We start from the raw sequence: 1,153,433 nt of genomic DNA, 5'->3' as shown, positions 1-1,153,433 counted from the left end.
TCCAACACACCACACAATGAGCCAGTGACAGAGAGGAGGATTTTTAAGTCTTCCGATCGTCTGGTGTGTTTGTTATTTAAAGGTGTAAAGACAAAGAGGTTTTTGCTAATTGGCTTATTGAGAAGTAAAATGTGCAGACAATATTCTACCAAATCAAAGTGTGATGCAGCCTAAGGTGTTTAACTATTAGCACTGTCAATTAGCTACTTATTGTTAATTGGTAGATCTTATCAGGGCTCATGCACACCATACGAAATTCTGGTCTATGCATCAACCCTCACTGGATCCTCAATCCTCATTTTGCTCAGCAGCAACCCAGTGGAATAGCACCATCAATTCCTCCTTGCAAACAGCCTCCTCTCAGACTTGAGCAGAAGAAACATGATTAGGAACTGTAAGCCTCAGAAATAAACAGCATGAGCATGCACAGAGTGCACCTGCCTCACCAAGGAGGAACGACTGTTTGTATTTAATAAGGTGATTCCATAGCAGGTATCCTTTGTATAAACAGTACATCTTATAATCACCACAGCAGAAGAGCATGCTAGATCAGGCAAATGGCCCATCCAGTCAGTCCGGCATCCTGTTCTCACAGTAGCCAAACACACACACACACCATTTTTTAAACGTGAAGAAAAACAGGACTGAAAACCCGCCATATTCTCTCAGACCTAAAATACATACAGTGCCTTGCAAAAGTAATCAGATCCCTGCCCTGACCAATGCTCTCATATTACTAAATTACAAATGGTACATTGTAATTTCATTCAGTATATTTTATTTTGCAACACTGAAACTCAAAATGAATTACTGTAAGGTGACATTGGTTTTATGTTGGGAAATGTTTGTAAGAAACATAAAAAACTGAAACATGTTGCTTGCATAAGTATTCAACCTCTGTGCTGTGGAAGCTCCCCATTTACACAGATGAAAGAAATTGTCCTATCGAGGACACAGTTACCTTACCATTGGCCTCCACCTGTGACACATTCAAGTTGCTGTCATATTGTCAAGATAAAAACACCACTGTTGATGGATCATTGGTCAGGGTATGAATCTGAAGGAAAATGAAGACCAAAGAGCATTCTACAGAAGAGAGAATGTAATACAAATGCATAGATTAGGAAAAGGGTACAAAATAATATCCAAGTGTTTGGATATCCCAGTGAGCACAGTTGGATCAATAATCAAGAAGTTGGAGCTGTATCACGCCACTCAGGCACTGCCATCAAAAGGCTGTCCCTCAAAACTCAAAGCTCAAATAAGGAGGAAACTTGTGAAAGAAGCCACAGAGAGGCCAACAATCACTTTGAAGGAGCTACAGAGTTCAGTGCCTGGGAGTGGAGTAATGGTGCACTAGTCAACCCTATCAAGAGCTCTGCATCACACTGGCCTGTATGGGAGGGTGACAAGAAAGAAGCCGTGACTCAAAAAGTGCCATCTGAAAGCACATCTGGAATTTGCCAGAAAGCATGAGAGTGCTCCAGCTGCCATGTGGGGAAAGGTTTTGTGGTCAGATGAGACCAAGACAGAGCTTTTTGACCCAAACTCAAAGCACTATGTGTGGCGCAAACCTAACACTGCCCATGCCTCAAGACATACCATCCCTGCACTGAAGTATGGTGGTGGCAGCATCATGCTGTGGGGATGCTTGTCATCAGCAGGGACTGGGTATCTAGTTAAAACTGAAGGAAGAATGGATGGAGCAAAATACAGGGAAACACTGCAAGAGAACCTGCTTTAGTCTGCTAAAAAACCTGAAGCTTGGGAGGAAATTCACTTTTCAGCAGGACAATGATCCCAAGCACAAGGCCAAAGCAACACTGGAGTGGCTCAAGAACAAAAAGGTGAATGTCTTACAGTGGCCCAGTCCAGAGCTTGGAAGGTTACTTTTAAAAAGTAATAAATTACAGTTACAATTACTTGGCCCAAAAAGTAGTAATTACCGTTACAATTACAATTGCTCTGAAAGTAACTGATTACTTTACTTTTTCTCAAAAGTAATCACTACAATTACATTTCAGTTACTTTTTTAAAAAAACTCCTACAAGGTGCTGGCCTTGGCTGCTGCACATCTAAGAAGCCTAAAACAATATTAAAAATAAACACACACACACAGGGGGTAGTAGAATAAAAAAAATTATCCATAAGATTAACATAATGGCATAACAGAATCTCACATCCCCCCAAGCAATGAAGATACCCCAACTCTTGAAATCAAATTTTACACTTGAAATGCTTTTATAATATGTTTCTGTTATGTCTCAAAAGAACAAGATGCTCAAAGAACATGTCAGACAAGGAATGTCTTTTTACAGTCATTACGTTGCCACCAGTACTGAACAGGCGTTCTACTGCGGCGCTTGAAGGCATGCCTGTGTTGTGCTGCAAAAAACACCGCAGCACACGTGGAAAGCCATGGAGTGATGACACTTCCCTGCTGGGAGACCTCAGGTACCTCACCAGTTCCTCCTCAGCAGTGTCCACTGCTGACTTCTTGCCCTGGGGGAGAAAGTTAAAGAAGTCATCTTCTAAGTCATCTCTTTCCTGGTCTTTATCTGAAGACTGATCACTGTCCTCATTAAGTACACCCACCTTTATTTCAGCTTTCAACAAGGCTTCCATTGTGTATCTAAGAAAGAGAGAGGATATGTTAACACATATATGTTAGGAAACCATCATCTGCTCTTCATTTCCTGATGCTTGTCATGTCCCCTGGTTCAGGGTCCAGCCTGAGCCTGTGGATGATGACATGGAAGGTAGGAAGGTGACCAAGTCACCACACTCATGGGGCAGCACAGCAGACCCTTAAGGATTACCTGCAGCAACCAAGGTTGTGATGAGGAGCCCCAGGAAGAAAAGGCCCAGCCCCTGCCTACCACCTTAAGCCCTCTGATGCCTCCCTTGAGGCAACATTTCCCTTGGAGTAATCCACCCAAAGGGCTTCCCTAATGTTCTTACTTGTTGGTATGGGTGGTGGCCTGACACAATTCCAGCCAATCTAGTTTGAAGCGAGGGTGTAGGCAGGCTGCCAGAAGAAGCCTCTTGTCCTCCCAGATAGCTGCAAACCGCTTTCTTAGGGCTTCGTGCACACCTCTCAGCAGCTGAAAACAGTATGTGTACCTCTCAGGTTTGTTTTCCAGTCCTTGTAACTTGCGGTCCAGATTGCAGAGCGTTGGTAGCAAATACCCCATGAACATGCCGTTCTCCCGTTGCAGGATATCTAGGGACTGGGCTAGTGGCTCCATAATCTCTGTGTATTCCTGTACCACTTCAATCTCAGCAGCTGTGATCCTGGACAAGGAGCAGCGGTCCATTATGGCATGCATTTTTAGTGGCACAGTTGACAGGAGCTCATGTAGTTGCTTCAACGCATCAAAGGTGGAATTCCACCTGGTCTTATTCGGTACCTTCAGATACACACCACATTGCGCACGGATATACTCAGCAATCTGTGCTGACTGGTTCTGCTTGGACCACAACTTGCTGCACTTTCCCATCAAGGAACGAAACTGTTTCTTGAAAGGACCAAGAAGACTACTTTTGGAGGAGTCAGAAAGCATGGCCTCTATGTCTTGTGTTGCCACAAGGTTGAGGGTGTGGCTAGCACATCTCTGGTGTGGTGGTAAAACAAAATCCTCTCCTGAGTCTGCAGCTTCTTCCTCTGCCTCAGGTCCTGTGTCCAGGATCTCACAGATAGGCACAAACTCCACCTCAGCCTCCTCCTCCTCCTGGTTATCACCATCATCGTCACTGGTGCCTGCAGCTTCCACTGGTTCTTTGGCCATGAAAACTCTGAACGCTTTCACAAAGTTGGAGCCATTGTCTGTAGTAGTGCACATAACTTTGTTGTGGATCCTGTACTGCACATGTACATCATGCAGTGCTTTTGAAAGGACATCATATGTATGGCGCCCCTTCGGACGCTTACAAGCCAAGGCCCCGACCTCACGTTTCAGGGTAGTTGGGTTGATCCAGTGGGCTGTTACCCCAAAGTAACTCTTCTTGCCATTGGTCCAACAATGTGCAGTGGTTGCTATATATGCCACAGCACCCATTTGGTTTGCAAGAGTTTCTCTCATGTGGCATGCTCTCTTCTCAATTCTGTCTCTCAGAGTCTTGGCACATATGATGGTGAGATCTTTGGGGAATCCAATGCGAACCAGATTAATGAATGATGGTTTGTCCACAGTCTGAAGTGGTAATGTCTCCTCTACAATGAAATCAATGATTCTCCTGTCGAGATTGCTCTGGGTGACAGGCTCCCTGCCAGATCCCCACCTCTCAAGGGTTGTCTGCTGCTGCTTCAGCATTTTGGGAGGAGGGGTGTCATGCATTGGTTCAGGAAGGCCATGTCTCCTTGCCTTTATTGCTTCTTCAATTGCTCTCAGCTTCTCAGGGTGTGCCCTCTGAGGAAGAAGAACAAAGCATGAATCCAAGAAAAAATGGAAGAGGAACTTCACAATTTAAACATAAATAGACAATGGACACTCTTTGAGGACCAGCATGACAAAGGCTTACCTCAAAATGTTTCTTCACATCGGATGAGGAGGAAACAGCTGATCTCAGATTTTTGATCCTTGGAAGGCAGTAATTGCATCGTACAACAACATTTTTCCCACTCTGGCTCACAAATGTACAAGCTTTCTCAAAGCCAAACCATGGTTTGCAGCATTTCAAATTAATTCTGTATGAGAAGCATTCCATGCCAAGCTTGGAAAACCAAGGATGAGGTATAAAATGTAGACAAAAATACTTTTGACAAAATGCCATTTATCTTTTATATCTATATCTATAATTAGCAATACAGCTGAATGATGTATGTAAAGTATTTTTTCTTTCCCTTTTCTTTTTTATTAATATTTTAGTACTACTGCTAAAGTTCTGATGAAAGAATAAAGCATTCATTAGCCAAATTCAAATGATTAGAACACATCACATAAATTCCACTGAAGTTGGAGTTTTTGCCATAGAAAATGAAAAAAACATATAACCTATGATAGCCCAATGGACAATCAGAACTAATATAAAACCCTATTGCTTCTCATTTGCAAATCTTGCAAGATCTAAGGTAACTCTAGATCATGTGAGTTCAGGTGATGCATGTTATGTACATTTGTATAGATATTAGCAGAGATTGTCAACAGTCTATCTCTCTCTGGGACTGGGAATCTCTCTCTTTCTCACAGAACATGAGTTTGAGAGCTGGGGGACTGAGAGGAGGAGCTGCAAGGACCCTACTTCTCACCTCATCTTTGCCAAGAACAAAAAAATCAGCCTTAAGCCATTTATTATATGCCTAATGATTTTTTATTTTTATTATTATTATTATTATTACTGAGACAGTTTTTGTCCCACATACAATTCAGTCTTGTGATTAAACAGGACAAAAATACAAATAAAAAGAAAGATGGAGTTCAAATAAATATACAATAAAAAGCTAGCCGGCATTTTAAAAGGCAGGAGTGCTCTGTCTGGATAAATACAGCACACAGGTATGCATAGGAACAAGGGGGAGAGTTCAAAAAGGGGGGAAAGGAAGAGAAGTAGGCCAGAGCTTGGAAAAGTTACTTTTTTGAACTACAGCTCCCATCAGCCTAATCCAGTGGCCATGTTGCCTAGGGCTGATGGGAGTTGTAGTTCAAAAAAGTAACTTTTCCAAGCTCTGAGTAGGCTGAAGTTTCAGAAGTGCCTTGTGATTGATGGGGGGGCGGCAGCAAAGCAAGGAGAGGCAGTGGGAGGGGCAGAAGGGGCTGTGGGGGGGCAAAATGCCACAGGGGGGGCAGAAGGGGCCGCAGGGGGGCACACACACACACACAAATCATCATCACTCACCTCCACAGCTCTTCGCCATTCTGCTGCTGCCTTCTTCTCCATTGTCCTTGCCCTGGCTTTTTCCTCCGGCGTCCATTTTTTCCTCTCAGATGCTAGCAGGCCCTGCCTATTCACCTCTTCCCTCGTGCCTCCTAACACAGATCACGAGGGAAGAGACAGTCTGCGCAGAGGTCCAATCAGTGTGAGGCACATGTCTTGTGTTAACCAATCACAGCCAGGAGCCGACATCCCCTTGTTCCCGCCCCCAAGTAACGTCCAACCTAACGTGGAAACGTTAAAGTTGCAGCTGAAAAGTAGGGAAATTACTAGTCGTTCCGTTACTTGCCAAATGTAATGGAATTACCCACTTGTTATTTAAAATTGTAACTAATTACAAGTAAGTCGTTAAAATAACGAGTTACTTCCAAGCTCTGGCCCAGTCAAAGTACTGATCTCACTCCCATTGAGAATCTGTGGCACTCTTTTGAAATTGCAGTGCACGAGAGATGTCCAACCAACCTGAACGACCTGGAGGGAATCTGCCAAGAAGAATGGGCCAAAATCCCTCCAACACTGTGTGCAAAGCTGGTACATACCTATCCCAAAAGACTTCAAGCTGTTATTGCAGCTAAAAGTGAGTCTACCAAATATTAACGTGTGGGGGTTGAAAACTTATGCAAGTAACATTTTTAATGTGTCTTACAAATATTTTCCAACATAAAAGCAATGTCGCCTTACAATAATTGATTTTGAATTTCAGTGTTTCAAAATAAAATATCATACAGAATGAAATTACAACATACTATTTATAGTTCAGTAATACCAGAGCATTGGTCTGATTACTTTTTCAAGGAACTTTACACACATTTATATCTGCAGTTTCAAATTTATATACAACACACAGAGCATTTGTTTAAGCCTAAAGAAAAACAGGAAAGCAAAACTCCCATACTTCTCTCAAACCTAGACACACACAAACCCATTCATTTTCAGTAACACACACGTGTTGAAACCCATCCCTCATTTCTCCTCCTAGTCCTTCTCCATTCACAAAATAAATGCAAATGAGAACCATTGTTCTCTCTTAATTTTTTTTAAAAGCTGCTTAAACAGCAGTAAGTGCAATTGGATTCAATTAGTCTTACTCACAAGTAAGTGTGCCTAGTATTGCAGCCTAGTCAGTCACATAGACCATGGCTGTATAATTTATTAAACCATTGGTGGGGTTGCTTAAAGCTGAAATCTCTTTCTGTACTGATTCATTTTCTGCTAATGCACATGCAATCTTGTTACAAGAGAGCCCTTTTCCTGGAAGGCATTGAGCATTTGTTTTATAGTTGTTGTTATATGCCTTCAAGTCAATTAGCACTTATGGCGACTCTATGAATCAGCGACCTCCAATAGTATCTCTAATAATAATAATAATAATAATAATAATAATAATAATAATAATAATAATAATAATAATAATAATGTAACAGATACTGAGAAAACAGACTACTAAATATTTCACTGTCAAATGTTTTGAGGCCTATCTTACCAGTTAATCCATTTGGTTATGTTTTTGTTTCTAACTTTTTTTCTTTTAAAAGGGATTATGATGGAATGTCTATAGAAGAGACAGAAAGCTGCACACATGAGAATAGGTAAGCCAATAGGCAGGTAGAGCAGAGAGTTTATGTGATGACAGCAGCAACTATCTAAGCCATATTATGTCATATACCCGATAATGTTTCAAGTGGCAGATATATACTAAATACCCCCTGTGAAGCCAAGTATCTAAAGTTTTAAAACTTGGTGAACTAATTTGATCAGCTCCATATTTCTGAGGCCTTCTTCCTCCCCTCCTCCCCAATGGAAACAGCCTGTTTGCTTGGACTGTATATGTGTGCACGCACACATGAATCCAAAATCTGCCACTCCCTAGCAGGCATCTCTCCCTTTCTTCCCCTTGTTACCTTGTTAAGTAATGCTAACTTAGTTTGGAACGCTTGAGAGGAACTGCTGCTTTCCTGTGAGACCAGGTATGAAGTATATCTGATTGCTCAATGATTAAAGGATACTTAATTTCAGTTTCCTCTAACATAATCTCTGCTAACATCATTGACCGGTACATGTCTAGCCTCCCAAAGATAGGACTAGACCATGTCCAAAAGTGGGTTTGCCCCTCCCTCTCCTGCCGTGTAAATTCTGATTCATTAAATAAATTCAGTTTTCCTTTTAAATTGCATTCTGCACCTTACAGGTTTCCACTTAGTTCATCCATGCTATGGTAGATCATGTTATCAAGAAGGAAGGCTTACTTCCCAGACGAATTTGGGGCTCTTATTGGTTCTGTATAAGAGGTTTTAAAGAGGTAAGAACCAGATACCTATTTAAATACTGGTGTGCTGGCAGTTACATGGAGATTTATACAAAATGTTTGGGGTTCCTATACCATTTTTTTGTTTTCATTAAGGCATTCAACACACACTCATCCTGGGGGTCATTCACTAGATAATCTTAGTTCATGTTTTGTGTCTGACTGATCATTGCATTTCAACTAGGGAATTTTTCCATATGACAGATAGTACAGTGACCTTGTGTATGTGTGCATGTGAAATTGCCCTCTTCAGGAAAGCATGACGTGGATTGTTTGCTTGCTTGAGTCACTTGGAGCTAAGCTGTGCTGGCATCAATTATGCAGTGGCTTCGATTTTTGTTGTTGTTAATCTCTGTGAGGCTGGCTTGTGGGTGGTCCAGTTTTACAGCAGAGATCTGGACTAAACAGCTCTTTATTCCCTTTTATACCCTGTGATTTTTGAGGCTATAGAACTGTATGTTTGCACTTACCTTTCAAACAGCAGTAATATATACTACCACAAGAAGTTCTATTTCACTGCTGTAATGCCTGCAATGCCACTTCAGTGGAGATTGAATGACTAGTGTTCCTCTACTTTGCCCCTGAGACGAAAAACACTAGATAACCCATATTCCCTTGCATGGAGTAAGGGAGAATAAAGTATGCTGCCTTTGAAGAGGACATTCTAACCAATTATTTCTGAACAGGAGCAGTGAAGTAGTTATTCCAGAGTCACATGTTAGGCACGCCAGAAGGTCTTTCATACACATTGGTGGAAACAGCAGTAAACTGCTTGTGGAATTTTCACCAAACAATTGCCTATCTGGTGTGAATCTTAGATCACTGGGGCATCCCAGAAGTAGTTCCTGTAGGAAGTAGGGATGGTGGATAAATTCACTTCAGTTTGCATTAAAGCTGTCAAATTTGCACTTTCCAAAACAGTATGAGAACCGAAACACAGCCATCCTTAGAAATTCACACATCTAAATTTTGCGATGAAGTTCTCCAACCAACCAATGTTTACAAAAATACATATATTAAGGGGAAATGTGCATAAAACTAATTAGTGAAAACATACAAAATGCATAATATTAGAAGAAATTGGTTTCATAATGTGTACATTAGTCAAAACTGCATACAAAATGTGTTTAGTTGGAGAAATTTGCACTGAAATGCTGAAGAATTTTCATGGGATTTTTTTAAAAAACTTGCAAATTGCTGCAGAAACTGAATTTAAGATGGGGAAAATTAGAAACTGTGGAATTGACAGATCCTTCTGTTCCTAGTTGTATGTAGGGCTATGCTACTTCAAAGTATACAACAAGGCGTTGGGAGACAGGGTTACTTCTATCTACAAAGAACGCATGGAGCTTCATTTCCACTTCTAGATAAGGAACATCTAGATACGCCCCTATCTGGATAGGGAGAGCCTCGCTTCAGTTGTCCATGCTCTGGTAACCTCTAAATTAGATTACTGCAATGCGCTCTATGTGGGGCTGCCTTTGAAGATGGTTCGGAAACTACAGCTCATGCAAAATGCAGCGGCCAGACTGATAACGGGGACCAGGTGGTCCGAACATATAACACCGATTCTGGCCCGCTTGCATTGGCTGCCTATATGTTTCTGGGCCCAGTTGAAGGTGCTGGTTTTAACCTATAAAGCCTTACATGGCGCGGGACCACAATATCTGGTGGAATGCATCTCCCGATACGAACCTACCCGTACGCTACGCTCAACATCGAAGACCCTCCTCCGGGTGCCTACTCAAAGGGAAGCTCGAAGGGTGGCAACAAGAAAAAGGGCCTTCTCAGTGGTGGCCCCCGAATTGTGGAATAGTCTTCCTGATGAGGTACGCCTGGCGCCAACATTACTATCTTTTTGGCGCCAGGTCAAAACCTTCCTCTTCTTCCAGGCATTTTAATAAGTGTTTTAATATGTGTTTAATATGTGTTATAAACATTTTAAATTTAAAATTTTTTAAGGAAGCTCATTTTTAATGTTGTTTGAATTGTTTTAAATATATGTTTTATTGTATTTTGATATTATCTGTTGTGAACCGCCCAGGGAGCTTTGGCTATGGGGCGGTATATAAATTTAATAAATAAATAAAATAAATAAAAATAAAACATTATGAAGGTTATTTCATTAACAGCCTTTGCATCAGGTCCCAAGCTAGTTTCCAAAGGCTAAAATGTAGACAAGGCTATGCTTTGAACGTATTCTTGGACAGGTTTTAAAAGATAACCTTTAGAGAGGAATTGTTTTTCTCTTTTACAGGAGTTGCCAAGAGATCAGATTCCACCACCATTTCTGAGGATTTTCCCGTCTCTTTGACTCCCAAACTCCCCATATTGCCTGAAAAAGTAAGAAAATAACTGATTTCATAGGACAAATCAGAATGTAAGTGTGTGCTAGCTTTCTTCTGCTGACAGAGACAAGGAGGAAACAATCTCACCTTCTTCAGTATAGGATCTCTAGAGAGAGTAAATGTCCAAACTCTAGAACTTTGATCTCTAGTACCTAACTCTTATCTAATCGACCTTCATGGTACACCTATTGAATTGGCTTTTAAGAATCCCATAGAAGTAAATATGTGAAACCCACTGTTAGAATGATACCCAGGGGTATAGTCGCTCAGGGTCTTGGGGGGTGGCTCTTAGACAGTTTACTTTTTACAGAGCAGGGTCATGGTAGGCTCCCTATGTCTCCAGCATCCTGTAAGTCAATCAGCAGGAAAGGGGAGTGTCTTGGCCACTGCGAAGAATCTTTTAACATGCTTCCTTGACCTTTCCTGCTGACTGGTGCCAGTCAAAGTGAAAGGAGATGAGTCATCCACTGAGAAGAGTCTTTCATGCTTATTGGCTCCTAGGAATGTCTATTGTGGGAGAAAGCATTTACAAGGATCTCATTCTCAACCCCATAGCAAAAAAGGATGGCATTGCCACTATACTACTGATGATATCATGAGTGCTTTGCACCCATCAAAGCTGGGACCCCACATCCAGGAGAAGCACATGACACTCCTCTGAACCCAACACACATTTTTGCACTCATCACTTATAGTGGGAGAGCAAAACCCCATTAGCATTGTATATATCTTTTTCTTTCCTTTTTCTTAGCATACCCCCTCCCAACCTTTAAGGAATTCCCAGCAGAATAAGGAAGATCTGCCCTCTCTTTATTTTTCTCAATCCCACTCTGTTTTTTGTGTCATGTTGGAGAATTCAGGAGATGCACAGAGTTTTCTTTTATCATGCAAGGCTCAGATATAGTGCTTGTCGGAACCTACACTCTCCCATCGAGGCCTCTTCCAGGATGTTTCTAGACAAGATGCAGTTTGTTATCTAAGCACTGGGTTTTCCTAGCCTCATGGTAAATTGTAAGGAACAACATATACAACCCTGGTGTCTCACTGTACAAGATGACTCCCCCCAATTCACAGCAGATTCGTTAGAAGACCCCCTTCTGCTCCCCTCACCTTGGAAGAGGCAGTATTCTTGCTCTAAACCCATTTTCTTTCTTACCTCTTCAACTATCCAAGTAGCTTCCCTGACAACCCAGGCAAGGTGTTATTACCTTTTGCACACTTAATTGCCATTCTGTAGGTTGTATCTACTGCTGCTGTTCCACTTGCACCACAGACATTTGCACAACAGAAACTCCTCTTCTCTGCACTTCCCTGCATAACTTCAAAACCTGCTGCAGAGGAGAAGGGAAATCCCACTGCACAAGTAGAACACTGCTTGCTCAGCATTGGATACAAGTCCTACATACATACTGGCTCTGTATCTCTGTAATAAACTGTGTGTTCGAAAACTTGAGACTTTGGGTTGTTGTCTTGTCACACATTTTCCTGTTTAGGAGCATACATTCTGTCTGGGCACATTGTGACTGTAGGTTAAAGATCCCAACAAATGTCACTTGGGCATGTATGTTGGGTATACACCTGCAGACAAGGAAACATGGTAGCAAGGAAACAAATAGGTGGGCTGGAAGATTCTGTGAATCCAACAAAGCAGATGCATTGCTGTCCAAGAAGCCCAGCAACCTCATTTCCAGAGTTTTGTGTAATCACATTATCTACATGAAATGCACATAGAAGTGCCTTGTTTCTCGGTTCTAAGTAAGTCACCCTTCTTTCTAAACCACTAATTTGCTCTTGACTCTGCCTGGTGACCTCGGGGTTCTAAGAAAGAACAAAAATGATCCTGCAAGCTTGAAGTCTGCCCACTCATGCCCTAGTGTGCATTTTTGCCATTTAACTGACAACCTAGGTTCTCTTTGTATGCTTCTATTATCACTTTTTCAACAGAGGAACCTGGGGAAAATATTTTTTCATCAATACTTGGAGGAGACGCATCTTACTGTTTCTGTGGCTGTAGACAATGAGGAAACATTTGTAACAGGCCTATTTAATTCTCATTCTGTGGTCAAATATTACTGCCTCTTCATTATCTCTTCTTCTGGAGAAAAACTACATTCTCTCACAGGAATTAATTATGAAGCAGTTAAGCCTGGTTAAAGTCTCTATTTGCTACATTTACAAAATTCATAATACTGCAGATCTCTCCCACACAATAAAAAAGGAAGTAAGTTGTAGGGAATCATTCTCTTCATTGTCAAAATGTTCATGTACCACCAGCTGACTCATTCTCCTCTTTATAGATTTACCACCTAGGCTTCTCTCTTCATGCAGGGCATTATTTTCGAAGCTGGGCGGGTTGCACATTTCTGTAAAATTAAACATACGCACAGCTGGCCATGAGATTAGAGCCTAAACTTTGCTCACTGCTTAGTTATGCAGTAGAAAGGATAGTATTCTGTCTTTATTCAAAAGATTTTTATGGACTTTTTCTACATGTAGTAGGATAAAAGATGATGACAGCAAGATGTAGAAGGTTTGTTCTTAGACATACGCAAGCCAACGTTTCATAGGCAACTGTTGAAATGCTACTTTGAATATAGGTTATTTGCCTTAGAGCAAGATGTTCCACTAGATCATTATTTTTAATTATTAAAATAATTTATATACCACCTTTCATTTCAAGAAGAAATACCAAGGTGGTTCACAATTACTTCCAACATTTCTGATTGTAAGGAATGATAAGGATGAAAAACCTCAGAAGGAATTCAGAAGGGAGTGGCTATTAAACGTACTGCAGATGGATCATATAAAGACATGCTAAATGAGCCAGGCATATTTCAGTCAAAGAAAAGAAGTTTGGGAGGGCATACAGAACATTTTTCAAATACTTTAAGGGGGTTTTCAAGGACAGAGGTGCAAGGAGGAAATAAGAATGATTGTTCACCATAGAGAGGGCAAGACAAAATTATTTTATTTATTTTCTATTTTTATTTTCAGATTTATATCCCACCCTTCCTCCCAGTAGGAGCCCAGGGCGGCAAACAAAAGCACTAAAAATACTTTAAAACATCATGAAAACAGACTTTAAAATATATTAAAACAAAACATCTTTAAAAAGAGTTTTTAAAAAAAGCTTTAAAACATCTCTTAAAAAAAAGATTTCAAAACATATTAAAAAGTAATTCCAACACAGATGCAAACTGGGATAAGGTCTCTACTTAAAAGGCTTGTTGAAAGAAAGGTCTTCAGTAGGTGCCAAAAAGAGAACAAGAGATGGTGCCTGTCTAATATTTAAGGGGAGGGAATTCCAAAGAGTCCTTTTCCTATGTTGTACAAAATAGACCTCCTGATAAGATGGCATCTGCAGGATGCCCTCACCTGCAGAACACATTGATCAGCTAGGTATATAAGGGGTAAGACGATCTTTCAGGTATCCTGATCCCAAGCTGTATAGGACTTTATATACCAAAAATAGAACCTTGAACTTAACCTGGTAGCTAATAGGTAGCCAGTGCAATTCTTTCAGCAGCTAGGTGACATGCTGGCCATACCCTGCCCCAGTGAGTAGTCTTGCCACTGCATATTGCACCAGCTGCAGCTTCCAATCTCAAGGGTAGCCCCACATAGAGCACAATACAGAAATCCAGCCTGGAGGTTACCAGTGCATGGACAAGAGTGGTCAGGCTATCCTGGTCCAGAAATGGCCAAAGGTGGTAGGTCCCACTAGATCATTATTTTTAATTATTAAAATTTATATACTGCCTTTCATTTCAAGAAGAAATACCAAGGTGGTTCACAATTATTTCCAACACTTCTGATTGTAAGGAACAGTTCACATTATCATGATATTCATGAGACAATGGGATATACAGAAGAGCAGAAGAGGAATAGAAAATGGCAACTAATGGGATCCGGAGCATAAATAATGTAGCTTAAAGATGTGAGAAACTCCTTTTTAATAAAAAAAAATACCCCTAAACCTCTTTTAGGTCCCCTAGAAAATGTGTTGCCCAAGATATTTTGCCTTAGCTGGAACTTTTCAATTTGCCTCAAATTGTACTTCATGAAAAATTCAGTGGAGACTCAAGATATTACCATCTTGACTTTCTGCTGGACATCTGATTAGCTACAACTAAGTTAAGACTGCTCACATGAACATTAGAGACCCTAGAAAGGGGTGGGTGAATCTGCCTATTTCTGGTTCCTGTTATTTTTGTGTGAATGCACTCGCAAGTCCATTCTGCTACTACATTAATCTCCAATTTAAAAATACTTTAAAATACACATTTTAATATGTATGTATTTTAAATGCGCATTTATCTCAAAACATGTATTTAAATATGTATTTTGATACATTTAAACTGCTGAGAATTGTATCACAACATTCAGAAAAGTGCAAAATCCAGGGGAAAGCTAGGTTTCAATCCATATATTCGTCCAAGAGGCGCTGATCAGAGTCAGTTCATACAGGAATTCATAAAGATCAAATTCCTCCAGCATTTCCTAGACTTAGGATGACAAATCATGGGCCATGGTGAAAACATATATGACATTAAAGCAGAAATCACATTGGGTTATTTGTGTGTGTGTGTGTGTGTGTGTGTGTGTGTGTGACCAGTTTCATAATTTAGACATCATATTACATACCATGGGCTACAGTGAAACTTTGTGACATTAAAACAGAAATCACATTGGGTTGTTTGCGTGTGTGTGTCCAGTTTTACAATATAGACATCATATTACATACCATGGGCCACAGTGAAAAGGTATGTGACATTAAAGCAGAAATCACAGTGGGTTATTTGTGTGTGTGCCCATTCAGTTTCACAACATATTACATACCAGCAAGTATGGCCATATCAAAGCCATAATGGGCCAAGGGATACTGGATTGTACTGGACCCTCTTCTTCACCTTCAGTGTATACACATGACAACTGTATAAAACTCTTACATACAACAACGTGGGGAGCAATAGTGTATATCCTGATGGGACATTGTCTTCCATGCTTTCCTGGAAGCATAAACACTCTAAACCTCTATTTACATGTTAGTCATGTCAACAGCGCTTACATGTCCAAGTAGGGTTTAATGTATCATCATGATAATGTCAAATCACTTTTGATGAGCATCAGCATCAACACATTCAACTCTCCAACTGTGTGCATTTTTTAAATCAACAATAATTTGGAAAAATAAACAATCATACTTTCTGAAACTGGAAGAGTTGGGTAGGACATAAATGCAACAAATGTGGCAGAAAAAACATTAACATAATTTTGCAACATGTACCTGACAGTGTTGCTGCCCATTTTTATTATTTCCACATTTATTTGATGATATGGTCAAACTGTTGAGATTTTATTTTTCAATCCATCATCCAGGACTGCAGAATAGAAGAGGGCACAGTAGTTTACTTATACTTTTACCCGTTCCTGAACAAAACTGCATTCTGTGACGAATGTTCTCTTAGGACTTTTGATGCTTGCAGAGTACAATTGTGATCTAGTCAACAATAACATAAAAGGTTTCAAGGGGTTTTTTTCTGTGTAAAAGGTTAGACAGAGCATGCATGTTTTTATCAAGGTATTTCTCCCATTGCACTCATTTTCCAACATTGCTGTAGACTTTTGTTATCATTTTGCTCTCAGACTACAACAACAGATGCCCTAGAGTTAGACAAGTTGCAACTCATAGACAAATGGAGGGGTTCCAAGTTGCAGAGGTGCCCTCCTAGTCCTGACACAGGCATTGCTTCAGCTTACCTGGGCAGGGCTGTGGTGAGACAGGGCTGTGGTGAGACAGGGCGGTGGCGAGGGCACAGCAGTGTGGATGCACCGGTGGGAGAACCAGATTGGCTCTGCCAGTGACTCCATGCAGCCCCAACCTTTCTGTCACTTTGCTTTGCCCCAGTGTCATCCAGGTGAGCTGTAGTAACACCAGTGTTAGGAGGGCAACTCAATGGCTTTGCCACACAACACTGGCTGCTATTGCAGACTGCTGTCGTTCATGAACTGTATTATGGTTATGTGTTTTTGGCTTCAACAAAGTGTATATAGTTATTAATTTGCTTTGGTGAGCAGCTTTCCATGACAATTTTTCCTTAAAGAAGGTATGTAAATCCATTAAATAAAGGAATATTTGTGCACATGGACAGAGATAGGTAAGAAAGAGGGAACCTATTGAGCCCCATGCCAGTTCTCTGTTATAGGTATGGGTGCACCATATATGTATCCCACTATTATTCCACTGTAAACAGTTATGGCTTCCCCCAAAGAGCTACAATGTACGGTGTGATTTAACAGGTCTACAGAAATCTGGTAATTGTAGCTTTATGACCGGAATAGGGATCTCCTAACAACTCTCAGCACCCTTCACAAACTACCCTTCCCAGGATTCTTTTCCTTTGGAGAAGCCATGACTGTTTAAAGTGGAAAAAATGTATGGTGTTAATGTGGTCTAAGTCTTTACAGTTTTGATTCAATATAATATTGTTTATTTTAGCCACCATTGCAATTATTCATCTCACTATAAATATGATGAAATTAGGTCTTTTTATTTTTAAAAAAGCATTTCAATACATAGAATATTTATATCAGGTGGACTTCATGCAATTGAACCTGGGATATGGCAACAGGCATTGCAAATCATGTGAAATGTAGGGGAAACACAATATGGAGACACATTTTAATTAAGAAAGCTAAAGAAATAACCCTTTCACTCTGATGTATGTAACATTCTTCTCTCTTGCAATATTTAGCAAAATAAATAAATAACAAGGCAGCATGAAAGAGAGAAAAAAGAGACAGCAACAGGCTTAGGTATTTTTCAAAACCCAATTAATGTCAAAACATTTCAAACCAACAAAAAGCAAATAAGTCATCAAATTCAGTGCACATTCCTTGTTACAAAATACTAATGCCAAGAGAAAAGGACTCTTTGGTGTCTTTGTGTATGTATGTATGTGTGTGCATGTATTGTATGTGGAGGTGGGGCGAGAGAGAGAGAGACTGAAATTGATTTAGGGCAATGAAAATGAAGGATAAATACAACTGTATCCACACAATAGTAAACCACATCTGACTACTGCTTCCCATGAATATCCTATTCATAGGGTTGCCATAAGTCAGAATCAACTTGAACGTAGTCCATCTCCAACCACACTGAAAAGAAGGAAGGCCTGCAAAATTATAATCTGCTGAAAACAATACAAATAAAGGTGGGGAGGAGGCTTAAATGCTTGTTTTTCATTGTAAACTGTGAAGGTTTGCCATCAACTGAAATGGGAGAGAATGATGAGCTACAAATATTTATTTTCCTTTAAACTAAGAATCAATGGAGCTGTGTCAAGATTCTTTCCCCATGCACACTTGGTATATAAATTATTACTCTACCTTTTAAAAGTCTCTGCACAAGAAACACATTTTTAGCCATATGAAATATTAGGACGCAATTGTTAAAAACACAGTTGTACTTGGTATGCTGGCTGAACCCTATGTTATAACTAGGATTCAAATATCTCTGCAATAGTACCACAGAACCTGAGTTCTAAATGGTGTCAACTCTCCATTAGTATCATGGGCCAAAAAGTCACATCTTCTTTCAGAATATGCATGTAAAGGACACTTGTCAGCAATGATGTGTGAGGGGTTAGAGCAGCAGCAGAGCCCTCCTGATGGCAGTGCTGTGTATGCTGGGACAGGACAAGACAGAAAGATTGGGGGGAGTTCCAGTTTAGCAGCAGCCAACCTGGAGATCCCCTGGGATCATTGCTACTTCATTCTGCCCAATTCCCACTCCTGGGAAAGGAGTGCCATCACTAGGAGGCTAAATTGAGGGTAAAACCTGAAAAGACAGAGATGTTATGTGTCCAGAGGTTTCATGTCTGGGAGGTGGGATAATGGCCTATTCTAGATGGGGTTGCACTCCTCTGGAAGGAGCAGGTCTGCAGCTTGGGGGTACTCCTGGATCCAACATTGAGGCTCAAGTAGCCTCGGTGTCTAGGGGCTTGTTCACACTGCAGCTGACTTCAGCTGAATTTTGGATTAAAGACGAAGTTTTTCTCATCGGGATAAGGTTTAAAGGTTCACACTTCTTACCTTGTATGAGCCCTCAAACTGCTTTTTTCTGTTCATACTAAAAATAAAGGGTTAATCTCGCAGCTTCCTAATGACCACGCCCTCTTAAGGTCAAAGTATCTCTTCCTCTGCAGCAGGCTTGCAGAACCGGAGCCAGCAGGAAAAGGTAAAGGGAGGAGGGAGGAGTGTGCGGGGACTCACCAAAGCATGCACAGCATGCGAAGCACAGATGTTTTTTCCTTCCCTTTTCAGATTTAAAGTGGATTGATTTGCTTTGGATTTAAAGAAGAAAGCAGCGGGACGCCTCCCCTTTGCCTCCTATATCATATGATCGCTGCAAATTTAACAGGTATGCAGGAAGGCTCGATCTCAAATTAAACTGCTGTGTGAACGAGCCCTAGGAGTGCCTTTTTCTAGCTGTGGCTGGTTCACCAGCTTCAGCCCCTTTCGGATTGAGATGACTTGGCCACTGTACTCCATGCTCTGGTGTCTTCCACATTGGATTATTGCAATGCACTCTATGCAAGGCTGCCCTTGAAGACAGCTCAGGAATTTCAACTGGTCCAAAATGTAGCAGGAACAAAAAGGGAACAAGCACCAAACAAAGATTAAAAAGAAGAGAGACAGGCTCTGGTGCTAGGTGTAGATTTATTGTAATGCTGTATGCTTTTCGGAAATACTTTCCTTCCTCAGGAGCTAAAAACATTCAAACAAACTCAAATTAGTGTCGTGGAGACAACAAAGAGGTCATGAGTTTGTTTGAATGTTTTTAGTTCCTGAGGAAGGAAAGTATTGTTGTTGTTATGTGCCTTCAAGTTGCTTATGACTTATGGTGACCCTATGAATCAGTGACCTCCAAGAGCATCTGTCATGAACCACCCTGTTCAGATCTTGTAAGCAGGTCTGTGGCTTCCTTTATGGAATCAATCCATCTCTTGTTTGGCCTTCCCCTTTTTCTACTTCCTTCTATTCTCCCCAGTGTTATTGTTTTTTCTAGTGAATCATGTCTTCTCATTATGTGTCCAAAGTATGATAACCTCAGTTTCATCATTTTAGGTTCTAGTGATAGTTCTGCTTTAATTTGTTCTAACACCCAATTATTTGTCTTTTTTGCAGTCCATGGTATGTGCAAAGCTTTCCTCCAACACCACATTTCAAATAAGTTGATTTTTCTCTTATCCGCTTTTTTCACTGTCCAACATTCACATCCATACATAGAGATCAGGAATACCATGGTCTGAATGATCCTGACTTTTGTGTTCAGTGATACATCTTTGTATTTGAGGACTTTTTCCAGTTCTCTCATAGCTGCCCTCCCCTAGTCCTAGCCTTCTTCTGATTTCTTGACTAGTGTCTCCAGTTTGGTTAATGACTGTGCCGAGGTATTGATAATCCTTGACAAGGTCAATGTCCTTGTTGTCAACTTTAAAGTTACATAAATCTTCTGTTGTCATTACTTTAGTCTTCTTGACGTTCAGCTGTAGTCTTGCTTTTGTGCTTTCCTCTTTAACTTTCATCAGCATTCGTTTCAAATCATTACCGGTTTCTGCTAGTAGTATGGTATTGTCTGCATATGTTAAATTATTGATATTTCTCCCTCCCGTTTTCACACCTCCTTCACCTTGGTCCAATCCCGCTTTCCGTATGCTGTATTCTGCGTATAGATTAAACAAATAGGGTGATAAAATACACCTCTGTCTCACACCCTTTCCGATTGGGAACCCGTCAATTTCTTGATATTTTGTCCTTAGGGTAGCCTCTTGTTCAGAGTATAGGTTGAGCATCAGGACAATCAGATGCTGTGGCACCCTCATTTCTTTTAAAGCATTCCATAGTTTTTCATGATCTACACAGTCAAAGGCTTTGCTGTAATCTATAATGCACAGGGTCATTTTCTTTTGAAATTCCTTGGTTTGTTCCATTATCCAACATTTTTATCCAAAATGTTTTTATTTCCTGAGGAAGGAAAGTATTTCCGAAATTCATAGAGCATTACAAGAAATAAATCTACACTTAGCACCAGAGCCTGTCTCTCTTCTTTTTAACCAAAATGTAGCAGCCGGATTACTGGCTGGGGTTCCTTTTAGATCTCATATAACCCATTTTAAAACAGCTGCATTGGTTGCCAGTCATTTTGGGGCCCAATTTAAGGTGCACACAACATGATAATCCCTACATGACTTAGGTCCCAAATATCTGAAAGACCACCTCTTTCCCTACAGATCCTCTTAGGTGTTGAAATCAATAGGGGGGAGGCTTTTGGTAGTTACACCACCCTCAGAAGCTGGGGGAGGGGCAGGAGAGGGCATTTTCTGTGGCGGCCCCTAAGTTGTGTGAGGTGTGTCTGGCAACTTCACTCTACAGTTTAAGTGAATGCTGAATACATACCTTTTTACCCTGGCCTGTGGCACCTGAAGCATATAGTTTTAGGACCCACACTATTTTGTGATTTTAGGTTATTTTTAAAATTGTTTTTAATGCTGTATTTTAAAATTGTTGTATCCCACCCTGGGACCTTTGGGTGAAGGGAGGTAATAGATGATGATGATGATGATGATGATGATGGTCAGGGCCGGTGCCAAAGGGCAGGCAGGGCAGGCCCTGGCCAAGGGCCCTGCAACCCACATGAGCCCCTGAAGAGCCGCTTGTTGGGGTTGGGGAGTAGTGCTCCCCTTCTGCGATCTGCACCAGGATGCCTGCCACAGATCGCAGGGAGGGAGCTTTCAGGCCTCCCACCCATTTGCTCGCTCCACCTACCTCTCTCTCCTGTCTTCTGCTGCTGCACACACTGTGCCCACAGGGCTGCCATCAACCAAGATGGCGGTGGAGGCTTCTTTTATTATTTATTATTATTATTTGAATTATATCCCGCCCTTCCTCCCAGCAGGAGCCCAGGGCGGCAAACAGAAATGCTAAAAACACTTTAAAACATCATAAAAAGACCTTAAAATACATTAAAACAAAACGTTAAACATCTTTTTTTTTAAAAAAAGGGTTAAAAACATATTATTAAAGCTTCTTTAAGGGGCTGATGCACCTACCACCATCTGAGTTGATGGCAGGCACGTGCGTGCACATGCACGTAGCATACCACACATGCGTGCCAACAACCAAGATGGCGGTGGGGGTATCAGCCCCTTAGAGAAGCCTCTGCTGCCATCTTGGTTGATGGTAGCCCTGCATGTGCAGTGTGCTCAGCAGCAGGACGCAGGAGAGAGGTAGGTGGAACAGGCAGGAGCTGCGCACCTGGGGCAGGCTGGTGCCCAAGGGCCCAGTCATGTCTGGCTGTGTGTGTTCGTGCGCATGCTGGGGCCCAGGGCAGGATGGTGGCCTGGCGCCAGCCCTGATGATGATAATAGGACTGTGCCTTTCCCACTCATGTGCTGATACTGAGATCAGGCCAATAGCCCATCGAATCCAGCATCTTGTTTTCAAAGTGGCCATCCAGACACCTTTGACAAGCTGCAGAAATAGGACCTGAGCACAACAACACTCTATATTAAAGATGTTGCTCTGGCAACTGTCTGAGATGCTTTCAGTACTTTTAGTACTCTCATCTTAACACACTTCCCGACAAAGTTTTAAAATTTCTATAAATAATGTGTTAGGAATATTCAAGTTATATTTTTAAAGCCTGTCTATAGCTGGCTGGCTGTTAAAATATTTGCATTAGAAGTTTTCAGCAGTTGTTTTCACAGGAACGTTTCAAAAGAAAACGTACTGTTCCACTGTCTAGAAAGCAGCAGATCTCAAAAAGAACTAAATTTCCACCTTGTGAGAATTCATGCTGTTTCAGGAGCTTCCATTCAGAGAAGAAACCTGTTCTTCTCCCTGGCATATTTTCATCCCTCTGCGGGCATTTTCACAGGCTTGTGGCTGCAAGCAAAAAAAAAAAAAAGTAGAGATGTAAGGCGACTTTCCTTTGGAGGGTTGTTTTAATATATTTTAAAGTCTGTTTTTATGATGTTTTAGAGTGTTTTTAGTGCTTTTGTTTGTCGCCCTGGGCTCGTACTGGGAGGAAGGGCAGGATATACATCAAATAATAAATAAATAAATAATGTCAGACCAGCTTCTCTTCATATCCAAATCAGCGCAACCATCCCTAATCAGGAAGCATACTCCCATCTGGGTTGATCCTCCTGTATTCAGCACACAGCTGAGGGCCGGGCAACTTCTTACATTAGACTACATTAGATTAGGGTGGCATTCTGAGGGAAATGGGATTCCTAACCATACGTTTCCCTTCTCATACTAATGTTGTCCCTGTGGATCCTTTGTACAAGAGAACCAGAGAAAGAGTCCCCTTCCCTCATCCCAATGTGCTGATTCTCTCCCAGAATTTGTCCCAAGGTTTTTGTCTTTTTAAAAAAATTTTCTCAGAAGGATTCTGAAACTGGATGTGAGCCTGATGTAGGGGTATTTCAGGGGAGAATTGGTGGGCACAGGAGGGATCAAAACTCCTTCCCTCCCCACTTCAAAGTACCTCTCTGCACCCATGTTTATTATTTGTTTATTTATTACATTTATATCCCGACCTTCTTCCCAGTAGCAGCCCAGGGCGGCAAACAAAAACACGAAAAACGCTCCAAAACATCATAGGATCATATTAAAAGAAAACACTTTTTAAGAAAAGCTTTAAAAATATTTTAACAAGCAATTCCAACACAGACGCATACTGGGATAAGGTCTCTGCTTAAAAGGCTTGTTGGAAGAGGAAGGTCTTCAGTAGGTGCCAAAAAGGTAACAGAGATGGTGCCTGTCTAATATTTAAGTGGAGGGTATTCCAAAGAGTTGGTGCCACTACACTAAATGTCTGCTTCTTATGTTGTGTGGAATGAACCTCCTAATAAGATGGTATCTGCAGGAGGCCCACACCTGCAGAGCATAGTGATCAACTGGGTATATATGGGGTAAGATTATCTTTCAGGTATCCTGGTCCCAAGCTGTATAGGGCTGTCTACATCAAACCTAGAACCTTGAACTTAGCCCAGTGGGTAATGGGCAGTCAGTGCAATTCTTTCAGCAGCTAGGTGACATTTTGGTGAGCAGTCACGCCATCACATTTTGCACCAGCTGCAGCTTCCGGACCAACCTCAAGGGCAGCCCAACATAGTCCACATTACAGTAATCCAGCCTGGAGGTTACCAGTGCATGGACAAGTGTGGTCAGGCTATTCTGGTCTAGAAACAGCCACAGCTGTCTTCAAAGCTGGTAAAAGGCACTCCTAGCCACTGACAAAACTGACAAATCACCGGGCCCGGATGGCATCCACCCGAGAGTTCTCAAAGAACTCAAATGTGAAATTGCTGATCTGCTAACTAAAATATGTAACTTGTCCCTCAGGTCCTCCTCCGTGCCTGAGGACTGGAAAGTGGCAAATGTAATGCCAATCTTCAAAAAGGGATCCAGAGGGGATCCCGGAAATTACAGGCCAGTTAGCTTAACTTCTGTCCCTGGAAAACTGGTAGAAAGTATTATTAAAGCTAGATTAACTAAGCACATAGAAGAACAAGCCTTGCTGAAGCAGAGCCAGCATGGCTTCTGCAAGGGAAAGTCCTGTCTCAGTAACCTATTAGAATTCTTTGAGAGTGTCAACAAGCATATAGATAGAGGTGATCCAGTGGACATAGTGTACTTAGACTTTCAAAAAGCGTTTGACAAGGTACCTCACCAAAGGCTTCTGAGGAAGCTTAGCAGTCATGGAATAAGAGGAGAGGTCCTCTTGTGGATAAGAAATTGGTTAAGAAGCAGAAAGCAGAGAGTAGGAATAAACGGACAGTTCTCCCAATGGAGGGCTGTAGAAAGTGGAGTCCCTCAAGGATCGGTATTGGGACCTGTACTTTTCAACTTGTTCATTAATGACCTAGAATTAGGAGTGAGCAGTGAAGTGGCCAAGTTTGCTGACAACACTAAATTGTTCGGGGTTGTTAAAACAAAAAGGGATTGCGAAGAGCTCCAAAAAGACCTCTCCAAACTGAGTGAATGGGCAGAAAAATGGCAAATGCAATTCAATATAAACAAGTGTAAAATTATGCATATTGGAGCAAAAAATCTTAATTTCACATATACGCTCATGGGGTCTGAACTGGCGGTGACCGACCAGGAGAGAGACCTCAGGGTTGTAGTGGACAGCACGATGAAAACGTCGACCCAGTGTGCGGCAGCTGTGAAAAAGGCAAATTCCATGCTAGCGATAATTAGGAAAGGTATTGAAAATAAAACAGCCGATATCATAATGCCGTTGTATAAATCTATGGTGCGGCCGCATTTGGAATACTGTGTACAGTTCTGGTCGCCTCATCTCAAAAATGATGTTATAGAGTTGGAAAAGGTTCAGAAGAGGGCAACCAGAATGATCAAGGGGATGGAGCGACTCCCTTACGAGGAAAGGTTGCAGCATTTGGGGCTTTTTAGTTTAGAGAAAAGGCGGGTCAGAGGAGACATGATAGAAGTGTATAAAATTATGCATGGCATTGAGAAAGTGGATAGAGAAAAGTTCTTCTCCCTCTCTCATAATACTAGAACTCGGGGACATTCAAAGAAGCTGAATGTTGGAAGATTCAGGACAGACAAAAGGAAGTACTTCTTTACTCAGCGCATAGTTAAACTATGGAATTTGCTCCCACAAGATGCAGTAATGGCCACCAGCTTGGACGGCTTTAAAAGAAGATTAGACAAATTCATGGAGGACAGGGCTATCAATGGCTACTAGCCATGATGGCTGTGCTCTGCCACCCTAGTCAGAGGCAGCATGCTTCTGAAAACCAGTTGCCGGAAGCCTCAGGAGGGGAGAGTGTTCTTGCACTCGGGTCCTGCTTGCGGGCTTCCCCCAGGCACCTGGTTGGCCACTGTGAGAACAGGATGCTGGACTAGATGGGCCACTGGCCTGATCCAGCAGGCTCTTCTTATGTTCTTATGAGGTCACTTGGGCCTCTAGCGACAAAGATGGATGCAGGAGCACCCCCATATTACAGACCTGCTGTTTCAGAGGGAGTACGACCCCATCCAAAGCAGGCAATTGAACAATTATGTGAACTCAGGAACCACCAACCCATAGTGTCTCCGTCTTGCTAGGATTCAGAGTCAGTTTATTGGCCCTCATCCAGCCCACCATCGAGTCCAGGCACCAGTCCAGGGCTTGCTCAGCCTCTCCCAATTCAGATGTTACAGAGAAATAGAGCAGGGTATCATCAGCATACTGCTGACACCTCACCCCAAATCTCGTGATGACCGCCCCCAATGGCTTCATATAGATATTGAACAGCACTGGAGACAGGATGGTCCCCAGTGGCACCCCATAGCACAACTGCCAGGGGGACAAAAGACAATCACCCAATGCTGTTCTCTGAAAACGACCCTCTCGGTAGGACTGGAATGACTAAAACAGTGCCTCCAATACCCATCTCACTAAGTTGGCTCAGAAGGATACCATGGTCAATAGTATCAAAAGCCACTGACAGATCAAGTAAGAATAATAGGGTTGCACTCCCCCGTCCTTCTCCTGATAAAGGTCATCCATCAGGGCAACTTTTGTTATATTGGCAAAGGTAACATCTAGTTTTCACTCAGTCAAGAGGGACTTTGCCCACTAATAAAAACACAGGTATAGATGGAGTGGCCGCATACAGTAGAGAGCAAAGTACTTTTTAACACGGATAGTTTAATAGGAAATTGAGGCCAGTGCAGATTCTCTCATCTCTGCAAAATAACAAGTTGTGCTCTCCTCAACTCCTTTCCCCACACAACTTTTGCTTCTGGTCATCCAAAGGGCAAGGTTCCTCTGCTTATTCAACACCATTTTATTTATTTTTTTACTCAAACATTTTTATCCCACCTTTGAGGACCTCCAAGGTCATTAAAAATGATAAAACAATAATAAAGTAATGAAATACGGCCATGTATAGGTAGATAGGAAGACAATAGACAGCCACAGCATAAAAAGACTGAACCCATCGGTCTGAATATTCTTTGTAACAGCCACAGGTTACCTGCTTCCATAAAGGCAGGCAGCAAAGATGGTAAGTGGGCCTTTCTGTGGAGGGAGTACCCCATTAAGTATTGTTTGGATTGCTTCCTAAACCAACAACTGTATCTGTGCTGAGTTCAAAATATATTTGCAGTGTATCAGTTGTGAAAGGTGCATCATGAAATTAAATGCAGTATACACTGAAGCTTGAGACAGAGTCAGGTTCTAACATCTGTGTAGTTTGTCAAGAAAATGTTCATTTAAGTACACAAGCATTATTCACAGTCTGGGCTGGTCCACACTCATCATGCCTCCTACACAAGGGCCTCAAGTGCATAGGAGTTACTGGTAGCCTACTGGAAGATTAGTGCTCACATGGCATTACCATTCGTGAAAACTGGTGCATCTACATTGGGGCTGTGTATAGACATTAGATAGCCCCTGGGATTTGCATGATTGCAGCAACCATGATCATTGGGGCAGATCTGGATTACAAGGCAAACTTTATTTTCTCAGATATAGGGAGCAGCAATTGTCTCTTTCTCACAGAATCCTAGGCATGTAACCTGGTATCTGTAGTACCTGAGAGGGACCTATTCAGTCTGCATTCTCCATTTTGGAACTAAGTCTAGAAGCTGACTTCATGGCTATAACATCCAGCCTAATTTTTCTACTTTTCAAATTTTTTCCTCATCCTTCACCCTCTGTTTTGTTTAACATCTTACCTGATGAAGAGTTCTGGAGAATTCAAAAGCTTGCCACAATATTCTGACTTTTTGATTGTTACTTATAAGGGTATTGCCCATGTTCATGCATATTGTGGAGTTTATGCACATCATGGTGCTCCTACTTACAGCCCACAGACACACACATATGCAGACATAATTTCTCAAAAACTGTAAATGAACTCTGGAATCCATAAGCCCAGGCCAACGTTCAAGGCGCTCTTGCAGAGGCTGATGATGAGTGTGATCTAGCTCACAGTCACCACATTGTTTATGTATTTTGTACTCAGGTACTCCGTGACGCAGAGTGGTAAGCAGCGGTAACGCAGCCAAAGCTCTGCTCATGACCGGAGTTCGATTCCAACGGAAGGAGGAAGTCGAATCTCCAGTAAAAGGGGTCGAGGTCCACTCAGCCTTCCATCCATCCGTGGTCGGTAAAATGAGTACCTGGCATATGCTGGGGGGTAAAGAAAGGCCAGGGATGGAACTGGCAATCCCACCCCATATATACGGTCTGCCTAGTAAACATCGCAAGACGTCACCCTAAGAGTCGGAAATGACTCGCACTACTAGTGGGGGGACACCTTTACCTTTTTAAGGTTATACAAAATGTAAAATGTGACTAAGGAGATGGTGGAGCATGGAGGAAAACCAGACTTTGCACTGGTCCTCACAATGAGTTTTGTTTGGAGAGTAACACAGGGGACTTGGAGTGAAAACAGGGGCTATAAACAGCTTGCACTGGACAGCTATAGTTATGAACTCTTTTTCATCTGGAATTAGAGAAGGAGAACCGCTTCTCTCCTCATCTAATTGTCCTGTGCTTGTCCCCAAACAAAAAATGGCCAGAAGATGTGGTGTAAGACACCACACCCAAACCTCCATGGAGAACCTTTCCTATGTGGGATTGTTGAAACAAGCATTTGGAAGGGGGTTTCATCTAGTACCTATAGCAGATATTGTAGTGTCCAAGTTCCTTGATCATGCCAGTAATAGTTGATTTCAGGAAATGTCAAGCTGTTTGGTGATGTTTCTGCATACTTGTGATATCTGAAGCTCTTTTGCAATTCTACTGTGGCAAGGAATCACATCCTATAAACTTCAGTTTTGAATAGCTGAGTGCAACAGCATTTGTTTCCCATTGTAATTGTTCAGACAATGTTATATAGCAGTTACTCACACCTTAGCAACCTCTGCATGATAATATTTTTAAATAGGGATTTAATTCACGTGAGCATTTATTGCAATATAATTTCAAGGAACTGTCTAGATATATTGATGAAATGCACAGAAGCATTATATATATATATATAACTTGCCATACAACATTATGGACAATTTATTTACAATGATATAGGAAAATTCAGGCATGCCTAAAATATCTTGAAATTCTAGTTATCCAAGATCATTACGCATCCCTTGTTTAGTTTCCTGACATTACAGGGCTGATATAAGACATTTTTCAGCTTCAGCTTTTCAGAAGCAAAAATCCATATGGCACCCACCCCCCTCGTTACTGACAATTTGTTGGTTTTTAATGGCACCCAGATTTATTCTGCTTCAAGCTCTGGTGAGATCTGGGGCACTGTAATGATATGAAAGGCAGGACACTGCTGTCTATGCTGCATTAGAGGATTTACTTTCCACTCCAGTGGAAATCCAAAGAGAAATACCACCTCTCTTTTGGAGTCTGCTTTTTATCCCATTCCTCTGCAAGTTCTGGCAGTAGTAATCTTGATTTACAAAGGAGAGTTGTAGTTTTTTTAATGTGGGGAGAGCCGGGGAAGAAATGAAAAGAGTATGCTCCAGGAGTATGCTCCAGGACTTGGAATGGTAGAGTAGGGGCAATACTCTAATTTCTTGAATGCCAAGCTTCTTTACATAAGCAATACTTTTCAAGAAGCAGCTCAAGAATCCTAATCCCCCCAAATAATCCACAAAGCCTGTTCTTCTGCACAAAGGAGGCAAACGAACAGGGTCTTTTGCCTTCCAGTTGAAACAATGAATGTGAACATTGCCTTGCTAGCCAACCTAGAGGTGATGAGAGATGAGCTGGAAAACTTGATGGCAGCTACAGCTCCTTGACTAGTTCAGGGACCAAAAGGCTGGCTTTCACAACTGTCTTTCTCAAGGTCTTAAGAGATTGTGGGCTACACAAGTCCAACATATTAGACAGGATGCATAGTTCACAGGGAGATCTCTTAGACTGGGGGTACTGTGCTCAGTAACAAGCTATGCTGGATGGAGAAGAACCATACAGTTAGGTGATGGACAAATCCCCCATCACCATCATAGACCCCTACCAGATCAGGTCCCTAATTGGTGGGATGGTATACTGTCCCAGTTCTTCCAGCCTCTTGTTTCTCTGCAAGGGTAGTTCACTGTTCATGAGGCAGGAGTTTTATGCTATCCTGTACCCAGGTTTGACAACAAACAGCTTACCAGTGAGAAGTTCAGGTCTCACTTTTTTAGAACAGGCTCATTCATGACTGTGGCAGAATGGGGGCTTTCTTGATGGCAAACTCATGTTCCTAGGAAGATAGAGGTCTTGGGTATACAGCAGATACAACTGCCTAGAGCTATGCTGACCACTCCAGTGCCTACCTCACATGTTATTTGCCACTCCAGAGAAGATTATCTCCATATTTTTTTGGAGTTGTAAGATAATTACCAAGTTTTTGAAGTCATTTCTTAATATTATACTGGAGATAACAGGTTGTAATCTATCCAATAACCCTAAAACCATTCTATTGGGTATGTTAAAAACAGAAATTGAGACTACATAGCTACAATGTGTGATGAGCCTATTAACCATGGCAAAAAGCTGCATTACTAGATCATGGCAAATAAAAAAAAGCTCCTACAGTATTAGAACAGTTGAAAAAAGTCTGGGAATCTGCTATGTTAACTAAAATTATATATCAAAAAAGAACACTAAATAATGTAGAAGAGAACCAGTCTATTGAGAGATGGGCTCTTTAATTTCTAGAATGAAAAAATAGAAATATTTTCCCTTATAATTTATTTATAGAATTATAGATTATTTATAGAAATTTAATTTAACTTGTTCAACATAATTTTCTGTTGGTTTCTGTTTTCAGATTTGACTTCTCAGTTGAAGAGGAGATATTTAGGTTATTAAGACTTTTTTTCTCCCCCCTTTGTCAAGAGTTGGTAATCTGGTAAGTACATAGTATACAGAGATGAGATAAGAAAGAACATCATAAAGAAGAGGCATAGAAGAAGCAAAAAAGATAAAGAGGAGATAGAATGGCAAATCTTGCCCCCATCACCTACTCCTGGAATCCTGGATTCTACCCACAAGGCTCCTATATTGCATTGCCATTTGATGATCATTGCATTAGTGTTTTAACTCAAAAACGTAAGAAGAGCATGCTGGATCAGGCCAATGGCATATCTAGTCCAGCATCTTGTTCTCACAGTGGCCAGCCAGTTGCCCTTGGGAAGCCCTCAAGCAGCACCTGAGTGCAAGAGCACTCTCTGCTCCTGCGACTTCCAGCAACTGGTATTAGGAAACATACCACCTCTGATGATGGAGTCAGAGCAAAGCCATCAAGGCTAGTAGCCATTGACACACTTATCCTCCTTGAATTTGTCTAATCCCATTTAAAACCAATCAAGTTGGTGGTCATCACTGCCTCTTGTGGGAATGAATTCTATACTATGTGCTGTGTGAAGAAGTACTTTCTTTTGTTTGTCCTGAATCTTCCAACATTCAGCTTCATTGGATGCCCACTAGTTCTAGTGTTATGAGAGAGGAAGAAAAACTTTTCTTTGTCCATTTTCTCCATGCACTGCATAATTTTATATATTTCTATCATGTAATCCCTTACTTGCCTTTTCTCTAAACTAAAAAGCCCCAAAGGCTGCAACCTTTCCTCATAGGGTAGTTGCTCCATCCCCTTGATCATTTCTGTTTCTGAACCTTTTCCAGCTCTACAATATCCTTTTTGAGGCGAGGTGACCAGAATACACAGTATTCCAAATGTGGCCACACCATAGATTTGTATAGCAGAGTTATGATATAGGTAGTTTTATTTTCAATATCTTTCCTAATGAACCCTAGCATGGAATTTGCCTTTTTCACAGCTGCCGCACATTGGGTTGACACCTTCATCGAGCTATCCACTACAACCTCAAGGTCTCATTCCTGGTCAGTCACCGCCAGTTCAGATCCCATGAGCTTATAGGTGAAATTAAGATTTTGTGCTCCAATATGCAGAGCTTTACACTTGTTTTCATTGAATTGCATTTGCCATGTAATTGCCCATTCACTCAGTTTGGATAGGTCTTCTAACTCTTCACAATCCCTTTTTGTTTTAACAAACAATTTAATATCATCAACAAACTTGGCCACCTCACTGCTCATCCCTAACTCTACATCACTTATGAACAAATTAAAAAGCACAGGTCTGACTCCCAATACTGATCCTTGGGGGATTCCAATTTCTACATTCCTCCAATGAGAGAACTATCCATTTATTCCTGCTCTCTGCTTTCTGTTTCCTAGCCAATTCCTGATCCACAAGATGACCTCTCCTCTTACTCCATCACTGGTAAGCTTAGGAGTCTTTGGTAAAGTACCTTGTCAAAAGCTTTTTGAAAGTCCAAGTACACTATGTCCACTGGATCAACTCTATATGTTTATTGACACTCTCAAAGAACTCTAATAGGTTAGGACTTACCCTTGCAAAAGCCATGCTGCTTCTACAAGGCTTGCTCTTCCACATTCTTGGTTAAATATCTCTCTTATTTTCTACCAGTTTTCTGGAACAGCCATTAAGCTAACTGACCTGTAATTTTCGGGATCCCTCTCCCCCGATTCCTTTTTAAAGACTGGTGTTACATGGGTCACTTTCCAGTTCTCAAATATGAAAGTGCATCTAAGGGACAAGTTACATATCTTTATTAGAAGATCAGCAATTTCACATTTGAGTTGTTCGAGAACTCTTGCATGGATGCAATCCGGACCTGGTCATTTGTCAGTTTTTATTTTTCTATTAACCTTAGAACTTCATCTCTCGTCACCACTATTTGCCTCAGTTCCTCAGACTCCCTTCCTGCAAATATTAGTTAGGGCACAGGGATCTGCCCTATATTCTCTACTGTGAAGACAGGTACAAAAATTCATTTTAATATAGCTAATGTTTGTTACTTCTTACAAACAGATGGCAGGATCAGAGTTTAGCACAGTTCCAGTAGGTGGAGTAATGCTAAAGCAAATGCCAAAGCAAATGCTTCATTTCTCTCTCTTTGTCTCTAATGTTAATATTTTATGATAAGCAGAGCTTGGAAAAGTTACTTTTTTGAACTACAACTCCCATCAGCCCCAGCCAGCATGGCCAGTGGATTGGGCTGATGGGAGTTGTAGTTCAAAAAAGTAACTTTTCCAAGCTCTGAAAAATGTGTATGAAGTAGGGAAAAAATGAACTTCTTGAACTTACCAATCTTAATAAGTAAAGTTCACAATGAAGTGACCATGAAATGAAAGGCCTTGCACTTAGGATGCAACCTTAGAAGATGAACTCTGATTGGCAAATCTATATACACTTGCCTGGGAGTAAGCTTTATTGAACTCAGTGGGATTTGTTTCTGAGAAAACATCCTTGGGACTGCATTGTGTGGTGTTTTATCATATTTTAAACTCAAAACTGCTTTTCAAACTTAATCACAATAATTTGGTGAAAAATAGAGAGGATTCACATTTTATCAGGGTTATTCATTTAAATTAAGAAAGAGTATAGATTTTGGATCAGAACTGTTAATATTTACTATGTCAAAATCTTACTGATTTCCCCCACCCCCAATGAATTCTTACCTTTTTTCTATTGAAAATTGGGAAAATACTTATTAGTGAAATATACACAAAGAAGATGTAAATGATATTGCACAGTACTAAACTACTGAAACAGGCTGTTAATGTCAAATATGACATTCATACTGATTTTACAACCCCAAATTATGTATTATTAACAAGTATTATTCACTTTACTTCCTTGCAACCATGACCTCAATCTGTGTGCCAAAGAGAACACAGGAAAAGTTGCAAAAGAGAAGTGCTTATATCCAGAACATAGTGCTCTAGCCTTTCATACACACCAACAGGCAAATGGTTAGCCATTGATGGTGCATACAAAAGTTGAAAGTGACAGTAGTATGTGGCAGGCACTTGTACTGAGTATCATCCAAGGATGGTAATGCCTTCTTTACCTGAAGGTTTAATTACCCCAATTCAAACCCCTTTTTGGACATTTAACAGCCACATATCTGCACTGTGCGCCTCAGCCTCCTCTGCTATCTAGTGACACCCAGTTCCTGGTTAGATTATTGGTCAGTGGCGAGAATCAGTCATACCCTATCTTCAGTAGGGATGGATGGATCTGTCAATTTCAGTTCTCTCCGTTTCTCCTTTTTTAAAATCTTAAATTCAGTCCTCTACATTGCTGCAGCAATTTGTGATTTCTTTTTAAAAAAATGTCATGAAAATTCATCAGCATTTCACTTCCGGGAAGGGTGACTTCGCTTGTGCCTGCTTTTCGAGACGAGCTCTCGTCTCAGAAGAAGTTTTTTCAGCGTAAATCAGTCAGAACATTCTTTTTGACTGATGAAGATTTTCTCTCGGGAAGGGAGAAACATAGAGATTAACCATAAAAGCCTGTTTTTGTTTGGGAGGACTGGATCTCATTAATTTATGAGAGAAGGTTCAGCCAGCAATGCCGGAGAACGTCCATCACGCTCTAGCTGAATAAACGACATGTTTATCTTTTCTTTAAAGAAGGACTTAAACAAGCAAGCACCCTTCTTTCTATATTTTTTTTTTCATTTGGTTTAAATTGTTGCTGCAAAAAGAGATTTGTCAATGAATCAGCTATAAAGATCTTCTGGGTGAGTTAAAAATTTTCTCCTTTATTCACGAAACTAAGGAGGAAAGAAATTGAAAAAGCCTATCTTAGTTTTTATTGCAAAAAGCTGGCCTGGAAGTGCATTTTAAAGATATAAACGGAAGAGGGATTTCTATTTCGAGGAGGGGAAAAAAATAAATAAATTTGATTTATGAACTTTGGAGCATTATATGTTTGGGATTATTTTCTTTTTGGTCTATTTCATTTTGACGAATCTACTTGTTCACGACGCCACTAACTCTTTTGAAGCTGGGAACTAAATTTGTTTTGTATTCCTGAACATAAGAGATAAGGCAGGCTGTACTGTCTACATTGTGACTTCATCGAGCCTGGAATATTAACCCAATTGTGACTGAAATAATTTTTGTTTTTGTGGTTCTAAGAATGGCAATTAGGAAAGGGGCTGAGACCATGGAAGAAATCATGTTTCAGAAAATAATGGATGAGATTGAGATAACGAAACAAACCCTGAGACAGGGTAGACAGAAGATGAAAAATGAATTTAGCAAAATGACGCAGGAGTTTAAAGAAATAGTGGATTCTGTGAGAGAGGCTCTGGAGACTGGAACAAATGTAGAATTGGAAAAAGATCTGGAGTCTATGGATACAAGAAACAAAGCTTACTGCTTGGAACTTAACGTTGTCTCTGAAGAAATTAATGAAGATAATAGAGATAAAGTTATCAATGTCTTGGATAATTTTTTGGACTGGAATGATGTGATGGAGTTTGACATAGAAAAAATCTATGGAATTGGCTACAGATATGGGACAATGGAAAAATTCTTAAGAGATGAGCCAGTGCATTTTGTAAAAAAGAAGAGTAGAGATGTGACTTTACAACAATATCTCAGCAACATATTCAGAATTGATGGCAAGAAAAGATTTGTGATGAGGGAGATTCCCATCAGACTCTTATTATATGACTATGGCTATGACAGCAAGATTAATATGGGATACTGATAATGGAAGAATGGATACTGAAAATACTGGACTGAACAAGACTATTGAAGATGGAAGATGGAATCAATATTGATATTGGAAGAATGGCTATTGAAATCATTGGATCAAACTGGTTTGACGAGATGGATTAATCTATATGTTTATTTGGACTATGGCTATGATAACAAGATTATTATGGGATACTGATAATGGAAGAATGGCTATTGAAATTATTGGACTTAATAGGATTATCGATAATGGAAGAATGGTTACTGAAATTATTGGACTTAACAGGATTATTGAAGATGGAAGATGGAATTAATATTGATAATGGAAAAATGGCTATTGAAATTATTGGACCTAGTGGATTTGAATGAGATGGATTGGTCGACATGTTTATCTGGAGAAAAATTGAAAGATATAACTTTCAAGGAATTGAAATCTCTCTGACTTTTTGTGGGAAGAATAAAGTAATGTTTATGAGATTTGATGATTAGTTAAGATAGCTACTGGAGGAAAGTGATTTTATAACATAATTTAGGAGACAGGATTGTTATATATTGTAGACTTATAGCTGATCTGCGATAAATCGGAAGTCAACATTTTATTTTATTGTTTAATAATTTTTGTTTTGTTTTGTTTTTTGTCTTTAAAAATTTGAATAAAAATTAATGGAAAAAAAAGAAAGAAAATTCATCAGCATTTTAGTGTGAATATCCTAATTAACACATTTGTGTGTGGAATTTTGCCTAATATACACATTTTGCAGGCAATGTCCCACAACATAATGCATTTTGCATGTTACTTTCACTAACATGTGCATTGTTACGTACATTTTACTAAGGTATGCATATGCATTTTTGTACACTTTACTTGGCTAGAGAACTGCATTGCAATATTTGGAGATGTGCAAATTTTGAAGGATGTCTGTGTTTGGGTCACATATCATTTTGGAAGGGGTGGATTTGGTAGGTTTGCCTTTAAATGCAAAATGAATTGAAATTCTCTCCCATCCCTAATCTTCAGTTCCCCCAACCCATCACTGTGATCAACAAAGAGAATGTTTTCACAGCAGCATGTATATAGCTCACAGTTGAATACAAGGTACAAAATATGGCAGAACTGGTATTTACTTGTAGCAGGAATATAGATGATTAAAATGGTCATGGCCAAATGTGAAGCCATGAAGGTAAAGGAAAAATACCAGACTATTTTTTAAATACACATTTTGGCTACTTTCCAACCCTCATAAATTCATCTATAGAAATTCTTCTTCATTAAGGTACCTATAGTGTGATTCTATACATGTTTACTCAGAACCAAGTCCCATTACGTTCAGTTGGACTTACTCCCATGTAAGCATGTAGAAGATTGCAGCCCAGTTGTATAAACATTTGACATTTTGTTTAAAGGATAAATGATTACTTATACTTTAGGGATTTTAGTTTGGCTTTAATCCTCTTGACATATTTCATTGAAAATTCTAATATGCAAAGACCCTTGCCAATAAATTTATGTATCTCTGGATGGTGATTGTTACTGGCTTGCCAAATTGTGTATTTTCTCTAGGAAAAAAAATACACAGAGACCAATGTAATTTCAGAAGGCATAAATGACCATCAAACCTGCCATCAGAGAAAGTCCAGGTCAGTTTTCACTTTTTTGAAAAATCCAAACCATATTTAAGCCTATAAGGGAAAATAAAGGAATGAAAGTGAATATAAAATGTACCACAATCATTCTATAAAAGAGAAGATGTAAGATTAATGGAGTCAAGCATTGGAATGATCTCCTGAGACCAAGCTCATAATCTTTGACATGTTTTGACACATGTATAGTACATTTTAAGGATGAATAAGAAAGGTACACTTTTCAGAGCTGGTGCTTAATTAGTGTCTCATCCTGGAAGTTGCTCAACACCTCTTGATATATACTTAGTAATCTAAAATTGAATGAATTTCAGCGGGAGTTTGATACTATATTCATTAACATGGAAGAAGCACTGAGCACCCTACAGCATCCAACCATTTGGTAATTAAAGTAATGGTACAGCCAAAGTCAGGAGAAGGCTGCGCAGGATGCTTATAAAATAGACTTCAGTTCCCAACAGATACAACATATACTCTTTGTCCTTCTATCCAGCATCCCATAAACTTCCAAAGGACATTTAGTCTAGTGAGGGGAGTAGGGAAATCACAATTGTGATGAGGCCTTGTTTGTGAGAAGAGGACAGAAGAACAGGTTGGAAGTGGCTGCAAGTTGCTGCCAGCAAGGAAATAGAGTTGACTATCTTCTTCTCAAGCTAAGCAGCCTGAGACTTTCTGAGAGCTAGGGGGGCACCTGATCCTTGTGCCACAGAATCTCTGTGGAGAATAGTAAGCCCCTTTGTTTCCAAGTAGAATTACCATGTCTTTACCCTCTCCATTGGGACTGGCACTGCCCTTTCTTCTCTCTAGTTACTGTACAAACTTCTACTTCTGGTTAACAGATTTTATCGATGCAGCAAAACACCAACAATGTGGAATCACATACTCCTAAGCTTTCATATGTTACATTAAATGAGCATACAATTTGTGTACCGGTGTTCACAGATGGTTGAGCTGTATACTCGTACAGTTGTTCACATGCAACATTCAATGAATGCAGTCTGTGTATCTGTGTACGCAAAAGTTGAGGTGTATAAATCAACACATGTGCACTCTTTTGCACAAACACTAATATATATGTAAAGACAGCTTGTACCTGTGTTTAACGTAGTGTGTGAAGAAGCCTTGTGCATTCCTCCATTACTCATTGATGGTATGAACTTTTCCAACTCTTCCCTGAGGTCTTCTGATCCCACTAGCCATTTATCTCTGCTCACCTGCCAACTCTGCCCGCAGCAGCTAGCTTCTCCAGTCTACTCCTCAGTCAGCATCTTCCTCATGGCCCAATAAAACATCTTCCTGTTTTCAAAATGTTCTTTGAATAATCCTCTTTGCAGGAATGCAAAGAGTAATTTAATCTGATTTCCAGTCTCATATGAATCATTTCCAAATGTTAGGATGCCACCTACAGCATGTTTTAACATTAAGTATCATGCACAGAACATCTCATTAAATAAACCATTCAGTGCTAAGCCACCATGACATGTAAAAAATCTGTGCTTCCTCACTTACAGATATTTTCTTCTTGCCAGCTTTTTCAGAAACACCTGCTGTCACTTGGGTTTTGGTGGTGGGGGGGTTCAGTACAGATGGTTGATTGTTTATAACAATAACTTTCAAGATTTCTAAATTGTGCTGCCAAGATTTTTCCCATGGTTCAGCTGCTTCTATATCTATGGTGCCAAACATGTTTTTGGAGTCACAGAAGAAGCAAGAACATCAGCAATGCTAGTGTATGCCCCAGCCTAGCAACCAAAGTAGTAGATGGCTTCCTAGATTCCCAAGGAAAGTTAAGTAAATTCCCTTCAATGTCTCTTCTAAGTTCTCTGAGGCAGCTAATCATGCTTGATGGTCACCTAACACAGGGATGGGGAACCTATGGACCTTCAGATTTTGTATAACAAATCCTATAATCACTGACCATTGGCTATGCAAGCTGGGACTGATGGGAGTTGGAGTCTAACAACATCTGGAGGGGCCCAATCCTGTGCTAATAGATGGGAATAATCACCCCTTTAAAATGCTGGATTGACCTCCTTTGTCTATGATTTTAACACTAGCCAGGCCAGCATCTGCTTCTGAGCATGCTTGTAATATACCCCATCACTACTTCCTACTCTTTCCCAATCACTTATTTTGTGGGAATGGGTACCTGGTAATGCAGTAACTTTCCCCCAAACAATTGCTTTGATGGTCTCATGACCACTGTGCCCCATCATAGAATCATAGAATAGAACAGTAGAGTTGGAAGGGGCCTATAAGGCCATCAAGTCCAACCCCCGGCTCAATGCAGGAATGCAAAACAAAGCATTCACGACAGATGGCTGTCCAGCTGCCTCTTCAATGCCTCCAGTGTCAGAGAGCTCACTACCTCTCTAGGTAATTGGTTCCATTGTTGTATGGCTCTAACAGTTAGGAAACTTTTCCTAATGTTCAGTCGAAATCTGGCTGCCTGCAACTTGAGCCCATTATTCTGTGTCCTGTACTTTGGTATGATCGAAAAGAGATCCCGGCCCTCCTCTATGTCGCAACCTTTCATGTACTTGAAGAGTGCTATCATATCTCCCCTCAGTCTTCTCTTCTCCAGGCTAAACATCCCCAGTTCTTTCAGTCTCTCCTCACAGGTCTTTGTTTCCAGTCCCCTGATCATCCTTGTTGCCCTCCTCTGAACCTGTTCCAGTTTGTCTGCATCCTTCTTGAAGTGCGGAGACCAGAACTGGACAGAGTACTCAAGATGAGGCATAACCAGAGCTGAATAAAGGGGAACTAATACTTCACGCAATTTGGAAACTATACTTCTGTTAATGCAGCCTAAAATAACATTTGCCTTTTTTGCAGCCACATCATATTGTTGGCTCATATTCAGCTTGTGATCAACAGCAATTCCAACATCCCTCTCCCATGTTGTATTGCTGAACCAAGTAACTCCCATCTTATAACTGTGCATTTGGTTTCTTTTTCCTAGGTATAGAACTTTGCATTTATCCCTGTTGAATTTCATTCTGTTGTTTTCAGCCCAATGCTCCAGCCTATCAAGGTCCCTTTGAATTTTGTTTCTGTCTTCCACTATATTACCTGTGCCCCCCAATTTTGTATCATCTGCAAATTAGATAAACATGCTCTGTACCTCCTCATCCAAGTTGTTAATAAAAATGTTGAAGAGCACTGGGCCCAGGACTGAACCCTGTGGTACCCCACTCATTACTTCCACCCAGTTTGAGAAGGAATCATTGATAAGCTCTCTTTGAGTACAATTCTGGAGCCAACTATGGATCCACCTGATAGTTGTTCCATCCAGCCCACATTTAGCTAGCTTGCTAATCAGAATATCATGGGGCATTTTGTCAAAAGCTTTGCTGAAATCAAGATATATTATTTCCACAGCATTCCCACAGTCTACCAGGGAGGTTACCCAATCAAAAACCGAGATAAGATTACTTTGGTAGGATTTGTTCTTCATAAATCCATGTTGGCTCCTAGTAATGACTGCATTGTTTTCAAGGTGCTTACAGATCGACTGCTTTATAAGCTGCTCCAGAGTTTTTCCAGGGATTGATGTTAGGCTGACTGGTCTGTAGTTCCCCGGTTCCTCCTTTTTGCCCTTTTTGAAGATAGGGACAACATTAGCTTTCCTCCAGTCATCTGGCACTTCACCAGTCCTCCATGATTTCACAAAAATAACAGACATCGGTTCTGACAGTTCTTCAGCCAGTTCCTTCAATACTCTAGGATGCAGTTTATCAGGTCCTGCCAATTTGAATTTGTTTGAAGTGATTAGGTATTCCTGGACTGTTTGTCTATCAACCTCAAGCTCCAATCCTGCCCCTTCTACTTCATGTTTCCCAGGAGGGTCATAGACTCTTTTTTGGGAGAAGACTGAGCCAAAGTAGGAATTGAGCACTTCTTCCTTTTCTTTGTCATCTGTTATCATTTTGCCATCATCATTGAGTAAAAAGAGAGAAAGACCTCAATGGATGACTGAAGAAACTCTTAAAATGGTTAAAGAGAGAAGGAAAGCAAAAGCAAAAGGAGATAGAAACACAAACAGAACCCTAAATGCAACAATACAGTGACTAGTACATAGGGACAAAGAGAACTATTACAATAGTTATTGTATAGAAATAGAAGAGGACAACAAAAAGGTATTCCAAAAGATTAGAGAAATGAAAGGGAAATTTAAACCATGACTAGAGATGTTGAATAATCAACAGGGGAACATACTAACTGACTGAGATGAAATAAAAGGAAGATGGAAGCACTACATTGAAGGACTCTATAAAAGAGATCCCAGGATGGCAAATTCATTCATGGAGGAACCATATGATGAAGAACCAGAAATGTTAGAATGTGAGGTGAAAACTGCTCTTAAAGTACTTGGAAGAAACAAATCACCAGGAACAGATGGCATACCAATAGAGTTTCTACAAACTACTGAGACTGAATCTGTCCAAAGTTTGACAAAAATTTGTCAAGAAATATGGAAAACTAAACAATGGACCACAGACTGGAAGCGTTCAATGTATATCCCAATTCCAAAGAAAGGGGATCCCAGAGAATGCAGTAATTATTGAATGATTGCCTTAATATCCCATGCAAGTAAAGTAATGCTCAAGATTCTACAACAAAGGCTCTTACCATATATGGAGTGAGAAATGCCAGACGTCCAAGCTGGATTTAGAAAGGCAAGAGGCACCAGAGATCATATCGCCAACATACGTTGGATAATGGAATGGACCAAAGAATTTCAGAAGAAAATCATCCTGTGCTTTATAGATTACAGCAAAGCCTTTGACTGTGTAGATCATGAAAAACTATGGAATGCTTTAAAAGAAATGGGGTGCCACAGCATCTGATTGTCCTGATGTGCAACCTATATTCTGCACAAGAGGCTACTGTAAGGACAGAATATGGAGAAACCGATTGGTTCCCAATAGGAAAGGGTGTGAGACAAGGGTCTATTTTATCACCTTATTTGTTTAATCTATACGCAGAACATATCATATGGAGGTGTGAAAATTGGAGGGAGAACTATCAATATGCAGATGATACCATACTACTAGCAGAAACCAGTAATGATTTGAAATCAATGTTGATGACAGTTAAAGTGGAAAGCACAAAAGCAGGGCTACAGCTGAACATCAGGAAGACTAATGACAACAGAAGATTTATGTAACTTTAAAGTTGACAATGAGGACATTGAACTTGTCAAGGATTATCAATACGTTGGCATAGTCATTAACCAAAATGGAGACAATAGTCAAGAAATCAGAAGAAGGCTAGGACTAGGGGAGGGCAGCTATGAGAGAACTAGAAAAAGTCTTCATATGCAAAGATGTATAACTGAACACCAAACTCAGGATCATTCAGACCATGGTATTCCTGATCTCTATGTATGGATGTGAAAGTTGGGGAGTGAAAAAAGCGGATAAGAGAAAAATGAACTCATTTGAAATGGTGTGTTGGAGGAGAGCTTTGTGCATACCATGGAGTGCGAAAAAGACAAATAATTGAGTGTTAGAACAAATTAAACCAGAACTGTCACTAGAAGCTAAAATGATGAAACTGAGGTTATCATACTTGGACACGTCATGAGAAGACATGATTCAGTAGCAAAGACAATAATGCATGTGTTTTTAAATGGTTTTTAATTGTTTTTAATTGTGTTTTTAAATTGTTTTTTGTTTTTTAAAATTTGTATATTTGTTTTTATTGTTTTTAATTGCTGTAAACCACCCAGAGAGCTTCGACTGTGGGGCAGTATATATATATATAAATAAATAAATAAATAAATAAATAAATAACACTGAGAAAAACAGAAGGGAGCAGAAAAAGAGGAAGACCAAACAAGAGATGGATTGATTCCATAAAGGAAGCCACAGATGTGAACTTACAAGATCTGAACAGGGCAGTTCACGACAGATGCTATTGGAGGTCGCTGATTCATAGGGTTGCCATAAATTGTAATCGACCTGAAAGCACATAACAACAACAAACTTATCAGAAAGTTCAAAGTTCATTCCACACGTGTAAGAAAACAAACATGGCACACACCTTCCAGGTCACAACCACTGGTGTATCATTCCCGTTCATACTCTCTTCTACCATTTGTTTCTTTCTAACTACTAGTTTTGGAGTGGCCTGTGCTTTGTCCTATCCTACTTCAGGGTAAACTTGAAAGTCCCACTGGTATGCGGTGCACTGTACAAGAAGAATTAGTAACTTTTTTTTTTAGAGACCTCCCCCTTGACCTCCCCTGTCGAATTCCTGTTTGCTCGCTCTCTGAAAGCTGGCTTGCTTGTATCTCCTCTCCTGTGGACCAGCTGAGACAGCTCTCTCTGCTCTGCTCAGTTAGGAATCAGGAAACAGAAAGAAAGTCCCAGCACACACAGCTGCTGCTTGTTGCCCTCAGCAGTTCTCAGGCCATGCCCTTCAGCCAATACCCTCTCTAAGGCCAACCTTACATAATTGCCTGTATAAATAGGTGGGGTCACCAGCAGACTTTCAACTTGGCTGTGGTTCTTTATACAAGTCAGTTGTACGAACTTGTCTCATGTGGGATGGACATTCAGTTGCTATGCTTCACATCATCGTTGGAGCTTGGAAGAGGGTTGTTGTGATTGCATAGACCACGGCAGCCATGTGATTGTTAGTTCCCCACACACAGAGGGAGCAGTCCATGCAACTGGCACTTCCCCATCATCTTGCCTGAGTCACAATCATACCATGAGAAACACCACTGCAAATAGCGTTGCCAGGTGAGAAGCATCCCAAATCCTTAGATGTCACGGGGTGGGCCCTAGTGATGTCACAGGGTGGGCCCTAGTGACATCATAAAGCATGATACATTAAGTATCAGCCACAGTTGCTTGGAGCATACCATTCAAACAAAAAAGATGGACACCTAGGGATATTGAGAGGGGTGTGTGGAGTGAGTCTAGCACCGGAAAGCACACCAGGGCAGTTGTTCCACAGAGTCTACAAACCTATAATAATTATAGATATGCCATACATTAATTAGTGCATGGTGTGTGCACATCACCAGTGGCATCTTAAGGCAAAAGGAGGGGCCATGTACCTGAGCCTCAGTGTATGAGGTGCAGTCAATGAAGGGGGGCATAGGGAGCTGCCTGCCACCAAGTCAAGCCATTGGGTACATCTATCTCTGTACTGACTGGCAGCAGCTCTCCTGCATTTCAGGCAGGGAGTCTTCCCAAGCCCCACCTGGAGATGAACCTGGGACCTTCTACATGCGAAGCAGGTGCTCTGCCCACTCAGCCATAGTCCTTCCCCAGGGAGTGTGGGGAGTTCTGGTGGGGGGAGAGGATGCCAGGGGTGGCTCAAGGCATGTTTGAGGGAGAAGGGAAACTGGGGGAAGGGGGGCTGTTTTGGCAGGAGCACAAACTGAAGTCAACCTGCAAGAAGGTGTGACATGAGGGGGTGCCCACCTGCATTGACCCAAGTGTGAGAGGAGGGTTTGGTTCAGCTTTGTTTTTTGGGACAGCGGGGTGGGAGACTATCAGAGGGTGGTTAATCCAGGCAGCACCCTATCAGTCCTGGGGAGGGAGCAGCACCAGGGATCAAGGGTGACTCTCTAGTCCTCATGGAGGATGGTGGGTTAAGAACCTGCAGTGCTGGATCAGGCCAATGTGGGCTCATCCAGTCCAGCACATCCTCTTCTCACAGTGGCTGACCAGCTGCGGGGGCCCTGTTCTCCCCTTCCACAATCTGTGACAGGATAGCAGGGCAGAAGCTTCAGAGCCACCCACCATTCTCCCGCTTCACCTACCTTTCTCTCTGCTGTTTTTTGCAGTGCATGCAGGTTTGCCATCAATTAAGATGGTGGCCAAGGTTTCCCTAAGGGGCTGAAGCCTCTGCCGCCATCTTGGTTGATGGCAGCAATACGAGCATGTAGCACACATGCATGCCATCAATGAAGATGGTGGCAGAGGCTTCATCCCCTTAGGGAAACCTCGGCTGCCATCTTGATTGATGGCAAACCTGTGCGTGCTGCAAAAAACAGCAAAGAGAAAGGTAAGTAGAGCGGGGGAATGGTGGGGGGCTTGGGATCTGCCCTGCGGCCAGCCCTGCTGGGTGGCCATGCCACACCACACCAAAAACCGGAGATCCAGGGACAGGGTGTGTGGTCTGGCCAGGGAGCCAGAAAACACCCCCAAAGCCAGAGACTCCAGCCGAAAACTGGAGATCTGGTGACTCTAACTGCAAAGGATCACATGGGGGCCAATCAGTGGTTGAACTGGGCCTTAGACTTTTCTTGTCACAGTTAGGAGAAAATAGAACCCTCAAATACAGGCAATATTCTTTTGACACAAAGTACAGAGTCCTGAAATCCACACTGATTTTCCAAGGGGAAAAAACCCAATTTTGATTAACAAGCAATTGTCTCATGTCTTATGGCCTTGGGGAGTATAACTTCCCATGTTTTTCTAGACTCCTAACAAATTTGTCAAATGTATTTCCTCCTTCCCTTTTCTCATGTTTCCTGTGTCTCAAGTAATTATTTCCTTTTCTTTATATAATTCATACCTTCTGTTAGCATCATCCTCTCCTGAAGTGGTGTGCTAAGTAAAGTCTATTTGATTTCTTTGTTTTTAACCCCAGACATTATCTTGAGTGTGACTGGCACTCTGGACTATATTCTGCATTTAAATGGTCCAATACATCACTACAATAAGGAGTTAGCACCTCATATTATTTATTCACAATTGAAATTGGAACTTTTGAAAGTCTACAGAGGCTATAAATACAGATGTGGTCCTACCTGCAAGGAAAATATTTGTACCTATATCAATCGAGAAACCTGAAATGAAAAAGGTTACAAAAAATAAGTTATCCTCGGCTCACATGAATCTAGTTCTAGAGCCAAACAAAGTGGTCCTACTAAATTTCCCCAATTTTCTGAGGAAGTTTGGACAGTATCCTGATAAATATCAGTTCTGTAAGTACCTAACATCTCATGTGGCAATCCAAATTGTTCCCTCTGATATAAGTGGAATCCTCTTCTTATATAGCAATCAACGCACGACTAGAGTGATAATATCTTTCACAAGTAAGCACGTCGCTAACAAATTTTATGCTTTAAAACCATATTTGGCTGACCATGACCTATTTATTGTACACTGTTTTAAAAATGTAGCTCCCCCCTTTCCTTTGGTGGGCAGTCCCCCTTGACAAAGTAACCCCATAAGTAAATCCGTTGTCCCTTCCCCTATTCACGTGCCAGAGCCAGATCCACAAAGTAAATCCCCCGTCCCTTCCCCTGTTTATGAGCCTGATTTGGACCCACAAACCCCCCAAAAAGATTTACATAATGAATCAAGAGAATCGGAAGATTTACAACTTATCGAAGTCTTTCCTGAGCTTTCTCAAGAAGAGCAATTAAAAATAATTTACAGACTTGATCGCTTAAAGGCCGATTTGCGATCTCAGCAAAAGCTTTTCCTTTCTGACCACCTTTCCTCTAAAGAAAAATCCCCCGGGGCCCCCCTTATGCCATCTACTCAGACCATCTCCAAGGGGGGTAAATTGCCTATTTCAAATGTTAGCGTAATAAGACCCGAATTAGAACAAATCCAACCCTTTGATGAATCAATCAATTGAAACTCCCTGCCGTCCCCTGTTGCCACTGAACTCAGAAATGTTACCCCAGATCTCCCGGCCTCTTCTCCTGTCATAACTACTAACCTATTATTTTGGAACATAGCAGGCTGGAACAATAAAGTTTCGGTCCCCGATCTTAAATCTTTTTTCGTTCCTATGACATCTTAGCCTTCCAAGAGACATGGCTAACAGAAGATCAAAATCTTTATGTTAAAGGATTTAAATCTTGGTCTAAGCCCGCCTCCCGTCCGGCCCAAAAAGGCCGCCCTAGTGGCGGCCTAGCGATTTTAATATCTACTGAATTAAATGTAACTGTTATGGAGATAATAAGCCCATCCCATGATTATTGTCAGGCCTTAATAATATCCCCAGTCTTTTCCCCCTCCTCTATGAAATCACCTCCCCCACCTTTTATAGTTATAAATGTTTACTTTCCCCCCCCCCAGCTTCACCTTCTCGATCCCAAGCGTGGGATGACTTTTCTGAATTTATCGAACAAATTCATCAAAAATACTTTTCCCTCAACCTAATAATTGGCGGAGATTTCAACGCCAGGATGGGCCCCAGTTTTCCGAAAGACCCGGTTCCCCCTGAGCTCTGTCCAGGGGACCTGGTTGTCTTGCCCCGTTCTTCATGTGATAAGGTGATTAATTCCAATGGCTACGCCCTATTTAGGCTATTAATTAGTATCCACCTTTTATGCCTTAACGGATCAAAATTTGATTTGTCCCAGGGGTTTTTTACCTTTCTAAGCAAGAGAGGAGTTAGTGTCGTTGACTACATTTTGATTTCTCCCCGTCTACTAGACTACATAATGGAATTTACCATCGAGGACAGATCGGATAGTGATCACCTTCCTTTATCGTTAAAACTTTCTTTTTCTATAGGTTATCTGATTCTCCCCCAATCACTACCTGATCCAGAGGCCTTCCAAGGCCCGAAACGCCGAAGGTGGTCCCCAAAAATAGTCGACCAGATCAAATTAACCCTATCATCTACCATCATGATGGAGTTGTGCGCAAAAGCCTCCTTAGCAACATATGACACTAAGGAGCTATTTGAACAAATGCTTAACCAACTTCTCCTGGCAGTCACTATATCTAATGCCCACCCTTCCAATACCTTTATTAATAGTAAGCCGTGGTTTGATAAGTCTTGTCTAGCTAAAAAGAAACAACTTTCCCACCAAATACGTTTTACTAGACACCACTATTCAGAATCGGCTAAAGCCAAACTACTGAAGCTTAAAAAAGAATATAACAACCTATTAAAACACAAACGAATAGCCTATACTTCTATCTTATGGCAACGCCTGGGCTTGGCAGCTTGCCAGAAAAATCAGAGGGAGTTTTGGAGCTTAATTCACGGTTCCTTGTATGATAAACCACCCATTACAACTCCACCGAACTTACCAGAAACGTGGACCCTACATTTCTATAAGGTCTTTGGAGATTTATCCCCTCATCTCCATGATCCTCCTACTCTCCCCCCAGACTCCCCAACTTGGCCTCCGGTAACTGAAGTTGAAATTAACACCTTAATCTCCTCACTTTGTTTGGGGAAAGCCCCAGGTCAAGACATGATTCCCCTTGACCTTTATCATGCTTTCCCTACTTGGTGGTGCCCTATCCTTGCTACACTTTTCACAAAAATTAATGAAACCGGTTGTATTCCATCTGGCTGGAAAACAAGCATAATAATCCCTATATTTAAAAAAGGAGATCCCACAATCCCCTCCAACTATCGCCCCATTAGCCTCCTAGATGTCGCTGCCAAGCTCTATGGCCGTTATCTTTTAAATAAACTTTTGGACTGGGACAGGGAACACACTCTCATAGCCGACGTACAAGCAGGTTTTAGGGAAGGGGCCTCCACAATAGACCAATTATATATTCTTCACCATCTAATCACAAAAGTTAAGAGGAGATCATTAAATTCCCTTTATTTAGCGTTTATCGATTTTGCTGCAGCATTCGATTCTGTTGATCGACACCTCCTTTGGAGGAAATTAGAAAATGCTGGCATCGATAAAAGACTGCTCTGGCTTCTCCAAATTTTACATTATGACACAAATCTAAGAATCAGACTGGGCTTTAACGGTCTATTATCCAAAAAATTCCAATGAGAAAGGGTGTTAAGCAGGGTTGCTTATTAGCCCCTTTCCTTTTTAATTTCTTTATTAATGATGTTGTTACAGCCATGACCTCCCCTGCTTTTTTTCCCCCTACGATTAAATCAAGAAAAATCCCTGTATTACTTTATGCTGATGACCTTCTCCTGCTTTCACAAAATAAGATTGGGTTTAAACGAATGCTTTTGCACCTTCAAGACTATTGCAATACACAATCCCTTAAAATTAATTACTCAAAATCAAAAATTATGGTCTGTGGAAAATACAGTAAAACCAATACCAACTGGCTCCTAAATGGCCACATCCTGGAACAGGTACATACTTACAAATATTTGGGTATCTATATCAATAATAAATTATCCTGGTCCCACCAATTGGCCCATATTAAGTTACAAGCGCTAAGGGCCCTTGGTTTGTTAAAGAAATTTTTTTACACGAAAGGTGGCCAATTACTGAAGCCTATGATCAAACTATATACGTCAAAAATTCTCCCGTCAATCTTGTACGGAAGTGAGATCTGGGGTCCTGCCCTGCGTCTTGCCTTAGAGCCAATCCAAAACACCTTTTATAAATACATCTTAGGTCTCCCCAAAGGCACTCCAGCTTCCTTTTTGAGAATTGAACTCAACTCCCCCTCCTTAATACCCAAAACCGATCTAACGTACTTAAGATACTGGAAAAAACTTTTGGTCACTGCCCAGCCCTCATTACCTAAATTGTGCTGGGAGGATCAATTGATAAATGGGGGTTGGGCAAAAAACTTTTCAGCCCTAGGTCTACAATACCTTCTAACCCCCCCCCTTGCTCTGTAATCTCAATTCCAATGGCCTATGTATCCAGATTTATGATCAAGATCTACATCAAGACAGAGGAACGATTGCAAATTCACATTTTTCTAAATGGTTTACTTTTATTATTTCTAATACTACCTGGCCAAATTATTTAGATATTTTAACAAGACCTTCACTTCATAGAGCATTTACCGAACTACGCTTACAGGTAATGCCCTCGTCCATCTTACAAGGCAGATATCTTGGCACACCATATGATCAAAGGTTATGTATAGCTGGGTGCAAGGTGCCAGATGATCTCTTACATTATATGTTAGACTGCCCATTGTTTTCTCACCCAAGAGCAAGATTTTTGGTTCCAATTTTGAATATGAAAAATGAATTAAATAGATCCCAAATAGTCATCTTTTTGTTATCTTCAGTTATACCCCATGTAATAATTTCGACTGCAAACTTTGCTCTGGCCGCAAAGACTCTTAGGGCTAGTTTTATTAAGAATAGTGGTTCTAAATAATGTTTTAAATTTTTACTTTTTAACCTTAGATGGTAATTTTGTTTTAATGCATATATGACTATACTCCTATTGTAACAGCCTATGGCAATATACAATAAACTATTGATTGATTGAAATTGGAACTTTATTTCAGAATAGAACTGACACCACAGATGAAGCCATATTTAATCTGCTCATAGACATTGGATACTTTCTGGGAACCAGCTGGGATGGATGAGAATTTCAATTTAGTTTCCATTTCAAGCCGGATTTATTAAATCCACACTTTCCAAAACACTATGAGAACTGAAAGTCTTTGAAATTTGTACTTATTCAAATTTTGTGGTGCAGTTTGCCAACCAACCAATGTTTACAAAAATGCATTTATTAGGGAAAAGTGTGCATAAAAATGAATATATGAGTAAAAGTAACATGCACAAATGCATTATATGATGAGAAATGGTTTGCAAAAATGTGTACATTAGTCAAATGCCCCAACAAAAATGTGTTTATTAAAAGAAATTTGCACTAAAATGTTGGAGAATTTTCATGAGGATTTTTTTTACAAAAAAAATCACAAAATGCTGCAGAAATATGGAGAACTGAATTTAAGATTGGAAAAATGGGAAACTGAGAGAACCAATATTGACAGATCTTTCCATACTTAGAACCAACTTTAATTTCCTCAGTGAATTGCCCCCATCTACTTGCCATGATCAGACAACTTTTTTTTACTATTATCAATATATCCCACATATATAATAATAATAATAATAATAAAATTTTATTTCTAGGCCGCCTATCTGGCCGAATTAACGGCCACTCTAGGCGGCGTACATAGACTAAAATATAACATAGAGTAAAATATAACATATAATACAAAACAAAACCCCAGTAGTCTATAGACATCCCGAGCAGCAGATTCACACACACATACACACACATGGTCTCTGGCCCCTTCAGCAGTTGCTGCTTTTGTAGCTGGAGAGAGACAGGGCCCCGCCCTTCCAGGCCAGGTGGAAATCAGCCAGAAATGCAGGGAGCAGGTCTTGCAGAAACTCACACAGGTAGATGGTCTCTGGCCCCCTCAGCAGTTGCTCCTTTTGTGGCTGGAGAGAGACAGGGCCCCGCCCTTCCAGGCCAGGTGGAAATCAGCCAGAAATGCAGGGAGCAGGTCTTGCAGAAACTCACACAGGTAGATGGTCTCTGGCCCCCTCAGCAGTTGCTGCTTTTGTGGCTGGAGAGAGATATATGCAACTTTCAAACTTCCCAGCTTCTTTTGAGTGAGCATGCTTAAACTTTGCACATGCTCATTTCACTACAGTGAACCTAGAGTGGTGGTAGAGATGGGGAACTTGTGGCCCTCCAGATGTTGTTAGACTATGGCTCCCATTATCCATGGTCATTGGCCATGATGTGTGGGGCTAATGGGAATCCAACAACATCTGAACGATCACAGGTTTTTGATCAAAAGCTTGATCCTTTGAGGGTTGTAGTGGCAAAGTCTTCAACTCATGCTTTTTTGCTCATTTACAAATTTTACAATTTAATTTTTATTTAGTTAAAAAGATTTATACATCACTTAATAAAAACCTCTAAGTGGTTTACATAAAATAATATAAAACATTAATAAGAAAATACCAATAAAATCAGCAGACTTTAAAAATAAGTACACATAATAAGATTAGGAATACATAGAAAATTCAACAGTTTTTTTTAAAAAAAATACAAATATACATAATAAAATGGCATGTCTGGGTTGGCTTCCCTAAACACGCCTCTGTAAGTACTTTAACATTGCACCCACACAGGCTGTCAAAGCCCAACATTAGTATATAGATTAATTTAATGTGCATAGCTTAAAATATGTAGCTGACAATGTAAGATGTTTCTACCTTATCTGCTTTATGATAAAAATAGAGTTGAAAGCCATATTCTTTGAAAAGGGATCAGCCTACAGAATTCTAGCCTCAGTATTCATACTATTCACATCAGAATACAACACTCTTATCACCAGGTCTGGGACTAAACAAAAGACTGGAGGCCAACTTACTAGAATATCTGCACTTGAATAGCAAAAAAATCTATCTGGTGCATTAGCTATCCTTTAAAATATTACTTCTAAGTGCAAATCATATGGGTGCTAATAATCTTCATTGTTTAGGATCCATTTTATCATCACAGAGTGGATCACAGAGTAATGCTAAGTACGATTTAGCACACAGCAGAGGAGCCACATTAAAGCTTCCAATGGTGCGAAGATCAGAAAGAAAATTTAAAGAAAGAAGTGGGAGGAAAAAGCAAATTCTTCCCAAACCTGTCTATAGAAGTGCATAGCAAGGTATACCAATAAATAAAAATAGGATCCCTACAGAGTTATGTAAATTGCTGTTCTATAAATATGTTCTTGGTATCAAAGGATTTGCTCATTATTAAACTTGTCTTATGTTTACTTGCCTATTGCTAGACTGAGGAGCTGTTAATTGCAGTGTGTGTCCTTATCCTTGACCTTCCTGTTAACCACATTTTTAATAGAATGGATTAAGGGGATTTTGCTTTCTATTTTCCCATGAATTAGATTATTGTTAATTCATAATGGCTTTGCATCATCTGCAGATTCTACAGGGTGCCTTCATCCTCCTCCCTCAATGTGGGTTAAACTAAGCTCAGGTAGCTCTAACAAAACCATCAGGATTGTGGTTTTTTACATAGTCACCTAATGATTGCCAGTAATTGTGAGATATTTGGAATGCAGTGTAATAATCCTCTGCATAATCCATTTTATCTGCCTTTGTTCTCTCTAGTGATTGATTAAAGTCTTGATCCAACACCCATGTCCAAAAGAGATCCACATGCACTCAGATTTTTTTTTTTTTTGCTCTTCTGTTGAAGGCCAATTCATATATTCTTCAAGAGTATATTCCTATACATGCTATGCACTATGAAGATAGATGATAATGCAAAGCTTTCTGTGTGACAATGAGACCCAAAAACATGTTCAGGAAAAGGCATGCTATCATATTATAACTGCTTTGTGGGAAGGTGAAGTAGAACATCCCAGCTTCAGTCCACGGTATTTCCAAGTAGGAATTTGGAATGTCGCCTGTCAGAAATCCTCGAGATCTACTGCTAGTCAGTGTAGACAATATTGGCTGAGATCAGAGGTGGGGAACCTCCAGCCCATAGGTCAAATTAGGCTCAGCACAGGCTGCAATTTGGCCCTTGAAGCCATTTTCCCCAAACCACACCCACCTGCTTGCTGCTGCATGTCACATCTGGTGTGGTTATATCATATGTGACATCAGGTGTGGAGCAGATAGAGGCATATATCATATGGAACTCAATCACATATCTGATTGCTGTAGAAAGCAGAACTGAAGTCACTACCCATCTGGTAGCGAGCATTGACTCCAAACTCATTGTATCAGCTGCACAACTGAGTTTACCATGGGAAATACAATCATGCAGCTGATCCCTGCAGAAAGCATCAAGTGATGTGAGATTTCCATCTCCAAGTGATGTGAGATTTCCAGGGGTTCCTGCGATTACCCAGGGTTTGGTTTCTGTGGAAAGAAGGTCAGCATAGATGACAGTGTCTTATAGGATATATGGTTTTATTTACGCATATTCACAACTTGAGCTTAAGATGGAGGGGTTAGCAGCATTAGCAGTCCAATAGATCTTGCTTTTCCATCAGGCTTGTAGCAAAGCACCTCAAAGCCACAGTGCCAAAGAGCAAGCCTCTCTGTGTCTCCCTAGTTCCCCGCTTCTCCAGACTAGACTAAAAACACCTAAGCCTCTCCTTAGTGCCACGATGGGGGGCTGCCTCCAGCCAGGTGATAGGGAGAGGTTGGCATCTCTCCTGAAAGAATTCTAAATGGCCCACATTGCCTCTCTAGCAGTTTCTTACACTTGTTAATGGGAGCACTTGACAGACCCATTAGCCCCTCTATTAGATTAACAGAAAACTAGTATGACCAGTGCAGCAGGTTTCTTCCTTAGCAGGTTGTACCTCTTACAGGCTCACAGTTATAAACTAGAAAGGATCTCAAAGATATCATCCAAATCCACCCCATAATCCTATAGCACTGGCTTGAGGTCGCCACCTGTCAGCTGATAGGCGGTAACTTCAAGCCTCAACTGATCAGCAGTGTTTCAAGGGCTCTTGGCAAGCTCTGTGTGGTGCTTGGAAGCCCCAACAGCTGTCACCTGATTTTATATTTATTATTTATTTTTAAAACTTATATACCGCCCGACTAGCAATAGCTCTCTGGGCGGTGAACATAGATACAATAAAATACAATATAATACAAAAACATGAGTCTAAAATCAAATTTCACAATCTAAAAACAGCAAAGGCTAAAATCAAATTACAAACATTACAATCATTAACAAAAAATTAAAATGCCTCGGAGTAGAGAAAGGTTTTAACCTGGCGCCGAAAGGATGATAGTGTCGGTGCCAGGTGAACCTCCTCGGGGAGACTATTCCATAGTTCGGGGGCCACCACTGAGAAGGCCCTTGATCTTGTCACTGCCCTCCAGGCCTCCGTATGAGTCGGGACCCGGAGGAGGGCCTTCGTAGCAGACTGTAGTGTACGAGCCGGTTCATAGCGGGAGAGGCGTTCTGACAGATATCGAGGTCCCGCGCCGTATAAGGCTTTATAGGTTAATACCAACACTTTGAATTTGGCCCGGAAGCGTATCACCGACCCATGAGGGGATATTGGGGATGAGGATCTGGCCTGCTGGTCAGATCAGGTTCCCCACCCCTGGCTTAAATAGATTAATGGTCTGACTAAGGTAACAACCTAACCCTTCAAGAACATCTAATGAACAACTAACTATGTCTCATCCGATACATAGAAAGAAGTAATGCAAGTTTTCCTCATAGTATTCCTCTCCCAAACTGTGAACTCCATGAGGCAAAGAAACATTGGCACCCTCAAAGGCCTCCAGCTGTGCACCCAGCACGTAACCCAGAATCTGAGATTTTCTTTTCTTTTTAACGGCCTCCGACATTCCTAGGAAGAAAGTTATGGAGCAAAATTTACAGGTACCCTTCTAAACAATTTCTGTGAAATGAGCCAGCTTGTCCACCCCTGTCTATCAGTGTTATTAGCCAATGAGTAAAATCAGAGCTATAATTAATAAATGAATTGTGTTGACACCAAGCAGTAGGAATCCCTGAGGTCCTAAAGAGCTGCTGTTTTGCCCTCCCTTTTAGTACACTTTTCCTGCTTTTGTAAGCGGAGGTAACACAGCCGAAGCTCTGCTCATGGCTGGAGTTCAATTCCAACGAAAGGAGGAAGTCGAATCTCCGGTAAAAGGGGTCGAGGTCCGCTCAGCCTTCCATCCATCCGTGGTCAGTAAAATGAGTACCCGGCATATGCTGGGGGGTAAAGAAAGGCTGGGGAAGGAACTGGCAAACCCACCCCATATATACGGTCTGCCTAGTAAACGTTGCAAGACGTCACCCTAAGAGTCGAAAACGACTCGCACTATAAGTGAGGGGACACCTTTACCTTTAGCCCTTGGAATCTCCATCGTTTGCCCTTCTTTATTTCCCTTAGTAATCAGGATGCATGTTTCCTGTGCTGGGTTCACCAGAGATCAGGTAGTGCCTAGAAAGTGCCTGCTACATAGTACATGTAGCTGAATGTTAAAGAATCCTCCTCCCCACCAAAAGGCAAATGTGACAACTTAGGCATGCTTTTTGCTTTGCAGGAACCAAAGACCAGGACTTATTAAGAATTCACTGTATAGTTAACTTGCAATACAATGACATACATGTCTGCTTAGAAGTAAGTCTCTTTGCCTTTAATGGAGTTTACTTCCAGGTAAGTGGGACAGGATGGCAGTCTACAGTTTGGTTTAGGGTTGGCATTGGGGAAAAACAGGGTTCTTGTGCTTTTAACAGCTATATGACAGGCAGGAATTCAATAGATGAAGCCTTTCCTAGTTTGGAAATACAATTATGGAAAAAGCTTCAGCATGATTACTCTAATTTTGTGTTATGCAAGGCCCCTCCTCTCAAAATTTGAAATGTCCCTTCTTGTCCAAAAAAGTTGTCAAGGCGTGTATTACATCTTCTAATATACCTCCTTAAGGGTTAAATATTCAGAGCCTGTTATTCCAGAAACAACTTAAAACCCTTTTCACACCTTAAAATCTGCATAGGCTCATTTCATGGAGGGATGAACCAAATCACGCCTGCTGTCCCTACCTCTGACCTCCATATGCAGATCTGAATGTAATAATAAAGAAAGCAAAACCTTTGGCTTTTGGCAGAGTTCCTGCTCATGTGTTGAACACCTATGCAAATACAAGTTGTATACAAGTAGGCTCTCTTTGAACCACCAGATCAACGTGAGGAATTCAGGGGCAGGAAGGAAGCCCATTCCATCTCCATATTTTGAGGCCATGTGGTTTTTGCAGGTGATTTAAACCTAAATTATTCTGATCTAGTCTTTCTTCTAGTTTTGCACATCTTACTTCCAAATATTTCAAGGGATCATCAAATTGACAGTTGCAGGCCTTATTAATGGGTTAAGAAACACATAGAAATGAAATTACATCTTCCCTCTGCACTGCTACTTATCTCATACAATTTTAAGCTCAAACAGGGTCTCTCAAGATTCAAAACAAAACAAATTTTCTTTTAAAACCAGATAAGCTAAATTATCATATATGATGTGGTTCATCTCTAAATCACTAATAACTCTCAGAGTAGGAGATTAAAGGACAAAAATATAACCTAATTATGAAGGATTTGCAGTGGGGAGCTGATTTATTTCTGTGCTGAAGGCCAGAGAGCCTTGAATGTTTCTTGCACTCAGATGTATTGACCAGCATAATGACCAAAAATGTTAATTAGGACTTACATGTAATCATGTCCCATTTTGGCTGCTGACTGAAAATAAATTGAGTAACATAGACTTTTTAATTGCATGCATTTTGTAATAAGGAATATGAGTAACAAAGAATGGTTAATTATGAGTAGGGAAACTCATAGTTCAAATCAAAATCTAAATTCTGCAAGGGGAAAAGGCCAAATTCAATGCAAGCAAATTGAATTGTGCAATTATTCAATCCACATTGAAGAAAAAACATAGGGGCAAGAGAACAGGTTCATATTTATTAGCCGCATTCCCGATCTTCACATGTTCAGTCAAACCTCTGAGCAAATCCCCTACGTGTACAACTTAGGGAGTCTGCTCAGAGGTTTGGCTGAACATGCGGAAGGAGGTGAGGGCGAAGGCCAGTGAGTACAATCCTGCCACCTCCAATGCATTCACTAGGGAAGGGGGGGGGAATTCTACTAGTTCACATTTAACGCCAAATTGATCAAATTCACACTTTCCAAAACAATAAGAGAATCAAAACATAGCCATCCATCAAAATTCACACATCTGAATTTTCTGATGCAATTTTTCAAGCAAACAATGTTTACAAAAATGCATATATTGGAGTAAAATGTGCATAAAATGAATATATTCATGAAAATAACATACAAACTATTATATTAAGAGAAATTGCTTGCAAAAATGTGTACATTGGTCAAAACTATACAAAAATGTCTTTATTAGGAGAAATTTACACTAAAATGCTAAAGAACTTTCATGAGAATTTTAAAAAATCACAAATTGGAGACCCAAATTTAAGACTGGAAAATATATGTATATTTATTTCATTTGTTGGCCACCTCATACCCAATGATTTACAACAGATTTAAAAACAGACAATATAAACCAGATTTTAAAACATATATAAAATATAAAAACTTAAAACAAAAGAAATGTACTAAGACAGCACACCTCAAGGGCCAAAGTGAAAAGGAAGGTCTTTGCTTGGCGCTTATCTTAATAAAATCACTATTTTATTTTCTGTGTGTGTCATTGGGTTAAGTGTAGATGTGCGAATTAACTCCAGCAAAAGGTCTTGCTACTCTCACAATAGGGGAACTTGCATTTCTAGTGAGCTATGCTCATGAAGCCCAAGGTCCATTCATAACATTCTCCAGAGGGAGTGTAACCCCATCCAGAGAAGGCCACAACCCATCAATCTGGTCTAAAGAACCACCCACTAACAGTGCCTCAATCTTGTCTGGATTAAGCTTCATTTTATTGGCTCTCATCCAGTTCATTACTGAGGCAAGACACTGATTTAGCACATTCACTGCCACAGCTGCAGAAGTAAAAGAGAAGCGGAGCTGTGTGTCATGAGCATATTGCTGACAAAGTACTCCAAAAATCCAGATGACCCCACTCAGCAGTTTCATCTAGATATTAAATAGTATGGGGGATAGAACTAAGCCCTGCGGGACCCCGCATTGAACAACATTCCCCAAACACCACTCTCTGAGAATGACCATCCAAGTAGGACTGGAATCATTGCAAATCAATGCTGCCCACCCCCAACTCAGACAGCTGCTGCAGAAGAATACCATGGTCGATGGTATCAAAAGCTGCTGAGAGATCAAGGAGAATTAACAAGGAATACTCCCCCATTCTCTTCCCCAACATAAGTAATACAGAGCAACCAAGACAGTTTCCATGCCAAAACCAGGCCTGAGCCCTGACTGAAATAGATTCAGTAAATCAGTTTCATCCAAGAGAACCTGGATGAGAAAAAATGAAAAACCAAGAAAACCAAAACTGACAAATCCACCCACTGCCACCCATTGTATGTTTAATGGTAGGGGCATCTGAATGAATCTCCAAGAATGATCTCAATGCCTGGATAGGCTCTTACAGGGGACACATGCGATTCATCAGGTACTCTCTTACCAAGCCATGAGGGTCTTTAAAAGGTGGGCACCAGCATTTTGAATTGGGGGGGGGAACAAACCAGGAACCCATGTAGGCATTTCACTTTCACTGAGATGCGTTCCCAACTCTTGTTACAGGTCAGTATTCGCACAACTGAAGTTTCCAAAAAGGCAGCTGACATAAAACATGTTACATGGATGTTGCAAGAGCATAAGTGTCCAAGGCTGGGCTGTGTCTGTGTGGCAAGCTACTGCACATAAATTATTTGTCAAAGGCAACAGTTAAAAGAAACCTCCCCTGGAGCTGCTAATCCATGTGTATTGGTCCCAAATCAATTCTACTTATAGGTCTTGTGGTTTGTGGCTTGACAGAAAGCTGTCTTGCATCAGGATGGGCTATGTGTCCACCCAACACATTTATTGCCTCAAGCTTCCTCCACTAAAAATTTACAAATTCTGTGAAAATAACAACTGAGGAAAATTTCTTTTAAAAATGCATACTTTGTACAGAATGCAAATGTGTCAATTCTCTGCATCTCTCACAAAAGGAATTTTGGATTTTATAGGAAACGAAAGAGCAAAGGAAAATTTACAAATATGTGTGGGTTAAGCTCTTCCTACTATCTGCCACTGAAAACCACCACAAATCACTTCTGATTTGGTTGTGGCTAGAAGATATTCAGTCCAACTGCAGGAAATAACACATACTTAAGTCACATTGGATCCAAAGCTTCAGCACTATCCTGAAAACAATGTAACCCTTGCTTTTTGGGGGGAGGAAGTAAAATTTTCTTTACAACTTTGACAGTCGGAAATATGCTTTTGTAAGGGAAGCAAGCAAATAGTTTTGAAATGTTAAGACCCATAAAAGAATCACTGTTGGCATCCTTAGCTCCACATTTTTCACTGCCTCAGTTGCTACCACTGCAATATGCATGGCTGCTGCAATTGCAACCATGCAGATATCAAACTTCCCTGACTCTGAGGTTGCACATAAGGTTGTTTGCACATCCACAGTATGCAAAAATGAAAGAATTTCAATTGCTTTTATGAACTGCAACATGTATATTTATAAGCAAGCTTTAAATTACACTTGTGAAAGGAATACTGAAATAAACTAAGTATGCTACTGGAGTTTGCTGATTTCTTAGCCATCAGCAGGGAAGCTGTAAAATGTATCTAGCTGAACCGACTCCTCAAGGGCAAATTACACTTTCAAGTTACAGAGATGTAATGCCATTGATCTGCACCAGCATAAGACAGGGTGACATTTGTCCCTAATAAACATTTTCTCCTAAGAAGTTGTTAGTGCTGTAACCTTGCAAAACGGCTTGTTTTCTCAGTAATAAGCATGCCTTTGAAAAGTAAAAATGGAATTCAGGTGAATAAACAGAGTAGGCGTCACATCTGACTTTGCTCAGATTCATCAATGAAACATAAACTAGAAGTGACTTCATTACATCTAATGAGAATCTGTCACAAAGCAAATGATCCCACAATTAACTCTTCATTGGTAAGATGCAAAGAAAAAATCACTTTGTGCCAGGTAGTTGTGCTGTTTCAGATTCTACCAGTGGGGCAACTCTCAGCAAGTTCTAACTGCCAGCTCTTAGACAGATTCACTGTTTGAATTTTAATAGTCTGGGTTAGGAACATTTACCGTGCAATCCTATGCATGTCTGCTGAGGAATCAGTCCTGCTGAGTTCAATGGGATTACTTCCAAGTAAATATGTATAGCAGAGGTGGGCCCAAAGGCCAAATTCCCTTCTGGGCAACCTTCTGGGGGGGTCACATGCCAATGGCAGGCAGGGCCAGAGGTGAAAGTGGACAGAGCAATAAATGTGAATTTTACCTTTGTGCAGGAGGCTACTTTCTATGCACACTCACATACCCCTTGCTATCCTCCATCCATGCAAGCAAGAAGCGTGATCAGAGGTCAAAGACAGCCAGGCGTAAGCACTCAAAGAAGAAGCAAAGCAAGGCCGGTGAGGTGTGTGACCTGAGGAGAGGAGAGGAGAGGTGTAGCTGGGAGTGTGTGCGGCCCAGATAGAGAGGTCTGAAGGGCTGGAGATCTAAGGTTCCACATTCCTGGTGTATAGAACTACAGCCTATTACAGTAATTTCTTATTTTCTTTTGCAACGGGAACCAGAAATAACAAGATAAGACACAGACGTTTGGATTTTAAACTAGGGCCACTTTATTAACTGCATCTAAAACGTAACTAAACTGCATAGGGGAATGAGACCATGCGCAGGAAATCCCATCAGCCTAATTCAGGCTCCTAGGCCTGTTCAATCCTTTGCAGGGAGATTCAAGCTGGCCTCAATTCCAGCTCTTACTCCCTGCCACACCCTTAAGATGAGGAGGGAGGTCTCCTTGATCCTCTCCCCCTCCAGCCACAAGTCCTTGAGGGGGTGGCACAGGGTAACCTCAATAGTGATCCCACCCCATGGCTCTCTCAGACTTATGTGCAAGTCTCTGGAATCACTATTTGCCTTGAAGTGCCTCAGGGTACTCACAATTCATGTCCAACACCTTCGTTTTTCCCCACACACACCTGCCATAGAAGAACAAATCTCAACTTAGTCATTTCCCCACCACCACTGCTGAATAGCAGACCTCACTTCCACATGCAAATCAGACAATAAAACATCGGTACCAGTGTCTGAGAAGTCTCCTATTGTACTTAATATCAGGATGGGCAATCATCCCATCCCCCACTCGCAACAGAGCAAGCCTAATTTCCCTATTGGCCTTCCTAGGAGCCCTAGCCAGGGCCTCAGAGTTCAAATTATCCTTCTACACCCTCCTGGAAAGGATCTCAGACCACAAAATTGTAACCCTGGGCCATCTCTGTCTAATCACTTCAAAATCCCCCAAAGCTTATAAAATCAACACCTTACCTTTCAAGAGACCAAGGTCATTACCACCTGCATGCAACACAATGTGTGACGTTTGTATAACCATGCCCTATTGGAAGATCATATGAAACAGCCTACCCCAAGGCATGCCTCTCCTGCCCAACCATTGCACAGTGGTCAACCTACTGAGGCATAACTGCAGTCCCAGTCATGAGCACATCACCCTGCAGCTGGCCCAAAACAGCATGCTGTGGCCAGTGATGAAGACTCTGATGTTCTCTCCTTCATCCCAGCTACCTACCAACAACAAGAAACTTTAAAACTTGTTGACAAAAAGTCATAACTTCCTCCTCAAAGGCCTCACATAAACCTTATATGCCCCAGAGCACCATCACCCTATCTGCTGAATGCCACCCAAAGACAAACCCAAATCAGCAGCTGTAGAGGCCACTCCAAATCCAAAAATAATGTGTACCAAATTCCCTTCGACACATGCTCAAGGCCTCCAAGACCCTCTTGGTGACAGCCCCAAACTGATACCTAGTCAAAGGGGTGCCACCCACATGGCAAAAGAGGAACCTAGGAGAAGAACCCCTCCTGCTCATAAACTCCCTCATCGCCCAAACTGGGCAAACCTGAGCATCCTTAGAAGGGAGCAGCCTAACCGCTGTACCCCTCTTTCTCTATTCTGTTTTGGACCAGTAAACCCTAAGCTGCATCCCACCTTCAAGAAATAACAAATCCTGAAACTGTAGAGTTGACTGAGACAGCTCAGACCCTGACTTCACAATCAGCTCCCCTATTCTAAAAGCCTCCCAAAAGGCTATAATGGCAGCCAAATGAAGCAATGAAACCTCATAAGGGAAATCATACAAAGCATCCTATTGCCGCCTCATGCCCCTCAACAAATCTGGACAGATAGGCTCCATCTTATCTGGATGGGCAGGGTGCTCCTAAGCCACCCCTCCATCATTTTCCAGATCTGGAAGTCATTGGAAAAGTCTGGAACACCCTTAGCCCTTTAGAGAAACAACAAACCAGGCACCTCCCCTCTCAGTCTGTGCCAACCGACAGGCGCTTCCCCTTCAAGTGGGGACAATACTCTATTAACTGTTCCACTGGCATAAGCCATGCCTGCATCGATCCCCATTCCTCTCTGAACATGAAGAACTCCTGACATGCCCTGTCATAAGAAGTCTGGGTACTAGGAGCAATTGACAGCCTTATCGCCCTCTCTGCTTCAAACCTCCAAGCTTCCAAAGTGTCACAGGCATAGGTTCTCGATGCTTCTGAGCCCTATAGGCTAACTTACTGAACCTGCTCATCTGTTAATGCAACAAAGCTTCAGTGATGCTATTATCCAGACCCGGAACATAGCATGCCAGAAACAGGATATTGAAACGAAGACACGGGGGGGGGGGTAAAAGCTCTTACTAAGGCCATGATTCTAGAATTCTTAGAAGTCAATGAATTAATTACCTGCACCAAAGCCTGGTTATCGCACCAGAAGTGCATTGCCCAATTAGCCAGGTCCTGACGCCACCAATAAACAGTCACCAACTATTGGAAAAAACTCCAAAAAAATAGTCAGATTGCTAGTAAGTCCCTCCTCATGCCATTTCACAGGTCACTCCTCTGCACACCACATATCCCTAAAAATAACCCCAAAACCAAAATTGGGGGGCATAGCTACTACCGTGGAAGACAGAAACAAAATTCAAAGGGACCTTGATAGGCTGGAGCATTGGGCTCAAAACAACAGAATGAAATTCAACAGGGATAAATGCAAAGTTTTACACTTAGGAAAAAGAAACCAAATGCACAGTTATAAGATGAGGGATACTTGGCTCAGCAATATGACATGTGAGAAGGATCTTGGAATTGTCGTTGATCACAAGCTGAATATGAGCCAACAGTGTGATGTGGCTGCAAAAAAGGCAAATGCTATATTAGGCTGCATTAACAGAAGTATAGTTTCCAAATTGCATGAAGTATTAGTTCCCTCTATTCACCACTGGTTAGGCCTCATCTTGAATACTGCTTCCAGTTCTGGTCTCCGCACTTCAAGAAGGATGCAGACAAACTGGAACAAGTTCAGAGGAGGGCAACAAGGATGATCATGGGACTGGAAACAAAGCCCTATGAGGAGAGACTGAAAGAACTGGGCATGTTTAGCCTGGAGAAGAGAAGACTGAAGGGAGATATGATAGCACTCTTTAAGTACATGAAAGGCTGCCACACAGAGGAGGGCCGGGATCTCTTCTCGATTGTCCCAGAGTGCAGGACATGGAATAATGGGCTCAAGTTGCAGGAAGCCAGATTTCGACTGGACATCAGGAAAAACTTCCTAACTGTTAGAGCCATACGACAATGGAACCAATTACTTAGAGAGGTAGTGGGTTCTCTGACACTGGAGACATTCAAGAGACAGATGGACAGTCATCTGTCGGGAATGCTTTGATTTGGATTCCTGCATTGAGCAGGGGTCTGGACTTGATGGCCTTATAGGCCCCTTCCAACTCTACTATTCTATGATTCTATAATAAGCACTGGCTGCATGAGAACAAATCTGCCTCCTGTCCAACTTTCACATCCATACATAAAGATCAGGAATACCATGGTCTGAATGATCCTGACTTTAGTCTTCAATGATACATCTTTGCATTCTCACATAGCTGCCCTCCCTGGTCCTAGCCTTCTGATTTCTTGACTGTTGTCTCCATTTGGGCTAATGACTGTGCCTAGGTATTGAGAATTCTTGACACGTTTAATGTCCTCATTGTCAACTTTAAGGTTACATAGATCTTCTGTTGTCATTACTGTAGTCTTTTTGACATTCAGCTATAGTCCTGCTTTCGTTCTTTCACTTTCATCAGCATTTGTTTCAATTCATTACTGGCTTCTGCTAGTAATGTGGTACTAGCTGACAAATCCCCCGGTCCAAGAACCGTGTGTGTAGCATGCATGCGTGCCATCAGCCAAGATGGCGGCAGAAGCTTCAGCTCCTTAGGGAAACTCGGCCACCATCTTGGTTAAGGGCAGCACTGCGCACGCAACCTCACGAAACCCGAGAAAGGTAGGTTGAAGCAAGTGAATGGTGGGGGCTCCGGAGCTCTCGCCCTGTGGTCCGCAACAGTGATCCTGCCATGAATCGTGGAAGAGGAGTGGACCTTGGCCAGGGTCCCACCTGGCTGCCCTTTGGAGCCTGCTCTACATGTGAGTAACTGTACTATGTAGCCAGGCTCTCACTGCTGACCAGAACCAAGTCTATGATCACTCAGTACATGCCTTAGCACCACATGCAGACACAAATTAGATACAGATTACTTGAAACAACTGCAAGAACTGTTCAGAAATGGATATAACAATTAATTAATTAATTAATTAATTATTAATTACATTTTTAAACCGCCCTATAGCAACAAGCTCTCAGGGCAGTGTACACAAGATAAAACCACAATTAAAATACGAACAAGTGTGGATTATAAAACATATTAAGAACAGAATTAGAATACAAATTAAAATAAAAATTACAATTACAATTAAATTTAAAATTAAAATTAAATTAAGCTTAAAATGCCTGGGCAAAGAGGTAGGTTTTTACCTGGCGCCAAAAAGATAACAAAGAAGGCACCAGGAGTATCTCATCTGGGAGGGCATTCCATAATTTGGGGGCCACCACTGAAAAGGCCCTAGATCTAGTTGCTGTTCTCAGGGCCTCCCTATGAGTTGGGACCCGGAGAAGGGCCTTAGACGTCAAGCGCAGTGAACGGGTAGGTACATAGCGAGAGAGGCGTTCCATCAGATATTGCGGTCTGATGCCGTTAAGGGCTTTATAGGTAAGAACCAACACTTTGAATCTGGCCCGGAAACATATTGGTAGCCAGTGCAGTTGGGCCAGAATAGGTGTTATATGGTCGAATTTCTTCGTCCCAGTAAGAACTCTGGCCGCAGCATTCTGCACTAGCTGAAGTTTCTGAATCGTCTTCAAAGGTAACCCTACGTAGAGTGCATTACAGTAATCCAATCTAGAGGTTACCAGAGCGTGAATAACTGAGGCGAGGTTTTCCCTGTCCAGATAGGGTCGTAGTTGGGCTACCAGCCGAAGCTGGTAGAACGCATTCCGTGCCACCGAGGCTAGCTGAGCCTCAAGTGACAGGAGCAGATCTAATAAGACCCCCAAACTACGGACCTGCTCCTTTAGGGGGAGTGTAACCCCATCCAGGGCAGGTCTGACATCAACCATCTGGGCAAAGTGCCCCCCCACCAACAGCATCTCAGTCTTGTCAGGATTGAGTTTCAGTTTATTAGCTCTCATCCAGTCCATTATCGCGGCCAGGCAGCGGTTCAGTACATTGACAGCCTCACCTGAGGAAGATGAAAAGGAGAAGTAGAGTTGCGTATCATCAGCATATTGCTGGAAACGCACTCCAAAACTCCTGATGACCTCACCCAGCGGCTTCATATAGATATTAAAGAGCATGGGGGACAGAACTGAACCCTGTGGGACCCCATATTGGAGTACCCAGGGACTCGAGTAGTGCTCCCCAAGCATCACCTTCTGGAGACGACTCCCAAGATAGGAGCGCAGCCACTGCCAAGCAGTGCCTCCAATTCCTAAATCCGAGAGTCACCCCAGAAGGATACCATGGTCGATGGTATCAAAAGCCGCTGAGAGATCAAGAACCAACAGAGTTACACTCCCTCTGTCTTTCTCCCGACAGAGGTCATCATATAGGGCGACCAAGGCCGTTTCTGTACCAAACCCCGGCCGAAAGCCCGATTGAAATGGATCCAGATAATCAGTTTCATCCAAGAGAGCCTGGAGTTGGTGAGCGACCACGCGCTCTAGAACCTTGCCCAGAAATGGAACATTTGCTACCGGTCTATAGTTGTTGAAATTATCGGGGTCCAAGGAGGGCTTTTTTAGAAGCGGTCTCACCACCGCCTGTTTCAGGCAGAGTGGGACCACTCCCTCTCGTAAAGAGGCATTAATCACCTCCTTGGCCCAACCGGCTGTTCCATTCCTGCTAGCTTTTATTAGCCATGAGGGGCAAGGATCCAGAGCAGAAGTGGTCCCCCGCACCTGTCCAAGCACCTTGTCCACATCCTCGAGCTGTACCAACTGAAACTCATCCAATAAAACCGGACAGGACTGTGTTCTGGACACCTCATTAGGTTCGACTGCTACAATATTGGAGTCAAGGTCCTGGCGGATGTTCGTGATCTTATCTTGGAAGTGCCTCGCGAACTCATTACAGCGGGCTAATGATGGTTGTATTGCATCCGGAGGACCAGAGTGTAGAAGTCCCCGGACAACTTTATAAAGTTCCGCTGGGCGGTTACAGGATGACTGAATGGAGGCAGCAAAGTACTGCTTCTTTGCTGCCCTCACCGCCTTCACATAACGTTTGGAAGAGGCCTTCACAAGTGCGTAATTACAGCCATCGGGAGTTCGCCTCCATTTGCTCTCAAGCCGTCTCTTTTCTTGCTTCATCACTCTTAGCTCCGAGGTAAACCAGGGAGCCAATTGAGCTCTGCAGCGGAGAGGGCGCACCGGGGCGATTGTGTCAACTGCCCGGGTCATTTCCGTATTCCACAGAGTGACCAGGGTTTCGACAGAATCGTCAGTTTTATCAGCCAGAAAATTCCCTAGAGCCCTTTGAAATCCCTCAGGATTCATTAGTCTCTGGGGACGGACCATCTTAATTGGTCCTCCACCCTTGCAGAGGGGAGAAGACAATGTGAGTCTAAATCTCAATAGGCGGTGATCTGTCCATGACAAAGGAATAGATGTAAAATTCCTCACTCCCAGATCACCATCCCCTAGTCCAGTGGCAAAAATCAAGTCTAGAGTATGTCCCGACACATGCGTAGGGCCAGTAACAAATTGAGACAGCCCCATGGCTGTCATGGAGGTCATGAAGTCCTGAGCTACTCCAGACAAAGCGGCCTCAGCATGAATGTTGAGATCCCCCAATACCAGAAGTTTGGGGGATCACAACACCAAACCCGCGACCACCTCCGTCAGCTCAGTTAGGGAAGCTGCTGGGCAGCAGGGTGGACGGTACACCAGCAGTATTCCCAGTCTGTCTCACTGACCCAACGCAATGTGCAGACACTCCAGGCCATTAGTCACCTGGATAGGGTGCCTAACGAGAGGAATGGAACTTTTATAGACCACAGCGATTCCCCCTCCCCGACCCTCGGATCTACGCAGATGCTGGACCGAATATCCAGGTGGGCACAACTGGGAGAGATTAATACCTCCCAGATCGCTCACCCAGGTTTCGGTAATACATGCGAGATCGGCCGCCTCATCCACAATTAAATCATGGATGAGGGAGGTTTTATTATTTACCAATCTGGCATTAAGAAGCAGCAACTGGAGATCCGAGGGTTGGCTGATAAGACTACCAGCAATCCTGTGGGTGTGAGGAGGACCGGAACACGGCACAGCCACCAATTGTCTGGGCCGAGTTCCCCTTAACTGGCATGTCAATGATACTTATGAACATATAGGTACTAAACAAAACTGTTTCAGGTCAAAGTTTGGGTTTTTCTATTAAAAGTCTTGAGAATTATTGAGTTTACAACTGAAGACATAGATATGGATATGCTTAAAATATGAAACTTGTTGGTAAGGGCTTAGGGATTTAATAAGTTCATGTTCTCCTTCTAGCTCTCTACCAAACGTCAAGGACAGTTTTTGTTTAAGACTTAAGGTAAAAGCAAAATGTATTTTAATGGATTCAAAACAAATCTCTAGTGTCCAAAGAGAATTGAAGAAACATCCATTTGTCTTTTTCAGTCCCTTCACAATATTCCCATTTAGGAGATGTGTCATCTGTGAAGAGACCATCTAAGTCCCCAGCTAGTCACTTCAGAAACATTAAAGTGGCTTTCCATTTTCACTCATCACATTTCCTATTGTATTTTCCACAGCCTGTGCAATGGATAGTCATTATGAAAATATTATTTTAGCAGTATAGGATCCATTAGGCAATTGTCACATGTCCTTGCAATGGCAAAAGATGAACAGGTCTTTTCTACACCTGAAACAAATATTCAGAGTAAGTTGGGGAATTCTGGGATAGAAGTCTTGAGATGAAGTCAGTTATCATAATGAATTTCCCTTAGGGTTGCCAGGTTGGGCTTTTGCTAAGAAAGACTTGCTCCAAGTTTTCCATAGAATGGAATAGAAGTTGGATTTCAGGCCCTTCTGATTTAGTGGAAAAATGTTGCAACTATTTGTGCTTGAAAAGACAAAGGGGCATTAATGAATTTCTCCCTATGGATTGGGAACCAGACCTTATAATTTCTTAAAAAGAATCATTAGCCTTGGGTCAGAGGAATACCAGATGGGAATTCAACCTATAAGACACCACGTTTTAGCCCAAGGTAGTGTATACAAGATGAACAGACAAAATGGCAATAAGTCTCCTGAACAGACATTAGAAGGCCAGAGCACGACATGTGACAAAGGTGAACCCCATAAAAGCTTCCAGATGGTTTGTTCTGCTGTTCTTTCCTCTCCTTTCCCTCACCCTACCTCACACACCCTTTCATCAGTCCAACATTGGGGAGACTGTTATGAGAAAAACATATTAGTTTTGATAAGGATAGCCTGCATAAGGAATGCCTGCTAAAATTCCAGTCATAGGAAGAACTAGGAGCAGCCTGAACCATATCCAAAAGCCAGTGGAACATGTACTCTGGAAGGATGCCTACCTGACAAACACAGCCAGCACTCCTGTGGTATGGCCATTGTTTTCAACTTAATCATTCTATTTCCTCTGCTGCTTTTTGGAATTGCTTGTTAAATTGGAAAATGAAGTCCCCAACTTAGAAGTAACCAACAGGTATGGTCCCAGTTACTGTTGATTTTTCACCTTCTTCTTGTTAGCCCAGGAAAGAACAGGAAAGAACAAAGTCCAGAGGGTCACATCACTCGAAAATGCTTGGAAGTTGTTTAAAAACACTATATTAGAAGCTCAACTGGAGTGCATACCGCAGATCAGAAAAGGTACCGCCAGGGCCAAGAAGATGCCAGCATGGTTAACGAGCAAAGTCAAGGAAGCTCTTAGAGGCAAAAAGTCTTCCTTCAGAAAATGGAAGTCTTGTCCGAATGAAGAAAATAAAAAAGAACACAAACTCTGGCAAAAGAAATGCAAGAAGACAATAAGGGATGCTAAAAAAGAATTTGAGGAGCACATTGCTAAGAACATAAAAACCAACAACAAAAAAATCTATAAATACATTCAAAGCAGGAGACCATCTAGGGAGACAATTGGACCCTTGGATGATAAGGGAGTCGAAGGTGTACTAAAGAACGATAAGGAGATTGCAGAGAAGCTAAATGAATTCTTTGCATCTGTCTTCACAGTGGAAGATATAGGGTAGATCCCTGAACCTGAACTAACATTTGCAGGAAGGGATTCTGAGGAACTGAGACAAATAGCGGTAACGAGAGAGGAAGTTCTAAGCTTAATGGACAATATAAAAACTGACAAATCACCGGGCCCGGATGGCATCCACCCGAGAGTTCTCAAAGAACTCAAAGGTGAAATTGCCGATCTGCTAACTAAAATATGTAACTTGTCCATTGGGTCCTCCTCCGTGCCTGAGGACTGGAAAGTGGCAAATGTAACGCCAATCTTCAAAAAGGGATCCAGAGGGGATCCCGGAAATTACAGGCCAGTTAGCTTAACTTCTGTCCCTGGAAAACTGGTAGAAAGTATTATTAAAGCTAGATTAACTAAGCACATAGAAGAACAAGCCTTGCTGAAGCAGAGCCAGCATGGCTTCTGCAAGGGAAAGTCCTGTCTCAGTAACCTATTAGAATTCTTTGAGAGTGTCAACAAGCATATAGATAGAGGTGATCCAGTGGACATAGTGTACTTAGACTTTCAAAAAGCGTTTGACAAGGTACCTCACCAAAGGCTTCTGAGGAAGCTTAGCAGTCATGGAATAAGAGGAGAGGTCCTCTTGTGGATAAGAAATTGGTTAAGAAGCAGAAAGCAGAGAGTAGGAATAAACGGACAGTTCTCCCAATGGAGGGCTGTAGAAAGTGGAGTCCCTCAAGGATCGGTATTGGGACCTGTACTTTTCAACTGGTTCATTAATGACCTAGAATTAGGAGTGAGCAGTGAAGTGGCCAAGTTTGCTGATGATACTAAATTGTTCAGGGTTGTTAAAACAAAAAGGGATTGCGAAGAGCTCCAAAAAGACCTCTCCAAACTGAGTGAATGGGCGGAAAAATGGCAAATGCAATTCAATATAAACAAGTGTAAAATTATGCATATTGGAGCAAAAAATCTTAATTTCACATATACGCTCATGGGGTCTGAACTGGCGGTGACCGACCAGGAGAGAGACCTCGGGGTTGTAGTGGACAGCACGATGAAAATGTCAACCCAGTGTGCGGCAGCTGTGAAAAAGGCAAATTCCATGCTAGGGATAATTAGGAAAGGTATTGAAAATAAAACAGCCGATATCATAATGCCGTTGTATAAATCTATGGTGCGGCCGCATTTGGAATACTGTGTACAGTTCTGGTCGCCTCATCTCAAAAAGGATATTCTAGAGTTGGAAAAGGTTCAGAAGAGGGCAACCAGAATGATCAAGGGGATGGAGCGACTCCCTTACGAGGAAAGGTTGCAGCATTTGGGGCTTTTTAGTTTAGAGAAAAGGCGGGTCAGAGGAGACATGATAGAAGTGTATAAAATTATGCATGGCATTGAGAAAGTGGATAGAGAAAAGTTCTTCTCCCTCTCTCATAATACTAGAACTCGTGGACATTCAAAGAAGCTGAATGTTGGAAGTTTCAGGACAGACAAAAGGAAGTACTTCTTTACTCAGCGCATAGCTTTAAAAGATTAGACAAATTCATGGAGGACAGGGCTATAAATGGCTACTAGATTTTCCTATCTTATCAAAGTCAGGATGGGTACACGTGGATCAAGAGGTTACCGTCTTGGTTAAAATCTTAAGAACATAAGAACATAAGAAGAGCCTGCTGGATCAGGCCAGTGGCCCATCTAGTCCAGCATCCTGTTCTCACAGTGGCCAACCAGGTGCCTGGGGGAAGCCCGCAAGCAGGACCCGAGTGCAAGAACACTCTCCCCTCCTGAGGCTTCCAGCAACTGGTTTTCAGAAGCATGCTGCCTCTGACTAGGGTGGCAGAGCACAGCCATCATGGCTAGTAGCCATTGATAGCCCTGTCCTCCATGAATTTGTCTAATCTTCTTTTAAAGCCATCCAAGCTGGTGGCCATTACTGCATCTTGTGGGAGCAAATTCCATAGTTTAACTATGCGCTGAGTAAAGAAGTACTTCCTTTTGTCTGTCCTGAATCTTCCAACATTCAGCTTCTTTGAATGTCCACGAGTTCTAGTATTATGAGAGAGGGAGAAGAACTTTTCTCTATCCACTTTCTCAATGCCATGCATAATTTTATACACTTCTATCATGTCTCCTCTGACCCGCCTTTTCTCTAAACTAAAAAGCCCCAAATGCTGCTACCTTTCCTCGAAAGGGAGTTGCTCCATCCCCTTGATCAGTCTATCCCCCCCAGCTGAAATGATGCCTATTCACACAGCTTCTCACTGTTATCTGTTACTCTGATCACGCATAAATAATGCTGCTTACTAATAAAATATTAACATGACAGTCATGACTATTCAAAGTGGAATAAATGTATTGTGTGAATGTGACCATAGCTTTCCTCAAAGAATCCTGGCAAGGGTAGTTTGTGAAGGATACTGAGAGTTTAGGAGACTCCTATTAAGAACATAAGAACATAAGAAGAGCCTGCTGGATCAGGCCAGTGGCCCATCTAGTCCAACATCCTGTTCTCACAGTGGCCAACCAGGTGCCTGGGGGAAGCCCGCAAGTAGGACCCGAGTGCAAGAACACTCTCCCCTCCTGAGGCTTCCGGCAACTGGTCTTAAGAAGCATGCTGCCTCTGACTAGGGTGGCACAGCACAGCCATCATGGCTAGTAGCCATTTATAGCCCTGTCCTCCATTAATTTGTCTAATCTTTTAAAGCTATGCGCTGAGTAAAGAAGTACTTCCTTTTGTCTGTCCTGAAACTTCCAACATTCAGCTTCTTTGAATGTCCACGAGTTCTAGTATTATGAGAGAGGGAGAAGAACTTTTCTCTATCCACTTTCTCAATGCCATGCATAATTTTATACACTTCTATCATGTCTCCTCTGACCCGCCTTTTCTCTAAACTAAAAAGCCCCAAATGCTGCAACCTTTCCTCGTAAGGGAGTCGCTCCATCCCCTTGATCATTCTGGTTGCCCTCTTCTGAACCTTTTCCAACTCTAGAATATCCTTTTTGAGATGAGGCGACCAGAACTGTACACAGTATTCCAAATGCGGCCGCACCATAGATTTATACAACGGCATTATGATATCGGCTGTTTTATTTTCAATAACTTTCCTAATTATCCCTAGCATGGAATTTGCCTTTTTCACAGCTGCCGCACACTGGGTTGACATTTTCATCGTGCTGTCCACTACAACCCCGAGGTCTCTCTCCTGGTCGGTCACCGCCAGTTCAGACCCCATGAGCGTATATGTGAAATTAAGATTTTTTGCTCCAATATGCATAATTTTACACTTGTTTATATTGAATTGCATTTGCCATTTTTCCACCCATTCACTCAGTTTGGGGCTCTTCGCAATCCTTTTTTGTTTTAACAACCCTGAACAATTTAGTATCGTCAGCAAACTTGGCCACTTCACTGCTCACTCCTAATTCTAGGTCATTAATGAACAAGTTGAAAAGTACAGGTCCCAATACTGATCCTTGAGCGACTCCACTTTCTACAGCCCTCCATTGGGAGAACTGTCCGTTTATTCCTACTCTCTGCTTTCTGCTTCTTAACCAATTCCTTATCCACAAGAGGACCTCTCCTCTTATTCCATGACTGCTAAGCTTCCTCAGAAGTCTTTGGTGAGGTACTTTGTCAAACTCTTTTTGAAAGTCTAAGTACACTATGTCCACTGGATCACCTCTATCTATATGCTTGTTGACACTCTCAAAGAATTCTAATAGGTTACTGAGACAGGACTTTCCCTTGCAGAAGCCATGCTGGCTCTGCTTCAGCAAGGCTTGTTCTTCTATGTGCTTAGTTAATCTAGCTTTAATAATACTTTCTACCAGTTTTCCAGGGACAGAAGTTAAGCTAACTGGCCTGTAATTTCCGGGATCCCCTCTGGATCCCTTTTTGAAGATTGGCGTTACATTTGCCACTTTCCAGTCCTCAGGCATGGAGGAGGACCCGAGGGACAAGTTACATATTTTAGTTAGCAGATCAGCAATTTCACCTTTGAGTTCTTTGAGAACTCTCGGGTGGATGCCATCCAGGCCTGGTGATTTGTCAGTTTTTATATTGTCCATTAAGCCTAGAACTTCCTCTCTCATTACTGCTATTTGTCTCAGTTCCTTAGAATCCCTTCCTGCAAATGTTAGTTCAGGTCCAGGGATCTGCCCTATATCTTCCACTGTGAAGACAGATGCAAAGAATTCATTTAGCTTCTCTGCAATCTCCTTATCGTTCTTTAGTACACCTTTGACTCCCTTATCATCACTGTTCTCCTCACTTCTGACTGTTAAGACACTCTGGCCATTGTAGCTCTGTGAGAATAGGAGTCTCATGACAACTCTCAGCACCCTTCACAAACTACACTTCCCAGGATTCTTTGGGTGAAGCCCTTACTATTTAAATTTGAATAATAGTGGAATAAATGTATAGTGTTAATATGGTTTTAGATTAATGTGTGGCTTGGAGCTTCTCTAGCTCCTAATTTTGCATTTCTCTGAATGTTGCAACATACTTCCTAGAAGTTTAATATGTATCAAAATACACATTTAAATATAAATTTTGAAATAAAATTGGCATTTAAAATGCATATTAATTTTCATTTAAGTTCTTCTTCTTAAAGAAATTTTATTTTATTTATTGTAACTTTAAACCCCTCTCCACAATTTTAGGCATCATTAGCCACTACAACAAATGACAGTGGTGGTGCAGGTGCTTTCATACCATCCCACCCAGCATGCCTCACTCCTGAGGACTATATATGGTCCTTCCTATAGAAAGCCAGAAGGAGGCAGAGGGCCTCATGGGAGCTGGCATCATGAAAGCAGCAGCAAAAGACTTTACTTTTTAAAAAGGAAGCAGGGAGGAGGGCTGGCAAAGGAGAGGGGCAAAATGGAGAGAAGAGTTGTGGGTGTGTGTCCTAATCTCTTGTACCAGCCCTGAAAGAAAATAAGAACATAAAAAATAAGTCTGCTTGATCAGACCTAAAATGTCCACTTGGGCTGCATTCAGACAGCAGTGTATTCTGTTTTCCTGATGTTTCCTTACCTGATAATTTCTGCATTTTGTTTTATCTTTCATGCGATGTAAGAGCCACTTCTGGAAATCTAGCAGAATATAGTGGAAGTTTAGCACTAATCTCTGTGTTAATTGCTTCCAGAAAAATTTCGTTGCAACTCCATTAACCCAGAAAATCATGGGACTAAAGTGATGAAATTTAGGGCGGTATATTGGCATACCATTCTTCTCCTCCATTTTCATGGAGGAATAAATGGAGAACAAAAGCATGTGTGTGTGTGGGAAGAGTAGGGGAGCTCAGTGATGTTCATTGTTGTGTCAGTGAATGAATGAATGAAGTGAATGAGATTTAGCATGACATGACAGTAGATTGGTCAAAAAGCCACAATTCCATAAGGCAAAACTGCAATGTGAAAGGAATGCTAGAAAAATTGGGACAGAAGCATTACCATAATAATCAGTAAAACTAATGCAATAAACCCTGTGTTTCAATGCAGCCAAGATCTAGCCTAGCATTCTATTTCCCACACTGGCCAATCAGATGCTTCTGGGAATCCCACATACTATACATCCTACATACATGAAGGCAATAGTATTTTCCCATAGTTGCTCCACAGCAACCAGTAATGTAGTAGCAAATTTAGAAATGCAGGGTCCCTTCATGATAGTCACAGCCACACACACCCTTTTTGGCTACAGAGCTCTAGTCTTTTCCCACAACAGCAGACATCCCTAGGAGCCAATCATCATGAAAGGGAGGAGTGTTAGCTACTGAAAGGAGTCTTCTCAGTGGCTGATTAATTTCCTTTCATTCTGATTGGCTCCAATCAGCAGGAAATGACAAGGAAGCATATTAGAAGACACTTCTCAGTGACCAACACACTGACCTTTCATGCTGATTGGCTTGCAGGATGATGGAAACATAGGGACCCTGCTGGGACCTTGCTTCCTAAAAGGTAAAGGGTCTAAGACGCCCCCTGAGACCCTGAACAACTACACCCATCTGTGAAATGTTGCCTATGATCCTGGAGGCAGCATATATCCATTATGACTAGTAGACATCCATAGATGTATAAGCCATTAATTTATCTAATCTCCTGTTAAAATCATCTGAGCCAATGGACATAATCAGATCTTGTGGTCACAAATTCCATACATTAAAATCTTTAGAGAAGTATCTGTCTTTGTCTGTCTTGAATCTCCTGCTATGGGATGATTCAGAGTTCTTTTATTAGAGGGTGAGAAAATATCTCTGTTCACTCTCTCAATACCATGCACAAATCTCTATCACAGGTGTAGCCAATGTGATGCCCTCCAGATGTTCCTGGACTACAAGTTCAGTCATCCCTGACCATTGGCCATGCTGGCTGGGGCTCAAGGGAGCTGGTGTTCAACAACATCGAAAGGGCACCACTTTGGCTACCCTGATCCAACATGGCCCTCCTTACTTTTTAAAAAGAAACGAACTTTAAAAACCCCAAAGTTTTTCTTAAATTGTACCTGAATAACCTTCAAAGCAAAATAAATAGGAGTTATTTCACAGAAAACAGATATAAAATAAAACTAAATATAGCCATAAGGCATAGCAGTTCTAAGAGGGAAAGGCACTGATATTAAATACAAAGCACAGAGATAGAGTAGAAGGTTACATATCCTCCTTCTACCCCCCTCCCCAGGAGGTTTTAGTAATGTTAGGCTGAAGACCTTAAACTGTTCCTCTTTGAAAGTGTCAAATTTGAATTGAGTTCCCTGGGATTTGGAGATTTGTCTTGAGATTGTTATTTTTATACTTCAAATGTAAATCAGTAATTACATATTCTATGGTAATCAAGCATGATATGTGTCATTTCAGGAACTCTGCAATGACAACTGACATATGTAAGGTGAAATGACATCATTTTGAGGCAGACAATGTCACCTTTTAAAAATTTGGTTATAATATTACAAAGAATTCATATATTTCTGCCTCAAAAGTTTTCATTTAGCTCTGAATTAAAAGCCAGCAGTGAAAAGGCAATTCCACAACAAAGTGATGTATCACAATTGTGTTGTCTAGTGCAATGTTTATTATTATGTTTATGTTAATGTCTCACCTTTCCTGCAAGCAGGTAAAGATAGTGCACATGGTTCTCCTCTCTCCATTATTTCTTCACAACAATCCTGTGAGGTCAGTTAGACTGAGAGACAGTGACTGACCCAAGGTTAACCAATGAGCTTCATGGCTGAGTGGGGATTTGAACAGAGATCTTCCAGGTTTCAGGCCTAACACTCTAACCATACACCTCACTGGCTCATAAAATATTCATACTACCTCTTAGATGTATCATAGGTGTAATCAATACGCCTTGATCTTCTGTCCCTCATAGTCATGGGTCAATTAAAATAGTATTCTTTTTCCTCAGTAAAAAGCCTGAAGGGAAAATTGAATTGAAGCCATTGTTCCTTCAGTTATGTTTATGTGTCAGCTTTGCTTCACTTATAATAAAAAGAATGTAGTACATCCATTTACACAGGTAATTGGGAGGGGGGATATTTGGAAACTAGGTTATCTAAGAGCATGTTGACATATACATTACATATTCATTAGGAGTGAGGGAGCTTCCCCAAGCTAGATTGGAAATTGCTTCAGGTCACATTATTTGTTTTCAAAATAAATCAAATATAAAATTGTTTCATCCCAGGCCCATGCTGAAATTCAGATCTCAACATGTTCTCAGTGATGTTGCCTCACAGTAGAGGTCTCCATTAAGCCCCAGATCAGGGGTGGCTAACCTTTTTCAGCAAGAGCCGTAAGTTACCTTCCAAGGGTCACATGCCAGAGATGGACGTGGCCCAAGTATATGCATATACATACGTGCACACACACTACGCACAAAGGACACACAGACATGCAGGAACACAGCACACTATCCCCCTCTTTCTCTCACTGTCTCTCTCTCTCTCACACACACACATACAATTTCACACACAAACCCACATGCAAACAGACACATAGCATTTCCAGCTCTATCTACGCCAGCACTACAGTGGTGGAAACACTGCCTTTTACTTTGCACAGGACATTTACTGGGCAAAGAAAAGGCAGCATGTCTTCCTGTATCTGCTCTTTAAAGAGCAGACAGAGGAATTTTTATCTCCCAATCTTGGCATTAAAGCACCACAGCACTAAGATCAGAGATAAAGATGTCTACCTGCTCTTTAAGAATAAAAGAAGCATTTCTCACCACACCTGTGTGTGTGTGCATATGTGTGTGTGCATATGTGTGTCTGCTTAAATGTTTTCTTTTAGTCTTAAAGAACAGGCAGGCTCCCCCCCCATCTTAACAATGTGGTGCCTAGTGCTAAGATCAGACATAAGGGATCACTCTGTCTAAAGAGCAGATAGAGCATTTTTATCTCCCAATCAGATGGGGGGGGAAGCTGTGGGGCTGGCAAGCCACTTCCTGCAGTTTGGCACATGATTAGTCACCATCCCTGATATGCTGCCATACATGCTTGTGATAGCATCCAGGAAGTCAGAAACTATAGGCCAGTCACAGGTTTCTGGGAACTACATCAAAACTGTGTGTTTGATGCTGTTGGATGAAAATGGATTTTGCAGAAATAAAACTGATCTCGGTTTATTTGCCCCTCACCTAAACTTTCCCAGGTAGCTTTACAAATGGAATGTGATTCACAATATACAAGCGGAATCCACACCTCCATGTTTATTGAGCCTTACCAGAGACATGTCAAAGGATGAAAGCCTTTTGCCCCACAAGAATGTATTCTGTGCAAGCCTAAAATCTTTATAATAAATAATAATAATAATAAAATTTTATTTATGAGTCGCCTATCTGGCCAAATTAACGGTCACTCTAGGCGACGTACACTGACACAATAAAATACAATATAAAACCAAAAAACCACATTCAGTAATTAAACTAAACAGCATTAAAAGCTAACCCATCCCAGAAATCCCATAGGCCTGCCTGAACAGCCAGGTCTTCAAGGCCCGGCAGAAACCTATCAGGGAGGGGGCATGACGAAGATCGAAAGGAAGGGAATTCCAGAGGGTGGGGGCCACAATCGAAAATGCCCTCTCTCTGGTCCGCACCAGCTTAGCTGTTTTAACTGGTGGGACCGAGAGAAGGTCTTGTGTGGCTGATCTTGTCAGGCGGCATAATTGGTGATGCTGGAGGCGCTCCTTAAGATAAACTGGGCTGAAGCCTTTTGCCTGTTTGTTTTGATGTCCCCTGTAATCTGTTTCCAGGCATCCTGGCACCAGTTCTTATCTCAAGGTTGTATAGTATGCAAGACTAATCTAAAAGGGGGTGACATGTTCCTGGCATTTTCTCGCCTCCTCCTTTATGCCCCTTCCCCTCTTTCGACCTCTACATTGACATGTAGTTTTTCTTTATGTTTTATGACGTTTTACTCCCCTATTCTGTAACCTCTTGGGGAGGGTATATAATCTGGACTCTTTCAATAAACGGGGTTCCCATCTCTGAAAACCATCTTGCTGGACGGATTGGGACCCCTTTGCAAAGGTCCATTCTGTTGTCGTGTTTTCCTGGGGCCTCTGGCAGTGGGGGATAGATCACTCAACTCCACAATCTCCCAGGGTGAATGAGAGGTGAGTAGGTTGTGACAGCTCGTGGTTGGGTTTGGACCTAACAATGCCTTTCCTCAAACCCCCCCCCACATTTTTTTTTAAATACATGGATGTTTGGGTTCATTGGTTTCAAAGAAATTTCTCTAGAATTTCCCACTAAAATCTTCTCCCTGTGTTAAACTACGTGGTGGTTAAGCTATCCACTTGTGTTCACAAGAAATTCTACAAGGCTTTGTTAAGTTCTATGTCCTCTGGGCTTTGGGACAGAAAGTAAATCCAAACCCTTTTAATATTTCTAGAGCTAGAACTCTAAAGAGCTGGGTCTTCATTGGTAGGGTTCAGAAATCCTCAGATAGGTAGACAGTTTGGCATGATTGGTGGCAGCATACCAATATTCTTTTTGGGGGACATCTTGAAAAAAGAGAGTCCACCAGCAGGGAAAGTTCTCCTCTCCAGATCTGTCACAGAAGTCAAAGACATTCTGTTTAAAGAGGCAGGAGCGGTTACAGCTGACCTCTTCATTTCCCCCTTTTTTTCTTTTAAAAGCTACCTGTGAGGTTGGTGGTAGGCAGACACAATCTCTTCCTCCCTCTTCCCTCCTTATAGTAAAGAACCATAGCCAGAGCAAAAGCCACATTCCACATTCCCTCCCAGAATGCCTCAGGATGACATAAGCTGACGTGGGGAAAAACATAGCTATGTCCAGAGCTGTTGCTCCAGCCATTGGGATTTTACTTCAGCTTTGTAAAAAAGCTCCCAAAAACTACCAGCTTGCAAAATGTTTACTAATATGTTAGAAGATGACCTAAGAGGAATGGAGAATTCTGCCACTCATGCAGCAGCTAGCCACCACAGTCTACACTTGCTGTAGTTTTCAAACTGTCTTCAAAGGCAATTCCATGTTAGGGATGTATGATTGCTTCTCAATCCTTTCCAACATTCATTCCCACTTTTATCCTGTATTTCCATCCCACTGCAATTGGTTTATTCTGCACAAATCATTCTTGTTTTGCCATTTGCTGATGCAGAAATATATGTAATTCTTTAGGTAGACATGCATATTTCAACCATCAACAGATATTTACAAATAATTCACCTTCTCTGTGTGCTCTTTTTCAAAGTTAATGAATTTCCAAAGGGTAAGTATTTTGCCGCAAAAACAACAAAGAGGCTTGTGACACCCTAAAGACAAAGTTAATGAAGTGGCTAATGGTCCATCACAAAGCCATCTATAACTGCATTCCTAACCATGTCTACACAGAAGTAAGTCCTGTTGAATTCGGTTGGGTTTACTTCCAGGTAAATGGGGTTAGGACTGCAGACTATCTTGATTTTAACGTTCAGTATAAATTTAATCTTGTCTCATTTTCCTCATCAAGAAAGGACAGTTCAGCACTCTGTTGATATTTTGTTCTTGTGTCCTGGATCATGAATTCTTATGGGCATACAAAATATATTGCAGGCACTCTAAGGCCAGTGTAATGCCACTTGTATAAGTCCTTTTTGTAATCAACATTTTATTTCCTAAGTATTTTATACAGAAAATGGTTGTGTGTGTGTGCATTTGCTGAAACATAACAGTGAAGCTAATTTATGTTTAAATGTTTGTGGTAAACATAATGTTGTGTTTAACAGCTGATATCTCAGACTTTTGACTGAGGAGCACAGAAAAAGTCAACCAGTAACAAAAAAGACCACTTATTTCCATGTAAAAAGAACAATAATGAATAGTGCATTCAGTTGGTTTTTAAAATTCACAGTAGGATGCGGATGAAGGCTGCAATGATAACCCCACTTACCTGGGAGTAAGCCACACTAAATTCAGTGAGACTTACTTCTGAATAGACATGGTTAGGATTAAAATCTTAAACTCCCTTTAGCAGCAATTTACACACACATACAGAGTGAACAGATAGCACTTCAGAAACAGAGGCCCCTGTCTGGACAGCTGCTATTATATATCAATGAATATGCAGGTAACATAAACAGCAAAGCAATTTACATATCTATTTACATATAATGTGTGCAATTTCCCCCAAAAATATTTCATTGTAGAGAACTAAGCTGAAAAGCATTCATAGCAATAGTTGTGCCATGATGTGGGTCAAATGGGAGGACAGAAGGAAATCTGCTTGATAGTCCATTTTAAACTTCTCTGACATCTCTAACCCATGTACAATGCATTGCAGTGGTCCAACCTGGAGATTACCAGAGTATAGACAACTGAAGCCAGGCTAGGTAGGGCTGCAATTGGGCTACCAGCTAAAACTGGTAGAAGGCACTCTGTGGGGCTGAGTCGGTTTGTGCCTCCAATGACATGGTTGGGTCCATGAGTTCTCCTAGGCTGCACCTTCAAGGAAAGTTTAATCCCATTTTAACAGGATGCATTCTACTCATCTGCAGAGAGGAGCCACCCATTGGCAGCATCTCAGTATTTTAAATATATAAAATATTTAACTATACAAAATGTTGGGCCACAAGTAGCATGGCTTTGTAGTGTGAAGTGCCAGTCCAGAAATTTAAAACAGTGAGATGGTTAGTTGTTATGAGTTACACAGGCTGCCTATGTTGCCTGGACCATAAGCCTATACAGTTTATGTTACAGAGATAGGGATAGGCAGAGAGATAGCGTTGTATGGAGTGGAGTTAGGTACTGGGGAACCAGGCATAGGGAACCAGGCAGAGCTGCATGGAATCCTAAATGCATGAGTGCAAAAAGCCTGAATGCAAATGACTTGGGTTTGGATTAACATGAGGATTCAGAGATAGCAAGGTTAGGGAAATGAGAAAGGTAGGATGGAGAAGTGAGAGATTAATGATTACCTGTTCCAAATAAGGGGAAGTCAAGAAACGTGATCTCATGAGATTCATTATAACTTATGGGTGTATGGCTGTGGCCGAGTCCACAGTTTTTCAGAAAGGGGGGTGAGTGCTTTCATTAATCAGAGACAGCTAGGTTTAGGTTTAGGTGTGGATGGGATATCCAATAGGGGGCCCTTGAGACAAGTCCAACCCTTATCCTAATAACGTTTCAAAAATAGTAAAACATTCCCTTTTGGGATAACACTGACTTGCACTTTTGGCAAGGATCCTCACTAATCTGAAGAAAAGAACAAGCATGATTGGGAAGCCGGGAGATGAGGAGAGGTAGCCAGGGTAAGAGTTCTAGTTAGGCTGAAGAAAAGGTCTTGCTCCCACAGGCATCCACAGGGTTAGAGCAGGCTTGAAGAAGTAAGCAATGGAAGAAATAAACCATGCTGCCTTGGGCTCCTACAGGGAGGAAGGGTGGGATATAAATCTAATGAATGAATGAATGAATGAATGAATGAATGAATGAATGAATGAATGAATGAATGAATGAGAAAGAGTCCAGTGTGGACAATACCCACAAGACTTAATTGGAGACAAGCATGGATCATGGAACAGGGCAGATGGGAAAGACTGGACCAAGTGGGGACTGATATGTGCTTCATTGTAGGAAAGATGCTTACTGAGGTTAGGTCTAATGCAAAGGGTAATCTCATTAACAGGGCTAGATGGAAGAGACAATAGATGACAAAGGACATAGGTAGAGAACTATCAATTAGCATTACAATATAATTTTCCCACTACAGTTACAGGAAGGTTATGAGAGATCTCTGGCCAATCCAAACTCACAGCAAGATGATCTCACAGGAAAAAAGTGGGCATGTTTCTTAGGAAGTGTAAATTTAAATTAACCCAAACATTGAAAGCAAATGATTGCTAGAGGAAGCCTTGCTGTTACCTTCCCAGTCAATTAATAGTTGAACAGAGGTCTAGGAGTATATGTCTGCATTAGATATGAGAAAGGTTCTGCAGTCCAATTAGGCGTGCATTGTATGCTGTAGCCCAGTGAAAGGCTGCTTCTATGGAAGGAAATACTTGATACAGCATCCACTAGGGAGAAGATTCTGTGAACCAAAGTTGCTTTATCTGATTCCTTACCAATGTCCAAAATAAACACATAGTTCTGAGATAGGTGCAGAATTCCAGCTGAACTGAGCTTTGCAACAACCATTGCCCATGTCACATGTTATGAGCACAACAGAGAGGACATCAACCCGTTTCTCCATCACGGGAACAAGATCTTCAGCTTGTGAACTATGCCAAAATACTATATACGATGATAACTACTAAGTGGTGTACATTCATGTGTGAACTAGTCTTAGAATTTCCCATTTCACATGCATACATTTTAGTATTTCCAAGGTCATGCTCATTTTTACAAGTAAAGCTTTGAGGTCAGCAAAACAATGTTTCTTGGCTTCTCTACATAGGGGAGATTTCATCTGGTATAAACTTACAGAGCTTTGATCTCCACTGAAGTGACTGGTACATTTTAAACTCTATTTAAAATGTATGTGCAATCTTCCAATCACTTTAGAGTAATCATATTTATTTCAGTGGGGTTATTACAGAATGAATAGTTTGAGTATTGCAGCTTCCATCACTTAACATACTAAAGCCATTGTGACCATTTTCCTTTATGGCATTTAAAGAATATTTTATTTCCCCAGGACATCAGATGTTTAGCTTTTGTTGAATATGTTGGTTGTCTGTAAGTAGAATCTTGGTGAGAAATTTCATACAAATCAAAGCAGGATTGCCACCACTCCTAGATGGGGGAAAGCATGCTATAGCTTATTTACATAATGTAACAGATTTGCACAGATATATGCAGAAGTTAAATTTTCAGTCGCCTAGCTTTGTAAAAGCATAGCCTGATGGAAAGGAAATTGTTCAGTTACAATCTGAATCACCGCCATAGTTTTTGATGTGATGGTGGATGGGAATGTAATAGCAGCAAAGCGATCTAATGCAAGCAAGCAACTGTGAATTCTACCAATGTTTGTAAGAAAACACACAGAATTTAGAACATTGTTTTTTCCTCATATGCACCCCTCATAGGGCTGGCCCAACCATGCTAAAGAACCAGGAAATATCCTGAGATGATAACATTTCAGAGGTGCCTTTCTTGGCTTGGAGAAAGTGCTGCTATCTACTCTTTTGGAGAAGGTCTATTGGAGAAGCTTAGCAACTGTCTGGCTAGATTGGTAGTCTCTCTATCCCAGGGAATACTGGTGAGCCTTTTGAGTTCCACAAGTCACCTGGGGCATAGATATTGTTGTGTTATATGTGGGTCTTTCCTGGAGAATGGACCGTAAGCTGCAGGTAGTGCAGAATGCGGCGGCTCGCCTAATTAAGGGCTGCTGCCACCGTGTTCATATTACCCCAGTACTTAAGGAACTGCACTGGCTACCGGTGGTTGCTAGGGCCAAATTTAAGATCCTGGCTTTAACTTTCAAGGTGCTCCACGAGGCTGGCCCACTTTACCTAAAGAGTTGCCTCCACTCGCACAAGGGGCGCCGGCTTACAAGATCGTCCTTGAATGTTTCGCTTCTTATTCCTCCAACAAAAGCAGCGAGATTGGGGAGGACATGGTCCAGAGCTTTTTCAGTAGTGGCTCCCTCACTTTGGAATTCTTTGCCAACTGACCTCCATCAGGCCCCTTCCTTGTTATGCTTTTGTCGGGCCTTAAAAACCTGGCTCTTTAACCAGGCTTGGGAAGGGGGTTAGGGTGGCAGAGGGTAGTTCTGTGGGGGTTTATTCAGTTTTTAAATTTTATACTGTTTGCTTTTTGAATTGTTTTTACATGTATTGTATTGTATTTTGTTGTACGTCGCCCAGAGTGGCAGATTAACCTCTGCCAGATGGGCATCTAACAAATCTAATAAATAAATAAATAAAATAAAAATTGCATGTATGTATCTATGTATGTATGTATGTATGTATGTAACATCCCACCCTTCCTCCCAGAATAAGCCCAGGGTGGCAAACAAAAACACTAAAAACACCTTAAAAACAAAAGATTTTAAAACATATTAAAACAAAACTTCTTTAAAAAAATCTTTACAAAAACAAACAGCTTTAAAAACATCTTAAAAAGCAATTCCAACACAGACACAAAATAAGGTCTCTACTTAAAAGGCTTGTTGAAAGAGGAAGGTCTTCAATAGGCACCGAAAAGATAACAAGAGTTGGTGCCTGTTTAATATTTAAGGGGAGGGAATTCCTACGGGTAGATGCCACAACACTAAGGGTCTGCTTCCTATGTTGTGTGGAATGGACCTCCTGATAAGATGGTATCTGCAGGAGGCCATCATTGTAAAAGGGAGGAGGTAAAAGGAACAACAGTCATTAAAACAAAAATAAGTATATAGTATCCCCATTAACTCTGAATCTTTGTCGACTCTGCCATCCTTTCCCCCAACCATGCCCCTGGGAGTGCCACTTCATCCTGCTATAGCTTTGTTCCCATTAGACAATTTCTAAAGGAAAATATTTCCATGCTCCCAAGCTGAAGCTCTGCTACTGTTTTAAGTGGAAGCAAAACTTTTAATTAAATAAAAATTGGGAAAGAGACTGGAAGGAACCTTTGCCCCCCTCCTGTCCTAGCAGTAACCCCCACACACACATATTATTAGATTATATCCTTCCACTAAAAGAAATTTCACTTCCTCCTCTTCTCTGTCCCCATTGAAATTGCTGGAAAAGTGCAGGCAATATTCTTTGACCCAGTGCTAGTTTCATCCTTCATTTTCATCTCAACTCAATGAACTATATAGACAGTGCATTATTAAAATGAATCCCCTTATCAAAGCTTCTGCACAGATTGTTCTGGGTGGGGGAGGGGAGGAATAGTAAAATACTCCAGAAAAAAACTACTCATCAGTGACAAGAGTGAGTTGGGAAGGGTCGTGGCTCTGTGGCAGAGCATATGCTTTGTATGTAGAAGGTCCCAGTTTCATTCTTCAGCATCTCTAAGTACCGATGGGAGAGAACGTCTGAAATCCTAGGGAGTTACTGCCAGGCAATGTGTGGACAATACTGAGTTAGATGGACCTATGACTCAATATAAGGAAGCATCCTATGTTTCTGCCTGTAAGCACAGGCAGTTTGTGGGTGTGTAGATCCAGATGATTAGGAAAACTAGACACAAATATTGCAGGAAATTGACTAGGTAAAGGACAGGCATTAGTGATGTGGCCTGCCAGACACCAGTGGTGGACCACACTGTGGTCCCAGCAGCTGCTAAAGGGTGCCAGGTGCTCATGCCACCCCTGATGGATATGACACAGGAGATCTATATGGCTCTTCCTTTCCCCAATTTTGTTTTTAAAAACTACTGAACAGTTCCACACAGCTACTTTGAATATTGAGGAAGAGGTGTTTGGGTAGAGGTGCTTTTCCCTCCCATATCATGATTAATAGTGCAATCCTAACCATGTCTACTAGAGTTACCAGATCTCCGGATTTCGGCCGGAGTCTCCGGTTTTTGGCCGGAGTCTCCGGTTTTTTGGGGGCCCTCCAGCTCTCTGGCTAGCACCCCTTAATCTCCGGACTCTCAGCTTCAATTCTTCTAAAAAATTAAGTTTCTAGGTGGTCTGGTTCCTGAGAAATCAGCTACTGCCCCGCAACTGTTTAATCTATTTAACTGATACGACGCTGAAGATGGTTCTGAGTGCCCAGTTCCTTATTTTCTTGAAAGTTCAAAACACTAAAAAAAGAAGAGTTGACAACCAAAGCAACTTCAAACCAAACTTAACATGTCTCTGAACCTCAAAATATATGTTGGGTACCCTGTATGATATATCACTGTGATCGGGGGACTCTCCCCGTCAAGAATAACAATACATTTATGCAATCAAAATTATCAGGCTTCTGATAATATAAAAAATACATAATGATCTCACAAAACCATAAAAAATAAGTAACTGGGGGTGCCCACCCCAAAATCTGCTCTGGGACAGGACAAATCATATACCCCAGGAAAGGGGAGGGTGTCCTCTATGAGATGCCACTGCGTCCTGCCTGGCCCAGAGCTTCTGCTGGGCGCAGGGCACAGAGGAGGGCATCTATGCAAAATCAAAATGGACAAAAACACGTAGAAAAAATAAGTAACTGGGGGTGCCTACCCCAAAATCTGCTCTGGGACAGGACAAATAATATACACCAGGAAAGGGGAGGGTGTCCTCTATGAGTTGCCACTGTGTCCTGCCTGGCCCAGAGCTTCTGCTGGGCGCAGGGCACAGAAGAGAGCATCTATACAAAATCAAAGCAGAACAAGACATACAGGAAAAATAAGTAATTGGGGGTGCCCACCCCAAAATCTGCTCTGGGCCAGGACAAATCATACACCCCACGAAAGGGGAGGGTGTCCTCTATGAGATGCCACTGCATCCCACCTGGCCCAGAGCTTCTGCTGGGCGCAGGGCATGGAGGAGCATCTATGCAGACAGAAAGGGTAGAGAATCTTTTTACTGTTACTCATTTCTCAGACCTCTTTCTGAAGTGAAGGGTCAAATCTGTAAAGAAGTTTGGAGCAGCCACATTAAGAGATAAGGGCAGGGCATTCCAGGCAGGGGGTTGCCAACCCTGCTTGAATATGGATGTCTTTGCGGAGGATCCCTAGTCAAGCTTTACCAACAGCACAATCCAAACTATATCTACTCAGAAGTAAGTCCTGTTGAGTTCTATTGGGGCTTAGTCCCTTAGTACATATGTTTAGAATTGCAGCCTTCAGGGGCATCCATCTTTACTCCCAAATGCTCCCATCTAACATCTCCACAACACTAGGCTTCTTTCTTCCTACAGCGACCTTCTGGTGACTAGCCTGGCCTGAAGGCAATTAATAAACCCTTCTTGCCGAAAGCAAGTAGGCTGGATTAAATGTTCCCTACCCAGGCTCCATCTTTTAGCTAAGATGTCTAGCTTAACTTCCAGTCAGATATTTTTTTAATTGTATGCTCCAAGCAACTGTGATTGATGCTTAATGTATCATGCTTAATGACATCACTTGGGCCCAGCCCGTGACATCACTTGGGCCCGCCCCTAAAATCTCAGGTTTTGGGATGCTTCTGACCTGGCAACCCTAATGTCTACTCAGAAATAAGTCCTACTGAATGCAATGGGACTTACTCTACCCTATTGTAGTTAGGATTAGGATTGCAGCCTTACTCTGTCTAAATCTCACAGGTCGCTATTAGGGCAATTTCTGGCACTATTATAATCACTGGATCTGGGTCAGTTCATATGGAATACCAACTAGTGTGGACACATAAAACACTCAGTGTGTCTGTATATGTAAATAAGGAGTGCAAAATGTGTATGCTCAAGTCTGTTGTGGAGCACAGTAGCTCAGCTGCATTTCTTATAATTAAACATATGTGTTCAAAACTGGAGTTGGTTCCGAAAAACAATGTTATCTAATGAGAAGAATGCAGATACTTGTTTGAAAATATTGAGTGACATTTGTGTGCCCACTAGCTATGGAAACAATCACCAGTAGATTGTTCTACAAGACTTTTTTGCTAGTTCTTACTCAGTTTACATACTTGAATTACAGTTCTGAAAAATGATTATCTTCATCTATAAATGGTAAATGGTAACAAGCTTTAGTAAACAGAAAAGGTTGATATGTAAATAAGCTCATGAAATATTTAAACTAGTCTAGAACACCATCTTCCTCTTACTTATTAATAAGAAAAAAACCCAAAAATGTGTTACAGACTGGAATTGAATGTCTCCATGGAAACCACCAATGAACATTATGGACACTGACATCAAGTGATTCAAAGGGAATTGATAAAAAACACAAGCAACCAGAATTTTAAAAGGATAAGTAAAAAGAATACGTCAAAACAAGATGTATAATGCTGCGGATGTGGGTAACTAGGAAACAGTAAAGATATGCAGAGATACAGCAAAAATAATGTTGGATGCGATCCTGTCTGAGATAAACCTTTGTAAGTCCCATTGATTCTGATAGGAAAGAGTTCAATCACAGTTGAAATCAACGGGACTTAAAAGTGTTTTACTCTGGCTAGATCATGTAACTGTAATGGTAACTGACAATTGGACTTGAAACAAAAGCTGCTTTTACATTTGACATCTACTGTAGAATAGCCACACTTTGTTTACTCGCTTTTTAAATCTGGATGACATCATTAGCAAAATATCCACCTCTCATTTCCCCCCCCCCCCCGTTCAGGTTCCTTTTCTTTGAGCTCAGAAATATAACATACACTCAAACAATTAACCCAGGTGTAGATGGCTGATCATGCTGCCATTTTGGCCAGTTCAGACCTTTGCTAGATTGTTCTAGCTATTCGCTAGATTGCTCTAGCAGTTTCCTTCTCTATGATCTATCTCATTTCTCTAGGAATCAACTCTTTAACCCTTCCCTTTCCAAATAGCATTGTCTTTCTTGAGGCCATGTGTCCGCCAGGTTTCCATTATGCACAGCAACTGAGGGTAGGAAGGCAGGGAGGGGGAGTGGCAGTCATCTATCGGGAGTCCTTGATTTTCACCAGGCCTCCCCTCCCAAGGACCAAGTTTGTTGATTGCATGTACTGGAGGTTGGGCCCGAAGGGCAGTTTGGGGATCCTGCTTGTGTACCGCCCGCCCCGCTGCACGGCAGACTCCCTGACCGAGGTGCTGGAGGTGGTCTCGGATATGCAAACGTTGACCCCAGAACTGTTAGTATTGAGGGATTTTAACGTGCATTCTGAGACCACTCTCACTGGAGCCCCTCGGGATTTCCTGGAAACCATGGCTTCCTGGGAACTGTACCTTAGTAACACTGAGCCCACCCATGTAGCCGGTCATGCTCTCGACCTTGTATTTGTCCTGGGAGTGGTGGAGAGTGTTCTGAAGTTGGGGGCTATTTCTTTTACCCCCGTGTCATGGTCAGATCACTATCTGGTGAATTTTGACTTCTCGATGCCATACGCCCTCCGCAGGGGTAAAGGACCTATTAGAATGGTCTGCCCCAGGCGCCTGATGGAGCCGGATGGATTCCTGACTGCGCTGGGGGAATTGGAACCTGCTGAAGGTCGCCCAGTTGAAACCCTGGTGATGGAGTGGAATGAGGGAATCACCAGAGCATTAGACTGGGTGGCCCCAAAACGTCCTCTCCCCCTGAACAGAACTCAGACAGCACCGTGGTACACACCCCGGTTGCGAAGTCTGAGACAGGAGGTGAGAAGACTAGAACGCCGGTGGCGGAAGTCCCACTCTGAAGATGTTCAGACACTGGTTAGAGCAGCAATAACTGCCTACCAGGTGGCAATAAAGGCAACAAAAAAGGATTTCTTTGCTGCCTCTATTGCATCCGCAGAGTGCTGTCCCAGGAAGCTGTTCCAAGTGGTCCGAAGCCTAGTCGGTCCAGTTGCTCAGGAACCCTTGGAGCACTCTAAGGCTTCCTGTGACAAATTGGCAAGGCACTTTGCTGATAAAATCAAACACCTGAAGAACTCGATTCCGTACACTGTGGATACAGTAGAGGATCCAGAATTGACCAGCTGCAGTCCAGTTCACTGGGATCGGTTCCGGCCTCTTCCTTCTGAGGATGTGGACAAGGTACTTTCAACGGTGAAGCCTACCACCTGTCTGTCTGATCCTTGCCCATCATGGTTCCTTATGAACTGCAAAGAGAAATTGGGCGAAGGGATCAGGGCGGTGGTTAATGCATCCTTGAAGGAGGGTGTAATGCCACCGGCCCTCAAGGAGGCAATTATAAAACCCATTCTAAAGAAGTCCTCCTTGGATCCCCAAGTCCTGAACAACTTTCGCCCCATTTCAAATTTGCCATTTTGGGGCAAGGTCATTGAGCAAGTGGTGGCCAGCCAGTTGTCAGCACACTTGGATGAAATGGATTATTTGGATCCATACCAATCGGGTTTCAGGACTGGACATGGTACTGAAACAGCCTTGGTCGCTCTGGTGGATGATATGAGGAGGGCATTAGACAGGGGAGAATTCACCTTTCTTGTCCTCCTGGATCTCTCAGCGGCTTTTGATACCGTCGACCACGGTATCCTGTTGGATCGTCTGGGGAGATTGGGAATAGGAAGCACTGTTTTACAGTGGTTCCATTCCTTTCTCTCTGACAGGCATCAACAAGTAGCATTGGGGGATGAGGTTTCAGACCCTTGGCCCCTCACTTGTGGAGTGCCACAGGGTTCTATCCTCTCTCCCATGCTATTCAACATCTATGTAAAACCGCTGGGAGCCATCATCAGGAGTTTTGGGCTGCGGTGTCACCAATATGCTGATGACACGCAGCTCTATCTCTCTTTTAAATCCTCACCGGAGTTGGCTGTGGAAACCTTGTCCAAGTGCCTGGAATCCGTGAGTGGATGGATGGGAAGAAACAGGCTGAAGCTCAATCCTGACAAGACCAAGGTGCTGCTTGTGGGTGACAGGGGAAACTTGGATGTTGTTGACCTGAGGCTCAATGGGGTGAGCCTACCCCTGAAGCATCAGGTCCGCAGCCTCGGGGTTGTTCTTGATTCCAAGCTGTCCATGGAGGCTCAGATTTTGGCAGTGAGCCGGGTAGCTTGGTATCAACTACGCCTCATACGGAGGCTGCAACCCTACCTCCCTGTTCATCAGCTCCCACTGGTAGTACATGCCCTGGTCACCTCTCGATTAGACTACTGCAATGCGCTCTACGTGGGGTTACCCTTGAAAACAGTCTGGAAACTACAACTGGTGCAGAATGCGGCGGCTCGGTTGCTTACAAACAGCTGCTGCCGTGATCACATCACGCCAGTGCTGTTTCATCTACATTGGCTTCCAGTTGTTTTCCGGGCCCAATTCAAGGTGTTGGTATTAACCTTTAAAGCCCTATACGGTCTCAGCCCAGTTTACCTGAAGGAGCACCTCCAGTACTACCAATTAAGCTGCCTGACTAGATCAGCCACGCAGGGCCTTCTCTCAGTCCCACCAACGAAAACAGCTAGGTTGGTGGGGACTAGAGAGAGGGCTTTCTCAGTGGTGGCCCCCTCTCTCTGGAACTCCCTCCCATTCGGTCTTCGCCATGCCCCTTCCCTGGATATATTCCACCGAGCCTTAAAAACTTGGCTCTTTGGACAGGCCTTTGGGATCTCCGGGGTGGGCTAAATTCCCTATGTCTTAATTGTTATTGATTGCCCTTCATCGTTTTATACTGCTGCTATCTAAAATGGTTAGTATTTGACTGCATTGTATTTGTTGATTGCATTGTATTTTATCTTGTATTTGTATTGTATTTTATTGCATTTTAATGTGTACGTCGCCAAGAGTGGCTTCAGCCAGATAGGTGACACAAAAATTAAATTTATTATTATTATTATTTTCCCTACTTTATCCTCCTAAATTGCAGCAGTGGGGGCAATCATAATTGGGAGTGCAGTGAAGGGAGAGGGAGTATTTGATCCTTTTGCACACATGGTGGTACTAATGAAAATTGAAAATTACCCCTCCAACATTTGGAGGAGTGGGGCACTGCCTACTTATTTATTATTATTCATTTATTATTTATTAGATTTATGTCTATTCCTTTCTCCCAGTAGGAGCCCAGGGCGGCAACAAAATTACTAAAGACACTTTAAAACATCATAAAAACAGACTTTAAAATATATTAAAACAAAACCATTAAAAACATATTAAAACAAAATATCTTTTAAAACATTTTTTAAAAAGCTTTAAAAACATATTTTTTAAAAAAATGGTTAAAAAATATATATAAAAAAACAATTCCAACACAGACGCAGACTGGGATAAGGTCTCTACTGAAAAGGCTTGTTGAAAGAGGAAGGTCTTCGGTAGGTGCCAAAAAGAGATGGCACCTGTCTAATATTTAAGGGGTTGGAATTCCAAAGGGTGGGTGCCACTACACTAAAGCCACTACATCATTTCCTATGTTCTGTGGAACAGACCTCCTGATAAGATGGTATTTGCAGGAGGCTCCCACCTTCAGAGCATAGTGTTTGACTGGGTATATAAGAGATAAGACGGACTTTCAGGTATCCTGGTCACAAGCTGTATAGGGCTTTGTACACCAAAACCAACACCTTGAACTTAGCCCGGTAGCTTACAAGTAGCCAGTGCAATTCGTTCAGCAGCAGGGTGACATGTTGGTGATACCCTGCCCCAGTGAGCAGTCTCACCACCACATTATGCACCAGCTGCATCTTCCAAACCAACCTCAAGAGTAGCCCCACACAGAGCACATTAGAGTAATCCAGCCTGGAGGTTACCAGTGCATGGACAACAGTGGTCAGGCTATCCGGGTCCAGAAATGGTTGCAGCTGTCTTACCAGCTGAAGATGGTAAAAGGTACTCCTAGCCATGGAGGTCCTCTGGGCCTCTAGCAACAAAGATAAATCAAGGAACACCCCCAGACTATGAACCTGCTCTTTCAGAGGGAGTACGACCCCATCCAAAGCAGGCAACCGACCAATTATCCAAACTTGGGAACCACCAACCCACAGCATTTCCTTCTTGCTAGGATTCAGACTCAGTTTATTGGCCCTCATCCGGCCCACTACTGAGTGCAAGCAGCAGTCCAGGGCTTGCACGGCCTCTCCCAATTCAGATGTTACAGAGTAATAGAGCTGGGTATTGTCAGTGTATTGCTGACTGCTCACCCCAAATCTCCTGATGACCACTCCCAAGGGCTTTATGTAGACGTTAAACAGCATAGGGAACAAGATGGTACCCTGCGGCACCCCACAGCACAACTGCCAGGGGGCTGAAAGACAATCACCCAATGCTATTCTCTGAAAATGACCTTGGAGATAGGATCAGAACCACTGTAAAACAGTGCCTCCAAGACCCATCTTACCAAGTTGGCTCAGAAGGATACCATGTTCAATGGTATCAAAAGCTGCCGAGAAATCAAGTACAAATAACAGGGTTGCACTCCCCCTGTCCTTCTCCTGATTAAGGTCATCCATCAGGGTGATCAAGGCCAATTCAGTCCCATAACCAGGCCTGAGCCAAGACTGGAATGGGTCAAGATAATCTGTTTTATCCAAGAGTACTTGCAATTGCTGCACCACATCTCTCTCCAATACCTTCCCTAAGAAGGAAGTATTTGCAACCAGGTGATAGTTGTCACAAAGCAATGGGTCCAGGGTGGGCTTTTTCAGGAGCGGTCAAATCACCGCCTCTTTCAGGGTGGCAGGGACCACTCCCTGCCCCAATGATGCATTGACCACACCCTGGATCCACTTCATCCAACCCCCTCAGCAAGCTTTAATAAGCCAAGAAAGACAAGGTTTGAGAGGGCACGTTGCTGGCCACATCATCACAAGCACCTTGTCCACATCATCAGGCCGCATCAACTGAAACTGTCCCCAAAAGTTGCAGCAGACATTGCACTGGACACCTCACTGGGGACTACAGTAGATGTGGATGAGGCATCAAGATTACTAGAGAAGCCAGCAACTTTAACCTCAAAGTGCCTTGCAAACAATTCACAGTGGGCCTCCAAAGGGTTTAAAACTCCATTTCCTGGAGTTGATGTCAACAGACCCCTGACAAAATGGAAAAGCTCCACTGGACAGCTACTTGAGGATGTGATGGTGGCAGACAGGTAGGCTTTCTTCGCCACCTTCGCCACCACATAGTAGGAATGGTTATGATGTTTTACTCATGCCTGATCAGTCTTACAGCATGTCTTTCACCACTTGCTTTCTAGCCGTCATCCAGCCTGTTTCATTGCCCTCAGCTCACTGGTGCACCAAGGTGCATACCAGGGTCCACAATGCCAGATAGGGCACTTGAAGGCAACCGTGTCAAGAGCCTGACATGCCTCACTGTTCCACAGTGTGACAAGGGCTTCAACAGGGTCACCTGCTCTATCTACTGGGAACTCTCCCAGGGCATTCAGGAATCCAGTGGATTCCATTAGTGCCTGGGGGTGGACCATCTTAATCTGTCCATCACTCCTGCAGGGGAGGATCAGAGCCATAAGTATAAACTTCCCCAGGAAGTGGTCTAACCTTGACAATGAGGTGACATCCACTCCACTATCTCCAGACCACCCCTTCCTCCATCTGGAGCAAAAACCAAGTCATGGGTGTGCCCTGCCCTATGTGTTGGGCCGGTGACAACTTGAGGCAGCCCCATGGTCGTAATGGAGGCCATGAAGTCCCAAGCTGGAACACTAGAGGCAGCCTCAGCATGGACATTGAAATATCCCAGGACTATAGTTCTGGGCTCCTCCAATACCACACCTCTAATTTCATAGTAATACTTTGCTACAAAGTGTCGCAAAAGACAAATGAACTTTGGAACGTGGAATATATGGACATTGCTGGACAATACAGAAACATCCTGAAAGCAGGACTGCCATCATCGCAAGGGAGTTGAGACGTTTTAATATTGACATAGCAGCACTCCAAGAAACTCGAAGAGCAGGAGAGGGACAATTGAAGGAAGAAAAAGGAGGTTACACCTTCTTCTGGAAAGGACTGCCTGAACAAGAATGACAAATACATGGAGTAGGCTTTGCTATTAAAAATGATCTTGTGAAGCTCTTGACAGTAGTTCCTACTGGCATTAATGAATAACTCTCAACTCTCTGATTAAAACTCGCCAATTATCCTCCTGGGCGATTTCAATGCAAGAGTTGGGCATGATTTTGTTTTATGGCCAGAAACCATTGGGAAAGAAGGAGTTGGCAATAGCAACCTGAATGGCATTCTACTTCTGACTAAATGTGCAGAGCATAATCTTGTTATTACAAACACACTCTTCCGCCAGAAAGATAAATTTAATACATCATGGAAGCACCCTCGGTCGAAGCACTGGCATCTCCCGGATTATGTAATTGACCGTGCCAGAGATCTTTGTGATGTACTCCTCACTAGGCCCATGACGAGTGCGGATGACTGCTGGACAGATCACCGATTAATTCGATCCACTATGGCCATTAATATTGTTCCTCAAGGTAGGCTCCAAGGAAGAAAACCAAGGCATAAAATGAACATCCACGCCCTTCAAGATCCTATTAAGCGAGCTTGCTTTCAAACAACTCTCAAGAAACATCTACCTACAGAACTCCCTGAAAACGTCGAGGAACACTGGATTAAACTGAAGACTTCCATTATTGCAGCATGTGAACAAACTATTGGATATCAAACTAAGAAACTGGTTTGATGAGAATGATAGTGAGATTGGATATATCATTGACAAGAAAAGGAAATCCTTCCAGATATGGCAAAAAGACATTAACTGTGCTGCTAAGAAAAAAATCTATGCCAGTGCAAAGGCTGAGGTCCAAAGAAGAACAAAAGAACTTAAGAACACCTGGTGGATAAAGAAAGCTCAAGAAATCCAGCATTTTGCAGATGCTCATGATGCACTGGGCTTTTTCAATGCCACAAAGGCCATCTACAGGTCAACAAATTATAGTACAAATCCCTTACGTTCAATAGATGGTACCAAACTTCTGAAGGACAAAGAGTTTATTGCACTGCGTTGGAAACAGCATTACCATGTTCTCCTTAATCGTAACTCTATTGTGGCTGCTGAAGTCTTCTCACAAATCCCACAAGTACAAATTAGAGATGATTTTGCAGTATCCCCTAACTTGGATGAAGTCAGTAAATCCATTAATCACCTGGCGTGCATAACCGAGACCTGGGTGGGTGATATGGGAGGAGTTGCTCTTTCCCAGCTTTGCCCACCTGGGTACATGGTTCAGCATTATGGTAGAGCCGAAGGTCGGGGAGGTGGGGTTGCCATGGTCTATAGGAGTTCTTTCTCACTCTCCAAGCACCCTGTACAGGTGACGACTGGTTTGGAGTGTCTCCACCTTGCGCTGGGCCAGAGAGACAGGTTGGGAATTTTGTTGGTGTACCGCCCGCCCTGCTGCTCAACGAATTCCCTAACTGAGCTGATAGAGGTAGTCTCGGAGATATTGTTGCAGTCCCCTAGACTGTTGGTACTGGGGGACTTCAACATCCATGCTGAGACTGCTTTATCTGGGGCGGCTCAGAACTTCATGGCGTCCATGACAACCATGGGGCTGTCTCAGTTTGTTACTGGCCCGACGCATGTGTCGGGACATACCCTTGATTTGATCTTCACCACTGGGCAGGGAGATGGTGATCTGGAGGTTGGGGATATTTCATCTACCCCATTGTCATGGACAGATCACCGCTTGCTGAGGTTTAGGCTTATGGCGACCCTTTCCCTCTGCAAGGGTGGGGGACCTATTAAATTGGTCCGCCCCTGGAGACTAATGGATCCTGAGGGTTTCCAAAGGGCTCTAGGGGATTTTCCGACTGAGAAGACTGGTGCTCCTGTTGAAGCCCTGGTTGAACTGTGGAATACGGAAATGACCCGGGCGGTTGACACGATCGCTCCCATGCGCCCCCTCCTATGTAGAGCTCATACAGCCCCATGGTATACCCCGGAGCTGAGAGCGATGAAGCAAGAGAGGAGGAGGCTTGAGTGCAGATGGAGGCGGACTCCTGACGAATGCAATTATGCTTTGGTGAGTGCCTGCTCTAAGCGATATACAGCAGCGGTGAGGACAGCAAAAAAGAGTTACTTTGCTGTCAGTATTAAGGCATCACTCTTCCGCCCAGCGGAGCTTTTTAAAACTGTACGAGGGCTTTTACATCTTGGCCCTCGGGATACTATAGATCCATCTGTAGCCCGTTGTGATGAGTTCGCAGGACACTTCCAAACTAAGATCGCTTGCATTCGTCGGGACTTAGACTCCAATATTATAGCAGTTGGATTCAATGAAGCATCCAGACCACGGTCTTGTCCTCATTTATTGGATGAGTTTCAGTTGGTGCAGCTTGAGGATGTTGACAAGATCCTTGGACTGGTGCGGGTGACCACGTCTGTGCTGGATCCTTGCCCCTCTTGGCTGGTGAAAGCTGGCAGGACCGGAACCGCCGGCTGGGCCAAGGAGGTCATCAATGCCTCTTTGCGAGAGGGTGTGGTCCCTGACTGCCTAAAAGCGGCGGTAGTGAGACTGCTCCTGAAGAAACCCTCCTTGGACCCAGATAACTTGAACAACTATAGACCTGTGGCGAATGTTCCGTTCCTGGGCAAGGTTCTGGAACGGGTGGTGGCCGGCCAGCTCCAGGGACTCTTGGATGACACTGATTATCTTGATCCGTTTCAATCTGGTTTTAGGCCTGGGTTTGGTACCGAAACAGCCTTGGTCGCCCTGTATGATGACCTTTGTCGGGAGAGGGACAGGGGGAGTGTGACCCTGTTGATTCTCCTTGATCTCTCAGCTGCTTTTGATACCATTGACCATGGTCCTTCTGGGACGGCTCACGGAGTTGGGAGTTGGGGGTACTGCTTGGCAGTGGCTCCGCTCCTACTTGGTGGGTCGTCACCAGAAGGTAGCGCTTGGGGAACACTGCTCGACACCCTGGACTCTCCATTGTGGAGTCCCACAGGGATCGGTACTGTCCCCCATGCTTTTCAACATCTATATGAAGCCGCTGGGTGCGGTCATCAGGAGTTTTGGAGTGCGTTGTCACCAGTACGCTGATGACACGCAACTCTATTTCTCCTTTGCATCTTCCTCAGGTGAGGCTGTTAACGTACTAAACCGTTGCCTGGCCGCGATAATGGATTGGATGGGAGCTAACAGACTGAAGCTTAATCCAGACAAGACCGAGACGCTGTTAGTGAGTGCCTTCTCTGCCCAGATGGTGGATGTTTACCCTGTTCTGGATGGGGTTACACTCCCCTTGAAAGAACAGGTTCGTAGCTTGGGAGTTCTTTTCGACCCTTCCCTGTCTCTTGAGGCTCAGGTAGCCTCAGTGGCACGGAATGCTTTCCACCATCTTCGATTGGTAGCCCAGCTACGTCCCTATCTGGACAGTGATGACCTCGCCTCAGTCGTTCATGCTCTGGTAACTTCTAGATTGGACTACTGCAATGCGCTCTACGTTGGGCTGCCCTTGAAGATAGTTCGGAAACTACAGTTAGTCCAGAATGCAGCAGCCAGATTGTTGACGCGGACCAGAAGGTCCGCTCATATAACACCTGTTTTGGCCCATCTGCACTGGCTTCCTATTTGTTTCTGGGCTAAATTCAAAGTGCTGGTTTTGACCTATAAAGCCTTACACGGCATGGGACCGCAATACCTGGTGGAGCGCCTCTCCCAATATGAAACTACCCGTACACTGCTCTCAACATCTAAGGCCCTCCTCCGAGTACCATCCCATCAAGAAGCTCAGAGGATGGTGACTAGAAATAGGGCCTTTTCGGTTGTGGCTCCCGAACTGTGGAATGGTCTCCCTGATGAGGTGCGCCTGGCGCCGACGCTGCTATCTTTTAGGCGCCAGGTGAAAACCTTTTTATACTCCCAGGCATTTTAAAGTGTATTTTTATAGTATTTTATGGAAATCACATATCAAACAGATAGAAAGCTTTTTAATCTCAGTAGGCTGAAAGCAAGAAGTAAGGTAATTACAACCTCTGTCATAGAACTTCAATATGCCAATGATAACGTAGTCTTCGCACATTTAGAGGAATATCTTCAAACTATCCTAAATGTCTTTGCAGAAGTATATGAAAAGCTTGGCCTCTCGCCTAACATCAAAAAAACCAAAGTGCTTCATCAGCAAGTGCAAACCAATCCCTCTGTAGCACCATCAATCCAGCTTAATGGTGCGACACTGGAGAATGTCGATCACTTCTCTTCTCTTGGCAGCCATCTCTCTGTAAAAGCTAACATCGATGCTGAAATTCAGCATTGTCTGAGCTCTGCAAGTGCCGCATTCTTCCGAATGAAGCATAGAGTGTTTGAGGATCGGGATATTCTCAGGGAGACCAAAATTCTTATTTACAAAGCCATTATACTACCGACCTTACTGTATGCCTGTGAAACATGGACCATCTATAAACGCCACTCCCAACTTCTTGAAAGATTCCACCAACGCTGCCTCCCAAAAATTCTGCAAATTACTTGGGAAGATAGGCGGACTAATGTTAGCGTATTGAAAGAAGCAAACACCACCAGTGTTGAAACAATGATCCTCCAACATCAACTTTGCTGGACCGGCCATGTTGTTCGAATGCCTGATCACCAACTTCCAAAGCAGCTACTTTACTCCCAACTTAAGGATGGAAAATGGAATATCAGTGGACAGCAAAAGAGGTTTAAAGATGTTCTCAAAGCTAATCTAAAAAAACGTAACATGAGCATTGAGAATTGGGAAGTCTTGACCCATGAGCATCTCAATTGGAGGTTGGCCATTAGCAAAGGTGCTATGGACTTTGAAGAAGCACGAGTACAGGGCGAAAGGGACAAACGAGCTAAGCGGAAGGCATGTCAAGCAAATCCTCATCGTGACCATTTTCCGTCTGGAAACCTATGTCCTCACTGTGGGAGGCTGTCTGGAACCATAATTGGCCTCCACAGTCACTTACGGACCCACTGTTAAAGACGTTATCTTGGAAGACAATCTTACTCGGCCACGAGTGGTCACCAATGAATGAATGACATTAGTGACTGACAAAGTCCTTTTGGTCAAAATGCATTTGGATTTACTATATTGAGATATGGATTTACTGTACTGAGTTAAGATATTTTAGGATAAGGTTGTTAATTTTTACATTTACATTTGTGTTATAAATTTACATTATCAAATCAGTGTTGTATCATTTTAATTTTTTTGATCCCAGTTTGTTTGATATAATTGTGGATAAAGATAAGAAACCAAATACCAACATACTGTGTACAGTAACACTTCAGTTAACAAATACTCCGGGAAAGAAGCTCCTTTCTAAAATGTCTCCTTTTTTTGGATGTGGGGGCATGTGGGGGGTACACATTCTGACATAGAATGTGGCTCCTTGTCTACTAGACTGAGGCTGCTGCAGGCAGCTCTCTTATGCGTGGCTGGAATGGCGCTCCTTGCCAAGTGGCATAGGCGCCTCCACAGTAAACAGTGCTTTGGGTGCCCTGTAAGCACTGTTTACTGCAGACGCTTCTGCTGCAGTGTAGGGGAGGATAGCAGAGAGAGAGAGCACAAGGGGGTGGTGGCTGTCCCTTGCCTGCCTGCTTGAGTGTACAGAGAAGAGAACTGTGCTCAAAGCTTTGGATTGCTATAGCAAGATGCTACATGATAAAAGAAAAAAGGCAAGGCAGGCATCCTGGATGCATTTTGGAAGAAGCCTTCAACTGGTTTGTGTGCAAGGCTTACCTGACTTGGTTGTTTCATTTCAGACATGCATATTGTTAGTTTTCGGTAAAAAGTTTGCTGAAATATGTTAAACTGCTCTTCTTTTTTGTGGTGTAGGAACCTATCCCTGTTCTTTCCATTTTATTCCTACCTCTGGTACCAAAGTTTCTGTTTAATAAGTAATATCAAGGAATGCATGTACTTTGTTAATTCAGGTATTACTGTATTGTGATGAGCCCCCAAAGCATGACAGGTTAGAAATGAGCTCAAGAGTTCCATTATGTCAAATTACCTTGATACAAGGACTACTTGAAGATTGGGCTAGGATTCAGAGGTTTAGGATTCAGGACCAAGAAGTGGAATTTACACAAAATCTGGGCAAGAAAAAGTGATTCAGTTATGCTGAAGAGGCAGGCTATACTATTTAAACTGTGAATCAAAGGTCGGTAATACCAGAAGAGACATCTTCCATTACAATTATTTTTTCCTACAGCTTGCAGATTTATTCTGTGTATCTTTGATTATTTGAAACGAAAAACATTCTGACCTCAGAAGTACAAGGAGATTGGGCTTACAGATGAGAGAACAAAGCTGTCTTTCACTTGAAAACTATATAATAAAGTATTCATTAAAATCAAATTTTCTACATGCACGATGCTTTATTACAAATAAATCTAACAGCAATTAGAAGGGAACTGAGATAAATTCTAAGTATTATGTATTGAGTACTGGTGTTAAGGTATATCTTCCCCCCTTCCCAGAGCTTGGAAAAGTTACTTTTTTGAACTACAACTCCCATCAGCCCAATCCAGTGGCCATGCTGGCTGGGGCTGATGGGAGTTGTAGTTCAAAAAAGTAACTTTTCCAAGCTCTGCCCCTTCCTCATTTAGGTACTTTTAATTTCTTTTTTGGAAATGGTTACAACGCACATGGACGTTTTGAGAACTTCAGTTGAATTCAAGTTACTAAATTCTGATTTCCCCCCATATTTCATCTAACTTTGTTTTGCTAATCTTGTAGTGTTTACTTAGGTAGACTGTTGTCTCCTCTAGAGACTACAAAAATCCTTGTGGAAAACAAAAAATGGCTGCTAATTGTTTCTTTCATAAACCAAACAAGAGAATGTCTCCTGTAACTGATTATAAAACTCCACTCTCTTGATAGCTGCTTGCCTCTGAATCTTAAATGAAAACAAATATTTGGAAGGGGGAGAGGAAAGAGTACAAAACCAGCAATGGCAAACAAACTATTTATACATTTTTCTAGCAGAGATGACATATAATGAAAAAGAAGCAGCAGTAAAATAAAATTGATGGAATGTTGAAGGGACTGTTTTTAGGGGCTCCTATTTCCTCCGGTAGTGGCAATATCCATGTTCTGGGATGATGTGATTGCTGAGTTTAATTACTTGCCACCCTATAACAAAGGGCCCCAGATTACACTTGCTGTCTATATTCTCTGGTGAAAACATGAAAGCACCTTCCAAGAATTTGATGAGGTTCATGCATGTTTGGCATGATTGATTATTGCTTAACACTGGAAAAATGCTACAAGACTGAACACCCCGAACTGATATGATGAACTACAGGACTTGGCAATAATGGAAAAACTGATGTGTTATTTTCGGTAGTGAGAGGCTCGATCACAACAGATTCATTCTCAACAATCTGGAATAATTTCATATCCTTCATAGGGAGGAGAGACACAAATACCAGCTTGTAATCCATATATATGGAATTTAATAGCTCATTCAATAGTTGGCATTTAATATATCGAATTAAAATAAATGGATCTTAATAACCCATTCAATAGCCACAAAGGAAGTATGGATCTTGAAGGCTTAGTCTTCAGGCAGAGCAATCCAATTCAGAGGAAACCTGCGTAAATGATGCCGGTGCAAGAGAAGCTGGAGTAAAGTTCTGCCGCATCCAGTTGCCATGCCAGAGCCTCTGATTTGACTGAATGCCAGCTCAGCTGAGAGCTGCACACAGGGACCAAAAAGTAAAGGGCTGCTCTCCCAAATATCCCTAGAGAGTAAGCCTTCTCTACTGGCTTCTATTGTATTTATTTTCTTAGACCAACCTTTTTCCTAGCATAACTTTTGCCTGAAGTGGGACCTGCAGGAGTGCTCTGAACATGAGTTGGTTGTGGCCTAAGTCTCCTCACCTTGGCCCCTGCCCTGATACACCTCTGACATGCCCCCTTTTCAGCGCTTCTGTTGGCTTCACTTATGCCAGTCTCAACTGAGCTGGCCGAGCCCTGGTTGAGCCCCAGATGAGCTGGGATGAAGGACTTACATCGCCATAGCCTGGCTGAGCTGGGACCAAGCTGACTCAACTAGAGATCCACCACATCCAATTTCCCTCAGCCTGGCGTAAATGCGAGTTGGATTACGTCCTAAAACAGTCTCTTCAAAAGCCTAAATAGAAAGGAAATATTATTTATTTATTTATTTATTATTTGATTTATATCTCACCCTTCCTCCTGGCAGGAGCCCAGGACAGCAAACAAAAGCACTAAAAACTTTAAAACATCATAAAACTTTAAAACACATTAAAACAAAACATCTTTAAACACATTTCTTTAAAAAAGATTTCAAAACATCGTCTAAGATTAAAGACATTTTTAAAAAGAAGGTTTAAGAATATATTAAAAAGCAATTCCAACACAGACACAGACTGAGATAGGTCTCAACTTAAAAGACTTGTTGAAAGAGGAAGGTCTTCAATAGGTGCCGAAAAGATAACAAAATGGCAGAGGTGGGAAGTTCAGCTGTCCAGCTCTGCTGCTTCTGCTAGTGTCACCACCAGGCAAATAGGGGCCTAATGGCAGCAGTAGGAGTAGCAGCAGTGCCAAGCCAGGCAGCTGGACATACAGGCATCACCACTGTAATGACCTACAAAGCAATGCCCCTGGCAAACATATATGGGAAATTAAAATATTGGTGCCTGAAGGTTCAGCTGATGTTCCTGTCAGTGCCACTGCCTGCCACCTTCAATTTTCGCCATGCAATTCTCAGAATACTCCAGGGCAAGGCCAGTCAAGGCCATAGCACTGGGTTGGGAGACCAGAGAGAAGAGGGACCTTCCCAAGCCATGCCATACCACACTGCCAGGGAGGCCCACTAAAGACAGCTTGTCTGGGGCTCCCTCAAAACTGTAGCCTTGGAAGGCATTTATTTCTCATATTTATTTATTTATTGAATTTGTACGCCACTCTTCCTCCCAAAGGAGAGCATCATGTGACCTATTGCAACTGGCACTGCTTAGTGATTCATGTGAACAAAGTGGCAGATTTATCAGCTATGACATTTCTGTGTATCACTCCCAGGAAGTGATACCTGTCAGTATGGTCATGCTGTGTTAAATGTTATTTCCATTCTATGGCTGCATCAACATGACTGTTCCAGAAGACCGTCTAGCATCCAAACCAGACCATGTCTCAGAATAAACATCATGTTTCTTAAAATCTCTCTTGCTCAGTCACTCGCACAATCATCCTTTTTTCTTGGAGAACCAGAAGGAAGAAACACGCTGGTAATCTCACAGAATAATCTGCCTTTTAACAGCCATGACCCCTCTGAGACACAGAAAATAAATATTAATTTTTAATTAATTAATTAATTAATAGATTTGTATCCCACCCTTCCTCCCAGTAGGAACCCAGGGTGACAATTTTATAAGTCCTGTCCATGCAATATATGAAGCAATGCATTCCAATCAATCAAAATTTATAGTACAGTCACAAACCCATTTAGAAAATGAATTTTCCAGCCTTTGTGCACTTAAAGCTGTAAGAAAACTACACATGTGCAAATGTGGATGCCGATGACATTGTGTCTGTGCTGACTCCTGAAATGGTTAAAAACAATCTCCCCCCCCCAAACTCCCTCCCATTGAAATAGATTCTCCAATTTGCCATCTGCAAATGGTAGCTCAAGCCTGTTCCAAGCTGTTTCACTCTTTGGTTATCTGATGGACGATCAGTGGTTCTGCTGCCTGTCATAGGAGACAATTGCTTCCAAGATACTCTGCTTGTATGATTGTAACCAAAACAAACCTCCAGCGTTGTGTGTCATCTTATGAAAATGGAACCCTGTACCCCCGGATATCTCTTCAATCTGAGAAATGTGAGGATGCTTTACATATTAAATAAGTATACTATTATTATAAAATAGTTTCATGATTATTACATTATAATGTTTGTGAAAGTACTGCAGATATTCATTAATAGGCAAAAAAAACCCTTGCAGTTTAGAACATACCTATAGCCAACATATATTTCTATCTAACTTTTAAAAGCACAGCAATTGGGTAGCTATAGAGAATGCACCAGGGGAACAGCAGACTTGACCTCCTCTCTGAGATATTGCACTGCCCTAAAATTTGTAAAAATACAAACACAATTAGGGTTGGTCTTTCACAGTTCAATCCACTTCCTGTATAGCTTGGAATAATTTGGTAATGTGCCTCTGAGCATATGGCGGTGGCAACACCTGCCATCCCCAAAGATGAAGAATTACATTTTTTGTATTTTGTTGGCATTTTTACTTTGCTCCTTTCTTGTGTTATTACTATTTCCACAGAGAATTTAACCTAGTAAATTATACTGCCTCATTATTCATCCTAGAAATGTGTCAAATTTATTTTCATTCATTTCAAAGCCTTTTTATTGATCAATGTCATATGATGATGAAGACAGTCTTTTGTGTTTCAAACTGGACATTACGTTCTATTTCTATTTTGGGTTCATTAACAATTGAATCTGAAACTGCAGTTAGATGTAAAATCAGACTAATTACAATATGTTGCTACTTCAGCAATGAATCTAGCTGTTGGAAAAAACAAACTTGGCCTGTCTAAGATGCATGTTTTCAGCCTGCTATGCTTAAACTACTCCACTTAAGGAAAGGTGGACATGGCCAATTAAAAAACAGAGTACACAGAAATTCGCTAGACTATATTTCACCTCCCACTGTTTTATCTTGTGCAAACTGAGACACTCCTCATGTCCACTGGAGACTATTCTGCAGAGTAGTCAGTGCCATTATACCATAATAGTTTTGGAGGATTTTAGTGTAAATTATGCAAAGTGTTGCTGTACTTCACATATTCACAGAAACAGAAGCAAAAGAAAGTGATTTACTATAGGAAACTAGTAAAATTGCAAAGTAAATCAAACATATTTAAAATGACTATGTGAACTCTATCAATTGTTTTAATATTGTTGCTTCCTCCCTGCTAAAACAAGATCAGAACAGCACATATCGTCTTTCTGTTATTTTGGCTGATTACAGGTGTTGCTACCACTCACCATTTGTTCAGGGACACATGTTACCAAATTCTTCCAAGCTACACAGGAAGTGGATTGGACTGTGAAAGACCAACCCAAATTGTGTTTGCATTTTGACAAATTTGCAGGGCAGTAAATATCTCAGAGAGGAGGTCAGGCCTCCTGCTCCCCTGGTGCGTACACTATAGCTGCCCAATTTCCCTGCTTTTTAAAGTTTAATAGAAATATCTGTTGGCTATAATGGAAATGTACTGCCTTCAAGTTGATCCCGACTTATGGCGACCCTATGAATAGGGTTTTCATGGTAACCGGTATTCAGAGGGGGGTTACCTTTGCCTTCCTCTGAAGCTGAGAGGCAGTGACTGGCCCAAGGGCACCCAGTGAGCTTCATTGCTGTGTTGACGATAGGTTTGTTCTTAAACCACAAGTTTTTTTCCCCTATTAGTGATTTTCCCTGCTTTTTAATCCAGGAGGTAAGAACAGGATCCTGTGCAAGTTTGCTGAGAAAGGGTTGATCATTTGCATGCCTATTGAGTTCAGTGGGATTTACTCCCGTGCAATTATGCTTAGAATAGGTAAAACTGACCATGGAGGAGGAAAGAGGGAGGGGAGAGGGGAGGGGAGAGGAGAGGGAATGAGAAAGTGAAAGGGGGGAGGGGAAGAAGGGGGAGAGGGAAAGAGGAGGAGGGGATGGATAGGGGCAAGATGGAGGCAATAGGAGGGAGTAGAGAAGGCAGATTAGATCATTTGCATGTTTTTTTAGTTCAGTGGGATTTACTCCTCTACAATTAAGTTTAGGATAGGTGAAATTGACCTGGAGGAGGGGCAGGGGGAGGAGGGGGAAGTGAAGGGTAGGGGTAGGGAGGAAAGTGGAAGGGAGCAGGACAGGGAGGAGGAGGGTGGGCACTGGGCAGAGAGAAAGCCCCTTTCCTTTCCAAAATGAAAACACTGTGAGCAGTATCCCCAACCTTTTTATCCTATAGCAGACACATGTAGCCTCCCACCCAAATTTAAACCAAAGCTGTCCCTGGCCACATTCGTACCAGACTTTTATTACACTTTAAACAGTCCTGGCTTTCCCCCAAAAAATCATGGGAAGTGTAGTTTGTGAAGGGTCCTGAGAGTTGCTAGGAGACACCCTATTCCCCTTACAGAGCTACAATCCCCAGAAGACGGCCTGACTGTTAAACCACTCTGGCCACTGGAGCTCTGTGAGGGGAATAGAAGTCTCCTATGAACTCTTAGCACCCTTTACGAACTACACTCCAGGATTTTTTGGGAGAACCCAGGTTTGCATAAAGTGGAATAAACACAGCATGAGTGTGACCCTGAAACAACTGTGAGGCTGATTTGGTTCTTACTTACCATGTCCATGCTTATCATTGACTCCAAAGTTAAATTTCTTAAATTAATTAAAAATCAGCCAGGCATTTTTTAAACTTTTAAACTGCAGAAGATGAAGGTCAGAGTATGGGGCAAGCTCAGTAATAGGATTACAGGTACTCTGTGAACATGACTGATTTTTAATTACTTTCAACAAATTATGAGACCACTAACAGAAAGAAGTCCAAAAGTGGTCTGGATTCTTTTCTCTTGTTTTACACTTTGAACTCTTGATTCTCTCTGACTGTTTTGTGTATCACCATGAAAACTTAAAAGAGTTGTTAAACAAGTGTTTCTGAGTTCAGGACTATAAGTTTTGTAAGATTTTGTTTTGAAATGAGCTTATGGTAAGCAGCAGAATGGCATGGGTGTATTTTCCATTTAACATGGCAAAATGCAAAAAATGCATGCTGGCTACAGTATACAGCCACTCTTGTGGCTGTATAATCAAAGTGGGATCAGACTAGAAACTTCCACAAGTTATTATAGCTGACAATGATACGTATATGTTTTTAACCAAACATTATGAACTGTAACTAAAATATTAGTAGACTCTTAAATGCATAATGATCTCGTTCCAGAAATGACCCAAAAGAGGTATACATGTTTGTTTGTTTGTTTATTATTTGATTTATATCCCGCCCTTCCTCCCAGCAGGAGCCTAGGGCGGCAAACAGGAGCACTAAAAACACATCAAAATTTCATAAAAACAGACCCTAAAAACACACCAAAACAGAACAACTTCAAAACATTTTTTAAAAGCTTTTAAAACATCTTTAGAAAAGGGTTAAAAAACATTATGTTTTAAAAAATATATTAAAAAGCAATTCCAACACAGACTCAGACTGGCATAGGTCTCAACTTAAAAGGCTTGTTGAAAGAGGAAAGTCTTCAAAAGGTGCCAAAAAGATAACAGATATGCGTAATGATATGTTTTCATTTACTTGATACTTATCAGTATGATCTCATCTCTGATATCCATAGTACTAAGCAGGCTTACACCATTTAAGCTCTTTATGGATCACATATAGCTTTCTTTTTTGCTATCTTCTAGTTTTGCAAATGCTGCAAAACTCTTTTCAGTATGATGGATGCTATTATTGCCATTCCACTATGCAGCAATACATTTTCATCTCTACCAAGGTGTTACATCTTCAGATTTTATATGTATCCTTAGTCCAAGTCACAACAACCCTAAAACAATTGGACACTCATCTTCATAGCTGAGAAAGAAGTGTTGTCACAGTGACTGGTGAAAGACAGAAGAGACTAACACATATCATTCCATTTCATGAGAGAGAATTATTGGACTTTCCAGAATGATCTTCACTTTATTCTGATGACCCGAAAGGTATTCTTAGTTCCATATTAGATTTTCTGAGATATTCTTGACCAGTGTGCCCCATTACTTCATCAAAATCATAAAAAAAGTCAAGAGGAAAAAACATTTTTTTTAAAAAAGATATAACTTCCATAAAAGTTAGAAATTCATTGCTCCTTCCCACACAACTGACCTGACTTTATCAAAGGATTTCTGTGCTGGCCTGTGTAGGTACAAGAAGAAGAAATAAAAAGATGTAGGTATAGAAAATAAATAAAGTGTCATACAGGCATGTTCACAGGTATTCAACAAATTTTATGTTAAACGGAGTGGTTTGTAAGCAACATTTTCATACAGTCACCTGTCTATATATATATATGATTTTAATCACTCCAGCAATGAGGATGAGGACATTAATAGGACATAAAAAGACACTCAATAGGATGTATGAGAAGACCTGCTCCTTCAGAGAGGACTCTTCTGAATCCCCACCCAAAAAATAAAACGGCTGCTCATCATTACTGTGATTAGTTCTGAGATTTGTCACACAGTCATGAAGGTGGATAATAAGTTTCTTATGACAAGATAATGGATTTATTAAGTGCCGAAAAAGCAAGCAAACAGTATGCAATTAAGTCACATGAAGCTGATATATACTCAGGGGTGTAGTTGTCTGGGGTCTCAGGGGTCTTAAACTCCTTACGTTTTGGGAAGCAGGATCCCAGCCAGGCCCCTATGTCTCCAGTGTCCTATGAGCCAATCAGAATGAAAGGAGAGTGTGTTAGCCACTAAGAAGAACCTTCTGAAATGCTTCCTTGTCCTTTTCTGTTGATTGGAACCAATCAGAGTGAAAGTAGGTGAGTCAGCCATTGAGAAGACTCTTTTCAGTTGCTGACACACTTCCCTTTCATGCCGATTGGCTCCTAGGAACGTCTGCTATAGTGGGAGAAAGTGTACGTGGGAGAAAGGACTGAGGAGTGTGGAGATGATGACAGAAAACAAACAAGCGAATGAGAAGGTGTGGCTGTGGGTGTGTGTGGCATCATGAAGAGACCCTGCATTTCTGAATTTGCCACCATGCTACTGTATATATTGAGATCATTTGCTATAAGTTGCTTTGAGATGGTTTGGCGGAAAGCGACAAATTAATTAATAAATAAGCCCATCTAGTCCAGCAGACAGTCTCCAAGGTCTTAGGCACCTATCTTTCTCAGGCCTGTAACCTGAGATCCTTGAACAGGAGAAGTTTAGGACTGCATGTGCTCAACTATTGAGCTATGTGTCCTCAAAGGAAATAAGACTGATCATTCAATCCTAACCATGACTATTCAGATGTGAGTCCCACTGAATTCATTGTGACTCCTCTGTCTACTTAGTAGGCTCAGGATTGCCACATTAAGCATAATTGCAATTTTAAGAGTTGTAGCAGTTGTTGCTGACTTTTAGGTGCAGGAAAGACAAAATAAACTGCAAATGCTTTGTAGAGGTTAAAATATCGTCTCTCCTCTGAAAAATATACCACTCAAACTTCAAAGACAAGCAGTCATTACTTGTACATGCCTATTGCAGTTCCATGGCTACAAAACGTCATTAAAAAAGATCACAATATGGTGCCTAATCTGAGATCCAGAGGTTAGCTATAGATTAAAATATGTGAAATTCTGCAAACTAAAGTAATCTCAACTAATCTTGCAGCACCTAATTTTGCTGGTTCAAGAGCAACCTAATATACTTCTTTGTGAATGACTCTAAATACATTACATATCTTACTATCTGCACTCAGGTGACAAGGCATTTCAAAAAAGTTTCAAATATTCTAATTTTGCACTGTTTCCCAAAACATGCAGTCACAGATGACAGGAAAGGGTAAAAAGTGTTTGGTAGCTGCCCTCTTAAAATAAACAACAAGCTGAAGTTTGACAACCAACATTAAAATGGATGCTCTCAATCCCCACATAAATATGGAAAACACGGTGGGCTATATGAGGAAGACCTACTCTTTCCTGTTCTTCTTCATTGGAGCTGAAGGTAGATCAGTTGTTAACGAGGACCCGCTGGTCTGCGCATATAACACCTGTCCTGGTCCGCCTGCACTGGCTGCCTATTTGTTTCCGAGCCAGATTCAAGGTGCTGGTTTTGACCTATAAAGCCTTACACAGTGTGGGACCACAATACCTTGTGGAACGCCTCTCCCGCTATGAACCTACCCGTTCACTTCGTTCAATATCCAAGGCCCTCCTCCGGGTACCAACTCATCAGGATGCCCGGAGGATTGTTATTAGATCTAGGGCCTTTTCTGTGGTGGCCCCCGAACTGTGGAACAGCCTACCTGTGGAGATACGCCTGGCGCCTTCGGTACTTTCTTTTAGGCGCCAGGTTAAAACCTGGCTATACTCCCAGGCATTTTAATGTTCAATGTGTTTCATTTAATTTTTTTTTTCATTTAACTTGTTGCTGATTTTATTGTAATTTTATTGTAATATTGTATTTTAATCTTGTTTTGTTCACCGCCCAGAGAGCTATTCGCTATGGGCGGTTTAAAAATGAAATAAATGAAATGAAATGAATCTGCTGGCTGTACTGTTCTGAACCAACTTTTTCTAATCAGTGGCTTGCAAAACTATCCCAAAGATACATTGCCCCTAGACACACTATAATTGGCTTTATAAAACACACACATTTACAGGCACAGAGCACAGACTCTGCCAAATAAATATAGTATTATACTAATGCACAATAACACAAAGATGTCAAGTTTCAGAGTACTTCCCAGAGCCCCAAATAAACAAGGAAGATGCAGTAATTTCCTTCTAGAGGTTGCCCTGCTGGCATTATCTGTGCATATTCTAACAGGGGAAAACTTCTGAACCTCCAAGATAACATAATTAATTTTAAAGGAGGAAAAAAGTTTGAAGGTCAGCTATAGAACCTGCAGGACTGATTTAAAAAAACACACCTCAAAGTATGATCTTAGCATTTTTTAAAAATTTTCAAGACCCAGTTGCAATATTCTAAAAAATGTAGTGTGAACTATCTGGCAAAACACAAAACAAGCAATAAATAACTCACATTGTGCTTATGTGGTAGGAGCATGTCACACCCTCTTGTAGTAATGGGAATTACACAGCCATACACAGGGTTTTGGGTGAAGTAGGGCCACAGCTTTATTGATTAGAGCAAGTAAAGTGGGTTGGCATGGCAGCAGGGCAAGGATCTGCTTCATTCTGGCAATCCTTGCTACATGAATGTTGAGTCAACCCAACAAGCAGTTGGGAACTACCCGCTTTAGACCCAAGTGGGGCATCAACTCAAAGCACCTGTAGTCCTGCTGACTAACCAGTGGGAGGGTTGTGAGCTGGATGAGGTGACGCCCCTCCTGAACTAGGGGTGTGGCCATCGTGTACCTCACTGGACTCATATGGGATGCTGTATGTTCTGCCTTATGGCATGTTGCTGGAGCTCAAGATGGGGGATCCTACTGGGCCTGCCCTGTGTATGCTGGTGATTATACTTATAAAATCAATGTGGCTCAGCACTCTAATACCTAAAGTTCTTAATGCTACCACCCTTCTAATAACAATCACAACCACCACCACAATTCTAATTAGAAGAAGAAGAAGCTTTATCTGTCTTGCTCAAAGTTAGCCCAGGGTGGAGCAACCCTGTTAGGCCTGGCCTGTGCAGGCTGGTGGCCAGCGTGCAGCCTAGGAAGGAGAGGACCCAGCCTCTTAAAGTGGCTTCGTTTATTAAATGGGCCACTGTCTATCCATATGTTCATGGGGGAAGCTTCTCTTCCTGAAGAGTCCTGGAGTGTATCTGGAGCCTTTTGTATGGAAAGGATGCTCCAGATAAAGCTGCAAGGGGAGGGGAGGGTCACTGCCTAAAAGGAGGAAGAGATGGCTGCCGGTGAGGGGGTTTCTGCTTCCCCCTCCAGTGCCCCAAGGAAAGAGCCCATTTAAGGGGTGTGTGATGGTGGCCCCATCTGCAGATTCAGAGTAAAGTTCCACCAACAATCCCCACCTTGCCCATGAATGGGGTTAAGCCATTTCCTGGCTCTGCAGAGCCCTCCGCTGAGCCCTGGCTCCTGGAGGAAGGAAGCCACAGAGCTGCCACCAAAGAGCTCTTTACCACACCAACCGTGCTACCCACGTGGTTTTCTGATGATCTGGTCCAGCAATATTCTTCCTCCAAAGCCTGCACAAGAAGAAAGAGGCCAACTCTCAGCAGACTAGGGCCTGGCTCTGCCCCTTGGCTGCTCTTGCAAGACTGCCCACAAGAGCTGAGGCATGGACAGGAGGATACTAACTTCTCCCTCCCATTGTTGTCTGGGGTACTCTCCACCCCACAATTAACACCCCGAGGAGAGGCTCAAGGCTTGGCTTCCAGTCAAGCACATTATTAAATGGAAGTACTAAAATATAATATAATAGCTAGCCAATCCATAGGATTTGCTGGAACAGAATGATGTTCTACAGGCACTGTTCTACCTACAACAGAGGGATCAGCAATGCGAAAGGTCCCTTGTCCCTAAGATGCCATTCCACTGGTAAAACGGTAATTGAGGGAGGTTACTACTACAACTCTGTCCCATAAATAACTCTACCTCATAGTTGTTCATGTCTGCAGTAACACACCCTGAAGCTATTTGCATGCATATCTTATTTACTGTTTCTTCTCCCCATTTTTACATCACTTTCTGTGTAAAAGTTAGCAATGTGCCGAAAGCTGCCCTCCAATGAAACTTTTCTTCCCTTGAAAAACAGCCTTGTTCTGCCTCTTTCTCGAGGTGCTTTAGAATTGCTTCAGAAGTTTGGCAGGTGTGAGGTTGAGCTTACTTTATTGCTGCAAGGGAGCTGTGGGCGGTGTGTGTTTTCCATTAAAAAATTATCCATCATTCTGCAGCCTCCCTGTCTGCCTATGCTTCCTGATCTGAAAAAACCCTCACAGAAGAAGTTGCCCCATGATGTCTGGCCCTGAGCCTTAATTCAAGCATGGGAAACTAGGGGTTTGGCTATAGACCACGTGAGATTGGTGCACTGATTTGTTTTTAAAAAGTAAAAACATTGTACTTAAAAAAAAAAACAGCTGCCATGCACATAGTAGACATCATCTGTCTATACTATGTTCACATGCTTACAGGGAAGCCCAGCTGAGGATATTATATGGGTTTCAGGATCCTAGGTTTTCCAGAAAGGCTGCACGGAGCAGATTACTAGAGATATGATTTGTAGAATAAAATATGCCTTTGTCACATTGAAAGTAAGGTAAGTGCACAGACACACACAAAAACCCATGCATCCCACTTATGATAATTTCACCATAACTTTCTTTCCCTTTTGATAATTTTCAAATGCAGTTTATTTTCTTATTAACTGATGGAGCATGGTCAAAATTTTGTGCATAGCACAAGCAAAAGTGATGGAAAATTACAATATGGGGCAGCTGGAGGAGAGCAGGGCTGGGCTTCGGGGATTAGGTTATAATACTAAGGTGTGACTCAGGCATTGGTAACCTCCAACCTGCAAACCTAATTAGATGTAGCAGAGGCCCCAGTTTGGCCTGTGAAGCTGCTTCCCAAAACTATGCCCACCTGACATCATATGTGATGTCACATGTGGGGCAGGTAGAGACTAATACACAATCAGGTGCCTTAAAGTGTGTTCCCAATTGTTCCCTGGCAATGGAGGCTTGCTGTCACCACCAATCTGCTTGGAAACTCTATAGCACAACAGACCCCTGTCAAAAGCAGGGTCTGAAGTCAGCACCTCTCAACTGATAGGCAATGACTACAAGCCTGCTGGGATTGGCTGCACTACTGAGTTCCCCCATGGGGAACTCTGTAGCACAGTTGCCCCTGCCCCAAGCAAGGCTTGAAATCAGCACTGATCAGCTGATTGACAGTAACTTCAAGCCCTAATTGGCTGGCCTTGGGTATTCTTTTATAGTGCAGTTTATCATATTACAAAGGAAAAAATGGCTTATCTGCCATCCTAGCGATACCAGGTGATTGACAGCTAGGCAGGGCCCTGCCCACCTATCAAACTATCAGGGGTCAACTGGTAATGAGGAAACACAGGATCCAGACCAGTGGCCAGATCCAGTTCCATACCTCTGTAATGTATGTTTACTGGCCATTTATGAACTAGCCCACAGTGATACTCCCAACAGAAAAAAATAACCTATTACTAATAGATAAATAATCATCAGGTGCTGGTATTTTATTATTTGGAACAAAATAGAAGTAGCAATTATTCCATTAAAAACATCTGACTTATCTGAAGAAGCAATATTTAATTGATCACTTATTCCTAATCTTAACTGTAACTTTTCCTTGAAATATAGTAGTATACATGCTTGTAGGACTGAAATTAATTATTTCCTTTTCATGGTGTGAGATCACCGCTTGCTGAAGTTTAGGCTTACAGCCGCCCTTTCCCTCTGCAAGGGTGGAGGACCTATTAAGTGGGTCCGACCTCGGAGACTAATGGATCCTTTGGGTTTCCAAAGGGCTCTGGGGGATTTTCCGGCTGATAAGACAGGCGCTCCTGTTGAAGCCCTGGTCGAACTGTGGAACATGGAAATGACCCGGGCCATGGACACGATCGCTCCTGCGCGCCCTGTCCCATGCAGAGCTCATGCAGCCCCGTGGTATACCCCGGAGCTGAGAGCGATGAAGCAAGAGAGGAGAAGGCTTGAGTGCAGATGGAGGCGTACTCCTGACGGATGCAATTATGTCTTGGTAAGTGCCTCTACTAAGTTGTATACAGAAGCGGTGAGGGCAGCAAAAAAGCGATATTTCGCTGCCACTATTAAATCATCTCTCAACCGCCCAGCGGAGCTCTTTAAAATTGTCCGAGGGCTTTTACATCCTAGCCCTCAGGAAATTATAGAACCTTCAGATATCCGCTGTAACGAGTTCACTGGGCACTTCCAAGATAAAATCTCATGCATCCGCCGGGACTTAGACTCCAGTATTATGGCAGTTGAACCTAATGAGGTATCCGGAGCACAGTCTTGTCCTTATTTATTGGATGAGTTTCAGTTGGTACAGCTTGAGGACGTTGACAAGGTGCTTGGACTGGTGCGTGCAACCACCTCTGTACTGGATCCTTGCCCCTCTTGGCTAGTGAAAGCTGGCAGGGCTGGAACAGCCGGCTGGGCCAGGGAAGTGATAAATGCCTCCTTGAGAGATGGAGTGGTCCCTAGTTGCTTAAAAGAGGCAGTAGTGAGACCACTCCTGAAGAAACCTTCCTTGGACCCAGATAATTTGAACAACTATAGACCGATAGCGAATGTTCCATTCCTGGGCAAGGTCTTAGAATGGGTGGTCGCCAGCCAGCTCCAGGTGCTCTTGGATGAAACCGATTATCTAGATTCGTTTCAATCTGGTTTTAGGCCCGGTTTTGGCACTGAAACAGCCTTGGTCGCCCTGTTTGATGACCTATGTCGGGAGAGGGACAGAGGGAGTGTTACTCTGTTGATTCTCCTTAATCTCTCAGCTGCTTTTGATACCATCGACCATGGTATCCTTCTGGGGAGACTCACGGAGTTGGGAGTTGGAGGTACTGCTTGGCAGTGGTTCCGCTCCTACTTGGTGGATCGTCTCCAGAGGGTAGGGCTTGGAGAACATTGTTCGTCACCCTGGACTCTCCATTGTGGAGTCCCGCAGGGATCCGTCCTGTCCCCTATGCTTTTTAACATCTACATGAAGCCGCTGGGTGCGGTCATCAGGAGCTTTGGAGTGCGTTGTCATCAGTATGCTGATGACACGCAACTCTATTTCTCCTTTTCATCTTCTTCAGGTGAGGCTGTTAATGTGCTGAACCGTTGCCTGGCCACGATAATGGACTGGATGAGAGCTAATAAACTGAAGCTCAATCCTGATAAGACCGAGACGCTGTTGGTGAGTGCCTTCTCTGACCAGATGGTGGATGTTCAACCTGTTCTAGATGGGGTTACACTCCCCCTGAAGGAACAGGTTCGTAGCTTGGGGGTTCTTTTCGATCCATTCCTGTCTCTCGAGGCGCAGGTGGCCTCGGTGGCACGGAATGCATTCTACCACCTTCGGTTGGTAGCCCAGCTACGTCCCTATCTGGAAAGCGATGACCTCCCTTCAGTTGTGCATGCTCTGGTAACCTCTAGATTGGATTACTGCAATGTGCTTTATGTGGGGCTGCCTCTGAAGACAGTTTGGAAACTACAGCTAGTGCAAAACACAGCTGCTAGACTGCTGACGAGGACTAGGTGGTCTGCACACATAATACCTGTTCTGGCTCGTTTGCACTGGCTACCTATTTGTTTCCGGGCCAAATTCAAAGTGCTAGTTTTGACTTATAAAGCCTTACACGGCACGGGACCACAATACCTAGTGGAACGCCTCTCCCGATATGAACCTACCCATTCACTACGTTCAACATCTAAGGCCCTCCTCCAAGCTCCGACTCACAGAGAAGCTTGGAGGGTAGTAACAAGATCTAGGGCCTTTTCAGTGGTTGCCCCCAATTTATGGAACAGTCTGCTGAATGAGGTGCGTCTGGCGCCTACACTTTTATCTTTTCGGCGCCAGGTTAAAACCTTTTTATTCTCCCAGGCATTTTAATTCATTTGTGTTTTTAATCTATATCAGGTTGTTTACTTGTTTAATAATGTATACCTTGCTGTTTTTGTGATTTTATTGTATTTTATCCATGTTGTGCACCGCCCAAAAGAATTAGTATTTGAATTTAAATAAACCTATTCATTTCAAATAGAAAGTTGTTCTTTGATAATTGTGTGCCATTTTTACATTTTGTTTTCTCATTTTTTCAAACTTTCATCACTTTCTCTCAGTGGTTTTACAAAGCTTCACTTCCTCTCACTACTGAGCTACTTCAATCTATCTACATTTTGAAAACTAATAGAATTATTTGCAGTTAGGAAAATCTCAAAATGTTCATCTCTATAAAGTCAATATTTACCTGTGGTCCAACTAACCACAGCTTAAACTATGATTTGAGAATCTGAAAAACCAACATTTATTTACTTTCTGCTTTAGTTTTAGTATGTATATGCAACAGAGCTATGTTAGTACACTCTGGGGCAAAGTTTCATTTATAAAACATTATTGAAAATTTACTGTTTCATATATTGCTTTTGAATGTTTAATGTCAGTCTTGTTCCTTGCAATAAATATATTGGATCTGCACATCTTCTTTGATAGCCTCAGTGTACATTATCTGCATCTCAAGAGATTCAGAGTCAGAATCAACTGGCAATTTATGACCTCAACGGACAAAATTTGAAGCCAAGTGATAACTATACTCTGCCAATATACGATTTCAGTGAGCTCAAGTTTGCCGAACTCTGTGCTGAATTGAGGTCATAATGGAAAGTGACCAACAGTGGGAGTCTAAACATGTCTACTCAGAAGTAAAGCTCATTATTTTAAATGGAGTTTACTCTCAGCTTTGTGTGTATAGGATTGCAGCCCAAAGCCATAATCTGGAACTCACTTGCAATGCTCTGTTCATTTTCACTTCTTCTAGTAAGGCTTTAAAGTTTTCAAGTACCCGCATGATTGCATGCTATTTGAGAATAGTTTTGTTTCAAATGAATATGGCTACAGCAGTCAGTGCATTATTACTTGGGAGCAAATACAATTGAAGGCAGAGGAACTTACTTCCAAGTGAATATAGACAGGATTTCATATTAATTAAAAAACCAGCTACCCATAAATTAAAGAATTTGGGACTTAATGCTTTGATGAACACATCATTCTCAATTTTTTTATTTAATTATATTTATAGCCAGCCCCTACTAAATTTAGGTTACACAAATTTATAAAATAGCTATAAGATATCTTACATTCTAGTTAAAACAGCTAAGCCACCATAAAACTCCTAGCCTCTCTACTTGTTTACCTCAAACCATTAAAGGTCTATCAAAAATACCACACAGTACTTCTGAAATGTCATCAGATTTTATTCCAGTGGTCTGACTTGATATAACACAGCTTTTTATGTTTCTCCCATTGAGTCTTCAGGAACATGGGATGCTTCACAGTAAGGGATAGATAATTAGAACTAGTTCCTGTGTATACTAGCCTTCCTTCCTTAGCTCTCAGATTACATTGCTGAAATCAGTATGTGCTCTCAGTATATGGGACATAAGGCAAGGTTGAAGTCAGCACCTTCATTGTGCATACATGGCAATAAGAAGCAATGCAACTGTAAGAATATTGAGGGGCGGTCCCAATAAACTACTGTATCCTGTCAAGAAGCAAGCTACTGTGCTCCATGAACAGGCATTAAAGGTGGACCTACAGCAGGGATGGGGAACTTGTGGCACTCCAGCTGCTGCTGAACTCCAACACCCATCAACCACAGGCAGTATAGTCAAGGGCCACAGATAATGGGAACTGTAATCCAAAAGCATTTGAGGAATCACAGGTTCCCATCCTGACCTACATTTATTTTGTCTCAATCTGCTTAAAAACATTTTATTTAAGACATTTTTATACCAGTATTCATTAATTCCAGGGCAGTTAAAACAAATATTAAAAGTTTGGTATTAAAAACAGGCAAATCCTTGGGTAAATTAGTAGGTCTTTAATAAGTGTCTAAAACCAATCAAGGTTGGTGTCTTGTATCTGGGAAAACAGTTCATTCCAAAAAGCTGGGCAGTACAACAGAAAAAGCTTTCCCTTTGGTTATTGCAAGATGGATTTGCGCAGGCTGCGGAGCAACCAGGAGGGCCTGATCTAAAGACCTTAATGGGTAGTTCTAAAGAAGGCATTTTCTCATGCAACTTGGTCCTGTGTTGTTTAGAGCTCCATATCTTGAACTTACCAAAGCATGGATCACTGTGGCAGAACATTAAACCAATAACCCCACAATGAAACTTTAATTCTATTTTTTCCAGAAAATCATAACAAGAAGGTGCTTCCTTTACTGTAAACATAGCACTAGCATAGCTTTAAAATATTCAAGTATAGCTATATAAAGTATTTAAAGTAAAAGCTTGACTATGTGGCTTCAGCACTCTATGTGTTCTGGGGGATCCGAGGTTCCTCAGAAGCTAATGAAAAGTTCCTCAGTGAAAAGATCAGATGTAGTGGACAAGCTTTTCAGAAAGATGGCTTGTCCACCACCAGTTTTCTCCTGCAATTCCCAGCTTCTAGGGTGAACTCTCAGTTCACGTTGGTTAGCATCCTGCATAAGCTGAAGGTATAGCTTAGAACCCTTCACAGAATCCTCTGCCACAAATCTGCAAATCTATGTGGAAAAGTTTTCCTGAACCTAGCACATTTGAAAACTGCAGCTGTACTTTATCTCATGAAATTCTGATACTGCACACAAAAATTGTGCTTAGTCTAAGGCCTAGTTCTCACTGAGATGGAAAATATGTATCACTTCAGATTGGCGGATTGAATGCTCTTCCATAGGAAATAAGATAATTTACTGAGGGAATGAGACGACAGGGAGGCAGATTCTAGAGTCTAACCTTCTGTCTAGCATTTCACTTTTCTATGTAGAGGGACATTTTTTTAATGGAGGAGTGCTCAGTCATGTGAGCTTACACCTGCACTCTGAACGGATACAGTTCAACAACTTTAACACCTCTGGTGAGAACGAGCATAAGAAAATCATGGGAATAAAGGGCCTTAAGACTCAGAGAAAATGAGGCCTTAGGAACATGAGCAAAAGAAAGGTTTAGAGCTCCAGTTGTGCCAATGCTAAGGGAGATTTGCTTCATTAACCTCCAGATGACAGAAACCATGGGTGACAGCAGAAAAAGTAAGCTGAAACAGCTCAAGGAAAGATGACAACACGTCAGAAGCAAGATGAGATATGACAGGAAAGAACTGAGGAAAATAGGGAGAGGGGGAGGAAACATGGAAGACAGAAGATGCAAATAGGAACTGACAGCAAAAAACTGCTTGGGATTGTAAATGAGCACAGTGGAAAGAGAAGAGGAACACTCATTGAGCTGGAACCATTGAAATTATGGAATTAAGCCCCCAGAACTCTTAGCATAGCTGTACTGTCTCCCAGTCAATAGATTAAGCCTCAATTTATTACACTGCACATATCTCTCTGCCTTTCTCAGCCTGTCCTTGTAGGATCCTTGTCATTGATGCTGACTAGAAAATTAACCAACCCCTTTCTCTCCTTGTCTCTTCCTCTCTTTGTTAAATTAGTGAGAAAATGTAAATGTTATTGTCTCTCTCCCTGTCCGTCTCCTCACTGAATTGGTGACACACTAGATGCTAATAGTGAGAAGATTTAATTCTATCGTTTTCTCCTCTCGCTTTGGAGGCTGGTGGCCCTTTTCAGGTGCTAATGGACTCTCTCATGCACACATGTCATCAAGCAGCAGTGCAATTACTTTCAGCAGTTTCCTGCCTAGCTTGTGCAAAGTACACAGAGAAATACTAAACTTGAAAGGGTGGTTATGATATCACAGTTAGCTGTTGCTTGCTGTCCAAGTTCAGTTATGAAGCTATACTCAATTCATTTCCATTTTGAAGTAATGACAAAACTGAGAACATGTGGGAAGGATGGAGTTCAGCCTCTGGGGCATACTGTAGAATTGTGAAGGTGTATGCATAAAGGTTTTCCTTGAACTTTTACATGAAGATGTTGATTCTCTTTTAGGAACTTTTGCTAAGCCGCTGTATGTCTGAGTTGATTTCATGTGACTGGCCAATAAAATAAAATAAAAATAAAGGCCTCACAGCTCATATTTATCTCATGATATGTAATTTTTTAACCTAGACATTTCTTATAACTGAAGGAAGGCAAATGTATGTATATATACAATAATCAAGTAGACCTAGATTCTTCAACACCTGGTGAAAAAAAACACAGGATAGGTTTGAAAATTAACTTTCATATTTGGTAAAGTTGTGGTTTCCTTTGCCTGTACCATTTTTGTATGGAACCGTCTTCTGTTCTTGTGATTTGATATTTTCTGGAACAGCTGAATGGTCAGGGAAATGCAGCATATGGTTTTGTTTTGTAGCCCATACTCTATACATTCTTGAAAGGAGCTACTCAATTGTAAGAATGACTATGTTCCAACCCAAGGCTTTGATTAGCTGCAGAGGTGTTTTGGGTAGTCCAGAGGCTAGTCATGCCATAAGTGTTGGATGGTCCTCTGGAGAACACAGTGACATGCTGCAAGCAGTTTGCATGACACTTTGAGGATAAAGTTGCTCAGCTCCAAAGAGACTTGGATGCAGCAGCAGTTCCAAATCAGTCGCAATACCCAATGCAGCACCTTCCCATCCACTCCTGAAGAAACCCACCCTTGCCCCTGTGGTTTATAGTAACTACCATCCTGGCACATATACCCCATTCTTGGGCAAGAGGGTGGAAAGAGCGATGGCAGAGCAGTTGCAGGAGTTCCTGGAGGATATGGACTACCTGGATCTATTTAAATCTAAGTTCAGGGATGATGATAGTGTCCTAACAAATAATAAATGAGCCCCATTGAACATAGAAGGACTTATTTCTAAGTAAACATGTATAGGACTGTGTTGTCTTTTTCTTATTTTAAAAAGTGAAGAATCCCTTTCTTTTCCTCCCTAAAGGCTTTTGCAGACAAGAAAGAAAAGCAACAGAACAATCTGTTAACACTAGATTTGTGCCAATCTAGCAGCACAATTTAATGTTTCTGTGATGGATATGGATGCTAGTAGATTTTATGCAGGAAAGAATAGCCCGGCTGCAAGGAAATCGCCTGATTTCCACTGTATATACAAACACTTAAAAAAACCCTACAGGATATGTATGGGCCAAAAGGACAATGTAGAGGGGCTCATTTAATGGAGTGACAGTGGTGGAAATAAGAAGCCTTTTTGATGCTAAGCATCATTGGTTTTAGGCTTACTACCAAAAAAAAAAAAGATTTCAAAGTCGTACAGCCATAGTAACTTTCTTAGGGTAGGATCCAGACTACAATGCAATTCTACAAATGTTGACTCAGAAGTAAACTCTATTCAGTAAAATGGGGCTTACTCCCCATTAATTTATCCAGGTGTGAGGAATCTTTGACCCTTCAGATGTTGCTAGCCCTTGGCCATGCTCACTAGGGCTGATGGGAGTTGTAATTGAGCAACATCTGGAAAGCCAAAGGTTCCTCACTCCTGATCCTAACAATGACTACTCAGAAGTAAGCCCTATTGTATTCAAGGGGATTATTCCCAGGAAAGTGGGGTTAATATCACAGCTTTAGTCATGACTGGAGTAGACCCACTGACATCAATGACCAAGTCTGGAGGCAGCATACAATTTGCAGCAGCACTCTGCATCTCAAACAGGAAAAGGAAATCAATATTTTCTTATTTATAGTATTTATATACCACCCAATAATGAAGATTCTCTCAGCAGCTTACAAGTAAAACATTAAAACCATAAGATATTTTTTTAAAAAAAACAACAACCTCTAACTGCCCTTAGTAGGGTTGCCAGGTTCTTGGCTGAGAATGATCCTGTATCTTTAGGTGAAGAGAGTCAGCCAAGTGCAGGTGTTTTTGCAACACTGTAATGAGAAAAACCACAAGGTGGAATTCTCCCTCCCCTCTCCACAACTTTTAAAGATACAGAAGACCTCTTGGTTGCCAGGCCCGGCCTCCAAGAGGTCTTCTGTATCTTTAAAAGTTGTGGGGGGGGAGGAGAATTCCACCTTGTGGTTTTTCCCATTACAGAGTTGCAAGAACACCTGCACTTGGCTGACCTTCTCTTCTCCTAAAGATACAGGATCAGTCTCAGGCCATGGACCTGGCAACCCTAGCCCTCAGTCATCAGGGATTTTGGTGTTTGTCTGGTGATAATCACAGGTGAGTCATTGTCCTAGTAAAATGACAGGCTTTACTCTGCCTATTGCCTATCTGTGTGAGACTCTATCATGTTCAGAAAACTAGAGCTGTTCACTGTAATTAGCACACATCGCTCCGCCCTTTCCTCGTTCTTTCTGTTTGCAGCTAACCAGCCATATCAGTGAAAGAAGCAGCCTTAATGCTTACTTGCCCTGGGGTAATGTGTGTCTCAAGTGGAGAATGAGGGTGTTTTTCAGTTGTTTGTTCATCTGTCCATGAGGAAGGGAATGAAGGAGTTGCAGCTACCAAATGCTAAATGACACAACACCTTCCACCTTCTTTGGCTGCCACTGTTAAATAACAGTGCCACCAACAGCACAATGGCATGATATGCAGTGGCCGGGACTTCCTCCCTGGAGCAAATAAATTAAATGAAATCAGACTTTTCTGTTTCTTTTCTGTTTTAACTGCAGAGGTATTAGTGCTTTCTTCTTACTTTTATAGCCCCACCAAACATTTTAAAAAGCTCTCAAGTCTCCTGTAGTCTGAGTCTACAGCTGTTTACTCAGAAGTAAGTCCCATTCTGTTAACAAGACACACCTCTTGACCCTGACCATTAACACCTAAGATGTGTGTTTTCTTAAGTAAATCTGCACCAGAATGCCACTTCATACACCCTGTTGGCCAGCAAGAGTCTCTGCTCAGTAACTCAGAAAAGGCTAAATTATCTTTTAAATTATACAGCCACAAGAGTGGCTGTATACTACAGCTGGCACAGATTTTTTGCATTCTGCAATGTGAAAACCGCCCTGGCCACATACCCGACGTGACCGCATGTTTTATGGTTCATGGTTTTAAAATGTCTATTTTGCCTACTTTGTTTATTTTGTACTGTGCAATGGCCTATGGCTACATGCAGATAAAGAACTCAAACTCAATGTTAAATGGAAAATATCCCCCAGGCCATTCTGATGCTTCTCATGAGCTTGTTTCAAAACAAAACCTTACAAAACTAATAGTCCTGAACTCAGAAATGCTTGCAAAACAACCCTCTAAATTTTCATGGCGATACACAAAACACTCAGAGAGAATTAAGAGTTCAAAGTGTAAAAAGACAGACAAAAAAACCAGTCCCCTTTTGGACTTTTTTCTGTCAGGTTTCTAATAATTGGTTGAAATTAATTAAAAAATCAACCATGTTCACAGAGTACCTGTGATCCTATTACTGACCTTGCTGCATGCTCTGACCTTCATCTAGTGCAGTTTAAAAGTTTTAAAAATGCCTAGCTGATCTTTAATTAATTTAAGAATTTTAGCATTGAAGTCAATAATAAGCCGGGGCATGTTCAGTAAGAACCAACTGTCAGTGTTCTAAAAAGCCACACTCACAGCTGCTGGGCTTGCCTAATCAGGGGGCCACACCTACACCAGACCTTTATTTCACTTTAGACAGTCATGGCTTCCCCCAAAGAATACTGGGAAATGAAGTTTGTGAACGGTGCTGAGAGGAGACTCCCATTCCCTTGACAGAGCTTCAGTGGCTGGAGTGGTTTAACAGTCAGCCGTTGTGATTGAAGCTCTGTGAGGGGAATAGGGTGTCTCCTAGCAACTCTCAGCATGCTTCACTAACTACACTTCCCAGGATTCTTTGGAGGAAGCCATGACTGTCTAAAGTGGAATAAAGGTCTGTTCCCACAGAGCCATGAAGCTCATTGGGTGACCTTGGGCCAGTCACTGCCTATCAGCCTGGCAATGGTAAACCATCTCTGAATACCGCTTACCATGAAAACCCTATTCATAGGGTCACCATAAGTTGGAATTGACTTGAAGGCAGTCCATCTCATTTTCAAGCATGATTGCACGGGAGTAAATATAATCGAACTCAGTAAGTATGCAAATGATAAAACCTGCTCTCCCCTCCCCCTCCCTTTTGCCCCTTCCCTCCCAATTCCTTTGCCCCTCCTTATCCTCCTCCCCCATGGTGAGTTTTACCATTCTTAAGCATGATTGCACAGGAGTAAATCCCAATAAACTCAATAAGCATGCAAATTATCAGAGCTGCCTTTCCTCTCCTTCCCATCACCTCTCCCTTCCCCTCCCCTTTTCCTTCTCCGCCCACTCTAGCCCTCCCTCCCTCCCTCCTTTCCTCCTCCCCCCCATGGTCAGTTTTACCTATCCTAAGCATGATTGCAGGGAGTAAATCACACTGAACTCAATAAACATGCAAACAATCAATCCATTCTCAGCAAACTTGCACAGGATCCCATTTCTTACCTCCCAGATTAAAAAGCAGATAAATGCACTAATAGGCAAAAACCTTGCAGTTTAAGGACATACCTATAGCCCACAGATATTTCTATCAAACTTTAAAAAGCAGGGAAATTGGGCAGCTATAGTGAATGCACCAGGGGAGCAGGAGACCTGACCTCCTCTCTGAGATATTGTACTGCCCTACAAATTTGTCAAAATGCAAACACCATTTGGGTTGGTCTTCACAGTCCAATCCACTTTCTGTGTAGCTTGGAAGAATTTGTTAACATGTGTGTCAGTGAACATGACTGATTTTTAATTAATTTCAGCAAATTATGAGACCACTGACAGAAAAAAAGTCCCACAGAGATCTGGATTTTTTTCTCTTTCTTTTTACACTTTGACCTGTAGATTCTGTATTTTGTGTATCGCCATGAAAACTTGGAGGGTTGTTAAGCAAATGTTTCTGAGTTTCGGACTGTAAGTTCTGTAAGATTTTGTGTTGAAATGAGCTTATGGGAAATGAACGTAATGGTTCAACACAGTCCAATCGTCTTCCTGTGTAGCTTGAAAAAATTTGGTAACGTGCCTCTGCGCATATGGTGAGTGGTGGCAACACCTGCAATCAGTCGAAATAACAGAAACAAGTCATGTTTTGGTTTAAATTTGGGTGGGAGGCTACATGTGCCTGCTGTAGAAGAAAAAGGTGAGGGAAACCCTGAAAACCAATTATACTGTTCACAATATTTTCCTTTTGGAAAGGAAAGGGGCTTCCCCTCTGCCCAGTGCCCACCCATCCAATCTCTTCCCTCCCCTCCCTCCTTGAGAACTTCAACAGAAAAAAGTCTAAAAGGGGTCTGTATTTTCTCTCTTTTTACAGTTTGAACTCTCAATTCTATCTGTTTTGTGTATTGCCATGAAAATTTAAAGGGTTGTTTTGCAAGCGTTTCTGAGTTCAGGACTATAAGTTTTGTAAGGTTTTGTTTTGAAATGAGCTTATGGGAAGCAGCAGTATGACATGGGGGTACTTTCAATTTAACATTCAAGAATGCGAAAAATCCATGCTGACTATAGTATACAGCCACTCTTGTGGCTGTATAATAAATAATAAAAAGTGAAATATAGGTTGGAAGTTGATATTCCAGTTTGGTTCTGGGTGTGAAGGAGTTCATAAAACATTTGAATGGTTTCAGTTCTAAAATACTGTTCTCAAGTATCTCTAAAACATCCCATTGTTTTTGGCATCATATTTATAAAGGGACCCATCTGGCCTGTTCCAGATTTTACATTGTTCCTGGTATGGAAGACATTTTCACCTAGGCTAGAAAGGTCCTCCCGCCCCTGCCGCTTTTACTGTGGTATTTTAATTGGTTTGGCTTACTGAAGAGAGCAATCTGGCCTGTTTAGTGAATTTGTTGATTTATCCAGCAGCAACCTTGTTAAAGCTATGTCCTTTTGTTCTGTTTTATGTTTGTGCCATGATTGTATTTGGAATAGTCAGCCGCATCCACTAGTTTACCACACTATACCACCTAGGTGTCCATAGCAATGTTCCTTTTTTCCCATCTGTGAAATGTTGGGTGATTTTGAAATAGTGCAGTCATTGGTTACAGCTTGTGGTTAGTCTGGAGAGAGGTTAACCATGTCACACTAAGCCAAATCTTGGCTCAGCCCAGCGTGAGCTGCGCTCTGGGAGCCTGCTAAGCCAAAGTTCGCCTTAATATGACATGTGAAGGTCCAAAGGTCCAAAGTGTGCGTGGGAAAGGTTCCATGTGATCCAGGTCTATAGGAAACCAGCTTGTAAAACAGTAATATTTAGATCGGTTCTCAGTTTATCTTAACTTCTATTTGAAAGTCTGCATCTGTGTTAGAATTGCTTGTTAATATGTTTTTTTAATAATGTTTTAACCCTTTTTTAAATGTTTTAAAGCTTTTTTAAAAATGTTTTTAATGTTTTGTTTTAATGTATCTTAAGGACTGTTTTTATGATGTTTTAAAGTGTTTTTAGTGCTTCTGTTTGCCGCCCTGGGCTCCTGCTGGGAGGAAGGGCGGGATATAAATCAAATAATAAATAAATAAATAAAATATTAAATGACCTACGGAGAGCAATCTTAAGATGGTATTCTAAATTTCTGTCTCAGATGTTGGAATTATTTTCTTTTGTGCAATGTAATTGCTTCTTTACTAATACCTGCCCCATTTCTTAATAGACAACTAGTTTTTAAAGTCATAATAAGATACCATACTAGAAGGGCTTTTTGATTTATTAAAAAAGTTAACCTAGGTTTGTTAAATAAAATCAACAGCCTGCATATTTTAGATAAGTAATAGGCCAAGATAATGAAGTTTCAGAGGCAGCTCATGTATGTATGATAATGACTTTTTCATGGGGATTTGTTTTTAGTATGCAATGTGCTACTGCTGCCTGATATTTTTTAACTATGAAAGCCTTCACTGACATGACAGATAGTAGGTTTCTTTCTTGAGACTTGCCCTTGGATTAGAAGTCTCTTATTTGTTCACATTGATGTGATAAATGATAATGGTTCTTGAAGAACTGGTATTGTTTATTGTGTCTACTGAGTCTTCCCTTTGCATTCACTTTTAAAAGAAAGGCAAACACAAACAGGTATTAAATCAGTGCTGAAAATCTTAAAAGCAGAACAACTAAAACTGTTTCTGGGTTCTGGGTTCTTGTTTTTCTCTTTTTTCTACAGTGTATGTTATGCAGTAGTGTCAGAGTTGCAGCATTGCTCACCTGACTTCCCAGTGGTGTGCATTGCTGCTGGCTATCGAGAGTGTAAAGGCCGAGGTGGCAGGATGCTTAGTATAGCAGCGGAGCCAATCTGATGCTCTTACTGCTGCACCAAGCACCCCAGTGCCTCACTTCTCTCTCTCAATAACTGGCAGCAGCATGCAGCATTGGGAAGCCTGGTGAGCAATGTTACCGTGCCTGCACACTGCTAATGGTGTTAGGGCCCAACAGGGCATGCGGCAGCTTGCTGTCATATCACAGCATTGCAAAATGGACAAGACCAAATCCAGATTCCCAATTCAAGAGGAACTAAGGAATACGTGGTTGAATACACTACCCAAGTTAGTGCAACTTGTAATAGGATCACACTGAAATTGAGGTGAAAACTTAATCATGAAAAGGATCTAAGAGCAACTAGCTTGCTCTACATCTAACTTAGTACAAACAACAAGTGTGGCCAGCTGCAAATTGGATTGGTTTGGTTGTGGTGATAGTTGAATTCTCACTGAAGTAGTTGTCCAATTGATCCAGCACAAGCACAGATTGCAGGCTGCTGTGTCCTCAGGCAATTCACAGTACAAAGCAGCTAGAGAGCTATTTCCATGAGGATGTTAGATGGTGGTATTTTAGCTTGTTGAATGGTTTTATTCCTCTTTGTTTTATGTTATTGTTGGGTTTGTTGTAATGTTTCTATAATTTTAAAATGTATTTCTTTACCACCCTGTAATCCATTCTTCAATGAAGGGCAGTTTATAAAATCTTAAAATAAATAAATTCACCAAGTGCTCTGTGCACAATACCCTAGAACCAGGATAATGGACTGATTCACATCACATATGTACTTGCGGATGAGCGGTGAAATAAGACACAGACACAGCAGTTTGGGTTGAACAAAGGGCCGCTTTATTAACTATCACAAAAAAACCCTTTAAAGTGACCTGCAGAGGGAAAACCTACGTGCGGGAACTGTCTATCAGCAAGTAGCTTGCCATACAGCTCTTGGGCGACAAGCCCCTGCTGGGGCAAGGGCAAGCCCATCTGCTTATCCCTTACCCCAGCCACACCCTGTAGGTGAGTAGGGGGGCCTTTCCACACCACCACCACCCGGGGCCAAACAACTCAGGGTGGATGAGGTAAGTTGGCCCCAGAAGCCGTAAAGCCCTGACAGACAGGCCTCTGGAACTGCCAATCACCTTTGAAGGTGTCTAAGGGGGCTACCTAGCTGTCCTTACCTACTTCCCTTCCCACACCTTACAAATCTCTATTTAGTCCCCCTTTACCCTACTGCCGAGAAGCACTTTTCGCAGACACCCCTGCAGGTCGCCCAAGAAGATGTCGTTCCCTGCATCTGACAGGTGAACGCCATCAGCCCTATAAAGCTCAACCCTCGAATGCTGTATTTGGACATGCAGAATAGCCAACCCCCCATGCTCAAGAAGAGCCAGCCTTCTTTCGTGCCCGATCAATCCCCCTGATATCCCATACACCACGCCAAACCCTGCATGGGAGAATGTCTGACCACAGCAGATGCACTGAAGGCCAACGTTGCCTTATCAACTGCATGTCCTCACATGGCTGAACACTAAGGGCCTTGCCCTTCATCAAACCAAGGTCATTCCCACTGAGGTGAATGACCATAACTTGCGGAACTGCCCGCACTAAACCGTGCTGGAACAATGCGGGTAGGAGCCCATCCCAACACATTCCTCGCCGGCCAAACTACTGCACTGCAGCCCATTGACTGAGGCCCAGCTGTGAGCCCATGCTTGATTTCGCGGCCCTCCGGCCTTCCCAGAAGACCATGCTGTGGCTGCATATTAGGATGTGCATCTATTCCATCTCCGTCCAGCAACCTGTCAAAACAAATTATAACTCGTTAGGCTTCTGAATTCCTGGGCCCACCAAAAGGATGAATATAGCCCTTATAAGCCCCAGAGGACCAGCGTCCAACAGCCTGCAACCTTGCCTGGGAAAACCCAAGACCTGCTGCCGTAGAAGCAGCTCCAATCCTAAAAGAGTGGGTTCCAAACCCTGAGGGGTCCTGTCCTAACCCTCGCAAGGCCCGCTTCGTGAGTGCCCAAAACTGATATTTTGTGAGGGAATCCCCATGTTCGTGGATGAACAAATATCTTCTCCCTGATCCCCTGGCCCAAAGAAAAATGTGTAAAGCCCGCACAGGGCAGAGGTTCGGTACCGAGGAAAGGGATAAAAACACGGTCCATCCCTTGCACCTCTGATCAGTCTTGGACCTCCTCAATTTAATGCAGGCACAACCCCCCTCCATGCTGACATCTGACAGCAGGAGGGCGTGCTGAGAAGGGTCTAGCTTGGAGTCAGCCACCACTTCTCCTATCCTAAAAGCTCCAAAAAAACAACATGAGTGCTACTGGCTGGAACAGCCTGGCTTCATAGCTCGATGAGCATACTTTCTCCCACTGGCCCACCAGCATATAGCAACTTGCCGTTGTATCACAGCATTGTAATTTAGCAAACATTATGTAATTTGGGAAGATTTTCTCCTGGTTCTTCTCACCCTGTAGGTGTTACAATTAATTACAGAAGTGTCTTCTGTTTTGCAAGTACTATTATCATTAATGATGATTGGTGTAGATAATTCAGTAAGACTCCCAATAAGGTAGCTTAGGGCTATCACTTTGATTTTGAAGTGTTGATAGTTTCTTATCTAACTTTGAAAATGAGATTAGATACATTTAAACCAATGTTTCTTCTATTGTCTAACTATGTAGATTTATACGGTAATTTATAATCTGATAAGTTGGAGTGACATAATACAACCATAATAGCTGACACATTGGAGAGAATTACATTCAGTTTTGCTCAAACTGAGGAAAAATTACTACCGAATGGTGAAGAACCGTGCTGAATAGAGGGGAAATAGTACTTCATGCGATTTGGAAACTATACTTCTGTTAATGTAGCCTAATATAGCATTTGTCTCTTTTGCAGCCACATCACACTGTTGGCTCATATTCAGCTTGTGATCAATGACAATTCCAAGATCCTTCTCACAGGTCGTACTGCTGAGCCAAGTATCCCCCATATTATAACTGTGCATTTGGTTTCTTTTTCCTAGGTGTAGAACTTTGCATTTATCCCTGTTGAATTTAATTCTGTTGTTTTCAGCCCAATGCTCCAGCCTATCAAGGTCCCTTTCAATTTTGTTTCTGTCTTCCATGGTATTAGCTATGCCCCCCAATTTTGTATCATCTGCAAATTTGATAAGCATTCTTGTACCTCCTCATCCAAGTCATTAATAAAAATGTTAGAGAACACTGGGCCCAGGGCCGAGCCCTGTGGTACCCCACTAGTAACTTCTGTCCAGTTTGAGAAGGAACCATTGATAAGCACTCTTTGAGTACGATTCTGGAGCCAACTGTGTATCCATCTAATAGTTGTTCCATCCAGCCCACATTTAGCTAGCTTGCTAATCAGAATATCATGGGGCACTTCTTTGTGAAAAGCTTTGCTGAAGTCGAGATATATTATGTCCACAGCATTACCACAGTCTACCAGGGAGGTTACCCAATCAAAAAATGAGATGAGATTAGTTTGGCAGGATTTGTTCTTCATAAATCCATGTTGGCTCCTAGTAATCACTGCATTGTTTTCAAGGTGCTTACAGGCTGACTGCTTTCTAATCTGCTCCAGAAATTTTCCAGGGATTGATGTTAGGCTGACTGGTCTGTATTTTCCCGGTTCCCCTTTCTTGCCCTTTTTGAAGATAGGGACAACATTAGCTCTCCTCCAGTCATCCGGCACTTCACCAGTCCTCCATGATTTTGCAAAGATAATTGAGAGCGGTTCTGAGAGTTCTTCAGCCAGTTCCTTCAGTACTCTAGGATGCAGTTTATTCGGCAGTACCGATTTGAACTCATTCAAAGTGATTAGGTATTCCTTGACCATTTGTCTATCAATTTCAAGGTCCAATCCTGACCCTTCTACTTCATGTTTCCCCACCTTGTTATTCTACAGCAGGCACATAGACTTCCACCTATATTTAAACCAATGCTATCCCTGGCCACATCCACATCAGACCTTAATTTCACTTTAGACACCCATGGCTTCCCGCAAAGAATCCTGGGAAGTATAGTTAGTGAAGGGTGCTGAGACTTGCTATGAGAGGCCCTATTCTCCTCACAGAGCTACAATCCCCAGAAGAGGGGCTGACTGTTAAACCACTCTGGCCACTGGAGCTCTGATTAGTCAAGCCAAACAGCTGTGAGTCTGGCTTTTAGAACACTGACTGTTGGTTCTTACTGAGCATGCCCGGCACTATAATAGACTTTCATGTTCTTAAATTAATTAAAAATCAGCCATACATTTTTAAAATTGTAAACTGCAGAAGATGAAGGTCAGAGTATGGAGCAAGGTCAGTAATAGCATTACAGGTACTCTGTGAACATGGCTGATTTTTAATTAATTTCAACAAATTATGAGAACTCTGACAGAAAAAAGTCCAACAGGGGTCTGTATTTTTTCCCTCTTGTTTTACACTTTGAACTCTCGATTCTCTCTGTTTTGTGTATCGCCATGAAAATGTAGAGGGTTGTTTCCTTCAACCATTTCTGAGTTCAGGGCTATAAGTTTTGTAAGGTTTTGTTTTGAAATGAGCTTATGGGAAGCAGCAGAATGGCATGGGGGTATTTTCAATTTAACATTGTGGAATGCAAGAAAATGCATGCTAGCTATAGTATACAGCCATTCTTGTTGCTGTATAATAACAAAGATCCAATGTATACTTACAAAATAAATGTCTCCTCTATTCTGTCTGCCACACTGCAGTTATTGCAAATGAACAGCATGCTAGGCACTGGACAAAGGGTAGGAATAATGCCATCCCAGTGTATAAGGCTTACAGTTGATAACAGTGCAACCATAACATTTTATTGCAATTAACAAACCATTAAAAAGTGCACAACTGGATAAATACATAATCATAACATCAAAAGAGCAAAGGTGAAGATTGAAGAGCTAACAATAATTGAATAAAAGATATTATTACATTCAGAAATATTGCTACCTGTTCAGTAATGAATTTCTTGGATCCTTCAAGGAAAATACTCAGAATAAGGATTGACTGGGAAACTGCCTCAAAAGGGGGTAGATTGTATGTTGTCTGACCCCTTGATAAAATCTGCAGCAAAAACACACACACACACACACACATGGGAACCTTTTTCAAGTTCCAGTTGACTACAAGGACTGTACCTATCCTTAGTAGGAACGTTAGCAAATCTGCCCTCTAACATCTTTGAAGGTAAAATGTTGAAATGTGCCTGCAAAACAGTTCCTATACTGGTATTGTTAAAAGGTATAGGTATGGTGTATATTGATTAGAGGCAGACCAAGTCAGGCCCAGTGAGCATGATGAATAGGGACCATTTGTGAAGGCATGTAGCTCTTGGTTATCCATATATTTTATTCTGTTTAACAAAAGATGACGTAGACCAGGTGCTTGCAATGATGAGGCCAGCAACGTGTCCTCTCGACCATTGCCCTTCTTGGCTTATTAAAGCTTGACGAGGGGGTTTGACCGAGTGGATCCAGAGTGTGGTCAATGCATCATTGCGGGAGGGAGTGGTTCCAGGTGCCTTGAAAGAGGCGGTGATCTGAACACTCCTGAAAAAGCCCACCCTGGACCCATTGGTTTGTGACAACTACCGACCTGTTGCAAATACCCCCTTTTTAGGGAAAGTGGTTGAGAGGGTTGTGGCGCAGCAATTGCAAGTACTCTTGGATGAAACAGATTATCTTGACCCATCCCAGTCTGGGTTCAGGCCTGGTTATGGGGCTGAATCGGCCTTGGTTGCCCTGATGGATGACCTTTATCGGGAGAAGGACAGGGGGAGTGCGACCCTGTTATTCTTTCTTGATCTCTCAGCGGCTTTTGATACCATTGACCATGGTATCCTTCTGGACAGACTTGGTGAGATGGGCATTGGAGGAACTGTTTTACAGTGGTTCCGATCCTATCTCCAGGGTTGCTCTCAGAGAATAGCATTAGGTGACTATCTTTTGGCCCCCTGGCAGTTGTGCTGTGGGGTGCCGCAGGGTACCATCTTGTCCTCCATGAATATGAAGTCCTTGGGAGCAGTCATCAAGAGATTTAAGGCAAGGTGTCAGCAGTATGCTGACAATACCCAGCTCTATTTCTCCATAACATGTGAATTGGGAGAGGCCGTGCAAGCCCTGGACCGCTGCCTGGACTCGGTGGCGGGCTGGATGAGGGCCAATAAACTGAGTCTGAATCCTAGCAAGACGGAGGCACTGTGGGTTGGTGGTTCCTGAGTTAGTCAGTTGCCTGCTTTGGATGGGGTCGTACTTCCTCTGAAAGAGCAGGTCCATAGTCTGGGAGTGCTCCTGGATCCACCTTTGTCGCTAGAGGCCCAGATGACCTCTGTGGCTAGGAGTGCCTTTTACCAGCTTTGGCTGATAAGACAGCTATGGCTGTTTCTGGACTGGGATAGCCTGACCACTGTTGTCCAAGCACTGGTAACCTCCAGGCTGGATTACTGTAATGCGCTCTATGTGGGGCTGCCCTTGAGGTTGGCCCGGAAGCTGCATTTTGCACCAGTGAGACTGCTCACTGGGACAGGGTATCACTAACTTGTCACCCCGCTGCTGAAAGAATTGTACTGGCTGCCCATTTGCTACCGGGCCAAGTTCAAGGTTCTAGTTTTCGTGTACAAATCCCTATACAGCTCAGGACCAGGATACCCGAAAGACCGTCATACCCCTTATATACCCAGTCGATCACTGCACTCTGCAGGTGAGGGCCTCCTGCAGATACCATCTTATCGGGAGGTTCATTTTGTACAATATAGGAAATGGACCTTTAGTGTGGCGGCACCTACCCTGTGGAATTCTCTCCCCTTAAATATGAGGCAGGCGCCATCTCTGCTATCTTTTTGGTGAATTTGAAGACTTTCCTCTTTCAACGAGCCTTTTAAGTTGAGACCTATCCCAGTCTGCGTCTCTGTTACAATTGCTTTTAATATGTTTTCTTTAATAATACGTTTTAACCTTTTTTAAAAAAAATATGTTTTTAAAGCTTTTTTAAAAACGTTTTTAACGTTGTTTTGTTTTAATGTATTTTTAAGGTATTTTTATGATGTTTTTAAGTGTTTTTAACATTTCTGTTTGCTGCCCTGGGCTCCTGCTGGGAGGAAGGGCGGGATATAAATCAAATAATTAAATAAATAAATAAATAGAAGATTTAGCTTGCATGAGGTCCAAGGAGAAGAGATAAGAAGGATATAGCCATATTGGTCCACTAAACAGAAATCGAAAGGTCGCAGCAGAGTAATACCTTCTGGCTGCTCCATACAACTTGTTCTGAGCATTCATTCATTGCTTGCGCAAAGCTTGGACAGAGGTTAAACAATGTCCACTCTTTATTGGGCATTTGTTCTGGTGTGTTTGTGCAGAGATTATATGACAATGAACATTCATTTTGATTTCTTTGCATGGAGGTTATAAATTTTCCTGTCTATTGATTATCCCACACTTTCCTCATTTCTTTCCTAACAATAACAAAATCCATTTTTTTCAAAAAGTAGATTTATTGTGGCAGACTGTTTTAATCCACTTTAATTGTGCAAGCCTAAATTTCTGATATGTGACTGAATATCTCCCACAAGATCTTGATAGTTTGGAGGTGTCACAAAATAGAGAGCAAGCTTTTGAGTTCTTGAGGATTCTTTTTCAGGCTGGATGTTAAGCAAAATGCAAGGAGCAGAGAATTGGCCATGTTGTTAAACCCCAAGTCTGCAGTTTGCAACACCTAAGAAAGAGCATAGAAAGTATCGGGCAGGCAATTAGGTTAATCTCTGCTGGATGCAAAACAGATTTGAAGCTGAGCAGAAGGCTGCTGGGAGAAAGAAACAATGTCTTTTCCCCATTAAAAAAACCCACAATCTAACAGTTGATAAGTGGCATTCTTGCCAAAGCACCCAATATGTCATACTGACTATGCATAAATGTTGTCCATGATGGATAGGTCGTAATAGGTAAATGTAAGAAAAATATTTTCCTATTTGCACTGCATGTATATGCAGACCCCACTCTTTGTGTCAAAAGGAGCATGTTTTAGGACTTTCCAGTATCCCAAAGAGTATGTGGGTCAAGTTGTTTACAACTTTTTGGCCTGGCATTCTTCAGCACAGGCTAGTATTGATTGTGTTGGAAGTTCTAACTCAAGCAGATAGTGCAGTTTGCACATTACCAGTTGTGCCGTAAGTAACCTTTCCCCATGCAACAAATAGTTTCTCTTTGTTCTTCTATCTACTAGCATTCATAGTTTTTCCAGAAAGGAGTCCTGAAGACAAAAATGAATACACTGTGCACATGACAAACCATGTGCCTTTCAACAGCTGTCTCTTCTTTCTCCTGGATACCAGAAATTTCTGTGATTTATTTAGTTATGTAATCCACATTTTATAACTGAATTGTAATAAAACAGTATTATAACCATTGTTCTTGCTGCTTTTACATCTTCACAGTAGACTGCAATAACATTAGACAGTTATGTTATATTGTTTTTTCTTACATCTCCTTTCAGGCTGTTCATACTGATTAGTCAAGATAAAGATACAGTGTTAGAAGAAACAGTATCTCTCTGTTTGGGAGGAGAGCACAAATTAATAAGAGTTTAAGGCTTCATTCCTCTTTGTTCATGCTTGGTAACTGCATGAAAGGATGGCTCTAGGAAGGGAAAATTTGGCATGAATAAAGTTTAAAAATTATATATGGAAAACTACCCTCCTTACACATTTTGGGCATTCCTTAAACAAAGAAGTCATTTATGCATGGCATAAGATTTGAAACTTTGATTGGAATCTCTCAGAGGCTATTTCTAACCTGAAATATAATTTCAGTTGTTGGGGATGAGGACTAAAATGTTAGGACAAAAGTAAGTTTTCAACTGGGATCTGAAGGGGGTGAGGGAAGACAGAACAATACGTTGTTTTTCTAGGACAGAGTTCCGGGCTTGAGCCTTTCATAACTTCATGTTAGTGGATGTTACTAGAGTACCATAGTGATAAAAGGCAGATGATTTGAATGTGTACTCAAATCATACAACTTATAAAAGCTGCAAAATCTGTCTTCAGTCCAAGGCCTGCTAGAGTTGCCAAGTCAGAAGTATCCCAAACCCTGAGATTTCAGGGGTGGGCCCTAGTGATGTCATGGAGCAGGCCCTTGATGATGTCATTAAGCATGATACATTAAAGCATCAACCACAGTTGCTTGGAGCATACCATTCAAACAAAAGCATTTCTCTGATTGGAAATTAAGATAGAAATATTAGCTAAAAGATGGTGTTGCCAGATCCAGCTGAAGTGATGGAATAATTCCTTCTCACCTGCTTAGGGAGCCTGGGTAAGGAACATTTAATCTAGACAACTTGCTTCAGGCAAGAAGGGTTTAAGTGCCCTCAGGACAGGACAGTCACCAGAAGGCCATTGCAGGAAGAATGGAGCTTAGTGTTGTAGAGATGTTAGATGGGAGCACTCAGGAGTAAAGATGGAGCCGCTGAAAGCTGCAATTCTAAACAAAATTACTAAGGGACTAAACCGCATAAAACTCAATAGGACTTCCTTCTGATTAGATATGGTTAGGATTGTGCTGTTGGTGAGGCTTGACTAGGGATCCTCTGCAAAGATATCCATATTAAAGCAGGGTTGGCCACCCCCTGCCTGGAACACCCTGACCCTGCCTTTTAACATGGCTGCTCCAAACTTATTTACAGACTTGACCCTTCACTTCAGAAAGAGGTTTGAGAAATGAATAAGCATAAGAAGATTATCTTCTGCCTACCCTGTTGTCAGGATGTATGGTTGGGATTCTGATGTTTCTGAGAATGAGCTAGGAGAGGGGGGCAGTTGGGCTGAGTCGTCTGGAGGGGAGGAGGAGGCTTCCCAGACAGAGGGGAAAAACCTTGAACAGGCAACAGACTCGTTTCCCACGCACTCCCCCCCCTAGGAATGTGAAGCAGTTACAGACAGAGGGGGAGGAGGAGGGAGACGAAGGCCCTTCGGCTGCAGAGAAGGGTAGAAAGAAATCGCCTGAAGTGTTGGGCCAACCCCCCCACTCCCTACCATCCTTTCCGAATCAGAAGGGGAGGAGGTAGCCGCCGCCCCATCGCCCCGCACCCGAAGACAGTTAAAAAGGCGCCAAAGAAAAGAGGAGGGAAGGGGCGTAGATGTGGGCAATTTGAGGCGGAGCGAGAGAATTCGCGCCTGAAAGCCCCCTTGATAAGGGACAGGGAATGTTTGATACTCTGTTCTATCAACTCTCTTCCATGTTGCGGGTTTTGGTTCATGTTAAGAGTTCATGAGGCGGAGAAGCCTATGTCTGGAAATTACTCTAATAAAAACTGATTTGCTTTCATCAAGTGATTCTGTTCTTGGGTCCCAACCCGGGCACGACACCTGTGGGCTGCTATAAACTCACTTTGATAGCCAACCCAATTCCAGTGGATAATAACTGACAGCAAGATAACACACATGGTTTGGTCTACCTTCACAGGCAGTAGCTTGCGAACAACAAAAATTGCAGCCACATTTACCAGTATGTGAATTCTCTTTTACCACTATTGGGCAAGAAACAAACTGTCATGCAACCAACAAGGTGCATCATCAGTGGGTTTAAGGGGGTTGAGCTCAGCACATGGAACCACTGTTGTTGCTTCTATGGATGTAAGACACTGAGGTCAGAGGTTAATGAAATGCAAACAGAAAAAGAAAAACAAAAGGCAGTGATGATTTCCTAAATGCAATACCATACCAACCACAAGATTCCTGTGAGTAAACAGAACATCCAGCATCCCACAAACAGTCAGAGTTCCTGACCAAAACTAAAAAAATAATCCTGGCAGCCAGTTAGCCAAGGTCACAGAAATCCCCATGCTGACCCAGGGGCTGCAGTTATTTCATTTCATTTATTTATTTCATTTCATTTTTAAACCACCCATAGCTAGTAGCTCTCTGGGCGGTGTACAAAAACGGAGTTAAAATACAATGTTACAATAAAATCCATTTCAAACAACAGGAGAATTTAAAACATTCACATAAACATTAAACATTAACATTAAACATTAAAATGCCTGGGAGTATAGCCATGTCTTAACCTGGCGCCTAAAAGAAAATACCGAAGGCGCCAGGCGTATCTCCTCTGGTAAGCTGTTCCACAATTCGGGGGCCACCACAGAAAAGGCCCTAGATCTAGTAGTAATCCTCCAGTTAGTACAGAATGTGGCGGCATGATTGCTGACATGAGTGAGACCCTATCAGCACACAACACCTCTACTCTGAAATATGCACTAGTTGCTGATTTGCTACCAGACCAAGTTCAAGTTGTGCTTTCCATGTTACGGGTGCCAGATAGTATGATCCTTTAGTGTGGCAGTACTTATGCTTTGGAATTCCCTGCCTATTTACATTAGGCAGGCACCTTCATTGTACTCTTTCTGGCAGCTGCTAAACACATTTTTGTTTAGCAAGCCTACCCAGGCATGCTGAAGCTATTATGCTTTTAATCAGTGTTTAACTCATTGTTGGTTTTAATATTTTGAATGTTTTTAAATACCTGTCTTCAAGTGTTCTTGCCAGTAATTTTATTGTTTTAATTTCTTCTGTAAACCACTTTGAGGTTGTTGTTGTTTTATAAGTGGTATATAAATTTTGGAAATAAAATACATAGATTACTTTGTTCCTAAAAGAGGAAGGATACTCAAGGGCCACAGTTACTCTGAAATTTATTTGCCTTATACCGATTCAGAGGGAGGCAATGGTAAACCACCTCTGAATACCGTTTACCATGAAAACCCTATTCGTAGGGTCACCATAAGTCGGAATCGACTTGAAGGCAGTATACACACACATACCGACTCAAGGCATATGGTACCATCTAGCTCAATACTGATGATATTGACTAGCATTGACTCTCCAGGATTCCAGGCAATAGCTTTTTCTAGAGATTGAATTTTTGACCTTTGCATGCAAAGCATATGCCTTACCACTGAGGTTCAGTCCTTCCCCTGCTTAAAAAAGAATCTTTTAAAATTGTTGTTTTCAATTCACTAATGAATGCACATCATACCTAGGGCAGATCCACACCATTAATTTAAAGCACATTCAACACACATTAGAAGCACATGAATTACACCACAGAATCATGGGAACTGTAGTTTGTTAAGGGTGGTGGGTACTCTAACTGGGAGAAAACTACACTTCCCATGATTCTTTGTGAAAGGTCATGCACTTTAAATGTGAGTTGGATGTGCTTTAAATGTACTGTGTAGCTCTATTTCATAAACTTTGCCTGCATGTAAATAGTTTTTATTATTTTTTTAAAATGGAAATCAGCTACAAAATTTACTGGGTGACCATGGGCTACTCACCATCTCTCAGCCTAATCTGTCCCTCAAAGTGAAAACAACAGAAGGGGACCATGACCACCCCAAGGAAGAAGGGCACACTTAAAATGCAGAGGAAATAATAACGTACAAACAAATACTTATTGGGACATAGTATGAAAAAATATTTATATAAGCATAACTGTGAAAGATGTTTATTATTTACCTATAACAGATATTTATAGTGCAATCCTATGCATGTTCACTCAGAAGCAAGCCCCAATGTATTCAATGTGACTTATTCAAACAGGACTGCAACCTCAAGTGATAAGAAACTTCACACACGCAACCCAAAATTCAGAATCATGCCACATTAAGCTGTTTTGCAACTGTTTTATACTTGGATTTATGGTTTTTGGATTTTAAATGGATTTATTTCTTGTTGTGAGCTGCCTTGGTTTCCAATCGGCATTCCTACCTCACAGGGTTGTTGGAAATTCTCCATATACACACACAGGGCATGTAAAAATACATACACCCCATATAATAGTTAATTATCAAAACCAGTTGGTCATTACATAACTCCCCCCCCAAAAAAATATCAGTATTAGTTTCCTACAAAATAAGGAATGACACTAAGAAAGCCTATTGGCTTAAGAAAAGGACTGGAGGGGGAGAGAAAGATTTACAACACAATTCTTTGCTATGTTCACTCAAAAGTCCCATTGATTTACAGCACAATTCTAAGCATGTCTACTCAAAAGTAAATTCTGTTGAATTCCATGGGATTTGTTTGTTTGTTTATATCCCACCCTTCTTCCTAGTAGGAGGCAAGGGCAGCAACTCCCAGGTATGTGGGATTAGCATTGTAGTTTACTCCCAGAAAAGCTAGTATAGGATTAAAGCTTCATATTGGGAAGCTTTTCAAAACAGGCTATGAATTAGACAAATAAACTGCCCTCTTCAACAGCCTAGGAAAATATAGATTTGTTTGACTCCTTATAATTAGAAAAGTATAACACATTATAATGACATCATAAGCTGCAGCATGTACACTTTTTCAAATTTCTGTTCAAAAATTATTTGAAAGATAAAATGTATAATATGCTATTTTTGCCAGTAATAAAAAGCCTGCATGTACACATTTATTATAATCATAACTGAAATTGTTTACTGTGCATGCCTACCAAGATCCTGCTGTGATCTTTTGATCTAGATCTCCTGCACACAGACAGAAAGAGATTTTTGCTACTGCTGAGAGCTATACATTTACTCAATATAATAGATTTTCAGACAAGCAGAAAAAGGTATCTATTTTCTGGACTTGCAAAGGATTCTAGCTATTGCCTAGAGGTCAACAAATCCCTTGTCAATCACAACCCTGACTTCACTTATGGCTACAAACCTGAAAGGGTGGGATTAGAGCAGGCAACTATGAGCTCATTTAACTGATGTTGCCGGGGGAACCACCTAGACACTTAATTTGTTTTTGTTTGTTTTTTAAAAAAAGAAAGTCCAGAGATTGGGGTGAATTACCCGGAGACCAGAGAGGACACAAAAATCTGGAGTCTCTGGGTGAAAACCTGAGACCTAGCAATCCTAAGGCCTGACAATAATAAATTCCCACATTTCTGGACTAAATATTCTCAAACAGATTTGCGAGTCTCTGGACTGAGTATTCCTCATCAATCAAATATCTGCTAGAAGTGACAAAGCATAAATATTGTGTTGAAAGATAAATATGTTGCAGGTTAGGGCTGCACTGAACTGGACTGGGTGTTTTGCAAATGTGTTGCCTCCCACAAAACTAGCATTCTTTTTTCTACTTCTTTCATGGGAAGCAAGGACCTTGCAGAGGTGAGTGTTTACTTTTTTTCATTAACAAGGTGGCTGAGGGATCTTTTTAAAGCCTTAAAGCCTTAGGTAACCCTGCACTTGCTCCAATTCTGCTACTCTAATTCTTTGGCTCAGAAGATTAAGAAGGCCTATTGCTGAGTCTGTCTTTGGAGCACATACTAGCTGCTGTTGGCCATATTATTTATAATTACGAATAAGTCTGGCCAATGGGCTAACCAAACTTTTGCAGTTGAATAATTAGTTCCTTCTCCATACTTTGTAAAAAGTATAGGGCATACCATCTACTCTGTAGCTATTAGCATGCTCCTTATCTCATTGTGAGCAAAAATCCATTTAAAGTTTGACAGCATTCCCAGTGTATCTTCAGCAGAAAGATGTTCACTCAGTATTCATTAGCATTTTTTATACATCTTCATAAAAAAAAAACCATTCAGTGTTCCTCTGCATTCTCCATATGGCCTGAGCAGAGAAAGTTTTGCTTGGCAATTATCTTGTTTTCTGAGTATTTTTCATAAGCGGTTTCCTGGCATCCATCAGTTTTATGTGTATCTTCTTAGAAAGTAAGATATCTGCTCAGCATTCGTTGGCATGCAGAACACAGTCTCGTTACAGGACAGAGGATGAGCTATGCATAAAGTTAAATATCAAATTAGCATTACAGGAAGTTTTTGCTGTGCTCTGAATTTACCATTAGTGTAAGTGGTTAACAAAAACTTCTCCATAACCAGTCATTGTGATAGGTAATTAAGGCTTTTACTCAGTAGCGGCAAATTCAGAGTGCAGAGTCCCTTCATGATAGTCGCAGCTGAACCCCCTCATGGCCACACCCCTTCTAAAATTATACAACCTAATATTATAGAATAACCTGGTCTGAATACAGCTTGCTGCTTCTCTAGCCTTGACAATGCTTTCTCTCACAAGAATAGACATCCCTAGGAGCCAATCAGTATGAAATGGGAGTGTGTTAAGTACTGAGAAGAGTGGGTTCTCAGTGACTGACTCACCTCCTTTCACTTGGATTGGCTTCAATCAGCAGGAAAGGGCAAGGAAATGTGCTAGAAGACCCTTCTCAGTGGCTAACACGCTCCCCTTTCATGCTGATTGACTCATAGGATGCTGGAGACAAAGGGACAAAAAAGTAAAGGGTATAAGCCCCCCTGAGACCCTGGACAGCTACACCCCTGCTTTTACTACATTCCTGTTTTGTGGTAATACAATGTGGCCCATGAATGCCCCATTTATATATATATATATATGCCCCATTTCATTGTATGATGGATGGATGAAGCTACCTTATACTGAGTCATCTCAGGTCCATCCAGCCTAGTATTGTCTGATCTCATTAGCAGCAGCTCTTCAATGTCTCAAGTAAGGGTCTTTCCCATCATGTGTTAGTTGAGATATTAGGGGTTGAAACAAATAGTCTGTATGCAAAGCATGTGCTGTTCTACTAGGGATGAGGGTGAAATTTGATTCAGTTCACATTTAAAGCCAAATTTATCAAACTGGCACTTTCCAGAACAGTATGAGACCATCCTTCAAAATTCATACTTATCCAAATTTTGCGATGCAGGTCTTCAGTGAAATAGCTTTTATACAATTACATATATTAGGGGGAAAGAATGCATAAAAACGAATATATGAGTGAAAGGAACATGCAAATATGCCTTTATCCTAATAATATTAGAATAAATTGCTTGCAAAAATGTACACATTAATCAAACATGCAAAATGTGTTCATTAAGAGAAATTAGCACTAAACTGCTGAAGAATTTTCACGAGGTTTTTTCAAAATTCTCAGATTGCTGCAGAAATATGGAGAACTGAATTTAAGATTAGAAACCAGAAGACCCAAAATCGACTAATTCTTCCATCTCTATCTACCACTCAGTTACCACTTTGCAAATACCACTAGCAGTACCAGTTATCAATCAACAACACTTTTTTTGTTTTCTAGTTTCCTGGCATATCAGCGAAACATATGCACCATTGGCTAACGCTGCATCTGATGATTCAGTTGCCACCAGAACAGCATAGCCACCACTACATCCACAACTCCAGTGCTCACACCAGGGTGGAAAAGCCATCACCTTTGATTTGGTTAACACTGACAACTGTACATTTTTACATAGCACGTAATGTTAGAAACCAATGTATTCATGCATTGCCAATATGTAGCTTCTATACTCTTGGCTTGGTTTTCTGTTCCAAAAGCAAAAGTTGAGATGGAAGCAGTTATAGTAACCAAAAACTAATAAAATTTGCTCTTACTTCCATCACTATGATGGAGAAGAGACATTTCTGAAGTCACTGCCGCGTAGTTAGTGATAACTAAATAATGAATGGAAGTATGGGGCTAAATGTGGAAAAGCAGGAAAACCCCACTCCATGCTGTGCCAATGACTGGGCCTTGTGCTGTCAGGACCAGCTTGGAATCCAATTAATCTCTGGCCAGTTCAGCCCCTTCCCACCCTGGTAACCCCATTTTGGGACTTTCCATGGGCTTCTGCCCATCCAGATTTTTGGCAGGCAGGACATGGAGTTCCATGCCAGAGAAATCACTTCACGCTGGGTGTTGGCAGAACTGTTTTGTACTAGGTGGAGGAAGCCTGTGTTATCCACCACCACCTTCTTAGCCCAATGGATTGGGGGTTTGGATTGCAGCCTAAGCCTTTCTAGCCTTCATAATGCTGGCCACTGTTGCATTCATTTAACATTTTTAACATACATTTTTATAACCAGTCATAATATTTATATATCACTGTAATTGGGAAAAGATATCACCATCTTTTAAAGGTATTTTTATTATTTTTACAACAATTACAAAGCAAAAAATTCATAAATATCACCTTAGGGCAAAAAGGAGGCATAAATATTAATAAGGTTTTAAGGGGGAGGAAGGTGGTGTGAAAAGAAAGTATCACAGAAAAAGAAAATAATAAAGGCCTGGCCAGCCTTTTATAGAAAGTCCCGATTCAGCAGTAGTAAGGAATAGAAACCATTTGCCCAGAATTATTTTAATAAAGAAGGTTTAGAGTCTTCCTTAAGTTGTGGTGAAATTTTATCATCATTTTTGGCACTTTATCAAACCAACTACAAATGACTGGAGAGTATTTTTGTTGCTCCAATTTCTGAAGGTAATAGAGAAGAAAGTCTGTCATTTGCAACTCTGTTTTTTGCCCTTTTTCTGAGATCTTGGTTTTACTTTGTTCTGCCATTTAGGCTACAATTCTGTATGCATTTACCTGAATAAGCCCCAGTGAAAGAGTGGACTCCTGAAAAAGATTGTGTTGCTTGTGTTTTTATTATTGTTATATATTACGGTATAATTTTATTGTATAAATGGAAAGGCAGAGCATAAATCTTCTATTGTTTGGCTGCATTCAAATCCATTTTGACAGGGTTTTGGGGCAGAAACAGCTTTGGCTGATGGATGACTTACACTGGGAATGGACAGGGGAAGTACAGCCCTGTTAATTCCCATGGACGTCTCTGTGCCTTTTGATACCATTGATCATAGTATCATTCTGGATTTCTTGGCTGGATTGGGACTAGGTGGCACAGTGTTACCAGACTTGGAGGTCTTTGAAAGTGGTGGTGAAGACTTATTCTCTTCACATGACCTTTGCTGTATAGCAGTGGTTCCCAACCTGGGGGCCGGGACCCGCAGGGGACCCGCGAAGTAATCCAGAGGGGGCCGTGAACAGTAAAGAAATGAATTATTTATTAATTTTTAAAAAAAGTCTTCACTCCCTCGACACTGTCTGCTTTCCGCTGCCACTGCAGATGACACCTCCCCCTTGCTCCAAAAGAGAGGGGAGGCCTTTTGCTGAAGCGCCAGAGCGTCTTTCAGGCGCACTAAGGGCAGGCATCTGCCTATGAAATACATGGCAGATGCCAAAGGAGGCTGAGGGTGGAGCTACCAGGAAGAAGAGGGGATTACTATCACTGATTCCCGTCTCCTTGCACTGCCGCTACTGGCAATGCCCTTACTTAGAATGAGAGGAGAGGGCTTTTTGTGAAGCAAAAAGAAGCAAGCCAGCAAAGAAAGGCTGCTTTCCCCCTTCCTTCCTGGCAGCCAGCCTGCCTCCCTGGGGGGAGGGGGTCACAAAATTTTTCAGTTTATAAAGGGGGTCCCATGCTCATAAAGGTTGGGAACCACTGCTGTATAGTATACCTTATCTCCCATGCTATTCAATTTCTACAAGAAACCACAGAGTCATCCAGAGGTTTGGGCTGTGGAGTAATCAGTATGCAGATGATAACGTGGTTTTCTATCTACTGGTCCCAAGGGTGCTATGGATTTCCTGGTGTCCAGAAGCAGTTTTGGTGAAGGCGAGCAAGCTGAAGCTTAATTTGGCCAAGATGAAAGTACTGTGTATGTGAAAATCTGCTGATCGGGATGGAGAGAGTCAATTTGCATTGGATGGGGTTGCAGTCTCCCTGAAGAACAAGTTTGCAGCTTAGGATAATTCTGGAATTGCTGCATCTGTGGAAGTAGACAGGTTGTCACAGAATGAGTGACACCACTGACACTTGGAAAAAGGCACTCCTGGATTACCAGTGGTGGGGTGGCCCAGAGCACCTTTTGCCAACCTTGGTGGGTATGATAGGCATGACCCTATCTAAGCAGATCAAATATGCATACACTAGTTACATCCAGACTAGACTACTGTAATGTGCTGCATGTGGAGTTCCCTTTGAAGATGACTCAAAAACGTCAGTTGGCACAGAATGTGGCTGTGTAAATCTTGTTGGAGCTAGATGGTCAGATCATAGTATACCAAATGTGTGTCAGTTGTGCTGGTTGCCAGTGCATTTCCAGACTCAAAGTACTTATCTTGACATTTAGAGCTCTAAACAATTTCGGACCAAGTTATTTGGATGATTCTGCCTATGCTTAAGATCAGCTTTGGAAGCCCTAATTACGTGTGTGCCTTAAGTTCAATCAGGCTGGTGGGCATTAATGATGTCTCCCAGAGCTTGGAAAATTTACTTTTTTGAACTACAACTCCCATTAGCCAAATCCAGTGGCCATGCTGGCTGGGGCTGATGGGAGTTGTAGTTCAAAAAAGTAACTTTTCCAAGCTCCTGCCTGCCTGAGAAATATAGATTGGCTCCATCTGTCCTTGTTTTGAAGAAAGATTTAAAACAATCTCTTTTCCTTGGTTTTTAATTAAAAGGTTTTATTGCATATGTTGCTACTGTTTTTTGTTGGTGTTTTATTTGCGAGTGAAGGGGCGAAATAAGACAAGGACACATCAGCTTGGGTTAACAAGGGCCACTTTATTAAATTATACAAAAACACCTTTTAAAGTGACCTGCAGAGGGAAACCTAGGTGCGGAACTATCTATAAGCAAGCATCTTGCCATACAGCTCACGGGCGACCAGCCCCTGCTTGGGACAAGGGCAAGCCCCATCTGCTTACCCCTTCCGCCAGCCCCACCCAGTAGGTGAGTAGGGGGGCCTTCTCAGGTCACCACCCCCCGGGGCCGCACAACCCTCGGGTGGATGAGTTAAGTTGGCCCCAAAAGCAGCCCATATCCTGCCCCCAAGCCGCAAAGCTCTGACAGACAGGCCTCTGGAACCTCCAATCACCTCCAAAGGTGCCTAAGGGGGCCACTGAGCTGTCCTTACCTATTTCCCTTTCCACACCTTCCCACACCAGTGCCCCAATTATAAACTGCCCTCCTAGGGCAATTAAACTTCGACCATAACAAAATAGCCAAATTAGCCAAATTCACCTATTAATCACAATGCCCCCTAACCTGATTCCATCCCACTCTCACAGTGTGGACTAGGCAAAAAAACCTGCCCGCCAAACAAGGGTGGGCAGGGTAAAAATTCCTACTCGGACCCGAAGCGACCATTGAACACACTATAAGAGAGGGAGGGCAGGGTGGGCGTCACTCGTTGAAAGAGGAGGTAGGAGGGGCGGCCTGGCCTTAAATAGGCCCATGGCCCCTCCCCTCCCTGCCGCACATCACACACACATAACGCTGCGACACACGACGTTGCCCTTAATGAAGATGGCCGCGGCAGCATCGCTCCCTCCTTGCAACTATGCCCCGCTTATCCATGCTGCGCAGGTAAGTGGGGCTTCATTTGCGAGTGAAGGGACGAAATAAGACAAGGACACATCAGCTTGGGTTGAACAAGGGCCACTTTATTAAACTATACAAAAACACCTTTTAAAGTGACCTGCAGAGGGAAACCTAGGTGCGGAACTATCTATAAGCAAGCATCTTGCCATACAGCTCACGGGCGACCAGCCCCTGCTGGGGACAAGGGCAAGCCCCATCTGCTTACCCCTTCCGCCACACCCAGTAGGTGAGTAGGGGGGCCTTCTCAGGTCACCACCCCCTGGGGCCGCACAACCCTCGGGTGGATGAGTTAAGTTGGCCCCAAAAGCAACCCATATCCTGCCCTCAAGCTGCAAAGCTCTGACAGACAGGCCTCTGGAACCGCCAATCACCTCCAAAGGTGCCTAAGGGAGCCACCGAGCTGTCCTTACCTATTTCCCTTTCCGCACCTTCCCGCCACAAAAAGGGGACAAATCTCTGTTTAGTCCCCTTTTACCTACTGCCGAGAAGCACCTCTCGCAGACACCTCTGCAGGTCTGCCAAAAGACATTACCTGCGTCAGACAGGTAAACGCCATCGGCCCTGTACAGTTCACCCATCCAATGCTGAATGCAGGGTGTGAAATAGCCAACCCCCCTGCCCCAGAATAGCCAACCGAATTTGCTGGTTGACCTTTCGCGCTTGGTCCATCCCTATCGGGCTCCAGACACCACGCCAAACCCTTCGCGGGAGTATGTCTGACCAAAGCAGACGTACCCAAGGCTGACATTGCCTTATTAACTGCATGCCATGCATGCCTGCCAAACTGAGGGCCATGCCCTTTCGTTGCAACTGAGGGCCATGCCCTTAAGTAACCGAGGCCATCATTGCCTCCTGAACTGCATGTCCACACATGCCTGCCAAACTGAGGGCCATGCCCTTCCATTGCCTCCTGAACTGCATGTCCGCACATGCCTGCCAAACTGAGGGCCATGCCCTTCCGTTGCCTCGCCAACTGCATGTCCGCGCATGCCTGCCAAACTGACAGCCATGCCCTTAAGTAACCAAGGCCATCGTTGCCTCCTGAACTGCATGTCCGCACATGCCTGTCAAACTGAGGGCCGTGCCCTTAAGTAACGAGGCCATTGTTGCCTCCTGAACTGCATGTCTGCACATGCCTGCCAAACTGAGGGCCATGCCCTTCCGTTGCCTCCTGAACTGCATGTCCGCACATGCCTGCCAAACTGAGGGCCATGCCCTTCTGTTGCCTCCTGAACTGCATGTCCGCACATGCCTGTCAAACTGAGGACCATGCCCTTAGGTAACCGAGGCCATCGTTGCGTGCCGAACTGCATGTCTGCACATGCCCGCCACCTGAGAGCCTTGCCTCAAATACTGAGTTGGGAATGACCACCACATGCGGAGATGTCCGCACTGAACCAAGCTGGAACAAAGTGGGTAGGAGCCCGTCCCAAAGAATTCCTCGCCAGCCAAGCCACCACACTGCAGCCCATTGACTGAGGCCTAACTGTAAGCCCAGGATAGGGTGCGCAGCTGCTCCATCCCTGTCCAGCAACATTGCCGGTCCATCAATGTTATACAGGTACAACTCCCTTCCATGGAGACATCTGATTGCTGGAGGGCCCGTCGAGACAAATCTCCCTTGGATACAGCCACCACCTCACCTATCCTAAAAGCTCCAAAAACCAGCATAAGGGCTGCCGCCTGGAATAGTCTGGCTTCATAGCTTGAGGAGCATACTGTTTTTCACTGGCCCACCATACTCAATAAAATGTCCCGTGAGAAAGGGCAACGGGGATCGAGGGTGGCAGGGTGTTCTCTAGCCCACCCAGCTAACATACGGCGGACTCTGAAGTCCCTGGAATAAGTGGGAAAATCATCAGCCTTTACCTCGAAGTGCTTGGACTGAGAGGCCCAGTCTCCAGCCATTCACTAGGCAATCCCAGCAGGTGACTCACTGAATAGGCCACTCTGTTGCATAGCCCTTGCTGGCCCAGAAGTCCTGGGGAAAACCCCTCCTGCGTTCTGATAGCTGTTGAGCATGCTGGGGCAACAGACCGGCTTATGGCCATCTTTGACTCTGCTCCCCAATCTCCCAATGTGCAGTTGCACAGCACAGATGAACCGCTCCACCTGAGTCTACCTTACCATGCCCCAAAAGAAAACATTAAGATCTGGGCACTAGAGAACAAAGGAACAGACAAGGGCCATAACCCTACCTAAAATGGACGGGAGAGTTCCCAAGCCTCACTGCCTATAAGTCCAAGCCTGCAGCCAGCACAAAAACCCGATGCATCCACGGACTTCCAGTTCTACCTCCCAGCCCTACCTAGAGATGCTATGGACCTTCAGCCTGCAGTTCAGAGGCTCTAGCCCTGAGCTATGTCACGTAATTCTACAGCAAGTTAGTTAGTTCTTCCCCAGGAGTGTGGGAAAACTAGACCAAATGATTTGGGCAAGAATATAAAATGTAACCTGCAGTTTGGCTCTAATTTCTTGATCAATATTTGATCACAACAAGCATTAAATTATTATACAGCCACAAACCTGAACCTGTAGTAAGGCTGTGGAAGCCCTGCTACGACCTCATAAACCACCAGAAAATACCTCTAATACCTGGAGGGCAGACAAGAAACACTTTCTTGGCCTAACTGGCATGAAGCCATTACTGACTGACCACATGAGTATGATTGGTGGTGAATTAGGTGGTATGCCCAGGAAGGTTAACACCGGGCAGGATGGTCCATTGACACAGCCATTAAGATGAACCAGTTACATAGCCATTCCATAATCTGTGACATCAGGTGTTAACTGTTGAGCACTCAGGAGCATAAGGAAATGTGTGTTTCCATAAAGACAGTGAAGAACTTGCTATTACAGGGTTAAACCAGCAACCAAGACGTGCCAAGGTCATAGGCAGCAGATGTGCCAGGCAAGGGCACTAGTTATGTATATATTGCTGGGGAAACCGAAAGCAAGTGTGGGGGTTGTGGTAGATGTCTGGAGAAGCTGGAAAGAATACTTTGTGTCAGTAAAGACTCTTAAACTTTCGACTGCCTGAGCCTGTTTCTTATCTGGGAACCTGAACCAGTTCTGTATGCTTTAGCCACTGGGCTACGCTACTTTTCGCATCACAACAGGGGTTATGGGCCCAGCCTAAGGCCCAGTCTAAGGTTCGGTTCTAGTCAAGGTGGTTCAGAAGCAAGCGAGACAGAAGCTTGGGGACGTGGCCGTGTGTTGGAGAGGTGAGCAGAAGTGTGTTGCTGGAAATGGCTGTCACGTTATCAGCCGGGCTGCCTCTGGAACGGCTCACGGAGAAGAATTATGCCAGCTGGAGACTTCGTATGCAAGCATTCTTAACGAAAGAAGACCTTTGGGAGGTGATTGATGCAGCCTCACCGGCGGCTCCGCAGCTTGCGTGGACACGCAGAGATGAGAAGGCAAGATCATATATCATTTTGGCGTTATCTGACTCTCAGTTATTGTATGTTCAAAATGAGCCAACAGCGAAGCGCATGTGGACAGTTTTGAACGGGGTTCATGTGAGACAGACAGCGGGAAGTAAAATATTTCTGGCAAGAAAACTTTATCAGATGTGACTGGCTGAGGAAAACACCATGTCTGAACATTTGCTGGAATTTAGGCGGCTGTTTGCTGAACTGCAGGAGAGAGGAGTGGAACACTCACAGCTTCAAAGGGTGTATATCATCCTGTCTTCCCTGGATGACACCTGGAATTCTCTTGTCACGTCTATGGAAGCGATGCCTGATGCGGGATTAAGTGAGGAATATGTTGCAGGCAAACTTCTTCAGGAATGGGAAAGAAGAAGAGAGGCCGAGAAAACGGAGCCAAAGAGAAGTAAGACGACGAATTTCAAAGACACAGTTAATGGACTGAAAGCCTGTTATTCCTGTGGTGAGACATCACATTTGCGGAGAGACTGTGCAGCCAAGCGGAGAGGACGAGGCTGGAAGCCTTCAAGCGTGAACTTAGTGAGTGCTGAGACTCATAAATCTGAAAATGCTCAGTGGGTGCTGGATTCGGGAGCAACCCATTGTTTGGTCAGAGACATAAGCTTGTTTAATACTTTAAAATCCGTGCAGGAAGTTGTTGTTTTGGCCGATGGATCAAGACGGGACATTCTGGGACGAGCAACCGTCAAGTTATGTAAGCTGAACACTATCATAACTGATGTATTATATGTGCCACAATTAGAATGTAACATATTGTCTGTTAAGAAATTGAATGACATGGGTTACACTGTAACATTTGCACATGGAAAGTGTAATGTACAAAAGGGTAATGAGGTCTGTATGCAGGGGTGCCTGAAAGACGCTCTATTTGTCATTCAAAGCAAACATGCAGGGTGTGCGACACTAAATGCAAACAGACAGACACATGAGAGCTGTATACATGAATGGCACAGAAATCTAGGACATGCAAACTATGACACTATTATGAAAACTCCAAAGCATAGTGAGGATATGCAGCTGAAGGAGTGTGGGCAATTTTATGATTGTGATGCATGTAACAAAGCCAAAGCCACGGTAGCACCCATAAACAAAGAAGCAAAATGCACTACAGACGCACCATATCAATTAATACACATTGACTTGTCAGGACCATTGCATAGTTCGAAAGGGGGTGCGAAGTACTTTATGGTTATAGTGGATGACTTTACGAGGTATTGCACTGTTTATTTGCTTAAGAGAAAAGACGAGGCAGAGAAGAAACTGCGTTTGTTTATTGAGAAAGTGAAAGTGCAACACGGTGTCACTGTAAAGCGAATACGTTCTGATCAGGGGGTTGAATTCACAGGCAAAGCATTGCAAGAATACTTGGAGAGTAAAGGCATAGAGCAAAACTTTACTGCCCCATTTTCATCATTTCAGAATGGGACCGCAGAGAGAAAAAATAGGTCACTTCAAGAGGCTACAAGAGCCATGCTGAATGATTCAGAACTGACAAACGCGTTTTGGAGAAAATGCATCCTGTATGCTGCACATATTCAAAACAGGTTGTTGCATAGAGCCCTTGGTATGTCACCTTATGAGAAGCTTACAGGAAAGAAGCCAAGGTTGACTCACATTGCAAGGTTTGGGGCAAGGTGCTGGGTGCACGTACCTAAAGGGAAAAGGCAAGGGAAACTAGCCCCAAAGGCACAGAGAGGAAATGTGCTTGGTTTTCAGAACACAAATTACAGAGTGTGGGTTCCTGATCAAAGGCAAGTTGTGCTTAGCAGAAGCATAAGGTTCCAGGACAGGAGTGGGAACAGAACCAAAGTGTTGAGTTAAATGGTTCACAAAATGCACTAACACAGGAGGTGAAAGAAGAAGATGAACTGACAGGTTCTAGTTCATATGGTAGTGGCACAGGGGAAGCTGAGCCTCAGATACCATTAAAAGAAGCTCTGAATGAGCTCATTTGGGGTAAACACAAAGAGAAGAAAAGAAAGGCTGATGACCTGGGATAATGTTATAACTCTGTACCTCAAGTGTATGTAAATAAAGGATACCTGGAAACCTGGAAATGTAAATGTAACTGTAATGTAAATGAGAAATGTAAAATGAGAAATGCTCTGTAATTGAAAGAAATGTTATTTGGTATAACAGGTATGACAAATTAAATGTAACTGTCTTTATGGAGGTGGGAGCTGTTGAGCACTCAGGAGCATAAGGAAATGTGTGTTTCCATAAAGACAGTGAAGAACTTGCTATTACAGGGTTAAACCAGCAACCAAGACGTGCCAAGGTCATAGGCAGCAGATGTGCCAGGCAAGGGCACTAGTTATGTATATATTGCTGGGGAAACCGAAAGCAAGTGTGGGGGTTGTGGTAGATGTCTGGAGAAGCTGGAAAGAATACTTTGTGTCAGTAAAGACTCTTAAACTTTCGACTGCCTGAGCCTGTTTCTTATCTGGGAACCTGAACCAGTTCTGTATGCTTTAGCCACTGGGCTACGATACTTTTCGCATCACAACATTAACATGCATCCAAATTTTTATTTTTATTTTTTTTTACCCTCTCATCCCAACAGCCCCTTCAAGGAAGGAGCTGAAGCGCTCCATGCGAGAATAGAGCAGCCTATATGTAATGCTCTACCTCATAGAATTGACTGAAAAGGCAAAAACCCAGCAGCTATAAATCCCCTTGTATCTCCACAGTAGATGAAAAAACAGATTAGATGTCATACTTTCCCATAGGCAGTGCATTAACTAACTGGTAGGAAGCCATTACTGATTGCCATTGCGTCTATGCCCAAGACAAATTTAAGAGCGCAGGCCCTTAAGGCAAGCCCTGAGACTACAATATGGGATCCAGAAACTGAAAGAAAACCCCATAACAAAACACACCTCCCCAGGAACTGGGCAGTCTGCAAGCAAGGTCCCAGTACCTCGAGCTTAACAGGGGAGGAACGCTTTCCTTGAGCAGCTACTGCTGGGTGCTTCTCACCGCTGTGAGGGCCACTGGCCTCATATTTCCCTGTTTCACATAAAGAAAGGAGATAATTTATGAGTAAGCACACTTTCCCAGCCACCATTTTAGTGCAGCTAACCCAGTTCCCCAAAGCACAGACACTGGGGATATGGCGCTGCCACCCATATTTGGCCCACTACAGCAGCCTCCCCCTTGTAGGCTTCCAAACACCTATCATAATAGATGTCCAAAATGCAAAATTAACATCCTATATCCCTTTCTAGTAAATGATATCATAAATCCAAGAGCAGCAGATGCTGAGGATGTGTTGCTGTCACCAATATGTGGCTGCACTATAGCAGGTTTTCCAACACATATCTAAATAGATGAGCCAATGCAACAGTTGCACGCTATATGTAATTCCAGATAATGATATCAGAAGTCCTAACTAAAATGTAATTTCAGGTAATGATGTTTCGCTGTTGGTGCCACAATCCTCAGTAAAGGGGGGAAGAGTCTGCCTGGACCTTAAAAGGCAGCCCTATGTCAATAAGAGTCTAAGATCCTGTGATATGAGGGATCTCTATTAGGCAAATCAGGCTTTCCTCTTTATTCCTATTCCCCAATCAATATGATTACCATCTGCTAAACTTTCCATTCCTAACTAAATTCAGGTAAATGCCTCTTCTGTCTCAGAGTGAACAAATAGCCTGAAATTAACACTTGGAATGCAAAAGGACCGCTCACTTAAGATAGAGCGATTTACACATTTTCTAGCAAACTGTTATCTCCGCCCTTATTATCATATAACTATGAAAGGCCCAAAGGCTAAAAAGGCTCACTAGGCCCCACCAATATACTAGTATGTAGTATAATAATCATATAATTGAGTACTTCAAACCTCATACATGCCCCGGCCTAGCAAGAAGTTGTACCTATGCCTGGGCCTAGCAAGAAGTCATAAGCCTCATGAAAGGGCTCTGCCATCACATCATGCATCCACCCTATAATACTATAATAAAGAACCAACCTGTGTATATCATTAGGGGGGGCTAAGCTGGATAACCTGCGGGGGTGGGCAATCCTCCCCCTATGTCTGGGCCTAGCAAGAAGTCATAAGCCTCACAAAAGGGCTCTGCCATCACATCATGCATCCACCCTGTAATAATATAATAAAGAACTAATCTGTGTATATCATCAGGGGGTGCTAAGCTGAACCTGTTGGGGGGAGAGTGCTCAGAGGGAACTTAAACTAGAAGGATTAGACACAATTTCTTTTGTTCGTCCCTTTTATTCTGATTTATTTTTAATTTCCCTTTATGCGCATGAGTTTGTCTTTAACCAGTGTATTAGCATGACTATATTTAATTTTGTTTGTATATCCAGTATAGTCTCATTTATTTTTAAACTTCCTGTGTCTTTCTTTTAACCAGCAGCAGCACTAACGTCGCGCTGCTCAATAAAAAGCCTCAATCAACCCCTCCACAACTGCTAGGTGGGGGGGTATCGGACGTGCCGCTGCTAGGCCCCACTATGAGGCCCACTGGTCAGGCCCCTTTATGAGGCCTGCCCCAGTCGCAGCCACGCCGCAACGCTACCACCCACAGCTGTTGGGGCTCCCAAAACCCCCTCTGGGGGTAACCAATTAGGCCTAATAGGCTCAACCAACGCCGACTGTCCTACCGCTTTCTCTGCTATGTCCCTCATCGTCCTCTCGTCGCTCGTTGAAAGAGGAGGTAGGAGGGGCGGCCTGGCCTTAAATAGGCCCATGGCCCCTCCCCTCCCTGCTGCACGTCATGCACACATAACGCTGCGACACACGACGTTGCCCTTAACGAAGATGGCCGCGGCAGCATCGCTCCCTCCTCGCAACTATGCCCCGCTTATCCATGCTGCGCAGGTAAGTGGGGCTTCATATTATACTAGCAGCCTTGAACTTGGGAATTCTAAGAAACCAAAACATCAGTGTGTCGTGGTAACCTCTTCTTCAGGCAGTTGTACCCCAAATTGCATTACTGTTCCTAGTACAATGGTTCCCTTTTATAAGCAAGGCCTTATAAAAGAGCCTCCAATACCTGGGTCTCCATCTCGCAAGCCTGGGTCTGCATCTCGCAACCAAGTTAGAGAGAGAGCACCCTTACAATCTAAAAAGCTCCTTATATATCTGTCTAAAAGCCACCTCAACATAATAATGTCACTACATACTGCTAATGATATTCCTGTAAAAAGTGGTTAATAATACACTGGTTTCTTTACCTAATAAGCCAGCAAATCACTAAGATTAAAAAGGTTCTATTTCTTAGAGTCAAGCAGTTTGCTGTCATTCGAAGTTCATCTTGCAGTTCCTGCATAAAGCTAGCATAATACTAATCCAGCTGTTTCCTGCTTTTCTAAAAAGTTGCTACCTCAAGCAGGACCACATTATTTCCTGTTAGATCTGGAGTTTCTGAAGCTGTTTTTTATATTTGTTAGCACATCAACCCTTTGGGCGGGGGGAGGAGATGACAGTCTGGTTTGGTTAAAGGTCATGCCCGAGGTCTGATATGCTCCTGCTACATATCTTCGAGATGTTCCAAATCTAGGATTTGTATTGGGGAGAATCACAATAGTTTCTGGGTGTGTGTGTGTCTGATTAATCCATGCCTGCATCTCTGATCTTTTTACTGGCTTATTTGTTAAAGCAGGACAAGTTTCAGACATATTTTTACCACTCTCCCGTGACGTGCAGCTTTGAAATCGGTGGTTACAGAGTCCTTAAATGGCAGTATGATCCAACTTTATTATAATATTTCTGATAGTGCTTTAAACTGTTTACAAATACAATATAACCTATTATGTATAAAATACCTACATCAGTAATCCTTAAAAGGTAATTATTTGATGTTAATCTAGGACAATTTTAAGGTGAAATTGTGGTCAATATTTCTGGCTCAGGATTGGCGCCAGTATAAGCTTTCTGTCTTTTTAATATAAATTGGATCGTTGACCCAGACATGGGAGTCCAATAATTTATAAAAAGGAGAAACAGCACTTTTAACATATGGTACATCTGCTTTCAATAAGATTTTCAAAGCTTATGATATCTATATTATATATTGAAGTAAATGTTGTATTTGGCAGTATTGGGATTTATGCATTATCAGATTTAGCCTATAGTTTCTGTTAGGGAAAAAAGGAACCTTGTAGAATCTTTGTGAGTGAGTTCTTTTTCAGACAAGTGAATGAGACTCTGATATAGTGTCTTGCTAAAAGCCATACAGACTACAGTATAGTTTCGAATTCCACAACTGCCAAAATATCAGGATCTGTAAATACATTAGATTTCATTGGTTGTATTAAGGGCCTGTTTCTGCATTACTTCAGAGATATGGGAGTCAGGGTAACATGGCTTTATCCCATGTAATGCAAGGACCATAAATTCACCTGACAGGAATTAAAGACATGGGGAGATGTTAGTCATACTCTGAGTAGACCTAATGAAAGCAATAGATTTGTCCATTGATTTCAGTGAGTCTACTCTGAGTATGAGTTAGTTATATATTACCCCATGGGTACTTCCCACATGAACACCACCATGAAGCCTAGGAGGCAGTGACACTGCTATTGCTACAATATTGACTCCTCGAGTGGCCTTTGGATTCTTACATTACCAGAACAGTATGGGATTTAATGTACAAATGGAATCTTCATTGTCTAAATTTCAGGTGTACATAACTATAAAAACTTTGGTATTAATTATTGGTACTGAGCTTATTATCCTTATTACTAACTAGACTTGTTTTGTTTGCCAAGCATTTGCCCTGTATATATGACTAAATGAATATTCACTAATAAGCAAAAAACCTTGCGGTTTAAGAATGTATCTATAGCCCACAGATATTTCCATCAAACTTGAAAAAGCAGGGAAATTGGGCAGCTATAGTGAATGATGCGCCAGGGGAGCAGGGGAACTGACCTCCTCTCTGAGATATTAGACTGTCCTACAAATTTGTAAAAATGCACACCATTTGGGTTGGTCTTTCACAGTCCAATCCACTTCTCCATCTTTGGAGATGGCAGGTGTTGCCACCACTCACCATATGCTCAGAGGCACATGTTACCAAATTCTTCCAAGCTACACAGCAGGTGGATTTTTGCCTATTGGTGAATTTTTCTGCTTTTTAATCCGGGAGGTAAGAAATGGGATCCTGTGCAAGTTTGCTGAGAATGGACTGATCATTTGCATGTTTATTGCGTTCAGTGGGATTTACTCCCCTGCAATCATGCTTAGAATAGGTGAAACTGACCACGGGATGGGGAGGAGGGAGGGGAGGAAGGGCAGAGGGGAGGAGGGGGAGGGGAGCAGGCAGGAGTGGTTGGGGAGGGGAAGGACAGGTTTGATCATTTGCATGTTTATTGAGTTCAGTGGGATTTACTCCCATGCAATCATGCTTAGGATAGGTAAAACTGACCAGGGGGAGGGAGGGAGGGCTGGAGTGGGCATCGGAGGAGGAAGAAGGAAGATGGGAGGGGAGGAGGAAGGGAGAGGAGAGGCGAAGGAGGGGAAAGGCAGTTCGTCATTTGCATGCTTATTGAGTTCAATGGGATTTACTCCTATGCAATCTTGGTTAGGATAGGTAAAACTGACCATGGGGGGGAGGAGTGGGAAGAGGAAGGAGCGTATTGGAGGGGGACAAAGGGAGGGGGAGGGGTGGGCAGGATTTGATCATTTGCATGCTTATAGAGTTCAATGGTATTTAATCGCATGCAATCATGCTTAAGATAGGTAAAACTGACTGTGGGAAGGAGGAAGGGGAGGGGGAGGAGGGAGAAGGGGAAGGAGGGTATTGGAAGGGGATGGGGATGGGGAGGGGCAAAGGAAGGGGGAGTGAAGGGGCAAGAGGGAGGGGATAGGAGGGAGGAGAAGGAAGGGTGGGTTTGATCATTTGCATACATTTTTAGTTCAATGGGATTTATTTCTGTGCAATCATGTTAGAAAATGGAAATGGACTGCCTTCAACTCAATCCCAACCTATGGCAACCCTATGAATACAGCTTTCATGGTAAACGGTATTCAGAGGAGGTTTTACTATTGCCTTCCTCTGAGGCTGAGAGGCAGTGACTGTCCCAAGGTTACCCAGTGAGCTTCATGGCTGTGTGGGGCTTCGAACCCTGGTCTCCCAGGTCATAGTCCAACACTGACCTGGGGGAGGGACAGGGAGGAGAGGAGGAGGAGGGGAGGAGATTGGGTGGGTGGGCACTATGCTGAGGGGAAGCCCCTTTCCTTTCCAAAAGGAAAACATTGTGAACAGTATCATTGCTTTTCAGCGTTTCCCTCATCTTTTTATTCTACAGCAAGCACATGCAGCCTCCCACCCAAATTTAAAACAAAGCTGTCCCTGGCCACATCCACACCAGGCCTTTATTTCACTTTGGACAGTCATGGCTTCTCTCAAAGAATCCTGGGAAGTGTAGTTAGTGAAGGGTGCTGAGAGTTGCTAGGAGGCACCCTGTTTCCCTCACAGACCTTCAGTCAGAGTGGCTGACTGTTAAACCAGTCTGGCCACTGGAACTCTATCAGTGGAATAGGAGTCTCCTCTCAGCACTCTTCACAGAGTACACTTCCCAGGATTCTTTGGGGGAAGCCATGACTGTCTAAAGTGAAATAAAGGTCTGGTGTGGGTGTGGCCCCCTGATTAGGCAAGCCAAGCAGCTGTGAGCTGACAGAACACTGACAGTTGGTTCTTACTGAGCATGCCCCGTGTTATCATAGGGTGCCAGCCAAAATTTCTTAAATTAATTAAAAATCAGCCAGGCATTTTTTAAACTTTTAAACTGCAGAAGATGAAGGTCAGAGTATGGGGCAAGGTCACTTATAGGATTACAGGTACTCTGTGAACATGGCTGATTTTTAATGAATTTCAACAGATTATGAGAAATCTGACAGAAGGGATCTAGGGTTTTTCCTCTCTTTTTAGACTTTGAATTCTCTATTCTCTCTGACTGTTTTGTGTATCTCCATGAAAATTTAGAGGGTTGTTAAGCAAGCGTTTCTGAGTTCAGGACTATAAGTTTTGTGAGGTTTTGTTTTGAAATGAGCTTATGGGAAGCATCAGAATGGCATGGAGGTATTTTCAATTTAACATTGTGGAATGTGAAAAATCCATGCTGGCTAGAGTATACAGCCACTCCCGTGGCTGTATAATACAGCATTTATAATTAAATCTGATGATTTGAACATTTAAGATAATTCTCTGGTTAAGCCAGTGTCAAATTTGATTATGTCTCTTCTTTGGTTGATCTTTAGCTTCAGAAGGTTCACTGGCCATAGGGAAGGCTAATTAAATACACTTGAGATTTGTTCAGCCAAAATGTATATCCAATGTTCTATTTCTGTATTTTAGGAACATCCTGCCCCTCTCTGTTTATATTTTCATGTAGAGCAACAAGTTAATTTGGTGACATGATCGCAGCACACGAACGTGGGGGAAATCAGTAAAGGAAGATGACTTTTGCATTATTTTTAAGCATTATTTGGTTCTCTGAGATTAATACCCTGATCAAAGCAACGCAGATTCATCCTTATTACCAACCGTCAGCTGCTTAGGAGGGCCACTGTCTCTTAGAGCCCCACAACACAAACACAGCTTGTTGGCCAATATTGTTCTCTCAGTTAATGTGAGCAACTGCTTCCAAAAAGAATATAGTCATAATAGACATTCACTAGTAAGGCAGAAGGCACATTTGACTATTGAATACGCAAGCGGAAAACAGCAGGGATCTGCACATAAATTTAGCAACTCAGAGAAGAAACTATGAAATTCAGGATCTGGCAAAGTAACTGAAAAACAATGCAACATAAACCTGACCTACAAGAAAATGGGAAAACACTTGAGCTTTAATGAATTACACTTTCCCAATCCACTTGAGTTTGCCACCATACATAGTCTAGTATTGTCCAATAAAATACATTGAATATTTCTTATAATGCTGACTACCCATCTTCCTGAAATCATTTAGTTGACCCAGTGTTACATGTTGTCACAATATTAATACCAGTGCTGTGTTGATAGTGTGTTACTATTTAAGCAAGTTCTATGAGTCTAGGTGGCTTCAGGTATAGTGGTTTTAAAAAAAAAAGTGCCCCTGGGCCATGTCAAATTACTATTGAAACTGACGGAAATAGTTTCAAAGGGGAAAAATGAATATATTTATCAAACCACGTACAAATAGGTGGTGTTCACCATTTATTTAATTTAGTAATATGGAAAATAAATTATGGTGGGCAATGACAACTAATGATGATTAATTTGTATGTATATGGTGCTTTAGAAAGTCTCAGGAATTTGCAACAACCCTGTAAAGTAGGGTTTTAGATGGAAGGCTGAAGCTTACAGACAGTGAGACACCTCAAGACAAAGTACATTAATATCTGAAGCAAGATTTGAAATTGCAGCTTCCGGACTCATTGCTCAGTTATCTGAGTGAATTCATCAATTGTTTTCTCATGTGGGAGCCCCAAATAACTCAATGGCATGCTCATATGGAAGAGTCAAGACATGCAATTAAGTTTTGTTTCTGAATTATGGGGGTTTTTGAGCGAAATGTGGAGGAATAAAAGAACATAAGAGAAAACTGTAAGGGTACAAAATATCTCATTAATGTGACAACCTTTCATTATTTCAATTTTCTGTGTTTGTGATAGCTCTGCTCAAGTATGTGGACCTTCATTCCATCTCTATATGAACATCAGATGCAGATTTGTGTGAGTGACTGGTGTTCTGGAGGTGCCATTTCCCCAAATGAAAGGGAGTGTTTAGTGGTTCCACTCCACAAAGATGATAAATATCACTTTCAAAAGGATACCAAATTTTGATTTAATAAAGTGTGTACAAAAATGTGCAACATTAATTCCCATTGTTCACTCCACTGTTTTTTAAGTTTAGAAGGGCCATTAGACATTTTCCTTCATTTGCTAGATATCTATAATTAAAGAAAGCATGGTATCATTATTACTGTCTCTGGAGCCTGCAGTAAGTATTACAAAGTGCCCTCCACATTTAAAATGTGACGAATTACACCTATCAGGTCAGGTAACATGCTATAACTGCTCTAATTCACTTTGCAGCCCACTAGTCCAATGCCAATTCAGAAGCTCTGCAGAACTCAGTAAATCAAGCAGAAACCTCTGCACAAGACAAAATGGTCCAGGGACATAAATCTGAGGAAATGCGTCTCTAAAAACTGACTTCATAAAAAAAACCTCTTCATTTATCTCTCTCTTTCAAGGTTTTGGGGATCATATACGCTCAATTTTCAAGCAGAATTATACCTGTTTGGATTTCATGCTATAGTATGCAATGCAGCCTATTATGTCTTTGTAAGTTAACAGTAACCTGGGGAAGGGTAGAGACATGGGGAAAGTTTCATCCATGTTAAATGTCTACTAGTTGCCATTTGAGGGAAGATGATAAGTGGCCTGGAGCTATGTGTTCTCAAACTTCAAATAATCAAAGGGAATAAGACCTTCCTGGGCTTAATTCAGAGAAGATATGTTACGTGAAACTAAGCCTTATTTATTTTGTGTTTTATTATACAACCACAAGAGTGGCAGTATATTATAGCCAGCATGAATTGTTCACACTCTGCCATGTTAAACTGAAAATGCCCCCATGCCATTATGCTCATTTCAAAACAAAATCTTACAGAACTTACAGTCGGAAACTCAGAAACGCTTGCTTAACAACCCTCCAAGTTTTCATGGCGATACACAAAACACTCAGAGAAAATCTACAGGTCAAAGTGTAAAAAGAGAGAAAAATCCAGATCTCTGTTGGACTTTTTTCTGTCAGTGGTCTCATAATTTGTTGAAATTAATTAAAAATCAGTCATGTTCACAGAGGCACTTGTTAACAAATTCTGCCAAGCTAAACAGGAAGTGGATTGGACTGTGAAAGACCAACCCAAATTGTGTTTGCATTGTTACAAATTTGTAGGGCAGTCCAATATCTCAGAGAGGAGGTCAGGTCTCCTGCTCCCCAGCTGCATTCAATATAGCTGCCCAATTTCCCTGCTTTTTCAACTTTGATAGAAATAACTGTGGGTTATAGGTACATTCTTAAACTGCAAGGTTTTTTTTCCTATTAATGAATTTATTATTAAATTTATGTTATCTTTCCTCCAAGGAGCTCTAGATACAATACACAGTTCTTACACATACCCATTTTAACCTCACAACAACCCTGGGAGGTAGCCTAGGCTGAGAGAAAAAGAACAGCTGCCCAGCAACACCCACTGAGCTTTATGACTGCTTGGGGATTAGAAACTATATGTTTTGGAATACAACTGCTGGATCAGACCAATGACCCATCTAGCCTAGAATCCTGTTCTTACTGTGGCCAACCAGATCCCTATGGGAAGCCTTCAGGAATTTCTATCAGCCTCAAACAGTCCAACAGATGGTACTGGTACAACTGTACTGGCTAGAGCTGATGAGAGTTGTAGTTCTAAACATCTGGAGGGCACCAGGTGGGGAAAGCTCCTCTAACCACTACACTATACTGTCTCTATTATTTATAATCCTTTGGAAGCTCCTTCTGCTTAGAGAGAAGCATATTGAAAAACGAAAGATGGAACTGAGAGCACACCACTCTTTAGAGAAACAACTTGTCAAACATATAGGGATAGATCAAAGGGAAAAGGCATAAAATTGATTAACATGTCAGAGAGATGTTATCTCTCCATAAGTATATGAGATGTAGAAAAATAGGATTAGATTTACCTGTTACTGTTATTTCTTGACCGAGTAGCCCTCTGTATAGTTATATATACACATTTTTGAATGTGCAAGCCCAGCCATTGGAACCTTTTTGAAAACCCATCTCTGGCTTCCCATCTTCTGAATTTAGAGAAGCGAAGCTATGCACCAAAATAAATGTGTGAACTGTCTTCCACTTTTTTTTTTGCTGCTAACAAAGAAAAATGGGTCTTCCATTGTCTCAGTCAGTCCTAATCCATATGACATACATTATATCACTTCCTATAGCTTGCAGTCAACAAATACCAGACTGGTTTACTCTGTCTGTCCTTTCTACCAATTCACCCCCACCCCCTGGCATGTAAAGAGAGTTTCTAGAAGACACCAGAGTTTCATTACTTTGTATAGCAGCATGGAGAAGAAAAGAAAAAGCAAGAGTCTCTCTGCTGTTTTGTTGCTTAGTCCCAACTAGTGTGGAAGTTAAAAGACTCTACCTTTCTCCTGAGCAACCTGGCAAGCACAAGGGGCTTGGAAGAGTAATGGAGCCTTCTCTACATGGATGCAGATGTAAGATAATAATAGCCAGAGAAATGCACACTGTTTTTTTTAGTAGGCAAACAAATCTCAGTGCAAGAAAAAAACCATCTCTCTTCCAAGCCTTCTTGGAAGAGGAGCTGGAGGAACGACCAAGACTTTTCTGACTTGTAGGAAACCTTGGAGAATGACAAAACAAGTGGGAGTAGGGTTGCCAGGTTCAATCCCTGAGACTGATCCTGTATCTTTAGGAGAAGAGAAAGCCAGCCAAGTGCAGGTGTTCTTGCAACCCTGTAATGGGAAAAACCACAAGGTGGAATTCTCCCTCCCCCCTGCACAACTTTTAAAGATGCAAAAAACCTCTTGGAGGCTGGGCCTAGCCACTTGGATGACTTCCTTGTCTCCTAAAGATACAGGATCAGTCTTAGGGATTGAACCTGGCAACCATAAGTGGGAGGAATGCCTGCTGTTTCTTGCAAGTCCAAAAAGTGTTTGCATCTTACTAAAGCAAACATGGAGGACTGGAGAGAGAGGTGGAATTTGCAGAAACCTTTGGTGAAGAACAGAAACCACAAAAGTGTCTGTTCCATTTTCCAAAGCTTCCTGCAAGTCAGATATGATCCTGCCTCCTACAATGTCTGTCTGTTTGATGAATGGATGTGAGCAGTTCCAGTGATAGATCTCAGCTGTGGTGGGGAAAGGAAGAGATATAAAGGCATGTAATGCATTTGTCCTGATGCGCAACCTATACTCTGCACAAGACGCTACTGTAAGAACAGAATATGGAGAAACCGATTGGTTCCCCATCGGAAAGGGTGTGAGACGGGGTGTATTTTATCACCCTATTTATTTAATCTATACGCAGAACATATCATACGGAAAGCAGGATTGGACCAAGATGAAGGAGGTGTGAAAACTGGAGGGAGAAATATCAATAATTTAAGATATGCAGATGATACCATACTACTAGGAGAAACCAGTAATGATTTGAAAAGAATGCTGATGAAAGTTAAAGAGGAAAGCACAAAAGCAGGACTATAGCTGAATGTCAAAAAGATTAAAATAATGACAACAGAAAATTTATGTAACTTTACAGTTGACAATGAGGACACTGAACTTGTCAAGGATTATCAATACCTTGGCATGGTCATTAACCAAAATGGAGACAATAGTCAAGAAATCAGAAGGCGGCTAGGACTGGGGAGGGCAGCTGTGAGAGAACTAGAAAAGGGCCTCAAATGCAAAGATGTATCACTGAACACTAAAGTCAGGATCATTCAGTCCATGATATTCCCGATCTCTATGTATGGATGTGAAAGTTGGACAGCGAAAAAGGCGGATAAGAGAAAAATCAACTCATTTGGAATGTGGTGCTGGAGAAGAGCTTTGCGCATACCATGGACTGCGAAAAAGACAAATAATTGGGTGTTAGAAGAAATTAAACCTGAACTGTCACTAGAAGCTAAAATGATGAAACTGAGTTATCATACTTTGGACACATCATGAGAAGACATGATTCATTAGAAAAGATAATAATGCTTGGAAAAATAGAAGGAAGTAGAAAAAGAGGAAGGCCAAACAAGAGATAGATTGATTCCACAAAGGAAGCCACAGACCTGAACTTACAAGATCTGAAGAGGGTTGTTCATGACAGATGCTCTTGGAGGTCGCTGATTCATAGGGTCGCCATAAGTCGTAGTCGACTTGGAGGCACATAACAACAACAACAACAACAACAATATACCAAGGATGGGATGTTGATGGACTCCAGTTCCCATCAGCCTCAGCCAACATGCCCAGTAGTCAGAGATGATAGGACTTATGGTCCAACAATATATAGAAGGCCATAGGTTCCCCAGCCCTGATCTGTACAGAAGGATCTAGGGCGGTGCAGTGTGGAAAAGTACGGGCAGTTTTTTGTGTTCCTGCCTTTTAGAATTTTAAAGAGTTTTCATTTGTCACATTGGGTTTCAGTATTGGTGGCTGATTTGGTGGATATAATGTTGGCTGTTGGAGTGACAGTGATGTGAGGCCAGATAGGGTGGTGATTTTAATAGACCCTTTGTCAGTACTAGGGTTGCCAGGTTCAATCCCTGAGACTGATCCTGTATTTTTAGGAGAAGAGAAAGTCAGCCAAGTGCAGGTGTTCTTGCAACCCTGTAATAGGAAAAACCACAAGGTGGAATTCTCCCTCCTCCCTGCACAACTTTTAAAGATACAAAAGACCTCTTGGGGGTGAAAGAAATAGCTGTTCACAGTTTCCGGGATTGTCTTGAGGTACAGGAATGAGAGGGAACTGAAGGAGTTGGGTGTTGTGATTTCATCTGTAGAGACTGTATTTTGGGATCAAAATATTGGGGTCCAGTGCTGGCAATTCTGTGGAAGTTCTCGTAGGTTACCAGAATTCATGATGGGCTGTAATTGAGAAGTCGGAAAGAAGGGCAGAAATGGGGAGAAATGACTGCTGTTTCTAATCTTATCTAAATGGTTGTATTGGCGAGAACCTGTCCTAGACTGGTGTGGTTCTCTGATCAGGAGACATTTGCACTTGGCAAGCAGGTGAGTCTGCCTGTTCAGTCTAACTGTTCAAAGGGCCTACATATTTTATGACCTAACCTTTTTATCTTAAAGTTCAGAATTTTCATAAAAATTCTGTTTTTGCCCTGTGCTAATTATGAATATTCCTACTGAATTAGATGAAAAGCCATTCTAGTCTGGCATTCTGTTCTCATAGTAGCCAACCAGATGCTTATAAAAGCCTGGCAAACAGTGCTCTTCTAACTTGTGGTTCCCAACAACTGGGAATCAGAGGCATACTGCCTCTGACAGTGAAGGCAGAATGTAGCCATTGTGGCTAGTAGCCAATACTAGCTATTGATAGCCTTCTTGTTGCTGAAAACACAGGAGCATCAGGAAGAGCCAGGCTATGGTATTTTTTCACACACTTATTGGAATCACGCTGTGCCTATGTGCCTAATACAGTGGGGAAAAGTGTTTGCAACAAGGCGGGGACCCCTATTACCTATACAAATTTCTGTAAAAGTAGCACAAGAATAACGACGCTAATTAGTGTAATCTAGGATGGTACTTCCATCTGCGTAACTAAAGAATGAGCCACTTTTATTGTTAAAATATATACATGAGTAAAATTTCAGTCACAACATCCAAGGGCCTACATATTTTATGAGCTACCATTTTTATCTTAAAGTTCAGAATTTTCATAAAGATGCTATTTTTGGCCTGTGCTAACTATTAAAATATTCAAATTTTGTGCATAGTTTGCAACCTTATACAGCTGAAGCTGTATGGGAGTAAATGAAGGGTGCAGATGCGCTTCGTAACAGAGAGATGGTATGAATAATCAGCCGTACACAAAATGCATAGCAGATTTACAGGGGTGGGAGCAGGAGAAGTGGAGAGAAAGATATTGAATAAAAATGACAACTCCTATTTTTGATGCTTAATGCAATAAAAAGGACCTTCATTCTTTTATAAAAATGGTTCCTTAAAGGAAAAAAAGTTTATTTGGTGCTAATTATAAAGTCAATGCAACTTTTCCCTGTCAAACTCTAATTCTCTCCTTGTCAAACTCTAATTCTCCCTGAGCATCCATAACTATTTAACATACATTTCACTCCAGGCTCTTTCTGAATTACTGGTTTATATATTCCATTGATAGATTTTTGAAATGACATCTTTTAAAAGACCTTAAATTATGACTCTTAAAAAACTTATTAAAATTATATTGATGGATAAACATTCTGACAGTTTAAACATGGTTTAATTGAAAACCATAAATTGAAAACCATAAATACCCTAACTATTCTCAAACTGCCATCAGATAATAGATAAAAGAGTTTTCACGGATTTTGACACTAGAAATGGCCGTCAACAGTTAGGAGAATTTCTAATAGAATTCTCCCTACAATAGGTATGCAGTAATTCTGCTGCAATTAAAATTATTGTAGATACTTCAGGCTCATTCCACTTTCCCTTTTTATTAAGGACAGACTGTTTTTGTTTTGTCTTAGTGGAAGTGCACATTAATCTTGACTTTAGTGCATGTGGATGTAAACGCATATAAAAAGATACTCTACACCAGTGCACTCACTTCTTTCCCTTTGTCCCTAAATAGTAAAGGCTTATCCACATGGGAGCCTAACTCCATACAAAAGATGGTGCTTTTACTACTGTAGTAGATTTTCAAGGTCCACACTTCTTGCTTCCAGTCTGTTATTTTCTATTCACACAAGTAGGAGTTCCTCTGGGAAGGATTAGTGTCGCTGTTTCCTTGTGGCCCTGCCCCAATTTTTCATGTTTACTCCCTCCGGAGTATCGATAGAAGGCAACAATTTCCTCAGTTTCAATCCTCGTGACTGTTCGGGCTTCAAGGCTGAAGTGAGGAGAGCACTTCGGCATGCAATTGACAAGAAACCGTGAAACTGACTAGACCCCCCCTCCCCTTCTCCATTGACCAAGCCTGCGTGAAAGGCGGATGGGGGGGGAGTGAGTGAAAGGCAAAGTAGGCAGTGGCTGCAGCAGCTTTTGTGGGTGGCAGGTGCAATGAAACATCTTCAGGAAGGCTGATTTCAATAAACTCAGAACAATTGTAAGCATGGTTCCATGGCAAATGACCCTAATGAGAAAATGAGTCCAAGATGGGTGGGAGTTTCTAAAAATGGAAATTCTAAAAGCGCAATGGGAAGCAATTCCAACAAGGAAAAAAGGGGGGAAACAGCAGAAGAAGCCAATGTGGCTTCACAAAAAGCTTAGAGATGACCTGAAAACAGAAAAGGACACATACAGGAAGTGGAAAGAAGGCCAGGCCACAAAGGAAGAGTACAGGCAGGTATCATGGAATTGCCGGGATGGTGTCAGGAAGGCTAAAGCTGAGAAAGAGCTGAGGTTAGTGAGAGATGCTAAAAGCAACAAAAAAGCTTTCTTCAGGTACGTCCATAGTAAAAGACAGAGAAAAGAAAAGGTGGCACAGCTACTCAATGAGGATGGCAAAATGATAACAGATGACAAAGAAAAGGCAGAAGTGCTCAATTCCTACTTTGGCTCAGTCTTCTCCCAAAAAAGGGTCTATGACCCTCCCGGGAAACACGAAGTAGAAGGGGCAGGATTGGAGCTTGAGCTTGACAGACAAATGGTCAAGGAATACCTAATCACTTTGAATGAGTTCAGATGGGCAGGGCCCGATAAACTGCATCCTAGAGTATTGAAGGAACTGGCTGAAGAACTCTCAGAACCGCTGTCTATTATCTTTGTGAAATCGTAGAGGACTGGTGAAGTGCCAGATGACAGGAGGAGAATTAATGTTGTCCCTATCTTCAAAAAGGGCAAAAAGGAGGAACCGGGGAACTACAGACCAGTCAGCCTAACATCAATTCCTGGAAAAACTCTGGAGCAGATTATAAAGCAGTCAATCTGTAAGCACCTTGAAAACAATGCAGTGATTACTAGGAGCCAACATGGATTTATGAAGTACAAATCCTGCCAAACTAATCTTATCTCTTTTTTTGACTGGGTAACCTCCCTTGTAGACTGTGGTAATGCTGTGGACATAATAGATCTCGACTTCAGCAAAACTTTTGACAAAGTGCCCCATGATATTCTGATTAGAAAGCTAGCTAAATGTGGGCTGGATGGAACAACTATCAGGTGGATCCATAGCTGGCTCCAGAATCATACTCAAAGAGTGCTTATCAATGGTTCCTTCTCAAACTGGGCTGAAGTAATGAGCGGGGTACCACAGGGCTTGGTCCTGGGCCCAGTGCTCTTCAACATTTTTATTAACAACTTGGATGAGGAGGTACAGAGCATGCTTATCAAATTTGCAAATGATACAAAATTGGGGAGCATAGCTAATACCGTGGAAGAGAGAAACAAAATTCAAAGGGACCTTAATAGGATGGAGCATTGGGCTGAAAACAACAGAATTAAATTCAACAGGGATAAATGCAAAGTTCTACACTTAGGAAAAAGAAACCAAATGCACAGTTATCAGATGGGGGATACTTGGCTCAGCAATACGACATATGAGAATGATCTTGGAATTGTCATTGATCACAAGCTGAACATGTGTCAACAGTGTGATGTGGCTGCAAAAAAGGCAAATGCTATATTAGGCTGCATTAACAGAAGTATAGTTTCCAACTTGCGTGAAGTATTAGTTCCCCTCTATTCAGCACTGGTTAGGCCTCATCTTGAATACTGCTTCCAGTTTTGGTCTCCGCACTTCAAGAAAGATGCAGACAAACTGGAACAGGTTCAGAGGAGGGCAACAAGGATAATCATGGGACTGGAAACCAAGCCCTATAAGGAGAGACTGAAAGAACTGGGCATGCTTAGCCTGGAGAAGAGAAGACTGAAGGGAGATATGATAGCACTCTTTAAGTACATGAAAGGCTGCCACACAGAGGAGGGCCGGGATCTCTTCTCGATCGTCCCAGAGTGCAGGACATGGAATAATGGGCTCAAGTTGCAGGAAGCCAGATTTCGACTGGACATCAGGAAAAACTTCCTAACTGTTAGAGCCATATGACAATGTAACCAATTACCTAGAGCGGTAGTGGGTTCTCTGACACTGGAGACATTCAAGAGACAGCTGGACAGTCATCTGTCAGGAATACTTTGATTTGGATTCCTGCATTGAGTAGGGGGTTGGACTTGATGGCCTTATAGGCCCCTTCTAACTTTACTATTCTATGATTCTATGATCTCAGGGAAAAGGCTGGGGAGAAAAGAGGATTCTGCACCTGAGAAAGTGGGGACACGCACCCCCCTGCAGGATGAAATACAATGGCAATTCTGATTAGATACCTTGGAAACTGAGACCATCGCTGGTTACAAGGAGTGAAGGAAGGAAGTTTCCTGGGAGAGAAAGGGGGAAAAGAAAGGAGGGCTGCAGAAGATGTCTATGGAGGTAGACAGAGCAGTCAGCTGGAAGTCGCTGGTTAAGCCACCGGAAACAAAAAGGAATTCATGGGACAGTTACAGTGGGCAGAGAAAGGGGAACAGCTGAAAGTGAAGATTCACCCACCCACTAAAAAACATCAAAGCAAAGCACCTACAAGGAGGAGTGCAGCTGAGACGGTTTTTTCTCCCCTTTTTGCATTATCAGCGGATTGCATTAATAATTTAAAGGGGAAAACTGTATCCTAGCTTGTGCTTGCCTGCAACGTCATGTGAACCATGCAAATTAAAAGGGGATGCAAGTAGCACCAAACACACAGTAAATCACCATGTGGATGAGCCCTAAATATTGCCAAATGTGTTTGACTAAACAGCTTTCTTAAAAGTAAAGCCACATCCCTTGTAAAATTAAACATTCTTAAATCTGAGTTTGTTTTCATTAAGGGAAAAGTTTATGGGTCCTTTTCACACGTTACATGAGTGTACAGACTGTGTACCTGGGTACACAAGTAGTTGAGCTGTATACTCATAGTTATTCACAGGTAACAATCAAAGAGTGTACAGTCTCCATTATATACACATTTGCTGCCAGGAGAAGAAAATGGCTTCAGTGACACTTATTAAATGCACCACTGAAGCAATTCCCTTTTACTGGCAATAAGGCAAGTCGTGCTGGGTCTGTTATACTTCCTGAAACTGTTTCCTGTCAAGGCTTACATTCAATAGAACGAGTTTTGGCAGAAAGGGGAGTGTAGTGACTCTTCATTTTTCCTGCAGATTTTTAAGCTTTAAAATTAAAACACCAACTTTTAAAAAGAAAATACCAACTTCTGTAACTATCATAATTATAGCTATTAAAATATTGAATTTTTCATTGCCTGTTATTCTTAAAAACAAATCCCTGGGCTAAGAAATATTTAATTCTAAGCGTATATATTTTTGGCTTGCTCTGGTTGGTGGATCTTGGGTTTTTGTAATCATCATCATCATCATCAGAAGTCTAACCATCCTGATCTACAGTATTACAACCTACAAGGCAGGTTTGTGTTACCATGCTTCTAGTAGCAGTTTCTAATAGAGGCAGCCATTATCAAGTATTTGACCATCTGGTGTGTCTAATTTTGATGCATGACACTTGATGCAGAAGGTGAGAGGTGCATAGAGATGAGCAAATCCACAATGGTTTTTTTCTCAGTTTCTGGGTACACAGTAGAAAGGTGACACTGCTTTTTTGAGAATGCCTTTTTTGGCAAAGTTTTGAAGTCTTACTTCTGCCCTTTTAGTTTCATTCTTGTAAGCACTCCTTTGAACCATTTTAGTGCAGGCATGGCCAGAAGGTAGATTGTAATCTATTTGTAGTCAATTGGCAAGAGCTTCTGGCTTCCAGTTGTTTAACAATAGCAACAAAAGGATACAAATTTGTCTGGAAACTTGACAACTGAAATTAAGAGTGCTTGTGGAAACTAGTAATAGATCTGTGTGTGGAAAGACTGTGAGCTGATCTCAGTTCTGATAACCCTGTGCTCAGCAACTTCTCCAAAGACATCATGCTCTTTCATACTAGACATATGTCTTTTCTTTTGCAGCAGGCTTTAGTTGGTGGCTCTTGGGGTTCTAGTAAAACACAGGGTAGATCCCAGACTCTGCAACAGCAGTGTTCTCTCAGTAATGGCAGCATTGCCATTCACTGAATGGGGATGGGACAAGGTGCCTGCAAGTTCAGGGCTGGTGGCACCACCATCCTGCAGCAGGTTGGCACACACCTGCAGGCTTGTGCTGCATTCCACCAAAGTAACCCCAACCTTGCTATCTCTGTGCCACTGCCATTCTCCCCCCCCATATCACTGCTGACCTATGCCATCAAATTATTGGAAGAGTCGTGGCCATATTTCTCTCTCTTGACCTTTAGGAGGAAATATAAAGCACACAACAGAATTTACATTACCATTGATTTCAATAGGTTTTAAAAGACCAAGGAAGAAAAGTATAGTGCGTAATTTATATTGGATTTATAGAGGTACTGTAGTGTACAGGTTCTGCAAAAGCCAGTGTGGTGTAGTGATAAGAATACTGGGCTAGGGCTTGGGAAACCTGGATTCAAATCCTCATTCAGCCATGAAACTCACTGGGTGACTTTTGGGGCAGTCACCTTCTCAGCCTAAACTATCTCATAGGGTTATTTTGAGGATATATTGGGGAGGTGCAGGACCATGTATGTCACACTGAGCTCTTTGCAGGAAAGCTGAAATATAAAGGAAACAAGGCATTAAATAAAATTATAACTACAACCCTATGCACATTTACTTGAGAGTAAGTTCCATTGAACTGTGAAAGTTACTTTTGATAAACTTGCTTCGGCTTATGTTGTTAAGATACTAGGGATAACTATTACCCGAAGTTTCTATTATTTATTGATAACTATCATTTCTGAGCAATGCATTATCTAGCCATTAAGTTATTTTATTATTGCAGTTGTGACTGCAGCTATTATTCATTATAACCCACAGGGGGGTTGGAGGAAGTTTAAAGCAGATTTTTTGGAATCTATTTGTGGCACTATCCTGAAGAGTAGGTGTTAGGGTTGCCAGGCTCAGGGCCTGAGAATGATTCTGGCTGGGCCTGGCAACCAAGAGGTCTTCTGTATCTTTAAAAAGTTGTGCAGGGGAAAGGGAGAATTTCACCTTGCATTTTTTCCAATTACACTGTTGCAAGAAAACCTGCACTTGGCTGAATTTTCTCTTCTCTTAAAGATGCAGAATCATCCTCAGGGCCTAAGCCTGGCAACCCTAGTAGGTGTACTGCTCGTAAGAAGAAACAATAAGAGTCACATGATGACACTTTGAACATTTAACAGACATTATACATTTTATAAAATTTATTGATAAATCACCTAGTGTTTAAAGTAAAGGATTGAATTTAGAACTTAACGGCTGTAATTCTATGTTCACTTTCTCTTCAGGAGTAAGATGCAATAAACTCAATGAAACTTACTTCTGAATAAACATGGTTAGGACTGCACTGTAACTTCAGATTCATAAGTCTTTCTCCCCATCCCCTTTACAAGATTACTGGTACATTCTCCCACCTTCTCTCCAGATAGCAATTTGCACTTGTCTGAGCCCACAGGGGCCACACAAGTTCTGCTTCAGTGTCTTAGGGTCCTCCCCCCAAGCCTTTTCTCTCTTCATTACCTCTCTGTTCTTTCACCTCTTCCTACATTTCCCTCAAAATGATGCTGAAATAGGGTTGCCAGGCTCAGGGCCTGAGACTGATCCTGTATCTTTGAATGGAAATGGACTGCCTTCAAGGAAAAGAGAAAGTCAGCCAAGTGCAGGTGTTCTTGCAACACTGTAATAGGACAAGGTGGAATTCTCCCTTTCCCCTGCACAACTTTTAAAGATACAGAAGACCTCTTGGTTGCCAGGGCCGGCCTCCACCTTGTGGTTTTTCCCATTACAGTGTGGCAAGGACACCTGCACTTGGCTGACTTTCTCTTCTCCTAAAGATACAGGATCAGTCTCAGGCCCTCAACCTGGCAACTTTATGCTGCAGTCCTATCCCAACCCCACTTACCTGGGAGTAAGTTCCACTGAGCTCAGTGGGACTCACTTCTGAGTAAACATGGTTAGGACTGTACTATGAGCAGACACACAGGCAAACTCCCCTCCCTTTCTCTACCCCCTAACTGTTTCTACTAAGGGGCTGGAATCCTAATCCTTCTTACCTGGGACTAAGTCCCACCAAACTGAATGGGATTTACTTTAGACTAGGTTTGGGGTTAGGATTGTACTATGAATGTAATCAAACTTAATTTTGTAAAAATTAACAATGTAAACAGTCCTTGCCTCGCTCTAGCTTCTCTAACAGAACTAGTGCTTTTTTAGGCACTCCTAACTCCATTTACCTGCAAGTAAACCCCATTGAATTAAGTGAGACCTACTTCTGAGTAGACATTTTTCCTCCTTGCTTCCCTCAAGCTCATTGCTAGCACACAGAAGCTCCACTCCACCTACCTGGGAGTAAGCCCCACTGAACTCTGTGGGATTTACTTCTGAGTAGACATGATGAAAGTTAAAGAGGAAAGCACAAAAGCAGGACTACAGCTGTACGTCAAGAAGACTAAAGTAATGACAACAGAAGATTTATGTAACTTTACAGTTGACAATGAGGACATTGAACTTGTCAAGGATTATCAATACCTTGGCACAGTCATTAACCAAAATGGAGACAATAGTCAAGAAATCAGAAGGAGGCTAGGACTGGGGAGGGCAGCTGTGAGAGAACTAGAAAAGGGCCTCAAATGCAAAGATGTATCACTGAACACCAAAGTCAGGATCATTCAGTCCATGATATTCCCGATCTCTATGTATGGATGTGAAAGTTGGACCAGCGAAAAAGGCGGATAAGAGAAAAATCAACTCATTTGGAATGTGGTGCTGGAGGAGAGCTTTGCACATACCATGGACTGCGAAAAAGACAAATAATTGGGTGTCAGAAGAAATTAAACCAGAACTGTCACTAGAAGCTAAAATGATGAAACTGAGTTATCATACTTTGGACACATCATGAGAAGACATGATTCATTAGAAAAGACAATAATGCTGGGAAAAACAGCAGGGAGTAGAAAAAGAGGAAGGCCAAACAAGAGATGGATTGATTCCATAAAGGAAGCCACAGACCTGAACTTACAAGATCTGAGCAGGGTGGTTCATGACAGATGCTCTTGGAGGTTGCTGATCCATAGGGTTGCCATAAGTCGTAATCGACTTGAAGGCACATAACAACGGAAGACCTCTTGGAGGTTGGGCCTAGCAACCAAGAGGTCTTCTGTATCTTTAAAAGTTGTGCAGGGGGAAGGGAGAATTCCACCTTGTGGTTTTTTCCATTACAGAGTTGCAAGAACACTTGCACTTGGCTGACGTTCTCTTTTCCTAAAGATACAGGATCAGTCTCAGGCCAAGAACCTGGCCACCCTAGTACAGAGTAATGTATGAATACCCCCTTCAAGGGACTGGTACACATGGTGATTTGAGAAATCACCACGTATATACTCTTTCTCAAGAGCAGCTGAACCCAGGTACAGAGGGCTTGTACCCAGGTACAGAGTAAGGTGTGAATACTCCCCTGGTCAATTTACTTACATATTCCGTTTCAGAAGGCAATGCAGCACAGGCTGTTGACTATCAGGCACAGTAGGTAGAAAAAGCTTTTAGCAAAGTGAAATAATGAAAAGAGGTAAGACTTGAGCAGTATTCCTTGGTGTGAGGCTAAGAGTATTAAAATATACAACAAACTTTTCCATCTGTGAAGGTTTGGAGGTATATGACCAGGGCTTAAAAGCAAATCACATGAGGAACCTTAGCGCTAGAAAAGTAGAGATGGGGAGGAAAAACAACCTTTGGGCCACCCCCTGAGACTAGACCAGTGGACCTGGCCTTCACAGAATAGTATAACTTACTACATGAAACTTAAGACCCTGTTACTGTTGATAGGAGGGCCACTTTTCTGACCTAGAATACCAGTGTCTCATCATGGCCTGCATTCCCCCATCTGAAATGTTCACATTTTCTTTCTTTTATTTTTGTCAAACAGCAGGTAGCCACTTTGGAAGGTTTCTCGGAGAGGACCCAATAATGAGTGATGACAGGTCAGTTTCCTCATGCCTATCCAAAGTGACCAAAGTAAAATGTCTCAGGGAAATCCTGGGATAACCTTTACTGCATGGGGAGTCTTCACAAGTAGACAAGGCTACCTGCTTTAAAATGTATTTATTTTAAAGAAATAACATATTGAAAAGGAACTTCACATCTTGATCCTAAAATACTTGCATTTGTGTGCCTGCCTGCAGTACTCCTTAATGTTCCTCCTGCACAAGCAGAACATCACTATGTTGTTATCTGGCACTCTGCACCAAACTGAGCTCCTGGAACAAACTCAGTTCACTGAGCACATGTTCACGTGTTGCCACTAGTAATGGCTAGTTCTGACATTATAGATGTGACTAGAAAGGCAAACAAAAATGGCAGGGAATGAAGTTGGAAAAGTGACATGCAAATTCACAAATGGAAACAAATGAAATCTGTATACCTAAAAAGTAGGAAGCTACCTTATACTGAGTCAGGCCATTGTTCTGTCTAGCTTGGTGCTATGCTAATTGGCAGTGGCTCTCTTACGCAGGTGTCTTTTGCAGCCTTTCCTGGGATGCCATGGACTGAACCTGTGACCTTTGGCATACAAAGCATATACGCTACTGAAGTATGCCCCCTTCCCTATACTTGTTTTGCTTTGTTTATTCCTTACACTTATGTCTCACTTTTCTTCCAAGGTTTAGAGTGACATTCCATTTTATATTGTTGCGTGCCTCCTGAAATCTCAGAGGGGTGAGATTTTGGGGGTCCCTGCGCCCATCCAGGGCTTGGTTTCCTTTGGGAAGGTCAGCGGAGCCTGCAGTGTCTTTATGAAATATGGTTTATTTATTTACACACATTCCAACCTGAGCTCAAGGATGGAGGGGTTGAATGCATCAGCTGTCCAATATCCAGCTTTTCCATCTGGGTTGCAGGAGGCACCCCAAAGGCCATGGTGCAGAGAGCCAGTCTCTCTGCCTGCCTTCCAGTTCCCAGCCAAAATCTCTAGACACAACTCAAATTACCAGCCTCTGCTGGGCTCCAGGAAGTGGAGGATCCTTTGCTGAAGAGTTTCAATGACAAAAGGGTCTCCCTGGCCCATTCACCATTGCTAGGCAACTGATCAGCCCATTATCTTACGTGGCCAATCTATTTGGTTAACAAAGGAGATTCATCTGGCTAGCAGAGCCAGCCCCCAGGCATAGGATTCCAAATCAGAGGCTGGAAAGGTGACCCATAGGAATCATCCATCTCAACCCCCATGATCATAACAATATCCTCACAACAACCCTTTGAGGTAGGTTAGCCTAAGAAGGTGTAGCTAGCTCAACACCACCCAATGAGCTTCATGGCAAGCAGTGTTTCAAACTCAAATCTCCAGCATGGCTGGGGCTGATGGAGGCTATAGTCCAAAACATCTCAAGGGCACCAGGTTGATGATGGCTGTACTACACTGTTGTAGTTCAATTGTGCAGTTCCATGTGTCAGACTTACTTTTGACCTCTGATATGCTGAAGGCCCTGTTTCTGTGCAATTCCATATTCTTTCATGGTGTGAAACGGAAGCCTTTCATGAAAGAGGTGTTTTTCAAAAAATAAAATAAAACCCTAGTTTTTCAGTGTGAACCTGTGAAACATTTTTAATAGAAATACTGAAGACAGACAGCACAGGAAGAAGGGATAACTTAATCAAAACTCTCAGATGAAAAGTTACTGATCCTAAAAAAAGTCTAGTAACTTCTAGTTCCTCTCTGATCTGTGTGTGACTTTTCTATTTAATTTGCTTAAGCTTGGCAAAGGTGGACAAGTAAGAGAGGTTTTATGAGAGAGATTCTTTTACAGCAACACAACCAGATTCGAAACATTTGGAAAGCCTTAGCTTTACACTGTGGGAGTATTTCTGCATTAGATTCCTCTGCAGAAAAGGCAGCTGTGTAACTTTTTGATAGCTTTTAATAGAAGCAGAACAATTTAGCCAACGCTAGAAGGGACAAGCTGTACCATCAACTGCTCCTTGTTCTGTCTAGTCCAAAATTCTGTTCTCGCAGTGGCCATCCATATGTCTATGGCGAAGCCCACAGGCAGGGCATGAACACAATAGCAATGAACACAAAATCAAAATGGCCATAACATTCTTGTTTCTTGACCTACGGTCAGGACATTTGGAGACATGGTAGCTGCTGTATAGGGGATTAAACCTGCCAGATTACAGGAGGATAGCTCCATGAGTTTTCATGCTAGCCACCTTTAAATATTTTAAAATTAAAATGGACATAACAGTTTTGGTTTTTTCACACATGGACATGGAATTTGGTAACTTGCTCGTCCCTATAGAGGGAATTAACCATGCCAAATTTCAGGTGGGTAGCTCTAGGGGTTTTTATGCTAGCCACCTTTAAAGTTTGATTTTTCCAAGAAAGATTTCTTTTTTTTAAAAAATGAAAAGATTTAATCTGAAGCAAAATACATTTGAAGGGGTGGTTCAAAGAAGGTCCAGGGAATCAACCTTCCATATCTAATCTGATCTAGGAGTGTTATATAACCAAAAGCAAGTTTCTATGTGTGGACTTGCTCTTCTGCTGTTGTGCAGGGGAGAGGGGTAAACTGTTATACAAGAGAAAGGAGAATCTAACATCTTTGGCACAGGTAAACAATAGATAATCAGAGCTATCCACTTCTTAAAGGGAAGAGGGAGGGAAGTGCCATATTCAGACCCTTTCCTATACATGTTTTCAACTAAATGGTGGTCCACTTAGCTAGAAAGTGTTGGGGTGGGGCTTTCCATAGCATGGCAATCAATTTCCACTTTTCTGCTATATTCATTGTTTCCTGGATTGCAACTAGTAATTAAAAAACAACCAACCAAATGTATTGGTACAAGTCACTTGTCATTATAGGAAGCAGTTGATAAATATTAAGCATAAAAGAAAATAGCTGGAAGATGTTTTTCTTAGGAAAGAAAAGTCCTGGATGTGGGTCTTGTTTTTCTGAATTTCACAGGCACAAAGCAGCAACACCTTTGAAAAAAACTGTAAGCCTCCTGCTGTCCTTGATATGTGTCTGGATTCTAGCCTGTAGATAAATCAAGAGCTCCAATATCCAAATATGTCTTAGAAGCTGCACAACAAGAATAATGATGGAAAATGTCTGCTGTTCAGTCGCTGATCACAAACACTGAAACCAACAGTCCATTCATCTGTCACGTACTAATATTGTTCCAGCAATATTAAGAAGGGAGAAAATGATGTACTTTCAGCGAAATTAATATGTACATCCACTGCTCATGAAGAACAGCAAAGTCCTCATGCCCTGGAATTAGTTGTCAAAGCAAACAAGATAGGACAGGCAAGCCCAGTTCCTTATGCAATGGCCAACAGTGCTTGCCCATTCCCCCTGATGTAGTAGACAAATACATTAAGTAAAACAGAAATGAGAGGGGCCAAAACATACAGTGCAGATATGGGATACTGTAATGCTGTTCAAGCTCACTGAACCTTTAACATTGATGTAACTATGTAGGTGATTTGTGACATAAGAACATAAGAAGAGCCTGCTGGATCAGGCTAGTGGCCCATCTAGTCCAGCATCCTGTTCTCACAGTGGCCAACCAGGTGCCTGGGGGAAGCCCGCAAGCAGGACCCGAGTGCAAGAACACTCTCCCCTCCTGAGGCTTCCGGCAAATGGTTTTCAGAAGCATGCTGCCTCTGACTAGGGTGGCAGAGCACAGACATCATGGCTAGTAGCCATTGATAGCCCTGTCCTCCATGAATTTGTCTAATCTTCTTTTAAAGCCGTCCAAGCTGGTGGCCATTACTGCATCTTGTGGGAGCAAATTCCATAGTTTAACTATGCGCTGAGTAAAGAAGTACTTCCTTTTGTCTGTCCTGAATCTTCCAACATTCAGCTTCTTTGAATGTCCACGAGTTCTAGTATTATGAGAGAGGGAGAAGAACTTTTCTCTATCCACTTTCTCAATGCCATGCATAATTTTATACACTTCTATCATGTCTCCTCTGACCCGCCTTTTCTCTAAACTAAAAAGCCCCAAATGCTGCAACCTTTCCTCGTAAGGGAGTCGCTCCATCCCCTTGATCATTCTGGTTGCCCTCTTCTGAACCTTTTCCAACTCTATAATATCCTTTTTGAGATGAGGCGACCAGAACTGTACACAGTATTCCAAATGCGCCCGCACCATAGATTTATACAACGGCATTATGATATCGGCTGTTTTATTTTCGATACCTTTCCTAATTATCGCTAGCATGGAATTTGCCTTTTTCACAGCTGCCGCACACTGGGTCGACATTTTCATGGTGCTGTCCACTACAACCCCGAGGTCTCTCTCCTGGTCGGTCACCGCCAGTTCAGACCCCATGAGCGTATATGTGAAATTAAGATTTTTTGCTCCAATATGCATAATTTTACACTTGTATATATTGAATTGCATTTGCTATTTTTCCGCCCATTCACTCAGTTTGGAGAGGTCTTTTTGGAGCTCTTCGCAATCCCTTTTTGTTTTAACAACCCTGAACAATTTAGTGTCGTCAGTAAACTTGGCCACTTCACTGCTCACTCCTAATTCTAGGTCGTTAATGAACAAGTTGAAAAGTACAGGTCCCAATACCGATCCTTGAGGGACTCCACTTTCTACAGCCCTCCATTGGGAGAACTGTCCGTTTATTCCTACTCTCTGCTTTCTGCTTCTTAACCAATTCCTTATCCACAAGAGGACCTCTCCTCTTATTCCATGACTGCTAAGCTTCCTCAGAAGTCTTTGGTGAGGTACCTTGTCAAACGCTTTTTGAAAGTCTAAGTACACTATGTCCACTGGATCACCTCTATCTATATGCTTGTTGACACTCTCAAAGAATTCTAATAGGTTACTGAGACAGGACTTTCCCTTGCAGAAGCCATGCTGGCTCTGCTTCAGCAAGGCTTGTTCTTCTATGTGCTTAGTTAATCTAGCTTTAATAATACTTTCTACCAGTTTTCCAGGGACAGAAGTTAAGCTAACTGGCCTGTAATTTCCAGGATCCCCTCTGGATCCCTTTTTGAAGATTGGCGTTACATTTGCCACTTTCCAGTCCTCAGGCACGGAGGAGGACCCAAGGGACAAGTTACATATTTTATTTAGCAGATCAGCAATTTCACATTTGAGTTCTTTGAGAATTCTCGGGTGGATGCCATCCGGGCCCGGTGATTTGTCAGTTTTTATATTGTCCATTAAGCTTAGAACTTCCTCTCTCGTTACCACTATTTGTCTCAGTTCCTCAGAATCCCTTCCTGCAAATGTTAGTTCAGGTTCAGGGATCTGCCCTATATCTTCCACTGTGAAGACAGATGCAAAGAATTCATTTAGCTTCTCTGCAATCTCCTTATCGTTCTTTAGTACACCTTTGACTCCCTTATCATCCAAGGGTCCAATTGTCTCCCTAGATGGTCTCCTGCTTTGAATATATTTATAGAATTTTTTGTTGTTGGTTTTTATGTTCTTAGCAATGTGCTCCTCAAATTCTTTTTTAGCATCCCTTATTGTCTTCTTGCGTTTCTTTTGCCAGAGTTTGTGTTCTTTTTTATTTTCTTCATTCGGACAAGACTTCCATTTTCTGAAGGAAGACTTTTTGCCTCAGAAATGTCCTGTACAGCTTACAATGGGATTGGAGGAAAAATTTGGTTCAGTTTTTATTTACAGGGCCAGCTCCAGGCATTCCGGGGCCCTTGGGCACCAGCCTGCCCCGGGCCCCTCCACTACTCTTCTGCGATCCGTGGTGGAGCCGCCCGCCATCCCCCCGCTTCACTAACCTTTCTCTGCTGTTTTTTTTGTGGCTGCGTGCACTGCGCGCGCTGGGTTGCCATCAATGAAGATGACAGCAGAGGCTTCAGCCCCTTATAGAAACCTCGGCTGCCATCTTGATTGATGGCAACCCTGCAAGCACTGCAAAAAACAGCAGAGAGAAAGGTAGGTGAAGTGGGGGGATGGTGGGCGGCTTGGAAGCTCCTTCTGTCCTGCAATCTGCTGCTCCTGCCGCAGATCGCGGAAGGGGAGCAGAGGGGCCCCTCAGGGGCCCCTGTAGCTCCAGGGGCCCTCGGGTCAGTGCCCCACCTGGCCGCCCTTTAGAACCGGCCCAGAGTGTTCCGAAAATAATACATGGACTAAAACTTAGCTATTCTTTGAAATTTGCACTTCTCTAAATTTTGTGATGCAGTTCTCCAACCAAAAAATGTGTACAAAAATGTATATATTAGGGGAAATAATGCTAAAATGAATTTGAGAAAATTGCTTGCAAAAGAATGTGAGTAATAGGAGAAATGTACACTAAATATGAAATTTCACTGAGGACTTTAAAAAAACCTTGCAAAGTGATGCAGTTATTTGGTAAACTGAATTTAAGATTGGGAAAACAAGACACTGACAGAAATCAGCACTGATTTGTCCACCCCTAATTCAAAGGAAATTATTCCAAAGAATAAGTATGCATAAGATCATGGTTTCATGCATTGTCCTTAGTTACATTTGCTCCGCAGATAAGTCCAACTAGACAGGACAATGTTTTTGTCCAAGCAAGGCTACTTAGGACTGCAGCTTCTCATTCTCAAGGGGTTTTGCCTGGAAGGGAACAGAACTGCCGCCTCTGGAGTGTACCAGCATCTCATTCTCATTATTAGGAGTGAGTTGTGAGCTAATGGTCTAGCTTTGTATTACGTGTTTGGTGCAACAAGGTGATGGCAGGAACACTATATTGAAAGATCCCATTTTTCCTACTCACTATACTGTAAGTACCCTAATCCATTTTGAGGCTATAAGGCTTTTTACATAACATTGCTCAGTGGCACAACATGGTGATTAACCTCTAAATGACTTGCCGCTGAACATGTAAGCCTAGTTCATGGAAAAGCATTATGTTTGAAGATGATGCACAGGCTATGGCTGTGGTGTTTCACACAATTCATACAATAGTAAACATGGGATGGGTCTGATCCATTGCAGAAGCCTGGGCAGGGCTCATAGAGAGGCTTTACCATTTGCGCCCAATGCAATGGCAATCAGGATTCTCTGTACCTATTACTGGCAATGGTATGAATGGTTTTTAAAGACTATTTAGTCTTTAAAAACCATTCATACCATTGCTAATGAGCTGTGATATGGAAATGTTGCCCATTATATTGCAATCCTCAAAGTCTGTTGATACAATATGATTTCATTAATTAGTCTTCAGAAACCTCTACTTCCAGATTTTCCACAGTGCTGCACCCATAGTGTAGATCCGTAAAAATGATCCCTAGGATCACTGAAAGGCTAGATCCTACCTGACCATTTTATCAGTATCCATTCATCAGGTTGGAAGGATTGAGAATATATGAGAGATTAATACAAGGGGAAAAGACAAAGATAGCAAAAGAGGGCTTAGGTCAGGGACCTAGATGAGCACTGGCAAGCTTGATAAAGCTTTTTAAATGGAAAAACAGATAAGCACCAGGAATCCATTGAGGGTTAAATGAGGACACTTTCCTATAGCCCATGTGCCCCAGTGCTTTCCATTAGCTAACAGGTTGCTGATGCAATTGTGTACATGTTCACGTGTTAGAAAAAAACTGCCCAGTGTTCCAATGCACACAATTGCTTGTGTGCATTATTTTTATGGAGGCAAGAGGGAGGAAATCACAGCAAACAATGGAAGTCATGGAAAGCTGCAGCAATTGCAAACTCTACAGAGGCAGCAATGATTTCGAGATCCAAAAAGCTGTGCCGAAAGAATGACAGATTTTAAAAAATGCATAGGTGCTATTCTACAATTAAATGTAATTTAGAACCCAGAATCCAGGGGAAAATTTAGATAAAGGGAATTTAAGAAGTATATCTCTATATATGTGTGGCAAACATTTTACTCTTATTATCATCTTAATTTCAGACAAACAAAGGGTGAGGAATCTGACTAGAGCAGCGTTTCCCAACTAGTGGGCCACCAGATGTTGTTGGACCACAATTCCCATCTTTCCCGACCATTGGCCATGCTGGCTGAGGCTGATGGGAGTTGTGGTCTGTGAGGCGTCCTTCCCTGGCTCTCCCTGTCAGGTTCCTACCTGCTCGTGGTTACTGCCTGTCTCTAGGCACCACCAGGGACTCCACCAGTCCGGACCACACTCTCTTATGGTTTACCTATCCGCTCTAGCACAGATCTCAACAGATCCCCCTGCTAGGCAACCACCAGTAACGTCCCAATACTAGTATTCCCAGAGACTCTGAATACTGGTATTGTTATTCTCTTCACCGCTGCCACCATTTGTTACAGTTCCCCTTCAGCCTTGGTCATTACCTTACCCTCCCTTCTGGTCTGTGAAACCCCAGCCAAGGATCAGGCCTTTGGTAAACCAAATTAAGTATTTATTAAAGATAACAAAGCTAACAAGATTAACAAGATTTCTTCTTAAGGCACATAAGCATATGGTTTTACTCAATACTAATCTGAACTCCACCCCCCTCCTTCTTCACTCTCTCCTGGCAAACAACTCTCTCAAACCCCACCAAGCAATCCACTCTTTCTCTTCTCCCCCCCAGATTCGACTCTCACTCTTCCTTTTATACATTCAGCCATTTTAAACACTCAGCCAATCATCTCGCATTCTACTGCCCAGTCACTCCCCCTCCTCTTTCACTCCACTTACCATGTATCTTCTAAAACAACAACACTTACCATATATACATTAATATAGGAACATCACATGGTCCAACAACATCTGGTGGCCCACTAGTTGGGAAAGGCTAGACTAGAGCCACATAGCGACTGTGTGTGGTAGAATCAGGATGAGACTTCACAGATGCTGTATCAGGAAGACTTGGGCGTCCAGTTCAGCTCAAAATACCAAGAGAGAGCCACAGATAGAAAGCATTCAAAGCCATTCTCTAAACATATAGCGTACACACATATGCACCCTTTCCCAATATGCTGATCAGCTTCCTAATCATTTAATAAATAGCAATGCCATCTGCAAAGACATCTTGCTTTATTACCAATATATTAGCTTGTTGCCTTGTCTGGGTAAGCACAGTGTATTTGTTAAAAGAGTGTCTGAGAACCGCAAGGTAATTGCTCTTTACAATGACTGGCTATATCTGGTGAAAATGAATCAGTGATCTCCATTATAACAGAAACTATTTAAAAAACTGGAGAGTACAGCTAGTCTCTTTGATGCTGAAAAGGAAAAAATTCAATAGGCAGTCTTATCAGGCTGTCCAACAAAGCAGAAATAAGGGCTGCAGGCAGGAGCAGGCCGATATCATGGGTCACTGGGAAAATAAGTTGAATGTAGCAACACATGGCTGTTCAACTGGTAGCCAGTTACCTAAGCAGTGGTTCTTAACCTTTTCCACTGTCAGCACCCCTTGGATTTCCAAAATATGCTCTCGCACCCCCTGAAAAAATACAGTTCATTTTTAACTTTAATTTAATTTAATTTAATTTTAATGTGTGTTTTAGCCTAACTTAGCTAAGATTAAATTAATTTTTAAAATCTCTTGAACAACGCCTCGCACCCCTAGAAAAAGTGTCTCGCACCCCCGGGAGTGCATGCACCCCAGATTAAGAACCACTGCAAGAGGATAGCAGAGTGTGGCTGTAGTTGGGCTTTCTAAACATACAGATGTTTTGATAAAAAATATAGAGAGTTCTAAACTGTGCCTCTACCAGCTTAAAACTGTTTGACTCTTCTCAACGTAACTGGGAATCTAATGTGCCAAGGCCAGCCTTCAACATTTTACTACCTGAGCAGACCGGCAAACTGAGTCCCTTCTCCTGCCAGTATAAGCATAAAACACAAGTTATTTGGGCACCTGAGGCAGAAAATCCCACAAGCACCATCAGCTCGTGCTCCACTTAGTGTAGGCCTCCTTGCCTTCTGTACTACCAGCCCTCATGGGCATGAGCCGCTACTGTTTGCCTGAGGCATCTGCCTCATTGTCTAATGGTAGGACTAGCCTTGTGCCACTGAGCACCCGGATAAACAACTGCAGCTAAACTGAGAGACACAGTACCTGGGAATTAAGGCAGAAAGTTGCTGGTTTTGTCTTTAACACGTCTTCCTAAAGGAAATACCTGTGCAACATAACAATAGTTTGCCTTTAATCTCAGAAGACAGAAAGGCATTTTATGTAATCACTGGAATCAAGGATTTTCCTTGTTTACCACTTCTGGGTCCGCATATGTGTGCATGAAGATGGGGAGGAGACTGTATGTTTGAGAATGTTGTCGCGTATAAATCCTTCACCGATGGAACGTAGCACAGAAGACAAAAGGCTAGACTGAACCCTTCTTCCTGATGTGCTACTTGTATAAGTATTTTTATAGTGTTTTTAGAAGTTCTTAATGTTTTTAATTTTTTAAATATATTTTTATTTCAGTTTTAATCATGTTGTTTTGTTAGTCATTTGCTGCCCTGGGCTCCTTTGGGAGGAAGGGTGGGAAAGGAGTTAATAATAATAACAATAATAATAATAATAAGTAGTAGTAGTATATTTAATAAGAGAGGAATAGTTAAACATTCTGTTTCCTGACTCCTAACTGAGCAGAGGGAGCTGTGTCAGCTGGTCCAGAGGAGATACAAGCGAGCCAGCTCAATAGCGAGCAAACAGAGGGAGCTAACTGGAGTTCGGCAGGGGAGGACAAAGAGGTGGTCCCTAAAGAATTTTTTTTCCTTTGTACAGAACACCACATACATCCTATTTACCCTGAAGGGGGACAGGACAAAGCACAGGGCATTCCAATAAGTACAAGTAGAAAGAAAGAAACAAAAGGCAGTAGAGACTATGGATGGGAAGGACACTCCAGTGTTGGTGACCTGCAAGGTGTGTGCAATGTTTGTGTTCTTGCCTGAGAATAACATGGCATACATATGCAACAAGTGCAAGCTGGTGGAGCTATTGGAAAAAAAAGTGAGGGGCCTGGAAAGGAGGGTGGCCACACTGAAGAGTGTAAAAGAAGATGAAGAGTTCTTAGCTAGAACACTGGAACAATAACAGCAAAGAGAAGAACAGGAGGTAGAAATTTCCAAAGTATTGGTTCCCCTCTATTCAGCACTGGTTATGTCTCATCTTGTGTATTGCATCCAGTTCTGGACCCCACACTTTAAGAAGGATGCAGATAAACTGGAACAGGTTCAGAGGAGAGCAACAAGGATGATCAGGGAACTAGAAACAAAGCCCTATGAGGAGAGATTGAAAGAATTTGGCATGTTTAGCCTGGAGAAGAGAAGACTGAGGGGAGAAATAATAGCACTCTTCAAGTACTGGAAAGGCTGCCACACAGAGGAGGGCCAGGATCTCTTGTCAATCATCCTAGAGTGCAAGATATGGGATAATGGGCTCAAGTTACAGGAAGCCATATTTCAACTGAACATCAAGAAAACTTCCTAATGGTTGGAGTGGTACGACAATGGAAGCAATTACCTAGGGAGGTGGTGGGCCCTCCAACACTGCAGGCATTCAAGAGGCAGCTGGGCAGCCACCTCTCAGGTATGCTTTAATTTGGATTCCTGCTTTGAGCAGGGGGTTGGACTCAATAGCCTTATAGGCTCCTTCCAACTTTATGATTCTATGATACTATGAACTTGCAGCACACACATTGTGCACATGTACATGCATATTAAGACTGTGCACACACACACGCCCCAATCTGATTTGTGGCTCCTATTTGTAAATACAGATCAGGCTCAATCTGGTCTGGACAGATTTGGACCTGATCAGGATCTGAATCCAGATCTCCATCCAGATATTACAAATCTCTGGAAATCCAACTGACTTACATTGCAAAATCAAAATGGCCATAACATTCTTGTTTCTTGACCTACGGTCAGGACATTTGGAGACATGGTAGCTGCTGTATAGGGGATTAAACCTGCCAGATTACAGGAGGATAGCTCCATGAGTTTTCATGCTAGCCACCTTTAAATATTTTAAAATTAAAATGGACATAACAGTTTTGGTTTTTTCACACATGGACATGGAATTTGGTAACTTGCTCGTCCCTATAGAGGGAATTAACCATGCCAAATTTCAGGTGGGTAGCTCTAGGGGTTTTTATGCTAGCCACCTTTAAAGTTTGATTTTTCCAAGAAAGATTTCTTTTTTTAAAAAAATGAAAAGATGTCATCATATGGGGACATATTGCCAACAGCAGGGAAAAGTAAAACTACTGTTTAATATTAATAATATTCACTGTGGTTAACAATTGGAAATAACAACAACAATATACACAAGCTGAACATATACCACCCAACCCCCATCAAATATTTCTAAGAGACAGAATTTACAAAAGATGTCTACATTTTAAGATTTCACCCCTTCCAAGCACTGTGACTAGAGAGTGTTAGGTGGGGTAATAGCATTTTAGCCTTCTTCCCTCTCTCTCCCACCCTCATGTTCTCCTTATATGTTGTAATTGCTCCATTTCAGAGATACCTGATCTAGATTCATTGGAGACTGTTTTGAGCTTCAGATCTGTACAAATCTCTACAAATCAATTCAAGACTAGCCAATCCACTCTGTACAGATTTGTAGCTCCTACAGCCCAATCTGGACAGGATACAAATCAGCCTGAATTGAAGCAATTCTCCAATGAGGAAAGGTCACAATGTTTCAGGATTTATGGTTTAGGAAAAAAGGTAAAGGAGGAAGTGTAAAATATTATGAAGGAAGTGGATAGAGAATTTTTTCCTCACACTCACATGGCACTAGAACACAGGGCATCCAATGAAGCTGAATGTTGAAAGAATCATGACAAAAGAGAGCATTTCTTCATAAAGCATATAGTTAAACCATGGAATTTACCTCCACATGATGCAGTGATGGCTACAAACACAGATGGCTTCAAAAAGGGATGAGACAAATGTATGGAGGATTAATCTATCAATGGCTACTAGCCATTGTATTTCCTCCAGTATCAGAAGCATTATGCCTCTGAATACCAGTTGCCGGAGATCATGACTGGGAGAGTGCTATTGTGTTCATGCCCTGCCTGTGGGCTTCGCCATAGACATATGGATGGCCACTGTGAGAACAGAATTTTGGACTAGACAGAACAAGGAGCAGTTGATGGTACAGCTTGTCCCTTCTAGCGTTGGCTAAATTGTTCTGCTTCTATTAAAAGCTATCAAAAAGTTACACAGCTGCCTTTTCTGCAGAGGAATCTAATGCAGAAATACTCCCACAGTGTAAAGCTAAGGCTTTCCAAATGTTTCGAATCTGGTTGTGTTGCTGTAAAAGAATCTCTCTCATAAAACCTCTCTTACTTGTCCACCTTTGCCAAGCTTAAGCAAATTAAATAGAAAAGTCACACACAGATCAGAGAGGAACTAGAAGTTACTAGACTTTTTTTAGGATCAGTAACTTTTCATCTGAGAGTTTTGATTAAGTTATCCCTTCTTCCTGTGCTGTCTGTCTTCAGTATTTCTATTAAAAATGTTTCACAGGTTCACACTGAAAAACTAGGGTTTTATTTTATTTTTTGAAAAACACCTCTTTCATGAAAGGCTTCCGTTTCACACCATGAAAGAATATGGAATTGCACAGAAACAGGGCCTTCAGCATATCAGAGGTCAAAAGTAAGTCTGACACATGGAACTGCACAATTGAACTACAACAGTGTAGTACAGCCATCATCAACCTGGTGCCCTTGAGATGTTTTGGACTATAGCCTCCATCAGCCCCAGCCATGCTGGAGATTTGAGTTTGAAACACTGCTTGCCATGAAGCTCATTGGGTGGTGTTGAGCTAGCTACACCTTCTTAGGCTAACCTACCTCAAAGGGTTGTTGTGAGGATATTGTTATGATCATGGGGGTTGAGATGGATGATTCCTATGGGTCACCTTTCCAGCCTCTGATTTGGAATCCTATGCCTGGGGGCTGGCTCTGCTAGCCAGATGAATCTCCTTTGTTAACAAAATAGATTGGCCACGTAAGATAATGGGCTGATCAGTTGCCTAGCAATGGTGAATGGGCCAGGGAGACCCTTTTGTCATTGAAACTCTTCAGGAAAGGATCCTCCACTTCCTGGAGCCCAGCAGAGGCTGGTAATTTGAGTTGTGTCTAGAGATTTTGGCTGGGAACTGGAAGGCAGGCAGAGAGACTGGCTCTCTGCACCATGGCCTTTGGGGTGCCTCCTGCAACCCAGATGGAAAAGCTGGATATTGGACAGCTGATGCATTCAACCCCTCCATCCTTGAGCTCAGGTTGGAACGTGTGTAAATAAATAAACCATATTTCATAAAGACACTGCAGGCTCCGCTGACCTTCTTCCCAAAGGAAACCAAGCCCTGGATGGGCGCAGGGACCCCCAAAATCTCACCCCTCTGAGATTTCAGGAGGCACGCAACAATATAAAATGGGATGTCACTCTAAACCTTGGAAGAAAAGTGAGACATAAGTGTAAGGAATAAACAAAGCAAAACAAGTATAGGGAAGGGGGCATACTTCAGTAGCGTATATGCTTTGTATGCCAAAGGTCACAGGTTCAGTCCATGGCATCCCAGGAAAGGCTGCAAAAGACACCTGCGTAAGAGAGCCACTGCCAATTAGCATAGCACCAAGCTAGACAGAACAATGGCCTGACTCAGTATAAGGTAGCTTCCTACTTTTTAGGTATACAGATTTCATTTGTTTCCATTTGTGAATTTGCATGTCACTTTTCCAACTTCGTTCCCTGCCATTTTTGTTTGCCTTTCTAGTCACATCTATAATGTCAGAACTAGCCATTACTAGTGGCAACATGTGAGCATGTGCTCAGTGAACTGAGTTTGTTCCAGGAGCTCAGTTTGGTGCAGAGTGCCAGATAACAACATAGTGATGTTCTGCTTGTGCAGGAGGAACATTAAGGAGTACTGCAGGCAGGCACACAAATGCAAGTATTTTAGGATCAAGATGTGAAGTTCCTTTTCAATATGTTATTTCTTTAAATGTATAAAATAAATAAATTTGATCTTGTACTGCTTTGCATACACATAAAATAGAGTCATTGTACTACAAAATAGTGTGAAAACAAAGTCAGCACCCTTGTATTTAAATGAACAAAGTACATATGAGCTTTGAATCCTGTAACTTCAAGCCCTGCTGGAATTAGATATTGTGATTGACAAGCTACCTTAACACTAATTTTTTAAAGTTAAAGTGTCTAATGCGATTAATTGTTGTAGCCTGAAGGAAACAGTTCAGAGCTTGCTAAAAATCACATTTGTCTGAGCAGATTTTAGAACTTGCTTGGACTAATTTACAACTGGCAAATATATCACTGTCAGCCAATTCTGTAAAGTTTGCATTTGCAATCTTTTGAACTATCAATACAACCCAAACATCACAGTGAAAGACTTAGGGAATAATGGAAACACTGATGCAAAGCATCTAACACCTCCTCAGCAGTGATTCTCTTGATAAGGATGTATTACTATGGCTCTCTTTTGTCTAATTATACTTATTTGGAGTCCACCTCAGGAAGACAGGGAGAATAGAAGTACTACGTCAGACTAAAGCAAGAATTCTCCAAAGTGAGAAACTGACAAGAGCTCAAACATGTACATAATTTCAATTTAGCAGTATGAATTCATATTTCCCCCACTGACATCTTCGGGTGGGGGTTAATTCAGGGTCAACTGCCCAAGGAACCCTGCTGGAGTCAAAAGTCCCCATCACAGTTTCCATTTTTTGCAAAATGGAAAAGCAAATCTGTAGCCCTTGTTGCACTTAGCAATGCATGAGCAGCCTTGTTCAAGTCTCAAACCAAAGGCTTTCTGTTGATTGGGGGTAAGGTGTCTGTAGCCTGGCTGTAGATAACTTTGTTAGAAGATGTTTAAAGAACCAAGAGCACTTAAATAAGTCCCCAGCAACCTGGTTTCCTTTCAGACTAGTATTTGGGCTACAAGCAATCATTGTTTTGCAATTCTGCACAGTAGTGTAATGGCATATTCAGAAGTGCAGGGTTCCTTCATGTTAGTCACAGCCATGCCGCTTCCCCTTTTTTTGCTGTTGGGTTGAGAATGGGATCTTTGTTCATGCCTTCTCCCACAACAGATGTCCCTAGTAGCCAATGAGCATGAAAGGGAGGAGTGCTAGCTACTGAAAAGAGTTTTCTCAGTGGCTGACTTTTTCCCCTTTAACTCTGATTGGCCCAAATCAGCAGAAAATGATAAGGAAGCATCTTAGAAGACTCTTCCTTTCATGCTGATTGGCTCGCAGGATGCTGGAGACTTAGGGACCCTGCTGACAGCCTTCTCCCAAAAAAGTAAAGGGTCTAAGACTCGCCAACATTATGGATGACTACACCCCTGATTCTGCATGTTGACTTGTTACTAGGTTCTTGGTTTAGTGTATTAATTTTGCTTTTGTTTTTTTTTTTTCAATTAATTTTTATTCTAATTTTCAAAACCAAAATAATACAAAAAGAAAACAACACAAATCAATAACTAATACAATACAAAAAAAATACATATATATAAAAATATTGACTTCCGATTTGTCATAGTTCAGCTATAAATCTATAATATATAACAAACCTATCGCTTAATAGATTATAAAATCACCTTCCTCCAGCGGTTATCTTAGTTGGTTTCAAATCTCATTAACATCATATCATTTTAATATTCCACAAAAAGTCAAAGAGAAGTTTCCAATCCTTGAGATATATATCAATCAATTTTTTGTTCTAAATAAACATGCCAATTAATCCAGCTCATCAAATCTACTAAATCCAGTAATTTCAAAACACTATAATTCAACTATAAATCTATAATATGTAACAGACCTATCTCTTAATAGATTATAAAATCACCTTCCTCCAACAGTTATCTTAGTTGGTTTCAAATCTCATTAACATCATATCATTTTAGTCTTCCACAAAAAGTCAAAGAGAAGTTTCCAATCCTTGAGATATATGTCAATCAATTTTTTTTTCTAAATAAACATGCCAATTAATCCAACTCATCAAATCTACTAAGTCCAGTGATTTTAAATCGCTCTTCTGTCATTATCCATATTGGGTCCATCTTCCATCTTCCATCTTTACGCACCCAAAAATCTTGCTGTCATAGTCATATAATAAAAGTCTGATAGGAATTTCCTCCATCACAGATATTTTCTTGCCATCAAATCCAAACGTATCACTGAAGTATTGTTGCAAAGCCGCATCTCTGTTCCTCTTTTCCACGTGATACACTAGTACATCTCTTGAAGGTTTTTCCATTGACACAAAACAGGGATTAATTCTGTTAACTTTCTCCATTTCAAGTTCCATCAGATCCTTCCAGTCCAAGAATTTTTTTGAACCGATAATATCTTTATCTCCAATCTCTTCAATTCCTTCAGGGACAGCGCTGAATTCCAAACTGTAATATTTGTCTCCAGGATCCATCACAGCCAGGAAATCCAAATCTTTTTTCATGTCCATAATTAAGCCAATCTCCATAGTTTGAACCTTGCCTTTAATTTCTCTTTCATCTTTTTTTTGTTTTCCAGATCTATCTTTATTCTCCTTTCTCATAGAATCCTGAGTTTCTTTCAGCTCCTGTCTCATTTCGTAAGATTCAATTCTCCACGCTTGTCTATTATTTCTCAGTTCTTGTTTTATTGAGTTAATCCCATTCATTATTTTCTGAAACATGTCTAGAGATAAAGTCCCTTCTTGTACATCCATGGTCTTCTTAATTGTCGTTCTTAAAGCCAAAGGAACAAAACTCCTTCAATTTTCAATGTCCCAAACAAAGAGCAGCTTATTCCTTTAACCAGTTACAAAGGAGTTAATTTTTCCAACAAACTAACGTCACACGCTAGACAGCCCTTATCTCTTATCTGCCTGAAAATGTAAGAACAGCTTTAGTTCACAGCGTCGAAATAGCTAGTAGCAGAGAGAATGAGCAGATTCGTCAAAAAAAAAAAAAGTAGATCAGAAAAAGTAGTCCCGACCATAGATCAAAAAGATTTCTTATCTCCTCCAATCAGAAATCTCTCGCCCGTTGTAATCTTTAGAATGCCATTTTCCATGTCAGCTTTTTGCAATAATAAAAAAAGATAAGCTATTTATATTTTCTTCCCCCCTAGCTCCGCGAACAAAAAAAGGAAAGTCTTACCTCACCTAGGTTATCTCAATTGCTGTTACTTTGACAAATCTCTTTGGCTGTATAGATAAGAAAATGATGAATGTAGACAGGAGGATGTTTGCCTGTTAATCCGTATAAAAAAAAACGGGTCACTTATCCAGCTGAGCTAGCATAAAAATCCTCGCTCTGTCTGAGCTGCTGGAAGACAGACAATTCTGACGAATTCCAGACTCCAACAATCAAAACAAAGCTATGTGGGAAATCTCACGTTTCTTCTTTAACCGGAAGAAATTATTCCCAGTCAGAAAAGAGCCTTCTGACTGAATTTAGGCTGGATAAGTTTCATCCAAGACGGGAGCCCGTCTCAGAGGCTGCACAGGCGTAGGGATCCTCCTGGGAAGTCCTTAATTTTGCTTTTGTTAGATGTTGTACTGTCTGTTGCCTTAAGCAAGGCTTTTAATTTTTCAATTAAATTATGAATTTTAGAATAAAGTAAAAGCAAAAAAAGAAGAGAGCTGAAACTTTATAAAAGGCAATCCCCCTAATGAGTAAGACTAACTTTAAAATGTCAGTGAGGAAAAGATATTGATTCAGAAAGATTTTTTAAAAAGGGATATCCAGCACAGTGCCCTGCAGGTGTTGTTGGACTTCCATCAAGCCCAGCCGACATGGCCAGTGGTAAGGGATGATTGAACATGTTGACCAACAATATCTGGAAGAGCATAGGTTATCCACAATTTAAAAACAAGGAACTGCAAAGGAACTGCATTTGAATCTATCAGTATTTAGTGATACATGGTTAACATCTGCTTAAAGAAACATTAATAATACAAACAAGAAATATTAGGAAATAAAGACTTAATGTGCAACTGAGCACTGTATGGAAGAGCTCCTGTACATGCTGACTGTCCCTTTCATTAAAGTGAATGGGAAAACCCATGCAAGCAGTAGAGCTTTGTATATTCATTGGGGCCTAATGAAAATGATAAATTGCTGGATTAGTATTTCATAGTTCTTCAAAACAGTGTCGATTCCCCAACAAACTAAATACTTTTTCTAATTTTGATTGAAGGATCAATGTGCTAAAATGTTGTTATTTAGGTTTTACTGTGATCTATTGAACAAGTTTTATTGTATGTTTAATTTCAGTTAATATTCCGTTCCTATCTCTCGGACAGGCACCAACGGGTGGCATTGGGAGATGAGGTTTCAGACCCTTGGCCTCTCAATTGTGCCACAGGGTTCTATCCTCTCTCCCATGCTATTTAACATCTATGTAAAGCCGCTGGGGGCCATCATCAGGAGATTTGGGTTGCAGTGCCACCAATATGCGGATGACACTCAGCTCTATCTCTCATTTAAGTCCTCACCAGAGTTGGCTGTGGATACCATTTCCAAGTGCCTGGAGTCCATAAGTGAATGGATGGGAGGCAATAGGCTGAAACTGAACCCCGACAAGACCGAGGTACTGCTTGTGGGAGACAAGAGAAGGCTGGGAGATATTGACCTGGTGTTGAATGGGGTAAGATTGCCCCTGAAGGACCAGGTTCGCAGCCTCGGGGTCATTCTTGACTACCAGCTGTCCATGGAGGCTCAGGTTTTGGCAGTGAGCCGGGCAGCTTGTTATCAGTTACATCTAATACAGAGGCTGCGACCCTACCTTCCTGTCCATCTGCTCCCACGGGTGGTACATGCCCTGGTCTCCTCTCGCTTAGACTACTGTAATGCGCTCTACGTTGGGTTACCCTTGAAGATGGTCCGGAAACTACAGCTGGTTCAGAATGCGGCGGCACGTTTGATTAAGAACAGCCGCCGCCGTGATCATATCCCTCCAGTGCTAGAAGATCGGCACTGGTTACCAGTTGTTTACCGGGCCCAATTCAAGGTGTTGGTATTAACCTTTAAAGCCCTACATGGTTTCGGTCCAGTTTATCTAAAGGAGCACCTCCAGCATCATCAAATATGCCGCCTGATGAGATCAGCCTCACAAGACCTTCTCTCGGTCCCGCCAGTTAAAACAGCTAGGCTGGTGCGGACCAGAGAGAGGGCATTTTTGATTGTGGCCCCCACCCTCTAGAATTCTCTGCCCTATGACATCCGCCATGCCTCCTCCCTGGCAGGTTTCCGCCAAGAATTGAAAACCTGGCTGTTTTGGCGGGCCTATGGGACTTTTGGGTAATCTCGTTTTATTCTGTAAAGATGTGGGTGGGTTTTGATTATGTAGAGTTGCTGTTCATTTGTATTTATATGTTATTTTATTCTTTTGTACGTCGCCTAGAGTGGCCGTTTCATACGGCCAGATAGGCGACTTAGAAATAAAATTTATTATTATTATTATTATTAAGATGGTTTGTGTATTTATTTTTAATACATTTTTATACCAGAAGCTCAAAATAATATATATAGTTTCCTGTCCCATTTTATCCTCACAGCAACTCTATGAGGTAGGTTGGGTTGACAGACAGCGACTGGCCAAAGGTCATCTAGTAAGCCTCTTGGATGTCTGGAGATTTGAACCCATGCCTCTATCAGGCTGAGGTTGTTGTTGGCTCTCTGATGTATATGCATGTTTGCCATACTGAATTTGTTCTGCACTAAGCTTTGGTACTCAATGCTGCGATGGTGGTCTTGCTAAATGGTGGTAGATCAGTATATGCTTACTAGACAGAGAGTCAGTGTGGTGTAATAGTTGTTGGACTATGACCTGGAGACCAGGGTTCAAATCCCTAGTTGGCCATGAATTTCACTGGGTGACCTTGGGCAGCTACTATTTCTTAGCCTAACCTAATTTACAGGATTGTTATGAGGATGAAATGGAGAGGGGGAGAGCCATATGCACTACTTTGAGCTCCTTGAAGGAAAGGTAGTATATAAATGTATTATTATTATTATTATTATTATTATTATACTATAATAATAGTAGTAGTATTCCCAGGAGTTACTTTCCTATGAATACACCCATAGCACTAGTGATGTAATTGAACTTTTCTCCCATAAATTCTTCAGCAGGTCAGGTGCTCAAAGACATCTTACTCAAGATAAAACTCTTGTTGATATAAGAACTGCAAGGCGAGATAATTTTATAGGTCCATGTGCAGATGCTAACCTCCATTCTCAATCAAATGCCAACTGAGTGGTAGGAACTACCTGGCCAGACTGTTTGACCTTGTTTTATTGAATATCCTCTCTCTTTGTCTTTATTTCTTGCAAGTGCATCATATGGTAGACATTCTCCAATCAGATCTAAAAACAATCTTGTTCCTGATGTGTGTGTCTGGAAAAAAGACCTTTTCTCAGTTATGGTGCCCAGGATGTGAAACAGTACAGGAAAGGTACATCTGGCCTCTTCTCTGCCTGGTTTTCGGTAGTCAGTGAAAACTTGTTTTATTTATTCAGGTCTTTTTGGAACCTTATTGTGTCTTCCGCTACTTTTAAAACTGTTGTTTGTTATTAATCAGTTTTGGTTTTGCTTGTTTGTTGGGGGGTTATTGTTGTTGTTTTTGTTATACAGTTGAGGTAGTACTTAGGAGAAATGTTGGGGTATTGAATTTCCAAGCAGCTCTCTACCATGGCTGATACTGTAGGAGAGATGCAGAATAAGTGAAACAAAACGACACACCCAGAGGACAATATAGTAATGTTCATGCATATAACACTGCACATGCAGATATCCCAACATTGTGGGCTGGGATAAAATTCCTGGAAAGCAGATGAGTAATTTCCCCCTTCCCCAATGCTTGCTGTGAAAGCTTGTAAATACTGCATAAATCCTAAACTAATCACTACACCAGTAAACTTGTTCTCAGCCTAGTGGAACAGAAGTTGGAGTTGGACTAGGGATGGAAAGTTTTGGTGCTCTCGGTTTCTCATGTTTCCAATCTTGAATTCCGTTCTCCACATTTCAAGAAAATTCTCCAGCATTTAAGTGTAAATTCCTCCTAATAAATATACATTTTTGTAGGCAGTTTTGACTAAAGTACACATTTTTACAAGCTGTTTCTCGTCATACAGTGCATTTTTGCATGTTATAGTCTTTCTTATCCCTAAGTTGGACTGATAACTAGTTCTGCATCCTGAGAAAGTGGAACCTAAAAAGCTGCAGAAATACATTTCAAAGCATCACTTGTATGGATCACATTTAAAATAAAGTATTGTAATGAAAATCCTGCTTACCTTTTAAGGAAATCACTGCTTAATGATAGAGATTTTCAGGATCTTTCTCTGTCCCCCCCCCCGAGTAGTAGTTACAGAGTGTTTGTTTGCTCATCGTGAAAATAGTTTCACATGATTTGAATGGTATTCACTGCAATTCTGTAGCAGTAATCAGGAATACCATGGAGTAGGGTTGCCAGGTCAGAAGCATCCCAAACCCTGAGATTTTGGGGGAGGGTCCAAGTGATGTCATGGGGTGGGTCCAAGTGATGTCACAGGGCGGGTCCAAGTGATGTCATGGGCGGGTCCAAGTCATTAAGCATGATATATTAAGCATCAACCACAGTTGCTTGGTGCATATAATTCATACAAAAGCATTTATCTGATTGGAAATTAAGATAGAAATCTTAGCTAAAAGATGGAGCCTGAGCAGGGAACATTTAATCTAGCCAATTTGCTTCTGGCAAAAAGGGTTCAAGTGCCCTCAGGCCAGGCCAATCACCAGAAGGCCATTGTAAGAGCCTAATGTTGTAGAGATGTTAGATGGGAGCACTCAGGAGTAAAGATGGATGCCCCCAAAGAGCTGCAATTCTAAACACACTTATGAAGGGACTAAGCCCCATAGAACTCAATAGGACTTACTTCTCAGTAGATACAGTTTGGATTGTGTTGTTGGTAAAGCTTGACTAGGGATCCTCTGCAAAGATATCCATATCCAAGTAGAGTTGGCAACCCCCTGCCTGGAATGCCTTGCCCCTACCTTTTAACATCCAAATTTCTTTACAGATTATTTATTTATTTTATTTTATTTATTGCACTTGTATACCGCCCCATAGCCGAAGCTCTCTGGGCGGTTTACAGCAATCAAAAACATTAAAACAAATATACAATTTAAAACACATATTTTAAAAACAATTTAAAACACAATTTTAAAATTTAAAACAATATAAAAACAATTTAAAGAGTCTGTATTTCCTTTGTTCTCTAACAGAGGAAAGAGATCCAAGGGCCACAGTGACTCTGAAATTTATTTATGTATTTTACTTACAACATTTATATACCACTTTATTGTAAAAAACCTCAAAGCAGTTTACAGAAAAAATTAAAACAATAAAATTATTGGGGAAAACATTTAAAGACAGGTATTTAAAAACATTCAGTATAGTAAAATCAACAATGAGTTAAAAACATAACAACATAAAAACAGATTAAAAACATAATAAATTCTACATGCTTGAGTAGGCTTGAGTTCACTTCAGAAAGAGGTCTGAGTAATGAGTAAGAAGATTCTCTACCCTTTTCTGTCTCACCTGTGGGCTGCTATAAACTCACTTTATCAGCCAACCCAATTCAAGTGAATATAACTAACAGAAAGAAAGCACACTTGATTTGGTCTGCCTTCATAGGCAGCAGCTTGGGAACAACAACAATTGCAGCCACACTGCCCAGTATGTGAATTCTCTTTTACCACTATTGGGCAAGAAACAAACAACAAGGTACATCATCAATGGGTTTAAGAAGGTTGAGCTGAGTGCATGGAACCACTGTTGTTGCTTCTATGGATGAAAGGGAGTGAGGATAAAGGTAAATGAAATTCAAATAGAAAAACAACAAAAGACAGTGATGATTTCTTAAATGCAATACCATACCAACCACAACAAGATTCCTACAAGTCAGGCAGAAAACTAAGCATCTCACAACCGGTCAGGATTCCTAACCAATACCCAAAAATATGAAAAATGAAGAAATATTTGTTTACGCATGACTATCAAATATATTTATTATTTACACAACCTGTAAAGATATTTATAGTGCAATCCTACATTTATTTTTTCAGAAGCAAGTCCCAAGGTATTCAGTGGGGCTTACTCAAACAGGGACAGAACTGCAACCTCAAGTGATAAGCAACTTCATTCACGCAACCCAAAATTCAGAATCATGCTGCAGTTTTGCAAGTGTTTATACTTGTTTTTATGGTTATTGTATTTTAAAGGGATTTATTTATTATTGTGAGCTGCCTTGGTTTCCATTCTGCAACCCTATCTCACAGGGTTGTTGGAAAGATTCCTATATACACACACACTGGAGATGTAAAAATACATACACCCCATATAATAGTTTATTGTCAAAACCAGTTGATCATTGCCCAACATTAAAAAAAATCAGTATTAGTTTCCTACATAATAAAAACAGTGATACCTAAGTAGGCCCTGCCTAATTGCTTTAAAAATAGGATTGGAGGGGGAGAGAAAGTTATACAATACAAACACAATTCTTTCCTATGTTCACTCAAAAGCCCCATCAATTTACAGCACAATCCTAACCATGTCTACTCAAAAGGAAGTCCTATTTAATTCAATCTGACTTACTCTGGGTATGTTTACTCTGGAAAAGCAAGTACTGGATTAATGTTCCAATTTGAGAAGTTTGCAAAACACTGCCCTTTTCAAACTTTAAACCTGTCTGACTCCTACACACAAGAGAGAAAAAGACTGAAAGCTTACAATCAATCTGTGAGATGTTCAGAAAAGCAGGAAAAAGCACATTTTTTGATCCTTGGGCCAGTCACTGCCTCTCAGCCTCAGAGGGATTGGAACCCCCTCTGAATACCGCTTACCATGGAAACTCTGTTCGTAGGGTCACTATAAGTTGGAATCCACTTGAAGGCAGACAATTCAATTTGACTCTACCTTTTTGGCTCTATAATTCCTTGTCAATCACAACCCTGATTTCTTATTGGCTAAAAACCTGAAGGGCAGGGATTAGAGCAGAATTTAGAGCAACTAAGAAGTTGTGGGGGGGTGGCTGATGTTTTGGTGTATATCTCTGGAACCAGACCATCTAGAAACCTTTTTTTTAAATGAAAGCTGAAAGCCTAGAGACTAAGGTGAGTCACCGGTAGTCCCGAAGGGGACCCCCAAAAACCAGAGTCTCTGACTGAAAAACAGAGGTCTGGTATCCCTACCATGGAGTGAGGGCCAAACTGCAGGTGATGCTTAATACACCATTATTTTTCTTCTTTAATTTCAGATGTGGGGTGATATTAATTGGGGTAGAAGGGTGTGGTGAAGTTTAACCCTCCCCTCCTCAGCTGTGATCTGTATGAAACCCTTGTGTGGCTGTGAAACTTAGCAAAAAAAATTCTCATTGGTGCCGGGCTCAGCACTTTTCTTCTTCTAAGCCTCAAAGCCACATAAGGATAGTTTTCATCAGGATCTCAGCTAGGACAGGAAGCATTAAACCTTTTCTCCCTGCGCAAACAGGCCTAGTGAAAATTACCCAACTCCTGTAATTAAATATTAAAAATCTCTCAGATGAATGAGGTGTTATATGCAGTTCAGGCCTCAAATTTGCAGCAGAATAAGTATTCCAGGACACCAGTCTCGTTTGTGCTGGCCCTTCCCCACAGTCTCACTTGCTTTTTAACTCCAGGGCTGGAAACTCCAGGATCATTGCAAATGTTGGTAGAATACTTGTGAAGCTTTCAGAAGAATAGTGCAGGCAGTAAGATTGGTCCATTGCTAACAGTGGTCTTACCAGCTTCAGAGCATCATTTGGTCAATATATAAGAATGAATGTGTGTGTGTGCACTCAGGGCATATATTTAAATCACAAAGGTGATAGATTACTTGATTTATTTTTTTTCATAAAAGTCTCATGTTCACTGCTGGCTGGAATTCCTTGTATCAATGTGGTGCTGTTCAAATATACAAAAGCTAGTTCCATACTTTGAATATATAATATAATATATAATAATTGTATTTGTGTACTTCAGTGATTCCCTCCTTATGTCCATCATCTAGTCAGTCACTTTGGGGCAAATGAGAATTGATATTTGGTCTGATTAATCTTTGTTGTCTAGTGATTACTTAGATGTAGGGATGATATCTGTTGTCCAGTGTTGGTTTGAAAGCATTCTTTTGACCTAATAGGCCGGTATCGATTTGATTTCATTCTTTGTCCCCTAGCTGCTGCGCCTTTACTGATCCATTTTCCCTCACAAAAAATTGAGATTAATAACAATATTTTGAAAGGAAATATTGATAAATGAAAGCAAATATCAATCACATTATTGTTTTTAATATTAATATTTTGGATATTTGGAAAATAGTCACAGAAAATTGCTCCATAAAAAATCTGATCAACAAGTATAGGGAATAAGCGAATTAATGGAAAATTTGGTACCAAATACAAATTGGGCAGAATTCTAGCATATCCCCACTTGGATGACAGGCTCCAAGGGATTAAGGCTCACCTCCTACCTACCCATCATTCTTATGGGGATTTTTGCTAGTTTCATTTAATTATTAAACATGGCACCATAACAATTATTAAAAAATAGTTAACTTCTTGGCCAATGCAGGAGTGGAGTAGACAGCAGAGGACTAGCTCCACTTCCATAGATGGCAGGGCCAAATTTGAAAAAGCTGTATATCCTCCTGGGAGAATAGGAAACCTCTCAATCCATGGCTCTGCCTTCTACATAAGAGCAGGATGGTTTTCTGCTCCTCACTTTTGCTTGGGAATAATCCTATTGGTCTACTCTTTGCTTCTTATATGGTTCTAATATTCCTTTTCACAGTCGTTTCTGCAAACAGGGGCAGAAGGGAACACTAACTTTTGCCACTCCTGAGCACATGGCATATCAACAGTAATCTCTGAGCTCGCTACATAGTGCTTTTCACTCGTCAGTTTTGGCTGGTAACATTTAAAAGAAAAGGGAGATTAAAAGAGGGAGTTTGGATTCTCTGAGGGGACAGGTGGCTCAGAGTGCAGTCACCATTGTCTGGTTACAGCAGCGGAAGTTACAAAGGGACTGGTGGACCACTCTTTGTCACTGTTCTTTATCACACACACTTGGTCCATTTGACTGGGAAAGGGAGGTGGCAAGGTTCCAATGATGGCACTAGTGGTGCATAGCCAAGGTGGTCTACAGGACAGGGCTAAGTAGATATAGTAATTATGTTTCTCACTGTAGGGGGTGGAGACTACATGCATGTGGGAGACTTGACAATACCACTGTGTCTGCCTTTTCAAGGATGCACCACCCAGATGATAAGCTCCAGATGTCAGTGTCATCACACAGACCAGAATGAATGAAATAGTGAGGAGTGCTTGAGAATCACATGCTTTTCTCCCCCTCCCCATTGGGGTGCTCTCTCCCATCATGATCTCCTTAGCTGGTTTAACCATATGATTGTGAAGAAGAGCGCAGCATCTTTTCCCAAGAGATGAACCCACAGCTCTCATAAAAGGAGAGGAGATAGGGACTCCTCTGTCTCATCCAACAATCCCTCTCCCTCCCCCTTCTTCCTGGTCTCATTACTGACACAAGTCATAAAGGCAGAGGCGCCACCACATCCATTCCAATCACAGTCACTCTTTGTGCCCCCTCCCTGGTTCCAACAAGCCTGACAGCCCCTGTTCACTATTGATCAGCGAGACAGAATACCTCTTTGGCTACCAACTCACTGTGGCAGGCCCAAGCAACACTGGCATGGCTTCTGATTGGAGAGGAGATGACTGTGGTCCTGATTCAGTCCACAAGGCTGAATGTAGTTCAGAGTCTAACAAGGAAGAATGAAAATTCTCAGAAAGGATGTCCTTCTTCTTGTACCGTAGCAACACAGGTTGTTTGAACCTGAGGCCTTACTCAATAAGACTATAAAGAACCAAGAATTGGATCTTCTGTTCCAGTGAAAGTCAGTGAATCTATGGAGTTATTCCCCTGTAGCATATCCTCTGACTTAATAATGCCATTCCCACAGTTCTTCACTGATATTCTCCACAGTGCATGGCAAAATCCAGGCAGACCAAGGGTAACTTACTCTCTGAACATGATGGAGTCTGTCAAAATCCTCTTCAATGCCTTCATGAGACCACCTTCTTTTCTCAGAGCAGCCACCGCCAACACCATCTTGGCTTGTGCCTCTCTTCTGTGAGCTCATGATCCTTTACCAGAGGTACATTCCGGTTCTGAGCATCACTGGGAGGAGCTCAACAAACTGCCCTGGGCACCATCGTGGATATCTTCCGAAGAAAGATCGTCCTGTTATAGGAACAGGTGAGCAAACTCAGAAGGCCCTTTCAGTGGAATCATCAACACTCCTGAGTCTTGCCCAAATCAGCTTGGTATATTGGGCATGATTCCATACCAGGCTATTACAGTGGCTCCTTCTTCAGTATTTTTAACAGATCATCTGCAACACTCACATGAAGATACAAAATTCTCATGCTATAGGACTATTTCTTCAGTGGTGGCTGAACCCCTTGTATCTGAGCAGAGGGATTTCACTACTGATGTCAGTCTCATGAGATGTTGGAAGTGGCAGTCGTAAGTGGCATAGGTTCAGTGATCAGAGATAGAGGCTGCTCACCAGATTAATTGGGTAGAATTGTATGGGGGTAGTTATTGCTGTATTTTATTTTTGTTTTGTTTTATGTGTTACATATTATTTTGGCTTTTAATTATGTTGCAAGTCGCTTGCAGAGCTTGGGGTAGCAAGCAACTACTACTACTACTACTACTAATATGGACATTATGCTGAATCTTGCTGTCTTTGTTGTTATTAGTCTGTCACAAGCATTTAATGGTAACAATTAACAGTATAACCACAAAAGCCCATATCAACCAGTAGGGAGAGCACTTGCTGCAGCAGTCTCCATGCAGAACTGAACATTTGCTGCCCCAGGCAGAAGACCATCTGGTCTCAGTTCTGGCACAGTATGTCCATAGAAATCCAGAACATTCAGGTAGACTGGCTGAGTCAAGAGTGCATCAATGAGAGAGAAGGGTCTCTCTGTCTGGAGATATTCAAGGAGATCATCAACCACTGGTTGATCAGCCTATTCATTATAAATTCCAACAAAAAGTAGCCCAGTTCTTTTTGAGGTATCAATATGTGAGAATGAAGGCTATCAGTATTCTGTCAGTCCAGTAGCCTTAATGACTTCTGCTGTATATACACTTCTGCCTCTTCCACTAAAAGCAAAAAAAAAAAAAAACTGTGCAAGATGGTGGCTCCCTATTGATCCAAGCATCCATGGTTTTTGGAGCTCATGGACCTCAGCATATCCCCCAGTGTGCTGGACTTTCTAATTCAGGGCCTGATTTTCCACCCAGGTCCCAAATGGCTACAACTATGCTTCTGGAGGTTAACATAAGAACATAAGAACATAAGAACATAAGAACATAAGAAGAGCCTGCTGGATCAGGCCAGTGGCCCATCTAGTCCAGCATCCTGTTCTCACAGTGGCCAACCAGGTGCCTGGGGGAAGCCCGCAAGCAGGACCCGAGTGCAAGAACACTCTCCCCTCCTGAGGCTTCCAGCAACTGGTTTTCAGAAGCATGCTGCCTCTGACTAGGGTGGCAGAGCACAGACATCACGGCTAGTAGCCATTGATAGCCGTCCTCCATGAATTTGTCTAATCTTCTTTTAAAGCCATCCAAGCTGGTGGCCATTACTGCATCTTGTGGGAGCAAATTCCATAGTTTAACTATGCGCTGAGTAAAGAAGTACTTCCTTTTGTCTGTCCTGAATCTTCCAACATTCAGCTTCTTTGAATGTCCATGAGTTCTAGTATTATGAGAGAGGGAGAAGAACTTTTGTCTATCCACTTTCTCAATGCCATGCATAATTTTATACACTTCTATCATGTCTCCTCTGACCCGCCTTTTCTCTAAACTAAAAAGCCCCAAATGCTGCAACCTTTCCTCGTAAGGGAGGCACTCCATCCCCTTGATCATTCTGGTTGCCCTCTTCTGAACCTTTTCCAACTCTAGAATATCCTTTTTGAGATGAGGCGACCAGAACTGTACACAGTATTCCAAATGCGGCTGCACCATAGATTTATACAACGGCATTATGATATCGACTGTTTTATTTTCAATACCTTTCCTAATTATCGCTAGCATGGAATTTGCCTTTTTCACAGCTGCCGCACACTGGGTCGACATTTTCATCGTGCTGTCCACTACAACCCCGAGGTCTCTCTCCTGGTCGGTCACCGCCAGTTCAGACCCCATGAGCGTATATGTGAAATTAAGATTTTTTGCTCCAATATGCATAATTTTACACTTGTTTATATTGAATTGCATTTGCCATTTTCCCACCCATTCACTCAGTTTGGAGAGGTCTTTTTGGAGCTCTTCGCAATCCCTTTTTGTTTTAACAACCCTGAACAATTTAGTGTCGTCAGCAAACTTGGCCACTTCACTGCTCACTCCTAATTCTAGGTCATTAATGAACAAGTTGAAAAGTACAGGTCCCAATACCGATCCTTGAGGGACTCCACTTTCTACAGCCCTCCATTGGGAGAACTGTCCGTTTATTCCTACTCTCTGCTTTCTGCTTCTTAACCAATTCCTTATCCACAAGAGGACCTCTCCTCTTATTCCATGACTGCTAAGCTTCCTCAGAAGTCTTTGGTGAGGTACCTTGTCAAATGCTTTTTGAAAGTCTAAGTACACTATGTCCACTGGATCACCTCTATCTATATGCTTGTTGACACTCTCAAAGAATTCTAATAGGTTACTGAGACAGGACTTTCCCTTGCAGAAGCCATGCTGGCTCTGCTTCAGCAAGGCTTGTTCTTCTATGTGCTTAGTTAATCTAGCTTTAATAATACTTTCTACCAGTTTTCCAGGGACAGAAGTTAAGCTAACTGGCCTGTAATTTCCAGGATCCCCTCTGGATCCCTTTTTGAAGATTGGCGTTACATTTGCCACTTTCCAGTCCTCAGGCACAGAGGAGGACCCGAGGGACAAGTTACATATTTTAGTTAGCAGATCAGCAATTTCACATTTGAGTTTTTTGAGAACTCTCGGGTGGATGCCATCCGGGCCCGGTGATTTGTCAGTTTTTATATTGTCCATTAAGCTTAGAACTTCCTCTCTCGTTACCACTATTTGTCTCAGTTCCTCAGAATCCCTTCCTGCAAATGTTAGTTCAGGTTCAGGGATCTGCCCTATATGTTCCACTGTGAAGACAGATGCAAAGAATTCATTTAGCTTCTCTGCAATCTCCTTATCGTTCTTTAGTACACCTTTGACTCCCTTATCATCCAAGGGTCCAATTGTCTCCCTAGATGGTCTCCTGCTTTGAATGTATTTATAGATTTTTTTGTTGTTGGTTTTTATGTTCTTAGCAATGTGCTCCTCAAATTCTTTTTTAGCATCCCTTATTGTCTTCTTGCATTTCTTTTGCCAGAGTTTGTGTTCTTTTTTATTTTCTTCATTCGGACAAGACTTCCATTTTTTGAAGGAAGACTTTTTGCCTCTAAGAGCTTCCTTGACTTTGCTCGTTAACCATGCTGGCATCTTCTTGGCCCTGGCGGTACCTTTTCTGATCTGCGGTATGCACTCCAGTTGAGCTTCTAATATAGTGTTTTTAAACAACTTCCAAGCATTTTCGAGTGATGTGACCCTCTGGACTTTGTTTTTCAGCTTTCTTTTTTCCTCTTTTGAAGTCAAATATGACCGTGTTGGATTTTCTTGGCAATTGGCCAGTTACATGTATGTTTAATTTAATAGCACTGTGGTCACTGCTCCCAATCGGTTCAACAACACTTACATCTCGCACCAGATCCCGGTCCCCACTGAGGATTAAGTCCATGGTTGCCGTCCCTCTGGTCGGTTCCATGACCAACTGGTCTAGGGAATAGTCATTTAGAATATCTAGAAACTTTGCTTCTTTGTCATGACTGGAACACATATGCAGCCAGTCTATGTCCGGGTAGTTGAAGTCACCCATTACTACCACATTTCCTAGTTTGGATGCTTCCTCAATTTCATATCTCATCTCAAGGTCTCCCTGAGCATTTTGATCAGAGGGACGATAGATCGTTCCCAGTATTAAGTCCCTCCTGGGGCACGGTATCACCACCCACAACGATTCTGTGGAGGAGTCTGCCTCTTTTGGGGTTTCGAGCTTGCTGGATTCAATGCCTTCTTTCACGTATAGAGCAACTCCGCCACCAATACGTCCTTCCCTGTCCTTCCGATATAGTTTATATCCAGGGATAACCATATCCCACTGGTTTTCTCCATTCCACCAGGTCTCCGTTATGCTCACTATATCAATGCTCTCCTCTAAGACCAAGCACTCCAGTTCTCCCATCTTGGTTCGGAGGCTCCTAGCATTAGCGTACAGGCACTTGTAAGCAGTGTCTCTCTTCAAGTGTCTTTGGCACTTGTGGTTTGGCCTGTGGTAATTTTGCTCTTCTGAATTTATATCCTGTGCCCCTGCTCTCACAATGCCTACTTCTAGGCCTATCCCTTTTATCATTTCATCATTTCTTTGGTTTTTATCCCAGGGGGGAGGTTTATTCCGAACCGGACCTTTCTCAGCTCCTGTCGGGTGTCCCCCCTCAGTCAGTTTAAAAGCTGCTCTGCTACCTTTTTAATTTTAAGTGCCAGCAGTCTGGTTCCATTCTGGTTCAAGTGGAGCCCATCCCTTTTGTACAGGCCCGGCTTGTCCCAAAATGTTCCCCAGTGCCTAACAAATCCAAACCCTTCCACCCGACACCATCGTCTCATCCACGCATTGAGACTGCGAAGCTGGGCCTGTCTGGCTGGTCCTGCGCATGGAACCGGTAGCATTTCAGAGAAAGCCACCTTGGAGGTCCTGGCTTTCAGCATCCTACCTAGCAACCTAAATTTTGCTTCCAGGACCTCACGGCTGCATTTCCCCATGTCGTTGGTGCCAACGTGCACCACGACCACTGACTCCTCCCCAGCACTGTCTACCAAACTATCTAGACGACGGGCGATATCCGCAACCTTCGCACCAGGCAGGCAAAACACCTTGCGGTCTACACGCCCATCACACACCCCACTGTCTATGTTCCTAATGATCGAATCACCCACTACAAGGATCCCTCCACCCCCTGGAGATATATCCTCGGCACGAGAGGTTGATCAGTGTCTGTTCTTAGACTCAGGTCTCACTAAGGGTAGTTCATGCCATCTTAGTATCCTGTTAGTCCTCCACCAATAAGAACAATGTGATGTGGATGTCTTTGCAAATATATGCTGATGCCATCAAGTTTTGCCTGCCTTTGCTCAGATTCCAAGTATTTTCACCTTCCTGCATAAAATTAGTACTGAATACCTTCATTAGATAGGTGGCTACCATAGGGAGTCAAGGGCATTGCCCCCCTCTCCTGCCATCCCAGTGTTAAATATTTTCTTCAGAGAACCATACGCATTTTCTCAGTTATCTATAAGTTTCTAAGCTGGAATCTTCTATTAGTCCTTTAAACTCTTATAGGACCACCCTTTGATTCCATGTATTTCTCTCCGGGAGTTCATATGGAAGGTGACTTTTCTGGTGGCACTAACAGCTGCAGAGAATTGGGGAAGCTGGAGCTTTGTTGATTCATAAGAAACTCTGTGTCTTCTATCCCAATTGGGTAGTACTATGACTACACTTCATTCAACTTGATTTTTCATTGGACTTAGAAGCTAATACTTCCTGGCTTTCCCCTAAATCATTCCAATCCTGGAGAAAGGAAATAGCACAAACCCTTTGTATGGTGTCCTCTCTGAACCTACCATAGACATATTCTGGATTCCTGTTGCTCAGAGTTTTTGATTGTATCATATCAAGTGGATATACATGTGAAAAAAGTGTCCAGATCCATAATCCATAAGCAGATGAGATATCTCTAGCCTACTACACCAAGTCCTGTCCTCCTCCTGACATTGTTGCATGCTTTGGACAACAGTGCTTACTTAAAATGATATCTGTAGGATAGCTTCCTGGGCTTATCATGCCACCTTTAAATAGCACTGTAAGATACACAAGTTCATCTCAGCCAAAGCTAGAGGAGCAAAGTCTTGCAACAAGTACTATGATGAAGTTTCTAGGGATACTGCTGTTGGGCATCCTATTATTGTCTGCTCCACTCATGCACTGATTGAGAATGTTGGAATTAAGTGTTCTTTTCATCAGTGTGGAGTAGAACAGACAGTGTTGCCCACTTGAAGTTGAACCAGAAATTAGGAGGAGTGGGTCGCATTCATACAGTAATCCTCCATAGTTTCTAATAGGGATTCTATTAGAATTCTTCTTACCTAGTCCTTTGTATGAATCTTCTCAATTTACATTGTTCTATCCTTGATTTTTTGTATGTTTATAAAGAATACCCCACACTTAAGTCATGTGTCTGTGATGTTCCCTCCACTTGAAGGAAATAGGCTGGGCTGTGTGTGTTTTTAATTGCCCCTGCTTTCTACAGAAGAGGAGCTAACTCTTTGCTATCTTGTTACATGTCCTGCTGAACTTCATGGTAAATCCAACTTTTCACTTACATTTCACTTAAAGGTTGTGTTATTAAAACAGCCAAGAATTTTAAATTAAAAAGACACTGAATCAAAATGATAACTTCTCTACTGTAGAATATTGTTGTCAATATAATACTGCGCCTCCTCTTCCATTTGTTATAATCACCAGAGCGGATTGTAGGTTATTTTTATCCCTAGTTGACCAGCATAATCAGATTATACCTTAATCCCAGCAGTGGCAGTACAATATACTTGTTACTATCAGTAATCAGCCGTCTGAACAGTTTTGTCAGGAGCCATTGGATCTAAAACCAGGAACCTGAAGATCTACCCTGCGTGTTATCTTGTGGTGAACTCAAGGCTGTAGTCTTGGGTTTCATCTACCGGGGGGGGGGGCTGTGATGTTCCACAGGCTCTAGGATCAGCCTACATTTCAAGGAAATCTGTTTGTCTCCCCTGAACTAGCAGGGCAACCTTGAGATCACTGGTTATGTTTTCAACTGTTATTAGAATGCTTTAAACTGTTTTTAGATTTTTTTAAAAAAACGTTATTGATGTGTTTGCCACTGTGGGTGCCTTCAGGAGGGATATACATTAATTTATTATTTGATTGATAGAATGAATATAAACATCTGGCTAAAAGTCTTTGAGTTTTGTCTGGGCAACGATCAGTTGAAATATGACTGACCGGCTCCTCTTTCCGCCTCTTATTCCTGTGCCTGCTGGATTGCTCTCAGTCCCGTTCCCACACACTTGTGCTTTTTGCTCTCCAATCCTGTTGCTTTTTGGGTTGCCTGTCAGCGATGTAGTTGGAAATTCAGAAGTGCAGGGTTCCTTCAAGATACCCACAGCCACACACTCTCCCTTTTTCTTCTTTTTCTGCTGGGTTGAGAATGAGATCCTTGTTAATGCCTTCTCTCACAACAACAGATGTCCCCAGGAGCCAATCAGCATAAAATGGGAAAGTGTTAACTACTGAAAAGAGTCTTCTCAGTGGCTGTCTCACCTCCTTTCACTCTGATTGGCTCCAAACAGCACAAAAGGACAAGGAAGCAAGTTCAAAAACTCTTCTCAGTGGCTAGCATATTCTCCTTTCATGCTGAGTGTTTCGTAGGACACTGGAGATAGAGACCCTGCTGGGACCCTGCTCCCAAAAAAGTAAAGGGTCTAAGAACCCCTGAGACCCTGGACAACTACACCTCTGTTGCCTGTGTCCCAGTATTATGACCATGTACCTTGATAATGATTTGGAAACGGTATAATGGTGTAAGGGTCATCAGTCATACACACAAACAGAAATAAAACCACACACTCCAAAACATACATTCACTTCATAATTTGTCATGTCCAAATGCCGCCCTCCAGCTGTTTTTGACTATAACTCCCTTAAGCCCCAGGCTGGTGGTCAGGGATGATTGGAGTTATAGTCCAAAAGAGCTGAAGGAGATCTGATTGGGCAGGGCTGGTGCAGACTATAAGTACTATGAACAGGGATTGTGTCAACTCTGCTTTTTGTGCTCTGTCCAGCCACAGCATAGTAGTTGATCCAGGATATGTGGATAGCGGAGATGTTGCAGATTGGCCAAGTGAGGTCTGTAACAGAGGTTGGCTAGTTTACTGTAGGAATGCTCAAGAGGTTCTATATCTGACCTGTTACTTACACTAACATGATCCTTCTATGCCAACAGCTTCTCATTTATACCTTTTCGATTTGGGGCATAGTAATATAATTGATCCTTAACCTTAGAATGTATAAATGGAATGGAAAATCAGGGTTCTAAAACATGTGGAGAGCTTAGTACAAGTACAGAAGGCTCCATTTCTCCATTTCAGAAGATCCTTCATAGTTTGGAGGGTGATAGAAATTGTGTTGGGGAATTTAGCTAGCATGCTCATCCCCGCTTTCCCCCTCATGCATTTATTTAACACTTATAATGCTTGGAGAGGGCTTATCTTGATTAACCTCATTTTTTTAAATAGGGGTGGTTTTAAGGGATTATTTTGGAGCATTCCTGAGGGTCATCAAAGGCCTTGATCCAGGTGTACAGTATGTAATAAATCATGTGTCAGATTTTTACCAAGATACAGGCATACCCCGCTTTAACGTTCGCAATGGGACCAGAGAGTATACTTTAAGTGAAAACCTACTTTTAAGTGAAGCAATTGTCTTCACTTGTACTGCATGCAATCACCACTAGATGGCAGCGGCGTCATGCCAATAAAATGTACGTTATTGCGAAGCGCGCGAACGTTAAGCAGGGTATGGGGACATATGGAGCATGTACATTATAGCGAGGCAACGTTAAGTGAAGCAACGTTAAGTGCGGTATGCCTGTATTTCATCTTCTCTCACTTCTGCCGCCAATCCTGAAACCTGTTATTTAAATGCATTTTTAAAAGCAGTTGACAGTTTAGCCAAGATAATGGATAATGTCTGATAGGCACACATAAATCACCACCTTTGATTACATCACCAACAAGTTTGTTTGACTGTTTTATATGATATACAATAAATCCTTACTATATACACAAAGATTTACAAAATTTTAGTAGTTACACAAAAGAAGGGGATCCTTATAAGCCACATCAGGTGTGCCTCATCAGTACTGGTATATCACATGTGGTTTATCAGAAATAGTTCTTCAGTGTGGACCACAGAGGAAACACAGAAGTTTTCAGCTGAGAGTAGATCGTCCATATATTTGCCAATACATGTTCAAGACATCTTCATCACCAAATTCGTGAGTTTTCAAAAAAGTATTAAATGAATAGACACTTCAGTAATGTCCAACAGATAACTAAAATTGAATTTTTATTTTTTTAATAATACTTAAGACATTTCTCTGACAAGACTTTACTGAAAGATGAAGTGCAAATGGGAACCCTGTAGAATGTTTATAAAAATTGTACATGACATTTCTTAAGCGTCACGAAGTACACATTGAATACTCTGTAAGTATATAGGCATAGCAACATGCAAGTGTCATGTACCTAATGTTACAATATGCATTTTGTTTACTTAAAATTATGAAGAAAAAAAAGTAAAGAAACTGTGCTTCCATTGTCAGTGCAACATGCTTAATTCCCCTGGGAATGGATTAAGTGCTGAAGTGTCAAAAAGATTGCCATGAATTCAGGTGATGGAGTTGACCACACTGTAGTTCTCAGGCCATTGTAGCAATCTTGCAGTTAAGCTACACACCTGGGACTAGTAAAATTGTGGCTTTTAGTGAGTGGCTTACCCGGGTGCGCCTTTCTAGCAGACCTGGAACAAATAGCCACAAAACGTGTTGTGGGCTTGTAAATGTTGTGTTTGTATACTTAAGGCAGCAGTATCGTGGTCAAGGTTGCAATCCTAAAATGACTGAATTAGGAACAGATGAACTAAATTTGAAATCTGTGGGACTACTTCAGTAGAACAGTTGGATAACTGGAAGAGGTTTATTATATTTTCCTGAATGCACTCATATTTACTCAGTCAAACGCTTTCCTGTGTAGAAAATGAGTGGTCAAAAGAAGGAAGAAACAATTATAGGAGTCTTTGAACATCCTAGTTTTTGGTGAAATTATAAAGTGCATTTTGGATTTAAAAGGCTGGAAAGCAATTTAGTGCATAGGTAGACTTTTTTTTTTTTTTTAAATGCTGCTTCCTTATTGTCTTCCATAGGAAATGTGTTGCTGCTAATAGAAAATGGGGATTCATTGAATTTATACCTATTCTGTTCCAAGAGAAAGCAAACCTTTGGCATGTCTGCATATGTATGCATGCATGGAAGTGCGCAATGTACAGAAAATATAATTGTAAAATGTATTTACATATTATTGCCAAAACTACTCAGGTACTGGTGGAAAATATATTTTCATATAATATGGTTGGAATATCAGTGTTTCTAGGCAGGATCAATATTTATATTTCATGTTCAATAGTTCATTATTTTTACAAAGAACATTTTGAATTTAAACCACTTTTCAGTTTGAAAAACTACATTAATGCACAGTGAATTGATGATTACCATGCCAGGCATAAATTTTGTGCTGAGGTAAATGGACTACACTTTGTGCAAGAAAGATTTCTCTAAGCCCTGCATCCATGTGAAAATGCCTGTAAATTGATGTTAGTGTTTTAGCACATGAAATCTTCATCAGAAATGTTTACATCTTCTCTTTATGTCAAGTTTAAAGGATCATGAAAAGTTTATTATTTCTTTGCATTGGAACCAGAACGTGTGATGTAAGGGATTTTCCTTTTCCTCTTTCTGCACAGCCTTCTGCTCATGCAGTGTAAGAGATCTGTTTGTGAAAACCTGTTTTACTGTGTGATTACCCCACACTGGGCTGGAATATTAGTGTTTATTATTCCTTGTACTTTTGCCTTCCTTTCAGTGTTCTGCATATTTTTCTTTTGGGACATGAAATGACATTTGGAATAAACAAGTAGAAGTATTCTGATCTGTCTCAGCCCTGGATAAAAGTGTCATGCCTATTGGAGAAAAATAGATTGTGATCCCAGAATTCTCCACACTATTAATTTATACTTTAACTTAGTTTAAAATGAACTTTGCAAATTCTGCCTGCCTAAACAGCCTGCTCTGTAATTTTTGCTTCATGATTAGATTGTTTGCCTATTATCTCATAAAAATATTAAGATGGAAGAATATGAGTTGAATTTCCTAGAATCAAAATGATTTCATTCAATCTTTTTGACTCATGCTGTAACCTCTTGCCTACCTAGAACTCCACTGTAGTTTTTATCTCTGAACTCTTTGCTTACCTATGTAAGCTAAGGGCCATAGTTCAGTAGTAAAGCATCTGTTTTGCATGCAGAAGGTCCCAAATCCAGTCCCCAGCATCTCCAGGTAGAGGTCGAAATGTCCCCTGCTTGAAACCCTGCAGAGCCATTTCCTGTCAGCATAGGCAATAGTGAGCTAGATGGATTAGTGGCCTGACTCAGTGTAAGGCAACTTCCTATGGTAACTTAAGTGCGTAAAACATGTTTAGATCTACATTTCATCTGCTGCATTTCTATTTCCAGGAGAGCAAAGAAAGATTTTGAAAGGGGTTTAAGAGAAGGAAACTTGGTTAAACTATTGCTGCTGCCACCATGGGCTCCTTTATGAGGAAAGGCAGGATATAAACTGAATAAATAAATAATAAATAGCACTAACATAGTAAGATGACTACGTAGTGAAAATATTGTCAAAGCTTCAAAACAGTTGTATAAGGGGTAGAGTACTCAAATATGACCTAAAGTTAAGTGTTTTGCAGTAGAAATTAATTATTTAAGCATTGCTGACATGTAGGTGATAAATTAGACTTAAGACAGTTCATTGTTTAAGAGTAACTTCAAGAGACTAAAAAATAATACTTCTAAACTGTCACGAGGTTAATATAATCAAGGAAAACACATGAAGATAAAGCAAATACTGAACTTTAAGTCATAACCGTAAATGTAAATAATGTCACTTTTAATTGCTTATCAAAGCTCCTTTTAAGTTAGATGTAACTGGCAAAGGTCATGAGTGTGGGTCTAACAAACTGAGCAAATTCAGATAAAAGCCTAGGAGGCATTGACCCCTCAGCCCCTCACATCATCTTGTCCTATCCTCCTTTGGGATGAAGTGTTGGGGCATTGGCATCAGCCTCCACCATCTTAACAGGAAAAGAGAGCTATGCTGGATGCAATGGCGACTATTCTTAAATTCTACAATGGCTAACTGTAGTGTGGAGATTTCTTGCTAGTTCAGCAGCTTCTTGTAAAAGAAGGGGTTCCACTAATATTCAAAAGAAACAGAAGCACATACAAATGTAGAACAATCTATTATTTGTTGAAAGTGGCTTCCTTTATAATTTTTATGTTGACAGTACTCTTCCCAAACAAAAGAGCTAGAATGACTGGTAGAGAAGGTAGACTAGCTGCAGGGGGTTTCATTCACCTTTTAATTCCATACATTCAGGAATGTTGTAATCTGTGGTTTAAATGTAAAATGCATTTCATTCAAATAATTATTTAAAATACGGAATAATTATATTAAAAATTCATTTTGAAATGAATGTGATATTAACATTTGTATTAAAAACTAAAGGCATCGTCCACCACCCTTGTGGTCACAGCTGTGATGTGAGGGAATTAGCATAGGACTCAGTAGAGCTTCTTCCTCCCTCCCTCTCCCCAACAAGCTTATGGCCACAGGTGAATTAATACATATTCACCACAAAATGCTGGTCATTATTTTTAATGGGAGACACATTTGCTTCCTATATAGATGTCAAATCATCATCTTCCTCCCCAATGCCCCTGCTATCAAGCAACTCCTACCCATAGCACAGTGCCAGGAGAACCCAACATGGGCTCCTGTGCACATAAGCTACTCATAGATCATATTTCTCAACCCTAGATCAGAGTGTACTATAAGTAAGCAGATGGGTAAAGATACATTGATGCTAAAAACTCTGAATGCTTAAAGCAACTCCAGAGCATAATACACATACAGAGAGAGAGAGAGAGAGAGAGAGACAGACAGACAGACAGACAGAGCGAGCAACTCTAAACCAACAAAAACTGGCCCAAATACGCCACACATTTATTATGGGAACTAGTTAAAATTGTGCAACTGAAAGCAGATTGAATGCCTTGGACAATACTGATAGTGCTTCACACAGAGAAGGAAAACTATAGTAGGAGAGGCTCGGGAGTTTTGCAGTGTTCAATTTAACAATATTTCTTGGGTCTGTGATTGTTCTGTGTTATCTTACTACTTTCAATGCATTGCTTTTGGAAGGGTATGATGGAAAAAATGACGAGATGAAAAGGATCAATGATATAAAATTTCATGTTTGGAAAAAAGTTAACTTTATCATTAAAGGCATCCTCTGTAGTTTGATGGAAGCATTTTGTACTCACAATGTAAGATTACCTGACGTTATTGGGAAATAAATAGCAGAAATTTCAGGTGAGGTGCTTCAGTGAAATAGGGGTCAGGAGAATGCAGTTCTCTCTGTGGCTCTCTTTCCATTGCTGAAGCTAAAAATACTAGGGCAAATGGCAATACTTTTCAACATCTTAGCATGCAAGGCTCCCGCAAGGAAGATAAAAAGAGCAACCTTGTACTGGTGGACTAGAAATAGATTACTGAGCAGTGTTCCCAGACAGAATGCTGGCAGCAAAGCTATTAGCAGCATTGAAGTCTTTGCCCCAAAGGTGTTGGGAAGGACTCCCATGGGACCCAAATACGAAGAGAGACACAATGGAATGGTGGTTGGGTTTCAAGGAAAATATGGCTTACAATAAAGTAAATATTATTTGGAAGTGGTAGGGATTATACATGTATTTAAGGATAAATGCTCAGTATGTATTTTTGTAGTTCATTCTTGAAATTGCAAACTCATCTCCTTCCTTATAAACTAATCAAAATGCATATTATAAATACATGGTTTTCCAATATCCATACAGTGAAAGTACAAGATACTTACATGTGAGTACACTGTAGTCACCTATATGTTTGCATAGTTTTTAGTGTGTACTTTGTGCCACTTAACCCAAAGTATTACTCTGGTTATTTCTGTATATTGAGGCAGCCTGTTCACAGAAGTTTTGCGTAGCTGTTTTCTGTTTTTTGGTATGTTCATTAAAAATTACCAGTTCGAATGAATGAGAAGCTAGGATCCTTGGAGGACTCAAGGAAAGTTTTGGAGAAAATTGTAGCTTGACCATGACAATTCTTTGTAACCTCATGTTTTTAGGTTTATCAGAATTACCTTTACTCAACAGAATGGTAAAGGTAAGACCTCTATTTTCCTTTTGGTAACACTTTATAATAAGTGGCACTAAATTACACTATAACTGTGATGTTACATGGAAGCACATGTAACCATATTGTCACGATCAAAATACCTAATGTACGTCTGCGTACATGGTTCAGTGCTTTTACAATCATAAATTATATAAGCTCCCATCCTTTCTTCTTGCTGAAAGATGTATATAGATAGGTAGATATCCTACATCATGACGAACATATTCAAAAAGTCCACTTCACCGGTTTATTTAGAAAAATGTGTTTTCCTCCTGTTTCCTTTATAGCAGAAATCTCAGCGCAAGATGATCTGCCTTCAATCAATGTGAACAAAATGGTAAATGTTTCATTTTAGGTTTCTTCACCTGCTTCTTGGATTTGCTAATGACATATAAGAATGGAAAGATGATTCACCCATAGATTGTGAGATGCCACATTGTATTACTTTTAAAAATAAAAATGACAGCAAAAGAAAATAACAAATATTAAAGAGAAAATTGGCAATAAATTGATACCCTGGACTGATGATAAAAAATACAATCCTAAAGAGAACTGTCATGTTCCACAGTTTCCTTGATTGCTCCCATGGGGCCTTTATTATTTATATCTGTCATTTATTGTAAATTAAGCAATCACTTCCATGGACCTTTGGTGCCTTGCTCCCAGTATATTAATCTAAACCAGGGGTTCTCAAACTGGCATCAGATGTATACCAACAGAAAAACTTTATCAGATAATATTGTATTGTACTGCCTTCAAGTCGATTCCGACTTATGGCGACCTTATGAATAGGTTTTCATGAGGCTGAGAGGCAGTGACTGGCCCAAGGTCACCCAGTGAGCTTCATGGCTATGTGGGGATTCAAACCCTCCCAGGTCGTAGTCCAACACCTTAACCACTACACCACACTGGCTCTTATCAGATAATACTGACTACTAAAAATCTGGCAAAAAATGTGCATTTGTAACGCCTGTGAATCTGTGTTCTTCTTATGGCCTAATTCACCAATACCAGACACCCAACTTATGGAAAGGGTAAGCTTCCATCCCCCAAATAGCTGAGCATTTATGTTATGTAGCAAGCTGGAGGCTAGCCAAGAAGAAAAAACTATACCTTGAAGTTTTTAGTAACAACAAGCCACCTCCCACCCATTTATACTGGACTAAAACCATTTTGAGAACAGTGATGGGGTCTCCCTTCCTTTTCTCCAGTTGGCTTCTTCATGCTTTTTCCAGTCTCCACTGGTAAAAAAAGGCACTAAAAGAGGGAGCAGAATTAATTGGGATCTGCTCAGGTGCTAGTGCAAAATCCACACAGATCCAAGGATACCGGTGCAAAGAGTGTTTGTGGCAGCATTGCTAGAATTATACTCTGTGTTTAAGAGATTTTATATTGGGTCACTGAAGTCAGTTAGGTTTAAAACTGTAATAAATTATATTAAAAATCTATCTGTATTGGAACATCCTGGTACAATATTGCTTGAATTTGTGCTAAAGATAGGGCTGGAACATTTTATTAAAAGTCTGTTTTATTTATGGAATGTATCATTTGTTAGAGAAGATATTGTTCTCTTTCAAAAGCCCCCTTTTTCTCTGAGAAGTTTGAGAACCTCTGATTTAACTGGGTGAATGCAGATGATAGACAGTGATGGTAGGCCAGAATTATCCATTGACTTAACACCACATGGTGTACCTCCACACTATTTTTGGCCTGTTGTAAAATACATCTCAAGGTGCAAAGCAGAATATATATTTTAAAAATCGACTGCAACTGAGTACACAAGAAAAAGTTAACAGTCCATTTCCTATCTACTGTACTATTGCAAGTTCCAGTGCTTTCTTTATGCTACACTGACAAGACATTTTGAAATGGTTACATCTAAAGATGCCCAAATGTTTGAAAATCTCACTTCACAGTGATGAGCAGGCGGATAATGTAGGCAGTATTTCTATATAATTGAAGCAAAATGGAATTTAGTGTGAATACAGCACTAACGGGCATGTGACTTCAGTAAACCTAATCCCAATGCAGCAAGGCATTTAAGCACAGAGTTAAGTGCTTTGCTGGCCTGGACATTAGTTCCACAAATCAGTTTTTGAAATAGTAGTTACAACTAACTTCTGTGATGAACACCTTTTCTTCCTAGAAGTAGTAAGCTTAATTCCTGTTGCCAGTTTTAAAAAAAATGTATTTCTTGAAAAGACATGACTATGTTGTAAACCTATACTAGCTTCAATGTGTCTAGTAGATCCTACCTGATTCTCTCAAACTACCATACTATATTAGCATATTATTGCATTTTTTTCCACAGATGATTTGGAGTGAATGGTAAAAACAAGCATGCAATCACATCAATGCAGACGTATTTCTTTAAAATGTCATACTGTATATGATTTATTATGTTAACACTCAACCACATCATATTATTTATGTTCTGTATACTTTGAAAAAGTGCTGCTTGATTGATGGTCTTTCTTTTTTCCCTCTCTCATATAAATTAACAAGGTAAATGCTCTTTTTCCAACAAAAACAATTTAAAAACTCTACTATTGTCCTTAAATGGTGTATACTCTTCTGATAAATAGTCTGACACAACAGCTTTGATTTCCATTTACTGTGACACATGATGTCATATTCAAATACTACCCTCCCTCCTCCCCTCTCCCTGACGCAAAAAATAAATCCCAGGAGATAACCCTTTACAATAGGCCATTATGCTTTTAGACTTCAGCAGTAGTAGCATCCATATAGAAATATTTCTTCTTTTTTAAGGTGCAGCACTTAGGAGATGAACAGCATTATTGTTTTGAATTTTCTGACATGGGACCAGTAAGCTCATCTTGTGATGTTTTGCATTTTTTCTGGAAGAGGAATCAAGCCAATCAGCTTACATTATGGTAGATTTAGAACCTGTGATTATTATTTTTAAGATGTCATTTTGCTCCACATTTTGAGAGTTATCTCAAAAAGAGGTTGTTACTGTGGAGCTAAAAGCATGGCAGATATTCTGTATCATTCACCGTGACATAAGTTTGTACCTCACAAAATGCATAGACAGGAATTTAATATAAAGAATTAGTCCATTTACCGTATACACAAAACATAGAACTTTTTGTTGTAACACTTCATTGTTTGTGTTTTGGCAAATCTAACATTGATAAGCAGCTCTAGAACTGCCAAATTAGATACTGAATATTTTAGCAACTTAATCGTTAATCATTAATGTGGTTGAAATTTAAAACCTGAGGCTGTGCACTGGTTGTTAGCTTAAAACTACCTTTCCATATAACATTGTGCTTCCATTGTATAACAAAGAAAAAAATAACTGGAACTAGAAAAGTTTGCTGCTGAACAGTGCTAGGACATACAGACAAAAGTACTAATACATGTTATCTACTCAGAATATTAATTTAAGTCATATCTAAAGGGATATAATGGACATTAGAAAATGCTTACTTGTGACCGACTTACCTACAGTCCCAAAAGTTAAATATGTATCAAATAATGTTTAATTGGATTTATTATATGCACTATATACAGATACTAAAATGCCTTGCAATTGTGCCCCGTGAACATGTCCAATTTAAGAAGGCAGGTGAGCCCATGTGAATAAAATAAATTAAAATAACAACAGAAATTACAGAAATAGATATGGAAGATTTATGATCCTAAATGCAGTTAAAGAGCTGGACAAACATTTTCAAAAGGGAGCTACATAATCCATCTCTGTGGATCTGTATAGACAGACTGCATGATGCGGTTGCCACCCAGAAGTTGCTTTAGTACCAATGTGCCATTAAAATAAAAGGTCTGTTCATATCCCTTTGCTATCATTTGCAAACACACAAGAAATTATACTAGAATGCTTTCAGTTGGTGTTTCTTAGGGCATAATGTTTCAAAACTAGGCTGCTTTTGAATTATAGACATATATAAAACATTGTTTGTAAACCTCTAATTTTACTTGTAATGTTTTATGTAAGTACATTTGGGTCCTCACCTTAAGAACAGTTGCTATGAAAATGGCCTGGTGCAATACAGGTAAGGACCATGATAAAATAAAACAGAAAAGAAATGCTATGTGACATTTTTTAAAAATGTAGAAAAACTTAACAACATGAACAGATGATGATTAAAATTGTTAAGGCTGTATATTCAAGCACTGTATGTTAAGAGAGCAATGGATATGATGATTAGGCAATAAGAAATGTCCTGCATTATGAATGGTACCATAATTAAAGAAAAATGCTGTCCATGGCTGATTGTTGGTATAAACTGGCTACTTGAAAGCAATTGTGTACATTAATAAAGGTAGCAAAAAAGATGGGGAAAATTAATTCTGAAAGATGAGAGCCAATTTTCTCCAGCAGTCAGCATGGTGAGTAATATTCAGAGAACCTAAGTCTGCATCTATATGAAATATTCCTTCTTCTCTTCTGCATTGACTTGGCTGCCTTCTGCATTTATAATGGCTGTATCCGCATCAGGTGCATCTTCAGCTCCTTTAGCTTCATTTGTTAAGTATGTTCCTGCGGGAAACAATGTATTAAAAGAAAAATGTTAGGGTATGATACTTTTCACATGGTTCTCTGATGAGTCCTGGTGAGGTTCAGGGTAAAAAATCACTTCTTTACAGCGGAATGAACTTTTACAGTATGCATGATACTCTAGTTTGGGGAAATAGTAATTGTAGATCATAGCCCTTGTATGATGATAAAGTATATACAAGCAGCATAGAAAGGCATGTTGCACTTTCAGCTATCAAAAATTCATTAACAAGAAGCTTTGGGGGAAAATGCCTCTTAATTATTTTGCTTCTTTCTCATAAGGAAATTTTATTTATCTCTACAATTCAACCAAGCAGTAGATTCTGCAATTTCAAAACTAGCACTCTGAAGTCTGATTGATTTTCAGTGGAGCAATGTTAATTGTGCAAAACTTTTCAATTGAAAGCAAGAGATTAAAGATGCTTAATGCAGAATGCATTGTGCCCTACAATAGCTACACTAGGTTTGCCCATTGCCCATTCCCACTTACATTGGGAATATTAAACCTGAGACACCATTCTTTAATATTTGCGGCAATATATGCGCATACACTGCTGTTGTGCTACATTCTGTTTTGTTCTGTTACACTGATCCAGTAGAGGGTATTCTGTTATAAGGATTTATTTGCCAGTAAACAAATATTGGATCTGTACTGCAACATATTCGTAGCCTGTGGTGTCTGAAACAGCCAATTTTAACTGAATGGAAAAGTGTGTTATTTTGGAGCTTGGGATATGTGTGTTGCCCTCCCAAAAAAGAGTTGAACACAGGTGTCATATTTTGCATAGACTGTTCAAATGACAAATGTCTTTTCCATGGAAGATAACTCATTACATTTTTTTTAAAAAAATATTTATTAATTTGTATGAATTAGCTGACACAACAGCCTTTGCAAATCTAGGCTAAGAGCTTTATTGTACGCAATATTCTAAATATCAGAAGAACTTGGGAGCACACTTCAGTAGCTGTCTATGTCAAAGTATATGAACCTTTCTCCTAATAATACAGATTACATTTAATAGGGAGTGGAGTGATCATGAAGAGAAATGAGAACGCAATAGTAATAGCCAAACTGTACAATTTTTTGCAAACTTAGTTTTAACATCTATATAGGAATAAGATCTTAATACATGTTTGAGGCCTAAACTGAACAGAGCAGAGCAACCACATGTATATATGTGTATGTGCCTAGTCAATTTATGTATAAAGATTTGTGTGTAATTTTTTAACTTGTTTATAAAAGCATTTCTAAACCATTTAATATTTAAAAATCTCTAAGCAATATATAAAACTGCAACATAAAAATAATAAAGGTATCATAAAAACAGAGATACAACATAAAAATTAAAATAGTATTATAAAAACAGAAAAAAACATAGGAATTCAATAATAACAGGGTCCACTCTTTCGGGTCAGAGAAAGCCTAGACAAAAATGCATGTCTTTACAAGTTGTCTGAAGCAGCTGATGGATGATGCTACACGTGCAGCAGAGAGAAGGGCATTCAACAATTCAGGGGCAATAGTGGAAAACGCCTATTTTTCAGGTCACCATGTGGATTTTCTGTAGGGTGTGATGGCAGCCTGAAAACAATTTCCCTAGACAATCTATGTGATTTTACAGCTCTTTACGGGGATAGAGGCAAACTTTCAGATAACATGGGCCCAGGTTATTCAGGGCTTTATGTATGTTAGCAACAAGACCTTGAACATGGCCTAGTAGCTGATTGGCAACAAGTACAGTTCCCTCAGCACACCTGCACATATCCAGGTGCTCTACCTACTGATGTCAATTGGCGGCTGCTGTGCAAAGGTGGGACGGCTGGACCCCACCTATCTAAGATGAAGCAGACAAAGCTGGGCATGCTGCAGGCAGTGACGAAGAAACACCTTGGCAGCAGCAACTGAGGTGCTGGCAGCTGGCTTATCAAGGAAAGAAAAAGTGAGGTGAGCTTCCAACATCTTGTTCCCTGCCCTTCGCAACTGCAGCTACCGTGTAAGACTTTTTGTCTGCACAAACTTAATGGCAATTTGGTACATGGGGCAGTGTTACTTAGCTGTCGCTGTGCAGAGGTGGGACAGTTGGACCCAACTCATCCTGAGACTGTGTTTCCAGGACAGGCAGAAATAAAGCCGGGCATGCTGCAGACAGTTAGAAAGAAACACATCTTGACAGCAACAGCAGAGGAGCTGGCAACCAGGTTATCAGGGGAAAGAAAAGGAAGGTGAACTATAATCATTTTACTCTCTGCATTTTATAACTGAAACTACCCTCTAAGACTGTTGATTTTATTTTTTAACACTAATTTGGTTGGGATTTCACGCATGGATGGTGTTAGTTATCTGCAGTTGCTGTATCGAGGCAGACAAATTGGACTCTATCCACCCTGAGGGTGTATTTCAGGATAGGGAGAGAGAAGCTGGGCATACTGCAGGTAGCGGGCTGCTCAGTGATGTGCCAGTGACAGTGGGGATCACCTCAAAGGGAAGACCTCACAGGGAACTACCCCTTTGTTGTCTTCCCTTCTTGGATGCCATTGGGGGGCCAAGAACTGCACCCACAGGAAAGTGGCACACGGAGGAAGGACCCTGAGTGAGAGGCAGGGAAATGGAGATCTCCCAGGTTATAAAGACTGAAAGAAGAAGAAAGCTCCCAGGTGAGAGCTGGGAGGATCTGTCATTTTCTGTGAGGGCAGCCGGGGGGGGGGATTAAGAGCTTTGTATAGAGAGGATTGTGTACTTGTACATTGTGTTTAACTTTATATACCCTGCTCCTGATTTTCCCCTCTTTTATTTCTTGGGTTGTTTCTGTTATAGACATATTATGTATTGCAGTTGTACTTGTGATAAGAAGGCATTAACATATGTTATCAGACTTTGTACTTTATTATGTATTTCTTCTTATTATAAGAAGAGTTTTTTGTACTTATGTATTAACATACATTGTTATGTTCTATGTTGGAAACCACCCTGGGGTCTCTTGACAAAGGGTGGTATATAAATATAAGAAATATATAAACAATCAGACCACATCATTTTGCATCAGCTGCAGCTTCTGCTCCAGTCTCAAACAAAGACCCACACAGAGCTCATTACAGTAGTCCAGTCATGAGGTTACCAACACAAAGATCATGGTGGCCAAAGCTATTCCTGTCCAGGAAACGGTCTAAGTGGCATACCAATCTAAGTTGATGCCATGGAGGTTACCTGGGCTTGTAGTGACATAGGTAAATCTAGGAGCACCCCCAAATTACATGCCTGTTCCTTCAGAGAGAGCGCAACCCCATCCAGAACTGATAAACTATCCTGGACCTGGGAACTGTTCATCCAGAGTCACTGTCTTATTGAGATTTCATTCTGTTGGCTGCTTCTCATTCAGCCCACCACTGCATCTGGGCACTAGTTTAAAACAGTCACAGCCTTTCCTGATTCAGATGTAACATGGCTCAAATCTCCTAATAACATCATATGAAAAATAGCACATGGAGCAAAGAAACTAAGCCCTCTCCTGTCATATTCCACTGTGCTCGGTTGTTTGAGCACATTAAGGAAAGAGGGTGGAAAGGTTAGAGAAGGAAGAGGGTCTATTTCCATCACCTGTATGCTCTTTTTGTGTAATAAGTAGCCCTGTTTTTTGTCCTTAAATCATCGGGCGGGGGTGTCTAAAATCTACATGCCCATTAGCAGTACACTTTTTCCTAGAAGGGTTAAAAGCTTTGTTAGGACTTCAGAATTTAATCCTCAATATTTTCCCTGACATGATTTTTTTACAGCTATCTGCCTCTTATCTGATTGCCTATTTACATAGAATGTGGATCTGACAAACTTGTTCAATTAAGAAGCTGTGGAAGTCTGTTGTATGGCATAGCACAATATCCCAACTGTCTTTTCTTTTGTCTGATTCTCAGAATTACTGCCTCCCTTTGTGACCTTGGGCAGATTGCTAGACGTCATTTTACCACAGTTAATCCAACTGTAAAATTGGGTAAAAATCAGGATCTCACTAAAAATCCTGATGCTGCAACATCAGAGCTGAGTTTTCCTGGAGACTAGAAAATATATTTTTAAAAAGTGTTGCAGGATAAAACTAATCACTAAGAAATATTGCTACGGAAGTTGACTGCATTGTGATTAAATCTAGCCTACCTTTATGTCTTGCCAGATATCGACCAAGCAGAATTATAGAACATAGTGTGACAAAGACAACTACAGCCACTATCCCTCCTATAACAGCGTGGTCCGGTCCAGTCTGTCCAGCCAAAGCATTGGGGTCTAGGGGGGAAAAATAACAGTATGACAGATTATTCTGATACGATGTGAAATGCAAATATCCTGATGATGGGGTATAAAACAACTGTTTAGAAAAAAATCACTTTAGAAATATTTACAAAAGTTATTCCTTCAGTCCATTCCCTACTCTCTTATCAGTAAAATAGCACTGCTTGCATCCCTAGATTTTTAAAACACTGAGAATGTCACAGTATGAAAGGAGAGAGGAACTCTTTAGCAGGGATTACTAAATGGGAAAGGTTTCTGGTTTTGTCCTAGTCATTTTTCAACTGGAAATCTGGCCACAGATATTTATAGAAACAAAAACAAGGAATTGAGAATTGGGGATCAGATAGAATCAGCAGAATAGTGTCTGCATAATATATAACTGATAGAGCTGAATCTCAGTGGGGATCCCTTATATATTCTCCTTTTGTCATCCGCATCCTTTTGCAGCAGAAATAAACAAGGAAAGAATGAGAGATAAAGTATAGCTGAGCAAATTCTTCTGCATACGGCCAAGTCTGCATGAATTTGGTCAGATAAATGTAAATGCATACTTAAAGAACATCATTCATTCTCGTGTTAGTTTGTGAATTCAAAACAGTTATCTGATTAACGCTTAAGTGAGTAAATTCATAGTTTTTAATTATCTATTAGGTCCTTTGCTTTATTTTCTGTACCCTGAACATTAAGAACACTGAAGGATTTAGGCTTATCAAACTGGCCATTTATTTTGCAGGGGGCTTGCCCGGCGTAGAAAAAGGCAGCAACCAAAAATAACATCACTTAAGGGTCAGAAATTCCTCTGTGGATCTGATCAATTAAGTGGTAACCTTCAAGTGTCAGTTTATCAAAATAAGCAAAAGAGGGAGATAAAGAAAAGGATTTGGTCCTAAAGATAATGCTAGCATTTATTTCTTTTTATATGAAAAATGCCTCAGCTACAAATGAAGAGCAGCTCTGCCAATATTAAATGCATTGCTATTAACATGCTCACAATGTATTAACGGGTTCACACACAGTGATTTATGAACATTCCCTTTCAGGAGTTATCTTCTGCAATTAGTCTGCAAAAATCACTATCTGTGAAAAGAGAACACAGAAAAAAATAAGCCAAATCTACGGGGGGGGGAAGCAACTGTTTGGGGAGGGTTTCTTTTGGGGTGTTTGTGCAAAACCCAAGTAGAAAAAGGGAAAATACCATTTCTGAAATGGTGCTGCTCTGAAGTTATGCATCATAAATGGGCACGTCCATAGCAGATAATCACAGTAGATGCATACCTGCTCATCAAATGAGAAACTTATTAATAATTTGGCAATTGCTATAATCCATACCTGTATCTTCCCTATTTATCTTTTAACTTTGCATCACATTGTCACCATGTTCTCAAACCATCTAGATCAGTTTTACACGAAGAATATATCAAATAGAACACATTGACCTGATTAACTGCAGTTCTATGCATGTTTACTTGGAAAAAGAATCCACTGTGTTCAGTGGGATTGACTCCCATATAAAGTGTGTACAGATTTTCAACATCAGTATGGCTGCAGGTTTTTCATATGCACACTAAAAATGAATACTAAAAGATTTCACATTGCAAGGCTGCGATTTAAAAAATAGTTAATTCTTAAGTCTCCCATGAATTCAGTTGAGCTTATGACTAGGCACTCTTATAATTACAGTCAGGGCCAGCGCCAGGTTGGGTTCTGGCTGAGGGCCCTGAAACCCAAAGGGGGCCCTCCTTAGGGTGGGACGGTGAAGCTCCCACTTAGTGATCTGCAGGAGCATCAGGCACGACAGTGTTGGGCTGCAGGACTTAGCAACCCGACACTGCCGTAGGTTGCAAAGAGGGATCTCCCATGGACCCCTGATATAGATGGTGCAGGGCTTAAATAAGCCCACCTGCTCCACTTACTTGTTCCATGAGCACATTAGCATGAACAGGTTGCGAGGGTGTCCCTAAGGGGTGAACATCCTGGGTGATGACAGGCATCTGCATGGATGCGCTGATACAACAGATAGGTGGAGCAGGTGGGTTTATTTAAGCCCTGCAGCACCTGTATCGGGTGGCAATGTTTGGCTTGATGGGGCTGTGGGCCTGGGGCAGGCTGGTGCCCAAGGGCCCAATCATGCCTGGTGCTGGTCCTGATCACAGTCTTAATAAATGAAATATTTTGAACTTATTTAAGGTTTTTAGGGCACATTCTTATGGTCTCTGGGGGGGGGGAAGGGAAGGATGGAAGCGAAGCCCCTCTTTCTGATCTCTAGGGCCATAGGATTTTGCAAGCAGAGAGGGAGACACATGGACAGAGCAAGAGGTTCAGCCATGGATGCCTCCATGTTGTAAAACATGGCAGAGAGGGCAAAAAGGAGGCATTCCAGGGTGGACCAGGAAAAGGCTTTGGAGCTACTGGAATCAAAACTCTCCCAATCCCCTGGAATAGAGGAACAATGGAAAGGGAAAACTTTTTTTAAAAGGTGAAGAATAGAACCTTCACCTTCCACCCTACTGACATGGTATTTCCTCTACTTTGGGGGCTCCATCTCCAATCTACATAGGATTGCTCTATAAAGAATTACTTTTACTGTCAATTTAAAGACACTTGCCCAGTTTAGATATAACAGTGAGGTATGTCTTAGGTTTTAAGAACCAATTATGCCAGAGTTTCTTGGATTGGCTATCACAAGAAACTGGGGGTTCACAATCCCGGTTAAAAAGGACTGAAGTCCGGTACATGAGGATTAGCGGTATAGGGAAGGACAAAAAAGGAGTATGGACACACAGCTTGTTCATAATCCAGTGTATTAGACCATTGTTTAAAAACTGACCCAGGTCACTGGACTAGATGCTTTATTTTTTCATCAAGCCAAATAATGATATAAAGATCAGTCATCCTAGTTTGTCTGAGATATACAGTAGCTAAGAATGAAATGTAGAATCACTTTGCATTTTAAGCTAAAAAGCTGCTGTGTATAAGTGACTGGCACGATACTGTTCAAAAGATGGCCGGGGATAGGCAAAGAAGAGAAGGATGGAGGGGAAGCGCCTCTTTCTATATCTTTCATTACAAACACAGGCAAGTTGCTGGGTCAGTCCAGAAAAGAGAGAGAGTTGGACTAACAATAAATAGCATTGTCTTTCATGTGTTCTTGAGATTGTCCATTTGTTGTTGTTGGCTGGACTGGTGCCTCCCTTTCTCTTTTGTCCTCTAACTGGACCGGTTTCCAATCCACATCAACAGGTGTTGGGCATTCCTATCACCAATAGTTGCAGCGGTTCTTGTATAGAAGTGAAATGTATAACAACAACAACAATAATAATATCGTAAAGGAGGTCTGGGCAGCAAACATAACCGTTTAACAAGAAGAAAAAAATACTAAAAACAGTTAAAAATATTCCAAAGCACAATTTCAATTAAAAATATTCTAAAACTACAGTTAAAATATTATAAAACAGTTTAAAATATTATAAAACACAGCCAAAAACATTCTTTTATCAGTGATTTTCAGGTTACCAGTAACAGTTCTCTTCAGACATTGAATGTCAGGGTAAACAGGAATGTTTCCACATTCCTCCTGAAAGTTAATAGTGATGTAGATAGATGCACCTCAGTGGGGAGGACATTCCACAAATGGGAAGCCAACATTGAAAAGGACCTGTCATAGATCATCACCAACTGGGCTGCCCTCAGTGGTGGCACCACCAATAAGGTCTCTCCTGACAATCATAGGGTCTGATATGGTTGATATTGTGGAAGACACTCTTAGATACTTGTGTCCCATGTCATTTTGGGCTTTATATGCTAGTGCTAACAACCTGTTGGGACCAGTAGCTAACTGGAAACCAGTGCTGCACTTTCAGGACCAGTGACAGATGGTCCCATGGGGCTGCCTCACTTACCAGCCTAGTAGCCGCATTCTACACTAGCTACAGCCTCTGGACCATTTTCAAGGGCAGCCCCACATACAGCACATTATAGTAGTCCTGATGGGGAGTCACCAGATCATGAACAACTGAGGCCAGGCTATCCTGGTCCAGGCTACCCCAGTCCAGGAACGGCTGTAGCTGACATCAGTGTTAGCTGGGCATAAGCACTTCTAGCCACAGAAGCCACTTAGGAGTCTAGTGACGAGCTGAAATTCAGAAGTACTCCAAGACTACAGGTCATACACCTAATTCCCAGACATGGGAACCACCCACCCACAGCACTTGTCTTATCAGGATTCAGTCTGTTTGTTGGTCCCTATCCAGCCCATCACTGCCTCCAGACACCTGTCCAACACCTTCACAGCCTCTCCTGATTCAGATGGACTGGTGACATATAGCTGGGTGTTATCAGCATACTGATGACACCATACTCCAAATCCCTGGATGAGAGTTCCCAATGGTTTACATATAAGAGACAGAATAGTTATTTGTGGGACTCCACAGCCCAAAATCCATGGAGCTGAGCAATTTTGTGTTACTACTTTCTAGTAGCAGTATGGCAGTTAGGAGTGGAACCACTGCAGTGCAGTACTGTGATGTTCCATGCTATATTGTAAATGCTTGATGATGTTTTATTATCATATATATGGCAAGTTATGTTTAAGAGGTTGTTATGGTAAGTGGTGAGTGTTGGGAGAGGGGGATGAGTGGGTGAAATGTTGTGTATGCTGCATGTGATTGACGGTGAATGTGGGATGACTGGTTTATATTTTGAAGGTTTGTCAGTTGATCGATAGGGTTGGATGTTTGAAAGAGATAGGTATTTGGTCTCTGGAGGTAGCATGGATGAGAGTTGGGTTGTAGTGGGATTGTATAGGCAAATTTATCTTGGTTCTGGTAACTGAGATAATGAGTAAGATGATGTGTGAACCTTATACTTGACATGTATTACAGAAACCTGGTTAGATGAATTAGGCGGGGTGAACCTTGTCGATCTCTGCCCTCCAGGTTTCTGTGTACACCAACAGGCTAGACCTGGGGGTCGGGGTGGGGGAGTCGCAGTGGTCTTTCGTGACTCCATTCCTATTACCAAGTACCCTCTTCCGCAAATTCCAGGATTAGAGTGTCTTTATTTGAAACTCGGTGGGTGGACCAAAATAGCAATTTAACTGGTGTATCGACCTCCCCACTGCCCAGCAGTCCCTCTATCTGGACTATCCAAATTGATCTCCGACCTATTATTGGAATCTCCCAGGATGTTGATTCTGGGTGATTTCAACATCCACGCAGAGTCTTCACTTCATGGAGAGGCCTGAGACTTTATAGCAGCAATGTCTACTATGGGCCTATTTCAACTAATAACAGGCTCTACTCATACAGCGGGTCACACCCTCGATCTTGTTTTTTATGCGGGACAGGACTGTTGAGCTCTAGTCCTGCCCAGGCAAGGCAGAATTAGCTTGCTGCACAGGACACAGAGGTTTACAGCCAAAACAGTTCCAGTAAGGCAGCAAACAGGAATGAAGAACTCCGACACAGTCCAGCTTCGTGCCAGTAACAGAAATCTTTATCAACGTGCAGTTTATCAAATACAAATACATTTACCAACATTACATGCTCCTACTTTCCCCCCACACAGCCTGGCTCTCTAGGCTTCTAATTTATAGCCAGTAGATTAGATCAGTTGCAGCTGTGTGTCCTTGACTAATTGCATAGCTTTTAACCCATTCCCAACATGGGGAATGACTCAGCTTAAACATGAGCCAACAAGGACGACAAGGTTCTAGGAGTGGTAGATCCCTTGATAACCCCGTTGTCATTGACAGACCATCACCTAGTCAGCTTTAGGCTAACTGCAACTCATACCCACCGGGGGGAGAAGGGACCTATTAAAATGGTCCGCCCCAGGAGACTGATGGATCCTGATGGTTTCCTATCAGCCCTTGGGGAATTCCCTGTCTCCCAAGTAAACGATTCTGTCGATACTCTGGTCAATCTCTGGAACAGTTCTCTGACCAGGGCGATCGACACAATCGCTCCCGAGCGTCCCCTCGTGCGTTCCAGAAGAAAACCAGCCTTATGGTTCTCAAATGAACTGATGGTGATGAAACGCACTCGTCGGGGGCTAGAGCGACGTTGGCGGAAAACTCGAAGCGAATCTGATCGACTTGTCATTAAAGAATTTTCAAAAATTTATTCAACTATTAGACGATCTACTCAAAAGGCCTTTTTTACAGCTTCCATCTCATCAGCCATTAACCAGCCGGCTGAATTATTCCATGTGGTTAGAAACTTGCTTAACCCAGCTGACCCTGGGGATAACAGGGATTTTTCCCCAAATCGCTGTCAAGAGTTTGCCTTTTATTTTGCGAATAAGATCGATCAGATCTGCTCCGACTTAGAAGCCAATTTCAATGCAGTCTCAATGGATGTACCTTCGGCCTCTGTCTGTCCAATTAAAATGGATTCCTTTCAACTTGTTCAACCTGAAGATATAGACAACCTCCTTGGAGGAATGAGACCTACCACCTGCCCACTTGACCCTTGCCCTTCATGGATTATTAAACAAGCCAAAGGAGGTCTGGCTCAATGGGTCTGTGGAGTAGTTAACGCCTCACTCCAACAAGGCTCCCTACCGGGATGTCTGAAAGAGGCCATCGTGAGACCGCTCTTGAAGAAATCCTCCTTAGACCCATCATGCTTGGGCAATTATCGACCAGTATCCAACTTACCTTTTCTAAGTAAAATCGTGGAACGGGTGGTGTCTAGTCAACTTCAACGCTTCCTAATGGAAACGGATTACCTTGACCCATTCCAATCTGGGTTCAGACCTGGCCACGGGACCGAAACGGCTTTGGTCGCCTTGGTGGATGACCTTCGAAGGGAATTAGACAGGGGGAGTGTGTCCCTGTTGATTCTCCTGGATCTCTCGGCGGCCTTTGACACCATCGACCATGGTATCCTTATTAATCGCCTCTCGGGGATGGGGCTTGGGGGTACTGTGCTTTGCTGGCTCTGCTCATTCCTGGAAGGTCGATCTCAAAAGGTATTAATTGGAGACTCTTGTTCAGCCCCCTGGCCGCTGACCTGTGGTGTTCCACAGGGTTCCATCCTGTCTCCATTGTTATTTAACATTTATATGAAACCACTAGGTGAGGTCATCCGGAGGTTTGGAGTTCGTTACCACCAATACGCTGATGATACTCAGCTTTACTTCTCCTTTTCCCCTGAAGCCAAGGAAGCCATTCGTCCCCTAAACAAGTGTCTGTCCTCAGTGACGGATTGGATGAAGAAGAACAAGTTGAAATTAAATCCAGACAAGACAGAAATACTCCTTGTCAGTCGCAAGGCTAACCTGGAAACGTGGAATGTACCTGTGTTAGACGGGGTTACACTCCCCCTGAAGACCCAAGTCTGCAGTTTGGGTGTGCTTCTGGACTCGGCTTTGAACCTGGAAGCACAGGTTGCTGCTGTGTCCAGGAGCGCTTTTACCCAGCTAAGACTGGTCCGCCAACTGTGCCCATTTTTAGAGTTATCTGATTTGATGAGGGTAACTCATGCCTTAGTTACATCCCGGCTCGACTACTGCAACACACTCTACGTGGGGCTGCCTTTGAAGACAGTTCGGAAGCTTAAACTGGTCCAACGTGCAGCTGTAAGAATGCTAACAGGAGCCAATATTCGTGCTCACACAACTCCTCTGTTGCAACATCTGCATTGGTTGCCGATCTGCTTCCGGACTCAATTCAAGGTGCTGATGTTGACATTTAAAGCCCTTTACGGCTTGGGCCCTGTCTATCTATCCGACTGGCTGTCTTTTTATACCCCCCCCGTTTTCTTAGGTCCTCCGATAACTCCCTCCTTAAGATACCCTCTTCCACCCAAGTTCATATGGTAGGAACCAGAGACAGGGCGTTCTCAGTTATCGCCCCGAGACTCTGGAACTCCCTGCCTATAGAGGCACGGTTAACCTCCTCACTCCCTGCATTTCGTCGCCAGGTTAAAACATCTTTTTTGTCTTGCTTTTAACCCGGATTAAGGATTAGGAAATCTTTTACCTATGAGATGATTAGGATCATTTTATTGTATAGGGCTTACTATCTAACGTTGTTTTAAATGGGTATTCTTAGCTGCTACTGTTGTTTTTACATTGTATTTTTTATCACGGAATTGTTCGCCGCTCTGAGCTTCTTCGAAGATAGAGCGGCATAGAAATGTTTTAAATAAATAAATAAATAAATATGAATGAGGAACATATAACTGAAACCACATGCTTAAGTACCTCAACCCAAAGTAATCTTACTAAAATAAAATCTATTTAAATAAATCTGTTTGCTTTCAAAAATGCAACTGGTTCTTGCCCAGCTATTAAGGGGCATATAAGGTGGCAAAACATAAACAAGAGTATAGTATAAAGCATCAAATGGTGGCAGTGAAAAGGACCTCTGAGTTACAGTAACCAGTGAAGGAGGCTAACCCATAGCTGTAGCCTTAGGAAAAGAACATAAGGTGAAGCTTGCCTGGTATTTATAACATGGGCTGGGGAAAGAGAGCAGCTTTGCTATACATAAAGGTGTACTTAGGAAGTACAGATAATGTACTCCCCTCATCTGGTACTACAGGCAAGGTGGAGGTGGTGAAGGGTCATTCCAGAAGAACACCACTGTCAATGGTGTCAAAAACCACAGAGAGCTCAAGGAGATCCCAAAGGGTCACATTGGCATATCTCTCTCCTGATAAAGGTAATCAATCAGGGCCACCAAGGCTATTTCTGTGGCAAATCTGAGCCAGAAACCGACTGGAATGGATCTAGATAATCTCCTCCTCCAGGCATGAATGCAGCTGGCTGGCCACCACTCTCTCGATCAGAATATTACAGACTGGACAGTAATTTTCTAAAACCTCTGGATCCAGGTAGGACCTCTTCAAGAGGAGTTGCATCAATGTCTCTTTCAAGGCAGTAGGCATAATCCCCCCCCCCAGTGAGGCATTTACAACTCTCTGGATCCATCTAGTCAATCCCCTCTTACTAAATTTAATGAACCCTTAATGGGCAGGGATCACGAAGGCACGTAGTCAGTCTCATTGCTGCAAGTGTCCTATCTACATCCTTGGGCTGCAACAACTGAAACTGATCCTCCAAGGTATAATCCAATGGTGCTCTAGAGACCTCCAACAAGCCTGAATCAATTATCACACCAATTCAGCATGAATCAGAATAATATCCCCCTCAAATTGATTCGCAAATCTCTCACAACAGGCTACTACTGAGCGGTCCATTGTTGGATACCACACTAGTCTGGACCAGCTGGTTTACCACTTCAAACCCAAAGATTGCCTAAGTGAGTTGTCACTATATCTGTGCCTGAGGATTGTGCACTGAACTCTATGCAATTATTGTAACTGCTGGCAAGAGGAGAAACATACTCCCCACACGTAGAGATCAGACAATGAGACAAGCTGAGTAATTTTCTGGGTATTTCTCAGAAGCACCATGGATCCTTTTTCTCCTTGCACACTGGGGAAAGAATCAGCAGATAAGTCTTTCCCTGCTGAAAGGCAGCCTAGCAAAGCTGCTTTTTTTCTCCATACATAACTATACCTGGGATAGTTTGGTTTCTTCACCCCTAGCAAGCATTAGATGTTCTGGGGTATGCATCCCAGAAATTCATTGTAACCAAGATACGTAAGTTCCCCCTTATTCTTCACATATATGATAAAATATATGAATTCAGGGTGTAAAAATGGAAGATTCCAATTGTACAGCTATTTATAATGTTTTGAGTAAATCAAATCAGCTTCTATCAGAAAATATGCATCAATCGTCTAGTTTATTGAAATGGTGTCATCTCAGTTTGAAAAAATTTTTTTACACAAAATATGGCAAACCAGAAAGCTCTCCCTAATGTTAAAATATTAAATACAGAAACACACACACATATATAGATCAACATGCTATTTTGCAGCAGTTACCAACACAAGCACAATCCCTTGAGTGAACTACAGTACTGAATTTACTTTCTGTTATTTTATCTATTACTATGTCTGGGTAAATGCTTCAGGAAAAGTTGCTAAAAATCAAGAGCAGCTTCTTGCCTGAAAAAAAGTGGGCATTTTCAAAACTATGTTATTATCTGGAGAAAAAAGTACAATTTGGGTGCACACGTAAGAAAAAAGGGATACTGAGCTAAGAACATAAATGAAGACTAGCATGCAGATGCAAAGAAGACTCCATCCCCATTGTTAAAGGCAATGAGCACATGAGCCCCCTCCACCTCAGACTGATCACAACATTGCATTAGAAAGGATTGTTTTCAAACAATCATGTGCATATGCACATAAGCAAATAGTTTTATAAATAAATAAATCCTTTCCAATGCAGCTTTCATTCTTTTCACACTAAATTATGGGGCTGAAAGGGAAGTGTCTTCATTGCCTTGGCAACAGGGATATCTTCCCTCATTCTTCTGCCTCATCTTCAGAGTGAGGGCAATGAGAAGTCTTCACTTGTCCTTAGTGATGTCCCAGTAAATTCTGTTTGGACAGTGACATGTTCCTACTGAGAACAAATGCATACTTGTGGAGAATCCCTCTACTACTCCATATTTATGGAGGGGTGTCTCACACACAGTAGTGCAGTGGCAAATTCAGAAGTGCAGGGTCTCTTAATGATAGTCACACCATGCCTCCTTACAGCCACACCCTCTTTTCCACTTTCCCTCGTCTCCCTTGCTGTCCTCCACTACAACAGATGTCCCAAGGAGCCAATAAGCATGAAAACGGAGGCTGTGTGATAACTACTGAGAAGAGTCCTCTTGGTGGCTAACTCATCTCGTTTTACTCTGTTTGGCTTCAATTAGCACAAAAGGATAAGGACTTTTCTTAGTGGCTAACATGCTCTCCTTTCATGTTGATTGGTATGTAAGGAGAGCCCTAGCTGGGACCCTGCTCCCAAAAAAGTAAAGGATCTACAACCCCCTGCAAACCCAGACAACTACATCTTTGCTCACACATTAGTTTTTTCCCCTTAGCTATGCATTTTTAAAATATTTCCTAACCCTTTATTACTGATGCCACCTCTTATCTCAATACCATTCATTTTCAACCTCAGTTTATACACTAGTAGCTCTGGATAAGCATGGGATAAAATAGCACAGAGATCTAAATATTAAAGTAAAACCAAAGTAAACTATGTTTTTCTTAAAATAGTTATTACTGCTAACAGACAACAATGTTTGTATGTACTGTTACTTAATAAACTAGATCAGTGTTTTTCAACCTTTTTTAATCTATGATGGCTTTTAGCTAACATAAAAATTTAATGCCGCCCTGCAAACCTGGCTCTCCTAATTATTTTATTTGAATTTCCAAAAGGTTAGAAATATCATGAGTTTTAATGATAAACATAATGCTGTCCTTAATAAAAATGAATTGAAGTACTTAACATTTTTTAAAAATATATATTCAATTTTTTAAAAAATCCACATGAAATTTAAAATGTCAAAAGAGTCAGCTTCGGTTATCATATGCTGCCTGCTCATGAGATCATGCCTAACTACTGCACTCCCACAATGGCATGCAAATTAAGTAATAAGCTGTGTACAATCTTCTCACTGTCCAAACATAACAGTTTATATTTTAATATTGTTAAATTTTTACTTATAATGTACAGATTTTTGGAAACACATCCCTCACACTGGTTGAGAAACAATGAACTAGATGGGTACCTTCACTGTATTACCATTGCTTTAAATAAGAATGCTTTAAATAAGAAGTGTATAGCATATTTCACCTTAAGAGGATAGTAATACAAATTTCAGTTCCTCCCCTAATCAGACTAAAGCCATTTTCCCTATATCACTCCTCCCCATTTAACACTCATCAAGTAAGCACTAGCAGTTTTCAATTCGTCCACAGCCACTTCTCTGCGAAGTCTCTTTAGACGTCTGCTGCAGTCTTCACCCTAGTTCAGCAATCTCTGTTGCCTCAGGTTCTCAGCCTCTTGAGACCCAAGCTCTCTTCCTAATTTTTTTCAGTTCTAACCAGTGATTTCAGGTCTTGGCTTTTCTCAGGTTTCCCAAGTCTGTTGTTACTGGCAAGAGTAGCCCCTTGCCAGTGAATGCACAGGGTCGAGGGTTCTTGCTTTCTCCCTTCCTCCCTGTCAACATAAAGTCCTTGAATGTTGAATGTTAGGTCACCTAAACTCACACATTATCAACAGTAATCGTCTAGCGTAGGTGGAAAATAGAGGAGACTCCACTCAAGAATTCTTGACTCTTGGGAGGTACCAGAATTTTTCTATTTGGGAATCAGACTTCATACAGCAGAACAGTCTTTATAATATATGCTATTTATTTATATCTTGCACACTACAACTAATAAAATTTTATTTATTTGTTTGTTTATTTATTCGATTTATATCCTTCCCTTTCTCCCAGTAGGAGCCCAGGGTGGCAAACAAAAGCTCTAAAAACACTTTAAAACATAATAAAAACAGACTTTAAAACATATTAGAACAAAACAACCATTAAAACATATTAAAACAAAACATCTTTTAAAACATTTTTTAAAAATCTGTAAAAATAAAAAAGGTTTAAAATTATATTAAAAAGCAATTCCAAAACAGACTCAGATTGGGATAAGGTCTCTACTTAAAAGGCTTGTTGAAAGAGTAAGGTCTGCATTCTAATGCATTCTAGGTGGCCTTAGCCATCATTGCAGAAACAAAATAAGCAGAAATATATATCAGCATGAAAGAAGTTGCTGGATATCCATTTAACATCAAAGTATAAGACTCTGAAGGCACATCTTAGTTAAAACAGGTTACAATAGTTGAAGGACTGGGTTAAACTCTAAGTCATATCACAGAGCCAAAATTACAAAGTACATGGACATACATGTCATGTACACCATCCATCAGATGTCATGGATGTATGGTTCTCTCCTGCTTTCTTTGGCCCCCACTCCAACACAGCTGAGCGGGTCCTGAGTGCTATAAAACCTGGCTCTTTATACACTTTTTTTTAATCTACAGGAAAGCAAATTCCCTTGGTCTTATCTGCTTTTTGCTACTTCTCATCAGGCTTTCATCAGATGCTCCTGGTGAGTCTTTCTTTCTTCACTATTCAGCTTAACCTCACCATATAAGGATTTCCTCTTACTTCATATCGACAGTTAACATGACACATTGGCTGTCTGCTCAGACCTGTTAACTCTATGTCTGTTGTAGTTGTTTCTCAGGAAAAGTACAGCTTTAGTCAGGAGATGGAGAAAAAAGGGGGCAGTTTTAAACTCTCATTTTACTGTTTGGATCTTATGCATAAAGCAGATTTATATACTATTTCAATAAATCTTAAGCATCTAAGCAAATCCAAGCATATGTAAATGTTTTCAGCATATTTTACGCCATTATCTGGGCTTTCCCATTACACTGTGCAAGCCACTTCCAAACTGTCTGACTTCAGCTTCCAGCTCTTCCTTCAACTGCCTAACCACCTTTCTCAGCAGCTGTCTTCTCTCTGTCCCACTTCTCCTCCTTCTTCTAGGGTGTATTGTTGAATCAAGGCTAAGCAAAGGGTCTATTATTGCCACCTACTTGCAACAGTATCCCTCTTCATTCACAGCCTTTCATGAAGCCCCACAGACTTCACAAACTGCCATGAAATCTCTAACACCACACCCCAGAGATTCTTTTCCCAAAGGACAGTCCCCATTGACAAGTCTGTAAGCTCCAAATCACTAAACCTACAAAGGAGAGGCTCTCTGTGTTCTGCATACCACAAACAGTCCCACAGAACATGATCAACTTCCACCTCACAAACCTCACAACACCCAGAATCAATCTTCCCAGCTCTGCACAAACCATTCAGAAGAGTACAATGCCCAGCCAAGATTCTGAACAGACTAACCAGCCTCTGCCGCCCTTTCAGTTTAAAAATTCCTCCAATAATGGACAAAAAGAGAAAACCCTCCTTCCTTCAGAACTCACCTAACACTGTCTGTTTAATCCAATTTTCAACATCCAAACACTATGTGGCAACACAAGGTCAGTGTCCCTATGTTCCATAGCCTTCCTAGTCATTTGATCTGCAATCTTGTTCCTAACAATGCCCACATGAGCTGGAACCCAAGAAAATCAAACCAGAGGACCCATTAGCTGCAGTTCAGTATTCAAAAGCCAGAATTCATTCACTGGGTTACATTTACATCTCATACCTCCAGTCTGGATAGACAACAGCCCTGATAGGAAATCTAGGAAGAAGCGTATAATGTATATATTGCATAAGTGTAAAGCTCGCTTGAATCTGATGAGGGGTATTTCTGGTGGTGCATGGACTGCAGACAGAACGATTGTGTTGCTGTTCTAATGCATGTTTATTTGGGCTGTTATGTAATATGGCTGCTAGGCATATGCAACTGTTGCAAAATCATTGTTGCACGAAGTTGATGCGTTCAAACTAAAAGTTTGAGAATATTATGTGGAGTTTTCATCACTTCACCAACCATGCAGTGACTAGGGAATTGCCCAGAGATTTGAGGTGGGTTTTTCTGGATCTTGCTTTTTGGGATAGAAGGGGAAATGCTCAGAAGGAACTTGGGAATCATATCTATGGGGACTGTTGAGAGTTTTCTGCTCCTGAGAAGTTGATAAGCATGCCCCTCATGTGATTAGGGTTTGCACTTGGTTGAAGACCAATAAGCTGTATGGTTTGAGTGTTCCTTGACTGTCGGTTTGCTGGCCTTAAGGATGGTTGTGGATACCTCTTCTGGTTGATCTCAGTTGTGGGGGAGCAACAAAAAGTCAACTTGGGTCGTTAAGGTCTAAAAGTAGAGCAGTGGAGTATATTATATCAGAATGGGATCACTGATATGCAATTCATAGAGATGGGTCTTGAGACCCTCAGGGTGGCCATGCAGATGCAGCCTTTTGTGTTCCAGCTTTTTGGGTTCAAAAGACTTATTGGTTGTCTGACTGGATATCAATAGTGATTGCTGAGATAATGGGTATGTTGTTGGCTTTGGAATGGGTTAGGGATGTGAGGCCTCACAGGGCAGTTGTGTCCCACTCCTTGGCCAGAGCCTTAGCCAAGTGGGTGCACTTTTGCTCCATCCTTGGTCTATCACTATGATCCAACAGGATGAAGCAGAATGTCCACCAAATGACCAAGTAAAATTCACCAGGTTTTGATCCATTGTGTCTATATATAAAGAGGCCTCACTCTTAGAACTACCTTTGATTTAACACATTGTAAATGACAGTTAAACTCAGGTCCCCTGCTGCTGCGCCATAGGCGGTATTCAACTAAAGAGTGGTAGTGCAAAGATAAGCACTTGTGCAACAGGACTTTCTCCCTCTTCTGCTCCCTCCCCAAATCTATTCTGGGGGTTCACCCAACCGTGTAGGATACACACAGGGGGAGAAGGGGGGAAATCATGTTGTGCTAGCACTAATCCTTGCACTAGCTTTACTATTTAGTTGAATACTGCCCTGTCTCTCTATAGTTCCCTGAAGAAAGTCACAACAGATTACAGACAGTTAACCCTTTATATTCAACTATGTATAAATCCCATTGTATATTTTAAAAATAAAACTTTGTTGGGCTGGAAGGGAAGTGTCTCCATTACCTTGGTGACAGGAATATGTTCTCTTACATCTCTCATACCTCCCATTCAGAGTGAGGGCAACAAAAGGCCATCACTTGCCCTTAGTGATGTTGTCACAATAAATTCTGATTGGACTATGTTACAATCTAGGACAAAGTATGCATGTTGCACCAGAATATATGTGATGGGCCACTGGAAGGGAGAACCTCAGAGTGGTCAAGGAACTGTGGCAGTGTAGCTATTGCTTTTAATGGCATAACAGCTAATGCTAATGAATGGCCCGTGGCTGTTAAATTAAATGGTCCGAAAGACCAATGTAAAGGATGGAAATGGTGTGAAAAATAGGCTTGATTAGAAGGATTTCAAGTGTGTTTAAAACATGTACTAGGACTATTTTTACAATCAGTTCAATGCATGCAATGCCATGAAACCAGTAAATTCCTTTTTATTTCAAAATATATAACTTCATCTTAGTCCCTGTGAAAATTAGTCCCTGTGAAACATTAATGGTTTAGTAAATTTAGATTGCAGGCTCAGTAACTGAACAAATGCAGCTCCTCCCTTGAAAATGCTTCTAAGGCTTTTTCTAGGAATGCAGAAAGGAAAGAGTCCTAAAATATTATATACTTACGCTTCTGACTATTCCTGACTTTTATATAGCATAAAGAATAAACCCAGTGATTGGGTGGAGGTGGGAATCTAACATAAAACAAGAACAAAAGGTTTAAGATCACTCTCAAGCACATTTAAATATATCTTCTCTTCTGTGCTTAATCTATTGCTGAATATGTTCTCTTATTAAAATGTTTGCTGATATACAGTGTGTTTGTTTATATCCTGCCCTTTCTCCCAGCAGGAGCCCAGGGTGGCAAACAAAAGCACTAAAAACACTTTAAAACATCATAAAAACAGACTTTAAAATACATTAAAACAAAACATCTTTAAAAATATTTTTAAAAAACTTTGAAGAAATCTTTAAGAAAGGTTAAAAACATATTGGTTTTTTAAAAAGGTTTAAAAACATATTAAAAAGCAATTCCAACACAGATGCATTCTGGGATAAGGTCTCAACTTAAAAGGCTTGTTGAAAGAGGAAGGGCTTCAATAGGAGCTGAAAAGATAACAGAGATGGTGCCTGTCTAATATTTAACAAGATTGTTATTCTTTGAGTCATAGAAAGAAAAGGAAAAATTGTCCAGGTTAAATTTAAATTTGTCTGATAATAGAGCATAGCCGTTGAGTTTTATTTATTTATTTACATTTCTCTCCTACCTTTCCTCCAAGAAGCTCAAAGTTACGTACATGTTTCTTCCCCTCACCATTTTAATCTCACAACAATCTTTGAGGTGGGTTAAGTGGAGAGATGATGACTCGCCCAAGGTCATCCAGGGAACTTCATGGCTGAATGGGGATTTGATCCCTGATCTCCCAAGTCCTAGTCCACACTGGCTCTCAATCACCCTGAGAAGAAATGTTGTATGTTGACTGTCCATTTTTTTGTGCTTTGAAAAAGATTTCTGTGCCTCTGTTGATGTTACAGTGTAAAGCACAAAAGTTTGAGTCCTTGTGCTAGCTACTACTATGTTGTAGGCCTATTTAGCGATAGCTGCTTGGTGACAGGTCCTGAAAAGGAGGGGAGAGACAATTGCTTTTAGCATTTATAGATGGGGCCTAGATCAGGTAAATTAATTTTGATTAGTCTGAGGAACAATAGGCTCTAGCTGGAGATTCTGATCAGTGAAGAATGGGCAGTTAACTGTCAGTTGCAAAGTCAGTTGAAGGTGGAGGTGTGAGGCAAAGACCAGAGAAAGCTGAGGTGAAAGTGGATAGAAGCCTGAATATGAAGCTGTTCTTCCCTGGTGCGGTAATTATATTTTGCTGGTCAGATCAGAAGAGAACCAGTGGCTGTGTTAGGCTAAGAGGCCTCCCTGTGTAAAGGTCTTGCCAAAAGGAGATTACATAAGTGGGTTTTAAAAATCAGCTAAACTACCCAAGCAGTCAGAAGTATGACTGGAGGACCTCTGGTGTCAGAGGCAAATTGTACCCAGATGTTGGACCAGTTTGTGAGTATTGCTAGTGTCAGCAACCAGCACTACAGTGTCTCTTCAGTTCTTAGACACTATAATCAGGCATATGTAAGACCCCAATTTAAATATTATGTACATATTATTAAAATATGCCTTCAATAACAGTCATAGTTAATAGTTCGTTCTGTCTCTGGTGTTGTCACTCTCAAACCTAAGCCTATTATACCAAGCTACAAGGAGATTTTAAAAGCATTTTAAGGGATGGGTGGCAGTGAGGGTGTGTGTGTGTCATACTGAGGAACTCTGAGATGGCTGACAGATATTTGGGAACAGCTGCACAAAGTGCTTTGCAAACCCTGTGCTACAGCTGCACAAAATGCTTTGCAAGCCCTGTGCTCAGCAGTTGTCAAGGGCAAAGCATAGGACTGATAAAGCTGCTTTCTCCCTGGATGATCTCTGGCTCCACTTAGCGACCATAGGCAGGAAATTACAGCAGAATTGCTGGGAGTAGGTCGGCTAGCACTTGACCTCTGCTGTCTTTTCCTGCCTCATCGACCTAGGCGGTTGATTTTTCCTTACTCTTCGTTGCTTTTTTCTCTCATAGTGGTTTCCTACCTCCTGTTTCTCTCTCTTCCACTTTCCTGCTTGTTTTTGTTGTTTTCCTCAGTGAGTTTTTCCCTTTAAAAACAACAACAACAACAAAACACTTTTTACAGATCCTCATCAGTTTCTCCCGCTCTCTTTCCTCCCCCCTCCACTTCTACTTCTTGCTGCTGGGGCCGATTGAGACAGGAAAAGGAGACCTGACTGGATTTAGCCAGGTTCCCCTTTGGCTGAATTAGAGCCTTTCCCCTGTCATACTCGTTAACCCTCCGCACCCCAGAAAGGTGCATGTGCGTGAGTGGTATTTTTTCCTCAGACAAACGCCTCTCCCACACCCCAGCAATGTGCGTGTGCATGAGGGAGAGCGATGGAAGAATCGAGCGCCTTGGCTTGCGCTCCCACCCCTGTAACAACTGAGTGGCCAATGGAAAACCCTGCAGTGGCTATGAGGGAGGCTGTCCCAGCGCCTCGTCAGGCATCCAAGACTGCAAGGCAGACAAAACTCCTCCCCACCGCTACAGCGCAGCCAGCTTCAGCGCCTCATAAGGCGCTTAAAAAGACAAACCATGGGGAACCAACAAGTGTGCTATTATCAGGCAGTGCTTGCTCCTCCCGCCCCCGCAATGCTGCAAGTTCCCGCCAAAAGGAGATCTGCCGGTTTGAAATCCCCCTCTGCCGCAGCTCCCTGTAAAAAGCATTCCATGGCTGCCGCTTCCTCAGACACTGATGGTAATATAGGGAGGTCTGGCATCACCCCCATATCATGCCAGGTCCCAGTACCTTCTGAGACACCATTACCAGCACCTTCCTCTTTGGCACCTAAGTCTAAAAAGTGCCTTCCTCACCACTGCAGCTCTTGGCACCAGAGCCACTCTTCAGTCATTTCCTCTGTGAGTCACCATAAACCTCTCCCTAAGCACACTCATTTGTCAGAGGATGAGCCAGTGACAAACTTGCCTGGGGCAGTGAAGGGGAAATTTCCTCAGAGAACTGTCATCATGGTAGCTCCTACCAATTCGCAGCACAAGAGGCAGCCGTGGCCCCTGCCCTGCCATTCCAACAAACGCCAGAGGTGCTTACCCAAGTCAAGGAAGCCCTCATTGGAGTACTGTCCACAGAGATCTTGGCTCCTGCTTCCTCACAGCCCAGATCTGCTCTCACAAGGCCTGTCTCTAAAAGGCAAAAATCTAGGCATCCTCAGAGTAGGCTGCCCAAAGAGTTCGTGGGACGTTCCTCAGAGAGTGATGGCTCTTCCTCTCCTGAACCTTTTGCAGCGTCCAGGGGGCATGCCACTTTTAGACCATATGCAGACCCTTTAGATCCATTCATAGACCCAGATGATGAAGATGATGAATGGAGCGCAGGTTCGGAGCTGGAAGATGCCCCATCTTCAGCATCCTCCGCTTCTCATAGACTGTTCTCAGCCAATCATTTTTTGCCCCTCCTCTAAAAATCCTTGGTGGCTTTGGAAATTAAGCCTGCAGGGCAAGACCTGTCTCCAGCCTCTTCCAGAGCAGCTTCAGTGTTGCAAACTCCCATACCTAAGCTGGTGTCTGTTCCTGTGCCAGACATGTTTAAGTCAATAGCCCAGGCTGAGTGGCAAGCTCCCCTTCAGAAACGGCACCCTCCTTCCTTGGCAGACCGTTTCTACTCCCTCGAACCAGTCTTTGGATCTGGGCCCATAACCCTTGTTGACGTGTGTGTGTTGTTGCGTGAAACAGCATACATTACGTTGGAGTTAAGTTGAGCAAGAAACTTCTTCAGAGCATTAGAGCATGTTAAGAGTCTTTATTAAAAGACATTAAGGCCAACAGGCTTAAGAGTAAATACATGTAGAGTTTCTTCATTCACCCCCCCTCTTCTGTTACATCTCTCTCCAAAGATAAACACAGAACACAACCTCTCAGTTCAGAGGCATGATACAGAAGACACAGCTTAACACAGATAGCTGCTAGAACTTTTCCCAGTCTATCGCGATGGTTACCATAGCAACAGCCTTGGCAGTCCATTCCCAGACTGGGCAAAGACATAACTCCCCCTAGTTACAGTTTTTCAGACTTGATGGAAAACAGACTCAGTGACAGTGTGGTTCAATGGTCAACAATAAGTCCCTGGGGTGGACGGTCGCATTTCTTCTCTAGTTTCTCGTTCTCTGTTGCCAAGAGAATCTGAAGCCCAGTTTAAGGATATTTATTTATTTATTTATTTATTTATTAAATTTATATACCGCCCGACTAGCAATAGCTCTCTGGGCGGTGAACATAAAACAACATAAAAATACAATAAATAACAAAACAATACTAAAATACAAGCAACAATCCAACACAATAAACATTTTTAAAATTAAATCAGTATAACTTAAAATGCTTCAGAGAATAGGAAGGTTTTGACCTGGCGCCGGAAGGAGAGCAGAGTCGGCGCCAGGCGTACTTCCTCAGGGAGACTGTTCCATAGTTCGGGGGCCACCACTGAGAAGGCCCTAGATCTTGTCATCACCCTCCGGGCCTCCCTGTGAGTTGGAACCCGGAGGAGGGCCTTCGTAGCAGAACGTAGTGCACGGGCCGGTTCATATCGGAAGAGGCGTTCCGCAAGGTATCGTGGTCCCGCACCGTATAAGGCTTTATAGGTTAATACCAACACTTTGAATCTAGCCCGGAAACATATTGGCAACCAGTGCAAGCTGGCCAGAACAGGTGTTATATGCTCGGACCGCTTGGTCCTTGTCAGCAATCTGGCCGCCGCATTTTGCACTAGTTGTAGCTTCCGAACTGTCTTCAAAGGTAGCCCTACGTAAAGCGCATTACAGTAGTCCAAACGTGAGGTTACCAGAGCATGTACCACTGATGTAAGGTCCTCTTTACTCAAATAGGGACGTAGCTGGGCTACCAACCGAAGTTGGTAAAACGCATTCCTAACCACCGAGGCTACTTGAGCCTCAAGTGAGAGGGAAGAGTCTAAAAAGACTCCCAGACTACGAACCCGGTCCTTTAGGGGGAGTGTAACCCCGTCCAGGACAGGGTATATATCCACCATCTGATCAGAGAACCCGTCCACCAACAGCATCTCAGTCTTGTCTGGATTGAGCTTCAGTTTGTTAACTCTCATCCAGTCCATTGTCGAGGCCAGGCAACGGTTCAGCAAATCGACAGCCTCACCTGAAGAAGATGAAAAGGAGAAGTAGAGCTGCGTGTCATCAGCATACTGATGACAACGCACTCCAAAACTCCTGATGACCTCTCCCAACGGCTTCATGTAGATATTAAAAAGCAGGGGGGACAAAACTGACCCCTGCGGGACCCCATATTGGAGAGCCCGCGGTGTCGAGCAATGTTCCCCAAGCACTACCTTCTGGAGACGACCCGCCAAGTAGGAGCGGAACCACTGCCAAGCAGTACCTCCAACTCCCAACTCCGCGAGCCTCTCCAGAAGGATACCATGGTCGATGGTATCAAAAGCCGCTGAGAGATCAAGGAGAATCAACAGAGTTACACTCCCTCTGTCTCTTTCCCAACATAGGTCATCGTACAGGGCGACCAAGGCTGTCTCAGTGCCACAACCGGGCCTAAAACCCGATTGAAATGGATCTAGATAATCGGTTTCATCCAATAGCGCCTGGAGCTGGCCAGCAACCACCCGTTCCAAGACCTTGCCCAGGAATGGAACATTCGCCACTGGCCTGTAGCTGTTAAAATTGTCTGGGTCCAAGGAAGGCTTTTTCAGGAGTGGTCTCACCACTGCCTCTTTCAGACAGCCCGGGACCACTCCCTCTCGTAAAGAGGCATTTATCACTTCCTTGGCCCAGCTACCTGTTCCATTCCTACTAGTTTTTATCAGCCAGGAGGGGCAAGGATCCAGTACCGAAGTGGTTGCACGTACCTGTCCAAGCACCTTGTCCACGTCCTCGAGTTGAACCAACTGAAGCTCATCCAACAAAACAGGACAAGACTGTGCTCCGGACATCTCACTAGGATCTACTGCTATAACTTGAGAATCTAGGTCCCGGTGGATACATGAGATCTTATTCTGGAAGTGATCGGCAAACTGATTACAGCGGGCCTCCGATGATTCCACCGTGTCCGGAGGGTTTGAATGGAGAAGCCCCCGGACAACTCGAAAGAGCTCCGCTGGGCGGCAAAGAGATGATTTAATAGTGGCAGCAAAATGATGTTTTTTAGCTGCCTTCACTGCTCCTACATAGAGCTTAGTCGAAGCACTAACCAGCGCATAATTGTATCCGTCGGGAGTTCGTCTCCATTTCCGCTCAAGCCTCCTCCTATCTTGCTTCATCGCTCTCAGCTCCGGAGTATACCATGGAGCTGTATGAGCTCTACACAGGAGAGGGCGTGCAGGAGCGATCGTGTTTACAGCCCGGGTCATCTCCGTATTCCACAGAGCGACCAGGGCTTCAGCAGGAGCGCCAGTCCTATCAGCCGGAAAATCCCCCAGAGCCCTTTGAAAACCTTCAGGATCTATTAGTCTCCGGGGGCGGACCATTTTAATAAGTCCCCCACCCTTGCAGAGGGAAGAGGTTACTGAAAGTCTAAACTTCAGCAAGCAGTGGTCTGTCCATGACAAAGGGAGTGTTGTAAAACTCCCCACATCCAGATCACTTTCCCCATGCTCAGTAGCAAAAACAAGGTCTAGAGTGTGCCCCGATACATGTGTTGGACCACTAACATATTGAGACAGCCCCATGGCTGTCATGGAAGCCATGAAGTCCTGAGCCGCGCCAGACAAAGTGGTCTCGGCATGAATGTTGAAATCCCCCAGTACTATTAGTCTGGGGGACCTCAACAATATATCCGAGACCACTTCCGCCAGCTCAGTTAGGGAAGCCATTGGGCAGCAAGGTGGGTGGTACACCAAAAGGATTCCCAGCCTGTCCCTCTGGCCCAACACAAGGTGCAAACACTCCAGGCCAGTAACTGAATGAACATGGTGCTTGGTGAGTGAGATGGAACTCTTATAGACGACAGCAACCCCACCTCCCCGACCCTCAGATCTACCATGATGCTGAACCAAGTACCCCGGTGGGCAGAGCTGAGAGAGACCAACTCCTCCCTGCTCACCCACCCAGGTCTCGGTTATACATGCCAGATCGGCTGCCTCATCCACAATCAAATCGTGGACGAGGGAGGTTTTATTATATACCGATCTGGCATTTAATAACAGCAACTGGAGATCTGAGAGTTGGCTGATAGGACTACCAACGACCTTGCGGGTGTGGGAAGGACCGGAACAAGGCACAGCCACAACATGTCTGGACCGCGTTCCCCTTACCTGGCACGTCCTTCTCACAGCGCCATACCTTCCTTTGCCCGTCACTACGGCAATTGGGGCCCCCTCAAGTCTCCCCGCCTGATGGATAAAACTCTCTCCGAAGCACATAATACAACTAAAATATACAACAATTAAACGTATAAAAACAGCTATATATACAGCCATATATACAGCATATAAACTTTCTTTCTCCTGCAGGGCCTGGGTCTCCCAGGCCACCTCAGCCAGCCGGCTTATGTATCCCTCCAAAGAGGGACAGGTGGTAAGAATCAGTCCTGGCTGGCTGGGTACCTGGGGCCTGGTCCCGCCAGGCAGAAGTCCCTCAGGGAAGGGTGGTGGAGATGGTGGTCCCACAGTAGCAGCAGCAGCACAGCAGCAGCAGCACAGCAGCAGCAGCACAGCAGCAGCAGCCTCTCCTTCCCTTGGGGCGATGCTTTCTTTCTCCTGCAGGGCCTGGGTCTGGATATATCTGAGTGCCGCCTTGACTTCTTCATAAAACCCACGAGGCGTCAGCCTTGGCAGTCAGAGCTTCTTGTGTGGCATTTATCTTTTCACGGGCCTCATTAGTTTGGCTAAATGATCTCCTGGAGCCAACAGCTCAAGACATAACTCATGACCCTATTAGACTGCGCAAGACCCTTCTGAAGCTTCATGGGGCTGCTGCCTTTGTGGCGGATGCCACACTAGACATAGTCCAGTATTCTGCAAGGGCGATCGCTACACAGGTTGTGGCTCGACGCACCTTATGGTTACGCCATTGGGACGCCGACCAAGTGCCAGAATCAATTTGTCGACAGCACCGTTTGCAGGTCTGAAATTATTTGGTGAACAGGCCCTCCAGGAGGTTCCCATGGACCCTAAAGAGAAACGCAAGCCTTTCTTGGCCACTCTGCATCGGGAGGGCCGCAGATCATCGCGCAGGTTCTCTCCTTATCAGCTTCCTGCTCAACCTTTTCAGTCTCAGTTTCACCCTTTCCAGTCCTTTTGTTCCTCACGCTCATCAGGCAGAGGCCGAGACTACTGTTCAGGTCAGCCCAACTGGACCAGGGGCCGGTTTTCAAGAAGATTCAATACTCACGGGGGAAGCAGATTTAATTCCGCATCTTCTGGACCCAAGAGTAACAGGTCTCACAATTCCTCACATCAGTTCTGACTCGCACCCTCCGCCAGTAGGAGCTTGACTACTCCTTTTTGCCCAAAATTGGGAGCATTTAACAACAGACCTCTGGGTACAACAGGCAGTTTGGGAGGGCTACGCTATAGAGCTGGAAAGTCTCCCACCAAACTATTTTCAACCATCCCCCGTGTCTGGTTCGGAAAAACAGTGAGCTCTTTCAGACGCCATTCTTCATCTTCAAATTGGGGCAATAGAGCAGGTCCCGATCGCAGAGTGGTTCTCAGGGGTCTACTCTGTTTTCTTCGTCATGCCCAAACGCGACAAAACCACCTGGAGGGCAATCCTGACTTGAAGTTCTTAAACCAGTTTGTCCGACATCGGAAGTTCAGAATGGAGTCCCTCTTGTCCATTTGGTAAACCCTGCAACAAAACGATTATCTAGCCTCCATAGATCTCCAAGAGGCTTATTTACACGTACCCATTCACCCATGACACAAATGATACCTCCGCTTTGCCTACGACCGGCAGCACTACCAGTACCGTGCCATGCCGTTGGGTCTCTCTTCGGTCCCCCGGGTGTTCACAAAGATCATGGTTACCCTGGTGGCTTTTCTCCGCTGCCAGGGAGTTCACATCTATCCATACTTAGACGACTTGTTGATCCGCGCGGAAACTCTTCTTCATGCAGAAGCAGCGGTTCGCTTCGCTCTAGAAACCTTGTCATCCCACAGCTTCCTCATAAACTACGCCAAAAGCCATCTGCTTCCCACACATCGTCTACAGCATCTGGGAGCAATTCTAGATACCCAAGAGGCCACAATCCGTCTGTCCCCGGAACGTGTACAAGCCCTTCAGTCCACCGCAGCATCTTTGATTGCCTCCTCCACCGTAGATTTTATGGTTTTGGCCAAAGCCATGGGCCTTTTCATCTCCGCAATTCAGATAGTCCCTTGGGCAAGGTTCCACACTCGTCCATTGCAGTGGTTCCTGCTTCCCTTTCAGCAAAACATCATGGCCTGCAGACATCATCAGCTGCACATTCCCACTCATCTCTGCAACTCATTTCAATGGTGGACGATTTCTTCAAACCTCAGGATGGGTATGTCCTTCCAGGATCCACCACGGGTCATCATCACATCCGACACCAGCCTGTCTGGGTGGGGTGCGCACTGTTGCTCCCTTTGCATCCAGGGGCAATGGTCTTCAATGGAGTCCTGACACAGCATCAATTGGTTGGAGCTCCGGGCGGCTCGGTTCGCCATTCAGTACTTCACTACCAGACTCAATCTTTGTCACATCCTCCTTGGAAGGCTCATATCAAGAAGCATGGGGGAATGCGCTCACGCCGCTTCACCAGAAAGCCGCACTTCTCTTCTCTTGGGCCAAGTCACACCTGGAGTCCATGTGTGCAGAACATCTCAGCGGAGACGCCAACATGGAGGTAGACTGGCTCAGTCGTCGACAACTTTGACAGGGGGAGTGGAGACTCAATCCAAGAGCGTTTGCTCAGTTACAATGTCAATTCGGCAACATGGTGGTGGATCTCTTTGCTTCTCCCAACAATCATCACCTGCCTCGGTTCTTCACTTGGTATCCGTCTCCTCAAGCGAAGGCCGTGGATGCACTGACAACCACCTGGGGTCTCCTCTACACTTTCACCCCAACTCCGTTGTTAGCCCGCACTCTACAGAAGCTGAGGAAGGAACGTGCGGAAATTGTTTTGATTGCACCCTTCTGGCCACGCTGCCCGTGGTTCTCAGTATCCCCGCTCCATGCGTCAGTCTCGGAGATCCTGGCCTTTCTTCAAGAAGGATTCAACAGGGGCCTTACGGCTAACACCTTGCGACGACAGGTCTCCACCCTGTCATCGGTGTTATCCCTCTGTCCTTCTGCGATTACTGGTTGCAATCCTCTCATACGGCGTTTTCTCAGGGGCACTACCACCCTTTGGCCACCTGTGGTTCATCGCTATCCCTCATGGAGTCTCCAAACAGTTCTCGCGGTGCTCCAGAAACCACCTTTCAACAACGTTACCCTTCGCCTACTGTAATTCAAAGTGCTTTTCCTCGTGGCCATCGCCTCCACCAGATGCATCTCAGAGCTTAATGCGCTGTCCGTGGCTAAACATCTTTGCATTTTTTGTAAAGACTGTGCTGTCTTGAGACCGGATCCGTCTTTCGTGCCTAAGGTGAACTCGCTTTTTCATCGAAAACAGATCTCTCTTTCTTCATTCTATCCGAATCCTACTGGGCCATGGGAGAAATCCTGGCACTGTTTAGATGTCCGCAGGGGATTGAAGGTGTATCTCAACCGAACTAAAGACTTCCGACTGTCAGATTCCATGTTTGTATCTTTTCACCCTGCCTGTTTGGGGGAAAGAGTTTCTACTTCAACCCTGTCGTGTTGGCTACGAGCATGTATTAAGCTAGCATATGAGGTTCAAAATGTGTCACTTCCTAACAAGATAATGGCACATTCTACTCACTCAGCTTCCACTTTGGCGGCTTTCTCAGTTAATGTTCCTCTAGAAGAGATCTGCCGCGCGGCCACCTGGTCATCTACTAATACTTTTGCAGCACATTACAAAATGGTTTCTCAGGCTTCAGCCGAGGTTACCTTTGGCCGAAAAGTCATGCAGCATGCTCTTAAACCTTGAGCCACATCACCCTCCCTATTTTTTAGATGGGGACTGCTTTGGTATATCCCACGTGATGGACTATCATCCAGGGAGAAGAGGACTTTGGTCCTTACCTGAAATAAATTTCTCCTGGATGATAGTCCATCAAGGCCCACCTCTTTGTGGATGCCTTACTTTTCTAAGTTCTTCTTTTGGTCCAGTGTGAACCTACCAGTCAACCTAAAGAATTGTTACAATGAGTAGACACCAGCACATACATGTTTTTTCTGCTTCATTGTTTAATCTACTTATTACTAGTAACAAAATTTTCTACATATCGTTAGTTATGACAGCTTGTTGCCTTTGTTTTTTCGCCACATGTTTGTAACAACTCCATGTTCAATGCCGAATTTTCTCTATTGTTTATGGTTCTTCTTCAATAATACTTTTAACTTTGAAGTCTTCTTTTGTGGTGTCAGTTTTTTCCATTTCAAGGGAGTAGGTCGCCGCCAGTTACACTTCAATTTTAGCTGGCAACCTGATGTTTTCATTTCATCATGAAAAGACTGCAGAGGTCACATGCTAGCCGACCTACTCCCAGCAATTCTGCTGTAATTTCCTGCCTACGGTCGCTAGGTGGAGCCAGAGCCCACTTGATGGACTATCATCCAGGAGAAAATTATTTCAGGTAAGGACCAAAGTCCTCTTCTACAGGCATCAAGTGATTCCCAGCTGCACAGCCAATCTAGGAGGCTTGAGGATGAGATGGGGAGTGATAAGCTTGAAACTGCACTTAGACAGTTAAAAAGAAGGGCGGAGGGAGTGGAGTGAGAAAGGAAAAGCGTGACCTAATGGAAAAGTACTGGTAATGTGTGCAACAAGTCTGAGCATGTCACAGCTTGAAATTCATAGATTGGTTCAAAGTGGTCATGTGGGTTTATTGGCAAAGAAAAGAGTATATAAGGCGGAGTTGCTGAATAGAGAAGAGCTTCTCCTGTACCACTGTTTTAGTTCCTTGTGATTGTAAGTAAAATAAAACAGCTGTATTTAGCCTTCCACCTGTGTTCTGCCTTGTTCCTGAACAAAGAACTGAGTCGCTGGGGTCCATTTCTCCACAAGAATTTGGTGCCATGACTTGGATACAAGGTGCTCTGCCAGAAAAATGGTTCCCATTTTAACGGCTGGATGGCGCGCCATTTGGTCGAGACCCCTTTTGGCCTCCCAGCCCTGACAGGCGGGAACCCTTCCGGTGGCGGTAAGTAAACGAGCAGTTACGGGTTGAATTTGTGGGACTAAATTTGGCCTCATTTCTGGAATTTCTGCTGGTTTATGCCTAGCCATGGGTCTCCCTTAAGGAATTTGTCAGTGGTACTGTTCCTCTGTCCTGTCTTCCAGGGATGCCCAGTTTCCTCTTTCTGCTTTCTCTCTTTTCTTGACCACTAGATAGCCCACAATGGGGTCAAGTTTCTCTTGCCCCAATCCTGGAACACCCCTGGGGTATATGTGTAAGCATTATGGTACCTGACTGGGCCCAAAAAAGGGACAGAAACTGGTTGACTTGGCACACTGATGGAATGGGTTCATGTATGATAAACCTGACTTGCAATTTCTGGACACGGGTACTTTTGATCTGGATAAGTTAAAGTATTTGTGGGGCATTTTAGAATCCACTCGCCTCCACCAGATGGAATTTTGGTATCTTTGGGAAGAAGGAGAAAAGTGTAGGATGCAGTCAATAATGGCTGGCCTCAGGGACACAAATTCTAAATTAGTGGCGGGAAAGAATTAGAATCCAAGCTACCAGAGCTCACGGGCCCCACCCAAAGTTCCTGCGCGAGTGCATGCCAACACTTATATCTAGTGCTGTCTGCTGGACCACCCCTTATGACCCAGAAGATGTTAGAGGGCTGGACCCCTTCCCCATTGCCTCTCATTCCTGCTAGTACTGCTGACAATTCCAGCCCACTTGTGAGTGATCCCTTCATCCCAGATGAAACAATGCCCACCCCATCTTGGCTAGCCACTCCTAAACCCCGAAAATTAGATTTAAATCCTGAAGAGCAGTCTGAGGCAACAAAACTGCTCCCTAAATTTACTATCCGCCAATTGACCAATAAGCTCCAGTCTGACCTCCGCGAACACGATGAGGTTGTAGAATCAGGCCTGAGCTCCCAAAGGACCCCCATCTGCCATATTCATAGGCGGATACCCTTAGACCAAATTGGGCTGCCTCCTCGCACACTCCCTGTGTTTTATGACCTCCCATTTTGCCACCAGTACTTTCTGGCAGCTTTTGAGGACCTTGGACTGTAGCGCCATTGCGAGAGTATCCCTCTCCCACCCAGGCTGGGGCTACCACCTTTGTCCATGTCCTCTGGACCACAGCTGATCATATGTCTTGGTTCAAAACATTTCCTAGGCTAAGGGAGGCTCCTGTGGAGTTTTCTGAGCAGCTAGAACAAATCTTTAATGTGTATAACCCCACCTTGGCAGATGTAAATCAACTCTTCTCTGGGCTATTACCAGCAGAACAACGCCAGGGCGTTATCAGCCAGACCGGCCTGGGGGACAATAATGGACTGCTCACTTCACCTACAACTGACCCTGACCATGACACCCCAGAGAAAAGAGCACATTTAAAAGATCTCTGGGATCGCCTTGTGAAGGCATGCCTTGAGGTCCAACCTCTGAAAATTGACTGGCAACAGGTCCGTCTTTGCAAACAAAAAGATGGGAAGGAACTGGCCGATTATTATGGCTGTTTGTGTAAGATTCTTAAACACCATGATCCTAGCCTGCAGGGACTTTTAGTGAATGTGTTTGTGGAAGGCCTTTTACCACCAGTGCAAAAACATCTTCAGTCTGTTGCCCTGTGTTGGGAAGCCGATTCTATTGCTAAAATTGTTACCATATTGGGCCAGATTCTCTGACAGCAGAAGGCAGACAAAGAACAACTTGCAGCTCAGAAGACCAAGGCCAAACTGGACTTGATGGCACTCCAGACTAAAGTGTACCGGCAACCACCCCCATGGATTGTTCTCCTACACCTTGGCAGCCTCATCCACCACCAGTACAGCCTAATTCCCCACTGCCCTCATGTGGGCAAGGCCAGGCTGGCCCATCAGGGGGGCGGAGATTTACTGCTCCTCCTCCAGGACGTGGGCGCTCCCCCGTGATGTCTGCACGTACTGTAGTCACCCTGGCCACTGGAAGGTGGAGTGCCCAGTCCACCCACAAGGGAGCGCACCTACTGCATGAGATACTCTGGAGCAAGACAACATTGGGATCCTAGTGCCAGCTTTGACTACCAGCCCATCTGCTATGTTAACTATATCTGTTAATAACCACTCTCTTCCTTTTCTCGTTGATACAGGGGCCTCCTGGTCAACTCTTCGTGTTTCTGATGTACCAACTTTACCTTCTACTTCTGATTCTGTCCTGGCTGTTGGCGTAACTGGTCAACCTGTTCAATATGCTTTTTCGGCTCCGGTGCTCATACAATTAGGACACTTATACTCTGCACATTCTTTCCTTCTCTCACACCATTCCCCTATTAATCTCCTGGGACTGGACCTCTTACAGAAGCTTGGAGATACTATACATTGCTCTTCTGAAGGTCTCTCTGTTTCTCTAACTGCACCTGCGGTGCCAACCTTAATACCTTTTTCGTGCCCTTCACTCCATTTCTATTCCATTAGGTGATCTCAATCCGGCACTGGCTGATCTGCCCACTACTCTTTGGACACAAGATGTCAATGATGTAGGCCTCATGCTGTCAGCCAAGCCAGTTCAGATCCAGTTTCCTCAGGATTGGCCATTCCATTCTGTACCACAATACCCACTAACTCCTGAGGTGGTTGAAGGTATCTCTCCCGTCATCTCTGCACTCCAATCTCAGGGTATCCTTGTCCCCACTCAATTTCCCTGCAATACCCCCATCCTCCCGGTCTGGAAGGAAGGTCGCTTTGATGGCCAAGGCCACCCACTCTATCACTTTGTTCAAGACCTCTGAGTTATTAATTCCTATGTTGTCCCTCTATACCCCACTGTCCCCAATCCAGCTACTCTGTTAACTGCAATACCTGCCTCTGCTGCCGCCTTTACTGTTATCGATCTTGCATCTGCTTTTTTTACTGTACCTCTGGACCCTGATTCACAGTTCCTCTTTGCTTTTTCCTGGGCTGGAAGGCAGCTGACTTGGACCCAGCTCCCTCAGTGCTTCAGAGATCCGCCGATCTTGTTCTCTCAGGCCCTGCATTGTGACTTGCCTTCCCTCACCTTTCCTGCTGGTTCTACCTTTCTTCAGTACGTTGATGACCTTCTCGTGGCCTCCCCCACTCCATGGGTGTGTCATGAAGATTCTCTTTACCTACTCCAGCAATTGGCCCTGAAAGGCCATAAGGTCTCAAAGACTAAACTGCAATTTTGTCTCCCCAAGGTATAATATATAGGACACAAACTTTCTGCAGGCTCTATCTCCTTACTGAAGGATCGTGTCCAGATTGTCTTGGATATCTCCAGTCCTCAAACCAAACAACAGGTCCGCGCCCTGCTGGGAGCAGCCAACTGTTGCCGACACTGGATCCCTAATTTTTCCCAGATGACTAAACCTTTGATATCTCTCACCACATGAGAGATTCAGGGTCCTGTTGCCTAGACTGCTGATGCTGATGCAGCCTTCCTCTCTTTGAGGAACACTTGGCCCAAGCTTTCAGCCTGTATTGTCATGAGAGGGATGGGTATGCATCGGGGGACCTCACCCAGAGCTTTGGATCTCACCCCTGTCCAGTAGCCTATTACAGCTCTGAATTGGACCCAGTGTCTAAGGGCTATCCCCCATGCCTTCGGGCTTTAGCTGCCACTGCTTTGCTTTTTGAGAAATCCCAGGATATTGTCCAATGCCACCTGTTTACTGTATGCCCCTCATTCTGTTCACACTCTACTCCTCCACCGTCATACCCAGTTTCTTTCCCCTCAGCACCAATCCAAATACGAAACCCTTCTCCTAGCCCCTTCCTATGTTACCCTTCCCCGCTGCTCTCCCCTTAAACCAGCTTCCCTCCTTCCACTCCCCCCAGATGGTATCCCTCACACCCTCTCTCATGACTGCAGTCTGCACAATCCTCTCTCAAACCTCATCCTGACCTATCCGATACCCCTCTCTCCTCTCCTGATCTGGTACTCTTTTCAGATGGATCTTGCTTTTATGACGGCCCATCCTCTGCACTGGCTATGCTGTCTGCTCCTCTACCGCTGTCCTGGAGGCACACTCATTGCCTACTCTTTGTTCTGCTTAGCCTGGTGAACTTGTTGCACTAGCTAGAGCTTGCCTGCTTGCTTCTGACTACTCTGTCAATATCTATACTGACTCTTCCTATGCTTTCAAGGCTACTGGAGCTCTGTCAGAGGAATAGGGGTCTACTAACAACTCTCAGCACCCTTCACAAACTACACTTCCCAGGATTCTTTGGGGGAAGCCATGACTGTCTAAAGTGAAATGAAGGTCTGGTGTGGGTGTAGCCTCCTGATAAACCAAGCCAAACAGCTGTTATTCTGGCTTTTAGAACACTGACAGTTGGTTCTTACTGAGCATGCCAGACATTATAATAGACTTCAATGTTAAATTTCTTAAATTAATTAAAAATCAGCGACTTCCGGGAAGGGTTGCTTTGCCTGTGCTGCCTCTGAGTCGAGCTCTCGTCTCAGAAGAAGCTTTTTCAGCTTTAAAATCAGTCAAAACGTTCTTTTTGACTGGTAAAGATTTTCTCCCGGACAGGGAGAAACGTAGAGATTAACCACAAAGCCTGTTTTTGTGGGGAGGACTGGATTTCATTTATTTATGAGAGAAGGTTCAAACTGCAATGCCGGATGGACTTTCATCAAGCTCTAGCTGATTACAGCAACACGTTTATCTTTTCTTCAAAGAAAAACGGACTCTAACAGGCAGATAAGCATCCTTCTTTCTATCTTCTTTTTTCACTTGGCTTAAATTGTTGCAGCAAAAAAGAGATTTGTCAATGAATCAGCTGTGAAGAACTTCTGGGTGAGTTATGGCTTTTCTCTTTCACTCACGAAATTAAGGAGGAAAGAAATCGAAAAAGCTTATATTTGTTTTTATTGCAAAAAGCTGTCCTGGAGGTGCATTCTAAAGATACCAATGGAAGAGGGATTTCTATTTCGAGGAGGGGAAAAAAAATATATTTTTTTTAGTCTATTTCATTTTGATGAATCTGCTTGTTCATGACGCCACTAATTGTTTTGATGTTGGGAACTAAGTTTGTTTTGTATTCCTGAACACATAAAAGATAAGGCAGGCTGTATTGTCTACACTGATGTCAGCAAGCCTGGAATATTAACCCAATTGTGGCTGAAATAATTTTTGTTTCTGTGGTTTTAAGAATGACAACCAGGAAAGTGATTGAGACCATGGAAGAAATTATGTTTCAGAAAATAATGGGTGAGATTGAGATAACGAAACAAACCCTGAGACAGGGTAGACAGGAGATGAAAATTGAATTTAACAAAATGACGCAGGAGCTTAAAGAAATAGGGGATTCTGTGAGAGAGGTGTTTGATGAGATTAGAGATGAGAAAAGAAAAATTAAAGGGAAGCTACAAGCCCTGGAGATTGGAACAAATGTGAAATTGGAAAAAGATTTGGAGTTTATGGATGTTAGAAATAAAGTTTACTGTTTGGAATTCAACGTTGTCTCTGAAGAAATTAATGAAGATTTTGGTGGTAAAGTTATCAATGTCTTGGATAATTTTCTGGACTGGAATGATGTGATGGAGCTTGACATAGAAAAAATCTATGGAGTTGGCTACAGATATGTGACAGTGGAGAAACTCTTAAGAGATGAGCCAGTGCATTTTGTAAAAAAGAAGAACAGAGATATGACTTTGCAGCAGTATTTCAGCAACATATTCAGAATTCTTGACTGGAATGATGTGATGGGGCTTGACATAGAAAAAATTTATGGAATTAACTACAAATATGTGACAATGGAAAAACTTTTAAGAGATGAGCCAGTGCATTTTGTAAAAAAGAAGAGCAGAGATGTGACTTTACAACAATATTTCAGCAACATATTCAGAATTGATGGCAAGGACATATTTGTGATGGGGGAAATTCCCATCAGACTCTTGTTATATGACTATGGCTATGACAGCAAGATCATCATGGGATACTGATAATGGATGAATGGATACTGAAACCACTGGATTTAACAGGACTATTGAAGATGGAAGATGGAATTAATATTGATAATGGAAGAATGGTTATGGAAATTATTGGACCTAACAGATTTGACGAGATGGATTAATCAATTTGTTTATTTGGACTATGGCTATGACAACAAGATTATTATGGGATACTGATAATGGAAGAATGGCTACTGAAATTACTGGACTTAACAGGATTATTGAAGATGGAATTAATACAGATAATGGAAGAATGGCTATTGAAATTATTGGGCCTAACAGATTTGAATCAGATGGATTAAGCGACATGTTTATTTGGAGAAAAATTGAAAGATATATCTCTCAAGGAATTGAAACCTCTCTGACTTTTTGTGGAAAGAATAAAGTAATGTTTATGAGATTTGATGATTAATTAAGATAACTACTGGAGGAAAGTGATTTTATAATATAATTTTAGAGACAGGATTGTTATATATTGTAGACCTATAACTGATCTGCGACAAATCGGAACTCAACATTTTATTTAATTGTTTAATTGTTTTTGTTTTGTCTTGTTTTTTGTCTTTGAAAATTTGAATAAAAATTAATGATAAAAAAAAATTAATTAAAAATCAGCCAGGCATTTCTTAACTTTTAAACTGCAGAAGATGGTCAGAGTATGGGGCAAGGTCAGCAATAGGATTATAGGTACTCTGTAAACGTGACTGATTTTTAATTAATTTCAACCAATTATGAGACCACTGACAGAAAAAAGTCTAACAGGGTTCTCGATTTTTTTCTCTTGTTTTACACTTTGAACTCTCGAGTCTCTTTGAGTGTTTTGTGTATTGCCATGAAAACTTACAGGGTTGTTAAGGAGGCATTTCTAAACTCAGGTTTTGTTTTGTAAGGTTTTGTTTTGAAATGTGAAGCAGAATGGCATGGGGATGTTTTCAATTTAACATTGGGGAATGCAACAAAATACATGCTGGTGATAGTATAGACAACAGCCACTGTCGTAACTATATAATACCAGTTTATCTGGGGTTAATCCCCATTGAACTCATTGGGATTTACTTTTGAACAGACATGAACAGGATTACATTGTTATACAGAAACAGTATGGGGAAAAAAATGAAAATTACAGATGGCATTTCTCCCTGCATATTAGCATGTATAGGTATCCCTATTTCAAGGGTTTTGTTTGATTTGTTGAAAAAAAAAGTCATTTCCAATGGGGCAAAAAATCCCAAATAGAAAGAAGAAGCAATTATTTGACAATAGATTTTAATAGTTTTTTCCCTCATACTAAATTATTTTGAAATGTCTAACATAACTCTTTCTATGTCTAAAGTGAAAACAGCCAGTAATGTCATAGTTCAATAATAGCATATTTCAAGGAATTTTATGTCTTGAACCAAATTCCCTTTGAGAAGTACATTTTATTTTATTGTTTAATCTGTTTCTTTTTTGTTTTGTTTTGTTTTGTGTTTGAAAATTTGAATAAAATTAATGATAAAAAAAGAGAAGTACAAGCTTTGTTTTCTCCTGTCTCTTTCTAATTGTCTAAAAGTAAAACACTACCCAATATTAGTTTTCTATACTCTCTTAATAATGTTTATTGGGGTTATTGAGACTGCCAGGATTGAAGCTGATCTTTGGATTTCTAAAGGCTATTTATATGTCTAATAAAAAGCTGAGCAGTTGTCGGTTCATGGCTTTCCTTATCCCTCACTGTGCTTTTTTCTCAAGTAGGACTGAAAATCCCTGTGTCAACACACTGCTGGAGAAAAAGCATCAGAATTCTGCCTTTCCATGCTGCATCTATACCATAATACCATTGACAGACTCATTCCCCGGTTTCTCTGGAGACAACAGTAAGGACTCATATCAAAAGGTCCACTGTAATTACGATGTATATTTCAGATTAAATAAATCTGATAAAAGCTTCCATCTGGCTGTTGATCAAACATGCAATGGGAAGCTGATTTCCAATGACATATTACAATATGTCGCTTGCAGCAGTCTCTGATGTCGTCCTGTAAATTACTTACATTTGGGATTACTTGACTAAGGCAGGCAGACATATTACTCACTTCTTAAATGCTGCCCACTGGGAGAAAGTGAGATATGGTCTAATCTTGAAACTGTTAGACAAGCATTACCAAACAATAGCGCTATTTCATTTTAGTAAATTACAACTGTGCTGAAATATGTTTACTCAGTTGTGTAGCATGTTGTACTTTGAATAATAAGGGATCGATACTGAAATTAGTACTGACCACTTCCCAAATCTTATTATTTAGCATCACATTTTAACAAGGTATGAAATATATGGCTGATGTATTCAAAAATATCCCTAATAACATTATAGTGTAACACAGTGTTTCCCAACCTCTTTTTATTTTTTTGTTGCTGGACTACAACTCCCATCAGCCCCAGCCAGCATGGCCAATGGTCAGGAATTATGGGAACTGTAGTCCAGCAACAAAAAAATTTAAAAAGGTTGGGAAACACTGGTACTGTTTAGGAAGAAATGTGCTTTAAGCACAGGGCTTAAATTAAGAATCCAGGCCCCCAGCCTTTGAATATATGAAATAATAATAAAGAAGAGTCTGAGTATATACAGTGTGCTTCCGTAAAAGGGAGATAGATTTAAACTTTTCAAGTATAGATAACCAAAATCCATTTACACCTAGCCAGTGATTCATTCCCCCTTTAGGATGCACACCTTAACATGGTGAAGGAGTTTGAGAGTGTTGAAGAAGCTGACAGCAATGCCGTCAGGAGGCTAGACCAAGAGGCTAGACTCCTAGCAGGGGCACCCAAGGCAGAATGGTCAAAGCTGAGACACCAGACTAAGATGCATCCAAACTCAGAGGAAGGCAATGGTAAACCATCTCTGAATACCTCTTACCACGAAAACCCTATGAACAGAGTATCCAAAATGCAACACGAGATACTGCTGGAAGATGAGACCCCCAGGTCAGAAGGCACTCAACGAGCTACTGGGGAAGAACAAAGGACAAGTACGAGTAGTGCTGTGACTAATGACACAGCTGGGTCAAAGCAGAAAAGAAGCCCAGAGACTGATGCGCACAGATGCGAAAGAAGAGTCCGGAGCTGTAGGACACACACAATAGGAACATGGAATGTGAGAAGCATGAACCAGGAAAAGTTAGAAATTGTCAAGCAAGAAATGGAATGTATCAATATTACAATACTTGGCGTGAGTGAATTAAAATGGATGGGAATGGGACATTTTCAATCAGGCAACTACAAAATATTTTATGCAGGAAATGATAAATTATTTATTTTATTTATTGTACTTATATACCGCCCTATAGCCAAAGCTCTCTGGGCGGTTTACAGTAACTAAAAACATTAAAACAAATAAAGAAATTTAAAACATCTTTTAAAAACAATTTAAAACTTAAAACAGTTTAAAACAAAAAAAATTAAGAAGAAATGGGGTTGAATTAATAGTGAGAAGTGATATAGCAAAAGCAATTAGGAGCTACAATGCAAGGTCTGAGCAAGTGATATCAATGAGATTAAACGGGAAACCTATTAATATAACCATCATCCAAGTCTACGCTCCAACGGCAAACGCAGAAGAAGAAGAACTGGAGAGATTTTACGCAGAAGTACAGGAGGAAATTGATCACACACCAAACAAGATGTGCTGATAATCATGGGGGATGAGAATGCAAAAGTAGGGAAGAGAGAAGAACTACGAATTGTGGGGAAATGGGACTTAGGAGACAGAAATGAAACAGGAGACTTAATGAATTTTGTGAAGCCAATGATTTGTTTCTTGCAAACACATTTTTTGAGCAACCAAAAAGACAACTGTACATGTGGACATCACCAGATGGTCGATATAGGAATCAAATTGATTATATAATTGGCAACAGAAGATGGAGAATTTCCATACTTTCTGCAAAAACAAGACCAGGAGCAGACTGCAGTACAGATCATGAACTGGTCGTATCGAAAATCAGAGTAAAGCTACAGAAGAAGAACAAAGCATAATGCCAAAATACAATTCAAATAACATCCTAGAAGAATATAAAGATCAAATAAGGAACAGATTTGAGGCTTTCAACTTAGTTGACAGAGAACCAGAAGAACTACAGAGTGAAATCAGAGACATTATCAGGGAAGAATGCAAAAAGACAATACCTCTAGTTAAAAAGAGAGAAAGACCTCAATGGATGACTGAAGAAACTCTTAAAATGGCTAAAGAGAGAAGGAAAGCAAAAGCAAAAGGAGACAGAAACACAGAACCCTAAATGCAACAATACAGCGACTAGTACGTAGGGACAAGGAGAACTATTACAATAGTTATTGTATAGAAATAGGAGAGGACAACAAAAAGGGAAGAACAAGAGCCCTATTCTTGGATTCTTCAGTATGGGGTTCCGCAGGGGTCAGTTCTGTCCCCCATGCTGTTCAACATCTACATGAAACCATTGGGTGCAGTCATCCGGAGCTTTGGAGTGCGTTGCCATCAGTATGCTGATGACACGCAGCTCTATTTCTCCTTTTCATCTTCTTCAGGTGAGGCTGTCAATGTGCTGAACCAGTGCCTGGCTGCGACAATGGACTGGATGAGGGCTAATAAACTGAGGCTCAATCCAGACAAGACTGAGATGCTGCTAGTGGATGGTTCTTCTGACCAAATGGTGGATGTCCAACCTGTTCAGGATGGGGTTGCACTCCCCCTGAAGGAGCAGGTTCGTAGCTTGGGGGTTCTCCTAGAATCATCTCTGTCACTTGAGGCTCAGGTAGCCTCGGTGGCACGGAGTGCCTTCTACCAACTTCAGTTTGTGGCCCAACTACGTCTCTATCTGGACAGGGATAACCTGGCTTCAGTGGTCCATGCTCTGGTAACCTCCAAATTAGATTACTGCAATGCACTCTACGTGGGGCTGCCTTTGAAGACGGTTCGGAAACTGCAGCTTGTGCAAAATGCAGCAGCCAGATTGGTAACAGGGACCAGACGGTCCAAACATATAAAAACGATTCTGGCCCGCTTGCATTGGCTGCCTGTATGTTTCCGAGCTCAATTCAAGGTGCTGGTTTTGACCTATAAAGCCTTACACGGCTTGGGACCACAATACCTGATGGAACACCTCTCCCGATATGAACCCACCCATACACTATGTTCAAGATCAAAGGCCCTCCTCCAGGTGCCTACTCCAAGGGAAGCTGGGAGGGTGGCAACAAGGGAGAGGGCCTTCTCAGTGGTGGCCCCAAAATTATGGAATGATCTTTTTGACGAGGTTAAACACTGTTATCTTTTCGGCGCCAGGTCAAGACTTTCCTCTTATCCCAGGCATTTTAGCATGTGTTTTAAATTGTTTTTAAAATGTGTTTTAAATTGTATATTTGTTTTAATGTTTTTGATTGCTGTAAACCGCCCAGAGAGCTTCGGCTATGGGGCGGTATACAAGTGCAATCAATCAATCAATCAATCAATCAATCAATAATCCAAAAGATTAGAGAAATGAAAGGGAAATTTAAACCATGACTAGGGATGTTGAATAATCAACAGGGGAACATGCTGACTGACCAAGATGAAATAAAAGGAAGATGGAAGCAATACACTGAATAACTCTATAAAAGAGATGCAAGGATAACAGATTCATTCATGGAGGAACCATATGATGAAGAACCAGAAATTTTAGAATGTGAGGTGAAAGCTGCTCTTAAAATACTTGGAAGAAACAAATCACCAGGAACAGATGGCATACCAATAGAGTTGCTACAAGCTACTGAGACTGAATCTGTCCAAAGTTTGAAAAAAATTTGTCAAGAAATATGGAAAACCAAACAATGGCCCACAGACTGGAAGCGTTCAATATATATCCCAATTCATCCCAGGGAATGGAGTAATTATCGAACTTTTGCCTTAATATCCCATGCAAGTAAAGTAATGCTCAAGATTCTACAACAAAGGCTCTTACCATATATGGAGTGAGAAATGCCAGACGTCCAAGCTGGATTTAGAAAGGGAAGAGGCACCAGAGATCATATTGCGAACATACGTTGGATAATGGAATGGACCAAGGAATTTCAGAAGAAAATCACCCCGTGCTTTATAGATTGCAGCAAAGCCTTTGACTGTGTAGATCATAAAAAACTATGGAATGCTTTAAAAGAAATGAGGGTGCCACAGCATCTGATTGTCCTGATGTGCAACCTATACTCTGCACAAGAGGCTACTGTAAGGACAGAATATGGAGAAACCGATTGATTCCCAATAGAAAAGGGTGTGAGACAGGGGTGTATTTTATCACCCTATTTGTTTATTCTGTATGCAGAACATATCATACGGAAAGCGGAATTGGACCAAGATGGAGGTGTGAAAACTGGAGGGAGAAATATCAATAATTTAAGATATGCAGACGATACCATACTCTTACCAGAAACCAGTAATGAATTGAAACGAATGCTGATGAAAGTTAAAGAGGAAAGCACAAAAGCAGGACTACAGCTGAATGTCAAAAAGACTAAAGTAATGACAACAGAAGATTTATGTAACTTTAAAGTTGACAATGAGGACATTGAACTTGTCAAGTATTATCAATACGTTGGCACAGTCATTAACCAAAATGGAGACAATAGTCAAGAAATCAGAAGAAGGCTAGGACTGGAGAGGGCAGCTATGAGAGAACTAGAAAAGGTCCTCAAATGCAAAGATGTATCACTGAACACCAAAGTCAGGATCATTCAGACTATGGTATTTCCGATCTCTGTGTATGGATGTGAAAGTTGGTCATTGAAAAAGGCGGATAAGAGAAAAATCAACTCATTTGAAATGTGGTGTTGGAGGAGAGCTTTGCAGATACCATGGACTGCGAAAAAGACAAATAATTGGGTGTTAGGACAAATTAAACCAGAACTGTCACTAGAACCTAAATTGATGAAACTGAAGTTATCATACTTTGGACACATAATGAGAAGACATGATTCATTAGAAAAGATAATAATGCTGGGAAAAACAGAAAAAGTAGAAAAAGAGGAAGGCCAAACAAGAGATGGATTGATTCCATAAAGGAAGCCACAGACCTGAACTTACAAGATCTGAACAGGGTGGTTCATGACAGATGCTCTTGGTGGTCACTGATTCATAGGGTGGCCATAACTCGTAAGCATGCCTACTGTGTGGCGATGAGGACAGTGAAGAAGGCTCTATTCTCTGCCTCCATCGCATTCTCAAATTGTCATCCAGTGGAGCTTTTCCTATTGTTAGGGGTCTGTTGACATCAACTCCAGGAAATGCAGATTTAGACCCTTCAGAGGCCCACTGCGAATTGTTGCAAGGAACTGTGAAGGTAAAGTTGCTCGCCTCCATAGCAATCTTGATGCCCTATCCACATCTACTGTAGTCCCCAGTAAGGTGTCTAGTTCAACATCTGCATCAACTTCTTGGGATAGCTTTCAGTTGATACAGCCTGAAGATGTGGGCAAGGTGCTTGTGACAATGTGACCAGTAACATGTCCTTTCGACTCTTGTCCTTCTTGGCTTATTAAAGCTTGCTGAGGGGGTATGACCAAGTGGATCCAGGGTGTGGCCAATGAGTCTTTGCAGGAAGGAGTGGTCCCAGCCACCCTGAAAGAAGCAGTGATCTGACCACTCCTGAAAAAGCCCACCCTGGACTCATTGCATGGACCCATGCATGTCTAAGTACACATGGGCATTACAGTGAAATTACACACATCCCAATCCTCTAATACCACTCCTTGCTCCCCACATCTGCTGCCAAAGGCAGCCACCTCATTTGGCTTGATGGTAGGACTGGCCATGAGCTATACACTGCAGGGGAAAATTGGTAGTGATTTGCAAGGTGACTTTTGAGAAAGCTTCCCCTACATTGCTGACCTTAATGATGAACCCTTAATAAGCTTCTGAAGATAGGGGTGGCTAGGTAAAAAAGAGGACAGGGCTTCTGCCCCTTTAATAACTGTGTAACTGTGGTATACACTCCAGTTGAGCTTCAGTTATTAAAAACACAATAATAGACGCTCAACTATAGTGTATGCTGCAGATCAGGAAAGGTACCATCAGGGCCAAAAGGTTGCCAGCATGGTTAACAAGCAGAGTCAAAGAAGCTATTAGAGGCAAGAAGGCTCTTTCAAAAATGGAAGTCTTGTCCACATGAGGAAAATAAAAAGAAACACAAACTCTGGCAAAACAAATGCAAGCAGACAATAAGGGATGCTAAAAAAGAATTTGAGGAGCACATTGCTAGGAACATAAAAACCAACAGAATAAATTAAATACATTCAAAGCAGGAGACCATCTAGGGAGGCGACTAGACCCTTGGATGATAAGGGAGTCAAAGATGTTCTAACGCAGGATAAGGAGACCGCAGAGAAGCTAAATTATTTTTTGTACCTTTCTTCACTGCAGAGGATATAGGGCAGATCCCTGAACCTGAACTAACATTTGCAGGAAGGTAGGCTGAGGAACTGAGGCATATAGTGACGAGAGATGTTCTAGGCTTAATAGACAAAATAAAACTGACAAATTGCAGAGTCCAGATGGCATCCACCTGAGAGTTCTAAAATAACTCAAACGTGAAATCACTGATCTTCTAACAAAAATATGTAACTTATTCCTCAGATCCGCCTTCACACCTGAGGATAGGAAAGTGGCCAATGTAACACCAATATTTAAAAAAGGATCCATGGGGGATCCCAGAAATTACAGGCTGGTTAGCTTAATGGCTGTCCAGGAAAAACTGGTAGAAAGTTATTAAAGATAAATTAGCCAAGCATATAGAAGAACAAGCTTTGCTGAAGCACAGCCAGCATGGCTTCTGCAAGGGAAAGTCCTGTCTCACTAACCTATTAGAATTCTTTGAGAGTGTCAAGCATATAGACAAAGGGTACTTAGTGGACATAGGGTACTTAGGCTTTCAAAAAGCTTTCAACAAGATACTTCACCAAAGACGCCTGAGTAAGCTTAGCAGTCATGGAATAAGAGGAGAGGTCCCCTTGTGGATCAAGAATTGGAAGCAGAGAGTAGGAATACATGGACAATTCTTCCAGTGGAGGACTGCAGGAAGTGGAGTCCCCCAAGGATTGCTATTGGGACCTGTGCTTTTTAACTTGTTCATAAACAATCTAGAATTAGGGGTGAACAGTGAGGTGACCAAGTTTGCTCATGATATTAAATTGTTCAGGGTCGTTAAAGCAAAAAGAGTTTGTGAAGAGCTCCAAAAGGACCTCTCCAAACTGAGTGAATGGGCAGTAAAATGGCAAATGCAATTCAATCTAAACAAGTGTAAAGTTATGCATATTGGAGCAAAAAAAATCTTAACTTCACATTATCTGGTGGTGAGTGACCAGGAACAAGACCTTGGAGTCACAGTGGATAGCTTGATGAAGATGTTGACCCAGTGTGCAGCAGCTGTGAAAAAGGCAAATTCTATGCTAGGGATCATTAGGAAAGGTATTGAAAATAAAACTGTTGATATAATGCTGTTGTATAAATCTATGGTGCAGCTGCATTGGGAATACAGTAGGGCCCTGCTTTACGGCACTTTGCTTTATGGCGCTTCGCTAATGCAGTGGTCCCAATTAGATGCAATTAGACTAAACTCCACTCATATGGCGCTTCTTCTGCTTTTAAGGCAGGTTTTGGGCATCACGCACCATTCTATTCAATGAGTTCCGCTTTACAGCTGTTTTCATTTTTCGGCGGGGGTCTGGAACTTAACCCACCGTATGAGTGGGGCCTTACTGTACTGTGTATAGTTCTGGTTGCCTCACCTCAAAAAGGATATTGTAGAGTTGGAAAAGACTCAGAAAAGGGCAACCAGAATGATCAAGGGGATGGAGCGACTCCCCTATGAGGAAAGGTTGCAGCATTTGGGGCTTTTTAGTTTAGAGAAAATGCAAGTAAGGGATGACATTATAGAAATATATAAAATTATGCAGTGTATGGAGAAAGTGGACAGAGAAAAGTTTTTCTCCCCTTCTCATAACACTAGAACTAATGGGCATCCAATGAAGCTGAATGAATGAATGAATGAATTTATTCATACAGTCAGAGACCAATACAAAGGCATCAAAAGTACAGTATTAATATAACCAATAAAAAACATCAAAAATACAGTATTATACTGCACAAGTTAAAACAAGACACACGTTCTAGGGAAGGCCGGGACCACCTAAAAAGGCCAGCGATCAGGACTGTGTGGGCTTTTGACCTAGCAATGTTCTACATTGTGTAATTGCTGCAGCACAGACTCTCGCTACTTTGCTTGTAACTTGGGGTTTTTGATCTGATAGGAGATATCTAACATAAAATACGTCGTCCCTACCCGGGAATTGTTGGATGATAGGGGTGATGGTTAAAATACGGTCACGATAAAAAATACAAGCTAAAAGTACGTGGCCAACAGTTTCCACTTCACCCGCACCACAGGGGCATAAGCGCTTGGCAAAAGCAATCTTTTGGAATCTACCATCAAGAAGAGCTGACGGTAGTACATTAAGCTTTGCCAGCGTAAATGCCTTTCTGAGCCGAGAGGTGGGAAGAGAAGTTAAATAATACGCTGGAACAAAAGCCCCGGTGGTGTGCATAGGGCCAAGGTTGGACCCTATCTGGGAGAACAATGAAGCTGAATGTTGGAAGATTCAGGAAAGACAAAAGAAAGTACTTCTTCACACAGCACATAGTACAGAATTCATTCCCACAAGAGGCAGTGATGACCACCAACTTGGAAGGCTTTAAAAGGGGATTAGACAAATTCAAGGAGGATAAGTGTATCAATAACTACTAGCCATGATGGCTCTGCTCTACCTCCATAGTCAGATGCAGTATGCTTCTGAAAAACAGTTGCCGGAAGCTGAAGGAGAGTGCTCTCGCACTTAGGTCCTGATCGTGGGCTTCCCATGGACATCTGGTTGGCCACTATGAGAACAGAATGCTGGACTTGATGGGCCACTGGCCTGATCCAGCAGGCATTCTTATGCACTTATGCTAAAAGGAAATTTCAGCAAGTGCACTTTGCATGACAAGCTATACCTTCTGAAATCTTCTCTTGCCCAACTATTGAGTAGGTGCAGCAGCCCTGTTCTTGTTTTTGACTGGCAACCCTCAAAGTTCGCCAAAACGCTGCTTGAAAAACACACATCTAGAAACTCCCCAAACTAACCAAGTTGGCATCTTAGTTTAGAGATTAATTCAGCTCATATTCCTTAAACATGAAATCCTTAACACACCATATCGCCATATTTTAAGATTAAAAACAGATTTTATTGCAGAAATTTATAGCTTGTTGACAAATTTTCTAAACTGCTAAAATTTTATGGGATCCTGATAGGAATGAAGTACATTTAAAAGCCATTAAAAAGTTTTCATTTACACACTGCTGAGGAAGATTTATTTGCAGTAGATAAAACAGAAACCCTTAAAAATAGATTCATAAAACTTACTTTAAATGAGTATCACATTATGCACTAGATGTTCAAAGCCCTTCCTAGCCATAACACAGCTGTCCTTTGAAATAACATCTGCTTTTCTACTTTATTTACCTGCATAGTAATACTCAAATTACTATAGGTTTTACATAGAAAAACAAAAAAAGACCACACTCATCCCCCCCCCCAAAAAAATATCCAGTGTCCTCTCATGGCATAGATATAGCAATAAATTGCTAATCTGCATACACCTGTCAAATGTACACAGAGGAGAATAAACTCACCCAAGCAAAAAGTTATAGGGTGGTTAGCATATAATGTTTACTAAAATAAATCCTGTAATCCTACAACATTTACATTGCAGTAACATTGCAGTCCTGTACATGTATACTTAAAAATAACTCTCACTGAGTTCAGTGGAGCTTAGTCCCACTGGTTATAGGACTGTAAATGGTTATGGGATTGTAGCTTAAATCCACTGAACATAGAGGATCTTACTTCTAAATAAACATACACAGGATTATGCTGTTAATTCACACCATAATACTGGTAGAAGTAGATAGACTTGAAGTAAGTACAGAGCTTGTGACTCTGTTTGCAACACTGTGCACATTTTCTTGGGGATAAGGCTCATTGAACACAGTGGAATTTACTTGTGAGCAGGGCCAGTTCTAAAGGGCGGCCAGGTGGGGCACCGGCCCAACAGCCCCTGGAGCTACAGGGGGGCCCTTAGCCCCTCTTCTGCTCCCCTTCCGCGATCCACACCCCCCACGCCCCCAACTTACCTGTCTCCTGTCTTTTACCATTGCCCTTAATGAAGATGGAGGTCACAGTTTCCCTAAGGTACTGAAGCCCCTGCCGCCAACTTAGTTGATGGCAGAGAAGCGTGTGTGTAGCACGCACGCGTGCCATCAACAAACATGGTAGCGAAGGCATCGTCCCCTTAGGGAAACCGCGGCCACCAACTTTGTTAAGGGCAATGGTAAAAGACAGGAGAAAGGCAGGTGGGGGTGGGGGGGCCTTGTGCGTGCGTGCTTGCAGGCGTGCGTGCACACACACGCTGTGGCCCAGGGCAAGCTGATGCCCAAGGGCCCCGGCATGCCTGGAGCCAGCCCTGCTTGAAAGTAAACATGTGTAGGATTGTGTTGCATGATAGGGCCAAATTCTTATTTCCATGTTTTATTGCTGTGGTATCCAGTCATTTAAATGGCAATTACTTATTTATGCATATTTGATTTGTTTTACTACTTGCCTATCCATCTTCTATCCCAAATGTCTGCAACTATATGATAACTCTGTGGAATGGACATCTTCCACTTGTCAAAGGCAATTATTTCCAGTTTACAACATACTATGTGAATGAAATCAGGATGCTTATCCTCTTCTAGGCTCAATTCAAGACAGATGGAAATAATATGCCAGTTAGATCTCTAACATATAATTTTTACGAGAAAGGTCATGGGAAAGGGTGCATTGGAGATATCAGGAAAATGGCACAGGGAAAAAGGAAAAAAATGTTAAGCCTTCATTCTTCAGTGCCATAGTCCCAATCTGAATATATATATATATATATATATATATATATATACACACAGTTTTGAAAGCAACAAACAGAACTTCACCCAAGCTTGCTTTACATCCATATAAGGATTCTGTTAATCACCTAAAAATATATGCACATATTTGTGATTAACAAAACAGAGGTTTTTATTGTATTACCAAAACGTTTCAGCTTCCGCCTTCATCAGCTGCTAACATACAAGGTGGCAGTTATAGAGCATTAAGGATGTTCTCCAACAGATCCAGCAGCATTAACTAAAAGGGAGAACTTTTGAATATACTCTCTGGACACATTGGCACCACATGGCCTGAACCTAGAGGACAGTACCACCACTATTTAGCTTCTGCAAATGAAGCCCTTCTGAGCATTCCATTCTGAAAGCTCTATAACTGCCACCTTGGTAACAGCATTTGTATGTTAGCAGCTGATGAAGGTGGTAGCCGAAACATTTTGGTAACAATAAAAATCTTTGTTTTATTAATCACAGTTACATGCATATATTATTCGGTATTATAAAAATACCAGAGAGAAATAGGAACTAATTTGGTTGGTCCTATTTCTTAGCAGAGATATAAAAATACAAGCAGCAGAATGAGAATGTAAACCAGGCCCACCTTTCTCTATATAAATAACAACAGACACAACCTTCTTAGGTAAAAGATAAAACATTTACTCACAAATTCTTCATATGTTCAGAAACATAGGCTCTAGCTTAGATGAAAGAAAATAGGAGTCTCAGTTCATTTTAGTGGTTTAGTATTGATGCTCTCAGAGAGAGCATCTGTGCCATGCAGTCTCTCTCAATGGTGGATAGATCAGCAATGGAGAATATTCAAAAATCCCCCAGGACAAAGGAGGAGGAAGTCAGGAAAGTAACCCCACCCATTAGGAAGTTACATCATGGTAAAACAGGTACATGGGATGTTCCCCAAATATCCCTTAAAGGGAACATGCAACATTTGCTTATTCCAACATATATATGCAATTTAAGAACCTCCCATCTGATTAGAAATCCTCATCTCACATATATAACATATGGTGGTTTATAACAGAAGCTATTGGAGGTCACCAATCCATAGGGTCGCCATAAGTCATAATCGACTTTAAGGCATATAACAAATAAAATTAACTATAAATATTCATTATTAATACTAACAGCCCAAATAAAGTAAATTTATGTTACAGCTGGTTCCCATCATTCTTCTGTTTTTCTGTAGTCTCCAATATAATTTTCTTAAGATGACAATTTTATTAAACTATTCACTTCTGTTGATTTTGGGAAAAAGTTTTACTGCCTTGCATATTTTTCAGAATCTTTATTTTCACATGATTAAGTAACCATAGTAACAGATCAAGAACAATTTTATTAATATTTAATACATATTAATCAATTAACTGAAAAATTCATTAATATTTTGTTGCTCTTTTACATCTCCAGCTCATATGGTAAATGTCTGCTCTTTGCTTTTGACAGTGCCAACATTCTCCTGTTCAAAAATTATATGCTTTATAAATATTTTTCATGGTGCCATACTTTTAGATTTTTCAAAATAGAGGCAAGAGGTAGAATTGTGGATCCCCTTATTCAGGCCGATACGGTTACCTTTAATTGTTGTCCTGAATGGTAGGACTGCCTGGATGGTACCACTATCATCTTTTCAAAATAATAATTTAAAAAGAGCAGGGCAGGCACTGGGATATGGATGGCAGTGAAGACTAACAAACATTTTTGTTACATTTTCAGTGCATGCTAAGGACCTTTCTATTCCCCCAGATATTTGCTCATTATCAGTTCAATGGTTTAGATAGAACTGGCTGATGATTGTTGCATATTGTTGTATTTTAACTATTACTACGGAAGGACAGCATAGAAATGTTTTAAATAAATAAATAAATTCTGATTCAGAATCCTGTAACTGTGCTGGATGAAGGGATTGTTGTCTTTTCCAGTACTGCATCTATGTAAAGTCCCAGTAGACTGTTTTTTATTTCCTTGGGAGAAGGGCAGTTTTTATATTTATTGTTGTTATGGATGTGTATTGTATTTCATTGGAGAAATTCATTGTAAAACTGAATAAAAATGTTAATTGGAAAAAAAGAACATCAATCAATCATAACTCTGCCACTTCACAAATGCTTACTAATATAGACAAAACTGCTTGGAACTTAAGTTACTCTGGCTGACACAGTAATTAAAAAGACCATGACTGAGGTAGGGAAGTGAGAAGGGTGCAGATGCATTGCCCTCTCTAATGGAGTTTTATATTTAAACCTATGAATTACCTTTGGCACCACAGACAACTATATTTTAGGAAGTTTAATACCTTTGATGGTTTTGTCTGTACACTTGGGACTCCCACACAGAGACCCATGTTGTCAACTATCCAATGTGTATATGAGGCACATTGTGATGTTGTATAATATTCTCAGGTACACCTCAAGTGTGTCATACTGAAATGATGTTAATTCTGTACACTGTAAGGCCCATTAAATTCTGTGAGGCTTACTTCTGAGCAGACATGAGACAGTGCACTGTAAGAAAACTATTTGACTTAGGTGAGATCAGACTAAGTTAATGCTGCCCCAGCCTGGAAAGTCTGTATGTTTTAATGGATTTCATTCAAAAATAGAAGGCTAATTTGGAATTGAGAAAGTCTAGATCTCCCCCCCCCAAAAAAAAATTCAAGTTTTTCTCATAATGGCATTCACCACTTCATTTCAGCAGCTTTCCCTGCACTTTCTCTTTGTAAACAACCACTTCACCTATACTTAGGAAATGGAGATGCAGTAACCAGGGGCAAGAAGGGTTCAATAGCCAGAGCCGGTGCCAGGCAGAACTGGGCCCTTGGGCACCAGCCTGCCCCAGGCCCACGGCGCCTGCCTGACCTTACTTCTCCCGCTGCGGTAAATGCTAGCTGCACTGCATGCACATGCCTGCCATCAACCAAGATGGCGGCAGAAGCATCAGCCCCTTAGGGAAGCCTCAGCTGTCATTTTGGCCGATGGCAGGCATGCACGCAGCATGGCCAGCATTCACCCCAACAGGAGAGATAGGTGGGGTGTGCAGGTGGGCGTCGCAGGCCTACATGGTTGTAGGGGGGTGCCTGGGAGCTCCCTCTCTGCAATCCCCGGCAGGGTTGGGAACCAATGCTGCTGTGGATCGTGGAACGGGAGCACTACCCACCCACCTTAAGGAGGGGCCTTTTAGGGGCCCTCAGCCAGGGCCTGACCTGGCTGCCCTCTGGCACTGGCCCTGTCAATAGCAACAGAAGAGGCCTTAAATAAAATGGAATTCCTGGGTATGCTCTGGAACATTATATCCTATCAGGAGCCTTGGGATTTGTATTTTCATCTGCCTCCCAACCTGAATTTGGAAACAGAGAACACTGCACATCTCCTGCTTCCTGGTTGTCAATAACACCATTTCCAGTTAAGGAGAAGCTGGCGAGGCCTCTCCTGTTTCCCATGACCCATCTCCTTTAAAAAAGAAGAATAAAATAAAAGCTTTCTTTGAAGAACTCAAGGACTGTAGGATTTCTTAGAGAATGGATCCCAGGGCAAGCCAGGGAGAGGAGGAGAGCTTGCTCATCACCATTTAACTGTTACTGGAGATAATTTGGAAGCTACAACTGGTGGATGATATGGCTGTTCAGCAATTGGAAGCTCCAACACGAGAGATGTACCCCTCTAAGGAGTACAGGTAGTTGGCCCTAATTTGCCAATAGGTCTGTGGAGGGAATGGTGGCCGTGGCAGTTGAACTTGCTGGCAGTCCTCTTTATAGTGAAAGGGTGATATGTCAGTGCCCATGACTAGCTCCTCGAGGTAGCCTTCCATAAAACTAGGTGTTGACCAGGGCTTAAAAGGGAAACATGCTATGAGGAACTGTATTTTATTTTTGTACTATAGTTACTTATTTATAGCTGTTTATAAACAATAAAAACAATACTACTGTTTATGTTGGCACCATTTTGGTTCATTAATTATCATATGCATGCATCAAGTAGCCTTTGTATACTGAGCTCATTTTGGAAATAAAAGTATTAAACAAAAGATAAGACACCTAATCAAAATCTAACACTGCAATTGTTAGCAATCAGCAAATATAACACACAATGTGATCGTTTAAAAATAAATGTATCTCTTTATAGTATTAACTATACAATTGATCCTGTCAAAAGTACTTTGTTAAATGTCCTTTGTGACCTTTCCTAATAACACTACATTCATCTGAGACATGGTGAACAGGGTTACTTTTCATAACTGCACAACCAACAGAGCACATCTTTCTTTCCTGTGGTAGAAGTAACATCAGTGTGAAATAACCAGCTGTGCATGCAAAACAAAATATCCTTGCAGACAGCTCCAAGAAAGCCTGAAGATGTGAAAGAGATGATAATTATAATGGTACAAAAAGTAATGAGCTCTTAGTATGTGTTTGTGTGATGATGAGCAGAACTGTTACTGTAAATCAAAAAATCGAACTCCATATTCAATACAGAACATTATTTAGTGTAACATTTTTAAAAGCAGAATCTACACCTAATTTATACAGAAGGCCCTTCATAATGATACCATGGAAACAAGCCGAGTCATTTCAATAGGTTTGTACCTATAGAAATTCTTTAAACTTAAAGTATATTTATTTATTTATTTATTTCATTAAACTTATAGACCGCCCCATAGCCGAAGCTCTCTGGGCGGTTCACAAGACAAGAAACATCAAAAATACAATAAACATGTAACAATATAAAACAGATTAAAAGTTTAAAATGTTAAAAAGTTAAAACAATGTCAAACGCATACTAAACATATTAAAAAGCCTGGGTGAAGAGAAAAGTTTTAACCTGGCGCCGAAAAGATAGTAACGTTGGCGCCAGGCACATTGCAGTTCCTCCATGTGCAACATTGTGCAGGTAGATTAGTTTTCATGAGTCATCTTGAGCCATACTAAGTTTCATCCGATTGAGCTAACACAAAGTTACAAGTGCATCCCAGTGAACTCTTATTTAATAAGGTGATTTTGTTCTTAAATTGATGAGCTTGAATCTTTCTGGAAATGCAAAAGGAGTACTTATTTTATTTGAGGCAGGATATGTTTACTGGATAGAAACCATTCACTTTCAAGGGATGACTGATGGTCAAATTATAGGTGTTGTCTGTATTAGATATGACACCGATCTCTGTGCGATTTAATTATGCTTATGCAACCAATTCCTGCTTGGCTGGTACATATGGATCAGGGTTGGCTGCAACAAAGACACTCTCTGTGTACCACAATGACATTACTCACAGCAAAACCAAATAACACAGTTTCAGCTGAAATGACCTACTCCTTAACACATCAGCTGTATATGTGTCAGGGGGTATGGCGGAGTGGCATACACTGGGGAGAGGAGGAGGGCTAGCTGGTGTCGTCTCCATTGCCCCCTCGCACATTCAGTTAAGGCATGAAGGGTTTTCTTTGAAAAGGGCTACTATTGCCTAAAAACATGCACCTTAAGGCCTATGTGCTAATAAACTTCAGTATTCCATTTTTCCCCCAGAAGAATGTGGCATTCTGTGACACTGACCCACTCATGGAGGGTTTTTCACATCTCTTATATTTATGAGTTCATCACCATAAACTTGTAGTGCAATGTTCCAGCAGTTCCTGAGCCTAAGGGCTGGTTCATAGTACTGTTTTTCTTGAATCTCCCCTTCATACTTTACATCACACACACTATAGTTCACAAGGGGAGAGTTCTTGCTGGATAAAATGTGAACATTTTGTTAGAGGAAATTGTGCAGGACAAAACAAAATTTAAAACCAAGTGCTGTGTTGTAATATTTCTTTTGCAACAAAAGTTACTATTAACAAAACAAACAAAAAAATGAACAATACAATCCATTCCTTAGTCATGGTCACAAGCTGATGTTTTAGGTCTCCAGTGAATCAGTATTCAAGCTTACCAGTGAACCATACAGCTCATTTCTACTCATTATGAATTATTACTTGAGAAACCAAAAAATATCAAAACTACTAATGATGAACACTGCTATTATGCAGATTTGTATGGGCAACAGCTCCTTTGCAAGTTGCTGGAATCAAGCCAGTATTCCAATCTCTGCCTGAAGCAAGCAGGAACTACTGTTGAAAGGGGATGAAGTATAATGTCTCTATTGAAAATTAAATGTGCCTTGTGCCACTATTTCCCCTCTCCAAATGGCTGAAAATGTACTTCCTAGTCTCCTTTTCATTATCAAATAGAAGGATTTTCCCATAGTCTTAGTGTAGAATGTTGGCATTGGCCCAGGCCACCTGGGTTCAAATCCCTAAGGTCACCTACTGAGTTCATGATGGAGGTGAGTTTTTAACAAGGAAACCTTGTCTGATACCTGATTTCCTGGCCACTAGGCTATACTTTGTCACTTGGCAAAGTGTGACAAAGACAAAGCTATTAGTTATGGAGGTAAAGGCTGGATAGATTGGAAAGTGTGAGTTCAGGATAAGCAAGAACTGGGACGAATTAAGAAAAAAAGACGAAGAGTTTTTGTCACCACTGAACTGTGGACAAACCTATCCCCCCCCCTTCAAGAAATAAGAATATATGGGGGAAATTACTGAGATAGTGGGGGGAAATTAAGAGATTAGTTGGTGGATGTGCTTGTATTATATTTAAAATGTGTGAAGATCTTCTATGATCCAGCCAAAGGAGTAGGTAGGTGGGAGACTTTTTACAATTTATAACAAACCTTCAGAACAGGGAAGTTTTGCATCTTGAGTAAAATTATTAGCCAGTAAGCCCTCTGGATAGGTAAAAAATAATAGAAAAAGGCAGGCTTAGGGAGCAATCCAAACCCAAGATCCAGCAGGATTAGGATCTGGCAGTTCTCCGGCTCAGCTGGGGCTATGTCAAGATTAAGTTCCCAACTCAGCTGGAGATACACCAGCCTACGTCCCTCATCCCAGCTCAGCCAGCTCCACTGAAGCCAGTGTAAATCCCTGAAAACGTTCCAGGAATGTGGCAGGAGGGGACTGAATGGGGGAGAGACAAGCTGGATCCTAACTCCATTCAGCTCAGTCATGCGACCTGGCAACCCAGCAAAACTTATGCCAGCAACAAGGGCAGTATAAGAAACTATTTTAAAGGCTTGTTTTCCCTCTGCCAGGCTTAGAACACCTCAGCCGGGATTTGGGTCTGGCATAATTTACACCAGGCTAATTTAAGATGGTATTAATTCTTCTGGCTTCCCATAGTAAGGATTGCTCACTTAGTGAGCTAAAGATTAATTTATTTGGTGGTTCACATAGTTAGGCTGCAATCCAATACATGCCTACTCAGAAGTAAGCTCCATTGGGTTCAATGGGAATTACTCCCAGGTAAGTGCATATTGCATTGCAGCCTCAGTTAGTATCAATAGTACTTAATACTAAATTCCTCTAATGTATCAAGTATTAGAGATGTTTGGTACCAGTACGGTTGAAGGGTGGACTATACATTGGTAAAAAAAAAAATAGTATTGGGCTCTTCTCCTCCAAATAGATTCTCACTATTTTATTAAAAAAGGAAAGTCAGAGATAGTATATTGTAAAAAAGGAAAGTTAGAGATAGTATATTGTATCCTGTGTGAATGGGATACAGAATGTGTTACTAATCTATTCTCTCCCTTACCAGCCCAGAACTCCCAAAAAGTTTCTCCAGAGGGTTGTGTGTTTGTGTATGTTCCTGAACAGTATGGACTGTGTTTCAAAGTTCTCTTCCTCAGTTCAGGCAATGTTCCACTCTCCTACTGCAGTCCTGTACAATTTATTTATTATTTGATTTATACCCTGCCCTTCCTCCCAGCAGGAGCCCAGGATGGCAATATAGCCTACACTGTTTAGGAGCCCTCGCACCAACCCTCTGGAGAAATTTTTTTGGGACTGCAAGGTCTATAGAGGGCTATAAAGGGAAGATAAAGCTGAATTGTGCCAGCTGCCTTCTGCTTGTGCAGCCTTGTATGAACTCATAGTTTTTAGCTGATGTAAGCAGAATTACAATTGCAGCCACAGTTGGGAAATGAAGAGGCAAGACAAGGTGAAGTCTGGGTTAAACAAGGGTCCAGTAGTATAGCGGCAAGTTCAGATGTGCAGGGTCCCTTCATGTTAGTTACAGCCACACCTCCCTTTTTCTGCTGCTGGGTTGAGAATTAGATCCTTGTTAATGCCTTCTCCCACAACAACAGATATCCGTAGGAGCCAATAAACATGAAAGTGGAGAGTGTTACCTGCTGAGAAGAGTCTTCTCAATGGCCAACTCACCTCCTTTCACTCTGGTTGGCTCCAATCAGCAGGAAAGGACAAGGAAGCATATTAGAAGACTCTTCTCAGTGGCTAACACATTCCCCTCATTTAGGGGGTGGAAATTCCTTGGGCATGTCACTTTTCTCTCATTGCAAGGGCCCGCACTGGAATTATGACAGTTATGTGCCAAAAGGTAGAGAAACTCTGAGGGCCCAATTTGCAGTGATTGCATCTGAAATATTTTTTTCAGTTGCTGAACAAAATATTTTTCAGGAAGTTTAACTGTTACAGTTTTTTCACAGTTTGCTAATTCAGACTCTGTTCTTGTCAAGAGAATCAGTGGTGATAAGAAATTGACTAGATCAGATCACAAGCCACATCTGTTCTAGTCAATTTCTTTCTCCTGAGAGTGCTGAAATACACACTATCCAATAAAACAAAATAGTTCTTTGTCTCTCTGTATGACTTTTAACAAGCATTATTATTGAAAGGGTAGTATTATTGTGGGGGAGTGGACAGCCTTGCAGGATTTTTTTTCCTTTCTAAAGGGCAAAATGAATGCTCATACATACATTTTGGGCAGAGAAAAAAGTTTTGCTCGTCATTAGTAATGTCTCAGTACTGCAATAGCATATTACAACAGCAGTTCTGAGAGCTAAATAATATTTTTTCGAGGGTACAGGTTACAGTGCTATAAAATGTCAAGATAGCTTTGAACATAGAACATGAAAGAAAGAAAGAAAGAAAGAAAGAAAGAAAGAAAGAAAGAAAGAAAGAAAGAAAGAAAGAAAGAAAGAAAGAAAGAAAGGTGTGTATAGTGTACAGTGGGAAATTCACATGAACCTTCTGCTTGTGGCAAATTTCACTTAGGCTGTAATCTACACACCTATCTGAGTTTAAGCTCTATTAAACTCAGAGAGGCTTACTTCTGAGAAGACAAGTATAGGACTCCACTGTTAGAGACCTTTAATTTTCAACCTGAGCCTCAAATGTGTTTGTGGTGAATCATTCAGTTGTGCAGTAGAACATAGTCACAAATATCACCATTTTGGATACCAACACTTATAGTAGGGGAGCAATTGTAATTTCATGACAGAATCAGTGAAAATAATGTGTGGTTGGTTTTATTTGATAAGAAACTACCATTAGATACATAATTTCCACTGTGTAATTCTACAGTGTTTGGTGTATAGTTTTGATGATGTCATCAAGAAGGCCGCCATCAAAATTCACAAAATCATGAATATCTCTGTAAATAGTGGATGGATTTTAATTTATAAGATCTCATTTTGTAGGCATTTCACAAAACTATAAATGTGATCCTTACAACTTTCCTTACAAAAGTCAATATTTTTATAGATATTTGCTTATTTATAATATAAACCCTATTTCTATATTAGTTTTTTTGTCATTAATTATTTTTTATTCAAAGTTTCAAAAAACAAAACAAAAAAAACAAATTAATAACTAATACAATAAAATAAAATGTTGACTTCCGATTTGTCGCAGATCAGTTATAGGTCTATAATATATAACAAACCTGTCTCTTAATATATTACAAAATCACTTTCCTCCAGTAGTTATCTTAATTAATCATCAAATCTCATTAACATCACTTTATTCTTTCCGCAAAAAGTCAAAGAGAGGTTTCCAGTCCTTGAGAAATATATCCATTGATTTTTCTCCAAATAAACATGTCGATTAATCCATCTCATCAAGTCTGCTAGGTCCAGTAATTTCAATAGCCATTCTTCCATTATCAGAGTTAATTCCATCTTCCATCTTCCATCTTTGCATCCATAATAATCTTGCTGTCATAGTCATAGTCATATAATAAGAGTCTGATGGGAATTTCCTTCCTCACAAATATTTCCTTGCCATCAATTCTGAATGTGTTACTGAAATGTTGTTGTAAAGTCATATCTCTGTTCCTCTTTTTTACGAAATGCACTAGCACATCTCTTGAGAGTTTTTCCATTGTCACATATCTGTAATTAATTCTATAAATTTTCTCTATTTCAAGCTCCATCACATCATTCCAGTCCAGAAATTTTTTTGAAACATTGATAGCTTTATCTCTGATATCTTCATCAATTTCTTCAGGGACAACGCTGAATTCCAAACAGTAATCTTTATCTCTAAGGTCCATAAACTCCAAATCTTTTTCCAGTTCCACTTTTGATATATCTGTTCCAATCTCCAGGACTTGCATCTTCCCTTTAATTTTTCTTTCTTTTTCTATTGCTTGTCTAGTTATATCTCTGATCTCATCAACCTCCTCTCTCATAAAATCCCCTATTTCTTTCAGCTCCTGCTTCATTTTGCCAAATTCAATTTTCATCTCTTGTTTGCCATGTCTAAGTTCTTGTTTCGTTATCTCAATCTCATCCATTATTTTCTGGAACATATTTACTTCCAGGGTCTCAGCCACTTTCTTAATTGTCATTTTTAAAACCAAGAAGAAGAAAAAAACCCTTCAATTTCCAATATAGCACTATTCCCAAGCAAAGAGCAATTTATTTCTTTTTCCAGCAACAAAGGAGTTAATATTCCAAACCTGATGACATCATAATGTAGACAGCACAAACTGCCTTATCTCTTATGTGTCCAAGAATGCAAAACAAATTTAGTTCACAGCTTCCAAATAGTTAGTGGCATAAAGAACAAGCAGATTCGTCAAAATGAAGTAGACCAGAAAAAATAGTCCCAGACATATAATACTCAAAAGTTCATATAAATCAAAATTTTTCTCCTCAGATTAGATATCTCTCATCCGTTTGTATCTTTATAATTCTCAATTCCAGGCCAGCTTTTTGCAATAAAAACAAAGATAAGCTATTTCGATTTCCTTCCGCCTTAATTCCGTGTATAAAAGAGAAAAGTTATAACTCACCCAGGGATTCTTTACTGCTGATTCTTTTAACAAATCTCTTTACTGCAACAATTTAAGCCAAATGATAAGGGTAGAAAGAAGAATGCTTGCCTGTTAGAATCTGTTTTTCTTTGAAGAAAAGAAAAACGTCTCGCTTAATCAGTTTGAGCTTGCTTGAAATTCCTTGGCTCCATCCAATGTTGCTGGCTGGTCCTTCGTTCATAGGCAATCCTAATGAATTCAAGTCCCCCAACAAACACAACGAAGCTTGTGGATGATCTCTTCGTTTCTCCCTTGCCTGGGAGAAAGTTTTTACCAGTCAAAAAAAACCCTTTTGGCTGGTTTTAAAACTGAAAAAGCTTCCTCTGAGACGAGAGCTCGTCTCAGAGGCAGGCACAAGCGAAGCAATCCTTCCCAGAAGTCCCTATTTCTATATTAGTGTAACACTCAAAACCTATTTCTATATTAGTTTTGAGTGTTACACAGGTAATAAAGACAGAACAAAAAATTTCCTTCTAGAATTTATTTTTGTGTGTGGTTAAATTGTATATTTAATACCCAATAGGTAAGTATTTTAATAGGTAATAAGTTTAATAGGTGACTTTTTTTGCTGATAGTAATATGTAATATATGACAGATGCTCTTGGAGGTTGCTGATTCATAGGGTCGCCATAAGTCATAATCGACTTGAAGGCACATAACAACAACAATATATAATATAATTGCAGTAATATGTATAAAGTATAAAGTCATTCACTATTCTTTATTGGAACTGCATTACTCAACATGATCACCATTATCATCACCACAATCATTTTCATTGTCAGAGTCTGAGAGATCTGGTCCAATGTGAGAATCATCAGTATTATTACTATTATTACTATTACTACTACTACTATTATTATTATTATTAGATTTATATCCTGCCCTTCCTCCCAGCAGGAGCCCAGGGTGGCAAACAAAAGCACTAAAAACATTAAAACATCATAAAAACAAACTTTAAAACACATTAAAACAAAACATCTTCAAAAACATTACTTTAAAAAAGCTATCAAAACATCTTCTAAGGTTAAAAACATTTAAAAAAAGAAAGTTTAAGAACATATTAAAAAGCAATTCCAACACAGATGCAGACTGGGATAAGTCTCAACTTAAAAGGCTTGTCACACAGGTCATCATTTCCTCCACATTCACACGTCTGTATATGGTAGGTTGCTAGCTAAGCATTTGCAGGGCGGACTGCATCTGTTCTTTACACATGAACATCTGATCAACTGCAGAAATGAATCTGGTGCGCATGGCATGTCAGAGAGAATGGGAGATATCTGTCTATCCTCCATGCTCCATTCATGTTCAACAGGAGATGTAATTTTTGGACATACTGGTCTTCTTGGTTCCAAATCATAACTTGGTAGTTAGCCTTCTTAATTGCAGGAATAAAAGCACCTTGTGTAGGTGGTAATTCTTTCCAGTTTGTCTGTTTCCTAGAAAACATGGACCAACTTAACTCTGCAAGAGCAGTTATCCTGGTTCTTGGCTGATAGACCTGGCAAATGCATTCTTCCAATTTATCAAATACTATGTGTGGGACTGTATCTTGTGTTCCTAGTGAGTTTAAAACAAGAAGAGTGTATTCAGTTGCTGTAGTGAATACTTTCCAGTATGAAATTTTATCTTTTCCTGACAAAGGTCTTGTGCTACCAGATCAAGACAAGGCATGGAATGCAGGCAATGCAGAAGCCTTCAAAGTGATTGAAATATATTCTCAAGTGATATAACATTTTTTGAAGAAGGAACAAAGTAAGACTCATGAGGAAGTCATGGGTACCTTCGTACAGCAAGAACCAAAATATCAGTGTCCTGTGCAAATGTATAAAGTTTTTAGCTCCCCTTTCCGTGGCATTGATAGCATGTAGAAATATCTTGGTATCTGCTCCTTCCTGGATACTATTCAATGTGAGGCAGCCACATCTCTACACTATGCAGCTACGAAGCCTTTTCTGGTCATTTTTGCATGCTGAAGCATCTTATGAGCTAGGTACACAATTCACTCATCTTTGCTTGCTGATGTGTGAAAGTAGCTTCATAGTAACGTTTGCTATGTTTGTGCTGTCCATGATTTTGTACTGGGTGGGTGGTATCCCCTGGAGTCTCTTAATGGAATTGTCTTTATACGTGTCAAACACCAGGTATATTTCAGCATGCTCCCTATACGTGCTCTGAATTTTTTTTATGAATACATCAGCCAGATAGTTACATGTTCGAATATATTTTGATTTCTCTACAGCTTGTACTTCTGCCATACCATCAATAATTGCAACAGAAAAGATGTTTTCAGTTGTGATGCTAACTATTTTAGGTGTTTTGCTGGTTGTGCCAGTACTTTGTGTTGTTGGTGGAAGTGACTTCAAAAGTTCAATTAATTTACTTTTTTGCTGACATGGATGCATAGTCCCATAGGTATTAAACAGTGCTCATGGTACAGCAGAGACTTCATAGTGTTCCAGTGTCTCAAGTAAATCAACTTGTTGCTGTGATCTAGCTACAATCAGTAGTTGGGCAAATAGTGATCTGTCTGCACTTAACCCTTTAAACAACACCGGCCACATTCATTTTTACTTTCTTCTTGGCACTGAACACAGATGTAATTTGTTCTTGTTGATTGGATCCCATATATTCATGGTACTAGTTTCTGAGATGAGTCTCTGTGTTTTGAAATCTTCATACAATCTGGCACCGAGAACAAGCAAGTGCCTAACATCCTTTGCATTTTTTTCACTGAAAACTGCCTTGGTTGCAATGTTAATGAGTTCAGACCCGTCATATGAAAATGGATTTCCAATCTGTTTCAGTTCAATACGGAGTTTATTTCAATATATTGTTTACTGACTGCTTCTTTTGAGTTCTGATGATGCCTGTGCAATGTTGCTGGCCCTAATGGCATACCTAACATGCCTGACATCTCTTCAGATATTTGATCAAGTATTGGTGCTGTTAAAAACAATGGGCCAGGGCCTTAGAATACTGTGTAATACCTACCAAGCCTCCTGCAACCTTCAAAGCTCTACTCTGTTCAAGTGCTTCATCAGCTCCTAGGCACAGAATGGCACTGCAGTTTTCCTAACACCATATTTCAGGATCAGATTCTTTCAAAGCACATACTTCAGCAAGGTAATACGCCATTATTCCGGAGTAACTGTGTAGATCTAATGCAAAGAAATACCCAGTGACTGCTTCTAGAGATGAAATGTGCACATTCCAGTCACAACTCGTAATACACCTAATTACTTGCAACAAACACTTCACCACTGCAGTGTTACTCTCACATTATTTTAAATGTTGGGTTTGACTGTCCTTGGATCCCCTCAAATTCCCTTATTTGTCCAGAGAGATTACATTTCTCAATAGTGGTTAACAGATCTTCAATATTGCTGCCTTTGGTAAAATCAGATTTACCTACTAGGTTTTCAGCCTTCTTATGAATTTCTTCACATGAATACTTCTTACAGAATTTTTCTAGGTAGCAGTTGTACAGTGCAATGAGTGTACATGTGTGACCTTCTACAGCATGGAGAAGGTGTTTCCTCACAATAATGTGATGCACAGTGCTCTCACTGTACCAAACACCCCACATTTCAGGAATACCAGATCCATCAGTGTAAGTGCCAATTGCATGAAGTAACACCATGCATATGTGCAGTTCACCAGGCCATAAAACAAATTGATCATGAAGACAGTGTTGAGACATTATTAGTTGCTGTACAGGCTTATAGAAACCCAAATCTAATGTAACAACACATTTTGATTTTGGTCCACAAATGTGTTCAAATAAATTTTCCAGTTGGCGCAAGAATGTCAACCAAATTGAATGATCTGTTGGGGTAGCAGGTATGATTGGCAGAATACATACACGTTTATTTGCTTAGGAACTTCTTGCAATGTTGCATTGAAAGCTGTCTAGGTCAGAATATGTGGATGAGCACTTTGTTACTCAGCTTCATTAAGGGTGTCTGTCATAATTGTATCTTCATCCTCTGTTCGTACATTGTGTACTCTCAATGTGCAAAATACTAGGTTTTGCTATACTTCATCTTTTGCACAGACACCAAGCCAAGTCTGTATTTTGGAATATTTTCAAATCCTTTGCTTTCCAATTGACAACAGATTCCTTAAAAACTGTAATCTTTGGTTTTAGGATTTTTGGACTATTGTAAGGAATGAATTCCGTCATGTTGTAGGGTAGTTCTTATAGTAAATGGTTATGCATATTTGCCTCAGAGAGTGTAATGGGCTATAATTCACCTTACTAATGACATACAGTGAAAATTATTGACTTTTGTAGCTTACACTTATTATTTTGTAGCTCTCTGAATTACCTTTAAACTGAGACCTTAAAAATTAAAGTCTATCCACTAGTTATGGAGATACTGATGATCTTGTGAACTTTGATGGAGGCCATCTTGATGACATCATCAATATTATGCGTCACACACCAGCTACACCATGGAAATTGTTACTTTTTAGCTCTCTGATTTATCTTTAAACTAAGACCTTAAAAATTAAAATCTGACCACTATCTACAGAGATATTCAGGATTTTTTGAATTTTGATGGTGGCCATCTTGATGATGTCATCAAAACTATACACTACACACGGTAGAGTTACACCATGGAAATTATGCACCTACAGGTAGTTTCTGATTAAATAAAAGCAACCACAAATTCCTTTCACTAATTCTGCCACAGGGCATGATTCTTCTACATATGCTCCTGGAATAACTATTACCATTTTAGGAAAGTTTCAGTGCTGTGCCAATAACAGTCCATGATTATGAAGAAGCACAAACATTTTGCTATAGAATTTTTGAGGAGTCTGGAGTGAAAACTATTGGACTTTCCACAGGCAGGAGGCCTATATGAACTGGTCTATCATTGCACTTAGGCCAAGCACGAAAGGACTTGCACAAATAGTTTCTACCTGTTTGATCTGGTGACCAAAAAGCAGTGATTGGTGTCACTAGCTGCCATAACTAAAGTGGTTTAACTATTCAATATTTGCCAATACCAGTTATAAATAGGTACCAGTTGTGAATACAACACATGAGACACCACTAGTCAGGGCTGGCGCCGGAGGGCGGCCAGGTCAGGCCCTGGCCAAGGGCCCCTGGGGCCCTTTCTTAGGGTGGGTGGGTAGCGCTCCCTTCCATGATCCGTGGCAGCATTGACTCCTGACCCTGCTGTGGATTGCAGAGAGGGAGCTCCCAGGCACCTTCCCTACTTCCACGCAGGCCCACAACATCCGCCTGCATGCCCCACCTATTTCTCCCTTGAAGTAAATGTTGGCTCCACTGCGGGTGCAAGCCTGCCATCAACTAAGATGGCAGCCAAGTTTTCCATAAAGGGCTTCATTGATGGCAGGTATGCACGCGTGTACCATGCAAGCATGCCATCAACCAAGATGGGGGCGGAGGCATCAGCCCCTTAGGGAAGCCTCGGCTGCCATCTTGACTGATGGCAGGCATGCGTGCACAGCATTCACTTCAAGGGAAAGGTAAGTAAGTGTGGTATGCGTGTGGGTTCCAGGGCCCAGGGCAGGCTGGTGCCCAAGCATGCCTGGTGCTGGCCCTGCCACTAGTAAGCTACTTGGCTACTTTAAGAAAAGTTTTACTTCCTAGAGGGAAGCAAAGCCCTTTACCTCTATTGTTCACCTTCACAAACATTTTAGGTGAACTGATAGTTTAGTACCCTTGAAAAATGAAGGCTTTTGCAACCTTCATGTATGTGGGCACTGTTTCCAATGCCACAGAGCTTGTCTACTGTTACTGATACATCAGTTTGCTCTTGATTGTTGAAAGAATGGAAAGAATACATATAAGTATTGGTCTGCATCGGTGAGTGCCTGACAGGTAGTTCATCACCTGATGGCTTTGCACATCTCCACATTTATTTTTAAAACAACAGATCAGGCTGCTGTATGTCAGATACATTAAAATCAAACAAACTAAAAATGACAAAATGTTTTCTGTTTGCATATGTGACTGTATTAGGTAATGGAGTGGGATCAGAACTGTCCATACGCTTTCAAAAGACAGAAATTCTAATAATTGCTCTAGCTGATAAAAGAGCTTTGCATTTTCAACATATAGTACACACAGCAGTAAACTGAATTTATCTGCCTGTTTCTATTTCCCTCTGTCCAACTGACAATAAGGTGAGAGCTAAAGCCCAATTTTCACAATAGGTTCAATAGAATTTAGCATCAGAAACCACTGGGCTATTTTGAAAGGCCACTGCCCTAATGTGCCCTGAAGTAAAGAAGTACATGTCTCAGTCACACTCAAACTATTAGCAATTTGATTTCCTAAGAATTTGCTGCCAGCAATCCCAACAATCCCACTATGCTTCAAGAGACTTATTACACAACCAAAAGTCCCAAAGGCGCTAGGAGTCTATAATAATTCTTGGAAAGTATTTGGAAGAGTTGCAGGCAATGGAGCAGAGCCAGTTCCCAGTGGCAATAAAAGATTCATTTTTTTTCATCACTCCAAGCCCCGGAAATATTGGGAACACATGCTTTAAAGAAAAACCAGAAGCTACAGGATCCAAAACACTTTCACAGACTTTGGTAATTTGGAGGTGTTTAAAATGGATCAGCAATGCATGAGAATGCGACTGCACTCTAAGAAGCAAAGTGCTGACTTCAATTGCCCAGAAGAAAGCCATGCATAGCAATTTCTGACACAGTGTCCACTCTGGTTGCTTATTCTATGGAATGGTGGGATGTAGGTTGAACTAGGCACATTCACACCAGACATTTATTCCACTATTATTCCACTTTAAACAGTCATGGCTTCCCTCAAGAATCCTGGGAAGTGTAGTTTGTGAAGAGTACTGAAAGCTATTAGGAGACTCATGTTCCACTGACAGAGCTACAGTTCTCAGAGCTTTCTGGGAAGAGGAAATTGACTGTTAAACCACCCTGGCAAACTGTTGGTCTGTGAGGAGAACTGGGGTCTCCTCACAACTCTCAGCACCCTTCACAAACTACACTTCCCATGATTCTCTGGGGGAAGCCATGACTGTTTAAAGTGGAATAAAAGTGGAATAAATGTCTGGTGTGAATGTGACAAAGCGGTCTTTACAAAGGTGATACACAATTATTATTATTACTTTATTTATACCCCGCCTTTTGGCCAAAGGCCCTCAAGGCGGCTTACAAAAAGCACAAATATAAAATACAATATAAAAATGCATCAATAAAACAATACCAAATACAAAATATAATCAGCAAAAGTTAAATAACAATACACATAGTAGCTCTTGATGGTAGCTTTATCCCTGGTACAAGTAACTGCATTTTCTGCGTTAAATTCCAGTCTCCTCAAAGCCAGCTGAATTGCATTTGCCACCAGGTCTATAGTTTCATATCGTTGCGCACCTCCCCCAATCTCCAAGCGGTGAGATTTCGGGGGTCCCTGCGCCCATCCAGGGCTTGGTTTCCTTTGGGAAGAAGGTCAGCGGAGACTGTGGTGTCTTTATGAAATATGGTTTATTTATTTACACACATTCCAACCTGAGCTCAAGGATGGAGGGGTTCAATGCATCAGCAGTCCAATATCCAGCTTTCCCATGTGGGTGCAGGGGCATCCTATAGCCATGATGCAGAGGGATAGCCTCTCTGCGTGCCTGCAGCCCCAGCCATTCTCTAGAACACACTAAAAACTACCAACACACTTCTGCCAGCTCCCAGAAGAGGGGGGAGAGACTGTCCTCCAGAAGAGTTTCAATAAGAAAAGGATCTTCCTGGCCCATTTCACCAGTTGCCAAGGCAACTAAATAGGCCCATCATCTTACCTGGCCACTCTATTTGATTAACAAAGGAGATTCATCTGGCTAGCAGAGCCAGCCCCCAGGGCGTAGGATTCCATATCAGAGGCTGGAAAGGTGACCCATAGAAATCATCCATTCCAACCCCCCCCATGCTCATAACAATAAGTTTGTTGTTGGGAGGGGAATGTCCTGATTTTCTTGGGTGTCCAGCTGCCCTGGCGAGGAGACAGAGGGTAAACCCACTGCCCCTCCGGGGACTCCAGGGGTGCCTTGTGTGGAACGTCCTCCTCCTCCTCCACTGTCGCCATCGCTGCTCACGTCGCCCACATCTTCGGGCAGCATCAGAGTCTAGCTGGACAGGGTGAAGTCAGTAAACTTGAACTCGGACCTCGGACTCAGAGCCCTGGGTCTCGGCACCCAACATTTGTTCCATGTCACAATAATAGGACAATTGCAAAGTGTGGGTACAAAATGTATGTCAGATGCAAAGAAATTCTGCTGACATGATGAGATCAATAAAGGAAAGGAAATGGAAATGGACTGCTTTCAAGTCGATCCCGACTTATGGCTACCCTATGAATAGGGTTTTCATGGTAAGCGGTATTCAGAGGGGGTTTACCATTGCCTCCCTCTGAGGCTAGTCCTCCCCAGCTGGCTAGGGCCTGCTCAAGTTGCCACAGCTGCACAAGCCAGGCCCTTCCTTGTCTGCAACTGCCAGCTGGGCGGCAACTGGGCTCCTTGGGACTATGCAGCTTGCCCATGGCTGGCACAGGTGGCAGGGCACATAACCCCTTAGCCACTCACTGTGGGGGTTGATCTTTAGCTCTCCCTTCACACCCAGGAGACATGAGCAGGGATTTGAACTCACAGACCCTGGACTCCCAGCCAGGCTCTTCTCCCCACTGTGCTAAATTAAACTAGTTTTCTTTTACATCATGTTACTTCTTAGTTTAGTTTAAAGCTGCTCAAACTATACCTTGAATTAAATTAGAACAATTCAATATGAATATGCATTTAAACTTGATCCTCCATAACAACAGCCCAAAACATTGAATATAACCTAATAACTTATTTGTTTTTTGAAACACGTGATATAATGAAATAAATTAGTCAGAGTTTTATTTAGGTTAAATTTGGGGGTGGGGATGAGGAAGAGCAGATATCCAGGAATCAGTGGCAGAAAGGCAATGAGAAACCTTAAAGAGATCTAATGGAAAAGAGGTCAAGAGCTACAGCTGCAGATCATCCTCATAAGGACCAATCAAAAGACTATATAACACTACAAAACATAAATAACTGAATAATAGTGTAGGTAACTCCTTTATTGTTATAACAATCCTGTTGATGTGGATCAGGCTGAGCCATGCTTCTCTGGTCTTAATCCAACACTTACGCTTCTACACCACACTAGCAATCCAATCCTATATATGTTTACTCCAGTGGGACTTGATCCCTAGAAAGTGGGTTGATGACTGTAGCCTGGAATTAGCAGGTTTAACAAGTCTGCAATTTAGTTAGTAAGCTTAGGACAGGCCACCCCACTAAAATACAAATAAGACTGGAAAAGATCATGACAAAAATTAATTAAAATAAATTAACAGACCAGAAGAACAGTGTGTTTAAGGAATTATAATTACACATAGTAAGGGAGACACGAGGTGGCAATTACTTAAAGAAGATGACTCAAAGGAGCTTAAAAGCACACACAATTGCAGAAACTTTGGCAGAGGAATGGAAAAGAGTTAACTCATATACTAGGGAGGAAAGGAAGGATTTTTTTATAGCAATGTAAAGGGGGGATTCTTGATTAAAGGGACAATCAATTCTACACCTCCCTCTAAACTGATGTTATCCTATTCACAGTAGGGTTAGATTACTTATAATAAAATTTTGCAAATGTTTCATAAAGTCCACAATGTAATTTTAAGGAGATAAATTCCATGCCTACAACAGTTTTCATAAGATGACCTGATTGTGTTACACACAGACACACACACACACTTCCTCATGAAAAACTGGGCTTCTCAGTAGGAATTCTCAAAATAAGACATTTGAATAGGGGAGGGGCCATAGCTCAATGGCAGAGCACATGCTTTACATCATTTTGAAAAAGTGCTGTGGGTACCAGTCACAAAATAGTTGCCATAGGGGGCTTGACATAATAAAACATGATTGCAATGGGGTGTGGCATAACACAAAATCAGAAACAGTACAGCCATTGCTGTTCTCCCAAACCCGGAGAGCCTCAGGTTTACCATTCAAAGTCAGCTATGTCCTGCTGGTCCTGATTTCTCTCTATACACACAATAATGCTGTTGATGTTGTAACAACAGGGAACATTCCTAGCACCAGGAAAAATAAGCAATCTGGCCACACCATATTCACTAACTTATGGTCACACATGCACTCACTGCATGCATACAGATCACAGACACATGCATCTCTCATTCACACATACACACACACACATTTCATTCATATATCCCTCTCTCCTGAATTGCTCTCTCACGGATGGCACATACACACATACCTCCCCTCCTCTCTGTCTCTCTTTCACACGCAAACACGTATCTCCCTCACACAGACCACACACACACACAATATGCGCTCTCTCTGTCTCTGTCTCTGTCTCTGTCTCTCTCTCTCTCTCTCTCACACACACACACACACACACACACACACACACACACACACACACACACACACACACACACACACACACACACACACACCCCTCCCTGTCTCTCCTGTGCATCACCAGGAATTTTTCTGGGGCTGGAGCAAATAAAACACCAGAAAGGTGGAGCCAGGAAATTTCTCACAAAAATTTAGAAGAATGGTGTCTGCATGGTTTGTCTCACATCTCAGGTTCTAAAAATGCCGGGAACAAACTTTTTCAAAATGAAAGCTGGGAATCTGCAGATTATGATTCATCCCAGGGATGCCAAAGAAGGCCTTTGTGGGTGAGTAATACCAGACCAATTCAAGCATTATATAGCAGTATTCTTACTAGAACAAATATTTAAGGTTTTATAAAAGAGAATAATTTTGACTTCATATTATTATTAGTAGTAGTAGTAGTAGCAGCAGCAGCAGCAGCAGCAGTATGCACCCTTCACCATGAGGACCCATTTTTTAAAACAATTTAAAATACATTGGTAAAATTAGTTAAAATAAGAAGAGTTAAGTATAGTACTGAAAGAAAAACATGGATATGGTTGCATAAATTTGATGCAATATCTAACAGTCACATCTTGTCTTAGTAACTAAAACAATACAAATCACATTCCTCAACTCTTAATTATACAGGTTAAAAGTATTGTACTTGAAGCACTATCCTATACACCTTTACTCCCAAGTAAGTCCTATTCAGTTCAGACTAAACAATATTGAGCTAAATGGACCACTGAGTTCAGTGTACCTTACTTGCCAGTAAGTATGCATAGGATTGCAGCTTCAGTTATACCTGATTAACATTTTGTGTGATTGTAAGACTAAATGGAACATTACAACTGAAAGTATTTGTTCAATTTTTTTTAAAAAAAATGTAGTTCACAACTAGGGATGGAAATATCTGTCTGCTTTGGTTCTCTCAGTTTCTAATTTTTTCCAGTGTTCAATTCTCTACATTTCTGCAGTGATCTGCAGTTTTTTTAAAAAAAAATCCTCATGAAAATTGTCCACCATTTTAGTGCGAATTTCTCCAAATAAACACATTTTTTCTGGGCAGTTATGACAAAGGTACACATTTTTAGAAGCCATTTGTCATCATTTCATGCCTTTTTGCATGTTATTTTCACTCGTGTGTACATTTTTATGCACACTTTCCCCTAATATATGCATTTTTGTAAATGTTGTTTAGTTGGCAAACTACATCCCAAAATTCTAATAAATGCGAATTTCGAAGGACAGCTCTGTTTTGGTTCTCATATTGTTTCAGAAATTGCAAATTTGATAAATTCTGTCTGAAATGTGAACTGAACAGAAATTCTCACCCACCCCTATTCACAACTGAAACAAGTTTCCCAAAGTTAACAGAAGTGAAATATTTTTGCGTGATCTCATCTGCATATAACAGACCATAGTTTAGCACTAAAAGCACGAGTCACAGCAAGCTTTGGGCTCACATACTCCCCTCTCCCCCATTCTCTGGTGCAGCCACAAGGCAGAGTTGACTTTTTGCAATTTGTTGTGATGGCACAAAACCTTAAATATTTGTTCTAGTAAGAATACTACTGTATAACACTAGAATTGGTCTACTATTTTTAATTGACAAGTCTGCTGCAAAACTTTGTCAAAAGCTGTAATGAAAAGGTGTATTTCTGAACCAGTTTGTTAGTGAAATGAGGCTATTTCATTTGAAGAGTATTGTACAAAGGACGGGACAATAAGAAATCATCACTGAATATTATGCATTTGAAAAAAGCAGTTCAATCAACAAACAAACCTTGTTTGCCGTAACTTTCTTTACTAATAAAGACAATCAAGGTCACTCTGTGTGGGCATTGTCTCGGTATTTTTGTTCTAGGGGCTATTGCAACAAAGATTGTATCAAGGTCATTTTTCATCCAAAAACATAGTATACTTAGTATTAATTCAGAATTTCATCAAGCTCACCCTGGAAGTTATTAACAGTGTTTCAAGTGGAGTGTGAGTGTAACCCATGCTTCAGTTATTGTTTCCAGTATTGTTAAAAAATGATAAATACAGCATGCCTGTGTTTGCTGGCATTGGGTGTGGCTATTACCCTCCCCCTCTCTTTCTAGAACCAGCTGTAGGAGCATGCTCAGTAAAGTAACCTTCAGGGTGGGCTGGCTTCTCTGAGAAGATTCTAGCAGACCAGCCCAACTCAAGAAGAAGGAGCTGCTCCAGAGGGGATGGGAAGGCCAGCAAACTCTGTGTTATTCACAGGCCTGCTTTGATTGTTTTTAGGAACCAAGCAGCAACAAGAGAAGATTTTGTCTCCTGCACAAGGAGCTAGCAGCAAAGCAAAAGGACTGTGAACGCATTGTTCTGTTTTGGGGTTATTTTTCTTTATATCCTGTTAATTGTTGGAAAAGAGAAATTATAACTTCTTCACTGCTATGAAGCAATAGCAGCCAGACTGTTAAGAATATTAAGATTATTATTTATTTGTTCTGATAATATATGAGAACTAATTTTCTTCAATATATATATATATATATATATTTTTAATCCTTGTGGGTTGGTTTTTTTTTTTTTACTGCAACTGTGGAAGGGAATCACACTGTCAGAAAAGACTGAACCCGCCCACTTCTCCTATTTAATGTAGGGATAATTGTGGGTTACATGAGCACAAACAAAGGCAGACGCAATTATCTTTCTGGCTTCAAAGACACAAATGATAACTCAAGCTGGCTGGTAAAACAGGATCATTTTTAATATTAAAAGAATAAAATAGAAATAAAGGTATCCAAAACATGGATTTTCTCTCTTTAGTTCATTTCTTTTGTCATGTAATAGTAGCAGGAAACATGTAATGAAATATATAACAAATATTGTCACATCCCATAACTATGACAACGTTGAATTAGAAATTTGTCCTTTTAATTACCCTATTTCACCCTATTTCAAGAGCCAGTTTGATGCCACAAATGCAGAAACAAGGATTCATCAATATATATATAAATAAATAGAAAAGCCACTAGGTGCCTGCCCAAAAAGCATTCCATTCACCAGGAAGGAGGAGAAGGAAAAAGGGAGGGTGGGAGTTCTTCCCTCCCCCACCCCAGCAGCAGCAGAAAAGGGAGTGGGAGTGGGAAGGAGTTCTTCTGCATCAAGCAGAGGGTTGGACTAGAGAAACTCCAAAAACCCGTCTAACCCAGTGATTCTATTAAATTAAAAACCAAGCTGGAGAAGGACTTGGTGTGATAATATCCACTCTCATACTGAAGGCAAGTATTGTGAGCCACCAAATCCCATATTCTGAGCCTGAAATTTATGAACTTCTGCAACGTTTCTACTTTCCTAGGAGTAAGTCCTGCTGAACTCAATGCGGCTTTCTTCTGAGTAATGATGTGTAGAACTGGGCTGACATGCTTTAACCCACAAAATCCATGAGACAGAACTAGCAGAATGAATTGATCCACCCTCTATTTCTTGACTCGGCTGAAGCACCTTTCACTCCTTCCATCCACAGGAATGGAAGGGGGACCAGGACTGTACCTAAGGTTTGAAGGCTGTTCCATGCAATCAGGGAGCCTATACAATCAGGGTTTCCATCACATGAAAGACACTACATGCATGGAGGCCCATTTCACACTTCCACTGACTGCTGCAGTTGGACCTGGGAATACTAGATGGGATTCTGCTTTCAGTTACAAGTGGGAGAAGGTTTGAAAGGGACTTGTCTCTTTTCTTTGGCTTACAAACCCAAAATTCATATAAAATCAGAAACCCATATCTGTGATAAATTAAGTTTGCCCATGATCAAGAAGCTGCAATCCTAACCTCACTTTCCTGGGAGTAAGCCCCAATGAATTCAACAGGACTTAGTTCTGAGTAGACATGGTTAGGATTACCCTGCTATAATTGCCCAAGTTACGATTTGAGGCATCAGCAAAGCTGTTTTAAGGTATTGCTGATTAATTGTTTTGTTATCACAATAATAATAGTAACAAAAGCTTAGCTCATTCTATTTCCATCTATTGCTCAGTATATACATAACTAAAATATATCTGGATAGGCTTAAGGAAATAAAAAAAGTTGTTAGCAGGCATCTAAAACATCTGCTAAAACATGTATAGGATTATGGATATGTATAGGAGTGCAGCTATTGCAAATATCACTAATCACTAGTTCTAGTGGCAAGGAGGCTATGGGGAAAAGATGGACTTAGATAAACAGGAAAAAAGTTAAAGAGCAAAACTGTAAGCAAGCTTATAAAAATAATACTGAGGGAAATTAGAAATGCCATATCTGTCACAGAGGTCAAAGCAAGACGGCATATCATTTTAATTAATTAGCTAACAATGATACAGTTATGAAGTATGCCATAAAATAGCTAGCTGTTTAACATGCTGCCGAACACAATATGCTTTAAAGGTTAGACGCTGATCACTCCATTTATTAGCAGTGTACACATGAGTAACCCTATAAGAGCTACTACTTCCTTATCTCAGGCACCATTCACCAGAGCTGGCCTCTCTTCTCTTTGTATGGCTTTGCTGCTGCTTTGTACCCAATTTCTCTCTCAGTATCTCAGAAGTACTGAGGTACTTTAATGAGATCACACAGAAGAAAAATTGGAGTCACAGGCAAGAAACCTGGTGTTGTGGGATACATTTCAATATCAAAGGAGCCGGGAAACCATACCACTGCCCAGGTAATTCCTGCAACTTCCTCTAATGAAAGGGATGTTTTACTTTTTACTTATCCATACATATAATATTTTTCTTAGGCTGCCATTAAGCTGTAATCATGTGATGACAGCTTTCTAAATGCAGTGGGGTCATGGCAGTGGCAGCAGGCCAGCAAGTGAGAGAAGGAGGGAGGCAGGCCAGCAGTAGCGGTGGCAGCAGGCTAGGAGGAAGGGGGGACTAAGCAAGGTGGCGAGGGGCTGGGTGAAGCTAGGTGGTGGTAGGGGGCTGATTTAGGCGAAGCCACACAAAGGAGACTTGAATATCATGGGAGGGGGATCCTAAAGCCACTTCACTTGGATTTTCAAATGCTTACAAGCGTCAGACTGGATTCCTTTGTGTGCTTGTATATCCACGTTTAAGTGTGCATATGTCTATGGACAAGGACATACTGAAATGCATATGTGTATGAACATACAGAGCATCCAGACAGTGGCACTTCTGATGAATACTTCTTCTAATAGTCCTCTCAAAGGAGGATTGCAGTAAGTGAATTTACAACAGGACATCTCACCACCTCCATGTAAGCATGCAAAAAATTGGAAAAGAACAAAGAAAGTGCTGACACTGGAAACGTAGCCCAGTCATCTTGAAACAACTGCCAAATGCTTTTTCGGACTGCTCAGATTAGATGCAGTAGCTCACAGCTAGGAGTGGTAAACTCATGACACCATGTTGCTCCTATGATAGGGGCAAAAGCCTGATTGGGAGCTGTAGCAACCTTTGCCAAAGAGCTGCTCTTACTGTGAATGATCATTGGGCTTTAGAGTTGGATGGGGGTTGTAGGCCATCTTGTCCAACCCCCTGCTCAGTGCAGGAAATCCAGAGCTAGAATTATCCCCAACAGATGCCTGCCTAGCCTCTCCTTGAAGACCTCAAGAAAGGAAGAGCCCATTACTCTTCTAGGTAATTGGTTCTATTGTCAAAGTGCTCTTAACGGTCAAGAGACTTCTATTAATGTTCAGTCCAAATCAACTCTCCTTTAACGTAAGTCCATTACATCTGGTCCTGCAGAATGCAGTATGTTGGGGGGTCTCGCAGGGTATGATTGTCAATACTAGTAATGGAAGAGAACTGTACAAAAAGGCCCACTGTCGCCCTGATACTTGTTATGCCAAATGTATGTAATTTAGGAACTGTTACATGTTTGAGGCTCTCTTAACTGAAGACACTGAAAATCTGAAAAAGCCTCTCTGTAGCATTCCATTGCAATAAAGGACAAGTACTGTGGGCCAGTATCAGCTCCTATCAGTGGAGGTATGTGCAGTATGCACAGAAATAGGGCCCTGTGTGAATGAAGGCCCCTGAGACATATACATCTTATGTATATTTATTAATCTTTTTTTGAAAATCCTTTCATTCATTTTGTTCCTTTAAATAAAGTAATGATAACAGAAAATTTATGTAACTTTAAAGGTGACAATGATGACATTGAACTTGTCAAGGATTAGCAATACCTCTGCGCAGTCATTAACCAAAATGGAGACAATAGTCAAGAAATCAGAAGAAGGCTAGGACTGGGGAGGGCAGCTATGAGAGAACTAGAAAAGGTCCTCAAATGCAAAGATGTATCACTGAACACTAAAGTCAGGATCATTCAGACCATGATATTCCCGATCTCTATGTATGGATGTGAAAGTTGGACAGTGAAAAAAGCAGATAAGAGAAAAATCTACTCATTTGAAATGTGGTGTTGGAGGAGAGCTTTGCGCATACCATGGACTGTGAAAAAGACAAATAATTGGGTGTTAGAACAAATTAAACCAGAACTATCACTAGAAGCTAAAATGATAAAACTGAGGTTATCATACTTTGGACACATCATGAGAAGACATGATTCACTAGAAAAGACAATAATGCTGTGAAAAACAGAAGGGAGTAGAAAAAGAGGAAGACCAAACGAGATGGACTGATCTCTTCCATAAAGGAAGCCACAGACCTGAACAGGGTGGTTCACAACAGATGCTATTGGAGGTTGCTGATTCATAGGGTTGCCATAAGTCGTAATTGACTTGAAGGAACATAGCAACAAAAACAAGTAAAGGTGAATGAATAGGACCCCCCCAAAAGGGCGTTATGCAGTCCCCTGCAAAACATAAATCAGCCACTAGCTCCTATATGAAAACTACACAGCAAAACATATGAAGCTGCCTCTACTGAGTCAGGCCATTGGTCCATCTAGCTCAATTTTGTCTACACTGACTGGAAGCGTCTTTCAAGGATTTCAGACAGGGTTCTCCCCCAGCCTTACTTGGAGATGCCAGGGATTGAGTCTGGGTCCTTCTGTATGCAAAGCAGATGGCTCTACCTCTGAGCTGTGGCTCAGAAAATCTACAACAAAAGCCTATTGAGGCATTGAGATTTTCCTGTCTTTTGGTTCTTTGGTTTTCTTCAGTCTACTCATTTTGACAATACTTTTGTTGATATGGTTGTTAATATTTTTCCAGACATACAAGCCAAAATATTTTAAAAGTCTATTTCTTCCCTACACTGAATTGCATTTAGATTTCTTAAATTAATGGGTAATATAGAAATACAAAAAATATCACTTAATAGTTACAGTGATTGAAAGTTAAGAGCAAATGTGTGTCTGACCAAGTGAGCAAAAAACTAGTCTAAGGAAGCCTTTCATGAAATGCTACTGTTAATGATCCAAGTAGATTTAGTAACTTTTCAAGGTTGCTTTCTGATCGTTATGCAAATGAAAGCATGCCTGGATTGCAAATCTTTAGAGTCAGCTGTAAATGTTACTTTCCTGTGGAATATATAAGCTGTAGCATAGGCTGCAGTATCATAAGGAATCACTTCAGTGTGAAATGAGTTAATAGTTAAGATGGGAGCTCCAAAGCACAGTAGCTGCATATTGTGTAATATATATGTATTGAAATAGTGCCTTTTGTGACTGTATATGGAATTCTAGAAAGACAAATTTAATGGCTCTTGAAATACAAGGATTATGATAAATGATAAATGATGACAATGCAAATTGAGAGACCCCATATGAAAATGAAAAGAGGTCATGAATTGCATCTTGCTAGAAGTGGTCACACATCTTTTACAGCTTTTGCGGTGGGGAGAATTAGATTATTCATTTCCAACAGCACAATTCTGTGATATTAGTTTTATGCTGTGACTTTCTTTAAAAATATTTCGGAAAGAGGCCAAACTGAAAATAAAAATTATTGTAGAAAAAGCTGTGTTCCAAAGAACAAGCAGCTCTGAACATAGATTTCATACTCAACCATACTCAGAAACAGTAAAGATGATGGTATAACCATAAAATGCCAGATATTTCCTCACGTGCTTATGAGGAGCAAACTGCAACCTAGCTGTTCTAACTAGTGTTTGGAACTTCTTTTCATAATGAGTCTCTCTCTCTCCCACACACACACAGAGCTACTACATATAGCTACTATTAAGATAACTGAACTAGCTTCCTCTAATTCCCATAGGGAGTTCTTATTTCTTACGTTATGTACAGTCATTCTGTCACCACAAGGATTTACACTTATACAATGGAACTTTCCCCCTCTCCTTCACGTGTGACCTCAAATCTTCTCCAGAGGGTTGGGGGAAAACCCAGAACAGATTTAGGCAGTGCATGCAGGGAAGGAAGGGGGGGGAGTTCCATTGCACAAGCATAAAACCTTGCATTGACATCACCAGTTAGTTGGATACCCAATATTAGCAAGAACACCACCAGATGGTGGGAATGTGTATGAAAAGGAGACTATGGGTGCACTGTAACTGAGCAGTTGTGCTGTAAGAAACAATCATTCTGCAGAACTACAATCTACAAACTAACTTGAGTTACAACAGGTCATTCAAAAAGATCTACTTTCATAAGAGCAACATATATGTTCTCTCAAGGATATGGATGAGCCTGTTAGGCAGTGGAGGCTGGTCCATTAGGAAAAACCAGGGCATTCCCCTACCAAGGGGAATTGCAAGCAAAAAATGTAAACATTTCCCCCAAATTTACAAAAATCGAAAAGCCACAATCTTTCCAATCTCTGATACAATCATTATCATTCCATTTGAACTTAAGACATTTATGTCATTCTCCTGTTCTCTGGCCAATCAGCTGTCTGCACTGCTCAGCCATTTCCAATCCAAAACTACTATTTTATTTATTTAATTTGTATCCCGACCTTCCTCCCAGCAGGAGCTCAGGGTGGCATGGCCAGGAGGTCCATCCTATCTGTCTCCAGGCAGAAGAAACAAAAAAAATAACATTTTACTAGTGTTAGCACCAGCAGTTTCACAGGTTCCTGCCCCCTCTTGTTGTCATGACAGCATTGCAGCCAATCAGGAATTAGCATACAGCCATAGCACACATATATAGTCATAGCATTAGTAGGTCTACCTCAGGGTAGACTTGTTAGACCTATCTGAATCATAGATGTATTCCGGGCATGCTCAGAGCTGTTTCCTGGAATGTTGCCCCTCCTCAACAGGAGAAACAGCAGGGAGTGTTAGTGTCTGTTTTGTGATTTTGCACATGTGCACATGAGAGACCAAGCAAGCAATGGTGCACACAGTGAGAGTCTCTTTCTAACAGTATTTATCTATTTTCTACTTTACTGTTTTGCATTTTTTTTCTCTGAATGAGGGGATTGGGAAGAGAAATGATGGATGGTTTGTTTGTGTGTTGCTACAAACTTTGTATTAACCATTTCTCTGCATTCACTCATTATAAGCTACAACAGCTGCTGGGTAGCACAGGGCAGGTTGAGGTAAGCCCAAAGCTTGGAAAAGTTACTTTTTTAAACTACAACTCCCATCAGCCCCAACTGGCATGGCCACTGGATTGGGCTGATGGGAATTGTAGTTCAAAAAAGTAACTTTTCCAAGCCCTGGGTAAGCCATATGCAATTCCAGAGTATTTTTCAGAGTGTTTCCAGAAAAGGTGTGTGTGTGTGTATCTGCTTCCAATACTTTGCTCTTTCAATTTAGAGAGAGAAGTGTTTTGGATAATGAAAAGTTAAATTGGGGGGGTATAGCATGCAACTAGAAGCAAGTATTTGTTTAGGTTTTTGGCAATGGATGTGTAGGTGTAACAATACATTAATTCAAAAGCTTATGTCATGTGATATGGCTTAATTTCTAAATAAGATGCATGGAGTCAATCTTGTCTGAAAATCATACTTGGACCCTCTTTCATGGAAGTTCTTCCCATGTCCATAGATGTACATATAATTGATGTTTTTCAATACGGAAACAATGGCACTCTGCACATGTGTAATGGCACACTTTCCTAAATTAGTGTTGTACAAGTCTTGTCAGTAAAACAGCAAGGTTAAAAATTGTAGCCCCACCAAGTCAAAATGTCACCAGTTGTTGCTGCTCTTAGGCCTTGGTGTTCCACATACAAATTACAATCAAGAGAATAGGGTGGGTCCTATTTTCAGGTGTCAAAGGCCAGGGTAAAGTAGTGCGCCTTCAGTATATGACAGAAATATATAATGAAAGTGCCAGACGGAACTCTGCGCGGAGGCAATACTACACCTTAAGGGCTGCCACAGAGAATGCCCTCTCCCAAGCCACCAGCTCCCAAAAGTCTGAAGGCAGTGGAACTAACAAGAGGGCCCTGTCTGCCAACATTAACACCCAAGAGGGTCTGTAGGGAAGGAGGCAGATATTTGGTGCCTGAATCATTCAGGGTAGGTGTTCCCAAACTGTGGTCTGTGGAACACCAGTGGTCCACGAGCTTCATTCAGGTGGCCTGTGTCATACCCACATTAAATACTCATATTGATTTTTAGTTGTATTTTAATTGTTGCTTTTATTTCTTATATTGTATTTTACTGTATCACAATTTAAGTTCCATGGAATGCAGATTGTAAAACAATAAAATACAACATAAAAATAAAAGCAACAATTAAAATACAATTAAAAATCATACAGTAGCACAGCACATTAAAATTGCTACAAAAATCAGTAAGTAGTCAGAAAGACCCTCAGCAGTTTCCAAGTGGGGGGGAAAGTTTGGGAACTACTCATTTGGGGCTTTAAACACTGTAGTAGACTGCCTTAGGAAAGGCAGAAAAAACCTGAGAACCAAACATCTATTCCCAGAATATCTTGAAAATTGCTGCAAGCTTCAAAAATACGTAGTAAAAGTTTGCAAAGCTAAGGAAACAAAAACAGTGTGCTTTAGTTTGCCTCTGTTTCAGCACTAGTTGCATTGTATTTTGTCTCCATATATTGGGAAGATGGAACACTCTTGTTGCAGCAGGGAGATGCCTCAGCCATTTGGTATACAAGTAGTCATCCACTGAGTCCTCCTGGGTGATCTTGTATATTGTTTTAAATGCTTATCTATGTACTATGAACCATTTTCCAAAATCAATAACACTATGTACTGATGCCGACTATGACTGGAGAGAGCCAGGTTCAAGCCTTCACTCAGCTGTGAAGCTGAAGGACTAATCACTATCTCAGAGGAGTAAATTACTTCACAGAGTTGTTGAAAGGATAAAAATGGAAGCAGAGGGGGCACGTATGCTGCCTTGAGTTTATTGGAAGAAAGGTGGGATATAAAGATATACATAAAATATAATTTGCGCAGACTGTTAGTGAGAGCTGTGCTTAAGTCACCTATCACCAATCCTGGGTCTCATCCTTGTCACTCCAAACGCTGTATCACCTGTGTGTACCTCAGGGAGATAGCCACTTTTACAAGCACTAGGACAGGCAGGACATATTACATCAAACAGAACATCACCTGCAGGTCCTGCAATATAGTTTACATCATCGAGTGCAAAAGACCAGGATGTCATATCCAATACGTAGGAAAGACCATAAATGACCTACGCACTCGCTTCAGGAACCACAAGTCGGCAATTTTGACAAAAAAAGTGGAGCAACTAGTTGCAAAGCATTTTAACATCGAGGGTCACAGCCTGTTGGACTTTTCCATTACAGCGATAGAGATGCCAGCAGATCCAGCAGCATTGACTAAAAGGGAGAACTTTTGGATTTACTCTCTGGACACATTGGCACCACATGGCCTGAACCTGGAGGACAGTACCACCACTACTGAGCTTCTGCAAATGAAGCCCCTCTGAGCATTCCATCCTCAAAGCTCTATAACTGCCACCTTGGTAACAGCATTTGTATGTTAGCAGCTGATGAAGGCGGAAGCTGAAACGTTTTGTTAATACACTAAAAACCTGTTTGGTTAATCACAATTACGTTCATATATACACATACACACACACACACACACACACATATATACATACATATACATATATACACACACATATATACATATACATACTCACAAGTGTATGTGTGTAACAAATATTACACATGTATACACATACATCTACAAAATATACTCTCTTTTGTAGCTTAATTGTTTATTTAGTTGTAAATTAACATATATTAGTGGTTATGTTGACCTGTCAGTATGCATCATTATTTAGAAAATATGAATTAATAATTGGAAACTTGTCTCAAATTTATGAATTTAATCAACTATTTTTCTTGGTTGGTTAACAGTGCAATCCTTTAACGTCTACTCAGAAGTAAGCACCACTGAGTTTAATGAGACTTACTCCATTCTGCAGCCTTGTCCAATCAAGTACAACTTTCCCACATCCAGCAAAGAACTGGTTGATTGTGTGAAGGTGTTACTAATCTCCATTAAAATCACTAGTCCAGCCATAGCATTGTGACTTATAACAAATGGATTGCTGAGTGGGTGTGTGACTGCTGTTCCACAACACCACCATCACACTGCTAGAAACAGTAATTTTCTAATAAAAGAAGCATTACTTTTCAAAATGTGATCTTGATTCTCAATTGCAGCTGAGGGACAACTATAGATTTCTAGGGCAAAATAACTATGCTCCAGAAAGGCCTGTTAGATATCGCCAGAAGGAAACAGAATTAATGAAAAATTAAACTATAAACACTAATAAAACAGTTCTAAATAAATATAAGGTTAAATCCAAATCACTTACACATTCACAGCCTATTAGCAACAGAAAAGCTATCATTTTAAGAGACAATGTTAATTTAAAATTAAGTATGTTTCCTTCTAATTCAAGTTTAATGTGATTTTAAAGGAAGCAATTACTTATAAAACCAGCTAAACACACAACATTCATAAATATCATTAGACAAAAATGCACTCATAACTATGGTAATTGCTGACAATTAAATTAGACTTTCCAAAGTATAGTAAACTGAACTTTAAACGTGCAATATTCACATCCTCTCTTTAGCATTTTGGTCATACTTAGTGTGCTTATACCTGTGGTTGCCTATTGATACTGTGATTTGCAGGCCATAACAAAGAAGCATACTGTACCTCGTGTGTTGATGGCCGCTGCCGATGGGACTGTGCTTGTTAAGGCTACAGTGGTTGTGACTGTTGCAGTGGTAAGGGAGGGGATGACAGTGGTGGGAAGCAAAATGTTGGAAACATCTGGTGAGTGGAAAAAAATATAAAATAAAATCATATCATGCAAACAGGGGGAAGCAGCATAACAATGATTCAATTTGAAAATACACATGTGTAGAAAAAATGTTTAAATTAAAACATGCTTAGCACAAGCCAACAAATGTACAGGAGTATACTCTGAAATTCTTGACATTAGATCACTCTCTCTTTTGTTACGTTCAAATAGCAACAGTCAGAATTTTAAACAATAAAAGACTTGTTCAAATGACTCAAATTTCCACAAATAGGAGAGTGAATCTGTAAGTGACAAGAATCCTTCTCTTCACTAAGCCATTTTAAAATGCCTCGTACAATAATAAAGCAAATACAGATGAAACAACATGCTGTGCCAGCGTGGGAGATGAAAACACAACACCATCATGCTAAAATAAACACACATGTTAACAAGAGATGGCTGTATGTTAAAGCACCTACTTTCAGACAGACTCAATTAAAGAAAACGGGTGAATGGCTACTAACTCTAAAAGCTGCTATTTTGGATTTGCTTCTCTTCTTCCACATTTTGTTATAGGCAACAGCAGTCTGCCAAGATCCAGAGCAGAGAATACATCAAAATATTTTCTCTGTATTCACTACCATTCAACTTACTATGAATAAGAGTTACTTCACATAAAACAATAATTCATTAACCTTCGTTGTATTGTCTGGTGACCAGTTGTACAAACGATCACAGTAAGTTGTTACTACATGTATGACTCATACAGAAAGATCACTAACAGAAACAAAACCCAAAGCATCATCAGCTTTTAGATTATATCTTGAATTGAGTAAGTACACATTAAGCTTAAAGCCACTGCTGCTAAAACACATCATAAATTCCTTGTAGCAAAATCTTTTGTGATTTTAATATATAGAGGACAATAAAGAGACAAGTAGGAGGGAAACAGAAGAACACCTCTAAAATCTGCACTGCCTAGAGCACTGGAGATTAACGTTTCTTTGTCTAGTTAGACAATGAAAATAAGAAAGAAAAGGCACTGAAGAAAACAACTTCGAATACTGTGAAGCTCAGTTAAACATGTAGGAGCCTACATATTTAAAGCCAAGCTTCAGAGGAGAGTGGTTGCACATACCACACAGGTACAAACACTATTACTACAGGAGCAGCTAACGGTGGCATCTGTGAAACAAGACTACAAAAATTGGAAATGCAAATCAGAATCACAACATTTATTTCCTGGGAAAATTAGTATCATACAATACCATCCCTTCTCTGGGAAGAAAAAGATATGCAGCATCTCACATAAGGTATGCAGGACCTCAAACTGTTGAGTCCTAAAGGGAAGCATTTTCAGAACACATCATGCTTCCATTCACAATGATAAGTTTAGCAGACTTTTGATTTTACATGTATTTCTACTTTTCATGCATGTCAGATTGTATTGCAATTTGAAAAGATTCCTACCCTTTCTCCAAGACAACAGATAAATTAACCCAAAATTAATAAATAGCAGTATCAGTCTCTCTTGAGTCTATACTTGCAAAAAATTCACAGCAAAATATCTATATAAACTAGGGCTTCCAGGACTGGTTTTTGCCTGGAGACTGGAGCTTTGGGATCCTTTCTGGGTCTCTGGGTAAGTCATTCCACTCTTTGGATTCGCAGCTTTCATTTTTTTTAAATTAAGTTTCTAGGTAGCTTAGCCCCCTCTAGGATGCACACCTTAACGTGGTGAGGGGGTTTGAGAGTGTTGAAGAAGCTAAGAGCAATCATGTCAGAAGTCTAGACCAAGAGGCTAGACTCCTAGCAGGGGCACCCAAGGCGGAATGGTCAAAGCTGAAACACCAGACTAAGATGCATCCAAACTCAGAGGAAGGCAATGGTAAACTACCTCTGACTATCTCTTATCACGAAAACCCTATGAACAGAGTATCCAAAATGCAACATGAGATAGTCCTGGAAGATGAGACCCCCAGGTCAGAAGGCACTCACCAAGCTACTGGGGAAGAACAAAGGACAACTAAAATGGACAGGAATGGGATATCTTCAATCAGGTAACTACAAAATATTTTATGCAGGAAATGAGAAATTAAGAAGAAATGGGGTTGCTTTAATAGTGAGAAGTGATGTAGCAAGAGCAATTAGGAGCTACAATGCAAGATCTGAGCGAGTGATATCAATGAGATTAAACAGAAAACCTATTAACAGAACCATCATCCAAGTCTATGCTCCAATGGCAAATGCAGAAGAAGAGAAATTGGAGAGATTTTACGCAGAAGTACAGGAAGAAATTGATCACACACCCAAACAAGATGTGCTGATAATCATGGGGGATTGGAATGCAAAAGTAGGGAAGAGAGAAGAATTAGGAATTGTGGGGAAATGGGGCCTAGGAGACAGAAATGAAGCAGGAGAAAGACTTATTGAATTCTGTGAAGCCAATAATTTGTTTCTTGCAAACACATATTTTGAGCAACTGAAAAGACGACTGTACACGTGGACATCACCAAATGGTCAATATAGGAATCAAATTGATAATATAATTGGTAGCAGAAGATGGAGAAGTTCCATACTTTCTGCAAAAACAAGACCAGGAGCAGACTGCGGTACAGATCATGGACTGGTCGTATCGAAAATCAGAGTAAAGCTAAGGAAGACCAACAAAGCAATCATAATACCAAAATACAATTTAAACAACATCCCAGAAGCATATAAAGATCAAATAAGGAACAGGTTTGAGGCTTTAAACTTAGTTGACAGAGAACCATAAGAACTATGGAATGAAGTCAGAGACGTTATCAGGGAAGAATGCAAAAAGACAATACATCTAGTTAAAAAGAGAAAAAGACCTCAATGGATGACTGAAGAAACTCTTCAAATGGTTAAAGAGAGAAGGAAAGCAAAAGCAAAAGGAGATAGAAACACAGTCAGAACCCTAAATGCAACTATACAGCGACGAGTACATAGGGACAAAGAGAACTATTACAATAGTTACTGTATAGAAATTGAAGAGGACAACAAAAAGGGTAGAACAAGAGCCCTGTTCCAAAAGGTTAGAGAAATGAAACGGAAATTTAAACCAAGAGTAGGGATATTGAATAATCAACAGGGTAACACACTCACTAACCGAGATGAAATAAAAGGAAGATGGAAGCGATACACTGAAGAACTCTATAAAAGAGATGCAAGGATGACAGATTCATTCACGGAGGAACCGTATGATGAAGAACCAGAAATTTTAGAATGCTAGGTGAAAGCTGCTCTTAAAATTCTTGGAAGAAACAAATCACCGGAAATAGATGGCATACCAATAGAGTTGCTACAAGCTACTGAGACTGAATCTGTCCAAATTTTGACAAAAATCTGTCAAGAAGTATGGAAAACTAAACAATGGTCCACAGACTAGAAGTGTTCCATATACATCCCAATTCCAGAGAAAGGGGATCCCAGGGAATGCAGTAATTATCAAACTATTGCTTTAATATCCCATGCAAGTAAAGTAATGTTCAAGATTCTACAACAAAAGCTCTTACCATATATAGAGCGAGAAATGCCAGAGGTCCAAGCTGGATTTAGAAAGCGAAGAGGCACCAGAGATCATATCGCAAACATACATTAGATAATGGAACGGACCAAGGAATTTCAGAAGAAAATCACCGTGCTTTATAGATTACAGCAAAGCCTTTGACTGTGTAGATCATAAAAAACTATGGAATGCTTTAAAAGAAATGGGGGTGCCACAGCATCTGATTGTCCTGATGTGCAACCTATACTCTGGACAAGAGGCTACTGTAAGGACAGAATATGGAGAAACTGATTGGTACCCCATCGCAAAGGGTGTGAGACATGGGTGTATTTTATCACCTATTTATTTAATCTATACACAGAACATATACAGAATGCAGGATTGCACCAAGATGAAGGAGGTGTGAAAATTGGAGGGAGAAATATCAATAATTTAAGATATGCAGACGATACCAAACTCTTAGCAGAAACCAGTAATGATTTGAAACGAATGCTGATGAAAGTTAAAGAGGAAAGCACAAAAGTAGGATTACAGCTGAATGTCAAAAAGATGAAAGTAATGACAACAGAAGATTGATGTAACTTTACAGTTGACAATGAGGACATTGAACTTGTCAAGGAATACCTCGGCACAGTCATTAACCAAAATGGAGACAATAGTCAAGAAATCAGAAGAAGGCTAGGAGTGGGGAGGGCAACTTGAGAGAACTAGAAAAGGTCGTTAATGCAAAGATATATCACTGAACACTAAAGTCAGGATCATTCAGACCATAGTATTTCTGACCTCTATGTATGGATGTGAAAGTTGAACAGTGAAAAACGCAGGTCAGAGTAAAATCAACTCATTTGAAATGTGCTGCTAGAGGAGAGTTTTGTGCATACCATGGACTGCGAAAAAGACAAATAATTGGGTGTTAGGACAAATTAAACCAGAACTGTCACTAGAAGCTAAAATGATGAAACTGAGTTATCATACTTTGAACCCATAATGAGAAGACATGATTCATTAGAAAAGACAATAATGCTGAGAAAAACAGCAGGGAGTAGAAAAAGAGGAAGGCCAAACAAGAGATGGATTGATTCCATAAAGGAAGCCACAGACCTGAACTTACAAGATCTGAACAGGGTGGTTCATGACAGATGGTCCTGGAGGTTGCTGATTCATAGGGTTGCCAAAAGTCGTAGTTGACTTGGAGGCACATAACAACAGCAAGGTAGTCTAGTTCAAGAGATATACACCAAAATGTCAGCCCCTCCCCCCGCAACCTCTGTTAAATGAGCTTGGAGCTGGCTGCTCCAACCTTGCCCTTTTAGGTTTGTAGCCAATAAATGAAGTCAGAGTTGTGATTGACAAAGGATTTGTTGCCTGCAGGCAATAGCTAGAACCCATTGCAAGGCCAGAAAACGGTTGACTTTTCCTTGTTTATAGCTTTGTCTTTGTGTGCAGGTCAGGAGATGTAGAACAAAAAAAATCAGATCAGTGTCTTGGTAGGCAATCGTTTACTGTAAACAATTTTTGTTACAATAATATTGTACATGAAGGGTTTTTTAAATTACTTGCAAAAATAGCATGTTATAAATGTTATATTTCAATTACTTTTTGCACAGAAATTTAAAAGTGTACATGCAACTTGTTTAAATTTTCCTGGGCTGTTGAAGAGGGCAGTTTATTTGTTTAATTCACGTTTTGAAAACCTTCCCAATATGAAGCAGTAATCCTATAGTTGCTTTTCTGCGAGTAATGCTGCAATGCTAGTCCCACATACTGGAAATAAACCCCATTGAATTCAATAGGATTTACTTTTGAGTAGACATGGTTAGGATTGTGCTATAAATCAATGGGACTTTTGAGTGAACATAGCAAAGGATTGTGTTTGTGTTGTAAATCTTTCTCTCCTCCTCAATCCTATTTTTTAAAGTAATCAGGCTTACTTAGCACAGTTTTTATTTCCTCAGTTTTTATTATTATAGGAAACTAATACTGATTTTTTTAAAAAAAATGTTCTGGAATGACCAACTGGTTTGATAATAGACTATTATATGGGGTGTGTGTATTTTTAAAACTGCAGTGTGTGTGTGTGTGTGTGTGTGTGTGTGTGTGTGTGTGTGTATGGAGTCTTTCGAACAACCCTGTGAGGTAGGGTTGGAAACCAAGGCAGGTCACAACAAGAACTAAACCCATTTAAAATCTAATAACCACAAAACAAATATGAAACAGTTATTGCAGAATAACTTAAAATAACTTAAAATAACTTAAAGTAACATGATTTTGAATCTTGAGTTGTGTGAATGAAGTTCCTTATCACTTGAGGTTCTAGTCCTGTGCACGCTTCCCTGTTTGAGTAAGCCCCACTGAATACATTGGGACTTGCTTCTGAGTAAACATGCACAAGATTGCACTATAAATATCTTTACAGGTTGTGTAAATAATAAACATATTTTACAGTCATGCTGATATAAATATTTTTTCATACTATGTCCCGATAAGTATCTGATTTCATACTATGGTTCTACATTATTATTTCCTCTACATTTTAAGTCTGCCCTTCATTGGTCATTGCCCCCTCTGCTGTTTTCACTCTCAGGGACAGATTAGGCTGAGAGATGGTGAGTAGTCCATGGTCACCCAGTAAACTTTGTAGCTGATATCCATTTTTAAAAAGTAATTAAAATGATTTACATGCAGGCAAAGCATATGAAGTGGATCCACACAATACATTTAAAGCACGTTCAACTTGCATTTAAAGTCCATAGCTTCCCCCAGAGAATCCTGGGAAGTGTAGTTTCCCTTCAGAGTTATAGTTCCTACCACCCTTAACAAACTACAGTTCCTATATTCTGTGGTGGGATTCATATGCTTCAAATGTGTGTTGAATGTGCTTTAAATGAAGGGTGTGGATCTGCCCTAGCTATGCTGTGCATTCACTAGTGAATTGAAAAGCACAATTTTAAAATATAATTTTTAAACGGGAAGGGCAGTAGCTCAGTGGGAGGGCACATGCTTTGCATGCAAAGGTCCAAAATCCTATCTCTGGAAAAGATTGTTGCCTGGAATCCTGGAGAGCCAATGCTAGTCCATGTCATCAGTACTGAGCTAGATGGTACCAAATGGCCTGAGTCAGTATAAGGCCGCTTTCTTTGTTCCTAAAAGAGGAAAGAGGCCCAAGGGCCACAGTGACTCTGAATTTTTTTTACTGTATGTATTTTATTTACAACATTTATATACTGCTTTATTGTAAAAAAAAAAAAACCCTCAAAGCGGTTTACAGAAGGAATTAAAACAATGATTTTTTTTGCAAAAACGGCTAAAAACAGATATTTAAACGCCTTCAAAATAATAAAACCAACAAAACAGATTTCAAAAATAGCTTCTACATGCTTGGGTAGGCTTGCCTAATCAAAAATGTTTTTAGCAGCTGCCAAAAAGAGTACAATGAAGGCGCCTGCCTAATCTCAATAAACAGGGAGTTCAAAAGTGTGGGTGCTGCCACACAAAAGGATTGATTTCTTAAAAGAGCAGAAAAAGTACTATGTGAAACCCATAACATGAAAAGCAGTCCTTGAACTTGGCCTGGTAGCAAATTGGCAACCAATGCAGATTTCAGAGCAGAGGTATTATGAGCTGATAGTGTCTCACTCATGTCAGCAATAGTGCCACAGCATTCTGCACTAACTGCAGCCCCTGGGTCAGGTTGTTCCGCATGGGGATTTCTGTAACATTAGCTGACTGGCTGCCAGAAGTTTTTTAGTTTTGATTAGGAAACCTGACCTGTTGTGGGATGCTGAGTTTTCTGCCTTACTCATAGGAATCTTGTTGTGGTTGGTATAGTATTGCATTTAGGAAATCATCACTGTCTTTTTCTTTTTCTATTTGCATTTCATTTACCTCCCTCCCTTACATCCACAGAAGCAACAACAGTGGTTCCATGTGCTCAGCTCAACCCCCTGAAACCCCCTGATGCCTCTTGTTGGTTGTATGACAGTTTGTTTCTTACCCAATAGTGGTAAAGGAAAATTAACATACTGGGAAGGATGGATTCAATTTCCAATCAGATAATTTTTTTGTTTTGTTTGAGTGGTATGTGTTGGAATACGTGGTTCAACTCGAACTGGTGGGTTGGGTCTGCATGGTGTTAAAAAGAGGTAGAGAAAAGACCTCTTGATAGGCTATACCTATCCTTTGATCTCCTGCTAACTCTTCCTTCCTGTGTAAACTCTCATTCTTAGGATGCTGACCACATCTTCCGGCTTCTTCTTCGTTCTCTTGAGAGAGAGAGAGAGAGAGAGAGAGAGAGAGAGAGAGAGATGGGAATCTCTTTGTCTGTCTCTCTCCTCACTGGATGAGGGCAAATTATTGGGTTAGTGTTTGCATCTCCAACTTTGCTAGTTATTTATTTATTTAATTTATTTATTTAATTTAATTTATATAATTTAATAATTTAATTTAATTTTAATTTATAAAAAGCATTCTGTGCCACCGAGGCCACCTGGGCCTCAAGTGACAAGGAAGGATCAAAACGAACCCCCAAGCTACGCACCTGTTCCTTCAAGGGGAGTGTAACCCCATCAAGAACAGGATGAACATCCTCCATCTGGGCAGAGAAGGCACTCACCAACAGCGTCTTGGTCTTGTCTGGATTGAGCTTCAGTCTGTTAGCTCCCATCCAGTCCATTATCGCAGCCAGACAGCGGTTTAGCACGTTAACAGTCTCACCTGAAGAGGATGAAAAGGAGAAATAGAGCTGCGTGTCATCAGCGTACTGATGGCAACGCACCCAAAACTCCTGATGACCGCACCCAGCGGCTTCATGTAGATGTTGAAAAGCATGGGGGACAGTACCGATCCCTGCGGGACTCCACAATGGAGAGTCCAGGGCATCAAGCAATGTTCCCCAAGCACTACCTTCTGGTGGTGACCCACCAAGTAGGAGCGGAGCCACTGCCAAGCAGTACCCCCAACTCCCAACTCCGTGAGTCTTCCCAGAAGGATACCATGGTCGATGGTATCAAAAGCAGCTGAGAGATCAAGGAGAATCAACAGAGTCACACTCCCCCTGTCCCTCTCCCGACAAAGGTCATCATACAGGGCGACCAAGGTGTTTCGGTGCCAAAACCGGGCCTGAAACCGGATTGAAATGGATCAAGATAATCAGTGTCATCCAAGAGCCCCTGGAGCTGGCCGGCAACCACCCGTTCTAGCACCTTGCCCAGGAACGGAACATTCGCCACAGGTTTAGAGTTGTTCAGGTTATCTGGGTCCAAAGAGGGTTTCTTCAGGAGCAGTCTCACAACTGCCTCTTTTAGGCAGTCAGGGACCACTCCCTCTCTCAGAGAGGCATTTATTATCTCCTTGGCCCAGCCAGCGGTTCCGGTCCTGCCAGCTTTCACCAGCCAAGAGGGGCAAGGGTCTAGCACAGATGTGGTCGCCCGCACCAGTCCAAGGATCTTGTCAACATCCTCAAGCTGTACAGACTGAAACTCATCCAATAAACAAGGACAAGACCGTGTTCTGGATGCTTCATTAGATCCCACTGCCATAATATTGGAGTCTAAGTCCCGGCGAATGCATGCGATCTTATCCTGGAAGTGCCTCACGAACTCATCACAGCGGGCTACAGATGAATCCCGAGGGCCAGAATGTAAAAGCCCTCGTACGATTTTAAAGAGCTCCGCCGGGCGGGAGAGTGATGCCTTAATACTGACAGCAAAATATCTCTTTTTTGCTGCCCTCACTGCTACTATATACCGCTTAGAAGAGGCACTCACCAAGGCATAATTGCATTCGTCAGGAGTTCGCCTCCATCTGCACTCAAGCCTCCTCCTCTCTTGCTTCATCACTCTCAGCTCCACGGTATACCATGGAGCTGTATGAGCTCTACATAGGAGGGGGTGCATGGGAGCGATCGTGTCAACCGCCCGGGTCATCTCCGTATTCCACAATCCGACCAGGGCTTCGACAGGAGCGCCAGTCTTCTCAGTCGGGAAATCCCCCAGAGCCCTTTGGAAACCCTCAGGATCCATTAGTCTCCGGGGGCGGACCAATTTAATAGGTCCCCCACCCTTGCAGAGGGAAAGGGTCGCTGTGAGCCTAAACTTCAGCAAGTTAGCTAGATATAGAACTCTTTCCTATCAAGTATGTACTTCCAGAATAAAGTAGTTCTTTCTTATTTTGAAGCTTAAAAGTCTCTGTGACTAATTCCAAGGAAGGTGTAATATTTATCAAGGATTCAAACATACAAAGCTCACTCAGGTGCTTTTTGCTACTCTCCAAGCAACTGTGGTTGATGCTTAATGTATCATGCTTAATGACATCACTAAGGCCTTTCCCATGACATCACTAGGGCCTGCCCGTGTGTCATCACTAGGGCCTGCCCCTGAAATCTCAAGGTTTGGAATGCTTCTGGCTTGGCAGCCCTAATATAAATGCATGCTTTCATCCATAGTATACTGATGCTTGCATCTGTTCTTCAATAATTGATATTCCCTGGCCAACAAAATTAAGGCAGACTTTTAAAAATGATAATGTTGCCACATTAATCACAAGGACAAACTGCAACAGTGCCTGAAGTTCAACTGCCATCACTATTAAACAGAGTTGACGTTAGTCAATACTGTTAATGTAGGAACATTTTTTTTTAAAAAAATGACTTATGCATCATTTCTATACAGAAGATAATTAATTTTGTTAATGGATATGGTAGAGATCATAGAAAAGAGAAGAGAAAAAACACTGGTCACCGCAGAATATCATTGCCTTATAAATGTACTCTGTTAAATATCCAACACTGGAGGCATTCAAGAGGCAGCTGGACAGGCAACTGTAGGGTGTGCTTTTAGTTGGATTTCTGCATTGAGCAGAGGGTTAGACTCAAAGGCCTTATAGGCCCCTTCCAACTCTACAATTCTATGATACTCTCTGTTTTCAACCAGGACAACACATTGTAGAGCTCTGGTCCTAGCACAAACTACACACAAAACTATCTCAGATTCAAAGAAGCCACTTCTCTCTCTCTCCTATATCTGTCTATGACAGTAAAGCTGCATAGTCACAGACCTACTCGCTGGATCGTCACCTTGTAGTGGTGAGTGGACTTGCATATTCCAGTGAACCCTATCAGTGATGCCGTCGGGAGTCATGTACTCCCAGCAGGGTCACCCATGGCGGTAAGGTCAAGGGAGAGGAACCAGACAAAAAACGATCCAATAATGTTCTCAAGTGCAGAACAGGCAGAGGATAACAGTGTGTATGTTACTATGGCTGTGAAGGCGGATGAAGGCTGCAGCAGATAAAATACTTCCAATCATCGTGGTGTCCATGCCATTGGGTAAAAGCCTTTTCCTGCCAAGACTATGTGTTGATCTTTGTGCGCCGATCTCCCCACCTAAAACAAATTCATGCACAGGCGTCTTCCAACCAAAACAAAACAAAACAAAAGTCCAATGGTGATCGGCAAATGGCAACAGGGGCAGGGCTGTGAAACCCAGAAGCCTCTAGTCATGGACCAACACATGGGTGATGGATACAGACTCAGTTGTCCTGGCTCAAGGAGGCAGTTGATTAGTTCAGCAGTTATATCCACGACTGAGCAGTCCTATTCAGGATCAACTCTGCTCACCCCGTATGGGGAGGAGGGTAGAAAAGGTGCCCAAACATAGTTTGCCTCATCTTTCTCCCTGACTGGATTACCATGTCCAGTGGGGTCACCACTTAGTGGTCGCAAAAGGCAATTGAACTTTGGAACGTGGAATATACGGACATTGCTGGACAATACAGATAGTGAATGTCCTGAATGCAGGACTGCCATCATTTATTTATTTATTTATTTATTTATTTATTAAATTTATATACCGCCCGACTAGCAATAGCTCTCTGGGCGGTGAACATAAAATAGCATAAAAATACAATGAATAACAAAATAATACTAAAATACAATCAACAATCCAATACAATAAACATTTTTAAAATTAAATCAGTGTAACTTAAAATGCTTCAGAGAATAGGAAGGTTTTGACCTGGCGCCGGAAGGAGAGCAGAGTCGGCGCCAGGCGTACTTCCTCAGGGAGACTGTTCCATAGTTCGGGGGCCACCACTGAGAAGGCCCTAGATCTTGTCATCACCCTCCGGGCCTCCCCGTGAGTTGGAACCCGGAGGAGGGCCTTCGTAGCAGAACGCAGTGCACGGGCCGGTTCATATCGGAAGAGGCGTTCCGCAAGGTATCGTGGTCCCGCACCGTATAAGGCTTTATAGGTTAATACCAACACTTTGAATCTAGCCCGGAAACATATTGGCAACCAGTGCAAGCTGGCCAGAACAGGTGTTATATGCTCGGACCGCTTGGTCCTTGTCAGCAATCTGGCCGCCGCATTTTGCACTAGTTGTAGCTTCCGAACTGTCTTCAAAGGTAGCCCTACGTAAAGGACATTACAGTAATCCAAACGTGAGGTTACCAGAGCATGTACCACTGATGTAAGGTCCTCTTTACTCAAATAGGGACGTAGCTGGGCTACCAACCGAAGTTGGTAAAACGCATTCCTAACCACCGAGGCTACCTGAGCCTCAAGTGAGAGGGAAGAGTCTAAAAAGACTCCCAGACTACGAACCCGGTCCTTTAGGGGGAGTGTAACCCCGTCCAGGACAGGGTATATATCCACCATCCGATCAGAGAACCCGTCCACCAACAGCATCTCAGTCTTGTCTGGATTGAGCTTCAGTTTGTTAACTCTCATCCAGTCCATTGTCAAGGCCAGGCAACGGTTCAGCAAATCGACAGCCTCACCTGAAGAAGATGAAAAGGAGAAGTAGAGCTGCGTGTCATCAGCATACTGATGACAACGCACTCCAAAACTCCTGATGACCTCTCCCAACGGCTTCATGTAGATATTAAAAAGCAGGGGGGACAAAACTGACCCCTGCGGGATCATTGCGAGGGAGTTGAGACGTTTTACTATTGACATAGCAGCACTCCAAGAAACTTGAAGAGCAGGAGGAGGACAACTGAAGGAAGAAAAAGGAGGTTACACCTTCTTCTGGAAAGGACTGCCTGAACAAGAATGACAAATACATGGAGTAGGCTTTGCTATTAAAAATAAGAGTGTGAAGATCTTGTCAAACGTTCCTACTGGCGTTAATGAACAACTCTCAGCTCTCCAGTTAAAACTCGCCAAAATCCGGGACTTCCCAGGAGGATCCCTCCGCCTGTGCAGCCTCTGAGACGGGCTCCCGTCTTGGATGAAACTTTTTCAGTTTTAAATCCAGTCAGAAGGGTCTTTTTTGACTGGGGATAATTTATTCCGGATAAGGAAGAAATGTGAGATTTCCCACACAGCTTTGTTGTGATTGTTGGAGACTGGAATTCGTCAGAATTGTCTGTGAAAGAAGGTCTTCCAGCAGCTCGGATGGAGCGAGGATTTCTAGCTAGCTCAGCTGAATAAGTGACCCGTTTTTTTTTCAAAGAAAAACTGACTAACAGGCAAGCATTCTCCTGTCTATGCTTATTACTTTCTTATCTATACAGCTAAAGAGATTTGTCAAAGAACCAGCAATTAAGAAAACCTGGGTGAGTCAAAACGTTCCTTCTCTTTTACTCACGGAACTAAGGGGGAAGAAAATAAAAATAGCCTATATTTTTTTTATTGCAAAAAGCTGGCATGGAAAATAGCATTATAAAGATTACAATGGATGAGGGGTTTCTGATTGGAAGAGAAAAGAAAAATCTTTTTGATTTATAAGACTTTTGTGTAATATATGTCTGGGACTATTTTTTCTGATCTACTTTTTTTTTGACGAATCTGCTCATTCTTTCTGCTACTAGTTATTTGGACGCTGTGAACTAAAGCTGTTTTTGCACTTCTGGGCATATAAGAGATAAGGGCTGTCTAGAGTGTGACGCCAGTTGGTTTGAAAGATTAACTCCTTTGTAACTGGATAAAGAAATAAACTGCTCTTTGCTTGGGACATTGAAAATTGAAGGAGTTTGGCTTTAAGAATGACAATTAAGAAGATCATGGATGTACAAGAAGGGACTTTATCTTTAGACATGTTTCAGAAAATAATGAATGGGATTAAGTCAATAAAACAAGAACTGAGAAATAATAGTCAAGCGTTGAGAATTGAATTTGATAAAATGAGACAGGAGCTGAAAGAAATTCAGGATTCTATGAGAAAGGAGAATAAAGATAGATCTGGAAAACCAAAAAAGGATGAAAGAGAAATTAAAGGCAAGGTTCAAACTATGGAGATTGGATTAAATATGGACATGGAAAAAGATTTGGATTTCCTGGCTGTGATGGATCCTGGAGACAAATATTACGGTTTGGAACTCAGCGCTGTCTCTGAAGGAATTGAAGAGATTGGAGATAAAGATATTATCGGTTCAAAAAAATTCCTGGACTGGAAGGATTTGATGGAACTTGAAATGGAGAAAGTTAACAGAATTAATCCCTGTTTTGTGTCAATGGAAAAATCTTCAAGAGATGTTGTAGTGTATCATGTAAAAAAGAGGAGCAGAGATGCGGCTTTGCAACAATACTTCAGTGATACGTTCGGAATTGATGGCAAGAAAATATCTGTGATAAAGGAAATTCCTATCAGACTCTTATTATATGACTATGACAGCAAGATTATTGGGTGCGTAAAGATGGAAGATGGAAGATGGAACCAATACGGATAATGGAAGAAGAGCGATTTGAAATTACTGGACTTAGTAGACTTGATGAGTTGGATTAATTGACATGTTTATCTAGAAAAAAAATTGATGGACATATATCTCAAGGATTGGAAACTTCTCTTTGACTTTTTGTGGAAGAATAAAATGATATGATGTTAATGAGATTTGAAACCAATTAAGATAACCGCTGGAGGAAGGTGATTTTATAATCTATTAAGAGACAGGCTTGTTATATATTATAGAGTTATAGCTGAACTACGACAAATCGGAAGTCAATATTTTTATATATTTTTTCTTTTTTTATTGTATTAGTTATTGATTTGTGTTTTTTCTTTTTGTATTGTTTTGGTTTTGAAAATTTGAATAAAAATTAATTGAAAAAAAAACTCGCCAAAATCCATCAGGCAACTATTCTAAGTGCTTATGCACCAACATTACATGCTGATGAAGACACCAAGGAAAAAAATTATACCCAGCTGGACACCATCTTATCAGAGATACCTAAGGAGAATAAAATTATCCTCCTGGGCGATTTCAATGCAAGAGTTGGGCATGATTTCAATTTATGGTCAGAAACCATTGGGAAAGGAGTTGGCAATAGCAACCTAAATGGAATTCTACTTCTGACTAAATGTGCAGAGCATAATCTTCTTATTACAAACACACTCTTTCTCCAGAAAAATACATTTAAAACATCATGGAAGCACCCTCGGTTGAAATACTGGCATCTCCTGGATTACGTAATTGTCCGTGCCAGAGATCATTGTGATGTACTCCTCACTAGGGCCAAGACGAGTGCTGATGACTGCTGGACAGATCACCGATTAAGTTGATCCACTATGGCCATTAATATTGTTCCTCAAGGTAGGCTCCAAGGAAGAAAACCAAGGCATAAAATGAACATCCACGCCCTTCAAGATCCTATTAAGAGAGCTTGCTTTCAAACTACTCTCAAGAAACATCTACCTACAGAACTCCCTGAAAATGTTGAGGAACACTGGATTAAACTGAAGACTTCCATTACTGCAGCATGTAAACAAACTACTGGATACCAAACTAAGAAACATCAGGATTGGTTTGATGAGAATGATATGAGATTGAACATATCATCGACAAGAAAAGGAAAGCCTTCCAGATATGGCAGGAAGACATTAACTGTGCTGCTAAGAAAAACATCTATGCCAGTGCAAAGGCTGAGGTTCAAAGAAGAACTAGAGAACTTAAGAACACCAGGTGGACAAAGAAAGCTCAAGAAATCCAGCACTTTGCAGATGCTCATGATGGACGGGTTTTTTTTAATGTCAGAAAGGCCATCTATGGACCAACAAATTATGGTACATATCCCTTACATTCAATGGATGGTACCAAACTTCTTAAGGATAAAGAGTCTATTGCGCTGCGTTGGAAATAGCATTACCATGACCTCCTTAATCGTAACTCTATCGTGGCTGGTGAGGTTGTCTTGCAAATTCCACAACAACAAACTAGAGATGAGCTTGCAGTATCCCCTAATTTAGATGAAGTCAGTAAAGCCATTAATCAAATGAAGAATAACAAAGCTAGTGGACCTGATGGGTTTCCTGCTGAAGTCTTTAAAGAAGGCGGGCCTGAACTTATAACAACTTCAAAAGCTCATTGAAAAAAATCTGGATGAGGGAGGAGATCCCAGAAGATGGCATAATTATCACCCTTTTAAAGAAGGGTGATAGAACATACTGTGAGAACTATCAAGCCATCTTTCTTCTTGCTACTGCAGGTAAAATCCTTGCAAGGATCCGTGCAAATCGTCTCCTACCTACCTCAGAACATGTCCTCCCCAAATCCCAAAATGGTTTCCGCCCTTCCAGGGGGACAGTAGACATGATCTTCACTGCACAACAGCTTCAAGAAAAATGCCAGGAGCAGAATCAATAAATAGCAGCCACTGTCTAACCTACCCACAAATTTGTGAAAATTCAGAATGAATGTTGGATAACCCACTTTATTTACTTATTTTCAAACTCAGGTAGAAAACAGGAAGAAAATCAGAACTGAAGAGAGGCTATTAATCTTTCCCCCCCAGAACTCTGTAACTTTAGAAGAGTGCATTAGAAAAGAATCTCACCAATTTATGTATTTCTGGTATCCTAGAAAGCTTCCTGTTTTTTTTTTTAAAGAAAGAAATACAGATAAGATCAAACATGTGTATCTCTCATTTAAAAATTCTGCTCCCTAATAAATCCAGTAAAACAGCAACAACAATCATGCAGTGTATCACCCCCTTTATGCAAACACCAAATATTTGATGGGGAATGCAGGACTGTACCTGCTGACCATGCTGCCCAATGGCTGCAGCCACATGAGGCAGGGCCAGAAGGTGTCTCGGGGCATGACCCGCCACAGTGAGAGTTTTGCTTACCCCCTACACATTTGGTGTATGAAGGTGATGGTGGTGAGTCTGTGTGCCATACAATTTTACAATAAACATATTTCATAGTTTCCATGAACTATCTCAGCAGTAATAAACAGAACTCATAAAGATAATTTAAGAAAATGTGATTAACTGCCCGTACACAAAAACTGCAATTTTATTCAAAGGATAAGCAATCTAACCATTTAATCATAGTCACTATTGCCAATAGATTGCATTATGAGATGTATTCAACAAGGGAGATGATGTGGTTGTTTTAATAGAATGTATTACTTATTGCAATCCATTTTTTTTCTTTAGAAGCATTGTATTGCAATAAATATATACTGGTGTATGGTGTTGTTAATGTTTAATAGAGATAACAGGCTTGATCCTCAAATCTGTCAGCAGAGGTATGCCTGCAGAATGGGATGAATCCATCCCCTCCTCTCCATTGCAGCAATTCTTGCCTTCTGCTATTCCTGGAGGTTGGGGACCCCTCTTCTTCAGAGTATCATTCAGTGCAGTGGAGGGAGCTGGAGCTGCAACTGCAGGGAAAAACTTGGTGGAATGTGTCTCTTGCACAAGCAGAGGTGCCTTCCTGTTTAGCTACAGATCTATTGAAGAGAATACTATTTATTTTATATATCTTGGTGTGCTTCCAATACTAGGGTTACAACTATCAAAAGACAACATCCAATTATTCAAATTTATGGCTGTTCCCCTATTTGCTCACCCATCCCTCATTCAATTTCTCCATATATAAAAATGTGAACAGAATTTGCAGGTGCCTGCTAAAGCAATTCTGCACTTGTGCCATTTATTTAAAAAATGTACCAGGAAAGGAATACATCAGTTGGACAATAGCATCTCTAAGCAATATGCGGGGCTTGACCTCACTCAGAATTGAAATGAATCAATTTCCAGATGCTCTTCCCACACATTTTCTATACAGTACTGTGTAGCTCATTGACCTGTAACACTCAAATATCCTTTGATGGTTCATCCAGGAGTGCAGTAGCTTACTTGGGCACCACAGTACTTCCATAGAGGGAGGGACGGTGTGTGTGTGTGTGTGTGTGTGCGTGTGTACAAAATAACATAAAATCCTTGGGGGTGATTTTTTTCCCCAGGATACTTTTTTCTCTCTGTAGCTTGCTGAACAAGTGAGGAAATTATTCCTGGACATTTCAAAGCAAAAGGGGTGTAGGCGCACACAAGAGTCTAGTGCCAGTGCATAGACATTTTTTTAAAAAATGTGAACAATATCAGTATCTTAAACCAGTAAATGCTGTGTTTCATATTGCATAATTACCCCGGATTTAAAAGCATATAAAACGAAATAAGGGATTTATGGCTCTGATTTTAAAACAAATGTTATACTAATCAGATTAAGAAGTTATTAGAAATAAAATCAGTTTTTCAAGAGGAGTGTGGTATTTTCCCTCCTTTTCCCTTCCTTCCATCCCACAAACTTCCTGGATTGATGAAAGCTGACACAGCTCTGCAGCCTCTCTATTAAAGCTTCAAAGTACCTGGGATGAGAGAAGGGCTGCAGCAGGTCTTCTTGGGCTTGACTCTATCATCTCTGCTATTACTTCTCTGCTAGAACTGGGGAAAATGGGCTTGTCCACACTGGAGTTCAATGTGGATTTGAAACTGCCTGAGACTCTTTTTGTTTGTTTGCAACATCCACATGATGCCCTCCTAATCCAACTTGCAGCTCGCACTCTTCCCCCCAGCTAAATTTGGATTTTCCCAATCCACATATAATCTAATAAAGCAATAAAATCTAATACAAAATTGCATGTTACCCAATTGTGGACACACTGAAGCACTTTGTGTGGGTGAGCTTTTTTACATGTGTAGTGATGTTTCACTGGGTGACATCTATTGCCACACTTCCTACTTCCATTTTATTTCCATCAGCCCAAAGAAAAGGATGTAGCCTGCCCTTCTGGTTCAGCATCTGATTGTTGCTCAAAACACCTTCATGGTATTTTTATTTTTAAAACAGCTTTTTTGTGCAGAATTGCTCTTGCACCTATATTAAAAATAAAAAATGCCCTTGAAGCTCCAGGAGGTGGGAAAGGACAAGGGGAGGAAAGGAAGAAGCAGCCTTTCATTTAAGCAATTCCAATTCCTTGTCTGGCTTGGAGCAACACTTTCCCCCCCCTACTCTTTTGTGCAAATCTGGTATATTGAAAAAGTTGTATTTCAAGCACTCCAACTTCCGCAGGGACTAGGTCAAAAGGAAGGGCTAAGATTGTAGTTTCCCACTCACAAATGCCAAATTTATAGGGAAAATCAGATTTCATACAAGTCATCTGTGAGAGCTGCTCTACAACCTGCTCTCATACATTATTTGATATACTTATAAATTAGCACATCTATGGAGCCAAAATGGATTATACTTTGTTAAAACTGATTATGAATTATTTTTGGTAGGTTTCTGTTAAAGTATCTAAGGATTTTCATAAAATGAACCATTCAAACAAGGAAATGAACAGCTGAATTATCTAGGACCCTTTGTGGCATCCCCCTCTGAGACTGGGATCCCTCTGCTGATCCCAGAAAGCAGAAGGTGAAATTTGGATCCAACCCAACATATTTTTCAGTGTGCACTTCAAAAACAAAAATCAGATGTATACTAAATTAATTGCTATAACCCCAAATTTTAATTTTTCTTTTAATCTTCCTCTGATTGCACAATTTCAGCATTGTGCAATAGCAGCAATATTATTTTTTAAACCAGTTAAAGCTCCAGTTTTTAGCAGTTACATACAGGGCTGGTTCTAAGGGGCAGCTAGGTGGGGCAGTGGCCTGACGGACCCTGGAGCTACAGGGGGCCCCTCAGCTGCCCCTCTGCTCCCCTTCCACGATCTGCGGCCCCCACGCCCCCACCTACCTGTCTGCTGTCTTTTACCATTGCCCTTAATGAAGATGGCAACCGAGGTTTCCCTAAGGTACTGAAGCCCCTGCCGCCATCTTAGTTGATGGCAGAGATGCGCGTGCACAGCATGCACTCGTGCCATCAACAAAGATGGCAGTGGAGGTGTCATCCCCTTAGGGAAACAGCGGCTGCCATCTTCGTTAAGGGCAATGGTAAAAGACAGCAGACAGGTAGGGGGGTGCGTGCGTACGTGCGTGCACACACACTGGGGGCCAGGGCAAGCTGATGCCCAAGGACCCCGGCATTCCTGGAGCCGGCCCTGGTTACATATACACTAACAACGATAAGGATGAACGAGCTAGATAAAGGCCTCTCAGTGACAAAGGAAAAAAAATCCTTCTAGGGGTCTTTCCTAGGCTGTGAACACACTAGTTGCCAGAGCAAAGTGTTTCCATTAGCCACACCTGGAGGGGGAATGGGTTGATTTGCTGATCAGTTGCAAAATGTCTTTGAAGCTGAATTAAACAACAACAATACTCAAGCTGCTCCCACCAGGTTTTGCAGTAAAAAAAGGGTAGGGTTTGACTAGTGTTGTGTGTCCCTGTTTTCAGAAGAGAGCAGTGGAGATGCAGTGGAACCGGCAGAACAGTGAGTGTGTTTCTACCTTAATCAGGCAAACTGCACAGGATCACAACTGTGTTCTTACAGAAAGTCAGACAGATCAAGAGGAGAAACTTTTAAACTTTCTTTTAAAAGTCTTTTTAATAAAAAAAATATCTTTAAACAGATTCCTGGAATACAAATGCAGGAAAAAACATGGATTCTGGAGTGAGTTACTAGATTAGAACCCATAATCTCCAGGAAAGTGGAACTTCAATGTCTGAAGAGGCAAAATCTAATAATATTAGAAACCTGAGGCAACAGTGTGCATCAGAGATGGAAATATTGCATACATTCAATGCCCCAGTGACACAAAAATATATAATAATTTCATTATTTATTTATGTTTTAGGCAATTGAAAACAACCTGCTGCTGAAATGCAATGCAAATGCCACTATAGTAATTCAGTCAATTGTTAAGCAGACATTGGAAGCTTACTCAACAGGATGTAGGAATGTTGAAATTAAGGCTTTATTTTATTGTCTGTCATTAAAGTATTTTAATCCAGCAAAAATAGTTTTTTAATTTGAGATTTAACACAGTCACTAATTAAATCAATTGGAGAGACAACAAGCTGATTTCTCCACATACTGAGAATAAGTTTACAAGCATATTCAATTTGATACTGGTAGCCTGCATTGGTGACTGGTGTGCTTCTGAGCCCAACTCAAGATGCTTACATTGCTGTAAAAAGCATTAAACAACTTGGTCCCCAAATATTTGAAGGGGACCTCCTCCCATATAGACCTGTACAGGTGTTGAGACATACAGAAAAGGGCCTGCCATGTTCTACCACCATGTGAAGTTCGTGGTGCAGTGGTGCATGAGAGGGCCTTTTCTATTCAACCTCAGCTCAAGATGCACCTTACTTGCACAGGTCTTGGGAGTGGAAAATGTAACATGGTTTCATTGTACTGTGATATATGTAACCTGCCTTGGGACTGCATGGTGAAGGAGGAGCTATAAATGCCTATGAATGAATGGAGACTGCATGACTCTTTGTGCTTTGGCCAGGAAATGCCTGATTCCCCATGAAAACACAATTTTAGCTGACATCACCACAGCACACATATTGTCCCAGTTCATATGTCATGATATCAATTTAATAAGCCATTGCTTAGAAACCTGGAAATGAGCTGAGTAACTATGTGCTACTTCTTCACCCTTCCACTACCTTGTCTCATATCTTCATTTGGAGGAAATGCTTAAACCAAAATTTTCCAGTTGTGGAAAACTCCTGGCACTTACTTCTTACTTATCTAAAAGCTTTTTAGAGTTCCTAACTCTGGAAATCAAGGGTAGGGAGCTCATGGCCAACATATAAAATTGCATAGAGCCCCATGTAACTCCCCCCTTAACTTTTAGTTAAATGAAAAAGAGCCACTGAAGGCTGCAATCAGGAACAGAGGAAAGAAATGTGTGAGAGTGGTGCTTAACCCTGCTAATAATTCTTCCTCTCACAATAGTCTCTCTCCATCGGCCTTTCCAGCCAGCAAGTACGTGCTGCTTCTCTACTCTCAACCACAGCTTCCAAGGACTGAAAATAATAAGTTGAGGAAAAATTATACAGACCTCTACATAAAGTGTGGTTTGACCCTCATTTAGTTGCTCAAATTGGGATAAAGTAACCATCCCCAGAAATTTTCATTTTGAAACTATACCTAAAGTAACTTGCAGGTGAACCCTAACTATACAAAGTAGTATTGATTGGAAACAGAGTATAATTAAGTAAGGAGAAATTATTTTAGATGTTCACTGTATGTCTATAGGAAAATTCGAAAGGTCAGTAGTTAACCCTGCTTGAAACAAAGTATGAGCTTTGTAAGGCACAACTGTTTGGACTGTTTTCTGCTTCAAGTGTATTTTAGCTTGCATTCAGGTGTGTTATTAGTATTTGTTAGTACTAATGGGCGCTAAGAACATGTAAGACAAATATATATTTAATCATCAAAAGCAGTTTACAAAGCAATCCAAAACCCCAATCTGCTATTCTGGAGGTGGTTTCGGTGGAGCAGAGGTATCCCTCCATTTACCCCTGTTTGGCTTTACCAGCCAGGGAGGATCCACTGTTGGTGAGAAATCCCTGACACTGAGGAGTGTCACAATGCACCCATCCAAATGGTGCATGTCTGCCAGTGGCAACCAGCAAAATCTCCAAAATGGGGTGCTTGGAGGAGGGATGGGGATGGAATTAGCCAGTTCACAATCCAGCAGATTTAGGTACTTTCACATGATAGCAATAGTCCCATTCCGGACTGGGAGGTGGTGCAGTGAATCGCTGTATTTCCTGTCTCCCCCTTCCTCTCCTGAACCCCAGGGCTGTAGACACAGCACTGGTTGCGCTGCACCATCAAGTCCCACTGCTGCCAGCCAGGGATTAGGATTTCAGCCATAGATATGCTTAACAGCTGGCTACTTTTATATTTTTATTAACTAAAAACACATACATTGCCCTTAAGATCAGGTTTGTTTACTTCATAGTAGAGAAAGAAGCATAAATTGATATTTCACGTTAGCAGATATTGACTGATAAAGCTATTCTAACCCTCAGATCCATTGGATGGAGGGAGTTAAGATTGCCAGTGGAGGGGCACTACAGAGGACTCTGCTTACACCTGTGGTTGTTTCACTGGTTGTAGCTAGAGTTAAGTTCCATAGGGGATGGATTCCAGGGGTGAGATAAAGGTGGTCTTGGATCCAAGGCGCAGGCCAGGGAGAGGGAAAAGTCATTGTATAAGAAACCCATTGATTGAACTCTTATCTAGCATCTGATGGCCACCATCCACAGTACACCAGACTACAATCTCCCATAAGGACATTTTTTTCAGATCATACACAATTGTTCATCAGCAAAGGACTTCAAATGTGAGGCTTCCATTCTGTTCACACGCTTGCACAATAGAGGATATCAAATGCCAGTGTTGGAAATGGCAAAAGAGAAGGCCACTAAGAGAAGTAGATTGGATCTTCTGGTCCCCAGAGCCCAACCCTCAGAAGACAGACTTGTTTGTAGTCTACCATATGATCAAATCTACAAAAGTGTATGCAACATTCTCAGGAAATACTGGCACCTGCTAGATGTAATTCCAGAATGTAGAAAACAAACTCTATTCACATTCAAATGAATAAGGAATCTAAAGGATTAGCTCATTCACAGTAACAGCAGCCTTCTCTCTGGTCCCCAACAGCCAGTTCTAAGGGGTGCCTCTGTACCCACAGGACACCACCTATGCAGCCACTGCAGATTCTGCAAGTACACCTGTAGGTGTTAATGTTCTTATGCAATTTAGTGTAAAAAACTTTACACAGGACAAACAAAAAGTCCTCTAAAATGCATCAGTGAACACTTGAGCAACATCCGTAACAACAGAGTGGGCTCTCCTCTAGAGGCCCAATTTCAGGCCCATAGACACCAGCAAACTGGTGTTTGGGGCTGCAGAAAAAGTGCATAGTGCAAACGATAAGATCTTATTTAAAAAGGGAGCTGTTTTGGATACTTCAGTTAAAGAGTTTATTCCCCACTGGCCTGAATGAAGACCTAGGAGTGGCACCTTTGTTGTAGTAAGCTTCTGTATATAATTCTTAGAAGCATCCACTACTAACAAAAACAAAAGGACAAACTTATTCTGCTTTTGTTTTGTTAGGTGGCTTCTTTGCAGGATCTTGTTAGTTTACTCACAAGTATACTTCCAATTCTGTCTGTAACTGGAATAAGTATTATGTGCCTTTAAGAACCCACAGAATGAAATCACCTGTAATGATTTGCTATACAGTACGTATTTGAATGAAGGTGTCCCTTTATTGCATCATTCACCAGAGTTAGATGCTCTTTTGAATTTTACCTGTCATATTTACAAGGAATTAGGTTTAAGCCTTCTCAAGACAAATGGGGTTTTCTTTTAATAATGTCATTCTTTGGTTGTCCCCTTCCTGTTGTTTTCTAATGTATCTCTGCCAGCACAATGCAGTGTGTTGTTTTGTGAGTTACTCTGAATCTGGTTCATTCTGAAATATACATGTAAGCTTATAATGTTTATATGAATTTTATTCTGATGTTGTCTTCATTCATTTTTGCAGATTGTCCTTGATAAAGGGTTGTATCTTAAACTGAAATGTGTTAGGCTACAATAAATCATTAATTTTTCAACCCTGCATTTTGGTTTGGTTTGGCACCTGAACGACTTCCCCCTCTCCCTGGCCTGTATGCATATTTGGTGGTTCCCCACTGTTCCTATCCATTGGATCAAAGTCCCCATCATTCACTGGGGAGGCCACAGGATTGGGCTCCTCATCTACACCAACATGGAACTGGTGAAACTAGTTTCTTCCAATTGGAGCCAACTTGGGGGGGATTAGAAAATACCGAGATACATGCAGGAAAAATGCAGTGAGTTACACCTCCTTCCCTGGTTGGCAAGGGCCAGCTGGTCTTTACTGCATATGTACCTGGTGATCCACCATTTTGCACACACACACCACATCACAACTTAGTGTTGCACCAAAAGACTGCAATCCTATTAGGGTTTCCAGGTGCCTGGTTTTCGGCTGGAAACTCCGGCTTTTGGCAGTCCTCTCCAGATCTCCCAGTGAGTCACCTTAATCTCAGGACTCTCAAATTTAATTTTTTAAAAAAAACATTGCTAGGGGGTCTGGTTCACAAGATATACACTAAAACATCAGCCCCCCCCCACAACTGTTAAATATGTTTAACAAATCTGTTAAATCAGCTCCTAGCTCTAACCCTGCCCTTTCAGGACTGTAGCCAATAAGCGAAGTCTGGGTTGTGATTTGTTGACCTCCAGGCAGTGCCTAGACCTCATTGCAACACCAGACAATAGTTGTTTTTTTCCTGTTTATCTGAAAATCTCATAAATTGAGTGAGTAGATAGATTTCAGTTTTTTCCCCCTCTCTTGTGTGCAGGAGTCAAACCCTGGGATGTTGAAGAGGGCAGTGTTTTGGAAACCTGCCCAATATGAAGCTTTAATCCAATAATCACTTTTCTGAGAGTAAAGCTACAATGCTAATCCCACATACCTGGAGTAAACCCCATTGAATTCAATAGGAGTTACTTTTGAGTAGACATGGTTAGGATTGTGCTGTAAATTAATGGGACTTTTGAGTGAACATAGCAAAGAATTGTGTTTGGGTTGTCAATCTTTCTCTCTCCCTCCAATCCTATTTTTTAAAGCAATTAGGCAGGGTTTACTTAGGTATCAGTATTTATTACGTAGGAAACTAATACTGATTTTTAAAAAAATGTTCTGCAATGACCAACTGGTTTGACAATAAACTATTATATCAGGTGTATGTATTTTTACATCTGCAGTGTGTGTGTTATACAGAGGCTTTTCAACAACCCCATGAGGTAGGCTGGAAACCAAGGCAGCTCACAATAAGAAATAAATCCCTTTAAAATCCAGTAACCATAAAACAACTATAAACAGTTGCAAAACAGCTTAAAGTAGCTTGATTCTGAATTTTAGGTTGGGTGAGTGAAGTTTTATCTATTTATTATTTGATTTATATCCTGCCCTTCCTCCCAGTAGGAGCGAAGGGCGGCAAACAAAAGCACTAAGAACATTTTAAAACATCATAAAAACAGACTTTAAAATATATTAAAATAAAACATCTTTAAAACCATTTTTAAAAAGCTTTAAAAACATCTTGTTTTAAAAAAAAGAAAGGTTTAAAAACATATTAAAAAGCAATTCCGACACAGACTGGGGTAAGGTCTCAACTTAAAAGGCTTCTTGAAAGAACAAGTTCGTTATCACCTGAGGTTGCAGTTCTCTGAACACTCCCCTGTTTGAGTAAGCCCGATTGAATACATTGGGACTTGCTTCTGAGTAAACAAACTGGTTGTGCTGCATGGGGATTTCTGTGACCTTGGCTGACTGGCTGCCAGGATTTTTTTAGTTTTAGTTCTTGGTTAGGAATCCTGACTGGTTGTGGGATGCTGAGTTGTCTGCCTTACTCATAGGAATCTTGTTGTGGTTGGCATGGTATTACATTTAGGAAAGCATCACTATCTTGTTTTTCTTTTCTATTTGCATTTCACTTATCTTTAACCTCATCCATAGAAGCAACAACTGTGGTTCCATGCACTCAGCTCAACCCACTGATGATGCATCTTGTTGGCTGCATGACAGTTTGTTTCTTGCCCAATAGTGGTAAAAGATAATCCACATATTTAGAAGTGTGGCTGCAATTGTTGCTGCCTGTGAAGGTAGACCAAACCATGTGTGTTTTCTCTCTGCCAATTATTACTCCCTGGAATTGGGTTGGCTGTCAAAATGAGTTTATTGCAGCCCACTCCCGAGTGCTCCCATCTAACATATCTACAACACTAGGCTCCTTTCTTCCTATTATGGCCTTCTGGTGATTGGCCTGGCCTGAGGGCACTTAAAATCTTCTTGCCAAAAGCAAATAGTCTAGATTAAATATTCCCTACCCAGGCTCCATCTTTTAGCTAAGATTTCTATCTTAATTTCCAATCAAAGAAATGTATCATGCTTAATGACATCACTAGGGCCCACCCCTTTAACATCACCCTGTAACATGCCACCCCATGACATCACTCGGGCCCACCCCCCTGACATCACTAGGGCCCATCTCTGAAATCTCAGGGTTTCAGATGCTTCTGACCCGGCAACCCTAAATCCTATACCTACTATCTTGGAGAAAACCCTACTGAATTCAGTTAGGCTGAATAGAACTGTATAGACTGAGCTCTAAAATACTTAGGTTGCTGTTTATCTGCTGATAGATGTATTGATTTAAGTCACTGTAAGAGAATATCACACAATACTGCTCCATATTCATATACTTTGGGAGAAAGTGATTTTCCTATATTTTTATTTTTAGACTGTCCCAATTAAAGCATCACAGCATTCATCTTGTTTGTATAATTATTATGAATAAACACTATGCTTACTCTTAATCTCCAACTATGATAAACTACACATTTTCATTTAAGTCAAGCCTCTGCTTGTGCTAAAGCTGTCTGAATCTCTCTTGAGTTTTGAAGATAAATTTGGAAATTGAGGGAATTAGCAGATAGGGTCCCACTGAGAGAAGTATTCACAGGAAAGGGAATAAAAGATAGATAGGCAACTCTAAAGTACTCGATAATGAAAGCTGGAAGGAAGAAAAACTGCTGTGATTGAAAATAAGGAAGATTGTCATGTGGAAAATGTGTGCAAACATTAGAGCACAAATTAAAGAATAAAATGTAGGACAGATTCTGTTGAAACTTCCTTCATATTTTGAGAGAAAGAGAGGGGTCTTGCTCCATATTCTCAGATTCACACTGGGGAGAAGTTGTAGAAACCAGATGAATCCCAACACACTTGCATCACAAATGAATACAATTTTCATTTTCCTTCTAAAAGGCTTACACTTCTACAACACACTCTATCAGTACAGAAGACCAAAACTTACGAGAATCAATAGAACCCAACACTCACATTTTTATAAGCAATCAAGAGGCAGAGCCAATACAGAGAGACATAGGGTGTCCCCTGGTTTTGCTCGTTGCTTGTGTTTCACAAAGGATATATAGCTGTTTACATTGTTAGCTACCCAGATGTTATAATTTGGGTCCTAATAATGCTGAAATTAATTCAAGATAAATTCTAAATTATTTTAAGTTTCTTTTTGGTGAAGAAATTATATAACACTCAGTTTTACTTTCTATGACCAGTAGGGATGGAATGTATCCCTCAAACTGAAGCACTCCAAGCTGAACAAATAAATGTGGTCAAATAAATATATCAAGGAAATATTTTGGCCAAAAGTCTAATTCTTGCTAAAAATCAGCAGTTGAAATTGTCTTAGTTCAGAGGTTCCCAAACTGTGGCCCATGGACCACCAATGGTCCATGAGTTTTATTCAAGTGGTCTGTGTCATGTCCATATTAAATATTCATATTGATTTTAACTGTGTTTTTTATTTCTTATATTGAATTTTCTTATACTGCAATTTGAATTCTATGGAATGCAAATTGCGATACAAAAAGAAGCAATAAAAGTACAATTAAAAACCATACAGCATCTAGCGCAGTGCATTACAACTGCTATAACAGGTAGAAAAATCATTAAGTGGTCCGCCAAGGCCATCAGCAATTTTCAAGTGGTCCATGGGGAAAAAAGTTTGGGAACCACTGCCCTAGATTGTTTCTGTGAAGAACAGTTTATAAGTAGAAGACTTATAAGGGGCTTTAATGCAATAAACATCCTTTATCAGTACATGTTCACCTTTTGAAGAATCCACCCATTGTATTCCTGTTTTTTCTTCTTAGTACCACATTTATCCAAACAGAAACTAACAACCTGAAGCAACTGCACTCTCTAATTCTCAGCCAAATTGTGAGCCAAAGAAACAGTGCTTATCAAACTCTAATCGATTTCTCCACTTCATTCTCACTCAGGTTATACTCCCTCCCATTCACCCAACTTTGTCAGATCAGCCAGACACAACTGATAAATCTGTGAAAATTTTGCTTCCCTAATGCACTGTCGAGAGCCAGTGTGGTGTGGTGGACTACGACCTGGGAGGCCAGGGTTCGAATCCCCACAAAGCCGTGAAGCTCACTGGGTGTCATTGGGCCTGCCTCTCAGCCTCAGAGGAAGGCAATGGTGAACCACCTCTGAATACCAGTTACCATGAAAACCCTATTCATAGGGTTGCCATAAGTCGGAATGGACTTGAAGGCAGTCCATTTCCATTTTTTAATGCACCATCATGTGACCAACTGGAAAATGATAAGATGTGTAGCCCTAATTCTGCCTAACCCCAACAAAAGTTCTTGGCAATTCCTTTCAAAATATAGTTTCATTCTGTTGTGCTTGGTCCTCTTAAACTGAACTCACAAAGGGGAAAAGACCATCATAAATTCCCTTACCCAACCATGGCAGTTATTAACTCTGCATTGGAAGAATATATTAAACGCTAGAGACAATTTTTGTGCAAAATGAAGATAAGGAAATATATGCCCTCTATTAAATAGCATAACCCTTTCTTCCATTTTCAAACTGCAAAGTCAGAAAAGGGGGGGAGTTCTGTCCCACTTGGTGCACCTAATAACGCTATGTATCTAATCTCATTGCTCAAAAGTAAGAACAGGAAATTGTCTAAGATTATCATTTTAATCAAACTACACTGAAGAATCATTTGATATCAAACATTGCTAAACAGTGAAACTTTTAAAACTGGGAACATTTGACATTATCTTATTTTAGAAGGCTTACAGTGCTATTGAACTCAAATACATATTTCTGCAATTACCCTCTGCAGTTCTAAATCTATATTTGCAGAAGTTTAATTAGGGTAAACCTCCAGTATCCATTATAGTAATAAAAAATGTCAGTAAGGTCAACTTTCAGCTAGATAATATTAAAGATATGCAGGCACAGACAATCAAATAATCAAATTTAGAAACAGAAACTTGATAATGAAGAATATGTCTGACTCACATTGAGCTGGATAATCAGATCAATAGGGTCAGGGGCTGCATGCCAGTGGTGGGTGGAGCCTGGAATAAAGATTTCTTTAATTTTCACCATTGCTGTCTCAGATTAAAATTCTCTACAGGGTTGGAATGGTGTTCTTTTTTGGGTTTTTTTTTTAAAGTCAGAAATAATCAGGAGGAAATGAACAGGAAGGAAGAAACTGTGATGGGATGGAAGAATGGGGTAGTTTCAGGGGTATCAGGTGCCACATCAAATGAGGTCAGAGCCACATGTGGATCCTGGGTTGCAGGCTTCTCCCCCTATGATTTATGAAAGACAGTAAAGGGAGACTTAATTTATTCCTTGCTATTAGCAACGGCAGCCATTGAGTATCGTGCCTGCTCCTGTTTGCATAGTCTCATCACTTAATCTCTAAAATCCATTTGTGAATTTTACTTCGTGGTCAAATAGAGTATGGTGAAATACCAGAAATTGGCATTTTTTTTTGTATTTTTCTAACATTTATGCTGGTTGTGGCGGCTTTATGTTTTGCCCCACTATTTTAATTTATTCAGGGTGTTTTGGGGGCCTTAGTATGTACACCACTTTATATATTCTTTTTCTTTTTAATCGGAAAGCAGTATAGAAACTTTGCAACTAAATAAAAAAAACTTTCTAAAGGGAACAGATTAACATCTTTTTTTAAAAAGTTTTTAACGTTGTTTTGTTTTAAAGTTTTAATTTAATGTTTGTTTTAATGTATTTTAAGGTCTTTTTATGATGTTTTAAAGTGTTTTTAGAGTTTCTGTTTGCTGCCCTGGACTTCTGCTGGGAGGAAGGGCGGATATAAATCAAATAATAAAATAAAATAAACATCTCACACATATTACCAGCATATGACAGTGGACTTCTTTCATAATATTTGAGGATCATAATGTGGGTGGTGTAGTGGTTAAGGTGTTGGACTATGACCTGGGAGACCAGGGTTCAAATCCCCACATAGCCATGAAGCTCACTGGGTGACCTTGGGCCAGTCACTGCCTCTCAGCCTCGTGAAAACCCTATTCCTAGGGTTGTCATAAGTCGGAGTCAGCTTGAAGGCAGTACATTTACATTTAATGTGGGTGGAGGAGGTAAACGAATGTTGTTTTATTATTACATTTTTAAAAAAGTAAGCCTGAGGAGTAAGTTCTCACAATTTTAATGAGCCAGTCTTTACCTGTGTCACTAATCCTAGGTAAACTAATAATAAATTTCACAGGATTTATCTAGCAGCATGAACAGCATTAATCCATGGGGTTGTTTTGATAAATTATAGTTCAACAACAAAGCCAAAAATGACTAATTAAAAAGTTGATAAGAGAAATACTTATTGTAAATGTAGAATAACTGCATAAAAGTTACATGACCACCTAGTGAACTATGCTGCTAGTGACCTTGCACAAAAGAAATAGAAAAAAAGAAAATTCTCCATATGAAGTACAAACAAAATTAAATTAAATTAATATTGCTCAGCTATTTCATTTTTACTTGTCACCTTTATGTTGCTTTTTAAATGAAGCAATTCTGAACAAAGATGCTTGATTTTAAAACAAGGAAATTTAGGAAGGTGTTTCAGTTGGTCTACTCCATGTATGACTAGCATGAGATACAACACAGTGTTCTTTCCTAACTAGAGCTACGGTAACTGGAGCCACTGTGTTTCTGAATTTAACACATTTCAGTATTTATGATGAAATATTGCCAGCCATGTGAGTGTTGCTTCTTATCCCCCAAACCTCCCCTTTCTAAATGGAGGGAAGCATTATGTATTTCTAGATTCCACCTCATTCTGGAAATTCATGAGATTTAGGGATAGGCCCCTAACTAAAGAAAATTTGGGATCTTCTGCTTTGAATCACCACAATATTTTTGATATTGCAAAGCACACCCACCCTCCTTTGCAGGTATAGTCACAGGGATCCCTTCAAATACAAGAAGCCAACAGCTTGATTAGAAAACAGCACTGAATGATCTATAAAATATTACATTTTGGACTTTTTAGTAAGCTACTTTGTGGTTTCATTACAATCAAGCGGTATATACATTTTGTTAAATAATAAACAGACAACCATATAATACTGTTACTTTTGTAGTTCCCATCTGAAATGTTCCTTTCAATAACTTTGGTGGTAGTAATCTAATAATATGAAAATTACATTCAGTTCATTGTCAGAAAAAAAGCTATTTTATTTCATCCAGGGCTTACAATTAGACATTTTTCCGTCACTCACTCGATTTGTGACAGCAACTTCCATCAAACATGTATTTCCTGATATATGGTCTCAGCCAGCAGACTGACACTTAATGAAACACTGGAGACAATCAATATTTTTGTGATTAGCCAGGGTTGCTGGTTTACTGTGGTTTACTATGAACAAGCAGCATGCTTATCCAGGCATCTTGGTGACTTCTGTTTCGCTCTTCCCCAGGCATGAACAGGAGAAATAAAGGCCCAAACTTCATACACCAGCACGCTGTTCATCAAGGTAAGCCACAAGAAGCCAAAAACTCTGGCTCACCAGGATGTGCAAATGAGGCCACTACTAATGATACACAGCCAACTTTGTTTTGGGAGAAAGGTAGGGTAAAAAATAATGCTAAATAAAAACAAATAAATCAAAGCACATAACAATGCACACCATTATTTAAACGACAGAGAAGGAAGTACTCACCATGTATAATCAGAACATACTCTGCGCTGTTTAGTCCAATAGAATTTGCTGCTTCACATCGATATGTACCATTGTCCGTTTTATTTAGGACATTAATGTTTAGCTCCCTACCGGTGACAACCATTCTTTCTGGATCTGGTAAATCTCCACCATCCTTTGTCCATAATACTGGATCTGGCCTATTAAATAAAAATAAATAAACCAACTTAGCATTATTTTCAAAATATCATGCCAAATAAACCCAGCATGGGTTCTTTATGTAGCAAACCTTAAGATCAATAAAAAATTAAGCAATTAATAGACATTAGAGCTAAACAACATCATTCACCATTAAATATTATTTTTCAGTTATATGAAATGCTGGAAAAGTAATATTCATTACTTTAATTGCCTTAAAACTTGTAATGATTTCCAATCCAATTGTTGAAACGTTCATGATTAAATTTCCTATAAAACGTTAATTGTGTTTTTAAAGTATATCTCTGGATACTTTCTTTTTGAAAAATTCCTCCAAGTGATACTTAATCAGAGAAAAAATTATCATTAATAGGGTATCTGAGGCAGTTTTGTAAGGGTATGTTCTTGTCCATTATGTTAATTACATATTATTCTTTTAAAACTATGCTTATATAAACAGAGGCCAATCTCCAAGTGCCCCTTCTGGCAAAAGTACAACAGGTGATGACAGGTGGGTCTTTCCATTGGTGGGCTCCCTGCTTATGGAATGCTCTCTTCAAACAGACTCAGTTGGCACCTCCATTATCACCTTCTCAGCACCAGGCCTTTGAATGTTTTTTAGCAATGTTATTGCCATTGCTCTTGAGTATTATTTTAGTTTTATTAATTTTACTCGTGATTGTGTTTATACCGCTGTGGAAGGTGGTTCTGAATGCTGTGGTGGTTACTGTTTTTAGTGGTTCAACTTCTTGTGTTGTTTTTATATTTCTTACATTTAATTGATTTGTTATTGAAGTGTAATGGTTATTTTTATTGTAAGTCACCTTGAGACTCTGGTGTAAAACAATGAAAAGAACTATAATAATAATAATAATATATCATCATCTAGCCGCTTTGGGACAATTTGAAATCTTAACAGCAACTAGCCTTATACTAAGCATACATACATAGTTGTACCTTGCCAAAGATTCCTGAGTAAGCCTAGCCATCATGGAATAAGAAGGGAGGTCCTCCTGTGGAACAGTAATGGGATAAGAAACAGGAAACAGATAGGAATAAATGCACAGTTCTCCCAATGCAGGGATGTAGAAAGTGGCATCCCCTAAGGATCAGTACTGGGACTTGTACTTTTTAATTTGTTCATAAATTATTTAGAGTTAGGGGGTGAGCCTGGAGGTGATCAAGTTTTCTGGTCACATCAAATTGTTCAGGGGAGTTATAACAAAAAGAAATTGTGAAGAGCTTCCAAAAGATCTTTCTAAACAGAGTGCAAAGTGATGCACATGGGACAAAAATATCTTAATTTCACATATACACTCATGAGACCTGAACTGGTGAAGAATGACCAGGAATTAGACCTTGGGGTCATAGTGGATACCTTGATGAAGATGTTGACACAGTACGTGGCAGCCGTGGAAAAGGAAAAATCCATGCTAGGAATCATTGAGAAAGGAATTGAAAATAAAACTTCCAATATAAGTGCACAATCACACTTGGAATACTGTGTACAGTTCTGCTGGCCTCATCTCAAAAAGGATACTATACAGCTGGAAAAGAATCAGAAAAGTGCAACCAGAATGATCAAAGGGATGTAGCAACTCTTCTATGAGGAAGGGTTGAGCTTTTTAGTTTAGAGAAAAGACAAATGAAAAGAGATGTGCTAGAGGTGAATAAAATTATGCATGGAGAAAGTGGATTGAAAAATGTTTTTCTTCCTCTTTCATCACTCAGGAATATCTAACTAAGCTGAACGATGGACGCTTCAGGACAGACAAAAGAATTCTTCACACAGCACAACTATGGAATTTGCTCACAGAAGATGTAATAATGGCCACCAACTTGGATGGCTTTAAAAGGGATTAGACAAATTCATGGATAATAAGGTTATCAGTGGCCACTAGCCATGATAGCTATATTCTACTATTGGAGGCAGTATTCTTCTGAGTGCCGGTTGCTGGAAACCATGAGTGGGGAGAATGTTGTTGTACTTAGGTCCTGCTTTCAGGCTTCCCATAGGCATCTGGTTGGCCACTGTGAAAACAGGATGCTGGACTAGCTAGCCATAGGCCTGGTCTAGCATGCTCTTCTTATCATAGAATCATAGAATAGTAGAGCTGGAAGGGGCCTATAAGGCCTATACAGCTTGGTGCCAGAATACTCGAAAGATCTTATATACCCAATCAATCGTTGTGCTCTGCAGGTGAGGGCCTCCTGCAGATAATATCTTATCAGGAGATCCATTCTGCACAGCATAGGAAGTGGACTTTAGTGCTGTAGCACCGACTGTTTGGAATTCCCTTCCCTTAAATATTAGACAGGTACCATCTCTGTTAAGTAGAGACTTATCCCAGTCTGTGTCTGTGTTGGAATTGCTTTTTAAAGATGTTTTTAAAGTGGTTTCTTAAAATATTTTTAAAAGATGTTTTGTTTTAATATGTTTTAAAGTTTTTTAAGATGTTTCAGAGTGTTTTTAGTATTTTTGCTTGCTGCCCTGGGCTCCTTCTGGGAGGAAGGGTGGTATATAAATTTCATTTAAAAAAAAATAAAAATTCTGTGAAGGGATATACATGTTTAACATATAGTGTGACTCCGCTCCCTTTCTATTCCTCCTGTTCTTTTTGAACACATTATATCCTTCAATTGCTGTATTCCAGTCATGGAAGTACCTTTGTTGTTGTTATGTGCCTTCAAGTTGATTACGACTTATGGCGACCCTATGAATCAGTGACCTCCAAGAGCATCTGTCAGGAACCACCCTGTTCAGATCTTGTAAGTTCAGGTCTGTGGCTTCCTTTATACCTATCAAGTTGTATTTACTCTCCTGTATTAAGAATTCAAGTATATCCTATTTGTTTCCCATACTCTTAGCATTAGTATACAAACATTGTAGACCATGTGATTTATATTCACTCAGGCAAAAAAACCTTGTGGTTTAAGGATGTACCTATAGCCAACAGATATTTCTATCAAACTTTAAAAAGCAGAGGAAATGGGCAGCTATAGTGAATGCACCACAGGAGCAGGGCACTTGGTCTCCTCTCTGAGATATTGGACTACCCTACAAATCTGTCAAAATGCAAACACAATATGAGTTGGTCTTTCACAGTCCAATCCACTTCCTGTGTAGCTTGGAAGAATTTGGTAACATTAGTGAATTTGCCCGCTTTTTAGTTTGGGAGGAAAGAAATGAGATCCTGTGCAAGTTTACTGAGAATGGATTTATTGCTTATTGAGTTCAGTGGGATTTACTCCCCTGCAATCATGCTTAGGATAGGTGAAACTGACCACAGGAGATAGGGAGGGGAGGAGGCAGGAGGGGGAGGAGGAGGGTAGGTTTGATCATTTGCATGTTTATTGAGTTCAGTGGGACTTGCTCCCATGCAATCATGCTTAGGAGAGGTAAAACTGACCATAGGGAGGGAAGCCTGGAGTGAGCAGGGGAGGAGGAAGAAGGAAGAGGAGAGGAGAGAAGGGAGAGGAGAGGGGAAAGAGAGAAAAGGCAGGTCTGATCATTTGCATGCTTGTTGAGTTCAATGGGATTTACTCCTGTGCAATCATGGCTAGGATGGATAAAACTGACCATGAGGGAGGAGGAGGGAGAGGGGAGAGTAGAGGGAAGAAGGGGAAGAGGGGAGCAGAAGGAGCGGGAGAGGGAAGGAAGGGATTGGCAGGGGAGGGGGAGGGGGTGAAGGAAGGGAGAGGGAAGTGCAAAAGGGAGAAGAGAGGAGGGAGGAGGAGGGGAGGGCAGGTTACATTATTTGTATACTTATTGAATTCAGTGGGATTTACTCCCGTGCAATCAAGCTTGAAAATGAAATGGAGTGCCTTCAAGTCAATTCCAACTTATGGCGACCCTATGAATAGGGTTTTCATGGTAAGTAGTATTCAGCTGTGGTTTACTATGCCTTCCTCTGAGGCTGAGAGGCAGTGACTGGCCCAAGATCACCCAGTGAGCTTCATGGCTGTGTGGGGATTTGAACCCTGGTCTCCCAGGTCGTAGTCCTAGGATAGGTAAAAATGACCATGCAGAGGAGGAGAGGAGGGGGAGGGACAGAGAGGAGGAAAAGAAGCACGAGGGGGAAGGATGGGATTGGAAGGGGATGGGGGAGGGAGGGGGCAAGAAGGTGGGAATAGGAGGGAGGGCAGGTTTGATCATTTGCATGCTTTTTGAGTTCAGTGGGATTTACTCCTGTGCAATCATGCTTAGGATATGTGAAACTGACCTGAGGGAGGGGTTGGGGGATGAGGAGGGCAGGAAGGGGTTGGGGAGGGGAGTCCATGGATCTTCTCGGCATACTTGGGTTTCAATCCCTCACAGCAGGGAGTCTCCCACTCCTCCTCCTCCTCCTCTTTCTACTACTTTTTCTTGTTGTGGGGCGTGGTTTCATTGCCTTTGCTTGACTGAGCTTCAGCATCTCACTTGCTGTTGCACCTGTAATTCTTCCTCTGTAGGCTGTCCTCCAATCTCATCCTCAAATGCCTGAAAGCAGTTCTATAGTTCCACCAGTGCAGGGTGTCTTCTAGCTCTTCTGCTCCTAACTGTCACTCCTTTTCAATGGAGTCCTCAACACTCTCCTCTTCTGCTTCAATGTGCTGTTGTTGCTCCACCTCCTATCTTCTCGTTGTTGTTGTTCGAGCATTCTGTCTAAGAAGACTTTATCTTCTCTCATACTCTTGAGTGTGGCCATCCGCTGCTCTATGCCTCTCACTTTCTCTTCCAACAGCGCTACCAGCTTGCATTTGCACATGTATGCCATATTGTTCTCAGGTAAGAAAACAAACATTACACACACCTTGCAGTTCACCACCACTGGAGTGTCCTTTCTGTCCATAGTCTCTATTGCCTTTTGTTGCTTTCTTCCGACTTTTATTGGAATGGCCTGTGTTTTCCCCTGTCCTCCTTGAAGAAAAACAGGAGAATCCCACTGATATGTGCTTCGTGCTACAAGATTTTTTTTGTTAGGTACCTCCCCTTTGACCTCCCCTGCTGAATTCCACTGCCAAACTCCTGTTAGCTCTCCCTAGTTGCTCGCTCTGTTTGCTTGCTCTCTGAGAGCTGGCTCACTTGTATATCCTCTGGACCAGCTGAGATAGCTCTCTCCGCTCTGCTCAGTTAGGAGTCAAGAAACAGAATGAAACTCCCAGCGCACACAGCTGCTATTAGTAGCAGTCAGTAGTTACCAGGCCTATGTCCCTTCAGTCAACAGCTATCAGGCCATGCCTCTTCCACTCAAACTGCTATGGAGCCCTTCAGCCTTTCCATCCTTATGTACTTATGTTCACTATCATGCGTATGCTTGCACAGAATGGAGTACCAGTGTGATACAATACCACAGACCACAATGTCATAGTGACCAGAGCTTGGAAGTAACTAGTTACAAGTAACGAATTACTTGTAATTCATTACTTTTTCGAGTAACGAGTGGGTAATTCCTTTACATTTTGATTGTAATAGAACTAGGTGTAATTTTACTACTTTTGTGGAGTAATTGTAACGTTTCCAGAATTACTTTTGGGCATTACTTGAGGGGGGGCAGGGGAAGTCTTCTGCCCCTCTGATTTGTGGATGAAAATAATGTGTCTCAAATTGGGCTTCTGTGCAGTATTGCTCTTTCCTCATGCTCTGTGGATGAGTAGGAGGCGATGCAGGAGGCGGCGGAGAGTGAGATGGGGTGGAGTGGAGAAAACAATTATTTTACAAAATGGATAGTGGTGGTGAAGAATGGAGTGGAGGGGAAAAGGATCTGGAGGTCAAGAACATGGATAAAGGAGGAGGAGGAGGCAGCAGCAGAATGGAGATAAAGAACTGTGGAGGTGAAAGATGATTGTGTGTGTGTGTGTGTGTGTGTGTGTGAGAGTGAGTGAGAGAGAGAGAGAGAGAGAGAGAGAGAGAGAGAATACTGTGTTTGCACTTGGCACACTAAGTGGCCTCCACCACCCTCTCTGGCTACTGTGCTGCATTTGTAGTATTTTAACTTTTTTGCATCTCAGGGGAAAATGTTTGCTTGAGTGAGTGTTCCTTAGTTGGTGGCAGGGCAGGGTCCGGGAGGTGGTTAAGTGAGAGAGATTATGCTGGCTGGCTGAGTGGAGGGGTTGCACTTGGTTTGGCATGCAAAGATCTGAGTAGTGGCCTCAGCCTCCCTTCCCACCACTCTTACCAGCAGAGAGACCACCATTGCTATCTTATGAATAAAAATAATTATTCTACTACCTCTGTATGTGTGTGTTTATTTTTACTGTTGTTTTAGGCTACTTACATGTGCAGCAGCCAAGGCCAGCACCTTGTAGGCTTTTTTAAAAAGTAACTGAAATGTAATTGTAGTGATTACTTTGGAGGAAAAGTAAAGTAATCAGTTACTTTCAGAGCAATTGTAATTGTAACAGTAATTACTACTTCGTTTGGCCATGTAACTGTAACTGTAATTTATTACTTTTTAAAAGTAATCTTCCAAGCTCTGATAGTAACATTATAGGAATAAAGTTATACAGGCACATATGACTGTTCCACTATTTAAGACTTGGATGAAAACAGTAAGCTTTTACAAGGCAATAGAGTGTGTAGGTAGATCATCACAGACTGCTAAAAGGTACAGAGAAAGAAAAGCTAAAGAAAGGTGAGCACCAGATCTTCATAATAGTAATGAGGTGAAATTAAAATGCATGGGGATAAAAATGGAAGTGCAATAAAACTAGGCGAACTGGGACATACCAGAGAATTGGGGAAGAGAATGAATCTTTAAAGGTTTGGTGAGAATAAAGTCATCCTCAAATAGGAACTATGGAGAACCAAAAAGTAATTAATAAGAAAGATTTGAGATAGCTTGGAGAATTCTATGGTAGTGTAAAATTCTAGAGCATTTCTATTTTTTATATTGCTTTGTCCTAAAGCCTCAGGATGAAAGCAATATAAATATAAAATCTATTTTTACTAATATAACAAAAAATCTAACAATATATAATATTTTAATGCCGTAGCATATTAAATTATAACATTCATAGTAAACGATGTGAGAAATAAACAGAAGCCCCAAATATTAACCCACAAATCACTACCCATATGACCCCAATTCAACTTTTCATTCAAATGAAACTCCAACAATACTGCAGATGTTTTAATGTGGCAGGTTATGAAAATAAAAGAATGAAAAACCAGAAGAGCTGCTTTAGTTTTTAGTGTGCAAATGTGTGATGTCATATCATATGCATGCATGATAAAAGGTGTACGTGAGGGAGTGGCTGCTTTTTAATGCACATTCTAGTTTACTGCTAACTAGAGAATGCTAACCAATTGCAAACTGAAATTGTGCCTTACACAGTTGTGTCTAGTCTTTGAACTCTTACCTTCCCTATTCAGATGAAGAAGGGAAGATGACAGGCACACTCTAGCAAACAGTAAACTAGCATATTTTTTATTGACATCCAAATAGTATGTTTCCTGGTGTAACCAAAACAAAAACAAAAAACCAAATCAATCTCAAATGCCCATGCACTGTAAGATATATCTGCATAAATTTTACAGAATGGCAAGAAGAACGTTAGGAAGAATATTAGAATATTAGAAGAATATTAGGCAGGTGCCATCTCTGCTATCTTTTTGGTGCCTTTTGAAGACTTTCCTCTTTCAACAAGCCTTTTAGGTTGAGACCTATCCCAGTCTGCGCCCGTGTTAGAATTGCTTAATATGTTTTTTAATAATGTTTTTAATCCTTTTTAAAAGTTTTTTTTAAAAAAATGTTTTTAACGCTGTTTTGTTTTAATGTAATTTAAAATATGTTTTTATGCTGTTTTAAAGTCTTTTTAGCGCTTTGTTTGCCACCCTGGGCTCCTGCTGGAAGGAAGGGCGGGATACAAATTGAATAATAAATAAATAAATAAACAAGATATGCATTATCTGCCCACCACTTAACAGATTCATGACCATAATTTTTAAAGCATCTTTTAGAGATGTTTTGGAAAACTATGTAACACATAAATTAAACAAGTAAATTATCCTAGATGTGAAACCTCACACAAATACAAATAATCAAAACAATGATAGAATTATATGGATCTGTTTCAATCTGGGTTCAGGCTGAGTTTTGGGACTGAATCCACTTTGGTCGCCTGATGGATGACCTGTATCAAGAACAGGACAGGGGGAGTGTGACTCTTCTTCTGCTTCTTGATCTATCTGAGGCTTTTGATACCATTGACCATGGTATCCTCAAGAAATGGCTCTGTGGGATGGGTATTTGTGGGCACTGTTTTATAGTGGTTCCACTCTTACCTACAGGGTTGTGTCCGGAGAGAAGTGGGAGACTGTTTCAGCTCCACAGTCTTTGTGCTATGGTGTACCACATGGTACACTCTTATCCCCAATGCTGTTTAACATCTTAAGCCAGTCAGTGCGATTATCTGGAGTTTTGAGGTAAAGTAGAATCAGTATGCTGATGACATGTAGCTCTACTTCCCATAATATATGAGTCAGGAGAGGCTGTGCGTAATCTTGTTTGTTGTATGGGCACAGTGGTATACTGGATGAGGGCTAATAACCTATGCTTGAATCATGGGAAAATGACAGAACTGTGGGTTGGTAGTTCTCATGTCTGGGAGACTGGCCAGTTGCCTGTTTTGAAGTGGGGGTGCAGTCTGTCTAAAAGAACAAGTTTGGACTCTGTGGGTGCTCCCATATCCATCTTTGTTGCTGGAGGCTTAGGTAGCCTCAGCCTTTTACCAACTACGTATGGTATGCCAACTATGGCTGTTAATAAGAACAGCCTGTTGGATCAAACCAATGGCCCATCTAGTTTAGCATTCTGTTCTCTCAATGGTTAACCAGTTGCCTTTGGACAGGGATAGTCTGGGTCATAATGATTCATATATTGGTAACCTGAAGACTTCATTATTCCAATATGTTATATGTGAGCAACCCTTGGCCTGGTCCAGAGGCTTGAGCTGGTGCAAAATCCTGTGGCTAGACTGATGATGGTGACAGACTATTGTCAGCACATAACTCCCATGCTCAAAAGCTTGCACTGGCTGTCCATATACTACAAGCCACGTCTGAGGTTCTTGTATAATTTACAAGGTCCTTATCAACTTAGGATACCCGATCCCTTATATCCCATCCCAATAATAAGCTCTTCAGGGGAGTCAATGTTAGTGGGTCCTCTCTTGGTATGAACCAGGAATCATGCATTCAATATTGTGGGCCCAATTTTAAGGAGCTGCATTTCAGCTAAGTTCAGACCCCTTCCCTGTTGAACTTCTGGTGCTTACTGATGGCCTTTTCATTCTGGCAGGCTTTTAAATTGAATTCTGATTTTATAGTTTTAACTCATTTTTAGTCATTGAGTCTTGGGTATACTGCTTAGAGATGACTGTAATTAAGTAGTATATAAATTGCTGAAATAAATAAACAAATAAATGTTATTATCATAGAGAAATAACAATGATGGGCACAGCAACATTAAACCCCAGATCCATTGGCTGGAGGGGGTTATGAAGGAAAGGAGGTACCTCTCTGCTGGTGGAGTAGATGTTAATTATAGCAACCACAAACATCTCTAGAATATTTCCAGGGCCCCTCCAAAGTTCTCAATTCCCATGAGCCTCACCCAGCACAATCAAGTCCATCAATATCTGGAGTGCCATAGGTTTCCCAACACTGCTCTGTGATGTTATGTGCTATAATTAACAATTAAGCATGAGAGATGCATAAAAAAAGAAGTTTAAAGTTTCAGAACGAAGCCTTACAAACATAGTAGATATATATTTGGAACCTATGAGTCATATATTGCCTGCCCACGCTTTAGCAGATTCAAGCTCATAATCTCAAAAGCACATCTTAGGAGAATTCTGCAACAGTCAAACAAATAAAGTAATGTATGAGTGAAAAGTCCCACAAAGGCAAATCATCAAAATGATAACAAAAAAATTAGCATAACAAATGATAGGTAGAGCAATCCTAACCCACAGATCTGCTGGCTAGAGGGAACTAGGAAGATGCAGAAGTGCCTCTCCAATGGCAGAGGTTTGCTGGCAGAGGGGGGCATCAGCTGTGGAGACCCCTGCTGTACCTGCAAAGAGATCGTGCTTCTTTGGATCCAACATGATAGTTTTGTGTTGCTCATGCTTCTTTTCTCATCCTGCTCCTGCTTATTGGATCCAACACAGTATTTCCCTTATTCATTCAGGGATATAAGATAAGCAGCTCCCTCCACTTTGTTGTCAGGAGAGCAAAATGCTACCACCGTTATATGAGTGAATCCTTTGCACTATGGCTCCAAATGGTTCCATTTTGACTGGTAAAAAGAAAGTTGTGTAAAGAGTTGGCTGCAATGGGAAAATGAAGAATGTTTCTCTGTCAACATGGAAAAGGGAGTGGCTCCATCCACTTTACACCTAAGATGTGTGCAATTTGTTTTTACTGTCTTTAATACTGAATTTTAAATTGTTGTAACCTGCCCTGGGACCTACTGGTGATGGGCAGATTAATAAACTGAACTGCTGCTGCTGCTGCTGCTGCTGCTACTACTACTACTACTACTAGCATGGGATCTCCAGACCCTTGACAGCTACCACCCAGTTCCAAGCTAATAAAATTTTAGTGTTCTTAGTCCTGAGGAGGAAAAAAACTGAACACAAAGTACTATATGCACTATAAAAAAACCAAGGAAAAGCCAGTCATTTAGAACCACCCCCTTTTGTGAGTTAATGAGGTGCCTTCCAGGACCAGCTCTTTTGGGTACATCTAGCCTCTGACCACCCAAGTCTATAATTGCCCTAGCATGCTAGGATTTGCCTCAGTTCAACACTTCACCATAGGAATTCCTTCTTCCCTCCTGGCATTTATTAGAGACATTTACGGGACAATCTAAGAATCTGAAGGATTGGCTTGTCCATAGTAACACCAGCTTTCCTTCTGGCTCTTGACAGCCAGTCCTAAGGAATGCCTCTGCACCCATAGGGCACCACCCCTGTGGTCACTGTGCTTTCTGCAAGTACATCTGCAGGTGCTAGTCTTTTCCTAATCCTGTTGACAACGGGTCTATTTCCTTCATCACTTTTTCACATGCAGTAGTACTAATTAGGGTTGCCAGGTCCATGGCCTGAGACTGATCCTGTATCTTTAGGAGAAGAGAAAGTCAGGCAAGTGCAGGTGTTCTTGCAACACTGTAATGAGAAAAACCACAAGGTGGAATTCTCCCTTTCCCCTGCACAACTTTTAAAGATACAGAAGACCTCTTGGTTGCCAGGCCCGGCCTCCAAGAGGTCTTCTGTATCTTTGCCTATTAATGAATTCATGCAATTGAGTGCCCTCGTAAAAAACTGTAGATAGGACAAACAAAACAATCTTTTAAAAAATGTGTTAGTGAACACTTGAGGAATATCTGAAATAACAGAGTTGAGTCTCCCCTAGTGGTCAATGCCAGCGGACATGCTGTCAGCAAATTGGTCTTTTGGACTATGCAAAAAGTGCACTGTGTAAATAAAAAGATCTTATTAAAAAGGGACCTGTTTTGGATACTCCAGTTCAGAAGTCTGTGCCCCGCAGCTCTGAATGAAGACCTAGATGTTATGTGCTATTGTAGGGAGCACACAGTTTTTAGAAGCAACTACAACATAAACAAAACATGACCAAAAAGTTCTTCTGCCTTAGCCTTGGCAGCAGGCTATTTTGCAATACCATGTACATTTAGTTATGAGTATACCTTCTACTTTGCTTGTAAATAAACATAAGTACATTGTGTCCTTAAGAACCCAGAAAATGACATCATCTGGACTGGTTTGTTTTATCCACATGAATGAATATGGTTTTACATTGCAGCATCCTCTGAAACTAGTTGCTTCTTCGAATCTTACCTTTCAATTTTATGAGGAATTTGTCTTATGTATCCATAAGGTATGTGAGTTTTCCTTTTAATATTGATGATCTTTTGGTTGTCCTCTCCCTGTTGTTTTATAATATGTATGACAGTACAATGCAGTGTATTGTTTAGTGGAATATTTTTTACTTGGTTTGTTAAGCATTAGTATTTGTTCACAACATTGTAACAGTTTCAATAATTTTAATTTGAGGGTGTATTTATTTACTCTTTCAGATTACCCTTGAATCGCAGTTGAATCACAGGAGGTATCCAGAGCACAGCCTTGTCCTGATTGTTTGGATGAGTTTCAGTTGGTGCAGCTCGAGGATGTTGACAAGGTGCTTGGACAGGTGCGCGCGACCACTTATGCTCTGGACCCTTGCCCCTCATGGCTAATAAAAGCTAGCAGGGATGGAACAGCTGGTTGGGCCAGGGAGGTGATTAATGCCTCACTGCGAGAGGGAGTAGTCCCTGGCTGCCTAAAAGAGGCGGTAGTGAGACCACTTCTGAAAAAATCTTCCCTAGACCCAGAAGATTTTAATAACTATAGACCGGTGGCAAATGTCCCATTCCTGGGCAAGGTTCTGGAACAAGTGGTTTCTAGCCAGCTCCAGACACTCTTGGATGAGACCGATTATCTGGATCCATTTCAGTCGGGTTTCAGGCCTGGTTTTGGCACGGAGACAGCCTTGGTCGCCCTGTATGATGACCTTTGTCGGGAGAAAGACAGGGGGAGTGTGACTCTGCTGATTCTCCTTGACCTCTCAGCGGCTTTTGATACCATCGACCATGGTATCCTTCTGGGGAGACTTGCTGATCTGGGAGTAGGAGGCACTGCTTGGCGGTGGTTCTGCTCCTACTTGGCGGGTTGCCTCCAGAAGGTAGTGCTTGGGGAACATTGTTCGGCACCCTGGGTTCTCCAGTATGGAGTGCCGCAGGGGTCAGTTCTGTCCCCCACGCTTTTTAACATCTATATGAAGCCGTTGGGTACGGTCATCAGGAGCTTTGGAGTGCGTTGCCATCAGTATGCTGATGACACGCAGCTCTATTTCTCCTTTTCATCTTCTTCACGTGAGGCTGTCAATGTGCTGAACCGTGCCTGGCTGCGACAATGGACTGGATGAGAGCTAATAAACTGAGGCTTAATCCAGACAAGACTGAGATGCTGCTAGTAGGAGGTTCTTCTGACCGGATGGTGGATGTTCAACCTGTTCTGGATGGGGTCGCACTCCCCCTGAAGGAGCAGGTTCGCAGCCTGGGAGTTGTTCTTGATTCATCCCTGTCACTTGAGGCTCAGGTAGCCTCGGTGGCCCGGAATGCTTTCTACCAACTTCGGTTGGTAGCCCAGCTGCGCCCCTATCTGGACAGAGAAAATCTCGCTGCAGTTGTCCATGCTCTGGTAACCTCCAAATTAGATTACTGCAATGTGCTCTACATGGGGCTGCCTTTGAAGACGGTTCAGAAATTGCAGCTCGTGCAAAATGCAGCGGCCAGACTATTGACACGGACAAGGCGGTCCGAACACATAACACCGATTCTGGCCCACTTGCATTGGCTGCCTATATGTTTCCGGGCTCGATTCAAAGTGCTGGTTTTAACCTATAAAGCTTTACACGGCTTGGGACCACACTACCTGATGGAACACCTCTCCCAATATGAACCTACCCGTACACTGCGCTCAACATCGAAGGCCCTCCTCCAGGTGCCTCCTCAGAGGGAGGCTCGGAGGATGACAACAAGAAAGAGGGCCTTCTCAGTGGTGGCCCCCGAATTGTGGAATGATCTTCCTGACGAGGCACGCCTGGCACCAACATTACTATCCTTTCGGCGCCAGGTTAAAACTTTCCTCTTCTCCCAGGCATTTTAGCATTTTAGTATTTTAGTATTTAGTATTTTAATATGTGTTTTCATCTGTCTTAAAATGTTACAATTTTGAAATTTGGATGTAGTTTTAAAATTGTTTAAATATGTGTTTTAATTGTGGATGGAAGTTTTAGTTTGTGCACTGCCCAGAGAGCTTCGGCTATGGGGCGGTATAGAAATTTAATAAAATAAATAAATAAATAAATAAATACCCTTGACAAAGGGTTTGGTGATAACCCAAAATGTGTTGGGCCAGACTAAATTATCTTTAATATTTCAACACCTCTGCAGTGTCATTTGGCCTCAGCACCTTAAGGACTCTCCTCTCCCTGGTTTGTGTGCACATTGGTGCCTCCCTGTCATTCCTGGAGGAACCCTGGAACTATTACTTCACTTAAACCACCCAGTAGCCCATGAAATTTCAGGGACATGCTACGGAATAGATCCTCCAATCTTCTGTCAAGAGCAATATCTAGTCCTGTTTTCATTGTGTTTTCAGTACATTCCCTAAATAGTAGCTTTCCCTGATCCTCACCTTGTTGAATGACAAACCCTTTTGAAACTAAATTTGATCTCAATAGCAGTTTGTGTTCTGGTAAGGAAGGGTCTTTTTGTTGTAAGAATAGCTTATTGGATAATGAGAATAACAATTAATGATAATGCTTGGAATGAGACAGCATACAAATAAAAAATGCATGTTTAAATAAAATATGGATGTGCCTTTAGGATTCTCAGAGGTAAGAACTCAATTTTTTTTAAAAAATGCAGCTGTATTTTACTTCTACAGTTTGAAAGGGAAGGTAAGATAGAATGATGTTCCCCATCATTATATAACATTCTAAGAGATTTTGTCTGCCTTTGGGAGAATAAAAGGAAAAGAGAAGAAGCAAAGTTTATTTAGCTTCCCTGTCCCATCTCCTGTTAATATCTCTGAAAGAAAGAATGGACAGGATGGCATCTCCCACATTTCCTGTACAGAAGCCAATTGTACTACCTGTTGAATCTTACTTCAACACTAGTGACGAAACAATATCATCCACCTGAGGCATCAGGCCAGATTAGGGAGCTCAGGAGAGGCCATGTGGCAAAAGAGGAGAATGGCTGGGAAAGGGGGTCAAGAAAAAGAACTGGGGGTTCCTTCCTAGTAGGGTCTGCTACTCAAGGCAGTCACCTCACTTTGCCTAATGGTATACTACAAGTAACACTTATCACACAGTTGCCTTTTGAGTACAAGCTTTTTCTGTCACTAATTGCCAGTAGGGGGACCTCATCTGGATTGAGACCCTGGCATGGGGATGGCTTGACTCTCCAGACTGGGAATGCATGAAGGAGCAAAGGGTTAATGATCCCCTATCCTATGTCAGGATCCTGATCTGGTTCAGGTACACTGTGCTAGCAATTTGTGAATGAAAAAGTTTGCACTCAAAGGGGCAACTGTGATAGATATCATCACACGTAGTTTCACCGTTAATTTAGCCCTGAGAAAGGAGCTCTTGTCACATCACATGGATTATACCCACCTGTACTGATAGGGGGTCAGGGACACTGCAGAGCTCAGATAGTCTCTAACACATGGAAGGAAAGCTGCCTTGTGAGGATCTATCAGATGGATAAATTTTCTGTGAATGTGTGTCAAACGCAATGGGAGGGACAATATTTTGTGTGTTGTGTAGAATGACAAAGTGCCTAAGGCTTTTTGCAATGATTCTATAACCTGCCTATATAGATTTTCTACATTATTTAAACCCAAGCTAAAGCAGAATGTTTCCTTATCCTACCATGCTTACAGCCAGTCAGTGTTTCTATAATTGTAACACAAGCAGGAATTGTGCCAGCTGGATCAGACAACAGGTCTGCTGAGTCAGATATAAGAAAGAGCAATGATGGGACACAGCATAGAATAAAATGTCTCATGTCTGAGAAATGTCACCATAGGAACTGTCCCTGTGAGACTGCTGAACTCAATCCCTAAGTGAACTTGGCTTGCATCTTGCACTTTTGGCTTTTCCTGTGCCTATTTATTTTTATCTTCTCCTATTTCCTATTTTAAACTCAATTACATCACAGTACCATCAGGACTATAGGAATAAAATGAAGGTGTCCTCCACAGGAATACAACAGAGGTGCTTTCCACTGTACAAATGTGAAGCACAGTTGCTTGGGAGTAAGATCATTTTGTTATAAAAAGGAATAATATATTTTTAAAGTGAAAATAATAAAAATGAGCATTTGTAACCCAGCCTGATGCTCTCTGACTAAAAAATGTTTTTTTACATAAGAAGAAAGGATGTTGCAGTGACCAGAGTTGCAGTGACACCTATGCCAGCTTAACGTCTGACACAGGGCCTATTTGCTACTGCACCCATCATTTGCTGCTATCTGAGTAATCATTTGGGGGCTTCCTTGGCTATGGGGCCCTAGACTTTGGTCCTGAGGTCCAGCGCTAGCTGTGCCACTGACTGATAGCAATTGTTCCCAGCTTGGGTAGGAAAACAGACAGGTAAATTATACAAGCTATCAGTTGTATTACTCACAGAAGTGGAAACAAATATTCCTTCAGTGTAGGCTAGCAGCAATTATGCTTCCGTTGACATCAAATGTCTTCAGGAGGAAAGGAGTCTAGTTTTACTCTCTGTTTAGTGATTTATATTAGCATCCAATGAGCTCATTTCCCCAATACATTTAGTAAAAAGGAGAAAAGCAGAGTTCGTTCACAAACTCTGGAGCAAAGGGGAATATGGGCTTTATAACAATGACTAGGTTTAGTAAAGATTATCTAAAGCCAGCAAGCTAATCTTTTACTGCTTTCATAGTCCATTGGGTGGAGGGAAAAATAATCTGAGTCTGAGATCATGATGTAACAATAGTCCTATTTGGCTTTCCATTTCCCTCACATGATTACACACACTTGCCAGCCCTCCCCACTTCTGTGCATCACAGTCACCATACTTACATGAGCTGCAGTGCATTTTTCTGAAGAAAGGAGCCTCCAGTACTCTGATTATGCAGATTTCTAAATCATGGGAGAAGCCTCTACAGGAGGCTCCCTACCTAATAATAATAATAATAATAATAATAATAATAATAATAATAATAATAATAATAATAATAATAATAAATTTATGTTATTGAAGACTATAAGTATGGAGACTGTGAGGTGTTGGAAGGGGTGGGGCTTGTCGCCAGTGCCCCTCTCCCTGACTCTCCTTCATGTTTTTGTAGTCACATGAGGGAAATGAACACCTGAATAGAGCTAGCAACTAAGGGCCAAACTTTATGCGACTTTTAAGAACATTATTAAAAAGCATGCTTAGACTGATTGTGTGTCTTTGTTTACTAAAAAGCAGCCTAGGGAGCCCTAATCTGGTTTAGGGGCATATACTGTGCATGTGTGTGAAACCCTTGTTTCCTGTGCTTTTTTTTTTTTGCCAAAAATTGCCCCTTTGAAGCTATTTCCACTGATTTTAAAATAAAATAAAAATTGATCAAATCGTTTGGGAAAGGACAAATGGAACTAGCGGAAAAGGTTACCATCCCCCCGTCCTGTGATCCTGACCTGGATTAGCTGCTCTTGTGCTTTCTTTTTTGCACGCAGCCAGTCTAAACATGTTTTTGAATCATTTGCTTAAAGATATGACTTAAAGGCTACTCACTCTAATGATTGTGTCTTTAAGCACTTTTTTACTCTGGCCTCCGACACATAAAGTGTATGTTTTCGGGATTGGAATCTGCTTTAATTGTTTTTAACATTGAGTTTTAAACTGTTGTAACCTGCCCTGGGATCTGCTGGTGAAAGGCAGGTAGTAAATTTAATGATGATGATGATGATGATGATGATGTATTACACTATAGGATCTCTATAACAAAACAATGGCTATTTTCTACATGAGAGCAATGAGAGCAAATGAAAATCCAAAGTACTAAGATAAATAAATAACAATAGTCATATTGAAAACCATTCAGAGGTTTTCAGTAAACCCATGTATAAGTTATTTCAAACTACTTCTTTCTGTTTCCTTCATACATCCTCTCAACACCAAGGGCCTGTTCACCAACATTGCAGCATTATTGGAACTCTTAACCACAGTGACAGGGAAACCTCAGTGCTCCAATTATGCTTGCATGCTGGAATCATCTGGGCAGGTCAGTAGCTACACCTCTGCCTAATGTACTTCAGGGGGGTGTTGTAAGAATAAAAGGAGTGGGGAAGAACCTTTGGATGGCCTTTCGATAAGATGATGGATGTCTTCCCTCCTCTGCATTGCTGTTCTGTGCTCTTGTTTTGTTATTTTGACACTGATTATTTCATGGTTATATTTTGTTTTTAATGTAAATTATAGCCATTCTAACTAATATTTTTGCAACCCACCATTCAATGAAGGCTGGGCTAAACGTACAATAAATAAATAGCATCATGCTCAGTCTTTATGGTACTCTTTGGATGAGTGTAAATATATGGCTGTTGCTTGTCTCTCTATGGTTCAAGAACTGATAAGGGCCCACATGATCACATTTTCTGCTCTGCCTTTCCCCATAATTTCTGAACTACAAATTCCTGCTGCTTGTCTTCATTGTGGTTGAGACTCACAGGGTTCCTACATAACCATAACTTGAAGTTAATTTCAAACCCTATTTTCAAATCCTAGTTAAGCAGTAATCTTGAATAGTCTTTGCTTGTAGTTAATGCTATTGTGAATATGTCACACTTAACATTAATTAATCAATCAATATTGTCTTGTGTTGTGTTGCTATTGCTACAACAATCTAAGGCCGTAGACCTATCCACACTTACATGGAAGTAATCCCTGCTGATCAAAGCAGGATTTACATCTGAGTAAGTACACATAAGATTTTAATATAGCTACTCTTCTGAAATATCCATTTGTTGCTTAATATTGTCTTCATCTCAGTACATTACTACTTTAAAAACTGAACTGTGCATACCTTTGTTACTATAATATGTGTGGTTGCAAAATGTAAATGATGTTGATAGTTTATAAATAATTTAACTAGTATTGGGGTATGTAAAAAGGGAACTATAAAGATACAATTTTTCAAGAGACCCTTGAGGCAAAAAAATAGAACAACCAGCAATAGAAATGTCATTGTAATAGCATGACATTGTAAATCACATACACAAAAAATGTGCATTTGAAAAACAATGCAGCTGTAATCCTTTAAACAAAGTTTTAAATCGTATTTAAAAGTTTAAAACATGTTTCACTCTAGAGGATGTATGCCTTGCAAGAGTGGGTTAAGTAGTGCTGCCATTAGAAATTAACTCAAAGAAAAAAAGGTGCTAGATATATAGTACAGGGAACAATTTTATTGAAGCACAGAAACTGAGGAAAGGTAGAATAAGGTTGCTATAGGCCAGACATTGTTCCTGCTCTTCAAGGATTCCCTTTAGTTTTCACATTGCTTTCTCACTATGAATGCTAACCAAATATCTATTAAGAGGGCAGATCACTTCAGTCATTTGCATGACAATCTCTCAGCCTTCTGCAAAGGAGGGGGTGACTATGAAACTCGTTTACCTATTCCAAGAATGGGGTGTGGACGAACTAGCTGAAAAAAAGCAGTTCACAATTTGGCCAGGAAAAAAAAAGGCAAGTTAATAATAAAATACCAAATGGACCAGAGCAAAGGTACATTTAGCCCGGCCTCCCATTTCCCACAGTGGCCAGCCAAATGACTTGGGAAGTTCACAAGCAGAGCTCAAAAACAATAGCCTTCCCCAACTAGGGCAGAACAGATAAAGCATCTGCTTTGATGTAGAAGAAGTCTTAAGTATAATTTTAGCTTCCAGTTAAAATTGTCTCAAATAACAAGACTGGGACAGATCTCTTACCAAGATTGTAGAGAGCTGCTTGCAAGTCAGAGTGGGCAGTAGTGGTCTACGTTAGACCAATTCATTCAGCACAAGGCAGCTTTATATATTCAATGTATAATATAGGGGCCATCATTCAGTGCTTTAATTCAGTCAAATAGGAGGTGGAGGAAAATACATCTTCCTGAGATGCTGGAGAATAGATGATACTTGTAGTGTCTGCCTACAGTAGTGTCTGCCATTTGCTTGTTTCTGAACCCCCATAATATTTACTCAAGTGTACACCTGTACAACTGAGACAGAAACACAGAAATCCACAGAAAAAGGCATGAACTACAAAAGTAACGGAAAATGACAGTGTCATCTAATGCGGTGGGGGGCGCAGAATCTAAGGATTTAATGAACGAATGTATTTAGAACAAAAGTGTGCAAACTGTACAACTCCTCTCTTACATCCCCAACTGCATTTCATTAGCATTAACATGGCTCTCAATTAATCTCAGTAATTTGTAACAGCTATTCTGATGCACCCACTTGAGTGTTGTATTATCTTGATACTGCTGACATTTGCATGTCTTTGGGAAAAAATATTTATCGTCCTTGAAATATGCTGAATTTTTTTCATCCTTTGTTTTGCATGTTTTAAGAAGAGACAAATTCTCAAGGTTTTTTCTTCTTCTTACTGTAGCTGTTACTGAATAACAGAAAGAAGCAAAGGCCTTGATCCAGAGAGCACTTTTATGGGACTTATGGGCTTCTCAGTGCACAACAGTGCTGCTGTCTTTCAAATGAGGCATACCCACTCCCTACTTTTCATGACCACATTGAAAATGGCTTTTAAAATTAGATAAGACTCCCCTGCTATTTTCAATGAAGGGTAGCTGGGCTACAGTCAGAAAAGGCAACAAGCTGTGTCACAGTGGCAGTAACCATATCACTAGCTACAAGCAGCAACACCCCCAAACACTCTACATGCTTTAAACTGAATTACATCCTCATCCTTACTTTTTCATCTCCTTCATGTTTAAACCCTGTATTTTTACAGCCTGTGTCTTCCTCACATAATAATGATTCATTTATCAATATTCATTAACAAAAAGCTTCACTAATCCTCAAAAGATAAATGCTAAATACCTAAGAATAGCAGAAAAACAGCACACCAGTTGAGTCAGGAATGAGATCAAGCTGGGCTGAGTGTCAGATCAAAAGGATAAATCAGTAACGTGCTGAGTTCAGGCAAGGTGGTCAAATGCTAGGAGATCTGGAAATTAGCCAGCAGTCAAGGAAACAGAGCAAGAATAGAACCAGGAACAGGTGTCCAAAGCTAAAACAGTGAAACGAGAAGAAGAACAGAGCAAGATGGTAGAAAAGCAAGGAGCCAGAAGCCTGAGGAGTCTGAGGACAGCAATAGTCAGGGAAGAGACTTTGTTACTTTATAACTCTGTTGTGGAGTAGGGGTGGCTGCTTACTCATGGCCAAAAATGAGGATTTATTTGCATCACCAAAAAGAGGAGCACACTGATTTGTATAAACTAATTTATATGCATAGATGCACATTTAAATTATGCTAATTTAAATATAAAAAAACCAGACTGACGACAAAGGCTCCCAAAACCAAAGAACTGAGGTGGGATCAGACATAAATATTTGCCATAAACTGAATTTATGTATACTTTCCCCCCCACCCCAACAGCTATCAGTGCTTGCTTCTTTCTCCCTTAGTCACACATAAACATGCACCCACATCATTCATCTATTACCCACACATGTCCATGTGCACGCACACAAACACACACACTGTACTGGCTCAGGATCCTGCTGCATGACATGGCAGATAAGATGCTGGAAGATGGGAGGAGGAAAACTTTTTCCTGCAACAAGTATTAACCTTATCCCTGCCTCCAAATTGTTCTCTTTCTTGCCTTTCCTTGATGATCTGGAAGCTACTGGAAGGTCCTTGTACTTCTAGTGTTTCCTGAGGTTTGTAGTTTGGTAAGGAAAATGAAAGATGGAGGGTGACAACACCAGCTCCCAGAAAGCAGTCCACTCCAGAGTTATTTAAACCCAAGACACACCCAGCTGCACACAAAATATCCCTCTAGAATTCCAGAATTGAGGACAAATTTGGAAACCAGTGGAATCTTGACATAACTTTAAAATACTGCACTGTCTGGGATGAAAGAGAAGTCCTGGCTAACCTATGGAGCCATGCTGTCCTTTTGTGTGAATGCAAGGTCACACTAGCTACAAAGGAGGGAAATAACAGACAGGCCCACTGATTAGCAGAGTGGGAAAAGACTTGAACAGGGGGCCCAGCCTTCTTAAAAAACTCAGAAGTGGCAGTCAGGACAGAACTACCAGATGCAACACTCCTAAGAAGTTTTACTGTGCACTGGCAAAATAAAATTACCTGAGTAATCCTACAACTACAGCAAACAAGTATACTGTAGGGAGCAGAAAAGCCTACAGGAGGGTTTTTGGGGATAGAGGGGAGACTGTAGAGACCTTCCATACCTCTACACAGATGTCATTCTGAGTACTCATATATCTTTAAGAGCCTTCCACTCTTCAGAATTGAGAGGCTGTAATTATTTTTCATGGCTGGAATTAAATTGTGAGAGATTCAGAAACAAAATATAATGATAACGTTATTAGGAGCTAAAAGCAATTGGTTTAATGGTGTTTAGCTCCTAATAAGCCTCTTACATTTCCATGCTAATATCAGTTATTTAGTCACCACAGCTGGTTCCTGTATATTGTCATGATTTTTTCCTGCCTACACATGTCATGGGACACTTTCTTCTTTTTCTTTGCCCATCCTCGCAAAGACAGTTTTAGAAGAGTATCTGCCAAACAGAAGATATTTCAATCAGTAGGGCTGTTAGTATATGAAAATTAACAGGCACCTCAACTCATATAAATAATGTCAGGGCTTTATTCTGCTCTGTTTGTGTGTGTGGCTTTATTATAAACTGCAGTTAATTTTAATTATTTATTAACAATATGTGATAAAGTTTTCAACCTTTAGGCTACAATCCTATACATCCTTATCTCCCAGTAAGTCCCGCTGAACTCAGTGGTGCTTAGTTATAAGCAGACATGTATAAAAACTACAATAACAAATATAATCAACATAGAATCAAAATGGTTAAATCTGGTTTGGTTCTTTTTTATTTTATTTGGTTTGTTTATCTGCATTATTGTTATTACTTCTTTGTGTGTATTCAGTAATTGAGTGAAAATAATAATTAATGACAATAATAAAGTAAGTGAATGGAGTCTTCTGTTTCTCACATATTGTTGTTCTAGGAAGAGGACCTTTTTGATTTGGACTACAAATACAAAATGGTTTCTCAAAAACTATACGTAAGAGGATATTCTCCCATTCAAAAAGTTGCTAGAATGTTAATTTTTAATAGTATGTTTCTGTATCATATTTAGCATATAAGAAGTGTCAGGATAAGGGAGAAATTAGTGATTGCAGAAGTTCCATGAATTGGACATGGAACCTTGTCAGTCCTGTAGGAGAATGTGTTTGGAGGGGACAAATTTTAACAGCAAAAGTGTCACATCATGAGTCTCTACCCCTTCTCCTGTGTTTTTCACCCAGCCAAGATCAGTTGTTGGAGTATTAGGAGTTGTTGGAGCTAGAAACTTCAGCTCTGAATACAACTGCACTGAGCCACAGAACTGTAGGATGTCTGGACAAGGAAATATTCTCAAATTCTGGACTAGTATCACCAATCTTACATGGTCACTGGGTCCTCATAGATAGGAAGGCCTATAAAAGGCTTCCTGTTTTGACTGTGACATTGCTTTACAACAATGGTGTTCCTGGCTCTGGCATATTTTGATAGATTGTTGGCTCAGATCTCTGGCTTCCCTTTTATTGTTGCTGATGGTCCAGCTCTGCAACAGAACTCTGCAGAGGAGAAATGTACTTGGAGAAAGGAGCTGTGGGTCGGTAAGCTATGGGTGGGGGAAACATTCAGTAGTTCTCACTTATAGACTCTTTGCTGTTTAAATCAGGCATTACTCTCACTGTTGATCTAGATTTGTCTGTCACTGGATATTGCTTTGCTACTACGTGTGATGTATGTCACTGAATTTCTGTTGCTTTGAAGCACATGTCCTATTTTACAGATACACATCAGAGGACAGTCTTCTATTTAAAGGGCTTTCTAGCTCAAGTTTTCCAGTGGGGGAGGAGACAAAATAAATCCTCCAGACAAACGTAACTAGCATCACTGTTTGCCGCCCTGGGCTCCTGCTGGGAGGAAGGGCGGGATATCAATCAAATAATAAAATAAATAATAAATAAAATAAATCACAGAACCAGTCTTTCAGGCAGATCTGGTGACTAATTGATGATGTGGTCTGAGTAGACCTCGTCTTGGAGAAACTTGCATATTAGATTTTCTCTTCAGTGGGTAGACGTGGCATCTGCTCCCTTGCCCCCTCCCCCATGGATGCCCATGGTGCCTCATCTTGGGCCAATAGCTGTCAGTCTAAAAATATTCTTAACATCATGTATACCATCCTGAGCTCATTGGCAAAAGGGCAGATTGTACAAACAAAAGATAAATAAACATCTGACAATCAGCTGAGTAACACCTCTTTACTGAATAAATAGCTGCTGTTTGTTAGCATTTTGAAGGTGAAGGGATATGATAAAACCAAATTCAAGCCATGAAAAAGACAGCGCTTGGAAAAGTTACTTTTTTGAACTACAACTCCCATCAGCCCCAGCCAGCATGGCCACTGGATTGGGCTGATGGGAGTTATAGTTCAAAAAAGCAACTTTTCCAAGCTCTGGAAAAAGAATATTACAAATAACCTTATTTCTTTCCAACTTCTGAAAGGCTGAATGCCTAAAATATATTTTATTATACTTTCACATATTCTAACTTCTAGGCTTAATAATTGCTACACTGATGACATTGTTGTACTACTGCCTTTGTTAGTTCTAAGATGCAGACTTTTAAAACCATATTTTTGTCTTGCATAATTTCAAGGAAGGGGAAAAAGCTGCATTTCAATGATGTATCTCACATGCGAGTACTTGAGATGCTGCAGTTAGATTTTTTGTTCCTTCCCACTGTATTTTTTTCTGCACCATTTTAGGAACAAACACTGCAAGAAAGGCAGTTGAATCTAAGAAAGCTTTTTACTGAATAGAGCCTATTAAGCCATCTGATCACTTTATAGACCACTAAAAGAGAGTTTGTTGGGTACTATAGTGAGTTTTATTGTGAAGTGTAATTTATAAATGGGCTGTAATGCTTCTACCTGTTTCTTCCCATGACACTTTTTATGACACCAATTTTACTGCTTTGTAGGGAAAAAGGGATTCCCAACCGGAAAATGAAAACTAGTTGCATGACAGAAAATCTGTTCACTGCAACTTGAAATTTAATATATTATTATAGTATGTGTTTACACTTTAATAATATATTATTATAGTATGTGTTTACACTTTAGTAGAAAAGATGCATTTCTCTTAGCCAGTATAACTTTCTGTATAATACTATATTACCAGTCCTAAGTCTTACATTTATTGAAATAATTGTGAATAAGATTAAAAGCATAAGAAGAGCCTGCTGGATCAGGCCAATGGCCCATCTAGTCCAGCATCCTGTTCTCACAGTGGCCAACCTGTTCCCCATGGGAAGCTCGCAAGTAGGACCTGAATGCAAAGAGCACTCCTGCAGTTTCCAGCAACTGGCAATTGGAAGCATACAAAACTAACATTTATATTATCCTGCAAAACAATTGGCCTTTTTTTTAACAAAGTGCCTATCTGAGATGGTTTGCTAAATATATTCTTCGAGCGTAATTAGGTGTGACCTCTATAAGAAAGTTTATTTGAACATACACCATACTGCAGATGTTCAGTAAGTAAAATCAGCACCAATGACTAAGGGACAAACAGTCCCTTTCCCTTCAAAGCTATCCAGCTTCAAAGGAAATAATATACAGCAGGCAGCTGGAGAGATTAAAAATTATGATGGCAGCAGACAAAAAATGGTATGTCAAAAATATTGAAAATGAAAATTGAGTACAATTTTTTTAATATAATATTTATTTCATTTCATTTATATCCCACGTTTTCTCCAAGGAGCACAAGGTGGCATATAAACATGGTTCTCCCCCTCCCAATTTTATCCTCACAACAACTCTGTGAGGTTAGGCTGAGAGGCAGTGACTGCACCAAGGTCATCCAGTGAGCTTCATGGCTGAGTGGTCCAACACTCTAACCACTGCACCACACTGGCTCACCACTACAACACACTGTATCATATTTCAGACATTCTTCAACTCCCTGGCATGTATCCCAGTGTACTTCAATGATTTGCTTACTGCAATACTTAGATTGATTCACGTCAGCTTTGATAGATCAAACAGCAGTTAAAGTCTTTGTTTTCATCTGTAGTTAGGACAGCTATGAATAAGGATTAAAACAGTGTTCTTTATATTATTCCTATTTACTCTGCAATATTTCTGTAGTATACTTTTTCAGAAATTACTACTCTGGACATTAGGGTCAGAGCTTGGAAGTAACTAGTTACAAGTAACGAATTACTTGTAATTCATTATTTTTTCGAGTAACGAGTGGGTAATTCCTTTACATTTTGATTGTAATAGAACTAGGTGTAATTTTACTACTTTTGTGGAGTAATTGTAACGTTTCCAGAGTTACTTTTGGGCATTACTTGGGGGGGAGCAGGGGAAGTCTTCTGCTCCTCTGATTTGTAGAGGAAAATCATGTGCCTCAAACTGGGCTTCTGTGCAGTGTTGCTCTTTCCTTATGCTCTGTGGATGGGTAGGAGGCGACGAGGGAGGAGGCAGAGAGTGAGATGGGGTGGAGTGGAGAAAACAATTATTTAAAAAAACAGATGGTGGTGAAGAATGGATTGGAGGGAAAAGGATCTGGAGGTCAAGAACATGGATAAAGGAGGAGAAGGAGGCAGCAGCAGAATGGAGATAAAGAACTGTGGAGGTGAAAGATGATAGTGTGTGTGTGTGTGTGTGTGTGTGTGTGTGAGTGTGTGAGAGTGTGTGAGAGTGTGTGTGTGTGTATGTGTGTGTGTGTGTGTGTGTGTGTGTGTGTGTGAGAGAGAGAGAGAGAGAGAGAGAGAGAGAGAGAGAGAGAGTGTTTGCACTTGGCACACAAAGTGGCCTCCACCACCCTCTCTGGCTACTGTGCTGCATTTGTAGTATTTTAACTTTTTTGCATCTCAGGGGAAAATGTTTGCTTGAGTGAGTGTTCCTTAGTTGGTGGCAGGGCAGGGTCTGGGAGGTGGTTAAGTGAGAGAGATTATGCTGGCTGGCTGAGTGGGGGGGTTGCACTTGGTTTGACGTGCAAAGATCTGAGTAGTGGCCTCAGCCTCCCTCCCCACCACCCTTACCAGTGGAGAGACCACCATTGCTATCTTATGAATACAAATAATTATTCTACTACCTCTGTATGTGTTTGTTTATTTTTAATGTTGTTTTAGGCAGCAGCCAAGGCCAGCACCTTGTAGGCTTTTTTTTAAAGTAACTGAAATGTAATTGTAGTGATTACTTTGGAGGAAAAGTAAAGTAATCAGTTACTTTCAGAGCAATTGTAATTGTAACAGTAATTACTACTTTGTTTGGGCCATGTAACTGTAACTGTAATTTATTACTTTTTAAAAGTAATCTTCCAAGCTCTGATTAGGGTTCCATGCTTTTCAGAACTTACAGTGACTTTTTTTTTCCAGGTAGGTGTAAGATCTTCAGGCTGTTTGATCTTAAACGTAAGTGCCTGACCCACATCTTGCATGGCTAGAACAAGTGTCATGGAAACAAAGTGCTTTGCCTTGGCAAAGAGTCCTGAAGTTCACAGCATCCAATGCATTTTTTTCTCCACAAAGAAAATGGAGTAGCTTACCTGGAACTCTTCTGGGAGACTGGTCCACAGTGTCACACATATGGATGACTAGGAAGTGCTTCCTGCAAGGAGGGAGGGTAGGAGCATGTGCTAAGTGGCTAGCCATGCAACCCTAGAAACACTTATCAGTCATCATAGGATCTCACCTGACCCAACCTAATGTAGAAACCATCCTAGTTAGTTTCCAGTGCTAACACTTTTCTAGGAAGAATAGTTCAGAATGTCTAATCATGTCTAACTCAGATACAGGCATGCTGAGTTAGGGAAATATACTTGTGCCTCACTTGCATATGTATTTTTTGTACAAGTCCTCCTTCTGTGTTACAGTGTTAGTCACAGAACCACCTTGTGCAGGTTCTTCTGTAATACACAGCACAGGGAGCAGCAGCTCTTATCCAAAGACAATAGGCATTCTTGCTAGCAGTCCTTATATTATAAAGAAAAGAGAAGGCTGAATGATAAGCACTCTCAGTTTGTGCAGGATGGTTTCTCCTTCCACCACCCTATCGACACCTGATTACATTCATATCCACAGCAGCATCATTTCTTACATTTTGTTATCTATTCCAAGCTTAGTACTAGGATTGTTAAAAAAAACAAAACACCACATCTCACTAACAGGAGCTTTTCACATTCACTGTTGTATTCAGAAATGCAGGTCCGACCTACTGAACTTAATTGACATAACTAACTTAGGTTATCAACAAAAATTAGAGGAGGTCTTCCATGTTTTTAAAGGGGGAAATTGTGATTTACACAATGGTGAGCTCTTCACAGTAGACTGTATACACACTTACGCACAAAAGTGCCCTAGTTTCCTTTTCAGGTGCTGTGGTTTAATTATGGTCTATAAAAACATACAAAGAAAGTGTGGGTGATGGGTGGGGACTTGGGGTTGCTAGCTTTTTGAAGTCAACTGCTTTTTAACAGCCTTCAGATAATTAGATGAACATATCCAAGAAGGTTGATCTCCAGTTCCAGCGTCTTCAAAATATATAGCTATTCATGATTTTTCAAGATTACATTATTCATACAACTAAACTGTATGGTCAGACTATTTGGAAATGTTTGCTAAGCTGCTTTTCTCCCTTTGAAATTCCTCCAGTCCACAACTTTGCTTGTCTCAAGATAATTAAAAGTAAGCTAAGGTATTGTGACTGCATCAGTCTCAAAAGAGTTGAATTTCAGCTTGTCCTTTGGTTGCATATTCCACAGAAGATTAAAAGAAATTTTTTATCTTTCCTTGAATGGTGTGCTTAAAGTAGCATATCTTCTATATGAACTATAGAACTATATAAGGATTTCATACCTTGTATGTGATTTTTTAAAAAAAATAAATGCTGTGCTGTGTGAACACAGCAAATCCCTGTGAAGTAGTCTTAACAACATACATACTAATGAGATGGGAGTTTTGTTAAAAGAGCAGAATTTCTACACTTTGTTGTTCAGCTTTTAGTATTATTTAGTATGCTGAATACTTTAGAATGTATTATTCAGTGTGCATTGCAAAGTGCTGTACAGATTTTAAAAAATCCAGAGAGATCCTGTAATATATCATTCAGTTTACTTTGACGTATCTTTTTGGAGAGGCTGTATATGAACAAGCAACCACTACAATGTCATAGATTATGTGGTTATGTTATGCTACACATGACATCTGTGTTTGTCTTTTAGCCATGCAAGAGTATATTGATTATATTGGTCGTGTTGCATGTTGACACCAATAACAGTCGTGAGGTCCTGCAAGCAAAATTAAGGTTGCTAGGTAGGATGTTGAAAGCTAGGATCTCCAAAGTAAGTTTCTCTGAAATGTTACTGGTTCCACATACAGGACCAGGTAGATAGGCACAGCTTTATAGTTTCAATGGATGAGATCATGGTGTCATGAGGCAGGGTTTTGATTTGTTAGGTGCTGGGGAACATTTTGGGACAAGACGGGCCTGTTCAAAAGATATGGGATCCACCTGAACTGGGATATATATATAAGCAGACAATACAGGATGCTGAAAAAGAATTTGAGAAGCACACTGCTAAAAACCTAAAAACCAAAAAAAAAATCTTTACATACATTCAAAGCAGGAGACCATCTAGGGAGGTGATTGGACCCCTGGACGACAAGGAAGGCAAAAGTATGTTAACGAAGGATAATGAGATTGCAGAGAAGCTAAATGGATTATTTGCATCTGTCTTCACAGTGGAGGATATAGGGCAAATCCCGCCTGAACTAACTTTTAGCAGGAAGGGAGTGTGAGGAACTGAGACAAACAGGCTTAATACACAAAATAAAACTGGGGGGGGGGGATTGCCGCGCCTGGATGGCATCAACCCAAGAGTTCTCAAGGAACTCAGATGTGAGATAGCTGATCTTCTGACAAAAATATGTAACTTGTCTCTCAGGTCTGCCTCCATTCCAGAAGACTTTAAAAAGGGGTCAGGAGGGATCCTGGAAATTACAGGTCAGTTTAATGTCTGTCCCAGGAAATCTGGTAGAAAGTAGCGTTAAAGATAAAATAACCATGCATATAGAAGAACAAGCCTTGCTGTAGCAGAGCCAGCATGGATTCTGCAAGGGTAAATCTTGTCGCGCCAACCTGTTGGAGTTCTTCGAGAGTGTCAACAAGCATATAGATAGAGGTGATCTGGTTGACACAAGCAGCAGGAAGCAGAGTAGGAATAAATGGATAATTCTCCCAATGGAGAGGTGTAGAAAGTGAAGTTCTCCAAGGATCAGCATTGGGACCTGTGTTTTTTGACTTGTTCATAAACAATCTAGAGTTACGGGTGAGCAGTGAGGTTACCAAGTTTGGTGATGATACTAAATTGTTCAGGATTGTTAAAACAAAGATATTGTGAAAAGCTTCAAACTGAGTGAATGGGCAGCAAAATGGCACTTGCAATATGTGAGCAAGTGTAAAGTTATGCATGTTGGGGCAAAAACATCTAAATTTCACATATATGTTCATGTGGTCTGAACTGGCAGTGGCTGACCAGATGGGGTTGTACAGGATAGCTTGATAAAGATATCGACCAGATGTGTGGCAGCTATGAAAAGGGCAAATTCAATGCTAGGAATCATTAGAAAAGGTACTGAAAATGAAACTGCTGATATCATAATGTTGTTATACAAATCTATGGTGCAACAACATTTGGAATACTGTGTACAGTTCTGGTCACTTCATCTCAAAAAGGATATTGTAGAGTTGGAAAAGGTCAACCAAGGTTATCAAGGGATGGAGTGACTCTCCTATCACGAAAGGTTGCAGCATTTGAGGCTTTTTAAGTTTAACGAAAAGGTGAATAAGAGGTGACATGATACAAGTTTATAAAACTATGCATAGCATGGAGGGAGTGGATAGAGATACTTTTTTCTCCTTCTCTCATAACACTAGAACTTGTGGCCATCCAATGAAGCTGAATACTGGAAGATTGAGGACAGATAAGAGAAAGTACTTCTTCACATAGCTCATAGATAAGCTATGAAACTTGCTCCCAGAGGAGACAGTGATGGCCCCAAACTTTGACAGCTTTAAAAGAGGATTAGACAAATTCATGGAGGATAACGGTATCAAAGGCTACTAGCTACGATGGCTTTGTTTTGTCTCCAGTCGGAGGCAGTATGCTTCCCAATAACAGTTGCTGGAAACTGCAAGTGGGGGGAGAGTGCTCTTGTGCTCAGTTCCTGCTTGTGGGCTTCCCATGGGCATCTGACTGGCCACTGTGGATGCTGGACTAGATGGGCCATTGGCCTGATCCAGCAGGGTCTTCTTATGCTCTCTGCATATGTTCCTATGAATGCACTGTATGATATCATGAAATATATAACATAAGTTATTTAGAAATGTTGTTGCCACTGGGAAGGTTAATAAATATTGTGGTACACATATATCTAGTCCTGTAGCTACTGTTCTTGTAAGATACAATGTTCTATACATCAAACTGATGTTTCTAGATTCGTACTGAATCTGTTTCTGATTATTATTTCAGAATGGCTGAAGTTCTCTAAAAGTCACAAAGGGATTAGATTCAAACGTATCTTCTAGATCATTTAAATCAGGCAAGTTAATAGTAGAATTCAAGAAGATAATGCATTATGATGACTTAGTATTACTTGACACAAATAATAAAACTCGTGCTTTAAAAAGACAAAAGAAGAGACAAGCCACTTATTTGATGTCAGCCCAAGTACTGCTTCTGAATAAGACATATAGTCAAAGAAAAAAATTAACTCTTGTCTGACACCTGTCAAATATAAGGTCTGTCTGGCTACGAGTTCTGCACACAATGACAAGAAATTTATTTTTTAAAGTGTGGCACCTGCTACTAAGGAAGAAGACTGCACGAAAGAAGCACCAGACTTTATATTTTTTTCCTGGCGGAATATGTTTACAGGTTCTAAAAGAATATTCCTATACCACTTCTGTAGCATGTTCATTATTATTTTGCCTTGAAATGTTACAGGTGTTAATTGATGTGGACTATGCATACTACATTTGCAGATCAAAATATTTGCTCTTGCATACTTTCACTTAGAGAACTACCATTTGCTGACCTACCAAGCAACATTGCTTAGTAGCAGTGAAAAGAGAAAAAAAACACTCTTTAAGTAGTACACAAATTCTAAATATAAATAATATCATGACAAGCATCATTACCATAAAAACATCATATCCGTGCTTACTCAGCACATCAATTCGTCCTAAACTAGACATACCCTGATCTCAGCCCATGTAGGTTCTGACAGGCAAATTAGCATGAAAGTGAACCCATACTGGGCTGCACTTTCCAAACAACCCAAGATGCAATAATGAGTGTGGTGGATACCCCAACATTCCATTTTATTCCAGAAAACATTCTGCCAACCTCTAATTTTGTGTTAAATTCTTGAGGGATTAAACATGTGCATATATTCAACAGGGAAGTCTAACAGCCCACTTCTTGTAGCTGCCTGCATATCTACATTTGCATTTCTGCAGTTCTCACAGAAATGGCCATGTGTACAGGATTCCACCATGCTCACATATGAGCTGAGTTCATGTGGTGGCACTGTGTGTGTGAAAAGGTGCCTCTGCACAGGGGACTGAATGCAGTGCCATATTTTCAGTGTAAGTTGTGAGAAAGTAACTCCACGAAATTACACACAGACTCTGATCAACAGGGCTTCCCTCCCCTTCCTCTCCATTGCAGCCCCTGTACCTCTTGAAAGTCTTTCATGGGAGTTGGGACCCTTGGGAAAGGTCTGGAATGTGACACAGAGGGATTAGGTTGAGGGAGGTTATATTGGCAAAAAAAGGTGTTAGGTCCGCTGAACTCTAGATTCGATATTGTTGTTTCCCATTATGGTCCAGCTCACACAGTCAATTTTGCCACCATGTCATGCTCCTGCATTTGTATGAAACAGGATCATGGTGGCACATTTTGGAGCTACTTATATGGAAATACACTTTCAGGAAGTGACTACATTATCTGCTCAAATTCATTTGTCTACATAAATGAAGTCTTGGGAAATGTTACATGGAGTGAAAACTGATTGTGTAAATCCACTCAACTAAATAGTCATTGTCTGGGGAGGAGCTATTCACTGAAAGTGGGGTTCAGTTTTACTTCTGCTATTACTATTATTTTTCTTGCAAATCTTCCTTTCACATGCCAGGTTGATAAGTACTTCAGAATGGATCCACATAGGACACATGTATTTGGAATAGGATATAGTTTCTACATTAATCACCAGTAGAGATGGGCAAATCTGTCAATTTTGGTTTCTCTCAGTTTGTCATTTTTCCAGTCTTAAGTTCAGTTCTCCACATTTCTGCATGAGTTCATATTTGTTTTTTAAAGTCCTCACAAAAATTCATCAGCATTTTAGTGCAAATTTATCTGAATGTACACATCTTAGTATGCAATTCTGCCTGACACAAAATTTTTACAGACATTTTTTGCTAATATTATTCATTTTATATGTTATTTTCACTGATACGAATTTTTTATGTGCACTTTTCATTAGGATGCACATTTGTGTACATACAGTTTCATTGGAGAACTGCATCACAAAATTCAGAGACATACAATCTTTGAAGGGTTGCTGTGTTTCTGTTCACATATTTTTTGGGAAAGTGCAAATTAGGTAGGTTCACATTAAAATCCAAACCAAAAAAGCTGAACCAAATTTCTCCTCCCTCCCTAATTACCAGTGACCTTTGGAACAAAGTAAATTCATAGTTATGTCTCTTACGTTATAAAGTCTGTGTCATCTGTAAATGCATATTGTGTATAATACTGGGGTTGGATTAAATGGGGTTTTGCCCCCCTACCCTGTGACTCTGTTTGTATAATGAGTCTCTGAAAGAAATCAAACCCCATGGATAAGCTTAGCCTGGTACATTTCCTTTGGTTGGAAGAATAGGCCTTTGCATAACTGAAGAAATGGGCAAATACAGAAGACCTAATGGTCAGAGATCCTTCTGGAAGGGGACATGGCTTTCTTTCCTCCTCCTCTGACTGTACGTGCCATTAAGATTTATCTGTGTGAAAGTGGACAAAGAGATGGACAGTGGTGAAACTGCATTTGTAAGACAAAGAGAGAGGCCTGACTTCCTCTCTGGAAAAATTAAAGCTAACTCTTTGGTGCCACCTCCACCCCTAAGATGTCTGACAGAGAGAATTATATATTAGTGTGTCAATGCTGTGTTGCAGAAGTCCAGCTGGCCTCACCTAGAAATCGGGCATTTAGTGTAGCTGGTTCCATGCTGTGTAAAACTTTTCCATCAGAAATTAATCAGGCATCCTCGCTTTTGACTTTCAGGCATCTCTTAAAGACTTTTTTGTTCTGACAGGCTTATGCAGTTGTTTAAAAGTGTATTGAATAGCCAATCATTTTAATGTTTTGTATTGCTTTTAAAGGTTTTTTTTAATGTTGCTGAACACTACGCCTTGATATTTTGCAAGAGGGTGTTATATAAATATTTTTATAAATAAATAAACAAGTCTTCCATTTTATGCTCAGTCTACATGTACATAAACTTGTATGAGTCTCCAGTGAATTTCATTCCATGAAAACCAAACCCAAACATCCTGGGGCACACTCGCCTCACCTCTCAGAGACTTGGTGCACATCACTGGTGGTAGCAGTGGGATTGCGTTTTCTAGAAGATGAACTGTGAGCCAAAGAGTGTCTGAGATAAAATAGAGGAAGAAATGGCAATGTTCCTGGAGCACATGACGTTTGATGTTCTAGCAGCAAATCTAAAAGCTGGAAGAATATTAACAGCAACAACATCAGCAGCTGTTTGAAGGCCTTAAAAGAACTGGGAAACTCACTGTGAAGGCCTCCCACATGCAGCTGATATAGGTTCTGAAGTCCCTAAGTGATGAGGTGATAGCTCTGTCTGATCAGGAATCAAGATTGACCAGAAGCCCAGAAGGAGAACACCCAGACCAGAGTAGCTAAGGAGACCCAATGCATGGATGGATAGCTGGAGTGCATGGAACATGAAGACTTGCACTCAGAAGCAGAGAAGCAAAAGACTTTGTCCAGAAGACTACCTGAGTCGACAGGGCAGCAGAAAGCTTGAGGAGAAGTCCCAAGCGTGGAAAAATAATGAGCAGCAGAGGAAAGAAGGAAATGCCATGGAGATTAGACAGCTACAGTCTTGAAGTAAGAAGCTGCTGATATATTTCCTCACAACATGTGCACCAGCTGTGGAAGAAAAAGTGCAGGAAGAGGGGAAGCTGAAGGCATGTGGATCAGAGAAGCAGCCAGACAGGGTCTGAAGAACTGGTGTCACCTATTACAGACTGATAGTAGGTAAACTCCAGTAGAATAAAGACAGAGACACAGTGGTGATTCCCCTAAAACTAAATTCCTCTTCTAATTATTTGTGTTCTGGAAGGGCTTACTCTCCTAGACACAGTAATTTGCAGATATGAGTTGAAACATGTTTTGAAGAAACAGCATGTCATGTTGGATTAAATACCAACTTACACTCAGTGGAAGTCCATTCACACATTGCTCTGCTGAAAGGAGAGGACCTTCTGAAACACCATGTGAGATGGCAGTGGGAGCTGCAAAGAGAAGAGGGAATTGGCAAAAAATGCCTCCCGCTCCTTTCCTCCAATGGGAGTCTCCTAGATTCAGGTACCATCCACTAATAGAAGTCTGGATCCAACCCACAGTTTGTATTTGATTGTGAACTGCCCTGAGGGCTATTCAGCTACAAGGCAGTACACAAATATACTAAATAAAAATAAATAAAGAGTTTATGCCTGGGAGACCTGGAAGGCATTTAATGTAATAGAGGAGTGAAAGTATTTTGAATTCTCTCCTCAAATGACAGATTCTATGTAGTAGTGGTGGTGGTAGAACAACAAAAACAACAGCAACATATTTTCAAGGTGAGTTTAAGGTTTGTTAGTTATGAAAAAAGTAAACAAATTTCTAGTGAATCTGAAATATACACAGCTTCACTCTTTTAATGCTATTTTTAAAAGTGAGATAGTTGAAAAGACAATTTGCATATATCATTAAATTTCCAATTACCATGTAAATGACAACCAAAGCAGGCAGAGAGTTCAACACTTTGCTTGGGAAAAAAAGTGTTGATTTCAGAAGTTTTTTCATCAGATGTGAGGCTCTGAGAATATGTACCTATCATCAGTCAGATGACATGAGCAGCAAATAAGCCTGCAATCCTTTCAGGTTGAAATAGCTTACTTTTTTTAAAAAAAAGTGCACAGCAGGAATCCTTTCCCCAAACTAAAATAAATGACAAAGTAAAAGACCAGTCTTCCATAGGCACTTAATGAAGACATGCTTCAAGGGGTTTTCAGAACCAGAGATCACTTTACACCCCAGGACAAGAGAAAAACAGTAGAGTTTTGCAGTCAGAGGCTACAATCAAAGGAGAATAAAGAAAATAACAAATGATATTGCTTGTTAAATCACTTACAGTGGTTTTCCTTTGGATTCACAAATCAAAGTTATAGATTGTCCTTCTTCCGGCCATATTGTGGAAGGTATTATTTTAACTGAAGGAACATCTGTAAAAAGATAATATTTACTGAATTAAATTAAAACTGGACACCAATTGGACTATGCAAATTATTTAAACAATGTCAGATTCCATCCTTGGACTTTAAGATGCTAATAAATATTGCCCTTTGCAAACTCTGGACCAGATTGTGCAGTAATTTGCTGGTGAACTACAGCTTCTGCCACTGAATAGGGATGGGAACCTAATGCCCTTACAGGAGAATGTTGCAACGTGACAAAAAATGCTGTCAGGGCTGCCTCTAGAGCTAGAAATTCTAGCAAATGCTTGGTACAGGTGGTATCAGTGGCTTCTGACAGTTGTTGATAATCGTGCATCTGCACACACTGCTGAATTAGCAGCCCTGCTGGCTCCACTGCCATCTTGAAATACTCTCTGGGAAGAATGCTGAATCTCCTTCTCCCATTCAACAGCACTGAGCGCTGGAACCTGTAGTCTCCCTATGAACTGCTGAACAAGTAACAGCTGAGTTTGAGTGGAAAAGAAATATGATCCTACATCGCTATGGGAAGTGCTTGGAGTGCATGACTAGACTGCTAGCATTCACGAGTTTGAACCTGATATATAAAATATAAAAATGAATTTACTGAAAATGTATACCAAACATGCCACACAACTCCGCTCCCCTACCCCCCGGTCTGGTGCTGAAAACTGTATGGAGGTGAGCCTATTTGTGGCAGGACCAGAAGATTGGCAAGAAGCCATTTCCAGCACAGTTGCCAGGGGGTGGAAGGGGTGGGCTGAAGGACACAAAGGTCCTCCAGGTCTCCTTCCCTCATTGCTGTCAGGGCTGGGAGACCTCTCTCCTCAACTTAAGGGTATGGCAGGGGGGAAGAGCTGGAACTGAGGTCAGCATGAATCCCCCTGCAGGGTAGTCTTGCCCAGGATGAACTGATCTAAGAGCCTTAATCAGGTTGACTGGGATTTCCTGCATATGGTCTCATTCCCCTATGCAGTTTAGTTATTTTCTGTTTTGTGAGTGTAGTTCATAAAGTGGCCTTGGTTTAAACACATACATCTGTGTCTTGTCTCATTATTTCTAGTTCCTGTCACAACTCTTTCTTTGTAGATGGATATGAATGCTATTAGAAAAAATGACTACATTAAGATTACATTCAGATGATATTTACTGGCATAATAATCTGAAATCATAATAGAAGGCCTTCAATAACATTAGATTTTTTAAAAGCCCACATTACAAAGGATGTATTTTCTAGAATGCAATAGTACTTCCCTCCAATGACTGAATATTCTTTTTGCTTTTTTTCAAAAAAAACCTTTGCAACCACTTTATGGAAACATCAGATAAAATTACCACACAATTGTATATAGTCTATGCTAAACTTTCAAATATTATTTCTGATTGATGCAATCAACTTTAAGTACACAAGTCAGTTATGTCACAGCCTCAGGTGATTCTTGTGCCATACCAGAAAAGGAACCCAGATGGAACTTGCAGGTGAAAGCACATTCAGACAGGGAATGGCTAACCCCTCAGTAGCTCAACTGAGTTATATAAAACACTGTAAGTGATCAATAATCCAAGACACAGCTGAAAGGGGAGAGGAACCTGGCTCATGCCTAAGTTACTGGAGTTGGGGTTCATCCGCCATCCCAATTGTTGTCTCCAGTGCATTCTTTCTCCCATACAAGCAATTGGCTGGTATTCAGTCCTATCAGAAAAAGAAGAGTCAGCATGGTGTAGCATTAAGAGTGTCGGACTAAGAGTGGGGAGACCCAAGTTCAAATCCCTACTCAGCCATGAAGCTTCCTGGGTGATTTTAGGCCAATCTTAGCCTGACCTACGTCACAGGCTTATTTTGAGGATAGTATCCAGTGTGAAAATTATGTATGCCACCTCGAGCTCATTGGAGGAAAGATGAGATTTAATTGCAATAAATGAAAAGAAATAAACAGTCTTCCTTGAGGACGACACCTGGTGCCTACGTAATACTGGGTGATCTGGCTTCCACCAACAGGAATCATCTGGGTGTATTCTTAGTGGAAACATTACTACAGGGCTAAATATGAACCCCACACTGTCACTGATTGATTGTTCCCACTTATGGATAATCCATGAGGTATGGGCGCACAGTGTGTCTATGCCAAGAGCAAAGACATACTGTATCATCCTACTATATGCAGGCCAGCACATATCCCTCTGTGTGGTGCTGCAGCTGTTGCCAGTTACTTATTTTGCCTTCTTTTTGTGTCTTCTGCACCAGGTATATGAAGGGGAAGGGCTGCATGAGGCATTGCCTCTGAGCATGCCTCAGTGTCGCGCCAAGTACGACGCTAAGTGGGCACTTAGCGTCGCACTTGGAGTCATCTTGGGGTGTCTTGGAGAAAGAGGACAATGGAAGAATGTAGTCTTACTGGTTATAGAAGATGGTGGCTAAGTGGGGAGAAGCACAACGGGACAGTAGAGAACTTTGTTTGAGACATATTTTATAACTGTTATTAGATATATTTTACAATTGTTGTTCTCTTTTTTTGTTCTGCTTTTGATGAACTGCATATTGTTTGAGATTTATTGTTTGGTTTATGTTTTATAACGTGATGTATGGTTTTCTTCTATTTTTGTCTAGATATTTTTATAATTGTTCTATTTTGTTTTTTAAGATATGTATATTGCTAGCAATTTATTGTTCAGTTATGTTTATTTAAAATGTGATATATTATTTTTTCTTTTACTATCAATTGTACCAAATGTAACGGTATATTGTTTTTATGTTGTAAACCGCCCAGAGAGCTTCGGCTATGGGCAGTATAAAAGTGTAACAAACAAACAAACAAAGAAACAAAGAAACAAACAAACAAATATCTCACTCATCCTATTGATATATATGCCACTAATGTGAGAAAGGAAATGATCTAAATGGGGTTTCAAATCTGACTATAACGGTTTTTATATTTGTCAGCTGGTGTTCTGTTTTATTTTTCTACAGTTTTTACTGTATTATAATTGTTGTAAACCACTTTGGTTTTTTTGTAATGAAATTGTGGTATATAAAAAAAAAATCACAAGGCAGGCGGGGTTCTGTAATGCAAATGGAAATATTCCCTGAGGAAGAGTTCAAAGCATGTTAGAATATGATGCCTTGAGATTTTGTCTCAGATAAAATACTCAACTACAACACTTTTTTTAATGAACAGCCAAACCTTAAACATGTATCTTTTTACTCAAAGGCTTAATTCTTACAGTTGCCATGGCAACAAGAATATGCAGCCATTTAATTTATTTTTCTAGATTTTGCTGTTGCACATCACTATTTCCTGGTGATGTCTGAACAGGAATAACCATGCTGCTAATCATAGTTAGTGGTAGTTAGGCATGGTCACACCAGTTCAGATGTCATGCTGAACCAGAGTTAACCCTACAATGGAAGAAAAGGAGAAGGTTCAATGTTTTAGGCATTTCTATAGTTCTGAACACCACACTAAGGAGGATGCAGACGAATTGGTACAGGTTCAGAGGAGGCTAACAGGGATGATTGGGACTGGAAACAAAGCCCTATGAAGAGAAACTGAAAGAACTGGGCATGTTTACCCTTGAGAAGAGAAGACTGAGGGAAGATATAACAGCACTGCTCAAGTACTTGAAAGGTTGTCACACAAAGGAGGGCCAGGATCTCTTTTCAATCATTCCAGAGTGTAGGACATGGAAGAATGGGTTCAAGTTACAGGAAGCCAGATTTCAACTGAACATCAGGAAAAACATCTTAACTGTTGGAATGGTACGACAATGTAACCAATTATCTAGGGAGGTGGTGGGCGCTCCAACACTGGAAGCTTCCAAAGGCAGCTGGACAGCCACCTGTCAGGTATGCTTTAATTTGGATTTCTTCATTAAGCAGAGGATTGGACTTGATGGCCTTATAGGCCCCTTCCTACTCTACAATTCTATACCACCCTTTGCTAAACAGTCACAGGGCAGTATACAAATTTAAAATGTCATAAATGTGAAAAACATGAAAACAACGAATTAAAGTAACAATATCAACAAACTAGCAGCACTTCGACAATTAAATAATTCTGCAATACCTATATTTAATATTACAGTTCCTTTCCACCGAAGGCCAGGCCTTTATTTATCTGCCTCCTAAATAAAAGCAGTGATAGAGCAAGACATAATTCTGTGGGGAGATCATTCCAGAGTTTCAGAGCTGCCACTGAGAAGGCCCTACTATGAATGAGCTCACAAGGTGCTCCCAATTAAAGAATTAGGCAGCTGGACATCTTAATCAAACCAGTGTAAGGTGTAGGTGAAATGTTATTTCTTATTTGTCTGGAAGTGCAATGTTTGGATTTTTTTTATTTTTTTTTAAATCTTCTAAAAACTCAACTTATATTTTACAGGTATATGTTTTCATTATTTGTTGCTCATCCTAAATATTTGGGATGTATCAGCCCTTTAAAACCCCCCACTGAATATATAAATACTCTTGCACACAACTCTTCTCATGTGAGATTTCTTGTCTACTCATCAGAAAAATTAAACTAGTCTTCCTCTTCTAAATTCCCACCACCCATTGCCAACATACTTTCTGTTTGGAAATAGCCATTTTCTTTTTCTGGGTAGTCAGCTCCTAGCACTCTGCTCTCTATTAGGAGCATATGTGTTGCTCAGTCATGGAAACTGACCAGCCATTCCTGTATTTCAGGGGTGGCTGCCTGCTGCCCACAGCCCATTGGCTGCATAAGGTCTCTTCAGAAGTTTTCTGTGCTCCCCAAGACCTGCCAAAATTTATCTTTTTTAATGTTTGATTTTTTAAAAAAAAATACTCCTATGGGTTTCCCATTGTGATGCCAAATGTTTTCCATGCCTTCTCAAGGCCCCTGAAATTTTTTTAATATAAATATAAATTATAAATATAGTATTTTTAAAAAAAGTTTAAACAATACATATATATATTACTGACCACTACCACAGGTCCCCTGCTGTCCTATGATGCAAAAGATTTTTGCACCTCCCAAGACCCTCAAAATGTGTAATTAAAAAAAATTGCCATACCCCACTCTCACCCAGTTTGACATGTGGTCCCTGAAGGGTTAACCACGGGTCAATGCAGCCCTCAGCTTAAAAATGGTTAGCCATTTCTGCTTTATTTTGGTGGTTCTCTTAGAGCTGGTTTGGTTTTAAAGCATGTTAGGTTGAAAGACTAATTACTATACTGTGCATGTCCTTCCATACCAGATAGCAAACTGACCACATTACTTACATGGGTTTCAGCAATAACACATCTAACAGCTATCTGGCTTGACATTTATTTGGGTGGCATTTGCTTGCATATCTTTATTTTTTGCAAACAAATCTGTTGCCAACAATTCTTTTCTTGGTATTCTGCATTTGATATTCATTTTTAATTAGAAATACTTCTATTCTTTCACGGCTTGTTAACACTTTCATTTGGGAAGCTCAGCTTTCATTAGACCTGTGAATAATCACTATTCATTGCAGTAAAGTCCATTTCTTGCAATAACCTTGCTCTGACCTGATTACCCGTTAAACTACAAAAACCAGTGTCTAATTAGCCCATCAGTTCATGTTTAAATTCACGTGACCCAGCTTCATTAGCAAGGTCTGCAACATAAATGTCTATGATCTCCCCTGACTACGTCTAAAGAAAACATTTCTTAGCCTTGATAAGCCTATTGGATCATACTAGGAAAAATCAGCAGCACTGCAACCCCCCTTCATTTCTCTGTCAATTCCACTTGGAGAAATGATTCAAGTAGTTTAGTTAATATCTGCCACTACCGCCACTGATGCCATGCAATAATGGCACAAAATAGGTGAGTGCTGGTTACAGATTATTTTCTACTCTTAGTTTTATAGAAAAAGAATAATCTGTTTATAGGATTAAAAGTGTCCTGTAGTCTTTAAATAATTAGAATTCAAAATTCATTGTGAATTGAACTCTCTTCAGGGATTTGGCAATAAATGCATGAAGGGACCATTGGGAATAAGCAAGTTAGTTCCTTAGATGCTGACATGATTGATACACAGTCTCAAGGGCCCCCCATGTGTTATAGCACCTTCAATGGGAACTGGAACCCTGACCCTGTGGAAACAGCTGTACATACACTTCAGACTGATGCTGATCACATGTCAGCATTGTTGGGGGGGTACTCTGCTCATTCCTGATAGCCCGTTTGTAATCAAATACTTGAAGAGGGTTTGGGGGAGTTCATTAAAATAAATGTGTGCACATTAGTGCTGTGGTGATAATTTATCTTGTTTTTTTGAAACCATTCTCCAGCATTGAGAAAGTTGTGTACCCCTAACTAGATATTTAGTGAACAAGTTAAAAAACACTCTTCCCAATGCAAATCTTTGGCAGTTTCATTTTCTACATCTCTCCATTGGGGGAAACTGTAAATTTATTTCTACTCTGTTTCCCGCTATTTAATCAGTGGCTGATTCACAAGGACCTCTCCTCTTATTAAATGACTACAAAGCTAACTCAGGGATCTTTGATGAAGTACTTTATCAAAATCTTTTTGAAAATTTTAAGGACACAGTGTCAACTGGATCACCTCTTTCTATGTGCTTGTTGACACCCTTGTGGGGGTTTTCACTGGCTTAGTAGTGATTATGTTAACTCTTTACTCCATTGGGACTGTAATGTCTGGACTCACTGCTATGCATTATGGATTCACCCATGTACTCAAATGTCTGAATGGAGTCTAAAAAGAACATTGATAAAATATTAGAACAATCATGCTTAATACATTTTTCAACACACAAATGAGATAAAGAGCTTCATAACCTTTTACATGGGATAAATTCTGCTTTGAAGTAGAGAAAATTATCAGTTGAACTGACACTATGCAAGCACATTGTAGTAAGCACTTTAATACAGTGGTACTTCTGGTACACAGGGTAGAGACGGGATGAATTGTATATAGCTGTGGTCCATGTAGCAGTACATGGGCCACAGCTGTATAACAGCATGAAGTATCTGTAACTACCAAAGATTGCTGAGTCTCACTGTGGGGGCAGAGCTGGCCCTACTGTTATGCAGAGTGATGCTGGAATGCAGCAGTACCTCCACCATAAACATTTCCCTTTAATCTCTGTTGGAAGTGGGGCAAGAGCAACTCCTGTTTGGGTTCTTTTGTTTATATTCCAGAAGGAAGATAGAGTTAGGGCTTGCCTTCCTTTACCTGTGCTGTTCTCTATCTAACTTTCTTCTGTTGTAAACTGATATGCTCAGGGAAGCTGACCTGCCTCTCCTTCCCTTGTGTTCTTCTTCGACTCTCCAAGGAGAGAGGAGACATCTTTGTCTTTGCTCTCTCTCCTGAGCCATGAGGGCAATACCCAATACTCCAACCTAGTTAGCTAGTTAGAACTAGCTAAGCTTTTCCTATCTACTATGTACAGTATTTCTATTAATAAAGTAGCTTTTCTTATTTTGCTAAGTCTTAAGTCTCAGAGATCTAAACGCAGGGTAAAAGCCTGCTACTTAGGTAAATACACACACTAGCACACACACAGCTCAGACACTATCTCTGCATATTTCCATAACAATCTCATCCTAAGTTGCTTCTATCCTTCCTTGTTTGCAGCCTAGGACAGCTACTTCTGTCACATATTTACCTTCTCCAAACACATCACAGACAACACACCTTGGAAAAAGTCTCTGACTGAGCAGACAAACAAGGAGGCATTCAGCCCAAACGTGCATTCAACCAGACATCACATATGTTCATGTGGTATTTTGCTAGTATGATGCACATTGGTGCCACCACTGCTACATTGTAGCATTTGTTTGAGTAGGCAGTGAGCAGGCAACAGGGGAAACAGCAAGTAATGGCAAGATGTTTCAGGACAAAGCAGCGTGTCCGGTTTATCTAAAGTAGCTTGTTTGTACAATGCTGCACACCAATATTTCAGACATGGAAAATGGACTGCCTTCAACTCGATTCCGACTTATGGGCAGCCCTATGAATAGGGTTTTCATGGTAAGCCTCCTTCTGAGGCTAAGAGGCAGTGACTGGCCTAACGTCACCCAGTGAGCTTCATGGCTGTGTGGGGATTCGAATCCTGGTCTCCCAGGTCCTAGTCCAACACCTTAACCACTACACCACGTTGGCTCTCTATTTCAGACATAGAACATAGGAAAAACTAAGTTGCAACCCTGGGCTCCTTGAGAAGGAAGGGCAGAATATCAATAAAATAAATAAAAATAGAAAAAATAAAATATTGTCATGACTGCTGCTGATCCTATGTGAGATCCAGCAACACTCTGGCAGTTACAGGTGTATCTTGCTATTGCATACATTTTGCTACCGTATCCATGATTTTCATTTCTGGAACAGCAGGTAAGCATATTGATTAGAGCAACAGATTTTTAATAGTTATTGCATAGAAACGTGTCATTATTGTTATTCAATTATGTGAATTATAGAGAATGGAGAGAATGCTTAATAACAAACCAGTCAGTAACCTTGTGGTGAACTATGCCAGTTAGATCAGATGGATGCACCATACCTAGCTGAGGTGCAAGTATGGTAAGAACTAACAAGTGAAATAAGCATCCTCAAAAATTGCATATAGTGTATATAAGAAACACATATCATGATGGGTTCTGGAGAAAGGAAGTTGTTTTCTTCATTTTTTTTCTGGGCTTCCTGGAGGCAACTGGCTTTTGTTTGATTCAAAACTACCTAATGAACCAGGAGGATATGTATGAAGGAACTTGAGAGTGATAGGCTAGAAACTCTCCAGTAGAGAGTCCAAACCCTGAACACAATCACAGAATGTTAGTCATATGATGGCTAACTTGATTTAAAGAGGATAAAAGGTCATTAAGGCTGCAATCCTATATTCACTAACCTGAGAGTAAGCCCCACTGAACTCAATGGGACATAATCCTGAGTTGACATGTTTAGGATGACATACGTAATATAACCTACACATATCTTACAGGAATTAAAACCATATAGAAAGGTGTGTGTGTATGTGGAAACACAACATAATTTTTACATTTCAAAAATACTTATTTTCTTTTATTCAACTCTCTCTACAAAAATATTTTTTTATTATTACACGGCATGAATATTTATTAGAAAAGCTTTATTTAGTTCTTAGAAATAATATGAATTGCTGAATTCAATTAGGTATTTTCAAGAAAGCTAATATCCTTAATCCCTTTGTGTTCAGCTCTTTAAATGGTTGATTGAAAGTTCTAAGAATGCTTAAATATACACCTGCTGTCTCTCCTTCTGAGACCTTGAGTGTCAAAGCTTGATTCTTCAGACTTTTCCCCCCCATATCTTGCTTCAATACTTGAAACCTTTGGAGATTATAGGTCTTTTATTGTTTTTCAAACTTGCCAAACTTGGAGAAAAATGTCTGTATTGTGTAAGCAAATCCAAGTTAAGCATTGCTAAGGAAACAGGGGAGGGGGCACTAGGCATATGCTACACTTCAGAGAGGCCTTTCAGTGAGGCCTTTTTATAAACTCCTTGACAAATAGTAAAACTAATCCACTATGGTAATGTTCACTTAAGGGCCCATGTTGTGTGGCAGACAAACCAAATCTGTTTAGACGCTCATACAAATCAAACATCAAGCTAGGTCAACATAAACCTTAACCAATGAAACCAGTGACATAGCAATAGGTTGTCTTACTGCTAGTTTGTATGAAGGCATGCAATGCTTCAACTGCATTGCTGTTTCACATCTTTTGCTGTTCAGTTATTGCTCCATTTTGGAAACCAAGATGTTCAGGTATTTACATGTTCTTTAAACACCAAGCTTGGTGTAGACATAGCATATACCACTGGCTTACAATTAAAAGTTCTAAATGTATTGGCAACCACAGTACAGCCTGCCAAAAGAAGCCCTGCTATCACACTTCATCATCCTTTGGCTTATCTTCCTCCTTCATATGAAGATAAGAAAAACATTTGCTGGGTAAGAGCATGGTTCAATCTAGTTCAGAGTCTTGTTTCTAACAGTGGTCAGCTGGATACAGGCTATGAAAAAGTATTTGCCCCCTGTCTGATTTTCTGTGTTGTTCCATATTTTTGGTACTGAATGTTGTCAGATCTTGAACCAAAACCTAATATTAGAGAAAAGGGAAGCTGAGTGAACAAACAACACAAAATGTTTATACTTATTTCATTTATTTATTAAAGAAAGTTAGGCAACACCCAATGCCCCTGTGTGAAAAAGTAATTGCCCCCTATTAACTCAACCCAATGAAAGGGATTATTAGGGCCAGAAGTTTGAATATCTTGGTAAACAATCAGGCCTGCTTTGGGCCAGCCCTGCCCAATATAAATCGGACCAACTTTGGCCCTTGCCATCAGATTGAAGTTGCCAGCACACAGGTTCCACAGCCACATCATGCCATGATCAAAATAAATTTCTGAACACCTCCAGAAAACAGTTGTTGATGCATATCAGTCTGGAAAGGATTACAAAGCTATTTCTAAGGCTCTGGGGCTCCACCAAACTACAGTCAGAGCCATATCGACCAAATGGCGAAGATTTAGGTCAGTAGTAAATCTTCCCAGGAGTGGCCATCCTGCCAAAATCCCTCCAAGAGCAAGGCATAAAATCATCCAGGAAGTCACTAATGACCCCAGAACAACATCCAGGGATCTGCAGGCCTCTTTTACCTCAGCCAAGGCCAGTGTTCATGACTCCACCATCAGAAAGGCACTGTGCAAACATGGGATTCATGGCAGAGTAGCAAGGCAGAAACCACTGCTCACTAAGAAGAATATGAATGTTTTTCTAGAGTTTGCCAAAAAGCACCTGGATGCTCCTCAAGAGTTCTGGAACAATGTTCTATGGACAGATGAGTCAAAGATGCAACTTTCTGGGCGACATGGGCCCCGTTATGTCTGGTGAAAACCAAACACTGCATTCCATATGAAGAACCTCATACCAACAGTCAAGCATGGTGGTGGCAGAGTCTTGGTTTGGGGATGCTTTGCTACATCAGGACCTGGACGACTTGCCATCATTGAAGGAACCATGAATTCTGCTTTGTCTCAGAATTCTACAGGCAAATGTCAGGCCATCTGTCCATCAGCTGAAGCTGAAGTACAGCTGGATCATGCAGCAAGACAATGGTCAGAAACACACAAGCAAGTCTGCATCAGAATAGTTGAGGAACAAGAAATTTAAAGTTTTGGAATGGCCGAATCAAAGCCCAGACCTAAACCCCATTGAGATGTTGTGGCAGGACCTGAAACGAGCAGTTCATGCTCAAAAACCCACAAATGTCACTCAGTTAAAACAGTTCTACATGGAAAATGGGCTAAAAGTCCACCACAGCGCTGTGAGAGACTGATCAGGAACTACAGGAAGTGTTCGGTTGCAGTCATTGCTGCTAAAGGTGGCGTAACCAGGTTTTGAGTCTAAGGGGGCAATTACTTTTTCACATGGGGGCACTGGGTATTGCTTAATTTTCTTTAATAAATAAATGAAATATGTATCAAAATTTTGTGTTGTTTGTTCACTCTAGTTCCCTTTTCTCTGATATTAGGTTTTCGTTCAAGATTTGACAACATTCAGTGCCAAAAATATGGAACAACACATAACATCAGACGGGGCAAAAAAATTTTTCACCGCACTGTACTTCTGGGAAGACAACAAGCAGGGCATGAAGTCCCCAGCAGCACCTCCTGTTTGCTCCCAAACAATTGGTATTTCACCATTATTATTATTATTATTATTATTATTATTATTATTATTATTATTATTATTATTATTAACAACATTTGTATACCACCTCATAGCAGAACCTCTGTGGCCGGTTTACAACATGTCTTACAACCATGTCTTGTGGCAGAGGATTCTACATGTTAATTATACAGTGTGTGAAGTGGTATGACCTTTTTGTTACCCCTAAACCTATTGCCAATCAGTTTCTGCTAGTCTCAATTTATTTTCAGAGACTGAAGGTGCTTCCAGACTAGAACACAGTTGACATATTGCTCTTGTTCAATAAGGTAGAAATTGTATTTGAGCTATATCACAATTCCAATTTTGCAAAGAGGTTAGTACTGCTGAGCTGGGACTGACAATCTTATAGCAAAAATTTTAGTTCGTTTACTGAGCTCCATTGTGTTCAAAGGCATTTACTCCTGAGAAAGTGGGCTTAGAATTGCAGCTTTTAAACCACATAAAAAAGACACCTTTATGGACTCAAATCCTCTCTGCAGCGTAGTTAAAACTGCTCCTTAAACACTTCATGAAATGCTTTTCTTCCACTAGGCACTCCACACCCCTTGAACCACTTCCTCATTCTTTTTATTTATTTGTGCTCTTTAGCTACCTTATATCAATCACCTGAAATAATTAGAGCCAAAGTACCAGTTCCTCACACAAATTTCCTCTACCTTACATTCTTGATGTATTAATTAGTGCCAAACTGACCATTCCTGACCATGTCTGACTTTCAAGATACTTCTTCAACAGAATTCCCAGATTTTGCTGAAAGGAAAAGATGTAAGGGATGAGGAAGTAGAAAGAGATTGATCATTCTGAATTGTCACAAGATCATTTTTATTACAATGGGCATTTGGAAAGCATGATCTGAATATTATCCACTGAGAAAAGAGTTGAAGGGAAGGGCAAGAGAGAAATCAGAGGTACAGGATTCTGTCAAAGGAACTCACAACCTTCCTGCTACTGGGAGGAAGGGTGGGATATAAATCTAATAAACAAACAACAAAATAAAACATTTGTAAGACCTCTCTCGTGGTTTCTCTAAAACAAGTGCCACTGCCGTGGAGAAATCTTAACTCTCCAAAAGGAGTGTGAATGGCATTTGAAGGAGGTTTATAACTCGTGATGACCAGAGGCAGTGTGTGATGCTTGTTACCTATCTCTGAGATCTAGTGTCATTTCTTCTATGAACTCTGGAGACCAGAGACTTAGTGCATTTAGTCCCCTGTTAATCCTAAAAGCAATGTTGTCTCTCACTCTCTTTGGAATCTCAATGCCAACAAACGTTATAGTACCTATCAATCCCTTTTGCCAACCCTGTCTATTGGCTATCTAGCAGAACCTAAGGAGCTGTGTGACTTATAGCTCTTGACACAGCCTATCACATAGGATGGCATGCTTCTCATTGTCTTTCAAAACTATAAATTCAAATTGCTGCCCTGGGCTGCTTCTGGGAGGAAGGGTGGGATATAAATTCAATAAATAAATAAATTCTAGTGTTTCCTGCATAAACTCTCCCACCACCCCTAAGAAGCACTGGGACATAAGGTTATTCTTCAGAATATAGTTTGTTCTACTCCAGCAAATCATAAAATTTTATCAGTCTGGAATGGGAATATGTTTGTATAAATATCCCCAAGCATGATCTACAATTTAGCTTCATTTTTTCCTCTCAGCTCTGGTGATGTACCTCTCCTACTTTCACACATCTAGGCTTCAGAAGTCAAGGCATTCAGGTTATTAAATTTATTACTTCATTCTTTCTGAGGATTCATAATATGAGATGCACAACAGGGCCTTCTCCATGGCAGCACCTATATTTTGGAAAGCCCTCCCTTTGGAGATATATTTCTCCTCCTTGCTGTATATGTTAAGCTGTCAGTTGAATATGTTTTTGTTTACTTGGGCTTTTACAAACTGGGGTTAGGTTGTTTGAATACATAAGAGCTGCAGATTTGTGTGCGCACGCTTTAATGGTACTGAGTTTTATAGCTATTTTATAGCATATTGATTATTGTTATGTTTTATTGATTATACATTGTTTGTGTTTTTACATTTCATTGTACATTAACCCTTGTCTCTCTTGGGAGGAAGGGTGGTATAGAAATGTAATTAATGAATAAATAAAATAAATAATATTAAGATATAAAGATACTTCTAAATGAAAGTGATCAGGCACTTGAATCTGTTATACCCCCATACCACAATTACTGGATGACACCTGTACTGAGCCTTATCTTCAATGAAATCTGCCTCTGTGGCCCCCCCCCGCTCACATAGTCTCAGCAAAAGATTGTTCCAACATATTTTTGATTGGAAAACACATCCCTATTCAGGCATTATTGTTTCAATTCACTTAATATCACTCAGAGTTCCCAATCATGGGAAGAGTCTATGCATGTTCAGCAGGCTTCCCCTTTAGATCAGCCCTCAGAATATGGTCAGTGTGGGGCTGGGGGAAGAATAATGTCCAGATAGGGCTTACACAACTGAGAGTTCATGCTTTTTTTTAAACAAAATCTCTGCTAAGGAAAATACTAATTGAAGGTCTATGGGAAAATTTTACATAACAATCACATTTGGTATGATTAAAACCCCTTTAGGATGCACACCTTAATGTGGTGAGGGGGTTTGAGAGTGTTGAAGAAGCTGAGAGCAATCATGTCAGGAGTCTAGACCAAGAGGCTAGACTCCTAGCAGGGGCACCCAAGGCAGAATGGTCAAACCTGAGACACCAGACTAAGATGCATCCAAACTCAGAGGAAGGCAATGGTAAGCCACCTCTGAATACCTCTTACCACGAAAACCCTATGAACAGAGTATCCAAAATGCAACACGAGATAGTGCTGGAAGATGAGACCCCCAGGTCAGAAGACACTCACTGAGCTACTAGGGAAGAAAAAAGGACAAGTACAAGTAGTGCTGTGACTAATGACACAGCTGAGTCAAAGCCGAAAGGAAGCCCAGAGGCTGATGTGGACAGATGCGAAAGGACAGTCTGGAGTTGTACGACATACACAATAGGAACATGGAATGTGAGAAGCATGAACCTGGGAAAGGTAGAAATTGTCAAGCAAGAAATGGAGTGTATCAACATTACAATACTTGGCATGAGTGAATTAAAATGGATGGGAATGGGACATTTTCAATCAGGCAACTACATAATATTTTATGCAGGAAATGAGAAATTAAGAAGAAACGGGGTTGCTTTAATAGTGAGAAGTGATGTAGTAAAAGCAATTAGGAGCTACAACACAAGGTCTGAGTGAGTGATATCAATGAGATTAAATAGGAAACCTATTGACATAACCATCATCTAAGTCTACGCTCCAACGTCAAACACAAAAGAAGAAGAATCGGAGAGATTTTACACAGAAGTACAAGGGGAAATTGTTCACACACCAAAAAAAAAAGATATGATGATAATCATGGGGGACTGGAATGCAAAAGTAGGGAACAGAGAAAAACTAGGAAATGTGGGGAAATGAGGCTTAGGAGACAGAAATGAAGCAGGAGAAAGACTTATTGAATTCTGTGAAGCCAATAATTTGTTTCTTGCAAACACATTTTTTGAACAACCGAAAAGACAACTGTACACGTGGACATCACCAAATGGTCAATATAGAAATCAAATTGATTATATAACTGGTAGCAGAAGATGGAGAAGTTCCATACTTTCTGCGAAAACAAGACCAGGAGCAGACTGCGATACAGATCATGAACTGGTTGTATCGAAAGTCAGAGTAAAGCTAAAGAAGAAGAACAAAGCACTCATAATGCCAAAATACAATTTAAATAACATCCCAGAAGAATATAAAGATCAAATAAGGAACAGGTTTGAGGCTTTCAACTTAGTTGACAGAAAACCAGAAGAACTATGGACTGAAGTCAGGGGCATTATCGGGGAAGAATGCAAAAAGACAATACCTCTAGTTAAAAAGAGAGAAAGATGACTGAAGAAACTCTTAAGATGGTTAAAGAGAGAAGGAAAGCAAAAGCAAAAGGAGATAGAAACACAGTCAGAACCCTAAATGCAACTATACAACGACTAGTACGTAGGGACAAAGAAAACTATTACAATAGTTATTGTATAGAAATAGAAAAGGACAACAAAATGGGAAGAACAAGAACCCTATTCCAAGAGATTAGAGAAATAAAACGGAAATTTAAACCAAGAGTAGGGATATTGAATAATCAACAGGGGAACACACTGACTGACTGTCCAGAGCGAGAACCGCCAGTCAGAGACGAGGGTGCATTCAATTCTTGTTTTATTAAAGTAATGGATACATCAAAGGCTGTGCGCCTCATAGAAACCCCTGTGCTAACTCACTACAATCCCTAACTGCACTCTAGACATGCTCTGCAACTTGTGAAGAAAGTTGACTCAGCGCCCACTTCTGGGTGCGGTAGCCTCAAATAGGAGAGGTCTTGGGGCGTAACCTCTCACTCCATCGCACACACCCCCTTCTACCTGGTCCGCTTCTCCCAACGTCGTGAGCGTGGTGAGGGGGGGGCGAGCCTCCGAAGGCTCATTGGAAAGCACAGGTTCCTGATTGGCAGGTGGGAGAACCGAGGGCGGGGAAGCGTTGGGCATTTCTAAGATACTGCTTTGTGAAGGAGGAGTGTCTGCTCTCTCAGGAGCATCCCCCAACAGTCCCGTGGGAGTGCTGGGGGGCTGAGCGCTGTCCCATTGAGGGGCAGGACCAGACATGAGAACTGGTGGGGCGGGCGACTTGCTCTCTCCCCCAAGGTCGGGGTTAGACTCAACAACAGCTGGGTCATCCATGTTCCCTAACGGCTGAGGCTTCTGAAACTCATGCCTTCCCCCTCCTTCTTCGGGAAGGACGCTGGGTCCGTCACCCCTGGGCTCAACACTGACCAAGATGAAATAAAAGGAAGATGGAAGCAATACACTGAAGAACTCTATAAAAGAGATTCAAGGATGACAGATTCATTCACAGAGGAACCATATGATGAAGAATCAGAAATTTTAGAATGTGAGGTGAAAGCTGCTCTTAAAATTCTTGGAAAAAACAAATCACCAGGAATAGATGGCATACCAATAGAGTTGCTACAAGCTACTGAGACTGAATCTGTCCAAATTTTGACAAAAAATTGTCAAGAAATATGGAAAATCAAACAATGGCCCACAGACTGGAAGCGTTCAATATATATCCCACTTCCAAAGAAATGGGATCTCAGAGAATGCAGTAATTATCGAACTATTGCCTTAATATCCCATGCAAGTAAAGTAATGCTCAAGATTCTACAACAAAGGCTCTTCCCATATATGGAGCGAGAAATGCCAGATGTCCAAGCTGGATTTAGAAAGGGAAGAGGCACCAGAGATCATATCGCAAACATACGTTGGATAATGGAACGGAGCAAGGAATTTCAGAAGAAAATCACCCTGTGCTTTATAGACTACAGGAAAGCCTTTGTGTAGATCATGAAAAACTATGGAATGCTTTAAAAGAAATGGGGGTGCCACAGCATCTGATTGCCCTGATGCACAACCTATACTCTGCACAATAGGCTACTGTAAGGACAGAATATGGAGAAACCGACTGGTTCCCCATCGGAAAGGGTGTGAGACAGGGATGTATTTTATCACCCTATTTGTTTATTCTGTACGCAGAACATATCATACAGAAAGCGGGATTGGACCAAGATGAAGGAGGTGTGAAAACTGGAGGGAGAAACATCAATAATTTAAGATATGCAGACGATACCATACTCTTAGCAGAAACCAGTAATGATTTGAAACGAATGCTGATGAAAGTTAAAGAGGAAAGCACAAAAGCAGGACTACGGCTGAACATCAAGAAGACTAAAGTAATGACAACAGAAGATTTATGTAACTTTAAAGTTGACAACGAGGACATTGAACTTGTCAAGGATTATTAATACCTCGGCACAATCATTAACCAAAATGGAGACAATAGTCAAGAAATCAGAAGAAGGCTAGGACTTGGTAGGGCAGCTGTGAGAGAACTAGAAAAGGTCCTCAAATGCAAAGATGTATCACTGAACACCAAAGTCAGGATCATTCAGTCCATGGTATTCCCGATCTCTATGTATGGAGGTGAAAGTTGGACAGTGAAAAAGGCGGATAAGAGAAATATCAACTCATTTGAACTGTGGTGCTGGAGGAGAGCTTTGTGCATACCATGGACTGCAACAAAGATAAATTGGGTGTTAGAACAAATTAAACCAGAACTGTCGCTAGAAGCTAAAATGATGAAACTGAGGTTATCATACTTTGGACACATAATGAGAAGACATGATTCATTAGAAAAGACAATAATGGTGAGAAAAACAGCAGGGAGTAGAAAAAGAGGAAGACCAGAGAAGAGATGGATTGATTCCATAAAGGAAGCCACAGACCTGAACTTTCAAGATCTGAACAGGGTGGTTCATGACAGATGCTACTGGAGGTCGCTGATTCATAGGGTCGCCATAAGTTGTAATCGACTTGAAGGCACATAACAACAACACAAAACCTTATTTTAAAACAGAACATACTTAACAAATATTTAGCCCTTTTAAAAAAACAAATTCTTTTCCCAAGCATATTTTAAACAAGGTGATTTCTTTGTACACATTTTTGTACTCATTCTATCATCCAGTTCTGTGGTGTTGAGACTTATAGGTGAAGCAGACAGTGTCCAGTTCAAGTTAAGTCAAAGAGAGACCAAAACAGGACCTTGGGCAGTTCCAGGAGAGGCCCAGCTAGCTGAAACCTTCTCTTCTTAATCAGGGGTGGGGAATCTTGTCCAGCCTGAGGGTTGCATTCCTTCTGGGCAGCTTTCTGAGGGCTAAATACCAGTGGTGGGTGAGACCAAAGGCAAAAGTAAGTGCAGCAACGGATGTGAGTTTTACCATTGTACAATAGGCCAGTGTGGTGCAGTGTGAGGGCCAGCGTGATGTAGTGGTTAAAATCCTGGACTATGACCTGGGAGACTAGGGTTTGAATCCTCACACAGGCATGAAACTCATTGGGTGACCTTGGGCCAGTTACTGCCTCTCAGCCTCAGAGGAAGGCAATGGTAAACCTCCTCTGAATACTGCTTACCATGAAAACCCTATTCATAGGGTCGCCATAAGTCGGAATCGACTTGAAGGCAGTCCATTTTCATTTTCACAATAGGCTAATACACACTTTCACACACCTCCATCTAGGCAAGCAAGAAACATTTTATCAGAGTTCAACGACACATTCCAGCGTGGTAAACACACGCAGGGTTCAAAGCAAGGTCAGTGAGGGGTGTGTTCTAGGAAGGCTTCCAAAAGCCAGACAGAGAGGCTTGGAAGGCTGTATTTGGGCCCTGGGCCTGAGAATCCCAGAAGCTCTCTCTTCAGGAACCTAGACTCACCTCAATCCCAGACCTTGAGTGTGGCAGGGTCCCTGGAGGAGCTAGCTGGCTGGTAAAAGGGCCCTTACCTTTTCATGTGGTATTTGACTTCAGTGATATTGGAGAGACAAAGGCACTGCAGGGGACTCATCTTTTGAGTTATACAGTAGGGCCCCACTCATACAGCGGGTTATGTTCCGGACCCCTGCTGTAAAGCGAAAACCGCTGTAAAGTGGAACCCATTGAATAGAATGGCGTGTGATGCCCGAAACAGCCATAAAAGCAGAACAAGCGCCGTATGAGTGGGGCTTTAGTCTAATTGAATCTAAATGAGACCGCTGCATTAGCGAATCGCTGTAAAGCAAATTGCTGTAAAGCGGGGCCCTACTGTTGGATGGTGGCAGGACTGTTATCTGTCTGGGCAGGTTCCATATAAATTACTGGTAGTTCTCCCTCTGACAAAGTAATCTGAACCTTGTCTGCATTGAAGTCCCCACTGAATACTGCAAGGACTCTCGGCTGTGCCTCATGACACCTATAACTGCACATTTCTAGGATGGTCATGTGTCCTACTTTACAGAGGAAAGTCCTCATTTTGAAGGGCTATCCAGTTCAAATCTGGTTTAAAGATAAAGAACCTTAAGAACAGTGTAGGAGGTATCCATCAATAGTTAACACCTGGGCGGCTGACTAAGGAGACTTAAATTATAGTAATCATTTCTATGTGTGCACCTATACTTCTAAATTAACACATGTACAATTAATGCAAATCTTTGTTTTCTTTTGTCCTATTTTTGGTGATGCATATGTGGCTACGCTCTACATTTCAACTTTGTGTACCACATATATGGCTGAGTTTGGGGGAGAGAGGAGCCCAGCAAAGCAGAACATATATGCCAGTAGTCACACAGACTGGATAATGTTATTGTTTTCTATATCTGGCACCTTGATGGACTGCACAGAGGATCTGCAGTTGCAGTACCTTGTGTGGGTTCAAGTGCGGAGAAATCTCAGAAGTCTGGGGGTGGATCCATGCTACTGTTTGCATAGTTAGTGGTGTAGACTTGTCTGACATCTTCATCTGTGATAAACTAATGCCCACAATATATTTTGGGGTGACATGTCTTCTGTTCTCAAGGACATTCACCAGTTTGTCATAGAAGGCCACAGTTTTAATCTCCACATAAGATTACTTATTGTGTGTGGCCAATACTTTGAGTTTTGTTTTTAAAATCGTGTGAGTTTTAAAGGAAACTCCTCTTTCAATGTTCTGCTGTGATTCTAGTAAAGAATATGGCTTCAGCTTGAAACTGGTCAATTTAGGCCTTATGGAACACAGTTGCTAACTCATCGACAACGTCCCTAATCTCTTTATCTAACCATGGTTCTGCTTCCTTAGATAAAAAGGTTGATTCACTGGGATCCTTCTGACATTCGTCAAACGACACAGTTTCACACCAGTTGAAGAGATAAATGAACAAAGTTGCCAAACTCTATTCTGGACTAGAGGCAGGGACTGGTTTTAAATTTTCTGAAAAGTTCACTAGATCTCTGAGATAGATGACTAGTAGATGCACAAACAGATGTTCTTCACATCTGAGTTTGGAGGGGCTTCAAAAATGTTGGGGAGAGAAGGGCTGTGGTTGTGTTAGAGTGGTCAGGATAATTTATTTAGGGAAGCATCAAGGAGAACAACTTGTCTGTTCAGCATGCCCATCTCAATGGAGATCTAGAGGCAAAGAGGTGGCTTCAACCATGATTTGTTGGTGCAGATGTACACAGTAACCAGAGTTAGTATAAATTATATTTAGAAACCCTACTTCAAACTAAGGGGATTATCCAATGAAGTACAGTGGGGAGGACAGCCTGGCTGGGAGTCCAGAGTCTGTGAGTTTAAATCCCCACTTGTGTCTCCTGGGTGTCAAGGGCCAGCTAAAGATCACCCACACAATGAGTGGCTAAGGGGTTACATGCCCTGCCACCTGTGCAGCCGTGGGCAAGCTGCATAGTCCCAAGAAGCCCACTTGCCCCCCAGCTGGCTGTTGTGGACAAGGAAGGGGCTGGCTTGTGCAACTGTGGCAAGCTGAGCAGGCCCTAGCCAGCTGGGGAGGACTAGCCTCAGAGGGAGGCAATGGTAAACTCCCTCTGAATACCGCTTACCATGAAATCCCTATTCATAGGGTCGCCATAAATTGGGATCAACACGAAGGCTGTCCATTTCTATTTCACTTCCTTTAGGACAAGGATTCTGTTCCAGATGGTTGGGGGAACCACCAAAATAGACTGAGGGACCACATGGAGGGTGCACAGGGAGAGGAGAAGGAGCAGAAGTGCTGTTGCACAGCTAGAAGTCCTTGTGCTAATGGAACTACTTTGTTCAATACACCCCATGTTTCTAATTCTGATTTGTGGCTGATCATGCACTCTGTTTGGGCTAGTTAGACGTAACACCTAATTACAGTTAAGCTTACTTACATATAACTATATATAGTTAAGCTTTCATTTGCCCTGAAGAGTGCAACAACAGAGAGGGAAGAAGCTGTGGATCTCCCAGGAAGTGCAAATGATTTGGGTGTGTTTTTTTTTAAAATATAACCATGCCATACTTATAACATCTGCAGCCAGCCTTAGAGAACAAGTGCTATAGACTTGAGCATGCTAATGCAGTGATTGCTTGTGGGTGAGGTTTTAAAGATCTTTTCAATAGCATTTCATATCCTAGAGTGCACCTGCTCTAATCTTGCCTTGTTGAACTCATTTTCCACTATATTTATATTCCTATTTAATTTTTGTGCAGTCTATTAGCAGTTCTTCTCTGTGTGTCACAGAGCAAATTAGTATGATTTAATCCACCATGTATCCAGTTTTGCTTCCACCAGTTCATTTGAAATAGTGAACTAAAACTTATGTCATATCTTGATGACTTTATGACTTAACGACTCTTGCATATTTAGAGCTTTAATATATTTCTCCAGTGTTTTATTACTATTATTATGTCACTGAACCACAACAACTCTAAAAGAATTTGAAAAGGTTATGGAAAAAAGAGCAATAAACACTTTTCACCACCTGGTACTAAACCCCCACTAAATCAGAGCTTTTATACCATTCCCTGCATAACTAATTCATTTATTATCTTTTGATTAAAAATGTAAAATTATATTTTAGTATTTTCATATTTTACGTGTTTATGGCATCTGTCTTCCAGATTTCTATTGATTCCTCTCCTAGCTTGGTGCCTGTTCAAATTACAGCCCCATTTCCAAACCATCTAAATATACAGCTGTGGGAAAGAAGTGATATAGTCTTCCAGGAAGATGCATTACAAGGGGAAATCCAACTTCTTAGTTTTGCTCCACAAAAAAATAAAGGACACATTGAATATATGTCCCCAGCAATTTCAAACAAGATTCCTAAAATCACTAATCATTGTGGGCCTTTGAGTTGTACATAAATATCCTCAAATCATTACAACTTTTGCAAACATGAATATAAGGAAATCACATATACGAAATGTTTTTATAGCTTTTACATTTCTTTAATTATAACAGGAAACATTGCTTTTTATTGCTAGCTAGATGAAGCATTTGGAATTATTTTGCCTAATACATTATTCTATTACTAATTTAACTTTTAGGCCTATGTACAGGATGTTTCTTCGGGTAATAATAAGAAATGAATTTACTGCAGCACACAGATGATTTTTTATACATCTGAAGGGAAAAAGGATTATAGACATGATTCAGTCAAAGCACACTGATGTCCCACTGATATCAAATATCAATAGAACTATCTTCATTGTCCCATTGAAATTAGTGGAACATGCATGTGCTAGATCTGAATGACTATATAACAAATTATGAACAAAATTAAACAACAAAATACTAAAATGAATAAAAAATAGGTGGATTCATATATTACAGTGCTCACATGATAATAATAATCAATAATAAAAACTGGTTTCATTCATTATCGTCTGATGGGTTACCACTGATCATATAACAATTTGATTTAAGTTAAAAACATCAACAGGACTGCTGACCATTAGGATGCCACTGTATTTTAATTCTATTCCTAATAATGTTTAGCAGTACATTTGCTCTTTAACTTTCTACTACTGATGGATGACTAGTGTTTTTTCCCCACCTATCCCTAAGTAGTAATTATTGTGCATGCACCACACATTTCTGGGAATCCAGGCACATGCACTTGGGGAATGTAATGGATGAATGTAGTGGGTGGAGGAAGGCAATGTACTGCCTAGGCCAGCCTTTCCCAACTAGTGGGCCACCAGGTGTTGTTGGACCACAACTCCCATCAGCCTCAGCCAGCATTGCCAATGGTCAGGAAAGATGGGAATTGTGGTCCAACAACATCTGGTGGCCCACTAGTTGGGAAACGCTGGCCTAGGTAGACTAGTTTTTTTTTTAAAAAAAATATGCAAAGTCAATACATTTGCATTTTAGAAAAGATAATTCTTCACACATAACTATTATTTGGAGGTCACCTGTATTGACATGTTTTAGTTGGCATGTTTTTTATATTGATTTGTCCAAATAATGTTTGCATTAGTGGTTGATATTAATCTGGAGTCTGATAGGTCTGCAGAACCATCAGCTGCAGCAAACCAAGCACAGAGTAGAGCAGCCATGGTGGATCAAAATAGGTAAAATGTACCATTCTCTGTCATTTCTGTGCAAGTTGCTTGGAACTTTGTGTAGAATTTCTCTGACTGCTATCTTATTTATTAATTATGTCATTTATATCCCACCTTTCCTCTTACGAGCTCAAGATCGTGTACATGTTCCTCTCCTTCTCTATTTTATCCCCACAACAACCCTATGAGGTAGGTTAGGCTGAGAGGCAATGACTGGCACAAGGCCACTCAGTGAGCTTCATGGCTGAGTGGGGATTGAACTCTGTCTCCCACGTCATATGAACTTAAGAAGAGCCTGCTAGATCAGGCCTGTGGCCCATCTAGTCCAACATCCTGTTCTCACAGTGGCCAACTAGATGCCTACAGAAAGCCTGCATGCAGGAACTGAACAGAAGAATGGTCTCCCCTCTTGTGGTTCCAGCAACTGGTATTCAGAAGCATATTGCCTCTGACTATAGAGGCACATCATAGCCATCATAAATAGCAGCCAGTGATAGTCTTATCCTCTATGAATCTGTCTAATCCTCTTTTAAAACCATTCAAGTTGGTGGCCATCACTGCCTCTTGTGGGAGTGAATTCCACACCTTAACTATGCACTGTGTGAAGTATTTTCTTTTGTCTATCCTGAATCTTCCAAAATACTCAGATGTTAAGGAAAGGTTTTACTACTACTACTACTACTACTACTACTACTACTACTACTACCCATCCTTAACCTTTAGGTCCCAGGCCAGGTTACAGAAATTTAAAATACAGTATTAAAAACCATTAAAACACATTGCATTCACAGGAATAGGGTGGGTCCTGAAAACATATATCTCAGGTGCTGAAGGCCAGGGTAAAGAGGTGTTTCTTTAGCGTTCTCTGAAAACTGTATAGTGAAGATGCCAGATATACCTTTGTAGGGAGGGAATTCCAGAACTTAGGGGCTGCCAAAGAGAAAGCCCTCTCCCGGGCCACCATCCCCCAAATTCCTGAGCGGTGAAACTACCAAAAGGCACCCCTCTGGTGATCTTAACACCCAAGAGAGTTTATAAGCAAGAAGATGGTCTCTGAGATATTTGGGCCATAAGTTATTTAGGGCTTTAAACACCTTGAATCGGGCCTAGAAATGACCTGGCACCCAATGCAGCTGTTTTAGAACAGGTGTTATATGAGTTCTAAAAGCAACCCCAGCCAGTAAACTGGCTGCTGCATCTTGGGCCAGCTGAAGTTTCCAAGTCATCTTCAAGGGCAGCACCCTGTTGAGCACATTGCAGTAATCTAATCTGGAAGTTACCAGATCATGGAGTACAGTTGCCAAATCATCTCTGTCCAAAAGGGGCCATAGCTGGTGAACCAGCCAGAGCAGGAAATAGGCACTCCTAGCCACCCAGGCCACCTGAGCCTCCAATGACAATGTTTATTTATTTAATTATTTGATTTATATCCCACCCTTTCTCCCAGTAGGAGCCCAGGGTGGCAAACAAAAGCACTAAAAACACTTAAAAACATCATAAAAACAGATTTCAAAATATATTAAAACACAACAACCATTAAAAGCATATTAAAACAAAACATATTTAAAAACATTTTAAGAAAGGCTTTAAAAACATTTTAAAAAGGTTTAAAATATATTAAAAAGCAATTCCAACAGATGCAGACTGGGGTAAGGTCTCTACTTAAAAGGCTTGTTGAAAGAGGAAGGTCTTCATAGGTGTCGAAAAGACAACAGAGATGGTGCCTGTCTAATATTTAAGTGGAGGGAATTCCAAAGGGTAGGTGCCACTACACGAATGTCCGTTTCCTATGTTGTGTGGAACAGACCTCCTGATAAGATGGTATCTGTAGGAGGCCCTTACCTGTAGAGCACAATGATTGACTGGGTATATAAGGGATAAGATGGTCTTTCAGGTATCCTGTTCCCAAGCTGTATAGGGCTTTACACACCAAAACTAGAACCTTGAACTTAGCCCAGTAGATAATAGGTAGCTAGTGCAATTCTTTCAGCAGTGGAGTGACATGTTGGCGATAACCTGCTCCAGTGAGCAGTTTCGCTGCCACATTTTGCACCAGCTGCATCTTCCAGACCAACCTTAAGAGTAGCCCCACAAAGGGCATATTACAGTAATCCAACCTGCAGGTTACCAGAGCATGGATAACAGTGGTCAGGCTATCCTGTCCAGAAACAGCGGCAGCTGTCTTACCATTAAAGCTGGTGAAAGGCACTCCTAGCCATGGAGGTCACTCGGGCCTCTAGCAACAAACCTGGATCCAGAAGCACCCCCAGACTAAGGATCTGCTCTTTCAGAGGGAGTACGACCCCATCCAAAGCAGGCAACTGACCAATTATCCGAACTTGAGAACCACCAACCCACAGCATCTCCGTCTTGCTAGGACTGAGAGTCAGTTTATTGGCCCTCAACCAGCCCACCGCCGAGTCCAGGCACTGATCCAGTGCTTGCACGGCCTCTCCTGATTCAGATGTTACAGAGAAATAGAGCTGGGAATCATTAGTGTACTGCTGACATCTCACCCCAAATTTCCTGATGACCGCTTCCAAGGGCTTTATATAGATGTTAAAGAGCATGGGGGACAAGATGATACCCTGCGGCACCCCACAACACAACTGTCAGGGGACCGAGATACAATCGCCCAATGCTATTCTCTGAAAGCAACCCTGGAGACAGGATCGGAAACACTGTAAAACAGTGCCTGCAACACCCATCTCACCAAGTCGGCCTAGAAGGATAACATGGTCAGTGGTATCAAAAGTCGCCAAGAGAACAAGAATAACAGGGTCACGCTCCCCCTGTCCTTCTCCTGATAAAGTTGACATCAGGCCGATTCAGTCCCATAAACAGGCCTAACCCAGACTGGAATGGGTCAATATAATCTGTTTCATCCAAGAGTACTTGCAATTGCTGTGTCATAACCCTCTCAATTACCTTCCCTAAGAAGGGGGCATTTCCGACCGGGTGGTAGTTGTCACAAACCAATGGGTTCCGGTGGGCTTTTTTAGGAGCAGTCGAATCACTGCCTCTTTCAGGGCTAAAACCACTCCCTCCTGCAACAATGCATTGACCACACCCTGGATCCACTTGGTCAAACCCCTTCGGCAAGTTTTAATAAGCCAAGAAGGGCAAGGGTTGAGAGGACACATTGCTGGCCACCTCGTAGCAAGCACCTTGTCCACATCATCAGGTCACATCAGCTGAAACTGTTCCCAAGAAGTTGCAGCAGATTTTGCACTGGACACCTCAGTGGGGACTACAGTAGATGTGGATGAAGCATCAAGATTGCTATGGAGGTGAGCAACTTTATCCTCAAATTGCCTTGCAAACAATTCACAGTGGACCTCCAAAGGGTCTAAAACTCCATTTCCTGGAGTTGATGTCAACAGAGCCCCTGACAATATGGAAAAGGTCCACTGGATGGTTACTTGAGGATGCAATGGTGGCAGAGAAGTGGGCCTTCTTCGCTGCCCTCACCGCTGCACAGTAGGCACGGTTATGATGTTTTACTCGTGCCTGATCAGCCTCACAGCACTTCTTTCGCCACTAGCGCTCTAGCTGTTGTCCAGCCTGTTTCATTGCCCTTAGCTCACTGGTGTACCAGGGTGCAAACCAGGGTCCACAATGCCGGAGAGGGCACTTGGAGGCAACCGTGTCAAGAGCCTGACATGCCTCACTGTTCCACGGTGTGACAAGGGCTTCAACAGGGTCACCTGCTCTATCTACTGGGAACTCCCCCAGGGCATTCAGAAATCCAGTGGATTCCATTCATCTCCGGGGCTGGACCATCTTAATCAGTCTACCACCCCGCAGGGGAGGATCAGAGCCGTAAGTCTAAACTTCACCAGGAAGTGGTCTGACCATGACAGTAGGGTGACATCCATCACCCCCCATCTCAAGACCACTCCTTCCTCCATTTGGAGCAAAAACCAAATTGAGGGTGTGCCCTGCCCTGTGCGAAAGGCTGGTGACAACTTGAGACAGCCCCATGGTATCCAGGTGGGCAAAGCTGGGTCAGATCAACTCCTCCCAGCTCACCCACCCAGGTCTCAGTAATGCACACCAGATCAGCACCTTCATCCATGATCAAATAATTGGATGAAATATTGGATCGAGGAATAGCACCAAGCGATGAACCTGCTCCTTCTAGGGAAGTGCAACCCCATCCAGAACAGGCCATCTTCCCATCTCCTGCACTCGAGAACTTGGAACACATAACACCTCTGTCTTTTCAGGATTTAGTTTCAGTTTGTTGGCCCACATCCAGCCCGACCTCAGCTCCCTCTCCCAATTCAGATGGGACAGAGAGGTAGAGCTGAGTGTCACTTGCATTTTGGTGACACTTTGCTCCCAAACCCCTGATGAGCACTTGCAGTGGTTTCATATAGATGTTAAATAGCATGGGAGACAAGATGGAATTTTGCTGGACACCACAGGAAAGCTCCTATGGTGTCGAACAGAAGCCTCCCATAACTACTTTCTGGAAAATTCCCTGGAGGTAGGAGAAGAACCATTGAACTCTGAGATGCTCCGGAAGGACAATGTGATCAAGGGGAAGAAGCAGGGTTGCACTCCCCCCCCAATCTCTCTCAACAAAGTTCATCAACCAGGCCAAGCAAGGTAGTTTCAGTGCCATGACCGGGTCTAAATCCAGACTGAAATGGATCTAGATATTCAGTCTCCTCCACATATGCCTGAGCACCTTGCCCCAAAAAGGGATATTTGCTACTGTTCAATAGTTATTTAACACTTCTGGGTCCAAGGAGGATTTCTGATGCAGGGGACACACCACCTCCTCCTTTAAGGCAGATTGTACTGTACCCTCCTCCAGTGAAGCACTGATCATTCCCTGGACCCACCCAGTCAGCCCCCCATGGCTAAATCTAAGAAGCCAAGTTGGGCAAAGGTCAAAGGAGCAGGTGGTTAGCATTGTGTTTCATAATAAGATGGGCTGGAAGAAGTTAGGAGTAGGCTCTATTAACCATGATAAATTGTTGTGATTGATTGCTTTGCCAATACCATGATTAGTTTACGCTATTATTAAAACAGTGCAATTACCATGATTAGTTTGTTTCATTATTAAACCATAGGTGTATTATTTTAGACTATATTACATTACTTTGTGGCTTTACTTTCTGCCAAGTTCAAAATATTTTATTCTATGAATGACACATTGTACACCAGTAGATCAATTGATTTGTGTCAGTTTCAAACTGGAGTCTGTGTTTTTTATTACTGGTTATGTTTTACTCCCTGTAGGAACTCTGTTTCTACAAAGCAAATTTGAACTCTGATTGGAAAACCCGATAAGCATTGGTGAATTGACCAGAAATCAGTGTGGTATGCACTAGTGTTGATTAGAACCCCAAATTAACAATTGATTTGTTGTTCATGGGGCAATGCTGTTGTTTTATAAATTAGATAAGTCCATATTTTGATCCTGATATGTTTAATTCTGGCAGCATAGCTAATTGCTGAGCTGATGCTCCCCGTGAGCTTTCCACTAAATCCCAAGGTCTCATTCCTGGCTGGTCACAGCCAGTTCAGTCTCCAGCATTTATTTGAAGTGTTGATCTTTTGTCTTGTACAGCTTTGAGCTGGTGCTGTTTGTGTCAGTCATGAAATTGTACCATCTCCTTTTTGTACTGATGTTTCTTTATGTATGTGTTTTTAAAACAGTGGATCAATGTAGCTGGCTGCATTTTTGGAGTCTCCTTGTGGGTGTGGTTATAGAAGCCGTTACAATGAACTCCTACATTCCAAATGCTAGTTTCCTAAATGCAAGGAGTTTTTTTTTATATGGGAAACATTCAAAATCATGGTGGAAATAGAAAATAGCAAAAAGGGCCAATTGGTGGTAGTGTCTCATTTGGCTTGGGCCTCAAGCTCAAAGGAGGGCTCAAATTCAGACAAATTAATTTCACAACTTGTGAACCAAAATATGACACACTATCAGTTTAGAGCTGCAAATTTAAGCAAATAAGAGATGTGATTTGGCAAAATACATATTTTTGTTAACTGGCATAGATATTGTCATATTAAAGAGTTTAAGAGTTCAAAATGGTCATAAATATTTATAAACATATATATTGTTTTATTGGCATAAGATTAGACCATAATGAACATGTCCTCTCTGATTAGCTGATTATATAAATAAGCCAATCATAGTGCCTTATTTGTTTTCATGTGTTGTAATTTTTTTTTAATGGCTAGGGGCCTCAAAAGCTGGAAGTAGACCTCTCTGGACCTCTAAGAGAGCCTAATAGTAAAGAGGAGGCATTTTCAGTGTGGTCTTTCTGAACATGTAGCTCAGGTCTCATCAAATAAGCTGCAATTGATAAACGAAGTTGTTATTACATATTTCTTTGAAAGGAATTTCTAAATCTATCTGTAAATACTGTAATATTATTGAGGGGCAGAGCATTCTAAACCCCTGATCCACTAAACTGGAGGAAGTTTGGATAAAGTAGAGATGTCCTTCTGCACAGATCTACCAGCCAGAACCATGTGGTAAAGTTTTGCTTCCAGTGGGGCAGTCCTGCCAGTGAGGAGTGCCCCACTGCACCCACCCAAACAGTGAGTGGGTGGAAGATACTGCTGGCCATATCCCTGATGGCAGCTGCCAGAAGAAACCCCTGATCATGGCATTTGGGGGGCAGGCCTGGGCCAGCATAGGATTTTCTTACTTAGGCAACGAGTCATATCCGGGAGTTTTTGCTGTTCCTGTGAGCTGGCATAGCTGAGAAGCATTCCTCCATCCCACTTTCCACCACTTCATTAAACTCTGCTGCTGCAGCTGACCAGAGGTTTGGATAGCTCCTAAGAAAATGAAAGTTCATACAATCTCTCCCCCCCCCCTAAATCTTTGGTGGCTTTTTAGTTCTCTTTTTTTTTTAACTTTGATTTTTGCTTTTAAAAACAACATGCTGAAGTGGTTTATGCCACCAAGGATAAAGCTCATGGTTTAGCACATCACTGCAAATGCTTCAGAAAGATAACTATGGTAAGCCCAATCAGGAGCTAGATCCACTGTGGCACATTTAGTTGACCACTTCAGCATGGATATTTTAAGTTAGTGGTGAGCAAATATATCACCACAGAATAAAAAGGATCCTCCACAAGTGGAAATCAGCCATCATTCTATCCTTCCCCTTTCATTACATTAGGAACAGTGACACTGTGAGGGAAAATGTATTAGCCGCCCTTTACCATAAGGCCCCAGGCCAGGTTACAACTATTAAAAATATAATATTAAAAATGGTTTAAAACATATTGTAGTCACAAGAATAGAGTGGATCCTAAATATATATATATATCAGGTGTCAAAGGCCATGGTAAAGAGGTGCTTTTTCAGCATACGTTCAAAATTGCATAATGAAGAGATGACAGTTAACAGCAGAATCTAGCTTTTACAGGGGTCAGGCCAATTGCAAATTACGAGAGGTCCTTCTGTGGACATTCTATTCAAAATCAGTAATCCTCAGTTATGAGCCAATGAGAATTAGAATTCCAGTGGATATATGTTGATTGGTTAGAGCAGCCTTTCCCAACCAGTGTGCCTCCAGATGTTGTTGGACCACAACTCCCATCAGCCTCAGCCAACATTGCCAATGGCTGGGGCTGATGGGAGTTGTGGTCCAACAACATCTAGAGACACACCGGTTGGGAAAGGCTGGGTTAGAGGGTTCTAGAAGGGAATATAAAAAAGATTAAACAGGTACATTTTATTTAAACTGTATGGGGAGGGATCCTACAGTGGTGTATAAACAGAAGGTGGGATTTTATACCTAGTGATATTAAGAAATAAAGAACAAGTGAAAATTCCCCACATATAGTGGTAATTAGTGAGATTCTGCAACATAGCAGGGAACCAGAAATGGTGGTTCTCTGCAATGTGGTGGCAGCTGTGGATCTGTAAATACCCACAGGGAGGTCTCCACAAAATGGTGGCAGCTGGTAAGATAGTAAACTCCAGTTGGCCTCTCTCTCTCTGTCTCTCTCTCTGTCTCTCTCTCTCTCTCACACACACACCCCTTATTGTTTTACTTTGCATCATCAGATACATCTAGTAGAAGTGTCCAACATCTTAATACTATCCAGCTTGTAACCAGACCCTGGAAGATTTTTTAAAAAAATAATAAATTACAATTACTGTTACATGGCCCCAAAAAGGAATAAATTACCATTACTATTACAATTGTTCTGAAAGGAATTGATTAATTTACCATTACTCAAAAGTAATCGCTACAATTACACTTAAATTACTTCTTAAAAAAACTAGAGTGCCTACAAAGTGCTGGCCTTGGCTGCTGCACACTAAGTCGCCTAAAACAACATTAAAAATAAACGCACACAGAGATAGAGGTAGTAGAATAATTCTTTTTATCCATAATATAGGAGTGATGGTTTCTCTGCTGGTAAGGGAGGCAGGGAGGGAGGCAGAAGCCACTACTCAGATCTTTGCATGTCAAACCAAGTGCAACCCCCCCACACACACACACTCTTTCAGCCAGCAAACATAATCTCTCTCACTCAACCACCTCCTGGACCCTGCCCTGCCACCAACTAAGGGGCACCACCCAAGCAAACATTTCCCCCTGAAATGCAAAAAAGTTAAAACACTGCAAATGCAGCAAAGTAGCCAGGCAGGGCAGTGCAGGCCACTTTGCATGCTAAGTGCAAACACAGTATTCACACACACACAAACACACACAAGTCATCTTTCACTTCTACAGTTCTTTATTTCCATTCTGCTGCTGCCTCCTTCTCCTCCTTTATCCATGTTCTTGCCCTCCGGCTCCTTTCTCCCTCCACTCCATTCTTCTCCACCACCATCCATTTTTAGAAACAATTGTTTTCTCCACTGCACCCCGTCTCGCTCTCCATCTCCTCCCTTGTTGCCTCCTACCCACCCACAGAGCACGAGGGAAGAGTGATGCTGCACAGAAGCCCAGTTTGAGGCACATTATTTTCATCCATAAATCAGAGGAGCAGAACACTTCCCCTGCTCCCCCCCCCAAGTAATGCCCAAAAGTAATGCTGGAAACATTACAATTATTCCTCAAATGTAATAAAATTACTCCTCATTCTATTATAATAAAAATGTAAAGGAATTACCCACTTGTTCCTCAAAAAAGTAATTAATTACAAGTAATTCGTTATTTTGTGACAAATTACTTCCAAGCTTTGCTTATAACCCATCTGTGAACCATTTATGATACTTTTGTAGGATATAAGACACACACACACAGGCCCGCCCTTAGCATGTGCAGGGCCCGGGGCAAAAGCATAGTTGCCCTCCCCCCCCACATTCTTTCAATGTAACAGCTTTGAACAGCTTACAAAACAGTATCATTTCAAGACCATTCCTGGGAAGGAAAAAGCCAACTGTGGTGCAAATTTAGAAGTCTGACCAAATTCCCAAGGAGCGCGAAATGGTGGAAGACATTCGCTCCAGTTAGCCCCAGCCTTGGGGGGGGGGAGGCGGCAACAACATACAGTGCTTCTGTATAGAACACCTAATAAGAGTTCAACTTTTTTTTTAAAAAAAAATCCAGCGCTCTTATTTTTCACTTTGATTTAAAACAATTGTGATTTTTTTTTTTTACATTATCTGCAGGTTGGGTGTCTGTTGGGGGCTGTTTTAGATATAGGCTTTTGCTTGCCTGCTCTGTCGCAGATTCTTGGGCCTGGCCGTCATGCCACCATCCAATGCCGGGCTCGTTTGGTGCCTGCTGCCAGGAGCCTCCTCACCCTGCTGGGCTCCATTTGCAGATGAACTACACCCCGTCAGCTTGCCCGCCGGAGGGAGGGTGCCGTCTTGCAACCTGCAGTGAGCCGCCTATTCACCTGCAGCCCGCTGCAGTGCGCACGATCCTTCCCAGGTTGCCACTCCCACCACGCTACAGCAGCTGCAGCATAGCGCTCCCAGACCTCCAGCAGGCACCCGAGCGCTGGCGCCACCCAGCCAAGGCTGACCGTGGTGGCGGTGGCAGGAGCGGGACAGGCGGCAGCAAGGTTGTTCCTCTCGAGTGGCTGCTGCCGCCTCCTCCGGTGGCAGCACCCCCTTATTGTTTGTACCTGGGGCGGCCCACTACCCCTCCCCCCTTGGTACGCCACTGTGCAGATTGCCAAGCGCTGGGGCCCCCCAAAGCATGGGGCCTGGGGCAACTGCCCTGCTTCCCTGCATCCCAGTGCCTAGGAGTGGTACTGCACACACACACACACACACACACACACACACAGAGTTCAATATTTCATTATCAGCAAGCTATATTTGAGGATAACTCTTCAGATCATAAATTGTATGATTGTACATTAACTCTTTGAACCCAATAGCCTCTCAGAAGATAAAAAGTTTAGCAGCAAATGAACCTGCATGGTTTTGAATTATTTTGCATTTCAAATATGGAATTCTTATTTTCATCCATCATTAACCTAATTGATCTCATTTAAACATGCAGATTGTGGCACTGAACTTTCATGTTTGCAGATATTCTCTACTGCTTACTCTAAGTATCTTCTAAGTTTCATTGTTTTCAGTATTCATTAGTTTGAAAAGTTTAAATAAGACAATGTTTTCATTATAATTCAGGTAGATAATTATAATTATTTCTGAGTTTGAATGTGCTCATATATTTAAAGGGAAATGTTAGATTCACTGTTCTTGAATACTTCTGACTTACTTTTGAAAACATTGATTTCTTTAGTCTACTACACTAAAAAAAATATGGATCCAGGAATTAGATTTCATGGGTAGTCATAATACAACAATGATCAGTATTAATGATTTTACTTCAGCTTCTCTATTGATGCCATCTTAAGCACTGACCTAATAACATACAATTCTGAATAATTATGTTATTTAACTTTCCCATAACATCATAAAATCAAAATGCTACCAGAGCTTGCATGGCCATAAATGTACACTGCTTGTGATTAGATTATTGACAGTTTTATAAGTCTGATGCTCTTTAATCACACTTAAGAGCTCATTTCAAGGGGCCAGGGAGCATGTGAAAGTTGAATAATTCATTTATGTATGCTGATCTTCCAGATTTGCAATGATCATTCCCCCATTCAAGGCAAACTGTTTTTAGTGGATGTGTTTGTGATCTGTCCAATAAATTGACATGGTCACAACTGTTGGTAACTGAGCTTATCCAAGCTGTCCACCATTGGCTGGCTTGTGAAATGATAACTTCTTACTGTTAACTCTACCCAGTTATTGAACTATGCATTTATGTGACTGAGTTGTAGCCTCCACGTGGGGGCCTTTCTACCTTTATTAGTTGAAACAAGAGGAGTATATCAATAAGGTTCAGCAAATTTACTGATTGTAATTTATATGTGCTAGGTCTGGTGGAAGCTGAACTCCACTCCAGCTGTGCACCAAAGGCCCAAACAAATAATTGTTTTAAGGTGTCACCTGAAGGATAATAAAATGGGGGAAAGACAGATCTCCACTGGGAGGAAATTTCACCACTGGGGTGCTGCCACTGAGAAGGCCCTGTTTTGCATAATTACTTCACAGACTATGTCCACGAGAGGTACCACGAGCAGGGTCTCCTCCACTGAACTCACAGCCTAGGTTGGCAGGTAGTCAGGAAGGAACTCCTTTATGCATTATGTCCCAAGGCACTGAGTACACTAGTCCAACACCTCTAAAAATTGGGCCTGGTACAATTCCACACAGTCAGCCAGTGCAGCACTTAAAGAATTGGTAACACATGATCTCATCTTGCTGCTAGTCTAGCCATGCCAACCTCAAGCATCCCTAGCATACATAACCCAGGGATATATCAAAGAACAGGTTGAAATTCCCACTCAGAGTACTGTTTGCTAGATCTGAGTGCATGTGGGCAATGTTGTCAATTTTCATTTGAAATTCTGTTTGTTGAATTCCAAGATACATATGCAAATAAAAGAAATAAAAAGGAGAGGGATGTTGCATGCCATCCAATAAGTTCAACAGGAGTAGACGTTGCTAAGCTATTGAATCTGACAAAGTATTCAAAAAGAGAATACATCAAATAACTCAGCATAACTGCAGCTTTGGGAAGGGGACATACTGATAACAATGAGGAGAACATGGGGAAATACTCCAAAATGTGTGTGTGTGGGGAAACCCCTGGTTAACTTCTGCATCCTGAAAGTGGGGGAAACAGAAGTCCATAATGATGCTATTTCCATTACAGTGGGAATCACCCTAATACAGAAATCCAGTGAAGTTCCAAAAGAAAGGGGAACAATGCTTGTGCTAATCTAACAAGGTCTTTACAGTTTAAACTCTACTAGCCTACCTGGCCAAGCAAAGCCTGCTATTTTATTTCTAATATTTCAACACTAGTTTTCTATCAAGGTGACTAATTGACAACACCTATACAATTATGATTAAATAAATATCAATAAAATAATTAAATCAGAGATTTTACAAAAACAGGAATATTAGTCAATTGTTGCGCTGCTACTGCAACTCTAGGATAAGGATAAGGCTGTCTTCACAAGGTATCACTTCACAGCCATCCTCCAAATGATCTTAGATGGACCAAGGACAGGTCCTTTTGTGAAATATTAAAGTCACCACAATGAGAATTGGTTCCCAAAGTAAAAAAAAAAGTGATAAATCTTCCAGTTACTAGATGGTTACTAGGACACTGTAACTCTCAGATCTACTTTTACATGGCAATAATCAAATAAATAATGGCCAGTTTTGGTTCTACCCCTTTAGGGGTAAAACCAAATTGAGCACCTCCTTGTTTACTTCTGTTCTTGGTTGATTTGTGCAGGACAAATAGTTACTTGATATGCATTTATGTCCTCATACTAAAACTAGAAAAGGAATTATGAGCTTAGCCAGCATATCCAGACTGAAGACACAGAGAGTAATGGAATGCATTGGACCAGCCTTTCTCAACCTTTGGATCCCCAGATGTTGCTGGACTACAACTCCCAACAGCCAACATGGCCAATGGTCAGGAATTATGGGAACTGTAGTTCAGAAACATCTGGGGACCCAAAGGTTGGGAAAGGCTGCACTGGGCCCATACAGTATATGGCAAGCATACACAGCAGGATGCTCATGATAAAATAGCCTGTTAAAATGCACTGGGAGCAGAAATTAAAGGCTTCATTCTCACCAACCAAAAATGTTCTTGATAACTTAACATTGCTAAATGTTCTAGCTGGCTGCATTTTGGATAAGGAAGTGTGGTGGGGAGGTAGGGAGTTCTTTTTTTTAATAAGAGCTACATAGCACAATAGGAATTAGAAACTGAAAATTATTTGTACTGACTGTGAAGGATGTCTTCCCCAATTCCCAGAAAATATTGCCTATGTACCTTCCTCAAGAGAGCAAGTGTGGCATAGTGGTTAGAGTGTTGGACTATGACCTGGGATACCAGGGTTCGAATCCCGACACAGCCATGAAGCTCACTGGGTGACCTTGGGCCAGTCACTGCCTCTCAGTCTCAGAGAGAGGCAATGGTAACCCCCCTCTGAATACCGCTTACCATGAAAATCCTATTCATAGGGTCGCCATAAGTCGGGATCGACTTGAAGGCAGTCCATTTCCATTTTCATCTTCCTCAAGAGGCCAGCAGGTGTCAGCCCAGGCTGTGTCTCTGTTCCCTTGTCTGGTGTATCAAATATGGAGGGGTGGGAAAGTGTTAGCAGCACACTGTTCTTTATGCCTCTTGGGTAGACAGAGGGATCTGCTGCCTCATTGGCTGCCTCCTTCCCTTTATCAAACCAAGCATGGCAAACTGTGAAGATTAAAGGGACTCTGAACCTTCACAAGACATCTGAGCTTTCTCTAAAGGCCAGCCACGTCTCCATCACCTGAGAAACAGAGCTGCAACCACCTGCATCACTTGGCATCATGACAGCTCTGTTGAGGCCCTTATTGGCGTCTCCTGCCTGTGTGTTCTCTAACATTCTCAACAGGGGTTGCTACCCTGATCATGATGGTATCAGGGATAGGAAAGTCTTTGGATGTCCATGCCCTGGCAAAGGAAGGGAATTCTGGATAGACAGTGGTGGAGAATATAGCATCAGAGATCATAGGCTCCTACTGGGAGAATGGGCAGGATATAAATAAATAAATATGTTTTATGATCAGGAGAATCTGTGTAGAGCCAATGGGAAGCAAACATGTGAAAGATTAACAGGAAATAATTATGGGACATTTGGGAAACCATCTGGTTAAGAGGGGGTATCCCTCAAGCAGCTGAACTGGTTCTACTTTGTAGTGAAGCACAAAGCCAGGAACTCTGATAAAAAAACTCTCAGGGCCAAACTACATATTACATTTAATTCTTTACAAGTTGGACCTGCAACAAAATGTTGCAATGTGATGTATTCCTGCTCAGGGTTCCAGCCAGCAAGCCATTCAGTTTTCCAGAATACTTGATCCAATTCCCCAGTCTTGCATTCCTCCTCTCCACCCAACAGATACTGTGGCTTCTGAGCATGTTTAGTCCTGTATGGGCTGTTTTCCATCTTTGGGTTTATTTTCCCTTGAAGTGTTTTGTACTTCTGCAAACATTGGGGTTCTCTCAAGCCTGCTGATACCTCCTTTTTATACGTGGATGGTACTATTTTGGCTGCATAAAGACTGGCATTCAGAAAATGATTTCCCTATATTATTGCCACCCTGGGCTCCTGCCGGGAGGAAGGGTGGGATATAAATCAAATAAATAATAAATAAATAAATTAGTATATACGATAACTGCTCCCCCACTAGTATTTTGTTTTTTTTAAAAATTAAGAGCAGATGCCTGAGGCTGCAGTCAAGCGTAGAGGAGGGTTGGTCCCCTCCAGCTAATAATTGCTCCCCTTCGGCTATTTTTCTCCTCATAAATGCTGAAGTACCCATATCTTTGGCCTATGGGAGAAAAAGCAACTTGAGAGGTCACCTTGAGAGATGGAAAGGCAGATAGCAGGAAAAGTGTTAAATATCCTGCCCCAACATGCCTTTCATCTGCCCTGGTTGCAGCACCCAGCACTTGTTTTTCATGTTAACAAAATCAGGGTGAAGGTTTATGAATATAAAGGTTTATGAAGGTGTATGTGTAATATATAGGGTGGTCCAAGGAAATTGGTCCTCTGTATCAATTTGACAAGTGGTAAGGTGAATCAGGTGCTTTTGTATAGTATGGTCACCTGTACAGTTGTTTAATAAGTCAGTTTCCTTCTTTGAGGGAAATAGAGCCAATAATATAGGCAGATGCAATAGGCATCAAGCACAGCCATGAAAATCAGCTGTATTTCAAAAATGGCACCTGATGCTGCATGAATTTTTTATCTTAGGCATTTATATCCCACTCTTCAACAAATTCCCAAGGTGGCTTAAACAGAATTAAAATTACAGTAAAAACGAATTGAAAACAGGCTTCCAAACTTGCTGTGACAAGGCCTTCTTCTTCCTGCTAGGTATCTCTTCTCCATGAGTGAACAGACATTTGTGGAGCAAATAATGAGGTTTATGCCATTTGTTAACCCAAAGGAATTGGTGATCTTATAGATCAATATTGTTGTTTGTGGCCTTGTTTAAAATACGCTGACAATGTCTGGTGTCCTTTACTTCTGTGTCTACAATATCTCTCCTTTATTCCTGCACCTACAATATTATGCCAAATTGCTTTGTGACCACACAGTTGTGAAAAGCAGTTTACAAATGCTGAAAATAAACAAATAAACAAAAGGTTAACAATATAACAAAGGTTTATTTTGTATTACACCTATAGCTCTCAGTAGGGATATCTAATAGTGGCAGCTATCTTGGCAAAAGTAGCTTTACAAAGTCATAAGACATATAGTTCCATTTTTATTTTAACACGAAATAACACAGTGTATAAAAGATTTGGGAAGAAATGTCTCAACAGCTTAAACCAGGGGTAGCCAATGTGGTGTCATCCAGATATTGCTGGATTCCAGTTCCCATCAGTCTGCAAAATCAATGATCAGTGATGAAGGCCAACAATATCTGGGCAGCACTATGTTGGCTACTCTTGGTTTAAACAATAGCCTCTACTAGACAAACACGAACTAAATGTTTAGACCAACTTTTGAGTGAATAGGCTGTTGCATCAGATGAAATATTTATACCAGGAATGACTAGTTTGTGGCCCTCCAGATGTTGCTAGTTACAACCACTGCTTTTTTGTGTGTGATTGTACTAGCTGGTACACCTCTTCTTCTTGCTTTTTTTTTTGTCTGCCTATGGCAGCTATTATGTGCTGGCACTCACAACAGTTTTATCAATATTTTAGTACCAGCATCTCATTCTTTTTTTAAAAAGCACTGGTTATTCCTACCATTCCTGACAATACACCATGCTGACTGGGACAGATGGGAGTTGGAGTCCAGCAACACGTAGAGAGCAAGAATTATATCTTTGAATATAACACACGCATCATAGAATCATAGAATAGTAGAGTTGGAAGGGGCCTATAAGGCCATCAAGTCCAATCCCCTGCACAATGCATCTTGAAGTGTAAGGGAAAAAACAAAGTAAAAATGACTATTAAATGTCTTCTATCCCAGACATTTTTCCTTTATGATCAACAAGGTCTGTTGGCCTATTCAACATTGTACACAAATCATATTGTATACCCAACAATATTACTTCCTAATTTCTAGTAAAAAGTAAACAAATAGGAGCTGCTACATTAAACTATGAAAAAAATGGAAATGGACTGCCTTTAAGTTGATCCCGACTTATGACGACCCTATGAATAGGGTTTTCATGGCAAGCGGTATTCAGAGGTGGTTTACCATTGCCTTCCTCTGAGGCTGAGAGGCAGTGACTGGCCCAAGGTCACCCCAGTGTGGGGATTTGAACCCTGGTCTCCCAGGTTGTAGTCTGACACTCTAACCACTACACCACACTGGCTCTCATATTAAACTATAGACATGTTAAAAACCAATCGCAAGAACCAGTCCTCCTGTTCAACTTGCTAAGAAAGATGATAATTTTCTAGCCCATATTAGGAAGACTCTAGCAAGCATTCTGAACAAAAACTATATTCACTAATAGGCAAAAAACAAACAAACAAAACCTTGTGGTTTAAGACTGTACCTATGGCCCACAGATATTTCTATCAAACTTTAAAAAGCAGAGAAATTGGGCAGCTATAGTGAATGCACCAGGGGAGCAGGAGACCTGACCTCTCTGAGATATTGGACTGTCCTACAAATTGGTCAAAATGCAAACACAATTTCGGTTGGTCTTTCACAGTCCAATCCACTTCCTGTGTAGCTTGGAAGAATTTGGTAACATGTGCCTCTGAGCATACGGGAGTGGTGGCAACACCTGCAATCAGAACTACATCTCCAAAGCTAGAAAATTACATTTGTTGTATTTTGTGGGTGTTCTTACTTTTCTTCTTTCCTGTGTTACTACTGTTTCTACAGAGAATCTAACCTAAAAAATTATATTTCCCTCATTATTTATCCTAGAAATCTATGCCAAATTTGTTTTCATCAATTTCAAAACCTTTTTATTGGTCAATATGATAGATGGTGAAGACAGCCTTTTGTGTTTCAAATCAGAGGTTATGTTCTATGTCTATTTTGGGTGCATTAACAGTTGAATCTGAAACTGCAATTTGATGTAAAATCAGAAGGATTACAATATGTTACTACTTAAGCAATGAATCTAGCTGTTGGAAAAACAAACTTGGCCTGCCCAAGATGCATGTATTCAGCCTGATATGCTTAAATTACTCCACTAAAGAAGGGTGGGCATGGTCAATTAAAAACATAGAGCACACCTAGAAATTTGCTAGAATATATTTCATTTCCTACTGTTTCATCTTGTGCAAACTTACACATTCCTCATGTCCATTGGAGACTATTCTGCAGAACAGTCAGTGCCATTATTCCACAATTGTTTTTGGAGTGTTTTCTGTGTAAATTATGCAAAGTCACATCTTCACAGAAACAGAAGCAAAAGAAAATGATTTACGATAGGAAACATCACTAAAATTGCAAAGTAAATCAAACATATTTAAAGTGACTATCTGAACTATATCAACTGTCTAAATATTGTTGCTTCCTCCCTGCTAAAACAAGATCAGCACAGCACATGTCTTGTTTCTGTTATTTGGGCTGACTGCAGGTGTTGGTACCCCTCACCATATGCTCAGAGGCACATGTTACCAAATTCTTCCAAGCTACACTGGAAGTGGATTGGATTGTGATAGACCAACACAAATGGTGTTTGCATTTTGACCAATTTGTAGGGCAGTACAATATCTCAGAGAGGAGGTCAGGTCTCCTGCTGTCCTGGTGCATTCACTGTAGCTGCCCAATTTCCCTGCTTTTTAAAGTTTGATAGAAATATCCATTGGCTATAGCTGCATTCTTAAACCACAAGTTTATTTTGCTTATTAGTGAATTTCTCTGGTTTTTAATCCAGGAGGTAAGAAATGGGATCCTGTGCAGGTTTGCTGAGAATGGATTGTTCATGTGCATGCTTACTGAGTTCAGTTGGATTTACTCCCTTGCTTAGGATAGGTAAAATTGACCTGGGGGAGGGGAAGGGAAGGGGAAGAGAAGGGGAAGAAGGGGGAGGGGAGGGGAGGGGAGAATAATGGGTGTGTACGGGTGGGCACTGGGCAGAGGAAAAGCCCCTTTCCTTTTCAAAAGGAAAACATCGTGAACAGTATCATTGTTTTTCACGGTTTCCCCCACCTTTTTATTCTACAGCAGGTACGTGTAGTGTCCCACCCAGATTTAAACCAAAGCTGTCATTGGCCATATCCATACCAGACATTTATTCCACTTTAGACAGTCATGGCTTCCCCCAAAGAATCCTGGGAAGTGTAGAATGTAAAGGGTGCTGAGAGTTTCTAGGAGACACTCTATTCCTTTCACAGAGCTACAATCCCCAGAAGAGGGGCTGACTGTTAAACCGCTCTGGTCAGTGGAACAGGAGTCTCCTAACAACTCTAAGCACCCTTCACAAATGACACTTCCCAGGATGCTTCGGCGGAAGCCATGACTGTCTAAAGTGGGTCTGGTGTGGGTGTTGCCCCCTGATTATCCAAGCCAAACATCTGTGAGTCTGGCTTTTAGAATCTTTAAACTGTAGAAGATGAAGGTCAGTATGGAGCAAGACCAGTAATAGTATTACAGGTACTCTGTGAACATGGCTGATTTTTAATTAATTTCAACAAATTTGAGATCTCTTACAGAAAAAGTCCAACAGGGGTCTTGTTTTTTTTCTCTTGTTTTACAATTTGAACTCTCAATTCTCTCTGGATGTTTTGTGTATTGCCTTGACAACTTAGAGGGCTGTTAATCAAGTGTTTCTGAGTTCAGGACTATAAGGTTTGTAAGGATTGGTTTTGAAATGAGCTTATGGGAAGCAGCGTAATCGCATGAGAAGGTATTTTCAATCTAACCTTACGGAATGTGAAAAAGCCATGTTGGCTATAGTATACAGCCACTCTTGTGGCTGTATAAATCAATGTTCATATTAGAAGGATATATATGTTGAACCTGAAAATATATTTTAGACCTGGTTTTCAAGGTTTTTAGCTGACATTAATCCTATTTTGGCATAGATTTTTGCTAAAATTCAAGTTAGATTTATGAATGCTGTTGGATACCAATCTGCAAGACAATGTTAGGTTTATCAAAAATGGGCAGAACTTGTTACTCAAAAATTCAAATAAATGAAACCTTCCTTCAGAATACAAGCAACATTTGTTTTATAAATATACTACATAATTTTTTTTACTTACAATGTATTTCTAGAACTTGCATTGCTATCTGAGGAGTAGAATTCAAGGATTCGTGATCTACTCTGCAACTTACAACTGCACCATCATCACTGCGATCTGCTTTGAAATTCATTGTGCTGCTGACAGTATATGTTTTCCGATTTGCATCCTCTTCTTTTAAATATTTAACATCTGCAAAAATAAAGTTTGCTATAGTTTAGCATTATAGTTTGGGATAACAAAGGAGGAAAAAAACACTACAGTACATGAAACCATTTTCAATAGCAAATGATAAACGCACCTTTCATCATGTTTGCTCACTCTTTGAAAACAAACAAAATTCTGTTTCCAGACCTTCCATTATTTGTCTTACAAAACTACCAATGCTGTCGTTCCCAAATGTGCACAGACACAGATGGGAAAAGCAATTTCAATATCAACCAAAAAGCAGAACTGTCAGAATAAGATTCTTCTCCTCATTATCCCTGATATAACCAGATTACAATCCAAATAGTCTTCCCCTGAAATCCATTAAAGAAACAGAATCTCTCTTTTCTCCCCTTAAATAACTTGATTAGGCTTTTCTTTTTTTACCCATTCATTTCTGAAGAATTAGGCCAGAAGACAGTATTTTAAAAGATCAAAATATGTTTATAAAATATAAACAAAATGCTGACTATTATTTGCTTAATCTTTGTTACTAATGGTTTTGAATGAGAGGTAGTAGTGTGAGCTTTGGCAAAGAAGGACTATCCTTACTTAGCTTCAATTTTTCTGTTGAGCTCAGCTCAGTTTTGTTTAGTGTTGACAGAATCCCCCCCCAACTTTAATAATATAATGCACAGGCTATGAAGGGGGTGTCAACTTATTATGATAGTAGAGGTGAATTTTGAGGGCAGATGCATACAATTCAGTAGTACTTGTGTACTCAGGAAGATAAGGAAACAGTGAATATTTGCTATGGTTCACAATTACTGGGCTGATTTCAATGCATTTGACTTTACAAAGTAATGGCAAGCCTCAGGTATCAGGAGATGTGGTTTGAGGGGTTGAAGCATGGAATAAAATGTCTGATGGGCACAGAGGATCCCATGCATCTGGCATTTCCAGTATTGGTGGAAAGAGCGAAAACAGCAGAATAATAATAATAATAATAAATTTTATTTCTAGGCTGCCTATCTGGCCGCACAAGCGGCCACTCTAAGCAGCGTACAAGATCAAGTAAAATACAACATACAACTACATAAAAACCCAAGAACTACAATATAAAATGAAAACGAACCCACCCATAGCTAAAACCAATAAAATTAGGCTACCCCAGGGATCTTGTAGGCCTGCCTGAATAGCCAGGTTTTCAAGGCTTGGCGAAAACTTGGCAGGGAGGGGGCATGGCGAAGATCATAAGGGAGAGAGTTCCAGAGGGTGGGGGCCACGATTGAAAATGCCCTCTCTCTGGTCCGCACCAGTCTAGCTGTTTTGACTGGTGGGACCGAGAGAAGGTCTTGAGTGGCTGATCTAGTCAGGCAGCATATTTGTTGATCCTGGAGGCGTTCCTTCAGATAAGCTGGGCCGAGACCATAAGGCTTTAAAGGTTAGTACCAACACCTTGAATTGGGCCCGGTAAACAACTGGTAACCAGTGTAGATCTTGTAACACCGGAGTGATGTGATCGCGGCGACGGCTGTTCGTAATCAAACGTGCCGCCGCATTCTGTACCAACTGCAGTTTGTGGACCATTTTCAAGGGTAACCCAACGTAGAGCGCATTACAGTAGTCTAAGCGAGAGGAGACCAGGGCATGTACTACCCATGGGAGAAGATGGACAGGCAGATAGGGTCGCAGCCTCTGTATTAGATGTAATTGAAACCAAGCTGCCGGGCTCACTGCCAAAACCTGAGCCTCCATGGACAGCTGGGAATCAAGGATGACCCCGAGGCTGCGGACCTGGTCCTTCAGGGGCAGTTTTACCCCACTGAGCACCAGGTCTAAAGCTCCTAATGTTTTCCTGTCTCCCACGAGCAGTACCTCGGTCTTGTCAGGGTTTAGCTTCAGCCTATTTCCTCCCATCCATTCACTTACTGACTCCAGGCACTTGGAAATGGTCTCCACAGCCAACTCTGGTGAGGACTTAAACGAGAGATAGAGCTGGGTGTCATCCACATATTGGTGTCACCGCAGCCCAAATCTCCTGATGATGGCTCCCAGCGGCTTTACATAGATGTTGAATAGCATGGGGGCAAGGATAGAACCCTGTGGCACACCACAATTGAGAGGCCAAGGGTCCAAGACCTTATCCCCCAATGCCACCCGTTGATGTCTGTCTGAGAGATATGAACGGAACCACCGTAGAACAGTGCCCCCTATTCCCATTCTCTCCAGACGATCTAAAAGGATACCGTGGTCGACGGTATCGAAAGCCGCTGAGAGATCCAGGAGGACAAGGAATGCATGTTCCCCTTTATCCAACGCCCTCCTTAAATCATCCACCATAGCGACCAAAGCTGTTTCAGTTCCATGACCAGTCCTGAAGCCAGACTGGAATGGATCCAGATAATCTGCTTCATCCAAGTGTGTCTTTAACTGTTCGGCCACCACTCGCTCGATGACCTTGCCCAAGAATGGAAGATTAGAAACTGGGTGAAAGTTGTTTAAATCTTGGGGATCCAAGGAGGACTTTTTCAGAATGGGCTTTATTACCGCCTCCTTGAGGGCTAATGGCACCACACCTTCTTCTAAAGAAGCATTCACCACTGCCTTGATCCCTTCGCTCAGTTTCTCTTTACAGCCCAAAATGAGCCATGTAGGGCAAGGATCAGAAAAAAATGTTGGGAAATAGGGACAAAGACAAGAGAGAGAGAAATGCCCTGTTGACATTCAGGAGTCCAATACCACACTTTACCTTTCTTGACTAAAGCACATAAGGCACATACAATCTCAGCACAGTTAGCAATAAAATCCTGTATGAATCCATTGATTAACAGGTGGTGTCCTTCTGAGGCTTACTGTTGAGAACTAAATAGGGCAGCCATCAGCTTGGGCAGAAAATCATAGGTTTTGTCACCCCTAACATTTAGACACCAAAGTGTGAAACAGAGGATGCTTCCAGTACCTACAGACATCCTGCCTTCACAAAAATGTGTTGATAAACCTAGACAAAAAGTTACTTCTTTTAGGTATCATTTTCTTAAGGGACAGTTGGTCCCTTCAGGCATTCATTCATTCTGCACTAGTGGGTGACACATAGTTTAAACTGGTCACCTGAAACCAGTTAGTGTGAGCCTTTCATACTATGGACTATAAAGTCCTTCCTGATTCTTGAAGAAAACAGGTGTAACAATGCTGATTCTCCTCTCTCCTCTTGCAAAATGAAGCTGGAAGCCACGGTGGCTTGAAACACATTAGTTCTGCAACTGGTCAGCATAGTATACTTTAATGATAAGTATTTTCCAACTTTATCAGGGTATTAATCAAAAAGGAAAGAGCCGGAAATGAGCCAGGTTTAGCTCTGGAATAAACTTTATAAATTTCTAAGCAGTTTGACTGCATTTGTTTTAGTAGATATGAGAGAAAGGCATCAAGATGGTTTGTGTGTCTTGAGATTTCAGACTCTGCTCTGTCATGGGCACTGAAACAATACATATTTGTATTTTGAACTTAATTTAGCATATGAATTTATATCACATTCTTTTTTTTTCCTGTTTGATCCCGGTGCTCAAGGACTTTTAAGTTATTTATACTGTTGCGCCACCCCAATCTCCGAGCGGTGAGATTTCCAAGGGTCCCTGTGCTCGCCCTGGGTTTGGTTTCCTCGGGAAGAAGGTCAGCAGAGACTGTGGTGTCTTTATGAAATATGGTTTGTTTATTTACACACATTCCAACCTGAGCTTAAGATGGAGGGGTTCAAGGCACCAGCAGTCCAATATCCAGCTTTTCCATCAGGGTTACAGGAGGCATCCTAAAGCCATGGTGCAGAGTGCCAGTCTCTCTGCCTGCCTCCAGTTCCCAGCCATTCTCCAACACACTTAAACAAAAGCCTCTCCTAGGCCCCGGGGGGGGGGAGGCACTCCTGAAGAGTTTCAATGACAGAAGGACTTCCCTGGCCCATTCACCAGTTGATGGGCACCTAAAAGACCCATCAACCCACCTGGCCACTCTATTAGATTAACAAAAGAAACTCATCTGACCAGCAGAGCAAGTTTGTCACCCCAAGGCACAGGATTCCAAATTGGAGGCTCAAAGGGAACTCATAGAAATTATCCACTTCAACCCCCAAACTCACAACAATAGAATTCATTCTTAGTGTTGAATATTTGGGGGTGTCATGCCCTTTATTATAACAGTCCAGCTGGAAAATGCACAAAACAGATGCTTCCTGACACATATGCCCTCAATGAATAACTTGCTGTGGCCACAGGAGCTTTGAAGCCTTGCTGAAGCAACCTCCAAGGTTTCCTCATTCAGCAGATTCACCTCATCTCATATACAGAGCAATATACACACAGAGCTGCTGGCTGAACTGAAATGTATGAGGCAGCAGTTCTTTACTAGTACATTTCTGTATTTGCAACCCAACACAAAGGTAATAATGTATTTGCAATATGCAGTGGGAATATTTTATTCTCTGTACCACTGTTTTTATTCCTAAGTGATTTTTGTTTATTCCCTCCCTTGTAATATTATTTTCTCCAAGGTCTCAAAAATGAGCTTCAGTAGAGGCATTCACTATTGAAATTGCATGTGTCCTCTGAGGTTTCATCTCTCTCTCTAAATGTAGGCCCTGAATCTGTCACGCTGAAGTTTGTCTATCAGCCAGATGGCGCTGCAACTTACAACTTGATGACCTGGGCAGTGGAGAGTGAGTGAACAGGAAGCACCAGCTGTTGGCCTGGGCACAGGGCTGGCTCCAGGCATGTCGGGGCCCTCGGGCAGCCTGCCCTGGGCCCCTCCGTTTCCCTTCCACAATCCGAGACAGGAGCAGCGGATCGCAGGACAGGAGCTTCCGAGCCGTCCGCCATCCCCCACTATCCCCCCACCTCACCTACCTTTCTCTGGTGTTCTTTGTGGCTGCGTGCACAGGGTTGCCATCAATCAAGATGGCGGCCGAGGTTTCCCTAAGGGGCTGAAGCTTCTGCTGCCATATTGGTTGATGGCACACACGCACACGCATTGCTACCATCAATCAAGATGGCAGCAGAGGCTTCAGCCCGATACGGAAACCTCAGCCACCATCTTGATTGATGGCAACCCTGCACGCACTGCAAAAAACAGCAGAGAGAAAGGTAGGTGAAGCAGGGGGATGGCAGGTGGCTCGGAAGTTCCTTCTGTCCTGCGATCCACGGCTCCTGCCGCAGATTGCAGAAGGGGAGCAGAGGGGCCCTCGGGCCAGTGCCTCACCTGGCCACCCTTTAGAGCCCTGCTTGGGCAACAAGACCTCATCAAACCAGGTAGCTTGGCAACCCATGTGGGGTTGGGTGGGGAGCTTGGAGACCAGTTTAGGGTCTGAGGGGGGGAGCTTGGAGACTCATTTTGAGTGTGTGTGTGTGAACTTGGAGACCCATTTGGGGTGGGTGGGGGGAACTTGGAGATCCATTTAGAATGTGTGTGGGGGAGTTGGAGACCTGTTTGGTGTGTGAATGGAGCTTGGAGACCTGTTTGGGGTGTGTGTGTTTGGGAGCTTGGACACTTATGGGGGATGGGGATCTAGGACAGCCATCTGGGGTGGTGGTGAAGAGACCCATTTGGGGTGGGAGGGGAAGAGCAAGGAAAGCCATGTAGGGTGGGAGGGGAGGAGCTTCAAGTCCCATGTGGGGTGGGAGGGGAGGAGCTTCAAGACCCATGTGGGGTGTGAAGGGCAGTTTGCAGTCCCATTTCGGGTGGGTGGGAGTTTGCCAACCCATTTGGGGTGTTGGGTGGACTTGGATACCCATTTGGTGGGAGCTTGGAGACCTGTCCTGCCCAGAGTGCGAATCACAAAATGGAGGCGAGACTGGAATTAATCCCTGTTCTATTAGAGTAACATCAAAGGCAAGGCGTTTCATAGACTTAGCTATGCTAACTCACTACAGTCCCTAACTAAGCTATCTAGGCATACTCTGCAGCATGTGAAAAAAGTTGACTCAGCAACCAGGTCAGGGGGACGCTGCCTTAAGTAGGGAAGGTCTTGCCTGCAATCTCTGACTCCTTTGAAGTCCCACCTACTTGCGGTATCTCATGCGGGGCAAAGGGGGGCGAGCCTCCGCCGGCTCATCTGACAGTACAGGCTCAATAGATGCCTCAATAGGCAGGAAAACAATTGAAGTGCCCAGCAGGGAATCCTGGGGGGGAGGAGCTGGTGCGCCTGCCTGTCATTCCCCAACAGCTCTGTTGGGGCATCTGTCAGAGGTGCAAAGTCTGCTTTGGTGGGAGAACTGTCTGTGGGAACTGGCAGGCTGTCAACTCCTCCTCCTCCCTCATTGTCCTCGAAAGTCGCATCTACCACTGATTCCTCACCCTGCTCTATCTGAGGAGGCTGGGATTTGGCCGGCTCCTCACCCTGATTCCCCTGGGAGAGCTGGGGCTCAACAAGACCCAAATGGGGTGTGTATGGGAGCTTGGAAACCCATTAGGGCAGGAGCAGGAGAAGAGTGCCACACCGAGGGGGAGAGCAACAGCGAGGCCTGCATATTGGTGACCCATGAGGGGAAGACGATGAAGCTTCACAATCCATTTGGGGGGAGGGAGGAGAAGAGGAAGCTTCAGTCAAGCCAGTTCTTGGAAGCACTGAGAGTATTGTGAAGGGGAGGGTATTGGCAAGGGAGCAGGCTGCCTGGGAGGGGGTGTGTGTCAGGTCCCCACCTGTGTGGTCACCGCCTTATCACAGTCCCACCTCAGGGTCCTGGTCTCTTAACGGTTCTCTCACCAGCTCTAGCAAAGATCTCTCAAGATCCCCCTGCTAGGCAGCACCACCAGACACTCCCTGTAAACAATATTGCCTTGAGACTGTGCATTTGTCTCCTCCTGGCTTATTGCTACATTGTGTCTGGGTGCACTTACAGGCCTCAACCCCCCTGTATCTTTGTGCCTATAAAGATTATAGCCCTGGGTTGCTCTGGATACCTGATGTTGTTACACTATCTCTTCACCACTACCACCATTGATACTGTTTCCCAACCTTGGTATATGCCCTGCCCACCCTTCTGGTCTGTGAAATCCCAGCCAAGGATCAGGCGTTTTGGTAAACCAAGAAATATTTATTTATATACACAGGGAATAACAATATTGGGGTGGGCTAGATTTTAACATCATTGCTTTTAGATTTTAATGTTATTGTACTGATGTGTCATTTTATGCTATTTTGCTTATTTTGTACGTCGCCCTGAGTGACTGGTTAGCCAGCCAGATGGGCGACTGAGAAATCCAATAAAATAAATAAATAAATAAATAACTTAAAGGTTTAGTCAACGAGCGTGTGGTTTCAAAAGTTGCATTACTCTTTATGTTTCTAGTTGTCAATAATCTGCCTCACTACCCGCCTAATCCAATCCACCCGATCCAAAACCCAGAACCAACCAACCAACACCACAAACTCTCCACTGTCATCCTCTCATTTATACCTTCAGGCACTCAAGCGCTCAGCCAATCATAATACAACACTCATCAACATTCCAACCCATGTACTCCCTCTCTCACTCACTCTACTTACCACATATACTCTAATAAACCTACACTTACCATATTTACAGTATGATATATATACAGAGTGCCTGTGTGTATTTGGGAAGCCTTTGTGTGTTTTGAGGGTGCCTGGGTCTGTGTGTGTGTGTGTTTGGCAATGCTGAAGGGTGAGGTGAGGTTGGTGCACAAAGTGTGCAAGGGCAATGCCCCTAGTTTTTATAAATTTTGCTAGGTTCCACTGGAGGAAGATGTACATAACAGTTCCATGAAAAGTCAGTTTTAGAAATCTTAAAATGTAAAACACCTACAATGTACTTGTAAGGTAGTGTGTTCTGTACATGTTGTAGTGAAAGGTCAACCTGGGAGGAGGTGGCAGAAGAGAGAACAGAGGGAGAGAGAGAGGGTGGTGGTGATGATGATTACACCAAACCTATGCATGTTTACTTGGAAATGAGTCCCATTTACAGCTGAACTAATGTTATGAAATTTGTAAATACAATTAGCATGTTAATTGTTATGTAAATTAACTTTACATAATTGTTATGTATTGTAATACTGCAAGAGAGCCTGAACAGCTTTCGCCCTACCCATACTACATGGATAGGGAGAATTTAACCCTTCCCCACCATAGTGCTGGTGAAAATCTCTCCCCTTGGCACCAATGGAGTCTTTTCTCCACATTCAAATAGCAGCTAGAGGCATTGGGGGCACATTTTCATTGGAACTACAGCAGATGGCTGCTGCTTGATCTCCTCTGTGCCTTCTTTTTACCTAAGAAAACGTGTATAACAAGTGTAAAAAGTTAATGTAACAAACCATTCAATTAATGTAGCATCATTCCCATATGACAATTCTCTGGGAATTTAGAAAGGAATGCTACTATGCTTTTGTTGTTTAAAAAAAGAAAACATCTGTCACTCTATAACCCCCCCTTTATCAGATTTCAAGCAACCCTATGCCCTAAAAGCAACTGAAAATGCCTGCACACATTTGTGGGGACCAATACCCCTATGAAAGTGGTGGTAGGAAGATATTTGGTCCAGCACTACCTGATGACTTCTGCTTTTCCCTCCTGGACAGAACACCCAAAATTGGCAAAAATAAACAACTTAGGGTACAATCTAGTACATGTCAGCTCCATTGGGTTCAGTGGGACTTACTCCCAAGTAGGTGTGTATTGGATTGCAGCCTTAGGGTACAAATCTACACAGAGACATAAGGAAGGAAGTGGTACTGACTTCAGTGGAGCTTACTTTGAAGTAAGTAAGTAAGTCTGCATATAAGCATGCATACAACTGAACTCATTAAGAGGATATATATGTGGTCGGGAGAAGGGAGAGGGAATTTACTAGCCCAAACATTAGCTAAAGGTCTTTAGTCTATTTTAAAGGGTTTATTGCTCTCCTTAGAAGTCCTACGATATCACAACCAGACAGTCTGCACTGCTAATACCAAACACATTGGAAGTATCTCTCCTTTCCTCTCACACACAGCTTTCCTGCGGCATCACTGAGGTTCCTTTTTTTTTCATTTTGTTGGCAATTAAATATTTAGAGAGGGAGGGAAGTATTGGTAAGTCTATTAATTAGAATAATCCAGGATTATAAATTAAATATGTTCAACTTCACAGGGTTCTCTGTTAACTCCTTCTGGCTTAAGAGTGTTTTAAAATAGGAGCTCAAATCATTAGTTCAATTTTCAAAGTGTGAAGCATGCAGAACTTCTAAGTAAATAAACAAGCCCAGGAATGTTACACTTGGAATGCTGACTCTTATCAGCTGTATTGCTGCTACTTGTAAAACATAAAATAAAATTTAAAAAATCTCCTGACTGAGCAAGGAGTTTGGATACAAATGCATGCTTTGCATTGGGATTGAGGCAAATGCTCTCAAGAAAATATTTCTGACTTGCAAAATAAATTCTTGGGACAGAAAAAAAATCCCCTCAAATCCCCAAAATATGTGATGCCTGTTCCTTTGTGTTCACAGCCCCGATTAGCTGTTGCTTCATTTAGTGTTTTTTTTTACTCTTTAAATTGTCATTCCCAGTAACAGTGATATTATTAGGAACCATTGTTCTCACTCTAAATTAGCTGTGTTGCTCTCTGTGATGTTACCAAATAGCCAAATCTGATTGGCTATCAGATTTGTTACTAGGATGAAGAGCAATTATGAGGCTAAAGGACAAAAATGAGGCTAAAGCTGTAGCCAACTAGTGTTGCCAAGAGGTTCACAATGCAACTTGCCCCTGAATGTCAGGTATGGAGACAGGGAACAGAGTGTGGGTTTGTTTGTTTGTGTGTGTGTGTGTTCTGAATATCTTCTCTCTGCATCATCTCCCAGTGGAAAAAATGCTGATAATCACATGTCCATGTGTTTCAGGTAGCTGAACTGAGACTTCATATGGCATGCCAAACAGATGATGAACCCTGTCAACTTCAACACAGTTGATCACCTGTTGTGGGGACTGAAATCAGAACCTTTTCCCTCCCTTCTCCAAGAACATGTGATCAGTACTGTTAAAAATGACACTGAGCATTTAATCAGCAGGTAGTCACAGGGCAGTATGTATGTCCTATATTAGAGACTATATGTCTTAGCTTTGATGTAAAACATATCTCTGTGGCCTGATCAAAAGTAGTACCTCTAATCACACTGGCTATTGGGTGCATGCCAGCAACACACCATAAACTGTTATATGGTACTTCTACTTTGTGCACACACTCAGGCACAAATGCTTAGGACTGGATATGAGAAACTTGTTTGAGAAAGCTCTTCTTCACATATTTCACTGAAAAGAAGTCAGAAATGCATGAGATGTGTATGTTGGGGTAAGTTTGTATCAATAAATTAAAATGTAGAACATTCCTATACTTACATTTTGAACTGACAAAAATGAAAATCTGGATGAAAAATGCTTTTTAATTTTTTTTACCTATCTCTTGCCCAAACCTACATTTAGTTCCATGGCAAAGCAAAACAATGCACAGAATGCTCCAGTGCCAGCAATGCCATTGGCATTAGCGCACCAAAAAACGGTAACAGTAGATTATGTAACTATTGAGTGACAGGCATATCATAAACAGAGAGAGAACCCCATTGGAAAAGGCAGCTGTAATGTACTCCACTTATCAAACCACATGCTGGAAAATTGACCATGATCTATCTGTATTTTATACTGACAAGTGTTGTGAAACAATCTTCTGTAAGGAATCTACATAGGTGGGCAATGTGTCGCATTCTGTTAGGAAACGGATCCCTGGGAAATGGGAGGAATGACTTATTGAGTTAATGTTCTGTAAGATGGCAACATCCTGGGAACAGAGCTGTAGTCTACAATATCTTACAAGTAACTAAATCAAATGTGAGCATTATTGCAACACAGGTGGAAATGGCAAAGGAACAAAAAGCCATTTTCACATATTTAGCTCATTATAGCATATGTATCAGAGATATAACTCCTATGGCATAAGACATATAACCTGTTAAAATGAATTAACAAGTACAGTCTGTGGTCAACACCAGCTTGTGTTCATTCAGTCTTTCCATTCCTAGCACCATTTACTAGCTCACTCCTTTCTTAAAACTCATAATATTTTTTCTGCTTATAAAAAAATGCAAGGAAGTGAAAAGAATTGTTGGAAATGTGTACATAAGATAGCCACAGCAAAGTAACAAAGCTTATGGAATAGAGCACTTTGCATTTTATGTTACAGGTTTGTGAAATAAAAAATAACTGCAGAATATCCACAAAGGTGGAAGCGATGGTGCTGTGTTCTCCTAAAAGCTGCCTATATAGAGAGGGTGGGTGGATAGGAATCAACTCCTATTAGATGAGAATGCATTTGGACATTAGCTGTAGTCAGCCATGTTTTGTTCTGTTTGAATCAGTTCTATAAGGACAGAGATTCTAAGCATAGGGAAGAAGAGTTGATGAACGTTCAAAAAAACAGAAATTGTCCATGACATGATCTGTAGCTTGCCCCCACACCCACCAAAGAAGATTCGTGAGACATGGCATTGGTTTAAATGTTATATTTAATAAATATAACATAATTCAAATTCAACATATCCAATCGTAATTAATAACTGCTTATAACCCACGTGCAGGTGAGGAATTGCACTATTCTGGTGGGGATGTAATCCCCCCTCCCAGTCTCCTGGGCATGTATCACAGCTGATAGCTGTGGGCTCTGAAGCAAGGATATGGGCCAAGGCTCCCTCCTTGCCCAGTGAACCTTGGGAGCGGTTTGCCATGCTCATCCTGGCCCTGCTGTACATGTGTTCACCCCAATGCACATGACAATCCATGGGTCACCCGCCAGTTATCTGCAGACCAGAGTCCTGCAAGATTCCTGAGGGGCGTCTGTGATGTTTCTGCTTATATTGTAAATATGGTAAGTGCTGGTTATATAGAAGACATATGGTAAGTGGAGTGAAAGAGGAGGGGGAGTACATGAGCAGTAGAATGCTGGATGATTGGCTGAGCGTTTGAATGGCTGGGAGTATAAATGGAAGAATGACAGTTGAATCAGGGGGTGGATGTTGGAGGTTGAGAGAGAGGTGAAAGAGCTTTTGGTGGTGTTTGGAGGTTGGTGTTGTTGAGAGTGCGTCAGAGTTCTGAGGCAATTAATAAGAAGTAAAGTACATGTCAGAACATATATGAAACCATAAGCTTGTCAACAAAGTTATTAAGTAATCTTGTTATTTTTAGTGTTCAATAAATATTTCTTGGTTTACAAAAAGCCTGATTCTTCAGCTGGGATACACAATCCAGGGGGGATGGCAGAGTAACCAAGGCTGAACAGTAATTGTATTGAATGGTGGCAGCGGCGGAGGAAAAGATGTTGTATCCAGTACCACAGAGAAACCCAGGGCTGTAAGCTTCAGTGCAAGAGGCTGCAGGGGGGTTTGGGAATTACCCATACCCATAGACAGAAGGTATCAAGATAACCAGGCAGAGACTAAGGCACAGTCTAAAGGTTATAAGAGATACAGAGTGTTGGGTAGTAAGGCCTAGCAGGGGGATCTTCTGAGATTTGTGCTAGTGCGGTGAAAGGGTGAGAAGAAAACCTGACAATCTTGTCTGCTGGTAGCCACAAGTGAGAGCTTCACAGGTGGTGCTGGAGAAGGACGTCACAGCATCCTTACCTGTCAGGCCCAGGATGTGACTCAGGAACCAGACCAGCGGTTGTAGTTAATTCATGTTTTATTAGGGTAATGTCCAAACAAAGACTGCGTTTTCTCATGAAGCAATACAGGGATACAGGTCCTGCGGCATTGGGAGAAAGTTGACAGAGCAAGGGACTTCTTCCCGCCTGTTCTTTAAGAAGGGGCCAAACGGGCGCGCAATCTTTCGCTCCTCCTTAACTGCCCCTCAGGTACTGCCCGCCTTCCCCCCTTCTCTCCTGTCTTTTCAGCTGTCTGCGTGTGCGCGGTGAGGGGGGAAGCATCACCCCTCCTCTTCTGAAGTTTCCGATTCCAGGATGGGGGATAGGGGAGGGGCTGATGGTAAACTGCCTCCCCGCTTTTCGGCTGTGAGCAGCCCTCCCTCTTTCCCCTCTTGCTCTGAGCCTGAAAGAGGGGGAGGCGTGAGAATGTCCAGGGAGGGCTCAGGCTCCCCGTTGCTAAGCGACCTTATCACTGGCAGTTCCTCTGTTTCATCTTCGCTCCAAAGGGGGGAAGTTCCTCCCCCTTCCCTCTGCCATCCATCCGAATACTCTTCTCCCAACTCTCCAGGATCCAGCTCCCCGGCATTGGGACCCCAGCTCTGCCTTCCGACATTGCCCAAAAATGCCTCAAAATACCTAACTCTCCCTCCAAAAATTCCTCATCTCCCCGAACTCAATGCCAAAACTGGCCGTCACCACACCACTCCCCTAAAAACCAAACGAATTGTCCCCACAGTATAAAGTAGGTGAAACGTGAAAGGCTCCTAAAAGTGGGGCCCAACCAAAAAATTCCTACTTGGCCCCATTGGCGACCGGCAGAGCCCATACTGGCATAGGGAGGGAGGGAGGGTGGGCACGAACTAACACAAAGACAAGAGTCAGGGAAGTGGAGCATTGTTAAATACAACCTCCCCTCCCCCCCCCACTGAGGCATGATGTGGCCTCACCCTATCAGGAGTAGACCTCCCGAGCCTTCTCTACCTATATGGTGTAGGCAAACTCGCCTCCACTCTATGGTGGGAACGCCATTCCCGTGGTGCAATCTGCAATGTCATTTGGTGTCATTTGGCCCATATTATATTCCCATCGCATGATGTACAGGTCACTGGTCACTGAAAGGAAAGTCTAATCTGAATTAAAATTCAGTGTGTGGATCCCAAGTAGACAATATTCAGAATAAAAAAGGGAAAGGAAGTTGTAGTAAAAGATACTTGGATATAAAAAATGCATATCCATATCCATCTCTACATTGAAAGACAAATTTGTAGTGATCTCTAATGCATAGATGCTGAACCACATCTGTTCATTTTGGGGGTAAGTGGGCATTGTTTGGCTAACTGTGCATGAAGAAATATTGGTGGCCACCAGAAAATGTTGCTGTAGAGCCATATCCTGTTTGCCATGATTTGAGAAGAGTGGAAATTGTGCATTCTTCAAATCATTTTGAATACAAAAAACGGAGAGAATTACACTTCTGGATGCTGAGACAGACTCTCTGCTCTGATTAAGTGGAGTAGAACATGTGTAGACATCACTTAGCTCATTATGTAAAATCAACACTGTGGCACTCTCTGATAAGTGCTGCTTATGGGTGATGAGTTATCCTGTCTGACCAGAATAGATGTAATAGCAAAGAAGAAAGGTTTTTACTTATCTAAATTATTTCATCATAGCTATCTAGAAACCGAAAGACACAAGCCTGAGGTAAACAGACCCATCAGACCATAATGCCGTATCCATTTATCTGAAAGTAAGCTCCACTGCTCAGTGGGACTTACTTCTGAGTAGACTTGTATAGGATTGTCAGGGACCCCAGCATTTTTTAAAGCAGTAAAAAAAGAACTGAGTGTCCTGTCTAAGGATGAGATGTTAATGAGCTAGAAGCATCATTACTGTATCACTTTATCAAGGCAGTAGGAGATCCAAGAGAAAGAAGTCCCAGATTGCTGTTCTTCCTTCTAAAACCACCATTTTCTTATGGAGGGGTCTATCAGATTCTCCCTACTTTTTTTTGCAACTATGCAGCTGTTAATAAAGCAGGATTTTCTGGCCTATTCTCATGTTTGTTAGCATGCTAATTCACAGTTATTGTTCCTCATTGAAAAGCTCAACTGAGTATTGCTTCTGCTTTAAAAGGGAGCAAGTAGCTTTCTTTCTTTTTAAAGCCATCTTACTATTAGGGATGGGCAAGAATTATGCTGAATTTGGTTTTAGTATCAGATTTTTCAATGGTCCACATATTCTCCATCTTTGTGGAGTCATTCTGTTTGCTCTGAACTTCAGTGGCTTTCTCCTGACACCGTTTTTCCGTCTGTCAAATATTTCCTCAAATATATTGTTCTTTTACTGTTTTTACTTACAGCGCAGCACAGCACAGCAGTACAGTTCTTTCTCTCTCTGTCACTCCCACCACTTGAATAATCCAAACTTCAAGCAGGAGGAAAAAAGCCAAGTCTCACCCACATTGACTAGGAGGAGTTGGTGGGGGCACTGAAAGCTGCTTTCCTCTTTTCCTTTCTGAAAGGAAAACAACCAGTCTCTGCTTGCTTACTAATGTGAAAACTGGCCAGTCTTAGTCACAGTGGAGGAGGAGAAGCAGTGAAACTGCTTTCATTTCCTTTATCTATATATTATTTTTCAAAATATTGATTCTTCCAGAATATTTTCTTTCATTTATCAATATTTTGAAAGAAAATATCAATATTAGTATCAATATTTTAGGGGAGGAAAAAATCAGACAGGTAAAAGCAGCTGATAGCGGACAAAGAACTCAAATTGATACTGCCTGTTAGGTTGACGGAAAGCTTTCAAAGTGGTACCAGCTAACAGATCTTATCCCTACTTACTACTGCTCTGGGCCAAGGTATTTCTCACCATACTTTCTAATTCAAAATGCTGGCCAGCTTGATGTAGGACATATTAAGTTGCCTGTTCAAAGTACTAAGTGACTTACTACTCCCCATGGTGCCAGAATCTTGCAAATCCTTCTACATCTTTGCAACAAGCGTAGCCATGTAGTGTTTCTCACAGTAAGGCATAACTTTTTATTTTTAAAAAAATCTGTTGGTTCATTCAGAACACTTATTTTCAGTAGAGCATATGTGTTTTTTTTTACTCTAAAAGCTAGGAATTAGGAAAAATTAGTTGCACCTCTACCCTTGTAAGAAAACTAATACTCATTTCAACCTTGGTCACTAATTGAGAATGGCAAGATTCTTCCTTTTGCTTGGAACCTCCTTCTAATATGCTGCAGGCTAAGGCATATTTTCTATCTCCTGTTCCTATCTCCAGTTTACCATAAGAACTCAAGTACATTTTAATTCTGGCAAAAATAATATTGCTGTCTTTTTCCAATACCAATTTCTAATTTTGATTTAGAAATTGTGAATGATGACAAGGATGTTAAGGGGGATGGATGCGGAAATGTTCTTGACCACCAACCACAGATGTGCTTTTTTGTTTTAAAATTGTGTATGTTGGTATTTGTTGTATGCATTACTCAGATGTTGGCTTATTAGATTATTACTTCTGTAACTTTGCTTAGAGAAACTTCATGGTCAATTCGTGAAGGGAAGGGGCTTCTTGTCGTCTAGCCCGGTCACGATGGCGGACCTGCACCAACTCTCTGATGACACGATTTCTGGTGCCGGGGCCTCCCCCACAGACAGATCCACCTATGCTGAGCCAGCCTCCACCTCTTTCCTCTCCTCTCAGAGCCCATCGTTTCCATCTCTCCCATGGGCAGACCCACCCACGTGGAGCAGGCTTCCATCTCTTTCCTCTCCTTTCCCTTTAAGCCCCTCGTTTCCATCTTTGTAACAACCTACGAGAACAGCCTGTCCAGCCAGGGCAGGGAGATTGTGGGTTGGAAAATTGATTGCTTTATTCCCATGAACAAGTTGAAGTACTGCTTACTGTGGACACCATCTATGTTGGCAAAAAAACTGGACTGCTCCTGCTCCCTTTCCTGTATCAGGACTGGCAGGTGCAGTACCAGCAGGACACTTCAGTGGTACCATGCTTTTATACTAACATTATTGATGTAAGAACTAGTAGACATCATCTAATTATTAGGAAAGTATTAGGAAAGCGTTGCCTGTTACTGTATTGTCATTGAAAGTTGTTATTGCTGCTCTTTAATAAAGTTAATACTGTGTTTTCTAATTTTTGTAAATTGCACTGTTTTTCTTGATGTGCATTCTGTATTTGTGTTTATTTTTTGTAAGCTGCCTTGAGGGCCTTTTGGTCAAAAGGCGGCATAGAAATAAACCGTAATAATAATAACTAATGCCATATAATTCTGACACACATAGATTCTAATGGAATATTTTAAGGAAAGAGCTAGATGGAGGCTTTACTGCAAAGGTGGCATTAAAAATTATAGCTGTAATGCAGCATGATACTCAAGTTTGTGGCAGCAGTGTAAGAAAGAAATGGCAAAACGTGCAAAATCAATATTACATTAAAAAGCACTTTGTATGTTATTTTAAAAAAGTATTATCAGTGTAAAAATTTTAAACCACAGTTTTACAAATTCTAAATGCATTAACTTACAATATTTTCCCTTACAACATGTGTTTTAGTCAGCTATTCATAATCATATACCTGTTAATCTATGGGAAATGTGATGTATATCATGAGATTTGTTCATGGTGCCAGTTAAAATATCAATGCTCTTCCAATAAGCAATGCATTATTATTTATCCATTGATCTAATCTGGATAATTATGAACTCTCACAGAAAAATGCTAACCCTCTGAGAAGCTCTCAAGGGAGATGCATCAACAGTAGAGCAGTGTTAAGACCTATCCAGATGACTATTTCAAATAGGAATTCAATAAACACCTCTCTTCTGCAGACTGTGTATATTTGTGGTGTCTTCATTCCATGTTAGTTTTTAGGCATTTATTTTAACATATAAACTCAGAAACTACACCAAAGAAATCTATTTTCTGAAAATGCTCACAGCAATCAAATGGCCTTTATGTACCAGGGGACACACAATCTTTGGGTAAAAGCACACTAACTGTTGTGCCAGTTCTAGTGCCTCTACCTCTCTTTTCTCAAAACAGGGGGAATACAACAGTAATCAAACTTTGCCCCTTTTTACTCTTAAAACCTCATCTGATCAGCTCCACTGCAGTCTTTTTTAAAATTCGGCTTCAGGGAGGTTTCACAATTGATTGGTAGGTCAACCCCTTTGTCTTCCAGGTATGGCCAATGAAAATACTTTGCTGCAGGCTCAGGCAGAGACAGTGACAGCAACGCTTTGCTGTGGGCAGTCTTGAAAGGTCTGAAGGCAGCAGTGGGAAAGGAAGATGCATCCAACAGAAGGCAGTGTCACTTCAAAATGCAGCCGGAAGTGTTTCAACTCAGTTCTAATGGGCTGATCTGTGTAAGAAGGTTTTGTCTGCTGCATTTGTTACTTTCTTAATGCTTTTATTGTTTTATTGATTTTATGAATTTCTTATGTATTATTTAATGATGAAGAAGTGTTGCCAACCCACTTATAAACTGCTGACCCACTTACCTACTTAGTGGTCAGAAGCACACAATGCAATCCACTGTGCATTGGGCAGAGAGAGAAACAACTTGAGAACAGGCAGGAGGGAAGCAGTAGGTATTACTTTGTGATCTTTAAGTGTGTGTGTGTGTGTGTGTGTGTGTGTGTGTGTGTGTGTATAAAGGGAGAGAGAGAGAGAAGGTGGCAGCCATTTCCCTCTATTGTCCTTATCCCTCGACCTCCATTTTTTCTTCCTTTGTCCTCCTCTTTCTCCTCCCCCCTCCCCACTTGCTTCTGGTCTTTCTCCTTTCCTTCCTTCCTTTTTTCTACACAGCCTGAGAGGTTTTCCTCCACCCTGCAGGCAGCTATAGTGAGGTTAGTCTGAGTGAGGGGATTTGTGTGTATGGAAAAGAGGTGTGGATCACATCTGAACTCTGTTGTCACTGAGCCTCACCATTTTGCCCTCTGTGAATTGTTTGTTGTCATGCATGGTCTTTGTTCTGAGCAAGTCTGACCCACACCACTTTGCTTTTGATAAAATGGATGTTTAAACCTTGTAACAGCAGAGTTAATGAAAAGTCATTTCTATGCTGGAACAGGCTCCTAAAATCTGTGGATTGTCCATTCTTGAGAAAGCTATTGAATATCTGCTGAGTAAATGTACTGCATTGCTTAAGTACCTTTGCAAAGGAGGAGGAGGAGGCAAAACCCAAAAGTAGTTGGCTCTACCTACTGTCAGCTGCCCTGCCCTCCACTCAACCAGCTCCAGTGGGCACCAGCTGCAGAAGGCCCAGCCAGACTCAGTTAAAAGGAGAAAGCAATTTTACTGGTAAGATCCATGATAATTCCCATCAGGAAGAAGTGAAAGGAAGTGAAGTGGTAGCCCCTCCAAGCCAAAATGAGGAAGGAGATGCATTTGCTACAGAAAACAAAAGCGTGGGAGCAGACCAATATAAAGATGGCAGAAGGCATGTATTTGACTGAAGAGGTGACCTTATGTGTTTCTATTCACCCCATGTGCTTGGCATTTGTTAATGTTGGCATACATCATTTAATGTATGTCTGTGCGTGTATGTGTGTTTGGAATTACTGTGGTACACCTGTGCCACAGAAGCTAAGCCAGTGTGGAATAGATGGTACTGATAAATAGAGACCTGCCTCTCCTTGCTATCAAAGAGAGTGGAAGGTGGTTAGCTCTTTTTCATTACAGAGTTTTCAGCAGAGGCTGTATGGTCAAGCATAAGAGGTGCTGTAGTAGCAGGTTTTCTGCATTGGCAGGGACTGAACTAGGTGAACTTTGAGGTTCCCTTCTAACACCATGCTTTTATGAATTAGGTTACCTACTCATATCTCTAGCGCATGAGAAATGCTTAGCATTTGCTTACGGAAATTTGTTTGATTACTCTTTGATTATCTGCCAGGAACTGAACAGTAACGGTTTTGCAAATCAAATCCACTGCTTTGCATGTTTAATTAACAATCGTTTCTTATAAATGAAATATGCAATTCCAAACAATACCTTTCACCTCTTTGTCATTCTTGAACCATCTGATATCTGCAGCTGGCTTACTACCAGACGTTTTGCATGTAAGCTCCATCCTGTCACCTTCCATAACTGGTGAAATAAATCCAGTAATTTGAGGAGTCTCTGGAACACCTAGCAAAATGCACACAAATGATTTATAATGTTGCTAATTAGTTATTTTTAAAGTTTTTAACAATGTAGAGGTAAAATGACATAATTGATTAGTACAATTTTGATTGCTACAGAAGTATATTTCAACAAAATCAGGGTTTATGGCATTAATCTGCAGCATTTTTTCTATGTACAACAAAAGAGTTACATAAAGTTTTCCCCAACTAAAAAGACCAATCTGAACCTTGGGAAAAATTTACATGTACAAAACAGACTTCATTTTCTTTTCAGTTTTGAACCAATTGTGGATTCTAGGTTTTAAGTAAATCATTCTGAGAAGTAAAAGCCATGTACTTTAAAGGCTTTCTTTTTTGTTTTGCTAAAACAAGATTGAGAACAAACTTCCAAGAGACTGGTGCAGGCATTTTAAAAGATCTATACTCTGAACTGAGCTAATATTTGAAAGATCTATGGTATGATCTGAGCTAATAATAAAGAAAAGAGTCCACACTAAAGTTATACTTGTCCCAGTCTAATTCATTAATAACCTAAAATTAACTGATGCCACTGTGAATCCTTTCCATAGACCACACTGTGGTTTTGATCAACCCATGTGATCATAATTTATATCCTGTATAAATTATGATTTCATGGACTACATAGAAAGAGTGAATTTCTATGCACACTGAAATTGGAGTCAGTGTGCAGCTGGAGCTCTGGGACCTTTGTGTACTGTGGAAAGGCAGGTACGCAATTGGAGCAAATCTGGATGAACCAACAGGTTCATTATCTGTAAGGTGATAAAGTGTGGGCCTCAGGGCAGGAGAGATCATGTCAAGCTGAGCCCAGCACTTCCCATTTTCATTGCTTTGTAAACAATTAGAATTTGTATCTACAGAACCTTTTTATTAACTATCTGCCAGTGTGGCTTGTCTCTGCTTTCTATTTTTATTATCTTAACTCCACTTTTCTTTGCTTTTCCCCTCTATCCTCAACTCACTACAAATTGTTACAAATAAATCCTTGTGCTTCCCCAAACATAATTTTCTTGGAGGTACTGAGATATGGAAGAGCAGAAAACAGGGATAGAGCATGAAGAAGCAAACATGGTAGTGAAGGGTTTACCATGGAGCAATATCTACTGTCTTTTTCTGGAAAGCTGTTTCTTACTATGCATTTGGACACCTCTTTAGGACATTGTAACCAAATTTTACATGATGGTTTCTGAGTTTTAGGAGCAGGGTTTTTTTCTATGTTTGGATACATTTGGATGCCGTTTTTCTCCAAAGGTGCTGAGGAATTCCTAGTGAACATCCACCTGACATAAACAGAGATGTTTTAAAACATTCCAGTTTTCACCCATGTGATTATTTTTACAGGGACATTTTCATAGATATCCGACTTTCAGCATTGCTCATCCATTCCCACTGAAAGAAACAACCAGATACTTTCTTATTGGAAAATTAGTTCCTTAAACTCTCTCAGTGAGTTATTTTGTATCATGTTGGACCACTCATAACCATTTCTCTGTTCAAACCTCAGACATGGCTTGCTATTGTGCATAAGCTCACCAGCTCCCATTAAAATGCTAGACCACAGGTAAGTATTCTGAACAGGGCCGGCGCCAAAGGGCAGCCAGGTTGGGCCCTGGCTGAGGGCCCCTGTGGCCCAGATGAGCCCCTGAAGAGTCCCTTCTTAGGGTGTGGGGGTAGCGCTCCCCTTCTGCGATCCTCGGTGGGGTTGACTCCCAACCTTGCCGCAGATCGCAGAGATGGAGCTCCCAGCTCCCCCCAAAGACTGTGCGGGCCCATGGCACCCACCTGCTCCACCTACCTCTCCTCCCTTTCTGTGAATGCCCTGCGTGCTGTGCGCACAGCTACCATCAACCAAGATGGCAGCAGAGGCTTCTTTAACGGGTTGATGTCCCTACCACCATCTTGATTGATGAGAGGCATGTGTGCCTCCACCACCTTCCTGGTTGATGGCAGCAACCTGTGTGGAGCAGTCCCACGTGGTCTGTAGGGGGGGCTGGAAGCAGGGGGGCTGGAAGCAGGGGGCCTGGGGTAGGCTGGTGCCCAAAGGCCCAGTCATGCCTGGCACCTGCCCTGATTCTGAATCATACCATGCTATTGCACATCAGTCCCCTGTTCCAAGAACAGAAGACTAGGTGTTGTGCACTGTATTGTATATAAGGCTGGACTTTTACCTTAATGGTTCCCCAACTAAAGGACAGATTGTGCTGGATTATATCTCATCATGTCCTTTCCCACCCAGCAGATCTGACAACAGTTTTGCAAACCTGTTGCTTGTTGAAAGGTGAAATAGGTAATGAAAGAAAAGAAATGGCATCAGGAAGAAGAGAGGGATGTAAAGGAGTTTATGTGGTGAACATAGAAGAATAGAGAAAATGTGTCACATGATAAACAAAAACGATACAGCAAAAAAGGAGGACAACAATGGTGAGAAGTAGAAAAACAAAAACAAGAGGCATTGATAATGACAGGGGAGACCACGAAGCATCAGAAGTAAGATAAGATAAATTATAAGGTGTAAGCAGTCAAACAGCATATACCAGGCAGAGGAGGCCAGAACTTAGTAACAAAAAGCACCTTCACTATCACCTGTCCCTCAGTGTCTAAAATTAATCCAGACTGGGGATGCCTCTTTCAGGCACAAAAGACGTAACATGTGGTCCACTGCAGCCTTAGAGAATAGCACAATTACAAATATGGGGCCCATCTCACCACATATGTTCACCGCCCAGAGAGCTATCGCTAGTCGGGCGGTATATAAATTTAATAAATAATAATAATAATAATAACATATCTCAATAACACTGAAGGGAAAAAAGTAAAATAAATTTAAAATATTTAGGTAACACTCCCAAGCACATTTACTAGGAAGTTTAACCCAATTAATTCAGTGGTATTCTCTGTAAATATACTAATAGCAGAGGAATACATCCTTTCATTGCCCTTTTTATCCTGCTATACCAAGTAAACAGGTTGACACTATTTTTAGAATGTTTTTTTTGTAATTCATTGACTTTTTTATCACTAGTCAGAAGCCAGATGTAATTTACAATGCGTCTGGTTTAACCCTTTAGCTTCTTTTTTTCTATCTAAATTCATAGGTAACTGATTATCCCTGAACAGTAGTCAACACATGAAACTGCAGAGTTTTTACAATACTTTAACTCCATCTGAGATGTGTGAAATGTTATCCTTAACAATATCCCTAACATTAAAATCTAATAATTCAAAAGAATGAAACTGATATACAGAAATTTCCTATCTTATTAAAAAAAATGGCACAAATGCATTAAAGATTTTTCAACTGATTTGATTAAAAAGTTGGCATGAATGCATTATAGGAGGAAATATTTTTTCAGCTGATTTGATAATTGCTCTTAAACTACCAAAAATCCACAAAAACTCTTTGATAAATGCCTTTTAAACTTTGCTTTTTCTAGAAACAAAATATATGATATTGGGGGTATATTACACACAGGTTTAAATGGCCACCTGCTTTTTATTATCTTATGATATGCTTCTTTAGATTGAAAACTGACCTGCATTTGTCTTTATCCTGGAATATTCTGTTCTGAGTTCGTTCCCCCTCCCCTTTAACGCCAAACTGGTAAAATAGTCTCAGTGGAACTAGCAGAGGCACATATTTCATATCCTAGGCACAAAAGCAATTCCCTGGCTGGATTAAGTTTAATATTACTGGCACACAGAACATTTTACATCAGCCTTATTAAATTCAACTCTCACCTTACTATATACAAAGAGTCAAAAAACAGAGGAAAAACTGAAAAAGGGACAAGTAAGAAAAGGTAAGAAAACATGTCAAACTCAGGGACAACTCTTAGAACCAGAAATCCTCATGCACAATAGCAGTCTATATATAAAATGCTATACACAAAGATCTTGTGTCCCTTAACAGATGGTCAGTGCTGGCAACTTTGACAGTGCTAGTGCATTGGAGGTGGAGAGGTACCTATAATTAGCATCCTCATTCTCCATAGATCCCATCGGTCCAATGGCATACATGCCGTACAGAAGCAGAACGTACACATCTGCACAAACACAGAGAGTTTGTTTTGAAGCATGTAGGATGGCATCCAGAAGGGTAATTATGTACAGAGGCCTTATATCATGTGCAGAGTGCCCTTGCTTGATTAGGGTGCCAATTTTTATAACAAATTTGGCAAATTGGCCTCAATTTTTTATGAATAAGTTTTTTAAAAATTAATCATGCCATTGCCATCTATGGATGCAAATGTTCATAGATTCTCATGAATCTTGATGCCTCAATGTTTTTTCTGGGTCATTTTTCAAATTGTTTGTTTTATAATATTTTCCTAAGTAATGTATAAAGCAACAGCAGACTATTTAGAAGTTAAAGAAACTGACCATCCATGTGGAAATGGGTACTTCCGTTATAGAAGAAAAGGGGCAATGAATAGATGCTCCTTGTACCATATGATTTCACACATGAATTTCTTTCCCTCTGCTCTAATAGTATTATTGTGAAGAAATGAGCACATATAACAAAATAATCCCCTTGGTCCTTGGATTGTAAAATGTATAGTGCCTCCATTCAGGAGCACTTCAGTGAGACAACTGAGGTACAGGAGCTGTTACAGATGAACTTATAGTTTCTGAATCAACACACACAGCAACATTTCAGATTCTGAGAGGCAGTGAAAGATGAATGCATGAGTAACTTGCCCTTCTGGTTTTCACGCTTCTGAGCAATGTCCATGGACTTAGGTCTTTGTACCAGCTCAGGCAATTTGCCCATTTATTCCAATATTGTATATTCTGCCTGAAATACCAGAGATTGAGCCTGGGACCTTCTGCATGCAGAGCATATGTTCTGCTATAGAGCTATCGTCCCTACCTACCCAGTTTCCAAATGACAAGGGGTTATATTTAACATAGCGCTAACACTAAAGTACTATCAGTGCAAGGATTTCTCCTTGCTTGATGGAACAATCTCCTTCTCTCCTCCTCCCCCCACCCCACACCTCCTAAACCTATTCTGAGGGTTCTCCTTACCTTCCTGAGAAGATTTGGAGACAGTGTGGGAGGAGGAGGGGGGAAATCCCCTGCTGCTAGCACAAATGGTTTTCTAATACTCATGTACTATTTGCCTAGAACAAAGGTAGCCAATGTGGTGCCCTCCAGACATTTTCGACTACAACCCCCATAAGGCCCAGAATGTATGACCAATGGTTAGGGATGATGGAGACTGTAGTCTACAACATTTAGAGGGCACCACTTTGGCTATCCCCGGTCTAGTAGATTCACAAGGCCATCATTTACACACTACCCAGAAACATAAAAAGTAGATGTAGTAGTCAAAAATCTAATTTTCAGACACTGCAAAGTATAGATAGTATAAAGCACTAATGACCACCACACCTACTCAACATACAACGGGTGGTTCGGACATAAGGCTAAAGCATAGTTTAGCATTACAACAATGAGCCTAGTCTATCTCCAGACTTGTGTGCTCTACCTTCTCCTCCTCTAGCAAAGCAAAGCAGAGTTTGGAAGCTTCTGCTTCCACATTTTACACAGTTTGCCATGTCATATGAACCCAGACAAACTAACTGTAGTTAATCTTAACTATGGATATCAGAAACAAACTAACATCAAAGCATAGTTAAATCAAGTTGAGTTGTTCTCACTAGACATAATAATTAATTAAAATAAGCCAGTTTTGGGTTCAGATGACATGCTAAACTCTGGTTAGTTTTGAATCTCTTCATTATGCCTGAGGAGGAGAGGGAAGGAGGTAAATATGAGTCTAAGGGAAGGCTAGGCTCATTTTCGTAGTGTTATACCATGGTTTTGCACTTTACCTGAATGCAGTCATATTCTGAAGAATTCTCTAAAGTTCCTAAGAAGTTATAGCAGTCATCTTGTCAGCTGTTCTCTTTGGTATTCTCAACCTGTTATGCTTACCCAGAACAGTGAGGAAAGCCTTGGAAGTCTTGACAGGCATAGTAAATAAAGAACAGGTGTATTGCCCTTCATCTGACAGTGACACATCAGTGACTCTGATGGTTAGTTCATGCCATGAAGCTCGAAGCAGCTCAATCCTATTGTCCCTCAAAGCTGTAAAATAAAAATACAGGCATATTTTCAAAACAATTCACTTAACAAACAAGTAACATCATGTTCAACATAGCAGGTTTAATTTGGAACTGAAAAAATATGTAAGGTGTAGTGTTTTTGTTTAAGTAATATAAATATATAATACAATTTATATCCATGCAGCTTTACAAATAATAGGTTTGACAAAGAGTAGGCAATACAAAATGAAATAATATTTTAAAATCCAAAAGCAAAGAAAAAAAATAAACCAAAAGCTGCAATTTTGCAAAATAGCCTTCTTTGTGGACAACCTGAATTGATTATTATCACAGAACAAATCACCATGCACTTTGCAGTGATACATGACAGCAATGGGTAATGTTCATCCCATAAGAACGTAAGAACATAAGAAGAGCCTGCTGGATCAGGCCAGTGGCCCATCTAGTCCAGCATCCTGTTCTCACAGTGGCCAACCAGGTGCCTGGGGGAAGCCCGCAAGCAGGACCCGAGTGCAAGAACACTCTCCCCTCCTGAGGCTTCCGGCAACTGGTTTTCAGAAGCATGCTGCCTCTGACTAGGGTGGCAGAGCACAGCCATCATGGCTAGTAGCCATTGATAGCCCTGTCCTCCATGAATTTGTCTAATCTTCTTTTAAAGCCATCCAAGCTGGTGGCCATTACTGCATCTTGTGGGAGCAAATTCCATAGTTTAACTATGCGCTGAGTAAAGAAGTACTTCCTTTTGTCTGTCCTGAATCTTCCAACATTCAGCTTCTTTGAATGTCCACGAGTTCTAGTATTATGAGAGAGGGAGAAGAACTTTTCTCTATCCACTTTCTCAATGCCATGCATAATTTTATACACTTCTATCATGTCTCCTCTGACCCGCCTTTTCTCTAAACTAAAAAGCCCCAAATGCTGCAACCTTTCCTCGTAAGGGAGTCGCTCCATTCCCTTGATCATTCTGGTTGCCCTCTTCTGAACCTTTTCCAACTCTATAATATCCTTTTTGAGATGAGGCGACCAGAACTGTACACAGTATTCCAAATGCGGCCGCACCATAGATTTATACAACGGCATTATGATATCGGCTGTTTTATTTTCAATACCTTTCCTAATTATCGCTAGCATGGAATTTGCCTTTTTCACAGCTGCCGCACACTGGGTCGACATTTTCATCGTGCTGTCCACTATAACCCCGAGGTCTCTCTCCTGGTCGGTCACCGCCAGTTCAGACCCCATGAGCGTATATGTATTGTCTAGTATTTTTTAATGTATCCTGGCTGTCTGCTTTCCCAAATCAGTTCAGTTTTTTCTTTTTGTTTTTAAATGCACAGTTTGGCTATCTTTTCGCTCAGGTCTTCCATATTCCATTGTTGCTGCAGGAACAGACCATGAGACTGAATGCTTGGTTCAAGCATTGGTGCCAGATGACTTCATACATCATACGTCTTAAAACAACATCCAAATAACAACATCTAAGATAATTTCCTATGAAAGATGCATTCTCTCACACAGGGAGTGTGAGAAAGTCACAAAAAAATTTCATTGGAGGGTGTGTGTGTGTTTTAGGGAGGAGCTACACACCTTGGGAATTCTTATTTTCTTTAAACATTTTAGAGAAGTCATGCGATCAGGTACCATAAGTAAGCAACCCTCCCCTATCTTGCTCCATTGAAATTTCTCTTCTTTAAGATGAAATTTTACCCCCTCCCCCTTTAAAAAAAAAACAGTTTCACTTCTCATCTCCTTTGAATGTCCAAAAGATCATTTGAAAGTTCGGCACAGCCCTATGTGCAGCAGGAAGGGGGTAATCAGATGTCCTGGAGGCAAACCACATGCAATTTCACATATCTTGTAAGATCTGGTGGTGCCAATCAGAATTACTCTTAGAACAAAGTGATATATTCTATTAAGAATTACAGTCCGAGAGCTCCTTATTTTCTACTGCCATTGTCTATGTACAGAACAGAGGAGACAACAGGGTGTGGCAGCTGACTAGGAGCAGGAAGGTAGAACAAGTACTAAAATAATTAGAGGCAGAGGTTGCTAGTGCTGCTGAAAGAAGTGACAGGCCCAGAACTAGGATGGTCACATGAAAAAGAGGACAACACTCCTGCCCCCTTAATTGTTCTGCAGAAGAGGGAGTTTCAGCAAGTGTAGCTCATCATGCAAGCGACAAGCATTGGAATTCAATTTTCTCCACAGCTATTAAAAGTGCAGGAGTTGTATCCTCTATTTCACACATAGCCACTGCACCTCAGTGGAGGCTGCTGGAACCTAAACCTCATGGGAACCTATGTAGTTCCCATCCTCTTCCCTTACAAAAAAATAGTGGGCACTTAAGCAGTATGGTTCTACAAATGCTTAGCACCTAAAAGTGCCTTACTGTCATTCAGAAAGGGTCCCTGTAGTCACAGTTGCAGTCGTCGCTGCTTCTTCACACACCCCAGATGACCTCATGATTACCATAGCTATGTCTTGCTGGTCCTGATTGTTGGGAGTAAAGCACCAATACATGTTGCAAGTGACCTGAACCAGTGAGGGATGATAGATAGAAAGACAACCTGTTCTTCCCTCTACTGAGTCTTCCTCTAAAGTGTATGAAAGTGTTTGTTGTTTTTGCAGCTTTGTTTCCCCCTTCCTCCCTATTATTTCTGTCTTTTTTCTAAGTTAGTAATGGCTGCCTGAGTGCAGGCCACATGACTGCTTCAGCATGTATTATTTTACCTCTTTGTAGTAATAAGGTTTCTTTATTCTTTCAACTACTAGTCTTAACAGACCAGTTATTTTTCCACTCTGCTGCAGTACATATACCAAAAACCCTGGCGATGATAGTGGAAATACAGCTGTTAAAGGTACAAGAACACTGTTTTCCCCAGTGCCAACCCTAAGCCATATAAAAAAGATACTTCCTCCCTTTCATGTTTGTGGGTCCTCTTTATTCAGTAAGAGAAGGTTTTCTTCAGGCATCAGTTGTGTGTGTGTTTCATTTTGGATTCCCACCCCCTAAGAGGTTGCTGGTCCTGTCAAGACATTTGTTTTAGGGAAAAATTGTTTTTGTTTGTAATTATTGTTGTATAGCCTTAATTATCCTAAATGTTTTGGGTATCCCTGCCCCCCAGCCAAGGTTTGGAAGTCTGGGTATAGAAGTGGTTTATAGCTCCCACCTATCTGAACAGGGTTAGACTTTGTCTCTTCAAGTCAAACATTAACATGCAGTGGTGAGAAGTGTGTGGAAAAGAGGTGCTCAATTTTAAAGTTTATGTTTTATTACTGATTATGACTCTCTAGTCTATTACTGATCTTAGTAAGCAACTCTGGAAACTTTTTTAGGCTAAAGAGGGGTGAAATGCTTTATTTTTCTGTCAGTGGTATAGTATGTAAAATTAAAATATCCATGCTTCAGGATAGCAGGGTTTACTTAGATTCTTGAAGCAATGGGTTGTACTCATGGGTTAGCAAAAATAAAAATAAACTGGAGACAATAAACTAGAAAGAAGCAATCTTTTTTTTAAAAAAAGAGGGATTGGAATGCTGGATCAAGCCAAAAGTCAATCTAGTCCAGCATCTTGCTTCCCACAATGGAAACTACTCCCCCTCCAACAACAATCTCCCTCTCTCCCTCCAAGCAACCTCACCACTTGCATTTAACAGAAGCCTTAAGAATTCTCTTTTCTCCCCACCCAACAAAACAATGCAAACTCCACACACACACATCTACTCTCCCCCATTCTCCCCTTACAGCCCCCAAATCTCAAGAAAGAGCCAAGGATGCTCAAGCAAGCAATAAAAAACAGAGCTTACCTCCTCATCCAGGGAAACCTGTAGCTGATTTGTCTCAGTCAGTTCTCTCCTTTCTCATACACACAAATTAAAAAACCATCCACTCGGTCAGTGGAAATGCATATTACTGTGGGTATCAGTGAAAGACTAGCCTATGGCTTGTATTAAGTTGGGGGGGGGACTGGGGGAACAGAATATTAGGAGAGTTGTGGCCCACTTTACCCTTCAGACCAGCCTCCCCTGCTCTATCTGGAACTTATGTGATGGGCAGAGCAATTCATCTTGTTGGAGACTGGTGGGAGTGGAGATGGAGCTAGCAAAAGAGGCTGCCACATCCAGAACACCTTCAGGAGCCTCTGAGAGGGAAGGACGCAAAGCACAGTGGAAGGAAATGAAAGACACATTTCCTTCTACCACCCCTTTCCCTGGCATGTTGGCTGCCACAGGAAGGAACTGAATGGGACCAGGACTTAGTATACATCCCACCCCCTCAGCCCCTCACCTGATGCACTCCTGGAATGCTCCATTTGGGGCCCTCTGCCAGCTCCCCTTACATCAGGCTGGGCTTCTCCAGAGGATCTCCTGCTGAGGCGGCCACGTTGAAGGACTTATGCCAGCATAGCCTGACTGAGCTGGGACCCAGTCGGCTCGGCTAGAGATCTGCCATATCCAACTCCCCTCAGCCCAGCATAAATAGCAGTTGAATTGCACACTAAACGAGCTAGGCTTCAAGTTTCCAGATTCACACACTAGATCCCAGGGACAGGGAACAGCATCTAAATGACATTATTATTATTTATTATTATTATTATTAATTTCCATTTATAGACCGTTTACTATCTAAAAGATCTCAAAGCAGTTTACAATAGAATACACAAGGTACAATAAAAACATATCAAATTAATTTACAAAGCAAAATATATAAACAATATCCACATACATAAACATATACATAATCACAGTATAAAAGTTAGAATTCACCAAGGGAAGCCATGAGCCGCCCTCCCCACTCTATGAAAGTGTCAGAAAACTGAAATTATGTTGACCATGGAGGAGGGCGACAAGCAAGTAAAAGGTTATTGCTTCCCTGGTGTGGCTTGCTGCCATTTCTCTTGCCTCTCCTTCCTCCCGGGGGAGGGGGTGGGAGCACCCATTGGCTACGAGGCTGCAGGACTCAAACCTCAGCGGGCCTCTGTGTTCATTGTTCTGAAGGTGGAGCATCTCTCCGGGAGGCAGGTTCTGATCAGAGACCAGGACAGGCTTTAGCTTGGAATTAAAGAGGGTGCCCATCATGTTGATGTTGATGGGGGACTGCATGTAACCCCCACAATAGGGAAAATCAGAGGCCCACTCTGCCTTGTCTGCATAGCTCCAGTGACTGGTCCCGGGGCCAGGAGGACCTGCCTCTGAGGGGGCCCCCTCTGAATCTTCCCGTCTGCACCAGCTAGTTGGGCAGCCAGCAGCAGCAGCAAGAGGAGAAGTAGGAGGTGGTGCTGGTGGCGGTGGGAGAAGTCCAACCTCAGCCTCTTCCGGGTGTGCATCCTCGTCGTGGCTCCACGCAGAGTCTCTCCAATCCCGTCGGAGCGTGCGAGCATAATTTTGTGCTGTGTCTCAAGCAGCTCCTCCATCTCCGTGTCCTGCTCTCTAAAACTTCCCACTGTTCCAACTCTCTTAAAGCGTTTCAGTTCTTTTGCAGCTCTTCAACTCCAGCTCTTAAGTTTCTGACTCCACAGCTCTTTCATTTATCACCTTTGAATAATTAACATATGATATGAATGTGACATACTGGTGTGTCTGCCTATGGATACAAACTAAGCAGCCACAAGCATACAGAGCTTGAAGAAACACAAAGGAACTAAACCGCAGCAATAAATCCTCCAGTTTTTCAAAAGGAACATGGGGAATGGTATAAATTTGTACTGGGGAAATTATGGTTGAACATTCAGTCCTCTGAATATGACAACTGTCACAGCTAAGAGAAGGAGTGGACACAAACTTTAGGTGTGCACATTTGAGCCAGGTGTCAGTCTCTGCTGGCTGAGTTGAAATAGTTTCTTGCTGCAGTAAAGTAATTATCAGATAATGACCAGTGGCCGGGCTATAAATCTGTCAGGCTTGAGTTGAAGAGGCCATAAATAGAGCAAACATGGATACTGATTTGGAAGAGTCTAGATAGTGAAGTACAGACAAGCCCTTGGGGAAGTCCAGAGTCAAGGTACTGAAGATCCAATTGGGCTGGGCAGGTTCAAAGGAATGGGATCATGAGCAGAGTTGGTGACAATCTGACATGGAGGTCTGATGTTGTTTCCAGCAAGAGCCTAAGCCACTCATGGCCTTTTAAGCTCAGTGTCTGAGGCCAAGTGTTTGCAATCAGCCTTCCCTCTTTTGAGAGCTTGTGGTTCTTAAACAGGCCAACTGTTCCAACACCTGTTGGCATCTCCTCTCTGCTGTGGTTGGAGTAGCTTCCTGAATCTGACAAGAGGACTCCAGTGGGGTCCTGCTCCTCATTTGATGGTGAAAGATCTTGAGCTGCCTCTCTGCTCATCCCTTCCACTGTGTCTGAGATCTCCCATTCCCCTTTATGGGTCCAGATAATCATATGCAAACAGGCTTCCACAGGAGGTAGAATCCCACATGATCAAGATTTCTGCTCCAGTAGAGGGACTGTCTAGGCACAGGTTTTTTTTTTTAAAAAATATTATTATTATATTACTACTACTACTACTACTACTACTACTTATATTTGCCCCTTCTCCTAGAAGGAGCCCACAATGGCATTTATGTACTAGCGACCTCCCAATTGGATTACTGGGGCTGCTCTTGAGAATGGTTTGGAGTCTGCAGATTATGCAGAATTTAATTAATACATCAAATTAATAAATACCTGCATAGTTTCCTGGACTAAGGCAATCACATCTAATAATGGATATTGAGGGCAGCACTGAAGGAAATCACATGACCTTAGCAGTGGTGGGGCAATAACATGTGAAGAGTACTACAGACAGAGTGAAATAGCAAGCTAGACACTTGCATGTGAAAATATTCTGGGGATCTACATGTTACTTGGTAGAAGTGTCTGCTGTTTACAGCTGCTCATGCTCGACTCGTATATTTGAAAATTAAGCAAATATAACAATGTTTTGAGTCTTAAGTGCTCTCTCATTGAAAGGAAATGAAGCCCAATGAACTCTACCCCTGGAGTTTTTCATCACCTGGGGAAGTGAGGGGGTACATGACTCTTATCTCTCTATCTCCCCATGGGCATTGGTTGGCCACTGTGAGAATAGGATGCTGGACTAGATGGGTCACTGGCCTGATCCAGCAGGCTGTTCTTATGTTCTTAATATCAACTAGCCCCTTCAAAACCAACATACACAAGAATATCTAGTCAGCCTCCAGTGCCAAGATTTTTGATACTTGCAACACAGGTGTATGAACAGTGATGTTTCTGAGATTTCCCTATACTTGCCAGCTGTAAGAATCCTGGTATGAGTTCAGTCCCTCCCTCAGAATGTTCCATTGCCCATCCACCACTATCAAAAATGGACAGATGCTTCATATATTCTCCTGGGGTGCAAGGGTGTAGCCCACCTCACAGTAAGTTCCGCTTTGCATATAAATCATTGGGACCTTGATGCACACAGTACTCCTTCATTAATATCTACAGAAAAATCTGTCTAACAGTTGCCAATAACAGTGGGTTTAGTCTGCTAGATATTGCTTTTTAAAAAATGAATAGTTCAGTTTCCTTAAGAGATCAGCGGACAAAATATAGATGGCTGGAAAAAGAGAGGATATCAAAAGATTGAAATGACATCCTGAGATGGGTGAGGGGGAACTATCCAAAAATATCTAATTCAAAATTATACATTTCTATTTTGGTAAGGACATAAATTAGAGGAAGCAAGATAAAATATTAAATGAATATTCAGGAGTACTAGAGCAGTATTATTGCAAAAATGTTAATACATTCTTCACTCTGAAGGTGTTGTAAATATTTTCCAAACTATGTATGAGGGCATGCAATATTACCTTCCTTTTTATTGGGAGTAGGGGGAAGGTAACTGAATCAATGTCTCAGATACTTCCAGCAACTAAATAGCAGCAAAGATATACAACAGGTAACATATACAAAACAAATGACCTTAGTGCTTTCAGTACACTTTGGGTTTACATAGTTCAATTTATTCATATGAGCAATCTTGATCATCTCTAGTTATGTGCTCACATAGACAATTTCATGAATGAATTGGGTGATCAAAGCACAACATCAACTCAATGTGATATGAAACAGTTCTAATATAGTATGGACGTTTATTTATTTTACTCTAATGGGAAATGACAATAACACAAGCAATACTCTGAAGTATTCTACAATTATGGGTTTTGTTCATCTGTTAGAAAATGGAAATAGATATTGTTTCATGGAAAAATTAAATCAAAAGCCTTGGGGTTTTGGTGATCTTTGGAGGAATAAATTTGGCAGCTGTATAAGCAATATCAAAAAGTGACTAAACAATGACTATGCAGCTGACAGTCTTTTATTACATCAGGCTGTTAGTATGTCTCTGTGATCAACAATGAAAAAAAGCAAACTAATATGAATGGACATAATATATAATGATATTCTTAAAAGTAATGTCTGCTACAAAAACAACACTTCCCAACACACTAGTAAATATGTATCCTTGCTGTTGTTATTAGAGTAGTTTGTGTCTCTTAATAGGGCCGCCCAGGACCCAGGTATCATAAAACAAAAAGGAATGCTAATTGTGCAGCTATTTAATGCTAAGTATATTTGCCTTCATTATGACCTAAGCATGATTAGCTAGCTGCAGGATGATGTCCATCATTTCTATCCAATACAGAAAAATGGAAATCTTTGGGGCACATAATCTTGCATTGTGGTTAATCATATACAACCTATTAGAGTAGTTCCCTCTCAAGCTTGTCCTAACACACACATCATTTTCTCTTGGAATGTTTGGTCTGCAGGTAAGTCATCATACAGTGACAGCAGAGGCTGCACAGTCTGGGAGTGATGGAATAAATAGGTGCATGACAGTTGTGACCTTTTTCATTCAGGGTTACAAGCTTCCAACTCAAGCATTTTAGGGTTCAGACTTCATGCAGAAAGCTATACAGAGATACGGACAAGCAGAGATTCAGGCAAGGAGCCTGTCAGCAAAGGTTCATTGTTCAGAAGAGCAAAGGTTTATTGAATGACATTCTCATGAAGTAAGAGAAATGTAAATTATAGTTTCCAACCAATCATATTTATATTTTGTTTTTGCATGTCCATCATGAACGGAAAAGTTTCATTTCTGAAAAACACTGAAGAATTGTTGGCTGAATCACTGGGGAACCATTTTGCTAAAGACCACAACTTGAGGTATGTCAAAGTTGAAAAAGCTTATATTAATAGTCATACTTATATAGACCTTTGCTGGATTAGAGTTTACAGCATGTCACAAAAAAGTTGGGCCCATAGGAATTTATTTCTACTTAGCAAATAAATGGTCCTTCTCCCTTGGAGAACAGTGTCTATTACAAGGAACCATATAACATTACATTTTACTTTTAGCAGCAAGTGCAAGTCATGATTAGACTTTTGTTTTTGCATGCTCATCATTAACTGAAAAATTTCGCCTCTGAAAAACACTGAAAAATTGTTGGATGAATCACTGGGGAACCATTTTGCTGAAGACCACAACTTGCAGGTATGTCACTTAGGCCATGCTATTTCATTATTTCACTAGTAAACCAATGAAAGTGCATGTGGATTGCAAGACTTAAGGTAGCTGTCTGAGCAAAGGCAACTGCATAAAAGAGGTTTCTTCCCACTCCTTTTTTTGTTTTAAATAATCCCCCCCATTTTATAGGAATTTGACATGAGCCAAATACTAACAGAAGGATCGTCCTACCAAAATACAGCATTAGCAAGTATGTTATTGGTCCATGGTTAGGCATATGCTTCTGAATACTAGTTGCTGGAAACTGCAGGAGGGGAGAGTGCTCTTGTGCTTAGGTCCTTCATGTAGGTTTCCCTAGGCATCTAGTTGGCTGCTGGACTGGATGGGCCATTTGGTCTGATCTGATCCAGCGGGCTCTTCTTATGTTCTTATGGGGGGTGTCAGGTGGGGATATTGCCAAATGCATGTTCTTAAAAGATCAATACTCTCTTTTGAAGTCCTAATTTGTGGTGTTTATAGTATTTGTTTGCTTTTTAAAGCCAGATAGGTCAAGGAGCTTCTCTTCTTACAATAATGTGTGGCATTTTAGTATCTCTGGAATTTGACATTCCCCAAATAGTGAGGTTTCGCTTGTTTTAAACAATCATATCTATAGCTCAGTAACAATACTGGGCTGGATACAGACATGCAGCAGAATCCTATGCATGGCTACTCAGAAGGAATGCCCAGATAACTCTTACATCTAGGAAGAAACTCATACTCTCCTTTGCTGATCTTTCTCTCTCATGGTGGTGGTGATGGGGGGGAGCCAGCATACAAAAGAACAATAATAACAATATAGGTTTTATTCAACTTTGCTAAACATGCCAAAAAGGCAAGGGATGTGGAGAGAGAGAGAGAGAGAACTTAAGAAGGGATTTTGGAAAACACTGGGAATGATCTCTTTCCAATCTGCTTTCTCTCTCCCCTCCTGTACTCTCTCACATTCACACCATTTTGAAGGTTGCTTGCCCCCTCAAGTTCAACCCTATAAGAAGATGCAGCATCATTAAACTGGTTTGCTCTGCTTACAAGAGTAATTTGCCCCATTCCCCAGTTGCAACTGCTTAATTTTAATCTTTAGACACCTGCTGTTTGCTGCCTTTTGAATTGCTGCAGCCAGGAGAGGCATTTAGTACATCAGGCAGTTTGATTGGCTTGCAATGGCCACACTTTTCAGTGGTGGGTAGATACCGAGCATAGCAAACATTTCCATTCAGTAATTGTAAGACAGACAACCAGTTCAACATGTTAAGCACCTTTTCTTTCTCCAGACAGATATTTGCCAGATAAAATCCCTGCATCAGTCATCAGGAGAGGGGGGGGAAGGAAAGAGCTGGGGTTTCTCTCACATGTCTGTCTCTCTGCTGGACCAATGCCTCATCCCCCTCCTGTCACACTTTCCTGAAATCTTGTTGGCTTTCTGGAGGCTGAGAGCCTCAACTCAGACCAGCAGCTGATTCCCTTTGGCAGGGGCCCCATGGCTGGCAGGCTGAGGAGTCAGCAGGCCTAGAAGGTTGCTACAGATCATTCTGGCTGACCTTCCTTGGGCCATCTTGGCCATGTGTCTTCATCACACTGTAATTTGCAGCAGCACCTGTCTGTGGCAAAACAAACTGCAGTGTGATGACATTCTTATAATATTATGTATATACTAGGGGCTATGCCAACACTCACCACTCCCCCTAGAGCTTCCCCTTCACACCCCGTGCAACTATTTAGCTCCCTTTTCACCTTTCCAACCCCATTTCTGAAGCCTCTTCTACTCTGCAACACCCCTGTATTCACCTTCATCCCCATGTCCATGCCTCCTCCTCCGTCTCCTTTTGTACAACTTCCCCTTTCACACAGGCCACCCCACAGTAACCTTTTACACATTGCAACTACTAAGCACCTTTTTTACCTGTCGCCCAGTTATGAAGCCACTATCACCTCCTATGTGGCTCTTCCTTTTGTACCCCCACTTTCATTTTCACCCCATCCCTGTGCTTCCTAGTCCCTCCTTTTTGCAACCCCCCTTTGCACACCCATATGCACCCTCTCCCCCTTTCCTCCCTCCTCCTTCCTTTTCTCAACTCCCCCTTGAACACAGACCACCCCCATTTCCAAGCCTCCTCCCTCCTGTTCTGCAGACCCCCTTGCATATACACCCCACGATGTTACTGTATCTTTATAAAACGAATAGTAAGCCTGTTCAGTTAGAGAAGGTTATGTTCAGTTGGTGGATGTTGTACATATTTGCTTGTCAATAAAATAGTTGCTCTAAATTACTATATTAATCTGGAACTTCATGTTGAAGATAATATATGGTACCAGGAGTGAAATACATTGTGTGAAAGTACTATGGAATATTTGAGGGTACCACATCCTTTATCTTTCTCACATGAGGCAGCTGAGGAATGGAAAAGGCAGAAGTTTGAGTACAGTGAGAAAAGGGGATACCGAAACAAAAATAGTGAGAGACACAGAAAAAATGGTGGTTTAAAACAAAGGCAAAGTTTTGAGTGAAGCAGAGATTGAAGGACACTAAAGAAAACTATGGTTTTCAACAATTGCAGGCATTTGAGTAGAGTGAGCAGGGCTTTAACTACAGTGAGAACAGAGTTGGGAAAGGCCCTATTGTGATTTGTTGTTGTTAATTTATACCACACCCTTTCTCCCAATAGGAGCCCAGGGAGGCAAACAAAAACACTAAAAACAATATAAAACATCATAAAAACAGATACTGTAATATATTAAAAGAAAACATCTTTAAAAACATCTTTAAAAAAAGCTTTTAAAACATCTTAAAAAGCAATTCCAACACAGATGCAAACCGGGAAAAGGTCTCTGCTTAAAAGGCTTGTTGAAAAGGGAAGGTCTTCAGTAGGTGCTGAAAAGATAATAGAGATGGCTCCTGTCTAATGTTTAAGGGGAGGGGATTTAAAAGGGTAGGTGCCACTACATTAAGGTCTGTTTCCTATGCTGTGTGAAACAGAACTCTTGATAAGATAGTATCTGCAGAGCGCAGTCATCAACTGGGTATATAAGCAGTAAAATGATCTTTCAGGTATCATGGTCCCAAGCTCTGTAGGCATTGTATACCAAAACCAGAACCTTGAAGTTAGCCTGATAGCTAATGGGAAGCCAGTGCAAATCTTTCAGCAGCAGAGTAACATGTTGGTGATACCCTGCCCCACTGAGCAGTTGCACTGCTGCATTTTGCACCAGCTGCAGCTTCCAGAACAACCTCAAGGACAGCCCAACATAGAGCGCATTACAATAATTCCACCTGGGAGTTACCAGTGCATGGACAGCAATGCACAGGCTATCCTCATCCAGAAAACCAACAACAAAAAATTCTATAAATACATTCAAAGCAGGAGACCATCTAGGGAGGCGATTGGACCCTTCGATGATAAGGGAGTCAAAGGTGTACTAAAGATCGATAAGGAGATTGCAGAGAAGCTAAATGAATTCTTTACATCTGTCTTCACAGTGGAAGATATAGGGCAGATCCCTGAACCTGAACTAACATTTGCAGGAAGGGATTCTGAGGAACTGAGACAAATAGTGGTAACGAGAGAGGAAGTTCTAGGCTTAATACCAATATAAAAACTGACAAATCACCGGACCTGGATGGCATCCACCCGAGAGTTCTCAAAGAACTCAAAGGTGAAATTGCTGATCTGCTAACTAAAACATGTAACTTGTCCCTCGGGTCCTCCTCTGTGCCTGAGGACTGGAAAGTGGCAAATGTAACACCAACATTCAAAAAGGGATCCAGGGGGGATCCCGGAAATTACAGGCCAGTTAGCTTAACTTCTGTCCCTGGAAAACTGGTAGAAAGTATGATTAAAGCTAGATTAACTAAGCACATAGAAGAACAAGCCTTGCTGAAGCAGAGCCAGCATGGCTTCTGCAAGGGAAAGTCCTGTCTCAGTAACCTATTAGAATTCTTTGAGAGTGTCAACAAGCATATAGATAGACGTGATCCAGTGGACATAGTGTACTTAGACTTTCAAAAAGCGTTTGACAAGGTACCTCACCAAAGACTTCTGAGGAAGCTTAGCAGTCATAGAATAAGAGGAGAGGTCCTCTTGTGGATAAGGAATTGGTTAAGAAGCAGAAAGCAGAGAGTAGGAATAAACGGACAGTTCTCCCAATGGAGGGCTGTAGAAAGTGGAGTCCCTCAAGGATCGGTATTGGGACCTGTACTTTTCAACTTGTTCATTAATGACCTAGAATTAGGAGTGAGCAGTGAAGTGGCCAAGTTTGCTGATGACACTAAATTGTTCAGGGTTGTTAAAACAACAAGGGATTGCGAAGAGCTCCAAAAAGACCTCTCCAAACTGAGTGAATGGGTGGAAAAATGGCAAATGCAATTCAATATAAACAAGTGTAAAATTATGCATATTGGAGCAAAAAATCTTAATTTCACATATACGCTCATGGGGTCTGAACTGGCGGTGTGCGGCAGCTGTGAAAAAGGCAAATTCCATGCTAGCAATAATTAGGAAAGGTATTGAAAATAAAACAGCCGATATCATAATGCCGTTGTATAAATCTATGGTGTGGCCGCATTTGGAATACTGTGTACAGTTCTGGTCACCTCATCTCAAAAAGGATATTATAGAGTTGGAAAAGGTTCAGAAGAGGGCAACCAGAATGATCAAGGGGATGGAGCGACTCCCTTACAAGGAAAGGTTGCAGCATTTGGGGCTTTTTAGTTTAGAGAAAAGGCGGGTCAGAAGAGACATGATAGAAGTGTATAAAATTATGCATGGCACTGAGAAAGTGGCTACAGAAAAGTTTTTCTCCCTCTCTCATAAAACTAGGACTTGTGGACATTCAAAGAAGCTGAATGTTGGAAGATTCAGGACAGACAAAAGGAAGTACTTCTTTACTCAGCGCATAGTCAAACTATGGAATTTGCTCCCACAAGATGCAGTAATGGCCACCAGCTTGGACGGCTTTAAAAGAAGATTAGACAAATTCATGGAGGACAGGGCTATCAATGGCTACTAGCCATGATGGCTGTGCTGTGCTACCCTAGTCAGAGGCAGCATGGTTCTGAAAACCAGTTGCCGGAAGCCTCAGGAGGGGAGAGTGTTCTTGCACTCAGGTCCTGCTTGAGGGCTTCCCCCAGGCACCTGGTTGGCCACTGTGAGAACTGGATGCCGTACTAGATGGGCCACTGGCCTGATCCAGCAGGCTCTTCTTATGTTCTTAAACAGCTGCAGCTGTCTTACAAGCTGAAACTGGTAAAAAGGCACTCCTAGCCACAGAGGTCACCTGGGCCTCTAGTGACAAATATGGATTCAGGAGCACCCCTAGACTATGAACCTGCTCTTTCAGAGGGAGTATGACCCCGTCCAAAGCAGGCAACTGACCAATTATCTGAATTTGGGAACCACCAACTCACAGTGCCTCTGTCTTGCTAGGATTCAGACTCAGTTTATTGGTCCTCATCCAGCCCACCACTGAGTCCAGGCACTGGTCCAGGCCTTGCATGGCCTCTCCTGATTCAGATGTTACAGAGAAACAGAACGGGGTATCATCAGCATACTGCTGACACCTTGCCCCAAATCTCCTGATGACCACTCCCAAGCTTCATATAGATGGTAAACAGCATCTGGGACAAGATGGTACTCTGCGGCACCCCACAGCACAACTGCAAGGGGCCCGAAAAACAATCACCCCATGGTATTCTCCGAAAATGACCCTGGAGGTAGGATAGAACCACTGTAAAACATTGCCTCTGATACCCATCTCACCAAGTCAGCCCAGAAGAATACCATAATCAATAGTATTAAAAGCCACTAGAGATCAAGTAAGTATAACAGAGTTGCACTCCTTCGTCCTTCTCCCAATAAAGATAATCCATCACGGTGACCAAGGCCAATTCAGCCAATTCAGTCCCAAGGCTGATTCAGGTCAAGAGGACACGTTGCTGGCTGCATCATCACAAGCACCTTTTCCACGTCATCAGGCTGCACCAACTGAAACTGATCCCAAGAAGTTGCAGCAGATGTTGCACTAGACCCCTCACTGGGGACAACAGTAGATGTGGATGGGGCATTAAGATTGCTACCAAGGTGAGCAACTTTACCCTCAAAGTGTCTTGCAAGCAATTCACAGTGGGCCTCCGAAGAGTCTAAAACTCCATTTCCTGGAGTTGATGTCAACAGACCCCTGACAATACGGAAAAGCTCCAGTGGATGGTTACTTGAGGATGTGATGGTGGCAGAGAATGGGCCTTCTTTGCAGCCCTCACCACCACACAGTAGGCTCGGTTATGATGTTTTACTTGTGCCTGATCAGCCTCACAGCACATCTTTCACCACTTGCACTCTAGCCATCGTCCAGCTTGCTTCACTGCCCTTACTTCATTGGGTGTACTAAGGTACAAACTGGGCTCCACAATGCCAGAGAGGACATTCAGTGGCAACTGTCAAAAGCCCAATGCCGTCTTTGTTCTGCAGTGTGAGAAGGGCTTCAACAGGGTCACCTGCTGTATATACTGGGAACTCCCCTATGGCATTCAGGAATCCTGTGGACTCCATTAATCTCTGAGGAGGACTATCTTAATTGCTCCACCATCCCTGCACGGGAGGATTGAAGCAGTAAGTTTGAACTTCACCAGGAAGTAGTCTGACCATGACAATGGGATCATATAGAATCATAGAGTTGGAAGGGGCCTTGTAGGCCATTGAGTCCAACCCCCTGCTCACAGCAGGAAATCCACAGCTAGAGCATCTCCCGCAGATAACTGTCTAGCCTCTGCTTGAAGACATCCAGCGAAGGGGATCCCACCACCTCCCTCGGCAGTCAGTTCCATTGCCGAACTGCCCTTACTGTCAAGAAGTTCCTTCTAATGTCCAATCTGAATCTACGCTCCTGCAACTTAAAACCATTAGACCTAGTCCTACCCTCTGGGGCAGCAGAGAACAAATCTGTACCCTCCTCTATGTGACAGCCCTTCAGGTACTTAAAGAGTGCAATCATGTCACCCCTCAGCCTTCTTTTCACCAGACTGAACATGCCAAGTTCCTTCAACCTTTCCTCATAAGACTTGTTCTCCATACCGGCTATCATCCTCGTCGCCCTCTTCTGAACCCGCTCTAACTTGTCTCTTAAAATGAGGCGCCCAGAACTGAACGCAGTATTCCAGATGAGGCCTGACTAATGCAGAATATAGTGAGACTATTACTTCCCTCGACCTGGAAACTATAGCTCTGTTTATGCAGCCCAAAACCACGTTTGCCTTTTTTGCCGCAGCATCACACTGCTGGGTCATGTTCAACTTGCGATCCACTACAATTCCAAGGTCCTTCTCACACGCACTACTGCTAAGCCGGGTATTTCCCATCCTGTACACGTGCATTTTGTTTTTGTGGCCTAAATGCAGAATCTTGCATTTGTCTATATTGAATTTCATTTTATTAATTTCAGCCCAATTTTCTAGTCTATCCAGGTCCCTTTGGATTTTATTCCTCTCTTCCATTGTGTTAGCTATCCCTCCCAGTTTCGTATCATCCGCAAACTTCATAAGGCTTCCTTCCACCCCATCATCTAAGTCATTGATAAAAATGTTGAAGAGTATCGGCCCCAGGACAGAACCCTGTGGCACTCCACTCAAAACCTTCTTCCAGTCCGAAGGAGCCACCGACGACCACTCTTTGAGTACGGTTTTCCAACCAGTTGTGAATCCACCTGACAGTATTTCCATCTAGTCTGCATTTGACCAGTTTGCTAATCAAAAGGTCATGGGGGACTTTGTCAAACGCTTTTGCTGAAATCTAGATAGATGACATCTACAGCATTTCCACCATCTACTAAGCTAGTGACCCAATCAAAAAAAGACATGAGATTAGTTTGACAGGATTTTTTCTTGACAAACCCATGCTGGCTCCTACTAATCACAGCATTGTCATCTAGATAGTTGCCAATGGACTCTTTTATTATCTGTTCTAATATCTTTCCCGGTATTGAAGTCAGACTGACCGACCTGTAATTCCCCGGATCTTCTTTTTTACCCTTTTTAAAGAGCGGGACGACTTGCCCATCTCCAATCCTCCGACACCTCTCCCGTTCTCCAGAATTTCTCAAAGATGATGGCAAGAGGTTCCGAGAGTACATCAGCAAGTTCCTTCAATACTCTGGGATGTAGTTCATCAGGCCCTGGAGATGTGAACTCATTTAGGTTAACTAGGTATTTCCTGACTATCTCCTTATCAATCTCGAACTGCAATCCCAACCCCTTACTGAGATTGCTACCGATGCAAGGTTGCACACTGTTCCCTTTTTGGGAGAAAACGGAGGCAAAATAGGCGTTGAACAGTTCTGCCTTTTCCTTGTTATCTGTCAACATTTTGCCATCCTCATTGATCAGCAGTCCCACCGTTTCCTTGGTCTTTCTCTTGCTTCAAACATATCTGAAAAACCCCTTTTTGTTGTTCCTCGCTTCCCTCGCTAGCCTCAGCTCATTCTGGGTTTTAGCTTTCCTTATGCTATTCCTGCAAGCCCGAGCCGCTCGTCGGTACTCTTCCTTGGTGATGCGTCCTTCCTTCCATTCTTTATACATGCTCTTTTTTATTTTTACCTCCTTCACCAGTCTTCCGTGTAGCCACATTGGATTTTCCCGATGTCTTCCGTTTTTCTTCCTCTTTGGAATTGTTTGCGATTGCGCTTTTTGTAATACATTCTTCATGAACTCCCACGCTTCTTGGGCTCCTTTTTTCTTTAGTCTATCTAGCCACGGGATCCTACCCATCATTTCCCTGAGCTTGCTAAAATCGGCTTTCCTGAAATCCAAGGTCCATATTTGACTATATTCTTCTTTGGCTTTCCCCAGAACCACGAATTCCAGCATTACGTGGTCACTTTCCCCCAAGGTACCGACCACTTTAATTCCCATGACCAATTCGTCCCTGTTAGTTAAGATCAGGTCCAGGATTGCCAATCCCCTTGTTCCTTCTACTTTTTGAAAGAGGAAATTATCAGCAAGGCCCATCAGGAATTTGTTGGAGGCTTTGTGCTTCGCAGAGTTTGTCTCCCAGCAGATATCCGGGTAGTTGAAGTCCCCCATCACTACTACTTCTTGCCTCCTTGAGATTTCAGAGATTTGTTTGAGAAAGGCCTCGTCTACCACCTCTTCTTGGCCAGGGGGTCTGTAGTAGACACCTACTACCATGTCGGTTTTATTTGTTTCTCCATTTATTTTTACCCAAATGGTCTCTATCGGACCCCTTTGTTCGCTCTCTTGGATTTCCATAGAGGTGTATTTGTCTTTGACGTATAATGCTACTCCCCCTCCTTTTCTGTTGCTTCTATTCTTCTATTCATATCCACCCTCCCTATCTCCAGACCACCACTTCCTCCATTTGGAGCAAAAACCAAGTCGAAAGTGTGCCCTGCCCTATGCATTGGGCCGTGACAACTTGGGATAGCCCCATGGTTGTCATGGAGGCCATGACGTCCCGAGCACAAGAGGCAGCCTCAGCATGGACATTGAAATCACCCAGGACTATTGTTCTGGGCTCCTCCAATACCACAGCTGAGTATCAGCGGAGGTTATCAGTGCATGGACAAAGGTGGTTAGGCTATCCTGGTCCAAAAATGGCCGCAGTTGTCTTATCAGCCAAAGCTGGTAAAAGGCACTCCTAGTCGCTGAGGTCACCTGGGTCAGCTTGGTTAGAGAAGCTGCCAGGCAGCAGGGTAGACAATACACCAGCAGCAACCCTAGTTTACTATCTCCTTGGCCCAACACCAGGTGCAGGCCCTCACAGTCAGCTCCAAGACAGAGTGGTTTCCTGGTGACAGAGATGCAGGTTCTATAGATCAAAGCAGCCCCCCATCCCTGCAGCCTGTGTGGTGTTGCACTGAGTATCCAGATAAGCAAAGCTAGGTCAGATCAACTCCTCCCAGCTCACCCACCCATGTCTCAGTAATGCACACCAAATCGGCATCTTCATCCATGATCAAATCATGGATTAGTGTGGTCTTATTGTGTACTGATCTGGCATTAAACAATAGCACACACAGGCCAGTGGGCACAGCAGATGAGCAACAAGGAACCCATCAATGGGAGGAGTGGGAGCAATGAACAAGGCACAGATAGCCTTGCCATTAACTTCTATGGTAGCTCACCACCTCCCCATGGCTATACCTCCCTTTACCCATGATAACTGAAATTGGGGTGGCATCACCCATATCCCTCCTTACAAAGATTCCTCCTAAACACCTGATATGGACCCAACAAGAGCCCACCAACAAAACCTCCCTGAACCAATTATCCCAGTAGGCTTTTGAGAGAACTGGTAACAGTCAGACCCACACAATATCTTTCACACAGGGGAAATCTACTCACCCCCTCTGACATCCAGGGAGGGACAGCCTTCTGTCAGTTACAGACTCCCACTCTGAAGGCATCTGGCGACTTTCTCCTATCATTCAGTTAACTGCACAGGCTCTCACCCCGCACAGGAACACCACAATTGCCTATGCTCTCCCACTACCAATTTCCTCTAGATTGATTGTTAAAAAAATAGAATAGAGTAGTGCCCTCTCCCTAGGGATTCCCTAAGGGACTCCCCAAGGAATTATCCCCTTTGGTGGCAAACCTGTGGCAGCAGACCTGCTGTCCAAGGGCAGCCGGCCTTTTATGCCCCCTGGCCCAGCCAGGAGCTGATACAAGAGGTTGCAAGATTGACTGCAGCCTCTCTCTGGAGTCAGGTTCAGGCAGGGGGTCCCAGTCCTTGCAGCACTTACCAGGGACCTCAGGTGTCTCAAGAGACAGCAACCCAGAGGAGTGAGCAAGCAAGCACCCAGATGTTCAAGTACTCACTCCCAGGGCAGGTCTTCTCCAGTCCCCAAGTGCTGCAGCTGTTCCCAAAGGGCAGCTGAGCTTTTTATGCCTCCTGACCCAGCCAGGAGCTAATGTAAGCTTCTGTGTTGTACCCATCTCTGGTATTACTTTTTATTAATACTTTAAAAAAGCCCCTCAGTATTCCTCCCTTCCTAATCTATTCAGACCTCTTTCATCCACTCTTTTTCCTCTGTCAGTGTCCTCCTTTCTCATGCCCATGCCATGGCCACTGCTGTTGTGAAAACTGCCTTCTCTTTTGCTTCCCTACTCCACCCTGACTTCAGACAGACCAACGATTGTGATGAGGCAATACAAATCCTCCATTGGGGGCTGTGTGATTATTGTCTTACTTTTTACTATATGTAAGACTAGGGACAGCTACCCCTGCTTGCTCTGCTAGCCCACCCTGCCACCTAACCCTCTCACCCAAACCACCACCCCTTCCCTTAGAGCTTACCAAGAAGTCTTTTATGATCCTCCCCTGCTTCTCCTCCCCCAATGCCAGAGGTGCAAAGGAACACCAACACCTCACCAAACCTCCCACTGTCCCTAACGCTTGCCAAACTGCCGAACTCTCTCTCCCTAGATGTAGCCGAGCCTCCTTTTCCACACCCCCTCTACATGTCACCAAGCCTCCTGTCCCCCACCTCTCTGTATTAGTCACCAATCCTCTTTTTCCCCATTCCCACCCCCTCTACAGATTGCCAAGCCTCTTTTCCCTGACAACCCTTCTCTAGGTCACCAAGCCTCTTTCTCTCCCCTTCTACAGGTCACCAAGCCTCCCCCCCCCATTAGACCTCCTGCTGTAAGGAGGAAAGAAGCAGAAGAGGGGAGGCTACTGTTCAAGGGCACAGAAATACTCAGGACAGGACAGGACAGCTCCTCAGTAATCAACCTGCTCCCCGGCTGCTTCCCTCCTCTCCTTGTCCTCCACTGCTGAAGCTGAAACAGTGTCATTGGTGAGGTGGGTGGCAGTGATGGCAGAGCAGGATTGTTGCTGAGGAGTTGCCCCAGCCTGTTGTGACTGTTCCAGTGCAGCACATCTGGGCTGCCCACTGACATTGCTGCAAACTGCAGGATGATGACAGCCTTAGAAAAATATTATATGTAAGATACAGGAAGACACTAATGGAAAGAAGATGGATAGTTCCAGTTGAGTATTTCCAGTTTAGAAATAAAATGGGGGAAAATGAATTTCTGGAGCATTGTCAATATACAATCAATAGTAGACGTGAGGATCAATTGGGGAGGGGGGAAATTAAGGAAAACAATCTTTAAAGACAAACAGCAGCCAAAACTAGACCTGACAGGCTTGACTGATGACATAATACCCTCTTCTCTTGTGAGGGTGACACAAAAATGCCAAAGGACACAAAATTGTCAGTCTTCTTGTTTATTTTCTATCTTAGACTAATAAAAGAATGTGTGTGATTGACAGCACACAGACACGGGCATGGTCCCAAGCATACAGTGTGCACTTTTGTTTGAAAAACATATTGATGGTTTGAGAATTGTCTTATTTATTATTGCCTTTTTCTACCCTAACTTTGCTTTTCCTTTACAACAACTTTTCAGATGCAATCTTACTGATTCTTAAGTACTCATTGTTAATCATAACTGCTACTACCATATTAACATTTCTGACAATTGGGCAACAGTGTGGTGCTACAGCAATGTGGCAAATAAAAATATTGAAATAAGGATCACTGCTTTTTACGCTATCTTGAATAATAAATTACCTTTTTACCAAAAGGTAGGCAATTATCTAGGCAAACAAATCCCAGGAAGCATCTTTTCAACATCAGCAAACAAACAGCTAAAGAAAAAGGAAAATGTTTATCTTTGTGCAGGAAAATAAAAATAGTGGAACAATGCAATATTTAGGGGTACTTAGAACTGGCTAAAAATGCAGTGAAAAAAGAGAATTCTTTCATAAAATGTGCAAAGGCTGCAATCCTATGCATACTTACCTGACAGTAAGCTCTACTAAATTAAGTAGGTCTTACTTCCAAGTATTAAAATAAAACAAGAAATGGGGGGGCCTAGCAGTCAAAGTATGAACAATAAGAAGACACAAAGTATTTTAAAAATTCTATATTGAACTCAGTATATCCCAAACTAAGTAAATATATTGCTATGAAACAATAGGAAGTAATGTAAATCCAAATTAGGAGATAGAACATTGGTAGAACAATCCATTTCAACTGCTTCTTGTCTTTTTCAATCCCCTCTGTTAATTTTCTCAACTGTCCTTGGGAGGAATGATAACAATTATCTGTTAAAGAAAGAAATCCTTCTTGCACTTCTCTAATAAGAAACAATATTTAGATTTGTAGCTGCTTTTGGGTGGAAACTTCTTCACTGTAAGTACAATACATTATTATGCATCTCACATCCTCATACTATAAACATATAAATAATATAAAATTATTGCACCTACCCCAAATGTTCAGTTTCACCAATTGTCCTACATATATTAATGAACAAAGGCATAATATGACATAAATCACACTAACAGATTGACCATTGATGAAACTGAACATTTGGGTTAGGTGCAATAATTGGATATTGTTTATATGTTTATAGTATGATGATGCTAAGAAATTGCCACCAGAAGCAGGTACAAATACAAATATTGTTACTGACTAGAAAAGTGCAAGGAGGATTTATTTCTTCAACAGAGAATTGTTATCATTTCTCCCAAGGACACTTGAGAAAATTAACAGAGGGGACTGGAAAAAAACAAGAAGCAGTTGAAACAGATAGTTCTACCGCTGTTCTGTCTCCTAATTTGGACTTATATTACTTCTTGTTGTTTCATAGCAATATTATACACCCACAACAGTGGCTGTATACTATAGCCAGCATGGATTTTTTGCATTCTGCCATGTTAAATTGAAAATACCCCTCAGTGCCATTCTGATGCTTCCCATAAGCTCATTTCAAAAGAAAACCGTACAAAACGTATACTCCTGAATTCAGAAATGCTTGCTTGTTGTTGTTGTTATATGCCTTCAAATCAATTCCGACTTATGGCAACCCTATGAATCCTGTTTTTGGTTGTATGCATAGGGTTTTCATGGTAAGAGGTACTCAAAGGAGGTTTACCATTGCCTTCCTCTGAGGCTAGTCCTCTCCAGCTGGCTAGGGCCTGTTCAGCTTGCCACAGCTGCACAAGCCAGCCCTTTCCTTGTCCACAACTGCCAGCTGGGGGGCAACTGGGTTCCTTGGGACTATGCAGCTTGTCCATGGCTGCACAGGTGGCTGGGCACGTAACCCCTGAGCCACTCACTGTGGGGGTGATCTTTAGTTGGCCCTTGACACCCAGGAGACACGAGCAGGGATTTAGACTCACAGAATCTAGCCTCCCAGCCAGGCTCTCCTCCCCACTGTGCTATACCAGCTGTCAATGCTTGCTTAACAACCCTTTAAATTTTCTCGGCAATACATAAAACCTGCCTTCCCCTCCTCCACCCTCCTATCCCCTCCCTTTTGCCCCTTCCCTCCCCCTTCCTTTGCCCCTCCCTCCCCCTCCCCTTCTAATCCCCTCATTACCAAATTCTTCCAAACTACACAGGAAGTGGATTGGAATGTGAAAGACCAACCCAAATTGTGTTTGCATTTTTACAAATCTGTAGGGCAGTACAATATCTCAAACAGGAGGTCAGGTCTCTTGCTCCCCTGGTGCCTTCACTATAGCTGCCTAATTTCCCTGCTTTTTAAAGTTTGATAGAAATTTCTGTTGGCTATAGGTACGTTCTTAAACTGCAAGGTTTTTTTGCCTATTAGTGAATATTTACTTAGTTTGTGTGGTGTGTGAATATATATTTTGAGTTGATTATAGAACTGTTTTACTATTTTTGATTTTGTTATTTTTCAAACTTTGCTTACTTCCAAGTGAGCATGCATAGGATTGCTCTGAAAAGCAACAATAAGCACAATGACAAATAGCTGTGTGAGCTATTTATAAAGTAAGAGTTTACTAGGTATAATATATTTTCAATGTAAAATTGGAATGGCCAAACATAACTCTGCAGAAACGTTCATCACTAAAGATAAACTGCACCTTTTAAAAAAAAGGTTCCAATGAATAAATGATTGGAAAAGTATACATGAATTAATTTAAGTCCATGAATCTTCAGAATGATTTTTATTCTATGCATTTTAGAATACAGTTGGACTGGTGATTATTAGGATTTCCAGCAAGCCAGAGTTACTGTCTTGGTTGGTTGCCAGAATTAGAGACCGCAATGGTAGAACATTTTCCAGCTGAGACATTTTTGCTGCTTGTGGTTGGGCAACCATTGTGCATGTGTATGCAATAAGGTATCATGTGAAGAAGTTACTTAAGTGCTTAGTGGTAGCTACAAGGCTCATATGTTGTTATTATCATCATCATCATCACCTCCACAGAAACTGTAGAGGTTCTAAGTAGAAGTCAGTATTGGGCTTGGGTAATATTTCACAGAATGGGCCTTATGTTATTTGCTATGCATTTAGAAAACACTGATCCCCTGAGGGGTCGAGCACACTCTGTATGTGCTCAGTGCCACTTGGTCAGATGTGCCTGAATTTCTAATATTAAAAGTTGATAGCTTCAAGGAGCTCAGGAAGAAGTAGATCATTCTATCCTCACAACAGCCATTGGTCCAAGACCCATAATGTACCCAGTACCAGGATGATGTTGAAAAACACCTATTTACAATGAGTTAGTAACTGGAAATGTTTGTCTATTCAGGAAGCACTAGAAGGTCCTGCAACAAATGTTGCAGTGTACCCTTACCTCCTAACTGGATGGCTCCAGGACAGGGTTCCAGCAAGCTAGCTAACTGCCCCTTGCTCCTTGATACTGTAATCTGAAGAAAACTACCCCTTCCCCCTTTTCCATTTTTCCCCCTTTTCCATCTGATACTCAACATTCTGTGGCTTCTGGATATCCACTGGGCGTGCTTTATTCTCACTGTACCATATTTTTTGAGGGGGATGGAGTGGTCCTCTTAGTTTTTTTTTTTAATTATTTTTATTTTTGTAAATATTAGGGGGTTCTTCTGAGTATGCTGATACTTCCCTCTTGTTTCTGAGCGTCCACATTTTCATTACAGCCATGTTGGCACAGGGGCACTATAAGAGGGAATGATTTCCCACTCTCTTGTCTTTGTCTGCTCTTTATGATATCAGTATTCTGATGTCATTACATTTACTAACCCCCATCCTGAACACCTGTGAATACAGCTCTAAAACCATACTGAGGCTGGATTACTGCAACACACTGTATATGGGGCTGCCCTTGGCCCTGGTTTGGAAGCTTCAGCTGGAGCAAAACACGGTGGCCAGACTTCTGATGGGGGCACATGGCTGACAACATGTGACACCACAGCTAAAGTATCTACACTGGCTGCCCATCCACTACAGAGCCAGGTTCAAGGTCCCTGAATTAATTTACAAAGTGCTGAATAACTTAGGTCCAGGGTATCTTAGGGTCTGCCTGAACCCTTATACCCAGCTCAATCTCTGAGATCATCTGCAGGAGTGGTGTTGGTCATCCCCCAGGTTGGTGAGGCTCATTTAACACTGACACAAAATCGAGCCTTCAGTGTGATCAGCCCAGTTCTCTGGAATAGGGCACACATTTTAAAAAGCACTTATTGCCAAGATGTCCAACAGAGATTCAAGATGCACTTTTTGTTTTAACCTTTAAACACCTGCTGAAAACCTTTCTGTTCTTGCAGGCTTATGCAGACAATTAAGAAGACATTTTTTTACAATAGTTGACCTTTGTTTTTATACTGCATTTTTAATGGTTTTTATAGTATGGTTTTTTATTTGTTGTAAACCACTTTTATTTTTTTAAAAAAATGAAATAGCTGTGTGTGTGTGTGTGTAACACATTTTAAAAGGCACATTCTATATTGCCAAGATGTCCAAACTACCAAAATCACATGCCCATTTTGTATATGCAGACTCTCAAACTACCTCCAGGCAAAATACTATTTAATGGGCAGTCAGAAAAATACAAGCAGGCAAAAGACATGGATTACAAGTTCTTTTTGAAACATGAATCATGGGAAACTGCTTATCCTCACTAAGGCAAATTCCCAGCCTGTGTAATGAAAGTATTTACTTTGTGCCTAGGGGTATCACACGATTTAATTGACTAATGCTTGCTTGCAAAGGTCACAGTAAGTGCTGAATCTGTGAAAGAAGCAGAAATACAACTAAAAATATGAAGTGCTTAGGGACACAAGGATTCAGGAAGATGCAGAAGTAACCAAAGGTAGACAACATTCATTTCAAACATAGAATTATGCTGGCAAACCATGCCATTGTTCAGGTCTATTTGTGGTATGAACTTGGACTTTTTCAAGAGTTAAAATGATCAAACCTATCCTTCTCCTCCCCTCCCCATCCAGCCTGCTCCCATCCCAGTCCTCTCCTCTGCATTTCCTCCTCTCCTTCCTCCTCCCCCTCCCCATCCCCTGTGGTCAGTTTCCCCTATCCTAAGCATGATTGCAGGGGAGTAAATCCCACTGAACTCAATAAGCATGCAAATAATCAATCAATTCTCAGCAAACTTGCACAGGATCCCATTTCTTACCTCCTGGATTAAAAAGCAGGGAAATTCACTAATAGGCAAAAAACCTTGCAGTTTAAGAACATACCTATAGCCCACATATATTTCTATCAAACTTTAAAAAGCAGGGAAATTGGGTAGCTATGTGAATGCACCAGGGGAGCAGGAGACCTGAACTCCTCTCTCAGATATTGGACTGCCCTACAAATTGGTCAAAATGCAAACACCATTTGGGTTGGTCTTTCACAGTCCAATCCACTTCCTGGGTAGCTTGGAAGAATTTGGTAACATGTGCCTCTGAGCATATGGTGAGTGGTGGCAACACCTGCAATCAGCCCAAATAATAGAAAGAAGACATGTGCCGTGCTGATCTTGTTTTAGCAGGGAGGAAGCAACAATATTAAGACAGTTGATATAGTTCAGATGGTCACTTTAAATATGTCTGATTTACTTTGCAATTTTAGTGAAGTTTCCTATAGGAAAACATTTTCTTTTGTTTCTATTTCTGTGAGTATATAAAGTATATCAACACCTTTGAAAAAATTACACTAAAAAAACTCCAAACATAATTGTGGAATAATGGCACTGACTTCTGCAGAATAGGCTCCAGTGGACCTCAGGAGTGTCTCAATTTGCACAAGATAAAACAGTGGGAGGCGAAATATATTCTAGAAAAATTCTAGGTAAGAACATAAGAACATAAGAAGAGCCTGCTGGATCAGGCCAGTGGCCCATCTAGTCCAGCATCCTGTACTCACAGTGGCCAACCAGGTGCCTGGGGGAAGCCTGCAAGCAGGACCCGAGTGCAAGAACACTCTCCCCTCCTGAGGCTTCCGGCAACTGGTTTTCAGAAGCATGCTGCCTCTGACTAGGGTGGCAGAGCACAGCCATTGTGGCTAGTAGCCATTGATAGCCCTGTCCTCCATGAATTTGTCTAATCTTCTTTTAAAGCCATCCAAGCTGGTGGCCATTACTGCATCTTGTGGGAGCAAATTCCATAGTTTGACCATGCGCTGAGTAAAGAAGTACTTCCTTTTGTCTGTCCTGAATCTTCCAACATTCAGCTTCTTTGAATGCCCACGAGTTCTAGTATTTTGAGGGAGAAGAACTTTTCTCTATCCACTTTCTCAAAAGTGTGCTCTATGTTTTTAATTGACCGTGCCACCTTGCCTTAAATAAAGTGGTTTAAACATAGCAGGCTCAAAACATGCATCCTCTTTTTTCCAACAGCTAGAGTCATTGCTGAAGTAGCAACATATTGGAATCAGTCTGATTTTACATCAAACTGCAGTTTCAGATTCGACTGTTAATGCACTTAAAATAGAAATAGAACATAACCTCCAATTTGAAACACAAACGGCTGTCTTCACCATCATATGACACTGACCAATAAAAAGGCTTTGAAATTAATAAAAATAAATTTGGCACAGATTTGTAGGATGAATAATGAGGGAAATAAAATTTTCTAGTTTAGATTCTCTGTAGAAACATTAGTAACACAGGAAAGAAGCAAAGTAAGAAGAACACCAACAAACATACAAAAACATAATTCTCTATCTTTGGAGATGGCAGGTGTTGCCACCACTCACCATATGCTCAGAGGCACATGTTACCAAATTCTTGCAAGCTACACAGCAAGTGGATTGGACTGTGAAAGACCAACCCAAATGGTGTTTGCATTTTGACAAATTTGTAGGGCAGTAAATATCTCAGAAAGGAGGTCAGGTCTCCTGGTGCATTCACTATAGCTTCCCCAATTTCCCTGCTTTTTAAAGTTTAATAGGAATATCTGTGGGCTATAGCTATGTTCTTAAACCGCAAGGTTTTTTGCCTATTATGAATATGACATCTTTATGGTCTGCGGAAATGGTAGAGTTTATAACAATTGAAAAATTACATCAACTCTACTCATCCATCTATTAAGTTTCCATTTCATAGTACAAATTACAACCTGCACATCCCTTTTCTGGATGTCCTTCTCACCACTGAAAACAACAAAATAGCCACTGATCTCTACAGCAAACCCGCTGATGCCCACACCTATTTAGACTGGAAATCCTGCCATCCTAAGCATGTAAAGAAAAACATTGTGTATAGCTTAGCGCTGAGAATCAAAGTGATTTGCAACACTGAAGATAAATACCACAGAAGGATCAGTGAACTTAAAGAACACCTTCTTCTAAGAGGATATTCTCCACATATTTTCAATTGCAACATCCACCGAGCCTCCATTCTGTCCAGATAAAACCTCCTCCATCATACTGAGGTGTCAAAGAACAGAGAGCAACGGATTCCATTTGTGGTAGATTTCCATCCACCATCTCTTAACTATCACCGAGCAATCAGGGAGAGCTACCCATTTCTGGCAAACTCTGAACATCTTGCTAGAGCCATCAGCAAGCCTCCTATTGTAGCATTACACCAGCCTCCTAATTTGTGCAGACTGTTGGTGAGAGCTGTGCTTAAGCCACCTGTCACCAATCCTGGGTCTCACCCTTGTCACTCCAAACGCTGTATCACCTGTGTGTACCTCAGGGAGACAGCCACTTTTGCAAGTACTAGGACAGGCAGGACATGTTACATCAAACAGAACATCACCTGCAGGTCCTGCAATATAATTTACATCATCGAATGCAAAAGACCAGGATGTCATATCCAATACATAGGAAAGACCATAACTGACCTACGCACACGCTTCAGAAACCACAAATCGGCAATCTTAACAAAAAAAGTGAAGCAACCAGTTGCAAAACATTTCAACATTGATGGTCACAGCATGTCGGACTTTTCTATAACAGCGACAGATATGCCAACAGATCCAGCAGCATGGACTAAAAGGGAGAACTTTTGGATATACTGTCTGGACACATTGGCACCACATGGCCTGAACCTGGAGGACAGTACCAGCACTACTTAGCTTCTGCAAATGAAGCCCCTCTGAGCATTCCATCCTCAAAGCTCTATAACTGCCACCTTGGTAACAGCATTTGTATGTTAGCAGCTGATGAAGGCGGAAGCTGAAACGTTTTGTTAATACAATAAAAACCTCTGTTTGGTTAATCACAATTACGTTTATATATATTGTTATGAGTTTGGGGTTGGAATGGATGATTCCTGTGGGTCCTCTTTCCAGCCTCTGATTTGGAATCCTGTGCCTTGGAATGAGGAACTTGCTCTGCTGGTCAGATTAGTCTCTCTTTTGTTAAGCTAATAGAGTGGTCAGGTGGCAGAATGGGTCTATCAGTTGCCCAGCAACTGGTGAATGGGCCAGGAAGACCCTTTTGTCATTGAAACTCTTCAGGAGAGCCCCCCTCCTCCTGGCAGCTAGCAGAGGTTTGTGCTTTGAGTCTTTTTAGAATGGTCTAGAGAATGGCTGGGGTTACAGGCAGGCAGAGAGGCTATCCCTCTGCACCATGGCTTTAGGATGCCTCCTGCAACCCAGATCGAAAAACTGGATATTGGACTGCTGATACCTTGAACCCCTCCATCCTAAGCTCAGATTGGAATGTGTGTAAATAAACAAACCATATTTCATAAAGACACCACAGTCTCCGCTGACCTTCTTTCCAAAGGAAACCAAACCCTGGATGAGCGCAGAGATGCCAGAAATCTCACCGCTCGGAGACTGGGGTGGTGCGCAACAATATATATATGAGAGAGAGAGACAGAGAGAGAGACAGAGAGAGAGAGAGACAGAGAGAGAGACAGACAGAGAGAGCGCGATGACAGCATTTACTGCAATTTTGTAAAAATAAGAATATGAGGAGTGATTACAGAAAACAATTTGGAGGCTTAAGTTACAATTGCCAATAGCAACTGGCATTATTTTAAATTTTACACCAATTTTCTGTGTTAGCTGCCTTACATTTGTCTACCATATGTTTCGATATGCCACATTTATATAATAATTATCCTATTATATACAAGCACAGCATCATCAACTTGACAAATTAGCAATTCCCTTTTCTTGCTATGTTTTAATAGCATTAAAATATTTAATAATGTATAAATGCACTGCTGTTAGTGAATCATTTCAATGGCTGAAATTATTTGCTCCTTGGCAACATGACTCAGTAAACAAGTTGAACTAAGGTTCAGCAATGTACACCCTACCATGTTTTATTGCTTAAGTAATATAAAAAATCTGTCTAGCCGGTAAACACAATAGCAGGTTAAAAAAAATGACATTCAACTCACATACTTCAGATAATAACACAGTATTTTATTATAATTTCAGGTGCAGGAGCCTGCCAACATTTCAGCCATCTGGCCTTTCTGAGGGTGTTATACAAGTAAAATATGTGAATGAAAAATGTGACCTGAATACATTTACTTTTTATTTCCTGAACTCAGCTTTGGCTAAGCTAAACGTTTGTTATTGGAGAATATTATGAAAGTTTCTTAAAGAGATCATTGCCTTTTGTTTGGTTAACTAAAGCTTTTTATATATGGGTTCATACCAATTCAGAATCTATTTGAGGATTTTTTAATGGCAAAATTATAATCCACACACATAGGCTCACACTTTAGAAATTGACTATATTAAAATAAAAAAACATGATTAACATTAATTTACATCAGAAAAGCACTGTTTAATCAAATCTAAATTGTATCTATTCCTTAAAAACTCAACAAAAGAAAATCATTTTATACAGAAAGTCTCAGTTGTTTCTTATCTCATTTTTGATCAGTTTATCTTCCTGGTAGACTGTGGGAATGCTGTGGACATAATATATCTTGAATTCAGCAAAGCTTTTGAAAAAGTGCCCCATGGTATTCTGATTAGCAAGCTGGCTAAATGTGGGCTGGATGCTACAACTATCAGGTAGGTCCACAGTTGGCTATAGTAATGTACTCAAACGGTGCTTATCAATGCTTCATTTTCAAACTGTGGGGAGGTGACAAGCAGAGTACCACAGAGCCCAGTCCTGGGCCCAGCACTCTTCAACATTTTTTTTAAATGTCTTGGATGAGGTATTCAGGGAATGCTTATTAAAGGTGCAGATGATACAAAATTGGCAGGGATAGCTAATACCCTGGAAGAGAGAAACAAAATTCAACGGGATGTTGATAGCCTGGAGCACTGGGATGACAACAAGAGAATGAAATTTAACAGGAATAAGTGCAATGTTTTACACCTAGGAAAAAGAAACCAAATGCACAGTTATAAGATGGGGGATACTTGGATCAACAATACTGCATGCAAGAAGGATCTTTGAATTGTTAATCACAAGCTGAATATGAGCCAACAGTGTAATGTGGCTGCAAAAAAGGCAAATGCTATTGTAGGCTGCATTAAAGAAGTATAGCTTTAAATTGTGTGAAGTATTCGTTCTACTCTATTTGACACTAATTAGGCCTCATCTTGAGTACAGGATGATTAGGGGACTGGAAACAAAGTCCTATGTAGAGAGACTGAAAGAATCGGGCATGTTTAGCCTTGAGAAGAGAAGACTGAGGTGACATATGATAGCACTTGTCACACAGAAGAGAGCTGGGATCTCTTGTCGATCATCCCAGAGTGCAGGACACGGAATAATGGGATCAATTTACAGGAAGCCAGATTTTGGCTGAACATGAGGAAAAACTTCCTAACTGTTAGAGCAGTATGGCAATGGAACCAATTACCTAGGGTTTGCGGCTTCCGAATGTCAGCTGTCGGCAGTTGAGATGGGAGGGAAATACCCAGCTTCTTGCAGGCGTTCCTCGTAAGTACCATAGCTATTTACTTTACTAAGTTACGTTTAAGGTTTTTTTTCTCCCTTAGATTTGTACTGAAAGACAAGTATTGACGTAAGTGGGAGTTCTGTTTTACTTCTCAGACTTGAGGCTGTTAGAAGTCCGTTAATTATAAAATAGCTACAACTCAGCAGCTCGGCGTTATCTGACAGAGCAGGATGTAAAGTTTTATCAAAAAGAACAATTTTCTTTTAGTCCAAGGCAGCCAGCACTATAAACCCCCGAAAAGGAGCAAGTCTTGCAGAAGAAAAGGAATATAGTTACAAAAAAAATTACCAATTAACAGAGAAGGTCAGAAGGACTCAACAGCTTAACATCCGTTCTTTCTCCTCACAACAAACCTTTAAAACAAATAAGGCAACTTATAGAAGCCTTTTAAAAAATAAAAAAGCAGAGCATGCAGAACAATCTTGGCAACGCCTACTTAAAGCACTTTCATCAAATCAAGATCGCCTATTTTGGCAACTTGTCAAATTGGGGTCCTCTTCTACTAACCTTTCCCATGCAGCGCAGATTCCGCTAACCGTTTGGCGTTCTTACTTGATTAAACTTTATTCTTTAACCAATCCTATAATAACATCCCACTTAATCTGAATAATATGATCATATTATCTTTGCCTCCAGTAACAGTGAAAGAAGTAAAAACTTTAATTGACTCGTTGAAAAATGGAAAAGCCCCAGGTGGGGATTTTCTCCCGCCTGAAATCTTTAAACAATATTCCGATTGGTGGGCCCCAATACTGGCACGTTTATTTACCAAAATCAATGATTCAGGGGTAATTCCACAAGGATGGGTAAATAATATCATCATCCCTATATATAAAAAAGGCGATCCCTCTGTTCCTTCAAATTATAGACCTATTAGCCTATTGAATGTAGCTTCTAAGTTATATAGTAAATTTCTTCTTAATAAGTTAAATGACTGGGTTGAATTCCATCAAATACTCCATCCTGAACAAATTGGCTTTCGAAAAGGGTGTTCACCAATGGACCACTGCCTGACCCTTAATTTTTTAGCAAGACAGAGCATTGCAGGTCCTACAAAACACCTATATGCGGCTTTTGTAGATCTAGCCGCAGCTTTCGACTCGGTTGATAGGAACCTTTTATGGTTGAAGCTGAATGATCTAAATATTGACCCACGCCTACTTTACCTCATCAGAGCTCTCCATAGTAACACTCAGGCCTATGTGAGAGAAGGTCGCTCAGGAGCTTTATCAGAACCAATTATGATAAAGAAGGGAGTTAAACAAGGCTGTCTGTTAGCCCCCCTTCTCTTTAATCTATTTCTGAATAATATAATACCAGCCTTATCTGGCCCGCAATTCTATCCACCATCGATTGGCCGTAGAAAAGTATCAACTCTACTCTATGCAGATGATATGATTCTCCTCTCCTTAGTCCCTCTCGGCCTTCAGAGACTATTAAGCAGTTTACAATCATTCTGCTCCAAAGAAAATCTAAAAATCAACTATGAGAAAACAAACATATTAATTTTTGGTAAGAAATACAAAGGCCATCGTTGGCGGATGGCAGACACTCAGCTTGTTCAGACTCGGGTCTATAAATATCTGGGAATTTTTTTCTCGGATACCCTGCCATGGAACCATCATTTACAATATATTAAATCTTTAGCCGCTAAAACAATAGGAGCGATTTTGAAATTCTATCGCACCTCTGGAGGAAATCAGATTTTGCCAGTCCTGAAAATTTTCAAAGCCAAAGTGATACCTCAGATTTCTTTTGGAGCTACGCTTTGGGGATGGGATAATAAGAATATAATGCCATTAGAATCTATACAAAATGATTTTCTTAGGCGTATACTGTGTCTGCCTAAAGGTACATCAGCTGCCATGTTATGATCAGAGACTGGTCTTTCCTCGCTCACTGCTCGTATACATTTCATCCTTATGAAGTTTTTGAAATCTTTAGAGGATCCCCAGGATAAAATACTTTTGAAGCTCTGTATTGACCACCCTTTGGCCATTAAACTATGAAAAAGCAATTTAGTGGATTTGACCCACAATTATCACATCTCTTTAGGGGATTTTAAATTGCTTCCAAACAATATTTGTCTTTGCGAAGCTATAGTTCTCCATTCCCAGAAAGTCGACAGATCATTTCTCATCAATTCGAAGGTTGCCCCTTGGTATTGGAGTTTTAAGTCAGACCATCAGTGTTCACTCTATCTTACATCCCCTCTCCCACTGGCCCTGAGACGTGCGTTTACCGCATTACGTTTTTTCTCCTTGCCCAATGCCAACAGAGAGGGGCGGTTCTCTGACATTCCCAAAGATCAAAGGTTATGCATTTGTGGTTCTCTTGTGCCGGAAGACCTCCCCCATATACTGTTTTTTTGTCCAATTTACAATCACCCCCGCCATCGATTCCTTAGGAATTGGCTCGATAAGTATCGGCTGATTCCAACAGAGGACAAAATAAAAATCTTAATGTCCGACTTTAATCCTGACGTCACCTATACTGTCTCGTTGTTTACCTTAGCCGCCTGTAATTTAAGAGACAATTTTAAAAGAGATCAATCGACCAATATCTTACTCTTAGATAGTAATTGAGATATCCTATAAATAATTTTAAATCATGTTATCAGGACCTCATTGATTTTAATGATCTTAATGACTGTTGTACTCTGTTCAAGTTGTTGTAAAATTATTTGATTGTATTTGTAAACAGGATGGTTATGCTTAACTTTCCATGTTACTTTTCTTTTTATTTTAATGCTGATGGCCTTCGGCCTTGTGATTAATAAATACTATACTATACTGCTAATTACCTAGGGAGGGGGTGGGCTCTCCAACACTGGAGGCATTCAAGAGGCAGCTGGACAGTGAATGGTCTGGTGTGCTTTAATTTGGATTCCTGCACTGAGAAGGGAGTTGGACTCGATGGCCTTATAGGTCCCTTCCAATTCTACTATTCTATGATTCCCTCTCTGATATTTATAAATTCAGTTAATCCCATTTTCTTTGACACTTCCCCTAATTTAACTAACCACAGACCTCTATGTCATTTATGCTACCAAAACATAGGAAGCTACCTTATACCAAGTCCCCAAACAAACCATGAGTTTGAATATAACATTAGGCCAGATTACAGCTTGTTTCTTGGCAGGGGAGGAACAAAGTGCCCGTAATTTCAGCAGTATGCCAGCATTGCATATTCACATTGATACTACAGTTTAGTTTAACTATGATTTAAAGCTATGTGTGAACTAGGCCACATAATCTTTCTCCAAAAAAGGAATTTATACCCATCTTTTCATTTTTTTAAAAACACACACAACTAAACACTTTTCAAATAAAGCATGAAAGAATATGATGTCCTTTGGTGTCTAAAAAGTTATCAGTATGTTTAGGAAAATAATTCCACAGTTTGAGCACCAACACAGAAAATATTGGTAAGTCTTTAACCACTGTCAATTATAGTTTCCCAAATGTATAATATAAGCCTATTAAACAAATATGAACAATTGTTATAATATTAACATAAATTCCTATGTCATTATAAACCCATAACTGAATAAAAATATAATGTACAATGCAACACAGTGATTAATGTAGAACTAGGGAGTTAAGGAGTTTTACCATATCTAATCCGGAAATACTGACTCTTTGATAGGTAAATGCTAAGTATTGTACTTTGTAAAATCTTATTCAAACCTTCTTTGAATGGGTTATGCATGCGTATCAAGAACAATGTACCACATAAATCCACTTTTCATTTATTATTACTTGTGTACAGCATACATGAAATGTTTACAGAATCATTCAGAGGTTTTTAGCCGGTAAGAAGTTTAGATAAAGCAATACTCATATCATTACACTGATGATTTGTATCCCAGGGCTGCGGAGAGGGCGGTATAGGTGATACTTCTATACAGAGCCATCAGGTGGCCCAGACTCTGAACTTTCATAGCTCTTGTTAGCTCAGTTCACACATAACAATAAACCAAACTATAGCTTAGTGCCAATGTGTGAGCATGCAGGCTTCATCTTTAAAACGGAGTTCAGCTCCCGTGTGAATGAGCCCTATCTCTTGGTAAATGGTAGCAATGCATGGCATTGGACACCAGGTAAGCAATGATGCCATGCCTGCACTGCCCCATCAGCTGCTACTGCTCCTTCCCAGCACTGGAAAGCCAGGGAGGCAACACTGCCCTGCCAAGTGCTGCTGCACATGCTTACTTGAAAAGAAGTCCCAGGATGATAAATGGGGCTTACTTTATATGAAGAATGCACACCTGCCTCTCCTTCTCTCTCCCCCCCCCAGTCCAACCAACCCACCTTTGACAGCCACAGGTTGCTTTGGGTGGTCTAATCTGGGGCTGTTACCACCTGATTTGGCCAAAGCCCTAAATTGCCTGAATCGCCCGATTCAGTTTGGGATTTACCTGAAGTTGGTGCACAGGCCTAGTAGTTATTATGTGATATACAAAATAACCACAGTAAATTATCTTAGAATACAGTGCTTGCTTTTAAACAATGTAATATTTAATGTATCCAACCACTGGCATCTGAACAGTGATTGATGCTTTAAATAGATCTTATATCTCTTTTGACCCCCCCTTTGGTTTATTTATTATGATTTATTTTGATTATTATTGATAATGATCTGTTCTACATTCCCCAAATCCAGTTTATATTTGCACAGAAAATTGGACTTTGTGGGAAATAGCTTAAGCTCTCATCTGAAGACAGGATTTTCATATAAGAGCTGAGAAAAAAAACACATCTTGACGTGAACTGGATTCCCAAAAGGTACCAGTTCTTCCTCTCTTTCTCTTAGCATTCTGGAAACAACCACCAGAGCAGTCAAACATGAACTTATCATGCACTTCATCTTCATGATACAACTCCCACAGCTTTCCTATTTGCATGCGATATTAGCATGCTTTTTTTTTTTTAAAGGAAAGAAAAGGGGGGGGGGAAGGATATACAGCCAGCGGTGGGATGGTGGTAGTGGAGGTTCCTGGGCAGAAATAGGAGTCCTTGAACTTATGCACTTTCAGAGGATTTTTTATCTACTTGTAGCTATACAATATCACCCTGCTGAAATTGACCTCTGTCAATTCTTGGAATTACTTATGTCAAAATCAAGCTTGGGGCAATGACCTTCATTTAATGCATTTCCATAAGAAAGCAATGCTTAAAATAACTACTGCGGAATTTCAAATCCTGTTCCATCCACAGAACTGTGGCTTGAATTTAAAGGCTGATAGCTAGGAAAAGAATGGGCACTTTTGTATTTTGCTTTTGTAATGAATATGGAGTAACATACATTTTAAAGCAATCTGCAACCCAGCAGATATTGTACTGTGCCATTAATAGCTTTGATTACAGCCACTCCATTAGTCCATCTGAAGTAGGATGAGCAGATGAGAGCCAATAGGTCTCACAGCAAGGATTTACAGGGCCACTGATTGCCTAAATATTTGATCTTTGTCTTCATCATACATCAAATACAGTATTTACTTGATAACTAAGTGGTCACCCCTCTGTTATAAAGAGTTCATTATCTCTGCAAGTCATTTTGGGAGTTGTAGTTCTTGGAACAAATTGTTTTCTCCTACATGGAATAAAAACTGGTTATTGACTCAATTAGCAGTAATAGAAAATAGAAATGATTTTCATTAGTAATACAAGATGATGTTTGCACTGATCACACAGAAAGCCAGACCACCATAAAAGACTAATGGTTTAGCATTGAGAACATATCCCACAGATAAGGATTTTTTTCGTTCTTACATGTAAATGAGTTTACATGAAATAACCGGCAGAATTTGTAAGAATTTGTGTTCTCTTGACCTTGATGCTGAAGAGTGGCATCAAGAAAGGCAATACTGATTATGGACTGACTATAATTATACTCTTGGGGCTGAGCCCTGACTCAGATTAAGCAGAACTCTTACAGTGCCATTTCTGATAGCCAGCATAAACACTGACAAGTATCTTCACAGATATGAAGGTTACAGGTGGATGTGGAATAGACTACTGGGATGTCAGGTCTTCTTTTTCTAGTAAATGCAGATACTTCTGGACAAGGTCAGTTACAGGATTGAAGCTGATGTATCTGGGGTCTATAAAATGAGAGTCAGTGGAATTCTCACATAAGAAGAGGCCATCTAGTCCAGCATTCTCAGTGGCTAGCTAGATTCTTCAGTTGAAGTGGCAAGTTGAAATGAGTGGCATACCACCTCTAAATAAGGATTCTATTTATACCTGTCATAATTCCCTCTATTTCTGATTAAAGTTGTGTTCTTTGGGAGGTGTATTCAAAACAGCACCACCCATGCACAAAACTTGGGAGTAACCCTGGGGGTTACAGATGCTCAAAAATATTTCTTGGGGAAACACTAAGGGGACAGGAACTCCAAAACCCATCTCATAAGGATTTAATGCCATGGGATATTGATAACCAGGTGAGAGGGGAAAGGAGTGGTGATGGGGAATTTTGAGGTTCGCTGGACTCGGGGTCCTTGAGGAAACTGAAGACACAAGCTTGCAGCAAAGTTAGGCCTTTCTTGGTTATGTGCGCACGGTCAGTCTCCCTTGAGTGGATGGAGAGCTGCAACATGGGACTGTGTGCCTGGGGTTTTTATACATTCCAGGACAAAGACATTAGCATTTCCCCAATCAGGGGGCTACGCATGAGCATCACATCAGCATTACACAGACATTGCATGAGCATTACACGGTCTACGTTATGTTTTGGTCAATTTGGCAATGTTCAGCACTTCACATACCAGCATATTTTCACTATGAGCTAAGCATTTTAGTTGATGCAATCTTTTCTACGTCTTGGAGAGTACAGGGATGTCCAGTGTTTGTTCAGTGTTATCTTATAGAGTTCAAGCTGTACCATACATACCAGCACAGTCAGGAAAGACAGCTCCAAAGAGAAAAGGGTTCTGGCTGGCTACTAAACTATTAAAATATTACAAACCTTTATAGCTTTATAAAATGATATATTTTGCTTACTGTTTATATATATATAGAATTCCCCATTATGGAGTGACTAAAAACAAGGAGGGGGGAAGAGACCCTTCATCCCATTGAACCATCCCATTGTCTGGATGGGTAATTTCCCTGTTCTATTTTAAAATGTCCCTAGGTATGTAAATCAGAGCTGCCCATAGAAATCAGTGGATAAATTAAACATTTTAATGTAGGTGGGACTGGGCACAAAAAAACCCACCAAATCAACTGTGAATACTGAACATGGAATGCTGACTGATTGTTGCAGGAGGAAGGAAAACCAGGGATAGAAGGGAAGGAATTGAATGACTGGAATTCTAAACAGAAGCACTGTAATATTTTGTTGTACATTCCAACTGTTTTTCTTTCTTCCATTTCTGATGCTCAGGTGTTAGTCCCATTCTTTACATAGCCACAACAGCATCACCCATGCAGAAACAGGAGTTACTGGCAGTCTTGAGAGGACACCAAGATTTGAAGAACAAGAAATAAAAACTAACTAAAAGGAGAGCAAGTACATTCAAATGAGGGCCAAGTGTGCTCAGTGACCATAGAACGTTGATTAAATGTTGTGTGTGTGTATGAAACCAGATGGAAGGTAAAAGAAGGACATGACTGACTGACTCGAAGATTGAGCAGGTACACTCTATGATACAACATTTTGCTGCAGGCTCCACTTGCCATAACTAATAGCAGATGGAAGACCAATTCTCTATGAATTTGTCAGCTTCCTCACCTTGTAGAAGAGAATTCCATAAACTGATTGTGTTTTGCAAGGATAAATAGTTGCACCTTTTGTATGAAACAAGGCTTACCTTTTGGGCCACAACTTTATTTTATGTCACCTGCACATCCACTCATGCACTGTAATGTGTCAAGAGTTTAATAAAATGCTGAAGCCCAAGCATTGCCTCTGTTCCCAACATGTCCATGTCTGTGACAGGGCTGCCCATAGGAAAAGTGTGTGTGTTTGTGTGTGTGTGTGTGACTGAGGGAGGGAGGGAGGGAGGGAGAAGGTGTAAGGCTTTTTAATTGCATAAATTATAAATATATTATATTGAGCTTGGGGTGTGTGTCTACACACACTATCTCCTGTCAAGGGACTATTTAGTTTCAATGTCATAGTCTTTGTGCAGTTTACCATGACTTCACAACTTTAATGTTCCCAGTGGTTTTTGATATTGCATTTTCTGCTATAATAAGAACACTCATGAGAGCTGTGTTGTTCTCTGCAGAAAGATGTGAGAAGCCTTTCCATCTTCTAAGGAGTTAGTTGTTATTGCCACCATGTTTTATGATCCTTCACATTTGATCATAGTAGACCTTAGTCAGACAGAGCTCCATAAGCAAAGTGTAAAAAGTATGGTTTCCAGTTAAGCAGAAATGTCTTTCCAGAAGGGCTAGACCTGTGGTATCTATAGTTTGAGAAAACAAGCACTGGTAGTAAGGTAGTTGCCTGAGAAGAGCATCATACATATATGGGGTAGAAGGAAAGGGACTAGCAGAGAGATAATTTCTTTACCAGAGGTAGAGAACCTGTGGACCTCCACAGGTTCATAAGAAGAGGCTTGTTGGATTAGCCTCAAGGCAAATCTTGTCCAGCATCCTGTTCTCACAGAGGCCACTCAGATGTCTATGGGAAGCCCACAAGTATGACATGAGGCACAACTTCACTTTCTCCACTTGTATTTCCCAGCAACTGGCATTCAGAGGCATACCATCTCCAATACTGGAGGCAGTACATAGCCATGTTGGCTAGTAGCCATTGGTAGCTTTATCCATGGTCGCTGCTGGCAACCGAGAGGGCAAGGAAGTCTGTGCAGTATGGGCACAGTAGTGGAGCCGATCTGCTCCACCAATGCCAACCTTCCTGTTGCTTCACACCTCCCCCTCTTAGTTACCAGCAGCAACCTATGCATTGGGAAGCCAGGTAAGCAAAGCCACCCCACCCTGCTTCACTGGCTGCTATTAGTGAAAGGAGAAAAAAAGGGGGGGGACCCAAAATTCTTGAAAAAATGTTTATTATAACAAAAGCCCAATGCGTTTTGGCCACTCAGTATTTTGGCCTTCGTCAGGGGCTGTAAACAAAATCATAAGAACACACAACATTAACGTACATAAATTTCATACAGCATAAAACCATATATACATAATCTATAAATTAATCTATAAAATTCACTTACATGAACTGTTCTACAATATTCTTTTCTAGCAAATCTGCTCAAAATGATAAATGACCACAAAGAAGAGTTCAGTGAGACAGCCCCCGGAGCCTAAATGCAGGTGTAACAGGGAATTGCATACAACTGAGGATAAAGAATGTGAAAGGGATCATCAATATTTTGTGAGATTCACAGGAGAGGAAGAAATTCTAACTCCTCATTGAGACCACCAGGGGTCAACGTTTTTAGTTCCAAAATCCGAGCTATTTCTCTCCCTAATAAAAGATGGCTTTTGTCCACACTTATTTTTTCTGAAACCCAAAATTTAAAGTCAGCAAAGGAATGATGACATCTTGAAAAATCCTCCACCAAGGAAGCCCCAGATGTCTTATTTTCGATGTTGCTAATATGTTCCCCTATACATTTCTTGACATTTCTTGATGCTTGACCTATGTAAAATGTATGGCAACTGCACTGAATTGCATAAATGACATTGGCAGTGTTACACGTGGAAAATTGATTCAGAGTGTATTTTTTATGACTGATACGGTTAACAAACTCTGTCATCGTGCACGTGAATTTATAGTAGGTACAATGTCCATAGGGATGATGACCCTTAGGTGTATTTGTGCCCAGTATAGAGTTAAAATTCGGGTGATTGTTGTCCCTAAATTCATTTCTGATCAAAATATCCTTCAAGTTCTTACTTCTTGTAAAGGAAATCATAGGTTTCTCGTGACAACCAGGAACATGACGTATAACATGCCAATGCCTTTTAATGCTACTTTGTAATCTATTGGTAACATGATTAAAGGTCAAATTGCAATTTAAATGATCAGAAGCTGTTTTAAACGTGGGTTGCAAAAGGTCTGTGCATTTTTTAAGGGAAACTTTCCAAAAGATGTCCTCAGCTATATTCTTCAGATAACTCCTCTCAAGTAGATTTTTTTTCTTCAAAAACTGGGATTGCTGTATAAAATCCTTTTCAGAAGAACAATTATGCTTAATCCTTAAAAACTGACTGTAGGGTAAGTTCTGTCTTAGTGGTTTGGGGTGACAGCTGTCAAACCTTAGAAAGGTATTTCTATCTGTGGGTTTCCTATGTATAGATGGTCACCTTGTTTCCTAATTAATAAATCCAGAAAATTAATTTCTTCTAGACTGTGACAGAAATCAAATTGGATGTTAACACTCCTGCAGTTTATCCATTCAAAACAATCACGTAGTTCAACTGATCCCCTCCAAATTAGAAACACATCATCTAAATCTTCACCAACATACAAGCTGTTCAGAAAAAGGACTCGAAGCTACAATGATGTCCTTTTCAAAGCATTCCATGTACAAATTGGCTATTTTTGGGGACATGGGGCATCCCATGGCCACCCATTTAATCTTCCAATAAAAATAACTGCCAAATTTAAAATAATTCTTACACATAGCTATTGCTGTCAATGTGCAGAGAAAATGAGTGGGAGGATGTCTATCTGTCCTTTTATCTGATGTATAATGGATAACATCTATTGCTTGTTCCTGAAGTATGTTAGTATAAAGTGATCTCACATCCATAGTTACGAAGATGTCCTGGGGTTTTATAGGGGTGGACTGTACCTTATTCGTGAAGTCAATAGAATCCCTTATAAAAGATAGAATGCCAGGTGTAAAGGGTTTAAAAAAATAATCAACAAATTATACAGCCATGAGAGTGGCTGTATACTATAGCCAGCAGGGATTTTTCACATTCCGCGATGTTAAATTGAAAATACCCCCCATGACATTCTGATGCTTCCCATAAGTTCATTTCAATACAAAACCTTACATAACTTATAGCCCTGAACTCAGAAACGCTTGCTTAACAACCCTGTCAATTTTCATGGCGATACACAAAACAGTCAGAGAGAATAGACAGTTCAAAGTGTAAAAAGAGAGAAAAAAACCTCAGAGCCCCTTTGGACTTTTTTCTCTGAGAGTTCTCATACTCTGTTGAAATTCATTAAAAATCAGCCATGTTCACAGAGTACCTGTAATCCTAATACTGATGTTGCCCCATTCTCTGACCTTCATCTGCTGCAGTTTAAAAGTTTAAAAAATGCCTGGTTGATTTTTAATTAATTTAAGAAATTTTGGCTGGGACCCAATGATAACGCTGAGCATGCTCAGTAAGAACCAACTGTCAAGAGTTCTAAAAGCCTCACAGCTGCTGGGCTTGCCTAATCAGAGGAACCAACCCAAACCAGACTTTGATTTCATGTGAGACAGTCATGGCTTCCCTCAAAGAATCCTGGGAAGTGTAGTTTGTGAAGGGTGCTAAGAGACTCCTATCCCCCTGAGAGAATGGTTTAACAGTCAGCCACTCTGATTGAAGGTCTGTGAGGGGAACAGGGCGTCTTCTAGCAACTCTCAGCACCCTTCACTAACTACACTTCCCAGGATTCTTTGAGAGAAGCCATGACTGTCCAAAGTGAAATAAAGGCCTGGTGTGGATGTGGCCAGGGAAAGCTTTGGTTTAAATTTGGGTGGGAGGATACATGTGTCTGCTGTAGAATGAAAAGGTGGGGGAAAGCCTGAAAAAGAATGGTTCTGTTTACAATGTTTTCCTTTTGGAAAGGAAATGTCAGGCCCAGGATGTGACTCAGGAACCAGACCAACGATTGTAGTTAATTCGTGTTTTATTAGGGTAATGTCCAAACAAAGACTGCGTTTTCTCATGAAGCAATACAGGGATACAGGTCCTGCGGCATTGGGAGAAAGTTGACAGAGCAAGGGACTTCTTCCCGCCTGTTCTTTAAGAAGGGGCCAAACGGGCGCGCAATCTTTCGCTCCTCCTTAACTGCCCCTCAGGTACTGCCCGCCTTCCCCCCCTTCTCTCCTGTCTTTTCAGCTGTCTGCGTGTGCGCGGTGAGGGGGGAAGCATCACCCCCTCCTCTTCTGAAGTTTCCGATTCCAGGATGGGGGATAGGGGAGGGGCTGATGGTAAACTGCCTCCCCGCTTTTTGGCTGTGAGCAGCCCTCCCTCTTCCCCCTCTTGCTCTGAGCCTGAAAGAGGGGGAGGCGTGAGAATGTCCAGGGAGGGCTCAGGCTCCCCGTTGCTAAGCGACCTTATCACTGGCAGTTCCTCTGTTTCGTCTTCGCTCCAAAGGGGGGAAGTTCCTCCCCCTTCCCTCTGCCATCCATCCGAATACTCTTCTCCCAACTCTCCGGGATCCAGCTCCCCGGGATTGGGACCCCAGCTCTGCCTTCCGACACCATCCCCCCTCCCAGGCTGTGCCCCCCTCCCCTTGTCTGGCTTGGGACGGTGGGGAAAACGTTGATGGAAAAGTTTTACCAATTCTGGAGCATGCACATCAGCTGCATCTTCCCATGATCTGTCAGCCACCCCATAGCCTTTCCAGTGAATCAAGTACTGCAGCTTGTGGCGTCTGATCCTGGAATCTAAGATCTCCTCAACTTCAAACTCAAGCTGCTCATTTACCAGGAGTGGAGCTCCGGGAGGTTCCTCCAGCCATAACTCACTGGGAGGGGTGGCTTTCGTTAAGAGGGATCGATGGAACACAGGATGTATTTTAAACGTGTCAGGCAGCTTCAGTCGGTACGCCACGGGATTGATTTGAGTTTCTATTTTGAAAGGACCCACCCTCTTGTCTTGTAATTTTCTACATTTGCCCGGCATCTGGAGGAAGCGGGTGGACAGCCATACCTGGTCTCCCGGTTGAAGGGGGGGGCCCTCCTTCCTGTGCAGGTCAGCAACTCGCTTGTACTCCGTTTTGGCTTTGTTTAACTGCTGTTTCAGTGTCTGTTGCGCCGCTTGCAATTCCTTAAGGAAGTTCTCAGCTGCCGGTACCAGCATTCCTTCTGAGCTGCTTGGAAAGACTTTAGGATGGAATCCATAATTAGTGAAGAATGGGGTTTGTTGAGTGCTGGAGTGCAGAGAATTGTTGTAGGCGAACTCTGCAAAATGCAAATATGATACCCAGTCTGTTGATAGGACACATAACTTTGTAAATATCTTTCCAAAACGGCGTTCAAGCGTTCCGTCTGCCCATCTGTCTGGGGGTGATGGGCAGAGGAGAGTTTTAATTCCATCTGCAACTGTTTCCACATTGCTCTCCAAAATTTGGCTGTGAACTGAGTTCCTCGGTCTGAGACTACGCTGTTTGGCAATCCATGCAGCCGGTAGACTTCTTTTATGAATAACTTGGCCGTTTCTTTAGCCTCTAAGGCCCCTGCACAAGGAAGAAAGTGTGCCATTTTGGTAAGTAGATCCACCACTACTAAGATGGCTGTCATTCCTTGGGACTTGGGTAGATCAGTTATAAAATCCATGGAGAGGTCCTTCCAGGGTTTGTGTGGGACAGGCAACGGTTGTAACAGTCCTGCTAGTGTCCCTGTTTGTGTTTTTGTCCGCAGACAGACAGAGCAGGACTTTACATAACTCTAAATATCCCGACGCATTTTAGGCCACCAGAAGTCCTTGGCCACATTCTGAATGGTCTTGTAAATCCCAAAGTGTCCTGCTGTGATGGAATCATGACACTGGCGTCGGATTCTGAGCCTTAATTCCCCTTCTGGCACATATCTGGCGGTTTTGAACCATAACAGTGCATTTCTCCAGTGAAAGGTTACTTCTGAGTCTTGACCTTGTCCTGTCTCCTGCTGATATTTTAGCATGTCTGCATCTTCTCGTTGTGCCTTTTTGAGTTCCTCTTCCCATGAAGGCTGGCATACTCCCAACGTTAATTTCTCTGGCGGGATTACGTACTGAGGCTGGTCCTAGGATTCACTTTCTTTGTATTGTGGCTGTCTGGATAAGGCATCCGCTCTCTGGTTTTTGGCTTGGGCATGGTAAGTAATCTGGAAGTTAAACCTAGTGAAGAACTGGGACCATCTTATCTGTCTCTGGTTCAGCTTTCTGGCTGTTTGGAGGCTTTCAAGATTCTTGTGGTCGGAGCGCACTTCAATTCGATGAGAGGTCCCCTCTAGGTATTGTCTCCAGTTTTCAAAAGAGTCCTTGATGGCCAGCAGCTCCTTCTCCCAAACTGTGTAGTTCTTCTCTGCAGGCTTTAACTTCCGAGAGAAGTACGCACAGGGGTGCAGCTCCTTCCCTTCTTGGTCTAATTGTAGCAGGACCCCCCCGATGGCAAAATCTGAAGCATCTGCTTCCACTACGAAATGGCGGTTCGGATCAGCAAAGCGCAGAATGGGCTCAGTAGCAAACCTTCTCTTCAGCTCCTCAAAGGCCTCGGTGGCGTTCTCTGTCCATTGAAACTTCTTCTTTCCCCTTAAACAGTCAGTCAGAGGAGCTGTTAATTTGGAAAACCCTGGAATGAACTTTCTGTAATAATTGGCAAACCCCAAAAACCGTTGTACATCCTTTTTGGTGACAGGTTGGCCCCAGTCCAATATGCAGCTTACTTTCCCTGGGTCCATCTCCACGCCTTCCGCTGAGATTCGATATCCAAGGAAGTCTAGAGACTTGAGGTCAAATCCACATTTCTCTAATTTAGGTAATGTCCAAACAAAGACTGCGTTTTCTCATGAAGCAATACAGGGATACAGGTCCTGCGGCATTGGGAGAAAGTTGACAGAGCAAGGGACTTCTTCCCGCCTGTTCTTTAAGAAGGGGCCAAACGGGCGCGCAATCTTTTGCTCCTCCTTAACTGCCCCTCAGGTACTGCCCGCCTTCCCCCCCTTCTCTCATCTTTTCAGCTGTCTGCGTGTGCGCGGTGAGGGGGGAAGCATCACCCCCTCCTCTTCTGAAGTTTCCGATTCCAGGATGGGGGATAGGGGAGGGGCTGATGGTAAACTGCCTCCCCGCTTTTCGGCTGTGAGCAGCCCTCCCTCTTCCCCCTCTTGCTCTGAGCCTGAAAGAGGGGGAGGCGTGAGAATGTCCAGGAAGGGCTCAGGCTCCCCGTTGCTAAGCGACCTTATCACTGGCAGTTCCTCTGTTTCGTCTTCGCTCCAAAGGGGGGAAGTTCCTCCCCCTTCCCTCTGCCATCCATCCGAATACTCTTCTCCCAACTCTCCGGGATCCAGCTCCCCGGGATTGGGATCCCAGCTCTGCCTTCCGACAGGAAAGGGGCTTCACTTCTGCCCAGTGCCCACCCACCCAATCTCCTCCCCTCCCACTCCCTGCCCCTTCCCTGGGTCAGTGTTTGACTACGACCTGGGAGACCAGGGTTTGAATCCCCACACAGCCATGAAGCTGACTGGGTGACCTTGGGCCAGTCACTGCCTCTTAGCCTCAGAGGAAGGCAATGGTGAAATCACCTCTGAATACCGTTTACCATGAAAACCCTATCCAAAGGGTCGCAATAGGTGGGGATTGACTTGAAGGCAGTCCATTTCCATTTTCAAACATGATTGCATAGAAATAAATCCCACTGAACTCAAAAAATATGCAAATGATCAAACCCACCCTCCCTTCTCCTTCCTCCTATCCCCTCCTCTTGCCCCTTCCCTCCCCCTTCCTTTGCCCCTCACTCCCCATCCCCTCTTTCCCCTTCCTCTTCCCCCTCCTCCCCTTCCTCCTCCCCATGGTCAGTTTTACCTATCTTAAACATGATTGCACGGAAGTAAATACCATTGAACTCTATAAGCATGCAAATGATCAAACCTGCCCTCCCCTCCACCTTCCTTTGCCCCCCTCCAATACACTCCTTCCCACTCCGACTCCTCCTCCCCCATGGTCAGTGTTTCCTATCCTAACCAAGATTGCATAGGAGTAAATCCCATTGAAAATAAGCATGCAAATGATCAGACCTGCTTTTCCCCTCTCCTCTCCTCTCCCTTCCTCCTCCCCTGCCCAGCCCTCCCCCCCGGTCAGTTTTACCTATCCTAAGCATGACTGCACGGGAGTAAATCACACTGAATTCAATAAACATGCAAATGATCAAACCTGTCCTTCTCCTCCCCTCCCCATCCTGCCTGCTCCCCTCCCAGTCCTCCCCTCTGCATTTCCTCCCCTCCCTCCTCCTCCTCCTCCCCTCCCCATCCTCTGTGGTCAGTTTCCCCTATCCTAAGCATGATTGCAGGGGAGTAAATCCCATTGAACTCAATAAGCATGCAAATAATCCATGCATTCTCAGCAAACTTGCACAGGATCCCATTTCTTACCTCCCGGATTAAAAAGCAGGGAAATTCACTAATAGGCAAAAAACCTTGCGGTTTAAGAACATACCTATAGCCCACATATATTTCTATCAAACTTTAAAAAGCAGGGAAATTAGGCAGCTATAGTGAATGCACCAGGGGAGCAGGAGACCTGAACTCCTCTCTGAGATATTGGACTGCCCTACAAATTGGTCAAAATGCAAACACCATTTGGGTTGGTCTTTCACAGTCCAATCCACTTCCTGGGTAGCTTGGAAGAATTTGGTAACACATGCCTCTGAGCATATGGTGAGTGGTGGCAACACCTGCAATCAGCCCAAATAATAGAAAGAAGACATGTGCCGTGCTGATCTTGTTTTAGCAGGGAGGAAGCAACAATATTAAGACAGTTGATATAGTTCAGATGGTCACTTTAAATATGTCTGATTTACTTTGCAATTTTAGTGAAGTTTCCTATAGGAAAACATTTTCTTTTGTTTCTATTTCTGTGAGTATATAAAGTATATCAACACCTTTGAAAAAATTACACTAAAAAAACTCCAAACATAATTGTGGAATAATGGCACTGACTTCTGCAGAATAGGCTCCAGTGGACCTCAGGAGTGTCTCAATTTGCACAAGATAAAACAGTGGGAGGCAAAATATATTCCAGCAAAATGCTAGGTGTGCTCTATGTTTTTAATTGACTGTGCCCACCTTGCCTTAAATGAAGTGGTTTAAACATAGCAGGCTGAAAATATGCATCCTCTTTTTTCCAACTCCTATAGTCATTGCTGAAGTAGCAACATATTGGAATCAGTCTGATTTTACATCAAACTGCAGGTCCAAATTCCACTGTTAATGCACCCAAAATAGAACTAGGACATAACCTCCAATTTGAAACACAAAAGGCTGTCTTCACCATCATATGACACTGACCAATAAAAAGGCTTTGAAATTAATAAAAATAAAATTGACACAGATTTCTGGGATGAATAATGAGGGAAATAAAATTTTCTAGTGTAGATTCTCTGTAGAAACATTAATAACACAGGAAACAAGCAAAGTAAGAAGAACACCATCAAACATACAAAAATATAATTCTCTATCTTTGGAGATGGCAAGTGTTGCCACCACTCACCATTTGCTCAGAGGCACATTTTACCAAATTCTTCCATGCTACACAGGAAGTGGATTGGACTGTGAAAGACCAACCCAAATGGTGTTTGCATTTTGACCAATTTGTAGGGCAGTACAATATCTCAGAGAGGAGTTCAGGTCTCCTGCTCCCCTGGTGCATTCACTATAGCTGCCCAATTCCCCTGCTTTTTAAAGTTTGATAGAATAGCTGTGGGCTATAGGTATGTTCTTAAACCGCAAGGTTTTTTGCCTGTTAGTGAATAACTACAAAGGTTCTAAAATAGAATTGAAACCAGAAACGATAGGATAACCAGGAGGTGTTTTTTCTTTGTGAATCTTAGGCAGAGTATAAAAAACTGGAATCCTAGGATTTTTGTTGAACAAAAATGTATACTCATCCATGGTTATATAACCCAGGTTAAGACCTTCTTCAAGGATAATTTTTATTTCATGGGCAATATTTGCAGTAGGATTACTGGGACATACCATGTATGCTGCTTTATCTGATAGTTGTGATAAAATCTTTTTATAATCGAGGACATCCTGAATGACTATGGCACCACCCTTATCAGATTGTTTGATTACAATGGAGGAATCACATGATAACTCCCTTCAAACATGCTGTTCATTGCTGCTCAAATTCCATAGTTTAACTGTGAACTGTGTGAAGAAGGGCCTACTGTCCTGAATTATCCAACATTGCTTTGATGAATTACTTGATTCTAAAATTATGAGAGGGAGAAAAATGTCTCCCTATCCACTTTCTCTACACCATTCATAATTGTATACACCTTTATCATGTCCCTTCTTACTTTTTTTTCCTTAAACCACAAAGACCCAAGTGTTGTTACCTCATCCCAGAGTGCAGGACACAGAATAATGGGTTCAAGTTGCAGGAAGCCAGATTTCGACTGAACATCAGGGAAAACTTCCTAACTGTTAGAGAAGTATAACAATGGAACCAATTACCTAGGGAGGTGGTGGGCTCTCCGACACTGGAGGCATTGAAGAGGCAGCCGGACAGCCTGCCACGTATGCTTTAAGTTAGATTCCTGCATTGAGAGGGGGTTGGACCCGATGGCCTTATCTCAGAGGAGTTAATCCAGCTCCTTCATAATTCCAAATGAGTTCACACTATAGAGTTGTATTTTGATCGACTATATTTTCCATTATCCCTGACCATTGGCCAGTGGAGGCTCTTCCACTGGGTCCTACTGGAGCACAGCCCTCACAAGGATATTGTCAATCTTTTTTTTTTTTTAAAAAAACCCTCAAAATCTAAAAGCCACCCACTTTTTCTTGTCCCATTTATTTTACACATTTTATTTGAACTCAGAGAAGCTTTGCAGACATTTCAGACAACCTTCTCTCATATGGGCAATCAGCTGTCTGCACCACTCTGCCAATTCTAATCAAAAAGTATAGCTCTGGGCAGAAAAACCATGTTAAATCTGACTTTTAGGAGGACTGGCTATATTAGGGTTTCGTATGTGTAGGTTGCCATTCTCTCCTATTGCCATAAGGGCAACCCATGAAGACTACATTGACTGGGAGAACACACATTAGGCATGAGAAAAGCATACCATACATTTATTTTTCAAATGCCTCAGAGCCTAGGCTCCTGAGTTGTGTTTATTTAAAAAACAAATCTGAACTAGAACTGTTCTAGTCCTTAGTGAAACACATGAAATTCTGACTGGATTCCCTTAGCATTATAGTGATTACTATATTTATTTAACAAAAGTTATACACCACTTTAATGTAAAAATCTCTAAGTGGTTTACACAACAAAACACCATTAAAATTATCAATACAACAGCTAAAAACAAGTAATTAAAACATGTTTGAAACAATTAAAACTGCTACTAACTAGAAAGATTAAAACAGATCAACATCTATGCCTAGAAAGGCTTGCTTAAACAGAAAAGTTTTAAGCAGGTGCCAAAAAGGAATACAGCAAAGGCACCTGACTGATGTCAATAGGCAGGGAGTTACAAGAACAGGCAATTGCTATATGTTGGTGCTAGAGCCACTTGCTTCCATTTATCTTTTCTTTTCTTGATATTTTGGTAAAATAATAGTGATTCCATGTATTGTGTGGCTAACTGGCAATTAGGGATGGCAAAGAAATTTCATTTAGTTAAGCCAAATGTATCAAATTTGCACTTTCTGAAACAATGAAGAGTTAATATATTAGGTCAGGCTGCTGTGGAATCATATTAAATACAAACAGATGTTCCTCACTGGGGGGCTAGGTGCAGTCTGTGCATGCTCATACCATTTATTTCTGAGGCTCATAATTCTTAATCATGTCTTCCCCAGCTGAAGTTAAACCCCTTAGGCTGTGTTACACTTTAATTGGGTAGAATATTGACTGCACATTTTCTCTTACAGTAAGTCAACTTGCAACAGCCTTACCTTTACACTTAGAATCCGAATCAGAATTCTTTATTACAGTCATTAGACCAGGTAGCAAAAATACAAACAAACAGCAAAAAGACTGATTATTAAACCGCTACAATTTCATTGAGACAGATGCGATTTAAAACTCATTAACGATAGGAGTTAGATCGGATTTAATTTTTGACAAAACTGGACAAATAAATATAAGGATTAGCTCCTATACAAAACCTTAAGGGCTAAAACCACAAAATCATTTAACTATAATAAATATATTTAATTAAAACTGCATAGGTTAAAACTTGAGGGTAAAATTAAAATCGGAATAAAATTAAACCGGGTTATTTAGGGTTACTTTCTTATGGTTTAGTACTGCTAAACTATACTTGGCGACTGATAAAGTTATCGCAGGCAAGTGATCGCCGAGCAGGTAGTCCAGCCAAAAAGATTCAGGTTTAATTTCAAAGGGTTCTAAAAGGGGAGAGATTAAATGGAGTCTCTGGGCACAATAGAATGGACAGCGGAATAGGACATGCGCGTTGGTCTCGATCTCTCCCGACCCACACAGGCACAATCTCTCTTGATACGGAATCTTGTTGAATCTGCCAACTAGAAGTGCTGAGGGAAGAACGTTGAGTCTCATCCATGTGAAGACCTTATGATGTTTGGGAAAGGTTAAATCAGATAGATAGGGCATTGGCCTCAAAAAGCTTAAATTATATCTTTGTTTTTTTATGAGCATTTGTTGGTGTTGTACATCAATGTCTTTTATCCGCTGACTAATATGCAACCGTGCGGTATCAAAGCCCATGGCAAGAATAGTTTGTATAGAAAAGCCAATCTTTAATACTTTATCTTGGATCGCTTTAGCCCATTTGGAATTATGGTTGTCCCTCAACATAAGGGGGGTTAGTCCAATCAGCTCAAGAATAAGTTTTAACCATGTGGTAATCTTATTCAGCCATATTCGAGATTCAATGGTTTGGACACCCACCTCTAGTCTCAGTACACAATTAGGGACACAAAAGGGAACAGCCATAATAGACCTTAGAAAACTATTTTGCACTGTTTCTAGTTCGTTTAAATTATCCTTACAGCACATCTGAGACCCAAATGTCAGCTGGGGGATAATTTTAGAGTTAAATTTTTTTATGGCAGGTAGGATGGCTTGGCCTCCCTTATTACACTTAGAAAACACACACAAATAGCCCACCAGAAGATCTGGAGTCACAAGTTAAAATTTCTCTACTCTGCTACAGGCTCATTGTATGGTATTGGACACATTACTATGGTACACTTTCAGTCACAGGGACAGCGAACAAGCCATAGTTTACAGCAGAAATGAAACTATAGTCCAGTAGCAAATGTATTATTGCATAGGCTTTCATGTATTATTGCATAAGATTTCATGGATTACCAAGAATGATGTATTTAGTGAAGCAGCTGTAACACAAGACAACATATGCCATAATAAATTTGTTAGTCTTTTAGGTGCTAGTTTTGCTCTTTTTGTTGTTTTGCTAAAATTGCCGTATGATCTACTTCACAGGGTTGTTTTGAGGATACAACACACTGGCAAATTAAAAATGCTACTAGAAAAAGTAGGATGGTGTAGATGAGAACTCAGTGTGCATACCCTATATGTAGTATGGGAGCATAGATTACACCCTGCCTGCACATCCCACCCAAGCAACCCTATCTCAGCAGATGGCCACACATTGGATTTGCAGAGAACCTACATGTAAAGTCAGATGTTTGTATGCTTGGTTGCATCCAAGATGCTTTTTTGTATGCCTGGCTGTGTCCAAGATGCATTTTTCATTGAGTTTTAGGTTGTTGGTTTTTTTTACATGATTCCAAACTTGCTCCTCCTTCCCTAATCAAGAACAGGAAGGCTAAAGACAAAAGTATTTTTATAATTCTTTATTTATGTATTGAGTTTATATCCACATTTTTCATGCATCCCATCTTGCCTTCATGGATCTTCTTTTCCCTATGTTATCCTTGCAACAACCCTGTGAGGTAGATTAGGCTGAGAGAGAGTGATTAGCCAAAGGTCACACAGTGAGCTTCATGGCTGAGTGGTGATTTTAATTCTGGTCTCCTAGGTCCTAGTCCACTTAATATCCCTCCACCTTATTCCACATTCTAGAAAGAAGATGTAGGAATGAATAAGGGAATAATCTTTTCCCATATATCTGGAAATTCATGGGGGCCCATATTAAGAGTCCTTCGTGACACCTTTAAGACTAACCAATTCAGGCTGCAATCCTGTACATATTTATCAGGGAGCATATTTATTCATGGAATCCAGTGGGGCTTACTTCTGAGTAATGTATGGTTTCTTTGGCAAGAAACCACAGTAGTAATTGTAACAGCAATTCTCAACTAAAGGTAAGACACTTAGAAGCTAAGTATTAATAAAACTGCAGTGTTTAAGTGTTCACTGTTTCTTTGCAAAGGAGGAGGATAGGGACCGAACCAGAACAGGCAGAAGCCATACAATTTTCTCAGCAGCACAGCAACTGTGAGAGCAGGAACCCCTCTGAACCAAAGTAAGACAGGTTTTAGTTTAGTTAGTTGCTATGTATTTGTACAACTGCAATGTTTGAGTATCCACGGTAGCTTTGCAAGGGAGCAGGACTGGGAGAAAATCAGAACTGGCCACACCATTGTGATCTCATTAGCCATGCCCGGATGACTTCCTAGTAGCCCTGCCAGCAGCAGCAGTTGGTGGTGGGGCAGTGGAATCTGCTCCGGGTTTTAGCCCACAAAACCTATTTTGGGATTAGGTTTCAACACCTTGAAAGCCCCTTGAAAGTTCAGGCTAATAAAGTGTATAAGCACTTGATTTGCAGCAGGGCTCATTCCTAAAATATCTTTTGAATGTCAATAATCATCCCCCATACATGTGAAGTAAAAATAAAGGGTGCTTCTGAGCACATGGTGCATGCTCCCCCTTGCTTCTGCATAATGATAGCTGACCCACATAGCTGAGATGGATGCTCTTCCAAGAGGGACTGATCCTTTCTTCTTTGAAATTAGCCATAGGTACCTTTATCTTGGGTGCCTACATTTCATTGTACACCGAGAGATGAAGGCACGCAAAGGAAGAAAATGGCTCTATGTGTGTGGCACTTATGAACACAGGAGGGTCCCTGATACCCCACACTAAAACTGCTTCCTTTCCTGCTCTCTTTATTTCTGGAGCCAATTTCCAAACAGTTTATCTTATGTATGAAAGAACACATGGAAAATGTAGCACTAGAACAAACCACACCATCACCACCATTATCATGCAGGAAACTGCATTTAAACCAGCTTCTTCTCACTGATACATATAAAACTGAATGGAAACTTCATTAAGAGTCATACAGTGGCATTTCTAAATCTTGAATACTATATTTTTTGTAATCCCATCTTAAAGAAAAATATAACAGAACAGGGGAAATGGTGCAAAGCTGTAATGAACATGCTATTCCTCTTAAAGCTAAAAGCATTAAGACTTCTCAGTTCAGCAATGAGATCTATTTGTGTGGTGTACTGTGGACTATTGAATTTGAGCATGGGAAACCTGGGTTCAAATCCCTGCTCATCTTCAAAAAATCGATTGGTAACCTTGAGGAAATCATTGTTTCTCAGTCTACAATACACAATTGTGAGGCTAAATGCTGCTCAGAGTTCCTTCGAGGAAGGGTGGGATGCAAACAATGCTACTGTTATAAAGCATAAAATATAATAAAATTGCACAATTGGTATATGACATTCACCTCTACAGAACATGGTAGCATAAATATTTTCAAAACTTTATTGATCTTATCTGTTAAATCTATTTGAATGCCTAGGAGTCAAACTAGAAGCATGGCAGAGACGCATTAATGCATCTCCACCTTTTTAGTTTGTTTTGTAAGTAGTAGCTGTGGTAGACTCTGCAGTTCTGTTTCCCCCATTGGCATTTTCCTGATGAAAACTGCCATCCCAAATATGCTATTTATCCCAGTACCTAAAACATAACATGTTCAAATATGGTTTTCCTACCAGGGCATATTGTAAGGGGTTGTGTGTGAGAGAGATGTGTGTGTGTGTGTGTGTGGGATATTATTAGGGATTGCATGCAAGGAAATAGTAATCACACACACACCCCAACTATCACCGGTCATCATGACTAGTTTGGCCCTAAGTCTCACCTTCCACTAAACAATTTTTTTGAGAGTTACATGATATATGAACCTGAAAAGGTAAGCAGAACAGAAATAAAATATTAATTTCTGGCCTAGACATCCCGTGATTAGTTTATCATCAAATAACCAGCAATAAAATGGCATAAAAATCTAATACTATGTCAAATTAAAATTATCCTATCTGAGCTTAACCTTGAATATTAAAAATGCAAAGCAAACAAAAGATCTTTGTATACTTCTGGAAAATGTTCTAGTTCAGAGTTTGGCAAGTCTCCAATGGAAGTGAATTCCACAGCTGTGTTGTTGGAATAGAAAACAGGATTGATTTACATTTTTGTTTTAAAAATCTTAAGAAAATATATTTCAATACCTGGAATAGCCCCTCCTCCCTTAATTTGCACTGATCATTTTAAAATAATAGACAAAAATACTCGCATATTCCCAAGACAGGAAGAAACCATCACTTCAGGCTTTAATTACTATTCAAGAGCTCATTAAAAACTTAGCCAAAAGGTCTCTCTCTCTCTCTCTCTCTCTCTCATTGTTGTAAAAGAACAATTGAAAATGTGGTTTTTGACAACAGCTATGACTTTTATTCCCACTCCAAATGATATGCAGTCCAAGTTAAAAGCAGTTTAAAATGTCACACATGGTAAGAAATCACAGCTATTGCCAACTTCATAATTTTTCTTTAGCAACTGGTATTTTTATAGCATGTTTCTTTAAATTAGCATTGAGACTTCACAAACTAATTAAATATCTGATGCACTGGAAAGAAAGCTGAAATGAGTGCTAAAATTCTTTGATAAATTTGAATTTCTTATTCCAACCACCAAATACCATCACAATAGTAATAAATAAAAACAATTTATCAGAAGAAAACAGGTGGAACTGTTGTGTGAATTTTTAATTTTTTTAGTGTGGCGCTGGATGGTCACTTGGGGAGCTTTTATGCTGCAGAGTGGGATAAAAATTATTGAAATAAATAATAAAGTGATATTTTTATTATTAAATATATATTTTTATTTATGATTGTGCATGCATATTCATGCAATAACAAAGTACAGAAATTATTTTGAATTATGTTTCTAGCTCTAATCTACAACACCTCACCAGCAACAAGCAACTCAACAGACAAGACATAGTGCCATTTGAGAAAGGAGTTTCCTGGGATGTGTTTGGCTGTTTATATGTTTCAAACTTTTTAAAATAATGTTTTCCATATTTGCACAATTTTGTGGAACTATCTCTTACTGCTGTTTTAGATGTGGCAGCATTTTGTGCTATGCCATTATCCCAAAGCAGCCATTTTGTGCTATGGCACACCCCGACGACAATCATTTTGTGTTCTGCCATGCCCACACGGTATTCATTTTGTGACTGGAACCCAGAACACATCTTCAAAATTCCAAATGTGCCCATGGGACCATAAACGCTGGCAACCACTGCTCTAACCAGCCTGTTCAGCAGGAGCCATTTCACATCTGGACTGTATTCTGTACACTGGAGCACATTTGGCAAAGTATAAGTATTTCAACCCCACCACAGGAGGAACTATCCTTATGGTAAAAATTAAGATTCTGTGCAATTTACTAAGACATGCTTGTCTGCCATAGGTCCATTTTAATCCATATAACAAAAAAATGCCATTACCATTATATTTAATATTCATACACAATATATAAAACACTATTTGCTTCTTTTTGAAACAACACTTTTAACATCCTAATTTATATGAGAGAACTGTATCCTGCTCTTGTGCAATATTTGATTACAATATGGAAAACAGAGCACATTTTAGAAACCTGTACAAAGATGTAAACATATTCTTCCATTCAATTCCAGTTTTGAGGTTGTAAGTCCTTGCCCCCCAAAAAGAAAGACAGATATATCCCAATCTTAAACATGCTTACTCTGGAGTAAATCCCACTGAGATTAATAGTATTTAATTCCTGGTAAATACGTTTAGGATTGGAGTCTTAATCTTAGATTTATTATTCAGTTAAAGTACGATGACAATAATTAAACCAAGGAAGGCTTGCCTTTGGAACTGAACACATATTGCACATTTTATCAAGAACAGGTGGATTACGTTCACAGGGGCTAATGCTATTTGCCAATTTGAATCCCAGTGAGTCATTAGAAACATTTATTAGGAATCACACAATGATCATTACCAGCCTGCTTTTATTGTCCAGCAACCATCAACTAAAATATAAATCTAAATCAAAATACTAAAATCAACATACGAAGAGCATCATGGGGCAACATGCATAAGTTCTAAGGACATATACACTGCACAAAATGAAGACAAACATATTCATAGTTTGGTTATAGGATATGGGCACACACACAAACTTAAACAACCACAAACCTAGTAAATCCATTTTAAATTTTTTGGGTGCAGTCCTATGACTATTGGTGTGGCATCTCAGGGGCCACAGGATACATAGGATCCTTCTCCAACTTTGGAGGAGCTCTGATGTCAGGCAGAGGAAAGGTGCAACTGTGTTTTGAAGGCAAGTGGCACTGTGATTTTTCCCACCAAGACACTGAGTGAGAAGAAATGTTAGGCATTAACTTCATGAGGCCTTGATCACACTTTGGTCCCTCCCCATCCTCTCTGTGTTGGCTGAGACTGTAACTCCACAGATTATGACCAGTGGAAGGGTACCAATGGCCTCTGAGTGAAGCTACTAAGAAGTCCAGCATATCTCCGGATCCAGAGATCAGGATAGTGGCCAGCCATCCCTTCATTCTCAGAGGTTGGGTTTGGCCTGAAGGAAACCCGAGCATCATATGGAGGGGGTAAGTAAAGGCTTTAATACGACTCCCCTATGTCCTCCCCCCCCGAGTGGAGCTGTTTCCAAAGTTCCTCCAGTGGATAAAGGGCATTGTAGCTAAGAAAGTTCACTAGTGGGGCCTCAACAGACAGCAGATCCATAATCCCATCTCTGTTCTCCATTCACATAGTGGTAAGACAAAAAAGAGGAAAATGGAGCACAAATAAAGCAAAAAAAGGGAGATGTGCCAGATCTCCTTCTCTCTCTTCTTCCTCCTCCTCCTCTTCCTCCTCCTCTGAGGAATCAGAGGGAGATTAACTTGGAGTGATAGTAGCAAAGAAGAACTCAAAGAGTCCTTGGGCTAACAAGCATCTTCAAAAGAAAAATAAATTAGAAAAGTGGGGAGTATGGTAGCAGTGGTTCAACGGATACATAACAATATGGGAGGAGGGAATTAGAAGATACTCATACAAATCTGTAATAGGCTTGGCAAGAAAATTAGGCCAAGCCTGAAGGGTGGAACAGGGATTGAACACAGCCGGCCCAGGAACTGCTGGATCCCAAGCTGCTCTCATACCTGGCACTGGCCAACAGTAGGCTTGATCACTGCACCAGCCTGAAGCTGGTACAGGATCAGTCTCAATCTGTCTGCCACCCCACCCCAACCTTCCATTGGTTCCTGGAGTAAGCAAGCTCCGGATGAGGTGAGGGATCTGCCACTCCACAGAGCCTCATCAGTGCCAGATTTGGATTGCAGTCAAATACCGTTAATTGGATCCAGATGTGGTTGAACAATGATATCCAATGAATGCTCATTAATGTATTAGACAGGAGGAATGTCCTGAGTGGAATACCACAGGGCTCTGCCCTATGTTCTGTGCTGTTCAACATTTTTATAAATAATTTGGATGAGGGTGTAGAGGCGTTGCTCATCAAATTTGCAGACTATACAGATCCAGACCATAGGAAATTATAGTTCTGATCTAGTCTGCCCTGATCAGGCCTCATCTGGAGTACTTTTTCTAGTTTTGGGTGCCACATTTTAAGAAGGACATTGACAAATTGGAGCTGGTCCAGAGGAGGAAAAGTGAGATGATGAGGAGGAAATGTTGAAAGTACTGTGCATGTTTAGCCTGAGAAGAGAAAGGGTTAAGGATAGCAGTCTTCAAATTCTGCAGGTCTGTCCTGCAGAAGATTGAACAGACTTGTTCTCTGTTGTTCCAGAGGGCAGGGCAAGAACTACTGGATGGAAATTGCAAGGAAGCAGTGATTGGCTAAATATTAGAAGAAATTTCATAATAGTAAGAACATTTCAACAGTGGAACAGGCTGTTTCAGGAGACGGTAGGCTCTCCCTCACTGGAAGCATAAAGCAGAGCCTGGATGACAATCTGTCAGGGGCTCAGTAGTTGCATCCTACATTGCAGATGATTTCCAAGATTCCTTCAAACTTTATTATTCTATCACATAAACGTTTGTTTAAAACATTATTTTTATTTATAATTTCAACATCAGCAGTAAAACTGATATAGGCATTTGGATGATCTCTGCATTTATAATTTCTTATTGCTAATGAATCCACAATAATTTTTCTTTGTGTTTTATGAAATTTGTGTTACAATGTTCCCATATTTTGGCTATGTGAGGTAATAAATATCCATCGGCTATCTAGTTTGTAGGACGTTTGTGGGAAAATTAAAATATTTGAGATTGCAACGTTTAGTTAACATTATAAAACCCCATTAAATAGTATAGTGACAGCCTGTTTTGAAACACTGAGAACTTTTCATTTTACTTCACATCTGCAGACCTGGACATTGCAGCATTTGGCCTTGGGCTGGAAAGAGATTACTAGAAACTTTAACATACTTAAAGGCTGTCAAAGCTGAATTAATGGAATACCTAAACAACACAGAAAACAAATAATGTATAGAGACTGTGAAGCTGAATTTACTGCTTGTGTTGTAGTAGTCACACATTTAAAACACAGCCTGAAGCATAAACAAGAGATATATTACCATAAGGTAATCAAAGGTCACTGATAAAGCATTTAAGAATATTGTAAACTGTGAAAAGGAAGATGATAATCTTCCAAATTAATCTTCCAAATGTTCAGAAATAAAATGTCAATTTTGGAGTTATTTTAAAAGAAAAATAACCCCAGAGGTAATCACAATGTTTAAGAAGAGGAAGAAGGCTGTAGTCAGAACACTATACATATTTTGGGGAGGCTTTCTAATTACATATATGAGATGCAAGGGAAAATACTTTTGAAACCCTCAGTAGCAGATTTTCACAGAATCATAGAATAGTAGAGTTGGAAGGGGACTATAAGGCCTGCTCAATGCAGGAATCTAAGCTAAAACATACCTGACAGGTGGCTGTCCAACTGCCTCTTGAATGCCTCCAGTGTTGGAGAGCCCACCACCTCCCTAGGTAATAGGTTCCATTGTTGTACTGCTTTAATAGTTAGGAAGTTTTTCCTGACGTTCAATCGAAATCTGGCTTCCTGTAACTTTAGCCCATTATTCTGTGTCCTGCAATCTGAGATGATTGAGAAGGGATCCTGGCCGTCCTCTGTGTGGCAACCTTGCAAGTACTTGGAGAGGGCTATCATATGTCCCCTTGGATTTTGCTTTTCCAGCCTAAACATGCCCAGTTCTTTCAGTCTCTTCTCATAGGGCTTAGTTTCCAGTCCCCTGATCATACTTGTTGCCTTCCTCTTAACCTGTTTCAGTTTGTCTGCATTCTTCTTAAGTGCAGGATGCAGAACTGGACACAGTGCTCAAGATGAGGCCTAACCAGTGCCGAATAGAGAGGAACAAGTACTTCACATGATTTGCAAACTAAGTTTCTGTTAATGCAGCCTAAAATAGCATTTGCCTTTTTTGCAGCCACATAACTGTTACTTCATTTTGGGCCTGATGAATCTCAGTTGGCAGGACATTCCAGAGGGTGGGTGTCACTACTAAAAAACAGCCTAACCCTCATGTTTCAAAGAGTTTGAAGGATCTGGAATAGTACATCAGATGATGACTGGAGCATGCAGGGAGGAACATTGCGTTATGGGTTTGGGGGTTGAGATAGATGATTTCTATGAGCCTCTTCCAGCCTCTCATTTGGAACCATGCACTTGGAGGTGAGCTCTGCAGCTGAGAAACCTGCTCCGTTGGTCAAATGAGTCTCCTTAGTTAATCTGATAGAGTGGCCAGGTGGACTAATGTGTCTGTCAAGTGCCCATTAACTGGCGAATGGGCCAGGGAGATCCTATTGTTATTGAAACTCTTCAGGAGATTGCCCCCCCATATTAGTTCCATGCACAGACAGACTGATCGGAATCCTCAGCTTGTGTGACTCTGCAATCTGGATCTGGAAAGGTATTAGCACTTGCAGAAGGGGACAAGAATGAAACCAAGCCCAGTTCACCAGATTTTGTCAGGAAACTAGCATTCCCTGCAATTTGGCTAGATGCATCAAATCTTCTGACTCTGAAGAAATCAGTTTTACCATGAGAGCCCTGATCTTGTTTACCAGTTCTTGAGTAGGTTTCATGGTGAATTGGGCTGAATTTATCTGAATTCCAAGGTGTGTGATCTCCTGAGTTGGCTCCAGAGCACTCTTTTCATAGTTTACCATGAAGCCATGATTGGTGAGGCAATCCAACATGGTCTGAACATCCATGGTACACTGAGCCTTCGAGGGAGCCCCGACCAAGATGTTGTTTAGGTAGGGGTGAAGCCGCACCCCCAAGGTTCTCAGCTGAGCCACCAGACCTACTAATACCTTGGTGAACACTGGGAGCGGATGTCAGGCCTAAGGACAGTACCCTGTACTGATAATGTTGATTGGCATAGCAGAAGTGAAGGTAATTCCTGTGTCATGGATGGAATATGGAGATAAGCCTGCAAAAGATCTATTGAGGCCATTGCCTCCGATATGGACTTCAATGTCTCCATTTTGAACTTCTTGTAAGTCATCCTCTAGTTCAGCCACTTGAGATTGAGGATGGCCCAGACGCTCCCATTATTCTTCAGAACCAGAAAGATGATTGAGTATACACCCTGAGCCCATTTCCACGCAGGCACTGGTTCCACTATGTCTATTTCTAACAGGTGACCTGTGGTCTTCCAAAAGGCCTGATGTTTTTCTGGTCTCCTGGACTTTGGAGTTGTAGTGAACTTCTTCTGTGGAAGCCTGGAAAACTCCAAGGAGTAACTGGAGAAAACTGTGGAAAGAACCCAATGCTCTGATATAGTGGATGCCTGTGCCCCTGCAAAGTTGAGTAGACAACCTCCTATGGCTCCATGATGAGCTGCTGACCTGGCATCAGGAGGCTTGACCCTTCTTTGACCCCTTCTGGAACTTAGAAATGGAGGAGTAAGAAGAGGAGGATTGCTGTCTAGGTTGATTGGTGTTGGGAGTCCTATCTGGCTTCCCCCATCAAAGTCTATACCCTGCTGAGGTATACTGTTGATGAAAGCATCTTGAACTCCAAAAGGACTGCTGCTGTTTGGTCTTGCACTCTTCCTTCTTTCCCATAGGAAGAGCCTTCTGTTTGTCCCTTGTTTCCGCTAAGGCTTTCTCCAGAGGTTCTCCGGAAAGCTTGCCCCCCCTCAAAGAGGGAGTTAGCCAGATGACTTTGTGAGCCAGGGTCCACTTCGCAGTGTCTAAGCCAGAGGTTCCATCTTGCCACCATGCTGGAAGCCATTGCCCTGGCATTAAACATCATTACATCCCTTGTAGCATCTGCTTGAAAGACCACTGCCAGAGAGATCTTCCTTAGACCATCCTTCACTTGCTTTGGGATGCCATCCTGGGCTGCCAGTTCATTTGCCCACATCATGTTAGCTCGCACAAACACTGATGCCGCTGCTGAAGCTCTAAAAGCTGTGCCTTTTGCCTCAAAATCCCTATGCAGTGCAGCCTCCACTTTTTTGTTACCAGCATCCTTCAGACCCCCTTCCCCTTTGGTGGGAATGGCGGCAGTAGAGGAGAGAGAAACCATTTCAGAGCCCACTGCAGGGATCTTTAGCTGTCCCATAACAAGTGGCGCAAAGGAGTAGTGTTTACTGACCAGCTTATGCACTGGTTTGGGTTTGGCTAGGATGGCCCATTCTGTGTTCCACAGAGCCTGGAATGAGTCAGGGAAAGGTAGTGTCCATCTTCAGCTGACCCTCTGGAAAGGCTCTCCTAGAGCCTTTTGATGCCTTTCTTCTTCCTTGGGCTGTTCATCAGTGAGTTCTAAAACCTGTCTAGCCTTTGCCGGTAAAGCGTGAAAGAATTCTGCCTGGAAAAACCTCCCCTTGGGAGGTGGTGCTTCCACTTCTTCCTCTGAGAGCTCCCCCTCCTCTCTTTCACCTGAAAAGGGAGAACAATCTGAGTCTGACAGAGTCCCAAGGCTGTAGCTGCCTGTTTACTCATCACCCTCTTGTCCCTTTGCTTCCCTCTAGGATGGCGAGAGGAGTGTGTGCCTTTTGTTTTGAATTTCTGTTTCCCTTTGTGCTCAGCAAGTGCAGGGACCTCTGGAGACCTCTCATCACTCACAGATTGGGGTGAGGTGCAACAATATGTAAGAAGATGGTCCTTATGGTACTCAGGTTCCAGGTCACTCAGGACTTTAAAGATTAACACCTTGAGCTGAGCTCAGAAACAAATTGGCAGTTTCAGCAAAATATGTGTAATTTGGTCAAATTTGCCTCCACTCAGTACTCTGACTATGGCATGTTGCACCAGTTGCAGTTTCTGTAAAACTTTTCAAGGGCAGTCCCATGCAAAGCATATTCCAGTAGTCTAACTTGGAGATTATTATTGTAGTTACCATACCTAGGTGCGCCTCAGTACCAATGTTACTTCACATCTAGCAAGACCACCAGATCAAGGACCACCAAACAATGGACTTGATCTTTTAGGGGGAGTGCAACCCATCCAAGACAAGCTGCACACCCGAACTAGAAATAGATGATTCACTCCCAACAACCCATTCATTGTCTGGATTAAATTTTCTACTTCAAAATGTTCTACTTCAACCAATCCTTCATAGCTTCTAAAACAGCTGTACAATACATCTACTTCCTTCTTAGAAGCAGATGAAAATAATAGATAAAGCTGGCTGTCAACTGAATACTGATGATTCTGCAGCCCAAATCTCTTGATGACTTCACCCAGTGGTTTAATTTAGATTTTGACAAGCACTTAGGACAAGATGGATCTTGTGAAATGCCATAGTCCAGTTGCTAAGGAGAAGAGCAATATTTCCCCAGTACCACCTTCTAAATGCTATCTTCCAGAGAATGAGTGGATCCAACTTAACACAGTGCCCCCAGTCCCCATACTCTTGAAATGGCCCACAAGGATGTCATGAGTAATAGCATTGAATGATGCTGAATCAAAAGGGTCACACTCTCCCATCTATGTCTCAGTACAAGTTATTGACTACGGTGACCAAGATAGTTTCCATCACCAAACAAGACAGAAATCCAGAAATGAATGTTTCAGTTTACTCAAGAAATCACTGGAATACATAGAAGACAACCTTCTCCCATATGAATTTACCTGTATAATATATTCATATATTTTTGTGTCACACTACCTGTGAATGTTTCTATGCAGGTGCATGCCTGTGCAGAAGCATTCATGAGTAGCATGACTCTTACAGGCAAGGCAGGCAGACCATAGCAGCAAGACAGGCACTGGCAGCAGCAGCAGGAACAGCAACAAAGATAAGTGGTGGAGGTGGAGCTATGGCAAGTGCTGGGGACAAGTTTTGGGAACTGCCTGTGATGGGGGAGCTTCAGTGTTTCGGGGGAGGGGGAGCTTCGACAACAGTAGGCGAGGTTGGCAAGTGAAGTGAGCAGGGGCGCAGCCCCTAGTACACTGTAAATAAACTATAAATTAAACTGCTATTCAGCACTCTAAATTAACTATTCTCTTAAGGTACTGAGTGACCCACAAGCTACTAGACAGAAAGAGAGAAACAAAAAGCTGAAATACTATTGCACTTTGCTTTGCCACTCAAATTTTAAAAGCCAAGACATTTGAAATGTTAGCCATTTATATAACACAAATGGTAATTAAATTAACAAATCAGTCTATATGTTTTCCAGAAGACAACCACATTTCTAACTGGAAATTTAATCCTGTTTTACTTTAATATACATTTCTGTATAAGAAACTAAAAAGGTCAGATAGCTTCAGAACTAGTTAAGAACTCATTAGAATATGCTATATTGCCTAATCATCTTGAATATGGGAAAAGTTAATTTTCACATATGCTGCCATACATATAATAATAATAATAATAATAATAATAATAATAATAATAACATTTAATTTATGTGTCGCCTATCTGGCCGATGGCCACTCTGGGCGACGTACATGTAAACAGTTAAAACTGTTAAAACTGTTGTGCTAATATGATCGTGCATCTGTATATGCAAATATTATCTCACAGATGACCACCTGCAAGGTATCTCATGGTGATATGCTTTAGAAAGCACATCTGAACAGCTCACCAGCCTTGTATAACAGTTTTCCATTTCATTCTTTGCCCTGTTTTTGCCTCATGCCTCTAATTAACGAGCCAAATCTGCTCCACTATCATTGCAGGTCTTGGCTAACAGAGGCATCAGTGGCACTGGCTGCCACTGGCTTAGCTGCTCTAATGTCACAGAGGACTGGATAGCTGTACTAAGCATTTTCAATTCTAAAACAAATTAGCAGCTTTTAGTAAATTAAATGACACAGGGTTTTTTTTTAAAGCATACTGTATATGTACCACATTTCAGGCAGACCTGACAAAGTTGTCTACATTTTTTAATGCAAAAATGTATATACCACTATTAGGATTGCCAGGTCTCTGATTTTCACTCAGAGATTCTGGATTTTGGGGGTACTCACCAAGTCTCCGGGTGAGTCACCCTAATCTCTGGACTCTCAGCTTTCATTTTAAAAGAAGAATTAAGTTTCTAGGTGGTCTAGTTCAAGAGATATACACCAAAATGTCAGGCAATAACTAGAATCCATTGCAAAACCAGAATACAGTTGTCTTTTCTTGCTTCTCTGAAAATCTCATAAAGTTTATAGCTTTCAGCAGTAACAAAAGTCCCTTCCTCTCCGTGTGGAGGTCAGGAGATGTAGAACAAAGAATCACAGCAGGATCTTGGTAAGCAATTGTTTACTGTAAACAATTTTAGTTATGATTATAATAAAAAGTGTACATGCAGGGGTTTTTATTTACTTGCAAAAATAACATATTATACATTTTTATTTCAAATAATTTTAACAGAAATGTAAAAGAAGTATATATGCAGCTTATGATTACAATGTGTTATAGTTTTCTAATTATGAGGAGTCAAGCAAGCTTAAACTTTCATGGGCTGTTGAAGATGGCAGTTTATTTGTCTAATTCATAGCCTGTTTTGAAGACTTCCCAAAATGAACCTTTAATACTATACTCACTTTTCTGGGAGTACAGCTGCAATGCTAATTCCCCATACTGAGAGTAACCCCACTGAATTCAACAGACTTCTGAGTAGACATGGTTAGGATTGTGCTGCAAATGAATGGGACTGTTGAGTAAACATAGCAAAGGATTGTGTTTGTGTTGTAAATCTTTCTCTCCCCCTCCAATCAATTTTTAAAGTAATTAGGCAGAGCTTACTTAGGTGTCACTGTTTTTATTTTGTAGGAAACTAATACTGATTTTTTTTCCTAATTTTCTGCTGGGAGGAAGGGTGGGATATAAATCAAATAATAAATAAATAAATAAAATAAACTGGTTTTGACAATAAACAATTATATGGGGTGTATGTATTTTTACATCTCCAGCGTATGTGCATCTGGAATCTTTCAAACAACCCTGTGAGGTAGGGCTGGAAATCAAGGCAGCTTACGATAAGAAATAAAGCCAGGTAAAATCCAATAACCATAAAGCAAATATAAAACAGTTACAAAACAGCTTAAAGTGGCATGATCCTGAATTTTGAGTTGGGTGGGTGAAGTTCCTTATCATTTGAAGCTGCAGTCCTGTGCAGGTGTCCCTGTTTGAGTAAGCCCCATTGAATACATTGGAACTTGCTTCTGAGTAAACTTGCACAGAATTGCACTATAAACATCTTTACAGGTTATATCTTTGACAGTCATGCGTATAAAATGTTTCTTCACACAATGTCTCAATAACTATCTGATTTCACACAAACGCCTGCCAGTCCCCTCTGGTTTCCCCAGAACATAAAATAGTTCCTATGCACCCTCCAGATGGTATACAAGACCCATGGCAACAAGCCACTGAAATGGAACCTGACTCTCGGCCTCAGGTTCAAACTAAATCCAGATTCATCTTAAATTGTATCATTGATCAGGACTGGAAACTGTCTCTCAGCTACCAAAAGCTAATCCTTTCAAACTTCCCGAAACCTAAAGGCTCGCTGCCTTTTGACCTGCGCAAAGCCCATTTTTCGCAACGGGCAAAAAAAATTGCCCCTCTGTGCGGCTCTATTGCCGATATCATTGACATTGAATATTTACATTATAATTATCAGTACGCCCGAGCCGTGATAACCTTTCAGAGCTGGGAGTCTGCCCTACTGCTCTATAAAGAAAAAGGAAAATTTCTTCACACCGGAATTTTAATAACTAGGATATTTGAGAATCAAAACCGTTTTGATCTGTTCCATAAAATCCCATGCCTCACGGAAAACAACAACCTGAGTAACCCTCTAATCTGCTTAGACAATTCCCAGGCCACTCCACCTCCTCCGAGTCCTGGATGTAGCTCAAAAGGGATGCTCTACCAACTGCCCTATGACTTTAAAACTGACTTGATCCCGGAAGAAAAATGTCTCCTTGACTCATTTTTATCTTTACCACCCCGGTCCCAGGAAGAAATAACCTCTAGACTTACACTCTTAAGAGATACGCTTGTCCATTCCACTTTGCAGGACAAAGCCATGAGGCCCCAGGATTCTGACCTGATATCCTCACGCCCTCTAATGATGTCAGGACTCAGGAAATCAGAGCCACTGACTGGACAGTTAAAGTGGCACCCTGAGATCATTTTCCCTCTCAAAGATCCAACTACTTCTGGACCCCTATCAAAAAAGCCAAATTATACAGCGGAAGGACACTCAGGGTCTCTAAAGGAACACTCCCTGAACCACCTGACTAAACCTCTACAGTCCAGAGCAGACTGGCTACAATCCAGATTTCTGTACCCTGAAGAACTGGGCCATACAACCAGAAAGCTCCATCTGAGCCCGCTGGACAAAAATAAAATAAAGCTTGTCACTCCCCCAGCACAATCTGGAGCAGTTTACATGGACATAACCGGAGAGTTTAACCAGATTACTGAACTAAATTGACAATCTCCCTCCCAAGCCAACCTCCCAATCAGACCAACAACAGGACTTCTACCAACTTGCCCATGGGATTTTGAGAAAACCACCTCTACACCAATTTCCTCTCTTGGAACATAGCAGATTGGGCAGCCAAACAAAATAACTCGGAGTTATCTGCCTTTTTAAATGACTTTGGGGTAATTTTTCTTCAGGAAACTTGGTCCACCAAAAAACTGTATCTGGATGGCTTCTCCACAATAGACTTACCAGCTGAGTCTCCTAATAGAAAAGGCAGACCCAAAGCAGGCCTGGCGATATTGCTGTCTACTTCTCTGCAAGTAAATACCAAAAGACTTCATCCATGTGGGAATCTCACAATAGCTGCCCTAATGGAACTAAGATCTACGTCTTTCCTGCTGATCAACGTCTATATCCCCTCTTTTCCCTCCAGGAATGGCACCAAACTGGCCTGGGAGGACCTGGAACAATACATAATAGGACTAGAATCCCTATACCCCAGAGCCTACCCCACTATAATGGGGGACTTCAATACAAGGATCGGCCCCAATAACACCATACTTTTCTCATCCGGTCTCTGGGAGGGGGCCGACACGGAAAATTATATCTTTGAACTTGAATGGTCCTCTAAAGACTCAAAGGTGAATTATGGGGGAATCTGTCTAACCCGATTGGTGGGTTGTTTTAATTTGGTAATACTGAATGGTCTTACCCTGGTTGACAACTGTGCAGAATTTACCTATGTATCAGGTCAAGGAAGCAGTGTTGTTGATTACGTCCTGATCCCTCAACCTCTGCTTAACTCGGTTACCAACTTCACAGTGGGAGACAGACTAGATAGTGACCATCTCCCACTAAATTTCACTGTCCCCTCAAACTATAGACCTATCAGCTTATTGTCGGTAGTGGGTAAGCTGTATGCCAGCTACCTAAATATCAGACTGAACTGCTGGCTACAGGAGGAGAATATTCTGGGTTGGGAACAGGCAGGTTTCAGGAAAGGCAGATCTACCCTTGATCACTGCATATTACTAAACCACCTGGCTGAAAAATATATGAGCCCCCTGGGAAATGGTCTGTTTGCTGCTTTCATTGATCTTAAATCCGCCTTTGATTCCATTCCCAGAGATAAGTTATGGGCTAAACTTGTCAGAACAAATGTGGACAGGAGACTCCTCTTCCTCATTTATCATTTACATCAATCCACAACCCTTCAAGTACGATGTGGTGCTGATGGAACTTTAACAAATCCTATCCCTGCTACTAAAGGGGTTAGACAGGGCTGTATTCTAGCCCCTTTACTCTTTAATCTTTTTTTGAATGACCTGAGCATAAGTTGTCATTCTCCCGATTTTCATCCCCCAAGGAGGCCGATAAAAATTGCCCTTTGCTGCTTTATGCAGATGATGCCGCCCTCTTGTCTCTGACTAAAATAGGACTCAAACAGCTTTTCCGCGCCGTTGTGTCATACTGTTCTGTAAACTCACTAAAAATAAATTTTAGCAAAACTGAAATCCTAGTTTTTTCTAGACGTTTATCTGTGTCCGACTGGTCAATCTATGCCCGGAAGATAGCCCAGGATAGGCAATGTTTGGGTGTTACATTCCACTCCTCTCTTTCCTGCACAACACAATACACTCTGCTGTCCAGATGGCGTGGAACACATCAAAGGCCATCCTTCGTTACTTTTACACCAAGGGCGGGCAGTATACCATCCAGGTATTCAAATCTAAGATCTTTCCCCAACTGCTCTATGGTGTTCCACTCTGGGCTTGGAGCTTTAATTCCACTGTTGAATCAATTTTATCAACTTTCCTACCATCAATTTTTGGCATCCCTCGATCTGTCCCGGCTGCTGGCCTTCGCTTAGAGACTGACCTGTCATCACTTCAATGCCTAGCCTGGTCTTTAGCCTTTAGATACTGGACCAAATTAGCTTATGCAGGTCCCTCCTCCGGATACCTACATGTACTCTGGAAAGATATCTTTTCCAGCTCATTGTCTAAAACATTCCATACTAAATTGGCCAGGCTGGGTTTCTCATTGGATTTTCTATCAACCCTAGATCCTGAAGTAGCCAAATGGACCATTGAGACTTGGATCAAAGATGTAGACTTCCAATGTTCAATGTCAAACGCTGCCAAAACTTGTTCCCCAATCTACTCAGATTTAAGATTCATGTTCCCCAACTCCGCTTTATACCTGGAATACGTGATTATACCCAAATTCCGGGTAGCCTTCTCTAGGGCTAGATTCAACTGCCTTTCTTCCTCACTTTTAGAAGGCCGCTATCAGGGCATTCCTTACGAATTCCACTTATGTCCCTGTAGGCATGCAGACATCGAATCATTGTCTCATGTCTTCTTTGTCTGCACCTTTTATAGCACTGAACACTCTAGATACTCAGACCCCATCATAAAAAACTTTCCTGGCAGGCCCGCAGACTGCCTACTGAAATATTTTCTGGCCGGTACAGATAAGGCAATTACCCTATCTGTAGCTAAATTCATTTTCGCTGCTCAAACTACACACAAGAAGAATCTTCTCTTTTTAGATACCAATGTTTAAATTTTAATGCTGTATTACCATATGTTTTGTCACCTACTATTTTATAGTATATGTTTTAAACTTTCTAGTTAAATCAATTGTATATTGGGTCTATGACCGTACAATAAAATTCGATTCGATTTGATTGTACATAGAGATTGGGAATACCATAGTCTGAATGATCCTGAGTTTAGTGTTCAGTGATACATCTTTGCATTTGAGGACCTCTTCTAGTTCTCTCACAGCTGCCCTCCCCAGTCCCAGCCTTCTTCTGATTTCTTGACTCTGGTCTCCATTTTGGTTAATGACTGTGTCAAGGTATTGATAATCTTTGACATGTTCAGTGTCCTCGTTGTGAACTTTAAAGTTACCTAAATCGTCTGTTGCTATTACTTTAGTCTTCTTGACATTCAGCTGTAGTTCTGCTTTTGTGTTTTCCTCTTTAACTTTCAACAGCTTTCACTTCAAATCATTACTGGTTTCTGCTAGTAGTATGGTATCATCTGCCTATCTTAAATTATTATTATTTCTGCCTCCAATTTTCACACCTCCTTCATCTTGGTCCAATCCTGCTTTCCGTATGATATGTTCTGCGTATAGATTAAACAAATAGGGTGATAAAATACACCCTTGTGTCACACCCTTTCAGATGGGGAACTAATCGGTTTCTCCATATTCTGTCCTTACAGTAGCCTCTTGTCCAGAGTATAGGTTGCACATCAGGACAATCAGATGCTGTAGCACCCCCATTTTTTAAAAAGCATTTCATAGTTTTTTGTGATCTACACAATCAAAGGCTTTGCTGTGATCTATAAAACACAGGGTGAAGCAAGTAGAAGCAAGTAGGCTAGATTAAATGTTCCCTACCCAGTCTCCCTAAGCAGGGAAAAAGAATTGTTCCTGTCACTTTAGTTGGACCTGGGAACCTTACGTTATAAGTAGGATTTCTATGTTAATTTCTAATCAGAGAGGGTTTTTTTCTTTGAGTGGTATGCTCCAAGCAACTGTGGTTGATGCTTAATGACATCACTAGGGCCCACCCCGTGACACTACTAGGGCCCACTCCTGAAATCTCAGCGTTTGGGATGCTAGTGACCTGGCAACCCTAGCCACTATTCATTAAAACAAACAAAAAAACAAACAAACAAAGTGGTTTACAAGATATATATTGTATTTATATTTTGTGTTCATTGCACTCATATCCCATCTTTTCTCTAAGGAGCTCAAGGAGGCATATATGGTTCTCTTCCTCCTCATTTAATCCCTACAACAATCCTGTGAGGTAGATTGCACTGAGAGGCAGTGGCTGGCCCAAGGTCACCCAGTGAGCTTCATGGCTGAGTAGGGATTCAAGCCCTGGCGTCCTAGGTCCTAATCCAACACTCTAACCACTAAACCACACTAGTATAAACACAGAATAACACCATATAAAATGTTAAAATCAGAAATCAATTAACTAACTATTGTAGAAAGCTGTTGTCTCAATTGCTTGTATAAGCTGGTGACATAGAGAAGCTTTCAGCAGGCATTTAAAAATCAGAAGGTGCCTGCTGAATCTCTATTGGCAGAGCGTTCTGTTGGCATTAAGGGCTTCAGTTCTTTCTGTCAGTTGAGCCTCGTCAACTCTAGGAGATGACCAATGCTGTTCTGGCAGCTGATCTCAGCGATTGAGCTGGGATATAAGGGTTCAGACAGTCCCTAATGTACCATGGATCTAAGTTGTTCCGGGCTTTGAAAATTAATACAAAGACCTAGAACCTGGCTTAGTAGTGGATGGGTAGCCATAGTGCAGATGTTTTGACAATGGTGTCACATGTTGTCAGCCATGTGCCCCCATCAGCAGTCTGGCTGCCACATTCTGCACCAGCTGGAGCTTCTGAACCAGAGCCAAGGGCAGCCCAAGATGGAGTGCATTACCCACACAATTAAGTTTCCTGAACAATACATTGTAGCCACTAGCTGGTTAAGGCTACAATTGTATATATCAATCTTCAAGGTATATAGCCTTATTACTGTATATTTATTCATTCATTTATTATTTGATTTATATCCCACCCTTCCTCCCAGCAGGAGCCCAGAGCCACAAACAAAAGCACTATATATGATCTTCTTACTCCCAGGTAAATATTTTTAGCAGCCTGGTGACCTCCAGATGTTTTGGACTACAACTCCCATCAACCCCAGCTAGCATAGCCAATGGCCAGGCCTGCTAATTACAGTTGCTTTAAGTAAGTAGTCTTACTCGGAATGGGACTTACTTTTGAATAGACATGTATAGGATTGCACTGTAAGTGGTCTTGGATTTTTTAGAAATAGAAAACACACTGCTTCCAGTATGGAATGTTGAACTACATGCTATCATATTTGTTCAGTTCCAATCATTTATTTGTATTTTTCAAGTGGCTTACATTTTAGGTTTTATAGAAAAAAAGCATGTCCATATATTGTGTACCCTGATACATGCTAACATTAAACCCACAGATTTACTGGATGGTCAGTAGCCTAGAATATTCATAACACAAGCATTCCAACCATCCTTAATTCCTCATTTGTAGAATAAAAATGCCAGAGGCAGCAATGATTCTGTCAGGTTTCGCTACCACAGCTTTGGCTGAATTTGAGCCTGGAGCACCTGGGCATCCCATGCATAGCAAACAATAGATGACAGCCATTGTTATTTACATAGGGATGCTCATATAATATGGCAGGGTGATGAAAGGAAATAGAATAGAAAATCCCTAGGTTTTAATTACCAGTTTTTCTTTCTAAAAAGTACTTTCTGATTCTGTGGATAACAGAGCAGAGTGCAATTCCAAGTGTGAGAATTAGAGAAAGGAAAGTTAAATAGTCAAATTAATCAAAAGAAGACATTAGCCTCTCTAACCCTAGATGTATTATTCCAGTGAAAGAAATAAAAAATACTAACTGCAAACATTATTTTTACCAGGGATCAAAAATTGCAGATACCCGATTGTCTGAATGCCTAGATTGTTATTGTGACCACTTTAGAATTTTGAATATTTATTGAATACTGAGCAAACTGGCACCTAAAACATATTAAGTTGCCATTTTGTATCTCATTATTTATTATTTGATTTATATCCCACCCTTCCTCCCAGCAGGAGCCCTGGGCAGCAAACAAAAGCACTAAAAACACTTTAAAACATCATAAACACAGAATGTTGCGCCCCAGGTGCAAGAGGAGTTAGCTCAGGGAGAGGAGTCAGATGAGGACAAGGTCCCTGGGAGCATTGAAGGAAGGGGGATCGCAGTCAGCCCACAGACTCCTTCAGCCAGCCCCCCATCGAGGCAGTTTCCGCTCCACCTGCGATCCCTTGTGCACACCAACCACGCCCCCACAGGAATCCCCGCCTGGCACTTCAAACACTTCCCCGCCAACCAGCTTCCCGCTTGCTGAAACCAAGCCATCACCTAGGGATGCCCCACTGTCAGATGGGCCGTCAGAGGCTCGCCCCCCTCACCCCATGTGAGACGGTGCAAGAAAATGAACCTTGAGAAGGTGGAACTTTGGAGGAGCCAACGGTTACGGGCGAAGACCTTCCCTACTTCAGCAGGTGCCCACCCAGGCTCTAGTGCTGATTCAACTCTCCCAACATGCCGCAGAGACTGTTTAGGTAGCTTAGCTAGGGAAAGTAGTGAGCTAGAGTAGACAGGTTTATGAAGCGCTTTGGATGTAACCATCACCCTAATAAAACGTGAATTGAACCAAGCTTACCTCTATCTCATGTCTCGGGCTCTGGGCAGGACAGCTTGAATCAGCCATCACCTCCCTTCACCGACGCTCTCATGATCAACACGATGGAGGCTAGCAGCAGCGCTGAAGGGGGACTTCAAGGAACCGCCCAAGCCTTGTATGCAGAAGTCCAGAATCTCAGGGCAGTAACCCAGAATCTCCAACTCGAGAATCAAAACCTTTGAGCCCTGATTGTGCCACCTGTTTGAGTCAAGGTGCCACTGGGACTACCTCCTTGCTATGGTGGCCAGAGTGACCAGTTCGCCATGCTTCTTGCCCAGTGTGAACTATATCTCCGTGTATGTCAAGGTGACTTTCCGAATGATGATGTGAAGGTGGTGTTTATCATCAGCCTCTTGGAAGGATAAGCAGCCAAGTGGGCTATCCCATATCTTGTAAGAAATAACCCTGTCCTGGATCAATATGCTGCCTTCGTCGCAGCCATGACCGAGGTGTTTTGTAATCTTCAGCATAAAGAAAAGGTCACCCACCAGCTAGGGACCTTGAAGCAGGGAAAGGGCTCTGTGGCGACCTATACTAACATGTTTTGCATCTTAGCCCAGGGGTGGGGTACAATGACCTGGCTTTGATGTACTTCTACCGGAATGTGCTTAGCCTGGAGGTGCTGGACGAATTGGTGCGCACGTCCCCATTCAGAAGCCTGGTGGGGCTGATTCAGAGTTGTTTGCAGATAGACAGTTGGATTGAAGGTCGCCTCTTGGAGGGCAGGATGGGATTTCCGCATTCTCAGGCTCCCACACCTCTCCCCCAAGTCCATTTTCTGCCTTGCGTGGGAACCTTGACTTGGTCGGGGGTAGACCCCATGCAAATCGGAGGGGCTAGACTGCATCTGTCAGAGGAGGAGAAGGAGAAGCACAGGAGGGAGGGATTATGTCTGTACTGCGGGAAAGGGGGGCACCTGGCCCAAGGATGCCCCTCTAAGGGAGAAAGAGTCCAGTGCAGGAAAACTTCAAATCCCAGCTCTCGTAGAGGCCAAAGAGTTGAGAGATATGCAGACACCGTGGCCTCACCAGCAACCCTTCCTGTTGCACCTGCACTTCACCTGCTGGTTCGACTGACTCTTCCTTCAGGGTGAAGACTTCAGGTTAACACCATGATCGACAGTGAGGCTTCATCAAGTTTTATGGACTGGAATTTTGCTCAGGAGCATGGCGTGCCCACCCAAATGCTTGAGCAGCCCTTGTCCGTCGAGACCATTGATGGGTGGTCTTAAAGTCAGGAACTGTTACCAGGGCAATGGAGACACTAGAAATGGAAATCCCAGGACATGTGGAGGGACTGTCATTCTACATGGCTTCTCTGCCTCGCTTTCCAGTGGTGTTGGGAATGCCCTGGTTGGTTCAGCACAACCCCACAATTTTGTGGGACGAAGCAGTGGTGGTGTCTACCTCGGGATATTACCATCAGCACTGCCAACCATAGGAGAAGCCCCCCCCAATGTTGTGGCTGGAGTCGTACTGCAGGAGGGAGTCATCCTGCCGTAGAAGTATGAGTACTGGGATGTGTTTAACAAAAAGGAAGCCGATCAGTTGCCCCCCCCGACCATACGACTGCACCATTAATCTGATACTGGGGGCGCACATCCCTGCAGGGTGGATTTACTCCTCGTTAGAACCAGAGCTGGTGGCGCTAAGGGAATTCCTGGAAACTAACCTAAAGAGGGGTTTCATTCGATCCTCCCAGTCTCCGGCCGGGGCCCTTTGCTATTTGTTAAGAAGAACGGAGAGCTATGCCTGTGTAATGACTACTGAGAGTTGAATACGATCACCATTCCCAACAGCTACCTCCTGCCGCTCATCACAGAGATACTGGAGCGACTGCGGTCAGCCAAGATTTATACCAAGCTGGATTTGAGGGGAGTTTACAACCTGGTATGAATCAAGGAGGCAGATGAGTGGAAGATAGTGTTCAAGACACGCTATGGACAGTTTGAGTACTTGGTCATGCCTTTTGGACTATCCCAGTCGCCAGATTTCTTCCAGAGCTTCATGAATGACTTTTTTTAGCACTTTGTTTGCTGCCATGGGCTCCTGCTGGGAGGAAGGGCGGGATACAAATTAAATAAATAAATAAATAAATATTTAGGGACTATTTGGACCAGTTCATGATTCTGTATCTGGATGATATCCTCATCTATTCGGACTGCCCAGCAGAACATGAGGAACATGTGCGGGCAGTGCTATAATGTCTCAGGGAACATTGTCTTTATGCCAAACTGGAGAAGTGCGGCTTTGACCTGACCACGCTGGATTTCTTGGGGTATCACATTTCCCCCACCAGGGTGGAGATGGACCCAAGCAAGGTTCACTGCGTCCTCACGTAGCAGCCACCCAAAACAAAGAAAGACCTTCAGTGGTTCCTGGGGTTTGCCAAACACTACCATCGGTTCATTGCTAACTACTCTGACAAGACTGCGCCCCTCACAGACTGCCTGAAAGGGCCGGATCCCTTTCGCTGGACTGACACTGCACAAAGAGCCTTCGAGGAGCTGAAGGTGCAATTCACCTTGGAACCCATACTGCAACATGCAAACCCAGCACACCCCTTTGTGGTGGAGACATGCGTCAGACGTGACCATCAGCACAGTGCTTTTACAACCAGCATAGAGAGGGAGGGAGTCTGAGACCATGCACTTACGTTTTGCAGAAGTTGACAAGTTAGAGCAAAACTACACAGTGTGGGAAAAGGAGCTGCTGCCCATCCGGGATGCATTTGAAACTTGGTGACACCTTTTGGAAGGAGCACAGCATGAGATTGAGGTGCACACCAACCATCGGAACCTGGAGAGCCTCCACACTGCCCGTAAGCTGAACCAGAGACAGGTGCACTGGGTGCAGTTCGTAGCTCACTTCCTCTTCATGATCCATTACATTCCTCAGGCACAGAATAAGCGGGCAGGCGCCCTGTCCCTCAAACTGGAATATCTGGATAATCCGACTCCAAGACTGCCGCAACTGATCATACCCCTTGAGAAGAAGGTGGCAGGGGTGTGCTAGGACTCCTGGGTGGAGGATCTGTGGTTGGCACAAGAACTAGATCCATTTGTCCAGGAAAAGCACTCTAACTCTTAGAGGAGCAGCCTACTGGGAGTGCAGAGGGCTACACACTGAAGGAGGGTGCTGTATCATCATGCTGCTATGTATGTGCCCCCCAGCAACGTGAGAGCCAAGGTCCTGCATCAGTGTCACAACTCCCCCACTGCTGGGCACTTTGGAGTCTTCAAAACTTTGCAATCAGTTGCCAGGAAGTTTTGGTGGCCCCAGATGAAGGGGGAGGTGGAGCGCTACGTCCAGTCTTGCCCCACCTGTGCCAGAGCTAAACACGTCATGGGACGGTCAGCAGGACTCTTAGAGTCACTCCCTACCCCTCAGGGTCCTTGGCAGATGGTAACTGTGGACTTCATCACTGACATTCCCGGTGTTGTTGGTGGATGCTTTTACTAAAACGGCTAATTTCATTCTGTGCATTTCATTCTGTGCACTCGCAAATACACGAGACACTGCTCAACTGTATGTACAGCACGTGTACAGGTTGTACGGCCTCCCAGAGAGTTTAGTTTCGGACTGAGAGACACAGTTTATGGCTCGGTTTTGGCAAGCCATTTGGCAACTGCTGCAGAGCGAACTAAGACTGTCGTCGTCTCATCCCCCACAGACGGATGGTCAGACTGAGAGAGTGAATGCTACGTCGGAGCAATATCTCCGCTGTTATGTCAACTACCAGCAGGACAACTGGGTGTCCTTTTTGCCCTTAGCGGAGTTCGCTTACAACAATGCAGTGCATGCTACCATACAACAGACTCCATTCTTCCATATCACTCTGAGCATTCACCGTCCCACACGGCAGCCCCTCCGTTCCGGCAGCCGAGGACTTTGTGCAAGAGCTCCAGGCAATGCAGCAAGTGTTAAAGGAACAATTAGAGAGGGTAAAGGCGGACTATAAGAGAGCTACAGATCAGCATTGACAGGAAGGGCCCGTCATCCATGTGGGAGACAGGGTGTGGCTGTCCACACATTACCTGCCTACATGGGGGCGCTGCTATAAGTTAGAAGATTGAAAGGTAGGCCCCTTTGAGGTGTAGGCTCGGATCAATCCAGTGGCTTTTTGCCTGAGGCTGCCTCCTTCCTTCAAGATACACCCAGTGTTTCATCGCTCCCTGCTTACTCTGGAACACCCTTCGGATCCCCACAGAATGCCGGAGGTGCCTCCACCCTCCATTGCGGTGAATGGGCAACAGGAATATGAAGTAGAGCAGATTTTGGACTCGTGGAAGCACCGAGGACCGCTTCAATATTTGATTCACTGGAAGAGATACGACCAGACAGAGCGTTCGTGGGAATCAGCTGATGACGTTCATGTGCCAGACTTGGTGAGGGAGTTCCATGTTGCTTACCTGGACAAGCTCAAGCCCAGGGGGTGGGGGAAAATGGTGCATGGAGGGGGGATGATGTTGCACTCCAGGCACAAGAGGAGTTAGCTCAGGGAGAGGAGTCAGATGAGGACAGGTCCCTGGGAGCATTGAAGGAAGGGGGAGCACAGTCAGCCCGCAGACTCCATCAGTCAGCCCCCCCATCGAGGCAGTTTCCACTCCGCCTGCGAGCCCCCCGCCTGAGCCATTGGGAAGTGACCCCTTGCACACACCAACCACGCCCCACAGGAATCCCCGCCCAGCACTTCAAATGCTTCCCCGCCAACCAGCTTCCGCTCCCTGAAGCCGAGCTGTCACCTAGCGAAGCCGCGCTGTCAGATGGGCTGTCGGAAGGCTGGCCCCCCCTCACCCCATGTGAGACGGCACAAGAAAAGGGACCTTGAGAGGGTGGAACTTCATTTATGGGCGAAGACCTTCCCTACTTAAGCTCGGCGATAGGCTCATTCATTAGAGACGGAGACGCTTGTATATACAGTCTGTGTCTCAGCGGTGCGCATGGCCTAAGGTGTGCACACGTCCAACAAGGGTCTGGCTGTGCATTTTCTGGATTCGGTGGAGGGGCGGGATATGGGCAGCCCTCGGTTTTGCAAAGGTGCCTGGAGATTCTGGGTGGGCAGAGAAGGAGGAACATGGGTGGTGGTGCTTAAGCTGGTGCCTGCCCAGGCTCTAGTGCTGATTCAACTCTCCCCACATGCTGCTGTTTAGGTAGCTTAGCTAGGGAAAGTAGTGAGCTAGAATAGAATGAAGCGCACTGCTTTGGATGTAACCATCACCCTAATAAAACATGAATTGAACCAAGCCTCACCTCCGTCTCATGTCTCGGGCTCTGGGGAGGACACAGACCTTAAAATACATTAAAACAAAACAACTTTAAAAACATTTTTTAAAAAAAAAAGCTGTAAAGGCATATTTTAAAAAAGGGTTACAAAAATATTGTTTAGGAAAAAAAGTTTTTTAAAAAAAAAACGTATTAAAAAGCAATTCCAACACAGACACAGACTGGGATAGGTCTCAAAAGACTTGATGAAAGAGGAAAGTCTTCAATATGCGCTGAAAAGATAACAGAGATGGTGCCTGTTTAATATTTATGGGAAGGGAATTCCACAGGGTAGGTGCCGCCACACTAAAGCTCCGTTTCCTATGTTGTGCAGAACGGACCTCCTGATAAGATGGTATCTGCAGGAGGCCCTCACCTGCAGAGCCCAGTGATCGACTGGGTATATAAGGGATAAGTCAGTCTTTCAGTTATCCTGGTCCTAAGCTGTATAGCGATTTGTACACCAAAACTAGAACCTTGAACTTGGCCCAGTAGCAAATGGGCAGCCAGTGCAATTCTTTCAGCAGTGGGGTGACATGTTGGTGATGCCCTGTCCCAGTGAGCAGTGTTGCCACTGCAAGCAGCAACTTCCAGACCAACCTCAAGGGCAGCCCCAGGATATCCTGCCACTATATCTGCAGAATAGTCACCATACCTTACATTCTGTCATGGTGACATGGATGGGACTATCATTATCAGGGACTGACCATTGTTGGCTGCAACTTTTTCCTCTTCCCACTGATCACAATGCAACTGAATCCTTGTGCCCTATTCAGTGGCAAGGAATCACTGACAAGGGTGTGTCCATGGTATGGGTAAGTACAGGATTTGTGCTCATTTCTTGTACTACCCTACCCTATCCCACCCCCAATTCTATCCCCTTTCAACCTTTCTGCTGGAATACCTTCACTGGTGCAAGAGCTGCACCAGCAGTTATTTAGCCATATTGAAGCATTTGCCCTGGTGAATGTTTGATGGTGGTGACATATGCAGTGTTGCACCAGCATAGCACCTTGGTCAGTACAACTGAAATTCAGGATCACATGCTAACAGATGCATAACAAGCACAAATTAAATAGGTGTGGCTTTACCTGATGTAGATATTCTGCAAAGGGGGAAAATGCACATGTGCAGAATATCTATGTACCACAGGTACACAGCATATATCAGAAAAGCATGAAAGACTAACAGTGAACAGGCACAATTGCTGTCATAACTGAAGGGCTGAAATAAGACACTGGGGAAGGGCGGGGGACATTTGTTCATTCAAAGAGACCAAATAAAATCAAGAAAGCAATGCACAAAACTAATTAAAGTTGATGCAACAAAAATTACAGCATTTTTGATGCAATTTATTAAACAGAAAGGCTGTGAAATTAACAGCAATCAAAAACTAATTAAAGCTGATGCAACAGAAGCAGCCAAAGAATGCCTGATAACATTTATTGAGCCAAAGAAACATAGCTGTCAAGTTAAACGAAATCAACCACATTCTGTTTTTGAATAGTAACGCAAAGATAATTATGCACTGGGTGACATTCTCTGAATAAGATTCAAGTCATTACCTCAAAAGACAAAAGGATTGACATGCAGTACTAAAGTGCTTCCATAGAAAGAGGGTCTTAATGTTTAAATCTTTGAAGAGACTCCTAGTTCTTGAGTATGACTCATCAATTAAATATAACATGTCATTGTTATGTTATAATAACCATTAATTGATAACTGACATTTGTGATATTAGTATTGCCTAACAGAGAATTTCAAGTTAGGAACTAAGTTCCCAGTCTTTCTCATGATATACCTCAGAAATCATATTATTTTCAGGAGTACATGCCTTTCCAACTTACATCACTTTTTTCAGAATCAGCCCATGATCAGATAATGGCTAATTTCACATTATCGAAGTTCAGCTTAATAACATGAGATATGAATAATTTTCACGTTTCTGCATGTAGCCTCAGTTCACCATACCTTCCTGTTGCATCCAAATTGGAAACTATTGATTAATGGCTTGCATATAAGTCAGGGAACAGAAGCTAAATGATTTAACTGTGTATTTTAATTATGTATGGTCATATTTTTATAACTAATAATAATAATAATAACAATAATAATATTTAATTTGTTTGTCGCCTATCTGGCAAATAGCCACTCTAGGCTTTATACCTCTGAACCATTCAGAAGCCATTTTGGCAAGTAAGCGATATATAAATTAAACAACAACTTAAACCACAGTAATGTTGTATCTCTCTATGAATGTAATTGTAATTGGTGTATAGGACTGCTATACCCATCTTTCTGATAGGGCAATCAGTATCCATGGCTATTGAATGCATGTGCGTGCATGTGTACAGGGTAAGTAGATGGTTGGCAAGCCCCAACCCCAGCCTCTGCCCTGATCCAAGGATACCAAAAATCAGAAAAGGTCTAGGACTTCCTTTATGTCATTTAGAGATAAATGGCAGGTCCACTTTATTATATTGGCTCCATCAGGAGAAAGAGCTGGATATAAATTCAATAAATAAATAAAATTATTTAAGTATGTGGGTTGGGACGAGGATCATTTGTTGTTGTTGTTATGTGCTTCAAGTCAATTACAACTTATGGCAACTCTATGAATCAGTGACCTCCAATAGCATCTGTTATAAAGCACCCTGTTCAGATCTTGGAAGTGCAGGTCTGTGGCTTCCTTTATGGACTCAATCCATTTCTTGTTTCATCTTCCTATTTTTCTACTCCATTCTGTTTCTCCCAGTATTATTCTGTTTTCTAGTGAATCATGTCTTCTCATTATGTGTCCACAGTATGATAACCTCAGTTTTACCATTTTAGCTTCTAATTATAGTTCTGGTTTAATTTGTTATAACACCCAATTATTTGTCTTTTTTGCCGTCCACGGCATCTGCAAAGCTCTCCTCCAACACCACATTTCAAATGAACTGATTGTTCTCTTATCCACTTTTTTCACTGTCCAACATTTACATCCATACATAGAGATCAGGAATACCATTGTCTGAATGATCCTGACTTTGGTGTTCAGTGATACATCTTTGCATTAGAGGACCTTTTCTAGTTCTCTCATAGCTGCCCTCCCCAGTCCCAGCCTTCTTCTGATTTCTTGACTCTTGTCTCCATTTTGGTTAATGACTGTGCCGAGGTATTGATAAACCTTGACAAGTTAAATGTCCTCATTGTCAACGTTAAAGTTACATAAGTAATCTGTTGTCATTACTTTAGTCTTCTTGACATAGAACTTTAGTACTGCTTTTGTGTTTTCCTCTTTAACTTTCAACAGCATTAGTTTCAAATCATTACTGGTTTCTGCTAGTAGTATGGTATCATCTGCATATCTTAAATTATTGATATTTCTCCCTCCAATTTTCACACCTTCATTTTGGTCCAATCCCGCTTTCTGTATGATATGTTCTGCATATAGATTAAACAAATAAAAGAATCATAGAATAGTAGGAAGGGACCTATAAGGCCATCAAGTCCAGCCCCCTGCTCAATGCAGGAATCCAAATCAAAGCATTTGACTACAGTGATGCATGCCTTAGTTACATCTCATTTAGATTACTGTAACGCGCTCTACGTGGGGCTGCCTTTGAAGACTGTTCGGAAACTTAAACTGGTACAAAGAGCTGCAGCCAGAGTGCTAACTGGAGCTGGTTACAGGGACCATACAACCCCCTTGTTGCGACAGCTCCACTGGCTGCCAGTTTGTTTCCGGTCACAATTCAAAGTGCTGGTTTTGACCTATAAAGCTCTATACGGCCTAGGTCCAGGCTATTTGTCAGATCGTATCTCCCCATATGAGCCTACCCGGTTGTTGAGATCCTCAGGAGAGGCCCTTCTCTCAGTCCCAACACCTTCGCAAGCGTGATTGGTGGGGACGCGAGATAGGGCCTTCTCGGTGGCTGCCCCCAGGTTCTGGAACTCTCTTCCTAGGGAAGCACGAATGGCCCCTTCCTTGCTATCGTTCCGTCAGCAGGCAAAGACCTTTTTATTCCAACAGGCTTTTGGACTAGAAGCTGTTTAAGATAGGACCTCATAAGGTCTGTTGTATTGTTCTATGGTCCTATTCTTAATGTTTTAAATTGTCTTAGTATTTTAAGAGTATGTTTCATGGTTTTAATGTTACGAATACTTTAATTCTATTTTAATTGTATATTTTTGTATGTTTTTTACCTATGTGTGGTTTTTATTTGTAAGCCTCCGTGAGTTCCAGTTTTGGAAAAAGGGCAGGGTAAAAATAAAGAGTAATAATAAATAATAATAATAATAATAAAGCATTCCTGACAGACGGCTGTCCAGCTGCCTCTTGAATGCCTCCAGTGTCGGAGTGCCCTCTACCTCTCTAGGTAATTGGTTCCATCATCGTATGGCTCTAACAGGAATTTTTTTCTGATGTTCAGTCGAAATCCTGCTTCCTGCAACTTGAGCCCATTATTCCATGTCCTGCACTCTGGGACGATTGAGAAGAGATCCCGGCCCTCCTCTGTGTGACAACCTTTCATGTACTTGAACAGTGCTACCATAGCTCCCTTCATTCTTCTCTTCTCCAGGCTAAACATGCCCAGTTCTTTCAGTCTCTCCTCATAGGGCTTTGTTTCCAGTCCCCTGATCATCCTTGTTGCCCTGCTCTGAAACTGTTTCAGTTTGTCTGCATCCTTCTTGAAGTGAGGAGACCAGAACTGGAAGCAGTATTCAAGATGAGGCCTAACCAGTGCTGAATAGAGGGGGACTAATACTTCATGATATTTGGAAACTATACTTCTGTTAATGCAGCCTAATATAGCATTTACCTTTTTTTGCAGCCACATTGCACTGTTGGCTCATATTCAGCTTGTGATCAACCACAATTCCAAGATCCTTCTCACATGTTGTATTGCTGAGCCAAGTATCCCCCATCTTATAACTGTGCATTTGGTTTCTTTTTCCTAAGTGCAGAACTTTGCATTTATCCCTGTTGAATTTCATTCTGTTGTTTTCAGCCCAATGCTCCAGCCTATCAAGGTCCCTTTGAATTTCCTTTCTGTCTTCCACGGTATTAGCTAAGCCCCCCAACTTTGTATCATCTGCAAATTTGATAAGCATGCTCTGTACCTCCTCATCCAAGTCGTTAATAAATATGTTGAAGAACACTGAGCCCTGGACCGAGCCCTGTGGTACCCCACTTGTTCCTTCTGCCCAGTTTGAGAAGGAACCATTGATAAGCACTCTTTGAGTACGATTCTAGAGCGAACTGTGGATCCACCTGATAGTTGTTCCATCAACCCAAATTTAGCTAGCTTGCTAATCAGAATATCATGGGGCACTTTGTCAAAGCTTTGCTGAAGTTGAGATATATTATGTCCACAGCATTCCCACAGTCTTACAAGGGAGGTTACCCGATCAAAAAATGAGATAAGATTAGTTTGGCAGGATTTGTTCTTCATAAACGTATGTTGGCTCCAACTAATCACTGCATTGTTTTCAAGGTGCTTACAGACTGCTTTATAATCTGCTCCAGAGTTTTTCCAGGGACTAATGTTAAGCTGACTGGTCTGTAGCTCCCCGGTTCCTCCTTCCTGCCCCTTTTGAAGATAGGGATAACATTAGCTCTCCTCCAGTCCTCCAGCACTTCACCAGTCCTCCATGATCAAAAAGATAATAGCAGTTCTTAGAGTTCTTCAGCCAGTTCCTTCAATACTCTAGGATGCAGTTTATTGGACCCTGCCGATTCGAACTCATTCAAAGTGATGAGGTATTCCTTGACCATTTGTCTATCAAACTCAAGCTCCAATCCTGCCCCTTCTACCGGGAGGGTCATAGACCCCTTTTTGGGAGAAGACTGAGCCAAAGTAGGAATTGAGCACTTCTGCCTTTTCTTTGTCATCGGTTATCATTTTGCCATCCTCATTGACTAGCTGGACCACCATTTCTTTTCTCTGTCTTTTACTATGGACATACCTGAAGAAAACTTTTTTGTTGCATTTAGTATCTCTGGCTAACCTCAGCTCATTCTGAGCTTTAGCCTTCCTGACACCATCCCTTCAATTCCGTGATACCCTCTTGTACCCTTCCTTTGTGGCCTGGCCTTCCTTCCACTTCCTGTATGTGTCCTTTTTTGTTTTCAGGTCATCTCTAAGCTTTTTGTGAAGCCGCATTGGCTTCTTTTGTTGTTTTCCCCTTTTTTCCTTGTTGGAATTGCTTGCCATTACGGTTTTAGAATTTCCTTTTTTAGAAACTCCCACCCATCTTGGACTCATTTTCTCATTCGGGTCACTTGCCATGGAACCATACTTACAATTGTTCTGAGTTTATTAAAATCAGCTTTCCTAAAGTCCAGGGTGTGCATATGGCTACTGTCAGCTTTTGCTTCTGTTAAAATCAAGAATTCAAGTATGGTGTGGTCACTTTCCCCCAGAGTTCCCGTAACTGCCACTTCATCCACTAAATCATCTCTATTGGTTAGAATCAAGTCCAGGATTGCTGATCCTCTGGTTGCTTCATCCACTTTCTGTAGGAGAAAGTTATCTCCAACACAAGTCAGAAACAGGTTGATAAAATACACCCTTGTCTCACACCCTTTCCGATTGGGAACCAATCGGTTTCTTCATATCCTGTCCTTACAGTAGCCTCTTGTCCAGAGTGTAGGTTGCCCATCAGGACAATAAGATGCTGTGGCACCCCCATTTCTTTTAAAGCATTCCTTAGTTTGTCATGATCTACACAATCAAAGACTTTGCTGTAGGAAAGAGGATCAGAGGAGGTGACACATATAGAAACACAGAACATAGCTTCTAATATTTAAGGTAATGAGTTAATGTCATTTATTCCCAACTTTGTTTCCTGAAGGAAAAATTCTGATCTTCTGAGCCATGATTAATTTGAAATTAACATTTTTAAAAATTATTGCTAGCAGTTAAGAAGGGAAAAATGAATGGAAATGGGATCAATACCGTATTAAATGAATATTATTTCTTATTAAATTTTAAACCACAATAATCATATTTATGCTTCCCATTTCTTACCTGTTTTTATCTATGTTTTGTTTTTAGCAGGAATAGATTTTACTTCAATAAAATCACTACTTCTGATTGAATATTCTCTCAACATTCACTGAGGCATTTTGTGTGGTTCTAGCAACACCTTTCATTACAAGCTGACAACATAGTGGTCTGATTTGGGCAGAGCAATCCAAATGTCAGGGAGTCATTGGAAGGGGGGCTTGTGGAGGAGGACCCAGCAGAAAGCTCTGCAGGATCCTCCTCCTGTTCAGAGGCTGCCAGCCCCGCTGAACACTGGCTCCATTGGGAGCTGCGTGCAGAAGCTGGCCAGGATGCGTCGGCTCCCCCAAACATGCCTCCCGGGGAGTACCCCGTAGAGGCCCATTACAATTTTTCTGTATATTACCTAAAATTCAACAGTATGGGAAGATACAGCGAAGGAAAATGAAGGCATAAAATAGAAAGCATTTGAAAGAAGTTCATATCCTACTGGAAAAAAATCTCTTCAAATATATCATTTGGGGTAGTTTAATAGTCTCTCTCATTAGGAGAAATGAACACACACTGAGAACATAACTCTGCTTTCTGATTAAGCAATGAGCCAATACAGCTGCAAATCTTTGAGGAAATTCCCCATGGTTTAACTCAAAAGAGCAATGTTTTATTCTTTTCACCTTCCATCCCTCCTTTACATAGGGAAACTTTTCATCATGCTGTTAAAAGAAACAGAATTTTTTTATTTCCTATTCCTGAGAAGATTTGATACTGTAAGTTCTCCCTAATATTTCTAGAATGACAAAAGGATCTATAAAATGCAATTTGTCTATTGACCTCATAGTAGAGTAATGATAAATATTTAGGCCACATTTCTTCATCTTAAAAGTACACCACATAAAACACCATTTCTTTCCCCACCTCCCTTACACAAACACACATGCATTCAGTAGCCCCACATTAGCATGAATGGAAGCAGCACATGGAAGACATGAAGGGAAACTGAGCACTTTGCATATTCCTCCTATGCTTTAACCTCCACATAGTTCTCAGGATTCAGAACTGGAGTAACTTGCATCATGTAGAGAGGGAGGGCAGGATGGGATTTTCCCCCCCGCCCCTCCTGGTAAGTGACAGCAACCCTGATGCTGAAAAGCTATTGGTGTGGCTCCATTACACTGTTGTGCTGCTTTGTGCACACAGATCTTTCTTCTCTTATAATGTTAGAGTGATTTACTTCCATGCATAGCAAGTTCAAGAAGTGAAGAAACATGTTTCTATTCTTATACATGTACATGACTACACTCTAATTTATTTTGACTTATTGCATTTGTTACCCACCTCATCCCTAATATTCAGAATATGTAGCATTGTGTGTGTGTATGTGTGTTTGTTTGTGTTAGGGATGGAATGATCTGTCAGTTTTGGTTCTCTCAGTTTCTTATTGTTCTAATCTAAAATTTAGTTCTTCACATTTATGCAGCAATTTGCATTTTAAAGAAAAATGCTCATGAAAATTCTTCAGCATTTTAGAAGTAATTTCTCATAATAAATACATTTTGTATGCAGTTTTGACTAATGCACACCTTTTGTGAGCAATTACCTTAATATAATGCATATAATACTAATATAATACAGCAGCTAATGCTGTTAAAAAAAATCTGAAAACACTATCTAAAGCAGCCTTGTCCAACTTTGGGTTCCCAGATGTTGCTAGACTGCAACTCCCATCAGCCCCAGCCAGCATGGCCAATGGTCAGGAATTATGGGAACTGTAGTCCAGCAACATCTGTGGCCCAAAGGTTGGACAAGGCTGATCTAAAGCATTATAAATGAAAGAGAGAGGCAAATGCACAGAAAATAAGGGGAAATAAAAATAAGATAAAATCTAGATGTAGAAGATGGAGGTGTATGGTAGAGGCTAGCTGAACAGGAAAAAATGAACATTGTATTTTATTATTCCAAAAAAAGGATTTTTTAAAGGGTACAATCACTAATGCGCATAAAACGAAGGCAAGGCAGACAAAGGATGAATGCTAGCATGTTCACCTAAATCACTGCTTCACCTCATTGCATCCCAATGCATCAACTTCATTCTCAATTTAGCTAGCTGCAAAGGCAGTAAACTTAATTTATGAAACCGCCCACATTTAAAAAAAAAAACTACAACACTTCACAGTTTTCTCAGCAAAATGCACATTTTTCACTGGGATCTGATGAAAGAATAAACTATATAACTGGAATATCCAAAATCCATACTGGGGCAATACAATATCTTTATTAGACCAAACAAAATAGTGTCCCAAAAGTCTGGAGAAGTTGGAAGCTTGAACAGTATTTTGTGATTTTTTGGTTGGCCTAATAAAGATATTGTCCTAATATTGATTTTGGTATTATTCTTATGGACCAATCTGGCTACTTTATTGTAAACCAAATGCATATTTTGATGCATCATTTTATATACTTTAAAATGTATGCTTACTTAATATTCTCTCTCAAATTATACTTTGGGAACATGACTTTTCTTGTTGATCTGATATATGGACACTGATAAAATTTTCAAGAGTACTAGGCAACCTTCATTATGAGCAATGGCCAGAATCATGAATCAACACAATAAACTTTATTTTCTATACAAGGCATCTGCTAGAGCATTTCAAAACTTTTTTTTAAAAAAAGAAATTTAAAAATAGTCAGCAATATATACATTTATATACATTTCTCCATGATTATTGTGGTACTTCACATGATTAGATGAAAAGTCAAATATTTAACAAGGTAAGTTGTATAATATTGGTTTATATTATATTATAATATAACATTGGGGAAGTACTGCAAACTTAATTCTGGTAACATAGAACAAACAGAAATAAGGTGGTATTTGGGGAGAAGGAGAGATGAAAATATATTTGAGGATACTCCTTCCTTTTCCCAATTAATTTGTTCATCACTGGGCCATGTTTCCTACCTAAAAATCTCAAGATACTACAAAATGCTGAATTTTCATGTTCAGTTGTTGCTGGCTTTATTTTGAACTGTAATATATGGTATATACCTAACTGAGCAATTTGATAACGATATTTCAATATCATGCCATGATACTGAAAGTCATGAATTTTATCTTCCTCTACTCATTGTCACCATTTCTGCTGGTGACTATAAATTAAGTAAAGCAACATTTTTGTTTAATTACTGTCCATCTACTGTAGACACACCCTCTGCACACTCTTCAAACAACACAAATCAGCACTAGTATACTAGTAAGCCTTGGGTCTCACTATCCAACTAATTAGGCCCCCACTCTGTGTTTGTGGGGGAAGCAAGGCCATTTAGAATGAGTGGGTCGTTTGTGAATAGGCCTTTCTGCATGTGGTCCCTCCACAGGAGGCTTGGAGGTAGCAACACAGGGCCTTTTCAGTGGTGGCTCCCCAGCTGTGGAATGCTCTTCTCAGGGAGGCACACCTGGTGCTTTCTCTATCCATCTTTGGATAGACCTTCCTTTTCACTCAGGCCTCTGGTATTCTGTCTTAGTCCTTTTTGTTTTTGTTTTAAAATTTGTATATTGTATGCTTTTATATTTGTTTTATATTGTATATCCTTAAAATGTGTTGTAAGTCACCTAGAGGCCACTGGGTATGAGGTGACTAACACATTATATAATCATAATATTAATGCCATGACTGGTGAAAGCGTTGTCCCCAGGACTCAATCTGTGGCACCAGCAGGCTTCAGGGGACAAGGAGTGGCCCTCACTGTGAACTTTCCCAGGGCTACTTCTAGCCTTAAGTACAGGTCAAGTCTGGTGGCATCCGATCCATTGCTGACTTCATTGGGAACATATCTCCCTGAAGATGGGGCTGAGTCCTGAAGACCCAGAGGGGAAGGAACTGTCTCAAAGTGATCTGAAGACCTAAAACGCATGACGAATTGGGTCAGGGAGCTGGGAATAACTTTGGAAAGTGAAGAGGCAGAACAAGATGGACTGGATTGTTACTGCATCTTGTCTTAGATCAGCATAATAACATTTGTTGGCATGGGTGTTAACTGGGTTCTTTTGAGGTGATGGGTAGATGGGTCTCCAGGAGGCATTAATGAGGAATGGGGTGGGGGCATGGGCAGGGAGGCTATTTTGGAACCCAGACAGCATGATGCAACCACCATTTTGGAGACATATATGTCTGCCATCTTTGATTAAAGACCTGTTCATAACTGGCAACACACAGACCTATTTGGCGGTACAGCCCACCAAACACATTTATGATACACAGATATATGGCTCTTCCCTTCACCAGGTCTCAGTTCACCTGAGTTCTTTTGAAATGCATCTCTTCCTTGGGGAGTGCTCTGGAGGAGTTTGGGGTCTATTCATTCAGGTTAGGGACTGCATCAGGTTAGGGGCTGCAACTTCTGCAGTGAGTCTGCCAACTCACAGATTCAGCCTATTAGCAAATGGAGGTCCTCAGGTTATAAAGACTACATCTGCCCACATCAGGTTAATATTTAATGTTGTTCTCTTTGTTGAAGTACAGGTCTCAAGGTCATAGAGATCTGCAGGCACATAATTGTGCTCTAGGTATAGCAGCAAGTGCCCGCCTGGGTGACAGACTGCATATTACCTTGCTGGGGGAGTGGGATATGCTGTGGGAAGGAGTTATGCTGATAGTACTTGACCAGCCAGCAATATTTGCCTAACTAAATGTCTTAATTATCCATAAGGGAGAGAATGAACCAGGTAGGCAGAAAGGCCACAACTTATCCTGTGCAGCCATGTCAGGTGTCGAGCAGCTTCTGAGGCATTTCCCGAAGCTTGTGGTCATGTGTTCAGACTTCCTGGAATGACAGGTTTAGAAATGGGCCAATGATCCAACAAAGGTCAATTGTGCCAGGCAATAAGTGAACATATTGGACATACTGGACTGTTCTGTGAGTCTAGATGACATAGCACTCTGCCATCTCTTTTAAGCAAATTGCCTTATTTTAGGTTGGATAGAACTAGGTCTGGTCAGATGATATTCATTCAGGCCCATCAAATTGTTTGCAACTGAACTTGTTTTGGTGCTGAGGCAGAGAGTGGCTCTACCTGATGTGCATTGCATTAGAGGCATTGGACTGTATTCACATTTGAGTAAATGGGAGGTGGACACTGCACTTCCCACCGGGAGGTCTTGGGATTTTGCTTCAAGGCTTCAACCCGCTGCAGAGGAGCTGCAATGGGTGCCACAATCCCAGGTTGCATAACCTTCCCCTCCAAAGCAGCTCACACTGGGGCGGGGGGAGAATTATAACATTCCAGCTCACAGGTGAGGATGGAAACATCAGCCAGAAAGAGAACTAGTCAGTAATCAGATTCCTGTCCTGTGGCACTCCAAGCTCTGTGAGCTGTAGCCAATAAAGTTGTGGCCATTTTAAAACCCACTTTGACCCCACACATATAGTCAAGTCACTTCAACACAATGTAACATGTTGTGTACTAGGAGCACCATATTCAATCATTAGGTGTGCTCTCAGACAATAATAATGTTTTTCATTTTTTTAAAAAAAATATTTCCCTAGTTTGTTATCTCTTTATTCTTCACATTAATAGTTTTGAAACAATCCAAGCCATTGTAAGTTTAAAACAGCTGACAATAAATTCCCTGGCAATATTACTACTTTTGACAAAAGATTTAAAAGTGGGTTTTTAATGTAAGTTTGAAACATTGTGACATATTCTGGACTGTGATTAGAAGAAAGAAAGCCAAGCCAGATAAGCCTGGGTATGTGCTACACCTTTGACAGCAGCTTTTAAAGAACAAACTATTCCATTAACAGAAAATAAGTGAAGTTTATGGCTGTTAAACTCTGTCTCTCGGTATCACATTTACAACTATTATAGGGCTGATCCGACTCCTTCCCAGCACAATGAATATTAAAGCATGGTAAGATTAAGTGTAATGGGTAGATAAATTCCTTCATAATGATGAATTAATTTCTATTTATTTATTTAATTAATTAATTAATTAATTAATTTAATTTATATACCGCCCTAAGCCAAAAAGGCTCTCTGGGCGGTGTACATCAGAAATAAAACAAGCACATGATCACACCAGAGGAAGCCACCTCAAGGGTCAGTTCTACTGGTTATTTTATGTTCATTTGGAATACTGTTTAGCAAGAACAAGAGCAACTTTTAAAATACAAATTGCTCATAAAAGCATGTGCCATGCCATTCACAGTTTTATTGAGGTTTATTTATTTATTTAATTTATGTCCTGCCCTTCCTCCCAGTAGGAGCTCATGTTACTTATTCTGAAAATAATATGAAATAAAAACACATTAGTAAAACAGGAACTATTAGAAAAATATGTAATGTAAACCCTACAACAAATTTATTTTATTTTGTTTCCTCTATATACAGAGAAATTTAATATGTAAAATAAATGGGTCATCAGGATTACCATTTTGCAGTAAGCACCTAACACACAATGCTTGACCTGGAACATCATACCCCTGTTCACATGTTATTAATAATAATAAATAATAATAAATTTTATTTGTTAGTTGGCTATCTGTCCGAATTGATGGACACTCTAGGCGACTTACACAATATAAAATAAAATACAATGTACAATAAAATGCAATATACAATATAAAAACACAATCATCAATTACTCTAACATCAACCATCAATAATATATCAAAAAGCTAATCTACCCCAAAATTCTTGTAGGCCTGCCTGAATAGCCAGGTCTTTAAAGCTTGGCGGAAACCCATCAGGGAGGAGGCATGACGAAGATCATAAGGGAGAGAGTTCCAGAGGGTGGGGGCCACAACCGAGAACGCCCTCTCCCTGGTCTGCACCAGCCTAGCTGTTTTGACTGGCGGGACCGAGAGGAGGTCCTGTGTGGCTGATCTTGTTTGGTGGCCTACTTGGTGATACTGGAGGCGGTCCTTCAGATAAACTGGGCCGAAACCGTATAGGGTTTTAAAGGTCAAAACCAACACCTTGAATTGGGCTCGGTAAACCACTGGTAGCCAGTGTAGGTCTATTAACACTGGGGTGAAATGATCCCGGCAACGGCTATGCTTAATTAAGCATGCCGCCATATTTTGTACCAGCTGCAGTTTCCGAACCGTTTTCAAGGGTAACCCCACATAGAGCGCATTACAGTAGTCCAGACGAGAGGAGACCAGGGCATGTATCACCTGTGGGAGCAGATGTACAGGAAGGTAGGGTCGCAGCCTCTGTATCAGATGTAATTGATACCAAGCTGCCCGGCTCACTGCCGAAACCCGAGCCTCCATGGACAGCTGGGAGTCGAGAATGACCCCCAGGCTGCGGACCTGGTCCTTCAGGGGTAATTTCACCCCATTAAGTACCAAGTCGATGTCTCCCAGCCTTCTTTTGTCACCCACTAGCAACACCTCAGTCTTATCGGGGTTCAGTTTCAGCCTGTTCTCACCCATCCATCCACTCACGGACTCCAGGCACTTGGACATGGTCTGCACAGCCAACTCTGGTGAGGATTTAAAGGAGAGATAAAGCTGAGTGTCATCTGCATATTGATGGCACTCCAGCCCAAAACTCCTGATGATGGCTCCCAGCGGCTTCACATTGTTAGAATGCTGAGATATGATGTGTTCCAAAAAGACATGGACAAGGTTAAAAGCACACTCTGGAACTCAAGGCCAGTGAGCAGACTGAAGTCTGCAGGTGGCTGGGCAGGAAAGCTGCCAAGGCTATATAACGCCATAGAAACAGCTCAGGGTGTGGGGGGTGCATTTGATGTCTGTGAAGGAGAGAGCTCGTGTATCTGTATCTGTATCTGTATCTATAAGCTATTGGATCAGTAAAAGATTCATCTTCACCACTTCTAGCGTTCTGTCTCTATTCATTCCTGTTATACGCAGTGGCTTTGCCCTGACAGGCAAGCCACAATTCCAACAAAGGGTTATGGGCCCAGAGACAGGAAAGCAATAGAGCATGAGCAGAGTGCAGTGAAGGAAAAAAGGCAGCAGAGCTGAGCCGACTGTCGAAGGCAGCACGAACGGTGACAGGAGCCAGTGGAAGCCTGTGCAGATCGTAAAAAGAGGCCTGGAGTGTAAAGGAATCAGATACGGTGAAGCTGTAAAAAGAGAAGTTTCATTTCTCCAAAGTGACGCAAGGAAACTGTGAAAAATGGCAGTTTCACTTTTGCAAGGGATGCCGCTGGAGCGTCTGAACGAAACTAATTACTTGAATTGGAGACTGAGAATGCAGGCGTTTCTAACAAAGGAAGACTTATGGACTGTTGTAACAGAGGATCCCCCGTCTGATCCCCCACCGGCACAGTGGATAAGACTGGATGAACGTGCGAGATCGTATATTATCCTGGCAGTAAGTGACTCTCAATTGCTATACGTGCAGGATAAAGAAACAGCTAAATTGACTTGGCAAGCTCTGAATGAGATCCATGTTCGGAAAGCAACAAGCAACCAAATAAGCTTGACAAGAAAATTGTACCAGCTCAAGTACACAGATAACGTCACAATGGCTGAACATTTGTTTAAAGTTTCAAAGCTGTTTGCTGAGTTACAAGAAAGAAATGTAATATATCCGGACACACAAAAAATATATATAATCCTGGCAACATTAAACTCATCATGGGACAATCTTATTAGTTCACTAGAAGCGCTCCCTGAAGAGGATTTATCGCTCCCTTACGTGACAGGCAAGTTGATACAGCAGTGGGAGAGACGGCAGGAGGAGAAGGAAAGAAAGTCGGAAGGAAAAAGTGAAAAAACTGAGATTAATGGCAGGTGGTTTGGCAGGTCGTTTGGAACAAAGGCATGCTATCGTTGTGGGTCATTAACTCATCTTCAAAGAGACTGTGAGTTGTGGCAGAGAAAACAGAGAAGGAATTCGTCGCAAGTGCAGCTAGTGAAAGCTGAAGTTAAAGACAGAGACAGAGACTATAAAATTAAAGGAACCTGGACAATTGATTCTGGGGCTACGCATAATCTAATAAAAGACAAGTCTATGTTCAGGACAATGGTTCCAGCGACTTCACACGTGGTACTGGCTGATGGGACTCAAAAACAGGTACAAGCTATGGGTACTGTGCATTTAAGTGCTTTAAATACAATTATTACTGACATTTTGTACGTGCCAGACATTCAATGTAGCATTTTATCTGTATCTAAACTATGTGCGATGGGATTTACAGTTACATTTAGAAACAGAACATGTGAGGTGAAAGCAGGAGAAAAAGTATGCGTGAGAGGGTTTCTCAGGGATTCCATGTATTATGTGCAACTGAACCCTAATGACAAAGAAAACGTAATGATGTTTTCTAACCAAAAGCCACATGATAACTGCATATACTCCTGGCATAAAAGATTAGGGCACGCAAATCATGAAATGATTAAGAAAATGCCTGCTTTGAGTAAAGATGTTACATTAGAACCATGTGATGCCTATATAGATTGTGAAATATGTAAGCAGACAAAAGCAACCACAGCTCCCAAACACAAGGAAGCTGAAAGTCACACGAATAAGCCATACCAAACAATACATGTAGACGTGGCAGGACCTTTTCAGGGGTCACAAGGTGGAGCACGCTATTTCTTGGTAATACTAGATAAATTTTCAAGATATAGTACAGTATATCTGTTACGTTCCAAGAATGAAGCGGAAGGGAAACTAAAGATGTTCATACAAAAGGTGAAAGTACAGCATGGAATGAGCATACAGCAACTGAGATCAGATCAAGGAGGGGAATTTACCAGTCAATCCTTGGCACAGTATCTAGAAAAGAAAGGCATTAAACATGCACTCACCGCTCCTTTTAGCCCCCATCAGAACGGTCTGGCAGAGAGAAAAAACAGATCCTTGCAAGATGCCACAAGGGCAATGATTAGAGATGCCAATCTGAGTAATGCCTACTGGGGTGAATGTATTTTATATGCGGCTTATATTCAGAACAGGCTGTTCCACAGTGCTATAAACATGACACCCTACGAAAAGCTGTATGGACGTAAACCTACTCTACAGCACATCCTAAAATTCGGCGCAAAATGCTGGGTTCATGTCCCCAAGGGGAAACGTAGGGGAAAACTAGCACCCAGGGCCCAGAAAGGAATTATTTTGGGGTTTCAAAATGTTTTTTACCGCATATAGCTGCCACAGGAGAGAAGGGTGATATTTAGCCGGAGTGTGAAAGCTCAGGAGGAAGACTGGGATAAGTCAGTATCAGTTGATCTAACACACACACACAGTGGCTCAGAACAAGGGGGGCAAACAGTGAAAGAAGAGGAAGAGGAACGTGAACCTGATGAGACAGAAACACAACTCAGCCCCAAGGAAGAAGTAGTTTTAAGGAGATCAGACAGATCTAATCTGGGAAAACCGCCTGATAGGTTCTAGATAGATATCATATGAAAACATGATGAAATGCATGGGTATACAGGTTTTACAGAAGTGCCAGAATGTAAAACAAATGAGGAAACCTTGTATCTAACATGTTTCAAACCATAAGCGAACTGATGTGTTGTCTGAAGTTAATAAACAAAATGGGCTCGTGTATAGTAAAAGATTAACAATGTATGAAATGTAACGATAAAGCAGTAACAAGAAACAGAGAAATGTAAACTGTAAAACTGTAAATAACTGAGCTGCAATTGAGGAATGTGAAATGTGAAAAGTACATGAGAAAAACAAAATCTGTATGTAAAATGTATAAAGAGCCATGTCTGTTTGGAAGGTGGGGGCTTGTTAGAATGCTGAGATATGATGTGTTCCAAAAAGACATGGACAGGGTTAAAAGCACACTCTGGAACTCAAGGCCAGTGAGCAGACCGAAGTCTGCAGGTGGCTGGGCAGGAAAGCTGCCAAGGCTATATAATGCCATAGAAACAGCTCAGGGTGTGGGGGGTGCATTTGATGTCTGTGAAGGAGAGAGCTCGTGTATCTGTATCTGTATCTGTATCTATAAGCTATTGGATCAGTAAAAGATTCATCTTCACCACTTCTAGCGTTCTGTCTCTATTCATTCCTGTTATACGCAGTGGCTTTGCCCTGACAGGCAAGCCGCAATTCCAACACACATAGATGTTAAAAAGCATGGGGGAGAGGATAGAACCCTGTGGCACTCCACAATTAAGAGGCCAAGGGTCCGAAACCTCATACCCCAATGCAACCCGTTGGTATCTGCCTGAGAGATAGGAATGGAACCACCATAAAACAGTGTCTCCCACTCCCAATCCCTCTAGGCGGTTTAACAAGATACCGTGGTCAACGGTATCGAAAGCCGCTGAGAGGTCCAGGAGGACGAGGAAGGTATATTCTCCCCTATCCAATGCCCTCCTCATATCAGCCACCAGAGCGACCTAGGCTGTTTCAGTTCCATGTCCAGTCCTGAAGCCCGATTGGAATGGATCCAAATAATCTGCTTCATCCAAGTGAGCCTGTAACTGTTTGGCCATATTGGATGCATTAATGGATAATGTGGAGCTGTGCTATGCTGCTGGCACCACCTCAGGTGCTGCACATGTCAGTTGTCCCGTGTTGTGAGGAGCAAAGTTTCACCCCATTCTATGTGTTCTCCAGTGCCTTATTTATTTTATGTATTTATTGAAAGCAATCCTAATGCATGTTTAACAGGGAGTAAGTCCTATTGAACTTAGTGGGACTTACTTCTGAGTAGATCAACATAGGATTGAGATGTTCCTTTAATCATCTTCCTATTGTTTCATCCAGTACAGTAATGTCAGTTTTTAATATGTTTTCTGAATTTCTGTCAAATAATATACCTGTTTGAAAACACGAACACACCATTTATAAGCATTTTTGTGCCTCAGATTAAACACTTGCACAAACATATTAGTACTGTTATAGGATTGTGAGGGTGGGTTTGGATGATATATGTGAGACCCCTTCTAGCTTCTAATTGTGTGCCTGGTAAGAGATACAATCTGCAAAGGAAGAAAGCTACTCCATTGGTCATACTAGTTTCTTCTATTTATCTAAGTTGAGCCAAGTCAGCTTGTGAGTTAATTTTTTGAGTGATCAATCTGCACATCCAAAGGGATAAGGCCAAGAGAGATCCTGATCTTATTGGAACTCTTTTCAGGGAAGACACCCTTCTCTGGAGCCATAATAATAATAATAATAATAAATTTTATTTTTCAGCCGCCTATCTGTCCGGGTTAGGGACACTCTAGGCGACGAACAACAAGAATAAAAACAATACATATAGATCAACATAATCAAATTTTAAGCTAAAAAACCATTCATTAAAGCCAAGGAGAGGCTTGTGTCTTTTAGTCTTGTTCTGGGGGTGAAGCTGGAAAGACGCAGAGAGGCCTGTCCTCTGTATCTGTACCCCTAAAGCTATAGGCTTTGGGGAGCAAGTTCTCATGCACTGTTAATACTATGAACACTTCCATCTTAAGCTCAGGTTGTGCATGTGTGTAAATAAACCATACGTCATAAAGACACCACAGACTCCTCTGACCTTCTTTCCAAGGAAACCAAACCCTGAATAAGCATTGGTACCCCTAGAAGTCTCACGCCACTTGGGGATTGGGGTAGCACGCAACAGTACTTAATGTTAACTGCAGTTGCACACTGTAATTCCAGCTGATATATTTTGTTAAAGAACAAAATGTTTATTTCTGGAATTTACTGCCCAGAATAAAAGCAGAGCCCTATAAAACTGGCCATCAGACAGTAATACTGACCACTCAGCATCTTTGAGGGATTCACCATATTCCACACCTGCATGTTACGTCTCACTGCCATTTGCCAACTCTGTACTTTTTCGATGCTGTCACTTCACAGTAAAAGGATGCAGTGAGGTTCCCCCATAGCTTAAGCAATAGCCACATCAAGGCAGTCACTTTTCCCTCCCAGCTGAAGGCCAAGATCTGTTGCTGGGTCTTAAGCTGTTTTATTCTAGCATTCAGGTAAATAAGAACAGCACACAATATAACCTTCTATTTTTTAATGCTACAAGCAAATAGTCGTTCACAGCATCCAACAGAATTCTTCAGTAAAAGTAGGCTATTCAGATATTCTTTTATTTAGAATTCACCAACATTTTGCAAATGAATGTAACATGCTTAGCACTTGCAAACTACATAACACAAGAAAGGTGATCCAAACTACAGTCTTCAGGTCAAGTCACACATAAACATTGTGTGGTCAGTTAAGAATCTAGAAAACAATTATGTATAGGGAATTCTGAGCTGAGAATTGAGCACGAGTGAACTAACGATAAAGAAAACTAAACATGTAGAACAGACAGCTCATGACAGCAAGTAAAAACAGAAGCTAACAATAATGTATTTATTTATAGATTATAAAACTATTCAATAACTTCCCATACACTATCTTATTGTAATCTATTCAACAACCATGAAACGTAGATCAGTATTATCATTTCCATATTGTGGACTATAGTTCAAATCACATATATGCATTATATGATCAAAGAATTAAATACATAACTAACAAAAAATGTTCTCTCACTCATTTAAGATTCACACACGTGCTCACATAAGAACAAGATCCCAACTGGGCCCCAAACCAGTCCTGGGCTGTGGTTGCTGCCAGTCTTCTGGGCAGCCAAATAAGAAGGTGGGTGCTGGATCTATTTGAGCAGAGCTAAGCTGGAAGCAGACTCCCCTTGTAATATTGTTGGAGGGACAGTCATTAGATTAATCAGTATGCCTTTTTCTCACGACTTCCCCTTGACCACCATACTATAGCACAGCTGTCTGCCATCATCGTGGAACATGAGCACACCACCGCTGCTCTCAGTAAGCCAGGCTCCTCCATGCTTCTGGCTAGTGAATGAACTATAGTCCACAGAACCAAGTATATTGATCATTTCAAGTACCTCACGTTAGTCAGAGTCCTAAACATTCCCACACATACTAACGCCTGCTACAAAGCAGACTTGAAAAATAAAAGTGATAGGAAAACTAGATAGGGATGGTAGACAGTAATAGTCCCAGAGCTTGGAAGTAACTCGTTATTTTTAATGAGTTACTTGTAATTTGTTACAATTTTAAATAACGAGTGGGTAATTCCATTACATTTGGCAAGTAACGGAACGACTAGTAATTTCCCTACTTTTCAGCTGCAACTTTAACGCTTCCATGTTAGGTTGGACGTTACTTGGGGGCGAGAACAAGGGGAAGTCAGCTCCTGGCTGTGATTAGTTAACACAAGACATGTGCCTCACACTGATTGGACCTCTGCGCAGACTGTTTCTTCCCTCGTGATCTGTGTTAGGAGGCATGAGGGAAGAGGTGAATAGGCAGGGCCTGCTAGCGTCTGAGAGGAAAAAATGGACGCCGGAGGAAAAAGCCAGGGCAAGGACAACGGAGAAGGCAGCAGCAGAATGGTGAAGAGCTGTGGAGGTGAGTGACGATGTTTTGTGTGTGTGTGTGTGCCGCCCCGCGGCCCCTTCCGCCCCCATGGCATTTTTGCCCCCCGCCCCCCCCGCAGCCCCTTCTGCCCCTCCCACTGCCTCTCCTTGCCTTGTTGCCGCCCCCTCCATCAATCACAAGGCACTTCTGAAACTTCAGCCTATCAGAGCTTGGAAAAGTTACTTTTTTGAACTACAACTCCCATCAGCCCTAGGCAACATGGCCACTGGATTAGGCTGCTGGGAGCTGTAGTTCAAAAAAGTAACTTTTCCAAGCTCTGGCCTACTTCTCTTCCTTCCCCCCCTTTTTGAACTCTCCCCCTTGTTCCCATGCATAACTGTGTGCTGTATTTATCCAGACAGAGCACTCCTGCCTTTTAAAATGCCGGCTAGCTTTTTATTGTATATTTATTTGAACTCCATCTTTCTTTTTATTTGTATTTTTGTCCTGTTTAATCACAAGACTGAATTGTATGTGGGACAAAAACTGTCACAGTAATAATAATAATAATAATAATAATAATAAAATAAAAATAATAAAAAATCATTAGGCGTATAATAAATGGCTTAAGGCTGATTTTTTTGTTCTTGGCAGAGATGAGATGAGAAGTAGGGTCCTTGCAGCTCCTCCTCTCAGTCCCCCAGCTCTCAAACTCATGTTCTGTGAGAAAGAGATTCCCAGTCCCAGAGAGAGATAGACTGTTGACAATCTCTGCTAATATCTATACAAATGTACATAACATGCATCACCTGAACTCACATGATCTAGAGTTACCTTAGATCTTGCAAGATTTGCAAATGAGAAGCAATAGGGTTTTATATTAGTTCTGATTGTCTATTGGGCTATCATAGGTTATATGTTTTTTTCATTTTCTATGGCAAAAACTCCAACTTCAGTGGAATTTATGTGATGTGTTCTAATCATTTGAATTTGGCTAATTGAATGCTTTATTCTTTCATCAGAACTTTAGCAGTAGTACTAAAATATTAATAAAAAAGAAAAGGGAAAGAAAAATACTTTACATACATCATTCAGCTGTATTGCTAATTATAGATATAGATATAAAAGATAAACGGCATTTTGTCAAAAGTATTTTTGTCTACATTTTATACCTCATCCTTGGTTTTCCAAGCTTGGCATGGAATGCTTCTCATACAGAATTAATTTGAAATGCTGCATATTTATTATCATAATCATCATATTCAAAATAAAAAATATATGTACCACCTTCAAGTTGATTCCAACTTATGGTGACCCTATTAATAGGGTTTTCATGAGACTGAGAGGCAGTGACTGGCCCAAGGTCACCCAGTGAGCTTCATGGCTATGTGGGGATTTGAACCCTAGTCTCATTTTGTTCTCACAACAACCCTGTGAGATAGTAGGTTAGACTGGCCCAGGCAGGGTTATTCAGTGAGCAAAAATGATGCAAATAGGATCTCTTTTAATTGTGCTATCGACCTGCTTACTTCCACTCTGACTGGGGCATCTTGCAGCATGGGGAAGAGATGGGGGCACATCACAGCTGAAGTTCACCCATATAGGAACATTATCTCTTGTTTATTACAGAGATGCCTGATGCAGGTTTTGCTGCTGAGAGCAGCAGTCAGTTAGTGCGGCCACTTGAGTCACAGCTTGTTGATCCTGAGGAGGCAAAACTAGAAAGTGAGGTTCAGAAAGGAGGCCCTGTGCATGAGGAGGAGGAGGGCATGAAGCAGTGCCAGTTGCCCACAGCCACATCTGCAGAAAAGCAAGTACCATCGTTTGGCTTTGAGAAAGCGTGTACATTTGTGAGCCAGAGTGGGAAAAATGTTGTTGTACGATGCAATTACTGCCTTCCAAGGATCAAAACTCTGAGATCATCTGTTTCCTCCTCATCCAATGTGAAGAAACATTTTGAGGTAAGCCTTTGTCATGCTGGTCCTCAAAGAGTGTCCATTGTCTATTTATGTTTAAATTGTGAAGTTCCTCTTCCATTTTTTCTTGGATTTATGCTTTGTTCTTCTTCCTCAGAGGGCACACCCTGAGAAGCTGAGAGCAATTGAAGAAGCAATAAAGGCAAGGAGACGTGGCCTTCCTGAACCAATGCATGACACCCCTCCTCCCAAAATGCTGAAGCAGCAGCAGACAACCCTTGAGAGGTGGGGATCTGGCAGGGAGCCTGTCACCCAGAGCAATCTCGACAGGAGAATCATTGATTTCATTGTAGAGGAGACATTACCACTTCAGACTGTGGACAAACCATCATTCATTAATCTGGTTCGCATTGGACTCCCCAAAGATCTCACCATCATATGTGCCAAGACTCTGAGAGACAGAATTGAGAAGAGAGCATGCCACATGAGAGAAACTCTTGCAAACCAAATGGGTGCTGTGGCATATATAGCAACCACTGCACATTGTTGGACCAATGGCAAGAAGAGTTACTTTGGGGTAACAGCCCACTGGATCAACCCAACTACCCTGAAATGTGAGGTCGGGGCCTTGGCTTGTAAGCGTCTGAAGGGGCGCCATACATACGATGTCCTTTCAAAAGCACTGCATGATGTACATGTGCAGTACAGGATCCACAACAAAGTTATGTGCACTACTACAGACAATGGCTCCAACCTTGTGAAAGCGTTCAGAGTTTTCATGGCCAAAGAACCAGTGGAAGCTGCAGGCACCAGTGACGATGATGGTGATAACCAGGAGGAGGAGGAGGCTGAGGTGGAGTTTGTGCCTATCTGTGAGATCCTGGACACAGGACCTGAGGCAGAGGAAGAAGCTGCAGACTCAGGAGAGGATTTTGTTTTACCACCACACCAGAGATGTGCTAGCCACACCCTCAACCTTGTGGCAACACAAGACATAGAGGCCATGCTTTCTGACTCCTCCAAAAGTAGTCTTCTTGGTCCTTTCAAGAAACAGTTTCGTTCCTTGATGGCAAAGTGCAGCAAGTTGTGGTCCAAGCAGAACCAGTCAGCACAGATTGCTGAGTATATCCGTGCACAATGTGGTGTGTATCTGAAGGTACCGAATAAGACCAGGTGGAATTCCACCTTTGATGCGTTGAAGCAACTACATGAGCTCCTGTCAACTGTGCCACTAAAAATGCATGCCATAATGGACCGCTGCTCCTTGTCCAGGATCACAGCTGCTGAGATTGAAGTGGTACAGGAATACACAGAGATTATGGAGCCACTAGCCCAGTCCCTAGATATCCTGCAACGGGAGAACGGCATGTTCATGGGGTATTTGCTACCAATGCTCTGCAATCTGGACCGCAAGTTAGAAGGACTGGAAAACAAACCTGAGAGGTACACATACTGTTTTCAGCTGCTGAGAGGTGTGCGCAAAGCCCTAAGAAAGTGGTTTGCAGCTATCTGGGAGGACAAGAGGCTTCTTCTGGCAGCCTGCCTACACCCTCGCTTCAAACTAGATTGGCTGGAATCGTGTCAGGCCACCACCCATACCAACAAGTAAGAACATTAGGAAAGCCCTTTGGGTGGATTACTCCAAGGGAAATGTTGTCTCAAGGGAGGCATCAGAGGGCTTAAGGTGGTAGGCAGGGGCTGGGCCTTTTCTTTCTGGGGCTCCTCATCACAATCTTGGGTTGCTGCAGGTAATCCTTAAGGGTCTGCTGTGCTGCCCCATGAGTGTGGTGACTTGGTCACCTTCCTACCTTCCATGTCATCATCCACAGGCTCGGGCTGGACCCTGAACCAGGGGACATGACAAGCATCAGGAAATGAAGAGCAGATGATGGTTTCCTAACATATATGTGTTAACATATCCTCTCTCTTTCTTAGATACACAATGGAAGCCTTGCTGAAAGCTGAAATAAAGATGGGTGTAAATGAGGACAGTGATCAGTCTTCAGATAAAGACCAGGAAGGAGATGACTTAGAAGATGACTTCTTTAACTTTCTGCCCCAGGGCAAGAAGGCTGCAGTGGACACTGCTGAGGAGGAACTGGTGAGGTACCTGAGGTCTCCCAGCAGGGAAGTGTCATCACTCCATGGCTTTCCACGTGTGCTGCGGTGTTTTTTGCAGCACAACACAGGCATGCCTTCAAGCGCCGCAGTAGAACGCCTGTTCAGTACTGGTGGCAACGTAATGACTGTAAAAAGACATTCCTTGTCTGACATGCTCTTTGAGCATCTTGTTCTTTTGAGACATAACAGAAACATATTATAAAAGCATTTCAAGTGTAAAATTTGATTTCAAGAGTTGGGGTATCTTCATTGCTTGGGGGGATGTGAGATTCTGTTATGCCATTATGTTAATCTTATGGATACAATTTTTTATTCTACTACCCCCTGTGTGTGTGTGTGTTTATTTTTAATATTGTTTTAGGCTTCTTAGATGTGCAGCAGCCAAGGCCAGCACCTTGTAGGAGTTTTTTTTAAAAAGTAACTGTAATGTAATTGTAGTGATTACTTTTGAGAAAAAGTAAAGTAATCAGTTACTTTCAGAGCAATTGTAATTGTAACGGTAATTACTACTTTTTTGGGCCAAGTAATTGTAACTGTAATTTATTACTTTTTAAAAGTAATCTTCCAAGCTCTGAATAGTCCTCTCCTGTACAGCAGCTGAGGACCCAGATCGCCCCCCCAAACCTGAGGAGGATACACAAGTCAGTTGGCAACCCTAACTGAGAAGCAATGACCTAATCCAAAAATTCAACATCTTTACAATTCTCCTGATTTCAGTCCCAATCATTGCCTGATTCACTAAGTTTTATTCCATTGGATAGGTTCCTGGATTTGACCATGATGCAGATATGAGTAATTGCTGAACACCTTTTACAAATCTTCTTTTTCACCTAGCTTTGGCCCTGCATTATCTTGGCCATCTGTCCATTTGTCTTAGTCCCGCCAATACTCCTGACCAACTCACATGAGTCACAACTCACAACCATATATCCGGGGAACATATTGAGACAAATTCAGATATATATTTAGAAATAAATACCTTTCTATGTACCAAACAAGAGGCAAAAAGTGATAGATTATGAGAAAAAGTAGTGCTGATAGACTTCAAAAGATGCAATTAATGTTTTAGAATTAACCAAGTTTAACATGAGGAAATAAAAACTACAGAACACATTACATTCAAGTAGTTTAGTGTCCCCCCCCCAAAAAAAGTCAATATATTGCTTATTACTTAAACAATTTAGAAATCTTGGGTGGGAAAGTATATTCACCTTTCTTGTCATCGAAGTACAGAGTCTGCTGAGCTGGATTTGACCACTGGAGGGAGGTGTTATCATTTTGATCAACCCTACAGGTCAAAGTTGCTGTTTCACCCTCGATAACTGTAACATTCTGTGTAAGTGGAAACTGCCCTTGGCTGCCTGCAGAGGATATATATAAAAAAGAAAGTATTGACATTAAGTTACAGGGCAATATTAAGAACTTTAGCTCCCAGAGGCTTGTACATTAATTGTTGCTTTCTTATATTTCTAGGCTGATTTCCCCCCCCCCAAAAAAAATCCCATTAGAACACATTCTAGAGATGCAAGTATATAAAAGACCGTTTATTGTTTAAGCATTATCCTATAAGGCCATAAAAGACAAGCAATTTAAGGAAAACAGTCCCACTATTTCCTTTTCTTTACAATTAAGTGTTACAACTTTCAACAAGGTCAGCGTAACTATTTGAAAGATCTGTGAATAGAGGAGAATCACAAAATTCATGTGATTGTGTTAAGCTCCACACATGCAAGTAGTCATCCATATGAACTGCAGTGGCCAGTGCAAAGATACATTAGGTAAGCAACCAGCAGTTACTGGTTGCAGGAGAATTACCTCCTTTTGGTGGTGGTGAGACACAGAGAGGTGGAGGTAGAGTGTGACACAGGCAGGTCCACGTAAGTGCATGGTTATTGAGTAGATAACCATTTGCGCTGGACCAACTAGCCATTCAGGAATCATGCATTTGCACTGTGCCTCCACCTCCAGTTGCCAAAAGGAAGGAATTACCCTGGAAGTATGATTTCAGTAGGTGTTTTCTGAGTATGACTAATGTTGGATATCATCTTCTATATATTAAAAATAAAATGTATTATTTACTGTATTTATGAATCTCCTTTCCTCCCAAAGGAGCACAGTAAAACATCAATAAATAAAACACAAGTAATGATAAAATAATGAAATATCAGCCAGAATAAAAACTTTTAAAATGAAAAAGACATGTCAAATGCATTTTCTGTCTTCAAATATTCTACTGATTCTTTCAGCATTTTAAAAATGGTCTGTTTCCCAACATCTGTTGATATAATATAGTATCAAACTTAACTATGAAAGCAGTAAAAAACTATATTTGATGTAAGTATGAACGTGGTTGATGGATAAAGCACTGAAGGAACACAATAGCAGCCAATTGTTGTTTGGATATAGTAGTAACTAGACCAATAAAAATCAGATCGCTTGTGGGTGATTATGCACAGAAAAATATGAACCACACTCAAATCCCTTTGCCTGATTGGCTTTTTTCCATTTTTAATGACATAGAGAACCTTCGTAACACACTGTTCTTGAGTAACAGGTTATAAGCAATATAAGAATTAGGAGAAGCTAGTTATAATTTGTGTATTAATGTGCAGAATTTTTCCCATTGTGATTGGGTATTTAATTGCCTGCACATTTCAATATTAATAACAAAGGCAATAACAAATAAATTAAATTATAGGAAATCATGTAACTTTTCCTTCTTATCTGTATTTCTCTACTGGTGAAAAACCTGTTTATTCACCTTGTTAAATATGGATCATGCTGTGTCAAAAGAGAATTGTAATTTCGTGTCCTTCCCAAGTGGGCCAAATTTCCCGTTTTGTCTTCCAGTCTCACAAAAATATTTCTCATTAGCTGAAAATGTGATTTTTTTTTCTTGCCATATGTGACTCCAGCATTTAGAGAGACCTCATAGCTATCACTTGTTACCAATTATTAGTAGGAGTAAAAAGAGCATGTATTTATTATACTGCCTTCTATATCTATAAGGGGATTTATTTAATAATCCATACTGAGAAACAAAAGTCTAGAATCCTTTCAATCATAATGCATGTGTACACTGGGGAAGGGCACAACAAGGAATAAGCTGAAGCTGAACCCTGACAAAACTGAGGTACTGTTTGTGGGAGACAAGGGAAGGTTGGGGGATGTTGACCTGGTGCTCAATGGGGTACGATTGCCCCTGAAAGACCAGGTGCGCAGCCTGGGGGTCATTCTTGACTCCCAGCTGTCCATGGAGGCTCAGGTCTCGGCTGTGAGCCGGGCAGCTCTATATCAACTCCATCTGATACGGAGGCTGCGCCCCTACCTTCCCAACCATCTGCTCCCATCGGTGGTACATGCCCTGGTCTCCTCTCGCCTAGACTACTGTAATGCGCTCTATGTGGGGTTACCCTTGAAAATGGTCTGGAAGCTGCAACTGGTACAGAATATGGCGGCTCGCCTGATTAAAGGCAGCCGCCGGTGAGATCACATCACTCCAGTGCTGAAGGAGTTGCACTGGTTACCGGTTGTTTTCCGGGCCCAATTAAAGGTGTTGGTTCTGACCGTTAAAACCTTATACGGTTTCGGCCCAGTCTGTCTGAAGGAGCGCCTCCAACATCATCAGGGATGCCACTCAACAAGATCAACCTCAAAAGGCCTTCTCTCTATCTCACCAGTTAAAACAGCTAGACTGGTGAGGAATAGGGAGAGGGCTTTTTCAATTGTGGCCCCCACTTTGTGGAATTCCCTCCCAAATGATCTCCGCCATGCCCTCTCTATTATGAGCTTCCGCCGGGCCTTGAAGATCTGGCTCTTCAGGCAGGCTTTTGGGGTGGGTTAAGGTTTTATTATTATTGTTGAGATTTTTAATGTTTTAATGTATTTGTATGTTTTTATTTTCTACGTCGCCCAGAGTGGCTGGACAGCCAGCCAGATGGGCAACTAATAAATTTAATAAATAAATAAAAAAATGTATTTCGGTCACAGACCAGCCTAAAATAAATAAATAAATAAAGAGGGTACATGTATCTTGTGAACCTTTACAGGTTGATTAAACAAAATAGTGATCTTTTGGCAGGATTTGACATATTGTGGCTGCAGTTCTATACCTACTCACCTGAGAGTAAGCACTGAACTCAAAGAGACTCACTTCTCAGTAGACATATAGCATTGTGATGGTATAAGGTACAGCTAAATCAGCTTAAGGAGAACCAGTGTGGTGTAGTGGTTAAGGTGTTGGACTATGACCTGGGAGACCAGGGTTCAAATCCCCACACAGCCATGAAGCTCACTGGGTGAGCTTGGGCCAGTCACTGCCTCTCAGCCTCAGAGGAAGGCAATGGTAAACCCCCTCTGAATACCGCTTACCATGGAAACTATTTGTAGGGTCGCTCATAAGTCGGAATTGACTTGAAGGCAGTCCAAATCAGCTTAAAATCAGTCAATAGCTATATGTCTCAATTCATTGGTTGCACACCAAAAAAAAAGACAAGAAAACATACACACTGCACTGATAATAACACCAGTGAGTGTAATAAAGATACCATTCTGGCAATGATTACTGAAATTGTATTCCCACTTAGCAGGATGTAGAAAAACAATAGGATCCATATTATAGTACATGAAGAAATCTACACAGGTAAAAAATATGATCCTAAGACATTAAAATGTAGCTTCAAGTACATGTAGAAAGTAAGGTATTGTTCATTCAGATCAATACATATTGTTGGATTGCTGCTTGAAGTCAAATCTACAAAGTTTAGAGCTGACTATCTGTTCTTGTAATGTTAAGCACACTTGAAAGACAACAAATCAAGTAAAGAGGTTCAGAGAGATAGTTGTATTAATCCATTGCAGCAGACTAACAAAGTAACAAAGAGTTGTTTACTCTTAAATGCTGTTTATTATAGCACAAAGTTTCATGGACTTGAGTCTGCTGCATCAGATGCATAAAGTGCTAACCTGAGGTGTGTGTATATACATACACATACATGGCGTGGAGGGAGGATGTAAATGTTGAGGTCATAGGGAAATGAAATGCAGAAAACGACTGGCAGTAATAATTATATAATTAACTGTGGTCTTTCACAATACAATTATTAACAACACAGGCATCTTGACATTGGTAAACCAACTAACACATAGTGTGTGCTAAAAGATCATTTGCCTTGATTCAATCCAAAATGATAGCATTGGACCTCTTGATGTTCAGCAATTCAGTTGTTTAATGATGCAGTCTCACTTTGAAGTTTCTTCATTTAAGGGTTGCCACCTTAACGTCACAAAGAGTCCTGAGGACTGATATGTCCCCACAACAGGTTTTTTTTAATAGTGCCGTTTCGGACACCATATTTGTATCTATTTATTGTTTTAGGTAGATACTGGCTTGTTTGTTCTATGTGGAATGCAGAAGGACTTTTCTGGTAGATTGTCATGGCCCCGTCAGAGGACTCCTCAGATGAGGACGACTCGGGAGTAACAGCAGTGGACCCAGGAGCAGCAGGAGACACGGAGGAGCCTCCTGAGAATCCAGCTCCTTCTGCCCCTCAGCTGCAGAGCACCCTAGGGACAGCAGAGGCCCTGCAGCCAGACACAGAGAGTGAACAGTATACTCCCCCCTCACCTGCAGAACGTAGACAGCAGAAGGTCAGGCAGAAGAGAGGCAGGCCTGTCTCCTTAAGGCCCAAACGCTGAGGGCTCACATCTGCTGTCCATCCTGCTCTTTATAAGGCACACCTTGGCTGCAGCTTGTTGCTGACTGCAACGTCAGGCGTAGCTTTGTGTAGACCTAGTTTCCCTGCAGCATCTCTTTGACTGACCTCCTTGGCAATTGATCCCAGACCTCCACTGACCTCGCTTCTGGACTTCTGACTCGGCAAGTACGCTTCGGATAGGCCTGGCAGATTTACAACCCGACTGCTGGCTAAGGACTTTCCTTCCCTGCCAAAGACCCAGGAATTTCCAGCCCCCCCTGACACTGCTGATGCAGTGTAGAGCTGACAGTTTGCAGTCAGCCCAAGCAAAGCAGGCAACAAAGGAGTGGGGGAAGTGCTGACCATGGAGCAACTCCAGCAGGAAAACTTGCTCCTGCGCTCACAAGTAGACCAGCTGCTGTTGGCCGTCCAAGGCTTGCAAACCCAGCTAGCAGCAGCCCCACCCCCTCTCCCTACAGGGAGAGCCAAGTGCCCTGTGACTCTCCCAGAGAAATTTACTGGGGCTTCCGACCAGCTCTCAGCCTTCTTGGCCCAGGCCCAGCTCTTCATGGAGTTACGCCCAGAGGACTTCCCAGATGATAAGACCCGGGTGGGATTCTTGATTAACCTCTGCACCGGGGCGGCAGCTAGATGGGCCACGCCCCTGCTCCTCGAGCGGAGCCCCGTGCTCAACGACCTAGCCGCCTTCACCAGAGAACTGAAGGCTCTGTTCGAGGACCCAGTCCAATCTGCCACAGTCAACCGCCGCATACGCAGGCTGCGGCAAGGCCGATGCCCCTTGGGGGAATATGTAACAGACTTTCGTCTATTGAAACAAACCCTGGGCTGGAACGAAGCCGCTCTCATGGACCAGTTTCAGGAGGGGCTGTCGGATGAGCTCCTGGATGAGCTAGCTAGGGTGGAGCGCCCTGGAACCCTGCAAGCCCTCATACGCCTGTGTCTCCAGATTGACGGGAGGCTGGAAAGCAGGCGTGCTGCCAACCGACCCCGGCCAGTCTACAGAGCATCAGCCCCAGTGGCTGGGCCCTTGGAGCCTGTTGGCAAGGACCCTACACCCCCGGCAGAACCGATGCAGCTGGGAGAGCTCGGACACGTCTCTCTGCGGCCAAAAAGCTGCGACACCGGCAACAGGGCCTCTGCCTGTATTGCGGGGCCCCGGGACATTTTGCAGCCCAGTGTTCCGAGAAACGACCCACAGCCCCTGCCTCGGGAAATGCCCATGCCCTGGCCTTCACAGGCCCCTGAGCCGGGGCAACCTCATGGTTCAAGGGGCCCGCCACCTCACTTCCTCACCGCCCAAGCATCTGACCATGTTGATCGCACTGACAGTCCCCGGAAGGGGGACCCTACAAGTACCCGCAATGCTGGACTCGGGATCCACCAGCAATTTTATGGACGTGTCCTTTGCCAAGCTCCACCGGGTTCCTAGCCAACCCATTCACCGCCCCCTCCTGGTGGAGACTATTGATGGCCGGCTTCTCGCCTCAGGCCCTGTAGTACAGGAGACAGTGCCGCTCGACATGGCCCTGGGAGAGCATGAGGAAAGCCTCCAGTTCTACCTGGCTGCCGCACCCCACTTCCCGGTCGTGCTGGGCCTGGCATGGCTCCAGCGGCATGACCCCATCATCCAGTGGTCCACGGGCCGACTGACCCTCGGATACCCCCATTGCCAAGCCAACTGCTGGAGGCTGAAGGAGCGCATCCTGATGACCCAGGAGGCAAGCTCCGTGCCCGAGGCCTTACCGGAACAGTACCGGGAGTTTGTGGATGTGTTTGGGAAGCAAGAGGCAGACCAGTTGCCGCCCCATCGTCCTTACGACTGTCCCATTGATCTGCTCCCCGGAGCCAAGATTCCCGTGGGCCGGCTTTATTCCCTGTCAGAACCCGAACTGGCAGCCCTCAGAGAGTTCCTCAACAAGAACCTGCGCTGAGGGTTCATTCGCCCTTCCACGTCCCTGCAGCCGCCCCTGTCCTCTTTGTCAAAAAGAAATGTGGGGAACTCCGGCTGTGCAATGACTACCGCGCCCTCAACCAGATTACAGTTCGGAATCGCTACCCTCTGCCCCTGATCCCAGAACTGTTAGAGCGGCTGCGGGGCACTCGCATTTTCACCAAACTAGACCTGAGAGGGGCCTACAACCTGGTGCGTATGCGGGAGGGCGATGAGTGGAAGACGGCCTTCCGCACCCGTTATGGGCACTTTGAGTACACTGTGATGCCGTTTGGCTTGTGCAACGCCCCTGCCGTCTTCCAGCACTTCACGAACGACATCTTCCGGGACCTCCTAGGCCGCTTCCTGGTGATCTACTTGGATGACATCCTGATCTACTCGCGGAACCCCTCGGAACATAAGGAGCACGTTCGAGAGGTGCTGCAGCGCCTGCGGGAGCACCGCCTCTTTGCCAAGCTCGAAAAATGCGCCTTTGACCTCACGACCGTGGATTTCCTAGGCCATTGGATCTTGCCCTCGGGTATCCAGATGGACCCCGCCAAAATTGAGACCATCCTCCACTGGGCCGCTCCGTGAAGCCCCAAAGATGTGCAGCGCTTCTTGGGCTTCGCCAACTATTACCGCCGGTTCATCTCCCACTTCTCCGAACTCCCACGCCCATATCAGACCTGCTTCGAGGCAAAGAGAAGTTTGTTTGGACCGAGGCCGCTCAACAGGCCTTCCAGCGCCTCCAACACGCCTTTACATCTGAACCCATCCTCCAGCAACCCGACCCTACCCGACCTTACATAGTGGAAGCCGATGCATCAGATAAGGCAGTGGCAGCGGTCCTACTTCAGCCGGTGCTGAGTGCGTTCCACTCCCGGAAACTCAACGCTTTGGAACAGAACTACACCATTTGGGAGAAGGAGTTACTAGCCATCAAAGTAGCCTTCGAGACCTGGCGTCATCTCCTGGAAGGGGCACGCCATCCGGTCCAGGTACGAACAGACCACCGAAACCTGGAGCACCTGCAAAGTGCCCGACGGCTGAACCAACGCCAGATCCGGTGGTCCCTGTTTTTCTCCCGGTTCCAGTTCACGGTCACCTACCTCCCTGGCCGCCGAAACACCCTAGCAGATGCGCTCTCTCGCAAGCCAGAATACCGAGCCGAGCAGGTCGATCGCCCCCTTCGCCCAATTCTTCGCCCAGAGAACTTTGCCGCTACCCACCAGCCACAACCCCTCCTGGACCGGGTGCAGGAACAGCAGCAAAAGTACCCCTACACCCTGGCCCAGCAGCGAGAGCTCCAGTCAGGGATGCCCGCCCGGGACAGCCACTTTTCCTTGCAGCAGGGCCTCTTGTATCACCGGAACTGGTTTTACGCTCCCCCGGGAGCTCTGCAGGGAGAGGTGCTCCACCTCTGCCATGACAGCCAGCCGGCAGGGCATTTTGGAACGTATAAAACCCTCCACCTGGTCCTACAGGATTTCTGGTGGCCCCGGGTCCAAGCGGACGTCAAGGACTATGTAGCGGCCTGTGATACCTGCCAGCGAGCCAAGAGCCACCCTGGCAAGCCCCCGGGGCTCCTGCTCCCACTGCCTACCCCCCCAGGGCCCTGGCACTCGGTCTCCCTGGATTTTATCACAGAATTACCGGCCTCCCGGGGAATGACCACCATCCTCGTAGTCGTAGACCTGTTCACCAAGATGGCCCATTTCCTCCCCTGTGCCGGCCTACCCTCTGCCCCAGAAACTGCGCAACTGTTCTTGACCCAGGTTTTCCGGTTACATGGCCTCCCCGACCACCTGATCTCTGACCGAGGAGCCCAGTTCACCGCCCGGTTCTGGCAGGCCCTGTTTTGGGCCCTGAACGTCCAGATCCACTTGTCCTCCGCCCACCACCCTCAATCAGATGGACAAACAGAACGTACCAACGCCACCGTCGAACAATACCTGCGGTGTTACACCTGCTTCCAACAGGACAATTGGTTGGGTCTGTTACCGCTGGCGGAGTTCGCGTATAATAACTCTGTGCATGCCTCCACGCGCCAGACCCCGTTCTTTGCCTCTTACAGCTACCACCCCCGATTCTTCCCCTCAGTGCGACCCCCGTCACCGGTCCCCGCTGCGGATGTCATGCTGCAGGAGTTGCAAGCCCTGCAGGCAGTCCTGAAGGAGCAGCTGGAGCAGGCCAAGGACACGTATAAGCGCTTTGCTGACCGCCACCGCCAACCAGGCCCGCCGCTGAAGGTAGGCAACCGGGTATGGCTCTCAACCAAATTCCTGCATTCGCAACAGCCATCTCAGAAGCTGGAGGCTCGGAATGCAGGTCCCTTCCGGATCACCCAGCAAATTAACCCGGTGGCGTTCCGGCTCCAACTCCCTGCCTCCTTCCGCATTCACCCTGTCTTCCATAGATCACTGCTGACTCCCGCTCTCCCGCCTCACCCCTTGGGTAGTCAACCATGGCCCCCACCACCGATACAAGTCAATGGGGAAGAGGAATTCGAAGTGGCGCAGATCCTGGACTCCCGGAGGCATCGGGGCCGCCTTCAGTACCTCATAGACTGGCAGGGGTATGGCCCTGAGGAACGCTCATGGGAAGATGCGGCGCAGGTGCATGCCCCTCGTCTGGTCCGGCGCTTCCACCAGCGCTACCCGGATAAGCCGGGCCCCGGCAGGAGGCGGAGGGTTGGTCGTGGGGCGGGGGATGGTGTCATGGCCCCGTCAGAGGACTCCTCAGATGAGGATGACTCGGGAGTAACAGCAGCAGACCCAGGAGCAGCAGGAGACACAGAGGAGCCTCCTGAGAATCCAGCTCCTTCTGCCCCTCAGCTGCAGAGCACCCCAGGGACAGCAGAGGCCCTGCAGCCAGACACAGACAGTGAACAGGATACTCCCCCCTCACCTGCAGAACGAAGACAGCAGAAGGTCAGGCAGAAGAGAGGCAGGCCTGTCTCCTTAAGGCCCAAACGCTGAGGGCTCACACCTGCTGTCCATCCTGCTCTTTATAAGGCACACCTTGGCTGCAGCTTGTTGCTGACTGCAACGTCAGGCGTGGCTTTGTGTAGACCCAGTTTCCCTGCAGCATCTCTTTGACTGACCTCCTTGGCAATTGATCCCGGACCTCCACTGACCTCCCTTCTGGACTTCTGACTCGGCAAGTACGCTTCGGATAGGCCTGGCAGATTTACAACCCGACTGCTGGCTAAGGACTTTCCTTCCCTGCCAAAGACCCAGGAATTTCCAGCCCCCCCCGACACTGCTGATGCAGTGTAGAGCTGACATAGATGACAACATATTCACAATGAAAGATGAGCATTTGAATGAACCCCTGATGTTGTAAATGACATTATTAGGTCCTGTAATAGTGTTCCCAAAATAGACATTGGGACAGAATTGGCATCTGTGTCTGCCACAGGGTCTGGTCCCTGTGTCCATATATCTGCGATGTAACCTGTTGTTGCTAGTATGTAGCTGTTATTAGGTTGGGTGGCTGTCCATAAGCAAATACAGACCACTCACTCAGTGTCTGTGAGAGGGACAGGATAGGCTATAGATCATTGATGATATGTATGAGTGATTTCAGATGGGAACTACAAGGGACAGCAAGTGGTGTCCTCATTTGAAGAACAAGTGATGTGCTCCACCTAATTCAGCTCTAGCTGGAGTCATGTGGACTGGCAAAAGGTAATGGGAAACAGGTATTTCTGTGCATGGTCTGCATGGACCTGGATAGATGGACAGGTGTCTTGTTCATTAAGGATATTCTGCAAGTACATAAAACAGATATTGTTTGCTTTTGCTTAAAACCGTGCTGTCAAATCAGATACCTTTGGGAATTTACCAGACAGTGGGTCAAAGTTTTCCTCAATAGCATTTTTAGCTTTTATCTCGTCCCAGCTCAAAGATAATAATGTGTTATCCATTCCACATGTTTTGTGTCAAAGCTTTTTTGTTTTTTTAAAAAATTATCCAATTATATGTTTATTTTGGCTTGGAGAAGAGGTAGGGATATGTAAAACACTGGCATTTGTTATAGATTTTTTTAAAAAAATCACACATATAAATAAAGTGATTCTATATGGCTAAGCCTAAAACTTTGGTTAGGGTTGCCTATTAGTCAGGAAAAACTAGTTTGGGCAGTCAGGACTGTTGGCAGAAAAGGAAGGAGTGGGGCTATTTTCCTCAGAGGTTTTTGTTTTTAATATCCCTTGACTGACTAGACAGCTGTGTTGCTGGGTTCTGCCTAAAGGCCCCTCAAAAACAAATGGGCTTCTCTTTGAGGCCCACAAAACCTGCTGGGCCCTGGCTCTACCAGAACACCATCTTTGGATTTCACACAGGTTCCAGATTTTATTTCAACTCTAATTCTGATATGGATTGCAAAATCTAATACAGATTCCACAACTAACCACCATGCATGCATACAGAAATCTATCATGACATAAAGATGTCTATGAGCCATGTCATTTTATACTCCATTCCAGAACCAGGACTGACTCAAGACACTTTGCTGCCTGAGGCAAAGGACAAGATGGCATTTCCACCCATTCATGTCCAAAGGCTGTTCAGACTGGAAGCTGAATCTTACTTTAACACTGTGTTCTCTACTGCGCCTGAGGGCAGCAGGCTACCTTAGGGGATGCAGAGCAGATCACATAGTCACATAGCTCTGTCTGCTCCATGGCCCTCAGCATTCGCTGCCTGAGGCAGCCATCTCATTCTGCCTAATGCTGTGCAGAAGACTCTCTTGGACCGCTATAGGCCACCAGAGTATACAGTTGGATATGCAAAATCCATAATCAACAGTCCAACATTCTCTTTTCATGCTAGAAAACAACCAGAGTGGAATATATGACATAAATTGTCTCAAATAATAATAAAGAAGAACTAGGGGATATGTTCATCCTTAATTTTATCCAATTTATGCTATAAGCAGACTGTTTCAGTAGCATCACCTTTTTCCTGGTAGAGGTACTTTCAGTAAGAAAAAAGTATACACCAGATGCACCGTGAGCATCTATTTTGCTGTATAAATATTGCTACATTCTTGCAGCAAACTGAACTTTCATGCTGTACTTAATATGTTATGATGTACAGTGTATGCTTGTTTTACACAGACATCATCTGTGTGTATTATCTATGAAACAGTCCTGAGAAGACTAACATGCTTAATTTCTGGTAAAATGGTAATGAGAAGAAATGGAACAAATGGCCGCATCTGTCAAGTTATCTTGAGTAATTCAGAATATCTCACAAAGAAAATAATTCTGCTTCTCAGAAGCAAGCAAAACAGTCTGTGGCTAATAAGATACATTTTCTACTTTTGATGCTTTATGCCTTCTTAATTATTAACAATTTCACCCATCATGTCGATATTTACCTTCTTTGATGTTCATGGCTTTAACAATGCCAAGCCAGATTACAGGAACACTATTCTGTTTATTATGCATATGCAGCCTGCAAATGCAATAATTGATATAATGATATATATAAATCTGGAGATTTGTGCATATGAAGTAACATGAAGAAGTTACACTCTGAACTACAACCTGTAATTCACATCTATATGTTAGTGCAGTAATGCTACATAATCACTCAATTACAATTTTTGGGATGTTTTATTATTTCAAAACTGTATACACTGCATTAAGAAGTAATATTTTGTGGCATTATGGTACATTTCAAATGAAGAAACGGAGACTTCATTGATGCTATCCAGTATATAACAAATACAAAAATGTAAATGCAAAAATGTTTCACATCTTTATATATTGTATAAAATATAAGCACAGGGGAAATTAAACAATATTCACTTTATTTTACTTTAGTTCTGATGAATAAAATGCTATCAAAATGGCACCAGAGCAGGTAGGGAGTTTGCTAGTTTTTGTCTGAGCAGGGGTTATTCTTTTCCCTGGCCCATACCTGTGGACTCGTTGAAGGAATTTTGTGTGGCTCTGCACCGCCAGGGACTTTCAGTGAAGACCATTAGGGGTAAGTTAGCGGGAATTGGATTCCTGGCTAAACTGAGGGGTGTGACTGATTCCTCCAGGGACTTTAGGATAAGGAAGATGTTGGAGGGGTGGTCTAGGGTCCATCCTCCGGCACCAGTCACTCGTAGCCCCATTACACCTGAGATTCTGTTGGGTTTTCATGGGCTTTGGCTGTCCTTATGTAGTTCTAGTTATGAGGCAGCTTTATTTCATGCAGTTGCTGTTCTAGAGTTTTGGGGGGCTTTTCGCATGGGACAGTTGCTTGCTTCTTCGAGGACTGACAGGTCCAGTTGGGTGATGGAGGTAGGTGATGCGATGGTAGAGGATAGAGGCATGGAGATTCGTCTGCGCAGGTCAAAGACTGACCAGAAGGGGTGAGGAGCTGTTATTATGTTGGCCTCTTCCTCGGTAGGTGGACTGTGTCCAGTTCAGACCTTGGGTTTGTTTTCGTGAGTCAGGGGTTAGGCTGGGGGCTTCCTGTTTTGTCATCAGGATGGTCAGCCTTTGACTAAGTTCCAGTTCTAGTGCATCACCAGGCGGGCTTTGTCATGTTTGGGTTTGGACCCTGGGCTGTTTGGTATGCACTCTTTTAGGATAAGTGCAGCTTCCACAGCAGCTACTTTGGGATTTGGAAGCACAGCGATTCAAGCAGTGGGGCGTTGGAGATCGGGTGCGTTCCATGAGTACGTTAGGCCAATCAAGGGCCCACACTGTTGCACTAATGAGCGTATTATTAATTGTTCTTTCTGTTTCAACAGGTTGGAGCGTGCTGGAGTCAAGGTACTCATTTGTGGCCACAGCATGGTGTTCTGGGCCAGGAGAAAGGCGTCACAGACCAGGCATGGAAACCAGTTGGGGCTCAGCCATTGAGCTTCGGTCCAGTGGCTGGGTAGATGTGGTATGCTGTGGAAATGCCTCCTGCCAATGCTGTTTGATGCTTCATTGGTGCAGCACCCTCCACAGGTTTTGATTGTACATTTGGATGACAATGACCTGTGAATGTTGAAGGGGAAAGCCCTTAGCATTCAGGCTTGCCTAGACTTTGAGGCCATACACAGGAGGTGGCCTGGGACTGTGATTGTTTGATCCGATATCCTCCCTAGGAGGATTTGGAGGGGTGGGATTGATCCCGGGGGCCTGAACAAGGCTCGTCAAAAGGTAAATAGGGAAGTCCAACTCACCCTTGCTGATCAGCAGGGTGAGGTAATACATCATCCGGAGGTGAAGTGTGGCAGGGCTGATCTTACCGGCCAGAGGGTGTTCATATGTCTCACCTGGGTAATGATCTGTTTCTTTCTGATCTGCAGAGTGCCCTGCATGAAATAATTGGTCACAGGAGGGGGAAGAGGGACTAAGTTGAGGCTTGTCCTCTTCTGTGGTGGATATGTGCGGAATTTCACAAGGTAGGGTTTGGTGACCACCCTTCGGCACCCTTTAAGGTGATCGGTGGGTTCTCAGGCCTGCCTTCTAGGTTGTGCGGCCTGTTGGCAGGATAAGGCTCACCTTTGGGCTAACCTGTAACACCCACTCAGAGTTGTGCAGCCCTGAGGGGGGATGAATCAGGAAGGCCTCCCTAACCAACCTGTGGGGATGGAGGCCATAGAAGGGCAGGTTATCCTTGCCCGATTGGGTATGAGTTAGGTTCCACACTTGTCTCTACAGATCATTTTATTATGCGATTAAGCATAATATTCAATAAATATGGCCCTTGATTTACCCACACTTCATCTTGTCTTGCCTTTTCATTTCCTGGCTATGCGCTGCAAATTAAAAGCTATCAAAAATCACCAAGGTTTCTGTTCACTTCATTGCATTCCAGGTGACTTTCCTTCCATTTCTATTAGATGACTTTCTTCCATCTTTATGTCATATAACTGCCTCTTAGAATGTTGCCCTTTCATATTATATATGGTGAGAACTACTCATGCAATCTCTCTGGATTGTATATATGGTTCATCACAGATATTTAGTATCATTTAGATACAGTTCTGTGTAACAAAACACTTAAATCTAGTGATTTTGAATATTGCTATAACTGACATGATTTTATTGGACTTGTTGGTGTGCCCCTCTGGCCCACAAAATATCTACCAATATGGCAATGCTGATCAGCTGAGAGTCTCCCTTATGAATTAGTGCAGCAAGCTGCTCATGAATCTAGCAGATGTTTATGTTGTCTATGCCTGTAGAAACCTTATGGACCCTTTTACTTCTCCTCCTCCCAGGAGCAAATGTCAGCACAATGGAGATCTGGAAGCATTCCATACAGCAGTACAGACAGAAAAAAGCTGTCATGGAATACAGGCATGGTGCTGTGTACTAATTTTATTGGGTAGTTTGGATTTACTAAGATCATTTCAAAATGCACTGCTTATAATACTAATTATCAATTTATGCATTATAATACTTCCTTTCAGTACTAATTCTGGGGCTATGAAATTCTAAAATACCAAGAGGAGGAAGAAAAATTAGGCAGCAGTCCTGTGAGCTAACAAAGCCTTAACAAGTTTTTGAGAAAACTTCTGCATGGAACATAACAGTTACACTGTAAACAAGATAGGAATACTGAAGCAAAGAGATAAATTTTAAACAGAAGAAAGAGTTTAGATCTCTCACGTAGCTGAAAGAAATCTCTTAGTTCTCTGTTGATGCCCAACTTCTGTTCATTGCAACAAATGAGCTATTTATCACCTGAGTTATATGAGCTATTTATCAGCTGTTTACCATCATAAGGGGCCAGTAGAATTGCTTCTATAATTGTAAAGAGAGGAGGATGTAGATGGATCTCATTCAAATCAAATTCTTTTGAACTCAAATATTGACTGTTCTTTAAGAATACAAGAATGAGTGGTACTGAGCAGCTTAGTGACAAATGTCTTGTGAGCCATAATCATGATGACTATCAAAAGTAATTTTTTTTGCTGAAATTGAAAATGACCTTTATGAGACTGTTTGTATGCCTTTGCCAGAATGAACATACAAACACAAAAAAGTTCCCTGCTGTATCAGCCCCAAAGTCTATTTTGTACAGCATGTTTTCCCACAGTGACCAATCAGATGCTTCTGGGAACCCTTCTCCTGCTGCTGTTGTCTCCTTCCCTAAACAACAGTATACTCTTTCTGAATATGGAACTGTTTTATATCTGGCTGATCTATTTTGACACTCATTAAAGCTAGTGACTATCCTAAGGGGGGGCTGAAAATAACTGTCCATCTTGAGCTGATACGGAATGCTGCAAAAAAATGTGTAGCATGGAAGGGGCCAACTAGTATACAGTATTTATTTTGATTTTTAAGTATGTATCCTGGTTTTCACCTTACAGATCTCCACATAGAAGAATAGGATAGGCTGACAAATAACATTAATTGTTCACTAGAAAGAGTTTTAGTGGTGTTTGTGTTGCTTAAAGTAAACCATGTACCAATCCATGGGAGAAAAGGAAAGGAAACAATAGTAAAACAAGAAACCAGCAAAAATACTGATGCATTAATTCAATTTTCTGGATCGGTGTATCTGAAATTCCTTCTCACACTGGAACATTTTATTTTTTGTGTGCTGAATAATCTACTAGCTGAAATATTTTACTTCATAACTTTTGGGATATGGTAGATGATACCTGGTATCTAAGTCAATATTGTCAGATAGGAGGTCCTTTGCAACCAACTTATACTGTCCATTTCTGTGCTAAATCACAATGAGCAGATTATTTGAGGCACATTAAATTGGAGTAGTCTCAGTGATTTAAGTACCTTGCAAATGGGTGGGAGTTTAAAAATATTCTATTCATTGGATTATTATTATTATCATCATCATTATCATTATCATCATCATCATCATTATCACTATCATCATCATCAACAACACCAACAACATTTATATCTAGCCCTTCCTCCCAGCAGTAGCCATCCAGTAGATCTAGATTCCATGAAGAGTACATATGCACTGAGCACAAGTAATACTATGTGGGCAATGTACTCTAAAATAAGTTGAGCACAAATCTATACAGCAGGGATGGGGGATCTTTAGCCCTCCAGATGTTGCTGAACTACAGGGCCAGTGGCCAGGACAATGGGAGATGTACTTCAGAGACATCTGGAGGGAAACAGATTCCCCACCACTGTTTTAGTCTCTGGACAGTTTATGAAATAATAATAATAATAAAAAGTAAATATTTCATGTATAATGATAATAATAATAATAATTTAATTTCTGGGTCGCCTATCTGGCCAATGGCCACTCTAGGCGACGTACAATTTAACAACAATACATTACATCATAATAAAATACATCATAAAATACAATATAACAATAAAACAATAAAACGGTTCCAGTACAGAGTAGTAGGCTATTTGTCGTAAAAATTTAACCCTCCCCGTAAGTCCCAAAGGCCTGTCTGAAGAGCCAGGTCTTCAAAGCTTGGCGGAATACATTCAGGGAAGGGGCATGTCGAAGGTCATACGGGAGGGAGTTCCAGAGAGTGGGGGCCGCCCCTGAAAATGCCCTCTCTCTTGTCCTCACCAACCTAGCTGTTTTCGTTGGCGGGATTGAGAGAAGGTCCTGTGTGGCTGATCTTGTTGGGCGGCATGGTTGGTGGCGCTGGAGGCGCTCCATCAGATAAACTGGGCCGAGACCGTATAGGGATTTAAAGGTTAATACCAACACCTTGAATTGGGCCCGGAAAATAACTGGAAGCCAGTGTAGGTCGAACAACACTGGGGTGATGTGTTCCCGGCGGTGACAGTTTGTAAGCAGTCGAGCCGCAGCATTCTGTATAAGTTGTAATTTCCGGACCGTTTTCAAGGGTAACCCCACATAGAGCGCATTACAGTAATCCAACCGAGAGCTGACCAGGGCATGTACCACCAAAATAAACCCATAAAATTCGGCAGAATGGATAGCCAATATAATTAAGATGACCTACTTTGTATGCTGAAATGTCCAGGGAAATTTTTCAAAAGTCTTCATCTAATATCAAAATATCATCAAATTTGGCACCAGACAGGCTTCTCTAGGTATAACATTCCACAGACAGGGCACCATGACTGAATAGGTCACCACCTACCTAACTTCAGATGGTGGTGATAGTAGGGCAACAAAGATAATAACCACAGTGTTAGGGCAGGCTTATGTGGTGGTCTTCATGTACCTGGTTCCAAGCCATTTAGGGCTTTATAGGTAAACATCTTGAATCGTACAAAGAAACTAACCAGCAGCCATTGTTATTGTATTGTGAGATATTATACTACTACTACTACACCGTCATCATCATTGTTGTCATGTAACTTTGCATTACCAACTAGAGTCTCAAGGAAGTTTTCAAAGGCACCTCTATATAACACTGTTGAAACAGTCTAATCTGACAACTAATTGGAACATCTGAATATCTGTGGAAGGACTGTTGCCTTCCTCCCCCTTGCTTGTGAGCTTCCTAGAGGCATCTAGTTTGGGTGGTGTCTAGCAAGGCAGTTCTAATATTCTTCATTAATTTCCTTGTTCTGAGGCAGTACCCCTATAAATACTAGCTGATGAGAAGAAACAACTGGAGATAATGTCAGTAGTGAAAGCTTAAATGCATCCTTCCCTGCAAATATTAAAGGCTCTTGATCAGTGGTGTGCTGGAGCCAGCTCGTGCTGGCTGACAAGAGCCGATTGTTACAATTTCAGGAATTTTGCGGTTGTTGGTGGAAATACAGACCACAGTTTGGGAGCCCCTGATGTATAGGTTGCACTGTAAGAGGATATACAGCATGGTAGCACCACTCTCAGCCTCTTTCGAAGCGCACACTTGCTGGATGTTGACCAGACACACATGCATGCAGGCACAGACACTTGCGGGTGCATGGAGAAGGATGGGTGGGGGGTGCGGAGGTGAGCGGTGTTTGTGATGCCCTGGTGGCCGCGGGCATGAAACTGTCTCTGTGTGTGTGTGTGTGTGTGAGAGAGAGAGAAAAGGTGGGGAGAGAGAAAAGGAGACAACGGGAAAGGAGGCGCTGCCACTGAACGAAGAGCCACTCCGTGCCTGCAAAGAAGCTAAAGGGCAAAGTCCAGGTTTAATTTCCCACTTTACCCCCCTTCCCTTCTTACAATCCACTGGGAACTGAGTGCAGAAGCCATGTCTCCGTTAATGTAAAGCTTCTACCTGCATCTGGCCATTTCCACCTTGTGAGAAAGGGACACTGCTCTCATTTCATCCTTCTTTACCCCTTCTCACCAAAGAACTCCCTCTCCCTTGATTCCCCAACCCCCCTTTCCTGTCTTTGGAAGCAACTCAGTTCCCGGTACAGATCTCGCCCACCCCGCCCCCTCCAATTCTCGGCTCAGCCTAGCCTTCCCTGCAGTGATTACTCAGTGTTTGCTGACCCCCTTCTCCGCATCCTCGCTAGCACTCCTGGACGATCCCCATCATAACTCCTTTGCTTCTAAGCGGTCCTGTGGGTTACTAGCTTGTATGGAAATGGACTGCCCCTTTCCTATGCCTTTAAACATTGTGTCTTGGGTTAGGAGGAAGTGCTGCTGGGCAACATTTGTTTTTTTGGGAAACCACTGAAGTGTCTCCAATACAGAAATACAGAAAAGACCCGGGCGGTTGACATGATTGCCCCTGAGCGCCCTCTACTGTGTAGAGATCTTATGGCTCCATGGTTATACCCCAGAATTGAGAGCGATGAAACAATATCGGAGACGGCTTGAATGCAGATGGAGATGAACTACTAGTGGATGCAATTATACACTGGTAGGTGCCTGTATTTAGGGGCAGTAGGGGCAGCAAAAAGTAATATTTTGCTGCCACTATCAAATCATCAATCTGCCGCCCAGCAGGGCTCTTCAGAATTATCTGAGGGCTATTACACACTGGCCCCAGGGACATGGTAGACCCATCTGAGGCCCGCTGTAATGAATTTGCTACGCACTTCCAGGATAAAATCTTTAGCATCCGCCAGGACTTAGACTCCAGTGGTATAGCAGGTGAATCAAGCAAGGTATCCAGAGCACAGTCTTGTCCCGATTTCTTGGATGAGTTTCAGTTGGTGCAGCTTGAGGACATTGACAAGGTGCTTGGACAGGTTCGTGCAACCACTTCTGTGCAGGATCCTTGCCCTTCTTGGCTAATAAAAGCTAGCAGGGATGGAACAGCCGGCTGGGCCAGGGATGTGATTAATGCCTCTCTGCGAGAGGGGGTGGTCCCTGGCTGCCTGAAAGAGGCAGTAGTGAGACCACCCCTGAAAACACCCTCCCTGGACCCAGAAAATCTTAATAACTATAGGGTGGTAGCAAATGTTCCATTCCTGGGCAAGGTCCTTGAACGAGTGGTTGCGGGCTAGCTCCAGACACTCTTGGATGAGACTAATTATCTGGATCCATTTCAGTCGGGTTTCAGGCCTGGTTTTGGCACAGAAACAGCCTTGGTCACCCTGTATGATGACCTTTGTCGGGAGAGAGACAGGGGGAGTGTGACTCTGTTGATTCTCCTTGATCTCTCACCGGCTTTTGATACCATCGACCATGGTATCCTTCTGGGATGACTGGCTGAGTTGGGAGTGGAAGGTACTGCATTGCAGTGGTTCCGCTCCTACTTGGCAGGTCGCCTCCAGAAAGTGGTGCTTGGGGAACTTTACTCGGCACCCTGGACTCTCCAGTATGGGGTTCCACAGGGGTCAGTTCTGTCCCCCATGCTGTTCAACATCTACATGAAACCGTTGGGTGCGGTCACCCGGAGCTTTGGAGTGCATTGCCATCAGTATGCTGATGACACGCAGCTCTATTTCTCCTTTTCATCTTCTTCAGGTGAGGCTGTCAATGTGCTGAACCGGTGCCTGGCTGAGACAATGGACTGGATGAGGGCTAATAAACTGAGGCTCAATCCAGACAAGACTGAGATGCTGCTAGTGGGTGGTTCTTCTGACCGGATGGTGGATGTCCAACCTGTCCTGGATGGGGTTGCACTCCCTCTGAAAGAGCAGGTTCATAGCTTGGGGGTTCTCCTAGAATCATCTCTGTCACTTGAGGCTCAGGTAGCCTCAGTGGCACGGAGTGCCTTCTACCAACTTTGGTTGGTGGTCCAACTACGTCCCTATCTGGACAGGGATAACCTGGCTTCAGTTGTCCATGCTCTGGTTACCTCTAAATTAGATTACTGCAATGCACTCTACGTGGGGCTTCCTTTGAAGACGGTTCGGAAACTGCAGCTTGTGCAAAATGCAGCGTCCAGATTGGTAACAGGGACCAGACGGTCCGAACATATAAAACCAATTCTGGTCCGCTTGCATTGGCTGACTTTATGTTTCTGAGCTCGATTCAAGGTGCTGGTTTTGACCTATAAAGCCTTACACGGCTTGGGACCACAATACCTGGTGGAAGGCCTCTCCCAATACGAACCCACCCCTACACTACATTCAAGATCAAAGGCCCTCCTCCGGGTGCCTACTTCAAGGGAAGCTCGGAGAATGGCAACAAGGGAGAGGGCCTTCTCAGTGGTGGTCCCCAAATTATGGAATGATCTCCCTGACGAGATGTGCCTGGCGCCAACACTGTTATCTTTTCGGCGCCAGGTCAAGACTTTCCTCTTCTCCCAGGCATTTTAGCATGTGTTTTATATTGTTTTAAATTTTTAAATTGTGTTTTAAATTGTTTTTTAAAAGATGTATCTTAAATTGTATTTGTTTTTAGTTACTGTAAACCGCCCAGAGAGCTTCGGCTATGGGGCAGTATACAAGTATAATAAATAAATAAATAAATAAGGATAGACTTATTTGTAGGTATCTGGGATGGAAGGAGGGGGAATCGAGGAGTTCCTCTTGGTTGAAAGGGGTGGTGGTGTAGAGATGAAGGTATGGGAAATAGGTGTAATATTTTTATTATTTCATCCACCCTAAGTAACCAGTACAAGAATTACCTGGTTTATCCAAACCCATTTGAAAGCTATCCTGTAAAAAAGTGGTGCATTTGTCCACAATACTTTTCACAAAATGAGCTCCTAAGTTTTAAAAGGGGAAGGAAGTTTTGCTTTCATAGAATGTAACAAAGTATTGGCAGAATGGTTTCAAATATGCTCTTAAAATAAATATTATGAGCAATTTTCATAATCAGGAAGCAAGTTCTACTGGAAAAACTCAGCAGATTTCTCATTAAAACTTTTTAAAAATGAAATGAGGGTCAGAGAGTTTAAAGAAAAACATTCAGGCCACACACCCGTCAGGGTGTTGTCACATTCTTTTCAGCTGGCCAATCTATATGCTTGAGTCAGGAATTAAAGGTGATGTGGCAAAATGTTTTGATAGGTAGATTGTTCTCTCCTAGTCAAAACAAGGCTTTACTCTTAGCTTATTGGATGGAGGCTGATCATGTGCCCCTTCCCAAGGAAAATTATGAAATTTACACTTGCTTTTGGCTCCTGGTGGTCTCTGGTCATTAACAAAAGCCCAGTTATAAATAATAGATTTGTTTTATTTAGTTATAAATAGTTACTATCTAGATGGAATGCTTTCAGACTTATTTTCTAGGATGCTGAGTTCACTTGAAAAGAAACATGTTCCTATCAACATGATTTGTGTAGTAGTTAAGTTTACATTCTATGTAATACTAAGCCTTCCATGGGTTCCTGTTACAATACAAATGTATGTGATTGGTCTCTTTTTTTAAAAAAAGTGTCGTCACTAATATTGTTGGAAGTGGCTTATTTGAGGGAAGTAGTCTTCCATTTTAGAACTTTTTTACACGTGATCATAGGATTAATAACAATGTTTGTGTATTATTTTAAATTTGCATTTTCTCCAGCCCTTCTTATTCTGTGACAGGTTAGAGTTGTGCAGTCATGTTGTTAGCAGTTGTGAACATAAGAGTTGAAAATACAGTTGTCTTAGATCAGCTATTCAAACCTGATGTGATACAACTCACTCCAAATCTGTTTGAGATAATAGGACTGGGACAACTAGAAAAATAACCTGTCAAATTGTCTGGCCAGGGCTCTGTCATTTGAGGACTTACTTTGATGCTTATCTTACTACATGTAGTTCTAAAATATCTCCATTTCTGATTTGAACATTGGAACCTTCAGGTTCCTTGGATGGCTTCTCAAAATAATCCCATTGTTTATTGCTATGGAGCTTGATTTAAGTTTTGTCTTTAATGCAGTATAATGCTTTTAATTCCTCTCTTTAGGCACCTTATATATTTGAATCAACATATACCTTATTCTGAGTGCAGGGAGAACATCTGTTGTGGTAGTTGGGCATGCTATGGAAGTAACTCTGGTGACCTAGCTACCTTTGTACCATGTGGTACTTTGTGCATATTTGAACCATTAAAAAAAGTTTTGCTTTGGCAACACAGAAATTGTTTCTTGGAGGAAGTCTTGGAGGAGAGTGTCCAATTGAGTTTCTTTCTACCTGAACCATGCTGTGACTTTCTTTCCATTAGTGTCAGAGTGGAAAAGCACTTAAACTGGCATTAACACACAAACTCATTCACTTCTACTGTCTCTCAATTCTCATTTGTTTATGCTGTACAACTCATAACCTTCACATGCCTTGGTGATATAATTGCCTGTGCTACAGGCAAGCATCATATATTCAGTTAAAGGGGCATATGTTGTGAAAATGAACATATGTAGTGAAAAGTTTAGTATAGCTGAAGTGATGCAGATAGGTATTAGAAAAGTGTTTCAAAGGAGATTTTACAGTTACATTAAATAACAACCAAATTATAAAATTAACAATATAGCGATCCAGACTGCATGTCACGGTAAGCCATGATTAATGGTTAACCATGATTGTACCTAAATGGTCTGAACTAGGCATCATGGCTTGTTTCATTCCTAAGAAAAACATGATCTGTAGCAAGATTTGTTCTTGACTTACTGATTGTGGTCTGTTGGAGTGAAACAAACCGTGATCCCTGGTTCAAATATAGGGTGAAGCCAGGGTTTGTTGTTTGTTTCCTCTGCATGCTAGCAGGGAGGACTGAAAGACTCCTCTTAGGTGTGAGCAGTGTAAACCATTAACCATGGTTTGCTGTGATGTGTGATCTGGGGTAGTGTTTTTCAAGTGTTCAGAGAGTCTTACAACAATATGAAAAGGCAAAAGGCATAATTATATGTATACTGTAGATGGGCTGATACTGAGGGTGGCTTGCCTAATTTTTCTTAACAAGTTCACATACGAAATGAGTATATGGTTTGATGCTACTAGTGATAGGAAGTACATACTACTTAGAATAATAACTAGATAACTGATCTTGATTCATTTTAAGGGGATCACTTCTGCAATATACAGTTTGTAGGAGCCAGCATTTTGTATCGTTATCTCCAAACATTCAGTCATGGATTTGCTTGTGAGAATTATTCTGTGACTGAAATTATTGTGTGACTGGAAAATGCAATGTGTGAATTATATCAGTATGGAGCAGAAAACGACAGTCCAAGCTAAAACTTTGCTAAGTAAGACTGTGGTTCTAAAGCCCATACTAAAATTCAAGATTTATTTTTTTTTTTTTTAAAAATGTATCATTTAAGTGAAATTTTAAAACATGGAATTGATTTGAACGATTTTTGGGATTTTGTAGATAATAATGTAGAATCAAACAATGTTCCAATCCCTGCAAGTATACAAAAAGCTAAAAAGATAGTTAGCACTATTGCAATCTGTAGTGCTGAAGCTGAAAGAGGTTTCAGTTTAACGAATATAATTTGTACGAGGGTGAGAAATAGTTTAACAGTAGATCATATATCAGATTTAATTACAATAAATTAATTGGGAAAAGAGTTAGTGGATTGGGATGCAACTCCAATTGTCAAATCATGGTTGTATTGCAACCGTAGGTTGGCTACGGATACAAGAGTTCAGCAAAAATCAACGAAAGCATTCTGTGAGAATCAATTAGCCATATGGAATTTACAATAAAGAGTATTGTATATTTTATTATTATTTGTAAATTGTGTACTACACATCTTTTATATCAGTAAAATTTATAATAAACTTATGTACGTATATATATATATACATACATTGTTTTTTCTGGAGAGCCGGTTGTTAAACATTTACCAGCACACCACTGCTCTTGCTCCAACTCTATGGACAGAATTGTAGCAAAATGAATAGTCTTTCAGATTTTTTAATGCACTTTTTCATGAGAAACATTATTTTAATACATATGCAAATTGAACTAAAATTCTAATGATAAATTGGCTAAGATGCATTTTGTCAATATATATTAACATAAATAACATCAGAAGATATCAGATAAAATATTTCAAAATCATTGCCTTCTAAAAAATCTGTTAAATTTTATTTTCCTAACAGATTGAAAAGACCAAAGCTAACCTATTATCAGGCATAAAACAACTTCTGCTACTAGTTATAAATTATGAGTGATGTTGCCATTTTTTTCTTTTGCTGCCAGTACTACAAAACATCCTAAATGAACACTGAGTGCTTAAACTCTCATGTTCATTTATGATGAATTATGTGGATTGTTACAGTGCCAGAACACTGTTAGGGGCTGTGGTTTGTATTCACAAACATTTGTGATTAATTACAATGCACCAGAGAATTCTCCCCCCCTGTATCCACACATGACCAATATTTGGGAGAGAATATTTGCTATCACCTTATCTACTGATTGCTTCTCACACATATTGTAATGATCCATCCACTTCAATGTGTGAATGCACAGTGGGACCCTCAACCGGCTCAATGCAGTGCCTTGTAACTCCCAGCTCCAGTCCTAACAATAGTAGTCTAGTCAATACTCCTATGATGAGATTCAGAAGTCCTGCTCTGAGCTCCGTAGTCTAAATAACAACAGTACACTGGAGCCACTGACTCTCATTATGGGATTGCTAATGGTAGGCAATGATTTACCACACTGCACTACTCCAGCATACACTTTAGCCTTAACAACTTTCTTTTAATGAATACAACCATATTCATGTTCACTGAAAGAGCCTTCCTATAAGTTGTAACCCCAAAAATCTGCTTCTAGGAGTTGGGGGACCCTTTGTGTGTTATATGGTGTGAGGGGCTTCAGGGGAGGGGTTAAAATGTCCCCCTTCTGATGTGATTAGAGGAACAACTTAGTACCCAATCCACTATTTATTGATATACTACTTTTCTTGTGAGATTTGAAGCAATGACAGAATTTAAAAAATGGTAAATCTAATCCATAAGAGAAAAATGTTCAACAGGGGTATAAAAACGTGTCTCCAAGTTTCTAATGTATGAATTTATATGAAATATATTGGGGGAATTAATTGTGACGAACACATGAAAAACTATTCAGTGTAAGCACAACAATGCAATTTATGGGATGATAAATCAAAATTATGACTCACTTAGGATGTCCTAACTTTTCTTTGACAAATTCCTTTGCAGCATCCCTTGCTCTTTCAGCTCTGTCACCTCTTCTCGATTTGTAAATATCTTGTGCTAGATCCTTTTTCCTTCTACATTATATTCACCTTTTTGCAGCCTGGCTAGTACTGACATAGTTTGTAATGAATGAGTTTGTCTTATCCTGACATAGAGTCTATAATATTCTCTTCAGAGGATGAAACCCTATATTGAAAGCCTCTACTGTGTCTTGGGACCAAGATGTTCTCATCTCTAAGGAGGCCTGTCTTATGTATTCATTTATTTCACTTATGTGTAATATCCCACCTTTCTTCCATCATGGAACCCAAGGCACTGTCCTAGGGTATGGTCTGAAGGCACATGAGGCCACCACCTTGCTGAAGCTATGCAAATCTGGATCTGTTCGAAGTCTGCATCGGAGACCTCCTGGGAACCACATGTATGCTGCCTTGGGTTTGTTGATGGAAAAAAAACACAGGATATAAATGTAAGAAAATAAATAAAATACATGTGGTTCCCAGGAGTTCTCCCATGAAGGTACTAACCAGATTCAGACTTGCCTAGCTTCAGCGAGGCGGTGGCTTCATGTGCCTTCAGGCCATAGCAGGAGGGTCCAAAGGTGGGACAGCACAAATCTACTCCATTAGGTATATTTTTCACAAACTTCCCAAAGCTACTGTTTAAAAGGTGCCCTATGATATCTTTCCACCACCCAAACAGTCTGTGCTTCCTTTGTTCTTGCCCCAGGAGTACAACACAATCGCCACATGGAACAATGTCACAAAAACCACCCAGAAGTTACCGAAAGAGATACTGTGTTTGCCTGACTGTGAACCACTTGCCAAGTATGCGAGTATAATTGAAAACAAGATTGGGAGTATCACTTGCCAGTTTGTGGAGCTGTAGCACTTAACAGTAGCATAAAGGTCATCCATACGACAGCAGCAAGTGCTGATGTACAGTCTCTGAAGAACTACTTTCCTATTTCACAGACTGATTCCTGACCTACTCTAATAAATATATATTTTTTAAAAAGGTTAGAGTATATTGCTAGTCTTCTCATACTTTGAACAATAGCCTGTGATTCAACAGAAATCCAGATAATTAGAACCATTGTTATTGTTTTGCATTAAAATGTGGAATTTCCTTCAGAATCACAACATTACATTTTGGTCTTAAAAAAAATGTTCCTTGTCTGAAAATATTACAGATATCTAGGCAAGTACTCTTTCATATTTTTACAGAAAGATCTTTATAAAATAAAGCTAGACCTAGATCCTGCAGTGTAGTTACAAATACAGCTGTGAGGTTTCAAAGTTATTTTTAGCCTTTTGATTTAATTGCCATCTCCAGTGAAAGAGTAAGACAAACACTTTATTTGCAGTGTCGCCTTATCTATTAGAATTTGTTTCAGATGAATTCAATTTGTATATACTACATGGCACATATTCTGCATTCAATACAGTCATTCATTTACTATGCCATAAATTATTTTTGTATAATGACAGACTAAATTTAACCTCAAAGGTTTAGGCTACAAAAATATTTAAGAATAGGTGTTTTGAAATAATGACAAACTCTGTCATCATGGTTGTCATTCATAGAATCATAGTTTTCCCTCTGCCACTACTGACCACTCTTTTGGCATTTAATAGAAGGTATATATGAAAGATAAGGTAGCTATCCACATCTTTTTTTATGTTCCTTGTTGTCATTCACCAAAATAAATATTCAGTGTAGTGTATCATAATCCTGAGTTCTGGAAAGGTTTATCTCAGAAAGTAACAGGAAATAGAAGTAAATCACTCTCCTTCCTGATGCATTATGTTATGTTACCCAAGTGACCCAGTTTCCTTCCTGTAATCCAGTGTGTGTAAACAGGGTAGGAAAAATGTACACTACCGTGCATGGGAATACAGTACACAACAGGAGTCAAATGCTTTATAATAGAATGGAAAAAGGACAATCTAAATGCAGACACAATCCACATTATTGTTTTTTTTTTAAAAGTCAGAAGCAGAGAAAGCTGCTTCATCACATAATTTTCTGGAAACATTTAGTAGATTTGGACCAAAGTGTCATCAGCATGTTGATGACACCCAACTCTGTTTTTCTGTGGCATCTGAACCAGATGTGGGTGAACAAACCCAGAGCCAGTATCTGGACACAGTGCTGAGCTGGACAAGGGCCAATAAATTGACCCTAGGCAGAGCCTTTTTTGAGGGACTAGGGAGAAAGGGGGCAGAAAAGTCACATTTCTTCCACTCATTTCATGGGCAGATCTCTAGATCCAAGCCTATACCTCTAGTGTAGCTTGGTTGTCCAGATGGGTCATTATTTAAGACACATATGAAAGAGGATATATATGTATTCTACTCCAAACTGAGTAACAGTCTCAAGCTAATGAAAAAAAAATTAAGTACAGGTTATTTCTTTCAGGTTCCTCCTTAAGAGTCCATAAAAGATTGGTTTAAATCTCTCTTTTCAATTCCTTTGCTTCATATCTCTCTCAGTTCCCGCCACAGGAAGATTTGTGGAAACTCAGCCACCAAATTTCTTGACTTTGAAAGGGTTCCTGAGGTAAAAATCTAGATTTCCCCATGCTAAAGCTGTAAGACTATAATCAGTACTTCTTCAGAAAATGATGTGATGGAATGGCATAGAAAAGGTCACTGTATGGAGAACAAATATATGCAGATACCTTATACCAAATGCAAGGACTGAAAGCTTAATTTACATTAAAAGATAATGATGAATTGACCTAGTTGCAATTTTGGCCTAGTCTCACTGACTTTTAAATTCAGTCTCTAAGGAGAAGAAAAAGGCAATGGCTGTGTCCTTTGATTTACACCCACTCCTCCAAAAGCTAGCACTTGTGACAGTATCTTTATTGTTCCATTTTGAGATTTCATAGTTAAAATACTGTGAAAGAACTTTATATGTAAGAAAGAAATTATTTATAACCTTAAAACAGTCATTAAAATCAGTGCAGCTTTGGATTCTAGCAGAAAGTTAGGAGGATAGCTTGTTAAGGCATTGAAGTTATCAGTTCAATGAACATTTCACTATCTAGAAGAGAATTTGTCAGTCAGTATACAATTTTTACATCTTATACCCAACCTTGAAAAGTACTTCTGTCAAAATAGGAATATTTAGGACAAGTGAAAACCAAGAAAGTCTACAAAAGCACATTTCAAATCAAACTCCTGGAGAATATTTATTTTATTTTATTTTATTATGAGATTTGTTAGTTGCCCATCTGGCTGGTTAGCCAGCCACTCTGGGCGACGTACACAATAAAACAGTATATAAAACAGTTAAAAATTTAAAAACACAGTAAAACTAGCCCGTTCCAAAAGCCTGCCTAAAAAACTAGGTCTTCAGGGTCTGGCGGAAGCTCATTATAGACGGGGCATGGCGTAGATCATTTGGGAGAGAATTCCATAGGGTGGGGGCCACAATTGAGAAGGCCCTCTCTCGAGTCCTCACCAGTCTAGCTGTTTTGACAGGTGGGATCCAGAGAAGGTCTTCTGAGGCTGATCTTGTTGAGCAGCATCCCTGTCGATGCTGGAGGCACTCCTTCAGATAAGCTGGGCCACAACCGTATAGGGTTTTAAAGGCTAAGACCATCACCTTGAATTGGGCTTGGTACACAACCGGTAACCAATGCAACTCCTTCAACACAGGAGTGATGTGATCTCTACGGCGGCCGCCTGTAATCAGATGCGCTGCTGCATTTTGTACCAGCTGTAATTTCCGAACCGTTTTCAGTGGTAACCCCACGTAGAGCGTATTACAGTAGTCTAGGTGAGTGGTGATGAGAGCATGTACCACCGGTGGGAGCAGATGATTGGGAAGGTAGGGGCGTAGCCTCCGTATCAGATGGAGTTGATACAGAGCTGCCCAGCTCACAGCCAAAACTTGAGCCTCCATGGACAGCTGGGAGTCAAGAATGACCCCCAGGCTACGGACCTGGTCTTTCAGGGGCAGTCGTACCCCGTTAAGCACCAGGTCTATATCTCCCAACCTTCCCTTGTCTCCCACAAACAGCACCTCAGTTTTGTCAGGATTCAGCTTCAGCTTATTCCTTCCCATCCAGCCACTCACCGACTCCAGACATTTGGACAGGGTTTCCACAGCCAACCTTGGTGAAGATTTAAATGAGAGATGGAGCTGTGTGTCATCCGCATACTGATGACACTGCAGCCCAAATCTCCTGATGATTGCTTCCAGCGGCTTTATATAGATGTTAAAAAGCATTGGAGAAAGGATAGACCCCTGTGGTACCCCACAAGTGAGGGGCCAGGGATCTGAAACCTCCTCCTCCAGTGCTACTCATTGGTACCTCCCAGAGAAGAAGGAATGGAACCACTGCAATACAGTGCCCCCAATACCTAACCTCTGCAGGCGGTCCAAGAGGATACCGTGGTCAACGGTATCGAAAGCCGCTGAGAGATCGAGAAGGACAAGGAAGGTGCATTCGCCTCTATCCCACGCCCTTCTCATATCATCTACCAAGGCGACCAAGGCTGTTTCAGTCCCATGTCCTGGTCTGAAGCCCGATTGAAATGGATCTAGATAATCCGTTTCTTCCAAGTGTGCTTGAAGCTGTTTAGCCACCACCCGCTCAACTGCCTTGCCTAAGAATGACACATTTGAGACTGGGCGAAAGTTGTTCAGATCTTGAGGGTTCAAGGAGGGCTTTTTTAAGATTGGTTTTACTATCCCATATGAGTGAAGTTTCACATAACAATTTAATCAATGTCAATAGGGCTATTCCAAAGTAAATAATTTAAGAAACATGGTCCAAGTATTTATGTATTTGAGGATAAGACAGAAATGAAAAACAAACTGGGGAATTAAATAAGAAAAATACTAAATTAAAAAGGTACAGAAATGATTAAATCCTGTTTATTTTTTTGGAGATTCTAAAATGTCACCCCCAAACCTCACTTTGATGATGCATGTGTTCAATATTTAAATCTGTCACTGAGCAAGATACAGGCACGGTATCACTAGGCTCCCATCTGCTCCATCATTTCCCCATTGTCCAGACAAATCTGGAATAGGTAATTTTAGGCACTGGACTTAACAGTCTTACAGAAAGTCTCTCTTTAGATAGCAATGTGTATTTCTTCAGTTACTTCAAAACAAGTAAAGCCAGCCTGCCTGTGGAGAATGTCCTATAACCACACCACCATAAAGTATAGCTATAACATATGCTTCTCTTTTTCAAACCTCATAGAAAGAAAACATACAGAACACACACACACACACACATATTCAGTATCCCATTATTCTCATTTTTAAAACATGTTTAATACTGTCAGAGCAATTGTAGCTGAGAGCACAAATCAAGCTATATGTCGCTGAGCTTCATAAACCAAGCTAGATGTTGCTGAGCTTCATAATTCTTCCTACCGTAGAACAGGTGCCTTTGTGATTTGCAACACTTGCCTCTAAGACTAGGGAAGCATTATGCCTCCAACTCATATGTTGGATGATGAAATCTGATTTGCCTTGTATTAATAAGTCAATCAGCATCCAGGTTTTTTTGAGGGAGAAAATAGATAGGATTATTCTAAACCAATGTGATAACAACAACAACAACAACAACAAAACAGCAACAACAATAATAATAAATCAGCAGAGGTAATCTTCTAATCACATATTAAACTGTTTATGTGAATCCACCCTCAAAGTTCAGGAAGCTTCAACCATACCAGCAAACCAATGTGAAAAAAGAAGTAATAAAGTTGCTATGGGTTCATAATTGTTCAAACTATAGAGCGAACTTCCAAAAGGGCAACATATTAGTTTGTTACAGCAAAGCCAACAAAGCCTTCTGTGATACCTTAAAAGAAAAAACTATTTTTGTTATTGTTATTTTCTAGGTTTTAGCCTACTTCATCAGATACATGAAATAGTAACTTGACAGATAAGAAAGGTAGAGATGACAGCGATGATGATGATGTGTGTATGTGTGAGTGTTTTAAAAAGACCAAACAATGCACTACTATGGATGGTATAAAACAAAAAATAATACTCAGAATTGGCCCACTAAAATCAGTTGGGGACGGGAATTCAGGAGGGTGTTGGGATTGGTTGGAGGTGTCCTTCTGCCAGTGGGATGACCCTGGAAGTCATTGATGTGCCCTCTGAAAGTATGGCAGAGCACATTCTACAGCTGGCAGTCTTCCCACTGGTGATAGCCAGTGTAGGTCCCAGCATAAAATTGTACTGTAAATCATATAGGAATGTATCCTATGTTATCTAACCTTAGAAGGGACTAGACTCTAAAACAGGGGTGGGAAACCTATAGCCCGCCAAATGTTGTTGGACTACAATTCCCATCCTCCTTGAGTTTTGGCCATGATAGCTAGAGCTGATGGGAGTTGGAATCCATCAACATCTGGAGGGTCACAGGTTCCCCACCACTGGTCTAAAATGGGTGGGGAACCTCGGGCCTCTTAAGGTTGATGAACTGCAACTCCTATCAGCCCCACCAACCATGGCCAATGGCTAGGGATGATGGCAGTGGTAGTTCAATAACATCTGGAGGGCCAAGGTTCCTCAGCCCTAGTCTAAAAGAATGGTATTTCCTACTGCAATACAGTTAACACAATGTTTCAAGAAGAAAAAGAATAGAATTCAGCTAAATATCTTAAAAGTTTATAAAGAATGTGCTGTCAGTTTTTCAAAAGAATTTTCCACCTTCTGAACCCATACTTTAAATACCAAAAGACTCTTTTATGTCCTTTTGTTCTTATACATTCAGCTAAACTGAATCTTCTAACCAATGAAGCTAAACCACAGGATTTGTTCCATAGAAATGCCTTTTTCCTTTAAACTCTGGCTTTCATTTTAACACACACATGTCATATTGGGGGGGGGGGTCATTTTGCCAAGATTCTTCAAGTGACAGCTAGATCTATAGACTCTAGTTTATAGCTAATTATTGCTTCTTTCAAGCTCCTTTTTATATATTCCAGCTCTTCCCATACACCCACACACTTGTAATCTAGGAACAATATGCTTTTCATTTATTCATTTTCTGTTGAAGAGGCTATATATTCCTGACATCTTGGCTGCATGTGCTTTTCCAGTTACAAACAACTTTCTTTCTTTAATCTCATCATTTGTACTTCCCTACACTTTAGTTTCATGCCATTCTTTTTTCAGTAGAGGATCCAATATATATAAAAAAAATAAGGTGCATTCAAACACAGAGGCATGGCTGTCTCAAAAGGCAGCAGCAGTTTCAATGTTGACACAGAAATGATAAAAAATGTTCAGTTCTCTTTGCAATAACAAGGAGTTTAAAAAGAAGTAGAAAAACTATAAAATATTTGATTATTTTAAGAAGAAAGAGTAATGTTAATTTCTAGAGCATAAGGGATTACACAGTGTAGGCTAAATTACTGCAATGCTCTCTGTGTAGTACTGCATTTAAAGACAGATTGGAAACTTCAGCTGCTGCAATAATCAACCATCCAAATGCTTCTAGGGACTAGACAGTTTGACCCTATTACATCAATTTTCCTCCATGCATTCATTACACATTCATTTCCAAACTAAATTTAGTGCTAGTGTTAACTTTTAAAGCCCTGTTTGGTTGGATATCTGGTTATTTAAATGACTGCCTACACTACGGGTCACCAACTTTATGTCCATGAGCACAGTGGTGCCTTGAGGTGTTCCCTTGGTGCCCACAAAGCTTCTCACCCCCCCGCAACACACATACATTGCTCCTTGGCAATGAGGTGGTGTTTTTTTTCTTCCTTGAAAAGTACATAGAACAGAAAGAGGAAAAGTGACATTCTTCCCCACTTCCTCGTTCAGTTCAATGTGCTCTCAAAAGGCTCAGATTAAGTCTACTCGATCTGACTTTTACACAGATCCCTTGGAAAAGCGAAGAATGTGAACACACACTTTATTTCTGTCTCTATGGGTGGGAGGTGATGCAGGAGAGAGGGGAGAGTAGTGATCAGAGGTGATGGTGTCCACAGTGTATGTGTGTTATGTGCCTTCAAGTTGATTACGACTAATGGCAACCCTATGAATCATCAACCTCCAGTAGCATCTGTTGTAAACCACCCTGTTCAGATCTTGTAAGTTCAGGTTTGTGGCTTCATTTATGGACTCAATCCATCTGTTTGGTCTCCTCTTTTTCTACTCCCTTCTGTTTTTCCCAGCATTATGTCTTTTCTAGTGAATCATGTCTTCTCATGATGTGTCCAAAGTATGATAACCTCCGTTTCATTGTTTTAGCTTCTAGTGATAGTTCTGGTTCAATTTCTTCTAACACCTGATTATTTCTCTTTTTTATGGTCCATGGTATCCTCAAAACTCTCCTCCAACACCATGTTCAATCAAAAATCCAAATGTGCCCACCAGCATTTAAAAAAACCCTGGCAATCCTAGCTTACATCAATATGAATCTGCCCAGTCTCTAAGATTGACCTCAGAGGCCTTGCTCTCTGGCCTGCCATAAGGTGATTCCGTGGTGGCCCCACAATTGTAAAATTCCGTCCCGTGAGGAGGGAAGTGGATTATTTCCCACCAAGCTTACTGCTATCCCCTATATAATTTCATTATATGTTTGTTCAATGTTTAACATTATTTATATTTTTATTGTAAGCTTTATTTTTTTACATTGTAAATGCAAGTTTCTTTTTCTTTTCTTTTTTTAAATAAGCTGCCTTATGAGAGCTTGCTCTACAATGTGGGGTAGAATAAATAAATAGCAATTTTTCTATTTGCTAATATTTGAGTATGTGTGAAGACACAGAAAGTGGGGGAACAGCTGGCAGGCAAAAATGGGGGGTTGAAAGCCATCTCCCCCATGTTTTCATGTCTGCCTCCTTCAAGCCACAGGAGATCCTTGCGAGCCAAGTACTATGCACAGATGATAGCATTGGGCTTACAGACTAGGAACTGCTTATTTCCCTTTGCCAACACATAATATCCCATAGGTTACTTCAAGGCATGACACTGAAGTGAGTTTCTGGGGTTTCAGATGGAATGGCCAAAAAGTACAGGAACTCATTGACACAAATTCCCTTTAATGTTCTCCCCTCAGATATTTTGTAAGGAAGTTTTAATGATATCCCATATAAGAAATATGTTCGTCAATTGTTAGTAAAATTGCTGTTGTTTCTGTTTACACACATACATCAACACATATCTTGGGTGTATATTCACATAAGTGCAGTTTGGGGTGTTTCTAATTTGGAGACAGTTGCACATCAGAGTAATTATAACAATCAATATAAATGGCAACATAGTCTTGTATACTTGGGAGCATTACCACCCATAAATTTATATTATATATATCTGTACTGCTTAAATGCAAAAATGTATCTAAGTGGTTTACGGAAAACTGAAACAAAGCCAAGAAAAAACTTAAACAAAAAAAGTTACAAAAAATACACAATGTTAAGTATACATATGTTCCATTAAATAAAAATTACACATAAATATAATCCAATATCAATTCCTTCTCCTTCTGGTATACTTCCCCTCTCATTTTCCTGGCTCTCACCCAGGACTCCATGCATCCACCTTGGTTCTCATCCAGGGCCCAAACACAACTCACTCTCAAAATCTCACTACTACTGCTACCACATTAAAAAAAATAATTTTTTATGAGTGAGGAATGATTTGTAATATCTATGGCAGAGCCATTCCTTGATCCAGACCAGGATCCCAGAATGCTCTGGGACAGGCATAGGGTGGTCCATTCCAGGACGTACAGATAATTCTGGAAAGAAGAACAGCTATATGCAACTGTGAGCAAGGAAGGTACTCTGAAATAAACCTCTACCTCCCACAACCATATCCTTAATCCAGGTTCTTGTTTCTAAGAGGCAACAACAGTTGCAACACTGGCAACGACAGTGGTAATGAACACCAGTAGTGAGAATGAAAACAAAACAAAAGACACAGAAAATAACAGGAACTTTGAGAGTGTTTTTTTTATAAGCACCAAGGCATAGTCCCCCCCCGGTGAGGTTTATATACGAGATAATTAAGTAGGCCTCTGGAAAAGGGAATCCACATTACTTAATTCTAGCAGATAACAGATTCCCCTTGAGGGCTGCTTACAAAAGGAATTTGGGCCGAGTGTGCGAACACACACCAAGACTTGCCTCTTAGCTCTGCATGAAGAGGTATGGCAGCAGCCATTTTTTGTGGGTTCCCCCTTGCCCCTCAGAAGTCCTTCAGACAAAAGTATAGGATATTATTCTAATTCTCCACAGTTCTGCCAGTTTGGATCCTGCCTTCAACATGTTCCCTACTTTTTCTGAAATTCCTGTGCATGAATTTCACTGCACGTTGGAGCCTAGATGGGAAGTGTGGTTTGAAAATTCAAAAAATGTATTTCTTGTGTTGAAGGAAAATGACCCTTCCACCAAAAGAGCAATGTTGCTAAATTTTGCTGGGAGTCAAGTGCATCAAATTTTCAAAACATTACCTCACACAGGAGACAGTGATAATTATGAAACAGCAAAGCTAGCACTCACTAAGTATTTTAAACCAAAAATATAGACCTTGAACAGTATAATATTTGACAAGCCCACCAAAATGAATGTGAAAGCACTGATGAGTATCATACCTGTTTATGCCACCTTGCACAGTCCTGTGAATTTGCAGACAGAGGTCACAAAGTAAGCACACAAATAATGCAAGGATGCTCTTCAGCAAGACTCCATTGGTTAATTTTATGTGAGCCCCAGATGACCCTTGCCAAAGTGCTACTGCTCAAGCAAATTAAATACCTGAAAGACATGCCATACAAATTGAGAAAGGGAGCCTCTCTACAGAAATTGCACATGTATTCCAGAAGTGTTCCAACAGGAAGAACATGGCATACCTCATGGTGGTAATCAATCTTCCAAAGCACAGTGAATGTCTCTGAAGTCAGCTCAGGCAACCTGCTACAACTGCGGAAGATCCTATCCCTACAGAAGCAATTGCCCAGCCAGAGGCACAATTTGCCACAATAGTGGGAAAAGGATTAATTATTCAAGGGTCTATAGGTCATCACTGTTTGCACCATATAGTTACAACCAAAGCCAAGCAAATGCTGTTCAGGCTGAACTATCAGAAGAAGAGGACAAATATGTTTATACAGTGTGCTCCACACAAACAAGTAACTCCAACAAGAATTGTCTGCCACATCATCACATTTTCATACAAGGGCATAACATTGAAATTTTAATTGATATTGGTGCATCCATGAATGTGATGGCTCAGTGTGTACATGATGCAATCCCTCAGACCACCGCTACAGAACACAGCAGTAAAGATATATGCCTATGTAAGTCCAGAACCATTATCAGTGTGTGGCATGGTCCAAGCCCACCTTGCCTTCTGGGACACATATATTACAAGTCCAGTGTAGTACAGTAGGGCCCCACTCATATGGCGGGTTACGTTCCAGACTCCTGCCTAAAAGCGGAACTCCGTCAATAAAGTGACACCTGACTCCTGAAAAATGCTGTAAAAGCGGAACAAGCACCTTATGAGTGGGGCCTTACTCTAACTGAAAGCCACCGTATTAGCACAATGCTGAAAAGTGGGCCACCAAAAAGCAGGGCCCTACTGCAGTTCATGGCACTGATACATTGCTTAGTTACAAGGCAGCCAGTGCACTAGGACTGATTAAGATGATCAAAGAAATACATGTTGACAGACTGACTCAAACCGTCCAAACTCATGAAGAAATGTTTAAAGGAATTGGAAGGCTAAAAAGAAAACAATTAAAACTTCAGATTGATGACACTGTTCAGCCAGTAAGTCTACCACATAAAACATACTCCCTTCCACTTCAGAAAACTAGTTGAAGAGGAATTAAAACATATAGCAGAGCTTGACATTATTGAGTGAGTAGAAAGTCCTACCCCTTGGGTCTCTTCAATAATAATGGTCCAAAAACCTAAGCAACCAGGAAAAATCCAGATTTGTGTGAACATGTGCCTCCCTAATCAAGCCATTAAGTGAGAGAGGCACATTATTATTCCTACTGTGGATTGCAGACTTGAATGGAGCAACATTTTTCTCAAAAGTTGACCTTACAGATGGCTATCATCAGCTGGAGTTCCAGCCAGAATCCAGATACGTAATAACTTTTTCAACTCATGTTGGTCTTCATCGCTGTAAGTGACAGCTGCAACAATATTTCCAAATACCATACATGAAGTTTTAGCTGGACTCCCAGGAGTTCTTAATGTATTTGGTATTTAGTACTACATCAGAGGATCATGATAATTGACTTGAAGCAATTAATTAATTAATAATAAATAAATAAATAAATACTAATTGACTTGAAGCAATCTTAAAATGATTGCATGAGGAGAATCTGACACTAAACCAAAGCAAATGTGAGTTCAAAAAACCCACTTTGGAATTTTTTGGTTACATATTCTCCAAAGAGGGTATTTCAGCTGATCCCAAAAAAGTAATGGCTATACATAATGCTGCTATACAGTAGGGCCCCGCTTACCGGCGCTTCGCTTGCCGGCGTTCCACTAATGCGGCAGCTTTCATTCCCCGTTTTAAAGCAGATTTTGCGGCATTTTCGCTCAATGCGCCCCATTATATTCAATGGGGTTCTGCTTTACGGCAATTTCCGCTTTACGGTGGGGGTCCGGAACGGAACCTGCCGTATAAGCGGGGCCCGTCTGTACCTACTAATTCTACTGAGGTTTGCAGCCTGTTATGCCTTGCAAACCATTGTGGCTGATTTATACCAAGGCTGGCCACAATCTCACAGCCTCTCTGGGATCTTGTGGGAAAAAATGTTCAAACATGGGAATTGTCAGAAAAACATCATACTGCTTTTGTTGAGTTAAAAAAAGCACTTGCAAGTCATGCAGTTACGTCAGACTTCAATCCAGGCAAGAGGACTGAATTTTTGGTGGATGCCAGCCCTGTAGGCCTTGGAGCTGTACTCATGCAGGTTAATCAAGATGGCCATGTTTCTACTATTGCACATGCCAGCAAAGCTCTTTCATCCACGGGACAGTGGTATTCTCAGACAAAAAGGGAAGCTTCTGTCATAGCCTTGGTATGCTCGCACTTTCATATATACATATATGGATGCCCATTCACAATAATAACTGATCACAAGCCTCTTGAGCCCATGTTTAAAAATCCATCCTTTAAATTGCCAGTTCACATTGAGTGCTGGATGCTTAAATTATAGGGTTATGATTACACAGTCATCTATCAACCAGGTTAAGACAATCCAGCTATTTTCCAGTAATCCCACATCCAACACAACTGTTCATCATGCAGCTACAAATGAAACAGAAGCACATGTCAACTTCCTTGTCTCACATGCCGTTCCTAAAGCTCCTTCTCTGCAGGAAATAAAGACTGCTACATAAGCTAACACATGTTTCCATACAATAACCAAGACTGTCCACAGTGGTCGGTGGAAAGACCTTTTGAATAATCTAGTGCATCTGAGTTCAGAAGCAAAAGCAATCACCCAGTTCTTTGGTAACATAAAGAGTTAACTTCCTATTACAGAGAATGACCTTCTGCATGGCACTCATTTTGTTATTCCATGTTCTCTATGGAACCATGCTATTGATTTGACTCATGAAGGTCACCAGGGAATAGTTAAAACCAAAGCTCTGTTGAGGGAGAAAGTCTGGTTTCCCTGGGATTGATGTTAATGAACAACATGTAAAATCTTGCACTGTGTCAAGCAGCAGTTCCAAAGAACCACTCTGCACCTCTGTATGTTTTCCCCCTTCCTTCATCACTGTGGGTGGAAGTATTGATTTCTGTGGCATCCCTAATGGAGGACATATTTTGGTAGTTACTGATGACTATAGCCATTATCCAGAAGTAGAAATGGTCACCACTACTTCAGTGAATGCTGTCATCCCCAAGTTAGACAATGTTTTTTCATCTTATGGCATACCTGCTATTGCAAAAAGGCTTGCAGTTTGCTCAGTTTTTTTACTATCTTGGATTCAAACATCAATAAATCACACCTCAGTGACAGATTTATGAGGACTTTCTTAAGTCCTATGGATTGCTACATCAGAGGGAGCCAGTATAACACAAGCATTGTTTTTATTTTGCCTTGGCTACCAAACCACTCCCATTGTTCCCACTCTCATGGCACCAGCTACCACAATGTTTCGCAGACAGGTAAACTAAATTGCCTCAGATTGATGTCCTACTCAAGGATGCATCCCTGCACCAACATGATGATAAAGCAAACTTACAATGAAAAAATATACTGACAAACGCAGGCAAACCATAATAGTGCATTTCAAAGTAAGGGACATGATCCTTGTTAAGAACCTCCAGCCTTGCAACAAACTCCCAATGCCCTTCTACCTATGTCATATCAAGTCACAATAATAAGTGGCACAATGGTCACAGCACAGAGCGGTGATCATAAAGTAACAAGAAATGTGTCTCACATTAAACCACTTCACAGTACCATTCAGATTCAAAGACCAGATGATGATGATGACTTTGTACAAAGTGACAGTGACTTCCAGTCTGCCACTCCTGCTGTACTGAATCCAACTATGCCATGCATGCCAGAGGCAAATGACCTACATTACCAGGACCAACAGTCATGCTCCAAGCTATTTGCAAGACTGTGTTACATAAAGAAAACTATACTTGTAAACCATGTACCAATTATCCAATTTTACACTATTCCTTTAATTGCATAGTTTTGTTACAGTTATTTAGGTTTTTCTTATATACTGTAGTTATGGAAGTGTTGTTAAGTGCTCTGAGTTTTCTGTTATATTTGTGGTTTTATCTGTAGAAGAAAATGAGGGATGTAATATCTATGGCACAGCCATTCCTTGATCCAGACCAGGATTCCAGAATGTTCCAGGCCAGGCATAGGCTGCTCCACCCCAGGACTTACAGAGAATTCTTGAAGGAAGAACAGCAGCCTGTATGTAACCATGAACAAGGGAGGTACTCTGAAATAAATATCCACATTCCATCACCATAGCCTTAGTCCTTTTTTTTTCTTTCTAAGAGTCCTGGGCCGCTGGACTCAACATGAGTATTATCTGGCACCTATTACAGCGCCAGTTCTGTAGATTGAAATAGTCAAGTTGATACATATGGGGTAAGGCAATGAACTGGTCCCAAGATATTAAGGGCTTTATATAATAATACTAACACTTTGAACTTGGTCCGGGAGCAAATTGGCAACCAGTGCAGATCTCTGAGCAGAGGTGTTGTATTCTGACAGGGTCTCATTCCTTGCAGCAATCGTGCTGCAGCATTCTGCATAACTGTTTCTGGGTCAAGCACAAAGAAAGCCCCATGCAGAATATATTGCAGCAATCCAATCTTCAACCTTATTTAACAAAAGTCATGAATGCCTGAACTACTATAGTCAAGCTCTCCCAGTCCAGGAACCATCACAGCTGTCATACCTGGCATAGCTAGGAAAAGGTGCTTCTAGCCACTGACGCTACCTGGACCTTAAGTGACAAAGCTAGATCCAGAAGCACCACCAGATTGCACCTTTGCTCCTTCAGAGAGAGTGCACGCCCCATCCAGGGCTGGCAATTTACCAATTTCTTGGATATGGGAAACACTCAGCCATAATGCTTTCATCTCGCCAAGATTCAAACTCTGCTTATTTTCCCACATCTCCCCCACCAGTGTCCAGTTAGCCTCTCCCAAGTTCTTATACAGATAAAATAATCAACTATTTGTCTCTTGATTGCTCCCATCTCAGGAAGAACTTTATGGTGATATATGTCTTTCCTGTTCATGGAGTTACAATCTGAAGTAACTGAATCAGTTTCAGAGTTTGTATTAGCGTTGTGCCAAAGCTTTTCCTATTTTTTTAACCATTATCCATCAATTAATGAAAAAAGAAATTGCATTAAAATTATCAAAGGGGAAATAAAATTTCAGTGAAATTCTCATCAGGGTGCAGATTTTTTTTGTGCTTGCCTTACTTTCAAGGTGGTTTCCTTTGTTTCCTTCTACAATTCATCTGTTTGGTGAACTGCACTTTGCAGCCTTCCTGGGTGCTCAGGTTTCCTGAAAGCCCTGTGGCAACTTCCAACTGGATTTTCCTGGGAAGGCAGGGAGGCGTCCTACTAAGTGCCTGGCAACTCTTACTTTTTTTAACTGCAGTATTTCTGCTTTTAAACAAATCAGTGTACTACCAATCTCAGGAGCTTGGTAGTCAGCCTCCTTGCTTCCCCTACTTCAATTAAATCTCAGTGGAAGGCATCAAGGTTTTTTTTTTTTCAGATCAGGAAGTGCAGGCAAGCATGGAGTTGTCAGAGCCCTGGATTAATGTTTTAATGAGAAGAAACACACATCTGGACACCTAATAGTGATAAAGTAAACTCAACCTCATACCCAGCAAAGTTCTAAATAAATTCTTAAGGTGCCCTGAGAAAAAGGTAGAAAACTTGATACTTCTTTCAGAGGGGAAGAAAAGTTTTGAGAACTTGGAAGCAGGGGCGTGGAGTCAAAGTCGGGGAGTCAGAAGCAATTTTGGGTGGAGTCGGAGTCAGTAGAAATGTACCAATTCCGAATTCGGCTTCAAAATAAATTTTGATTGACACATTTTTTAAAATATAAATTCACAATGTCAAAGAAGCTTCCCATGAAGTCAGCTGTATTTGAGCATTTCACCATAACTCAAGTTGGAAAACATTTTGTGTGTCAGTGTATGACACAGGACCCAGATGAAGACAAATGCTATGATGCCAAGACCAGCGCATATTCAGGCAGCGATAAAAATGCTCCTACGAGAGCTTCCAATTTAAAAAGACATTTACAGCACTTTCCAGGGCTGTGGAGTCGGAAGCAATTTTGGGTGGAGTCGGAGTCGGACAGTAGAAAAATAGAGGAGTCGGAGTCAGAGTCGAAGGTTTGGCATACCGACTCCACAGCCCTGCTTGGAAGACAGGTTTTGGCATTGCACTAGAGTGTATTCCAAGCTATAAGGACTTGCAAGCAACTTTTACATATTAATAATTATGTTTTTATTTAATGGATTGTTGTATTTCTTTAGTTTCTTTTCCCCTCATTGCATAAAATCAAGTGTTTGGTTTTGGAATTTCAAATATTGTAGACTATTAATACCAAGTCAAGCCTTTCCTTGTACATATGCAGCCAAAACTGCACCATGGATGCACAATAGAAAAGTACCAGCAGACTTGAGGTAACCCTAAGGTATGCACAACTACAAAGTAATTTGTAGGGCAGTAGAAATTAAGATGGGGACCCACAAAATAGCCCCATGGACAAAATTTTGAGAAACTGTGAGGGGAAAAAACAGCTTGGAGGACAAATCCATATCCTTCTCTGATACACACTGCAGAAGAGACAACTGCCTATAAGACATCAGTGAAGAAATCAAACAATTTAATACAACTGGATTGGACAAAAGTATGTCCACCCCAGAAAACAAAACAGAGAAAAATAAATAAATAAATAGAGCATAAAAAACCCATCAGCCAATAAAGATCAAACATGGACTGAGATCAAACATGACGGGGGGGGAGAAAAAGTGTGTGTATATGCTCATGTGTGTGTGTGTATGATTGGCTGGAATTATGAACAGAAGTCCTCCTCATTGTAATATTTGTTGTAGGGCTACATTTGCTCCATCTATTTCTTAGGAATGACCAATAGGGATCAGTAAGGAGCTGCTAGAACTAGGTTCAGCATATTGAGTGGTGAGGGATTAGAGAACAAATTGTGGATGTGGTTATCTTACATTTGGGAACTAAGCACACTTGGGACAATAAAAGGATTTTATCTAGAAACATTGGCAAGTCACTTTGACATGTTTTCTTTTCTTCTTTTAGGATGAGGCTTGGCTTACTTGCTTGAATTTGCTGGAACTATTTTCTCTACAGGCCTCTTGTTCCTGTTTTCAACCTAAAGAAATGTGAATTAAAAATCTACAGTCTTTACTTCTACGGACACACTTAAACCCAATTGTTTTCTCCTCTATGTAAAGCCTTCTACTATAGTTAAAAGGTTTCCTTGTCCATGCGAAACAAGCCAAACTGTTTTAATCTCTGCTTGTAAACCATACTCTGAATTTCTAAAATAATCATAATTATAAGTAAGATTCTTAGTGCTTTGAACTAGGGGGTGGATACTTCCATGTCCTATTAGAAATTTTTCAAGTAATACATCCATTTTATCCTCACACCAGTACTGGGCTAAAATAACCCAGAATATTATGGTTGTGTGGGCATTTGGGCCTCCCCAAGCCTAGTCTGGCATTCTAACTAGAACACTGTACTGGCTCAATCAAATGGCCTTATCTCAATATTATGTTCTGAACAATTAATACACTGAGATAACTTTTGTTCCCAAATACATGACCTTGCATTATGGACTTTTCATCATTTCATTCTACATATCTTCCCAATCTTCCTCTGACTTTACCTAGAGCCATATGTAAGTTTCATCAACTCTTACCTTGTTTAGATCACTAATTAAAATACTGAATAAAATTGGTCCCCCAAGACAGACTCCCAGAGAAGTCATTATTTCTTTTCAGGTTGAAAGGTAATTGTCATGACCCAACAACACCTGGAGACCTTGCAGTATGCAGTAGGGGATTCTGATGAGGTCCAGTCTGCTTCCTCAGGTTGGGCGGGGGGAAGAACCATTAGCACCTTATTAGGGGCCCTTCCATGTGATTACCATCATGTGAGGGGGAATGCCTGAAGGGGGCTATCAGGTATAGTTTTTCTATAGGAGAAGATTTTTCTCATTTGTTAAAATACTATAATAGTTTATTACCTCTGTTCAGAAGAACTAGCATTGCACAATTGTCACTGGGGTAATACTGAGCCAATCAACAAATCCTGAACTCTAAAACAAGGCATAATATTGCTTATGTTGGCAGTGCAACATGCCAATCTGTCACATTTTAATAATTAATTTTTAAGTTGGGCGGGGAGAGAAAACCAGATGAAAAAGGACCCAGTAGTCTAAAGCTGCCAGTGTGATGTGCATAAAAAGCACAGCAGTTGAAAGAAGCTTTTCAAGTTTGAAAGAGGTCAGTGGGGTACCACTGGGAACAAAGATGAGGTGCCCATGGCTTTATTATTATTATTTATAAAAGCCAGCTGGATGGTGGTACTAAAAGCAAAGTTTTTATCTTTACAAAAATTGATAGGCACAGTTGAAGGGAAACACATCTAAATAGAAAATGAGTAAAATCACTCAGTGTACCCTCTGAAATACAATCTGTTAAATGGTGAATGGATACACGTAGAAATAATAATGATTATTAGAGGAAACACATGAAGAGAATGGATATCTGCCAAATTAAAAGGTGTTAAACTTATAATATTCTCAGCGGCAATACAAGAAGCACAATATAAGCCATTTGGAAGCTGTATAGATAAAGAGATACAGCACATAGACAGAAATAAGAAATTATGGAGTACATTTACCGTCAGTCAGAGTCGCTATGAACAAATGGGATTGTGCCAGGAAGATTTTCTCACACAGAGACAGGAAAATATTAATACCAGCCCAAAACTGTATCTAAGAATTAGCTTCCTACTGGTCTTACCTTAGTTACAAGAGTCTTTATGTCATTCTGCTACTTAGCTGAAAATCTGGATTTATAATGCTTTTATCCCACTCTTCCTCCAAGGAGTTTAGTGTTGTATACAGTGCTCTCTACCACACCTTGTATTTATCCTCACAATAAACCTGTGAGGTAGGCTAGGCTGACAGATAGTGAAAGGTCCAAGGGTGACTAGTAGGTTTTGTGCCCAGGTAGAAAGTTGAATGGAACTCTTCCCAGTTCTAGTCAAATATTCCAACCACTATAGCACATTGGCCTCGACTATTTTCCATTATTTTGTTGCATGACCTGGGCTGCTGTCAGGCATGCTCTTCTGCAATACTGGTACACATGTTTTGGTGTGACCATCACTGGCACCTCATGTTGTATCCATGTTTGAATAACCTATTTTCTCCTCTCCCCCATGCCTACAATATTTCCCCCCAATAATTTCCCAAGATTTTTAATATTCTATATGAAAGGATAGGTGAATATTCATATAACACTGTTGCATCAAGGCTGGTGGCACTACGAAGTGATTACCTCTGAACAGTGACACTATAATAATAAATACCTAACTAAAGTTTACATTTTCCTCTATACTTTTACTAGTGAGAACATTTAAGATTCTGAATGTTTCTCTTACTTATCATCAGTGCAAGCTGCAACTATAAAGTACTTGAAAAGAATGAAGAGCAGGGAATATTGTTACTTAGGATTCATATGAGCATTTTGACAAAACCATTTTCTACCTCTGACTCACAGTGAACTGGTAAAGAAAACAAATGCCAAAAGTCTTCTGAGAACTGTAGAGCTCAGGAGATGTCTAAGATTTTCTTCAGACTTATAGCATTTATTGATTCAGAGCCATGAACTTAGGTCTTATCAAGCTTTTTTTTAGTTGGTTATTTTTACAGGTTATGTTTTTGCAATTGTAACCACAGTCTTCTCCATAGAGCTCATGTATCCTGTTTTGACCTTTTGTTTCATTCTACTGCTGTATGCCTCTGGTAAACATGGAGTAGGTCTGCCTCCTTAGTGTTCGCGAAAAGAGTTTGGCAGTGAATTTGGGAGTTTAGACTAACACAGAACTTGCAGTAACATTTGATCGAGTTTGGACACAGGGAACTGTGAAGTTCCTGGACATGCTGAATTACAATGAACTTTTTACTGCCTCAAGAACATAGCTTTGTGATTCCCAAATACATCTCACACAGAGAAGATGAAGGGAGACCCAGGTCATGAAATACGAGGAAACTTTGCAGTGCCCGAGTCCTCTCCAAAACTGCCAAGTGTGGGGAGGTTTACCAGAAGGGCTGTAGCTTAATGTTACACCATCTGCTTTGTATGCAGAAGGTCCCAGGTTCAATCCCTGGCATCTCTAGATAGGGAAGGCAGAGAACTTTGTGTGAAATCCTGGAGAACTACTGATAGTTGGTGTGGACAATACTGAGCTAGATGGATCAAGCATAGAAAGACATCTTCCTATTTTCTTCCTAATGATACAACTGAGATAGCTGTACTATGCTCCCTATAAAATACATTCTCGGTGTAAACTTATTTCAGTTCCCAAACTCCAGATAGCAGCTCAGACAAGGGCCTTGATCCACTTCATTGGATAAATGAAGCTTCCTAAACTTGTCTTTTTGAGGATGGACTCATTGATTATAACTCCCTCACGCTCAAGGCAGGGAAATTTCACTGAGACTTCCTATGCATGCTACACTCAACTCCCCAGGTCTTGAATGTTTGATCTTCCAAGGCTACTAGGGAACTTCCCCAATGGGTATCCTGTTTTGGACAACTTCATCAAACCCAGTCAGCATGGACAATGGCCAGGGACAATGGGTGATGTGAATCCAGTAGGGATGGGCAAATATTACCCACTTCATCTAGCCCAGGAACAATGAATTCACAAAAGGTTTTATTTGGATCACCAAATAAACAGCTCCTAGAGACTGAGGACCCTCCTGCAAGTACTGTAAAGAAACAACTAGTTTCTATTGCTCTTCACAACAATGAATGCAATTTTTTTAAAAAAAAAAATTGAACAGGGTTTCCCAACTGGTGGGCATATGAAGATCTGTGTGTGTGTGTGTGTGTGTGTGAGGGTGTTTCCCAAAATATGGACAATATAAGTAAATTTTGAATATGTAAGTACTTTGATTCATTTTTATTATCACGCTCCTTCTGTGCCACCCTGGGTTCCTTCTGGAAGGAAGGGTGGAACATAAATAAAATAAATAAATAAATCTCACAATACTTCAATCCTTTTGAAAATTAAAATAATTAGGGGAGTGAATGGAGTGTGGGGTTTTAACAGAGGCATGAGTTGAAAAAGGTTGAGAAACATTGGCCTAGTAAGGCACTTAATCAAGGGGAGAGTGGCTAGCTATTGTGGTTTAAACCAGCCATGATGACTCCTGAAATAACAATTCACTTTTTTCATATAGATATGCTTGGGCTCTTTGTTCTTTGCAAATTCTGATACAAACTAACTCAATCTGGACCTTATGGATTGATGTGTGCATTGGAATGGAGTTATATGTCAGCTTTTGCACTTCTCCAACTTTTTGCTACAGCTCTTGCTAAAAAAAAGTACAAAAATGCACATAGAAAAGCTTATTTTAAAAGAAAAAAATTGAGAAAACAATCCTTTGAGAGAAAGTACTTTAGAAATCAGTCTTTTGTGAGACAATTATGTTCACAAATACTTTTTTAAATATGAATTTTAAATATGAATATCCACACCTTTTTTTAAAAAAAAGAAAGAACATTGAGATAGGAACAGGATGGAACACACTTATGAATGAACATGCGAAACTGACACAGACTGGAAGCAGATGGATTCATCCATGCCTAACTGCAGGTATCAATTAAGTAGACTTACAAATATGTTAGAATGCCACACAGGAAAAAGTATATATATCACACAGTTCTGTATAGCCCTTCCATTAGTTTCCTTGTAACATTTTTTCAACACATCGGGTTACTTCCCAGTTGCAATCCCTTGCTAAGCATAGGATCTGAGAATTTGTAGAATAGTTAAATTACTGAGAAGTTAAAGTCACTGAGGAAAGTCCTGGTTTCTCTCTCCATTTAGAATTATTAGAATTATCTAGTCAACTGTAAGCAGCTGAAGTTGAGGCTTTTACCAATCAGCCATATGTTGAGAGGTTATATCTTTCCACCTGCATTAAATTAATGAAGTTTATGCATTGCTTGCTGGATCTTCCAGTAATTATTAACAAGCAATCTAATATAATATTATTTTCACTGAACCAACATTAGCAGCACAATACTATACATTCCACTTATAAGTAAGCCTGTTAAATTCAATGAAGCTTACTCTCCAGTAAGTGGGTATAAGATTGCAACTTAAATTTGTTTAACAGAAAGTCTGAGAAGTTAGGAAACAGAATAATTTCTCCTAGGCTTGTTTGCCTGTTTCCTGCAGAGGTGCAGGTGAAACCTCACCAGTTCATTCCCAATCCAAGACTTGTAGGATCTTGCATATCTCCTGTCCCCATCTAATGACACTGTCTACCTAGATGTAGTGCAGGAATATCCCCCAGTGGGGAGGCGAGCCTGGCTGGGAGTCCAGAGTCTGTGAGTTCAAATCCCCACTCGTGTCTCCTGGGTATCAAGTGCCAGCTAAAGATCACCCCCACAGTGAGTGGCTCAGGGGTTACGTGCCCTGCCACCTGTGCAGCCGTGGGCAAGCTGCATAGTCCCAAGAAGCCCACTTGCCCCCCAGCTGGCAGTTGTGGACACGGAAGGGGCTGACTTGTGCAGCTGTGGCAAGCTGAGCAGACCCTAGCCAGCTGGGGAGAACTAGCTTCAGAGGGAGGCAATGGTAAACCCCTTCTGAATATTGCTTACCATGAAAACCTTATTCATAGTATAGCCATAAGTCGGGATCGACTTGAAGGCAGTCCATTTCCATTTCATTTTTCAGGTAAATGGGAAGGTGTGCTTTACTTCTGCACAAGGGAGCATCTCCCTTATAACAAAACACACTCTCTCCCATTCCATGCAGACTCTCCCCCTTTCCTGCTCCTCATACACACCTGTCTTACTTTACTCCTACCAGGATCTTGCATGGACTGTATGGAAAAATTTCACTACCACAAGTGAATTATATTATAATATTATTTTATATTATTCCTGGAAATAATAGTGTTGGCCAGAGTTTCTGTGTTAGGTTCAGGTTTTCCAATCTTTTTTATGATTGTACTAGCTTTCATTCCCCCTGCCATTATTATGCACAGTATCATTTTTATGCAGATGATATACAGATCTATTTATTTGATTTTTTTTTTTAGTAATAAGCATTCGACAAACAGCACAGTCCTGTCTGATTGATGTTAAAAACTGAACAGCTCAGAAACTGCATGATAATACAAATAAGATAGATATCATGAACTGGGGCTCTTTTTGCAATCTAATTATTCTAACTTGGCAGCAATCTCTTACAAACATGTTCTATATTTTAAGATAGGGTTTGTTCAGAAATTCATGAGAACTTTGAATTATTTTCAGATAAAAATACAGTAAACAATTATAAAGCTCAATTTCAAAATGAGGAAAAATGTCCATCTTCAGTTCTGCAAGCAAAGCATGCAAATTCAATAGATATATGCAGATTTATCTAATCTGCATAATTAATTGCAATCACAGTGGGATGTGTACTGCAAAGCCATGCAGAATAAATCAAGAATGAAAGTAGAAACTCACCTTTAGCTTTGCTCTTTGTAGCAGCCACTGGTACCAAGGAAAAGATTGCAAGAGGAGAAGAGAACAGATATGTTAGTCAGAAGCTCTGACTGAGAATATGGAGAAAGTCTCACTATTGATTCAAGCTTGACAAAAGCCAAATCCAAGTATCTGACTTATTTGTTTATATTAACTGGTATGATTTTTCCTGACCCATAACCTGCCAAGTCAAACAACTTAGGTATTTTCAATTGCTTGTTGATGCCAAAGTTGTCTGAAGATAGATAATGGCAGAAGTATTTGCCATTAGCCACCAATTATACTGTCAAAACTATCTGCAAAAAAATCCAAGGAGATAAATATGCCAACAGAACAACTTTCACCTTGATCAGAATCAACTGGTTCCTTTAACACATGTTTTCTTATATAATAATAATTAAGAAAAAAACAATTAACTAAATACACATGTTGTTATGTGCCTTCAAGTCGATTACAACTTATGGCGACCCTATGAATCAGTGACCTCTAACAGCATCTGTCATGAACAGGGCCGGTTCCAAGGGGCGGCCAGGTGGGGCACTGGCCCAAGGGCCCCTCTGCTCCTCTTCTGTAATTTGCAGCAGGATCGCTGCCTCGGATCGCACGGCAAGAGCTTCGGGGCTCCGCCATTCCCTTTCTTAACTTACCTTGTTCTGCAGTTGCGCACGCAGTGGTGCCCTTAGGAAAGATGGCAGCTGAAGATTTCCTAAGGGGCTGAAGCGTACGTGCTGCACGCTCACATCCCTGCCATGAACCAAGATAGAGTCAAAGGCTTCAGCTCCTTAGGGAAACCTCAGCCGCCATCTTTCTTAAGGGCACCACTGTGTGCGCAACCACAGAACAAGGTAAGTTAAGCAAGGGAATGGAGGAGTCCTGAAGCTCTCACTGTGCACGAATCGCGGAAGGGGAGTGCTGGGGTCTGGGGCAGGCTTTTGCCCAAGGGCTCCAGTGTGTCTGGGGCTGGCACTGGGCACATGCACGCGTGTATGTGTGCATGCCAGGGCCCAGGGCAAGCTGGTGCCCAAGGGCCCCGGCATGTCTGGAGCCGGCCCTGGTCATGAACCACCCTGTTCAGAACTTGTAAGTTCAGGTCTGGGGCTTCCTTTATGGAATCAATCCATCTCTTGTTTAGCCTTCCTCTTTTTCTACTTCCTACTGTTTTTCCCAGCATTATTGTCTTTTCTAGTGAATCATGTCTTCTCATGATGTGGCCAAAGTATGATAACCTCAGTTTCATCATTTTAGCTTCTAGTGACAGTTCTGGTTTAATTTGTTCTAACACACAATTATTTGCCTTTTTGCAGTCCATGGCATGCAGAAATCTCTCCTCCAACAACACATTTCAAATGAGTTGATTTTTCTCTTATTCGCCTTTTTCACTGTCCAACTTTCACATCCACACATCGAGATCAGGAATACCATGGTTTGAATGATCCTGACTTTGGTGTTCAGTGATACATCATTGCATTTGAGGACCTTTTCTAGTTCTCTCACAGCTGCCCTCCCCAGTCCTAGCCTTCTTCTGATTTCTTGACTATTGTCTCCATTTTGGTTAATGACTGTGCCGAGGTATTGATAATCATTGACAAGTTCAATGTCCTCATTGTCACCTTTAAAGTTACATAAATCTTATGTTGTCATTCGTCTTTTTGACGTTAAACTGTAGTCCTGCTTTTGTGCTTTCCTCTTTAACTTTCATCAGCATTTGTTTCAAATCATTACTGGTGTCTGCTAAGAGTATGATATCATCTGCATATCTTAAATTATTGATGTTTGCCCCTCCAATTTTCACACCTCCTTCATCTTGGTCCAATCCTGCTTTCCGTATGATATGTTCTGCGTACAGATTAAACAAATAGGGTGATAAAATACACCCCTGTTTCATACCCTTTCCGATGGGGAACCAATTGGTTTCTTCATACAAGTTCTTATATACTATGGTAACATACTAAATACCTGGTAGAAGAATAGGGGATTTATTAGGGACTGGCCCAAAGGCCCAAGTCATAGGTCTTCTGCAGAGGGCCCTGGATATTCTGCCCCTCCCTATTTTTTTAAAAAAAGAAAAAATATTTCCTGTATTTGGGTGGCTGGGTGCACTGTAACATGCAGTGATACGGAGACCCCAGCCACCCAATATCTTAATTTACTAGAAATATATATACAAATATGAAAATTGGTGTCATAGGCCTGTGGCCCCAACCCTTGAAGTACCTAGCAGCACTCCTGCAGAACAGTATTTGTATAGGATATATTTGATCCCCTCAGCTGCCATCCGGAACATGTTATAACATTTCATTATTGAAATCATAGTTACACAAACCTTTTAATTTACAAAGGATTATTTCAAATGATTTCTTCAAGAAAGACAACAAACATTTTGAACAGTCCCAGAAGTTGAATATGATCAGCAATGTTTGCCATATGACCTGATGCTAATATAGCACAAAGTGAACACATGCCAGAGGGCAGAGAACCCTAAAACCAAACCCTATTTTAAGTAAGAGTCTTTTAGTGGGAATTTAGATAATATTTCTTTTATTTTTATTTAAGAGTTAACCAAGATAAGTTTGATTAATGAGATTTTTTTTCCCCTTGGAGTAGTAGAACAAAATATAAATTCTCATAAAACAAAATAAAATACTTAGTAGTTTGTTTAAGTTCTCTAAAAACAACTCTCTCATATGCACAAACGGTGAAGAAAACTTCATCCCACCTTCTGGTAAGTCACTTCGGCACAGTTAATGGTTACTAAAGTAGCATGGTATCCACTGGAAAAAGTACTTATTTTTTGTGTGGCCCCAACTTGTGTCAGTATTGTGTGAAGAACCCATCACATACATTCTTACTCATCACGCAGTTTGACGTATCTCAGTATAAGTGCCAGATGGAGTGCAATACTGGTGTGGAAAAGAACAATCGGTACATAATAAGATCGGTACATAATAAGACCACTCTCATCCATGACTTGATTATGGATGAAGGTGCCAATTTGGTGTGTATTACCGAGACCTGGGTGGGTGAGCTTGGAGGGATTGATCTGACCCAGCTTTGCCCACCTGGATACTTGCTGCAGCATCAGCACAGGATGCAGGGACGGGGGGGGAGGAGTTGCTGTGGTCTACAGAACTTCCATCTCTGTCACCAGGAAACCACCCTGTCTTGGACCTGGCTGTGAGGGCCTGCACCTGGTGTTGGGCAAAGGAGACAGTAAACTAGGGTTCCTGCTGGTATACTGTCCACCCTGCTGCCTGGCAGCTTCTCTGACTGAGCTGGTGGAGACCATCTCGGCTGTGGTGTTGGAGGAGCCCAGAACGATAGTGCTGGGAGATTTCAATGTCCATGCCGAGGCTGCCTCTAGTGTTCCAGCTTGCGACTTCATGGCCTCCATGACAACCATGAGGCTGTCTCAACTTGTAACTGGCCCAGCACATAGGGCAGGGCATACCCTTGACTTGGTTTTTGCTCCAGATTGAGGAAGAGGTGGTCTGGAGACAGCGGGGGTGGATGTCACTGCATTGTCATGGTCAGATCACTTCCTGGTGAAGTTTAAACTTGTGGCTCCGATCCTTCCCTGCAGGGGTGGTGGACAGATAAAGATGGTCCGCCCCCGGAGCCTAATGGAATCCACTGGATTCCTGAATGCCCTGGGGGAGTTCCCAGTAGATAGAGCAGGTGACCCTGTTGAAGCCCTTGTCACACTGTGGAACAGCGAGGCATGTTGGGCTCTCCACACGGTTGCCCCCAAGCACCCTCTCCGGCACTGTGGAGCCCGGCTTGCACCTTGGTACACCAGTGAGCTAAGGGCAATGAAGCAGGCTAGACAACGGCTAGAGTGCAAGTGGTGAAAGACGTGCTGTGAGGCTGATCGGGCATGAGTAAAACATCATAACTGTGCCTACTGTGTGGTGGTGAGGGTGGCGAAGAAGGCCCACTTCTCTGCCTCCATCGCATCCTCAAGTGGCAGTCCGGTAGAGCTTTTCCGTATTGTCAGGGGTCTGTTGACATCAACTCCAGGAAATGGAGTCTTAGACCCTTTGGAGGCCCACTGTGAATTGTTTGCAAGGCACTTTGAGGGTAAAGTTGCTCGCCTCCGTAGCAGTCTTTATGCCCCATCCACATCTACTGTAGTCCCCAATGAGGTGTCCAATGCAACGTCTGCTGCAACTTCTTGGGAATGGTTTCAGTTGATGCGGCCTGATGATGTGGACAAGGTGTTTGTGACAATGCGGCTAGCAACGTGTCCTCTCAACCCTTGCCCTTCTTGGCTTATTAAAGCTTGCCGAGGGGGTCTGATCCAGAGGGAGTGGTTCCAACCACCTTGAAAGAGGCGGTGATTCGACCACTCCTGAAAAATCCCACCCTGGACCCATTGGTTTCTGACAACTACCGACCGGTTGCAAATACCCCCTTCTTAGGGAAGGTGATTGAGAGGGTTGTGGTGCAGCAACTGCAAGTACTCTTGGATGAAACAGATTATCTTGACCCATCCCAGTCTGGGTTCAGGCCTGGTTATGGGAGTTAATTGGCCTTGGTCACCCTGATGGATGACCTTTATAGGGAGAAGGACAAGGTGAGTGCGACCCTGTGGTTCTTACTTGATCTCTCAGCAGCTTTTGATACCGTTGAGCATGGTATCCTTCTGGGCCGACTTGGTGAGATGGGTATTGGAGGCACTGTTTTACAGTGGTTCCGATCCTATCTCCAGGGTCATTCTCAGAGAATAGCATTGGTTGGCTGTCTTTTGGCCCCCTGGCAGCTGTGCTGTGGGGTGCTGCAGAGTACCATCTTGTCCCCCATGCTGTTCTATATGAAGCCCTTAGGAGCAGTCATCAGGAGCTACGGGGCGAGGTGTCAGCAGTATGCTGATGATACCCAGCTCTATTTCTCCATCACATCTGAATCAGGAGAGGCCGTGAAAGCCCTGGACCACTGCCTGGACTCAGTGGTGGGCTGGATGAGGGCCAATAAACTGAGTCTGAATCCTAGCAAGACGGAGGCGCTGCGGATAATTGGATAATTCAGATAATTGGTCCATTGCCTGCTTTGGACGGGGTCGTACTCCCTCTGAAAGAGAAGGTCCATAGCCTGGCGGTGCTCTGGGATCCATCTTTGTCGCTAGAGGCCCAGGTGACCTCAGTGGCTAGGAGTGCCTTTTACCAGCTTCGGCTGGTGAGACAGCTATGGCCGTTTCTGGACTGGGATAGCCTGACCACTGTTGTCCACGCACTGGTAACCTCCAGGCTGGATTATTGTAATACACTCTATGTGGGGCTGCCCTTGAGGTTGGTCTGGAAGCTGCAGCTGGTGCAAATGCGGCGGTGAGACTGCTCACTGGAGCAGGGTATCTCCAACATGTTACTCCGCTGCTGAAAGAATTGCTTTGGCTGCCCATTTGCTACCGGGCCAAGTTCAAGGTTCTAGTTTTGGCATACAGCTCAGGACCAGGATACCTAAAAGACCGTCTTACTCCTTATATACCCAGTCGATCACTGCACTCTGCAGGTGAGGGCCTCCTGCAGATACCATCTTATCAGGAGGTTCATTCTGCACGATATAGGAAAGAGACCTTTAGTGTGGCAGCACCTGCCCTGTGGAATTTCCTCCCTTTGAATATTAGGTAGGCACCATTTCTGCGCCTTTTGAAGACTTTCCTCTTTCAACAAGACTTTTAAGTTGAGACCTATTCCAGTCTGCATCTATGTCAGAATTGTTTAATATGTTTTAATAATGTTTTTAACCCTTTTAAAAAGTTGTTTTTTAAAAATGTTTTTAATGCTGTTTTCTTTTAATGTATTTTAAGATCTGTTTTTATGATGTTTTAGAGTGTTTTAGTGCTTTGTTTGCCGCCCTGGGCTCCTGCTGGGAGGAAGGGTGGGATACAAATTAATTAATTAAATAAATAAATAAACAAACAATATGGTCAGAATCCTCCTCTCCCTATGATCAGAGCTTCATGTCACCCTGGGCTCCTACTGCGAGAAAGGGTGTGATAGATATCTAATAAATAAATACTTCTGACAAAATCGTAGACCATTTTTCAGCTGCTTTCAACTTACCTCAGAACAAAAGAATTGGACATTCCATATTTGTCTACAAATAATGGTGGGGTTAGAGAAGAATGGAAACAGAGAACAATAACTTATGTCCATTTGCCCAGAACAGAGAACTTCAAGTTTGCATCTCAGTCATGGACTCAACCTAGTATTACAATCATGCTGTTTTTCTGCATGCCCAGTTTTCTTCCTCTGAAAAAGAGGCTTCCATTTTTCTGCCTTGTTATCAGGGCATGATAATTTCATTAGAATGTCAGCAGATGTGAGTTTTTGAGTTTACCTTATTGTTGGGATGAGGCCATGGGTGGTGTATGAGCTTCCCCCCAAAAAAACATCCTCTAGCACTCTGCAGCTTCCCTGGCTGCCTACAGTTCTTAATCAGAAAAAGCCTCATGGGAATTTTATCTCATTATGTCTTCTCCCAGGATGGAAGCACTGGCACCTGGGAAGACTGCAGAGTGCACACACCTCTGGTGAGATTATATATAGAATGAAATCAACAACATTCACAAACACTCCTCAGCCACCTCAAAAGTAAGGTAATCACATTTTAAAAAAAAACACTACCCCATTCATGAGAATGTAATGGGTGGAATTTCATAGATTTGTTTTTTTCCCTTTCATAATTTTTGACTGCAATTTCTATTCTCATTAACTGATGGACAATAATTTAAAAATACAGAAGAAGGTTTTGGTACAGCACTATTAGTGGTTCTACAGGAAAAACAGGGTTACAAGTATTGGTCAAGTCTACTACAGAGAATGCTTGTTTTCAAAATCCAACTATGTATGCCTAGGAGAATCAATTCATTCAAGCAACACCATATAAACAGAAGTAAAATACTACTCTGAATTTAAGCAGTAATTTAATTCGGAACTACTACTGAACAGGTATCAACAGTGCAGCAACAGGAGCACATACTGCAGCACCTCCCTAACATCAGGCTGTCTGTGCTTCTGTAGATATCCACTTAATCCTGAAACACCATTAAAACATAAAACAACCAAGACATACTATTTCTCTCATTATAATAACCATATTTCTCTCTTCCACCCAGCCTCCGGCAGTTCTTAAGATAAAATTAAAACAAATATACACATCCATCCACCAATGCTGCTGCCGCCGCCACCGCTTCTTCTTCTTGTTATAATAACAACAATAATAATTGTTGTTGTTATTTCATTTATAATTACTTAATCACTTATAACCAGTTACTATGACAAGTGAAAAGACCTTTTTAGGGCTATTTGATTGTAGGCCTTTCACACCACAATCCTACACATGTCTTATCAGAAATAAGCTTCACTGAGTTCAACAGAACTTACTTCCAGATAACTAAGCACAGGATAGCAGCTTCACTATACCATCTTGCTTTTAAGAAAACTTTATCTCTTCCTCATAATTGCAATTTGCAGCTGAGTATCCAGAGCCAGGATGGTGCTTTGATATAATCCTCTGTTTGTGCAACCTGAATGGAGGCTCAGCATAGGATTCTATCATATTATAATTTCAAATTGATATCCTGTTTGATGAACTGTGTCATGAGATGCATGGTCTATTTGTGCCCCAAACAAGATAAAAGGTAAAGCTTTGGTCAAACATGAACAATATAGCTGAATAAAAGAAACACACACAAAAAAGATTGCAAATATAACTGGAATTAGTCCAGGTTACAAAATTTGTTAATCCAATTACAATCCTCTGCATGTTCAGTCTAAATGAACATTACTGTCATCTGTGCCATAGAAATGTCATGTTCAATACTTGCAAATGTTTCAATTGACGGAATGGTCAAATTGTAATTCAACTGTCAAAGTTCACAGAGCAATCTAATTAACAGTGTTCTCTTTTCTCCTATGCAAAGATGATGATGATGATTTAAATGTATATCCCACCCTTACTCCCAGAAGGAGCCCAGGAATGTTATTAGAACCATTACAGTTTAGTAAATATTTCCCATCTATAAATTGTCAGGTTGATGTCACAGGTGTGTAGATGCAATTTCACTTTCATTATATGACAGACTGTATTACTGAAATTATAGTCTATGCATTACTAATATATTAATTAGATTAAAAAGAGAAATTTCTTGTTGTATAAATCATTGTATGACTGTGAATTATGCTAAATGCTGAATACTTGCCACATATGTCTATCCTTGTACCTTCCAATATATATATACAAAAACTAGATTAAATTATGCTATATTTCAAACCATGTCTGTCTACAAATGTTCCAAACCTGTGAGGATGTTGAAAGGCCTAGAGCCTCAACAATGGGGGATGCTATAAATGTTGTTTTAGTCTTCTTTGTCTTGAAGCTCATATCTTGTTCATATTTATTTATTGTGTTGTGTTCTTACAGCCATTGAAATATACAACCCATTATATTGCATGCATGCCTTATTCAGAGGAGACAGTCTGAATTTGTTCTAACAAGAAAGAGGGAATGAAAACTTGATGTGAATGGATAGCAATGTAAGTCAAAGCAAAAAGTTACCTTCCATAAACAGGTTCTTGGTAGTGTTTAACCTTTTAAAATGTATTTGTTTATTTGAAACATTTAGATACCATCCTTTATCCTATTTAGATTTCAGGGTGGTGTACTATCAGTTTATATCTTTATCATCATATAAAATATAATGATAAAATGCTCATTTTGTTGTTACATGCCTTCAAATCAATTATTACTCATGGAGACCCTATGAATCAGCAATCTCCAATAGCATCTGTTATAAATCACCCTGTTCAGATCTTGTAAGTTCAGGTCTGTGGCTTCCTTTATGGAATCAATCCATCTCGTTTCGCCTTCCTCTTTTTCTACTCCCTTCTGTTTTTCACAACATTATTGTATTTTCTAGTGAATCATGTCTTCTCATTATGTGTCCAAAGTATGATAACCTCAATGTCATCATTTTGGCTTCTAATGATAGTTTGGGTTTAATTTGTTCTAACACCCAATTATTGTCTTTTTTGCAGCCGATGGTATGCACAAAGCTCTCCTCCAACACCACATTTTAAATGAGTCGATTTTTCTCTTATCCACTTTTTTCACTATCCAACTTTCACATCCATACATAGAGAGATAAAATGCTTGAACTACATTAAAATGTTATCAATGTAAAATAACAGGGTAAATAAGAGAGTTTTGGTCTGTGGCCTGTTGCTTTTTAAAAAAAAATGACTGCAATGTCAGTGCCAGGCAAGGCTCTCTAGGGTAGCAAATATGCAACTCATTGTAGAGGTTTGTGTATGGTCTGATGAACATATAAAGATAAGCAGAATAATTTCATTCTGTACTGACAAACTTTGACCGTGGAATTCTTCCATTCACCTCTGCCAATAATAGTAAGGTGGCGATCTTGTACTCATTTACCTGGGACAAAGCCTCACTGAACTCAGCTGGATGTATTTTGAGTAGAAATGTACAGAATTGTGCTATGTTCCTTATTTCGTTATCCAGTCAAACATTGAAGCAATGTGATCATCACCAACATTGCTAACTTTTAACTTTGGATTTAAAAGATTTGCAGCAATGCATATTGGCTATGTAACAATATTTTTAACATATTACTTTAATAGGGATATCACTCATGCTAAAAAAGGAAATATTTCACAAGGTTTTTAAGAACCAATTTCCCATTTCCCCCCATCATTTCCATTTCAGAAAAAAAAAGAACAGCATTTCCTTTCTGAAAACTTCAGGATTTCCCCCCCCCAATATGGGGAGGTCAAACCTTGCACACATAGATTTCTCTATTCATCTAATGAAGCAAGTAAATTCACATATGTAAAACTATGCTTAAAGAACATCTGTCCTGCCCAAACTTGAAGAATTCAGACTCAGAAATGGCTGTATTTTTTTCTTTTATTGCAGTAACAAAAAGTTTCAATGCTATGGCTTACTCAGAACCCAGCATCTCTCTAGTTCTAACTAGGCACAACTTTGCTGCACTAAGACATTGCCTCAATAAATGCTCCCTCACACACACTCAGCTTAAATAAGGCTGGGAGGGAACCCTGCTTCTGTGTGCTGTCACTGTTAGGCAAAAGTGCAGGCAAAGACTCCATCTCAACTGTATCTGTTGAATTTTCCACTGCACTCACCTCCCAGCGTGAGACGAAGGCAGAGCCCCCGTTACTGTCCCGTCTTCCCCCTCAGAGAGAAGACATCTGCCTGCAGGTGACGCAGGCGCAGGAAGAGGGGAAGCACCAGGCCGGGAAACAACTGGCTGGCCAGGTTGACTCTCCACAGGGATATCTGGAGCTGTTATGAATACTGAACTTCAAACTGCCTAGATTGAAGAGAATTCAGATAAATTCTGATCCTGAAAGTAGGCCAAGGACAATGAAGGCTTACCAAATTTCAAACTTGATTGATATATTTCAGTACCACCAAATTATTACCAGTGCAGGCTGCTTTGGAAATATGTGTGCCTCTGGAAGCTTGCTCTTAAAACCAAACCAAACCAAACAAACCACCTAAAACTCTTTTAAGGCAAAGAAATCTGCAATTCACAGTTCATATTTTGTTCTTACCAGTAGTTTGTTTTTTAAAAAAACTCTGAACTACACCTGAACGTAGTTCCCATAACTGCCAGGTGAACTAAAAGCAAATTAAGTTTATTTCAGGGTAGAACTTTGAAAGATGTCTAGTTCATCTTCATGTTCATTCCTTCCCCCTCCTCCCAGCAGGAGACCACTCTTAGCTTTCATTTAAAAAAAGCAGCAAAAGAAAAAGCAATTAGATATCTACAGAGACTGTTAACAAGCAAAATGTGGAGGCAAGATTCTAAGGCTTATTAGGCAGATAAGCAGGTGTGGGTGTCCCTAAGGAGGATTACCCACTGGAATACAAGGCATTTCCTGTATCTTCCCTGCTGAAACAAATCTAGTTTGTAAAGATGTGGGGGGGTGGATTAATTAGAGACTGATGTTATATTTGTACTTATATGTTGTATTTTAATTTTTATGTACGCCGCCTAGAGTGGCCATTAATTCGGCCAGATAGGCGGCTTAGAAATAAAAAATTATTATTATTATTATTATTATTATTATTATTATTAATGATGCATTGTGCCTTTAACAGCTACATGGCTGACACAAATTAAACAGGGTAAACCTTTTCTAGTATAGAAATACAAATATAGGGAAAGTGTTACCTGTCGACATTCTGTCTGTCAGACACCTTATTACTTGTGTGCCATCCCAATTTACTTTTCGACCTTTTACTTCAGCATAGCAGCTTGTACATTCTGAATGCTGTAGGGGCTTTGTTGTCTTTTTTGGTTTTTGGGGGGACAAGGATGAACTGATTATGAATTAAAGCATTCATTTAGATGAACTTGAACTGGAACTAGTTCCTTTTTTTGACAGGATGAATTTGAAAAAATCACTTTTCTGATATATCACTGTTAAAGTGCTCTTACATATATATCTGTTAAAGTGCTCTACAGCTGGACCCAAAGAACTACTTTAGGCCCTGGGATTATCCAGTGGGATGTTTGTCTTCTTGTCTATAACATACCACTAGGGATGGGTGAGAATTTTGATTCAGGTCACATTTCAAGCAGAATTTAGCTAATTTTCACTTTCCAAAACAATGAGAACTGAAACACAGTAATCTTCCAAAATTCACACTGTTTCTAATTTTGTGATGTAGGTGGCCAACCAAATAATGCATACAAAAATGTATGGGTTAGGGGAAAATGTGCATAAAAATGAACATATAAGTGAAAGAAAATAGCATGTAGAACGCATTATATGATGAGAAATGGCTTGCCAAAATGTGCATATTAGTCAAAACTCCCTACAAAAAATGTATTTATTAGAAGAAATTCACACTAAAATACTGGAGAATTTTCATGAGGATTTAAAAACAAAATTGCATAATGCTGAAGAAATGTGGAGAACTGATTCTAATATTAGAAAAAATGAGAAACTGAGAGAACTAAAATTAACAGATCCTCCCTTCTCTACACACCACATACCACTTTTGAAAATTTTAAAAGCAGCTTGCTAATTGGCATGGGAGAATGGTGTTCAAGAAACACAGATCCAAAGAACTCAGTTCTCTGGTTTGCAGAAAACCATATTTGAGAAGGAGTTGACAAATGAACAAGTTGTGATGATCCCTACTCATATACAGATGAAGCAGAAACCAAGTGACTAGGCAAGTATGGGGCTGGAATAACCCTGGGAGTTTTGGCACTAGTGCCCCTAAGACCTCAACAACCAACTTTTATGAAGTTTATTAAGAATAAAAAAAAAGGAAGAAGACATATGGATGAGGCAGAATGTTGCTTCAAGAAAACAACAAAAATAACCTGTCTATTCTATCAGAGCAGGGGTTGCCAACCTTTTTGGACCAGATGGCACATTTCAAATTTTGAGAGAGTGCTGAGGCAGCAGAGACAAAAAGGCTGCCATGGGATGTGTGACAATACACAAACTTAGAGCATAGTCATGATGAAGCTTTTACCATCATTGTATTTCCATACTATTCCATTCCAAATTTATCAGTAGAATTTCTGCCTGCCATACAGCTGTTAAAGGCACAAGAAACCTGATTTGCCCCAATGACAAACCTAAACCAAAGGTTTAGGTTGCTGTCCTACACCCACCTACCTGGAAGTAAGTCCCATTAAACACAAAAAGACTTACTTCTGAGTAGACATGTATGCTATTGTACTGTAGGTTAACCATACAATTAATTCTTAATGAGTTCCTGGTCTTTAGCTCTTGCAATGCAGGAGACAAGCCTAAGCCTCTTTGCAACATGTTCACATTGCAACATTTCCACCTTTTTGGGGGGAAAGGGGGATTCTTTAACATTCAACCACACTTATTGTGTAGTAGTATTTGCAGGGGGGAAAATCTAGGTGCTATTTGATCTCAGGTGAACACAGCACAGGAAAGATGCATCCTGGTTGTTTGGGAAAAAGAAGAAAGGCAAACTATGGAAATTCCAAAGAATGGAAGAAAGACAGAAGCAGGAAAAATGCACTAAAAGGAAGGTCAAAACAACACCTCCTTAGGACCCCAGGGATTCCTATTGTCTGGTGTCTAAACAACATTAATCACACCTCTGACATCACTTATTGGCTAATAATACTGAAAGGCAGGAGCAGCTAGGCAGGGTCATTTCACAGAAATAGCTTAGAAGGGTACTTGCCCATTTTGCTCCATAGCTTTCTTTCTAGCAGGGCTACAGACTTACTTAAAAAAAAGGAGAAAGCTCAGATTCTGGGCTACTGGCTGTGGGCACCACTGAAAATCTTCAGTTGCTGACCCCTGTATTATAGCTACTTACAAACAGGCTTCTCCCCAATCAAAACTCAGTCGCTTTTGTCAGGTAGATGGTCTGACATCTTTTGGAAGTTGGGAAATGGCTACAGCAGTGTTAGTTACCACCAGATTTATCCATCTCTCTGCCAGACAGAACCTCTTCAGTACTCTGTGTATTTCATTACAAGCACCAGACCAAGTTTGATGCTCCTTCCTGCTTGGTATAAAATATTCTGTTTCTTATATTATTCCATCTTTCTTTAATTTTTGTGGTGACTAGTAATGTTACTTAAAGAGCAATTAAGGCTGCTATCGTATTTTCAGTCACCAGGAAGTAAGCCCCATTAAATGCAATAGGACCTCCTCCTGAGTATGTATGTATAGGATTGTGCTATAAATGGCGTATCTACTTCTAGCTGTTTGCAGACTGCTTTATAGTTTATTCTATTTTATGTGGCAGAATGCTTTCACTTTACATTACCCTTTTATTGTCCTTTGCATTTTCAGATATCCTGTATTTCCATTATTTTGATCATCCTCCCCCTCCAAACTGATTAGAATTGCATACTACAATCTTTGTGACAGTTGTTGATTTATTTTAAGTAAGTCTGAATACTAAATGTACTAATTCTAGGCTGTCACACAGAGGAGGGCCAGGATCTCTCCTTGATCATCCCAGAGTGCAGGACTCAGGATAATGGACTCAAGTCACAGGAAGCCATATTTTAGCTGAACATCAGGATAAACTTCCTAATTTTTAGAGCAGTACATCAATGGAACCAATTACCTAGGAAGGTGATGGTATCTCCAACACTGCAGGCACTCAAGCAGCTACACAGCCAACCATTGGGTATGCTTTAACTATGATTCCTGTATTAAGTAGGGGCTTGGACTCGATGGCCTTATAGGCCCCTTCCAACTCTACAATTCTATTCTCTCTCTCTCTTTTTGCAATTTATCTTTAGAAGACAAAAGTGGGCTTTGGGTTTTTTTCTAATTCATATGACTTTTTAAAAAATGTTGCACATGATTTGAAATAATGGAGGTATACAGAGTTGCCTTTGCAGTGAATATCGAAGTCCATCAATGGACATAAACTCTGTGTACTTTGGGTGGTTCCATGACTACAAAGGACATCATGTTTTGGGGAATATTTTTCAAAATCTTTTAAAATCTATCTTGTTATAGTACTGATTTCATTTTCAAAAGATAAATAATTTATAGTTATACAGCAGAAGCATTCACTGTGAAATTAAAACCTTCTTAATGTGTACATTCCTTGTAAAAATGTTATTTTTCTCTATTCTTGCATGGCATTCACAATAGAGGATTGAATAAACTCTCCCAAAGCACAACAGCAGCTATTCATTCATTTAAGGGTGGAGGAAAACTCTGAGGATTTGCTTTAAAATGCAGATGAATGAATTAGTGTTGACAGCTCTAACTTGTTTCTTGGCAACTCTGACAGGATGTGGCATTTCCCCATTCTAACCATGAAAATGATTTGAAGTAAACTAAACCACACAGAAACATCAAACCAAAAGAACACACAATGAAAATACTAATAGGTGCTATTTAATTTAGCTCATTATTTTAGGCAGAAGTATCATTCTAAAATGCCATCCTGTTGCTTGTATCAGACACCAAATGTGATTTGAAAATAGTAACATATAAAGGGCAGAATTCAAGGAGAAAAGTGAATGTGGGAGTGAGGCCAAAATACAGCTATTTGTAGCAATCTGCAGCTGTGAACATATGTTCTGTGGTATTTAACCAGATGCATAGTTGCTATCTTGGGGTAGGACATTAAATTATACCAACATGCTTGCCATACCCATGTTTTGCATTGGGAGTGTATATAAATACACTGTACTGTTCCTTTTGTAGGAAACAAGCCAAAAATGGGGGGAAAGGGGGAGACATTCTGATCTAGTAAGTCCCTTTTTATGAAATGCATGTATGCAATCTATTTTCTGTTTAACAAAAGCCCTTAAGAGACGGGGCCAGTCTTCATAGGAAGACAAGACATAGTTAGTATTATGTAACATGAACATACAAGTACTATGTAACGTTTCTTCTCTACCCTTTCAAATAGGTGCTGATACAATGCTAACTAAATTCATGAGACTGCAGATGCCCATCCAAACAGTCAATTCCTTTAAAAAAATTAAGATCAAAAGTTACCATAACTCATGAGTGTCGCATTTGCGCTTATATATGCTGTACCTTTTTCAAAAAGTATATCAATTTGTTTATTAAAATGAGTGACATATTTTTTCCCAACAAGGCTCGTTTAAAAAGATCTCTTAAAATTCAGTCAAATTAAAGGCTGAATAACACTAAAACACTGGTTCTCAGCCATAAATAAGAAACATTATGACCATAGACTCAGCAGTTGTATGAAATATTACCCAGCAATATAACAAAGTACTTGAAAAGTACTCTCTGAAAAAGGCCTTGTATAGCATTTAATTTTGTTAAAAAAACCACACACATAATTTTATGTACTGTAACATTCTAAAATTCCTTTCTTCTATATACTATATTAGTTATTTAAATCTATGCAAATAAAGCCAATATATTGTAGTGAATAAGGTTTCAGACTTGGAACAGAGACTTGGGTTGTTATCATTATTAATTGAACTTAAATCCCTCCCTTCCTTCCAGAAGGAGTCTAAGGCGGCAAACAAAAAGACTAAAAACACTCTAAAACATCTTAAAAACAGACTTTAAAATATATTAAAACAAAATATCTTTAAAAACTTTAAAACAAAACATATTTTAAAATGACTTTAAAAAAAGGCTTTAAAACATATTAAAAAGTAATTCCAACACAGACACAGACTGGGATAAGGTCACTAATTAAAAGGCTTGTTGAAAGAGGAAAGTCTTCAGTAGGTGTCAAAAAGATATCAGAGATGGTGCCTGTCAAATATTTAAGGGGAGGGAATTCCACAGGGTAGGTGCCACAACACTAAAGGTCGGCTTGCTATATTGTGTGGAATAGATTTCCTGATAGATGGTACCTGCAGAATGCAATGATTGACTTGGTTTACAAGGGGTAAGACGATCTTTCATGGTTTTTGGCCAAGAGGTTTACTTTGTGACCATGGGCAAATCACTTTCTAACCTACCTTAAAACATGATTGTGAAAATAAAATGAACACCATGTGCCATCCTGATTCCTTGGAGGAAGGACAAAGTAAAAGCAGTAGTAATAACAATAGTAGTCTAATCATAGACCAAAAATTATATTTTTCAAAACCCATTTTATTTAGATACAGACAGATTTTTATAGTTTACAAACTTTCATTCTAATACTGTATAATTTCTTAATGTCCAGTTCCATACCCCATATTCACAGAAAGACTGTTACCAGTAGTGGCCAGTGGAGAGGGGAAGAGCCACAGAACTGCCCTGTCAACACCAGCATTGCTACAGCTTACCTGAATGGAGCTGTGGCAGGGCAAAGCAGCATCAAAGTTGAGGCTGCATGAATACATAGCTTTCCCCAGTGCTTTCCACCAGTGTGTCCACACAGCCCTGACCTTGCTTTCAATCCCCCCCTACCCCCAATGCCATCTAAGTAAGCTGTGGTGTCAGGAGGGGGGGTCTGTCCCACTACACCAGCTGCTACTGACTGTTGCCATGAATATGTTTTACTGTTAACTACCAATTAATGGGAAGCAAATAAAAAAGGGTTCAAGACAAAGCGTAAGTCAAGGTAACAGTATATCTTTATAGCATATAATGGATGGCAGCATATGTTTATTTACTGAACCAAACAACATACTGAGACATTTTAAAGGGCCTCTGAATATGATCAAACAGGCTAATCCTTTAGGACAGTGTTTCCCAAACTTTGTTGTTGTTGTTGTTGTTGCTCGACTACAACTCCCATCAGCCCCAGCCAGCATGGCCAATGGTCAGGAATTATGGCAACTGTAGTCCAGCAACAAAAAAATAAAAAAAGTTTGGGAAACACTGCTTAGGAAATCACAGTATTACATCTTTCTGTCCAATTTTAGCCTTCAAATAAATTCAAGAAATTCTTGTTCACTTGCTAGCTTCTACAGTAAGGGGATTTGAGGTGCAGAGCAGAACAAGTCTTGAATTCAAGACCCAAAATGTCATCTGATTAAGCTTTGTGTTGCACAGTATCAATTACTTTGTGTACCTGGTACGAAGTTGGCAAGGATTAATTTAATATTTCAGAGCATCTTTAGCATTGTTATGGACACATTCTTATGCAAATGATAACTGTAAACAAGTAATGAAGGTGAAAATTGTTACTGTGTGCCAGAGAAATTAAGAGAAATTAAAAGCAATGTGCACACTGTATAAGAATACAGCAGGGGATAATCCATGGAAGAGGAAGATAACACATGACTGAGAATGTGAATGTTAATGAAATAAGTCAAGGGATAAAGGATGTGTCACATATATAGCAGAAGACACTGATTAGGGCAGATGTAGAAAAATGATTATCAACTTTAGACCCCAAGAGCAACATAAATGAAATCACATCCTTGTGTTCTGGGAAATAAAACAGACAACTTGGATAGACATAAAGAGAAGCTTTAATTATCTAAAAGTACATTGGGAGCAACCCATGATAATTCAGAAGTGGAGTTATTAAAGAACACAATGTGGAAGTAATTCAGAAATATGTTTATTTAAAACATCAACAGCTGAGTTTAATAATAGACACAATGAATCAGAAATGAATTAAGCCCTGAGAGAGAAGATTATTGAACAATTCTAATCATATTATTAGGTTTGCCACAAAAAAATGACGAACATATACAGTAAAATGTATGCACTTTAAAGAAAACAATTTTCAGTGATAGGATCCCAAACAAATCTAAGGTACTGCTGGTACAGTGCCATGGTTGGTCATCACTTATGCCCAATGACATAGGGCCAATTACATTGCATTATGGTTGGCCAATGACTTATGAAAAGCCATTCATTTCTGCTGTGGAAGGACTTTGTGCACAAGAGCTAAAGATGACAGACGTCAGCTAAACATACATTCTAATTAAATAATATTTAATATTTATGTTCAGTATCTAAGGCCCTCCTCCGGGTACCAACTCATCAGGAAGCCCGGAGGACTGTTGTTAGATCAAGGGCCTTTTCTGTGGTGGCCCCCAAACTCTGGAACAGCTTACCTGAGGAGATACGCCTGGCGCCTACGGTACTTTCTTTTAGGCGCCAGGTTAAGACCTGGCTATACTCCCAGGCATTTTAATGTTTTTACGTTTAATTCTGTTAGTTAATTTGCTGCTATGTGTTATTGATTTTATTATATTATTGTATTTTAATCCAGTTTTGTACACTGCCCAGAGAGCTACTAGCTATGGGCGGTCTAGAAATGAAATGAAATAAATAAATAATAAATACTCTGTTGTAAATGGCAATGGCCAAATACTTCATGCAGGCCCTTCCCAGTGTCACGGGAAAAACAGTGCTCATGGACAGTCTGCCTCCATTTCTACTCACACAAAAAGTGTTCAAGCTCCACCTCACTGACATTTTTCACATAGTCACGTGAGGGAATAGTGGATATCAAAGTCATTCCTTCTCTTTAGAAATCTTCACTGACATTGGAATTGAAAGTGAGTGGGATAGCTAGTGGTCACTGGCTACATCATAAAAGTCATCCCATTTTCCTTTCCATTAGGGATGTGTACTGACAACAATATTTTGTATACATCCCAATTAGGTGCTTCATAGAACAACCCAATTCAGCTTGGACCAAGGCTGTGTCTTTGCTTTGCAGCCAGTGTTTTTGCTTTGTTCAGCCTGCCCTTTGTTTTGTGGCCTGTCTTTACTTTGCTCAGTTGCTCTTTGCTTCGCAGCCTTATTTGCTTTACTAACCTGAAACCGAGAAGCCTTGTGCCTTGGCTTTCCTAAGGTGAAACTGACCAGCATGTGTACTTGCTTTGGAAAGGCTAAACTGACAAGCCTGTGGCTTTGCTTAGCTAAGGTGAAACTGACCGCCTACATGTTTGTTTTGGGAATGATAAACTGACAAGCCTGTGCTTTTGCTTAGCTAAGGTGAAATGGACCAACCTGCATGTTTGGTTTGCATTAAAGAGATCACTTGCTTTCTCCCACCCAGGGTTGGTGGGGGGGAGGATCTATTACCATTCAGGAGGAGGAGGAGGGGAATTGGGTGGGTATGTACTGGGCATAGGGGAAGCTGCTTTCCTTTCCTTTTTGAAAGGAAAACATTGTCAACAATATTGTTATTTTGGGAGAGAAGGAAAACAGACAAAGCAAAGGATAGCAGGAAAATAAGTAACCAGAAATAGAACAACTTCCTGTCAGTTCAACAGAATGCAATCTAACAGGCACCAACAATTGGATCCCATCCCTAGTTTATGGTGTGTAAAGGGTTAAAGATTGACTGCAATGATTGTCCCTCGTATGACTCAGTGGGTGGGATTTATGCTCTGTGTGTTGATTCAGCCCTCTACCAGTTAAGTTTTGTGTATGATGGCCTCAGAGCTAGTCCTGTTTATCACTTGTTTAACAAAGAACCTGTTCTGTTCTCCTGGAGTCAGCTCTGGTGCATGTTCAATAGGAAGGTATACAACTATGTGAGCAGATGCATGAGGGATCCAGTTAAGAATATTACAAAGCCTTTCCCTCACAGTGTTTTCCTGGTTGAAATTGCCCCTCTGAAGCAGTTGTGCTGTGAAGCTACAATGTACATCTCCCTCAGGCACAAATACCAGTCTCCTGGGGAAGGAGAATTTGTTATAAAATAAAAATGGGGAAAAGGTTTAACTGCCTTGCAACTGCTATTTTTTTTTTAAACTAAACTAAAATTAAACTGCAGGAGATCCTATTCCTGGATCTCCCATGCATGGTCCTACTCTTACAGACATTGCTGTTCTGTATGAGTCTTAAGGACAAAAATAGAGGAAAATGATTTTGGAATTGGATTATACAACAACATGTTAACTGTGTCATTTGGATTCAAAATTACCAAAGTGTGTTGGAATTTCTAATTATATAAATTCAGCCTACAAAGCACATTCTTTACAAAAATTATTTCAGGCAGCTTTGCAAATATCTCCATAAATTCTCCCCAAATAAAATAAAATAAAATTCTATTAGTCTATGTATTCAACCATATCAGTTAAGGCATTAAAAAAACAAAACAAAACATATTTCTATTTGCTCACTTGGAGTCAATCCTTAATTGCCACATTCCTGCTTTATTAATTCCATCCCTGTAAAACGGGTGGGGAATGTGTGTCCCTCCAGATGTTGCTTAGAGTAGACTGCTTAGAGATCTTTACATTCAAGCAGTATATATAATTGGTTAAATAAATAAATAAATCTCCCATCATCTCTGGCCATTGACCATGCTTGCTGTGGCTGGTGGGTGTTGTAATTCAGCAATGTCTAGAGCAGCCTTGTCCAACCTTTGGGCCACAGATGTTGCTGGACTACAGTTCCCATAATTCCTGACCATTGGCCATGCTGTCTGGGGCTGATGGGAGTTGCAGTCCAGCAACATCTGTGGCCCAAAGATTGGACAAGGCTGGTCTAGAGGGACACATCCCTGTTCTAAAATAAGTACCACTGAAATAAGTGAAACGATTATTTATTTATTATTTATTTATTTTTAAAACTTATATACCACCTGACTAGCAATAGCTCTCTAGGCGGTGAACATAGATACAATAAAATACAATATAATACAAAACATCAGTCTAAAATCAAATTTCACAATCTAAAAACAGCAAAGGCTAAAATCAAATTACAAACATTACAATCATTAACAAAAAATTAAAATGCCTCGGAGTAGAGAAAGGTTTTAACCTGGCGCCGAAAGGATGATAGTGTCAGTGCCAGGCGAACCTCCTCGGGGAGACTATTAGATTAAGGGAGCAATGCAACTGCTGGGCAGCTGGCAGAGGGGGCGGTGGCAGAGAGCTCTGTGTGATCCTCCTCCCCTTTGGGAGCTGCTGACCCGGCTGAACACCGGCTCCATCAGGAGCCTTGTGCACGAACTGGCCAGAAAGTGCTGGCTCTGGCCAACAGGGCTCTTGGGGAGTAAGTGTTCCCCCTAGGTCTGAATGGGAAATAAAATGTTTTCGGGATTGGGACTTGGGGGAGGGGACTGAATGTGAGAAGGATGTCACATAAGTCCCCCCCATGGCTCCTCTCCCACCATGTCTCTGGAACACCCCAATTTTGAGCCTTCCACCAGCTTCTGGCGGGCTTCTGTCCAATGGGTTAGCCATCCCTGGCAGAGCCCCGGTGGCATTGGGAGGCTCCTTGCGGAGCCACATCTACGCTGCAGTGGAGGGCTGCTGCCAGTGGAGGCCAGTAGAACCCACAGTGGGAAGTCTCCCGCCACCGCTGGGGATGTGTGAGTTGGATTGCACCCTAAGGCATTAATCCTATGTTTGCTTAACAAGGAAGTAACCCCCATTGAACTCAGTGGTGCTTAATTCTGAGTAGACTTGTATGGTATTGCACATTTAGTGTATCAAACCAAGTATTTGGTCCTTTTTTAAAAAAAAATCTAGGACTGTGAATTGTGTGAAGCACAAAGTGCTTCCTTTGATCTATATACACAGTTAATTCTAGGCTTTGGGCCAGGATTCTATAATAGATCATACTCTTTGCCAGCTTCTCCTCAGAATACTTAGGACAAAACTAAACTACAGAAACAAATATGATATTACAGAATTCGATGGCACATCAGAAGACCTGATGTTGCAGTCTAAAATAATTTGCTCTGGATTTCATTTTGTTCTTTTCACCAGAATACATATGCACATTTACAAATGTAATTAAGAGACCAATCTGAAAATATATTCTCTAATTATCATTTCAACAAATTACAGCTTTTGATTATTCTTTAAGGGAAAAAGGAAAAGACTATGAAGACAGTGATTTGCGCATCAATGAGCACTGACAACCAACTATTGTAAGAACATAAGAACATAAGAAGAGCCTGCTGGATCAGGCCAGTGGCCCATCTAGTCCAGCATCCTGTTCTCACAGTGGCCAACCAGGTGCCTGGGGGAAGCCCGCAAGCAGGACCCGAGTGCAAGAACACTCTCTCCTCCTGAGGCTTCCGGCAACTGGTTTTCAGCAGCCTGCTGCCTCTGACTAGGGTGGCACAGCACAGCCATCATGGCTAGTAGCCATTGATAGCCCTGTCCTCCATGAATTTGTCTAATCTTCTTTTAAAGCCATCCAAGCTGGTGGCCATTACTGCGTCTTGTGGGAGCAAATTCCATAGTTTAACTATGCGCTGAGTAAAGAAGTACTTCCTTTTGTCTGTCCTGAATCTTCCAACATTCAGCTTCTTTGAATGTCCACGAGTTCTAGTATTATGAGAGAGGGAGAAAAACTTTTCTCTATCCACTTTCTCAATGCCATGCATAATTTTATACACTTCTATCATGTCTCCTCTGACCCGCCTTTTCTCTAAACTAAAAAGCCCCAAATGCTGCAACCTTTCCTCGTAAGGGAGTTGTTCCATCCCCTTGATCATTCTGGTTGCCCTCTTCTGAACCTTTTCCAACTCTATAATATCCTTTTTGAGATGAGGCAACCAGAACTGTACACAGTATTCCAAATGCGGCCGCACCATAGATTTATACAACGGCATTATGATATCGGCTGTTTTATTTTCAATACCTTTCCTAATTATTCCTAGCATGGAATTTGCCTTTTTCACAGCTGCCGCACACTGGGTCGACATTTTCATCGTGCTGTCCACTACAACCCCGAGGTCTCTCTCCTGGTCGGTCACTGCCAGTTCAGACCCCATGAGCGTATATGTGAAATTCAGATTTTTTGCTCCAATATGCATAATTTTACACTTGTTTATATTGAATTGCATTTGCCATTTTCCCACCCATTCACTCAGTTTGGAGAGGTCTTTTTGGAGCTCTTCGCAATCCCTTGTTGTTTTAACAACCGTGAACAATTTAGTGTCGTCAGCAAACTTGGCCACTTCACTGCTCACTCCTAATTCTAGGTCATTAATGAACAAGTTGAAAAGTACAGGTCCCAATACCGATCCTTGAGGGACTCCACTTTCTACAGCCCTCCATTGGGAGAACTGTCCATTTATTCCTACTCTCTGCTTTCTGGTTCTTAACCAATTCCTTATCCACAAGAGGACCTCTCCTCTTATTCCATGACTGCTAAGCTTCCTCAGAAGTCTTTGGTGAGGTACCTTGTCAAACACTTTTTGAAAATCTAAATACACTGTGTCCACTGGATCACCTCTATCTATATGCTTGTTGACACTCTCAAAGAATGGTAACAAGTTACTGAGACAGGACTTTCCCTTGCAGAAGCCATGCTGGCTGTGCTTCAGCAAGGCTTGTTCTTCTATGTGCTTAGTTAATCTAGCTTTAATAATACTTTCTACCAGTTTTCCAGGGACAGAAGTTAAGCTAACTGGCCTGTAATTTCCGGGATCCCCTCTGGATCCCTTTTTGAAGATTGGCGTTACATTTGCCGCTTTCCAGTCCTCAGGCATGGAGGACCCGAGGGACAAGTTACATATTTTAGTTAGCAGAAATGCAAAGAATTAATTTAGCTTCTCTGCAATCTCCTTATCGTTCTTGGACCATCCAAGGGTCCAATCGCCTCCCTAGATGGTCTCCTGCTTTGAATGTATTTATAGAATTTTTTGTTGTTGGTTTTTATGTTCTTAGCAATGTGCTCCTCAAATTCTTTTTTAGCATCCCTTATTGTCTTCTTGCATTTCTTTTGCCAGAGTTTGTGTTCTTTTTTATTTTCTTCATTCGGACAAGACTTCCATTTTCTGAAGGAAGACTTTTTGCCTCTAAGAGCTTCCTTGACTTTGCTCGTTAACCATGCTGGCATCTTCTTGGCCCTGGCGGTACCTTTTCTGATCTGCGGTATGCACTCCAGTAGAGCTTCTAATATAGTGTTTTTCACTGTCAACCCTACTGAGCTAGATATACAGAGTTGGATCACTGGTCCAAGGCACCTTATGTTCCTACCTCCAGTGAAGCTGAGGCCCAGAGCCTACCTTTTAAAAACCAAGTACTACCCCTTGATGCCTAGGCCTTCATATCTCTGTAAATTTGAGCACCGTTTTAAGATTACCAGGAAATGTTTCCAAGTCAAAAGGCTCCACTGTCAGCCCTGGCTGCCATTTAGCCCGGCTAAAGTGCCTCTTTGAGATAAAAGACAGAAGGGAAAAGGCCAAAAACAGGCATTATATTATATTATATTTATATCAGACTTGCTTTTGTTTATAACATCCAACATAAAGCAATGCAAAATCAGTTGTTCTGTGCAAACTGTAGATTAACGCACAACATCCCAATGCTTAACCGCTGAAGGTTGTTGTTGTTATTATTAGTTAGATGCCTACTAGTTGTCTGAATTCCTAGAGAGCTGCTACCAGTCTGAGTAATGATAGTAAACTATCATTTCTAATTAGATTTCCTCACATTCCTGGAAGGAAAGAAATAGCCCTTCTGATAATTAAAAGGCAGAGTAGGTTGAAGAAAAAGAGGAAATAAAGATGATGAAAGTATTGCTTAAGGGAAAACCCTGTCATCAGATAATGGAAATTTCAGTGGGTGAAATTGCTTAAGTAAAGACCTTCAGGTTTACCTACCATCATTTCTTATAAGCCCTTTAATTAATCATCAAAAAGCACAGAACATAACATTTGAACAATGCAAAACTGTTTCTTGTCTCATTGTACCACACTAAAATGCAAACATGGACCACAAACCTAAATTTAGAGAGTTAGATTCTTTCCTGCAATGGGCCAGTTTTTAAAATTGTATCAACAAGAAGGAAAAATGTGACTGTTTGAGTTTGTTAAGATGGAGAAAAATACTCTATTTCAACAAAAAAGTAAATAAAACTGTAGAACTCTAACAAGATATCTAACTCTAGCTCTTGTTCAATTGAATTCATGAGTTTACCACCAAGTCATTTTTTTTAAAAAAAACCTAAAATGCAAACCTGAAAACAATTTTAAATACACTGCAAAGAAACACAGCACTTCCCAAAAGGAATATAAACTATAAGAAAGTTTAATATACAGTCATTACAATGGATGAATAAATATCCACATTGCCTGAAGCCCAGCAGAATCCCAAGCTTCCAGTATAACATTTCCTACACTGTCAGGCTTCAGATGCAAAGGTATTAGGATCCAAGGGCTACTTAGGTGGCTATTATTATAGAGCACAAGGTATTGGCAGTAGCTGTGCTTCTTAGCCTTTCTGACCATCAAGCCCTTTCCGCAGTGCTCCACTGCACAAGGTGATGCATTAGGTAAATTAGTGTCCAATCCTATGCTATTCATCTTTTGCACAACAAAATGTGGGATAAGGCTCTAAATACTGTTGGTCAAGAAATGAACCTTGTGTTTGTGCACTCTCTCCTCCACTCACATCCTCCAATTCCCACCCCCAACACACACACACGTACTTCCTGGTTTGAGCAACCCATAGTTTATTGTGATGTCCAAGGTAGGTAAAGTATACCTTACCTCCAAACCATAACTGAAAACCTAGTTGAAACTTGAGATGCAACCAAGGCAAAATCTGTGTCATTCTAATACATCCTGAGATAAGATAAAGTCCATTCCACCTTGCTTCAATGAGAGTTTTTGGACAAACCTATTGTAAAAAAGGTTTTATTCTCAGATTCATCTCAATAGATTGGAACATAATAATCTATAATATGAGTGACCCTCATATAGGCCCTGTGTTTGACCCCAAAGTCACAAAATGGTCAGAATTGGTTTACTAATCCCAGAAAGAAACATACCAACAGGATTAATTAGTCATATGAAAAGGCCTAAACTTCAAGTGTGCTCAGGAGTAATCCCCCTAGACAATGGTCAGTGCCCAAGTTAAAGTTTGAGTCAGCAAAACGCACATAAGATAAGGATTAGAGTTAATTAACACATATTCAATTTGTCTGGAGACTGCAAGTAAAGGTTTAACTCTGGTGGTCAGAACAATCATATCTCAGGAAATTCCAATTTATACCGAATCACTCACTAGTACTCCCTCTCTCAAATTACATTTAGTCCAATGATGGTCCAAAATATATACAAAAACTGAGTTTTTTTAAGGATTGGTAGCACCTCTTGGGGCTCCAAGGACTTCCTCACTCTATACACTGCACCCTAGGAAGATCAAGGCTACATGGTACCACAAACACTAAGGAAGGGTGAGATCTTTCAGTTCTAGTGAAGGCTACAGTAAGGGTGGAGCTTTGGCTCATGGGTTAGACACGAAGGTTCCATTCTGACTTGGAGTCTCTCTGCAAGCTTCAGAAAAGGTATATTCACCCTCAACATCTGGTCTTTCTTTCTTTCTTTGTGTGTTTTGACGCAATTCTGAATTTTAGGCTCTGTTTTATTCTAGCTAGAGCCGTAGGGAATGAATGACTGAGTAAAAGTTAGAACACTGCTCACCTTAATGGTAAAGGTAAAATGTTATATTTTTGTTTCTTCTAATAAACCAACCTTTATTTTATTCTGTGTGCTTTATTGGGGCTAAGGGTGGATTTACACACACATAAGAATGACATGCAGGTTTAATTCCAGCAAAAGATTCCGCTACACTCTCAGAGGGTGGCATTTGAGTTTCCAGTGAGTGCAAACACATGTGGAGATTCAAATGTACTCATGTAATACCATATATATTCTTTAAAAAATGCACAAAAATTTTCAGCATAAAAATTGAGGGGAAAAATTACAAGATGGTCTGCGTTATGAGTATTTACCAAGTTGTCCAGTGGCTGCCTGTTCACCCTCTTTAGTTGCTTTAAAAATTGATAGTCACTCTTGGGGAATTTTACACAGATTTTATCTATAATTTACATATTTTACATCAGTTCCCCCTTAAGAGTCTTATGCTACAATCCTAATTCTACTTAATATGCAATCCAATATACACTTACCTGGGAGAAAATCTCATTGAACCCAATAGGGCTTACTTCTGAGTAGATATGTATTGCATTGCAGCCTGAGTAAGCATCATAGTAGTCAACAAGGCTTACTTCTGAGTAGACATGGTTAGAATTGCACTTCTTGCTAAAGATATAGCCTTACAATATGAATATTTATACTAGAAGCTGTCACAGAATATTCCGAAATGCAGTTTCTGCATTTTTCAATTGTTGGACTATAGCAAAAAAGAAAAAAGAAAAGAAAAAACCAAATCCAATCCAAACCACACTCCATATTGCTAAATCTTCACTGTTTTTTCAAATTATGCGAACTCCTGAAACCAGAGCATTATCAGTGTTAGTAATACAGTGATGGTAGGTCATTTGCTATAAAAAAAAAATCAGTATGATAAATTGTTTAATACAAGAGGAGGCAGCACAAATGAATTTTATATTTCCTCATCATCTCCCTGAAATTATCCACAGCAGATTAGACTATTTATTAACACTAGGAAGGGAACTGAGAAGGAAAAAGGGAAGTGAAGGACTTGGTAAATGTATAATTCAGAGACCAACTATTGATTCAGAAATTATATTTATACATATATGAATAATTAAATGCAAATAAATTTAAAGAACATGTTTTAGGCAGTGAGTGTATGAACAGAATGCAATCCTCACAAATGTCAAAAAGACACTTAGAAAAACAAGCTTGTCACTATTTTGTGGGTATGATCCAATCATACAGCATCAAATTGCTGCCCTGGGCTCCTGCTGGGAGGAAGGGTGGGATATAAATCTAATAAATAAATAAACAAATAAATAAATAAAATTAGGTTGTGCAGGTAAAGTGTATTTGGCAACTTGGAATTCTTGTACAATGAATCCACTTCAAACTAACAAAAAAAAGAATTTTTGTGGTAAGAAAAGTGACAGGAAAATGTGTGAAAGTGTGGAATAATTGCATCATCAGGTGAAATCATATAACCTCCATGCAAACAAATCATAATGAATACTCAAACAGTTCAGCTGGAACAGATCTTTAAAAATACTTTTACTAAATAAATATCCTCAGCAGTGCCAAGACTCCTTTCTTGATAAAAGTTCTGTCGGCACCAGCACAACATGGCTGCCATGGGCAGCAAACAAAGAGTGTGTACTGTCACAAAAAATAAAGCACTGATCATCAGAGACTTAAATCCTAAATAGATTCACTAATAGGCAAAAAAACCTTGCAATTTAAGAACTTACCTATAGCCCACAGATCTTTCTATAAACCTTTAAAAAGCATGGAAATTGAGCTATAGTGAATGCACCAGGGGAGCAGGACACCTGACCTCCTCTCTGAGATATTGTACTGTCCTATAAATTTGTCAAAATGCAAACACAATTTGGGTTGGTCTTCCACAGTCCAATCCACTTGCTGGGTAGCTTGGAAGAATTTGGTAACATCTTCAAATATGGAGAATGACATTTTTGTATGTTTGTTGGTGTTCTTACTTCGCTTCGTTCCTGTGTTACTAATGTTTCTACAGAGAATCTAATCTAGAAAGTTTTGTTTCCCTCATTATTCATCCTAGAAATCTATGTCAAATTTATTTTTATTAATTTCAAACCCTTTTTATTGGTCAGTGTCAGGCTTTTGTGTTTCAAATTGTTGGTTATGTTCTATTTCCATTTTGGGTGCATTAACAGTTGAATCTGAAACTGCAGCATGATGTAAAATCAGACTGATTACAATATGTTGCTACTTCAGCAATGACTCTTTGTTGTTGTTATGTGCCTTCAAGTCAATTACGACTCATGGCGACCCTATGGATCAGTGACCTCCAAGAGCATCTGTCATGGACCACCCTGTTCAGATCATCAATGACTCTAGCTGTTGGAAAAAAGAGGATGCATGTTTTCAGCCTGCTATGTTTAAACCACTTCATTTAAGGCAAGGTGGGCAAGGTCAATTAAAAACATAGAGCACACCTAGCATTTTGCTGGAATGCACTTCACCTCCTACTGTTTTATCTTGTGCAAATTGAGACACTCTTTATGTCCAATGGAGACTATTCTGCAGAATAATCAGTGTCATTATTCCACAGTTATTTTTGGAGGTTTTTTTGTGTAATTTTTAAGAAGTGTTGCTGTACTTCACATATTCACAGAAATAGAAACAAAAGAAAATGATTTCCTATATGAAACTTCACTAAAATTGCAAAGTAGATCAGACATATGTAAAGTGACCATCTGAACTATAACTGTCTTAATAATGTTTCTTCCTCCCTGCTAAAACAAGATCAGCACAGCACATGTCTTCTTTATATTATTTGGATTAATTGCAGGTGTTGCCAGCACTCACCATATCCGCAGAGGCACATGTTACCAAATTCTTCCAAGCTACCCAGGAAGTGGATTGGACTGTGAAAGACCAACCCAAATGGTGTTTGCATTTTGACCAATTTGTAGGGCAGTCCAATATCTCAGAGAGGAGGTCAGGTCTCCTGCTCCCCTGGTGTATTCACTATAGGTGCCCAGTTTCCCTGATTTTTAAAGTTTGATAGAAATATCTGTGGGCTATAGTTATTTTCTTAAACCGCAAGGTTTTTGCCTATTAGTGAATTTTTCTGCTTTTTAATCTGGGAGGTAAGAAATGGGATCCTGTGCAACTTTGCTGAGAATGGATTGATCATTTGCATACTTATTGAGTTCAGTGGGATTTACTCTCCTGCAATCATGCTTAGGATAGGTGAAACTGACCACAGCGGATGGGGAGGGGGGAGGGGGGAGGGGGGAGGGAGGGGAGAAAGAGCAGAGGGGAGGCAGGGGATGGATCAGGTAGGAGGGAGAGGGAGGAGAAGGACAGGTTTGATCATTTGCATGTTGATTGAGTTCATTGGAATTTACTCCCGTGCAATCATGCTTATGATAGGTAAAATTGACCAGGGGGAAGGAGGAAGGAAGAAGGCAGGGGAGGAGGAAAGGAAGGGAGGGGAGGAGGAAGGGAAAGGAGAGGGGAAGGAGGGAAAAGCCAGGTCTGATCATTTGCATGCTTATTGAGTTCAATGGGATTTACTCCCATGCAATCATGGTTAAGATAAGTAAAACTGACCATGGGGAGGAGGAAGGGGAGGGGAGGAGGAGGGTGGATTTGATCAGTTGCATACTTTTTGAGTTCAATGGGATTTATTTCTGCAGAATCATGTTTGAAAATGGAAATTTACTGCCTTTAAGTCGATCCCGACTTATGGCAACCCTATGAATAGGATTTTCATGGTAAATGGTATTCAGAGGTGGTTTTACCATTGCCTTTCTCTGAGGCTGAGAGGCAGTGACTGGCCCAAAGTCACCCAGTGTGCTTCATGGCTGTGTGGGGATTTGAATCCTGGTCTCCCAGGTCATAGTCCAACACTGACCCGGGTGAGGAGCAGGGAGGAGGGGAGGAGATTGGGTGGGTGGGCACTGGACAGAGGGGAAGCCCCTTTCCTTTCCTAAAGGAAAACATTGTGAACAGTATCATTGCTTTTCAGCGTTTTCCCCACCTTTTAATTCTACAGCAGGTACATGTATCCTCCCACCCAAATTTAAACCAAAGCTGTCCCTGGCACCAGGCCTTTATTTCACTTTGGAGAGTCATGGCTTCTCTCATGGAATCCTGGGAAGTGTAGTTATTGAAGGGTGCTGAGAGTTGCTAGGAGATGCCCTGTTCCCCTCACAGACCTTCAACCAGAGTGGCTGACTGTTAAACCACTCTGGCCACTGGAGCTCTGTCTGTGGAATAGGAGTCTCCTTTCAGCACCTGTCACAATCTACACTTCCCAGGATTCTTTGGGGGAAGCTGTGGCTGTCTCATGTGAAATAAAGGTCTGGTGAGGGTGTGGCCCCGATTAGTCAGGCCAAGCCAAGCAGCTGTAAGTCTGGCTTTTTGAACACTGACAGTTGGTTCTTCAGTTCAATGCAAAATTTCTTAAAGTAATTAAAAATCAGCCAGGCTTTTTAAAAAAGACAAAAACTTTTAAACTGCAGAAGATGAAGGCCAGAGTATGGGACAAGGTCAGTAATAGGATTACAGGTAGTCTGTGAACATGGCTGTTTTTTTAACAAATTTCAACAGATTATGAGAACTCTGACAGAAAAAAGTCCAAAAGGGGGCTGGGTTTCCCCCCTTCTCTTTTTGGACTTTGAACTCTCAGTATGTCTGACTGTTTTGTGTATCACTATGAAATTTTAGAGGGTTGTTAAACAAGCATTTCTGAGTTCAGGACTATAAGTTTTGTAAGGTTTTGTTTTTAAAAGAGCTTATGGGAAGTATCAGAATGGCATGAGGGGTATTTTCTATTTAACACTGCGGAATGTGAAAAATTCATGCTTATAGTATACAGCCACTCTGGTGGCTGTGTAATTTACTAGTGAGTAATTATCCTGAACACAGTGGACCATACTCTGAGTAGACATGCACAAGATTGTGCTCTAACAATGCATCATGCCATACAGAAATTAGTCCAGGGCTGGGGAATCTGTGGCCTTCCAGATGTCTTGAGTCAGTGCATAGGGATGATGGGAGCTGTAGTGCAGCAACATCTAGTGGGCCTCAAGCTCCCCAAACTTGGTATAGTTCCCTGAATAATTTACCCCAAATCCAATGCTATGAATCATATTAAAAATGAGAATACAGACATAAAACATTATTTAAAAAATCAATACAAGATGCAAAGTGTTTCAAAGTATGTGATTTCAATAGATGATGATTCTATAGTGTTACATAAATTCTGCTGACATAGTCTCTTCCTGTTTGCTTGTTTTCTGATAGAATAACTTGAGTATTTTCTGTATTGCAGCCACAATCTGTATTGCAGCCACAGTCAGGAAATGTAGAGGCAAAAAACAGGGTGAAGTGTGGGTAAAACAAGGGCCACATTTATTTAGATAAAGCCAATTAAGTGATTGATTATGCAAAATGATCTGCAGAGATAAAGTGCGGGACTCTTACCCAATTGGGAGAGGACACCCTGCCATGGGAAAGGGGGTGGTCCAAGCCCAGCCCCCTTCCCCCAGCCCCATCACCACAGGGTGGTTGAGACCTTCCTGTTCCTCCCTCTTCCAGGGCCTCACAACTCTGAGTGTGTGTTAAAAGTTAGCCTGAAAGGTGAACCTTATCCTGTCAACAGGCCTCACCAAGCCTCAGATCCCACCTTTCACCTTAAAGGGTGCTCACCAAGCTCTACCCTCTGTGAAATTCCTGAATCTACCCACCACAAAAGGGGACAAGCCTCAGCTGAGTCCCTCTTTCCCCACCTGCATCCAGTATTTTCATGCAGGGCCCTCTGCAGACCCCAAATCCAATGTTATGATTCATATTAAAAATGAGAATACATACATAAAACATTATAAAAATTAAAAGATACAAAGTGTTTCAAAGCATGTGGTTTCAATAGATGATGATGTCTTTAGTGTCACATACATTCTGTTGACATAATCTCTTACTGTTTGCTTCTGTTTTCTGATATAACTTGAGTATTTTCAAGGTCACAGCTGCAAAAAATCTGTATAGTGGTGATATTGACACCTTATGTACAGTTCAATGAAAGCCTGTTTTATATTCAGGCCCTGTGATGTTTTCGTATTATGTGCAATACAGACAACTCAAGGTTTTTATATTATTCTCTTATGGCTTTGGTGTCAGTCCATTTGCTGTAAGTAAGCAACCTACTTTATTTCTTATGGCAAACTGTCATTTACCAATGTGTACAGTATCTAATATTTCATGAGCTGTTTTCACCTCTGCCTAGGATTATACTCTTTTGCCATGCTGATCATTCATGTTCTAGTTCTGTAATAAATAACATCACAGTTGCTGACCTTCAGGGTTCCAAACTATACACTGTCCTTTATGTCATATCTTGGCTGCTACATTAAGGCTTATGTTTTTATTTCCAGCAACAACAACAAAAAGGTACAATTTTTAAGAAATTTACAAAAACAGGTACAACAGAATCAATAGTTTATATTTGAAGTTATTAAATTTCTACAAAAAAGCCTATTAATGAAAAGATGCACCCATGTATTTGCTCAGTTTTTAACCAGTTAAGAACACTTCATTAGATAAAGAAGTGAGAAAAATCAATGAAAATATCCTGGTTATGTTTTCTATAAGAATAGAGAGGTTTGTACTGATGATGCCTAGTACTGCAATCATAAATTTAACAATTTATTGGTGGCATTTATATAGATTACCTAATAGCAATGTTCTCTGGGTAGCTACATTATCTTAAACGATGGGTGATAACATGTGGGAGAACAAGATCCTTTAAGTATGCTGATTTAGGGCTTTAAACAATTTTACAGCACAGAAGCAACACAACTCATTAAGAATTGATGCATACTGAGAAGAAAAAGTTGGTGTTAATTTGGCTTCTCTCATCCTTTTAAAGCCCCAGCTCCAGGGGCTCTTGGATGACACTGATTATCTTGATCCATTTCAATCCGGTTTCAGGCCCGGTTTTGGCACCGAAACAGCCTTGGTTGACCTGTATGATGACCTTTGTCGGGAGAGGGACAGGGGGAGTGTGACTCTGTTGATTCTCCTTGATCTCTCAGCTGCTTTTGATACCATCGACCATGGTATCCTTCTGGGAAGACTCACGGAGTTGGGAGTTGGGGGTACTACTTGGCAGTGGCTCCGCTCCTACTTGATGGGTCGCCACCAGAAGGTAGTGCTTGGGGAACATTACTCGATGACCTGGACTCTCCATTGTGGAGTCCCGCAGGGATCGGTACTGTCCCCCATGCTTTTCAACATCTACATGAAGCTGCTGGGTGCGGTCATCAGGAGTTTTGGGGTGCGTTGCCATCAGTACGCTGATGACACACAGCTCTATTTCTCCTTTTCATCCTCTTCAGGTGAGGCTGTTAACGTGCTAAACCGCTGCCTGGCCGCGATAATGGACTGGATGGGAGCTAACAGACTGAAGCTCAATCCAGACAAGACCGAGACGCTGTTGGTGAGTGCCTTCTCTGCCCAGATGGAGGATGTTCATCCTGTTCTTGATGGGGTTACACTCCCCTTGAAGGAACAGGTGCGTAGCTTGGGGGTTATTTTTGATCCTTCCTTGTCACTTGAGGCCCAGGTGGCCTCGGTGGCACGGAATGCTTTCTACCATCTTCGCCTGGTAGCCCAGCTACGTCCCTATCTGGACAGTGACGACCTCGCCTCAGTTGTTCATGCTCTGGTAACTGCTAGACTGGACTACTGCAATGCGCTCTACGTTGGGCTGCCCTTGAAGACTGTTCGGAAACTACAACTAGTCCAGAATGCAGCGGCCAGATTGCTGACGCGGACCAGAAGGTCTGCTCATATAACACCTGTTCTGGCCTGTCTGCACTGGCTTCCTGTTTGTTTCCGGGCTAGATTCAAAGTGCTGGTTTTGACCTATAAAGCCCTACACGGCATGGGACCGCAATACCTGGTGGACCGCCTCTCCTAATATGAACCTACCCAGACACTGCGCTCAACATCTAAGGCCCTCCTCCGAGTGCCATCCCATCGAGAAGCTCGGAGAGTGGTGACTAGAACCAGGGCCTTTTCTGTGGTGGCCCTCGAACTGTGGAACAGCCTTTCCAATGAGGTGCGCCTGGCACCGACGCTACTATCTTTTCGGCGCCAGGTGAAAACCTTTTTATACTCCCAGGCATTTTAAAGTGTGTTTTAATAGCTTTTTCATCATTATTTGTATTTTGGATGTTGTTTGGTTCTTTTATTGTTTGTTTGTTTTCTTGATTTATTGTATTTATTGTATTTATACATTGCTTGTTTTTTATCTTTTTGTACACAGCCCAGAGAGCCTTCGGGCTTAGGGCGGTATATAAATTAAATTAAATAAATAAATAAATAAATAAATAAATAATAGCAAATTACAGATAGACAATAGCATGTGCCTGGAGCTCTCTTGCCATTGCTGTGCCTAATATTCCTACCAATGTCACTAAGAGCTAAACTACAGTTTTAGAAATATCATTTATTTATTATTTATATATTATTTGATTTATATCCCACCCTTCCTCCCAGCAGACCCCAGGGCGGAAAACAGAAACGCTAAAAACATTTTAAAACATCATAAAAAGAGACCTTAAAATACATTAAAAAAACGTGAAAAACATTTTTTAAAAAAAGCTTTAAAAATATTTTTAAAAGGGTTAAAACATTATTATTATTTTTTTAAAAAAACATATTAACAAGCAATTCTAACACAGACACAGACTGGGATAGGTCCCAACTTAAAAGGCTTGTTGAAAGAGGAAAATCTTCAAAAGGCATCGAAAAGATAGCAGAGTTGGTGCCTGCCTAATATTCAAGGGGAGGGAATTCCATAGGGTAGGTGCCGCCACACTAAAGGTCCATCTTCTATATTGTGCAGAACGAACCTCCTGATAAGATGGTATCTGCAGGAGGCCCTCACCTGCAGGGCACAGTGATCGACTGGGTATATAAGGAGTAAGACGGTCTTTCAGGTATCCTGGTCCTGAGCTGTATAGGGCTTTGTACACCAAAACTAGAACCTTGAACTTGGCCCGGTAGCAAATGGGCAGCCAGTGCAATTATTTCAGCAGTGGGGTGACATGTTGGTGATACACTGCCCCAGTGCTTGCCACCATATTTTGCACCAGCTGCAGCTTCCGGACCAACCTCAAGGGCAGCCCAACATAGAGCGCATTACAGTAATCCAGCCTGGAGGTTACCAGTGCATGGATAACAGTGGTCAGGCTATCCCAGTCCAGAAAAGACCGCAGCTGTCTTACCAGCCAAAGCTCGTAAAAGGCACTCCTAGCAACTGAGGTCACCTGGGCCTCTAGCAACAAAGATGGATCCAGGAGCACCCCCAGGCTACGGACCTGCTCTTTCAGAGGCAGTATGACCCCATCCAAAGCAGACAACTGATCACTTATCTGAACTAGGGAACCACCAACCCACAGTACCTCCGTCTTGCTAGGATTCAGACTCAGTTTATTGGCCCTCATCCAGCCCATCACTGAGTCCAGGAATAGTCCAGGGCTTGCACAGCCTCTCCTGATTCAGATGTTATGGTGAAATAGAGCTGGGTATCATCAGCATACTGCTGACACCTTACCCCAAATCTCCCGGTGACTGCTCCCAAGGGCTTCATATAGAACAGCATGGGGGACAAGATGGTACCCTGTGGCACCCCACAGCACAACTGCCAGGGGGCCGAAAGACAGTCACCCAATGCTATTCTCTGAGAGCAACCTTGGAGATAGGATCAGAACCACTGTAAAACAGTGCCTCCAATTTCCACCTCACCAAGTCTGCCCAGAAGGATACCATGGTCAATGGTATCAAAAGCCGCTGAGAGATCAAGTAAGAAAAACAGGGTCACACTCCCCCTGTCCTTCTCCGATAAAGGTCATCCATCAGGGCAACCAAGGCTGATTCACTCCCATAACCAGGCCTGAACCCAGACTGGGATGGGTCAAGATAATCTGTTTCATCCAAGAGTACTTGCAAGTGCTGTGCCACAACCCTCTCAATCACCTTCCCTAGAAAGGGGGTATTTGCGACCCATCGGTGATTGTCACAAACGAATGGGTCCAATGTGGGCTTTTTCAGGAGTGGTTGGATCGCTGTCTCTTTCAAGGTGGTTGGAACCACTCCCTCCCGCAATGATGCATTGAACACACCCTGGCTCCACTCTGTCAGACCCCCTCAGCAAGCTTTAATAAGCCAAAAAGCGCAAGGGTCGAGAGGACACGTTGCTGGCCGCATCATTGCAAGCACCTTGTCTGTGTCATCAGGCTGCATCAACTGAAACAAATATCATGCCACACAGCCCTTCCAGTACTATCTTGCAGAAGGGGAACTGCAAGTCTGAGAGCTCTTCATTTTAAAATAAGTAACAAAGAATTGTGGTGCTCCTGGATAAGGCCCTGTAGCTGGATAATCAGGTGGCTATGGTGGCTAGGAGTGCTGTAGTAATGGGTAATGACAGTACTAAATGTTGTTGTTATATGCCTTCAAGTTGATTAAGACTTGTGGCGACCCTATGAATCAGCGACCTCCAAGAGCATCTGTCATGAACCACTCTGTTCAGATCTTGATACATGTTGGAGTAAGACTCCACCCTTTAGGTTGTTGTTGTGGTTACTTTTATTTTCCTCTGCATTTGTGTGTTAACCTGTTCATCAATAAAGAGCCTCTTGTTCTGGGCTTATAAAAGTGAGTAACCCTGCCTTACTAAAGAATGACCTTAACAATTGCCTTTGCCTAGCAGTCACCGTTCTTCAACCTTGACTCCCCAGATGTTGTTGGACTACAACGCCTATCAACCCCAGCCAGCTTAGCCAATGGTTAAGGATGATGGGAGTTGTAACATCCAGGGAACCAAAGGTGAAGAACAGTGGCATAGCTTAGGCTGATATACCAGCTAGACCCTTTCTGAGGTCAGACCTGGACTTGGTGACAGTGACAAATACCTTAGCTGCATCTACACTGGATTATTGCAACGTGCTCTACCTCTGAATACCTTTAAAGAGCCTTCAGAAACATCAATTGATCCAGAATGAGGTGGGCTAGGTTATTAGTAGATGCTCACCCATGGGCCCATATTACATCTATCCTGCATCACCTGCCCAGGTTGACAGTTTCTTCTGGGAGCTATTCAGAGTGTTGGCTCTTACATTAAAGCCTTAAATGACTTGTGTGCAGGATACCCAAGGACTGCCTTCTCACCTACCCATTATCTAACATCTGATACAGAGGACCTTCCCTGAGTCCCACCTATGGTGAAATAATGGTTAGCTAGACAGAGGCCCTTGAGAAACCCCTTGGCCCATTGATTTGGCTGCCCTCTACTCTCGCTATTTTCCTCCAGCTAGTGAAAACCTTTCGATTCCAGCAGGTTTTTGGCTTGCTGAGCATATAGTGTTCTGATGTGAAAAGATTTATTGTTTTGGACTTCCGGGAAGGGTGACTTCGCTTGTGCCTGCTTTTGGGACGGGCTCCCGCCTCAAAAGAAGCTTATTCAGATATAAATCAGTCAGAACATTTTTTTTTTTGACTGATGAAATTTCTCCCGGGCAGGGAGAAACGTAGAGATCAACCTCAAAAGCCTGTTTTTGTTGGGAGGACTGGATTTCATTAATTTATGAGATAAGGTCCAGCCAACAATGCCGGACGGACTTCCTAACAAGCTCTATCTGCTTAAGCGATACGTTTATCTTTTCTTGAAAGAGAGAACGGACTAACAGGCAAGCACCCTTCTTTCTATTATTTTTTTTACTTGGTTTAAATTGTTGCAGCAAAAGGAGATTTGTCAGATTGATCGGCTTTGGACAACTTCTGGGTGAGATATAGCTCTTCTCTGTTATTCACGAAATTAACAGCTTATCTCTGTTTCTGTCGCAAAAAGCTGTCCTGGAAGTGCATTCTAAAGATAATAAACAGAAGAGGGATTTCTATTCCTGATTTCTATTCCGAGGAATATTATATTGTCTGGGACTATTCTCTTTTTGGTCTATTTTATTTTGACGAATCTGCTTCTTCACGACGCCACTAACTGTTCTGATGCTGGGAACTAAATTTGTTTTGCATTCTTGAACATAGAGAGATAAGGCAGGTTGCTCTGTTTATACTGTGATGTCATCAAGCCTGGAATATTAACCCAATTGTTGCTGAAATAAGAAGTGGTTCTTCTTTATTTTTGTTTTGCTTTGTTTTCGTGGTTTTAAAAATGGCAATCAAGAAAGTGGCTGAGAATCTGGAAGTAATTATGTTTCAGAAAATAATGGATGAGATTGAGATAACGAAACAAACCCTGCGACAGGGTAGTAAGGAGCTGAAAATTGAACTGAGCAAAATGACGCAGGAGCTTAAAGAAATAGGGGATCCTGTGAGAGAGGAGAATGAGATCAGAAATGAGAAAAGAAAAAATAAAGGGAAGATACAAGCCCTGGAGATTGGAACAAATGTGGAATTGGAAAAAGATCTGGAGTTTATGGATTTTAGAAATAAAATCTACTGTTTGGAATTTAACGTTATCTCTGAAGAAATTAATGAAGATATTAGAGATAAAGTTATCAATGGCTTGGATAATCTTCTGGACTGGAATGATGTGATGGAGCTTGATATAGAGAAAATCTATGGAATTAACTGCAGCCATGTGACAATGGAAAAACTCTTAAGAGATGAGCCAGTGCATTTTGTAAAAAAGAAGAACACAGATATGACTTTACAACAGTATTTCAGCAACTTATTCAGAATGGATGGCAAGAAAATATTTGGGATAGAGGAAATTCCCATCAGACTCTTATTATATGACTATGGCTACAACAGCAAGATTATTATGGAATACTGATAATGGAAGATTGGACACTGAAATTACTGGACTTAACAGGACTATTGAAGATGGAAGATGGAACTAATAGGGATAATGGAATAATGGCTATTGAAATTATTGGACCTAACAGATTCTGATGAGATGGATTAATCGAAATGTTTATTTGGACTATGGTTATGACAATAAGATTATTATAATTATTAACGAGATGGATTAATTGGCATGTTTATTTGGAGAAAAATTGATAGATATATTTCTTAAAGAATTGAAACCTCTCTTTGACTTTTTGTGGAAAGAATAAAGTAATGTTTATGAGATTTGATGATTAATTAAGATAACTACTGGAGGAAAGTGATTTTATAATATGATTTAAGAGACAGGATTGTTATATATTGTAGACCTATAACTGATTTGATATGTGACAAATGGGAAGTCAACATTTTATTTTTTTTGTTTAATCATTTTTGTTTTGTTTTGTTTTTTGTCTTTGAATGTTTTATGATTTTGTTTTCTATGTTTTATGAAAATTTGAATAAAAATTATTGTAAAAAAAAAGAAAAAAAGAAAAGATTTATTGTTTTTATCTGTCTTGCTTACTTCTACTGCATTTTATTGATCTTGTAGTTTTATTGTGAAATTGTGATTTTAATTGATGAAAGCCACTGTAAGTGACGTTTAAGCATCAGGCAGGCAACCTGTTTTTGTGTTTTTTGTTTTTTTTAAAAGAGAAATAAAATACGCACACAACACATGGCCAATTAAAATGAACTAGCATGTTAGAGAAAAAGATCCAAGCTAGCCTCCGCCCCAACATATTACTTTTTTGCCTGCAGATTTTTCTCTGTGATATCGTGAAATACTAAAACATTGTATCTCCCCACCTTTCAGTCAAAAGTGATACAGTCATGTGAGCAATTTATAAAGGACTGATTGGAAAGCCTTCCCATTTAAACAATGACCTTATATATACAAGATTATGCAAACACACACTCTGGAACTGCTGTGGTCTCTATTATTATTATTATTACCTGCCCTTTATCCAAAGGTCCCAGGACAGGTCACAATAGTTTTAAAATATATAATTTATAATAGTTAAAAACATCTAAACTCGCATCTTAAAAAATAGAGTAGGTCAAAAAAATATACATCTCAGGAGTCAGAGGCCAGGGTAAAGATGTTGTGTGTCTTACGCATTCACCAAAAACTTTACAGTGAAGCTGCCAGACACACCTCTGTAGGAAGGGAGTTCCACAACTTAGAGGCTCACATGAGCACCTAGAATTGGGCTCATAAACGCGCTGGCAACTAATACAGCTGGTTTAAAACAGGGGGTTATTTGGGTTTATTTTGTTTATTAAATTTATATCCTTCCCTTCTTCCCAGAAGGAGTCCAGGGCAGCATTTCTAAAGGGCACATTAACCAGTAATCTGGCTGCTGCATTTTGGACCAGTTGAAGTTTTTGAGTCGTCTTCAAGGACAGCCCCATGTAGAAGTCATTGCAATTATCTGGAAGTTACCAGAGCACTGTGGCCAAGTTATTTCTGTCAAAAAGGGGCTGAAGCTGGTAAACCAGCTGGAGCTGGAAAAAAACACTTGTAAACACTGAGACCATCTGAGCGTCCAGTAACAATGTTAGATCCAGAAGTACAACAAGCTGCGGGCTTGCTCCTTCCAGAGGAGTGCAACCCCATCCAGAACAGGCCATTTTTCCCACCTCCCAGACATGACAGCTTTGGACACATAACACCTCTGTCTTTTCAGGTTTCAGTCTCAGTTTATTGGCCAGCATCCAGACCATTACCACCTCCAAGCTCTCAACTGCCTCTCCTAATTCAGATGGAACAGAGATGTAGAGCTGGGTGTCATCTGCATATTGATGGAACCTCACCTCAGATTTTCTGATGACAGCTCCCATATAGATATTAAATAGCATGGGGGACAAGGTGGAACCCTGCAGAACACCACAGGACAGTGTGCACCAACAGTAGCCTCTCATAACTACTTTTTGGAAGTGGCTCTGGAGGTATGAACGGAATAGTGCCCCCAACCCCTATCTCCTTGAGACACTCCAGAAGAATACTATGGTCAACAGTATCAAAAGCTGCTGAGAGATCAAGGAGAATGGGCAGGGTCGCATTCCCCCTATTTTTATCCTGACAGATGTCATAACCAGGGTGTGATCAGGGCAGTTTCAGTGCCATGACCAGGTTTGAAGCCAGACAGATCTAAGTAATCCGTTTCCTCCAAGCATTCTTTAAGCTGGACTGCCTCCACCTTCTCAAGCACCTTGTCCAAAAAGGGTTTATTTCCTACTGGGTGATAGCTGTTTAACACTTTTGGCTCCAAGGAGGTCTTTTTAAGGCAGACGGTACCTTCCCCTGTGAAGCATTAATCACTCCTTGGACCCATCCAGTCAACCACGTGTGGCTAGCCCTAAGAAGCTAAGATGGGCAAAGGTCAAGAAGGCAGGTCGTTGGTTGCAGTTCTTCAAGCAGCTTGTCCGGGTCTTCAGGCCACAAAAATCAAAACTGATCCAGTACAAATGGAACAGACAGTGCTCTGGACATCGCCATTGGACTTGTTCTAACTGTAGCATCCAACTCTGTCCAAATCTGAGCAATTCTGTCCCTAAGGTGCCTCCCCCAAAGTTGTTACAGCAGACTTCAAGGGCATCAGGGCAACACTCTCTTGGTCAGATGATAAAAGCTCATTTACCACTTGGAAAAGCTCTGCTACTTGCAGATGCAGTGGTGGCAGAGAAGTAAGCTTTCTTTGCCGCTTCCACTGCCACATGGAAAGCACGATGATACAACCTTAGCCATGTTCGGTCAGGTTTGGACTGAGATTTATGCCACCTGTGCTCCTGACACCAGCCTTCCTGTTTCATCACACCCATATCACTGCAGTACCATGCTGGTGATGGCGAGGACACTCAGGAGTGTTTGTGTCAACGGCAACCATTCTGACCAATGCTTAAGCTCCTATTTCGGGGGCTAAACTACATATGACATTAATTGTGTCTATGCATCTAATGTGCAGATTGCAAATCTCAACAGAAGCTGTGTTTCTCAAGCAGCAGCACCTCTGCCTCTGGCTCCAGTTCTACATGGCAAACTTCTGTTGAAAGGGACAGGAATTTCTTAAGTAGTTGTGATATGGCAATATCAATGGATGACAAAAGCCCCACCACTCAATTGAAAAATGAAAACAATTCCATTGGGCATGTGAAGAACAAAGGGAGTCAGCTCAGTAGAGCTTTATTCAGGGAGAAAAATAAAGTCAGCTCAGGGATGTATTGAAAGTAGCTCTTTGGAGCTCCACTTGTAACCAGCTATACATTGAATGAATCTGTATTTTTCACATGGCCAAGACTAAAGGTAGAGTAAACAAACAAATTAGCAAACAAACATAACATCTGAGAGGCAGGACCTGAGATCCGCCAATACAAACATCTCAAGTCCATTTTCACACCAGGTTAAATTACATCTTGCAGTTCCATTTGTTCCTAGGTGAATGCATGCCACATTTTTTTTTTTAACTGCAGTTTCTGATAATGGATTCTTGGCTCTAGAAAAGGGGAAGAGGTTAATATCTCAACACACATCTTAAGGGCAAACTGCCACTAACTGTTATGATAGCCAAAAACACTGTATACCTAGGTAAATCAGATCATTATGTTGTATTAAGCTCCATCAGTAGTGACACACATTATTCAAGTTCTGAAATATATTTGTCCACTTCATTAACTTGCCTTTAATGAATTTTATGCACTTGTGTTTTTCATTTAATTAATCCAGACCACTCCATCATCTATCTGAAGAATACCAACAAAGAGATAATAGCTAAACAACATTCTAGCTAAAGGAGATAAGCAAATTATAATATAGCCATATTGCACATTGTAAAGTATGATAAAGGCAAGATTAAATACCGTTTTAAGCACGCCTATTTTAAGTTTGCTAAATAACATTATATGCTGAGAAATAATTGAATACCATATTTGCTTTTTAGGAGATTACTTTGTACTTAAGGTAATGTACATATGTCTTCTCAAAGAATTTAGAGAAATCAGGCACAAACCTGACTTTCTCTTTAAAAGAAGAGAAAATACCCTATTGCTGCTGCTGCTGCCACTTTTCTGGTATGGCCTTTGTCCATCCAAACATTTCATTATTCTTTTCTCTTGCCACTCCAAAACTTGCAGGACTCCTTTCACGTGTTTTTATTGTTGTTGTTATGTGCCTCCAAGTCGACTACGACTTATGGAGACCCTATGAATCAGTGACCTCCAAGAGCATCTGTCATTTTATTATCATTATTATTACTGTGAATCAAAAAGTGTGGAAAAACAGGTTGCTAAGCTTTTCCTTTTAAAATATAACATACAGAAATGCAATAAATGCAACTTTTACTTACATGGAAAGACAAAGATAAGGCTATTTTTTCTGAAGTTATTAAAGGCATAGAAAGTCTATCAGAAAATAAAGCAAACCTAGCATTTTATCTTGTCTCAGAAGGATGTCATAATAGGTCAAAAGGAAAGAAAACAGTTACAACTTTCTGAAATTGGGGTAAACTGTCAAAGAACAGAAAGTAAATTATTCCCGCCCATCAACAGACCCTAAGGGCTCTGTTGATGGTGGGCCTTTGCAGCTATGCTGGGGAAGACTTGGCTTCAAAGCCCCCCCCACTGTGGCGTGGCCATGCATGCCGTGTCGCACATGGGGCGGGACAGGATGGCTATTTAAGACCTGCTCTGCCCTCCCTCGGCCTCTTTCTGGCCTTGCACTACAAGGTACCTGCTTGGGCCTTGCCTGGTGGCTTGTTTCGGTGGCAGGCAGGGCATGACAGCGAGGCAGCATTGTTGGGAGCGGCAGCATGGTTGTGGTGGCATCATTGGTGGTCTCTTAGGTGCCCACAAGGTTTGGAGTTGGGGTGGGGGAGTCTTGGCTAGGTCCGGCAGGTCTGCTCCATTTTGCTGCTTCCTGTGAAGCCTAGCTGGCCTCTTAGGAGCTGGGAGGGCAGGACCGGTGGCTTTTGCAGCCTTCTGTGCAGCCTAGCTGGCCTGTTAGGGGCCAGGAAGGCAGGACTGGCAGATTTTGCGGCCTCCTATGTGGCCTAGCTGGCCTTTTTGGGGCCGGAAGGACAGGACCGGCAGCTTTGGAGGCCTGGGTGGCAATTTTGTGGCCGCGTGACTGGGCCTTTTTGGCACAGTGGCCATTTTGCAGCCTTTCTTTGGCGCGGCAGCCATTTGCGGCCTCGCATGCAGCAGCCATTTCACACCAGCCATTTTAGGTGGCATGGGGCCAGGCGGCCATTTTGGGGCTTGGCAGCCATTTTGGTGGGGTCCTTCAGTGGTGGCCATTTTGGTAAGGGTGGCAATTTTGGTAAAGTCATCCGGAAGGTGGCCATTTTGTTTAGGGCCTAGGTGGCCTGTTATTTGATTAACTGACCAGTTTCAGGTTGCCAATTTTTAGACCTGTTGGTTAGGGCTTACAGGTAAGCTGGGTTCGGGGGTCATGCCTCCTAAGAAGGGCAAGGGTGGTCCTAGGAGGAAGGGAAAAGACCCGAAGTGGCCAGCTTAGCACAGGCATCCTTCACCTCAGGACCTGTCATCCTCTGTGGATGCCTGATGTTGCATCGGTATTGGCACGTATAGAGTCTCTGGAGAGGTTAAATAGAGAACCTCGTGAGGATACTCAAAAGAAGGCTAAGACAGTTAAAAGGAAGCATGATAGGAAGGGCCTGTATGACACTGACTGGAGTGCTGTTTTCAACTGTTTAGCTGTGTTGGAGGGATCATCTGGCCAGTTTGCTCCAGTGCATTCCACGCCTGATGTGGAACGAGTGGTGGCTATGGGAATTCCAGAGGTGAAGGATGTTGCAGTTCATCCTGGTTTCGGTAAGTTCACTCCACAGGGTTCTGTGTGTGGTTTTCCTAGGTACCCTGGGATGGGTTCCTGGATTATGCCATGGGGCACAGATCAGGGGTGGCCTGTAACCAAGTTTGGAGCCTGGGGGGGTTACTTCAGAGGCTGTTTCAGCGGGGGGAGGACAGCCCAGGATCCTTTCGCTTCTGTGCAGGCTGGGGTGGTCCCATCTTGGGGCTCATTTCCTTTTGGTGAGAAGAGAGCATATTTGGAAGGGGCAATACACTGATGTGTTCTCTTTATTGTACCGTGAGCATGAACAGAAGGAAAAGGATAAGCAGGGGGAGAGGTATAATGAGAAGATTGAAAAGAAGAAGGTTGACAGAACCTGGGGTAATTGGATGGCAGGAATTTTGATTTATAAGGGGGTTGTACTTCAGCACCAGCCCTTGAGGGCGGTAGGTTTAGTGAAGTACTTGAATATCATCTTTAGGGCCCGCACTGAATTCATGGGTTCAGCCTGGTTGGCCTATGATGAATCCTTTAGGATGTGGACAGCAGTTGATCTGAGTTGTGGCTCTGCAGTTTATGACTGCAGCTTGACCTGTGCAGGGTGACAGAGCAGACGGTTGACACCTGCTGGGTAAATCTAACACACTGGTGCCTTCCTCTGGGTCCACAGGGCAGGGGGTTCAACCCTCCTGTTCTGTTGGGAGTACAGTGCTATGGGCTTCCGTAACAGGAACCCATGTAAATTTGGACATGAGTGTTCCATCTGTGCTGGCTCACATCCCTTTACCAGCTGCTCTAGAGCTCAGAAGTTTAAGGGTTTTAAGAAGGGGAAGAATCCTGGCCTGGAGGGCAGCCTTTAGGAAATGGGTCCCACCCCAATTAATATTTAGAGACTTTTGTCTTTGCTCTGTCAGTATCCTAACCAGTCTGATGCTGTTTACTTTGGGGATGGTTTTTTTATGGTTTCAAGGCCCTTCATGTCTCGAAATCTGAGGTCAGTAGTTGGAATGGAACTAGTGGTGCAGAAGAAAATAGTTACGGAAGTAGCTGAAGATAGGGTACTGTGTCCATTTGACTACCCTCCTATGCCCACTTTAAGGGTATCCCCTTTGGGTCAGAGTTTTGGCCTGGGCACTCTCATGGGTAAGTGTGGCATCAAGTTGGCAATCTGCCTCCTGCCTTTCCACCCTCTGGATTTTGATCTGTTGTGGTTTTCGTTTCAGGGTTTGTTTTACATAGATCAGGCTCTGCCCATGGGATGTTCTATTTCATGTTCAGCTTTTGAATGCATGAGTACATTCCTTGAGTGGGCTTTCAGGAGGTGGGTTGGCTCTAATACAGTAGTGCATTACCTGGATCATTTTCTTTTGCAGGTCCGGCAGGCTCACAGCAGACTTTCGGCTTATGTCTGTACTTTGACTGGTGTCTGCTGAGCTAGGGGTGCCTTGGCCGTGGGGAAAACTGAGGGCCCTTTGCCTGTGTTTACCTTTTTTGGGAATTGAGCTTGACTCAGTGGTGCAGGCTTGCCATTTACCTGTAGTGAAGTTAGAGGAGTTGAATCATAGGGTGGCCAATATTAGATGCACCAGGAATTTTGGACCAATTTAATCGGGTTTCTTTTGGCGACAGGACTTATTATTGGGGTAGAGTTCAAATTCACTCTGTTGCCTTTGGGTTATTTTTCAGGATAACCAGTGTGCAGAGCCATGGCCAGTGGAATGGGCTGAGGCTGTTGGGCTTTTATCGGTTTTGGGTGTATTTCTGTAGTTCCAGCTATGACACAGTTTTATTTCATTCAGTGCTGTTATAGTGTTTTGGGGGGGGCTTTTGGATGGGAGAGTTGCTTACCCCCTTTTCTAGGAATGACAGGTCTGGTTGGGCTTTGGAGGAGGTGATGTTTCGGTAAGTGGCAGCTGGATTTGGATTCAATTGCACAAAGTCAAAGACTGACCAGAGGGGCTAAGGGTTGGTCATCACTTTGGCCTCTTCCCCCATACACGGGCTGTGTCCAGTCCGGGCTTCAGGCTCATTTTTGCAGCTTAGAGGCAAGTCATGTATCACCATGAAAATTGGAAGGGTTGTTGAGCAAGTGTTTCTGAATTCAGGACTATAGGTTTTGTAAGGTTTTGTTTTGAAATGAGCTTATGGGAAGCATCAGAATGGCATGAGGGGTATTTTTTATTTAACACTGCGGAATGTGAAAAATCCACGCTGGCTATAGTATATAGCCACTCTTGTGGCTGTATAATATAGGGAGACTTCTTTTGTTGTGCTAAACAAGGCATTTATTAGGTTAGAGTTATGGAACTCTAGCGGTCTGTCTCTATGCTCACTTAGTCTTACAGTAATTTCCTATCAGGTGACATCACCCCTCCCTTTAATTGGTTAGTTAGTTTTCCCTACAAAACCTGTCTGTTTGTTTCAGTCATCAATGAAGCTAGCAGCGGACCTAGTAGCCCCAGAGGACAACACTCCTTTTTTACCTATCACTCTCTCTCAGAAGTATTTCTCTGCCAGAATTGCCTCTTCCAGAAGCTGTCTCTCTCAGAATTTACCTCTCCTCCACTGAAGTCTCCCTCTTCAACAATCCTACAATATAATTACCTGCTATCAACCTTCTCCATCATCATCACCATCCTCGGTTCACCATCCCCAGAGACTGTATATTTTCTTTGAAGTTTCTGTATACCTTTGTGTTTTCTGGTTTAATAAAAAAGTTCCAATTAAAAGAGAGAGAGATTGAGTTGACTGTCTGGCAAAGTGGGTTTCAGAACCACGGGCTCAGAACAATTACAGTTTGAGAGTTGTTGTAATCTCTTGATTTTGGCAGGCAATTCAAAAGTGATTAAACATCTACTGATATTATTTATTATTATCAGTTGTCTAAGATGAAAAAAATGAATTGTCTTACTGTAATAGCACTTAAGGGAGAAAATATATCTCCCTTAACTTCTGAATGATATCATGAGATCTGATCCATTGTACCCATGTCCAAACTAACTTTTTACAAACTAATCTATAGCACCTTTATTGAAAGATGACTATTGCTTATTATGTGCTGGAATAATACATTCTAGGATAAGGCTTTCTACTTTATTTTCTAGGATATAATGAACAGGTATTCTCCCTCATACTTCTTATTTTCTTTTTCACTTTTCTGTACTTTGTATTTTTATAATTTAAAATCATTGCAAAAACTATCCCGTCAAACCTATCCTAAAACAATGTTGCAGACAACAATCAAATATTTATTTTTAAACTTCAGCTCTTCAGTTAGAAACCAGCTGAAAGATTGGTTGGTCACCATTAGAGATATTACTGAATTGTGGATGGTTTCCACTATCATGTTGAGAAGAATTGAGAGAAAAGTAATTGTTTATCCTGCATTAATATTTTTTCCTAATTACAGAGAACACTTGCTCCTTAAAATGACTTTTAGCTTTTGTCATATTACTTCATCACCTTTTAGCTAGGTCCCAATGCTTTGGTAATTGTTCTCTTTATATAAATCACACTCATTTATTATTATTCCCTCTCATCTTTACCTTGCACTTTTGAAAAATATGTGACAACAAAGAAACCTTTGAGTTTTTACCCCCGTTCATGCATTGCTCACATGTAAGACATTAATGTGATTACTCTGGCGTAGGATGTGTGCTTTTAGTCCCCCCATATTGAATCTCCTTCCTCAAACAAGCACAAGTTGCCTACAGTTGTCTGAAGTGGCAGCCCAATGCATAAGCCTCTTCTAATCTGTACGAGCTACACAACTGGGTGTCCCAATCATTCCAGCACCTACATGAGAAGAGGAATTTGCATGTTTTGAGGAATTTGAGATCCAGTGCCTGCAAGGGAAGAGGACCATCACCGCCCAGGGAGGGAGAGCCATCTGCCTGCTTTGCTGCTGCTGCTGCTTGGCCAACATCTCTGCTCTCTCCTTCTTGGGCTCCTGCTCTGCACATGGCACCTTGCAGGACCAGGCTCCAGGTACTCAGCCAGCTGTGCCTGATACTGTTCCACCTGTCCCTTCTCTGGAGGGGATATATAAGCCGGCTGGCTGAGGGGGCTTGGGAGATCCAGTGCCTGCAAGGGAAGAGGACCATCACTGCCCAGGGAGGGAGAGCCATCTGCCTGCTTTGCTGCTGCTGCTTGGCCAACATCTCTGCTCTCTCCTTCTTGGGCTCCTGCTCTGCACTTGGGCACCTTGCAGGACCAGGCTCCAGGTACTCAGCCAGCTGTGCCTGATACTGTTCCACCTGTCCCTTCTCTGGAGGGGATATATAAGCCGGCTGGCTGAGGGGACTTGGGAGATCCAGTGCCTGCAAGGGAAGAGGACCATCACCGCCCAGGGAGGGAGAGTCATCTGCCTGCTTTGCTGCTGCTGCTGCTGCTTGGCCAACATCTCTGCTCTCTCCTTCTTGGGCTCCTGCTCTGCATTTGGGCACCTTGCAGGACCAGGCTCCAGGTACTCAGACAGCTGTGCCTGATACTGTTCCACCTGTCCCTTCTCTGGAGGGGATATATAAGCCGGCTGGCTGAGGGGGCTTGGGAGATCCAGTGCCTGCAAGGGAAGAGGACCATCACCGCCCAGGGAGGGAGAGCCATCTGCCTGCTTTGCTGCTGCTGCTTGGCCAACATCTCTGCTCTCTCCTTCTTGGGCTCCTGCTCTGCACTTGGGCACCTTGCAGGACCAGGCCCCAGGTGGCATTTTACGTGGGAAGAAGAACAGTCTTACAGCTGGAGTTTGGGCGCACAGAATACGGGACTGTGTCTTCTGTGTGGGTTTGAAGTGGATGAATGGGTGTTATATGAGTGTATGTTGTGAGTGAATGTGTATTTTTATGTATATGAGTTTTTTGTATTTATAGTTTATCATGTGCCTCGGGAAGAGATTTTATCATCAAGAGGGGAGACCTGAGGGGGCCCCAATTGCCGTAGTGACGGGTAGAGGGAGGTATAGTGATATGAGAGGGACGTGCCAGGTAAGGAGAACGCGGCCCAGACATGTAGTGGCTGTGCCGCGTTCTGGTCCTTCTCATACCCGCAGGGTTGTTGGTTGTCCTATCAGCCAACTCTCAGATCTCCAGTTGCTGCTTTTTAATGCCAGATCGGTACATAATAAAACCTCCCTCGTCCATGATTTGATTGTGGACGAGGTGGCCGATCTGGCATGTATAACCGAGACCTGGGTGGGCGAACAGGGAGGAGTTAGTCTGTCCCAGCTCTGCCCACCGGGGTATCTGGTTCAGCATCACGGTAGATCTGAGGGTCGGGGAGGGGAGGTCGCTGTGGTCTATAAGAGTTCCATCTCACTCACCAAGCACCATGTCCATGCAATCACTGGTCTGGAGTGTTTGCACCTTGTGCTGGGCCAGAGGGACAGACTGGGAATCCTTTTGGTGTACCGCCCACCTTGCTGCCCAATGGCTTCCCTAACTGAGCTGACGGAAGTGGTCTCGGAGATACTGTTGAGATCCCCCAGACTATTAGTACTGGGAGATCTCAACATTCATGCTGAGGCTACTTTGTCTGGGGCAGCTCAGGACTTTATGGCCGCCATGACAACCATGGGGCTGTCTCAATATGTTAGTGGCCCAACACATACATCGGGGCATACTCTTGACCTGGTCTTTGCTACTGGACATGGGGATAGTGATCTGGATGTGGGGAGTTTTACATCTCTCCCGTTGTCATGGACAGATCATTGCTTGCTGAAGTTTAGACTTTCAGTAGCCTTTTCCCTCTGCAAGGGTGGGGGACCTATTAAATTGGTCCGCCCCCGGAGACTAATGAATTCTGAAGGTTTTCAAAAGGCTCTGGGGGTTTTTCCGGCTGATAAGACTGGCGCTCCTGTCGAAGCCCTGGTCGATCTGTGGAATACAGAGATGACCCGGGCTGTTGACATGATCGCTCCTGCGCGCCCTCTCCTATGTAGAGCTCATACAGCTCCTTGGTATACTCCGGAGCTGAGAGCGATGAAACAAGACAGGAGGCGGCTTGAGCGGAGATGGAGACGAACTCCTGATGAATGCAATTATGAGCTGGTTCGTGCTTCTACTAAGCTCTATGTAGGAGCGGTGAGGGCGGCAAAAAAACATTTCGCCGCCACTATTCAGTCATCTCTCTCACGCCCACGGGAGCTTTTTAAAGTGGTTTGTGGCCTACTTCATCCAGGCCTACAAGATACGGCAGATACATCGGTAGCTCGATGTAATAAATTTGCTGAACACTTCCAGCATAAGATCTCATGCATTCGCCGGGACTTAGACTCCTATTTAATAGCAGTTAATCCTACTGAGGTGTCCAGAGCACAGTCTTGTCATGTTTTGTTGGATGAGTTTCAGTTGGTTCAGCTCGAGGACGTGGACAAGGTGCTTGGACAGGTTCGTGCGACCACTTCGGTACTGGATCCTTGCCCCTCTTGGCTAATTAAAACTAGCAAGGAAGGAACAGTTGGCTGGGCCAAGGAAGTAATTAATGCCTCTTTACGAGAGGGAGTGGTCCCTGGCTGTCTGAAAGAGGCGGCAGTGAGACCACTCCTGAAAAAACCTTCCTTGGACCCAGAGGATTTCAGCAGCTACAGACCAGTAGCCAATGTTCCGTTCCTGGGCAAGATCCTGGAACGTGTGGTTGCTGACCAGCTCCAGGCGCTATTGGATGAAACCGATTATCTAGATCCATTTCAATCGGGGTTCAGGCCTGGTTTTGGCACTGAGACTGCCTTGGTCGCCCTGTTTGATGACCTATGTCGGGAGAGAGACAGAGGGAGTGTAACTCTGTTGATTCTCCTTGACCTCTCAGCGGCTTTTGATACCATTGACCATGGTATCCTTCTGGAGAGGCTTGCGGAATTGGGAGTTGGAGGCACTGCTTGGCAGTGGTTCCGCTCCTACTTAGCGGGTCGTCTCCAGAAGATAGTGCTTGGGGAACATTGCTCGACACCGTGGGTTCTCCAATGTGGGGTCCCGCAGGGTTCGGTTCTGTCTCCCATGCTTTTTAACATTTATATGAAGCCGCTGGGGGCGGTCATCAGGAGTTTTGGAGTGCGTTGTCATCAGTATGCTGATGACACGCAGCTCTACTTCTCCTTTATATCTTCTTCAGGTGAGGCAGTCGACGTGCTGAACCGTTGCCTGGCTGCGACAATGGACTGGATGAGAACTAACAAACTGAGACTCAATCCTGACAAGACTGAGATGCTGTTGGTGGATGGTTTCTCTGATCGGATGGTGGATATATACCCGGTCCTGGATGGGGTTACACTCCCCCTAAAGGAACAGGTGCGTAGTCTGGGAGTCATCTTAGACTCTTCCCTCACACTTGAGGCTCATGTAGCCTCAGTGGCCTGGAATGCGTTCTACCAACTTCGGTTGGTAGCCCAGCTACGTCCCTATCTGAGTAAGGAGGACCTCTCATCAGTGGTACATGCTATGGTAACCTCGCGTCTGGACTACTGCAATGCGCTTTACGTAGGGCTACCTTTGAAGACGATTCGGAAGCTACAGCTAGTGCAAAATGCGGCAGCCAGACTGCTAACAAGAACTAAGCAGTCTGAGCATATAACACCTGTGCTAGCCCGTTTGCACTGGCTTCCAATATGCTTCCGGGCCAGATTCAAAGTGTTGGTACTTACCTATAAAGCCTTATACGGCGCGGGACCACGATATCTGTCAGAACGCCTCTCCCGATATGAACCGGCCCGTACACTATGGTCTACTACGAAGGCCCTCCTCCGGGTTCCGACTCATAGGGAAGCCCGGAGAGTGGTGACAAGATCTAGGGCCTTCTCAGTGGTGGCCCCCGAACTATGGAATGGTCTCCCCGAGGAGGTGCGCCTGGCGCCGACACTATCATCTTTTCGGCGCCAGGTTAAAACCTTTCTCTTCTCTGAGGCATTTTAATTCCTGTTAATTGTAAATTATTATATTTTGATTTTAGACTGTACAGTTTTGTGTACAGTTTTGTGTTATTTTTATTGTATTTTTAATGTTCACCGCCCAGAGAGCTGTTGCTAGTCGGGCGGTATATAAGCTTAAATAAATAAATAAATAAATAAATAAATAAATAAATGTTGAACTTTCATTTCAGATAACCATGGCCAACTTATTTGAGGAAGGAGATGCAATGTCATCAGAAGGGCGAAAAGCAAGCTTCACTCCAAAGGAATCCAATAACACCTTACATGTAACACGTGAGTAGGAAAGTGGTCTGCTGTCCAACAGTCCCTGCACTGAGTTGAAAATGGTGTTTGATATGCTATGAAAAATATATTCGGCTTTGTAATTTACCACAAACAGAATTATCTAGCTAATGCAAGGAAAATGGCATTATAACCCAGTGCTGATGACCCAAATTCACATTATAAAAGGAGGTAACCATCACAATAACTACTTACACGAAGATACACTTGACTGATTGCCAATGACTGATTGTGAGGCTCAAGATATCAATTATTCAAATCAAGTATCATTAGCTATCATCAGCTACAAATATATATTCAGGTACTATTAAAGTATTTTAAGTACATCAGATAATAGTTGACAAACATTCACACACAAAAAGAGTTGTTTAGGTAGCAAAGTCATTTTCAGCCATACTGTTGATCAAGTAAAACAAAACAAATATAGGAATGGTGCTCACTATTTTAAATTCTGAAATAAATGGTCAGACTCCTGACATAGCAATTTGAAATAGTCAGTCATTGCACTCTACAGGTGAGGGACTCTGCAGATGCCATCTTATCAGAAAATCTGCTCTGCACAATATAGGAATCAGATCTTTATTATTGTGGCATCTATCCTTTGGAATTTCCTCCTGTTAAATATTAGACAGGCACCATCTGTTATCTTTTCAGCACCTACAGAAGACCTTCTTCTTTCAACAAGCCTGTCAAGTAGAGACCTTTGTCCCCATCTACATCTGTATTGGAATTGTTTAAGATTTTTAAATGTGTTTTTTATTGTTTTACTGCTTGTTTTTTGTTGCCCTGGGCTCCTTTGGTAGGAAGGGCAGGATATAAATTCAATCACTCAATCAATCATTCAACAGTTATTGCAGCGCATAGCTGGGAAATGAAGAGGCAAGACAAGGTGAACTGTGGGTAAATCAAGGGCCACATTTAGTGTAATAAAGCCAATTACATGCTTGATTGCATAATAAAAGGATCTGCAGAGACAAGTGCAGAACCTAACTCATACTGAACCAGGCGAGGACACCCTGCCATGGGAAAGGGGATGGTCCAAGCCCAATCCCCTTCTCCGGGCCCCATCCCCGCAGGGTGGTTAGGGGGTCCTTCCTGCTTCAGCCCCCCTCAGGACTGCACAACTCTGAGTGTTACAGGTTAGCCCCAACGGTTAGCCTTATCCTGCCAACAGGCCGCACAACCTGGAAGGCAGGCCTGAGAACCCACCGATCACCTTAAAGGGTGCCGAAGGGTGGTCACCAAACCCTACCTTGTGAAATTCCACACATATCCACCACAGGAGAGGACAAGCCTCAGCTTAGTCCCTCTTCCCCCACCTGCAGCCAATTATTCCATGCAGGGCACTCTGCAGATCAGAAAGAAACAGATTGTTACCCAGGTCAGAAATATGAACACCGTTTGGCCGGTAAAGATCAGCCCTGCCACACTTCACCTCCGGATGATGTATTACCTCACCCTGCTGATCAGCAAGGGCGACTAAGGCCGGAAAGAGGCCGAGGGGCAATGGAGCAGGGCTTAAATAGCCACCCTGCTCCGCCCCCTATGCAACAGGCGCACCTGGCCATGTCGCACCAAAGGTAAATGGCTTTTGAAGCCATGCCAGGTCTTCCCCGGCATGGCTGCAAAGGCCCGCCATCGCCCTTTGGTCTGACAATGGTGGGAATTGTGCCCACTGCTATCTGAGATTTCAGGCACAGCAATAGGTCCAAGAACACTGAACAGCTAGAAGTGTGAGTGACCAGAGCAATTGGAATAACATTCTTGGATATCTTTGCCTTAAATTTGTCAGCATTCAGTTTTTAAACTGCTCCCTTGCTTTCATATCTTTAACTATGAATAGATGCTAAGACCAGGAGTGGGCTCTTAAGTCTTGAAGATATAGAGCTAAGTATTTATCAGCATGCTGAGGGCACCATGTCTTAGAATCCAACCTCTTAAAGTTCCCTTTTTTTCACTTTGACAGATTACTGTTGCTTTCTAGAGATATCATCAGGGGTGTAGTCATGCAGTGTCTCAGGGGTCTTAGATGCTTTACGTTTTTGGGAGTAGGGTCCCAGGAGGGACCCTAAGTCTCCAGCATCCTACAAGCCAATCAGCATGAAAGGAAAGTGTGTTAGCACCAAGAACAGTCTTCTAACATGCTTTCCTGTCCTTTCCTGCCAATCAGAATGAAATGAGGTGAGTTAGCAATTGAGAAGACTCTTCTCAGTAACACTCTCCTCTTTCATGCTTATTGATTCCTAGGCATGATCAAGGATCTCATTCACAACCCCATAGCAAAAAAAAGGGGGGGAAAGAACAGAGGGGGCATGGCTGTGATTAACTTGAAGGGACCCTGCACTTCTGAATTTGCCACAGTACTACTGGTAATTGTCACAACCCTTGACACACACACACACACACACACACACCCTTTCACTTTTTACTGGTAGGCACAAATATAGCTAAATACATTAAGTGTTTTCTTACTAGTTTAATTGCTTCATGATGTCAGAAATAATTATTTTTTCCCCTTGGCAAAAAGTGAAATTTGCTGCTTTAAAAATATGACTGCTATAGTTCATGACAGATGCTCTTGGAGGTCACTGATTCACAGGGTCACCATAAGTTGTAGTCGACTTGGAGGCACATAACAACAACACAGAATCTCAGTTTAAAAAGTCAATGAGTAAAAATGAACTATTTCACTGTATTAGTTTGAATTTCTCAATTATTTAAGAAAGAAATTTTACATGACAAGAATACTAAAGAACAACAACACTGTTCTGAGCCCGTGGTTCTGAAACCCACTTTGCCAGACAGTCAACTCAATCTCTCTCTTTTAATCAGAACTATTTATTAAACCAGGAAACACAAAAGTATACAAAAACGTAAAAGAAAGCATATAGTCTCTGGGGATGATGAACTGAGGAGGGTGATGATGATGAAGAAGATTGGTAGCAGGTAAATTATATTGTAGGATTGTTGATGAGGTAGATTAAATGGTGGAGAGTTACCTTCTGAGGAAGAAGCTTCTGCAAGAGGCAATTCTGGTAGAGAGATAGCTTCTTAGAGAGAGAGATAGCTTCTTAGAGAGAGAGATAGCTTCTGGTCTTCTGAGAGAGATAGCTTCTTAGAGAGAGAGATAGCTTCTTAGAGAGAGAGATAGCTTCTGGTCTTCTGAGAGAGAGATAGCTTCTGGTCTTCTGAGAGAGAGATAGCTTCTGATCTTCTGAGAGAGAGATAGCTTCTGATCTTCTGAGAGAGAGATAGGTAAAAAAAGAGTGTTGTCCTCTGGGGCTACTAGGCCTGCTTCTAGCTTCACTGATGACTGAAACAAACTGAGCCTATTTTTGGAGGGAAAATAATAACTAACCAATTAAAGAGAGAGGTGATGGCACCTGACAGGAAATAACTATGAGGCTAAGGGATCATAGAGACAGCCCTCTAGAGTTACATAACTTAACCCAATAAATGCCTTATTTAACACAAGAGAAGGAGTATCTCTATATACAATTCTAACCCTGCGGAGGCAGTACAAACACTGTAATATTACTAGTGGAAGGATGGATGGAAAAAAAACAATTTAGCTTATTGAAAGCAATAATTTCATTTAATTAGCCTGATAGGAAGGTATTACTCACAAGCACATTTCATTGAGTCAATACATTTAAAAAAAGGACTGTGGGATTAATCCATAAGTGAAAGATTGCAGAAGCTGATTCACTATCTGTAAAATCTAGATTAATTCCTTCAAATACTGCCAAATATACCTAATTGCTATAAGCTGGGGTATAATTAAAAAGATAAAACAAATCAAAAGTATATAAATGGTATACCTTCCATGTTTATCCTCAGGCAGATAAGATCTAAATGACTGCACACATTAGAAGGGAATGTGGTTTTTCTTATTACTACTATGTTCCAACCAATATTCTCAAAAGCTCATGCAATAGTTTATTTATTCTCTAACCTAAATCACAGAGATGTCATAGTGCTGAGCTGAAAATGCTTTTTCACAAGCTGTGAAAATAGTGCAGTGTTTCGGCTCAGGTCTTAGGGGCAGATGAAATTCTACAAAAAACATACAGCTCAAGAGAGCAGTTTGCCAAGGGAAGTGGTGGTAGCAGAAGCAGTGGCTTTTCTAGAGGGTTCTCTCAAATAGTGGTGAAGTAATTGGCAGCTGGTGGGCCACTCTTCTGCAATGACTCTGTTTGAATGATACTATGTCCCCAGTGTTACAGTGGTCACTGACATCAATCAGAAGATGGGCATTTAATGCCATGGGTCTCATGCTGTGGAATACTTTTCCAGCAGAAATTCAGCAGGCTTCCTTGCTTTTGACTTTCAGGTGCCTGCCTTGAAGACTTTTTTTTTTAATGCTGACCAGCCTATGTACTCATTTAATTTTTCTTGACTAGTCAGTCATTTTAATGATTCTTGTGTACAACATTTAAGATTTTTTTGTTTTTTATTGCTGTACACCACCCTAATATTCTATGAGAAGGCAGTATGTAAAAAATTTTAATAAATAAATCCAAAAGCATTGTTGAAGGGGGGAGTCTAAGGGGGCACCATCCCCCCACCACTGATTTATTTTCCAACAATGTAGTGGAGCAATTAGTTTAAAAAACAAAACACAAAAAAGCACTGCTTGTCATAGTAAGTGTCCATGCTGCAAAACATTTTAGATTTTGTCCCACTGCCAGAAAATGTAACCCTGTTTTCTCTGTCTGTTTCTCCTTGCCACCACCATTTGTTTTTGTTTTGTTTTGCTTTACTGTGCTTTTGGGGAGAGAAGAGTCAGTTCTAGTTAAACATCTCTTTTTTTTTGCTATCTTGTGTTTCTATCAAGGGAGTGACCCTAAACATGGTTAGACTTTAAAGAATAAAAAAGCTCTCTCAATCAATTGGCAAATATTTGATAATCTAATTAAGATAGAAACATTCAGTTGGTGAAAACAAAATATTAAGTAATACAACTGATATAATTGATATGCTTAAATATTTATAAATCCATAGAAAATGAAATTTTGTTATAATGTCAACCTCAAGCAGTGACCGAGACTCTGACACAGAGGAAGTTAAAACACCCCAAACAGGGTGCGAGATACAGAAGTGTTAGACTAAGGCTAGATCCAACACCAAGCTCTACTCTGTCAACTGGGAGTCCATCCAGATATAGATGTCTAAACTTGGAACCTTAGAAACATCACCCCTTGAGTCTGAGTAAATTTCTTCCACCTGGGACATAATGTTTCTCAGTGACAGTTCGCTAGCACAGGCAATGCACCAGGTGGGAACTGATGGAGAGATAATTTAGGTTAGAAACACACTTACTGTATTGCTAGTTCCAGTGCATCTCCACCTCTCTTTTCTGAAAACCAGGGCACACAACACTAGTTAACCCCTGCACCTTCTCACTGTAAAACCTGGTGGGATCTGCTCGAGTACATTTTTTTAATAAAAAAATCAGCTTCAAACAGATTTTGCAACTGATCAACCCGTTGCCCCTCCAGGTGTGGCCTATGGAAACACTTTGCTGTAGGCGACTAGTGTGCTCACAGCCTGAGTGCTAGGTTCCAAGACCAAGGACGACCATTTAAGATTATTCTGTGTTCAGGAAGGATGGGATGCCTTGGAAGGATAGTCTGCCACAAGAGTGATAAATGGCCTCAATTGAGCTACAGACTTTATCCAAGTAAGTTCCCAACTTGGAGCTACCCTGCTTCTCTGACTAGATAACTAACTGGTATTTCTGTTTTGATTCCTACATGTTGAGGAAAATAGAAGGAAATACTGTACACACTGGCCAATCTTTTCTCTGAAGAGAGCTGATCTTATCAGGTGTCAATCACTACCCATTTGTGCCTTTATTTTTTAAAAAACTTAAAGACGATGGAAGAAAATGATTGATTTTAAATGGTCTCAAATCATTTTTGCTTCCTACTTTGCCTGTTAGAAAACCCCAGAGAGCAGCCTGCCTCCTGCTGATGCACTTCATAGTATGAAAACACTAATCAAACAAGATAGTAGCATGATCAAAGCATTGTAGTCTGCTTCCTGTATTCACCATATGATAGTCTGTGAACCGAATAAGAAATTTCAAATAAGGACTGAAAGTGCTGCTTTTAAGCACATCTTTCTTAGCTTAATATTTGTCCATGAGCTTTAGAACACTAAAAAGCTAAGTACCTAATGAATCCTTTTGATCTGGACTGGAGATTTTCTTACTGTGTAGCACATCTTGTCTTTCAAGTCATAATGCCACAAATTGCATCATCATAACCTTTGGACAAAGACAGTACAACGTTTATATACCTGCTCAGCAGTGTTTCAAAATGCTAGAGGACTTATGGAGAAGAAGAAAATGCATGTATGATTTGAAACTTTGTTTTCTTAAAAAAAACTAAAACATAGCTCTACTCTATCCCTAATTTGGGTGACATTCCAAACACAAGATCCACCAGGATGAGTGAGTTAGGATCTGGTGGATATCTAGCTCAGCCAGCTGAACCCTGACTCAACCGGGGCTACACCAGTGTCAGTGCTGAACCCCAGCTCAGCCACAGATACAGTGGTGTAAGTCCCTCATCTTGGCTCAGCCAAAAAGGGGTGTTCTGAGGGTGGGGTGAGGTAGATTTACACCTAATCCAAACTTCTTTGAGCCCAGTCATGTGACCTGACAACTCAGCAGAACTTACACCAGCAAAAAGGATGATGTAAGTCAAATTCTATTTTAAAGGCTTGTTTTCCCAGGCTTGGGTTGGCTCAGCCAACAGTAACCTGAACAAAGTTTGGAATAGGGGTTACTGAAGGTAGCATAAATTCTGCTGTCCTCCTATAGTTAGGATTGTTATGCCTCACTCATAGAGCTCTACTCTGTTCCTAATCTACACTCACTGGACAAGGATAGGATCACTCCTTAGTTTCTAGGCTTTGAGCCAGAGAAACCCAAATATATGCAGGATATCCATGCTAGCATAGCCATACTGTGCTGCCAACAGGAAACAAGGTGAACAAAAATGGGCACAACGGGGCATGGTCTACGGTCCACTGTCAGGCAGAGAGGACATTATTGCTGCTTAAGAGGGAATGACAACTACACAAAAAGTATTTTGAGGGATATCACTGAGATAAGGGATAAGCCTGCTCTGCCTTGATGGTCCCATAGTCTAGAACACGTAGAATAGTTAGACTTCACTCAACTAACTCATAGTCAGTGGGAGCCCTTGAGAATAAAGACTATCTTAGTTAAATCCTAGATTTCATTTCTAAAGCATGGTAGAAATTACTTTTATTTAATTTATTTATATCCTATATTTCTTCTGCCAACCTAACAAAGTAATCAATATATTTTTAAAAAACATAAAATTTCATAAATCCCTGTACAAACAAAATAATACAACCTAAAAATGCAATCTAAAAAACAGGAGTATATTGACAATGTAAATAACAAATTAAAAACAATACAATGACAACTTTCTCATTCCCCAATAGCTCAAATATATAATATACCCATATAAAAGAAAATGAACATTGATCAAAAGCAATCACTTACAAATTTAACAACCCCAAAAGCTAACAGTTACACTTTAAGAGCTCAGGAGGGTGTACCATATTGATGTAGAAAATGGGTATGCCAGTTTTCAGACCTCAGCTATGTTTTTTCTCCATTGTACTGATACCGTGAATGCATTTTGATCAGTAATTATATTTATATTTAAACAGAAAAAGGTCACGACTCTGAAAAATCTCTCTATAGTACCAACAGCAAGACTTGACTCTAAATTATATCATTACATAACCGGTAGTAATCTCAGTAAAAGGATCTCGTTATAACATGACCAAATTCTTCTTGTTGAACACATTTTTAGTGTATTGTGACACCTCAAACTATATTACAACAGATCCAGGAACAAATATTGAAGCCTTCATTTCACTATTCTCCCTGTAACATTGTTTGCCCCTCACACCCAAATGAAGGCATGAAGCAATATATGTTATGCACAGGGCCACGATTCTATTAAAACAACTTAACTGCCATGGGGATAAATTCTCCCTACCCTGTGGGTACCTCTCTACAAGGGCCACATCCTGTCCTTATTGGGTGAACCCACCCAAGCTCCTAGCCCAAGATCAGCTACTGTCTCCTTCCTGCTCCTCACAGCCAAGCCTTTCAAGGAGTTGAGGAACCTACAGGGAAAATCAACCATCTGAACTTTATGATTCCCTCAAGATGCCAGCCTTGAAGATTGGTCTGGATATTCCCATCGCAGTGCTGCCATTTATAGGCTTTGTATAGTGCCCGGCACATTCCTAAATACCAACCCAAGAACAAAAGTCTCATGATTCTAAATTATTTAGTTCTGATGCCTGACTAGTTACATCTCTATTAAAGATTAAAAAACCAAATGAAACAGAAAAGTGTATAAAATTTTAATATGTATTCCCATCATCTTGCTACAATGTGTGCAAAGTTAGGAGTGATGCTTTAATTAGTAGCTAAACCTAAAAAGTCTGAAAGAAACCAGAACAAAGAATACTTTTAATAAAAATGGCTGGCTGGGGGAATTAGATTACAAAACTCTCACTAGCATAAGAACAGTATGAAACTGTGTGGATTAATGATCAATTAATATTAAGTAGTGGCAATCTATGTTCTTATAACATCAGTGATTGATTACTATTATGTACTACATGGGGGGATACTTTTAAGCTCCTCAGGTTATTACAGTTATAGTACAATACTAACTCCCTGTGCACAGCTGACAGAGGTAGGATTAGGTAGAGGTATTCACCACCAGGCTCTACCACCATGGAAGCCTGTTGCACCCTGAAAGCATAGGAGTAGAGAAGCTACTGTCAGGGTATTCCCACTGGAGATAGCCAACATAGGACCCTGAAACAGGCATTGCAGGGTTGGAAATGGAGCACAGCAGGCTGTAGATCTTCTGGATTCACAGCTGCTCCATCCCCCTTGGACAGCCTCTTCCCTCTGCTGCCAGTGCTGGAGCTGACACTACAAAAACGATTTTTTAAAAAAATATATGTCCTCATCTTCTGCTCTGTAGCAGTAAATCTGCTGCTCTACAGAGCTCTCCCAGTCCCTTATTAAAATTGCTTGGCCCATTAAGAAAACAGTTGTTAAACCACATAGCTTAGAACCTCAACATCTGAAGGAATGCCTGTTTTCACATCAACTTGTCTGTGTAGCAAGATCACTGACAGAGGCTCTCCCTCAACATCCCACACAAACCAGGAAGCAACTAGGGAGAGGGATTTTCTGTGGCAACCCCCTGCTTATTGAACTCTCATAGAGCTCACCTGGCACCTCTAAATAACAGCTGAGTTGACTAAACTCAAAATGGCTTAGCCCTAAAGGATTATGGGGGACATCTCACATGGTTTGCTGAAATTCATCAGGCTGGGAAAAATTAGGGTGTCTCTTTACTTCCAGCTGAAGCCTATTATGGCTGAGAAGAGGCAGCTGTGTTTTGCAGTGCCTGGTACTTGGAAACAGCGTGGTTCTGAATCCCATACCTTATCCACAAACCTACCAGTTACTAAATTGGGTTTGGTTTTAGGTTCCAGAGCAGGAAGTATAAGGCTTGGCTCTTGCTCTTTGAAATGTCTGCCACTCTATTGACACCTTGGGTTTTCCCTTTGCCTCAAGGTGGGAATTGGTGAAGGGGTAATTGCAGTCCAGCAGTTTCCTTGCAAGGTTGGTTTGGCTTAGATAGCCTTGGCAAGGGGGGAGACCTGGAGGTGCTTACTGGGATTCTTGGGTTTGTAGTGAATCTGAGTAGTCCTAAAAGGTAAAGGTGTCCCCGGACTTGTAGTGCGAGTTGTTTCCGACTCTTAGGGTGACGTATTGCGACATTTACTAGGCAGACCGTATATATGGGGTGGGTTTGCCAGTTCCTTCCCCGGCCTTTCTTTAGCCCCCATCATATGCCGGGTACTCATTTTACCGACCATGGATGGATGGAAGGCTGAATGGACCTCGACCCCTTTTACCAGAGATTCGACTTCCTCCTTCCGTTGGAATCGAACTCCGGCCGTGAGCAGAGCTTTTGGCTGCATTACTGCCGCTTACCACTCTGTGCAATGGAGGATCCTAGTCCTAGTGAACCATAAGTTAGCTCGACCTTACAGTGGCCACTTACCATTATCTTTGCTACCAGGTGAAGACCTTTTTGTACTCCCAGGCTTTCAAAGTAGCTTTTTTAACTTTTAAGATGTGTTATTTGCCGCTTATAATGGCTTATCGTGATTGTTATTTGACTTTACCTGATCTAGTACAATTATTTTATCATTATCCACATTTTATGCTGAACTACCATGTGAAATGTTGGCTGAAGCCAGGATGGCATACATCTATACAAAACAAACAGATAGTAGCAGTTGTAGTAGTAACAGCTGTATAATTTCTTTTAATATTTTTATTCATGTAAGAATTTCATTTCAAAATCAAATATAAAACACTGCACAGCTGAAGTTGCTAACTCTTTCTCTCTCTCTTATGCTGTGGCTTCTCTAAGCAAACCATATATGTACAGTTGAGTTTCAGGAAACATCTTTATTACATACAGCACAAATCATACATACAGAGTATGTGATTAATACACAGCCTTCATTCTGTGCATACAAAGAATGTAGCACAAACAGTAACATTTAATGAAATTGTGCAATAAAAGGCTGACATATAAATCTCTAGAGAGAGTACTAACCTGAGGCTGCCTTCCATTCCTGCTATGACTTGCTGAATGACCTTTTATTTGACCTACAAGCCTCAGTACCACAAAAGAATAGCAATGAGAAGAACTAGTAGACAACATTTCATTATATACCTTCCCTGGACAATATCTGGCAGGCAAAGCTGTCCTTCAAGAACAAAACTTTATTGAGCTTCCTAAAGAACTGAATCCATTCTAGAAAGAAACTGCAACACTTTTTTCCTCATGCAGGAATGTTTAAAAATAAATAAAGTGTACGGCTGACACTGAAATAAGAATAGCAGGCAATAAGGATAGCCTTGGCTGTCTGATTACTGTGAAATTGCTTCACGGAGGCGGGAAAACCATTTTAATTACTACACAGTATCTTTTATGCATTTAGCTCAGCTACTAGTCCTTACAGGTTTACTGATTCTAGGAACAGCATATGTCTCTGCCAGGAAAAAAATAACAACCCTCTACTTAAAGCACTTTGGGTAGCATACACACACACATACACAAACAAAGGCAAAAAAAAAAACCCCACCTCTACTCAAACTAGCAACTTTTATTAATTCAGGCAAGGCCAAGTTAATATCCCATGACACAAATAATTTGTTTGAAGGAGTGTTAAATGCATAATTTCCCTAATAAACCCCATGAATGTATAAAAGTGTTTCTGCCGTTACATATACTTGTGAAAAAGCAGTAATGACTGCCAGTTCAATAGTAAATGAAGTAAGTCAGTAAACTCTGTGCTTCAAGATACATTCACTTGACTATACTATTAAAGAAGAACTGTGGAAGCAATTCAAATACAGCTAGATTTCATCATGATGAATCAAATCACATAATGGTGATTACAATTACTTGATGAGAATGCACACTTTTAAATGTATATAGCAATTTTGCATCTTATACAAGGACTTTCTTCTTCAAAAGGAGACAAGGATATAGAAACTAGGGAACGCTAGGCCGCAATAGCATGCCACCAAACAGAAGTTATCAAGTGAGAGACCAACTGGCGTGAAACTATAAATAATTATTACCAGACTTGCTCAGTCCATTCTTTCAGGGACTTCAGCAGGCACTATTCTCATACTGAACTTTCCTTATTATGCTAGGGAAATTGTTGACAAAAAAGTGACCCCAACAAAAACCCACTAATGGCAGAATCCCAAAGGGTTTGTTTATTTGTTTTTAAACAAATCTGTGAATGCACAGTTATGTTGCAGGTGCCTGGAGCACACTAAGATAATATGCATTCTGCCTGGTGTTGTAGTTAAGGTTCCTCCAAAGGCAGTCCCTTGATCATATTGTGAGCCATTTTCCACATCTCATGTGTTTCAGGAGTATTCACTAATAGGCAAAAAACCTTTGTGGTTTAAGAACATACCTATACCCAACATATATTTCTATCAAACTTTAAAAAGCAGGGAAATTGGGTGGCCATAGTGAATGCACCAGGGGAGCAGGAACCTGACCTCCTCTCTGAGATATTGTACTGCCCTACAAATTGGTCAAAATGCAAACACAATTTGGGTTGTTCTTTCAAAGTCCAATCCACTTCCTGTGTAGCTTGGAAGAAATTGTTAACATGTGCCTCTGAGCATATGGTGAGTGGTGTCAACACCTGTAATCAGGATTGCATCTCCAAAGATGCAGCATTACAGGGGTTTTTTTGTATATTTGTTGGTGTTCTTCTTCCTTTGCTTCTTTCCTGTGTTACTACTGTTTCTACAGAGAATTTAACCTAGAAAATCATATTTCTCTCATTATTCATCCTAGAAATCTGTGTCAAATTTATTTTTATTAATTTCAATGCTTTTTTATTGGTCAGTGTCATATGATGGTGAAGACAGCATTTTGTGTTCCAAACTGGAGGCTATGTTCTATTTCTTTTGGGTGCATTAACAGTTGAATCTGAAACTGCAGTTTGATGTAAAATCAGACTGATTACAATATGTTGCTACTTAAGCAATGAATCTGTTACAAAAAAACAAACTTGGCCTGCCCAAGATGCATGTGTTCATTCTGCTATGCTTAACCACTCTACTTAAGGAAGGGTGGGCATGGACAAAACAAAACAAAACATAGGGCATAGAAATTTGCTAGAATATATTTCACCTCCCACTGTTTTATATTGAGCAAAATAAGACACTCCTCATGTCCAATGGAGACTATTCTGCAGACTAGCTAGTGACATTATTCCACAAGTGTTTTTGGAGGGTTTTTTAGTGTACATTTTGCAAAGTGTTGCTGTACTTCACATATTCACAGAAACAGAAGCAAAAGAAAGTAATTTACCACAAGAAAATTCATTAAAATTGCAAAGTAAATCAAACAAATTTAAAGTGAATATCTGAACTTTATCAACTTACTATTGTTGCTTCCTCCCTGCTAAAACAAGATCAGCACAGAACATGTCTTGTTTCTGTTAGTTGGGCTGATTGCAGATGTTGCCACCACTCACCATATGCCCCGAGGAAAATGTTACCAAATTCTTCCAGGTTTACGAAGGAAGATGATTGGACTGTGAAAGTCCAATCCAAATTACGTTTGCATTTTTACAAATTTGTAGGGCAGTGCAGTATCTCAGATAGGTCAGGTCTCCTGCTCCCCTGGTGCATTCAGTATAGCTGCCCAATTTGATAGGAATATATGTTGGCTTTAGGTACGTTCTTAAACTTCAAGGGTTTTTTTTGCCTATTAGTGAATTTTTCTGCTTTTTAATCTGGGAAGTAGGAAATAGGATCATGTGCAAGTTTGCTGAGAATGGACTTACCATTTGCAAGATTATTCAGGTTATTGAGTTCAATGGGATTTTCTCCCCTGCTATCATGCTTAGGATAAGTGAAACTGACCATGGGGGAGGAGAGGAAGAGGGAGGGGAGGGGAGGAGGAGGAAGGGCAGAGGGGAGCAGCTGGGAGGGAGGAGGAGGGCAGGGCAGGTTTCATATTTTCATGTTTTTGAGTTCAGTGGGATTTACTCCTGTACAATCATGCTAAGGACAGGTGAAACTTACCTGGGGGTGGGAAAGGGGGGAGGAGGGGAAGGGGGACAGAAGGGTGGGAAGGGGAGGAAGGGTGGGAAAGGGAGGGGGAGGGAACAAGATTGGGTGGATGGCCCGGGGCCGAGGGAAACCCCTTTTTCTATCCAAAAGGAAAACTTTGTGACAGCATCATAGTTTTTCAGGGTTTTCCCCACAATTTTATTCTACAGCATACACATGTAGTCTCCCACCCAAATTTAAACCAATGCTGTGCCTGGCCACATCGACACCAGATCTTTATTCCACTTTAAACAACCATGGCTTCCCCCAAAGAATCTTGGGAAATGTAGTTTGTGAAGGGTGCTGAGAGTTGCTAGGGCAGTGATTCTCAAAAGGTGTGCCGTGGCACACCTAGTCACCTCTTAAAACTTGCCAAAAACCAGCAGGCAACTATTCGAAGTGCTTATGCACCAGCATTAGATGCTGATGAAGACATCAAGGAAAATTATTATACCCAGCTGGACACCATCTTATCGGAGATACCTGAGGAGGAACCAAGGCATAAAATGAGCATCCACGCCCTTCAAGATCCTATTAAGTGAGGTTGCTTTCAAGCAACTCTCAAGAAACATCTACCTATGGAACTCCCTGAAAACACTGAGGAACACTGGATTAACCTGAAGACTTCCATCATTGTAGCATGTGAACAAACTATTGGATACCAAACAAAGAAACTTCAGGACTGGTTTGATGGGAATGATAGTGAGATAGAACGTATCATTGACAAGAAAAGGAAAGCCTTCCAGATATGGCAAAAATACATTAACTGTGCTGCTAAGAAAAAAGATATATGCCAATGCAAAGGCTAAGGCCTAAAGAAGAACTAGAGAACGCCTGGTGGATAAGGAAAGCTCAATAAATCCAGCATTTTGCAGATGCTCATGATGCATGGGGCTTTTTCAATGCCACAAAGGCCATCTACAGACCAAAAAATTATAGTACAAATTCCTTACATTCAAGAGATGGTACCAAACTATTAAAGGACAAAGAATCTATTGCATTGCGTTGGAAAGAACATTACTACAACCTCCTTAATTGTAACTCTCATGTGACTGGTGAGGTCTTCTCACAAATCCCACAACAAATTAGAGATGAGCTTGTAGTATCCCCAAATTTGGATGAAGTCAGTAAAGCCATTAATCAAATGAAAAATAACAAAGCTAGAGGTCCTGATGGGATTCCTGCTGAAAAGAAGGTGGGCCTGAATTTACACAACAACTTCATAAGCTCATCGAAAAAATCTGGATGAGGGAGGAGATCCCGGAAGACTTTAGGGATGCCATAATTATCACTCTTTTCAAGAAGGGTGATAGAACAGATTGTGGGAACTACCGAGGCATCTCTCTTCTAGCTACAGCAGGTAAAATCCTTGCAATGATCCTCACAAATCACCTCCTACCTATCTCAGAAGACATCCTCCCTGAATCCCAAAATAGTTTCCGTCCTTCCAGGGGACAGGGGACATGATCTTTGCTGCACAACAGCTTCAAGAAAAATGCAGGGAGCAAAACTGACCTCTGTATATGGCGTTTATTGATCTGACTAAGGCCTTTGATACCCTGATAAATTTGTGAATATTTTGCGACTCCTCCATGACAACATGACGGCGACAATTTTGGACAACAATGGCTCTCAAAGTGATCCATTCAAAGTGGGATCAGGCATCAAACATGGATGTGTCATTGCTCCAACCTTATTTGCTATTTTCATTGCCATGATTCTACACGTTGTTGAGGGGAAACTTCCCACTGGCGTGGAAATCACATATCAAACAGATGGAAAGCTTTTTAATCTCAGTAGACTGAAAGCAAAAAGTAAGGTAATTACAACCTCTGTCATAGAACTTCAATATGCCGATGATAATGTAGTCTCCGCACATTCAGAGAAAGATCTTTAAACTATCCTAAATGTCTTTGCAGAAGCACATGAAAAGCTTGGCCTCTCGCTTAACATCAAAAAAACCAAAGTGCTTCATCAGCAAGAGCGAACCAATTCCTCTGTAGCACCATCAATCCAGCTTAATGGTGTGAAACTGGAGAATGTCAAACACTTTTTTTATCTTGGCAGCCATTTCTCTGTAAAAGCTAACATCGATGCTGAAATTCAGCATTGTCTGAGCTTTGCGAGTGCCCCATTCTCCCGAATGAAGCGTAGAGTGTTCGAGGATTGGGATGTTCGCAGGGAGACCAAAATGCTTATTTACAAAGCCACTGTACTACCGACCTTACTGTATGCCTGTGAAACATGGACCATCTATAAACACCACTCCCAACTTCTTGAAAGATTCTACCAATGCTGCCTCTGGAAAATTCTGCAATCACTTGGGAAGATAGGTGGGCTAATGTTAGCGTATTGAAAGAAGCAAACACCACCAGTGTTGAAACAATGATCCTCCAACATCAACTTCGCTGGACCGGCCATGTTGTTTGAATGCCTGATCACTGTCTTCCAAAGCAGCTACTTTACTTCCAACTTAAGGATGGAAAACAGAATTTCGGTGGACAGCAAAAGAAGTGTAAAGATGTTCTCAAAGCTAATCTAAAAAAATGTAACATGAGCATCGAGAACTGGTAAGCCTTGGCCCATGAGTGTCCCAATTGGAGGTCAGCCATTATCAAAGGTGCTATGGACTTTGAAGAAGCATGAGTACAGGGGGAAAGGGACAAACGAGCTAAGCGGAAGGCATGTCAAGCAGATCCTCTTCGTGACCATCTTCCATCTGGAAACCTATGTCCTCACTGTGAGAGGCTGTTTGGATCCAGAATTGGCCTGCACAGTCACTTACGGACCCACTGTTAAAGACCTCACCCTGGAAGACAATCTGGAAGTGATTGCCAATGAATGAAATGAATGAATATTCTGATGTTAGTAAGAATCTTAATTTTGTGTGGTGATGCATCATTATGGACTTGCTATAAGTTAGTATGCTTTGTAGATATAATAATGGATGGGAATTGCTTAAGACTTAAACTTTTAAGCAGATCAGAGAAATGAGAAGCATGAATGTAAAACAACTTTTCTGGATTCAGTATCTCCAATTTCACACTTTTACTAGTGTCCATTAGGGATGGAACCATTGGCCGGTGCCAGTTCAAAAGCATTCTGTTGACCTAACAAATTCATATTGATTCAAATTCATTCTTTGTCTTCAAGCCACTGCTTCTACTGATCCATTTTTCCCTTTGGAAAAAAATTGATATTAATATTGATATTTTAAACTAAATATCTATATTTTATATATTACATTTTGCCACCCTGGGCTTCTACTGAGAGAAAGGGCAGGATATAAATCTAATAAATAAATAAATGAAATATTGGTATTTTGAAATGAAATGTTGATAAATTAAAGGAAATATTGATAAATTGAAGGAAATAGCAATAAAATATTGTTTCCAAAAATAACTGTGGAAAATGGAGCTACTACTGCATCCATGAGTCCAGCCACTCATGGCAGTTGCAGGAGTATGTAGGGGCAAGCCACTCCATATACCAGCTTCACGCTGGTGCAGAGATCAGGCCCAGTGCTGGCCAGCTGCAAGAGCAGCTGGGGATCCAACAGATTCCGGGCCAGGTTAGCCCACCCTCATCCCATTTTGGGACTATCTGCCAGGCTTTGCCAGCAGGAATACTGCTGCTAATTGGAAGCCTGTACAGGGAGACTGATGCAACAGTCATTCTAGCCACAGCATGAGAGAAGCAAGTGGAGGGATGTCTCCACCCAATCCAAATCCCTCCCAGCCTGGTGTAAGAGGTTTGTGGATTTCAGCCTAAAGCAAAAATCTAGTAGTAGTCAGGCAATTTAAATCAAAATAGGAAGCGTTATTGCATAAAACTATCCCTGATTATGTTTGGAATTGCATACAATATTTTCAATGATTTCATTGCTGATGGTTTAGAAATAGCATAATTTAATAAAACAGTAACAAACAATAGTAATTATGAAGATGGTGTTCTAAATAACATAAAAGGTTAATAATATCTTGATGACCAAGAGTTCTGTGTTTGAATGTCATCACATTTTGAAAAGGTAGCATACCTTACACAATATGGTGAAACAGCATATTGATCTCTGTACAGATTTGAAAAAATGAAACAAACTTCAGTGTCAAGTTTCAGCTTTTCCAGCTGGATGAAAAGGTCTCTACCTTAGGTGTTCCTTTTGTATTGCTTTTAAACCTATTTTCAGTTGAGTTTTGTGCTGTTCTTAAAACTATTTTAGCCCCTTTTATTAGATGTCTGTAAATCACCTTGACATATATATGTAAAAGGATATTCATAAATAATTAATGTTAAGATATGAAATCAATAGTCAAAGCTAAAAGATATTTTTACAAACAAGAAAACTCTTCACAGACTAAAGAGTCTGACATTAAAGGTACACCAACACCAAAGATTAAGCATATCTTAAAGTTTAATTTTAGCCAAAAAGCAGCACACAAAAATTAAAATACAAAACAATAAAATAAAATTTCAATTACAAACAAATTGTATCAAGCAGTGATACATATTGATAAGAGCTTGTGGGGGCAGAAACACAAAATCAGGTCAAAGGGGCAATTAATCCAGTTGCCATACAATATATGATAGTAAAGGATGGTGTTTACCACGTGAAGGAAAGGGAAGAGGCTAAATGTGATCCACAGAGGAGAAAGTTCGAAAGCCTAGGCACCAACACAGGGGAGACCCAGTCTCGCATCCCAAACAGCTTTATTGACTTTAGACAATGGTGAGACATGGAACAGAATCCCTCTGAAGGCCTCAACAGGTAGGCAGTATCATATGGAAGTAAGTGGTTCTTCATATTCCCTTGCATGGATCCAAGCCATCCAAGGCTTTAAAGGTCAAAATCAGCACTTTGAATTGGGCTTTTAAATGGACGATGATCCAATGAAGCTCAAAAAGTATAGGAGTAATACTGCTCACAGCCGGAGTTCAATTCCAACGGAAGGAGGAAGTCGAATCTCTGGTAAAAGGGGTCGAGGTCCACTCAGCCTTCCATCCATCCATGGTTGGTAAAATGAGTACCCGGCATATGCTGGGGCGTAAAGAAAGGCCGGGGAAGGAACTGGCAATCCCACCCCCTATATACGGTCTGCCTAGTAAACATCGCAAGACGTCACCCTAAGAGTTGGAAACGACTCGCACTATAAGGGCGGGGACACCTTTACCTTTAATATTCTCCAACTAATCACCCATGATACCATCTGGCAACAGCACTCTGAACCAGTTGCAGTTTCCAGACACTCTTTAAAGGCAGCCTCACATATAGAGTGCCTTGCAATAGTCTAAGCTGTAAGTATGACAGTGGCCAAGTTAAAAGCAGAGAAACTATTTATACTGTACTGTACTTCAGTAAAGACTAAGCATTTCAGTTATCAAAGCACATAAGCAAATATCTTCTCTGACTGCAGTAAACTAGGCTATATGTGAAGTTCAACCATATCCCGTCCCCCATCATTTAAACGATATAAACTATAATTTTAGCAAATGAAGCAAAGAGCTAATCAAGTTTTGATTTGGTAATTACTTCTCAATTTGATTAGAGCTGGCAGCTAATCATCTCCAGAAATGTAAAGTCAATCTCTCACATTTGCAAATCAGAACCTTAGTGTAAAGAAATAGGAATGTACCATACATTCTCCAGCACTTTCCCTTTAAGTATGTCAGTGTTTTAACAATATCAGCCATTTTCACATTTTCATCAACAAACTGAAAAATGATGCAATGTAGTGAGGTTCTATAAAACAGCTATGAGAAACACTTTTTGAAGCACATAGTGTTAGAGTTAAAAGGGTGCACATGCCACATTAAGCAAATACAGTATAATTCAGAAATACAGCTCAGTTCATATAGACAATGATAATAGAAAGACAGGGCATATGGCAAAAATGAAAGGCTCAGTTATAGTTCAATTGTTTGTTCAATTCCATTTTAGAACACATAGAAAGCTGCATGTAATATATATCTAGAACAAAAAAAGAGATTGTTTTATTTTTTAAAAATCCAATTTTCAGAGTGTACATCTTCCCATGACAGTATATAAAACAATTAGTTAAATGAATAAATACAAGCAATTAGAAAAATACAGTAACAAACATTAAAAAATACCAGTACACAAAACTATAAACTATAAGACACAGATAAATAAAATTGCTCCAAGGCAGTCTGAAATGAGAAGTTTTGAAGGCTCTTCTAAAAGCCAACAAAAAGCCATATGTATTACAATGGAGGCTTGTCATTAGGGCAACATAGGGTGGCACTCTTCCACGCACACGCACACTCTCTCCCTCCCCTTCCCCCTCTCTCACCAACCCCTAACAGCAATGTACAAATCAGTTACTGAAGTCACTTGTATTGTGTTGCCTCAAGTCCATTATCTACCTCTGCCCCCTGCTGGCTGCTGCACATGCATCTCAAAGGGCTCTATCTCTGTTGACCTCCTCCTCTCTGTGCATATTCCAGGGTGGGATGGGAAGGGAAGCCTGTCTCTTTATGTAACAGACTCTCTAAGGTAGGGTGCCTGGAGGAATGGTCTGTCTTACTGCCTGGAATCTGTTATTAGCTTGGGTGGGGTAATTTCATATCTCAATGGAGTGTTGCCAGTGCTGCTCCCAATCAAGCCCAATGCTTGCTGCTGCCAGCACTTGCACAGTGAATCTGCCACAGAAGGCAGTGGTAACCACAGTTTCAGAACTGAGCAGCCATTTTCAGGAGCAAGCTGATTCCTTGAGAGAGTAAGTTATGCTGGGTCAATAACAACAATGTGGTAAAGATCAAGAGAGAGTCCCCCTACTCCAGCTTTCTGGGAATTCTGAAAGACAGAAAAGCTGGCAGTGACTGACTGACCTGAGCAGGGTGGGGTGCGGCAGGGCAGTCTGATGTGGCATTGCATGTGGCTTGGAGTATTTCCAGAAAAGGTTGTATGAGTAGAGAGATTTTCTTCCAACAACATGAATTTAAAGTAGGAGAGAAATTGGGGGGGGGGTCAGTTGTCCCATCCAAAAATTGTTCTCTTGATGATCTTGCAGGAGCATGTGAGATTTTCTGCATTCAGTGCTCTTGGCAGCCTTCGGGCTAAAATATGTGTGTGTTTTAACCTCCTAAAACCCAAGCTTGAGGGAATGAGAGAGAAGGGAGAGGAGAGGGACATACAGCAGTTGCAGTTGAGGGGTGAAATAAAATACAGAGACGTCAGCTTGGGTTGAACAAGGGCCACTTTATTTAAATTATAGTAAACAAAAACCCAATTTAAAGTGACCTGCAGAGGGAAACCTAGGTGCAGGAACTGTCTATAAGCAAGTAGCTTGCCACACAGCTCTCGGGCGACCAGCCCCTGCTGGGGCAAGGGCAAGCCCATCTGCTTACCCTTTACCCCAGCCACACCTTGCAGGTGAGTAGGAGGGCCTTCCCACATCATCCCCACCTGGGGCCATATAACCCCTGGGTAGATGAGGATAAGTTGGCCCCAGAAGCAGCCCATATCCTGCCCTTGAGCCGTAAAGCCCTGAGAGACAGGCCTCTGGAACCGCCAATCACCTCCAAAGGTGCCTAAGGGGGCCACCTAGCTGTCCTTACCTATTTCCCTTCCCGCACCTTCCCGCCACAAAAGGGGGACAAATCTCTATTTGGTTCCCCTTTACCCCACTGTCGAGAAACACCTCTCGCAGACATCCCTGCAGATGGCCCAAAATAAGTCGTTACCTGCGTGAGAGAGGTGAACGCCATGGGCCCTGTACAGTTCACCCTTCCAGTGCTGAATGCAGGGATGTGGAATGACCAACCCCCCATGCCCAAGAAGAGCCAACCAAATTTGCCGGTTGACCTTCTTCCGTGTGCAATCAATTCAAGCTGGATCCCATATGCCACACCATGTCTGACCACATCAGACGCACCAAAGGCCAATGCTGCCTTATCGCTTGGATGTCCTTACATGCCTGTAAGCTGACGGCCTTGCCCTGCTTCATGCCGCGGTCATTACCACTGAGGTGGATGACCATTGCCTGCGGAAATATCCGCACCACACCTTTCTGGAACAGAGCAGGTAGGAGCCACTCCCAATGCATTCCTTGCCGGTCAAGCCACTGTACAACAGCCCCTCTACTGAGGCCCAACTGCAAGCCCATGCTCGACTTCACGTCGTGCAGCAAAATAGGAAGGTAGGAGGGGCGGCTGGACTTAAATAGTCCTATAGTCCCCACCCCTTACGCTGCACGTCGCACTCACGTCACAGGCGTGACACGTGACATTGCCCCATTAAAAGATGGAGGCAGCGTCTTCACCCCCACCTGCATCCATGCCCCACTCGTCAGCTGCGTGGCGAGCGGGGCATCATATCCGGGGGCTGATTAATTCTATAAGGCTTTGGAGATCCCTCCCATTCCCTAGCTGGATTTCAGAATGGAGGGGAAAGCTGATGTTATTGTTCACTGACAGGAGGAATCGGGGAGGGAGGAGGGCAACAAAATGGATCTGTATGGCTAAAAACAGCAAATATGTAAAGGTGAGAACTTTTGCAAAGCCAAAACTCTGCACAACAAAAATCCTGTCTTTCATTGGTCTTTGTTATTTAAATGAATCTTAGTGAGTGTCTTGGAGATTACTAGGTTTCTCTGAAAGGACACTTGATAACTTTTACTTACATTGCCTTGCCTTCTTAAAAAAAATATGTGAATTCTTAAATGTTCTGAAATGAAATGTTTGGATCTAAGACTGTCTGGATGACACACTGACTCCAGACCCTTCCTCAAACCTGGAATCTCCAATCTCAGCCATAACAGAGTATGATAATGATTATTTACTGGTGTGATGTACTCTGCACTTGAACAGAAATGATTTTTTTCATGTTTGCAGGACCGAGCCATGTTCTACTATGTTCTGATGCACCCTGGCTCAAATGAAACTAATTATCTATCTAATATTTGTCTATTGGCTGAAATATTTTGTGCTTTATCTTTAGAATATTGCATTGATTTTTTGGGGGGGACTAGAAGCAAGTGTTCCTCACATTTTAAAATTTTTGTGTGCTTACGTTTTTGGCAGTAGATATGTAAACAATACATGAATTCAAACACTTAAAGCATGGTATGGCTTAATTTCTAAAGTATGGAATCAATCTTGTCTGGAAAACATACTTGAACCCTCTTACACAGAAGTTCTTCCCCTGTACATAAATGTGCAGAGAATGGGAGAGGACAGAATGTCATTGCCTTCTCACTGAAAAACATCATTTTATGTACAAAAGCCAATTGGACTAGCAGTTGAACATGTTGTTACTTCAACATTGACAGTTGGACAGCAAACTCCACCACACCTGAAGGCAACAGACTAGCTTAGGTAGGGATTGCATGGCAGGCCACACAGCATACACAGCTGTCTTCCAACACCTTCCCATTGGTGGGCTTGCAGATTTTCTCTTTGGGAAAACAAGGGTGAACTGTTCTCTCCAGGGTCTACTACAAACGTTTGGCAATGATAATGAGATGTAAGTTAGCCACATCTGAATCTGCCTCTTGACCTCTTGGTTCCAAAGATTTTCCAGAAAATGTGTGGAGTTGTACGCAAGCACCCTTTCCTTCTCTGCACACAATATGAGAACTGTAAATATACACAGAAAATTGTAGATGTTCCTTGGATTCTTTGTACTTAAATAAAAGCTATGTTCCTATCAATTTATATTGAACTAATAAGAATTTATAAATAGACCTAAAGAATACAAAATCCAGCCATTAATTTACAAACTAGAAGTAAAGCAGAAATATAAGTGAATGCTGTGAGGTATTTTTGTTTTAAATTATCACTTGGTATTTAAGATAGAACAGCTACAAATACCTGGGTGAAAAAAAAAGATATACATTTTAGTGAGGAAGCAGTATTATACAATTAGAAGTTATCGTGCAGTTACAAGTATTTCTCAGGTAGGGATCCATTTCTTCATTCATTATGATTCAGTATCATTTGAGTAGTGATGAAGCTAAAGTGTTCCTTAGCAGGATTCTGAAAGCTACGGTATAGCTTTTATTATTACTGATTTACATAGCTTATCCTAGACCTCAAAAAGAGAGGGCATCATTCCATACTTGGCTGAAGTGTTTGCATAGCATTTGTATACTGAATCAAGAAAAACATAATTAAACAATGCAGGATACAACAGAAATATCACAGTAGGAAAAAGTAGGCATAAGTATCTGATGACTTAGTACGCAAAGACCCCTCGCAGTGGTGAGTGGGCTTGCATGTTCCAATGAACTGTAAAAGCTAACATCGATGCTGAAATTCAGCATCGTCTGAGCTCTGCGGGTGCCGCATTCTCCCGAATGAAGCGTAGAGTGTTCGAGGATCGGGATATTCGCAGGGAGACCAAAATGCTTATTTACAAAGCCATTGTACTACCAACCTTACTGTATGCCTGTGAAACATGGACCATCTATAAACGCCACTCCCAACCTCTTGAAAGATTCCACCAACGCTGCCTCCGGAAAATTCTGCAAATCACTTGGGAAGATAGGCGGACTAATGTTAGCGTATTGGAAGAAGCTACTTTACTCCCAACTTAAGGATGGAAAACAGAATATAAGTGGACAGCAAAAGAGGTTTAAAGATGTTCTCAAAGCTAATCTAAAAAAATGTAATAAAAGCATCGAGAACTGGTAAGCCTTGGCCCATGAGCGTCCCAGTTGGAGGTCAGCCATAATCAAAGGTGCTATGGACTTTGAAGAAGCACGAGTACAGGGTGAACAAGGCAAACTAGCTAAGCGGAAGGCACATCAAGGAAATCCTCATTGTGACCATCTTCCATCTGGAATCTTATGTCCTCACTTTGGGAGGCTGTGTGGATCCAGAATTGGCCTCCACAGTCATGGACCCACTGTTAAAGACCTTACTCTGGAAGACAATTTTACTCAGCCTCGAGTGATCGCCAGTGAATGAGAGCAAAGAAACTTGTTCATATTTTCAGGACCCTTCACCACCACCACCACCACCCAGTGCAGTTTGAAATGATTTATTTTTACCCCAAGAAACAAAATGTATGAATATGCAGATTTTAGACTAGTGTCCAACATCAGTCCTTCCTGGATCACACAGATCACTGTTGTACATACTTTGCCGCCCTGGGCTCCCGCAGGGAGGAAGGGCGGGATATAAATCAACTAATAAATAAATAAAATAAATAAATAATACTTTAGTCACATCCAGGCTGAACTATGGCAACATACTATATGAGACCGCCTTTGAAGAATGTTCAGAAACATGGTACACAACATGGCAAGTGGTACACAATATTGCTGCTAGGGTATTGCTGGTCTTATTATTATTTAGCACATAGTATTCTATTAATATTCAATCTTCATTGGTTCCCAGTTTGTTTCTGAGCCCAGTTCAAATACTGGCTATTACCTTCAAAGCCCTAAACAGGCTATCACTTTTAAAGCCCTAAACAATGGGTCCAGGGTATCTAAACTATCACTTGCTCTTACATGATTATTCCGCCTGCCCATGAAGAGTATTAGGAGGGGCTATGCTCCACATTCCATTACCATCTGTGTGTGTACGGGGACTAGGAGAGGAGTGGATACATTGAACAGATCCTTCTCAGTTGTAGCACCCAGTATAAAACAGACTTGTCCTAGGCAGTCTGTGTACTACAGCCCTTTCTTTACTACCTTTTAGAATGTTAGTCCTGTTCCAATGAGCTTTTGATAATGGATTATTTGCTTTCCTAACTGATGATGGTGATTATATTACCACTGCTGCTGCTGGATGTGTGTGTGTTTAAATTGATGTTCATTTTATCTGGTTTATTATTAATTAATTACAACATTTACCTTTTTAATATATACAAATAATATAAATCTGAGGTCCCTTCCCTTTGTTAATGTTTCCTTCCTCATAAGGTGGCAAGGCTGGTTATCTTTCCCCCCACCTTGAAGAGATAGAGGTGAAGGAGAAAGTTGAAAAAGGGATGCTCTTTAAAATCAATGTGCTTTTCAAGGCACATAGCTCAGCACCTGAGCAGTTGAATAGAAAGTGGAGTGACCAAGACAGTAAGAGGAAAATGTGTTTGGGGAGAATTAATATGAGACGCTGAGGGGATAAAAAAAGAGTAGCTGGGGGAGGGCAGAGAAGGAAGGATGCCTCAGGAGTCAAGAGACAAAGAGAGAACAGAGTGAGTGTATGCATGACAGACAGTGAAAAAATACAGTGCCAGAGAGAGGGGAGAACACACATGCAAACACCACATATAGTAAAAGGAATCCTCTTGAAACTGCATTTTTTCATGTATCCTCTCTCCCTTCCCCAATCAAATCACACTGTGAAAATCATGGACCCAGTGCTTTCTAGCATTACTGGGTACAAAAACAGGAATCCAAGGCATGGACCCTTATGGATCCTCATAGTTTTTACAAGTGTTCCTCTAAAAATCACGATTGAATCATAGGTCAGCCCTGTGTCTACAAACATTGCTCTTAATTTGTTAGTAGCTCTGTTGTCATACTATAGAAGAAGAAAAAACATGAAGATCCATGCCTTGGATCAATATTTTTGTGGTGATGGTAAGCAACAGATTTGTGATTTTTTACTACCACTTATCAAGGCCCCTTGGAAAAGTATAGTGTGTGCACATGTATTGTCTCACTATCTCTTCTGTGGGGGGAGGTAGAGTGCTCTGTCAACATTCCAAATGTGCTTCTCAAGTTTGGTAACTCTTGAAATAAACCCTAGCATTTTGCTAATAAACTTAAAAGGCTATTCACTAGGCCTTGGACAGTTTTGGCACTGTTCCAAAGTATATACACATAAAATAATCTTGATGGCTGTGAATAATCTTCAGTTGTGATGACCATGAGTAAGCTTTAGCTACTCAGATAAGTTTTCCTTATTCCCTAAATTATTATAGTTAATAACAACCATGTTTTCCAGTCAAAAGTTGGGTATTTCATTTGAGTTGTCTGTAGCCGACAAGTTTACAAAATGTAACCAACTATAGGAATATTTATTCTGTATCATATGCAGATGTGGCATCTGTTAATTCACAAGTGTGAAGCTTGTTCCTGAATTTCTATTTCTTGAGAAAGAGAAAGATAATTACCCTTCATGGGTGAGATATTTGATTTATTCTACAGAGATTCATTTCATTTCACTGTAAATTAAACTGTTTAATTCAAGATTTTCAATACCTTCCATCTGAAGGGTAACTGGGGAAGGCCATGTGAAACCTGTCAAAGGAGAGACTTAGAACCTTCAGTGAACTGCACACATTAAATACCATTTGTAATTATTTTCAGAGGATGAGTTGTCACTTTCATATTATTTTATCCCCTTTTCTGCATCTGACCTCTTCTTTGTAGTAACAGGCATGTAATTTCCATGAAAATATTCTATAAGAATCTTTGTGTTGGATCCAAAGGGGTCCTTTCACATGCAAAAGTTGTCTGCCACCCAGGAAGGGCTGTTTAATACCTTGTGCAGAAGGACCGCTCATGAAAAGTGAAACTAAAGTCTGAAAATGAAACTAAATCTAAACACATAAAATAATTGTTCAAACAGAAGCACAAGACCTGCTATACCAATTTATAACAGGACTCTGTGATCCAATAATTCTAAAGGAAGTGCCCTTCTACTCAGAATTATTCAGTTCAGCTATGCCTTGCACAAACCATAATTTTCCCTTAAACAAGGATCTCAGACCATGAATTGATCTTGTTTTGGATTCTGGTTTAGTTTCCACATGAAAATGGAATGACAAACTTTGGTTTGCCTCAAATTGTAAGCAAATTAGGAATGTCTATTCTCTTTTCAGATATGGGGGATGGTGACAAGTCAATACATGAGCCTGATATTTACAGTTGCCCATTCCTGATTCTCCAAGCCATGGTATGGAATATCATCTAAATGCAACCTTTATCATTGAATCTCTCAGTGTTTGTTCTGAACGTTGTATCAACATTATCAGAATATAAATTCCTGTAAAAGCTGCTATAAATCTTTGCTTTTTTTATTTGGGGGCAAAAGTAAATAAATAGCAAAGCTGACATTTTTCACTTCTTTTTATAAGGAAATACCCAACCTTAAATTGCATTTGAATGCTGGTGAAGGTGTATGGCAGCTGAATTGCATATAAACAAAACATGATGGAATTAAATGTCACTTCAGTTTTGTTCAGATATAAGTGATTATTAGATTTTATTTATTTACTTATTTATAGTATTTATATTCTGCCTACATGCCAAAATGGCTTCTAAGTGATGAACAAGTATAAAATCAATTATAAAATTCATACATAATTAAATATACAGTAAAACAATTCCCATCAAAGCATTAAAAACATCCATAATTAAAATATACAATAAAACAAATCAATTAAAATGCATGGAAATTAAAGCAGTTAAAAACAATTAATGGTGTAATCAACTTGGTAGATACGCTGGGGCTTCAGGATGTGGTTAGTTCTATCCCTTGCTGTTTAACATCTACATGAAATTGGTGAGTGGAGTCATAAGGAGTTTTGGAGTGAGTTGTCATCAGTGTGTTATGACATACAGCTCTATTTCTCCTTTTTATCTTCTGCAGGTGAGGCAGTGAATTTACTTGGTTGTGATAATGGACTGGATGAGATCCAATAAACTGAAGCTTAAACCAGACAAGACTGATATACTGTTGGAGGGGGGGGTCCTCTGATTGGCTGTGAGTAGTGTGTGGTCTGCTGTAGATGGGGTCATCTCCTGTTTGTAGTTTGGGGGTTCTCCTGGAGCCATTGCTGTCACTTGAGGCTCAGGCAGAGTGCCTTCCATAAGCTTAGGTTGATAGCCCAACTATAACCCTATCTGGACAGAGATAACCTGGCTTCAGTAATCTATGCTCTAGTAATCTCAAGGTTGGATTATTGCAATGCACTTTATGTGGGGCTGCCTTTGAAAACAGTCTGAAAGGTTCAATAAGTGCAGAATGTGGCTGTACAACTGTTAATGGGTTTGGGGTGAACAGATCATATAACACCAATTATTTCCAATTATACTGGCTATATACTTCCTTACTAGGGGGAATTCAATCCACACTCACATTGACTGGAGAAAGAAAAAGGAACCATCTGCTCCAACAACCCATCCCTCCCTTTAATTTCCAAGGAGGACCCACCCTACAGTTTGAGAACAATTAGCGAAAGCTCATGGGTAGTTCTGTCATGATATAAAATCAGTGAGAAAGGGGCCAGATTACAACTATGAAAGGCAGGAATAGGATTGAATGGAATGGGGGAGGTAGTTATTAGACAGTAGCGTAGCTGCTAAGAACAGGGAGCACAAGACAGATAAAAGGGCTGACACAATACAGAATTAGTTTGAGATTGAGTCACAGTGTGCTGGTATGGCTCTGAAGAGCTGAGAGGAATTACTCCTACACCCACTAACCACAGTATCTGTTTAGATTTCAATGGACACATTTTCATTTGGATGCACACCCAGATGTGTTTCCCACTTAAGGCAGTGGACAGTACCCTCACTGGGATGCATATCTCATTTAAACTTAAAGTACTGTTGCGCGCCTCCCCAGTCTCCAAGCGGTGAGATTTCAGGGGTCCCTGCACTCCTCCAGGGTTTGGTTTCCTTTGGAAAGAAGGTCAGCGGAGACTGTGGTGTCTTTATGAAATATGGTTTATTTATTTACACACATTCCAACCTGAGCTTAGGATGGAGGGGTTCAAAGCATCAGCAGTCCAATATCCAGCTTTTCCATCTAGGTTGCAGGAGGCATCCTAAAGCCATGGTGCAGAGGGATAGCCTCTCTGCCTGCCTCCAGCACCAGCCATTCTCTAGACAATTCTAAAAACACTCAAAGCACAAACTTCTGCTAGCAACCGGGGGGGGGGGGGAGGCTCCCCTGAAGAGTTTCAATGACAAAAGGGTCTTCTAGGCCCATTCACCAGTTGCTGGGCAACTGATAGACCTATTCTCCTATCTGGCCACTCTATTAGCTTAACAAAAGAAGCTCCAGCAGAGCCAGCCCCTCACCCCAAGGCATAGGATTCCAAATCAGAGGCTGGAAAGGGGACCCACAGGGACCATCCATTCCAACCCCCATGCTCATAACAGTACCTAATCAAGAATGTATGAGGTATCTGTGGCATTTCATGGACATCCAAAATCACGGAGTGGAAATACAGAAAATAAAGAGCCAAGCTTTGGGGGGGGGGGTATGTTGCTTATATATATTTTTAACTGGATTAGAGATAACAAGGTATTGAAGAAGTAATAGGGGGTGTAGAAAGAGCAAAGAAAAGTAATGGGCATGCAACATATGTTGACAGGCAACACATCAGGGAGCATGCAGTGGAGTTTGCTGTGTGGGATAAAGTGGAGTCAAACAATAGGACAAAGTCCAGAAACTAATTTTTGGTGCTAGTGCTAGTGCAACAGGGCTTCCCCCTTTTCTCTCCCCATGTGTGTCTTGCATCAATCTACTTTGGAGGTTTGGGTAAAACCCCAGAACAGGGTTAGGGTTAGGGTTAGGCACAGGTGAAAGAGAGAAGTATATTGTTTTATTGGGCAAGGAGAAATACTTGCACTGATGGAACAATTGCTTAGCGCTATGATGAATAAAACTCACTAGAGTGAGGAGTAGTGTGCTCATCGGAAGGGGTACCTATGAACTCATGGTGAAATTACTTACAGATATCTTATGTGAAATGATTCCTAAATGGAATCAAAAAATAATTAATGAAATATACATGGAATAAGAAGGGAAGGATATGCATAATTTGCTGCCAGATACATTTCCTACAACCTCCGCCAGGATGCACACCTTAACATGGTGAGGGGGTTTGAGAGTGTTTAAGAAGCTGAAAGCAGTGTCGTCAGGAGTCTAGACCAAGAGGCTAGACTTCTAGCAGGGGCACTCACGACAGAATGTTCAAAGCTGAGACACCAGACTAAGACGCTTCCAAACTCAGAGGAAGGCAATGGTAAACCACCTCTGATAACTCTTACCATGAAAACCCTATGAACAGAGTATCCAAAATGCAACACAAGATAGTGCTGGAAGATGAGACCCCCAAGTCAGAAGGCACTCACCGAGCTACTGGGGAAGAACAAAGGACAAGTACGAGTAGTGCTGTGACTAATGATGCAGCTGGGTCAAAGCTGAAAGGAAGCCCAGAGGCAGATCTGCACAGATGCGAAAGGAGAGACCGGAGTTGTATGACACACACAATAGGAACATGCAATGTGAGAAACATGAACCAGGGAAAGTTAGAAATCATCAAGCAAGAAATGGAACATATCAGCATTACAATACTTGGCATGAGTGAATTAAAATGGACGGAAATGGGACATTTTCAATCAGGCAACTATAAAATACTTTATCCAGGAAATGAGAAATTAAGAAGAAACGGGGTTGCTTTAATAGTGAGAAGTGATGTAGAAAAAACAATTAAGAGCTATAACAAAAAGTCTGAGCGAGTGATATCAATGAGATTTAACAGGAAACCTATTAACATAACCATCATCCAAGTCTACGCTCCAACGGCAAATGCAGCAGAAGAGGAATTGGAGAGATTTTCCACAGAAGTACAGGAAGATATTGATCACATACCAAAGCAAGATGTGCTGATAATCATGAGAGAGTGGGATGCAAAAGTAGGGAACAAAGAACAACTAGGAACTGTGGGGAAATTAGGAGATAGAAATGAAGTGGGAGAAAGCCTTATTGAATTCTGTGAAGCCAATAATTTGTTTCTTACAAACACATTTTTTGAGCAACCGAAAAGATGACTGTACACGTGGACGTCACCAAATGGTCAATATAGAAATCAAATTGATTATATAATTGGTAGCAGAAGATGGAGAAGTTTCATATTTTCTCCAAAAACAAGACTAGGAGCAGACTGTCATACAGATCATGAACTGGTCATATCAAAAATCAGAGTAAAGCTAAAGACCAACAAAGCAATCATAATGCCAAAATGCAATTTAAATAACATCCCAGAAGAATATAAAGATCAAATAAGGAACAGAGGTGAGGCTTTCAACTTAGTTGACAGAGAACCAGCAGAACTATGGAACTATGAGGTCAGAGACATTATCAGGGAAGAATGCAAAAAGATAATACCTCTCATTAAAAAGAGAGAAAGACCTTGATGGATGACTGAAGAAACTCTTAAAATGGTTAAAGAGAGAAGGAAAGCAAAAGCAAAAGGAGATAGAAACACGGTCAGAACTCTAAATGCATCAATACAGCAACTAGTACATAGCGACAAAGAGACCTATTACAATAGTTATTGTATAGAAATAGAAGAAGACAACAAAAAGGGTAGAACAAGAGCCCTGTTCCAAAAGATTAGAGAAATGAAATGAAAATTTAAACCAAGGGTAGGGATGTTGAATAATCAGTAGGGGAACACACTGACTGACCGAGATGAAATAAAGGGAAAATGGAAGGATTATCAATACGTTGACACAGTCACTCACCAAAATGCAGACAACAGTCAAGAAATCAGAAGAAGACTAGGACTTGGGAGGGCATCTATAAGAGAACTAGAAAAGGTCCTCAAATTCAAAGATGTATCAATGAATACTAAAGTCAGGATCATTCAGTCCATGGTATTCCCCATCTCTATGTATGGAAGTGAAAGTTGGACAGTGAAAAAAGCGGATAAGAGAAAAATCAACTCTCAGAATCATAGAATAGTAGAGTTGGAAGGGGCCTATAAAGCCATCAAGTCCAACCCCCTGCTCAATGCAGGAATCCAAAGCAAAGCATTCCTGACGGATGGCTGTCCAGCTGCCTCTTGAATGCCTCCAGTGTTGGAGAGCCCGCTACCTCTGTAGGTAATTGGTTCCATTGTCTATGGCTCTAACAGTTAGGAAGTTTTTCCTGCTGTCCAGTTGAAATCTGGCTTCCTGCAAGTGGAGCCCATTATTCCGTGTCCTGCACTATGGGACAACCGAGAAGAGATCCCGGCTCTCTTCTATGTGACAACTTTTCATGTACTTGAAGTGTGCTATCATATTTTCCCTCAGTCTTCTCTTCTCCAGGCTAAATATGCACAGTTCTTTCAGTCTCTCCTCATAGGGCTTTGTTTCCAGCCCCGATCCTTGTTGCCCTCTTCTGAACCTGTTCTAGTTTATCTGCATCCTTCTTGAAGTGCGGAGACCAGAACTGGATGCAGTATTCAAGATGAGGCCTAACCAGTGCTGAATAGAGGGGAACTAATACTTCACATGATTTGGAAACTATACTTCTGTTAATGCAGTCTAATATAGGATTTGCCTTTTTTGCAGCCACATCACATTGTTGGCTCATATTGTGGTCAATGACAATCCCAAGATCCTTCGCACATGTCATACTGCTGAGCCAAGTATCCCCCATCTTATAACTGTGCACTTGGTTTCTTTTTCCCAAGTGTAGAACTTTGCATTTATCCCTGTTGAATTTCATTCTGTTGTTTTCAGCCCAGTGCTCCAGCCTATCAAGGTCCCTTTGAATTTTGTTTCTGTCTTGTTTTGTTTTAATATATTTTAAGCTCTGTTTGTATGATGTTTTGAAGTGTTTTTACTGCTTTTGTTTGCCACCCTGGGCTCCTGCTGGGAGGAAAGGCGGGATATATATTAAATAATAAATAAATAAAATAAATAAAAAATAAGTTGTGATCAACTTTAAGGCACATAACAACAACAACAAAATCATTTCCTACAAAGTGCTGTCCCAGGAAGCTGTTCCAGGTGGTCCGAAGCCTGGTCGGTCCAGTCGCTCAGGAACCCCTGGAACATTCTAAGGCTTCCTGTGACAAATTGGCAAAGCACTTTGCGGATAAAGCCTAAAGAACTCGATTCCGTACGCCGTGGATGCGGTAGATGATCCTGAGTTGGCCAGCTGCAATCCGGTTTCATGGGATCTGTTTCGGCCTCTTCCTTCTGAGGATGTGGACAAGGTACTTTCAACTGTAAAGCCTACCACCTGTCTCACTGATCCTGGCCCATCATGGTTCCTTGTGAACTGTAAAGAAAGATTGGGCGAAGGGATTAGGGCGGTGGTAAATGCATCCTTGAAGGAGGGTGTAATGCCACCGGCCCTCAAGGAGGCAATTGTAAGACCTATCTTGAAAAAGTCCTCCTTGGATCCCCAAGTTTTGAACAACTTTCGCCCTATTTCGAATTTACCATTCTTGGGCAAGATCATTGAGCGAGTGGTGGCAAATCAGCTTACAGCACACTTGGAGGAAACGGATTATTTGGATCCATACCAATCGGGTTTCAGGACTGGACATGGTACTGAAACAGCCTTGGTCGCTTTGGTTGATGATATGAGGAGGGCTATGGATAGGGGAGAATTCACCTTCCTTGTCCTCCTGGATCTCTCAGCGGCTTTTGATACCGTTGACCACGGTATCCTGTTAGATCGCCTGGGAGGGTTGGGAATAGGAGGCACTGTTTTACAGTGGTTCCATTCCTTTCTCTCTGACAGGCATCAACAGGTAGCATTGGGGGATGAGATTTCAGACCCTTGGCCTCTCACTTGTGGAGTGCCACAGGGTTCTATTCTCTCTCCCATGCTATTTAACATCTATTTAAAACTGCTGGGTGGTATCATCAGGAGATTTGGGCTGCGGTGTCACCAATATGCTGATGACACGCAGCTCTATCTCTCGTTTAAATCTTCACCGGAGTTGGCTGTAGAGACCTTGTCCAAGTGCCTGGAATCCGTGAGTGGATGGATGGGAAGAAACAGGCTGAAGCTCAATCCTGATAAAACCGAGGTACTGCTTGTGGGTGACAGGGGAAAGTTGGGTATTGTTGACCTGGAACTCAATGGGGTAAGATTGCCCCTGAAGGATCAGGTCCGCAGCCTCGGGGTTATTCTTGACTCTAAGCTGTCCATGGAGGCTCAGATTTCGGCAGTGAGCCGGGCAGCTTGGTATCAGTTACACCTGATACGGAGGCTGCAACCCTACCTCCCTGCTCATCAGCTCCCACTGGTAGTGCATGCACTGGTCACCTCTCGACTGGACTACTGCAATGCGCTCTACGTGGGGCTACCCTTGAAAACGACCCGGAAACTACAGCTGGTACAAAATGCGGCGGCCCGTTTACTTACAAATAGCCCCCGCCGTGATTACATTACGCCGGTGTTAGTTCATCTACACTGGCTTCCAGTTGCTTTCCGGGCCCAATTCAAGGTGCTGGTATTAACCTTTAAAGCCCTATACGGTCTCGGCCCAGTTTACCTGAAGGAGCACCTCCAGTACCACCAACTTAGCCGCCTGACTAGATCAGCCACGCAGGGCCTTCTCTCAGTACCACCAACGAAAACAGCTAGGTTGGTGGGAACTAGGGAGAGGGCATTTTCAGTGGCGGCCCCCACTCTCTGGAACTCCCTCCCATTTGATCTTCGCCATGCCCCTTCCCTGGATGCATTCCGCCGAGCATTAAAAACCTGGCTCTTTGGACAGGCCTTCGGGACCTCCGGGGTGGGCTAAGCTTTTATCACTATTACTGAATGCCCGTTGTTTACATACTGTTTTATGCTGTAATTTAATCCTTTATTGTCTTGCTATGTATTTTAAATCGTATTTTAAATTGTATTTTACTGGAACTTAATTGTGTACGTCGCCTAGAGTGGCCTTGGCCAGATAGGCGACACAAAAATTAAATTATTATTATTATTTAAGTTTGTACAATTTCTCTGGGAAACAGATGGCTTTCCCCAGCTTCAGTTCTATGGTGAGAAAACAAAGATGGGAGAGTAACTAAAATATAAAGAAAGGAGACCATGTGGAGAAAAACACAAGGAAGCAACTATGGGGAGTGGGCAAAATAGTACAAATGTTCCTTAGAGTCTCCCATTCCTTTACTTTTTTTACCCAGAAGCTAGTAATTTTTTCCTGTCCAACATGCAATCATCATATCATTTTACAGTCCTACAGGTTTGCCCAATCCCTGTAGCCTCCTCAGTTTTATTTCAGCCATTCATCTTGTTCTCCCTAGTGCAGGGATGGGGACCTGTGGTGTTCCAAATGGCAACTTCCATCAGTCTGGGCACTGGACAGGGTGGCAGCGGCTAACTGAAGTTGGAGTCCAATATTATCTGGAGGGCCACAGGCTAATAAGTCACTATTTCTATCCTCTTGCTCCTCCTATACAAAAAAAAAATCAATTCCATTATATTCTGCCACAGCCACATAATGGAATCTGTGAATGACAAGAGAATTTATTTCCATATTGGCATTGCTGTTGCATCTTGTGCTCCCCCTGGGCATTCTATGTATAACAATATGTGAACATAAACTTATTTAATATTTACATAGCACTATAGCCAAGTTTAGTGTTTCCTCCGAGCTTTAGAGGATAGGATTGGGACCTGAAAAACCAAAGTATATGGACCTTATTGTTGTGAATACAATGTATGAGATTGTACATCATTTTTACTGCTCACATGGCATACAAGTTAAGACAGGGGTCTTAGCTTAGAATTTTTGGAGCGTGAGTGAATTTTTAAGAGTTATAATTAGGCTTTTTACTATACACTATATATATACACACACACAAGAGAGAGACAGAGACAGAGAGAGAACGAAAGATGTGTGAATAAGGGGGGGGAAGAGAAAAGTATTAGGAATGTACATTTAGAAGCTGTTTCAAAAACGTAAGTGACTGGAAAAATTAAAAGGATTCCCATTAAAGGTTTTTCAGAATTGGATTGTTCCTGCCATAATTTTTCATATTACATATGTTTTTGTATGTTTTTGTAAATTAGCTAATTCCTTTGGGAAAAACAATATTTAAATAAAAAGTAGCTCCTCTCTCAAATTGTAGACAACACTCCCAGAATGACAAATTTTCTATAGCAGACTTCTTCACTGGTCACACAGTAGCTTTGAGCTTAAAATCCCCCAAGGAATCTGATATTCACAGATAATGGATCTGGCAGCCAGTTTTACTGTTGGCAGCACACTGACATTTTATAATCAGACAAGCTAAACATACTTCTATAATAAGAATGAAATACCCCTTCAGGAATAAACTTAATTTTGCATTATGCTATTCAAGGAAAGTATTATCACATACAAAGTTAATTGCACAAAGAGTAATGTTAATAAGATTTCCAGTATGGAAATCTGTATAGCAGAGTGTTAGGAGACCCAATCATCCTTGGAACTGTTATATTTGTAGTAGACTTCAGGTCATTTCTGGCACCTTTTGAAGTGTGGACTTGCTGGAAAGGAGCTTAACCTTTATCACAATTCCATATAGGTATTCAGCCAGGAGGATAAACTACTTTGTCCTTGTCATTACTGGAACCAAACTATCTACACTAATCCTCTATCAGCCTAAGACTTACTGAACATTTTCTTCCTTAATATCTAGTGTTTTTACATATAGTTTGATGGTTAGCATATCCATTAGATGGTTTTGTTGAATTTATGTCTACACTAACCCACCCAGAACCAAAGGTTTAGTATAGTGCATATTATTATGATATTATTATTATGAAAAAACATACAACCATAATAATACATATAAGAAAATATTAGGGAAAAACCTTTATGCACAAAGCAACATCCATCCAAACTGCTGTTATGCTTGAAAAGGTTAAAAGGCTGTGACTATATGTAAAATAATATCCTTGTTAATATTCTTTCTAAATAGAGTACGTGTTTCAGAGCTCATACACATTAAATTTCAAGATTACCCTAAGAATATTTTCAAATGTATGTATTAGGGTTGCCAGGTCAGAAGCTGTTAGCTCATGTTTAGCAGAGTCATTCCACAGGTTGGGAATGGGTTAAAATGTTAACAATTAGTGAAGGACACACAGCTGCACAAGATCACAGGGGCTGGCTATAAATTACGTACAGATAGAGCCAGGCTGTGTGAGGGGAAGTAGTAGGAGCGTCTTATGTTGGTGATTGTATTTGTTGACTGCACTTTGATAAAGATATATGTTACTGGCATGAAGCTGGACTGTGTCAGAGCATTTCATTCCTGTTCGCCGACTTACTTGCACCGTTTTGGCTGTGATCCTCTGTGTCCTGTGCAGCAAGCTAATTCTGCCTTGCTGGGGCGGAGCACAAGAGCTCAACAAAGGGTTATGGGCCCAGCCATCGCAGCTGAAACAACGATCTTGTGAGGCTGTGCAGCAGGCAGAGCATTAGAAAGTGCAACAGAACTAAACAGCCGAGAAGGGTGAGAAGGATGGCAGTGTTTGGAAGCGCGTCTTTTCCCTTGGAGAGGCTGGGGAGCACCAACTACTCCTACTGGAAGGTAAAGATTGAAATGTTACTGGTGAAGGAGGGCGTGTGGCACACAGTTGCGGAAGACCCCCCAGCAGCCCCACCGGCAGAGTGGATAAGAGCAGCAGAGAAAGCAAAAGCTCTGCTTATCCTAGCTCTGGAGAATGAACAGTTAATACATGTCAGAGGCTTAAACACAGCAAAGGAAGTTTGGAATGTTTTACGTGCTGTACATGTGAGAAAAACTGCAGGCTCTAAAGTTTTACTTGCTAAAAGACTGTACCAGACCCGTTACAAAGAAGGAGAGTCCATGCAGAGGCATTTACAGAACTTACAACGTTTGTTTGCCGAACTGTAAGAAATGGACATGCAGCATACACAGGAACAGATGGCATATATTACGCTGTCTACTCTCAATGATTCCTGGGAAGGAGTGATAAGTGCATTGGAAAGTCTCCCGGACGAGGACCTCAGTATGACGTACATCACAAACAAACTACTTCAAGAAGCAGAATGCCGACAAGAGAAAAGTAAACAGAGCAACAAAGAAAACCCAGAGCGGAATGCGCATGGACCGATGGCGTATGGAGTTAAACGTTGCTATGGATGCGGCTCCACAACCCATCTACGCAGACAATGCCAAGCCGAGACGAAAAGAAGATTGCAACAAAGTGAGAAAGACCCGTTTAAAGTGAATGTCGTTGGCACAAAAGACAAGGACAATGAACTAAATAACACATCCTGGGCTGTCGACTCGGGAGCAAGTCATTTCCTAGTAAATAATGAGAAACAGTTTAAAAACCTAACCCCAACAAAGAACCAGAACGTTTACTTGGCGGATGGAAGCTGTCACGAAGTTGAAGGGGTAGGAGTGATATATTTAAAATGTTTAAAAACGCTAGTTACAAATGTGCTTTATGTTCCCAGTATGGACAGAAATATTATGTCTGTAGCCAAGTTAAATGCTATAAATTATGTTGTTCACTTTGACAAAGGGAAATGCACAATATCTAAAGGGAATAAGATTTGTGTGATAGGAAAGTTCAAAGAAGCCTTGTTCATAGTAAATGATGAAGCCCCACAATGTGTAAACACAGTAAGAAACAAACAAATGCATGAAAAATGTATACATTTGTATCATAGAAGATTGGGACATGTAAATTATGCTACTCTACTAAAAACAATGAATCATAGTGCAGACTTACAGTTTAAACCTTGTTTTTTTTTTTTTTCAATAATTTTTATTCAGATTTTCATAAAACATACAAGACAAAATCATAAAACATTCAAAGACAAAAAACAAAATCAAAAATAGTTAAACAAAAAGAAAAAAAGAAAAGAAGAAGAAAAAAAAAAACAAAAATAAAAAATAAAGAGTAAAATATTGACTTCCCATTTGTCAAAGATCAAATCAGTTATAAGTCTATAATATATAGCAATCCTGTCTCTTAAGTCATATTATAAAATCACTTTCCTCCAGTAGTTATCTTACTTAATCATCAAATCTCATAAACATTACTTTATTCTTTCCACAAAAAGTCAAAGAGAGGTTTCAATTCTTTAAGAAATATATCTATCAATTTTTTTTTCCAGATAAGCATATCGATTAATCCATCTCATTACTAATTATGATAATCTTATTGTCATAACCATAGTCAAAATAAACATTTCAATTAATCCATCACATCAGAATCTGTTAGGTTCAGTAATTTCAGTAGCCATTGTTCTATTATCTCTATTAGTTCCATTTTCCATCTTCCATCTTCAGTAGTCTTGTTAAGTCCAGTAATTTCAATATCCAATCTTCCATTATCAGTATTCCATAATAATCTTGCTGTCAAAGCCATAGTCATATAATAAGAGTCTGATGGGAATTACCTCTATCCCAAATATTTTCTTGCCATCCATTCTGAATAAGTTGCTGAAATACTGCTGTAAAATCATATCTCTGTTCTTTTTTTCAAAATACACTGGGTCATCTCTTAAAAGTTTTTCCATTGTCACATGGCTGCAGTTAATTCCATAGATTTTCTCTATATTGGGCTCCATCACATCATTCCAGTCCAGAAGATAATCCATGCCATTGATAACTTTATCTCTAGAATCTTCATTAATTTCTTCAGAGATAACATTAAGTTCCAAACAATAGATTTTATTTCTAAAGTCCATAGACTCCAAATCTTGTTCCTGTTCCACGTTTGTTCCAATCTCCAGGGTCTCCTCTCTCACAGGGACCCCTATTCCAATCTCCGGGGTCTCCTCTCTCACAGGGACCCCTTCCAGGGTCACCTCTCTCACAGGGACCCTTATATCTTTAATCTCCTGCTTCATTTTACTCAATTCAATTTTCGTTATCTCAATCTCATTCATTATTCTCTGAAACATAGTTATTTCCAGATTCTCAGCCACTTTCTTAATTGCCATTTTAAAAGAAAAATATAGGAAAACCACTTCTTATTTCAGCAACAATTGGGTTAATACTCCAAACTTGGTGACATCACAGTATAAACAGAGCAGACAGCCTTATCTCTCCAATAGTTAAGTAAACAAAATGCAGTTCCCAGGATCGAAGCAATTAATGGCAATCGTCAAGAAACAGATTCGTCAAAATAAAATAGACCAAAAAGAGAGTAGTCTCAAAACAGTATAATATTTTTCAAAATAAAAATCTGGAATAGAAATCCCTCTTCTGTGTGTATCTTTAGAATGCAAATCCAGGACAGCTTTTTGCAACAAAAACAGAGATAAGCTATTAATTAGTGCGTAGCAGAGAGAAGTTACGGCTCCCCAGTGAGATGTCAAAAACCGATCAATCTGGCAAATCTCTTTTAAACAGCAACAATTTAAGTCAAGTAAAAGAAAAATATAGAAAGAAGGGTGCTTGCCTGTTAGTGCGTTCTCTCTTAGAAGATAAGATGAACTTTCGCTTTAACAGATAGAGCTTGCTGTTGAAAATCCGTCCCACCTTCGTCGGCTGGACCTCGTCCCATAAATTAATGAGATCTGGTCGTCCCAACAAAAATAGGCTTTGAGGTTAATCTCTTCGTTTCTCCCTACCCGGGAGAAGTTTAATCAGTCAAAAAAAAAAGAAAAAACTGACTGATATATCTGAATAAGCTTCTTTTGAGGCAGGAGCCCGTCTCAAAAGCAGGCACAGGCTAAGTCACCCTTCCCGGAAGTCACTTACAGTTTAAACCTTGTAAGCAGTATGAGGACTGTGATGTTTGCAGTGAATGGAAATCAACTGCAGCTCCCATACACAAAGAAAGGCTAATTAGCACGCAACGGCCATTTCAGTTAATCCACATGGATCTGGCCGGTCCCTTTAAACAGTCAAAAGGAAATGCAAAGTTTTATTTTGTGTTGGTCAATGACTATTCGAAATACGCGTTTGTTTACCTATTGAAAAACAAAGCCGAAGCCGCAGGGAAGCTTCAACATTTTGTTGAATGGGTAAAGGCGAGATTCAAAACCAGGATAGCTACACTCAGGTCAGATAGAGGAGGGGAATTTCTCTCCTCAACTCTGCAAAATTATCTTTACAGGAAAGGGGTAAAACACGAATTAACAGCTCCTTTTTCACCCCATCAGAACGGGGTGGCAGAGATTTATAACAAATATTTGCAAAACACCGTGAGAGCGATGTTAGGAGACTCTAAACTTACCATGGATTTCTGGGGTGAATGTGCAATTTATGCTAATTTTCTGTTGAACAGGGTATATAAAAGTACTGTGGATTGTACACCTTATGAAAAGATGTTTAACAGAAAGCCTTATCTCAATCATGTAAAGAAATTTGGAGCAATATGTTGGGCATATATTCCCAAACCTCAACGTAAAGGCAAACAAGGTCCGAGAGCGTTAAAGGGTTACTATCTCGGCTTTGAGGGGGCATATCACAGAGTCGGGTTAATGAAAGAAAAATGTTTACTTGTGTGTAGAAGTGTTAAAATGCAGGAGCAAGACTGGGAAGACAGTACACAACATGTAGAAATACATATAGATAGCACACAAAATAAGCAACAGGAAATAAACATTAAACCTGATCCCCAGGAAGAGAGGGGAGGGAGAATTGTAAAAACTGCAGAAACTGAAGTAAAACAAGAGGCAGAGGATAAGACAGAAGAAAGTCAGAGTGTGAATGCATTGGAGACAGAAGAAAGTCAGAGTGTGAATGCATTAGAACAAAGCATAGAACAGACAGAAGAAACTATAGATGAACCAGCACCCATCCTAAGGAGATCACAAAGATCAAATCTGGGACGACCTCCAGATAGATTCAAAGTTGCTACTGTAAAAGCAAAACAGAAACCCAAAACACCAGCAGTAAATCAGGATGGGGAAGATGACTGGACAGAACAAGATTATAAAATGTGGTTTGCAATGCTAGACGGAAGCAGGGCTGATATGGAACAATTTGATGACCTGATAATCGACTGTATATAAGTAAACTAAGTATGATTGGAAACTGTAAAACTATGAAGTAAATGTGACATGAAATGAAGACTGCATGTATTCAAACTGTATTACTTATGAGTAACAAAACAACTGAAAAAGTAAAATGTAAATGTACAATGTAAAATGGATTATGTAAAATGTAAAACACAAAACAAAATGTAAAACTGGAACAACAGAGCAACAGCAACACCCAACATGTGAAATGAGGTGGGGGCTGTTAGCTCATGTTTAGCTGAGTCATTCCACAGGTTGGGAATGGGTTAAAATGTTAACAATTAGTGAAGGACACACAGCTGCACAAGATCACAGGGGCTGGCTATAAATTACGTACAGATAGAGCCAGGCTGTGTGGGGGGAAGTAGTAGGAGCGTCTTATGTTGGTGATTGTATTTGTTGACTGCACTTTGATAAAGATATATGTTACTGGCACGAAGCTGGACTGTGTCAGAGGATTTCATTCCTGTTCGCCGACTTACTTGCACCGTTTTGGCTGTGATCCTCTGCGTCCTGTGCAGCAAGCTAATTCTGCCTTGCTGGGGTGGGGCACAAGAGCTCAACAGAAGCATCCCAAGCCTTGAGATTACAGGGGTGGACCCTAGTGATGTCACAAGGCTGGAGCCCTAATATGTCATTAAACATGATATGTTAAGCATTAACCACAGTTGCTTGGAGCATACCACTCAAACAACAACAAAAAACCCAGTTGGAAACGAAGATAGAAATCTTAGCTAAATGAGTGTGTTCCCAGACACGGGTGTAGTCATCCAGGGTCTAAAGGGGTCTTAGACCCCTTACGTTTTTGGAGCGGGGTCTCAACCTCACTCCCCATATGCTCAGAGGCACGTTACCAAATTCTTCCAAACTACACAGGAAGTGGATTGGACTGTGAAAGACCAACCCAAATTGTATTTGCATTTTGACAAATGTGTAGGGCAGAGAGGACCTGGTGCATTAACTATAGCTGCCCAATTTCCCTGTTTTTTAAAGTTTCGTAGAAATATCTGTTAGCTATAGGTACGTTCTTAAACCACAAGGTTTTTTGAGAGTGAATTTCTCTGCTTTTTAATCCAGGAGGTAAGAAATGGGATCCTGTGCAAGTCTGCTGAGAGTGGATTGATCATTTGCATGCTTATCATTTCAGGTCAGTAATAGGATTACAGGTACTCTGTGAACACAGCTGATTTTTAATTAATTTCAACAAATTATGAGAACTCTGACAGAAAAAAGGCCAAAAGGGGTCTTTCTCTCTCTCTCTCTTTTTACACTTTGAACTCTCTATTCTCTCTGACTGTTTTGTGTATCATCAGGATTTAGATGGTTGTAAAGCAAGTGTTTCTGAGTTCAGGACTGTAAGTTTTGTTAAGGGTTTATTTTGAAATGAGCTTATGGGAAGTATCAGAATGGCATGGGGGTTATTTTCAATTTAACATTGCGGAATGCGAAAAATCCATGCTGACTGTAGTATACAGCCACTCTTGTGGCTGTATAATTTATAGTGCAATCCTATGCATGTTTACTCAGAAGCAAGTTCCAGTGCATTCAATGGGGCTTACTCAAAGAGGGAAGTATGCACAGGAGTGCAAACTCAAATGGTAAGAATTTCACTCATCCAACCCAAAATTCAGAATCACCCTTTTAAGCTGTTTTGCAGCTGTTTTATACTTGTGTTGTGGTTATTGGATTTTAATTGGCGTTATTTCTTGTTGTGACCTGCCTTGGTTTCCAGCCTACCTCACAGGATTGCTGGAAAGATTTCATATCTGCACACATACCCTATATAATAGTTTGTTTTCAAAACCAGTTGGTCATTGCAGAACATTTTTTTTAAAAAAATAATCAGCATTACTTTCCTTCCAAATAAAAGCATTAACCTTGGATGAAGGGCACATAATAAATTTTATTCTAATAATAATTCTAAGAAAGCCCTGCCTAGTTGCTTTTTTTAAAAAAAGAGGGGGATTGCAGGGGGAGAGATTAACAACTCAGTCCTTTGCTACGTTCACTCAAAAGTCCCATTGATTTGCAGCACAATCCTAACCATGTCTACTCAAAAGTCAGTCCTACTGAATTCAAGGGGGAGGGTTTCTTCCAGCTATGTGGAATTAGCATTGCAGTTTTACTCCCAGAAAAGTGGGTACAGGATTAAAGCTTCATATTGGGAAGGTTTTCAAAACAGGCTATGAGTTAGACAAATAAACTGCCCTCTTCAACAGCCCAGTAAAATTTAAACTTGCTTGACTCCTTATAATTAGAAAAGTATAACATATTGTAGTGGCATCATGAGCTGCAGCATGTACACTTTTTCAAACTTCTGTTCAAAAATTATCTGAAAGATAAAATGTATGATATGCTATTTTGCAATTAATTAAAAAACTACATGTACACTTTTATTATAATCATAATAACTGAAATTGTTTACTGTGCATGCCTACCAAGATCCTGCTGTGATCTTAAATTCTAGATTTCCTGGCATATTATGGTAGAAAGGCAATATTGTTGCTGCTGAAAGTTATACACTCACTCAACTTATGATGTGCAGTCAAACGGGAAAAGGAAAGTGTTTTCAGGATTCGCAATGGGTTCTAGCTATTGCCTGGAAATCATCATATCTGTTGTCAATCACAACCCTGACTTCACTTATTGGCTAAAAACCTGAAAGGGCAGGAATTAGAGCAGCCAACTTCTAACAGAAGTTGTGGGGTGGGCAGCTGACATTTTGCTCCATATCTATTGAACCAGACCACCTAGAAAAAAATAAAGCTAAGAGTCCAGGGATTGTGGTGACTCACCTGGAGACCCAGAGAGGACCCCTAAAAACCAGAGTCTGTGGGTGAAAACTGGAGACCTGTCAACCCTAGTATGTATTGTGCTGTTAATGTGCTAATAAAAGTATTTTCAGATCTATGAATGTTCAATCTACCAGCATTTTTGTTGTTGAACATAGAGAACAGAGCATTTTACTTCCCTTAACATATTACAAAGAACAATAGCAACTATGCACAAGACTGATTCATAGGATTGCCATAAGTCATAATTGACCTGAAGGCACATAACAACAACAAGAAGACCCTAGGGCTTTTGTAGAAATGTGTGGAATTTATTATGTAAATTGGATACTTCCCATTCATAAATTTAGAGTTAAGCACTTAAATCAATTTAGCATTAGTGTTGGTTCTGAAGTTTGTTAACTGTAAATATTATCACTTGCCAAAGCCAAAGCCCCTACCAAAATGTGGGTCCACCATATAATGACTTCATTTGGTACTAGTCTTCTTGCGGCTAGTCCTCCCTTTATGACCTCAAAAACCTGGAAAGGCAGCTGTGGGTCATGCTGGTAGCAGCAGCCTCATAGTCCAAGCTAGACCCTTCCCAGCACGCCCTCCTGCTGTCAGATCTCAGCATGGAGGGGGGTTGTGCCTACATTAAATTGAGGAGGTCCAAGAGTGATCAGAGGTGCAGGGGTCTGACTGTGATATTATCCCCTTCCTCAGTACAGAACCTCTGCCCTGTGCGGGCTTTAAAGTTTTTCTAGGGGATAGGGGATCAGGGTGAGGATATTAGTTTATTCACGAAGGGGGGACTCCCCTCACGAAGTATCGGTTTTGGGAGCTCAGAAAATGGGCCTTGCAGGAGCTAGGAGAGGACCCCTTGAGGTTTGGGACCCATTCTTTTAGGATTGGAGCTGCTTCTATGGCAGCAGGTCTTGGGTTTTCTCAGGCAAGATTGCAGACTGTTGGGCACTGGTCCTCTGGGGCTTATAAGGGCTATATCCGCCCCTTTGGTGGGCCTGGAAATCCAGAAGCCTAATGACTTGTAATTTACTTTGACAAGTTGCTGGACGTGGATGGAGCAGGCGTGCATCCTAATATGTGGCCACAGCATGGTCTTTTGGGCAGGCCGGAGGGCCACGAAGTCACCCGTGGGCTCACAGCTGGGCCTCAGTCAGTGGACTACAGTGCAGTGGCTTGGCTGGCGAGAGATGCGCTGGGATGGGCTCCTACCCGCATTGTTCCAGCAAGGTTTAGTGTGGGCAGTTCTGCAGGTTATGGTCATTCACCTGGGGGGGGGAATGACCTTGGTTTACTGAAGGGCGAGGCCCTTAGTGTACAGGCATGTGCAGACATGCGGTTTTTACGGCAATGTTGGCCGAATCAGTATGTCTGCTTTGGTCAGACATTCTTCTATGCAGCAATTGGTGTGGCGCATGGGACCTGAAGGGGATAGACCGGGCACAAAGGAAGGTCAACCGGCAGATTTGGTTGGCTCTTCTTGAGCATGGGGGGTTGGCTATTCCTCACCCCCACATACAGCATTCTAGGGTTGAGCTTTATAGGGCCGATGGCATTCACCTGATGGATGTGGGGAACAACATCTTCTTGGGAGACCTGCAGAGGTGTCTGTGGGAGGTGCTTCTAGGCCAGACTTTCCCAACCAGTGTGCCTCCAGATGTTGTTGGACCACAACTCCCATCAGCCTCAACCAGCATTGCCAATGGTCAGGAGAGATGGGAATTGTGGTCCAACAACATCTGGAGGCACACTGGTTAGGAAAGACTGTTCTAGGCAGTGGGGTATAGGGGAACTAAATAGAGATTTGTCCCCCTTTTGTGGGGGGAAGGTGCGGGAAGCGAAGTAGGTAAGGTGCCCCTCTTAGGCACCTTTGGAGGTGATTGGGGGATCCAGAGACCTGTCTGTCAGGGTTTACAGTCCGAGGGCAGGCCATGGGCTGCTTCTGGGGCCAACTTACCTCATTAACCTAGAGTTGTACGGCCCTAGGGGGTGATGTGGGAAGCTCCCCGTGCTCACCTAGGGTGTGACCAGGGTAAAGGGTAAGCAGATGGGCTTGCCCTTGTCCCAGCAGGGGCTGGTTGCACAAGAGCTGTATGGCAAGCTGCTTGCTTATAGACAGTTCCTGCACCTAGGTTTCCCCCCTGCAGGTCACTTTAAAAAGAGTTTTGTTATAGTTTAATAAAGTGGCCCTTTGTTCAATCCAAACTGCTGTGCCTGTGCCTGATTTCGTCCCTGGACCTCAAATTAATTCTACAAAGGAGCAATAACGTAGAATACCCACATCCATCTTTCCTTCATCTAGTCAGATCCCTAACACAAAGGACTTAAGTAGGAACTTACAACTTCTTCTGTTCAGTCTGCATGTTCTATTTGTTGTTCTGAAGCCCACCTCTAGCCACCTATATCCGCTAGCCGCCTCATTTCTCCTAGTCTAATCCACAAGTGTATCAAAGGAAAACAGTTGTCCTAATTCTATGACAGAGATAGCTTATCTGCAACAAACATTACTTATGATACCTTAACAAGTTGTTTTTCTAGACAGGTCAAGGCAGGAGTCAGGCAACAAATTAACCCCATAATATCCAGATCAACCACATATAGGATTTTTAGTTATTTTTTTAAAAAAAGATTCCATTTTCTTCACACTACTTGTATTTGTATGGCTATTTAAATTGCATGTCTTCTAATTAGTGCATTCTCTTGAAATGTTCTGTTTTATTGAGTAATTTTTTCAGATGCTGTGAACTGCTTTGTGCAAGGCTTATTATTTTTATATTGCAGATTGGGTTGGGAGACTGAATGTGGGGAAGAGAGACTGGCCTAATACCTCCTAGTAAGTTCACAGTTGTGTTAAGATTTAAACTGGGGATGTCCCGGCTCAGGGCTAATTTTCTGCTACATTGCATTATACTAGCTCATTCATATATATATATGGCCTCGGTGGCACGGAATGCTTTTTACCATCTTCGCCTGGTAGCCCAGCTACGTCCCTATCTGGACAGTGACGACCTCGCCTCAGTTGTTCATGCTCTGGTAACTTCTAGACTGGACTACTGCAATGCGCTCTACGTTGGGCTGCCCTTGAAGACTGTTCGGAAACTACAACTAGTCCAGAATGCAGCGGCCAGATTGCTGACGCGGACCAGAAGGTCTGCTCATATAACACCTGTTCTGGCCTGTCTGCACTGGCTTCCTGTTTGTTTCCGGGCTAGATTCAAAGTGCTGGTTTTGACCTATAAAGCCCTACACGGCATGGGACCGCAATACCTGGTGGACCGCCTCTCCCAATATGAACCTACCCGGACACTGCGCTCAACATCTAAGGCCCTCCTCCGAGTGCCATCCCATCGAGAAGCTCGGAGGGTGGTGACTAGAACCAGGGCCTTTTCCGTGGTGGCCCCCGAACTGTGGAACAGCCTCTCCGATGAGGTGCGCCTGGCGGCGACGCTACTATCTTTTCGGCGCCAGGTGAAAACCTTTTTATACTCCCAGGCATTTTAAAGTGTGTTTTAATAGCATTTTCATCATTATTTGTATTTTGATGTTGTTTGGTTCTTTTATTGTTTGTTTTGTTTTCTTGATTTATTGTATTTATTGTATTTATACATTGCTTGTTTTTTATCTTTTTGTACACCGCCCAGAGAGCCTTCGGGCTTAGGGCGGTATATAAATTAAATTAAATAAAAAAATAAATAAAAAATATATATACATATATATATATATATATATATACACACACACACACACACACACACACACATATATATATATATATTCTGCAAATGAAGCCCCTCTGAGCATTCCATCCTCAAAGCTCTATAACTGCCACCTATATATATATAGTTGTCACTCCAAACGCTGTATCACCTGTGTGTACCTCAGGGAGAAAGCCACTTTTACAAGTACTAGGACAGGCAGGACATATTACATCAAACAGAACATCACCTGCAGGTCCTGCAATATAGTTTACATCATCGAGTGCAAAAGACCAGGATGTCATATCCAATACGTAGGAAAGACCACAAATGACCTACGCACACGCTTCAGGAACCACAAATCGGCAATTTTGACCAAAAAAAGTGGAGCAACCAGTTGCAAAGCATTTTAACATCGAGGGTCACAGCCTGTTGGACTTTTCCATTACAGCGATAGAGATGCCAGCAGATCCAGCAGCATTGACTAAAAGGGAGAACTTTTGGATTTACTCTCTGGACACATTGGCACCACATGGCCTGAACCTGGAGGACAGTACCACCACTACTTAGCTTCTGCAAATGAAGCCCCTCTGAGCATTCCATCCTCAAAGCTCTATAACTGCCACCTTGGTAACAGGATTTGTACATTAGCAGCTGATGAAGGCGGAAGCTGAAACGTTTTGTTAATATAATAAAAACCTTTGTTTGGTTAATCACAATTACGTTTATATATATATATATATTAGGTGATTAACGGAATCCTTATAGGGATCCAGAGCAAGCTTGAGTGAAGTTCTGTTCGTTGCTTGCAAAACTGTCTTATCTATATCTATATCTATATCTATATATGAGAGTATGAAATCTATTCCCAAGACACATTCATATACTTGAAATTATCATTTTAAGGCTGATTAAATAAGGATTACTGGCAATGTTTTACTTATTAGTCTGTGCCTTCAGCTGGAACTGATGATGTAGTATGTGTCAATAACTAGTTCACAGCCTTTACATTTTACAAACTAAAATCTCTACAACAGAGTCTGTCTGTTTTAAAATTTTGAGGCAACACCCATGTATAAGAAACCCATCCATTATATAATGATATAAGCTTAAAGTGGCATGTATCACAGCTGTTTGATTACTGTTGGGAAGATGACTTGCGTTCCCCCTTATAGCCCTCTATCAGGATCCAGCAGTGATGGATTGGATTTCCCTTCCTTTAGCAAGATGATGGATTACCTTAGCAGGATGGCTAAGAATGGTAGAGTGTGGGCTGAAATTAATTAACATCAAAAATAAAAGATGCAGGAGTTGATCTACAGCACGATTTAAGAATGATGAGGACTGCCAGCAAACTACATCTAAAACTATAATGCAAATAAAGGATACTTCAATCTGGGTGAATAGAATAATTACATTATCTATACAATCCTAAAAAGGAAAAAAGGCCTTGATTAGGAATGAAGACTCGGTATCCATAGTTTTTTTTTTTAATGGTTATGATACATTATCATCAAACTAAACGTAGGATTCCAAGATCAAAATGACTATCCTCCAAATAATTTCTATATTAACATCTTTTTAAAATATTTAAGTCAATTTGATGTTCTCCATTCTGGATAGTTCTGAAACTACAACTGTTAATTAATATTAATACAATTATTATGGTGGACCAGTTATCAAAAAATGGAACTCTCTACAACAGGGATGGGGAATCCCAGGCCCAGGGACCAAATATGCCCATCCAGACCTCTCTGTGATGCTCTAGGGACTCTCCCCAGTCCTTGAACTGTGATAATGCATCTTGATTGCAGACAGAGAGAGAAAATGTAAAACCTTTGATTTTTGCATGGCTAGAATATACCTTACTATACAAAGGTAAAACACATCCAATGCTCCACCCAGTTTTGCCTCTGGCCCCACCCACCAAAGGCATGTGGCCCATGGAATTAGTAAAATGTTCCTCACTCCTGCTCTATAACATTGGATGAATTTGGACATAATGGTAACTGATTTTTACCATAAAACAGCAACAGAATTGAGCCTGGGTGAACCTCAGGCTCCACATCCTTTCCCTCTTCCTGTGTAGCTGCAAGGATCAGTTTGGAAGCTTTTCCTTCTGTTTTCAGTTAAGTACAGTTACTTGTTACATCTGAGACTGTGGCTAGTATTAACTATAATTTAGGGAAACAAGCCATCATTTGAACTGACTTTGTTTTCCTAACACACAGTTAACAGTAACAACCGTTTGTCTGGGTTTGGACAAAATGAGTAACCGCAGTTAGTTGAAAATAGAAATGAAAGCTTTTGAACTCCTCCTCATGGCCATGTTAGAGGAGATGGAATGCTAAGCTGTTGTTTAGTACTATGTACAAATCAGACAACTGTAGATTCTATGGAACTGTACAGTCTGTCTAATGTAAACCAGAATATTAAACAATCTAGAAGGCCTCATTTCAAATGCTGTTTAGCATTAAAGATGAATATTATATTGTTTAAAAGCTGATGTGTTTGCCGCCCTAGGCTCCTTTGGAAGGAAGGGCAGGATAGAAATTTAATCAGTCAGTGCTAACATAACCCTGACATTGACAGCCTACATTGACAACCCTGACATTGACAGGGCAGTCTGGGAGGAATTTGTTCAGACATGGAAGGGCTGGGGAGGAAATGTACAATCTGTAAAGACCCAAATGGAAATTTTGGTAAAACCTGTATCAAGATTATGTGGCCATCAGTGTCTAATGCAACCATGTTGACTGCACAAACAAAAATACACTGTACTGGATTCTACATTCATTCTATGTAATTAACCACATTTCTATTTCATTCAGTAAGCTAGTATAAAAACATCACAAAAGAAAATAATTTCAAATAAGGGAATCCTCATCCTCAATACATTTAATTGGGATGGGGTGGGTGAGTGGAGGCAAGCCTTCAAGCAAGTAACTGAAATCAATGGGAGAAAAATCACAATTACTACCTCCCTTAACCCAAATGAAAATCATAAAATGCTATACCAACATAGATGACCACCCTGCCTAGCACCCATGCATAGTAGACCTTGGAACCGAATGAGAGAATAAGAGCAAAAGCAATCAATTAGTAAATTGCCCAAGCTACAATGGAAAAGTTATAGCATCAGGTTAATATAGTTCCTCCACCCTCAATATTTGACAGAGGGAGGGGCAGGCCCAAGGAAAATGCCATTTTGGACAGAATATGTTTACAATTTAAGCTATATTCACTAATAGGCAAAAAACTTTGCGGTTTAAGAACATACCTATAGCCCACAGATATTTCTATCAAACTTTAAAAAGCAGGGAAATTGGGCAGCTATATTGAATGCAGCTGGGGAGCAGGAGACCTGACCTCCTCTCTGAGATATTGGACTGCCCTACAAATTTGTCAAAATGCAAACACAATTTGGGTTGGTCTTTCACAGTCCAATCCACTTGCTGTGTAGCTTGCAACAATATGGTAAGATGATACAGCTCTCGTGGCTGTATAAAACAATTAATACAGCTTCAACATGTTCATTTTTAGTTACGCATTTACTATAAGTTTAAGTGAGCAGCTACAAATCACCCCACCCCAGCTAGAGGCTATAAATACACAAAAGAAACCTCTGTATATCTAACTGGATAAGATGCTATATTCAAACAGTGTTGTGTTTGCAGTTCTCTACCTCAGTCTGACAGCTCAGAGCATTCTTATCAAGAATTTTTAAAAGCTAATATCTTACTAATTAGCTGTTCAAAGGGAAAGTGGGATACATTGCTGGAATGCCCAAGAAAACCTCTTTTGGGCAGAAAACATCTTAAACAATCATACAGTAGGGCCCCGCTTTACAGCGATTCGCTAATACAGCGGTCTCAATTAGACACAATTAGACTAAAGCCCCACTCATATGGTGCTTGTTCTGCTTTTACGGTGGTTTTCAGGCATCACACGCCATTCTATTCAATGAGTTTTGCTTTACAGCAGTTTTCGCTTTACAGCGGGGCTCCGGAACGTAACCCGCCGTATGAGTGGTGCCCTACTGTACTGATGAAATATGTAAAGAAAAAAAAGTCATTCAAATAATTCAAAGATTCTTAACAAGTTTCCTGCTGCTTGTTTCCAGTGCCATAATGCATGTCCTAACTGTGATTATTCACCTCTAAGTCATATTTGTTTCATTTAAAGAGGGAGAAGCTAGCATTTAAAAACTCTCCAGATCAAAAGAATATGGATGTAAAAACAAAAGAATAATACTTCAACACCCCACCACACAACTAGATCAGGAAATGACAATAAAAAACTAACATTTAAAAAATGTCGTGCGGCTGTGCTATTGCCAGTAATAGTTGGTAAATCCAGGCTATTTCTATATTGAAGTCTGAGTCATCTCTCACCCACTATGATTAGTTTGTCACCTGCTTCACAGACAAAGTTGTTCACCTACACATCAACTTGAGAACCAGCAGTCTGAATACAGATTTAGAATCTGAAGCATGCATGTCCCTAATAATTCATTCATTTTGCCCCATTTTCCTTTCTCCCTCCCCACTTTTTTTTGACACAGTGTCATGAAAAAGTTGTACAGGTTACAATATGTTTCAGTTGTCATGGAAAAGCTGCTCCATGAACTTCCTTCTATAGAATTTTTGTCAAAAGTAATTGTATAATTATTTCTACTTTTGTCTTGTACTCTTTTGTGATGATCCCCAGTTGTGAATGGCTTATTCCATGCAGTTTAGTTATATTATTCATGTAATTCCCCCAGTCCCAATTCTTTGTCTCTTGAAAGAACATTATCTCCCTGTTAATTGCTTTACTTTATAAACCATTCACACATTGTATACTAAAAATACACACTCTCTTAGCTGGTATGGAATAAAGAGTGAGTAAGAACACTAGGTGTCACTTGACCACTATACGTAGAAGCAAAACTTCTACTTCAAAGGAATAAGAGCTTTAAAACCCAATTGTCAAAATCTTTGAACTGAACTTAATAAACAAAAAAAACATATTTATTTATTTCATTGGTTTGTCACCTCATACCCAGCAGTCTCTAGGCGACATACAAAAGATTTATAAACATACAACATAAAACAGATTTTAAAACATACAATATAATACAAATTTAAAAACATACAATATAAAAATTTAAAACCCAAATGAAAGACACTAACATATCCAAATCAGCTTATTTCAGTTGTGTCCATATGCACTGTGTACACCATACTTTAACGTTAACAAGTTGGTTTAGGATACCAAAGTGATTTGGTGTACCTAAACCCACTGCAAACAAAAAAAAACCCTGAATGTAATAAATAGATCATAAAATAGATATACTTGCCCACCCCATTAAAGTATTACAGAAGATACAATAAACTTAACATTTAGTGTTGAAGCTGAGCATTACCACTTACTTCTGCAGTGACCTGCATGTATTGTTGTCAAATAAGCATACACTGACTAAGCAGATAGCTGTACAGCTGTGTTTCATCACATCTGCATCTATGACTACTTAACTGCACTCAAATTTCTAGTATTAGGACTAGGCAAAGCCAGATCTAGGGAGAAATGAAGGAGAAGCTGACCGTTCAGTTAATTATATTTCTTTCCAAGTAGTTCATATTCTAGAGGCATTAAATGTTTAGTATAAAAAAAGCAAATGATTTTATCAGAAAGTATGATGAACATCTAAAATTGACACTTATTCCCAATTCTCACAGAGGCCTGCTGGGATAATTGGTTCAGGCAGGTTTTGTTGGTGGGCTCGTGATGGGTCCATATCAGGTGTTTAGGAGGAGTCTTAGTACAGAGGAACATGGATGATGCCACCCCACTTTCAGTGATCACGGGTAGAGGGAAATATAGCCACGAGGTTGTGGTGAATTACCATAGAAGACGAGGGCAAGGCTATCTGCGCCTTGTTCCTTGCTGCCACTCCTCTCATGGATAGGTTCCTTGTTGCTCATCTGTTGTACCCACTGGCCTGTGTGTTGTTGTTTAATGCCAGATCAGTACACAATAAGAGAACTCTCATCCATGCTTTGATTGTGGATGAAGGTGTCGATTTGGTGTGCATTACCGAGACCTGGGTGGGTGAGCTGGGAGGAGTTGATCTGACCCAGCTTTGCCCACCTGGATACTCGGTGCAACATCAGCACAGGCTGCAGGGATGGGGGGAGTTGCTGTGTTCTACAGAACTTCCATCTCTGTCACCAGGAAACCACTTTGTCTTGGAGCTGGCTATGAGGGCCTGCTCCTGGTGTGTGGCCGAGGAGACAGTAAACTAGGGTTGCTGCTGGTGTACCGCCCACCCTGCTGCCCAGCAGCTTCTCTGACCGAGCTGGCCCAGTGGCTAGGAGTGTCTTTTACCAGCTTTGGCTGGTAAGACAGCTGTGGCCATTTCTGGACCGGGATAGCCTGACCACTGTTGTCCATGCACTGGTAACCTCCAGGCTGGATTACTGTAATGCGCTCTACGTGAGGCTACCCCTGAGGTTGGTCTGGAAGTTGCAGCTGGTGCAAAATGCGGCGGCAAGACTGTTCACTGGAGCAGGGTATTGCCATCATGTCACCCCGCTGCTGAAAGAATTGCACTGGCTGTCCATTTGCTACCGGGCCAAGTTCAAGGTTCTAGTTTTGGTGTACAAAGCTCTTATACAGCTTGGAACCAGGATACCTGAAATACCGTCTTATCCCTTATATACCTAGTCAATCACTGCACTCTGCAGGTGAGGACCTGCAGATATAATCTTATCAGGAGGTTCGTTCTGCACAACATAGGAAACTGACCTTTAGTGTGGTGACACCTACCCTGTGGCATTCCCTCCCCTTAAACATTAGACAGGCACCATCTCTGTTATCTTTTTGGCGCCTACTGAAGACTTTCCTCTTTCAACAAGCCTTTTAAGTTGAGACCTATCCCAGTCCGTGTCTGTGTTCGAATTGCTTTTAATATGTTTTTAAATCTTTTTTAAAAAAACAATATGTTTTAACCTTTTTTTAAAGGTGTCTTCAAAGCTTTTTAAAAATGTTTTTAAAGTTGTTTTGCTTTAATGTATTTTAAGGTCTGTTTTTATGATGTTTTAAAGTGTTTCAGTGCTTTTGTTTGCCGCCCTGGGCTCCTGCTGGGAGGAAAGGGGGGATGTCAACCAATCAAATAGATAAATAAATAAATTCTTATTGTTTAAAGATAAGTAGATTCTCTTTTATTAATGGTTGAATTATGCATAATAAAATATTCACTACTCCATTTATGAAGGAGTAAAATCCACACTTGACTGATACTGGAACATTGCTTGATTTGCATAGCTTTCTACTGTTGAAAAACAAACATTTTGCTAAAGAGGTTCCAATATTTTTGCACTACAGTTTGAAGGGTCATAAAACAAAATACCTGATACGTAAAACTAGAGTGGGTTGCAGCAGGGCAATGGAATGCTTTTTTTACTTATTAGAGACGCATTTATGTATATTATGGTTTGCTAAATATTTGATGAAACTGAGATTATCATACTTTGGACACATCATGAGAAGACATGATTCACTAGAAAAGACAATAATGCTGAGAAAAACAGAAGGGAGTAGAAAAAGAGGAAGGCCAAACAAGAGATGGATTGATTCCATAAAGAAAGCTGCAGACCTGAACTTACAAGATCTGAACAGGGTGGTTCATGACAGATGCTCTTGGAGGTCACTGATTCATAGGGTCGCCATAAGTTGTAATCGACTTGAGGGCACATAACAACAACAAATATTTGTTGTATATTTACAGAGGCATTCATGTACATTTGATTTGCTTAATATTTGTAATATTTCTTTAAAGTTTTGTGTTTTCTTTGGAATCAGGAAGTATGGCATTTGTCATGGAGCCTAGCATAACAATTTATCTAGGCTTTCATTGTAAATGTGTGTATCGCTTCAGTCTTTCAGAGCAAATATTTGAAAGCATGGAAGTGTCTCTGGAGACTAAGAAAAAAACATGGATTTGGGTGTGGCTATTATTGATTAAAACAGAGACTGTGCTTGCATGTTAAAAGGTGAATGAGTCTGGAAACTTTTGCTTCTGTTTTTAGCCAGCCAATGTTTGTCATAATTGTGGTTCAGACTAACCCTGTTCATGCGTCTTCACTTGGAAAAGAGGAACAGGCACAGGCACACCACACCACTTCCAATGTTTATTTCACATTTATTTATTTAACAAAATCTATATACAATAGGGCCCTGCTTTTCAGCCACCCACTTTTCGGTGTTCCACTAATACAACGGCTTTCAATTAGAGTAAGACCCCACTCATATGGCGCTTGTGCCACTTTTACAGCTTTTTCGGGCATTGGGAAACCATTTTATTGACAGAGTTCCGCTTTTCGGTGGGGGTCTGGAATGTAACTGTATTCTGGATTTGCAAACTCCATCCCCCACCTTTCTGCATTGAATAGAAACATCTGAAGTCTGCTTGTGTGTTTGATTGAACAAACTTACAAGCCCCTTGTGATCGAGAACCCAGATAACACAGGGTTCCAAATAATGGGGAGCCTTTTAAGTACATTTAATTGAATGCATTCACAAGCCTATTTAGACATTCCTGCATGACATGGACAGCTTTGTGGTGAGGCAGGCATGGCAAGTGTGCGCACACCCAATACCCAGTTTGATCCTTCACACATTATTTTGAACACACAAATGTAGCTACTAAGTATGGTTTGTGTCAGCAACCCAGTCTCATAATCCATAGCACTTAAGCAGTGCTTAATTTTGGCTGGATAATGTCGTTACTGTTTACATTACACAGAAGGATGAAAACAAAGTTTTTTTAAAAAAAGACACACACATTCAGAAAAAAGAATAATTCCGATTAAGTAGCATTTAAAGCAATAAAATGGCTATTAAATGTTAAACATATTTTAAAGTAATTTACTTCCATATATCCCATCACCTGCCACATTAGTTTATATATGCTAAACAGAGAGTAGTAACTTGGCATTAAAATAATAAAAGGAAATGATTTCAAGTGTACAGTTCATGGGTTTTGCTTCAAAACTGCTGCTAATTTACTCATGAATAAATACCCATTCTTTATTGGACTAAATATATTGTCAAAACCTGAGTACTTTATTCACAATGACAGAGAAAGTTATTTTCTAAGTTTTATAATTTTAATGTCTGTCTTGATTTATAAATCAACAGATAATTCTCTCCAGCTTTTTGAGAAATTCAAAGACACTATGTAGTCTTTATAAATACAACAACCAGCAAATTATTTCCAACACTGTTATCCTTGAGAAGAAATATGAAACAATTGCAGTTCTTTAAAACAAGTCTGGCATTTTTTCCTGTAACTTAGGTTAGAACAGAGAATGGGCTGAAGACACCCATGAGAACCACCTTACTGAAACTAAGCAGGTCTGAGTCTGGTCAGTACCCAGATGGGAGACCTCCTCTGAATCAAATATATGTTACCTTCATTTTGCAGGGAGGAAGAAAGGTAGGATATAAATGTAAGAAAATAAATAAATAATACAATAAATGTGTGGCCTACAAAGCTGGGGGTACAAATAAAATAAAGTTGCTAAAGAAAAAAATAATAGTTATCCCGTTTGATTTGTGGAGATTTAGTTTAGTATCCTAGTTACTCTGTGGTTATTTCTGACCTAGTTCTAGCAACCTCACTAATTTGAATAAGAGGATGGGGAAATCACCAACCTTAAAGAAGCTGAAGAAAGTAGGCTCAAGGGCTTCCCTGTTGTCCTCAGACACCTATCCCTCTCACAGAGTCCACTTGTCCAGTCTGTTGGATCATACATAGAAGCACCCCTTTGGCCGCCTGAGAGATGTGCGGTTATGGGTGTTGTGAGCAATCTAGCAGGGGTACTTACTTACTTATTTATTTATTTAATTTGTATCCCCCCCTTCCTCCCAGCAGGAGCCCAGGGCGGCAAGCAAGGTACTAAAAACACTTTAAAACATCATAAAAACAAATCTTAAAATACATTAAGACAAAACAGGGTTAAAAACATTTTAAAAACTTTTTTAAAAGTTTTAAAACATTATTAATAACATATTAAGCAAATCTGACACAGACTGGGATAGCTCTCAACTTAAAAGGCTTGTTGAAAAAGAAAAATCTTCAAAATGCGCCAAAAAGATAGCAGAGATGGTACCTGACTAATATTCAAAGGGAGGGAATTCCACAGCGTAGGTGCTGCCACACTAAAGGTCCATTTCCTATATTGTACAGAACGAACCTCCTGATAAGATGGTATCTGCAGGAGGCCCTCACCTTCAGAGCACAGCGATCGACTGGGTATGTAAGTGATAAGACGGTATTTCAGGTAACCATCTCCAAGAAAGAGTAGTTTCCTGGTGACAGAGATGGAAGTTCTGTAGAACACAGCAACTCCTCCCCCCATCCCTGCAGCCTGTGCTGATGTTGCACCAAGTATCCAGGTGGGCAAAGCTGGGTCAGATCAACTCCTCCCAGCTCACCCACCCAGGTCTCGGTAATGCACACCAAATTGGCACCTTCATCCACAATCAAATCATGGATGACAGTGGTCTTATTGTGTACCGATCTCACGTTAAACAATAACACACACAGGCCAGTGGGCACAGCAGATGAGCAATGAGGAACCCATCCATGAGAGGAGTAGCAGCAAGGAACAAGGCACAGATAGCCTTGCCCTCATCTTCTATGATAATTCACCACATCGCCATGGCTATATTTCCCTCTACCTGTCATCATTGAAATTGGGGTGGCATCATCCATGTTCCTCTGTACTATCCTAAACACCTGATATGGACCCAGCACGAGCCCACCAACAAAACCTGCCTGAGCCAATTATCCCAGTAGGCCTCTGCGAGAATTGGGAACAAGTGCCAATTTTATATGTGCATCATACTTTCTGATAAAATCATTTGCTTTTTTTAGAATTGGGAACATACCTATTCGAAGTTTTTCACACAGGGCCCATCTACCCCCCCCCTGCTTCTCACACCCAGGGAAGGCCAGCCTTCTGCCAGTTACAGTCTCTCACTCTGAGTGCATCTGGTGACTTTCTCCTATCATTCAGTTCACTGCACAGGCTCCCACCCTGTGCAGGAACTACACATGCACCACACACCCTCCCCACCACCCATCTCCTCTGGATTGGTTTAACAGAAAACAAATTTTAAAAAAGGTAATAGAAGGAGGTAGTGCCCTCGCCCTCGGTACTCCCTAAGGGGCTTCCCAAGGGGCAACTCCCTTTGGTATCTCCCCTTCCGTGGCGACGTCGCCGGCGGCAGACCCGCCGCCCAAGACCAGTTGGCCTTTTATGCCTTCTGACCAAGTCAGCAGCTGATGCAAGATGCTGCAAGATTAACTGCAGCCTCTCTCTGGAGCAAGGGCCAGGCAGGGGGTCCCAGTCCTTGCAGCACTTACCAGGGACTTCAGCTGTCTCAAGAGACAGCAATCCAAAGGAGCGAGCAGCAAGAACCCAGATGCTCAGATACTCACTCCCAGGGGGTCTTCTTCAGTCCCCTAGTGCTGCAGCTGTTCCATTAGGAATGCTATCAAAAATAAAACTGCTGATATCGTAATGCTGTTATACAAATCTACTGTGCAACCGCATTTGCAATACTGTATACAGTTCTGGTTGCCTCACCTCAAAAAAGGATATTGTAGAGTTGGAAATGGTTCAAAAAGGGGGAACCAAGATGATCAAGGGCATGGAGCAACTCCCCTATGAGGAAAGGTTGCAGCATTTGTTGGTTTTTAGTGTAAAGGAAAGGCACATAAGAAGTGGTATGAATTTTATAAAGTTATGCATGGCATGGAGTGAGTGGATAAAGTTTTTCTCCCTCTGTCATAACACTAGAACTTATGGATATCCAATGCAGCTGAATGCTGGAAGATTTATGACAGATAAAAGAAAGTACTTCTTCACACAACACAGCGTTAATCTATGGAACTCGCTCCCAGAGGAGGCAGTGATAGTCACTGACATGGACAGCTTCATGGGCAAATTTATGGAGGGTTAAAAACATTTTAAAAACTTTTTTAAAAGTTTTAAAACATTATTAATAACATATTAAGCAAATCTGACACAGACTGGGATAGCTCTCAACTTAAAAGGCTTGTTGAAAAAGAAAAATCTTCAAAATGCGCCAAAAAGATAGCAGAGATGGTACCTGACTAATATTCAAAGGGAGGGAATTCCACAGCGTAGGTGCTGCCACACTAAAGGTCCATTTCCTATATTGTACAGAACGAACCTCCTGATAAGATGGTATCTGCAGGAGGCCCTCACCTTCAGAGCACAGCGATCGACTGGGTATGTAAGTGATAAGACGGTATTTCAGGTAACCTGGTCCTGAGCTGTATAGGGCTTTGTACACCAAAACTAGAACCTTGAACTTGGCCCGGTAGCAAATGGGCAGCCAGTGCAATTCTTTCAGCAGCTGCGTGGCATGTTAGCGATACCCTGCCCCAATGAGCAGTCTTGCTGCTGCATTTTGCACCAGTTGCAGCTTCTGGACCAACCTCAAGGGCAGCCCCACATAGAGTGCATTACAGTAATCCAGTCTGGAGGTTACTAGGACATGGACAACACTGGTCAGGCTATCCCAGTCCAGAAACAGTCGCAGCTGTCTCACCAGCTGAAGCTGGTAAAAGGCACTCCTAGCCACTGAGGTCACATGGGCCTCTAGCAACAAAGATGGATCCAGGAGCACACCCTGGCTATGGACTTGCTCTTTCAGAGGGAGTACCACCCTGCCCAAAGCAGGCAACCGACCAATTATCCGAACTCGGGAACCACCAACCCCCAGCGCCTCCGTCTTGCTAGGATTCAGATTCAGTTTATTGGCCCTCATCCAGCCCACCACCAACTCCAGGCAGTGGTCCAGGGCTTGCATGGCCTCTCCTGATTCAGATGTTACGGAGAAATAGATCTGGGTATCATCAGCATACTGCTGACACCTTGCCCCAAAGCTCCTGATGACTGCTCCCAAGGGCTTCATATAGATGTTAAACAGCATGGGGGACAAGATGGTACCCTGCGGCACCCCACAGCACAGCTGCCAGGGGGCCGAAAGACAGCCACCCAATGCTATTCTCTGAGAACAACCTGGAGATAGGATCAGAAACACTGTAAAACAGTACCTCCAATACCCAGCTCACCAAGTCAGCCCAGAAGGATACCATGGTCAATGGTATCAAAAGCCGCTGAGAGATCAAGTTAAGAATAACAGGGTCACACTCCCCCTGTCCTTTTCCAATAAAGGTCATCCATCAGGGTGACCAAGGCCAATTCACTCCCATAACCAGGCCTAAACCCAGATTGGGATGGGTCAATAATCTGTTTCATCCAAGAGTACTTGCAGTTGCTGCGCCACATCCCTCTCAATCACCTTCCCTAAGAAGGGGGTATTTGCAACCGGTCAGTAGTTGTCAGAAAATAATGGGTCCAGGGTGGGCTTTTTCAGGAGTGGTCGAATCACCATCTCTTTCAAGGCGGCTGGAACCATTCCCTCCCGCAACGATGCATTGTCCACACCCTGGATCCACTCGGTCAGACCCCCTTGGCAAGCTTTAATAAGCCAAGAAGGGCAAGGGTCAAGAAGACACATTGCTGGCCGCATCATCGCAAGCACCTTGTCGACGTCATCAGGCCGTATCAACTGAAACCGTTCCCAAGAAATTGCAGCAGACGTTGCACTGGATACCTCATTGGGGACTACAGTATATGTAGATAGGGCATCAAGACTGCTATGGAGGCGAGCAACTTTACCCTCAAACTGCCTTGCAAACAATTCACAGTGGGCCTCTGAAGGGTCTAAAACACCATTTCCTGAAGTTGATGTCAACAGACCCCTGACAATACAGAAAAGCTCCACTGGACGGCTACTTGAGGATGCGATGGAGGCAGAGAAGTGGGCCTTCTTCGCCACCCTCACCACCACACAGTAGGCACAGTTTGATGTTTTACTCGTGCCCGATCAGCCTCACAGCACGTCTTTCGCCACTTGCGCTCTAGCCGTCATCCAGCCTATTTCATTGCCCTTAGCTAACTGGTATACCAAGGGGCAAACTGGGCTCCACAATGCTGGAGAGGGCATTCGGGGGCAACGATATCAATAGCCTGACATGCCTTGCTGTTCCACAGTGTGACAAGGGCTTCAACGGGGTCACCTGCTCTATCTACTGGGAACTCCCCCAGGGCATTCAGGAATCCTGTGGATTCCATTAGGCTCCGGGGGCGGACCATCTTAATCTGTCCACCACCCCTGTAGGGAAGGATCAGAGCTATAAGTCTAAACTTCACCAGGAAGTGATCTGACCATGACAATGGGGTGACATCCACCCCCCCATCTCCAGACCACCCCTTCCTCCATCTGGAGCAAAAACCAAGTTGAGGGTGTGCTCTGCCCTCTGTGTTGGGCCAGTGACAACTTGAGACAGCCTCATGGTTGTCATGGAGGCCATGCAGTCCCAAGCAGGAACACAAGAGGCAGCCTCGGCATGGACATTGAAATCACCCAGCACTATCGTTCTGGGCTCCTCCAACACCACAGCCGAGATGGCCTCCGCCAGCTCAGTCAGAGAAGCTGCCGGGCAGCAGGGTGGACGGTACACCAGCAGCAACCCTTGTTTCCTTTCTCCTTGGCCCGACACCAGATGCAGGCCCTCATAGCCATCTCCAAGAAAGAGTAGTTTCCTGGTGACAGAGATGGAAGTTCTGTAGAACACAGCAACTCCTCCCCCCATCCCTGCAGCCTGTGCTGATGTTGCACCAAGTATCCAGGTGGGCAAAGCTGGGTCAGATCAACTCCTCCCAGCTCACCCACCCAGGTCTCGGTAATGCACACCAAATTGGCACCTTCATCCACAATCAAATCATGGATGACAGTGGTCTTATTGTGTACCGATCTCACGTTAAACAATAACACACACAGGCCAGTGGGCACAGCAGATGAGCAATGAGGAACCCATCCATGAGAGGAGTAGCAGCAAGGAACAAGGCACAGATAGCCTTGCCCTCATCTTCTATGATAATTCACCACATCGCCATGGCTATATTTCCCTCTACCTGTCATCATTGAAATTGGGGTGGCATCATCCATGTTCCTCTGTACTATCCTAAACACCTGATATGGACCCAGCACGAGCCCACCAACAAAACCTGCCTGAGCCAATTATCCCAGTAGGCCTCTGCGAGAATTGGGAACAAGTGCCAATTTTATATGTGCATCATACTTTCTGATAAAATCATTTGCTTTTTTTAGAATTGGGAACATACCTATTCGAAGTTTTTCACACAGGGCCCATCTACCCCCCCCCCTGCTTCTCACACCCAGGGAAGGCCAGCCTTCTGCCAGTTACAGTCTCTCACTCTGAGTGCATCTGGTGACTTTCTCCTATCATTCAGTTCACTGCACAGGCTCCCACCCTGTGCAGGAACTACACATGCACCACACACCCTCCCCACCACCCATCTCCTCTGGATTGGTTTAACAGAAAACAAATTTTAAAAAAGGTAATAGAAGGAGGTAGTGCCCTCGCCCTCGGTACTCCCTAAGGGGCTTCCCAAGGGGCAACTCCCTTTGGTATCTCCCCTTCCGTGGCGACGTCGCCGGCGGCAGACCCGCCGCCCAAGACCAGTTGGCCTTTTATGCCTTCTGACCAAGTCAGCAGCTGATGCAAGATGCTGCAAGATTAACTGCAGCCTCTCTCTGGAGCAAGGGCCAGGCAGGGGGTCCCAGTCCTTGCAGCACTTACCAGGGACTTCAGCTGTCTCAAGAGACAGCAATCCAAAGGAGCGAGCAGCAAGAACCCAGATGCTCAGATACTCACTCCCAGGGGGTCTTCTTCAGTCCCCTAGTGCTGCAGCTGTTCCATTAGGAATGCTATCAAAAATAAAACTGCTGATATCGTAATGCTGTTATACAAATCTACTGTGCAACCGCATTTGCAATACTGTATACAGTTCTGGTTGCCTCACCTCAAAAAAGGATATTGTAGAGTTGGAAATGGTTCAAAAAGGGGGAACCAAGATGATCAAGGGCATGGAGCAACTCCCCTATGAGGAAAGGTTGCAGCATTTGTTGGTTTTTAGTGTAAAGGAAAGGCACATAAGAAGTGGTATGAATTTTATAAAGTTATGCATGGCATGGAGTGAGTGGATAAAGTTTTTCTCCCTCTGTCATAACACTAGAACTTATGGATATCCAATGCAGCTGAATGCTGGAAGATTTATGACAGATAAAAGAAAGTACTTCTTCACACAACACAGCGTTAATCTATGGAACTCGCTCCCAGAGGAGGCAGTGATAGTCACTGACATGGACAGCTTCATGGGCAAATTTATGGAGGATAATGGTATCAAAGGTTGCTAGGTACAATGGCTATGTTCTGCCTCCACAGTTGGAGACAGTATGCTTCTGAATACGTTGCTAGAAACCATGGGGGGGGGGAAAGAGTGCTCTTGTGCTTGTGCTCTCTTGTGTTCTCACTGTGAGAACAGGTTGCTAGACTAGATGGGCTACAGACCTGAACCAGCAAACTCTTCTTATGCTCTTACCTTCACAGTCAGAGGCAGTATACTTCCAAATACCAATTGCTGGAAACAGAAGGAGGACAGAGTGTTCTTGTGCTTAGGTCCTGCTTGTGGGCTTCCCATAGGCATCTGGTGGCCACTGTGAGAACAGGATGCTAGACTAGATGAGCCATTGGCCTGATCTAGCAGGCTCTTTTTAAGCTTATGTGTAATGAATAAAATGAAAATGTTGGCATTTAAAACAGCATAAACCGAATTTGATTTCAGTGCTGTGTCAGGACACTAGTTAATATTGGCCCTGAAATGACCTCCCATTCATTTCAGACAAGAAAGGAAAATCTTTTGCTAAATTTCTAATTGCACATTTCATCACAAATGGGAGCTCTGGGACTGAGAGTTCTTGATAATTAATTGCACTATAGACATCTCCTGTGAATTTCTTCATACCTGCTGGCTGGTTTGTCTTGAGGAAAAGTTAAGGGCCAAACCATTTTCACTTTAGCTAAATATTTCAAAGTAAAACAACATTTCTGAGGTCATAATATTAGTTGTCTTGAGCCTGTTTAAAAACTGTGAAATCATTGACACCTTGGTAAATGGAGGGAATAGGAGTTTCAACCTAGCTGTCAGCAAACATGAATTTACATTGCCTTTGATGCAGCCAGACAGCACATTTATTTTAATAATACTATGCAGGTGTTCTGAAGGACACTGAATGCAACCAAAAACAATTTAACGCATTGTAACTGAGCTACAAATATGTTTGTTAAAAATGTAACCTTTGATAAAACAAATTTCACCATGTATTTATTTGAAATGAATAGAAACAATAAAGCAATTCTGAGAAGACACAGTTAAATCTCTGCTATCCTATATGCATGGGTTTGCTACAGGCATCTATTTGTAGTTTCTGTCATACACATGATCCTATCATGACACTGCATATATACCATTATTATTTTCCTTCACAAAATTATCCTGCAGTACTGTATTTCATTCTTCACAGAACAATTGGAAGTCAAAGCATTATGCTGCTGGCAAAGTGTGACCCTCACTACCACAACACTTATTCAAGAGCACTGAAGGAACAACATAGGGAAGGTCATGTCACTGTCTTCAGCCTATCAGTTTTGTGGTATGACAAAGGTATCATTTTTCAGGATGTCTTATCTTCACAAATCTAATTACAGCATTTATACAGTAATGGAATAAGCCTCTATTATATATACTTCTGTTCTCTAAATCAAAGATAAGCTGTTCTGAATAGAACAAATTTACTGACTGTATACTAATGGCACAAATGTACCTGTACTAGCTTAAGTGTAAGCAATTAATATATACCTAGCTAAGTGTTAGCTTTAATACAATGAGGTAAAAAACTAAATTTAGGAAATAATATATCAGTAATACAAGGCATCATTATTTCTAGCAAAAGTCTTATTATGATATTGAAAAAATTAATAACTGAAGGCTTCCTACTGAGAGAATACTTGGTATAGCACTTCAGAATAAGTAAGAGCTAAAGTATGCATCACAGGTGAACACATGTAATACTTCCTCAATGGCTTTTAAAAACAAAACAAGTCAGGAAAACGGTTTCGTAGGAACAAATGGAAATGACAAAGCAGCAGTGTGTTTAAAGTGGCATTTTCAGGGGAGTGGGTTATTTAAAAAGACTATTTTGGTGGTCCATTCTGAATGTAATGAACAGGTTGGTCCTGAATTGGTATGCTAAAATTCAAGGAAATATAGAGCTCACTTGAAATCCCCATCTGCTTTTAAGGTGGATGGACATGAAATCTCCACTTACTCACTGCGAAACATATAAAAAAAGGATATTCATTCTATATACATGCTGACTCATTCATACACAAAAACAGAACGCAGAATGTGATAGGGAGACTTTTTAAAAAAATAGTAAATTTATATTTCTGTGCTTTGATGTATTCTGACTATGTTTTCAGTGCCTTATGGGATGAGAAAAGGCACACTAGCAAACAAAATGATTAATCAAAGCAATCAACTCCTCTTAACATCTCACAATACCAGTGGGTCAGCTGTACTTGATATCAGCCACCTAGGGAGCACCTTCTGCTCAAACATCAGATATTCACTTTAGCTTGTATTATGTCCTAAAATTTTAAACTTAATTTTTGACAATTTTTCATTGAATGCACAATCAATTTTTAAGAGTTAGTTTTAGTAATATGTGGGTTCATCTTTGATTTAACATCACACAGGAAGGGTTTGGCTTGGTCGTAATTAGATTAGGTTATTTGGGCTATATGTAGATGAGTGAATGTGGAGCTCTTCCTGTGGATGAGACAAAGTGCATGGAAAAAATGACACTTAGACATTTATACTGTACTGCACTAAGGGATTTTGTCATGGTCAAAATAGTGGAAGACTGAATTTCTGGATCTAAATAGCTTCATTGTTGTGATGCCTTAGTATCCTCGTAAACATGTATATTCTATAGAGGAGAAAAGGTAATTTCCAGGGTCATTCTTCTCTGAGAAAGTGATAAAGCAGATGAGGGCCAGAGAATCTAAACACAGGAGTCTCATTAACATAAGAACCACATGATTGGGTCCTACACATAGAAAGGAGCTGCAGGCTAAATACCTCTGGCCACACCCTGGACGTTGTGTAGGACTTGGAGCCTCAATAATGTAGGCTTTCCCTTGCAAACATTCATGCATGGAACCATGCAAATTTGGAGGGGACCTCAGAACTGGGGCCCATTTTCTCTGTGTGATACTCCTTCACACAATTCATACAAGAAGGGTTCTAGGATAGATAAAGGAAAGAGACGGGGAACAGGAATTTGAGTGAAAACAGAAGTCTGTGGAAAAGCAGGCAGAGAAGAGAAGGAATTAAGGAAACGATAAACCAAAGTGCATGAGTATGTTTTCCAAATTTCACACCAGTCATAACACCAAGACAAAGCTGTATTTTGTTGACAGGATGTGAGAAGGAAAATAGTGCTCATTTGTGAAGAATGCTGCTGGAAGCTAGAGTGAATGAAGGAAGCAGAACTGGCAGCGAAGTGAGAGGTGAAGCAGAAAAAATAGAGATGTAGCATTAAAGAAAGTAAGGGCCAAGGAAACTGTGGGGGTACAAACAAACTTTGTACAGGGCTCCTGTTGTCATCTCCCCATCCCCCAATGATCCATGTGCTTTTGTAACTTAATATATGTGACAACCATGTTTCCTCTCCATATCCAACACATTAAGGCATATAATTTACTTAGGACATACAGATAACCTATATTCATTATAACTTGTTTACTATCAGGATTGACACTTGTTGACTTCAAGGGTTTTACACTTAGAAACAGAAAATGGTTTTCTGCAAAAATAAACAACCAACCAACATTTTAAAATTGTTTTTCTTTCTTCTGCTGATGGATTCATTGTCTAAGGATAGGGCAGTCCCAGCAAACAGTATGGCAAAAGAACTCTCTGGGTCAGGTAGTAGGATGTGGAAACTCACATGCTAGAGAGAGAAGATCTCATTAGTTCTTTACAGGATGAGTGAAAGATTAAATGTAACATTGGTCTCACCTGAAAGGTGATTTTCATAGGAGTGGGCCATCACTGCGGGTAAAAGGCAAGAATGTTTTTGAAGTCAAGACTAGGGGCGTCAGGCCCCTCCCACTCTCCAGTTCATTCGTAGCGAGTCTAAAAAGAGATATCTAAAAATACAAGAACAAGGCCAACAGGCCCGCCAGGAAAATAACATAATAGTCACATGCATAACAACATGACTCTAACATAACTACATAACAGAACTAAAAGTCTTGACTTCACTCTTACATTTAAATATAATAGCGTAACAATAACATGTAACCCATTTATAAAATCTCTAGTCATCCTCCAACTGGGAGGGTCGTGATGGCCCACTCCTATGAAAATCACCTTTCAGGTGAGACCAATGGTACATTTTCCATAGGAGGTGGGCCATCACTGAGGGATGTACCAAAGCAGCCCATACAGGGAGGGACCACCCACGTGTTAATCCTCATTAAGAACCTGTTGCAACACTCGTCTGCCGAAAGATGCGTCAGCAGAGGCATAATGATCAATTTTATAATGCCTTATAAACGAGTGTGGGGTAGACCAGACTGCAGCCCTACAAATATCGGCAACAGGAGCATTAGTGGCAAAAGCAGCCGAAGTGGCAGCTGACCTGGTAGAATGAGCCATTATACTAGCTGGAACTGACAGCTTCAGGGACTCATATGCTAAAGTAATGCATGCCCTTAACCAACGGGATAAGGTAGAATTGGATACTTTATGCCCCATAGACCTTGGATGAAAGGATACAAGCAGAGACTCCGTTCGTCGAATCTCTTGGGTCCTAGACAGGTAGGTCTTGAGAGCCCTCCGGACATCTAACGAATGCCAAGCCTTCTCGAGAGGATGGGTAGGATTCGGGCAAAAGGAAGGCAAAACAATGTCCTGGTTGCAATGAAAAACTAAATCGACCTTGGGACGGAAGGAAGGATCAGTCTTCAGCACAACAGAGTCCTTATGGAAGACGCAGAGATGTCGAGCAGAAGACAATGCGCCCAACTCCGAAACGCGTCTGGCAGATGTGATTGCGATCAGAAACAAGACCTTGAAGGACAGTATACGTAGGGGCACAGTCCTGATGGGTTCAAACGGAGGGCGTTGCAAAGCCTGCAGAACTTTCGGCAAACTCCATGAGGGGAACCGATGGACAACAGCCGGAGAGCGTAGGGCGACTCCCCTCAAAAAACGTTTGATGAACGGATGTGAGGAAATATGATCTCCAGGAGAGGACACTGAGAGAATGGACGACAGAGTGGATGCATGTCGACGTAGAGTGTTGGGTCGAAGTCCCATCATAAAGCCGCTATGGAGAAATTGCAGCACCTGGTGCACAGTGGCCTGGGATGGATCATGGTGGTGGGACTGACACCACTTGGAGAAAGCCACCCAGGTATGTTGATAAATACGAGTGGTAGATGGTCTTCTCGAGGCCAAAATAATATCAATCACAGCGTCAGACAGTCCAGCTGACCTCAAATGTCCCCGTTCAAACGCCACGCTGTTAGATTGAGCCAAGTAGGGTCCTGGTGCAGTACTGGACCCTGGGATAGGAGGTCTGGCCTGACTGGAAGTGTCCAAGGATCCATCATTGACATTGCCAGAAGATCTGAGAACCACGGTCGGTGTGGCCAAAATGGTGCTATCAGAACCAGCTGTGCCCTCTCGGTTCGCGCCTTCCTGAAGGTTTTGGCTAACAATGGTATGAGAGGAAAGGCGTACAATAGACCGTCTGGCCACGGTGTTGTCAGAGCATCCACTGCTTCTGCTGTTGAGTCCAGGTATCGGGCAAAGTACCTGGGAAGCTGGCAATTGCGACTGGAAGCAAACAGGTCGACTGAGAGGACGCCGAACCGACACTGGAGACGATGGAAAATGGCTGGATGAAGTTTCCATTCTCCCGGAAAGACCTGTTGTCTGCTGAGCCAGTCTGCTGTCACATTCCAAATCCCTCTGAGATGTTCTGCTTTCAGGGATTGTAGATGTTGTTCTGCCCAGACAAAGATGAGGGAGGCTAAGTCCTGCAGAGGACGAGACCTGGTGCCCCCCTGTCTGTTCAAATGTGATTTTACACACGTGTTGTCTGTTCGAATGAGCACATGGTCCAAAGGGAACAGAGACTGAAAATGACGTAGAGCTAAGTGGACAGCCTTTAGCTCCAGCCAGTTGATGCTTTGAGTTTGCTCTGCGGTGGACCAAACCCCCTGAACGTACTGGGAGTTGCAGTGGGCTCCCCAACTGATGAGGCTGGCATCTGTGGTTACAATGGTTCTGCGGGGTTCTCTGAACGACGTGCCCTTGGAGAGGTGTTGAACCTTGGTCCACCAGCGGAAGGAGAGGCGCAGTGCGGGGCTCGAACGAACTTTGCGATGGTTGGAGCTGGCAATGTCCTGTTGAAATGGCAACAGAGTCCATTGAAGGTGCCGAGTGTGGGCTCGAGCCCATGGCACAATGTGGATTGTAGAGATGAACATCCCGAGCGCTCTGGCGAGAAGCATGACGTCTGCGGATGTTTGTTGCATCAGGGACCTTGCGATGCTTGTGATGGCAGTGATGCGATCTGGAGCCAAGAAGGCCATTGCCTGCAGGGTGTCCAACATTGCCCCTAGATGTAGTAGGCGTTGGGTTGGTTGGAGATGGCTTTTGTCGAAGTTGACAAGCCAGCCGTAGGCCTGCAAAACATTGAGGGTGATCGTTAAATGATGAGCCAGCTCCTCAGACTTGGCCCATATTAGCAGATCATCCAGATATGGGTAGAGATGAACCCCTTGGGTCTGGAGATAAGCCACTAGGATGAGTAGCACTTTGGTAAACACTCTTGGAGCAGAGGAGAGGCCGAATGGCATCGCTCTATATGGAAAGTGCTGGTGGCCAAAAGCAAACCGAAGAAACTTTCTGTGGGCTATGCAAATAGGCACATGGAGATACGCTTCCTTAAGGTCGATAGAAGCCAGGAAGTCTCCTTCATGCAGACTCTCCATAATGGAGTGGAGTGATTCCATTTTGAACCTGCGATATGTTACAAAACGGTTGACAAACTTGAGGTCCAATACCGCCCTCCATGATAAATCTCGTTTTGGCACAGCAAATAGGAGGGAGTACACCCCTTCCGACCTCTCAGTTGTGGGGACTGGCTCTATTGCCGCTATGTCCAAGAGGTGTTGTATAGCTCTCTGCATGATTCTGTGCCTGGCTTGTGCCCTTGGGCAAGGGGACGGATGGAATCTGTCTGATGGGATTGCCCAAAACTCTATGGCATAGCCATGACTGAAAAGCTCCCTGATCCAGGAGATCGTAGTGAGGCACAGCCAATGGTCTCCAAAATGAAGTAATCTGCCACCTATGGGCAGTGTGTTAATACTGCTTGCGTTGGCGAGGACCTCCCCTATATGAGGACGATGAGTTGCCCCTGCGCCCTTGATACTGACCTCTGCCCTGGAAGCGTCGGTTCCAGGAGCCCCTGAATAAAGTGGGGTCATAGGATCTGAAGTCGCGGCCTCGTCCTCCTGGCCGCGTTCCACGAAAGGGCTGGTTAGTACGGAAGGAAGGGAATCGCCTGAAAGGCCTGTGGTCGATGTTCTTGACAGTGGCCAGAACCGGTTTGTGGATGTCTTTTGGATCAACCAGCACTGCCTTTAGAGCTTCCTCCCCGAAGAGTAAAGATCCGGAGTAAGGAGCCCTGGACAGATTCATTCTGGCCGCTGAATCAGCCTGCCAGTGGCGAAGCCAGAGGGTCTGTCGCGCGACTATCTGAGCTGTCATGGCTCGTGCCCCCAATTGAGTAGCATCCAAGGTGGCATCAGCCACAAAAGCTGCTGTCTTACGCAACTTTATCAGTGACCTTCTGAGGGCGACAGGATCAGGGTTAGTGTCCTCTAGAAGATCATCCAGCCACATCATAGCTGCTCTGGAGAAAATGGAGGCTGAAGTGGAGGCACGCATGGAGAGGGCAGTGGCCTCGTGATTTTTGCGGAGGGCGAAGTCTATTCGACGCTCAGTAGTGTCCTTTAGTTGGGATTCCCCTTCCCTGGGCAAAAGAGATCATGAAACGAGGCGAGCGATTGGTTTGTCTATGCCAGGGACGTCTAACTTGGTGGCAAAGTCCGGAGCTAGGGCGTAAAGCCTGTCAGCCAGGTTCTTGAAGCGGTGAGATTGAAATGGGTGAGCCCATTCTTCAGAGGCCAATTTGGCAATTGGGTCCGGCACCAGGATGTAGTGTTCAATAGGTGCAGGGGATTTGAGAACCTTGGCCCCTTTGATGGCTGGGGTGGAAGAAGTTGAAGGCGCAGTCTGGAGACCAAGGGTATTAACTACCCTGCGTGCCAGGGGCTGATAGTCTGAGGCATTAAACAAACGATACAATGTATCCTCCTCATGATCTGAATAGTCGCTCCAGTCATCTCCTTCAACGTGGTCAGTGAAGGTTGACTCCTCCGCATACGAGGCTTCGTCAATACATCTGCCTCTGGCTACATCAAAGGGATTTGGTGGGCAGGAAGGATGAGCTTCACGACACGCACGTTGGTCCATGTTGAGCTGAGGTATGGCAGGAACTTGTGGTAGTGACTGCATTTGGGTGAAAAATGCCAGCATGGCTTGAAGTTGGGAGAGGAAATCAGGGGACAGCTGCAGCCCGGTTGTGGCAGATGTTTGTGCCTGAGTAGGTATTGGGGCAGATGTTTGGGGCGGTAAAACGGAGGGAGGCTGGTTATGTGAAAGCTGAGTGGGAAAGCCAGCAAAATCCTCCTCGTCAGAGGAAGCAGCAGGGGAATGAAATATTTCGCTTATGTGTGCCTGAGTTGCTGTGGTGGTGGCGGTGGTTGGCACAGAGTCATAGCGTGGACGCTTTGGTTTGCTATGGCTGGAAAGATGTTTTGTCTTAGCCAGTGCTTTAACATGCTTAGACTTAGTCGCCTTAGAATATTGTGGCTTGGCTGTTTGTGACATGTCTGGCTGATCTGGTATCATATTGGCTGATTGCGACATGTCTGGGTGTTCTGCCATCTTATATTAACTTGGGTGCAGTACACGGCCACAGAGGGGGCAGGATGTAAAGACCCGAACTGGCACAGTGTACGACCACAGAGGGTGTAGAATACACTGGCAGATGGCTAAGTGCACGGCCACAGAGGGGGCAGGATGCACTGTGGTATCAGCATTAGTATAATATAGACTGTATTTTAGGCTTGGTACACGGCCACAGAGGGGGCAGGATGTACAAAATATAGTTCAGATTAGTGCTGTAGGCTGGATTTCAGGCGTGGTACACGGCCACAGAGGGGGCAGGATGTACTGAATATAATTCAGATTTAGTACAAGTCAGCCACTGATATTAAAGCTCCAGCCTTGCTGATACTGAATATAATTCAAATTTAGTACAAGTCAGCCACTGATATTAAAGCTCCAGCCTTGATAATACTGAATATAATTCACATTTATTACAAGTCAGCCACTGATATTAAAGCTCCAGCCTTGATGGTACTGAATATAATTCAAATTTAGTACAAGTCAGCCACTGTAAATTTGTGTGTAAGGAAGCCCTGTAAGTCTGTCTACAACACACATACAACACACATACAGATAACTTGCAGGGAAGGTATCCGTTGGTTAATAAAGGGTTAACAAAAAAGGCGGGAAATTTGAATTCAACAAAAATGGCGCCCGGAAAAAAGAGCGGGAAAAAATGATCCGAAAATGGCAGAGGGGGAAGAAGCAATGGCGGCTGACTGGTAACGAACTGGGGGAAGGGCTGCCCAGCACAGTCTCGCAGGGGGAGGTGTGGGGTCGATAGTCGCACTTGCGGCTCTAAAAAACCCCAAAAGGAGACTGCCGAGAGAAGCCTGTGTCGGGAAAGGCAGCAGGAGGGAAGCCGCTGTCACCGCCGAGTAAAGAGGTCTCCGCGGCGAAAATTAAAGTCACGGAGAGAGAGGGAGAAAGAGAGGGCAGGAAGCCGCAGCCGCAAGCTCCAGCCTGGGAGAGAACCGCAGCCGCGGTCTCTCCAAGAGCTCCTCAGAGTGCTGCTTGAGACAGCCCAGCACAGGAAAAAATAGAGCCGCGAGCTCCCGATGGATGCAACAGAGCCAGGGGGAAAGCTCAAAAGCAGACAAAAACGAAGAGAACCGCAGCCGCGGTCTCTGAGGGGACCCTCAAACAAGCCTCAAACAAGTAAGGGAAATAAGCTGAAATAAAGGCTCAAAAAATAAAAAGCTCAAAATTGGCCAAGAAACGTAGAGAACCGCAGCCACGGTCTCTGTGGGGACCCTCAAACTTAAATGGAAAGTTAAACACAAACAGGGAAAGGAAGGACTTGAAGACAAATGAACAGACAAATACACAAAACTTAGCTAAAAGCTACTTGCTACGCTACAGATCCAATCTTGTTCGTACAAGGCAAGAATAAACTGGGGAGTGGGAGGGGCCTGACGCCCCTAGTCTTGACTTCAAAAACATTCTTGCCTTCGCACGATAGGTGGAACTATTACCCGCAGTGATGGCCCACCTCCTATGGAAAATGTATTTTTTAAAAAAATGTAACAATATATCAATTATTTTAAATAATGAACTATTGTACAAAATGCAATTCTATTCTCATTCATCAGGGAGTAAACCCCATTCAAGACAGTGGGGCTAAATGTCAAGTACAGATGTCATCGAAGTTCTTCCAAGCCTGGCTTGGAGAATTGCATTGTATCTTCAGTCAATCATAACATTTAAATAATTAAGACTACTAACAGGCAGGATTTTTTTTTACTCCTATAGAATATCTTTTATACCGGAGTGAGGAATGCATGACCCTCCAGATGTTGTTGGGCTCAAACTTCCATCAGACCCAGCTAGCATGGCCTATGGTCAGGGATTATGGGAAATGTTATCCAGCAACATCTGAAGGTTTCCCACAGGGTTCCCACCCCTAATTTATACTTTTATAACTGAGATGCCTAAAATATCCAGGTATCTCTGATGTTTATTACCCCACCCCCCCAAAGGAAATAAAGATTATTGGAGTCATCTTCATTGATTTTGAGGGTCAGTAGAACATAGGAAAATGAAAAGTCCTTTCCTACAAGGGTCTTCCCAGTATTTGAAATTACAAGGCTTTCCTTGGAGACAAAAGAGTTTTGCAAAGGTATAGGAAACATTAGACAAACCTTTAGGTATTCTAACTAAGAAATTTTATCCTAAAGTAAAAGAGTATCATGCAATTACACATACAGCAACATGAAGCAGAAGAAAGGATTGTATTCCTTTCTTTGTTACATATAGGTAAGAATAGGAGATGCCCTTTGAAGAAAGTGATATAGCTCAAAATAATAATTTATCAACGGTCCCCTGGAATATCTCTATTGGAAATGCAAAGTTGATTCTCCCCTCAATGCTATTTTTGAGGAAATAAATATTTTAAAATCTTTAAATGAGCAACCACTCTTATTTTGGCTGCAGCTGGAATTAAGAGTGAGGAGGCCACAAGCTTAGAAGAAGAAATAATTATTACGGTTACAACATAACACTTTTTAGTACTATTGAACATTATTGTGGTTTTCAGTGTTCTTATTTTAATAGTCTGTTCTATACACTGTATATTATGAACCTTGTGCCATTTGTACTCTGTATTTTGCATGTTTTTGAAATAGCTATAGACTATGGTTAATGCAAATAATAATGTGTCATATAGTTATATGAAAAGAAAGTCTAGAGTAGCATGTTTCTATTCAGCAGAAGACTTTTTTGATTGTTAGAGCTTGTGGATAAGCAGCAGAAACCAGTGCACAAATATATTCAACAAAGTAAGAGCAAATTTTCATCCAGCTTTCTGACTATTTAACTGCTCTCTCTAGACATTGAAGAATGTCCTGTTCTGTCCTGGCTGTAAGCCTGAGGGATGCTGACACAGGCCTGGAGGAGTCTGACCTTGAGTGGGAATAATCTTGCAGCTGGGATCATTTAGCAGTTCTGCAGGATCTAGGAGAGCTTCAGCAGTGGTGGAATGAAGAAAACAAAGAGGCAGACTTCAATGGAGGGATTACATAGACCACAACTTATTTTGGCTTAACATGCATCTTTTAAGAGTAATGTTGAAGGGATAATTCTAACTCCTCCAATCAAGATGTCCATAGACATGCCCCCCATGGACAGCCATCTAAATGCTTCCCCCCCCAAAAAAAAGTGCTGTAGTTTTAAACTCCTGCTAAAAACTTTTTATTTAGGCAAACCTACCAAGATACGTAAAGTCAAAACACATTTTAAAATAATTTTAAAATGTAATATATATTTTAAACTTCTGGTTTTATTTATATTTTGAATTTTTAGGTCTATCTTTTAACTTCTGGCTTCTTTATTATTTTAATGCATATTTTATATAAACTGCTGAGAGGGGTTTTTTCTCATTACAATTAAGCACTACACAAATGTTAAATAATAAAGATATCTCATAAACCATCTATTCCCTTTGTAAGGAGATATAGGTTTGTGACAGATTGCCAGTAGAATCCCCACACCAACTGTACCACACCTTCATTACTATAAACAGCAGATCCACTCATGAGCTACTCACACCTGTGAGTGCCCTGCTATTCCATATCTCAGTCAAACTTGTCACTTTAGGCTATTCTCAGACTCCCTCTACTTTCCCCCCCCCTCCACAACCACACTGGTTCCTTTACCATAGGAAGGGATTCGGCATACAAAATCCTATTATGTGTTCTTTAAACCAATATAAGAGAGCTAGTGTGGCGTAGTGGTTAGAGTGTTGGACTATGACTTGGGAGACCAAGGTTCAAATCCCCACACAGCCATGAAGCTCACTGGGTGACCTTGGGCCAGTCACTGCCTCTCAGCCTCAAACCCCCTCTGCATATCGCTTACCATGAAAACCCTATTCATAGGCTCGCCATAAGTCAGAATAGACTTGAAGGCAGTCCATGTCCAAACCAATGTAACACCTGCCCCAGCTGTTTAACTACTGAACTTTCTTGCCTTAAAAAAAAAGAGCTCTTGCCTCCTTCATTGGAGAAGCAGTAGTATTCTATGAAAATTTAATCAACTATCCTGGCCACTGGATGCACCAGACTGCTGCCAAAGTGGCAATTGTTCATCCCTGTGTCTATAAAACCAGACTTTGTTGCTTATTCAAGATCAGAATGGAACAAATCTGCAATAATAAAGAATGAACTAGAAGTAGAATATGGCTTCCACTTTTCTCTAAACTCAGCTGCTGTGCAAAGCCCCCTACCAATGCCATCATGGCATCCCCTGCAGCTCAATGGAGCTATTTCAGTCTCCTGTAACCCTATTTCTCCATCTGCATACTGAGCTGAAGGAACACCTATAAGGAGACCACAAAGACAGAACTGCCCTGATTGCACTGGATACAAGATTATCATCTACCCATTTTTACAGAGGCTCGATATATGTTAGATATGGATTAACCAAGACTCAGATCAGTAGCTGAAGAAGTTTCCTTTTCCTCAAAATGTGGTGTGTAGAGAGCCTAGTGGTTTGGAACTGCATTCCAGGCATCTTGGCCATTCTGTTCCCAACCCATCCTTAGCCTTCCTCCCACCATTGGAGTTGGAGGGGGTATGGAGATGACCATACAGATGCTGGGATAAACTCTGTTCACCTTTGGAACAAGGTCTGGTCACTTGTCATGCCACTGTCATTATGATGCATGTGGTGAGCATAAATGTTGATGCCTAGTCTTGATGGCAGATCTCCAATTGTGTCTGGCATGAAAGAACAGAGCACTGATCTGGACAGAAAACCTTCTGCTAACCTACATTTTTATAGTGATTCTCTGCCTCTGAACCAACTAAAAAGTAGACATAATAAAAAATGAAACTAGGTAGAGGAATCCTAATGCATATTTACTCAGGAACATGTCCCAGTGCTTTCAATGTGATTTACTCTCAGCTAAGTCAGTTTTGGACAACAGTGCTGGTCTCCTTTGGGAGGAAGGCTGGGACAGAACTCTAACAGATAAATAAATAAGAAAAACCAGGAAATCTACAGTTACCTAAATAATAGTTTAGACAACAAAGTACTAGGGTCCTTCTCAGAAAAATGCCATCATTCAACAATAAGAACAGCTTGCACTTTGAACATGGTGAACACAAAAATGGAACACCTCATGTTAGAAAACTATCCTTTTGCAGTGGTAGATTACCTATGTAGTTGGGGACATAGATTATAACAATCATTTTACAGTGTCCAATCAAAAAAGAAATGAGCACAAGAATATTTAACCAAAATAAACCACTAGGTTAAATGTTATTAGTCAGTATTTCAGTATCTTCAAAAGTATTTGCATGGCAATGTAACAAACTGGTTATTGCTTGATCATCAGTACAGAATCGCCCCAGCTCCCCCATACCAGAAATACATAGTAATTCAAATTGTCAGGAAAAACTAACCTTTCCATGCTGATGTGGCAGATAGAAATGTTTCTATTCAAGATTGCTATAATCTAATGTCAATACAATGCAATGAATGACAGCATGTTTCTGTATCTCTGTTACAGAAGTAATAAAACTGTGTTTTTCAATTTCTGATAATGAATCAAGGATGCTACATGCAAGAGTTCCTGATGGTGGGAAAACAGCACAGGTCACCAAGAAGGATGAGCTTTGGTGGGACCTCATGAAGCACATTCATTTACATAATATATTGGATAGAAAGAATAAATAAAATATATAAAAACATTCAATTACTCCACATGGTACTGGAAGCTCACAAGGAGAACATAATAAAGATGCAGCTGTCTTCTATTGTTTGTTCCAGTTATATGGTACTCATGCTTACTGCTTTTCAATATGGAATTTCCATTTTAGGAATGATCCCACTTATAGATCCATCTTCCTTGAATGTGGTAAATCAGCTTATAAGAAATCTGTGCTTGAGGTCATCACAAACTCCTATGACATGCATTCTATAAGTTTATTATACTATGAGTAAATAATTATACTGGTAACTGGTTAAACAAAAGGAATATTTCTTTGAATACACCTGAAACTATAATGTTTTCAGAGAGAAAATCTCATTTTTCCTCTACTAATTTTCTCTACATTATTTTCTGTGTTGCACTGCTGTTTTCATCTGTCATGGGACAGTGCTCCCACATGATGATACTCACTGTATTCTACTGCAACCCTTGCACTCATCATGGCAGAAGCTGGTCTTCCTTACCAGAAATAATGCCCTGCAGCATATTGCTATGAGCACCCCATTCCTCTGACCTCCAGAGGTGCAGGATGCATCCAGTTTCTGTTTCCTTGGAATTAGGTCACTAGGAGCTGTTGGAATTTGTAATATAAGGTTTTATTTACACATATGTGAACTTGGGTGGAGATACAATTTAACATCAAGAGATGTTCCAAAGTCTATTACTTTTCATCATGTTTCTAGGAGAGCACAGCCACACACACACACTCAAAAATCTATTAGTTTCCAGAGCCTATAACAGCCTCTCCCTTACTCTGTGAGAATCCAAAAATGGAGGACCTATTGTTCTCTTTCACACAGACACATTAATGACATAGCCTCCAGCTGGGGGTGGGGGAGAACCTGCCTATTAACTGCCATACTGCCTGACAACTTTCGGAAGTGTCTCCAGCTGTTTTTGTAGCAACATACTGTTTTAGATTACATAACCAAGAAGACACTTAAGGGACCTGGCCAGGGCTACCTAGCAAAAGAAACTGGTTTCACTGTGTTAGCAGTCTTTTATCTTCTCCACACCCCTATCTTGTAACTATAGAATCAAAAGGTTGGAGGGCACACAGACAGCCATTTAGTCCAACCCGTAGCAATATTCTCTGTCTCTCCCCTATTTTCCAGACTATTTTGACATTTATAAAATATTGAAAATGTCTATACAAATTGAGTATGGAACAGTTTACATAACAGTTATAACATCTTTTGAGAATTGTTAATATATACACATTTCAAATGCACAGTCACAGCAAGACACAGTGGTAAGAGCCATGTTTAAGTAGATATTTTTAAATCACCCAGTCTAGAGGTTACCAGTGCACGGACAACAGTGGTCAGGCTATCTTGGTCCAAAAATGGCCGCACCTGTCTTACCAGCCAAAGCTGGTAAAAGGCACTTCTAGCCACCGAGGACACCTGGGCTTCTAGTGACAAAGATGGATCCTGGAGTACCATCAGACTATGAACCTGCTCTTTCATAGGGAGTATGACCCCATCTAAAGCAGGCAATTGACCAATTAACTGAAGTTGGGAACCACCAACCCACAGTGCCTCCATCTTGCTAGGATTCAATCAGTGTATTGGCCTTCATCCACCCCACCACCAAGTCTAGGCATGGTCCAGGCCTTGCAAAACCTCTGTTGATTCAGAAGTTACAGAGAAATAGAGCTGGATAACATCAGTGGACTGCTGACACCTCATCCCAAATCTCCTGATGACCACTCCTAACAGCTTCATATAGATGTTAAACAGCATGAGGGACAAGATGGTACCCTGTAGCACCCCACAACACAACTGCCAGGAGGTTGAAAGACAATTACCTAATGCTATTTTCTGAAAATGACCCTGGAAATAGGATTGGAACCACTGTAAAACAGTGCCTCCAATACCCATCTTACCAAGTTACCAGAAGGATACCATGGTTAATGGTATCAAAAGCCACAGAGAAATTAAGTAAGAATAACAGGGTCACACTCCCCCTGTCCTCCCGATACAGGACATCCATCAGGGCAACTAAGGCCGATTCAGTCCCATAACCAGGCCTGAACCCAGACTGCAATGGGTCAAGATAATCTGTTTCATCCAAGAGTACTTGCAAGTGCTGTGCCACAACCCTCTCAACCACTTGCTGCACATAACTCTCTCAATCACCTTTTTAAAAAATCCACCAAAATGTCATCACTAGCACTGACAGCAATCTCTCCCGAAGGATTTTCCAACTTTCCTGTTAGAAATCTAATGATTCAAGGGTGACAAATCTTTCTAGTAGAATATACCACAGCAGAGTATTTAAGCACATACATAGCACAGTGGTTCCTCAAATCCAGAGGTATGTATGACTGCAATTTAAAGAAAATGTTATAGTATTAGGAAATCATACCTGAATGAAATTCAATACAAAAAATATATAAAAAATAGATTTCTACTTCTCTACATTTTTTATTATATAGTTCTAAGGTAAAAGTCCAAAAGTCTTGTTGAAAAGCCTGGAAGGTAGATAGCACATGCTGCTCAAGAAAACAGAAAACAAACCACAGGAATTTACTCTATAAGCCTCCCTACAGAAAGCTAACCAAAATGTTCACATGAATCACTGATCCAAATATCCCAGGAGTTGAAGCCCTGCTCCTTAATATAGAAAAAAGCTTGGAGAAAGGGGTATCCGCTGTTTCTGAAATCAGCCATTCCACATATTATAAAACCTTAGAAGGAGCAAGAGGCTGTGCCATTGAAAATTCTACCAGAGAAATTGTATTGTCAGCCAAACTGGAGTTTTGCCCTTTTAAAATAGAAGTCAGCAATATCAACTGGACAAACCTTACAAATTATTTATTTATTTTATTTATTTATTAAATTTATATACCGCCCGACTAGCAATAGCTCTCTAGGCGGTGAACACAAAACAGCATAAAAATACAATGAATAACAAAATAATACTAAAATACAATCAACAATCCAATACAATAAACACTTTTAAAATTAAATCAGTGTAACTTAAAATGCTTCAGAGAATAGGAAGGTTTTGACCTGGCGCCGGAAGGAGAGCAGAGTCGGTGCCAGGCGTACTTCCTCAGGGAGACTGTTCCATAGTTCGGGGGCCACCACTGAGAAGGCCCTAGATCTTGTCATCACCCTCCGGGCCTCCCTGTGAGTTGGAACCCGGAGGAGGGCCTTAGTAGCAGAACGTAGTGCACGGGCCGGTTCATATCGGAAGAGGCGTTCCGCAAGGTATCGTGGTCCCACACCGTATAAGGCTTTATAGGTTAATACCAACACTTTGAATCTAGCCCGGAAACATATTGGCAACCAGTGCAAGCTGGCCAGAACAGGTGTTATATGCTCGGACCGCTTGGTCCTTGTCAGCAATCTGGCCGCCGCATTTTGCACTAGTTGTAGCTTCCGAACTGTCTTCAAAGGTAGCCCTACGTAAAGCGCATTACAGTAATCCAAACGTGAGGTTACCAGAGCATGTACCACTGATGTAAGGTCCTCTTTACTCAAATAGGGACGTAGCTGGGCTACCAACCGAAGTTGGTAAAACGCATTCCTAACCACCGAGGCTACTTGAGCCTCAAGTGAGAGGGAAGAGTCTAAAAGACTCCCAGACTACGAACCCGGTCCTTTAGGGGGAGTGTAACCCCGTCCAGGACAGGGTATATATCCACCATCCGATCAGAGAACCCGTCCACCAACAGCATCTCAGTCTTGTCTGGATTGAGTCTCAGTTTGTTAACTCTCATCCAGTCCATTGTCGAGGCCAGGCAACGGTTCAGCAAATCGACAGCCTCACCTGAAGAAGATGAAAAGGAGAAGTAGAGCTGCGTGTCATCAGCATACTGATGACAACGCACTCCAAAACTCCTGATGACCTCTCCCAACGGCTTCATGTAGATATTAAAAAGCAGGGGGGACAAAACTGACCCCTGCGGGACCCCATATTGGAGAGCCCGCGGTGTCGAGCAATGTTCCCCAAGCACTACCTTTTGGAGACGACCTGCCAAGTAGGAGCGGAACCACTGCCAAGCAGTACCTCCAACTCCCAACTCCGCGAGCCTCTCCAGAAGGATACCATGGTCGATGGTATCAAAAGCCGCTGAGAGATCAAGGAGAATCAACAGAGTTACACTCCTTCTGTCTCTTTCCCAACATAGGTCATCGTACAGGGCGACCAAGGCTGTCTCAGTGCCAAAACCGGGCCTAAAACCCGATTGAAATGGATCTAGATAATCAGTTTCATCCAATAGCGCCTGGAGCTGGCCAGCAACCACCCGTTCCAAGACCTTGCCCAGGAATGGAACATTCGCCACTGGCCTGTAGCTGTTAAAATTGTCTGGGTCCAAGGAAGGCTTTTTCAGGAGTGGTCTCACCACTGCCTCTTTCAGACAGCCCGGGACCACTCCCTCTCGTAAAGAGGCATTTATCACTTCCTTGGCCCAGCTACCTGTTCCATTCCTACTAGTTTTTATCAGCCAGGAGGGGCAAGGATCCAGTACCGAAGTGGTTGCACGTACCTGTCCAAGCACCTTGTCCACATCCTCGAGTTGAACCAACTGAAGCTCATCCAACAAAACAGGACAAGACTGTGCTCCGGACATCTCACTAGGATCTACTGCTATAACTTGAGAGTCTAGGTCCTGGCGGATACATGAGATCTTATTCTGGAAGTGATCGGCAAACTGATTACAGCGGGCCTCCGATGATTCCACCGTGTCCGGAGGGTTTGAATGGAGAAGCCCCCGGACAACTCGAAAGAGCTCCGCTGGGCGGCAAAGAGATGATTTAATAGTGGCAGCAAAATGATGTTTTTTAGCTGCCTTCACTGCTCCTACATAGAGCTTAGTCGAAGCACTAACCAGCGCATAATTGTATCCATCGGGAGTTCGTCTCCATTTCCGCTCAAGCCTCCTCCTATCTTGCTTCATCGCTCTCAGCTCCGGAGTATACCATGGAGCTGTATGAGCTCTACACAGGAGAGGGCGTGCAGGAGCAATCGTGTTTACAGCCCGGGTCATCTCCGTATTCCACAGATCGACCAGGGCTTCAGCAGGAGCGCCAGTCCTATCAGCCGGAAAATCCCCCAGAGCCCTTTGAAAACCTTCAGGATCCATTAGTCTCCGGGGGCGGACCATTTTAATAGGTCCCCCACCCTTGCAGAGGGAAGAGGTTACTGAAAGTCTAAACTTCAGCAAGCAGTGGTCTGTCCATGACAAAGGGAGTGTTGTAAAACTCCCCACATCCAGATCACTTTCCCCATGCTCAGTAGCAAAAACAAGGTCTAGAGTGTGCCCCGATACATGTGTGGGACCACTAACATATTGAGACAGCCCCATGGCTGTCATGGAAGCCATGAAGTCCTGAGCCGCGCCAGACAAAGTGGTCTCGGCATGAATGTTGAAATCCCCCAGTACTATTAGTCTGGGGGACCTCAACAATATATCCGAGACCACTTCCGCCAGCTCAGTTAGGGAAGCCATTGGGCAGCAAGGTGGGCGGTACACCAAAAGGATTCCCAGCCTGTCCCTCTGGCCCAACACAAGGTGCAAACACTCCAGGCCAGTAACTGAATGAACATGGTGCTTGGTGAGTGAGATGGAACTCTTATAGACGACAGCAACCCCACCTCCCCGACCCTCAGATCTACTATGATGCTGAACCAAGTACCCCGGTGGGCAGAGCTGAGAGAGACCAACTCCTCCCTGCTCACCCACCCAGGTCTCGGTTATACATGCCAGATCGGCTGCCTCATCCACAATCAAATCGTGGACGAGGGAGGTTTTATTATATACCGATCTGGCATTTAATAACAGCAACTGGAGATCTGAGAGTTGGCTGATAGGACTACCAACGACCTTGCGGGTGTGGGAAGGACCGGAACAAGGCACAGCCACAACATGTCTGGACCGCGTTTCCCTTACCTGGCACGTTCTTCTCACAGCGCCATATCTTCCTTTGCCCGTCACTACGGTAATTGGGGCCCCCTCAAGTCTCCCCGCCTGATGGATAAAACTCTCTCCAAAGCACATAATACAACTAAAATATACAACAATTAAACGTATAAAAACAGCTATATATACAGCCATATATACAGCCATATATACAGCCATATATACAGCATATAAACATACACACTCACTCAGACACACATTCATATAATCAGGCACCCATTCATCTCAAATTGCATCAACACACCAACAAAAAAGTAAAAAAAAAAGAAAAAGAAAGCAGCAGCACAGCAGCAGCCTCTCCTTCCCTTGGGTGATGGTTTCTTTCTCCTGCAGGCACTGGGTCTCCCAGGCCACCTCAGCCAGCCGGCTTATGTATCCCTCCAAAGAGGGACAGGTGGTAAGAATCAGTCCTGGCTGGCTGGGTACCTGGGGCCTGGTCCTGCCAGGCAGAAGTCCCTCAGGGAAGGGTGGTGGAGATGGTGGTCCCACAGTAGCAGCAGCAGCACAGCAGCAGCAGCCTCTCCTTCCCTTGGGGCGATGGTTTCTTTCTCCTGCAGGCGTTACCTGATGTTTGGTTTTCAGCCAGGGACTCTGGTTTTGGGGGGGGTCCTCTCTGGACCTCCAGGTGACTCAACTTAATCTCCGGACTTTTAGCTTTTTTAAGTTTCTATGTGGTCTGGTTCCCGAGATACACATCAAAACGTCAGCCGCTCCCCTGCACCTATGTTAGTTCCTCTAAATTCTGCTCTAATCCCTGCCCTTTGAGGTTTTCAGCCAATAAGAAGTCAAGGTTGTGAATGACAAGAGCAAGAGCTAACCCTCATTTCAGGTTCTGAGAACAGTTTCCTGTCTCCCATTAGGAATTCAGTAAATATATACCTTTTAGCAGCCAAAGAGTACTTTCTCTGTATGGGATTGGGACTTGGTTCTGAGTAAACATGCATAGGATTGCAGTACAACAGAAGATCACAGCAGGATCTTGGTAAGCATAAAGGTGTACATGTAAGTTTTTTTTAATTACTTGCAAAAATGGTACATTATACTTTTTATTTTTCAAATAATTTTTGAACAGAAGTTTTAAAAAATTTACATGCTTCAGAGTTACACTTTTCTAATTAAGGAGTCAAAAAGTTTAAATTTTACAGGACTGTGGAAGAGGGCAGCTTATTTGTCTTATTTATAACCTGTTATGAATTTTTTTTTTCCTGGGAGTAAAACTTCAGTGCTAATTTCACATACCTGGGAGCTAACCCCATTGAACTCCATAGGACTTACTTTTGAGTAGACATGGTTAAGATTGTGCTGAAAATCAATGGGACTTTGAGTGAACATAGAAAACGATTGTGTTGTAAATCATTCTCTCCCCCTCTGATCCTTTAAAAAAAAAAGCAGTAAGGCAGGGCTTATGTAGATGTCATTGCTTTTATTTGGCAGAAACCTAATAGCTATTTTTTGGGTGGGGGGAAGTTCTGCAATGGCCAACTGGTTTTGGCATAAACTATTCTATGGGGTGTATGTATTTTTACATCTCCAGTGTTGGGGAAATTCTTTATATACAAACAATAAGCAAAATATATTATTTTATAAAGCTATAAAGGTTTATAACATTTTAATAGTTTAGTTTAACATTTAATAAGTTTAGTAGCCAGCCAGAACCCTTTTCTTATTGGAGCTGTCTTCCCTGACTGTGCTGGCTTGTTTGGAACAACTTGTACTCTAAACAATTATGATAACACTGAATAGGCATTGAATATCTCTAAACATCCTTGTGCTCTCCAAGATGTAGGAAGGATTGCATTAGCTGGAATGCTTAGCTCAGCATGAAAATGTACTTTTACGTGAAGTACTGAACATTGCCAAACTCACTAGAACATGATGCAGAAAGTACAGTACCTATGCAAGTACCTATGCAATGCCTATGCAAATATATGTGCAATACTATAATGCCTATGTCATACTGTGTCATACTGATGTGTTAACTCCTGATTGGTAGACGCTAAAGTCTTTATCCTGCAATGTATAAAAACCCCAGGCAACGAGTGCCATGATGCAGTTCTCCACTCACTAAGAGGGAGACTGACAAAGCATATGCTTGTCATTCAATAAAGGCCTACCTTTTTGCTGCAAATCTGTGTTCTATGATTTTACTCAAGGAGTCCCAGTCCAACAAACTACAAATTCCCCCATTATGTGTGCATATATGAAATATTTCCAACAACCCTGTGAGGTAGAGCTGGAAACCAACGCAGCCCACAAGAAATAAAACCATTTAAAATCCAATAACTGTAAAACAAATATAAAACATTTGCCAAACAGCTTAAAGTGCCATGATTCTGAATTTTGGATTGGGTGAATGAAGTTCCTTATCATTGAATTGCAGTCCTGTGCATACGTCCCTGTCTAAGTAAGCCCCAATGAATACATTGAGACTTGCTTCTGAGTAAGCATGCATAGGATTGCACTATAAATATTATTATTATTATTATTATTATTATTTAATTTGTATCCCGCCCTTCCTCCCAGCAGGAGCCCAGGGCGGCAAACAAGGGACTAAAAACACTTTAAAACATCAAAGAAACAAATCTTAAAATACATTAAGACAAAACAGCATTAAAAACATTTAAAAACTTTTTTAAAAGGGTTAAAAACATTATTAAAAAACATATTAAGCAATTCTGACACAGACACAGACTGGGATAGCTCTCAACCTAAAAGGCTTGTTGAAAAAGAAGTCTTCAAAGGGCGCCGAGAAGATAGCAGAGATGGCGCCTGACTAATATTCAAAGGGAGGGAATTCCACAGCGTAGGTGCTGCCACACTAAAGGTCCATTTCCTATATTGTACAGAACGAACCTCCTGATAAGATGGTATCTGCAGAAGGCCCTCACCTGCAGATCGCAGTGATCTACTGGGTATGTAAGGATAAGACGGTCTTTCAGGTATCCTGGTCCTGAGCTGTATAGGGTTTTGTACACCAAAACTAGAACCTTGAACTTGGCCCGGTAGCAAATGGGCAGCCAGTGCAATTCTTTCAGTAGCGGGGTGACATGTTGGCGATACCCTGCTTCAGTGAGCAGTCTCGCCACCGCATTTTGCACCAGCTGCAGCTTCCGGACCAACCTCAAGGGCAGCTCCACATAGAGCACATTACAGTAATCCAGCCTGGAGGTTACTAGGACATGGACAACACTGGTCAGGCTATCCCAGTCCAGAAACAGTCGCAGCTGTCTCACCAGCTGAAGCTGGTAAAAGGCACTCCTAGCCACTGAGGTCACATGGGCCTCTAGCAACAAAGATGGATCCAGGAGCACACCCAGGCTATGGACCTGCTCTTTCAGAGGGAGTACCACCCTGCCCAAAGCAGGCAACCGACCAATTATCCGAACTCAGGAACCACCAAACCACAGCGCCTCCGTCTTGCTAGGATTCAGACTCAGTTTATTGGCCCTCATCCAGCCCACCACCAACTCCAGGCAGCGGTCCAGGGCTTGCACAGCCTCTCCTGATTCAGATATTATGGAGAAATAGAGCTAAGTATCATCAGCATACTGCTGACACCTTGCCCCAAAGCTCTTGATGACTGCTCCTAAGGGCTTCATATAGATGTTAAACAGCATGGGGGACAAGATGGTACCCTGCAGCACCCCACAGCACAGCTGCCAGGAGGCTGAAAGACTGTCACCCAATGCTATTCTCCGAAAACGACCCTGGAGATAGGATCGGAACCACTGTAAAACGGTGTCTCCAATGCCCATCTCACCAAGTCGGCCCAGAAGAATACCATGGTCAATGGTATCAAAAGCCGCTGAGAGATCAAGTAAGAAAAACAGGGTCGCACTCCCCCTGTCCTTCTCCTGATAAAGGTCATCCATCAGGGCGATCAAGGCCGATTCAGTCCCATAACCAGGCCTGAACCTAGACTGGGATGGGTCAAGATAATCTGTTTCATCCAAGAGTACTTGCAGTTGCTACGCCGCAACCCTCTCAATCACTTTCCCTAAAAAGGGAGTATTTGCAACAGGTTGGTAGTTGTCAGAAACCAATGGATCCAGGGTGGGCTTTTTCAGGAAAGGTTGAATCACCGCCTCTTTCAAGGCAGCTGGAACCACTCCCTCACGCAATGATGCATTGACCACACCCTGGATCCACTCGGTCAGACCCCCTCAGCAAGCTTTAATAAGCCAAGAAGGGCAAGGGTCAAGAGGACACATTGCTGGCTGCATCATCGCAAGCACCTTGTCCACGACATCAGCCTGCATCAACTGAAACCGTTCCCAAGAAGTTACAGCAGACATTGCACTGGACACCTCATTGGGGACTACAGTATATGTAGATGGGGCATCAAGACTGCTACAGAGGCGAGAAACTTTACCCTCAAACTGCCTTGCAAACAATTCACAGAGGGCCTCCGAAGGGTTGAAGACTCCATTTCCTGGAGTTGATGTCAACAGACTCCTGACAACATGGAAAAGCTCCACTGTACGGCTACTTGAGGATGCAATGGAGGCAGAGAAGTGAGGCTTCTTCACCACCCTCACCGCCACACAGTAGGCACAGTTCGATATTTTACTCATGCCCGATCAGCCTCACAGCACATCTTTCGCCACTTATACTCTAGCCGTCATCCAGCCTGTTTCATTGCCCTTAGCTAACTGGTGTACCAAGGGGCAAACAGGGCTCCACAATGCCGGAGAGGGCATTCGGGGGCAACCATATCAAGAGCCTGAGAAATGTTTTTGTATGAATTGTATGTGCCAAGCAACTGTAGCTGATGCTTAATGTATCGTGCTTAATGACATCACTTGGACCCACCCCATGATGGCACTTGGACCCACCCCATGATGGCACTTGGACCCACCCCATGACATCATTCAGGCCCACCTCCTGACCTGGCAACCCTATTGCAAATATAGGCCAAATTATCCACAATAAGCATCAAAAGAAGACAAATAAACTCCTATTTATTATTTATTTATTTATTTAATTTATTAGTCGCCCATCTGGCTGGTTGTCCAGCCACTCTGGGTGACGTACAAGATAAAACAATACATTAAAACATTAAAATTTAAAACCATAACCGTAAGAAACCTAACCCACCCCAAAAGCCTGCCTGAAGAGCCAGGTCTTCAAGGCCCGGCGGAAGCTTATCAAGCAAGCTGAGAAAAGACCACTGGTTTTTAATTATTATGATGTGCCATTTGTGAATTTAATCACCCATAAAGTTTGGTAAATGTATTCCATAACTAGAGAGAAGAAAGCTATTTATAAACAGTTTAATGTTATATGATAGTCAAAACACATTATAAATAATAATCTACTAGTTAGACAGATACGTTATATTTTATTAGATTTTTTGTTGTTTATAAATTCCCCAAACTTGCAAATACCAAGATCAATACTGTCTTCTTTTCTATATGAGGACATGACAAATAAGGGCACCACACAAAGGTAGAACTTTATTTCTGTAGTGTTAGAAAGTATGTAGGAAGTAGGGTTGCCAGGTTCAGGGCTTGAGACTGATCTTGTATCTTTAGCAGAAGAGAAAGTCAGCCAAATGCAGGTGTTCTTGCAACTCTGTAATGGGAAAAAACACAAGGTGGAATTCTCCCTTCCCCCTGCACAACTTTTAAAGATACAGAAGACCTCTTAGTTTTCAGGCCCAGCCTCCAAGAGGTCTCCTGTATCTTTAAATGTTGTGCAGGGGGAAGGGAGAATTCCACCTTGTGGTTTTTCCAATTATAGTGTTGCAAGAACACCTGCACTTGGCTGACATTCTCTTCTCCTAAAGATACAGGAACAGTCTCAGGCCCCAAACCTGGCAACCCTAGTAGGAAGGAATCCCCCACAAATACCAATGCAGCTTATGCTTTCTAAGATTAAATTTATTCTTTAAAGGCTGGTAGCACCTTCTTATTTGGAAGTTTGAATGTAAACAGGGATATAAACAAGAGTCTGATATGCTTGCAAGCTGGCTAGATATAAGGAGCCTTGTGGGGTTCCAAGGATGTACTGTTTGCTTTTGGGAAATTTAAGCTACTTAAAATCTAGCACTGTCTGCCTGGATGCATCCACATGCTCAACATTTGTATTTCTAAATAAGCAGATATGAGAGAAATGCCATAAGTCTTTAGTGCTTTCCACTCACATATAAATTGACTCCATAAAGGGGTGCCCATGAAACTTCCTTCTGCTCATGGGGAAAAAAAATCATGCCTTTTCACATAAAACTGCAAAATGGATAACAGAAAAAGTATAAAATACAATTGGTCTCAGCAGGCCTTAGCAGAGCCTAGGGTTTTATCTGTCTCCTTTTATCAAATGGATGGTAGGCTGGCCACTGGCGGTCCTTGGGCTGGAAAGAGAATGGCCAACTGATAGCTGGTCCCAGTTGGCTGACTGATTTGGCTGTGCTGTCACTCTCTTTCTGCCCAGCTCTGGATAGCTGGCTGCTTTACTAGTCAAGTAATTTACTGGGAAAAGGCACAACAATATTTCCCTCCATTATTATATGAAATATGGAAAAGTCACAGAGTTGGGGGCACAAGGACTTTAAAGACTATATTAATATTAGTATTAGTATTATATCTTGCCCTTCCTTCCAGAATGAGCCCAAACAAAAACACAAAAAACATCTTTAAACATATCTTAAAAACATTTTTTTCAAAAAATAATGTTTTAAAACATTTTTAAGAAAAACCAAAAAAGCTAAATCAATTCCAACACAGATGCAGACTATATAAAGTCAACAATCTCTTCCAATTTAAAAGTTGATTTATTTACTAGATTTGCATAATTTGCACAATATCATATCATGATCCATGGACATATTTACATTCAACTACATATTGGTACAGCCACTGAAAAACCCAGTTTCAACTAGGCCTCCACCCTAGGTGGGATACAGAGAAGGGCCTCTTGTTCTGATCTCAGGAAGTGGACAGGATAGTATGGAAGGAGGTGATATTTCAGGTATCCTGGGCCCAGGTCATTAAGTCATTTGGGGCTTTATTGGCAGTAGTATAGTGGCAAATTCAGAAGTGTAGGACCTCTTCAACAATCAATGGCACTCTCAATGTGTTGCCTTTCAGCTAGATCTACTATTTTCTGTGCACATACATGGGAAAATGTACTCAGATGCCGTAAGGAAAGGAACTTCCTTTGTTGAATTTCCTTTCCTGGCTGTCATACTAAGAATAACTGCATTTGGGCAGAGCTCATGAGTTTTAGGAGGACACTTATGCATGGAAATTCCCAATTCTAACCTCTGGTTTTGGCTGTACCACACACACACACAGGCATATTCATTTGCATTTTACCTTACCATGCATGACACACATATATAGAACATCATTAAAAGCTGAAACACCCTCCTTCTTCCCCACTACTCCTGGCTTTGGGCTGGAACAAGCCACACATCTTCCCCTTCCCCCATTTTTGATGCTGGGTTGATAGTAAGATCCTTGTTAACAACAAACAAACAGGAGGCCATGCAGCAGAGAGAGAGAGAGAGAGAGAGAGAGAGAGAGAGAGAGAGAGACCCTTCAGCCAAAGTTCTTCCCTCCCCTTCCTCCTTGTCCACTTTCCCCTTGCTTGCTTGCTCACTCTCCGTTGTCTCCACACTCCTCAGTTCATCCTGCGTGTGCCTTCTCCCATAACAACAGATGTCCTTAGGAGCCAATCAGCATGAAGGCTCAGCGGCTGATTCACCTCCTTTCACTCTGATTAGCTCCAATCAGCAGGAAAGGATGCTAGAGACATAGGAACCTTACTCTGAAAAAAGGAAGGTGGCCCTGGACAGCTACAACCCTGTTTAATGGAAATTACTAAGCTATGAATTATGCCCAGAAAGATTCTAAGAGTATCTGTTAGATCAGAGGCTGTTTTAGAACAAAGGCACAAACAGGTTTCTAAAAAGGAAGATAAACTACAAGTAGACTAATATGATTAAAAGTTCCTCAAAGTGAACAGGTAAATGACAGAGGAATAAATATTTACTACCTACTTATAATCATTACTACCTCTGATTTTTGGCATATTCAGCACACATAGAAATGTTTACGTTCATCAAGTGAGGCCTGTCATATCTATTTCTACTCTTTTGTTTTGTTCATTACTTTGTTATCATTAGTGTGGAGATTGAATGGCAGGTGACATTTCATAAATGTAACTAAAGTAAGATATTAATCAAATTAAAGTACCACTTCTCCAAAGTATCATGAGTCATTTGTATTTTAAGTATAATTGAACATATAACTACAAAAAGAAATTAGAGGGCCTCATGAACTATATTACTATCTTACTGTAATGACTATATTTCATAGATGGTGCTTTGATTCTAATATTCAAGATAAGTTCATTATTGAAAAATACTGTGAAATGTGCCACAGAATTCTTTCATATTAGCTAATAAGGGCCTATTGAGACAAGACAGCAGAAATATCTGATTGGATTTCTCTCTTCAAATTTTGACAAAGAACAGCTGTTATGTGTATGGGAGAGTCCAATCTAAATCACAACCATGTCACTAGGGGAGAGAAGGTTTAGCCTTCCTCCCCTAACACTGTTCCCTAAAACAGTCCTTCATAAAGCTATTATTTTTGCCTTATTGGCATGTACACAGTTATTGACATGTTATTTTGTCCCATTTGCATGTACACAGAATATACTCATAAGTTTTAAATTGTGTTTTTATTACAGATCTAAAGGAGCCCTGGGCTCCTTTGGGAGGAAGGGTGGGATAGAGATTTAATAAATAAATAAATAATAAGTCTCTCCTAATAGGTAAATGGTATTGAAAGGAAGATTTCCTTTAGAAAATGGTGGAAGAGCATTTTCTGTGTCCTGTTGGACTCTATCCCCTGTTGCTGTTGGTTTTGCCCATGAGCCACTGTTCATTGGTTGTGACTAGCTCCTGCTAGCTGAACCAGGGACTTTATGGTTTTTTGTTTGTTTTAAATAGTATATCCCACAAGGCTAAAGTCTGATGTAGGCTGTGGCTTACAAAGCTTATGACACAATGAATTTAGCTTTCAGGTGCCATAGGATACTTCGTTGAATGTGTTAATCTTGCTTTGATCTCAAATTTATTATAGAGAACAAATGAGGTAATTTTTCAGTTATTATAAACTTCTTAAAGAGAAATGCTAATTTATACTAGGTGACCCCGATCTCCATGTTGTGCCTTAGATTTTTATGACATTTTTTGCAAGGATCTAGCATAAGTTTAATATTACTAAATATTCTTGTGGTGAGTGAAAACACTGAGCAATTTAAATTTTGATCATTACTTAAAACCTGAATACTTCAGTCTTGTAAAGGTAACGATATACCATAATTAAACATGTTCATTAACAAGCTAATTCAATTACCAAACCATTTAAATTAAAAGGATTATTGATGTTTCATTCAGGACACCAGGGACAGTATTGGTGCTGATAGGTTTAAATGCATATAAAAGAGTAAATTCATATTAATTTTTATAGAGGGTTGGATCAAGGCTTAGTTATGCTTGGAATACACTCACTGAAATGTATGAGACTTAAATTAGCCATTACTCGAATTTAATGAGAACAAAGCATGCTCAGTGGCCATAGTATTGACTGACTGTGGGACTTACAGAAGGAGATTGAAAAAGGCATCACTGGCTAGCTGAAACCCTGAAAAGGAGCAAGTTCCACTGCTTAAAAATAAACCATGTTATGCTGATAAGTGCTAATGCCGATACAAATAGGAAACATTTTCCTCTAGTATAACATGAACATGGATGATGGGATTTTGTTCCAATGGGAAATATAGAAAAGTGACATGTGTAAATCTTACATAAATTTCCCTGAAAGCACTGTGTATATAATCAAAGTTTGGGAGTATATTTCTAATTATTGCATACTGAGCTCAGTTCCCATTTTGTACTGACTTTGAGAAACAGGCATACTGGTGGGTGGTTTGGGGACTGCTCACATGAACAGTAGCATACAGCAGGGTGAGGCTATGGTGCTTACCTGACCTCCCGGGAGGTGAGTCATCGCTCCTGACTGGGAGGAAGAGAGCCAAGGTATGGGGGAGATCAGAGCTGTGCAAATACACCTGTGAGCCAATACAGTGTTCCTGCCAGTGTGTTTGTGCAGTGCCGGCCTCCCCACTGCTATCTCCCTTCCACTCTCCCTCCTATTGGGGTCACCTGATTCTTTCCTAGTTGTTGTTTTTTCCCTAACAAATAATTAAAAATAATACATCTCTTGTTTTTCTTCACAGAGGGTATTTCTAGGAAGGAAGGCAAAAAGGGAGAGAGAATATTGTTTCTATTCCAGCTTTTCATAATGAAGGTAAAATCACCTAGCAGGACAACCCCTGGACCTATCTGCCTGAACTTTGGGAACTTTCATGTCCAGGAGCAGCTCCTCATGTCCCAAATTTTCAAACAGATTGCCCCCAAATAACTAGGAGATGAAATGTGATTTCTATTTCCCCACCCCCAAATGGTAAACTTGGCCCTTGCAGGAGCACTACTGCACTTATCTTTCTGAAATTTGACAGGTTTAATAGCATACAAAGTAAAATCTGCATTCTTTCCTTTACTCATATTTGCCTCTGGACCCACACACGTATGGTTCCCTTAATGTTGCCCAGATGGGGATGTGGTCCTTGATATGAAAAAGGTTCCTCACCCGATTTCCCATTCCCTGTAAATCCTACTGGTGTGTGTGTGTGTACACCACACTGACCTCATTAACTTAACCCTAGATCTCTACTTCCCAATAAGCACCAGCAACACAACCAATTAGAGGTCAGGTGAGTGGAGCTGTCCCACCATGCCATCCACTATTCAGCTTTGGATCTGAATAACGAATCAAATCAGAATGACACAGAGCAGATTTGAAACAGATCAGGCTGCTTCCCAATGCTACAGATACCAAGTGAATCTTGCAGTCACTGCACAAATACAATAAAGGAAGAAACAGAAATCTTGGGTCCTATCAAAAGGAAAGAAACAATTATTTTCAATCTGTCAACATTTGGAGATTGTACTGGGTTTGCGGGTGGGGGTGGGAGAGAAATCTTATTCACCTCCCTAATATCTGGCTCATAAAAGGCCAGAATTTCAACTCTGAAGAAGTAGTGATTTTTTAATACATTTTATTTCTTGTTTGCCATACAAATATCAGAACAGTATAAAACAATACATAACACACAACCAAAGAAAGATAAAAAGGAGCATTATTCACATTGTTGCATATAAAGAATTCATTTTTGTGTTAATAGCCCTTGTTTAATAATTGTTCTCTTTTCCACTTTGAGTTTTCCTGTATAGTCTTTTTAGAATGGTCCATGTACATACCTACACTCACTCACTCACATAAGTCCATATACAATAAGACTTGACAAAGATGCTCAAACTTTTTCTACTACATTTCTTAAATTCTTTCTTTTGTGTCTCTTTTTTAAAATCAACTTCTTAAGTGTATAAATCAAAAACTTCATAACAATTTAAACGCCTGTTACAATGTACTGATGCATAGCTTATACAATCATATAACTAAATAACAAGCATATATACGTAACTAAATTAAAAAGGAAGAAAAAAAATAAGTTTTAAATTTATAATAATAAAAATAAGAAATCAATCAATAAAAAAGAGATGGAGAAGGGAGTTACTGAGATTAATGTAAGCTTTAAAAAGCATAACATTGTATACAGTAGTGATTTTTTATATTAAAAAAGTCAATGGTTAATTTGCTCTGTTGTGGAAAGTGTGGTGGTGCCTTGGAAGTTGCAAGTAATGAATATGTGGCAAACGCACAGGGGTCTGCTCTTGTTCTTTATTTACTGAAGCTTTCACCTCCAAACTGTGATGAGTATTTATTTTTAAACTTGACTCTACAAGGAATTTCATCAAAAATATATCTTTAAAACGTTAACAAGCATGAATATGAAAATATGTGCAGTGTGCTATCCACGGTGCTGAATTTCACCACTTCACTCCCCTCCCTCTGAATTCTTAAAGATGATAGTGTGATATTCTGCTTTTTCAAATCAGGAAAAAGCTTGTAAAAAATGAAAACAAGCTGAACTCAATCATCATTAATGAAATGAAATAAAATTAGGTATTGTTCCATTTCAATGGAAAAGAATACACTGTAATTACCATTTTGGGAAGATTATCTTTAGGTCAGAGAAGCTAAAGGGGGGGGGGTAGAGGCCTACAGTCCTCAACCAGAACATTCCAGATGGTTGCACACACAAATTTGTACCTGAAATGTCAATTCAGCATTAAATATCTATATTAATTCTATTTCGTAGTTCATAATTCTGTTTTGGAAGCATGCAGTTAATGGGTTGCCAATCAGGCTCTCCAATGCCTTGGAGTAAAGAAAGATTTTCAAGAAATTGTTTGCAGGGTTATGTATTCCATTATTACAATGCAAACCACTACAGTTATGAATCAAGGTTTTAATAGTTGCCTTGGATCTTCACTTCTATTCTGCCCATAAAACAGAGTTCCATTTATTGACTCAGCTTTCCCCCTTTCATATTGCCCTCTGTGATCTTCATAAATTTGCTCCTGAGCATTGAACATCATGTCATATGGTGCAGGGTGACGCTGGACTCCCACTCCAATCCATCCAGTGTCACACAAGAAATACAACTTTGGATGCAATCCATTGTGTTTACCTGAACAACTTTAAGTTCAACTAGAATTTTGCTCACTCTTAAGATGCATCAGTACATCAAATCAACTTATAAGAAAGATACCAGAAAACACAAATAAAGCATGTGCCTATTCTAGACAAGGATGTTTTTGAATTTAATTCCAAGCAAGACTACTTTCAGATTGGAAAGGGATTTCCAATAGCCTAGGGTCCAGCAGAATCAAGGATGATGCAATTGAAACAAGAACTACAAGAAACCAACCAGGTCTTTCTTCCCATTTCAAGATTAGCACTATGGATTCAACAGGGTGAACTGTCATCTACATCAGTGGTTTCTAACCTTTATGATTACTGGATCCCCTTTGTAAGCTCAAAAATATCATGACCCTCGCCCATGCTAATTGTAATTTTAGTCTCTGTTAATTGAAAAAAAGTGGTGCATGGCAAAATCACATCTCCAAATATCCATTTCCATAAAAAGCTCCCTGCAGACAGGGAGGTGTTGCTTTCTTTTCTTAATGCAAAGGTCCAATCAAATTGGGATTCCCTCTTCCCCCATAGTCTGAAGATGTACAGTCCTGTCTCCCAACACCAGTGGGTTGCAGTGTTGGACTAAGAACCAGGTTCTTCTGCAGTCAGAAACCCCACCCAGCCATGAAGCCCACTGGGTGATCTTGGACCAGACATAGTCTCTCAGCCTGACCTATCTCACAGGGTTGGTGTAAGGATAAAATGGAAAGGGGGGGAGGGAAACCATGTGTACCACCTTGAGCAACTTGGAGGAAAGATGGGATATAAATGCAATAATAATTAATTACATTTCAGCTGCACTATGTGGACTGCAGCCTCAGCCAACCTGCTGAGCTTTTTAAAAATAATAATCAAGAAGCAGCAATATGATAGTGGCAGGGATGCTAGATTGTGAAGACAAAAGGGTGGATAGATTGAGGAAGGGTGTCAGTGCTTTCACCTCTGTACCTATTTTCCCTCTTTATGACTTCCTAGCACTTTTGATTTCAGTCTTGCCATTTCCTGAGTCATCCTACATTTGCTGAGCCTCCTTCTTTACTCTTTCTTATGTTTTCTACTGTGATTTTGTTCTTATGTTCAGTTCTGAAGTTGTAGAAATGGAGTGAACTCCTTCAGATGGTGTGTGGCAAAATCACATCTCCAAATGTCTCTTTCCAATAAAAACTCCCTTTGGTCAGAGACCCAGAATCATGAACTGCATTAGAAACTCCCTGATGTGCTAATTTTCTATCTGCAGGGAGGTGTTGCTTTCTTTTTTTAATGCAAGGGTCCGAACAAATTGGTATCTCCCTTCCCACCCACACACATAGTTTGAAGAAGTATAGTCCTGTCTCCCAACCCCAGTGGGTGACAGAGTTGATCTGCTGAGCTTTTAATAAAAAAAAAATCAAGAAACAACAATGTGGTGGTGACAGGGATGCTAGATTGTTCACTGCAGACAACAGGGTGGGTGGATTAAGTTGGGCGGTTACTGCTTTTAGGCCTTGGAATTGGTTAGCATGCATTTGGGGAATGAGAGCGGAGCAGAAGACAGATCAGTGCACGTGCACACACAAACAGACCTGCCCCTCCTGTAAGCATCTGCTGGTATGGAGGCATTTGGGCATGTTAGAGGTGGGAAGCCCTCAACTGCCACAGCATCTTGGAGAGAGAGATGGGGGGGGTAGAGTGTAGATGGAAGAAAGAAGGAACACTGGCGCACACACTTAGCTTCAGAGATGGGCGGAGAGCAAGTCCTGAGCTTTTTCACTGCTCCTTGGCTCCCTCTGGGCTGAAGGTGAGATCTGGGCAGCCTTGAAAATAAGAATAGTTTTTAAAAGGAGGTGGCAGCGAAGCAGGAGCTAAGAAAAGCAAGCAGGCAGGCTGGCTGCCAGGAAGGAAAGGGAAAAGCATTCCTTGCTTCTTTTTGCTTCACAAAAAGCCTCTCTTGTTCTGAGCAAGGGTGTCGTCAGGAGTGGCAGCGCGAAGAGACGGGAGTAAGCAATAGTAATCCCCTCTTCTTCCTGGTAGCTCCATCCTCAGTCTACTTCAGTGTCTGCCATGTGTTTTACAGGCAGATGCCTGCCCCTGGTGTGCCTGAAAGAAGCTTTGCCGCTTCAGCAAAAGTCCTCTCTCTCGTTTGGGGCAAGGGGGAGGTGTCATCTGTAGCAGCAGTGGGGAGCAGACAGCATTCAGGGAGTGAAGACTTTTAAAAACAAATTAATAAATAATTCATTTCTTTACTGTTTGCAGCTCCCCCAGATTACTTCGTGGCCCTCTTGGGGTCACGACCCCCAGGTTGGGAACCACTGATCTAGATGCAACCAAAGTGTTATTTAGCATCACAGAGATTGCCCAATGCTGAAATATTCTGAATATGGCAAAACCAGTAACTTTTAAAACACAACAATACTTTATCCATAATTACAATTCAATTTCACTTAAATTCACCATTTTAACACACAAGCACCCTTTATTTGTACAAAATGATTAAAAAACTATGTTCTTCATACCATTTTGACAGATTTATTTCTTTTTTATATTGCTCAGTCTGTCAGCTAAGGGTCAAGCTCAAACACACATGTTCATAACTCAAAGCGACTGCAACAACAAACAATAACTGGAATGTGCCAAACAGACATCACAGATCAATCACAATGAAGACCTTTCACATAATAGCAATTCATATACAGAACTTTCTAATGGAAGCAGTTCACATGTTCTAGACAGTGAATCAGGTGTTGGGTAATCAAATAAGACTTTGATTGACATGTTTGCTTGTGTGTAGAAACCCTAAATTGCAGATTATATTACTTGACTAAGTCAAAATATGGAAAGTATAGTAAGCTGGAATATGCTTTACCTCATTTTTTTCAGTCTTATTTTTATACAACCAACCATCTTACAAACAGGTGGCAAAATATAATTATCAACGTCAAAAACAACATCAGATTGATTTCTTAAAGCTGGAAGAAGCATCAGTTTGTAAATTAAATGACTCAAGGATTCTTCCAACTGTCATCCTTATAAACATGACAATTAATACTTTGATGACAAAAATGCATAGTCTGATCCCAGTTAACCAAATAAACGTAGTATTCATATTAATCCTTTTACAAGGTTATTGCTTTTAAAGTAATGACATCTCCTATAACTGAAACAGGTACTAAATCAAATACAGTAGTCATGAGTATCAGGAGGATTTGGATCATTCACTACAGTGAACGCTGAGAAACACACAAACCCAAAAGAAAAAAAGAAACTAGAGAAAATCTAGATGACGACATATTTGTTTTTTAAATAAACAGACCCCTGAGTATTCTCAGTCACATCACCAAACGTAGCCAGTAACTCATATAATCATTTATTCCCAATTTTCTGCAATAGTTGGCATCTGTATTGTCATTGTTTTTTAAGATTTACTATTCTTATTCTTACTTTTAACCTGCCCTTCACTCAAAGGTCCCAGGGCGGGTTACAACCATTCCAAACACATAAGTAAAAACATAAAGTAAAACATAAAACATAAAAACATAAGTAAAAAAAAAAGAACTTAACATCACAGAAAATAAGGTGGGTCCAAAAAATATACATCTCAGGTGCCAAAGGCCAGGGTAAAGAGGTGTGTCTTCAGCATTCACCAAAAGTTTTAGAATGAAGTTGCCAGACACACCTCAGTGGGGAGGGAGTTCCACAGCTTAGGGGCTATCACAGAGAATGCCCTCTCTGAGCCCCCCCCAAACTTCTGATGGTGGCAGAACTACCAAAAGGGCCCCCTCTGCTGATCTCAAAACCCGAAACAGTCTGTAGGGAAGGTCATATAGATATTTGCAACCTACATCTTTTATGGCTTTAAACAGTAAATGAGCACCTTGAACTGGGCCTGGAAACAAACTGGCAACCAATGTAGCTGTTTTAAAATGGGGGTTATATAAATTCTAAATGGAACTTAAGCCAGTAATCTGGCTGCTGCATTTGGGACCAGTTGAAGTTTCTGTGTTATATTTAAGGGCAGCGTCGTGTAGAGCACATTGCAATAATCCAATCTGGACGTTATGAAAACATGGAGCATTGTGGCCAAGTCTTTTCTGTCCAAAAGGGGTCAAAGCTGGCAAACCAGCCAGAGCTGAAAAAAGGCATTCCTAGCCACTGAGGCCACTGAACCTCCAGTGGCAGTATTGGATCAAGGAGTACCCCCAGGCTGTGGACCTGCTTCTTCAAGGAAAGAACAACCCCATCCAGAACAGGCCCTCTTCCCACCTCCTGGTCATGAGAACTCTGGACACCTTTTCAGGATTCAGCCTCAATTTATTGGCCTACATCCAGTCCCTCACTGCCTCCAAATACTGGCTCAACACCACAATTGTCTTCTGATTCAGATAGAATAGAGAGATAGAGCTGGGTGTCACCTGTATATTGATGGCATCTCACTCCAAATCTCCTGAAGGCAGCTCCCAGTGGCTTCATATAGATGTTAAATAGTATGTGGGACAAGACAGAACCCTGTGGAACACCACAAGATAATTCCCATGGTGCTGAACAGTAGCCTCCCATAACTACTTGTTTGAAGAGGCTCTGGAGATATAAGTGGAACCACTGAAGCACAGTGTCTCCAATCCCCATCTCCTCGAGACATTCTAGAAGGATACAATGATCAACAGTCTCAAAAGCTGCTGAGAGATCAAGGAAAATGAGCAAGGTCACATTCCCCCCATGTCTCTCCAGACAAATGTCATCAGGGTGACCAAGGCAGTTTCAGACTGAAGCAGACTGGAATGGATCCAAAAAATCAGTTTCCTCCAAGCATGCTTGAAGCTGGACCGCTGCCACCTTCTCAACCACCTTGCCAAAAAAGGGAATATTTGCCACTGGGCAATAGTTGTTTAACACTTCTGGGTACAGTGTGGTCTTCTTAAGGAAGGGATGCACCACCACCACCTACTTCAAGGCAGATGGTACCACCCCCTCCACCAGTGAAGCATTAATCACTCTCTGGACCCACCCAGTCAGTTCCCTACGACTAGTGCTCAGCAGCCAGGATGGGCACGGATCAAGGAGGCAGGTGGTGGGCCACAGTTCTTCAAGCAGCTTGTCTACATCCTCAGGCTGCAATAATTGAAACTGATCCAACACAGGTAGAACAGACAGTGTTCTGGATGCCCCCACTGGGCTTGCTCTAACTGCAGCATCCAACTCTGTCCAAATCTGATCATTTTGTTCTTAAAACACCTTGCAAAGTTGCTACAGCAGGCCTCCAAGGGTGTCGGAGCAACAGTCTCTTGGCCAGATGACAAAAGACAATTCACAACTCAAAAAAGCTCTGCCAGCTGTCTACTTGCAGATACAATGGTGGCAGAGAAGTAGGCTTTCTTTGCCACCACAACTGCTACATAGGAGGCACAATAGTGCAGCCTTGCTCATGTTTGGTCATATTTGAACTGAGATTTGTGTCATATGTGCTCCAGCCGCTGATCCTCCTGTTTCATCGCACACAGATCACCTACATGCTCCATAGTGACAGAGGGGGCATTCAGAAGCAACTGAGTTGATGGATCTACGCATCTCACCATTGCACAGTGAGACAGGAGCCTATACAGGAGCACCAGCCATGGCAACTGGAAAATCCCCCAGACCATTCAGGAGTCCATCATGTTCTGTAAGTCTTCGAGAGTGAGCCAAATCAATGGGTCTCCCACCCTTACAGAGTGGAGTAGCTACATTCAACCCAAAACTTGCCAGGGAATGTTGTGTCCATGACAACGGACTCACAGTGAGTCCTCAGATCAATGGATTGTTTTACCACTTGTTGTTTGCCACCCTGGGGGCTCGTTTGGGAGGAATAGTGGGATATAAATTTAACAACAAGAAAACTATTATATGTATGGGTGGATTGCTGTCCTTCCATTCTCAGAAGGTCCTGCTCAGAAAAAGCAGGAGAAATGAATGTTTTGTTAACTCCTCCTCCCCTATACAGCTGTTCTTTGGCCCAGTAGAGCTCTTAAGTTCTTACTGGGCCCACACCACCTCTCATGCTCTTTCAGTAACCCTCCAGAGCAAGATTTTGGAAGGCAAAAGTGGAAACTGGCAAAAAAAAATGGCCTCCCACACACCCTACTTGAAGAGATCAGAATTCCATTGGATCCAAGCACTTCCACAAATGGCATGGCTCAAAAGGATCCAATCCAGTATTTTGTGTGTCTCCACTGGAGAAACAATGGGAAATGCCATGACCTCATATTTTAACACTGTATCATTTCATCATATCTCATTTCTTTCTCTGAGATATGTCCAAGAACAAGCCAAAGCAAACAAAGGTTGAACACTGTATCTGTCAGAAACTAGGGCCCCAATCCTCCTTCTTTGGCAGGGAAGACACATCAGAGAGACAACATCTCAGACCAGGAAAAGAGTTTGGCTTTGGAAACAGTCCTAGATGACTCTACCTCCTCAGAACCTCTATCACCAGAAACGACCATAAGACCATTCCCCACTTTAGCTTGAGGAGTTATCACTACTATCATCCCTGAAGGAGAACAGGACAAAGCACAGGTAATTCCGATACAAGTAGGAAGGAAGGAAGGAAGGAAGGAAGGAAGGAAGGAAGGAAGGAAGGAAGGAAGGAAGGAAGGAAGGAAGGAAGGAAGGAAGGAAGGAAGGAAGGAAGGAAGGAAGGAAGGAAGGAAGGAAGGAAGGAAGGAAAGGCAGTAGAGACTCTGAATGGGAAGGACACTCCAGTGGTGGTGACCTGCAAGGTGTGTGCAATGTTTATTTTATTGCCATGGCATACACATGCAATAAGTGAAAGCTAGTGACTGTTGGAAGAAAAGGTGAAGGGCCTGGAACCATGGGTGGCCACACTGAAGAGAATAAGAAAAAATGAAGAGTTCTTAGACAGAATGCTGGAACAACAACAGCAAAGAGAAGTACAGGAGGTAGAAGAACAAGAGCAAGTTGAAGCGGAAGAGGAGACAGTTGTGGAGAGCAACAATGAAGTGGAGGAAACTCCATGGAAAACGGTGACAGGAGTAGAAAAGTTGGAAGACACCCTTCACTGGTGGAACTACAGAACCACTTCTAGGCACTTGAGGATGAGACTAGAGGATAGTCTATAGGGGAAGAATTACAGGAGACCCTACATGACAGCGAGTGAGAGGCTGAAGCTCAGTCAAGCAGAGGTAATGAAACTATGTCCCACAAGAAGATGAAAAGAAGAGCAGTAGTAGTGGGAGACTCCCTACTCCACGGGATTGAAGCTCAGGACATTGGGGCCCAAATAGTTTTCTCATCCATCCTTCTGGTACTTAAAAGAGGAATAGAAATGGAAAGAAAAATACTCCAGGTGAATGACTGCCTACGAAGATGATGCAACGTGAGATATTTGGATTCTAGGACCATGGGCGATGCTTCCCGGAAGACAGACTGCTGGCAACTGATGGATTGCACCTCACAAAGACTAGGAAGAATGTGTTTTGCCACAACATGGAGAACTTCATCAGGAGAGGTTTAAACTGAATCCTAAGGGAGAGGGAGGGTGTAAACTTAGCAGTAATGACTAACAAAGGCTCTAATGGGGCACAGTAACAGTGTTCATAAAAATTTAGGAAGGAAGCCAGGCCATAAATCACATGGTCTTTGATGTCTGTATATTAATGCCCAGAGTATGGGAAATAAACAAGATGAACTCGAACTCTTAATACAGGAAAATAAATATGACTTGATAGGTATAACTGAAACTTGGGATGACTCCCATGACTAGAATATAGCAATTGAAGGATATAACTTGTTCAAAAAAGGAACAGAATAGAAAGGTAGATGGAGTTGCACTATATGTTAACACACACACACATATATATCCCTGCACAGAAATAAAGGAGGATGAGATTGGTAGCTCCACTGAGAGCATCTGGATTAAAAAAAATGGGGCAATGAATAAAAGGATCACATTGGTTGGAGTCTACTACCAACCATCCAGTCAAGGAGAAGATGAGGATGAAACCTTTGAACACCAAATTGCCAGTGTCTCGAGAAGGCATGATGTAGTAGTCATGGGGGACTTCAATTATCCCAACAGCTGTTGGGAGGCAAATTCTGGCAAGCATGGCCCCACCAAGAAATACATACCTGACTTGTGTTGGAGATAACTTTCTCCTACAGAAAGTGGAGGAATCAACTACAGGATCAGCTAACCCTGACTTCATTCTAACTGACAGAGATGACTTGGTGGATGAAGTGGCAGTTATGGGAATTCTGGGGGAAAGTGACCACACTGTACTTGAGTTCTTGATTTTAAAGGAAGCAAAAGCTGAGAATAGCCATACACATACCCTGGACTTCAGGAAAGCCACTTTTAATAAACTCAGAGCAATGGTAAGTGTCTGTGACTCTGTGACTCTAATGAGAAAAGGAATCCAAAATTGGTGGGAGTTTCTGAAAAAGGAAATTCTAAAGGTTTAATGGCAAACAATTCCATCAAGGAAAAAAGGGGGAAGACAGCAGAAGAAGCTATGTGGGTTCACAGAAAGCTTAGGGATGACCTAAAAACAAAAAGGACACATACAGGAAGTAGAAGGAAGGCCAGGCCACAAAGAAAAAGTACAGACATGTAGCATGGAATTGCAGCGATGGCGACAGGAAGGCTAAAACTGAGAATGAGCTGGGGTGAGTGAAAAATACCAAAAGCAACAAAAAGTTGTCTTCATGTACATCCATAATAACACAAAGGGAAAAGAAATGGTGGTACAGCTTCTCGATGTTAACACACAAAATGTTAACAGATGACAAATAGGCAGAAGTGCTCAATTCCTACTTTGGCTCAGTCTTGTCTCAAAAGAGAGTCTATGACCCTTTAGGGAAAAGTGAAGTTGAAGGGGCAGGATTGCAGCTTGAAATGGAAAGACACATGATAAAGGAATACCTAATCACTTTGAATGAGTTCAAATCTCCAGGGCCTGATGAATTACATCCTAGAGTATTGAAGGAACTGGCTGAAGAACTCTCAGAACCACTGTATATTTTGTGAAATCTTGGAGCATGTGAAGTGCCAGATGACTGGAGGAGGGCTAATGTCCCTATCTTCAAAAAGGAGGAACCGGGGAACTACAGACCAGTCAGCCTAACATCAATCCCTCAGAAAATTATGGAGCAGATTATAAAGTGCTCAGTCTGTAAGCATCTTGAAAACAATGCAGTGATTGCTAGGAGCCAACATGGATTTATGAAGAACAAATCCTGCCAAACTAATCTTATCTTATTTTAGATCGGGTAACCTCCCTCGTAGACTGTGGGAATGCTGCTATGGACATAATATACCTTGGCTTCAGCAAAGCGTTTGACAAAGTGCCCCATGATAATCTGATTAGCAAACTAACTAAATGTGGGCTGGATGGAACAACTATCAGGTGAATCAACAGTTGGCTACAGAATCGTACTCAAAGAGAGCTTGTCAATGGGAGAAGGTAATGTGTGGGATACTGCAGAGCTTGGTCCTGGGCCCAGTGCTCTTCAACATTTTTAGTATTTTATTTATTTATTTATTTATTTTATTTCCCAGCCTTCCTCCCAGTAGGAGATAGGACGACAAACGAAAACACTAAAAATGATCTAAAACATCATAAAAACAGACTTTAAAACATAATTAAACAAAACATATTTAAAAACATTAATGACTTGGATGAGGAGGTGCAGGGACTGCTTATGAAATTTGCAGATGATACAAGATTGGGAGGGATAGCTAATATCCTGGAAAACAGAAAGAAATTTCAAAGGGATCTTGACAGGATGGAGCAATGGGCTGAAAACAACAAAATGAAATTCAACAAGGATAAATATTAGACAGGCACTTAAATATTAGACAGAAGCCTTCTGTGTTATTTTTTCAGCTACTATTGAAGATCTTCCTCTTTCAATAAGCCTTTTAAGTTGAGACCTTATCGCAGAATTGCTTTTTAATATATTTTTAAACTTTCTTTAAAAAAATAACCTTTTTTTAAAAAAAGAGATGTTTTGAAAGCTTTTAAAATGTTTTTAAAGATGTTTTGTTTCAGAGTATTTTAAAGTCTGTTTTTAGATGCTTTAAAGTGTTTTTAGTGCTTTTGTTTGCTGCCCTGCCCTGGGCTCCTGCTGGAAGGAAGGATGGGATATAAATAAAATAAATAAATAAACAAACAAATAAATAAAAGTGCAAAGTTCTACACCTAAGAAAAAGAAATCAAACACACAATTATAAGATGGGTAATACTTGGATCAAAATACTACATGTGAGAAGGATCTTGGGATTGTTGATCACTAGCTGAATATGAGCCAACAGTGGGATGTGGCTGCAAACAAGGCAAATGCTATTTTAGGCTGTATTAACAGAAGCATAGTTTCCAAATCGTATGAAGAATTGGTTCCCCTCTGTTCTGCACTGGTTAGGCCTCATCCTGAGTACTGCGTCCAGTTCTGGTCTCTGCACATTAAGAATGATGCAGACAAACTGGAGCAGGTTCTATGGAGGGCAGCAAGGATGATCAGGGGACTAGAAACAAAGCCCTATGAGGACAGTGTAGGGGCAAATAAATCCACAAGACATCTAGATGTATTGAGGAGATTTAGAGTGAAATGCCCCATTCCCCGTCCCATATTCTTGTCTCATACCCGTTTTTCCTGACTTTTATGGTTGTTTATTGCTGTCTCACGTGGCATGCATGGTACAGTAGTCTAGGAAGATCTGTTTAGAACAGTAAGCTCCATTTGCAGGCTGTCTATGCTGAAAACAAAAGCTATGAAAAGCTATTTAATTAGTTAAAACAGACTTCACAGATGTATTCCCAGCCCTGGCTAGCACAAATCCAAGTCCACTGAGGGATAAACAAAGGGCAGAAATGTGAGATTCAAGTAAATCTGGCCACTGGGGGGAAAATGTCACATGTATAGGTGCCACCTGTGCCCCCTCCCAGAGGGTCTTTTTGGTATAAATAAAGGGCCCTAGATCTGGGAAAATAAGCCCCAACACCAGCCTGCAGAGAAGTATGGTGCGGTGTAACTCTAAACAAGACCATAAAAGGGGATCACTCCACTGTTGCTGGGGCTTCCAACAAGAAAAAGGAGAATGCAAGATAAGACATGTACTCATCATTAGCTGTTTTAAGTGTTTTAGTGCCTGCCTGCCAAAAAACAACAGCTTTGCTTCCATAAACCACTAAATTTTCCTTCTTCACAAGTGTGTTTAATGGTCTTTGAGATCCCGAACTTCCTTGCCTCTGGCAAAACTACCTTTGGCAAAACAGAGAGATTGAAAGAACTGGGCATGTTTGATTTGCGAGGAGAATACTGAGGGGAGATATGATCGCACTCTTCAAGTACTTGAAAGGTTGTCACACAGAGGAGGGCCAGGATCTCTTCTTGATAGTCCCAGAGTGCAGGACATGGAATAATGGGTTCAAGTTGCAGGAAGCCAGATGTCAACTGTGAGAGAGGAACAAAAATGTCTCCCTATCCACTTTCTCCACACCATACATAATCTTATACATCTCTATCATTTTCCTCCTAATCATTTCTCTAAAGTAGAACCCCCAGAACTCCTCACAGCTGAGTTACTCCAACCCCTTGATCATTTTGTATATCCTTTCTGAAACACTTCCAGCTCTACAATATTATTTTTGAGGTGAGATGGCCAGACCTGAACACCATATTCCAAGCAAGGCTGTACAACCACAGTATGATGTTGGCAATTTTCACTCTCATTCCTAATGATCCCTAACATGGAATTTGCCTTTTGCACAGCTACTGCACTAGGCCAACATCTTTATCAAGATATCCACTATGACCTTGGTCTGAGCAGCTTCTGCTCACTGGATCCTGTACAAATTAGGCTCCCCTCTAACCAGGGCCCAGCTTTGCCTCACCCTTTGCCTAGACCCGTTCGTTAACAGGGACTGCTGGCTGAAGATGAAAAATATTGCATCACTTTCATCTCATTATATATCCCACTACATTAAGTTATGTATTCACTAATAGGCAAAAAACCTTGCGGTTTAAGAATGTACCTATACCCCACAGCTACTTCTATCAAACTTTAAAAAGCAGGGAAATTGGGCAGCTATAGTGAATGCACCAGGGGAGCAGGAGACCTGAACTACTCTCTGAGATATTGTACTGCCCTACAAATTGGTCAAAATGTAAACACCATTTGGGTTGGTCTTTCACAGTCCAATCCACTTCCTGTGTAGCATGGAAGAATTTGGTAACATGTGCCTCTAATGATTATGATTGTGTGTGTGTGTGTGTGTGTGTGTGTGTGTGTGTGTGAGAGAGAGAGAGAGAGAGAGAGAGAGAGAGAGAGAGATTTAAGAACCAAGAGTTAAATTCAGGATTAAAGTGTTACAAACAAAGAGTCTCATACAATCTCAAAATAACTACAACATTATGAGCACAGGTCAAACAGCCACACACACTGCAAACAAAAAGTATTTGAGCTTTTGTCATTTATAAACCCATTTAAGGATAGGGGGTGGGGTGGCAGGGTGATTGAGCCAGCGGAAAGAGCAGTCTGTGAGGGACAGTGGGGGTGGGAACACACACACATCACCGTCACTCACCTCCATTCTGCTGCTGCCTTCTCCATCATCCTTGCCCTGTGGCTTTCTCCCTCCACTGTCCATTTCTCTCTCTCTCTCTCTCTCTCTCTCTCTCTCTCCTAACTGTCTGGCTGTCCATTTCCTCCCTTGTGCTTCCTCACACAGAGCATGAGGGAAGAGCAATGCTGACCAGAAAGCCAGTATGAATCACATGTCTGTTGCCCACCAATCACAGGAGCAGAAGACTTCCCCTGCTTCCTCCAAGTAACTGGAAGGGGAGGGGGAGGGGGAGTGAAACGAAAGAACTCCTGGTTTCTACTGCACCTGCATGACGTTATCACCCATGGTGATGCATTTTTTAATTTATTAATTAAAAACAAACCATGCCGGGTTTTTTTTACTTTAAACCTACTGAAGATGAAGGTCTGTGTTTGGGGCAAGCTCAGGGATTTGATTAGAGATATCTTACAGTCATCTCTGAGTTTTAATGAACGACAACAGATTATGAGAACTTCTCAAGAAAAAAGTCCAAACAGCTTCTTGTTTTTCTCTCTCCCGTTTTTCACTTTAACCTGTGGATTCTCCATGGGGGGGTTGTGTATCACCAAGAAAACGTTCAGAGTTGTAGAGCAAGCGATTCTGAACCCAACAGTATAAGACTTGTAAGTTTTTGTTTTGAACTGGGACTATACAAAGCACCAGAAAGGTATGTGTGTGGGTATTTTCATTTAACATGGTAGAACGTGAAAAATCCCTACTGACTATAGTATACAGCCACTCTCGTGGCTGTATGATAAACTTCATAATTTGAAATTTCCAGAATGATTTAAGAACAGTAGCATAACCAATTCACATTTGAAACTGATTTCCAGACATATTTTATATTGCTACACTATTAACATAAATATTTTTATTTTGGTTAAAACACATTTCCACTTTGTGTTTTCAATACATAATCTGGCATGCCTAGGTAGAACAGATCCCACCAGTCTCTGGCACCGATATGCATTGATTGAGCCTTTGTAAAAGGTGTTCTGTACGTATTTTGAGGGTCTGCATAGTGCCCAATTTTCCACTAATTCTACATGACACTCTTTTGCTTGGCATTTTGCCAATAGTACTAATTAGCAAAATAGTTTTAGAAGCTTATAGCATACCTCTGTAGACAAGTTGGCTACTACTAGCTTTGTGTCACTTCATTAGACAATATTTCAAACTATTTTTCATTATTTGCGTAGTAATGCTCAATAACCTGTGTAATTCAGTTTTTTTCTGTCCAATATTTACATTTGTGTTAATAGACATGCAAAATAACATTAAACAGATAATATATCTGAAATCGGTTTACCTTGTTTGAGTCTGATTATACAGAATAATCTTTCATAAGCTTACCTAAAAAGAGAGGAAGAAAATATTTTTGTTAAGTTCAGTAGGATAGCTGGCATTTTTTTTTGTTTTAAAAAGGTCTTGATACAAGTATTTTTTGAAAAAAACCACTACCAATAATTAATCTGAACATCAAAGGGTTTTATTTCTTCTCAGTTGCTCCTGATGCCTTTTCCCCACCTTTTGGTGGGGAAAAGGCTTCATTTCCCCAGACGATGGGGAGGGTATCAGAATTCCCAATAGATACTCCATGAACCAAGAAAAACCAAATTTCTATGTGTCAATGTGCACTTATTATTCACTGGCATGCTTGTAAAGTGGGAGATGATTGTGACAAAAAAAACCCCCTAAAGTCGGATATGAATAAGAAAAGTGTTTAGAAATGAGGATAATACTGCTGTACAATGCTTAAAATGACACTGATATTTATTCATTTATATCCCGTGTTATTCCCGTGGAACTGAAGGTAGTATAAATAAGGTCAGATCAAAAGGCCCCTCCACAAGTGGAATGCTTCTCCCACTCATGGAGTAGTTGTTTTTGACTTAGCAAAACTGTATATTGCATGAAAAAATGACCCCAAATCAAGAGGAGTTCCTCCAGTTTTCAAGGGTAAGACTGCACAATCTCCTTCTCAAGATCTTTTTATGATACTGAAATGCAACCTGATGTGCTATGGTTGTGCACTGTGAGAACCACTCTGCTAGCTCTTGCACAAGAATTTACAAAACAGCCCTAATATATGTTGTTCTTCCATCCACTGTTCTTAGGAACCAAGCAATAGTTCCCAAGCAGTCACCAGAGCATGAACTAGAGTAAGATATTCATACTGATCCAACATATACATAATGCAAATTACAGACGATAGTCAAAATACAAGGGGGCACACAAGGAAATTGACATACATAGTTCATTGTCTCAGGGTAATGGAATCCAGTTGAATCAAAACATTCTGTTCCATGAACTCGGGGGAAGCTCTTTCCTTTCACATAACAGAATACTTGGATCCAACCCCATGGTTTCCAGAACAAACGTATCTTTAAAAGGAGAGATTTACAAAAGGATGATAGCTCTGTCAGCTACAAAGAGAATTGACAACCTTAATGTTTAGAGATAAACTTCTGAAGGGGAAATAAAGGAGGAGGTAGAGAGGAATAGGACAGACTATGAAGGGAAGCAGGGCATACTGGAATGGGGGAAGGGAAGAGAAGGAGAAACCAGTCTCAGTGGTGAGTCAGTAAGAGAGAAAAGGAAGGATGGCTAGAAGCAGACACTTTGTAGGGAGAAAGGGGAGTGAGAGACAAAATAAAAAACAAGAAAAAGAGTGGTATCCAGTGATGAAAAGAAGTAACCAAACTCTTCAAGGCCCCCAACCAGGTCTGAGGAGAAGAGATCACCTGGGGTTCTGTGGACTCCTGGGACCTTAGGTAGGTAGAAGCTGACACTGGGGATTAACAAGGATGAATATTACTAGAATATTACCAACAATCTCTGCCAATTTAGCAGCAGCAAGTGGTAAACTTATTATTTTATTTATTTTATTACATTTATACGGCACTTTTCCTCCAGAGAGCTTGTTATCCTCCTACCCATTTTATCCTCACAACAACCATGTGTTGCAGGTTAGGCTGAGAAATAGTGAATGGCCCAAGGTCACCCAGTGAGCTTTATGGCTGAGTGGCTCTCTAGTTACCTTATTCAATGGATCTTTACTCCAGCCCTGCACAAGACTTTTTTGTTTTATTTTACTGTAATTTTATTTTCAAAGCATACATTTTTTATTCAGTTTATTGAAAGTTATAACCTGGGAGCTGCTGTTCAGTGGAAGATCCATGCTTATCCCAAACAAATCTATGCAGTGATATTGTTGCCAGCATTTTCACGTCAAGCATCATTTCTAACATTTAGCACATTTTGAGAATACCAAGGTTACAATATTATCTCCTTTTTTAAAAAACCCTACAAAATAAATGAAAGTGTTGCCATGATGGTTTGTCCATTTTAAAGCAAGCACCAACATACAAATTGGATTAATTTAAGGGCTTTCCAATATAATTGTTAGAAAATCTGTAGCATAGACAAAAATGCATGTGTTATTACTGAAGTATTTCCGTCCTTCAAGCTCCTTCAAATAAATTCAAGATCAGGACAAAAGTATGCATACAAAAATTAATATGCCTTCATGTGTTTGGCTGATTTGTCTGCATCACTTTCCCTTTGCTGGGAGATTTCTAAAGGAATATCAGGTACAAAAAAACTAAGAATACCGCTTACATATAATGGAAATTCAATGCATGCTCCTTCTTTTATTTCAAAGCTACTTACTGAAGAGTTCACACTATCCTGAACTATCTCTTCTGCAAATGAAAGCATTGCATGGCCTGCTTTTCCTGTATTACTACTCTTTTATGGTTGGTCAACTTATAAAATAACACAAACTATAGTACCTTTCAACCAGATTCTGACTGCAGATATTTATTTAAAAGACCCACTGGATTCAGTGGGCATTACTTTAATTTTAACACTATTACTACTCAGGATAAAGACAGAAATATTTTAAACAGGTACCCTTAAATCAGAATATATTCAAAATCTCTTAAAAGAACCACTAAATTCCATATGTAATGCATATTTTATTTTATATATTTATTTTTATATATTTTAAAACTGTGAATTTTATTTCCTATACACCAGGAAAAGGTTTTTTCTGCCATTTATAATATGTGTCTTGGTTTATTCAATATCATATTAATTATAATATTCCTAAAATATTGTTAAGATTTTGGTCAAAGATTTTTCTCTCTCTCTCTCTCTCTCACACACACACACACACACACACACAGAGAGAGAGAGAGAGAGAGAGAGAGAGAGAGATTTTGAGTTTGGATTTGACTGCTTTTTCAGATTCAGTAATGATGATTCCACCTATTTCAATCTTCTGTTTTTCTGTGAATAAATTCTGTACTGTTCCGGTTGAGAGAAGTCTGTTGGAATGTGTATAGTGAAATCCTAAAAGTGTATTATTGTGTGTTTTCCAGAAAATATAGTAAAACACTTATACATTACAATATATTAAAAAACCATTTAAAAATACAATAGAGAAAGGTATAAGATAGGGGCATATGCTTACTTTGAATATATTCAACTGAATTCACTAATAGGCAAAAAAACCCTTGCAGTTTAATAATGTACCTATTTTTATTGTTATGTGCCTTCAAGTCGATTACGACTTATGGCAACCCTATGAATCAGTGACCTCCAAGAGCATCTGTCATGAACCACCCTGTTCAGATTAAGTTCAGGTCTGCGGCTTCCTTTATGGAATCAATCCATCTCTTGTTTGGCCTTCCTCTTTTTCTACTCCCTTCTATGTTTCCCAGCAATTATTGTCTTTTCTAGTGAATCATGTCTTCTCATGACGTGTCCAAAGTATGATAACCTCAGTTTCATCATTTTAGCTTCTAGTGACAGTTCTGGTTCGATTTGTTCTAACACCCAATTATTTGTCTTTTTCGCAGTCTATGGTATGCGCAAAGGTCTCCTCCAACACCACATTTCAAACAGCTGATTTTCTCTTATCCGCTTTTTTCACTGTCCAACTTTCACATCCATACATGGAAATCGGGAATACCATGGTCTGAATGATCCTGACTTTGGTGTTCAGTGACTGTACCTATAGCCAACATACATTTCTATCCAATTGGGCAGCTATAGTAAATGCACCAGGGGAGCAGGAGACCTGACCTCTTCCAAGCTACACAGGATGTGGATTGGACTGTGAAAGACCAACCCAAATTGTGTTTGTATTTTTACAAATGTGTGACAGGAAATGGACTGCCTTCAAGTCGATCCCGACTTATGGCTACCCTATGAATAGGGTTTTCATGGTAAGTGGTATTCAGAGGGGGTTTACCAGTGCCTCCCTCTGAGGCTAATCCTCCCCAGCTGGCTAGGGCCTGCTCAGCTTGCCACAGCTGCACAAGCCAGCCGATTCCTTGTCCGCAACTGCCAGCTGGGGGGCAACTGGGCTCTTTGGGACAATGTAGCTTGCCCATGGCTGCACAGGTGGCAGGGCAAGTAACCCCTGAGCCACTCACTGTGGGGGTGATCTTTAGCTGGCCCTTTACACCCAGGAGACATGAGTGGGGATTTGAACTCACAGACTCTGGGCTCCCAGCCAGGCTCTCCTCCCCACTGTGATATGTAGGGCAGTACAATAGGAGGTCAGGTCTCCTGTTTCTCTGGTGCATTCACTATAGCTGCCAAATTTCCCTGCTTTTTAAAAGTTTGATAGAAATATATATTGGCTATAGGTACATGCTTAAACTGCAAAGGTTTTTTTTTTGCCAATTAGTGAATTTCTCTACTTTTTAATCGGGGGGGGGTAAGAAATGGGATCCTGTGCATGTTTGCTGAGAATGAATTTATCATTTGCAAGCTTATTGAGTTCATTGGGATTTACTTCTCTGTAATCATGCTTAGGATAGGTGAAACTGACCATGTGGGAGAAGGAGGGAGGGCAGAGGGGAGCAAGCGTGAGGGGGAGGACAGGTTTGATCATTTGCATACCTATTGAACTCAATGTGATTTATTCCCTTGCAATCATGCTTAGGATAGATGAAACTGACCATGGGGGAGGGAGAGTGGGAGGGAAGCAGGAGGGTAGAGGGCAAGTGGGAGGGGAGAGGGGAGGGAGGGGATAGGAGGGAGGAGGGCAGGTTTGATCACTGGCATGCTCATTTGAGTTCAATGGGATTTACTCCTATGAAATCATGTTTAGGTAGGTGAAACTGACCTGGGGGAGGGGAAGGAAGGAGGAGAGGAAGGGGAGGGGAGGGAGGAAGAGGGAGAGGAGAGCAGAAAGGGGAAGGAGATTGGTTGGGTGGGCACTGGGCAAAGAGAAAGCCCCTTTCCTTTAAGAAAGGGGGGAAATCATTGTTTTCGGGGGTTCCCTCAGATTTTTATTCTACAGCACACACATGTAGTCTCCCACCCAAATTTAAACTACATCCACACCAGACATTTATTCCACTTTAAACAGTCATGGCTTACCCCAAAGAATCCTGGGAAGTGTAGTTTGTGAAGGATGTGAAGAGCTGTTAGGAGACACCCTATTCCTTTCACAGAGCTACAATCACCAGAATTCTCTGGGAAGAGTGGGTGACTGTTAAACAACTCTGGCCACTTGAGCTCTGTCAGGGGAATAGGAGTCTGCTAACAACTCTCAGCATCCATCACAAACTACACTTCCCAGGATTCTTTGGGGGAAGTCATGACTGAAAGCTAGAATAAATGTCTGGCATGGGTGTGGCCCCCTGATTAGCCAAGCCAAACAGCTGTTAGTCTGGCTTTTAGAACACAGACAATTGATTCTTACTAAGCATGCCTGTGCTGAACATAGACTACAATGTTAAATTTCTTAAATTACTTAAAAAGCAGGCATGCATTTTTTTAACTTTTAAACTGCAGAAGATGATGGTTGGAGTGTGGGGCAAGGTCAGTAATAGGATTACATGTACTCTGTGAAAATGGCTGATTTTTAATCGATTTCAAGTAATTATGAGACCACTGATAGGAAAAAGACCAACAGGGATTTGGATGTTTTTACTCATTTTAGACTGAACTCTGGATTCTCTGAGTGTTTTGTGTATCACTATGAAACCTCAGAGAGTTATTAACTAAGTGTTGCTGAGTTCAGGACTATACATTTTTTAAGATTTTGTTTTGAAATGAGCTGATAGGAAGCAACAGAATGGTATGGGGTATTTTCAATTTAACATGGTGGAATGCAAAAAATCCATGCTGGCTACAGTATACAGCCAGTCTTGTTGCTGTATAATACAGTTGAACTTACTCCTCATCAGATTCAGGTAACTCCATGTAACATATATGTAACAGTGATAGGATTCATATAATTTCCAACAGGCAACAATCCCACATATTTAATTAAGATAAAAAATAACTTAAGATCAGGAAAACTGATTTTAATAAACTCAGAACAATTGTAAGTACGGTTCCATGGCCAGCAACCCTAATGAGAAAAGGAGTCCAAGATAGGTGGGAGCTTCTAAAAAAGGAAATTCTAAAAGCGCAATGGCAAGCAATTCCAACAAGGAAAAAAGGAGGAAAACAGCAGAAGAAGCCAATGTGGCTTCACAAAAAGCTTAGAGATGACCTGAAAACAAAAAAGGACACATACAGGAAGTGGAAAGAAGGCCAGGCCACAAAGGAAGGAGTACAGGAGCGTATCATGGAATTGCCAGGAAGGCTAAGGCTGAGAATGAGCTGAGCTTAGCCAGAGATGCTAAAAGCAACAAAAAAGCTTTCTTCAGGTATGTCCATAGTAAAAGACAGAGAAAAGAAATGGTGGCACAGCTACTCAATGAGGATGGCAAAATAATAACAGATGACAAAGAAAAGGCAGAAGTGCTCAATTCCTACTTTGGCTCAGTCTTCTCCCAGAAAAGGTCTATGACTCTCCCAGGAAACATAAAGTAGAACAGGCAGAATTGGAGCTTGAGATTGATAGACTAAGGAATACCTAATCACTTTGAACAAGTTCAAATCGGCAGGGCCCGATAAACTGCATCCTAGAGTATTGAAGGAACTGGCTGAAGAACTCTCAGAAACACCGTCTATTATCTTTGCGAAATCATGGAGGACTGGTGAAGTGCTGGATGACTGGAGGAGAGCTAATGTTGTCCCTATCTTCAAAAAGGAGGAACGGGGAACTATAGACCGGTCAGCCTAACATCAATCCCTAGAAAAATTCTGGAGCAGATTATAAAGCAGCCAATCTGTAAGCATCTTGAAAACAATGCATTACTAGGAGCCAAGATGGATTTATGAAGAACAAATCCTGCCAAACTAATCTTATCTCATTTTTTGATCAGGTAACTTCCCTTGTAGACTGTGGGAATGCTGTCGACATAATATATCTCAACTTCACCAAAGCTTTTGACAAAGTGCCCCATGATATTCTGATTAGCAAGCTAGCTAAATGTAGGCTGGATGGAACAACTATCATGTGGATCCACAGTTGGCTCCAGAATCGTACTCAAAGAGTGCTTATCAATGGCTCCTTCTCAAACTGGGCAGAAGTAATGAGTGGGGTACCAATGGGCTCCATCCTGGGCCCAGTGCTCTTCAACATTTTTATTAACGACTTGGATGAGGAGCTCCAGAGCATGCTTATCAAATTTGCAGATGATACAAAATTGGGGGGGGGGCTCAGCTAATATCATGGAAGACAGAAACAAAATTCAAAGGGACCTTGATAACCTAGAGCATTGGGCTGAAAACAACAGAATGATTTCAACAGGGATAAATGCAAAGTTCTACACAGGAAAAAGAAACCAAATGCACAGTTATAAGATGGGGGATACTTGGCTCAACAATACGACATGTGAGAAGGATCTTGGCATTGTTGTTGATCACAAGCTGAATATGAGCCAACAGTGTGATGTGGCTGCAAAAAAGGCAAATGCTATATTAGGCTGCATTAACAGAAGTATAGTTTCCAAATTGTGTGAAGTATTAGTTCTCCTCTATTCAACACTGGTTAGGCCTCATCTTGAGTACTGCGTCCAGTTCTGGTGACTTCATGTGACTATCATGAAGGGATCCTGAACTTCTGAAATTGTCAGTACATTACTGTCAGTGCTATTCTGAATCATGTTCAGTAAGTATATTTCCTTTCTGCAATATCAGAGTTTCAGATCTGGCTTTTGCATAATACTATTCCCTTCTATTCAGCACTGGTTAGGCCTCATCTTGAATACTGCGTCCAGTTCAGGTCTCCGCACTTCAAAAAGAATTCAGACAAACTGGAACAGGTTCAGAGGAAGGCAACAAGGATGATCAGGGGACTGGAAACAAAGCCCTATGAGGAGAGACTGAAAGAACCGGGCATGTTTAGCCTGGAAGAGAGAAGACCGAGAGGATATATAATAGCACTCTTCAAGTACATGAAAGGTTGTCACACAGAGGAGGGCCGGGATCTCTTCTCGGTCGTCCCAGAGTGCAGGACACGGAATAATGGGCTGAAGTTGCAGGAAGCCAGATTTTGACTGGACATCAGGAAAAACGTCCTAACTGTCAGAGCCATATGACAATGGAACCAATTACCTAGAGAGGTAGTGGGCTCTCCAACACTGGAGGAATCCAAGAGGCAGCTGGACAGCCATCTGTCAGGAATGCTTTGATTTGGATTCCTGCACTGAGCAGGGGGTTGGACTTGATGGCCTTATAGGTCCCTTCCAACTCTACAATTCTATGATAATAAATAGTGTCTAATTAACATAGCTTTACAGTTCAAACCTAATGACAGCTTTCAAAACTCTGCACCTCAAGTGTTCTCACACTAGGGTTGCCAGGTCAGAAGCATCCCAAAACCTGAGATTTTAGGGGCGGGCCCGAGTGATGTCATGGGGCAGGCCCAAGTGATGTCATTAAGCATGATACATTAAGCATCAATCACAGTTGCTTGGAGCGTACAATTAAAAAAAAAATCTGACTGGAAATTAAGCTAGACATCTTAGCTAAAAGATGGAGCCTGGGAAGGGAACATTTAATCTAGCCTACTTGCTTTCGGCAAGAAGGGTTTAAGTGCCTTCAGGCCAGGCCAGTCACCAGAAGGCCACTGTACGAAGAAAGGAGCCTAGTGTTGTGGAGATGTTAGATGGGAGCATTCGGGAGTAAAGATGTATGCCCCTGAAGGCTGCAATTCTAAACACACGTACTAAGGGACTAAGCCCCCATAGAACTCAACAGGACTTACTTCTGAGTAGATATAGTTTGGATTGTGCTGTTGGTAAAGCTTGACTAGGGATCCTCTGCAAAGACATCCATATTCAAGCAGGGTTGGCAACCCCCTGCCTGGAATGCCCTGCCCTTATCTTTTAATGTGGCTGCTCCAAACTTCTTTACAGATTTGACCCTTCACTTCAGAAAGAGGTCTGAGAAATGAGTAAGAGTAAGAAGATTCTCTACCCTTTCTGTCTGCATAGATGCCCTCATTCTTCCCCTGCGCCCAGCAGAAGCTCTGGACCAGGCAGGACGCAGTGGCATCTCTTAGTGGACACCCTCCCCTTTCATGGGGTGTATGATCTGTCCTGGCCCAGAGCAGATTTTGGGGTGGGCACCCCAATTACTTATTTTTCCTGTATGTCTTTTTCTGCTTTGATTTTGTATACATGCCCTCTTCTGTGCCCTGTGCCCAGCAGAAGCTCTGGGCCAGGCGGGACGCAGTGGCGTCTCGTAGAGGACACCCTCCCCTTTCGTGGGGTATATGATTTGTGCTGTCCCAGAGAAGATTTCGGGGTGGGTACCCTCAGTTACTTATTTTTTTTCTATGTGTTTTTGTCTGCTTTGATTTTGCATTGATGCACCTGTGTGTGCCCGGTGCCCAGCAGAAGCTCTGGGCCAGATGGGATGCACTGGCATCTCATAGAGGACACCCTCCCCTTTCCTGGGGTATATGATTTGTCCTGGCCCAGAGCAGATTTTAGGGTGGGCACCCCAGTTACTTATATTTTCCTGTATGTTTTGGTCTGCTTTGATTTTGCATAGATGCCCTCCTCCATGCCCTGCGCCCAGCAGAAGCTCTGGGCAAGGCGGCACGCAGTAGCATCTCGTAGAGAACACCCTCCCCTTTCCTGGGGTATATGATTTGTCCTGTCCCAGAGAAGAGTTTGGGGTGGGCACCCCCAGTTACTTATTTTTATGATTTTATGACATCATTATGTATTTATGATAATATCAGAAGCCTGATGATTTTGATTGCATAAGTGTATTGTTACTCTTGATGGGGAGAGTCCCCCGATCACAGTGATATATCATACAGGGTACCCCAACATATATTTTGGGGTTCAGAGACATGTTAAGTTTGGTTTCATGTTGCTGTAGTTGTCAACTCTTTTTCTTTTTTAGTGTTTTGAACTTTCAAGCAAATAAGGAACTGGGAACTAGGAACCAACTTCAGCGTCGTATCAGTTAAATAGATTAAACAATCGCAGGGGGGCGGCAGATGTTTTGGTGTATATCTCAGGAACCAGACCACCTAGAAACTTAATTTTTTTTTAATTGAAGCTGAGAGTCCGGAGATTAAGGGGTGCTAGCCGGAGAGCCGGAGGGCCCCCCAAAAAACTGGAGACTCTGGCCGAAAAACAGAGACCTGGTAACTCTATCTCACACATCTAGTAATCATCCAATTCTATCACGTTTTACATCAGTACTGAACAAAGGCATACACTACTTGCATGCTTGCTGTGTATGAAGCTTTGGAACAAGTGTGACTGGTGTTCCGTGCAGTGAAAATGTCAAATTTGATCACATCACATGAACTGGTCAGGCCTGCTTGTGTGACATGAATCTTCTTTCTGTGAACATGACTTTGAGTCGACTTTGAAGGTTATAAACAGAACAGCCACTAAATTAAGCAGAATAAGAGCAAGCAACTGACAGCTGAAGTACTGGACTCAAATGTACTCATTCTCAATTAGCTTGTTCAGATTTGCTCCTACTTTTCTTTTATGGTTGTACTGTATTAAAAGACTTCTTTAGAAAGTATGTATATACAAGCTTGTTTAGTTTTCTTAAACAGAGGGAATTAAAAAATGTAAAGGAAAATTACTCACACTTTCATCATGCTAGTATTCATTGCTACCTATTACATTAAGTATACAACCTCCCATACATATTTGCTATCCTTTAATATTCATAGATGATTGATCAGATCAGATAGTCAAAACAGAAAAAGAAATATAATGCAGTTTACAGAAACATTCTCCACAAGTGAAGGTGAATTATATTTTTTCTCTGACTAAGCCTAATGTTTTATCCATGTAATAAAACAGTTCAATGGACATCAATTGTGTTTGCATATTCTTTGTTACTCCATTCCATTTGCACGGAAAGGCTAAACAGTGAAAACTATTGATCAAACAATGTTCACCTGCTGTTCTGTGCCCAGCCACTTGGAACAACCCCTACCAGCTTTTCACCCAATTACCAGCATAGTTTGAACCCTGCAGAATTCAAAAAATAGCTGCTGCCTGGCCTAACTAGAAAACAAGCATTTCATTTATCATTTAGCAAGGTTAAAAATACTGCTTTAGATTATGTTGTTTTTTCTTCTGAAAATCATCCCTTAAATAAAATTCATCCCTGTTTTCTTAGATGAAATGATTACTACTGCAAATTTTGAAAATGGAAATGGACTGCCTTCAAGTCTATTCCGACTTATGGCGACCCTATGAATAGGGTGTTCATGGTAAGTTGTATTCAGAGGAGGTTTACCATTGCCTTCCTCTGAGGCTGAGAGGCAGTGACTGGCCCAAGGTCACCCAGTGAACTTCATGGCTATGTAGCGATTCAAACCCTGGTCTCCCAGGTCGTAGTCAAACACTTTAACCACTACACCATACTGGTTCTCATTGCAAATTTTATGTTACTGCAAATTTTATGTTATGATATTAACATAAATGGTCTCTTTATCCACCTGCTTTCAATAGCTACGCCTACTCCTCATGGTGTAAGCCAGGCATGTGTAAGTCCAGCTCATGGTTCTCACTTGGAATCTCATGAGCCCTCGGGACAAAATTTTATTCTTGGTGAGTTTTACAAGGCTTCAGATCTCACTGTCTTTGCCCATATCACCCTGTGCAATTATTCTTCCTTGCAGACATTGCCATGAGGGCAGGGAAACACTTTCATTAATTTTCTGTAATTGCTTCTAAGGAGTATTGACTGGTAATCTGAATTTTTTGCATTTTGTCACCAAAGTATCATGCTCCAAGTAGGCTTCAACTATTATTTTTTAAAAAAAGAAAAATACTGTGATGGAAGGAATATAAAAATCAAGTTATATACTCACAAGCATTTTGTAGTGTGTGTACATAAGTGTTTTGTTTTTGACATAAACAATTGGTTAGGTTCTAAATGCTATGTCTGTGGAAGCGCTGATCTATTACCCTGGTTAGTAGTTAGCTTTCATTTCCTTTCTAGCTTTGCCCCTAGATAAGCTCAAGTAATCCCAAGAAGAAGGCCTGATCAAGTACATTTGTCATGAGAACAACTATAATAAGGTAATTTATCATAGTCTGTCAAGAGTTTTATTCCAGAAAGACTACTGCATTTTTATTCTTACTTAAAATTTTGCTGAAACTCTGTCTGAAAAATTTGGTAGACATTTTGGACATGTTTAAAAGCCATTCCAAACTGATAGTGGCATATAATTAAGTTATCTGCTATCAAAATATCTTTTATTCTCTAAAATGCTTATGATATGAACCCTCAGGCTGACTTAATATGGCCTGTTAATAGAGCATAATTGTCTGTACCTTTTACATTTCTCCATTTAATAGTAGACAATGACCAGTGTAATTCACTATGGCAAATTAAGCCTTTTTTGTTTTCCTTGGGAGAACATGAATCAAATTCATCAATGGAATCTTTTCATTACACGAAACAACTATCAAGAACTTAGGATGGGAGCAGACTCTAAGTTACCTGATGAGGAAGACAACAACAAAATATACAAATCCATATGTAACCCAATGTTTTTAATTTGATGTATGGTTGTAATCTTTTCTACAGTTTTTTATCTGAAGTGTCCGGGGTAAGAATTGCCATCCCTCATCTGTAGCATGGTCACTGTGAATTTAATGGGCAAAGTTCATTGGTATTGTAATGCCCAATCATCCCTATACTGCAGCTTTTAAGGTCATATGAATCCTGTTGTTCATAAGGTAGCTACTCTAGAGGAGGCTACATATTATCACTCCTTGCCTTTTCCAATTTTTCATGTACTAACATCACTAGTCATGCTATTTTAATGGTTAATTTGCACTATTAGGTCCAAAGTCTATCTTGCCCTCTGTCCTACCATTTTTTTTTTAAAAAAAATGTTACTATGCCTTCCAGATCCCCCCTTTTTTCTAGAACTCCTGTTCTAAATCCAACACAGAAGTGCTCACATTTTGGGGGCCTGAGTTATTCCTCAGATAGCAGACTGGGGACTGGAAGTTTATCCTGCTGAACAACATAAAACCAAACCCAATCTCTACAACAACTAGGGTTGCCAGGTCAGAAGCATCCCAAAACCTGAGATTTGAGGGGTGGGCGCTAGTGATGTCATGGAGGTGGGCCCTAGTGATGTCACGGAGCAGGCCTGGGTGATGTCATAGGGCGGGCCTGGGTGATGTCATGGGGCAGGCCTGGGTGATGTCGCGAGGTGGGCCCAGGTGATGTCACAGGGCAGGCCCGGGTGATGTCACGGGGCGGGCCCGAGTGATGTCATTAAGCATGATCCATTAAGCATCAATCACAGTTGCTTGGAGCATACAATTAAAAAAATATCTGATTGGAAATCAAAATAGAAATCTTTGCTAAAAGATGGAGCCTGGGAAGGGAACATTTAATCTAGCCTACTTGCTTTCGGCAAGAAGGGTTTAAGTGCCTTCAGGCCAGGCCAGGCACCAGAAGGCCACTGTACGAAGAAAGGAGCCTAGTGTTGTGGAGATGTTAGATGGGAGCATTCAGGAGTAAAGATGTATGCTCCTGAAGGCTACAATTCTAAACACACTTACTAAGGGATTAAGCCCCATAGAACTCAACAGGACTGACTTCTGAGTAGATACAGTTTGGATTGTGCTGTTGGTAAAGCTTGACTAGGGATCCTCTGCAAAGACATCCATCTCCAAGCAGGGTTGTCAACCCCCTGCCTGGAATTCCCTGCCCTTATCTTTTAACGTAGCTGCTCCAAACATCTTTACAGATTTGACCCTTCACTTCAGAAAGAGGTCTGAGAAATGAGTAAGAGTAAGAAGTATCTTTTAAAATTGTTCTTTTCAATTCACTCTTGAATGAACATCATACCTAGGGAAGATGCACACCATTCATTTAAAGCACATTCAACACTCATTTGAAGCACATGAATCCCACCTCAGAATCATGGGAACTGCAGTTTGTTAAGAGTGGTGAGAACTATAACTGTGAAGGGGAAATGACACTTCCCAGGATTCTTTAGGGGAAGTCGTGCGCTTTAAATGCGAGTTGGATGTGCTTTAAACGTATTGTGTGAATCCACTTAATAAATTTTGCCTGCATGTAAATTGTTTTAATTAATTTTTCAAAATGGAAATGAGCTATAAACTGTAGTGGGTGACCATGGGCTACTCACCATCTCTCAGCCTATCTGCCCCTCAGGATTAAAACAATGGAGAGCCATGACCACCCCAAGGCATACTTAAAATGTAGAGGAAGTACTGTACAACCATAGTGTGAAATTGGATATTTATTGGGACACAGCATGACAAAATATTTATATAAGCATGACTATCAAATATGTTCATTAAGACTTCCGGGAAGTGGTGCTGGCTGGTGGTTGTCTCTGAGGGAGCTCTGCCTCAGAGGAAGCTTTTTTCAGGTTAAAAGTCAGCCAAGAGGAATCTTGGACTGGCTTAAATGTTCTCCAAGGTACAGGAGAACCGATCAGATCTTCCACAAGACTTCGTTGAGCTGTCGGCGGCTGGAATTGATCAGGAAATTCCTGAGATAAGAAGGCAAGCCGATCGGCTGAAGACGGAGTCAGGATTTTCACGCAAGCTGGACTGGAATGAAGCGAAGCGTTTTTTCTTTTCTTAAAAAAAAAACGTTCTTAACCAGCGAGCCCACTTCTGCCTAAACCTTATCATTTGGCTTAAATTACTGCAATAAAAGGGATTTGTTTATGAATCAGCAATTGAGAAACCTGGGTGAGTCATACTTTTTCTCTTTTAAATATAATTAAGGAAGAAAGAAAATATAAACAACTTATTTACTTTTCTACGACAAAAAGCTGGCTTGAATTTGGACTTTTAAAGTTTAAAAACGGATGAGAGGTAATTATTATATTTTGGACTATTTTTCTCTTTGGACTATTTCTTGTTGGATGAATCCGCTGCTCGTATATGCTACTAATTGTTTAGTCTTGGCAACCAGAATTGTTTTGCATTCTTGGATGCAGATAAGGACTGTGTTGTGCTGGCTGGATTCCAATTACAGGCCTGGAATATTAACTCTTCTTTTTGGTGGAGGGAAAAAAAGAAGAAATAGACTGCCCTTAGGTTCTGAAACAGTGATTAATTTTAGAAATTAAAGGCCTCTTTTTGAAAATGACAACTAAAAAAACAACTAAGGCCCAGGGGCGAAGAGGTTCTATTGATACACAGGAAGAGGATATACCCCCAGAAATGTTTCAAAAAATAATGGAAGGGATTAATGCTATAAAACAGGAAATTAAACAGGAAATGAAAATTGAATTGACAGATATAAAAGACTATATTAAAACACAAGTGGATGAGATTAAAGGGACAATTGGGCAAATAAAGGAGGATGCAAAAAATACTAAAGAAAAGGTACAAACCTTGGAGAATAGAACAGATATACTAAATCTGGAACTAGAAAAAAATTTGGACTATTTAGCTATGACTGAAATGAGAAATAAAGAGCATTGTTTGAGATTCCGTGCAATCCCTGAGGAAACAGGTGAAGACATTAGAGACAAAATTGTTAATGCTTTAGTAAAATTTCTGGACTTGAATGAAGATAGGATGGAATTTGAAATAGACAAAGTTTATAGAATTAACTCCAGATATGCAACAATGAAAAAAATTCCAAGAGATGTGCTTGTTCACTTCGTAAAGAAAACGACCAGAGATATGGTTTTACAGCAACACTTTAAATATACCTTTAAAATTGATGGTAAGGAAATACTGGTGATGAAGGAAATTCCTATTAGACTTTTACGTAAGAGAAAAGAATATGCTTTCCTTACAGAAAAACTTAAGCAATGCAAAATTCAATTTAGGTGGGACGTTCCAGAAGGAGTGATTTTTACATTCAGACAACAGAAATATAGATTGAATACTGTTCAAAAAGCAAGGGACTTCTTGAGAAAAGCTTCAAAAGATATGGAAGAAGATAAACTCAAAGATATGGATACAGTTCCTGGGAAACAAAGTCAACAAGGATACGCAGAGGAGGGGAAGGAAGATGATGGATCAAAAGGAGCATCAGGCAAATTTTAAAATACACGCTTAACGATGGATTACAAATACCTAACTTGGAATATAAATGGAGCCAACACGGCGCAGAAGAGAAAGAAAGTGTTTCATTATTTGAAAAAATTAAAATTGGATATAATTTGTCTACAAGAAACTCATATTCAGAAGAAAGATTCTAAATATTTGATTTGTAAAAATTTGGGTGAAGAATTTATTTCAGCTGGACCAAAAAAAAAAAATGGAGTTGTTCTCTATATTAACCCACAATTGCTTCCTAAATTGGTATTATTGGACGATAGTGGTAGATTTGTGGGGGTTGAAATTACTTTACAAGGTACAAACATTTTGATAGTGGGTATTTATGCCCCCAATGAAGATAAAACAAGGTTTTATACAGGACTTATGGAAAAATTGTCAGAGTTTTCATATGAGCATTGGTGTGTCATGGGTGACTGGAATGGGGTAATCTCACCAAAAATTGATAGGCTTTCTGAAAAAAATATCAAAGAGACACAAGGTAAATTACCGAAGATTTGTTTTGAACTCATGGAACATCTAGAATTGGTGGATACCTGGAGATATATAAATGATAATGCAAAGGAATTTACTTATTTTTCAGAAAGACATAAAACATTTTCGAGGATTGATATGATTTGGATGTCAAAAATTTTAGCGAAGGATATTTTTAAAATGGATATATTACCAAAAACTTTTTCGGACCATAATCCTGTGATATTAACTTTAAAAAAAAAAAATCTTGGATTTAGATGGAGACTAAATGAATCTTTATTACAGAATGATAAAGTAGTACAAGAATGTAAGAAGAAATTAAAGGAGTTCTTTGAATATAATTTACATAAAGGAACAAGTGAAAATATTGTTTGGGATACAAGTAAGGCATTTATGAGGGGATACTTTATTAAATGTAATTCTGAATTAAAAAAAAAGAAACAACAGAAAATGCAATTAATTTTGGAAGAAATAAAACAAAAAGAGGAAGAATTGAAAAAGAATCCAGCTAAAGTTTCTATTGTAAATCAAATTAAAATGTTACAGAAGCAAGTATCAATGTTGACAGTTAGAGAAATTGAAAGGAAATTAAATTTTGCTAAACAAAGGACTTTTGAATTTGCAAATAAACCTGGGAAATGGTTAGCATATAAATTAAGAAAAGAACGTCAAAAAAATATTATTTTAAAGATACAAGAAGGAGATGAGACGCTGACAGACAATGTAAAAATTAAAAAGATTTTTCATCAATATTACTCAACATTGTATAAGTGTCAAGAAATTCCATCTGAAAAAATAGAAGAGTATTTATTTAAACAGAATTTGCCTAAAATTACAGATTTTCAGAGACAAGTTATTAATGGCCCTATTACGTCAAGAGAGATATCTGAAGCTATAAATAAAATTAAATTAGGAAAGGCACCAGGACCAGATGGGCTATCTGCAATGTATTATAAATGTTTGGAGGAAGAACTCCTGCTACCTTTACAGTCTACAATGAATTCTATTTTGCAAGAGGGAAAGATACCGGATAGTTGGAAAAATGCTAATATAACATTAATACCTAAAGAGGACCAAGATTTAACTAAAACAAAAAATTATCGGCCAATATCTCTACTGAACAATGACTATAAAATTTTTACAATGATTTTGGCTGAAAGATTGAAAATAATATTGCAACAATTTATTCAGGAAGATCAATCAGGGTTTTTACCTAAAAGACAATTACGTGACAACGTCAGGAATGTTTTGAATGTGTTGGAATATTTAGAACAACGAAATGATAAACAAGCAGCTCTGATTTTTTTAGATGCTGAAAAAGCATTTGATAATTTGAATTGGAAATTTATGTTCCAGGTTTTGGAGCAAATGGACTTTGGAGACAACTTTATAAAATGGATTAGATCGATTTATACATCACAGAAGGCCCAGATAATTGTTAATGGAGACTTAACGGACTCATGTGAAATACAAAAGGGTACAAGACAGGGATGTCCATTATCTCCCCTTTTATTTATTTTGGTTTTAGAAGTGTTGCTTAGAGATATAAGGCAAGATAAAAGGATTTCGGGATTAAAAATAAAAAAAGAAGAATATAAATTGAGAGCATTTGCTGATGATTTGATAATTGTACTAGAAAACCCTTTGGAAGGAATTCATATACTGATGGACAAATTAAAAGAATTTGGACCTTTAGCAGGATTTAAGATCAACAATCAAAAAACAAAGATGTTGGTGAAAAATTTAACTTTAAGGGAACAGAAAGAGTTAATGGACAAGACAGATTTTACAATAGAAAAAAAGTTGAAATATCTAGGCATCATCATGACAAATAAAAACTCAAAGTTGTTTCACAATAATTACGAAAAATTATGGACAGAGATTAAGAAAGACTTGCTAAGATGGGATAAACTACAACTGTCATTAATGGGTAGAATATCTGTGATAAAAATGAATGTATTACCGAGAATGATGTTTTTGTTTCAAACAATACCTGTAATATCCTCTGATTTACCTTTTAAACAATGGCAAAAAGATATTTCTAAATTTGTATGGCAAGGAAAAAAACCAAGAGTTAAATTTAAATTACTTCAAGACGCTAAAGAAAGAGGAGGACTGGGATTACCAAATTTGAGACTTTATTTTGCTGCCTGCTGTTTAGTCTGGATAAAGGAATGGATCTTATTGAGGAATAAAAGACTATTGGATTTGGAGGGCCACAATCTGAAGTGGGGATGGCATGGATATCTATGGTATGACAAAGTAAAAGTAAATGTAGACTTTAATAATCATTTTATAAGACGTCCTCTGTTGAAAATATGGAATAGATACAAACCAAGGTTTTATTCGAAAATACCATTATGTGTCTCAAGTCAAGAAGCTTTTTATAGAAGAGAAATGTCTGGAAAAGAGAAATGGTTAACTTATCAAGAACTATTAGAAAATGTACATGGAGAATACATAATGAAAGAGAGAGAACAATTGATAAAGGAAGGATATAGTTTTCATTGGTTTGCCTATTTACAATTGTTAGAAAGATATAAAATGGACAAGAAAATGTATGGGTTTGAAATAAATAAATCTGATTTTGAAATAGGTTTGTGTACAAATGATGAAAACATAATTGCAAAAATGTATAAACTTTTATTGAAAATGGATATGGAGGAAGAACAAGTAAAAGAGTGCATGGTAAAGTGGGCAAAAAATTTTGGTCATAACATACAAATGGATCAATGGGAAAATATGTGGAAAAAAGGCTTGAAATTTACATTATGTTATAATCTTAAAGAAAATTTTTATAAAATGATGTACCGTTGGTACATGACTCCAGAAAAGCTGTCAAAAATGTATAGTAATGTCTCTAATGTTTGTTGGAAATGTAAACAACAAGAAGGATCTTTTTATCATATGTGGTGGTCATGTAAAAAGGCGAAATTATTTTGGGCACAGATAGGTAGGAAGATGCAAAAAATTCTAAAGATAAATATTCGGTCAAAACCAGAATTTTTCTTATTGGGTTTTATGGATAAACAAATAGAAAAGAAATATGGAAGAATAATATTATATATGATTACGGCAGCAAGATTATTATATGCACAAAAGTGGAAAATGGAATCAACACCAACAATGGAAGAATGGTTATTGAAATTAATGGACTTAGTAGAAATGGATAAATTGACATGTTTACTTAGAGAAAAATCGACAGATACATTTCTTAAGGAATGGAAACCTCTCTTAGACTTTTTGTTGAAAGATCAAAATAAAATGATGATACTGGGATTTGACGATTAATTAAGACAGCCTATGGAGAAAAGGGACTCTGTATGTATACATTAAGGGACAGGTTTGATGTATATTATATACTTATAGCTGATCTGCGACAAATCGGAAGTCAACTATTTTATTTTCATTTTTTTGTTGATGTATTGTTATGTCTTTTTGACTTTGTTTTGTTTGTTTTTGGAAAAATTTGAATAAAAATTATTAAAATATATATATATGTTCATTATTTACACAACCTGTAAAGTTATTTATAGTGCAATCCTATGTTTGTTTACTCAGAAGCAAGTCCCAATGTATTCAATGGGGCTTACTCAACCAGGGAAAACTGTACCCTCAAGTGATAAGGAACTTGTTCTTTTAACAAGCCTTTTAAGTTGAGACCTTATCCCAGTCTGTGTCTGTGTTCGAATTGCTTTTTAATATGTTTTTAAACCTTTTCTTCAAAAAAAATGTTTTAAAGCTTTTAAAAATGTTTTTAAAGATGTTTTGTTGTAATATATTTTAAAGTCCGTTTTTTATGATTTTTAAAGTGTTTTTAGTGCTTTTGTTTGCCACCCTGGGCTCCTACTGGGAGGAAGGGCGGCATATAAATCAAATAATAAATAAATAAAAATAAATAAATAAACTTCATTCACCCAACCCAAAATTTGGAATCATGCCACTTTAAGCTGTTTTGCAACTGTTTATACTTGTTTTATGGTTATTGGTTTTTAAAGGGATTTATTTCTTATTGTGAGCTGCCTTGGTTTCCAGTCACCCACCCTACCTCACAGGGTTGTTGGAAAGGCCACACACACGCCACACACACACACACACACACACACAGAGGTGTAAAAATACACCCAATATAATAGTTTATTGCCAAATCAGTTGGTCATTGAGGAACATTTTTTTAAGAAATCAGTATTATTAATAAAAACTGTGATATCTAGGTAAACTCTGCCCAATTGCTTTAAAAATAGGATTGGAGAGGGAGAGAAAGATTTACAACACAAGCACAAGTCTGTGTATGTTTACTCAAAAGTCCCATTAATTTACAGCACAATCCTAACCATGTCTACTCAAAAGTAAGTCCTAATGGAGTTCAATGGAATTTACTCCAGGTGCATGGAAAGCAAGTACTGGATTAAATACTTTCATATTTCATAGCCCAGGGTCTGACTCTTGCACACAAGAGGCAAAAAAATTAAGCCATATTACTTACGCAAACTGCAAAATCTCAAAGCCACCATTTTCTGACGTTGAAATTAAGCCTAGGCATGCCTAGATCAACAAGTCACAACCCTAGCTTCATTTATTGGCTACAGTCCTGAAAGGGCAGGGTTAGAGCCAGAGCTTAGAAAATTTACTTTTTAAAACTACAACTCCCATCAGCCCCAGCCAGCATGGCCACTGGATTGGACTGATGGGAGCTGGAGTTAGAGCTAGGAGCTGTTATAAAGATCTGTAAAACAGATTAACAGTCGCACGGGGGGGTTGACGTTTTGGTGTATATCTTGGGAACCAGACCACCTAGAAACTTTTTTTTAAAATTGAAGTTGAGAGTCCGGAGATTAAGGGGTGCTAGCCGGAGAAACGGATGGGCCCCCCAAAAACCATAGACACCAGCCAAAAACCGGAGATCTGGTAACCCTAACAACAACATTAGCATCACTTAGTAAAAAGGGGTTTACCTTTAAGACATATGCACACAAAACTAGAATGCAAATTGGAGTAACTTCATCTAAACAAATATTTTGATGTTATTATTTTTTATTTTGTGTGAATATGTGTAAAAACATTTTCCCCTTGCAAATGAAATCAAAGCTTTTATTAAGTGAACACCTTAATTTAGTTGGACCAGATGAAATTGTTTCTGGGCTGGCTGCAGCCCATTTGCTGTCATATGGTCATTGCTATTTTATGCTAATATTTAAAGGTGCAATCCAACTCACCATTCCACTGGGCTGGGGACAGTTGGATGCGCTGGCAGGCTCCTCGTACTGCCGGCTTGAGCTGCCTCTGCCAGCAGCAGCCCTCTGCGGTGCTGCCAGAAGCCTTCCGGCACTGCCAAGGGTCCATCAGGGACAGCCAACCTGGCAGACGGAGGGCTAGCAGAAGCCCCCAAAATGGGGCATGGTGGGGCGAAGCAACATGGGGACTTGCGCAAGATCCTCCTCAAACTCGAAGCTCTCCCTCGGGTCCCGATCTGCCCGGAAACTCCACCAGCCAAAAGACTGGTGCAGTAACAAATTTTGCAAAGTGTTGCTGTACTTCACATATCCATAGAAACAAAAGCAAAAGAAAATGATTTCCTATAGAAAACTTCACTAAAATTGCAAAGTAAATCAGAATATTTAAAGTGACCATCTGAACTATATCAACTGTCTTAATAATGTTGCTTCCTCCCGGCTAAAACAAGATCAGCACAGGACGTATCTTCTTTCTATTATTTGGGCTGATTACAGGTGTTGCCACCACTCACCATATGCTCAGAGGCACATGTTACCAAATTCTTCCAAGCTACATAGCAAGTGGATTGGACTGTGAAAGACCAACCCAAATTGTGTTTCCATTTTGACAACTTTGTAGGGCAGTACAATATCTCAGAGAGGAGTTCAGGTCTCCTGCTCCCCTGGTGCATTCACTATAGCTGCCCAATTTCCCTGCTGTTTAAAGTTTGATAGAAATATCTGTTGGCTATAGGTAAGTTCTTAAACCGCAAAGTTTTTTGCCTATTAGTGAATTTGCATCTTATTTCCAAAGTTACTTATAGTATAGTCCTATGTAATATACAGAAGTCCCTTTAAATTTAATGGAACTTACAGATAAGCATGTACAGGATTTCAGCATTAGGGACTATTAAACAAACAAGTTCAATATGATGGATTTTAAAATGGATACAATCTTTTCTCAACAAAACCATGGTATGCAGGCAGCCATAACAAAGACTTACCAATAAGAAGCGAAGCACTTGACCTCTTCACCAGAAACTAATAAATCATGGTGCTAAACCACTACAACCCTGTCAAGCTAGAACTCAAGCTGCCTATTCAGAATTTAAGTAAGAAATAGTCAGTTCCCAGTCTCCAAAGAGAGTTCTTCCATAATAGTTTTTTTTCAGACTCCTTGCTGCCTTTTTCACTATCATTCATTTTAATTATGTCTGACATTTTGTCTATCACATAAACTCAATAGAGAAAAGGAACATAACCTCAGTGGAAAAGAGGAAAGGAACTAATATAATAGGGTACCAAAAATAATTACACCACATGGTCCTATGAACTTTAAACCCCGATCAGTAGCATACTATTAAAACTCCTACCATTACTGGTAGGAATACACAAATAGTTTAATTAGCCTATAAAAACTCACTAATGCAATCATAACTATGACGCTTTGATTTCAATACCCTACACTCATCGTAGAATTAATGTCTCTTGCAAATATAATCATTAGGCACTTAGATTTGTTATGAAAACGGAAAGTGAGGATTGCCTTCCAGGCTTATCTATATTCAACTATTATATAATATCTTTATATGGAGTGAGGGGGAAAGGGGTTATCTAAAAGAAGCTTCTGTAAAAAAATGTGTAAAATATAGGGAAGCTTACACAGTTTTTAGGAAGCACATACCAATAAGTTGAAAGGAGTTGCTGTAAAATGCTAATTAAAATGTCTGTTTCTCTGTAACTGGATAAACGGTTTAAGGTCTTCAAATGGAAAAAAAAATCTTTTTTTTTACATCCACAAATTAGAACTGAGCTAAAAAACAGAATGCCAACTTTGGGGGGCTATGAATGGGGACCTGCCTTTCATAGATTATTTGGGAGAGAAAACAGGCATGAAGTGTTTTACAAAGCATGAAGTGGGGGAATGGTCCCATCAAAAGGTTTTTTTGGCCAAAGAGCAAGAACCAATTGCTCCAGCTGTGTGGAGTAGCTACAAAGCCAGTTTAGAGTGTAGACAATGTTTCTTGTACTCACTGTGATGTCGTGGGGTGGGCAACTAAAAATATGGCTCTGACATAAAGTAGTTGCAAATGTGTGGTAAAGGGAACAGAAGGTAAGCAAATGTAGTCTTCATGAAAGCTGTCACCCGCAAGCCCTTCTTGCATGCCAAATGTCTATCTGAAAACACCGCACAGACCTACTAAGAATTTGTTTATAAAGACTAATGACAACACATAAAGATATGCATAGCAAGTTTCCTTAACAACTATAATCTAAATTCATATATTTAAAGAGGTGGTTCTAATTTTTATACTCTTAAATGTTTTGAAGTGAAAAAATTTGGATTTCAAGAGGTGTGCGTGTGCACTTCACACCTTTTTGCCACTCCTATTACTTATGTATATATTTAGGGCATATATCTTCTTTTGTTGAAATAAACATTTTTTCAAGCATTTTGGGGTCCCCCTTTTTTCTCTTTTCATATTTCTTCTTTGACATGTAATTACAGCCAATCAAATTAAACATTGTTTTATTATGTAAGGAGAAATCCTTGCGCTGATGGAACCTTTGAACAGAACCCAAGATTTCTTGCCTGTCTTTACCATAAGGTCCCAGGGAGGTTACAACAATAACATATAAAAATATAAAATAAATAACACAGTTGCAACCCATAAAGCAATTAAAACCAGTTTCATATATAAAACAATAAAAAACAATTCCATATATAAAAAGTTAAAACAGTTCCAATACAGATGTAGACTGAGATAAAAATCCATACATTCATCCCATTGTAACTAGTCGACTAAGCATGATTATATCACAACAATTGATATAGCTCATTTGTGTTGTAAGGAAAACATAGGAATGGAGGAAAAATAGCTGAGAGCAAGCATCTGTGACATTATGCCAATTGGGAATAAATATAATTATTAAAGGAAACCTCAATGACTGTTTTTGATGAAAAATGGATAACGTCTGAAGCCATGTACCTATCTATGAAATTTTCTGTAGGAATCTTACTAAAAGGAACTTTTGTGTATTTCAGGCAAAAATACTTACTGGGTGGCAGGACACCATTTTTTTAAAAAAAAAATTCCATGTTTAAAGATTTCTAGCACACATGCACACACACACATACATATCAAAAAATGGAACTATTTGAAATATGAGAGAATGGGCTACAATAATTGCTAATTTATCATAGGATCATAGAATAGTAGAGTTGGAAGGGGCCTACAAGACCATCAAGTCCACCCCCCTGCTCAATTCAAGAATCCAGCTTGAAGCCTCCAGTGTTGGAGAGCCCACCTCCTCCCTAGGTAATTAGTTCCATTGCTGTACATTGCTGTATAGGATTTGCCTCTTTTGTAGCCACATCACACTGCTGGTTCATATTCAGCTTGAGATCAACAATTCCAAGATTCTTCTTGGATGTAGTATTGCTGAGCCAAGTATCCTCCATCTTATAAATGTGCATTTGGTTTCTTTTTTCTAGGAGTAGCACTTTGCACTTATCTCTGTTAAATTTCATTCTGTTGTTGCCAGCCCAATGCTCCAGTCTGTAGAGATTACTTTGAATTTTGCTTCTGGCCTCCAGGATATTAGCTATCTCTTTATTGGAGTTTATTGAAATTGGATTTCCTGAGGTCCAGGGTATGTGTATGGATACACTCAGCTTTTGCTTCCTTTAAAATCAAGATCTCAAGTATAGCATGGTCACTTTCCTCCAGAGTTCCTGAAACTGCCACTTCATCCACTAAGTCATCTCAATTGGGTAGAATCAAGTCAAATAAAGTTAGTTATTTCTTGGAGGGGCCATGTTTGGCAGAATTTATTTCCCAACAGATATTGGGGTATCTAAATTCCCCCGTTACTACTACATCATGCCTCCTCTAAACATTGGCAATTTGATTTTCAAAACTTTTCTCATCATCTTCTTCTTGATTGGGCAGTCCAACCACCATGTCCCTTTTATTTTTTCTCACATTGATTTTAATCCAGATACTCTTGGTGAGACTACCAAGCTCATATTTCTGAACAGGGATATATTTATTTAGTTATTATTTATTTATTAATTGTGCTTTTATACCGCCCTTTAGCAATAAGCTCTCAGGGCGGTGTACAACAATAAAAACAGGTTAAAATACAAGTGAGTATAAATAAAATGCACTATAAAACATATGTGAAAACAAGATTGCAACAAAAAAAAATTAAAATTAACATTTGAAATTTAAAATTTAAATTTAAAAAGCCTGGGCAAAGAGGTAGGTCTTTACCTGGCGCCGAAAAGATAACAAAGAAGGCGCCAGGCGTATCTCGTCAGGGAGGTTGTTCCATAATTCGGGGGCCACTACTGAGAAGGCCCTAGTTCTAGTTATTGCTCTCCGGGCCTCGCTATGCGTTGGGACCCGGAGAAGGGCCTTCGACGTCAAGCGCAGCGAGCAGGTAGATACATAGCGGGAGAGGCGTTCCGCCAGGTATTGCGGTCCAATGCCATTAAGGGCTTTATAGGTAAGAACAAACACTTTGAATCTGGCCCGGAAACATATTGGTAGCCAGTGCAGTTGGGCCAGAATAGGTGTTATATGGTCAAATTTCTTTGTCCCAGTAAGAACTCTGGCCGCAGCATTCTGCACCAGCTGAAGTTTCCGAACTGTCTTCAAAGGTAGCCCTACGTAGAGTGCATTAGAGTCATCCAATCTAGAGGCTACCAGAGCATGGATAACTGTGGTGAGGTTCTCCCTGCCCAGGTAGGGTCGTAGTTGGGCTACCAGCCGAAGCTGGTAGAATGCATTCCGTGCCACCGAGGCTACCTGAGCCTCCAGTGACAGGAGCGGATCTAATAAGACCCCCAAACTACAGACCTGCTCCTTTAGGGGGAGTGTAACCCCATCTAGGGCAGGTTGGACATCCACCATCTGGGCAGAGAGCTCCCCCACCAACAGCATCTCAGTCTTGTCAGGATTGAGTCTCACTTTATTAGCTCTCATCCAGTCCATTATCGCGGCCAGGCAGTGGTTTAGTACATCAACAGCCTCACCTGAAGAAGATGAAAAGGAGAAGTAGAGTTGTGTATCATCAGCATATTGCTGGAAACGCACTCCAAATCTCCTTATGACCTCACCCAGCGGCTTCATATAGATATTAAAGAGCATGGGGGACAGAACTGAACCCTGCGGGACCCCATATTGGAGTACCCAGGGATTCGAGTAATGCTCCCCAAGCACCAACTTCTGGAGACAATTCTCGAGATAGGAGCGCAGCCACTGGCAAGCAGTGCCTCCAACTGCCAAATCCGCAAGACGCCCCAGAAGGATACCATGGTCGATGGTATCAAAAGCAGCTGAGAGATCCAGGAGAACCAACAGAGTTACACTCCCTCTGTCTTTCTCCCGGCACAGGTCATCATACAGGGCGACCAAGGCTGTTTCTGTACCAAACCCCGGCCGGAAGCCCGATTGAAATGGATCTAGATAATCAGTTTCATCCAAGAGAGCCTGGAGCTGGCGAGCGACCACACGCTCTAAAACCTTGCCCAGGAATGGAACATTTGCTACCGGTCTATAGTTGTCAAGGTTTTCAGGGTCCAAGGAGGATTTTTTTAGGAGCAGTCTCACCACCGCCTGTTTCAGGCAGGGTGGTACCACTCCCTCTCGTAAAGAGACATTGATCACCTCCTTGGCCCATCCAGCTGTTCCATTCCTGCTAGCTTTTATTAGCCACGAGGGGCAAGGGTCCAGAGCAGAAGTGGTTGCCTGCACCTGTCCAAGCACCTGGTCCACATCCTCGAGCTGTACCAACTGAAATTCATCCAATAAAACAGGACAAGACAGTGCTCTGGACACCTCATTAGGTTCAACTGTTACAATATTGGAGTCAAGGTCCCAGCGGATGTTCATGATCTTGTCTTGGAAATGTCTTGCAAACTCATTACAGCGAGCTATTGATGGTATTATTGCGTTCTGAGGACCAGAGTGTAAAAGTCCCCGAACAACTTTATAAAGTTCCGCTGGGTGGTTAGAAGATGACTGAATGGAGGCAGCAAAGTACTGCTTCTTCGCTGCCCTCACTGCTTTCACATAGAGCTTGGTAGAGGCCCTCACAAGTGCAAGATTACATCCGTCGAGAGTTCATCTCCATTTGCACTCAAGCCGTCTCCTTTCTTGCTTCATCACTCTTAGCTCCGGGGTAAACCACGGAGCCACTTGAGCTCTGCAAAGGAGAGGGCGCACTGGGGCGATCGTGTCAGCTGCCCGGGTCATTTCTGTATTCCACAGATTGACCAGGGTTTCGACAGGAGCGTCAGTTTTATCAGCCGGAAAACTCCCCAGAGACTTCTGAAAACCCTCAGGATTCATTAGTCTCCGGGGGCAGACCATCTTAATTGGTCCTCCACCCTTGCAAAGGGAAGAAAACATTGTGAGTCTAAACCTCAAGAGGCGGTGATCTGTCCATGACAAAGGAATAGATGTAAAATCCCTCACTCCCAGATCACCATCCCCCAATCCAGTGGCAAAGATCAAGTCTAGAGTGTGCCCCAAAATGTGCGTAGGGACAGTAGCAAATTGAGACAGCCCCATGGTTGTCATGGAGGCCATGAAGTCCTGAGCCACCCCAGACAAAGCGGTCTCGGCATGAATGTTGAGATCCCCCAATAGCAAAAATTTGGGGGATCGCAACACCAAACCCGCGACCACCTCCGTCAGCTCAGTTAGGGAAGCTGTTGGGCAGCAGGGTGGACGGTACACCAACAGTATTCCCAGTCTGTCTCGCTGACCCAACACAATATGCAGACACTCCAGACCATTAGTCACCTGGATAGGGTGCCTAACAAGAGGGATCGAACTTCTATAGACCACAGCGATTCCCCCTCCCTGACCCTCGGATCTACCCAGATGCTGAACCGAGTACCCAGGTGGGCACAGCTGGGAGAGATTAATGCCTCCCAGATCGCTCACCCAGGTCTCAGTAATAAACACCAGATCGGCCGCCTCATCCACAATTAAATCATGGATGAGGGAGGTTTTATTATTTACCGATCTGGCATTAAGAAGCAGCAACTGGAGATCCGAGAGTTGGCTGATAGAACTACCAGCAATCCTGTGGGTGTGGGGAGGACCGGAACACGGCACAGCCACCAGTTGTCTGGGCCGAGTTCCCCTAAAGTGACATGTCCTCCTCACAACGCTATACCTCCCATTACCCATCACTACGCTAATAGGGGCCCCCTCTGGTCCTCCCTCCCTGTACCCTATCCTCCCGCCCAGGCACATGATAAAAATAAAAATAAAATAAACAACAAAACTCATAATCTTTACACAGTCACACCCTCACTCATACAACCACTCATACAACTAGACAGTAACAGCGGCAGCAACGGCGATTGACAAACAGTAGTAATGGTAGCCGTCACAACAGGGGCCAAGAACAATAAATAGGCCCAGAAGCGCTAGATGGATGGATGGAGCCGACCCAGAAAACAACGCCGAGTCCAAACCCCACTCAAGGCCGCGGCTCCAGGGGCCGGAGATGGAACCCAACTCTGCAGCGCTCTCACCGCCGCCAAGTCACTCCTTCACAGTACTCTCTCGCCGTGGCTCTTGTCGTCGGGCGCTCCCCCTGCGGCGCTCTCACCACCTTCGGGCACTCCTCTGCAGCGCTCTCACCGCTGCTGCACGGTGCTCAAAACAACTCGAGGCCGCGGCGCCAGAGGCCGGAGATGGAACACAACTTCTTCACGGCGCTCTGTCGCCGCCGCTCTCACCGTCGGGCGCTGCCCCCCAACGCTCTTACTGCTGCCAGGCACTCCTCTGCAGCGCTCTCACCACTGCTTCACAATGCTCTCTCGTCGTCGGGCGCTCCCTCCGCGATGCTCTCACCACCGCCAGGCGCCTCCGGAGTTTCTCGCGGCGCTGCCACTGCCGCCAGGCCCAGCCAAGATCCTCCGTGATCCCCTCACGCCTGGCCACTCTCCTGCGCGCCTCAAGCTCGGCGCTCTCACCACCGTCGGGGCTGATATTCTCAGCGCCAGAGGGGGAGGCAGAAAGGTAAGAAAGGGTCAGCCTCCACAACGTTCTCTCACTCCTCACTTCTTCGGGGCATCTCATGTGGCACTGCCACCACCACCAGGGCGCCCAACCGCTCACCCTAGCACCCCAAAAACTCGGCGCTCTCACCACCGGGTTCTCGGCGCCGGAGGCAGGAGACAGGAGAGAGGAGGCAGGAAGGCAGGTCGCGTCCAGCGTTCAGACGGTCCCCCACAACGTTCTCCCACTGCTGTAGTAAAAGGGGGAGGCAGGGCAGCTCTCGTATGAGTCCCCCAAAAGGTTTTAAAGGTTTTAAAGTGCCCTAAAGGGTTTTAAAGTGGCAAATTTAGATGTTAAAATACGGCTTCCGGAGCTCTGACTAAAGCGTCAGCCTCCTATACTAGTAGCCACTGGTATGCTAGTAGCCACATATAAATAGTTTAACATATGGTGCAACTCTGCCTCCCTTTCCATTCCTTTTGTTCTTTTTTAAAAAGTTATATCCTTCAATTGCTGTGTTCCAGTCATGCAAGCCATCCCACCAAGTTTCAGTTATACATATCAAGTCTTATTTATCCTCCTGTATTAAGAGTTCAAGTTCATCCTGTTGTTTCCCGTATTCTGAGCATGAATATATAGACAGTGAAGACCATGTGGTTTATGATCTATTTTCCTTCCTACATTTTTGTGAAGACTATTACTGGGCCCCATTAGAGCCATTCTCTTGGTTCCTGTTATTGTGCATCAGCCTTTGTTAATCATTACCTCCAAGTTTACATCTCCCTCCACCTGAGGATTCAGTTTAAAGCCCTCCTGATGAAGTTCTCCATGCTGTGGTCAAACATATTCTTCCCAGCCCTTGTGAGGTACAACCTATCACTTGTCAGCAGTCCATCTTTCAGGAAGTGTGTCCCATTGTCTCAGAATCCAAATCTCTCACGTTGGCACCACATTCATAGCCAGAATTTAATCCAAATCTGTTCAAAATGTAGATGTTATAGGCACATTGAGATCTATGAGATATGCATATGAAGCTTCGTTTATGAAACAAAGTGACCCTATAAAGTGGGAACGAAGCGAAGCAACATATAACACAATACCTGGAGGAACAAATAAGAATCCAAGCTGAATATTTGTTACTGACCAGCGCTTAGCTATTTTGAGCTATTTTGAAGCAATAATTTCCCATTCTATCCTGTAACTGCTGTATCTCTTGTTAAGGTCTCTCTCACAACCTCTGCAACCTTTCTCCCAGTTTCCTACCAATTGCTTGTTGTACAAAAACATATGTTGTGTCAAAAGAGCCTGCTGGATCAGGCCAATGGCCCATCAAGTCCAGCATCCTGTTCTCACAGTGGCCAATCAGACACCTGTGGGAAACCCAAAAGCAGGACCTCAGCACTCTTCCAATCTGCGTTTTCCAGCAAGTGGTATTCAGCAGTACACTACCTCCAACCATGGAGATAGAACAGAGCCATATAAGAAAATAAGAAACATAAATTCAGTTGCACAAACTATAAATATTTTTAAATGCGTCCATTTTCACAAATTGTATTTTTTTCTAAAAAAGACTTTTTGCAATATTTTCTGTAGATTTTTTAACAGAATGTTTTCCAACATAACTTGGAGAATAGGCAATGGTCTTTAGATTTGTGTTTAGAAGAATTTGCTCTTGCAACTTACTTGGTACTTATGAAATTCTTAAGAGCCCTTGCAATATGTAGTTCAGTAGAGTACTACCCCACAATTACTTTATTCCCCAGTGGGAACCAATTACCCTCTAAATCACAAATTGGTTATTATACCACCACTCAGTTGTCACTGCACTTATTTTAATTAAAGGATATAGGAGCACATATGTGGCACAATTATTTTTAATGAAGAATTAAAAGTAATTCAGTGTATAAACAATAGTCAACAATGAAGCAAATACTGGAGCTGCAACCTAATACTCTGCTTCCTGCAAGCCAGACCCACTCAACAGGGTTTGCTTTTTTATTAGAGATGTGTAGGATTGCCCTTTTAGTCTGTCACCGTGTGTAGATTGCCTGTACTATTTACTATATTCATTCATTCATTATTTTAAAAAAATTCAGATTTGCAATTTAACAAATGAAGAAACTCAGTAACATAATATAAACTACTGTTTAAATTATATTGTATATGCCCACAGTAATCATGAATCAAGTCAAACGTAATACTTTTAACATCTGCAACATGTCAATAAGTACACCTTAAAAACATATGTTATTATCAAGGAAATCTGCAGAAAAGTATGGCAACATTTTTTTGTTACGCATGTCCAGCTCCGCCTGCCCACACAAAACCTGGGTGGGCAGCACTTAGTTGCAGCTAGTAGGAGAAGCTGCAGCCACCTTGTTTAATAAGGGCAGAGTCGTGCGTCACGTAATCGGCGTACGTGACGTGCTGCTAAGAGGGGAAAAGACAGGGGCTTATTTAAGCCCGCACTGCACCCTCCTTCCTCTCTTTGCCTCACGACGTGGTGGCATTCGATAAAGCGCTCCCATGGGACAGGAAGGAGCCAGAGCTATGGCTGCAGTTCATGGCAGCGGCCTGCAGCATGACTGGGGATGGGGCCCACAGCGGGCACTTACTAAACAGGCAGTCGGCTGCAACCCTGCCCTGTGGGAATGCAGGGCAAGGGGTTCAACAACGGCTGCTGTGCTGGGAATTTAGTTCCTGGGGAGTTTGTGCACACAATTCATGCTGCTTCCAGCGTGAATGTTCAATATGTGGGGCAGCACATTCTTGCACAAACTGCCCTCGAGGAAGGCCATTTAAAGGGGGGGAAGGGAACGCCAAGGAGGCAGACGGCAGTCCCCACCAGGAGCTGCTCAAGGAAAAGGGTCCCTTCCCAGTTAAGTTGGATGTTTTACAGCACATGCTGGTAGGTTACCAGAGGCTGGGGGTGCACAGTTTTTGTTACAGGGTTTTTTGTTAGGCTTTCGGATTCCTTATACCGGTCCACGGTGTGCCTTCATGTCTCGCAACCTTAAATCTGTAGTGGGCATGGAGGCAATTGTCCAGCAGAAGATCGACAAGGAAGTGCTGGCTGGGCAGGTGATTGGCCCTTTCCAATCACCCCCACCCCAAACCTTAGAGTGTCTCCTCTTGGTATCGTTCCCAAGTAGACAGCAGGAGAGTTTAGATTGATTCACCACTTATCCTACCCGTGAGGGCAGTCAGTAAATGACTTTATTCCAGATAGTTTACGTACAGTGCACTACACATCCCTCGATGCTACAGTGCACATGGTGCACACTTGTGGTAGAGGGGCACTTATGGAAAAGTGTGACATCAAGTCTGCTTTCCATCTCCTGCCAGTCCACCCAGTGGATTTTGAACTCTGTTGGGCTTTACCTTTGCCAGCCAGTTCTATATGGACAGGGCACTGCCCATGGGCTGCTCAATTTCTTGTGCAGTGTTTGAGCATTTCAGCTCTTTTCTTGAGTGGGCTGTCAGGAGGCAAGCGGGTTTGAATGCAGTGGTGCACTATTTGGATGACTTCCTGTTTGTGGGTAGGGCAAACACAGGTGAATGCCAGCACCTAATGTTGCAATTTGTGGAGCTGGTGGGGGAACTGGGGGTTGCCCTGTCCTTGGAGAAAACAGAAGGTCTGGCCCCAGTCCTGACATTTTGGGGTATTGAGATCATTGTGGTGGCACATGGAAAAGCTTAACCGTCTCCACATTAAGATTAGAGAAGTTGCGGAGGCTAAGAAAGTTTTTCTTTCTACCCTTCAGGAACTGGCAGGGCACCTGAACTTTGCGTGCAGGGTTGTCGCACTTGGGCAGGCTTTCCCAGCCCCACCATAGGTTCAGGGTCACAGCGGCATTACGTGCCGACCTAGCAGTGTGGTCCTCTTTCCTGCGGGATTTCAATGGAGTATCCTTTTGGAGGCAGGAATGGCTCCTGGAGGCAGAGTTGCAAGTCCACTCTGACACATCAGGGTCTTATGGATTTGGAGTGATTTTTGGGTCTTCCTGGTGTAATGGGCGCTGGCCACAAACCTGGATTCAAGAAAGGCTGGACAAGGATCTGACCTTTCTTAAATTCTTTCCCATAGTGTTGACAGTACATTTGTGGGCAGAGAGGCTGTGGAACTCTACTGTCCACTTTTGGTGTGATAACCGGGCTACAGTCCATGCTATCAATTCTCTTACATCCAGGAACACCAGGGTTATGGGCCTCGTTCGGTCTTTTGTTCTCCAGTGTCTACGCTTTAATGTTCTTTTTCAGGCACGGCATGTTCCTGGCATTGACAATAGTGTTGCTGATGCTCTGTCACGGAACCAGATGCAGCATTTTCATCAGCTGGTGCCGCTGGCCAGGGCTCAGCCGGAAGCCATGCCCCCTACAATTTGGGAGATTGGAGAGTGAGTCAGAGAGAGCCATAAGCCTATCCATTGCCTCCAGCACACTCAACAGCTATCAGAGAGCAGGTAGGGCGATTCAGGAGTTTGGGGCCAGCAAGGGCTACACGCCTGAATGGCCTATTCCAGTGAGTCATCTGCTGGAATTCCTGGTAGATGGCAGGAGGAGGGGCCTGTCCATCCAAGCGCTGCAAGGTAAGCTAGCCGGACTTTATTTCATGGCCAAAGCTGGGGGTTTCCAAGACCATTTCGGGGACTTTAGGGTCTGCCGTATGTTAGCCGAGTGGGCTAGGGAGCACCCTGCTACCTCTGACCAACAATGTCCGTTGTCACCAGACCTTTTGATGGGTCTGATGAGACAGTGGTCAGAGGTATGCTCTTCGAGCCATGAAGTGCAATTATTCCAGGCAGCGGCCCTTACGTTGTTTTTTGGTGCATTTTACATAGGGGAAGTAGTGGCTGGGTCCAAGCTGGACCATTCCCAGTGCACCCTTCTTCTGTCAGACATCAGTATGGAAGGTGGTCGTGCCTGCATTAGGTTAAGAAGGCCCAAGATGGACCAGAGGTGCAAGGGGCGGGCGGACTGTAATTTTAGCCCATTCCTCCATGCCGGACCTCTGCCCTGTGCGGGCTTTGTGAGTTTTTCTGAGTGCCAAGGGAGAGGGTGTGGATATTTATTTATTCACAACGGTGGATCTCCCCTCATGAAGCATCAATTTTGGGCACTCACGAAAAGGGCCCTGCAGAAGCTAGGAGTGGACCCCGCGGGATTTGGGACTCACTCTTTTAGAATTGGAGCTGGTTCTACAGCAGCGGGGCTTGGATTTTCACAAGCCAGGTTGCAGGCAGTTGGACGGTGGACTTCTGGGGCTTATAAGAGCTATATTTGCCCTATGGAGAGGCTGGGCAATCTGGAAGCCTAATGGTTTTTACTTTGTTTGGCAGGTTGCTGGACAGGGATGGAGCAGACGTGCATCCTAATCTGCGCCTACAGCATGATTTTCTGGGCAGGCCGTAGGGCCACGAAGTCGCGAGTGGGCTCACAGCTGGGGCTCAGTCAATGGGCTACAGTGCAGTGGCTTGGCCAGCAACGGATGCGCTGGGATGGGCTCCTACCCGCATTGTTACAGCAAGGTTTAGTGCGGGTAGTTCCGCAGGTTATGGTCATTCACCTGGGTGGTAATGACCTTGGTTTACTGAAGGGCTGGGCCCTGACAGTTCAGGCATGTGCAGACATGCGGTTTATAAGGCAACATTGGTCTTTGGTTCATCTGCTATGGTCAGACATGCTTCCACGCAGGGAGTGGCGTGGTGTGTGGGACCCTAGGAGGATAGATTGGACTTGGAAGAGAGTCAACTGGCAGATTCGGTTGGCTCTTCTTGAGGATGGAGGGTTGGCTATTTCCCATCCATGCATACAGCACTTTAAGGTTGAACTTTATAGGGCTGATGGCGTTCACCTGTCAGACGCAGGGAATGACATATTTTTGGAAGACCTGCAAAGGAGTCTGCTGGAAGTGCTTCTTAGCAGTGGGGAAAAGGGGGTCTAAATGGAGATTAGTCTCCCTTTTGTGGCGGTAAGGTTCAGGAAGGGAGGTAGGTAAGGACAGCTAGGTGGCCCCCTTAAGCACCTTTGGAGGTGATTGGTGGTTCTGGAGGCCTGTCTCTCAGGGTTTTACAGCCCAAGGGCAAGATATGGGCTCCTTTTGGAGCCAACTTACCTCATCCACCCGAGGGTTCTATGGCCCTGGGGGGGTGATGTGGGAAGGACCCCTACCCACCTACAAGGTATGGCTGGGGCAAGGGGTAAGCAAAAGGGGCTTGCCCTTTGACCCAGCAAGGGCTGGTCGGTGAGAGCTGTAGGGCAAGCTGCTTGCCTATAGCTAGTTCCTGCATCTAGGTTTCCCCTCTGCAGGTTGCTTTAATGGGTTTTGTTATAGGTTTAATAAAGTGGCCCTTTTTTTCAACCCATAACTGCTGTTGTCTGTTTTATTTCGCCCATCAGCCACAATTTTACATCCTAATGGCTACAATAAGGATAAGAACCAAACTTGATTTGGAATCAGTGGGCATTTATACCTTTTCTCTCCTATAACTGGAAGTTCAGATTTAAAATCATAGGAAGGATAACATGAATGGAAATAGGAAGCAGAAATCAGTGTCACACATGGTATGAAGGACAACAAAACCGAAACAAAATGAGATAATTGTCAGTTTCATGACTTAAAGTAAGAAAATATATTTAACAGAAAAAAGACTGATAGTACATCAGCCAGATATAAATTATACTTAGATTGTAGGAAAATCAGTAGAACGAGGTCCATCGTTTAATATCATTTTGTTCTACTCATTTATTACCATACTGAAGAACCACCTTAAGATGCATCACCATCTTATTGCCACCTTAAGATGAATCACTTTCTCTGATTTACCCTCCTTTCCCTGCACTCCTGAATGCATCCTATCTTTACAGCCCATCTTTTAAAAATGTAGAGTGCCTAGCTGTTATAGGCACTTTATAAATAATAGCAGTAATTTGGAAGTGTTTAACCAATTGTGAAAACCTAAATAAAAAGCAATGTAATTTAATTGATTTTATGGCAACTTAGCTAAGATTAACTTTTGCTGGATTCTGCCAAATATGTTTAGAATTGCAGTACAAAGATAATATAATCATTTCTGGTACTCATCTGATGAAGAGCAATACATACATCTGTGGTCCTAAAAAGCATTCACAATGTCTATGAGTCACTTGCTATATTCTTTGAAGGAAAGGTAGCATCTGAGAAGAGTTCTTACTCAGTTTGGTGTTACCTATATTAAGTCTGTAATAAAATGCTTTGAGATTTGAGAACCAAAAGGTGCAAACAGCAATACCCATGCCTTTTCTCTATTTTAGCGTGTCCCAGAATTTCTGGACAAGTTCATGATATGCCCAGAACACTGATTGATTTGTCCTGAACTTTGATGGTTGCAAGATGGCAACTCCTTGATGCCCAGGAACCAATAGATTCTTCTGCCCAAAGATAGTGTTGCATGATGGCATGTTCCATATGCTCAAACACTGACATGCACAGTGCCAGTCACTTAGGATGCAACTCTATGCATATATACCTGAGGTAAATTCCATTGAACTTAATAGAAGTTACTTCTGAGCAGACATGCAACGGATTCTGTTATTTGCTGATACAGCAAACCTTATCATCTGACCACCATACCCCTTTGTTTAATGTGGATTCATTCATATTCTCCTGGAAAGCTATTGCTACACTTCAATACTTTTGAATAATTTTTCAATATTGAATGTAATATTCGTGTAAATAAAATCAGGAGACATTTGAATTTATATGAGCAATCTACCAAAAATAATTCTATAACCTATTTTTGCATATATTCTCCTTCTAATAACCCTTCTAGTTACAAAAATCTAATACCTTATTTGTGTAAATAACAGACACATGGCTATAATAATTATGGAATCATTTATTCTAATCCTTACATGTCACAGCATTTTGCTTTTCACAAAATATTTTCAGAATAAAATCTTGTATTGCTGTACATATGCAAGATTTTTTAAAGATCTGCCGAGTTTTTAACACATATTTATGTTACACATTAGTTAATAAATGACATCTTGTGAGCATCCTAACTTGCTGATAAGCTCCTTGTACTGATATAATACAATTCATAGTGTTCAAAGAAGCCTTGTTATTTTTAAAAAAATCTAAAATTAAATTATACAGACACAAGAGTGGCTGTATACTATAGCCAGCATGGATTTTTTGTGTTCCACCATGTTAAATGAAAATACCCCCCTAATTCTGGTGCTTTGCATAGCCCTAATTCAAAACAAAAACAATCCTTATATTGTTGGACTCAGACTCGCTTGCTCTACAACCCTGAACATTTCTGTGGTGAAACACAACCCCCAGAGCTATGTGGGGATTCAAACCCTGGTCTCCCAGGTCATAGTCCAACACCTTAACCACTACACCACACTGGCTTTATACACTTAATCACTGGGTAGCTTTGAACCTTTGGCTGAATCAGAAACTTCCTGTTGCTGTTCTGTTCCATTTAGGAGAGACAATAAAGTTCTTGTCTAGCTTCCTGACTGTCCTTTCTATGACACCTACCTATATACTGTGTTCTAGTCCATAGGACATATACATTTGAACTTATCAGAAGAATTCCCACTCCGCACTACTGGGCGCAGCCTCGGGAAGCAGGGTGTGTTTGTGGCCTAGGGTTGAAGACCCGACTGCCATTCTGGTGGAGGGCAGACACAGTCACAGTTATCTCACTGCTGAGGGTAAGGGCATCTCCACAGCCATCCAGACCATCTTGCCCAAAAGGCAGGAGTTTGTTGGGGCCCTTATAGGCCAGTCTCCCAACTACATCAATAAGTTATCAAAGTTTGGCAACTAAGCCTTCAGGCCAGGGCCGGCCCCAGACATGTTGGGGCCCTTGGGCAAAAGCCAGCCCTGGGCCCTGGCGCTCCCCTTCTGCAGTTTGCTGCAGGGTTGCTGCTGCAGATCGCATGGCGAGAGCTCCGGAGCCCCCACCATTCCCTTGCTTCTTCAACCTACCTTTCTCAGCTGTTGTGCAGTTGTGTGGGCAGTGCTGCCCTTAACCAAGATGGTGGCCGAGTTTCTCTAAGGGGCTGAAGCCTCTGCCACTATCTTGGCTCATGGCAGGGATGCTGAGTGATGTTGCTGATGAAGCCATTCCTTTTGGGGAAACTTCAGCCTTCTAGGCTTCCATTTTCTCCCCTTAACAAAGGAAGATTTATTCTCCCTTCTGTATAGGTAGCAGCCCCCCCCAAAAAAAACAAGATAGGGATCATGATAGGCCCATGTGCAAGAAGGTGGATAGGACTTGGTCTAACTGGCTTTCTGCCTACCGAACATATGTGGGCATCCTACTGCAGAAGCAGCCCCGAAGGAATCCATTGCTTCTCAAATACTAGGACATCATCTATTGAGGTTATACAGAGTTTACTGGCTCTGCCTTGCTGTCTTATGATGAAGGCTTCCGTATAAGGGTAGCTTTTGATACAGCTCTGGCTTGGGATAAGAAGGAGCTTGACTTATAGTTTCAGTTTATTGTTGCAGCTCAGTCCATCGTAGGTGACAGGCAGAGCTTGGAAAAGTTACTTTTTTGAACTACAACTCCCATCAGCCCCAGCCAGCATGGCTACTGGATTGGGCTGATGGGAGTTGTAGTTCAAAAAAGTAACTTTTCCAAGCTCTGGTGACAGGAGCAACAGTGGCCATCTTTTGCTTAGGCAGTCTACATCAAATCCTTCCCACTCTACCGCAGGGGAGGGGGTTCAGCACTTCCTGATCTGCTGGGAGTTTAGCTCCTGGGTCTTCTGTGCTCAAAATCCATGCCACTTTTGGCATGAGGGCTCAATCTGTGGAGGCTCCCCCTTCTGCACCAACTGCCCCCACGGCAGGCCCGTTAAGAGTGGGGTTAGAGATCTCCTAGGAGATCTTCTTACCTCTACTAGTAGGTAAGAAATAGCCTCTGCTGGAGCAGCCCAGGGAAAGGGGACCCTCCCCAATTAGGCTGATTGTACTCAAGGTCTTACTTGAGTGTTATCTGAGGAAGCACAGTTTTTGTTGCAAAGTTTTTCCTTTGGCTTCATAATTCCTTATTCAGGCCCACAACTTGCCTTTATGCCTCACAATCTCAAATGTGTTGTGGGTCTTGAGGAAATGTTTGACAAGGAAGTACAAGCAGGCAAGGTTATTGGCCACTTCCCTTCACCCCATACCCCCTCTCTGTGAGTTTCTCCCTTGCGCATAGCTCCCAAAAGACAGCTGGCGAATTTCACTTCATTTACTATCTCATATCCATGGGGGCGGTTAGTTAATGACTACATCCCAGATTGTTTGTGCTCTGTTCGTTATACCTCCTTCGACTCTGCAGTGCACAAGATGTGCACCTGCGGTACAGGTACTCTTATGGATAAATGTGGCATTAAGTCTGCCTTTCGCCTCCTGCCAGTCCACCTCAAGGATTTTGAGCTTTGTGGCTTTGCTTTTTTAGGCCAATTTTACATTGACCTTGCTTCACCAATGGACTGCTCAATTTCTTGCCGAGTGTTTGAGAATTTCAGTTCCATTTTGGAGTGGGCGGTCAGGAGGCAAATGAGTTTAGATACAATGGTGCATTATCTGGATGATTTCTTATTTGCAGGCCAAGCAGGATGGGTTGAGTGTCAGTATTTGATGTCTAATTTTATAACCTATCAGAGTGGTTCTGTGTCCCACTGGCCACCAAGAAGACTGAGGGACCTGCCTCTGTGCTCACTTTTCTGGCATTGAGATTGACTCTGGAGCTCAGTGTTCCTGGCTTCCTAGGGTTAAGCTCTGGGCACTACAGGAAAAGATCCTGGCTGTGGCTCAGGCCAGGAAGGTCTCCCTGGCCACCCTCCAGGAGGTAGATGAGCATTTGAATTTTGTATGTAGGGTTATTGCCATGATGCCATGGCAGGGCTTCAGCAGCTTCATCATAGGTTTAGAGTCACTGCTGCCCTGCATGCTGATCTAGCTGTGTGGTCCTCCTTCCGCCAGGACTTCGATAGTTTCCTTCGGGAAGGAGGACCTGTTCCTAGAGGCTGAACTGCAGGTTCATTCAGACACACCTGGGTCTTTTGGTTTTGGGTAGTTATTAACAGTTCCTGGTGAAATGGTAGCTGGCCATGGGTCTGGGTTTGGGAGGGATTAACCAGGGACTTAACCTTTCTCAATTTTTTTTCATATTGTGGTGTCTGTGCATTTATGGGTGGTCAGGCTGCAAAATTCTAGTGTCCATTTTTGGTGTGATAACATGGCAACTATTCAGGTTATGATTATGATTATGATTATGATTATGATTATTATCCATTTATAGACCACTTACTATCTAAAAGATCTCAAAGTGGTTTACAATAGAATACACAAGGTACAATAAAAACATATCAAATTATTTTACAGAGCAAAATACATAAACAATATCATATAATTTTTTGACATTTCTTTTTTATTTATTTAATACATTTTATTTCTTCTTTGCCATACAAATATCAGAACAGTATAAAACAATACATAACACACAACCAAAGAAACAAAGAAAGGAACATTATTTACATTGTTGCATATAAAGAATTCATTTTTGTGTTAATTGCCCATTTAATAATTGTTATCTTTTCCACTTTGAGTTTTCCTGTATAGTCTTTTTAGAGTGGTCTATGTACACTCACTCACTCACTCACTCACTCACTCACTCACATAACCCCATATACAATAAGACTTGACCAAGATGCTCAAAATTGTTCTACTACATTTCTTAAATTCTTTCTTGTTAGTCTTTTTTCTTTTTTTAAATCAACTTCTTAAGTGTATAAATCAAAAACTTCATAACAATTTAAATGCCTATTACAATGTACTGGCATATAGCTTATACAATCAAAACATATATACATAAATTAAAAAGGAAGAAAAATAAAATAAAAAAGTTTTAAAATTATAATAATAAAAATAAGAAATCAAATAAAAAAGAGATGGAGAAGAGAGTTACTGAGATTAATGTAAGCTTTAAAAAGCATAACATTTTATACATGGAACACCATAGGAATTTCCTTTTTGCAGATGGATTTAGTGCAATAAACTACATAGACTACCCGAAGACATCCCTCCATAATGAGGTATGAGTTGATGGCTTATAGAAATCATGCTCCCCCACTGCCACGTAACTTATAAACAAAAACCATTTAATATGAAAGTTGTCTTTTTTATTTGGATCCTGCCTCGCGAATCTTTGTTGTGTTAATTTTTCCGTTAAAGCTATGTATATATACATAAACACAGTATAAAAGAATTCACGAAGGGAAGCCTGTAAGCCACCCTCCCCGCTCTATGAAAGTGTCAGGAAACTGAAATTATGTTGGGGTTGGTGTTAAAGTAGAGGTTGCATCCAATGTAGTGCTAAGTTAAAGTCACTTAGCAGTATACTTGTTCCACTAGCTAAATGTTTTGCGCCAGCGAAATGCTGTTCCTAAGAGAAGGCATAAGCAGGTCACTGGTGACTTTGTTGCACAATAGGTTATGCATTGTTGGTCCAGATCCCAACACAGACAGGACCCCATGAACAGCAAGAGTTATCAACTCGCTTACATCCAAGAATCCTAATGTTATATGCCTTGTCTGGGCTTTTATTGTCTAGTGTCTCCATTTTAATATTCTTTTCCGGGCCTAGCATGTCCCTGACACTGACAATTATATTGCTGATGCTCTGTCACAGAACCAGATGGAGAGGTTTTGCCAGCTGGCATTGTTGGCCAGGGCTCAGCCAGATGTCATACCGCCCCCACTGTGGGAAATTGGAGAGCTGAGTTGGAAAGGACCGTAGGCCTATCACTCACCCCCAGCACACTCGCCAGTTACCAGAGAGCAGGCAGGCAGCGTCTGGATTTCAGAGCCAGCAGGGATTAATTCTGAATCATGGCCTATCCCACTGGATCACTTACTTTTTTTTGTTGAGGGCAGAAGGAGGGGTCTATCAGCCAGAATGCTCTGAAGTAAGCTGGCAGGTCTTTCCTTTCTGGCTAAGGCTCAGACTTCTCATCTCAATGGAGGATTCGGGGTATGACATATGCTTGATGGCTGGACCACAGAACACGCCCCTGCCCCTGATGCCTATCCCCCTTTTTCTCTAACTTTCTCCTTCGCTTATTAGGTCAATGGGATCCTTTGTGCTCCTGTGCTTTTGAGATATGTTTATTTGATGCTGCCGCCCTTACGTTGCTTTTTGGGACTTTCCGTGTTGGGGAGGTAGTTGCTGGATCCAAAGTGGGTATTTTCTTTCACGCCTTTATTGTTCCTGATCTTAATTTCATTGATGGGCACACTAATATTAGGTTGCATTGGTCCAAGACTGATCAACGGCATACAGTAGTCTTGGCACCTTCCCCCATGCAGGCATTTGCCCTGTTAGTTACAGCTTTGGAATGTTTTTTGTTGGCCTAGGGTTTGGGATGTAGTTATTTGTTCATTCATGAGGGGGGCTCCCCTCTCACTAAGTTTCAGTTCTTGGCCCTCACTAAGTCTGCCCTTCGGGTCTTGGGGGTGGACCCCACGTGTTTTGAGATGCACTTCTCCTGAAATGGGGCTGCCTCCACCACTTCCTGCCTTTTTTTCCTCAGGAGCAGCTTCAGGCCATTGGGAGATGGTGGTTGAAGGCTTACAAATTGTACATCTGGCCTTTTGGCAAGCCTCAGGGCCTGGATGCTTGATCTGCTGTAATTTTCTTTTTCTGTTTGCAGGTCGCTGGATGGGATAGGAGTGAGTGCTCATCCTACTGTGTAGCCATAGCATGATCTTCTGGCCTGGCCATAGGGCAGCAAATTCACGTTTGGGGTCACAATTGGGGATCAGTCAATGGGCCACTGTTCAATGGCCTGGCTGCCGGGGGATGCACTGGAATGGGCTCCTACCCCTTTTGTTCCTAGTGCAGGTGGTTCCACATGTTTTGGTCATTCTCCTGGGAGAGAATGATTTTGGTTTGTTGTAGGGCAAGGCCCTTAGTTTGCAGACACGGCATGACCTTCAGATCATTAGGCAATATTAGCCTCATGTTTGTTTGATTTAGTCAGACATACTGCCTCATAGGATGTGACACTGTTTGGGAGACCCACAAGGTATAAATAGGGCCTGCAGGTCAACCGGGAGCTTAGGTTGGCTCTTCTAGATTCTGGGGGTCTAGTTCTACACCATCCTGAGATACAGCATGCTAGAGGTGAACTCTATAGGCCAGATGACGTTCACCCGATGGGTGCAGGTAACAACATTTTTCTATCAGATATGCAGAGATGCCTGTGAGATGTTCTTGGCAGTGGGGCAAAGGGCGTCTAACTAGAGATTTGTCACCTTTTTGTGCAAGGAAGGTGCAAGAAAGGAAGAAGGTAAGCTCACCCTTAGCACCTTTGGGGGTGACTGGTGGCTCCATAGACCTGCAATTCAGAGTTGTAGGGCCCAAGGGCAAGATATGGGCTGTCTTTAGGGCAACTTACCTCATTTGCCTGGAGTTGTAGGGCCCCGGGGGTGATATGGGAAGGCCCCCCACACCTTCAGGGCGTGGCAGGAAAAGTGGTAAGCAGAATGGCTTGCCCTTGCCTCAGCAGAGGTTGTAGCCCTATAGCTGTAGTTTTGCAGTTCAGTCATAGTCAGCAGCCACATCTATATATTTTTCCTCTGCAGGTTTAGTTTAAAGGGTTTAGTTTAAAGTTTTAATAACATGGCCCTTACTTCATCCCAGCTGTTTTGTGTCCATGTGTTTATTTCAACTCTGAGCTGCAAACACTGGTCTGCTAAGGCCTTTGTGTATGCTGAGGCCTTTATGAAGAAAGGGTGATTGGGATTCGCTGCCATGAAGTGACATTAAGTGAGAAGAAAACATTGTATAAAGAACGCATCACCTAGCAGTAACCATTCCATCACCTCTGCCAAGAGACCGATAGCCTGTAGCCCTCATTCAACTGTCATCTAATGGTAATCATTCCATTAGGCTACCTGAACCATTTCCAACCTAGATGGCTTATATAAGGACTATAGTGGCCATTAAGAGTTTTGGAGCATAATACCATCAGTACGTTGATGACAAACAGCTCTGTTTCTCCATATCATCTGAATCAGAAGAGGCTGTGCAAGCCTTGGATAAGTGCTTTCATGCAGTGGTGGGACGGAAGAGGGTGAATAAACTGGTTTTGAAGACCGAGGCTCAGTGAGTAGATGGAAGATAAGTTAGTTGCCTATTCTGGATGGGGTTCTATGCCCTCTAAAGGAGAGGCACATAGTCTGTGGGTATTCCTAGATGCATTTTTTCATTAGATGCCCAAGTGACCTCTGTTGCTAGACATGCCTTTTTTCATAGGATGCATAAACTCCCCCTAGTGTTCTTGTTTTTACTTAAAAATAATGTTGCATCTCTGATCAAGAGCAGAGCAGGAGGTGTTACTTAATCCTGTATTTTACTGACATTTTACCATTCAAAATCATTGTCTCTCTCTCCCCTTCAGGTAGAAGATTTTATTTCCTTCTTTCCACACACATCTCAAGGCAATGTACAAAATACAATAAACAGAGTTAAAAATATATACACAAAAAATAACAGAAAATATTTTTTTTAAAAAAACAATACAATGTAGATACACATGACAGAGACCGATTCATACATCTGGGGAAGCTCGTCATAAGAAAAATGTCTTCAATTGTTTCCAGAAAGTGCAGAAAATGGATGTCTGATGTATCTTGACAGGAATGCTACTCCACAGAACAGAAGTTACAGGATCTTTTACTTGGTTGGCAGAAGCACAGCTTGCCAACAGCAGTTTTGAGCAGACGTATGACACGAAGGCCAGGATGAGGAATCTTTTACCAGCCCGTGAACCACATTCCCTCTGGGGCAACCTTCTAGGGGCTCTATGCCAGTGGTAGCTGGAGATAGAAGTAAAATGTAGCCAGGGCAAAGGCAAAAAGTGGGTGGAACAATGGATGTGGTTCTCACCTTTCCATAGTAGCCTCTTCTCTAGCCATGCAAAATTCAGAGGCTGCTACACATACACCTTTTTCATCCAGGCCAGCAAGAGATGTTATCACAGCTCAAGAACACATTCCATACAGGCAAAACTCCCTGAAGAGAGTATGAAGCAGTACCAGTGAGGGGTGTGGCCTGGGAAGAGTCCAAAAAGCACCAGAGAGAGTCCAAGGGGCACACTGAATCCTGGACCCGAGGATTAGACTAGGGGGAAGGGTTAAGCAGCCCTTTCCCATCACCAAACTGGCAGTCTTCAATGGTACTTCCTGGTTTGTTGGGTTTTTTTAAAAAAGAAATCCTATCAGGAGAGCATTCACCCATCTTCCATGAACCATCTAATTTGACCCCAAGATTAGTTAGCCTGGAGCTAACTTTAAGAACCATTTTTAATAAGTGAAGTAGATAAAGGTACTTCAAGACTTAAACAAGAAATACAATTAAACATAAAAATTTGGGCTGTGATCCAAGAGATCTTGTTCCCACAGGATCCTACTTCACGTCTTGAAAATTTAATGAGACGCAGAATTGCTAGGGAAGAGAAGGATTGGCAAATGCAAATATTCAGAAATCTGAACGGGCAAGAAAAAAAGCAGGTCAGGCTATGTTAGGTGGCAAGTTCATTAGCATTTCAAAGACACAGCACAGAATCTGTATTAGTTGGAGGCAAATTTTAATGGATAATATAGTCAGGTGCAGAGGTGTCAGCTAGGGAGTATAATCTTCTTAAACTATATTTAGTTTAGACTACTTTCACTTTGGTCACATTATACAATCTTCCCTGAGGCCAAAGAATAAAGAGAGGTAAAAGTCAAAGCAGCAATAGGATGCAGGATAACTTCTATGCTTCTCTGACTTCCTTTCTTGTTACTGCTTTGAGCATTCCATGCCCAGTGGTGATGAACAACAACACTGCCAGGGACAAAACTGTTTGTAGGAAATGCTTGAAAGGGGCTAAGATATAATAATCCTATGTAATATTATGTTACACATAAACATTGGTCAAAACTTGCTTCCTACTTAGAGTACAGCAGTTGGAACCTGATGTCAGATGACTACATGAAAACCTAGCAGTCAAGCTGGGTTCTCTCCCCCAAGCCATATCTTTTTATTTATCTACCTTTCATGCCTGCCCCGCAAACACCCTTTACAAACATCTACTACATTATTTTCAGAAATATCATTGGCATCTTCACTCCTTTTACTCCCCACAACAAAACATATTTTCAATAGATATCTTGAGGTTGGATCCAGACTTATTTGTGCTTACAGTATACCCATTGAAAAGTCCCATCAACCATTCCCACCCCTTAATGCTGCATTTCTACCCAGCAGAAAGTCTACCATGGCCCTTTTCTCCCCAATAATTCCCTAGCAGGTGCAACGGCCAGATTATTTGGCAATAATTGGAGATGATGTGGGAGGAGCATCTGAGATCTTACTTCACCACTTTCACACCCATCTTCCACTTTCTGGTGGTTACTAAAGAGCAGGATTCTTTGGCATTCCTGACTTACAAGGGATTTCTTCCCAGGAGCATGCTTGAACACAGGGGTAGGGAACTTTCAGCTCTCCATAGTGTTGGATACCCAGCAGCCACAAATACCACAGGCAATGGTCAGGGATGATGGGTTTGTAGACCAGCAACTTTTGGAGGGCCAGCTCTAACAAAACAAACAGGGCATCAGAGATTACCTTCCTTAGAAGTAATCCAGCTGCTGTTAGGGTCATATTCAAGTGGGAATTCTATTTTTTTGTACATATTTTCAAGATTCTCGTTCTGTATTGTATAGCATGCTTACTATTTCTTTCTCTTTTTCAGCTAAGTGCAGCATTTGCACACTAAAAGACTAGTCTGAAGTAATTCTAAGGTCAGACACCATTTGGTTGTAAATCAGAGATTTTATAATCACTAGGCAGAAGTTTTACTGCCTAGTGAAAGACTGTCACTTTCTTGAGGACAAAAATTATGATCAGGGCTGCAAGCTGAACTGCCCCAAAAGACACAACAGCATCAAATGGGCACAATTTATAGGTAGGTGTTAAGTAAGGTTATGTTGTGCAATAAATGTCTCATTCTTATTATGATGGATAATGACAGTATTAGGGTTGCCACCTCTTTTTTCAGTGCAGAAACTGAAGAACTATGCCAGGCATTTGATCTGGAACCACCTTTCATTTGGTGGTTTATCTATATGTGGAAATGGCTAGGAAAGAAAGAAGAAAGCTTCCTTCCTTCAGAAAATGGAAGTCTTGTCCGAATGAAGAAAATAAAAAAGAACACAAACTCTGGCAAAAGAAATGCAAGAAGACAATAAGGGATGCTAAAAAAGAATTTGAGGAGCACATTGCTAAGAACATAAAAACCAACAACAAAAAATTCTATAAATACATTCAAAGCAGGAGACCATCTAGGGAGACAATTGGACCCTTGGATGATAAGGGAGTCAAAGGTGTACTAAAGAATGATAAGGAGATTGCAGAGAAGCTAAATGAATTCTTTGCATCTGTCTTCACAGCGGAAGATATAGGGCAGATCCCTGAACCTGAACCAACATTTGCAGGAAGGGATTCTGAGGAACTAAGACAAATAGTGGTAACGAGAGAGGAAGTTCTAAGCTTAATGGACAATATAAAAACTGACAAATCACCGGGCCCGGATGGCATCCACCCGAGAGTTCTCAAAGAACTCAAAGGTGAAATTGCTGATCTGCTAACTAAAATATGTAACTTGTCCCTCGGGTCCTCCTCTGAGCCTGAGGACTGGAAAGTGGCAAATGTAACGCCAATCTTCAAAAAGGGATCCAGAGGGGATCCCGGAAATTACAGGCCAGTTAGCTTAACTTCCGTCCCTGGAAAACTGGTAGAAAGTATTATTAAAGCTAGATTAACTAAGCACATAGAAGAACAAGCCTTGCTGAAGCACAGCCAGCATGGCTTCTGCAAGGGAAAGTCCTGTCTCAGTAACCTATTAGAATTCTTTGAGAGTGTCAACAAGCATATAGATAGAGGTGATCCAGTGGACATAGTGTACTTAGACTTTCAAAAAGCGTTTGACAAGGTACCTCACCAAAGGCTTCTGAGGAAGCTTAGCAGTCATGGAATAAGAGGAGAGGTCCTCTTGTGGATAAGGAATTGGTTAAGAAGCAGAAAGCAGAGAGTAGGAATAAACGGACAGTTCTCCCAATGGAGGGCTGTAGAAAGTGGAGTCCCTCAAGGATCGGTATTGGGACCTGTACTTTTCAACTTGTTCATTAATGACCTAGAATTAGGAGTGAGCAGTGAAGTGGCCAAGTTTGCTGATGACACTAAATTGTTCAGGGTTGTTAAAACAAAAAGGGATTGCGAAGAGCTCCAAAAAGATCTCTCCAAACTGAGTGAATGGGCAGAAAAATGGCAAATGCAATTCAATATAAACAAGTGTAAAATTATGCATATTGGAGCAAAAAAATCTTAATTTCACATATATGCTCATGGGGTCTGAACTGGCGGTGACCGACCAGGAGAGAGACCTCGGGGTTGTAGTGGACAGCACGATGAAAATGTCGACCCAGTGTGCGGCAGCTGTGAAAAAGGCAAATTCCATGCTAGCGATAATTAGGAAAGGTATTGAAAATAAAACAGCCAATATCATAATGCCGTTGTATAAATCTATGGTGCGGCCGCATTTGGAATACTGTGTACAGTTCTGGTCGCCTCATCTCAAAAAGGATATTATAGAGTTGGAAAAGGTTCACAAGAGGGCAACCAGAATGATCAAGGGGATGGAGCGACTCCCTTACGAGGAAAGGTTGCAGCATTTGGGGCTTTTTAGTTTAGAGAAAAGGCGGGTCAGAGGAGACATGATAGAAGTGTATAAAATTATGCATGGCATTGAGAAAGTGGATAGAGAAAAGTTCTTCTCCCTCTCTCATAATACTAGAACTCGTGGACATTCAAAGAAGCTGAATGTTGGAAGATTCAGGACAGACAAAAGGAAGTACTTCTTTACTCAGCGCATAGTTAAACTATGGAATTTGCTCCCACAAGATGCAGTAATGGCCACCAGCTTGGATGGCTTTAAAAGAAGATTAGACAAATTCATGGAGGACAGGGCTATCAATGGCTACTAGCCATGATGGCTGTGCTCTGCCACCCTAGTCAGAGGCAGCATGCTTCTGAAAACCAGTTGCCGGAAGCCTCAGGAGGGGAGAGTGTTCTTGCACTTGGGTCCTGCTTGCGGGCTTCCCCCAGGCACCTGGTTGGCCACTGTGAGAACAGGATGCTGGACTAGATGGGCCACTGGCCTGATCCAGCAGGCTCTTCTTATGTTCTTATGTTCTTAAAGCTGTCTAGGCCACTGTTTTCTCCTTTGCTGTCATCCCCATGTTCAGGGCTGGCACCAGCCTGCAGCGGGGGTCTGCCCCTGTGTGTGTGTGTGCAAACACTTAAATCCACACTTAAATCTGCACAGTTGCACCACCTAACACATCAGCACACATGCCTGCCGTCACCCCCACCGCCATCTTGGGTGATGTGCGAGGTGGCGTGACCAGGCATATTTTAGCACTTGTGTGGGGGTGATGTTGGCTGGAAGACCACAGCTCCTGCTCCACAATCTTCACCACTGTCCAGTTATGGCCTGCAACCTTATTCTAGTGGGGATCGCAGAGTGGGAACTCCACCCTTCCAGCCACCAGGTCCTCAACCAGTGCCTGACCTGGCCACCCGCTGGTGCCCGGCCTCTCCATACTGCTCGGAAGTCTAGGGAAGGCGAAATGGAAACAATCCAGCTGGGAGATATTGGTTAGGGAAGAGTTTCCTGTCTGTGCCCTCCCCCTTCTGGTTAATGCAACTATATTTAAGATTGTCGACTGTTAGTCAGAGAAAATGAAGGAAAAAACTACACCATCACAAGCCTTGAATAAGTAACAGCAGAAGACGGTGGAAGAGAATGGAAAACGCTATCAAGACCAGCCCACCATCTCTGGCCATATAAGTTGCTCTTTCCAACCTGGTCACTTGTTAAGAGTAGCCCTGTGGGATCATAGAAAGCAGGAAGCTGCCTTATTCTGAATCAGACCAATAGTCCATATAGCTAACTATTGTCTACAATGACTGGCAATGGCTCTGCAGGGTACCAGGCAGGGTTCTCTCCCACCCCTACGTGGAGATGCCATGGATTGGACTTGGAATCTTCTACATGCAAGGCAGAAGCTCTACCATTGAACTATAACCCTTCCTCAAGGGGGAATGTAATCTAGGGGGGTTGCTGCAGTTACCAGCTATATGTCCCTCAGAAGTTTACAAGCAGTCTGTGAAAACTGCATCCTTTTCCTATTTGTCCCCACCATCTCAGAGATGTTAGTGCTCCGTATGCAAAGATTCTGTTTAGATAAAGCTGCCCTTTCTGAATATGTTCAATCTTTCTCACTTCACCTGAGACAGATTTTTATGAACTCCTAAGCAAAAGACCACAATTGCAAGCCCAAATGTACCCTGCACCCAAAGAAACAGCACCAGTATGGTCCATGCTATTACACTTTATCCTTATCAAACAACAACAAGTAATAAAAGTGCAACAAAATCTTGAAGGACCTGCTATGGTCAGAGTCATGATGAGCCAAAAATGCAGTCCCACAGTTCTTCCAGGCTACAAAGGGAAATTTTCAGCATTTTTCACAATGGTAGTGGTGGTGGTTGCAAGTGTCAAGGTTGGGTAGTGGGCTTACTATAATAAAAGGAGATAGCAGAAGGATCTCTCCTTTTTCTTCTTTATCAAGAAAGGTTATTCCACTTAAGCACAGTTACAATCCCCAGCCTCACAGCATTTCTGTTTCTCACAACATTGCCCAACGGGAATTACATTTTTACATAGTACTGCTAATAATAATAATAGAATAGATGTGTATCAGTGTGATTTTACAGATAGACCATAAAAGCAGCTAAAAGTAGTTTTAAAAACAATACAAAAAAGAACTCTAGGTTGTACAACTTTCACATCCATGCATACAGAGCAGGAATACCATGGTCTGAATGATCCTGACTTTGGTGTTCAGTAATACATCTTTCACACTTCCTTCATTTTAATCCAATCCCGCTTTCCGTATATGTTCTGCGTACAGATTAAACAAATAGGGTGATAAAATAAACCTCTGTCTCACACCCTTTCCGATGGGGAACCAATCGGTTTCTCCATATTCTTTCCTTACAGTAGCCTCTTGTACAGAGTATAGGTTGCGCATCAGGACAATCAGATGCTGTGGCACCCCCATTTCTTTTAAAGCATTTCATAGTTTTTCATGATCTACACCAGCCTTTCCCAACCAGTGTGCCTTCAGATGTTGTTGGACCACAATTCCCATCTTTCCTGACCATTGGCAATGCTGGCTGAGGCTGATGGGAGTTGTGGTCCAACAACATCTGGAGGCACACTGGTTGGGAAAGGCTGATCTACACAGTCAAAGGCTTTGCTGTAATCTATAAAGCACAGGGTGATTTTCTTCTGAAATTCCTTGGTCCGTTCCATTATCCGATGTATGTTTGCGATATGATCTCTGGTGCCTGTTTCCTTTCTAAATCCAGCTTGCACATCTGGCATTTCTCGTTCCATATACGGTAACAGACTTTGTTGTAGAATCTTGAGCATTAGTTTACTTGCATGAGTTATTAAGGCAATAGTTCGATAATTACTGCATTGTTTAGTTTTCCATATTTCTTGACAAATGTTTGTCAAAATTTGGACAGATTCAGTCTCAGTAGCTTGTTGCAACTCTATGGGTATGCCATCTGTTCCTGGCAATTTGTTTCTTCCAAGTATTTTAAGAGCAGCTTTCACCTCACATTCTAAAATTTGATTCTTCATCATATGGTCTCCATGAATGAATCTGTCATCCTGGCATCTCTTCTATAGAGTTCTTCAGTGTATTGTTTCCATTTTCCTTTTATTTCATCTTGGTCAGTCATTGTGTTTCCGTGTTGATTATTCAACATCCCTACCCTTTTTTAAAATTTCCCTTTCATTTCTAAAATCTTTTGGAATAGGGCACTTGTTCTACCCTTTTTGTTGTCCTTTTCTATTTCTATACAATAACTATTGTAATAGTTCTCTTTGTCCCTACATACTAGTCGCTGTATTGTTGCATTTAGAGTTCTAACCATGTTTCTATCTCCTTTTGCTTTTGCTTTCCTTCTCTCTTTAACCATTTTAAGAGTTCCTTCAGTCATCCACTGAGGTCTTTCTCTCTTTTTAAATAGAGGTATTGTCTTTTTGCATTCTTCCCTAATAATGTCTCTGACTTTACTCCATACTTCTTCTGGTTCTCTCTCAACTAAGGTTAAAGCCTCAAACCTGTTCCTTATTTGATCTTCATATTCTTCTGGGATGTTATTTAAATTGTATTTTGGCATTATGCTTGCTTTGTTGGTCTTCTTTAGCTTTACTCTGATTTTCGATATGACAGGTTCATGATCTGTACTGCAGACTGCTCCTGGACGTGTTTTTGCAAAAAGTATCTCCATCTCCATCTTCTGCTACCATATATATAATCTATTTGACGAGGGAGGAGGCGGAGAGTGAGACGGGGTGGAATGGAGAAAACAATTATTTAAAAAAAACGGATAGTGGTGGTGAAGAATAGAGTGGAGGGGAAAAGGATCCAGAGGTCAAGAACATGGATAAAGGAGGAGAAGGAAGCAGCAGCAGAATGGACATAAAGAACTGTGGAGGTGAAAGATGATGTGTGTGTGTGTGAATAATGTGTTTGCACTTGGCACACAAAGTGGCCTCCACCACCCTCTGGTTACTGTGCTGCATTTGCAGTATTTTAACTTTTTTGCATCTCAGGGGAAAATGTTTGCTTGAGTGAGTGTCCCTTAGTTGGTGGCAGGGCAGGGTCTGGGAGGTGGTTAAGTGAGAGAGATTATGCTGGCTGGCTGAGTGGGGGGGTTGCACTTGGTTTGGCATGCAAAGATCTGAGTAGTGGCCTCAGCCTCTCTCCCCACCACCCTCACCAGCAGAAAGACCACAATTGCTATCTTATGAATAAAAATAATTATTCTACTACCTCTGTATGTGTTTGCTTATTTTTAATGTTTTTTTAGGCTATCTAGATGTGCAGCAGCCAAGGGCAGCACCTTGTAGGAGTTTTTTTTAAAAAACTAACTGAAATGTAATTGTAGTGATTACTTTGGAGGAAAAGTAAAGTAATCAGTTACTTTCAGAGAAATTGTAATTGTAACGGTAATTACTACTTTTTGGGGCCATGTAACTGCAACTGTAATTTATTACTTTTAAAAAGTAATCTTCCAAGCTCTGCTCCTGAGCAGACATTAGAACAGAGATGGTTTTTCAGTGGCTTTCTCCCCTCAGCATTGCCTCCCTTCTGCTTCTACAGGCCTGTCAGCTCTGCCTTTCCTCCCATGCTTGAAACCGCTTATCTTTGCACAGCAGCAGTGCAGCTGAGCAGGACAGACTTTGTTGCTGTGGAGCTGCCCGCCGCTGGCCTGCACTTATCTCAGGAGGACCCCCTGGGGCCCTGCATGAGATCCTGGGCCGTTGGGCCAGTGCCCAACCTGGCTGTGTGCTAGCACTGAGCCTGACGTTTTAGACAGGCCTTTTAACTTGACTTTTTTCCTTCAACCAATGCAACATTTATTGATGCTCTTGTTGTTTTTAATTGATGTTTTTATTGCTTTTTAAAATTTATTGTGTTCTTGTACATTGTAAGCCACCTTGATATACTTATATGAAAAGTGTGTCTTATGAATACTTTAATTAATAAATAAATAAATTTTCAAGGATAGTTAATTGGAAAACCTGGAGTCAGATACAACCACCTCATTTTATTTATTTCTTTTTTTTGTTAGTGTCAAGCTATCATTCAATTTCAGATCTTTGGATGGCAACACTTCTAATACTCAACAGGCAAGATCCAACCAATTTTTTTTAAAAAATGTTTTGCAATTCCTAGCAGTTTCCATTGCTTAAACTTGCAAATTAGGTAAATAAGTTAATGATTGGTTTGTACTTGTCTCAAGCAGCTCATTTGATATACTGGGCTCCTGCTGGGAAGAAGGATAGGATGGGATATGTTATAAAATAAGCACATCATGGAGCTCAGAAATGTTGTGTTCCTCTGTCACTGTTAAAAGTTTTCCACCCTATCACCTATGAAGACTTTTTATTGAAATTAATCCATAATTCTTTAAAAGACAATTAGATAAAATAGAATTATACAATAATGCATAAAGGCAGATTTTTTAAATCGAGAGAAACTTCAGTCACTAAAAACTGAGAATTTTATATACCATATTTGTCAAAAAAAGAAAAATAATAAAACCATGATACACTACACTTCAGGTGGCTTTATGTGAGTATTCACTGCTTGTTTTCCTGCCATAAATCTAATAGAAAGTATCATTAAAGACAATTTGTCTAGAGTAACATGTCATTTTAAATGACTGGTTCTTAATGATGTAATCCAACATGCTCCTCAATGAATGACACACAGGGACAGTACTGTAAGGTTATATTTAATGTTATTAATCAAAGAATGAGTTCATTGCCTAATCTAGTAATTATGGATGCTTTTCCAAAAAGTGTTTTATTAAAGTGGCCAGAATGTTTCATTGCATTGTGTATGAATGGGCACATCACCAGTCAGGCACAATTATATACCCATCTCCATTTACATAATGTCACAAAGCAATAATATCTCAATTGCTGGATCAAAGAAGAACTAAAGAGCCACTCCCTTTCCATATAGAAACAATTATATCCTTGGTATCAGTCTTGGCTTAAATTTTGCCAGTGTCTTCAAGTATAACTTAGTAGTGTATGCACCAAAATAAATGGCATCTGGTTGGGCATTATGAGAACAGGATATTGGAATGTATAGGCCTTTGGCTCTTCTTGTGTTATTATGCCCACTATGAATACCAGTAGGCACCCATCTTTTAGAAGCAATTTATTAAAAACAATGACATGGAATCAGTTCCTTCTTGGGATTTCCCTCCACCTGACATGTCAAGAAATAAAATCAGTTTGAAAATACCAAAAGCGACATTTTTATTAGGGGTGTGAGAAATCAAATAAAGGAGCTCATAAAAGCAAGTACCACTGCTGACTTACTTGCAAGTAGGTATAGGTCAAACAGGGCCTGGTCAATGTGCACCTCAAGTGCTTGTCACCCCTTTCCGTACCTCCCCAAAGATCCACCAAGTTTAACCAGGATACAAAAAGGATAAGGGGGTAGAAGGGGGTATCAGCCCAAGGGCTGACTGTAACCAGAAGCCCTAGTATGCCCATGAAGCTATTTGGATCATTTCTGTGCACAGATGTTCTCTGTTGGTAGAAAATGATGTCAAATAGTGACACAAAGTTTCTGCCAGACACACTGGGACTTGCAGTCCCAATCAATCCTTAGTGGGAGATCACATTCCACTGAGGAATTGGAGAACCCTCTCCATTGCTTTTGCTATTGCTGCCTCCCCCTTCTCCTGTACTAGGTAAGTTGGGAAGGCAATGGAAGGGGAGGCATCAGCAGTGAAAGCAATGTATGCTGGTGAGTGTTTTGTGCATGAGTTCTTAGATTGCATGCAATACGTTAGTCCTTTGTGTTTTGTTCACCTGGACCAACCATTATAGTCTCTTCGGGGCAAGCAAAGATTTGCTCATGTAGCCCTAATATTCACTACAAATGTCTAACAAGGTATCTTTGGAGGAGAAAGGTCAATTAGAAACTTCTCTATGAGAAGATCAGCATTGGCAGGGTAGTTGCCTGAAACACAGCTTGTCCATCATTATCCATCTACCCTCGTAATGTGCAGCCATGAATAGTATCTGGCATGCTCTTGTGTGCAATTTCAATTTTAAAAAAGGTTCATTTGAAAGAGAAACTGAGTAAGCAAATAAGAAGTAAAAACTAAAATAAAAAATTACAAAGGCCTGAGTGGAACTTTGACAAGGGGAAAGGTATGTGAACATAGGGGCTTTTTTGTTATATATTAAAATTAGTTTCATTCTGTTCCTCATATTGAAGGACAAACTACTAGAAGTCTAGGCAAGAGAAAACAGTTTGTAATAATGACAAGATGCACTCAGGCAATCAGATGATTACCTACTGCATCTTCAAACGGAAAATGCTATCAGCAGGAAGTTAGATATTGTGTGGTAGATGACTTCTAAGAGGCAAATCCCGCAATCCCTTCCATTAGTACTGCATATTTAAGAATTTAAACACTGTTACTAGAATATAATATAAGTACCGTTTGCTGATTTGGTACAAAAGCAGTTAGAAGGGAATCCCTGGGACAATACGGCTTTTCCAGTGGTGGTAGTTTACTTTGTTTTAAAATGCTCCCATGTTCAATCCCCAAACTATTTTTTTTTTATTCAGAAAAGTTTGAGGATCAGTCTGGAGACTTGGTGGGGATGGGTTCTGAACAGGAAAAAAATTGGGTGCCCTGCTGAATAGCTTATGGGTGCTCAGGGGTGTAGTCATCCAGGGTCTTGTGTGTGTGTGTCTTAGAACCTTTACTTTTTTAGAAGCAGGGTCCCAGCAGGATCTCTATGTCACCAGCATCCTAGGAGCCAATCAGCATGAAAGGGGAGTGTGTTAGACACTGAGAAGAGTCTTCTAACATGCTTCCTTGTCCTTTCCTGCTGATTGGAGTCAATCAGAGTGAACAGAGGTAAGTCAGCCACTGAGAAAACTCTTTTCAGTAACTAACACTTTCTCCTTTCATGGTGATTGGCTCCTAGAAACATCTGTTGCGGGAGAAGGCATTAACAAGGACATTATTGTAGGTGCTATTCTGAATCATGTTCAGTAAGTATATTTCCTTTCTGCAATATCAGAGTTTCAGATCTGGCTTTTGCATAATACTATTCCCCTCTATTCAGCACTGGTTAGGCCTCATCTTGAATACTGCATCCAGTTCAGGTCTCCGCACTTCAAGAAGGATGCAGACAAACTGGAACAGGTTCAGAGGAAGGCAACAAGGATGATCAGGGGACTGGAAACAAAGCCCTATGAGGAGAGACTGAAAGAACTGGGCATGTTTAGCCTGGAGAAGAGAAGACTGAGGGAAAATATGAAAGCACTCTTCAAGTACATGAAAAGTTGTCACATAGAGGAGGGCTGGGATCTCTTCTCAATCGTCCCAGAGTGCAGGACACAGAATAATGGGCTGAAGTTGCAGGAAGCCAGATTTCAGCTGGACATCAGGAAAAGCTTCCTAACTGTTAGAGCCATAGACAATGGAACCAATTACCTAGAGAGGTAGTGGGCTCTCCAACACTGGAGGCATTCAAGAGGCAGCTGGACAGCCATCTGCAATGTATAATGTTTATTCCATACTTGTGAGTAATCCATCCTTTGGTATGGCATCATCCATGCTCTGGAAGTCTATGCCTATTCACATCAAGTAAGAGTCTTTGCTGTACTGTTTTCAACACCTAATAAAAACTTTTTTTAGAGAGCCTACTCAAATGTAATTTTATTATGCATGCCTGATTTTTTAAAAAAATTCTGTTGATCTCTATTTTTCTGATTATTTTATTGTCTGTTTTTAAAGTTTGTTGACTTAATTTTGTTATAAATGCTATTTTATACTATTTTATGTAAACCAGATACTTTTTTTTGACTAAAATACATTTTGTCAAATAAATAAATTAGTAGCTGAAATAATCTATTTACAATTGCTATTAGCAACCCCCCAATCCCTCTCTGCTTTGCCTATAGGCTGCAACTATAACATGCCTTGCTTGTGAATGAATTCCAAGAACTTTAAGCTCACCTGAGAAGACTCAGATAAGCCATATCTTCAGTAGTGTAGTGGCAAATTCAGAAGAGCAGGGTCCCTTCATGATAGTCACAGACACACTCTCCCCTCCCTTTTTAACTGTTAGGTTGAGAATTAGATCCTTGTTAATACATTCTCCCACAACCAGACATCCCTACGAACCAATAAGTATGAAAAGGGAGTATTAGCTACTGAGAAGAGTCTTCTCAGTGGCTGACAACCTCCTTTCACTCTGATTGGCTCCAATCATAAGGAAAAAACCAGGAAGCATGTTGGAAGTTTCTTCTCAGTGGCTAACACAATCCTCTTTCATGCTGATTGGCTCGTAGGATGCTGGAGACACAGGAACTCTGCTGGGATGCTGCTCCCCAAAAAAATAAGGGGTCGAAGACCACTGAGACCCCGGATATCTTCCAACATTAGACAGATGAAAATTGGAATGCCTTTTGGTAACAATTAAAACCCTGTTCTTGCACGAAGAAACCTATTCTCACACCTTCCATGCTACCATTAATTGCTGAAGGCTTTCTTTGCATAGCATATGTTTATTCTCTAATAGTCTGTCCTAAAGAAGGAAGTTCCAGCATACTGAAAACAGCCATTTCACGTTGTTTTTAAAAATGAGGAGAATGCTCAGAGAGATCTAGATGTACTTGTTGCTGAATATAGTAACTGCAACTCAAAATGAATTCAGCAACATTTACAATCTCAACAGAATGTTAGTGGGGTGGAGTAGATGGAAGGGAAGTAATGCATTAGTATTGTTCCACAGGTTTTACCTCACAAATAAATTTCTCTTAAAGCTTTTAAAGAACAAGCATACTCTTATGGACAAAGTGTGTCCAATGTCAAAAGAGGTAGAACAAAAGATAGTGAGCACCATCACTCAACTGCCTGTCAATCTTAGCTTGGGATCAGGCAGAGTAAATAAAAGGGGAAGAGCCTTAGAGCTTGAGACTGACATTTAGTCTCAGCTGAGCACTGAATGAACACAGTGGGATAATGTAACAATGATACAGTATATTGCCTGAGTGGATGCAGTGACATGGCTCCTTTGTGATCCAGGCAGGGCAGCCTCCACTGAGAAAAGGAAGCACACAGATAAAATATTGTCTCACCCCAACACGCCACAAGCAAAATAGTTTGAGGACTACACTCAAAAAGAATGCAGCATGGACAGCATGTACTGGTTAGGTCTTTCAAGATACATACAGCCCAAAAGGGACACACCAAGCAGTTTTCTCAGGCTACTACATCATCACGACCTGAGCTAAGCTGGAGAGCAGTGGCAGTGCCATTGATAAAATGCCACAGAATAAAGAGCTGATAAAAAGGGAGAAACAAATTGGTGTATTCTCATCTCTCATTCACTGGCAATTTTTACTGCTCGGAAAACAACCCCACTACAAAAGGACTCAAAGAGTAGTTATTCCAAACTCCTGCTAAAAAATCAGAACATCAACTCCCTCCAGCCAAGAATAGGTCAGTTTTAGTAACACAGACTACGAAGCGTCTGAAAGGGAGAGCACAAGAGGTACAAATACTTCCAGTGATTAAAGGCAATGAGTCAAAATGCATGACACAATCTAAGAGACATGGATGAGGCAGGAAAGATAAGGCAGTCCCTAAAAAAATGTGGAGATCAAGATTTCAGGGCTTAAATTTTTAAATCAGCATAATGATTTCTATATAGTACATGTATGCAACTTGTAGCCAACATGCACATAATACAACAGGGACTCATTATGGACTTGAGATAACTGGTTTAAAGGACACCCATTATACCAGTACTGTTTGGGATAGGAGATTATGCAAACCCAAGAATGGACAAGCCATGGTTTGGTATTAGATGTGAATCAACCCAATTTGTAGTAGGGCTGTGCTCCAGATTTGGCTGAGGTCCAAGCCAAATTGGGCCTACTCAGAGGCATTTTGGCCTCAGCCGAGTTGGTTTGAGATAGCCCAGATCTCTATGGGTCAGAATGGGCAGCCTAGAGTGATCAGGGCCATCAGGGTGGGGCATCAGACAGAAAGGAGAGGCAGAAAGAAGACACAGACATGCACAGGAAGAAAGAGAATCTGGGAACAACAGGCACCTCTTTGTGGGAGAAAGTAGATGTATTTCCTGCCTGACCTCTCCTTCTCCCTGACAGGCCTCCCCAAACCCCATGCAGTATCCAAATCCCCTTCACAAGCAGCTTTCCTGCAAGCAGGGAAGTCACCTGCAAAGGAACAACACCCTGCAGTATGGAATCCTCTTGCTTATCAGCTGGTAAGCAGAAGGATTCATCCTGTGCGGGGCTGGTCACTGCTCATTTGTGGGTGGCTTCCTGCATACAGAGAAGCTGCTTGTGAAGGACCAGTGACCAGCAATACAGAAGATAGAATCCTCCTGTGTGGTGCTGCAGCATCTCCCTCTTCCCCAAACCCCTTCCAAACATACTTTTAATTAAAAAAAATAATCCCTGAATAGCTTTGGGGATGGATCCAGGGCAGGGTGGGTGGATTGGCCCTATGGGGCAGATAGGGAAAGCTGAGCACAACCCTAGGTTGTAGCTAAAGCTCTTTTCTCACAGTGACTTTGTCAACAATGAGCCTCATCGAAACAAATAAAAGACCATGGGTGGTGGTATCCAACTAACACGTCCCATCAGCACAAGAATTTATGCTTGCACAATGTGAATTTCCCCCAAAATCTGCTCCTGAGAAAAAACAGAACAGATTGGGGAGGGAGCTGGGGGGAGAGGAGGAAAGTCCGATTGCATATCTTTGCACTGATGAAATGCAGTACTTATCATTACTCTGGATACAACCCTTTCCCATTTGGGCTATTTTTTCCCATATACATTTTATTTACCTTGATTAAACGATCAGCATTTTATTGTAACACACCTCAAGTAGGCCAGAAGTAAAAAAAAAAAAAAAAGTCTGAGGACCCCCAGAATAATATAAAATCTAAACAGTTCACATGAGACATGGGACACATTACAAAAACTGAACATAAGTAAAATTTAAAAAAATCTGCAAGACAATGAAATAAATGTTCTTTTTAAAAACACCACTGTAATCAGTTCCCACTATATTTACAGTTCAATCCCAACCCATGATCTACGGTGCTACAGCAAGTTAGGATAGGGCAGAGACCTCCTCTGTGCTCAGTGGGGTGGGAAGCAACTACCTGTGATAGCCTGCAGAAAAACTCCATGGATCACCTAAGAGGCCTGATAATCAGGTTTCTCTGTTTTACCCTGGAGCTGATGCAACAAAAGAAGAACAAAAAATGCCCCTTCACCTTCTACCCTAGCTGATCCAAACAACAGAGTTTTGGATGTGCTGGTTGTTCCAATGTGCCCCTCTGTTCTCCAGCCGGGGCTTCGTTTTGCTCTGTTATATATTTGAAATATTTACATAAGAGAAAATATGAGGCAAGCTTCAACATGGTAGTAGAAAATGTAAGGAACTGCAAATTGCCCATCATATTTTAGTGTAACATTTTCTCAGAGGCACTATTGGGCTTTCATGGGCAATGGTACATTGAAAGGCTCCATGTCCATTCCCCCAGCCTTCTTCTTTTGCACAAACAGCCAAAACTCAATGAGATATTCAGTTCATGGCTTTTAACTGGGGATTAAGTGTAACAGCACACTCCAATAGTTACCCCGTACAATGCCAGAGGTACATCTCCCTGGGCACTAAGGCAGCCACCCTGGATTAGGGTTTTTACACAGTCCTCCCAATAGTTAGCCAGTGGCTCCACTTAACAAAGCTTTGGTATCTAGGAAATACAGTCCAGCCATTCCTTGCCTGGCAGCTTTACCTCTGTCTTCCCTGGTGACAGCATGCAAAAGGGAAAAAAACCTCCTGCTCTTCCCTTCTAGCTCTCTGGGGATTGAGGCAAAGGAATCCACTAAATGAGGTATTTGTCAGTGCTTGCCCCCTTCAGAGACTTAGAAGGGATCCCTTCTTCGGGCAAGGTCTACAGCTCACTAGGCCTTCATGTAGAACCAATTTTGTCTTCAGCTAAGCCAGAAGCCATTTCTTCAAGGCTGACAGGTCACATACGCAGCGTGCAGCTGAATATAGGTTGGTCTGTGGTTAAGTCAGATGGTGGGATAACTTGAAACTGTCAAGGAACACGTCTGCTCTTGAAAAAGGGTATGTTTGAAACTGCTACAAATTCTCCTTTTCATATCCTGTTATGATTGCTTGTAACTTTACTCAACCCTATAAACCCTGCCTGGGAGGGGCAGAGAGCTTCACTTTTTTTGTACCCTATACTTTATAGGATCTCTCTTGCTGCAGAAAAATAAAGTCACTAAACCCAGTTCTGAACTGGTCTGTAATTTTCCCACCACAGCCTCCAAGCACGGCCACCCAGCTTCCCTGTCACAGAGTGCAGGAGAGTGGTCCCTAGCAATCCTTCACAGGCACAAGAATTCAATTTGCTAGATTATTCTAATAGGATGAGTAGTAGAGATACATTCTCATCAGCATTAGATGCATCCATCTGGAAACAAGTGAACATCTTGATGCTCATATCTGGGTTCATAAGCAGAATCCTCCTGCTAAACTAGGATGTAAATATATTGCAAATATATATTCCACCAGTACCTTCTGTTTTAATCTTTGAATGCCTCCTGAAAATCTTTTTGTTTAGCTAGACTTATGCAAGCAGTTAAGAAGATGCCTGTTTGCAATAGTTGACCTTTTCCCTGTATTTTTAATGGTTTTTATTACATGGTCTATATTTGTTATAAACTGCTTTGATGTTTTTTGAAATGAGTAGTGGTATACAAATATGTTTATAAAACAAATAAATAAAAAGGATGTAAGGGAGAGATTCCTCCTCTAGGATGCATACCTTAACATGGTGAGGGGGTTTGAGAGTGTCAGAGAAGCTGACAGCAATGCTGTCAGGAGACTAGACCAAGAGGTTAGACTCCTAGCAGGGGCACCCAGGGTGGAATGGTCAAAGCTGAGACACCAGACTAAGATGCATCCAAACTCAGAGGAAGGAAATGGTAAACAAGTCTTACCATGAAAACCCTATGAACAGAGAATCCAAAATGCAACACAAGATAGTACTGAAAGATGAGACCCCCAGGTCAGATGGCACTCAGTGAGCTACTGGGGAAGAATAACAGACAAGTATGAGTAGCGCTGTAACTAATGACACCACTGGCTCAAAACTGAATGGAAGCCCGGAGGCTGATGTGCACAGATGCAAAAGGAGAGTCCGGAGTTGTACGACGCACACAATAGGAACATGGAATGTGAGAAACATGAACCAGGGAAAGTTAGAAATTGTCAAGCAAGAAATGGAACACAACAATATTACAATACTTGGCATGAGTGGGCAGGAATGGGACATTTTCAATAGGGCAACTACAATAAATTTTATGCAGAAAAGGAGAAATTAAGAAGAAATGGGGTAGCAAAAGCAATTAGGAGCTATAACGCAAGGTCTGAGCGAGTGATATCAATGAGATTTAATGGAAAACCTATTAATGTAACCATCATCCAAGTCTACGCTCCAATGGCAAACACAGAAGAGGAACTGGAGAGGTTTTATGGAAAAGTACAGGAAGAAATTTTATCACCCTATTTGTTTAATCTATATGCAGAACATATTATACAGAAAGTGGGATTGGACCAAGATGAAGGAGGTGTGAAAATTGGAGGGAGAAATATCAATAATTTAAGATATGCAGACAATACCAGCAGAAACTGTAATTATTTGAAATGAATGCTGATGAAAGTTAAAGAGGAAAGCACAAAAGCAGGACTACAGCTGAACATCAAGAAGACTAAAGTAATGACAACAGAAGATTTGTGTAACTTTAAAGTTGACAATGAGGACATTGAACTTGTCATGGATTATCAATACTGTTGGAAGTGGGGCAAGAGCAACTCCTGTTTTGTTCTTTTGTTTGTGCTCCAGAAGGAAGATAGAGCTAGGGTCCTCCAGATGGATAGGCTTGTTTACCTTTTACCTGTGATGCTCTGACTGACTTCCTTCTGTCATTAGACTGTGACGCCTTTAGGGAAGCTTAGCTGCCCCTCCTCCTTCCGCCCTTTCCATTCCATTCTTCTCCGGCTGTCCGTGAGAGAGGAGACATCCCTTTGTCTCTGCTCTCTCTCCGATAATGGGGCTGACTCCTACACCTGGGAGTTATGCCTCCAACTTAGCTAGTTAGTTAGAACTAGGTATGCCTTTTCTATCTACTATGTATTTCTCTAAATAAAGTAGCTTTTCTTATTTTACTAAGTCTCCAGTCTCAGTGATGCTGATGCAGGGTAAAAGCCTGCTTTCTTAGGCAAACACACGCACACACTGGTACACTCGCATTTCAACATCTGCTGTTACTCTCTGCTGCTGTGGTGCTGCTTTTAAAACGAAATTAAGCAACACAACTACACACAGTGCAACAAGGGTTATGGGCCCAGCCTACTAAGTTGAATGCAAGTAGTAGCTGAAGCTAAAAGTGCTTGTGTGTAATTTACAAGGGAGACTTTGAGTTAGAAAGAAAAGTAGAACAGAGATAGAAAAGATGGCTGAAGTATCTTTGCTGGAGAGACGCATTCCAAAGCTGGAAAAGGAGAACTTCGAATTATGGGACCTGAGATTTAAAGCGCTCCTGGAAGGAGAAGGGCTGGAAGGAGCCCTGACTGATCCTGAACCCTCGGCTGAGGATGCAAACGCAAGGGCTGCATGGACACGTAAGAACGCAAAAGTAAAAGCTCTTCTTATTTCTGCTCTATCAAATCAAGCTTTGAATGTCTTTGCAGGCTGCAGAAGTGTTAAAGAATTTTATGAGAAGCTGCAGGGAGTCTATACCAAGAAAACAAAGAGCCGTATTTTATATTTGTACAAAGAGTTGTTTTCTCTGAAAGAAACTAATGAAAGAGGAAGCCTGAGTAAATACATAGAAGTTTTCAGAAGTTTTAGCAAAATTGGAAAGATGTGGCAAAGTACTTGATGAAGAATTAAAGAAAGGATTGCTTTTAATCTCTCTTAATCATGATCATAAATTAATTTGCTCTGTACTAGAGAATTCTGAACAAAGCCTGGATCAGATCAGATTGTATTTAAAGGACCAGGAATTTAGGGAAAAACAGGAAATGCAGGCTGTCTCTGAGCAAGCAAACTTTACTGTGGGGAAACAAACAAAAGGAAGCCGCATGGGTCATCAACCCAATCCACAAAAGAGTCAAGACAGACAGGATCTGTGCTTCAAGTGTGGCTCTCCAAGTCACTTCCAAAGGGATTGCAGTAGTGGGCAGAGGAGAGCAAAGGCTGACTTTAAACACAGGTCAGCCGAAGTGAGAGATGCCTCCAGGCAAACTTTTAAACAAAGGCAGAGAAAGGTGGAAAAAGAGGATTTTAGCTTCTATGTGCCTCATGAAGGAAAGAGTTATCCTAAAGGCAGATTTTTAATTGACTCAGGATCGACCTCACATGTAATAAATAATAGAATTCTGTTTAGAAATTTTGAGAGTCACAAGCAAAGGCTACTGACAGCGTCTGGAGAGGAAATTTTCTCTGAAGGAAAAGGAAGTGTCCAGTTATTGTGTAAAGTGTGAGATTTGGAAAGAAAGATAGAATTTAAGAATTGCTTATACATTCCAAACTTTAGAGACAATCTAATCAGTGTTACCAGGATATTACAGTTTGGAGCAGAACTTCTTATAAGTGGAGAATTTTGCCATGTTCTAAGCAAAGGAGTAATAAGTTGCACTGCAAAGGTGGAAAATGGACTTTTAGTTCTCGATTGCTCTGAAACTATGCATGCAAATGTGGTCAAGGAAACCAGTGATTTTCAGTGCTTACACACCTGGCATAGAAGAATGGGACATGCCAGTTTTGCCAGAGTTACTGCCCTTGAAAGAGAGAATTTGGCAAGAGGCATTAAAATGAAACAATGCAATTGTACACAAACTTGTGAATGCTGTATTAAAACTAAAAGTGTGAAGCCAAAATTTCCTAAGAAAAGTGAGAGGAAAACCAAAAAGCCTCTAGAGTTCGCCAGCTCGCCAACCAAAAGGGACTGGGAAGCAAGCAAGGATGCAATGGACTCTTGGAGTCAGAAGGGGTGAGTTCACGCACCAAGTATATATACGTGAAGCACCCACCTACCACAGGGGACTACTCAAGAATGAGTATTGTCCAACAGAAGACATGACTGCAGACGCTCTCACAAAGGCGTTGGGCAAAGTCAGACATTGCAAGCTGCGAGACAAGAAGAATCTTGTAGACTGAACCAAACACTCGTTGAGAAGGGGTGTTGGAAGTGGGGTAAGAGCAACTCCTGTTTTGTTCTTTTGTTTGTGCTCCAGAAGGAAGATAGAGCTAGGGTCCTCCAGATGGATAGGCTTGTTTACCTTTTACCTGTGATGCTTTGACTGACTTCCTTCTGTCACTAGACTGTGACGCCTTTAGGGAAGCTTACCTGCCCCTTCTCCTTCTGCCCTTTCCAATCCTTTGTCCTCCGGCTGACCAGGAGAGACACACATCCCTTTGTCTCTCTCTCTCCAAGCATGAGGCTAACTCCCGCACCTGGGCGTTATGCCTCCAACTTTGCTAGTTAGTTAAAACTAGGTATGCCTTTTCTATCTACTATGTATTTCTCTAAATAAAGTAACTTTTCTTATTTTACTAAGTCTCCAGTCTCAGTGATGCTGTTGCAGGGTAAAAGCCTGCTTTCTTAGGCAAACGCACGGACACACTGGCACACTCGCATTTCAACATCTGCTGTTACTCTCTGCTGCTGTGGTGCTGCTTTTAAACAAAATTAAGCAACACAACTACACACAGCGCAACAAATACCTCAGCACAGTCATTCACCAAAATGGAGACAACGGTCAAGACATTAGAAGAAGGGTAGGACTGGGGAGGGAGAAAACTAGAAAAGGTCCTCAAATGCAAAGATGTATTGAACACTAAAGCCAGGATCATTCAGACCATGGTATTCCCGATCTCTATGTATGGATGTGAAAGTTGGTCAGTGAAAAAAGTGGGTAAGTGAAAAATCAACTCATTTGAAATGTGGTGTTGGAGGAGAGCTTTGCAAATACCATGGACCAAGAAAAAGACAAATAATTGGGTGTTAAAACAAATTAAACCAGAACTGTCACTAGAAGCTAAAATGATGAAACTGAGGTTATCATACTTTGGACACATCATGAGAAGACATGATTCACTAGAAAAGACCATAATGCTGGGAAAAACAGCAGGGAGTAGAAAAAGAGGAAGGCCAAACAAGAGATGGATTGATTCCATAAAGGAAGCCACAGACCCGAACTTACAAGGTCTGAACAGGGTAGTTTATCACAGATGCTATTGGATGTCGCTGACTCATAGGGTTGCCATAAGTCGTAATCAACTTGAAGGCACATAATAACAACAACAAAGGGAGAGATTAAGCCCCTTTGTCACAATTCTGTTTCTGATTTATTATCTCAAAGAGTTAAAAATGTCTACATGTACCAATATCAAATGATATTTACCTTTAAATTTCTTGGCAAGGTTGCTTCATTCAATATTAACTACAATGAGGTGACTTTCTGAAGTCTGATAAAAGAAGCACAGTTAGGAGGAACTCATTCAAACCTTTTGCCCATGTTAGCTATGACCTGCACAAAGTGACATTAATAATCACTAAAAAGATTGTGATTCTTTCAAGATGCATTTTAAAGTCAATAATACATTAAAGCACTGATGTGAAATGGGTGGGGAAAGCATCATAGAGATAATAAGGTAGGAATAAAATTACTAAATCAATAAGGAATATCTAGAATGTCTAAGGAGATAAATTGCATTGCATCCAGTATGCATACCAGTTAGTCTCTATCTTTAGACCAGATACAGCTCTTGTGAAATATTAATGATCCTGAAAATATTCCTCATAGCAAATCATTATATTATTCAGTATATTTTTCAGTACATTTTTCAAAATGGATATATTTTACATGCCAAATTCTTTTCTTCACCTCAGACAAAAGTATCAGTTTGAATTCATTTCGTTACTCTTTTACTAAGGGGGAAAACAATCCCCCCATCCCAAAGTTTGTGTCCTAAGGGATTGAGACTGATTGCTTCACACAATACTCAGTGACAAAAAGATTTACCGTTTTTGATCAGAGCTACTAGTACAGGCGCAGGCATCCTGTGGTATTATTTCAAAGCCAGTGCACATTTTAAGATAAATTTGTCCTGAGGAGGACCTCTGGTGAGCTACCAAGCTCAAACTGTAAAGTCACAATTTGTTCTGACATTTTATTTCATTGCCTCAGCCTGTCTTTCCATTTCATATATTTAATAACACAGATAGATAGATAGATAGATAGATAGATAGATAGATAGATAGATAGATAGATAGATAGATAGATAGATAGATAGATAGATAGATAGATAGATAGATTACATTAGGCATGTCAGGATTTCATTGAGAAACGGTATTCTAGTGTGCCCCACAAATACACCGACATTGAATAATATCTAGCACAATATATAAATGAAGGCATAAATTAAAAACCTAGATGTCAAATAATTTCATTGGCTTCTTAGGTTTTTCACAGGAGTCTCAGAGCATTATGTGAATGAAACTAAACCTGAGTTTCAGAAGATCAAATATCTTTAAAGTATTTGAAGGTTTTTAGGAACAAAAATTGTCTGGAGAACACATCAAGTCTTTCTTTAGAAACATGTAATTTTTAATTATTTTATTTCAGCATATTAAATACTTCTTGTTTCTTTTGCAAGCCCAGTAGTTTAGGAATATATGGTGCAATTTTCATACAAGATACACATACCATGGGGAAAATAATCACAGCTGTGCACTGCAGTCACACTGGGTGCTTCACACTGCAGTTTATTCCGTTATTCTGACAGTTTCTTACCTGTTAATTTCCGCATTATATTTGACCTTTCACACGATGCACAAGCTAGCTTCGCAATTCTGGTGGAATGTAGTGGAAGTTTAGTGCTAATTTCAGTGACAAATGATAACACAAATAATCCGTTAGCAAGGCTGGGAATATGGAACATCATGGGAGTTTTCCACTAGTTACAGCCGCTCACGTGACAGGCATCCCAATGGAACAGGGGAAAAATGAGCAGGAGCCACCTTAAAACAGAGGGGGGAAATTAGCAGGAGTCACCTTAAAACAGAGGGGGGAAATTGACAGGAGCCACCTTAAAACAGAGGGGGGAAATGAGTACTGGGGCCAAAGAAGGATGAAGGGAGGTGCGTTATCAGTCGGGGAGAGCAAGGGTAAAAGGAGCTGCCTCCATGAACTACCAAGGCTGCTGAAGCTGGCGCCGCTGCCCGTAGCCTCCAAAATAAAAATTAAGAATAAGGAGAGCCACCTCCATGAGCTCCCAGTGGCTGCAATAGCAGCTGCCACCATCCCCCAACCCCCAGGGCCGCCTCCACGAGCCTCACAAACCAAGTTGGGGGAAAATACACCAAACCCCCTAAAATGAAGGGGGGGACAAAAACTCTGCTCTGTTCATTTTAGCTCTCTCTGTGTGTGAAAGACTGTTGCGCAAAATGCCAGTATAACAGGTACTGCAGTGTGAAAGGGGTTTTAGAGCTCCAGGTGCTCTTGGATGAGACCGATTATCTGGATCCGTTTCAATCCGGTTTTAGGCCCGGTTTTGGCACTGAAACAGCCTTGGTCGCCCTGTATGATGACCTTTGTCGGGAGAGGGACAGAGGGAGTGTGACTCTGTTGATTCTCCTTGATCTCTCAGCGGCGTTTGATACCATCGACCATGGTATCCTTCTGGGGAGACTCGCGGAGTTGGGAGTTGGAGGCACTGCTTGGCAGTGGTTCCGCTCCTACTTGGCGGATCGTCACCAGAAGGTAGTACTTGGGGAACATTGCTCAACTCCTTGGACTCTCCATTGTGGAGTCCCTCAGGGGTCGGTTTTGTCCCCCATGCTTTTTAACATCTACATGCAGCCTCTGGGTGCCGTCATCAGGAGTTTTGGAGTGCGTTGCCACCAGTACGCTGATGACATGCAGCTCTATTTCTCCTTTTCATCTTCTACAGGTGAGTCTGTGGATGTGCTGAATCACTGCCTGACCGCGATAATGGACTGGATGAGAGCTAATAAACTGAGACTCAATCCAGACAAGACTGAGACACTGTTGGTGAATGCCTTCCCTGCCCAGATGGTGGATACTTACCCTGTTCTAGATGGGGTTACACTCCCCTTGAAGGAACAGGTTCGTAGTCTTGGGGTTCTTTTCGATCCTTCCTTGTCTCTGGAGGCGCAAGTGGCCACGGTGGCAAGGAATGCATTCTACCACCTTCGGTTGGTAGCCCAGCTACGCCCCTATCTGGACAGGGATGACCTCGCCTCAGTTGTTCATGCTCTGGTAACTTCTAGGTTGGATTACTGTAATGCGCTCTACGTAGGGCTGCCCTTGAAGACAGTTCGGAAGCTTCAGCAAAACGCAGCAGCCAGACTGCTGACGAGGACCAGCCGGTCAGCGCATATAACACCTGTTCTGGCCCGTTTGCACTGGCTACCTATTTGCTTCCGAGCCAGATTCAAGGTGCTGGTTTTGACCTATAAAGCCTTACACGGCGTGGGACCGCAGTATCTTGTGGAACGCCTCTCCCGCTATGAACCGACCCGGTCACTTCGCTCAGCGTCTAAGGCCCTCCTCCGGGTACCAACCCATCGGGAAGCCCGGAGGACAGTTACTCGATCTAGGGCCTTTTCTGTAGTGGCCCCCGAATTGTGGAATAGCCTCCCCGAAGAAATACGCCTGGCGCCGACGTGTCTATCTTTTCGGCGCCAGGTTAAGACCTGGCTATGCTCCCAGGCATTTTAAAGCGTTTAATGTTACAATTTTAAATCTCTTTGTTTCAGTTTATTTATTGTGATATTTTGTATTTGTGTACTTTTAATCTTTTGTACACCGCCCAGAGAGCTATTCGCTATGGGCGGTTTAAAAATGAAATAAAATAAATAAATAAATAAATAAAATAAATCGGGACAGAAGCGCTTCCTTTTTAATCAGTTAAACTAACACAGTCAGCCCCACGTGTGAAAGCAGCCACTATAGGGGGCAGAATGAAAACATCCTTTCCCCATGTCTTGTAACAGAACACAGTGCTTAGTGATCTCTCTCTCTGTGTATGGGGGGGGGAGAGGTGGGTGCAGAAAAATCCAACTGTGCAACTCTTGATTATATACCATTATTTGTTGTGCATATTACTGAGTCACAGTTCCAGAGCTTGGAAAAGTTACTTTTTAAAACTACAACTCCCATCAGCCCCAGCCAGCATGGCCACTGGATTGGTCTGATGGGAGTTGTAGTTCAAAAAAGTAACTTTTCCAAGCTCTGCATAGTTCTAACTGAATGTTAAATATGGGTTTATTTTCTACTAAAAACTGATGTCCACATTATTAAAGCAATAAAGAGTCTTTTGGCACAAGCTATTGTGGGCTATGTTCCACTGCTTCAGATGCATTAAGAGTTATCCTGAGTTGCAGGGATGTGCATGTATATTATTATTTAGGAACATTTCTATTAAAAACATTCCTAAGTGGTGTACAAAATACTCAAATATATAATAAAGCCATCAATCTAAATTTAAAACCTCTAAAAACATTTTTAAAAAACATAGCATCTAGTTTTAACAATGAAGAAAAGTCTGATCAAAAGGAGGTATCCTCAAGACATGTAACACAGTGCACAGGCACACATACAAACACATAAAATGGCAAGTGGGGGACCATAAATAGGCCAGAGGGAAATAAAATGCAGAAAGTGAAGATAGTGATAATTACATGGTTAGCAGTGGCCATTCATGTTGCATGGTGTGGTCACAAATCCTGGTATTGGTAAGCTAATTAAAATATTAGTGTGATTAAAAAAACGGTGTGATTTTTAAAAAAAAAGAATGTCCCCATTGAAGCCCCAGGTATTACTCCTAAATCTCTTGATGAATTATAATTCCTCCATTTCATGTTGCAGTCTCCCTTTGAAGTTTCTTTATTCAAGGACATCTTAAAAGTCAGTTAAAAAGTATCCTGGGAGGTTGAAATGTCTACCTACTGTTTAAATATTGCTTTTTCTGATGTCAGATTTTTGTCCATTTACTGTTTTGCAGAGAGACTGGGCTGTTCCCCCTATGTAGGATGGAGATGACATCATGTATCACATTGGAAAATGAGCCTGCAAATAAACCCCTGATGTAAATTGATTGCAAATGACTGTAAAAGTGCTGTCAGAATTGATACAGTGACAGAGATGGCATCTGCATATGCCACAGGGATTGATATCTGTTATGTAGCCTGTTGTTGCTAGTAAATAGCTGTTTCAGGTTGGGGGACTCTCTGTAAGCAAGTACATGTCAACCACCTAAGGCCTGTGAGAGGGAAGTGTCCTTGTCCAGAATGGGCTACAGATCACTGATGATGTGTTTGAATGGTTTCAGCTGGGAACTATAAGCGACAACAAGTGGTGTTCTACCATTTTCTTCCCCAGATTTGTCCTGTACTAGATTATTCCTCAGTTCTAGACTAGTCTGGCCTTGTTGATCTGTTTTTTAACTTTGTTGGGTGGGTATGTCTGAGGCATACCCGATGCAAATGCTTAAGGAGTAAGTCTTTGTCCAATGTGTCTGAACAGATGCAGTTGTATCATAGTACTTGGTTGTAGATAATGGGTCTGTGTTCTGGGTGGAAGCTAGAAGCACGTAAGCATGTTCAGTAATCAGTCGCTTTTCTGTAGAAGGTGATGCTTATATGTACATGGTGTAGTCACACTGTTGTTTCCAGAAGCTGAACCTTTTGTGGTGGGCTCATCTCAGAATGATGGTCTGTTAGAAGATAAGAGGCTTCTGGGGACAGGAGATAAGAAAGTGTTGTTCTAAGTAGTCAGAAGATGTTAGCATACCATGAAGTTATGTGTCTATGGCAAAGCTATCGATCTGAAGAGACATTTATGCAATGCATTTTTAATCCTGCTTTTCAGTCCCCCCCCAAAAATCCCTACCCTTAAATATTAGACAGGCATCATCTCTATTATCTTTTTGGTACCTACTGAAGACCTTCCCCTTTCAACAAGACTTTTAAGTAGAGACCTTTTCCCAGTCTGCATCTGTGTTGGAATTACTTTTTAATATGTTTTTAAAGCTTTCTGTTTTTTTAAAAAAGATGTTTTTAAATATGTTTTGTTTTAATATGTTTTTAAGGATGTTTTGTTTTAATATATTTTAAAGTTTGTTTTTATGATGTTTTAGAGTATTGTTAGTGCTTTTATTTGCCGCCCTGGGCTCCTACTGGGAGGAAGGGTGTTATGCAGGGCTGTGGAGACGGTGTGCCAGACCTTCGACTCCGATTCCTCTATTTTTCTACTGTCCGACTCCAACTCCTTCATAAATGGCAAATGTATATTAACTAGTAATAACAAATTTACTGTAGTAAAATGGTAGCACAAGGCATTTCCTCACCACCATATGAATCCAGAGCTTGGAAAATTTACTTTTTTAAACAACAACTCCCATCAGCCCCAGGGATTGGGCTTGTGGGAGTTGTAGTTCAAAAAAGTAACTTTTCCAAGCTCTGGATTCATGTGGTGGTGATGAAATGCCTTGTGCTACCATTTTACTACAGTAAATTTGTTATTACTAGTTAATATACATTTGCCATTTATGAAGGAGTTGGAGTCGGAATCGGAGTCAGAGTCGGTACATTTCTACCAACTCCGACTCCACCCAAAATTGCTCCCAACTCCGACTCCACAACTCCGACTCCACAGCCCTGGTGGTGAAGAAGAAGAAGAAGAAGAAGAAGAAGAAGAAGAAGAATTCTGTACTCCAAGCTATTGAAAGGTAATTGGAAGTTACAGGCTGATTGGATGACTCAAACAGTATATAAAAGTGAGCCCAAGGAACTGCCTGTTTGACTCTGACCCATGACAGGGCCTTCTTGGTGGCAGTTCCCCATCTGTAGAATGCCTTTCCTTACGAAGCATGTCTGTCTGCCTCATGAATAACGTTCAGGATGAAACTAAGAACCCTATTGCTCACCCAAACATTCGATGGCGGAAATATACTGTTCTTGGCAACCTTGAAATTATTGCCTTTGTGTGTATATGTGCCTGTTTAAAAATGTTTTTAGATGTTCTTAATTGTAATTAAATGTTTAAATATGTTTTATTTTATTTTATTTTCAGTTGTATTGTTTTGCTACTATGCTGTTGGCTGTCTTCGTTGGGAAAAAGGTGGGATACAAAGTTTAAAAATAAATAAACAAACAGGTTCTAGCTCAGTCACATTGGTGAGTGTGACGCCCTTCCCTGGCTCTCCCTGTCAGGTTCCTACCTGCTCGTGGCTACTGCCTTTCACTAGGCACCACCAGGGACTCCACCAGTCTGGACTGTCCTTTTTTATGGTTTCTCTCTCCGCTCTAGCACAGATCTCAATAGATCCCCCTGCTAGGCAGCACCAACAGTCACGTTCTACAACCAATGTTACCAGAGACCTTGCCTGAGTCTCTCTATCCGGTTACATTCGTGACTGCACGCCTATGCTGTTCCCAACCCCCTTGTATCAATGCAGATAACTCATAACTCGGGGTTGCTCTGGATACTTATAATGTTATCTTCTCCTCTTCACCGCTGCCACCATTTGTTACTGTTTCCCTTCAGCCTTGGTTATTACCTTACCCTCCCTTCTGGTCTCTGAAACCCCAGCCAAGGATCAGGCCTTCGGTAAACCAAAATAGTATTTATTAAATAACATTAATAACAAGATAACTTTTATAATGATCTACAAGCTTATGGTTTCATCTATTACTGTGATATTTGACTTATTACTAATCCGAACTCCACCTCCCTCTTTCTCCACACTCTCCTGACATACACCAACTCACACCCACCTCCCAACTCCACCAAAACAACCCACTCACGCCCACCAAACACCTCTCAAACAACCCACTAACGTCCACCTAGATTCAACTGTCATCCTTCCATTTATACTCTCAGCCATCCTAACACTCAGCCAATCATCCAGCATTCTACTGCTCATTTACTCCCCCCTCCTCTTTCATTCCACTTACCATGTATCTTCTATACAAACAGCACTTACCATATATACATTAATACAGGAACATCACAGTGAGCTTCTCAGAGCTTGACCTCCTGTTCATGCTTAAACACTTTCATACGTTTTTCCCTGTTACATGTGAAACAGACAGATACAGTGCCTTGCAAAAATAATCAGACCCCTGACCAATGCTCTCATATTACTGAATTACAAATGGTACATTGTAATTTCATTCTGTATGATATTTTATTTTGTATTCACTACAGTTACTTTTCAGTTATTTTTTTTAAAAAGCCTACAAGGTGCTGGCCTTGGCTGCTGCACATCTAAGTAGCCTAAAACAACATTAAAAATAAACACACACATACAGAGATAGTAGAATAATTATTTTTATCCATAAGATAGCAATGGTGGTCACTCAGCTGGTGAGGGAGGTGGAGAGGGAGGCAGAGGCCACTACTCAGATCTTTGCACGTCAAACCAAGTGCAACCCCCCCTCAGCCAGCAAGCATAATCTCTCTCATTTAACCACCTCCCAGAACCTGCCCTGCCACCAACTAAGGGACACTCACCCAAGCAAACATTTTCCCATGAGGTGCAAAAAAGTTAAAATACTGCAAATGCAGCACAGTAGCCAGAGAGGGTGGTGGAGCCAAGTGCAACCACACATGTGCCAACTGCAACCACACACGTTGTCATCTTTCACCTCCATAGTTCTTTATCTCCATTCTGCTGTTGCCTCCTTCTCCTCCTTTATCCATGTTCTTGCCCTCCGGCTCCTTTTTCCCTCCACTCCATTTTTTTAAACAATTGTTTTCTCCACTGCACCCTATCTCGCTCTCCACCTCCTCCCTTGTCACCTCCTACCCACCCACAGACCATGATGATAATGAAAGTTAAAGAGGAAAGCACAAAGCAGGACTACAGCTGAACGTCAAGAAAACTAAAATAATGACAACAGAAGATTTATGTAAGTTTAAAGTTGACAGTGAGGACATTAAACTTGTCAAGGATTATCAATACCTCGGCACAGTGATTAACCAAAATGGAGACAACAGTCAAGAAATCAGAAGAAGGCTAGGATTGGGGAGGGTAGCTATGAGAGAACTAGAAAAGGTCCTCAAATGCAAAGATGTATCACTGAACACTAAAGTCAGGATCATTCAGACCACGGTATTCCCAATCTCTATGTACTGATGTGAGAGTTGGACAGTGAAAAAAGCGGATAATAGAAAAATCAACTCATTTGAAATGTGGTGTTGGAGGAGAGCTTTGTGCACGCCATAGACTGCAAAAAAGACAAATAATTGTGTGTTAGAACAAATTAAACCAGAACTATCACTAGAAGCTAAAATTATGAAACTGAGGTTATCATATTTGGACACATAATGAGGAGACACGATTCACTAGAAAAGACAATAAGACGACTGAGATTTCTGATTGTGATTTTTCCTTCTGTCATGTTCTTTCTGCCTTTTTAAATATGGGTTTGCTGTGAAGAAAATATGTTAGGATTGCTGTGATAAAATATATTTTTGTTTGCTGTGGGTTTCTGTCTAAAAGAGTAAGTATGTTTACTTAGATGCATTTGTATCAATGTGTTAAGCAAGCAAGGGTTTGTGGTTGGCGCTTCATGAATCCAATGCCATGGTAACATTGTAGAAAAAGGAACTGGCACATAAAGAATGTTTGTTGTAGAAGAAGCTACTTTTATAATTATATATTGAGTCTGGTTTGAGGCTTTTTAGGATTGTTTCTATCTTATGTTGTACCTTGTGGGATGTCAAAATGCGAGTCAAGAATGTGTAACGTACTTCTCCTTTTCTCTATACACATGGATGGGAGGGAGTTACATGTTGTTGGTTACATGTGCCAAATGTCCAGCCTAAAGGGAGGGTACCAGGGTATGGATTGGCATGAGAGGGTCACAAGGTCCAATGTATGTATGACGTATTATTATAAAAAGCTGTGTATTACCTGGTATTGGCAGAGTGAAGTTCGAGAGAACTTCCTCTCCCACTGGCGCCACTGGCATATCTGTATTATTGATGAATAAACCTCTGTCCTTTGGAGCACAATCTTTGGTCTGGAAAATTTTTCCTTCAACACTGGGAAAAACAGAAGGGAGTAAAAAAAGAGGAAGGCCAAACAAGAGATGGATTGACCTGAACTTGCAAGATCTGAACAGGGTGATTCATGACAGATGCTCTTGGCGGTTGCTGATTCATAGGGTCGCCATAAGTCATAAGTCGACTTGAAGGCACATAACAACAAAGCCAAATTAAAATGATTAGATCACATAAACTCCACTGAAGTTGGAGTCTCTGCCATAGAAAGGCAAAAAATGCATACCCTATGATAGCCCAAAAAGCAATCAGAATATAAAATCCTATCACTTTTCATTTTCAAATATTGCAAGACCTAAGGCAACTCTAGATCATGTGAGTTCAGGTGATGCAAACGTTTATCATTGCAGAGGTACCTCCTCCCCCCGCGCTGGGGCAAACTATATGTTACAGACTAATGTGTAACAGTGCTCCAATACCACTTTTTTTTAAGCAAAGCTGTTTTGGGAAAGAACTTTTAGAACAGAAAAGTGTTTAGAGGATGGGTGTGATATTTAACCCTTTATTAGCCTGAAAAAGCAAAGAGCCAGTCAAGCTACTTAGACCCACTGAGTTCTGTGATTTTCCACAAACAGCCCACAGCACCCTTTTGTTCTTTTTTTTAAAAGAAATACAGTTGGGGGAGGCCACAGCTGCTTGTGTGCACAGTTATAGATGTTCATTTCATTATATTTATTTTAAGCATGTATTATCCTTTTCCACAACAAAGTGATGCTTATTCTCAAATAAATGTGTTTCACATCAGGCCAGCAGATGCAAACCCCATTTTATTCCTGCAGTCATGACAGTACTATGGTTTTAAATGAGTTTAAAATATGAAACTGCTCACAAAGTATTCATTTTCCCGCTCAGAGCCGGCAAATTGTTCTTTGGTTTGCTGGAACAAGCCAGGAATACAGAAGTGACAGTAAATAATGGTGCTGTGGTGACAAAAAGAGTGGGGGTGAGCAAGCAGGGGTGAGAGAGTGGAGGTGGGGGAGGAAGGACAAGTGATGAGTGAGCGAGCAGGGGGAGCGAACGGGGCGAGAGAGCGGGGGTGGGTGGGCATTAGGATGAGTGGGAGTGAGCTAGTGGGGGGCAAGCGAGTGAGAACAAGAGAGTAGGGGGCGTTAGAACGAGTGAGGAAGTGAGTGAGCAGAGGGCAAGAGAGCAGGAGGTGGGGGGATTAGGATGAGTGAGGGAGTGAGTGAGCAGGGGGCAACAGGGCAAATGGGGGTGGGCAGGCAGGCAGGCAGGGAGAGAGAGCGGGGGTGGGGTGGCAGGGCAAGTGAGCAAGCAGGGGGCAGGTGGTGGGAGAGAGGGGTTGAGGGGCAGCAGGGTGAGTGAGCAAGCGGGGGCAGGCAGGGGTGAGAGTGGGGGTGGCAGGGCAAGTGAGCAAGCAGGGGAGAGAGCGGGGTGGCAGGGCAAGTGAGTGAGCAGGGGAGAGAGCGGGGGTGGTACAGCAAGAGGAGGTGGGCAAGCAGCTGGGGGCAAGAGAGTGGGGGTGGGGGTGGCAGGGTGAGCTTGGGGCAGAGTGGTGAGAGAACAGGGGGCAGCAGTAGGGCGAGTGAGGGAGTGAATGAGTGGGGGCAGTGGAGGGCAAGAGAGCAGGGGTTGGGGGCAGTAGGGTGAGTGACAGAGTGAGCGAGCAGTGGGGGGCGAGAGAGTGGGGGTGAGGGGCAGTAGGTCAAGTGAGGGAGTGAGCAAGCGGGCAGGCAGGCAGGTGGGGGGCGAGGGAGGGCGAGTGGAGACCCACCATCCGGAGTGAGTCTGGAGATCACCTGCAGGCAAAAGAGTAACCTTAACACACATACACACACATCATTGTCACTCACCTCCACAGCTCTTCAGTTCCATTCTGCTGCTGCCTTCATCCTGGCCCTCCAGCTTTCTACCTCCACCGTCCTCTCTCTCTCTCTCTCTCTCTCTCTCTCTCTCTCTCTCTCTCTCTCCCCTCCACGACCATATGGCTCTTCACCTCCCCTTTCATGCCTCCTAACACAGAGCACGAGGGAAGAGCAACGCTGTGCAGAAGCCCAGTGTGAGGCACATGTCTTTCATGCACAGGCAGAGCAGCAGAAGACTTCCCCTGCTCCCCCCCAAGTAATGTCCAAAAGTAACACTGGAAATGTTACAGTTGCTGCTGAAAAGTAAGGAAATGGCTAGTTGTTCTATCAGTAGCAACATGTAACAAAGTTATCCACTCGTTACTTTAAAAAGTAATAAATTACAAGTAACTCATTATTTGTAATGAGTTACTTCCAAACTCTGGGCAAAGGTAACAGCTACAACAGGCAGATATTTATTAAACATCAATTATTGTGATCGTATATTTTCATAACATTCTTTTAATAATAGGAGGGTGGTTTAAAAAAAAAACTTCCTAAATTTCTGTGGATTTGCTATAAGAGAATAAACTTTCTTCTGCTGGGAAATGCTTTAGCCATATGTTTCAGGACTCTAATCTCATATCTTTCCTGATATCCTGTCATCTGTCCTGACTGTCATTTTACTGTGTGGATGTTACAAATGCATGCTTTTTCATGTATACCAGATGTCTTAACAACTCTCAGTGCCACAAAGCAAGTTTTCATATTCAAATATTTTCCTTCTCACTTTTATTAGATGAAGATCTACTTGCATTTTCCTGTAATTATTGATATTGCTTATTATGCACCAGTTTCAGTTTATTGCGTTTTAGCCAAAGGCCATTGCAAGCACAACAAATACCACAAGATACAATAAGAGAATAAAATAAAAACATCCACCATGCAACCTGTAATGTGCCTAGCGAATGAGAATAAAACATTTAAAAGTTTCAGGGATTCTGTTTCTGAGTGTAAGCTACTCTTAGCTGCTTAGCTGCCAAGGCGAAATTAGCAACGGAGATAGTCACGTGTTTGACTTTGTCACTTAAAAGCTCTACTACCAGTTCCTTGGGGCATTTGACCTGGGGGGAATAAATAAATTGGACCAGGAATTTCTGTCTGGGATCGGTGTACAATGGACAGTATAACAAGTAATGAATGATGTCCTCCAGAATATTACACCCAAAAATACATCTCCGTTCTTCAAAGGGAATTCCTGTGTACCTCCCTTCCAGGTAGGCCGATGGCATCAATTGGAACCTAAGTTCTGAAAATGCTTTACGGAGAGAGGGATGCGTGAAGATCTCAAGGTACGATGATCTAACATGATTAGGCTTGACTTGGGGATACCAGATGGAGAAAGGGGCTATTAGGATGTCCACCCGATCTTTCCTTGCTGCATGATTAAAAACCCAATTCCTAAGGGCTTGGGGGCTGAGACTCAGTAGCTCACCCATAGGGAGGTTGTATTGCTCCAGCAGTGCCTGGTTAGTACGGGCCCACCCCCCCTTCGATAGCTACTCAGACCAGCAAAGTTTAGTAAGGGAATTATCATCCATTTGGTATATTCTCCTCCAATATCTAAGGTGAGCTAGATCTATTCTAGCTGCTAAGGAGGGTAGCCCAAGTTCCGCTCTAAGATGTGCAGCGCGGGTTCCCAATGGGAACCCTAGGATTTGTCTCATAAACTTGTTTTGTAAAGTTTCTAATTCTTGCTCAGCTGCAGTCCCCCAAGTTCGGCCCCATAAAGTATGGAGGCAACTGTTTTAGCAACAAACACCTTGAGCAACAGGGGGACCATTTGCCCCCCTCTAGCATAAAAAATATTTGGAGTTGAACTGAAGATCTCGCACCCGCCAATTTGGTGGCCTTAATGTGGGAGTTCCATGAGGAATTCTCACTAAGGCAGATACCCAGGTATTTGAACAGACGGACTTGGTCCAGCGTGTGGCCTTCAACTGACCAACTGGAAGCAGCCTTCTTATTGCCAAAGATCAAGATCTTGGTTTCGGTATAATTAATTGTCAAGAGGTGCTCCTTGCAGTAAACGCCCAGGTGAGTGAGCATCCTTTTGAGGCCGATTTTATTTAAAGAAAGTAAGGCCAGGTCATCGGCGTATAACAATAGGGGGGTCTTACGAGAGCCTATTGAAGGAGTGAAGAAGGATGGGGAAGCCATAGCGGGGATGATGTCATTTATAAAAACATTAAATAACATACAGGGAGAGAGTCAGCTCAGTCCTTCCTAAAAAGGGCAGCTTCAGCCTTCCTGAAACACAACCACAAGCTCTGTTTCCCTAGGTTAAAGAAAGGTCAGGCTGTTCTAGGTGGGAAAACAACAAACACAAAAGACTTGCCTGGAAGGCGCAGCCCCTTGCTGAGATTAAAAGCAGCCAAAAGCTTAAACAGCCCCGCCCCTCGCTCAGGAAGGAAGCCTGCCTTCCTGCCTTCAAAGGAAGGAAGCCTGAGATAATACTAAAGAGTTAAGCCCCAGCTTGCCTCAAGTAACACATCATTGGCTGGCAGCAGTAGCTGGGAGGAACCAGCCACACATATAAAGACAGAGCACCTAGCGAGGGAGCCTGCTCCATGAGCTAGAGGGAGCCCCAGCTGACAAAGCGTCAAGACCCCAGCTGACAAAGCGTCAAGGCCCCAGCTGACAAAGCGTCAAGGCGAGTTAAGCAGCAGAGCGAGGCCCCAGCTGACAAAGCGTCAAGGCGAGTTAAGCAGCAGAGCGAGGCCCCAGCTGACAAAGCGTCAAGGCGAGTTAAGCAGCAGAGCGAGGCCCCAGCTGACAAAGCGTCAAGGCGAGTTAAGCAGCAGAGCGAGTTCGGCAGCAGGGCAAGGAGGCCAGGGCCCCCCACTCTGCCCTTCTGTTCCCTGACCTCAACTAAACCACAGTCTCCAACCTATTGACGTAATAAACCTTAAACAAAACTATGCAGGTAAGAAGCCAGCAGGTGTGTGGGGGCTTTCCAGTGTTTTGCACAGCCTGCAGCATGTACGACTATCTGCCTGTTGGACAGCAGTCGTGGGTGTGCTCTTGGTGCAATGAGCTCCTGACTCTCCGGGAACGACTTCATTTCCTTGAGGCCAAGGTGGAAGACCTGGAAAAGCTGAGAGAGGCAGAGAGGTGTGTGGAGGAGGCCTTCAGGGACGTTATAGCTGTGTCCCACTCCAGCGATGATAGCTCTCCTGCTATCATGGAGAACGATGGTCTCGGGGAAGGAGAGCATCCATCTGAGGAAGAGGGAAACGATCCCTTAGAAGGGACCCATTCCTTGGGGGATGAGCAGCTATCTTCTCGTGCCAAGGATATATCTCCAGGGGGTGGAGGGATCCTTGTAGTGGGTGATTCGATCATTAGGAACATAGACAGTGGGGTGTGTGATGGGCGTGTAGACCGCAAGGTGTTTTGCCTGCCTGGTGTGAAGGTTGCGGCTATCGCCCGTCGTTTAGATAGTTTGGTAGACAGTGCTGGGGAGGAGTCAGTGGTCGTGGTGCACGTTGGCACCAACGACATGGGGAAATGCAGCCGTGAGGTCCTGGAAGCGAAATTTAGGTTGCTAGGTAGGATGCTGAAAGCCAGGACCTCCAAGGTGGCTTTCTCTGAAAAGGTACCGGTTCCACGCACAGGACCAGCCAGCCAGGCCCAGGTTTGCAGTCTCAATGCATGGATAAGACGATGGTGTCGGGTGGAAGGGTTTAGATTTGTTAGGCACTGGGGAACATTTTGGGACAAGCCGGGCCTGTACAAAAGGGATGGGCTCCACTTGAACCAGAATGGAACCAGACTGCTGGCACTTAAAATTAAAAAGGTAGCAGAGCAGCTTTTATACTGACTGAGGGGGTAAACCTGACAGGAGGTGAGAAAGGTCCGGTTCGGAATAAACCTCCCCCCTGGGATAAAAACCAAAGAAATGATGAAATTTTAAAAGGGGTAGGCCTAGAAGTAGCCATTGTGAGAGCAGGGGCACATAATATAAATTCAGAAGGGCAAAATTACCACAGGCCAAACCACAAGTGCCAAAGACACTTGAAGAGAGACACTGCTTACAAGTGCCTGTACGCTAATGCTAGGAGCCTCCAAACCAAGATGGGAGAACTGGAGTGCTTGGTCTTAGAGGAGAGCATTGATCTAGTGAGCATAACGGAGACCTGGTGGAATGGAGAAAAACAGTAGGATACGGTTATCCCTGGATATAAACTATATCGGAAGGACAGGGAAGGACGTATTGGTGGTGGAGTCGCTCTATACGTGAAAGAAGGCATTGAATCCAGCAAGCTTGAAACCCCAAAAGAGGCAGACTCCTCCACAGAATCGTTGTGGGTGGTGATACCATGCCCCAGGAGGGACTTAATACTGGGAACGATCTATCGTCCCCCTGATCAAAATGCTCAGGGAGACCTTGAGATGAGATATGAAATTGAGGAAGCATCCAAACTAGGAAATGTGGTAGTAATGGGTGACTTCAACTACCCGGACATAGACTGGCCGCATATGTGTTCCAGTCATGACAAAGAAGCAAAGTTTCTAGATATTCTAAATGACTATTCCCTAGACCAGTTGGTCATGGAACTGACCAGAGGGACGGCAACCCTGGACTTAATCCTCAGTGGGGACCGGGACCTGGTGCGAGATGTAAGTGTTGTTGAACCGATTGGGAGCAGTGACCACAGTGCTATTAAATTAAACATACATGTAAATGGCCAATTGCCAAGAAAATCCAACACGGTCACATTTGACTTCAAAAGAGGAAACTTCACAAAAATGAGGGGATTGGTAAAAAGAAAGCTGAAAAACAAAGTCCAGAGGGTCACATCACTCGAAAATGCTTGGAAGTTGTTTAAAAACACTATATTAGAAGCTCAACTGGAGTGCATACCGCAGATCAGAAAAGGTACCGCCAGGGCCAAGAAGATGCCAGCATGGTTAACAAGCAAAGTCAAGGAAGCTCTTAGAGGCAAAAAGTCTTCCTTCAGAAAATGGAAGTCTTGTCCGAATGAAGAAAATAAAAAAGAACACAAACTCTGGCAAAAGAAATGCAAGAAGACAATAAGGGATGCTAAAAAAGAATTTGAGGAGCACATTATTAAGAACATAAAAACCAACAACAAAAAATTCTATAAATACATTCAAAGCAGGAGACCATCTAGGGAGGCGATTGGACCCTTGGATGATAAGGGAGTCAAAGGTGTACTAAAGAACGATAAGGAGATTGCAGAGAAGCTAAATGAATTCTTTGCATCTGTCTTCACAGTGGAAGATATAGGGCAGATCCCTGAACCTGAACTAACATTTGCAGGAAGGGATTCTGAGGAACTGAGACAAATAGTGGTAACAAGAGAGGAAGTTCTAGGCTTAATGGACAATATAAAAACTGACAAATCACCGGGCCCGGATGGCATCCACCCGAGAGTTCTCAAAGAACTCAAAGGTGAAATTGCTGATCTGCTAACTAAAATATGTAACTTGTCCCTCGGGTCCTCCTCTGTGCCTGAGGACTGGAAAGTGGCAAATGTAACGCCAATCTTCAAAAAGGGATCCAGAGGGGATCCCGGAAATTACAGGCCAGTTAGCTTAACTTCTGTCCCTGGAAAACTGGTAGAAAGTATTATTAAAGCTAGATTAACTAAGCACATAGAAGAACAAGCCTTGCTGAAGCACAGCCAGCATGGCTTCTGCAAGGGAAAGTCCTGTCTCAGTAACCTATTAGAATTCTTTGAGAGTGTCAACAAGCATATAGATAGAGGTGATCCAGTGGACATAGTGTACTTAAGACTTTCAAAAAGCGTTTGACAAGGTACCTCACCAAAGACTTCTGAGGAAGCTTAGCAGTCATGGAATAAGAGGAGAGGTCCTCTTGTGGATAAGGAATTGGTTAAGAAGCAGAAAACAGAGAGTAGGAATAAACGGACAGTTCTCCCAATGGAGGGCTGTAGAAAGTGGAGTCCCTCAAGGATCGGTATTGGGACCTGTACTTTTCAACTTGTTCATTAATGACCTAGAATTAGGAGTGAGCAGTGAAGTGGCCAAGTTTGCTGACGACACTAAATTGTTCAGGGTTGTTAAAACAAAAAGGGATTGCGAAGAGCTCCAAAAAGACCTCTCCAAACTGAGGGAATGGGTGGAAAAATGGCAAATGCAATTCAATATAAACAAGTGTAAAATTATGCATATTGGAGCAAAAAATCTTAATTTCACATATACGCTCATGGGGTCTGAACTGGCGGTGACCGACCAGGAGAGAGACCTCGGGGTTGTAGTGGACAGCACGATTAAAATGTCGACCCAGTGTGCGGCAGCTGTGAAAAAGGCAAATTCCATGCTAGCGATAATTAGGAAAGGTATTGAAAATAAAACAGCCGATATCATAATGCCGTTGTATAAATCTAAGGTGCGGCCGCATTTGGAATACTGTGTACAGTTCTGGTCGCCTCATCTCAAAAAGGATATTATAGAGTTGGAAAAGGTTCAGAAGAGGGCAACCAGAATGATCAAGGGGATGGAGCGACTCCCTTACGAGGAAAGGTTGCAGCATTTGGGGCTTTTTAGTTTGGGGAAAGGTGGGTCAGAGGTGACATGATAGAAGTGTATAAAATTATGCATGGCATTGAGAAAGTGGATAGAGAAAAGTTCTTCTCCCTCTCTCATAATACTAGAACTCGTGGACATTCAAAGAAGCTGAATGTTGGAAGATTCAGGACAGACAAAAGGAAGTACTTCTTTACTCAGCGCATAGTTAAACTATGGAATTTGCTCCCACAAGATGCAGTAATGGCCACCAGCTTGGACGGCTTTAAAAGAAGATTAGACAAATTCATGGAGGACAGGGCTATCAATGGCTACTAGCCATGATGGCTGTGCTGTGCCACCCTAGTCAGAGGCAGCATGCTTCTGAAAACCAGTTGCCGGAAGCTTCAGGAGGGGAGAGTGTTCTTGCACTCGGGTCCTGCTTGCGGGCTTCCCCCAGGCACCTGGTTGGCCACTGTGAGAACAGGATGCTGGACTAGATGGGCCACTGGCCTGATCCAGCAGGCTCTTCTTATGTTCTTATGTTCTTAAAAAAGGGGCCAGAATGCATCCCTGCTTCACTCCTTTCTGAACCCGAATAGCCCGGGAAAGTGTGCCCTGCAGGCCTAAGCGCACTTGTAGCATGTTTCCCTGGTGAAAGGCTCGAACAAGGTGAAGCAATCTTCTATCTATGTTGGTCTGGGCCAACTTCTGCCAAAGTAGATCTCTGTCTGTAAGATCGAAGGCGGAGGTGAAATCCACGAAGGCCACATACAAACATTTGTTGGGGCCTTTCATGGTTTTCTGTATTAGACGTTGCAACACGAATACCTGGTCAATTGTGCTCCTTCCTCTTCTGAACCCTGCTTGCTCCTCATGGAGAATACGGTTGCTGGTCTCCCAATCGAGGAGCTTATTAAGAAGGAACGTCCCACAGAGCTTGGAAGTAATGTCTAGGAGGCTGATTGGCCTATAATTTTGGGGGTCCGAAACATCGCCCTTCTTATAAATAGGGACGATTATGCTGGAACGCAAGCCTGAAGGCATTTGTCCGGTAGCGTTTATGTACGTGAACAGAGAGGCCAAAACCGGCGCCCACCAGTTTGCATTGGAAAGGAAAACCTCGGGGGGGATCATGTCCTTCCCCTGGGTCTTTACCAGATTTGAGCTTGGCAATCAAGTCCAGAATTACCGAGGGCGACACCGGTGGCCAGGGTGGGGAGTTGAGGATATCTTCTGACAGTGCCTGAGAAGAGTTTCCATTGGGTCCAAAGATGTTAGAAAAGTGAGAGACCCATATATCAGGAGGAATTGGTGAGTCTACCCTGTTTATAGCACTTGTTAGCCCAGAACGGATTAGTTCCCAGAATTTAAGGTCATTTTTTTCTCTCAGAGCCGAGAACAGGGCGTTCCAGCTGTCTATGTGGAAGGCCCTTTTTTTTATCTAATTAAAGATTTGTATTCTCTCCGGCAGTTTTGTAAAAGCAGTGCAACCGCTGCTGGGCCCTGGCGTGCGAACGTTCTTGTAAGTTGACAGAGTTCCTTTTTCTTAGCTCTGCAATCCTTATCGTACCACGACCGGGGGAAACTCAGACCTTTACCAACTGAGGTCAAGATGACCAGGTTTCTAATTTCACTAGTTATATCCTGAAAAGTCCTGAGGATGGACTCTGGAGAGGCAACCGCTAGAGAACGTAGGGAGAAAAATTTGTTCGAGCCCAATAACTGACTTACACTAACATCAACACCCAGGGACCATTTAAGACGTCTAGACCCCTGAAGGTGGCCGTGTTATGCACCATGATTTGCCTATTTCAGAGAACATTCTCATGCCTTCAATTTGGTTTCTGCACTGCTAGAAAATCTATATTTCCTATGTTTATTAATTTATAACTGTATTTCCTATAATGTATTATTTTCTAAGCTGTTTTCTATGTTTGCTGTATATTATAATGAATGTGTATGATTTACATGCTTATGAATTACATGAGCACCCCTTTTACCTTAACTTTCAAAAGCATTACCAGCCTGATGCAAATTTTCTCTTAAGGCAGAATTGTGAAATATAAATTTATGCAAAAGATCTGAAGATATTCACAGATTTTTTTAAAAGTATGTTTCTTGCTTGCTTAGCTGAACATCCTAGTGAGGATGCCAATATAGCCTGGACATTTTACAGTTTGAGGTATTAGTGATAGCAGTATGGACAGCTGAAGTTAGAATCCAGCAAGAACCAGCTAGAGCAAATTCCCAGTTCAGGCTTTAGCAAATAAACCTGAGTTTATAAATTCTACAATTTGAGTAGCAAGGGTAAAAAAAGCAACTTCATAAACTAAGTAACTCACAAATGATCTTCACTGGACAATCATCTTGCTTCCTTCAAGCAAACTCTAATTCAGCATTTTTTTCAAGTCTTGGCAAATGTTTACACAGGATATATATATTTGTACTAATAGAGAGATTATGAGGGTACTTACCAGGGAGTAAATTCTAATAAATAGTGAACAGGGTTATGCTGCTGTTGGGCCTCATGAAAAGTGATCTATGAGGCAGCACATTTATGCCCTATTATTTGGATGCATTTATCACCAGAAACAACACAATTTCTGTGACACATTGATGACAACCAGAATAAACCGGGGGGAATACCTCTATAAGGAAAGTTTACAATTTGAGGGGGGGTTTAGTCTAGAAAAAAGTGAGTAAGGGGAAACATGTTACATGATACAACTGTATAATATTATGCACAGAATTGAGAAAGCAGATTGAGAGATTTATTCTCCTCTATACTAGAACCCAGGGTCATCAAATCAACTGAATGGTATGACTTCCAGATTAGACAAAAGTAATCACTTCGTCACACAGCACATAGTTAAATTATAAAATGTGCCACCACAAGATGCAGTTATGACCACCAAATTCATTAGACACATGCATGGAGGATTATGCTGTCAATGGCTACCAGTCATGATTGCCATATACCTGCTCCATCATCAGTATGCTACCTACAGGATCAGAGGTAATATATCTCAGAATACCAATTTCTGGGGAACATCAACAGGAGAAGAATATTGTCTGCATGTCCTGCTTGTGGACTTCCCATAGCCATCTGGTTGGCCACTGTGGAAACCAGAATGCTGGACTAGATAGACCTATGTTCTGAGCAAGGTTCTTGTGTTTCCATGTTTTATTTATTTATTACATTGATATCCGCTCTTCCTCCCAAATGAGCCCAGGGCAGCAATCAACAAACAATAAAACTTTTTAAAAACAATTCAAATACAAATTCAAACAGTGAGATCTCTACTTAAAAGGCTTGTTGGAAGAAGAAAGTATTCAGTGTGTGCCAGAAAGACAACAGAGAATTTTAAGGAAAGGGAATTCCAAAGAGTAGGTGCCACAACACTAAAGGCCCAATTCCTATACTGTGTGGAATGGAAGGAGGGAACCTAGTATTTGAAAATGAGAAAAAATACACAAGACCATATAAAGAAAACAAATTAATTCACACCATGCCTATGAATATCTGCAGCTTTTCTAGTACCATGATCTTGTTATGTATACATAAACACATTGTGCCTAATCCTTAAGTTCATTTAGATACCTGAATGATCAATAACCTGAACACAAAAAACATTCTAACATAGCAATCTACCGTACTATAGCTCTATTAAACTCAACAGAATTGTGCCACAATATGTGGACTGCAGCTATGGAAAGACATAAGGTACATGCATAAGTGGCATATCTGGCTTTTGAAGATAAATTATAAAACTTTTACACTTGCATACCTTTTAAAAAGATCATGCAATCTTTACATCGGCCTATGGCACTCAAAGGTAACTTAAATTAGGTGGGGAAATTTAACAACCTTTGATGACTCTTACTCTGTTTTGCTGATTTTACCTCACCCCAGCCTTCATAGCATGAAACAATTATTTTATAAGTTATGAATCTATCAATCACATGACTATTTCAGAATAATCTGATTCAAATGCCTAAAAGCCCTTAAAATAAATAAATAAAACCAATTACTATGTGAATATGGAGTCTTACTGAATATTGTGTTTTCAAGTCACTTAAAAAAGTTAACTATGAAACTTCAAAGGCAGAAAGGACATAATGATACCTTCTCAAGAAAGCCACTAAGCAGCTTATCTGTTATTGCTCACTGCCCATGGTTAAATTGCTGTATCTCCACAGTGAACACAGCTGACACTTATTCCCTTGCAGTGGCTAAAGCAGCTCATAATACAGCCACTGGCAGCAAACTATCTGACTTAGGTTTATTTCCAGCCAGATTTCTAAATGGAATTGATGGTCTCAGACAGGGCTGGCACTAAAGGGCAGCCAGGTGGGGCCCTGGCCGAGGGCCCCCTCAATAGGATGGGGGAGGAGTAGCGCTCCCCTGCTGTACCGCAGATCACAGGGAGACAGCTTCCCAGCCGCCCACCTGTTCGTTGGCTCCACCTACCTCTCTCTCCTGTCTTTTGCAGCTGCATGGGCTGTCCGCGCATGGCTGCCATTAACCAAGATGGCGGCCGAGGTTTCTCTAAGGTGCTGATGCCCCTGCCACCAATTTGGTTGATGGCAGGGATGCACGCACATAGCACGCATGTGTGCCATCAACCAAGATGGCGATGGAGGCTTCAGCCCCTTAGGGAAATCTTGGTTAATGGCAGCCCAGCATGCACAGCCGCAAAAGACAGGAGAGTCAGGTAGGTGAGGTGCGTGGGCATGTGTGTGTGGCCTGGCGCTGGCCCTGGTATGAGAGGCTGTTGATAGCACAATTAAAATTCTTCCTGCTAATTTACATACATGGATTCAATTGGAAAGGAGGACTCTGTATAAAACTTTTAGTCTATAATACAAAAATATCACTCAGGAAATATATATATGAAGTCTGCTGATAAAAATAAAATGCCTCTGCTACCTTTCCCACGGTACAATAATTAATTAATTTCAATTAACTAGATTAGTTTACCTATGTTTCTGTGTGTAACAAATATAAATATTAGAATATCACCCATGAATTTAAATCATAAAGCTCATCAACTTCTGTTGTCAAGGTGAAAGATAAAAGTTACATAAAGGTCCATTTGAGCCTCTGTCACTAATGATAAACAGCATTAACTGCTTTTGCAGACACTAATGCTGCTATCTAGGGAACATAGGCAGTCACCACAAGAACGTTACAGCTGCACTAATCATACTCTTGTTTGTCACAGTACATCAAACAAAATCTGAAGAAAAACAATAAATATTAGCATTTATTATCAAAGGAAGGTCATATAAACATGTAGATCTGAAATACAAGTTGCTTTCTTCCTTAAACAAATATCTTGTTCATTAGTGGGAGCAACCTGGGATAACAGCAGCTTTCACAGATTACCATGCACATTTTGTGTATACAGAATACACTTATTTTCTAAAAAGCTGAGGTTATAAGCTTGACAAGACACTGCCAACTTTAAAATAATGCAAATATCTATCTGGCTGAATTATTTCAGGCATTTTAGCTACTTATTCATAATTTACCAAGTTATTAAGTAAGGACACAACTTTTAGTCAGCACTTTTCTTAGAAGTCAATGTGAAAACTACCAACCCAATCAATTTCTTATACCCATGTTGGATAATATTCTATTGTATTAAAAACTGAGTATGTGTGCATGGAAAGTAAAATGTATGAGTTGAGCATGTGTGCATGAAATTAAGATGTGTGTATTATATAAATTATTAAACAGTAATTACATTTATCTAGAAGACCACAGAAATAGTCAAGAGGAACGGAATTGTGGCAGCCAGAGTTATAATTTCTGTCAGGTTCCATGCTGATTAAATACCCAGTTAAAACTGGCCTCTTATAAAGTGAGGATATGCAACAGAAGATAAAAGTGATGCTTGGGGTGCTTTTTTCCTACTTTTTTAGTGCACACGTTATTCAATGATATTTGTGTAAAAACATTTAGAAACAAAATGCAATGAAATGCAAACTCTTCTATTTTGCACATGAGCTGCCATCAACAAGAATCTTAACTCTGTTTTTTTTCTTAACATGGGTAAGAGAGGAGATTTATATGGTAACATTTATCAACCACAATCAAGATTCACCAGCTAGATTAAAATTAAGGTAACCAAAAACATTATATTTATTTTAATTCTTCCCAGTTTACAAGGATTGTGAGAAATCTGGCTTCAGTATACTAACTTAATTGTCAAGAGAAGTCAGTTTCATTATTTCATGTTTCAGTGTTAACTCTGAGAGAAAACTGGTGAGGTCAAATATTAGCCAATTTCACATCTATTTGACATAAACTGCACACAATTAAGAGTGGTTTTGCCACTGAATACACATACAGTGTCCATGACACTTTTTTGTCAGCTGGTGGGAAGCTGGTGGCCACTGGTGTTTAGTGCTCTACTTTCTTGTTTTCACACAAAAGCTTTTACGTTATTAAATAATTACAAACCTTCCTACAATTGGTTTGGATCAAGGTTTCATTCCATTCCAGTCCTGAGCTATTATCTTTATTATTTGAACTTTTCAGTGTAATACCCTGTGCAGGTCTAATCAGAAGTGACCCCCCCCCAAGTTCAATAGGACTTACTCCTAAGTAATTGTTTAAAGGATTGCAATATTATTGTCTTTTATGAATTCATGCCGCATTCAGCACTGCTAATAATTTGTTCTAATAGTAATTTATTTTAGAAAAATCCACTTAACTACTTCACAGTTCCAAGCCATGACTACTTCATGAATCTTACATATAGGCCTGGTTCGCCAAACCTTGGTTTAGTAAAGTCATAAAAATGTGTGATCTTCCAGAGAGAAGCTTGCAGCCACTTTGCTCCTCCCGGTCCTTTTTACTGTCTCACTGTACTAAGCTAAGCCAAAGTTAGGCTTAGTGTGTCATCCACAGTGGGATATATGGTTTAACTCTCTCCTCACTAATGGCAAACTGTTACCAGGGTTTGTCACTGGCTACAGCTTATGGTAAGTGAGGAATGAGTGTAAACATGAGGGTTAGTTCAGACAACACACTAAGCACAACTATGGCTTAGCTCAGTGCAGCACAGCGATAAAAAGGACCCAGGAGGAGCAAAGCAGCTGTGAATATCTCTCCAGGATCCAGCACATTCACACAGATTCATTAAGCCAAAGCTTGGCCTAAGCGTGTCATGTGAACCAGGCCATATTCATGCCAGAACTATACTTATGTGCTTACTCTGCTTCTTCATATTTTACTTTTATGTGTTGTCTTACAGCTGAATATGTTTATACTTTTCTTTATATAGGGTCTATTAATAGACATCATTCCGTATACAGATATAAAAAAATCTTGAGAAATCTTGGGTCACATTTTTTACTTCTTCACTGCTTTGCAGGACAACTCCTGTATCTCTGCTTTATTAGAAGTGGATCTGTATTCATGAAATGGCAGGGTCTAACCGTGAATGCTAGGTTATGGTGAGCTAATAATGAGCCCCTATCCAATGTTGAGAAAAGCAAAGAATAAAATAGACATGTAAAAAGACATGGGCTCCTACTGGGAGGAACGGCAGGATAAAAATCTAATAAATAAATAAATAACTCAGCCAGCATTCAGAAATGGAAACCAAGAGGACTATTCTCATCTCTAAGGCCCCTTTACAGTCCATGTACTGTGGCAGATTTCATTCCACTTGCAAAAACATTTTCTTTCCTTCCATCTCTACCAGTAAACTATATTCATTATAACATTAAAATTATTACTTTATTTCTGACATGCTGTTTAAAATTTTAAATCTGTCCCCCATAAATGTTATATGTAATACAATACAACAAATCATTACCCTAACAAACACTTTAAACTGTATTGTGATATTTATTATATAAAACATGCAGTTCATTGCATTTTTGGCATTTTGTACAACTGATACTGACAGTGATTAACATGGTTTGAGCTTCCGATTCTTCACCCAAGAGAAATAAAACACCAAAATCTCAGCAGGTACGTAATGGGCCAGAGATTCACAATCTGTTCTGCAAAGTCAGACTTCAAAGACTTCAGAAACAAAAATACTACAGTTGGCACTGCTGCTGCGGTTACTCTTATTTCTCATTTGCCATATTTCAAGGAACTCTAGTTCAATATTTTCATCATCCATTTTATCTGGCTCTCAAAGCAAGAGTTCTCTAAAGTACAGATGCAAGATACTAACAACTGTATTTTTAAAAAGTTGCTTTCTCAGTCACATATTCCAAGAAAAGCAATCTTTGCATTTCTGCCTCATGACACACTTACTAAACCGTACATCTGGAGAAGGTTGAAACACATTGAAAAATTGATCTGGATCAAAATAATAGATAAAAGGGTTCCTGTAGCAGTTACATTGGTCATAGGCAAGTGCTCATTATGAAATAGCAAAATGTCCATCATTATGATTAACTGCAGAAAGCATGACTTGAAAGCAGGAACTACTGGAGGAAAGCTACTGTGTATTGCTTTCCTGTCTGTGTACTCATTTCATCTGCAGGCACAAACACATCTCATAAGGTGTATGCGGAAACTAAGCTATTTGATTCTGGCTACAGAGCAGATTTTGCTATCCCCCTAACATAATTATTCTGCGTTAGGTAAATAGTAGTCATTTACTTCTGCAATGGACAGTTAAGTATAAAAACCAAAATTAGTTAAAAACCAAGTTTTTTAGAGTAAATTGTACGAGTCTGATTTAAAAAAAAAAAAATTCTGGGCCTGCAGGCAGGCAACCAGGTCATCAGTAGACATATGGGAAAGATAATAATGGTTTGAATCCAAAGGCACTTCCACTTGTACAAAGTGCTTTCTGAATCCTGTCGATTCCCTCGTGCAGCAGCCCACCTGGTCCCACATCACTCTGGAGGGATGCCTGGTGCTCAAGAGCAAACTTCCAGGGGTACAGAGATGCAGAGGGGAGTGGGATCAAGAAACTCTGCTCAAATCACAAAAGTGAAACTCAGTTGCAATAAAATTGAGACCATATCCCAGGATCAAGTGGGATTCAAATCAGATGTCTGCTGTTAGCAATGTGGGGGGAAGATATGAAAGTGTTTACTCCAACCCATCACTTGGCTTTGCTGTTAGTACTTCCACGTCAGACTTTGGCCATACTTTTGTTTCCCAACTCTGCTTTAGGCATCTGTGTCAGCCTATGTCTGCCCTGCCTGCACCTGACAAGATTTCTCTATATATTAAGCACATATGCACATCCCACATATAAATGCAAAGTAAAGATAATTTCACGGCAAAATAGCCATGCAATTGCCCACTCTCCTAATTCCCTAGGCAAGTTCAATTAAAATGGAATAAACAGAGGATTACAGCAATCCATTTTCCCAAGTTCTCACGGCCCATTTCCCACTGGCTTCTCCACACTGCCATAGCCACCCACTGCTGCTGCTACTACTACCAATGCTATTGTTACAGAACTCGACTCAGTCAACAAGGGGCATGACGCAAACCAGTCCTAGCACTTGAAACAACTAATAGAATTTACATCTGGAGTAGTAGTCTAGGCTCTGGCTCCAACTTGGAGAGGCCAGTCCAATACATCAGATCCCAGCATCATGACAAGGCCTGAGTCCAACAGCTCAGTGGTTCTGCACCCTACCCCCAAGAAACCCACCCCTTCACAATGTGGGACCTAATTGCCAGGTCCCCTCATCAAAGCAGGCAATGCACCTGGAGTAACTTTTCCAAAGGTAGGAGGTACTAGGTACCAAGCCAGAATCCTGCCCCTGGTTGTGGTTCAGCTGTAGGTACTCTTGGGAGATACTGATTCTCTCAACCCACTTCCATACAAGTTCAGACTCAGTTTTGGGATGGAATCAGACTTTGTCATCCTTATAGATTATCTTCAGTGGAACACATACAGGGTAGGGCTGTGCACTGTATTTGGTGTGCCTAAGGAATTATTTGCTTTAGTACAGCAATTCCCAATGTGGGCTGTAGCGCCCCCCTGGGGGGCATCACAGCCTTTCAGGGGGGCATTGGCGTGACTACAAACTTTAGGGGACGTTTGGGTTCATTAGGGGGCATTGACATTTGGCGGTCTGATGCGACAGTTGAAGAATTTAAGTTTAATTTTATTTAATACACAAATCATTATTTTTTAAACTGTTTTGTCCCCAGTTAGAATGTATTTAATAATCTCAATTCATGGAAATAACACTATAAATAGTGTGTGCTCTTTAGTAAAGAAATTCTGAATAGCGGCCAGTGTCATATCAAGGAATGGGGATATTAGCCACGCCCCGGCACTAGGTAATGTTCTGATGCTGTCTTGAGGGATGTTGGAACCAATCACGAGAGACTGTTTGATAAGCTGGGTGTATTGGTGGAGGGCGCATTCTTCCAACAGATGAGTGCTGTGTGCAAACGGGTGACGCAGTCAGTCAGTTATTCGCTGGTTTTCTTCAGGAATGGGACACACTCGCTACCCGTTGTTTCTGTGATGTTTAAATGAACTTGTTTAACGAAACAATGCCAGTAAACTGAATGAGTTTGTTATTAAGTAACACAGTGTATTCTATTGGTTCATACTGTGTGGACTTATTAGTTAGGATTTAGTGCAGTGAATCGCATACTAGTGAAGAATCGAAACCATTTGGATATTGTTAGTCGTGGTGACTTAAGACTATTACTATCCAAGTACACTCCAGATATTGTGAAGTTAGCCAAAACTCATCAAGCTCAAGGATCACACAAGTATTTTATAATCTCATTTTATTTACTTTTCTATAACTATGTATGTACATTAATAAATCATACTAAGAATTCAATGTGTAATCTAAGTGCAATAAAAAGGCATGATAAAAACTATCAGTAATAATAATTGAAAATGCCTTTTATGCATTACTCATATTTTAAGGGAAGAATAGGAAGCATTGGCATATACTTAATCTGAGGGGGGCGTTGGGCACAAAAAGATTTTGCAAAGGGGTGTTTGGTCAAAAAAGGTTGGGTAACGCTGTTTTAGTAGAAGGTGAGCTGAGTCAGCTCCTGCCTCTGGACAAGGCAGTGAGACAATTAACAGTGCTTCACTTACAAACACAGGGATAAAGAAGCTAAAGGCTGTAAATTCCACACACCGTGGGGATTAGGAGAGGAGGTTGCAGCTGTAAATTCCACATACTATATATGGAAAATGCTGAGGGGGATAGGAGAGGGAAGGCTGTATTTTATTGACAGGTACTTCTGCAAATAGTTCCCATAATTCCTAACCGTTGACCATGCTGGCTGAGGCTGATGGGAGTTGTAGTCCAGCAAAATATGGGGACCCAAAGGTTGCGAAAGGCTGAGCTGGACCATTTCTGGAACTCAAGCCTGGACTATTGCAATGTGCTCTTGGGAGGGGGTGCTGTTAAGGCTGGTTCTGAAACCGCAGTTTGTGTAAACTTCAGTGGCCAAGTGATAAATGGATTATTATACTGTGCACTTAAGAACACCTACATTAGACTTCCGGGAAGGGTGACTTAGCCTGTGCCTGCTTTTGAGACGGGCTCCTGCCTCAAAAGAAGCTTATTCAGATATATCAGTCAGTTTTTTCTTTTTTTTTTGACTGATTAAACTTCTCCCGGGTAGGGAGAAACGAAGAGATTAACCTCAAAGCCTATTTTTGTTGGGACGACCAGATCTCATTAATTTATGGGACGAGGTCCAGCCGACGAAGGTGGGACGGATTTTCAACAGCAAGCTCTATCTGTTAAAGCGAACGTTCATCTTATCTTCTAAGAGAGAACGCACTAACAGGCAAGCACCCTTCTTTCTATATTTTTCTTTTACTTGACTTAAATTGTTGCTGTTTAAAAGAGATTTGCCAGATTGATCGGTTTTTGACATCTCACTGGGGAGCCGTAACTTCTCTCTGCTACGCACTAATTAATAGCTTATCTCTGTTTTTGTTGCAAAAAGCTGTCCTGGATTTGCATTCTAAAGATACACACAGAAGAGGGATTTCTATTCCAGATTTTTATTTTGAAAAATATTATACTGTTTTGAGACTACTCTCTTTTTGGTCTATTTTATTTTGACGAATCTGTTTCTTGACGATTGCCATTAATTGTTTCGATCCTGGGAACTGCATTTTGTTTACTTAACTATTGGAGAGATAAGGCTGTCTGCTCTGTTTATACTGTGATGTCACCAAGTTTGGAGTATTAACCCAATTGTTGCTGAAATAAGAAGTGGTTTTCCTATATTTTTCTTTTAAAATGGCAATTAAGAAAGTGGCTGAGAATCTGGAAATAACTATGTTTCAGAAAATAATGGATGAGATTGAGATAACGAAAATTGAATTGAGTAAAATGAAGCAGGAGATTAAAGATATAAGGGTCCCTGTGAGAGAGGTGACCCTGGAAGGGGTCCCTGTGAGAGAGGAGACCCCGGAGATTGGAACAGGGGTCCCTGTGAGAGAGGAGACCCTGGAGACTGGAATAGGGGTCCCTGTGAGAGAGGAGATCCCGGAGATTGGAACAAACGTGGAACAGGAACAAGATTTGGAGTCTATGGACTTTAGAAATAAAATCTATTGTTTGGAACTCAATGTTATCTCTGAAGAAATTAATGAAGATTCTAGAGATAAAGTTATCAATGGCATGGATTATCTTCTGGACTGGAATGATGTGATGGAGCCCAATATAGAGAAAATCTATGGAATTAACTGCAGCCATGTGACAATGGAAAAACTTTTAAGAGATGACCCAGTGTATTTTGAAAAAAAGAACAGAGATATGATTTTACAGCAGTATTTCAGCAACCTATTCAGAATGGATGGCAAGAAAATATTTGGGATAGAGGTAATTCCCATCAGACTCTTACTATATGACTATGGCTTTGACAGCAAGATTATTATGGAATACTGATAATGGAAGATTGGATATTGAAATTACTGGACTTAATAAGACTACTGAAGATGGAAGATGGAAAATGGAACTAATAGAGATAATAGAACAATGGCTACTGAAATTACTGAACCTAACAGATTCTGATGTGATGGATTAATTGAAATGTTTATTTTGACTATGGTTATGACAATAAGATTATCATAATTAGTAATGAGATGGATTAATCGATATGCTTATCTGGAAAAAAAAAATTGATAGATATATTTCTTAAAGAATTGAAACCTCTCTTTGACTTTTTGTGGAAAGAATAAAGTAATGTTTATGAGATTTGATGATTAAGTAAGATAACTACTGGAGGAAAGTGATTTTATAATATGACTTAAGAGACAGGATTGCTATATATTATAGACTTATAACTGATTTGATCTTTGACAAATGGGAAGTCAATATTTTACTCTTTATTTTTTATTTTTGTTTTTTTTTCTTTTTTTCTTTTTGTTTAACTATTTTTGATTTTGTTTTTTGTCTTTGAATGTTTTATGATTTTGTCTTGTATGTTTTATGAAAATCTGAATAAAAATTATTGAAAAAAAAAAAAAAGAACACCTACATTAAAGAAATTACCCTGGTTGCTAATCTGCTACCAAGCTACAGTCAATGTTTTATTAACTTATAAAGCCCTAAACAACCTGGAATCACATTATTTGAAACAATACTTTCCCTCATACAGATCTACCCACTGAAGAGGCCCTTTTGCAGAGTTTCACTTCATGGCAACTTGAAGAAGGTCCTTCTCCATAGTTGCCCCCAACCTGTGAAAACTCCCCACTGAGATATGATAGTTTCCTGTTATGGTAAGTTTCTGCTGACTGCTCAGTCTGTATGTATTACTCAAGCTTTCCCTAGCCTCTGATGCCGTTTGAATGATTCCTGGTTACTGTAACTGGGAAATGTTTTGGGGATTTTTATTGTTTTTATTGTATACTGAATTGTTTTTGTACTGGATTTTTTATTGAACACTGCTCTGGCATTATTTTAAAAAGACAATAGACAAATATTATAAATAAATATGTGTGACTTCCTCCCCACCCACCCCCATCTGGAACTTGCACTTAAGTATTACTTAACTGCTTGCAAATGGGGACTTAATATTATAAATGGATTGTTCAGATACCACAAATGGATAATTGGCAACACTTTTTAAATATATATATATATTTAACTCTAAGAACAACATAGACCTCTACAATAGAGATCCTCTGCTACAGTTTCTGCCACCTAAAACATGGACACCGAACATTAACAGGAATCCAGTCCTAGAAACCTTTCTCTTATCAATAAACAGAGTCATCAACAACCACACACCAACTCCTATTCACGACAACCTTTCAAAAGAAGAAAGAATAGCCCTAAGGAACCTTCAGATGAGAAGGGATGTTGTCATCAAGCCTGCAGATAAGGGTGGTGCTGTTGTGGTACTTAACACTACAGACTATATAGCAGAAGGTCAAAGACAACTAAAGGATGAAACAACATATAGATTTCTTGACAAAGACATCACCACAGATCTCAATACTCGTATCATTACATCTATACAAAACCTTACAAGTAGGAAACTTCTTAAAGAGGAAACTGCTGATCTCCTTGTTAATCCACATCCCACCCCTGGAAGGTTTTACATGCTGTCTAAAATCCACAAAGCCAACAATCCTGGTTGCCCAATTGTCTCAGGTAACAACACAGCTACTGAAAGGATTTCTCTGTACATTGACTTAAATTTACAAAACATGGTGCAAAACCTCCCATCATATATCAAAGACACCAAGGACTTCTTGCTTAAAATTGAGTCTTTAAACAAGCAGTATCAATTCCACAACAATACTATACTAGCTACTTTAGATGTCACATCTCTTTACACCAATATACCACATAATGATGGGATTCAGGCTTTAAATGAGTTCCTTAACACCAGAGATATGAACAATCCTCCAACAGAGGTTCTCACAACTTTAGCTACACTAGTCCTGACTTGCAACAACTTTACATTCAATGGAGAACACTACCTGCAACTACAAGACACAGCTATGGGGACTCGCAAGGCTCTATTATATGTGAATCTCTTCATGGGTAAACTGGAACAGGAGATCCTCAAAAAGGCCATCAACAAACCACTTATATGGTGGTGATACATTGACGACATCTTTATGGTCTGGACAAATGGTAAAGAGAGTTTGGAACAATTTAAAAATTACATCAACTCTATCCATCCATCTATTAAGCTTACATTTAATAGTACAAATGACAATCTGCACATCCCTTTTCTGGATGTCCTCACCATTGAAAACAACAAAATAGCCACTGATCTCTACAGCAAACCCACTGATGCCCACACCTATTTAAACTGGAAATCCTGCCATCCTAGGCATATAAAGAACATTGTGTATAGCTTAGCTCTGAGAATCAAACTTATTTGCAACACTGAAGATAAATACCAGAGAAGGATCAGTGAACTTAAAGAACACCTTCTTCTAAGAGGATATTCTCCACATATTATCAACATCCATCAAGCCTCCATTCTGTCCAGATAAAACCTCCTCCATCATACTGAGGTGTCAAAGAGCAGAGAGCAACAGATTCCATTTGTGGTAGATTTCCATCCAGCATCTCCTAACTATCACTGAGCAATCAGGGAGAGCTACCCATTGCTGGCAAACTCTGAACATCTTACTAGAGCCATCAGCAGGCCTCCTGTTATAGCATTTCGCCAACCTCCTAATTTGCGCAGACTGTTGGTGAGAGCTTTGCTTAAGCCACCTATCACCAATCCAGGGTCTCATCCTTGTCACTCCAAACACTGTATAATCTGTTGTGGAAAGAATAAAATGATGTTAATGAGATTTGATACCAATTAAGATAACCACTGGAGGAAGGTGATTGTATAATTTTATTAAGAGACAGGTTTGTTATATATTATAGACTTATAGCTAATCTACGACAAATCGGAAGTCAATAGTTTTTATTGTAATAGTTATTAATTTGTTTTGTTTGTTTTGTTTTGTTTTTGAAAATTTGAATAAAAATTAATGATTAAAAAAACACTGTATAATCTGTGTGTACCTCAGGGAGACAGCCACTTTTACAAGCACTAGGACAGGCAGGACATATTACATCAAACAGAACATCACCTGTAGGTCCTGCAATATAGTTTACATCATCGAGTGCAAAAGACCAGGATGTCATATCCAATACGTAGGAAAGACCATAAATGACCTACGCACTCACTTCAGGAACCACAAGTCGGCAATTTTGACCAAAAAAAGTGGAGCAACCAGTTGCAAAGCATTTTAACATTGAGGGTCACAGCCTGTTGGACTTTTCCATTACAGCGATAGAGATGCCAGCAGATCCAGCAGCATTGACTAAAAGGGAGAACTTTTGGATTTACTCTCTGGACACATTGGCACCACATGGCCAGAACCTGGAGGATAGTACCAGCACTACTGAGCTTCTGCAAATGAAGCCCCTCTGAGCATTCCATCCTCAAAGCTCTATAACTGCCACCTTGGTAACAGGATTTGTACGTTAGCAGCTGATGAAGGCGGAAGCTGAAACGTTTTGTTAATACAATAAAAACCTCTGTTTGGTTAATCACAATTACGTTCATATATATATTCATATTCATATATATATATCCAGAAATGATACATCTGGCTTAAAGGGGGGATATGGGCTGACATTTTGATGCTGACAATGTCATGTGGCCACTGAAAAATTTGCATGCAAGAGCAATACTGTACCCACAATACACACTCATCTGGAAGCATCCATAATACACATATTTTCTGATAGACACAATTTTGTCAGTCATGTTAAACAAAAATTACAAAACAATTTTTTCAAAATAAAATCAAAGCAATGCCAGTTTGATGTTCACTACGGAAACAGGATACTTCTGACAGGGCTGCACATTATAAAGTGTATTATATTACTAGGTCTTTAAAACATGAAATTAACAGTATGACATTTTCACTTTCTATCAAACTTCAGAAATATTCCCAAATAAAATATTGCCAGCAAATGACAAATACACATACAAGACTAAATTTTTAAACTGTATATGAATGATACAGTCAAATCACCAAAACAATTATAGTGTTATATGTTAATGCATCTTTAGACTGACTAAAGTTATTGGAGCTAATTATTTATTTATTTATTTATTAACTTTATTTATACCCTGCCGTTTTTCCAAATTGGAACTCACGGCGGCTTCCAGATAAAAAACAGATACAATTAAAACCTACCAAAGTTAAAAGCATATAATACATAAGTAAATAAATATAGTCAGATATAATTAAAAAATGAACTCTAATTTAAAATAGCATTAAACTGTTTCTGATAATTAAAAACTATACTCATAAAATCAGAATAATTAAAAAATAAACAAGCAAGAGCAATATGACCTCCTTTTGGGCCTATCCTTAGCCGCCTTCGGAATCAAAGGCTTGCTGAAATAAGAAAGTTTTTACCTGTCGACGAAAGGACTGCAGGGAAGAGGCCATTCTTATCTCCTTAGGGAGGGAATTCCAAAGCCTAGGGGCAGCCACCAAGAAGGCCCTATCTCGTATCCTCACTAGTTGTACTTGTGCGGATGAAGGTATTGAAAGAAGGGCCTCTCCTGAAGATCTCAGGGCCCGGGCAGGCACATAGAGGGTGATGCAGTCTGACAAATAGCCTGGACCCAAGCCGTGTAGGGCTTTATAGGTCAACACCAGCACTTTGAATTGTGTCCGGAAACAAACTGGCAGCCAGTGGAGATTTTAGCAGGGGAGTTGTATGGTCCCTGTAATCAGCCCCAGTTAGCATTCTGGCTGCAGCACGTTGTACCAGCTGAAGTTTCCGAGCAGTCTTCAGAGGCAGCCCCACATAGAGCGCATTACAGTAATCTAAACAGGATGTGACTAAGGCATGTGTCACTGTGGCCAGATCGGACGGGTCAAGGAACGGGCGCAGTTGGCGCACTAATTTCAAATGTGCAAAAGCCCTCCTGGCCACTGCAGAAACCTGGGAATCCAAATTTAAAGCTGAGTCCAGGAGGACACCCAAACTGCGAACCTGTGTCTTCAGGGGGAGTATAACCCCATCCAGCACAGGCTGTATCCCTATTCCCTGATCTGCCTTACGACTGACCAGGAGCACCTCTGTCTTGTCTGGATTAAGCCTCAATTTGTTCATCCTCATCCAATCCACAACTGATGTCAGACACCGGTTTAAAACTAAGACAGCTTCCTTGGAAGAAGGTGGAAAGGAGAAATAGACTTGGGTGTCATCAGCATACTGGTGGCACCGAACTCCAAACGCCCGAACAACCTCTCCCAGCGGTTTCATGTAGATGTTAAATAAAATACGGGACAAAACTGAACCCTGAGGGACTCCACAGGCCAATGGCCAAGGAGTCGAACAGGAGTCCCCCAGTACCACCTTCTGGGTTCGCCCCTCCAGGAATGACCGGAGCCACTGCAAAACAGTGCCCCCAAGTCCCATCCCAGCTAGGCGGTCCAGGAGGATACCATGGTCGATGGTATCGAAAGCCGCTGAGAGGTCCAGCAGAACCAACAGGGACACACTCCCCCTGTCCAGTTCTCTGCGTAGGTCGTCCACCAAGGCGACCAAAGACATCTCTGTCTCGTACCCAGGCCTGAAACCAGATTGAAATGGATCTAGATACTCTGTTTCATCCAGGAATCTCTGGAGCTGAGAGGCCACCACATTCTCTATTACCTTACCCAAGAATGGAATATTGGACACTGGCCGGTAGTTATCCATGTTTAAGGGGTCCAGGGAAGTTTTTTTCAATAAAGGTCTCACAACTGCCTCCTTTAGGCACCTTGGAATTCTGCCTTGTTGTAAGGAGGCATTGACCACTCCTTTCACCCACTCAGCCAGTCCCTCTCTGGCCTTTTATATAAGCCAGGAAGGGCAAGGGTCCAGCAGACATGTGGTGGCTCTCACCTCTCCAAGGATCCTGTCCACATCCTCAGGCTGCACAAATTGAAAAGAATCCATCAATATTGGACAGGCAGGCACCAAAGTTACATCCCCTGAGACTGTATCAATCCTAGCGTCTAAGTCGGAGCGACTTTACCCCGCAAAATGTCATGCAAATTACTTGAGTTCTTCTTGGATTAACCTAAATTCATTTGTGAACCACAGCTATGCAACTGAAATACAGCACTTTTTTTGCAACTTCTCAAAACATAATGTATGCATACATGCAGGAATGTGTACATGCATTGTACATGGTTTAAAACATTCCACTTTTTTGGATAAGCAGATTAAAATTCAAGCTGCATAGTCAGCCTTGGTTTCCCCAGGATAATGATGCCAACAACAATGCTTAGATTCAGATTAAAACCTACAAGGGCAGCACTCAGTTGTGAATCATTTTGTTCACCTTCAGATAAGCTTCACATTTTCTTTCATAATCTATTGAAAGTATAGGAATTTTGTATTTATAGTCTAACCATATAAACTATAGTAGAAATATCAAAGGATGGGTCTCATCCCTTGTTATTATTACAGTTTTATTAAAGATAAGAAAGGATAATATTAGTGTTAGTACGTTGATTACATTTGCTAGAACATCAGTTCTGAATTGCCGTGGTTCATTCAGCAGAATCATCTGACACAGTCACTGAAGCCAATTACAGGATTACATCTTTGAATATTTCCCTTTGTAAATATTTGGAGAAAACTAGCACTTTGGGAATGGACCAGGATGGAACCTCCCCCTAATGTATCAATTTTCAAAGTTCAGGGATTTCCCCCACCCCACCCTGGGCGGGTATCAGGGATTAGCATTATCAAGATTGTCTCAAAGCCCATTCTCTGGTAGAGAGGCCACCTCCAATCCATGGAGTTCTGTTGCTCCTTACCCTTGCTATTGGTATCTGTTCATCTTTCTAAATGAGCAAACAACAATAACGCCCATACATCTTGTCATATCTGGTGCAAAGAGAATAGCAATTGAATGGACAATGGAAATACTGACAAGGAGAAGGTGGGTGCCCCAACTTTCCTAAGGGTTCCCCAAATCCTGGAACTGGTATTTATTTATTAAATTTATATTCCACCTTCCTTCCAGTAGGAGCCTTGGGCAGCAAACAAAAGCACTAAAAACACTCTAAAACAGCCTTTCCCAACCAGTGTGCCTCCAGATGTTGTTGGACCACAATTCCCATCTTTCCTGACCATTTGCAATGCTGCCAGAGGCTGATGGGAGCTGTGGTCCAACAACATCTGGAGGCACACTAGTTGAGAAAGGCTGCTGTAAAACATCATAAAAGCAGACTTTAAAATATATTACAAAATGTCTTCAAAAACATTAAAACAAAACATTGTTAAAAACATTTTTTTTAAAAAAAGCTTTAAAAAGTTTTAAAAGCAATTCTAACACAGATGCAGACTGGCAAAAGGTCTCTACTTAAAAGACTTATTGAAAGGGGAAGGTCTTCAGTAGGTGTCGAAAAGATAACAGAGATGATGCCTGTCTAATATTTAAGGGGAAGGAATTCCAAAGAATAGGTGCCACTATACTAAAGGTCAGCTTCCTATGTTGTGTAGAATGGACGTCCTGATAAGATGGTATCTGCAGCAGGCCCTCACCTGCAGAGCACAGTGGTCGACTGGGTATATAAGGGATCAGACGATTTTTCAGCTATCCTGGTCCCAAGCTGTATAGGGCTTTGTACACCAAAACCAGAACCTTGATCTTAGCCCAGTAGCTAATAGGCAGCCAGAGCAATTCCTTCAGCAGTGGGGTGATATGTTGGTGATACCCTGTTGCAATGAGCAGTCACACCACCACATTTTGCACTGGCTACAGCTTCCAAACCAACATCAAGAGCAGCCCCACATAGAGCACATTACAGTAACCCAGCCTAGAGATTACCAGTGCATGGACATCAGTGGTCAGGCTATCCCGGTCCGGAAGGTTGCAGCTGTCTTACCAGTCAAAGCTGGTAAAAGGCACTCCTAGCTACTTAGGTCACCTGGGCCTCTAGCAACAAAGATGGATTCAGGAGCATTCCCAGACTACAAACCTGCTCTTTCAGAGGGAGTATGACCCTGTCCAAAGCAGGCAACTCACCAATTATCCAAACTCGGGAATCATCGACCCACAGCGTCACTATCTTGCTAGAATTCAGACTCAGTTTATTTGCCCTCATCCAGCCCACCACCGAGTCCAGGCAGTGGTCCAGGACTTGCATGGCCTCTCCCAATTCAGATGTTACAGAGAAAAAGAGCTGGGTATCATCAGAGAACTGCTGACACCTCACCCCAAATCTCCTGATGACCGCTCCCACGGGCTTCATGTAGATGTTCAACAGCATAGGGGACAAGATGGTACCCTGTTGCACCCCACAGCACAACTATCAGGGGGCGGAAATATAATTACCCAATGCTATTCTTTGGAAATGACCCTGGAGGTAGGATCAGAACCACTCTAAAACCGTGCCTCCGATACCCATCTCATCAAGTCAGCTCAAAAGGATATCATAGTCAATAGTATCAAAAGCCAGAAAGAGACTAAGCAAGAATAACAGGGTTGCATTCCCCCTGTCTTTCTCCTGATAAAGGTCATCCATCAGGGCGACCAAGGCCAATTCAGTCCCATAACCAGGCCTGAACCCAGATTGCAATGGGTAAATATAATCTGTTTCACCCAAGAGTACTTGCAATTGCTGCACCACAACCCTCTCAATCACCTCCCCTAAAAAGGGGATATTTGCAACTGGGCAGTAGTTATCAGAAACCAATGGATCCAGGTGGGCTTTTTCAGAAGCAGTTGGATCACCGCCTCTTTCACAGTGGCTGGAACCATTCCCTCCCACTGTGATGCATTGACCACACCCTGGATCTACTCAGTCAAACCCCCTTGGCAAGCTTTATAAGCCAAGAAAGGCAAGGGTTGAGAGGACACATTGCTGGCTGCATCATTACAAGCACCTTGTCTGCATCATCAGGACACAACAACTGAAACCGATCCCAAGAAGTTGCAGCATCTTCAGTCTGAAGTGGTGCAATCCAAGAAGGGCATTACAATGTTATTTTACTAAATGTGTGGCTTGGCTCTCATGTAAAGAGTTTTCTTAAGGATCAAAAGATATTCTAGTGATTTATATCAAAGATCTATCTAGCTTAGTATAATTAAACATGCATGGCAGTAAGCCTTAAACCCACCACTCCAGCTTCTTTCATTCAGATATTGCTCCCAGTCCTTGTAAAATCCCTTAACAGGAGATTAAGTTAAGGAAAAGAATATGTCTATCAGTAAGTTGTAGATTTGTCCAGGAGCTCAATTCTTGGCCAAAAACTCTTATTAGTGCACACAGGTTGAACTAAATGTCTGCAAGTCTGCTTAGGTATTACAAGGAGCAAGGAAGTAATTGACATCAGTTTGTATTACAAAAGAATTTAATGTTTAAAATGGTACTCCTCAGGAAAATGCACACGTTATTACAAATAGTGTACTTCATTCTTGGAAGAGTGTCTATAAATATTAAAATATGTTATGATGTAAACTTTTATTTGCCTTGATGTATGATAGAAATAAAAATCATGTCTAAGTGGTTATTTAGTGGCTTCTTGTTATTTTAATATGGACTCTACTTATAGTGTTTAAGGACGGCAGCTTTAATGAGAACAGCTTTCGATATTTCAAAACTAAGCTAGGCTAATGTCTGCATATAAACTTTAAAACATTTATTTATTATTTAAAATATTCATATATCATCTTTTCTTTAAAAATATCAATATAAAAAACAGAAGTTAAAAACACTATAACATTACTAAAAGCCACCGAAACAAACAAGAAACAAGGTAGTGATAAAACAATTAGACATCCCCCAGCAATGAAAGCAATTTAGTGCAGCAAGTTAAAATGCAATCCAATTCAAGAGCTTAAAACATTTATTTCTGAATACCCTCCTAAACAGGAAAGAGGACAGAAGGCCATTTAGGCTTTTCTTAGGAAAGAGCTCCAGAGCCTGGGTGCAGACCTCTCCCTGGTCCCAAATAAATGTCATTCAGGATACACCTGGAACTGCAAGCAGACTTCTAACAAAGATCTTAGTAGTTGGACAGTGTCACATAAGAAAAGGTAGCAGACATTCAATTATCCTGGTTCCAAACTAGACTGAAACAAATTGAAGGTCAGTGCAGTTGTTTCCAGTAAGGAAGTTACCTGCTCTCTGAATGCAGCTGTAATTAATAACTTTCCCTCTCTACATAGACAGCCAATGTAGTAGTGCATGGACCCTGCTCATGGTTTTGGGTTGAGCAAACAGAAATGTATCCAACATATTTCGACAAGCAGGCACTGAAAATACGTCTGTTGGAATTGGTCTAACTGTAGTATCTGTTGGAATGGATCCAAGCACCTTTATAGAGTCTAGCAAATTGATCACCACAGGCTACCAAGCACTCCTCTCTAGCCGGAGGGCCAGGATGTAAAAGCTGCCTCACTTCTCATAAAAGTTCCTCTGGATAACTAGGAATTGGTCCAATAATGATGAAAAAGTAGGATTTCTTTGTTGTCTTCACCACAGACAAGGCTTTAGCCTGTCTTTGACTGGATTAATCACAAATCTTTTGTCATCCCCACTTGATGCTACACTGCTGCCAACTCCTCTAATCACTAAGGAGCTAGTTTAGCCCATGAGAAGAGAGAGGATGCTGAGGAGCAGTTGCATCAACTGTGTGGATCACCTTTTTCATTCCAGAGGTCAGCTAGGGCTTCAACAAGATCAGCTCAAGAAACAGGAAAATCCTCAAGAGCCATCAGAAAACTATTTGGATTTATCAGTCTCCTGGACTAGACCATCTTAACTGGCGACCGCCCCTGTGGAGTCTAGGGCACTGGTAGGTCGAAACTGATCATGAACTGACAAAATAACTAGCTCCCCCATTCCCAAATGTCCCTTCCCATTCAGCACAACAAACCATCTCTGATGTGTGTCCAGCTATATTTCTAACTCTACACACAGTCATGATGGCAATAAACTCCTGAGCTGCTCTCAAGATGGAGGCCTTGGAGTGGATGTTGAAGTCCCTAGTCATGATGGCTTCATGTATTACTTCATGTATCAATATCAGAGGCAGCAGAGTGCCAAAAAATACCATCTGCTGGAGGGCAAATGGCAGAAGTCTTTTGTGTCAATGTCCTGCTTTGGGCTTCTCATAGGCACCTAGTTGGCCATTGTGAGAACAGAATGTCACACTTCTGGTTGATCCTCCAACATCATCCTTACCAGTGACGACCCTAGCTAACTCAGACGAGTCTGTATTTGTTGTGTTTATATCAGGAATGGGCTGTACAGCTGAAGAAGGACCCCAAAGGTATCCTGTGCTTATTGCTGCATATGACATAGTTGAGCTGGGAGCATTTCCTTCCATAAAAGTTATTTCAGATGGCCTCACCACTGTCTGAAGCCGAGGAATACCAAAAGTCTAAGAACAACTTCTTGCCACCTCTTGAGAATGTTGAACAAACCACAAAAGTATTGAATTAAGGTACACAAGTAGAGAGTAGAAAGGAAGGAATATGTGCATACATCTCTCATTCCTAGTTCATCAAACAGGGATTGTGTTGTCTGAACAAAGACATGGAGTTGCTTCAATTAAAAAATACATTTTCCCCTAGCTTTCTGCCCACACAACCAGCATCTTAGCAAATTCTACAGCCATGTCATTCCTATTCCATGGCTGCTCTTTTCCATAACAATATATTATCAGAAAGCAGTGTGGCACTTCCAATGTAGAAGACAAGATGGAGGGCATACTTGCTTTTTAAAGAAAACTTTCATCATTTTTCTGCTAGGGACATCCATGGTACATTATGCCTGGGGAATGATGCTCACAACCATGACAACAAATCAGCCATTCCAAACCTGAAACTATTACAAAAATGACTATTATGGGCTGCACCTTCAGCATTACTGGTGAGAAGGAAATAAATGATGCACAATTAGACATGAGAGTGACCAAGCAACATATTTTTAACCTAGTGTTGCAGATTTCCCCTTATCACTTTTTATACATAGGATAATTATGCAGGTATTCACATTTATTGATGTTGATAATTATGACTGCTACTTAGTGACTTGTGTATTAATAATAAATGAAAAAATCAAGTGTAGTGCTCCTCATCAGGTCTATAATGCACGGGTGATATCACTAAACCAGGGTGATGAAGTGGATTTGACTGATGGACCTAATCCTTATTGCCTTCCCCAGCCATGTTTGACAAGTGGGCATGAACACTCACCTGTCAGTCATCTGGCATCACAATGATGTCAGCTGACCCATGATTGTCTGTGTGGGCAATCAACTGAACGTTGGGCAAAGCTGACTGTCATTATTCACTTAGAGCACAGGCTGACAGTCAATTGATTGTCAATGCTTGCAAAGTGATGTGCACAGGGCTTTGCAGGTGCTACAGATCAGCTGACTGGCAATGGCTGACGGCCCTTTGGTCTAGCGTCTTTACCTGACCTATACCTGAAGTCATATTTGAAAGCTCCCAATTATTCATTTGAAAGCACAGCTTGCATTTGGTGCCATTTAAATTTGATGCCTAGCGGAAGCTATGCAGCTGATCCACTTGGGAGCTCCGACTTGATCTGTCCCTGGCACCGTGGCTTGGATTATGTATGAAATTAAAAAGTGCCAAAAGCAAGCTGTGCTTGTAAAGGAACAATAGGGAGATCACTCTTAGCCTGCTGATTGTTCCTTTAGAGTCGAGGCTTTATGTGTCCCACATTTAATGTCATATATCAGGTGAGTGACAGGTGGTGTGACTTGGAAAAAACAGCCTCACCGGCCAAATTAATTCCCCTGGTGGGCCTAATTTGGCCCATGGACTGGAGATTTCCTGTAAGTGCCATAGAGAACACTCTCCTGGACTAGTGGGTATATGATTTGGCCAGAGCTTGGAAAAGTTATTTTTTGAACTACAACTCCCATCAGCCCAATCCAGTGGCCATGCTGGCTGGGGCTGATGGGAGTTGTAGTTCAAAAAAGTAACTTTTCCAAGCTCTGGATTTGGCATGGGCCAATGCTTATTTGAGTTAAACTTTTCTACATAGTTTGGCAATTACTGATGTGGTCATGTGCTTGACAGTGTCCTGAGTTCAAAGTGCTGGGCCAGACAGAATTCTATTCCATCTCATAAAACATATTCTCCTGGAAATGTGAGTATGGGTGTATAGTTTCGTGTCTCCCAAAGTAGTATGTGGGATGTAGTTGCTTATTCATTTCTATAAAGATCAATTGATTGTTAGCATGGGGTTGCCCTGCTTGACAGTATCCTGTGTTACCAACCTGTTTCATTGGAGCATCCCCCCTCCCCTTTTCAGACCCTGGGAAGAGGTCTCAGCAACCAAATGAGACCATTGAAGAACCCCACAGAAGGGTATAACCACTCTGTAGTAAGGCTAGCATGACAACTGGAGATGAAAAACACTCATTTTACAAAATTCCAACTTTGAGTATGTTGTTTCTTAGGCTAGCCTCATTGTGCCCTCAAAAATATATTCTTTCATGCAAATTTAAAGCTCAAACCTTTTTTATTGGACTGTAAGTGACTCTTTGTGCATTACATTGGTCACAAAAATGGAAATGCTGAGTGACTCATGTGAATACAGGTAGTAGGACTCCAAAATACTGCCTGAACTTACTCTTATTTGACTAAAAGACTTGCAGCTCAAGTTTGGGCATGCATACTCAGAGTTTAAGTCCCACCGAGTTCATCAGGCTCTAATGAGTTTGGAATTGCAGCCCTACATGGATCTAAAACACAAAACTGGCCAGCATTGCAATGAGTTTTATGAATCACTTATAAAGTGTCACATAAATATTATTGAGTTTGGGGTTGGAATGGATTATCCCTGTGAGTACCCTTCCAACCTCTGATTTGGAACCCTGTGCCCTGGAATGAACTCGCTCTGCTGGTCAGATGAGTCTCTTTTGTTAAGCTAATAGCGTGGCCAGGTAGGATAATGGGTCTATCAGTTGCCCAGCAACTGGTGAATGGGCCAGGAAGACCCTTTTGTCTTTGAAACTCTTCAGGAGAGCCTTCCCCCCCTCTCCTGGCTGCTAGGAGAGGCTTGTGTTTTGAGTCATGAGCAAGAATTGTTGGGAACTGGAGGCAGGCAGAGAGACTGGCTATCTGCACCATGGCATTTGGGGTGCTTCTTGTAACACTGATGGGAAAGCTGGATATTGAACTGCTGATGCCTTGAACCCCTCCATCCTAAGCTCAGGTTGGAATGTGTGTAAATAAATAAACCATATTTCATAAAGACACCACAGTCTCCACTGACCTTCTTCCCAAAGGAAACCAAACCCTTGATGAGCACAGGGACCCTGGAAATCTCACCGATCAGAGATTGGGAAGGCGCGCAACAATATTAAATAAGCCAACAGAAGGGCAGCCGCGGGATCCTCCTCCTGCTCAGGAGCCACTGGCCTGGCTGAACACCGGCTCTGTCAGGAGCTGTGCGCACAAGCCAGGATGGAAGTGTCAGCTCCAACGAACAGGCCTCCCAAGGAGTAAGCGCTCTCCACAGGCCACAATGAGAAATAATTAAAATTATTTTACTGCACCAACCTTTTGGCCAGCAGAGTTTGCAGGTGTCTCAATGCGAGGAGAATCCTGCATAAGTCACCCCCGTGGCTCCTCCCTCATCATGACCCCAGAATGCCCCATTTTGGGGGCTTCTGCTGGTCCTCTGTCTGCCAGGCTGTTTGTCCCTGGAGGACCCCCCAGCAGCATTGGTAGATGTCTGAGAGTGCCACAGCTCAGTCATGGTGGAGGGCTGCTGCTGGCAGAGCCTGGGCAGCCAGTAGCCTGCCGGTGCAGCCGATGATCCACGGCATCCAACACACCCCAGACTTGCAGAAAGGTGAGTTGGATTGTGTCCCAAGTCATTTCTTCTGTGCAGGCTCAATGTAATGCAAAAGGAAAAGTTCATGGAAAGGGAAGACGAAAGGCAATGCCCATCTGCCTTTCGACAGGAAATTTTAGTTTATTACTTGTTGCCTTTCCTCATGATCAGTTTTTAGCACAATACATTAATTTCTGAGTGTATTATCCGGAATCCTAATCAATACATTTTCACCTCTCAAGAACTAAATTGAAGGATCTCTCACTTTTTACAGTTAATATTATCCAACTCAGTGATTAGATTAAGATGCATGGAGGATGGAAGGCTACCTAGTTTTCAGTAGGCAGAACTACTTTGAAGCCTATGAAAATTCATTGCTACATAATAGATAAAACCTTCTTAACGAATTAAATAATTTATCAGTCAAGTGTTTACATCCCATAGGTTTTCTGACTGCAAAAGCAGTGTTTAGACATATAATTAATGACATGAATATGTAGCATTTGTGACTGTCCCAAAATGGTCTGCCTAGTATCAAAAACTCAAATGATCACATGAACAATGTTTAGCAGCTTTACATAATAGCCAAACAAATGAGGCATGTAATCCCCATTATCTAAAGCACTTAGTATTGCTATCAAAAATTAAACAGTAATTGCAAGTAATGTAATTTAGTTTTACTTAATACACTCCCTCCTCAACTGCCTTAACATACCTCTGACAGGTACCTGTAGACAATATGAACACTGTAATACTAATTTCAATGTAGCAAACAGATCCAGGTGATGTTTTTGCTACTTTTATCAAAACCAGCATTACAGTTTAGGACCAAATAATAAAATCTACAACATCTATGTGTATTATACCTGTATTTCAAAAATACTGTGTAGAGATTGTGCTAAAATGCCTATTGGCAGTCAAAGTTGGCCAAACAGGACTTTGTTTCAAAATACAAACCAATCTCACAAAACTACAACTACAAAAACTGTGCCACTAATGACTTCAGTTTATCTGTTATGTTCTGATGTGCCTTCAAGTTGATTATGACTTATGGTGACCCTATGAATCAGTAATCTCCAATAGCATCTGTCATGAACCACCCTGTTCAGATCTTGTAAGTTCAGGTCTGTGGCTTCCTTTATGGAATCAATCCATCTCTTGTCTGGCCTTCCTCTTTTTCTACTCCTGTGTTTCCCAGCATTATTGTCTTTTCTAGTGAATCAGGTCTTCTCATGATGTGTCCAAAGTATGATAACCTCAGTTTCATCATTTTAGCTTCTAGTGAGTTCTGGTTTAATTTGTTCTAACAACCAATTATTTGTCTTTTTCGCAGTCCATTGTATGCACAAAGGTCTCCTCCAAAACCACATTTCAAATGAGTTCATTTTTCTCTTACGCACTATTTTCACTGTCCAACTTTCACATAGATACACAGAGTATCGTCTACATATCTTACATTATTGATATTTCTCCCTCCAATTTTCACACCTCCTTCCTCTTGGTCCAATTCTGCTTTCTGTATGATGTGTTCTGCATATAGATTAAATAGGGTGATAAAATACACCTCTGTCTCACACCCTTTCCGATGGGGAACCAATCGGTTTCTCCATATTCTGTCCTTACAGTAGCCTATTGTCCAGAGTATAGGTTGCGCATCAGGACTATCAAATGCTGTGGTACCCCCATTTCTTTTAAAGCATTCCATAGTTTTTCATAATCTACACAGTCAAATGCTTTGCTGTAATCTATAAAACACAGGGTGAATTTCTTCTGAAATTCCTTGCTCCTTTCCATTATCCAACGTATGTTTGCGATATGATCTCTGGTGCCTCTTCCCTTTCTAAATCCAGCTTGGATGTCTGGCATTTCTTGCTCCATATCTGGTAAGAGCCTTTGCTGTAGAATCTTGAGCATTACTTTACTTGTATGGGATATTAAGGCAATAGTTCAATAATTACTGCATTCCCTGGGATTCCCTTCCTTTGGAATTGGGATATATATTGAACGTTTCCAGTCTGTGGGCCATTGTTAAGTTTTCCATATTTCTTGACAAGTTTTTGTCAACATTTGGACAGATTCAGTCTCAGTAGTGTGTAGCAACTCTATTGGTATGGCATCTCTTGCTGGTTATTAGTTTCTTCCAAGTATTTTAAGAGCAGCTTTCACCTCATATTCTAAAATTTCTGATTCTTCATCATACGGTTCTTCCGTGAATGAATCTGTCATCCTGGCATCTCTTTTATAGAGTTCTTCAGTGTATTGCTTCCATCTTCCTTTTATTTCATCTCGGTCAGTCAGTGTGTTCCCCTGTTGATTATTCAACATCCCTACTCTTGGTTTAAATTTCCCTTTAATTTCTCTAATCTTTTGGAATAGGGCACTGGTTCTTCCCTTTTTGTTGTCCTCTATAAATAGAACTATTGTAATAGTTCTTTGTCTCTATGTACTAGTCACTGCATTGATGCATTTAGGGTTCTGACTGTGTTTCTATCTCCTCTTGCTTTTGCTTTCCTTCTCTCTTTAACCATTTTAAGGGTTTTGTCAGTCATCCATTGAGGTCTTTCTCTCTTTTTAACTAGAGGTATTTTTGCATTCTTCCCTGATAATGTCTCTGACTTCAATCCATAGTTATTCTGGTTCTCTGTCAACTAAGTTTAAAGCCTTAAACCTGTTCCTTATTTGATCTTTATATGCTTCTGGGATGTTACTTAAATTGTATTTTGGTATTATGATTGCTTTGTTCTTCTTCTTTAGCTTTACTCTGATTTTCGATACTATCAGTTCATGATCTGTACTGCAGTCTGCTCCTGGTCTTGTTTTCACAGAAAGTATGGAACTTCTCCATCTTCTGTTGCCAATTATATAATCAATTTGATTTCTATATTGACCATCTAGTGATGTCCATGTGTACAGTCGTCTTTCGGTTGCTCAAAAGATGTATTTGCAAGAAACAAATTATTGGCTTCTGCTTCACTTTTGTCTCCTAAACCCCATTTCCCCACAATGCCTAGTTGTTCTCTGTTCCCTACTTTTGCATTCCAGTCCCCCATGATTATCATCATATCTTGTTTTGGTGTGTGATCAATTTCCTCCTGTACGTCTGCATAAAATCTTTCCAATTCTTCCTCTTCTGCTTTTGACGTTGGAGCATAGACATGGATGATGGTTATGTTAATAGGTTTCCCATTTAATCTCATTGATATCACTCGCTCAGACCTTACATTGTAGCTCCTAATTGCTTTTGCTACATCACTTCTCACTATTAAAGCAACCCCATTTCTTCTTGATTTCTCATTTCCTGAATAAACTATTTTGTAGTTCCGATTGAAAATGTCCCATTCCCATCCATTTTAATTCACTCACCCCAAGTATTGTAATGTTGATATGTCCCATTTCTTGCTTGACAATTTCTAACTTTCCCTGGTTCACGCTTCTCACATTCCATGTTCCTATTGTGTGTGTCGTACAACTCCAGACTCTCCTTTCACATCTCTGTGCATCAGCTGCTGGGCTTCCTTTTGGCTTTGACCCAGCTGCATCATTAGCCCTTTGTTCTTCCCCAGTAGCTCGGTGAGTGCCTTCTGACCCGGGGGTCTCATCTTCCAGCACTATCTCGTGTTGCATTTTGGACACTCTGTTCATAGGGTTTTTGTGGTAAGAGGTATTCAGAGGTGGTTTACCATTGCCTTCCTCTGAGTTTGGATGCATCTTAGTCTGGTGTCTCAGCTTTGACCATTCCGACTTGGGTTCCCCTGCTAGGAGAGTAGCCTCTTGGTCTAGAGTCCTGACAGCATTGCTCTCAGCTTCTTCAACACTCTCAAACCCCCTCACCATGTTAAGGTGTGCATCCTAAAGGGGGGAAGGTTATCTAGGCATATCATAAGAGACCTCAGAATGACCATTCCCAAGAAAAATCAATTTGGGTGATTGTATGGAATGTGAGGTGGCCAAGTAGGAATTCATACAAAGATCTTATTGTGTAATTAGAGGCCATAGTTTTTTCTCCCATTATAAATCTTTTCATTTATCATTATGTACTGCTTGCTCTCCCATGTAATTTGTAACATAGGTTACTATCCCTTTATAAATGAAGATTTTTGTGAGTAAACATTTGTTTACTACCATCTTGTACTTCTAGCTTTCAGCTGCAACACTTTTGCATCTAAATAAAGTGATTCTAACCACAAAAGCTTATGCCATTAAAATATTAATTAATCAAAAAAGGTGTTATTTGCATCAAATGAGTTGCACGTTGTTTTTTTCCAGTAAAACCAGTGGCATCCATTAAAAGTAGTAGTATTTTGGCTGCAACATTTTTGTTTAATAATCTTTCCTGGTCATAAACTTTATTTTTTTATAAATAAAGTATCCTGGCTACAAAGATTCGAGAAAAGTAACTACATTTTCAATATTTAGGAAAATGTACACAAATATGGTATAATCTATTACTAATCTTTAACTTTTATTCATTTGTGAAGCAGGATAATGCTGTAGAATGTGTAAACTCTTTTATATATCATTCGATAAATGTTTTTAGTGAAGATTATTTATTACATTTGTTTACACTAGTGACTGCACTTTATCACACCAATATTTGGATTTAAAATTTTCTACTGTATTCTTAAAATATTTAAATATATTATTGCAACAATCTGTTCTGCCGGAAAAATAGACTGAAGAATGCTGCTCATACTCAAAACAGAACTAATATCCAGCATGCTTCACTGATCATTATCTGAACAATCAACAGGGAGCAAAGTCCTGATAATGAATAGCTATTATTTAGCAAGGTACACATACAATTAATAGACCAGCTAGTGCCAATTGGAGAAAAGTAATAAGGGCAGAACAAGCTAAACGCTATAGAGCTCCAAAAAGTTCCCCATTAATTTCAGTTTCACATTATGTTTTTAATAGTTTTTTGTTAACTCTACTGAATTAATTGATCCCCAAGGAACTGTAACCTGCCTTGTATCCAATATAGGGAGAAAGTGTGTGGCTGTTGTTGTTGGATTATATACATTAATACATTCCAATTGTGGCTAAATGCATATATCACTATTTTAAAGAGGAGTCTTTGTTTTTTTTGTAGCTGATGTGACAAGTACTAAAGAATCAGCACATGTACCCACTAATTGTAGTGTATAGCCTACCAGTGTTGCATGATCACATAAGCAGTCCCAGAAAACTTGCCCTGCTAGAAGCTGGCTGCAAAAAGCTCCACACCATTACAAGTTAATGCAGACCTTTCTCTAAATGGTTTCAGGATTACAGAAAGAACACAGCAATACAAAAACATATAAAAACATATAAGAGCAAAAAAAGCAAAAGAAAAATCAAGGGACTGAAGCACATAAAACGGGTCCCAATTTTATGGATCAGACAAAGCATGGGCGAAAAGATAGGTCTTTACAAGATGTCTGAAGCAACTGATAATTGCTGCATCATATATGGCAAAGGGAAGGGAAATTAACAATACAGGGGCAACACCATAAAATCCCCATTTTTAGGTCACTGACCTATGACCTGTAGGGTGCAGTGCCATAAGTAAAATTTCCCCAGATGATTGAAGTCATTTGACAGGTCTGCACAGGGGTGGGGAGTCTTTCAGGCAACCTAGTCTCAAGTTGTTCAGAGCTTTGTATGCTAACAAGACCTTGAACATGGCCAGGCAGCTTATCAGCAGCCAATGCAGTTCCTTCAACACTGGTTAATATGTGCAAATCCATGTGCTTTACTCAACAACCTAGCTGCAACATTCTGCACCAGCTGCAGCTTCTGGACCAATCCCAAGGGAAGCCCCACATGGAGCACACTACAGTAGTCTAATTGTGAGGTTACTAATTCATGAACCACAGTGACTATGCTACCCTATCCAGCAGAGGGCATAATTGGCACACCAACCTAAGCTGATAATAGGTGCTCCTTGCTGGTACAAAGGCCACCTAAACCTCCAGTGACAAAAATGGATCTGGGTGCACCCCAAACTACGCTCCTATTCCTTCAGAAGGGAGTGCAACTCCCTTCCAGAACCAGTGAACTCCCCAACTCCCAGAACTGGGAACCATTCATCCACAGAGACTCTGTCTTACCAGTATTACACAGCCACGAGAGTGGCTATATACAGTAGCCACCATGGATTTTTCGCATTCTGCAATGTTAGATTCAAAATATCCCCCATGCCATTCTGATGTTTCCCATAAGGTCACTTCAAAACAAAACCTTTCAAAACTTATAGTCCTGAACTCAGCAACGCTTGCTTAACAACCCTGTAAGTTTTCATGGCAAATCACAAAACAGAGAGAATTGAGAGTTCAAAGTGTAAAACAAGAGGGGGGGAAATGAGACCCCTGTTGGAATTTTTTCTGTCAGAGTTCTCATAATTGTTGAAATTACTTAAAAATCAGCCAATTTCACAGAGTACCTGTAATAGGGTTGCCAGATCTCCGGCAAACGGCCGCAGTCTCCGGCCCCGCCCTTGCCTTTCTAACCTCCGGCCAGAACTGCCTCCATGTTGTGTAATTTCCGGGTTTCGGCTGGAGTCTCCGGTTTTGGGGGGGCCCTCCAGCTCTCTGGCTAGCACCCCTTAATCCCCAGACTCAGCTTCAATTTTCTTTAAAAAAAAGTTTATAGGTGGTCTAGTTCCCGAGATATACACCAAAACGTCAACCGCCTACCCCGCACGACTTTTTTTTACAGATCCTTGCTCTAGCTACAACTCCCATCAGCCCAATCCAGTGGCCATGCTGGCTGGGGCTGATGGGAGTTGTAGTTTTAAAAAGTAACTTTTCAAAGCTCTGGCTGTAACCCCACCCTTTCAGGATTGTAGCCAATGAAGCCAGAGTTGTGACTTGTTGATCCAGGCATGCCTAGGCTGAACGTCAGAAAATGGTGGCTTTAAGATTTTTGCAGTTTGCATAAGTAATATGGCTTAACTTTTTTTTTCCTCTTCTGTCCAAGAGTCAGACCCTGGGCTATGAAATATGAAAGTATTTAATCCAATATCTGCTTTTCTGGGAGTAAAGCAGTTTCTGGGATTAAAGCATGTACCTGGAGTAAACCCCATTGAACTCCATTAGGACTTACTTTTGAGTAGACATGGTTAGGATTGTGCTGTAAATTAATGGGACTTGTGAGTAAACATAGTGCAGACTTGTGTTTGTGTTGTAAATCTTTCTCTCTCCCTCCAACTCTATTTTTAAAGAAATTAGGCAGGGTTTATCACAGTTTTTATTATGTAGGAAACTAATACTCATTTTTTAAAAAAATGAATGAAGTTTATTTATTTATTTTTATTTATTTATTATTTGATTTATATCCTGCCCTTCCTCCCAGTAGGAGCCCAGGGCGGCAAACAAAAGCACTAAAAACACTTTAAAAATCATAAAAACAGACTTTAAAATATGTTAAAACAAAACATCTTTAAAAACATTTTTAAAAGCTTTAAAAACATTTTTTTTAAGAAAAGGTTTAAAAACATATTAAAAAGCAATTCCAACATAGATGCAGACTGGGATAAGGTCTCAACTTAAAAGACTTGTTAAAAGAACAAGTTCCTTATCACTTCAGGGTACAGTTTTCCCTGGTTGAGTAAGCCCCATTGAATACATTGGGACTTGCTTCTGAGTAGACAAACATAGGATTGAACTATAAATATCTTTACAGGTTGTATAAATAATAAACATATTTGATAGTCATGCTTATATAAATATTTTCATAGAATCATAGAATAGTAGAGTTGGAAGGGGCCTATAAGGCCATCAAGTCCAACCTCCTGCTCAATGCAGGAATCCAAATCAAAGCATTCCCGACAGATGGCTCTCCAGCTGCCTCTTGAATGCCTCCAGTGTTGGAGAGCCCACTACCTCTCTAGTGATTGGTTCCATTGTCGTATGGCTCTAACAGTTAGGAAGCTTTTCCTGATGTCCAGTCAAAATCTGGCTTCTTGCAACTTCAGCCCATTATTCTGTGTCCTGCACTCTGGGACCATCGAGAAAAGATCCCGGCCCTCCTCTGTGTGACAACCTTTCAAGTACTTGAAGAGTGCTATCATATCTCCCCTCAGTCTTCTCTTCCCCAGGTTAAACACGCCCAGTTCCTTCAGTCTCTCCTCATAGGGCTTTGTTTCCAGTCCCCTGATCACCCTTGTTGCCCTCCTCTGAACCTGTTCCAGTTTGTCTGCATCCTTCTTGAAGTGCAGAGACCAGAACTGGACGCAGCACTCAAGATGAGGCCTAACCAGTGCTGAATAGAGGGGAACTAATACTTCACATGATTTGGAAACTATACTTCTGTTAATGCAGCCTGATATAGCATTTGCCTTTTTTGCAGCCACATCACACTGTTGGCTCATATTCAGCTTGTGATCAACGACAATTCCAAGAGCCTTCTCGCATGTCGTATTGCTGAGCCAAGTATCCCCCATCTGATAACTGTGCATTTGGTTTCTTTTTCCTAAGTGTAGAACTTTGCATTTATCCCTGTTGAATTATTTCTGTTGTTTTCAGCCCAATGGTCCAGCCTATCAAGGTCCCTTTGAATTTCCTTTCTGTCTTCCACGGTATTAGCTATGCCCCCCAATTTTGTATCATCTGCAAATTTGATAAGCATGCTCTGTACCTCCTCATCCAAGTCATTAATAAAAATGTTGAAGAGCACTGGGCCCAGGACCGAGCCCTGTGGTACCCCACTCATTACTTCCGCCCAGTTTTGTCATGCTGTGTGCCTATAAGTATCCGATTTCATACTATGGTTGTACAATACTTCCTTTACATTTTAAGTATGCCTTGGGTAGTCATGGTTCTCCATTCTTTTCATCCTGAGGGGCAGATAGGCTGAGAAATGGTGAGTAGCCCATGGTCACCCACTACAGTTTATAGCTTATTTCCATTCTGAAAAATTAATTAAAATAATTTACATGCAGGCAAAATTTATTAAGTGAATTCACACAATATGTCTTAAAGCACATCCAACTCGCATTTAAAGTGCATGACTTCCCCTACAGAATTCTGGGAAGTGTCATTTCCCCCTCACAGTTATAGTTCTCACCACTCTTAACAAACTGCAGTTCCCATGATTCTGAGGTGGGATTCATGTGCTTCAAATGGGTGTTGAATGTGCTTTAAATGAATGGTGTGGATCTGCCCTAGGTATGATGTTCATTCAAGAGTGAATTGAAAAGAACAACTTTAAAAGATACTTCTTACTCTTACTCATTTTTCAGACCTCTTTCTAAGTAAAGGGTCAAATCTGTAAAAAAAGTTTGGAGCAGCCACGTTAAAAGATAAGGGCAGGGTATTCCAGGCAGGGGGTTGACAACCCTGCTTGGAGATGGATGTCTTTGCAGAAGAACCCTAGTCAAGGTTTACCAACAGCACAGTCCAAACTATATCTTCTTAGAAGTCAGTCCTGTTGAGTTCTATGGGGCTTAATCCCTTAGTAAGTGTGTTTATAATTGCAGCCTTCAGGAGCCTCCATCTTTACTCCCCAAAGCTCCCATCTAACATCTCCACAACACTAGGCTCCTTTGTCTCTGCTGTGGCCTTCTGGTGACTGCCCTAGCCTGAAGACACTTAACCCTTCTTGCTGAAAGCAAGTAGGCTAGATTAAATGTTCCCTACCCAGGCTCCATCTTTTAGCTAAGATTTCTTTCTTAATTTCCAATCAGGTTTTTTTTTAATTGTATGCTCCAAGCAACTGTGAATTATGCTTAATGACATCACTGGGGCCCGCCCCGTGACATCACTGGGGCCCGCCCTGTGACATCACTAGGGCCTGCCCCGTGACATCACTAGGGCCCACCCCTCAAATCTCAGGTTTTGGGATGCTTCTGACCTGGCAACCCTAACCTGTAATCCTATTACTGACTTTGTCCCATACTCTGGCCTTCATTTTCTGCAGTTTAAAAGTTAAAAAAAATGCATAGGTGATTTTTAATTAATTTAAGACAATTGAAATTGAAGTCAATGATAAGCACCGGCATGCTTGGTAAGAGCCAATTCTCAGTGTTCGAAAAGCCAGACTCACAGCTGGTCGGCTTGGCTAATCAGGTGGCCACACATTTATTTCACTTTAGACAGTGATGGCTTTCCACAAAGAATCCTGGGAAGTGTAGTTTGTGAAGGGTGTTGAGAGCTGTTAGGAGACTCCTATTCCCTTGACACAGCTCCAGTGGCCAGAGTAGTTTAACAGTCAGCCTCTCTTCTGGGTATCATAGTTCTGTGAGAGGAACCAGGATTCCTTGCAGAAAGCCATAATTGTCTAACGTGAAATCAAGGTTCGGTATGGAGGTGGCCAGGGGCAGCTTTAGTTTAAATTTGAGTGGGAGGCTACATGTGCCTGCTATAAAATAAAAAATGGGGGAAACCCTGACAAACAATGATACTGTTCATAATGTTTTTTCCACCTAATCTCCTCCACCTCCACCATCTCCCCTCCCACTTTCTCCCTACCCCTGCCGGTCCTCCCCTTCTCTTCCTCCCCACTCCCTGCCCTCCTTCAGGTCAGTTTCACCTATCCTGATTGGACAGGAGTAAATCCCATTGATCTCAATAAGCATGCAAAATCAAACCTACCCTTCCTTCTTCCTCCCTCTTATCTCCTCCCCCCTGCCCATCCCCTTCCTCTTCCTTTCCCACTGGCAACACCTGTAATCAGCCCAAATAACAGAAATAAGACATGTGCTGCACTGATCTTGTTTTAGCAGGAAGGAAGCAACAATATTAAGACACAATATATAGTTCAGATAGTCACTTTAAATGTTTGAATTACTTTGCAATTTTAGTGAAACATTTTATTTTGCTTTTGTTTCTGTGAATATGTAAATTACAGCAACACTGTGCATAATTTACACTAAAAGAACTCCAAAAACAATTGTGGAATAATGGCACTGCCTATTCTGCAACAATAGTCTCCAATGGACATGAGGAATGCCTCACTTTGCACAAGATAAAACAGTGGGAGGTGAAATATATTCTAGCAAAATTCTAGGTGTGGTCTATGTTTTTAATTGACCATGCCCATTCTTTAAGTGGGGTGGTTTAAGCATAGCAGACTGAAAACATGCATCTTGAGCAGGCCAACTTTGTTTTTTCCAACAGCTACATTCATTGCTTAGGTAGCCACATATTGTAATCACTCTGATTTTACATCAAACTGCAGTTTCAAATTCAAATGTTAATGCATCCCAAATAGAAATAGAACATAACCTCCAGTTTGAAACACAAAAGGCTGTCTTCACCATCATATGACACTGACCAATAAAAGGCTTTAATATTAATAAAAAAAATAAATTTGACATAGATTTCTAGAATGAATAATGAGAGAAACAGAATTTTCTAGGTTAGATGCTCTGTAGAAACAGTAGTAACACAGGAAAGAAGAAAAGCAAGAACACCAACAAACGTACAAAAAATGTAATTCTCCATCTTTGGAGATATAGTCCTGATTGCAGGTATTGCCACTGCTCACCATATGCTCAGAGGCATGTTACCAAATTCTACAAAGCTACACAGGAAGTGAATTGGACTGTGAAAACCAACCCAAATTGCAGAGCTTGGAAAAGTTACTTTTTTAAACTACAACTCCCATCAGCCCCAGCCAGCATGGCCTCTGGATTGGGCTGATGGGAGTTGTAGTTCAAAAAAGTAACTTTTCCAAGCTCTGCCAAATTGTATTTGTATTTTGACAAATTTGTAGGGCAGTACAGTATCTCAGAGAGGAGATCAGGTCTCCTACTCTCCTGGTGCATTCACATAGCTATAGCTGCCCAATTTCCCTTCTTTTTAGTTTGATAGAAATATCTATTGGCTATAGGTATATTCTTAAACTGTAAGGGTTTTTTTACCTATTATTGAATTTAATCTCAGTTTGTTGGCCCTCATTCAGCCTACCACTATATCCAGGGATTGGTTTAAAACAGTCAGAGCACCTCCTGATTCAGATGTAACAGAGAAATATCAGCAGAAAGTACTGGCTTATCTAAGTTATTTAGCAGGTGCCTTCTGTTTTAACTTTTAAACACCTGCTGAAAACCTTTCTGTTATGTCAGGCTTAGGCAGGCTATTAAGAATTTATATTTTTGCAGTAGTTGACCTTTGTTTTTACTGTATTTTAATTGGTTTGTACTGTATGGTTTTTATTCATTCTAAACTACTTTGATGAATTTTTTTAAAATGGAGTAGCTTTTTACAAATATATTTATAAATAAATATCCTCCTAGATGTGGCATGTCCAAACTTAGTAATGGACTGGATGAGGATTAATAAACTGAATCCTGATAAAACTGAGGTACTATTCCTTGATTATGTAGTTCACAAGGCAATTCAGCCTGTTGTAGATGGAGCTGCATTCCCTCAGAAGGCTATAAAGTTGGGGTTAATATTAGATGACCTTATAGATGGATGCTAAGGTATCCTCAGTGGCTCATAACACTTTTGGTTGGTATACCAGCTGTGTCCTTCTTTGGAAAATGTGGATTGTCTTTCAGACCGTGACATGACATCCAGATTGAGTTATTGAATTTCTTTCTTTATGTGAGGCTGGTTTTGAATACTGTTCTAAAAACTTTAGTTGAGAAAACTTTATACTTTGGACACATAATGAGAAGACATGATTCATTAGAAAAGATAACAATGCTGGGAAAAACAGAAGGAAGTAGAAAAAGAGGAAGGCCAAACAAGAGATGGATTGATTCCATAAAGGAAGCCACAGACCTCAACTTACAAGATCTGAGTAGGGTGGTTCATGACAGATGCTCTTGGAGGTCACTGATTCATAGGGTCACCATAAGTTGTAATCGACTTGGAGGCACATAACAACAATTAAGAGGCAAGACCATTAACTTGTACTGATAGCAGGAAGCCTATCTTACCACTATTTAAAGATCTTCTCTGCTTGCCAATATTTACATTCCTGGTTAACGTCCTACAGAGTCTGGGACTTGGATATATATTCTCTGAGTTTCTGAAGAGACAGAATGCCCCTCATCCTTAGAATACATTATTCTTTAATTTACATTTCTGCTGCATGCATTACAAGGAATAAACTTAAAAACAAAAAACATTTTGCTCTAAAAATGCTATTCCAAACTGAGCACCATGAGGCCCTCTGAATGTAAGATGCCTTATGCACTTCAAATGCTTTTGAATTTTTGTGCATGTGCATGTGCTACTGCACCATCCACAAATGAAAAATCAACCCTAATTCATGAAGGACCATATATCCACTGGATCTCCGTGGGTCTGCAGCAAGTCAATGAATTGGGGTGAAGTTACAATTTTATGTCATGTGCACAGCAATTGAACATGGGGTTGTGGAGATGTGAAGTGGTGGACCACCTGCCACACTGAAGGCCCTGCTGACTCACATTAACCACAGTAGGAGGGATTATTTCCTTTCCCCACCTGCAAGGATCTTCTTTTCTTTCCCCTTCCTTCCATTGTGTGTGTGGGGCTCAATCCTGAGGCGTCTTGGATAAATGAAAGGGTCTTGGATCGAGCAGATCTGAGTCTGCTTCTGAACCCTTTATTCCCAGAATGTCTGCTATTGAAAGAATTTCCAGCAGTAGTTCTATGGCCACACCTCCATACCCCTGGATATAATTGGGACCTTCATTGAAGACATGCTCTTCTCTACCAGTGAAGAGTCACTTCTGTTCCTTCTTAACCACCTTCTGCCAGTGGATATATGGATTGTGATTAGGGTTGCCAGGTTCATGGCCTGAGACCAATTCTGTATCTTTAGGAGAAGAGAAAGTCAGCCAAGTGCAGGTGTTCTTTCAACACTGTAATGAGAAAAACCACAAAGTGGAATTCTCCCTTCCCCCTGCACAACTTTTAAAGATACAGAAGACCTCTTGGTTGCGGCCTCTCCTGTTTGGACAAGAAGACTGTCACGTTATATATTATCTAAAAAGCTTGCTCATCATCTGGATTGATAGACGGACTGACAGGCATTGGCCGCTGAGCTGCTTTGAAGGAAGCGCAGGGGTGGCATTGGATATTCTGGATGTGCCAACTTTGAGGACAGGTAATCTTGCTCCAATTCTACAACACAGAATGAGCCAATCACACCCAATGCAGAGCAGCAGCAGGATTTTCCTGCTCATAGTGGAAACTGTTAGAAATGGAGCAACATCAGAGCAGTAAATCATGAAGGGATGCAACAGAAAGTCTCCTATGATGGATGAAGACCAATAAACGGAAAGAACAAAAGGAAAGAACCTCAAAAGTGCAGCCAAGACAACTCATTGCCCAACATTGTTGCATTGTTCTTGTTGCATTGTATTTGCATTGTTTTGTTGCTTCATATTTTTACTGTATATGTTTACTGGTTATTTCTTACGTAAATTTTTTTGTAATATGTTTTATAATATTTTGTTCACCACTTTGGGGGCCTTTTGGCCAAAAAGTGGTATATAACTATAATAATAATAATAATAATAATAATAATAGTAATAATAGTAATAATAATAATAGTAATAATAGTAATAATAGTAATAATAGTAATAAACCAAACAATATGATGGTACAAAAGTTAATGATTGTCGTGCTCAGTGGTTTGAGAGGAGAAAAGGGATCCTACTAGGAGAAAGGGTGGGATATAAATTAATATATTAATGAATAAAAATAAATAAAAGGGACATTTTCTTATTTCTCTAGGATTTATTTGTTCAGCCAGCCTGCCAAGGCAAACTTCCTATTCTAAATGCATGGTTGTATATGAAATATAAACAGTAATGTAGCATAATTAGGGGAAAACTTTATCTGAAGCTGCCTTTCAATTATGTCATAATATAAGTGGGAGATTACTGACTGCGTAATCCCTGTAGGAAATTATTTGTGAGCTTTGCATTTCAGTTTATTGTGAACTGGAGTTCACACAGAGCAGGATTTCATAGAGCTGACAAAAACACACACATTCTTTCTTTTGGCTAGCACTGAGTAAGTGCTCATTCAAACTGCCATCTAGTTGCCTATTTGTTTCACTAATCAAAGAGCAATAATGTGCATCACTTACAGTGTAGAATAAAGGTATTGTGTGCTACCATTACACCAGGTGACAGATTCAAATAAATGGAGAAAGAGGGGAAAACACACAAACAGAAGGACAGAAATATCAATAAATTATACAGCTCTTATTTAATTGAATCAGTTACAATCTGTTGTAATAAGAAATAAAACTACCGTTAAAAAACAAAAGACACTTTAACATAGCTAACTATAATCTTTTAGAAGTTCAAGAGTTAAATGCACACATTGTTTACTTCTTTACTAGAAAATTTAATGAAGGAAGGGTTTCAAACCCATTTAACTAATACCACACCTAAATTAAGTGATAAGGCTACCTCTGAGCCTTGAGACAACTAAGTTTTGTTCATCTGCTCTTCTTAATGCCCTCCTGATGAAAAGTGCTCTAGCTTGGAATATGTCCAGATCCAATACTTTTTATTAAAAAGACACCTGATACCCACTTTGGGACCTTCCTTCTGATCTATTTCATTATAATGTGCACAAATGTTATCATTGGAACACAGAAGCAAAACATTTATTTGTCAGTTTTGAAATTCTCAGCACAGACATATATATAAACACACACACACACACACAAACTATAATGTGAACCAGTTCAACCAATTTTGGAGCAATCCAAACTCAGGCCAGGAAAGATTGGAGCATCACCACATCCAAAGCCCTGCTGGCTCCTGCTGTTCATTGTGAAAGGTGGAGATATTTCATCCTCTATCTTCATTGTTTTAGTGAAAATGTTTAGTGTCCATTTAAAAAAAAAAATCTTGTTAGTTTTTCCAATAATGTTATTTCGGTATCAACTGTATTGAGACTGAGGGGTAGGTGGAATCATAATTCAAACTATCTAGTTTGGGTAGTGGCCATTTTCCTTCTATTTTCCCTCCCTTAGAGTGATATTTTAAAAATAATTATGATTTATATTAAAATATTTCAATGTTTAAAGGTGTTTTGTTCCAGATTTCCACAGCTTAGCTCAGCATCTATTCTTAGTTCTCTTTTCTATAATTTTACAGAGTTCATTTTACAGAGTTGGCTGAGCTGTGCTGGCTTACTGCTCAGCTTGTCCCTTTCTTGCTCTTTCCATGTATTTTGTGCCAGAGCAAGAAGGCAGCTTCAGATACATTCAAGTCAGCAGAACCATATTTCCCAGTGTTCAGTGTTCTCTTGGAGGGGGGTGGCATTTATTTGGGAGGCAGGAGTAGGGTTGCCAGGTCAGAACCATCCCAAACTCTGAGATTTCAGAGGCGGGCCCGAGTGATGTCACAGGGCAGATCTTAATGATGTCACAGGGGTGGGCCCTAGTGATGTCATTAAGCATGATACCTTAAACATCAACCACAGTTGCTTGGAGCATACAATAAAAAAAAGCATTTGTTTTAATGTTTTTAGTTACTGTAAACCACCCAGAGAGCTTCGGCTATGGGGCGGTATACAAGTATATTAAAATAAATAAAATAAATAAATAATTTTCTCTGATTAGAAATTAAGATAGAAATCTTAGCTAAAAGATGGAGCCTGGGTAGGGAACTTTTAATCTAGCCTTCTTGCTCTGGGAAGAAGGGTTTAAATGCCCTGAGGCCAGTTATCAACTTCATCTGATACGGAGGCTGCAATCCTACCTTCCTGCCCATCTGTTCCCATGGGTGATTCATGCTCTGGTCTCCTCCCGCTTAGACTACTGTAATGCGCTCTACGTGGGGTTACCCTTGAAAATGGTCCAGAAATTACAGCTGATACAGAATGCGGCAGCACGTTTGATTAAGAACAGCCGTCACCTTGATTATATCACTCCGGTGTTAGTAGATCTACACTGGCTACCAGTTGTCTACCGGGCCCAATTCAAGGTGTTGGTGTTGACCTTTAAAGCCCTATACAGTGTCGGCCCAGTTTATCTAAAGGAGCGCCTCCAGCATCACCAATTATGCCGCCCGACAAGATCAGCCACACAAGACCTTCTCTCGGTCCCACCAGTTAAAACAGCTAGGCTGGTGCAAACCAGAGAGAGGGCATTTTCTATTGTGGCCCCTGCCCTCTGGAATTCCCTTCCTTTCGATCTTCGTCATGCCCCCTCCCTGATAGGTTTCCGCTGGGCCTTGAAGACCTGGCTGTTCAGGCAGGCCTATGGGATTTCTGGGATGGGTTAGCTTTTAATGCTGTTTAGTTTAATTACTGAATGTGGTTTTCTGGTTTATATTGTATTTTATTGTGTCAGTGTACGTCGTCTAGAGAGACCATTAATTCGGCCAGATAGGCGACTCATAAATAAAATTTTATTATTATTATTAAAATGAAATAAAATAAATAATAAATAAATTATTATTGTTAGAAGAAAGGAGAAAGGAGCCTAGTATTCTGGAGCTGTTAGACTGGAGCACTCAAGAGTAAAGATGGATGCCTCTGAAGGCTGCAATTCTAAACACACTTACTAACCCCCATAAAACTCAATAGGACTTACTTCTGAGTAGATATAGTTTGGATTGCGCTGTTAGTAAAGCTTGACAAGGGATCCTCAGCAAAGATATCCAAATTCAAGCAGGGTTGGCAGCCCCTTACCTGGAATGCCCTGCCCTGCCACTTTCTTTGCACATGCCTGCTCCAACCATCTTTACAGGTTTGACCCTTCACTTAAGAAAGAGGTTTGAGAAATGAGTAAAAGTAAGAAGATTCTCTGGTCTACCATCACAGGCAGCAGCTTGCGAACAACAATTGCAGCCACACTTCACAGTATGTGAATTCTCTTTTACCACTATTGGGTAGGAAACAAACTGGCATTCAACCAACAAGGTGCATCATCACTGTGTTTAAGGCGGTTGAGCTGACCTCATGGAACCACTGTTGTTGCTTCTATGGATGTAAGGGAGTGTCCGGTTCAGAGCGGGAACCATGAGTCAGAGATGTGGGTGCAAGGAACTCTTGCTTTATTAACGTAATGAATACATCAAAGGCTGAGAGCCTCATAGAAAAGACCCTATGCTAACTCACTACAAGTCCCTAACTGCCCTCTAGACATGCTCTGCAACGTGTGATGAAAGTTGACTCACAGCGCGGCAGTCTTAAATAGGAGAGGTCTTGGAGCGTAACCTCTCACTCCTTCGCACACACGCCCTCTGCCCTGTCCGCTTCTCCCTACGTTGTGAGCACAGTGAAGGGGGGCGAGTCTCCATGGGCTCATCTGACAAAACAGGGTTCTCATCTGCAGGCGGGGAAGCAGAGGGCTGGGAAGCGTCGGTTATCTCTAGGATACTGCTTGGCACAGGAGGAGTTACTGCTCTTTTGGAATCCTCCCCAACGGCTCCGTGGGGGTGCTTGATGGCTGAGTGCTGTCCCGTTGAGGGGCAGGGCCATCCGTGGGAACTGGCAGGGCGACTAGCTCACTCTCTTTCTCAAGGTCTGGGCTGGGCTAGACTCAACAACAGCTGGATCGTCCATGCCTGCTGACGGCTGAGGCGCCTGCAACTCATGCCTTCCCCCTCCTTGATCCTCAGGAGGGAGGCTGGGCTCAACACCCCTGGGCTCAACAGGGAGTTAGGTTAAAGGTAAATGAAATGCAAATAGAAAAAAAGAAATGACAGTGATGATTTCCATACCAACCATAAGAAGATTCCTATGAGTAAGGCAGAAAACTCACCATCCCACAACCAGTCAGGATTCCTAACCAAAAGCCAAAACTAAAAAACTACTGGCAGTCAGTCAGCCAAGGTCACAGAAATCCCCAGGCAGAACCTGACCCGGGGGCTGCAGTTAGTGCAGAATGCTATGCCACAATTGCTGACATGAGAAAGACCCTATCATCACATAGTACCTCTACTCTGAAATCTGCATTGGTTGCTGATTTGCTACCAGGCCAAATTGAAGGTGTGCCTTCCATGTTATAGGTGCCACATAGTACTTGTTCTGCTCTTGTAAGAAATCAGTCATTTAGTGTGTCAGCACCTGTGCTGGAACTCCCTGCCTACTGACATTAGACAAATGCCTTCCTTATACTCTTTTCAGCATCTGCCAAAAACATTTTGTTTAGGCAAGCATACCCAGGAAGCTATTGTGGTTATCTGTTTTTAACTCATTGTTGGTTTTATTATTTTGAATGTTTTTAAATACCTGTATTTAACTGTTTTGACAATAATTTCATTGTTTTAATTTCTTCTGTAAACCAATTTGAGATTTATTACAATAAAGTGGTATATAAATCTTGTAAATAAAATACATAAATAAATTTTGGAGTCACTGTGGCCCTTGGGTCTCTTTCCACTTTTAGGAACAAAGGAATCTGCCTTATACTGTCTCAGGCCATTTGGTACCATCTAGCTCAGTACTGATGACATGGACGCTCCAGGATTCCACCTGGAGAGTCTTTTCCAGAAATTGAATTCTGGACCTTTGCATGCAATTCAGTAATGAATGCACATCATACCTAGGGCAGATCCACACCATTCATTTAAAGCACATTCAACACACATTTGAAGCACATGAATTACACCACAGAATCATGGGAACTGTAGTTTGTTCAGGGTGGTGAGAACTATAACTGTGAGGGGGAAACTACACTTTCCAGGGTTCTTTAAGGGATTCCTCTAGTCACAGACAGATAAAAGGCACCAAGTTGGAAAGAAGATCCTATAATTTTAGTAGAAATCCTTCCAAAAAGAAATGTACTGAAAGAATGTCAAACTACAGCAAAGAGGAGTAGCCTCTCCCCAAGCCTAAAGCAGAGGTATTTCCCATTGGGGTCAACCCAAGATTTGCCCATGAGTTGTCCAAGTTGTGCTCATTATCACTGTTGCTGAAGGGCAAGAGTCAATATTTAGAACAGTAAGTAAAAGTAATATTGTTAGCAGATCTAGCTGGAGCAGGCTCTGTTTCTCTATAGCTGTCTGCTCTCTCCTGGAACCCTTCCCTTCCTTATGTTTGTAGCTTTAGTGCTATACAACATGATATAATATAGTTCAAATCATTCCCTCTGTGGTTTACACTGCAATTATGATGTGTATTTGTGTCCTTGGAAATAAAAAAAACGTTTATCTGCATTATGTTTTATTTACTATTTCTCATCCTGATAGTTTTCTGCCCTAGGCTTCATTTCCCCTTATTCTTGAAAGATGCATCATTCTTTATTCATGTACTGCCTGATCAAAGGCTTAAATTTAGCAAAACTTATATTAGAAAACTGATTTTGGATGGATTTCTTTCAGCAAAGTCAGAATGCAACCCATCTCGTGGAAAATGTATAAGGTCATGTTGTTTTCGTAATCTGTCCACTAATTTAGTTAGTAAAACCTACACGAAATGCAAATGACATAAAAAGGCTAATAAAACACAGAAAGAGGCTTATAAACAATGGGTGATATTTGCCAATAGAAAACAAATTTTGAAGTTCAGAAATCATAGTCAAATGTTAGATCTCAGATAACTTTAGATCAATGTATAACAAAGTTGGACATGGACAGGAAATAACATTAACTTATAACTGCAGGTTTCCAGAAATGGCTATTGGACACACACACACACAAATCACTATTACAGGGGGATCTCAAAATCCGGTGCATTTCTAACACTCCCTTCTGGATTATAAAATCTCCAAGTGCATGCATGAGCAGAGCAACTTCAAATTATTCTAGAACCTTCAATGCATGCACCCTTAACTTGAGCATGGGCAACATCAAAGAACTTCACTGAAAAGGTGGAACTGACAAGAGATTTTCAAATTTCTTGTCAATTTCACTTCTACCTGAAGGGACTTTTTTCCCATGGTAGAAAATCATCTCAGATTCTGTATGCTTTTTTAGCCTTTCCACGGGCATCAGATAACTGGCATAACTTCTAGAAAATTGTTCAGAGCCACATACTTGAAATGCAAGTCACTGCAGCCAAGAATGGCAAGGGGGAAATTGGAAAACACTTTTTTTTAGGAGAAAGAATGCACACTCATACCCCACATAGTTTGTGGATATCAAATATCTTGACCTGGAACAGTGGAATTGTGAAAATAAAACTGCAATTTTTTCTCATCCTTATATTAGAAATCCTTCTATGTATATACGTATATCAAAACACATAAATTGCCTATATCCTCTCCTCCACTACACTCACATATTGGGTCTAAAATAAATACCATTACATTTATTTTATGTATCCAGTTTCTCCACTATCCTTCCGTTATTTGTTGGAACATACTTCACCACATATTTCAGAATCATATGCAAATTTTATTAGCATGCTGTTTATTCCCCTTTCCAAATCATTAATAAAGATGTTAAATAAAAGTGGCTGTAACAGCAATCCCTGTGCTATCCCTCTAGACACCCTGTGTTTATGCTCCTTTAGCCAGATTTTAATCCATGTAACAATGTTCCCATCCAAGTCGATTTGAGGTAATTTTTGATGACTAGGAAAGAAGCAGCAAATGTTTTGTTACATACCAAATACATCCTCTGCATTTTTCTAACACATTGCTTTAAGAGACCGTGTTTTATTCTTAATAATATTTATATATGACACATACTTATTGGTGCCAATACTGTTAACTTGCGATTTTTACATAGTTTCACTGAACTCTGAGTAGAAATGAATGGGGATAACTAATTCAGACCTTACGCTTTCTTCAATAATTAATTTCATTACAGGCTAGTCTCCTTTCGTTTCAAGGCTTGTCTGAATTTAGGGAGGCATTTCAAGAGTGACACTGAAACCTGTCTTTAAAACCTGTATTTAAGAGAAAAGTCTATTTCAATCCACTTTTATTTATTAATATTATTATCATCTGTACAGACTGTTACATACTTTAAGAAATTATAACTTTTTCTTAGAACCTAGTATTTCAATTCACCCTGGTCTAATTTTTTTTAAAAAAAACTAGTTACTAATATATGAGTAATTAGTCTGTATAGAATAAGTAAAAGGCTTTATACAGGTCTGTAGCTCAGTGGAAATGAATGTGTCTTGCTTACAGAAAGTCCTAGTTCAATCTCCACCATGTCCAGGTATTGCTGGGAAAGATCACTGACTGAAATTCTGAAGAGCTATTGACAGTCACTGTTGAAAATTCTGGGCTAGATGGAACATCAGTCCTCTTCAGTAAAAAACAGCTTCTTATATTCCTTCCTAACTCATCAAATCACAAAACACAATTCCCTTTCAAAGTATCCCTTCCCTCTGAGCCCAGCACAGAGGAAGTGATATCACACATCTTCAATTTCCCAGTTTCACAGGGCGAGTGCTGATGCTTATGAATCCCAAATGGCACCATCGAGCCACAAGAAGGAGGTATCATCAGTCAGGAGTACAGACACATCTAGTAAAGAAACTAAATGGAGGAATATTTATTTATTTATTTATTTATTTCCTGCCCTTCCTCCCAGAAGGAGCCCTGGGCAGCAAACAAAAGCACTAAAACATCTTACAAACAAAAGAATTTAAAATGTATTAAACAAAACATCTTATAAAGCAATTCCTGCACAGATGCAGACTGAGATAAGGTCTCTACTTGAAAGGCTTGTTGAAATAGGAAGGTCTTCAATAGGTGCAGAAAAGATAACAGAGATGATGCCTGTCTAATATTTAAGGGGAGGGAATTCCAAGGGTAGGTGCCACAACACTTCCTATATTGTGTGGAATACAATAACACTTATCTCGTGGTAAAATGGTATCTGCAGGAGGCCCTCACCTGCAAAACACAGTGATCGACTGGGAATATAAAGGGTAAGACAATCTTTCCTTGCTGCCCCTCCCCCCCAAAAGGCTATAATGCAGCTACACATGCCTGACTCACCCAAGTTCACTGTCATGTAAAGAAAAAAAAATCAATTAAAACCAGGGCTCAGTTGCAAAGATTGCTCGCTTAGAGTGCTAAGAACAGGGAGGAAGAGAGTTGCTGGGAAGGAAAGAGATGAAAAAGGCATGTGAAATGGAGAGGCATGGAGCAGAGAGAACATAGAGGAGGAGAGGGGAGTGACAACAGAGGCCAAACAAGAAGACACTGCTGTGGGGACAAGGTGAACAACAAAATCAGCAAGAACAGTGGGAATAGAGGGGGAAAGAGAGGAAAATTTCATGAAAACTGACTGAGCAGAGAGGAAGAAAAAATAAGAGGCACGAAATGGGAAACACTCTACAAATGGTTAAGTATATTATTATTATCTTTCTATAAAAATAATAAGAACAGTAGCTACAATCTCAAAAATCTGTTGTGGGGGGAAATGTCATGCATTGGAGGCCTTGAATCAAGAGTCCTGGAAGTCAGGTACCAATGTTTTGCTCTTTATGCTGGTTGGAGGAATAGAAATGAATGTAATTTATGACAGAATATGGATACCACAATCTACTTGGATCCAGTTTCTAGAGGATGTAAGCAAAATATGTTTGTGTACCTACTTCCATTCCTTTTGCTGAACTTGCTCATACTTTAGTCAACAATACTAACATTCATTAACTTGCAGTACATTTTTGAAAACCAGTAAGATAAACAAGTCTATGCTGGGATCCAAGCAGCCTTGTGTACACACAAGGCATTGAGAGGTTATTCCCAATTTCCCCACAACATTTCACCCACTGTTGCTGCACTAACCTGGCTGCAGTGGGAAGAAAGCTGGAAAAGGCCAGGCCAATATAGATCTTGACCATTATGTTATATATATATATATATTAATTGTCCTGTATTTAATATCCTTGACTAACTAGAATATTCTTATGGAACATTCTATGCACATTTACTTGGGATACAATGTGTCCCATTATACTAACTTGGGTTTACTTAGGAACAACCATGCTCAGAATACAGCTAGAAGGTATTTAAAATGTGACCTACTGCCTTGCTATGATGGATTTAAACAGCCACTGAACCACCCTTTTTTATTTCTATATGGCTGAATGCACTGGGTCCAGAAATGTTAACATTTTTAATTGTATAAATTCTATAGATCCAATGCAATATTAAATACATTTGCAGTATTGCATTTAAAAATTAAGAGGTTTTTTTTCTACAAGCAGTTTCTGCGTGTACAGGTTTCTTAAAATGTCCTTTGGGGGCATCATCCATTTCAAATTCCTCAGTTCTGCTGATTATACTCATGTTCACTGGTAAAAGTCATAATGGAATTCTGTTAGACAGTAGGTGCTTTGCAGAGAGAAAGGTAGAGAGAGAGAGAAATTCATTTAACTCTTTATATACAAAAGTTCCATTATCAACAACACACAAACAGTACAGCCGTCTTGGCTCAAAGCAGTTTTTAGCATGTAAACCCAACAAACAATTCACAATTAAAAATTTATAATTTTAAAAATTGATAATTTCCATATGATATAATTTATCTGATCAAATACTGTCTTATCTATATTTCCCTATTATACACAAGAAGTGCTGTGCAAAACAAGAGAAACTGCATGTGCAGTCAAGAAATATAAAGTGATATGCTTATTCAGTTGCATAAAAAATATTTTACTAATTAATAGAAATAAGTGTACAAAAGCCTGGATTACACATAAAAGCATATTATATTGCTACCCTTTCACCACTCCACCAGATACGTGGTTCCACGGGCAGGCTTAACTGATTTCTGCTTCGTCTGAAAGGAGATACTTCTGGAGATGTATGGCTTTTTTGTAATATTTGGGTTTTATTTACAAATATACAAGTACAAGTGGAGACAAACTGCTTTACTGCAAACTGCGTATCACATGCCCCCAGCCCTGTAGCCAGCCTTCCTTGTTAGGTGGGGCAGCCACATTTCTAGGTGGGGCATTTGAGGGGGAGAGGTGCACAACGCCAGCCAATCCCCCACAACGGTGGAAAAGACTTGAAGGCCAAGCCAGGGGGAGGGAAAGGCAGTGATCTTCTCCTTCACCCCTCCATCCAGAGAGTATGTTAACTTACATGAATTAAGATTAATCTGTTGAACTGTCTCACCCTTTCTTGAGAGAAAGGAATACCAGACTCAAAACTTTGACTTTGCTATAGATTCAGTCTTCTTTCACCTGTGTTCTGTCCCTGCATTCTGATTGTTCATGAACTGAACTACTTTGGTAAAGAATGAGCTCCTGAGCTTGGCTTTGATGCTGCATTAGATATCTCAGTTTTAAATTCCACCCAAAAAACAAGCTTGTCCATACAACAAGTTTAGGAAAGGGCAGAGAGAAAACAAATACTTTAGTGTGTGTTTGTTAACTCCTTGAAAGTCCCTTCCTTCTAGTATTGTTCCTGACCTTTAGATTTTCCTTCCTGTTGGACAATCAAGGTGAAAAAAATTAAGTTGCTGTTACATAAAGGACTATCTATGCAAGTGGCAACTAACTGTGGAAAGCAATTGGATTTTTTTTTACTGTTTGATGGATTGATTTTTTTGTATAGAAACCAGAAATGGCATCGTTTTCAGTTGTAAATATTGGGAAAATCAGAAATTAGGCCCGAGTTAGGTGGCCAGACAGTGTAGCTAGCCAACTATAGGGTATGCAACAATATTTCTATTCTTCTAGGGCTGTTTTCATTCTTTGCTATAAAGTACTTAAGAAAAAGTAAGTGCTTTAAAAGAGTAAAGTGTAACTTAGGGCAGCCATTTTTTATCACTTTAAATTATCTCTGTATAAGCACCCAATCCTATTCTATTTATAAACTGCAGAATAAACAAATTCTTATTTTTTACAGCAAGCAAGCAAACAAGCTTCTTTATTGCTGGCTGGCTGGAGGACACAACTGAAACTAAAAAGTAAGGCAAAAGAATGTCCAAGGGATGGAGCCTAACTACAAAGTTCTAATATTTAACTCTTCAAGTGCCATACAGGCTGGTTTTTTCAGGATCACATAATTATAGGGTGATTGTGATAATGAAACATCCACCCTTGCTCAAGCAAAGTCTCAAGTGGCCAGACTCAAGTGGCTAGTGGATGACTCTTCTAGATGAGGCTTTTGTTGTGCCCTCACTCTGCCTTATTCACTGAATTTTTTAAGAGGCTCCTATTTTTACATTGCTCCTGTTCTTAAAACAAGCTATTAAATGGAGGTTGTCATTGTCTATCATGTCACAAATTAAAAAGAGAATTTTCAAAACAATTCCTGGAGAGGGATAAACAGCTGTGGGGGGATGCCCCCATTTGCACCCTCCTGGCTACAGGCCTGCATGCCCCACATCAGATTCCCAAGGCATACACACCATATGCCTTCTCTCTCTCTCTCTCTCTCTCTCTCTCTCTCTCTCTCTCTCAAAACATTTTTATTGTTTTCTGAATTCACAGAGGCCCACATGTTCAAGAGGCTATGGCATTGGTAAGTCATTTCCCTCAAATTTCTGATGGCTTCTTTATGTCATTGAGTGAACCATTAGACATCCCAATATCACCAAACCATCTTTTAATTATTGTAAACCACCCAGAGAGCTTCAGCTATGGGGCAGAATATAAATGCAATAAATAAATAAATAAATAATCAGCTCCCATAAAGAGATATTCACTGACCATTAAGGAGCATTAGTCAGCCATTAACATTAAAATCTGCTTGACAAAGTCCTGGCCATTACTGATTCAAGACAATCTTCTTGCCACAGCACAGCAGCAAAAGAATGTTTTCTTCTGCCACTGAGATTGTATTGACTTTTTTTTAAAAAAAAGTGTGTATGTCATGTGAGAGGAATTTCGATTTTATTCCTTCAGGCAAAAAATATTTACTCTGCTTAATTTGTTATGGCTAAAATATATTGTTTGCAGTGTTCAATATAATGGGGAAGTATTTGTTTGGATGTTCTCCTAACAATTTGTCAGAAGAGATTGTGGTTAGCAAGTTTCCGGAGCCACAATCAAGGCAACTCAGTGTTAAAGAAAAGAGGAACTGTTGTAAGAATATTTTCTTAGGAGAAACCACATATGCTGAAATGTATTGAGTAAAGGTTAGAACTATAATTCTTCTTTAGATGTTTTGGGTGTCTGGTTTTGTACCTTGTGAGATGTCAAAACATGGGCAAAGGGCCCTTCCTCTTTTTCTATACGGACATAAACAGTTTGAGATACTGGGACCAGGTACCTGCCCTCAGGGGAGGATACCCGGGTAGGGATTGGCCCAAGGGGGTCATAAGGTACAATGTATGTATGACGCATCAATCACTATAAAAGCAATGTATTCCTATTGATTGTCAGAGTGTGAGGTTCGAAAGAACTCCCTCTCCCATTATGCATACTGGTATTTGGTCTGGAAAGTTCTTTCCTTCAACAGTTTGGCGACCCAGATGGAACAGGACAAACCTGTGTATATTATCATTATTTAGGGACAACAGATCAGAAGGGTGATGGTCCTTTGGTGTGTGTTTTTTAGGGGGGTTGCACATGGTCTCTGCATGCCCAGCTACTTTGGCTGGTATTACATTACAACATCTGCCATGGTTTGTGTGATGGATCTGACAGCAAGTGGCAAATTCATTGCTCTTGTGTTATATAAAGAGGAAGGCAGTTGGGTTTCCAAGCACTTCAGCATTTTATTTATTAAATTTATATCCCAGCCTTCCTCATGAAGGAGCCCAGGGTAGGAAGGGAATCCCCTACAAAATCCAAGGTGTGGGGAAACCGTATTGTCTGGTGGTCAAGGAAGCATTTCTGAGGCAAGTCCATTGCTTTCTGATAAGCTCAAAATCCATTCTGGAAATATAGGAAGGCCTACTTGGCAGTATGAGGAAAGCATCTTATCTCTTCCACCCTGTCATAAAGGCATTTGGAATGAGTTGTGGGTATCTAGAGCAGTGTCCATATGACTCTGAAATACATCAAGGGAGTTATATTTCCATCTTCCACACCAGCCTTGGAGATCTTCCCCTAATTGAGTACACCCAGTTTCCTATGATAAAACATTAATTTTAGAAGACATTTTAGCTTCCCCAATCTATTCTCAATTTTTGGTAGAGTGGAATGAGTTCCTTTTGGTCCCGTGGTTCCCAAACTTTTTTCCCCACTTGAAAATCGCCAAGAGTCCTGGCGGACCACTTAATAATTTTTCTGCCTGTTGTAGCCATTGCAATGCCATAGAATTCAAATTGTAATACCATATAATAAAAGAAGCAATAAAAATACAATTAAAATCTACATGAATATTCAGTGCAATGTGCCTCCCATCTTCAACCACAAATTCACAAACATGCTGCAAACCACTTGAATGAAGCTCACAGACCACTGGCAGTCCATGGACCACTGTTTGAGAACTCCTGTTTTAGTCTATACTAAAAATTTCAGAGTGGAATTGGTTATTCTGTCCGTATAAATTGTTTGCACTTTGCTTTAGAAATTTGTTAAGGTACAAATATTTAAATCTATAAAGTACCAAGAAGAACAAAAGTGATGCAAATCAGTGTTTTATCAATCCATTCTACTGTTGCAAACAAAATACAATATTTTCCCTTCATGTCTTGGCAGTATCTTCACATCTGCTTTAGTCCAACTTCACTGCTTCCCATTAAATTCCACCTTATTTCAGTGGTCTTATACTTCATTTCCTTCCTTTTGCTGATCTTCTTGTGTTTCGGGGTGGGAAGGGGGAGGGATGAGTTTTGTTATGAAAGGGAGTCTGTAAGCCTTTCCATGGAGAGTTATGAGGTGTTATGAATTATTGCTGAGATGTTGATGCCATCACAGATATGCATTTCTGCCTTGGTAAATAGCCTATGAATCCTTTTCATTAAACCTCATTTCATTACCACTGTTTCTTATTTGAGAGAAGTCCAGGGTCACACATTTGTCATTAGATATTTCAAATTTTAAATATGTAAAAGTAACATGCAGCAAAATCAAATCAATTCAGTTATCTTGAATGTGGTTATTTTTTGGGGGGGGGAGGGGTTCTGTTACCTATTTCCTTCACCAGTACCTAACATGCTGGAAGGAAATGCTAATCAACACTAAAGATATGCACACCTTTTTATATTCCTTTACACTCCTATCATACCAATCAAATGGATGTCATATGGAGCAAACAGAACTGCTTACACAGAGCCATTTTAAAAAGCTGAAAACCTGATCAGATATTTGGCTGTGAAATCCCATTCCTTCACGTTTCTTTCCAACATGAATTATTTTTTTCCACAAAAAAAGAATTCATATATGAATTGAAGAGAAGAACTGTGCATGCATTGTCTTGTCCTACTGAAATACTTTAATGGTCAACGACCAGGGTAAAGAAATGTGTTATCAACCTATGATGTAAGCTGTATAGCTAAGATGCAGGACGAAACTCTGTGAAATCATGAAAAATACAAGAGGTTCTACTTTAGTTCTACTGTTCTTGACATTTGTCCTGACCCCACTGGAAAAGCTGTAAGAGTGTGTATGTGTGTTTGTGGGCACACTCTCTTTCTGACTCTCTGGGAGGGGTGAATGTCCCAGGGGAGGTCAAAAAGCAACCAAGGGGGATGGAGCCCATGGCACTCTCAAAATTATTTATTTATTGGTTTATTTATTAGATTTATATCCCATCTGTCTCCCAGTAGGAGCCCAGGGTGGCAAAAATTCCAAATGTACCTATAAGCCCCAAAATGTAAGGAACCCCTTGTCTAAAGTCATGCACTACAATAATGCAGCCATATCTGTTCCATTACCTGCTTTTCTGAAAACCCTTTCCCCCCTACAAAAGAAGCATTGTTTTCCTAGCTCTTTCACAGAGAGGGTAAGAACTTCTGATAATATTCTCAATGGGGACAGGGTGATGGATATTGTTCTTACATTATACATTATATGAGGTAGCCAATGGATCTGATACATGTTTAAAACAAACCACGTGTTTTCCTTATTTTTTCTTTTTTTCTCTTTCCGCCTTTAAAATAAAAACACCTCACATGTGTTCACAATTCCCATTCCTACATTCCCACAACACAGCATAGTCACATAGATATTCTAGGGAGAGTTGATAGGCTTCAAGCCTGTGTGTGAAGGGTCCTATGCTGGTGAAAGCACAGGGCTTTCTTTTTCCTTTTACGGTTAAAGAAAGTCCAATGTGTATGTATGTTGCGTGGTGACATGGGGATTACAGGAAGTGCTGCAAGGAGAAAAGCTGCATTTGTAAATATCTCTGTGCAGCTGTGAATGCATGGGACATTTTTTAAAATGTCTCATATTACTTGAGACACCTGCTGATCTGAACAGATCTGTCCAACATGAAGTCCATAAATCTGTTTGCCTGAATCAAAGACGCTATGGACAGGAATTTATTTATGTTATTGAGGAAGCACCTATTTAGCTTGTTGGTACTATACATATAAGCATTGGGAATATACTGGTGTTAAAGGGCCATTCTACTACAATCCATCCAATCTAAATTTTCTTCACATTCAAATCCTTCTAAGGCCCTCAGGGACTAGCATAAGACCAGGAAATATTCCCAGATTTCTTCCAGGGCCTTACCTGTTAATGTTCTTCTCAGCTCTTCAACTGCTCCAGGAAATATCAGAATCATGTTGCAGACGGAGTTATTTATACACCAAATCAACTGACACAATGGGGGAATACGGCAAACACATGATTCTCTACCATTTCGTCACCTTCCTGCTTTTTAAGTGAAAAATATATAAAGCGGCTTACAAAAAAATGTGTAATAGGCAATAAAATAAAAGCACAATACAGGATACTCACAAAACATTAAAAGCAGACAGTTTAAAACTAGAATAAAAAACAGAACACAAACCGGGAGACTGAAGTTAAATAATAAAAGTGTGGTAAAAAAGAAGGTATTCAGCAAAGAAGACAAAACATAAGGGGGGAGTTGATCTCATTGTGGAGGACATTCCATGATCTATGCACCATCACTAGAAAGCCACAGACATATAAATGGTGTGCCTCAAACTTCCAAATAGAGAAAGAATCAACTGAAAGGTATCTTTTACTACAGAAGTTGCCTACCTTTTTGAACCAGTGGGCACATTTCAATTTTTGAGAGAATGCTATAGGCATCAGCACAAAATGGCTGCCATGGGGGCATGGTATAACACAAAATTAGAGTAGTTATGGTGAAGATTTTTCCATAATTGTATTTCCATACTAGAAAAGGCTTGACCTGTTGAAGTAAGAGAGACTTACTTCTGAGAAGACATATATACCATTGTACTGTAGGTTAACTATATAGTGAATTCTTAATGAGCTCCTGGTCTTTAGCTCCTGAAAAGCAGGTGACATGCCTAAGCCTCTTTGCAAAGTTTTCACATTTACCTATTTGGTAGGGAGTGGTATTCGCTAACATTCATTCACACTTACTGTGTAATAGAATTTGCACAAAATAACTTCTAAGGATTACCTGATCTCAGATGAACCCAACACAGGAAAGATGCAACCTGGCTGCTAGGGAGAAAAAGAAGTGAAACTATGGAGATTCCAAGGACTAGGAAAAAACACAGAAGCAAGAAAGGTTCACTAAAAGGGAAGGGAAAACAGCTTAAGACCCTGGAGGATTCCTATTGCCTGGTGTCCAAACAACTCACTTATCACAGCTGTAGTATTGGAGGAGCCCAGAATGATATTCCTGAGTGATTTCAAAGTCCATGCTGAGGCTGTCTCTAGTGTTCTGGGCTCAGGACTTTACAGCCTCCATGACAACCATGGGGCTGTCTCAAGTTGTTACTGGTCTGACACAAAGGGCAGGGCACACCCTTGACTTGTTTTTTGCTCCAGATGAAAGAAGGAGTGTTCTGGAGATAAGGGGGTGGAGGATGTCATGCCATTGTCATGGTCAGACCACTTCCTGGTGAAGCTTAGACTTAAGTGCCAATCCTCCCCTGCAAGGATGGTGGACAGATGGAGATGGTCTGCCCCTGGAGATAATGGAATCCACTGGATTTCTGAATTCCCTGGGGGAGTTCCCAGTAGACAGAGCAGGTGAACTTGTTGAAGCCCTTGTCACATTGTGGAACAGCGAGGCACGTCAGGCTCTTAACACAGTTGCCCCTGAGAGCCCTCTCTGGCATTTTAGAGCCCAGTTTGTACGTTGGTACACCAGTGAACTAACGGCAATGAAATAGGCTGGACAATGGCTAGAGAGCAAGTGGCAAAAGACATGCTGTGGGGCTGATTGGGCATGAATTGTGCCTACTATGTGGTGGTGAGGGCGGCGAAGAAAGCCCACTTCTCTGCCACCATCACATTCTCGAGTAGCCATCCAGTGGAGCTTTTCCATATTGTCAGAGGTCTGCTGATATCAGCTCCAGGAAATGGAGTTTTAGACTCTTTGGAGGTCCACTGTGAATTGTCTGCAAGGCACTTTGAGGGTAAAGTTGCTCACCTCCATAGCAATCTTGATGCCCCCATCCACATCTACTGTAGTCCTCAGTGAGGTTTCCGGTGCAACATCTGCTGCAACTTTCTGGGATCGGTTTCAGTTGATGCGGTCAAGGTGCTTGTGATGACATGGCCAGCAATGTATCCTCTTGAACCTTGCCCTTCTTGCCTTATTAAAGCTTGCCAAGGGGGTATGAAAGAGTGGATCCAGGGTGTGGATGCCTCAGTGCCTGAGCTCAGTGGTGGGCTGGATGAGGGCCAATAAACTGAGTCTGAATGCTAACAAGACGGAGGCACTGTATTTGGTTCCCAAGTTCGGACAATTGGTCAGCTGCCTGCTTTGGATGGGGTCGTACTCCCTATGAAAGAGCAGGTCCGTAGTCTGGGGTTGTCACTGGATCCATCTTTGTCACTAGAGGCCTAGGTAACCCTAGTGGCTCTGAATGCCCTTTACCAACTTCAGCTAGTAAGAGAGCTGTGGCTGTTTCTGGACCGGAATAGACTGACCACTGTTGTTCATGCACTGGCAAACTCCAGGCTGGATTACTGTAATGTGCTGTATGTGGGGCTGCCCTTGAGGTTGGCCCAGAAGCTGCAGCTGGTGCAAAATGCAGCAGCATGACTGCTCACTGAGGCAGGGCATGTCACCCCACTGCTGAAAGAATTGCTCTTGCTGCCCATTAGCTACTGGGCCAAGTTCAATGTTCTGGTTTTGGTATACAACACACTATACCAAAGCCCTATCCTTGGGACAAGGATAGCTGAAAGATCATCATACCTCTTATAAGGGCCTCCTGCAGATACTATCTTACCAGAAGGTCCATTCCGCACAACATAGGAAGTGGACCTTTAGTGTAGTGGCACCCTCCCTTTAAATGTTATACAGGCGCCATCTCTGTTATTGTTTCAGCATCTACTGAAGATCTTCCTCTTTTAACAAGCTTTTAAAGTAGAGATGTTATCCCAGACTGTGTCTGTGTTGGAAATGCTTTTTAACATGTTTTTAAAACTTTTTTTAAAAGATGTTTTGTTTTAATATGTTTTTAAAGATGTTGAAATATATTTTTGTGTCTGTTTTTAAGGTATTTTAGAGCGTTGGGGTTTTTTTGCCGCCCTAGGCTTCTTCTGGGAGGAAAGGCAGGATGGATATTAAACAAACAAACAGATAAATAAAGAAAAGCTCTGATTTCACTCACTGGCTGAAAACACTCACAAGTGGGAGCAACCAGTTGGTTCATTTCACAGAAATCTTAGAATACCTGCACATTTTGCTTCATAACTTTCTTTCTAGAAGTATAAAAGACGTTTTAAAAAATGAAAGTTCAGAGTCTCGGTCACCTGCCAAGAGTGCCACTGCAGAAGCTGGGTTTGTGACCTCCTCATTAGAACATGGCGAGATGAGGTGGAATCTGAAATGGGGAGTACTGGCTGGAATGATCTGAGTGACTTTTGTCTGCAAAATGTTTCACAAATTGATCATAGTGGGCTACTGATTCCATCAACTCTTCCTTTGGCCAGAATAGAATAGATATCACTCCACTATAAATAGCTCTACTGGCTAAAAATGTGTAAATAGAATGATAGATAAGAATTAAGTTTTCTTCAGTACTACAGAGTAGGCTCTAATATGGACCCTGGGTAATGTTTAATCAGATGCATCTCACATCTTTGCCACCTGTGCTTCAGGTATTGCCCTGATTGTTTCATTTTCCCTAAAGAAAATCCAAGATGCTAGTCAGATTTTCTGATTTGGGAGAAATTTGATTTACGAATAATCATGTCTTCAGCCAAGGCTGTTTCCCCATTCCATAGGTCAACCACAGCATCACAAGATCACTAGATGTATCTGAATTTCTACATGGTGTATGTAAAACAAGCCATAGATAAAACGATAAAATCATCATAAAACCAAACACTACCATAAAATGCCTGCTGAAACAAGAAGTAGTCATGCATCTGAAGTTCAACAAGGAGAGTGCTTGTCAAATCTCAGTTGAGAGGGATTTCCATGAACTTAGGCCTACTACACTGAATGCACTAAATCCCCTACCTCTGTGAGGATTAAATGCAAGGTAGTATCAGTTTGTACATCTGCAACATCTTTGAAAATCTTCAGAACTGTATGGCCAACTCTGTCAACTCAGGCACGGAGACTGTTAGGCTGGCCTCAAATTAGCACTGTTTTTATTTAAAAGCCTCCTTGAAATTGAGTTTGATACACAAGTTAATTGCAGAAAAGATTGATTTAATACAAATATATAATTTCTGTTAGGAACATTCACACTTTCCCACACTAAACTTGTTTGCAACGCCAACACTGGTGTACATGCAGCAAACGTATTTGCCTCCTGAAATGTTGAGCAGCCCCTAGGTATTTATAGAAAGACTCAGAATCTGTACTGGTACCATTGTGATGACCTACATTAGTTCAATGAATATTTTAATGATTACTTTGTGCAGCAAGTGATAAAATGTTATTATTTGACCTTTCTATTCAGTATGTTCTGATCTAAGCCTCAAGCACAAAGGCAATCAATGCTGATAAATGACTAAAATATTATGTTTTTATTCCAGTTCTCACCGAAGAGAAAGTTTCCATTATTTCATTCCATATCTTCACTCTATCAATTTGACAGGGGCATGTGGTTCTACACTTCGCTGCCTTCACTATGGAACGAAGCGGCTTATCTATCTGTTGATAATATGAATGACAAAATGATGGAGTCAGGAGCAAACTTCGTTGTAACACAAAAAAAATCATCTTTCATTTTGTTAACTTATTTGCATTTATTCTGTATTATCTTGAACATATGCATTGTTTGCAGGATATGCTTCACTCTCTGGACCAACAGAGTTATTATAGTGTCTACAGGAAAGCTAAACTGTCCCGTATAACCATATAAGCACGGCTATTGGCCAAGTGAAAGTGATAGCCCTTTTCAGAACAAGTCTGGACAGCTAAAACCATAGGGAAAGTTTTCCAACTTCAGGTGCAGTATCAAGTGCCAACCCATGCCACATTACCGGTTTGTTCTACTATGTTTCTGCAAAAAATGTTGAAGTGGATCAGATGGCAATTGCAATGTACAGTAGATGCAGCCCCTGACAACAGGGTGACCCCTTACACATCAAACAAGAAGAAATACATCACCAAAAAAGGCAAAAGAGGACAGAGATTTGCATAAAACATGCAAGTCTTAATTTACGCATATATTCATTTAGATAAATACAAATTTAGAAATAACTATAATTTAAAACAGAAATACATTACATCTCACCAGAGTGGAAAAGACACAGGGTAACCTGTGTGTCTGCTCAGCCTGTTGTCCAGGCACCAAGCATTTAAGGCAACTTCAAGACCCCTGCTCTCCTTTTTTATGTTTCTTTAAACCAGTATGCTGATGACACGCAGCTCTATTTCTCCTTTTCATCTTCTTCAGGTGAGGCTGTTAATGTGCTGAACCAGTGCCTAGCTGCGACAATGAACTGGATGAGAGCTAATAAACTGAAGCTCTATCCAGACAAGACTGAGATGCTGCTGGTGGGTGGTTCTTCTGACCAGATGGTGGATGTCCAACCTGTCCTGGATGGGGTTGCACTCCCCCTGAAGGAGCAGGTTCGTAGCTTAGGGGTTCTCCTAGAACCATCTCTGTCACTTGAGGCTCAGGTAGCCTCGGTGGCACAGAGTGCCTTCTACCAACTTCGGTTGGTGGCCCAGCTACGCCCTTATCTGGACAGGGATAACCTGGCTTCAGTGGTCCATGCTCTGGTAACCTCCAAGTTAGATTACTGCAATGAGCTCTACGTGGGGCTGCCTTTGAAGACAGATCGGAAACTGCAGATTGTGCAAAATGCAGCGGCCAGATTGGTAACAGGGACCAGACGGTTCGAACATACAAAACTGATTCTGGCCCACTTGCATTGGCTGCCTGTATGTTTCCGAGTTCTATTCAAGGTGCTGATTTTAACCTATAAAGCCTTATATGGCTTAGGACCACAATACCTGATGGAAGGCCTCTCCCAAAATGAACCCACCCATACACTAAGTTCAACATCTAAGGCGTTCCTCCAGGTCCCTACTCCAAGGGAAGCTGGAGTCTGGTAACAAGGGAGAGGGCCTTCTCAGCGGTGGCCCCCAAATTATGGAATGATCTCCCTGACGAGGTGCTCCTAGCACCACACTGTCATCTTTTCGGCGCCAAGTCCAGACTTTCCTCTTCTCCCAGGCGTTTTAGCATGTGTTTTTAAATTGCTTTTAAATTGTTTTTGAATTGTGTTTTTGAATTGTTTTTGTGTTTTAAAATCTGCATATTTGTTTTCATTGTTTTTAATTGCTGTAAACCGCCCAGAGAGCTTTGACTATGGGGCGGTATATAAATGTATTAAATAAATAAATAAGAGGGGGAGGGGGCATAGCTATGACTAACATGAAGAGACCCTGCACTTCTGAATTTGCCACTACACTACTGGCTGCAGGGCTACAAAGTGTTTTTGCCTTGACTCCCTGCTTCTCATCTGAGAAGGTTATGATATAGAAAGAAAACAGGCTCTACCATTTGTCATATATTTTCATGGTCCATATGGTAAACCACAATGATTATGATGGTAATATAAAGCTGAAAACTGATTTTAACAAGCAACAAAAAAAGCTATCTTACTTTCTGAAATTATGGAAAATATTAAATATGATTTCTATGAAAATATTGTAATCATGGTCCCTATCCTCCAAATCAGTATTTATTTGAGGTTAGCTCTGTGGCATTGAAGCAGGTCTGTTTCAAACTATTTTGTTTTTATTTCAATGCACAATCTTTTGAAACAACCCAAAATGTTAAACATTTCACTTGAAACTTGATTTTTTTTAATCTTATAAGTTCTGACCTGATATTCCTGGAAAATAATTAAATATAGCATCATTTCAACAATCATGATGCACTAAGTGCTTTCCTCCTTTTATCATGCCCATCCTTCAAGAGTGGAGCTTGATCTTATTATATGAAAAAAAAATCTATAATATTGACCAATGATAGAAATCATATTTGCAAAGCAACAAAATAGTGGAAATAAGGTGAGATTACTTGAGAGAAGAGACAAGGATGAGAATTTTGAGAGCCTCTTTGGTGAATTTTTGTTGTTGTAGAAAGGCAAAAAGAGACTTTTGTAAAAGCTTTAACAAAATCTTGCCTTTGCAAGTTACCATCTCATAAAAGCAACAGTCATTAATTCTAGTAGGAATCTTCCCACATCTTACATATATAGTACACACATATGCACACGGCAAATCGTTCTTCTTAAAGGCTCTAAACGTCAGTCCAGTTTAAAAACAAAACAAACAACTTTTGGCCGTCCTTCCCTAGATTATCAGGAAGCTTCCCTTTGTCTCTGTGTAACAGAGGAATGTATTTGTCCCCCTCTTTACTTCAACATGAGAACTACTAAAAGTTTTTGCATAGGTAAAGCCCTAGATAATCTGTTAGAAAGAAGAAAAGCAAATGAAAAACAGCACAGAAAACAAATACTGCTGACTGGACACTACAGGGGGAACTCAAGCACAACAGCAGGAAGATGAAAGGCTCTAACTCGGAAGTTCAAACTAAAATGCTCAACTGAATGGGAGACTAAATTAGCAAATAATTTCAGGAAGGCCCATCCTTGTGTGTGAAACCAACTGTTACTAAGGTGCTCTTATGATTGCTACCTACATCATCGTCATTTTTTTTTTTTTACCATCCTTCCTCCCATAGAAGCTCAGGGAACTTTACAGTATAATACAATTAGTCACAAAACAATTAAAACATGTAAAAAATATTATAACACAACAGGTGAAGAATACTAACTATTGAACGCTGGATCACATTTATGTTCAAAATTATATTCTATGCAAATGCATATAACTCTGAAACCTCTATCAACAACAGAAGCAAAACATTGCTACAATTTTAATCAAACATATCACATACAATTGCATTTCACATCGGAAATATGTTCAGGTATGCAATAGAAAATTCATAGTCAGCAACAAACCATCATTTGCAAGGTTACTGAAAGATCAATAATCCACTTTAATATACTCTCCAGAAGCACACTTTCATGCATAAAAAATATACTCCAATTAATTTTAACCATATGTGATATTTAACATGAAATCTCAAACAGTATGCAGCCAGCAACAGAGTAAATCCAAAATTAAAACAGCAAATTCCATCAACACAAGATGACTCGCAGAAGCACCAAAAAACTTTCACAAATTTTAAAACTTCAGAAATCCAAAGAACCTAAGAGTACTAAAACATTTTAAGACTGAAAAATCTAGTAAAATAAAGTAAAAAGATAGTCACTTGGTGCTAAAAAGAACGTTGGAGACAGGTGAGCCTCTTTGGTAAGGGCATGCCACAAGCAGGTTTAAAATAATGCCTCTTATATTTTATTTACTTGTATTATTTAATTATACTTTATATGTAGAAACGATAAAAACACATACACACACCATATGTATGATGATGAACTGGCAATTCAAACTTACAAAATAAAGGAGACACAATTTGAAGATGCCTATATATATGCCCATTTAATACAAAATCTGTGTAGGACAGTCATTCTAGTAATATGATACAAGTTATCTTGCCGATAACATAAATTGGTAACTTAGCACTTCTCAAGTAGATACTCGGACTGCAATACTAAACTCACTTAATAGAGAATAAGCCCCACTGAATAAAGTGGCTCAGTGGAGGCAAGTCCATTAGGGAAAACTGGGGCATTGCCCTACCAAGTGAGATTTCAAGCACTTTTTAAAAAACGTTTCCCTAAATCAAAAAGCCATGCTCTTTCCTGTCCCACAAACACATATAGTTTTCCTTTTGAACTTAGAAGGACTCTTGGGGAAAAAAATTTTAAATCTCCCATTCTCTGACTAACAAGCTCTATGCATCACTTTCAGCCAGTCCTAATCCAAAACTACTACTATTACCAGGAGATCCATTTGTCTCCAGAAGGTAAAACCATGTGAAAACCTTGTATTTTACTCTACTACTGGTGCTGCAAGCTCCTTAATTTTTGCAAATTCCTCGTCCCGCCGGTTGTCTTGATTGCAGTCCAGCCAATCAGGACACAGATGTTTACATGCAATCATAGTACAACATTAGTAGGCAATGGCAGACCATACAGGGCAGTCATACATTTCTTCTGAACATGCTCAGAGCTGTTTCCTTGAAGGCCACACACCATACAGCACATTCTTTGTAGCCATTAGCCAGATAGGCAGCAGGGAGCACTTGTTACTTTGACTGGCTTTGCTCTTTTTGCTTAGTATTTCTTTGTTTCAGTTGTATTTATTTAGTGAAAGAGGGATAGGAGGATTGGGAAGGAAAGAAGGTGGACTGTTTGTGTATATGTGTTGCTACTTGCAATAGCTTGTGTTGCCTACCTTGTGCCAGGGGGAGGTTAATAATAAGATCTGCTCTGCTGATACTCCAATTGGCTCAAACTAAAGGTTTAGATAAATCTGCTATCTTTCCCACAACTTTTGAGAAGCCTGCAAGGGAGGAAGTCCTTGAGAAATGTATGGAGGTCTTGCATTCCTTTTTTCTTTTTCGCATTCAAGTTTAGAACTGCAAGTTTTGTTTCTTAGGTAACGTAAGTGTGTGTGCGTTTCAAGTATTCATAAAAGTATGAAGGAGCATAGCTGATGGACCATATATGTGCTGCAGGAGTGTGTGTGTGTGTAGGGTTTGTAGCAAAGGTGTGACCTTAATTTTAGTGCCACTCCTTTGGTCCCACCCACTTGGCCCTCAGAGGGTTCTGACCCTTGGGCTGAAAAAGGTTATCCATCCGGTACAACCAATACCAGAAAAATGAAAGTATGTTCTATAAACAAAATATCTTTTAATTATACCTAAATAGTACACTTTAAAAGATCATCTTTATCTCCAATTTCAAGCTCTGTGTTTAAACCTTACCCATACTGCAGCCAAGCTCCTCTTCATGTCTCCTACACTGTGCACCCGTATTATGTTGATTCACAACCAGTTCCAACCCAAAGACAAACTAATATTTCTCCAAGCGCCAAGTATTTGCAGAACACCAAAGAATAGTTCACGGAGACCACTGGAGTACAGATTCTATGGTGGACTCATGGGGACCAATTTCAGCTGCCTTCTATAAATTTATATTTGTTTTAATGGACATTTCAATGTGGAAGGATTCTGGGAGACTGGCTGCATTCAGATGTTACACCAAAACATGTTTTATAAAGCTAAACCAGGACTTCCGGGGGAGGGTTATTCACATGAATCTATGTTGCTTCACTTGCACAAGCTGCTTTTGCCTGATTTTTGCAGATACCCACTTCCAACTGCAGCCTCTCGCACCACATCCCAGGTCTTTCGTGAAAGTCCACTAATCCTAAGGGCTTTTCAAGATACAGGACTCTTTAGTGGTGAAAGGCTGGAAAAGCTCTACTGTGAGAATGGACTTGCACTCACACAAATATTAATACAATCCAATACTTTTTTTAAAATCTTTTTAGAAGAATCTTGGAATATTTATATTGTTATTTATGGACGAGTAATATTCAGTGCTGGTTACTATAGAACAATTTGGCACTGCAAAGGCTGCAATTCCATATGCACTTACATAGGAATAAGCCCCATGTAACACAGTGGGACTTATATCTGAGTAAACATCCATAGGATTATGTTGGATGACTGTTCTTTTGCTGGGGAGGATTTCTCAGTTGATGGGAACATGAGCGGGAGACTGGCCTTCCCATGCCTACTGACTGGGAACAGAATGCCTAACTAGAAGGGTCTTAGCCTGATCCAGCAGGGCTCTTCTTATGCTACAGTCAGCATGGATTTTTCGCATTCCGCAATGTTAAATTGAAAATACCCCCCAAGCCATTCTGATGCTTCCCACAAGTTCATTTCAAAACAAAACCTTATACTCCTGAACTCAGAAACGCTTGCTTAACAACCCTCTAAATTTTCATGGTGATACACAAAACAGTCAGAGACAATCGAGAGTTAAAAGTCTAAAAAGAAAGAACCCTTTTAGACTTTTTTCCTGTCAGAGTTCTCATGTTCACAGAGTATCAGTAATCCTATACCTTACCCCATACTCTGACCTTCATCTTCTGCAATTTAAAAGTTAAAAAAATGCCAGGGTGATTTTTAATTAATTTAAGAAATTTTATCTTGAACTCAATGATAATGTTGGGCATGCTCAGTAAGAACCAACTGCCAATGTTTTAAAAGCCAGACTCACAGCTGCTGGGCTTGCCTAATCAGGGAGCCACACCCACACGACTTTGATTTCACATGAGACAGTCATGGCTTCCTCCAAAGAATCCTGGGAAGTGTAGTTTGTGAAGGGGCTGAGAGGAGACTCCTATTCCCCCGACAGAGAGCCAGTGGGCAGACTTCTTTCACAGTCAACCGCTCTGACTGAAGCTCTGTGAGGGAAACAGGGCATCTCCCAGCAACTCTCAGCACACTTCACTAATTACACTTCCCAGGATTCTTTGGGAGAAGCCATCACTGTCTAAATTGAAATAAAGGTCTGGTGTGGATGTGGCCAGCAGCATATTTGGTTTAAATTTGGGTGAGAGGCTACATGGAACCCTGGCGAGCCACGGCCAGTCAGTAGAAACAATATTGAACCTGATGGAACAATGCTCTCGACTCGCTATAAGGCAGCTTTCTATGTTACTGGTTAAATCAGCCTTTCTTCCTGAACCCTGAGGACTAGAATCTTACTTTATTTTTAAGGGAAGGACCATAGCTCATTGGTAGAGCACCTGCAGAAGGCTACAGGTTCAATTATGTTTATATGAAATGTACTTGTGTTTGGCTGTAAGTCGCCCAGAGTGGCAGATTAACCTCTGCCAGATGGGCATCTAACAAATCTCATAAATAAATAAATAATAATAAATGTGCCTATTGTAGAATAAAAAGGTGGGGGAAACCCTGTTCCCAATCTTTTCCTTGTAGAAAGGAAAGGGGCTTCTCCTCTGCCCAGTGCCACCCACCCAATCCCCTGCCCTCTGCCCCTCCCCCAGGTCAGTTTCACCTATCCTAAGCATGATTGCACAGGAGTAAATCCCACTGAACTCAAAAAGCATGCAAATGATCAAACCTGTCCTCCTCTCCTCCTCCCTCCTATCCCCTCCCTCTTTCCCCTTCCCTCTCCATTCCCCTCCCCTCTCCCCTTCCATCCTCTACTTCCCCCTCCTCCTCCTTCCCCTTCCCTCCGCACCCCTCCTCTTCCCCCATGGTCAGTTTTACCTATCCCAGAACTACGACCTGGGAGACTAGGGTTCAAATCCCCACACAGCCATGAAGCTCACTGGGTGACCTTGTGTCAGTCACTGCCTCTCAGCCTTAGAGGAAGGCAATGGTAAAGCACCTCTGAATACCGCTTACCATGAAAACCCTATTCATAGGTTCGTCATAAGTCAGAATCAACTTGAAGGCAGTCCATTTCAGTTTTAAGCATGATTGCACGGGAGTAAATCCCATTGAATTCAATAAGTATACAAATAATGTAACCTGCCCTCCCCTCCCCCCTCTCCTCCCTTTTGCACTTCCCTCTTCCTTCCTTCACCCCTCCTCCTCCCCCTCCCCTTCCAATCCCTTCCTTCCACTCCTTCTGCTCCCCTCTCCCCCTTCTTCCTTTCCTCTACTCTCCCCCCTCCCTCCTCCTCCCTCATGGTCAGTTTTATCTATCCTAGCCATGAGTCCACAGGAGTAAATCCCACTGAACTCAACAAGCATGCAAATGATCAGACCTGCCTTTTCCCTCTTTCCCCTCTCCTCTCCCTTCCTCCTCTCCTCTCCTGCCCACTCCAGGCTTCCCTCTCCATGGTCAGTTTTACCTCTCCTAAGCATGATTGCACAGGAGTAAATCCCACTGAACTCAATAAACATGCAAATGATCAAACCAAGGCTTGCGGATTTGGGAGTTGGAGGTACTGCCTGGCAGTGGTTCCGCTCCTATCTGGCAGGTCGTCTCCAGAAAGTAGTGCTTGGGGAGCATTACTCGACACCCTGGGTGCTCCAATATGGAGTCCCGCAGGGATCAGTTCTGTCCCCCATGCTCTTTAACATCTATATGAAGCCGCTGGGTGCTGTCATCAGGAGTTTTGGAGTGCGTTCTCATCAGTACGCTGATGATACGCAGCTCTACTTCTCCTTTTCATCTTGGATGAGGCTGTCAAGGTCCTAAACCGATGCTTGGCCGCGATAATGGACTGGATGAGAGCGAACAAATTGAAGCTCAATCCAGACAAGACTGAGATGCTGTTAGTAAATGGATCCCCTGACCAGTTGGATGTTCGACCTGTTCTGGATGAGGTGACACTCCCCCTGAAGGAGCAGGTGTGCAGCTTGGGACTCCTTCTGGACCCGTCCTTGTCACTTGAGGCGCAGGTGGCCTCGGTGGCACAGAGTGCTTTTTACCAACTTAGGCTGGTAGCCCAGCTACGCTCGTCTCTGGACAGGGAACATCTTGCTTCAGTTGTCCATGCTCTGGTAACCTCAAGATTGGACTACTGCAATGCACTATACATGGGGCTGCCCTTGAAGACGGTTCGGAAACTGCAGCTTGTGCAGAATGCAGCGGCCAGATTAATAACCGGGACCAAGCGGTCAGAACATGTGACACCGATTCTGGCCCGCTTGCACTGGCTGCCCATATGTTTCCGGGCCCGATTCAAGGTGCTGGTTTTAACCTATAAAGCCTTACACAGCACGGGCCCACAATACCTGATGGAACGTCTCTCCCGATACGAACCTACCCGTACACTGCGCTCAACATCGAAAGCCCTCCTCCGGGTGCCTACTCAGAAAGACGCCCGGAAGGCGACTACAAGAAAGAGGGCCTTCTTGGTAGCGGCCCCCGAATTATAGAACACCCTTCCTGACGAGGTACGCCTGGTGAAAACCTTCCTCTTTGCCCAGGCATTTTAATATTTTTAGTATTTTAGTATTTGTATTTAATGTTTGTAAAGATAGTTATATGTTTCATCTTTTTTTCTCTAATTACTTTTGATTTGTATTTAATATGGGTTTATTATGTTATCTCACTTTTGTTGTATGTTTAAATTGTTGATTTGATGATCAGGTGGTTTTTAAATTGAATGTAAATTTATATTTTTTATCCAATGTACACCGCCCAGAGAGCCTTGCTATGGGCGGTATAAAAATTGAATTAAATAAAAAAAATAAAAATAAAATATTCCGATATTCAGCTGATTGTATTGTATTTGTATTGCTGATCCTCGATCGTAATAAAGACATGTATGTATGTATTGTTCAGATAGTCACTTTAAATATGTTTGATTTATTTTGCAATTTTAGTGACGTTTCCTATGGTAAATCATTCTCTTTTGCTTCTGTTTCTGTGAATATGTGAACTACAGCAACACTTTGCAACACTAAAAAAAAACAAAGATCCAAAAACAATTGTGGAATAATGGCACTGACTGTTCTGTAGAATAGTTTCCAATGGACATGAGGAGTGTCTCAGTTTGCACAAGATAAAACAGTGGGAGGTGAAATATAGTCTAGCAAAATTCTAGGTGTTCTCTATGTTTTTAATTGACCTTGCCCACCTTTCCTTAAGTTGAGTAGTTTAAGCATAGCAGGCGGAAAACATGCATCTTGGGCAGGCCAAGGATGTTTTTCCAACAGCTAGAGTCATTGCTTAAGTAGCAACATATTGTAATCCGTCTGATTTTACATCAGACTGCAGTTTCAGATTCCACTGTTAATGCACCCAAAATAGAAATAGAGCATAACCTCCAGTTTGAAACTAAAAAGTCTATCTTCACCATCATATGACATCGACCAATAAAAAGGCTTTGAAATTAATAAAAATAAGTTTGACACAGATTTCTAGGATGAATAATGAGAGAAATATAATTTTCTAGGTTAGATTATCTGTAGAAACAGTAGTCACACAGAAAAGAAGCAAAGTAAGAACACCAACAAACATACAAAAATGTAATTCTCCATCTTTGGAGATGGCAGGTGTTGCCACCACTCATCATATGCTCAGAGGCATATGTTACCAAATTCTACAGAGAAAGTGGATTGGACTGTGAAAGACCAACCCAAATTGTGTTTGCATTTTGACAAATTTGTAGGGCAGTCCAATATCTCAGAGAGGAAGTCAGGTTTCCTGCTCCCCTGGTGCATTCACTATAGGTGCCCAATTTCCCTGCGTTTTAAAGTTTGATACAAATATTTGTTGGCTATAGGTACATTCTTAAGCCGCAAGGTTTTTTGCCTATTAGTGAATGTTCTTATGCTTACTAGAGAATTGTTTAGTATTCCATGTATGCCCTACCTTTCCCCCAAGGAGCTCAATGTAGTATGCATAGCTCCCCTTTTCCACATTATGCTCACAACAACCTTGAAAGGTATGTTAAGTACACCGTGAGTGGCCCAATGTCACAGCTTCATGGCCAAGTGTCAATAGGATAGGAATGTATGTAGCATTAATTTTATAATGTGACTGAAGTGGCATTTGTTTAGTGGTTCACCATAATAACTGCAACAAAAAAAAACTTTGATGTTTCTTTATTATATTACAGCATTTCTACAGCATCACTGCTGAACAATTTAATATCTTGTCTCATTACTTCTGAACAAGTAAACTAGGACTCTTTGGTGTTGTCCACATAGCCTCTTTGGGCTCAGAGCTGCCCTACCAGGCCCAAAGATCACCAGATGTTACTTGTGAGACTTCCATCCAAATATATACTTTAAGAGTTTTATGCTGAAGAATTTGTAGAATATTATTGCATCATAGTAATTTCAGCAACCACTGCACATAGTAAAGTCATATCTGTGATCTGTGATCACTCAGTGTATGAGATCTTCCTAGGTGACTTAAACAAGTTCAGTCTCCAGATATCTGAGAAATAAGCTCTTTGTTGATATAGATGTGTATAACCAGGCTGCTTAAATCCCACTGGCATCAATGGGATTTAAGGAACCAATGTGCAGGACTGTAGCCAGAATCAACATAATCTGAAAAACTGCCTATTATATTTGTAGGCTCTAAAGGATTAAGTGTTAGCTCAACTAAATTGTTAAAAGTCTTGAATTGTAAATTTCAACTTGTATTATAATCATGAATGTCTTTTCCTTACATTCAAAAGGAGTGTTCCATTATCTATTTTATACATTTTGTAATGACTTAGGTAGCTGGGATTAGGAAAGGTTTTATTCAATAATACTATACTAATAAACTACAATAATGGATTATTCCATTTTATAACAATATTTGAATTTATTTCAGCTTGGATGGATTCACTATAAGTTTACATTGAAATTAAATTACCAAACCAAATAATTAACAGAAATCAATGACAAAGAGACCTTATGCTTTTAATACTCTTGTTAATTAATGTCAACAATTTGGATCCAAGACTACTTCAAGAAACACTCCTTCACTTGTGCACATCTGGTAGGATTTTTTAAACTTTTTTCTTTCTTCACTACTAGACCATTAATTACAAAATTGATGCAATGTTTTAAAACAGAGGTTCCCAAACTGTGGTCTGCAAGTTTTATGTTGGCGGTCCACAGTGTTTTTGAAGAGCAGCAGCAACAGCAGTGACTGCTCTGACATAATCTACACCTGGGCTTTGCATGTGGCCAGGGCCACCAACAGACAAGTGGAATTGGTAAATATTGAGATACCCCTCCACCACAATTTCTGTGAATTGAACTAGCCTAGCCTGGGTGCTCTAAGTCCCTGCCTTTCAGTGATGTTACCTTATGCTGCAGGGCCGAACGAGTCTCTTCATTTACTTCTCATTTGCTGTCTTTCCTTCCCACTCCCCGCACTGCGCCAAATCCTTGCTCTTGAAACTTCCCCGTCACTGTCCAAAACTATGCATGTTTACTCAGAAATAAGTCCCATGGTATTCAATGAGGCTTACTCAGTAATACAGGATTGCAGCCTCAGTTTTGGGGGGGAGCTGTCACCCACTAAACTTCTGTCTGTTATGTATCCTTTTATGTTAGTTCTTAGCTTTCCTTTAAGGAGCTCAAGGTTCTCCCCCTCCCCAATTAATCCTTACAACAACCCTGTAAGGTAGGTTAGTCTGAGAGACAGTGACTGGCCTAAGGTCACCCAGTGAGCTTCATGGCAAGTGAGGATTTGAAACCTTGCCTCCTAGGTCCTAGCTCACTTAGTATCCTTCCATATTACTTCACATTGTTGAAATGAAAATGCATAACTGAACAAGCTGGCAGGGTGTGGTGGTGGAGATAAGCTTCCAACTGTAGGGGGAAAGAGTATTTGGCCCCAAATTAACAGTACTCTGTAGTGTCTTAGACAAACCAATTTAGGCTGCTATCCTATACATGCTAAGGTTTCAGTCCTATGCACATCTACCACTGATTCTAGTGGGACTTACTTCTGAGTAAATATGCATGGAATCAGCTGTGTGCTGCCCCCTTTAATGGCCCCCTTCCCTTGAAGCAGAAATCTCTTTTCCTGCTCAACAGCCTGGATATAATGAGGGAGGAAACCAATAACAATTTCCAGGCTGTGAACCATGATGTGTACTTGCAAGTAAGTGCCATAGAGAACACAGGCTTCTTTTTGAGCAAAGGTACATGGGATCAAGTGTCTAACGTTGAAGTCCTATGCACATCTACCATTGATCTTGGTGGGGCTTACTTCTGAGAAAAATAAATGAGATCATCAACATGATGAGATTTGAGGAGAAACAAGAGTTCAAACTGTGATTATGTTTGGGAGAGAAAGGGCAGAAAAATCATTAGATGGTCTCCCAAGAGCCTCAGCAGTTTTCAAGTGGTTTGTGGAGAATGTTTTGGGAACGACTGGTTTAAAATGTTACTATAATAGAATATGGAAATTTGCACCTACCATTTACATAGGTCAGATGAATGAGCTTTTTATAACCATTTCAAGCACAGAATAAATGGGCTGCATATCAGAGTAATACACAACATTACAGTTCAGTACATATGCCTCTATACATCATGACTCTACCTTGGCTACCTTTCTAACTGGTCAATGAAAACAAGTGGTGTATATGTGGAGTTTATTTTTCATTACATACAAACACAGTTTGCCATGGGTTTTTTTCAACCTGCATTGATCAAGGTGTAAATTAGTTATGTAAGCACTCCACCAGGGACCCAGATCTTGACTTACAATTCAATCCTCAAAGAGTTTACTCAGAAGAAATTTATAGGTGCATGTGAGGTTGCTTTATAATGAATCAGACCAGTGGTCAAGTCTAGATCAGTGATGCCTGTTCTGTCTGGCAGCAGCTCTCCAGGATTGCAGAATGGAGTCTCTTCCAGCGCTGCCTGGAGGTGCCAGGCCCTTCTGCCTGCTCTACCACTGCACTACCCAAATTCTCACTATGTTTCATGAGACTTATTCTCAGGTAAATGCATATAGAATTGTATGCTTAGCGTAACAGTGTAAAAATAGCTACAGAAAACAAGAAATGTCTCATTATTAACACAGATTTTAAACATAAAATAGCAAAGCAACAGCTTCCTATTATATTTTTAAATGGCTGGGACCTTATGGTGAATGGTGTGTAAGAAACAACATCTATATTCTGAAGTAATACGTTTTAAGAAAATATGCAATGCATTTGTTTTCTTTTTACTTACCAACCACTGACTACAGGATACCATAAGGAATTATCGACAAATCTGATTTTAAAGTTCAGTTACTCACCTGAGGGGAAGAAAAATATTATTAGTACTTTCCTCTAAGCTATTCCAAAAGCTACAGCATTTTGATTCCTATGACGTAACATGGATTTATTGGTGTGCTATGTATCTAATCCTACAATAGAACTAATGGCTGGACAAAGAATCAGGAGCAAGTTTAATAACCTCCAGAGGGATATGAAGTCCAAGTTGTTATCACCAAGAGCAGAACAAATCAAAGTAACAAGAACAGCCATTTGTGTCTATCCATCCATCCATCCATCCATCCATCCATCCATCCATCCATCCATCCATCCAATATTTTTGTAAGCTGTCACACTGTCATGACATTACAGCATGGTGGCAGAGGCAAGGTGAAACAGCAAGAGAAGCAGCGGCCTGGGCCACCACAGCCTGGCCATGAGGCTGGTGGTGGCAGCAGCAGTGTGGAGGCTGGGTGGTAGGTTTGGCAACCTGTGGGGGGGAGAGAGGGGAGGGCTTCAACAACTCATGAAGGAAAGAGAGGGGAGAGCTTTGGCGACTCATGGGGGGACAGTGAGGGGGAAGAGCTTCAATGACTCATGGGGGGGAGAGTTTTGGCGACCTGTATGGGGGAAAGAGGGGGGAGAGAGCTTTGGCAACCCATGGGGGGAGAGACTGGGGGAGAGCTTTGATGACCCGTGGGGAGGGAGAGGGGGCTTTGGCAAGGGTTGGCAAGTGAAGCAAGCAGGGGCAGAGCCCCTAATACATATAATATTTTGTAAGCTGTCATTCTGTCACACAATGTGATGGCAACATTTCATGGGGGCAGGGAGGAGGCACAGTGGGTGTGAGGCAAGCAAGGGACGCAGACCAGCAGGTGAATGAGGTGGGCATAAGGCGAGTGAACAATCAAGGTGAGAGAGCAAGGCAGCCCAGGCAAGCCATGGAGAAACAGGACAGCCCAGGGTAGCTCCTCATCAACCCTCCTGCTTTGCACTTGCTGCCCACCTCACTGACAGCCTCAGCAGCAGAATGAGGAAAGGGGTGGGAAAGGACAGTTGCTGAGGAGCTGCCCCAGCCACTCCCCACTATTCCTGTGTCGCTCACCTCGGATAGCCACCTAACTCCTCTTCACAAGAGAAAGTCTAAAGGGGAGGAGAAGAGGAATCTTAGTAACCCATTGGGAGGCCTTCTCTCTCTCTCTGTGTATATTTGAGAGTCCCTGAGGGAGGGCTGGTGGAATTCCTGGGGAGGGAACACCGAAGGGGGGGAGCCCCTGGGGATGTGCGTGTTTGGGAGTCCCTGAGTGACTGAGTGAGTGAGAGAGTGTGTGTTTGCGAGTCCTCTGTGTGTTGGGGAGTCACTGGTTGGCGAGCGGAGCAAGTGGGAGGGTTGGCAAGCAAAGTGAGCAGGTGGGCAGAGTCCCTCTAGTATAAACATACAGTCACAAATGTATAGCACATATTGTACCTTCCTAATCTTATTCAGATTTCACTGTGCAACAAGTCAGAAGTCCCACCAAGTTCAATAGGAATTAATCCCAAATACACATCTACAGGACTGCAGCCTAAAGGTTTAGTTATAAAAAGGGCAGACTTCTTCTAATGGATAAAAACTTGATATTTGGGAATTGTGAGTCCCAGACTGTTATCTTTTACCAAGCAGAAACTTTATGGTTATGCTTTGGTCTCTATGGAAACAAGATATTTGCATGAGACATGTTTGCAAAAATGCTACATTAATGGAAATATTGAATCATAAAGTCTGGGATAGAAAGTAAACATTTCAGAAGCCTACCATGTAATGAAATGTAAAACCATGTAACCTGTCCATAATCATTGTAGTTATCCATTGGAAACATAAATGACTGAAATTGTTATAATCAGTTAACAAGAATCACTGCTCCCCTGCAAAGCAAACAATTGCCCAAGAGTGTGAGCCAATGAGACATAAGCCTACTGCTGGGTAACTATTACACTGTATGCAAGAATATGTTATCGGACTTGCCTCCTATTGTGATCAAAGACAGAGCCTAAACCTTCATTTTTACTATTGAAGATGAGGCCACAATTCAGAAATCTATTAAATATTTCTCAACAAAACAACTAAAAATCATTATCAAATGTCTCTTGGAAATTGACTAGAGCATGAGAAAAACACTGCTTATACATCAAGATGTACAGAACATCAAAGAGATTAGGCATAGAACTACTTACCACAACAAAACCTGTACAACAAAACCTATTGCAACCAAATGCCAATATGGTAGCCCACATGTCACTACTGACTATTCTTCATTAAACCCATTAAATAGTTTCTAAAGCAATTATAAGCAGTTTTCAGTGACAAATGTTTAATGTAATTAAACATTTGTATTTTGATTTTCAATAAAGGTTATTATACATATGAAACTTTTCCCCAAACACAGTGTTGCTTTCATCTGTACAAATTATGAATTCACTTGAAGCAATTTGTAATTACTTAGGGGATAAAAGGGATAAATAATAGTACTGTATAAAGTATGAAAAACATAATGCAACACATTTAGGTAGACAACAACAACTCCTCAATGAAAACACAGTGGAATAAAATGAGCATTGTTTTTCCAAATGTCTCAGCCTCTGGAATCTCCAAGATCTCAACTGCTGTGAAAGACCTCTGTCTCAGACCACAGAGAGCTTCTACCAGTCAAGATAAACAGTACTGATCTAGATAGGCTGACTCAGCATAAGGCAGATTTATATGTATGCAGGTGTGTACAATATTAATATTGTTATACATATCAGTCCCCCTCTAGGATGCACACCTTGAAGTAGAGAAGGGGTTTGAGAGTATCGAAGAAGCTGGGAGCAATGCCATCAGGAGTCTAGACCCAGAGGCTAGACTCTTAGCAGGGTCACCCAAAGCAGAATGGTCAAAGCTGAGACACCAGACTAAGATGCATCCAGACTCAGAGGAAAGCAATGGTAAACCACCTCTGAATACCTCTTACCACGAAAACCCTATCAACAGAGTATCCAAAATGCAACACAAGATAGCGCTGGAAGATGAGACCCCCAGGTCAGATGGCAATGGACAAGTATGAGTAGCGCTGTGACTAATGCCGCAACTGCGTAAAAAGCCGAAATGAAGCCCAGAGGCTGATGCACACAGATACAAAAGGAAAATCTGGAGTTGTTCAACATACACAATAGGAACATGGAATATTGGAAGCATAAACCAGGGAAAATTAGAAACTGTCACAAAAGAAATGGAACTTATCAATACCACAATACTTGTCATGAGTGAATTAAAATGGACGAGAATGGGACATTCAATCAGGCAACTACAAAATGTTTTATGCAGGAAATGAGATATTAAGAAGAAATGGGGTTGCTCTAATAGTGAGAAGTGATGTAGCAAATGCAATTAGGACTATAATGCAAGGTCTGTGCGAGTGATATCAATGAGCCTTAACGGGAAATCTATCAACATAACCGTCATCCAAGTCTATGCTCCAATGGCAAACACAGAAGAGAAAATGGATAGATTTTACACAAATGTACAGGAAGAAATTGATCACACACCAAAACAGGATGCTCTGATAATCATGGGGACTGGAATGCAAAAGTAGGGAACAGAGAAGAATTAGAGATAGAAATGAAGGAGAAGAGAGACTTACTGAATTCTGCGAAGCCAATAATTTGTTTCTTGCAAACACATTTTTCAAGCAATCGAAAAGATGACTATACACATGGACATCACCAAATGGTCAATATAGAATCAAATTGATTAGATAATTGGAAACAGAAGATGGAAAAGTGCCATACTCTCTGTGAAAACAAGACCAGGAGCAGACTGCAGTACAGATCATGAACTGGTAATATGGAAAATCAGAGTAAAGCTATACAAGAACAAACCAATCATAATGCCAAAACATAATTTAAATACCATCCCAGAAGAATATAAAGAACAAATAAGGAGCAGATCTGAGGCTTTAAACCTAGCTGATAGAGAACCAGAAGAACTATGGAGTGAAGTCAGAGACATCATCATGGAGGAATGCAATAAGACAATACCTCTAATTAAAAAGAGAGAAAGACCTCAATGGATGACAAAACTCTTTAAAATGTTAAAGACAAAAGGAAAGCAAAAGGAGAGAGAAACACGGTTAGAATCCTAATGCAATAATATTGCGACTAGTACATAGGGACAAAGAGAACTACTACAATATTGTACTGAAATAGAAGAGGATAATAAAAAAGGTAGAACAAGAGCCCTATTCCAAAAGATTAGAGAAATTAAAGGGAAATTCAAACCAAGAGTAGGGATGTTAAATAATCAATAGGGGAACACACTGACTGACCGAGATGAAATAAAAGGAAGATGGAAGCAATACACTGGAATTATATAAAGGAGATGCAAGGATGACAGATTCATTCACGGAAGAACCATATGAAGAAGAACCAGAAATTTGAGAATGTGAGGTGAAAGCTTCACTTAAAACACTTGGAAGAAACAAATCTCCAGGAATAGATGGCATACCAATTGAGCTGCTACAAGTTACTGAGACGGAATCTATCCAAATTTTGACAAAAAACTGTCAACAAATATGGAAAATAAAACAATGGTCCACAGACTGGAAGCATTAGATATACATCCCAATTTCAAAGAAAAGGGATCCCAGGGAATGCAGTAATTATGGAACTATTGCCTTAATACCCCATGCAAGTAAAGTAATGCTCAAGATTCTACGGCAAAGGCTCTCGCCATATATGGAGCGAGCAATGCAAAATGTCCAATGGATTTAGAAAGGGAAGAGGCACTAGAGATTATATTGCAAGCATACGCTGGATAATGGAACGGACCAAGGAATTTCAGAAGGAAATCACCCTGTGTTTTATAAATTACAGCAAAGCCTTTGACTGTGTAGATCAGAAAAAACTATAGAATGCTTTAAAAGAAATGGGGGTACCACAGCATCTGATCATACTGATGCACAGCCTATACTCTGGACAAGAGGCTACCCTAAGGACAGAATATCAAGAAACTGACTGGTTCCCAATCGGAAAGGGTGTGAGACAGGGGTGTATTTTATCACCCTATTTGTTTAATCTATATGCCAAATAAATCATACGGAAAGCAGGATTGGGCCAAGATGAAGGAGGTGGGAAAATTGGAGGGAGAAATATCAATAATTTAAGATATGCAGACGATACCATACTACTAACAGAAACTAGTAGTGATTTGAAATGCTGTTGAAAGTTAAAGAGGAAAGCACAAAAACAGGACTACAGCTCAACGTCAAAAAGATGAAAGTAATGACAACAGAAGATTTATGTAACTTTAAAATTGATGAGGACACTGAACTTGTCAAGATTATCAATACCTTGGTGCAGTCATTAACCAAAATGGAGACAATAGTCAAGAAATCAGAAGAAGGCTAGGTTGGGGGGGCAGCTGTGGGAGAACTAGAAAAGGTCCTCAAATGCAAAGATGTATCACTGAACACTAAAGTCAGGATAATTCAGACCATGGTATTCCCGATCTCTATGTATGGATGTGAAAGTTGAACAGTGAAAAAAGTGGGTAAGAGAAAAATCAACTTATTTGAAATGTGGTGATGGATGAGAGTTTTGAGGATACCATGGACCAAGAAAAAGACAACTAATTGGGTGTTAGAACAAATTAAACCAGAACTGTCACTAGAAGCTAAAATGATGAAACTGAGGTTATCATACTTTGGACGCATCATGAGAAGACATGATTCACTAGAAAAGACAATGCTGGGAAAAACATAAGGGAGTGGAAAAAGAAGAAGGCCAAACAAGAAATGGATTGATTGCATAAAGTCACAGATCTGAACAGGGTGGTTTACAACAGATGCTACTGGAGGTCGCTGATTCATAGGGTCGCCATAATTGACTTGAAGGCACGTAACACACAACACACACCCACAGCCAGTGGAATCAATCAAGCAGAGGCGTTTGCATAATATGAAGGGTTGCCATTCAGTGGTAAAGCAGTAGAGTGGAATGAACAGTGCAAGCAAGAGAAACAATACAGGAATGCAGTGGGGAATATCTTCTCATCACCAGCATAAAGTCCTGTATAAATATGTATAGATCTCAGGTTTGTGGTCATTAATGACACTGTGAGGGGATCAGACTCTTTACCCCTAGAACTGCAAAAATATCATTCCTTTCTATACTGATAACTGATAATTTGATATATACACACACACACTTTCACAATTTAGAAACTCATACATATATTATATATTCAAAACTATTTCTTTTCAGATGTTCTAATGCCTTTGAAGTGAACATTTGTGGAGTCTGAACTAAATCAAGCAACAGAAGGTGGTATTTGTTTCCAACTGGGATTAACAGCATTTTTTTTGTAGAAGGACACAAACAGACACAGATGTAGGATATTCTTAATGCTAGGGATATTGATGGTACTGCTTTTTTTTAGCACCTGGCAAAATCTTCAAAATCTCTGAAAAGAATGAACAACTTAAAAATAAGTGAATTCCATCTTATTTGTAAGTATTATGATCACCTGTATTTAATATTAGCCATATTTAGACAAACTGCCTGTCTCACTTTGCAATCATCTCCCCCACCCCCACCCCCTTGTCATTTCACAGGCTGGCATATTTCTCTTCTCAGGTTGCAGATTTTTTTTTTCATTCCTGGTTGGCTTGTCATTAATCTGTCACAAACTGTAATTATTTATGTATACCCATTTATTCAACTGGCAAAATAGTTACCCCCCCCCCCGGCAATATCTTTCCACTGTCAATGTCAGCACAACTGTTTTTTCCCCACTGTTGATTTGCTATTCCTTTGTGTAAACTAAAGCACTTTTCTTTTTTCACACGATTATAACTAAACAGGCCCAGACATGTCAAATGTTCCCCTTTGAATTAAAGAGTGATAGTTAAGAAATCTTTGTCCATTAAAACCATGCCAAAAATGTAATGGACTGCATCATTTACTTGCTTGAGTTATTTTAAACCCCCATAACTCAAAGCTGCAAATTAATGGTTTCAGTAATGAGCTCTAAATAAAGTACATGAACTGGAGACAGCCACAGATTTTCCAAGTGTATGTTATCCCCTATTGCTATACAGGGTGAACATTAGAAACTCCACCAAGCCATGCCCAAGATGCTGTATGCACTTGCTAGAACAAACTTGGTAAATCTTCAGTTAATTATTTGCTACAGTCTGCAGAAATGTAAAGAAACTTTACTATTTTACTCCTATTAACCTGCACAGTTACCATAAGACAACATCCTGTAGTACATGCTGAGCAAAATGAAACTGAGTTTGGAGGGACATGAGATGTATACAAATTAGACTGCGACTCATTATGGATATTCGTTTTTTCTATCATCTTCTCAAGATTTCCTAATAACACTTTCTTACATCATGCTCCATCAACCATATCCCTTTTTATAATTACTGAACAAGTATGGTGTAACCACCCGTCATTAAACCTTTCAAAAGAACGATTATGCCTACTCAGAAATGAAAAATATTGCAAAGTAGAGATGACAAACTGCAAACTGGTTATCATGCCATGTACCAGATCCAGGTACTCTCACAGGAGACAGATTTTCTAGATCAATTTCAGTCAGGCCCGGTTTTGGTATGGCAACTGCTTTGGTCACCCTGTATGATGGCCTCTGTTGGCAGAGAGACAGGGGAAATATTACTTTGTTGTATAAAATTATGTATAAAATTATGCATGGCATTGAGAAAGTGGATAGAGGAAAGTTCTTCTCCCTCTCTCATAATACTAGAACTCATGGACATTCAAAGAAGCTGAATGTTGGAAGATTCTGGACAGACAAAAGGAAGTACTTCTTTACTCAGCGCATAGTTAAACTATGGAATTTGCTCCCACAAGATGCAGTAATGGCCACCAGCTTGGATGGCTTTAAAAGAAGATTAGACAAATTCATGGAGGACAGGGCTATCAATGGCTACTAGCCATGATGGCTGTGTTCTGCCACCCTAGTCAGAGGCAGCATGCTTCTGAAAACCAGTTGCCGGAAGCCTCAGGAGGGGAGAGTGTTGTTGCACTCAGGTCCTACTTGCAGGCTTCCCCCAGGCACCTGGTTGGCCACTGTGAGAACAGGATGCTGGACTAGATGGGCCACTGGCCTGATCCAGCAGGCTCTTCTTATGTTCTTATGATTCTTCTTGATCTCTCATTGGCTTTCAATACCACCAACCATGGTATCCTTCTGTGGGGGGCCCACATTGTGATGGTTCCACTCCTACCTGGCTGACCAGCTGCAGAAGGTGTTTCTTGAGGAGCATTGCTCAACTCTGTAGGTTCTCCAGTATGGAGTCCCACAGGGGTCCGTCTCCATGAAACTGATGAGTCAGTTTTTGGTTGAATCAGTGCTTGGTTGTGATAATGAACTGGATGAGGGCCAATAAACTGAAGCTTAATCCAGACAATATGTTGGTGGTGGGTGGTTCCTCTGACCAACTGAGTGATATGCAGCCTTTTCTAGATGGGGTTACCCACCCTCCGAAGGAGTGGGGTTGTAGTTTGGGGATTCTCCTGGATCCATTGCTTGAGGTTCAGGTGGCCTCAGTGGTATGAAGAGCCTTCCATCAGCTTAGGCTGGTGGCCCAACTACGACCCTAGCTGCAGTAATCTATGCTCTGGGAACCTTAAGGATGGACTACTGAAATGTGCTTACACATTTACTTTACATATGACTGCCTTTGAAAATGGTTTGGAAGCTTCAGTTAGTACAGAATGCAGCTTCCTGACTGTTGACAAGTTCTAGGTGAACAGATCATATAACACCAATCCTGTTACAACTACACTGGCTGGCTGTACACTCCTGAGAACAATTCAAAGTGTTGGGTTTGACCTATAAAGCGCTTTATGGCTCAGGACCCAAATATCTTCTCAAAAGCCTCTCCCACTATGAACATACTCAGATCCTTAGATCTTCTTCTGAGGCTCTTCTCCAGATCCCACCTGAGGGAAGCTCAGACGGTGGTGACTATGGAAAGGACATTTTTCAGTTGTGGCCCCTATCTCTGGAATGCTATGCCAAGCAAGGTCCAACTGGTGCATTCATTGACATCTTTTCAGCACCAAGTAAAGACTTTTCCCCTTCCCCCGGGCCTGGGCTTTTGATAGACTATGATACGTTGTTACTATGTACAAAACATTGCTACTAGTGTGCTGTCAAAGCTTCCTGTGGCTATCATGGGGATTGTTTTGTTTTGATTGTATGCAGTATTGTATTTATATTTATGTTTTAAATGTGTTATAAGTCACTTAGAGGGACTTACAAGTCTAAAAAAATATTACTGTAATAGGTCATATTTCAGCATATTTGGAATGAGCAGTATAGTACTCAATTCACTTCAAGGTTTTAACACTGATTATGCTTGGTATGACTCAGGACCCAGTTACCTGAAAGAGCACTTCTTCCTTTATCACCTTACATGGAATTTAAGATCTGCTGGGGACACCCTGTTTGTTATTCTATTGCTAAGTGAGATTCATATTTCTATGTCCCATGAAGGAGACTTCTCATGAGAAGTTCACCAGCTGTGGGAAATTCTCTCTTGAAATCCAGCTAGAAAAACTACCTCACAGGCCTAATGTGACCTATGGCCTAGTTTCCCATGCCCAATTTTAATGGCTTATTGTATCTGTTGGATTGTCATTTTAAGCTTGTATTTGATGTACTCTGTGCTGGGACTACATGGTCAATGAAAGGTGGAATAGAAATAAAGGATGTTAATATGGGGACCAGTATGTCTCCAGCCATGTTTCAGCACTGCTTTTATTTCCATTGAATGGCTTGTCCGGAGACTGTTAGGATGCATTGTGAGGCAATGAACTGCTATGGCGCTCTCTCTAATAGGTTATATAGCATGTGAACCTTCATATTTACAATTGCTCAATTATTTCTAATTATCTGCACATTGTTATGAAGAGTTAAGGCCCTTCATGGTTAAAATATGTTGTACTCAGAGCTGCTATGATCTGCAGAATGACAGAGCCTTCCATATGATCAGGGCCAAGGCACAAGCCTCCAGTTGCCTAGCATGACGCCAGAGTCACAGAGCAGTGGTAGCTAGCTGTGGCCCTCCAGATGTTGTTGGACTACCCTTCTGATTGGCCATGCTGGCTGGAGTTGATGGAATCCAACAACATCTGGAGGGCCATACATTAGCCACCCTTGACAAAGGTTGTGTCTGCAAATATGAACTAAGCCTATACCTGTTTTAATTGTTTAATTCTACATCACACATTTTTCAATATATTGAAAACAATTTTTTTAAAAAAAATTATTTGCAGGTTAAGCCCATCTTCTGTTTCTGGATGTCTGGAAGATTTTAAACTACAAACTATTTTTTCAGGGTTAGCCACTAAGTACTTACATAGTTGTTGGGCTGTTAACTTTACCCACACCCCTGCAGTGCAACCATCAACATATATTTTCAGTTGTTGCCACCACTGCCTTTTACTTATATATTTCAGCAAAAGAAGAAAATTTGAGATTCATACAAGATTAAACTACCATCAGTGTGTGACCCCAACTATAGGTCCTTATGGTTCTTCCCACCACTAACCATAAACTGGATAGTAACTCCCAGAGAATTCTAATGCTTGTGGGATCAAAAGTTATTGGGCTTAGATACAAAGACTATCTTAAACCAGAGGTGGCTAATCTAGTTAATTAGAGCTGCAATTACCCTTAGCCAATCCACTAGGGGCTGCATGCCCGTAAGCGGATGTAGCCAGAAGTAGTGGACACTCTATACTCTCACATACCCACGCACACACACACATGCAGGCAGTCCCTCCTCGTCCTCAGCTGATCCATGCTGTGGGAAACGTTGGGCAGTTTCCCAAAGTTGATTCTAATGGTCAGCGAACACACTCCAAAAAATTTACCAGGTTTCATCCACAAATCCAACCAAAATATCCCAAAAAGGTTGAACTTGTACATTTTTCTCCAGTCACACTAATATTCACTATCACATTTCTTTTAAGACATCAAACTGTATTCTAGTATACTATAGCAATCATATCTAAAATTATACAATAAAATATTCCACAATGGTGTGCACAATATTCATCTGAGGGATTTATGTGCAAGACTAAAAATGTATTCAGAGCTCAGTAAGTGAAACTGAATTACATAATCACAGTGACAAATGTTTCTAATGCTTTAGCCATCATTAGCACCACTGCCACCATCTTAACAAAATCTAAAAATATTATGGTTGCTTGTATCTTTAGGAAGCAGGATTTATTGTTTCCATTTTGTAATTTATTATCATGTATTTTGCCAATTAGTTTATATAATTGGTTTTCTTTTAAGTACACCGTAGGTTATCTATACTTTTGTTGCTGTTAAGAGTGCAAGCAGCTATTAACTTAAAATCCATGTCTAATATAACAACAACCTCAGCATTTCCACACTTTTAGATCTTAATTTCTCCTGCATACTTGTCAGGGTTGGAAAATATCTTCAATACTCATTAAATTATGCTAGTGTCTAAGAATTTTAAACATATTTCCAGCCTTTCTTTCAGTATGTGGGATTGCATACACATAAACACAATATAGACAAAGCAGCAAAAACTAATTTTAATTCAAATGTTTCTTATTTTTTATAAAAACTTAGTTTAGTACAATTCATTTACTTCTGCATTTTATTTTTCAAACATGCAGTTTAGAAAATTCTTTAAGAATTCTCATATATTTGAAATTACTGTGTCATTTTCTAATTTATCTCTTTGTAACCATCTGTCCTGCCACCTTAACAGACACTTGTGCTGGCTTATGATATTATTTCACTTTCTCTAAACTGAAAACTTTACCACTACAACTTAAAAACAAATTAAGACTGGCAGAGCAATCCAAACGCCGGGGAGCCATTGGAAGGAGGCTGGCAAGAAGCTGGCAGAAAACTCTGCAGGATCTTCCTCCTGCCCAGGAGCAGACAGCCTGGCTCAATGCTGGCTCCATTGGGAGCAGTGTACATGACCTGGCCGGAAGTACCGGCTCTAATGAACAGGCCTCCCAGGGAGTAAGCACTCCCTGTAGTCCACAATGGAAGTTTAAGAAAATAATTTTACTGTGCTGGCCTTTTGACTGGGGGAGTTTGTGGGGTGATCAGTACTTGGGGTAGGAGCCTGAACATGAGGAGGATCTCGTGTGAGTCTCCCTATGGCTCCTCCCCCATCATGCCCCCGGAACATTCCATTTTCAGGGCTTCCACTGGCCCTCCATCTGCCAGACTGGCTGTCCCAAAGGACCCACAGCAGCTCTGGCAGGCTCCTGGTGGCACAATGGCTCAGACGCAGCAGAGGGTTGCTGCCGGCGAACCCCGACATAGCCAGAAGCCTGCCAGTGCTGCCGGGGATCCGCAACATCCAACTAACCCCAGCCCAGTGGAATGGTGAGTTGGATCGTACCCTAAGGGTGAGCAGACTCCTGCAGTTCTGAAAAATAGTAAACAGTGGGGTCAAAAAACCATGACAGATGGTAAAGGAAGGAATGTTTTACATGGGCCTGCTTTCCTCTTTGCCTTCCATTTCTCAATTTATCTGCTGCCTTATGGAGCGACTCCAAAGCAGCTCCACATCTCATCATTCTCCTGCCCTCTGTGTAGCATCTAATACTGATGTGACCTAGAAAGAAGATGAAGCCACCAAGCCCTTCCATTGCTATAACCAGTCAGTTGTACATGTCTTGACCTGGGATCATGAAAAGACAGGCTGTGGTGTAAACAGGAGGTTATAATAAGGCAGGTCTATACAGAAAAAGGCACTTGTTTGGGTAACCTGGTCCTAAATTGTTTGACAACACAAGAAAAGCCTGCTGGATCGCATCCTCAGAGACAGGGCCAGATTAAAGTCATGTAGATCCTAGGCACTCTCATAATCGTCGAACACCCCCCCCCCAAAAAAAGATAGATCTACAATACTTACACTGTATAGTTCCCATAATCACAGATCTATATACATAAGGCTGCTGCTGGAGTCTATCCAGTTGCAATTTCCAGCATATTCTGTGAGAGGAAACGTGATTCTTCTCCTCTATGAATAAACAATATGAGTGGTGCTTATTCAAGGGAACAAAGTAGGTTTCATGAAGTTAACATTTTGGCTGAATGCATTTCATGTGCTGCCAGCCATCTGAATTTGGTTGGAACAGGTGCTGCCCTGCAGCAGTCAGGTTTTGGAATTCTGCAGTCACTATATACATTCTTCTCAGCTTCACACCGAAGATGGTCTAAATTGGTAAAGAACATGAAGAAAAATACCAACATTGTACAAGATTTATCAGAAATATGATGGTCAGCATAGGGTGATACTACCACAACCCTTTATATGAACTATTTTGAAATTAGTCAAACTGACATAGCTGAAAGTGATCATCAAGTACCATCAGTGGTCCATGACACTAAAGTCAGTAATTAAGAAGCCTGATTAGTTTGGGAAATATTGTAGTAAATATGTATGAAGCTTAAACAAAAGGCAGAGGTAGCAGTGGGTGGAGCTGGAAGGAGGAACAGGCTGTGAGTCAGAGAAGACTAACAGAGAGACTGTTAGAGAGGCGATGAGAGAACTGCAGGCCCTCTAGATAGTTTATTTAAGTAGGCCTGAAATGAAATAAAGTACACTGCTCATTTCAAGTTGGGAGTTGCTCCTTTAATTATACAAACAGGGTCACATGAAACATGGCGGCAGCAGAAAGTTTGTGAGGAAGCCCAGGAAGAGAAACAGTGACCAAAGCCTCAGTAGTGATTAAGGCAACTGTGAGAAGCATGGATTGAGGCCTTCAGGACACCTGGATTTTAACACAAAGAACCTGGCACAGACATGGAAGCAGTGAAAGCAAAAGTTCAGGCTGTATACAGGGCTAACCATGTCTGATAAAGAAGAAAATGTGAAGGTAAAACTGTTTTACTGCTTAGTGAGGGGAAAGGGCTGTGAAGTCAGTGCAACACTACTGTCCGGGACCCCAGAAACACTAAGATAGCTAATAGAATGTTTTTAATTGCTGTAAACCACCCAGAGAGCTTTGGCTATGGGGCGGTATATAAATGTAATAAATAAATAAATAAATTATTTGATGCATACTGTGGTTCCAGGGAAAATGAAACTGTAGAGATATCATTTTTCCACCCAAAACCAAAAAAGGAGGAGGAATAGATAGCTACATTACAGCTATCTGTAATGTAACTTTGGAGACATAAAAGACTCCCTAACCAGGGACAGAATTGTGTGTGTAACACAGGACTCTGCTTTGAGGGAAAGGTGGATCTAATCCTGGAACAATGCCTCCAAATTGCAGGGGCATGATAATTGTCTAAACAAAGCATTAAAACATTATCAAGAGGAACATGTGCAGATGTATTCCAGGGTACTAGTCTCTTTGAAGGGAAACAAAAGTTAGAAATAGACCCTCAAGTGTGATACTGGCAAGGCTGGCTCTCTTTCATGTGGACAGGCCCACCCTTAGCATATGCAGGGCCCAGGGCAAAAGCATAATTGGGGGCCCCCCACATTCTTTCTCTCTATATATTATATATATATTGAGAGAGAGAGAGAGAGAGAGAGAGAAATTTTATTTACAAATATATGTAATTATAATATTTAATTTACATATGAGACTAACAACCTATTAAATACAAATATGATTACCTTCACTTCAGGGAATAGGCCTCTAGTCAACCTGTTCCATATCCATTTGTCCACTGGTCTCTCGAAATCTGTCTTCCCTTTGTCGATATCTGCTAGATATGGCAGTCTATTTCTAGGCATATTTTGCCATCTTTATCTTCCTAACTGTCGTGTCCAGGACTAGACTCAGGAACCAGACCAGTTGGTGAAAGCAATTCAGTTTTTATTAACGTAATATCCAGAAAAAAACTGTGCCTTCTCATGAAGTAACACTATCACACATATCCTGCGGCATAGAAGAGAGTTCACAGAACAAGGTCTCTCTATTCCCCCTGTCCCTTAAAAAGGGAGCTTTCTGATGCGAATTCTCTCACTGCGCCTCAAAGTGCTCTCATCTACACCCCTCCTCTCTCTCCCCCTTGTCCTTTTTTGCTGTCTCCGGGTTCGTGGTGAAGGGGGAAGAACTGCCCCCTCCCCTTCTGAGGATTCTAACTCAGGTATGGGGGAAAGCGGGGGGGCATGCTTGAACCGTCAGGCTGGCTTTTTCCTGCCTCAGGTGGGAGTTGAATTCCCCTTTGCCCTCCCCACTTGTCCAACTGCTCTAGTCTTGAAAGAGACGGAGGCGTGGGAAGCTCATGGGAAGAATCTGTGTCTGTGAGAGTTTCAAGGTCTTTACTGCTAGACAGTTCTATCTCTGGGATCCCCCCCCCTTCCTCAAGTGCTTCTTCACACAGTTCTGGGCAAATAATCTCTTCCCCCTCCTCATCCTCTGAAACAACAGGGCCCCAATCCTGCATCCTGACACTAACTAAACAATTGAAAACACTTTGTGCAGAACCACTGTTTTAAATATCGAGGATGACAGAATTTAATCATTTCTGTAAATGTCTGGGTGCTTTGTTGACGGGCAATTATATTCGGATTAAAATTAAAATAATACAAATATAAGAAACTATATATTCTCAAAAATTAATTTTCCTTGCTCAAATACATATTTGGTTTGTACATGGGTCCCAGGCCAGAAAAACATTGGAAGACTACCAATGTACACAAAGATGCACCAAGGATCTGACACAATCTAAGGCAATTTCCTATGTACCCAAGGCAAACATGCATAGAATCAGACTGTGCACAGACCACCAGTTATTAAAAAACAAACCTGAAACACATTTTAATTTTTATTGCTGTTATACACACTACACTATATGAAAAACTATATATGCACACTATATAAAAACACAAAAATAATAATGATAATTCTCAAATACTGATATACATTGGTGCATTATATACACATCTCTCATATATTCATGCTTCAAGTTCAAGAGAGGAAAAATACACTTCCTACAGCAGTTTCTAAAAGGTATTAAGATAGCCACTTCCCCCCCCCCTTGGGAAGGCTCCTACACCTTTAACACTGTAGCAGGCAACACTACAACTTTCCATCACCAAGTCGGGAAAAGCCTCATCTGTTGAATTAGATTGCATAATTAATGTGTTCCTTCAAAATGCACCCTTCATTAGGATTCCAAAATTATATTAAAACCGACCCAATATTCCAAAAAGTAAAATAAAGCTTTGTCAGTTATGCAGATCCCAAAAGTTTTTTTTCATGTTAATACCATCTAGCTCAGTACTGATGAGAAGGACTAGGACTAGCATTGGCTCTCCAGGATTCCAGGCAATAGTCTTTTTCAGAAATTGAATTTTGGACCTTTGCATACAAAATATATGCCCTACCACTGAGCTATATCCCTTCCCTTGTTTAAAAAATTATCTTTTAAAATTGTTCTTTTCAATTTACTAATGAATGCATATCATACCTAGGGCATATCCACACCTTTCATTTGAAGCACATTCAACACACATCTAGCAACCCTACTCCATACATGGGACTTTATGAAGAAGATAAAGGATTGTAGATTATATAATAATCTCAGGATAATAAATCTTGGGGATTAATCATTGAAGGCTCTGGGAGGGGGGCTATATATTGGTTGTATGTTATATTTTTTTACTGTATTGTTTTAAAAATTATCAATAAAAGAAGTATCAGCCCTATCTGTGCACAGACCCACCATTCATTTGCCTGTCTTCACTTCCGGGTCTGCGTATAGGTTTTTATGCTGACAATATTATTTTTTTTGGGGGGGGGGGGCTATTAGGAATTATTTTTGGACTGTTTGGACTACATTGCCACTACTGCAAGTGAGACGTCCAATTGTGGTTTCCTGGGTATTTTTATCTGCTTTTATCTGCTGAATTGGATTAATTGTAGTACTTACTGTTTTACTACCTATTGTAAATTTCCATTAGTAAATGACAGGCAGGCTAGAAATTATATGATGAAGGGTGGGTTTGAATATTTTAATTTTTTTTTTTATTTATTTATTAAATTTATATACCGCCCGACTAGCGATAGCGAAGTAAAAAAAACAGGCATCCTTCATTGACTATGAAATATAAATGTATCATTTTCAGGCTCATGGGACAATCATACCTTTTCCTAATCCAGCCAAAGTCATCTGTGACTAAGTCCCAGTGAAATCAATAGAACCAGTTAGTCATGACAATTTTATTTATATTTTGTATTTTTTATTTATTTATAACAAGAACCATAACATAACTAAATGCTCTTACCATATCGTTTCAGGAAGGTTACAGCGCTATTCATGTCATGATATTTCTGCTCTTTTACAGAAATGTTTTCATAGCACATTTTGAGCTTCTACACCCAGGGCAGATATCCTGGACACTCTATGTATTAAATGTTTTTATATGGTTTCTTAGATGTTTTTAATTGTTTTAAAACATTTTAGATAGTTTTAATTGTTTTAAATAGGGTTTGTTTTATTTTAAATGTGTTACCAATTTGATGTTTGCCATCCTGGGCTCCTTTGGGAGGAAAGGTGGGGTGCAAATTTAATAAATAAATACATTAGTCGTAACAAATTTAAGCCCCATTCCTTTCCAAGTGCCTCAGCAAGCAGTCATTCACTTTAGCTGGATGATTGCAAAAGGCTATACTGGGATACTGAAAATCTCCCTTTACCTTTGTTTTTTTGTAAGATAGCTAAAGCAACTCTAACCAGTGTTTTCCATCCCTATACTTTTCATGTAGAATTTTTTGAAATATTTACAATGACAAACCATTTGGAAAAGTTTTGTAATCAGAATATTTTCAAATTAATTTAAAAAATCTACTAGTTTTATTTTGATAGTGGACACTCTTTCCAACCATTTTTTCCATCGATCTAGATCTACTATCATCTCATTTAGCAATATTTATGAGACCCATGGCATGATGGCAGAATCCTGATAACTGGTTTATATACGTTCTTTAAGAGTTGTTTTCATGCTTCATTTTCTGTTCAACTGTTGCAGCCTATCATAAGCCTCAGATGTGGGATAGAAATCCAACTAATAAATAAATCATGCCAACGTGCAACCAACACTAACTAGGGCTGCTAAGGTCCAGCTGTGGCTTAATTCTCAAAGATCTGCATTGTAGCAAGGGGAGTTTTTTTTAAAAGAGGATTTCTGGGTATGATATGCATGTCAGTTCTATTTAATATGCAAATACTAACACTTCACACATCATTGATCTCAAGAGCTGAGTACATACATACACTTCAAGACATCTCTTTCCTTTTCACTATCTGCAAAAGGGGTGTTTCTACATACTTTTAACGTTTATTTTTTTATTTCCCACTAAAATGAGCTTGTGTATTAAGAGATGTATTATTGGGAGCAGACATAATCTATCTTGTTCCTTTCTTCTCCTCCACTCCCAAAGCATAACAAGAATGTTTAGATTTGTATAGGATTATATACTTCCAAGATAAAATCTCTTGCATCCGCCGGGACTTAGACTCCAGTATTATGCCAGTTGAACCTAATGAGGTATCCGGAGCACGGTTTTTCCTCATTTATTGGATGAGTTTCAGTTGGTACAGCTTGAGGACATTGACAAGGTGCTTGGACTGGTGCGTGCAACCACCTCTGTACTGGATCCTTGCCCCTCTTGGCTAGTGAAAGCTGGCAGGGCTGGAACAGCCGGCTGGGCCAGGGAAGTGATAAATGCCTCCTTGAGAGATGGAGTGGTCCCTAGCTGCTTAAAAGAGGCAGTAGTGAGACCACTCCTGAAGAAACCTTCCCTGGACCCAGATAATTTGAACAACTATAGACCGGTAGCAAATGTTCCATTCCTGGGCAAGGTCTTAGAACGGGTGGTTGCCAGCCAGCTCCAGGTGCTCTTGGATGAAACCGATTATCTAGATCCGTTTCAATCCGGTTTTAGGCCCGGTTTTGGCACTGAAACAGCCTTGGTCGCCCTGTATGATGACCTATGTCGGGAGAGGGACAGAGGGAGTGTTACTCTGTTGATTCTCCTTGATCTCTCAGCTGCTTTTGATACCATCGACCATGGTATCCTTCTGGAGAGACTCACGGAGTTGGGAGTTGGAGGTACTGCTTGGCAGTGGCTCCGCTCCTACCTGGTGGATCGTCTCCAGAGGGTAGGGCTTGGGGAGCATGGATCAATACCCTGGACTCTCCATTGTGGAGTTCCACAGGGATCGGTCTTGTCCCCTATGCTTTTTAACATCTACATGAAGCCGCTGGGTGTGGTCATCAGGAGTTTTGGAGTGCGTTGTCATCAGTATGCTGATGACACGCAACTCTATTTCTCCTTTTCATCTTCTTCAGGTGAGGCTGTTAATGTGCTGAACCGCTGCCTGGCCACGATAATGGACTGAGGCTCAATCCTGACAAGACTGAGACACTGTTGGTGAGTGCCTTCTCTGACCAGATGGTGGATGTTCAACCTGTTCTAGATGGGGTTACACTCCCCCTGAAGGAACAGGTTCATAGCTTGGGGGTTCTTTTCGATCCATTCCTGTCTCTCGAGGCGCAGGTGGCCTCGGTGGCACGGAATGCGTTCTACCACCTTCGGTTGGTAGCCCAGCTACGTCCCTATCTGGAAAGCGATGACCTCGCCTCAGTTGTGCATGCTCTGGTAACCTCTAGATTGGATTACTGCAATGCGCTCTATGTGGGGCTGCCTTTGAAGACAGTTCGGAAACTACAGCTGGTGCAAAACGCAGCTGCTAGACTGCTGACGGGGACTAGGCGGTCCGCACATATAACACCTGCTCTGGCTCGTTTGCACTGGCTACCTATCCGTTTCCGGGCTAAATTCAAAGTGCTAGTTTTGACTTATAAAGCCTTACACGGTGCGGGACCACAATACCTAGCGGAACGCCTCTCCCAATATGAACCTACCCGTTCACTACGTTCAACATCTAAGGCCCTCCTCCGAGTTCCGACTCACAGAGAAGCTCGGAGGGTTGTAACAAGATCTAGGGCCTTTTCAGTGGTTGCCCACGAATTATGGAATAGTCTCCCCGATGAGGTTCGCCTGGTGCCTACACTTTTATCTTTTCGGCGCCAGGTGATAACCTTTTTATTCTCCCAGGCATTTTAATCTATCTTTTAAGCTTTTAATGTATATTTGGTTGTTTATTGTTTTAATATTTACGCTCTACTGTTTTTGTGATGTTATTGTATTTTATCCTATGCTGTGCACCGCCCTGAGAGCCTTCGGGCTGTGGGCGGTATATAAATCGAATAAAATAAAAATAAATAAATATAACAACAAGCCAAATAGCCTGTGTTAAATGTTTAGTGGCATAGCAGATTGTATTTACCACATACACTGTCTCTCTTGCTCTATGCCGTTCTCTGCTTGATGGGTTTTCCCGCCACGAGGCCCTCTCTGCGCACCAGGGCAAATTGTGCAATGCAAATACAGTATGTGTATTGAAGCGACCGCACGAACTTGCACATGCGCACACATGCAAAACAACCAGATGGAGACTGTTGGGGAACGTTAGCACCCCTCCCCCCCACCCTCCCCGCTGAGGCAAAGGAAGGAGGTGCCGAAGGAAGCAGCCATGAAGCTGGAAGGAGTAAAAAAACTGCGGCTGGGCAGGAGTAAAAAAAACCCGACTGGGCAGGACTAAAACAACCCAAGGACCGCAACGCCACCTCCCCAGCCACCAAGCACCCCCCCAAAGCGCGGGGCCCAGGGCAACTGCCCCACTTCCCAGTGCCTAGGGGCGGTACTGCATGTGGATGGACAGGGGCGAGGGTTCTTGCTTTCTCACATTACCTGTATCTACTCAGTCATTTATTTTATTTATTTATTAGATTTATATCCCACTCTTCCTCCCAGTAGGAGTTCAATAGGGCCTTGCCGGTATCAAACTTGAGGGTCTATTTCTAACTTTTGTTTCCCTTCGAAGAGACCAGTCCCTCTTTGTTGAACATTAGTTCACCTAAGCTCACAGGTTTCCAACAGCAGTCGTCAAACAGTAAGCAGATCACAGACACAGACCTCACTCAAGAAGTCTATTTGGGAGTCAGACGGCAGAATAATCTTTATAATATATGCCATTTATTCATATCTTACAACTAATGAAATGCATTCAGGTGGCTTTAGCCAGCATAGCAGAAACAGAAAATAGAAATACAAATCATTCATTCATTTAACATCAAAGTATAAAACCTTGAAGGTACAACTAACTTAATGAGGTTACAACAGATGGAAAAACTGAGTTAAACTCAAAGACATGTGGCAGAGCCAAAGGTACAAAGCACATGGAAATACATCTCACCCATCAGAAGACATAAGATAGAATCATTATTCCTGCAAACCAACACATTCCAGAGGACTAGTTGAGCTTGGTGTTTTATACACTTTCTTATAAAAGGAGAGGGTGTATTCTCATGGCCTTATCAGCTGGGCTGCCTGGCCATGCCATTTTTCTGTGCCATCTGGCAAAGACAGCAAGTGTGACTAGCTGTGAACAACTAGTTGAGTTAACCAGGTGTGCCTCTCCGGTGGTTCTGATAGGTATGCCTCCCTTAGACTCACCCAAATAATGGAACACCATAAATGGCATGCCGGCAGCTGGTATCACTGTTTACAAAGATAACGAAGCACTGGCTGCCTTCCCAGACACCTTATCACCCTGCCTTCTTCTACAGACTTTCATAAATAATTTACTGTTTTACTCAGAAGGTGGGGAAGTGAATAAACTCTTTTGCTCTTTTGCAAGATACATACATTGAAATAAACAGACTATATAAGCTACTCCAGCAATTCTTTGCATATTTTAAACCTATATTTGGACTGAACCCATTACACGTGCAACCAGTAAGACTACCAAAACGCAGAATCACACTAGCCATGCTGGAATCACTGAAGAAAGAATTAACAAAATTGCAAGAAAAAGGCATTATCACACTAGTCAAAGCAAGCACTGGTTAGATTAGCAGTCTTGTGGTGGTAAGGAAGCCATCAGGGAATCTGAGAATCTGTATTGACCCAAAACCTTGTAACAGGGCACTCAAAAGAAGTCACTATCCACTACCAACAGTTGAAGATGTGCTATCTAACTTGTCTAAGGCACAAGTCTTTACAGTTTGTGATGTGAATAATAGATTTTAACATGTGGAGCTTGATGAACCATCCAGCCACCTGACAACTTTCAGCATGCCCTTTGGCAGATACCGCTGGTTAAGGATGCTCATGGGGATAAGCCCAGCTCCTGAAGTTTTCCAGGAGAAGCTGAACCATGCACTAGAAGTGCTTCGAGCATCAAAATTGTAACTGATAATATTCTTGTCATAGGAGAAAGGGATGACAGAGAAGACGCAATATGAGACCATGACACCAAACTATAACAGCTTCTTCACAGATGCCAAGAGAGGAACATTACTCTGAATACTGACAAAATACAGCTGAGAAAAACAGAAGTGCCCTCTATCGGACATCTTTTGACTACAGAAGGACTGTGGTCAGTCCCAGAGAAAGTGAGAGCTGTTAAAGAGATGCCTAGGCCACAGGATGTCATAGGAGTCCAGCGCCTTATTGGGATGGTGAACTACCTGTCTAGATTTTGTGCACACTTGTTGGATGCTTGTGAGCCACTTAGGTGGCTAATGCAGCCAGGGAATGGAAGAGATTGAAAAGGAGGCATTCCAAAGAATCAAAACACTAATTACTGAGGCCCCAAAATTGATGTATTACAACCTAGCAGAGCAACTGGTACTGCGGTGTGATGTTTTTGAAGGAGGCCTTGGAGCAGTATTAATGCAACAGCAGCAGCCCATAGCCTTTGCGAGTAGATCTATGACTGAAACTGAAAGGAGATTTGCTCAAATAGAAAAGGAATTCCTAGCAGTATTGTTTGGATTGGAACAGTTCCATCCATTCATCTTTGGACAGAAGTAGATGTTCAATCAGATCACAAACCATTAGAGATCATAATGAAGAAACCCTTGCTGACTGCTCCAAAGAGACTACAATGCATGCTGTTGAAATTTCAGGCATATGATGTAAATGTAAAATACCACCCAGGAAAGTTGCTGTAAGTGGCAGACACACTCAGTACAGCATATCTTCTGGAGGTTAGCGTGGATGGATCTGTAGAACAAGAAATAGAGTCAATTCACATGGTACAAGATCTGCCCATCTCCTAAACCAGTCTCACGGCTATACAGCATAGTACTGCACAAGATGATGTGTTACAGGCAGTTAAACAAACCATCCTAGATGGCTGGCCAGAGCACAGGAAACAAGTACCACCAGAAGTTACCCCATATTATCAATGGCTGTATATATAGGATGGAATTATGTTCAGGGGAGATATGATAGTGGTATCAGCAGCTCTGAGACAAGATATCATTAATAGACTCCACAACTCACATCTGGGAATTGAATCATGTCTCAGGTGAGCATGGGAGTGCATTTACTGGCCAGGCATGAATGCCTACTTGAGAACACACATGGAGCATTGTGGAGTCCTGGGCTCCTACTAGGAGGGCGGGTGGGATATAAATCTAATAATAAATAAGTAAGTGAGTGAGTGAGTAAGGAAGGAAGGCAGTGACAAACAGCAAAAGGAGACTCTAAAACCACATGATGTTCCTTCCCAGTCTTGGGAGAAGGTAGGAACTAACTTGTTCACTTTTAATGTCAGAAATTATATGGTTGCAGTAGACTATATGGGATTTCCAGCACAAGACCTCATCCCCTGGGTACCCACAGAGCAATGGGAAGGCAGAATCGGCAGTAAAGACAGCCAAGAGACTCTTGTTGAAGGCAAATAAGACTGCAAGGGGATCCCTATCTGTCACTATTGAATCATCATAATACCCCCTTCCAAGGAATGGACAGTAGCCTAACACAAAGACTGATGGGTCAGAGAACTAAGATATTGCTGCTGACGACAGACTTGCTACAGCCTCAAAGGGGATGGGGCGACCATACACAGAAACAGTTAGAAAAACAACAGTATCATCAAATTTCTCAGTATAACAAAGGAGCCAGGGACTTCAGACCACTGTGCAAAGGGGAAAGGGTCTGGATACAGCCAGTAAATCCACATGTGAAAGCATGGCAAAAGGCCACTGTGTAGGATGCAATCAGAGTCAGGTCAGGTCTTCTGAAGTTGTCACAGATAGTGGACAGTGACTAAGACATAATTGAAGGCAGCTGATGAGTGCGGGCAAAGGGAAAGCACAACTGAGTGAAAGATTCCAGGCTCAGGACCAAGACAACTTTGTTGATGCATCAGAGACCAATGGGTCCTACACAGGAGAAACAGCCGACATAGATCCCACATTAGAAAGAGATACACAAGCAGAGTCTGGTCTATAAAGCAAAGACACAGACACAAAAGAAGCAAATGTTGTGCCAAGTACAGGCAAACAAACAAGAAGTAGGAGGCTGATAAAACGTTCTTATGTTGGAAGGCTGTAGTTTGGTTGTAGAACATAGAAATTGCATGCAAAAGGTCCCAGGTTCAGTCCCCAACATGTCCAGGTAAGACTAAGAATGTCCCCTGTCTGAAATTCTGAAGAGCTACTACCAGTCAGTGTGGACAATGCTGAGCTAGATAGACCAAGGATCTGACTTGGTATAAGGCAGCTTCCTATATTCAATAAAAGAAGTATGTGTGGGACATCTTGATATTAATTGCTGAGCTATGATGTAACCAAGAAATGGCTATGTGGAAGTGATTTTGTTAAATAAAAAAATAGGATAAGAAATTAAAATTTTAATCTCTTTGATAAAGGAATCGCTTAGGCTCTGGTGGATTATGTAGAATTTATACAGTAAATCTCAAAATGGTAGTTTCTCTTTCAATTATTAATCAGTTGATTGACTGACTAGGTTTTGTGCTAGATTTTCCGAGAAAATGCAAGGCTTCGGTGAAATGAGAAAGACAACTTCCAAGGCTTCAGCAAAGACATTGCTTATCAGGAGCGAAGCTATCCATTAAATGCTAGCTTACCATCATTTATTGTGGTTTCAAGATCATTTTAGTCTCCATTTTATGTGGTTTGCTTTGTTCAAGAAATTAAACATAGGTATTAGGAGTTTCATAGAAGAACATGAGAATCACTACTTTATAGGGGACACTTCCTTGATAGTATCTAAATGTTAATTGTTGAGCAAAGGTTAACTGAACCATTGCATTTTCATTTTTAGCCTCTCCCCATTCCCCAATGCAGAACTTTGCATTTGGTTTACATTTCATTTTGTTAGTTTTGGCCCAGTTTCTATTCAATTAAGGTGATTTTGCATTCTATTTTGTATTTTATTCCTGTCTTAAGAAATATATTCCAATTATGGGGTAGAGGTCTTACATTTCGGGGGGGGGTGGCTAGGTGTATACTTTTTTTCCTTCTCCCCTCCCCCCCCCAAAAAAACATTTTGAAAAGTTCTTAGCTTTGGCAGCGCAGTAGCAGTGGAGATCTGGCTGCTGTCATTCTTTCTTCACAGAGAGAACTCAGCTGCTCTGGCAGCAGAACTGAACAGTTTAAAAACTGTTTTAAAAGATAATAAGATCCCATGCCAGAATTGTAAGCCCCTTCCCCATGAAATCACACATTAGTTAGCAAAATCACAGATTACATCTTCAATTTTTTAATTTTTAATTTTGCAAAAGCTCATTATCAATTGAGTGCAAGTGAAGATAGTTGGTTTTGCTCCATGGTTGACCTAACAGTTTTTTATGGTTTTAACTTTGAAAAACAGCACTCCCCTTCACAACTTGTTCCAAAAATTGCAAGTTACATTCTAAAAGCAGTGTTGACATTTGGAAAACTTGTCACTAACTTGTCCATTATTTGTTCAATTATAATTTCAGCCACAGATTTCCTGTCTGCATACATGCACGAGAGCACCATATTAATCTATTAATGTATGTTTGATGGATAGGTGTCTATCAATGCCCATGCTCTACAGGCCACTTCATCACTGTACATAGACAAGAAAACTAAACCTTTTATTAAAACTGAACCTTTCATTCATTGCAGCTTGCCCAACTCAATAAGTTTATCCATGATATGATAGAAAGACCGCATACAGAATTTGTCACTGGCTCTCAAACCTGAGTCTGTACTATCCATGCCAACTTCATTAAAAAAAAGTTTCAAACATATGAAATGTATTGCACAAATCAACAAAGTGTGATAAAAGACCTTCATACAAATTCATGACAGTTTACAACACGGTGCCAGTCTCCTGTAGAGCTTTATTTCATATATTAGTCTTTTGACTATGTAATTTCAAGTGACATATTTCATGTGACCCCGTTTGTATAATTAAAGGAGCAACTCCTAACTTGAGATAATGTAATTTGAGTAGGTTTGAAATGAAATAAAGTATTTACAAGGCCTGCAGTTCCCTGAGTCACTTCCTGTTCCTCCTTCCAGCTCCACCCCCTGCTACTACTCCTTTTAGTTTAAGCTTCATACATCTTTCCTTTCAACAGTTCAAATAAATAATTGACTTATTTGGGGCTAGAGGTTGCTAGCACATAGCCCACCATAGAGACCTAGACTTTACCATAGTTCTTTTTTTTTTTTTTTTTTTTTTCAATAATTTTTATTCAGATTTTCATAAAACATACAAAACAAAATCATAAAACATTCAAAGACAAAAAACAAAATCAAAAATAGTTAAACAAAAAGAAAAAAAGAAAAAAAAAACAAAATATTATACTGTTTTGAGACTACTCTCTTTTTGGTCTATTTTATTTTGACGAATCTGTTTCTTGACGATTGCCATTAATTGTTTCGATCCTGGGAACTGCATTTTGTTTACTTAACTATTGGAGAGATAAGGCTGTCTGCTCTGTTTATACTGTGATGTCACCAAGTTTGGAGTATTAACCCAATTGTTGCTGAAATAAGAAGTGGTTTTCCTATATTTTTCTTTTAAAATGGCAATTAAGAAAGTGGCTGAGAATCTGGAAATAACTATGTTTCAGAAAATAATGGATGAGATTGAGATAACGAAAATTGAATTGAGTAAAATGAAGCAGGAGATTAAAGATATAAGGGTCCCTGTGAGAGAGGTGACCCTGGAAGGGGTCCCTGTGAGAGAGGAGACCCCGGAGATTGGAACAGGGGTCCCTGTGAGAGAGGAGACCCTGGAGACTGGAATAGGGGTCCCTGTGAGAGAGGAGATCCCGGAGATTGGAACAAACGTGGAACAGGAACAAGATTTGGAGTCTATGGACTTTAGAAATAAAATCTATTGTTTGGAACTCAATGTTATCTCTGAAGAAATTAATGAAGATTCTAGAGATAAAGTTATCAATGGCATGGATTATCTTCTGGACTGGAATGATGTGATGGAGCCCAATATAGAGAAAATCTATGGAATTAACTGCAGCCATGTGACAATGGAAAAACTTTTAAGAGATGACCCAGTGTATTTTGAAAAAAAGAACAGAGATATGATTTTACAGCAGTATTTCAGCAACCTATTCAGAATGGATGGCAAGAAAATATTTGGGATAGAGGTAATTCCCATCAGACTCTTACTATATGACTATGGCTTTGACAGCAAGATTATTATGGAATACTGATAATGGAAGATTGGATATTGAAATTACTGGACTTAACAAGACTACTGAAGATGGAAGATGGAAAATGGAACTAATAGAGATAATAGAACAATGGCTACTGAAATTACTGAACCTAACAGATTCTGATGTGATGGATTAATTGAAATGTTTATTTTGACTATGGTTATGACAATAAGATTATCATAATTAGTAATGAGATGGATTAATCGATATGCTTATCTGGAAAAAAAAATTGATAGATATATTTCTTAAAGAATTGAAACCTCTCTTTGACTTTTTGTGGAAAGAATAAAGTAATGTTTATGAGATTTGATGATTAAGTAAGATAACTACTGGAGGAAAGTGATTTTATAATATGACTTAAGAGACAGGATTGTTATATATTATAGACTTATAACTGATTTGATCTTTGACAAATGGGAAGTCAATATTTTACTCTTTATTTTTTATTTTTGACTTTACCATAGTTCTGATGTGTACTTTTAGGACTCGTTGTCCTCCAGGTTTAGTCCATCTAGTCCAGCATCCTGTTCTCACAGTGGCCAACCAGGTGCCTGGGGGAAGCCCACAAGCAGGACCTGAGTGCAAGAACACTCTCCCCTCCTGAGGCTTCCGGCAACTGGTTTTCAGAAGCATGCTGCCTCTGACTAGGGTGGCAGAACACAGCCATCACAGTTAGTAGCCGTTGATAGCCCTGTCCTCCATGAATTTGTCTAATCTTCTTTTAAAGCCATCCAAGCTGGTGGCCATTACTGCATCTTGTGGGAGCAAATTCCATAGTTTGACTATGCGCTGAGTAAAGAAGTACTTCCTTTTGTCTGTCCTGAATCTTCCAACATTCAGCTTCTTTGAATGTCCACGAGTTCTAGTATTATGAGAGAGGGAGAAGAACTTTTCTCTATCCACTTTCTCAATGCCATGCATAATTTTATACACTTCTATCATGTCTCCTCTGACCCGCCTTTTCTCTAAACTAAAAAGTCCCAAACACTGCAACCTTTCCTCGTAAGGGAGTCGCTCCATCCCCTTGATCATTCTGGTTGCCCTCTTCTGAACCTTTTCCAACTCTATAATATCCTTTTTGAGATGAGGTGACCAGAACTGTACACAGTATTCCAAATGCAGCCGCACCATAGATTTATACAATGGCATTATGATATTGGCTGTTTTATTTTCAATACCTTTCCTAATTATCGCTAGCATGGAATTTGCCTTTTTCACAGCTGCTGCACACTGGGTCGGCATTTTCATCGTGCTGTCCACTACAACCCCGAGGTCTCTCTCCTGGTCGGTCACCGCCAGTTCAGACCCCATGAGTGTATATGTGAAATTAAGATTTTTTGCTTTAATATGCATAATTTTACACTTGTTTATATTGAATTGCATTTGCCATTTTTCCGCCCATTCACTCAGTTTGGAGAGGTCTTTCTGGAGTTCTTCGCAATCCCTTTTTGTTTTAACAACCCTGAACAATTTAGTGTCATCAGCAAACTTGGCCACTTCACTGCTCACTCCTAATTCTAGGTCATTAATGAACAAGTTGAAAAGTACAGGTCCCAATACTGATCCTTGAGGGACTCCACTTTCTACAGCCCTCCATTGGGAGAACTGTCCGTTTATTCCTACTCTCTGCTTTCTGCTTCTTAACCAATTCCTTATCCACAAGAGGACCTCTCCTCTTATTCCATGACTGCTAAGCTTCCTCAGAAGTCTTTGGTGAGGTACCTTGTCAAACGCTTTTTGAAAGTCTAAGTACACTATGTCCACTGGATCATCTCTATCTATATGCTTGTTGACACTCTCAAAGAATTCTAATAGGTTACTGAGACAGGACTTTCCCTTGCAGAAGCCATGCTGGCTCTGCTTCAGCAAAGCTTGTTCTTCTATGTGCTTAGTTAATCTCGCTTTAATAATACTTTCTACCAGTTTTCCAGGGACAGAAGTTAAGCTAACTGGCCTGTAATTTCCGGGACCACCTCTGGATCCCTTTTTGAAGATTGGCGTTACATTTGCCACTTTCCAGTCCTCAGGCACGGAGGAGGACCCGAGGGACAAGTTACATATTTTAGTTAGCAGATCAGCAATTTCATATTTGAGTTCTTTGAGAACTCTCGGGTGGATGCCATCCGGGCCCGGTGATTTGTCAGTTTTTATATTGTCCATTAAGCCTAGAACTTCCTCTCTTGTTACCACTATTTGTCTCAGTTCCTCAGAATCCCTTCCTGCAAATGTTAGTTCAGGTTCAGGGATCTGCCCTATATCTTCCACTGTGAAGACAGATGCAAAGAATTCATTTAGCTTCTCTGCAATCTCCTTATCGTTCTTTAGTACACCTTTGACTCCCTTATCATCCAAGGGTCCAATTGTCTCCCTAGATGGTCTCCTGCTTTGAATGTATTTATAGAATTTTTTGTTGTTGGTTTTTATGTTCTCAGCAATGTGCTCCTCAAATTCTTTTTTAGCATCCCTTATTGTTTTCTTGCATTTCTTTTGCCAGAGTTTGTGTTCTTTTTTATTTCTTCGGACAAGACTTCCATTTTCTGAAGGAAGACTTTTTGCCTCTAAGAGCTTCCTTGACTTTGCTCATTAACCACGCTGGCATCTTCTTGGCCCTGGCGGTACCTTTTCTGATCTGCGGTATGCACTCCAGTTGAGCTTCAAATATAGTGTTTTTAAACAACTTCCAATCATTTTCGAGTGATGTGACCCTCTGGACTTTGTTTTTCAGCTTTCTTTTTACCAATCCCCTCATTTTTGTGAAGTTTCCTCTTTTGAAGTCAAATGTGACTGTGTTGGATTTTCTTGGCAATTGGCCATTTACATGTATGTTTAATTTAATAGCACTATGGTCACTGCTCCCAATTGGTTCGACAACACTTACATCTCGCACCAGGTCCCAGTCCCCACTGAGGTTTAAGTCTAGGGTTGCCGTCACTCTGGTCAGTTCCATGACCAACTGGTCTAGGGAATAGTCATTTAGAATATCTAGAAATTTTGCTTCTTTGTCATGACTGGAACACATATGCGGCCAGTCTATGTCCGGGTAGTTGAAGTCACCCGTTACTACCACATTTCCTAGTTTGGATGCTTCCTCAATTTCATATCTCATCTCCAGTCTCCCTGAGCATTTTGATCAGGGGGACGATAGATCGTTCCCAGAATTAAATCCCTCCTGGGGCATGGTATCACCACCCACAACGATTCTGTGGAGGAGTCCGCCTCTTTGGGGGTTTCGAGCTTGCTGGATTCAAAGCCTTCTTTTATGTATAGAGCAACTCCACCACCAATACGTCCTTCCCTGTCCTTCCGATATAGTTTATATCCAGGGATAACCGTATGCCACTGGTTTTGTCCATTCCATCAGGTCTCCGTTATGCTCACTATATCAATGCTCTTCTCTAAGAGCAAGCACTCCAGTTCTCCCATCTTGGTTTCGGAGGCAAAGGAAGGCACATAAAATGGAACAATACAGAATCTTGTAGAACTTGATCAAATACCTCAATTGTTAAGGGTAAACAGAGAAAATTCACTGGTTGTTGGAAACAAATTGTTATTATCTGCCACACTTCAACGCACTGTTTCTAACAATTTGGTTTCTTCCCGAGTGTCCCATTTTAAGAGATCATTCACTTTCTCCTTATTTTAATAAGCCATCTTTGGATGGAGTCTCGCTAAGGTGGTCCTTCCCAATGCTGGAATTCCTGCTTCAGTTTTTCGCTCAGCTCCCATCTCAACATCTCTCGACCCAAGAAGAAGGTTCTAAGGTTTGGGACTAAATAACATTGACCCTTTAAGAGAACAGCCTGACAAATTGCATCATAATGTAATTAAAACTACAAAACACCTTATTCTTATAAGATTTTTTAGAGGTCAGGAATTCCTTTATTCTTGTATTTTACTGTGGAATGATGAATAATATTGGCTTTTCGGGTGCAACTTCAAATGTTTATCATTTTGAATTGCTATTCTGCTTATTATTTCTGCCACCTGATCCAATTCTTAGGTAGGTTCATGTGAAACCTCACTGAGTGTATAACAGAGCTGCTTGTTCAAGATGTTGTTATATTTATTCACAAGTATTTGTGTACCTGTTAATGTACCCCTTTTGGTACAACTTTACACATCATATGATTGACAGAACACAACCCAAGGAATAAGTCCGCCAGTTTTCTTTTCACGAATAAATGTATTTATTTATTCATTCATTATTTCATTTATATCCCGCCCTTCCTCCCAGCAGAAGCCCAGGGTGGCAAACAAAAGCACTAAAAACACTTTAAACATAATAAAAAAAGACTTTAAAATAATTTAAAACAAAACATCTTTAAAAACATTTTTTTTAAAAAAGCTTACAAGACTTTTTAGAAAAAGGTTAAAAACATTGGGGGTTTTTTTAAAAAAAGTTTTAAAAACCTATTAAAAAGCAATTCCAACACAGACACATATTTGCCACACATATTTGTCATACTAGTCTTGAGATTAAACTCAATTTTCATTTTAGCATACTCTCAGGCCCAGCACATCTATATAGGTGAGTCCATAGTGTGAATAAGAGGTACTGTTCATAATTACATTAATTTGGTGGTTTCATTTAGTTTGAGCTTGCTGACATTACATATTTCAACAAAGCGTAACAAAATGTTGCCAATCCCATTAAACATCTTGCACCACAACTGGAGCAGGAAAATTGCAAGACTGTTTGAGTTTCAGTCATCCTAATCATACCTTTCCACCAGTGGGCAGAAGTAACCTGCTCTTACAAGACTGCTTTCACACTGCAGTTCATTCTGTTATTCTGAAGATTTCTTACCTGGTAATTTGCACATTATATTTGACCTTTCACATGACATACAAGCTAGTTCCAGAAATCTAGTGGAATGTAGAGCAAGTTCAGTGCTAATTTCCATGCAAAATAATACCAGAAATCCATTTGCAAGGCTGGGAACCCAGAAGATTGCAGGAGATTTGTGCTATAAGCCTATCACAGGCATCCAAGCTTCTTCTCTTTAGCCTAGTTTTTTTTTTTTTTTGTATTTTTAACTCATTCCTGTCTGTGTTTGTTCCCTATTTGCCTTTGTTTGCCTTTGGCGAGTCCTCCTTACACTGTATTTCTGTGTTTGTTCTCTGATCTGTGCTTTGGAAGTCCTGTTCTTTCCCTCCTCTTCCCCCCTTCTCTTCCCATGGAGCCAGGCTGCTGCTAACAGATCTAAAAGACCTTACCCGCTTTATCTTCTCTGTGTTCAGTTTACTCCAGCTAGTTTCCTGACATGAGGCTTACTGTGTGTGATAGTTGTTGAAGTTGCTTTTCAAGTCTTTTAAAGTCCTCTTCGTTTGTCTTTTAAGCCCTCCTCTCCTCAGTCAACAGCTTGTATTTTCCCCTTTCTTCAGTGCTTTGTTTCTGGCTCTTTCTTTTTGGAGTTTTTGCTTTCTTGCTGTTTTTCTTGCTTTTTTCACCTGATCCTGATGTCTCCAGCTGCAGCAATGTGAAAGACATTTGCACAACATGCCAATACTGCAGTGTGAAAGGAATTTTAGAAATTGGAACAGAAGCACTATCATTTTAATCTGTTAAACTAATGCAATAAGACCCATGTGTGAAAGCAGCTCAAGTTTAAGGAGCAGGTATCAATCTGATCTCCAGCAAAGATGAAGCTCAATGGCCTTTTGCTTATACAGGAATCAAATTGAAACTTGTAATTAAAAGTTAAGAGCAGAATGGATTATTGTGTTGTGCACCTGAGTTTTTCTGGCCTAAATTCTTTATGTCTTTTCTTAATTCTATGAGGTTAGATACCAGCACAGAGTACAGATTTAATGCTTGCCTTGCATCATTCTGGCTTGCAATTTTTTTGTCCAGATACTTCAGCGTTCTGCAAAAACGAAGTTTTGTTAAAACTTTGCTTAGTGATTATAACACAAAAGTGCTGTTACAAAAATGTGCTTTGGTAGCAAAACACATAGCAAAGTACTAATGCAAGAGTTTTGCCAATATCCAGGTTCCAGAAAACATATTAAAATTATAAAAATGGGATAAATAACATTTATTTATTGTATTAATACAATTCATAAATCACTTAATAAAAATATTGTCTATGTGTCAAAGCAAAACAGACAAAATTAAAACATACAATTAAAAAAACAATTTTGCTGTTTATATCGGCCTTATATATAATATGACTTTGTACAGTAGCTAAAATATGCACAGTAGCTTTTAGAGGAGACGGAGTTTTTGGCTCTGTTGACCCCAATCACGGTGGGTCAAATTAAACTGAACAGGAGTACCTAGAGAATAGCAGTAATTGGCATGTTTGACAGTGATGCAAAGAATAGGGCAGTAAGGAATGTCAGGAAAGCTTTATTTGGTCTGCATAAGGTGTTATGGGACCAGCTAGACTGGGAATGAATGACCCTAGGGTTCTATCAAAGATGTGCAGAAACTTGACTTGGCTCTTAATTTAAGAAGCATCGAATGTCCACTGCCCCTCACCATGTTTTAATGTGATTATATCTTACCTAGTTATCACAACACTGTAGTGTTCTTAAAGGATAATTTATTTATTTATTTCATATCAAAGTGAAAATTTGAGCCTTGGTAGTGGTAGCTTTCTCTCTCAATAAGGTTTGCCAGCTCTAGCTCCATAACCCATGCATATAGCTTTAAATCTCCAACATACATATATGTGCATGTTTTTAAAGAGTTTTGTAACTAGAGTTTGCTTTGAAGCTGCATGTTGATCAATTTGAGCCTCTATTTATATATTACTATAACAGCTTAACGATAAGCATTTCTGTTAATATTATGAATCTGACTCAGAACATATGTTCTGTTTTATTCTTATTAATCAATAGCTAATCATGGGCATTTTAGTAGTTCTTGAATATTAAAAACTTGCTACACAAGTTATCGGAGTACCTATCTTCACATAAAAAGGAGTTGTTTATTTATTTATTTATATCCCACCTTTCCTCCAAGGAGCTCAAGGAGGCAATACAAACATTGTCCTCCCCCTCCCGATTTTATCCTCACAACAACCCTGTGATGTAGGTTAGGCTGAGAGGCAGTGACTGGCCCAAGGTCACCCAGTGAGCTTCATGGCCATGGGGATTTGAACCCTGGTCTCCCACTCTAACCACTACACCACATACAATAAATACTGTCATACAATTAATAATCAGCTGTCTACTTTAATGGAGTACACATATCATCTCCAAAGATTACTGTTCTCTCCGGAAAAGCCAATCATAGGAAGCTGTGGTGCTGTTTTGACACAGTTGCACAGTTTGGAAATGTACCCTTCCTGCACTTCTACATTTCATAATATTATTATCAGGTTAGCATTAGTTAAAGTTCAGGAAGATTATCTTTTATTTGTGATTTGTTGTATTTATTTCATTTAATTCCCAAAAAATTATGTGTTACCTTTCAGGGCAAAATCCTTCCAAGGCACCTTACATTAAAGTATAATACACAATACAGTTATTCTAAACTTCATTTTAGCCTTTTAAAAAGAATAATCTAGGCAGCTTACAAAATAAACAGTTAAACAATCTAAAAACTTACTTTGGGGTTTTAAAATAGCAGCAGTCACAACTTTATCAAATATAATATTCTGAAAACTGTTGCTGTTTGTCTAAAGCAATTAAAATGCCAGGCATCATATATCTTGTGGGCTATTATTCCAAATCCTTGGGGCCACAACCAAGAAAGTGAACTCTCTGGTACACATCTCTTGTACAGCCGGCAGCAGAGGATCCAGAGAAGAGCCTCAGGACGCAGGTAACCCAGGTAATGGCTGCTAAAGGATTGCTGTGTCAGCATTGGAGGGATGATAGTGGGGTCGTAAGCTAATTAGCCAGCAGTTAGCTGGGTTGTAAATCTGCCAAGGCTAGAAAGATAACAGGAACAGGACTGGGGAAGGCTGGAGGAGTTTCCAAGCAACATACCAAAACCAGTGTCCAAAAGCGCAGTCAAGGAAAGCTGGGTCCAGTGAGCCAAGAGTTCAGTCTGAGGGTCTGGGTTCTGGAAACTAGGTCTTGTGTGGAGGTTATGAGCGACGTTGTACTCAGCAGCCTGCTGCAGTCACAAACTGCCTTTTAAATCCCACTCCCTAAGACAGGTGCATGTAATTAGCCTCCCGGCTTCTAAGAGCTTGCTTGTCTTAAACGGCCAGACCGACGTTGTTGCAATACTCGATGGTGTCTTTGCTCTGCAGGGGAGAGGGGAGCATCCTGTTCATTCTCTGAATCCAACTGAAGGGCTTCAGCCGTGTCCTGGATGCTCTCCAGCTGAGGGAGAGCTGGAGCTGCAGCCTCAGGGATTCTGCTTGTTCCTTCTCCTGGGACTCCTGCTGCTGCCCTCGAGTCATTGTCCTCCTCCCCTGAGGAGTCCTAAGGGGCCATGACACTATACCCCTCCCCACAACCAGCCCCCCCTCTCCCACCTGGGCCTGGAATGCCTGAGTAGTGCTGGTGGAACAGACGGACCAGGCGGGGGGCATGTACCTGGGAGGCATCTTCCAAGGAGTGTTCCTCTAGGCGGTACCCCTTCCAGTCTATCAGGTACTGGAGTTGGCCACGGCGTCTATGGGAGTCCAGGATCTGCACCACTTCAAATTCTTCCTCCCCATCCACTTCCACCTGCATCGGAGGCCGTGGTTGAGGACTCAAGGGGTGAGGTGGGAGGGCTGGAACCAGCAATGACCTATAGAAGATGGGGTGAATGTGAAGGGATGGGGGGAGTTGCAGCCGGAAAGCCATGGGGTTAACCCGCCGGGTGATATGGAAGGGACCAATGTGTCATGCATCCAGCTTCCGAGAAGGTCATTGGGATCATAGGAACTTGGTTGAGAGCCACACCTGGCCCCCTACCTTCAGTGCAGGGCCTGGCTGATGGTGGCAGTCTGCAAACCATTTATATGCATCCAACTGCTCCTTCAAGACCGCCTGCAAGGCCTACAATTCCTGCAGCATGAGATCTGTGGCAGGGAACGGTGAGGGGGTAGGACTGAGGGGAAGAACCTAGGGTGATAGCCATAGGAGGCAAAGAAGGGGGTTTGGTGTGTGGAGGCATGGAGAGTTATTATACGCAAACTCGGCCAGAGGCAGTAAATCCACCCAGTTGTCCTGTTGGTAGCAGATGTAACATTGCAGATACTGTTCCACCGTGGCATTGGTGATTTCCATCTACCCATCTGACTGTGGATAGTGGGCTGAGCACAAATGGACCTGGACGTCAAGGGTTCAGAACAGCACTTGCCAGAACTGGGCAGTAAACTGGGCCCCTCTGTCTGGTATCAGATGGTCCGGAAGGCCGTGTAGATGGAAAATCTGGACCAAAAACATCTGAGCGGTTTCTGAGGTGGATGGGAGTCCGGCACAGGGGATGAAATGGGCCATATTTGTGAACAGGTCCACCACTACAAGAATCTCCCTGAATGTAGGCAGCTCTGTGATGAAATCCAATGAGACTGACCGCCAGGGACCTGGAGGACTGGGCAGTAGAAGCAGGAGTGCAGGTGGCTTCCCAGGGTGATCCTTTGCACATTGGCAGGTATCACAGGCCGCTACATAGTCTTTGACATCTGCCCAAACCCAGGGCCACCAGAATTCTCATAGGAGCAGATGAAGGGTTTTATAGGTTCCAAAATGTCCCACTGGCTGTCTGTCATGACAGAGGTGGAGTACCTCCCCCGTAGGGTGCCCAGGGGAATATACAGCCAGTCCCGATGGTATAACGTGCCATTTCATAGCAAGAACGGGCTGTCGAAGGCAAGAGTTCCTGACTAGAGCTCTTGCTGGTGGGCCAAGGCATACTTGTCTTTCTGCTGCTGCTCCCATACCCTGTCTACTAGGGATTGTGGCTGGTGGGTAGCTGTAAAGTTCTCTGGGCAGAGAATCGGGCGAAGGGGGGACTCGTCCTGCTCAGCTCGGTATGAAGGCTTGTGGGAGAGCGTGTCTGCTTGCATGTTCCAACGGCCAGGGAGATAGGTGACAGTGAAATTGAACCGGGAGAAAGAAAAGGACCACTGGATCTGGCATTGATTAAGCCATCTGGCACTTTGCAAGTGCTCAAGATTCCGATGGTCAGTTCGCACCTGTACCAGGTGGTGTGCCCCTTCCAGAAGATTATGCCAGGTTTCGAAGGACACTTTTATGGCCAGCAACTCCTTCTCCCAAATGGTGTAGTTCCATTCTGAAGAGTTAAGTTTCCAGGAGTGGAAAGCACAGGGAAGCAGGGACGGCCCCTTGCCCACTGGCTGTAATAAGATAGCCGCAACGGCCTTGTCAGATGCATCGGCTTCCACAAAGAAAGGTCTGGCAAGGTCAGGTTGTTGCAGGATGTCCACGTGTACAGTCATCTTCTTGGCTGCTCAAAAAATGTGTTTGCAAAAAACAAATTATTGGCTTCACAGAATTCAATAAGTCTTTCTCCTGCTTCATTTCTGTCTCCTAAGCCTCATTTCTCTACAATTTCTGGTTCTTCTCTGTTCCCTACTTTTGCATTCCAGTCCCCCATGATTATCAGAACATCTTGTTTTGGTGTGTGATCAATTTCTTCCTGTACTTCTGCGTAAAATCTCTCCAATCCCTCTTCTTCTGTGTTTGCCATTAGAGCATAGGCTTGGATGATGGTTATGTTAATAGGTTTCCCATTATATCTCATTGATATAACTTGCTCAGACCTTGCGTTATAGCTTCTAGTAGCTTTTGCTACATCACTTCTAACTATTAAAGTAATCCCATTTCTTCTTAATTTCTCATTTCCTGCATAAAATATTTTGTAGTTGCTGGATTGAAATTGTCCCATTCTCGTCCATTTTAATTCACTCACACCAAGTATTGTAATATTGATAAGTTCCATTTCTTTCTTGACAGTTTCTAACTTTCCCTGGTTCATGCTTCCAACATTCCATGTTCCTATTGTATATGTTGTACAACTTTGGACTCTCCATTTGCATCTGTGTGCTTCAGTCTCTGGGCTTCCATTCGGCTTTGATCCAGTGGCATCATTCGTCACAGAGCTACACGTACTTCCCCTTTGTTCTTGTCCAGCTATCTCATGTTGCATTTTGGATACTCTGTTCGTATATTTTTCATGGTAAGAGGTATTCAGAAGTGGTTTACCATTGCCTTCCTGTGAGTATGGATGCATCTTAGTCTGGTGTCTCAGCTTTGACCATTCCGCCTTGGGTGCCCCTGCTAGGAGTCTAGCCTCTTGCTCTAGACTCCTGAAGGCATTGCTGTCAGCTTCTTCGACACTCTCAAACCACTTTCACCACATTAAGGTGTGCATCCTAGAGGAGATTGACTAACTTTTTAACTACAACTGTTGACTAACTTTTAAATCAAACTTTTATTGTGAATTTGGTTAAGGGTTGTTTCCTTGTAGCACTTGACTTTTTAATCAAACTTTTATTGATTTTATTGATTTATTGATTTTATTGATAAACTTAGGTTAAGGGCTGATTCCTTGTAGCTCCTTGTTGAGGCTTTTGAAAAATCTCTGACTACAGCAGCTCCACAACTATTATATACTGGGAATACTGTTGGTGTACCGTCCACCCTGCTGCCCAACAGCCTCCCTAACTGAGCTGACGGAGGTGGTCTCGGGTTTGGTGTTGCGATCCCCCAAATTTATGGTATTGGGGGATCTCAACATTCATGCCGAGACCGCTTTGTCTGGGGCGGCTCAGGACTTCATGGCCTCCATGACAGCCATGGGGCTGTCTCAATTTGTTACTGGCCCTACGCATATTTCGGGGCACACTCTAGACTTAATTTTTGCTACTGGAGCAGGGGATGGTGATCTGGGAGTGAGGGATTTTACATCTATTCCTCTGTCATGGACAGATCATCGCCTATTGAGGTGTAGGCTCACAATGTTTTCTCCCCTCTGCAAGGGTGGAGGACCTATTAAGATGGTCCGCCCCCGGAAACTAATGAATCCTGAAGGTTTTCAGAAGGCTCTGGGGAGTTTTCCGGCTGATAAAACTGACGCTCCTGTCGAAACCCTGGTCAATCTGTGGAATACGGAAATGACCCGGGCAGTTGACACGATCGCCCCGGTGCGCCCTCTCCTCTGCAGAGCTCAACTGGCTCCGTGGTTTACCTCGGAGCTAAGAGTGATGAAGCAAGAAAGGAGACGGCTTGAGTGCAAATGGAGACGAACTCCCGACGGCTGTGGTCTTGCACTTGTGAAGATCTCTACCAAGCTCTATGTGAAGGCGGTGAGGGCAGCGAAGAAGCAGTACTTTGCTGCCTCCATTCAGTCATCTTCTAACCGCCCAGCGGAACTTTATAAGGTTGTTCGGGGACTTTTACACTCTGGTCCTCAGAATGCAATAATACCATCAATAGCCCGCTGTAATGAGTTTGCGAGACACTTCCAAGATAAGATCGCAAACATCCGCCGGGACCTTGACTCCAATATTGTAGCAGTTGAGCCTAATGAGGTGTCCGGAGCACAGTCCTGTCCTGTTTTATTGGATGAATTTCAGTTGGTTCAGCTCGAGGACGTGGACAAGGTGCTTGGACAGGTGCGGGCGACCACTTCTGCTCTGGATCCTTGCCTCTCATGGCTAATAAAAGCTAGCAGGAACGGAACAGCCGGATGGGCCAAGGAGGTGATCAATGCCTCTTTACGAGAGGGAGTGGTACCACCCTGCCTGAAACAGGCGGTGGTGAGACCGCTCCTAAAGAAAACCTCCTTGGACCCTGAAAATCTTGACAACTATAGACCGGTAGCAAATGTTCCGTTCCTGGGCAAGGTTTTAGAGCGTGTGGTCGCTCACCAGCTCCAGGCTCTCTTGGATGAAACTGATTATCTGGATCCATGTCAATCGGGCTTTCGGCCGGGGTTTGGTACAGAAACAGCCTTGGTCGCCCTGTATGATGACCTCTGTCGGGAGAAAGACAGAGGGAGTGTAACTCTGTTGGTTCTCCTTGATCTCTCAGCGGCTTTTGATACCATCGACCATGGTATCCTTCTGGGACGTCTTGCGGACTTAGGAGTTGGAGGCACTGCTTGGCGGTGGCTGTGCTCCTACCTCAAGAATCGTCTCCAGAAGCTGGTGCTTGGGGAGCATTACTCGAGTCCCTGGATACTCCAATATGGGGTCCCACAGGGTTCAGTTCTGTCCCCCATGCTCTTTAATATCTATATGAAGCCGCTGGGCGAGGTCATTAGGAGATTTGGAGTGCGTTTCCAGCAATATGCTGATGATACGCAGCTCTACTTCTCCTTTTCATCTTCTTCAGGTGAGGCTGTTAATGTACTAAACCACTGCCTGGCCGCGATAATGGACTGGATGAGAGCTAATAAACTGAGACTCAATCCTGACAAGACTGAGATGCTGTTGGTGGGGGGGCTCTCTGCCCAGATGGTTGATGTCCGACCTGCCCTAGATGGGGTTACACTCCCCCTAAAGGAGCAGGTCCGTAGTTTGGGGGTCTTATTAGATCCGCTCCTGTCACTGGAGGCTCAAGTAGCCTCGGTGGCACGGAATGCGTTCTACCAGCTTCGGCTGGTAGCCCAACTACGACCCTATCTGGATAGGGAGAACCTTGCCACAGTTATCCATGCTCTGGTAACCTCTAGATTGGACTGCTGTAATGCACTCTACGTAGGGTTACCTCTGAAGACAGTTCGGAAACTTCAGCTGGTGCAGAATGCTGCGGCCAGAGTTCTTACTGGGACAAAAAAATTTGATCATATAACACCTGTCCTGGCCCAGCTGCACTGGCTACCAATATGTTTCCGGGCCAGATTCAAAGTGTTGGTTCTTACCTATAAAGCCCTTAACGGCATCGGACCGCAATACCTGGCGGAACGCCTCTCCCGCTATGTACCTACCCGGTCGCTGCGCTCGACGTCAAAGGCCCTTCTCCGTGTCCCAACGCATAGGGAGGCACGGAGAACGATAACTAGAGCTAGGGCCTTCTCAGTGGTGGCCCCCGAATTATGGAACGCCCTCCCTGATGAGATACGCCTGGCGCCTTCTTTGCTATCTTTTCGGCGCCAGGTAAAGACCTACCTCTTCGCCCAGGCATTTTAAAAATTTTAAAATTTGAATTTAAAATTGAAAATTTTTAATTATGTTTTATTGTGTTTTTGTATTTTAACCTGTTTTATCATGCTGTACACCGCCCTGGGAGCTTATTGCTATAGGGCGGTCTAAAAATGTAATTAAATAAATTAAATAAATAAATAATAAATATTATTCTGTTAGCTGCTGAAAATAGAATAGTGGGATATAAATTGTTCAATATTCAGTACATAGATTACATGGGAACTGTTTGTATGCTACTGCCATATGAATCAGACTAGTCATAAAGAAAGGTCTACACCAGAAACCACACGTTCCAGGACATTACTGGCTCTGGAATGGAATCAAGCAAACCAGGTTTATCCATGCCAGAATCAACTTTCACAGTCTTTCATGAAGTGGATTCCATACAAAAAGTTTTGCTTGTTGGGATCACAGTATTTCATTTGGCCCAATCTTTCTCTTGGAGGGACTAAGAACACAAAACACCAGATTACAATCCAATCATATGATTTTTTTCCACTTGTATGTCACACAGAATTCCCCCAGACACCAATGACACATGAAAGTACCTTCAACCTACAATGAAATGTTTGTCTATATGTACATGCGCATAAATACACTCTTTAAAAGGTGTAATTCCTTTACATATGAAATCATGAACTACCGAATGAAGAACAGCTGCTGCACTCATTTGCTTAAAAAAGTAAGAATCTTTTCAAAATTCTCATATTTCTGGTTGTGTTAAAAAATTAAGCCAATTTAATACATCATAGAATCCACAATATGTAGACAAAATGTATTTAAAAATGAAAAAGTGTTTTGTGGCAGAAATCATTTCTATTCATCTTTAGTATCCAACAATTTAAATATGCTCATGAATGAATTAGAGAGCATAAATTTGAAGATGCCTATTAAATACTGTCCAATTCAAACTTTTCCCGACAGTTTTTTTTTAAAAAAAATCACTGGGCTGTCAACAAAGCAAGCTTTATTCCAACTAAAGAGTTAATAGAAGCTGCAGTTTAAGAAATGCAGATCAGCAGTGTAGAGAAAACCAGCTGTGCTTCACAACATCTGCTAATCATAGAAATAGGGCAATTATGTCTTCAACATTTCAAATACTCTCCTTATGAGACTACTTATTTTACACAGCAAATAAAAATCCACATTCACAAGGTTTTTTTAATTGCTCATTAAGGCAAAAGTTCATCATTTTCAGCCCTTCTGTCTGAAAGGGCACAACAATGTGGCTATTTGTATTTATAAAACCTAATTCAGAAGCATGGTTACTAAAATAACACAATTATTTATAAATTCCTACTTCTGAACTTGCAAGAGACTACATGCTTCATAAAGATCATTTACTAATTGAATGAGAACATTCAATCTACTGCATTATAATAAGCAGCTTTCCTGGAGCATTACCTATCAGCAGTTGTTTGAATATCTAGGGAGGCACCATTCCTGACCTGGAAGAATTTCAGGTGATAGAAATATTAAGGGCAACACAAGTCTGGCAACTATGGGGCATAAACCTCCAAGGCCAGCAGGAATCTATCTGCAACACATGGACCAGAATGTCAATAATGTCATCTGCAACTCATGGACCAGAATGCAGCACATATACCAGAATGTCAATAATCCCACTTATTAAGGAAGATCTTTGTCACAGCACAAAATTCAGGTTATTATTTGCACCTTGACCCACCAAAAATGATGAGGCAGACATCAAGCATATGGGTAAAGAACAGGCAACATTTTATTAATGCCAATTAAACCAACTGAACCAAATTAAACCAATTAAAGCAAATAAAGCAAATAACCTCTTAAGGCTACTCCTGCCTTTCATTGCCAGTACATTAACTGTGTCTAGGGAATCATGTCTATCACACCCTCATCTCCAGCCTTGAGGCATTGAGTCTGTGATCTGGGCAGTCCTCAAGGAGTGCTCCTGTACCCAGCATCTGGCCTTGAGGCTTTGATGGACAGGTCTGAGCAAGCCTCCCTTCACCTTCTAGAAAGTGTCCCAAGGTTCTCACCAAGTTTTTCCCACTTACTCCCTTTTCCCCTAACCCGTACTGACCCTGCCACAGAAGGGACCTAGCCCAAGCTTAGGTCACCTCACCCCCCACCAGAGCCAAAGGTGATGCCTTATAACCTGCCGCAGATCCTCAAGGAAGATGTCATACCCTTCATCAGAGAGGTGTACTCCATCATCCCTGTACAGGTGCGGCAAAGATGGATGAGGGATGAACCCTCCCCCACCAGCCAGCAAAGCCCACCTCAGGGAACCATTCACCTTCCTCCTGGCTTCATCCATCTGCTTGGGGGTACCACACTTCCAACTCCAAGACCAGAAGGAAGTTCTGTAGTCCATCTGAAACACATGGACCGGAATGCCAATAATGCCACTTATTAGGGAACATCTCTGTCACAGCATAAAATTCAGGTTATTATTTCTTTGCAAATGCCAGGAGCAAAGAATTAGTTGTAGCTGCTTTGCCAGTCTGCACTTACATGTCCAGATGCTTACAACAAACAATACTGACCATTTTACAGTCCTTTCTCAATTAGCCCATAGTTTTGTCAGTTATTGTAACAGCTAGACTAACTTGTGCCATCATTTCAAATGAGGTGCAACCCTTACCCATTTTTTTAAAAAAGTATAAATACATAAATCCTGTCTCTCCCACAATTGTAGTGACTTATAAACGTGCTTACACCACGGACAAGATCATACATATATTTTGAGAAGTGCCTCCGAGTCAGAATAGTGCAGAGGCATTGGATAAGAAAAATCAAAGCTTCTGCATGGCCTATAAAAGCTTCTCCATGTGAGAACAAACTTCAGATGTTCTCCAATCTCCTTTGCTTGATCAGTCCTGACCAAAATGATTTTTAGTTAGTTAAGACAAATGAGATTTTAGACTCATTTCCAGTTAGGCTGTGAATAGCTACAGAATTTCATATTGCCCTGAGAATATATGCGAGTTTTGTTATTTTATAGCACAGCACCTGCTTGGCATTTTCTACGTGGATTTCAGTATCTGGGTGATGTACTCACCCAGATGGGTGCTAAGTTGGAGAGATTCACAGAACTTCTTACTGAAACCAGGACATGTATGGAAATATAGATACAAATATCAGTGCACATTAGGGATGGGTGCTGATGGCCGGTGCCGGATCGAAAGCTTTCTGTTGACCTAACAGGCTGGCATCGATTTGAGTTCATTCTTTATCTGCTAGCCATTGCTTTTACTGTTCCATGGGTTTTTTCATTCAGAAAAAATATCAATATTAATACTGATATTTTTAAAGGAAATATCATTCTCAACATCAATATTTTAGAGCATTGTTTTTTTTTTTTAAAAAAAGCCTGTATTCCACAGACATCTGCTAAATTAAAACCCGATCCTCAATTACTGAAAATTAATTAATGGATAATTCGGCACCACCTCTGAATTGGGCAGAATTCTAACGCATCCCTAGTACACATACAATAAGAACCAAGGTGAATATAAAAACCAGGACATGTATGGAAATATAGATACAAATATCAGTGCACATTAGGGATGGGTGCTGATGGCTGGTGCCGGATCAAAAGCTTTCTGTTGACCTAACAGGCTGGCATCGATTTGAGTTCATTCTTTATCTGCTAGCCATTGCTTTTACTGTTCCATGGGTTTTTTCATTCAGAAAAAATATCAATATTAATACTGATATTTTTAAAGGAAATATCATTCTCAACATCAATATTTTAGAGCGTTGTTTTTTTTTTAAAAAAAGCCTGTATTCCACAGACATTTGCTAAATTAAAACCCAATCCTCAATTACTGAAAATTAATTAATGGATAATTCGGCACCACCTCTGAATTGGGCAGAATTCTAACGCATCCCTAGTACACATACAATAAGAACCAAGGTGAATATTTACCCAAACCATGATATTGTTCATGATTTTATACAATAACTCAAAAGTTAAATAAAATAAAAATAGAACAGTGAAATACTTTTTAGCCTTAAATTATCTTTTTCTATCTGCTGTCCTTTTGACCTGGCCCCTGCATTGTAGTCAACCTTTTCCACAGTTCCCGCACGTGACTGCGACACAGTGAGCCTGCTACAAAACTAACAGGACAATCCTTTGCATGTTTATTCAGAAATTAATCCCATTGGATTCAATCGAACTTACTCCCAGGTAAGTGTGTATAGAATTGCAGCCCAAGGCATTAGTTCTTTTGAGGTCAAAATCCTATGTGCTTTGGGGACTAAATTCCACTACAATGGGTTTTATTTCTGAGTAAATATGTGCATATGATGACCTCTCTTGGGAGAGAGACAGGGAGAGTGTGACTCTGTTGATTCTCCTTGATCTCTCAGTGGCTTTCGATAGCATCGACCATGGTATCCTTCTCGGAAGACTGGCTGAGTTGGGAGTGGGAGGAACTGCATGGCGGTAGTTCTGCTTCTACTTGGCGGGTCCGCGCCAGAAGGTGGTGCTTGGGGAACATTGCTCAGCACCCTGGACTCTCCAGTATGGGGTTCTGCAGGGGTCAGTTCTGTCCCCCTTGCTGTTCAACATCTACATGGAACCGTTGGGTTCGGTCATCCAGAGCTTTGGAGTGTGTTGCCATCAGTATGCTGATGACATGCAGCTCTATTTCTCCTTTTCATCTTCTTCAGGTGAGGCTGTTAATGTGCGGAATAAGTGCCTGGCTGTGACAATGGACTGGATGAGGGCTAATAAACTGAGGCTCAATCCAGACAAGACTGAGATGCTGCTAGTGGGCGGTTTTTCAGGCCAGATGGTGGATGTCCAACCTGTCCTGGATGGGGTTGCACTCCCCCTGAAGGAGCAGGTTCGTAGCTTGGGGGTTCTCCTAGAACCATCTCTGTAACTCGAGGCTCAGGTAGCCTCAGTGGCACGGAGTGGCTTCTACCAACTTTGGTTGGTGGTCCAACTACGTCCCTATCTGGACAGGGATAACCTGGCTTCAGTGGTCCATGCTCTGGTAACCTCCAAGTTGGATTACTGCAATGTACTCTATGTGGGGCTGCCTTTGAAGAAGGTTCGGAAACTGCAGCTTGTGCAAAATGTAGCAGCCAGATTGGTAACAAGGACCAGAATGTTCGAACATATAAAACCAATTGTGGCCCGCTTGCATTGGCTGCCTGTATATTTCCGACCTCTATTCAAGGGGTTGGTTTTAACCTATAAAGCCTTACACGGCTTAGGACCACAATAACTGATGGACTGCCTCTCCCGACATGAACCCACCCGTACACTATGGTCAAGATCAAAGGCCCTCCTCCGGGTGCCTACTCCAAGGGAAGCTGGGAGTCTGGCAACACAGGAGAGGGCCTTCTCAGTGGTGGACCCCAAATTATGGAATGATGTACTGGACGAGGTGCGCCTGGCGCCAACAGTGCCAGGCCAAGACTTTCCTCTTCTCCCAGGCATTTTAGCACGTGTTTTTAAATTGCTTTTTAAAAATGTGTTTTTAAATTTGTATATTTGTTTTTAATGTTTTTAATTGTTGTAAACCGTCCAGAGAGCTTCAGCTATAGGGCGGTGTACAAATGCAATAAATAAATAAATAAATATTTAATCAATATGTGAAATAGTACAAGTTTATATGCTATGTTATACATGATGAGTTTTATATTGTTAAAGCAATACACTGTGACAGAAGGGACCCCCTCCAAACCAAAGCAAGACACTTTTCAGTTTAGGTAGGTGCTATGTATTTGTACAACTGCAATGCTTAAGTGTCCAGAGTATCTTTGCAAGAGAGGAAGATGGAGAGAAAACCAGAACAACTTGACCATGCCTCCATGACCTCCTAGCAGCCCTGCCACATTCACTGACCATAAGCTACCAGTGCTGCCTGCCATAGTGACTGAAACACTCCACACTGCAACATTTTTTTGCAGATCCCACTTGTGAATAATGAGTTCTTGATTAAGGTATTATTTGACTGTCCCTTTGGTTTTTGTTAAAAGAGACCAACACACTTGCTATCTGATTTTACCTTCTCTACTCTCTTTTAGGGCACTGCTAGTGAAGGATAATTGTTAAAGAGCTTGAATTATGAGTTACAAAGCTGACTGAGACTACTGGCTTGTTTCATGTAGGCAATAGAACAGATGGTCACAACCTTCAATCATTACCAGACTCCTGCAGACTCAGATTTGTGTTCAAGAGGTAAAAAGCCTTGTTTCTCATTAGCAATCCCCTGAGCCATCTGGTCTCACTAAATTCATGTACTGTAAGGACTAAGCATTTCCAATATTTTCTTAAATCTTGGAAAAACCAGAATTGAACACTTACCTAATCAATTAGTTATATATTTGTTCAATGAAGCTTCTGCACTTTATCTACTGTTGTCATGTGTTGCTTTACTTTACAAAATCCTCCTTTATATGCCATTTATGAACAAGACTTAATATACGGAAACAATTCATTCACAGAAAAGTTAATGAAGTTTTCATACTCTATATAAATGTACGGTTTAAAGAACTTTATACTAGTTATTTGTGGAAGATTAGGAATTGAATTTGTGACACAAAAGCTTGTTCATCTGAAACTGGCCTATACACGTATCTCTAAGTCAAACTATGGATCAGTATAGGTACCTAGAGAGTAAATCACAGCTGCTTTGCTCATCCCCCAGTCCTCCTGCTGCTGCAATACCTGGAGCTAAACCATGTGTGAAGCCAGACTTCTTTTTTTGTCTTGCTCCCAACAAACCATGAGCTGTAACCAAAGTTTGTTCTTGGCTTATCACTTGTGGGTTGTTTGGGGAAAACAGACTATATGCCAGGTGCACACACAACAATACATAAAATAAAGCTTTAATGATGCAATCCTAAACTCACTTACGTGGTAACATGGAGGCAGGCTTTTTTACTGGTGGCACCAGTGTTGTGGAATGCTCTCCCTGCTGAAACATGAGAGGCTGCATCAGTAATGTCATTCCGCCCACTCTTGAAGAAACACACCTATTTAGAGAAGAATTCCCCTGACCCGGACCTCCTGTTTTAATTGTTGTTGTTTTTTACTGTTATGTTGCTTTAATTGGTTTATTTATTATACATTTTAATTATGGATATCTTAATGTTTTGATGAAATTGTTTTACTGTGTGTTTTAATTATAGGTAGGTATATTTTTATAATTGGGTTTTATTTGTTATTTTGCTGTTTTGCTTTTATTTGTGATTAGTATTTCTTTGCTGAGTGAAAGGCAGTGTATACAGTTTTTATTATTATTATAATATAATATAATAATTATTATTATAATAATAATAAAATAATAATGTGCCATTGAAATCAATGACACATTTCCTTCTGAGGAAGCACGCAGATGATTACACTGTAAATGATTAAAATTCATTATCAGATAAAGCCTCTCTTTTTCAAAACTGAAACATTTGTTCAGAATATTTACTTTTAAAGGTATCCAATTCACCCTGTAAATACAGATGAATGACCATTATGTTCAGAATTAAAATTCATTCATACAAAAATTATTAACCAACCAATGTGAGAGTGAGGGAATATGGAACTCTCTTTCAAACAGCAGCACAAAATGCAATTCTGTAATAACAAGGCAGTGGGAAATGATGCAATACCTGCCTCCTTGCCAAAGAGCGCATGACACTGCCTTATACCATCACACAATCTAACCAACATATGGCACCTTTTTGTTAGTTAGTTTGTTTTACCAAAAGCTCCTCAGTTTGGAAGTCTATTCCAATCCAGTATTTCAGATTAAAGTTTTGTTGGCATTACATATTTATAGATGTTTTCTGGAAATAGATGTTTTCTTGATAGGGGAAAAAGAGGCTTCTAGGCTTTATAGAGTATTGGGCCTTGCATATTAGATATATTATTACATATATGTGTATATATGTATACATGGGGCAGAAGGGAGTAAGGCTTGAACACACTCATATAGCTCACTTGATTTCCCAGACAAATGCATCAACTGTCTTCACTGAAAGATACGTGTCTGAGCTGACACAAGTCAATATTAAAAGTTCTAATGATGGTGACTGACCTGAAAAGGCAACCATAACCATATGTAAAGAAGAATACAGCTGCTGTTCATGTAATAGACATTCAGAAGAAGAAATTTCAGCAGAAACACATCTTCATCCCCTTCACAAGAAGCTGCAATTCTATACCTAACCATTAAATTTATTGTAGTTTTAAAGTTTTGAAAAGGTGTCTTGGGAACATTTTGAAAGGGGTGGTGATATAATTCCAATTTAAAAAAATTAAAATAAAGCTCCTCTTTAAATGAATCCATATACAGACTTTTATTGGATTATCCTCATTTTCTCAAACATTAACTATTTTTGAATTTGACTTATACTTTAAACCAGACTTTTTAAACAAGTGTAAGCAGGAAGACAGTGATTCCCATTTCTTGAGTTGAAACAAGATTGTAAATAACAATAGTAAACATTTTAAGAGATCATATGTTTCATAGTCATCTCTTTCATCATTTATTTTGATCAACAATAAAGAAACTGTTACATAGTGGCTTTCCTATAATTGCTGAATAAAATGTGGGACGGCACTGAATGGAAAGAATGTGTGATGAGATTGAAATATCGTCACTCACCACAAAAATTAATAACTTTGTACAATGCTTTATTATAAGTGTCAGTGTTTAAATTTAAAAGATGACAAAAGCAAAAATGTTAGGTTTACAAAACAGTAGCCACAAAAGTTTTATTTGAATTCTGCTTCATACTGGCAACTGAATGCTAAAAATTGCTATCAATTATCTTGAGGCAGCACACACCAAGACATAATGCATGGAGAAGAGAAACAAATGAGTGGAAACTTATAATCTATTCACTAATAGGCAAAAAACCTTGTAGTTTAAGGATGTACCTATAGCCAACAGATACTTCTATCAAACTTTAAAAAGCAGGGAAATTGGGCAACTATAGTGAATGCACCAGGGGAGCAGGAGACCTGACCTCCTCTCTGAGATATTGTACTGCTCCACAAATTTGTAAAAATGCAAGCACAATTTGGGTTGGTCTTTCACAGTGCCACCATTCTCCATATGCTCAGAAGCACGTTACCAAGCTATACAGGAGGTAGATTGGAGTGTGAAACCAAAGCTGTCACTGGCCACATCCACACCAGACCTTTATTCTACTTTAAGCAGTCATGGCTTCCCCACAGAATCCTGGGAAGTGTAGTTAGTGAAGGGTACTGAGAGTTGCTAGGAGATGCCCAGTTCCCCTCACAGAGCTTCAGTCAGAGCGGCTGACTGTTAAACCGCTCTGCCCACTGGAGCTCTGTCAGGGGAATAGGAGTCTCCTCTAAGCATCCTTCACAAACTACACTTCCCAGGATTCTTTGGTGGAAGCCATGACTGTCTAAAGTGAAATAAAGGTCTGGTGTGGGTGTGGCCCTCTGATTAGGCAAGCCAAGCAGCTGTGACTCTGGCTTTTAGGACACCGACAATTGGTTCTTACTGAACATGCCCCAGATTATCATTCACTCCAATGCTAAATTTCTTAAATTAATTAAAAATTGGCCAGACTTTTTTTTAACTTTTAATTTGCAGAACATGAATATCAGAATATGGGGCAAGGTCAGTACAGTAGGGCCCCACCCATACAGAAGGTTCCATTCCAGGCCCCTGCCGAAAAGCAAAAACTGCCACAAAGTGGGCCCCTACTCAGCTGTAACACGCGATCAGCTGGAGCGTGCAAGCTCCCCGTGCTACAGCTGATCAGCTGTAGCATGCAATCAGCTGTAGCACATGATCAACTGTAGCACACATGCTCCCTTCGTGGGAGGAGACACTTCTTAATGACCTCAGGTTCAAGCTGCTTAAAGCTTTTATTTTTAAAATCAACAATTTGAATTGTGCCCAGAAATAGGACAAGAGCCAGGACAGTCCCATCTAGTAATCTAATTATCATGCTCTGAACGAACTGCAGCTTCCCAACAGTCTTCAAAGCAATCCAGCATACACACAATACATTGCAACAACTCAATTATGTCTGGATGTTGCCTAACCCTAACTTCATCCAAGTTAACTCTTCTAGCATGACAAAGAGGACAAGCTGAACTTATACCCCTGGTCAGGAACTTATTAGAAAAACACAGGATAGAATCATAGAATAGAATCATAGAATCCTAGAGTTGGAAGGGGCCTTGTAGGCCATCGAGTCCAACCCCCTGCTCACAGCAGGAAATCCACAGCTAGAGCATCTCCCGCAGATAGCTGTCCAGCCTCTGCTTGAAGACATCCAGCGAAGGGGATCCCACCACCTCCCTAGGCAGTCGGTTCCATTGCCGAACTGCCCTTACTGTCAAGAAGTTCCTTCTAATGTCCAATCTGAATCTACGCTCCTGCAACTTAAAACCATTAGACCTAGTCCTACCCTCTGGGGCAGCAGAGAACAAATCTGTACCCTCCTCTATGTGACAGCCCTTCAGGTACTTAAAGAGTGCAATCATGTCACCCCTCAGCCTTCTCTTCACCAGACTGAACATGCCAAGTTCCTTCAACCTTTCCTCATAAGACTTGTTCTCCATACCGGCTATCATCCTCGTCGCCCTCTTCTGAACCCGCTCTAACTTGTCTATATCTTTCTTAAAATGAGGCGCCCAGAACTGAACGCAGTATTCCAGATGACGCCTGACTAATGCAGAATATAGTGGGACTATTACTTCCCTCGACCTGGAAACTATAGCTCTGTTTATGCAGCCCAAAACCGTGTTTGCTTTTTTTGCCGCAGCATCACACTGCTGGGTCATGTTCAACTTGCGATCCACTACAATTCCAAGGTCCTTCTCACACGCACTACTGCTAAGCCGGGTATTTCCCATCCTGTACCCGTGCATTTTGTTTTTGTGGCCTAAATGCAGAATCTTGCATTTGTCTTTATTGAATTTCATTTTATTAATTTCAGCCCAATTTCCTAGTCTAGCCAGGTCCCTTTGGATTTTATTCCTGTCTTCCGTTGTGTTAGCTATCCCTCCCAGTTTCGTATCATCCGCAAACTTCATAAGGCTTCCCTCCACCCGGTCATCTAAGTCATTGATAAAAATGTTGAAGAGTATTGGCCCCAGGACAGAACCCTGTGGCACTCCACTCGAAACCTCCTTCCAGTCCAAAGCAGAGCCACCGACAACCACTCTTTGAGTATGGTTTTCCAACCAGTTGTGAATCCACCTGACAGTATTTCCATCTAGTCCGCATTTGACCAGTTTGCTAATCAAAAGGTCGTGGGGAACTTTGTCAAACGCTTTGCTGAAATCTAGATAGATGACATCTACAGCATTTCCACCATCTACTAAGCTAGTGACCCGATCAAAAAAAGAGATGAGATTAGTTTGACAGGATTTTTTCTTGACAAACCCATGCTGGCTCCTTCTAATCACAGCATTGTCATCTAGATAGTTGCCAATGGACTCTTTTATTATCTGTTCTAATATCTTTCCCGGTCTCTGAAGAAGCCGTTGTTTGTGGCAGCTGAGAGACTGGTGCTCTTTTTCTGGTAGAGTTGCTTCTAGACAGGTATTTCAGGACCAGAAGAGAGCCACAAAAATGTCACAGTGGCCTCCTCTGAAGCCTTCCTGCTTCCTGAGGCAAACTGTCTTTATGTCACTATGGCTAGAAACTATCCTCAAGAACTGCCTCCAGAGACTTCCTCTTCTGGTTGGGTCTCACAGCTTCTGCTTTTTGTGGTCTCAGTTTGTTGTCTGCCTCTTAGGCTCTTCTGCTCTGGCTGCTTTGGACCAGAAAACTATGAACAGGCTCTACTCTGACCCCAGACAATGCTCTGACTATGTTTTTTACAGTTTCAGTCAGTGCCCTCTGATCAATGGCCTGCAATCATCTCAAATTATGTTGCCACTATGCCACAACATCCAGGGCCCACACCCCTCAGATCTTTGGAGAATTGTTCCCTTCTGCATTCAGGAGGACCAGTTACACATAAGAACACATGAAGAGCCCTGCTGGATCAGGCAAAAAGCCTATCTAGTCCAGCATCCTGTTCTACAGTGCCCAACCAGACACCTATGGGAAGTCTGCAAACAGGACCTCAGTGCAACAGAGCTTTCCCCACTTGCAATTCCTAGCAACTGATAATCAGAGATGTACTGCCTCTGACAGTAGAGGTAGAACACACCCATTGTGGCTGGTAGTCATTGATAGCCTTGTCCCCATGAATTTGTCTGATCCTATTTTAAAGCCATCCAAGTTGGTGACCATCACTACATGTTGTGGCAGCAAATTCTACAAGATGCATTCTCTCCCCTGTCTTCCCATCAGACAATGGGACCTATGAGAGCCAACAGAATGTTGATACATCTATCACTGGCCCTGTGAATCCTGTCTAAAATAGAAGCTAAAATAAGGTCAAACTGTATACCGCTAAAGTTGAAATCCAATACATGTCTACTCAGAAGTAGGCTCTATTGGTTTAAATGGGACTTACTCCCAGGGTAAGTGTGCATTGGGTTGTAACCTAAGGGCACAATCCAACTCGCATTTAGCTAGGCTGAGGGGGGTTGGATGCTGCAAATCTCCAGCTGAGACAGCTGGGTCCCAGCTCAGGCAAGCTACACTGGCATAAATTCCACAGCCCAGCTCAGCCGGGACCCAGCTAGCACAGCTGAGACCACTGCAACTGGAGCCAGTGTAAACCAGCATAAGGCCCAAAAAAGGGCATGTCAGGGGCATGCTGAGGGAGGGGCTGAGTTGAGGAGACTTAGGCCACATCCAATTCATGTTCAGAGTGCTCCTGCAGGCTTCAATCCAGGCAAAAGTTAGGCCAAGAAAAGGGTCAGTCTAAGGAAATAATTACAAAAGAAGTCAAAGAGAGGGCTTACTCCCCAGTAGAGGTATTTGGAAGAGCAAGCTATTACTTTCTGGTCCCTGTGCACAGTTCCCAGCTGAGCCAGTGTTCAGCTAACCCAGAGGCTCCTGAATGGCAAATTGATGCAATGGAACTTTTACACCAGCTTCTCTTGCTCCAGCACAATTTACACCAGCTTCCCCTTAGTTGTATTGCTCTGTAACATAGCTTATAACAGCTGAATTATCACAACTATATGTTATAAGCTGTGCGTAGCAAATTTTGTATGTAAAGTATCAGTTAGGCTTCAGACAAACCTGACATTTTAATCTGTAACTGTTACTGTTGCACTAGCTTTCAAAACCTACTGTTAATTTCACGTTAGCAATATAATTTAACAATATTTTACCTTGGACTATAATTTTCCACAGAAGCATTTATGACTTTCTGAACTCATCCATCAACCAACTGCTGCTCAATGAACAAAAAGAAAGCTTCAGGCAAGAAGGCAGTAGGCTGTAACTCTCCAAAAACCTGCCCTTAGACCACAGTAACATTTGAAAGCACCACCAGTTTAAGTGTTTCCATTGGACCGTATCTCCAGATCTGGCTACCAAAGATAAAATTGGAAGATAATTTTTTGGTACCTGCGTATGGTCAAGGGTTGAAGTCCACAGAAAATACTTTTATTTAAGGTACAGACATATTATATGTACCTTCATATCTACTGATTTCTGATGTGTTCTGTATGTTTTATGGGTGCAATTTTATTGATGATTTTGAACTGTTCAATGCCATAATATTTTTCTTAATGTTGACCAAGGGTACACGTATCACACTTTGGGAAACACTGCTCTAGGTAATTGGTTCCATTGTTGTATGGCTCTAACAGTTAGGAGGTTTTTCCTGATGTCCAGTCAAAATCCGGCCTCCTCCAAATCGAGCCCACCATTCCATGTCCTGCACTCTGGGACGATCGAGAAGAGAGCCCGAGGGGGTTGGACTCGATGGCCTTGTAGGCTCCTTCCAACTCTACTATTCTATGATTCTATGATTCTATGGTACAGAAGGTTCTGCAAAAAAATTTTTTTGAAAATCCCTTGCCACCAAGCAATATATCTCACCTTCCACAAGTTTACTTACTTCACCATATGACAAGAGTGATGGGCTCCATCATCATGAGCTTCAAACTAGGATGGCTACTGCAACTGTAATTCATCCAGCCGCACCCACAGCTTGAAGCTCAGGATGAAGGCTGGGATTTGCCTGCGTCATTCTGAATTTTGGAATGTGAGCTCTAGCCTTGCTCCCAATTTGAAGCTGAGGAGATGGCCAGGGCATTATTCATGGTCTAACACTGTAATCTAGAGGCATTCCAAGGTCTTCTGAACCTCACACGATGTTAGACCCCCACCCTCCCCTACTGGGATAGGGGCACAGTCCTGGAGATTTTAAATAGTTACCAAGGCCAGCCAATACAATCCAGACTCCAACTTTCATAGAATCATAGAATAGTAGAGTTGGAAGGAGCCTACAAGGCCATCGAGTCCAACCCCCTGCTCAATGAAGGAATCCAAATCAAAGCATTCCCAACAGATGGCTGTCCAGCTGCCTCTTGAATGCCTCCAGTGTAGGAGAGCCCACTACCTCTTTAGGTCAGTGTTTCCCAAACTTTCAACATGTGTGTACCCCTTTTGAGACATTGATTTTACCGGCGTACCCAACTTTCACAAAAATAATTGGGAGAGGGGTTATAACACATTCGTAATTCCTATAATATTATATGAAATGTTTGTAAAAAAATAAATACAAAGTAATAAACATTTTAATAATAGAAATAATATTTATATAACAAATTTATATAATGACCTAGAAACTTAGGGGTTTTTTTAAATTGAAGCTGAGAGTCCGGAGATTAAGGTAAGTTAGCTGGAGACCCAGAGAGGACCCCCCAAAACCGGAAACTCCAGCTGAAAAATCATGCACATGCAGTGGGTTTACAGAAGCAGTGCTTGCCTGGGCTGGAGGTTTTTCCCCCATCCTGCCTGGGAAGCCACTCAGGCACGTAGCCCAAGAGCAGGCAGGGGATTCAAACCTCCCACCTAAAATTCACAGCTGATGAGCGGGCAGACCAGGCAGGATGGGGGGGGAACCGCTCTGCAGCCGAAGAGCGGGAGATTCCCCAAGAGGGAAGTGGCTGGCGAGATGGCCGCTGCAGAGCTGAAGATAGAGAAAAAAACCCACTTCCCCATTTCCCAGCGTGAACATTTTTGTAGTCGAGCATACGCATATCTCTGTGGCGCCATCTGTCTGTTTGTAGAAGCGTTTTCTGGTGGCCAAAGTCATTGCGAGGGAGTCCGACTCTTGTGAGAAACTGGAGGGGTGCACGAAAAGACAAGGAATGCATTGAGACCGAAAGAGACTACACGTTGAATAACATTAGGATAAACCACTGTTATTATATTGATCTTCCCTCACATGATTGTGTGAGAAACTGGAGAAATCACAAGAACTGTATTTTCTCTTAAAAGAACACACACACACGTTTTTTGCCGCTAAAACGCAATGATAAAGTACAAAAAAAAAAAATTGGCCGCGTACTCCTTGAAACCCTTTTGCGTACCACCAGCGGTACACGTACCACACTTTGGGAAACACTGCTCTAGGTAATTGGTTCCATTGTCGTATGGCTCTAACAGTTAGGAGGTTTTTCCTGATGTCCAGTCAAAATCTGGCTTCCTCCAAATTGAGCCCATTATTCCATGTCTTGCACTCTGGGACGATTGAGAAGAGAGCCCAGCCCTCCTCTATGTGACAACCTTTCATGTACTTGAAGAGTGCTATCATATCTCCCCTCAGTCTTCTCCAGGCTAAACATGCCCAGTTCTTTCAGTCTCTCCTCATAGGACTTTGTTTCCAGTCCCCTGATCATCTTTGTTGCCCTCCTCTGAACCTGTTCCAGTTTGTCTGCATCCTTCTTGAAGTGCGGAGACCAAAACTGGATGCAGTATTCAAGATGAGGCCTTACCAGTGCTGAATAGAGGGGAACTAGTACTTCACGCGATTTGGAAACTATACTTCTGTTAATGCAGCCTAATATAGCATTTGCCTTTTTTGCAGCCACATCACACTGTTGACACATATTCAGCTTGTGGTCAACAACAATGCCAAGATCCTTCTCATATGTCGTATTGCTGAGCCAAGCATCCCCCCCATCTTATAACTGTGCATTTGGTTTCTTTTTCCTAAGTGTAGAACTTTGCATTTATCCCTGTTGAATTTCATTCTACTGTTTTCAGACCAATGCTCCAGCCTATCAAGGTCCCTTTGAATTTTGTTTCTGTCTTCCACTGTATTAGCTGTGCCCCCCAATTTTGTATCATCTGCAAATTTGATAAGCGTACTCTGTACCTCCTCATCCAAGTCGTTAATAAAAATGTTAAACAGCACTGGGCTCAGGACCGAGCCCTATGGTACCCCAATCATTACTTCCGCCCAGTTTGAGAAGGAACCATTGATAAGCACTCTTTGAGTATGATTCTGGAGCCAACTGTGGATCCATCTGATAGTTGTTCCATCCAACCCACATTTAACTAGCTTGCTAATCATAATATCGTGGGGCAGTTTCTCAAAAGCTTTGCTGAAATCGAGATATATTATGTCCACAGCATTCCTACAGTCTACAAGGGAGGTTACCCAGTCAAAAAATAAGATTAGATTAGTTTGGCAGGATTTGTTCTTCATAAATCCATGTTGGCTCCTAGTAATCACTGCATTGCTTTCAAGGTGCTTACAGTCTGACTGCTTTATAATATGTTCCAGAATTTTTCCAGGGATTGATGTTAGGCTGACTGGTCTGTAGTTCCCCGGTTCCTCCTTCTTGCCCTTTTTGAAGATAGGGACAAGATTAGCTCTCCTCCAGTCATCCGGCACTTCACCAATCCTCCATGATTTCGCAAAGATAATAGAGAGCAGTTCTGAGAGTTCTTCAGCCAGTTCCTTCAATACTCTAGGATGCAGTTTATTGGGCCCGGCCGATTCGAACTCGTTCAAAGTGATTAGGTATTCCTTGACCATCTGTCTATCAATCTCAAGCTCCAATCCTATCCCTTCTACTCCATGATTCTTCTTTTTTGGGAGAAGACTGAGCCAAAGTAGGAATTGAGCACTTCTGCCTTTTCTTTGTCATCATTTTGCCATCTTCATTGAGTAGCTGTGCCACCGTTCTTTTCTCTGTCTTTTACAATGGACATACCTGAAGAAAGCTTTTTTGTTGCTTTTAGCATCTCTGGCTAACCTCAGCTCATTCTCAGCTTTAGCCTTCCTGACGCCATCCCGGCAATTCTGTGATACCTGCCTGTACCCTTTCCTTTGTGGCCTGGCCTTTCCACTTCCTGTATGTGTCCTTTTTTTGTTTTCAGGTCATCTCTAAGCTTTTTGTGAAGCCACATTTGCTTCTTCTGCTTTTTTCCTTGCTGGAATTGCTTGCCATTGCACTGTTAGAATTTCCTTTTTTAGAAACTCCCACCCATCTTGGACTCTTTTTCTCATTAGGGTGGCTTGCCATGGAACCATACTTACAATTGTTCTGAGTTTATTAAAATCAGCTTTTCTGAAGTCCAGGGTACGCATATCACTACTCTCAGCTTTTGCTTCTGTTAAAATAAAAAATTCAAGTATGGTGTGGTCACTTTCCCCCAGAGTTCCCATAACTGCCACTTCATCCACCAAATCATCTCTATTGGTTAGAATCAAGTCCAGGATAGCTGATCCTCTGGTTGCTTCCTCCACTTTCTGTAGGAGAAAGTTATCTCCAACACAAGTCAGAAATTTCTTGGAGGGGCCGTGTTTGGCAGAATTTGTCTCCCAACAGATATCGGGATAATTGAAATCCACTATTACTACTACATCATGTGTTCTCGAAACATTGGCAATTTGCTTTTCAAAAGTTACATTCTCATCTCCTTGATTGGGTGGTTGGTAGTAGACTCCAAGCACCACATTCCTTTTGTTACTTGCCCTATTAATTTTAATCCAGACACTCTCGGTGGAGCTACCAAGCTCATCTTCCTGTATTTCTGTGCAGGGATATATATTTTTAAAATATAGCGCAACTCCACCTCCCTTTTTATTCCTTCTGTTCTTCTTGAACAAGTTGTATCCTTCAATTGCTGTATTCCAGTCATGGGAGTCATGTTATACCTATCAAGTCGTAATTGCCCTCCTATATTAAGAGTTGAAGTTCGTCCTGCTTGTTTCCCATGCTCTGCGCATTAGTATACAGATATCAAAGACCATGTGATTTATGGCTTGGCTTCCTTACTACATTTTTCTGAGGACTGTCACTGGGCCCTATTACAGCCAATCTCTCTGTTCCTGTTACTGTGCACAAGCCTTCATCAGTCGTTACCACCAAGGTAAAGTCTCCCTCCCTCCTAGGATTCAGTTTAAAGACCTCCTGATGAACTTCTCCATGCTGTGGCCAAACACATTCTTCCCAGTCCTTGTGAGTTGCAACCCATCACTTGCCAGCAATCCATCTTCCAGGAAGCATTGCCCGTGGTCCCAGAATCCAAATCTCTCACATCTGCACCGCCTTCATAGCCATTCATTAACACGGAGTATTTTTCTTTTCCTTTCTACTCCTCTTATAAATACTGGAAGGATGGATGAAAAAACTATCTGGGCCGAAAAGTCCATGAGTTTCCCAGAGCTTCATAGTCTGATGTGATTTCTTCATAGCTCCATTTGGCAGTATCATTTGTTTCCACATGGATGAGGAGAAAGGGATATCTGTCAGTGGGATTGATGAGTGATGGCAACCTTTCCATCACATCTCTAATCCATCCTCCTGGCAAGTGCACAGATCTTCTCAGCATACTTGGGTTTCAAACCCATGCAGTATTCATTTAGTTATTAATTTATTGTATTTGTATACTGCCCCGTAGCCGAAGCTCTCTGGGCGGTTTACAGCAACTAAAAACATTAAAAACAAATATACAAATTTAAAACACATATTTTTAAAAACAATTTAAAACACAATTTAAAAAATTTAAAACAATTTAAAAACATATGCTAAAATGCCTGGGAGAAGAGGAAAGTCTTGACCTGGCACTGAAAAGATAACAGTGATGGCTCCAGGCGCACCTCATCAGCAACATCATTCCATAATTTGGGGGACACCACTGAGAAGACCCTCTCCCTTGTTGCCACCCTCCGAGCTTCCCTCGGAGTAGGCACCCGGAGGAGAGCCTTAGATGTTGACCATAATGTACGGGTGGGTTCGTATTGGCAGAGGCCTTCCATCAGGTATTGTGGTCCTAAGCCGTGTAAGGCTTTATAGGTTAAAACCTGCACCTTGAATCAAGCTCGGAAACATACAGGCAGCCAATGCAAGCGGGCCACAATTGGTTTTATATGTTCAGACCGTCTGGTCTGTGTTACCAATCTGGCTGCTGCATTTTGCACAAGCTGCAGTTTCCGAACCGTCTTCAAAGGCAGCCCCACGTAGAGTGAATTGCAGTAATCTAACTTGGAGGTTACCAGAGCATGGACCACTGAAGCCAAGTTATCCCTGTCCAGATAGGGACGTAGTTGGACCACCAACCGAAGTTGGTACAAGCCACTCCGTGCCACTGACGCTACCTGAGCCTCAAGTGACGGAGACGGTTCTAGGAGAACCCCCAAGCTATGAACCTGCTCCTTCAGGGGGAGTGCAACCCCATCCAGGACAGGTTGGACATCCACCATCTGGTCAGAAGAACCACCCACTAGCAGCATCTCAGTCTTGTCTGGATTGAGCCTCAGTTTATTAGCCCTCATCCAGTCCATTGTCGAAGCCAGGCACCAGTTCAGCACACTGACAGCCTCACCTGAAGAAGATGAAAAGGAGAAATAGAGCTGTGTGTCATCAGCATACTGATGGCAACACACTCCAAAGCTCCGGATGACCGAACCCAATGGTTTCATGTAGATGTTGAACAGCATGGGGGACAGAACTGACCCCTGTGGAACCCCATACTGGAGAATCCAGGGTGCCAAGAAATGTTCCTCAAGAACCACCTTCGGGAGCCGACCTTCCAGGTAGGAGCGGAACCACCGCCATGCAGTCCCTCCCACTCCCAACTCAGCCATCTTCCCAGAAGGATACCATGGTCGATGGTATTGAAAGCCGCTGAGAGATCAAGAACAGAGTCACACTCCCCGTCTCTCTCCCAACAGAGGTCACCATACAGGGCGACCAAGGCTGTTTCCGTGCCAAAACCAGGCCTGAAACCCAACGGAAATGGATCCAAATAATTGGTCTCATCCAAGACTTTCTGGAGCTGGCCCGCAACCACTCATTCAAGGACCTTGCCCAGGAATGGAACATTTGCTACAGGCCTATAGTTATTAAGATATCCTGGGTCCAAGGAGGGTCTCTTCAGGAGTGGTCTCACTACTGCCTCTTTCAGGCAGCCAAGGACCACCCCCTTTTGCAGAGAAGCATTTATCACTGCCCTGGCCCAGCCGGCTGTTCCATCCCTGCTAGCTTTTATTAGCCAAGAAGGGCAAGGATCCAGCACAGAAGTGGTTGCACGAACCTGTCCAAGCACCTTGTCAATGTCCTCAAGCTGTACCAACTGAAACTCATCCAAGAAATTGGGACAAGGCTGTGCTCTGGATAAATCGCTTGATTCACCTGCTATAACACTGGAGTCTAAGTCCTGGTAGATGCTAAAGATTTTATCCTGGAAGTGCCAAGCAAATTCATTACGGTGGGCCTCAGATGGTTCTATCATGTCCCTGGGGCCAGAGTTTAATAGCCCCCGGACAATTCTGAAGAGCTCCGCTGGGCGGCAGAGTGATGATTTGATAGTGGCAGCAAAATACTGTTTTTTTGCTGCCCTCACTGCCCCTAAATACAGCTTACCATAGGCACTTACCAGTGTATAATTGCATCCACTAGGAGTTCGTCTCCATCTGCACTCAAGCCATCTCCTATATTGTTTCATCGCTCTCAGCTCTGGGGTATACCATGAAGCCGTACGAGCTCTACACAGGAGAGGGCGCTCAGGAGCAATCATGTCAACCGCCTGGGTCATTTCTGTATTCCACAGTTCAACCAGGGTTTCGACAGGAGCTCCAGCCCTATCAGCCGGAAAACTCCCCAGAGCCCTTTGGAAACCATCCGGATCCATTAGTCTCTGGGGGCGGACCAACTTAATAGGTCCCCCACCCTTGCAGAGGGGAAAAGCCACTGTAAGTCTAAATTTCAGCAAGCAGTGATCTCTCCATGACAGAGGGACTGATGCAAGGCCCCCCACATTCAGATCACCAACTCCATGTCCAGTTGCAAAAACCAAATCTAGAGTATGCCCTGCTACATGTGTTGAGTCAATGGCACATTGGGATAGTCCCATGGTTGTCATGGAGACCATGAAATCCTGATCCGCCCCAGATATGGTGGCTTCGGCATGGATGTTGACATCCCCCAGAACCAACAGTCTGGGGGATCTCAACAGTACACCCGAGACCACCTCCGTCAGCTCAGCTAGGGAGTCTGTTGGGCAGCGGGGTGGGCGGTACACCAACAGAATCCCCAGTCTGTCCTGCTGTCCCAACATAAAGTGCAAACACTCCAGACCAGTAGTCACACGAACAGGGTGCTTGCAGAGGGAGATGGAGCTCCTATAGACCACAGCAACCCCCCTCCCCAGCCCTCAGGTCTACCCTGATGCTGAACCAGGTACCCTGGCGGGCATAGCTGGGAGAGGCTGACTCCTCCCTGCTCACCCACCCAGGTCTTGGTTATACATGCCAGGTCGGCTGCCTCATCCACTATTAAATTGTGAATGAGGGAGACATTATGCACTGATCTGGCATTTAGGAGCAGCATCTGGAGGCCTGAGAGCCGGCTGACAGGGCAAGCAACAAACCTGCGGGTGTGGGGAGGAGCGGAACAAGGCACAGTCATTAAGTGCCTGGGCCGTGTTTCCCTTACCTGGCAAGTCCTCCTCACAACACCATATCTCCCTCTACCCATCACTACACTAATTGGGGGGCCCTCAGGTCTCCCCACTTGGCTCTGAGTCCTCTCACCCAGGCACATGACTCAAGACCCACAAAAAGGCAAAGCAGGAGGCACCTCAGCCAGCCAGCTTATGAATCCCCTCCAGAGAAGGGACAGGTGGAAAAAATCAGCAACAGCTGGCTGAGTACCTGAGGCCTAGTCCTGCAAGGCGTGCCACCTGCCAAGCAGAAGTCCAACAGGGAGAGGGTGGTGTTGATGGTGGTAGCCAAGCAGCAGCAGTAGCAAGCCAGCAGGCAGGCAGGCTTGCTGGCAGACAGCAGCAGCAATGGCTCTCCTTCCCTGGACAGCGATGGTCCCCTTCCTCCTGCAGGCACTTGGGTCTCCCACTACTGGTACCCTTCTCTTCTTGTGGTGGGGCGTGGTTTCATTGTCCCTGCTGGATTGAGCTTCAGCTTCTCGCTTGTTGTCGCATGGGGTATCCTGTAATTCTTCCTCCACATGCTGTCCTCCAGTCTCCTCAAGTGGTTGAAAGCGGTTCCATAGCTTCACTGGTGAAGGGTGTCTTCTAGCTCTTCTACTCCTGTCACCCTTTCCCACAGAGTTTCCTCCACTTCATTATTCCTCTCCAAAGCAGTCTCCTCTTCTGCTACCACATGCTGTTGCTCCTCCACCTCCACATCTCTTTGCTGCTGTTGTTCCAGTGTTCCGTCTAAGAACTCTTCATATTCTCTTATAGTCTTCAATGTGGCCACCCACCATTCCAGGCCTCTCACCTTTTCTTCCAACAGTGCCACAAGCTTGCACTTGTTGCGGGTGTATCCATGCTGTTCTCAGGCAAGAAAACAAACATGGCACACACCTTGCAGGCCACAAACACAAAGCAAACACAAACACAAAGCAAAATCTAAAAATACATAATTCATCCTCAGCCTACTTGTCAGAAATCACATATAACGATTATGTGCAACACATTATTAGGGAATCAAGCTTCTAAAAGTATTTATCCATTTTACAGAGGAAAACTGAAGCAGAGAGTCCCCAATCCCAAAGAAAATCAGCAAGTCATTCCAAGGATTCAAAACCCAAAAGTGCAATGTGACTGCAAAAAAGGCAATTGCTATTTTAGGCTGAATTAACAGAAGTATAGTTTCCAAATTGTGTGAAGTACTAGTTCCCCTCTATTCAGCACTGGTTAGGCCTCATCTTGAGTACTGCATCCAGTTCTGGACACCAGACTTTAAGAAGGATGGAGATAACTGGAACAAGTTCAGAGGAGGGCAACAAGGATGATCAAGGGACTAGAAACAAAGCCCTGTGAGAAGAGACTGAAAGAACTGAGCATGTTTAGCCTTGAGAAGAGAAGCCTGAGGTGAGATATGATAGTTCTCTTAAAGTACTGGAAAGGTTGCCACACAGAGGAGGGCCAGGATGTCTTCTAGCTCATCCCAGAGTACAGGACATGGAATAATGGGCTCAAATTACAGAAAGTCAGATTTTGGCTGAAAATCAGGAAAACATCCTAACTGTTAGAGCAATATGATCAATTACCTAGGGAGGTGGTGAGCTCTCCAACACTGGAGTCATTCAAGAGGAAGCTAGACAGCCACCTGTCAGGTATGCTTTAACATGGATTCCTGAATTGAGCAGGGGGGTTGATGCAATGGCCTTATGGGCTCCTTCCAACTTCTACAATACTAGTTCTATGATTCTATGCTCTATTACAGCTTCATCCTTTATGAGTAGACTGAACATATGAAGGTGACCATGCAGAATCCACTAGGAACTGGCTGGCAGGCCCAAACCCTGCAGAAAGCAGGACTGATGACTGGGGGTTCTGCTTCATTTAGATGTGTCAGCCAGTTCCTGCTGGGAATTGGCTGGCCCACTCAAACCTGCAGAAGGAAGGACTGACCCCCTCAGTGATGTGTAGGGAGTTACATTCTGCTTGATTTGGCCACACCAGCAAGTTTCAGTGCCTGAATCGCATTCTGATCAGCTGATGTGCAGGAATGTCAGTCCTGCTTGGACAGTATGTCCCCCTACACTCTCAGGCCAGCTTTGACAGGTGGGCAGGACCATCCACCCATCAATCACCTTTTCTTCCAACAGTGCCACAAGCTTGCACTTGTTGCGGGTGTATCCATGCTGTTCTCAGGCAAGAAAACAAACATGGCACACACCTTGCAGGCCACAAACACAAAGCAAACACAAACACCCTTTCTTTCCGGCTGATAGTACTGGCGCTCCTGTCGAGGCCCTGGTTGACCTGTGGAATACGGAGATGACCCGGGCCATTGACACGATCGCTCCCGCGTGCCCCCTTCAGTGCAGAACTCATACAGCACCATGGTATACCCCGGAGCTGAGAGTGATGAAGCAAGAGAGAAGGAGGCTAGAGTGCAGATGGAGGCGAACTCCTGACGGATGTAGTCATGCTTTGGTAAGTGCTTCCACTAAGATGTATGTAAAAGCGGTTAGGGCGGCAAAAAAGTTTTATTTTGCTGCCACCATTAGATCATCTCTTTGCCGCCAAGCGGAGCTGTTTAGGGTAGTACGTGGGCTGTTACATTCTGGCTCTCACGATACTAAAGAAACATCGGAAGCCCTCTGTAACGAATTCGCGGAGCACTTCCAGGACAAGATTGCATGCATCCGTCGGGACTTAGACTCTGGTGTTATAACAGAATCCATTGAGGTGTCCAGAGCGCGGCCTTGTCCTTCATTATTGGATGAGTTTCAGTTGGTGCAGCTCGAGGAAGTGGACAAGGTGCTTGGAATGGTGCGGGCGACCACATCTGCTCTGGACCCTTGCCCATCTTGCCTGGTGAAGGCTGGCAGGACCGAAACCACCGGCTGGGCCAAAGAGGTGATAAATGCCTCCTTGAGAGAGGGAGTAATCCCTGGTAGTCTCAAGGAGGCAGTAGTGAGACCTCTTCTAAAGAAACCTTCTTTGGACCCAGATGTTCTTAACAACTATAGACCGGTGGCGAATGTCCCTTTCTTGGGCAAGGTTTTGGAGCGGGTGGTCGCCGGTCAGCTCCAGGCGCTCTTGGATGAAACCAATTATCTGGATCCGTTTCAATCCGGTTTTAGGCCTGGTTTTGGCACTGAAACAGCCTTGGTCGCCCTGTATGATGACCTTTGTCGGGAGAGGGACAGGGGGAGTGTGACTCTGTTGATTCTCCTTGATCTCTCAGCGGCGTTTGATACCATCGACCATGGTATCCTTCTGGGAAGACTCACGGAGTTGGGGGTTGGGGGCACTGCTTGGCAGTGGTTCTGCTCCTACTTAGCGGATCGTCGCCAGAAGGTAGTGCTTGGGGAACATTGCTCGACACCCTGGACTCTCCATTGTGGAGTCCCTCAGGGGTCGGTTTTGTCCCCCATGCTTTTTAACATCTACATGCAGCCTCTGGGTGCGGTCATCAGGAGGTTTGGAGTGCGTTGCCATCAGTACGCTGATGACACGCAGCTCTATTTCTCCTTTTCACCTTCTTCAGGTGAGGCTGTTGATGTGCTAAACCGCTGCCTGACCGCGATAATGGACTGGATGAGAGCTAATAAACTGAAACTCAATCCAGACAAGACTGAAACACTGTTGGTGAGCTCTTTCCCTGCCCGGATGGTGGATGTTCATCCTGTTCTAGATGGGGTTACACTCCCCTTGAAAGAACAGGTTCGTAGTTTGGGGGACCTTTTTGACCCTTCCTTGTCGCTTGAGGTGGCCTCGGTGGCTCGGAATGCATTTTACCATCTTCGTTTAGTAGCCCAACTACGCCCCTATCTGGACAGCGACGATCTCGCTTCAGTTGTTCACGCCCTGGTAACTTCTAGACTGGATTACTGTAATGCACTCTACGTAGGGCTGCCCTTGAAGACAGTTCGGAAACTTCAGCTGGTGCAAAACGCGGCAGCCAGGCTATTGATGAGGACCAATCGGTCTGCGCATGTAACACCTGTCCTGGCCCATTTGCACTGGCTACCTATTTGTTTCCGAGCCAGATTCAAGGTGCTGGTTTTGACCTATAAAGCCTTACACGGTGTGGGACCACAGTACCTTGTGGAACGCCTCTCCCGCTATGAACCTACCCGTTCACTTCATTCAGTATCTAAGGCCCTCCTCCGGGTACCATCTCACCAGGATGCCCGGAGGATTGTTACCAGATCTAGGGCCTTTTCTGTAGTGGCCCCCGAATTGTGGAACAGCTTACCTGAAGAGATACGCCTGGTGCCTACGGTGCTTTCTTTTAGGCGCCAGGTTAAGACCTGGCTGTACTCCCAGGCTTTTTAATGTTTTTAATGTTAATGTTTATGTCTACGCTTTATCTTAATATTGTTGTTGATATATGTGATTGATTTTATTATAATATTGTATTTTTAATCTGCTTTGTACACCGCCCAGAGAGCTACTAGCTATGGGCGGTCTAAAAAATGAAACAAATAAAAAAAAAATCACCTAATATCATTATGAGATCATTTGATTTGACAGGTGAGTGGCCTCACTTACCTGTCAATGTTGGCCCGTGATTGGGAGATAAAGGGTTGGCCTGCCAAAAACATCCCCCAACCCTGATTTAAACAGTCCTTAGAGCTGAACCAAAATGGCACCCCCAATTCACCACCCTCAATTGCAGGAAGAAATTTGGGTCTCTAGTGTTTTGGGGACTTGGGGGAGGGTGAAATATTTCAAGCCATTTCAAGGGGAGGGGTGCTTTCTCTGGCAGAGTGTTTTTGGTGTATTTTCTTTTTTCACTTTTAAAAAAAAACCTCCCCTGCCTTTTCCTTGCTTCTAACTCTATAAAAGCTGTTCTATTACCATGGCAGGAAACACATTTTGAAATTTTAAACAAGAAAAGAGTGGGGAAGACACTTTTTTAAAAAGAAAAAATAAGAAAGATGCCATTGCAACCATGGTATGTGCCTCCTCTGCAAATGGTAAGCGTCTCCTCCCCACTGATACATTTCAAAATGTTTGGGCCCCACTCCCAAGTTTTTGGCTTCCCCAAACCGTGAAACTAAGGAAAAGTAGCCCAGCCCTAACACAAAAATAAGCCTTCACCTCCTTCCCAACATGCTGCTTTTCACATCTCTGGTTGGTGCTTGGATGCCCTGGTTCTGAATACAATCACCACAGCACACATTCATTTCCTTCTGCTCTCATTCTCCAATCCTGCAGGGGAGAGCAGGCAAATGGACACTCTGAGTTTCTAGTCAGAGAGCTCAGGTAGAGAGAGAACAACTTGCACAGCAGAGCTATTCTTAGCAGTTGTGCAGGCAGCAGTGTCATGTCACTCATTTAAGAAAACCATCCTGCTAACCCAATGTAACTTCTCACCACCTTCACTGCCCATCCTCTTTCTCCACTGCCTTGGCAACCGGTAAGAGGGTCCTCCTCTGTTCAAATAGGAAAGGCCAGGCCAGGCCAATACAAAATATTTAGCACAGATTGCAGCAATAGCAATTTAATTTTTTTCCAGTATCATATGCAGACATACCTTACTTGTCATGAGTGCAAAATACATGTATGAGCGAGGAAAATATATTTTACATCAATATTTAGTTTGCTGGCAATTCTAAACACACACGTGCCTGGGAATCTGCATGGAAGAACAACTCAAGAAAATCAGAAATTTGCAGTAAGATTTTCCCCGTTTTATCTTGTCAATGAATCCTGTTGTAAAACCAAACAATCCATGCAACTTACTTGTAACTTTTCTCTCTTAAAAATCCTCTTCTTCTGACTTCAAATTCTCCTACAATATACTATGGTCTCACCCAGACAAAGTCCAGAATTCTATTCCTAGCTCTGCAAGAGAAAGTAAGCTATCTGTACAACATCAGCTATGCCTTGGACTGCAGCCTTAAACAAAATGTTAACAATCTGCATCCAGGTGAGAAGCAGATCAGTGCTGTCCTGCACCTTCCACTTATAGGTTGCACTCATTAGTGCCGAATCCGTTACCTTTTTAGTCAATATGAAATACCTGTAAAGTTATCAATACGTAAAGATTATATTTACTTTATTAGTAAAGAATGGTCAGTTCTAAGAACAAATTCCAAATATGAACAACTAATTAACTATAAAAGCAATCAACAAAATAGTGTATGGTTTAAGATTTATAACAATTTTGAGCTTTTATTTCCAATTACAGAATATTATGCCGCTTCTGAAATGTCTAAATAAAGTGTGCTTATACAATTTTATTTTCAAGCAATTATTAAATGGTGCACACAGGTGCTCACGCAACTATTTACACTGAGCATTCTGACTTCCTGATTATCAAACAAAACAGAATGGAAAACAGGCAAAATATGTGAGCCTGTTTTATACAGAAGTTTGCTATGTGCATCCAGTTTGAACTTTATGCCTGAGTTGTTCTGAATAATTTTCTAACAATATCCTGCTTGCCTGTTAGTCCTGATCATGAAGAATTCAGTACATGAAAATTACTTATAAAATATTCCTTGAGGGTTATGAATGAACTAAAGAACACTCTCTAGCTTATTTAGGAAAATAGCAGACATTCAAGACAAACCTCACAGCAATACATGCAACATTCATTGTAGAACCACAGGTACATTTTTGGCTGGGATTGTAAAACACTCATCATATAATCCAAGAACTGTTAGTGTGTCAAGTAGCTGTTGCTTAGAAACAGAATCTAAAATTTCTTGGAAGGCATGCTGTAGATTATTTGAATTAGTCCTTATTTATTCATACATTTATTTATTTATTTCATTAAACTTATAGACCGCCCCATAGCCGAAGCTCTCTGGGCGGTTTACAAGAACAAGAACAACATCAAAAATACAATACACATATGACAATATAAAACATTAAAATTTTAAAATGTTAAAAATTAAAACAGTTCCAACACATACTAACTTAATTAAAATGCCTGAGTGAAGAGGAAAGTTTTAACCTGGCGCCGAAAAGATAGTAATGTTGGCGCCAGGCGTATCTCCTCAGGGAGGTTGTTCCACAGTTCGGGGGCCACCACTGAAAACGCCCTTTTTCGTGTTGCCGCCCTCCAAGCTTCCCTATAAGTAGGCACTCGGAGGAGGGTCTTCGTTGTTGAGCGTAGTGTACGGGCAGGTTCATATCGGGGGAGGCATTCCAACAGGTATTGTGGTCCTGTGCCGTGTAGGGCTTTGTAGGTAAGACCAGCACTTTGAACCGGGCCCGGAAACATATAGGCAGCCAATGCAAGCAGGCCAGAATAGGTGTTATATGGTCGGACCGTTTGGTCCCCGTTAACAGTCTGGCCGCTGCATTCTGCACAAGCTGCAGTTTCCGAACCGTCTTCAAAGGCAGCCCCACGTAGAGCGCATTGCAGTAATCTAATTTTGAGGTTACCAGAGCATGAACTACTGAAGCGAGGTTCTCCCTGTCCAGATAGGGGCGTAGTTGGGCCACCAGCCGAAGTTGGTAAAAAGCACCCCTTGCCACCGAGGCTATCTGAGCCTCGAGTGACAGGGATGATTCTAAAAGGACTCCCAGACTACGAACCCGTTCATTCAGGGGGAGTGCAACCCCATCCAGAACAGGTCGAACATCCCCCAACCAGTCAGGAGAACCACCCACCAGCAGCATCTCAGTCTTGTCAGGATTAAGCCTCAGTTTGTTCGCTCTCATCCAGTCCATTGTCGCAGCCAGGCATCGGTTCAGCATGTCGACAGCCTCACCTGTAGAGCATGAAAAGGAGAAATAGAGCTGTGTGTCATCAGCGTACTGATGGCAATGCACTCCAAAACTCCTGATGACCGCACCCAGTGGCTTCATATAGATATTAAAAAGCATGGGGGACAGAACTGACCCCTGCGGAACCCCATACTGGAGGTCCCAGGGTGCCGAACAATGCTCCCCAAGCGCTACCCTCTGGCGACGGCCCACCAAGTAGGAGCGGAACCACTGCCACACAGTACCACCCACTCCCAAATCAGTGAGTCGGCCCAGAAGGATACCATGGTTGATGGTATCAGAAGCCGCCGAGAGAAAAAGGAGAATCAGCAGGGTCACACTCCCCCTGTCTGTCTCCCAACAAAGGTCATCATACAGGGCGACCAAGGCTGTCTCCGTGCCAAAAACGGGTCTAAAGCCCAACTGAAATGGATCCAGAAAATCAGTTTCATCCAAGAGTGTCTGGAGCTGGTTGGCAACCACTCGTTCCAGGACCTTGCCCAGGAATGGGACATTAGCTACCGGCCTATAGTTGTTAAAATTTTCCAGGTCTAAGGATGGTTTTTTCAGAAGTGGTCTTACTGTCGCCTCTTTCAGGCAGCCAGGGACCACTCCCTCTCGCAGTGAAGCGTTAATCACTGCCCTGGCCCAGCCGGCTGTTCCAGTCCTGCTAGCTTTTATTAGCCAAGAAGGGCAAGGGTCCAACCTAGAAGTGGTCGCACGCACCTTGTCGACGTCCTCGAGCTGTACCAACTGAAACTCATCCAAAGAATCAGGACAGGACTGTGCACTGGACACCTCATTCAATTCAACTGCTGTAACATTGGAGTCTAAGTCCTGGCGGATGCAAGAGATTTTGTCCTGGAAGTGCCTAGCAAATTCATTACAGCGTGCCTGAGATGACTCCACCATGTCCGAAGAGCCAGAATGCAAAAGCCCTCGGACGATTTTAAAAAGCTCTGCTGGACGGCAGATAGATGATTTAATGGTGGCAGCAAAATGTTGCTTTTTTGCTGCCCTCACTGCCCCTAAGTACAATTTAGTATAGGCACTTACCAGTGCATGATGGCATCCATCAGGAGTTCACCTCCATCTGCACTCAAGCTGTCTTCTATGCTGTTTCATCGCTCTCAGCTCCAAAGTATACCATGGAGCTGCATGAGCTCTACACCGAAGAGGGCGCACAGGAGCAATCATATCAACCGCCCGGGTCATTTCTGCGTTCCACAGTTCTACCAGGGCTTTGACAGGAGCGCCAGCCTTATCAGCCGGAAAACTCCCCAGAGCCCTTTGAAAATCCTCAGGAATCATTAGTCTCTGGGGGCGGACCATCTTAATTGGTCCCCCACCCTTGCAGAGGGGAGAGGTCACAGTAAGTCTAAACCTCAACAAGCGGTGATCTGTCCGTGACAAAGGGACTGATGTAAGATTCCCTATATACAGATCACTATCCCCGTCCCGTGGCAAAAATTAAGTCTAGAGTATGTCCTGCTATATGCGTTGGGCCAACAACATATTGTGACAGCCCCATGGTTGCCATGGAAGCCATGAAGTCCTGAGCTGCCCCAGATAAGGCGGCCTCGGCATGGATGTTGACGTCCCCCAGCACCAACAGTCTAGGGGATCTCAGCAGTACATCCGAGACCACCTCCGTCACCTCAGTTAGGGAGTCCGTTGGGCAGCTGGGTGGGCGGTACACCAGCAGAATCCCCAATCTGTCACGTTGGCCCAACACAAGATGCAAGCACTCCAGACCAGTAACCACAGGGACAGGGTGCTTGGAGAGGGAGATGGAACTCCTATAGACCACCGCCACCCCCCCGACCCGACCCTCGGATCTACCCTGATGTTGAACCAGATACCCCGGTGGGCACAGCTGAGAGAGACTAACTCCTCCCTGCTCACCCACCCAGGTTTCCGTAATACATGCCAGATCGGCTCCCTTATCCACAATTAAATCGTGGATGAGGGAGATCTTATTTTGTATCCATCTGGCATTTAGGAGCAACATCCGGAGATCCAAGAGCTGGGTGACAGGACAATCAAAAACCTGTGGGTGTGAGGAAGACCGGAACAAGGCACAGTCGTTAGTTGCCTGGGCCGAGTTCCCCTCACCTGGCAAGACTTCCTCACAACACCGTATCTCCATCTGCCTGTCACCATGCCAACTGGGGCCCCCTCGAATCTCCCCACTCGATTCTGAATCCCTTCACCCAGGCACATAATGTAAGACTCACCTAAGACTCACACACCATTCACAAAACATACACTCTCATCACACATACACCACCTCACTCCCACAAAAGCAGAGCTGCAAATACGTGCTGACAATATTAGCAGTTCTTCTCCCAAAAGTAAAGATTGGGGACGATGGTAATAGCCAAAGAGCAACAACAGCGGCAACTAGTAGCAGTCGCGGCTCTCCCTCCTTGAGTAGCAGTGGCGTCCCTTCCCGGCAGACAGGTGGAGAGAAGAAAATTAGTCACAGCTGGCGGGCATCCAGGGCTCAGTCCTGCAAAGCACCACCCCAACCAAACTACAGCAGTCCAACCAGGAGAATATTGATGGCAAACAATTCCAAAAAAGAGCGGTAGCACAGTCACAGATAAGCACAACAGCTTTATCCTCCAGCAGGCAACGGCAGCAGGCAACGGCAGCAGGCAACGGCAGCAGCGGCAACGCCTCCCGCGTCCTAGGATCTCCCCCACAGCACGTCTCCGATGAGCCAAAGAAACGGAGCAGGCAACGCACGAACAGCAGCCGTAACGAAAAAAAGGCACAGGGAGGTGGCGAGACAGACACAGCCACCCCCTCCCCGCAACCCACAGCACCGAAACAGATGACAACAGCAACAATGGCAAGCCGGATGACAAACCAACCGAGTGTCGGAGCCCAAGAAGACGAATGGCAACAGCCACGAAAGGAGCAAGGGGAGCAGGGGCGCAACACAGTCCGGCAATCCAGCAGTAAGCTCATTTACCTGCCCTTTCTCAGACTGATCCAAAAGATTCATGCTACCCTCATCCTCATGTTATTGTTAACTTATTATGAACTTTTAGATAAAGCAGCAGGGGTAGATTAGGCCTGATGGGGTATATAATTTGGCCCACAAGACCATTTTTACCATACCCTGTCTACCTGTCTCATACCTTAACTCCCTAGTGCAGCTGATGGGGGCTATTCTCAGTGAAGATCAGCCGATTATTTGGATTCAGACCACACCTGCAAACAGACATTTGTCCATTAGTAAGTGCAGTTTGAATCCAAACCATTCCGCAAATGGATTTCTAAAGGATCTCACAGTCACTACTGATCAGTTGATCATAGGGTTGCCATATTGCCCAGTTAGCTGGGTTTTACCCGGATTCTTTACATGCCACCCAGTGCCCGTTTAGCCCCTTAGGTCGCCCGGATTCTCAGCTTTAATTTAAAAAAACAGTTAAGTTTCTAGGTGGTCCGGTTCTCGAGATATGCATAAAAACATCAGCCACCCCCCCACACACACTGTTAAATCTTTTTTTAAAACAAATCTGTCCTGAGCACTTTGTAGCTCAGTCTAACCCCGCCTGTTCAGGATTGCAGCCAATCAGTTTGAAGCTAGTTTGGTTGACCTGGGCAGTGTCTAGAAAACCTCACTGCAATGCCAGAAAACGGTGGTTCCCCCCCCCCGTTTATCTCAAAATCTCATAAATTGGGTAAGTATATATATTTCAGTTTTTTTCTCTCTTGTGTGCAGGAGTCAGATCCTGGGCAGTGTTTTCAAAACCTTCCCAATATTTGCTTTTGTGGGGGTAAAAGCATGCTAATCCCATATGCCCAGAGTAAATCCCATTGAATTCAATAGGACTTACTTTTGAGTAGACATGGTTATGAATGTGCTGTAAATTAATGGGACTTTTGAGTGAATGTAAAAAAGAATTGTGTTTGTGTTCTATCTATTTCTGTCCCCCCTCCAGTCCTATTTTAAAGCAAGTAGGCAGGTATTACAGTTTTTATTCTGTAGGAAACTAATACTCATTTTTTTGCAATGATCAACTGGTTTGACAATAAACTATTATATGGGCTGTATGTATTTATACATCTGCAATGTGTGTGTGTGTGTGTGTATGCAGACTTACCAACAACCCTGTGAGGTAGGGTTGGGAAACCAAGGCAACTCACAATAAGAAATAAATCCCTTTAAAATCCAATAACCATAAAGCAAGAATAAACAGTTGGAAAACAGCCTAAAGAGGCATGATTCTGAATTTTGAGTTGGGTGAATGAAGTTTATTTATTTATTATTTGATTTATATGCCGCCCTTCTGCCCAGTAGGAGCCCAGGGCAGCAAACAAAAGCACTAAAAGCACTTTGAAACATCATAAAAAACAGACTTTAAAATATATTAAAACATCTTTGAAAATATTTTTAAAAGCTTTAAAAAAACATCTTTTTTTAAAAAAAGAAAAGGCTTAAAAACATATTAAAAAGCAATTCCAACACAGACTCAGACTGGGATAAGATCTCAAAAGAACAAGTTGAAAGAACAAGTTCCTTATCACTTGAGGCTGTAGTTCTCTGCACACTTCCCAGTTTGAGTAAGCCCCATTGAATACATTGGGACTTGTTTCTGAGTAAACAAACATCGGATTGCACTATAAATATATTTACAGATTGTGTAATTCATAAACATATTTGAGAGTCATGTTTATATAAATATTTCTTCATACTGTGTCCCAATAAGTATTTGATTTCACACTATGGTTGTAGATGATTTTTTCCTCTACATTTTAAGTGTGCCCTTCTTCCTGGGGGTGATCATGGTTCTCCGTTGTTTTCATCCTGAGGGGAGGATAGGCTGAGAGATGGTGAGTAGCACATTTAAGGTCTCTTCACCTCCCCCCCTTTTTTATTTGTATTTATTTTATATTTCTCCAGTATCTTCCCCTGGCTGTTTTTATGTATTTTAAATATTTTTAGATTAAATAAATAGGAAATCATAATTGTGAACCTCCCTAAAAGCAATTTACCTATCCTTATGTTTTGGCAAAGTGATGGTGTGAAGGCATGCTGGTAGAACAAGAGACCATGTCTGAGGCATGTTATAAGGTATTTGTGGACTTTGTCACACGTTACTTTTTGAGACCTGTAGATTCATGTTGGAAAGAACACGTGCACGTATTGAATGGTGGCTTGGGTGCTGTTTTTTCAGTCTACGCTGCATGCATAGGGAAGGTGATACATCATCTGGCAGCTAGCTTCATAACGTGAGAATGAAAAACATTTGGATCACCATTCACTTGTTTACTTTTCTCACTATTGAGACCACTTCATATATTACTTTTTCATACACAGAAATTTAATCTTTGTATAGGAAAAAGTATTTTGTAAAATATGAAGGACAGTGGCTGCCCAGTCAGTATAACCACTGTACAAGATCTACTCAGCCATTGTAATTACCTTTTTTGAGTGCCCTTTTGACTAGGTCTTGGTTCAGGTGTGTATCCAACTTTGATGTGCTTATGGAAGGGGTGTGCAAGTAGTGCCCCCCCCCCAGTGTGGAGGCTTGGACGAACATTGTGTTATGGAAAACCAAAGTCTGTGTGAAAGTACATATTTGGGAATGCCATCAGTGTAATCCTAAACACACTTAATAAATAATGTTGTATCAAACTTGCACATCACAAAATATTTTACGGTCATGTCCATAAGCACCAGGAGGGTAGTTGCCCAGGGAGTCTTAGTCCCTCTGCTTTTTTGGGAGCAGGGTCCCTATGACTTCAAGCATCCTACAATCACCATGAAAAGGGAGTGTGCTAGTCACTGAGAAGAGTCTTCTAATGTGCTTCCTTGCCGTTCCTGCTGATTGGAGCCAATCAAAGTGAAAGGAGGTGAGTCAGCCACTGAGAAGACTCTTCTCAGTTGCTAACGCTTTCTAATTACATGCTGATTGGCTCCTAGAGACGTTTGTTGTTGTGAGAGAATGCATTAACAAAGATCTCATTCTTAATCCAGGAGCAAAAAAGGGTGTATGTGGCTGCAACTATCATGAAGTGACTCTGCACTTCTGAATTTTCTACTAAACAACTGATAAATACCTATGTAACTTTGTGTCTGGAGACTTATTATTAAGAATCGCTTTCCATAATTGTAAGGAGGTATGTCCACATGCAAGCATCCCAGGCACCTAAATGAGGGGTGAGAGCAGCATAGGGACATAAGGAGATGTCTTATACCAGGGGTTCCCAAACTGTTCTTCTACATAGACCACTTGAAGATTGCTGAGGGTCTGAAAGTATCTGAAAATTTACTATGGGCATATGCAAGATAATTAACTCCCATTAGTGATAAGAGCAAGAATTTATAATTATTATTTTAATTAAAACAAGAGGCTTATCAGTACTTTGAAAAGGTTGTTGTAGTTATGTGCCTTCAAGTCGACTATGACTTATGGCAACCCTATGAATCAGTGACCTCCAAGAGCATCTGTCATGTACCACCCTGTTCAGATCTTGTAAGTTCAGGTCTGTGGCTTCCTTTATGGAATCAATCCATCTCTTGTTTGGTCTTCCTCTTTTTCTACTCCCTTCTGTTTTTCCCAGCATTATTGTCTTTTCTAGTGAATCATGTCTTCTCATTATGTGTCCAAAGTATGATAACCTCAGTTTTATCATTTTAGCTTCTAGTGATAGTTCTGGTTTAATTTGTTCTAACACCCAATTATTGGTCTTTTTTGCAGTCCATGGTATGCGCAAAGCTCTCCTCCAACACCATATTTCAAATGAGTGAATTTTTCTCTTATCTGCCTTTTTTCACTGTCCAACTTTCACATCCAGGACTGGGTCTTTCATGATGCCCGGTGTGGGGGGGGGAGCAGGAGAGTAGTCTATAAGACAGACATCCTGGCATTGGTAATCTAATTAGCAAGGTACGTATGGGGTTGTTGCACACTTCCAGGCCCAGTTTCATTTTGAGTAGGGAGGTGGAACCTGTGTAGATGTGGTTGATCAAAGGGAGAAGAAATTTTGAGTTAAGCAAAGCCCAATTCAAGGTGTTGGTTTTGACCTTTAAATCCCTATACGGTTTCGGCCCAGTCTATCTGAAGGAGAGCCTCCAGCATCATCAGCTATGCTGCCCAACAAGATCAGCCTCAAAAGACCTTCTCTCCATCCCATCAGTCAAAACAGCCAAACTGGTGAGGACTAGAGAGAGGGCTTTTTCAGTTGTGACCCCCACCCTGTGGAACTCCCTCCTAAATGATCTCCGCCATGCCCCTTCCATGATGAGTTTCCGCCAGACCTTAAAGACCTGGCTCTTTAGGCAGGATTTTGGGGTTGGCTAGATTTTATCTTCATTGTTTTTAGTTTTTTAATGTCTAGGTATTGTATGCCTATTTCGTACGTCGCCCAGAGTGGCTGGACAGCCAGCCAGATGGGCGACTAATAAATTCAATAAATAAAATTCAATAAATAAATAAATAAAGCCTAAGAAACATACAGATGCTTTGAATGTCTGAGTGCCTGCACCAGTGGAATACTGGAGGAACTTGTAAAACTTGCTGCTACAGTATCTAGAACTGAGCATGTGGTGTGAAAGACTCCTTTTTCTAACATTTTGGCTTCTTGTTTTTCTCCACCCACCACATCTCTGAAATATATCGTATATGTAATGGTTAACCGGACTGTGCCCTGACTCACTTTATGTTTGTTGCTATTTTGTGTTTTTATTGTGTTTTTATATTGATTGTGTATTTTTATTGTTTTTATTATATTTGTAAGCTGTCCTGAGCTCTGTTTTTAACAGCAGAAGGGCAGGATATAAATCCTCTTAATCAATCAATAAATATTCCATAGTGTTGGAAACTAGAGTCTAGGCGTTTAAGGCTGAAAATGTAAATAAATAAATAAAAGATTTCTCACATCTTTCCCCAGTTTTTGGTGGTAATACCTAGGCACAAAAACAAAACAACTCAACGATCCAAATATTAATATGCAAATATTTGCATAATATGCAAACAACATGCAAATATTTGCATAATATGCAAATTAGCCTGCCCGGATTTGTGGAACTGGAATATGGCAACCCTAGTTGATCAGCACTGAGAGTGAGTCCCTTTGAAGTGGTCACATGATGTCATAATGTTATGAGGTGATTGATAGGTGAGTGGCTCTGCCCACCTTTCAAAGTTGGCTGGCAGAGGGTGGGGGAAGTATGGATCTAGCCCATCAGCCAGATCCATTTCCCCACGCCTGCGTTGCACAATAGACTAAATATGTCTAGTAAATTAAAAGCAGAAATCAGGAAAATTCCCTAGTCCACATTCTTGCAGAACTGTCTTCCTTGCTGCCTGCTCTTGTGAAACAGGTTTGCACTATATGTTTCAGTGCTCCAATTTAAAAGTGTTCCATTTTCAGACTTGTCTGCTAACTAGAATGTGGTGGACTACATGTGGACCAGTCCAGTTCTCTATTTGCTGTGGAATGCATTAATTTTTGATAAAGTTAAGTGGCCACAAGCAAGCAATCTCTTTTTTTGCTTAATAAGCCAAGATATGAACAAACATTTGCCCATACATGCAGCCCCCTGGTCTTCCATGAAGCAATCAAACCAGGAAGTATCTCACTAGCCATAATTTCTCATTTCATCTGAACCTGAACATCATGTTCATCGACTTCAGAAAAAAACAGGATATTAAACAACGAATTGAAATTGGTTTTATATCCTGGCTATTTCTGAATGTGGTAACCATAGCTTTCAGAATCTCAACATCAACAAAAATCCAAAAATCAACTGTAAAGTGTTTTTTTGTAGTTCACCAAAGCAAACATATAAATGATCTTTCTGATAAAATATCATTGGCGTACAAGATATATAGTAACTTAATAATAATTAAATTCCATCTTGAACTTTTGGAAGAATCACCCTTTGCCCACTGCTCTCCACGTTTGCCACTATATCTGTTGCTTACAGCTCAATCTTCATCTTGTATATTAGAACTCAAACCCAAGTACAATGGGTTCCGCCCGCACATTTCTCCACTTCTGTGAAAAGGGAATAACTATAGTTTCAGATCTGCATTACAGTGAACAGCGGAAAACAGAGCTTTATTTTTAACAAATCTAATTTGGTGCTGAATGATGAGTTGGAAAGATACACAGTGACTCCAGAACATACCAGCTGTTTACCAAATCTACAAATACAAGTTGAATCTGGTGGCAGTGCTTACCCTTATTCTTACCATCTCCAGCCTTCTCTTATAGCACAAGCACATTGTTCCTCCTTAGCATCTTAACCTGATCCCCTCTGTCCTCTACAGGCTTAGTCCTACAGTTGTTAGTCCAATATGAACGCTGCCTCTGTAGATAATATTGTATTCCTCTAATAAAACATACATTCAGTTACTCTGATACTGTATCTTAACTTCATTGCTACTCTCCCACACTAGAAAGATTCCACTGTCCTTTTGGTGTACTGTGATTCTTGGATCAAGACCCCAACATGTGTTTCTCCTGTATACATTTAATCACCAACATAGGTGGATGTGGACACCCCTGCCACAGGCAATCTAGAAATCCAGTAAAAATTGTCAACATGCTGAAGACAAATAACACCAAAGACCTTGGTATTACTTTGAAGACTTGGATTTTGGATGTTGTTGGTTTGTTGGCTTTAGGTTTGTCTTGTGCTCTTCATAATCATAGCTCTTATTACAGACAAAGCCAGTAGAGTAAATCATGTCATTGCAAGTTCTCAAGATTGGTAATTATATTTAAATATCTGGACTGAAATTTAGCTGAATGCTAAAATTAAGGCATTTTTATGTTATTGTTGCATGTTTTATACAGTAACCTGCCCTGGGATCATTAATCACTGAAGGGTAGGCTAAAATTAAATTTTAAAAATAAAATATTTAGCTAAGGTTTTTTCCCCAATCAACAACTGCATGGTAAGCAGCATGCTGTTTTGGTTATTAGAAGGCCTACTTTTGCTTCACCAGCTTTAGATTTCCACTTACTTTTAACAACATCTTATTTTTAATAACATCTGTTGCTTAACAATCTGCTTCTGTGTTGGAATTGCTTTTTAATATGCTTTTAAACCTTTTTTTTAAAAAACAGTATGTTTTTTAACCGTTTTTAAAAAAATGTCTTAAAGCTTTTTAAAAAAATGTTTTTAAAGTTGTTTTGTTTTAATGTATTTTAATGCCTGTTTTTATAATGTTTTAAAGTGTTTTAGTGCTTTTGTTTGCCACCCTGGGCTCCTGCTGGGAGGAAGGGCGGGATATAAATCAAATAATAAATAAATCAAATAAATAAACAAACATCTGGTGTTCCTTTCTGTTAAAAGGGAAAAAGGGTGTTTCTCAAATTATTTAACATTTGCTCAATTTCATGTTTTCCACTTATAATAATTCTTCTTTCAATTTGAAAACAGAACTTTAGAAAGACTTGGACTCAGATCATTATCACAAATCTTTATCACTTTTATTAATTATATAAGGCTTCTGAATGGTTTCTCTCAAGAATTACCACTTCACCTCACCTATGATTAATTATGGGGACTGCTGTCCATAAATGAAGCACTGAATTTGATATTCAGTGGTCTGGATTCAGTTGCTGCTTTTCTTTGTTTTCTAGGCAAAAGCTGTTTATGCTATTCAGTACATCTGAAAACAAGCAGGAAAATTTCTCACCATTTATAATGCAACACAAATTCATTTTTCATGTCTGGAAAAATGTAATTATATGGTTTTGTAATATAAAAGACATTACTGAATACACTTAACATACATTTTGCAAGTTCAACCTAATTAAAACATGTGTTAAGTAGTGAAATGGTGACATTACATAAATTAAATGTTCAAGAACAAGACAATTTTTATATCTACTTATGTTATCAGTTTTGTTTGTAAACAGTCTCTTCTACTCTGTCAGACACTCTTCAAATTATCAGAACAAAACTTAATGGACTCAAAAGAGTGCACTATGAAATAGATGTGTTACAATGAATTCTCCCAATACAATTAAGCACAGAGCACAGGATGAAGTAAATCCCAAAGTGCCATTTACATGTTTGTTTATTTATTTATTTTATTTATTTATTATTTGATTTATATCCCGCCCTTCCTCCCAGCATGTTGCGTCCATGCAATTGTCAGGAGAAGAGAGAGACGAGAGCTGCACCTCCTAACTCCACTATTGCAACCTTGCCACTCCTGTAGCCACACTTTGCATCCGTAAAGGGGAGAATGCTGTATAAGTCAGGGCTCTCTGAGACTGTAAACATTAATCATATGAGGGGAACCTATGTGCATGCAGCAAAGTCCCATTTACAGACACATGTAGATAATGATCAGGACAATAGTCACAGCCCTATTCTCGCCCCTCTTCATGGATAGAGATAGAGTCACCATGCAGATGAACATGGATTAATGCACAGAAAGGCAAAGATTTCACAACCTTGATATTCAAAGCAATTTTACAACAGCAGTTGGTTCAAACTTCTTTTCTTGTTTCTGCATGATAAACTCTAGCCCATGTCCGAAGATTATTTATCTGACTTGAAGATCTGCTACACTTCCATACATTGCTTTCAAATGTTTCACTATATAATCACTAAGGGCAAAATTTGTGGGGATAAAACAGCTATGTACTTGCTTATAATTAGCCTCTGTCTAACTTCAAAAGCTCTCTGAAAGAGATCAGTTCAAACCTCTGGCAATAGTGATCCATCTCTCTCCCAGAAGCCTAGTGGGTGGAGATCGAGAAGAAGAAAAAGACAGAAGTGAGGCTGGCTTCAGCCCCGCTTACAATCAGTATGTGGCTCCTGACAGATTACTCCCAACGAAAGGAAACCTTCAACTGAAGAAGTTACCCTGCCGTACTGAATAGAATAATAGACAGAGTTGAAAGGGTCCTATAAAGCCATCAAGTCCAACCTTCTGCTCAAACTTAAATCCAACTTAAAGCATACCTAACAGGTGGCTGTCCAGCTGCCTCTTGAATGCCTCCTGGGTTGAACAGCCCACACCCTGCCTAGGTCATAGATTCCATTGTTGTACTGCTCTAACAGTTAGGATATTTCCCCTGATGTTCAGTTGAAATCTGGCTTCCTGTAACTTGAGTCCATTATCCCATGTCCTGCACTCAGGGACAATTGAGAAGTCCTGGCCCTCCTCTATGTGATAACCTTTCAACTACTGGAAAAGTACTATCATATCTCCCCTTAGTCTTATTTTCTTAAGGCTAAACATGCCCAGTTCTTTCAGTCTCTCCTCATAGGACTTTGTTTCCAGTCCCCTGTTCATCCTTGTTGCCCTCATCTTTCTTAAAGGTGTGGTGTCCAGAACTTGATGCAGTACTCAACATGAGACCTAACCAGTGCTGACTAGAGGGGAACTAGTATTTCACACAATATGGAAACTATACTTCTGTTAATTCAGCCTAAAATAGCATTTGCCTTTTTAGCAGCCACATTGCACTATTGGCTCACCTTTAGTTTGTGATCAGCAACAATCCCAAGATCCTTCTCGCATGTAGTATTGCTGAGCCAAGTATCCCCAATCTTATGACTTTGCATTAGGTTTCTTTTTCCCTCAGTGTAGAACTTTGCACTGTTAAATTTCATGCTGTTGTTTTCAGCCCAATTGCACCTCCTCACCTAAGTTATTAATAAAAATGTTGAAGATAACTGGACCAAGGACTGAGCCCTGCGGTATCCCACTCGTTACCTCCCTCCACTTTGAGAAGGAACCATTGATAAGCACTCTTTGAGTACATTCTGTAACCAAATGTGCATCCACCTGATAGTTGTTCCATCCAGGCCACATTTAGCTAACTTCTTAATCAGAATATCATGAGGCAGCTTGTCAGAAGCTTTGCTGAAGTCAAGATATATTATGTCCACAGCATTCCCACAGTCTACTGAGGTTAACCCCCCCCAAAATGAGACAAAAATTAGTCTGTCAGGATTTGTTTTGGGCAAATCCATTTTGGCTTCTAGTAATCACTGCATTGTTTCAAGGTGTTTACAGATTGACCACTTTATTATACAAGAATACACAAAGGAAAATAATATATTTCTGATCGGTAAAGGAAGAAAAACACTGAAGGTTTTTTCTTTCAAGTTCCGTAAGGAATTTCTCAAAACAAGAGTGTTATTTGCTATTATAGATATAATGAGGGGCATGCATTTTTCATACTGTTATCTCAGTTCTTAAGTAATGTGAAGCCTAGATCAGTGGTTCCCAACCTGGCAGCCGTGACCCCCAGAGGGCGCACGAAGTAATCCAGAGGAAACAGTAAAGAAATGAATTATTTATTATTATTATTTAAAGTCTTCATTCCCTGGTCTTCATTCGCTGCTCCCCACTGCTGCTGCAGACAACACCTCCCCCTTGCTACAAACCAGAGAGGAGGGCTCATCCACCTAACTATGCTTTCTAGGAACTTTGCCCTGACTAACATTGACTAAGCATGACTCCACAACGCTCTGACATTGACACAGCAAAGCAGCCCCCTCCCCTGTGCCCCCTGAAGAAGTCTGGGTTTTCATGCGAAGCTGTTGGCTCCTCCTTAATGACACTTGAATTTATCTCTTCTGCATTTGGCGTGAATGGGGCTGGCTCTCAGCTTCTGTCTCTGACAGTTGTGGGTGGTCAGTCTGCTTGACAGTGGGAACCTGCGGGGCGACCAGCTGGGAAATGTCAGGTGTAGCAGGCAGCGCCTCGACTGTGGGTGGAGGAGATGGAGGTATGTAACAGAACAGTCTCCATAGGGCGGTCTCCAACAGTTCTGGTTGCACTTCAGCAGGGCGGCCAGAAGCGGGGGTAATCGAGGTGTCCGTGGCTGGGAGGTGAGCACTCTGAGAACTTTCCCTGCTGCTTGTCCCCTCCCCCTGCTCATCCTCCCAGTCCTCTACATCAGAGCCTGGTGCCTAGAAGCCTCCCCAACTCCCCTGTGTCACCACAACATTCCCCCCTCATACCAAATTTTCCCCCACCCCGATGGCTTTGGCTTGTCAAGGTAAGCATCATGAAACTCTCTGACCAAGTCCAGCGCATGAATGTCAGTTGCTGTCTCCCAAGATCTTTCCTCTGGAGCAAAACTCCTCCAATGGATCAAGTATTGCAACTTTCCCCAGCGCCGAAGAGAACCAAGGATTTGCTCCACTGTGAACTCCTCCTGACCATCAACCCAAACGAGGGGAGGCAGAATCTTGGGCACTGGCGGTTTCTCTGGCATTAACAAGGAGTGATGAAAGACGGGATGGATCTCAAGAGAAGCGAGTAGTTGTAGATGAAACACCGCTGGATTGATGTGAGCTTCCACTTCAAAGAGGCCCAGCCTTTGAGCTTCTAGTTTATAGCTGGGAACTTTGGGGGGGGATATCATGTGGAAAGCCACACCTTGTCTCCAACCTTTATCTCTGGGCCAGGCTGGTGATGCTGATCCGCCACCCGCTTGTAGTCAGCTTTCACGCATGAAAGTTGCTCCTGTAGTAACTGCTGCATTGCCTGCCATTCTTGCATGAACTCTGTTGCTGCTGGGATGGCTGGAATAGAGCTGGGGGGTGGCAAAAGCATGCAGGTAAAATCCAAAGTTGGCAAACAACTGTGTCTGCTGAGTAGACACATGCACTGAGTTGCTGTAGGCAAACTCAGCCAGGGGCAATAATGACACCCAGTTGTCTTGCTGGTAGTTTACATAGCAGTGGAGATATTGTTCTAATGTAGCATTCGCGATCTCTGTCTGTCCATGTGTCTGAGGGTGCTGTGCAGATGACAACTTTAACTCACTTTGAAGCAATTGCAGCAAAGCACTCCAGAAACGCACCATAAACTGGGCTCCCTGATCAGATACCAAACTGGTGGGGAAACCATACAGATGGAAAATATGCTGTATAAACAGTTGGGCGGTCTCTCAGGCGGCTGGCAACCCAGCACAAGGGATGAAGTGAGCCATTTTTGAAAGCATCCAAGACCACCAAAACAGTAATTTTCCCTTGGGAAGTGCATAAGTCAGCGAAGAAGTCCAGAGTCACCATTCGCCAGGGTTCCCCAGGTGTGGGCAAAGGTTCAAACAAACCTACAGGTTGCCCTGGGACATGTTTTGCCCTTGTGCACATTGGACAGGACTGAACATATCTTTCTACATCATGTTTAACCTCTGGCCACCAAAAGTCCCACTTGACAACTTGTAACATTTTAAAAAACCCATAATGACCGACCGTGGGGGTATCATGATATTGGCGAAGCACCTTACTGTGCAACTCCCCCGGAGGCAAATACAGAGTCTCATTGTGATAAAGAAGCCCAGCTCAACAGGAGAATCCTGGTGCACAGTCTTGGTGTGACTGCTCCAGTCCCGCACCCTTTCCTGACCGTATGGGTCTTATTCTTGGTCTGTGCACAGTTCCTCGAACCATGGCTCAGGACAACTGGCTGCGACCATGTTTTCCAAGGGAATGATGTAACGTAACTGCGTGGTAGGCTGGGTGTCCTGGTACTCAGGTTTGCGGTACAACGCATCTGCCTGGAGATTCTGAGCCTGGGGAATGTAACTGATGTGAAAGTGGAACCTGGTGAAGAACTGCACCCATCGAACCTGTCAATGATTCAGCTTGCAGATGTCTGTAAACTTTCTAGGTTTCAGTGGTCGGTACAAACCTCCAGTTCATGATGCACCACTCCAGCAGATGACACCCAGTCTCAAAGGCATCACGAATGGCCAGCAGCTCCTTCTCCCAGACTGTATAGTTCATCTCGGTGCTTGTTAGCTTCCTAGAGAAGTAAGTCCAGGGTCATAAGCCTCCCTCCTTCTTGGGTGGTTGCAATAACACTGCTCCGATAGCTATGTCCGACACATCACTTTCCACTAGAAATGGTTGCTGGGGGTCAGCATGCTGGAGAATAGGCTCCAAGGAAAACAGTCACTTCAGCTCAACAAAAAGGTCCAGGGTCTTTCAGGCAGTCAGTAAGTGGGGTGGTCAGGTTCAAAAAAATGGCAATGAAGTGTCTGTAGTAGTTAGCAAACCCCAAGAAACGCTGACGGTCCTTCTTGGTTTGGGGGGTGCCAAGAGAGAACACAGCTCATCTTCTCCGGGTCCATCTCCACTCTTGCTGGCAAGATGTGATAACCCAAGAATTCCAAAGTGGTCAGGTCAAATCCACACTTCACCAGCTTGGTGTACAAATGATGCTCTCTCAGTCTCTGCAATACCGCCTTCACATGCACCTCATGCTGCTCAGGGGAATCAGAGTAAATAAGAATGTCATCTAAACAGACTATCATGAAGTGGTCCAAATCGTCCCAGAAGATGTCATTCATAAAATTTTGAAAGACAGTAGGAGCGTTTGATAATCCAAACAGCATTACCAGGTATTCAAAGTGTTCACAGCAAATCTTGAAGGTGGTTTTCCACTCATTCCCCTCCTTTATTCTGACCAAACTGTAAGCTCCACATAAATCCAGTTTGGTGTAGATTTTTGCCAACTGTAGGAGCTCTAGCATCTCACTGATAAGAGGCAAGGGGTATTTGTTGGGGATTGTGATCCAGTTCAACTCTCTGTAATCCTGACAAGGATGAAGCGCACCATTTCTCTTCTTGACAAACAGCAAAGGAGTGCCGGTGGGGGGCTTGGATGGTTGTATGAATCCTCGCCGTTAATTGGTGTCCAGAAACTCCCTCAGTGCCTCCAACTCTAGCCCCGACAAGGAATAAATGTGCCCTGAATGGATGCTTACCCCAGGCAATAAGTCTATGGCACAGTCATAAGGGTGGTGGTGGGGAAACTGGTCAGCTTATTTTTTGTCAAACATGTCTTTAAAGTCCCAGTACTTTTCTGGCAACCGCATCTCTTCTGGCAGGGTGGTAGCTGCCAACATGACAGGTACCAGTTCCTCGAGAGGCTGGCAGTGCTGCTCACAGTATTCTCATTGAAATGTCACGGTAGCCTCCCTCCAAGAGATCACTGGATCATGCTGAGCCAGCCAAGTCATGCCCAGCACTACAGGAAAACAGGGCAGCACTGCCAAATAAAATGACATCCTTTCCACATGTCCCGGTAACTCCACTTTCAGGGGCTTGGTGGTTCTGGTGACAGTCCCTGACTCCAACGGTTGACCATCTATGATCTGCACTGACAGTGGCCCCTCAAGCTCTATGATGGGCATGTGATTTTTTTTTTGCAAAGTTCAGATCCATGAAGTTGGTAGAAGCGCCTGAATCCACCATGGCATAGTCTTAGAAGTTGGGACCCTCTGGCAAGCCCAAGCAAATGGACAGATGCAAGGCACACTTGGGCAGGAGAGGCTGTTCCTGAGGTCTCTGACTCAAAGTTGTTCCCAGCTCTCTGACCTCTACAAGAGCTGGGATTTGTAGTTTTCCTGCAGCGGTGCCTTTTTCAACTTGGACGGGCAGGATTTGGCCATATGCCCGGTCTTTCCACAATATAAACACAGGCCCTCCTTTCAACACTTCTCCTTCTCTGCCTCTGTCAAGCGTGGCTGAGTCCCTCCTGGTTACATGGGTTTAGACTCCTCTGTAGTGAGGTTCACATGCTGGGGGTGTAGCGGGCACGAAGGAGAGGAGTTGGAGGGGCGGCTCTGGTAGATTCCGCTCTGCACTCATGAGGATGGCCTTCAAGCCGACTGTCTATCTGCAGGCGCAGCTGAATGAGAACTGATAGGGAGTGAAGTGGTGTGGTGCTGGCCAGCTCATCCAGAATTTCTCCACTAAGACCTTCTTGGTAATGGGACATCAGAGCTGAGTTGTTCCAGTCCAGCTCCTGAGCCAGAATTCGAAAGGCACTGGTACAAGTATTATTATTATTATTATCTTTAGTTTTACCTTGCCCTTCTTCCAAAGCTGGAACTCAGGGCGGCTTACAAATAAAAAATGAATATATATAATAAAAACATACAAAAACCTGCATTTAAAATTGAATTAAACTATATACGACATTAAAACATTTAAACATACACTTAAAATGGTTAAAAACAATTTAAAGATAATGCAATCAAGGCAGTAAAACAATACCGCACACAGCTACAGAGTCCTTGCCTTGACACAGCTTTCCCAGCTGACATGACACAGTGGCTTTCCTCTAAGGGTCTCTGAAGAACTCCTCCATCTCTCTCACAAAGTTGTTGAACTGGTTTAGCATAAGGTCACTGCAAAGCAGCAGGGGAGTAACCCACTGAGCAGCCTCCCCCTCTAGAAGACTGATGACGAAAGCCACTTTCAAGGCATCATTAGGAAAGTACAACTACCTGACATGGATATACAACTCACACTGGGCTATGAATGTGGCAAACAACTCCTTATTCCCATTATAACGAAGGGGCAAACCAACTGGAGATTTGGCTCAAGGTGCAGGAGCGGGCAAGACAGCGGCTGCCCCCAGTTGCAGGTTAGCCATCTGGGGAGCTAGCTGGGTCATTTGCTGTTGCAACGTCTGGTTCTCAGCACGAAGTTGCTGGAGCTCGGTTAGCACATTCTGGAATGCTTCCTGGAGACCTTCTCCTTGCCTGCCGCTTGCTTCCATCTCTGTCATGGAGTCAGCAGGTGCAGAAGTAAGTGGCTGTGTCAAGCTGTCCTGTCCAAAGTTGAGGAACTGAGATGCACTTGGCTCTGAAAGTTTTTGTCTTTTTATTAAAGTAACAGTTATGTCAAAAGCTTTATGACTCATCCACCTAACTATGCTTTCTAGGACCTTTGCCTTGATTAACTCTGATTAAGCATGACTCCACAGCATTCCGACATTGACGCAACAAAGCAACTCCCTCCCCTGTGCCCCCTTAAGAAGTCTGGGTTTTTACACAAAGCCACTGGGTCCTCCTTAATGACACTTGAATTTCTCTCTTCTGCCACCAGTGTGAAGGGGGAGAAGGGGGCTGGCTTTCAGCTTCTCCCTCCATGGGAACCTGCGGGGCGCCCAGCTGGGAAATGTCAGGTGTAGCAGGCAGCGCCTCGACTGTGGGCAGAGGAGCTGGGGAGGCATATAAAAGAACAGTCTGCACAGGAATGGTCTCCAACAGTTCTGGTTGTGCTTCAGCGAGGGGAACTGAGGTGTCAGTGACTAGGTGGTACGCACTCTGAGAACTTTGCCTGCTGCTTGTCCCCTCCCCCTGCTCATCCTCCCAGTCCTCAATGTCAGAGCCTAGTGCCTCAAAGCCTCACCTACCCACATGGGTCACCACACTAACCAAGTCATTAGTTCTGATTATCATCCCAAGGCTTAAAATCACTAACTCCCCTACTCAATATATCCACCTTTTTGTCTTCACAATCTAGCATCCCCACCAGGCTAAGAGACTGTGTCTGGCCCAAGCTAACCCAATAGGCTTCATGGCTGGGTGGGGCTTTGAGCCTGGTTCTTAGTCCAACGCAGTAACCCACTGGTGTTGGGAGACAGGATTGTACATCTTCAGCTATGTGGGGGGGGGGAAGGGGGATACCAATTTGATATACCTTTGCGTTAAGAAAAGAAAGCAACACACCCCTGTCTGCAGGGAGCTTTTCATGGAAATGGATATTTGTAAATGTGATTTTGCCATGCACCATTTTATTCAATTAACAGAGGCTAATATTACAATTGGGGGGGGGGTCACTGAATTTTTTGAGCTTATAAAGGGGGTCCCATACTCATAAAGGTTGGGAACCACAGACCTAGATTGAGACTACCTTGGACCGCAGAACATAGTTGCTGCTATTACTGTTGCTATTAAACAAAGCAACACACGGGGTTTGTGAGGATTGCATCAAGTACCAAAGAGAATACAAAGACAAGCAAATTATAAAACATGCACAGCTAGATTCTATGCATATTTACTCTGAAGTAAATTTTACTAAGTTCAGTAAGGCTTATAGCACAATCCAAACCCAAGATCAGCTGGAAAGAGAGTTGGATCTGGCAGATCTTGGACCTTCTTATCTGAGCCAGGGCTCACCTGCTGTAAGTCCCTCATCTAGCTGAGTCAGAAATATGCCAGCTAAGTCTATCACCCAGGCTCAGCTGAGGTTTCGCCGGCTCAGCTGGTTGAATTTACACCAGAGTTAAGGGTGTTCTGGGGCAGGACAAGGCAAAAAGTGAAGACTTACACCTATTCCACATCCCTTTTGGTTCAGTCATATATCCTAGCAACCTGGTGAAACTCAGCTGGCAAAAAGGGTTGTATAAGTTTAGAATAGGAGTGCCTTAAGCCAGCTCTCTGTAGTTAAGATTGCTATGTTAGTTGCTCCAAAGTAAATCTGCACAGCAATGCAACCTTAACATTTTAAACATTTTTCCAATATACTACTACAATGACAGAAGAAACCCCACTGTGCATATTTTATTTACATTAGTGTTTTTATAAAAACATAACAATAGCCCTGCCACATCAGATCAAAGGCCTGTCTAGCATCATGTTTCCCAAACAGCCAACATGCAGTACCTGAATGCAGTAGCACTCTCCCACGGTCATTGAGATATGCTGCCTCTGATCTTGGAGGTAATATAACCATCATGACTATTAGCCATTGATAGCTTTATCCTCCATGAATTTCACTATGTGCTGTGTGAAGTACATTCTTGAAATCGTCTGCCATCTAGCTTCACTAGATGACCCTGAGCTCTGGTATTATTTTCTCCATACTTTGCATAATTGTATACATCTCTATCATGTTTTCCCCTTACTCACATTTTTTTTCTAAACTAACCAGCCCCAAATGTTGTAACCTTTCCTCATAAGGGAGTTTCTCTAGCTATCTAATAATTTTTGTTTCCCTTTTCTACATATTTTCCAATTCTATTATATTCTTTTTGTGACCATAACTGTGTACACTTCTGTATTCCAAGACAGATTATATTAAATTAATCCAGGGTTTTTCTTAGACAGAATTATTTAGAGGAAAATTAGCATATTCCATAGTAATAACCTAAGACATGAAAAGACCCCTACTGCAGTAATCTTTAAATATTTCATAAATAAGGAGGCAATGTTCTTCTTTTAAAAGATTTGCTCAGTATGAATAAACTGGTACTTCAGATAAAGCTGTTGTGATAGTGTCCTGAAAGTGAGGAAACCTCTTCCTCAGAGATGAGGAACCTGCGGGACCTTCCAGACAGCCCAGCAGCCTTCCTTGTTAGATGGGGCAGCCACATTGTTAGGTGGGGTATTGGGGGGAAAGTGCTTATTGCCAGCCAATCCCCCCCACTAGTGAAGAGGATGAGGGCCAGGCCAGGGGAAAGGAAAACCAGTGACCTTCCCCCTCACTCCTCCATCTAGACTAGAGAGTATGTTGATTTACATGAATGAGACTTAATGTATTGAATTCTCTCAACATTTTTTGAGGGATCTCCAGGAAAACCAGACTCAAAAACTTGACTTTGCTTATAGCTACAGTCCCCTTTCACCAGTGGTCTATCCCTGTGTTATGATTCTTCATGAACTGAACTATTTTAGTAAAGACAGTGAGCTCCTGAGCTTGTCTTTGATGCAGCATTAGGTATCTCTGTTTTAGACTCAACCTAAAAAGCAAACTTTTCCATACTAAACGTTTAAGGATGGGCAGAGAGAAAATAAATACTATAGGGTGTGTTTGTTAACTCCTTCTTGAGAGTTCCTTCTTTCTAGCCTTGTTCTTGGCTTTTTGATTGTCCAAGATAAACTTTTTAACTGGCTGCTGTATAAAGGATGAACTAAACAACTGGAAACTAATTGTGGAAAGCAATTGGAATGTTTTTTACTGGTTGCTGGATTGATTTTTCTGTCTAGAAGCCTTGAAAAGGCCTCATGCTGAGCTGCGCGTATTGGAAAAAATTGTTGTTGTTGTTGTTGTTGCTGTTATTGCATTTATATACCACCCCATAGCCGAAGCTCTCTGGGCAGTTTACAACAATTAAAAACATTAAAAACAAATATACAAATTTAAAAAACACATTTTTAAAAAGCAATATAAAAACACATGCTAAAATGCCTGGGAGAAGAGGAAAGTCTTGACCTGGTGCCGAAAAGATAACAGTGTTGGCGCCAGGCGCACCTTGTCACAAACATCAGTCCATAATTTGGGGTCCACCACTGAGAAGGCCCTCTCGTTGCCATACTCTGAGCTTCCCTCGGAGTAGGCACCTGGAGAACAGCCTTTGGTGTTGAGCATAGTGTACGGGTGGGTTCGTGTCGGGAGAGGCATTCCATCAGGTAAATCAGAAATTAGGCCTGTTACAGCTTAGTTTTCTAGCCAGCCAGCTAGCTAGCTAATATTCCTATTGTTCTAATGCTGTTTTTATCCTTTGCCATCAAGTAATCAAGAAAAAGAAGAAAAAATAGCCACTATTATTGTGGGTATAGCGAGTGCTTTAAAAGAGTAAAGGGTAGGCATTTTTTCAGATCACTTTAAGTTATCTTTTTATTTTACCCTTTAGCAATAAGTACCCAATCCCGCTCTACTTGTAATACTGACTAATAAACAAACACTTCTTACTGCAGGCAAACAAACATGCTTCTTTATTGCTGGCTGGGTAAACAGCTCAAATGAAAATGAAAAGCAGAGCAAATGAAGGTCCAAGGAGTGGAGTCTAACTCTGGCCCATAATACAAATTTCTAATATTTAACTCCTCAAGGGTCATCTTACAATACTGGCTGTTTTTTTCAGGATCACTTAATTATAGGGTGATTGTGATTATGAAAAATTCACTCTCAGTCAGGGAAAGCCTTGAGTGAGCAGACTTTTCGGAGGTTTTCCAAATGAGGTTTTTGTTGTGCACTTGGCTTGCCTCATTCACTGACTTTTTCAGAGGGTCCTATTCTTAAATTGTTCCTGTTCTTAAAACAAGCTATCATTCTTTAAATGGAAGTTGTCACTGTCTGCCATGTCACAAATTAAAAAGAAGACAATTTCCCCCAAAAATCTGGGGAGATGAAGCATAGCTCTTGGGGTGCTGCCCCCATTTGCCCCCCCTCCCCTGGCTACAGGCCTGCTTCCAGGTGTTGTTGGGTTAGAAATCCTGTCATCTTTGACCACAGGCTATGTTGACTGGGCTTGATGGGAATTGCAGACCAAACAACATCTGCAGTCCCACATTCCTGATCTCTTACTTTGGATTAAAAAAGAGAGAGAGAGAGAGAGATTTCGGTTAATTTTATTCCTTTGAAACATTTTAATTTTTTATGTATTATTTTACTTTGTTTAAGACATTTATATACCGCTTAATCATTTGCATTTCTAAGCAGTGTACATAAAAACAAGCCATACATAAACTGAAATAATAAAACAATAAAATTGTCATAAAACCATACAGTACCTTAAAATGCATGCCGGAACAAGAAAGTCTTAGTCATGCACCTGAAGTTCAACAAGGAGGGTGCTTGTCTAATCTTCGTTGGGAGGGAGTCCCACAGGCTTAGGCCCATTACACTGAATGTACCACTTCCAGTCATTATGAGCCATACATCTGAACCATGGGGGACCACCAACAGAGACTCCCCCAAAGATCTCAATGATTGGGCCATGATATAAGGGATCAGATGGTCTTTAAAATACCCTGGACCCAAGTTATCAAGGGCCTTGTAAATTAATACAAGAAACTTGAACCTGGCCTGGTAATATATGGGCAGCCAGGCAAAATGCAATAATAAGTTTTGAGGTTTCCAATGCATGAATCACTGCAGCCAGGCTATTCGTGACCAAGAATGGATGTAGTTGGTGCATCAGCTGAAGTTATAAAAGGCACTCCTAACCACGGAGGCTACCTGAGCCAGAAGTGACTAAGGTGGATCCAGGAGCACCCCCAAACTACATACCTGTACTTTCAGAAGGACAGTACACCAAACAGCCAATCTCTCAGACATTGGAACCACCTACCCATCTTGCCTCCATCTTCCCAGAGTTCAAGCTCAGTTTATCCATTCCACAACTGCATCCAGACAAGGTTACAGGCCACGCTCAGCCTCTCCTGACTTAGATGTTATAGACAGACAGAGCTGTGTATCATCAGTATACTGATAACACTTTGCCTCAAACCTCTTACTGACCGCTCCCAGCGGCTTCATATAAATGTTAAACAGCATTGGCGATAGGATTGTGCCCTGCAACGCACCATAGCACAAAGACCATGGAGCTGACACACAATCCCCCAATGCCATTCTCTGGTTACAGCCATGAAGGTACAAATGGAATCACTGTAAAACAGTGCCCCCAATACCCATCTCACAGAGCTGGTCCATAAAGATACAATGATCAAAAGGTATGAAAAGTTGCAAAAAGATCAAGAAGCAGGATAAGAGATGCATTCTCTCTGTCCCACTTGCAACACAGGTCATGCATCAGGTTGAACAAGGCTGATTCAGCCCCCAAATCATGCCTGAACCCAGATTGAAATGGATCCAGATATTCCATATCCTCCAGAAACTCCTGCAACTCTATCTACCACCTTGCTCCAAAAAGGTATTTGTGACTAGACAGTAGTTATCGTAAACCACAGGGTCCAGGGTGGGGTTCTTCAGGAGTGAACACACTACAGTAATACCTCGCATTAACATACTCAATGGGACCAGAGCAAGTACATAAACCGAAAATGTCCTTAAAGCGAAGCACTACCTTTTAAAACTTTTTTTACCTCTCCTTCATGTGGAGCCTCAAAGCCTCGCGCTAAAGCCTCTGCTGCTGCGCTGCCGCGCCTCCCAGCTGATCGCAATCACGCCTCCCAGCTGATTTGCGGTGGCACAATCACGTCTATTTCCACCCCCATACAGGCATATGGAGCATGTACGTTATAGTGAGGCAACGTTAAGTGAAGCGACGTTAAGCAGGGTATGCCTGTACTGCTTGTTTAAGGGCAGCAGGCACCATTCCATCACACAGAGACACTTTTACCACAACCTCAGAGCCAGAGCCAGCCATGACTGGGTCCTTGGGCATCAGTTTGCCCTAGGCCTGCGACACCCACCCACACATCTCACCTACCTCTCTCACTGCTGTGAAATCCATGCGCACTGCACATTTATGCCTACCATCAACCAAGATGACGGCAGGGATGTCATCACCTTAGGGAAGCCCCTGCTGCCATCTTGGTTGACATTCATAGCAACAGAAGAGGTAAGTGGTGCATGTGTGCAGGCTTATTGAAGCCCGCACTGTCTGTATGGGCGTGTGTGCCTTGGATTCAGGAGCCGCCACTGCTACAGATTGTGAAACGGGCAGGGACCCTCAGCCAGAGCCCAACCTGGCTGCCCTCTGACATCGGCCCTGCACATCCTTTTCACCAGCCAGGATGGATAGAGGTCAAGAGAACAAGAAGTTGGTTGCATCATTGCAAGAGTCCTGTCCAAACCATCAGGGCACATACACTGAAACTGATCCTATGAAGTATGGGAGGGTTCTGCATTGGACACCTTGATTAGACTTGCAAAAACTGCTGCATCTAAGGCACTGCAGAGCTGAGCAACTTCATTCTCAAAGTGCCATGCAAACTGCTCACAATATGCTACCAAGTGCTCTAAAGGGCCATCCATCACTTCTGGTATGGTTAGCCTCCAGACCATCTGAAATAACTCTGCTTCATGGCACATTGAGAATGTGATGCTAGCAGCAAAGTATTTCTTCTTTGCTGCCTTCACCACCACTTTGTAGGCAGAATTCTGTGACCTCAGTGTTTGGTAACCTTTGGAGCTGTTTTCTACCATCTGTGCTCCAATCATTTCCCAGCTTGCTTCACTGCCTGCAAATCATCAGTAAACTAAGATGCAGCTGAAGAAAGAAATTGTATCTTAAGAAATTAGCAGCTTTCAAGAGTCATAAACATCCAGGCATAAGAATATAGTTGTAGATACCCAATGATGATGTTTCAACTCTTTAAGCAAAAGCAAAATAAAACAATGGGGACACTTCAAAGGAACAAAGAAAATAACAGTTTGGAAGTCCTGAAGATCTTGCCTTCATGAGTTAAAAAAAAAAATTTTAGCACTGTCACTTAGATTGGTTGAGGTGCTAGAGAGAAACAGAACGGTTTTCCTGGCAAGTCTCTCCTATAGCAGTATGAAATCCGGGTGGATCCAGGTGAAATCCAGTCTGAGTCCTGCCTAGGCATTATAGGGGGAAAAACTCCTTTTCACACATTTTCCTCTAGCATGTGAATATTCATTCTCAAGTTTGATTGTCTAAGCTTTGCTATCTTTTTTAGATTTTTGTGACAGTTGAAGCAGCTCTCATTTTGTCTCGGTACGAATTATGTTATGAGAGAAAGTAAACATTCTGAGGCTGCAGTTCTAAATGCACTTACTGGGGAGGAAGATCCACTGAACATAGTATTTACCTTTGAGTAAACATGCACAGAATTGCACTGAAAGAGACCAAGGCTACAATTATTATTTTTATTTATTTATTTATTTATTTATTTAATTTGTATCCTGCCCTTCCTCCCAGCAGGAGCCCAAGGCAGCAAACAAGGCACTAAAAACACTTTAAAACATCATAAAAACAAATCTTAAAATACATTAAGACAAAACAGCATTAAAAACATTTTTAAAACTTTTTAAAAAGGGTTAAAACTTTATTAAAAACATATTAAGCAATTCTGACACAGACACAGACTGGGATAGCTCTCAACTTAAAAGGCTTGTTGAAAAAGAAAAGTCTTCAAAAGGCGCTGAAAAGATAGCAGAGATGGCGCCTGACTAATATTCAAAGGGAGGGAATTCCACAGGGCAGGTGCTGCCACACTAAAGGTCCGTTTCCTATATTGTACAGAACGAACCTCCTGATAAGATGGTATCTGCAGGAGGCCCTCACTACAGAGCGCAGTGATCGACTGCACACAATTCTTCACACAACTTATGCTGCTAACATCCCACTGAAGCCAATGGGATTTAAGCTTCCTATCTAGAGCTGTAAACTGTAAAATTGCAAGAAAATATATCAAAATTTGAGCTATTTTTCTTGTTTTTGTTAGTTTAGTTCTAGTCTGCGCCTGTATTAGAATTGCTTGTTAATATGTTCTTTTAATAATATGTTTTAACCCTTTTTAAAAAGATTTTTTAAAGCTTTTTTAAAAAAATGTTTTTAACGTTTTGTTTTAATGTATTTTAAGGTCTGTTTTTAGGATGTTTTAAAATATTTTTAGTGTTTCTGTTTGCCGCTCTGGGCTCCTGCTGGGAGGAAGGGCGGGATATAAATCAATCAATCAATCAATCAATTAATCAATCAATCAATGTGCTGTGGAACATAACCCTGGTTGAATGCCCAGATACAGGATAGACCAGAAACCTAGCCATAGTTAATGCAAAGTTAGAGTAATCCAATATGTCCATTCTAGAGAGTGAAAGTAACCCATAAATAATTATGTAACCTACAATATTTATTGAAAGCCAAACTAAATATACATAGAACCGCTGATTACACACAAATATAAATTCACCTGCTCTAGCCTATACACACAAAATAATACAATTGGGGCAGTTATAAGAATGCATCCTCACTGAAGCCATTATTTGTAGCTAGTGATGATGATAAAGAAAAACTTATTTTTATTGATAATGTTTCAAGTTTACCACAGTATAGATTTTGAAGAAATCCAACTGCATTCACATGTCTTCATATATTCAATAGGTGCATTAAAGAAAACCCAAGGAAATTCAGGGACCGTTTCACAACTGCTCTTTAGTCACTTAAAAAATATTGGTTTTGTTTGCAATATGTTTTTTTGATGGTCCTCTCCAACAACCATTAACACAATCCTGTGCATGAAACACGTCAGATTGCTTAAACTATGTCTCCAAACCAAATTCTATAGAGCCCTTCAACAAGTGTTACACTGAGAATGTAATTCAGTCTTGTGGACTTTCATCTGCCCAGTTTATTGGCATTAAACCTGAAATGGTAAAGTTCAAGTTAAAAAAAAGGTTGGAAGCTGTATTTGTACAAACTGATTTAGCAAACCTTACTAATGTTAAGAATGTTCCATGATACTATGTACAAATTTTACAAATAAATATGATAGTTACTGGACGTTTTAAAGAAAAACACATTTCAATTTAAGACACTGTGTCCCTGTTCAGATATAACAGTGTAACAGAGCAATGGTATGCAAGTCTACTGTTTAATGGAGCTTATTTCCAGGTAAGTGGGTTCAGGTTAGCAGCCTATGCTTTGGGTTAGGTTTGGCATTGAGGGAAAATAGGTTTTTTTAGCAGCTGTATGAGAGGCAGAAATTCAACATGTCAAGTCTTTTCTAGTATGGAAATACAATTATGGGGAAAGCTTCATCATGACTACTCTGTTTTGTGATATGCCATCCCCCCATGGCAGCAATTTTTTTATTGGTGCCCCAAGATCTCTCTCAAAACTTGAAGTATGCCCTCTGGTTCAAAAAGAATGGCGCCCCCTGGTCTAAGGCATCATGATTTATTAGATTGAAATCAAATTTTGTGCACAAACACTTCCTCCACTTCTTTTCCCTCACACACTGTAATGCAAAACATTTTGTGGTTTGTTAAACCACAATTTCCCCATAACATCCAAGCTGTGAAACAGTGGTGGGAAATCTCCAATTACAAGCCAGGATAGAAAACCAGGATCAGATTTATTAAACAAATATGGTTATAACTGAACGTAGCAGTCTCTGTTACCAAGGTGTTGGGGATGACTTGCCACACTGCTCATTGCAATCAGGTTTTACAGTTTAAAAACTGTTGCTCAGAAAGTATTACTAATCAACTAAAGGAAAGGGTGATCTTCAGCTCATTGATATAGACAAAAATAGTATGAAAGATTACTTCACATGCTTTTTCAGAATCCTAAACAAGCACCAAGATTCTGCATATCAACACATTTTACTATAATTAATAACAGTCTTATTCCACTGTAATATTTCTGTATTTTTATCTTTTGTTAGAGGAAATATTGTCCTAATTCTAACAATTTATTTTATAAAAAAACACAGTACAGACATTCTGCTGATGTGTAAAATATGCAATATTGGTACCTATTGCTTTGTCAAAAAAGATGGTAACTGCTCTCAAGAGGATAAAGCCCACTCTAGGGATAAAAGCTACAGTGCTATTAAATTTATCTTAAAACTCCTGAGAGACCAAATACCAATTATGCATGAAATGCAATTGTACTTCTTCAGAAAGGATTGAATATATTTCCTTGTGAAGGAAAACAAAAGTTGGCATACAAAATCTAGAAGAATCTCACCTCAACAATGCAGGGAAAGGGAAACCTGTACAAAAAAGAATAACTTTCACCAGCTTCTACATCTAGTTTTAGCTACAGCAATATAACTGGATCCAGTACACATCAAGAAAGTTGGAACCAGTATGATCAATAGAGACTTCAGTTGTAACAAAAAAGCATCTGCTCAAATGGCCATAGGAAGTCATTGCTGGGCCAGTTGTACCCTTGCAGCAGGTATGTCCTATACTATGAAGAAATGTAAACAAATCAGGAAAATTAAGAAGTAAAGCCTATTCTGGTCTGTACTATTTCAAGGTGGTGGAGCACAGCAGTTTAGAGTATTTCCATGTATTTTTTTTAAAAAAAAACTTGTTTATGTGAAATGAAAAATAGGTGTCTGGGACAAACAACCTAATCACTAATCTTATAGGCAGCCCTCCCCATGTGGGAACATTCAAACGAACACCCACCCTCACACCTGCAGGCTGAAGACAGAGTTCAAGAAATAGATTTACTGCTTGATTCTGTTGATTGTACTGTAAATGATCCCTATGTTCTTTGGCACTAATGTACAGTACTGAACACAGCTGGACATTGTGCATTCTGCAACTGACAGTTCTTGGTTTATTTTTGCCATTTCAGTACAAAACTGTGTATCCAAATCCCTGCATAAAACACTTTCCATCTGCCTATTTTGGTATATGACAGAAATCCAGCTTTTACCTCAACTTCCCCATCAGAATATCTGAAAAAATATATATCTCTCAAGAAGTTATTGTATTACATAACATCTTTTTATTTATTTTTTTAAAGCAGGATTCTGTGTACTAGAAATATGAAGATCTGTTGGAAAAGCACACTGAAGTGGAGGAGAGAAATATTTTGTAGATATATACATATACAACAAAAACGTATAACTTTTAAAAAAGGTTTCTGAAATAAAGTATAATTTCAAATACAGATGTAATTTAACCTTAAAGATACAATAGGCCCCCGCTTTTTGGTGTTCCGCTAATACGGCAGCTTTCAATTCGAGTAATTAGAGTAAGGCCCCACTCATATGGTGCTTGTTCTGCTTTTACGGCGTTTTTCAGGTGTCAGGCACCATTTTATTGATGGAGTTCTGCTTTTCGGCGGGTTTCGCTTTTAGGCGGGGGTCTGGAATGTAACCCGCCATATGAGTGGGGCCCTACTGTACTGAGTTGGCAAACTTGAAAAAAGCTGACCAACACAAAACAGCCTCTTCATTGTCTATCCCTTGTTAGGTTTATTTTGTTTACATTAAAAGATCTGTTCTGCTGCATGTATCACTCAGAGTGGTACAATAATTTAAAATCACAATACAATAAAAACATTAAAATACAGAAACACAACAATTAAGATACATGACATTAAACATATATTTTAAAAGCAGCAATAGTAGATATCACAGTCAAAAATAGGCTTCACAGATAATACTTAGAACAATATTTACATAAAACAATATTTACATAAAAATAAATATAATGTACTCTCTAACTTCTTCCTATCATGGCAGCTTTAGTTTTGAGCCATTATTTCTGTTCTTGCTACAGTATGTTAGGAGTGGGGACATCAAAGAACTCATCAAAAGCCAAAGCAATGCATGTGGACATCCAAGTCCACTGCCTATTCCAAGCCCCCATTACACTCTCACTTTTTCCATTTTTATTACAATAATTACAAAAAGAAAACACAATACATTTAAACAAATATCTTCACTTGATATATAACATGAAATACAACACTGACAAAACCCAAGATATCTCTTATATCTCATTACACAAAGCTCCCCACCCCCATCAATTAAAAAAAAAACACTTTCAAAGGTTAAGTATAGTGTGACCAACTTCCATCCTTGGAGGAATAGATAGCCTTAAAGGACACAGTCACAACCTTTTGTTCATGACTTGTTATGTTACGTTATATGGCATCCCTATTAATCACATATTATCAGCCATACTTCTATCCAGATATTGCACATTATTTTATATATACGACAATAGCGATAAATCCAGCATATTGTTTGCTGTCTGTCAAACATATCTTAGAAGTAAAGCTATACACAGTATCTTTATTTAAGTTCTCCTGTTTCTTTTTCAATACTCTAATAAATGATGCAGTGGCAAGCTGCTATCACAGTCATTTTGAAACCACTGATAATTGGTATATTTTTAAAGTACTTCACACACATTCCCTACAACAACCCTGTAAGGTAGGCCATTATTATCCATATGTAATAGATGCAGGGTGCTGAGGGTTGGAGAGAGGGACTTATCCACCACCTAAAGGCTTCATGGTACATGCCAATTGTAGGCTTTCTGAACTGTAACTCACCCTTAGCCATGATGCCATATCAGCTCACGAGGGATACAATTCTACATGTTTTCTTAGGCATAAGCCACAATGAAATAAGCAGGACTTCCTAATAAACATAGTTAGTATCATGCTATAAGTTTCTTAGCTAGAGATGTAAAAACTGCAGAATGTTATGGTCACTGCCTCCGGTATCAGAGACAGCATGCCTCTGAATACCAGTGGCTGGGCATAAAAAACAGAATAGTATTCCAAGCCTGTGGTATTCCCTCCCAACTGAGATTAGGCAGGCACTCCCCTTGCTTCAGGTTAGAGATGCAGTTCAGTAGCTGGTTCTTATCCATTTGAATTCTGACAGTCCGGCTTTCAGTACCGATCCACCATTTTTCCCCTCAACTGTTTGCGCAATTGCCAATTCACAGGTTTTTTCTAGTGAAAAAAATAACGGAATTGCTAACGAAAATGCTAATGAAATTGCTTGTGCTGTAGGCACTTGTTCCACTGAGTTAAATTAAGAATACATCAGCTTTAAGAAGATTTGGTTATGAAGATAACAATGTAAAATTCTGAGCAGATTTTTTTTAAAAAAAATGTGTCGATGACAGCCACAACCTGCAACAAGAAATCAATGTCGGGCTGAAAAAAATGCAGATTGTTGGATTATGTCAAAATCTGCTAATAAATCTGATTTAGCTGGGAAAAACAGCAGGGAGCAGAAAAAGAGGAAGACTAAACAAGAGATGGATTGATTCCATAAAGGAAGCCACAGACCTGAACTTACAAGATCTGAACAGTGTGGTTCATGACAGATGCTCTTGGAGGCCACTGATTCATAGAGTTACCATAAATTGTAATCAACTGGAAGGCACATAACAACAATAACAGATATTCTACCCCATCCCTACTTCAGGTACATGACTAAGGCTTTCTGCTTCCAGCAAGCATGTTAAGGTAATGTTCAATTTTCTGATACATTTTTATTGTTTATTTCTGTGTGGTTTATTTTTATGTACATCACTTAGAAATGCTAATAATTAAGCGGTATATAAATGAAAATGAAAATGTACTGCCTTCAAGTCGATTCCAACTTATGGTGACCCTATGAATAGGGTTTTCATGAGGCTGAGAGGCAGTGACTGGCCCAAGGTCACCCAGTGAGCTTCATGGCTATGTGGGGATTCGAACCCTAGTCTCCCAGGTTATAGTCCAACACCTTAACCACTACACCACACTGGCTCTCATATAAATGAATGAATATATAAATAATGTTAGCAATGGAAGGGATTAAGAATAAACATAGTAATGTAATAGGAAGATCCAGCTAATGGCTTGAAATATGCATATAATGTGCTGAACTCATTTACAAATGCTTAGATTTGCGCAGAAGATACTTAAGACTTATTGAACTAGTGTACAAAGTTTGGTATAGGTACAAGAGCCATCAGTAAAACAGGAGTAGTTTGAAGTCCCCCCCCCACAAATGTAATAAAATATATTGTATTTTAAAAGGCAAGCACCCCATCTACCCATTCACCCCCTCCAGAAAATCTGGGCTTATGGCCAAGATAGTTTTCAAATAAACAAGTCTGAGTTGGAATGTAAACAAGGAAGAGAACAGGAAATATCTTGGTGAGATTTTCTGAATGGCCAGCAGTAACCTGGCCAATTCACATATGAATTGATATTTTATTTATTTATTTATTTATTTCCTGCCTTTCCTCCCAGCAGGAGCCCAGGGCAGCAAACAAAAGGATAAAAACACTTTAAAACATAATAAAAACAGACGTTAAAATATATTAAAACAAAACATCTTTGTATCGTTCTGGGAAGACTGGCTGAGTTGGGAGTGGGAGGGACTGCATGGCAGTGGTTCTGCTCCTACTTGGCGGGTCCGCTCCAGAAGGTGGTGCTTGGGGAACATTGCTCAGCACCCTGGACTCTCCAGTATGGTGTTCCGCAGGGGTCAGTTCTGTCCCTCATGCTGTTTAACATCTACATGAAACTGTTGGGTGCAGTCATCCGGAGCTTTGGAGTGTGTTGCCATCAGTATGCTGATGACACACAGCTCTACTTCTCCTTTTCATCTTCTTCAGGTGAGGCTGTCAATGTGCTGAACCGGTGCCTGGCTGCGACAATGGACTGGATGAGGGCTAATAAACTGAGGCTCAATCCAGACAAGACTGAGATGCTGCTAGTGGGTGGTTATTCTGACCAGATGGTGGATGTCCAACCTGTCCTCGCTGGGGTCGCACTCCCTCTGAAGGAGCAGGTTCGTAGCTTGGGGGTTCTCCTAGAACCATCTCTGTCACATGAGGCTCAAGTAGGCTTGGTGGCACCAAGTGCCTTCTACCAACTTCGGTTGGTGGCCCAGCTACACCCCTATCTGGACATGGATAACCTGGCTTCAGTTGTCCATGCTCTGGTAACCTCCAAGTTAGATTACTGCAATGCACTCTATGTGGGGCTGCCTTTGAAGAAGGTTCGGAAACTGCAGCTTGTGCAAAATGCAGCGGCCAGATTGGTAACAGGGAACAGAATGTTCGAACATATAAAACCAATTCTGGCCCGCTTGCATTGGTTGCCTGTATGTTTCTGAGCTCGATTCAAGGTGCTGATTTTAACCTATAAAGCCTTATATGGCTTAGGATCACAATACCTGATGGAAGGCCTCTCCCGACACAAACCCACCCGTACACTACACTCAACTTCAAAGGCTCTCCTCTGGGTGCCTACTCCGAGGGAAGCTGGGAGTCTGGCAACAAGGGAGAGGGCCTTTTCAGTGGTGGACCCCAAATTATGGCATGATTTACTTGATGAGGTGCGCCTGGCGCCAACACTTATCTTTTTGGCACCAGGTCAAGACTTTCCTCTTCTCCCAGGCATTTTAGCATGTGTTTTTTAATTGCTTTTTAAACATGTGTTTTTAAATTTGTATATTTGTTTTTAATGTTTTTAATTGTTGTAAACTGCCCAGAGAGCTTCGGCTATGGGGCAGTATACAAATGCAATAAATAAGTAAATAATAACACAGATGCTGCCTGTCTAATATTTAAGGGGAGGTAATTCCACAGAGTAGGTGCTGCCACACTAAAAGTCCGTTTCCTATGTTGTGATAAGATGGTATCTGCAGGATGCCCTCACCTGTAGAGCGCAGTTATTGACTGGGTATCTAAGGAATAAGATGGTGTTTCAGGTATCCTGGTCCCAAGCTGTATAGGGCTTTGTACACCAAGACTAGAAACTTGAACTTGGCCCAGTAGCAAATGGGCAGCTAGATATGAATCTCTGAGAATATCAATGTTTATAAAACAGAAATCTACGACAACAGAAAGGTGTTTGTTTGTAAGACTGTCCCATGAGAAAGTATATGACAAATCTGTGGGAATGAATTAATGACAAAAGACCATGGGAACACGCCTTCTCATAGGAAAAAAAGTGTATAAAAAGCCAGGTTTCATAGCACTCAGGGCCCCTCAGCTCTGCTAGAATGGGGTGGTCGAAGGTGGCAGGAGAGAACCATTCATCTGTTCCACCCATAACATCTGAGGAGTGATGTATCATGACATGTATTCCTATGTCCTTTGTACTTTGGCTCTGTGATATGACTTAGAGTTTAACTTAGTCCTTCAACTCTTGTAACTTGTTTTAATTAAGATGTGCCTTCAGAGTGTTATACTTTGATGTTAAATGGATATCCAGCAATTTATTTTGTGCTGATATATTTCTCTTTTTCTGTTTTCTGTTTCTGCAACGATGGTTAAGGCCTCTTAGAATGCATTTTATTAGTTGTAGTGTGCAAGATATGAATAAATAGCATATATTATAAAGTCTGTTCCGCTGTCTGAAGTCTGACTCCCAAATAGAAAATTTCTGGTACCTCTCAAGACTCAAAAATTATTGAGTGGGGTCTTTTCTATTCTATTCTCCACCTACACGAGACTACTGCTATTGATAACCTGTGAGCTTAAGTGACCTATGTTCAACATAAAGGACTGTGTAGATGGGGGGAAGGGAGAAAGCAAGAACCCTCAACCCTATGCATATACTGGCAAGAGGGTAGTGTTGCCGGTAACAGTAGCATTACACTAGTAACTGTATAATAGCTGGCTGTGCGGGCTGGGGTTGATGGGAGTAGTTGTCCAAAACATCTGGAGGGGAATCAGTTTGATAAAGGCTGTTCTAGATCCTGCCAGGGCTACAATATCTTTATGAGTTGCATACAAGGTAATATTGGCCAATTGTTGCTTCTACTGGCACTTTATTTTGAGTGTTATACCTGTCAGTGCACGCATTACTGCTATCACAACTGAATTTCCCTCCCTCTTCCCCCTGCATCCTCCCCAAATCTGCTCTGCAGAGTTGGGGAAACCCCTAAAGTAGATTTGGGGGATCCACATGGGAAGTCCCATTGCACTAGTGGTAATTGTGCTGGTGGGACCATTACTTAGCACTATGCTGGATACAACCTTGTGTCCTGGCAATACCTAGGAGGCAATAACCACCACTAAGTAAGGGGTGAGGGATGGGTGGGGTATTAAATTTCACAATTTGGAGCAGCAGGCTAGTTCTTTGGTTCTATTTCCTGGTTCTATTTATAAGGTGGCATAGTTTTCTCTTGTACTTTTTGCCTAGAAATTCAGGGCCAAATATTTAAATCTCACCTATAAACATATGCATGGCTGCCAGTGTCTCTTATTGCGGCTGAGGGGTGAAATAAGACACAGACACAGCAGTTTGGGTTGAACAAAGGGCCACTTTATTAACTATCACAAAAAAACCCTTTAAAGTGACCTGCAGAGGGGAAACCTAAGTGCGGGAACTGTCTATAAGCAAGCAGCTTGCCATATAGCTCTTGGGCGACAAGCCCCTGCTGGGGCAAGGGCAAGCCCATCTGCTTACCCCTTACCCCTGCCACACCCTGTAGGTGAGTAGGGGGGCCTTCCACACCACCACCACCCGGGGACAAACAACTCAGGGTGGATGAGGTAAGTTGCCCCCAGAAGCAGCCCATATCCTGTCCTCAAGCCATAAAACCCTGACAGACAGGCCTCTGGAACTGCCAATCACCTCCAAGGGGGCCTAAGGGGCCACCTAGCTGTCTTTACCTACTTCTCTTCCCTCACCTTCCAGCCACAAAAGGGGGACAAATCTCTATTTAGTCCCCCTTTATCCCACTGCTGAGAAGCACCTCTCACAGACACCTCTGCAGGTCTCCCCAGTAGGTGGCATAGTTTTCTCTTGTACTTTTTGCCTAGAAATTCAGGGCCAAATATCTAAATCTCACCTATAAACTTTTGCATGGCTGCCAGTGTCTCTTATTCTGTTGGGAGAAAAAAGAGTAACGTATTCCAGTTCTGGTGGAAACTAACCTTTACTGATGAAGCTATATTATGAGCATCCAGTATACAAATGTTGCCTCAAAAAAGCCAGTAGCTATAAAGTTTTTGATACCCAGCCACCTATACAATGTTCCTATAATCTTTCTAGGAAAACAATTCCATGCCATGATGACAATGATACAGAAAAAAGCCATCTCATGGATGAAAAAAAATTGAAATAGCCAGCCTTTCCCAACCGTTGGGTCCCCAGATGTTGCCAGACTACAACTCCCATCAGCACCAGTCAGCATAACCTATGGTAAGGAATTAAGGGCACTGTAGTCCAGCAACATCTGGGGATCCAAAGGTTGGGAAAGGCTCATAATAGACTACAGTGAAGAATATTAAAATAATCCATTTTATGAATTGCATTATATATTCTTAATGTATGGTGATGTTTGAAATGTTGGATGAAATATGCTGTAGGTTGTATTCTGATTTTTTAAAACAAATTTATTACCTTAATGAAAAATATTATTCCATTTATGATTTATAGCTTCTGAACTATTTTATATATTCCAAATTTAAAAACAGATTTAGAATCTCTAGATTTCTTAGAAATATTGCATTTGCACCATCAATGCAACTTCAAATGGAACTTAGAAAGGGACAGGTGGGAGCTGCAACAAAATGTAGCAGTGTGGAATGCTCATGTTCAGGATATACTCCAGCTCAGCGTATGTAATTACCCCAGTTAACAGTGTTTTAAACTATCATCATAGTAAACTTCTAGGACAGTAATCATATTCTGTAATCCATGTAACATACATTTCAAAATATAGGAAGATGATTTCTGCAGCCTGGCACTTGTTTCATCACTGTTTCACATGAGGTAGACATTGGGCCCTTGAGAGGGGAGTATGGAGACTGTCACCTTCCTTCCTAAATGCCCCCAGTAGCCACTTGTAAAGTTTGAAGTTTTGGAGATGCCACAACTTTTGCACAATGTTTAAGTAGTAAAAACCTTGTATTACTCATAAAGTAATTATCCTGGCATAGACTCTTGAACTATTACTGAAGTGATACCAGCATTTTAGTAGCCAACTGGATGTTTTGAAGATGAGTGACATTTGCAGCCTTCAGTCACAACACAAACTCGAGTACTACTATTGAAAAGCAGGAACTACTAGTAATAAGAATGCTATGGTAGCTGCTAAAATTCTCCTTAATTTCTTGGTTCAGTGGATGCCCTGTGCTTGTCTAGACAGACCATCTAGACAAATAAATTATGAAGGATGTTTTTCAAAAACAGTACAAAGAGTCTAAACAAGACTATGCCTGGGCCTCTACATGCAAAGATAGCTAGCAGACATCATGGTGTCCCCCGCTTTTTTCAAGATCCTTTATCAGTTCTAAAAATCTCAAATCACATGATGGGCCCTCGAAAACCTTTGATTTTTCTAAGCAGAGTTATTCATGCACTGATCATATATATTTCTATGAATTATACAACAGAGTGGTTGTCATGGCCCCGTCAGAGGACTCCTCAGATGAGGACAACTCGGGAGTAACAGCAGCAGACCCAGGAGCAGCAGGAGACACGGAGGAGTCTCCTGAGAATCCAGCTCCTTCTGCCCCTCAGCTGCAGAGCACCCTAGGGACAGCAGAGGCCCTGCAGCCAGACACAGACAGTGAACAGGATACTCCCCCCTCACCTGCAGAATGTAGACAGCAGAAGGTCAGGCAGAAGACAGGCAGGCCTGTCTCCTTAAGGCCCAAACGCTGAGGGCTCACACCTGCTGTCCATCCTGCTCTTTATAAGGCACACCTTGGCTGCAGCTTGTTGCTGACTGCAATGTCAGGTGTGGCTTTGTGTAGACCTAGTTTCCTTGCAGCATCTCTTTGACTGACCTCCTTGGCACTTGATCCCGGACCTCCACTGACCTCGCTTCTGGACTTCTGACTCGGCAAGTACGCTTCGGATAGGCCTGGCAGATTTACAACCCGACTGCTGGCTAAGGACTTTCCTTCCCTGCCAGAGACCCAGGAATTTCCAGCCCCCCCTGACACTGCTGATGCAGTGTATTGCTGACAGTGGTGATCCTTTCACACCAATGAAGTCCTTGCTTCTAACCTTTGATAATGTGTGTGTGTAGCTGCACATATAGAAAAGGATCATCTTGACAGTTTCAGTCATTATTCCACCTTACTTCCACAGCAGAGAATGAGTGGGTTTTTTAGCCTTCAAATTTATCTCTCTCACTCAGAAAAAGCAAACTAAAGAGATGGACAGAATAATGAACAGGCAGAGTTATTGGTTTTTTCATGGGTGGTGGTGAGAAGATTTTCAATTACCAGTGTCAAATAAGGTATCATACCTTTTTCCCTTGGAAATGGCAACTTTTACTGAAGATCAACCTAAACTTTAAGATTACTGTTGTTTTCTTGAAGCATCAGATGTGTCCCTCAGACATTTCTAGAACAAAATTAATGAACTCTCTTTCAAAATAAGAGATACCACTTGTCATCACTTGTTTTAATCCTTTGAGTTCAACTTAATTAAAACTGATGAACCACAGTTAAAAAGTGAACTCTGGAAACTCATGGGAAAAATGAGTTAACTTTAGCATTACTCTACATCCATGCAGGAAACTTTTAAAGTTGTTCATCAAATTATAACTGATAGTACAGGAAATTTTTTCCCCACTTGTTTCAAACAGAATCAACAGACATCTATATAACAGCTTTTCTGAATACTTTTCTTGTGAGGAACCATAAGCTGAACACCATTGTTAAAGCCTAATAAATAAATAAATAAATAAATACTTTGCTCCTAACGGGCAGCTTTTTGGAATAGTTTTGATAGCTGGTTTAAGTATTGTCTCTTTCTTAGAGAAGTGTGTATATATGAAATGACCTGGATAGGTTGAATTTTAACCAGGTTTAATTTTCATGTAAATTTCATCTTAAGCTTGTGTAAAATTGGGTGTGAATCCTTTGGTTGTTTCTGATCCTTCTGTGCATGATGAATAAATGCAACGATGAAGAAGAAAAGATATATAAAATTTGTTTAGAACTATTAATGTACATGTATAAGCACATGGTTTACTGTTCCATGTAGCATGTACTGTGCAACATGTACAGTATTTTGTGTACTGCCTTCAAGTCGATTCCAACTTATGGTGACCCTATGAATAGGGTTTTCATGAGGCTGAGAGGCAGTGACTGGCCCAAGGTCACCCAGTAAGTTTCATGGCTATGTGGGGATTTGAACCCTTGTCGTAGTCCAACACCTTAACCACTACACCACACTGGCTCTCACATACAACATTTTCCTGGTAGCATAACCAAGGTCTCTGGTAGCATAACCAAGGTCTCTGTCTTATAGCAATGCTATAACAGATACTAGACTACTGGTGTCATCTTCATATACACAGAGCTTGGAAAAGTTACTTTTTTGAACTACAACTCCCATCAGACCCAGCCAACATGGCCACTGAATTGGGCTGATGGGAGTTGTAGTTCAAAAAGTAACTTTTCCAAGCTCTGCATATACATCACCACATCCTGCAGTTAATCTGTCTGGATATGGTTGAAACTTAGATGTCATTCATGTAATAATTAGGATTGCTTTAAATATTGAATAAAATTATCAGGATAAGCTAAAAGTAAAGCCCTGATCAATCAGAGACTGCCCCCAAACTGACTTTTAGTTACTGTTACTTCTTCTTTCATGACTGCTTTATAACCACTTGTAATTCTGTGGCAGTTCCATGCCTCAGCCACATGCCCCTTCCATGAACAAATGAAAGGTTGCAGTAGCCTCTGGAGTAAACTCCTGGAGGATCAAGTGGAGTGTGACTCTTTCATGCTCCTTTAAGTAACACAAGTACCAGTTGGACTAAAAAGGAATCATGTTTCACTCCTTCTTCAAACAGCAATGGGGTAAATGCATAGCAAATGAGCTTTGACAAGAAGGTAGGGGCTGAGGCTGTTATGGGCATGAGATTAAACAAATCTATCCAACACACCATCACTCAACATGAGGAAAGCAAAACTGTGAACTATTGATCCTTAGCTGATTTTGATTACGCCACAGAACTTCCATAGAAATAATCAATTTACAATGGCAAATTCCTTGTTCCTGCTATTTTTCATGATACCAATTGAAATCATAGGTTCACTCTGTTATGTCATATTGTTAACAGACTATGTTTATTATTTAAAATGTTGATCTTTCTTGGGTTAATGAATATGGACATTTAACTGATTAAATCCTATACATGTCTACTCAGAAAGTCTATTGAGTTTAATGTGGGCTTACTCCCAAGTAAGTGAATATAAGACTGTAGATTTGCTTTAATGAAGTGACAGCCCTAGTAATAGTGCATCTAAAAGCACAACAAACTAATTTCAGGAATCCTTCAAGGTGTAGAATAGGCAATTTCAGGTTCTATCCATCTTCCTGTTGACAGTAAGATAGCTGAACAGCTCAACTGGGTTTGCATTTAACACTTTTAAAAGATACCACAGACAGGTTCTTTTTCCTTCCATGAGTGAACTCATATACATCCCCATCTCCTCTCAGACTTTAGTTCTAAAATCAACAGAAATAACTGCCTTTCCTTGTGTATCAGTTATTTAGACTTTGTGTATGTAAAAGACAGAAAGTTGAAACAAAACTATTGTTAAAAATACTAATTCTTTATGCTGAACTACAAAAGGCAGTATAACCAAATTCCAAGTTAGAAAAGAAGCCCATGTTCAGAAATAAGGCTGAAGAATTCTGCTAAGATACAAAGATGAAAGAACAGCACCACCTAGTTCCCTATCTAGAAGTTTCCAAACATATGAACTACAGTGACAGGCTTTTACTTCTACAAACTAGTTTCAAGAGCCTAGATATTGCTTTTTTGTGCTGCATCAAAATGATACACTGTAATATCCAATAGCAACCTTGCCATTAGTTATCAAATAGTGTATTTAAAACAAATTCAGAAAATAGTTAAAATCAAAATGAAATCAGGTACAATCTTTAGCTACAAATTCATCTAATACATGAGGCAGGGTTACTATATTTTCCTCTTTTCATACATTTTGCTTTCAGGATGCATGTTTGAAAAGGGTAAACTCTTCTTGAAGACCTACACACCCAATAAAACCAATGCTTCCTCTAACGTGGAGATACTGGAAATAGGTAGATGAATAATAACTTTTCATAGTCTCTCAAATCATATAATAATGAAAATATCCAAAGTATATAAAGAACATGTTTGTTTTACAGTCAAACCATCTTTGAAATATACTTAGGCATACTTTTGCTTCTTTTTATGCACAACTGTTGGGATTTTAAACTTTTAAATCAGGTGTGGGGAACCTTTAGCCATCCAAATGCTGCTGAACTACAACTCCCACCAGCCCTAGCAAGCATGGCCAGTGGTCAGGGATGGTGAGGGTTGTAGTTCAGCAACATCTGGAGGGCCATAGGTTCTCCACTCCAATTTATAAATTCAGATTATTACTTCAGGATTGTTGGCAACTTTATTAATATGCTGACAACACACAACTCTATCTCTTCTTTACGTATCCAGGTGTAGCAGTGGATGTGCTACACCAATGTCTTGCCTCAGTAATGGACTGGATGAGAGCCAATAAACTGAAGCACAATCCAGACAAGATCGAGGTGCTGTTCATGGGTAGTTCCCTAGACAGGAAGAAGGAGATGAGGCCTGCTCTTGATGGGGTTACATTCCCTCTGAAGGAGCAGGTGCATAGCTTGGGGGTTCTTCTAGATTGATTACTGTCACTTGAGGCTCACATGGCCCCAGTGGCAAGGAGTGCCTTGCATCACCTTCAGCTGGTGGCCCAGTTGCAACACTCTTTGGACAGGGATAGTCTGACTTCTGTTGTCTACGCTCTAGAAACCTCTATGTTAGATTACTGCAATGTGTTATATGTGGGGCTGCCTTTGAAGACAGTTCAGAAACTACAGCTGGTGCAGAATTCAGCAGCTAGATGGTTCACCGGGGCAAGACTGTCTGAGCACATAACACCAACTCTGGCATAGCTGCACTGGCCACCAATTAGTTTCCCGGCTTAATTCAAAGTGCTGGTTTTGACCTATAAAGCCTAATATGGCTCAGGACCCCAATAACTCAAGGACCACTTCTCCCCATATGAACCAACCTGGACCCTGCATTCAGCATCTGAGGCTCTTCTTTGTGTGCCTCCTCTGAAGGAGGTGCAGAGGATAGTGACACAAGAACAGGCCTCAATGGTGGCCCCTCGCTTATAGAAAGCTCGCCCCAGAGAGACACACCTGGCACCATCATTATCTATCTTTAGGCACCAGGCAAAAACATTCCACTTCTCCCAGGCATTTGGCTTTTAATTTTTTGGAGTGTTTTTGGAGGGCTTTAGATGTTGTGACCTGTTTTGGAGGGTGGGTTGTTCCACCATTTTATCTATATATTGTGTTTTTGTTGCTGTTGTTGTTTTAACTTTTTATTTGTGTTAATTTTATACTGGTTTTTAATATTTTTATTGTATGTCACTTTGGGTTCATTTTTATGAAGAAAAGCAACTAATAAATTTAATAAACAAATAAGGCGCTGGCCACCATTTCCACACAGTTATTTCTGCATAATATGTGATTCTAGCTGTTGAACTAAAGGTTTCAAAATATTTCCAACAATTGTTCAGGAGGCCAATAATAATCTGTGTGTGCAGATAGTGTTATACTGATGTATGCTCAGAATATGAGTCACCACTGCCCTCATCCAGCACATCCCTAATAAAGGAACAAGAAACAGAGGACTGGGGCTTGTGCGCAAACACTAAAAATACAAATTAAAACATAGTATAAGTATAATCACATGGCTTCAAAATGTAATTCATTAGAACCCCATGAATTGTTATAATTAAATCAAATAAAGTCAGTACTGACCTTTTTTTTCCTTTAAAAAAAACATCTCAGTGAGTAACAACTCATTAAATATGGAGCATACATAAAACAAAAACTACTTTTGTTTAGACCCAGAAATTGTTAAAATGTGATGGTTCTAAAGGGAAAACTCAGATGAAATATAACCAGAATGTAATTCACTGATATTTGAGAAACATACAAGGACATACATATAAGCTAAATATGAAAGCTAAACAAGTGTGTTTTTAGATTCAAAACAGAATTCTTTAATGGTATAAAAAAGTGTCCATAGATTCATTATCCAGCTTTATCATTTTTTCTGCATTAAAAAAATGATGGTGAAAAAAATAAGTATATGCTTAATTACACCTTCATTATCCCCTTTGACTTAAGGAACAAATTTGCACTGATATTGTAATATTGTGCCCTTAAGATTACAAATTATACTAGGTAGAAACATTCCAGAGTACAAGTCTTCAGGTTGTACAGATGTTACAGAGTAATCTTACATCCCCTCATGTTCATCTAAATCCCAATTAAACCAACATGTGTACACTTATATATTTTCTTGTGAGAGGACTGTGACAAAGACAAATCAAGTCCAGAATCATGAAGTCACCAACCTTGGGGCAGTGGGCATAAATCACAAAATAGCTGTTGTGGGGGTATGGCATAACTCAAAATGGCTGCTGGGGAGGTAGAAGAGGACACGCCAGTGCAAACAGGAACAGAGCCTGAAGGGTAACTAGCTCTCATGTACTGTAGATTGTCACACAGAGGAGGGCCAGGATATCTTCTCAATCATCCCAGAGTGCAGGACACAGAGTAATGGGCTCAAGCTATATAGGAAGCCAGATTTTGACCTAACATCAGGAAAAACTTCCTAGCTGTTACAGCAGTATGACAATGGAACCAATTACTTAGGGAGGTGGTGGGCTGCCCAACACCGGAGGCATTCAAGAGGCAGTTGGGCAGCCTGTCAAGTATGTTTTAAGTTAGATTCCTGCACTGAGCAGGGGGTTAGACTCAATGGTCATATAGGCTCCTTCCAACTCTACTATTCTATGATCGAGGGAATGTTTTATGAGACCTTTTGTGGGTGCCACAGGAAATACTGATCACACATTAGCGCCCACAAGCACTGCAATGATGAACAGTGCTATCTATTCATTCTTTCAAAAATGTGTACCCCACTGAAATGTTCAATCCTCACTGAACACTCAGTACAGAACACAGTAAGATTCCCAATCAAATATAAATGATTAGAATCCAAAATAGTACACTCAAATTCATTCAAACATCAATAACAGCACAACAAATAATTAGCTCTCAATCCTCTGATCATCAAAAGCATTCTTAAAACAGAAGGATTTTTAACTAACTTAAAGAAAGGCCAGGAAAAAGTCAGATGAGCTTTCACAGAGCGTTTCAATAACATGGTGGTATACAATTAAAGTGGACTGATACCTTACTGCCATTGTCTGGCAGTTATCTAAATTGATAACATATATATGTTGAACAGAATCCCTCAGCAGATTCAAAAAAACCTGGGGGTGAGGTCATGTGGGAGGAGGTATATGAGATTATATATTATACAGCCCTCATAGTACTTTTCCACATTCCCGCCAGAACAGCATTTCAAAGCTGAATAAATCTCCTCTTGAATTGAGCATTAGCTTTTTTAATCCCACTGTTGCTTTTATTTTATAATAATTGCTTAGGACACACAACATCTTTTCTCACTCACAGGGCTGAAGTTCATTGTCCCTTCAATATTGCCTTTACAGATCCACAATACGTACATAGAAGCAGTTTCATTTTCCCAGCAACAGTTCAGTCATCATTTTACTTTTAGTATTAGTTTGGTAATTTCCCAATTATACTGCTAATATTTTGTTCAGCTAGCAAACACTTGAGCAAACTGAGCACTATATGTAGTAATGTTTCAGTAGTCTTTAGTGCCATAATATACTACTATTGAACTTGCACATAAGAATATAAACTGGTATGTATGTGTAAACAGCAAATACAGAATGTCAGGAAATGGCTTTAGCCTTTATTTGGGGGGAATCCAGCTGCAGTACCATTAAAAGTCAAATAATAATAAATAATAATAAAAGTCATCTCACATGTCTGTAGTTTCTAGTAGTTACATTTCTCTGGAGTCTAGCATGTGAACCAAAGTATGTGGACATTAAAGCTGACAAGATCAACATGGCTTTTATAACTGCTTTGAGATTTGTTTCATACTAAAAAGGAAAACAAATTTGAACAAGCTATTACGACTCCAATTATTATTGTTTTATAAATACTGCATTAGTACAATAGAACAGAAAATCATGGCCAGAAATACAACACATAGCAAACACGGATGTGTTATGTGGTCATTTTCATTTGAAATTGTACTAGTTTAAACAGGATTTCACTTAAGCAGCACAATTTTTTAAAAAAAATTGAAAGATACAGGGCATATAGCAGGTGTGGGCAAACTGTGGCCCAATGACTGCATAGGGCCCTAACTGCATGTAGTGCTTGACCTAATTTCACACGTTCTCTGCATACAATCAGTTCAGACCTCTGACAAGAGCAAGCTATCCCTTCCATTCTGAATAGGGAGAAGGAGAGAAAAGGGATATCCCCACCCAGTTATGGTTCTTCCCACTGCTGACTTTGGTCCTACACACTCTTGTATCGCAGCCTCCAGAAGATTACCCATAGAAAATGTTCCCCTCAACAGAAAAAAGTTGTCTACCACTGGCCTCCCTTTTTAACCTCTCAGACAATGTATTACATTGAAAGCACAAGGACCATCCACCACTCACCAATGCCACCAGAAAATCACACCTATGAGTAATTCATGGACTTTGCTATTTTGAGCAAAGTAAGACCAGGCTAACATTAAATGGGTCAGACCTGTAATGTTGCAATGTAGGAAGAGCAATTGTCCAACTCCCCTATAAAAGGGCCAGATGGACTAAGGGAAAAGTGAGTGGCTAGGATTCCTTCAAACTCACAAGGATTAAGGCCAGATTGACATGCTTTAATCTCTTCTGATCTTCACTGTTGTTCCCACAGAGAGTCCCAGAATACAGGATGCCAAACTGCAACCAATCAAAAAATAGATTCCCTGGCAGTTCTCTGCAGTCCAGATGACAGCAATCCTTTCATTTAGTGCAAGTGGAATTGGCAGCAAAATGTTGCTGTGTATCCTCCATTCTAGCATGAATGCTCATGTTCAGGGATTGTCAGGCATTCCCTCTAAGCACAGTTCTTCAACCCCCTTGGTTTTCCTTTTTTTTTTTTAACTGACACAACATTACCTGGCTACTGACCATGCCCAGGCCTTAATAATAACAACAATAAAGACTAGTCATGCTCAGTAGTCACGAGATAAGGACTGGGCATGCTCAGTAGCTATGGGATGCTGTATCAAATGAAAAAGAAAATTGGAAAACTAAGGGAAGAGGACAATGATGATTGGAGGGAATGCCTCACTGGAACCCTGAACAGCCCTTTAATGGGCTGGTTTTATAAGCAAGGGCATTGCTTTTTGAAAGTTTTTTCCCCTGCAAACTGTAACATTCCCTTGAACATGTTGATAATTTCCTGTTGTTTTTCCAGTGGTCCTGTATCCGGCTGCAGTGCCATGAGCACTCATTTGCTATTAGATGGAATAATTAGCATTTGCAATATGTGGTGTTTTTTTCAGTTACATCGACTTTACTCTTACAGGTTATAAAAACCGAATCTCAGTGGCTATTACGATAAAAGGAAATTTACCAGTTAATCCTAGTTTCCACAAAATAACAAAAACCTAACCACCATGAACAAAAATTACTGTGGTGCAACAAATGAATCTTCCGATGAATTTACATCTAACTCAGAAACTTATTTCTTATATTTTCAACTAAATAGTTTGGTTTTTTTCTAGTTAGGGAATAATCAGAGCAGTCTCTTGCCATATTGTATGGTAGGAATAGAAACAGGTCCACTAACACACTGATAATCCAACAGATGTAGGTCAATTTGGTATTTTCCATTTGTTTAGATATTTATCCCTAAGCATCCATTGCAATGGACGCTGTGAAGTAATTTGTCCTTAAAATTTCTCAGAGCTGTCAGATAGTTGTACGCTCTGGGACAGAGAGCTTTGCTAAGTAAAAGCAGACCTAAGACTCACAAAATATTGCTGGATAAAACATGGCAGTGTCGCTCTTTGTAGACAGGAAGAAGTATATTAAAATGGGAAGGAGGAGTAATAAAAAGTAACTAAAATGATTGATGAGTAGACACACCAGATATATCACATTCTTGTTTTAATTAGAAGGTACAAAAACAGCTCCATTATCCACACATTAGTCACCTGGATTTACTCTGAATCTCTTCCCTGTACCTCCATTGTCCCCTGACCTTTGGCTGTGAGAGCAGGTCATAAGCACCAGAATTAGGCTATTGGGGGTGGCTGCTTCCTTCCCAATTGGTTTCGACTCCTCAGAATGGGTGACCATGCTGTGGTTTGCATCCAATTACAGCAGGAAAAAAATCTGAAAGATTCCTTGCTAGGGATGGGTGAGACATTCAATTCAGGTTGCATTTCAAGCCAAATCTATCAAATCCACTTTCCAAAACAAGATCTTCCTTCAGAATTCACACATATTCAAATTTTGCAATGCAGTTCACCAACCAATGTTTACAAAAATACTTATGTTAGGGGAAAGTGTGCATAAAAATGAATATATGAAAATAACATACAAAAATACATTATATGATAAATTGCTTGCAAAAAATGTGTATACTATACTAGTCAAAACTGCCTACAAAAATGTGTTTATTAGGAGAAATTCACATTAAAATACTGGAGAATTTTCATGAGAATTCTTTTAAAAAATGCAAATTGCTGCAGAAATGTGGAGAACTGAATCTAAAACTACATTCACACCATACATTTATTCTACTATTATTCCACTTTAAACAGTTATGAATTCCCTCAAAGAATCCAGGGAACTATAGTTTGTGAAGGATGCTGAGAGTTCTTGGGACACCCCTATTCCCTCATAGAGGTCACAATTCCCAGGGTGCTCTGGGAAGAGGGACTGATTGTTAAACCACTCTGAGACTTGTAGCTCTCTGAGGAGAATTGGGGACTCCTAACAACTCAGTCCTCCTCTAGCATGCACACCTTAACGTGATGAGGGGGGTTGAGAATATCGAAGAAGCAGAGAGCAATGATGTCAGGAGTCTAGAGCAAGAGGCTAGATTCCCAGCAGAGGCACACAAGGCGGAATGGTCAAAGCTGAGACATCAGACTTAGACGCATCCAAACTCAGAGGAAGGCAATGGTAAATCAACTCTGAATACCTCTTACCATGAAAACAGAGTATCCAAAATTCAACATGAGACAGTGCTGGAAGATGAGACCCTGAAGTCAGGTGGCACTCAGCGAGCTACTGGGGAACGACAAGTATAAGTAGCGCTGTGACTAATGACGCCACTGGGTCAAAGCCAAAAGGAAGCCTAGAGGCTGATGCATACAGACGCAAAAGGAGAGTCCGGAGTTGTACAACGTGCACAAAAGGAACATGGAATGTGAAAAGCATGAACCAGGGAAAGTTAGAAAGTGTCAAGAAAGAAATAGAGCATATCAATATTACACTGCTTAGTGTGAGTGAATTAAAATGGATGGGAATGGGACACTTTCAAACAGGCAACTACAAAATATTTTATGCAGGAAATGAGAAATTAAGAAGAAACGGGGTTGCTTTAGTAGTGAGAAATGACATAGCAAAAGTAATTACGAGCTTTAATGCAAGGTCTCAGTGAGCGATATCAATGAAATTAAATGGGAAACCTATTAATATAATGATCATCCAAGTCTACGCTCCAACGGCAAACACAGAACAAGAGGAATTTGAGAAATTTTATGTTGAAGTCCTGGAAGAAACTGATCACACACCAAAGCAAGATGTTCTGATAATCATGGGGACTGGGATGCAAAAGTAGGGAACAGAGAAGAACTAGAAATTGTAGGGAAATGGGGTTCTGCAGTTACCGTGGACCACGAAAAAAACAAATAATTGGGTGTTAGAACAAATTAAACCAGAACTGTCGCTAGAAGCTAAAATGATGAAACTGAGGTTATCATACTTTGGACACATAATGAGAATATATGATTCACTAGAAAAGACAATAATGCTGGGGAAAACAGCAGGGAGTAGAAAAAGAGGAAGGCCAAACAAGAGATGGATTCCATAAAGGAAGCCACAGACATGAACTTACAAGATCTGAACAGGGTGGTTTATAACAGATGCTACTGGAAGTTGCTGATTCATAGGGTCACCATAAGTCATATGTGAAGGCACATAACAACAACAACTCAGTACCCTTCACAAACTACACTTCCTAGGATTATTTGGAGGAAGCCATGATTGTTTAAAATGGAATAATAGTGGAATGAATGTATGGTATGAATGTGGCCTAAGATTGGCAAAATGAGAAACTGAGAGAACCAAAACTGACAAATCTTTCTATCCCTATTCCCTTCACAAACACCACTGGATGGATCTGCCTGAAATTTGGCAGCCTTAACCACTCCAGAGGACTCCTTTCCCTGCCAATTTCATCCAATTACATAAAAAAGGGGGGGAGTGATTTTTATACTCCCCATTACAGACAATGGGGGCAAATCTGAGCTTCAGATTTAATATATCAGATTTGGATCTGATCAAAATGAACTGAATCAGCATGACACAGAGCAGATTCTAATCAGATCAGGCTGCTTCCAAATGATACAGATACAACACAAATCTTACGGTTGCTACACACCCCTCATATATACTTATTCTACTAATTAAATGTATCACTCATACAACTGCTGTGTTTGGCATATTTAAAAATATGTCAGTGATCAATAAAAAATCATTACAGTATGCACTCTAAAGTACTCAAGTATATCTTGGGCTTTTCCACTTGGGAAAACAGGGGAAGATGAAAAGTTTAAAATAGAAACCATCCACATTAAGAATATTTATCATCTGGTCTTAGAAACAGTATGCAGCTCTTAGTGTTATTATTGTGCAGTAACAGAAGATACTAGTTTCTGACATAATGGCTCAGAAATATTCATTCCTGTAACAGAATTAAAGAACTATAATAAATGTTGATATCCAGCTATATATTATGTATTGTTCAGTGTCATTTTGTTATTATATTATACCTAAGTATCTTACTGTTCAGTCCTATATATCATGTGTGGGGAACCTCCAGATGTTGCTGAACTACAACATCCCTGGTCACTGGCAATGCTTGCTTCGGCTGATGGTAGTTGTAGTTCAGCAACATCTGGACAGTGAAAAATTCCCTACACCTCCCATACACGTCTACTAAAAATAAGTCCCATTGAATTCACTTAAGTGTGTATATGTTTGCAGCCTTAGTAACTACAGACCAATGTAGCCATCTGCCTAAATTTTATTTATATCTGTGCTCTATTTCAGTAAATAAATCATTGAAAACAATACCATTACTCAAGTTTATTTCCTTAATTGATGTTTACAAGAGCCATAGCTTCATACTCTGAACTTTCACGTTGAGTTTCAAAAAACTGAAGGTTTACATGAATTGAATGAAGCTTCATCTTCAAGCTTCTTTGTTCTGATTTCATCTGCGTGCATTTTCAATGCCAGTTTCTTGATTCAGAAGAGATAGAAATCTGAGGCAAATAAGCAGCAAAGGGAGTCAGACGTTATGTTGTGCAAAGGCCTTGCCACCATGTTATGGAAGTGATACACTTGGCAGATTCCCAGTTTGGACCAAATACCTCAAGATGTTCTGCAGTATGTAACATTTTTAAACACTTTGTTCATAATTAAATCTGAAGAGTACTGCTTGATTCAAGCACAGTAGCAATGCTATAGTCACTAATATTGCTACTTTATAATTTTAGGATATTTGTAACAATATATTGGCTACCTGGCTATCATTTCATAGGTGAGTGAGTGAGAAGAGTCTTTTTAGTTTCATTTGTTGTTTAAAAAATATTGATAAACTTCTTTGGCTTTCTTTTATCTGCACACACAAATTGTCCTAAATAACAGAAGAAAATCTACAAAAGAACACCAAAGCCACGGACCAGCTTAGTACATTAGATCTGATTGAGCTGAAGTTTAGGCAGAGTTTTATTTATTTTATATTTAGATTTACATGGGGTTTTTTTGCTCAAACATCCTTCCCCACCCTCAAAATGGCCTACAGCCAGATGATGTATGGATCTGATGGCTTGCCAATGTCTCCAAGGAATTATCTGGCTGATATGATCACTGGTCCAGTCAGCAATTCCTGATTACTGGTTCATGGTTTTATATACTCTGTATGACTGTAAACAGGCCTGAGGACAGCACTACAGTAGGCCTTTACAGTCATATTAGATGGAGGAGTGTAGTGATATTGGCAAGGCCAGCCCCCTTGCCAGTGAATGCACAGGTGCCTAAAGCAGAACCAAGCCCACCAACCAAGACCATGGAAGCGACAAAATCACACCTGATGAAGAGGGTGAAGAAGTAGTAACAGAAGACCTCAGAAGATGAACAGTTCACCTGAAGGAAGTCCAAGGACTGACCTAACATGAAACAAAGTCCCATCATCACGTTGTCCCACACTCTCCCAGGAAACTTCCCTACGTTCTGTCAGAAGTGTCCCTGAAGTTTGACTAGGTTTCCTGGACCCTTAAAAAAAAGTTGAGGAAGTTTTTCTACGTTTCCATAAAACCCAACATATCTTTTCCTTTCAGATATACACATAGAAAGAAAAAGTGGCATGTATCATAAAATCTACCTGTACCCTTACAATCGATTCACAGTTCCTATCAATTTAGACCAGTCCTGCCTTTGTCCACTGTTCCCATTCTGTGGTGACCACAGAAGCCCTGTAATGTCGTCTGGCTCAACAATACTTTCCAAGGGAGATGAAGGCACAGAACACCTATCCCATTGCTCAGCTTCTGTTTCAGGTCCAAGTGATGTTGATAAAGAAAGGGTGCCAAAGAGAAATATGACACTTAAAATATGAAAGAATAAGCAGACCTCCATGTGTGCCATTCATGAGCAAAAACAAGACAAAAAATGTATATGTACAAGAACCATAACTTATTTTCTGTGCAAGTCACTTGACAATGTAATGTAGCATCACCTCAGCGGTCCATATAATAAAAACATGGTTATCTATTTCAGTTAACCCCACAAAAGCCAACCAAAAATTGACAATCTACCCCCAAATAAAATGATAACAGACAACTCAGCTCAAATCTCAAAACACTGTAAACACAGTTATTTGCATATCCTCAAAGGGATGCAACATTACAATAACCTAACTATAACTCTCCAATTCTTGTACCCACTGGCTACAATCTTATTTGCTAAAAGGCTTTATGAATAGTTCCAAGAGTTAATAGAAGAGGCAGCAGCAGAATCAACTTTCTATCATACTTTACATCCATCAGGAACATCAGAAAGAAGTGGCCTAGATCCTGAAGTTAACCAAGGACTAACTGTTGGTTCTCAAACTGCCGATAAGGATAAAGAATATGCATAGTGTCAAAGGTAGGACTCCAGTACAGCCATAACCTATACAAGTCAACAGTGTAACTAGTAGCCCACTGACCACATCAGAAGTCCTTTGATGTATGAGAACCCATGGATTATATTGTTCTTCATAGATCCTTATCAACAAGACAATATCCTTGCAAATGGGCAATACTCTAGGGATCTTATCAGAATAAATTATCTCTTTCAGCAATGTCAACTAAGTCTAAGAATTCAACCCCACTGTTACACTCTTGGAATGGGTGGTCCTAACAGCAAAAAATAACATACCAGCAAGTAACATTTGTCACATTTCTCTTAGAAACCTCTTCTGGAAATTGATGATGATGATGATGATATAAACAGACTTAGAGCATTTTTTTCACAGTGTAAAATTTTAGTCATTACATTACATTTTCAAACAAAAAGATAACGTATTAAAAAACTTAAGGATTTTCAACTTTCATTAGGCAAAACTTTGAACAATGTAAAGTTGTACAGCAAATTTCCAGGTTATCACTATAATATTCAAATCAAACTGTAAACTTTTTCTTTTTCCTAAACTACTTGCTAAACTTTTCAGAATGAGTGAGAGAACTGCTGAAATGTTTTGCATTTATAACCCAGAGCTGGCAATGGTTACGTATAAATGCAGTTAAGATAAAAGTCATACTTCAAGCAAGCAGATGCAGCTCCAGTGAACTGAGTGGAACTTACTCTGGCCAATAAAACTTCATCTGACCTACTGAAAGGTCAGGGTTGAAAAAAGTGTAAGCTAAGCAGACGTGCAGATATGCTAACTGTAAACACCAAGAAAAGAAACAGTAACAGAAGAAACATACCAAGAAAAAACATTTATTGGCCAGGTATATTAGTGAAAACAAATCTGCAATAGAAAAACCATTTCTCACCTATGTTCATCCCTAAATGACATGACAGTTCATGCAATCCACATCCTATAGAAATAAGGATCACACCTATAAATTTATTTCTATGGTATACTTGCTAATCAATTTATTTCTCTGGTAGCACTGCGATATCTGTTCTGTGTACATATATTTTAGTCTAATTAATATTATTCAAGTTAAACATTGTTACCTTGCATGCATGTACACTACCTCAAACCTATCAATTTACTTGGAAGTATCCCTTGAAATTTGGCTTTATTTTCAAATAAGCATGCAACATTGTACAAAATATTCCCCCGAATTTTCAAAATCTTTACAGGTCTGGAGTTGTAATTGTAAATTTGCAAATTATTTTTCTTGTTGTTATTAAATACACATATATGGAATAGCACAAGATTTTTTTATATATAGAAAATAAAAACCAACAAAAGTATTATTTTCTATAAATGCTGTTAAACACTACACTATGCCTTCTTACATTTGAATTCACATTATGGCAAGGAGGGGGATCCTTAGACTTACTGTCTTAAACCTCATTTTAATATGCTGCCATGCCATATATGTGGCACATTTTCTTAACATGATGATGCACCTTATACAGAAGCACTAGAAACAGATCAAAATGTATTTAATTATTTTAACAAGATCAGGATGACCACCACACTGTTATTTTAAGGCACAGTATTATGTCTAGAGTGCATTAAAACTAACTCATTGTTCCTGCTTACTTTTAAGAAGAAAAATATGTTTCTGATTTATAGACTTATCAGCAAGATGTTTTGAAAAGGCATATCATGATCAAGCTCCAACACAGTACTGTATTAACTAGTCATCTACTGACAATCACTCGCTGAAATTTTCACTTCAATCACACTTTTTCTTGAGGAGCTGTAAGAATTGCTCTGAAATATTTACTCAGTGCTAGTAAAGTGCTGAGTGTAACAGTTTCTGCATCTAATACAGTGCTATCCAGTTCTCACAAAAGCACAGCACATTAAAGCATTAGATGCCATTTGCATTATCGCACAGCAGGGGGCTACAGCAGCTACAATTCTGGGACAATTCTAACACCTCAACACATGAAGTACAGTAAAATGTGCTGCAATTTCATACTATATATTATGCAATATACAGCTTATGGAAGTATCCTACATATCTAATGACTGGTTTTAGTTTTTACAAGTGAGTTTATAACTGATTTTATACAGGGGATTAAAAAAATCTAGCAATTCCAAATATTTAGCTTTGCAAATTTATCAAACAAAAATAACATGTTAAGCATCACTGTGAATAAAAATAACAAAATATTTGGCTGTAGACATGAGGACATGTAGGTGGGGCTACACTCACATAATCAGGATTTTTTACTGCAACTGTAGTGAAAGAAACTCACCATGTACACATTTCTGTTCAAACCTAAGAGACAAATAATGTTTCTGGCCTCACTAAGCAAAACCATAAGCTCATATTTTGTCTTCCACACCAATATCATTAACTGACATGAAAGTTCTTACAGTACATATTTTTACACTTTCTACAAATGCTACCTCCTACTTAGAGGCTTTCTGGGTCTTTGTAGAAGCGGAAGATCTATTCTCATACTGTTAACTGATTGTTAAAGCAGACCTAATGGTTAAGAGAAGTCATTCTAATAAAGCCAGATTCCCTTACTAACTACCTTGATTACACAGCCCCTAGATATTTCATATTTCTAACAAATAAAACAAAAAATAAAGATTTACTTTTCAAAAGATTTGAATGTCCTTCAAGGAAAAAAAAGGTGAACCCTTTCAGAAGGCATTCACAGCAAAACTTGATTTTGGATGAATTTAAGTCTTTGTCTAGAAAACACATTCTGCAAAAGAGAAACAGTAGCATAGAGGGAAAATATATGAAAGACAGGCCAAAGGAACTTTCAGATGATAAGCTGAAAAGTTTAGAAAGCAAATTAAGCTGTTACAACTATATTTCTATACAAGGATAATGGTGTCCACAGTACATTCTCCAAATACACCAAACTAGTGACCAAAAAAAAAAGGAAAAAAAAGACTCTATGGAGTTATCAGAATAATGAGAAGTATCCAAACATTATCTATACTTCACTTTCCTCATCAATATGCATTTATTTTCTGTATCATTATTGTCTGATTCCAGTCATATGAAGAAGAACTCAAAACAGGGCACACTACTCGGTCTTTATATATACAGAATAATTCAGTTTGTAGTCATAAAGGAGGAGGTCTGGCAAAGCGTTTTAAAAAGCAACCTTCTCAGACAGTTTGTAAGACTAAATGCCCGCTGTTTAACAAAAATAAAAAACACTCCACATTTTAAAAATATAGGGAAAGTAATAGGTAAGTGATATAACAAGAAATATGACATTATCTATCCAATATGGAAAGGCCCAGCTTGATTACCTTCATGCAGACAACCAAAAAGCAACCTCTTGCATGGCCTTTCTCTTTTTACCTGATGCTGCCTGCAGTGGTGCAATTTTTTTTCCTGGCACAATCACTGCTCTTTTTTTAAAAAAAAACAATACACATATTTAGACAGGCAAATATAATTTTAAAATCTGAGTTTACTCTTAAACCCATTATGCACTGAATGCAGTAGACACCATCCTAGAAATATCAAGTTTTCTTTCATCAGAAGCAACCACGATTATACTGATAAGAAAAATCAATAAAGGGAGCTTCCCCCTTTTTGCAGCAAAGAGAATCGACAGTTCATATGGAAATGTATCAGTAAGAGAGGCAACCCCCTACATGTGCCACCTGCCAGATTCCCCAATAAATAATCCCATAGAGTAGCACCACAGCAGCTCCTTGTACTTCGACAGTCCCAGCAGCTCACACATATCGGTAAGAAAAGCAAATAGTCACCCATATAAAATCATTGCAGATGCATTCACCAAATGAAACATTCCACCTCCTTTCAGCACTGCTTTTAAAAATCCTGCTTGCTCAAAAGATGAAGCAGGGGCTGCATGCAGGTTTCAAAATGTAAGGAAGTCACAGACTCCCTTAAGAGGTTACTTCTCCTTTTGGGGATGGGGATGGAAAGGAAAAGCTTCCATTGCCTTCTCCGAGACCTCAAGTGCATGGAGGCATGAAATACAATAAACTTTATAATGGCGCTATTGAAGAGGAGGGTGGAGGGAATTCCACAAGGTCACACTTAGCTCTTTCTGAATTCCCTAAGCACAGAGTGATTAAGACAATTCTCTCCCCCCACCCAATCCTGTTAGAGGGGAAAGCCAACCATCCTGAGGAAAACATGGAGAAGTTGCTAGTGCTCACTGACCTCATTTAGAGCCTCCAAAAGCTGTCTAGATTATTCTTAACACTCAAGAGTTCTTTATGCTGACATTTGGGTATCTAACTACCTTGTCCTCCCTGCCTGTGGGAAAAGGAAGGGACAGGGGGCAGCAAAAGCATCTCCCCACCACATATTCGAACACTGCAACCAAAAAGACACACGCACTCACTCAATCTCACACACAGGCACACACGCACACACATCCTTTACCCTCATTGCACATTCCAGCGCCATGGCCACATTCTCTTAATAGCATCAGCAACAATGGAATCTCTCTGCTTGTTCCTTAATACATCCTGGTGTTTACTTCGATTTTCAAAGGGGTGAGGGAGATGGTGTTGGGAGCTGGAAATAACCTGCCTACTTTACATCCACATATGTCCACAACCATGCATTTGCATAACGACACTAGCTTGTACATTTTCCATCACTATAATTGTTACATTTCACTCCCGAGGACAGGATTAGTGCCAATAGTGAATACAAAAGGAAGACTAACAAGGGAACAAACAGAATTCAATCTAAAAAGGCGCTGTGAGGATGCATTCCCTATTGTATAGGTTATGGCGGGATGCAGGGTGGGGGGGAGGAAGGTTTAGGAAATCTAGCTTTGCACATCTTTAAGTCTCCAGTAAGCCACGCATGTACAGCCTCTTGATCCTCCTCTTTACCAGTGCTCAGCTTTAAAGCATTTTACTTCCCCCCCCCACGGGATGGTGTTGCAGTGCACACGTTGTTCCTCTCTCTTCATTTCCCCTCTCACTTTTATAGACATCGTCGATGGGGTGAAAAAGAGTGGCTGAAGGGGAACGTTACAAGGAGTTGAAACCGGGGGGAGGGGGCTGCAAGACTTACAGGGGAGGAAAGGCACCAGGGGAGGACTTTAAGGGCGGGCATGAAAGGATTAATGTTTGTGCAGCACTTTAAGGATGGAAAGCTCAGTACAAGTGGTGCTGCTGGAGACTAGGAGGTGGTAGAGGAGGAGAAAGCACCGAGGGGTGATGGATAGACGAAAGGGGGGGGGGATACGAAGCCAGGGGGAAGCGAATTGGACAGATAAAGGGATACAGAAGCCCAGGATTAGAGAACCCAGTCGTGAGCCTGGGGAGGGGGGAGCGAAGAGATGCGAAGACAAACGAGGGGCAGGTTGGCGGCAAGTCTCCGGGGGGAGGGGGGAGGCGACAGGAGGGGGAATAAGGTCAACAGAAGGGTCTTGACAGGGCAGCGGGGAAGAGGACCAAGCTGCCCCTTCGGCCCTACCACGGCCCCACCTCAGCCTTCGCACGCACATCGCAGCCTGAAGTTGGGAGCGAGCGGGGGGCAAAGAGGCGGCGACGGCAAAACGGGGACAGGCGGGGGTGGTACCTTGTATGAGGATCCCGCAGAGACCGTAGAAGCGCAAGACGACGCTCGGTTTCAGCCGCATCCTGGGGGTTTCCCTCCGGCTGGCTGGGCGCGAGGCAGAGAATCCCGCAGCCGCTGCTGCCACTGTTTCCTCTTTCTTCGTCTTCTTCGTCTCCTTCTCCTCCTCCTCCTCCTCTTCTTCTTCCTCTTCTTCCTCCGCCTCCTCCTCTCGCCGGGCTCGTCCTTCCCCCAGCAGGAGCCGCCGCCGCCACTGCCGCCGCAGTGTCTCCCTCAGCTTATCCAGCGGGGTGAAGAGGAGGACCAGGGTCGCGCGGGTCTGCAGTGGAGGCGAGCGGCTGCCGGCTCTCCCTCGTCTTCCCCCTCAGTTCGCCCCAACCCGGTCCTTCCTCGGGGGGGGCACCCGGTTGCACACTTCCTCCCCACACTCCTTCCTCCCGAGGATACGGCTGCCCCTTTCTCGAACCCCGGGTGAGTTCCTTTCGCCGACCCTCCTTCCGTCGGTCAGAGTATTGGGGAGACAAACGGGCAGCTGCAGCGCTCGCCTTCCTGCTGATTCGCACGCGCTCTCTCACCTCAGCTCGCAGGGAGACTGCTCCGCTACACCAGCCCCTTTTCCAGCTCTAGACACGAGGGCAATCTCAGCGCGCGCGCCGCTACCGTCGCCACCGCCACCTCCTCCCTCCCCTCCCCACGTCCCCCCTCCTTTCTCCAACAGGGCTCCGCCCCCTTCCAACCCGCGTTTCTCTCTCTCAGAATAGCCACGCCTCCAACTAATAAGACCACGCCCCTCCTGGGATTTAGACATGCCCTCCCTTCGCACAGCCACGCTCTCTTTAGCGTCCTCCCCCCTACAGGGCCAGGACATGACAGGCAGCTGCAGCTTTCCAATGGAAGAGGGTCTATCCTGTACATTCAACCTGTCAGCGGGCAGCACCGATGCAAGAGAAAAGCTGGTGAGTGAGTTCTGTGAGAACGTCCGTGTTTGAAGGAGACCTATTGCTTGCAGTTCCCGCCCTTTTTGTCTCAACTTTGGACTGGCATTTACCTGAGCCTATGAGAAATACAACTAGGCATTTCTTAAGAGCCAATGAATGATTTGGGGAAAAAACAATAAAAGGTATGGAAGGGCTGAAGAAGGGAAGTCGCTGTCCAAAGGCAGTTCTGAAAGTGGCTGGTTTTTGACTTGACAATCGCAAGCGAGGCAAGCGGCCTGAAATTGAGCCCACTTAAAAGCGATTGAGAAGGACCGAGCAAGCGAACGACCGAGCGTTTGGGAAAATGGGTCACAGCTCAGCCAGCAGTAGCAGGAACAGATTCTTAAAAGGATAATTTGCTATGTGAGTAGCTTAAGAGAGAGACGGACAGAAGACTACAGAGCACGGCTGATCACAAGACATCCAATCAGCGCTGGGGAGGTGCTGGGAGTGGGATAAAGGGCGGATAACCAGACAAGGATGAGTCACGCGTGGAATAACCATTGAGAGCAGAAATGCAAAGAATGATCATTTACGGCGTAGGGACGGAAGGTGAAATGGACCCATGAGAGAGCGCGTCATCTGAAATAATGCCACTTTTCTGATCCTCTCCTTCCATGTTAACTCCGCCTATCTTTTTCCTCCTCGCACCACGGCAGCTATGAAGGCGTGGACTGGCTGCCAATTTAAAGTTTTATTTATGTGATGTCGTTGCTGCTGTGTTGGAACGTCACTATGCTAGCATAACTTGGATTTACACAGGCGTAAAGGGTAACCGTGGAGGATGGTCCGTTAGGGCAAATGAGGCAGTGCACCAACAATTTCAGTCTGCCCTCAGTCAGGTCCCACCTGTCTGCCTTTTTATTTACAACCAGTTCAGGCGGTGGCCTTGGCTGTCAGCTTCCTCCACCTTAGAAGGATAGGGACAAAACTAGAATTAGTTGGCTGCACCTATCATTGCTTTGTCAGAGACCAACAGTAGGCTGTGGCTCCACTTACTGTTAGCCTCCCTGCCTTCTCTACCAGTACCAATGGACCCCAGCCACTACTGATTTAATAGCAATTCTTTCTGCATCCATTTATTTATGTATTTAGAAAGATGTATAGACTGCTTAATCAGAAGACTCTCAAAGTGGTGTACAAATTGATCAAATGTGTATCCCACCTTTTCATCACATCATTCTCAAGTCAACTGGCAGTAAAATACAATATAATCAAACATGAAAATAGGTTACTAAAATACTAATAAAAACAACAATGTGAGTTTATCCATAACCACAAAAAATAAACCACCATGAAATGCACTGCCCATCCCCAAAATGGCCATATGAAACCAACTGTGCATAATATACTGGTTGTTAGGGAATACTCCCACACACCAAAGGGTTGATTTGGAGTTTACACCTTCTTCCCAGCATTATCCATCCTCATGTACTGTAAGATTTCTTGGGACCCTTAAAAACAGTATTGATACAGTACTGTGGAATGCTATTGTCTGCTACTACACTTACCTGCTATTCTAATGTGCAGAGCTGAGGGCTCATCCAGACGACTGCAAAATGTGTGACATGACCGCTTTGTGTTCTCATTATTTTTCGGTCGTCCTGATGACGCCAAGTGCAAAAGCGCATTTTCGCGCGGTTAAATCCGTTTTCGCACAACCGCGGAAAATGCGATACACTTTTTAAAAGCGTGAATCATCCGCGGTTCCTTTGGCCGCTCTGACGCAATACCGCGGATTTAAGAGATGACGCTGTTGCATGGGCGGTCCTGGGGTGGTTCCCCAGTCCCCCTCCTCTTTTCCAGCCAATCCCGTCCTTTGCACGTTTGTGCTTGTGTGGAAACGTCGCCCGGGAAAACGTGGCCAATCAGTGCTGTTGGATATACTGCGCAGGTGCAGAAATGCAGGTTTGCGCAGAAGCAGGAAGTAGAGGCCGGCACTCTGACCTCCTAGAGAGCCCGGCGCACACTCTTTGTGTGAAGGGAACCGCTGCTGCATTGCTTTCCAAAGTATATGGGAATTGAGACATTCGTGTATATAAAAAGGAGTGTAACAGGGCTGTTTAACCATTTTGGATTAACGTGATTGCAGAAATGCAAGAAAGCATATTTGTGAAAGCAGCAGAAGGAAGGGGAAACTGGAAGGGGAAACACAAATCACTTTTGCGCCCCAATTATGATGTACTTGCTGGGGCCTATAAATGGCTGCAATAGGGAGTGTTTGGCAAGCCGAAAAGGGAAATAGCCAAGAAGCCGCTTACTAAATGGAGTAACTTTTCTGCTTTACCACGAATGCGCATTTCTGCGAGACTTGCCAAGCAGATATGCTGCTATAGGTGCTCTGTCACAGAGCTATAGCCTTTCGCCCATAGCAACAGAATTAGCTGCGATCCTGACTTATGGCTAACTGTAACCAGAGGGAGTGTTTGGCAAGCTGAAACTGGAAATATCCAAGAACTCGCTTGCCAAATGGAATAACTATTCTGGTTTACCACAAATGCGCAGTTCTGCAAGACTTGCCAAGCAGACATAATAAAATAATAATAATAATAAATTTAATTTTTGGTCGCCTATCTGGCCGAAACCACTCTAGGCGACGTACAACATTAAATTCAACAATACATAATAATACAATACATAATAAAATACAGCGCGGTCAACAATAACCATTTTTAAAAGCGGCAGTACAGGCCATCAATAGATAATTTTAAAACAAAATAAAGAAATTAGCCCACCCCGGGGACCCCAAAGGCCTGTCCAAAGAGCCATGTTTTTAAGGCTCGGCGAAATGTATCTAGGGAAGGGGCATGGCGAAGATCGAACGGGAGGGAGTTCCAGAGAGTGGGGGCCGCCACTGAGAATGCCCTCTCTCTAGTCCCCACCAACCTAGCTGTTTTCGTTGGTGGGACGGAGAGAAGGCCCTGTGTGGCTGATCTGGTCGGGCGGCTTAGTTGGTGGTACTGGAGGTGCTCCTTCAGGTAAACTGGGCCAAGACCGTATAGGGATTTAAAGGTTAAGACCAACACCTTGAATTGGGCCTGGAAAACAACTGGAAGCCAATGTAGATGAAATAACACCGGCATGATATGATCACGGCGGCAGCTGTTTGTAAGCAGGCGTGCCGCCGCATTCTGCACCAGTTGTAATTTCCAGACCGTTTTCACTGCATCCAGGTGCTACATCTCCTGTGATGTAAGAATCTGGCTTTTCACAATGTACACCAGAAAGCCATGTTGACAAAGAGAGTCCAAAAGTCTCTGCCCCTGGAACAGAGAATCCAACTGGACCAGGAGATCATCCAGATAAGGAAATACATGCACAGTCTGATGTCTCAGATGTGCTGCTGCTGCCATCACTACTTTCGTAAAGACTTTTAGTTTAGGACAGCCTAAAAGAGAGAGCCCAGTTGTAAAGTGGGGAACACCGTAACCATAGGTGTTGTTTGTGTGCGATGAGAAGCTTGGTGGGCTGTGGCGTGTTTTTCTCCTTTGTAGCCATGCAGCCTCGTAAGCCGCTTCCCGCTCTTGGGGCATCCCCCATCCCCAGATGAGTGGCTGGACAGCTTCCCCCCTCTCTGCTCATCAGCTGTGAATCGGGTTTGTGTGAGGTACTTTGGCGGGAGGTTTGAATCCCCTGAGTGAATTCCTTGTGCTGCCCGATTCCGGCTCATCAGCTGTGAAGCAGGCGTGCTCACGGCTTTTAGGGGGGAGGTGCGAATCCTCTGCCTGAGTGGGTTCTTTGTGCTGCCCGCCGCCCTTTCATCAGCCACCTATGATTTTGCCCAGGGCCCCACAGGCTACAGGAGGACTCGTGGCCGCCACCTTCAAATTCGGTTTGGGCCATGACCGCCAGCTTTTTGCGCTTCCGCGTTCAAGCACGCATGCGCAGAACTGATAGCAGTGGAAGGGGAGAGGGGAGCAGACGTCATATTTTCCCAACGAATCAGATGTGTCGTAGGCATGGATAGGAAAAAAGCGAGAAGATGCCGCATGTTCGGGCTGCGTGTGCGGCCGGTAAAAAAGTGTGTTTTTAATATCAGCAAAAAGCGGGAAAGGAGCGGGAAAAGGGGCAAGTGAGGACTCTCAGCTGACAGAGCGGATATGGAAAACCTGGATTATCCTGCTCCGTCTGAATGAGCCCTCAGTATCAATGATATCAGAACGACAATATCTCAGATAAAATGTCTGTCTGTAATGGAATGGCAGGGTGCAAATTAACATGATGTATTTGAAGTGGATACTGAACAGATTGACAGTAGGAACACAATCAACATGATCTGCATAAGAGATCTGCACTTGTAAATACCCTTTTCATTGTCAATGTGGATGCATGTTTGGATGTACATACGTATCTGCATCATGATGCATCTGACACCCTACTGAAATAGCTAGCTGCATCTATTAAGATGAATAGAGTGAGCATCTCTATTCATTAAAGCTTTCACATGTGTTTCTGTGTGACTATAACTGGATATAGTAGAACAGTTTAAAATGCCTTAAATTTGCTGCTCACAAGCTGCACCATAGCACCACTGAAGACTCTCGTTTCTTTCTGGCTCCATGCATTAGTGAGTCCCAGTTAATGACCATGGACCTTCTCTGAATAGCACAGGACTATCAAAATCATTGTTCATAGGTGTCTTATACAAAGTCCAGTAAAAATGTGTGAACACCCACATAGAGGTGGCCAAGTGCAATACAACCATAAAACTATGCTTGTTTGTGGGACAAGGCATGCTTCATTATTCAGGGCCCCAAAGGTTACATAGGAACACTGATAGAATAACACTTGGAATACTTTCAATAATAGTTGAGAAGGGAACAGCAAAACCATGTCCGCTATATAGCAACTTGCTTCATTATAAAATTATGGACTAGCAGCATCCTTTTTGAAGATGTGGATATTTTATTTCCTCTGGGGCCGAAGAGTCTAGTCCTGGATCAACAGGAGCTGATACAGGTGTCATATTTTGCACTTGCACTTGTTCTGGAACTGTAGAAGCCATTTCACATAATGGCTTACTATGCCTGTCCAGAGTCTGAGATGCCAAATGCTCTTATTATTTGCCAAAGCTTTCCACTCATTGATGATAAAGTCTCTTAAGTCACATTTATAGATGTGTTTATATTGGGTGACCTCTGGTCTTGTTATCTTAAAATGCTTCTTTTTAAATGAATGCATCATGTATCCTGTGCACAGGCTCAAACCAAAACAATAATCCCTGTTTCACAATAGAAAGAGACATTTCATAAGTTAGCCCAGACTAAGACATACACATTATTTATATTAATTTGGCAGAGTAAAAATGGAAGATCTTTGTTTTTCTCCTTTTTGGCTGAAAATTTTTCATGTCTCATTGCCATACAAAAGGGAACCAAGAACACAGGCCTGATCAGCAGTTTTGTCTTTATGATTAGCAGGACATTATGTTAACCACACCATCAAAAGACAAAGTTGCTCTTAATTTATTTCCTCTTCAGTTAACACACTACTAGTACCAATGGATTGAGCTCCAATTTGTGCATATTTTACAATGAAAAATGTGCATTCTCATTCTTTTTGTTTTGTATTTGGTTGTGCATATTTGAGTACAAAAGTAACATGAGAATCAGCTTAAAGTTACAGCATATCTCAGGGTATACTAACTCAATAAATCATAGAGCCTCCTCAAAATCAGTGACTAAGGGTATAAACCTCCCCCCTCTGCAAGGGGCATTGCCATATTCACAGCCTATACCTTCTTGTGATGGCAAGTGAAACTGGCTTGGGATCCAATGGATATTGGGCTGGATCAGTCCCTCCGCATCCTTGGAACACCCCATTCAGGAGGTTTCCACTGGCTGCTGCTAGTAGATATCCCACCAGAGGCCCTAAAACATGTGGGCACAATCAGTGGGCAGGAGGTTGCTTCAGGCCATAAGGAGTGACCAGCTAAATGTCAGCTCACCTGGGAGAGAAGGGCAGAGAGACACCTGAACTCATTCCAATCCCCCACTGCCACCAGCCCGGCTTTGGATTGCTCTTTAAATAATAGTCATCTCCTGGTACTGCAAAGGAAATTATATTCTATAATAGTAGGCAGTCCTCCATATATATCTTTCTTCTCATTTTAGAATTAGTACCTAGAATGCACCTCACTGTGTTTTAGTTTGGTTCTTCACATTCAGAGTCTTGATACATGGCAAACCTTTATGTCTAAGTCCTTATCCTTATATTGGATAAGTCACATGTTCTGTTAATAACTGATGTCAGTGTTCCAGTCCTGGACATTGCCAACTGTTTCCCTTCAAATAATTATTTGATAGTACAAAACTGCTCCTGAGTGTACAATGCAGATAGCCATTTTTATAGACATTGGCTTTGCTTAAACTATGATGATTCGGCATTGGCCATAACTTCTGGTTTAATTTAACCCTTGCATTACAAGCACCAACAACTTTTGCTTTGATGGAAATCCATAAATGTATACACACAGAGAAACAGTGTAATTCATGAATGATTAAGGGCTTCTTATAACTGATCTCCAGTTTTGCAAAAAAGGGCTTAATGAATAGGCTGTGAACTTGCCATATAGTGAAATCCATTTAATAGATATGGGCTTCACACTACAGTAACACAAAATCAACCAGATGTCCCCAGTTTATGGACAATATTTAAGCAGACGTCTTATGGTTTGTAATATATAGCTTTTGATCTCTAGATCACCAACAGCCACTATCAACAAAAAAAGTCAGAGCCATTGTCAATAACATTTTCGGAGTTTAGAAATTGGAAATTAGAAATTAGAAGTTGGAAAAGGTTCAGAAGAGGGCAACCAGAATGATCTAGGGGATGGAGCGACTCCCTTACGAGGAAAGGTTGCAGCATTTGGGGCTTTTTAGTTTAGAGAAAAGGCGGGTCAGAGGAGACATGATAGAAGTGTATAAAATTATGCATGGCATTGAGAAAGTGGATAGAGAAAAGTTCTTCTCCCTCTCTCATAATACTAGAACTCGTGGACATTCAAAGAAGCTGAATGTTGGAAGATTCAGGACAGACAAAAGGAAGTACTTCTTTACTCAGCGCATAGTTAAACTATGGAATTTGCTCCCACAAGATGCAGTAATGGCCACCAGCTTGGACGGCTTTAAAAGAAGATTAGACAAATTCATGGAGGACAGGGCTATCAATGGCTACTAGCCATGATGGCTGTGCTGTGCCACCCTAGTCAGAGGCAGCATGCTTCTGAAAACCAGTTGCCGGAAGCCTCAGGAGGGGAGAGTGTTCTTGCACTCGGGTCTTGCTTGCGGGCTTCCCCCAGGCACCTGGTTGGCCACTGTGAGAACAGGATGCTGGACTAGATGGGCCACTGGCCTGATCCAGCAGGCTCTTCTTATGTTCTTATGTTCTTAAATTGTGAACCACAGCCACATATTTATTTCAATATTTAGAATGCTTCTATCCCACTTTACAGTCCTGAGAGATGCTTAAAGCAGCTTACACAAGATTCTGAAAATGAAAGCCCAATGCACTAGTTACTTGCATGGATGGTATACTTGAGTATAACTGGTACAGGGCCACATTTTTAGCCCTGCCCCTAATAGTGGGCCTTATTTCTGTCTGTATAGGAGAAACAACACATGAGTGCCTCTTGCATGTAAGGGCTTCATGTGATTGGGAAATCTTAACTTACAGAGGAAGTGTGTTCCACAACCAGGGTGCTATTGCTGAGAAGGCTCTATGATGGGTAGCTAATCCGTGGATGTCATTTAACGCTGGAACAGCCCCTCTCCCAGCAGAGTTCAACTCATGGGCTGAATGGTATGGATAGTGTGTTCTCTCAGGTATCTGAATCCTAAACTGCTTAGGGCATTATATGTCAAAATCTAGAATTGGGCTTGGTCACAAATAGGCAGCAAATTTGAGGGATCTGACATATACTGCACCTAAACATCAGTTTACTCATATCATCCAGGGTGCTTCCATCTGTGCCAGGCCACTATCTAATCTGTTCAGGAGCATACACTCTTTTGTTTAAGATTTCTGTACTTTGCACACATCCTCAGGAAAGTAGCCTCAATTAATAAACACATCCCCTATCTCCAACTATGAACAGATAATGAATGAGGAACTTTAAATGAATGCCATCTGACAGATTGTCATATAAAATTAATACAAATGAAATATTATGAACTAAATATGAGTGTGATTTTAGCCCTATGTATGCATTACTCACATGTAGGACAAATTGTGTACAGAGCAGAGGGAAACATGCTTTTACCCTTGCCCCAGATGTCAGGGCTTCGTTTTTAACAACCACATGCTGAGCATGGTTGTCTGTATAGGAAGGCCAGTGCTCAACCACCTCTTAAGTATAGAGGCTGCATGTGAACTATAACAAATATGGAGGAAAATATAATTAGAATTAAAGCAAAAACTTGGACTGAAAAACTTGCATAGCATCTCTTTGGGTGGTTCAAGACTTTGAATATAAAAAAAGATATCTAATTAACTTATATTAGTCTTTGGCTTCTGCAGAAGTATTGTTGTCATTTAATCTAGGGGTTTTTTTAATCAGAAAAGTAGGAAGATAAGGAACAAGATAGAAGATGATGAAAAAGAAATATGAATAAGAGGTAGAAAGGAGGGGATGAAGGTGGGTTTGGGTTTTTTTTGCTTAATTCAAATGGTCTCCCAAACTCTTGCATGATCTTCCTAGTCTTTCCCCTTTTCTTAGGGTCAAACTTCACTTGATTCTAAGCAAGTCACTTCCAGTGTTTTTTATCTTTTTACAATAGACACTCTATGTGTATGGGGTTTCTTCATAGCCAAAGTAGCGTCTTCCCTCCCCCCCCCATGATTCTGATAAAAATTGACTCCCCAGTCTTGCTATTCATGGGAAAGAAGCATCTATTGGCAACAATGGAAGATTCACTCTCAGAAAGAATAGCAACTTCAGATGAGTGTGTGTGTTAGGTCCATGATAGGGTAGGCAGAGCTTGGAAAAGTTACTTTTTAAAACTACAACTCCCATCAGCCCCAGCCAGCATGGCCACTGGTTTGGGCTGATGGGAGTTGTAGTTCAAAAAAGTAACTTTTCCAAGCTCTGAGGGTAGGAAAGAGTTAATCCCACTCTACATGGTTCAGTGGAAATGGGGAAGGGTGCAGCGGCTGTTTATAGTTGTAAAATGTACACAACACTTGGTATGATGCATTTAGCATGTGCTTACAGCCAGATTCCTATTCACATTTACTTATCAGCAAGATTGACTGAGTTTAAGAGACTTGATCCCAGATAAATGGGCATAGGATAGTATATTTTTTCCTTGTACATGTTATATCAATGATCAAGAATACATCAAGGTTTCCCTTTCTCCATCTCCCTCCCTCCCTCCCTCTCTCTGGTCATTCCAAGCTTCCCAGGTGAGTGACATGCCTATCATCACCCCTTGACTTTTCTTTTGCTGCTTGGTAAACATGCTCTCATCCCAGTGATCCATTAAAAATAAATTTTAACTTGCCTTTAGGAGGAAAACTGTCATTTATCCTTGGCCCAGTGACCAGTGTATTTACCTGCCACAGCACTTGAATGTAAATTGGTAAGTATAAGAAGAATCAAGAACAGTAGCTTTGCATGAAAAGTTTGGCATAGTAACTGAGAAGGAGTAAAATGTCCTTCCTCAACTTTAAAGTTAATGGAGACCAACAACTCTCTGGTAGGCAGACAGAATCAGTTACTCTGGCAGCAATCCTATGCATACTTACCCAGAAGTGAGGCCCAAGTGATTTCAGTGGGGCTTACTTCTGTGAGTAAACATGCACTGGATTTGAGGTGCATGGTTATTGTACTGTGAAATGGTGTGAGTAGTGGTATTGCATAGGTGTATAGGTACCCAGGGTGTTGTGCTGGAACAGCATTGTAGGACAGTGCAAATGCCTTAGTGCAACATAGCTAATATAAACTGGTGTGTGCATGGTGGGGACAGGACAGTGCATTCCATGAAGTACATACATATTGAATGCTAAATGCAATCCTACTCATATTAACAGGATTGTGACTCCTTGCATCAGTGCAACTTTGCAACTGCAAAATGTGAACGTTAATATAAAATGGACTTTCTTTTGACACAGACCATGCATATGGTTTATCTACAAACAAGCAAACACAAATAAACCCACTGTAGTTTGCTGACTACCAGTAGGATGCAAACTAGCTTGTATCTGCCCAGGAGCACACTCATAAGGTTGGTTGCCGGCCTGGGACAGTTTCAGCTCTTGTTCATTGTATATAGCATTTAAAGAGAGGTCCTCTGACAACCATTTTACAGGATCAGCTAATCATTTATTTGTGTGGGGAGAATCACATCTCATAGAAGCACTCTTCCCAGTGATGGCTGATGAGAGCATTACTATTTGAAGAAATGTCATGTAATGAAAGCTTGAAACAATCTGAATGTTACATAACAACTGTTATAAGAATTTTACATGGCAATTCAACAGTTTATACAACAATTGCAACAGGTTTATGTGAACTGGCTTAACTCACCTGATACTTGAATACTTTATCAATGTTTTTGCTTTGAGTTGTGTGAATACTCCAAGTTTAAAAGGCTCTTTCCGTTAAAAAAGTGTACATTCTGGTCACACAATAATTTTACTAGGAATGCTAGTACAGAACACATATGAAAGCATCTATACAGCTTGAAAGAATGTGCTCCTGGGGCATCAAACATGGTGCCCTCCAGATGTTGTTAGACTACAGTTCTCATCATTCCTGACTATTGGCCATGCTGGCTGTGACTCATGGAAACTGGAGCCGAACAATACCTGGAGAGTACCATGTTGGTTGTCACTGGCAGATAACATTTATTATTATTGTTGTTGTTGTTGTTGTTGTTATGTTTTGGATCATGCTGGTCATTGACTGTAACAATAAAGATATATCTGTTTTGGATCAACATAAGAACTGGATTCAGATCCAAGAATCAGATGGCATCATTTGGTAAAAGAAAAGATCACACAAGAAAGGAAACTGCATAACCACAATTCTCTTTAATTTGTAAACTCCGTGCAGATTATAATCTAGAGAGAATGGATTTGTGGAGGTGGTGAAGTCAGGGTTCTACTCCTGCCCTAGCCCCATTCATCCCCATCTCTGTACATACTCTACATGTGTGCAAGCTATACACATGTCGACTCTGCAAAGAAGATCAGCTAAACATGTGAAAGTTGTGGCAACCAGAGTGAATGCCTTTTCTGTTGTGGCATCCATTCTATGAAATAACCACCACCATGAAATAAGAAGGCACCAATGGTGATTTGTTTCTGGTGTTTGCTAAAACATATTTATTATTCCAGGCCTTTGCTGGTCATTAATGTCAGCTTGCTGTTATCTGCTGTGGCTCTGTAGATGCTGCTGCATTTAATTGTTTTATCGCATTTTAATGAATTACAAAAGATTGGCACGAACCGCCTAGAGTTTTTGTTAATAAAAGACAGTATAGAAATGTTTTAAATAATGCATACTTAAATAAATAAGAACAGGACCTGAGGCATGATCCTGGCCCCACACCATCTACACATTAATTCTCCCTCAATGGTGGTCTACCTCTTTTTCATATTTATTTATCATAGGTATGTTATTACCCATTGTGTTAGTATGTTAGGGAGCAGTCCAAACCCAAGATCCACTGGGATGAGGAGGGTTTGGAACAGGTGGGTCTCCAGCTGGGCTGGTTGGCCCTGGGCTCAGCCAAGGCTATACCGGCTAAAGTCCCCCATCTCAGCTCAGCTGGAATAACAATGGTGTAAGTCCTCCATCCTGACTTAGCTCAGGCTCAGCCAAAGCTGGCTTAGCCGGAGCTGGGGTAAGTCCCCCCAAAGGAGTGTTCTAGGGGTATGGTGTGGTGGAGCAGAGAAGACTTACTCCTATTCCAAACTCTTCTCAGCTCAGTCACATGACCTCGCAACCCAGCAGAAGTTACCAAAGTTAAAAAGGGTGTTGTAAGTCAAACTCTATTTGCCTTGTTTACCCTTTGCGAGGCTCAGTGGCTGGTTTAACCCCACTACTGAAAGGAGTTTAGCATAGTGGTAACTTAACACTGGCTTAATTAAGGCTAGCCTAAAGTATACTAGCTTCCTATAGTTTGGATTGTTCTGTTATTGATAATTATTTAATACTTTCTATGTATATAATTTCTCTACTTCCTCCTATCCTGAGAAGTGGAACAAATATCATCTCTTACTTTTAATAAAACCATTGCTCTAGTTTATTTATGTAGAGGATGAGAGAAATCTTCCCTGCTACATCTGTAACCCATAAGGTTATTTATAAGCAGCAACACCAAATAACAACCACTACCCTTGTGAAATAAAGAAGCAACAAGCTTGTGTTTATACTATACCCAAGATATGTGATGCTGTGATACATGCAAACATACTAAATTCTCATAAAATTCATTCTCCCCAATTAATAGTGGTGTTTTGAACTAACTGTAAACTAAGTAATCAGGAGGCGAGCATAGGTCAGCCTAGTGGGTACTTTCTTTTCCTTCCCAAACACTTGCTGCCAGGCACAATCCTAGTAATAATTACTTCTTTGCAGTGAAACAAGAGGTAAAAATGTGTGGAATCTTAATCAGCAGTAATTTAGTTTTGAGCTTGCTGGTTTGTAATATGTAACCTCTAATCTTGAATGATCGTAAAGCAAGTGTTAGTGCTTGCATTCAGCTCTTACATAGCTTAATGCAGAAGGCATCCAGCCAACCGTGAAAAAATTGATCAATAGTTGACATCTGACACTTTCTTTTGCCTATTAGCCAGCTTTTCTTTCTGGAATTCTTGTATTTATGGCACAATTCAGATTCAATGAGACTGTTTTTTTCTTCATTGTGACAAGTGGCAGAAAACAAATACAACATGGCTACATGTCTTTCTGATGTTAAATGTGAGAAACACAAAAGTCACTATATTGCACATGGCTGTTCATCCCCAGAAGTAGTACTTTCTTGATCTTGTTTCCTGTCCTAGCCAAGTCTGATCTGTCTCTTGAATGAAGTTATCACATTTCAAAGAGAGTGAAATAGGTTAATGAAATAATTATAATCTTCACAATAGCTGTTTATGATGAGAAAGGTAATTTGAGTAGAACAAAGACATTAGAATCTCTTATTTTACTCAGCCTCACACAGGTTCAGCTGGTACGTGATGTGGATAACTTGTCAATAATACATGCTTTGCAATGGGATTCTGAGCTCTGTACATCTTAAACAGCGTTGAAATACATGAAAAGGTATCCAGTTCCATTGTGATGCTCAAAAAGGCCAGACTTTTTTTCTGTTAAGATTTCTACATTATAATTGCCCATATTCTTTTAGCACCACTTGTCTGATTTATTAATCATTTTTAATTGTGCCATTTGTACTAGAAAAAGACTCTCATAAATTTAAAATTCCAACACACAGTAAGAAGGAGAAGGAGAAGCCACGACACAAAAACTGAAGCAGAAAGCAAGAGCTTATTTGCTAGGTAAGAGAAAGAAATGAATACAAGTGGAACAATTCTTCAAAGACCCTCTAGTAAAGTAAAGCCTTTGTGTACCATCCAAATATCAACAGTGAGGGTGTGGAGAGAACTTCTCCCAGGAGATAATCTCCCAGTTTTGGTGCTACTGTTAAGAAGACCCTATTCTCCAGGTAACCCCTCAGTGGGGCAGGGAGACTAAGAGCAGGGCCTTGAAGAAAAATCTCAAGGTTTGGATAGCTTAATTCCAGAACCCAGGCCATCTCAAGCTCCACCATGAACCAAATCCATGAACCAATGAAGTTGTTTTAAAACTATAGTAATACCTCCCCTGGCTGCAAATCACTCCAGTAATAATTCTGGCAACCACACTCTAAACTTTTATAGTTTCTGAGAGCTTTTCAAATGCAGCTCCACAATGAATGAATTCCTTCACCCTTATTCACAGGACTTGTTTTCCATACCCCTAACCATAAATCAGGCTGGGGAACCTCAGGCCCAGGGTCCACATGCAGCCCTCCAGGCTTTTGGGACTCTCCCCAGGCCATATCCCAATGTCATGGTACCCTCTGAGACCTCGGATTCAGATCAGGAGTGGAGACACTTGACGATGAAGCCTCAGAAGAGGAGGGGAGATGAGACTATGCAGCAGAACACACTTGATGAAGCCCCCTTTCCCAAGATGTGCTAGGACCTGTCAAGGCAGGAGACCCAGAGGCTGCCCCGTGTGTGTGTGTGTGTGTGTGTGTGTGTGTATCTGGTGTTTGAAATGTAGCCAGTTGCACAAAGCTGAGTTAAATCAATTGCTCCATCCTCTTTTTCCCTCTGGGCATACCCACCTCTTGAATGCAACCCTCAGAGGATAGCCCACAAGGGAACGTGGCCCTCAGGTTGAAAAAGGGTCCCCATCCTTGTTGGAGTAAGTTAAAAAACTAAGACTCATCGATACATGCAATTTTGTCTCCATTGTTTAGACATACTCAATTTTTCAATTTTAGTCCATGTTGATAACTTTTGCTACAAAGTTGCCCTTAGTTGCTCAGTTGCCATTAGATTACTAGGGTGTGTGTGTTCGAGTTTAGTAATTTATTAGTCAATACGTTATTGATAAATCAATCAATTACTTGCAGTTACTTCCAAATATTTGTTCCTGGTTAGCCTGGAAAAAGGAGCCGTAGAACTGAACTATTGTAGTGGATCAGCAATAACAAATAGTTAGATAATTAAAGTAGTTTAAAAGTAGTTTTAAAAGTTTTATACATCTTTAAAATATTGGTTGGCCCACTATATCATCTCACTGATAATATATCTTTACGACAATTACTCCAAAATGAAAGCAGTGAGAGCTAATGTCAAATAATTTCAAAGAGTGGGATGTAAGAATGCAGGAAGTGTAAATTAGATGTAAAATGCTCATATGAATAAATCAGACTGTATTGTTTGAAATCAATATTCTTCTGTAGGTACCACTTCATTCTCGAATAACATTGTTTAAAACAAAGGACTAGAGCTACAGTTCTACATAGATTTGATGAAAGTGTACAATATTTTTGATACCATGACAGTTCACAAGGCTGCAGTTTCAAATCTTAAATGTTGTGATTTCTTTATACCTCTTCTTTAAACCTCTTGTGAATAGTTGGCTGGCTAAAATCCTCGTTACATGTTGTTATGGGAGTTACTTTTTCATGGTCCCAGGCTATGGTCTGAAGGCACATAAGGCCAACTCCCTGATGAAGCTAAGCAGGGTCTGGTCTGGTCAGTGCCTGGATGGGAGACTGCGTTGGAACCATATGTAAGCTGCCTTAGGTTTCATGCAGAGTACAAATGTAATAAAAAAAATACATGGATTAATCACCTGCCACATTTATAGACCAAACACTACATGGGTGGACAGTGTAAATGTTAAAGCTTTCACCATGCAGTTGTTGCCCCTCTATCCTGGCAAGGCAGCAAATGTATATGATGTTTCCAAATGACTGTGATGGTGTAGAGGACTAAGTTGCACTGGACGTGGGGAAGGAATGAAAAGGGCTTGAGACAGCCAGTAATTTGAATGAATTACAAATCCCCTTTAACTGAATAGAAACCAGGCATTAAAACGAGGTGAATGCATATACCAGGAATGGGGAACCTGTGGTCATCCAGATGTTGCTGGACTTCCATCAGCCACTGCCAGTCTTGCTATCAGGGATGATAGGAATGGTAGTCCATCAACATCTGGAAGGCCACAGGTTCCCTGCCCTTTGCATATAGTTTACAGTAACTCTAAATTGGATTTGATGGTCATATATTAATTACATTGCTATATGTGTATCTTGGTCTTTCTCCAAGCAGTTCAGAGCAGCATATCATCATCATCATCATCATCTTGTTGTTGTCCTATGCCTTCAAGTTGATTACAACTTATGTTGACCCTATGAATCTTTTGGATGTATTCATAGGGTTTTCATGGTAAGAGGTATTCAGCGGTGACATTTTGTTTTGTTTTGTATGGTACTGTAGTCTTTACATATAATTATATTATAATTATATTCCACATTTCCTCTAAGCAGCTCAAAGCAGCATGCGTTATTTATTTATTTATTTATTTATTTATTTATTTATTTATTTATTTTATATACCACTCCATAGCCAAAGCTCTCTTTTAGTGTGCTAACAACCTAGGGAGGCATATTATGGCATGTTATGGGAAAGAGCCATAGCTCAGTTGTAGAACATCTGCCTTGCATGCAGAAGGTCCCATGTTCAATCCCTTGCAACTCCAGGTAGGGCTGGGAGAGCACCCTGCCTGAAAACCTGGAGAGCTGCTGCCAGTTAGTGTAGACAATACTGAGCAAGATGGACCAATGGTCTGACTCAGTATAAGGCAGCTTCTTGTGTTCCGATGTTATGCTAAAAGAGTGACTCACTATGTAACCTTGACCTGAGGATTCTGAGGTCAAGTCCATGACTGTAGCACAGGGATGGGATACATGTATTTTCCAGATATTGTTGAACTGTAATTCCCATAAACCCTGATTGTTTGCCACGCTGACTGGGAATGATGAGGGAGGGGATTTCAAGTTCAACATCTGGAGGGCCTTAAGGCCACAGTGGTACAGTATATAAATAAACCATACCATACCATACCATACCATAATAAATTTTGATGACACCTTTTTGCTATGAACATACTGTAAAAGTGGTTCACTAATCAGCAGTAAGGGAGTGTGTTCTAGATTTACTCTTGCTCTCAAAATAACTCAATGGATTCAAAATGGATACACAGTTACATACTGTGCATTGTTGTTGAACCAGAGCCATATTCAAGAAGGATTTCTTCAAGGAACACATCTAACAGTTAAATGGATCTAAGACAATTGAAAAGATCAAGGTATATTTTAGCACTTGGTGTGAAGTGAACAAGCTAAATACTGCATTAATGGCAATTTCTGTGAAATCAGAGCAATGTTTCTTCACTGCAAGCTGGACTTCTTGCTTCAAAGGATTACTTTCACTCTAATGAAAAACTTTTTAAGAACAAAAGCATCTGTATTCACTGCAGAACTTTGTCAATGAGCCCAGCTTCCCTCCACTGCTGTTTGCTATTTTGAGTGCAAAAATGCCTTGTTTTTAACCTCCTGGCATCCTACTCTGCTGAATGCTAATAAGGAAACAAAAGCACATGCTTTTATATGGTGTACTTAACTCAAAATTGTCAATGGAATCTGCAAAGCTGTGAGCGAGACTTCTCTGTAAATGCCATAGTCTTGTTATGTTTGTCTACACTATTTCATCTTCACACTGTTAGGGATACTGTGATATGTTTAGCATAGAAAGTCAACTAGAGCGTAACATCAACTATGAGTATAGTTAATGTTGCTTAATGTTTTCCATTCACAGCCTGCTGATTATAATGCTGCCTAACTTTAACCACAAAAGCTGAATTTTCTGATGCCTCAGCTAGGTCTTTTCCAGGCTGAAGTTTTTAACATTGAAACATTCACCTACTATGTGAATTGAACAAGAGGATAATGTGTTTGCCCACCATATAAATAAATTGTAGCCCTGCTACATAAAATAATTGCTTATTGGAAACTAATGATTGTTATTCCTAAGAAGCCTCATTGGCATTTATATCAGAAACGACTGATTCACCATTATGGTGGGCTTGTTAGAAACTGGAGCTTCAGCAGCAAGGTTTTCAGAAATTTCAGCATGCTGAACACACACAATGAGCTTCCATGAGCTTTGTCTTTGATGATCAGGACCATTAAGGCTGCAAGGAATCCAAAGGTAAACAAAGCCAATATTCCTACCCTGTATATGGAAAACCATTCTTTCCAGTACATATAGGAATATCTGTGAAAATAATGGCATATGATATTTTTAAAGTACTGTTCCATTCTAATCTCAAATCCCTATTTCCAGCTTATACTACTTTCTCCTTCTATAGACGCCAACAAACTGTCTGGATTTCCATATTAGAGGGGTAACTAACTATACAGTATCATACTGCATCAGGGTTGTTTCATTGGGATATGGGCTCTAGTAAACTGTGTTTTGGAAAAAACAGGATGTGATAAAATCCATATTTCCAATAAAAATGAAGCTCTCTGGAGGAACAGAAAATATTAAAGAAAGTTTGTTTTAATGGCTTGCAATTTTTAGATATTTGCTGGGAGTTTATACACTGTGTAAATCATTTGGAGTTGATTTTACAAGTAGGAGGGCTGATTGTTCACTGTCTCACTCCTACAAAAATCATTTGTGCTTCTCTAATGTGGTTGCAAAATCCTACTGTTCTGATTAGATAACACTTTTCATCCAGTTTGCACACACTTAGAGATGCAGTAATTGAGGAAAATAGGGCCAAGACACTGGTGAACTGAACCCAAAGCATTTTAGGATTAGTGAATTGGTTTCTTTAAAAACAAGTATGTTTGTTTCCTACCTGCATGTCTTCTCTATGCTTTTACATTGATATGGATAGACACAAACACCCAGAAATAGCATAATTAACATATGAATGAAATATGAATCAAATTTGACAGATCAGCCCTATCGAGAAGAAATAGTGCTTCAGAGCATCAAGGAGCTTTGTATGAATAAATTAGCTATTTGATAAAGCTAATTATGATATCCCACACTGCCTGATGATCCAAGTAAGTTTTAGAATTGTATAAATGTATCAGATATAGTGTGATGATTGCCATGACTATCTCAGCAAATCATGTGAAATGCACACCAAACCATGCAGGAAACTACCCCCACCCCTTGCATTACTAATAAATACAATGTGAACCTCAATCCATCCCTTCCATTTAAATCAAGAAACCATAAAAATGTGTAATTATGTTATGGAAAAAATGGTATGATTTTTTTTCACTGTCTCTTGGCTAACAAGTATCATGCTATTACTTCCTCACATGATGATGATCATGGTGTGCCCAGTGGTGGCTTAGTATTAGCAGACAGTGCTTGTGTTCACCCAAACATGGCATTCACTTTTCATAGATTCTCCCCTATCTAGTTGATGTTATATCCCATACTGCATCCGTTGGCTCCCCAATTCTCAGGAACAGCTTTTGTGAGACATAGGGGGTTGCAGTAGATAGGAGATCAGTAAGAATCGGGCATCTTGCCTTGTATAACCAAGTGCCTTCCCCTAGTGCAAAGTCACTATTGGATGATGATGATGCATGGTGCTTTACAGTAGATAAGCAGACAGGTCTCAGGCCTCCTTTGTGAGGAAGGGTGGGATATATATTAAATAAATACTTAATAAAAATAACACTTGTCTAGGCTTGGTTACAGGCATACTTGCAATAGAGCATGGAAACTAGGGAATTGAGCCAAAGGCTTCCTGGGAAAGGTAGCTGTGGGGGGAGGATCTCAAAAAAGTAAGAGAGATGACATTATCTGAAAGCAGTCCAAGCATATGAGGCAGCTTACCAGAGTGGTGTGGGATAGATCTATGAGAATAACACTTTCATTATTTAAGAAATCCCATGTTATTCTGTGACAGAATATCAGGAACAGACTATCATTATTGTCACTGGGTGAGATCCAATGTAGTGTGAGTGGGTGTTCACTTGTGCAACAGGCTTCTTTATTTATTTATTTATTTATTTCTTAAACTTATATACCACCCGACTAGCAATAGCTCTCTGGGCGGTTCTCTTTCCTCTCCTCCCCCCATATGCCCCCAAAATCTGCACTGTATTGTGAGACCCTCCAGAGCAGATCTGGGGGCACATATGAGGCTGGAGGGGAAGAAGAGAAACGGAAAGCTCCATTGTGCAAGTGGATTGCAGAAGTGGGTGGACATCACTGGGTGCCACTCTCTGTCTATTAGGTAACACATGGGGCCAATTCAGATGGTGAGCCACAGAGATCATGCAGCCAGTGTGGTATAATAGTGTTGGATGATGACCTGGGAGACTAGGCTTCAAATCTCCATGAAGTTCACTGAGTGACTTTGAGACAGTCACTGTCTGTCAGCCTAACCTACCTCACAGGGTTGTTGTAAGAATGAAATGTTGTAAGAATAAAATGTACACTACTTTGAGCTACTTTTTGGAAAGGTAGTCTATAAATGTAAATAAATAAAAAAATAAAAATTCTCTGTGGTTATGTAGGGTTAAGTTGTTGAATGTATTCCTTCCCTCATTAAAATCATGTCTCACATTAAAGTCTTAGTAAATTTTGAGGTGACGTATAATTTTAATGTGGGGCAGGTTTCAGACAAACCCCCAAATACTCATGAAAATTGAGAGGGTATAGCTGTGTCAGTGATAATCATATCAGCTCAATGACTGAATGTTTGAATCAGCTCACAGAGTTCCTGAGGCAACATAAAGGATGTGTGCATACATCATAAGAATGTGCCAAAACAGTTTCTGTTGTATGAATTGGCCAATAGCTATATGGAGAGTTCATAGATTACTAGAATTCCAGAATCATTCACCACAATCTATTACCCTTCAACTATGCGATTCCTGAAGGAAATGAATGCATAAGAATAGATATTTTCTACATTTCATTCAGGTTCCATTTCATGGACTCTACTTATGTTGATTGATTCTTGAATCCTAATTCACATTCTTCTCAGTGTAATAAGTTGTTTGGTATCCAGTGTTCAAAACCGGTACACAATGTTACAAATGCACCCTCTCCATATCACTTCGACTCTGCAATGGAGTTTTCTTCTACCTTATATGATGTGATACATTCATTTAAGCACTCCAGAATTTCGTGTGCATTCCCACTTCTCATGAGTTGTGTGCTGATAGATTTTAAAAATGTATACACTGTTGCCCTGGAACCTTCTTTTGATCAGTGCTTTGGAACACATTACTGTTGAGGGTACAATATATTCCCCCTTCATATTTCCATTATTTATTTATTTATTGTCACTGGGCTTATTACCTTGCATTCTCGGCACTGAATTGCATAAACTGGTTACCTGCCCTTGCTCATACAGTTTCCAAGGCTTTCTAAATTGTATTGTATCCTCTTTTTATGTTGACTGACCCTTCCCATACCCCTTTTTGTATATTGTGCCATCAGCAAATTTCATCAGCGTCCCTCTCGATACTATATCAATTGAACAAAATTGGCTGTAGTACCCTTGTGGCATGCCTGTAGTCACCTCTCTTCAATCCAAACAGCTCCCTCAATATATATTCATTCAAATTCTGCACACCTTCAACAATACAATCTCTTGAAGCAAAACAAAGTCTGAGATATATTCTGCACTCAGGAGGAAAAAAATTGCTTGAACTATATCAGAGAGGGGAAAAAAGCACTCACTCTGTCGTTTCCTACCAAATTGCTTCTACTAGTAAGCAATGTAGGCTGAAGTTGTGATCCACATATCATTTAAGCTAGCAGATCTGTATTTAACCTAACACAATCCTGTTATGTCAGTGGCCCAAAACTAGCATAGCTAGAACCAGTGATGGGGTTTTAAGTTAAATTCATTTTTTTCAGTTAATATGTAACCAAACCATTGTTTAGCAAGGTTACTCTGCCAATGTTATAGTCTGGCAATCCCTATTTTTCCTTTGGGAGCTTCAGCTAAGAGATGGACTGAGAATCTGCGGCCCTCCAGATGTTGCTGTACTACAGCTCCCTTCATCCCTGACCATTAGACATGCTGGTTGGTACTGAACCCAACAACCTGGAGAGCTACAGATTCCCATCCTTGACCGAAGCCCTTTTCACTGTGTAGAAGGGGGAAAATTTAGATGGTGCCTGCTGTCACTGTTCCCAACCTCTTCCCATTAATCTGAAGATCTGAAGTGTGTGTGTGTTTAAATGTGTGCATACAGTTAGGAATCCTGGCTTTTGAGGATACCCATGAACCATGCCAGCTGTAAACAGAGATTTCAGGGCTTGAATAGATTGCATACAGGTCAACCTATTCTTTTTTTTGTCATTTTGGTCATTTTCCAAGGTACCAAGAAAGATGTGTTATCTCAATTTAATTATAAATTTGACTGCAGATAGTCTGTCAGCTGTCACAGCCTCGAGGATGGGCTAGCCATTTGAACAGAACCACTGGACACCAGAAATAGATTAAATAATTTATTACAAAAAGAATTGTTCCTAAAGAATTAATAGCCTTAAAGATTACCAGCATCAGGTCAATATACATACTCACACAATCCAGAGCGTCTCAGAATAACAGAACCCCATGTGAAGACATTTTACACCCCTGGATGTCGGACCTCTCAGATTCTGAAGAGAAGGCTCTGATTATTTTCCCTGCACTTAATTAAATATCCTTTCCAATTGCCTTTTTAAAACCCACTGTAGCATGACCAATGAGGTAAACTTCTAGCTATCTTACTAGTTCAGCACAAAGACACGTGCCACCTGGACCTCCCCCTGAGATCATCCTATGTGTGTGTGTGTGTTCCTTGGTCTTGTAGTCAGCATGAGACCCTACTTCTCTGTCCTTTTGGTTAGTATGCCCCCTGCTGTTAGCCCATGTTTATCCATTCGCCATACAAGAATGTTGCCAGCCGTCTAGTTTATTTTGGGTACTTGGTCTTCCCTCACTTCTCATTTTAATCCTAGAAGCACCATGTATTCTCAATCTCAATGTATGGATGTGAAAGTTGGACAGTGAAAAAAGCGGATAAGAGAAAAATCAACTCATTTGAAATGTGGTGTTGGAGGAGAGCTTTGTGGATACCATGGACTGCGAAAAAGACAAATAATTGGGTGTTAAAACAAATTAAACCAGAACTGTCACTAGAAGCTAAAATAATGAAACTGAGGTTATCATACTTTGGACACATAATGAGAAGACATGATTCACTAGAAAAGCCAATAATGTTGGGAAAAACAGAAGGGAGTAGAAAAAGAGAAAGGCCAAACCAGAGATGGATTGATTCCATAAAGGAAGCCACAGACCTGAATTTACAAGATCTGAACAGGGTGGTTCATGACAGATGCTCTTGGAGGTGACTGATTCATAGGGTCGCCATAAGTCGTAATCGACTTGAAATCACATAACAACAACAACAACAAAAACTTCCCTTTCAACAGAGCATTTGTCATTGGGTGAAGATATTTTTGTTTTAGGAATTATCTCATTATTTTCCTTCTTTTGGTAGAACAACCACCACCATTCAGTTTGATGTAATAAATAGGCAGAAAGTCATTGGGCACAATAAGATATCACCATTAAGCAAATTAGGACAATTGTCTAATTATAACATTATCATCATCATCACTTACAAAGCACCTAAAGATTTCTACACACTGTACAGAGATTAAAAAACATCACAATTCCTGCCTGTAAGGCTTACAATCTAATAGGAAAAGGATTGGGGGGTGGAACAGGAAAAGAAGCACATTCAAGGACTGCCAGTTCTTCACAGTAACATGAATATTTAATGATCAGGTGAATGGCCACTGAGGGAGAATGTTCTGGGAGAGGAAGGGTCAAAATGGCAGCAGGTTCCTGCTGAGCCAATGAAGTGGTTTCTGCTGTCTCCTCTTTCATTCCATTGTTGCCAGATTTTCAGGTAACGTTAATGTTAGAAATTTATGATACAGAATGTTGAGGAGTGACGGAAGGGTAATGGACAGGACTAACATCCTGGAGTAGTAGGGCTGACTGATTAGATATACTTAATTATCTGAAAAACCCACCAGTCCAATGTGGTTTCTCAGTTTGGCATGGATGATTGTGATGCCAAGAACCACACTGAAGTGATCCATGATCACTTTCTGCCGTTTTCTTCACTGGAGGCTCCTAACTGGCTTCCTTATATGTTGTCTGCTTCTCCTCCTGTGAATGTGAGACAGCTGAGAGCTGCTTTCAGGGGCTGGGGGTGAAGGGGTGAAGCATTGCAGAAAATCCCAAGAGCATGTGTGGGTTCTTTTTCTGCATGGTCCTCATCATCACCTTTGGGTTTATTACTTTATCTGAAGGTGTATGGATAACAAAATAAATACATAGGGAAATAGTCTGTTGTGGAAAGATGTGTCTAGACAAATGCCATAAGAATATTAAGCAAGAACATCGTATTTGCTGTGGTAGCATTTAGTGTACATCCACAGTAGATTGATCCTTTCCACCATTATCAGCTGTCTTCTTGATGTCTCAGGAAGTATGGCAGTACTACAGGTATGTGCTGAGTGGTGAGTACATTAAATATTAATGTGTGATGCTCTTTACCACAAATATTCCAGCATTAATGGGAACATATCACAAACCCATTTTAATTTCAATGGAGGCTCCAGCTAGCCTATACACTATATGCTGCCAAGGTACAGAATGCTTGTACATACAATCCCACATAAATATTTTACTTGCTCATCACTCAACAAACACCTAGCATTTAGAGAACAATCTGCATCAGTGGTAAAAGAAAAAGGTGATGGAAGTGGGAACTCACTTTTCCTGAAAGTTACTGGAAAGGAATAGGCAGAGAAATTTTATAACAGACAAAACGAAAAACAAAACAGGATTAAAGGAAAACCGAGGTAGGAAAGATACATATGTGCCCTCTGAAGTGCTATGGTAGCTTTGTTAGGACTGTACCACATAAGATGATTACATTCTCATGTGGGGAGGCTTCACCCCCTTTTGGTCATTCTCCAAGGTACCAAGAAATATATGTTATCTTTTTTGACTATTTAAATATCACAATAAAACATGGCATGCTGGTTTACCACACACCTGTCTGTTTGAAGCTTAAAAACCCAGCTCAAGCCCTAGGCTCATTTTCAAGATGGGGGCAAAAAGATGTAAGGCATAGGGTTTTTGAAGAAAATAGCTTCAAATATCATGCATGAAACTTGTAGTTTTGACTGTTTTCCTTCATTGCATGTTACGATGTATCTTCTTGAATACAAGGTTCTCTCCCTCCCTCCCTTCCCCCCACACATAAAGATATATTCTATAATATGAAATATGCATGAAACATGAAAACCTGTCACAAAGTGATGCCAGTGATCTTTCCATACTACATGAAGAAGAATCTTGCTGGATCAGGCAAGTGGCCCATCTAGTCCAGCATTCTGTTCTTACAGTGGCCAGCCAAATGCCTAGGGGAAGCCCACAAGTAAGACATGAGCACAACCACATTCTCCCCACTTGTGCTTCTCAGTTACTAGTTACTACTGCCTTTAATACTGGAAGTAGTACATGGCAATATCTTATTCTCCACAAATTTGTCTTATTTCATATTTGTCTAATCTCCCTATATAAAGGGAACAGTGTTGTGTTTTGTGATAACTGATACTCAGATTTGTCCTTTACCTTCAATCTATGGATCTTTTTGAATATATGAAATTTGTTTCAAATTTTCAGTCTCATATTTTCATCAGTTGTCTTGGGACAGAAGTTAGATTGACAGACCTGACATTTCTTGGACTTTCTTTTTACATGGAGATATCAGAAGCTTCAAAACATGACTGATATAAGGATGCTGATTTCAGTGAAATATTTTAATTGAAGAAGTTTGGATTGTATATTTTCAGGCAAATGCCATCTGGCATTTACCAGTTTTTATTCTCTTTGTCCACTATTATCATTATGCAACAGTTAAGATGCACTGCTTGAAAAAACATGATTCATGTATTGGCACTGCAGTCTGATTTCTTACTTAATTTTGGGACAGAATTGTCTTTGATCACCCCAGTGGATGATCTACCCCAAAAGCTAGACAGGAGGAGTATTATAGGATCTCTCAGCAGTATTTGACACCAACAACCTTGATATACTTCTGAGTCACGTGCAGGGGATGGGTATTGGAGGCATCATTTACAATGGCACCAATCATTCTAGATGGGTGGAACTAAGAAATTGCTCCCCATGCTATTTAATAGCTACATGAAATATAAGAAACAAGTCTTTTCCCAAAAGCAGTTTTATATGCAGCTTCTGCTACAATGCATGTTTTTGCATAAATATGCATTTTTAGCTGAGAGTTGCATTTCAAAAATTAAAAAAGCACACAATCTGAAAAATAACTGTGTTATAATCTGCCATTTTAGTCCATGAATTGCAGATTAAGTCAGGTCGCTTACAAATGCGGACTGAACAAAATTCTCCAGTATTCTTTTCAACTTTTTATATAAAAATGGATGCAGGGGAGATGCTCTAGATTGGGGCAGAAGCATTAGAGGTTAACCCTTTCCCCTTCACTGTTTCCTAATTTGATATAATCTCCCCCACATTGCTATGCATTTCACAGGCACAATACAAGTACTGCCATTTGTTTCTCGGCAGATCTAATAGAAGCATGAGGGTGGGGGTGGGAAAGTTATAAATATTATTTATTTATGGAGCAATTTGTGCCTACCTTTCAGCCCTACATTGGGCCCAAGGTGAGTCACAATTCCAAGTTAAAAGCACAGTACAATGCAGTGGCAGCTGGCAGCGTTTTGACTTTGTAGGGCTGCAATCTTTAACCTTGCTGCTTTAATCACAATAGGACTTGTAAGGCAATCATTTAGAAAAGTGTGCCATTACACATATGCAGAGTGCCACTGTCTCCTTGCTAACCCCCCCCAAACTCTCTGCATAGAGGAAGAGCTTCCATGTAAGAGGGTGCAAGTATGATTTTTTTTCAGACAAGATTGACTTAATGTCTCTTTTTTAGAAATTAAGTCATACCACATGACTTTAAAGTTTAAAGTTTAATAAAGTGGCCCTTAGTTCAACCCAGTTGTTGGTGTCTGTGTCTTATTTCAACCCTCAGCTACAAACTGCATGCAGCTACAAACTGCATGCAACTGCAAGCAAGCATTCCTCACATTTTTAAATTTTTAGTGTATTTGTTTAGCTTTCTTGGCAATGGATCCAATACATGGATTCAAAAACTTATAACTAAACTAAACCTGCAGAGGGAAAAATATATAGGTGCTGGAGCTGGCTATTTGCTAAAATGCCAAACTACAGTTATAGGGCAACCACCCCTGCTGGGGCAAGGGCAAGGGCAAGCCATCCTGCCTACCCTAATGCAAGCCATACCCAGAAGGTGAGTAAGGAGGCCTTCCTGCATCACTCCCCTCCCCCAGGGCCCCAGAACTCTGGGTAGATGAGATGTGTTGGTCCCAAAGGCAATCCATATCCTGCCGCTGGGCCCTGTAGGTCTGAACTGCAGGCCTCCGAAGATGCCCATCATCTCCAAAGATGTATAAGGGGCTCACCTAGTTGTCCTTGCCTGGTTTTCTTCCTGCACCCTCCTGCCACAAAAAGGGCAGCAAATCTCAATCTCAATCATCTCAATCTCAATCATCTCAATCTCTCTCTCAATCATCTCAATCTCTCTCTCAATCATCTCAATCACAATCTCAATCTCCCTCTCCATCTCCCCCCCCCTTTCTACCACGAACTGGTAACCTCTAGGCTTGATTACTGTAATGCGCTCTATGTGGGGCTGCCCTTGAGGTTGGTCCGGAAGCTGCAGCTGGTGCAAAATGTGGCGGCAAGACTGCTCACTGGGGAGGGTATCGCCAACATGTCACTCCACTGCTGAAAGAATTGCACTGGCTGTCCGTTTGCTTGTATATGCAGCAACCCCCAGGCTTCGTGAACCAGAAGCAAGCACATCTTGTATGCAAACTTAAAAAGGGCTTGTATAGACTCAACCAAGCTGCAAGGGCCTGGAATGAGAAACTGGATAAAATGGTCAAGGAGCAAGGCTTCAAGCAAGGTGAGGTAGACCAATGCCTGTACACCAGAAGCAAGGATGGACATTTGACTTATATCCTGATTTATGTTGATGACTTGGCGAGTCAACAAGATCAAGACTACACAGAAATTGTACATCATTTAAACAAGGGAGTTGAGATTAATGAGTTAGGCATGAGTTAGGCAACATACTACCTAGGCATTCAGATTGAAAGGGAAAGACATGGCTCCTACCTTCTCAACCAAAGGCAAAAGATTGTTGATCTTTTAGAGACTCTAGAACAAAGATGCCTATCCTGTAGCAACACCCATGGCAACAGACTTTCTTAAAGACAATGATATAGGTGAACGTTTACCAAATAACAACCAGTACAGAACAGCAATAGGGAAGCTTTGTACTTAACCACCAACACTAGACCTGACATAGCAAGTGCAGTAGGGATTTTATGTAGGAAATCTAGCACACCCACACAAAAGGACTGGATTGCTGTCAAAAGGGTGGCTAGATACTTGAAAGGGACAATGGACTTTAAGCTGAGATTGCCAGCTAATAATGATCCAAAATTTCTATGTTACACTGATGCAGACTGAGCTGGAGACAGTTCAGACTCCAAATCAACCAGTGGCTTCCTATTTATGTATGGAGATGGACCTATCTCCTGGGCCAGTCACAAGCAAGATATAATAGCATTTTCTTACACAGAGTCTAAATACATAGCTGCTGCAGAAGCATGCAAAGAAGCCATTTGGCTTAACGGATTGCTAAAAGACTTTGGAATAAGAGTACAAAGGCCAATTCAGATGATGGAAGACAACCAGAATTGTATTAGACTTTTTCAGACTGAGAGAATCACACCACACACTAAGCATATAGGGATTAAGTACAGCATTGTGTGTGAACTGAGAGAAAAGATTCATCAAGATGAACTACTGTCCAACTACAGAGATGACAGCTGACATCTTGACGAAACCATTGCCAAGAGACAGTTTCCATAGAGTTTGGATAAAGATGGGACTCTTGGGTTCTTACATGCCAGCTTGAGGAGGAGTGTTGGGTTTAAGCAAGCTTGCATGCTGCCCCCTTTGATATGGAGATGTCCCCTCTACCTAGAATTGGAGGACATCTCTATGCTTGTTTACCATGATGTAACTTCCTAAAGGGTGGGGTTATTTACCTTCTCTTCCTCTTTCCTTTCTTAAGGGATATTGATCCTTTTTGCATATTGTCCATGAAGCTTGAGGGAGTGAGAAGCATACACATGCTTCTCTTCCAAGATAACCATTACCATGGACTAAGACTTCTATTCTTCTATCCAAGCTAGAGCCTATGTTTCCTGAACATAGGAAAGGTCATGAGTACATTCTTTATACTTTTTACCTAAGAAGACTTTCTCTGTTCTTTATTTAACTAATGTGCATGAGGTGGGACTGGTTATTCTCAATTCCGCTGCTGCGCATATAGTTTGCTATGAAATAGGACTACAAACTGTTCCTGTTTCTTTTAAACCAAACGGGATAGGATAGAACCACTCTAAAACAGTGCCTCCAATACCCATCTTGCCAAGTCGGCCCAGAAGGATACCATGGTCAATGGTATCAAAAGCCTCTGAGAGATCAAGTAAGAGTAACAGGGTCACACTCCCCCATCCTCCCTATAAAGGTCATCCATCAGGGCAACCAAGGCCGATTCAGTCCCATAACCAGGCCTGAACCCAGACTGGAATGGGTCAAGATAATCTCTTTCATCCAAGAGTACTTGCAATTGCTGCAACCCTCTCAATCAACTTCACTAAAAAGGGAGTATTTGTGACCAGTCAGTAATTGTCACAGACCAATGGGTCCAGGGTGGCCTCTTTTAGGGTGGCTGGAACCACTCCCTTCCACAATGATGTGTTGACCACACCCTGGATCCACTTGGTCAGACAAGCTTTAATAAGCCAAGAAAGGCAAGGGTCAAGAGGACACGTTGCTGGCTGCATCATGACAACCACCTTGTCTATGTCATTAGGTTGCATCAACTGAAACCGATCCCAAGAAGCTGTAGCAGCTGTTGCACTGGACACCTCATTGGGGACTACAGTAGATGTGGATGGGGCATCAAGACTGCTACAGAGGTGAGCAACGTTACCCTCAAAGTGCCTTGCAAACAATTCACAGTGGGCCTCCGAAGAGTCTAAAACTCCATTTCCTGGAGCTGATGTCAACAGACCCCTGACAATATGGAAAAGCTCCACTGGATGGCTACTTGAGAATGTGATGGTGGCAGAGAAATGGGCCTTCTATGCCACCCTCACTGCCACACAGTAGGCACGGTTATGATATTTTACTTGTGCCCGATCAGCCTCACAGCATGTCTTTCGCCACTTGCGCTCTAGCCATTGTCCAGCCTGTTTCATTGCCCTTAGCTCACTGATGCGCCAAGGTGCAAACCGGGCTCCACAATGCCGGAGAGGGCAGTCGGGCAACTGTGTCAAGAGCCCGACATGCCTCACTGTTCCACAGCGTGACAACAGCTTCAACAGGGTCACCTGCTCAATCTACTGGGAACTCCACAGGACATTCAGGAATCCTGTGGTTTCTATTAGTCTCCAGGGGTGGACCATCTTACTCTGTCCGCCACCCCTGCAGGGAAGGATCAGAGCCATAAATCTAAACTTCACTAGGAAGTGGTCTGACCATGACAATGGGATGACATCCACCACCACCCCATCTCCAGATCACCCCTTCCTCCATCTGGAGCAAAAACCAAGTTGAGGGTATGCCTTGCCCTATGCGTCGGGCTGGTGACAACTTGAGACAGCCCCATGGTTGTCATGGAGGCCATGAAGTCCCGAGCTGGAACATTAGAGGCAACCTCAGTGTGGAGATTGAAATCACCCAGCATTATTGTTCTGGGCTCCTCCAATATCACAGCCAAGATGGCCTCTACCAGCTCAGTCAGAGAAGCTGCCAGGCAGCAGGTTGGATGGTACACCAGCAGCAACCCTAGTTTACTGTCTCCTTGGCCTGACCGCAGGTGCAGGCCCTCACAGCCAGCTCCAAGACAGAGTGGTTTCCTGGTGACAGAGATGAAAGTTCTGTAGACCACAGCAACTCCTATCCCCCCTCCGTCTCTGCAGCCTGTGCTGGTGTTGCACCGAATATCCAGGGGGCAAAGCTGGGTCAGATCAACTCCTCCCAGCTCACCCCCCCCAGGTCTCGGTAATGCACACCAAATCGAAACCTTCATCCATGATCAAATCATGGATGAGTGTGGTCTTATTGTGTACCAATCTGGCGTTAAACAACAACACACACAGGCCAGTGTGCATAGCAGATGCACAGCAAGGAACCCATCCATGAGAGGAATGGTAGGGAAGAACAAGGTGTAGATAGCATTGCCCTAGTCTTCTATGATAATTCATCACCTCCCCATGGCTATACTTCCTTCTACCCATGATCACTGAAATTGGGGTGGCATCACCCATGTCCCTCCTTACCAAGACTCCTCCTAAACACCTGATATGGACCCAACAAGAGCCTACCAACAAAACCTACCTGAGGCAATTATCCCAGTCAGCCTCTGCGAGAATTAGAAACACTAAGACCCACTCAATATTTTTCACACAGGGCACATCTACTCCCACTCTGTGTCACATCCAGGGAGGGACAGCCTTCTGCCAGTTACAGACTCTCATTCTGAAGGCATCTGGTGACTTTCTCCTATCATTCAGTTCACTGCACAGGCTCTCACCCTGTGCAGGAACTACACATGAGCCCCCCACCCTGCCCCCCACCCAATCTCCTTCAAATTGGTTAGAAAAACAAAAGAAAGAAATGGAATAGGGTGACACCCTCACCCTTGGAATTCGCTAAGGGACTCCCCAAGGAGAAATCCCCTTTGGTGGCAACCCTGCCAGAGGCAGACCCACCACTTAAGGGCAACTGGGCTTTTATGCCTCCTGACCCAGCAAGGAGCTGATGCAAGATTAACTGCAGCCTCTCTCTGGAGCCAGGGCCAGGCACGGTGTCCCAGTCCTTGCAGCACTTCAGGGACTTCAGCTGTGTCAAAAGACAGCAACCCACAGCAGCCAGCAGCCAGATGCTCAGATACTCACTGCAGGGCAGGTCTTCTTCAGTCCCCCTAGTGCTGCAGCTGTTCCCAAGGACCCAAAGGGCAGCTGGGCTTTTATCCCTCCTGACCAAGCCAGAAGCTGATGTAAGAGGCTGTGCGATTAACTGCAGCCTCTCTCTGGAACCAGGGTCAGGCAGGGGGTCCCAGTCCTTGCAGCACTTCAGGGACTTCAGCTGTCTCAAAAGACAGCAACCCAAAGGAACAAGCATCAAGCACCCAGATTGGTTCCATAGTTGTACTGCTCTAACAGTTAGGAAGTTTTTCCTGATGTTCAGTAGAAATCTGGCTTCCTGTAACTTGAGCCCATTATTCTGTGTCCTGCACTCTGCGATGATTGAGATGAGATCTTGACCCTCCTCTGTGTCTAGAGCTGGACTCAGTAAAGATGAGGCCTAACCAATAGAGGGGAACTAGTACTTCACATAATTTGGAAGCTATACTTCTGTTAATGCAGACTAAAATAGCATTTGCCCTTTTTGTAGCCATATTGCACTGTTGGCTTATATTCAGCTTGGAATCAACAACAATCCCAATTTTGTACCTAAGAGAGTTATATGATTCAAGACCAGCTTAAGTAGAGGTATCAGAAACATTAATCAAAAAATGGCTGGAATGCTCTGTCTCCCAGGGGTGGTTGTGTTACTTGGTTCCTCCTCTCATGTCTTCTCAACACCAAGCGTCTTTTTTTTTTATTAGGACTTTTAAATGCTAGATTAGATCTTACTCTACTGCCTTGATTTTTGTTTTGTACCACCCTTCTGCCTTTCCCCCATTTATTTTACTTAAGACAATTCTTAATTGCTCTTCATCAAAAGATTTCAGAATGCTGTACAAAAGGAGGAATAAACAGTAATTCACACACAACACAGAAGTTATAAATGCAATTTAAAACCAACCAACCACTTAACAAAATGCAAAAGACAAAATAAAACAACTGCCCTCTAAATAATAAGAAAACCCTAAAAAGCAGAACAAAGTTTTCTACATCTAAAATACTAAAATGTTCGGGAAAAGAGGAAGGTCTTCACTGACACTGGAAATCTAACGTTGGCACCAGGTGCACCTTCTTGAAAAGGGCATGCCAAAGTTGGGGCACCACTGCAGAAAAGGCCCTTGCCTTTGTAGAAACATGGCATTATGCTTATACTTGGAGTAGGGCCTCTGCAGGTCTTGTACAAATTCCATTGTTATGCCAGTGGATGTGACAGGATTGTCCCTCCTTCCCTTCATCTTGCAACCGCTTGTTACCCCCCATCTGTTCCAGAGTCACATCCAACCTCTATTGCAGATTTGGGGGTTGGGTGTGAGAAGAAAGGGAGAGCCTTGTGTGGAAGGGGAAGTTGTTATGGAAGTAGATATATCGCCCATAAAAACTATTCTTTTTTTTAATGTACTTTTCTTGTTTTAGATTCTCTTTTAATGTCCTGTTAGCTACCATAGGAGTGGTGATGCTGAAGAAGTGGTGAATAAATATCTTCAATCAATCAATCAATCAATCAATCAATCAATCAATCAATCAATCAATCAATCAACGTTTGTAATCTCTGAATCTATTATTAACAAGCCTAATGCATTTCATTTTGTTCTTGCAGAGCTAGTGGATATAATTGCTAATTGTTGCCCACTGGTGCTTCATATGAACATATGAATTTATTTATTTATTTGATTATATCCTGCCCTTCCTCCGTGCAGAAACCCAGGGCATCAAACAAAACACTAAAACCACTCTAAAACATAGTAAAAACAGACTTTAAAATATATTAAAACAAAACAACTTTGTAAACATAGTAAAACAAAACATCTTTTAAAACAAAGCTTTAAAAACATTTTGAAAAGCAATTCTAACACAGACTGAGATAAGGTGTCTGCTTAAAAGGCTTGTTGAACGAGGAAGGTCTTCAGTAGGTGCCGAAAAGATAACACAGATGGTGTCTGCCTAATATTCAAGGGGAGGGAATTCCAAAGGGTATTTCCACTACACTAAAAATCCGCTTCCTATGTTGTGCGGAATGGACCTCCTGACAAGATGGTATCTGCAGGAGGCCCTTACCTGCAGACCATAGTGATTGACTGGGTGTACAAGGGGTAAGACCAGGTTTCCTGGTTCCAAGCTGTATAGGACTTCGTACATCAAAGGGGAAGTTCCATTGAGAAAGTAGAAGTCTCTAGCATGAGCAGAATGACACCTTTGGATACAAACCCATACGTTTTCATTAACCTCTGCTTTATAATGATTTGACCATACAGTTTTCAAGTACTGAATTTCAATTCTAGCATCCTGTAATTGTACCCCCCCAAAAGTGTCAAACTAAGGAAAATTATGTTGCATACCCTGGGGGAAGGAGCACATCGTAGGGCCTCTGTTCCATGCCTTCCATGGGCCCATTTATTAAGGAGGTCAGAATGAAGGCACTAACTCACATCTATTTGGATGTAGATCTGGATTTATTGCAAAAATGTTACTTCATATTATCCGCTGCAGGCTCCAGTTCCTCTCAGTCCCACATCCTTCAGCAGGCCTGTCCCTCTCAGAACTGCTTCAGTGTTCCAGTGGAGATTCTTCACCAATGCAGACAGGGGTATTGGGCTTCAATGCCCTTGGTAACCTTAATTTGAGGGCTCCTATGCCTCCCCAGGGCACAGGGGGTCAGAAAAGTCTGGGCTGCCAATATTTCTGATCTGGCTACACCCAATAGGGCTTAGGGGGATCACCTTGGGGTGACTTGCCCAGATTCATAAGGACCTCCACCAGGGGAGAAAAGGCCACCTTTCCCCAACCTAAGCAGCAGCCCAGCTTGCTCAGCTTCTTTCCTGTATCTCCACTAAGTGAGCTCACTCCCATCCTTCCCCCTCTCTCTGCAGTTTTGGATATCTTCCCTGCCTCACCTAACTTACATTTGCCTATGCCCAACAGCTGGGCTCCTTCTCCACCATCAGACGGCTGAGGGAAAGTGCCCCATCCTTCTTCCCCCACAGGTGGAGTCTCCAGGCAGTGTCCAAATGAAGCTGTGACGCCCTTCCCTGGCTCTCCCTGTCAGGTTCCTACCTGCTCGTGGCTACTGCCTTTCACTAGGCACCACCAGGGACTCCACCAGTCCGGACTGTCCTTTTTTATGGTTTCTCTCTCCGCTCTAGCACAGATCTCACTAGATCCCCCTGCTAGGCAGCACCACCAGTCACGTTCTATAACCAATGTTCCCAGAGACCTTGCCTGAGTCTCTATCCGGTTACTTTTGTGACTGCATGCTTATGCTGTTCCCAACCCCCTTGTATCAATGTAGATAACTCATATAACTCGGGGTTGCTCTGGATACTTGTAATGTTATTATTCTCCTCTTCACCTCTGCCACCATTTGTTACTGTTTCCCTTCAGCCTTGGTAATTACCTTACCCTCCCTTCTGGTTTGTGAAACCCCAGCCAAGGATCAGGCCTTCGGTAAACCAAAATAGTATTTATTAAATAACAGAGATAACAAGATTACTTTTCTAATGGTACTTAAGCATATGGTTTCATCTATTTCTGTGATACTTGACTTATCATAAACTAGAACTCCCACTCTCTCTTTCTCCACACTCTCCTGACATCCACCTCCAAACACCACCAAACACCTCTCAAACAACCCACCCAGATTCAACTGTCATTCTTCCATTTATACTCCCAGCCATTCAAACGCTCAGCCAATCATCCAGCATTCTACTGCTCATCTACTCCCCCCTCCTCTTTCATTCCACTTACCATGTATCTTCTATACAAACAGCACTTACCATATTTACATTAATACAGGAACATCACATTCCCCCCCCCTTAAAAATAACGGCAGAGTATTATTCCTGCTCTAGGATTCATACGCCGTGTTAACAATAAAAACAAGTCTCTATGGGGAAAATGTATTTTTTGTTCCTACTTCTGGGTCACGTCACTGCCTTGAAAGTCCATCGGCCAATACATTGTCCTTGCCTTTGATAAACTTGAAGTCCACTTGATAGTCTTGTAGAGCCCAGGACCACCTCTGCAGCATAGTGTTATGATTTCTCATAGTCTGTAACCATAACAAGGCCCGATGATCCGTCGTCACTGTAAATCTTCGTCCCCACACGTATGGGCGCAACTTGCTCAGTCCCCACACGACCGCTAGGCACTCCTTTTGGACCGACGAATAGTTTTTCTCCCTCGGCGTCAGCTTGCGACTCAGGTACGCCACTGGATGTCTGGTGCCTCCTCTCTCCTGCAGCAAGACGACTCCCAGCGCGAGGTCCGACGCATCCGTAGCCACGATGAATGGTTGCTCATAGTCTGGTGCTATTAATATAGGTCCTTGGCACAAGGCTTGCTTCAAAAGATCAAAAGCCTTTTGACATTCATCTGTCCATACCACACGTTTAGCACACTTTTTCTTTGTCAGCTCATGCAAGGGGGTTGCTATTTCCCCAAAATCTTTCACAAACTTTCGGTAAAATCCAGCCACACCTAAAAATGCCCTAACTTGTTTCTTTGTTAAGGGGATAGGCTATGATTGTATTGCCTCAACTTTGCTCCATAAGGGGGTTATTTTCCCACTCCCCACCTTATGTCCTAAATAGATTACTTCATTCAATCCAAACTGGCATTTCTTAGCTTTTATGGTTAGCCCTGCTTTTCTTAATGCCTCTAATACTGCTGTCAGGTGTTGGACATGCTCAGGCACCGACTTGCTGAAAATGGCCACGTCATCTATATAGGCCACTGTAAAATCTGACATGCCTCACAACACAGTATTAATTAGCCTCTGAAACGAACTGGGTGAGTTCCTTAGTCCCATGGGTAAAGTCACAAACTCATATAACCCATCTGGTGTACTGAAGGCAGTTTTGGCTCTGGATTGCTCATCTAGTTCCATCTGCCAAAATCCTTTACAGAGGTCTATCGTAGAGATAATGGTTGCTGCCCCCAATAACTCTAACATTGCGTCCACCCTAGGCATAGGATACGCATCTGGGACAGTAATTTTATTGATCAACCGATAATTAATACAAAATCTTGTAGTTCCATCTTTTTTCGGAACCAGGACAATACTTGAGGCCCAGGGACTGATGGATTCCCTGATCCCTCCTAGTTCCAGCATATCTTCGACCTCCTTTTTAATTTCACTCAAAACTTTCCCATTCACACGGTACGGAACAGATCTGATTGGGGCATGATTTCCAGTATCAATGGAATGTCTGGCTATACTGGTTCGGCCAGGTTTATTGCTAAAGAGATCTCCATAGTTTTTCAAAACTCTCAGAATCTCTTCCTTCACTTCTTCTTTCACCTCCTCCGACCATTCCAATTGATCTACCCCTCCTTTGTCTTTGCTTTCCTGTACCAAATCTGGAAGTTCAGGCCCACTTCCCTCAGGGAATAAGGTAACTTGTAACACCTTTGCATCCCTGGTATGATAAGGTTTCAACATATTTACATGAACCACTTTGTGTTTGTTTAATTGGTTTGTGGTAATTACATACGTCACTGTGTCAAGCTTTTCCCTTATGGTATATGGTCCTTCCCAGTTAGCCTATAATTTATCGTGTTTCCTGGGTATGAATGCCATAACCATATCTCCCACATCATACACACGTTCCCTGGCTGTTCTGTCATACCAGTAACTTTGCTTCTCCTGAGCTTGACTCAAATTCTTTGGCACAACTTCCATCATTTGTTTCACTGGTTCACATTCATTCTCTCTCTCAACAGGCATCCACAGTCTATATAAAATCCCATTCTCACACACAATTTGATTCCTCAGCTTGTCAGTAAAGGGAATCTTTTGTGTCAGGGCTTGCTCCTTTATTTGCTTCAAACTTGTATCCCTATTCAGTTCTTTCCTGAACTGCTCTGCCTCTTCACTAGAGACCATTTGATACAAGTTGTTGCTTTCAGCAGGCCTGCCAGGGGTTGCTATGGTGACCGTAGGCTCGAAAACAGGTTCCACCCTGTTTCCTTCAGCCCCTTTTAACATGGCTTCTGTTTCTCTGCCAAGTTGTTGTCTGGTTACCACATATATTTTTCCTTGTGCCCCCATTAAATCTCTTCCCAGTATCACTGGTTCTTGTTGTTGGGCATTAATACCTACTCTATATTTTCCCTCTCTGCCTCTCCACTGTATGCTCACTAGGGCTGTGGGCAAGCTTTCTGGTCCACCCCTCACTCCTTGGATAGTCACCGTTTCCTGAGGTAATATTTCCTCAGATTTTATTAAATCTGGCCTCAGTAACGTCTGAGCGGCACCAGTATCAAGCAATGCCCAATAATTTGCCCCTTGAACACACACTTCCTCTCTTAGACTCGTATCCAAGTCTTTTACTTCTGTCCAGTTTATCTGGCAGAACTGAACCTTTTTTGTTTCCAGCTCTTTTGGTTCTGTTTTCACTGCCCTTCCCTGAGCAGGATTACTAATGGGGTTGGCAACCTCACATTGAAAACGTAGGTGCCCCGGTCTACCACATTTATAGCATACTTTCTCCTCCATTTTAGGGTACACAGATCCACTCTGGTGTGTCCTGCGCCCTTCAGGTTTTATTGAAGGACTCACTCGCTGTGGTACTACATCCTTTCTGCCACCATTATATGGTCTGGGTTTAAACTCTCTTGATGTTTTCCCCACCCAGCCAGTTCTATTGGAGGCAAAGTGATCCACCATCTCTGCGGCCTCCTGCACCGATGTAGGGGAATGGTCTTTGACAAGGAGCCTTATTTCTGGTGGTAACTGATGGAATAATTGATCCAGTATCATGAGGCTTTTCACCTCTTCCACTGACTGAGCTTTGGCACTACTCATCCACTTTCCAAATATATCCATCAACTTTGCTCCCAGTTCAACAAAAGACCTCCGTGGTTGGATCTGACAGTTTCAGAATGACTTTCTAAAATAGTCAGGTCCCAGTCTGAATCTTTTGTATACTGCCTCTTTATACTCAGCATAGGTGACGGGCCTGTCTGAGGGGAAATATTGGTATACCTCTGCCAATTCCCCTTTGATCAGGTTTGATAAATATTGCATATATTTATCCTCCGGTAGCCCCCACATTTGAGCTGCCTTTTCAAAAGTGCTGAGGTAAATTTGTGGATCTTGTCCAGGCTCAAACATTGCAAAATCTTTCGGTGTCACCTTTATTTTAGTTTCATTTCTGTCCTTTCTTGTTTCATCAGAATGAAACTTCTCTCTTTCAAACTTTAACTTTTCCACCTGTAATTCAGCATCCACTCTCATTCTCTCAAATTCCAACTCCCTCTGCTTTTCTTTCTCATCCGCCTCCCTCCTCAATCTCTCAATTTCCAACTCCCGCTGCTTTTCTTTCTCATCCGTTTCAAAGACCCTCTGCTTGTCTTTTTCCTCAGCCTCCCTCCTCAATCTCTCAGTTTCCAACTTTAACTTCTCTCTCAAATACTCTATATAAGCGGGATTGCTTGAGTATCCTTCTGGGGTCTCTTCCCTGACAGGTTGTTTTTGCTGGACAGTTGTAAAAGCTATTAGTGCTACCCTCAGTTCATCTACCCCTTTACCCTCGTGAGGTAAATTGAATGTTATGCACTTCTCCACCAGCTCCTCTCTTTTCATTTTTATATATTCAGCCATGGTGTTGGAGTTCACTCACTCCTTGCCACACACTCTTTGCCAGTCACTCTCACAAGTAATCTTGTTTTGTTATTTCTGTTTACCACACCACTGTTAGGGACTCTCTTTTGTCCATATCCCACCGCTACCACCACCTGTGACGCCCTTCCCTGGCTCTCCCTGTCAGGTTCCTACCTGCTCATGGCTACTGCCTTTCACTAGGCACCACCAGGGACTCCACCAGTCTGGACTGTCCTTTTTTATGGTTTCTCTCTCCGCTCTAGCACAGATCTCACTAGATCCCCCTGCTAGGCAGCACCACCAGTCACGTTCTATAACCAATGTTCCCAGAGACCTTGCCTGAATCTCTATCCGGTTACTTTTGTGACTGCATGCTTATGCTGTTCCCAACCCCCTTGTATCAATGTAGATAACTCATATAACTCGGGGTTGCTCTGGATACTTGTAATGTTATTATTCTCCTCTTCACCGCTGCCACCATTTGTTACTGTTTCCCTTCAGCCTTGGTAATTACCTTACCCTCCCTTCTGGTTTGTGAAACCCCAGCCAAGGATCAGGCCTTCGGTAAACCAAAATAGTATTCATTAAATAACAGAGATAACAAGATTACTTTTCTAATGGTACTTAAGCATATGGTTTCATCTATTTCTGTGATACTTGACTTATAAACTAGAACTCCCACTCTCTCTTTCTCCACACTCTCCTGACATCCACCTCCAAACACCACCAAACACCTCTCAAACAACCCACCCAGATTCAACTGTCATTCTTCCATTTATACTCCCAGCCATTCAAATGCTCAGCCAATCATCCAGCATTCTACTGCTCATCTACTCCCCCCTCCTCTTTCATTCCACTTACCATGTATCTTCTATACAAACAGCACTTACCATATTTACATTAATACAGGAACATCACAGAAGCCTCCTCAGGAGTCATTGTATGAGTGTTGCTTGCAATCCTAACTATAAAAAACTGACATAATTTACCCCATCCTAAGCTCCATTCAAGAGGATGTTAGAGGGATTTGAAATACACCACTGGTTTATGCCCGCTAAGTTCCATCAGGCTGCTCAGTCATCTGGTGAAGGTGAAAGGGTTTGGGAATAGGTATTTCTCCTTGCACGGTCTCACCCCCACCATGCCCCTTTTGTGGGATTTATGCTGGTGTAAATTATGGCACCTAAAGTTTCACTGGTTGAGACCCAGCTGAACTGGGGTGAGGTACTTATACCAGTGTAGTTCTGGCTCAGTTGGGAAAGCCCAAGGTTTGCCAAATCCAGCCTCTCAAATCCCAGTGAATGTTTGGTTTGGATTGTGCTGTTAGTGATCAGTCTACCCCAGCGTTCCTCACCAACAGCACAATACAAACCCAAGATCCACCAGAATGAGAGAGTTTACAGCCAGAAGATCTTGAGCTTTCCTGGCTGAGCCAAAAAATATACCTGCATAATCCCCTGTAAGGTTGCCAGGTCAGAAGCATTGTAAATTTTCCTGACTCCTAACAGAGCAGAGCAGAGCAGAGCAGAGGGAGCTGTCTCAGTTGGTCTATAGGTGAGGACATATAAGCAAGCCAGCTTTCAGAGAGCAAGCGAACAGAGCGAGCGAACAGGGAGAGCAAACAGGAGTTTGACAAAGGAGTTTGACAGGGGAGGTCAAAAGGGAGGTCCCTAAAAAAAAACACCAAAAAATTACTAATTCTCCTTGTACAGTGCACTGCATACCAGTGGGACTCTCAAGTTTACCCTGTAGTAAAGCACAGGCCACTCCAAGACAAGTAGTTAGAAAGAAAAAAAAGGTAGAAGAGAGTATGGATGGGAAGGATATTCCAGTGGTTGTGACCTGCAAGGTGTGTGCCATGTTTGTTTTCTTGCCTGAGAACAACATTGGTGTACACGTACAACAAGTGCAAGCTCATGGCACTGTTGGAAGAAAAAGTGAGAGGCCTGTAACGGCAGATGACCACAATGAGGACCATGAGAGAAGATGAAGAGTTCTTAGACAAGTTCAAGAAGAACAGAAGGAATAAAAAGGGAGGTGGAGCCCTGCTATATGTTAAAAATGTATATCCCTGCAAAGAAATACAGGAAGATGAGCTTGGTAGTTCCACTGAGAGTATCTGGATTAAAATTAATGGGGCAAGTAATAAAAGGAATGTGGTACTTGGAGTCTATTACCAACCACCCAATCAAGGAGAAGACGAGAATGTAATTTTTGAAAAGCTAATTGACAATGTTTTGAGGAGGCATGATGTAGTAGTAATGGGGGATTTCAATTATCCCGATATCTGTTGGGAGACAAATTCTGCCAAAAACGGCCCCTCCAAGAAATTTCTGACTTGTGTTGGAGATAACTTTCTCCTACAGAAAGTGGAGGAAGCAACCAGAGGATCAGCTATCCTGGACTTGATTCTAACCAATAGAGATGATTTGGTGGATGAAGCGGCAGTTACGGGAACTCTGGGGGAAAGTGACCACACCATACTTGAATTCTTGATTTTAATAGAAGCAAAAGCTGAGAGTAGTCATACACACACCCTGGACTTCAGGAAAGCTGATTTGAATAAGCTCAGAGTAATTATAAGTATGGTTCCATGGCAAGCGACCCTAATGAGAAAAGGAGTCCAAGATGGGTGGGAGTTTCTAAAAATGGAAATTCTAAGAGCGTAATGGCAAGTAATTCCAACAAGGAAAAAAGGGGGGAAACAGCAGAAGAAGCCAATGTGGTTTCACAAAAAGCTTAGAGCTGACCTGAAAACAAAAAGGACACATATAGGAAGTGAAAAGAAGGCCAGGCCACAAAGGAAGAGTACAGGCAGGTATCATGGAATTGCAGGGATGGTGTCAGGAAGGCTAACGCTGAGAATGAGCTGAGGTTAGCAAGGGATGCTAAAAGCAACAAAAAAGCTTTCTTCAGGTATGTCCATAGTAAAAGACAGAGAAAAGAAACAGTGGCACAGCAACTCAATGAAGATGGCAAAATGATGACAAAGAAAAGGCAGAAGTGCTCAATTCCTACTTTGGCTCAGTCTTCCCCCAAAAAAGGGTCTGTGACCCTCCCAGGAAACATGAAGGGGCAGGATTGGAGCTTGAGATTGATAGACAAATGGTCAAGGAATACCTAATCACTTTGAACGAGTTCAAATCTCCAGGGCCCGATAAACTGCATCCTAGAGTATTGAAGGAACTGGCTGAAGAACTCTCAGAACCGCTGTCTATTATCTTTGCGAAATCATGGGGGACTGGTGAAGTGCCAGATGACTGGAGGAGAGCTAATGTTGTCCCTATCTTCAAAAAGGGCAAAAGAGGAACCAGGGAACTATAGACCAGTCAGCCTAACATCAATCCCTGGAAAAACTCTGGAGCAGATTATAAAGCAGTCAATCTGTAAGCACCTTGAAAGCAATGCAGTGATTACTAGGAGCCAACATGGATTTATGAAGAACAAATCCTGCCAAACTAATCTTATCTCATTTTTTGACCGGGTAACCTCTCTTGTAGACTGTGGGAATGTTGTGGACATAATATATTTCAACTTCAGCAAGCTTTTGACAAAGTGCCCCATGATATTCTGATTAGCAAGCTAGGTAAATGTGGGCTGGATGGAACAACTATCAGGTAGATCCACAGTTGGCTCCAGAATTGTACTCAAAGAGTGCTTATCAATGGTTCCTTCTCAAACTGGGCAGAAGTAATGAGTGTGGTAACACAGGGCTTGGTCCTGGGCCCAGTGCTCTTCAACATTTTTATTAACGACCTGGATGAGGAGGTACAGAGCATGCTTATCAATTTGCAGATGATACAAAATTGGGGGGCATAGCCAATACCATGGAAGACAGAAACAAAATTCAAAGGGACCTTGATAGGCTGGAGCATTGGGCTGAAAACAATAGAATGCAATTCAACAGGGATAAATGCAAAGTTATACACCTAGGAAAAAGAAACCAAATGGCTCAGCAATACGACATGTGAGAAGGATCTTGGAATTGTTGTTGATCACAAGCTGAATATGAGCCAACAGTGTGATGTGGCTGCAAAAAAGGCAAATGCTATGTTAGGCTGCATTAACAGAAGTATAGTTTCCAAATCACGTGAAGTATTGGTTCCCCTCTATTCAGCACTGGTTAGGCCTCATCTTGAATACTGCATCCAGGTTTGGTCTCCGCACTTCAAGAAGGATGCAGACAGACTGGAACAGGTTCAGAGGAGGGCAACAAAGATGATCAGGGGACTGGAAACCAAGCCCTATGAGGAGAGACTGAAAGAACTGGGCATGTTTAGCCTGGAGAAGAGAAGACTGAGGGGAGATATGATAGCACTCTTCAAGTACATGAAAGGTTGTCACAGAGAAGGAAGGCCGGGATCTCTTCTCGATCGTCCCAGAGTGCAGGACACAGAATAATGGGCTCAAGTTGGAGGAAGCCAGATTTCGACTGGACATCAGGAAAAAGTTCCTAACTGTCAGAGCCATATGACAATATAACCAATTACCTAGAGAGGTAGTGGGCTCTCTGACACTGGAGGCATTCAAGAAGCAGCTGGACAGCCATCTGTTGGGAATGCTTTGATTTGGATTCCTGCATTGAGCAAGGGGTTGGACTCAATGGCCTTGTAGGCCCCTTCCAACTGTACTATTCTATGATTCTAAATCCTGGGATTTCAGGGATGGGCCCAAGTGGTGTGATGGGACAGGCCCTTAGAATTAGCTGCATCCCATTTGGGAGGGAGGATGAACATCCTCCTCCTCACCCCCTGATAGGGTTGCCAGGTCAGAAGCATCCCAAAACCTGAGATTTGAGGGGTGGGCCCGAGTGATGTCATGGAGGCGGGTCTGAGTGATGTCACGGAGCAGGCCTGAATGATGTCATTAAGCATGATACATTAAGCATCAATCACAGTTGCTTGGAGCATACAATTTAAAAAAATATCTGATTGGAAATTAAAATAGAAATCTTAGCTAAAAGTTGGAGCCCGGGTAGGGAATATTTAATCTAGCCTACTTGCTTTCAGCAAGAAGGGTTTAAGTGCCTTCAGGCCAGTCCAGTCACCAGAAGGCCACTGTAGGGACAAAGGAGCCTAGTGTTGTGGAGATGTTAGATGGGAGCATTGGGGAGTAAAGATGGATGCTCCTGAAAGCTACAATTCTAAACACACTTACTAAGGGATTAAGCCCCATAGAACTCAACAGGATTGACCTCTGACCTGCTATGTTCATGTTGTGCATTTGGTTGGTCACTGTGAGAATAGGACTCTAGACTAGATGGGCTTGCTTTCATCCAGCACAACTCTTCTTATGTTCTTAATCTGAGTGATATCTGTATTTACTTTAGATCAAACTATTTTCCAATTTATACAAAAATAATAAATCATAGTTTTATCAAAAATATTAAATTGCTATATTATGTTATTACACCATAACAGTACCTTTAACGGGATCACTAATCCATTCTTTGTAAATTAGTTAATTCTTGAATAGATTTATTTATTTATTACATTTATATACCACCCCATAGCCAAAGCTCTCTGGGCGGTTTACAGCAATTAAAAACAATAAAAACAAATATACAAATTTTAAAACACAAAAAACAATTTTAAAACACAATTTAAAAAAATTAAAACATTTAAAAACATATGCTAAAATGCCTGGGAGAAGAGGAAAGTCTTGACCTGGCAACGAAAACATAATAGTGTTGACGCCAGGTGCACCTTGTCAGGGAGATCATTCCATAATTTGGGGGCCACCACTGAGAAGGCCTTCTCCCTTGTTGCCAGACTCCCAGCTTCCCTTGGAGTAGGCACCCAGAGGAGGGCCTTAGATGTTGAGCATAGTGTATGGGTGGGTTCATGTCAGGAGAGGTGGTCCATCAGGTATTGTGATCCTAAGTCGTGTAAGGCTTTATAGGTTAAAACCAGCACTTTGAATCAAGCTCGGAAACATACAGGCAGTCAATGCAAGCAGGCCAGAATCGGTTTTATGTGTTCGAACCTGCTGTTCCCTGTTACCAATCTGGCTGCTGCATTTTGCACAAGCTGAAGTTTCTGAACCTTCTTCAAAGGCAGCCCTACATAGAACACATTGCAGCAATCTAACTTGGAGGTTACCAGAGCATGGACCACTGAAGCCAGGTTATCCCTGTCCAGATAGGGGCATAGCTGGACCACCAACCGAAGTTGGTAGAAGGCACTCCATGCCACCAAGCCTACCTTAGCCTCAAGTGACAGATGGTTCTAGGAGAACCCCCAAGCTATGAACCTGCTCCTTCAGGGGGAGTGCAACCCCACCCAGGACAGGTTGGACATCCACCATCCGGTCAGAAGAACCACCCACTAGCAGCATCTCAGTCTTGTCTGGATTGAGCCTCAGTTTATTAGCCCTCATCCAGTCCATTGTCTCAGCCAGGCACCGGTTCAGCACATTGACAGCCTCACCTGAAGAAGATGAAAAGGAGAAATAGAGCTGCATGTCATCAGCATACTGATGGCAACACACTCCAAAGATCCGGATGGCCACACCCAACAGTTTCATGTAGATGTTGAATAGCATGGGGGATAGAAGTGACTCCTGTGGAACCCCATACTGGAGAGTCCAGGGTGATGAGCAATGTTCCCCAAGCACCACCTTCTGGAGCCGACCTGCCAAGTAGGAGCGGAACCACCGCCATGCAGTCCCTCCCACTCCCAACTCAGCCAGTCTTCCCAGAAGGATACCATGGTCGATGGTATCGAAAGTTGCTGAGAGATCAAGGAGAATCAACAGACACTATCTTCAAAGTTCCACCATCTGTGTTGCTATATAATATGTGTTAGGTATACTCATACTTCCATTCCACTTATTTTTACATAATCTCTTATATGCAATTCTCTGTCTTTCAAAACCATTAATATACATTTTAACAATCTTCTTCTCCCAATCCCAACTATACTTTTGGGATGCTGATTGGTTAATGATAGAAACCAAACTGTTAACATAGGGGTTATGTTTATTTTAACAGCGCTATTCTTGCTTGCCAAGGAAGTTGCAATATGGAGCATTTTGTTATATCTTCATTTATCTTTTGTAAGGCTGGAAGATAATTCAAAGAAAGCGATTGTTACCTTTGCTGCTAAGTACATGCCTCCATGGTGTTTACAAATGGAAGTTATATCATTAACTGCTTATTGTTTATATTGTCATATTTATTCCTAGTATTTCAGACTGCACTCATATTTTCTATGATCACATTTCATTTTGAAGACAGGAAAATAAGAAGAGCCCTGCTGGATCAGGCCAACGGCCCATCCAGTCTAGCATCCTGTTCATGCAGAAGCCAACCATATGCCTATGGGAAGCTCATAAACTTGACCTGAGTGCAATAGCAGTGTCCTCACTTGTGATTCTCAGCAAGCCGACAGAGAAATGAAATTCATTTCAACCTGTGTTTCATATCTTAGAAAGCTGACAGTGCAGCAATTCCTCACATCAGTCCATCTGGTCCATCCTAGAAAATGTAGGCTCAGGGCAAGCCTCGCTCACTGGTAGAGTGAGCACAAACAAAATTAGTTTCTTCATAGTTGTGAAATCAACAGCATCAGCCTCCCTATGCACCTCCGGCCAGATGTCACCAATAGATTTCCTTTTACTGCAGTTTCTTGAAAAGTGTTTTAATAGTGCAGAATTCATAATGATCTATGACATCCTAAAGCTTTTGATTATTTAAGAAAATCCTTACATTGAAATCTTAATTGCTTTTGAAGCTAGTGCGGGTTGAAAAAAATGAGTGATAACACCAAAGCAATGTGGCTGTATTAGCAGTCCTATATATACTTATCTTGAAGTAAATCCCATTGGAGTCAATGGGCCTTTCTTCTGAGTAGACAGTCTAAGATTACACTATAAGCAGTGTACTGCTTGTTTTTATAATGGGCTTGCAAGCATTCAGTACATGCTTCCCATATACACTGATGAGGTTATAAACTGGAAGTGGCTAATCGATGGACTAGATTTTGGAATTGAAATGGGCAGCTCAATGAAAATATCAATTCAGTGTAGGAGAACAGGGGTAGAGGATCTATTTCGGGAATTATAAGGAAAAATGATGGAACAGAAACATCATCCAGTATCTTTAAAGAAATCTTTTATGTGGATGCATTTGGAATACCACATAAAGTTTTGGATATAACAAAGTGAAGCCAACATGATCAAGGAGCAGAGCTTCTTCCCTACCATGAAAGGTGGTTAAAATATCTGTGATTTCTTAGTTTAGAAAAAAATATCTCAATGTCACCAATAGTTCCTTGATCAGGTGTTGCTTATCTGAGTCTTAAAATTCTTGACAAACCTCCTGGTAAGTCCAGGCAAATCTGTGGAGAAGTCCAGACAAGGTTTGCAATGGAAATCCAAGCTTAATCTGCAATGAGACTGTTGGTTTATATCTCTAATTTTCCTTTGGTTGTTCAGTTCTGTTCCAGTTCTTGGAATTCTCAGTAATGACTAAATTTCTCATATGCATTTGAAATAACCAGCTGAAATGATGAACTCACTGGAATCTCAACATTTTTAAATGTTCACTTATTTCATAAAATTCAAATATTTTCAGACCACTGTAAAAGAAACTTGGAAATAAGACTAGTAACTACATATATTGGGCTGATTCGCACATCATGTTAAGTCAAACCATGGCTTAGTGCTAACACAAGTGTGTGGGCTCTGAGAGAGGAGATCACAGCCACTTCACTCCTACCTGGTTATTTTGCTGCTGTGCCACACTGGCTAAGATGCGGCTTATCATGCTGTGTCAACATGCTAAGCCAGACCAAACCATGAACAGTAAATCATAGGACAAAGCTTGGGTACAGTTTGAAGTTAGTCTGGAGATAGCTAGACCACAAGCACAGGTTCAGTTGTCACACTAAGAACAAAGCAACAGCAAAATGCAGTGCTTAGTGCAGTGCAACAATAAAATGACTGGGGAAGACTGAAACAGCCACAAGTTCCTCTCCAGAAATTGACACCCTCATGTGTTTATACTAAGCCATGGTTTGGCTTAGCTTAATATGCAAAACAGGCCATTCTTAGCTTTATAAATGCTCCATAAGAGCAAAGCATTTTTTTCAGTCATTTGCTCTCTCTCTCTGTAGCTCAGAGAGTAGGTTTAACTAAGGTCAGGGATGTGCAGAGCAACAGACTCTCTGCTGCATCCACAGCCTTGCAAGCTCCTGCTAGGGTAGAAGATGGAGGGCACAGGGCATTTATTTGTTTGTTTATTCATTTATGCATGCTGTGCCAGCTCCAGAACAGTGCAGCACAAGGACCTAGATTGGGCCCACTTCAGGAAATGGGCTGGGTTTGAGTCCAGCAGATCCATTGCTGGCGCTGCTCTGCCCCTTCACTGCCCTCCCTCCCAGCACTCTGTTTCAGGTCTTACAAGGCTACTCTGCGTGTGCGGCAGCATGGATCAGAGTGGTGGTGGGATAGAAAGGATTGTTCTGGCCAGTAGTTTCCTATCCATTCTGCCCAATGAACAGTGCAGTCAGATTTCACATCTTGCATATGCTCATATCATCCTATATTGTGAAAGTATGATTGCACTTTTTCAAACCTTCTTTTACTTTTTGGTAATTCAGTTGTCCTGAATGACAATGATTCACTTCTTGCCATTTAAAAATATTTGAACAGAAAACCCACACATTTCGGGCCAATCTCTAAACTAGAAATGAAGAGGAACAACTAATCAGACTAAAGTTCTAAGAAATTAGTTAGGATAAATCAGTGAAAGAAAGCATCACATACTCACCATTTTCCAATTTTATATTTCCTTACAGCTGATGTTAATTGAAAGGCCATTCCTGTATACAATGGGAGATATAGGAAATGCTAACAGTAACAATGAAAGTTTTATAAAATATTGAAGAGTCAGGACATTATGCTCAGACATAGCTGGTGTTTTCAAGAATAACTTGCTGATGAATGTGGAGAAAGGCAAGTTGACTTTTTTTTCTGGGAGATTTTCCCTTCATTAAAATTTAGTAAGTAGATTTTAGCTTCCACCTGAGATTTTCACGGCTAGTGTAGCTGAAATAAAGAGTCGTGCTGCTTGACAGGCTGACCCAGGCAGCAGTGTCACAACATGAACCGGAGCAGAGAGCAATAAAGGTTCTAAATAGCTAACACACATTCTGGCGAACAAATATACCTGTGGTGACATTTATAAGTAGACTACATTCAGTGTGAACGGCTTCCAACTAAGTTAATAAAAGGGCTAGCAAAACTTTTTTAAAAGTTTAAAGCATATATAGATTATGTATGTGTTAATTTCATGATGTAAGTCATTCAGGATTTTCCCGTTTTCTAGCCTATCATTAGAAAATACTGTAATTACTGTTACACCTAAATGTTTTCTTTTTTTCTTAACTGTATGTCACCACAGTGTACTTTTTACTAGATAATAAAAGCCTAATGGTAATATCCATCAATAGATCATTAATTTTGGCATTCATTTTATTGAATATTTATGTCACAATGAGGGATAATAAAATTATTTAGATCTATTTAATTATGTACAGTATATTCATTTAATTTAAGAGCCATATTAACGCATTCAGTACCCATGGCAGTCTAATGATGCAGAGGCTATCTAGACTGCTCAGACTAATCCCACCTTATAGACCAAAAATTATGCCAATCATGCCCTCCAGCCAATGTGTAACTGGTGTCAGTATGACCAACACAAATGTGGATGTATGTGCATAGGGCTCCCTCTATAGAAATGGTCAACCAAATGCCAATAGGGCTAAACCTTTTCCTGTACCTTGTATGAGACAAAAGTGAAGGCAACATCCATACATTTTAGTGTTGTTGTTGCTGCTGCTGCTAGTTTCTGTTTTTTATGCTGAAATAATATGTTTCTATGGACTCAAGATTTGTGTAGGCATCATGCAAATAAGCAAAGAATCGTGTTCCTGAGGTTAAGACAGGTCATTCAGAGCATCCAGGAAACTTCATATCATGATAGCTTTCAGACAAAATAAGTCTGGCTCAAAAAATGTTCTTTACCGAACTAAAGTTTCACAAAATCAAACTTATTTATTTTTATTTATTATTTATTTATTAAATTTATATCCCACCCTTCCTCCCAGTAGGAACCCAGGGCAGCAAACAAAAACACTAAAAGCACTGGAAAACATCATAAAACAGACTTTAGAATATATTAAAACAAAACATCTTTAAAAAATGTTAAAAACAAAACAACTTTAAAAACATTCGCTTTTTAAAAAAACAAGCTTTAAAAACATATTTAAAAAGCAATTCCAACACAGACACATACTGGGACAAGGTCTCTACTTAAAAGGCTTGTTGAAAGAGGAAGGTCTTCAGTAAGCACTACACTAAAAGTGTAGTGTGCCACTACACTAAAAGTCTGCTTCCTATGTTGTGCGGAATGGACCTCCTGATAAGATGGTGTCTGCAGGAGGCCCTCACCTACAGAGCATGCTGGCTGGGGCTGATGGGAGTTGTAGTTCAAAAAAGTAACTTTTCCAAGCTCTGAGCATAGTGATTGACTTGGTATATAAGGGATAAAATGATCTTTCAGGTATCCTTGTCCCAAGCTGTATAGGGCTTTGTACACCAAAACTAGAACCTTGAACTTAGCCTGGTAGCTAGTTGAGGAGCCTGTCCAATTTTTTCAGCAGCGGAGTAAGATGTTGGCAATACTCTGCCCCAGTGAGCAGTCAGCTGCTGCGGATTGCAGAGAGGGAGCTCCCAGACACCACCTCCTGTCGTGCAGGCCCAACCTACCTCTCCCATGATGTAAATGCTGCTTGCGCTGTGCAGGGCCAGCGCCAAAGGGTAGCCAGGTGGGGCCCTGGCTAAGGGCCCCTCCACTCCTCTGCCACAATTTGCAGTAGGATCGCTGCCACGGATCGCACACCAAGAGCTCCGGAGCCCCCGCCATTCCCTTGCTCCAACCTACCTTTCTTGGCTGTTGTGCGGTTGCGTGTGCAGTGCTGCCCTTAACCAAGATGGCGGCCGAGGTTTCCCTAAGGGGCTGAAGCCTCTGCCCTTATGTGCCATTGCAGTAATTCAATCCTCCTAACCCCAGAATTGTCAAGTTCAATCTCCAACATCTGCACCACAACATCATCTCTGACCACTATACATGCTGGAAGTTGGTCCAACAATATCCAAGGTCCACAGATTTCTCTCTGTGTGTCAACACTTCTAAATATCACGTTTTACTGGCCCTGGCCTTTTAAGATCCTATATGTACAGGTATTTCTTGACATTTTTGCCTGAGATCTTTACTTGGAGATGTTGGGAATTGAACTGGACATCTTTTGCTAAATACATGCTGTACTGTGAGCTATGCTCCCTCTCAGCAGGTCAGGTGAAATTTGAAATAAAAATAGGATACTGAATAGCAATCAGATATTCAGATGTTTAAATGTAGCATGTGTACTTTCACAGGGTCCAAACCAGACCATGCTTCGAATACACCAATTGAAATCATCTCATTTGCTCTTTCCTTCCCACTCCCCCCCCAAATTCCTGCTCTTGAAATTTCCCTATCACTACCCAAAACTATACATGTTTACTCTGAAGTAGGGATTGGATCTGTTGGCCGGTACCAGTTCGAAAGCCTTCTGTCGACTTAACAGGCTGGCATGAATTCAAGTTCATTCTGTATCCACTGTATATATGGCCACTGCTTTTACTGATCTGTGAGTTTTTTCGCTCTGAAATAATATCGATATTTTAAAAGGAAAAATAAAAAAAAATATCATTCTTTCAACTGATGTTTTAGAGGTGGATTTTTTTAAAGTTCATTTTCAAAAATAGCCACGAAATTCACTACATTAAAATCCAATCCACTGTGATTGAGAATAAGCACATTAATGGAAAATTCAGTGCCAAATCTCAACTGGGCAGAATTCTAGCACATCACTACTGAGAAGTAAGTCTCATGATATTCAGTTAGGGTTACTCTTATGTAATACAGGATTGCAGCCTCAGTCATAGGGAGCAGGGGTCACCTAAGTTTCTGTTTGTCATGTACCAATTTATGTTAGCTTTGAGCTTTCCTCCCAGGAGCTCAAGGTTCCCTCCCTCCCCAATTTATCCTTACAACAACCCTGTGAGGTAGGTTAGGCTGAGATACAGTGACTGGCCTAAGGTTACCCAGTGAGCTTCATGGCAAGTGAGGATTTGAAGCCTTTCCTCCTAGGTCCTAACTCACTTAATGCCCTTCCATCTTACTCTACATTCTTGAAATGAAACTGCAGAAATAAACAAGCTGGCAGAGTGAAGATACGCTTTCTCCCTAGAGAAATAAGTTGGAAGCTTATTTGGCCCCTTGTTGGCAGTACTCCATAGCATCTTTAAGACAAACCAATTTAGGTTGCAGTCCTATGCACATCTGCCATTGTTCTGGTGGGACTTACTTCTGAGTAAATATGCATGGGATCAGCTGTGTGCTGCCCCCTTTAATGCCCCTCTTGAAGCAGAAGTTTCATTTCCTCCTTAACAGCTTGGATATAAGGAGGGGGAAAACCAATAAAGATTTCCAGGCTGTGAACCATGATGCTTACTTCCAAGTAAGTGCCACAGAGAACACAGGGTTGTGTTTGAGTAAAGGGACATGGGATCAAGCGTCTATCTTTGAAGTCCTATGCACATCTACCATTGAACTTGATGGGGCTTACTTCTGAGTAAATAAATAGGATCTTCTGCATGACGAATTTTGGAGAGAACAGAGAGCCCACACGGTGATTATGTTTGGGAGGGAAAGGGCAGAAAAATCATTAAGTGGTCCGCCAAGACCCTTAGCAGATTTTAGGTAGTCCGGGGGGGGGGAAGTTTGGGAACCACTGATTTATTTCCTTATTTTTCATATTTTGAATTATTCTCTTACATTATTTTATTCCTTTTTGTATTTTAAATGTTCTGAGAGAATTTGACAGAACTCTGGTAGGAGAGGGCCATTTCAGCAGTGGCTCTGTATTTATGAAAGTCCCCTCACTAGTGACTTCTGAAAGAACTCCTACAACATTCTTATTTCAAACCATCTTTTTTAAAAAAAAAAACATTGTGCCTTAATTATGTCTTCCTGGTAGGGCTGCCTGGTTCAGGGCCTGAGATTGATCCTGTATCTTTAGGAGAAGTGAAAGTCAGCCAAGTGCAGGTGTTCTTGCCACACTGTAATGGGAAAAACCACAAGGTGGAATTCTCCCTTTCCCCTGCACAACTTTTAAAGATACAGAAGACCTTTTGGAGGGTGGGCCTAGCAACCAAGAGGTCTTCTGTATCTTTAAAAGTTGTGCAGGGGGAAGGGAGAATTCCACCTTGTGGTTTTTCCCATTACAGTGTGGCAAGAACACCTGCACTTGGCTGACTTTCTCTTCTCCTAAAGATACAGGATTAGTCTCAGGCCCTGAGCCTGGCAACCCTAATTCCTGGTCCTTTTAAAGAATGTAATGTAGATTTTATTTTGTTTTTATGTTCACTGCATAAACATTTTGCGTACCACCTCCAGAAGGCAATCGCCCTGAAAGGTGGTCTGTAATTTAAAAAATAAATAAATAACATTTCCATAATAAAATAATGAACAGCTTTTCTGCATACTGAGTGATACTTGTGTTCCCAAATCATTTCGGCACTCTACTGAAGCTTCTTAGATTGCTTATGTGTGCTGCTGCTGGCACAGTTCCAACAAGCCTCTTTCTGTTTGTGGCTTGTTTCGAAAAAAAAGCGGAGTAATTAATAGTTAGTGTTTATGCAGTATTATGAACACATGACTCATTAGCTACATTCTAAGGGTGAAATCCCATTCCCATTAAAATCAATGAAAGCTGGTCATTTACTTCCCTAGAGCCACAACTGCATCCAAAGTATTTTTATTAAGATGATAATGATGCAGTGGCATGTGCCATGCCTGGGAACAACTTAGAGATGTTTTTTCTTCCTATAATCTTTGGTTCTTTTCTGAGGCAAATAATTTTGTTTGCTTTTGATCAATCTATGGAAGTGCCCAGTTTGATCTAGACCTAATTGATCCCCCTCCCTGAATTCATCTTTCTGCTGTACTTACAGCATCCCTCTCAATCATATTTTTTGTCATGCTGTTTTTTTATAGCCTTATAAATAGGAATATCTTTGGCTAGGACACCCACTCTGTTGAGCTTTCTAGCACCTCATGTGCTTTCTTGGGAAAAAACTCTTGTGCAAATGAGATCCCAAAAGGCATTTGCAAGAACCACCATCTGCCAAATGACATGTTGAAAGCTGGCAAGTTGTTCCCTTCCACATCCAGTTTCATTTGCCAGTGCCTCAACTGGGCATGTATATGGAATGAATGAATATGGAAGTATATGCTCACATGTCTATAATTCGCTGTTTGCAAACTGTATTTTTTCTCCATTATTGCCTTGATAAATATTATTAGAGCTGTACAAATTAAAGATGTGATCCAGTCAAAGTTAAGTACTTTAAAAATTTTAAAGGTTGAAATAAATAGGAAATACAACTTCTTTAATTTGACTGGTGGATCATGCCCAAATTTTCTTTTAAAAAAGGGAAATTGTAGTTCTGTTGCTTACTGCTAATCTCAAGCTACTTCATGATGATTAAATGATGTAAGTGTCATGAGTCCCAAATGGTTATATCATCCATTGTTTTTGCAAAAATACACTATGGCACTCCCATTTTTGATTTAATTAAAATTGAGTCATTGGGGGCTATAAAGACAGGTTATTGGTTCTCTTAATAGAATAACTTACAGTAATATAAAAACTTACAATAAAAGTTTTCTTGCTACAACCCTATCTTGCTCGTTATCAGCGCAGTGATCTGGGGTAGTTCTAGTAGAGATGAACAGGATATAGAATCATAGAACAGTAGAGTTGGAAGGGGCCTATAAAGCCATTGAGTCCAACTCCTTGCTCAATGCAGGAATCCAGCTTCAGGCATACCCGACAGGTGGCTGTCCGGCTGCCTCTTGAATGCCTCCAGTGTTGGATTCAAAATAAGTTCTTATGTAAGAACATAAGGGGAGCCTGCTGGGTCAGGCCAATGGCCCATCTAGTCCAGTATCTTTTCCAAGTTGCCATCCAGAGGCCTATGGGAAGCCCACAAACTGGACCTAAGTGCAACAACACTCTCCCCTCCTGTGGTTTCCAAGAACTGGTATTCAGAAGCATGCTGCTTCCATCCGTGAACGTAGAGCATAGCTATTGTGACTAGTAGCCATTGATAGCCTTATCCTCTATGAATTTATCTAACCCTCTTTTAAAGCTATCCAAGTTGATGCCCATTACTGTATCTGGTGGGAGTGTAACTATGCACTGTATTAAACAGCTTCTTGGAATCCCACATAGTATATCTGCTGCATTACTTAAAACTGAAGTACGTCTATCTTCTTCAGAAGCACAGATTCATAAACCCATGATTATATACTTGAAAAAACAACAAACCTCCAGCTAATGCCAAACCAGCATTTAGCAGAACTGTGTTTTTAGACCTGCAGAACTCCGCAGACTGGGCACAATTTTGTAACTGTTTGGTGTTGACTTTTCAGTTTGTCCTTGAATGTCATCTCAGGACATTTCTGATTGTAAGATCCATGATGTAATTTTTTCTGAAGGCACAAAAATGTATGGAAATTATTTAGTCCTCAGTTTGATATATCAAATTAAATCTGACCACAAAAGGGCTGCTTATCTGTGGGAATTAACTCCCCTGCCATTAAAATACATTTACTTAGCTTAGATTTCAAAGTGTGCCCACACAATATCTTTGGGTATGCAGGTCAGATTGAACAAATTGTGCTCAATAATCTGTACTGCCCTACATACAAATCACCTTGGAGTAGATTATTCATTTCAGAAATGTCTAGATCAATCAGCTGATCTATACAATAGCTTTATATGCACTAACAATGAGAAAGTACTCATACCTTGATAAAAGTACCATGGTTGTCAGCACAAAATGGCTGGCATGGGCAGAAAAAAAGAGGTGCTAGTACTCTGTACTAGTGAGTACTGTCACCAAAAAACAAAATAAAACAAACAAACAAAACAAGCCCTGGTTGAGGATGAAAGAAAGTTGTTTACCTAAGGTCACCCAGTATGATGTTCCTGGGGTCCTTGAGTCCTTATCCCTTCTCCTTTCCCTGATATCCCTGTGGGTCATGATGTAAGCAAAATAAAATGGCTGTCCTGGCTGCTTCAGCTTTCCCACTAAACCAAAAAAATGTAAATGTATTCCCTTCAAGTCAATTCCGACTTATGGCGACCCTTTTAATAGGGTTTTCATGAGGCTGAGAGGCAGTGACTGGCCCAAGGTCACCCAGTGAGCTTCATGGCTAGGTGGGAATTCAATCCCTGGTCTCCCAGGTCGTATTCCAACACCTTAACCACTACACCACACCGGCTCCCCCACTAAACAAAACCTAAGCCCACCCTAAATTATCCCAGTGAATCTCTAGTTACCACCTATTCAGGCCCGGCATCAGCAACTAGCCAGTTTGTGCACTGATTGAAGGCTCTTGCCACTAGCCAAGGGCCCCTGAGGCTGGAAGGGTGGAGCTCCCACTCTGCAATCCCCACCAGCATCTGGTCGCTGGCCATGACCAGATATGGCACAGACCGGATAGTGGAACAAGAGCTCCACTCACCCAACTGACATTAGTCCTGCATGCATGCACAGCCAGTGGGTGCTTAAATACACCTGGTCACTTTACCTCACATGTCAGCACACATGTCTGCCATCAACCACACACATGTGCACCCACACGGTGGGAGGTGGGGGGTCGTGATGGGCTGGAGCCGGCCCTGTACCTACTAATTTAATATAAAAGCAGAGTCCAAATAGGCATTTCCCCCCATGTTTTTGCATTTTTAGAGGCATTTCAAAGAATGCATGGAGGAGAAGCAGGCCACATGCATTGCCCCTTCCCCCAATGTCCTTGCTGGCTCTACCCCTTTGGGCATTAAGGCCATAATCCTCATACCCTAAAGCCTGAAGGGGGATTCCTTACATGTTCAGCTGAAAACACTTATAATCCTCCCCATGAACACAAATCCTAAGTGGGTTGGAGATTGTAATATTTGCAAGATTTGAAATGAACCACAATGCTGGTTAGAAGGAACAAAGTTTACTTCACAGTGTGTTGCTGCATAACCAAAAATTCTACTTTCGTTTTCCTACTGGTCCCATCCTGAACTGATTCCCCCATACAATTACTTCTAATTCACTTGAGTTCCTACTCACATTACATCTCCCTTTTTTATTTTTAAGAAAAAGATAGAAACTACTGTCTATATTGAATTGGTTTTCTGATCACTCTGCCTCTTGATGTAGTAACAGGTAACTCAGAGTCCAAAATCTTCTATGGTATATCACTGGTACTTTGTGCTACAACTGTTCCACTTTTGTTGTCTTGAGACTCTGATAGGTCTACCTCTGATGGAGGTGCAGTTGCAGTCTCAGTAGTCTCATCCATTTTTGGTTCACAACTTGGAGTGCTTTGAAGATCTCTTCTGTTCCTTTGGTAGACAGATAAATCATCAGTCTGAACCAAATATGTTCTTGGAGTCATGTTTTGTCCAGTCACTCTTGCTGGTTTCCACACTCCATTTTGCCGAACATTAACAGAATCACCAACCTGCAAAGGTGGTAAAGCCTTTGAACCTTTGTCAAAGTAAAGCTTCTGTTTTTCTTGTCTTCTCTTCAGATGTGTCTGTATGTCACCTTTTACCTGCTGAGGTAATAACAACAGTGCTGAGGTAGGAAACCTGGTTCTTAAACGTCTCCCCATTTAAAGTCGTGCAGGTGAGGCTGTATCTACTGTAGGCATATTTCTGTAATCCAATAAACTAAGATAAGGATCTGTGTTATTCAGGCTAGATTTCTTAAGAATCCTCTTTACTGTTTGGATCGCTCTTTCTGCCATTCCATTTGATTGAGGAAATAGTGGATTAGATGTTGTGTGAACAAAGTCCCAATCTTTGGCAAACATTTTAAAGTCTCTAGAGCAAAACTGAGGGCCATTATTACTGACAACCTCTTCAGGTATACCATGTCTTGCAAATATAGATTTGCAGTGTAGAATTACTGATCTACTTGTAGTGTCTTCAAGCAAACATATTTCCACATATTTTGAATAATAATCAACCAAAAGTAGATAGTCCTTTCTTTGAAATTCAAACAAGTCAATTCCTAGCTTCTGCCAAGGTCTTTTTGGAATTTCATGAGGTAACATTGGTCCTTTTTGTTTTTTATTTCTGAAGGTGTGACATGTGGTACATGACAGTACCAATTCTTCAATTTGGGCACACATACCTGGCCAATATACAGCTTCTCATGCCTGCCTTTTACATAATTCAACACCCAGATGACTGTCATGTATAATATTCAATATCTCTTTCCTCAAAACTTGTAGTACTACAATTCTGTCACTTTTAAAAATGAGTCCATCACGAACACTTAATTCCTCTCTGTAATTTCAATAAACACGTATACACTCTGGAACTTCTACTCTTCTATCTGACCACCCCTGCAAAATGGCATTTTTCAGGATTTGCAAAATGCTATCATTTTCAGTAGCCACCTAGAATTCTTTCAGTTTTGATTCAGAGATTGGTAAATAAGAGAACATGAGGTTAACAGCAACCTCAGCTTCTTCAGAACTTATTCCTTCACCCTGTTCAAGATATGCCCTGGACAGGGTATCAGCAATTATTAATTCTTTGCCTGGTCTATAGTGCACTTGTAATTAATATTTCTGCAGTGTTAACTGCCATCTTTGGATTCTTGGAGGTGCATTATGCAAAGGTTTTCTGAAAATTGCCTCCAATGGTTTGTGGTCCGTTTCCACAGTCACTTTTTTGCCATAGAGAAATTGATGGAATCTTGTGCATCCAAACACTATTGCCAACATTTCCTTTTCTATTTCAGCATAGTTCTGTTGGGCTGCAGTCATTGCTTTAGAAGCATATGCAACAGGTGCACCTCTTTGCAATAGTACAGCACCTAAGCCTGTAGAACTAGTGTCCACTGACAGAGTTACAGGTTCGTTCACATTATAATATTTCAAAACAGGAGGTTTTGTTAATAATTCTTTCAACTGTGTGAATGCTGTTTCATGAACTGACATCCAGCAAAATTCAACATCTTGGGCCAACAGCTGTCTTAAAGGGGTTGTTACTGTTGCCAAATTTGGGATAAACTTTGCTAGGTAAGTCACCATTCCTAGAAATCTATGAAGATCAGCTTTGTTACTTGGGCTGGGCATTTCAGTGATGGCCTCTATTTTAGATGAATCAGGTTTTAGTCCTTCTTTGGTTAAGATGTGTCCTAGATATTTTCTTTCAGTCACGGCAAATTTGCATTTCACTTTGTTCAATTTCAGATTCCTCTCTCGGCACCTGTCCAGAACTCTCTTCAGTCTCTCATTATGTTCCTGTTTGGTCTTCCCCCACACCAGGATATCATCTATGTAGCATCAATACCCTCAAATGTCTGTTGGATCATCCTCTGATAGACCTCAGGAGCTGAAGAGATACCAAATGGCATTCTTGTAAATCGGTACCTGCCAAAAGGTGTATTAAATGTGCATTGCCTGGTGCTGTTGTCATCTAGCTGAATTTGCCAGAATCCACTACTGGCATCAAGAACAGTAAACAATTCTGCTTCTGCTAGCTTACTGGTAATTTCTTCACAGTAGGCAATTGAAAATGTTCTCTTAACATTGCTTTGTTTAGATCCAAGAGATATGAACATATTCTTATCTGGTCCCGGCCAGGCTTGTCTACAACCACAATTGAATTCACCCACTCTGTAGGTTCTTTTACCTTAACTATGACTTTTAATTGCTCCATATGAGTCAGTTCCTTTTGGACCTTATTCCTTAGTGCCACTGGAACCTTCTGAGGTGCATGAATTACAGGTGGAACCTGTGGGTTGATTTTGATGGCGTATTGACCTGGTGTTTAATGGGGTAAAACTGCCCCTGAAGGACCAGGTCCGCAGCCTCGGGGTGATCCTTGATTCTGGGCTGACCATGGAGGCTCAGGTTTCATCGGTATGCCGGGCAGCTTGGGGTCAATTGTGTCTCATCCGAAGGCTGCAACCCTACCTTCCTGTCCACCAGCTCCCACTCATAGTACATGCTCTGGTCACCTCTTGTTTAGACTACTGCAATGCGCTCTACGTGGGGTTACCCTTGAAAACAGTCCGGAAATTACAACTGGTACAAAACACGGCGGCTCGTTTACTTACGAATAGCTGCCGTTATGATCATATTACCCCAGTGTTATACAATCTTCACTGGCTTCCAGTTATTTTCCGGGCTCAATTCAAGGTGTTGGTATTAACCTTTAAATCCCTATACGGTTTCGGCCCAGTATACCTGAAGGAGCGCCTCCAACATCATAACGTGTGCCGCCCTACAGGATCTGCCACTCAGGGCCTTCTCTCGGTTCCGCCGACTAAAGTGGCTAGGTTGGTGAGGACTCGAGAGAGGGCTTTTTCTGTGGCAGCCCCCACGATTTGGAACTCCCTCCCAATGGATCTTCGACATGCCCCTTCCCTAGATATATTTCGCCGGGGCCTGAAAACTTGGCTTTTCCATCAGGCCTTTATGACCTTTGAGACTTCCAAGGTGAACTAGTTCTAGAACTGTAATATGAACAATCTACTAAATACTGTAATTTTTACATTGTACTGTACTGGCTATATTGTTTATTGTATTTTATCATGTTTTATTGTACGCCGCCTAGAGTGGCCACTGGCTAGATAGGCGGCCTATAAATTAAAGTTTATTTATTATTATTATTATTATTATTTCTCTGGTAAGCAACCTAAGCCTTCAAATACATCTATGTATTCAACTGCAACATCCCATTGATCTACTGGAGCTCTTTTCATTAAATTAACTCTTTGCACCAAATTTAAATTAGTCACAGCCCGGAGACCGAGTACAGCTTGTGCATCAAAGTCTACTATGTGAAATTCCAACTCAGCTCTTTGATCTTTATATTTGCAATCCAGGTTACATTTACCAGACACATGTAGTCTTTCTCCAGAGTAGGTTATTAATCTGGTATTTGAATGCTGAAGTGGTTCAGCTTGCAAGGCTTTGTATGTTTTTAAAGACATTGCATTAGCCTGTGTTCCTGTGTCAATCTTAAAGGTCACATACTCGTGATAATTTATGAGAAGATCCACACACCATTCATCTTCCAGAGCTGTAGAATTCAATGTGCCAATGAAGAAATCATTAGCATTTTTAGCTGTATCTGCTACTGAGAACATTTTTCTGCGTTGAAGTTTTCTATCTCTAGTTTTACACATTTTAGCAAAATGATTAAGTTTGCCACATCTTCTGCATTCCTTCCCATATGCAGGACAAGCATTTATGTCATGATGACTGATACCACACTTGTAGCAGGACTTTGCTGCTACTACAGGCCTCTGTGGCATTTCCTTTTCTTGGGGGCTGGTAGTAGTGCCAGGGCTCCATTTGCTCCGAGGCTGGCTTACTTTTGGCTTTTCAAAGGTACTTTTGCCCTGTAAGGCATCCATTTGTTTTTCTGTTGCCCCAAAATCTTTCATCTGTTTTGCAGTCACTTCTTCTGCCCTGCATATATTCACTGCACACTCAAGGATTACATCACTCTCTCTCAGTAACTTGGCTCTCAATCTGTCTTTCTGAATACCACACACTATGCGATCCTTAATAAGAGAATCACACAGCTCCCCAAATTCACAGGTCTGAGCCAAAAGCTTCAAATCAGTCACATATTGGTCTATACTTTCTCCTTCACTCTGTATTCTAGTGAAGAACCTGTGCCTTTCATAAGTAACATTTCTTCTGGGCACACAATATGCTTCAAATTTATTCATCAAAACTTGAATTTTATTTTTATCTGCATCATCATCAAACTGGAAAGTATTAAATACCTCTCTTGCTTCTTCACCTGCCACATGCAGAAATAATGCTGACTGGAGTCTCTCATCTTTCTTATCTGCTCCACTTGCAATGCAGTACAATTCAAACCCTTGCTTCCATCTTCTCCAGTTCTCTGCTGCATTTCCTTCAAACACCAACGTTCCTGGAGGCTTCAGCTGGTCCATTTTTCACTGCCTTGTGTTTTTAGGTAGTCTTCTGACACCATGTAATATTTGCAAAATTTGAAATGAACCACAATGCTGGTTAGAAGGAACAAACTTTACTTCACAGTGTGTTGCTGCATAACCAAAAACTCTACTTTTGTTTTCCTACTGGTCCCACCCCCAACTGATTCCCCCATACAATTATGTCTAATTCACTTGAGTTCCTACTCACATTACAATGATCATGAGGAAGAGACTTTCAGCTGAATGCACAAAGAATCACCCTTTTCACCTTTGGCCTCAGCACACTAATGTCAGGGGTGGAATTGACATGGGCAGGGATGCTGGGGGCAGACCAAGCATGCAAAGCCCACTTTCTCCATGTATTTTTGGGAATAATGGCTGAATAGGGTTTATGCCTTTAAAGAAATATGAAACAATGATTCTGACTCCTAAAATTTGACCTAGCTGGTAATAAGCAAGTAGTTGATCTCTTATGTGCAGCAGTTTCTCCATTTTAGAGGCAATTGTATAGACTGATCCCTATAACACCATATTTTATAATTATTTATTTAATCTTTGCTGAAAGATGATATATCGTTGTGTGGTGAGAGATTTCCAGGGTTCCAGTGCTTACCCAGAGTTTGGTTTCCTTGGAAGGAAGGTGACTGGAGACTGGAGTCTTTCTGATATATGCTTTCATTTACAAACATATATAACCCGAGCATAAGATGGACGAGGCTCACATATTGATGCTCCAACAGATCTTGCTTCCCCATTAGACTTCCATGTAGGTGCCCCAAAGCCATGGCTTTGGATTCAAACAAAAAAGAGGAGAGGGGAGTGGAAGGCATCCAAATCGGCAGGGGAAAAAAAGGGGGGGAACCCCAGGATGACGAAAGACCAACGTGGGTGAATGATGATCAATAATCTTGTTTATTGAGAACGTTATAAAATATATGCCCAACGCATTTCGGTTGGATGAATTCCAGCCTTCATATCTTAGTTATTCAGTGTTTCATACAAAATCAATTGAGACACTGCTCCGGATTGATTTTGTACGAAACACTGAATAACTAAGATATCTTATTTGTGCCCCTGTTCACCCACGTTGGTCTTTTGTCATCCTGGGGTTTCCCCCCCCTTCCCCCCTTTGGATTCAAACAGAAAGAGCAGTCAGGCTTCTTTGTCTGTTTCCAGCTTCCAGATCCACAGCAGACAGAAAACTTACATAGGCTACTTCTTGGGTGAGGGGGAGCAGTACCCTCCTTAAAAGAGCATCACTGGCCATTTATTCCTATGGCAACACATCTACTCTTTAGATGTGTTAATGGGGGCACTTGACAGACTTAACAAAGGGACTTGTTTGACCAGTTCAACATATTCCTTCTGCTACCAATCCCAACCTTACAGCTACAGAATCATAGGCTTGGAGAGGACCAAAGACATCATCCGTACCAGCCCCCCCAATCCTACAACAGTATAAATCTTCTACATGTAAATAGTCTATCCTTCTGAGTGATGATGCAAGCTAGACTGTATTCAGGTGTTCCTTCCACACATCAGCATGTGGAGGAGAATTTGGGACTGCTAGTTCATCAATGAACTGTGCTCCTGATGGGAGAAAGGCCGGGATATAAATCAAATAATAAAATAAATAAATAAATAAAATGATACACCCTTGTCCTTTGTTGGGCTGTGAGTGTAACAAAATTTCAGAACAGACTTACAAATATACTTGCATTTTGCATTCCAATTCCTTTTGATGCCCGATAAATTGACAGATGAGTGGGGAGTCGACTGACACCCTGCAGTACTGTTACCATGATCCCCACCAGTTTTCACTCTCTCTCTGGAATACACCAGAAAAACTGATTTACGCTGCTTCTGAAATTACCAATAAAATTAAGAGGTTGCTTTTGCTTATTTGAGCATTATTGTTATACAAACATCATACCTTTTAATGTGTACCTCAGACCCAGGAGCCAAACGTGTCTGTCTAGGTGTCGGGACGCGGAATTGGGGTCCCATGGATTTAGAGTCAGAAGACGAGGGGGAGGGGAGCCCCCTGTCAGACTTGAGCGAAGGAGAAGGAGAGGAATGTCCAGAGATAGGGTTGCCCAGCAATGGAGATCCTGGGAGCGCCAGAGTCTCAGAGCCAACCTTGAAAGTTCACACACCTCCCCCTCCGCCAGGACCTCCCCTTACGCCCATACTGGAGTCGGAATCTTCAGAAGGAGAGGGGCCGGCGCTTCCCCCCTCACCGCGTACTGGATGACGAATGAAGAGACAAGAAAGGGGGAGGGGGAGACAGGTGGCCCCGGAGGGTGGATTGAGGTGGAGTGAAAGGCTTCGCGCCCGTTTGGGTCCTACTTAAGAGTTGGGCGGGAAAGTGCACTTCGCTCTGTCAACTATCTTTCCATGTCGCAGGACCTGTAAGTCAGTGGCGCTTGATGAGAAGGCGCAGCGTTTGTGTGGATGTCACTCTAATAAAAACTGAATTGCTTTCACCCACTGGTCTGGTCCCTCAGTCTCATCCTGGACCCGACAGCTTGACAGAGCCACCTAAACCGCTCTCAACGCTCTCTCCATGGGACGAGGACAAGATGTCAAAGGGAGCGGAGGGAGGAACAAATCCCACTTCTGAGACGGAAGAAGTGAGACTCTTGAGGACTAATGTGGCTGATTTACAGACGGATGTTCAATCCTTGCTGGCAGCAGTCCAGGTGCTGAAAACAGATAATCAGGCCTTGAAAGCCACGATCTATCGGATGCGAACCGCCCCTCCAGCCGCTGCGGTAAAGGTGCCCATTGGATTACCCCCAAAGTATGCAGGACAAAGTGATCAGTTGGCAACCTTCGTGGCTCAATGTGAACTATACTTGGATGTGAGGAATGCAGAATTTCCGGGTGATGGGGCTAAAGTGGCATTCGTGATCAGCCTCCTGGAGGGAGAAGCTGCAAAGTGGGTGACTCCGTATCTGGTGAGAAAGGATGCTCTCCTAGGAAGGTACAGAGGATTCATACAAGAAATGACCGAGATGTTTCAAGACCCGCAAAGAGCGGAAACTGTAGCGCGGCAGCTAGGCGCCCTGAAACAAGAAAAAGGAACTGTTTCCGAGTATACTAATGCATTTAAAATTTTATCCCAAGACACTGGCTATAATGAGGCAGCCCTGATGTTCATGTACCGGAGCGGACTGAACGCAGAGATCCTGGATGAACTGGCCAGGACCGCCCCCCCCACCAACCTGCCAGAACTTATTCGGCTGTGCCTGCAGATCGATCACCGACTGGAGGGGAGACGCATGGAGAAGAGACAGGAGGCCCCTAGATACTCCGCCTCGGCGCCTCGCAGCAAGAATCCCTCCACTTCGGGAACGACGGGTAGCGCGACCGAAGGGCAGGGGGGGCCAGACCAAGGCTCTCGGAAGAAGAGAAAGAGAGACGACGCTGAGAACGCTTATGTTTCTATTGTTCCAAACCGGGTCATATGGCCCGAGATTGTGGGCTAAAGAAGGGGAAGACGGAGCCGTCGGAAAACTAGAACACCCAGTCCATGTGAAGGCCGGTGGACTGGGGGCAGCATTGTACAAAGGCCCCCCGATGACCCAGCCTCCCTCCAAAGGAGTGCTGGTTCTACCTGTGCGGATTACAACTGCCAGAGGAGTGATGTTCAACTCTACTGCCTTAATCGACAGTGGAGCCTCCACCAACTTCATCGACGCAAAGCTGGCCAAGCGTTATGGCATCTCTAGCTGGACACTGGACACCCCCCTTTCCGTGGAGACCATTGACGGGAGACCCCTGAAGTCAGGGGGGGTAACGCAAGCCACAGAGGAATTGAAGCTTCAAATTCCTGGGCATGAAGAGCTCATCTCACTGTACGTGTCAGATCTTTCAAGCTTTGAGGTGATTCTGGGGATGCCCTGGCTCGCCATGCACGAGCCTAAAATAAGTTGGAAGGAGGCGGTGGTGTGGTTCACATCTCAGTACTGTCAGGAGAACTGCCAACCAGAAGGAATCAAGAACACCTTAGCGGGAGCCATACAAGAAGGCACGCCAGCGATGCTCCCTCCGAAGTATGAGGAATTCAAAGATGTGTTTGACGAAAAGGAAACGGAAACCTTACCCCCCCACCGTCCTTACGACTGTATGATCGATCTTGTGCCAGGGGCCAGCATACCGGCGGGAAGGATTTACTCGCTCACAGAGACTGAAAGGGTGGCTCTGAAAGAGTTTTTGGAAAAGAACCTGAAGCGAGGATTCATTTGCCCGTCACAGTCTCCGGCCGGGGCGCCTTTGTTGTTCGTGAAGAAGAAGGGGGGGAGCTCAGGCCATGTAATGATTACCGCGCACTGAATCAGATCACCACCCCTAACAGCTATCCACTGCCTTTAATCTCAGAGTTGCTAGATCGGCTACGTTCAGCCAAGATCTTCACGAAGCTGGACTTGCGGGGAGCCTACAATCTAATCAGAATGAAGGAGGGACATGAATGGAAAACGGGGTTCCTCACGTGTTACGGTCAATTTGAATACCTTGTCATGCTGTTCGGGCTTTTGGGAAGTCCAGGAATTTTCCAAAAATTCATGAACGATGTATTTAGAGACTTACTGGACACGTATGTAATCTGTTACTTAGATGATATCCTGGTGTTTTCGGAGAATCAAGAGGATCACGACCGACACATAAGAACCGTGTTAAAGAGACTGAGAGAAAACCACCTGTATGCTAAGTTGGAGAAATGTGGGTTTGACCTCGAGTCCTTGGACTTCCTGGGGTATCGAATCTCAGCGGGAGGAGTGGAGATGGACCCAGGGAAAGTGAGTTGCATAAAGGACTGGGGGCAACCCATCACGAAAAAGGATGTGCAACGGTTTCTAGGGTTTGCTAACTTCTACAGGAAATTCATCCCGGGGTTTTCCAAACTAACGGCTCCCCTGACCGACTGTTTAAGGGGAAAGAAAACGTTCCAATGGACGGAGCACGCTACGAAGGCTTTTGAGGAGTTAAAAGAGAAATTTGCTACTGAACCCATTTTGTGCTTCGCTGATCCAAACCGTCCCTTCATAGTGGAAGCTGATGCCTCGGACTTTGCCATCGGGGGGGGGTTTGCTACAAGCAGATCCCGAGGGAAAGGAGTTGTACCCCTGCGCATACTTCTCTAGAAAGTTAAAGCCTGCAGAGAAGAACTACACGGTTTGGGAGAAGGAGTTACTGGCCATTAAGGACTCTTTTGAGAACTGGAGGCAGTATTTGGAGGGAGCCTCCCATCAAATTGAAGTGCGTTCCGACCACAAGAACCTGGAAAGTCTGCAAACGGCCAGGAAGCTGAACCAGAGGCAGATCAGATGGTCCCAGTTCTTCACCCGGTTCAACTTCAGGATTACGTATCACGCCCAAGCCAAGAATCAGAGAGCCGATGCCTTGTCCAGGCAGCCGCAATTTAAGGAGAGTGAGCCCCAGGACCAGCCACAGTACGTGATTCCGCCGGAGAAATTAACACTAGGATCATGCCAACCTTCATGGGAGGAAGAGCTCAAAAGAGCGCAACGGGAAGGGACGGGCATGCAGCAGTACATTCACAAGGCGGGGCAGGATCCAGGCTCAGAGGTGAATTTCTACTGGCGAGATGGGTTGTTGTGGTTTAAAACGGCCAGGGTCGTGCCAGAGGGAGACTTAAGACTCAAAATTCTACGCCAGTGCCACGACTCTGTCACTGCAGGACACTTCGGGATTTACAAAACCATTCAGAATATAGCTAAAGACTTTAGGTGGCCGAAGATGCGCCGGGACATTGAGGACTATGTGAAATCCTGTTCGGTTTGTATGCGAGCTAAACATCAAACGGGAAAACCGGCAGGGCTGTTACAACCGTTAAAGGTCCCCAGTGAGCCTTGGAAGGACCTTTCCATGGACTTTATAACTGATCTACCAAAGTCACAAGGGATGACTGCCGTTCTAGTCGTGGTAGATCTACTTACCAAGATGGCACATTTTCTCCCTTGCCTGGGGCCCTTAGAAGCGAAAGAAACGGCCAAATTATTCATCAAGGCGGTTTACCGGTTGCATGGATTGCCCAACAGTGTGGTCTCGGACCGAGGGACTCAGTTTACGGCTAAGTTTTGGAGGGCGCTCTGGAAGCAGCTGCAGACGGAGTTAAAACTCTCGTCTGCCCATCACCCCCAGACAGACGGTCAGACGGAACGCTTGAATGCCGTTTTGGAGAAATATTTACGCTGTTACGTTTCTTATCAACAAACTGACTGGACTTTGTATTTACATTTTGCAGAGTTTGCCTACAACAACGCCTTACACTCCAGCACTCAGCAAACCCCGTTCTTCACAAATTATGGATTTCATCCTAAAGCCTTTCCTAGCAGTTTGGAGGGAGTGTTGGTGCCCGCCGCTGAAGAATTTCTACAGGAGTTACAAGCCATCCAACAGACCCTGAAACAACAACTGGATGAAGCCAAGATGGAGTACAAGCGAGCTGCCAATTTACACTGGAGAGAAGCCCCCCCCCCCTTCAAGCAGGAGACCAGGTATGGTTGTCCACTCGTTTCCTCCCCATGCCAGGAAAATGCAGAAAACTGCAAGATAAGAGGGTGGGACCTTTTGAAATAGAGACTCAAATTAATCCAGTGGCGTACCGGCTGAAGTTACCCGATTCATTCAAAGTACACCCTGTGTTTCATCGATCTCTGCTCACCAAAGCAGCCCCCCCCAGTGAGTTGCGGCCAGTGGAACCCCCAGGGGCTCCGATCAGGGTAAATGAGCAGACGGAGTACGAAGTTGAGGACATCTTGGACTCCCGAATAAGACGCAAGAAATTGCAGTATTTGATCCATTGGAAAGGGTACAGGTCTGCAGATAGGAGTTGGGAAAATGAAGTTGATGTGCACGCTCCAGAGTTAGTGAAACGGTTTCATGAGTTATTTCCCCACCGTCCCAAGCCAGGTAGAGGGGGGGGCTCAGCCTGGAAGAGGGGATGATGTCGGGACGCGGAATTGGGGTCCCGTGGATTTAGAGTCAGAAGACGAGGGGGAGGGGAGCCCCCTGTCAGACTTGAGCGAAGGAGAAGGAGAGGAATGTCCAGAGATAGGGTTGCCCAGCAATGGAGATCCTGGGAGCGCCAGAGTCTCAGAGCCAACCTTGAAAGTTCACACGCCTCCCCCTCCGCCAGGACCTCCCCTTACGCCCATACTGGAGTCGGAATCTTCAGAAGGGGAGGGGCCGGCGCTTCCCCCCTCACCGCGTACTCGACGACGAATGAAGAGACAAGAAAGGGGGAGGGGGAGACAGGTGGCCCCGGAGGGTGGATTGAGGCGGAGTGAAAGGCTTCGTGCCCGTTTGGGTCCTACTTAAGAGTTGGGCGGGAAAGTGCACTTCGCTCTGTCAACTATCTTTCCATGTCGCAGGATCTGTAAGTCAGTGGCGCTTGATGAGAAGGCGCAGCGTTTGTGTGGATGTCACTCTAATAAAAACTGAATTGCTTTCACCCACTGGTCTGGTCCCTCAGTCTCATCCTGGACCCGACACTAGGCCTCTCTAGCTAGCCCTTGGGTCTCTCCTCAAGCCTCTCCCTTTCCAACCACTCTCTCTCTCCCCAAGCCACACTTCTCACTGAGCTTGGTTTGCACCCTCTTTGAGTGTTTTTGCCAGGTTGGAATGTGTCCTTGAACTCTGATCATGATTCTTGCTTGCCTGGATGGAAGATAGAGAGGAGTTTGTGAGCCTACTGTACAAAGGTAACATTTACATTCATTGCTCTTCCCACTTCCCATTGCGTTTGCCTCTGGCCCACCCACCACTGGCCCATAGCCCCTGGAAGGTTGCCCAGAAGAGAAAGCAGTCCTTGGGCTGTAAAAGGTTCTCTGCCTCTGGTCTACATTATATATGATAGGTGCTATTGTGAATGTAGCAGAAGTGGACGGTGTGGTGGGGCTGTGCTGCTCACCTGACCTCCCTCTGGCTGAGTCAAAAATGAGATGGAGAGGGGGAAGGGCAAGGTGGCAGGTAAGCCAGTGTGTCTTCATCATACTGACCTCACTGCCACCTCATGCCTCCCAGTCTTCATCCTGGTATGCTGGGACTGAGCCAGAGGTAGCTCAGGTGAGCAGTGCAGTCTCACCACACCATCTGCTAGTGATGGGCTCCATTTCTGCAATAATCAGATTTGCCATCAGATTAATTATTATTCCGTTATTCTCTATCTTCGCAGAGAGAATTTTGAAGTAGCAACTTTCTGTGCCTGGTTTCTGATTCATTCTTCTTCCTCTTTTCCAATTCTTTTTTTAAAATTTGCTTTGAAATCATAGATAGTGTGAGTTATACTTTTATCAGTCTACTTTCTATGTGAGCTCTTCAGATGTGTATTCCCTTTCACTGATGTTAATGAATGCTGATTGTAACTGACAGACAGAAAGTAGCAGGGGACAATGAGGTGTTGATTGTAACTGACAGACAGAAAGCAGCAGGGGATAATGAGGTGTTGATTGTAAGCATCAAAGGGGAAGACACTGACTTGATTATCTGCCTTAATCTGCTCTGCAATATACTTGAAAAGGAATGTAAATGTAAATGGACTGCCTTCAAGTCGATCCCAACTAATGGGGACCCTATGAATAGGGTTTTCATGGTAAGCAGTATTCAGAGGTGGTTTACCATTGCCTCCCTCTGAGACTGAGAGGCAGTGACTGGCCCAAGGTCACCCAGTGAGCTTCATGGCTATGTGGGGATTCAAACCCTGGTCTCCCAGGATGTTGTCCAACACCTTAACAGTTAATAATTGCAGAGTTCAGAATAAAGATCAATATCAGTTGAGACTTGTAAATAAATAGTGATTATAATATTGATAATTCTCTGCACAATAAAAAAAATCATAGGAGATAGGAAAAATGAAAAGATATTGGAGGAAAAAAGAATTGGATTGTTAATGACCACTAGAGGGACACACTTAAAAATGAAAGGTAAAAAAGGAGAGGATTCCATCCCTACCATCTGCTACTGGAATTTAAATTATTTACTTCTCAGGTCATAATCTATGGTTGTGTTGAGGAATATGGACTTTTGAGAAAGAAACCAGATAGATACAGTGTAATGTATCCATACTGGGCATTTTCCTCCAGAAATAGTTATGATTTGGCATATTGTTATTTTCATTTAGTGCACATGTGTCCACCCTTGTGCCCCTTTCCAAAAGACTTGGCCCATTCTGGGATTGCTCTTACCTTAATTCTTATTTTCTCTGATCCTGTCGCTTTTTTTCTTTGGTGGTGAATTGGGGCTGAACTGAGTGTATTGCCAGCCAGCTGTTGCTAAGTATTCACTTTTGTTTCTTGAACATTTTGTCAGCCTTAATTGTTGTGTGTGTGTGTGTGTTTAATATGAGCTTATTTTTACACAAGATACTTTCTGGCACTTTCTAGAAGTTAACTATCTAATGAATTCAGTAGTGCCCTAGCATCTATAATTATAGATTCATGGGAGTGGCTCTACTGTTAAGGCATGAAGCATTCTCTGTTATAGAGCCATGGCAATTCTCTTCCTTATAAAAATAAAATTATGAAATTTCCCATCACTACAAAATGTTGTAGAGGAGCTCCCATCAGGGAATGCATACAAGCTGTCCAAATATTAGAGAAACCTTATGAAGAATGAGTGAGATGCAGCTGTTTAAAAAAACTGAGGGAGAAGGGGTTTCTCCCCTTCCTTTCCCCCACCCTTTTTTATTGAAAGGTAGCACATTATTTAAATTAATGCTGAGTCAAAATCAGTAGTGTAGTGACAAATTCAAAAGTTCAGGTTCCCTCTGCCACACCTTTTTTTGCTACAGGGTTGAGAATGAGATCCTTGTTAATGCCTTCTCCCGCAACAACAGACATCTCTAGGAGCCAATAAGTATGAAAGAGGAGAGTGTTAGGTATTGCGAAGAGTCTTCTCAATGGCTGACTCACCTTCTTTCACTCTGATTGGCTCCAATCAGCAGGAAAGAACAAGGAAGCATGTTAGAAGACTCTTCTCAGTGGCCAACACACAACCCTTTCATGTTGATTGGCTCATATGATACTGGAGACATAGGGACCCTGCTCCCAAAAAAGTAAGGGGTCTAAGACCCCCTGGGACCCCAGATGACTATATCTCTGGTCAAAATTTAAAAAAATTCTGGAGGGGAGAACAAGTTTATGAAAAGGTTTGTGATGCAGGTGGGGGCAGTTCCACGTTGTGCAGGGCAGCAGGAGTCTGATTTTTTGAAAAAAAAGAAAGTAATTTCTTTTCTTTTTTTTAGGTTTAAGAATACATGCCAAGAGCTTTTTCTCTGCAGCTGCTATTTCAGAATGCCCCAGAAACAATGGTGGTGCTATAGTGTTTGTGTGTGTATAGCACAATTTTTGTGGTAGCACCCATTGATTCCCAGAATTCCCCAGAATGACACAACCATCCAAGAAAAACACCTCATTGCATTCTTAGAAAAAGAAAAGTAAAGAAAAAGAACCCTTGCCACTTCCCTGCTGCCACCACTGCACAGGTGATAGTAGGTTCACCTTTATGAACCCTTTAATAACCCTCCCCCTTAAAAAAAATTGCTCCGAGATTCAGTTTTTCTTTCTTTTATCAAATTTGAGCTGAAAGTTCTCTCTCAGCTTGGCACTAATACACATGTATCTGTCTGGAGTGTAGATGTTTTCAAAATTCAGAATGTGCTCTTTCTTTGTTTTGCTTTTTTAATCTGAGGCATTTAATGCATGTAGTATGCAGTCCTATACACCCTTGTACTTCCCATTAAAACTCAGTGGGTCTTACTTCTGTGGAGACATTGTCAGGATTGCAGTATTAATGCTGTTGTGTTTCCCAGTTCCTATGTTGTTTAATACAGAGACATGGCGATTCCCTTATCTCATATACCTTCATTGGCAGCTTCCACAAGGGCATAAAGTGGGTGTAAGTTGTCAAGAAATATGGAAAACTAAACAATGGCCCACAGACTGGAAGTGTTCAATATACATCCCAATTCCAAAGAAAGGGGATCCCAGGGAATGCAGTAATTATTGAACTATTAATATCCCATGCAAGTAAAGTAATGCTCAAGATTCTACAACAAAGGCTCTTACCATATATGGAGAGAGAAATGCCAGATGTCCAAGCTGGATTTAGAAAGGGAAGAGGTACCAGAGATGATATCGCAAACATACATTGGATAATGGAACAGAGCAAGGAATTTCAGAAGAAAACCACCCTGTGCTTTATAGATTACAGCAAAGCTTTTCACTGTGTAGATCATGAAAAACTATGGAATGCTTTAAAAGAAATGGGGGTGCCACAGCATCTGATTGTCCTGATGTGCAACCTATACTCTGGACAGGAGGCTACTGTAAGGACAGAATATGGATAAACCGATTGGTTCCCCATCGGAAAGGGTGTGAGACAGGGGTGTATTTTATCACCCTATTTATTTAATCTATACGCAGAACATATCAAACGGAACACAGGATTGGACCAAGATGAAGGAGGTGTGAAAACTGGAGGGAGAAATATCAATAATTTAAGATATGTAGACGATACCATACTACTAACAGAAACCAATAACGATTTGAAATGAAGGCTGATGAAAGTTAAAGAGGAAAGCACAAAAGCAGGACTACAGCTGAACGTCAAAAAGACTAAAGTAATGACAACAGAAGATTTATGTAATTTTAAAGTTGACAATGAGGACACTGAACTTGTCAAGGATTATCAATACCTTGGCATGGTCATTAACCAAAATGGAGACCATAGTCAAGAAATCAGAAGAAGTCTAGGACTGGGGAGGGCAGCTATGAGAGAACTAGAAAAGGTCCTCAAATGCAAAGATGTCTCATTGAACACTAAAGTCAGGATCATTCAGACCATGGTATTCCCAATCTTGATGTATGGATGTGAAAGTTGGTCAGTGAAAAAAGCAGATAGGAGAAAAAAACTCTTTTGAAATGTGGTGTTGGAGGAGAGCTTTGCGCATACCATGGACTGTGAAAAAGACAAATAATTGGGTGTTAGAACAAATTAAACCAGAACTGTCACTAGAAGCTAAAATGATGAAACTGAGGTTATCATACTTTGGCCACATCATGAGAAGACATGATTCCCTAGAAAAGACAATAATGCTGGGAAAAACAGAAGGGAGTAGAAAAAGAGGAAAGCCAAACAAGAGATGGATTGATTCCATAAAGGAAGCCCCAGACCTGAACTTACAAGATCTGAACAGAGTGGTTGAGAACAAATGCTATTGGAGGTTGCTGATACATAGGGTCAACATAAGTTGTAGTTGACTTGAAGGCACAAAACAACAAAAACAACAAGTCAATCAAAATTGACCAATGGCAGCTGGCTCAAAGTATTTTGTCACACAAACTACATGATGTAAATTTTTACTGCACAGCTGAACACACAGGCAGAAAACTGTAAAATACAGATTAATTGGATAAATTAAAGCTCCCTTCAGGCAAGGAGCACAGGGCAGTGCTGAATAGCCCCAACCTGACACTGTGTGCTCTATGCAGCCCTTTTCCAACCTCCATTTATACTGCCTGAACACTCTTAGGGAGGCGACCTGCACACGTATAGTTGTAGATGTGAAGGCTTCCACAGAATTTAGAACCCTGAAAAACCAGGATTCCAGATTCTGCAGAAGCCTTTGCATGTACAACTTTACATGCAAAGGTTCCCATCATATGGACATCTGTGCTGTACATTCAGACACTATTTTCAGACTATTTTGACTTTTAGTTTTCTAGGTTCTTTCCTCTTTTCTCTGTCACAATCACAGAATATTTCTGCCATCTGTGTTCTCTTCTTATCCTTTTATATTTTACTTTCTAACACTTCTTAGCATTTTTAGAACCTGAGGGCTGGTTCCTACAAGACTATATAAACTATATAGAAAGTTTATGTAAATACTTTTAGCCTTGTTCCGCTTTAAAATGTACCAACCAGACCTCAGTTATGTATTTTAAATATGTGTATGTGTATACTTGTTGCATCTGTTTTGCATTCAGATACTACTTATACCCAAGTTCAATGATCTTTAAGAACTGTCCCTAAGTCATCTTTCATTACTATTATATCCTGGTTTACTATAGGCTTTGTTCTAATTCCCATTGGTAATAATTATGGACACGACAGTAATCTCATCCTATGCATTTTACTCATACAAATCTAAGTTAGTGTGTTTTCAGACAGAAACGTAAATAGGATTGCAGCCTAAATCGCTCATCTTCTTTTCAGTTTCATTGTTTGCATTTTTTTCATAGGCTGAGAGGAATGATGCCTCCTACTGTGCTGGAGGCTTTTGGAGTAGTGGATGTTCATCCTTTGCCACAAATCTCTAGATTTCTCTCATTCTGCCAGGGCTGGGTGATTTACATATATTGTTGTTTCTTCTTATGCTCCTGCTGTCATCTTCTCTCTTAATAGTATGGTTATGAGGATGGATGCTATTATTAGTCTCACATGCTTAGGTAGCAGGGAGCCATTATAATCTCAGTGGAAGAAAGGGAGCTGAGTGGTTCAGTTACAATGGGTTTTAGAAGAAGAAGCTTATGAGTCACATACTTTGTTTGGCTTTGGTTTTTAATTTTTAACCTTTGTGATTTGCTTTGTTTTATTTTTGAAAAATTGAACCTTAACTTTAAATGTTGCTTCCTAATAAAAGCTCTGTTCTGCCTTCCATATTGAATACTGCAATGCAAAGTAGCTACTTGATTCCGTACTCCAAAGCCTCCAAATTTTCTGCAGTACCAGGATACTTGGTAAGCCTTGTACTTTATTTATGAAAGGCCCAATCCATTCCATGTTTATTGCAGATTCCATGTTTATTGCAACAATACTGAAGCCTTTTGGTGCAATCTGAAGCCACACAGAGAGTGACAAAATATCTCTAATTATCAACATTTCTAGTATAAATTTCTCTTTGGTTTCCTTATGTTTATAGTTGAATTTATTTATCTCATTGCTTCAGTCTGTTGTAGCTGCCATCTCCTTATTTTTACACTTCAATATCCTTTTTTGCCTTTCAAAGTGTGGGGGTTATGTCAGAGAGAGAATTAGCCAAGATTTAACAGTTCCTTACAGACAACACTCTGATTCTCCACAAAAACCTAAACTTATCATAGATGAAACAACAAGGGCTCTGAGGTATATAAGAGTCAGGTATATCAGGTATATAAACTACATCCTCTGATTGGCCCTGGCTTCTTTCTCTAAGGTGTACCTCTCTGTGTGAGAGGGCTTGTCCTAGCTCCTACAGTTAAGTGACCACATTTGGAATATGAACCTAGTACCAAGCATAGTTAAACTATGACATTTACTATCACAAGGTGTAGTTGTAGCCACCAACTTGAATGGTCTTAAAGGAGATGAAACAAATTCAAGGAGGGTAAGACTATCAATGGCTACTAGTTATAATGACTATATACTACCCATGCTCCAGATCAGTTGCTGAGAAACAACAGTAGGACTAGGGTTGCCACGTCAGCAGAATCCCAAACCCTGAGATTTTGGGGGTGGGCCTAAGTGATGTCATGGGGCGGGTCCAAGTGACATCATGGGGTGGGTCCAAGTGATGTCACAGGGTGGGTCCAAGTGACATCATGGGGCGGATCCGAGTGATGTCATTAAGCATGATACATTAAGCATCAACTACAGTTGCTTGGCGCATACAATTCATACAAAAACATTTATCTGATTGGAAATTAAGATAGAAATCTTAGCTAAAAGATGGAGCCTGGGTAGGGAACATTTAATCTAGCGAATTAGCTTCTGGCGAAAAGGGTTCAAGTTAGGGTTGCCAGGTCCATGGCCTGAGACTGATCCTGTATCCTGAAGTCCATTGTAGGAAGAAAGGATCCTAGTGTTGTGGAGATTAGATGGGAGCACTCAGGAATAAAGATGGATGCCCCCAAAGAGCTGCAATTCTAAACACACTTACTATGGGATAAGCCCCATAGAACACAATAGGACTTACTTCTCAGTAGATATGGTTTAGATTGTGTTGTTGGTAAAGCTTGACTAGGGATCCTCTGCAAAGATATCCGTATCCAAGCAGGGGTCTCACACCGTACCTGTCCCAAGTTCCTCCCTCCCTTTCTCCGATTGCGACACTGCTGAGGAAGCCTGGGCTCACATTGGGCCTCAGAGGCAGCCAATGAGAATGTGGGGTGGTGTTTGTTGGGAAGGCGAATGGAGTCCTTCCCCATCCCCTGCTTGGTGGGTTGTTGTGCTGCCATGGTGGGTGGCGCAATGCATGTGCGTGCAATGGAGAGAGAGAGAGAGAGAGGAAAAGGAAGGAGGTGTTGAAGCAGGTAGAAGCAAGGTGGGAATTAACGTATGCATGTCTGGAAGCTAGGACACGCATGCGCGGCTGGGTGGGAATCCACAAAAGCTGGAGATTCAGGGACATGCGGGTGATTCTGACTGGAGGTCAGAACAGCAACAGCAATGCCTGAGTGTCCAGCGGGATCCCTGAGAACTGGCAACCCTAAGTGGGACGACCTATTATCCTCATGTCTTTCTTTGGGCCTTCCTATAGGCATCTGGTTGGCCACTGTGGGAAACAGGATATGGACTAGATAGAACTTTCAGCTGATCCAAGAAGGGTCTTCTTATGTACCTCATGTGTGCTAAGCATGTGGTTATCCATGTTAGAAGTGTGACAAGGGCAAGTCCCAACTGGTCCTCTTTGCATGGGGGAGACAGAGAGAGAGAGAGAGAGAGAGAGAGAGAGTTCTCATAGCTGGCTAAGTTGCCACTGACCTGCACTCATCTTTTCCATCTGTCCTCCTTGAGCTATTCACCGGTTCCTTGGGACTGGTATGTCTCAGGGAGCTATTCACACCTCTGACTCATCTTCCTGTTTCCTCTCTTCTCTGCTGACCACCGGAAGATAAGGAATCATGTTCTTTGTCTCCTCTCCTCAAGCATGAGGGGCAATGTCCAGGCATGGTCATTCTAGCTTCTAACTTAGTTAGCTAGACAGCAGTAGCACCTTTCCTATCCAGTATGTATTTCTATTAATAAAGTAGTCTTTTCTTATTTTGAAACCATGTCTGAGTCATTAAGGTAAGAGCTCATTTTCACTCAGGTAAAATCACACCCATGCAGCACAGAGCACTGAGCAAGCTACACTAAGCTAAATTCTGCTAATTTACTAAAATTCTCTAATTGGTCTACCAGCCATTGGAGAACCCAACAATCCATAGGAGCATGGATCCTAATTTACGACTCACCCCCCCCCCATCCTGTGGGGGCTGTATTCCCATAATGTGATTTTGTTGTGATATTAGTATAAACAGTACAAAAACAACTGAAAATAGGTTTAAAAACAATACAACATGAACTCCCTAGAGACCTTTTCATCCAGCTGGAAAAGCCTGTCAAAACAGAAATGTCTCCAATTGTTTCTTGAAAGTACACAGAGTGGGTGCTTGTAAGAGGGATGCTCTTCTACAGAACAGGGGAAGCCATAATGAAAGTCCTGCTCTGAGTTACTGTGGAGTGGACTTCTGATATTTTTGGGACTTTCAAGGAGAAACTTTCCTGCTGAACACAGTGATCTTTTGGGTATATAAGAAATAAAGCAGTCTCTCTAACCTGATAGTGAGCTGTATAGAGTCTTATATGTTATATAGTACCAAGGTATTAGTACCTGAATATGGCATGGTAGCAGTTTGGCAGCCAGTGCAAATCTGGCAAACAAGGCACATGCATTATGTATACTAAGAGGCGAGTTCTCTGTGCTACCCCATATTTTATGTCTGTTATGATTATTGCTAGCCAGGCATCCAAAATAAGGGCTTAATTCAATGTATTTGCATGGTGATGGGACTCAATCCACTCTCTTCTCTTTTCCATCTTACTGTTGTTGCTGGTTAGCTCATGGGCTTGTTTCCTCCTGTGAATGTACAGTTGTGGTTTCAAGTGTTCCTTGTCCTACTGTCTCTTTTCCAGTTTACTGGATGACTGGTGACAGGGACTTGGAAGACTATAGGTTCTCCATGCAAGTCTTCTCCCATATGACCTGTGGAGCTCGGTACAGTGCTTGTATGCCCATCCCCCCCTTTTGCACATCTCTCTGTGGTTAAACGGGTTACTGGTTAAAGGCTGTGTGTGTTTGTTGTGCGAGCCCTCCTCTGCAGGGAGAGTTCATTTACTGGGCTACTATTGCTTGCACTACAGTGGTTCATGCCAGTGAGAGCGCTGTGAAGTCTTTGGCAGATTTTGTAAGCATGATTAGGTAGGATGACTCACAGAGGCATTTAATTGGTGCCATGCATGGATTGGTTTCTTCCATACCTAAGGGCATAATCAGTGTGCCACACCATTATTGGTGTATATTGTTAGTATTGCCATGGATGCTGGAAAGGTGCCTGTCAATGTTGCTACAATCTGTGTCATTTCAAAGCAGTAGATTTTCAGCCATTCCAGTCATAGGAATTTTTGCCAATTACACTCATGATTCACTGGTTCACATGCTATACTTCAGCAAAGAAAAAAATGTATTGTTTAAACTGGCTCCAGACTGTTCCTGTTCCAGGGTTGGTATTCAATCACATACCAGCAAATTCAGGTTGCAAAATGATTGTTGATTGGGAGATCCTGAGCAATAAACCTACTTCCCAAAAGAATGGACTTTTTAAGAAAAGGAAAGCGAAGGGAAAATGCACTTGCAACCATGCAATAACACTTGCTTTGATGCAATATCACTTAACTTCCCCATAAACTAATCAGAAAGAATAAATGCTCATTAAGCAGCCAACTTTGTCTAATATCCCTACAAACAAATCAAGATAAATGCTCAATGAACAGGTTGTCTGAAAATGTTTTTCTTTTTCCTCCCGTTTGTTTTATCTCTCCCCCCATCCCTTTCTTCTGCTTCTTTTTTATAAAGTTTTATACATTTATATATTTGTATAAAAGGAAGCAAGACTGGACATATGAAAATTTGACTTTATTATTAAAAATGAGGTTTATTAACTACATCATTTGTGAAACAACTGACATGGAAAACAACTTCGTTATTGTCTGTAGTCTCATAGTATTATAATTGCCCTATATTTTTATATTGTGGTTGAAATGTTAATACATTTTCTAAACTATAGTACTCTCTCACTCTAGGAAGGTAAATGCACACATTCATGAACTTGGTAGATGATTTACTGGTCTGAAATAGGCAGAAACTGTTCTGAAGACACTTGTGCTGTAAACATTCGTCAGGTGCCCAGCAAAGATTTCAATGTTGTGAGTGGGTGGGTGTGTCAAATTGAAAAGGCTTGGGTTTGTTTGTTTTTGAGCACTTGACCCAGGATTCCAGCTAAGCAGAAAAACACTTTGCATGGTGGCAGCCCTCTAAAAATGAAATGAACTACACATAACATCATGTTCATGTCTGGACTGTGCTAAATTGTACATCTTGCAGGGCCAAGATCCTTTGGAGCTGACTGCTGAATTCTCAGCTGTTCCTGAGAGACAAGCTGATTATCCTTTTAGAGAACAATTTAGCCACAGTATAGAAATAAAGAATTCTGAAGACTAGGGTAAATAAATGCTCCATTGCTTCACTTAACCATGCCTTAGTTGGAATATTTAGTTTCTTTTGCTAGATCCTACCAAAAGGGTTCTGCCTTTCAGCAGGACATGACTGTATCTTGTGACCTTAGAAGTAGCTAGATGGCTGTGCCAAGCATTTTCTAACTACCACGACCCATCCTTAAAAGCTCAAACCATAGAGTGGCTTATGACATGAGCCACTCACTGCACACTCAGCTGCGTACAGGAATGCCTTGTTTGTTTGGGCTGCCCCATTGACTCCATTAATATGTACTTGCATTCTTCTGTATAGATTTGTCCTTTCATTGAAAGGAACAGGGAAGATCTTAGGAGCATGGAATTTCTGTGTGCAGTGGACTAACTCTGCATGTGGTATGTACCATGTGTGGTATGATTCTGTTGGGAGTTATTGGAGATAAATAGTTTTATAAACCACAGGGTAAGAGCCTACACTGGTGTGGGCCCTTCCAGGTGAGAGGTGGAACATTTCATAGTTCAGTGGGTGTGGATCATGAACCCATTAGTACTGCAGAGGCAGGGATAGTTTGTTGTTATTGTTTGCTTGGCAGTGATCCTTTGTAAGAAGAATATGAGTGTATAGTAAGTGTATGTGAGTTGTAATATTGTTGTGTGTGACTGGTTTGGGCATGAATGATTGGTTGATGTAGATGTATGAGATTGTGAATGGCTATAGTGATTGTGTGAATGGATGGTGAGAGTGACATTGTGTGAGTGGTTGTGTGAACAGTATGTTTTGTTGGTTGGGAATTTGTATCATGATGCCAAGTCTACAGAACTTCCATCTCTGTCACCAGGAAACCACTCTGTCTTGGAGCTGGCTGTGAGGACCTGCACCTAGTGTCAGGCCAAGGAGATAGTAAGGTAGGATTGCTGCTGGTGTACTGTCCATCCTGCTGCCTGGCAGCTTCTCTGACTGAGCTGGTAGAGGCAGTCTCAGCTGTGGTATTGGAGGAGCCCAGAATGATGGTACTGGGTGATTTCAATCTCCATGCTCAGGCTACCTCTAGTGTTCTGGCTCAGGACTTCATGGCCTTCATGACAACCATGGGGCTGTCTCAAGTTGTCACTGGCCTAATGCATAGGGCAGGACATACCCTCAACTTGGTTTTTGCTCCAGATGGAGGAAAGGGTGGTCTGGAGATGAGGAGGTGGATGTTATCCCATTGTCATGGTCAGACCACTTCCTGGTGAAGTTTAGACTTATGGCTCTGATCCTCCCTGCCAGGGGTGGTGGACAGATTAAGATGGTCTGTTGTTGTGAGTCATATTGGGAGCAGTGGATAGATGAGGGCAAAACAGATGATGGACTTGGACTGGGAACCGAGAGAGGGGGAAGAAGCAGGGTGGGCTTGCAGGGTGGGCTCGCAGGTCAACCCAACCCCCATCTTTGACAGCTCAGCCCCCTCAGCTCCTGACACCTCTGTAGAAGTACCGCCTGGCCCGTAGGACGTTCTCCAACTGGAAACACCACCCATGCCACCAGAGACTTAGCCTTGCATGTCAGACATTTCCCAGCTGAATGCTGCCCAGCTTCCCACACCTGAACTGACAGTTAGCAGCCCCACTCCATTGAAGGGAGAAGCTGAGATCAAACCACCTTCACCTCGTGCTCAGAGGTGCTTGAGGCGGGAAGTTCAACAGACTGGGCTGAGGCAGAGTCTTTGTTTGCATGCACGAACTAAGCCTACTTAAGCTGATTCAGGGGTGAGAACCTGGTTGCTACGTAAATGTCATAGAGTCACAAAGTCATGCTTTGTCAGTGCTAGAGAAGAACTGAGTTCCTAGAAAGAGTAGCTAGGTTAATGAGGTGAACTGCATTGGATGTATATATTACTTTAATAAAAAGAGAAAAAGCCACAGCTGAATCTGAGTCTGAATCTATCAGCTTCGGGCAGGACATCTGTCCCCAGAGACTAATGGAATCCACAGGATTCCTGAATGCCCTGGGGGATTTTCCAGTAGATAGAGCAGGTGACCCTGTTCAAGCACTTGTCAAGCTGTGAAACACATTAGGCTTTTGACACAGTTGCACCTGAGCACCCTCTCCTGCATTGTGGAGCCCGGTTTGCACCTTGGTACACCAGTGAGCTAAGGGCAATGAAACAGGTGGGATGATGGCTAGAGTGCAAGTGGTGAAAGCATTTTGTTAGGCTGATTGGGCACAAGTAAAACATCACAACCGTGCCTACTGTGTGGCAGTGAAGGCAGCAAAGGCAGCCCACTTCTCTGTCACCATTGCATTCTCATGTAGCCATCCAGTAGAGCTTTTCCGTATTATCAGGGGTCTGTTGACAACAACTCCAGGAAATGGAGTTTTAGACCCTTCGGAGGCCCACTGTGAATTGCTTGCAAGGCACTTTGAGTATAAAGTTGCTCACCTCCATAGCAATCTTGATGCCCCATTCACATCTAGTGTAGTCCCCAGTGAGATGTCCAGTGCAACATCTGCTTCTTGGGATTGGTTTCAGTTGATGCAGCCTGATGACGTGGACAAGGTGCTTGCAGCGATGCAGCCAGCAATGTGTCCTCTTGACCCTTGCCCTTCTTGGCTTATTAAAGCTTGCCGAGGTGGTTTGACCAAGTTGATCTAGGATGTGGTCAGTGCATCATTGCAGGAAGGAGTGGTTCCAGCCACCTTGAAAGAGACGGTGATCCGACCACTCCTGAAAAAGCCCACCCTGGAGCCATTGGTTAGTGACAACTACCAACTGGTTGCAAATACCCCCTTTATAGTAAAGGTGATTGAGAGGGTTGTGGTGTAGCAATTGCAAGTACTCTTGGATGAAACAGATTATCTTGACCCATTCAAGTCTGGGTTCAGGCCTTATGGGACTGAATCGGCCTTGGTCGCCCTGATGGACTACAAGGACCAACTAAATGAGATTGGTATTGGAGGCACTGTTTTAGAGTGGTTCTGATCCTATCCCCAGGGTTGTTTTCAGAGAATAGCACTGGGTGATTGTCTTTTGGCCACCTGGCAGTTGTGCTGTGGGGTGCTGCAGGGTGTCATCTTGTCCCCCATGCTGTTTAACATCTATATGAAACCCTTGGGAGTGGTCATCAGGAGATTTGGGGTGAGGAGTCAGCAGTACGCTGATGGTACCCAGCTCTATTTCTCTGTAACATCCGAATCGGCAGATGCCATGCAACCCTGGACTCAGTGGTGGGCTGGATGAGGGCCAATAAACTGAATCTGAATCTTAGCAAGACAGAAGTGCTGTGGGTTGGTGGTTCCCAAGTTCGGATAATTGGTCAGTTGCCTGCTTTGGATGGGGATGTATTCCCTCTGAAAGAGCAGATTGGTAGTCTGGGGATGCTCCTGGATCCATGTTTGTCTCTAGAGGCCCAGGTGACTTCAGTGCCTAGGAGTGCCTTTTACCAGCTTCGGCTAGTAAGACAGCTGTGGCCATTTCTGGACCGGGATAGCCTGACCACTGTTGTCCATGCACTGGTAACCTCCAGGCTGGATTACCGTAATGCACTATATGTTGGGTTGCCCTTGAGGTTGGTCCAGAAGCTGCAGCTGGTGCAAAATGTGGTGGCAAGACTGCTAACTGGGCAGGGTATGGCCAACATCTCACCCCACTGTCGAATGAATTGCACTGGCTACCTATTAGCTACCAGGCTAAGTTCAAGGTGCTGGTTTTAGTGTACAAAGCCCTATACAGCTTGGGACCAGGATACCTGGAAAATTGTCGTACCCCTTATATACTCAGTCAATCACTGTGTTCTGTAGGTGAAGGCCATCTTATCAGGAGGTCCATTCCGTACAACATAGGAAGCAGATCTTTAGTGTAGTGGCACCTACCCTTTGGAACTCCCTCCCCTTCAGTATTAGACAAATGCCATCTCTATTATCTTTTCGGCACCTACTGAAGACCTTCCTCTTTCAGCATGCCTTTTAAGTAGAGACCTTTTCCCTGTTTGTGTCTGTGTTGTAA

At 41.6% G+C, this 1,153,433-nt stretch overlaps 1 protein-coding gene and 1 long non-coding RNA gene across 6 annotated transcripts; one reads left to right on the top strand and one right to left on the bottom strand.

Annotated features, from left to right (window-relative positions):
* Nucleotides 1-221,035: 221,035 nt before the first annotated feature.
* Nucleotides 221,036-230,226, top strand: LOC133385278 (uncharacterized). 2 transcript variants are annotated; one of them, XR_009762841.1, is made up of 3 exons: nucleotides 221,036-221,067; nucleotides 221,367-221,416; nucleotides 229,786-230,226. It is a non-coding gene; the product is annotated as an uncharacterized LOC133385278 (long non-coding RNA). The 2 variants fall into 2 exon arrangements; XR_009762842.1 differs by lacking the exon at nucleotides 229,786-230,226 and adding an exon at nucleotides 223,391-223,665.
* Nucleotides 223,394-1,068,133, bottom strand: CADM2 (cell adhesion molecule 2). Of its 4 annotated transcripts, XM_061627959.1 has the most exons (11): nucleotides 1,067,470-1,068,133; nucleotides 608,503-608,529; nucleotides 558,409-558,558; nucleotides 450,370-450,522; nucleotides 444,275-444,412; nucleotides 424,451-424,621; nucleotides 380,894-380,984; nucleotides 344,318-344,496; nucleotides 311,925-312,041; nucleotides 229,770-229,895; nucleotides 223,394-225,607 (listed from the first exon to the last, which is right to left on the bottom strand). In XM_061627959.1, the coding sequence occupies exons 1-11, from the start codon at nucleotides 1,067,528-1,067,530 to the stop codon at nucleotides 225,489-225,491; spliced, it is 1,332 nt and encodes a 443-aa protein (XP_061483943.1). In that variant the 5' UTR covers nucleotides 1,067,531-1,068,133; the 3' UTR covers nucleotides 223,394-225,488. The 4 variants fall into 4 exon arrangements, with proteins under 4 accessions (XP_061483943.1, XP_061483944.1, XP_061483946.1 ...); XM_061627960.1 differs by lacking the exon at nucleotides 608,503-608,529; XM_061627961.1 differs by lacking the exon at nucleotides 311,925-312,041 and having other exon boundaries at nucleotides 223,395-225,607.
* Between the last annotated feature and the right edge of the window lie 85,300 nt (nucleotides 1,068,134-1,153,433).

The sequence above is a fragment of the Rhineura floridana genome, chromosome 5 (assembly GCF_030035675.1).
Source record: "Rhineura floridana isolate rRhiFlo1 chromosome 5, rRhiFlo1.hap2, whole genome shotgun sequence".
In the NCBI taxonomy this organism is placed as follows: domain Eukaryota; kingdom Metazoa; phylum Chordata; class Lepidosauria; order Squamata; family Rhineuridae; genus Rhineura; species Rhineura floridana.
Note: the sequence above shows the minus strand (reverse complement) of the source record. Positions and strands in the feature narration are given on the sequence as shown.

Excerpts from the sequence above, each read along its gene's own strand:
- CADM2 (XM_061627959.1), bottom strand. The coding sequence starts at position 1,067,530 with ATGCGGCTGAAACCGAGCGTCGTCTTGCGCTTCTACGGTCTCTGCGGG. Across the intron at positions 450,523-558,408 it reads GTACTTCGATGACAAGAAAG|CTTTGAGGGACAATAGGATT; the intron begins GTGAATATACTT and ends TTTATTTTACAG. Across the intron at positions 225,608-229,769 it reads ATATCTGGCAAGACATAAAG|GAACATACTTAACAAATGAA; the intron begins GTAGGCTAGATT and ends TGTTTCCCGCAG.